At 33.9% G+C, this 1,153,433-nt stretch overlaps 1 protein-coding gene, 1 non-coding gene and 1 pseudogene across 5 annotated transcripts; all 3 read right to left on the bottom strand.

Annotated features, from left to right (window-relative positions):
* Positions 1–186,129: 186,129 nt before the first annotated feature.
* Positions 186,130–1,053,554, bottom strand: PCDH9 (protocadherin 9). Of its 4 annotated transcripts, none has more exons than XM_045566956.1 (5): positions 1,052,992–1,053,554; positions 1,048,618–1,051,788; positions 729,129–729,230; positions 493,019–493,220; positions 186,130–188,005 (listed from the first exon to the last, which is right to left on the bottom strand). In XM_045566956.1, the coding sequence occupies exons 2-5, from the start codon at positions 1,051,651–1,051,653 to the stop codon at positions 187,632–187,634; spliced, it is 3,714 nt and encodes a 1,237-aa protein (XP_045422912.1). In that variant the 5' UTR covers positions 1,051,654–1,051,788; positions 1,052,992–1,053,554; the 3' UTR covers positions 186,130–187,631. The 4 variants fall into 4 exon arrangements, with proteins under 4 accessions (XP_045422912.1, XP_045422914.1, XP_045422913.1 ...); XM_045566958.1 differs by having other exon boundaries at positions 493,019–493,094; XM_045566957.1 differs by lacking the exon at positions 729,129–729,230.
* LOC123649531 lies at positions 340,864–340,971 on the bottom strand. The gene has a single exon (XR_006739039.1). It is a non-coding gene; the product is annotated as a U6 spliceosomal RNA (small nuclear RNA).
* On the bottom strand, positions 492,523–492,590 carry LOC123649556 (annotated as a pseudogene).
* Positions 1,053,555–1,153,433: the final 99,879 nt, after the last annotated feature.

The raw sequence follows: 1,153,433 nt of genomic DNA, 5'->3' as shown, positions 1-1,153,433 counted from the left end.
AGATTAATATCAACCAAAAGAAGGAAGACGGAAATGCATGCATACCATAGAAATTCAAATGAAGTTAAAAATAAGTAAAACTAAACCATGCATACAGAAGTTTGTATACTTTGATGGTGTAGTATTTAGTATTACAAGTAATATAGAAATGGTATGGGAGATATACCTAGGTTACATGCAAACCCTATACTATTTTCTATGAGGGACTTGAACATCTGTAGATTTTGGTATCTGAGTGGATCCTGGGACCAGTTTCCCATGGATACAGAGGGGCAGCTTTACTTTTCATATAATTTATTGGGACGGTCTCTGTGGGATATTATTTTACTATTTTTTTCCTAAATTTTTAACTGTTTCCTACAGGGAACCTGATGGTTACTTTTTACTCTATCATGCAAACTAATTGTGACAACATAAGCATGTGCTATGAGACTGAGTTATTTTATCTTTATAATGTATTTGAAATTTGGCTGTTGAATATTTTATTTTAGGGACTAGTTTAGGTTGTCAATTTAATGCCAATGTAGGTTGTTGTATGCACCATTAAAAAAATGTTTAACTTTTTAAGAATGTTTAAAATGTGTAAGTTTTTCTCAAGGAAAAGAATATCTGTAAATAAAAAAATTGCTACTTCTACTTTTATTTTCCCACACTATACAAAACTGATGTGGGTTTGAGTGTTCTTTGAAGTTAGTGTTTAGTACTGTCTAATAGTATGCCCTGGAAGTTGGAGGAATACCTTGAAAATGGGCAGCATCTAGATTTTTAAAAAATCACACCAAGTTTGAAACATTTAAAATATTTCAAAGTGACCTGTTTTGCTTAAAATATATTTTTGGAATGATGAACAATAAATAATAAAATATAGTATACTGATTTCTAGGTTGCTTTTAACATAGATAAAAGGAATTATTTACCTATAAGAAAAAAAGTTCATATAAAAGATTTCAAAAATTTACTCACTATACCTCAAACATAATATTTATATTAATTTATTATTAGAAATAATATATTTAGTAACATTTATATTCAGATTCCAAACATTTGGTAAGTCATTCAAATTCCAAGTGTATATCTCACATTTATCACTAGATTCTTAGAGTCATACTGCCAAATTCAGAAAGGCAGTTCTTGAATTAAATACTCCAGTTCAAGCTTTAACATAGGAATGAAAGTTGATCTAACTTGACAGTTCTCTAGACATAATCATTCTGACATGTCAAAGATGGTCTATGCCTGGATCGCTACATTATTCAAAAATGATGGAATCTAGGGAAAAGGAAAGAAATGACAGAAAGTCCTACACCCAAGAATTAAATACTTCAAAGGTGAAAAATGTTATAATTTATATGGGGTTAGGCTGGGTATACAGAATAAGAATATAACAATATAGGTCAATGTATCTATTCAACCTTGTTCTCAGCTTTTTCTCACATTCATTGAAATTCTCAAATTTGGGAAACTATTCAAAAATACGGATAACACAAACTTTTGGCATTTAACATTAGTAGTTAGTGATATATTCTGAAATGAAATTTTGGTATTTAGTTAATGAGCAGTTTGCATACAAAATGTTAAATTAATTGCCCTTTTTTTAAATAATCTTGTTTGTAATTTGGCCCAAGATATTTTCAGCAACTACTGCTCATCCTTTAGCTGTCTATCTGTCTTGTTTGATTGGTTATTCATGTCAGAGATTGACTGGAACTACTGAATATTCCCCCTATTTCTATGTATTTATTACAGCAATGACTAAATCCAATTTGATACTATAAAATATTAGTTCAAAGGTTTTAGTTTTATCCACAAATGGAATTAATTTTTTCAAACTGCTCCATCTGAATTAAGACCTAATCTGCAAGAATAACTTCTAGAGTTGACATAGTAGTTCAGATACCTTTACCCAACAGAGCCTTAGATCTCTGCAGTGAGTCCACCACAATGGAACTGCAGTCAGCCTATGAATAACAAACTAGCTGAGCTGAGTCAGCTGGGTCATCTATTGCTCCCTGCTCACAGAGGAGACCTGGAAGTGATAGATAGCTCCATTAACTCTGCCTGACTAATGCACACTTGGGGAACACCAAATTGGGAACATTTTTTTTATCGTTCTGAGACAAACCGCAGGGATGCAGTTGGTTCATTCTCCAACTTGTAATAAGGAAAATATTTGGGGAAATAAATAATAGCTATAGAAAACAGTGGAAATAATATTTTACATCATAAAATAATATTTGATTTTTAAGTAGCATATTTCAGTCCAGACTGTCAAATATTTTTTCTGCATTATTTATAAATATCTGAGAAAATTTTAACATTCAGTATCTCAATTCAAACATTAAACCTTTTTATTTTAAGTAGAATGGCAATTTTTATGAAATTAATATGTACATATCTGGTATATTATAGGTCCCATTTTATAATGGTGCAACATTTATATGAGATATATGAGATTGATTTATATATCAGGAATTAAGTACAAATTTACCACAGAGTCACAATTTTTTTTAATTTGGTTTATTAAACACTCAAAGGTATTATCATTACTTTTAAATTCAAAGAGACAAATTAAAATTTAAGTGTTAGATAAACTCATTCCTCAAATTATAGCAATTTTTTAGGGATTGTGAGTTAATAAATAGGTTCAGGAGGCAGACACAAGGCAATGCTTCTTCTGTAGCATTTGCTAGTTTAAAAATGAGTTATTTACAAGAGCCTGATACCAGAAATTGACAAGCTTTTAATGTGACAATTCCTTCTTTTATTCACATTAGCAGTCCTATATAAATTATTTAAAGTACTTCAGAAGTTAGAAATGGTAATGGAAAAGAAATCAGAGTACAAGACACCTGTAAAAACACAGGGAAAATAGAATCATTTCAAATTCACTGTTTTTTTGTTAGATGTCATAATTATAATAAATAATTAACATTTTGGGGAAGATTTAAAATAGCTCTATCTCATCATCCCAATATATTCTTTCCCTTACATTCCCAACCTACTACGCTTTAGGAAAAACTTGAATTTTTCTTTGTAGATTTGAGGACCTGTTTAACGGTAGTGAGAATTCAAAGATTAATAATTTCATCATTTCTGACCTTAAAGGAGGAAGAGAGGAAAAAAGAAGAAATGTAAACTAAAAATTACAATATAATATTCATTCATTCAACAGCTATTATTAAGTACCTATTAGATGTCAGGCACTGTGCTTGGCCCCTGCATATCATGGGGAGAAAAGGTAGACACAAGCCTTCATGGAGATTAATCATAAATTAAATGATCATACAGAAAAATATCACATGGCAAAAAGTGATAACAACCACGAAGAGAAATACTGCTCTGGAAGATTTAGCAATCTGGGTCAGGGAAGGATTTGTTGAGTGTGAAACAATTGAGTTGGTATGTGTAGGTTAAATGGGAACTTACTGAATGAGAGATGGAGGAAGTACGCTCCAAGCAAAAGAAATACCATCTAGTAGGAGGAAACATGCACACTTAATGGAAAGAAAGAGGCCAGTGTGACTGGAGCTCTGAGAAACTGAGGGAGAGTAGTCCAAATGAGGCTGGAAAGATCAGAAGAAGATAGCTTATTCAAGGCAGAATCCATCAGCTTACGTAGAGTAAAGCTTCTCCTGGGTCATAGAAAGCAGGGAAATTTTAAGTAGGAACTAACCTGTTTGTTTACCTATTTAACAATGAGAACTAATTTATCCCATGCAGAATTAATTCAGTCTCTTAAGAAAGACATGAATCCATCTTAACAGCCTAATCACCTCTTAAAGGGCCCGCCTCCCAACAGCCTTACATTGGCAATTAAATTGTGGCATGAGTTTTGGTGGTGACAAACCACATCCAAACCATAGTACCTCAATACCCACTTTTTTAAAAAAACATCACTTTGTCTGAAATGTGGAGATAAAATAAAAGCACATGTAAAACCCAGTAAAAGGCTATAGAAGTTGTCCAGATAGAATACGATGGTAGTATAAAACACAGGATGGCAGTTTTAGATGAAGGGAAGTGAATGGAATCAACAGATACTTGCTTTGTACAAACCACAGGATTTGAGCATAGACTAGAATAGGAAGATGGCTCAGAGAGGGAGAATTCAAAGTTAATATTCAAATTCTGACTTGTGAAACTGGATGGTCAGTGGTTCTCTTTATTGAGATAAAAATAGGGAGAAAACCATGTTTGGGGGAGTGACAAAGAAAAGGGAAATTATTAGTTATTTTTTGAACTTGTTTGGCTTATTAACTTTGAAACATACAAGTGGAAATGTCAAGAAGGCAATGGGTTATCTCATACATTAGGCATACAGCAATTTGGTAACTAGCCTACAGGATATGGAAGAAATTACCAGAGAAAGAACACATATAAAGAAGAGAGTCTAAGAGGGAACTTTGGGTATTTCCAATATTTAAAGGCTGCATACAAAAGTACAAATCTGAAAAGGAAGTTATCAATTAAGAATTTATTTCCAAAAAAGACATTATAAGAATAGGAGAGCGTGGTGTCATAGTTATAATATCCCATCGCTCCATGTAGGATCTTTCTTTTTCTTCTAGGATCGGTCAAGATAGAGGAATGTAAAATACTCTTCAGAAGTCAAATAATATGAACACAAAAATACATACATGGGGTACGGATCACGTTGATAGGCACAAATTTGTCTGTGAAAGATCACATTTAGATTGTGATAAGAATGATCAAGCAAAAGGCAAAGTTGAATTTCTCAAGTGAAAAAATAATTAAGTGATAGTATAAGGTCCATGAGAAGGATGAGGGAATAGATTTAAGATGCAGGTACAGATTGACCTTATAGAGGTCAAAGGACAGGTCCTTCGTTTTACAAAAGGCATGGAAAAGAGGATGGGTATGGTTGTAGATAGGTTGTTTTGTCTGGTAGCAAGAAATTTAGAGCACTCTTTCCTGACATCTAATTTCTCTGTGAAATATATATCAGGTCATCTTGCAGGAAGAGGTGGGAGTTGATGAATACTCATTTGTTTGGTGGGGAGCTGGGAGATTCATAGGTTTAAATTAGATGAAGAATATGTTAACATGCAGAGCATAGAAGAGTAAATTTACCAGATAAATGTAATGAATACAGTACTGAAAAGAATTTGAGCAAAAAGCTGTGGGATCATAGTAAAGGTGAAAGTTGACCTGGGTAAAAATTAGTGAAAGCCTCATACAAATGTTTTATGAGCTGTGTGTAGAAAGACAAAACAGGAGATTATCAGATGGGGAAGGGAGAAAAACATTTTTAGCAAAGATGCATCATTAAAAAAAGGCATGAAAGTACATTTAAGAATTATATGTGGCTGATTTCAGCCATGTGCCATAATTCTTCGGTCCTGCTTTCATCTGAGGCATGCGGTTGGTGTGGGGCTATGTATCAGTTGCTCTCAAAGTGGTTGCTCTTTTCTTCTCCCAGTAAAATACCAAAATTTAACTGAGAGAGTAAGTGAGAGCAATGTAGTTACCATACTCTCCTTGCTGGTTGGGTAAATTTTACTCTCATTCCAAAAGACAAATCAAGTCAGTTACTCTTACAGAACACTTAATAAATTGTTTTTTCATAGTTGTTTATGAAAATCAACTCAGAGTAACATACATGTATTATTTCACAGTTTTTGTTATTCTCTCTTATACTATTCTGTGTATCAAAGGGATGACTTCTGAAGAGTTAAAAATATTTCAATCTTTTTTAGCACTGTGGTTAATGACATCAGAAAATTGATATGAATTATTAAAGTGAATACTACTAATAATAAGCTAATATTCTAATATTTAATATCCAATGGAAGGATTAATGGTCATGGTCTAATTCTTTTGCTATTAAACTTAATGTTTTTGTGTCAATTTTTATTACTGTGTTTATTATTCTTAGAGCTTTTAATATATCAACAATACATTTATGGGTATGTTCTACAGACTATATTGGGTGCTGATTTGAATAAGTGATTTTGAATAGCATAATTCAATGCTATCATTATTCATAGCATAAGTGTTTTGTTGTATTTTCTATTTACAGATATGTATCATGTTGACAATGTGTGTTCAAACACTGAATTGCATAATGATACCAAATCTAAAATGGCATTAACACTCTATCAAACTTTTGATGCAAGACTAATAATGAAATGAGATTTGCTATATTAGCAGCTATAATATCATTTAAATTACCCAAACTCTATAACTCCTAGCTGCTTAAGAGATAATTTTTATCTTCTTTTAATTTTCAAAAGAACTTGATTTTCTCACTGAGTTTTATTTGTTTAAAATGGTGTATATTTAAGTACATTTTCCATATAGTACATATCACTATCTAAAATGTTATAAAAAATTATTTTTGACATAGTTTTCATCTCTCTTCTTGTTCAGTACTTTGTGTCCAGTAAATAAAGAATAGCTTGGCTCAAAATAGATACTTCATAAATATTCATGATTAAATGTGTAATTTGTCAATGATTTTTAATTATCTTAAGACAGATTTCATATTGTTTGTTTTAAATCATTTTATGTTCTCTTTCTCACAGCATTGAATTTTAGACAAGTCATTTTCAAGATATTTTTCATAAGGACCAAGAAACAACCCTTAATTTTTGAATAATATGCAAATATTATTATTACATATTTTATCTGGAGCATTTGGCTATACATAAGGGACTACATAATTAAAACTGGCTTAAGTCATAAGAAGATTTATTGTTTATTTAATTTCCAAAGTCAATGGTCCAGTTGTTTATTCTGTAACTTAGAGAAACCATTGCTTCCCCAAGATATTCCCATCCTTCCACTAGATTCTTGAGCATGTGAGTGATGTCCTTACTCACATTTGCTAGACGGTTGCTGCAACTTTTAGCATTTTATCCCCTCTTACCTCTCTAAACAGGGGTAGCAGTAGCAAATTTAAAAAAAAATTCTTTTTCCTTTGGGTATTTTTGTTGTTTCTATAAGAAAAATAATTCTGAGGTGCCCAGGCAGCCTTCCTCACTCTCACATCCCTTAGGCCAGAATCAAGTCTCACACTGTGATGGTAATTTTATATATCAACTTGACTGCATCGATATTTGGCTAAACATTATTTCTAGGTGTGTCCGTGAAGGCGATTTGGAATGGAATTTGTGGATTCAATAAAGGAGATTGCTCTCTCCAAAGTGGGTAGGCATCATCCAGTCCATTGAGAGTCCGAGTAGAACAAAAGGCAGAGGAGGAGAGATTCTGCCCCATTTTCTGCCTGACTCCATGATCTGGGACATTGATCTTGTCTTGTCCTCATATTAGAATTTACACCATAAGCTCCCCTGATTCTCAAGCCCTCAGACTTAGACTGAACCATACCACTGGCTTTCATGGGTCTCCAGCTTGCAGATGGAAAATTGTGGAATTTCTAGGCCTCCATAATAAGTGAACATCTCTCTCTGTTTTGTTTCTGTCTCCCTGTCTCTCTTTCTTTCATCTCTAATCAGATTAGAGAACCAATTCCAGAAACTCCAGGACCAATTCAGAAAACTCCTCCTTAATATTCTGTTCCTCTAAATCCCCTGTCTAAAGGAATTAGCCCCATGTTCTCTGAAGAAACTATAATGGCCTCCCTTGAAGCAGTTGCAAGACAATGCTGATTTCTCCCAGAACATGCCACCACCACACTCCTCTTTCCTTCTAGACCTATACCTAGACTAAAGTCCCAGCAGGCTCCTAAAGGTTTAGTGTAAAGTGTGACCCTGAAGAAGTATGCTACACACAAAAGAATTACTTGAGTTTTATAACTTACACAGACAGAAATTTTTGGGAACATGTGTGGGAATGGATACTAAGTCTGTGGGAAATGGTGTAAGAAAAATAATGTTAAATCAGGCTGAGTTTATTAATATGGGTTCACAGAGCAGACATCTTGCATTTAATGTTGCATCTCTAGTAGTTAGAAATGGTTCTCACAATGTGTTTGCTTGATTAGCCAAATATAGACAAAAAGGTGGCCCACAGAGAATAAAGTGAAAATTCTGTAGATGCTTTGGTTTGATGTAGAGAAAGCAATTCAAAGACTTAGGGAGATTCAAATGTTAGAGTGGATTTTTTATTCACCCACAGTGGTTGAGCCCCAGCATTTTCTAAGAGCTCTGTGATCACTGTAGATCTCTGTAAGCCAGACGTTACAGTGGGAATTGCAGTCACTGAATTGAAAAACCTAAATACAGTGGGAGTGACTGAATCCTGGGCTGGCACTAAACTTCAAAGACAAGATGGGCATGGTTACTATAATGGACAATGGAGTCAAAGCAGCAAATCAAAATAATTTGACTCATGCAGACTTATGTTGTCGGCGAGTTGATTGTGGTGCTCCTGGCAGTGAAATAGATGAAAAGTCTCCGAAGTGTTCACTTGATCATTATAAGTAGAAAAGTTCTAGGTCAAGTGAACAAAAATCTAACCTGACTCATAAAGGCAATAAGCCCCTCAATCAATTCCCTGAAATGAGCCAATTTTCAGACCCAGACACCTAGAATGAAGGGGAGGTTGGGTCCCCTTGAGAAAGAACCCATGCATACTACGGAAAATTTATACTGTTAACATTTCTGCCAGATTTCCCAAAAAGGACCTATGGCTTTTTATAAGGGTAATTGTGCACTGGGGAAAAGGAAATAATCAGAACTTTCAGGGAATATTGATCATTGACTCTGAACCTACGCTAATTCCAGCAGACCACAAGGATCACTCTGGCCAACCAGTCAGAGTAGGTGCTTATAGAGTTTAGGTGATCAATAGAGTTGTAACTCAAATCTATCTCACAGTCGGCCCAGTGTGTCCCTGAATCCAGCTTATCGTTATTTATTTATTTCCAGAATGCCTAATTAGAATAGATAATGCTCAGTAGGGAAAAAATCCTCATATTGTTTCCATGACCACTGGCTTGAGGGCTATTATGGTGGGAATGGCCAAGTGCCAGCCACTAGAACTATCTCTACCTAGGAAAATAGTAAACCAAAAAGAATGCCTCAATCATAGAGGGATTTCTGATATTAGTGCCACCATCAAGGACTTAAAGGATGCAGGAGCAGTGATTCCTACCACTACTCCATCCAACTTGCCTGTTTTGCCTGTGCAGAGAAGACAGATGGATCTTGGAGAATGACCATGGGTTATCATAAGCTTGACTAGGTGGTGACTCCAATTGCAGCTGTTGTACCAGATGTAGTTTCATTTCTTGAGCAGATTAACACATCACCTAGTACCTGGTATTTATCTATTGACCTAGAGGATGACTTTCTCTCCATTCCTGTCCAGAAGATCCACCAGAATCAGTTTGCTTTCAGCTGGAAAGGAATATATGGTCACTGGCCTACCTCAGAGGTATATCAGTTCTAAAGCCCTATGCCATAATTTATTTCATAGGGGTTTTTTTTTCCCATGTAACACAGCTGCAATTCATAGGGATCTTGATCACCTTTTTATTTCTACAAGATATCACTCTGGTCCATTGCACTGATGACATTATGTTGAATGAACCTAATGAGCAAGATGTAACAACTATTCTATGCTTATTGGTAAGATATTTGCATGCCAGAGGGTGGAAAATAAATCTGACTGCAGTTCAGTGACCTTCTACCCCAGTGAAATTTCTAAGGGTCCGATAGTGTGGAGCATGTTGTGATGACCCTTTTAAGGTGAAGGATAAGCTATTGAATCCTTCCTTTTCCTATAACAACAACAAAAAAAGGTACAATGGCTAGTCGGTTTCTTTTGAATTTAGAGACAACATATTCCTCATATGGGTGTGTTACTACATCCAATTTACTGAGTAACCCTCAAAACTGCTAATTTTGAGTGGGGCCCAGAATAGAAGGCTCTGTAACTGGTCAATCTGCTGTGCAAGCTGCTCTGCTGCTTGGGCCATAAGATCCAGCAGATCCAATGGTGCTAGAAATGTAAGTGACAGATAGAAATATTATTTGGAGCCCATACAGATTATTCACAACACAGGCCTTTGGATTTTGATGCAAAGCCCTGAAATCCTCCACAGATAAAAATTATTTTAAGAAACAGCTCTTGATTTGCTACTGGGCTTCAGTAGAGTCTGAACACTCAATCATGAGTCACCAAGTTACTATGCAATCTGAGCTGCCCATCATGAGCTGGGTCTTATCTGGTCCATTAAGCCATAAAGTTTGGCATGCACAGTGGCGCACTATCACCAAATGGAAATAGTATCTATGTGATCGGACCTTAGATGGCCATAAATGTACAAGTAGTTTACATAATGAAGTGATCCAAATGCCTATGATTCCCATTCATGCTACATTGCTTTCTCTCTCCCAGCCTATACCTGTGGCCTCATGGGGAATTCTTTATGATCAGTTGGCAGTGAAGAGGAAACTTGAGCCTTATTTACAGGTGATTCTCTACCATATGCAGGTAACATCCAAAAATAATCAGCTGTATAGCCCCTTTCTTGGACATTCCTAAAAGACAATGAAGAAGGGAAATTTACCCTGTGCACAGAACTCCAGACAGTGCACCTGGTTGTTCACTTTACTTGAAAGAAAAAATGGCCAGACATGTAATTATAAACCAATTCATAGGCTATGGTCAATGGTTTGGCTAGACTGCCAGGGAATTAGAAGGCACATAACTGGAAAATTTGCAACAAGGTAAACTGAGGAAGGAACATGTATATAGTCCTCTCTGAACTGGCAAAAAAATGTGAAGATAGATATAACCCATGTGTGTGTCCACAAATGGTGGCCTCAACAGAAAAGGATTTCAAAAATCAAGTGTATACCAGTCAGCCTCCTTTTCCAGCCACTCCTGTCATCACCCAATGGGCTCATGAACAAAGTGGCCATGATGACGGAGATGAAGGTTATGCATGGACTCAATAACATGGACTTCCAGTCACCGAGGCTGACCTGGCTACAGCCACACTGAGTGCACATATGCCTGCACCAGAGACCAACACCAAGCCTCTGATATGGAACCCTTCACAGCTGTGATCAACAAGTTAACTGGTGGCAAGTTGATTACACTGAACCACTTCTATCATGGAAGGAACAGTATTTTGTTCTTACTAGAATAAATACTTTGCATATAGATTTACCTTCCCTGCACACAATGCTTCTGCCGAGACTGCCATCCATAGTAGAATACTTTTTCTACTGTCATGACATTCCACACAGCATTGTTTGTCATCAAGGAACTGATTTCAAAAAAGAGTGACCGTGGGCCCATACTCATAACATTCACTGGTCTTGCCATGAAATATGGAATGAAATTGTATGATAAGAGTAAATTAAAATTAAACTGTAAAATTTAATCATGGGGTACCCATGGATGTATTTCAAAATTTTATTTCTTGGATCTCCTATTAATTAACTTTGTTTTTTTTCCCCATCCCATATACTTTGGGAGTTCACTCATACTCTCTTTCTCTCTCTTCCAGAATTATTTTATACTTTTCTCAAATTCCATTCTTCTAAAAGCCAAAAGCAATCTAATAATTTTCCAGATGTCAGGAAGTCAAGAAATGGTTAGTTAGAATATCCACAGACATAAAAATTAGAGTTTTCATGTTACTCTTGAAATAATAATTCTAGAAGCGATTTCAGTTCAAATACATTTTTACCTTTTTAATCCTTTTCTTCTGAGACATCTACATCTCCATGGGAAACTTTTCCTTTGCCTTTTAAAAATGCCTAACATTCTCTAATATTACAAAAGAAAAATTTTAATCACTAAAGGCCACTAGCTCCTTACAGTAATTTTTTCTTTATTTCTCATTTCCCAGTGATCTCTTTCTTTGTTAATACTTCTCCTATTGTCTATTCCTGTTGCCTCCCAGAAAATATCCAACTCTCTATCTTATGACCATGATCATCTGTGATTTCTGCCAGATAGGGATGCCCCAGTTATTTTTCATTAAAGAGGTTTGTTCACTCACTCCAACATTTACTGCACAGTAACCAAGTGTGAATGTCTGAACATGCAGTATTGTAATGGATTTTTTCTACTAAATGCTATACATTTTAAACATGAGACTTCCCAGTTTACTATTTTTGAGACCTGTACTCTTGCAGTATCTTTATCTAATGCATACTGGCTTTCATTTGAGATTCTTATCTATTTTTTCATTTCAATTTGACCAAAGGAATCTTTAATTTATCTATAAATTATATTTCTTTTTTATCATATATTTTTATTTTCAGTAAAATATACTCAGCTTGTTTTGTCTTCAGCAATACATATGCCAGTATTATTTAAGAATATTTTATTTCCTAGTTTACATGTAAAAAAATAATTTTTAAAACACTTTGTCAAGTGTGAGAATTAGCTTCAGATAACAAAGTGAGGTTAGGTCAAAGCTGGTTAATATTTTAGTTTTAAACCTAAAATCTTAGTTTATTTCACATACACTGCAACTTAGTACCTAATTGGAATAGTTCCAAGATAGACTATTTTAAATTATAAATATATATTGCTACTTTACAAACTGTTACAAGTGATTAAATAAAATATGTGCGTTACAAGAGATCTGTCTGAGTTTATCAGGGTTAAACTGATAGCTTGTACACTTTGCAATTGTTCAACACCTCCAGGCAATAAAGTTCAGTAAATACAATACATACATGCAAACATAGATGCACACACTCACCCACACCCACACCCACACACACACACACACCCTCCATAAGGTTAATATAGCTTTTTTTGAAACACATAGTGTGCTTTGCTGTATGTTAGACTTAAATTTAGAATCTAATGGCATCATGAAATAAATGATTTGGTCTTTTATATGAATATCATACTCTGTTAATTAGCATCCCAAATTAAAAAAGAATACTACACATGTAGTATAAGCATTTCACTTTTAAGTACTTTGTATTGGAAAATTTGGAAAAAATTCCCAGTGATTAAAACCCAATAAATCTTTCACTTACTGATTTATTTCTTATAGTATAGAGATATAAGGGGTGGAGATGGAAGGGATAGCAGTGAGCAAAATAATAAAAAGGAATCAATCCAAATGCCTCACTGTATCAGACTAGAATCTTATTGTATCGTTCTTATCGGAGGTATAAATGCCATTTTTATAGTTTTTTATTGTATTTTATAATCACACAGTATACATTAATAGTATTAATATAAGAAAGACATGATTCTTTGTGATCTTGCAAAATAGCAAGATAAATTAAAAAGCACAGAAATTTATACAGATAATGATAGATGTTTTATATATCTGGTATGATTTATTTCATTAATCTGAGGTAAATGTAGTCACATTTATCTTTCTCTTTTTTCCCTTAATAATCACTCTCGCCATTACCTGCCTTATTACCAGAAAGTGTGATATTTCCCTCTTCATGGCTTTCCCCAACCTATTATTAAACAAAGAAAACACTTGATTGAGTTATTAAATCTAAAATGAGGATCTGTTCTGCTTTCACACATCATATGTTGTACGGTAAATTCACTTTTGCTGCTGTATTTCCCTATCCCATAGTATTGCTGTTAAAGCACCACACTCTCACAGATGCTTTGTGTACCACAAGTATGGCACTACTAGCTCACTGTCCTGAGAAGGACTATTGGAAAGCGTCTTACTCTGCAAAGTCCATTTTGCTATTTCTTATTTACATGCTCAATCACTTTTCCCTAAAACTTAAATGTTAACTACCATCAAGATGGCAATGGCTGGGGATGATTCCAACATCACTCAAGTTGCAGAATTAAACATTTTTCTGTAAATAGTTCTTTGCCAGAATTACTTAGAATATTTTCAAAACTAAGTCACCACCCTAGACTTGTCCTTTTTTCAGTAAAGTTTCACTTCATTGGATTTCTATGTCTTTCTGTCACTACATCATCTATAGGGTCACTATTGTCCCATTTCTGTGTTTTTCTAACTTTGAATGTGAAGATGTTTGGTGATTCTATCCTATATTTCCCATAAGATCCTGAGGTCTATATAAAAAATCTACCATTTTCCAAAACTTCGCATTCTGAAGGGGTGGCAATGTTTGTGAAGGTATTCAATGTCTCAACGACTTGTATTACACTTTTACCTGCCAGGATTCTACCTGCATAAATAAAAGGAACTATTCTATTACTACTCATAGCCTGAGAAAATTAATAAGTAATTATAAGAAGGAGGAGGGGGAGGAGAAAAGAAAGACAATGACAATAACGACAGTCTTTGTTAGTTAACCAGCTATTATATTTTCATTACTTATGCAACAAACAGTAAAGGTAGAATATATGCAGAGTATTTTTTTAAACATAGATGACATTATAACTGTAATGGTGCTCAGAACTCAACTTGATCTATTAGATAACAAAAGCTCTCATCTGCAAAGTTTGAGAAGACGGGGGAATCTGAAGGAAGGTGCATGGTAGGCACATCATGATTCTTGCCACATATTAATAGCATTCTTGAACTTTCTTGAGTTGGTCTTGAATTATCATTGGTTTTGCCATTCATAGCTCCCTTAAACCCATTTCCTGGATCTCAAATTTAAATAGAGGATAGGATATGAAATTTATATGAGGAGAACATTAAATCAGAAAATGTTGAAAAATCTCTGGATAGATGCTTTAGTCCATTTGCAGGGCTATAAAATTTAGTTGTGCCCTGACCAAATATGCTGGCTAGGACTCAAGTAGGGCCTTCAAACCAGCCCATGTTTAGTCTTTCAAGGCTCTACCATGAATAGGTGTTCCGTCTGGAAGCACAAAAGTCATTTTTAAATTTGTCTTCCCATTAGAGAGATCAATTTTTTCCAATTAGTATACCGGGAGAGAAGGTTTTTTTTTATAATTTGTGCAAGACCATTTATATGCTAACAGACACCTGCATGGTGTCTTTTGTGATGACAATAATAATAATCTCCTATCTTTTTTTTCTTGCTAAATTATTCATCTATGACTTTGGAAATGTACCCCTCTCCCCCTAAATCTAAGTAACTATGTTTGAAGCTTTAAATATTTTCCACATCACTTATTAAGAAAAAAAAAAAGAATAAAAATACATTGATTGAAGTGTTCTTTAGAATATTAGTCAGACCCAAATAAGGTCAAAAGGAAATGGATAACTAAGGTACTCACCCACTTCCCTTAGGGATTTCTTGTATTAAATTACTCATTGAGGGAGAAAAAACAAACCATTACTGAGAGTTTTTTCATTTCTCCATCCTCCAGCTTCAACTTGACTATTTAGACAATACTTACACTTCTCCTATTTGGGTAACACAGTCACTCTTCCTGCCAGAAAGACAGAACATCTGAAATCTGTTTTTAAGCAGTGTCAGTTTTTCAAAGTAATAGGCACAACAAGAAGAAAAGAAACATCTGCTATCTGCAGATTTTTTTTCCTTTCCTCCCAACATCAATCTAGCAAGTCTTTGGCAAGCAGCTTCTTGCACTCTAAGTCACAGAAATGTCAAAGGAGAGTAGAAATGAGAGTGGATACCTCTGTTGAAATGTCACTTTGAAAGTAAATAAAATCAATTGAAAAAAGGCCATTTAAAAACAAGGAAACTGAGCAGTCAGGAGATAAGTTTCACTGTGTTCACAGGCAGTTGAAGTAGCCACATTTAGGAAATATACTTTTCCCCCCTGCATTATGCTTTGTTGCTATTGATTGTTGAAAATAATAAAATGTGATAGATATAAATGCAAATTTAAAATTCAGTGACTCTCACAGCCTTGAAATTAACACTAATTTCTGTTGGGCCTAAATCAGTATTTTAAATGAAGACATTCATTATATGTAAATAACATTAGAGTATTTATATTTATAAAATTGCCTTCTGAAATAATGATGATAGGGCAGGCATGGTGGCTCATACCTGTAACCTCAACATTTTGGGAGGTTGAGATGGGAGGATCACTAGAGGCCAGGAATTTGAGGTGATCTGGTACAACATAGTAAGACCCCATCTTTACAAAATAAACTTTTTAAATTTTGTTTCAGAGTATCATAGGGGTACAGACACTTTGGTTACATAAATTGCCTTTGCACCACCAGAGTCAGCGCTACAAGCGTTCTCATCCCCTGACAGCACACAGTGCAACCATTAGGTGTGAATTTACCCAGTCCCTCTTCCCCCCTCCCCCCTGCCTGACATCCTATGAATGTTACTTTCCATATGTGCACATTAATGTTGATCAATTAGTATCAGTTTAATGGTGAGTACATGTGCTGTTTGTTTTTCCATCCTTGTGATACTTCACTTAGAAGAATGGGCTATAGCTCTTTTATGAGTGTTCCTATCTTTCTACATCCACACCAACATTTGTTGTTTTGGGACTTTTTGATAAAAGCCATTCTCATCTCACAATGATATCTCATTGTGGTTTTGATTTTCATTTTCCTGATGATCAGAGATGTTGAGCATTTTTCATGTTTGTTGGCCATTAGTCTGTCTTCTTTTGAAGTTTCTGTTCATGTTCTTTGCCCACTTTTTGGGGTTGATTCATTTTTTCTTGCTGATTTTCCTGAGTTCTATATAGATTCTAGTTATCAGCCCTTTATTAGATGTATATCATGCCAACATTTTCTTCTATTCTGTAGGTTGTCTGTCCTCTCTAACGATAATTTCCTTGGCTGTGCAGAAGCTTTTTAATTTGATCAGTTCCCATTTACTTATTTTTGTTGTTGCTGTGATTGCTTTTGTGGTCTTCTTCATAAATTCTTTGCCTAGGCCAATTTCTATAAGAGTTTTTCCAACATTTTCTTCTGGAATTCTTATGGTTTCATGCCTTAGGTTTAAGTCTGTTATCCATAGTGAGTTGATTTTTGTGAGAGGTGTGGATCCTGTTTCAATCTTCTACATGTGTCTATCAAATTTTCCTAGCACCATTTATTGAATAGGGATTCTTTTCCCAAGTGCATGTTTTTGTCTGCTTTGTCAAAGACCAGATGACTATACGAGGATGGTTTTAAAATTAACTGGGTGTCGTGGCAAATGCCTGTAGTCCTAGCTACTTGGAAGAATGAAGCAGGAGAATCCCTTGAGTTCAGGAGTTTGAGGTTACAGGTTATAGTCAGCTACAATCTTGCCACTGCACTCCAACCTGGGTGACAGACTAAGAATCTGTGTGTTAAAAAAAAAAAGAGAGAGAGAGAGAGAAAAGAAATAATAATGATAGATATTAGCAGATTTCACCATTCAGTAAGGTGTACAACCTCTGGGTTCAGAATTTCTCAGTTTAATTAGGTCCACCACCTACATGTGTGGCAGAGGGCAAGTTTCTTAAACTTCCAGTGACCAATTATCTCATCTGTAAATTTTGATAATAATTGTACCAAACTGGATATTTTTGAGTATTAATAATATGCAGTACTGTACAAATATGTAAAATAATCAGGTATATTGATAAGAAAAATATACCATAAATAGGCATATGATATTATTAGGCAATTAAAAAAAACAATAAATAAATACCTGGGATTATCTTCATCCTCACCAGCATTCAAAGAAATACAAACAAATATCAGCTATAATTTTTCACCTGTTATAATGATTTTTTAAGTTTCCATATTATCAAATATTGGTATGGTATAAATAGCACTGTTGTCCATAGTTAGTGATAGTGTTAATTTGAATAAATCTTTTGAAGCCCTATGGATTTAAAAAAAATCATAAAAATATTCATATACATTTACCTATTTAATTCCACTTCCAGAAATCTTTCCAATGAAAATAAGCAAATATTGGGAAAGGACATGTACAGAAAATAGTCATTTTTAATTGTTAATAGTAAAAATTTAGAAAGGAATTTGGTGTCCTTTTATGACAATTAAAATGGTTTTTAAAATTGAAAATGCTTATGAAAAACTTAAAAATACTTATGTCCAAGGTAAAATTGTATCAAGATTACATAAAAATAATACATTAATAATACTAGAAAAATATTCACCAAAATTCTTATAGTGGCTATCTTAAGTGGTAAGATTATGGTAATTTTTTTCTGCACTTTCCAAGTGATAAAGAAATATAGCTATATGGTTATATTATTATACTTCCATAATGAAAAAACATGCATGCAAGGTACACATGCACCATGTATATATTTTTTTAAAAAAGTAGCAAAATACTTCCCTGGGCCACCCTCCCCCCAAAAAATGCAATGTACTTAGAATTGTGGCTAGAGTATAATGAATACTCAGTATGTTTGCGTATTATCATTATTAATTAAAGTATTCCTAATTATTCAGTACCATCACTTCTGTCATAAACTTACACATAAAGATACAATTTCCTCTTTTAGTTTTCAGTTACTCCATTGCTGGTATGACCAAAGGTATTGACTCCAGAGCATACAATGGTGTTGTGTAGATGTGCTCCTTATAGAGCTATCAGTAAACCTGCTAAAAATGGAAAAGACTTAGAAGAGTACAGCGAAAGTATAGGTGTTTAAAGCTGTTGTTCAGTCTCCAAAGAACTAATAATAGCAAAATTTTGATCATTACAATTGAAAGAAGAAATTGTCAGACAATCATTAGCGGATATGATTGTTTTCAATTGATACTGATTTACAATCAAGAACTAGTATGAAAAGCTCTTTCCCACCTCCAAAGGGAATCAATGATGTTTTCTTATTTATTTTTCAGACTCATCTACAACTAACATCCATGTTTAACTCCTTTAATTTTCTATTCATATTTAATGCAAATTTTTGCATATGTACAGGAAATTTAAAAAAAACAAAATCACCTCAGATGATTTTGTTTGGGAGAATAGGGACAAATTTAATTTTATTGAAAAGTTTACTATTTTTTTTGGTCATTGCTATCACTTACTTACATATTAACTCTTTGTTTTCTATATCTTCTGTTTCCTTGGTTCTTTCATCAGAATTCTGGAAGATGGTATTGGCACAGGCCCTATAAAGATGGGGAAAGTCTGTGAAGTTTCCCCTCTCCTTAGTTATAACTTCAGTCTTCTCTATCTTCAATATTCAAGTGGATTTAAATGGACCTGGAAATTTGGTTAACCAATATCTGTGCGCCAGTAGAATTGTCTTTCCCCCACTGATATTTGAAGTAAGATTTCCTTTGTTTGTATTTTGTTCAAATAACATTTCTAGGGAAGCTGAATACTGTAGGGTGCATTCCTGAATCTGCTGCATATCAGCCTAGAGACAATGCTATATTCAAGTCTCCAGAACTACAAATGATTCATGCCTTCTTATGGATAAAGATCTTCCAAAATTAATTTCCTGACAGGCAAACTTTGTTGAGATACCTGAAAGTCGATCACCTTACAATTGGCCAGACAAATCAAAATGGAGCTGTTCATAAGTTTTACTGACTGGGCCCCTTACCTCAGTGTCTACCTGGCACTGGTAGAAGGTGACATGATAACTAGCTGCTGTCAGTCCCTGCTCAGCTATGGCACTGTGCCACTTCAGCTGGATATCATGTGTACTTACAACATTTCTCATGGAGTATGGCAAGGGAGAAATACTACAGGGACATTTCTTTAATGGTAAAGATTTTTGAGGCCCTATACAATATCAATATTTTTAAACAAACTTCCAGCATATATTCCTGAGCTGCCATGTTTGATAACCAATTTTAAGCAACTGATTGCTTTTGCAATATAGCTTCTTAGGGAGACAAACGTTAAGACAAATTAACATTGGATACATTATAATTTTCAATTCTGAATAATTTTGTAATCAAAATGTTTTTAGTCTGTGTTTTTTTGTTTCTTACTCTTATATACATACACAGTTTATTTCCTTTGCATAAAGATTGGGCCAATAACAAAAGAGTTTCCCAAAAAAGGCAACTTCTGTTGTTGCTTTGATAAAATGCTCCAGAGAAGTTTCATTTGCTGAGTAGTTAGTATCAGATTTAGGCGTTCATATTCAGAAAAACACAGTCTTTGTTTGGGAGACCTTTTTATTTTTTTGCATACTTTCAAGAGTGCTTAAACATTTGGTTTATATATAGAGAGGTTTATAAGTTATATTTTTAAAAGTTCATATAATATCACTAACAAGATGGGTTGGAGAGACAAAGGCTGCTCTTCAGTATGATTAAATTTTAGCTCCAATATATTTTATACTGAAAGAAACATGATTATAAACCATGGATCCAGGAAATCGTATCTGGAAACATGCTGCTATTTTCAGGAAGCTTAATGATAAAGAAGAAAGGAAAGAAAAAAGGTAAAACTCAAGATGCTCTATAGAGTGGTATCTTTAGATAAGCAACTCCAATGGATATGTTTTTTATTAATTTTCTACTTTTCTTTGTCTGACATTGAGACCATTTAATTCATTCTTTCTATGTTCTTTCCTCCTTGATCTATTAATGTGAATTCATGTCCTGAATCATTGTTAAAATTATAGTAGCAATTGAAAGTACTATTTTTACTATGGTATCTCACATAATAATAAAATTTTTCTTCTAATATCATTTCATATTAAAACACTAATGTACGTTAGGTACACCAGACTACTGACCACTTTATAACCATGCCATGTGATTTTTATGTCTTTTTACTTGCACACATTCCTTTGTCTAAATTGCTTTTCTTGTTTATTCACTTTTGAAATTTTATCCATCTTTCAAACCTAGTCAAATATAATTGTTTATATTGAGAAAACTTTTTTTGATGCCCTTAATCAAATAGATTTTCTCCTTCCCCTGTGTTTCCATAGTATATTATTATACATTTAAGACACCACTTAGCCCATTTTTCCTTGTATTTTAGATATATGAAAATATACTAATATATCTCTTATGTATTTTAATAAATTTTAATGATGAAGCTATCACAGTAAAAGTATATATATATTAAAATTACATTAAAGAAATATGATAGCTCCATATTACCTGATAGAAAAAAATACATTAAAAGATCTAAGAAAAATATATATCAGTCAGAAACTCAGGGCTGGGTTTAGGATGGCACAGTGCCAGTCAGTTTTGGTCTGATTTCAAAAATAATCATATAGGATATAAATGGGGTCTGAAACCATTTCGAAAACCATGTGGGAGAAACTATTGCCAATATATTACAAACATTACAGCCCCATTGATGAGAAAGAAAAAACTTCTATGGTGAAATGGGTGCATTTGGCTATTATAAATGATAAATATTCAATTTGTCTAGAGTAGTTTTGAGATCTCAAGTACATCAACCAAACTTTTTATTGTAATTTGCCTTCTTATAAAGATTTTCTAGAGAAAAAAGACATTCATTATGTCACTATTGAGTCTTATGATCTGTGCAGCAAGAATGTTTTATTGCAAAGAAATACATTGACATTCTGCTTGTATATCAGACTCATGAGTTGCTTAATAATATATGGATGGATCTACACAAGGCTAAGAAGAGGTACATGCATCACAATACACTCACCTGTGATTCTTTTTGGTGGTTAGCCAGTAGGATTCAAACTTTACAGAGGTATTGTGATAATGACATGGGAGAAGATAAAAATATTTAATATTTCTATATCTTTCTGTATGATTAATTTGACATTTCCTCCTCATCATAATTTTTTGGCACATATGAGTAGGTTCCTTGTCTTTTTTGATTTTTATTACCCCAGAGCCTAACATAAATCTTGGTCTGCAGTCCCTCAATAAATATTGACTGAATTGATTCTGTGAGTCTGTGAGTTCAGGTGTGCTCTGTTATTGTCATTTCCAACCCAGTCCTTGATGGCTTAGCCATTTATTCTTTCATTAAAAGGCATTGTATGCCTTTCATGTACTAGATAGACACTTATGTGCATATAATTTCTAAATGTCCAAACAGCTTCTCAGAAGCAGATCAATTCACCTAATGATCAATCTACAAACTTAGTTTTATTTGGTGAATCAAGAACTGGTTTTCCCACAATATATCTTCATTATGTTTTACTAACAAAAACGGTACATTGTGTCTGTATGCATGGCCACAAAACAAAAGACTACACTTCTTAGCTTCTATTTTAGCAGTATTTGTCCACGTGACTAAATCCAGGCTAATGGGATTAAACAAGAAATGAGGAGTTCAAATTCTTTGCCACACCATTAAAGGACAGAAGCATGACATCTAATGTTCCTTCTACCCTTTTATATGGTTGAAATATAGACTTGAAAAATAGAACCTTGGAATACCTTTGACTAAAAAATGGAAGCTATGTGTTGAGAGTCTCAGATTAGTAAAATAGAAGAAAATTGGGTAACTAATATCATGGTGCCCCATCATTCCATGGCTAAGCTATTAATTATTAACTACTGATCAATAGCCTTTTCAATAGCAGTTTATCCAGGATGCTCATATCTACAACTGGATTGCATGTGGACTTTGTAACAGCGTATTGAGAACATCTTCAACTTTTCTGGCATGCCCAACTGCTATAGATATAGACTGAGATGCAAAGTTAAAATGGAGTAATGACTAGAAAAAAGATGGACGAGCTAAGGGCTCTTTATGATCTTCCACTTCCCTCTCTCATCCTTTCAGCTTTCCATTTCTCTGCTCTTAAACATACCAGTGGTCTAATTTTCCTACAGTTTAGAAAAGATAAAATTAACTTTTCTGAAAATTATGTTATGAAGATATAATCAACATTATAAATTAAAATTAAATAGTTAAAAAAATAAGTGCATTTATTGAATTGGTACATAGGTGATTTGTCTTTTAAGAAATAGATTTTTATAAAATTTTCTGGTTTTTTTCGTAGAGAATAACCTTATTCCTTTCCCAATATTATGTTTAGTACTCCTTCCAACTAAACTTTTAAATGCTTCCCAATTCCACTAGTAACATCTAGTCTTATCTACCTTTATTAATATATTGCATTCCACTGTTTTTGCTGGTATTTCATACTAACTCTTCTGGTAGAAACATCACTTTTAAGTTTCAAACTTAATGGTACTTCTTCTTGAATTTCCAGATCTCTACTTCCCCATAACAGGTATTTTTATCAGTCACAAGATGACTAATCAGAGTATTACACTTAGTCACAGTGATTTTATTCATGTTGATTGTATGGTCCGAGAAAGAAAAATAACAGAGTCAGAATATTATTGCCAAACTCACAATGTAAAAGGATAAAGATATTTATGACCCTCATAATGATACTGTTTTCTATCTCTAATAAATAATCATGAGATTTATTCATCAAATAACATAATATTATAATTCATTAAAATACTACATAAAATACATGAATGTAATAGGTGGATGTCATTAATGCCCTTCAGAATCTCAAATCTTTTATCTTGTTGAAAATTTATCATTTCATGCCAGGTGTGGTGGCTCACGCCTATAATCCCAGCACTTTGGGAGGCCAAGACTGGAGGATCACTTGGGGCCAATAGTTTGAATCCATCGGTTCTGGGAAACAACTCAAAGGGTCCAGTAGTTAGTTAAGGTAGAGGATTATAAAAAAACATATAGGAATTCATGGAGCTGGTTACAAGTCGCCCCAGCTATTATTCAAGTGGACCTAGATGCTGCTCGATCCATACTCTGAAAGGTATAAAACATAAGCCTTGGTGGCATCCACCAAGTTGAAAAGGTTGATTTCAAAATCCTATAGCACACTGAATTTAATACCAAATATATATGCTTTCAAATGTATATAGAATATTCACTTGCTATAAACATGCCTCAGCAAATTTCAAGGGTACAGAAGGACATTGCCGTCTGCATTACAGAGAATATAAACACACCAGCAAAAATAAAATGGTGACCGAAAATATATGTTCCAAAATTAAGAAAAAAAGTCCAAATACTCATGAATCGAAGTCAGAATGCTACTGGAAATTGGAAAATATTTAAAAACTTAAATTAATTAAATATGTTTTAAAACTTGTTAGCTAAGACTATTACTTAAGGGGAAAATTTAGGACAAATCAGGGGTCAGCAAACTGTGGTTTATTGGTCAAAATAAACTTATTACTGTTTTTGCACAGTCATTGGGGTAAGAATTTTTTGGAACAATTTTAAAGGGTTTAAAACAATGTAAAGATATTCAACAGAGTCCATATGTGGCCTGCAGAACTTAAAATACTCACTTTCTGCCTATTTATGGGAAATGTTTCCTGATCCCTATCTTAAATGTTTATATTAGAAAAGAAAAATAATGAGCTGAGCAGAGCATACTTCCTAAGAAATTAATAAAAGACCAGGAAAACAAACCTAAAAGAAATTAGAGGAAAATAGTCAAGATAAGAGTAGAAAGTAATAAAACAGAAATCAAACATATGGTTGCTATCAACAAAGCCAAAGTTGTTTCTTTGAAAGTCTAATAAAACTGACAAGCTTCTGGTGAGACTGATCAAGAAAAAAGGCGAGTAGGCACACATAAACAATGTTAGGAATGAAACAAGAAATATAACTATAGATTCTCCAGACCTTAAAAAGTTATTAAGAGGATATAAGCGATATGAACAGATGCCTCAGAATGTTAAAAGTTAATAAGACAATACCATGAAAAAATTATGCTAGTCTCTAAAAATACTCATGATACTGGATGTAAAAATTCTAAATAAAATCCAAGAAAATAAAATCCAGCAATATATTTGAAAAATAATACATCATAACCTAGTTGAGTTTATTCCAGGAAGCAGATTGGTTGGATGAACATTAGAAATCACTGAATGGAATTCACAACAACAAATAAAATAAGAAATATATTATTATAACAATATATGACAAAGAAACATCTAGTAGAATTCCATGTATTTTTATTATTTTTAGAAGTATTTTTATTAAAATAAAATTAGAAAATAACTTCCTTATACTAAAAAATCTAATTAAAGGCATGTTACAAGGAATACCAGAGTGAAATATATATCAGATATTATATATAGATGTTAATTTTATTTAATATCAAAAATAAGACAAAGAAGCCTACTATTAGGACTCAGAACTTCTATTCAACATTGATCTAGCATGCCCAGTCAGTGAAATACAAGATTAAGACAAAAGGATAATCACTGGAAAAAAATAAACAAAAGTCATTATTCACAAATAATATGATAGTGTACGTGAACAATCCAAAGTATTTTACCTATAATCCTTAGAATTAAAAATAAAAATCAGTACCATTTTTATATTTGAGGAAGAAAAAACTGGATACTGAAATGAAATATAGCATATCAGTCAAGATAAGAAATGTTAGTTTTAGTAACAAACAATCCTCCAAATCTCACTGCCTGAACACAATAATAATAATTTATTTTTCACTCACGACAATAATTCAATCAGGTGTTGCATGGGTAGTCTTTCAAGTTATATTTATGGAGCCTGCCTCTTTTTTCCTCATACATCATCATCTTCTAGGACTTCCTCAGAATTCTCCAACTAGCATAAAAGAAATAAGTGATTGCTGTGATTGTTGAAGGACAGGTGTGGAAGTGACATATATCACATCAGGGAAGCCTTGAAATTTTAATCACCCTATGTGTCTATAAAGGTGGAAATGATTCTGTTAGGTAGATAGTGAGAGACCTCTGGCTCTCCTAGGGACAAAAGTAGGAGCCCTACCTTGGTGCTGCCTCCAGTAATTGCCACACCTGGAGAAAAAGGACAAGGGTGGGTGACTCACCTTGAAGCTGCCCCACCTTGATCCTGCTCCTAGCAATTGCCACATCTGGGAGAAGGAGGAATGAAAGCCTTGCCAATCTGCAAAAGAATGCAGGGAATTCCTAAGCCCATAAACCAAATAGCCCAGGCATCATAGGATCTGGAAAATGACATAGAGTACCCTAAGGCTAATTATCATGTCATTAACTGTGCATCAGAGTTCTTCAATGGTGACGTTTAAACCAAGAGGAGGACCCAATCTAGACAATATAAAACAGGACCCCAACCAGAGCCTCTTGTTACAACAGGGGGCCTGTTCATCATCTATGGCAAATGTATTTTGCTCTTGCTCTATAAACCTTCCTTGCTATTCCTCAATAAACTTTGTTTCATGCTGGCTCTGCTATGGGTGTGTCTGGTCATTCTTCAGCCAAGAGCACACCAAGAGCACACCAAATATATGTATGTATATATATATATATATATATATATATATATATATATATATATATATATATGGCAACAGATTGCCAAATTCTGATCATCAGGTAGGTTCTCCAATGATAAGTGTGTGTGTGTGTGTGTGTGTGTGTGTGTGTGTGTGTAGGGTGGGAAGTGTCAATATTATTTTCTTTATTGTATATGTAGAACTCACCAACCTCCTTCTTAAGGAAAACAAGCAAGCAAACAAAAAACTTCAAATCCTACTGTAACCAGTGTATTCATTTCAGGGTCCAGGATCTCTAGGTGATGTGGTTTCTTGTTTTTCAAATATGAATGTGGCTCTGTATGGCCCAGAAATCTATAAAACAAAACATGTTATCTCCCCCATTCCCCCTCCTTACCTTTCCGTGATTCCAATATAGTGCTGAAACAGAGATAGGGCAATCACAATAAATCTTTCTTTTTTGTGGAAGGATGAGTAATGAATCCTCAAAGTTGTCTATATCCTCATTTCTAGAATAATAGTAAAAATGAAAAACCTCTTTTTAATGTGAATGAGTTTATGAATCTGAGATGGGTGGGCTCAATATAATCAAAGAGTCCTTATAAAAGGGATGTAAGAGGTTGAGAAAAAGAGGTAAGGTGGTGTGATAATGGAAGCCTAGAGAGAAAATAAGATGTCATGCTTCTGACCTTGAACATGGAACAAGGGGCCATACACCAAGGAATGTAGGTAGGCTTTAGTTTGTGGTGATTTGTTACAGAACCTATAGGAAACTAATACAGATTTCTGGTGCCTGGAATTGGAGTGCCACTATAACAAAATTAGACATGCAGAAGTGGCTTTGGAATTGGGTACTACATAGAGGCTGGAATAATTTTTAAAGGGTATGCCTCGAACAGACTGTTAATAGAAATATTGGGGGAAGGGCCAAGATGATGGACTAAAAGTAGCCTGTACTCATTGTTCTCAAGAAGTGGATCATAGACTGCAGGTAGAGGTTCACCTATGGATGGACCGTCTTGGAGACCGCATTGTGAATCATCAGAGAAATGACTGGAGAAACCCAAAGAGGGGGAGAGGGAAGCGGGGTGATCTGCACATCAAGATCAGGAGGTAATTGGAAGAAGCATACGCAGATGGGGAGGGGTTAAGGGGGAGACCACTGGGGCTCCACATGCCCCCAGCAGATACTGAAATTTGAACTGTGAGGGGGCTTACACACCACAGCAGGCCTCTAAACTGATCAGCAAGCTGCTTGGAAACCACATCAGCATTGCACTGGAGATCAGGAACAGTAAAGTCCCACTAACTTTTGGTCCCAGGTCACTGCAACAGACTCCAATTGAGACACTCAGCCCTAGAAAGCCCAGTCTGCAGAGGGATTGGCTCCACTCCAGCTGCCTCCCTGTTACCCCTGCCAGGTCAGAGAGGGAGCAGGGAGGGTGGGCATTCTTACATGCACTGTGACTAGGTGCTGTGCACCACCTCGAGGCCCACCACAGGCAGACTCTGTTGAACTAACCAGAGCAGGCACCCACCAGCCCTCACCATCTGCCATCACCATCTTTCTATCTCAGTAGTGCTGCCACTGCCACCTGAATAACAATGCAACAGCTGCCGCTATTGGACATGGGAAGAGAAAATTTCAGCAACTGCAAATCCCCAATGTGGCATTGTGTACCACCCCAGCCCAGGCAGCATTCTGGCCCAGCTGCTGTGGCCAGAAGAGCCAGCCAACCTCCAGCTGTGGTTCTGTAACCTACCCAGGCATCAGCCAAGGCCCTGGTGTGTCTAGGTGCCCACCAATGTCCCACAACTGCACAGGTACCCACCAGTGTCCCACACCTGCACAGGTACCCAGCAAGATCCCACAAACTTCACTGGCCCTTTGCCAATATCCAGTGACCAGCTTAGGCACCAGCAAATATCCTGTAATTTGCCCAGGTACCTGTCAAGGTCCTGCAACCTACTCTGTCACTAGCTATAGTCCTGTGACATGTCCAGGTGCCCACCAAGATCCCACAATCTTCCCAGTCTGAATTCTGCCAGAACTAAAAGAAGAAATCATACCTATCCTACGGAAATTATTCAATGAAATTGAGGAGGACATCCATCCTAACTCATTCTATTGAAGCCAGGATCACCTTGATACCAAAGACAGGAAAGGACTCAATAAAAAATGTAACCTGCAGACTAACATGCCTTATGAACATAGATGCAAAAAATCTCCACAAAAATACCAGAAAACCAAATTCAATGACAAGTCAAATGGATAATTCACCATGATCAAGAGGGTTTCATGCCATGGAGGAAAGGTTTAAATACACAAATCAATAAATGTGATTCACCACATAAACAGATGCAAAAACAAAGACCATAAGATCATCTCAGTATATGCAGAAAAAACATTTGATAAAATCCAATGCTCTTTCCTGATAAAAACCCTCAAAAAGTTAGGCATAGGTGGCGGGAGGGGATGGGTGTACGCCTACATGATGAGTGTGTTGTGCACCATCTGGGGAATGGTCATGCTTGAAGGTGCTGACTCGGGGAGGTGGGGGGTGGGGGGAAGGAATGGAGGTATAACTACATGGTGAGTGCCAGGCGCACTGTCTGGGGAATGGACACACTTGAGGCTCTGACTTAGGGGGATGGGCAGGACATGGGCAATGTATATAACCTGAGCTTTTGTACCCCCATGATGAGCTGAAATAAAAAAAATAAAAATTAAAATAAATAAATAAATCAAAGTTAAAAAAAAATTAGGCATAGAAAGAACATAACTCAAAATTATAAAAGGCCTATAGGACAAACCCACAAACAATATCATACCGAGTAGGAAAATGTTGTAAGAATTCCCCTAAGAATTGGAAAAAGGCAAGAGTGCCCACTGTCACATTACCTACTGAACACAGTATTGGAATTTCTAGCCAGAGCAATCAGGCAAGAGAAAGAAATAAAGGGCATCCAAATTGGGAAAGATGAGGTCAAACTATCCCTGTTTGCTGATGATAGATCTTGTATCTAGAAAACCCTAAAGATGCCACAAAAAGAGACTCTTGGAATTGATAAATAAATTTAGCAATGTTTCAGCTTACAAAATCAATGTACACAAAAAGTAGCATTACTATGTACTAATAACAGTCAAGCTGAAAGTAAAATCAAGGACTCAATATCATTCACAATAGTACGAAGAAAATAAAATACCTAGGAATATACCAAGGATGTGGAAGATCTCTACAAGGAGAACTACAGAACACTGATGAAAGAAATCACAGATGACTCAAAGGAATGGAAACACATCCCCTGCTCATGGATTGACAGGATCAACATCATTAAAATGTCCACACTGCCCAAAGTGATTTACAGATGCAAGACAATTCCCATCAAAATATCAATGTCTTATTTCACAGAACTAGAAAATATAACCCTACCCTTCATTTGGAATCAGAAAAGACTCTGAATAGCCAAAGCAATCCTAAGCAAAAATTAAAAAAAAAAAAATGGAGGCATCACATTACCTGACTTCAAGTAATACTACAAGCTTAAAGCAACCAAAACAGCATGACACGTTTATAAAAGTAGAAACATAGACCAGTGGAACAGATAGAGAACCCAGAAAGAAAACCATATAGCTATGGCCAACTGATCTTTGACAAAGCAGACAGCAACATATGCTGGGAAAAGGAAGCTCTATTCAATAAATGATGCTGGAAATATTGGAAAGCCACGTGCAGAATAATGAACAGGACCCCTATCTCTCGCCATATAAAAAATTAATTCAACATGGATAAAAGAAATAAATGTAAGGCATGAAACCATAAAAATTCTAGAGAAAAACATAGGAAAAACTCTTCTAGACATTAGCCTAGGACAAGATTTTATGACTAAGGCACCTAAGTCTTTGGGAGAATATATTTGTAAACTGTACATCTGGCAAAGGACAAATGTTCACAATCTACAAACAACTCAAATACATCAGCAAGAAACAAACAAACAAACCCATTCAAAACATGGGCAAAAGACATGAACGGAAGTTTTTCAAAAGATAGATAAATGGCCAATAAACATATGAAAAAATGCTCAACATCACTAATCGTCAGGGAAATGCAAATTAAAACTACAGTGACATACCACCTTACCCCTATAAGAATGCCCATTACTAAAAACTCAAAAACAGTAGATGCTGGTGTGACTGCAGAGAGAAAGGAGTGCTTTTTACACTGTTGATGGGAATGCAAATTAGTACAACCCCTATGGGAAACAGTATGGAGATTCCTCAATGAAATAAATGTTGACCTACCATTCAATCTAGCAATCCTACTGCTGGGTATTTACCCAAAGGAAAAGAAGTAATTTTTTTTTTTTTTAAAGATATCTGTACTCCAATGTTTATCACAGCACAATTTTCCCACTTTTTAATAGGGTTGTCTCATTTTTTTTTCTCGCTGATTTGCTTGAATTCTTTGTAGATTCTGATTATTAGTCCTTTATCAGATGTATACCTTGGGAATTCTTTCTCCCATTCTGTAGGTTGTCTATTTGCTCTGTTAATTATTTCCTTGGCTGTGCAGAAGCTTTTTAATTTAATCAAGTCCCATTTATTTATTTTCGTTGGTGGTGTGATTTCTTTTGGGAACTTCATAAATTCTTTTCCTTGACCAATTTCTGGAAGAGTTTTTCCTATGTTTTCTTCTAAAATTCTTATGATTTCATGCTTTACATTTAAGTCCTTTATTCATCTTGAATTAATTTTAGTAAGTGTGGAGGGATATGCATCCTGTTTTGTGCTTCTGTATGTGGCTATACAATTTTCCCAGCACCATTTATTGGGTAGGGATTCTTTTTTCCAGTGTATATTGTTGACTGCTCTTTCAAAGCTCAGTTGGCTGTATGTGGGGAAAAAAAAGTTACTTGTATACTCAGCCTTCTATTTCTTGAGTAGTCACCCAATTTGTTCCAAAGGATACATTTGGACTAATGTTAAAAGAAATTTAACTTTATCCTTCACAACTACTCTATTTGTGTAGTAGTCACAGATCCAAATTTTATTTGACCGATATATTACATTCTCACAATCATTCCATCTATAAATATTGTTCACATAAAATTTTCATTATTAGCAAAGCAAATGAAGAGTAATAAGATTTTGGATGATAGCTTAGTTATTCACCAAACACTGACTGAGAGCTTACTATATACGCATGGCATTCTGCTGAAATAATAAAAGAGTCCAAAAAAAAAAAAAAAGATCTACACTGTAGAAGCTCATATTTAAGTAGGAGAGCAAACACATACTCAAACAATTATAATGCAATGTGTGCTATAAAGAAAACATGAGCAGGGTATTAATGGGCTCACAGAAGGAAGGCTTAACTGCATAAAGAGTTGCCACAGAAGCCTTCCAGAGGGATAGCATTCTGTGAATGCCTGACGAGTCTTTTTGGATTTGCCTAATGCACAGAGAGGAAAAACAATCTAGCGAGGGTATTAAGTTTGAGAATATTACACATTCAGCAAATATCATATAGTCCAGCATGGCTGAGATAAGAGCATTTGGCATGGGTGGAAAAGTGATGGATCCTGAAGCTGGAGGGCCTTGTTAGACATGCTTTAAAGTATGTATTGTGCTATAAGCAGGGAAAACAATAGAAAGAAAATTTGGAGGATAGGGGAAGGGTCATGACATAGTCATATTATTGTTTTGGAAATATTATTCTGGCAGCAATATGAAGAGCAACGTGCAAAATGGATTGAAGCAAGGACAAGACTGGAGTTGGGAGATCTCTTTTCCTGTTACTGAGATTATTCATTATGAAGGCCAGAGGTTGGAGTTACACACATTCAGGTGCATGGTTGTAATACATAAGAATGTAGAAGCTTTTCAGATCATCTAGTTCTGCCATTTAATCAATTTTAAATCCCCCATACACTGTCCCCAACAAGTGTTTATACAACATGTGTTTCAAGATCAGGAAAGCCAGAGGATTAACTCAATACCTGCCATGACAGCTTATTACATTTTGGAATATTTTGGACAACTCTTATTTTTACCAAATGTCATTGTAGCCAAAGTCAGAATATTCATGTAGTCAGTGCTTTTTTCATCTTTGATGATTGGCAGACTATTTCTTCCTTTCCACCCTAAATCCTCAAAACCAGCCGTACTGTGCATTTATCCTTGTTGCATATTAGTTTCCACTTGCATAGCATTAGAATCAGTTTCCACTTGTTGGCATATATGAATAACTGAACTATATAGAGCAGACATATTGATTAGGGTTGATTTGTGATGTTATAATAAATTTTCATTTATTTAAGTAGAATTTGGACTTTCTTATGAAATGGGCTAAGTAAAATTAATGACAGAGGATACGCCTACTTAAAAAACTCAAGACTTGCACAATACAAACACTTAAAAAAAAGAATAAATCATATATTTAAGGAAATATAGATAATAAAGGCCAAAATAAGTTAAGGCCAAAATTTTTTTAAATCATAATTTTAAGTTATTAGAAACATCCTTATTGAATTTGAGTTTTAAAATTTTTTAATCTTTTAAATTTTTAATTTTTTCAATTATAGTTATACATATGAGACATTGTTGACAGTACCATTTGAGTTATTAAATCATATTTGTATAATGAGAATAACTTTTCATTGACAAGAATATAATAGAAACTATGTTTTAAATAAATAAATACTTAAGTCTAGAACCAAACATACAAAATGAGAGACAAGTGGTAACTTTTATTTAATGCTGTAGGTATGATGTATATACAATATATGTAAAATATATATATTACATATATGTATATGCAGTAATTGGCATTGCATTAAATATGTGATCAGCAATGTATGAAATATGTAATCAGTTTTGTAGTACATTATCAACTCCTATTTTTTAAGGCATCATTTATGCCTAGCATTTTGCCTATCCTACTGCTGTGATTCCCTGTGGTAATCCTTCAGCATATATATTTTATTATTAAATTCACTTTTGTTGATATTTAGATATAATTGTCAAAATAAACTTTTCTAATTTAATCCCTACAATACTCCCATGAGACAGGAGTTTTAAATATGCAGATATTAAAGTTTCCAGAAGTTGTAAGTATGTAAGGTAAAATGTAAATAGAATTTAACAAACTTGAACCCAATTTTTGAATTTCAAACACTAGGCTTTTAATCACTATGCCACATACTTCTTGAGTTAATAAAAAGTAAGAATCACTAATAATAGCATTCTGTAGCCTCTATATTTGTGATATATTTGTTTTTAAGGCATACTCTCATTTTTATTGGGCAAGGAGAACTAGAACCCATAGCCTTCAATCTTGATGCTACCTTCCCAGTAATTGGAAAATGTTGTTTCTAATTATAATGATAATATCAGGTTTCACTGGTAGCAGCTATAAAGATTATTACATTCAATCTGTTTCTGAATTTACTGTTAACATAAAAATGTCACCCAATGCATTATTTAGTATTCTCTGTACAGATAAATTTTCACTATCAAAATTTATTTTATGAAAATTATTTTTTAAAGATAGATTTGATTCTGGAAAAAGTAATTATGCAACAAGAGCATGCATTGCTGTTCATTTTGTTATCAAGAATCTTCATGCCAAATTTCATTTTATTTGAGAAAATACATTTGTCCAAAAAGTCATCTTATTTATATTTCTTAATGACTTTTCTTACAACTGGATTTTAAGTCATGTGGAATAGTTATCTGTGTAAATCTGTGTAGAAAAGATTATTATTTATGTAAATACATCTATATGAACATAAAAAAGAGAATATCTGGATCCAAGGAACTGAGAAATGTAAATTTTAAAATATTGCTCAAAACATAACTTTACATTGCCATACAATTTTAAAATATTTAGATATCTTTTTAATGAAAAGTATCATATGATCTTGAAAATACGCCTTGTAGTGGCATAGATAATGAACATGAATCTATGCTATCCAGGAAAGCTAAACTTGTTTTAGTGTGCCATTTAAGGATGATGTTTAATACAAAGTAAATTCATTCTTATGGGTATAATTAAAAGCCTATCTTCATAAGACAAAAAAAAATGTAGCTGAGAAATAAAAAGTGGGTAATGCCATGTAAACTGCTAATTTCTATATAAATTACTTGGCATTCTTTTTTGTTAAATATTTAATTTTTCTAGAGTGGATTCCTGCTTCTACATCTGTCTTCTTGCTTTTCTCTATAGAAAAAGTGAAACAGATGGGGACAGTGAGACAATATAAAGATAATTCTTCTTCCTGAATGTGAATTCACTAAATTTTTAGGATCTTGGCAACAGCAGTCATACGCCACACACAGAATGACAGTCCTATAAGTCCACATCCAATAGCGAAGAGCTGCTTTATAAATTGCCATAATTTCTTCTATTTTTTACATACACATATTACAAACTTGATCCATATATGTGTCTATGTGTATTTGCATGTATATTCATATTTATTTGTATGTTTGTATCCAGATTTTCTCAATTAAAATTTTGTGTCAAAATATCTTGCATATACAATATTTCATTGTACTAATATTCATAGTATATTTAACTATAAATTGTTAAACTTTAAGTTTCTGCTATTTAAATCTAGGATAAATATTAATCTTTCTATTATGACTAATGGTATTCTTAACATAAATGGCTAATATTTGATTAACTGAGGCCATGAAAATAATCAAAATTTTTAAGGATCTTGACCCTTATTAAAATTTTCCAAGTGCATTTATGTATGCAAAAAGGAAGGTAGGAAAATCAATATATATATCAGAAACTAGCATATTTGTGAAGATTTTATTTTAGGTGTAAGACTAAAATTGGTCGGTTGATGATAACATAGCATTCATACAGATCAGTCTAATAATATTTGTTAGCACATCAGCAAATGAACAAAACATTAACATTTCAAAGATAAAAGGAATTCTAAAATCAAAGACAGGCAATCACTGAGGCAAACAGTGCATACCACAGAGGGATTTCTATTCCTATGATGAAATCCAATTTACTTGCATATATAATAACTTGTTGCTGAATTTATTTTATTTTTTTACTTGTTGCTGATTTTAAAGAGCCTCTTTAGGTCAGTCACATTAGAAGATACAATAGGTACTATATAAAAATATTAATTTTGGTATTCTAAAAGCATTGTAAAATTAAATAGTAATAAGGAATGGTGATTTAACTACAGTTGCAATAATACATTTATTTGGGCACACCTGGAAGTCATTTGGAGAATCTCTGTCCTTTTTCATTCCTTATATCCAAGGCATATCTGGCTTTTTTGAATATCTGTTTATAGTAATATAAATATTCATTCTAAAATGATTAACAACTGTCCATCAGGCAAGGATACTTCAAATTTTCATAAAACCTTCGTACTTCATAACATTAATATTTTAAACTCACCAAAAAATGTATATTATTATTTTACAGGTACTTTAAAAAGAAAAGTTGTTGTAAAAATGAACGATTCTCCTTAAGAAGTAGAGGGATTAGCCCGGTGTCCCCATGTACACACACTTCCTTGTACCTAGAAAACACTAAATTCCTATTAATAAAAATACTCAGACTCTTTAAAAAGTGTATTCTCCAATTACAAATTAATTGTCTTATAGAACTTCACTTTTTGTATTTTTGAGACAGGATCTTGCTCTGTAGCCAGGGCTAGAGTGCAGTGGTGTCATCATAGCTCACTGCAACCTCAAACTCCTGGGCTCAAGAGATCCTCCTGCCTCAGCCTCCTGAGTAGCTGGGACTATAAGCATGCGCCATCACGCCTGGCTAATTTTTCTATTTTTAGTAGAGACAGGGTCTTATTCTCACTCTGGCTGGCCTAGAATTCCTGGCCTCAAGTGATTATCCCACCTGGGTCTCCCAAAGTGCTAGGATTACAGACATGAGCCACCACACCCAGCTCCAGAACTTAATTCTTTGTACACGTGTTCTGCCATTTGTAACTGTATTTCAGAAGATATAACACTCCTGAGAGATGTGCATCACAAAACTTTGGACTTTCAAACTTCAGAGTAGACTTCTTAGGTAAGGGCAAGCCTAAGGTATCACTCTCTCTCTCTCTCTCTCTCTCTCTCTCTCTCTCTCTCTCTCTCTCTCTCTCTCTCTCTCCTCTCCCTCTCTCTCTCTCTCTCTCTCTCTCTCTCTCTCTCTCTCTCTCTCTCTCTCTCACACACACACACACACACACACATACACACACCCTTATCCTTAGGAGGAAAAGGTTAGAGAAAATGCTAAATATATTATTTAAGTAACTTCACAATAACATCAGGTTATGCCTTGATTTAACTGAACAAAGGGTCCTCAGTACATTTTTGATAAGTACCTTAAAATAAGACTTTAATAATTGTAAGTTATTCTCCCTAAAATTATTAACAGTATTTTCTTATATTTCTCACCAAGAGAGAATAACTTAGCAAATACCTGTACTTGATTGTGGTTTGCTAACAAAAAACTTCACTGATGTTCACCTGGATCTAACTGCAATTTTGTACCAGAGATATATACATAACCAAGCAAAGGGAGGAAGAAGTACATGTTTCTACTTTTGGCTTCTTGATTCAGGGATCAATTAAGAACATGCTTTATTTTTGTGAGGAGAAGATTCAACTCATCCTTCCAGCCCTTTAAACAACCCTCATTATCAAAGGGTATAACAAGATCCATCCATAGGGGCATAAATTATACTCAGCATTTTAGGGACCATTTGAACACTATCCTAGTGCCTATTTAGGAAATTATTTATGAGATTCTAATCATCTAAGCTTCCAGTTCATTGATTTTTTTTTTTATCATAGGTGAATTCCTTCCAGAAATGTCAAATTGGGTCAAATTATATATTCAACAAATATTGTTCATTCCCTATTATGTAGGGCACTTTATGTGAACACAAAAGTTAATAAACCATCACTGCTTCCCTCAAGGAATTCAGTGTAGAGCTGGGTGATACGAACAACACATAACTATCAAAAGAGGAATGCTCTGTATCTATTGGCTAACTCAGTAGATAAGAAACAAACTTGGCCTACCCAGAGAAATGCCATTTAATGGCTACCAGTAAGAAAGTATTTATTTTGATGCAGAATTACTTAATCTATTTTTGATAAAAACTTCACAGAACACAGTAATATTTTGATGTTTACTACCCATCCAATCTCTTTACTTTAGAAACATCGCTCTCTAAATGGTGTGCTGGGAAATATACTTTACTCTCTATTCGTACTCTGAAGTAGTCATTCATGGTTCCTATGACTACTCTAGGGTTCAAGTTCTCTTATCTGAAAATAAGAATGCAAATCATTTCACAGAAATAAAGTCTGGCATCAATGATACTTTTAAAAAATCTCATGATTCATTAAAACACTTCATAGTCACTATACCCCAAACCTCTATTAGGTGCTTAAGTGCCACCAAAGCTTTATGAACAAGTACTCATGTACCACTCACAGGCAACACCGGCACTGGGAAGGGTATGTGTTCATGTAGTAAATGCCAAATGTACAAAGCTTTAAATAATTATAATGCACACACTTCAAACAGATATCCATCTTAGGATTTAGTTAAGTGCCACCAATTTGAATGTGCACTTAATGGCTATACACATATTTTACCTACAAAACTGACATAATTTCTAAATCCCTTTTCACTGAGAGATAACTAAAATACAAAACACATAATTTTTAAAGTAATAAAAATGCAATAGCACATAGAGTAGCTATTAATTTAAATATTGAAACTAATACTATGTATTATGAATATTAGTGGATGCACATGTGATTGTTTTAATTAATATGTTGAATATCTGAACATTTTTTACGAAGGAAAGATCTTAGTAATCTAAGGAATGATCTTAGTAATCTTTCCTTAGTGGCACAAAACTGCTTCTAGAAGTCAATACAAAACTTAAGGTGAAACTAATTGGGCCATTATGTAAGAAAAGACTGATCAAACTTTGTCAAAACTTTAAAATGCCATCTCAAAACCAATTTGAACTTTTCATGAATTTAATACACATATATTGCTAATTTACCTGTAGAGCTTTTCCAGCTCGTCAACTAGGTGATTTTACTTTTAAGCTTACAATGAACTAAAATAGGATAACTACTTAAAAAAGATGAATTAACATATTTCTGTAGTTTTAAAAGTAGTCCCAGTGCTCTTTCCAAATATCAGCATATACGAAGGAAGTATGGTACATTGAAATTTTTTTTTCTCGTTGTATATAAAGAATAGATTCAGTGAAACTCATCCTTCTAGTGTTATATGAAAGAGGGTTCACACATTTTTTAATGTCTACCCCACAAACTATTTATGTCTGAGGATTCTAGTCCAGAATAAAATACCTTCTTACTACAAAACCCAAACCATCTATTTGCATGTGTATTATAATTGTGATTTTACATGGTGCTAACTATTGCAATGATTGTCTACGTTTTATACATTTCTCACTATTGTCTTCTTATATGAATAATAAAATGTAATTTTGTAACATTTGAAATTGAACTGATAATTGGCACATTTAGGATTTTCAGAAAAAAGGAAGTCTGAAGAATTATTGCATCTTACTTAAATGTGTCTTCCTCCTTTTCAATTTGAATTTCCTTTCTAGAAACAATGCTACAGAGAGCCATCTTAGTCTTTAAATATCTAATTTATTTAGAAATTTTAATTGCAATTATGTTAACATTACAGAACAAAAGCCTATGAAAGACAGAAGACAAAAGTTCTGTAAAATGCTATATAATCTTTTTTTGAAAAAAACTTTAATTTTTTAAAATAATTGTATGTGATTCTTCACATGAAAATGATCATGAAGTAATTTTTAGTCATTTGGATGCATTGATGATTCATTGTTTTTCTGGTGTATTGTGGAACCAACATGAGAACTTAGGCTTCTACTCTATGCTAGAGACTCAAACTTTTTCTCCATCTACACTATTTAGAGGAATTGCATCTATACACTCCTGTCTGTAACATTCTTTGTTTACATAAGTTTTTCTCAACAAGGGTAGGTGTGGATTGCTGTGTAATTTAGTACCTTCCATATCTCGCTCCCTGCCTTCTCAGGTTAGAAAATAAACTTCAATTAGAGTTGGCTAAATCTTATACCCTTTAAATATTTGCTCTGTAACGTATGGTCCTGGGAGCAGTAGTATAAGGCATCACACCAGAGCTTGCTAAAAATGTACCTTATAGACCCTTACTCAAAACTGCCTAACATTAGGGTTAAGTGTAACTTTCCTGGTCCAATCAAATATGAGTAGTATTCTAAGATTCAATGAGGCAAAGCATGCCAAAGTGTTCTCAAGGAAATTTCTTTGCCTGCTTAGTTCACAAGGGGTTTTGTGTGTGTGGTGATACATACTCAGAGTTTTGTGGGCCCCTCTCAAATACAGTAAATGACTACAATATATGATAGGATATTATAAATGGCATAAGAGGCTGGGAGCAGTAGCTGTCACCTGTAACCCAAGCACTTTGGGAGGCCAATGTGAAAGGATCCCTTGAGGCCAGGAGTTTGATACCAGCCTGGGCAACATAGCGAGACACCTGTCTCACAAAAAACAAACAAACAAACAAAAACATCCAGGTGTGGTGGTGCCTGCCTATAATCCCAGCTACTCAGGAGGCTGAGGCAAAGAGAAAGCTTGATTGAGCCCAGGAGTTCAAGGTTACAGGGAGCTAAGATTGCCCCACTGAACTCTAGCCTGAGTGAGTGACAGAGGGAGACCAAAAATGCCATAAGAGAGAATGGTTTACATTTTTATTGATGCTGAGAAGAGGAATATATTTCTATCTGAGCCAATAGCTTCAATGCACTTTTTTTTTAAAGTGCATTGAACAAATTACTTTGCCATAAATGAATGTTTTTCAAAATGCAATGAATAATTGCTTAATTATGCAGGTATAAATATATTTTTAAAAGATTAGTGAAAGTCTCAAAAGTCTTAGCTACTTGAAATATGTGACTTGTTCTTTAGTGATTATGAAAATTGTCAAATATGATTGTGCCTAAATTAGCTTGAGAAGCACAGTTGAAAGCTGTCAAATACTGTATGAATTCCTTATCCCTTCATATTTAATGTCCATTCTTCTATTAGAATAAAAGAAGTCCTATATTCTTATTAATTAAACAAGTATTCATTAATTATACAAGATTATTTTCTGAAGTCAGTGTATAAGGAGAGATAGTTGTGTTTATTGTATTAATAAAGAAAGGGCAGCAACAGGGTGAATTTTCATGCCCAAGGCCCTTCATGCATGATCCAAAATGACCTCTTCAACTTTTTTATCTTCCCTAACTACTTCTCCACATGACACTTGCCACTATTTAGTACACTAGACCCTGTCATATCTTCTTGTTTTTACCCCTACTGAATCTCAGCCAAGAACATCCTCTTCTTGGCTTCTTCCTTTCTCCCAGTTTGGAAATCTCATTACCATCTTTTAAGACATGAACCACATAAAAGTTTACCTATGTATCATTTCTCACAAGTCAAGGTTGATGTCTTCTGTGTTAATATATGAAAAACTAGGTATATATTGCCATTATAGAATTTATCTTATAGTATAATAAAAATTTATATGCCTGCTTCTCTCCCTATCCCAGGCAATTTCTCCAGAATAGAGACAATATAGCATCCATTTCTGGCACTCCATTAGCACTCTGCTTGATACAGTGTGCTCTCAACAAGGCCTTTTGAATTGAAGGAATGAATTTTTCATTGATTAGGCATTAAGATAAATTCATACATGTAAAGTCGTTCCTTTTTTTATTGCTTGCCTTGTAGCAACCACAGCAGCAACAAAAGAACAGACATTTATTGAGGATTTATCTAGTGTTAGGCACTAGGCTAATAGCTTTGCATCCATTATTTATCTTATTATTGCTCACAACAATTCTCTGAGGTAGGTACAATTATTAACCCCATTTTGAGATAAGGAAACTGAACAAAGAGAGATCACACATTTAGCAAGTGGTAGTGTTCAAGATAAAAACTCAGGTCTTCTAACTTTAGAGCTTGCCCTCTTAGAACACATACAAAAAACAATCTCTTGCATGATTGATATGAGGGCTAATAAAATATTTTAGCCAGTGGCATAAGTAACAAAACATCTGAAAATAACATCCTATTAACTGTAAAAATAAATGACTCCCCATCTAAAAGTGTCCACAGCTTTCATTCCTCTCACCTTGCACCATACTTATTAATGTATTATGCTTAATATAAAGATAATTCATTATTTTCTATGGTAGTAATACTATTCTATGTGTATATATATATCACTATGTAGTCCTAATTTATCAACCAACCTACCTTTAAATATTTCTTTCAATTAAGGTATTCTACTTTTTTCAAAAATCTTTCCATTTATTTTGTAAAATCATGGAATATAAAAATGGTTGAAATTTTTAAACCTATTCTTTGAATAAAAGCAATAGTTATTATTTATCTATATTTCAAAATAGTATTAATACTTCAATTAATCATTCTAATCATTTATTTAAAATTTACAAAACCAGTGTTGATATTTTTGCACACACACACTCACATATGCAAACAAAAATCTACCATGTCCTAAAATTTTCTTTTGTTTTTATGAAAGCATATGAAATTTCACTTATATAAATATTATAGCTTCAGTGTTCCTAAATTAACAGGACATGGGAGAATTGAGTTAAAATTCAATCATCCGTAGAAATCACAACAGTGTTTACCTGTGGGGCATGGTGATTGACTTGAATGAACAATGTGGAAATATTTTAGGATGAACAGGTTCTATATCTTCATTGGTTTCTGGGTCATCCCAAAGATACAAGAGCTTTCCTGAAAGTATCCAGCCATGTAATATGTTCTTGTTACATTAACAATGGCTGGATACTTTTCATCCTAATATGCCCTTTTATTATATTGTATTTTCTTTCCCATTCTCCTTGAACTCGACTTTCCTTGTAGTCTAGTTTCCTTGTCACCTAGTCTGAATCGGTTTACACTATTAGAGCCAAAATTCAATTTATCTTAGTTAACTATCTTAAAAGACTACTAAAGACAAATCTTCCATCCTATTATAGAGAATGTAAGCTAGGGCTTTGCTATGGGCAAGGATAATTTATTTTATTACGGTATTTAAATTATTTCCCTATATCAAAGTTATACAGACAGAAGACAATATTTTTGTTACTTCAGATAAAATTCAAAGTTGCTATGATATTTATATAACTACTCGTAATACCAGCACTGTCTTGTGACTATGCCCCAGCAGGGTTAGGGGGATATACTTGCAAGACAATATGATCTGGACTATTCATGTTTGGAAAGGAGCTGAAAACCATTATACTCTCCTCCTCTGTAGTATGGGAAATCTTACTTCCCTAGTCAGGTGTTACAGAACACATTTATTAATTCATTGGTACTTTCATGGACATAAGCAACAAGCATGGTGTGCCAGGTACTGCTCTAGGTGCTGCGCTAGACAAATCCCACATTCCCCTGGCCCTCAAAGAGTTCAAGGACTAGTGGGGGAAAACAATGATCCTCAAACAACTTCTATGAAATTGAAAGACAAACAGCAACAAAAAAACTAAGACCATATTACTTACCAGGAATATTTTAAAACAGTAGTCTTTTAAATAATATCAAACAATTTTTACAATATAATTTTTGTCTCACATTTATAAAGGCATTATTCTTCCCATCAGTGAAGGTAAAGTTTTGTGAGAAGATAACTACAAGCCACTAAATTTTTTATAGTTTGATAAATTCTGTAATAGAGCTATGCACCTTTTTGACTTTTGTACATAAAGACTAATCTTAATGCAGCATTAACTGTAAAAGATTACCACCCAAATTGTATTTCAGCTAAGTTTAACCTTTATGTACTTTTTACAGGCTATTTTTCAAATATTTTGAAATATTTTACAGAAAGGCTTCAGTTTTATCTTGTTTATTTGAACCAATCTATTATCTCCCATCTTATGTAAGCTGCATATATTTATTTAAAATTATACTGAAATAAAATGAAATATTAACCTGTAATTCAGAATGTGACATGCTTGGTCTTATGCTAACATGATGTCTAATTATTTTTGAGTGTTTTTAGACTGCTAAAATTAAATCTGTCCATTCTGGCTTGAATCCTGGGACAACCAGGGGATGCCAGCGTACTGGTCAGAATGCATTCCCGGGTGTGGCTCTATCAAATAACACTTCTTTAAGATTTTCAGTGAAAACAAATAAAGAAGTATGTTTCTTCCTGAAGTTGCTTATCTAGAATGCCAGATATTATTCTTGTGATTCATTCAAATATTGTTATATAATTTCTAGATGTTTTGTTCTGTTATGATATGATTTTATTAGATTTGATTTGGGACCTTTTTCTTGTTCTTCAGTTTTCTTTATTGCCTTTAAGATTTATTCATTTTTCTCAATCTGATATTTTTATGAATCAAATATTGTTTATTAGTTTGGAAAAGATTCTAAATTTCAGTGGTTTTTTTAATCAAATAGCTCAGGTTTCTCAAACTCCAAATACATGAAATGAAAATAGATATTTTAAAGGAGGTGTGGAAGCACATGAAGGAAATTGACAACATTCTGTAGTGGATTCTCTAAAGGACATGTTCCTCCAGATGCTGGGAACATTGCTGACAGACATCTCTCAGATGATGGTCCTCTTCAGACCTGTCTTACCTGACTAGCATCATCCTCTTCAAAGTCAGGCCCCTTCCCAGGATAGCCTGCATCCAATGACTGATTCATGTGCAAATATAGCCATTCATCCCCCTTTGTTTCTACTTGGAACAATTCTGAAGGTTCATCCCAGCTTCCGAGCTACCTGAGTGTCACCGGAGGTCTTCCTTCAGACTGAATCACAGCCTAATTCCATCCTCTCTCCAATTCTGCTTTCTCATTCTCCATTTTTTCTGTGTTAATCTCTAGAGTGAATCCTAAAATTCCTCTTTCTCAGAATATGTTTAAGGGGGACATAACTCGAGATAAACTCAGTCCAGCAAACTCTAAGAGTGGATCAATTGACTTCAATCTTACCTGGAAAAACCTAATTTCGTCTGTGACCTCAAGTATTAGTGAGAAAACAAGCTCCATTCTCTGACAAAAAAAGATGTTGATTTTTCTCATTTCTTATAAATTCTCATTAATCAAACAATACAAAAGGGATTTATTTACTCAGAAGCTTTTGCCTAAAATGGCAATATAGGAGAAAAGTAACAACTATCAAAGAGAACAACAGTCTTTTAGAGACGATGAGTAGGATTTGCATGCCTATAGTAAGATCACTGCAGATGCACACAATGATCCCTTTGTACAGTGGGCAAAGCTACGATGTAGTCAATGCTTTTTCTTCTCTTCCTCTTTAAAAATATTAAATCTATGTTTATGTGTCTCATCCATGTTTAGTTAATTAAAAAGACAAGGACAGTTAGAGGTAAAGTGGAATTTAAAAATACATAACACAAAAATTTAGAGAGGATGAGAGTTTTATCTCATTTTGCTCCCCTGTTTCAAAGATGAAGGGTTTCATAACCTGAATAGTTCAGTTTCAGGAAAGGTGTTAGAAGTTAGAATTTTTTAGCATTGTGCTACATTATTGCCAAAGTTTTTGTATGCTCAACTTTCATGTTTTACAAACTGCCCTCAATTATTATACCCTGCAGTTTGGTGGAGGTAGACACACATAAGTAAATAATGTGGCAGTTTGAAAATTCTATAATGGGAATAGGTGCAAATGTGCCTTTTATAGTTGTAAGTAAAATCTATAATAAAAAATTCTATATGTGTATGTTGTATTTCAGCTTAACATCCTATCACTTTTATTATTTCCAAGTTTGGGTTTTGGCCTTGACTACATGGAACACACACTAACAATAAAAATTCTTGAATTGCATAAATGTTAATAGAACTCTCCACTATAGATAAATATAGGCACTATCTAATAATGTATTATTATTCATTTTAGGTGTCACGTATAGTTTTATCAATGAAAATCTAAATATTGTTAATAATTTAGAAATAGTAACAATAATCATTTTATACTTGCAACAAGACATAGCAACCATGAAGTAAAGTTGATTAATACCTTTTTGATGCAGATTAGAGGCACCTAAGAAGTGCATTAATCAGAACTACTGCATTGCTTGTCATATTCTATGGCTTAAGTATTCCACAGATTACTCCAGCCACTAAATTCTAAATAAATCTAAATAATGTATTGCATCAAATCAATTTACTCCTTCGGGAATCAATTCTATAGATATTAATTGTATAATTAAGAACTGAAAATGTATTTACCTTAGAGCTGTATAACCATTTACAATTCAGGCCATATTTACATTGCTGCTGTTGATCTGTTACAAATCATGCAATTACATCTATTTAGAACATAGCTCTACTCTATGAGAATAGATTGTATAAATCATTTTAGGCTCAGAAAGAGAGAAACAGTTCTCGTCTTCTCAGCGACTATTTTGGTGGCTTCCTAATATGTCCTCCGGGCTAAGCTGAACTACATATACTAGAATTCTTTCCCTATATGTTTCCAATAAGAGTGGGCCACAGGAGAAATTCCCGTGTGGTATTTACAAGGTGGAAGTGAGGCAGCCGCCATTGTGTAGCTCAGGCACATTGATCTCCTGGCTTATCTCCTAGATGAGGGTTAGCACTTGGCCTGCAACTACTGGACCTTCCCCTGAATCTGCCTTCAGCTTCTCAGATTCCAGGGCCAGTTCTGTGTTTAGCTCCATGTCAAAGGGCATCAGCTTTTCCTACAAGACACATCAGTAAGGTTAGAGGAAATGAGAACTGCTTACTTCTGTAATACTTGTGGGTTCCAGCCTATTCTTGTTCTACCTCAGTTTAAATTCCTCTTCCTTTCTAACTGCCTATTTTCAACTCCAGCATCAGATGTGAAGACAACGTTACAGAAACTGCTTAACCAGATCTCACCATTGCATAAGGTCAAATCCCTATAAGTTCTATTTCCCTGTTTCTTCCTCTCTCTTTCTTTCTTTCTCTCTCCTCTTTCTCTCTCTCTGTGTATACACACACACACACACACACACACACACACACACACACACATATGTATATAGAGTCTGCTTTTCTGATTGAATCTTCACTCATACAATTATCCTAAAGAAGTCAAGCAAAAAGTGTTTTGACTCTAAGGGAAAAAAATGCAGATAACAACAAAACCTAAAACCTTGACTGGTTCCTTCATCCTGAGCTAATTAAAGCAATGTCCTAAGTCTACTGATAATCCTGGGGGTGTGGTCATTATTATGTATAGCTTAATAGATATTTAATTTTCTAAAGTAGATATTTTCAAATGTTATTTTAGTGCATTATTTTACTTTATTTCAAGCCTGTATCAGTAAATTTGAGGGTACACCATAGTATATGCATATTTATTTGTGTAATGAATCATTCCCCTGCAATCGTATCACTCTGTAAAATAATATTATAAAGTTTTTAAAAATTTTTAGATACAAGTAACTAGGCATTAAAAGACCAGAATTTTCTGTGTATACCAAGGTTCGTCTTGTGCACCCACTAGCATTTGTATGTCATTATTTAGGGTGGGGCAAATTTTCATTGTACAGGCTGTTCCATAAATTGGCACACTTGCTCTCTGCTAAATCCCAGTAGTTCTCTCCCATAGTCACTGAAACAACCAAAATCCCCCTAGATGTCTGTTTGTCCCTAGGTTAGCAGTATTGCTCCTGGTTGAGATAGTTAACACTGATGCAAGGATCCAGAGAAGAACAGCTGGGGTGTCACAGTCTGACCACACTTGGCACTTCATGGCATTTACTGACATAGTGTGCAAATTTGAAGGGAACTGAAAAGATAATTGGAAGCAAGGAACACAAAACTTTCATGATAAAAATTGCAATATACATAAGATTCTCAGTAAAACAAGGAAAATCTTCATTTTCTAATTAATTGTTATAGCATTATGTGGGAACATTGACTTCACTTCCAGGGCTACAAGTAAGTTATTTTTTTTTTTTCATAAATTAACCTTTGCTTGAGGGTACCTTGGCAAAGTTCTAGCGCAAATGACTCCTGTAGCAACCCACCTTCAGATACAAAAGCATAATATGGTCAAATTTTGTGTTAAGAACATACAGAATATTACCACTATGTTTATAAAATGTTTATAAAGTTATATTTACAAAATTAACCAGTGATTTGTTGTTTAATATAAATAAAGTTTGAATAATTATTATGATTGCTTTTCAGTGGAAACAGAGACAACCTATATAATTATTCTGAATAAATTAATAAATTTTAAAGCCACCTATATTTGCAGGCTTAACACATGATTATAATTTATAAAGTGGTTCCCCGTTATGCTATTCATTACACTTCTTGTGTATATATTTCTTGTTGCAAATGAAATTTTACTGGTTTATGGGGGAGAAACAAGAAATGGCAACAAAGATTTCTAAACTTTTGACTTAGAGTAATTTCCAAGACATATTTCCACTGTCAGCGTTTATCACCAATTTCCATAATTGATGTTTCATCTATAATACCACAACTTTTCTTCATACAATATAGATAATTAGCTAGTCTTCACTTTTAGCTGATTATTTCTACCCTCAGAGGAACCTCATGGTATAATGGACAAAATGTCAAGAATAATTAGGAATAATGATGCTAGCAACTATGCTATCAAACAGCATGCACCTAGGACTTATTCTTTTATGCCTTGCCTTTGAAAAGGATATTTAGACAATTTAAAAATATCTCCTAGGCTTTAATTTTTCTCGATGCAAAAATTTTGTAAGATTCTGAAAAATAAAACCAGAATTCTTCTATATTTATATATATGGCCCATTAAACCTTCGTTGGTTTATTTATTTATTTTCCTATTTAAGGAGATAAAATAAATCCAAACTCAAGCACCATTCAGCCTTAGTAGATTATAGCATTCCTACATATTAAATCATTTTGGTATCTTCCATATGACATTTTGAAAGCTAATGAAACTATATATTATGTTGTGTGAAGTCAGTAGAAATAGTGGTTTTCTTTTGCTTTGTCTAGGATTTGACATATTTATCTTTAATGACAACAATACATATATTTTACTTTTTAGGTAATCTAATGTGTGCTCATCCAATACAATCCCAAATAGTCCATCAAGGTGATTTAGCTGAGGAGAAGAAAGCAATGTGTAGTTCCATGTTGTCATATTCAGTCTAATTCACATAGTACCACTTCTGTCAAATAACATAGAAATCATTTATACTAATACTGTTATATACCCTGACCATAGAGAAATTAGGAATTGTTTACATTTAGAACCACAAAATAATTCTAAAAATACAAATGCATTTCATAATATTGTGTGTATCATATCTCATATCACCTAGCATAATAACAATTTTATTTGCACTTGCCTACAGCTTTGAAAGTGTTAACTTTGTTATCTTACCATTAGAGTATCCCCTTTGGTTCAGTTAATGACTCTGTAAGGAAAGGGAAAGATTTATGTTTAACATTATAAATAAAAAGCTGTGAGCTTCAAAGGATAAGTGATTTATCTATGGTCGTGCAATTGGTAAATACATACTATTAGAAAAAAAAGCCGTTTTTTTTTTTCTGAATTTCTGTTATAGTATCAAAATCCTATTCCAACTCCCCTAACATCACATTGTTTGTAAAGAGGCCAGATTGATAAACTTTTCAAATTTTCTCATTAATTCGGATTGTACAAGCTATCTCTTAAAATATAAATATTTAGTTTTACACAATAAACATCTAAATTTTATGTAATTTCATGAAACGTGAAGTTGACAATCCCAGTCTTAGAAGTATCCAGTTATATAGCACAAAAATAAATAGAAGCTTAGAGAAAGCCTATTTAATTCTTTTGTATAACTTCCACTCCCAAAGTCCTGGGCATATCACCTTACCTGTCAATCAAAGTGAAGTAGTATTGAATTTATGAAGTCAATATCCATTTTCACATCCAAAAAAGAGTAGGAATGCAACAGGAAAATAATATGTGGAAAGGTAACCCTTAACTGGCCTCCTGGATTCCAGAAAGATTTATCATGAAAAAGAAAAAGACACAAAGAATCTCATGTAAGGGGTTGCCGTTCAGTGATGCTTACTTCTGGGACCATGTTATCTAGGAAATCTTAAGGAGAGCTGCTTTTATAAATGTGTAGCGTAGGTGAAAGTAAAGCAATTCACTTCCACCGTCTAAATCAGGACAAATCATATAAAGAGGGCAGTTAGCTTGGGAGGAAGAGATCTAATGCCTCATTTAGTGAGGAACCCTATTCTTCCCAATCAGTCCATTCCATGCAGTAAAAAGGAAAGCTGGTATTGGATTAAGTTTAATGCTACAAAACAAGTTGGCAATATTACTAAAAGCCTAAGGACTCAGAAACATTCAAAGGTGTAGGAGACTAATACAGATCCCTTCTCTCTCCATACCTGGAAAAACATTCACATCACCACACGTGCCACATGTTACCACCCAAGTTGCATATGCTTATGATCTGCTAGAAGGAAATCTTTGAGAATGGGAATTTGACCTCTCCTGAGTATAAGTGCTTCTTTGATTCTGAAAACTCGAGCAATGAATAAGGCTGAAGTTACTCCAACGTTGCTATAGATGTCACAGTTACCTATAATAGATTTTGCTAATGGTTAATGTTCTAAATTAGAAAAACTCAACATACATGTTTTTCAGATATTTATAATAATATATCTAAAATTCTTTATATATTTTAAATAATTCTCTTACCAATTAATATTTATAATTTTACATAGAAGCTAGCTGGATGCTACAGTTGGAAAGTTAATTAATAATTTACAAAGCCTGCTTTGTAGTCTAATGGCTGCACTTGACTTTTGCTAGTGCTCGAGGGCTTGCAACTTTGATGTTTCTGTCTTAAATTAAGAGAAGGGAGAGTCAGGTGTCTGCTCTTGTTGAGTTACTTTTCTGAGAGGTTGTTTTAACTGAGTTCCATGAAGCCGTAATGTCTTTTAACAAGAATATTGATTGCAAAATAAAGCCTCGTTCCATTATCTTCTTAGGTGAAGCCCAGATACAGGTGTTTTAAAAGTTTGAGTAACATTACTTCTTTGCTGAATATAAGTGTACTGTTAACTCTCTGGAGCACATAAAAGGAAAGTTTTCAGAGGGATTTGCTATGTAAGCAAATCTTTTCTTCTTCCCCAGTTCAAAATAAATGAGAAAATGCCACGGCATCTAATTTCCTCTGACTATGAATGTCTATGTTTTAATTTAGAGAAGCTCTCTAACCCTCTAGATTTTACTTACAAGTTTGATAACAACTGTGTACAATGAACACTATTGCTTGCTACCATGAGACCTAGGAATTGACAGGTAATGGTTCTAAAGGTAACCAGCAGTGCCAATTATCCAGCCCCCGTGTCCAGTGAAGCTGGCAGACTAAAGCTCAGCAAAGTAAGCCATTGCATACTGAGTGTGCTTAAACAAAAACTCAGAGGATCTTCTTATCCAGTGGACATTATCTTTTGTTATTCATCATCACTGCAGTTAGTTATTCCCAAATTCCAGGCATACTATTAGAATTCCGCAACCTTGCCACTTCATATTATAATAAAGAACACAGCTTAAGCTTGAAATCTACTTATTTTAATTGTCTGTCAAATAATACTTGAATTTCACTGAACAATTCAACGAATGTAAAGTGTCTATGAAACATTGATATATGAGAAAAATGACTTCCAACTCCCAAGCAAAAAAAAACTAGAACTAATTCACATGTTTTGAACTCATTACCTACAGGTTTCTATTTTGGACTACATTAGGAACTTACCCACATATAAGGAAAAAAAGAATGACAATGAGGTGATTTCTGATAGTAGAAAAGACACAGACCCGAACTTATGCTACTTTCTCACTACTAAATAGTAACTAAGTTTATGAGGTTGGTAAAAAGCTTGAAAGACCCAGGTAATTTCTAATTTTTCAAAGAACTGGTTTTCATTATCTTTGCTGGTGCCTGGTAGGAATTATAGAAATAAAAGAGATGGTCCCTTGACCAGGGCTCAAGGATTTGTCCATGGATAATATACAAAGGAAATAAAGAAAGAAAATTCATTAAGGGAATGCTTTTTCAATTTGCATACTAAAATGTTACTGCATCACAAGTATAAAAATGATTCAAAACAACTTGAATGACTGTTTTTATGTTATTAAGTGGACACTTTGCTGAGAACTTTGTTAAGTACTTTGAAATATGATAAAGTGCTCTATGTTTTATTAATTTCAGAATATTTTTAAATATTTTACTATACTGTTTTTCTAATTGTTCCCTTTTAAGCAGAATTTAACATTAGATCCTTATTTACCATTTTAAGGACTTTTCTCCAACTTAAGCTATATCTTGAGATGACCTCTGTATATCACGGTCTTCCAGTTTCAGAAAAGACATCATATAATACCTTGGACTTTCCTTGAAGTTCTCCTTAGTTCTTTTCACAAACCAGATTCTTCTGTTTTGCAAAAGCACCTCAGGAAAATCTTTCTAAAGCCTGTCTTTGCATTACTAATATTCTGTTAACTTACTTTTTTTTCTTCATACTATTTCTGAGTTATGTGCTTTTAAAAATCTGTTATCTATTATCTATACCTGTGTAGGTTTTGTTCACTTGGAATTATTTTATTTTAAAATAGGAATTCTAAAGAGTTTTCTTCACTTCTTGACTCTCCCTTATTGATTTTTCCTCCAGGAGACCCTTAGACTCCTAGGAATGTGCTTTTGGATCTTTAATACCTGCTGGGGATTAAAGAGAGAATGGAGTGGGTTTAAGTAATCAGGAAAAAAATGCCATTGAGATACCCATGAATAGTGTGAATAAGTCAGAAAAAGTGAAGTAAAGAGACTGGAGAAAATAATCACCTTTATTAATTAGTTTTTCCCAGAATCATACTCAGTCTCACAGTTTTCTGGAAACTCAAATTGCTCAACATCTTGTAAATCACATAGACCTCATTGTTCCTATAATTGACCTAATGAGAAAATTATTTTTAAATAACACATTTTAACAGATATTTCAAAATTACTTTGTTGTATTTTACTATTGCCATACAAATAAAAATAGGATTACTAAATTGAAGTTTTATGAAACTGCACAAGATTTCTTTCAGGTGGTCACAAGGGGCCCCGTGCTTTCATTGTGTCTGGCTTGGCATTTAAGAAGCATAGATTATACTTCTAGAAAAGGGCAAAACAATCTACCCTAAGGCTGTGTTTTTATAAGCAAAGTAATTTTAGATAATTATACAATTCAAGCAGAGTAGGTTTGAAGTTATATTTTACAGTTTGTAGAATAGCATAATGCTTTTTAGCAAGGTACTGCCAAGGAGTCTGGCATTTTATTTCTAGCATTAGCTCTTATTCTAATTGGCATGTGTCAATTAATAACATTAAACTAATCACATTGCCATTTGGTCTAAGTTTCCTTATCTATAAAATGAGGCACATGGCCTAAATTATGCCAATGTTCTTTTCTTCTAATACCTTATGTGTACCTCAGTCTTCACTTCATTTCAACCCCCAAATCATAGGCTTCAAATTCCTGAACTTTTTATTCTATTTGAAAATGTTTACAGATTTGTAGAATGTTAAGAATTTCACCAAATGTACTTCTTCTTTGAGATATATATTAAAAACACTGTCTTTGGGCATAATTTCCAAATACAAATATATATAAAAAGTTAGAAAATAATTTAAAAATTCATTTAAATTGATTCATCTAAAGGATAGAATGAAGGCAATATTCCCTTAATAAGTACAGGTTAAAGACTAAATATGAACTGTCTTTTAAGTGACAGTTTAAAAACCTAGTTTTTAAACAAGGGTAATCTATCCATTTGTGTTTCTATTGTGAGAAGTAAATGCTTATTCTAATGCATTTAAGCAAGCAGTATTAATGATTAATGACACTTTTGATCTTGTAACTAGACCTACAAATTCTTGAATAATTAATGAGGTACTCAATATTGCACAAGATATCCATCTGCTAAGAAATTTTTTATGTGTGTGCAAGCTATTAATATTGAAAACCTTACACAAATACATGAGAAATACATGAGAAAGAGACTTTGAGGTCAAAGTAATATGTGTTAAAATATATAAGTATTTTTATTTCTTGTTTATAATGTTAAATACTTACAAAAGTGGTAATTATAATCTAATAGCAGAAATGACAATGACAAATATTTTCTCTACTAGGACTTCTATTAAGAAAGATGAATGCTTTTTGTTTAGTACTTCTGTTGAAGAAGTACTAAATTGTAGATATCACACTGGACTTTAAGAATAGTATGAAGTAGAAGAAATATAAGATCAAAGATGTCATAATTGTTCATACTACTTAGTGTCTATGGGATAGAGAGAAATCATTTCAATGGACCATTTTTTCTAGGTATTACTGGTATGATCAGTGGAGACATAGTAATACGAGGTTTGAGAAATAAAACGGGAAAATAAGTTTTGCCCAAAGTCATTACCATGTCACCCTAAACTCATAAAAGTCAATTTCATTCTTCAAATGTCATCTCATATTCTGATTTTCAGGTAGTGCTCTTTAAAAAAAGTCTATGGTAATCACAGAGTCATAGAGACTTAGACTTGAAAGGAATCTTTTAAAACATTTAGCTCAATTTCCTTATTTTAAAAATAAGGAAATCAAAGCTAAGACAGGTTAAATTACTCATGTATTCCTTCTAGGCCTGTGAAATTCCATACTGTTTCTTTTAGATTAAGCCTTAGTTTTGAAGATACTCTTGGGATAGACCACCTCTGTGTTCTAACATAGTCTACAGGAGAATATATATACCATTTTTTGTCTTCTTGGAAAGGTGCAACAGTTCCTTATATGGTGAAAAAGAGGATGGCATGTAAATATTTAGGATACCATTGAATTCAGCTATAAATTTTGTTTATGTCATTAACAAGTAAAAATTAAGATGAGTAATGTACAAACTAGTGACAAAAATATTTTAAAAACTAACAATAAAATCATATGCCATTTTGATAATATTGTCAATTTTGTCCAGCTAGCTTATATGTATGTAAAATTACAGTGTCATAAGACTACCTGTTTTATTAAGCTAACAATATGAAACATTAACACCCACATTCATGTAGTGTATATATAGTTATACATAAAGCTGTGCAGTCACAATACCATAAATGTCTCACTCCTCTGGGAATCAGGAACCCTTGAAGTCATAATAAATCTGTGGATGTTTATAGTGTCCTAATTTCTAAACAAAGAAACTTTGATAGCTCAAATATTTTAAGCTTGTTAATGAAAATGTAATTCTGGGCATCTTATAATATATTTTCATTTAAAAATATTTTTGAACATGAGTTATGAATCAGGTGAAAATATAGTGATAAACAAGATAAAACGATCTCTGTCCTTTAAACATAGAGGATAAAATAAATAAATACAACATAATATTTTTGATATGGAAAACTAGTGTATCATGGTACAATATAATTCAAGTATAAATTAGTTAATATGGAATTCTGAATTTAAATCAATTTATTGATATACACTTCACATGTATTAAAATATGCACATTTTTAGTGCATGGTTTGATGCGTTTTGACAAATACATACATCCACATAACTGGCTTCCCAGGCATTATATTTCTATCATCCTAAAAGTTCTCCCATGCTCTTCTCAGTCTTTCCCTAAACCTTCTGCCAGGCAAGCATGGTTTTGAGGTAAATCATAATAGATTCATTTTGCCTGTTGTAAACCTTCATATAATAGAATCATACTCATCCTTCAGTTGTAATCTCAAAATCTAGGAGTTTAAATTCTTAAACTAACACCCATAAGAAGAAGAATGCAAGTAAAAATGTTAAGCTGGGTCTCATATTGAAGGATGCTCTGATAAACAATACTAGCAAATTTGGTACTAGGCCTTGGAATATTATTCATTACCCTACACCAACTTTTTTTTGCTTTTTTTATACTGAATTTTTGTATACATATAGGAGTATTTTAAGACTCGTTTTATGAATTTTACACACAGTGTTCTCATAGAGTTAAGAACATTAAGGTATTACTTTCTATATTTTTTTAATCAAAAATGTGCTTTTCCTAAACAACTATTCTGTTTTTATCTTAAGAATTTTGTATATTTTATAAATAACTAGGTTTCTCTTCCCATGGTCATTGATTTTGGCCCAGTCATGATAAAGTTTTAAAATTTATTGTGTCTATTTTTATAACCTCATTTCTACCTCCATTTTATATCTTTAGCCTGGCTGAATTTCTTCAGTCTAATTTTTTTAAATTATCTAGTTCTATGCAATGTATGTGACTATAAGCTAAATTCAATCAATGAATTAAATCAATTAAGTTAAAAATTTAAATAAAATGGTTTTTGATATATGCATCCTGGCTTCTGTGCATCCTAAAGGAATACACCCATGCATTCTGAAGTATTACAAATAAAGTGAATTTGAAAGATGCTAGATACATATGACCTTTTGTTGTTAGTGTTTATGTGCATTGGACTGCTACAATCAAAGTCAAAATCATACCAGCTGTTACAGTAATTCAGTCTTAGCCCATTACTTTAATTAATCTAACCTTATTTTCAGTGTTTCCATCTTCCTGTAAATAGAAAGTCAAAGTAGAAAATACAGAATCAGTGAACTTTCTGAGATTAATTAGGAAGAAAATAAGACTCTAGACATTTCTAACAGTAAAACTTTGATCTATAACAATACATGTACTTCCCCAAACATAAATTTGAAATAAAATCTTGAATGCATAATAATACTACTTATAATAGAAATCATTGCTGAAACTAGCCAGCTGCATTTTCCATTCATAATAAATTGCCAAGTTATATTGTACAAATATAGCTCTTTGTTTATACAAATATTATTAAATATAAAAGTTATGACTCCTGTGATCTATCAAGAATAAAGATATTGATAAGTTTCTGACCATAAGAAAGAAACAAGTGCCAAATATTCAAAATACAAAAATTTTATTTATGTCATTTAATTACCTTAAAGACAGTGTGGCTGAGAAAGTTGCATTAAGTACTACTGCAGAATGAACATTTTGCTTTATAATGTGTATACAAATGCATGTGTTTAAATGAAACACATAAAAGACCACAGAGTCTAAGCTGATATTTGCATTATTGAATTTGTGAGTATTACACTTTTGGCCTTAATTTTCAAATTTTTAAACACAAATCTAAAATATCTGAAATTCCATTAGACTTGTGTTTGAAGACAAAAACAAGACTATTTTATATTTCCTAAAGATTGTTTCTGACCCTTTAAGTAGGAAATCATTTTCTAAGCCTAAATGAAATAAATCAAAGAAAGCCTATCTTACACAGGTTGGTTAACCCCAGAGTTATGATTTCTAAACAACCATGCTCTCCAAGGGTAGCTTCCAGAGAATTAAAATAAGGATAGAGACCAGGTGCACAGTGCCTCATACCTGTAAGCCTGGCAATTCGAGAGGCAGAAGCAGGAGGATCGCTTGAGGCCAGGAGTTTGAGACCAGCCTGGGCAACATAGGGAGACCCCATCTCTACAAAAAAAAAGAAAAATTATCCAGGTATGGTGGTGCATGCCTATAGTCCCAGCTACTTAGGAGACTGAGGCAAGAGGATCACTTGAGCCCAGGAGTTTGAGGTAGCAGTGAGCTATGATTATCTTTGCCTGGGTAACAGAGCAAGATCCTGTCTAAAAATAATAATGTTAAAACAAAAATAAAATAAAATCAGGATAGGCTTATGGCAAATATTTGACAAGGATGTCTTCCTATGCCTATTCAACTCTATGAAATACTGGAAGTCATCTGGCAGGCTTTCTGGACATTTTATTCCACATGGCAGCTAAACTCAAAGTTTTTTATTTTATTTTATTAGATTTTTTATTTTTTTTATTCCAGCATCTTATAGGGGTACAAATGTTTAGGTTACATATATTGCCTTTGCCCTGCCCAAGTCAGAGCTTCAAGCATGTCCATCCCCAGACGGTGCGCACTGCACCCATTAGGTGTGAATATGCCCAACCCCCCTCCCCCTTCCCACTGCCTGACAACAATAAACTCAAAGTTTTATTGTTGAGGTAGACACTGAAATCTGATTCTGATATCAGTTCTATTAGCTCACCAGGCAAATCACTTCTTTTCAATCTAATTTATTGTGTTGGAAGTGGGAATAAGGATACTGATATTTGTTAGAGCTCTGTAGAGCTCTTGAATAAGAATCACCTGGATGTTGTTGAAAATGCAGATTCCCAAATTTCATCACATCTTGACTATATTAGAATATAAATTGTAGAGGCCAAAGACACTGTATTTTTCATAAACTTCCCATGCAACAAACATTGAGAGTGATTAAACTGGTTTACTAATGTCAGATGTTAGGGAAAATGGGATAGATTCTGATCGGAATTCTAGATCTTTCGTTACTTCCAGGGATAAAGATATAACTTCCCCCTTCCCAAACTCTCATACTGGCATGGGCAGGAGACAAGCAGGAGCTGGGGAAATACAGTTCTCCTGATGGGACTTCCACCATTCTGACATCTATACTCCTCTCTCAAGGGTCACCAGAGAGGAAAAGATTCCAGCACACAGATACAACAATCCCAACTCCTTCACTCCCCAAATCCATACCCTCACCAATATATTCATCAATACTAATCTTGGATGCTCTCTACTCATTTATATCAGTCAATATAGTCCCATAGCTTCAAGATCCTACCTCATTCCTAAGACTCAACTCCATCAGCTCCATAGTGAATGAGATATCACCTCTACACATTCCCAATACCTAATGTATTTTTCTTGAGAGCAGTTATCTGTATCTGAAAAATAATATATATTTTATTTTTTTATTTTTGTTCTTATTAACCTCAGTAGAATTAATGCTCCAAAACAGGGGGAACAGTTTGTCAATAAGTATTTTATAAATAAATAAACTAATTAAATATCCATATGTAACATTAACCGTTATTCCTCTATTTAGCTACAATGAATTTGTGATGAATTCTCTAGTCCCTCTGATTGAAAAGGTGACTTCAGTTCTTCAAGAACTAAAGGTGTAGATTCAGCTTTATAGAGGAGAGGAAATGGGTTTTTTCTGTAGTTCTCTGATATTGGAATGCCCTCCCCCAACTCTCACATGTCCAGTTAAATGATCTCTCAGTCTTCAATTATCTCCTCTTTGTGAAATATTCTAGTGTTTTAGAAATCAGAGATAAAATTTCTTCAGCTATTCTTCATAATAATTCTGTAATTAAAATGAAAAATAAGAATGATTTAATATATACTCTCACAATATATTGTTAATATTTTATCATTAATTGTATAATCAGGAGCCTGTCACTAAGGTCCATTGATTCTTCTTAAAACCCCTTGCATTTATTCTTACATCTTTATTCTGACCATCAATCATTTCATTCTCTTGTTTTCTCTTGACAGCAATGTTGTGATTCCTAATAGATGACCCATATAGTTCATCTTCAGTCCTGGCTCATCTATTGTCAAAAATGTTCTTTCTAACATGGATATCTTAACTATTAATGAAAACGATTGCTGGCAACGTTTCCACCTTTATCTTCTCCTTCACAAGGAAAAATTATTCATACTGTCCCAAATATATCATAGAGGGTTTGTTTGTTTGTTTTGTTTTGCCTCTGAGCCTTGACATATGTTCTTTCCTTGTTTTGAAAAGCTTTTTCCACTCACTTAATGACCTGGAAAATGATTATTCAACTCTAACTGTAATATATTCTCTGTATGAAAATGATCTCCTGGTTTTGGTTGTTTATTATCTCCTTGTGTTTCCACTGTATATTTCATATGGCCCTATCATTGGTCCTCTTCATACCTTTCTAAAATTATTTCTTTGTATGAAACAAGTCTTTTCTATTTTTTCTACTTTTATCTTCAACAGAAAAGCTTAAACAGCCATATTTCCAATTATTTGAGTACCCACACCCCAAACCGTAGAAAGTTGGACCAAGGATGAGCTCTCGATCCAAGGTTACTTGATCAATAGACTGGCCAGAAAACACAGATAAACTTGGTGATCATATTTTATCTTTCCGGAATTTGAATTGGAAAATGTGGAGAGAAAAAGGTAGCTTTCAATGGAGAATGAAGCTGGAAAGACTCATGCAAGGAAACCCTGACATAGTTTATAACAAGTAAGGAAAAGCCAGGTTCATAAACAATCATGGCATGTTAAAGTTATAAAGAAGCAAAGTGTATGAGTACACAGGATCTACATGGCAAATAAAATAAGTAGAGACAGTGGAAAGACAAAATGACCTTGTAGGAAAAGGGGAAAATAATAGAAATGTGGAGGGAACATGGGTCATATTATAGCGGAGCACATAGTCATTAATGACTCTGTCCAACCTTCTACAGCTAAGGCTCTCAGTACTGTTTTACCTTCTTAACTTAGGTTTCTGAATTTTCTCTTTAGTTTGTTCTACTATGATTTCTATCTGCTTATTACCTCATTACACAATTTATCCCTTGAGTTCACAGTTACTCTTAAAATAAATTCTTCATTACTAGAAGTAACTTGAGTGAATCCATTCCTTTTAACCACAAAGGATTAACTAGAACATCTTTTTCCACCATAATGTGAATTTCACACAGGCTAGGAAATTCTCATCTTCTCTCACCAAATCTCTGCTAAGCACTTTTGCTTCCTCCATCTCTAGATGCCATTATCATGCCCCAGTCTGTCCTCAAAATAATATTGCTTACCCTACACCTTCTCAATTCAATGTAATCATGAGAATTATATTTTAAAACTCCTTAAAATAATTACCATGAGAGAGCTGGGGAAGGGGAGCTAGTCAAGCTAAATTCTATCTTAAAAAGTTCAGAAAAGCAACTCATGTAATGAACAAGGAATTTGGGAAGCATTTTATCTCCCAGTAACTGCAATAGGGATCATTGGAGACAGTATAAGTAGCTGGTGATTGGGCCCAGAGAACAATAAAAGTCCAGAGAGTCTATTATGTGTATGAGATGAGCACCTTACCAGGCTCATTAGCAAAACCTTCCCATTACTCCAAAGGCCCTGTTCGAGGCCTTATCTGGTCCTGTTATTCTGGATTACGATTTGTTCAAGTGTCCACAGTTTCTTGAATCCAAAGTCTCAACTAACTCCACAAACTTTTATGTTCCCCACTCACTTCCCAGGACTGAAAGCTTTTCCTTTTAGACTCACAACAGGTTTCATGGGATGGGAGAGCTTATTCATTTTCCTACGATCTTCTCTCAGTACTTTAAGTGATCCTTTTTATACCACACTCCATCCTACATAAGTAAAGCCACATTTGGAAGATTATTTATTTTTTTATGAATAATAAAGATTTCTTTCAAGTATCTCCTTTGCTAGAACTCTTGATAGAGTCAGGGGAGAGGATAATGTAAAATTGTTAATTTTCTGGCAGAGTGTGCTAAAGCTCTAATGAAGAATGAATCAATGGATTATGATTGCATTAAAGACAAGTGGCCTGAGGCCATGGACTTATAATATTTTTTAAACACATAAAAAGAATATGTGAAATAGGACTGTTAACCAGGATAAAATCAAATTATTTGGTTATCCCAGCAGAAAAAATTACAGGTGCCTTAATATTCCTAGGTATAAGGCCTGCCATCATTAGACTAAGCACTCAGTAGTGTGACTTCACTGTTCGTCTTTCTATAATATATCAGGAAGGAAGCCCTTACACACCTTTGTTAAGTAACATTTACACACCTAACATACCAAGAAAATCATGCATTTAGTCTTACACTCAGCCATACCAATTTTTCTGGAGCAGTAAGTGTAGACATTTCTAAATGTTTATTTAGAATAATTAATAATATATTTCAAGTATATAACATTTTATAAAGTAGGAATAGAAGGATAGCTATATAATGAACATGTTTTAGAATTCAAAACTTCTTAATTAGAAGATTAAAAACAACTAGTTCTTTTTATTCTAAATCATTCCATATTCTCCCAAACAAAATAATGCAACATGACAATGTTAACAGAGAAAATAAAAGAGGCCCTTATGTCAGAGAATGACTGGAGAGCTATTTTAATGACTCATGGAAACCTAAATATATTTATACCATTTTAATTATACAAGGAATATTTGTTAGTGTTTAGATTCCCCCCAATTGCTTTTTCCTTCAGTTCAAAAAATTATTAGAGCTCCATTTTGATTGTACGTGTACATAATGGTAGAAAATGTGAATCTCAGCTCTTCCAAAATGATTCTACCTTTTAGTGCAGTTATAACCACATAAACTGGACAGACTTACAAAACTCTCTGCATATGGTTAAGTATGCTTAATGCAATCTTTGAAGAGAAAGTGTTTTCTACTAATTTTTGGGATCCCAGGCAATGAATGCAGTACCCAAGCAAAAAGATCAATGGGAAGAGGAAGGCCAGTAGAGTACAAACCTAGATTCAACAACTTTTAGTTGTTATGGGAAAATGTCTTGAGAATACCGCTATTCACAAAAGAGAAAAAAGTGTTTTTTCAAACTTCAACTGTTAAATAATCTTACCTCAAATTATTCTGGCTACCCGACTGCACATTTGCTTCAATGATATCTTGTAGTTGTCTCCTCCTACTTTTTTTTTTTAATTTCAGAATATTGCAGGGCTATAAATGTTTTTGGTTACATAAATTGCCTTTGTAACCATTTGTGTTAAAATTATAAGTGTGTCCATCTCCCAGATAGTGTGTGTTGTACTATTAGGTGTGAATTTACCCCTCCACTGTTCTCTCCTCACCTGCTTGATTTCCAATGAATGTTATTTCTATATGTGCACATAAATGTTGATTGATTAGTTCCAATTTGATGGTGAGTACATGTGGTGTTTGTTTTTCCATTCTTATGATACTTCACTTAGAAGAATGGACTTCAGTTACATAGTCATCAGACTGGCCAAAATAAACACAAAAGAGAAAAGTATTTTAATTGTGTGTAAAACTAGGGAATTTTATACACAAACCCTTAGAAACCACTGAGAAGAAGCCATGCTCTGAATTTAAAACAGAGAAAAATTTTGTAACGATTGTTCTACTTCCTTCTTGCATCAGCTGCTCCAACTCATTACATTCTCACGAAAATTGCGAAAACTTGTAGACAAAATTTTATAATTGTCGTAAAGTGCAGATTTTCAAAATAGGCAGTACTGAATACATTCTTCTGTTTCCCCGGTGTATAACATATTAGGGTAGACAACTTTTACAACCAGTACTACACAGCCATCCTAGGTTACAGAGAGGAATGTTTTTATTCACAATGACTATAATAAGGTCCTGGATAGAGTATTTTCTTTGGAGCATATTTCTCTAATTCTAGGTGAAGGAAGGATAACCAAGTGTTAGTTATAGCCATAAAGGAATTTTGCCTGGTTTGGTCACTGCTTTACATTCAAAGTCTAGAAAAGTACCTATAATATATTAGGTATCAAAAAATCATAAAAAAATTAGTGAATGAATGAATAAGCATTAAAAAATTGAAGCTAAGGAGAAATTAAAAGATTTTGGACCTATATAATCTTCTCTATGTTACAGATTATAAAACTGTGCCCTAGAAAGGTGGCCTTCTCAAAATCATCAAACTGGCAAATAGTACAATTAAAACCAGAAGCCAAATTTCCAAGGACGGTATTCATTTAATGATACCAGTTGTTCACACTATACTTCTAACCAGATTTCTCTAATAACTACCTATTTTGCTACGTAAGGAAATTGCCTTATCTGTAGGTCAAAAATAGTGAAATATCAGCAATTTCATTTGGTCCTATATATATATATATATGTATACACACACACACACACACACACACAGGCACATACACATATACATAGGTAAGTAGATAAATAAATCTACCTATCAATCTATTACCTTTTCCAATAAAGATAATATTATATAGATATATCTATGTATGTATAGGTATATGTATGGATATATCTGTGCTCATAAATTTACCTCTCTGTATCTATATATATATTTATACACACCAACATACATATACACATATATCATAGACGTAATCTTTCTATCTAAATTGTTAGAATTTAGAGAAAAAAGGGAAAGCATATTCCTTTATTTGTACTACCTGCTCCATTTATTCAAAATAATTAAAAATGTATTGGTTGGGGATTAGGCCATCTGAGAAAGACTAAGTTTTATGCATTACGTTTAATGTCTATCTGCAAGAATCTTCCTCTCTTCTAGGTGATGCCTTTTTTCCTTCTTTTTTCCAAGTCCTTCTTCCTTTTGCTGGTCTGAGGCACCCACCCCGGTTGAGGGGAGGAAGAAAAAATCCTTGCGCTTTCCTTGGGCTCCGAAACTCCCTGGAGTGAGTTCACACCAGTTGCTCCCTTCTATCCTCCTCTCTCTCCCTTGCTCAGTTCCTCCTGGCGGTGTTCCTGGACTCCACTGGTCCCCTGTCCCTGTGGTTCACTGCTGAGCAGTAATCACTCTCACTCTCCGCTCTCCTCAGTCCAATCTCAACTCTTCTGTGGGGATGGTCCTTTGAGCTTTGTCTCTAGTGGGCTATCTCGCCTCAAGGATCCTTCTTCCTTTTTAAGTAATTACATCTTTCCTTGGAAATTGTCTCTTCCTATTACAATCTTTACAAATTTATTCATCAAACAGGCAAATTGGAAAATATTAATCTGCACAATTTTCATGTAAAGTAGTTTCGTTAACACTTTTTCATTCCTACGGGAAATGTCTTAGCTTAGTAGAAGAAAACATTAAGGAATTCATCTTTACTTATTGCTTAGTATTTATAGGCATTCTATCACTATTAAGATGGCAAACTGGGGTATCTATGTATCAGAAAGTTCTTCAGTTGCTTTGAGAAATGGAGAAGGAGGGTATTTAAATTAGTATGAAAATTCCCCCTCATTATTGTGCTACATAAATTTGCTTGGAAAATGCACCTTGCTCCCTTTCTGTCTCCTCACATTTTGGTAAGATTCGGTTTACTAAGCTTAAGGAGAATTTTCTGGCAAGTAACTGTGACATGTATTTGTAAGGCTATAAACAATATGGGTTTTGGAAGACATGGACTTCATTGGAAAAGGTAATAGAGGTATTAAGAAATGTCAAAAAAGGGAAGGTGTTGGAGATTTCCTAAGGAATCTTTCAGATAAATAAGAACATATGTAAATTGTGAAAATAAAGTGAGGGCTAGAGAATGGAAAAATAGATGACTTGCAGTGTTTTATTTTCTTTAATCTTTTAATCTTTGACTTCAAGAAGAATAAAAAAGTCTAATCAAGTTTATATGCAAGCTCATCAGAACAGAGAGTATCCAAATGTCATAATATTATTAACACAGCAGAAATGGCATAGCTGTAATACAAACGTACTTTTTGACTTATTATCCAAGCTTGCATATGTCAATGCTAGAAGCTTAAAAATTCCACAGATTTCTAACCTATAATTTGGCATATATTCACTTGTAGGTGGTAATTCCTTCAGAGCAGCAACCTGCATTATTTGTAGCTTAATTTTCTATAATCACCACATTATCTTACCGAAGTGTTATGAAGTATGACTAATTAATGATTATAAAACATTTTAAAAATTCAGTGTGTTATATTAATGCTAAGTAACAATAACAATAATGTCAGATGTGTGGTACATCAATGGCCCCTTACAAATGAAAAACGAATTAAACATGTAATTGTCTCATTGTCTGAACCATTATTTGTTCTAAGTTTGCATAATTCTATGTAGTCAACAAATCTGAAAACAGACAATATTAAACTAATTATTTATTGTATTTCAATCCTAAAAATAATATACCGGAAAACATTTCACAAACTCGACTATAAGAAAATTAAACACAAAAATGTGATTTTTTTTTACATTCAAACAAAAAAGTTGCATACCTGATTATACATGTCCATTCATGTAACCATGCATTGGCTTAATTTAAACAGTATCTACCTTAGTGACAATATCAGGATCAAAGCTGTTACATTTTCAGTGTTCTTAGGCCCCCTTAAAATTTTCTACAATAATTACATATTTAATATATGACGAGACCTGAGACCTGATTATAAAATCATGTGGTCTATTGATAATTAAATCATGGTCAAGCACATGAATTGTATTCATATTCTCTGGATAACAAGCAGATCATACACAGTAACTCTTTCCTAACTAACAGAATATTAGTATAGGCAGAAAAATACACTGCCTAATATGCTAGGACATAGAAAGTTTGCTATATTTAACCACTATATCTTGTTCTTCCTAGAACTGACCATGTTTTTATTTGGGCATGCGTAGGTTTGGCCTTGAGCCCCTATATTTCTGTAATAAACTCACCAGCAGTTAGAAGAGGGGAGTTAGGTGTTGGGAGTAGGAGCATTTGGTAGCAAGTTCTTTCCTGTTAAACCAACCAACATGTTCTATTACTCTAGTCATAATCATCAGTTCAACTATGAGATTGTAGGACAGTCTGCAGCCATACCACCCTGAATGTGCCCAATCTCATCTGATTTTGGAAGCTAAGCAGAGTTGGGCCTGGTTAGTACTTGGATGGGAGATCATAGGACAATCCTTTGTATAGCTAGGATAGAAGTGCTTTTTACCCACCTACAGGAAAATGATGACATTGTTTGCCCTAATCACCTTTAACAATGGAGGAGATCAACCTAAAGACAAAGGAAAATAACAAAAATAAAGAAATCATAAAGAAACAGTTTCTTGATCAAACGAGGTCTCAAGCCTTCCCTTCCTTTGAACTACTTAGATACACAAGCCAGTACAAATCTATTTGAGATGGATTTCATATTGAATACATTGCATTAGCTTTCCTAATTCTCAAGTAAAACTTTTATAATTTTCACTTGCCATATCTTTATCATCTCATCTCTTCTACAATGGTATGATTTCATGATTATAAACAAAAGTCATACATACATATATTATAATTATCATGTATGTTTTTATTACAAACAATTTATATCATATTTTCATGTAAAAATACTTTTTGCTGGTTGATTCCCAGTAGTTCACACATTTCATTTGTTTGTGTGCTATCAACTGTTATCAATTATACAAAGCTCATAAGATAGTTTTCTTTATATCCCTGTGACAAAGAACTCTCCAGTCCAAAGAATCCTTCTGCTTTCCTTCATCAATTTTTTCATAGTGTTCTTTTTTTCCATGCTATCCTACCTCTGCAACATTATTGACTTTAAAAAGATTCATGGGATAGTTTGAAAACTCACAGCCTTGTAAACTTTTCCATTTCTCTCTGGCTCACTGGAGGTCTTCCCTGCCACTGAAATTACGCAACTTGGAAAATAACAGCATTTTTATATAGATAGGTAGAAACAAATATTAAATGCAAATTTAATATTTGAGAACACATATTATATGTCTATGCCAATATTCTATATTATCATTATATCAGTTTACTATGTCCCTAATAAGGATTCTAACCTGAAAATTACCATTGTTTAAACTCTATATGAAACTCTCCACTCCTTAAATACGGGTTGAATAGTGGCTTGGTTTTAAAGAATGCACTTTGGAAAAAGGAAAAATAAAGAATAATTACACAGTGGAGAAACCTGGCAGAGACTGCCTTATTCAGGTGATCATAATTAACATTAAAACTTATGTCATATTGATTCATGTACCTTTGATATGATATGATATGATGAGAATGAAACTTGGGAAAAATTTATCAAATCACGAGAAACACATCAGACAAATCCCAACTGAGAGATGCTACAAAATATCTGATTATTACTACTCAAAACTTTCAAGGTCATCAAAAACAAGGGATATTTGAGAAATTCTTACAGCCTAAGGAAACATGACAACTAAATGTAACATGGTATTCTGAGTGGGATCCTGGAACGTGTAAGACTAAGGAAATCTGAAAATGAATATGAGCTTTAGTTAATAACAATAATGTATTAATACAAGTTCATTAATTGTGACAACATTAGTGCAATTATATTAATGTAAGATGCAAATAATAGGAAAGTGGATATTGGGCATTCTGTATTCCCACTTTTTGGCAAACCAAAAAGTATTTTAAAATAAAAAGATTATTTGAAAAAATAAACTAATATATTTAGGACTCCTGAGCTGTCCTGTCTTACATAATTTTTATCTTTGACCCACTAAACTAAGGCCTAAACTAAAAACAGGTAAAGTGACCATTATGGGCCATTTTTTTCTATGTCCATACCATTGAGCTCTTACATCATTGAGTTCTAACCTTTAGGTAGGGAAACAAAAAACAAAATAGGAAGAGAAACAAGGGAAAAGAAGCCCTGCTACCAGGTCTTGGGTCTTACTATCTACCTGGTGGGCTTGTCAAGAGCAGGAGAGCTGTATAAGTATGAAGGGCCCAGGTGTAAGAAGTTCTGAGAGTAGAAGCAAAGACCAAAATAATATTTGTCCCAGTCCATTTCCTTTTATAGTCCCTATATTTTTTCTCTTTATTGTCCATTTCTAAGCACTACAGAATCATTGGTGTCCATGTGTATTATAATTTTCCAGAGGTTAGATGGGGAAATACTGAAATACCTACATATTTATCATGTGCCACTATAACAACAAATAAACTCCAAATAGCATACAAATTAGAAGTTATAATACATTTTAAAGACCCAGTAGGGTGTAGTCATAATTTTAGGACATGTCAGTTACACATGGCATTGTCTTTAAAAATAGCTCTTATCTATGGAGCTATTTTTAGAAAATTTTTAGTAATTTTTAGAAAATTACTGTTAAAGTAATAGAAGATATATTTGTTTTTGTTTGTAATTGAATTGATATCAAATGTTGACATTTATGCAAAAGGGACTATATTATACTAGTTCATGTATACCTTGTGAAAAATTTTCATTATGACTTGTGTTTTGTATTAATATAAACTTGTTGCTGGTTAATGATTTTTTTCTCCCATATAAATGCATACTCATTTTCATTTTGCATTTTCATCTGGTCTCATTATTGTTTTTACATTGCCAAGTCTTTAAATATAAACTTATGGCTTGATAGTTATCTATTGCTATGTGACAAATTACCACAAATTTAGAAGCTTGAAACAACATATATTTATTATCTCATAATTTCTGTGGGTTAGGAGTCCAGGCATGACTTAGCTGAATCCTCTGATTAGCGTCTCAAAAACTTGTAATCAAGATGTTAGACACACTGTGTTCTCATCTGGTGGCCTGACTGTGGAAGATTTCATGTCCATGTTTCCTCAGCTTGTCAATAGAATTCATTTTCTTGTGGCTGTACAGCTGAGTGCCTGCCTTCTTATTCCTTGTTGGTTAGAGGTTGTCCTCAACTCTGAGAAACTGCCTATAATTTTTAGAGGTAGTATCACAAGGTATTTAAGTTGAAAACTATCCTTTTACTTAGTCCAGTTATTAGTGAAAATGCATCAAATAGAAACTTCTAGCTGAGGAGTAAGAAAAAGCATGTATTAAGAAAGTAATAGCTGTTGGCCAGGCGCGGTGGCTCACGCCTGTAATCCTAGCACTCTGGGAGGCCGAGGCAGGAGGATTGCTTGAGTTCAGGAGTTCAAGACCAGCCTGAGCAAGAGTGAGACCCCCGTCTCTACTAAAAATAGAAATAAATTAGCCAGACACTAAAAATATATAGAAAAAATTAGCCAGGCATGGTGGCACATGTCTGTAATCCCAGAAACTCGGGAGGCTGAGGCAGTAGGATTGCTTGAGCCCAGGAGTTTGAGGTTGCTGTGAGCTAGGCTGATGCCACGGCACTCTAGCCCAGGCAACAGAGCAAGACTCTGTCTCAAAAAAAAATAAATAAATAAAATAACAAGAAGAAGAAGAAAGTAACATCTATTAAACACAGTGACAGTTAAAAATATATTAAAATTCTGAATTCTTTTGTGTTAGTCCCTAAGAGAGCTGAAGAAAAGGAAAGTGCAAAACACACATATATAAACAAAGGGATTTTAGCAATTACAGAAATTTGCTTGTGTGCTACAGACAGCCGGTAAATGTGGCACATGTAGTAATCTCCACAGCATCAGCACATATTTTTGACATCTTTTTAGCTATGTAAATATCAATAAGAAAAAGGCAGACAGGTTAGTATCTAATGAATGATTTTGATTCCTGGATACCAGAGTAGGATTTGAGGTCTGTTGATCACAATGGTAAATCCTGTTCACTTACACTTTTTGTTGCTGAAACTAGCAGTGTAGAACTGAAAATGAAAGAAATAAAAAGAACCGTGTTTATGAGCTCACAATTTTTGAGAAGAGTGGCTTTAAGAGTCTTCAGAATGAAGTCACCGGAGCAATATTACAACCATATTTTGAAAACCTTTTAAATGAGCTGTTTGCAATGCTCTCATAAATGCTTTCTTCCGAGCTCAACTATTTCTGTTTTGTTTCTGCCCATGCATTTGAATGTGCCCCTAGAGGCTAAGTGATATCAGTCATAAGTACTAGAGTCAGACTGTGGCCAGAGTTGATACAGATGTACAAATCCATCTTTCTCCATGTGAACAGCCTGCTATATTCTGCGTGCAGCCGCTGGCTCTGAATGCTTTTTAACTCTTCTGTAATATATACACTGAAAATATCAAGAGTGTATTATTGTTCTTTCTACCCACTGCCCTTTATCTCCTCTAATTCTCTCATTTGGATGTACAATTTAGATCTAATGAATCTGATGAGTTCCTCAAATCCCTATAGGGTGAGTGTCTCCAACAATATCATGGTTCCAAGACATCTTTGCCTCTTCTTCAATTATACATATGACTTGCAATGAAGTAGAGTAAGAAAGCAAACAACATCAAATCAATTATAGAATAAGACTATTGGCCAAGGTTTTTCTATAGCCAAGTTTTAATTAATAGCTTCAAAAAAAATGGGAGAAATGAGGAGACTAAAGACATACAACAGAACAAAGACTTAAGGTAGAGAATAAAGTTCTCCCGAAGCCTTTGCCTTGGAAAAAAACAAAATGGTAAGAAAACTATGGAATGATGGTGCTGACATTTTCTCCTTTTCCTTCAATGTTTCTCCACTGATGTCTCTGCACCCTTCTATTCTTTTAACTATTTCAGAGGATTAAATCTAACTTATTAAAGAGTATATCCAGCAGACTCAATTTTTAACAGAAAACTAAAAATGGGCAATTTTGCTACTCTGTTCACCTGAGTGTTAAATGATCTATCAGCAAAATAACCATGTGGAAACTCCCCTTTCCTGTCTGTGAACATCTTCTAGAAACATCTTGCCAAAGGCAGTTCAGTTCTACTTTTTAAAAGAGAAGCCTGTCCTATTTAGGAATATGGAAGTCTACTCTTACTCATGTCGGAATACAGACCATTACCACTAGATAACTTTGGAGTCATAGCCACACTCAGAAAATGAAGAGAGTGATAGTTTTTGTACTACGAAACCAAGTACACAATATAAATTCAGTCACATTATATGGTTCTGGTGTCAGCCATCTGTAGCACATAAGCAAATTCACCTAATTACTGACATCTCTCTGTGAAGGCCCATGTTCTCTGTATGTGTTTCACACTTTCCTTTTCATTAGCTCCCATGTGGACCAAAAGCAACACTTTGCCAGGTGAGCTTAACAGATGCCATTTTCTGACCTAGCCAATAAAACGTCTGTTGTTTTGTTCTTAGTTGGGAATATTTCCTGTTAGATTGTACAATGTTTGTGCTTTTCAAACTGAGCCACTAGCTTGCCCATGTTTCAGTTTACAATCCTTGTCAAAATTAGAAATTATATTCCAAGAACACTTAAGACACACCAATCAAAGGTATATAAAGCATGCCAAAGATCTAATCCATGAAAACAATGATGAATGAGGAACATGATGGGGTCAGATACTGCGAAATCAGAGCAAACAACACTTAGTCCGAGGGTGCATGCAGGAGGTAACAGCGATGGACAACTCCCAGATCACAGCCAACTGGCTTGATGAAGAAAGCAAAATATGTGAGCTTGGAAAATGACAAAAGATTTTCATAGAGTGTGTTTATTTCTGGCAAGTTTTCTTTGAAAATGCCAAGCTGTGTTCCTGTGTTAAAGCCTCTTTTTTAAAGGTCCTCACATCTGAGGCCCCTGCTTCTGTCACCTAAACTATCTTCCACTGTCTACTTCCTCAGATTACCCTGAACCTCTGATGTCTACCTATCTTTTTACTGGCTTCTCCTTCCTGAAATATTCACTGAGTTCCTTAATCTCTACATTACCATTGCTCTTGTGATCTTTATCTTACAAAGCTAAACTTTACTGAGCCATTCCACAAATATTTATAAAGCTTACACATGTCCCAGCTGTCCTTGATTTATATTTGCCTTTTTTCCCTCTCTACTTAGATATATAAGCACCTCAAGGATAATTATTTGGGGATAGAAACTTGTTTTCATCTCCCCTGTATTCTTTAGTATAGTGTACGACAGAGTTAGAACTTAGTAAGACTTTTCTAATTAGGAAAAAGAAGGGATTACATATAAAGTAAACAGCAATAAGTATTACAATTTAAAGAAAATATATACTAAGCATAATTGTTTTATATACTAGAAGGTCTATCCATGAAATTAGCAACAAATTTTTTTTGGTGAAATTGCAAATTAGGTTTTAAACTAGAGCCATAATATTTGGTGCGCATAAGAAGGTGGTAGATTTACAAATCTGGCAGAGTAAAATTGTCAAAATCATAACTTATTGGCAATTAGATAAAATTAAAATAAGCTTTTATAGGATGAGTCCTAGGTTTAGGGATGAGTGACTGGACAAATCGTAGCATCATGAACCAAAATAATTATTTTTTTCTTTTGTTATCTTGTATCCTCCAGACTAACCTTTCTTTCAGTATCTGTAGCTGAGACTGATTCCCTGTCAACTTTGCCACTCAAGATGGATAAACAGGCCGGGCGTCGTGGCTCACGCCTGTAATCCTAGCACTCTGGGAGGCCGAGGCGGGTGGATCGCTCAAGGTCAGGAGTTCGAGACCAGCCTGAGCAAGAGTGAGACCCCGTCTCTACTAAAAATAGAAATAAATTATCTGGACAGCTAAAAATATATATAGAGAAAATTAGCCGGGCGTGGTGGCGCATGCCTGTAGTCCCAGCTACTCGGGAGGCTGAGGCAGTAGGATCGCTTAAGCCCAGGAGTTTGAGGGTTTGAGGTTGCTGTGAGCTAGGCTGATGCCACGGCACTCACTCTAGCCAGGGCAACAAAGCAACACTCTGTCTCAAAAAAAAAAAAAAAAAAAAAAAAAAAAAGATGGATAAACATTTCATTTAGCAAATATTTTTTTGGATGAATAATAGGAGCAGAAACCAAATGGGCACAAAGTTGCGTAAGACCCCACTGACAACTTAGGCAGACAGTATATAAACTAGAGAAACTAACATCTGAATTGAGTGCTGAAGAACACATAAGACTGAACTGGATAGCGAACAATCTAGCTAAAGGAAACGGCCTATTAATGTCCATAGAGGTCAGAAAGAACATATTTCATTTAAGGGAAATTCTCAGATTCCAGGCTTCCCTAACACTTTCATCGTTTTATAAGCAGCTGGGCATTATCAGCTATGGCTTAAGGTGTAGTGTGCTGTATATAGGAAATAAGTCTAAGAAATATTAAATTTAAAAAATCAACTTAAGGTATCAAACCTTCAAAGGTCAAGAAGATAAGCCATGATTTGGACTTGAATTTTGGCTTCATTTCTCCATCATACACTGTGTGTGCAGATAAAATCACAATAATGACACAGAACTTTTGCTTTTTCAAAGTCCCTTGAGAATCTATGCTATCAAAATAGGTCAGGGCAGATTATTTAGAGTTTTTGAAAATATAGCTCACTACTCCCCAAGTACACTATTTTAATTTTTTTTATGTTTTAGTAATTTCATAGCATCACAGTTATATCCTAATAGCGAAACAGCTCAGTTTTACATGATGGTTTCCCTCAAAATTATGAATTTACATGGTTAATGTAGAAACTGATATACATGCAAAATAAGATCTCTATGTCATATATGACATTATATGTTTAAGGATTTTGTTTAAACTAAGATGTAAGTGAAAAAATATTTCCAGAGACTAAATTTTTGTATCTTCCTAGATTTTATTTTAAATGCTTTCCAGGTGACATGAAGGCATGGAAGTAACTATGTATACATTGAATTCTTCAAATTGTGATAGAAGTCTTAAGATATAAGAGAAGGATAATCATGTTGCCTTTCCTGTTTCCAGAGTACAGAACTGCTTCTAGTCATAAGTCTCAAAGGGGGTTATAACAGTGTACTCTTTTTGCCTGAGAGTTGAATTACACAATAGCCAGAGGTAAACTGAGGTAACTGGGAACATTGAAATGTGTATAATCAAAGATGTCACTCTATTTCTTCTTGCAAAAATCTTCAAAGAGTAAAATGTATAGGAAAATTTCTTATGTATGTCATTTCCTTCTCTTTTACATTTTCTCCATGATGTACTCTCTACTGACCCATCAATATGACTTCCAAAATGAGATAGTGAAACTAAGTAAAACTCTGCCTGAGCAATAAGAAGAAAGCATAATACCAGCACTCTGTATTTCACATCCCCACCTGATTCCTTGCTTGTTACCTACCTTTGTGTCAATGCCTTGCCAGCTGAGCAGGTAGGGGCAAGGGTGTACCCTAGGGCCATTGATCCTACTTAACACAATGTGAAAATGTCTCTCTAACCTGCTACTGCCAGAATAGGTTATCTGGTAACAATCCCCACTCAGGCACCATTTCTGCAACTAGAATCAATACAGTTGTCAGACACAATTGTGAAAAGTTGTTTCCTATGCACCCTCACTTTGTTCATGTGGTTGATTGTATCCACTTGGGTTCATCTGTTTCTATTTTAACAACACTTGAACAGGGTCCTTTTATTGGATCTTTGGAAATGAGCTGATTAACTGAGAGCCACCAAAACATTTACTGGAAAATTAAACAATGTATTCCATATGTTTTTAATTTCAATATGTACAGCAATCCTGATTTTTATCTAACCATTATTTCCAAGTCAATGGAACTCTAAATCTTGTGGGATTAAAGCAAATATTTGAATACTGGCATTATTTGTCTGATTTGTGTCATCTTATTTTCTTGTTCTCTCAGTTATCTTCTGATGAAAGAGTAAGACCTTCAGAAGTGGACTGCCTACAGGGCTTTCTTTGACACCTTCTGCATTCACTAAAACCAAAGTATACTTTCTATCAACTAAGAATGTTTTTCTTCCAACTAAGGTAAGTACTTATGTTAATGTTTTTCTGTGACTTTTTTCTTTAATGACTAGTAAATCTCTCTCTCCCACTCTTTGAGGATGTCTCCACTCTGTTGTTGTATGCTCTGAAGCTACAGTCTCATGGTCCCCTTTATCCTTCTAATCTCGCTAAGCCAACTGGGTGACTTACACTCCCTTGTCTGATGTTCTAAATAGTCCCTCTCATCTCTGCTGATCCCAGAGTGTCAATGATCCCTCTGCTTTCTGCCCTGGGCACACCATAATAGATAATTGTCCTGCTGTCATCATTTTGAGTGTGAATTAGAATAATGACTGTCATTTTTTAGTGTTTCCTATATGCCAGATACCGTGATAAGTACTTGACACATATTATCTAATGTAATGTTTAAAAATAAAAATATATGAAAAAGGTACTAATATTATCTCCTTTGAGAGGTGAAAAATAAGATTAGTGGAAATTTTTATATTAAATACAGTTACAGAGCTAATAAAAGACTTAAGCCTGTCTGACACCAGAACCTACATTCTTGTCCATTAATATTAACAGTGTGGGAAAGAGTTTTTGGGCAAAGTGAGGCTGGGAAAGTATATCCCTTTATTTATGTTCCAATCTTGCCATCCAAAGCTTGCCATCTTATTCCATATCTAAAGAGATAAAGTCTGCTTAATAAGCAAAGATATACCCTTCATGCAAATTATTAATATGAGGGGAGGTAAAGGTTATGTTTTGGCATTTTTTAACTCTTTGTAATCCTTCTATCAATGGGTTCATAGTGCATTTATAGTTTTTTTTTTCTTTTTCAAACGGATAAACCAATCTAATTGTATTCTCCATAATTGAGGTTGTAGAAGACCAGTACCCTACATTCTTTCAAAGTTTGGACTGTTTGAGAGAGACAAAGAGTTACATAGATGGAAGTTAAGGTACCAGCTTTGTTACTGATAAAGTTACTGTAGAATCTAGTTTAGGTACATCAGTCTCAGACACAAATTCAATTTAAGGCAATGCTCCTTGAGAAGGTAAGACTGAAAGCAGTGTTTTTTAATTGCGGGAAACCTCCCATGCCCAAGAGGTGCGTGGCAACATCTGGAGAAACTTTTGGTTATCACAAGTAGGGGAGTGCTAGTGGTAACTGGTGCGTATAAGCCAGAGATGCTGCCAAGGATTCTACAATGCACATAACAGCCTATATAACAAGAAAGTATCTAGTCCAAAATATTAATGGTGCCATGGTTGACAAAACCTGAGATAAGCTTAAGGAAGCATCCACCAGAGAACAGAATGAATTCTCTCTGTAAAGAAGCTAATACCAAAAGAGAAAGAAGATGGATGATGCTGAGCACATTTACTCAGTTCCTGTTTCAAAGTTTATCAGTTTAATAATTTACTAATCTTATCCTGGTGAGAAATGTGGGAGAAAGCTAAGAGAGCCATGTTGTGTTACACTAATTACTGTCTCTCAACAGAAAAACATGAGGTGAGGAGAAAGAAAGTTCCTACACTCTGACACCTATTTACATAATATGAGTTGTTTCCATTGTCTAGATAGATTTGCATGGTATAGGAATATGCACATATAAGGGTAGGTTGACTTTGTGTCATAAATTTGTTTAATTAGTTCTCAGAAGCATAATAAACCTTTTTTTTTGCTATCTTTTTTTATTTTTTAAATTTTTTAAATTCAAAATATTAAAGGGGTAAAAATGTTTTTGTTACATGGATACCTTTTATAACACATAAGTCAGGGCTTTTAGCGTACCCATCAGCCAAATAGTGTTCTTTGTACCAAATAGGTAGGTTTTTACCCTTCCCCTCTTACCCCCTTCCCCCTTCCTGATTGCCTATGACCTTTATATCTCTTTATGCCCATATGTACCCATTGATTATCTCCCGATTATTGGAGAGTATATGTGGTGTTTGTTTTTCCATTCCTGATATACTTCACTTAGGGTAATGATCTCCAATTCCATCTAAGTTGCTACAGAGGATATTATTTAATTCCTTTTTATGGCTGAGTAGTATTCCATGGTGTGTGTTTGTGTGTGTATGTGTGTGTGTGTGTGTTTCCACATTTTCTTAATCCACTCATGAATTGATGGGCTTAGGTTATTCCACATCTTTGCAATTGTTAATTGTGCTGCAATAACCATTTGAGTGAAGGTATCTTTTTTATAAAATAACTGGTTTTCCTTTGGGTATTTATCCAGTAGTGGAATTGTTGGGTTTAATGGTTAATCTACATCTGTGTCTTTGAGGAATCTCCATACATTTTTTGATAGAGGTTACACTAATTTGCAGAAGTATAATAAACTATTTATTTCAATTTAGGTCTATCACACAAGGAAGTAACTAATTATAATGGGTTATTGTATCTATCCTATCTTTTTAGCCTCTACTTGAATACATACATACACTTTTCTAAGAGGGAAAAAAGCAAAACTAATATAGTTTGCAGAACAACTATTTGCTTTATTGATTAAACAATTAAAATGGGGTTTGACTAGTTGCTACAATGTCTCAGATGCTCTTAATTAGCTCTACTGTTAAAATTAAAGAGGGAGGAGAGGCAGAAAAGGACTGTATAGAATCATTTAAATCACCACAAAAAAATGAGGTTTAGATTGCTGAAGCAAAACTAAAAATGAATTGAAAATATCTGCCTAAATTTAAGTCATTCTTCTGTTTTTTTGACTGTTTTTCTAGTTTTATATCCTGAAACAGATAAGCTTTCCTTATCTTCTCTCTTTGAACCTAAAGAGAAGGTAATTCCCAAGAGGTATTAGTCTGCAGTCAGATGCCAGGCAGGTTTCCATTTTCCAATGTTGTGATGTCTATATAAAATAATCTAAGGGATTAGCTAGGAATCCGGCCTCCCTGACACCACCAGGCCATTCACACAAAAAATATAACCTGTTCTAAAATAAGAAAAACATAAAACTCCTTGTGTGAAAGACATAACAAAGAGAAAAGGACAACTCCCACTGGAGAGAAAATTTCTAATTATAACATAATAATATCTCCTATTTATTGAACATATACCATGAACAAGACACCATATAGGGATATTACATTAAATGCATCATCTCATTTTATCCTTATATGTATGCAGGTGGTTAAAAAATTGTCTCTAGTTTACAAATGAAGAAACTTACCTAATATTAAACCCAGTATTGTTTAGTAGACTAGAGTCCACATAAAAGTTTATCTCACTCCAGACCCTATCATCTTAGACCACTCTGTGAAAATGAATTCTGACTGAAAATAATCTTAGTAATTATTATTTCTTGGATTACCAGTTCCAAAATATAACCAGTAAATTGTAGCAGTATTTAAATACTTCAGGAATCTTCCTTGCCTCTGTAATAAGCCTTAACTACATCTAAATATTTTTCTTCAAATGCTTTTCTAATTACTTAAAACTTATGTTTTATGAAAGAGTCACGAATGACTCCCAGAATAACTGCTTGAACAAAAGTGAAAAGGTGAAAAAAATGTGAAAAGGTCACTGATTGAGAAATAGGGAAGAGAAGGAAAAATAGATTTTTAGAGAAAGATGAGTTAAGTTTAGAAATGTTGACTTTAAGGCTCATTGTGCAAAAATGTTTTTGAAGGTTTAGGAGATTCTCCCTTCCCATGAAAATAGTATCCATTTTCCAAAAGTGAACTCATTCTACATAGTTTTAGAGGAGTCATCCCTTCTTTACTCCTCCCAAAAGTGTAGCCATGTGAATGAGGTCTCACCAACCAGAGTACAACATCTCATTGGCCACAGTGATTTGTTTAAGGATATTATGTAACTACAGGGCCAGTACAAGCTCTTCCCATAATTTTTGTTGGTATTTTCTGAAAAGAGTGAATGATGTGAGAACTAATTATAATATAGATCTCAAGTTGCCAACATTATTTTTGCCACCATCTTGTGAGTGCCTCCCTGTTGTTACACTTTCACAGAGCAAAGAAGATTTCAGGAAAGAGAGAGAGAATCACTCATCACTTGTGAACACCTGCACCAAGATATGCACAAAAGTAGATTTTCAATTGAAGTATTAATACATATTAATAATTTTATAAAAATGTTAATTTGAATTGTATACCTGTCTCTTGCAATTAAAAGAATCATAAAATGTAAGATGATGATAGAGCACAAAAGTAGCAATATTACGATTTCAAATCTCCCGAACTCAACTGAAGAGGGAGGTATATCCAACGTCGACTGTATGCTGTAGTACAAATTTTAAGCTGTTGATCTGCTGCCACTTCACACTGAAACTCTCTCTCTCCTACTTCTTCCTTAGTTATCACCACTTATTTGAAGTCTTGCCATATCACTCTGCATCTTTTCCAAAGGATCAATACAATTCCTCCACTTTCCTTGATGATGATGACTTCAACACCTGGCTCACTTGTTTCCTCTCTTTGTGCTTAATCATTTATTTATAGCTTTTTTAATAACAAGTCAATGATTCATTGAATACCTTAATCCATTCACCATTAGCACTCAATTTTGTCCTTTCTCATCAACTGACTTTTAGCTTTACATCATTCCACCTCCCGTTTAAAATTACCACATTCATCTTGGTCATCCCATCCCACAGTTCAAAAATAAAAACATAAAGAGGACTTTCACTTTTGTGATGACCTCTAAAAATTATATTATCCTTCATTTGTCTCTTTCAAACCTTACTGTAAATTTTCTTTTTCAGCTCTCTTTCTTTTATACTTGACTTCTTCAACTTCAAATTTCTATTCAAATATTTTAATAGTACCATTATCATTAAGACCATACTATTTCTTTTGATTTTTAACATATCCATTTACTCATTTCTATATTCCATTTCTAGTTCTGCTATCCTAGAAAATGGAGTAAAATCCATCCTATTGACTTGACACAGCTTTCTCCCTCACCCATCACATCCCATCACTCATTGAATTTTGTTGTTTAACTCCTAAGATCCATTTCATTATTACCACGTGCATTATTTCTAACTTGGTCTGGCTACTTCATCTTTTGCTGGGACTCCTAGTCTCATACTTATTTATTTATTTATTTGGCCTCACTATATTCTGTTCCTCACACTTCAGTTGCTTTTAAAATAAAATATTATGATTTCATCTCCTAAGACCCATCAATTGATTTTTTAAAATTTTTATTTTATTTCAGAATATTATGAGGGTGCAAACATTTAGATTACATATATTGCCTTTGCACTGCCCAAGTCAGAGCTACCAGCATGTCCATCCCCCAGATAGTGCACACCGCACCTATTAGGTGTGAATATATCCATCCCCTCCTCCCCTCTCCCACCTGCCTGACACCCAATAAATGTTACTTTCATATGTGCACATAAGTGTTGATCAATTAGTAATAATTTGATGGTAAATATATGGGGTGTTTGTTTTTCCATTCTTGCGATACTTCACTTAGTAGAATGGGCTCCAGCTCCATCCAGGATAATAGAAGAGGTGTTAGTCCACCATTGTTTTTTGAGGCTGAATAGTACTTCTTGGCATACATATAACGCATTTTATTAATCCACTCATATACTGATGGGCACTTCGGTTGTTTCCACATTTTTGCAATTGTGAATTGTGCTACTATAACCATTCGAGTGTAGATGTCTTTTTATAGAATGTCTTTTTTTTCCTTTGGGTAGATGCCCCATAGTGGGATTGCTGGATCAAATCGTAGTTCTACTTTTAGTTCTTTGAGGTATCTCCATATTACTTTCCACAGAGGTTGTACTAGTTTGCAGTCCCACCAGCAGTACATGAGTGTTCCTATCTCTCCGCATCCACACCATTTGTTGTTTTGGGACTTTTTGTTAAAAGCCATTCTCACTGGAGTTAAGGGATATCTCATTGTGGTTTTGATTTGCATTTCCCTGATGATTAGAGATGTTGAGCATTTTTTCATGTTTCTTAGCCATTAGTCTATCTTGTTTTGAAAAGTTTCTGTTCATGTCCTTTGTTCACTTTTTAATGGGGTTGTTTGTTTTTCTTCTGTCTGATTTTCCTGAGTTCTTTATAGATTATTGTTATCAGCACTTTATCAGATGTACAGCATGCAAATATTTTCTGCCATCTTGTAGGTTGTCTATTTGCTCTAGTGATAGTTTCTTTGGCTGATTCTTAATGCTTCTTTAAAAAATACTCAAATCCTTACTTTGGCCTGGAAAGGCTCAATGGTTTGATTTCTGCCTGATCACTTTTTCTCTCTGATCTAACACCACCAAACTACTTGCTCTTCAAGATTCCAATGTACTGTAATTCTTTTCATTCTTTGTCATGTCTTGCTTCTCACCACTGGTTCTTTGCATATTCTTGTTCTTCTGTTTGGAATGCCCTTCTGTCTGCACACCTTCACCTAGCTAACACCAGTTCAACATTTATAGCTTCCTCAAACTTATATCCTCAGGGAAACACCACCTGATTTCCCAGTTTAGGTCAGATGCCTATCTTAAATGGACCTCTAGTATTATATTCTTTCTTTCTATTTGCTTATCTCAGTTGTAATATTGCAAATACTATGTAAGTGATTGCTTAATATTTTTCTCTCTCACTTGACAGAAGCACTTAAATACATACTTACTAAAATGGATAAATAAATCTATGGAAAAATTATTGAGAAAATATCATGTCCCAGACACTGTACTATATATTAGATGCAAAATATCTACATGAAAACTGTGGGCACAGGAACACATATATGTGTAAGCATATCATAAAAAGATAGTTCAGGGTCAGTCCAGACATTAAAAGTGTCCAAAAGAGGATCTCCTAACACAATCTGAGGATAAATTTAATGGAGACAAGACTGCAAAGGAGGATATCACTTAGGAAGTTGGAGTAGAAAGGTTTTGCAATCCCCAAGACTTATAAATTTCCATTCTTCTCTTCCTGGGGTGAATTGCTCTAATGGTAAAAGACAAAAAAACAATTCAGTGATGCTCCACAATCAATTACTATTTAATTTATTTAATAGAGCTTCATTGACTGCCTACTAAGTGTCAGACATTGTGTTAGCCTGGGAATGTAGAAATAATGAATCTGCCTTTGTATTCCAATGTTTCCCATTCCAGTTTGTCTGAGGCTTTCTGGTACAATATGATATATACTCCATAAATATATATACAAGTATTATGTACCCATAATAATTAAACATTAAAAATTTTAAAAAATATTGAAGGGAAAGTGCCAGATGATATGGGGATACCCCAGAGGGTCATCTAAGTAGGCTGGCAAAGGTGGAAATTTTTCCTCATTTGGTGAAATCTTACATGACTCTAAAGTTATGAGTAAGCTTAAGCAAGCTGGAAAAAAGCATTCTATGCAGAAGAATAATAAAAAAGATTTTATGACTCATGCAATTTGGCTTTATGGTGTAGGACAATTTAAAGATTACTTAAAGATGAGTCTGTAGATGTGGGCAGGGTAAAATCACAAAGAGTCTTAGGAGCCATGAAAGAAGTTTGAATTTTTCCAGGAAAGCAATAGGAAGGATTTGAATTTGAAAAGTAGCATGAAATCCTTTTTTAGGAAAAAATAACTTTGGCTATTCTGAGAAGAATATACTGGAAGATTGAAAGAATCAGGAGTGGGTTAATCTTCCTAATCATGAATATTTCCACTCAGATGTTCCCCAGGGGAGAGGCTCCTTACACTTGCTCCCATAGCGCCCTGTGCTCACCCGCACTATAGAACGTACTCTACGGTGTCACACTCCTCTGATTATAAGTCTGTAATGTCTAACACAAATCTTGGTATGTACTAGAATCAATGAATACTTTTAGAGTCAGTGAATGAATGAAGTAACAATTATGTCAATCAGTCTGGGAGAGAGCTATGAAGATTCCCAACAGTGATTATATGGTTTATACTATTTACCTTTCATATTATGCCAAATTGCACTGGAATTGATTTATTTTATTTGTAAAAATGCTTAATGTTCTTCTGGAAACCTTTTATATCATCACGCTGTGTTCTCCATGGAGCAAAACCAGCTATTTGCAGAAGATAGAAACTCTGAAGAAATGTTGCTGAGTCATTCTTCTTTTTTTCTGGATTAACTGTGCACATAATCAGATATCAAAGTAGTTATTTATTGCAAAGAGGCAAGCAAATATTAGGTGAATGCAGTTTATTTGGTAAGAAAGGATGAAAATATTAAGTTAAACTATTTATAGAGGTCAAGGATTTCTCAGTGGGTTGTATTTGAGAAAAAGTAATAAATATATCTTTATATAATGCCATTTTCAAAGGTATAGTATAAAATGGAGAGATGCTTTTTGTTTTTAAACATTTTTAGTTTTTGTTACTATAGTTTAATAAAAATCTTTCTGCTAATTTATTCAATCCACCATAGTTAAGTGGCACATGAAATTTTAGACAGATGTTATATTATAAATATCTGGAGTATGAATATCAAAATTATGCTTACAAGTATAGAAATGATTTATTTTTATTTTAAGTAATTATCACATTTCTGGAATGTATTACAGATAATTTTCAACTATCAGAGAGCAGCAGCATGGATTATCCAAACTATGAATAATCCAGAAGGCATTTGTGTCCAATTTGGGGATATATTTTTTTGGCAACAGAAGCACATTATTGCGTGTTCTTAAGCAAAAACTCAAATTAGGTTACATTTCCTGTGTATATAGGAAATGATTTGCCATTTGAGCTGTAAAATCAGTTGGTGAGAAATACATGGATTTGAGAGGAAGAAAAAGCTAATCCACTTGTAATAAATATGCTACAGTACCTTTATTACCTCATATTATTAAGAGAATTCCTATTTTCTTGATTTGGACCAGATTTTCTTTTCACAGACACTAAGAATAATTTACTTTTATTAGTATTATTTTTCTTTGAACTAAGAATATTTAAAGTGATTAACAGTAGCAATTCCTGAATGCATGACATATTTTGCAGGATTAAGTAGCAACTTTACATTTCCTGTGGGAAAACTAAATGTGTGCCTCTAACCAGTTAAGTTCAATTATAAATAAATAGTAAATTATACTCAATATACACTGACCATAAAAATTATCTTTGAGAGAAGTCAAATTCATTCACTTTGTTTTGTTTATTCATATAAAAACTATTATATGAGTGCTATTCTTGAAGGATCCTATTGAGAGCTGGGTATAAAGTAATTAATAATAGAGAATATCTCTCCCTAAGAGACTTACATTCCAGAGGTAAGATTATTTATCTAAATGAAATAAAGTATCAAATAGAATAAATTTGGGGAAATTATATTGGATATGATAAATATTTCCTAGCTTATTTATTTCCACTTTGGTATCAATTATTATTTATTTTGTTTTAATACGAGATGTATACCCACCTGTTAGAACAGAAGGAGTTTGAGTGAGGATGGGGGCAGATGGATACAAGAAGGCTGTCTCTGCAGAGGAAACTGAAGATTTCACATTAGGGTTTGGAGAAGAGAGTATGGATGCGTCATTCATAATTCGCTCTGACAATAGTTGTTTCCAATGGTTGGGGCATAACAATCAGGAACGGGAATGGTTTTCAGGATATTTATTCAGGGGGTATGGCACTCCAGACTCCATTAGGAGAATGATTATGAAAGGCCAATGGTCAGCAGCAGCCATTTTCATCAGTCTATACAAATGTGGAAGAATTCATTCAGCAAACTGAATAATGTAAGGGGAGATGCTCTCCAAAGAAAATAGAACTGCCAAGGTTGAGTAGGTTAATAGGATTTTAGGTATGTAGGACAGGGCTCTAGTCCTTGAATAAAACTAGAAACGATGAGAACTGAAAGAACCAAACAGAGGCAACCCAGACATGTGTTTTACACTGTAGATTGGGTCAGTAGTGACAGTGAGTAATCCCTTGAAGAATGGATTCCAAATGTGGTTGTCATGGAGATGAAGTGGGTCCCACTAGACTGGAGTGAGATGGGAGTGTAGATGAGAGTTTGAGAGCAGTTCTAGATTACTATTAAGTTTATCAGCATTTCCTTTGGGCATTGTCAAATAAAAACCTTCAACTTTTGATGGAGGAAATTTTTGAAATTTCATTCTTCATAAAAGTATCCAAGAAGTCATTATGTGATGTCAGAAAACTTCTGGGTTATTAAAAATTAGACTTTTTGAATTCTACATGAAGAAGGGACCCTAATGATTTTCCAAGTTTTCTGTGCTTCTAATAATGCTATACTAGCTTGGGCTGTGTCTCCGTGTGTGTGTTTTGAGAAGCACAGGGCGCCTATTTTATAAAATATGCCTTTGCTATTATCTAATATGAACCTATAAATGTGATGCACAGTAGGACATTGGTTGATTTTATTTTTGTTGTTTCCAAGTTCACAACTGTCATCCAAGCAATTCAGACATGTGAAATCATAAGGACAGTTACCAGTGTATTTCCAGTGGTCAATAGTTAGTAAAAAAAAAAACTTTATTTCCTGCCTCTTTTCTTACCTTTTTCTCCTTTTTTCCCTTATCACTGCTAACACTCTATTCAAATCCTTACCAGTTGTATCTTGAGTCAAGGTTCAGTACATAAAGTACAAACCCCTCTACTTTTTTCAAGCAGAAATGAATTTAATATGGGGAACTAGAATATTACCAATTCCTTGGAAGGCTTGGAGGTGTCACAGTCCTCATGCCATCATTCTACTAATGATCTGAAGTATTTCCATCTAGCCTTGATCCACAGTACAAGAAGATTCTGTTGCTACCACAGCCACCAAGATTAGCCAAGAGTGCTTTGCAATGCCCAGAAAGATGGCAACTAGATATTGGACTGTTGAGTCTGGTCACCAACGCTTTATTATGTCTCATCAACTTGTTTGAAGGGGAAATAGTGGCAGGAGGCATCTTCAGTTTCACTTCTGCCTTCCAAGCCTTATATGTGTGTAACTAATTAGAAAGCTTTATTCACATCCAGACGCTGTTTGTAAGAGCTGGGGAAGGCTGTTTTCATCTTTTTAATATCTCTAAATTGAATGAGGCTGTATTAGAGGTTGGAAAAGTCAAATCAAGTATCTATGACAAGCTGGTATACTGATTTATGTTGACTTACCAACCATTTCTTATTTCTTGTCTTTTATATTATTCCTGGCTTTTAGTAAATCAATGTCTTATATTCTCCTGACCTCACCCCTGACCCTACCAAATCTCATTTCTGTCTTTTTGTGTAAGTACATTAGCCAATTTTATATTTTCACAGCATTGTTTTTACCTGGCATATATGCTATATCATTAACTCAATTTCTGGAACATTTTTCTGCAACTTATAGAAGAAATAATCTATAGGGTTAAAATCAGAATTTATGCACATAAATGATTTACTTATTTACTATGGGCCTAGAGATAACCATTAAACAAGAATTATTTCTATAATAAAATCCATATGTCTAATAAGAATATGCAATTATTGAATGATTAATATGATCTAACTGTAAAGATGTATCACTAAAATTTTATATTTGCTACGAAACTGATTTTTTTAAATTAAGAGATAAGACATGTATTACTTAAGCAAAATTTCCCCCATATATGTAATATTATGAACCTTGAGTTTCAGTTGTCTTAATTTTAGACAAACTAGTAAAATATAGTTTAAAATAAATGATAAGAAAGCATTACCAATCAGGAACCATTTGTATTATAAGAACACTATAGTTCATTCTCCTAGTCATTTTATCAGAATTATATTTCCCCTGCATATTTGTATATCAATATATATAGTCTGATATTATCCTACCTTAGTGTAAAGTGTTAAATTTGATTTCTAAAGAAGAAATAAGATCATGTCCATCCTAAATATAATTCCAACGCAGCTTTCCCTTAATCATTTAAACTATAAGTGAGATTATTCCTCCATATTATTATTTTGCTAAATTTGATAACTTTATGGACAATCACAATACTTTTCCCATTTGTTACCCCTGAGCATAAAATAAAATGGGTTTATAGAACTAATGTTTAATCAGATAATCCAATAAAAATGTCTGCTTCTCTTTTGGATGAGTATTTTTGCTCTACTTGAAGTATGTCCTGTTATCAGAGTCTGTGAAGCTGTGTTGTCCCTTAGCTCAGAATGTTGGACCCAAGAGTCTGATGTTGTATTTACTGCATGAACAACAACTTAATTAAGTATTGCTTTAGAAGCATCACCAGAGCTTTGTTTCTGGTATTGCACTCAGGCATGTATCACATTGTTTTGACACATGCATTGGGAGATTTGCTTTGTAGTTAGTCATGTTTTTGGAACACTACTAGTAAAGACAGAAGAAAAGAATAATTCTATTGGTCGATCAGGGAAAATGCTCTCAGATCAAAAAAATAATTACAAAAGACAGGGTCAAGAGCAAAATTTTCTTCTCAGAACATTGTCAACAAAACTAAAGTTTCTCTTTTGACATTTAATGATTTAAATGCAAGTGTTTTCTTCCACTTTTGTAAGGATTAATAAAATCAAATGTAAAAAGACTTCTTTGCATATTTCCATATTTATCTTCCTAAATGGCATATTTTGTATATCTAAATAAACTTGATATTTTAATTTTAGTTGCTACTGATCATGATAAAACAGTCTTTTAAGCAGTATTTTTTGTTGAAAACTAGGAAGGGCTTGGAAAAAGAGGATAATACATGTATATATTTTTACACTCTTCTGAAAAAAGATAAACACAATTTCATGTCACAAATTCACAATTTCACAATTTCATGTTATGCTCATAAAATGTACCTGAGACTAAGGAATTAAATGTATCAGTCTCAAAACACTACAATGTTTAACACCACTAACATTAACCTCATATTGAAGATTTAAAAATTAACATAATTGTTTAACAAAAATCAAAAAAACTTGAAAAAAGGAAACTACTCACTAAAAAGGAGCAGAGAATTCTTCAAAGACAGGTTGGCCTGGAATCTCTAGAATCTCTTGACAAGATGACCCAAATGATCAGTGAAGGAAAGTGCCCCAGAGGAGACACTTAAAAAGAGAACATTAAAAATCTATGAGATTGAAGGAAAAAAACTAATGATTTTCAAAAGTTCTCTCATGCTCCTTTTATCTCAGAATAGCCCCTATTCCAGTCCAGTGATAAATGGCACTGACTAAACAAAGTCACTCAAAGGTAGGTTAATACTGGACCTCAAAATCTTAAGGCATCCAGGTTAAGCAAGCTTCTTAAGCTCTTGCTAAAGAGAGAGAAACCTATATGGGGAACCATGTTTAAACTTCTGTCTATGATTTAGTGATCAATCAATTCTACTTAATTAAGCAAATTATTCTAAAATTTCATATGTATTTGAGAAAAAATATATTTACATTAAGATTATGTTATTCAACATGTGATTACTTGTATAAACATGAGAGTATGTTGGCATGTATGTTTAAATCTTTCCATATGTGTACTTCTTATTGCATTATAAACATTCCTATGTTCTAAATCAGCACTTTATCTCATACTTTCAACGATCAATACCACACTAGGTATTACGTAACAAAGTTTTACCAAAGTAGAAGGAACGTAGAAGAGAGCAGCAACAGAAAGCTTTTCCAAATTGTGTCAAAAAGTGGCCAAGTAATATGCAAAGGCAGGAAACAAATGTGTGCTAGTAACCATGTCTGAAATTAAATAAATCATCTAAAATTCCCTCCAAAATGGCTCTGATCTCAGTTTATTCAAATTGCATTTACACTTTCAATGGGTAGAAACTTTTTGTGTTATATAAACTACTCCAGAGTAAAAAAATATATATATATATATGACACCAAACTAACAATCCTTAAAATAGAAATTAGAAACCAGCTCCACTGGGTCATTTATTAAGATATTGTTTGTTAGTTCCAAAGCCACCTTTCTATACACTTTTGCACTGGGCCTCTGAAGAGTACATTTCTCCTTTGTCAGCTGCTGCTTCTCAGTTTTCAGCAATAAAAGGGATCAAAGGGAAACAGGAAGGCAGGAGGGAGAATGAGCATGCTTCACTCTGTTTTGCTTGCTGAATTTGTCTGCATCATCTGAATAAGTTGCTCACTCCATCAGAAACAGTTAATTCAAAATCCAGTGTTATTTGATTTGTACCTAGCATCCCAGAACCAGTTGTGACCCTTCAGAGGTATCAAGACCAGAAGGCCAGCGCCCTCTTCTCAGAGTGTCTAGGCTTCAGGGGGTCCTCTCCAAGGTCCGGAAGGGCAAATAGTACCTCCTCAGAGGTCTGGGACCCAGCTCTATGGGGCCGGTCCTACTATAGTCTAGGTTCTGATAACACCCATAGCTTCCACTTCCTCCTGTCCTAGGGGTGACAGCTGCTTCTTCAGTTGCTATCTCTGTGCTACCTCAATGCTCTCTTTTAGACTTTTTCTTCTCCTTTTTTGCTCTCTGGTGCCTGAATGATCAATTTCCCATATAATATTATCTTCTTCAAAATATCTGATATGTTTTCTATTTTCCATACTACACCTTGATTAATTTAAATATTTACACAACAATCCTAAATGAACTGCTACCAAATTTAATGTGTAAAATAGGAAATAAACAGAAAAGAAGTAAAACAGTGAAGGAGGAAAAAGAGGTGGAAGAGGAAGAGGAGTTATGAAGAAGGAGGAAACAAAGAAAACATTACAAAGACGTAGGGTATATTTAAGGAGCACTAGGATGGATAAATAAAAATACATCTATTTATATAATTAATCACATTAAAAATAAAATGGAAGAGATTATCTGATTCTTTTAATAAATCCAAACAGGTTTATGTTTACCAAACAAAGTTTGGTAAAACTTTGTTACGTAATACCTAGTGTGATATTGATCATTGAAAGTATGAGATAAAGTGCTGATTTAGAACATAGGAATGTTTATAATGCAATAAGAAGTACAAATATGGAAACATCCATTCCCAATGAAAAATTCTAGTGAAATAAAAATTAATAATCACAGAATTCTGTGATAAACTATGTCTTTCATCTGCTCCCCCACCCATGGCTATCTCTATCAGCAGAAGGTGTTTGCAAAACTTTATTTTGGACACTCAACTCCTTTCTACATTTCTCCAGCCCCTGCTGCTGTCAACAAACTCCAGCCACCTCAAATGCATGTCTTTTGGTTTCAGATTCCTCATGGCTTCTGATTTCTGTTGGCTTATGAATTCTTCCCACTCATAGCTTTAGTTTACTTATATCTTCTGCTAATTCAGTGTCTACCTTCTCAAGGTCTCTGTATGTCTCCTCAGGTGGTATTCTAATAATCAATGGTGATATTTATCTTTATCATACAGTGAGGTTTTTGAGAAAACATGTTCATTAACCAGGTAACTACATTATGCTTCTTTTGAGTAGAATGTTAATTTTAAGCTTCTTTATATAAAACTTTTTGCCCTATATGTTGGTTTTTCTTGAATCATTTTCTCACATCAGGCCCATCAGATTTTTCTGGGAAGAATGAAAAACAAACACGATCCTCTATATTTAAGAAATTCCTTAGATTCACTACCAAGAGCATACATCATGCATACATATAATCAGAGATCATTTCAAAATAACATATAAGCCTTAGCTGGTCTTATAAGACTTATCTAATTTGACCAAAGTAATGTCTATTAGTCATTATAGTAAGTTGTATATATTAGAAACAAAGGAGTGTAAAGGAATTTTCAAGAAGTCAACACATGTTTACAGCACCCATGTGACACAAAATATTCTTAGAAAAAAGACCCCTGCATAACTAATGTCAAAAAATTATATATGTTTTTTATATCTGAATTTTGTTCTAAGCTTTCTTAAATTTAATATTTATTGCTCCAATCATCTACCTCATTGTGCACATGGCCTCATATTTTTCAATAGACAACCACTTTTCTCTTACTCTTATAACCTGAAGAGATCCTCGGAGGCCATAGATTATGTTGGATCCAGGAATAAAATCCCACTGGGTAATACATGTTTGTAAGTTCTAAAGCACACTTTATTAGCATATAAATTGAAAATAGCAACTTTGATCAGGTTGCTTAATGAAAAACACCTCAGTACAAATGAAAAACTATTTTCTTAATCCAGGTTGCTAAAAAACAACAACAACAACAACAACAAAAACTACTTATGTGATTACTGCAAAAGGTGACGGGAGACAGTAAATCAAAGTGATGGCTGAACCAATCAACCTTTTAGTAAAAATCTAATGTTAACTCAGGGTGGGTAAATAGCTGGCTACATGTGTAGACAAAAACCCTTCTATTAATGTTCGTAATGTCAAGGTCTCTTGGGCAATAAAGACTTCCCTGTGATGAAGTCCATTAGGCACCAACCTTATTAAACCCAGCACACACAATTAGCTTTGGGTGACTACCCCCGGGGCTTCTCTGGAGTGACAATGAAACAAATCTTAATTTTTCCAATAAGAAGTGATAGGGCTTTGCTCAACCTTCTAACTTTAATTTCTCTACTTTAAATAATTCTTAGGAAGATTTTATTAAAACTAACATCATATAAACATCTTTTTATTTTTCTTCCCACGCATGACATTTTTAGTCTGTGTGCAAATTCCATAATTGAAGAATGAACTACTTCACTAAGGGTTGTTGTAGAGTGCTACACTTTTTATTATTATAGCATACAAATATTATGTTAAATTTCTGAAAAAAGTATTTAACTAATTCACTATGTACACTCTTATTCATTTAATTTGAGAGTATACATTTACTTAAACAATAAATATCAGTGTGAGTACAAAGAATATCTTGCTGGGACTGCCAACTCAAAGTCCAATGAGAAAGAGAATGTGAAAAGATGGGAAACCAAAGAGTTTATATATGAGTGTCTTCTATAGCAAAGACAAAAAAATTTTCCAGAGAAATAAAGTCATACTATACAGTAATCTAAAGTATTTTTGTGACTAAAAAGCCAAAATGTATACTTTGAGAGAAAAACATACAATATTTTTAAATAGATACAAAGAAGCATGCCAGGTAGAAAAAAAATGGGAGACATCAGTTTTCAAAAAAAACTGTTAATACTGCTGGCAGATGAGAAAGAATTATATAGGAAGCTATAGAAGTATAGAAAATATAACTTCTTTTAATAGGTTTTATAATAGAAATCCAAATGAAAGAAAAAGATTATATTAAAAGTACTCAAGAATACTATATTAGTTTCTTGTTGTGACTGTAACAAATTAGAATAAACTTGGAGGATTAAAACAACATAGATTTATTATCTTACAGTTCTGGAGGTAAGGAGCCCTCCAAGTTTTTAGCCCTTTATCAGATGTGTAGCATGCTAATATTTTCTCTCATTCTGTAGGTTTTCTTTTTGCTCTTGTGATAGTTTCCTTGGCTTTGCAGAAGCTTTTTAATTTGATCAGGTCCCCTTTATTTATTTTTGTTGTTGTTATGATTACCTTTGGGGTCTCTTTCATAAATACTTTCTCTAGGCTGAAATCTACAAGAGTTTTTCCAACATTTTCTTCTAGAATTCTTAGTTTCATACCTTAGGTTTAAGTCTGTTATCTACCATGAGTTGATTTTTGTGAGAGGTGAGAGGTGTGGATCCTATTTCAGTCTTCTACATGTGACTATGAAATTGTCCCAGGACCATTTATTGAATAAGGATTCTTTTCCCCAGTGTATGTTTTTGTCTGCTTTGTCAAAGATTAGATGGCTATATAAGGATTGTTTTATATCTGGGTTTTCAGTTCTGTTTCATTGGTCTATGTCTCTGTTCTTGTGCAAGTACCATGCTGTTTTAGTTACTATAGCCTCGTAGTATAGCTTGAAGTCTGATAAATTGAGACCTCTGAATTTGTTCTTTATGCTTAAGATTGCTGGTTCCATACAAAACATAGAATTCTTTTATCTGGGTAAGTTAAAAATGATGTTGGTATTTTAATAGGGATTGCATTGAATCTTTAGATCATTTTGGGTAGTATAGACATTTTAAAAATGTTGATTTTTCTGACCCATAAACATAATATGGTTTTCCACCAGTTTATGTCCTCTGCTATTTCCTTCCTCAGTGTTTCATAGTTCTCCCTGTAGAGATCTTTTGCCTCCTTGTTAATTATATGCCTAGGTATTTTATTTCTTTTTTTGCTATTGTGAAGAGTATTGAGTCTTTAACTAGAATCTATATAGAACTCTGGAAACTCAGCAAGAAAAAATCAAACAATCCCATGAAAAAGTGGGCAAAAGACATGAAAAGAAACTTTTTAAAAGATAGACTAATGGCCAAAAAATATATGAAAAAATGTTCAACATCTTTAATCATCAGGGAAATGCAAGTCAAAACCACAATGAGATATCACTTATCTCCAGTGAGAATGACTTTTATCAAAAATTCCCAAAACAATAAATGTTAGTGTGGATGCAGCGAGGTAAGAACACTCACGTACTGCTGGTGGGACTGCAAACTACCACAAACTCTGTGGAAAGTAGTATGGAGAAACCTCAAAGAGATACAAGTAGAACTACCATTTGACTCATCAATTCCATTACTGGGCATCTACCAACAGGAAAAAAACACATTCTATAAAAAAGACATCTGCACTCAAATGTTTATAGCAACACAATTCATAATTGCAAAGATGTGGAAACAACACAAGTGCCCATCAATACATGAGTGGATTGATACAATGTAGCATACATATATACCATAGAGCTCTACTCAGCCACAAAAACAATGGTGATCTAGCACCTCTTGTAGTATACTGGATAGAGCTGGAGCCCATTCTAGTAAGTGAAGTATCACAAGAATGGAAAAACAAACACCACATGTACTCACCATCAAATTGGTATTAACTGATCAACATTTGAGTGCATGTATAGTAGTAACATTCATCAGGTGTCAGGCAGGAGGGGGGAAGGAGGAGGAAATGGGTATATTCACACCTGATGGGTGTGGTACATGTTATCTGGGGGATGAACACACTGAAAGCTCTGACTTGGGTCAGGCAAAGGCAATATATGTAACCTAAACATTTGTACCCCTGTAATATGCTGAAATACAAATAAATAAATAAATAAATAAAAAGAATCCCTCCAAGAATGGGTCTCACTGGCTAAAACTGAGGTATCAGCAGATTCCTTTCCTTTGTGGAGACTCTAGGAGAGAATCCATTTCCTTATCTTTTCCACCTGCTAAAGGCAGCCTTCATTCCTTGTTTTGTGGCCCCTGCCCCTCATACCCGATACATTTGCCCTGAAAAATGTTCAGAGTCTACGTCATAGTCCATGATGTGGAATTGTTTTTATATCAGCCTAGTTTTGATGCAACTCTAGATCATATAAAAATACTTCTTCTAAAGGAGGTTCTTGTACATCTATGATCTATCTCCTTATAGAGAACACATGAACTTACATATTGAAGGAACTTCAATGCTCACAATAAACTTTTTCTCCTAACTACTACTTGACTTGTTACCTTATAAATATCATCTTATAACATGATAAAATATGCCTTCACTTTAGATCTGTGATAGAGAGTACAACTTCTAATTGATTATATTCTAGGTTTTATCAAAACACAAATGGAGTAAAAAAAATCTGTAGGCTATATTTTTCAATCATGCTTACAAAGTTGTATTTTAATGTTGTTCCTAAAATTTAGATTAAAGTTCACTAATTTAAGAGGCATATAATTTCTTCTTTATTTATTCTGGAATCATTACTGAGGGCATTATACATTTTAAGAGATAGGAAAATCTAAGCCTTAAGCCTGCAGATGTTTTGTTTGTTAACTGAAATACTATATAATTAATATATTAATTATATTTAAATGTAATTTGTATATTATATAGTGTTTAATACAATCAATTACATATATGTTTTGTACATTAGATATATAATCTTTTATAACATTATATGTAACCCTGGTGAAGAAACACTATATGTAAAAATATTATATATATCTAATATATTAAAATATTATATACATAACTGGCTGTATTAAACATTTTATAATATATAAATAATGTATTATTATAATATACTAATACTACATATATAAATTTTATATGTAATAAAATAATATCTAAGTCATCTATTATATATAATACATATGTCTTTAGACAAAGTACCATCCATGTCTGCGCAGGGTCATGACACCCTGCTATCTTGAAGCAAGCTGCTTTAAACATTTATGTTACCTGACTCCTGACAGCATTTGTACTTCCTGCCCTTGTCTATTATCTTTTAAGGATTACTTCAGACATTGAATTTCTGTCAGCACCTTGGATTTCCAAGACTGTCTTTGCTAAAGAACTGGTATTTATTTCATACATTAGTATCATACAAACCCTTACATACTTCAATATCTATATTTATTTATTTGTAACCACACTATTAATATATTATGAACATTATAAAGTAGACACCAAAACGAACATTAAAATATAAATAAGTTAAAAACATTTAGAAGTGCTAGGATTTTTAAGGCATTCTACTATGAAGATCATTATTCTAGCTATTATGATTGCTTTTCTTTAAACACAATGGCTGCTAAGGAGCCTGGAGACAGGAAGTGATGCACAGTAAGACACTTTGATGTTAGCAAGGTTGGTCTTTTGCCTTAATCCTCATTTTCTCCAATATTTAGTTTATTTAAATCTTCATTTTTATATGTATTTTTATATACTTTTTGAAAAAATAAAGTATTATAAAATAATTATTCAATCTATTGCATAGAGTATAGGGTATCAACATATCACAGAATAAGAGCAATTAGATAAACACTATAGTTATGAAGAGCAGTAAAATAATCCTTATAAATTGTGAACTATGTTCTCAAGGTCACAAGCCTCTCTGTGTAAGTCACATCAAACTTAGTATAATATATTTGAATTCCACTATAGTCTCCAACTGGATTTTTATTCCCCAAATTGGCTGATACTTTTTGAGCACTGTTTTTGAATAGACTCAAATTTGAAAAGACTGCATTCTTCCCAAAATCTAATGGAATTTTTGAATATATTCCATTGAGGAAAAATAGATCGACCCTTTCCTAGGCCAGGATGTACTCTATTATAATTATGCAGTTTAGTGGTTCCTCACCAGGGTTACATATAAGAATGATCATCTCACAAAATTTTTCAAACTAAAAATGCCAGGACTTCTTCCAAGATGAGAATGACTTCTTCTAAGCTCTTGACATACACAAAGAAAAAAGAAAGAGGAAAGAAAAGGGAAGATTCTCAGAGCAAAGTGTGGGCACCCATTCAAGAACTCATTACATATAAAGTATTTGAAGCAATGAATGACAAGGTAAAATTTGAATTAACAAAATTTGAAACCTCATCCTTAATTAAAACAACCATAAAACTAGCAGGTTTAAGTGTGTTGTCTTCAGATATAAAGGGTTCTCTATTTTCATTTGCTCATTTCTGAACCCTTAAGTGACTTTGATTTTATTGTACATACCAAATCTTTAGTTGAATAATACACTAGAAGGCAAATATGTCTAATCATTTTAAATGAGCCAAGATTATATTATCTAAATTGTGATAGTAGTATTGGCTTAAGACCACATAAAATCACAATTGGCCTTATTTACATTTATAAACCCAGATGATGTTTGCTTGTTTTTCTAGAGACTTGGAACTTGGGCTAAGGATCTACATCAACAAGCCCTGTGTGATCCTAATATATAAACAACTTACTTGGTGTGATTCACAAAATGGGATATAGAAATAGAAATGAATAACAATAAAATTTTATACAGTTCTTTTCATTTTCTAATCACTGTCAAAATAAAGATGTATAACCACACTTATATGAATAAACAAGGGATAGATAAATTGATAAATTTAGATTACAATTCCATTGCAAAAATTACTCAAATAATGAAAATTCATTTTTTTTTTGTTTGGACAAATCTGGTAGTTATATTAAAATATGCACCAGGGAATGTTTTCAAAGCTTTTATGGTGTCTTTTATTTTGCTTCACATTTTGGTTTTGAGAGGGGAAAATTGCCCTCAAGGAGAAATCCTTCAGAAAGAAGAGAGGGAACACAAGGACTCAGGGAAAAAAAAAAAAAAAAAGTTTGCAACTGCAGAGAATGATTAGTACAAGGAAAAGGAGGAGGAGACATCTGTTGGTGAAATGATTTTTAGAGATAATTAAGTGCATTCATCCAGAAATAACACATATTATACATCGTTTGCAGGCACACATGGCTTTACTAAAAACAAGAGAGACTTTGAAAGACCCACAAAAATAATCAGCAGCTTTGGACCGATGTCACCAGAATGTCAGCCCTCCTTGTGTGTCCCCCACTTCAGCTTCCCAAGCTCCTTTTACTTTCCATAATAATTTTTATTGCAGACTATGTATGTTATTTGCAGAGGTAAGCTTGATTGGAAAGTATTTTCAGAAAAGTGTAGTTTGGTCCTCAGATTTCTTAAGTAGCTTAGATTAATATCCCATTTCAATATCATGGAACTTAATTAAATTTCTGAGTATCTAAAAAAGTCCAAACATAAAAAATATTAGCGTTCCCCCCAAACAGATGTATTTTTAAGCATAGAATAAAGTGATTGACCTGACAGTAATAACTATTTTAAAGATTTAGTAAAAAATTAACCTTAGAAATTATGTTTAGATTTTCCTTGATTCTTGGTTATTTAATCTTCTTCCATAATAGAATTTGTGCTTCATATCTTGGTATGTGCTGCCTTCTTGTGCATAGTTTTGAGTACATTTTTCAAAGCATTAAATAATGGCCCTTGAAATGTATGTAAAGAAATCAAAAAGAACAAGGTAAAAGACAATTATAAGAGTTTACATACATCGTTTACCTCACCATGCAAAGAATTTTAGATTAAAAAAATGTATAAATAAAAGTAGAAAGCAATAATTGAGGTTAACCATACAAATAAGATGGATGGTATCTATATCACTCCCCCTTCACAAAAAAAAAAGTATCGTTTATGGCATGCAGTTTTCATTTGGAAACATTTATTGTTAGTTGTCACTAAATATATTCTTCTTGACTTGATAAAATGCTTTCTTAACTATATTATTGGAATGCTTTTTCCTGAGAAGAAAACCTTTCAATGTAAGAAAGGAAGTAGAATCAAAAGTTGCTTCTTATAAAAAATCAAAAGGTATTTTGAAAATCTAACTTTTATAAAATAAAGCATGACAGTATAAACAAAGATGGAATTTTATTAATTTTAATAATATGATCTCTAAATACAATACATCTGCAATAATTTTAAATTAACTACTTTGATGTAATTTGCTGCAAATCTTTCCAGAGACAATATAAACACCAAATGTTGGAAGATGACTTTTGAGATTTGTCATTTGTCATTAAACAAAAAAGGAAAATGTGCTTGGAATAAAAATGAATCTTACACATTATGTCAATTCTATTACAAAGATATTCAAACATGGATTTAAAAAATATCTGGCACCTACTTTTCATTGCCATTTCTATCATTCTAGTTCAGGGTGTCTTTTCCCTAACCTGGACTTTAATCCCAGAAGCCTGCACTCTATCCAGTCCAACCAACAAATTTCTACTACATTTACTTTAACACACAGATTCCAGGAATATCAACCTCTGATGTAGCATGTGTTGATTATACATTATCTAGAAAATCGACTGCTATCTCTCATTGTCCTGGTAATTAAGTCTCTTCATAAAATAGATCTAATTCAGTTTTTCATCCTTTTATTTTATATTTACACACAACTTACTCTCCAGTCAAATTGCACTATTCATGGTTTCTCAAACAAAATCTGTACTTTCCCCAACTGTCAATATTCTTACTTTATTCAAGATATACCTACACAGTTTTACTAATTTGAGAAGCCTTTTATTGTATCTACACTATCATGTAATTTTTCCTTCCAATTAATACACTTCTCTTAACATTTCCTATAAGCTACTGTTATAGTTGAATTGTGCCTCCCCACCAAAAAAAAGATTTAAGAGATGTTAAACTCTTAACCTTCAGTACTTCAGAATGTGATCTTATTTAGAAATAGGGTCTTTGTAGATGCAGTTAAATTATGATGAATTGATACTGGAGGAGGGTGGACCTCTGATTCAATATGACTGGCAGCCTTACTAAGGCACAGAGACACATGAAGAAAATATCAACTGAGGACGAAAGCAAAGTTTGGAGTTAAACACAAATAGATGCAAAGGAACACTAAAGACTATCAGCAAACTACCAGAAGCTGGAAAGCAGCAAGAACAGATTCCCCTACAGGTTTCAGACACCTTGATTTTGGGCTTCTAAGCCTCCAGAATTATAAAATAACAAAATTCTACTATTGGTGCTATTTTGTTAAGGAAGCTCTAAGGAACTAATGAAGCCACTGAGTAGATTCCCTATTATTTTATAGGTATTCATGGACATCCTTTTCCTTTTTCTCCTTTCTCTCCCCAATCCTATTCAACACAATGATATAACTTTTTTCTTCTTCCCATTATATCCTATCTTTAAATGACTTACTTATTTTTGAAACTCTTTCAGCTGCTTAAAAATAGTTGTTGCCCAATAAAATATAAATTAAAACATTCTGAGGCACTATTATGATTTAACACTCTTCTTAAGTTCATGAAAATGCTTCAGGCAAACACCTAAAAATATTTACAAAATAATTCTGATTTCTTAAATGTCTTCTACATACCATCTGTCATATAAAATCATAAGCACTCTACCTAACTTAAAATATACAAATGAAAGACAAATATTCACTCAATTATGTAGATATAAGCAAACATGTAGTGATCTTAAAGCACTTCTATTTAACCTAGACAATTCTGTTGACTAAAGCATGGTTATTTGAAGGTCTTGGACCCCTTTTTGTAACTCTTCTCTTTGAAAAGAGATAGATTGTAAAACAAGTTCACAGTAAAATATTAAGAGAAAAAATCAAAACGTGAATTACAAACATGGGGTCTCATTTTTCACATAGGTTTGCAGTAGACATTTTTGTGTTAGATTAAATTTATAAGCAAGGGCTAAGCATTTATTTGAAAAAAATACTAGCAAATTTAGTCAATTAACTAAAAGAATCCATCTAAGACATACCCAACCATACCCCCTAATTATACAAGTATTTCAAGTTAGTAATTTTTTTCCATTAGTGTACATCAGAATTATTTGGAGAGCTGTTTCAAAGTCCCATACGCACGTCTCACTTCCCAAACTCTAATTCAATATATGTACGTAGGACTGCCAAGTATATTGAGAAAAGGCTGAGGAACACTAATTCAAAACCATTGATTTTAGCAAATGGGCTTGCATTGCACTGCTGACTTTAGTCTCTCTGACTCACTTTTTTTTCCTTTCTTCTAACAAAACTTCCATTTCAAGTTTCAACCTTCAGATAAATTACCTTATCCATTAAGTTGTTTTGTCCTATATTGAGGCAGTCTTTTTAAGGTGATTTTGAATAACTTTGATCATATCGTTATGCATGCATTTTGTAGATTAATTTATAGGGGCAATTTTTCCTGGTATTTTAAATTAGTGGACTTACCATTGCCTCTTGTCCACCATTGTCCATCTCTTAACAATGCTGAAGTTTTTTAGTTTTTTCTAAATGATACAATTTTTCTTTACTGCTCCTGATCCTACCATTCAGATAATCAGAAAGTTAATGAATTAGTTTCCATATTTTTATAAATTTGCATTAGGAAGCATCATCCATATAGCCGATCTATGATCTATATCAGTTAATTATCTTTAAAATTCTGCCTGTCTGCTGTTTATTAACTGGTCATTAACATCATCCAAAAATTTCAGTATTCCTGGAAAATCATAGTTTTATTTCAGAATGCATACTACAGGTATAAATATTGTCAAAATATATTTTTATTCTTTCTGAACAGGAAGTATTATCTTTCAAATACAATAGTATAATTCTTTTTATATACTTAAAATTTTGTTTTTATTTTGAGAATCTATTCTGTATTATACATACAGCTTTTATATTCTATACTTGTTTCCTCAGCAAAACTACCATTGAATTCCCTACACTGATCATTTAATAGTTGTTTGCTTGTGAAACAAATTCAGACTATGCAATGGAGTATTTGGTGGAGATAGTAAGGTTAATTTTACTCTGAATTTGTGGTGTCATATTCTTGGCAAGTGCAAAATTTCTCAGTGCCAAATTTATAAACATGTTAATTCATCCAAGCAATGAAACATGAATGCATTGTTATTCTGTATTTATTAAAATTCTATTTTATATCAAAACATTTATCTCCATCATTCTGGAAAATGGAGAGACAAACTATTGAGAAGCACACTGAAGAAAGCATTTGGAAAGTAAATCATCACCTATTAAATATGTTCATGTTGAAAATAAAAATGACCTCTGTTAGAAGAAATGGAGTGGGAAGAGCCATTGGAACTAACTGGAATTCTGGCTCCCGCCCATTACAAAACATGTCAGATGGCTCCAAATTTTAAATTAAACTTCCATGTAGGGCTATCCTGACACTAAGAAAACTTCTATAGCAGATCTGATGTTTATTTTTTTTTTAATTTAGCTAGTTTCAGAAATAAAATTAATCAGTCACATGAGTTAAGGTTTTAATTGCATGCCAATTCATTGATGGATTTAAATCATTGGTCTAGCAGAATTTTCCAGACTAATTGTTAAAAAAACAAAGTAGGCCAAACATGGTAGCTCACTCCTGTAATCCCAGCACTTTGGGAGGCCAAGGGGGAGGATAACTTGAGCCCAGGAGTTCCAGGCTTCAGTGAGCTATGATCCCACTGCTACACACCAGCCTGGGTGACAGAGCAAGACTTTGTGTCTAAAAAATTAAATTAAATTAAAAAATTAAAAAAGCAAAACAAAACAACAAAAAAGACTTCTCAGCAGTCTACATTCATATTTTATTTCTGTACTAGACAAGGTTTTGGTTGCAAACATTAAAAGCCAATTTTGGCTAATAGGAGAAGAAAGAGAATTAATTAAGCTGGCAATAAAAAGACCCAAGCTGGGGCATAAACTTTGCACCAAGAATAGTCTCTGAGGTCTATGGACACATCCCTTCATGCCTCTATATCTTAACTCTACAGCAGCTGCTATGAATTAGCAGCCATTCTTCTGCAGTGGTTACTGAGCCTTGAACACTACAGCCACCACATATACTATCTAACTGAGATTACAGATTGTAAATTTGTGGTGGAATACAGAGATGTCAAAATGTTTCCCAAATATCAAGGGCAGAATCTGGGTAGAATATAATTATAAATCTATTCATCAGGGTCTAGTCAAGAGAAAGAAAACACACCAGTTATCTGAACAAGAAGAATTTGAAATAAAATTATTACTGCTAAAAGGTGATAAATTGCTAAAAGTTGTTAAAGAGAACTCCAAAGGACACACAAAAAGTGAATGTGTAAAAGAACTACTACTTCTAAGGTTGAGAGTAGTACACAAAGAAGGAACGATCTTGGAAGAGAGTCCATCCCCTAACAAAGCTGAGATGTAGAGCCCGATATTGAGGGTGCAGCTGTGGTCTCCTGGATATTAGAGAAGTTAACTGAGTTGCTTTAGTGCTGACAGGCCAAAGCTGGGGAGTAAGAAATTGCCCACTGTGCTGGTGCTGAAACTCTTTAGATAGTGTGGCTCCTTGACTTTTCTAAACACCAAGAGCAAGGAGAAATCATGTGTTGGGATCCAGGCAAAACTCATTGGAGAATGAAAGCCATAAGATCCCTAGCACATTTCTATGGGAGCCAGCTGCAGGGGTGCCAATAAAATTGGTTTTAACTGATCAACACTTAAGTGCACATATAGCAATAACATTCATCGGGTGTCAGACAGATGGGAGGAGGGAGAAGGGGATGGGTATACACACACATAATGAGGACCATCTGAGGGATGGACACACTTGAAGCTCTTACTTGGATGGGACGAGGGCAATATACGGAACCTAAACATTTGTACCCCCATAATATGCTGAAATAAAAAAGAAAAAAAAACAATAGAAGATCTTTGTGCAATGTCCATGAAAATTACTGGAAGGTGAACACAACTGCGTCTCCCTTACACTGCTAACAAGGAAACTGCTCATTCAGATCCTGGCAAGACATTGGAGGATGAGAGCCATTGGGTATCCTTCATGTAAGGGCAAAATTCCCAGATTTAACTCCATTTTCAGGTCTAGGGAAGTTCAGAATGACTTGGGAGTCTGACATGTCTTTTTTATCAGGGTCCAAACAAATATTTTCAAATCCAAGCTTCAAGGCTTCATTCTTTCCCAAACAATGCAACATTCACATGAGAAACATGGTGATGCTGTGAATTCAATCAATGTTATTTAGCAATCTGTGCATTTATTATGTTTGATTTTTGAGCAAAATCAGCTTTGTGGCTACAAAATATGAGATTCTTTCAAAGCTGTCATGGAAGCTCTCTGGCTTTCAGATCATGATTTGAACTGAGGGTTAAAGGAGCTGAGCTTGTCATTTTATTTTTTGTAAGAGCTCCAGTGCACTCAGCAGACTCCTCTCATACAGTTCTTATAAGTGTCATCACTGCCATAATGGTCAAGTGCCACTGCCACTTAAGCTCCCAAGGCACATGCTTCAGTTGGCTCTTCATCAAAATCAAACACAGGTGGTAGCTTGATTAATTGTGATGCCACTACATGCCTTGAATTAATAGTATCCTGCTTCCCAATGGTCAGCATATCAGCACTGTGCTCAAAGCCATGGATATAACCAAACTAGTCCCCAAAACCCATCATTAAAAGTTTATCTCCTAGAGCCACTTCCAATACCAACTCTGCATCAGCCAGGATCCAGTTAGGAGACAGACACTATATCAGGAATTAGCATAGGGAAAGTTTAACACAATGAATTATTAACTAAAGGCGATTAACTGCTAAACAGTGACAGCTCAAAAAATACAGAAATGCCAAATATAGGGATGGCCATTGACGAGTAGCCATAGAAGAGCAAAGAAATGTAGAAGAACCACCCAACACCCCGTCCTGGGCTGACAGTGAGACTTTGTTGAAGAAGGTGTGTCTGTGGCCCGCTGGATAACAAAATTTACAGAGGTACTTCAGTCCAGACCTGCTGAGCAGGGAGCTGCCAATGAGGATGCCAGCTCTCCAGGCCTGACTGAACGTGGGACTGTCCAGCAAAATTTGAATGTCAGACAAACAATGAATACAAGTTTTGTACATATATGTCCCAAATATTGCAACAAAAGTATATAAAATTCAAATTTAACTGGGTATTTTGTGCCTTTATTTGCTAAATGGAGCAATCCCATTATGCAGTGACAAAGGAAGCTGCCATTGGGATGGTGGTAAGTCTTGCTCAAGGGGACTGGGGCAGCCAACAGGTTTTCCTCAAACTGGGAGAATAAAATGCAACACAACCAAAAAGAAAAGCTCCTTATACTTGGCCCTCCAGACTTTTATTAATACCATCTAATGATAAACACCGTACCAGGTATGAAAGAAAAAAATGTCTTGAGGTGGGACAGCTCCAATATCACAAGAAAGGGCAAGAAAGGGTGGATCTGGAGCTAAAAAATAATAAATTGGTAACTGGCATGATAAGTATTCACTATAGATAAATTAAAAATATGATATATCTCTTTTGAAAAAATTATACAAGCAATTTTTAAAGCTGCTTAAATCACCAATTCATGTTTGTATATTTAATTTTGAATCAAGTGATCCTTTGCTTTCTTTTCAGGGATTTTTATACATTATAGTATCATACATTTATAATATTTGTCTAAAAATTTGTTTCAATGTGACACTTTGAAATGGTGGCTACAATCATTAGTGGCAGTGAATGAATCAAAGTCCTATGTAGTGAATCATATCTTCTAACTACATAATTTATTGCTGTAGTTATATTTAAAAACTATCAAATTTAGGGGTTGATAAGCTGAAGAAATGAGCTAAACATAGTGTTTCTCTGATTATATGAGTGGGCTTTTTTCTACACTGGTGACATTTTGCAATGATAGAGTTTCAGTAAACTGCTATTAGATGCATTTTTCTGGAGTAGAAAAATAGCAACTGCTAATTTTGGTTGGATATAAAGGCCAGCAATTATATTCCCTTCTACCAGAAAAGCTATTGAAGATTTCCATGTTGCACAATGGTTTGTAGTAGCTTGTTTTTTTTTTAGGGATTCACATGTCAAATCTATTGTGTAGTTCTACTACGGAGAGAAATATGACTATGATGTTTTGGGGTTTTTTTCCACGTAAGGTAAAAAGTGAAGCATTTGAGGATTTTATTTCGTTAAATTTTAAGAAATGAATGAAATTAGGTTTCACTTTTCAATATTTAGGTATCCTGAATATCTTTCCACCTATATGCTAAAAATAAGTGAAAAAGAACCATAGCTGAGGATGGCTATTACTAAAAAGACAAGAGATAACAAGTGTTGGCAAGTGTGTGGAGAAAAGGGACCCCCTATACACTGTTGGTAGGAATATAAATTAGTGCAGCCATTATGGAAAACAGTATGAAAATTTCTCAAAATTAAAAATAGAACTATCATATGACCCAGCAATACATTTTATGGGTATGTACACAAAGGAAATAAAATCAGCACCTACTAGAGATACCTGCATTCCCATGTTCTTTGCAGCGTTACTTACGATAGCCAAGATATAGAAGCAACCTAAGTGTCCATCAGTGAATGAATGGATAAATTGTGGCACATATATGCAATTGAATATTATTCAGCCATATAAAATGAGATCCTGACATTTGCAACAGCATAGATGAAACTGGAGGACATTATGCTAAATGAAATAAGGCAGACACAGAACAAAAAATACTTCGTGGTATTTTTTATATGTAGACAGAAAAAAAAAGTTGAATACTTAGAAATAGAGAATAGAACCATGGTTACCAGAGATGGATGGGGAGAAAAATGGGCAAATGTAGGTCAAGGGTATAAAATTGCAGTTAGATAGGATGAAAAAGTCTTTTTTTTTATAATATATTGAAGGTTTGCTAAGAGAATACCTTGTAAGTACTCTTAACGCACATAAAAGGGGGAGATAAATATGTCAAATGAGGAAAATGTTAATTTGTTTGATTATATTAGCCATTTCCGTATGTATGAGCATATCAAAACATCATGTGGTAGCCCTTAAATATACACAATAAAAGTAGTTAAATATATTGGAATGGGAATTCTGATGGGTGAAAAATAAAGCAACTGAAAACTAGAGGGGTAAGAGAAAACAGAGACTGCATCTATCTGATGAGGTGATGGTTTGGGACTGAGTGTTGCAATCTCAGTAACAAAAGGTTTTTGTTTGTTTTAACAGCAATACAGGAAGTAAGTCTATGCTCTCATATGCTAAGTACCTAGAACTCAGACTACTTTGCAGAGCTTGAACAGTTAAACAATAACATCATTGGTTTAGACATTTAAAGAACACCACTATCATTGAAAAAGTATGGTAGAAAAATTCAATATTCTGACACTAGAAAACAAAAAAATGTGTTTGCCTTTGACTGGACTTAATTTGTAAATAAAAATAATCTCTGAGAATTAATAAATGTGAGTATGACCTCACATGAGTTTGAATGTGTAACTCATGCACGATTCAAGAACACCCAAAAGTAGGACACGGAAAAGAAAAGTAAATTGGGCACTGCAAATACAAATACCTCTAACGAAGTCTTAAAGACAATGTTGTTAATAGGAATTATATACTGTGTTTGTACATAATGTATAAAGTTAAACATCTCCAGCACATGGCACAACTCAGGCTTCATGAAGAAATGCCTATCCACACAAAGAAATGATTGTATATTTTTAAAGTTTTACTTTGCTGTGGTTGGGAAGAGTGACAGGGAGAGGGAGGGAGCCATTTATCAAGAACCCCTTGTATGACACACATTTTCTTTGTCACTTTAGGAGTGTTAAGTTAATATTAACAGTAATATCATTATATTAAATTCAGAAACTGTCCCTAAGAGAGAGGGTGAAACATGCTCCTGGTCACAAAGTTAATGAGAAGCCAAGCCCGAATTTAAATTCAGGCTTTTTTTCTGACTCCAACATCTGGATGCTTTTCACTTCACTGTGATTCTTCCTAAAATTTTTCTAACAGAGTATTTCTTCTAGAGCTATGTACTGTCACAGCCATACTCTAAAAAGAGATTTATACACTTTTTCTGAAACAAGTCAATCTTTTCATGAGAAACCAGAAGATGTGTGTGTTGAAGGAGAAGGATGAGGAACAGACTTCAAATTATTCATATCTTTCTATGCCAAGGAATAAGGAGGATATTAATTCTATCACAACAACTCTGTCAACTTAATCCTTACAGATGTTAAATAACTCAAACGGAATAAATCTCCTTCACTGTTGATGCTTTAACAAAACACAAGTAATTAAAGTGAAATGATGGCCAGGTGCAGTGGCTCATGCCTGTAATCCTAGCACTCTGGGAGGCTGAGGCAGGAAGACCGCTTGAGCTCAGAAGTTAAGAGACCAGCCTAAGTAAGAGAGAGACCCAGTCTCTACTAAAGATAGAAAAATTAGCCGGGCGTTGTGGTGCACATTTGTAGTCCTAGCTGCTCGGGAGGCTGAGGCAAGAGGATCTTTTGAGCCCAGGAGTCTGAGATTGCATTGAGCTGCGATGATCCCACTGCACTCTACCCAGGGTGATAGAGCAAGACTCTGTCTCAAGGAAAAAAAAAAGTGAAATGATTATGGAAAGTTTAAGTATCATATTAAAATCAAAATGTTTACAACTATAAAACCATTTTTACCCAAATAAGGATTATATATAACTGACATTATCCTATTCTCTAAAAAAATAGCAAAATAAAATAATTTCTGTAACAAGATGGGAAAGTATGATTGACAAAAAAAGGCTGATTAAAAAAATATATCAGAAGAAGAGAACAATAAATAGCTTTGCCAAGAAAGATAACAGGAAAAAAATAAAGTTTCCCAGGTATCATTTTTAAATATCATTGATCTACTCTCAAGGCCAACACATTGGCTATTCTAGACCTTTACTGGACTCCTCTGTTCCCCAATATCCCTCTCGCTCCTCCACTTCCAGCAGAAGATCTTCCCTGATTGCCTGAAGCTCCATGTACCAAGTATAAACAATATAATAGAGAACTTGCTCAACTTCCTATATTACTACTTGCTTACACACACACACACACACACACACACACACACACACACACACACACACACCCAAAAGCCTTACATCTTATGTCAGAAAAAAAAATTGTTTCTTTGTATAGACTACCAGCAAGCCTAATACAGCAAACCGTGCCATCCTCAAGATACATAATCTGAGAACTAATCCCCCTGGCTTTATTTTGACTTTTTTGTTGCTCATAATAAAAATATTCTCTAAGATAGCCTGTCAAGTAAACTTTTAAAAAACAGCAATAAGCCCACAACAACAAGAACAAAATTAAACAAAACAAAAATATTTCCCATGATTTGAATTATTGTCTTCCTTCCACCTAAGTCCTGGGAACAAAATAAGAAGTCTATATCTATTGTCTATTTTTTTAAATTTTGGTCTACCTTTCCCTTCTCTCTTCTCTCCTCATTTGTCATTCACCAACCCTGCATTAAGTATATATCATCAACTCTATTAGAGATTGAGGATGCAGAAACAAATATGTAATGGTAATACTATCAAGGGCTGGCTCACTTGTAATAGAAAGAGAGCAATAAATATAAACAAATAGGTACAATTAAATGTTATTGTGCAATGGAGGAAGACAAAAATACAGTACTCTATGTCAGTGGACCAGAAAGAATTCGAAGGTAGGAAATGGGCCTTGAAAAAATGAACAGATATTTACCACTTGAAGGGGTCTAGAATATGGAGCAGAAGAGCAATCAAGGCAGGAAGAGAGATATAAACAAAGTCAATGATTCACGACAGGGCATTGGATATTTGGAAGCTTACAAGCAGTTATAAATGTCAGTAAGATGGGAAGCAAGGGTTAGAGATGGGAAGAGGTATAAAAGATAAAGGTAAAAGGAGAAACATAGATTAGGTCTTAAAGAGTCATGTATATCATGTGGAGTTTAGAATATATTACAAAGGAAATGAGAAATAACTTAGGAGTGAAAACCCTAAGTAAATGCTTCAGTAGATTTTGCTGTGTAATCAACCACCCCAACATTTAGTGACTTAAAACAACAGATGCTTATCATTTCTCAGTTTTTGTGTTTCAGCTGGGCTGTTCTGATCTGGTCTGATTCAGCTGATCCATATGCTCACCTAGCAGTTCAGCTGGGATTGATGGGCCAAGATGGTCCCACACATATGTCTGATGGTAGACTTGATGTCAGCTGGGGCAATAGGATGACTTGGCCATGTGTCTTCTACCATCCAACTGGCTAGCTCAAGCTTTTTTATATGATAGGAATCTCAAAACAGCAAGAGAAGGCAAGCCCCAGTGCAAGAGCACTTTTAAAGGCTCTGCTTACATTCTTTGATATTGTCGCATTGGCCAAAATAATTCACACAGTTAAGGGCAGAATCTGCATAGGAAAGAATTATCTAAAAGCATGGATGTAACTATAGGCATAATTGTGGCCATTTATTATAAACAGAGTACCAGAGCAAGGAACCAGAACATTATAGCAGAGTACTATGTGTTATTTATAAATCATTTATAACTAAAGGATTGACCAAAATCACAACTTACACTATCCCTTAGCCCCTGCCCATATGCAATTTTTCATTAACAGCTGGTATGAGGCCAGAGTAGAAAAGGAGATTTACATAATATTTTGTCTAAATATTTAAAATTTATAAATCAAGTTAACAAATTATTAAATAAAATCTACTAATCTCCTACTTCAACAAATATACATTGATAATGACCTAGAAGGCCAACTTCAAGTTTCTTGGACTCCTTGGAGTTCCTTACTGGAATATGGTGGCCAAGGAGAGCTTGTCCACAGCATACCCTTCTGTGCTTCTCTCCCAGACTCCAGTGTTGTAAGAAGCTTCATACCCATGCATTTGTTAATCATAGTGCACGTGTCCATGTTCCTTATTTGTCTCCAAACAGCAAGACATGTTGGGCCTAAGGTGGTGCACAACTATGCTGTGCTTTTTTTCTGGTGGATCAACATGGAGAAAAGAACTTTATAAGTCCTGAATGTGGACTTAGGGCCACTTGAGTAGGGAATTTGTAATCTATAAAATAATGTAGAAATTGGGGCGTGGTCTCCGACCCATGTATACTTCCTGCCCCTCTGACAGGGATGCAGCTAGAGGGCACAGGACTAAGACTGAGAACCTCTTGTCCCAGTCTAATGGTGGTTATTTCAGATGAGAAAATAGAAATAAATTTAGATTCCCTTTTTACTTTATGTATGTACCAAAGAAAAGAGCTGAATTAGAATTGAAAGCCAGACAACCCTGTTCAGGGGTTCACTGATGAATTTCTATGTAAGAAGAAATTTCAATTACAAATTAAATAAACAAATAAAAAACACAGAAACAGAAGCAATTTCAGGAATCATAATACCATAGACAGGACATAAACCATTCATCACTGCCTCCTTTCTTTACACTTAAACCACTACAATTTTGTTTTTGTACCAGCTCCTATGTCTAAATAGTCCTGGCATCAGTGATCTTTCTTTTTTTATTTCAAAATATTCAGGGAGTACAAATGTTTTTGGTTACATAGATTGCTTTTGTAATGTTTAAGTCAGGGTTATTTTTGTTCCCATCAACCAAATAGTGTTCATTGTATGCATTAGGTAGATTTTTGCCCATCCCCTTCTCCCCTGCTCTTCTGATTGATTTCCACTGAGTTTTACTTCCCTCTGTGCACACGTGTGCTCATTGGTTAGTTCCAATTCAATAGCCGGCACCTGTGGTCTTTGTTTTCCCATTCTTTAGATACTTCACTTAGGATAATGGTTTCCAGTTCCATCCAAATTCTTGCAAAAGGTATTAATTCATCTTCTTTACAGTTGAGTAGCACTCCATAGTATATACCACAATTTATTAATCATGAATTGACAAGCACTTGGGTTGATTCCACATATTTGCAAATGTGAATTGTGAGGCAATAAACATTCACATGCAGGTGTGTTTTTGATAAAATGACTTATTTTCCTTTGGGTAGAAACCCAATAGTGGGTTTATGGGATTGAATGGTAGGTCTACTTTTAGTTCTTTGAGGAATCTCCACACTGTTTTTCATAGAGGTTGTACTAATTTGCAGTCCCACAACAGTACATAAATGTTCCTTTCTTGCTGCATCCACATCAGAATCTATTCTTTTTGGACTCATTAAGAAAAGCCATTCTAACTGGAGTAAGGTCATATCTCATTGTGGTTTTCATTTGCATTTCCCTGATGATTATGACATTGAGCATTTTTATATGTTTATTGGATGTTTGTCTATCATCTTTTGAAAACCTTCTGTTCATGTCTTGTGCCCACTTTTTAATGGGGTTGTTTGTGTTTTCTTGCCAGTTTCTTTGAGTTCTTTGTAGATTCTGGATATTAGCCTTTTATCTAATATCCTGTGAACAGCTTGTAAATATTTTCACCCATTCTTTAAGTCATCTATTTGTTCTGTTGATTATTTCCTTAGCTGAGCAGAAGCTTTTTAATTTAATCAAGTCTCATTTATTTATTTTTGTTGTCACTGTAATTGCCATTGGGGTCTTAGTCATAAATTATTTGTCTAAGCTGATATCTACAAAAGAGTGTTGCCTGAATTTTTTCTAGAATTCTTATACTTTTATGCTTTACATTTAAGCAAGTCTTTTATCTATCTTGAGTTAATTTTTGTAAGCGGTGAGAGATATGGATCCTATTTCATTCTTCTGCTTGTGGCTATCCAATTTTTTCAGCACCATTTATTGAATAGGGCTTCTTTTCCCCAGTGTATATTGTTGTCTGCTTCATCAAAGATCAGTTGGCTGTATATGAATGGTTTTATATCTGGGTTTTCCATTTTTTTACACTGGTCTATGTCTCTGTTTTTGTCCCAATACCATGTTGTTTTGAAAACTATAGCTTTGCAGTATAGTTTAAAGTCTGGTAATGTGACGCCTTCTGATTTGTTATGTTTTCTTAAGATTTCTTTGGCTGTTCAGGCTCTTTTCTGGTTCCAAATGAAGCATAGAATTAGTTTTTCTAGATCTGTGAAGTATGACTTTGTTAATTTGATGGGGATTGCACTGACTTTGTAAATTACTTTGGGTATTATAGACATTTTAACAATGTTGATTCTGGCTATCCATGAGCATGATATGTTCTTTTTTCCATTTGTTTGTATTCTTTACCATTTCTTTCCTCAGAATTTCATAGTTTTCCTGGTAAAGATCTTTCACTTCCTTGGTAAAGTATACTCCTAGGTATTTTACTTTGTTTGCAGCTATTGTGAATGGCATTAAGTCTTTGGTTTGAGTCTCAGCTTGACTGTTATTAGTATATAGAAATGCTATTGATTTATGTACATACATTTTGTACCCTGAGACTTTGATGAATTTATACATCAATTCCAGGAGACTCTTGGTGGAATCTTTGGGGTTTCTAGATAAACATCATATCATCAGTGAAGAGTGATAGTTTGACCTTCTCTTTCTCAATTTGGATACCCTCAATATTATTCTCTTGCCTAATTTCTCTAGGTAGTACTTCCAGCACTATGTTGAATAGAAGTGGTGACATTGGGCATCCTTGTCTTCTTCCAATTCTTAGGCGGAATGCTTTCAACTTTTCCCCATTCAGTATGATTTTGGCTAAAACACAATCCAATTATCTGGTGTCTCCAGGAACATATTTAACCACAAGGACCACAGAGACTTAATGTTAAAGGATGGAAGAAATAGTCCATGCAAACGGAAATCAAAAGAGAGTAGGTATAGCCTTAGGTATAGCCATTCTAATATTAGATAAAATTGACTTTAAGCCAACAAAGGTAAAGAAAGACAAAGAGAGTCATTATATAATGGTAAAGAGAGCAATTCAACAAGAAGAGATAATAATTTTAATATATATGCACCCAACACAGGAGCTCCAAGATACATAAAGCAAATTTTACTAGAGCTAGGCAAAGAAATAAATAGCACCACCATAATTGCTGAGGACCTCAACAACCCACTCTCAGAGCTTGACAAAACATCAAAGCAGAAAATAAATAAAGAAACAATGGACTTAAACCAAACTCCTAATCAAATGGACCTAACAGACATTTACAGAACATTCTACCCCACAACTACAGAATACACATTCTTCTCAGTAGCACATGGGATATTCTCCAAGATTGACCTTATCTTAGGCCACAAAACAGGCCTCAACAGGCCTAATCAAAAAAATAGAAATCATACTATGTACCTTCTCAGACCACAGCAGAATAAAGCTAGAAATCAATCACAGGAGAACCGCTCAAACCTACACAAAGTCATGGAAATTAAACAACCTGTTGCTGAACAATAATTGGATCAAGAATGAAATTAAGATAGAAATCAAAGGATTCCTAAAATTCAATGACAAAGGGGACACAAGCTATCAGAATCCAAGGGACACAGCAAAAACATTCCTCAGGGGAAAATTCATAGTCTTAAATGGCTACATTAAAAAGACAGAAATATCACAAATTAACAACCTAATGTCACACCACAAATAACTAGAAAAGGAAGAACAAACCAAACCCAAATCCAGTAGTTGAAAAGAAATAACAAAGGTCAGCGCAGAACAAAATGAATTAGAAAACAAAAAACAATACAAAGGAATAAAAAACCAAAAGTCAGTTCTTTGAAATGATAAACAAAATTGACACACCTCTTGCTAGATTAACCAAGAACAGAAGAGAAAGGACCCAAATAAGCTCAATCAGAAATGAAAAAGGTGATATTACAACTGATACTGTAGAAATACAAAACATCATCCATGAATATTACTTAAATCCCTATACACATAAACTAGAGAACGTAGAGGAAATTGGTAAGTACCTGGAAACACATGCAACCTCCCAAGACTCAACCAGGAAAAAAGAGAACTCCTGAACAGACTAATAATGAACAGTGAGATTGAAACAGTAATAAAAGAAACTTCCAACATAAAAAGCCCTGGACCAGATAGATTCACAGCCAAATTCTATCAGACCTACAAAGAAGACCTGGTACCAATAATACGGAAATTATTCCCTAATATTGAGAAGGAAGGAATCCTCCCCAATTCATTCTACAAAGCCAGTATCACCTTCATATCAAAGCCAGGGAAGAACACAACAAATAAAGAAAACTACAGACCAATACCCCTTATGACTATAGCTACAAAAATCCTCAGTAAAATGCTATCAAACTGAATTCAACAGTGCAAAAAAAAAATAATCCACCAGGACCAAGTGGGCTTCATCCCAGGGATGCAAGGAAGGTTCAACATATATAAATCAAACAGTGTGATTCACCACATAAACAAAAGCAAAAACAAAGATAATATGATCATCTCACTAGATGCAGAAAAACTAGATACAGAAAAAGCATTCAATAAAATCCACCACTGTTTCATGATAAAAAACCTCAACAAATTAGACATAGAATGAACACACCTCAGAATTATAAAAACCATATATGAATACTTTTTCCTTGAGAATTCCCCATTCTTTACCCATACCTAGTTCCTTCAAAGTTTATTTTGAATACTGTCATATTCTGTATAAACTTACCTGATAACACTCATCAACCCAATTCCTGGGCCTGAATTAATTATCCATAATGTTTGACTCTAAGCACCATGTATTTAGCACTAATTTTACAGTTAAAACATTGTCTTAGAGAGTAAGTTTGTTTTTCTGTCTCTATAAGTTCACTTCAAGAATTTGAGAGCAAGTGTTTTCCCTTTAGCTTCTATCCCAGATGCCTATCAATTGGTACATATGCAATGGTTCAACCAAGAATAATAGCTTATGAGAGAATTACATGTATTTCTCAGAAGGAAATTACTTATTGAAATACCATTAATTAAAAAAACTAGAAGTCTTGTTAGAGAAAACAAATTATATAACACACACTGAATAGTACCAGAAATCATGAAGTTGTGGCAATTCCTCAACAAGGATGAAAAATAAAGAACCATAGGAGGTCTTTCTCTAGTCATGGCAGGTAGGTCAAACACTAAGTTACATTTTTATTTTCCAGGCACTCCATGATGCCACTTTATAATATGTTGCTTCACACTGAGCTAATGCCACAAATTTAAGTTTTATACTCTTCTTTATGGATATACTCTTTGAATGAATCAACTATTGTCACTTTTGATGGAAGATATTTGATTCAATTACTAAGTAAATAGATAATCATAAATTTTATAATAACCCGATTTTAAATATATTATAAAGTGAACACATTATTAGGATTTTAAAAAGCCAGTCATCTATTATATTTTGTATTTCATTAAAAAGAAACATCCTTTTATATTTTCCTTACTTTTGGGGGAAATTAATTTTAATCAATTTAATATCACTCAGATTTATATTTACAGACCTCACATGAGGAAAGTTTTTCATTTATAGTTCTCCTCCTCTGCTCCCTTCAGACATATATCCACCTTTAAGTTATCATTCAATAGTAATCACATTGAATTCTTTCTCTTCTCCCATTTATTACACTACAGCAGAGTGAAAGGCTAATCTCATGTGACAGTCCTACTAAATGCAGTTGGTAATATAGAAACAATTACACAAGAATAACAAGAAAAAGGCAACACTACATAAAGGTAGGTAATATGATGAAATAATAATAATTTAAATAAGACCCATTATCTTTAATAAATCAAACCTATTAACACTTGGAATGAGAAAACCACAATGACTCCTTCAATATAGCTATCCACAGATCTCCGAAGCCTTTTTTTGTATAACAAAAATTTAAATTGCAAAACATAAAAGAGATCATATGGCTTGTGGTGATCTACTGATACTGCCTGTTATGTACTGAATTGTGTCCCCCCAAAATGTATATGTTGAATTCCTAACCCCCAGTACCTCAGAATGTGAATATATTCAGAGTAGGACCTTTAAAGAGGTACTTATGTTAAAATGAGGCCTTTAGGATGGCCCTGACCCAATCTGACTGGTGTCCTCATGAGAAGATTAGGATGTGCAGTGAGACAAGAGGGAAGTTCACACGTGGAGGAAAGGTCATGGGAGGCCATAATGAGAAGGCAACCTTCTTCAAGCCAAGGAGAGAGGTCTCAGAAGAAACCAAACTTGTCTGCACCTGTATCATGGACTTCCAGCCTCCAGAATGTGAGAAAATACACGTCTGTGGAAATCACTCAGTCTGTAGTATTTTGTTGTGTCAGCCATAGCAAACTAATAAACTGCCCAATTCTCCCTCAGTTCTAACAAGGTCAGGATGACAATGACAAAATAGAAAGAAATTAACACATTTCTCACCCTTTGAAAAGCAAAAGATAAAATAACTTTTGATGCTATAAATATTTCTGAGAAACACTTTTATAAATGATGCATAAACTTATATCTGTCCTTATTAATATCAGTGGGCTTTTTTCTCTCTCTTAACTTAAGCACAAATCTTCTCTGGTGTCTTGCAGATACACTAAACTGAATGTATTACGCTAAAATTAGAAAAAATGGCAACCACATTTAATAAACCCCTAAGATGTTTACTTTAGCAATAAAAAGTAATAATGTGGAAAGGAGATGCTTTCATCCTAAAACCTATGCCAGAATATTGCAATACAAATAGCCTGTATAAGGTACAAGAGTTTAAAAAACATTGCTTTGTTAAATATCCTTGTAAAGACAACTTGACATTTGCTCTTTATAATTAAAATGATAAGCATGAGGTTAATAAAATTTGAAGTACCTTCTTTTTTATAAACAAGTATGAAATTTAACTGCTGAAAAATTTCTTTATCTTGGCAACTTGTATTATGCCTGGCATGATTTAATTAATACAAAATGAAAAATACATGATTCCTGGTATTGCTACTGAATGGGTTTTCCTAGGCTGATGATTGAACTCATAAAATATGTAATTATTATTCAGATAAAGAAAATGAATATATTGTTATCTATTAATACACTATAACCCTAAGGCCCTTTATTAAACTCTTTATTCCTTTGTGAATGAAAAAACTCTTTATTTTTTTCATATTATATTCCTAATATAAAGGAACAGTATTTTATGATCATTATTATATAAGAAGACACTTGTTCCATAGAAAATTTAATTCCACTAGTCACAGATCATTTTTAAGCTACTTAGGCTACTATGGTAGCAGATATAATACCTTGAAGTCATTGAACATATACCAGCTGACAAGCTAACAGAAAATTGAAAGACAATTTTCAATACTACACTCCAACTAAATGCCAATTTAGAAACTAAATATAACTCCTGGATTCTGTTTGCACTTTGAAAATTACATTCCAAAGTTTAATAGTAGAATGAAATTTTCTATAAGTCCTAGAGTCTCCAGTCTTAAGTCTTAGGCAGAGTGTGTTTCAAAAGAATAGACACTGTTACTTAAAATGTAAAAATAAAAAAAAAATTCTAAAGCTATACACAGATATAAAACTTCTTAGGTAAAGAAATAAATTTTTTAAAAAACAATATTTGAAACATTGAACTTCTCAGTCATCAGGGTAACTGGGAATAGATTGGTTTACAAAACTACAGCTTCTAATGCTAGGAAGGAATGAACAGTACTTATCACACAGGATCTTAGGTGATTCATTCAACAAACCTTTATGGAAACTAAACTATGAGTAAGATACTATGTTATTTGCTACAGAATGCCAAGACATAATCTCTGCACTCAAAGTGCTGTCAAACTATTGGGGAGGCAGCAGAAGAAACAGTGACAATCCAATGTTGTGAGAGATAAGCAAGGGGTGCTGTGGAAGACTGTAGGAAAAAAATTACCATAGACAAGGTGCGTGGGTGATGGTGGTTCCTTGCAAAAGGTGACATGCATGGTGAACTTTAGAGAATGAGTATGAAGTTGGCTAGACAGACAATAGTGTGCAAAGGTTATGATACGGCTTATAAGCTGGAAATTAGAGTGTCAAAGGGAAAGAGCCAAGTAGTCAATGGAAGAAATTATAAAAGGATTTATATGTAAAACATATAGGAATCCTGTGAAAGGTAGCATTATGTATTATTGCTTAGAGTTGCAATTAAGAATTCTGTATTTTTATATTCTAACGCTGATTGAGAAAGTTACTTCTTTTTCCCTTAATATACTCTCTTATGGAACGATAAGAGTAATGTCTACTTCATAGCTGAAATGGGATAAAAAATAAATTAATTTATACAAGTAAAGGGCAAAGTGCTGAGGCTGGCATGTAGGAAGTACTCAATAAATTAAATTAATACCTTATAAACAGATAATCCAATTTGGCCCGTAGAAAGATAGTCCTAAAAGCAAGATGCAAAATGATTCAGAAAGGAACAAAATAAGAGACAGCCAGGATTTCTAGGGGGCTGATGAAGTAACACAGGTGTCTTGGTTAGTTCAGGTTGCAATAAGAAAATACCATGGACTCGTGGCTTGAAAACAAACACTTATTTCTTTCAATTCTAAGTACTGGAACTGAGGCTGGAGATCATGTTGCCAGCACGGTCAGGTTCCTGGTGACGGCCAGATGCCTGGTTATATCCTCTCATGGCCTTTCCTTGATACATGCACACAGAAAAAGAGATTTGTCTCTTCTTTTTACAAAGGGATCAATCTCATCATGGTAGCTCCACCATCATGACCTCATCTAAACGTAATTGTCTCCCAAAGGCCCCACCTTCACCAGATACCATTACTTTGGGAGTTAAGAATTTGATGTATGGATTTGGGAGTGGTAGAGGGACACAAATATTCCGTCCATAGCACCAAGTAAGAAATAAAGCTATGGGTGAGAGGTTGGGGAGGGTGCTGTGTTGAAGAGAGACTTGAAAGCTATTAATATTAAGGAGTAGAACATACATAGCCTTATGAGCTGATGTAGGAAATGGGAAGGAAAGGTGAGAGATGACTGCCAGGTGTGTGCAGGTGCTACTGATTAATAAGAAATGCTGAAGAAAATGAGTAATATGGGAATAAACACTGAACTCAGTTTGGGAATTTGTTTTATTTTATGTGACTGTTAAACTTTTGAGCACTATCTAGACTGGGGTAAAAATCTGGAATAACAACAAAATTCTTCCATATTTCTTGAATTAATATGCCCTTTAATATCCAAAGAATATTGCTAGAGGCCCCATCCCATGTAATCATAAAAATCAACAAACTTCCTAAAAATTGCCAATGCTTCCAAATGGGTTATTTTTATATTTACATTCTTCTACAAATTTTAATTCCAAATGCATTACTTTTTAAATTTGTTATTTTTAATTATTATGGATGCACAAGAGTCATACATATTTATAGGCTACATGTGATATTTTGATACAAACATGCAATGTGTAATGATCAAATATGCATAACTGGGGTACCCATCACATTAAGCATTTATCATTTCTTGTGTTAGGAACACTCCAGTTCTGCTCTTTTAGTTATTTTGAAATATACAACAAATTATTGTTAACTTCTGTGCTACCAAACACCAGATCTTATTCCTTCTGTCTAACTGTATTTTTGTACCCATTAGCCATCCTCTCTTTACTTCCTCCTCCCCACTATCCTTTCCAGCTTCTAATAACCATTATTCTACTATATATCTCCATGAATGCATTTTTTTAAGCTCTACATATTGGTTATAACATGTACTATTTGTCTTTCTGTCCCTGGCTTATTTCAGTTATTGTAATGTCCTCCAGTTCCATCCATGTTGTTGCAAATGACAGAATATAATTTTTATGGCTCAATAATATTTCATTGTGTATCTGTACCACATTATTTGTATCCATTTGTGGACATTTAAGTTGATTCCATAGCTTAGTTATTTGAATAATTCTGCAATAAACATGTGAGTAAGGATTTATCTTCTAACACTGATTTCCTTTCTTTTGTATATACACCCAGCAGTGGGATTGCAAATAGTAATTCTATTTTTAGTTTTTTGAGGAACCTGCATACTTTTCTACACAGTGGCTGTCTAATTTACATTCCCACCAACAGTGTACAAAGATTCCCCTTTTCCACATCTTCTCCAGCATTCATCATTGCCTGTCTTTTGGATGAAAACCATTTTAGCCAGGGTAAAAGGATATCTCATAGTTCTGAATTGCATTTCTCTGATGGTTAGTGATGTTGAGCATTTTTTCAAATACCTGTTGGTCATCTGTGTGTCTTCTTTTGAGAAATGTCTATTCTGATCTTTTTCCCATGTTTTTTACTTCAGATTATTTGATTTTTTTCCTATTGAGTTGTTTGAGCTCCTTACATACTCTAGCTATTAATTCTTTGTCAGATGGTAGTTTGAAAATATTTTCTCCCATTCTGTGGATTAGCTCTACACTGTCTTCATTGTTTCTCATGCTGTGCAGAAGCTTTTTAGTTTAATAGGATAACATTTGTCCATTTTTTCTTTAGTTTCCAGTGCTTTCAATATCTTACTCAATGAATTTTTGCCAAGACCAATGCCCTGGAGTGTTTTCCCAGTGTTTTCTTCTAGTAGTTTCATAGTTTCAGGTCTTAGATTTATATCTATTTTACTTTCTATAGTGGCTGTCCTTCCTCTGTAGCTTGGCCACTCTGGATGCCTTGCTTTTATTTTCCCATTTCTCAAAGCTGCATCAACAAAGATTTGTAATATAGGTTGACTGTCCCTTATCCAAAATGCTTTAGGTTTTTGGATTTTTTGATATATTGGTATATTTGCATTACCAATTGAGTATCCCAAATCTGAAAGAGCATTTTATTTAAGCTTGATGTTGACACTCAAAAAGTTACAGATTTTGGATTTTCAGATTTGGAATGCTCAACCTGTATATAACCTTTTCATGAATGTGTTTGACAAACAAGTACAACCACAAAATACAATAAAAGAGAAACCAGTTAAATATTTAGTATTGATTTTTAAAATGTTTGATGAAAGGCCTCTACAGGGAGAAGTAGGAAGAACTAGGGAACACTGAGGGAGGAAAAAGCAGAGGAAGTAAACAGGTGGAAAACCATACCATGCTCACGGGTGGGTCAAATCAACATTGTTAAAATGTCTATACCACCCAAAGTGATGTACACATTCAATGAAATTCCTATTAAAATACCAATATCATTTTTTGCTTATCCAGAACAAAATAATTCTACATTTTCTATGGAACCAGAGAAGACCCCATATAGCAAAAGCAATCTTAAGGATAAAGAACAAATTGAGAGGCATCAATTTACCAGACTTAAAGCTATACTACATGGCTATAGTAATTAAAACAGCATGACACTGTCACAAGAACAGAGTCATAGACCAATGGAATAGAACTGAGAACCCAGATATAAAGCCATCCTCATATAGCCATCTAATCTTTGACAAAGCAGACAAAAATATACAGCGGGGAAAAGAATCCTTATTCAATAAATGGTGCTGGGAAAACTGGATATCCACATGTAGAAGACTGAAACAGGATCCACACCTTTCACCTGTCACAAAAATTAACTCACAGTGGATAACAGACTTAAACCTAAGGCATGAAACTATAAGAATTCTAGAAGAAAATGTTGGAAAAACTCTCCTAGACATTGGCCTAGGCAAAGAATTTATGAAGAAGACCCCGAAGCCAATCACAGAAACAACACAAATAAATAAATGGCACCTAAACAGATTTAAAAGTTTCTGCAGAGCCAAGGAAACTATCATGAGAATAGATAACCTACAGAATGGGAGAAAATATTCACATGGTACACATCTGATAAAGTGCTGATAACTAGAATCTATATAGAACTCAGGAAAATAAGCAAGAAAAAATAAAAAAAAACATTAAAAAGTGGACAAATGACATGAAGAGAAACTTTTCAAAAGAAGACAAACTAATGACAAACAAACATGAAAAAAAATGCTCAACATCTCTAATCATCAGGGAAATGAAAATCAAAACCACAATGAGATACCACTTAACTCCAGTGAGAATGGCTTTTATCAAAAAGTCCCAAAACAATACATGTTGACGTGGATGTGGAGAGATAGGAACACTCATACACTGCTGGTGGGATTACAAACTAGTACAACCTCTGTGGTAAGTAATATGGTGATACCTCAAAGAACTACAAGTAGAAGTATGATTTGATCCAGCAATATTGCTACTGGGCATCTACCCAAAGGAAAAAAAAAAAAGACATTCTATAAAAAAGACATCTGCACTAGAATGTATAGCAGTACAATTCACAATTGCAAAGATGTGAAATCAACCCAAATGCCCATCAATACATGAGTGGATTAATAAAATATGGTATATGTATACCATGGAGTATTACTCAGCTCTAAGAAACAATGGTGATATAGCACCTCTTGTATTATCCTGGATAGAGATGGAGCCCATTCTACTAAGTGAAGTATCACAAGAATGGAAAAATAAGCACCACATGTACTAACCATCAAATTGTTATCAACTAATCAATACTTATGTGCACATATGGTAGTAACATTCATCTGGTATCAGCCAGGTGGGAGTAGGGAGGAGAGGATGGGTATACTCACACCTAATTGGTACAGTGCATACCGTCTGGGGGATGGGCATGCTTAAAGCTCTGACTCAAGTTGGGCAAAGGCAACATATGTAACATAAACATTTGTACTCCCATAATATGTTGAAATGAAACAAATAAAAAAATAAAAAATAAATAAAAGTAAAAATATTCTCAATCACTCACACCACAGGGACCCTCTTTGTGGCTAGATTTCCGCTTTACTCTGTCATTGGGTATCTCAATCAAATCTGTCTCTCTTAAAGACTTCATCCTTTTTTTGTTTCACCATTTGACAACTCTAAAATAACTTTGTTTTTAATAGTTGAATCCATAAATGAAGATATTTCTTATTATAAGTCTTTGCAGAACAATTCTACTCTCAATACCCTGTTATCTTTGACTTTGGAGGAATGGAGTAAGAGCAAAGCCTGATTGTACCATTTTTCTAAACCAAAAATTTCATCAATTATAGGTTTCTACTCTTAGTAATACCAAGAATCAAGAAAATATTTTGTTTTTTTCTTAACCATTGCCAGTTCAAATTCTTAGGAGGGTCTTTGTTCTCTAGTAACTTGGATTTTTCTTGATAGTAGAATGTATTGTTCAGGTTTTAGTGGCAGAAGAAATGACTCATCTGACTCTGGAATGTAAAAGTAAGTACCTCAGATGAAAGACATCCAACTCCATTAATATTTCCATTCCACGTACAAATAGATTATTGCTTTTAACCAGGTCGGAGTCTTGAGCTCTGAAGAAAGTAGAGATGTAACTGTGAAGAATATGTGCCTGTGAGTGCAGAAGTAATGGGATTGCAAACAGAGAAGAAAAGTAAAAGGCAAACAAAATTCAGGAATCTCTGACAGACATCTATTTTTTTCTTTCTTTCCATAACTGTGGGGCTTTTTGGAGGAGTTGTAATGATGGGTTAAACCACAGGAGAGCATTAAACTTCTCTTAACAGTAGTTAAAATCCCCAGAGTGACATGAGTTTGTCACGACTGGCTGAAAAGGCATCAGCTGGGATTAAACATTGGATGTGGCCTGCCAACAATAGCTGGTTGACTTGATGCACATAAGTTTTTAGGTAAGGAAAAAAGACAATGTTAGAGTCCATGGACTTCATATTTTTCTGTGATTTAGGAGTTGATACCATCTGTTAGAGAAAAAGAAAAGCATGGGAGCAGTTGGGGGATTTTAAAAACATACAGATTATTGAAATAAGGGCTAAATGTGGTAGGAAATGAAACCAACTGGGAATATATAAAAGGTTTGCTGACAAGTGTTGAAGGCATAGATGACAGGACTCCATAAATTCTTTACTGATAGCAATGTGGTTGGATGTTTTTTTCCCCATCATAGATGACTATCTTACCTGTAGAAGGTAAGAAAGCAAATGGAAGGAGTAATAGATGATTGAAGATATGCAGATGATGGGAGAAAGTACAATGGGAATACAGAATTGATTTGCTGGCAAGAGGATTATCCATAAGAAAGAGTCTCTTTATGGGCTTGGAAAAAGTATGAGACATTAGTAATATTTTTTAGAGTCTCTTATTTGTGCCCAATAAATGTTCAAGTTAAAATTTCTGCCAGCCAAAGATGCCATACATTGGGGAGTCCCCCCACCTGCTGCCAACTTTCTGAATGGGACATTAGAGCTAGACCCCAGACAACCGGGACCTCTTCCTAAAATATCTTTGAGCATTTATGAGTTTATCAAGGTAATGCTACTTGTAAAGAAAGCTGGTAAGGTTGAGAAAGACATCAAATTTGTAACTCAACAAATAATATCTTATAATTTTGAATTAATGTCTTATAATTATAAATTAATAATTTCAGGTACCTTTTATGTTTATCTATACTATTTCATGTAATTCTCAGAGCATCCCTATAAAGTAGGCACTATTATTATTACTATTCTATAGATGAGGAGGATGAGATAGAGAGATATTAAGGGTCATGCTTAAAGTCACACAGTCAACAAATAGCAGATCCTGGACCTAAGAGATCTGGCCAGGAGTCTGTTTAATACCACTCTCTTATTCTCCAACTTGGGTTTGCCTCGTGAATATTTCTATATGCAACCTGCCATGTTTAAACCTCTGTTTTCTCACCTGTAAATTCAGAAAAAGTACTTCATATTTTTCTGATTATCTGTTGCTGTGTAATAAGTCACCCCAAAGCAGTAGCTTGCTTAAAACAGTAACTAAAATTTATTTTCCTCATGAATTTGTTGTTGTTATTTTTTTCTAGACTCAAGTAGCAGTCTTTCTTGGGTCTTTCCCATGGTGGTAGTCAGATGACATCAGGAACAGTGGAGTCATTTCAATGTCTTCTTCATTCCATCATTCGTAAGTCTTGTGTCTAGGATGAGAAGGCTCAACCTTCTAGGGGCTAGAATAGCTGATGTTTCTTGGTCATCTCTCTGTGTGCTCTCTCCGTGTGCATGTGTGTGTGTGTGTGTGTGGTGTCCAGGTAGCCTCTCTACCATAGCAACCTCAATGTAACCAGACTTCTTATACTGTACCTTACGGTGTCAAAATTCAAGACAGAAAGAGCCAGGTAGAAACTGTATTGAATTATATAACCTAGCCTCTAAAATCCTGCAGTGTTACTAAATTCCATTCTATTATTTAGACAAGTCACTAAGGCCAGTCCATATTCAAACGGAGGGCAGGCAGACTCCACCTCTTGAGTGTGGCAGGCTAAATAATGTCCCTCAGACCCCAAAATGCCACTTCTTGATACCAGAGACCTGTGAACGTTACCCTACATGGCAAAAGAGACCTTGTAGATGTGACTATGTTAAGGATTTTAAGATGGGAATATTATCCTGGATGATCCAGGTAGGCTCAATGTAAACACAAAGACTTTTATTTTTTGTGTGTGTGGTAATCACTTTAGTACATATTATTTATTTATTTATATTTCAGGGTATTATGGGGGTACAAACATTTTATAGGAGAGAGAAGAGTCAGAGTCAGACAAGGAGATGTGATGAAAAAAGCAGGGGGTCAGAGTGAGGCCAAGCCCCAAGCCAGGGCAAGGCAGCCTCTCAAAGCTGGAAACACAAGTAAATGAATTCTCAACTAGAGCTCTCAGAGGCTCAAGGCCTACCTTGATATTGGACCCATTTGGGACTTCTGGATTCCAGAACTGTAAGATATTAAATCTGTGCTGTTTTAAGCCATTTACTTTGTGTCAATTTGTTGCAGCAGCAATAGAAAACTAATACAAGAAGTGTCAAAGAATTTGTGGTCAGGTTTTAAGACAATCACATCCATCATCTTCTTTGATTTGTTGGAAGACTCAAATGAGCTCAGTAAAAATCCTGTATTATGTAGCTTCCACGTGCTAGCATTGGGTTAGATGCTAAGAATATAAAGATAAATTAAACATGTTTTTTTCCCCAATATGCTCCCAGATAGTATTTGTGGAAGGACTTTGTGGAACTCTAAAGGGAAATATAAATGCAATGTATTGTGAGTCACTTCTGAAGTTTAATATACAACCCAACCATTCCTTAATTTACTAAATCATAAATCAGAATTAATATTTCAACATATTGGAAGGATGCATACATTATGAGTAAATTACAAACAAATACAGAATATAATTTAAAAATTAAATGTCAACAGGATTTGCAATAGACATTTACCATATCTTAAAGTAAGAAAACCTGTTAGAACAAGTATACTGTGGGCAATCTCAGTGCCAGGAAGCTGTTAATGAGCCTTTGGTACACTAAGGGACAACCCCCAGGGATGAAAGGAGAGGATGCTTCATTCTTTCACTGAACTCCTAACTGAGGCAGCTAACAAGGTACCCAACTGTGATTTAGACACATATCCTGCAGGAACTAGATAGAAATTGTTAATTTAGTTTGTACAGGTCACTGAACTGATTCTATTAGGTGACAACTTATGGTCACTACTAATAGGAGCGTGAATATAAACCTGAGGCAAAGAAAAAAAAAATAACTCCATGAACTTTTCTCACATACCAGGAAAATCAATGAGAAGCCAGCAGTCACTTACCTGAGATACCAACTTTTGTAGAGTACCTTTGAACACTTGAGAATTACAAACAAAAATTTAAAGTGTGACTAGAATACATAAACAAGGTCATGAAAATAAAGTTGAGAAAAATTAAGCATTTCTTTAGAGAATGCCATCCACTTCAATTCTTGAAGAAAGTTGACTGTTCAAAGAATAACTAGCTTAATGGTAAGATGCTAAGAAATGGGAGCTAACAGGAAAGCTTAAAGGAGTGCTGTTCAGCGGCCGCCTCGGGTACTGCGGGAGCCCTCGTTCCACAGGCGCAGCTGCTGGCTGCTGGCCAGCATCTCAGGCAGGCAGCTGGTAGGGGAGGAGTGGGCTCTGCCAGCTGGCACTCAAAAATTAAAATTAAAATTAAGGGGGAAAAAAAAAAACAACCCGGAGGCACAAATGCATAACAATCAAGCCTTCCATTTCTGGTGTTCTCCCTTATTCTTCTGTCCTTAGGGAAACCTGGCAGTGAGGCAGCTCCTCCCTCCCCATCCCAATGTCCCCAAGCTGCCTTTCTCTGGTTTTGGTTCCCTTTTGGGAGGTTTTCTGTGTTCATTCATCCAAAACACATTTCTGAATCGGAGTGTGTGCCAAGCAATGTGCTGAAGGCTGAGAATGAAGATATAAATGTTAAATACATTTCGTGACTTCTAGAAATATGTAAATCATAAGGATTGTGGCTGATTTTAAAATGCCCATAAATCAGGACAGAAAGTGGAGTGACCTTTGTGCCTATGACACATAGAAGAGAGCCCGGGAGATGAAAGAAGGCAATTATGATATAGGAAAAGAAAAAAAGAATTAAGGCTTTCTCAGCTGGACAAATGGGAGTAATCTCCTCAAAAGAAGTGAACATGAAGAAGTGAATGGAGATAGAAAGTAGAAGTTGAATTTTTAAATGTTAGTGTTACTGTTAGGTTATAGTCTGAGCTGCCCTAACAGAAAGAACAAAAATTATAGGAGCTTTAAAATGTCATATGTTTCTGTTTTATGGTATGTTTTGGTAGGATATGGCTAATAGGGCAGCTCTGCCATCCTCTGTATGCAGCTTCTAACTTGTGGACCTTAGGAAGTTGCTTCAGCTCTTGCAATCACGTCCACGTCTTGGAGGGAGGGAGGAAAGGGCAAAATCTCCTTTTACGGGGGCAACATGAAAGTGGTTCACATCATCTCCACTCAGAGAAAGCTTCAAATGAGGCTGGAAAATGTAGTAATTGGCTGAGTTGCTTTGTGCCAAGCTAAAACTTAGGTGTTCTATTAAAAACAAAAAAGGTAATTGTCTTAAGTGAAACAAGCCAGACACAAAAAGGAAAATATCGCGTGTTCTCACTCATAAATGGGTGCTTTAGATGTACACATGGATGTAGGGTGAAATGATAAACAATGAAGACTAGGAAAGGTGTGGGGGTTAGAGGGAGGGTAGATGATTAGAAATTATTTAATGGGTAATTTGGGGTAATGGATACCCTAAAAGCCCTGGCTTGACCACTATGTATGTAGCAAAGTTGTACTTGTACCCCATAAATTTATATAAATAAAAATAAGATAATTAAAATTGGTAGAAAACTAGCCTCAGTCAGAAATAAATAGTAAATCTATATAAGCATAAGTCTAATTGTTAGTATGTAATTAATTTTGCAACTTTCTCTTTAAATTATTTCATTTAAGATTTACGTTCCCAGGGCTCTTACCAGGACTAGAATACGAATCATTTAGCGAACAATCCATGTTAGAGATAAGTTAAGAACAAGACATTATGGGAAGTATTGTGGTGATAAAAATATGCTTAGGTGGACTATAATAAAGGCAGAATTTTAAAATGATAAAAGATTATCATGGAAAATGAAAAGAGATGAATACACATTATTAGAGCCAGTAGAATAGTAGGTTCGTCATCAGCCTTCTTGACTGATGCATGATACTCACTATAAAATAGACCAAATAACCATAAAACTTTATTCTGTCAAGTCAAGAAACCTCAACTAAAAGTAATTTTGCTCAACCTGCATTTTATCCTATCTCTCAATCTAGCCATCAGATTTTGATCTATGTGAGCCTCAAGGTAATACATTATTGCTCCTAAAGTCACAGTATATTCCATGTAGTCACATTTCATGCATAATGAACATGGCAGTGAACTACAAAGGTTTTTATCAACTCAAACAGGAACACCAATGCTGTCTAAGGGCAATTTATGGTGTGTATTTTAAAAGATTTTTAGAAAGAAGTTTTTAGGTCAATTCATATGTCTTTAGGGAAAATTATGTCACTTGGAGATATTTTGAAAGGAGAAAATTTTCACTTTAATGGATGTTAAGGTGCTTCCCTACTTTATACATTTACTCTTCTTCAATATACATATATATTAAAAATAGTATTGACAATTCAAACAAAAACTCACAGAACAAAGGTGGATTTTTTTGATACAGGTATTTTCTTCTTAGATATTTTATTTCTTATTTTGTGCAAGGCACTTTGCTAGACACTGGAATGTAATATTGGGTCATTTATTTTAATTAGGTTAATTTTACATAAAGACAAAGGAGTCATCAAAAATATGAGGGCTGTCCAGAAAGTATCCAGCCATACCATATGTTCTCCTTGTATTAACAATGGCTTGATACTTTCTGGACAGCCCTCACTGTGTCAGATTTAGAGCGTGTGTTGTTAGAGCTGATGGTAGCAGTCCACAGAAATTTAAAGAATAAATGTTGACAAGGGTGGAGCTTACTCAAGACCAAGCTGAGAAAAGTTTCTCCACTAAAGGAGGTCCTAGGAGCCTTTGCAATATGTGGGGACTTTCACTCTAATGTCCTGCCCTTGAGTGTGAGTCAAGAACATGACAGAAGTCTGGGTTGTTTTTTGGGTTGTGTTTTGCTTTGTTTTGCAGTTGTCATTTTGTTTTCCTTTTCTGTTTCTCTACCAGCTGACAAATTCTTTCTACTATTCTTAGTTCAATGTGCCAAGAACAGGAACCTGATTCATGCAAATTGTTTCCTAGTCCCCCCTACAAATCACAGGTCCCTGTCTTTAGTTATGCAGGTAGGTGGGTTCACAAAGTACAGAATCTCATTATTTAGGACAGATAGGCATTGGGGAAACAAAGATACATAAGACAAGGTTTTGATATCATGAAATCCACTTGCAAACTGTTTTAAATTGTAAATTGACAAAATCCTTCCAGAGCAAACATTACTGTTCTCATTTACATAACGTTTTATAAAATACTTTCACATGAACTATCGGATTTTATATTCACAAAAACGTCATAAGGTATCAGCAGAGGTGATATTCAAAATTGTTAATAACTGGTACAGTGTTTCCACAAACCATCAGAATGAATGCCCAAAATAACAAAATAAATTGTTGTCACAAGCAACTAGTATAGTGAACAAAAACCTGCTGCCTAAACTGCAGCCCTAGAACCAGAGCCAGCCTTTCTTTTTATCCAAAAAACCCATTTTATGGATTAAAAAATAAAGTTTAAGAGAGGTTGCAACATCTTGGTTAAAATTTCTTGAGAGGTTCATAAAGGTCATGTCATCTCTGTACTGGAAGTGGGGTCTTCTCACTTCAAAACTCAAGCAGTTTACATACTTCATCTTCGTCGCTACCCTATTGTGACATATACGTGCTCAAAGGCTACATCTGGGACCTTCCTAACTGGCAGCCATTTTTCTTTTCTATGGTTTCCAAAGTGCTATATAAGATTTTATCTCTATTGTATATCCTGTGATATTGACTTTCCACTGCTTTCTTTCCCTTTTCTACAGAGTGTATTTCTGAAAGCAAATCTGTTACTGTTTATACTTTCTACTCTGTACATCCGACATCAGGTGATCAGAAAATGTTTTCTGAAAATTTTTGAAGGGCAGAGAAATTATCAAGTGTATATGTTCAGGGGCTTAAATAAGAAAGTAGAGTATAGTAATTATGAACACCAATTCAGAAACCCAGCTGTTTAGGTGTTAGGGACAGATGTGGACTCCACCAGTTTTTAGCCATGTCACCATGTCATCTTGGACAGGTTATTTATGCACCTGTGCCCAATTTCCTCATACGGAAAATAGGGATGATAAACTAGTACTTAGTTCAAAGAGTTGTGGAGTTCCAATGCATGTCAAAAGCTTAGCACAGCACAGGGCACATATAAGTGCCTTATAACTCTTGGCTGTTAAATAATCTGTAATACAGACTCCTCTGCCTTTTATATGGAGGAGGCATGTATTACCAGGAAGGATTAGAGTCTAAAGTCAGTGCATGCAACGATACTTGCAAATTTTTGATAAGTAATTTTCAAAATTACTTTTCTAAATCTCTTACTCATCCATAAAATAGAATAAATTTGGTTTTGTCTATACATATCAAAATGGATCTAAATATGTATAAATGTATAATGTGCTTACTAATAAATTTTATGGGCTATTCCCTAGAAGGATTATATTTAGAAATTAATTTATTCAAGCCTTTCACTACTTAGAATTCTTCAGCAAAATTACCAAGCTGACACCCTTTTTGTGTTTGTTGTTTTGCATTCCTCTCCAAGCTGCAAGGAGCTTTTTGTTGGGCAATGTTTTCTTTGGCCCTTAATTAGTTCTTCAATAGCTTTCTCCAGGAGGTCCAGGAAACCTATAACTACCTGCTTCCAGCCAGTCCTTCTGAATGTTCTTAGCCTCCTTCTCTTTCTCAAATGTAGTTGAATTGAGATAAATTGAAAACAAGTGTGCTATGACAGTGCTGCCTAAATTACTTATAAAGTGGTTCTAGTAGAGGATATGCTTGGCTTAGTTACGTAAAGGGTGGGTTCCACTGTTATGTATTTATAAACAACAAAAAAATAAATTTTACTGAGTTAAAGTAACTGCCTCAGGGTTATGTAACAATAAGTGGTATGGAAACAGGTTATAAACTTAGGTCTTTAGGTTTCAGATACTTTAAATCAGTGGACCTCTAGTGAGTTATACCACGTGCAGAAGGAATTCTGACAAAATCGAGTGGGAGGTTTTTGGCTGCACTATAAACTGGGAGATGTTGCTTACATTTAGTAGGCAAGAGCCTGGGATGTAGATCTATTGCAATGTGCTGGAGGGTCTGTCAAAGAAAAAATGTACCAGATAAGTTAAACAAGCAAAGGAAATTGTGTTCATAACTTTTTTTTTTCTTTTTTATGTCAGCATATTATGGGGGTACAGATGTTTAGGTTACGTATATTGCCCTTGCTCCACCCGAGTCAGAGCTTCAAGCGTGTCCATTCCCCAGACCGTGTGCACCGCACTCATCATGTGTGTATATATCCATCCCCTTCTCCCCCTTCCCATCTGCCCGACACCTGATGAATGTGATTGCTATATGAGCACTTAAGTGTTGATCAGTTAAAACCAATTTGATGGTGAGTACATGTGGTGCTTGTTTTTCAATTCTTGGGATACTTCACTTAGTAGAATGGGCTCCAGCTTTATCCAGGATAATACAAGAGGTGCAAGATCACCATTGGTTTTTTTGTGGCTGAATAGAACTCCATGGCGATAAAGGGCTGATAACTAGAATCTATATAGAACTCAGGAAAATCAGCAAGAAAAAAATCAAGGGACCCTACAAAAAGTGGGCAAAGGACATGAACAGAAACTTTTCAAAACAAGATAGACTAATGGTCAAAACTTTTGCAATGAGGGAGAAGAAACTGGACTCCACTCCTCTCAACCAAAGGTGGGAGTGTGTTTTAAGCTGTGTAGTAAGCTAATGGAAAACACTGGAGGATGTTAAGAAGGTGGTTCCTCAGTACAATTAGGCCAATTGTGTTTGCTAATTGGGTCATCTAAGTTAGGGTGCTGCCCTTTCAGAGACCAGGAGGTAGAGGCATTATCTTGATTACATTTCAAAGAAGTGGTTAACAAATTCTTGGGAAGACATTGCTTGATTATAAAACTGCCTGAAGGCTGGGAGAAGATTTACATCTCAAAGGGCCAGAGAAAGGACTTACAATCAGCAAGTTTTCTAAACTAAATGCTCTAAGAAAAGGGGGGTCAGGGGCCTAGAGTTAGGAAGAAACCTGCTAAAAGTTCAGTCAAGCTGAGGGGAATCTGAAGGCCATCTTTTCTCCACCTCTTCCTTTTACGGAGGTTAAAAAAACCAAACCAAAACAAAACGAAACAACATAAAAAAAATAAAAACCCTTTATGTGAGCTTGGCAACCCCCTACCTTTTATATGTTGCTATAGTTGGGATGTTTGTCGCTTCTAAATCTCATGTTGTAATTGATCCCAAATATTGCAGGTGGGGCTTAAGGGTCATGGGAACAGACAGATTGCTCATGAATGGCTTGGTGTTATCCTCACTGTAAAGAATGTGTTCTCACTCTATTGGTTCCCACAGGAGCTGGTTGTTAAAAAGAGGCTGCCATCTCCTCTCTGTCTCTTGCTGCTTCTCTCTCCACGTGATCCTCTACGCATGCGTACTCCTCTTCACCTGCCCCCATGAGCAGAAGCAGCCTGAGGCTTTCACCGGACGCCCACTCTCCCAGCCAGCAGAACTGTGATGCAGGTAAACCTTTTGTTCCTATACAAATTACCCAGCCTTGGGTATTCTTTTATAGCAACACAAATGGAGTAAGATATATGTATGAACACAAATGTTTTTACATGAATTCAATAGAAACACAGCTTCCAAAAATGCAGCAAACTTTTTAAATTTAGAGAAGATTGTTTATTAGTTTTAGAATATTACCAAGACTTGTTCCTACTCGCAGAAAATCATGTCATTAATGTCCGTACTTTTCACAGATTTATTTAATTAAAAAAAAACCATTGAATGTATTTATCGTTTACAACGTGATGGTTTTGTTGGGGTTTTGAGGTTGGAAATCTTGTCTGTTCTTGGTTCTCGGAGTGCTCTTGACAAGACACACCAAAAGAAAGGCAAGAGTGAAATGAATTTTACTGAGGAAGGACAAGAGATAGGTTTACAGAGCAAAAGCAAGATATGTTCTCCAAGGAAGGGCAAATGAGCAGAGCCTCTTGTTTTAACAAAAAGGCTCCAATTATGGTCTGAGTTCCTGCTTTATAGTGTCTGGTTGGGCCCTCCTTGTGGTTTAGACGTCTCCCACTTTGATGGACAGTTAATGACATGATAATTAGCCTAGGTTACTCTAGGTCCCTTTCCAAATCCTTTTGTTCCTGGGCTGCCTGGCCTGCAGGCTGGGGATTCCTGCATACTTTTGCAGATTAGCAGGTGTTTCTCATTCTGGCAGGTGTGGCAGTTGCTCAGGGGAGGCTTAAGGTGGGACAGCACCAAGATGGGGCCCACCCTCGTCCTTCCCCAGTGGGGCAATTGCTAGAGGCTACATCAAGGCAAGGCACCCACTTTTGTCCCTAGGAGAGTCTCGGAGATCCCTTGCAGTCTACCTGTTTGAAGTATGTACACATTGTGGAATGGCTAAGATAGCAAATGCATTATTACCTCATATAGTTATTTTTGTTGAGAGAACAACTACTGTCTTTACACTTTTCAGTAATGCAATATATCATTACCTATAGTAGCCTTGCTATAAAATAGATCTTCTGAATTTATTTCTCTTTTCTAACCATGTATGCTTTGACCAACTTCTCCCCAACCACATTTCCCTATAACCACTCTATCCTCTGGCAATCAACATTCTATTCTCTACTTCCATGAGACCGACTTTAGATTCCAAGTACCAATGACATAGCATAATATTTGTTTTTCTGTGCCTGGCTTATTTCACTTAGCATAATGTCTCCAGTTTCATCCATGTTGTAGCAAATTAAAGAATGTCTTAATGTTTCCAGTTTCATCCATGTTGTAGCAAATTAAAGAATGTCTTTGTTTTTATGGCTAAGTAATATTAATATTTAATTATGTGTATATACCACTTTTTATCTATTAATCTATTAATGGACATGTAGTTGGATTCCATATCTTGGCTATTGTGAATAATGCTGCAATAAACATGGGAGTCCAAATATTTCCTTAAAATATTGATTTTCTTTCCTTTGACTATGTGCCCAGTAATGAGATTGCTGGATCATATGGTAGTTCTATTTTTAATTTTTTGATGAACATCCATACTGCTTCTCATAATGGCTGTACTAAATTTACATTCCCACAAAAAGCGTATAAGGGGGTTCCCCTTTCTCCACATCCTCACCAGCACATTTATTTTTAGTCTTTTTGAGAAAAGCTATTCTAACTGGAGTGAGGTAATGCCTTATTGTGGTTTTGATTTGCATTTCCCTAATAATTAGTGATGCTGAGCATTTTTCATATACCTGCTGGTTATTTGTATGTCGTCTTTTAAGAAATGTTTCTTCTGGTCTTTTGGCAATTTTTTAATTCGGTTATTTGTTTATTTTGTTGTTGTTATTGAGAGTCATTTGAGTTCCTTATATATTCTGTATATTAACATTGTCAGAGGTATAATTTGCAACTATTTTCTCCCATTCTGTGGTTCTCTCTTCACTCTGTTGATTGTTTCCTTTGCTGTGCAGAAGCTTTTTAGTTTGATGTAATCCCATTTGTTTATTTTGGGGGTTTTTCCTGTGTTTTTGATGTCTTATTCAAAATATTATCACCCAGACCAATGTCATGGAACTTTAAGCATAGGTTTTCTTCTAACACTTTTATATGTTTGGGTCTTACATTTAAGTCTTTAGTCTATTTTGAGTTGAGTTTTGTATATTATGAGAGATAAGGGTCCATTTTTATTGTCCTGCACGTGGATATCCAATTTTTCCAACACCATTTATTGAGGAGTCTGGTCACAGATTTTGAATCACCAAAGTCTGCTTTTTCTAGATATCCCATTCTGGGTTAATCTATATAGAGATGCCAAAATCTCATATATTTCATTTTGATTTCTAGTAAATTCATGTTTGAGTATTTACATTTTAAGATACATATTATTTCACTATAATTTATTTTTCTTTCTTTTACAGTTATAGCTTCTTTTAAAAATTGTTAGTGATATTTAAAATCTTTTAAGAATTGATTGTCCTTCTTGTTTATTTATGACAAAGCCAGACATAGACCCTTCAAATTTCCATTCTTTGCCTCATAAATGTTTAGCTAAGCTACTGTCCCCATTGAACAAACAGAACATAATGTTTTTTTATCCAAACTTCTATTAAGCCTCTGTCCTTCCCCCAAACTCCCAAACTTTGATTCTTCTTCAGCCAGGGCCAGCACATAGACCTTCCTGAGACTATGTTGGCCTTAGTGTAAACCAATCTCTCATTTTCTAGCCTGTCACTCCCCCTTCCACCTCACTTCCCCACACCCACCAGTTCTTCCCAACCTTGTTTACTCTTCATTATAAAAGAAAAAATATATTATTATATATATATTTTTATATAACCTTTAGACACTTGCAGATCTTCTAGCTAAAGTGTTCTCTCTATTGCAATTGTCCCCCATCCTCTACTGAAATCCCTCTCCCTCTGTAATAATCCTCTCTAATAAAGTCTGTCTTTGATAATTTGGGATTTGTTTTTTACTTGACACTTTGTTATCTTAGCAAAATAAACTAAGTAAAATTTCATTAAGATTAGAAAATGCAGCCAGACACAGTGGCTCACACCTGTAATCCTAGCACTCTGGGAGGCCCAGGAGGGAGGATCACTTGAGGTCAGGAGCTCTAGACTAGCCAAAGCAAGAGAGAGACCCCGTTTCTATTAAAAATAGAAAAATTAGCCAGGCGTGGTGGTGCATACCTGTAGTCCCAGCTACTCAGGAGGCTGGGGCAGGAGGATCCTTTAAGCCCAGGAGTTTGAGTTTGCTGTGAGCTAGGCTGTCGCCATGGCACTCTAGCCCAGGCAACAGAGCAAGGCTCTGTCTCAAAAACAAAAAGATTAGAAAATGCCATGGAAACTAAGTATATATATTTTATAGAATTTACAGAGTAGATTAATATGTGTTCAAAAGTTGGTGGGAGATTTCTTTAGAAGCTCAGTAAAGTAACTCTTTAGCATTCTTAGACTGCTCTGCCAGCCAAAAGATTATTGTTTCTTTTCCTTTATTTTTCTTAAATTAATCCCTCTTCAATGTGTGGCAAACCTAGTTAATCCCTAAACAAGCAGGTGGGAGCTCTCACTGGTGGCACTATAGCAGGCCTGCCCTGGTTTTGGTGAGGTCACAGCAAGCCCTAACGGGGAAGAAAGTATGAATGTCAATGGTAGTGATTGTTAAACAGAGTGTGAAAAATGGAGAAAAGATTAAGCCAAGTTTAGATGACCTCCGTGTACATTTAAGTCATAATGGTCCTTGGCTGCTCATAGCCATGTTCTTCTTCACAGAGCACTAAGCCAGGCAGCAATTTAACAACACGACTGATCTTCCTTCCTCAGGATGGCAGTAGTTTAAAGCTGGATGTGGGAAGAGGATAAACAGTCAACTAATAAAGCATATGATATTTTGCATTTCTTATTTGCTTGAAAACTTACTCTTTTGACTTGACAACAAAAAAGAAAATTAAAAAGCAAGTAACATATAGTGATTTGAGAAGCTTTTTTTAATTTGTGTGAGGCAAAATGTAACTGTTTCCTCTAGTAACAAAAAAAAAATTATCTTATACTTAATTGTCAGATCAACCTCTCCTGTAACTTCACATCTGATCTTTATTTATTCAAGATACAGAAAGAAGCTATGCATAAGTCTCTTTTTTCTAAATATTCCAGATATAGAGTCTGTCCTAAGTTCCTTTACCAACTACACAAATTCCTGCTGCGGAACAATGGCTAGTTTGCCAACAGGAGACAGCAATAATGCTACAGCTAACAGAGGTCAACAACCATGTTTGTCTCGGAAGATAAATGAAAAGCAAAATTCCTTCCTTAATTAATGAAATGCTCAAGTATTTCAAGGTAGAATAGAACATTTTTCATTTTAATTCTAAAAAATAAAAATATTTTATGTCAGCAAAATTATTGAGTCCACTGGCTTTATGTAAAAAATATGTTTCTTCATGAGTGTAAAATCACATATACTAAATATTGTTCTATATTTCCCTTAAATAATTGGACTATTTCCTAATTTATAACTCTGAATGAATCTTCATTTCAACAAGCATCAGATAAAATTATCTAAATTGGAAGTGATTTATTAGCTCATTATTTAGATTAATTTATGTTTTTAAAATAAAGAAAAAATCTAGTATGATTCATTTAATGTAATTGAATTCCTTATAATAATGTTTCATTAAATATTATACATATTTCTTATCCAGTTTTGAAAAATAATGAGGATATTTCAAAGAGACACAAGTTTTTTTTTTTTTTTTTTGTATTTTTCCATATGTCAATTTATTCTAGAATGCTCTTTGGATTGGCATTTCTTTTTACTATTATCTCACTTTATCAAGTCATGAGAATGCCCTTCCAACTATATAATCAATATTCTATGTTTCTTTTATTTACCTACAACCAGAAAACAATGACTTTGATGAAAATTTCTTTGTTTCTGAATGAGAAAGAGAAAGAGAGGGAAAAAGAAAATGAAACTACATCCATGTTCTATGTGAATGGCTTAAAACTAGAAGATTATTGAGGCAACAAATTCCTTACTCCTATGTCCACCCCAATCTTTATTTCCTGGGAACATAGCATCTATCACTCAAAGAAGCTTTAAAGCAGGTGAAAAAATACCTATAATGATCTTCATTTTCTTCTGATATAGAAGGTGGATAAGGTCAGAGATGCAGGCCTGTGTCAGGCAGAGGTGTCATTAACTGGCATGCAATGATGATTTGAGTGTGCTTATGGGACCTTGGCCCCAGGTAATTCCAGAGAGATGAAATAACATTTCTTTCAAAACAAAGTAGAATCAAGCTCCTCATTAGTAGAAGAGGCCAGTATGTCTCTTGGGGATGTCACTCATCTCAGATACTGTCTATTTTAAGTGGCTTGTTTTAGGGCAATATAATGAGTAATCACCTTACTTTTTTAAATTTTCTTCTATTTATTAATGTTACCATGGTTTCCCAATCTTCAATAGATACTTATTCAATTTGTTTGGGACTACTAAAAACATTATCTCATTACTCCTATGATTTGCACTTCATTTCACACTTTCATCTGTTCCATCTTTTGCAATCATGTATGTGTGTGTTTCCTTATCTTGTGCTGTTAGCACTGAGCACTGGAGTGGTACCTGATCTATCAGAGTGCCATCCTTGGATCTCTGATCCATGCTAATGTAACAGGAAAGAATGTTCCATGACATATCTAGTATAAGAAGTGTCACATTTCTTTATTTTTAAAAATTTGGTTCAGATTCTACATTCATTAATATTGACATGAGGTACAATATTGTATTAATTACTTTCTATAATTCTCTCTCCTTCCTTTGAGTTTTACCAGAAAGCTGTAGCTGCCATAGGAAAAATGGAATCAGCTGACTGTCAGTTAATTGCAGTTACCAGTGCTCCTTACCCATAACAATCCACAACCACAATTGGCTTTTCTTCAGTAGGGAGAGGTTTTTTTCTACAACCTAGGCTCAAAGCCCTGCTATATGGACTTTTACAACCTCTCAAGATTACCATTCTCAGGGTCCACATCATCACAGGTAATCCTCAACTACTTCCATCCTAGCTCTTCAGCCTTTAATATACTGATTACAAGTCTGGCACCACCATTCTGCCGATCTGAGAAACCATTATTACTTTTTCCTTAAGTTTGAGGAATCTTCCTCTCTTACCCACAAAGTACCGGCCTCCAATTCTTGCCATTCCAGGGAAAATTCCCAACTAATCTTCTTGATGAACTTAGGACAGAAGTAACAAAATGGTAGCCTAAGGGGCCAACATTGACACATAGAGGTGTTTTGCTATGGCCTAAGCCATGTTTTGAAAATTAGGCAATTTCATACCAAAATCTAAAATAGATCTCTGGATGGCCTTGAAACACAAAAAGGCTGTTAATCATAACTAGAGGCCAGTGGATTCATGATTTAAAAAAACACTGTATTTGACTGAAAAAAAATGAATTACTAAAATAAGACAATTTTCACATTAAAGAATTAACAATTAACAAACATGAATTCTTCCTTATATTTAGTGGATATTTGATGATTATGGCTGCATGGCATATCTTTTCATAAGGTAAACCCACCTCAATTTCCTGGGAACCTCCCTGCATCATTCTCTCTTCAGATGGTTCTGATGGGGTTAAAATATATCCATGATTGCAGAGATGGACATGTGCCATAGTCATGGTCAGTCATAGCTAAAGACACTAAGTGGTAAGGTTTTCTGGAATGATGATAAGATGAATGTTCTTTTCATGTTCTTCTTGAGACTCTGAGGCTGTATCCCTGGCAGTGTTGGAGGCAGCTACAAGTAGAGAGCCCACTGAAAGTGCAACCAACAGGGAGGAAAGCAGAACTCAGGGGCAGAGGAAGGATGAATCTGTATGATACTCACTGGGCCCCTCTTTTCAACCATATCTGAAGCTGGTCTTTCCCAGGACATTTTCCATCCATAAGCTAACACATTCCTTTTCTTCTATCCATTCGGAATTAGGTTTCTGTCACCTGAAATCAAGGGTTCTAACAGGGAGCCTCTTACATACTTATTTCCTATATGTGAATTTTCTCATTCTTAACTCCTTTCATTCTAGAATTTCTCTATAACCTTTCAAATAGACTCCTTCGTACTTTCTAGTTGATTGGGCTTGTCACCATCTTAAGAAACAAATGTTGCGTGTGGCAATCTGGGATCCTGAATAATGGCATGAAGTTGACACAAAACTCCCACCCTGGACTGTTACACACACACACACACACACACACACACACACACACACACACACACACACACACACTTCTTGCTTTCTAAACCCCTGAAATTTAGGAAACAATTTAGCCTACCATCACTAATTTGTCAACATATTTTATAAGTCAAATTTAGCTGATGTTCATGTTATGATTCATATAGAAGGTGAAAATTTATATAGAACACTAATACAATTTTAATTATAAGTATCTCTACAATTATTTAAAACACATATTACATTGAAAGTCTATATTAAGTGCTCCCTGTGGTTTTTAACAGTTTAAACATATAAAAAAGGAATACCAGAGTGTTGAAGATAAAATATATGCTAAATTAATTTGACTTTCAACTTTAGTTCAATCTATTATAAATCCCTTCATTTAAAATGGTAGTAAGATATCCTGAAATAAAAAAAATGGTAGTAAGCGTGTTAATAAGCAGTATTGGTTGTTTTGTGGATTAAGAAGAAATTATACAAAAAAATTAAAAAGGAAATTTAGAGGACAGTGAGGTCACATATTAAAGCAAAATCGTTCTTCTTTTTCCAGTAATTCAAATTTCCACTCTTGTGGCATTTGACCAGTATTCATAAAATCCACCCCAGGACTAAAATTATTAGTGAATGGTTCGAAACTGAGGTGAGCAGGCATTTAGCAATTGTTCAGTGGTCTGTAAAATGAATTTCTGATCTCAGTCCAGTCATAAAACCTATCATCACAATTGATGCAAGTGAATGCCTTTTCTATCAGTCTCATCAGAGAAGTCTGGGACTGCCTGAACACAGATACAGAAATATCTCCTATAGAGCCAAAATCTGTAAGTCAAAATTAAGGATCACTGGTAAGGGAGTTACTGTCTCTGTTTGAATCATTCTGCAGCTAAGTGCAAGGCTTTAAACGATGATTCTAGTTCCTTTAGGAAGATTTACATTCTCTCTAAAGATAGAGTGGAATGGATAGCATGAAAATCCTACATCCTATAGAAGAGAAATTGAAGAAGCTGCTTCATCTCATGGGCAGAAAGGTAGAAAAGATTGCCTAAGGTCTTAGTCAATACAGCAAACACTCTGACTTAGAAGTGAAGTCCAACAAGTGCTCTTTGTGTGTAAGTGGACCAGTGGAATTCAGAGTGCTTTAGAGGGTCAAAACTCCATATGAAATATCTTATGCCTATCTGAAATGACTTGACAATATTATATTTGCAAAATTCTAGGTGTCCCCTAGGGCTTTTTCATAAGCCTTAAAATAAACTTTATCAATCAGTGTCACTTTTTTTAAACAAGTTTTAACTTCTTCCCTCTTTCATAAAGTTGTATTTTTTTCTGTTAGGTTAGGTTTAAGTGGGACTTGGGACAGCAATCAAAACTATTAAAAATGAAGGCCGGGCGCGGTGGCTCACGCCTGTAATCCTAGCACTCTGGGAGGCCGAGGCGGGTGGATCACTCGAGGTCAGGAGTTCGAGACCAGCCTGAGCGAGACCCCGTCTCTACTAAAAATAGAAATAAAAATTATCTGGACACCTAAGAATATATATAGAAAAAATTAGCCGGGCATGGTGGTGCATGCCTGTAGTCCCAGCTACTCGGGAGGCTGAGGCAGGAGGATCGCTTGAGCCCAGGAGTTTGAGGTTGCTGTGAGCTAGGCTGACGCCACGGCACTCACTCTAGCCCGGGCAACAAAGTGAGACTCTGTCTCAAAAAAAAAAAAAAAAAAAAAACTATTAAAAATGAGCTCTAATTGACACCTAGTGGCAAATTCTATGGTCCAGCTAAAACTAGCCCTTGATGCCTTTCTCCTCAATTCCCTGAAAAATCCTTATGATCCTTTAATATCCTGAATATTCTTTTATCTTATTATCATTTTGTGATTGCAGAATTAGATAAAGCTGAGGTCTTAGAATGCACATATTTTTTGTGATGTTCTGATCCTAGATATTAGGAAGCTAATATTTATGAGTTCTAATTTTCCAAGCTAAAAATAGGTGCTATATGTAGCAAGATCCAAGAATTTGCAAGATTTAGATAAGGTCACCAAATGAAAACAAATATAAGATCACCTTGAGTACACATGCCTCTAAAGTAAAGATGAAATTCTCAAGTTTGAAATCTTTTCATTCCCTTTTCTCCTCGTAAAATTCCTCTGAGTCCAGGTGTGGTGGCTCACAACTGTAATCCCAGAGATTTGGGAAGTCAAGGTGAGAGGATTGCTTGAGGTCAGGAGTTCAAGTTTACAGTGAGCTATAATCAGGCAGTGAGCTATAATCAGGCCACTGCACTCCAGCCTGGGCAATAGAGTGAGACCTTATCTCAAAAACAAACAAACAAACAAAAAACACCTTCTCTGAATTATATGGACTAGAGTTGAAATGTGAAGGGAGTGCCAATTTGAGAGGAAATTTTATAAGGAAGATATAATCTGCAGAAACATTAGTCAAGATTTACACCTTCGGATTTAGGCATGGTACAATATACTCCTTGATGTCAGCACACATCATAAACATGTAAATTGTGTCCTTTAGCTTTAACATGTAAATATGACTTGCGTCTTCTTTCTCTACTTTTTGTTGTTGACATCCTGTGCAGGAAAGGGTTGAGGAGAAGGCCCTGAACTATTAAGCGTTTCAGTCTGAAAGGAACTGATTGTCTTTGAAATACCTAAACTGGATACGACACATGGCCCTGGATTGCGTGATGTTAACTGGACAAAGTCTGGAAAATATTTTCCCTGAAACCGGTACCCTGTAAGACTCTAAGTTATAACTGGCTAAAAAGAGAAATTGTGAGAGATTTGGGAGGTAGAAAGGAAACAGCCATTTTCTCAGAAGGTCATTTCAGTCAAACACGGTGGCAGACAGAGTTGCCGGAGGGTCTCAGCTGGCCCTTGCTCTCCCCTGCTCCTCTTCCCAAGTGCGGGTCCTGCTGGTCAAAGCAGCCCGGGGTTCACCAGCAGGCACTTGGCTGCGGACCCACTTGGGGGCAGCTACCCAAAGGAAACAGCTTGTCTAGAGACTGCCGTTTCCATAAATCTAAGAGTTTCCTCTTCACAGTCTCACTTTAGTTGTCAGATACATTTGGCTTTTCAGAGTCCCTTGCGAGCATCACTGATCCATGCAAATGAGTTTTTATTGATTGTCAGGTGTAATTTTCTTTATTTATGTAGTATCTCAGGCATTTACTCCCAGGAAATTGTAGCATAGGTAAAGAGAGTTATTATTAAATTTCTTCTCTATGAAATATTCCTTTTGCTCAAAATAATAATTGTCATATAGTCTATAAGTAAGACACAGATGTATCCTTGAATTTGGGCAGCCACCATCAGTGTAGAATTTATTTTTCAAAGTCACAAAAACCTTCAATGCCTATGAAAGAGACAAAAGGATAAATTGTGTTGATTATATTATTTCAGCATATACTTAACCTATTATGAGAAATGTTGTGCTTCCAGACCATCCTCCTAATAGAAGTGCCTAAATGTGAGGCTTTCTAATGCCTCTGTCAGCACCTTTATTCAATATCTGTTGGGTTTTCTACCTGCTTTCATATCAGGATGCTCTATAAGGCCAACACATGTACAGACACTGAGATTCTGACATTCCATTTATAGCTGCAAACATTTTTTCCCCTCAAACTGGTAGAAGACTTGATCATTCCCTGTTTATAGTTGTTTTATTCTTTCTATAATAGTTTAGGGCAGGAAACAAACGTGAGAGTCTAAGCCCATGAGTAGAATTAGAATCTGTTCTAGTTATTCACAACATTACAAACTACACCAAAATCTGTAGCTTACAACAATAATCATTGTTTTATGTTCAAGACCTGAAGGCCAGGAATTCAGTTCCAGCTTAGCTGGATGATTTTTCTGTTCTGTATGGCATCAAATGGGTTGGTTATTGAGTGATATTTGGCTGGCAGCTGAACTGATCTGGGGGATCCAAGATGACTTCAATCACAGTCCTGGTACCTTGGCAGGAATAACCGGAAGACTGTGCCCAGTAGGGCCACTCACACACACTGTGAGTTTTCAGAGCCTCTATATGTGGTCTGTTCATCAGGGTAATCAAACTTCTCGCATGGCAGCTTAGGGATTCAAGCATAAATGCCAAAAGGATAGATAGTGCTACAATGTCACTTCTACTATATTTTATCTGTCAGAGTGGTCACAGAGCCTGCCCATATTCAAGAAGCAGGGACATAGACCCAACATTTCAGTTGTTAGAATATGAAGTGTTTTCTTGATATCTTTGTTTTATTATATCTTATTTTATTTTTTAAGAGACAAGGTCTTCCTCTGTCTCCCAGGCTCAAATACAATGGTACCATCATAACTCACTTTCTCCTTGAACTCCTAAGCTCAAGCAATCTTCATGCTCCAACCTCCCAAGTAGCTGAGACTACAGGCATGTGCCACCACAACCAGCTATTTCTTCTTTTTTCATTTTTTTAGGGATGGTGTCTCACTGTGTTGCCCAGGCTGGTCTCAAATTCCTAGCCTCAAGCAATCAACCTGCCTCGGCCTCCCATGTCACTGGGATTACAGATGTGAGCCACTATGTCCAGGTCTGGGTATCTTTAATTCACCATATAACCAGAAAAAAAAATTGGTGCATAAGGTTAAAAATCTTAATATGTTAGAGCTAGAAGGATCTTTAGTGTTTATTCAATCTTCTTCATTAAAAAAAAAAAAAAAAAAAAAAAACGGTACTACTAAGCCCCAGTGGCAATAAGGGAATTACTGAAGATAAAAGAGTTAATCAGATTCAGAACAAAGACTAGAACCCTGATCTCCTGACAGGATCCTGTACCCTTTGAACAACACAAACATGTTGATAATAATTACTATTTTCTGGTAGATATTTTCTCGTATAATTATTATTATCCACAATATCATAAAACACAGTCTAGCACATAGCAGCTCCTTAGCACATTACATCAAAAAATCAAAGCTGTGCATATCAGTTTATAGTTTGGAAGCAGTATAATTTCAGTGATTGAGGAATGGGCCCTAGAGTCAGACCATCTGGGTTTGACTCCAGGTTCTATTGTAATCAGGGCTAATTATTTAACTTCCCTGTTCCTCATCTGCAATAACAACAGAAACAGCCTTAGACGTTCGCTATAGGGATAAAATGAGATGATATATAAAGTGCCAGGCATATAGTCAGTAGTCAGTAATACTCAGTTATTGTTTACACAGTTTGGGTTAGGATGATAATACAGTTCTTTTCTGAAGACATTTATTGTCTCATTGTTGTCTGGGTAAGGTCATCAGCTGAGAGTGAGGTGAAGGGGGGGTGTAGAAATACTGAACAAAAAGAAGCTACAAAATTGTTTACTTACAGAGCGGAAAAATGTATAAAATTTTAGAGCAATTGAGTGACACTTTGAAGTCTGTGGTAATGAGTTGTAAGTGAAAACAAGCAGCAGAAAGTAAAACCAGGCTGTCTGATGTCATTCTCTAGGAATATTCAGTTGTTCAGATATAGTTGCTGAGAAGGCAAAGCACGAATCAAGCTGAAATGGGATCTCACAAGGCATGTATCAAAGAGAGGGAGGATTAAGAGAGTTAAAAGTTTTTGTAAGAAAATGATGAACTTTGAAAAGTGAGCAGAATTGTCAGAGAAATTTGTATGATTTTTCTAACACAATAGAATCTTTTCTTTAGAAGTAATAGTGTTTGCAGAGGTGTAATAATTTTGGATAATGCCAAGGTCCAGTTTTGCAAAAGAGAGATTGAAACGTGTGGAGATAAAAGTCATTGTAAATGAGGCCAAACAATGTTGCTGTTAAATCATGTGTTTAACTATCAGTGAAGACGGAAGTTGAGTTTCAAAGCCTTAGAAGAACAGGAAGACAATAACAGTGATGATGGGGAGCAGAGATGATTGACTAGCCTGATGCCCTAAGTATCAAAAGATGAGGGCCTTTTCTGTGAGAATGAGAAAAACTGTTTTCTAAACACTGTAACTGCTTTTCTAACAGGCTCCTGGGTGCTACCTCCTTTCATTCACATTAACCAGTCACTGTGGGTTCTGCTGCCAACTGCACAGGCAACAGAAGCCAGTGAGAAAACTAAATAGAGAGAACCCCTCACTCTTCACCTCTCAGTGCACTGTGAAAAACAATCAGAAGAATGAGATTTAGGTAGTTTGGAAAAGTTTGTTCACAATTTAATGGCTTAATATTTGTTATATTGATTTTTCATTAATAACCTCCTACCCCAAATACCCTCTAGACTGTGTGTTAACAAGAATTTGGTTTAAATATATCTATCAATCATTGCAATTGTTTCAAGGTGTGCTGAATTTTCACGTGAAGGGAGAAAAAGTGATGTGTAGAAGGTGGAAGATTTACCAAGAAAAGCATCATTACATAAAGTTAACTAATGGGTAATTCAAAAAAGTTGTATGTCATAAATATGTATAATTTTTATTTGTCAAAAAGAAAAGAGAGATAGGACTGGCATAGGCATTACACACTGACAAAAAGTGGGTTTCTGTAAGTTGTGGTGATGTGACTGGCGAGAGAGCACTAATCCCTACTCCTCACTTAAAAATAAATTGATCATCTTTGTAGATTTCTGGACACCGTTTAAAATCAACTAATGGAAGAAATTAAATTTAGAAATCTCATTCACGGATTTTCTTAGGTTACAATGTAAAATATCTGTGAAACCTGGAGAAAGTATTTACATTGAGAAATCAAATTCTAGTGAATATTATTAACAATAGTTCAGGTAAAAAAAATCTACATTCTATAATTCAAGGGGTCTGAAGCAGCACTGAAGGATTAGTAAGACTTCATGAGAGTGGCAGGTACACATACAATATGTATTCTTACTTGGAATGACTTAAAATATCCATGAGAGGATAGAAGAAATGTGATTCAGGTCATTGCTTGACTTTTCTTGGTATTGTCTCACGTAACCATTTATATCAAGAGTGTCTTCTCTCTTTTTCCCCACCTCAAGGTGTTTTAAAATGCCCCAGTGTGATTCCCAAAATAGGTAGATAAACTTGTTTTTTTATGATACAGTGAGCCTCATAGGGTTTATAATTGTTCTAGGATATTATGGGAACTCAGCTCTGTGGAGTGGATGAGGGGTTTGACATGGAAACTCAAAGCCTCTGAGCTCAAGAGAATGGAAGTCAGGATTCCATAAACCCAATGCCTAGATGGGCAGAGGTCCTGAGTACCTGGCATTATCACTCACCGGACAGCACGGATGACAAGCAATATGGTTAAGTCTCTGTCCTGGCATAGCCCAGCCTTCCAAGTGAGTCCCAGATCTCTAAATGAGTTGTCAGTGATGTTTTCCTTATAAGAGGCTATCAGTGGAATCTTCCTCAGGGATGGAGTACAGACATCTAAACCTCAGACACGTTGATCTCTGTCCAGGGCCATATTCTAAGGTCTAGCAATAAAACTATGAAGGGAACCGTCACTGGCCTCAAGGACCTTAAATTAATTGTGCTCATAATCTTAGCAGTGACTGAGAAAAGGCAAAATTATAACCTTGCCACTTCCTTCATTTTATTAGGTTTCTATTGTTATGTACCAAATTGTATAAATGTAGTGGCTTGAAACAAAACAAATTTATTATTTTACAGTTCTGTAGAAGTCTGACATGGATCTCCCTGAGCTAAAGTCACGTTATCAGGGCTGTGTTCCTCTCTGGAGGTAGGGGAGAATATGCTTCCTTGCTTTCCCAGCTTCTAGAGGCCATGCACATTTCTTGGCTAGTAGCCTTCTTCCTACACCTTCAAAGTCAGCAATGTTGCTTCTTTCTGAACATTCTTCTGCAGTCACATCTCCCTCTGACTGACTCTAGCTAGGAAAATTTCTCTACATTTTGCAGGCCTGTGTGATTATTAGGTTGGTGCAAAAGTAATTGGAGTTTTGGACCATGAGTTTTAGATCTGTATAACTAGGCTCAAACACATCTTTATTAATCAAAATAGGAACCATTACAATCAACACATTCTTGCCAAAAAGAAATGTTTGTTTATTCCTGTAGCATAAAAATCTGTGCTTCAGGACTCTAAGACCTCTTGGAAAGCATTTTCTGCATCCTGCTGATTGTGGAAGCATTTTCCCTGCAAAAAGTTGTCGAGATGCTTGAAGAAGTGGCAGTCAGTTGGCAAGAGGTCAGGTGAATATAGTGGATGAGGCAAAACGTCGTAGCCCAATTTATTCAACCTTTGAAGCATTAGTTGTATAACATGCGGTTGGGCGTTGTCCTGGAGAAGAATTGAGCCCTTTCTGTTGACCAATGCAGGCTTAGGGCATTGCAGTTTTCAGTGCATCTCATCCATTTGCTGAGCAGACTTCTCAGATGTAACGGTTTCGCTGGGATTGAGAAAGCCGTAGTGGATAATACTGGCAGCAGACCACCAAACGGTGACCATGACGGTTTTTTGGTGCAAGTTTGGCTTTGGGAAGTGCTTTGAAGCACTTCAACCCCCTGAGCTGGTTGTCACTGGTAGTCATATACAATCCACTTTTTGTCACATGTCACAATCCAATCGAGAAATGGTTCCTTATTGTGCACAAGAAGAGGAGACAACACTTCAAAACAAGGACTTTATGATTTTCAGTCAGCTCATGAGGTACCCACTTAATGAGCTTTTTCACCATTCCAATTTGCTTCAAATGCCAAACAACCGGGCAATGGTCAACATCGGGTTCTTCGGCAACTTCTCATGTAGTAGATAAGAGGATCATCTTCAATGATTGCTCTCAACTGGTTGTTGTCAACTTCCGATGGCTGGCCACTGGCTCCTCCTCTTCAAGGCTCTGTTCTCCTTTGCAACACTTCTTGAACCACCACTCCACTGTTCATTTGTTAGCAGTTCCTGGGCCAAATGCATTGTTGATGTGAGTTGTCTCTGATGTTTTCGGACCCATTTTGAACTCAAATAAGAAAATCGCTGGAATTTGCTTTTTGTCTAATATCATTTCCATAGTCTAAAATAAATATAAAATAAACACCAAGTAATAAGTCATTAGCAAAAAATATAAAGTGAGAAATGTGCATTAAAATGATGTATAACATAATCACATTTATTTAAGAATGTGTTCCAGTATCAAATGGCAAATTTCAACAATGCTAAAACCGCAATTACTTTTGCACCAAGGTAAATACATTGGATCCACTTGAATGATTCAGTCTAATTTCCCCATCTCAAAGTCCTTAGCTTAATCACATCTATGAAGCATTCACAAACTCCAGGTATTAGGATGAGGATATCTTTGTGGGGCCATTATTCTGCCTACCACACCCATTTTATGCTTTTCATCTCCTTTTTGAAACTGGATAAGAATCACTTAGAGATTTCCTTGAAATCTCTTTTTAATCAACTCAGAGGCCCTCATCTCTAATGAGTAGTTGTGAGCCTCAGCTGAACTGCCAGTTCAATTATTATGGCAGGGCTTCATTACAGCTGTGATATAAACATTTCACATAGTATTTCTCTAGTCATCTCTAAAAGCGTGTATTAAATAGCAGGATCATTTTATTATTTCTTTTTAGTGTGCATTTTAGTTTTACCAGACCCCTTAACAGATTTTGAGAACGAAAGGGACACTATTAACAAGACATAAAAAGGCACTGAGAGTAAAAGGCTAGAGCCATTTAGGACAATCCATGTAAATAAGGACTAACCCAGGCAATCTGGTTTTCTTACTTACAAACCAGGTAAGGAGTTTTAATTTTGTTCTATTGCAATGTGATCTAACAGCAGATCCAAGAAGATGACTCTGACTGCAATTTGGAGAAGAGACTGTGGAGGGGGAATAGAGGAAGCAGGGAAACCAGTAGCTAGACCACTGCACTTGAGTATAGCCATGGAGATACTAAGAAATGGTCAGATGTACATTACAGTTTAAAGGTAGTGGTGACTGGCCTTGAAAGTGACTGTGAAGAAAAAAAGCAGAATTAAGCATGACTCCTAGGATTTTGATCACATAAGTGGGTAGACTGCAGTGCCATCATCTGAAATACAGATGACGGAGGATGAAAGTGTTGGTATGTGCAGGGCAGGTAAGAACTTTATCATGGAATCTATATTTTAGAATTATTATCATAGAAGGAATATTTAGTATCTTGTGATTGATTGCTGTTGCTTGAGCATAGTGTAGGAGATGGGAAAGTTTTGGAATAGTTTGAGTTTCAGTGGTAAAAAAAGGAGGAAGAGCCAGCAAAGGAGATGGGCAAATGACCAGTGCAAAAGAAAATCAAGAGTGGAAAGTATCCACGCAGAAGGAAGTCCACGTGGGCATCCACCGGGCCAGTGCTGCTGAGACTTTAGAGGCTATTTGAGAACTGGTCACTGAGTTTGCCAATTTGAGGACCTCAGTGTGTGATAATAACTTCTTCAATGGAGACATGATTACCCAATCCCAATTGGAGCCTGAAGAAAAGAAAATTGAAGATGAATAAGTGGTGATAGTGATAGTGGTTATTACAAAAACACACAAAACCACTCTGAGTTTGCTTTTGAAAGCCAGCATAAAAAAAAAAAATGGCAGTTATGAGACTCCTATTCTAACTTCTCTTTTTTAGTCTTTTCTTTAGATTTCTGCCATCCTGTTCTCCTACTAATCCCTACCTTTTACACTAGGGTCAGTAACTTGCCTTACAGTGTGAATTTAGGCAGGTTACCCAACTTTTCTGCCCTTAAAGTATTCATCTTTAAAATGAAGGTAATAAGAGTAGCTATTCTGAGGCTGTTGAGAATACTACGTTGGATAATACATGTAAAATGCTTGAAACAACTCCTTCTATATCTTTAGTGATCCAGTATTTTTAGATTACCATTATTATTGTTATTATTACCACTTGGAGTTTCACAAACACTTGTTTATCCTGTCTCCAGGCTAAGGGAGGTCCCACCCTAGAAACACAATAACAAATCTCCCCTTACCCTATCTTGGAGGGCAAAAAAACTGATGCTCTGAACTGGAAAACAAATGCCAGTAACACTACTAAAATTTTATACTCTGGCATATAAAATTTCATTCATACCTATAATTTTTAAAAACAGAAACTAAATGATTAAATATTTATTTAAATTCACTTTTAATACCACACATGAGCTAGCTTGTTTAAGAGTCTCTACAGGGTAATTTCATAACAGGAAGAGCAATCATGTATTGAGAGCCCACTCTCTATGTCAAGAGCAGTGTTAGGCAGTTTACACACATTACCTTGTTTAATAACCACAACACATTTTTGATGTAAGTATGAATAACTCCATTTTTACAAATGAGGGACCTGAAGTTTAGGAGCATTCGTTAATATTCCTGAGGCCACAGAAAGAGGACAGAGCAAAACAAGGTTTAATGGACTCTATGATTTTCCTCTTTCCATTGCGCAAAATGGCTCAACTGTGTAATACATATCTCTAAAACATTTATTGAGCTCTTATTCTATACAATGCTTCAATTATAGTAGGTCTTTGGGGGTATGGACTATAATCTCCGTTATACAAATTGGAACACAGAAGCTCTGACAGATCATGGCAATTTGTCCAAGGGTATGTTATTTAAAGGGCTTGAAACAGGATATAAACAGGGTCTCGTCCTGCTTCACCTAGCAAGCCTCCTAGTAGAGGGTTGAGTTGCAATAATTCTGGGAATGAAGGACTGAATAGAGGATCAAGCAAATGGTTTTTGATTTCAGCATAATTACCATTACATAAAATGATACATTACAATCTCAAAATTTGAAGAATAAAATTTACATTACAAATTTGAATTTGGGGGCTAATTATACATTATGTTAGTTCAGAATAGCATAAACTTCCAATTCAACTATTTTCTATTTCACTTCTAACTACAATATTTAAAATACTATCCTTGTATTTCAATTATATCTTCTTGGCAAAAATAATGAATCAATGTTAAATTCTCTTTTTCCTTGGCATCTGTACTGCATGTATCATATCTTACTACATCTCATACTTGTGATGTCAGAAAGTCAGTCAATAGACCACACCAGAGATTTATTTAGATAAACAATATTTTTGAATTGATGTAAGTCTTTCAGGGCTCATGTTGTTTCTATACTATTTGCCTTCTATTATGCCAGAGTTTTCACTAATCTCATATAGTTTTAAATCATCTTTAATCTTATTTCAATTTTTATTTCAGGTCTTATTTCAATTCAAGGCATCTTAAACCAAAAGTGCTAAGAACAACAGCAAAAAAACAAAACAAACAAAAAACCCAAATACTGAATTCTTGATATTCACAGAACCTTCTTGGTTTTTCTGAACTCTCAAAGAAATAGACACTTCTTAGAAATAGTCTTTAAATGTAAACTTGAGGGAGACTTTTTAATGGCTCAGACAGTTGCCATTATTTTATTACTTAATAAAAATCACATATATTTATAAGTTGTCCTCCCCAAAGCAAGTGTTTTGTAATAATTTCTATATTGCTTTACACTGACATCATGTCCTCCCAACCAGTCTGTCTGCTTCCAGCATTATTCTAGACTACATACAATGATGACTTTTTCCCTCTCTATACCCCTGGCAGACATTGATAACTGGGGACAGTTTTGTGTGTGTGTGTTTTTTTTTTTAATTTCTGAACCTATAATAAACATAGCTAATAGTACTGAAAAATTTTAAAATGCCAGACACTCTTGTAAATTCTTTTTTTACCTATGCTTTCTTATTTAATTATTATAGTAGCACCATTCAGTAGATGTTTTATTATCTCCATTTCACAGATGGATAGGCTGAGGCACTTAGAGGTGAAGCAACTTTCCAAACATTCTTAAGCAGGTCAATTAGTAAGAATTTCCAGCCAATTCAAAGACCAGCAAATTAACTAATACTTTTTATTTACTCAAACGGACAGTGATCATATTATAAAACACCTTGGAATTTTAAAGATTCTGGTAAAATCTATGGAGGGAGTCATTGGGTGGGATCTTATTATTACTTCTCTCAACAGAGGTGTTTTGAGGCTCAAATGAAATTTATTTGAAAGCATATTTTAAACAGGGTAACATTTTGTTACTGTCAGGAGAATTTTAAATCATAAGTGCTTTCATCAAAGTCACCCTTTATTTTTTGAAATGTCATTATCAAGTTCAGTGTTTTTATTCTACTCATTTTAATGTAAGATGATTTTGAACATTTTGAATAACAAATTGCTTGAAGGTATACACTGCACTTTCAAAACAGAATTAGTTATTTCTTGTTTATTTCCCTGTGAATGTCTATTTCTAAAAATATTGAGTATTAAAGTAAAGGGTTATTAAAATACATAGAGAAAAATCAAAGTGATGTTAAAAAAGGCTTCTATGAAAGGAATGTAGTTATCATTTTTATACACTAACTTTAGTTCTAAATTCTGAGCTTTTCAACTTTCCAGAGTTACATAATTCATTTTGTGTGATGGAGGAGAGTGTACCAATTTTTAAGACATACAAAATTTTAAGACATTAAATTTCAAAATGAATTTGTCATATGGTACCCTACTTTATGAATATTGAGTTGAAAAATAAATCTTTTATTTTTACTTTAAAAGTTATTGTGCATAGAGATACAGCATTTATAAGCCAGCTGTTTACCTATGTGGACTATTATGAAAAATTTACTAAGTAGTAAGGCAAAAGAAAACTTTCTTGTGATCTGACTTGACACAAGGCTAAATGTAAACTATAAAGTGACATTGTGGGTAACATATCCATTACCTGTAAAGCTTAACTATTCTTTCTCTAATACAACAAACTTAAAAAACATAACTATATACATTCTATAGGAATACACAATTTATAGATGTTAAGTACCTTGTCTGAACTAAGTAAGGAATGGAATCAAGGTAGACCTGTCCTCAAAGCCATGCTAAGAGTTGTTGATGTTTGAACCAAGTTTGGAAGCATTAATACACCTCGACTGGGTGGAAAGAGCTGTGCCATCCACAGAGAAGAAAAGCATTTGCAAAACATCGAACATGAGAGATCACCCCTTACTCAGAGAACTGCAAGTCATTTGTATTGGTGAAGTATGATTAGACTTGCATTCCAGTCTGGAGCCAGACCATGCAGAAAGTTAACTGTTCTAAGAAGTCTGGATTTTATCTTGAAAGTCATGAGAAAACATTGATAGATTTTAGAGCTTATATAAGGAGTGCAAAAGAAAAGGAGTTAGAGCAAGATTAAATAAATAAACAAACAAATAAACACTAAAGCAAATAATATAAAATTGCTGGTAGGACTGATGACCCAGCTAAAGTCATCATATTCCTTAAATGTCAACCCTACCTTCCCTTTTTTGCTAACAGAGTTCAAAACTCTAAGTGCAAGAGTAGAGATATGATAAGTTAAGTTGTGAGCCAAAAGGCATCAGATGAAGGAAAGCAAAACCAGGTGTTGGATGACACATTGAAATGTAATTTAGTGAAGTCTGAGTGGTGTGAGAGACACTTTAACATGTTAAAGCAGGCACAGGTGGATGCTGAGCACACGGCTAAGGTGCACTGTGTTCAGGACACATCAAATCTAAAAGGCACCTCTAGCAACCTTGGCCAACCTTTGCTCCCAGGGAAATCATTTGCTAATTACCCTGGAATGTAAGCAAATCTTCTCTGTGTAGAGGAAGAAAACTTTAACACAATGGAATGTTTTCAGTCAGGAAGATATTCTCTATGCTATGCTGGGCAAGAAACTAATCAGTCTTCCAACCCAGAGGGACAGAATTTCTAAAGCTGTTTGTTATTCAAAACTCTTTGACAAGATAAGCCAAAATGATGTGAAGAAATGCCATGGAGGGTTGCCTCCCAATAATCTCATGAGTAAATTGTGTCCAGGTCATAACAGTTCTGAGTTACATCCATGTAAATTGATTGCTAATCGATATTAGAGCTACCCATAATAACAATAGAAGTTTAGGTAAAGAAGTAGACTATAAATAAGGTCACCAAGTCCTTTAAGGAGTTGTGGAGAACAATCTAAATTTGAAGGTAAATGATGAAATCCAGAACAAAAAGGTACAACAAACCTTCTTAGAAAAAATCAAAGAAAGCAATAACCATAAAACAAGGTTTTTATTGCACAAGAAATAAAAGAGAAAATTGCTATTTTAACAGTGCTCACTTCCAAAAATACTCCCATTCACTCTAATTTTAGTGTTATGTGTGCTGAAAAGAATGTAGGCAAAAGTATACTTTGAAATGTATCAAAAAACCAGAATATGGTTGGATAGATGGGAAGAGATGTGGTTAAGCAAATACAGTAAAACAGTAAAATATTAGCAGGAGTATCAATATAGTGGTTATATAATGTTCACTAAAAATTCTTTCAACTTTTATGTGTGCTTGAAAACTTTCTTATAAAAAAATATATCAAGTGATGGTGATGTTTGTTTTCTTATTTTCTACACTACAGACTTTCTGAGACATCATCTAATCATGCAATTAGTGCATCAGGGCCTCAACCTCTGCAGTACTGGAAGATGTTCCAGCTGTTTTGTCAAAACTCTGGACATTTTCTTTGGTTCATATCGTAACTTCTTTGACCTTGAGCATTACAGCCTCAGTGTAGACTTCATTAGGCATCACAGCTATGTTTGCACCTTGGAGAAACGCTGTGAACTTTGACAATGGCCATAACTGTAGACTTAATGACAGCACACCAGAATCGGAGAGCAGTTATCACAGCAGCCAAGGAGTTAGTCTGGGTAGAGCTTTTGCTACGTGCCCTTAAAGATGCTCAGAACTTTTTAGAGGAGTCTGATGGTATCCAGATTTCATGAGAGGTTGAGAAAGAAGTCATAAAAATACTAATTTATGATCATAAATATGACTCCTTACCTGGTATAACCTAGGAGGAATTATTGCTTACAAAAAAAAATTATTTGAAATAGTCATGGAGTAAGAATGCTCACAGTTCTGTTTCTGGAGAGTTTACAATAAGCATTGGTAGAATGAGCTACCCACAAACAAAGCACTGATACTGGATTAAGCTAGGTTCTAACAAAGGCTAAAGTTAGCATGAATAATATGTGATGTGATGGAAAAAGTAAGGAATTGAATGCAGTGAGCTGGGTACCAGAAGCCACAGTGTGTAGAATGGGAAAGGAGATCAGACAGGAGAAGCTGAATAAGTGAAAAGATTACCCACAGTAGAATAGGAAAAAAACGTTGATTGGATATGAGGTTTGTTTAAATATTTCTCTCTACACTATAAGCTTCATGAATGTAGCCCTAGTAATGTATCTTCTATATCTCTCTATCTCCAGCACTGGTTATAGTGCTTGAAATAGCAGGCAGATTTCTTATGAAGATAATGAAGTTCTTAAGCTTCAGGGCCCCTTCCTGAACCCTAAAATCCCTTCCAAGACCCTGGAAAGGGCCACAAACAATGTGTTCACAAGTTCATAGGTTTTTGCTAAATATTTGTCATTTTGTAAAAATGTCTCATAGCATTTTATATAAAATAGCCTCCAAACTTATATGAGCTCAGGCTCCTACAATTCTGAATCTGTCACTGCCTAAGATATATAAATAGTCAATTAATATTTGTGGGATAAATGAACAAATAAAAAGGGAATTTAGTAGTAAGATTTATGAGAAGAGATTTTTAGAACTATCCCTAAAACTGGGGAAATGTATCTCATAAATGTTTAGTACCTTGCATATATTACATAGATACCTACAATCTTTTCTTAATGGGAAAAAAATATATATAAAATTTCAAAATATATTTTAACATTTGGAGAAAGTTTGTGAGAGGAGAGAGAATAAGCAAAAAAGAAGAATGGATGTTTTAACCACATCAGTGAAAAAAAGAAAAAAAATTACACACACAACAGCCTGTATTTTAAAATAAACCAAATAAATGAGACTAAAATATTGAGCTTTTTTCAACAAAATATGTGATGGGGCATACATATTTTATTTCCTCTAATAGCTATCATGAACAGCCTTAAGCAATTCATTCTAATTCCAAAATGTATTTTAGAAGAAAGTGGGTGGCCACTGGAGAAATAAAATACATAAGAATTTCAAAATATTTCAGTAAAACAAAAGAGGTTATGATAATTGAGTAAACTAATAAAATAACTAGGACGCCTTTGAAGAGGTTTTTGAACAAATAAGTAGATATTCTGTAAATGTTCCTGAGAAACCAAATGAAGAATTTGAGAGACACTGTATTTGAAAACCTTCACTAAACATTCATTTTTATGTTTTTTAAATAAAGGAGACAGGAACGACAAGATAAAGCTGTATTCTTAATCTTATTTGTAATGTCCATGTTAAGAGAGGAAGCATTAGGCATATTAATGTGTTTGCTTCTACTCTAATTTATGATTCCCCTCCTTCTTTAATGAGATCGGCTCTACAGCCCATAAAATAATTGTTATGGTAAACTGACTTTTTAAAATTAGCTACACACCGGTTGGTCCAGAAACCTATTCCTCTAGACTATTCATGCACAAAATACCTTTGTGTGAAACCCTTTCCAAATGTGTAATGACTGGAGTTAGTCCAGAAGTTTGCCAGCAGAGTCTCTCTGCATGACTGTCAGTGGGAACAGCCTTACAATTTCCTCTCCTCAGAAGCATTACCGTGAGACTCTGGCATGCTCGGGCCACTTGCAGGCCGACGCTAGAAATATATTCAACCTGAGTGCTATTTCCAAAGATCTTGTTTTCTGTAACCTGCTGAGATGCTACCTGACCCGGGGTCTGGCTATATGGCACAGCGTTTGAGGGAGAAGCTGTTCAGAGACTCTCAGGAGAGCTGGAGGGAGATTTACATGGCTAGATGTCGCCAGTCCTTAAAACGATTAGCTCACTGTTTCATATTCTAACCGACTGTTTTCCCTGTGTTAAGTCTCACGCTGCGATTGTTATTCCACCACACTGACTCCTGATGGAAGAAGGCAGACTGAGTTAGGAGTGGTTGGCCCCATCCTTTCCTCAAACGTGGGAAGCAGAAAGGTTTGTAGGATGCCCCAACTTCACCAGGATATAGATACAATGTAGCACTAAAGTGTTTCAAGGAAACTGTTTTAAAGTAAGGTAGAGAGAGAGGGCTGGGATGAGCATGCAAGCTCATTTCCCCCTTACTAGCACACTCCTAAATGAAAGAGGTTAACAGGGATGAATGTGCTCCAAAGTAGCTACTGATTAACATAAATATCTTTGAAGTGTTCCAATTTGGGTTCATGGAAGCATCCTGCATCTCTGAAAGAAAACTGAAGCTTTGCTTTAGAACAATTAATACCAGTATCTTTTGTAACACTTAAAAACTCTAAGGGAAAATAAGCTGAAATAATCAAGGGAAGTTTAACCATCACTTACCACATATAGCATTATTCTACTGAATTATTTACTTTATTTTTTCTCCTTTTTTTTTCTTTTCCTGAGAGCATGATAGTTTATCCTGTAAAAAAATAGATTACAAATTCTTCTACCAGCACAGACAGATAAATATTCTTTAAGTCTATTTTACTTTTGGCATTTGAATTGAGGACATGAGCATTAGTTTCTTTAATTAATTTTACAAATATATGAAGAATTGTCTAAATGTAGACCTTCTGCTGGGTGCTAGAAATCTCATAGTCAACAAAATTGGTGTAGATTGGAAATTCTCAGCATGCATATTCTACTTATTTTAAACAAGCTTTCTATGTAGATAGAACTGGCGAACTGATAAATTTGATGCTACTTGATTTTGGAATAATTAAGAGACTTGTCCAGTTTTAATAAAAATTTGTGTTAGAATGTATCACCTCAAGGAAAAACTTGACATTATCACCTAAAACAATGAAAATGTCCATCCAAAAGGACATACTCTGAAGTATGTGGGAGGTCAGAGTACAGATTTACAAAAATATCTGGAGAGGCAAAATAACGATATACTGTTTTTCTGTATATAATAGAGATGATAATGAACTAAGTTTTTCAGCTTAGCCTTCCCTCCAAAGAAACATATCTATTTATCTTAACTATAACTTGAAGAGAAAATGTGATTTATTTTCCAGCAATTTCGTTTATGGCCAACTGCTAGAGAGTAAGATGGGTTGTGGGCAATCTATAGAGAGAAACTGCAAATGCAAGAGGAGGTAAGGGAGAAGATGAGATGTAGCATAAGTCAGGTAAATATTTGCATTGTAGGTGCTAAATAGGTAGGGGAGGCTACAAATAGGTAAGGAAGAAATGGCTGAAGCAAGTATCAAACTTTGCAACTCAACCAGGCACTGTCCCATGACTCTTTCCAGTGGCAGAGAACACAGGACCAAATTCTCAGCTAGAGTCATATGTTGAAACATAATAGTTATGGGGAGAATAGAGTCAGATGCAAATGCTAAAAAAAAACTATGGATAAAATGCCCTGAGATTGAGATAGATACAGATGCAGCTATGGACAACATGTATAGTGGAACTAAACAGACTAGAGGTTACAATAGCATCCTGGAAAGGGAAGGGAGTATGTGTGTGAGGGGGGGTTGACAGTGGCATCAAAGTGGGGCTGAAATGCTCAAGAATTCAGGCAGGCATCAGATCAGCATCAGGGTTCATTTGGTTGCAGGCAACAAGTCTGCACATCTGTGATTCTTCTGAAAACCTTTGCAATATCTAGACTTCAGTTAGCTTCACTAATTTAGTATGATTAGAGTAGATCCCTATGAGTGAAGTGATTTCTTAGGAAATGAGAAGAAAAGGGTAAGAGACAAAAAATAGTTTAATTATATCATTTAATAAATATAATCAAGTGGTACATTAATAGGCAAAATTTTAACATGCATATTTTCAGAAAAAATATATTTGCCTTCATAAAAAGAATTTTTGCCTTCAGCCAACACATTTTGAAATAGTTACCTGAAAATAGTCATGTTTCTCAATGAAGAATTTTTGAATTAATGAATTGTTATAAATTATTGAAACAGATGCTTTAAATGCATATAAAAATATTTGAAAAAGGAAGGCACAGTAAACTTGTGTTCATTAAAATCAGGCCTCTGACAAAATTTATATTTTTTTAAATACATAGAAACTCCATTTTATAAGGTAGGTCATCTGAGAATACAACTTTTACACCACCCCGAATTTCTGTTATGGCTTTCTTACAGCTACAAAAGTGGCTAGCAATGGCATAGGTTAGGCATAAAGGGAAAAGGAAAGCCAATCTCATCTTCCAAACAAATTGGTGGGCTCCAGAGTTGCACATACCTAGGTGAGAATATGACAGGGCCTCACTCAGCCTTTGAGATCTTCAGTTTCCACCTCAGCAAGGATGGGATTAAAGCTTGTTGGAGACGCTGTAAGGAGGATTACAAAAGTTAAATGAGATCATGTATATTATCTTAGTGCCTGGCCCACTTGCCCTTGATTTAATCACAGGAGATCCCTTGCTCACCGACCAGAGCCTCTGAACGTTTATTCAGCCATAATACAGACCTGCCCTCCCTCCTGGAGGAAGGACCAGCAATATTTAACAGGCAGGATCCTAATAGTTCTACCCTTATTCTGGAGTTATATGCCATGGCTACATCACTGACCACACAACCTGGAATAAGACTGGCTTTGGAAATCATTCTCTGAGACCTGCTTCGGACACAGATCTCCTGAGAGCCACCTGTTCCAGGAACAAATAGGCACTTTTGAGTCCTGTCTGCTTTCTGACTGAAAGAATGTCTGAGCTTTGCTTCATATCTCTAAGCTGCCAAGGGCAGTTCGTTGCCCAACTGATCTGCAATTGGCTTCAGGTCATAAGCAGAGCTCCTCTAGGCATCTGCCTCTGCAACGGAGGAACAGGTCTTATAGGACATCAAGGACTGCCCTTAATTAAAGAAAATATACTTGGGACGGGAAGGGCAGTGAGATCTCTGAAGAAAAGTTACCTCACTTCACACTTTCATTCCTGGGCCCGATGGCAGTTGCAGCAGCCTTGGGAGGACGCCATGCAGAAGCCAACTATTCATCTGTCTGGATTACCTGAGAGACCCCGTCACCATTGAATGTGGACAAAACTTCTGTTGTTCCTGCATCCAGTAGCCCTGGGCAGATCTATAGGATGGGTTCTCTTGCCCTGTCCCTTCTTACCAATGCCAAGAAGGGCACTTGAGGAGGAATATCTGGCTGGGAAAGATGATTACAATTGCCAAGCTATTCCACTTCACGCAGGAACGGATGTGTTTGTGCAAGAAGCGCAACGAGAACTTGACCTTTTTCTATGAGAAGGACCCTGAGGTGTTGTCTACCCTATGCATCAGGGGCCACCACATGAGGCCCACAGAGGAGGCTGCCTTTCTCCACAGGAAGAGGCAGAGGTGCTAGCAGTCACTCAAGACAGAAAACCACGGGAACTGAGAAGGACAGTGAAAAAAGAGAGATGGAAATGTTTTTTTCTGAATTTGAGCACCTGAACAAGTTTGTAGACTGTGAGAAAGTGCTTTCAAGGTTAGCAGATGAAGGGAAGGACATTCAGCACAAACTCCCTGCAAATATAACAGCACTTTTAGACTGCATTTCCACACTCAAGGGTCTACTAAAGGAGGTGGCAGAGAAGCGTGGGATGTGGAAGTAAAATTTCTTATGGATATTAGGAGTATCCAAGAAATGTGTAAAATCCTGAAAACCATAACTCTATTCATTCCAGTTAAGGAAAGGATATTTTCTTCCTTTATAGTATTTGGCTCTGGAAAAAAATTATATATATGTATATGTGTATACATACATACACACACACACATATATATATATATATAGAGAGAGAGAGAGAGAGAGAGAGAAATGGAAACGGAAATGAAAAGAAGATGTAACTCTGGAACCTGAAATGGCACATACTATTCTGCTTCTATCAAGGATTAAAAACACCTACAACATTTGTGAATAAAAAGCAAAAATAAAAAGCGAAGAGTTCATCAGAACCCAAAGAAATATAAAGTTTACCCAGTTCTGAATTCTGAGGATTTGATTCAAGCAGACATTACTGGGGAGGTCTTAGTGGACGACAAGCCTGAATGGACCCTAGGGCTTTGTAAGGATTCCCTTTCCAGCAAGGGTAAGTAGCCTCTGTCAGGACAAAACAGACACTGGGTAATTCAGAAGCAGAACAGTGAGGATGTGGCCTGAGGCACTCTTCTCGTTATTCTTCTGCTAAAGCAAAAGCCAAGAGAAATTGGCACTTATATGTGCTAGGAGTTGGGTGAGAATTCCTTTTGTAATTTGAATGACAGGTCTCAAATCCATTCTTTCACTGATAAATTTTCTTAAGTACTAAAGCCTTATTTCTAAACTAGAATTGAAATCCCATCACAATCTGTGCAGTAAAAAATTATGAAGAATGAACTGTGACATCACTTCATTTTTTTCATCTGACTAATGGACAGTAGACAGACTATAACTATCAGTGCATCTAGCAACAACAAATTTTTAAAAATACTTCTATAACATAAAGACATGATGAAAGTTTTTTTCTCATTTTGTTTCCTCTTTTTTTTTTCATTTTGTTTCAATAGCAACAGAGACATTATGGGCACTAACAGAGATGTGTGTGTTAATTATAAATTATTTCTGGAATTCTAAGATTAGAGTATAAAAAATGTAAATTCTCAGTTGCAATAAATATATTTCATGGGTATTGTTAACAACAACAACAACAACAACAAGAAAACTTCAAAAACTGAAGTAGCGGATCATGAAGTTCAATTAGTGGTAATAACCAGTATTTTGTTTTTTTAAAAAAAAATGAAATGGTAACGATAGCAGTAAAACAAGTAGCAAATAGAATGCATCGCAGGTAATATTTTCTGAAACTTTTAGTTGCACATTTGGAGAAGGGTGGTGAATCATAATATAATATGTATTTTGTATTGTGGGTTGGAGTCAAACAAGGTGGATATTAACTAATCTAGAAATGGAAGTGGAAAAGGCATGACTCTGTATCTTTCCATATATTCTTCTTCGTGCTTCATCTTAGGATATTTTTCATTATTCGAGTGTCCTATAAAAGTTGCTTTTTTATGTGATTTCACCTACATAAAACATTGAGAGGGAAATATGGTAAAACTTTCTTTTTTAATGTGAGCCTCTCTAGGGGTGATTTTGCCAAACTAATATCCCTTCAAACTCTTGCCTTCTAAAGCTCCAACTTGTAGATAATGTTTAAAAAATTAAAACCCAAAGAAGATGTTGATGTTATCAACTAGCATTCATATTATTGGTTTTCAGTCCAGCATGTTACTAAACCTGAAAACTCCTAACACATACAAACACTCCATCATTATAATTTTAAAACAGATTTAAAAGTAGAACTCAAATGAGTCAGCCTTTTTTTCTCTGTCTGCTTCAGGCAATGAAGGAATTTGCTGTGTCTCAATGAGACATTTGAAATTTCCCTTATTTAAATTGTCTCAACTTCAAAGCATTTAAAATACAAATCCATCTTCTTTTGGCAGTCTCAATGTCAAAAAGTTATCAAGAGAACAAAGCCCACCTTCCACTTAATAAAATGATACTTTTTTACAAAAGACATTTCCATTATCTACAGCCAAACTCGATAAACAATCAGTACAATACTGAATACAGATTACTCTATTTATAAGAAATTGTCAGAAAATGAAGAATATTAAAAACTCCAAAGAGACAAAATCAGAAGATTCAACTCAAAGTTAACAAAGCAGCCCACAGAACTGCCAGATAAAACCACAAAAACTGTTGGAATAATAGAAGACAGATTGACAACTCTGGCTTCTTCCTCTTGTTCAGGGCATGCACGTATCACTGCACACAGTTTACTCATTTTGGGTCTTGGTTTTCTGTTTAGAAAAAGTAACTTCGAAAATTCATGTTAATGTTTACTTATAATCTGCATAAAGGAATCAACGAGATGAAAAGTAAGTTTTATTTCTAAAGTAAATATTAGCATTAGCTAACATTTAGTAAGTGATTGTATTTTCTTGAGCCAGCCTGTTGAATTCACAACCTAATGGTTGTGTGATGTTGGACAAATTACTTAAGTTCCCTCAACCTCAGTTTTCTCATCTGTAAAATGGGGAAATACTTTCACTTTATAAGGTTGCTATGAGGATTCAATAAATTAGTAGATATAAACTGCTTAATATTGTACCTAAAATATATAGAAAAGGCTAAACAATAATTTGCTATTATTGTTATTTGCTTAATTTTCTTTTATCTTCACATTTTGACTTCCTTAGTGAAATTGTATGGATTGAGGTAACACATTGAGCATTATCTCATTAGGAAAAAGGAATTTCTAAGTAAATACTAGATCCATGAGAGCATTGATCACACATGGTACATTGATAAGCACTCTTACAATAATATTGTTGATAATAATATCATTTAGTTATAATCCTACAAATTAAGCTAATTCATGTATGTTCTGATATATAGAAACTTTCAGAAAAAATATACTAGAAAACCATCCAAAAAACCAAAAAAAATGTTTTCCCCTGTATTTGCTTCCTCTCTATTTCCTTTGACCTTTGCCTTAAAACCACACAACTACATAAAGTCTTTCCTAAGCTGAAATACTTTTGTTTTTTCCATAGCAGAGTAGATACAAATCAAATTTAGAGTACCTGGCTGTTTGCTGTATTGACAAGAGGGAGATCTTCAATACTTACAGTGCCAACCAAACATTCAACCAGAGGCTCTTGTCTCTCTCATCTATTTTGTCTTATTTTGTTTTTGTTTGTTCTGTTGACTTCTTGCAATGGTAATGTTAGGTAGATAGTTAGGATCTCGGGCACTTCTTGTGTCAAAGGTTCCCTGCTTTGGTGCTATCTGAAGCAATTGCTCCACCTGGGAAGAAGGATAAAGGCCAGCACTCCATTTTGGTGCTGCCCCACCCTTAATCCTATCCTGAGCAACTGCTACACCTGGGTAAGAACCTAATGCTTTATCCCCAGGTGTAGAATTCCCCAGAATTCTACAGCCCAGGCATAATAGGATTTAGAAAGTGACCTAGAGTAACCTAAGGGTAATTAATATGCCATTAGCTTGAATCTACATTGTGGTTCACTGCCCTCCCACCTGGGCTTTCTTAGCGGGAGCTCCTATACGCAGATGGAATTTTGAGGACACCTGTTGATCATTTGACAACTTTCCATACCTCCTGAGAGCCCTCCCCCAGACTGGGCTAATAAAAGGACACAATCGAAGAGTCTCCCCTCTCCCCTCTGCCCTCTCCCCTCTCCCCTCTGCCCTCTGGCCTCTGCCCTCTCTCCTCTCCCCTCTCCCCTCTCCTCTCTCTCCCTTTGCGAAATAGAGATTTCATATCAAAAACTAATGAATATTAGTGGAAAAAATAGTGCCATCTACATTCAGTAAATGAGCATATATAAGAGCAACTACATGTGAATTTAACAGATATTTTCTGAATGACATTATAATGAGCACTGCATAATATATCAGGGTATAATATTAAACAGGATAAATATGGTACCCAAGTTTATGGTCAAGCAGGAGACACAAAATTTAAAAGAAGTCTAAAAATTTGTCCTATTATTACTTCCTTGTCTTTTTTTTTTGTAGGTTATCAGGATTTATGTGTTACTATTAATATATAACAAGCCGTTGTGCTAGATGCTTTGATATATTATTTCATTTAATTCCTACCCATGAATTATTTTTTTTATTTCACATATGGGGAGCATGCATAACTGGTATATATTTATGTCAATTTATTCTATTTCCAGCATTGAATAAAAATGGCCTATTTCATCACATCCTCTTCAACACTAATAACTTTCCTTTAAAAATGCTATTTTGCTAGTTAAAAAAATTCTACCTTATTGTTTTCATTTTCTATCTCCGATGAGGTTAAAAACTTGGTGTATCATCAAAGACTTATTAGGAAGCTATTGTTTATCAAGTATTATACATGGAATAGAGGATAAAAGAAAATGAAGTTATTGTTTTAAAAACATTAGGGAGATTAAAAGACAAAGGTTTATGAGCATCACAAGTAAAGGGAACTAGACCCATTTTCTTCATGGCCTAGTATCAGCCATTTGGTCAGAGAAGTGCAGATGGTGAATGTCAACAAGGAGAGCAAAAGATATTCTGGGTCATTGGTATTACTGCTTCTTTTTAAAATTAGGATTCTGGATCAATAAAGTTAACTATTATTTTCCTTCCACACCCAAATGACTAAAATTTAATGTAGGTCCCAATTTACAAAACAAAGGATAGTTTTTACAAGAAGATAAGTGTGGATACTGACTACCTATAGATAGTAATATTTATATTTCATTTGCACAAATAATTGCTAATCTAATTATGTAGTTCATTTTAATATACTTCCACAATATGTCTATTGTTTTTGTTAATATAGATTAACTATCTCTTATGTTTGTAATGTTGTTTAAAGGCTATTAGTTACTACTGAAAAATCAGGATAGAACCAATACCACATTTCTAATGTCTTAGGTTTCTTTCTATCTTCCTTCAGCCAGATCATACTGTCTTCCCAACCTCTCATTTGACAGCAAGTGAAATTGCCCTAGGCTAGGATTATCCCAGTGCGAAAGTGAGATATAACGATAAAGACACCTAATAGTCATTGAACCCATATGGCATATTCATTTTTCATATTTTCCTTTTTGGTTTGGAAAATTGTCTATTTTATACTATCCCATTGATTTTGCTCGTTTGTTTTTAGACTGTACTAACTGTCAGAATTGAGGCTATATCTATTTGTCCATGAGAGTTGCTTAATATGATTAACCAAAGACTTATGTGGCAGTGGCTTAGACCATAGGATGTTGATTGTTCACTTACTAAAAAGTCTAAAGGTTGGTGATTGCTGGGTTGGTACATAAGCTTAATATGCTCAGGGCTCTTGGTTAGCACCTTGCTGGTTCCCTTGGCCTTTTTCTCATCAAAACAACACAGCTATATTCCAATCAACATATCCTTTCATTAAACAAAAACCACAAGGCAGTCCCAGAGGTCCCCAGAAGACTTTCCTTTTCATGTCTTTGGCTAGAATTTTGTTACATACAAACTCCCATACCAAAGACTAGTCTCATCTTCTGCGAGATTAAAGACTACCTGTTCCATTCCTGAACAAAATCAGGCCTTTAGAAACAAGGGAAAAGTTGGGAAATAGGTATTGTATAAAAACCTAGAGATAGCTGATAAAAAAATGTTTTAAAAGTGCATTGATCAAATATAATCACTTCTTAAATAACATTTCAAAAAGTAGAAAACATAAATTCATTGCAATTAAAAGTGATTCAGAGCCAAATATTATAGAATTCAAATATGTAAGCCTATGACAAATATTATATATTAGATACATACACTAAGACCAAAGAAAATTTTTTCTTATTGAACCATATTTATAAATAGCCCAATTTAATTTAATTAATCTGTTATAGAATCGTGGCTTGATTCCATTGTACAGCAAAGAGTTCAAAATCTATTGTCCTAGTTCAGCCTCAGTAATAAAGAGGACCATATGTTCAGTCATTTTAACAAAAATATTATGAGAACATATTTCTGTAACAAAAGAGATGTTTTCTATAGCCCACATAGTCGAGAAGACACTTAACATGTTTGAACTTAGGACAATAAGATTAAACATTGTTGAGAGGTAAAAAGTCCACATTTTGAAAATTGAACATATGGCAACTATGAAGCATAACATAAACAAAAAAATAATAGCAAGCTTCATGTAGATATTCAAAAATTATGATTACCTGCTATTTTTATTAGCATCTTCTGGATAGAAATAATAAAATGATTTAAAAGAAAAATGGAATTAAAATTTTATAATTTTCTTATTGAGTTTTTTAGTAAAATGAAAATGTCAATATTTAAAATTAGCAAGTTAAAGTATATTTTTGTGGGATATGTTTCTTTTTTTGTTTCTTAATTATAATATAATTAATATCGCATATGAAATACAAGACTACTATAATGCAGAATTATTCTCAGCTGTGTATGTAGTTAATATGACTAAGTAGGCAGTTGTATCCTTAACTTTGGATTATCATACATTTTCATTTAAATAAAATAATCTTTACATGATTGCCTCCTATTCTTTTTGATTTGCTTTTGGAGATCAGTAATTATAAATGATCTTTTCAATATTTCATATACAGCTGCACATAAAAGATAAAATTATATTTTAACAGAATGGATATGGTATATAGGTTTCTAGAAACATTAATGGCAATGAGCATTTAAATAATCAATATCACAGAGAAATATATAATATTAATTTTCCAAAGAAAATAAATTATACGAATTTAAGTTGATGACTATTTTTGGTTGGTGTACAAAAGTAAATGTTCTAATTTAGAAAAAGTAGAAATTACACTGAAAAAAAGTGTGATTAATCAATTAAAATTATTGGGGAAAGCTTTTTCACCTCAGCATGTGTAAAGCAAGCATTAAGAGCAGTGTTCTGACAAATATTTCTTGCTGAAAGTTAAAAGCTAATACAATTGTGTAAGTGGTAACTGTATCAAGTTATGTTCCAAAGAAGAGTTTCTTGGAATTTTATAGATATCATCAGGGCTAATGCTTGGAATTTGCTTTCCTTAATGCCTTCCCATTCCATTCCTAACATTGCCCATCCATCTCTACATCTCCTTGTGTCCCACACAGAGTCCCTGGAGTGGCCTTTTCCCCTTATTTTCCTCAGTGCTACTGGCTTCACCAGTCAGCCCCAGCACAATACCCCTAACTCCTTGGTCTTTTGCATTCTTAAGGAAATCCAAGGTCTATTGCAGATGCTGTTCTCAAGGTACAAAGTTCCAACTGTGGCAACTCAACATCATTTTATATTTTCCTACAAAGGTGACATTTAAAGAAGAAAGAATGGGGGGGATGAAGAAAAGACTAATGACCCTATGACATGATGAAAGTGAGTCATAGAAAAGAGCGAGCTCCTTCCTATTCTGTCTGTCAGTAAACACTTCAAATTTGAAAGAGCAAGAGCAGTTGATTTGGAATCAAGAGTATTTCAATCTATGTTTAGTCAATAAGCTTTGTAAGGAAGCAGGAGACTATGGAAAAGATAGTGATGTGCTGCCCAAGCATGGAGGACCAGAGAAAAACAGCAATAAGATAAAGAAGCTCTTGAGGCACCTAAGGCCATATGTGACTCCCATTGTCTTAGTCTGTTTTGTGTTACTATGACAGCATATCTGAATCTGAGTAATTTATAGAGAACAGAGATTAAGTTCTTATTGTTCTGGAGGCTGGAAAGTCAAAGATTTCAAGGGGCCTCCATCTGATGAGGGTGTTGTTCCAGCCACACCCTGTGGAGAAGTCAGAAGGGCAAGAGAGTGTGCATGGGTGAGTGTGTGTGTGTGTGTGTGTGTGTGTGTGTGAGAGAGAGAGAGAGAGAGAGAGAGAGAGAGGGAGGAGGAGAGGAAGAGAGGGAGGGAGGAGGATGAACTCAGCCTTATATCAGGAGCCCACTTTCAGAGTAACAAACCAGCTCCTGAAATAATGACATTAATCCCTTCATAAAAGTAGAGCGCTCATGACCTAACCACCCCTTAAAGGTCTCTTAAAATATACCCCAACACAGCGGTCCCCAACCTTTTTGGCACCAGGACCAGTGTCATGGAAGACAATTTTTCCAGGGATCAGATGAGGGTGTGGGGGTAGGGAACTCGGGCAATGGTGCTAGTGATGGGCCCCGGCTGTAAATACCGATGTAGCTTCACTGGCTTGCCCGCTGCTCATCTCCTGCTGAGTGTCACCCTCATCTTAAGTTTCATGGAAAACAATTTTTCCTCGGGGTGGGGGAGGTGGGACGGGAGTGAAGAGGGGCAGAGCTCTGCAGCCTGGTCCCTAACAGGCCACCGACTGGACCGTATCGGTCAGCCCCAACAGACAGACAAAATGGATTCTCTGTGGCTAAAATGAGACACACTAAAAACAGAATCACATGGCCAGAAGGATGAGGGATTAGTCATATATCCCTGCCTTATTAAACTCCATAAAGTTTCTTTCCTGTAATTAACCAGAAACCAGCCCCTGAAAAGCATTACAGAAACAACTACAGCTGGGAAATTTTCCAGCTGACTCCCCTAGATCGCTTGATGCCAGCTGACAACCCTCTTCCACTGCCTTGAGGTCCCATACAACTCTCATTGGATAGGAGACTGGTGTGACAAACATTCCTTATTGATAAATGCCTGCAGACCTCAAGCCAGTTTCAGCCAGCTCATAGAGACAGTGTACAAACTTTGTGCCCTATATTTACCTTTTGACCTAAGGAATCAAATTATTCCACCTAATGCTAAAACCTGACCATGAAGTGAAGAGAGAATGCATGCAACATGCCCATTCTCCCTCTGAAAATAAAGTCTCCTTTTCTTCCTCCGTAGATCTCATGGTCTTGTTTACAGGTCCCACCTTGCAACAGATTAGTGATTAAGTTTCCAATGCATACAATTTGGGGTATACCTTCAAACCATAGCATTTTGCCTCTGGCCCTCAAAATTTGTCCTTTTCACATTCAAAATACACTTATTCCATCTCAATAGCCCCCAAATCTTAAATCATTCCAGCACCAACTCAAAAGTCCAAAGTCCAGAGTCTCATCTGAATCAGTTATGAGGGAGACTTAAGGCAAGATTCATCCTCAGGAAAATTCCTCTTCAGCTGTGAGTTTGTGAAATTAAAGAAACTACATGCTTACAATGTAGAGTGGTAGGACATGCATAGGACAGACATTTCCATTCATAAAGCTAGAACTAGGCAAGAAGAAAGGGGCAATTGCTCCCAAGTAAGTCCAAACCTCAACAGGGGAAACAACAGTAAGTCTTAAAGCTGGAGGATAATCTCTTTTGACTCCATGTCCCCCAGTCTAGGTGCACTGGACTGGGAATTGGGCACCGAGGGTCTTAGGCATCCCTGTACCTGTGGCTTTTCTAAGCTTAGTCCAGCCAGCCGCTCTTATAGTTGGATCCTTGTAAGCGTAGCTTTCTCAGGCTGGAGTTGCATGCTGGTAGCCCTAAGATTCTGGGATATAGGGGGTTGCCACACTCCCAAGGCTCCACTGGCCTTTGCCCTGTGAGAATACTCTGTACTGGCTCTGCCCCTGTGACAAGTCTCTACCTGGGCTCCCAGACTGTTAGTAACATCCTTTGAAATCTAGGTGGAGGTGGCCATGGTCCCACAGCACTTGCATTGTGCATGTATGCAGAGTCAGCACCAAGTGGACACCACCAAGGCTTATAGCTTGTACCCTCTAGAGCAGCAGCCCAAGCCACTCAGAGGCCATCTTGAGCCACACATGGGGCACTGAAGGAGCACTGAGCTGTGATGGGAGGAGAGTACTAAAGCAGCCCTGAACAGCAAGGCTGTGGAAGGTATCCCGGGCCATCCCCCAAAACAATTCTGCCCTCCTAAAGCTCTGGGACTATGATAGGAGGGCTAGCCTGGAAGGTCTCCAAAATGCTTTTGGGGTCATTCTCCCATTATCTTGATGAATAGTACTTGGCTTCTTTCTATTCATATTCATCTTTTTAGCTAATGATTGGCCACACTGTTAATATCATCTCTCTAATGTGCTTCTTTTTTTTATTTTACATGGCTAGTCTGAGAGTTTTTCAAATCTTTCCATTCTGCTTACCTTTTAATTATAAATTCCATCTTTGAATCATTTCTCTCTTTTCTCATTTTACCATAAGTGACCTAAACAGGCCATGCAGAACCTTCAGTGCTTTGTTGCTTGTATATTTCTTCTTCTGCCAGACATCCTATTCATTGCTCTTAAGTCCTGCTTTTCATAAAGCTCTAGGTCAGGGACACAATCCCACTAAATTCTTTGCAACGGGATAACAAGGATGGTTTTTACTCTAATTTTCAATACCTTATTCCTCAGTTCCATCTGAGAACTCATCAGAATGACCTTGACTTTCCATATTTCTATAACCATTCCAATCATGGCGATTTAATTAATCTCCAAAAAGTTCTAGAATTTCCATACAGCTATTCTCCTCTTCTGAGCCCTCTCCAGAATCACCCCTAATGCTCTTTTCATGACAGTCTAGGCGTTTTCCAGCTTGCTCCTCAAAGTTCTTCTAGCCTCTACCCATTACTGAAGTCCAAAGTCGCTTCCACATTTTCAGGTATTTGTTATAGCAACAGCCCCACTTCTCAGTTCATTTTCTTTCTTAGTCAGTTTTGTGCCAATAAAGAGAAAACCTGAGAGTGGGTTTTAGATTCAGTTAGTTTTATATACACAAGCATTCATACATTTTTAAATGTTATACCCTAGCAGAATGCTTGGATATTGAATGTTACAAAGCTGGATCATTTTTTCCCAAGGAGAGAATTATATGGTTGCCATGGTTTCTTTTCTTTAAAGGAAAGAAATTTATTTCTCACAGTTCCCAAGGCTGTGAAGTCCAAGGTTGATAGTGTGGCCACATTTGGTGAGGGTCTTCTTGCTACAGCATCCTATGACAGAAGGTAGAAGTACGTGAGAAGGGTGCAGGGGGAGTGGAAGGAGCCAAACTCATTCTTTAATCAGGAACCCATTTTGCCATAACTAATCCATTCTTGTGATTAGGGCATTAAGCTATCCATGAGGGTGGAAGCCTCATGACCTAATCCATCCCTCAACACTGTTGCTTTGGGGATTACATTGTCAATACATGAACTTTGGAGGAAATATTCAAACCATGGCAACTATATAATTCTCTCCTTGGGGAAAATGATCCAGCTTTGTAACATTTAATATCCAAGCATTCTGCTAGGGTATAACATATTTAAAAGTGTATGTATGCTTGTGTATATAAACTGAATCTATATTATGCATAAATCCAGTGCCTCCAGTTCCCAAGTTCTTCAGCTAAAGCAATTTCTCTTCCTCTATCATAAAAAATAACAAAATTTAAGAGCCCAATGCTATTTGATTGCAGAAAATGTGTCTTTCATAGGTTTAGCTTATTTACTGTTTTTGAGGATTCCCAGGGAATGTTTCTGTAGTCCAGCAAATTAATCTTGATTTTCTCTTTTCATGCCTTGGTACAGTGTCATTCTGGGATTCTCTTTGTGACCTCTTGTCTGAAAATTGATTTTCCAAATGCTGTCATTTCCCAGAAAGGGGAATGATTCTATGCTAATTTATACAGAGCACCATTAATACCAAGCTATAGTGTGTAATACAGCTCTTGCCAACATTTGATTGCAACACCAAGAACTATATTGCAGGAAGAGAAACCTCAAAAATGGGTGCCATATATGAAAGTCTTAGAATGTAACAGTCTTTTCATTTCCAGGACCAATTGTTTCCTTCAACCATTTTGCCTGGGGTCAACTTCTGTCTTCATTCTTGGAGTCAAATTCCCACTGTCTCTCTTGGGGTGAGGAGAAAAGGAATGAATAAACATTACAGTAATCTCCTCATGCTGCTTGCTGCTCTGACTCTTAATGACATCGTAACTACTCCATATGAGTATCTTCTTTCAGACTTCATTACTAGTTCAAGATTGCCTCCCATATGCATGAGTCAATGTTATTCTCAAGTTGACCTGACAAGAAGAAAGGCACAGTATTTCTCAAGCACAAATCTAATGTCCAACCTGCAATTCAGAATCTGTTTATAAATTTCATATGTACCATTTTGTAAGCTTCAATAATTTTAAAATCCAGATTCCACTTTGAACAGTAGGAGAAAACTCTTGGTAAATTTAAAATAGCAGTTTATCCCCACTGCATAAGCATTACTGCTTCTATATATTGGAGCATTAAGTAAGTGCAAATTACTGCCTCTTATGAAATATCTTTTAGTATTTCAAATAAAATGCACCTATTAAGAATGACTGATAACTTATAATTCAGCATTTAATGCATAAAACTTTGAACAACTATATTTGAGTGTAGTTTTTTTTTCATATGCACAGCCCAACCATTTTATTTTATAGTGCCATTTAGCAATTGCTATGTAATTCTTGAGTAGTTCATATTTGAATTTGAAAATTTGAAATGTTTTTGAATTATTTATACTATAATATAAAGTTTAAGAAGGAGAAATCAATAAAGAACTTTGAGCAGTAGGTTTTTTAACTTCAAGTTGAAATAATCAAGTCCAATGTCTGCTTTATTATCATGATATAAAACCTTTCAATGGAATAATCACACTTACAAGAAACAGACTTAACTTTGGATTTCAACTTCCTGCTTTGATTTCTAAATCTTTATCCTGCAATGCTACATCATCCTATATACTGATCCATAATTATGCCCTATATATCATGTTACAAAGTGTTGTAGGACATCAAGTTAGAAGAAATGATACTTGACCATTTAGTCAAACTCGTAATTAATGTATATATCTCTTTTTGAAAAATACTGACAAATAGTTGCATGTTTATAGAAAGTACAGCTTGCTACTTCTAGAAGCAGAAGAGTTTTATTACATATTTCTAACTATATATTTATTAAATGTCTACCATAGTATAAGTCTTATACAAGATGCTTAGTCCACAGAGATAAAGAGTCAATCTCTGCCCTCAGATAGCTCCCAGCTAGTGGAGGTAGCCAACAAGTAAATTGACAATTCTAATTTAATTTTATAATATTTTGATAAGGCAATAAAAGAGTGCAAAGGAGGGGGCACCTGGACAAGGGAAAACTCAATCCATTTTTCTACAGCACCTGCCTTCTGAAGGCAGGTCACCTTTGCTTCTGCCTTGTGTCAGCTCCAGCATGGCAAAGGTAGAAAAGTCTAAATCAGCTCCTAGCATTAAGAAGGAATTCTACTTTTTCTCCAGACAGGAAAAAAAAAGAGAGGAAAAAAAAGAACAATCCCAATGTGCATACGATATCAGAGAAGAAAGCAGAACAGTCTTCCTAATTTTGTTTACTAATACCTAAAATACCTTAATGACACCTTATAATACCTCTATAACAAGCACTTGGGTATCTTCTAAGTACTCTTAGTAGTAGCAATGTGTACTTACAAGGACTCCAAACAGTTCACTATGTATAGGACCCTACAATTAGAGTACAGTCATGAATTGATTCCGTAAGCATTTATTGATTCCACAAACGTTTATTGAGCCTTTACTATGTCAAAGACCCACTTAGTTCAACGTAAAATTACGGAAACATAATACCTGTTTTCAAAGGTTTAGGGTCCTGTGTGGAATACAGGCAAATAAATAGACAAGTAAAACACAGTGTAAGTGCTATTGGTCAGGACAATAGCATCTCATTACTTAAGAGCAGTCAGGAAAACCATTCTTTTTATGGCTGAGTAGTGCTCCATGGTATATATATCATATTTTATTAATCCACTCATGAATTGATGGTCACTTGGGTTGATTCCACATCTTTGCAATTGTGAATTGTGCTGCTATAAACATTCTTGTGTAGGTGTCTTTTTGATAGCAATTTATGTAATCAAACATTTGCACCCCCATAATATTCTGAAATAAAAAAGAAGAAAAACTTCTTTTCCTTTGGGTATATACCGAGAAATACTCAGCCATAAAAAAGGATGAACTAATGCCTTTTGTAACAATTTGGATGGAACTGGAGACCATTTTTCTAAGTGAAGTATCTCAAGACTGGAAAAACAAACACCACATGTACTCAGTATTAAATTGAAACTAACTGATGAGCACATGTGCACAGAGGAAAATAAGACTCAAATCTTACTAATGGGTACAGTGAACACTGTCTGGGTGATGGGCATACCTATTGCCATGACTCAAGCATTACAAAAGTGATCCATGTAACCATGTAACACAAAGGCCCAGAAGCAAAAGAAAAAAAAAAAAGCATGATATTTTGAAGGAACTTAAAGGAGTATAATTTAGCTGGATCTTGGAGGGACCCATGGCTTGAGGTAGCTTGAGAAGAGGCTGGACAAGTAGTCAGAAGGCTGAGCACGGGAGAGTCTGCAAGCTATTTTAAGACACATGGACTTTTGGGCTGAGAGTCATAGGGAAGTACTGAGCAGTTTTAACCCAGAGTAATATGATCGGATTTTATTTTAAACAAAATATAATGACTAATTGTGGAGAACAGATTTTCAGGACTTATTCAAGATGTAGATAAATATGTGTTAGGAATTCCTACCTCACCATAGTCCCTTTATCAGATTCAATTCAAGCAATGCCCCAAATTTGCTCAGCACCAATTAACTACCAAGCCCTCAGTGGCCATAGTTGTTTATGCAGTGGGAAGATCTATCACACTGCCTGCATCCCCTAGCACGATCGGCTATCCAGGCGCCCCCTTGTGACAGTTGTTCTGTCACACCTTATCTTAGCCCCTACAGCAGCATCTGTAACAGTGCTGGGGCTCAGGCCCCACCTGACTGGACACACAGAGGCTCTGGCTCCAACTCCACTTCCAGAGTTAGACAGAGCTTACAGGCATAAAATTTAACTTCCTTAAGCTGCATAGAGTAGCTGAGTGGAATTGAGTTTTAGGTGATTCTGGAGTGTTTATTTCATTGACAAATTGTTTACACAGATCTGGTGTGTAGTAGAGAGCTGGACTCCATTTGTAGATTTGGGACATTTGTAACTGAACCATTGGTGTGAATGTGATCACCTAGGGTATGCAGAGAGAAGACAGAACCTTGGGGAAAACTAACATTCAAAACATGGAAAAAGAAAGGAGTTCTGCAAAGAATGTTTAGAAGGCACACACTGAGGATAGAGGAGAAAACCCAGCACAGTTTCTTGTTTCAAAACTGAAGAAGTAGAGTGCTGTAAGTTGTGAAATGCTAACAGGCTAAGAGAAGTAAGACCTCAAAAGTGACCTTTAAATTTAGGAATAAATTTGGACAAGGGAATTCTGAGAATTTAGCAGGAGAAATTTTGTTGCATGGTTAGAGGCAGAAAAAATATTGTGGTGGAGTGATGGATTGATACACCCTTTCAAGAGGGTTGTAAAGTGGATAAAACAGATAATACTATAGATAAAAGTGAGTGGAAGAAAGGTTTCCTATTTATTTGTTTATTATTTATTGTTTGTTTTAACTTAGACTTGAGCAATCTTAAATACCTACGAAAAAGAGCAAGTGAAAAGAAAGAGGTTCAACCTACAGAAAATAAAAGAGAGAATTTCAGGCAAGTAACAATCCAACTATCCTTAGCCATAATTGGCCCATAGATTTATTTGTTTGTTTTAAGCTCATAACATATTTTAAAGAGAGAGAGAGAGAGATTTATTATGACATTATGAAATTTAGGCTTCATTTGAAAATTTGGAAGATTTGGTATCTGCGGGGCCCACTAATCTGTATGGAAATAGCTGTGGTAGCCAAATAGTCAGATATCTCTTTCAAAAGCAGTAAGTATGGTTTTCTGCAAAATTTATTTATCTATCCTAAATTGGCATGTGTAAGTGTTTGAATTTGTTGAGGCTGAGATATAGAGTAGCAATAGAATAAGTACAGAATTAGCCTGAAACAGCAGAAAGATATGGATTCGGAAAATTTAAGAATTTTAGCAGAAGTAGGCCAGGCGTGGTGGCTCACGCCTGTAATCCTAGCACTCTGGGAGGCCGAGGCGGGTGGATCCTCGAGGTCAGGAGTTCAAGACCAGCCTCAGCAAGAGTGAGACCCCATCTCTACTAAAAATAGAAAGAAATTATCTGGCCAACTAAAATATATATATAGAAAAAATTAGCTGGGCATGGTGGCGCATGCCTGTAATCCCAGCTACTCAGGAGGCTGAGGCAGGAGGATCACTTGAGCCCAGGAGTTTGAGGTTGTGGTTGCTGTGAGCTAGGCTGACACCACGGCACTCACTCTAGCCTGGGCAACACAGCGAGACTCTGTCTCAAAAAAAAAAAGAATTTTAGCAGAAGTGAAGAAAGATAAGAAGCAAGGTTTGAACTAAGTTTCTACCTGTTATGGTAAGAAGTTGAGGGACTCTCATCCAGTGGTATTACCGATCTCTGAAGTCAGGGCAAGATCTTCTCTGAGAGGAAAGGGCATTTCATTACTGAAAATTTTAATGATAATACTTAAATAAAAATGCATTTGTGGCCAGCTGCATAATTATTATATTTTAATTATTTTGTACTTAGAAGAGGTTTAAAATAAACTATTACTACTACTACTACTACTACATTCATGGAGCACTTAATGATATTCCATACATCATTCTAAGCTCAATTAATGAATCACTCCCTTTAATCTTCACAATAAGCCTATGAATTGAATATTTTTCTTATTATTATTTTACTTCTTTAAAATATGATTGTGTCAAATATATAAAATGCCAGGATTTATACTAAAATGGAAATTTCTAAATTTGATAAAATTCAGGGCCGTTATCTCTTTCAAATTTTTCTATCCCAGCAGGATTTATAAGCTAAATCTCCTTATCCTCAACCTATTATTAAATTTAATGAATATTGAAATATTATAAGAAACTCCACTACCACTAAATATTCCTGAAGGCATCAACTACAAGCTAGTTAAGCATTTCACTTTGTACCACCTAGGTTTAGATTAATTGATGAGCTCCTAGAATACATAATCAGAGTAACCTCTTTGTTAGTGGTATTTCATTTGCACTAGGTATTACTAGTTTAAATATCATTCCATTGGGACATGAGTATTTGTGCTAGATGATCTTTGCTCAGCATTCTCAAATTTTATAAGCAGTATTTAATTAGCACAAAAACAATCACATAAGTTATTAGGAATAAATACTAAAAATAACATGAGTATATATAACTCTATAATTCTATAATGCTACAAATATATATATAAATAGATCAGTGATAAAACATGCAAAAACTCCTAGGTTAACATTTTTAAAAGGAATGTCCATATGTATTTTCTTTCTCAAGAAGTTTAGTATTAGTTGTTTTTCTCATACCGATTTCTGTGTGTACATAAAGAAGCAGATATTTTCTGTGTACCTGATGTTCAATATCATCAGCAATAAATGTCATAGCAAATAATTAAAGATAAAAATATAATAGAGAAATGAAAAGTTACCTTTTGCAAGGCTTAATGGTGCAACGGCTTATTAAATATTATTAAACCACTATTAATTGAATATTTATATTTAATACTTTGTGTCATTTGTTATCACACTGTGTTACAAGAGGGTGAACTATAAGCCTGTGAACTATAGAGAGTTGACATTTAAAATATATGGTCAGCCTTTCCTGGGGAAAAGGGAAGACTAATGAAGTACTACGATGCAGTATGACCTTGGCATTATAAGTAATTTGTTTTATATCTGTAATCTCGGATTCATGTTTGTCAAATTAAGAGGTGCTTCTCCATTTGGACAATAAGCCAAACTGTAGATGTAAGAACAGTTGATTAAAACTGGTGATGCAGTAAGAGAGGGCATTTATGCTTTGAAGCTTAACGTATAGCTTTCTCCATGATGCTCGGGGAGGCCATTCTCTCCGTGGGAACACGTAGCTCCCCTTGATGTCAATGGGAGTTGTGTTTCCGTGACGAGAAGAAAATAGACTTGCTAAAGTTAATTGTCAAACTGATTTTGGTCTCATTTTAATGCCCTGTTTATTGGCAATGGAAGCCTGATGTGTGGCTCACTTTCTTCCTCACCTGATTTTCCGAGGTAGGGAACAGAAGGCAAGTGTAAAAAGACAGGAGCTGTGAATAGGTACACCTCGGGCACATAAGAAGAATTCATTTTCGTTTAGTGGCAAAGATGTTAGCTAGATTTCCCAATACTGTTCACCTTGTATTTGTGCGTCATTTTAGACTGTGTTATTTTGCCCCAAGGCTGAATAGCACAATTGTTACATGTTTAATTAATGAAATATTTGAACTAACATGTAAGTGCATAATCCAGTGTATAAACCAAAGGGGAAGGGGAAGGGGAATCTTCATTGCAGAACTAAATTTTATTGTTGTGTTTAAAATAATGGTAATTCATCATTTAGTCCCAGAATCAAAAAATGCTTACACCTTTCATAAGGAGGTAGTATCCTGTAGTGGTTAAAGCCCAGACTCTATACTCAGCCCACCAGGCTGGCCCTGCTACTTGTCCACTCTAGGATAGAGAGTAGATTCACATCATCTCCCTGTATCTCAGTTTTCCCATCTGTAAAACGGTAATACAAAGAGCATATATCTTAAAATATATATATGTGAGAAAATGAACTAAACCAATGCATGTGAATCTGTAGAACTGTGCTAAGTACAGAATAAGTGTTTTATAAGTGTTAATTATTAATATTATAATTACTAATGAATAAATAAGACAAACTTCACTGAAGACTATTTATATGCCATTAAAAAAAAAAAAAGAACAACAAATAAGTTTTCCATATATTGAAGTTTCAGTCTGAAAATTGTGAAGCTGGTAGATTCTCCCAGGAAAATTATACTTTGTTTCGTGATATATATGTCAAACCTCTGTCAGTTATATGGAAGATCTCTGGGCCCTAATGAAGCCCCGTCATTTCCACTGCTGTTTGGGACAATGACAACCAAAAGTAAATAAAACTCTAATTTAAAAAATACATTATACATCAGATGTGTCATATTATGAATCTTAACTAAAGGCCATCTAACCCATATACACTGGGCAGTAAAGATTTCAACAATCTTTTGGAAACTCTTTCATATCCAGGGGCAGTACTCCTCTAGATCCTAAACAGAATTTCACTACAGGTGCTTTAAACAATGGAGAAGGGAATGAGGACACATCATTGAGGCTGGATCCTTATTTATTTTATTTCATATGGATATAATCCTTCTGGCTATGGCAGCCACTGAAATTATTTTCTCCTTTTAAAACTTTAGGCTTTCTTGAAGGAAACAGTCTTTCTACAGTACAGAGAGGAAAATTAGATGGTAAAAGGGAAGTTGGTGATATGAGTGGCCTGGGGAACAGCAGAGATACCATTATCATGTTGCTTTCCAAAGGGTGGAACTTGTAAGCAAGATTACCTAAGTGATATATATATATCACGTATATATATATACATATATAATTTAACATTTAAAATGTAGCTATTTTAAGTGAAGTAAAATATTTTATATATAATTTTACATCATTTATATGGTGAGATTCATGATTTACTCACTCCTACATAAAAACAATAATAAATTTGAAAACGTGAGTCCATTTCAAAGTATGAAGTTACTCATGTCCATTTGTCATCAGGTTTTGGAGAACATTGTAAAGGTGGCATGCAATCCACTAAAGTATAAAAACATATTTACTTATTCTACTGGCAAAGGGAATGTTTTTTGATTGTTTATTTGTGAGTTTTTCTTTAACATCTAATAATCTCAAAGTCAAATGGATGGCCCATTCCTGGAAAGTGTGCAGAACTGGTCACAGTTCATATATTGTTACACATATACACACATTCTGTTCACCTTAATTTGCTGTAACTTTCGTTTTTTCTGTGATGTGGGGTTCATTTTTTAAAAAATGATCTAAAATCTCTTTGTGGTGGAAATAAGATGTGGTTTAAAAATGGCACCTGCTATCACCTTAGTCTTTTCTGTAAGGCTGATGGCCACACCAGCATGTCTTTGGTGGAGAAGGAAGCCTGGGATGGGTATGTGCAGTGCATGCAGCAGAGTGTTAAAGAGGCTTGTGTGATCCCCTCAAGTCGAAGTATCAAGGAAGACAAAATTGCCTATCAAATTAGCAGTCACATGCCACGGTCAATGGAGTGGGCAGGGTTCAAGGGATACAGTGAGGAAAATGAATTGCATGAAGGAAAGTACAGGATACAAATGAAAATTAATTGCTTTATAATACTTTCTTCCAAAGCAGCAAATTCCTAGAAATGTGATAATTTTGCACTTTCAGGTTATTGAAAAATAGTTTATAGTCCCCCCATAAAAAATAGAAGAATTTGGCCGGGCGCAGTGGCTCACGCCTATAGTCCTAGCCCTCTGGGAGGCCGAGGCGGGTGGATTGCTCGAGGTCAGGAGTTCGAGACCAGCCTGAGCGAGATCCCGTCTCTACTAAAAATAGAAAGAAATTATCTGGACAACTAAAAGTATATATAGAAAAAATTAGCCGGGCATGGTGGCGCATGCCTGTAGTCCCAGCTACTTGGGAGGCTGAGGCAGTAGGATCACTTAAGCTCAGGAGTTTGAGGTTGCTGTGAGCTAGGCTGATGCCACGGCACTCACTCTAGCCCAGGCAACAGACCAAGACTCTGTCTCAAAAAAAAAAAAAAAAAAACAAAAAAAAACTTACCAGGCGTTGAGGATTGAGGAGAATGAGAATGTATTAATTAGTATAGATTCTATTTGGAGTGATGAAAAACATTTGGAAATCTATAGTTGTAATGGTTACACAATGTTGTGAATATAATTAATGCCACTGCATTGTACACTAATGGTTAAAATGATTAAAATGGTTAAAATATCTGTCTATTAATTATCTCTCTCCACAATAAAAAGAATGGGGGCAGCTCCGTGTAGGCCTAATGATGAAGATTGTATTCAAGCTATAACCTGAAGGTGGGGGGCGGTGCTTTGCAGATATCTGAGAAACCTGTTTCCAGCAAAGAAAAAGCTGGTGCAAATGGCCTGAGGCAGGCACATTCTTGGATGTCTGGGGAGCAGCGAGGGGCCAGTGTGCCAGATGGAGCAAGCAAGATGGGTTGTGGAAGATGAGATTAGAAAGAAGAGAGACATTCAGGCTTTGTAAATCTTGTAGGACGTTATAAGGGCTTTGATTTTTATTCTGATAAAAGCAACTGAGTCTTGAAGCACTGTGAGGAGGGGAATGACATGTAGCTTAGCCTTATTTTAAGAGGATCACTCAGGCATTCTTAAAATAGACTAAATGAGGGGGAGGTTGAAAGGGTACCAGTTAGAAGGAGAGCAGTTAGGAGACTTATTTAATAATCTAGAAAAGAGGTAACGATACTTAACCAAAATTCACAAGAAGAGCTATTGGGTCACAGTTAGATTGGATGAATTTTGGAGCTAGAAAGAGAAACAGCACCTAATATTACATTGTAGGAAACCTTGACTGTGTTAAAGTTCCATGGTAAACATTTTTATTATTTTTGTTGTGTATTATTATTCAGGATTATGTCAATGATTAAAAAAAAACTAATGATGAATTTAGAGGTAAATAAGAGCTAAATAAAAAAAGAAAATTCTTTAAAAAAAAAACCACAAAGATCCATAAAATGCAAGGCTTAAATTTAAATAGCACTGTAATATATTTGAAGATCACTGATGTTCAACATATTTGAAAATATGTGAACCTTAAATATGTGGCATTGAATGAGTCCAATAATAATTGTGCTATGCATATGCTAATAAGAACATAACCATGGGGATTAAAAAGAAAAAAATATGAGAATAAAAAAATGAAAGACTTTATTTAAAAATAAGAGATTTTTACTATAAATCTTCAAGAACAATGTCATATGTTAAGGTAACAAAAATATGGCAGAACTCATTTTAATATGGTGAAACATTTAAGAATTCTAAGAAATAAGAATGCATATATAGAAATAGAAAATATAGTCCTTATTTTATGTTTAAAAATAGATGTTGGTAGAATCAAGACAATAAAGAACTGCTGTCTTTGGAATATTAATTAATTTATACTTTCAGTGAACTAAATAAGAATGGAAATATCACTATGATAATCATGATTTAGTAGTGTATACCTTAGAAAGATATTTTGGTACTAAGATTAATTTTACTTTTTTTTTAGAACATTGCATGGCTTCATTGGTGTATAATCTAAAATTTAGATTGGTAGTTGTGAAAGAGGAAGAACAGTGTATAGAGGATGCATTATGTGATCGCTGTGCCTTTAAGAACTCTGGAAGAATTTTAAAGCACTCTCTCTCAAAAGAACCAATGAAGGAGCTTCCTTTAGGGAGGGAAGATCAGCTCTATTTAAAACAAACCAGAACAATGAAGCATTTTTATACTCACAACACCACCCCTCCTTTTCATAGTTTGGTTTGCCCTCATGCAAAGTAACACCCCGACATCCACACTAGAATTGAGATCGACAAGACATCCCTTTCATCCCTCACTGCCAAAACTCCTCACTAATAATAATTAACCATTCCTGGCTACTATCCAACAGTTTAATAAATACTGGAATGGCCCTGGGCCTCAGCTGCATTTCTAGCTTTAGCTACGGAATGGGAATGCTGGGATGCTGAATGAGATTTGCTGAATAGCATCAGTGCAGCAAAATGACTATTCAATTGTCTACTAACGCATAACCATTATTTAAATATATGTTTTTTGTTAGAGTATGTGTGGTGATGCTCATTCAAATAGGTCATCTCCAGCTTTATAAAGTTCATTTCTCTACCTGTCTCAGAAAATTGTTAGTATATAGCATCATAATGTTTGATAATTGCTCCAAAAATCATTATTATACACTTCATATAGATGTGTTCTTCTAGGTAATGGAAATGGCTTTTATTTCGAGGTAAATGATGATTCTTAATACTCAATGTTTACACAAAACAGCAGAATGGGTGATACTTAAGAAATAGTCATTATAAATGTATTGTTTACTTGAGTAAATTCTTCAATTTGGTTTGTGGCGTTATTACTCTTAACATTTCACAGCTCTTATAACTGAATGCCTTCATAAGAGTAGAAATTGTTGTATTTGTTAGAAGAAATATGGTAGGGATGGAAAAGGGGAGTTCCTTTTCCAAACTCATACCTTGCTTGTAGAGAGAAGAAATTTCTCCTCTATTCTTAATGGGAAGGAAAAATATGGGATAATTTATTTTAGTTTCTCTCACTCTTTACTCTTCAAGGCAGAAGGGAATGACCTATCTGATTGGTAAGAAATGGAAGAAGGGACTGTGCAGACTTAGATTCTAATTTTTGTTTTCCAGAGTAGCCTCTTTTCAGGATTGGTTCCTTGTTTGTATCTTGGGACAGGCTCTGCCCCTGTGAGGGAAAAGAGAGAGGTGCTACGTATGGTGTGTCTCGGATTATTGGATGGGTCTGCTGGATCAGCGATGGAGTGTTACGGTATTATATCCAGCCAGTGGTCCAAGCAAATATTTTTACCTCTGTGCCTCTGACTCCTGAATTTCATTTCACAAGCTTTCGCAGAGGTGGGAAAGCTGTGGCCTTAAGGCCACTTGTAGCTTGCTAGTTCCTTAAGTGAGGCCTTTTGACTGAATCCAAATTTTACAGAACACGTCTTTTTATTAAAAGGGGTGCAGCCGAGAAAGATGAAGCTTTTTTTTGCCTCCTTTGGTGCTTAAAAAAGAACAATGTTGAAATCAGAAGGCCACAGCTTCCCCACCCCTGCAAACGTGAGGCCTCTTTCTCTAGTCTGAAACTCCAACATAAGAGACATCACTGCAGTGGTTCTATGAGTATAAACACATGGCATATGTTTGAGTGTGTCTGTATATCCTTGACAGCTTTCCGTGCCTATTTTCCTAATATGAAAGAAATGCAGATGAAGTTTTGGCTGTTTTTTTTTTTTTTTCCTTTCTGAAAATTTATTCCAGACTTCTATTTATTATTATTTTTTTTATTTCAGCATATTATGGGGGTACATAAGTTTAGGTTACGTATATTGCCCTTGCCCCCCCAACTCAGAGCTTCAAGTGTGTCCATCCCCTAGACAGTGCACATTGCACTCATTATGTGTGTATACACTCATCTCCTCCCCCGCTCCACATCTGCCTGACACCTGATTAATGTTGGCTCTGGTTTTAAGGTCATTGTCCAAGATTGGTCTTTTGCCTTGGCCAACAATGAAATAAGTGAGAGTTTGTGTCATGAAATCTTACTAAAGAGACATAGAGTTAAGAAAATAACTAATTAATGTCACCTGCCCAGTTTCTGACTTACAATTTCACTTTGATGAAACTTGTATGAATCTTGATTAGAAAGTGAACCAGCTTTCTCCATGAATTTCCCTAAAAAAGAATTTTGTAGACCATTAAGGTAATTGAACTTTTAACTTGGAACCATATTTCCAGAACATAGGTATTAAACCCCAGCAAATCTTCCTTAATTTATAAATAAAAATGTTCACCAACATACATTTACCCAACAATTAGAGTGTAAATAACCACTTCGAATGGTGACCAAGAATTAACACACTACAATCAGGAATTCAGAACATTTATTGCAAGAGCTGAATAACTGTAAATAACGTAGAACTGGCAAAGCAGTAACAAGGATAATTGTTTAGATATTTATTCTGTCAAAGTCATCAAACACCCCTCACAAACCGACAAAAATGTACTTCAATAAGCAATGCACCCCTACCCATTATTTTCCATTATACTGTGGAAAAATGTGAACTGCTATTTACAAAGTAATTTTATTTTTTGGTAAGAACAAATTAACTATCAGATTAGCAAACCTTTTTTTTTTTTACTTTTTTTTTTTTTTTACTTTTAAACTGATGGTGAACCGTGGCATTAAGATAACTTTCACTTCTTTCAATAAAGACATTGTGTTGCATGCTATTTATTTGTTTAAATCATCTGTCATGCCTTAACAAAAACCTCCTAAGAATGTTCGAATTTGGATTTGTTTGCACGTGCAACTGAGATCTTATTAACATTAGTTGTCACTCTGTTGGTTTGACCTAAGTGACAATATGCTGGTACCTGCCAGGCATTGACCAACTATGATAACAAACAGTTAAACAGCAATAATTAGAGATTTATCCCTTTATTTCCCCCAACTACCCTACCTGGAGAATGTTCTGTTACAGCATGAAGGCACAACACATTAAATATTTTGTGGCTATGGTCTAATAACACTTGTGTTACAACGACAGTATTGTATATGAGAATCAACACAAACTCTGCCATATCAACAAAGTTGTAGACACACATTTGCCAAATTTAAACTATTTTTGAATAGTGATTTTTCTTCCATATATGCTAATTTTGAGACATTAGTTTTGCATAAGTGACAAGTACAGAATATTATATCACATTTAACAGATAACACTTTCCCATTACTCTTTCACTTAATGGTACTAATTAAGTGACTTTGCTTTTGCCTACTTTGAAAATAAGAATATCAAAAAATAGGTTCTGAATTTCCAAGCTTTTGCAGAGGTCCCTTTTGGTACAAGGTTTTCTTTTTTTCTTTCATCTTTATTTTTTACAGAATTCCAGCATCATAAGCTATCATACAAAAAGATTTCAGAACCTTTTTTTAAACACAAGTGTTTGAGATCCTTTGAACAATGTGTGTCAAGACAGACTATAAACGCAGAAACACCTCACTAAAAGAAATAACAACAAAGAGGTAAATTAAAAAAAAAAAAAGAAACAACCATAAAACACAGAATTATGCTACAACATTTTTAGGTGAACGTTATAAGTACACAAAAGTTGTTAATAATAACTTGCTTCTATTTACAAATACTTTAACACTGATTGACTTACAAGTGTCCACTAACGTTGTTAACAGCACAATAGGTTTAATGCTTATCTTTTTAAGTTTTGTTTGAAGTATAATGTCAAGTATAGCGGTCCCAGCACAAATCAATGACAAAAAGAACACAATTTTCTAACTGGATATGTTTGTCAGTCACTCTAATCCATGTAACTTTCTTACTCTCCAAATGCATATTCTATTGTTCATAGCAGCAGTCCAGGGTCAAAATAAAATGCAATAATAAAAAAAAATTTGCACAATGGAGAGATCTCTGGAAAGTTTAATCAATTCTAGTAAACAAGATCACATGGCTAGTAGAACTATTTTCTACTCTTATGTTGCAAAACATTATATCCTCCATAGTGCTAACACAAAGTTATGGATATCCCTGCTAGAAGGGGCATAGTTGTAGAGATCTATTGAATACATAAAGCTCTGACACACACGATATTAGCATGTCTATTTAGATTAAAGTTATTAGGTCCCATATAGCCTTTTCTTAGAGTTGGTGCTCCTTAGGGCTCTCAATAGCACCTCCTGCTTGCTTGTAAGACTTCAGATTCGCCAGAGGAATGTCTGTCATGTGGCTGCCATTGTTGAAATGGCCTTCGTTGGAGCCATACTGCTTACGGTCATTGAACTGGTTCCTGTTGCTGTCTTCTTTCCAGGCTCTGGTCAGGGTGTGCCCATTCACAAGCTTGTCCTTCTTGACCCATTCTTTCTGGGGTGCAAAAGTTGAGAGAGGAGATTTTGGGTGTTGATATGGACCCAAGCCAGGAGGCATCCAGCAATTATCTGAGTGACCCAAAACCAAGCACTCTTGGGTACACATCTCTGTAGCTTCAGCTAATCCTCGGGGACCCAGAGGCCCATCTGTAGAGGACAAGAGACAGAGAAAACAAGAAAAGAAGGTGGTTAAATTTTTTTTCTGAGACAGGGTCTCACTCTGTTGTCAGGGCTAGGGTGCACCAGTGCAATCATAACTCCCTGCAGCCTCAAACTCCTGGGCTCAAGTGATACTCTAGCTCAACCTCCCAAGTACAAGGAGGATTACAGGAGCACTACGGTGTATGCCATCATGGCTGTCTAATTTTTTCTTTTTCTATAGACATGGGGCTTGCTATGTTGCCCAGACTTGTCTTTATCTCCTGGCCTCAAGCTATCCTTCTGCCTCAGCCTCCCAAAGTGCTATCCTGGGATTACAGGCACAAGCCCCCCCCATGCCCAACCAGTTAAAATTTTTAATTTATCTCCTTAGAGAAAAAGTGCATTAGTGATGTCAGTTTCTCATAAAAAGTATATTAAGTTAAGCAATTCAAAGACATTATTCTCCATCTTTTTTAGATTAACACAAAATAAATCAAATTTGTTATGGAGGTAAGATTTATCTCTTCTTTCTTCAGTTTGTATTTATATCCAAAATCATAGATAGATAGATAGACCAAAAGAAAGGTATGAGTAAACAGATATAACCATTATGTTTCATTTTTGATCAATTCCTCCACAGAATACATATTATTATTGATTTTTATTCTAAGAACTCTCAAGAAAAAGTTTATGTTTGTGGTAAACTATGAGCTGTAGAACTATTTTATGTGCAATGTTGAAGAATATGTAAATGCTACAACTTGAAATTGAAAGCAAAAAAACTACTTGTAACATATCATTAAAAATAAATGCACTATGTGGTAACATAAAATGTTTCTGTGTAAACACTTATTTTTTCTATATGAAATCATGTGGAAATACTTTTGTCACATTTAAAAAAACTAAATATATTAATTTTAAAGAATATTTTAACTAAAGTATCTTACTAAACACACACCTGGTCAGCTGCAAGCATTGTGAAATCTAAGCAAATAAAGAAACCATTTGCAGCCAAAGACAATGTTTGATTCCTACCAGCTGAACTATTTTCTAAATTTCTAAGGTATAAACCTAAATTTAAATTGTAAATTGAATCACATGGACTCCAACATTCAGGGAGAAGAAAGTCATCATAGAATTTATCTTTTATTTTTTTTTACCAGCAGGCAATCTAGGACATATATTTTATCGAGGATTTCCTAAATAGACTTTTATTATTGTGTAAAGTGGATATCAGCCTTTTACTGAAAAGCAACATAAGCAAAATGGTTAAGAAATAAGTTGGGTTTTATTGTCGTTTTTTCCCTCTTGATTAAACAGCCAAGAGATAAGGGATAGTTTGGAAATTAGGAATTGATTTTACCAATGAAGTTAAGTGGATAGGCAAGAATGCCCTAGGGATAAAGCATTTTCAAAAGCAGAGAGTCATCAGAAAAAAAAATGTAGAAGAAAATGAAGAAAACATACCTGCAAGTTTGCTTAGTCAACAATTACAATAACTAAATAATTGTAATGTAGGTCTTTGCTAAAACCCAAGTTAGCAAAACTGGTATCTTTAAATACCCAATAATTATGGGCTTTTTATATTAATATCTATTTGCCTTAATAATATTCCACTTATTTCTTGTATGTGAAAAAATGTCTGGTGAGATGAGCAGCAGTTGATGGCAATGACCTGAGACAACAAACCACAGGCAACATCAGAATGGACAGAGAATGTGAAAAAAAAAAAAAAAAAGTGGCTAATATGCACTATTTCATATAAACTCAAATTTTAGTCATTTTTATATCTAAAAGTCTGCTCTTTAGAATAACCTTAAAATTTCTTCCCATCTGGCCCATATTCCCATCCTCTCAAAAGCAAACAGTTATATTTTGTTTAAACACATATTCATAACCTAAAACTATTTCTCTCAAAAACCTCCAATGATTACTTACTTCCTTGGATATTTAATTTAAACTTCTCTATGAGTCTTTCTTCGCCCTCTATAATGTGTCATGTGTCATATGCACCGTGAAGATTTCCACAGAGCTTCCTGTATTGATGAATAACAAATTCCCTAACTGAGCTTCCCCAATGCTTACTTTAAAGATATTTTCATCTTTTAGGGGAAGTTCGGTACATTTGCAAGTTTTTATTTTTATTTTCTCCCAACTAGATTGAAAATTCATTGATGGGGAAAAAATGGCGTATCTGTCTTCTGATTTCCTCACAGTGCTAAGCATTAGTAGTGATCTATGAACAATGTTAATTGTTAATTAAAATTAACATTTTAAAAGTTCAAACTAATTTCTCACTTTTAGGTTCCCTTTGGTGTACTCAGTGACTCTGCATTCCACAAAGCTAACACATTTTGCTAAAACCAATCCATGCTTGCTTGCATTAAGATCACAGGCTAAGAAGATGTTTTTTGCCTGGCCTGTTTTCTTTTAATTACTGACTCCTTCAAGGGTCAGCTAGTGTCCCAGAGACCACAAGCAAGCTTCCATATACACACCAATTCATGTGTCATATGCACCGTGAAGATTTCCACAGAGCTTCCTGTATTGATGAATAACAAATTCCCTAACTGAGCTTCCCCAATGCTTACTTTAAAGATATTTTCATCTTTTAGGGGAAGTTCGGTACATTTGCAAGTTTTTATTTTTATTTTCTCCCAACTAGATTGAAAATTCATTGATGGGGAAAAAATGGCGTATCTGTCTTCTGATTTCCTCACAGTGCTAAGCAATAGTAGTGATCTATGAACAATGTTAATTGTTAATTAAAATTTTATGAGGTTGAAAATGTTCTGAGAATTATTAAAGATATCCCCTGCTTAAAGGCAGACTTTTAAGTAATTATAATAGAAGATGCTGATTTCAAAAACCTTAGGCCAAAAGCTTCCTCAACAGCAAATTCCTTTGCATAGCAATACTTTGTGACAGTTTATAAATGAATTATTTATCTTCTCTGTTAAACATATTCACTCCTTTCTAGACATCAATAAAGTAGTTAATCACCAATTTGATGTGTAACATATCATGAAGCCTATAAGCCAACTCTTAATCTTTATTTTTGATATCTACAAAGGAAAAAAAATAAATTATCAGCTACCTCAAAAATGTCACTAGAATCAGGTTTTTATTGAGCTGATCAAAAAGAGAGAATATACAAGATTATTTCTAAATTAGTCTTATCCAACATGCCCTGCCATCTTATTAAATTAAGACATATCATCCAAGGATTGAGAATGATGTTTGTGTGTATATCTGTAAGAATATGTGAACCTTAGGTTTTCAGCATTAAATGACACATCTTTATGAAATAGAGTTCATCAGTTTTTAAAATTTCAGAACTGATAATATTATTTATTCCACAAACATTTACTGAGCATGTACTATGGGCTGGTACTATGATGGGCACCAAGAATATAGCTGTGAACAAAACAGATGTCAACACTACCTCAGGGAGCTATGATTTATCCTGGGAAACAAAAAATTTGCCTTAAGAGGAGTGAAGTGACAAGGATGTAAAAGGTGTCGTTGGGAAAGAATTTAACTGATTGAGAGAAGTTTTTTCCCTTTTTAAGATAACAGACTGATTTCATTCCAAGTTATATCATTTCTTACATTTCCTTATAGATAATTGTCAAATTAAGACATTTACAGTTAAATTTTCTGTGTAGTATATAAAATCTTTAACTTTCAAAACACAGATTTATTTTCAATAAATAATATTAATTGCTATTTGAGAATTGTACTTCCATGATTCATTCCTGTAAATCAATTTGACAGATTTTGATAAAATCTGTAAATAAATTTATAAAAGTTTTATAGATTCCTAGGTAAGTATTTTAGATAGCCCATTGTTGTATAAGTTGTAAAGATCCATCCTTGGGCTGGGCACACACAATGGCACTAAACCATAATTCTTTAGCTTCGGAACATAATTTTTATTATTACTGTAATTGTCTTAATTGATGAATACTTATAATTTTCATTCATACATCCTCTCAAAAAATATTAATTGAAACCAAACATGCATCACATGTGTCACTGTGTTGGGTCCTTATTAGATGTTTTGAGATCTTTGTGTGTGGGTGTTAGTGTGGGTGTGTTTATGCGTGTGCAAGCATGAGAGTGTGTGTTTTTTCGTTTCCCCAACTTTTTAATAAGTTGTGTAATGTCCTGTTTGTGGTATATCATAAAATATCTGTTTAAAACCCTCATCAGGATTCCAAACTGCTTATAAATTTCAGCATTACACTAATTTATTTCCTTTCTTTTAAAAGTAATTAAAATCCTCTCTCATAATTTTTTAACACTAAAGCATTTATTGGTTTATTTTAAAACTCAAATTCTTGATTCCCCTTTCACAATCTTCCATCTATGAGATTGCTTATCTTTCTTTGTTTTTCAATGTAAAAAAATGCAAGCACTGGTAAGACCATACAAGCCATCTGTCTCTGCATTTAAATGTTGAAATCAAAAACAAAAGTACATAATAACAAGCTTCTGGAAAGTTGTCTCAGTTAATAATTATATCATGTGTCAAAGTATTTCCCTCTTCATCTTTATACAACTCATCTTCTCAAAACCAAACAAAATATTTTCCAAAGGTGTAGGCATTAATAGCTGTCAGAAAGCTGCTCAAATGACTGATTTTTAAAGATACAAATTTAAAATGTGAAACAATCCAAATTAATAGAACTCCAGCAAAATTTAAGTGGTAGGATACTTGAGTGGTCCTTGATGTCATTTTATTATACTCAGAAGCCGAACCATTACTTCATTGATTAGGTCACTGCCACAATGTTGTAATTAACGAGTAGCTTCTGGCCTATTGACCAGATAGATACTTTTCAACTCGATTATCTGAAACCCTTTAATTCCAAAGCTAGAAACTGGTATTTAAGAAAAAAAAAAAAGAAAAAGAAAAAATCATGAGACTTTTTACATTTCTGGTTTGACTTCATACTATATGAAGTTTTGGCCTTTTCTATGAATTAATTTTTCTTAGAATTTTTACTGTTAGGTAAGTAAATCTCAACAGACTGCCAAAATTGAATTATAAAATAGATAAGTCATTTTTATATAATTTGAGACAAATTTATCACATCTCACTTAATTTTTCCTTTTGTTCCATTTTTATTATAGAAAAAAATTCCTCTTTGATGTAATACCCTTCTGTCATTTTATAAAGTACTTTTTGTGGTAAGAACATCTACAACTTTTATGCAAAACATTTGTTCCTAAATTCCAGTTTTTCTGTATTTCCCCAAGACTTTATTTTTTATTTATTTATTTTTTTGAGGTAAATGCAGCTTGGTTTATTTTTTTTTTTATTTTTTTTTATTTCAGCTCATCATGGGGGTACATAAGTTTAGGTCATATACATTGTCCATGTCCCACCCATCCCCCCGAGTCAGAGTCCCAAGCGCGTCCGTTCTCATTCTCCAGACAGTGCGCCTGGCACTCATCCCCAAGACTTTACATTGGCATGAATGTATAGTATGCAAAGACTTGTACATCACTGAACACCTTAAAACAAAAAATGCATCCGCTGATTTAGATTTGCTAAAGTAGTTTGCCTGACATTTAGGCACAGTCATGTTTTAAAGAAATGTCCTTTTTATGTAGACCTTTACTCTATGATTTTGCCTTGTACTTGCTGTTGTTTATATGCTAAGAAAAATCTTAATTTTCATACTTGCTCCCGGCCTTAACCAATCTTCCTATAATAGAATTTCAGGGAAAAAAAAATTCTCACTCTCATTTTACATTAATTTTAATGTCTCTAGGATACTAGCACAAGAAAATTTAGTATTTTTACCAGCTCATTTTAACCCTCAGTTTATTTATATATGTATATATTTTGAGACAAAGTGTAACAATGTAACCTTTTTTGTGTGGATTACCTTGAATAGAGAGTTAAAGGTTTATATAAATCTGGAGGGACCTCAAAGAAATGTCAGAGGCAAATTCACTTGGGAGAGCCTATTATCCACTATTCCACCATCATGTTCTACATTTATTGAACAGTTGCTATTACAAGTGAACTCAGTTAATTTGCCTAAAATCTAAACAGGATAAAAATTAGTTTCAAATATGACAGTTGACATGAAAAACCGGAAATTGTTCACCATTGCCCTCATTTCCTTTGGAGATTATTTCTGCTTCAAACCTCTTTATTTTATGCCTAATTGATGCTTTTAAATCAATGTCACATGGGAATATATAGTTATTTAGTTATTGCTCTGCTTTTATATAGAAAAACAACCAGAGGGTGTGAGTTTCACTGCCATGGTAATTCAGATTTTGTATGAAATTGTATAGAACAATTATGTGGGCACCCTAAATCCAAAGATAGATATGGCAAACTTCAGTATATTTCAGTGAGAAATGTTTTCCATTCATTCATTAATATATTCAATTTCTGATCCAGCTCATGTTAGGTTCAAAAGATTGTGGCATAGAATATCTAAAATCAGAACCAATCCAGAAATCTCAAGTCACATGATCATTATAGCAAGGGCAAACAGAGAAATAGATTTTAGCTTTAGTAGAACAGTGAATTAGTATAGACTTTGAGAAAGCAATTTTAGATTTCCTAGCTTCCAGTCTCTCATCTATAAATTGAGAGAAAAAAACTAGATTTTGATGCATGACCTCTACCCATTCTTTTATTCCTTAATTAAATATCACTGTGGTTTGTCATCACTATTACCTGATAATCAAACTTTCCAATGTTAGTTCATTTTACTAATGAGAAGCCCATGATAAGGCCTAGAAATTATAAATCTATTATTCTGGAAGATTACTCTATTGCTGAGGTTGCATTTAGGTTTTGGAATGTGAAATTATATTTGGAATAACTATATTTTTAGATCTAAATAAAAATCTAATGGTTTTATCAGAGTTTTAGCTCTGCATTTGTGAATGCATCTCCAGTAACCTTGAGAAACAAACACAAAAACCCACACCACCAGGATTTGACAAAACCTTTGGTTAACAAGTAAACAGGGATTAAATGTTTTACAGGTTCCTCATACAGATTTTTTTTCGCTGGTCACAGATGAAAAGTCAGCGTTTGCAGATGGAGACAGTCCAAATACAATAACACATGGCCGCACCAAGCAGCAGATTCTCTGCCAGAGAGGATATTGCTGTTTGAACAGACTTTACAGCTTACAAAGAATGAAGAGCACTTCCTTATACATCTTCAGCCTTCTTCTGTATGGTATGAATTTCAGCTGCCTGTTTTTCATCTGCTTAAACTAATTGCTGAAAAGAAAATTGTCTCCCATAATTTTACGTATTCTTCATTAGTATTTTACCTTGCAATCAATTGAATGACAATAGCCTAATGAGGCAGACCTTCATTGATTATTTAAACTAACTTTCAAATTTTAACCAAATTGCTTGATGTGAAATATCTTATTTACATTTTTGCAGATATTTACTTTCTCCTATAGCTCATTTCTTTTCATAGCACTTGATGTTTTTGTTTTAAAAACTCATTCATATATTGATATCTCTTGAATTACTCTCCATCTCTTGCAATTTGCATTGTTTCTTAGACAAACTTGTTAAACCTTGTTTGATGTGAAACACATTTTGAAGAGCAGATCTAAGACATTAAGCAATGAAGTATTTTTTAGAGATGAATTTCAGGCTGAAATCCAAGTTAAAAATAAATAAGCAATTTATATAATCTTTTGTCTCCTTAAAAAAAAGTTGCAGTTGCTTGTCTGAATCCAGGCCTGGAGTACTCAACCTTGTGAAGTAATTTGCCTTTGCACAATGGCCACTGTTTCCTGCATTTCAGGGATATTTAATCAGAATCAGGGCAGGAAAAAAATGGTGAAGTTTATTTTCATACCTGGTAGTCTCTGACAATTTTCACCTGGGGTACTTACAACTGCAGATTTATTTCCCTCCTAGCCTCTGGACAAGGAATTCTACTTCTCATGGTTTCAGAGGGGATGGAGATTATCCCAGGTGATTTTAGGCATTGGGCAATTTTGGGAAAATACTTTGCTAAGTTATTAAGGATTTAAGGACATAATAATACTTTAAATACTTTAAAAGATGTCTGGAGGATTATTTTAAAAATCAAATAAAACATCAGTTATGGTCCCTGTGACTGTGGGTGTATGTTTTCACCTGGATTGTCTTACCATCACTTTGCGTTAATATATCTTAGCTCAGAGCTTCTCAAATGTTAATATGCATGTCAGTCACCTGGGGAAATCATTAAAATTCAGATTCTGATTCAGCAAGTCAAGACGAGTCCTCAGTTCCTGCATTTCTAACAAGTTCTCAAGTGATGCTACTGATGATGTTTAAGAATCCCACTTTGAGTTGCAAGAACCTTGAGGACTTATCTCTTTCCATTTTGCCCTTTCCCAGTGGTGTAGACAACTAAAGTTATCAGGCATCATCTTGTGTCAGAGTTAGATGGAGAGCTTTTTAACACATACATTGCTGATCCCATACAGAAATTCTGATTCAGTAGGTTTGGGGTGGAGTCTAAGAATGCTGAATTTTAACAAGTTACCCAGGTGCTATCACGTTCTCCTGATTTCTCCAGTTCATCACTAGCCTTTCTACTACAGTTTCCTTTGATGGGGCCACAACCTTTTCCAGACCACTAAATGTTGGCATGCTCAGTGCTCTTTATTTATACCCCCCAGTGCGGGCTGACATAATTATGTGGCCTTACATACCATATCTATGCTGGCGATTCCCCCAATTTATATTTCCAGCCCTTTATCTTTCTTCTACAGGCCATATCAGTATATTTGGCTACCTACTTATCATTATCATTGAATTATTAATTGGCATTGTCAAGTTACATAAGTCTTGCATTTTTTTCTTTCTGCAAAACTGCTACTTTCCCTGACTTTATTTTGTACGTCACATTGATCACCTGGTTGTTCAATTAAGAAAAAATAATACAAAAAACTAGAGTCACCTTTGGCACCTGTTAGGAAAAAAATCTAAAATGCCCCTCCTCTCAATATTTTATATTTTATAATATTTTATAATTCCTGGGACTATAAATATGATAAGATATTGCACCAGTGTTGTTGAATTATATGGCAAAAGGAGTTTGTCAGTGTAATAAAGTTACTAATCAGTTGACCTTTAGTTGATCCAAAGAGATCCTGGGCAGGACTAATTTAATCACTCAAGCCCTTTCTAAGCAGAGCATTTCCTCCAGCTGGTAGCAGATGGGAGCTCAGATTCCAAGCACAAGAAGGATTTGACGTGCTATTACCGGCTTTAAATATATAAGGGACCAAATGGAAAGTATCTGAGAGCAGCCTCTTACAGCTGAGAGCAACCCCGACAGTGGGCAGCCAGCACAACAGGGATTTCGGTACAACCACCATAAGGAACTGAATTCTGCCAACAATCTGAATAAACTGGAAGAGGATTCTTCTTTGGGGCTTCCAGGTAAGAGTCTGGCCCAGCTGTTACCATGATTTCAGCCTTGTGAGACCCTAAGCAAATTGAGCCCACCTAGACTCGTGAAATAATAAATGGATGAAAACTGAGACGATAAATTTGTGTTGCTATAAGCTGTTAAATCTATGGTACTTTGTTACTTAACAATAGGAAACATCTAAAGACAACATCTGCCTTTAACTGGAATCACACAGCCAAGCACTTGGCAAGCCTTTAGTTTATTAACTGCAAACTCACCAGCCCACGCTCCTCTCAACAAGACTCACTTCTCTCACTGTTTCTACATAGTATTCTCGAATCTCTAAGTAGAATAGTAGCATGATTGTATTCGTTTCCTGTTAGCACTGTAACAAATTACAACAAATTTAGTGGCTTAAAACAATGTGCAGTTATTTGCTTACATTTCTGGGGGTCAAAAGTCTGAAATCAGTTTCACTGGGTCAAAGTCAAGGTGTCCACAAAGCTGGTTCCTTCCAGAAATTGTGAGGAGAAAATCCATTCTCTTTCCTTTTTTTCAGCTTCTCATCCGTGTTCCTTGGCATGGGGCTCCTTTCTCCATCTTCAAAACACATCTTTCCAATCTCTACTTCCATTATCACATCACCCTCTCCTCTGACTCCTACTGTACCCCTCTCAGAATGCAACCCTTAATCTCCTTATCTCAAAATGCAATCCTTAATCACATTTGCAAAGTCCTGTTTGTCATGTAAGGTAACGTATCCACACGTTCCGGGGACTAAAATGTAGATATTAATATATTTTGGGGACTATTATTCAGCCTGACATGGTATTTAAAGCAGGATGCCTTACTCCCCTGCTTCCCATCACATATGGGTAAAACCACACTGCTTTCCATGGCCCAGAGAGCCTCTCATGATCTGGTTCCTGTCAAACTCTCTGATCTCATGCCCTACTTCTCTCTCTATGCTCCCCTACTCCGTACAACTGAATTTCTTGTTGTGCCTTAAATATACCAAGCTTAATATGTTCTCCGGGTCTTTGGATTTGCTATTATCTATGCCTGGAATATTGCTCCTGGCCTTAGGATAACTCCTTCATCTAATTTAGGTGTCCCCTCAAAAGTCATTTCTTCATATAGGCATTTCCTGACCACCTTGAGAAATAATACTCTTCTACTCAGTAACTCTTTATCATCTCACCCAACTTTATTTTTCTTCAGAGCACTCATCACTCACTACCTTTCCCACTGTACTTATTTGGAAATCATCTCTCCCATTAGAGAGTAAGCACCAAAAAGGCACTTTGCGTTTTGATAGCTACATCCTCAACATCTGTTACCATGGCCTGGCACATTGTTGATAATTACTAGGTACATTTGGAAGAAGAAAATGAAGTCTGTGATGAGTCTCATGTCCTTTAGCTAACAACAACAACAAAAGGATTATATGTAAAATATTATGTTGCAAATAATTTACATTGAGAAAAGAGTTAAGAACAACACTTTTAACCTGTATATGAGAAACAACGGTGAGAATCCATAGCATAAAACTTTCTCCTAAAGTAATATTTGGAATATCTAAATGGTATTAACAAGGGCAAAATGGCTGTATTCAAAAGCACTTATATTCTACCTTACTTGGGAGTTGAAGCAACTGAAAATGCCCCAATGGAAAACAAAATTAGATTGTTTCTTATATCCCACCTAACCACCTAATCATGCCGGACAGTTCATAATTCTTTTAACCAACAGAGCTCCTTAAATGTCTTCAGAAATCCAGATTCACAGGATACATAACAAAACAATTATTTAAAGTCTGAAGACACCATAGTAATTATTAGCAATTATACTGAGGCAGAGATCTAATGAGATACAGATAACTACCTGCCCTGTGGTACAGGTAGGTTCAAGTAAATGGGAGGATTTTTTTTTTTAAATTGTTTAGCAAATGTACTGAAATTTTAAAAGTAGTTTAGGCTCTATAAATATATTGGCTTATAATGATAAGGGATGCAATTACTTTTCATAAAGTGTAGGGGAATAGGTGAATTTAAAAAGGGCTAATATGTCATATTAGAATACATATAGAATGTTCTTGCACAATTCATTGCTTAAACTCAGTTGTACATAAAAAAATACTACTCTAAAAATGGGAAGAAATCAAATGTTATATTTTGAAAGGATATCCTAAGGGAACTGTTGAAAATACCAATACTCCATTATTGAAAATGGCCTGTATAATAGAGTTTTTAGAGTGAAATCTTGCCCTCTCCGGGTGATACATAGGAGGATTACCTATTCCAATCTAAAGTGTATGTTTATCTCTGAACACACTTTGCAAATCCAGAGAAATTACTTCATTAATACAAGCCTTTGAAAGAGAGATTTCTCTTTTAAAATGATAAATATTATATGTGAATTTTTTAACATCTTTATAAATTTGGCTAAGATTTTCTGCAATATATTTTCTACTGTGTTTATTGGCAGTCATTGATTACCATTTTTTGATGAAAGAACTTACACCTCTTTAGTATGTTACTATTTTATTCATAGTTTTGTCCTTTAAGATAAAGTTTACATGCAAAATTTTAGGAAAACCTGTATCACACTCAGAATAAACTGTCTTAGTAAATGTAAGAAAACGAAACAGGAGCAGCAGAGAGACCGTCAATAAGTTCCATCTCTAGTAGAAAAAAAACCTTCTTAAACAAAATTTGACCTTGCCTTTTGAGAGGTTGTCTTTTTGCTTCTTCTGGCTTCTTTCAATAACTTCTTCTGAAGAGTTATGGCTAATCAGATCTAGATCTGTTCTCGCTTTACAATGAAACATGTTTTTATTATTTTCCAATCTATCTTATTAAAATAACCCATCCCTTGAGCATAACTGGTGGTTGACTACTCTGATAACCTCATGAATATACAATGTTATTGACCAAAATGCTAAGTGTTATTCTTTGGAAGAATATCTGCACTTTGGTAGGAGCCTTACAAAGCGACTTCAATCCAGGTACATGAATGCTTGAGGCACAATGGAAGATGCATGTGAATTTGAGGTAGAGAAGGCTTTGGGGCTTGCATTTAAGCACAACATGAGAGCACAGCTCTGTATGTGCCGGCATAGCTTGGGTATCTTTCAGTGTCCTAGCATAAAAGAGATGGCACTCAAAGAGATTAATTGAAGACAGTTTAATGAAGGAACCCATTATGAAGTCTGGGCTGGGGAGAACAAACTAATAAGGAGTGGTGAAGGAGGCAAAAATAGGGAAGTCTTACCACCCTAGGCCTGAAACGACCAGGGTAGAAGGGGATGTGCCTAGAACCTAAAACAAGCTATGGAGGATTCAAAAAAGAATCTATCTAGGATACCAGAGAATGAAGAAGCAAAATAACTTGTAATATAAAGGACAGAAGCAAATGTGGGAAGGTTTTTGTTTGTTATTTTGGAAAACACCTGATATAAAACCATTAAATATCCTTTGAGACAAACTTCCAATTGGAATCCAAAATTTGAAGGCCTAACTGGTCTAAATAGAATTTCAAAATCCTTTAAAGTCATCCACCTCTAACACAGACAGGTGTGAATGATCAGCTTGGAAATAATACTGCTGATTAATCATAGGTAATATGTAAGCCAATTATTAGAGTAATAAGTCAGAATGAAAATTATTTTAAAATTTAGAACGGCCTTGTGAGTTGATGAAAAGTGAGTGAGTGAGAATGAAATATTCCATCATCTTCTTAATATTTTAGGAAAAATTTCTAGAATGTTGCACTTTATGTATTTAACAAATACCACCCTGGGAACCTTACAGAGAACATTACAAAGGCTGGTTTATGCTCTGACTTGGGTGGTACAAAGGAAATATATGTAACCAAAGTGTTTTTGTGCCCCCATAATATTCTGAAATAATAATAAAAAAAGAACATACAAAATAATTAAGCTAAGTTTACATTAATTGAAAGTAAAATTATTAGTGAATTTATAAATTATAGTCTGCGTCTTTTGGACGCAAAGTTAACTGATACAGTTAACTTTGTCTAAAGCACTTGATTCCTTTGATTCCTGGCGTCTGTGCCTCAGTCTACCATATCAATAAAATCACAAGACAGCTGGCCCTTGCCAAATACTATCAACACTGCTTAAGATGTCAGTTTGCTTCTCTCTAATAGAAGTGAACTGCATGGTGAACCTTTATTTTGTAATCTAGATGATAGTCAAAGGTTCCGAGATCTGTGAACCTTTGGCAAGATTTATAAAATTAAGTTGTCTAGGCCAATTGGTATGGCTTTGGTTCAAAATCAATCACTAAGAGTATTTTTTATTTTTTATCTGTCTGAAATACTCCAAAATGTTCTCCCTGTCGGTGTGAAATGTAAATGGAATGCCAACAAACAGCATATTCCATAACCATATTTTTGCTTACTGGCCATCACTACTATTCAAGGAGCTAGCGCTCTTTGGAAGTGTGTTGTCTGGTTGGCTGCCTATCCCAGAGCCTTTTGAAGGCCTAAAGGGTCTGGTCAATACATGAAATTCATACTTGTTTTCATTTGTTTGTTTGTTTAATTAAAATGGTCACTATCCGTGAATAGGTCATATTTGTAAATATACAAAGAATTTATTTCAAAAAACAAAATAAACAAAACAAAACCATTCTATTTGCTCCGGCCAAAAGATAAGCAAATCCTGTTGCTGTTTTCTGAACTTCCATGGGATTTGAAGTTACTTTTTAGTGTGTTCTCTTTCTAGAGCTGCTTGAGGTTTTTTCACTGTAGCTCACTATAAGGAAGATGTTTTTTTTCTTGTTATCTGTTCTTTGTTTCTTCACTCGCTTAAAGCCTCAGGGTTTGCTGTACTTAGCTATTGTGGCAATGGACTAGAATATTCTAGGCCTGTCATGTGACTGCCTCTTCAACGTTATTAAATTTAAATTATGAGTGAGATAGATAAAATGATGTCAATGACATTAACAGGGCCATATAGTGTATATTCGAGAACATGGAAGATATGATTATTATTATTATTTGGAATTGATGTTAAATTGTTGTCACATTATTTTTGCTATTGTTTTGAAGGACGTGCTAGATTTTTTGATTATTCAAATTTCTTTCTATGAAAATAAATTTTGGGTTCAGAGTGTTCAAGTCCCCAAGAAAATGTACCAAATGAATGGAGAGAAGCCAAGCCATTCCATTCTCTCTGGTTATCTCAATGACAGACGTAAATTAACCTCTGATCATTTTGGCTGGGATGACCAGTATCGATTGTGAAAATGGCCACAGCACAGTCTGTCACACATTGTCTATACTGCCTGAGTGTTTAAACACATTAATCAAAAATCTGACACAGCTAAGTTCAATTTGAGTGGCAGCACTAAGGGAGCTGTAAGAACTGAAAACCAGGCTGGATTTAAGGTAAGCTGGCAATCTATCCCTGTTTGTGATTTACCACCTTGCAGTGACACATCTATTCTCAAGCCATCTGCCTCCTTCATGTCATGAGAGAAAAAGGCACAGGCCACATTTCCTCTGTTTATTTAGCATACTTGATGGTGCCTGCATGATAAAGTCCTTATTAATTCAAGAATTTATATTTTCAGATAGAAAAGTATGCTATATAGACATTGGAAATTATATATTCTAAGAATCAATGGCATGAAATTTTCTGAAGTGGTTCCAGTGATTTCATAATTAGTATTTAGTGGACATTTTGCTTTCGTTTTTATATGTGCATATATTCATCTGAAGCTTTGCTAACAAAACTAGATGCATAAAAAAAATCTCTCTATTTCATGTTAAAGTGGATTACAAAAAATTATGTGCTGGTAATGCTCTCTGGTTCTTGTTTTCTAATTCTTCCAATCATACTTAACAGGAAAATTCCTTCACTGTGAATTGTGATACATTATAATTTTTCATTTTTAAAAGCAAAAATACAGTTTTGATAAAGCTAATACGATGAAGAGGAAATGAATGTCTGCATTTCCAAGTGTTAACCTATTCCTTGTTTCCCTTAACAAGAATAGCAATACAGATGTTCATTATGATATAAAACATGACTCCTCAAGACACCTAAAATCCTTGATCTCTATACCCTCTGGCCCTCTTTTGGGTTCAATGACTGGCTTTTGTAGAAGAATAGGGAAAATGATCTCCAAGGATCATTTTAAATGACTGTCTTCACACCCTCCCAAATTCCTTTGCAGAATATTTGGCATTACTTCAAAAATTAACTTTAGGAAAGGAACTATGGTATCATTTTCTTCAAGAGGGGATTTACAGTTGCACTTAAACTAGATACTTAACATTTCTGCTTGATGAATTGAATTATTAAGAAACAATTCCAGAAGAATAAGTCATTTGCAGGCAATAACAGGCAATGGAAATATGTGTATGTGTGAGTAAAAATAAAACATAGAATAAGATTAACAAAATAATTGTGTCACTGAAAAAACAAAAATTTATTTGCTTTCCTTCTAAGGAATTTAAGAATTTTTTTCCTTTGGCTTCTCTCTTATAATTTGAATTATTGTTTCTAAAGCATAGTTTTTACAGGCAGTATAGAGATTCTTTTATGATGAACTGATTTTTATTTTGCCTTCCTTTTATTGGTTTTGTTTTGCTTTGGAACATATTTTTTGAAACCTATGGTGCATCAGATCTTAAGTAGATTTTACAGTGAGTGATTAAAGAAAAATTCAGGTACAGAGAAAACTATCATTGAGGCTTAATTCAGCATATCAAGATGCTCAAATTTTAAGAAGCATGAGAAAACTGAGAGAGCGCACCACATTCATGTTACCCACAGAACTTTATTCAAGGCCATTTGCTCAGTATCCCTGGGGGAATGACCAGCACTATTGTAACTGTCTCTCTCCTCTCTGTTTCACTTCCTTGGTCCAGCAGAGTTGAAGCTGCATCACTGAAATGCATATACATACATACAAAGTGACTTCACTCTATAAGATAATAGTTTCTTTCTTTCTTTCTTTCTTTCTTTCTCTTTCTTTCTTTCTTTCTTTCTTTTTCTTTCTTTCTTTCTTTCTTTCTTTCTCTCTTTCTTTCTCTCTTTCTTTCTCTCTTTCTTCCCTTTCTTTCTTCCCTTTCTTTCTTCCCTTTCTTTCTTCCCTTTCTTTCTTCCCTTTCTTTCTTCCCTTTCTTTCTTCCCTTTCTTTCTTTCTTTCTTTTCTTTTTCTTTCTTTCTTTCTTTTCTTTTTCTTTCTTTCTTTCTTTCTCTTTTTCTTCTTTTTTCTTTGGTTGGTGGGGAGACAGGTTCTCACTCGGTTGCCCAGACCAGTGTTATCATCATAGCTTACTACAACCTCAAACTCCTGTGCTCAAGTGATCTACCTGCCTCAGCCTTCCAAATAGTGGGGACTACAGGCATCCACCACCACACTCAGCTAATTTTTCTATTTGTTGTAGAGACAAGGTCTCACTATGTTGCTCAGGCTGGTATTGAATTCCTGGCCTCAAGGGATCCTCCTGCCTTAGCCTCCCATAATGCTAGAATTACAGGCATGAGCCAATGCGCCCAGCCAGATCTGGCTACAGTTCTGCCATACCTTCACCCTTCTCTCTTTTTACTTTTTCTAAAGAAGTACCGTAATGGAGGAAGAAAGGAGAGATGTGAGCAAGGTACCGTACACTAGGATAGCAAACTATGAAAGACTATTGGAAAGCCATGCGACTTGTGCTGCTTTTTTTTGTCTAAGAAAATTCCGTTGGAGCTCTCTGATATGCACAGTCCCACTGCACTATTTTGCTGTGTTCTCTTCTTCACAAGATGGAAAAATGTAGATCTACTGGTGGATGTTGTAGATAAGACTAAATGTTTTTGAATTGTCCAGGAGAGACATTAGAGAGCATTTCCCTTAGCTCCATCATTTCCACTAGGAAAGATGGGTTCAGAGAGATAAAGTGACTTGCTAAAGGTCACCAGCTACTTAGAACTAAACTAGCATTTAGAGCATCTTATTCCATGTTGCTATATCTCTGTTATTGTCAGAGGACATTAATATTAGATTAATAATGGTTATTAAAACAAACACAACCTAACTAAAAGTATAGGTATCAATTAAAATAGCCTCAAATACAAGGGCAGCCATTGGTTATTCTATGCAATAAAAACATTTGAAAAGGTAGAAAAATAGGCAGTTTAAGTGTGGCACAGAAAACCCAATTGCAAGGAGAAATATTACAGAAAGTTAAATTTCCTAAGTAAACAGAGCAATCAAAGTAAGTCTATAAACATAGCAATACTCTGTCCGTAAACCGGAATTATTCAGAACACTTAGATTACTATAATTCTCTATGGTTTACCACCACAGAATTCTGTCACCAATATTTCTGTATTAGCCATCAGAATCTTAAAAACTTCCCAATGCTAAAAATAAGGAACCCTGAACACATAATTGAAACTTTGAGCCTCTATGATCTGTCATCCCCATTCTGGATACCAGATGTCAATATCTCCACTTTGACTAAGTACAAGTATTGTGCCCGTTTATAACTCATATGAATATCATTTATTGTTAAGATAGAAGCAATCTCTCTCACTAGGAATCTGTTACACTGCTCAAATTTTGGACAACAAAACAGGTAGTGTCTCTGCAGCACAAAATTGTACATTTTTACAATGCATTCCCTAGCTTCTTCTAGTTTTATATAAAAATATTTGCCATTCTATTTCAGCGATGGATGTTGTGGTCTTTGCTGAGGGAAAATAGTTATTCAGAAAGCTATTCTATTAAGATGAGAAGGATAAGCTCTGGTCTTCAGGTTTGTAACAGATTGCTTCCCAGTTCCATGGGTTAAGGTTAAAATGCGCTTATGATGTCTCTGGGACTTATGATGAGTTGTCTTTGGCTTATGAGATGGGAGGGAAAGAAAACGTTTTCAGAAGCCAAAATAATTTTAAGAGCAGAGATAACAGTTGTGTTGAGTTAAACTATATCAACCTATTCCACAATTAGAGCTGACAAGGTTAAATTTCTGATTTTTTTGTATTGAGTAAGCCAGCCTTCAGAGATACAAGGATGTCTTCCTTTTTATTATTGCAGAATCTGCTTAGAATAATGGTACTTAAGAATGATCATTATGCATTTATATATCCTGTGTATTTTCTATAGGATCACTGTTCCTGTTATCTATATTTAATCTACGAATATGTCAGTGGGAGTCACTGAATATGTCACTCTTATTTCATTCAAAATTGTTAAATCTAATGCTTAGAGTTGCTATTAGTGAATACAAGTACTTTTAAAAGATACTGAGAGGAAAAAAAAAAGTCACGGAATTAGATTAACTATGTGATCTTGTGTCCATGGAGTTTGACCAAATTAGAATGAAGTAGCTTTGAAGCAGAGGTTCATTACAATCGTAATGAAGCAAAATTGGCAGATCATTCCCACCTCCTATTCAGAAAACTGACAGGAACTGTGGCTTATTTGTTCCTTGTAATATGTTTCAGGTACATTATTCCTCTCATTACTCTATCAAACTCTGTCCAGTATCTCTAATAGCCTTGTTTTTACCAGCTTCCTGCTTCTCACATGTTCAGTATTCTGCTCTAAATACTATAACAGCAAAATTATATTTCTCCTATACCACTTGGATTACAACTTTAAACCAGTGAATGGATGGATAAAACTTAAATAATTATGAATCCTTTCCCATTTACATGTATGTGACACCATGGTGTTTTCTTTGACTGTATATTCCTCTGTATTCCATCTTTCCAAATTACAAATCCTTTGCGATTAACAGTCATGGATTCTACATTGTTTTATAAACACACATGTTGAAACCAGGACAGTTTCATAGATGCATAATGCATTTTAATTCATGAAAATTATATTCCAGTGGGTGAAAAGAATGATAAAGACATCATGAAATTCTATCCAATTTTTAAACTTTATAGATTAAAAATAAATTTATTAAATTTAACCAAAAATAAGCTATTAAAATTATAAAACAAAATACCTTCCCTCCTCCACCAAATTTAAGCACAGTGCTTAGGTTTCAGACCTACCATTTTTCACTCAGAAAATTGCAGTGCCTTTAGACTGGGCTTCCTGCCTCCCTTAAGTTTTTTGTTTTGTTTTGTTTGAAATAGTCTTGCTCTTTCACCCTGAGTAGAGTGCAGTGGCATCATCATAGCTCACTGCAACCTCAAACTCCTGGGCTCAAGCGATCCTCCTGCCTCAGCCTTACAAGTAGCTGGGACTACAGGCATATGCCATCATATCTGGCTAATTTTTCTATTTTCTGCTCTTGCTCAGGCTGGTCTTGAACTCCTGACCTCAAGTGATCCTCCTGCCTTGGCCTCGGTTCCCAGAGTGCTAGAATTACAGGTGTGAGCCACACCACCAAGCTGATAAAGTTATTTATTTATTTTTTTTCTTCTCTTCAGGGCAGTCAGAATTATCTTTCTAAAGATTAAGGCCCTCTTTTGTATAGAAAGGCTTAGAAATAGCTTTAACAGCCTCCTTACCAAACTCCGAAATAATCACACCAAGTCACAGTTACAAAAATGTAATGTGTGTTAGTTTGTTTTGAATGCTAATGTAAAACCTCCACAACAATCCTCACAAATTGCCAGACCAATATGTGCTGAACTTTTGATGCTAAGGATGCCTTGGTGTTTTGGGAAACCTAAATCCTTCATGCTGTACCTTAAAGTCACAGTATCTTATAATATGTTATTAAGCATTTCCGATTTCCTTAAGTACTAAGTTTGACAGTTGGTATCTCTGACATTTCACTTTGACACGTCTTGTTTTATTTCTGTTGTGAAGGTACATCCTTATTCTTTCAAACACATGGTTTGGCTTGTGATTATCTTTCTCTTTGATAGTTTTTTTAAGAGCAATTCTTGTGGAACCATGGATAAGTCAAAAATTCATGTTATTTTTGAATATGAGTTCTGTCATGGAATCAATGTAGTGCAGACAGCTCGAAATATAAAAGAAGTGTTTGGGAAGGATGTGGCTAATGAACACACAGTAGTACACTGATGGTTTGAAAAGTGCCATTCTGGTGATTTTAATCTTAAAAATAAGCCATGTGGATGACCTGAGACCAAGGTGGATAATGATGAGCTGAAACCTGTAGTGGAAGTGAATCCATCTCAACCTACTCATGAATTAGCAGCAAGGTCCGTTTGAGAAGAAAACCAAGTTGGCCACAGGGCCAAAAATCAGGGATTTGTGAAACGTCTTGTTGTCATTGTCGATTCGTATTATTGTCTTGTCGCCATTGTTGTCCAATATTTGAGGTTTTGGTGTTTTCTGTATTCGAGTTTTTTTTGGTGTCAGTTTGTCGTTTGCTTCATTGCTTTTGTCTGTGTTTTATGTTTCTCCTTCATTTATAGGACTGCGGACTTGATCCGATGTGGCGAGAGAGGATTCCTGGTCCTGAAAATTCCTTGATTAGCGACAGAGTTAGATGCCCCTATTGTCGCAGAGGGAGCAAAGAAGGGTGAATTAGATCCCCTTGGCCAGTAACGTCTTCTTTTCCTCCGCAGGCCACACCTTCCCCTAAGTCCGCAACTCCGGCAGAGTCCCCGAACCCTGACTCCTAGGGCCACCTCTATGACCCCCCCCCCCCCCCGGTCTTTGAGGATACAGTGTTTTGGGTGCAGCTTATCCTCCTTTGCTCACTAGCTCTGGTGTTTGGTATCGGTCTATACGCTGTTACACCTCCATCTTGGGGACCCCCACAGAAGTGTGCTTTTACATTCTTCTGCTGGGTCGTGGTAGGAGTCCTAGCGTGGCTCCGTATCAACCCTCCTATGTAAAGAAGAGGTAAAGTCTGTCTGCCTGATTGAGTGAGTGAAGCTTGACTGTATGAGGTTCCACGGCTACGGCTACGGAATCTGAGTGGGTCCTAACTTACGATTCTGTGGCAGCGTCGTACGGCGTAACGGTGATTCACTCCCCTAAAAAGGAGTGACCGGCCCGGGCTTTATATGGGTACACCTTAGCCAAGATGCGCCTAAGGACACCTAAGAGAAACCAGCCAGGTGGACATCTAAGAGAAACTCCCTCCCCCGTTCCCTTTGCGAGCATGGGACAGACACAGACAATGCCTCTGTCTATTCTCATAGATCATTTTAAAGATGTCAGGGATCGGGCTCATAACCTCACTGTAGAAATCAGAAAAGCAGCTTCCAAAGAGCGGGAGGCACCCCGAGAGGTTAAGTCCAGGGCCGCTCAGCGGAAATTCTGGTTCTATTTGTCTGAGTTTTAGATGGTTAACACAGGACTGGTCTAGTATTGTCTGTTTGTGCCTTTGTAGATTTCTTTTGAGTGATATTGGCCAATATGTGAGAGAAAGACCAAGAAGCGAGTCCGGACTCTTAGGTCAGGCATGTGATTGGAATTAATGTTTGCTGCATGGAATGTCTGTAAGTGCAACTAATGGTGAATGAGGTTCATGAGTGAGTCTGCTGATCCGAGGTGCTTCTGAGTGGAGCAGCCCAACCCCTCAATCCTGGGGACCTCTAAAGAAGGCTGCCTTCACACTTCTCTACTGGCTCTTGGTGGGACTCCTTGTGTAGCTGCAAACTGCCCCCCCATTTCTAGTGGCTTTGTGTCATGCAGTGTCTTTTGAATGTTTTCATTGCCCCCTTTTGATTAATAACCCTTTTTCTCCTCACATGACTCAGGAGGACGGGGCGTCCTCTGAGGCCCCACCGTGGAAAGAAATAAAACTAAAACAGGGTCTGACCAAGGCCAAGACCTGCTGCCCATTTTGTGCAAGGAACCAGAAAAACCAGTGGGCAACAAGAGCGGGCAGCAGGAACTCACCGGTGACGCCAGATCAGCTGGTGGCACCAAATCAGACCAACTAACGGTGTCTGTTTCCTTGTAGGAGTGCTGTGGGGACATGGGACAGACACCATCGACTCCCCTGTCCATTTTTGTGGGCCATTTTAAGGATGTTAGGAAAAGGGCACACAGCCTTTCCCTAAAAGTAAAGAAAAAGAAATTCATCACCCCGTGCGAGGTGGAGTGGCCGACCTTTGGGGTGGGATGGCCACGGGAAGGGGCATTTGATGCTGAGCGTATTGACAAAATAAAAGGGGTAGTCTTTGGTCATCACAGCCATCTGGACCAAGCCCCCTGTATTATAGTCTGGCAGGACGTGGTCCAGGATCTGCCACCTTGGCTAAAGACCCTCCTGCCAGCATCAAGGAAGAAGACAAAAGCCCTAGTTACCAAAGAGGTAAAGAAAAGTGGAGTGCAGGACCCTCAGCCCACGGGATCACCTGTGCTGTCAGACTCTAATCTATATCCAGATTTAATAGACCTAGAGTGGCATTCACCCCCACCTTATAATCCTAGAGTGGGCCCAGGTGGCTCTGGTGGCTCCGACGGTGGGGGGGGGTGACTTATGGCACTAGACAACGGACTGGACAAACTCCAGATCTTGAACCCATGAGGGCACTTGCCTTGAGGGCCGTGGGACCTCCGGGAGTGGACAGGGAGCAGGTGTATCAGTACTGTCCCTTCTCCACCAGTGATCTTTATAATTGGAAATCTCAAAATGTGAACTTTTCTGTAAATCCAAGGGATCTGATTAACCTTTTAGATTCTTTTCTGTTTTGTTCACTCTCCAGCCCACCCGGGCTGATTGTCAGCAACTACTAAAAGTTCTCTTCACCACTGAAGAGAGGGAAAGAATAGAGGGGGAAGCACAAAAACTGGTTCCAGGAGATGACGGCAGACCCACCGCTAACCCAGGGATCACAGACCAAGCGTTTCCACTGGAACGATCCCCCTGGGACTACAATGAGGTTGAAGGTAGGGAGCGTCTCCGGGTCTACCGCCAGACTCTGATGGCCGGTCTCCGAGCGGCAGCATGGAAGCTGACCAATTTGGCTAAGGTAGGGGATGTTCGGCAGGGGCCTGAGGAGAGTCCAGCGGCTTATCTAGAGAGGATTATGGAGGCTTTCAGACAGTACACTCCCATAGATCCTACTGCAGAAGAGAGCAAGGCGGCAGTAATGATGGCTTTTGTTAACCAGGCAGCCCCAGACATTAGGCGTAAGGTGCAGAAAATAGAGAGGTTAAGTAAGAAAACTCTGCGAGACCTGTCGAAAGTGGCAGAAAAAGTTTACAACAATAGGGAGACGCCGGAGGAGACGTTAGAAAGAATGAAACAAAAAGATAGGAAGTTCCAGGCGGGCGAGGCATGTAAGGCAAATAAGGAGATGGCCAAGATCCTACTTGCAGCCATGGGGGGGGGGGGGGCGTCAGTTAAGGGCAAATGACTGAGAATGACCCTGGAGGGAAAGACTAGGCAAGGATCAGTGCGCCCACTGCAAGGAGCACGGACATTGGGCTAGAGAATGTCCCAAGGAAAAGGGGGGCCCAGGGAGGAGAGCATCGCCTAAGAGAGTCTTACTAGCGGGGCAAGAAGAAGATAGTAAATAGGGAAGACGGGGTTCAGACCCCCTCCCCGAGCCCAGGGTAACCTTAGATATGGAGGGGAGCCCAGTCAGTTTCCTGGTAGACACAGGGGGTGCTCACGCAGGCGCTGGGACCTTGGAGGCGGCCAGTGGCGTACCTGTCCGAAAAGCTAGACCCGGTAGCAGCAGGGTGGCCTGCGTGCCTGCACATCATTGCAGCTACCGCTTTGCTGGTCAAAGACGCGGACAAGCTCACCCTGGGTCAGCATTTGCACATCACCACCCCTCACGCCATACAGGGGATCTTGAAGCAGCCGCCGGGAGGATGGATCACAAACGCGAGGCTGACTCACTACCAGGGACTTCTATTGGACGCCCCTCGCATCGAGTTCTGGACTCCTGCCATCCTGAACCCAGCCACGCTTCTGCCAGATCCAGTACCGGCAACGCGTGAACATAGCTGCCTTGGGATCTTGGCCGAGACCCAGATGGCCCGGAGTGACCTGCAAGACTGCCTCCTCACGAACAGTGACCTGACCTGGTTCACGGATGGGAGCAGCTTCATCCGGGACGGACACAGGTATGGAGGGGCGGCCATAGTAGATGGACAAGGCAGGCTCATCTGGGCCACGCGCCTTCCACAGGGGACCTCGGCCCAGAAGGCTGAACTGGTCGCATTGACAGAAGCCCTTCGCCGGGCCCAGGGGAAGAGGCTGACGGTGTACACTGACAGCCGCTATGCCTTCGGGACAGTGCATATACACGGAGCCCTCTATAGGGAAAGGGGCTTCATTACAGCTGAAGGCAAAGAGATTAAGCACAAGCCAGAGATACTCCAACTACTAGAAGCCATCCTGCTACCCAAGGCAGTGGCTGTAGTCCACACCCCTGGACACCAGAGGGGGGACTCCCTTAAGGCCAGGGACAACCGGGCCACGGACGCTGAGGCAAGAAGGGCGGTGGAGGGACCGGTACTAACCGATGTTCTGCATCTGAGCTTGCCACCCCCTGGGATGGGGAAGATGCTCCCCCAACCAGACTATTCCAGCACGGACATAAGGTGGGCCACAGAAAAACTGCAGGTGACGCCGAACAAGGACGGCTGGTTCCAAGACGGAGAACATCGCCTGATAGTCCCTGAGGCCTTAGGGAATCACCTACTAGGACACTTGCACCAGACAATGCATCTTGGCAAGAAGAAGATGTTACAGCTGCTGGCCACAGCACAACTCAGATTCAAATCACAAGAGAAGACAGCAGGAGACATTGTCAAAAACTGCTGTGTCTGCCAGGTTATGCAGCCGGGGAGGACCAGGGGGACCCACACAGGTACCAGGGAACAGGGGAGGCAACCAGGATTATTTTGGGAAATAGATTTTACAGAGATAAGACCAGGAAAATATGGGTACAAATACTTACTGGTCATGGTAGACATCTTCTCAGGGTGCGCAGAGGTTTTTCCTACTGAAGGAGAAACTGTTTTAATGGTGGCAAAGAAAATATTAGAAGAAATACTTCCCAGGTATGGGCTGCCGGAGAGCATAGGGTCTGACAATGGGCCAGCCTTCACAAGTCAAGTTAGTCAGGGGCTAGCCCGGGCTCTGGGGACAGATTGGAAATTACATTGTGCATATAATCCTCAGAGCTTGGGGCAGGTAGAAAGAATAAACAAAACCCTAAAGGAGACTTTGACTAAATTGATCCTGGAGACTGGCGGAGACTGGGTGACCCTCCTTCCCTTCGCCCTGTTCCGAGCCTGGAACACCCCCTATCATTTAGGCCTAACCCCCTTTGAGATTGTATACGGCGCTCCTCCACCTGTAATACCAAAAATGATCTCTGGGGCTCTGCCTGAAAACCCTAAAAGAAGTGCTGCAGGCTGTACAGGCCCTGCAACGAGTTCAGAGCCGGGTCTGGCCTGCCCTCCGAGCCTTTTATCAGGCAGCTCGACAGGAGGGAGAAGAGGTTGAGGGGCACCCCTACCAGCCGGGAGATTGGGTATGGGTAAAACAGCACAATAGCCCCGATTCCCCAAGACCATGAATTCATGGGACCGGGGCGGGACTGGTGGAATAATAACTCATATGGGGGAGGTGGCAGTGGTATGAGGGAACGGAGAGTATCCATGAATAAAAATGGGTTTTTATGCATGTCCTGGGTTTAGGACAGGGGAAATGAGACACACATGTGGGGAGATTGAGTCTCTTTACTGTGCAGCCCGGAAGTGTGTGACCACCAACGACGGGGAATGGAGATGGCAGGTACCGCCTCTTTTTATCAAAATGTCTTTTGTCCGGCCATGCTCACAAACCAGGTAGGCCTCTGACTGTAACCTGATACATGTAAGGTTCACAGATGAAGGAAAACGGGACAGATGGTGGTGGGTCTCAGGACTATCTTGGGGACTTTTTTACTCTATCAGCGCCCATATTTTGGAACTGTGATACAGCCTGAACTAAGGGTCACTCCCATCTTAAGCGTTGTGGGACCCAATCTGGTGCTGGGGCAGATGCTAGGGGGACAACAAAATGGCCCCCGCCTGACTGTCACCCCACTTTCACTTTCAACAACCCCCGATGACAGAGGCGGGAGCTCAAGTAGCCCCCAGAGCAGATGAGTCAGGAGATCCTCTATGGAAAATGCTGACAGCAGCTTACGAGGCATTAAATCAATCCAACCCCAACGCTACGGAAGCCTGTTGGTTATGCTATGATATCAGACCCCCTTTCTATGAAGCAGTAGGAGTGGATGCCCCTTTCCACTGTTTGGGAGAAGAGGTCCCTGGGTCCTGTGCATGGGATCGTGAAAGCCCGGGGCTGACACTTCAGGCAGTCACAGGGAACGGAACCTGCGTAGGAAGGGTGCCCCCTAGCCATGCACAGTTTTGTGCCAGGGTCCACCCGTCTGTAGACTGGACTGGAGGAACAAAATGGGTGGTTTTGGCGCTCAGTGGGTGGTAGATTTGTTCTAAAACGGGTCTGACCCCATGCCTTAGCCTACCTGTCTTTAATGAGTCAGAGGAATTCTGCATCATGGTGTTAGTATTCCGTAAGGTTATTTACCACCAAGAAAATATATTATATGATGCATGGGCAAAGAGCACGAAAGGCATCGGGTTAACTAGAGAAAAGAGAGAGCCCTTTACAGCAATAACCTTAGCCACCCTTTTTGGCCTGGGTGCAATAGGAGCAGGGACAGGCATCTCCTCCTTAGCGATACAACACAGAGGGGACTATGTGCAGCCCTAGGAAAAAAAATGCTGCTTCTACGCAGACCACACTGGGATAGTAAGAGAATCCAAGGCTAAAGTCAGAAAAAGACTGGCAAAACAAAGGCGGGAGCATAAACAAAGAGAGGGGTGGTTTGAGTCATGGTTCAATAGCTCCCCTTGGTTGACTACCTTGCTCTCCACTTTATTAGGACCCCTAATTGTGCTTTTGCTTATCCTCACTTTTGGGCCGTGTATCCTGAATAAGCTAGGATGGTCCCGCGGCAACAGTACCAAAGCCTAGAAATGAAAAAAGTAGGAGACCCCCCATGTACGAGCAAGAGTGTTCATAGGAACAAGAAAAAGGGGGGAATGAAGGGCAGAAGGGGGAGCAGGAGTGACTCCATGACAGGCTGAATCTCCTGACACAGGCCTAAGTTTCGGTTTCCCCAAGATAGATGGGCCTAAGTCACGAGTTCCCCGGACGGGTCCTCCTCTTCCCGCCCAATGACTCTGCAAAACAGCTGGAAAAGTATTGGGACGTGGAGCACCTTGGAGCCAACCAATCAGGAGACAACTCGATCAAGCCACCTTTGAAGGAGCAAATGAACTAAGCTGGGAGGCAGAATGGTGTGCCCAGCGTATGTAACCTACTAAAAAGTATAAAAGCTTAGTTTCTACCCCAGGGCGGGGTCCTAGTTCGTAAAGAGACCACTGCATTGGTGCTCTGGGACTTGGACCCTGGCTCGAGCCAGCCAATAAACTCCTTTGCCTTTTGCAGCCTTGGACTCTGCCACTCTGTTCCTGGGGCCGAATGGGGAACTGGTTCTAACAATTGGACCATTTGAAACAAATTGGCAAGGTAAAGAAGCTGGATAGATGGGTTCCACTTGAATTAAAGGAGCATCAGAAGAGAAATGGTCTCAAGGCTTGCCTTTCTTTGTTGTCATGACATAAAGGCAAACTATTTCTACACCGTATTGTTACACGTGATGAGAAATGTATTCTTTCTGATAATCGCAAGCATTTGGCGCAATAGTTGGATAAAGATGAAGTGCAGAAACACAGTCCAAAACTACATATTCATCAAAAAAAGCTAATTGCATATGTTTGGTGGTCCAGCACTGGTATTATCCACTACAGCTTTGTAAAACCTGGTCAATCGATTACATTGGAGTTCTACTGCAACCAACTGGAGGAAATGATGAGGATGCTTACAATTAAGCAGCCAGGATTGGTCGATAGAGACAGGCCATTCCTCTTGCAAGACACAGCTTGAAGATAATGTCACACAAACAACACTGCTCAAACTACAGAAGCTGGACTTGGAAACTGTCTGTCACCCACTGTATTCACCAGACCTTGCACCAACTGACTACCACTTATTCCAGGCTGCAGACCATTTCTTACAAGAAAAAATATTCAATTCTTAAAAAGCTTTGGAAAATGCCTTTGGTGATTTCCTCACCACTCGTTCTCCAGACTTCTTTACTGTTGGCATAAACAAGCTACGATTAAGGTGGCAAAACTGTGTGGATAGTTTAGGTGCATACTTTGATTAATTGTACTGCTTCCTGTTTGAGATATAATAAACTATATTTTTGATTCAAAATCAGACATTTCATATTTAATGACGTAATATTTGGTGAAAAAGAAGGTAACAGAATACGATTCTCTCTAAGTTCACTTTTACTTACTTTGGTTTAGTGGTTTCACCTCCATGAACAGGAAGAATGGGAGACCTGGTACAGAGCCTTGGAAAACAGATTATCTTGTCCTGAATTATGTCCTTTGCAAGTCTTTCCTTTATTCTGTATGTACCATATCAGTCACTCTTTTAAAAATATTATCCTAGGAGTAACCAAAAATGAACTATCTAAATATACAAAGCATACCCTCATGAGAGGCAGCTTAGTGTGGGCTGAAAAGTTCCGGACTCCATTCTGAGAACCAAGGTTCAAACACCTGTGCTACCATAGGCAGTGCAGTTTGGAGGTATTTTCTAACTTTTCTGTACTTTAAATTCTTCATCTCTAAAGTTATGAAATACAATACCTGATGCATCTCTAAAGTTATGAAATACAATACCTGATGCATTATGAGGCTATTGTGAGCATCGAAAATCAACTAGATAAACATATTGGGTGATGACTGTGAATAATCACTATAAAAATAAAATGAAAGATGTATAGCCAATACATCCAAATTCTTATACTCTATCTTCTCCAGCTGTAAAAACATAGAATGAACTCAATTTTGTATATTCCTGCCTATGTCTTTAATCTCTTTAAAACTATTTGTATTTTTCCATCATCCTTGAAACTGATTTGGCATCATCTGACATGTAATTAATAAGCCTCTAGTTACTTATTAAAGATCCACGTTGAAAACATAAATAAAATACCACTAACCCTTCAAAGATCCCATTAGGTATCCAAAATGGATGTAGGATACGTTATAATTAGTTGTTGCATAAAATTCATCAGTCAGTTTTTAATCTTCATAGGTTTACTCTCATCAAAGCCAGAAATATTTTATCCCTCCAACATAAATTTTTCGAGGCATTGAATAAAATGCTTCACCAAATTATTATCATTTATTGCTTTTGTTCTTTAGGTTTTTTTAATTACAGAAATCAAACCAAGGATATTTTCTGACATAAATAATACTGGCTCAGGTCTGTGATTCAGTGGGCTCATGTTATTTAAAACTATAAACATCTTGACAGTCTCAGAAGAAAAATATCATGAAAGTGAGAAATGCCTTAGAAGTATGATATTGTCATTTATAGTAAACAATACAATAGTACTACGGTAGAACATTAGTATGTCATTTTTAATTACTTTGTCATATAAAACACAGCAAATTTATAATATATTATATTCCAACTTCCCATGTACCAGAACCCTCCTAGACTGCTTTCATTTCTAGTGAGCACTCAAGCAACCTGTGTGAGAGCTGACATCCCTATGTCTTAAGGGCAGTGGAGTGGTTTATATTCTTTCCAATTGATCCATGTTAACTGAGAATGGGTTTTCTGCCTGGATTGAGGACAGTCACTGAGTGTGACACATATGACTGACAGCAGCAGCACAAGTAAGCACTTTAGTGTTTCAATATGATTTCTGCAGTCAAGACGTGATTCTTTTTCCCCTTAGACAAAGATACTGAATTGAGCTTCAAAGAAATATCAAAGCACATTTTCTTGGAGACTGTCCCTAAGAGTTGAGTGTTCATTTTTTATATTGGAAGATACCTTAAAGAAGGAATTCTTAAACCTTGTTTTTGATCCTGATTTATAAAATATTTGTTACTATTTTGTCAGTTTTCGGTTAACCATTCAAGTATAACATTTTCTAACAGCATTGCTCTTACTATTTTCTTTTCTCATTTTCAAGAAAATAAGTTTAAAAATCAATTCCATGTTGGAGAAAATTCTATATTTTTTGCTCAATGTTTACTATAAAGATTGAGGAATTTGTATAATTATAATGGAGGAAGACAGAGAATAGTAAATCACATCTTAAAATATATATCATGTAACCAAGATAGGTTCTGCTACACAATAAAGCTGTGTAATTTCAGTGCTTTACAACTGTAACTTTGAGTCAAAGCCCTCAACCATAGTTGACTATGTGATTATGTGATTGGTAGACTCTGAATTTTTAAAACTTATTCTGATTTTTACTGAGATGTAGTAAAACTAGATTACACAGTTTGGGAGAAAAAGTTACTGCCTGCTGATTCTGGGAGCTGCTCAGTCACTAAAGGTACAGATTCAATTCAGTATATAATTTCAACTGATTATCCCACCTCCCCTTACCACCATCCCTATTTCCCAGCCCAGTTATCCTAAAGTATCTACCTTCAATGTTTATCAGGTTCCTTTTTCCTTGAGAGTGTAGCACACTGAAGAAAACGTTCCCAGTTGATGAACACCGTGATTCATCATGATCTGTGACTAATACATAAAATGGGCTTTTAATAAAATATTCAGGGGTTGCTTTTTAACCCTTGTCAACTAAAGGAAGCCTTACACTTTCTCAGCTCTTAATAAAGTAGTGTGTGTTTGCATGTGTATATTGTGGAGTTTGTGTGTGAATGTAAGTGTACACAGGTAATGGAGAGTATAAAAACAGATCTTTCTAAAATGATAGAGACAGCACCATAAACGTGAACTTTCTTTTCTAGCTTAGCCAAAATCTACTGAAGCAAAACAGGTATTTCTTATTAAAAGAAAGCACTTGATTTCTAGAAAAAAAATGCATAACTTTGCAACTTCTACAATAAAAAACATCTGGTAGCTGTTCTGAGTATAAACGTTTTATTAAACACTTAAACTGCATCTTTTCAGTGCTAATTAAATGAATTTAACCCAATTAGAGGATTAGAAACACTTTGTAAGTGCTCAATAGCAAGACTGCCTGAGAAACATTGCACTCCATCACTTCATCCTTTTACACGCCACTTGCACATGGCATGAATCATATAGGAGTCTGTGCAGTGCTTATTTTGATAGTTTTTTCCTGTTTCTCTTTGCTCTCTAAAATCCTCTAGTCCAATAGCTTGGCACTGGCTGTTTATTCAGGATGCTTTGCTAATTCACCAAGTAATTGCTCATAGGGTCCCATTTGCAGAATTGAAAAACAGAAGTGGGGAGATCTTCTGTTTCCTGCTGATACAGTGACATATTCAGAAGCAGTTGTCTATACAAGTGTCTGCCTCAGCACGTCCTGCGGCAAAATTCAGCACCCGCCCATGCTGCATATTTGCCATGTTTCAGACGCTCATCCTTTCTGCCAACAGCTACTGTGCTTCAACTATAGCCCACTGGACAGATTTGTTGCCAGTGCTTGATTTGTTTTCCCACCCTATACTCTGCTAAGGCAAAAGGAGGGAAATGTAATTTATTAAAAAAGATAACGATAATAAAAGTGAAAAGCCCTGCTTTAATAGAAAAGATCAAGGACAAAATAACCTCCAAGAAAAATAAAATTAAGATTATTCTAGTACAGTGGAGTCAAAATATAGATCTCAAAGGCTTTCAAGACTTATTTTTTACTTGAGAGGAAAAAAAAAATAAACCCTGTATATAGTCATACGATTTTGCATAAAAAAAAAATGCCTGCAGTTATGTGTTCAAGTACCAAAGGCCTGTATTCATCATGCTCAGCCTTAGCATAAGTACATTCTTGGGCTAGCCCCTATATTTTAAGCAAAGAGGATGCTGTTTATCAAACATCATACTGGCATCTGAAAGGCTATGAAGTTTGTTGAGAATAAATGTGTGTTGTGGCATATTTTATTTATGTCTGAGATAATGTCTCACAAACGCATTTTCTCCAATTTAACAGAAAATTATAATTGGAAAGATCCTGTAGGGGTTGGTGGAATAAGTCTCAAAGCAAATCATGGACCCCAATTTTAAACTGTGCTGTGAACAGAAAGTGTGTGTGTGTGTGTGTGTGTGTGTGTGTGTGTGTGTGTGCGCGTGCATATGTGTTTGTGTTTCCCAGAACATACTCGGTTATTTAAAATAAGAATTTATAGCGCATGAAATATGTAGAATAAATAAGGCCTCACAATTTCCAGACAACTCAAGAGACTTTGCAATTTAAAGTGGAGCCATATCTGATTGTCCTTTGGAAAAGTCCAGCCTTGGAAAATCTATCAATGAAAGGGATGAAGGTTGGTAAACACATATTGAAATACTATTATGAGAGCTCTCTGGCTCCAAACTTCATGAGTGCCAGAGGAATAGTAAATGATTACAATAAGTTTCTTTATACAATTTTATACTTGCTGGAATTTCTCATTAGCAATGTCTTCCTGGACTAAGAAACTACTATATAAGTGATCCAAAATTCTCAGAGGATTTGATGAAATAAATTTTAAAAGTAGCATAAAATGGTTTAAAATGTTTTATGACTTAATGGAAAATTTATTTAAACTGGTGACCAACCCAAATTAGTTGGTAGAAGGTTTATTATTCAGCAAATCTTTACTGATCCCCTGGTTGTTTCAGATACTCTGCTAGGTACAAGGGATATAGCTAGGAACAAGACAGCATAGCCCCACGAGACTTATAGTTTAGTGACAATAAATGAGTAAACAAGCCAGACTTTCTCTACATGGGAATTTCGGAGCAGCAAGTTCCTTGTCAAGAAAGATAAGAGACCTTACCTGAAGCACAATGTGTTTGTTTAATTTCTATGGTTTATTGGAGGGGGATAGCCTTTAGAATGATTTAATGAAAATGGAGAGAAGGTACAGAAGGGAGGATTCTATATTGCCTCCTTGGCACTGCAGGGAAAGAAATGAACATTAACTTAAAGTAATTGCAGATTGTAGTAAATGCTATAAAGCAAAGGAAGAGTGTGCAGTGAGGGAGAATAATAGAGAATCAAAGTTTCCAGTCGCTGTCTTTTAAAATGCAAAGAGAAGGCAGCTGTCCATGGTCCCACTAAGAAGAGGATTCAAAGGTTCTCCATATTCCTTGGCTTAACTGGCAAAGAAGTGCCTTCCAAATTCCCGAGGTGTTTAGAAGTGCTAAGTAACTCTCCACTATGAAGGGATGCCACTGTGCCCATTCAAGGGCAACAGAGGGGACCAGCAACAAAAAGAAGGTGTAAGACCGGGAACATATACCATGTTAGAATGAGGCCTTTATTGAACTTCAGACAAGCTTGCCCATGATAATCTCCATTTTGTCAAAAGAGAATGTTGCTAAGCGCTTTTATTAACACAGTCTACAGCGTTCTCTCATAATTTTTGAGTCAATGGAGCTCACCAGTTGTTTCCTGATTTATCAATATATGTTGGACTAGCTCAACAAATACTGACTCTACAGACCCAGTGCTGGGCTCTAAGAAAACACAGACTTTGAGATGACACACAAGTCTCATGGGTGAGGCACATGTCAGCAGACAAGATGATACATGCTATGACAGATACATACTCATGTGCTATAAGGGCATGCGAGGCCTAGACTCTCAGGGGAGGGGTGGCCAGAGAAAGCTCCCCAGGATAGACGGCTCCTTGGATTTGTTCCATGGGAATGACATTTTGGGCAAGAGGAGTCAGAAAAGGGACAGAGCCATGTGCATTAGAAAATCAATGATGTTTAGCACAACTCTAAAGAAAGGTTTTTATATATATATATATATGTATGTGAAAATGTATGTACTTATTAACTCTGCTCTCTTACAGAGCTAAACAGGGATGTGTTTGTCACTGTTCATTGAGATGACAAGCTCATTTCAATGCAGTTTGAGTTTTACTCTCTTAGCATTTATGGCATTATTTGCTCTCTTACATTGATGCTGACAGATGCTTGGTTTATATTTAACCTAAAGGTGGCATTTAACCGCAAAGACTCTTAATTATGATAGAATTGAAAACATCCAGGATTCCCATTACAAGGAAGATTTTCTTACTAGCACATGTCAAATTCATAATAAAATAAAAAAGACAAAGTAAAATATAAAGACAAGAGTTGGAAATTGTTTTTTTAGGTAAAAGAAATAAGTATAGAGTATGTGTAGATTTTCAGGAACAGGAATAGTGTAATAGTCTCAGAATAGTTGTCAAAGGTAAGATGGAGATTTTATATTTGACCTGGTCCCAGACATTAACTGCAGGAGACATCAGAAATCTAAAATTCCCTTTGCTACAGCAGGATAGCACTGAGGTAGAAATGATGAACTAGGCACCCCCCACCAAGGCCAGACCAGCAGGGGTGCCATGTTCTGCACAATACAGCCTCAAGCAGCTGTCCCATGGCAAAGTTCTTTCTCCTGTCTTGTAATAAACAGTGGGATCCCCAAGGACCAGCTACTTCTGTGAAGGAGAAAAATTACTTTGGATAGAAATTTTAAAATACGGGGTGTCCCTAAAGTTCCATACATAGGGAAAATGGGAAATTATAGCTAAATGTACCTTTATTGCAAAATATCCATTACAAAATTTTTCCTTTGTATGGAGACTTTTGAAACACCCTGTAGAGTACTATGAACAAAGATCTTTATTTTTCATTTTGTCTCTCTTTTTTTGTATTAAATTTACAAGTTTTAAAATGAAAAGAAAAAAACTTAAATACAATAGGCTTTTTTCAGAAAAAGATTTTGCAGAGTTATTTTCATCGATGAGAATAAACATCAAGAAAAGGTTTGTTAAAGCATGTTTACCTTGGTCCTTGAAGTATGCATTAGTAACAATCATTAATTAATAACAGAATGATTTCAATTTACTTCTTAAAAAGAATTGCATGCAACTCTGTATTGGCTCAACTTGCCTAGGCCATGGTACTCAGATATTTTGGTCAAACATGAACATAAATGTCACTCTGAAGGTATTTTTTAGATGGGATTAACATTTAAAGCAGTAGAGTTTTACTGATATGTAATAATTATACATATTTATGGGGTACCTGTGCTATTTTGATACATGTATACACTGTGTAAGGACCAAATTAGGGTAATTGAGATATCCATCACCTCAAACATTTAGCATTTGTTTGTACTGAGAACACTCCAAATCTTCTCTTCCAGCTATTTTGAAATATACAATAAATTATTGATAACTATGATCACCCTACTGTGCTATCAAATACTAGAACTTATTCCTTCTATGCAATTGTATTTTTGTACCCATTAACCAATCTGTCTTCATTTTCTCCCTCCCTCTACCCTTCTTAGACTCTATTAACCACCATTCTACTCTCTGCCTCCATGATATCAACTTTTTTAGCACCCATATATGAGCGAGAACGTGTAATACTTGTTTTCTGTGCCTGGCTTATTTCACTCAGCATAATGTCCTCTAGGCTCATCCATGGTGCTGAAAAATGACAGGATTTTATTCTTATTCATGGCTGATATATCAGTGGACTTTGAATAAAGCAAATTACCTCCATTATGTGGGTGGGCCTTATCCCATCAGTTGAAGTCTTTAAGAGATTAAAAGCTGGAGGTCCCCAACAGAAGAGGAAATTCTGCCTTCAGCATGCAACATCAACTCTTTCCTCTAGCCTGCTTTCCTACCATACAGAGTTTGGACTTGACAGCCTCCACAATCATGTGAGACAATTCTTTAAAATAAATCTATGTGGAGATAGATTGCTAGACAGATAGATATCCACATCATATTGTTCTATTGCTCTGGAGAACATAAGACAAACCCTCATAATAAATGTGTCATCACTGTTAAGAAAAGTTTTCTTGTCAGATCACACTATACAACTAATTTTTCATTACAGCTTACTTGGGATGGTCACTTAGTGGAACATTTGTGACTCAAGGTACAAACTCCTATTATTTTTACAAAAAAATTTTTTCTTTTGATTTGTGTTTTATGAAAAACACAAAATGGCATGGACTTTCATATTTGAACCTATAATTATATACTATAAGGATAACCCTGTCATCCTAGAAACCACCCCAAATAACAATTTAATGTTTTATAGCACATTTATATTCATTAATTTCACATTGAGTTTCCAAAATAAGCATTCTTACACCTATCTAACAGATGATGAAAGAAAGTAAGAGTCTTGCCCAAAGCTTTATAAAGCAATGTATGGCATAGTTAGCACTGAAATTCAGTGGAAGGTGGAATTAAAACCCTCGGTTTTTCCACAGTAGCCTAAATCAAATACACACACAGAGATCCTTACTATTTGTTTCAGGTTGATGTAACTTGTTAGTCCAGCAGAACATACGAAAGACAGTGCTAAGTAGTCACCTTTATCCAATGAACGACTCACTTCTGCTTACTTTAACGCATGAAATTTCTGGATCCTAATTATTTCTTTCTCACTCGCTGTTTGAGAATTTTGTCATCTCCTACTTATCTCCTCTTAACACCAGAGCCTGCTTTGACGTTTTGTATATACTTGATCCACTTAATATTTATGTATTTCCTAGCTTGTTACTAGTTTAGATAGTAACATTTGTGATAATAACCAATACCTACATAAAATGAATTAAATGAACGAAAAAATTGCTAAACACTTTTGAGTATTTCTGTACCAGGCACCATGTCAACTATTTGATATGCATTATCTTATTTAATTCTTAATAACCTTGTGAGGTGGGCCTTCTAATTCTTATTTTGACAAGAAGAAACAGAAAGTCAACAATATTAATTTGCACAAAGAGCTGAGTTAATAAGTGGTCTTGCCAGGATTTAAACCCAGGGATCTCTGATTTAGAAACTTACAGCCACAGCGATAGGCAGTCAGTCTATTTCTTATTGTGAAATGTGGTTTGACCCTACAACCTTTCTTCTTGCCATTTTTTTTCATGATTTTAACAGTAAATAAGAGGAACTTGACTCTTCTTTTTATAATCCTGTAAAATATTAGTATAAAGTACAAGAGGCTTCTACTGTATTTGAAAGCACAGTTTCTGAAGGCCTGATTTTCAGTGTCAAGTAAGGTTTGCTGTACAAGCAGTGTAGCAATGATCCAGCTTTGGGCAGAGCACAGAAAGGAAAATCCTATGAGAACAGATTGTCTAACTTCATCCCCCATCATCTTCTAGACTGTGGCCTCTTCTAAAGAAAAGCAGTGTGTAATGGTTAATGGGTACATAATGGAAAGAGACAAACAAATGCAGATATGAACTCAAAGTATCATTAAGACTATGGCCAAAGAGTTGTATAATATTAGTAAATATCATGAAAGTGGGAAAAGGAAATGCCCGCAACTGGGGAGTACTTTTTTCTTCTCCGTTGGATTCAGATGGACCTGGCTCCAGACAAACTATGTATTTTACATGTGAGCCTTGTGACTTCAGTAGGTTAATTAGGCAGCCAAAACTTTAGCTTTCAATTCTGTAAAATTTGAGATGAAATTTGTAGTGAAGCTTATTAAAACACATGAATGAAAGCAACTAGCACAGTACATGGAACATGGTTTGTGTCCAGCTAATATGTTTTTTACTCTTTATTTCTCCTTCCTTTTCTGCCTCCCTGCAATCTATTTTTCTTATGTCAAAATCATAGCAGTCCTTACTGAATCACATGCATTTTGACATATATACACGAAGTGTTCAAAACATTATTTAGCATAGTATCACTAACAAGTATTAATTCAATACTTTTGATAATTAATAATTAAAAATGAAAGGTTTTACTAATTTTAATATGACAAGAAGTGGAAGTAACAAAATCTAAATTATATCCTGGGTCTGATAAAGTCAGTAGTTCTATACCAAAGCTTTTTAATATTTGGTTTAATACTTAACACAGATTAAGTTGTAAATTTAATTAACAGTATTCTTACATAGAAGAATACCTTTTCAAAGGCATTATATTCAATGGCAAGTGAGTCCTTTCTCTTCTCAGCGTAATTTATTGTGAAAGGTGTGTGTGGTGTGGAGGGTCTACATTAGAAATTCTTTCTGCCCTCTAGCTAAGTTTGCTTCAGTGGAAATGAGATCCTGACCACTGGGCTGATGGATGTACACATAACTGACTTGTTCAATTCTAATTTAATTCTGGAAATCTATCTCCTTTATGACTTTAATTTTTCTGACATGAAAACGTTCTATCTTTTTAGGCTTCCATTGCTTCTGCAGAGATAAAGTATTCTCTTGGTGGAGGGGGAAGAAAAAAAGGAGTAAAGAAGCAGCAATAAACAATCCCACAAAACCAATTTTCACATTGGCAGAAAAACATGAGAACTCCAAATAGCCATAATTTGAAACAGTGGCAGATCCTTGGCAGCATATGATTTGAGATTATTAATGAAAACCTTCACCAAAAACATGCACATCTTTTAGTTTCAAGATACTTGAGTTTTTCACATACAAAATGTCTAAAAGTATATTTAGACCAGAAGAGGGAAAACATAACTTCCACTGTCAGCATGGCCACGGTTATAGATTTTATGATCACAGGTATGCAGACACAGACAAAGTAAAGCATCCACTTCAATTCTCTATAGTAATGAGAACAAAAGAGTACAAGGGTGGTCCTTACAGAACCCTCGCTACACCCCTTTGCTTAACCTAAGTCTTAGAGATGATCAAAAACCTCTGGCATTGAGACTGTATCAGTAATTCGTCTTTTAATACAAGGTATATTTTTACTTGCTTCTTTACATCACAGATACCTTGTTGAAAATTATTGAGATCATCTATGTAGAGTACAAGGAGACATTCAGAATAAAGTTGCTCAGCAAATACACTCTATCACAATCATATATATTTTTTGTTGCAAAGTTTATGTATTGCTTTATTTTACATTAAGGGGCAAACAAAATACATTCTTTCATTTTTCCTCCAATTTTAATCTTTTTGTACATGAAATTGTGGTTGAGTCAAATATCAGAATGAGCAAAATAAAAAAGAGCTCTACCCACACGTTGGAGGCACTTTTTAAAAATGGAATATTATAGCAACCTGCAGCCTCTTCTAGTTCACTTCTTTGGTTTTCTTCACCTCTTCTATCATATCAAAAATGCCCTTTATTCATTTTTTGTTTCTCTAGGCACATAATTTTGATTCTCTTTGAAGTTGATACCCTCAGCACCTCTTAAAAATCTATTGTTCCTCAGGCTTAGCAACCTACTGACATTAGCTTCCTCCTTCACCTTCCCTATGTGACTGTGTTTGAGGAAAAAGGTAAGGAGAAATAAATTTTCTTAAGCCAAAGCTTACCCATTGTTTTCCCTAATTCAAAATTCCAGAGTAATTAAAAATATTCAGTCATTCAAGTAAATAAATAATGTGATGATATAATATTATTTTCAAATATTTCAAATTAAGCTCTTTATATGTGAAACCAAAATTCATTTGGCAAAAAGTGAGAAGTGGCTAATGTTTTAAAAGTCCTGAGGATCTTTTATGTGTGTATATATATATATATATATAGTCTTCAACTAGTTTGATCCTAGCAAATTTTCTTAGCTAGGAGAAATATAGAATTGGGAGAGATGAAAGAACTTGAATTTTTTTTCTGGAGGGGACAGTTTTCATAGTGACACTTTTAGTCTATGTGGCTTATTTTCACTGCCCCAAACCAATGGACTTTGAATAAATCTAAATGATATGAAACACTGGCATGACTAGATCTAGATTTTTAATCACACGTGAAACTTAAGTCCCTTTCATATTTCAGTTATGCCCACAGACTCAACAGTAACAGCTAAACTTTCCCTTAAAGATGTTCTTTAATAAGGATCTGCTAGTATATGCCATGTTACACTTGCTAAATTTCTTGAAAAGAGTTCATTCCTTTAATCTACAATTTTCTCCTAAGTTATTTCCATAGTTAGTTCATTTAATTCTTACCTAAAAATTCTAGGCACAGGTACTACTATATCCACCATTATATAAAGAGGTCTTTATATAATGCCCTGCTCTTGCCCTGCTCAAGATCACCTGTGTGATTAGTGAACTTACTGCAAGTAGTTCATAGGTATGCAGGCATTTTTTTCTTCTACTAAATCTGAATTACTAGAGATTATTTTGTTACTAGATTTTCTGCATATATCAATACTAAAGTTCAAATCTCAAATCGCTGTGGGGTTTATTCCTTTATTTCAAGGGAAATTATTGACCATAGACATCTCTGTCTTGATTTCAGATGTCCCTACATAAAAGCCAGACAACAAATCTATATTCCTATAGTAAAATTCAAGTATTTTGAAATTTTTTAACAATTAGACGGCATAGTCATACATATTACCACTTACTCATAGATGACAGTGACTTGCCATCTAGAAAATTATAAGAAAATAATGATTTAAAGTATAAATGGGGCTCTAAGTTGTGGCTATGCAAAGTGTGGGGCAAGGAGTTAAAGCAGTGGCATCACCCAGGAGGTCAATACAAACGTTGAATCTCAGCCCCATCTCAGATCTCCTGAATCTGAACGTGCATTTGAACAAACCCACAGGCACTTCCTGTGCACATTAAAGCTGAAGAAGCACCAACCTAATTAGTGACTCTCTTGATTTTTTTTTCTTTTTTTGCTGCACAAGTGACCCCAAAAGAAAACAAACATCTTATATCTCTGTGTGTTCTGGGGTACAAGGTGTACACTCGCACCAAGCTGGTTGGCCAGAACCACTTCTGTACTAACAGGCACAGGACTTTTGTATAGTGATGGCCGGAAATCTCCAGAATGAGGGCATGGCCAGGGCAGAACAGGGACGGAAGGGAGGAGAGCCGTGGCTGCACTGCTCGCAGGAGAGACATAAATATGCACACCTGCGGTGTGTACTTACGCATGCTTTGCTAGCAGCAGTGTGGGTTACCAGCTATAACAGGGCAAGCGTCCACCTCACTTAGATTGCAGTCTCAGGAAAACTAAACATGGAAAAGAGGAGTCTAACCTCTTCTGCTCTGGGCTGGATGGGGACTACAAGTTCATTTAATACTGTCTTCATATGTTCAAAGAGAGAGAAACTTGACATTTTTATTTCCGCCCCCCCCCAAAAAAGAACTTTTATTAAAACTGTTAAGTCTTACCTCACTGGAATTAAAATTAACCTGAATATATAGATTTTTAAGTATCCATATTGTGAAGCCGTTCCTACATCAAGAGTTACTCAACATTGCTTATGAACATATTTCAATTTTAGAGTAAGTAGCAGTTGTGTTTCAAAATTTTATGTGCCAAGACTGTAACTATTACATTTTTAAACCTACTACAAAATTAATAAAACATGAAAATTCCCATTTAAATAGACTTCCTACGAAATAACTAAATGTATTTTACAACTATAAAGGTAGCTAACTATAACAATCATCAAAATAATTCATATTTATAAGGCATTTACCATATGCCAGACATCACATGCATTGATGAATTTACTCCTCATAACAGGATAGATACTATTATTATTCTTTTACCAATAAAGAAACTGAGGCACAGAAAGATTAAGCAACTTGACTGAGGTCACATCAATAGTAAGTGATAGAGTTAGGGTTCAAGCCCTTTCAGTCTGTCTCCAGAGTCTATTTAATTAAGTATTACTCTCTACAACCTTCTAATATGCTGTTTTTGGTAAGCAGGGATATCTTTTCATTCTCACTTTCCAAATAAGGAAGAAGAACAACAAAGCCACAACAGTTTCACTGGCTTCTGTAATTGCTGTAGCTGGTGACATGTATTTAATTCTGTCAGTAAGGATAATGGTTAAAATGCAGATGGTCCCAGGAAGAGTGAACTTCTGAAAGAATTCTAGAGGACACGTCTTATTTTTTTTATTGCTACTGTACCCCAAATGTATTGGCCTAACGACATCCATTTATTATCTCACTGTTCTGTAGGTCTAAGTCTGGGTACAGAGTGACTCACCTGGGTCCTCAGCTTAGAGTCTCACAAAGCCAAAATCAAGGTATTGGCAGCACAGCATTTCTTTCTAGAGATTCTGGAGATGAATCTGCCTATAAGCACTTTCAATTTGTTGGGCGACTTCAGTGTGTTTGTAAGGCTGGGGTCCCTGTTTCCCTTGCTGGCTGTCAGCAGGGAGCCAAGTTCAGCATATTAAGGTCTCCCACTTACCCACGTTACTGCCTCCCTCTTCAAACCTTCTCCCACCTCGAATCTCTCTGACTTCTTCTGTCCAAAATCTTCTGTCTCTAGCCAGAGAAACTTATGTGCTTTTAAGGGCTAATGTGATTAGATTAGGTGCACCTGAGTAATCCAAGAAACTCTCTGCATTTTAGTGTCCTGTAATATAAATGATATCAGCAAAATCCCTTTGCCATGTTTACATATTCTCAGGGTCCAGGGTTTAGGATACAGACATCATTGTGTGGATAAGGGGCACTGTCTACTACTCCAGGTTTGGAGGGGGACAGAGGATGGTAAGTGAGCCCAGAAAGCTTAGACTGGAGGGACAAAAATAAACTTTGCAGTCATCTCAATTTTGCCAAATACAGTGTTCACCTCTCACACATAATCTTTGATATCTGTTTTATGCAGGAAAATGTCTTAAATCATTTACCAAAGTATTCCTCAAAACAGGAATTGTAAAATGTTAATTTGGCCATGTACTTTAAGGAAACTAAATCTGATAGAAAGTGCCAGTATCCTCATTAATGGTGTCCAAAAACTTATAAACTGATGAGAAAATATTTTTAACCACATTTAATTGTGGCGCAAAACTTAATCCACATATTAACACAACCAAGTAGACGGAGATGTATCACTAGTACATACAGTGTGGTGGAGGAATACAAGTCTTATCACAACAAGCTAAACCAAATGTGCTACTCAAATCTCAAGCTGACTAGTGCAATATGTTTTACTTTTTGCAGAAATGTAAAATCCAATACATGTGGTAAAATTAATTTTAGAGTCCTGTCTCTTAGTTCTACCATGGCATTATTTTTATGATGTCTTTATTTTTGAGATACTAAATATCCTCATTACTAATTCTCTAAATACTGTGGGCCCGCTGCTGTTGTTATGAATGTTTCTTAAGGGTCCCCTGTAAATATGGTGCAGCTTAAACCAAAACACACATGCACGTCTCCAGAGAAGAAGACTGACATAGGACTGCTGACACATGAATGGGATGCTTTGTCTAACTCACACAAAAATGCAAATTAATTGCAGAGAAAGAAAACTAAGGAATTCAAAGGCTTTCTTGATTGCCTTCTTTAAAATGCCAAGAACTTAAGCTGGCCTTTCTTATCTTCTACTACATGCATGTGACACTTTAGGAGGCCTTTCTTATTGTACTATAATTCAGGGATTGTTCCAGCTCTGTGCTCCATGCCTTTTTCCAAAGGGCAGCCTGAGATGTATAATTCGGGTAATGAACAGCTGCATAATTTAAGGGTCGAGCTAGTAGAGCACTGTTCCTTATTTTGTGTTGCTTTAGCAGTTGCCAAGATGTTCCAGGCCTATTTAGGAATACAATTTTTTGACTGCTTTATTTCTCTTGGATGATATATGCTGGGATTTGGTTGTGTTCCAGAAAGTGAATTTTATCAGCAGAAGTACCAGAGCAAGCTTTTCTCTCATTTTACTCCAAAGGGCAACAGCACTGAGCTATAATGAGGTAATTTTTTTTTCCAGCCATGCACACTCTGTGTTCTATCAGGCAGGGTTGTTCAAACCAAGTTTTGTCCCTCTCCAAAGCATGATAGATTCAATCACTGAGCTATCAAAGGCATTTCCACACTACCTCCCTCTTATGCAAGGCCAATCTCCTGAATGTTCAAAAGGGCCCGGCAATGAGGCCCTTTAAGATGAGGGCTGCATGCTGATTAATCAGTCAGTTGCTTTTTTATTCCATCTTGGCAAATATTCCCTGTTTGTACATAAAACATTTACCCTAAATTTCCTGTAAGCCAAGGAGTATAACACTGATTTGGACTTCATTCACAGAACAAGAAAACTGCCTGCTGTCCGATCCACAGAAATGTGCTATGTCCACCCTCATAAATACTCCTTCAGGTGTCTTGAAGCATACTCTGAGTATGAGCTCATCTCGAAACGACTGTCATTTCATCAGGACAAAACAGAACAGGCAGACTTTAAAAAATAATTTCCATCTCTTTTACTATAAAATTCCCTGTTTGGGGGAAAGATCCCAGTGGGCAATTTGCAAAGGCATTGGCTTGTGCACCACAGAACAATAAGTGTGTAGGGAAAAAGCTGTCACTAAAACAGAATATCTTTTTTCAAGAAATAAATTAGTGTATTCTTTCACTGGTCAGATGGTAAATAGCTAATGGAAAAGAGATGTGACAGACCACAAAGACTAGGAATTGTCTGCAAACTGGCAGGCGCAGTGATTTGCTGATGACCCAAATTATTTTCAGGCAGTTTGGCACATCTATGTTTGTCACATTTACGCTACCAAGCCAAATGAATTTAATTAATACGGAGTATTTTCCTTTCCTTGAAGTAGGAACAAAACAGCAAGTATCTCTTGATTGCTCTCAAACACTCCAAACAGCAAAAATTATTAAGCAAGGCCCTTGTCATCACTCATCTTTGGTTCTCTTCATGATGAGCACACTACCACTGAAACACTCATTGTTGACGAGGAATTTGTGTGCATGCAGAAACATCTCTACTGTATGCACTGTGTGTGTGCACATGGGGAGAGCTTAGAAAATATGGGTGTTGAAATAAGCTTTCAGTATAAAGTTTGGCATTTTTCCTTTCAGTATTGATAGCTAGGTGAAGAGGCTCATTTTGAGAAAGGCAAAACCCTCTGAAACAATACCAGGTTGGACATGACCATGTAAACCCATCCATCACAAAGCTACATACAGCGATACTCCATACGATGGCCCATGGTTGGTGAAGCAGCCTGGGTTTCTAGAAGGGTATTTATTTATGGAAATGAAGGAATGGGGAGGCTTATTTCTAGAATCCCTTCTTTAATGAGATAGAGTGTAAGATCTGCAGCATCCAGAAAGCCCTGACTAGGGGTTCTTACTATCCTAGCTCCTTTCTCATTTGCATATGTGTCAGGTAACCTGAGCTGGTGTGGCTTCTTCACACGTCCTTAAAATGAAGAATAAACCTGGATGAATGCCGGGCCCCTCACAGCTCCAAAGATTTATAAATCACCAACACTCTAAGAAATATTTTTATTCATTCTAAATAAGTGCATAGGAGTCCGAAATACTCAGGAAAAAAAAGCCAACAATAGTGGAAATACAAATGATAATTTTCCAACAAATAAAATCACTGCATTGCATTTCATTTAGAATTATAGGATTATATTAACTCTTTCTGGCCCTGAGGGGTTTTCTGTCAAAAGAACACATTTTTATAACTAAATATGTACTATATACTACAATTATAAGTTACAGCTACTATATAAATTTTATATACCGATATAAAATGTACCTGGCATGGAAAATTTAAGAATGTCTGCAAAGAAAAATATATTAAAGCTCTGGCTCAATTGCATACCAAGTGCATTTTAATGTATTCATGTTTCTGAACATATGTAATACACAAATAGACTGCACTAGTATATTGCATTTACGTCTTGCATTTTAATAGTTTTAGTGAGTCATTTTGTTTGGAGTAGCAGTTCCCAACCTTTTTGGCACCAAGAACTGGTTTCATGGAAGACAATTTTTCCAGAGCTCAGGTGGTGATGCAAGGGATAGGGAGTGGCTGTAAATACAGAAGAAGCTTGGCTAGCTCCCTGGGCACTCACCTCCTGCTGTGCGCACCCTCACCCCACCCTCCTCATTTCCTAAGTCTGTGTCATAGAAGACAAGGATTCCACTGATGCAGGTTTGGGGCGGCTGCAGTCCAGGGGTTGGTGACCATAGGTTTAGATGGAAAAAAGTAACTTTAACAGTTACAATTCCCTTATCATTCAGTGTACTTAAAATGTATAAATGTTTCAGGACTTAGGCTATGGTGGGGACTGCAAATTAGGAACCAAAACAAATGTCAGAACAGGAAACAATGATCATACCATTCAGAATTGCACCACTCCCCCAAAACTTCTGAAATTATCTACAAACAAAATGCATCATGTCTTCTTTCTTGTGCCTACTGAACAAATTCTTTATCCTAATTAAGACCTACAGTACATCAGTCACTTTTTTTTTTTTTTTTTTTTTAGTAGAGACAGGGTCTCACTCTTGCTCAGGCTGGTCTCGAACTCCCGAGATCAAATGATCCACCTGCCTCGGCCTCCCAGTGCTAGGATTACAGGCGTGAGCCACTGTGCCCGGCCTCATCAGTCACTTGTGATTCCCTGGTTCACTGACCCCTCTCTGGCATCACCTGTCCTTCTGCTCGGCTTTTACCCCATGATCAGCCGTTTGAGATGTCCCTGCAAGGACCTTAGAAGGCCTAGCTTCTCTGACCTTCTGCCATGCCCACTTGGCTAATTCTGCCTGCAAGCGCCTCACCACAACTGTGTTCTTTACTTCTCTCCTGAGCTGCCAGCTATTGCTGGAGCAACTCAGAAACTGGAAGTGACAGGCTCTTCTAAAAATACGTGCTGTTCAACCTCAACTCCCCCAGAACTGTTGTTCCACAATTCCTTTAATCATGGCCTATTGACTCACGAGACAATTCAACACGGTCGCTTTTCCTCGGGCCTCAGTTCATGCCCAGGCACTTCGTTCCTGGAAAATGGCACCACCTGGTATTTAACTGAGAATACTGAATCTTTTATCTTTGTCTTTTCTCCTTTACACTCATTCCTTTTCTCTATTAGGCTCTAAGAGAAAGAACCTATCTTCTGTGTTATCCCTAATCTTTTGCCTATTTTCTTTTAGGCTCTTTTTTGTCACATTCCTGGCATCTTGCTAGCTTACAGCACACCAGCGGGTCTCGATCTATAAATCGTCACCCCTCACCTCCAACCCTGCCACCGTACAGACACATTTTTATTCAATTTCCCCATCTGCAGGCTCCTTCTACTGTAGAAGTGTTCAATAACGGTCCCCTATTAAAAACAAAAAAATAAAATTTAACGGCAACGACAACAAAATAACACCTTTCCCTAACTTTATTGCTGTATTTCTCAAGTGCTTAGGTGGTTACAATTTACCCCCGGCACCCCCCCCTTTTTTTTTGCTACCAAGTTTCTCTAATGACTAATAGCTGAGTTCTACTTCCACATCACCCTTTAAATCCATACAATCAGTACCCTCTCTCTAACTGAAATTATTTTTTTCAAGGTCCTCAACCCCAATCGTTTTATTTCCTAAAAGCCACGTTCTTCTTCCTTTCTACAGCACTCACACTCCTTATCCCACTGGTAAGCTTTCTCTTGCCTTGTGTTGTAGGGGTTTCAGCCTGAGATTTAAGCTGTATGTACACATGTGATCAGATATAAATGAGATGCCAAAAATAGTCATCAAACTTATCTGCACAGCAGAACTATCTAGAAAATAGATTCCTGGGCTCACAACAGATGTCCTCAGTCAGAAGCTGCAGTGGCCCAGTTCTAAAGGACGGTGAGTTTGACAAGCAAGGGTCCAGAGGCCTCCTGGGGTGAGGCTGGCAGAGTGGGGAAAGCACCTCATCATATGGCAACCACCAGGCAGTGTTTGCTGGAGGAGGGAGGCTGGCACATACTAGGCTCTCAATAAATATTTGTTGAATAAATGAATTCATGAGTGCATGCCTTGATTGTTGCAGGGAAAGGGATGATTTAAAACATAAGTCTGTGCTTTTCAATTTTTTTTTTTTATTTTCTATTTCAGTTCCCATTATCTCCTCCATGACACTTTACTGCTATTAGATATTTGGGACCCAAAGTGGAAATGATTATAACCAATATATAGAAGGTAAAAGAGGGTTTCCTCCCACTTTATATCAGCATGTGGCATTGTGCTTTGGAGAAGACTGAACATATTAATATGTCACAGCTTTGGCACATCCAGAGCTCTCTGCACAGCAGCAGAGCCTGCAGTCCTGGCAGGGCTCCTAGCATCTGATGTGCCAGAGGTACCAAGTGCCAGCATCTTCAACTGCAGCTGATGAGAGTACCAGTGGCTTTTGGAGCAATAGGAGACAGCATTGAAGACAGTCCCCAACAACAGCGATGGTACCTTTCCCTGGCTTAGTAGGTAATGAAAAATTTGCCAATGGGATGAACAGAAGAGACAGAAAAAGGAAAATGTTAGACATCAGTCACAGCTGAGAGAATAGAGCCATGAAGGCTGCATGTCTTATGAGGCTGGAAGGGTTGGTGCTAGGGAACCACCTTTCCTTACTAACTGCTGATGTGTAAAGTCAACAGAAATTTTTGACTTTAAAAATATTACACGTTTCTGGTTTTCTTCATATCGTGCTCACTGTTCCTCCTGTCTCCACTTTTTAAAATTGGCCTTTATCCTATTCTGAAATATTTGGCATTTCCCAGATCCCTTCATTGATCATTTCCCCCTCTACATGCACATTGATATTATCTAATCCCACAGCTTCCACGTAATCTCTATTTGTGTGACACCCAATCTAACACTTCCAGTCCTGACCTAGCGCTGACCTTCAGACTCAGCATTTCAAGTCAAAAATATATCTGACTTGATGTCTTACCAATACCACGAATGGAACTTTTCATAAAGTACAATTATTAGCTTCTGCCCCCAAACTCTTCTTTCTGACTCTTCAGTGTTTATTAAAAGCAATATTATTTTGCTACCAGATAAGCTGGAAATCTTCAGGTAATTCCATCTCTCTATATCACAGCACTAGACACAGTTGATCACTTATTCCTTCTTGAAATACTATACTTTTTTTCATTTGACTCAGAGAAAATACTCCTTTGAAGTTCTGTGACATCATCGCCCAGTCCTCACATTTCCTTGTTACAACTGTTAAGCACTGGAGCATTACAGGGCTCAGTCCATAGTCCCCAGACCTTTTGTCTTTTAGTACATTCACTGCACAGCTAATCTCATCTAGTCTCAGTTTTTTCTTTTCTGGATCTCAGTTCATGAGAAAGCAATTCTCCTGGTATCTCTATACAAAAAAAAAAAACAAAAAAAAAACAAAAAAAACTTGTAGTTATATGACTATCTTTTACTCCACTCCAAATTTCATGAACAATCATATTGTGTGGAGCTTCACAAAAAATCCAAAATCTGACACTTCTCATCACTTTCACTCCTAGTGCCCTTGTCCAAATTGCCATCATTTCCTGTTTGGATTATTGCAATAACCTTCCTAAATTGTCTTCCTGCTTCTTGTTTTCTCCATCTATGCTTCAAACAGAATCATAATCTCTCAATAGTTCTGTCAGAGGATGGCATTCTCTCTCTCTACAACTCTACTATAGCTTCCATTTCACTTTAATCTCAGGATCATTGAGAATGTCTATGCTCTTGATAGATTTAGGAAATTTTTATAGGCCAAAATATGATTTGCCTTCTTATCAGATACCATTGTGCACATTTTCTCATGTATATAGGTCCTAAAAATATAAGACTAACTGTACATACCAAAAAAGATGAACTGTGTATTCCATATGATAAAGTGTATGTTAATAATGATAAAATTAATAACTTTATCAGCAATAACCTTTTGTTAAGAACTTACACCATGCCAGGCACCACCCTAAATACTTTATGTGGATCCTTTCATTTAATCCACTCTATAGTCCCATACTTTAGGTATCAAAATTATCCTTCTAACTTTTGCCATATGAGGCCAGCCTGGCTAGGTGTAGCTTGCGCAAATTCACTTAAAGAGTACTAGAAGTTAATGGGATCATGATAGGTGCTAATAATGGAAAGATAATTTGACCCATTTTATATTTTGCATGCCAGGAGTCTCCTACTGTTCACAATACTAAAAGCAGCAGTCATCAGGCTACTGTATTCTTTCTAAAAAATTAGTTTGTTATATATCTAAAGTAGGTCATGTGAAAAGGGAGAACGATTTGATTTATAGTTATCTATATTTTAAAGAAAAAAATATAATAGTCTCTTTAACCAGGTATTTATGAAATAATAGAACATGAGGGCAGCATTTCAAATCTTCAAGTATTTTTGAGTGATTATTCTTTACCAAATACTGAGCTAAGTTAGTTCACATTATCTCGATTAATTCTCACAGTATTCATATCGGGCATTATTATGTAGATTTTATACAGGAAGAAACTGCCTTTTAAAGAGATTAACTGACATGTCCACGATCATAAAGCAAAAAAATAGCCGTCAGTATTCAAGCTATATCTTCTCAATGTTGGCCCACTACGTTGGCCATCACCATAATAAAATGAAAAAATAAAATAGCTTCACCTTATACATTCCTTTCTTGCGCTGTTATCTTTTCCCTCTAAATTGTTATCAGTGTCCTACAATGAAAGATTCTCAAAAGACCTTATTTATTTTAACCACAAATTAATGAACATTCCAACCAATCTTTTTCCCCCTTGTTTGTGAATAATCTAATTCAGAAGTTTCCTTGACAGTATCTGTGTCTTCGCATGCTCTTGCTGTTTTATATACCCCCATATAACTGTTTTAATCTGCTTGGACTGTCATAACAAAATACCTCAGAGTGAGTGGTTAAACAAAAGAAATTTCTCACAGTTTTGGAGGAAGTCCAAGATCAAGATGCCAGCTGGGTAAGTTTCATTCTGAGACCTCTTATGGCTCGTAGGTGCCCACCATCTCCTGTACACTCACAGGGACTCTATTTTGTGCTCAAATAGAGAGGCAGAGTGAGTGAGCTCTTTGGTGTGTCTTATAAGGACACTAATCCTATGGGATTAGTTACCCCATGCTTATTCACTCATTTAACCTTAATTAATTCCTTAGAGACCCCATCTCCAAATGTAGCCACACTGAGGTTTAAGGCTTCAACATATGAGTTTTGAGAAAACACAAACATTCAGTACCTAATAATAACTTATTTTGTCACCTGTCTAATGTGTTTTATAAACAATAGCTGAAAGTGTTTACAGGAAGTTGCAATTCCAAAATAAAACTGCTAGTTGACACTGATTGTCACAAACATCCAGCAACTTACAGTGGGATCACAGCCCATTGCAACACTTAAATGAATTCTTCCATTCTGTTCTATCCATTAAAGGATAACCATGCCCTAATGCAGTCATGATCAATACAAATGTACATGGTGGCTGTAAAACAGCCTCTCTAACTAGGGAGGGTAATCCTCCATTTTACAGATTTGAAGAGCCAATCAATTAAATGCTGGATAAGGTCAACTACTATTGATTGGAGATTCAATGAAATCCTTTCCTTTACCTTCCCCTCTTTTGATTTTTCTTGTGATCTAAGTATAGTTTCCTTAAAATACATTTTTCCAGCAGTTGCACTTACATACTGGTAGAAAGCAAGTGGTCCTCAAAAAACATAATGATTCACTGTCACTGAAATCAATAGTGTCATAAAACCTTGTAGGCATGAAGAGTTTGAAAAATACAAGATATTAATGCTTAAACTTCAAGAGCATACTTAAAAAGTAGAATTTAAGAGATGCCCATTGCTAGTGGGAGGTAGATAGTTCATACATCAACTTAGACCAAAAACTTCCCACAGTGTATCTGTGGGTATCAAAAATAGAACAAGATAAGGACATTGTTAACATTGTGTTTAAGTATCACTTTTCATTCAACTCATATTTTTGACATAATATTATATTAATTCTTGGAAGTCTATTGGTGCTCATAAGGCAAATTTTATATACATTTTACTGTCTATTCTGTGTGCCTTTTAGTTTTTAGTGACACCTTCATCTGTATAGCTAATAATCTGTGAAATTTTTATCTCATAATCTAAAGTAAATTCAATTTTTCTATGCTTACTTAACACAATGTTTATTTTTCATCTTTGTAAATATCATAAAAAAGTTTTCTGTAGACGAAACAATGCATTTCTGGGATCTGGCTGAATTTGAGTCTCAGATACTTATGTACACTCTTCTATCTGGAAACAAAACTATTTGCTGCTGTATTTTTATCTGACTGTCTCCAGGAACTAGTAAATAGAGAATTGTAAATATTGCATGCTTGGAAAAATTCCACCTGGCACAAATCAGTCACTAGGTGGCTAAATATTATGAATGGAAACAACTGGCAAGAAGGAAAAGCCTCTTGTTAGAATCTAGCAGCACATAAGAGCTCCACGTTGATATGGAAACAAAAATTTGCTGTTGAGTAGCTTTGACAATATTTTAAGGGCAGCAATATACCTTTCCCTTTGTACTTCTCTTTATCACTATATTCATAACCACATGCAAGCATTAGGAACTTGGTTAGGGAGGGTTTTCTTTTTTTAAATTTACCTGAAGAAAGTTGGAATATATAGGATTAAATATCATTTTCTCTCTGATTTTCTGGGGAGCTTTATCCTCTAGTTGGCATTCTCTTTAACATATTTAAAGAGAGATATTCTTTCTATCATTTTCAAAAAGCAGAAATAAAATATAAGGGTATTTAACACCATAGTAATCCAGTAAAGAAATTCTACCATGGTCATATCTTGCTTTTCGGATAAAGCTGAGCTGTTTTTTGTTTGCTTGTTTTGTTTTTAATAAGAAAAATTATAGCCCCAAAGATCTTGAGAGTGGTATTTTTAAAATATAATTTTCCTATCAGTTGCAAAGCCTATTCTTCCGAAAGCAAATTGACACACTTCTTTTTAATGTAATCAAAATAGGTAATAGAAAGTGACACTTTAGAATGGGGATAGAAATAAGAAAAATAAAGGAATGGAAAATAATGCAGCTGTTGACAAATGGATTTTAAGAAATTTATATTGATAAAATAAGATGAAAAGTAGAAAGTCTTTCATTTTTACTAGGTTGATTAATCTATGTAATAAAAACACCCCTCCCTCTTTTCACCACTATAAGGGCCCACTGATTCCCTCCGTACATTTTTATGGTGTGTAAGAGCATACCTAGAATTTTCATATAAACTGACCTCTTTTAATTTTTGCCTGGACAGACAAAGCAGGCATTATTATCACCATTTTACCAATTAGAGATTACTGCACTATATTCCATGACTCATAAGGCTCAAACCTTAATACTCATACAAATCACTAAAAATGCATATTATGATTCAGTAAGTGTGGTGGAATCGGGCCTGGGAGTCTGCATTTCTAACAATCACTTAAATGATGTTAATGCCATCTGTCCATGGGTCACCCTGGAGGGACAAGGTGAGAGTATAAGCTGAAGGTAAATTTTCACAATTCAGTCTAACAGAATATTTCAAAATGTGTCATTGCCTAACTGCACAAATGTGGTTTCTCACCTTAGTAATAGACTTATGCCCCGTGGATACCACTTTTTAATTCTCAGGCTTGATTAGGAAGCAAGTACACTTGATCTTCCTTATTGGAAGTTTCTGTATTTGCAAATTCACCAACTTGTTAAAATGTATTTGTCACCACAGAAATCAATGACTATTCTTGCATGGACACGTGCAGGAAATTTGAGAGTCACCTGATACTCATGTTACCAACTGAAGTTCAACAAAGCAAATTTCTGCCATTTTATTTCAGTCCTTATTCTGCTTAAAAGAAAAGAATATCCTTTCACTGTCTATTTGGTACCACGTTTTTTGAATTTTTGTGCTTTTTGATGGTGATTTTGTTACAATAGCCCCCAAGCATAGGGCTGAATTGTTGTCTAGCGTTCTTGAGAATGAGAAGGCTGTGATGCGCCTTATGGAAAAAATGTACGTGTAAGATCAGCATGAGTTATGGTACTGTTGGTCATTGAGTTCAATGTTAATGAACCAACAATATATATTAAATAAGGTGTCTTTAAACAGAAACACACATAAAACAAGGTTATGTATTGATTGTTTGATGAAAATATTGTGACCGCAGGCTCACAGGAACTTAACCTTGTTTTTCCCCAAGGAGTAATGAATCAGTATTGGCTAATTCAGTGTTCATAGTGATTTTATAGAACATAATTACTGTAACAAACAAGAGTTGAATATACCTTCTCAACTATTCTCAGGACAAAACTTCAGTGGAAACATAGACTCCAAAATGATGTCCTGTCTGAATAATAATATTTCCTTTTGGGTATCTACCCCAACTTATTCTCAAACCAAATATATTCAAAGTATTTTTAAGTAGTAGCAAATAATTTATTAAATTAAATAGCTGAAATAAATGAAATTATGTGAAAAACAACATAAATTATAACCAAAGTGAAATTTCATTAGAATAAATATATTCTATGCATTAAAAATTAAACATTCAGTAATGAAAATCAGAACAAAAGTTAAATTATTGGAGAGCTTTCATGTATTAAATTACTTTAAAATACAGTATGTTTTAATGGGGTACTTTTCAAATTATAGCCTTAAAACCATACAAACCATTTAAAACTGAAATGCCAATTAAACTTTTACAGAATCCCTAAAGCACCTTCACAGAAGCCTTGATTTTAAGAGTTAGTTTGAAAACCACTCCGTTAAATGAATCTGTCTTTTTAGGCATTTGACAAAGTCATCAATTTCTACAATATACTTCCTTTTCCAACTCTTATCTTTGATGAACCAAAATATGATTTCCTCAAATTTCTTGTATATACCCTTTATTCAGGTTTGTACCTCTCTTTCTACAATTATGATGGTCTTAATTTGTCCTTCCCATGAAGATTTTCTTTTTTTGTGTCAGTGTTTTTCACTCCAAAAAAATGAAGAGTTTTAACATCTATCATTATATCAACAATGATAAAGAAATTTCTTCACAAAGGCCAGTGAGACAAAGTGCAAAAGCAAACATGATACATTGGGACCACCATAATTACATCAGGTCCAGTTTGCATAAATTAATGACTATTTCTTAAAGGTAAAAGGAGAGCTTGTAGTCATGTGAGTTAGATAGTGAGGAATTTCAGGTCTCCGAGGGACGAAAGTGGGTGCTGTTGCCCCCATCTTGGTCCTGCCCCACCGTAATTCTCCATACCTGGAGAAGGAGGGAATGGCTTATGAATCTGCCAATCAGAACTTGGCATGCCAGCTCCATGCAGAGGACTCTCTAGCCCAAGGACCAAGCCACATGGGTACCATAAAGTCTGGAAAGTGACCTAGAATCCATATGCATAGTTAAGGCTCAGATCATGTGATTCCCAGCTGTCCAATCGAAGTGGTTCCATGATGACCTCTGAACCACAAGGGAGGTCCCTATCCAGACACTGTAAAATAAGACGCAGACCATAGCCAAGCTCTCTCTCTCTTTGCCCTTCCTTTTGCCTTCCCTGCTGCGACAGTCGGTCCCGTTGTCATCTGTGGCGTATGTACCATGCTCTGTAAACCTATATCTTGCTTTTGCCCTGTAATTCTATCTTTCCTCAATAAACCTCATTTTCGTGTTTGCCTAACTTTGGCATTTGTGGTCATTCTTTGGCCATGAGCACACCAAGAACCGATAGTTTCAGACTGAAGCCTGACAGTCATAGTGAACCAAATTATTTACATATTGAACAAATATATGCTAAGCACCTACTAGGTGAGATAAAGCTTTTTACATAAGTTAGATATCTTATTTAATTATCATAACATTCCTATGAAGACAGTACTATCATTATGTACAATATACACCCCTGGAGACTGATACACAGCTATTGGGTAATTTGCTCAAGGTCATAGGGTTAATTAGTACATTTTAGACCTGGAAAGTAAGCCTGGCAATGAACTCTAAAGTCCACCTTTCCGCTCCTCCATTCAAGTGTGCAGAAAAAAAATAATTAGAAAGATGAGCAAGTTATATTCCCTGCCACTATGGAACTTTTAGCTTCACAGAAGATAGAAGAGAAACACAAGGCATGACTAGGCAAAATATAATCAAGGTTTCAGAGGAATTAAGAGATAGAAATAAATTTAGAAGTCCTCCCCTGTCATAAAGAAGGTTGCAACCAGATGGGCCTTGGTGACTGGACAAGATGCTGAGGGGTAAAGAGAAGTGTGGATAGTATTTCTATCGGTGGAGAAAACTCCAGCACACAAACAGAAAAGTAAAAGGTTTAAGGAGATAGGTGAAATCAACTTTTTTGCACCAGAGAATTTCTTCTGGGCAAAAATAGGGAGAAAACCTTGAAAGGTATGCTGTTGGGGAAACCATATATTTTCCCTGTGAAGGCAGGGAGTACATTGTCTACTCTTAACAGAGATTAGCCACAGATGCCAGAATGAATGAAAGAATTTATAAATTAATTGCTTTATTCATTCAAACCAGCAGGATTTTTAATTCTCTATAATAATCCCGAGATTCTTCCTAAAGAAGGTAGATCACAAACATGCTTATATATTTAACCACCTGTGTTGAAATTTCTAGTTGTTAAATTGGATACAAAGATTCAATCTCAAACAATTAATTCCTTTCAGATGTCTATTTCTTACATCATAAAACCATGAAGAATAGCAATTATCTCATGATCAGTGTTTATTAGATCACCAAGGATGTGCTTTGATTAAGACCTATTTACACGCTCTCACAATTTCTCTACAACAAACAAAACAAAATTTAGATAGCTATATGCAACTTCTGCATGGGACATACAGTTTTTTTGGACAATGGCACAAAAACACCCTTCAAATATAATCTATGTTATATACATTTTAGGGTAAGTTTATTAATGCAGAAAGTGCACAAGATTTTTAATTTTATTATCGTAGTAAATGGAATAAATGTATTGCTTCTATAACTAGCATAAAAATGTTAATCAGTAATATACTCTGAGCAATGCAACATAAATTGTAATTCTAATTAAAAGTAAGATTTGATGCAATGCAAGTAATATAATTAAATTGCTTACCAAAATTGTGTAGGTTTATAATTATAGAATACTACTTTTACATAATTTTATCTGTTCTTTGATCCAGTATGTTGTAAATTATTAATAAGTTTAATTTAAACAAAACTACTAATTAAAGGGAAATATCAGTTTTATCAAATGTTAAAAACAAGATCATTTTTATTTCAGTATGGTACTATTTTAATTATTTACTGCATTTTTATTACCCTTTCTCTAAAAATAAACTACTTAAATGAGAACTAATTTAATAAATTTTATATAGATATTGATACATAAAAATAAGGAAAAAATCTTATTATACTGATGTATACATACAAACGCTTCATAGCTTGCACAATGGAAAAAGTCCCATCATAAATTTAAAAATGATTTAGAAATAGCTAAATTCACTTTTCTATACTGGACAATTACAAACTATCATTTTTAAAACAGTAATAAATACATATGAAAAACTTTCTTCAGGATGTGCATTTTTTAAGGAATGTTTATTAGGATTGGATCTATTTTTATAAGCTGTTGCAAAGCAGTTGACAACTGGATTTCAACCTCAGTATAAAAATTGATTATGAAAGAGAATAACAGAGCAAATCTCTTTTAAAAATAAGTGTATTTTGTAATTCCATCTTCAACCTAACCATGAAAGCATTAGTTTCAGCAAGTTTATTTTGTTGTTTGCCTGTACTGTTTTTAATACAGGATAAATGACCTCTCCCAAAGTGATTTATAGATACAAGTCCCTAAAATGTTAACAAGATGTTACATTCATTTTCAGTTTAAATGCTAACAACTGATTTTTTTCACAAAGCTTCTGTCACCACTGCTGTCTAGTAAGCAATATTTTTTCTCTGAAGTCATATAAAAATATTTCCAAATTTCAAGCAAAGGTGACTCATTAATGGTGATTTCATACCATATTGGCTTATTGGGGTTCTTTTTGGCTACTTTCAATTATAATTAAGCCCAAGGAATATCATAGAAGCAAAAAAGAACATTTAAAAAATATGGTTGACATTGAGTGATATAATTTCGTAGTTTCATCCTAAAATTATCTATATTTTAGCTGCCTAACATTTTAATTCAACACCTGAAATCAAAGGAAGTACATTGCATTCCTTATGGTATCATTTTTTGCCTCTGAAAGGCATTTGGGCCATACTGAAGGTTTCTTAGTTTGAAGGAATGTCAGCATTCCACAAGGGCTGTTGATATTCTTCATTAGCTATAACATAGTTAAAATGTAGCACCTGCAATAAATCAATGTATTGGAAGATTGCATTAAAACTTATGACAGTTACAGAGTTTGGTGGGTGTTGGTTGCTTTTTCCTCCCCAGTATTCTAGGGTCATCACTCATAATAGTGAAAAGTATAGCATAAAGGGAAAAAAAATTCACAGTGTTCCTAAAAATAAAATAGAAAGCCCTCAGGAGCCCTTTCAGAACAACAATAAAAAGTATTGCTAGCTGTAAAATTTGTAAGCAGGTTCCATCCTGTCGGCACAGAAACAATGAAGATGAATTACATTCTAGGAGAAACATTGAGACTGTCTAGTAACATAGTGGCAAACCTACTATAGTGAGGACAAAGCAAAACTACTTCTGTGGCTTGAGTTGAACGTGTCAGAATAGGAAGGTATGAATTAAATGGAAACAAAAGACCATCTTTAGAAATTATCTCTAAGTTTAACCATTCAATTTATTGATTTGGACATTGTTTGGGCTATTCAGTTTTCAGAATCTCTGTATTACCTCTGAGCTCATAAAGAACAGTACACAATGACAAGTGTTAAAAGTAGAAGTATGGATACTTTTAATACATGACAGATGAATATCAGTTAGGGTGATGGTAACTATTTATACATCTTTCAAATATCTTTAGGTGTGATGAAAAAACAAATCTGAGATTTGTTTGGTTAGCTCTAGGCAAAGGTACTTTTATCTCAAGTAAAAGACATTTGTTCTGCGTGGGAGATGTTGGCAGTTGGTATGAAATGTTGGGGAGGATCACACAGAGTCCTGCAAAGCAGATTACCGCATAGTCTCATCTGTATAAGAACTAAGAGTCCTTTTTTTACATATGTCCTTGTTTGATACCCTGGATATTAGCACGTTAGCTGAAAAGACATGCTGCTAAAATGAGAAATGGATAGATAGGAGTTGTTTTGCAACAGTTGATGTCCACCTTGATAGCAGGTTGCAAGTTTAATAACAAACTTGCTAGATCCTAAACCAAGGTCAGCAAATGCAAAATGAAACTCACACCAGCAGCAAAATGGGGGAGAGTGTTTATTAATCCTTAACTGTGATTCTCAAAGGACTTTTTGTGTGCAATATGCCTATTCTCTACTAAAACAGCTTGACTTTTAATTTAAATTTAAAACTCAGAGGTTTTCTTTCTTATGTGCTTATGAATGTTAATTAAAGGAGACATGAAATAGTTTGAACAGCTATTTACAGTCTTTATTTGACAATATTTGAAAGTTGCTTTCCTTTTATGCAGGTATTCAAATTTTTTTTAGCTATCAGTCACGTATGTGGCTTGAGTCCATTGTACATTAAAAGTTGGAAGTAATATTAGTTTCTCTGAAAATCACCGAAAATCGACAGAATTTATGTTTCAGAGTCTCAGTGATTGATTGTATTAAAGTAGTAGAGGATTTCATGGTGAATGAAAATAAATGTTAAATGAAGGTTCTTTTTAACCCTATCAATACTTTTCTAATACATCAGTTTTTTTTTTTTTTTTTAAGTTGGAGGAGCAACTCAGGAACTGAATCTCAAGCAATCATCCACCACTAGATAAGGTATTGGTTTGAGTGCCTAATAATCTCTTAAACCTTTGCTTCTCCCAGCTGAGCTAATTTTTATGGAAAACCATTGAGAACAATGGGTCACTGAGAGTAAATGAAGTGGGTCGACCACTGTGTTTTCTCAAGTGCTCTCATGTAGCCCAATGTTGGATGGCTGATGAGGTAATCTGCATAATAGCATGGCCCTAGTGTGTTTCTATTAAGTCAATGGGGCATTGACTATAGACAAAAGCACCATTGGCATCTATTAAAGAGACTGGATCTATAGACCCACAATGATGTTACTCATCTGACAGGAAGAGTTGTACACTAATCTCATAATTATACCCCTTTTACTCCTCCACTCAGTTCAAATTTTGTCTGTTGGCAGTAAAATAAGTATCATTCCAAGTATAATTCTAATTAAATGAGTTAAAATGTACTGCTCTAATTATTTGTGTATGTACGCTATAAATGTGGGTAAATAATTATTAATCCAAATTAATGAATTTTAATGAAAATGTATTGAGAACAATACAGAGATGGTATTCACATGAAGCTAGTAATAGGTGAAAATGTGATTTAATTGGGTGCAATAAATACATTAGTCTTTCATGTCAGTTTTTCTTTATTTAACAGGATTCTCTTTTTTTAAGTGTCATTCATTTTATATCTCCAATATTAGAAAATTATAGTAAAAATCAGATTTTAAAATTGAGTTCCTGAAATTATTTTAAAGCATATATTTCAAGATGCTTGCTATGTTCAAGAAACGAATAAAAAAATTAATGCATAAATTCAAGTTATATTCACATGGATCACCAGAATATGTATTTAAAGGTAAAATTAAGTTTAAACTTTTAAATGGCTCAAGGTATTACATTTAAAGGGATATATGTTATAGAATAAGCTTATTAAAAATGTGTAGGTTTATATGCAGTGATAACCACTGCATTGATTAATGTTTGAGCAGGTATCCAAAATTCCTTACTTAGCCGGTTAATGTAATATTAATACTATCTCTTGGCTTATGCTATGATTAACATTTTTAAATTTAGAAGAAAACAATCTCTTAATTTTGCATTATTAGATTTTTAAATTGATATACATTTTGATTAAATTATGGTGAGTTTTATTTTAAATCCTTGGTCAAGATTTTGGAAATATCATCTGACTCTGACATCATTTTGAAAAAAAAAAAAAATACTGATTTCTATTAGGAGTTCCAGAGCACTAAATGTCATTAGAATACACTTTAAATGCAATCTCCATTTCCTCTATTAGCTTTCACTAAAATTGATCAGTAAAATTTTGAAATGGATAAAGTACTTGTATGTTTTACCAGTAATGTAAAATCTTTTTAAGATTAAACTCAGTCTACCAAATTAGAGCAAGTCTTTGTCCAGTGATATGCATATATTAATAGAATGGATATATATCTTTTAGTCAAATTGTTGTTTCATACAGTAGTCTGTGTGTGAGTGCTACATTTCAAGATTATCCAGTTTAAGCATTAGCTAATTTTTGGGCTCTTCCATCAGGCAGCTATTCTTGAAGATATTGTGGTGGGAAGATCTCAACATCGCATGTATGTGACTGAAACTCAGGAAGTGACAGTTATCGATAAAAATGTGTGATGCCCAAAGCTTCTATCCACTGTGAAAAGCATCTAGGCATGGGTATGTCCTTCTGGACATATTTCTTCTGTTATTAAAATGATTACTATCTTAGATGGTCCTAGAGCTGAAGGATACCTGTATGTATATTTTTCTTCCTCTCGCTCTTCTTTGTATCAGTTTCTCTGTCCTTCTCTGTCTCCCCTCTCCATGCCCTTTCTTTCCTTAATTCTGTAGCACCATATATCAGAAAGATGGGTGCAACCTCAGTGATGGCTTTTATCATGGCTTTCCTTTTGGAGCATTGCCCTTTACTTTAGCATAAAGAAAACACGAATGAACTAATTTCTTTCCTTTCATATGCACATAGTTGTGGTTAAAATACAGCTCTCTCCATACATGGCGAGGGTGTGTGTATGATCCTGGAAACTGATCAAGACCAAACAGTTATGACACAATGTGTAGGAAAAGGACCATCATATTATGTTCCAATTGCAGCCCTTGTGAATAACTATGAGCAACATCTTACACAATACACAGATTTCATCTGGCTTACATATCCCTTTATTTATAAGAGAGACTACTGGGTAAACATTCTTCTTTTTTGTGATTCTCTGTGTAACTAAAAAATCCAAGCTTCTTTTAGATTTGTTTTATTTACCATCATTTTAGTAGATCTTTGATATTTCCTTATTAGCTAAATTAAAAATACAATATATTTTCTCATACCTTTCAAGTCCTTCAGTAAAAAAGAAAAGAATCAAGATTAAGATTGTTCACCAGAATTTCGGTCCCCAACTCCCAGGCCACAGACCAGTACTATGCCATAGACCAGTAACCCTCCATGGCCAGTTATTAATAGGAACCGGGCCACACAGTAGGAGGTGAGCTGCGGTTGAGAGAGCAAGTCTTCGTCTGTATCTACAGCTACTCCCCATCACTCACATTACCGCATAAGTTCCACCTCCTGTCAGATCAGAGGCAGCATTAGATTCTCATAGGAGCGCGAACCCTACTGTAAACTGTGCATGCGAGGGGTCTAGGTTGCACTCCTTATGAGAATCTAATGCTGGATGATCTGAGGTGGACCTGAGGCAGTGATGCTAGCACTGGGGAGTGGCTGCAAATACAGATTATAATTAACAGAGAGGTTTGACTTCACAATAAATGTAAAGCACTTGAATCATTCTGAAACGAACCCCCTTCCTGGTCCATAGAAAAATTGTCTTCCATGAAACCAATCCCTGGTGCCAAAAATGTTGGGGACCACTGCACTAGAATATTTAGCTTAAGCATTAGCTAGAAGTCACTGGAGAACTATATGTATTAGGGTTGATGGAAATGAAAAGATAAAACCATGTAGTAACAATAAGAAAATTTATAGGCTAAAAGTTTGACATTAAATTAATACTTTTGGGGAGTTTACCACAAAAAGTAAAAAATTAAGGGAAAATAACATAGAAGATTCTTCCAAGCCAGTCCTTTTTGCTTATTACATAGACACAAGACCAATTCTACAGAAAGTTCTGTAGCCAAAATATGTAAAATCCAGATGGCAGAGATCAGCTTTTACTAAATTTCATATGAGATAATGTACTTAAATATGAGCCACTACATTCATACATATGAACATATTCCATTCATGCACAATGCATACTTTTCCCCATGTCAGTGTGTATATATCTCCATGAACAGATACTGGGACTTGGCATAATGATGTTGAGCCTACTATAATATTTTGCAGTTTCTAAAGAAAGTGTATTTTCTCTCTCTCTCTTTTCTTTTTTTACTTTTTGTGATTATTTTATTTAAATGCATATTCATCCAGTGGATTGAATTTGATAAACTATCCTCAATTTAATTGTCTATAAATAGCCAGATACATTTATCCATGGAGCTGGAGGGAGGAGAAGGCCCTAAATCTTCAATTATGATTGACTGTGTGATCAATCAAAAACCTCAGCAAGTCCTTCATCACTGGAACTTTATACTGATAGTAACCAGTGTATGTTTAAGATATTTATACAGAAAATGAGAGGATTTCATTTAAGCAACTGTTTGCAGCATGATCTTATGCAGCAGTAAGTTTATTTTTAAAAAAAAATTCTTCTTTGCAGAGCTAATACACTCAGGATATATGTGGAAATGATTAGGATTATCTCCTTTCTACTGACTGCATTAAATTGCCTAATTTTCTGACAGCTAGAAATATATTACCAGTATACACAAAAGATGGAATAAAAGAGAGAGTGAAACCCCACTGTAGATTAAGGAAGGGAAAAAAAAATGATCCCTATATAAGAAAGAAAACCTTGGAGAGAAAAATAGATACTGTTACATCCTTCAAATATGTGAGGTGCAGATTGATTTTTTTTTTTTTGCATTTTCTGTAGAGTAGATGCCAAGATTATGCTGAAAACAGGAGAGAACATAATTGCATAACTGTCAGTGGAAAGGGAGGACTCAAGTCAAATAGAGGCTCTGATGCTAACAAATTCAAAACCAGGGAAAGGCTTGGGTGACATTTCTCACAAATTTCTGTTCCCTTAATTCTGCAGCACTGTATTTCAGAAAGGATGGGTGCATCCTCAGAGATGCTTCTTATTAGGACTGCCCTTTGAAACACTGCCCTTGCCTGTGTCGTGAAAGTAACACAAATGAACTTAATTTCTTTTCTTTTGTATGTATGTAGTTGTGGTTAAAATATCTCTCTCTCTTATTCAGTACCGTTCTACACACTATATTCTGGGTCATCACATGGCAAAAGTAAAGCCCCTACGGCAGGCATGGAACAGAATGACAAGGTTCTCTCCTGGAGAAATGTCATCTAATGGCTCTTGTAGTCCAAGTGATGTGCCACCTCTGGAGAACATGGTCGCCTGACAGTTACTTCTGAGTCATCTTGGTGTTTTTGAAACAGTTGGTTCTCTCCCTTAGACACTTGTCAACATGTGCAAATGTTGTTTTAACTGGCATATTGTCACCAGCTACCTCAAATCAGGAAAAGCTGAGCAGCTGTGAAAAAATGAGACTTCCAATTCAAGCAAGAATTAGAGTACTAGAAACAGAAACAATATCCCTTAAGATTAGGTGTTACTTTCATTCCTTTAAATGTGTGACCACTGTGTTACATGATAATCATTTGTGTATATTTACCTTGCCTTTCTTGCACCTTGGTAGAGATGGTTGGGAAGAAATGTACTTGTTAAGTTGAAAAATATAGAGATGTTATCAAGTGATATTTTTTAGGTGTATGTATGCAAGTACAAATAATTTGTAGTCCATTTCAATTAAATACTTAGAAAAGCCTGTACTTTTTCTCTTTGCAGTAACAAATTTGTTCATCTTTGAATCCCCAGTGCCCAACACATTGCTTGATAAATAGTAAGGTCCCAGATAATGTTTATTGAATAAAACAATGATTTAATCAATTATTATAAAACAAATTGATATAATTAGGGTATAGAAATCACATAATCATATAAGAGTAATAGAAAATTAGCATAAAATTTTGCAAATCTGAAAAGTATCACTTTGTGATTCATTGTAAATGTTTCAAAATCATTTAAAATGTAAAGGTAGTAAATTTTCTCCCTACCAAGTTATATTAATACTATGATTTACCAAATCAAAATGAGGGACAAAACAATGACAAAGAAAATTTCTTATTTTTTCCTTGGACTTCAGACTAAACGTAGATGATTTACAGGGTTAGTTACAATTTTATTAGTCAATGTTAAACAAAAAATTTTTTTCCTACCAAAAATGCTATTTTTATCACATTATTATTGACCTTTGCAGAATTAGAAAGTTTATTTCCTAATTATCATCTTTCTTTGATTCTACTTATCTATTACTTAATGCCAACAGATCATTTCCATAAATAATTTTTTTTGCATGTTCACTTAAATTTGTTGACTAAAGGAATCTTTTCTCAAGAATCTCTATTATTTATCTCTTCAATTACAATCTTTCAACTTGCCCCAAGCCAGACTCCACCTTTCCTTTAAGAACATCAGCCTAAATTGATTTCTCTCTCTTTTAAAAGCTTCTAATGGCTTTTGTTTGTAAAATTAGTCATGAGCAATGAGATTTTTTAATATTGATTATTTTTTAAATTCTTATATGTAAGTATATTATTTACCTCATTAAATTGCATGTTCCTAGAGGCAGGTGAATATGTTAAACTTTTAATAATTTCTCATAGAACATTTCATAGTTCTTAGGTTAAATGTGTACAGAGCTCCTAGATACATAGTAAGCATCCTGCAAATATTAGCGATAAAAATAGCAAGAAATCAATAAATGATTGATTTCATCATGATTCAATGTACCTGGATGGTGTGTGTAATTATGTTAAATTAGCCTGGTTTATCTGAGTTATTTTACAGTATATGGTAGAAACAACACAACTCATAATCATTTATTATTATAATTTACCGCAACTATTACATGCCTAGTAAATCCCTGCAATTCTCATTAACTGTGGTTATGTTTAGCAAGGTTCAACATTCATCATGATTTTATTTTCTATTTTCCATATTGCACATAATCTTTAACAATTTAGTTTCATATTTTTGGTGCTATTGTAACGTTTTAAATTTATTCCATTTATTTATTTGTGCCATTTATTCATTTTGTTTTAATTTTACCTTCACTAACATTTTATTTTTTTAATGTGTATTTAATTCACTTCAAATTCATTTCCAATAATAACCAATAGGGTGAGGCACTTAAAAAAATTACATGAAAATAAATAGAAACAGGCTTACGGTGGTAAATGAAACAGAAGCTGTGTCTGCATAAGTTTAGAATAGAAGCTACAATATATAAAAGTCAAAAAACAATTATTTTACATAAATATAGATTTCCTTGTCAATCAAAATGTTGCTTCAATTCCAAACAGTGTGTTGAAATTGCAGCTACAAGCTGAATCTTAAAACTCAAGGGCTACTCTCCAGGGAACATTTAAAAAAAATTGTTTTTTTTGACTGATTAATTGCAGTGTCAACGTCAAAACTGAAAAATTCTGGGTTCAAAAGTGGCCCGTGGAAAAAATAAAGGTTTCACATGTTTCTGTTGAAAGAAATAAAATGCCAAGCATGGGGCACTACATGGAATGATAGAGTCCCACATTTTTGAAGGGAAGATAGCAGATAACCTGAAGAGTAAAAGAAGTGGCCATTTGTGACAATTATGCATTGTTCAGGTATTTGGACTATGTTTTGGTGACTAGAAGAAGCCATTGAAATATTTTGAAAGAGGACATGCTAAAATTTATCTGTGAAAGAGAACTCTGAGAACTCCATAATCCTAGAAACAATGAAAAAGACACCTTCAGTATATAACACCAAAAGGAAATCAATTTGTACACAATCCATGCAATCTTTAGAAGTTGTCTTGAAATTCTACATCTCCTAATGCATATTCAAGAAGTCAAGATGTAAATATAGTTTTGAAAAACAATTGAACATTTAAATTAGAACTTAGATTAAGAAATTTAAATGGCAGACTGAATATTTGAAGCCAAATTTAGTATGTAAAATTTAGTTTAAAAAAGAAGGCAAAACCATGGACTGTTTACTTAAAGGATAACAATTAAATTTAACTTTTCTAGAACAGACAGTGAATATTTTCTATATGTTTTTAACATTACTAAATGAGTTAAAATTTTATTGTAAAAATTTATTTGAAAGTAAACAGGATTGTGTTTCTTTCGCTAATGGATACAGCCAGAGTTATTTAGTTTTTTGGATTCTGAAGACAATTTTTAGTCAGTGTGTTCAAATCATTGTTTAAATGTGTGCAAATTATTGAATATATTAGCAATGCAAAATTTTAAGATAATCTCCCTTTTTCTTTCGATAGGTGTTTGTTGATTCCTTTTAGTGTTCAAATATTGAATTCTATTGGGCTTGCTAAAACGAGTAACATCTCTAAGTTTATATTGCATAAGACATAAATCTTCCTGGTAAATTTCAGAAACAGTGTCTGAAAAATATGAAATATTTTAAATTTAAGTTCAACACATCCTGTTAAATTTACATGGCAAGAAAACAAATGTTATATTAATTAAACTTGGATACAGTTATACGATAAGGATTCTTGTTTTGTTTTTCTTGTTAAAATAAAACTAAGAAAGTTCAAAAAGACTTTGGTTTGGTGTGTTTACAAGTGTACTTAGTAGTCTTTAGCAATGGCTGCATCTGCAAGGCATAAATGTGTCTTAATTACAGGTTTTTTAAGGGTGAACATCTGTGCCCTTTTCTGCAAGTATGTAGATACTTTGATGGTTATCTGAGAAGAATAGGTGGTTAAACTTGTACACTGTACTTAGTTGCTAATTCACTTTATTTAGTATAAATTGAGGATATTTAAAGGTTTGTCTGTATCACTTTGACATACCACTCGGTGCTTACACAATTTTATTTTCTATAATTAGTTTATAACTTAAAATTAATATCACAGGTTTTCTTTTTAAATGGGATTTTGAGTTGGTGTGAATTAAATATAAGTTCTCCTCCTCCATTTCTCTTTTCTTTAGTGAAATGCAAGCTTCTTGATGTAGAAAAGAGTGTTTCCTGCACTCTTGATAATCTCTTTGACTTTAAAATAACATACTACCTAGAAAAGCATAATACCACTTCTTTTTTTAAATAAAGTTACTTCATTTTATGTTTCTTGTTACATAAATAATTCTAAAATGGGTCAGAGAATAGAGGGGGACTATGTAGTCATGGTGTATGAACTTAAACACTTAAAAGTGACTAAACTTGAAAGTAACAGTGGTTTTTCCTGAATTAGCAATGATCATGGCATATGGTAGAGCATGCTGGGAATGATCCAGTCAGAAATGCTTTTGATAGAAAGACTGGTATTGGAAATTGTTGACAGAATGGTAAAAAATTTTCTATTTCTAGCTTTGGGGGATGACATTTTATTTGTCAAAAATATTGGAAATGAACTTTCCCCAGAAAGCAGTGGAAGTACCTTCTCTGGGAAGAATTTCTGTCACACACTGAGTCAGAATTACTTCAGTGAAAAGTGTGGTAAAGAACAAATTTGACAGTTTTGCTAAAGAGCTAGTAGTCCTGAAAAGTAAATACTACTGTTACCAAGAAGACCTAACATTCCTCTCAGCTTGACTAAACATTACATCAAATATCTTCCTGATTCTAGATTCCTGTCCTCCATTTCTTAGAGCACTTACACCAGAAAACCTGCAATTGTAAATTCTTTCTTGGCCCCTTTGAGATGTAAATATTCTAAATCCCAGGACTGTCTTTTTCAAGGACCTGGGAACCATCTCTTATGAAATGTAATCATCAAGAAAAATAGAGTCTGTGGTAGAGTAGAAGCCTAACTGGAATAAAACACCATTAGAAAACACAAATGGCTTAATTTCATAGATCAACTCTCTGCTAACGCCCTCCAGTATTTTTCCAATACTGCACTCCCTTTTTGTTTCAGCAGAGAGAGTTTAACTTTCTCCCCTATTGCAATAGTCTTAAATAAAGTCTTCCTTGTTATTTTTTTTACATGAGTCAATATAGTCCCTTTATTGCTCAAATTGTTTTTTTAATTTCAAAATACTATGAGGTACAAATGTTTATAGCAACAAGGATTACTTTTGTAATGCTTAAGTCAGGCTTATAAGTGTGAACATCACCCAGATAGTGTTCATTGTACCCATTAGGTAGGTTTTCACCAGTTCCCTCCTCCCCCTCCCCACTGCTTGATTTCCACGGAGTTTTTCTTACCTCTATGCACATGTGTGCTCATTGGTTAGTTCCAATTTAATAGTGAATACATGTGGTATTTGTTTTACCATTCTTTAGATATATCATTTAGGATAATAGTCTCAGTTTCATCCAAATTGTTGCAAAAGGCCTTAATTCATCCTTTTTATGGCTGAGTAGTATTCTATGGTATACATATACCGAATTTTGTTAATCCACTCAAAAATTAATGGATGTTTGGGTTGACTCCACATCTTTGCAATTGTGGATTTTGCTGTAGTAAACATTTGAGTGTAGGTGTCTTTTTGATAAAATGATTTCTTTTCTTTTGGGTAAATACCCAGTAGTGGGATTGCAAGATCAAATGGTACGTATACATTTAGTTCTTTGAAAAGTCTCCAAACTATTTTTCAGAGACGTTGTACTAATTTGCAGTCCCACCAACCAGTGTATAAGCCTTCCTTTCTCTCTGCATTCTTGCCAGCATCTATTGTTTTTGGACTTTTTAATAAAAGCCATTCTAACTGGAGTAAGGTGATATTTCATTGTGGTTTTAATTTGCATGTCACTGATTAGTGATGTTGAGCATTTTTTCTTATGTTTGTTGGCCATTTGTCTATCTTCTTTTGAAAAGCTGCTGTCCAAATCTTTTGCCAAATTTTTAATCAGGTTATTTGATTTTTTCTTGCAGATTTGCTTGAGTTCTTTGTAGATTCTCATTATTAGCCCTTTAGCTCTTTCTTGCTATTTTTAACTAGTGTCTGTTATAACATTTTTTTCTCACAATTGTGTCTATTTCTTTGAATTTAAGAATTAGAATTATATTATTAAACTATATCTTTTAAACTTATTCTCATGGATACATTCAAAATAATATTTGCTGCATCTGTTAGAAAGTTATAGAAGTGATAATGACACAGACTTAGTTGATTATAGCTTAATGAGCTTTGGTATAATCATAAATGTTCTTTTTTGATTATAAGATCACTATTTCTCATGATATAAAATGCTTTTATAAAAGTAATATTGTGAGTTAAAAAATAGCACAAAGGTGGTCATTGTCTTTGTTTGAGGAAATCATTGTTGATCACATTTTTCCAAATCTTTTCCAAGTCATTAATTTTGAAGAAGCATCTCCCAGAAAAAAAAAAAAAAAAAGTCAACCAACATACGAAAAGTGAGGGAAATAGTTTAGTGACTTTTCAGTTAACTTGCCTTTACAACATGATATTGAGATTGTATTGGATGTCTGGAGATTGTACATTCTCAGTATTCAAGCAAAGGTACAATTTACAAGAATACTTAAATAACATTCTGTGTACTCTTCCTGTTTAGAAAAAGGTTTGTCTAAATTTCAAGGAAGATCTCTTTTTTCAATTACAGTTTTGCCCTTTGTTGGAGGGATGGGTATTGAGATATATTTTGCAATATTTCCAGGGCAAAATTTAAGTATGTGCAAAATAATATATCTTTTTGTACCTACTATTAATACAATATTAAAATTTATTTTCCCTTTAATCTTTTAATATTCCTACTATAAAACAAGGATATGACTTGAGGAACCTAATATTAAAGTAGATCTTAAATTAATTTTACATTCAGCTAATTTTTAGTTTTCAGGCTAAAAAACTAAGGACAACAATAAAATAATCCTAACCCCCAAATGAAATACTGTATCTTGATAACAAGAAAAATCCTACTACCATTACTTATATTTTTTCCTCCAGGAAGTACTTCAGATGCCAAATTTTTGGGTTTGTTTGTTTCCTAAAAGATCTCTTAAATGTATAGGAAAGTTGGAAGTAGTTTCCCTAAAAGACTTGTGGTCTTCAGGTTCAAATACAAGCCATACTTGAATATCTTTCTGTTTCCTCTCTGTTTAGCAAATATGACGATACCACCACCTTTAAAAATCTGAAGGAACTCTATCCCATGCCACAATACTTATGTTAAATTATTTGTTGACTCATTCTTCCAAAACATATGTATTGATTGCTAAGTATGTGCAAAGTGCTCTCTTATATACCAGAGAAGATGAAAAGATGAAAACACATGCACAATCTGCCCTCAAGTTGTAGTTTTGAAGCTGACTCTTACATAAAACTTAAATTCTGTAAACAACTATAATACATGATAGAAAGTGATAAATGCAATAGAAGAAAAATCAGTTAAGTGCTATTAGGGTCCTGGTTTGGGAGAGGTTGTATAAAATCATGAAATAAGGTATGGTTTCAGAATTTTATCTGGTGTCTGAAGGACATGAAGGATTTGTTGAGAGAGAAAGTATGCTTAGAAACATTCCAGATGGTGAACACCCTATAGAAAATAGGCAAGAAGATCAGAAAGTAAAAAATATCTGCAAAGAATACATCCAACAAAGGACTAATCTCCAGAATCTACAAAAAAACTCAAATAAATTAGCAAGGAAAAATACAAATAACCTCATTAAGTGGGAAAACTACATGTTCAGATTTTTTTCAAAACAAGAGACAAATGGCCAAGAAACGTTTGAAAAAGTGCTTAATTTCACTAATCATAAGGAAAATGTAAATTAAAACCACAGTGAGATGCCCCCTTACCCCTGTCAGAATGGCCATTATTAAAAAGTTAAAAAGCAATAGAGGTTGGTGTGGATATGGTGAAAAGGGAATGTTTATACACTGTTGGTGGGATTGTAAATTAGTATAATCTCTATGGAAAACAGTATGGAAATTTCTTAAAGAACTAAAAGTAGGTCCACCATTAGATTCAGCAATCCCAATACTGGTATCTGACGAAAGGGATAGAACTCATTATATCAAAAAGACATCTGCACTTGTATGTTTATCACAGCACAATTCACAATTTAAAAAATAAGGAATTAACTTAAGTGCCCATCAAACGATGAGTGGATTAAAAAAATATGATACACACACACAGCATGGAATATAACTTGGCTATAAAAAAAGAATGAAATAATGTCTTTTGCAACAACTTGGATGGAACTTGGGGCCAAAATAATTTAAGAACAGAAAACCAAATACCACATGTTCTCGCTTATAAATGGGAGCTAAACTATGGGTGCACATTGTCATATAGAGTGACATAATAAAGAGACTCAGAGACTCAGAAAAGGGAGGGTAGGAGGGAGCTGAAGGATGAAAAATTACTTGTTGGGTACAATGTACACTATTCAGGTGATGGATACACTAAAAGTCCAGACTTCACAACTATACAAATCATCCATATAACAAAAACCCTCTTGCACCCCTTAAATTTATTGAAATAAAAAAAAGAGAGAGAGAGTAAAAAGTGAAGGATATATATCTGAAAGTAACTTAACCTGGCTAGAAGCCAGGCTTGGTAAAGGAAAATAGTGGAAGCTAGCTGGGAAAAGAGATTAAAATTACACCAAATCTTAATCATCAGATTAAGTAGTTTTGACTTTATATAGGGTAACTAATGAATGGAGAGGCATTTAAATATCAAGCAAAAGGATGGCAGCATCAGTGTTACAATATAAAAATATTATTTGGCAGGAATTTAAAAACACATTGCAGGATGTAAATGTCTATTGGCAAGACATGTCCCTAGAGAAGTAAACAAAATGATCTGGATACAAAGTATTTATTCAGGACATGTTGAAGATGTGGAATATGTGAAACATGATCACTGATTGTATGTCAGGAATAAGTCAGAGAGTAGACAGAGAATATTAGATGACTGTAATTTAGTCTGGTGCCTAGAATATCTTATAAGATAGATGTCTGGCACCACTGTATGGTAAACAGTATATCGTTCTTCAAAACAAAATTTAAAAATGGAATTATCATACAACCTACCAGTATCACTTCTAAATACAGTATACATTCCAATGAAATGAAAATAGAATCTCACAGAGATAGTTATATTAATACATCCAGCATTATTTTCAATGGCTGTAAGATGAAAACAACTCAAATGTCCATCAGTTGATGATTGAATAAATGAAATGTGGCATATATTACAATGGAATATTATTCAGCTATGAAAAGGAAAGAAACCCTGACACACACTACAACATGATTGAATCTTTGAAGTCATTTTGCTAAGTGAAGTAAGACAGTAATGAAAAGATAAATACTTCATGATTTCATTTATGTGAGATGTCAAGAATAATCAAACTCATGGAAACAGAAAGTACAATAATGGTTTCCAGTGACTGGGTGGAGGGATAAATGGGGAATTGTTGTTTAATAGGTATAGAATTTAAGTTTTGCAAGATGAAAAGTTCTGGAGGTTGATTGTTCAACAATGTGACTATATTATATACTTAATGCTACTGAACTACACACCTAAAATTGTTAAGATGGCAAATATTATGGTATATATATTTTATCACAACTAAATATTTTTACTTAAAAAAGAAAGAAAAAAGGAAAAAAGATAAAGACAAAGAAAAAGAAACGCAGATATACATATATATTAATATTTGATCAAGATCGCTTCTTTAATACAGTGTATAGTGGACAGAGAATGTCAAACACAAACAACCTTTAAAATTACTAGAATCTATTTAAAATGAACAAGAACACAGCAGAAAAAAATTGGTTTATATTAATGGTAGGTGGTAGTATTTTAACACATGGATAAAATTAATCATTGGATACTGTCAAAGATTTTTAAAGAATCCTCACTATGTGGGTATGAGCACAATATAATAGAACACTTAACTTCCAGTCATGGCTTCCAACACTTTCTATTTATAAGACCTTGGAAAAGTCATTTATGACTCCAAACAAACAATTTATAAATAATGCCTGCTTACCATAGGATTAGTAGGAGTTTCAAATAATGCCTTTATTAGTGCTGTGTATACAAGAAAGGCAAATGTTATTATCTGCTCACCTCCTTGATGGTTTGTGTAACAATGATAACAATTTCTAGGTTAATTACTGCAGCACAAAGAGTGTCCAAGGCAGGCAGCGGCCATTATTAGCTACGAATGTCACATGGGGCATTGTGATCAAACTACGTAATTTAGACTTAAAAGTTTGAACTCAGTTGCCAGGACTGCATATTTACATTAATATAATTTAATTTCTAAAATCCAACATTGATTTCCTCCTTAATATATATTGTTAATAACTGCTGATCTTTCAGCTAAATTCTCTGTACAGCATTAGAGAGAAAGGAAGGAGAAAAGAACAAGGGACACGTGAATTTGACAGAATATGAAAAGGAGATAGGAAAAATAAGCATCAAGAAGGCACTAAAAGTGACGGAATAATACTACTTTTAGAAATTTGATAGGACGTTCTTGTTCATTGAGACTGCAGCCAACAGGAAGCTAGGGAAACAGGAAGCTAGGGAAACAGGAAGCTAGGGAAACAGGGAGCAGCACTTTCTATAACTCAACTTGCCATTATACTCATGTTGTTGTATTCAGTTTTTAACAGAATTCAAGAAGATACACTTTTATTCTCATTTTTAAATTAGGACACTGTTAAGTAATTTGCCCCAAATCACACAGGTAGTACATAGTAGGTGAGTTTCTAGTCAATTCTCTCTGTCTCCTGTGCCCAGATATTTTCCATAATACCATTCAATCAAACTTGCGCTTTTCAAAATGTACTCAGATTGATTATCCAGAAAGATCACAGCCTTGATGGCATTTTATATTCTAAATCTAAACTATTTCTAACTGGAGGGCGTATGTCTATAAAACAGAGCATATTCCTGTGTTGAGCAACAAAATGTATTTCTCCCATGGGGCAGACTGTTCAGAGTAGGTTAAAGCTACGGGGTGACTCAGAGATCATACCAGCCAATGTTGTCACTGAGGACAGTTAGAGAAATGAAGGAATTTACCCAAAGGCACTCAGTCAGTTGACAACTTTAGATAAACAGATTTAAGTTGCTAAGTATTACTTATGAAGATTCTAAAGCCAGTCAGAGATTAATAGAGTATTGTCTAATACTTGATTAACTCTATTAAAAACATCTAACTGGCGACTAAAAGATAACAGAAATTTCATTGCCGATGGTATAGTTACTTTATCAAAAGTTGCCAGTAAATGCCAGATGAAGTCATACTATCTTTTTGCAATTTCATGTTATTACTCAGGTGTCTCCTGATAATGATATTCTTAATGGTGTCACAAACTTCTTCAGAGTAACTCCACATATTACCTGTAATCAGTAAAATTCAGATTTGCTCAGCAATCCTGCCAATTTTTAATTCCAGTCCTTCCAGTGAATCAGTTGTTTTCCTGATATCATTGTTTTCTACTAATTTCATACACATTTTACTCATCGCTAAAATGAGGCTATTGCTTTGTTTTCGTTAACATACAAGAAAAAAAAACATCGCAGTATATTTGTCCTTCCATTCTTATTCATTACAAGTAACACCTGTATACTTTAATACAATTTTAATATAATAAACATCAGGATAAATAACAGACATGTGTTTCTTCAATCTTTAGTGACTGTGACTTACAGGATTTTAAAGTTCATCTTGCAATGTTTCTTACTGACTTGTAAGGTGAATTTAGCCATGATATAAAACACTCATAAAACTGCAGGCAGAATTAAGGAAGTGAATGTAACAAATTGGGGATAGTTTATAACAGTGGAGTTAACTGTTATTTAAGATGAAATATGACCTGAATAGATGTAGTATTTTAGAGTTTAAAACCATTGCATCTGAGCCAGGAATATATCCCTCCTCAAATACTCCATCATCTCATAATGTAAAGTGAGCCTCAGGTAGGGTCAAAGTGTTACATGAGATAAAACAAAAAAAATCAGGCTTCACTGTGAGAACTGTGCATCTACTGAGAAACAGATGTACAGCTGACACACAACTGAAAAACAAACACAAATAAAGGCAGCTCACCCACATAACTGATTCCTCATGAAGTTAGACAATTCACAGTTTTCTAATGATTACAATCATCCAAATGCAGAAAAACATTTCATGCCCCTCAAATGTACCATCACCAAAAATGGAATAAAATAAGGTTGAATCAGAGAATCTAGCACATTAACCCATACCATAAGACAGAAGAGGGTCATTTATCACCCCTGCCTTTAACCAACTCAACAGATAAAATGAGGATATCTTTTGTGGTCTAAAATCTGAAGACTGGAAACTTTCATGCTAAGGAAGCTGCTCTCTGCTGTACTAGCTCCTGTTCCTCAGCTCTCACCAGCTGGGCTGCCTGCTTCCCAAGGGTTACTTTGCATTGTTCTAAAATTTGATCTTAAAATTGCAATTACTCTTTTTTATAACTATCTAATTTAATTGATATTATCTTTTTATTGTAATTGTTCTTATAATTATGTAATTTGATTAAAAATTGTATATACCATTAACATTGATGTCAAATAGAAGGATTTTTTTTTTTTATGAAAACAAAAGGTTATGTCTCTTGAAAGACAAAATGAAAGGAAGTTACAAACAAAACCAAAACCAAAGGTATTTTTGAATTATGTGTGGGTAAAACGTGTGACAGTTGCAGGGATATATCATGAAAATTCAGAAAAATTCTATATCTAAACCTCTTTCTTTACATGTATCTTTAAGTCCACTTAAAAGATTACAAAAATGGATGAATTATAATACTGTTAGGCAAGAAAAAATACAACTCTATTAAGGAGACTCTCACTAAAAGATGGTCCTTACATAAAAGATGGCATTACATAAAGAAGATTTGTCAAATAGCTATGCATTTACATGTTTTAAATTAAAATGTGTGTGCTATTCTTACTTTATTCAACAATAATCAACCTCTTATCTGGGCAAATAACATCAGTTGTGAGGACTTTTGCTATACTTTATTATGAATAGTAGCAAAATAAAAAAAATATATATGCTCACAACACTCAAAACCAGCTTAACCAAGATGCCCTGGACAGAATGTAGCAGGTACAGAGAGGACTTTGTGCTCTGCTAAGGACATATTGTTATTTGTAAGCAATCACCATGTCTGTGAAGAAAATAAAACTGTGCCTGAATTGTGAGTTTTCCATGCACATGGACTGAAGTGAGACAATTCTATTTGGTGGACAAACACTCTGTACAGCTCATTGTGCAATAAGCCTGTTTTAGGCCAGTGGTTCTCAAATCATAAAAGGATCAGAATCACCTGGAGGGCTTGTTAACACCCAGACTGCTAGGTCTCACCTGGAGTTTCTGATTCCGGAGGTCTGGGATAGGGCTCAAGAAGCGGTATTCCTAACAAGTTCCCAGGTGATGCTGCTATTGCAGCAACCACAATAGGAACCACTATTTTGAAGTGTGAAAAAAACAACAACAAAAAAACCCAACAACAATAAAACCCAATCAAGATAGTTTTTCTCCAGAAATATTTTTAATCTAAAAAAGAAAGTTGAAATCATATGCAAAATCCAAATGCATATACATAATTCATATATAAGTTAACCCGTTGGTTGTCCACTGATGCATTCCAGAGTCTGCTGGAGTCAGTAACATAAAAGGTTTGGAAGGAATTAGCCAGAAAATCTTTTCCTTCTTAACAATAAAGCAGGATGATCGAGTGCTTATGGGAACAAACAAATTTGACTTAGCATGTGCTCAGAAATATTGTGAAAGCAGGCTGATAAATGACATCTGTCTCTTTTCTTAAAATATGACTATGCAATTTAAAAAGAACTGTTAAGATTCTTGCTATCTACCTTCTGATATCTGTATGTCCATTATGTTTAAAACTTTTTTGCCTGGTATTCTCCTTTCTCCTCCTAATGTTTCTTTCTCTCTGTATTTTAGGTGTAGTCACTGCCCCAAATGAAATTTTTAAAGTCATTTCAATAATAGTTCCAATTCTGTTACAAGCTGATCCAGAATGTACAATTTTGTTCATTAGTATAATATATTAAAATCTATTTGGAAAACATAATCAGAAGAAATTTGAATTGTGGAGATAAAGGAAAATTTATTCCAAGTGAGACTCTAGGTTACATTTTCTATTGCTCTTTAAAGGATTGATTATAGAAATAACTTTGCTGAGAAGCCCTGAGGATGAAGAGAAGTGCAAACTCTGTGCTCAAATGAAAATAGATTTAATCACATGAACTGTGCTGGAATTATTTTCATTCAACATTTCAAAGATGTAATAATATTTTATACCAGCTTGCCAGAGCCCCGGTTTTTGTGAGAAGTAATCTATCCTGAGTTCATTTTACAGTTAGCTCCTTAACTAGAGATGGGTAAGTGCTTGCATATATCTGGTCATGTGCTCCCTGTAAAATGTACCTCTAAGATTGGGACAATGAGTAATCTTTGTATATGTGTGTGTGTGTGTGTGTGTGTGTGTGTTTAATGATAAATTTTCACACTGACTCCATCAGAAACTATCATTAAGGCATTGGGAAGAATGCGTTTTTTGAAAGCTAAATAAGAAAGCTGAAAATAATATAAGACTATTTTTAGGAGCTGTACTCAAGAATTATGATCCAAGAATTTCTTCAACTAGACCTGGGACCTTTTGACGTTAGGAAATGCTATTTTCTATCCTTATTGTTTGTAAATAAGTATTTATCAAATGATATTAAAGAGGAAAGATTTAGGAAGACTTATTCTAGAAGCTCTAGAATTCTATAACTACCTATGCAGTTGAATGTTTACACATAAAAGGAATAGGCCTAGGTTTTATTGTCTTTTTTATAGCTGAGAGTACTATGTAAGGTTAGGATTTTTAGATATCTAGCAAATAAGAAAAAGAGTGCAGGTCATTCAATTCTGTGAACCTGCAGTTTGCTGCTGAATTAGAAAGATGACAAAAGTTCACCAGGCAAGTCACCTTCAAGCTGTCAATATATGGCTTTTGTCTCTCAAGGGAAACCATGCAGTGACAGACACTTAGAATTTTCGACTGTATAGGCAATCCCTTTCTAATTGTTTAGCAGGATGTATCCCTGCAATCTGTACAGCAGATGTGACTACCTCGCTTAACACTAGCAGATGAAGAAGAAAATAAGGGCAGAAGAGTCATATGCTAATGGTAGAGAGGCACAGGGAAACTGCTGCATGGACATAGATGATACACCTCTCTCTGGCCATCTGTCCCACCATGTGTGCTTCACCTCACAAGAGGATGTGAGAAGGGGTGGACAGCTGAGTGTCCAAGAAGTTTTGCAAAGTGAAAATATGATGGTTTGCATCAGCAGTATGATGCTAGAGTATGAGAATTTTGATTTATATTGCAATGAACCTGTTCCTAACATTACTTAAAGGACCACTGTCTTTAAGTATTAAATACTTTTTCATAAATATAACTTAGCATCACATTATCTCCTACTTTCTATCACTGTATTCTCATGTTCTTTCTTGAGTGACAGCAAAAAACGCGTAGTTAATCTGAGATAGAAAAATTGTACACTGCAGTTTCTGGGTATGACACCCATCGTGCATATATGGATGAAACAAAGGTTGAGACAGGCAGCTGCAGGACATCACAGACCATGAAAATGTTTAGAAAGTTCTGAGCCAAAGAGGTATAGTATCTATAGTGCTGGCTTACCCTGGCATTCCTGTTGAAAGCAGGCCAGAACTCAGCATAATGCTTTAGTATAGTTTAGGTGTAATGTTAACTTATCTTTACACTGAAGTTTAAATGTTATAAGGTGTGAAAAATTCTGCACCTGGATCACATAACTTCATCAATAAATCTTTGCTCAATTATTTAAAAGAATCATTTCATTGATACACAGAGAGGCAGCATGAAGAGGCAGGATTTGGGTGATAGATACAGCCAGGAAGTGCTGCCATGCATAGGCCATGGTGGAACCGAGATTCATCCCTGGCACAATTTACTTTGCTGTGTGCCAAAGTCACCCTACCCTAGAAGCTGAAGCAGAAGCAAAAGAAGAGGAACAGGGGAAGTGGGAGGAGGAAGAGGAGGAGAAGGGAGAGAAGAAGGAAAGCATACTGTCTACTTGGAGAAACAGAATATAAACAAAGGGTTTAAAATGCTATCTCTGAATTATAATTTTGCATGTATATAAAAATAAATATGATGCAGGAAATCAGCTTTCTAGAGTTATTTTTTAAAAAGTAGAACTACTTTTGACCCTTTATTAAAAAAAAAAAAGCATATTGAATAACTGGTTGGGGAAAGTGGCCTGTGTCTTACAAACAAAGAAATAAATAAAGCCAAAATATCAAGTTGTCCCTCTCCAGGTAAAGAAGAAAAAGGTCATTCAAGAAGAATTGCCCTTGTGTCCCATTACTGGGCACCTACCCAAAGGAAAAAAAAGATGTTCTATAATAAAGACGTCTGCACTCAAATGTTTATAGCAGCACAATTCACAATTGCAAAGATGTGGAAACATCCCAAGTGCCCATCAATACAGGAGCAGATTAATAAAATGTGGTATATGTATACCATGGAGTTCTACTCAGCCACATAAAACAATGGTGATCTAGCACCTCTTCTATTATCCTGGATGGAGCTAGAGCCCATTCTACTAAGTGAAGTATCACAAGAATGGAAAAATGAGCACCATGTGTACTCATCATGAAATTGGTATTAACTGATCAACACTTATGTGCACATACAGTAGTAACATTCATCGGGTGTCGAGCAGGTGGGGAGGAGGGGATGGGTGTATTCACACCTAGAGAGCGCAGTGCACACTGGGGGATGGACACGCTTGAAGCTATGATTTGGGTGGGACAAAGGCAATATATGTAACCTAAACATTTGTACCCCCATAATATGCTGAAATAAAAAAAATAAATAAATAAAAAAAGAAGAATTGCTCTCATAACATATATGGGCCTAATTAAATCAAAAGTCATTCAAACATACAGTTGACATCAATTAATCTGTCGCATGTAGAAAAAAATCCATAATTTCCTTCAGAAAGAACCTACTCTTTGGTCATAAATGATTTGGTGACAGCAATATTTATTTTAATCCTAAGGAATATATTTCATTTCTTAAATTAATGTACATGATAATTTAGATTTCTGATACTGGGATAATAAGACAGTCAAAATAGGTAAAATGATAGCTACTTTTGCAATTTCAAGACAAAAGCTTCAAAACCGTTGTCCATACCAATAGCATATTATCTATTCTTTTCCTAATTCAGGGGTTTCATTAAACTGTATACTGACGCAACTGTAAACGACCTAAGAAACTTGGGGAGTGATAGACAAAAGCAATACGAACCGCCATAATGAATTGCCATTGTACTAAGTACAGTAGATGGCATGCACTGCAGGAAGGAAAAATGGAGAACGGATTTTGGCTGTTTAAAGAAAGAAAATCACATCCCCCCACCCTCCTCTGTGGTCTGTAAGATACAATGTAATCTGTTTTCCTTTGGGACCCAGAAATTTAACCCTGATTCGAGTTGAGAAAGAAATATGCAATTCAACCTTCAGTAAGAGAGATAGAGAAGCATTTCTATCAGTGTACACAATGCTTGCAAAACTATCTAGTTACCCCATCTTTACCCCTGTAGAAAAAGAAAATGATTTTATTTCTTTGAAGAGAAGAGTTTGAAATTATATTTTCAAAGTAGAGGCTGAAAGTATTTCTCCTTCTGAAGACCATTATCTTGGCAATAGCCTCTCTCTTAGGTATAATTTTTTTAATTCCTCTTGAGTCAATCAGGTCTTTAACTTTCTGTCCTACAGATGACAAACTTGTATCTTATAATATATAAAGAATTTAGAGCCACTGAGATAACAATAAAAAAAAGAATTTAGAATTCATTATAAGAATGAATACAGCTTTAGCATTTGAAGTAAAGGAAACATATTGGTAAGTATTTGTGACATTTATTTCTTCATTTATTAGTGACATTTTATTTGAATAAAATGTATGACTGTCCTCAAGTAATGAGAGAAAACTTAGGTGTATAAAACCTATGATATGTCTTTGAAGTAGATTCCATATGGATTATAAATATTATAATTAAAAAATTATATTCTTGTCAGAGTTTGGAAGGTTTACCTTTAGTACTGAAATTAAATAATATTGTGTTTTGGGATATAATGTAGTTTTCTCTGAAAAGCACAAACAAAACAACAACAACAACAATAAAAATAAAAACAAAAACAGGTCCTAAATCATACGCACAGCAAAAGACTTTTAGGTGGCCATTTAGGAAAGGTAAACATAAAGCCAGTCAGTTAAGCAATCAAACGCTAAGACAATGTAAAGGAGTTAAAATTCTGTTAGGTCTGTGCATGTGATTTTAGTTATGAAAAAGTCTCTTGCTTCTTTTCTTTCCCCTTGAAAAGAATTTCAAACTGTAAAAACTTCCCTGTAAGCATCTTATGTATGAGTAGTTTTAAGACTTTCAAATTCTCATCCAGATTCTACTTTAGAACTGCAGTAAATTAGACAGGAGTTTTTACGTTATCTCTAAATGGCTATAATTAAACCCTCACTTAGAGCTTTGCTATCTATATCAAGGGCAAACTCAATGTGATAAGGGATGCATACGAGTAGAATTATTAAAAGGAAAAAAATAAAAAAATAAAACCTGAGATTTGGCATAGATTCTTATGTAAAGGGTACAGGTTAGACATTCCAATAATTTCTTCTAAAAAGAAGTTGTTCTATGAAGATGAAAAAGGGTAAACGAATAGAGGAAAAATAGTACAACCTTTCCTTTTATAATCATGCTTAAAAGTGAACTCTTACCCAGGAAATCTATTAATTGTTAAACATTTCATCTCCTAAATTCACTGTGAAAACAAATGTACCTCTTGAAAATGACCCCAATTCAAATCCAGTGTGTACAGATAGGTCAGATTCTTTGAAGTAAATCTAATTAGCAAGACTAGGCCACCTAACCCATGGGTAAGGAAAGCTATCGGATGAGATCTAGAAATGGGGATGATATTAATGTCAAGAATGGCAGGATTAGTGGTACTGAGACAATGTAGTTACTAAGTTGAGTGAAAAAAAAATAGACAAAACCCCCAAACAGTGTCCTATTTGAGATAAGAAGGGAATTAGCAATTACTGTCTTCCTACTAAAAAAGTTAAAATTAAAAAAAAGACATAGGACATTCCCGTTGTGGCAATTATGATGATATCTGAACAATTTCTTAACGAATTTACTCACTTGATCAGTTAGTAAAGTACTATTTTTTTAGGAACAAATTATTTTTATAGATTAAGTGAACATTTCTCAGACATCATCAGTTTAACAGTGAAGATTTCTGTGATTTCAGTGATTTTTCCATCACTGAAAAATAATCTATAGCTATGATGTAAGGATGATAAAATATCCATAATTATTTTGTGTATGGGGGAAAATGTACCTTACATTTACAAATCACAATATAATTCACATTAAATGTGGTCAGGCATTAATTTGTGATGATCAACACGACTGAATAGAAGAAAAATTACATTGTGAGCATTTATCTGATGAGGGAAATGAAATGCAATGAACACAAAAAATGTAATGCCTCTATATGAGTATTCCACCCATATATTAATGTAAATGGAAGAGTCTTTTGACTCCTAGTTCACCCATCTTTCACTCCCCATGAGGTTGACTTAAAAACACCGTATCCCATAGCCTTTCTTCTAAGAAAATTTGAGTCGTTGGTGTTTATGTTTCATTCAAAACGCTCAGAAACAAATCTCCTATTGGAAGGTACAGTGTCATTTTCAAGGATGGTATGCATCAAAGTAAACCTGCTAATTGGTTTTAATTGTTTTCCAAGAGCTTTGAATGCTACCTACTTACTCCAGCTTCAACTAGAGGTGAAGCAAGTGTGGTGATTTGATGACATCTAAATATCAGCAGAAATAACAAAAATGCAGTGTCACCATGGTTTTCAATATGAAGAAAGTAACATATACAACTTTTTTGTGATAGCGTTTCATTTATGAGTTAAAACAGTCTTCTCACTTTCTGGGAATTTCTTACAATCATTCAAATTTTTCAAATTCTCATATTTCCCTGTGTAACACACTATCTTAATATCACCACACTCTACAAGGTTTCTAAGTAAAAATAATTAATACAGGTATCAAATTTCCTTAGCAAGCTGTTTTTTCTAGCAGAGAGGAGCAATAACATTTCAAGAATGTAATACTTATAATGAAATGTGTCAATTATTTATTTATATTAATTGGTGTTTATTGACAATTATTAAATATATTTTCTTGTTTTTGTTTTCCTTAAATATGTTTGTTTCTCAGGATATATATTTCAATTGAAAAATCTAAACTAAATCACTTTATTCAAGTGGAAATATCTCTGGTTAAAGCATAAATGGTTATTTTGACAGCATGAAATTTATAGAAATGATTAACATATACATCATTATACAAATAAGAATGTTTCTATTTGTGCATCCCAGCTGCGGCCATTATATGTATTTGATCTTTAGTTTTAACATATTTATATACATTGTTTTTGGCCCTGGAAATACAATTTTATTGTATGTTATTAAAGGTTGAATGCATCTAATTTTATACAATAGTTCTATTGGAATTTGATTACAGATCCTAGAGAATAACCTTAGCTTTAGGAAACTATACAATAAAAATGTAGAATGTTAAATGTGTTAGTATTTGCAAAAGACATTCATTGAAAATTAAAAAGTATTATGATGAAGTTACACCCTTTTTGTTGTTTTGTTTTATAAGAAAACCTTTTCATTGTATATATTTTAGGTGTAAAATGTGATGTTTTGACATACTTGTATATAACAAAATACTTATTAGGGTCACGTAAGTTAACATGCCCATTCTCTCACATAATTACTCTTTCATATTTATGTGATAAGAACACCAAAAATCTACTTTCTTAGAGAATTTCCAGTATGCAATACAATGTTATAACTATAGCCTTCATGTTGGATCTTAGATCTCTCAGCTTAGTCATCATACACATCTGCAACGTTATACCCTTTGTCCTATATCTCCTCATTTCTTCACCTACACCCTCTTCCTCCACACACACTGGCAACCACTGTTTTATTTTCTATGCATTTTTAGTTTAGTTTTTTCTTTTTTTTTTAATATTCCACATATAAGTAAGATCATACACTATTCATATTTCTGTGTTTGGCCTTTGTCATTTATTAATAGCAAAATGTCCTCCAGGTTCATCTATGTTTTCATTATTTGCAGAATCTCCTTCTTTCTTAGGGCTGAATAAATTCTATTGTTTTATATTTACTTTAATTACTAGTTAAGTAGCCTGTTTTAAAATTTCATAAAATCTAATGTTGATTGTATACATATATTGATAGCGTAAAGAAAAAGAATTGAGATGCATTTTGTGGAAAAGGAAAAATGAAGAATATATACACTAGGTTATCAGAAAAAGGTAAAACCTCTAATAAATATCAATTGAATCCCCTGTGTAATTTTTCCTCATGCCTACTTCCACCCTGCCTCACCTCCGCAAAAATAACCATGGTTCAAACCATTAATTTGACTACTGACTCAGCATAAAATGCTCCCTTTTCTCCTTCCAGCCCAACAAATTAACCAGAGGGTGTTTAGTTTATCTAAATAATGTGTTGATGGATATAATGGAAATAACTAATTATACTTAAGATGATATTTTCAAAAGCCTCTCAGAGCTTTTATAATTAGTCCTACTTATAATTTAAATTTACAGCTTGTGGTGAAATGGTTATAGATTTTAGATGATTCTAACAGTAAGATTACAAGAAAGCAATCAGATATTGTAATAAGAGTTAAATGAGTCCACTTACATTTTAATTCTAACACTGGCTTCAAATATTGCCTGTCTGGGAGGGTTTCATAGAAACCAAAATAGGGTATAGAACTCTAGGGAATAGTACGTCAATTGAGAGAACTCATAGAATGTGAAAATCTTTGGTGGACAGGAACTTATATGTGTTTAATGTAGCAAATGAAGACTGATAAAACTGTATTTTCTATTTTGTTCTAAGAAACATGTCTGATAAAGGGAAGAAAAGGTATATTTTATATAACTAGAATCAAAAAATGTTGGTAATACATCAGTTTAATGGTCCATAGATTCTTCTCTTATACATGTACAAATCACATTATTTTTGCAACAATGTTGCATATTATCCATTAGTCCAAAACAGCACTGTTCAAGAAATAATACTATGTCATTATGCATTTTTTCTCTTAACTTTATGATTTACCACTATTTCATGAAACTGATATTAAACCTTCTATCTATCTCAATAGAAATTCCTGTGAAATGAATTCCCCTCTCTGTTTCTAAAGGTTGATTTTTGTTTTATTTATTGAAAGTCAAATAATGTATCTTTGACTCCTTTTTTTTTTGTATTTCTACTCCCTTCTACCCCATAGAGTCCCTGACTAACATATAATGAATATGTTCATTTTTGGAGGTGAATTGATAAATTAAGTTTAAGTTTGATGAATGTTTTATACCATCCAAGAATAAAGGAATTTTAATTTTAAAACATAATAATCTATTTCTTTATTTCACACAGTATAGCCTTACTAATAGTAGCAATTTTCTTGTAATTATTAATCAGATTAATCTGTTGCAGATTAGTTATACTATAATCTCTACTTGCAACTGGATTCCAAAACTTATGGTGTCATAGAAATATTCTAGTAGTAACTGGCAGAAGTGGAAGGTTATTTGATTTTGAATTAACAACAAAATTGGGTGTTCTTCCACACCATCATGTATGGGTTACACACTAACATCACTTACTATTATTAACATTAATTTTTTTACCTGAACAGGATTTTTTAAATTTAAAAATATTAAGCAGGTACAAATGGTTTTAGTACATGAATGTCTTTCTTTAAAATTTCAGAATACTATGGGGGTACAAACGTTTTGGTTACATGAATTGCTTTCGTGCAGTTTGAGTCAAAGTTATGTGTGTCCATTACTCAGACTGTGTGCATTATATCCAATAGGTGTTAATTTACCCATCCTCTCTTCCCCCTTGCACCCTGCTTCATTTACATTGAATTTTACTACCATATATGCACGTGAGTATTAATCAATTAGTTCCAATTTAGTGGTGAGTACATGTGATGTTTGTTTTTCCATTATTGTGATACTTCACTTAAAAGGATGGTCTCCAGTTCCATCTGGGTTGTTACAAAATGTATTAGGTCACCATTTTTTATGGCTGAGTAATACTCCATGGTATATATACGTCACATTTTATTAATCTACTTATGTATTGATGGTCACTTGGGTTTTTTATACATCTTTGTGATTGTGAATGGTGCTGCCATAAACATTAGAGTGCAGGAGTCTTTTTTATAAAATGTCTTTTTTTCTTTTGGGCAAATACCCAATACTGGGATTGCTGGATCAAATGATAGGTCTACTTTAGTTCTCTGTGGTGTCTCCATATTACTTTCCATAAAGGTTGAAATAGTTTGCAGTCCCACCAACAGTATATAGGTGTTCCTTTCTCTCTGCATCCACACCAGCATCTCTTGTTTTTGGACTTTTTGATAAAAGCCATTCTCATTAGAAAACCCATAATTATTAACATTAATTATTTGGGAGCAAAGTGTCAGACAGATAACTGACAAATAGGCCATTATTAAGTTATTACTAAATATCAACTTTGCTATATGACATCATAGTTCCTCAATTCTTTAATTCATATAGTAATGGCAAGATATTTACACTTGTATTTTTAGTAATTCTTAAATGTTTTGCTTTCTACCTTAAATCACAATTTGTCAATTTAGTGGTTTCTCAGATACAAAAAAAAATCAAGTCTGTAATTAATACTCAGCATTGAAATAACCATTTACTATTCTGTACTCTAAGAATAATATATTAGTTTTGAGAAATGGTGTTCATGAACATATCCCTTTTAAGTATGCATTTGAAAATGCAAACAAATAAAAAACTCATGCACAAAACATTGATCTTACTTTTTTCTCCTGTCTTCTAGCTGCGCACTATTATCAATTACAAGGCTCTTCTCTAGCCAATGAAATAAGCAACAAAAGTCCCCACCTTTTGATTGATATCTACTTACCCCTCAATATATCTCAAATGTTACCTCCAGTGTGAAATTTCTCATAAAATTATAATACAAAGAGCTTGTTACTTTCCCCTCTGAGCTCCCTGAGTAGATTTACTGACAAAACCTACTTTAATGCAATTACTACTTTTGTGATGTTTGACCAGGAGCTTCTGAAACACAGCATTCTGTTTCATCTATGCCTCTCTCTCCAGAGCCTATTGTGTGCCTAGTGCATGGTAGCACCAATTATTTGATGAATAAATAATTGAATGGATGAAATACACTTAAATAGGGGTCTTTCTCCCAAGCTAATATGGGGCACTTTTTAAAAGTCAGCCTTCTATTATCTGGAAGTCAGTCAAATCCCTTGAAATACATATGTTAAGAGAGAGTGATTATTGCAAACATATTTTCAACAAGCTTTTATCAGAGGATTTCATTAATTTATAGTCATCTCAATTTTTATCCATGACCACTCAAAGTAAAGATATATCTCTCTTTAATAATTGTTTGCCAATAGAATGCACTCTTCTAGACTAAAAGGAATGGAGGCTATATCATTTATATTTATGAAACTGTGAGATGTATGACTATGTTTACACTCATAAGAATTATATTTCGTACTCACTGGAAATAGAATTAGTGTATACCGGATAATGATTTTACCTTCAGTGAACTGATTTTAGTTTTTTCATTTATTGGATTAATATAGATTTCACAGTGACTGTTACCAAGATTCAATGATAGTCAATGAAGTATTTATGATGTCACCAATTTTTTTTCCTTTTACTCCCCTCCCCAAACACTTGATAGGATTTTTCAGTAATATTTATCGGTTATACATGGTGGCTTTGAAGACTAATAGCATTTGTTTTTAATGGTAAGAAGTTTATATAGTTTACTGGTAAAAAATTGTTTTTTTCAAGAATTTAAAAGTATTCATCCCTATGATTCAGTGATGTGATTTAATATTTACAAAAGTCAATAAGCAAGTTATATGTTAGTTGTATTCTTAGGGCAGAACATTCCCCTTATATATGACACTGTTATTTGTATTATTGGATATCATGAATATTTGTTTCAAAATTCTTTTAACGAACATAAATTTTCAGAAACGTGATCAGGCTGGTCTCTTGGGAAATGGGAAAAAGCCCATTCTGCACAAATATATAAAGAAATATACTCTCATATAGTAGAACCCACATACATATTCAGATTACATTTTTAAGAAATGAAGTAGTAACAACTAATATAAGTATTCAGCTTGAATTAATTATATTTATGTCTTGAGTTATTTCAAATAATTTATTATTCAATATGTTCTTTTAAATCATGTAGGCAAACAATCTCATTTCTTCTGTCCATGTATTTTCCTTAATCATACTTCCTCATACTACCAAAACATGCATTTGTAAAATCATTATAATGACAAAATCATGCACAAAGAAAATTTTCCTTATTTCATGAATAAAATCATTGAGTTAAGAAATTATCCATTTCAAATCTTAGTATCTAGTCATTATCTTTATAATGTGTTTTAAAATACCATCATGAGACCCATTTATTATCTTCTATTCTCCATATTCAACTTCTTTCAATTTTGAAGCCATGTTTCAAAATGGCTGCATTTGATATAAAACAACTTTGAAAAAATGTGACTTGTTTCCTTACATTGGATGCAGATGAGAATTGGTTCATGAAAAGTGGTTTCTAAAAACATATGGACAAATATGTTCTGCTGTTATACACAAGTCAAGTTCTGGATCAGGAATAAAGGTGACCATTTGAAACTATAATAATTTTCAAAAGCTGCTTAATTTTCCAGAAACTTCAGAGAGAACTTTAACTAAGCAACTTTGAGATTTATGCATAAACTCTAATGATACATAAATTCATTTTAGCAGCAATTCCCTTGTATATGAATATAGAGTACAAAAAGAAGCTTAAAAACTTGATGTTTATGTGTGCTTTCAGGTGGCTCAAACTTAGCTGGTAAAGGGACTTCAATTCCCTTGACTAGTTAGAGGGGGCTAAATGTAAAATCAGATAAGCAGAGCCATATTGATCTACTTTTGCTTCCTGGAAGCTAATCTTCCAGCTTCATGTAGACTCAAAATAAGAAGACTTTAGCCATGAAATTTCCTCTATTCCAGACAGTGAACTTTACCTCAACTAAAAAATTATTGTATAAGGCTGTGATTAGAATTTTATACATTTTCTTGTAGAATGTTATCTCCTTAAAGTTGTCTTTTCTGGAAAAAAATGATGCCACCCAGATACACACAAAATTATTTTTCTTTTCATAGTCACAGATTGTAGCCTAGAGTATGAGAAAGACAGAGACAGAAACAGAACAGAGATATACCTTCCAAGCTTGCATATCTAAATGTTTCTTTAGATTTTTTATATTAAAAAAACTTTGCCTAAGATTCAATCACTGTCTAAAATGTCCATATCTATTTTTCAAAATACTGATCCAAAAGAGAATATATTTCTCCAGCGAGATGATTCATTTGACTCTCAAAGTATGTTGATGAATGGCAAGCAGGGTAGACTAAGCCTGATTTAGAATTAATCTGAGAGGTCAATTTGAGCTATTGGTCAGTACCATGGCCCTCCACTAATTTTTCATTCCCACCTTAGAATTAGATCTCATTCTCTGGTAGATCTCCTGAATGAATAAGAATTCCGGGGGAGAGAACAGCCACAGATGGAACATTTAATGGTTGTCCAAAAATCTGAGCAAGACCAACCCATCTACAACATTGCTTTAGAGACCATGCATATCACATGCTAGGAAATAGCTTGAATCTGTATGGTGAGCATAGTCCCCTTGAGAAGTGGGACTAGCTTCCCAGCTCATCAATCCACTCATACCTTCCTTTATCTTAAATCTTGATCTGCATTTCTTTTTCTTTCAAGGCTTCCTATACCGTTACATAAACTAGTGTCATCTCTATTTAATGGAGAGTGGAGTATACCAAGATAGTTTCCCTAGCTCTATCACCTCTATTCCAACTCAGCACCTTACCATTAGGAAAAGATCGAATGGTAAAATAACTATTGTGTAGTTTTTTGGTTTGCAGTCCTTTGAGAAAATGAACTGAAATGACAGCTTTAAGTTTTACTAACAGAGTCAGTGTAAAGCAGCATGTAACATATTACTGGTATCATCTCTTACTTTAATAGAGATCTGGAATTTGTTAATTCTTTTTCATCTTGTTTTATTATAATGATGTAATATATAATAAACTACCACCAGTAAAATGGAAAAAAGAAAATAACATCCAATAACAACCACAACTAAATAACAGAGAATCGTACTAAAGTAAGCAATCAAAACCTATTTAAAATTTTAGGTCCTGCATATGTACTGTCTGCTAACAAAATATGCAATTATACATACACTCTTCATATCAATGTCTTGAAATTTCCTAATGAAAGTTGCATAATGTAACTAGGAGGTTCAAAATACTGTTAAACTCTACAAACACGCTGTTTTATCATTTTCTTCAGTGAACAGGTACATTTTTAAGGCACCCAAGTGTCAACAAGTGTATCTAATAGAGCCTTGAGCTTCAGTGATTTCGTAAAAGAGGAACTTGCCAATGAATTTAGGAAACTCACATTATATATTCAGGTTAGATTCACAAATTCAGTGTTGCATGGCAAGAAGTCTATGCTCATTTCTTGGTATCATGAATTGCAATTTTTCCCCCAATTCAGAGAACCAAACCTAAACTTTCATAAATGAATGAACAACTTGAAGGTAGCTTATACTGTAGAAGTCTTAAAGAAGGAATTTATCATGTATTCAGTTTAAAGGGCTCAGTTCATGACTACCATGAAAGTAATCCATGTCATCCAATATACCTTGATACGGAATCAGGTTGCTCAAAATAAATCTGATGTACAATTTATGGTAAAAAAATATGCTTCAATCTCTCTCTCTCTCTCTCTCACTCATTCTCTATACATACACACAGACACAAATATCTTTTTTGTTTTTAAGTTACATGGTAACTTCTGTTAGGGGAAAAGAATATATTAAAAGACACATTTGCGACTTAAAATCTGCTATGTACAGCTAGGAATTATAGATAAATTTTGAATGATTGAGGACAAGGAATTTTGTCTTGTTATTTTGTGTAGCCTAAGTATTATATGTCATATGCTAGGTATCAAATATAATTTTGTCAAAGGAGACTAAATTGAAATGCTATGATTAGCAAGTGACAGAAGAGAAAAAAATATTTTTCCAAGGCAAACAAAATTATTTCAGCTAATCATTTGAGAATACCATTTGGTAAGTCAATTTAAGCATGTATTTTAAGATAAATTTTAAATATATAATAGTAATAGAAGAAAAAATTGCAAATAACAGTATAAAAATTGCTATTCATGACATTTTCAAAAATTATATAGCTATCTCATATTTTTCAAAATATTTATTAAGTTAATTCTGGAAATTTTTATGTGGTTGGATATGTACTTCAGGTCATGTTTTTTATAATAAATCCCAAACACATTTTCTCACTTACTGAATTAAAAGTAATAATTGTACCATGCACTCTTATCTCCCCAGAGTGTATTCTTTATTCGTTAAGCTTCTCCTATCAATTTGTTTGTAGTGCAATTCTCTATTATTCTTTAAAATTAAAAGTTTTGTTTGCCACTAGAAATGGAAGCTTTAAAGTCTGCAAAGCACAAAGTGAAGCAGAGATCAGTCGGTGGGTTAAATATATTTTCCCGGGCAGTCTACATTTCTGGGCTTGAATTGCACACTTTTATTTCTTATATAGATAAAATTAGCCAACACCACTCAGGTTAAACTGAAAAAAAATGCTATTAAGGTAGCATCTTTATGTTTCTGAATTGCCCCACCATGACTGAGCTAAAAGGAGGCTCCCTGTCTCTGCAAGCAGCACATTGCTCTTATTTTCAAAGGAGCAGAGTAGGGTAGAAATATGGGTATTGCTTTTTTCCTAAGGTAAGACTTTAAAAACCCACTAGAAAAGGCATAATTGATTTATTCCTTGTGTAAACAGCATTTCTTACATTGATAGCTCTTTAAATCTTGCATATTGTTTTAGATAGAAATTAAAACACTGTTCCACCTTCGTTTTTACTGTGTTCTGAATATTTCACGTGACTTGTGTGACCTTTAATAGAGCTTTCAGAGAGTCTAGAATTGATTGTTCCAACTTTAAGTTTCCTATTAGTATTAAAATTATTTAATTCTTACTTGTTGATATTAAGATCCTGGATCTAAGAAATGTACATTCTTCTAAAATTGTCTGCACACTGATAGTGGAAAAGTCACGTATAGATGGCATCTCAGGCCTGCAAGTAAGCACTCGTCCACTCAGACAAGACAAATAATGATTTGGATAGGAATAATAAATAAAAAAAAAGAAAGAAAGAAAGAAGACTTGTACACATCCACAGGCACAGCCCTACTGCTCACTCCTTTTACATTTAGAGCTGAGTTGGCACTGTGTCTACAAAGCTCTGCAGGGAGAGTTGTTGCTGGCACAATGGTAGAGGTAGCTGATGCCTAGCTAGGGAATAAAAACCAAACAACATTGAAAATAATGCAAAATATAGACATGTTGACAAAATTGGGAGATTCATGCCATTAGGGAATGCCCACAGGAATCCAAAGTAGCTTTTGGCAATGACCATTCATTAACACATAATTAATGCCAAACAAATGTTTATTAAATAAGTGAATAATTTTAAAGGTATATTGTACATGAGAATCCAAGAAATAAATAAAGTATGCATAAAATGTTCTAGAATTAAAGAATTATGGGTAGGTACAGTGAAGAAAGAAGGATCAAGGTTAACTGAAGATAAACACACGTTTCCACATGGTATGCTTGAATTGTTTTTTAAATGAAGAGCACGCTGTAAGTTATTGATGGCTCAGGACTGAAGTTCATTTATCACTGGCTTGTCACTCATGCTAACACCTACTAGGCAATTAGAAAATATTTACTGAATAAGTGAGGAAAGAGGAGATGAGGCAAGAAACTAATTAGTTGTGTCTGTAGAGTTTGGTAGGGGCTGACTTGTACAATGCTAAGGCATTTGACATATTTTGGCTGATAGGAGAAAGAGAGGAGTGTGAAGCCAAACAAGAAAGTACCATTTCACTTTTTATCTGGTAGAAATGTGGAAGGTGACTTAGTGGGCTGGAATTTGGTGGTGGGGAGCCCAGTTAGAAAACTACTGTGATTATCTAGACAGAATGACAAAGATCAGTGTCCTTTTTTGCTTGTTTGTACAGTTCTGCTTCTTGGGGAAAGGAAACATATTAGATCCCCGTATATGAGAACAGTTTTAAATGCCAAATAGATGTTCAATAAAGTCTAAATTTTGGTGATTAGCCTTAAATGATGGAAAAATTTGAAGGACACCCCTTCAGTCTTTCCATTCAATATACAATTGATGGGCCATCTTGAGAAATATTGAAGTATTCAAGAATCTCCTGTTCCCCTAAAAAATGACTCCATAAAAAATAAATATCTCAAAAGATTTGAAATAAATAAAATTGAGTTCATAGAGTACTCAGAGTATATAGTTACATAATGAGAAAAATATTTTGTATCAGCAAAATACTCTGCTTCTTCTTTCTGGTTATCAGAAACCAAAACGTCACTATGTATTTGACAATTATGGAGTAAAATACAGGGTAAAAAATATGTGTGCTCAAAGTTACAAAAAATGTTCTAATATTATTTTTTGCATGATCCATTCTTATTAACACTGGAGTGTCATTACAATATTCATCATTTGTCTATAAAGTATTTTTAAATTTTCTAGCAAGTGAAAAGCAATCTTCTGTTAATACTATAGTTTGATTCAAGTGTGGACTGTGGAAGGATTACTAAAAAAATTAAATTACTAAGGATTACTAAACACACAAAATTCCTTTTAACAAAGAAGACTTAAATCTATTTTAATATATATTTTGTTTTAACATATACAAAAAGAGTTGAAAAAAGTATGGATTGTAGGGCTGAGTTTGTATATAGAATGTATCTAGCTAGTTTAGAGGTTTAAAACTAGTACGATGGAGATGAGGGCTTAGGGATAGAGATGTTAAGAATCAGAATTATCCCAGGAACTAGAGCAAAGCACATATACACAATGCTTCTTCTTTCTCATGGAATATTAGAATATCAAGAGGGCATCTAGGGAAGATAGGTTACAATTCTGATTGTCATAGAGCTCCTTTCAACTTTCCCTTCATTAATAACCATTTTATTAAAATATAAATTCCTCAAAGACAAGAACTTGATCTATTCATCTTTTTATTCCCAAGGGCATAACACCTGCTATAGGCATAGTAGCTTTTCTCAAATATATGATAAACTGACTTGATAAAAACTTACCCCATGCTGGAGACCTGAATGAAGGCTTATTTTTGACAAACTGTCAACTACCATTCAATGTAACTCTAACACTGATTCCATGTATCACAAATGGTCAACAGCACCAGTCATTACAACCTCAGTGTTTATTTTATTCCTATCCACAATAGTAAATGAATAAATGAAATAGTTAGATAGACAAACAAATGAAGATCTATGGATCTAGGGACAGCTCTATTGAAGTGGGATGTGAGATTAGAGTGTGAGTCTCAGTTTACTTCCTTACATTACCTTATATGAAATCATAGATGTGGCTAGTGATACCCATCTTCATATGATTATTTAAGTAATAAACACAAGAAAAAAAGCCAATCATCAGTCCGAGCACATATAAACTTTCAGTTGAGTAGAGGGTTGTAGATTTTGAATTTGGAAATCAGAAAAAGGAAGTAAGTGATATTAGGAACCCGCATGAGAAAAAATAAATAAGAGAGAAGTATTAATAGAATGACATAGAAAAAAGAGATCAGTGAGTCATGGAGAATATGCTTTGGTATCATTCTGTGACAAATATTATCATTTCTGCTTTAAAAAGTAAATGTGACTGAAAGTAGGGACTCATGTAAATGTAGATCTTTCATTTGTCTTACATTGAATCCAAAATCATTTGGGTCAATAATTTCAACATTCTGACAAAATGTATGCACACACCTTTGGAATCATAAATATGCTTTGAATTCAGGCAGGGCATGCACTCCAAGAAGATGTTAGTGGTTGATATCATGTAATCACTGAAGAAAATATATTCAAGGACTATTCAGTCCTGTGACACAGTAACGACAAATCATGAAAAGATTATTTTAAAAATATTTTATATTAAAATATCTTTGTGAAGCTGTGTTCCATATGCTTCCTTGTTATTACTGACTGGTCAAATAGTTCTAAACTAATTAGTGAATCAATTTTTTATTTTCTCTAAGCATCTTCTTTTGTTCTCTATAGAAGACATGATGACTGGACAATGGTTTCTCATGTGAATTCATCAGAACAAAATTATTGGTGTGAAATAACTGTGATTGCTCATAGCAACCTTTATAATTATTGTTGCCTTTGTGAAATACTGATTTTTTAAAAAATAAAAATTAGATATACTCAATTTATAGAAATAATGGCAATATGCTTAATTTCATATAATCCTCATTATACAGAATCCTAGTTAAGCTCTGGATTAAACCCTTCATTTTATAGAATAGAACGATGAGATTCCAAATTGTTATGTGATTTGTCCAACGTTATATAGTATGTTATAGGCCGAATAAGTGCTGGAAGAAATGAGGCCATCAGATATATCGCATATTTTAAAGAAAATATAGATGGAGTGAGATGTATAGCTGTAAGAAAATCTTTATAAAATTAGATGATACATACAAATTAAAATAAAATTTTTAGTATGGAGTATAGAATTTTTTTGGTTGATATATCTTGAATTATTGTAAACACAGCCAATAAATGTATTCAGAAATTCTGCTGTTGGAATGATTATGACTTCATTTTGTAAATAAAATGCTGTTGGGTTTAGGTTTGCATCAGTGAAAAGAATAAAGGACATGAAATATTTAGAGGCATTTAAATTAATTTAAGACCTGATTTGTCTATTTAAAAAATCTATAATCCTATTAAATTTTCTTAGTCTTTCCATTGTTGATTCTCACAAATATCTTATAGTGGGATTTCTCATTAAATATGAAGAAAAAACTCCAAAAAATTCATAAATAACATTTAAGTGAATTTTGAATTGAGTTCTGGAATTAACACATATAATTTTAAATACGTAAAAAATAACATTTTAGTACCTACTTAGAAGGTTCAAAAACTAAGATCAATGCATTATCCATGTAAATCATCAGACTATGGCTAATATTTATTGAAATATATGAGAGAACTTTTTATTACAAATGAAAGTGTGATTTTTATCCACTGAACACAACAAAACTTATTAGAAGAAGAAAACAAAACAAGTAACAAAGGTGTTATACAATGTTCAGATAGCATGCACCTGGACAAAATAATTTTTAATTGCATGCTGTGAGATTTGTTGATTATGCTACCAAGGGGTAAGAGAGTACTGAATCCCATATTTCATTAAGTCAGGAGCTTTGAACAGAACCGTGCAGTGGGAAAGGCTTTGCACTTGAAATTAGACACACCTGTAATTGAATCCTGGCACTACCATATGCAAATAGTGGACCCTGGACAAGTTATGATGCTATTTAGAACCTTGTTTTTTTCTTTTTATTTTAATTTATAAATCTTGGAATAATAGTCTCTATCCTGTAGAGCTACAGTGGAGTATACATAAGAATGTATTTGAAGGCTCCTATGAATTGAACCTGGCCTCATGAGTGTTCAATTGTTTTTCTCTCCTGAATACTCAGCCTGGGTCTCTTCCCAGGATCTTCCACTGATCTAAACTGGGCATCTATAAGCTCACCAAAGGTGGGGCTGTGCTATTTCCTGTGCTAGAAAGAGACTTCGGAAATGTGTGTATTAAGCCTGGGGTCAGAATTCATATTTCTGTCTCTTGCCAGCAGCTTATTTTTGATGTTCAAGTGGTTTAGACAGAATTGAATTCCCCTTCGCCCACCTTCTTTTGGCATTGCTTAAAATAGGAAACTGGAAAACATATTTGGTGGTGTTACTGATACTTGTTTGGAATTAGAATGGGAGTGTCAGAGTAAGTAAATATGGAAACACATTTGATTATTCTCCTAAGGTAAGATCTGTACCTAAGCCTGCAGTCATTTGTCCATTTTATTCTGAGGTATATTAGTAAACCTATTTAAATTTAAAACAGTCAAAACAGAATTGCAATTCTCCTTCTATATTTACTCTAGAAAATGGCTTTTTATTTAAAAAAAAAAAAAAAAGAAAGAATGAAGCAAAAAATACAGAAGCAAAAAAAGAAACCAAGCTGGGTTTTTAAGTACTGTGCCACCCACAGCAAACTAAAAACAAATACCTGCTTATACACACAAGAATGTTTAATTTGTTTAGTCGAGTGGGGAAAAAAGTGAGAATCAGGCCTTGGATTAAAATTTATAGTCTCATATTTTTATTTTCAGACTTTAAAATTCAATTTAAGAGGAGAAAGTTAGGATTCATGAAATGAAGCCATTCCCAGTGCAGTCTAACAGCGCTGTTAACGCCCTAATAGCTCAAGGGTTCCGTATTCACTTATACTTTGCAGTTATTTCAGGCCAATGCAGTCTCTTCCTGTCCTATCAGTGCAAGAAGTACTCACTGTCATAGGTCATCTAAACCAAATTTGGATTTATAAAAAGTCTTTTTCATCCTTTTTTTAATTGTATAAATTTAGGGGTAAACGTGCAATTTTTTTGCATGCATGGATTACGTAGTGGTCAAGTCAGAGCTTTTAGGGTATCCATTACCCAACTAACATACTTCTTACTCATTAAGTAATTTCTCATCATGCTCCCCCTTCCCACCTTCTCACCCATCCAAGACTCCATTTCAACTATTTCACTGTGTCCACTGTACATAATTTTTAGCTTCCACGTATAAGTGAGAACACGCAAAATTTGTCTTTCTGAGTTGTTTCATTTAACATATTGGCCTCCAGTTCCACCCACATTGCTGAAAAAGTCATGATTACATTCTTTTTATGGCTTAGTAATATCCTATTATGTAAATATACAGCATTTTCTTCATCTACTCATCCATTTATAAGGTTGATTCCATGTCTGTGCTATTCTGAATGGTGCTACCTTCATGTTTTTATTTCTAATAATCAGATAAATACACTAGGCTCTTAAGATACAGCTTTGCTTTTCAATGCCAGGACGAAAACTGTTGATATGTATGAGTATTGTTCTTAGGCAAGGAGTTGCTATTAGTTGAAGATTAGAAATAAAATTATTGTTAATTAAAATTAAATCCTAATAAAAATCAATGCATAAATAAGAAGTCATATCTATAAAATAAATCTCTAAAAGCAAAAATGTGTTATCATTATTTATCCATAATTAGCAATTGTTCTGCTAATCTAATGGGACTATATATATTACTTAAGGATTTGACAAATAATTGATTAAATCTCAAGTAAATTTGACTGGAAAATGCATAATTATATGATTATACAGCAAATAACAAAAAGAAAGATGTTAGATTCCAACTTCTCAACTTGATCATGTAGTTTCTAAAGAAAAAGACATTCCAGTGGATCCCAAGAGTCTTCACTCAGTGAGTCCAATTCTATTGTGCTTTACAATTTAAGAAGAGCCTACCAGGGATAGTTAATGTCACATAACAGAATGCCATAAGGCATCTTGCCTATCTGAACTACTAACAGAAAAACAAAACAAAACATGACTTTCTAGCACCACCTCAAATGTGTAGGAAATCATAAGTGTGTGAAAGCACTGTGTTGTCCTAGTGCAATGTTATAAGTACAATATGACTATGTGTACAAACATTATACTGGTTTAGTCTTTGCACTATTTAAGCACTGAAAACATATCCATGCAAAGGTGGGGAGAAATCCATTTTTATTGCCTTTTATGGAATAAAAATTAGACTTCATTACTGAGATCACTTCAGACATTTTATAGCACTTAAAGTCCTAGATAAATATCTTTCTGGTTGCTTTTCCATGTTTCTACCTGGCTAACTCTTACTCTGCCTTCTAGATTTGGATTTTTCTTTTCCTTCCAGTGAAACTTCTTTCAACCACCCAACTTGTGCTTCCTGAACCTTTCAGTTTCTGAGCATCCTGTACAAGCCACTATTTGTATAACATCACTTATGGCAAATGCTGTTAGTTTCCCATTTAACAGGAATGACCCCTCCCTTCCTAATAGGGCTAGCATATTTTTTCAGAATGTCCATGTGCCCAACCCAAACAGGTGACTAAGAGAAATGAACCAATATTCACGTCATGATTTTTCCATTTGATATTCACTTTCCAAGCTTTGCTTGCCCTAGGGAATGACCATGAGATCCACCTCTGGGCAGGGAGACATTAGGAGAAGTTCGTCAGAATTTCTTAGTAAATCTTTCCTTCCTGTTTTGAAAATAAATAAATAAATTGTACTTTTTCCTCTCAAAGATTGCTTTCTGCCTTTGAACAGAGTTGATATATGATATTTGATTCCATTGTAGCCATGTTGAAAACAAATGGCAACAAGATGAAAAAAAAATAACAGAGTAGAAAACTGAAAGACATTTCAGTCCTTGATGACATCGTTAACCTGCCATTAAACCAATTCTGAAACTGAATAGTGGCAGAGTTCTTGTTAAGTAAATAATACATATTTTTATAGTTCAGAAAACTATGATTAATTTTTGTTTGCCTACATTTCTTTAATAAGAGAAACTGAATTATCACCTTGAGAGGACTTTTTGGAGTGATGGAAATGTCTTACAACTGGATTACGTCAATGGTTATACAACTCTATGAATTTACTAAAATAACATTGAATCGTGCATTTAGAATGGGAGAATTTTATTATATGTAACTGACACATCAATGAAGCTGTTAAAATAGGTAAATATAGAATATGATAATAAAAAAAGTTTGGATAAGAAATATGTTTAACACCTTTAACATCTATGTTATTATTATTATTATATTATTACTGGTTATAAGAGCAAATGTCAACATAACTTAGTTTAAAGATTTATATCCATTCCTCTAATTTAAGATTTTGAAACAATAATGATCACAATCTGATTGTTGATTGACCTGGATCTTTGACTTATTAAATTGTCTAATGGATGCAGCAGAGATGTCACTATTAATTTTGTTATAAATTCAAATTCTTATTAATGCTGATATTCCACATAAATATGTAATATGTTAAATTTACCTCTGCTAAAAACTTCTGCTTCTCAGAATCTTAAACTGAAATAATGTTGACTCTTAGTCATGCAAAATGCACTTCACACAACAGTACACAAAACAATGAAAAATAAAAGTAGTTGATCAGATGGATATAACAATGATAGAGATAATAAGTAAAAATCAATCTACATTAGGTCTTTATATGTTTTCAATCAACTTTCCAAATGTCAGGCATTTAATTTTATGAAAAGATGATGGCAATTAACTAAAATCATACTACCATTGATATCCTGTAATGAAATAAACATGAATGTTTCCTTCTTTAAAGACTGCTTAAAAATGAGCACGTTGTCCTCAGGCAAAAAAGCTTCTATAGGTACAATGGATGTGTTGGGAAAAAAGGAAAAATACTGGAGAAACAGTGGCAACTCTTAATAGAAATTATCAAAGAAAACGTTAGTAAAACCATTTATAGCTTAAGATGCACAATTTTAATTTCACTAAGTATGAGAAATAAAGAAAATATGCTTCTGATTTTAACATATTATGTATTTTATAGTTATCTTTGAGACTCGGTAAAATACTACCTATGACTGGACTATAGGAGTGGTTCTCAAATATTTTAGTCTCAGGAGTTACTGATACTCCTAAAAATACTGAGGACTCTAAAGTGCTTCTGTTTATGGGGGTTATAGCTATCAACATTTAACATATTAGAAATTAAAACAGAAATTTTTAGAAAGAATAGGGGGATAGCTCTTATCCTATTAGCTATCAGAGCAATAAAGCCATCATATGATATAGCCTTTTGAAAACTCATCTCCACATATAAGAGAACAAGAGTAGAAAAGGAAAGAATGTCATATTATCATTGTGAAAATAGTTTTGAACTTCCAGACCCCCAGGAGTCCCTCTCCCCTACTTTGATAACTACTGGACTATAGTAATAGGAGAAAAAACTTAGAGCACAATGAATAAACCAAAGTTTCTGTGAGGTACATTGTTTTTTAAGCAAGTATACAAAGAGAACAATTGATTGGAGAAAGAAAGATAGAGCCAGATATTCTATTGAAATGCCTGCAACATGGAAAATGTTTTTGTAATTCAGTTTAAAGCTGGCAGTCCTTATGAGTACATTAACTATCATGAAAACTGCAAGATGACTCAGTTATCTAAAAGTAGAATATCTGATATAATTTAAGACTTGCCTTGAAGTCAATTTTATCTCTTAGAAAATAGACATAAATAGAGGCACTACTTACTCCTGGCTTCAATCTGATAAATAAGGAAGAAACTGATGCTTGTTTATGTGTAAGTGATAGGAACCCTCAGAAGACACAAGCTTCTTATTTTTGGAATAATAAAGAAAAGAAACTATAGTCAGGCAAAAAAGGTTGAAGAGCAGAGTGCAACATTTCCAAGAATGGAAGCATGGTTTTATTGCTAGAATTTCTGAAAAGTGGGAATAATAAAGAAGGGGAGAATTTTCGAAAGTGGAAATGTAATAGTATAGTTTAATATAAAGCTTACAAAGAAGTGGGGTAAATCTCTTCTAAGGATATTTGGATCACAAGAAGCTGATAATCTCAGAACTGTGAGTAAAATGAAATGAAAAAAGAGTGAAGCAAGCAAGCATAGAGGAAAGGAGGGAGGATAGAAAAAGACAGTAAATGCAATTATGGGTCAAGGTATGAATCATTCAGTTTAAATATGTCAATGAAATTCACAATATAATTGTATGTATAATAATTTGCCTATGCTGTTTTTGGGGGAGAGGGGAACTAAATAATCTTTTAAAGTTTTTACTTACATATCCATCTTCAAAAGTCTTCTTTTTCATTCTACTTTGAGTTGATTTCTTTCTATTATATTATGATATACTTGCTGTCAATTATAAGTTTTATGTGCTTTTTAAGGTAAATTGTAACATTCCTGCTTGTACCAATACTGTAAAACCAGATTTATAATTCATCCTCCTTTCATTTACTTATACCTTGCATGCTATTTAAATGTATGTCTATGCAATAGCATTATTTTTAAAGAAATTAATGATAGTTGTTTTCACCACAGATACCTGGTAAAGAGAGGCTGATATTAATATTTCCATTTTAGTAAATTTATTAATACTAAATGAATCCTAAAAAGTAAAATCTGAGACAAATCATAATACAGGTATCTTTTTATTGTACATTTCTATTTGCTCTATTTTTTTCTCCTTTCTCCCCCTCCCTCCGGTTCAATCACCTTACTGAACATTCTGCTTATCATTTTCTTGTTCATCTTTATTATTCTGGTATAAAAGACTTAACTTAGAAGTCAATTTCCAAAATGTTAGTTGCAATAAGAAACTGTTGCAAATAACTGGTGGCTGCTGTGATAGCAAAATTTGCATTTGCACAATTTACAAATGCATCTTCCTTTGCAGAGATACTTAGCTATGATTGAACAAACCATTTTACACAGCACATTTCCTCCCGAATACATAGGTTGTATATATGGACACTGACCAAAGGATTTGAAGGAGAACACAAAATGTTTTTATCCATAGATCCCCTGAACATAAAATAGATTATTTAAATGTTATAAGGAGAAGGCACATGTTATTCATCTCCCCTGGGTCTGAGGAAGCAAGGAGAATTGGAAGTTGTTATTACACTGCTGTAGAAGGCAACTGTGAATGGACTAAAGGCTTCATTAATGATGCAGTGATTTTACTCTGGCTTTAAGAAGGAAATGTTCATGTGTCCAAATACAGGGCTAAAGAATGTTTCTCCTTTTATGATCAATATTTTCCTAATCTAACACATAATCGAAACCTTGGAGACTTACAAATATGGTGACCATACCCCTTTGTCTCTCCAAGACAGAGCTGGTTTACAACTGTTAACCCAGAGTAGTTATTATTAGTGCCCCATTTTACTGTCCAAAATGTCCTAGTTTGGAAGATAAATTATATGGTGACCTTATGCATAAGGGGTCTGATTTGGAATGGAATGAGTTAGGGATAAGGTGATGCTAGACAGACTATTTTCATAGTGGATGGCCAAATCTGCCCCACAGTTATTAATTGGTTACCAGAGTGCTGTTTTTATGAGGAGGTTAGCTGACTATATTGTTGCTTTTAGAATGCAGGCTGTGGATAGGAAAAGGTATAATCTGTTTCTCTCTCAAATAGGAAAAAAGAGAATGGCTCCTCCAAGCAGTACAAACCTTGGAATAAGTACCAGATTAATGGGTTTTGGCATCAGCTGAATATGTTTTGCCTTTGTTCGGACAAGTAGCAGCTGTGAGACTTGGGCGAGTTTTAATTAGACTCTTGCCCTAAGCCTCATATTCTTCAGCTAGGAAACAGGATGACTATATACACCTTCTAGAATTGCTGGGAAGTTTACAGACCATATTTGTGATATGCCCGGTCAATGTACAAACTGCTCCTATTACTGTTAGATTCTAAGCACACATCAAACCCTACTAATAGCTAATATTTATTGTATGCTTCCAAGGATTCAAGTTCTTTCCTAGGATCCTTACTTTCATTATGAAACATCATCTTTAAAAAGTGATTTTTATCTGTTATTTACCCATGAGAACATTGTGACTCAGAAAAGTTACAACACAGGGCTAGTAATTGGCCAAATTAGGATCACAGTTTAGGTGTCTTTAAATTCAAAATTACATTCTTAATCTCTGACTCTCTTAGAACTTTAACCCTGTAAGGAGGATCTGTTGGTTTTATTCACCATTTTATTATCAGCACCCAGAATGTTGCGAAAACAAAACCAAATAAAAACAAAGAAATGACCAAAACAACCACATATGTCAAGCATTAATGACAATGAAGTACATACATACTATATCTATAAATGCTAAGAAATTGTAAATTATTCCATCACATTTTTACCTAACATTGCCATTTCTTTTTGTTTCCAATACATATAAGAGATTTTTAGCTACAGAAACATTTCTATTTTCTGTGATTCAGCAAAACCATATATAGTGGTTTAGAAAGAAGCACCCAGGAGGCAACTAAAGAAAGCAATGCCTTACAAAAACAGAGTTTATGGGCTCATCTCAAAAACAAGGCACAGATCTCACTTGTAGCCTAAAAGACACACTTACAAGCATTAGAGGGTAAAACCTTTCCACTGAAGCAATGTCCTACTACTAAACGACTGTCATCATTTCTCCTTGGAGATGGAAAACTTTTCAAAGTTTAAAATGCTAGTAATACTAACAAAGCAATGAAAAAGGCAGCAATAAATATGCTCAAGCGTAAATATATCTGAGGGAGAAGAAAATGTTCCAGGAAGAGGCTTAGGAATGCTCCCTGACAGAATCTCTTTCTTCTAATCTATGCTCACTCTTGCATGCTAAGTACTGTGTTCAATAAAGGACACAGGTTTGGACTCACTAATAGAGAGACCTTCTTTATTATTCTAAATGTATTCTATAAAACTGTAGCAGAGAAGACTCAATTGTGTGGCCTGCCCTTGAGCGGCATTCATCTATCCTAGCCATGGGGTTGGCGGGAGGGTGTTTTTTAATGCTGTTGCTATAGCGGTGATTTCCAATGTAGATAAAACTGAAATTAGAACATTTCAGTGCATCACATCTTAAACATTTCATTAAGGCATCTACAACATTCATGGGAAGATTATTTGTTTTCATTTTATTTCATTACAAAGTATTAGAAACCTAACCTCTAGTCATCACTAATTTTTAACATGAGCGCTTAATACATTGAGCATTTAACATGAAGAACTGTAATCCATCGGTTTGGTGTTCCTGAGATCTTTGACTATTTAAAATAAAACAGGTTAGTTTTTAGCCACTGAAACAAAAAAAAAATCCCTCAGATGGCTCACTTAACATCCTTAAATTACGTCTACTTATTTAATGAAACTTAATCCAAGCAGTTTGTATTTTAGTATTTTAAACGTTGTTAAGGAATATAAGGTCAGGTTCACTAGAACACAGTGAATTGTATAGCTGATACAGGCAATGCTGATATTAAACAAAGTTCAAGTGAAAATATCTTGAATTGAAACAGAATTTTTTTTTTTTTTTTTTTTATTGGCAGAGGTCACTTTTAAAGGGCAGAGAAGCAGCAAGAACTAGGGTATGACTAGATAGGGATTGTCCACATTCACTATTTTCTTGACAGGGATTACAGAAGTTAACATGTTGGTAAATGTAACATAAAAGGTCTATTTTTTTTTCTGGATCTATATTGGCATACATAGAAGATAAATAAATAAGATAAATACTTCATGCATATTCTTTAAAAATCTGGAAATATAAAACACTATTTTGACTTTGGGTTTTAATTTGTTTTACTTTCATTAAATAGTGGAACCTAGTATAAGCATTTGGGTAGCCCCTTGTGACTGTTTAATTGCTCTGAGTCTTGAATAACCAAACACAAATGCATATAGTTTTCTCTTCTTCCTCTCCCCCGCCGCCCTGCTTCCCCTCACTCTTTCTCTTCTCCTTTTCTTCTTCTTCCTTTTTTTTCTTTTTTTCAAATAGTAATTCTGAAGGTCATGTACACTAGATCATTAAATAGGCTTAAGTTAAATAGCATTAAGCAGTAAACATTTTCCTGCTTTAAAATTCTATTTCCGTTTCAGTTGGAAAATTTTAGCCCTTAAGGTTTTTCTGGGGGAAAAATGTACTTACATATAAGAATGAAAATCTTCCTACTTCAAAGGTTATAGGAATGTATTTAAGAGATTGTATGTAGCAAAGCAGACATATATAAATTCTTTCTATGTAGGGATCAGGTAGTATAATGGAAAAAAGACAGAAAGAATAGATTGGAAAGGGGAGGGACAGAGAGGAAGAGATTAAAATGAGGATGAATATGTGTGGACTGGATTGGGTAAGAGCAGAGAGATTTAATGCGTGAACACCACACAGACTTTGATAAATGAAGAAAAGGAGTCCGGACCCCAAGAAAATATTCATAAATACGAGAAAATAAATTCAGGGCGTAAGATAAGAAAAAATTCTATTTCAATGGAAAACATCTTTAACATGTTTCCCTCCTACGAATCCCATGGTCATTTAAAACAGATTTAAGTATCTGTTATGTTTCAAAATCTAGCTTTAGATTTAAGTATTTACTTTGGCATTGCCCTAATTGTCCTCATATTTTTTTTTTCTATTAAAGCACACATTGCAATGACAAACTAGCAAACTTTATATTCCCAGAAATGTTCTTGCACAATTGGGCTCACCATGAACACTATAAAGTTTTCAACGTTTTCTACATCTGAACATCATCATAAATTCTCTGGCTTCAAAATATCTTTTTGTGCTTAGATGTTCCCTTAATTGGTCGCCAGCACCACAACTGGATTTCTCTAACATATACATCCCTAAACTTGAAATACCCAGATTAAGAAATCCAGTTATTGTAATAACATTTAAGTCTAGACAAAGGTTCCCAGACGATTCACATATTCAAGATCTTCCTATTTTTTAATTGCTGAATCATGAATTTGAGATGAGAAGCAGAACATGTTTGTGTCATCTGTGCTCCCATCTATGGCATTTAGCAAAGTCAGTACCTAATAAGTTAGTCCCACTGGTCTAAGTACACTCCTCCCTGCTCCAAATCCCTAGTAGACACATATGCCTACTCCATATTCTGAAAAGTTAAACCTGGCAATCCTATTTTAAGGTTCCCAGTAGTCACCTAACAGCAGTGAAAAGCAGCAGCAGGAAAGAATGAGCTTTGTCTGCCTTTCCCCTCTCCTGAGCAGATGGTTGGCTAAAACCCACTCTGCACGGGAAACCACTTTTAGATTTTTAACTTGGATATCAAGTAATAAACTATAACTGCCAAGTAGGAGAAAAGTAGTTGTAGTGTTTATTTTGTATCTGTAATGATACTAATAGAAATATGAAAAGTAGAAGTGTATTTCTGAAGTCCTTATTCTAAAGAAAAAAAAAGAAGTTCAATGGCAATTTTTAAATGACATATTTAGGAGGGCTTCAGTGCAGAGATGTAGTTCTCCTCATAAGGATTAGCATCGTAAAGTTGTTTTACAGTAATCAAACCTGTAGCACATTCCTATGTTTTCAAATGGTCTAGAATAGCAAATTATATTCATAGACAACTAATGAACACTTATAACAGATGTAATCCCACAAGTAATGCTAAACATTCCTGAGTGGCCACTGGAAACTACAGTGTGTGCCAATGCCACTTTCTGGTTATTTTGATTAGTTATTATGCCCATTTTTAGGGCCAGATGTTACTGTTCAAATGGATGATTTCTCATGTTCCAGAAAGTTGAAGACCAGAATATTTGGAAACTCTCCAGCCACAGCAGTCTTACCTAGACCTCTTGCTGAGCGGATTAACTCACGCAGGACAGAAATGTTGCTGAGTATGAGGATGTGGAATGAAGTGAAAAGCTGAATATATTTCACTGAATTAAGGGCCTTCTGAAGAGATTATGAGTTGAAATCATATTCTTTTCGGCCCACAAGATTAGGTTAAGACACTCTAGCAGAAAATGCTGATTTTTTTCCCCTAGGAAAGATAAAAGATTTTTAGTCATTTTTTCCTATTTCTTTGTTACCAAAAATCTGGAAAAATTCTGACGAAGAAATAGACTATATCAATAATAAGATAGTTTGAACTCACAATTCCTAAAAAGCAATGAAATACCTAGCTGCCAATAGAATTCTGCAAATAAATGCAACACTTGCTTCTGTTATTCTTTGTAATGGTAATAAGTAAATACTCAAAGAAGCAATATTCATCAATATTATATTTTACTTCATTTTCCCTTTTGGTTTTGCTCCTTAAATGTCTGAAACTTAGATTTGTCTTCTATAACTGATATTCACATCACAGGGAAAAAGTATTTGTACTTCTCAATGACTCCACAGTTCTACATGATGGCTGACATCTGGTATCAGGGGAATCTTTCTATTTATTTTTTATATACTTTTTAGTTTTCTTTCTTTCTTTCTTTTTTATTTTTTTATTTCAGCATATTATGGGGGTACACATGTTTAGGTTACATATATTGCCTTTGCCCCACCCTAGTCAGAACTTCTAGCATGTCCATCCCCCAGACCGTGCACACTACACCTATTAGGTTTGAATATACCCATCCCCTCTTCCCCACTCCCACCTGCCCAACACCCGATGAATATTACTACTATATGTGTACATAAGTGTTGATCAGTTAATACCAATTTGATGGTGAGTACATGTGGTGCTTGTTGTTCCATTCTTATGATACTTCGCTTAGTAGAAATGGCTCCAACTCTATCCAGGAGAATACAGGAAGTGCTAGATCACCATTGTTTTTTGTGGCTGAGTAGAACTCCATGGTATACACATACCACATTTTATTAATCCACTTATGTATTGATGGGCACTTGGGTTGTTTCCGCATCTTCACAATTGTGAATTGTGCTGCTATAAACATTCGAGTGCGGATGTCTTTTTTATAGAATGTCTTTTGTTCCTTTGGGTAGATGTCCAGTAATGGGATTTCTGGGTCTAATGATAGTTCTACTTGTAGCTCTTTGAGGTATCTCCATATTACTTTTCCACAGAGGTTGTACTAGTTCTTTAAATGGGATGAATTGAATAATCACTTTTTGTTTCAGTCACTAAAAAAAATCTTTCTTTGATATTTTTTCTTTGCTTTAAATGTTATAGAAAATTTCCTGAAATGTAAGCTATTATAATTTTGAAAATTTTGAAAAATTATAATATTGAAGATGTTTGAAATTGATCACTGAAGAAGGATAGATAGATAGGTAGACAGATATACTAAAATAAACCACCTTGGAGGCAGTAAGAAAAATTCAATATGTCACATGTAAAAAATAGATTTCTCTTCTGAAATGTTTACAACTTTTACCATGTAAATTCAACCTTCCCTGAAGGGTTTTATTTCAATATTGATCTAGACAGCCACTTATGAATGTGGCACCGGATACCAAAATCCAACATTATTCACTAGAATGGGGGGCTGCTCCTATAGAAACAGAAATAACAAAAATGTCATTCTGCACACTATTTTCAAGCAGTTACTTCTCCCTTAAAAACCACAAACGAATTCCATGATCTGCATAGGGACTATAAGAACATATATCAAAAAATTCTCTGCTATTCAACTTTTCCTGGGAGAACATACATATAGAACTGTCAAGCCCAGTTTGACAACAGATATTAATGTTTGAGATGCTGTAAAAGTTACACTCAAAACTCAGAGTTGTAATATATTAATAGGTACATCCCTAATAGGCCCTTTTCTTAGCATAAATCTAAATCAGGCAAGGACAGAAGGATTTTTCTACAATGCACCATTCCTTGGAAAGTAGATTTTGTTATTTCTATTATTACTCCATTTGTCATAGTATTCTCATAGACACTTTTTATTTATATGTATTAAATAATATCTTCTTTAATCTTAAATATTTTTATTCCTTCAGTAGAGATAGATGGAGTTTAAGATACAGTCACATAATTGAACCATGCTATTAAGTTCCCTTCTTTTTTCCTCAGGCTAGCAATCTGTCCATACCAATCCTAGTGCCCAAAAATTTGTTTCACTTTTAGTATTTTAGTTGACTTCCTTTGGCCCCTGTCCAATTTTTGTCCTTCTGTTAATTGAGTAAAAATAATCTGGCATGACAGTAAGTGGACTGGAGGCTGGATGTGGTACATTGCCCTAGATATAAAAAATATTTTATAGGGAAAATTGAAGGAACTGCTTGAGCTAAATAAACACACACAGGGAATATGTTCATTATTTGCTGCACCTATGCACAAAAGGATATTTTCAGCAGAGTCTGCAGAGATTTGGATTAACAAGTCTTGTTACTGTTAACAAGTATCGTGTGCCTAATTCCAAGTACACTGTTCTGCAAGTTGAAACCTATGCATATGACTTAAACTGTCACAAGACAAGGAATTTTACAAGGAAAAATGCAAGTGCTTCTAATTTATTCCTTCTCTTTCCACAACTTAACATCTTTCCATATGTCCATTATACATAATCACTTATGAACTCCATAGTATGTAGCTTTTTGATATTTAACACATTGACTGCCACACTAGAAAAAATTTTTTTTCCTTGGGACCATAGTGTTTTATTACAAAAATAGAATAAAAACTTCAAAAAACAACCCAAGTACCCATCAATTCATGACTGGATTATTACAATTTGGTATATGCATACAATGGAATATTACTCAATTATAAGAAATGACAGTGATCTAGCACCTCTTATATTTTCCTGGATTGAGCTTGAGCCCATTATCAACAGTGAGGTATCACAAGATCGGAGGAATAGCCTCCACTTGTACTCGCCATCAAATTGGCACTAACTAATCAACACTGTGGTGCTCACATGGTAGTAATATTCTCCAGGGATTAGGGGGTTGGGAGGGTAAACTCACAACTAATGGAAACGGACACGGTGAGCATTGTAGAGGGGAAGGGCATGCCTCTAAACCTCGCTTGGGTGAGGCAAAGACATAAAATGTAACCAGAAGATATTTGCACTTCAGTGTTTATTGCAGCATTATTCACAATGGCTAAAATGTGGAATCATCTTAAGTGTTTATCAAGGAATGAATGAATAAAAAAGATGTGGTATATGTACATGATGGAATATTATTTAGCCATGAAAAAGAAGGAAATTTTGTCATTTGAGAGTATGGATGGATCTGGAGGACATTATTTTAAGTGAAATAAACCAGGCACAGAAAGACAAATATTGCATTTTCACACTCATATATGGGACCTAAGAAAAATTGATCCCGTGGAGGTAGTGAATAGAATGGTGGCTACTAGAGATTGGTAAGAGTTGTGGGAAGAGATAATGAAGTGGTGTTGGTTAATGGGTAATACTGTTAAATAGAAGGAAAAAGTTCTAGTGTTCAATAATGCAATAGGGAAACTATAGTTAACAATAATTTATTATATTTCAAAATAGCTAGAAGTTTTCAGATGTTCCCAACATAAAGTAATGATAAATGTTTCAGGTGAATCATGTCCCAATTAACCTGATTTGATCATTATATGTTATATGCTTGTATCAAAATATAACATGTACTCCATGAATATGTACAACTATTACATATCAATAAAAAACTTAAAAAAAAGAATGAAAGAATCTGCTTCAGATCACAGAGAGAAAGCCAAGCCTAGGGAGGAATGCACAAGACAGCTTATTTAGCTAGTGGTCTGGCAAAAAGTTATTTTGTTGGCTGATATCCTATCTGGATAGTTTTACTTCTAGAAAAACCTTATGTGTAACAGACCTGGATGGGAACAATGGCATGAGTGATGCATGGGAAATTCAATGTGTTGGCAAGAAAATTGACATTTCAAAAAGTAAATTTTTTGAAAAGTCTAGATTAAAAAAATGATCCTTTCTTATTTAATGAACACCAATGTATTTATTATTGCTGTCTGCCTGTGAGTTATATGTAACTTGAAAAATAGCTCTCGCAGCTCCCAAGGTTAAGAGACCTTGCATGGTTACACATGCTTCCTGAGACTCTGGGCTCAAAACTACCATGAGTTGAATACAACTCACATGGTAGTTAATGTATTAAATAAGTAAACTGTGCTTAAACTATAAAATGAAATCATTGCATTTTTAATAGCTTTATAGTTATTAAGTCATGCATTTTTCTATGAATCTCCATATATACCTATATATCTAAATTTAATGTATAAACAACTGAAAAGATATAGATATTTCTTTTAGAGTAAATTGCTTTTTCTAAGAATCCTCAGACTTTTGACTATTTTTTATTTGAAAAGTCTTTGTTAAGGTTGAGCTATACTAAACTGAGGAGAAAAGTAAATCACTTTCTATGTCTACACTAACTACTGACCTGTGATGTGGGGCTGACCAGCAAAATACAAATGGGCCTCTAAACAGTATGACCAAAGTATCTCCTGATGCAGCTTCAAATCTTCAATCTCAGATTTTAAACTGGTCCTTTTGCTATGTAATCTTAAATGTGCTTTTTTTCCCCTTCTTTATATACAAATCTTGTCTAGATTAGATAGAAAAAGGGCCTTTTCTCATTCAAATACCTAAAAATTCAATGAAAAAAATGTATTTCTATCTTAAAAGATTAAAAAGGAAGACTACATTGAAAAAAATCAAAGACTAGACATGAGTTTTATGTAGTTCATTTATTTTCATCTCTTTCCTAACACTTTAAATTTCACTCTGCAATTTGGAACAGATTTGATCAACTTGCTTTCATGTGTCAGTGTTTTTCAGCTGCAATGAAAATAAACAAATGGGTTTGGTTTTCTACAAAATTGTGGGATGCTGACTTAACTACAAAAGCTATTTACTTTGGCATATGTCACACTGTACAGCTCTTATAGAATAAAGTAGTGTCTGGTTATCCAAAGTTTACATGAAACTGTTGAGTTGGTCTCAGGTTTCTCACATTAATAAACTGCCTCGAAGAGAGAAAGGACTATAGTGGTCTGCAACTGCTCCCTTTCTTTTTAGAGAACATTTGGCATGACAAAAGCTACCAGAGGGTGCGTATTATTTTATGATTGATCCTGATTCTAAGGTAGATCTTATGTTAACTTTATGGAAACATAAACATGTTTGATTTGTGTAGTTGAGCTCTGCATGTCTAATAAAAATGGCTAATGAAGTCCAGGAGTTAAACAAGTTTAAAGACTTATAGTTTTTTAGGATGCTACTAAATACTGCTGAAAATGTAGAACATATTTCTGAGAGATAAGACTTGCCCATGTGATCAAATTGCTATTATAATTCTCACTATAATTTGCTGTCAGCTTTGGAAGTGTAATATTTCAACATGAAAACTATTATGTAATACTTTTTATTTTGCCTCCCAGAAAATAAAACAGATTTGAATTTTAAGAGTAAAAATGTTATGGATGCGTGAACAAACCCAAATGGATTTCTGTTTTCCTTTATGGATAAATAGACTTATAAAAATAGGACAAAAATGACATCTGAGAGTATATAAACAAGGTACTATTAAAAGAAGTAGCACTGCTCAGAGGAAGAGGCTCATAACTTCTTAGCTATCTATATAGTATTAATAGATGAAAACCTCAATTATAAAAATGTGAATAAGAGGAATTGATGAAATTGGGTGGCACCTAATATAATACCTGGGATAAAATTTTTAAAATAGGCAAGATGGATAAATTTGAGATATTAATTTTTTAAAAAGAACTAGCCTTCTGATTAAAGCCATCTTTAAATATTAAACCAAATTCAGTCATCCTCCATTTTCCTTACCTTCCACCTTTACCCTTCTAATGCCGTTACTATGCTTTTATTTTTCAGATAAAAATAGCTGGGCTATTAACTAAAAGCCCAGGAGAGTATTTATAATAAAAACAGTGTCTGCCAAAATGCCTCGCCCAAATCCTTCTGTTCCAGAAAACATTTCAGATTCATTGACCACCTACACTACATTGCCACACTTCCAATCTTGCACACATCATGATAAATGCCTTCTTCATGGGTAAAACCCACTGCATGTCAATTCCTACCACCCACAAATCAATTCCACTATAATTGGCTAGGTAGTATCCAAATAATGTATAACAACTGTCAAAACTGTTTTGGAACAGCATGGTGTACCCTTTGCTGAAGAGTGCTAACTTACATTCCCTTATCCCTCTCTGTCTTTCTTGAGGAGACACTTCCCACATCTTTCCCACCTTCATTCAACTTGGAAGAATGAAGGACATATTATCTCAAAGGCAGATAGATAAGAATGCTAAGAAAATAAAATAGAGACATGTAAAATAAGAGAAATAAAATAATAGGTAAAATGAAAGGAAATGAAAGAAGCATCGTTCTGTTACCTCACTTCATGTATGTAAAAGACAAATAATGGAAAAGTAATATAAACATAAGTTTGTCATCTTAATATACTGGGGGTTTGTAAATTAATTCATATGAGGTCACATAGTACTTCCTTGTTTAAAAAAATACAATTTATAAGAAAAGATTTAGTGTCTCAGTCCATCAGAATATTTTCTGATTACTGTCAGGAATTTTTTCAAATCTTAGGCTACAGCAAAAATGTTAACAGATGTGAAGCCAGAGGAATGCCTCATTACTAAATTCTAAGTGTTGTTGCTTCAGTGAAGTCCAAGCTGTTGTAATAGATATTTCTATTTTGGGGGGTGGGAGAGAGGGGATTTTGTTTTGTTTTGTTTTTCTAGGCACTCTAAAAAAAGTATGACCTGAGCATTCTAAAATTATCTTCTCCTTCAATGGTAGGAGTCAAGTTATAAGAAGATAACATCTGGAGATTGTTCGTAGTTCATGTGCCCCAGGAAGAATAGGTATTACTAGGCCATAGGAGAAAAATTATGAAAAAAGAACAAAGAAAAAAAGTGAAAAAATAAATCAGAAAAATTCTTAGATATTCGGTTTCATATCATGTCCCAAACCACAAGAATCTACCAAATGGGCAGTAGACTTAAAAATATAAATGTAGTGTTATCCCCACTTTCTTTTAAATAACTAACTTAATATTTTTATAAATGTCTAAAATTAGAATAATAGCCTAAGATGGGATGGTGTTTTCAAAAATCAGACTTACATTGCCCTGAACCCTTATTACTTTACTCAATCTGGCAAGCAGGTTTTGCAGCAGGGAATTATCATGGGGTTCCACTTACTATAGGCTCAGACATCCAGGAAATATAACAGCAATTTGGCCTTGAAGGCAGAGGCAACACGCATTCCCAAAGTTGTAGGGCTCCTGCTAAGAATTTTGTCTGCAGCAATGAAGTTGGCTTACACTCTGCATTGATCAGAGACCACTGAGATGAGTATGCTCGGCTCTGAGTGCCAGACAGAGAACACAGAGTAGTTATTAGGAGGCACATCCTGAGAACACATTCTGAATGATGTAGGAACTTAGACCGGCATCCAAAGGAGAAGATGTGCATCACAAGGAAAATAAATGCCATCAAATATTTTAAATATTATATCATGATGAAATATTAGACTTTTTCTGTATAATCCCAAGTAGGATAAGTGGGTGATAATGGTGAAAATGAATTTTTGTTCAATATTTGAAGACAGAAAACTTTCAATCTGAGTAAGCATAAGAAAAAACAAATTTCATCAAGAAGTATAAATTCCTTTCCTCGGAATTATTCAAATATGGTATAGAGGATCATTGGGAGAAGTATGGAAAGAGCATGAGTATCAGGTGGCCTGCATGAATGGTCTCCTTTAGCCCTGAGACTTTATCATCTATGTGGGCAAAAGATCAGAAAATGTAAAATTAAGGTGAATTAAGTGACAGTCTGTCTAGCTAACAACAACACTGCATCTTTCCCAATTTGCCTAGAAGTGTTCGTAATCATCCTTGACAAAATTCGATTACCACATTCCTTGTACAGTGCCCAAAGTTTTGTATTACTAAAACAAAAACAAACAACAAAAGCAAGAGGAGAAAGAAAAATCTCATCTGAAAATATCAGATTTATCGATTTATATAATTTCCATTTCAGTAAACATCTATGTGATTGCAGTTCAGAGGCACAGGGATAAATCTATATCTAATCTTCTCCAAGATTTTGGTACCAGCAATTATAGCAACCAGTCTTTAATTACTTACATTACATTAAAACTAAAGAAATTGCTACTTGGAAACTTCATCAGTGATACTTGCAATTATAACTAGAACAACACATGCAGTCACAGTTCATTTGCTAAAAAGAATGTATCACCAGGATGGTCAAACCATAACAAATAGAATGCTAATATTTTACCTTACATCAACTATCTTGCATAATTTGAGCGAAAAATTGAAAATCTAAAGTTTTATTATGTTTATCATTTTATGATCTTTTCTATTATTTAATAGATACAAAAGAATGATGACTATTGCAATATATATGTTGTCTGAATATATTCCACTATCAAACGGATAACATTTGATCTCTCTTCCTGCCTAAAGAACTTTGTGAAAGACATCACAGATAAAGACTGTTAAGCTTTGACAACTTTGATCACAGTTAACTTTTTAATTCCAATGCCTTCTGAAGTTAAAACATTTAAGAAAGCAGCAGATATACAATTTAGAATGAATCAGTGACCTCCTGTCGTGCTGAGTGTATAACTCACTGTTTCCAATGGTTTGCTAATAATGAAAGTGAATACAACCAAAACATAGACAATAAGTTATAGGTTGACCTTTTTACTTTTTCATTCTCATCAGAGACCCTATGTCCCTTTTGGGGTGAAAGAAAATCCACCCCAATGGCTGCAGAAGTTATCCTTCTTCGAGAAAATGAAGAAACAAAATGCCTGTGGCTGTGTCTTGGTCCTAGAGGAGATCTCTTAGGAGATTCTCCAAAGGTATAAATTACATTTTAGGAATAAAAGAGGGAACCAGATGAATGTATGTTCAGGTCACCAGGATTACCTATCATAGCACTTTACATTGTATATGTACAGGCCAAATCGGGGGGGGGGGAGTTTTTATACAAAATCATTCTGGTTAGAATGACTAGTACTTATCATAAATTGGATGAATTCGAACATCTGTAGATGGTTTATCAGAGAAAAAAAAAACTGTCCCAAGTAAAGTAGAATAAATGTGCTGTTGAAGAGAAAAGTGTAACTGCTGAGCTCATGAAGAATTCTAATCTCTATCAGATTTCGTCAACAACAAGGGATGAAGACATCAACTAAAATGTGATTAATGAAAGATAAGTTATAGTCTAATAAATTACAACAATGTCCAACTGGATGCAATGTTGTAATGGTAGAAGCTGATAGGGTCTGATAACCAGTAGGAATATAGTTTCTTGGTTTGTACAAGATACTGATTATGGCGAGAGTGGGGAAAGAGTGATCCAATTGGTCACATGAACACTTTTGCCTATTCAATGGGTGACAGGAATTTTATTTCTTCTTTCAATTGAACTCATCACATAAATGAAAAAGGAAAAGCATTCCCTGTAACAACCAGAGAATTAGGACCAATGAATGTTAATACAATCTAATGAGAGCAGTAGACCCCTTTAATTAGCCCCTGTAATTAGCCTTTTTCAAGCAAAGAATATGTAAATAGTATTTTCTAAGTTTAAACCATAGCTAGAGAGAAAACCTCCACTGAAGTGGTTAATGGTCTTAAATATCATTTAGTTTATTGGGGTCTCTATTTTATTACAACATTTTTTATTTCCAGACTATTATTTGAACTTTGAACAATGCAAATTTGCTTTCTTTGGTTCTATTTCTAAACACAGGGAAATTTGTGCTATCTAATGTTAGAAATTCATGCACAAAAGTCTTACTATTCACAGAACATGTATGTAAACTAATACACCTTAAAAATGTTAATTGGAAATTCATGGTACCAATTTAAAAAAAGACCTTAATAAATTGAAAGTATCTGGCATTAAAGTATCTGGTATTTAAGGCCAACACCTTGCTAAGTAATTTTCTGCATTTTTTTTTTTACTGTCATCTTAAAAAAAGTTTACCACATTTAAAGAATCTATATATTTTACTATTAATTACCCCTTTAATATTTATTACAATCAATGTAGATATTCTTTCTTCTGTGTAATAAATGTACAAGTAGAGTCCCACATTAAAAAACAATTCATGAGCATATTTTATAATTAGAGCATTTTATCATTGTATCTTGTATTAAGAATAATTACTGTCTAGTTAATGTGATAAATTCTGATTTTATATTTTGACTTTGAAATCAGAAAGATGTGCTGTCATTTTTATGGTATATTAACACATGGCAAAACAATAAAGGGAGGAGATTTAAGCTACAATATCAACATCAGAAAATTTGACAGTTGCTTTAAAAAGACTAATAAAATGTTTTCTACAAAAATGAAATATTAAAAGTCTCTCCACATATTATTTTTTTTAAATATAAAATTAGAAATGGTTATGCTAATGTAGGTCATGAGCCTGTGAGGTATAAATATTTAGTATATCTTCTAAATACTTCTGATTACAAAGCTGCATTACTACCGTAATGGTTAAATGCTAATTATATGATTCTCTATTAACTACAATACTTCTTGACTGCACATTCATTGACAAAATGAGAAGAAACCTATTTAGTCACTTGACTTATTGATATGATATCTCTACATTTTCTTTTATTGTTTGCATTTATCCTTCCATAAATGCACACCATTTCAAATCCATTTAACCACGTCTCATGTATGGGAAACTAAGAGCTCACTGGTTTACATAGACACATGTTTTGTATTAGTTCACGATATCAAAGTTTGCTCTTATCATGGCTATAAATTGGAAGTCAGGAGTCCAGGAGTAAAATCTGAGCAACTGCCCATTTCTATTTGAATTCCATCCTCACAGGAGGACTTCCTTTATTTAATACATAATTTGTGGATAGAAAACATAATTTTTTAGCCTCTGCCCACATTTTTTTTCCTAAAGTGTGGTGCATCAAGAATTAAAAGAGGGCAAAAGTATTCCTATGAAGAATCTCCCGGTAGTTGCATCAATCAAGTTTTGGGGTCCTTGCATCAGGCATTTCATCTTATTTACAGTGAACTCATTCATCTCAACTCTCAGTAAATCATTCAGTCAGTCATTACATACTCCTACTAAGTGTTTCATGTTGATAATGACAAAGAAAATTAACTGAGCTCAATCAAAATGCCAATAGTTATAAGTATTAAAGAATACAACAAGAGATTTCACAATGTATGTTTTAAGATAATCAAATGTTAAGTAATTTGCAAACTGAGGGTTTGACTTATTTTTTCCTGTTGATTTCTTTAAAAATATGTTATTTAAAGAAACCGGATGTGGCTATGAATAGTAGCATTTTGGACAACAGTATAGTATGTTTTATGGAATTTTGAGAAAGTTTAAAACATGTTTTACACACCAGTCTCCATATTAAATGGTAAATCAGGTTTCCATATAATCTTTTTTAAATACCTGATTTAGTTCTATATGTATAAAAGATTGAAACAAAAATCACAATCAATGAATCCAAAATGTCAAGAAAACTCTCAGATATGTGTCCTTGCAGAACCTTTGTACAAAAGATTTCTAAAATGTGTACCGTCAGCTCAATTTACAGCTCTAAGTTACTAGATTAAGGTCCCCGCAAGGGGTTGTATAGGATACATATAAAATTGCAGCATTTCTGAACTCCCTCAGGACAGGCATTAGAACTATGTCATCTTTTTATTCACAATTCTTAGTCTGAAGATAGAGCAAAATGTAAAAGACAGTCAAATGATACCACTTCAGGCAAGTTATTTAATCTTTTTACCCTTAGCCTCCTCACTTATAAAGCAGGGAAATTAATGTCTACAATAGGGCTTCTAAAAGGATTGGTTGAGAGTGTGTGTGTGTATACACATACAATGTGTGCATATATATGTATTTCTCAACTGGATAAATGCTGTATGATTTAATGTATGGGATATTTAGAGTTAATAGGTTTAAATCATTCCCAGATATTCTTCTTTACTTTTTATAAATTAGATTGTTAAATTCAGCTATTGATATGTCAATTATTTAAATCAACAAAAATTGAGCATTAGCTCAATCCTAACATTAAAATATATATAGTCAACCTTTTAAAACTGATATGTCCTAATATTAAAAAATTTAAATTTGCTTTAAATAATATAAATCTATAAATAATGAAATAACTGAACACTTAGTTGATTAATGGTCATATTTTCATGGTGTAAATAGGATCTTAGTATCAAAAAAGAGTTTAAGGGATGAAAGAGAATTTTAGTTTCATTGTAACATGCATGTGATTAAATTATTAATAGTTCTAGCACATGCAGTTTTATAACAGTAACCTGAAATGAGAAAGAACACACACTGTTTCCTATTTGTTTTGTGGCAAAATATGTTCATACAGTAAAATTCACTCTGATACTGACTACTGCAATTTAGCAAAATAAGAGACTGTATCTGAGATTGTAGGTAAGTAAAGCACTTAAAGAATGGCAGGTCTGCAGAAAGCAAGAGAGATTAATAAGGATGTACACAAAAGAATTCAGTGCAAAGGAAAAACAAGCCAATGCCATTTCCTAAAGAACAGGCACTACACAGGAGAGGAGAAAATATCATGTACTGATGACTATGGGAACAACAAAAATCTCTGGTGTTACTTGATGTTTTTCTTTTTTCATCTGTCATTTCCTTTTTGTTTTTTAATATTTTGCATCCACAGTGGAAAAACAGAATATGCAAAAAAAAGTTGTTTTCTAATACAGATCATTTTTGCTAGAATACATATGTTAGGAAAGGAGGTTTGGAGGATATAAAACAGAGTTTGAAGAGTCCAAGCTGAAGAAGGCCCCCAGAGGGATCAGAACCTGGTCTATAAATATCTTCAAGGTAACCGTGAGACTAAGGGAAGGACATCATTCATAATGTCAAAAGATAGAAAGACACAGAACAATGGCCCCCAGCTAAAGAAGAAGTAGGAAAAAAAAAAAAACTTTTGCTGGTTATTTTAAAAGTTCGTATGAGTGAGGTCAACTGGTTTGAATGACTAGCAGACAAGGGCACAGCTGTGATTGCTGTTGACGGCCAAGGACAGTTTGTTAAAGGTATTAGCATCAATGGTGAAGTTGGCAAATTAGGATCTAGATCATACTTAGAATTACAGAGCCGATTAAGGTAAATACAAATGCTAATGAGAATATATCTTCATTGAATCATCCCCTTTACCCATAAGGTAAGTGTATTAGGGGTAAGTTTCTATAAACCATCTCTGAAGTAGCCAAAAGAGCCTTCTTGTATGTAGATGGACTCAAATCAAGATTCAGTGGCCATTTTACATTTTATTTCTAGTTAAAATTCCTTCTCTGTTTTTAGAATATCTTTTTATTTCTATTTGTAAAAGTAATACATGCTTATTACAAACATCCAGAGAAATAAATAGTACCCTTTATTAAACCTCATAACAAAAACTATCATAACCATTCTGGTTTGTATTTGCCTGTATTTTTACTAATGACAGATACATACATACATTATCCAAAAATGGGATCATGCGATATGTTGCATTTTAACCTAACTCTTTCACTTAATATATCAAAGGGCATATTTCCACATCAATAAACATAATAAATTTGGGTCGGAATAAGAATAGGCTAAGCTAAAAGTAGAATAAGAACGAGAGAAACTAGCTCTTCTATTTTCTTCACAGCTGCAAATCTTGGCTCGGGGTAGTCTGTGAGGGAGAGTGGAGGGTGCAATTTTAAGGATGTTGCTAAATCCTTCCAGTGAAGCAATAGCATAATATAGTCATTCATTTATTCAGCAAGCATGTACTAAGTGGTCACCAGGTGTTGGCCCTGTGTTAGTAGCTGTGGGACACCAACATGGTGCCAGGGGCTGCTATCAAGAGACTTTTCCCTGATTCCCTAGGCTGCTATTGATTCTGGGGTAACAGTAAACATCTTTTATTCATTTTGATCACTAACACTTGGCAGTGTCTTGGCATATTGCACAAGTTGAAGGAAGACATACATAACAGTCATTTGAAATGCAGTGTGACGAATGCTGCAATGGGGTCCAACTCAAAGTGAGCAAAGGAAAAAAGGTCTGCAGTGTGATTACAAAATAACCTTTTCTCCCAAAGATGGAGAAGATTTGAAAAATTTGAACTTTTAATTCCCAAGTCACAAGATTACATGGGGTAATTCACATAATCACAAATAAATATGCAAATCTACAGCTTAGTTATTAAGCATACCTTGAATACTCTATCAGTACATTAAATATCTAAATATCTTTCAACACTGTTTCAATAAAACTGACATATTTATACATCTTACCAAAGGCCTCTTCTCAAGCAATTAGGTGATAGCAATGTGTATGTAGGTCCTAAGGGATGAAAGTTTCATTCAGTGCAAGTTGGTGTCTATAACAGTTCATAGATTCCATATTCTATTCAAGTGTGCAAAATTTGATTTTATTTTTGATTCAATGATAAGACATATAAAACATATTTTAGCACCTTGTATGCATAGGAAAAATACAAAGTACTCTCTATATTAGCTTAATTAGTACATCAATGCTATTAGGTAAGTATTAATATCTTGATTTTACAAAGTAAGAAACTGACACAAACAGGTTAAATAAATTGATCCATATGACAATGCCAGTAAATAGCAGCTAAGATGGAAATTCAAAGCATCTGTTTTGTTCCAGTATGCTCCATGATCTTATTCAAAGTGTTCTGTGCTTATGTTGATTTATCAACAAGATAGTTTGTGTGCCTCATATGCAATATTAACAGGTTTTTTAAGGCTTTTACCATATTGCTTCAATAATACCAATTTTCTACTGTATAACATGAACATAGAAGGGTTTAACAATATGTGTTGACTCAATCTTTATCAAAATCAAAGTAGACCTGAAAGGCTTTCATTTGATAGTCTTATTTTTCAAAACCAAGACACCCACAGACACATTAAGTGATTATTTCAAAAGCACTGCAATATGGGAAGAGCCTTTAAAAAGAAAAGCTTTGCAAGAACATGGACGATTACATTTCAATGACTTCCGAGATTCATTAGGGCTTTATCTCAACATTCTGTCTGATATGATTTCATAGACTATCAAAAAAAGACAAGTGGAATGACAAGCCAATATTGTCAATGAGCAGATTTCTAACATTGTCAGTTTTGATTAATACTATTACTTATTTTATTTTATTCAGTATTTTCAAATAGTTTCTAGGAAGATGCTTGATACGGCAAGAGTTTTTATGGGTTGTGTTTTTAATGATTTGATGCCACAATATTTTCTTCTCTGCAGTTTCTTTTACATTCAAGCAAAAGTAGATGCATTTAAACATGCAATCTTGCTTATCTGTTATAAGAAAATGTTAGCAAATAAAGTAGATCATATTTATTATCCAAATGTTTAGGTAATCTTTAGCTACACAGAAACTTTGAATCAAGTGGAATATCACAGCTTTGGGAGGTCAAAAATGTCCAATGAATACAGGCCTAAGAGAAGAATATGAGAGGAGAAGGCTGCTTAAAGTTATCTCTGGGAATTTGTGACAACATGATGTCTAAGCCTTGAGGTAATTTACCTGAGAAAAGTAAAGCATGAGTACTTTCAAAGTAATAATTATCCACATTTTTATCATAAATATTATAGCATGCCTGATATCCATAAATGAAATTCCTTTTCATGAAGGCTATTAAAATACTTAAATTTTTTCACTATACAATCTTTAGTAAAATTAGAAAAATTAATGTCTCATCATGAAAGGTAAGTTGGATAGAGACCTATTTATGTCCCAGAATGAACCAGAAAGAAAAACACAGATGATGGGAGAAATGACTAATGAGTATAACAGGAAACCTATAAATTTTCAGCAGACTTTATAGAAAACTAGGGAAGAGGAAAAGAGAACAGTCTAGAGAGAGAAAAGCTAAGTTGGAAGAGATAAAAGAATAGAGAAGAAATTTCTAGACTGGGTCTTTTCCTTCTCATCTCTTGGGACCCTGGCACTATTAACAGTCTATTAACATGTATTAACATATAGCCTACTACATGTTCCCATCACAAGTGAACATAGGACTGAATACATGGGAGGATGCAAGAAAGCAGAATTGTGGGTGATGGTTAGAAAATAAAAATGACAAGATGTTTAGAATGAGGAAGAAATGGCGAATATCATTTAGTCTAAGTAGTTATTTGCTAAATAGTACCCTACTGGCCTGTTCAAGTTCACATGGTTCCCCAACGTGCTTCAATTACTCCCAGGGCATAGATTGTGCACACCAGTAAAATATGGCTCAATGCCCTAAGGAAGATGTTTAATTTACTATGAAGAAGTAAATTCTAAATTAGGAAAATCCTATATAGTATAAATCATACAAATGACAGTCCTGGGGCAGAGGAATATTAAAATTCTATTGTTCTTATTAATCTGTGAAATGAAAGGGATGCTTAAGCAGGTAATTGTCATTTGAAATGGAAGACAAAACAACATATATTTTAATCAACACACTTATTAAATGTCAATTAGAATTTTCATCAACTAAATTATATCACACTAACTTGCAATAGCAAGCTTGCCAAATGTTAATTAAAAGAATAAACGTTAACTATTAGTTTAATCTTAGTGCCTTTAGAGTTTTAGAAATTTTATATTTATAATTACTAATCAATTAATCTTTCCTTATATTTTCATCTTTTTAAAAATCTAAGTAAATGTAACATACAAAAACTGTTCTCATAAAAATTATCTGAATTAACATGTAATTGAGAAATAATGGAAACCTTCCTCATTTTTTGAGCTATTTATCTGTTTCATAAACAAATCTAAAGATCAAAGAATGATGCCTACATGCTGATATGAAGAATTCAGATGCTGCAGAAATGGATTCTATTCCTAACAGCTATCTAAACACATGTATGCTTTCATATTAAAGTATATCTCTTAATTAGTTTATAGTAGTTTAGAAGCTGAGCTGTAATGTATTGTAATATTATAATTTTTATTACCTGATGGCAAGAATTCCACTCTATGCATTCTTATGCCAGATCAGGTATTGAAAATACAGATTAAACATTGGTCCCATTCAAGATTGACCTTTTTTAATTTAAATAAAACATATGTTAGTCATAATGCTAGGAGTCTACGAGTCATGCTCTGAGTCCATGAAACAAAGATAGATATATAAAAATAATGCAATCATATTAAAAAAGTGATATAATGGAATGTGACAAAAATATGGTAGGAGAGCCCAAAGGAAATAGTCTAATTGACTAGAAATCAGTACAGGCTACAGTACAAGTGAGAGTTGAGTAAGATTGAAAGGATAAATCAGAATGTGGAAATCAAAAATCAAGAATGTAATTCCAAGGAGATCATAAAAGTGCAAAGAAATTCATTAGAGGGCTTGGAAACCACTCATTTTTTCAATAAGTTGCAAGGCCGGATATAGTGGAGGAAATGACAGCAGCTATAACTGGAAGAATGGCTGGTTAAAATTATGTGTTATTTAAAATTGAGGAATTAAGTGAGACTGAAAATTGTTGTGCCTTTGACAAGCAACTATGTCTAACTATAGTTCCTTTCATGTGAAAATCCATTTTGGAAAAAGCAAAATAGGATATATGATTCCCTTAATGTCATGTCCGTTTTGAGTATTATTGCATTATCTAGAGCATATGAATCAGTTATGAAATGGAAACTACCAGTGTTTCATCAAAGTTGGTAATTCAGTATAAAAGTCTTATCATAATATTTACATTGGTAGCACACTAATTGCTTTCTTGTCACATGAACCAACTTGGTGTTTCAGAGTCACTAATATGTTAAAGCAATGATATATTTTAAGATGAATTAATAAATTTCATAAGATTCACTCATTTCATTTTAACTCACATGCTAAAGATTTAATATTATAAATAGCAAAGAAACTTTTACATCATAGTTACTAAAATTGAATTTACTAAGGCAAAGGGGAGACTAGAGGTATTGTATATTGCCTAAGAAGAATAAAATGTTGGCTTTAATGGTAAGCCACAGTTGTAGGCACATCCATGCTTGGAGATTATAACGGGAACCAGGCTCTTGAGGAAGAAAATGGTTTTTTCTAGGGCTCTAACAGTTTAGTTCTATTTTGGGATTCTGGATATCAGTGATTCTTTCTCACTCTTCATTCCGAAGGCTCACCTATTTTGCAGTGTTAGGATGTCAGCAAAGCAATGGTGCTATTTTCCAAAATACTTTAACATAAAAAAATCATTGTCTAGTAACCATGTCTTAATTTGTTGGACTGCCATAAGGTTACCTTAGGTTTTAGTATTTTTATAATTTAAATCAAGTATGGAGAGACTCATTGCTATGGCTTGAATTTCTGTCCCCTACAAACATCATATTGAAATTCAGTTGTGGTTGTGGTGGTATTAAGAGACAGGAGCCTTGGCGGGCGGTGGAGCCATGGGGGCTCCACTTTCATAGGTTTGGTTAATATGTCATAAAAGAGTGAGTTCAGCCATCTATTGCCTCCTTGCCATTCCACTTTCTGCCATGTGATGACAGAGCAATAAAGCCTTTATCAGATCCTGGTGTCCTGATGTTGGACTTCCCAGCCTTCCCAGAACTGTGAGAAAATAAATTTCTGTTCATTATAAATCGCCCAGTCTCAAGTATTCTGCCATAGCAGCACAAAATGAACTGAGACAATCACCAAAATCTCTGTAGTGTTGGAGATTCCTAAAGGCTTTAATCTATCTTTACTTCTAAAAATAACTCATTTTCCCATCTTTGCTTCTGGATTGTTCAATTATACTTCTTCCTATGTTCTGAACTCTCTTTCTGAATGCGGTAAAGTATACTAAACTTTACTTCCGAGGTATTCTTTTCCATATTTAGTTGTCTTTGGAAACTTAGACTGTGCCTTAATTTCAATTAAATTATCATAATTGTTGATTTAAAATATAATACAGATTTAATTTCCAACCCTTTAGGTTGCTTAAAGTTTTTAATATACATGGTATATAACTGCAATCTTTTTTGAAATCGAAAAACTATGGGAGACAAAACTTCATGAGCAATTTCCATTCAATAGTGTGCTAGGATTTTCTTATTGATTTCTTTATGATCAATAGTTATTCAGAAACTACAAATTTAGTGCACTGCAAAAAGTTATAATAAAAAACAGTTTTATGCCAAGCTCAGCTGAGAGTAGTCACAGGTGATTCTCTTCGGTGTATAGTAAAGGAATCATGATCAAGCAAATCAAGCTTTCTATCTTCACTTTACCCTTTGATGAGAAAGCAGGAATCCAAGATGCAGACCTCACCACTGTGGATAATTTCTGTAGTTTTACATTGTTGACAACAAGGAGAGAAAACAAAGGTAGCTTCTGAAATGTCAAGATATGCTTTGAAAAACAGAAAAGAGCAGCAAACAGGGTGAGATTCTTATCACATAAATTATTAAATAAAAAATCCTCCTTTGCTAAAAAGATGTTCTACAACATTAGCCATTAGGAAATGCAAATAAAATCACAATGAAATAGTTTACACGCTAACCGGAATGGATAAAATAAAAAGGAAAGAAAATGCCATCAGTGAGGATGTGACACACTCAGAAAGTCTCGCGTGCTGTGGGTGGGAGGGTAAATTGGCGTAACAAGCTTGGAATACTGCTTGGCTTGGCAGTATATGCTAAAGCTGAAAAATATGTCTCTTAAGCCCCACGATTCCTTTCTTATGTATATACCTAAAATAATTTCATACATATGTTCACTAAAGACATGTACTAAAAGGAAACTAGAAGAGAGTCCTAGGGGGAAATCTGGGATGTTGGCAATGTTGTGTTTCTTGTTCCAGGTGCTGTTTACACGGTTGTTTTCAATTTGTGTGAGTATTTATGTATACTCTTACTTAACTCTATTATAATATTATATTTCAATAAAATGTTTACTTTTTATTTAATATAAAAGTGTCCTGGCCCCTCTTGGACATCAAAGGCAAAGCATGTTATCCAAATAAATTGGGCATTCCCACCATGCGCCATATGCATTTAGGCACTAGCAGAAGGAGGGCAAAATAGCTTTTGATGGATAAATAACTATTGATATGTATTTGAATCAGTAAGTAATTCCAAGGCAAAATGGCAGAGATTGGTTAATTATTCACAGAACAATTTCCCTTTTTCTTCTGGGCATACATCAAAAAATATTTCCCATTTTCCCTTATTTGTGGATAACAGATATGTGACTATTATGGCCAGGGGAATATATCATGAGTGTTCTCCATCACCTACAGGCCCAATCCATAAAGATGCACATAAAACTCTCATTATCTGACAAATTCGAAGATTGGAGAAGAAGTCTAAAATCTAGCAAATGATGAAGTTACCAAGAATCTCTTCTCTGACCCACTCTGGACGATGATAAGAAAAGGAATAAGTGGTATTGTGTTTAGCCACTGAGATGAGGGGTTGTTACAGCAGCAATCTATCCTAATGCCAGCGCTAAAGCCAACTCAGTAACCAAAGGTAGCTAGCTATGAGCAGTCAAAGAGGATGAGAAAAGACAAGAGTTCTCTTCCCAGTGCTAAAACAATTGGTCCAAAATACCCCAAAATGCTTATAGTCTTGACAGTCTGAGCTTAATCAAATTTAAATAGATCTGCTGAAAATCCAAGATCATGGAGAAACATATTTATACAGAAAATTCTCTACAAATATTGTAACCCAGCATAGGATAAAATAACCATTTCCTTCTTGATTTTAAATACGTAGCTGCCCTTCGTGGTAGCATCCCTACTGCCCATTTCTGGCTTAACTTTGTGTCTTCAAATCAGGAATTGCCTTAATTTACTTCCCTTTATTCAGCTGAATTTTATCTGAAATGGCCACTTAGGATCTGCATGAACTTGGAAAGAAAATTTAATGTTTTTAGGCATTACTTATCTCATCTATGAAATGTGGTCAATAATATAAGAGCATATTTGTTTAACAGATTAAAAAACAAAGTACAGCATGATAACTTTAACAGTCCACTATCGTTATATTGTATACTGGAAATTTCCTAAGAGAGTAGATTTTAGGTGTATTTATCCTCAGAATAAATAGGTAACTATGCAAAATGATGGCTATGTTAATTGGTTTAAGTGTAGTAGTCATTTCACAATATATATGTATATCAATATATCATGTGCACCTTAAATATATACAAATAAATACTTATAAAGTAAGCTGTTTGTTATGTGTTGAGAATTAAATAAATGGTAGCTGCCATAGTTGTTATTGTTGGTGATTTTATTATTGACACATTCATGATAGGTCTTATCTTTTAAAATATGAGCTCGTTGTTCATGCTATTATTTTATACAATGGGGTTAGGTCTCAGGGCATCTTATAAATTATATAAAATTCTGTACATATATTCTTTTAATTTCTCATTTCTATCTCTGAAGTTGTCCATAGTTACCATGAGGTTCAAATTTGTTTTGTGTCATAAAATACCTGCCATAGCTCCACTGTATTAGAAGAATTAACAAAGGCTTAGAAGAAATAATTTTTAACATTCAATTTTACAATCTATTTTTGTTTGTAAGTAAGTTAATGGGAACACATACTTTATCCTTAATTTCTCAAGTGTACATTTGTTGAACAACTTAAAGTTTACCTTGAACTAAGCATGTATTACACAAGATAAAATGCCTAGTCATATTAACAGAAAAAAATAAGAATCCTTAAATATATGACATAATTGATGAGTAGCCCTTTTCAATAAACAAAAGATGGAAACTAATTTCTCTAAGCATAATGAGAACTCTCCTAACAAACTGTTGGTGTAAGCATACACTTTCATATGCCAATGTAGCAACAACTGTAGGCGGACATTTTGCAGTTTAATCATAAAAGGATGTCTGAGAGAATTTTCCTTACATGTTTTTTTATCCCTGGAGGCACATGCTGAAGTCACTGCCACTTTTATTTATAAGGGAAAATGCCTAAAACATTGCCAAAACAAATTAGGCCATTGCTTAATTTATTATTAATTTCTTGTGTTTCATGTCTGGAAAGGCTTTTTAGATTTTTGGCTGGAGATTTCAAGAGTTAAATAAATATCTGCAGTGGCTAGTATGTTTATAAATACTATATCTACTAATGAAAATTTGAAACTGTGTTAACTTTATAATGTATATAATGTTTCCGTAGTCTCTGCAATATGATTTATGTAAAATAGACATCACTAATTCCAATTTATAGATGAGAAAGTAAGTTCGGAAAGGTGGGAAGTCAAGTGTAAAGGCTCATACCTAATGAATGGAAGGAGTTGGGGCTCAGGCAGACAGGGTTTTCTACAACCTCGGTAATAAACCCTGTGGCATTTCTTCTTTCTTTAATGCAACTGTTTGAACAATTTATCCCACAGGGGAGTATGTTTGATTTTTTTTTTTTTTTCCTGTAAGGAACCCTGATATTCTTACTTTTATTTTCTATGCCTTTTTTCCTTTGGTTTTCCTATTTGCCAATATGCTCCTCTAGTGCATCCAACATAGGGACTGTACGTATCTTGTTTTCGAAATATAGCTTCATGAAAACATACAGATTCTGCATTCCATATATCAGCTACACAGCCACAAGAGCAACCACAGGCATAATTAACTTTAAAATGACTCAACGTCATCCAACCATGATCGTTCTGTCTTTATTGAATTTTAATGTCTTTTATTTTAATCAAACAATATCCCTTCACAGAATATACACTAAGAAATGAGTTTTCCTAAATGAAATTGCTTTTTTATTGCCATTCTACCATACACTCCATTTACATCTCTAGAACACTAAAACCATTCTTTGGATGTTGCTTCACTAGCAAGTGAAGTGTGTTATCTGTGAAAGCTCTGGTGGATAAAACACTTTCTCCATGGGCATGGGCTGACAAGCTGCATTAACAAGTCTGAATATCACCAGTGTTTTCAAAAATTATCCACCAAGGCCATAGACAAATCTTGTATTCTCAAAGCAATGAGAATTTTAGAGATCAGCTTTTGGGTTTTGTTTGTAATTGTTTTTATGTCTTGAAGGAGGGGAGGAAAATTATTAGGAAAACCACCAGAAAATATGTTGAAGTAAAAAAAAAATCATGTTTTTATTTTTAGAATATAAGTTTGCAAAGCAAGATAAATATTAAATAAATTCTCCTATTTTGACAGAATTGATTTTTCTTAAATAATTATTTAAAAGGTATTTTGAATAATATAGGAACAATATGTAGAGTGTATTGACTTTAGTGGTTTGTTTTGAAATTCCTAAATGCAAGGACAGAGTTTCCAGAGCTAACAAATTATCTTTACAATAATAATATTCAGGACAAGAACTACCATTAAAATGGTCACTTTATACATAAAATCTTATTACTTTATATTTTTATTAAATTTATCTGGGTTTTTATTTTAATGAATTAAGAAAGGAAAAGAATAATGAATAATTAAAAACTAAAATATCTTAAAACTATGTATGTTTTATGACTTCTTAGTACTACATTTCTTCTGTACTATACATTCAGGGTTTCTACCTTATAAATCTTAAAACCATTTCTTTATACACCCTAAGATCGTATCCAGCTACCAGGTTATGTATGCAGATCGCAAATTGGAATCCCAATCCTCTGGAAGAATACTCTATTTAGGTTTTTAATTTAAATTGAATGACTTTAGGCAAATTTATCTGGTTTTATCCACATTATAACTCTACATGCAATGTTTGCAGCCACATGTAGGAATGGGGGAGGATTCCACCTCTTGCTTCTACAAGAGTTCTGTCTAGCACACAGAGCATGGCTGGATGAAAATAGGCTGCTACATACATCAGTTGGCTTTGAATCTCCTGTGAGTATCTTGCAAAGGCTGCATGAAATAAAATTAATTAATTAAAGTTTAGAGAACACTACAAAAATCCCTGGAGACTATCTCAAGTACATAAATGTACTCTTAAGGAAGAATGGGAGCAGAGCAGGGATAAAATAACATGCTCTAGTCCTTCAAAGAGAAGATACATATTCCCCCCTTGATATAAAACTACAGAGCTTTCTAGTTAAGGTTACTGTTAGATGAGGTCTTTAATTAATTAGTTGGAGAAATGTGTAACAATAATTTGTTCCCTTGGAAATCAGGTCATAGACCAGCATTCTTTTCATTGAAAAACGGGATACAATAGAATAAATCTATGATGATGAACAAATGAATCATTTTTTCCAAAGTATGATATTAAATTAATATATGTAAAATATCTTAACTATCTAAATAAATAAGTTTCAGATTTCAGGCAGAGAACTACTAATTGTCTAAAAGAATACATTTAACCTCAGTTTGTTGTTTTTTAGCTTTATCTACCCTAAATTATTTTGGCCTGAGCCTTAGAGATGACATTCTTAGGATAAAACATGAATTTACTGATAAATGGTTATTTAATTTTGAAACCCTTTGGACTCTCATATCATATAGTGGCATTTATTTGCTTATCATAATGTTTCTTTTTAGGTTTTTGAAATTTAACCACTGACCAAGAAAAAAAAAAGGTAAATACATATTAAACACACAATTTACCTTCATGATTACCTTTTAAGTTAACAAAAAGTGTAAATGGTAGTTCCTAATTCCAGGCATATCTCTACATGATATTTCCCTTTTCAGTTTACACAGCTGCAGAAACTAACACATTTTATCAGGGTAAGCCAAAAATGCATGGCACAACTGCCAATTCAAGCCTAGACCCTTTGTGAATGCCAAAACAAGAGCAAAGCAAGTGGCTAACTGCACATATCAGAAAACAAAAACAGACAGAAAATATATTAAGTAACATGAAAGGTCAGAGCATTTAACAAATAATTCAGAAAATATTGGCTTGGTTTTATCTTATCTTTTATAACATAAACAGATTTAAGTAACAGCCATGTAGTCATTGCACACTTCAGAACAAATTTTCATTCATCCCTGGGCCAACAAGCTGAAAAAATTTTTAGTTGGTATTGAAGATGGATTTTATATATATATATATATATATATATATACATATATTTATGTATGTATGTGCTCCTGAATTGAGCAAAATGATGGATTTTAATGGTCAAAAAGGGTATAGCATTTTTAATTCCCATGTAATCTTAAGAACAGAATGGCAATGTTCAAGGTTTTAAGTTTTCATTTCTCTGAATAAATTAGTTTCTGTGTTACTGTTAATCTTGCTTGATTTTCTCCATACTCATTATAATATCAACAAACTAGCATGGAGAAGGAATTCCAAAATGTTCATGATTAATAGTGTCAAAATTCTAATATAACAAATAGAGCCGATTTTCATGTATTTTTTATCTTGAAATGTGAAGTAAAACTTTGAAAAACACATATGGTATTGTCATAACTTTAAATGAAAAGACTATTTATGATGATTCATTTAATTAAGAGCTTGTCTTCAGTTCTTGGTAATATTCATGCTGTCTGATTTTAAAATTTTTGAATTCTAAGCAACAGCTTGCGTAAATACATGGATAAATAAGTAGAAAAGATCCTTAAAGAACACCATGCTTTTCATCACAGACCTTTGGTCATTACCATCTACATCTTGTACTTATCTGTATTCAAAGGAGAAAAATAATTGTTCAATGTTACCATCTGATTTCTTGGAAATAACCATAAATATTGTTTAAAATTTTCAAATTCCTTATACATTCTTGTTTAAGTTTCAATTTGAAAAGGCAATGACTTGGTTAAAGTCAGCTTCAGAAATTATTTTCCTCCTCCACAAATTTACCTGTTTATCTCTAATCCCTGGATAGTGCAAGGCTGATCCTATAATCTGTTAATATCTGATTTACTGAGAGCCAGTTGTGCCCCACAGAGACTAAGCCATTCTTGCTCTCCAGCACATTAAGAATTAATATTTACCCTTACTGGACCTTTAAGCTTCCACAAGAAACTTTAACAAAAGCTGTGCAAATCCCTACCCAACATATACTGGGAGGATTAATAATAATTCCTTTTGATCAGAATTACTCTGTTGGCCAGCAATGGTTTCCATGGTAATCAGGTGGTAGACAAGGCTGAGACTGATTTCATCAGTTGTAAGACATCATTAGAATTATCCTACATGTCTAATTATAACTTACCAGGACTGACTTTTACATAGTATAGCTCAGAGGCACGGGAAATGAAGTTATGAGTTTTAACTGTTTGAAAACTTCCACAAGGAGAAAAAAATTATATTGTTTTCTCCTAATAAGAATTTTTTTTCTAGCCAAGAATGTTATGCATTAAAGAGAAGGTATTTTGAAAAGGATTTTTATGGGAAGTAGAGCCAAGAGTGGTATACCGATAATGAGAATTTCACTGAAACTTTGTTGTGCTAACAGAAAAAATAATTTGTAATCGTAGAGAGCTTAAACTTCAGAAATATTAGGATATTATAAAGAATTGTAACACTCAATGGTTGTGGTAACTATTTCATAATATATATGAATATCAAGCCATCATGTGTTAGTACACCTTACATATATACAATTTTTATTTGCCAATTATACCTCAATAAAGTCGGGGGTGGGGTGGGGGGGGGAAGATGACCATTGCACTTTGTAAAAAATTTGAGTACTTTATTTGTCCTCTTATGATTCTTAACTTGTTTTTTCAAGAAGAAGATTTAGTCCATTGCAGAAAGTTACTTGGCATTTGATATACAAATATTTACATATGCTTGGTTCTATATCTATCTACATAGATAAATTCATAGATGTAGATATATGTGTTGCATATATATATATATATATAAATATAAACAAACACATATACATATATTTTCCCTTCTGTTCCATGTTTATTTCAAAGACTTGGTAAGTCTTCCAATGCTAATTTTTAAGCATGAGCTTCCACAAAATGAAATATCATAATAACTCAGTCATTTATATACTATGGAAATTTCCAGCAAGCTTGTCCTAAATATTTCAAAATGAAGCATTATCCATCAGTGAAAAAAATAATTATAATGCTCAAAACTAATAGGTATTAAAAGAGAAATGATCAGAGTTTATATGTAGGGGGTGTGTGTATGTATGTATTTGTATATGTTTCAGGTGAAAACATCTGAATATTTACATTTTTGAAACAGAAAGTTCATAAGCAGAATTTTATTCCAATATCCAGCTGATAACCCTAGTAAAAGGAGTAGCCAACACGTGATAGGCTTGCCAGTTCAGCACTTAATCCTTATTTTAAAGGCAAAATCCACACTTGGAAATTTAAAAAAAGGAACAGAAGACAGCTGGATATGAGGATATAAAGTAAATACTATGGATTTGTATGTTTATTCCAGTGTATAGCAATTCAGTTAAAATAAGTATTATTGGAATTTCTGAAGGATGAGTAGGAAAAAGAGGCCCCCAAATGAGGTACACTTGGAAGAAACTAGAATTGTCAAAAGGCTAAAAGCCAGGATATATAAAGGCTATTAAAAGAGCCATGCTACATATGAAAGGAATGTTACTATCTCTCTGTGCTGTAGGTTAAAGCACATTCTACATTTAAGGTAAGACAGGTGAATGCAATTTCATTGTGATTCCCTTGGGCAATGACTGAAGATCAAAAAATCATATGTTCATATTAAATGAAAAGATATTTATGTTTTCTATCACACTCAGAAATCTTAAAATTGTAGAGTCGGAAAAATGTTAGAACTTTTTTATCTAGTGAAACTGTGGACTGTAAGACTGCAAGAATAGAATTTTTAAATTTTTATTTTAACATTTTGACAAAGTTATTTTAAATAAACATAGTAAATGCACTTATAAGTGAACAACACATTCTATAAATAAACCAGTTGTGTGTGTGCGGGGGGGAGCGACAGTATTGATTTCCTAAAAAGTAAATAGGATTTGGACTTTAAGATGGTAAGTTTAACATTTTCTTTCCAAAAATTTTAGCTGGTTCATAAGTTTAGGAGCATGACAATGATCATGTGATTTATTAAAACATTTTTTATTATTCACTCTCTGGGAGCAAGCATTTTTTAAAACACATATTAAAAATATAAAAGTTATACTCATCTATTTACAATTATATATATTTAGTGAATTTTATTGAGTGCTATTTTTTCTGAGCTTCATAAAAATTGTTGAAAAGGTTCTAATATATTTTTTTAAGTTGCAAGATAGGTTTCCTTTATCTACTGGAGCCTTCATTTTATAATATTTTTCAACACAACTCTTCTTCATCATGTGTATTCAGAGTTAACAGGACTACTATCCTGGGATATTTGAGTCTAATATTAGGCTTATAAATTACACTGTGTTCATAATAAACTGCTAATGCTTTAAGAAAATAACTGGGAATAATTATCCACATATTATGATTCTATGTCAGAGGAATCTGCCCATGCTAATGCTTCTCGCAAGAAATTTACTTGTGTCTTTTTTTATTTTTGCAAATAAAAGATTAATTTTGCATTCTTTTCTACTTAATGTTTTAATATTTGTGCCCAATTAAATCTGTCTGTGGCAATTTGGACTGAGTTCCTTTTTTATCAGTTTGCCACTTACTGTATTTCTTTTTAAAATGTCAGGTAGATAAATGTTACAAAATTTAATAAAACATAAACTGAAAGCATAGTTATTTAGGATAAAGCTAATCTGTTTACTAGAATTGCTTGAAGAAATAAAATAATAATTGAAATAAAGTGAGTGAAAGTTTTCTAGTAATTTGTAAAAGCTGGGCATTCAATGAATTAAGTTTGCAAAGACAAAGTAAAATATAATTAGATCATGGTCTTGAATATATCTTTACCAGACCTCTAATTCAGCTCAACATATTTTCAAGTAATGAAAAAATGTCAGGTAGTGACATTTTATCTGAGTTGTTCCTATCAGTTTGTAGATCTACCAACAACAAAAAATCTTACCTCTTTCTCATTATGCAAGCCTCACCATAGTCATTTATGTCTTAATCGTTTAGTTATGACATTGTAATTAGTTCCTACCTGGGTAATATTTAGCTGAATAAGTTCCTTTCTTTTCTATCCTTACCCAGTAAAAAAAGAAAACAAAATGTTAGTGGGAAATTTAGTTATTGGCTCTTTAGAAAAGAATTTCGTAGTTCAAAATAGATACAAATTCAAGTTCAAGAAAATGGTATGTTTGAGATATGGAAGTTTATATTGTGTAGTAATTTTGGATCACCTAATGCTGGAAGTTCACATACTTTTAAGAGAAGTGGCTATAGAAATATATTTTTGGTGGCTCGGAACTGCAATTCCAAATGCCTCCCCAGAAAAATAGTCGTTCACTGTGTACTCTGGATGTGCATGTACAGTCCACGTGGATGTCTGTGGTAAACTGAGTGACTGCCATGTAGCTAGCTTAATCCTAAAATTAAAAAGATTGAGTTATGAAGACAAGTCAAAATCTTAGAAATTCTATGTATAGACCTATCTTGGTAATTTGTATAAAATCACATGCAGTTTTGATAATACCACATCAAAAATATTGGGACAGAGATTTCACTGTGGGCTATCAAAGGCAAATTAGACCACATATTAAAAGTTTTATATTAATGATAGGAAAATGCTTGGAAATGTAGCTGGGAGGAAAAACTCTTTGCTTGTTACAGAGAGAATTAAAACATTTGCTGCCTACTATTTTTGAGTTTCAAATAATTTTTTGCAGCCATACAATCAAATTCATAGATTTGTTTCAGGAAATTAATTAGCTTATGCTGCAAGAGTTTTGTTGAAAGCATAAAATAATTCTAGCTGCACAAATGGTGATCACAGAAACTTAGCCACATTTTGGTACTTTTGGTCCTTTTAGTAGTCCAATTCTTTCTTAGTTTCAATCAACACTTCAGCCCCCAGCAGAAGAAAGAAGACTTTGATATAAAGAAATCTGATAGTTCAGTCTTCTTAATGTTGCTCAGCAAGAGACAAGCGGATAAAATCAACTACTCCTCCTAGTAAGCTTACATAATCTTCTATAAAACACTGACTAAAACCAAAAAAAAGGAAAAAAAAACTCTATATCTTAAGTTGCTTTTATATTAAACACCTGATTAGCCACTAGTATTTGAACATGTAATCAGAAGAAGGCTTTCAGAATATTTCAGACAAACAAGAAAATTAAGGAGAGTGAAACTGAATACCATTTCATAATTAAATTTACCATGCTATGACAAGGTATAACTTCAAAGTGATTATTTAATCTTCCTATTATTTCTCATTATAGCGGCTTCCTGTCTGCCTTCTTTCCTCCTTTTTTCTTCTACTATATTTAGTTAAGAATGTGGATTCATTTTGAGAAAAAATAATGATCTGGATTTTATTTTCTGTTCTGCTACTCTTACCTTTAGAATTGTGGGCTTGCCGCTGGACCTTAATAATATTCTACTACTGTATTATGGGTATAATGGAGATAGGGATACTGTCATGTCCACCTCACATGAGTGTTCAGATAATAATATCTTACAAATAAAATATAAAGTTGAATGAAAAGTTTTAAAATATATAAATAAGTACATAAGATCAAGACTTGTCTGGGAGATTTTTCCAAGTGAATGAAATAATCAAATTATGCATTTAAGCTTATGCATAATACCTTTCTAAATTTTTATGAAACTCTGATACATCATTGCACATTAATGTAGGTATACCAATTATAATATTTCTTTAAAAGTACAATATCAAGAATCTATACATAATTCTATTTAATGGTTAGAAAATGTTTTCCTATATATACTAATATTAATTGTACATGAATGATCTTTGTTATTCCTAGATTATAAAACAGAGGAATATTCTATTAACTACACTTCATGAGTGTTATCTAATTTACATAAAAGACAAGAATATTGCTTTGGAAACTGCCATCATAAAGCATGAAGGAAAAAGTGGAATGTTTCCAAACTTCCAATACTTCCATTAATTCATTTCAAAAGAGTTTAGCTTTTTAAGAAACAAAGAATCAATGAAAAAATATAGACAACCAAATTTGATCTAGAAAATTTCAGTAACCATCAGTTGACTTTATGCATAATGTTTCATAATTGTACAAAATCTAGATTGTGTACAACTAGCTAATACCACAATAAACAAATTAATTGCCATTTTGCAACAATTCAACAAAACAGTTAATAGCACCTATCATGTTTATAATACAACATGTTATAAGATTTAAAGATTATTAAGAATTCTTGCCTTTAAGAAACTTTCATTCTTATGAACTTGAGAAAGCAATGGGCTAATAATGGTAATGAATGATAGAATGGAGAACTGTGAGCAAAGAGCAATGGAGAAAGGAGGGAACACACTTTCCTATTGGCTGGAGGGTTCTGCAGAGGTTTTGAAAGAAGATTAAGCATTTAAAATGACATAGAGGGATCTATACTATTTCTGTTGGAAGAGTATGGGGAGCAGTGGAGAGGAAAAAATGAGCAAGTGTTTGAATGTACAAGACCATGTTTGAATAATACAAATAGTGACCAATGGAGTTTTCAAGCAGAGTGTGACATTGCCAATGTCATCAAATAGTAATCCATATCTCATGCAATTTTTATGCCAAAATTTCTGATAGCTTAGGAAAATAATGGGTATTAAAATTCACTCAACCAACAATATTTCTAATGCCAGTCTATGCTGCACAAAATGAATGAAAGAAATTACTTCAAATAACATTTAGGAAACATATAAATCCAATTTAGACAACTGTCTATTTTTTTAGTATTTTACAGAATTACCGCTGCAGAATGTGTTTTATTTAATAATATAATTTACCTAATCTGGTTCTTGCAAAAGAATAAATAGGCTCTATTCTTTCAAGTTGAAATTCCCAAAAGAGATGTTACATTTACATTTTTTTTTTTCTTTTTTTTGAGACGGAGTCTCGCTCTGTTGCCCGGTCTAGAGTGAGTCCTGTGGCATCAGCCTCGCTCACAGCAACCTCAAACTTCTGGGCTCAAGCGATCCTTCTGCCTCAGCCTCCCGAGTAGCTGGGACTATAAGCATGTGCCACCATGCCCGGCTATTTTTTTCTATATATATATTTTTAGCTGTCCATATAATTTCTTTCTATTTTTAGTAGAGACGGGGTCTCGCTCTTGCTCAGGCTGGTCTCGAACTCCTGAGCTCAAACAATCCGCCCGCCTCGGCCTCCCAGAGTGCTAGGATTACAGGAGTGAGCCACCGCGCCTGGCCTTATATTTACATTTTAAAATGAACTTAAACATAAAAAAAACCTTTGATTAATTTCAATACACCTTTCTGTTCTAAGTCACTACTCACTGTTTTCAAAGATATTAAGGATTAGGCCGGGCGCGGTGGCTCACGCCTGTAATCCTGGCACTCTGGGAGGCCAAGGCGGGTGGATCGCTCAAGGTCAGGAGTTCGAGATAAGCCTGAGCAAGAGCGAGACCCTGTCTCTACTAAAAATAGAAAGAAATTATCTGGCCAACTGAAATATATAGAGAAAAAATTAGCCGGGCATGGTGGCGCATGTCTGTGGTCCCAGCTACTTGGGAGGCTGAGGCAGGAGGATCGCTTGAGCCCAGGAGTTTGAGGTTGCTGTAAGCTAGGCTGACGCCAGGGTACTCGCTCTAGCCCGGGCAACAAAAGCAAGACTGTGTCTCAAAAAAAAAAAAAAAAAAATTAAGGATTAGTTTAACAAGAAAATATACCTGTTATTAATTATTTATATAAAATAATAATCACAATTGTTTGCACTCACATAGTATATTTTATATTCAACACAATAACACATCCAAAAAAAATTGTTTCCAAATGAGGAATCTAAGTTTCAGAAAGGCTGAATCAAGTCCCAGAAGTCACAAAGCTCACAAATGAAACATGCAAGACTAAAAACCAAGTGTTTTGATATCTAGCTATCTAGCGACTGCTCTATTTAAAAAATAAAAGATAAGGATTTAAAATATACTATTAGCATATGAAAAAATTAATCCAGAATTGTAAATTATAGATCTTATAATGTTCCCTTTTCCCTAGATTGTTTAGCAACTTAGAATGAATTTACATACCACTAGAGTTCAAAGAAAATAATGACAATAACCATTTTTTCAATAATTTTGATATGCTGACCATATTTCCTTCAGTATTTTTGTTTGTTTTTTAGCTTGGGGAAAAGCCTTTCCTGTCACAGGGCCCATAAATTCTGAAATATTCTTTTAGGTCTTGATGACTCTTATGTTTTCAGTAATTCTATGAAGGATATTCATATTATTGCAATTGGTAACAACTTTATTAGCTAATATCTGAGCAAAAATTATTTGATTATGTAGCAAGATTACAAAAGAGAAACATCCAGGTAAACAACGAAAGGGAAAAAATGATTTCTGGGGAGGGGATAGGGCATTGTAATTATTATATTCTAATAATATGGCCCTTGAGTAGCCTTTGTAAACCACCACACTGCTATTTAATTACATTATGTAAAATGCACTATATTTTATACTCAATAAGTCCAAAGTGTAGCTTATTATATATTTCCTCCCAAACAAATTCCATTTTATCTTCAATTCTACCATATATTACCATTTTCCCCATAGTCCAAACTCAAAATTTTGGATGGATTTCTGATTGTTTTCCATTTTTCACCCCCACTTATAATTCATATGTATTTCTTGGAGATATTTTCTTTTGAGTGTCTTAGGACTTACCTGTATTGTCACATTATCACTGTCATTTCTTTGGTTCATAACCTCATTGCTATATGCTCAGATAACTGCAATAAACTCCTGGTCTATAGTCTTGTCAATCTGCTCAGATTACCAATTCTATGAGCTAATTTCCCTGACTAAGGAGTCCTCAATAACTTTCTCAAAGCTTCTTAGGTCAAGCGCAGACTCATATTAATGGCCACTGAAAAGCTCTATAGATTCATCTTGCCCATAGAGCCAAAGATATCACTTTACCCGAACATATGCTGTTTTAGACAAGACATCCCTTTCATAATTATTAACATGCCTCATAATTATCCTTTCTTACATGATTTTAACCAAGCCAATTTTTTCTTTTATAATATGTCCAGCCAGCCAGCTGACCAGCCTCCATGTAAGGAATAGGTCCCTGGCACAGTGCAAGACATACGAGATGCAGACTAAAACATTGTTCTGTCTTCAGGATGCTCCCAAATTGCAAGGCAGAAATTATCTAATCACATGTGTATTTTATAAGTAGGACATGCATTATAAGAGAATTTGAAAAGGCTTTTAACCCAGCCTGCAAGAGTCAGGAAACGAAGGAGTGACACAAGATAAATCTCAGCATTTTCTTTTCTTTTATCTCTGCCTATCTAAAATTCTGCCTTTAAAGAAAAATCTGATTCCACTCCTTCTTTCAAAAACAATCTCAAATCTAACTTCCTACATAAAGCTGTGCACAGTAAAGCGAGCTGACCTAGAGAGTGATTCTTCCTACTAGGGGTCAAATGCATTTTTTCACATAGTGATAGTCTAGGAGATATTGTTCTCTAATATTTCCTTTTTGTAGGTCCCCAGCATTACAATCTATCCCCAGGAAATCAGAAACTTCTTTAAAGGCAGACTCTGCTTCTTCTTCCTTGTTCCTCCAAGTGCCTATTATAATGATGAATGACTTTTAGCTGTGCTAACATAAACACTCTTGAAGTTAATTAAATCAGCTTCTCTTCCTAGTAATCCTCCAACCATTGTGGATACCCATGGGGACATCTGTACAAATGCCATTTTGGAGGCTCCCAGCAGCCATGTTTCTACAGTGGTATAAGACCCAAGCTGGGCTAATCAGATTCCTTCTGAGAATTTGAAATTAGGACATCAATGGATTCTACATTAGCCAAAGCTGTTTTTTAAAATTATTATTCCGTAATTATTGCTAATGAGATATGCATATCTCATTACTAGCAATTCAAAAATGAAAGTGAGCGAAATAAATATTTTCATTAAAATTCACCTCATTGTCAATAATCAATCCAAAAAGAACTCATACAATTTTAAAAAATAGAGAAAACATGATATTTATTCTTAGAATAATTAACTATGATTTTAATACATAATCAATAACCTTTTTCACATGTCTATGTATACCTTGGATACTAAAAGCCCTCCAAGACCTTCTTTTTTATTGTTGTTGTTCTTTCTGATAAGGATAGTCTCATAATTTCTGTCCAAACCAAAATGCATCCATTAGTATGGGAAAAAAGTCCCCAAATAAAGACTTGTTTCTTTAAAAAATACATTTTCCTCCTAAAAATAATATGCAATTTGTAGGAGAGTTAAAAAAAACTTTATTTTACAACTACATAAAAGTTTATATCTGGGCAAATAAAACATAATGAAGTATAATGAAAAAGAAAAAATAGCAAACTTAAATTTCTCCACTATCAGATTTGTAATTAGCACATATAATATTTCAGAACATTCAAAAATTCATTCAACATACAAATCATATGACATAGAAGAAAATGTCCTAAGGACCTTACTTGTCTATCTATACAAAATATAAATAATAACACAATTTGACATCCCCAATGATAACAGATGTGTAAAAGGCAGCAATGCAGAGGAGGGAATGATCTTCTTCCTAGTCAATGGTAGTACATACAAAAGACATATGGGAAGCTGTTCTCTTTATCTCTTAAAAATTCATTATGTAGTCATGGAGGATTTCAGGGAGGGAGACCCAGACTATTCCCTTACCTAGGGGGTAGGGAGTAAAGATCAAAGGATTACTGGTGAAGTTTTCAGGAAAACTTAATCTTTGCATATCATTTTTGGGAAGATGCAGGGAAGGCAAATTTTAAGAATATAAATTAGTACAAAGAGAATGTCAGTTGACCCTTTGGAACGTGTAGTTTTAAAAATTATGAATCCATTATGGAAACAATGAGACTCATTTTCTAATTAGGAAAAATTTTAAAGAAAGAATTATTTGAGCTGATTGTCTTTGATTTTTTTATATCTTTCAGAGATGTTTGACATGTTCTTTTCACATATTTCTGCGATTATATGAAAACAAGTCAAGGTAAGAGCATCACCTAGCTAATTTAATTATATGTTTAATAATTCAATTATAAAATATTTTTATTTAATATTTATTAATTTCAGTTCTTTCAACCTCAGCCTAAATTATCATTCTTGATTTGACACAGATCAATACTGGCCATATTTGTTTTTTCCTTTCTCACTAATATATGGAAACACATACTCTACATATTAAAACCTAGACAGTTGTATAAACTATAATTTTGTTTTATACAACTTCTTCTCCTCCCAAAAAAGTGATTGCGTAAATTTATAACAATATTCTCACAATAGTTTTTAATCATTTTTGAGAATAAAAATAGAAAGTTATATTTAAAACATTCTTTGTTATTCCTGTAATATATAAGAATTCAAGGACAACTATTATGTTTCAGTCTTGGCCCAGTATCAGGCACATATTAAACTCCAAATAAATGTTTTGAGAATGAGAGTATACATGAATAAATTACTGTTGTTTCCAGTTAGCTAATCCTTCCAATTGAATTTCTTCTTCTATTCTAAATTGCTCCGTGGGTTCATTGGTTTTTATCAGATCTGTATTTTTAGGATAAAACTAAATAAGAGGCTAAAATATATTTCTATTTATTTATAATATTTGGTTTCTTATGATATTGTTTTACTATAATAACTATAAATAATGTATGAATATATACATCAATGTATCTGACTTGAAGATGCATTGATTTTTCAAATGTCTCATAAAAAATCTCTTACCAAAAAAAGTTTAAAATTCCTATTTGAAAATACTATGCAATGTGTCTATATGAACATATTCCAATATATGTGAATAATCTGAAAATATGTGTTTTATCTGATAGTTAAACATTAATAAGTAAACAAAAGTTAGTGAAATTATGTAGATAATTCAAGCCAAAAATTTCAAAATCTACTTTCTGCTAATAAAGAACTGTACAAATTTCAAACTCAAATTGTCTTTCTGAGTTTCTTCTTGATTCAGTTTTACTCATTTCCTTTGTAAGACTGTAGAATTCCAATTCTTACACCTCCTCAACTTGCTAAATTGTTAAAAATATGTTATAACCTATTCAGTTTGGATTTTTCTATCTTTTTTCTGGCAACTTTCATAGCCTAATTCTTTCTTGTATAGTTTGAATACCAGAAGAACTGGAAAGAATCTTTCATTTTGCTATGAAATTTAGTAAGCACATGAAAAATCATAAACAATATATGACATACGCATGTAGGTACTACCATCAGCTTTGTCAAATCTTACCATTTTGCTGTATTTGGAATATTATTTAAGGAAATAAAACATAATGTGTGCTCCTTCCCAATCCTATTTGTTACCCCATTTTCCAGCAATCACTATCCTGAATTTAGTGAATACTATGCCTATTCATGCTTTTGATTTTTATTACATACTCATAAACAAAAGCACCTATTTTATATCTTTTTAAACTTTATATGAATGATGTCATATTGTATGAATGTTTCTTCAGCTTTCCTAAAATAAAAAGTTCATTATTTTGTTATTTATCCTCAATAATATATGAGGCTTCAATACATACATTTTTAATGTTACAAAGAATTTCACTGAATGTGTCTACTATCTATTGACAACCAAAATAATCTGCATTGCTTTTTGAATACAAGTAGAGTATGCATTTCCAATTTTTAATTAAAGAGCATATTTATATTTATACTAAAGAAAAGCTACAAATATAAAATGCTATTATTTAAGAAAAATGATATAGCTTCCCTGATATACATAATTTTTAAAAGGTATCATATTTATACCAGTAATCCCCAAACATTGCTGTACATGATAATAGTCTAGGGAGTTTTTAAAATCCCAATGCCTAGATCATGCCCCATAATAATTAAATCAGAATGTCCAAGCATTCGTATTTTTAAAAGATCCCCAGGTGATTGCAAATTACAGCAAAGCTGGCAACCACTGAGTTAATGTTGAGCCACTTTTTGTTTAAACTATGCAGATTTCAATACCTCCCTTATGGCCGCAAGCAAACTGACTTAACTCACATCATCTTCCTCTAGGAAGTTTTCCATGAGAAAGTGTGGTGATCTTTTTTTTTGGCTCAATTTCTATACACATGTTAATCCTAAAACTACCAGCTCTAGTCTATGAATAATATACCTTGAATCATTTAATTCATTGTGCTCTCAGGTTTGCTCTCCATTATTTTAAAGTTATGTGTGTGTGTGTGTGTGTGTGTGTGTGTGTGTGTGTGTGTTGGTGTGTGTAAAATACTGCCATCCATTCTACATTTCAAGGCCCATAGGATTTGGAAACAGGTAGTTAATTAACTCTGTACAGTACCTAACAAACTGCTGCATGCAGAGAGACAAATCATGCTTTTTCTGTTAATGATATCTTGTGCAGAATAAAAACTTTAACTCTCTACAATTTGGTACCAAATCTCCTAAATCATACATAATACCTGAGCTATTTTATCCTAGACTTTATTTTTTATTCAACCTTACATGTTATATGCAGTTATTTAAATAGTTTTCTGCTTAGCTTATTTCAGATCATACTTTTATTCTTATTTACTTAAATATAATTACATCTATATTAAATGGAAGCTACATAGTATTTAGATTTAGAACCAACAATCTATGCTCAAATGAAGTTTTTATTTTTTTAACAGAGACTTATCTCTAGCACAAAGAAATCTATGTATTGACTTCAGCTTAACCTTAGGAAGCCACAGCATCTCCAACTGAAGCAAAGTATTAAGAGACTGTGTCATCTTTTTCTGTTTTCTACATTTTGCTGATTTCTACTGCTTTCTTTACTTCTCCATCTTTCTCTGACTTGCTCTATCTCTTCCAAAGGTAACACAAAGTGCTTAACTTATCCATACATAATTTAATTGGAAGTATAGTAAAAGGCAATCCGTTTGCATACATCACCAGTACAATAAAACAGCACCTGATGTCTATCCAAAATCTTATTCAAGACACTTTGTTTTACTACCTAGAAGACAAACGGTGACATTCAAAGAGTACAAACATGCTGTGACTTTCACAAATTTTTCCCATGAGAAAATACACTATGAGATTATTGTCATATAGTAGACCTAACCAGTTTAAAAATTAAATAACTAATTCAAATTATGTCAACTATATATTACTGCATTAAATTTCTCCCCTATGATGACATCCTGCAGGGGGTAATAATGTTTATGTAGTAAAAAAATCCGAAGCTAGTGCCTGGGTGACAAATATATCATGATCACTAAATGAAATCAAAGCAACGTGTTTGTTTATTTTTTGTGGGGGTGATGGTTTAACTCAGGAAGGACCAAAATATGCTGCTTCTAATTCTTGAAAATAAGAACTTGTAATTTACTGTTGTCTGTTTACAGTTGAAACTACAGGGAAAACTACTTTCAGCGGCCTGATGTTTCATGTGGAAGACATTAAGTCAGTTGTAAATTGTTGCCTGTGGAGAGGTTGACCCAGAGGAAAAGAATCCAACCAGCTGAGTCACAGAAGCATGTATATTCATGGGTTGCTTCAGGGTTGTTTATAGTGTTGGAAGGTCCGGTTCCTAACCATGCCTGTCACTCAATGCAATAGTACAGAGGAATGTAGAATTGTCAGCATTTGTGACATTGGGTCTGATCTCTGGGTGAGACATAGATTTTCATTTCTTTCAAGCAGAAGTCAAAAATAATAGTGACACAAAGTTTTACTTTTGAATTTAAAAAAAAAAGTGTTTGTTTTTAGTTTGTTTTTTAGTTTGAGTTAGAGTATTGAAGGTATATTGATTGAAGTGAATTTCTGGAGCACTTAGGAATGTAAAACCATAAAATAGATGACAATTACAAAAGTAAAAAATATGTGAGAAAAAGTTTGTTCTTAGAAGAGTACTAGAAAGTCATTTTGAAGATTGCCCCTTCAGCATCCCGCTGCTTTGGTGCCAGTTTACCTGACTTTTCTAATAAACATGAAGACAAAATGTATTAGCATGCTTAAAGCTATGCATTAATGTTTGATGTTTTAGCATCTAATAAATATCTGCATATTGTATCAGTTTCTAGATTCAATACAGTTAGCTCTGGGCTTGCTTTTGAATCCTTTAATGTTTATACAGATTATGTAAATCATACACAGCCCACAAAAATACAGTGAGGAGGTGTGCAGCTGTCTTTCTCACGCAGAATAGCATTATCTAAACCCCACCTCAGTTTTATAGCTACAATTTGTTTATTGATTATAAAAAGCATCTGTATTCTAGACAAAAAGGAGTGAGAAGAAACAACAAAAAAACTAACATGAAATTTGTGCTGTATCATTTGTAAAATTAATTGTGCCATTTTAATACCTTTATCTTATACCATTTAATTTTTATAGGTTTTATGACAGGTACTGACTTCCAGCTAGAGATATACAATATAAACATTGTGTATATTGTTTAAAATATATAATGGAAATGAGCATGACAGAAAACTAATGGCACTGTCAAGTAAAACTATACTATATTATAGACTTACAGGAGAGATAAGGAAAAAAGAGGAAAGCAGTTTTATCATTCATAAATATAATACAAATATCTAAAGGCAGAACTGCTACCTTTTCTAATTTGAAGAGCTTTATCAGCCTGAAGCTACTTTAACAAGAAATTGGAACCCATTGGGGAATGAGCTCTAAATTTGCCCAATATGGATTACTTAACAAGAATTTTTTACGTAGTGACATTAGGAGAGAAATCATGAGGAGAAATGGTGCATATTCAGAAAACTCTGCCAAGTGAGGTGAAATTCAAATTTAAAAAGTAGAAACATAACTAACAGATAAGAACAATTTATAAAAAGCTTGGGCCTTTTCTCATGGGGATGCAAAGCATTGAATAGATGTTGTACCAAAGCTACTATAAGATAGTTAAATTTAAACTATTTTCCTGTTTTAAAGGTATTGGAATAAAGATACATGGAGTTTTAAGTGACTTTTTCCAAGGTCACATAGATGAGTCAGTGGGAGAGACAGGTATAGCTACTGAGTGACAGAGAGAGACAGAGGAGCTGTAGACTCTTCTTTCACTCAACACCTGCCGAATTGCCTAAACTACTCCAGCATGTAAACCCTTCACTGGGGACACCCCATCCTAATCATTACAGAATCTCAGAAGTGGTGACAATGCTGGAAGCTTCTACCCATACTCTAGTCGTTTCTTCATTTTCAGAAAATAATACTGATAAGATTATTAGCATTTATGGAAAGAGCACAAGAGAAATTGGCCAAGGGTTTTTCGTATCTTTTCAAACAAATTATTAGATACTAAAACAAGGAAAGTTAAAGCTGGTGAACAATTTAGACTGTTCATATGATCCTCCCTCCCATTACTAAGCATAGCCCCAAGAGGCAATCTTCAAAAAGCTAAATAAATTAACTGGAGTCGGTTCCTAAGATATCCCTAGCATAATAAAACTACTTAAAAGATTACGCCTGACTCATATACTTCTTTAGTTATTCATTCATGTGGAATTTAAGACTACAAATCACATTTGTTGCATTTTAGAAAATTCCCTTTGCATAGTTTTAGTTCTATCAAAACTAAATAAATCATCTTTAGCCAAAAAAATGTTTTAATCTTCAAGTTCCTCTGGGATACTGTACATTTCTATTCTTCTTACACTTCACTGAATTAAAATTGGTATTTTGTGTTGAATGCAGAAGATTGTTGAGAAGTAATATTGATCTTGAAAAAATAGCTCAGCAAAATAATGGTTTTAGCTTAACTAATTTACATATTTTAATGCATATACCTCTAAATCCATTAAAAAACTGAGTGTCTATATGATCAGCTCTGCAAAAAAAATAATACTATACCTTACTTAGATTGTGATTTTGCTTTACATGCAGGAGATATCATGACATTAAAGCAATATACACAAAATGTGAAGCCTACAATTGTAGAAGTTTATTGTTTTATGTGTACGTCCAATCCCTGTCTTTTTCATAGCAATGTTGTCATACAGTGCCTTCAGAATTAACAAATAGCTACTTTAGAAACAACATCAACTGCACTGCACAATATGTAATAGCCAGGCAAATTGTGAGTAAAAATATAGTACCAAAGTAATTTTTTATTAGTTATTAAAAATGGTTGTAATTGATTATAAGTTGAAAAAACTTATCATACAAGCAAATAGATTTTGATGTCAAATACATTCACAACCTGAGGCCCTACCATAGCATTCCAATTCCTTGCTCAGTGATCCTATTCAACAACTTGTATTTATTGAGTACCTGTTGGAGTGGTATACTCGAGCCAGCTCCTACCAGCTTGCAAGAGCTGATTATTAAGTATATACAAAGTTTACAAGCAATTGTTAATGTGAAGTCAGTCATGAAGGATGTATTTACACCACGGAAATTGGCAATGGTACAAATCCTGCCTTCCCCCAGACCCTTTACCAGTACAATATTATTGTTATGTTGAAAAATCTGCACAAAGTGCTACAGGCAGCAAACAACAACTAAGACCCAGGCCCAGTTAACATAATTATTTGAAAGGATTGGATTAGAGAAGATAAATAAAACTTAAAAACTGAAAATAGGAAGAGTTAAAGCTAATTTTGACAGTTTAAACCTCTATGGTTTGAAGAAAGTAAGTGCCGTTATCAGAAATAAGGAAATCAGGAAGGGATATTCATTTGGGAAATCTGGTTGGAACATGAGTTGTTTGTCTAAGGATGATATTCAGTAGAAAGGTCAGGGGAGCTAAATATCAGAGTTCGAATGATCTGTGCTCACATCTTTGTCTCTAACAGTAGCTCTCCAAATTGTCTGCACATTAGAATCAGCTGGGGAATCTCAAAATATACTAATGTCTGTGTCCTACCCCCAGAGATTGTGACTTAATTAGTCTGGAATATGGCCTAAGCTTTGAAAGATTTAAAAGATCCCTAGATGTTTCTAATGTGCACGCTGGCTTGGGAAACACTGGTCTATGATTGAACCAATTTTAAATTTTTTATTGCCTTAAATTCCTGAAACAGAGAGAGAAATGGATGCATCACAAGTTTTAGAGAATGCAGGTCATTCCCTCAAAGTGTGCTCATTATTTGCCATTACTCAGAGCTGAGGAAGAAAGTCACTCTTATTTTCTACTATTAATATATATGAAGAGTTCAGTTAAATGAATTCTGTTGCTTTATACTATAAAAAGAATTTTAACAATTGATAGGCAAGGAATTGTGAGAAGAAAACTAATTTTACTTGGTACAAATTGAAATGTCACCCCTTGAACAAGCTACCCAAATAAAATCTTTCTACATTGTATGATGCATGTCTAGCCCATCAAATATAATTCTCTTTTTGCCTCTGTCTCTCTCTTTCTTTGTCTCTCTCTCTCTCTGTCTTTGTCTTTCTGTCTCTGCCCCCTCTCTGTCTCTCTCTATACACATACATGCACACACACACACACACACACACACGTCTTAGATGCATGTTTGTAATTATGGTGGAAGAAGTAGCTTAATCTCCTAGGTAATCTTTTGTAAGGAAGAGAACTACCTCCTTAGATATACGCTCTCCTATTGGGAAAATTCAATGAGATTATAAACAATCAGCTTGATTCTCCCCTTTGTGTTCAAGAGAGTACAGAATACTTTCTCCTAAGTGTCAGAGGTCTACCTTTACTTTTCTACTTTTTTTTTTCTGATCACTTCGTATTTATTACATGTTTAACTGAACTTTTTAAAAGTATGGAACACTTCACGGATTTGTGTGTCATCCTTGTGCAGGGGCCATGCTAATCTTCTCTGTATTGTTCCAATTTTTAGTATATGTGCTGCTGAAGCGAGCACTACCTTTACTTTTCTAAATGGCAGGCAGAATTCCAGATTCAAACAAAAAGGAATGGCTTAGAATATGTTGTGTAAAATTTTACTGATGTTCTTCCCTCTCCAATTGTACTCTGCCACATATATTTGTGCTGGACACCAAACAACAAAATGAGAGAGAGAGAGAGAGAGAGAGAGAGAGAAAGAACAGAAATAAGATCTGCCAAACATGACTTCACAGTATTCCTTGTGCATTTAAAACACAGATTCTGATTCAATAGATCTGGAATGTGGCCTGGGATTCTGCATTTTCATTAAGCTCCCAGGTAAAGCTGATGCTTTGTACTCTACTCGTTCATGGACTTCACTTGGAGTAGCAAGACAGTAAATATCTAAAATAAAAAGTTTGTTGCATTCATTGAGTTCACTCATTTATATCCTCATAGGCTCTATGGAAATACCATGCTCAGACACAGAAATATCATATACACAGCATGGGAGAGTATCTTCTCCTTCCCAAAATCATTACGCTTTCCTCAAAGGTACAATTAGTCATTATTAGCAAAAGATGTTTTATTAGGCATTAGCTTGAGCAAGCCATGAATATACATACAATTCTGTATCATTTACTAATATTAGGGTGGATATCTAGGGAAAAAAGAGGTAAAACAATCAATCAGCATTAAGAATTTAACTGAGGGTGTATGACTGTTTTATACTATATACACCAAGGTGATCAAGGGCATTCTTTCTGCTCAAATATTTATTTTGTAAATATAAAATCAAAATATTGGAATCTCCTCTTATTATGTGTATTTGCACAAATTGGTGAGCAGCATCAAGTGGTTTACCCGGTATACAGTGCAAATCAGCCCATTAAGACAAATGTAGTCACTGTCTTATGAAAGAAAGTGAATGATTAAAAAAAAAAAAAAATGCTCCCGCAGCAGGTTCATGGTGTGATCAATGGCACTCACCTTCCTTTCTCAGTGTAACCGGAATGTCTATCAAAACCAGAAAACGGAAGGCTTCAGAAGCATTATGTAGCTAAAAAAGGAGACTATTTTACCCATTAGTAATAAATGTACCTGCTGAGCAGAACACAGCTATACCTGAAAAGGTTCCACAATTCTCTTTTGCTTAGCTCTCCCTGCTATGAGAGAACCAGTGTGCTAAAGAGCATTTTGTAAAAGCAAAAGAGTTTATATAATTGACTTTACTGGAATTAGAGACAGAGTACAGTGTGCTCAACCTGAAGCAGCCCACACTCTATGATGTAGGAAAATTGCACAATTTAATAGCCAGATATAGGGACTGTGAAGTAATAGAAGTAATCAAAGGCTTGGACATGCTTAAAGGAACAAATCTGTTACTTTTCCATTTACTCCAGAGAGGGGACTGCAAGTGGACCATTTGCAGGAAAGTGCTTGGGCACAGTTTCCTAAATTTGGGTAGTCCTTTTAGGAAAGGGACAATTTAGAAATGGACAAATGTAAGTATCTTAATGTTGCGGTGTCTTTTAGAATTTAATTCTAGTGTTTAAAGATTCCAACTTCTCTTTCATGTGAAACAGTTAAAAAAGATATCTCTAATATACTGCAGTTAATTTTTCATCCTCTTCTCCTTGACCACAAGAAACTTTAACTTCATTCAGGCTACCATCTTTCTACATGGAACACATATTTTCTGTAGAAAGGAAACAACTAAGCCATATTTAGGGTGAAAGCATATTAGCCTTTTTTGAACATCTGGTAGAAAGTGAAGTTTCAGCAGTAGCAATTTATACATCTGTACCATCTTGGGGGAAATGTGACTTGGGTGATTTAATAGCAAAAAGTAACACTGATTTGCACTGCAGTATCAACAGAACAACAGCCTGTGAAAATCAAAATCATTAGCATCATAACCTTGGAGATCTTAATAAAACTTTGAAATTACTAGAATTCAAGTGATAAAAAACATTTTATAGGGGACCAAAATATTTTTAATAAATCCAGAAATTTGAATGTAAAATTTTGAGGGTAGAAAAAAATGTATTAGAAATCATTTAAATTGTGTCATAACCTGAATCTAAGAGCATTTATAATGATTCAAACTAAGTAGCTGAGCTTTGGATTGCAACTAAATTGCCAGTTAAACACACATAAAATTAATTTCAGTAAAATGTAAGTATATGTGACAGCTCAATTAGTATGATTTATATACTTCAAAATAATTATACTATTAAGGTAGACAGTATATGGTCTAGTTTTCTTCACATCAAAAAAAAATTTCTCATGCTTTGGTTAGCTTAAACTAACCAAAACAATTTTACTTTATTTACTGATTGATTAGTTCCAATTTAATAATGAGCACATGCGGTGTTTGTTTTTTCATTCTTGCGATATTTCACTTAGAAGAATGGTCTCTGGTTCCATCCAGGTTGTTACAAAAGGTATTAGTTCACCATTTGATTTTACGGCTGCATAATACTCCATACTATACATATACTACATTTTATTTATCCACTCATGTATTAATGGGCACTTGAGTTGATTCCACATCTTTGCAATTGTGAATTGTGCTGCTATAAATATTTGAGTGCCAGTGTCTTTTTTATAGAATTCCTTTTTTTCCCTTTGGATAAATACCCAATAGTGAGATTGTCAAATTATTATTATTAATAGTATTGAATTTTCTTTTATTATCTACATAATCCCACATAAATTATGTCTATGTATATTTTAATAAAATAGACACATAAATTTATACATATATCTTCTGTATTAGCCAACAAAATGTTTTATTAAAATATATTAATATGGTAAATAATCTCTCACTTAAGCTAAAGGAAATAATAGTATTAGACTCTTAAATAATGTGCTTAAATTTTGGTAAGTAAAGAAAGTTGCCTTCAGTCCAGCATTAACGTTTTCAATGTGTTCTTCAAGAAGTACCAAGTTCACCAAAAAAAAAATTAAGAATTCTCACTGTAAAAAATATGGAATCTTGGTTCTGGAATCACTTTTTTTACAAATATTGGCAGATTCTTATTTTTCCTCACAAAAATGCAACTATATCTCATGACCAAATTTTTGAATCAATTCAGTTCTATAAAATTCACTTTTCTCTCTCTCTTTTTTCTCTTTGTCTATTTTTTTCTCCTCTCTCTTTCCCTCCCTTCCTCCTCCTCCTCTACCTCCTTCTCTACTATGGACAAGTAAGAATGAGAAAATAATCAAATTAGAAATATTTATCTTGTTCTGTCCACTGATGTACTACTACTTACAATTCAATAAATCCATTTCTGAATTCTAATCTCCTTCACACCTTCCACTTCTCCCATCTCACCAATAACCCTATTTTTTTGTCATGAATCTCTTACCTCGGTATAAGATATCAGCATTCCCTCAAGCCAATAGATAAGGAGATTCTTTTAAGTCTTCAATTCCTTCATCTTTCCAGTATCTGTTGAAACCATCTGTTCTGCAGTGTCTAACTAAGCCTGCTACGGATGTCTCAGTGCTTGTGCTTCCTAGTCTCATGCCCCTTGCTTTCAGGACCCCATGCTAAGACAGTAGTGCTGCTTATGAAAAGTCTCAGTTCCATTCTTTATGCTACTTTAGGGATAATCATTCCAAAAAGATATCTGGTCACATTATTTTTTCCTTTAATGGCAACCTGTTACCTTAAATGTGGCTTTTAAACTCTAGTGTTTGAGGAGATAATGTTTTAATATACCTGGAATAGTAGAAAACTATGTTTTAACATGTATGTCAAGTGATTTGATTCCAGGTGATTGGAAAACACATTTTAGAAAAACTGTTTTAGACCTAGAAGTACAACATATGGATAAGAAGTCTTGCAATTGTCACAATTTTGTTTAAATTTTAATGTCATTGAGATGACTTAAAGAAGCGTCACATTCCACAAAGGATCTCACTCACCCACTTGTTACTGAATGTATTTTAGGCATTACAGAGACTTGATGACAAAAAAGTTTCCAAAATAGAATAAAAACTTTGAAAACAAAATGATCCTTTCTAATTTAATGAAAAATTTAATGAAAAACAAAATTTATTGACTTCTATTCGTTTAATCCACATTTTTAGAATTAATTTTCAATATTAATTGTAACAATAAGAATAACAAGAAGTAAGATTTTCACAAACCAACTACAGGGTTTTGCTTAGGTTTTGCTTCATGAGGCCCTGGGCTCAAAACTAGCATGAGTTAAATATAGCTCACATGGCAGTTAATGTGTTAATAAAAGATGCTCCCTAACCTGGAAGAATTTCTAATACAATAAGGAAGGAGATATTTGTTTGTTCATTCATTTTTAAGTAATTAGCATAAAATGCAATGCTGTAAAGGAACACAAAAAAGTTAATTATAACTAGGGAATACTGCCAAATACTTCACAAAAGTGGTAATGCTTTTGTATGTTTGTATATATTTTAATATGTACATATGGAAAAAGCAAGCCAAACAACATAAAAAGACAAAATTTAACAGGATGAAAAGCTGGTTTTCTCTCAACCCAAGCTTCAGCTTTGCTGATTCTCTTCCATAAATGCAACCACTGCTCTTGCTTTTGTGTGGATTCTTGTAGAAACCCTTTATTCATAGTCAAGTACCCAAATCTACTGAGTGGGAGTTGTCCATCTTCTTCTCTCCTCTCAAACTTTCCCAATTTCATTCTTGGATGATGACTTTGTCTACTTCTCTGAGAAAGCACTAGCACCCTCACCTACCAGTCAACTCCCATCTGTGTGCATATCCTCAGTCTTTCCTCCTATTCTCTGATTCAATTGTCCATTCCTTGTCTAGGGCATGCTCTAGATACCATCCCCTATCACTAACATGAGAGCATTGCTCCAGCAATTATCCCTCTCTCCAGTACCAGCTATGTCTTCTTTTGAATGGCTCATAACAATCAGAAAAAGAAAAACAAAACAAACAAAAATAAATCAAAAATCTATCTTGACCTCTAATCCCACTCTAGTTCTTCCATTTCTCTGCTCTTATGTATAGCAAAACAATCTCAAAAGTTTATTACACTTGTTTGTCCAATTTTTTGTTTCTCTTTTCTTGTGAACCCATTCGAATAAGGTTCCCTGATCTCTTCTCTTCACTGAAACCTCTCTGATCTGTGTCAATAATGATCCTTCTGTTACTAAATCCCATAGTATATCTAGAGGTCTAATTGTACTTTCCCATCTGCCTCTGAAATCTAAGTTTGTGTTGCTTCCCTGTCCCCTCCTGATTTGTTTATCTAACTCCCTCTTCCATACTCCAGCTGGATGTCTCGTAGGTTTCTTAAACCTAACGTGTTGAAAAGTGTCCTATTATCTTCTTCCCTAACCACTAACATGTCTGCCTTGTATTCTTTCTCATCCCAGGAAATGGCTCCACCAAACTCTTTCAGAAGCAACAGCAAAAAACCTTCAATATGTAGCTTGTTTTTCTCATACATTACCTACAATCTGTCAACAGATCATCTACCTTAAAAATCAATAGAGAAACAGTCCACTTCTCAATACCTCTACTGTCACCACCCTGGTCAAATATTCCATCATCTCAGACCCTTCTATTAGACCTAGGCTATCTAACAGACCTAGCCTATTCTCAACACAGAATACAGGGTGAAACTTTTAACATATAAGGCAGACAACTCATTTTTCTGACTCACCTACCAATGAAACTGTTAGCGTTGCCCAATTTTTATTAACCCACTCTCATATTCTAATTTCTTGAAAAGAAGATTCATCATGCCTTATGCTTCATGACAGTGCATACTTTACTTGCAGTCCAGTGATGATGGTAATACCATCTAGTAAATGTCTCCCAAACAGAAAGCACCAACTCCGTCCTAGTTTATTCATGGATAAAACACAGATGATAATATAATCCTGCGCTCAATAGCATGCACACCTCAGGTTTTAACAATTAGGATACACACATGGTGTCCATATCTACAAGGATCACATTGGGAATGAGTTGAACAAAGTTGCAAGTATATTCCTTCTATAGAGAAACTTTCTAAGCATTCTTCTATGTACTACCTTAAATACCTGAAGTTACAATCATGTCCACCGAGATCTGGTCAATCTGCAACCAAGGAAATAGAGGTAAGGAAAAAAATTGGCCCAAATATATGCAAAAGTACTATTCTGGAAACATAGTGTAAGTAGGATGTTTTCTAAAGGAGTCATTTATGTATTTGCATATGTGTGTGTTTTTTGTATTTGTTGTGTGTTTATAGGACCTAAAAGGAATTTGAGTCAAAAATGTTTCTGTTTTCAGGCTAATGTCTTTCTCATACTATTATCATTCTGAGACTACGTTGTCTACATTTTATTTAAATCTAGTTACAATTTCTTTTTGTATTGCATCAAAGCTGCTTATTAATTAAATAATTAGATAACATAGTTACAGTTCACAGTTTAATTTGTTATAATGATGATAGTGACATATATGTTTGCACAAAAAAAATTTACCTATGACAAAATCACATTACCTTGTCTTATTAGACATCTTAAATATATACATAGTATATCAATATTAATTTATAGAAGGCATTAATTGCAAAAAGGAAGGAAGGAATAAAGAAAGGAAAGAAATAATTGCTTAAATTGTAGCCAAATACATCATACTGGATTCATTTTCTCTCTTATCTCACAAGCTATCTCTTACCATGTACATATTGATGTTATTTCTTCAATGGCACTGAGCATTTTTATTATATTTTATTTTTTTAATTATAAAATATTCCTTCAAGATGTGATTATAGTGCACTGAAAATATGGGGATACTGGTATCTGAGATCACCTCTTATTTGTACACAGAGCTATGCATTCCTGCTTTCTGCAGGGCTCCCATTCCCTCATGAATTGCTTTCTCTCTCTCCCCCTCCTTTAGTTTCAGCCCTTCTCTCTTTTATCCTTCTATCATGGACATTTTATCTGCTGTGTCTGTAACTGATAAAGAAAGCCATGGCATTTCATGGACAGGGCCACTTTAATCGTCCTTCAAAGCTAATGGCAGAGTGATGATACTGTGAATTACACTGCCTGCCTGTCTTTCTAGAGTTTATCCACTTTCTACAGTGATTTCTGATGAATTCCTGAGCTGCAATGCCAGCTCTAGCTCTCTCCTTTTTCCTCTCTGTTTTTATGTTCTTAGTAAGTGATTAAGAAAGTACTGATTGACACCACTTCTGTATTAGTATAATTGCTTCCATAATTAAAATGTATGGCGTGACCCTTCATGCTAGTTTGAATTGTGACATCTGTGGGTATGTATATATATATATATATATATATATATATATATATATACACACACACACATAGATAAGAGAGAAAATAACAAGAAGATACAATTCAAGAAGGCACAGTATGACTTAACAGCACTTTTGTGCTCAGAATTATATATATCTTTTTGTTGAATTGTAGCACATATGCATACTTAAAACATGGCTTATCATATCTATCCAGTGCCTACTTCCTAAAATGTAGGCAATTTTATAAGATGCATTAACTCAATTTTCTAAGTATGTTAGCACCAGTCACTAAAATGCTCTGGGAATCCAAAAGTGTTAATGCATCTTTGAAAAGTGTGTTATTCCTGAAGAGTATTGGTAACTTACAAGCATCTGGGTCAGTTTAACTGTGAAGAAAAGCTCACCCAAACAGGGCCTCACTCAATGGCATAACAAACACGTCTCTGTTCTCTATGATGAGGTACAAAAATATCGAAAAATGTGAGATGTTATAAATAACTAAAGAAAAGGCCAAGGGAGGATATAAGCTGCATTGTACAGACACAAGCTTCAAAATCCAAAAAGACTTGAAGACTCATATAGGAATTAGCATTAAGGACTGTGTAAACACATGACTGGGATCATATCCTACCTATTCTACTTCTTGCTGATCACACCTGGACAACTGTCATCTCTCTGAGTTTAAACTTTCACATCTATAAAATGGAAACATATTAATATCTGACCTACAGGTGATTTGAAATGATTTTTAAATACATGTATTAAAGTGCATAAAGCACACTAGATGGTAAATAATAAGTATTCAATATAAGGCAGCCTTCATTATTGTTGTTTAACTGTTAAAATCTGATATGAAGAAAATACAGTACTTCTACAGAGCACCAAAGGGGAATGATTCCTTATCTTGTAAACCAGATCACCGTAGAATCCTCGCCTAGAGCTTTAAGAAAAATTGCTACTTGCACATAAAATCAATCTGTGTTTTCTACTTCATATTTTTAGCTACAGTTTTAAAAGGACTGATCAGTTTGTTCATGCCTTTTTTTCAGAGAGGAGGGAGGCAGCAAGAAAAGGTGATTGTGAAACTGTTACCTTGACAGCAAAAAGAACCAATGGTGAAATAAGCGAAAGTCATTGCTAATAGTTACTCAGTTCCTACAAGTTTAACTAAAAACAGTAAATTTTATTTAATTGATCTTATAGTGCTGGTTTTTTTTTTTTTGTAAAAAAATAGATTACTGCTATACTGATTTACTAGGGGAATCTGTAAAAATAAAAGTTGTGGATAATTTTAATTCCGTTTTAATGAATTCCGATTTCATCAGCTTACAAATGTGTGATTTTTTTAATATGACTGAAATTTGACTTTTTTTACTTTAACATTATGGTACCTAACACATATATCATATTCTATTTGCCAGACACTATGTAAAACAGTTTACTTACTATTAATGCATTTAATCTTCACAACAACCTTAGGAAGAAAGTCTTATTATTATCTTTTTTCACATTTGAGAAAATTGAGGCAAGTGAGGTTAAGCAGCTTGCCTGAATTTATGTAGCAACTAAGTGACAGAGTGAGAATTTCAACCCTGGTAGGCTAGCTTGAGAGTGTAACCTCAAAATCATCCTGCTATTATCAGAAAAATATGTAGAATAATGGAAGACCAATTTGTTGGGTCAGGATTTGGGTTACATGGTGGTTCCCCACAATCATATTTCTTCATGTAACATTTTTACTCATTTAAAATAGGAATGTAGTTCAACCTTTGTCAGAAAGAAAAACACATCTATATTATAACAATTTTGTTTTATGGACTGTCCTACTTGAAGTTATTGAATATGGACACTGGTGGCTAGGTGTTAATACTGAAAATTATTCCAGATATCCTATCGTTAAAAATCTTTTTTTCTCCCAGTTAAGGACCTTCTAAATGAGTTTTACAGTTAAAGCATCCAAGTTTATGTTTTGTTTTGTTTTGAAAAATCCCCTCAAACTTAGAAAACACTGCAAAAAGGAAAGAATATGAGGCCAAGAATGTATATACTCTATATTTTAAAATAATTATACTGTGTTGATAATTCAATGGAGAACTAAATCATTTCCTAAAGAAAGATTATTATATTTGATACTTTATTATTTCTAGTTCTATTTATTCCATTCAAACACTAATATGTTATTAGCAGCCTACAAAACCTTTTTAGTATATTATTTACATTTCAGACTTTTTGTTTGATTGATTTGCAATAGGTACCCCAGGAACTTCAATTAACAATTGTAGTTCATATATAATTTAAGACATTAAACTGTGGCAATTTATTTAAATGACTTTTGGACTTCACAGAGATGCTAAGTTTTATGGAAGAAATAAAATATTTTATCATTACTATCTATATGACAATTTTTGAAGGTAATCTTGGATGAGATTTTAATAAAAAGCCAAAGCGGGCACATAGAAAAAATTGTAAAAAAAAGTTAGTAGGTAATAAGAATTGAAGTATTAACATTTGCCAGTCTTACCTTTAATAATGTGTCTAATATGATTAAAAATTAATAATAATAAAAGTATATATTATTTTTTATTTCCATTGGCATATGTATATATACTCAGTCAATTTAGTGACACAAGTTATAATTACTACAATGAAGGCCACTAATAGATGCATACTGAAACTAAACTTGCATATCTCTATTTAAATTCTATCAATAACTCCTAAATAATGCATTTATTAGGAGTCACGTTACAATATAACTAGTAATTTACTTCATGCAATGTGATAAATGACAAAAAATGAGCCCTTCAGAATCATTTTGTATGTGTCATTAGCAATTCACTTCACATTCTTACCTATACAAAGTATCTTAAACCACTTAACAGCTTTCTAAAGAGAGCCTATCTCAAGTTATTAATATCTTTATTTAAATGAAGATCTTGCCTTTTCCTTGGGGACTAGTAAAGCTTCCTTCATAATGCTACAAAGAGAAAAGCAAATTTTGAATCTCCTAATGTCCACAAAAGAAACAGATCTGACTCTGTATCTCCTATGGATATGCAGGTCTCTATATGTCTCGGTAAGTCTGCCATTATCAAACATTGCTGATAACAGCTGTTTTAATAAAGTCTTTAAAAATCCTTAATTCTTTAATCTTGATATCACATACTAATCATAAACCTTTAATGTCTATCAAAAACTTCAAATATCAAAATACTTTTTTTTCATTCATTTAGCTTTGCTTAGTAGCATTTAAGGAAATTAAATGTAATAACAAATGCATTCAATATATTAATATAAACTTAAGCATAAATAACCGATGAATATTTTTATCATAATGACTATATTTAATCAACCCATAAGTTTACATTCATTTCTCATTTTGACTTATCTCTCTGCATGGGCAAACCAGCATGACTCTGGAAACAAAGCTCCGTGGCATATAGAACATAAATACTGTCCCCACAGAATAAGATAGTTTTTATATCTCTGGGTTCATACAGATGCTATCTGTTTAGAAGGCATAATTTCAATGGATAAAAAGAAAAAAACACAAAAAATATGATAGATTCACTTCTTTCATCTATGTACTAATCTGAAGCAGTGTAGAATAGACAGAACTATAACCAATAGTATAAGGTACAGTAGGTGCCCAATAGATATTTACTGAATTAACATTTTAAAGTTATGTGTAGTCAATATTGCAAAAAGCCTTTACTATTCATCAAAGTAATAATAAATTAAAAAAATCATAAAAATATGACATAAAATGCATACATCATAATACAAACATTAATAATGGTTAATGAGTACAATTTTGTTTCAATAGTTTGCTATAACTGTAAAATATAAAACATAAACTTACTGTTTAATATGCGTAAACTTTAATGGATTATTTAAACGGCTGCCGTTGAAAGGTAAATGAAGTTGATGTCATGGCTCGTATCACTGTGTATCACTGCGCCATCATGTGCTTCTTAGACTGGAAGTCACCACAATCTTCCCTATATCTTTTTTTATCCAAATATTAAATTCCAGAGTTCTTAAATTTGGGTTCCTCAAATTAACTGTTCTTAGTGCTAATGAATTCTGAGGTGGAGCAGAAAACATTACTTAGAGTCTCCTTGAATGTGTTTCATTGTCATCCTAAGAGTAATTAAGACTAGGATTATAGTCAGTTTTTTTTTCTATGGGTAAAGGTCATTTTGGGACACCGTGTCACAACAGATAGGTACAAAAATATAACCAATCAAATTCGGCAATGTGTGAAGACGTCCAGACTGGTAGAAGAGATGAGATCTATAAAAAGGCTAAGGAAAAGAAATCACTAAATATAATGAGGCGGTATTTTTTATTATACAAGTGCTGTATGGTTACAGCACAGAGAAAAGCATTTGTTGTTGGTTGTAGAGACTATCTAGATACAAGATTAGCAAATATCTGCCAGTTATGCTAAAAGAGACCATATGTACGAAGCACACTTGCTGGCATATAGTAGATGCACAAAATATGTTAATTACCTTCTTACATCCCTGCTGTTACTGTGACTTGAAAATAGCCTTGCACAAAGTATACGTTTCCTTATAAGGATTTTTATCATGATATTTTACTACGCACTATTCAATTCATAAACAATAACTTAAAACTTCTATGTTCTCATATGTAATGTGCTATTTATATTCTTATATATAAGAATTCATCCATTCTGAGACCAACCATTTGGAATTAGCATACTGTTTGTTCGGCATTCCAATTTTTCATTCATGAATATATTCCTTTTCTCAGTTGTCTTTCCCCCTCTCCCTTACACTATATTTTATCATCTTTATTTTTCCTATGTTCACATGAAGATGAAGGAAAATGTAACAAACATGTATGTAATATGAGTTCCATTTAGTAATGTGACCTCAAAATGAATTACTATAAGGAGAGAGTAATACTCAAATCACCAGTGAAGCCATACAGCCTTATATCCAGAAAGGGAGAGTTAAGATCTACTATTTGATAACACATTGTAAGCATTTGTTTGACTTGAGTATTATCACAAAGCATTAGCAACCAGATTGTCTTATATTATCTGTTTTCTATCGATCTCTGAATTCTGACTCTGATTTCAGCTCCAACTTAGCCCCTTTTCCTGACTTTTTCCTTGCCCTTTATCTTGTATTGTTCTTCAAGTTAATTCTGTTTTTCCACTGTTTTAGGCTTAATGTGTTTCTTTCCCTTTCAGCCTTCAGCCCTTTCCACTGTGCCCCTTTTTTGCTGTGAACTGGATTCTCTTTACTTAAAGGTCTTCTCAAAACTTTCCTAAGACAAATTCCCTAAAATCATACCTGACCTCACTTATAACACACTCAAATCTTTATAAATCAAGAAATGATTCATTGTTCAAGTTTTCCTATGTAACCACCCTACCAGTTTGCTTTTTTCTGTCCATTATTATGTACAATTACAAAATATTAACACTACTTCCCTCCTCCAAACAGAATTACATTTTTAAAATTACTAAAATATTGTTAAAATTATATATTAGTATTACACAAATTATTAAGATTTTTTACAGAGATAAGCAAAAGATGATTTTCTTATAAAGACAATTGTTAGCAGAATTACTGTTACATGTGAGATGTTTTAATCTTGTTTATTACATTTGATGATGTGTAATCCTAATTAACAAAACTATTATATGTTAAACTATTATCAGATTAACTAAAAACATTAAGATAATTTTAAGTAAATGACAGAGAGGAGCATAAATTCTTAATAGTGGAGAGGGGTTATATTTCCAATATTTTATGATATTTCAGTGATATGTCTTTTGCAAAGTGGACATAATGTAGACATCTGACATGCCAATGCGTTAAAACTCAAGAGATCAGATGCTGGACTCTCTTCCACATCACCTAAGAAGGAAAATATCTTCTCATGAGCTGGTGACATTGTTTTATTATCATAAACAAGGAGTGTCCTCAGGTGACTCATACCCAGGGAGCAAGGTATAATATTAACTTGATGATACTGATGATATATCAACCCTCAGCTTGCAAATGAATAGCTCTGGATAAACATTACTTCCTAAGATGCAAAGATCCTTAGGTCATACCTATTTAAATAAGTAGGTAAAATATTATTATGGATAATTCTTTTTTGATAATTGTCCTAAGAGTTATTATCTAATGTTACGAATTATAAGATGGATAACCCAACAGTCATTTTACTTAAATGATTAAATAAATCCATTTTAGTTATTTCATAAGAAGGAGCACAGAAGGAACACAAACAGGAGGAGAGAGGGCAGTTCAGTGAGTGTGTGTGTGGGATGGAGAGAGAAATAAGACAATATAATTAGACCACATTTTATTAGGAAAGTTTCTCTAAAAACATACATTCTATACTCAGACACAACCTAAATAGTCTGGTTGTCAGTTATTTATAAGCTATAAGTTTTATAAACTTATTTTCTGAACCTTACCTATAAAATTGAATAGTAATAATACCAAATTAAGAGGATAACTGTGAGGATTAAATGGGATAATACACATTCAAGCACTTACAGCATGTACTTCATAAGCGTAAATCTCATTATTAGCTATGATTATGATCTGACTTCCATGGGAATTTATGCTTACCTAAATTATATGAGATCTGAGAAGAACTGTGGGAAAGATATGGATATCAAAGGATAGCAATCCAACAGACATCTTGGGCTTGAATTGTTTCAAACTTACTGGCTACACAGTATTAAGCAAATTTGCTTTGCCTCTCAGTGTCTTTGTTCCCTCATTTGAAAAGCTGGGATAATAATACCTGTCTCTGAGGGTGTTTGTGAAGATTAAAAGAATTAATATTTAAACACTTATAATGCCTGGCATATAATATTTTCTATAAAAGTTTATTATTGTTATCAATATAAATCATATGCAAATCATACTTGAATCTACGTTCCACTAGGATTAGCTTCTAGAAAAGATAAAAACATTAAAAAACATTTTATCCATCCTTTTAAACTGCTTAAACTTAGCAGTTGAAGGTTTGTGGCAACTCTACATTAAGTGAGTCTATTGGCATCATTTTTTCAACAGTATCTGCTCATTTTTTGTCTCTGTGTCACATTTTGGTAATTGTTACAATATTTCAAATGTTTATTATGATTATGTCTGTGATCAGTGATCTCTGATTTTACTGTTGTAATTGTCTTAGGACACCACAAACCATGTCCATATGAGACAATGAACTTAATAAATATGTGTTCTGGCTGCTTCCCCCACCTGCCATTCCCATCTCTTGCAATCTCCCAGGGCCTCCCTATTCTCTGAAACACAAGAATATTGAAATTAGGCCAATAAATAACACCTCATGGCCTCTAAGTGTTCAAGTGAAAGGAAGAATCACGTGTCTCTCATTTTAAATCAAAAACTGGAAATGAATAAGCTTAGTGAAGAAGATAGGTCAAAAGATAAGATAGATCAAAAGTTAGGCCTCCTGCACCAAACAGTTAGCCAAGTTATGAACACAAAGAAAAAGTTCTTGAAGGAAATTAAAAATGCTACTTTATTGAACATGCAAATGATTAAGAAAGCCAAACAGTCTTATTCCTGATATGGAGAAAGTTTTAATGGTCTGAATAGAAGATCAAACCAGCCACATTCCCTTAAACCAAAGCCTAACCAAGAACAAGGCCCTAACTTTCTTCAATTCTATGATGACTGAGAGAGGTAGGAAAGCTGCAGAAGAAAAGTTGGAAGCTAACAGAGCTTTGTTCATGAGATTTAAGCAAAGAAGCTGGCTTTATACATAAAAGTGCAACGTGAAGCTTCAAGTGCTGATGTAGAAGCTGCAGTAAGTTATCCAGAATATCTAACTAAAATAATTGATGAAAGCGACTACACTAAACAACAGATTGTCTATGTAGATGAAACAACCTAACATTGGAAGAATATACCATGTAAGATTTTTATAGCTAGAAAGGAGAAGCCAATATCTGGCTTCAAAGCTTCAAATGACAGGTTGATTTTCTTCTTGGAGGTTACTGCAGCTAGTGAGTTTAAGTTGAAGTCAGTGCTCACTTAATCCTCTGAAAACCTCAGGGCCCTTAAGAATTATGCTAAATCTACTCTGCCTGGGCTCTAGAAATGGCACAAAGCCTAGACAACAGCACATCTATTTATAGGATGGTTTCCTGATTATTTTAAGCCCACTGTTGAGACCTACTGATCAGAAAAAAAACGATTCTTTCAAAATATTATTGCTCAATAATATAACCAATCATTAAAGAGCTTTGATGGGGATATACAAGGAGTTTAATCCTTTCATGCCTGTTGACAAAACATTCATTCTGTAGCCCATGGATCAGTGAGTAAGTCTGACTTTCAAGTCTTATTATTAAAAAAAATACTTTTCTTAAAGCTATAGCTCCCATAGATAATGATTCTTCTGATGGATCTGGGCAAAGTACATTGAAAACCTTCTGGAAAGGATTCACCATTCTAGATGTCATTAAGAACACTTGTGATTCATAGGAAGAGGTAAAAATATTAACATTAACACCAATTTGAAAGAAGTTTACTCCAACCCTCATGGATGACCTTGAAGGATTCAAGACTTCAGTGAAGGAAGTAACTGCTGATGTGGTGGAAATAACAATAGAACTAGAATTAGAAGTAGAGCCTGAAGATATGACTGGTTGTTGCAACCTCATGATAAAACTTAAATGAATGAGGAATTGCTTCTTATGGATGAGCAAAGAAAGTGGTTTCTTGAGATACAATCCACTCCTGGTGAGGATACTGAGAACATTGTTTAAAGAACAATAAAATATTTAGAATAGTATATAAACTTAGTTGATAAAGCAATGGCAGAGTTTGAGAGTATTGACTCCAATTTTGAAAGAAGTTCTATTGTGGGTAAAATGCCATCAAAGAGCATCATATGCTACACAGAAATCTTTCTTGAAAGATAGAACCAAATGAAGCAGCAAACTTCCTTGTTGCCATCAACATTGAGGTAAGACCTTTCATCAGCAGTAAGATTACTATGCATTGAAGGCCCAGATAATCATTATGATCATTTTTTAGCCATAAATTATTTTTAAGTAAGGTATGTACATTTTTTTTGTATAATACTATTTCACACTTAATAGACTACAATATACTATAAACATAAGGATTTGGTCTCACTCTATCCCCAGCCTCTGGAGTACAGTGGGGAAATCATTGCTCACGTTAATCTTGAACTCCTGGGCTCAAGTGATCTTCCTGCCTCAGGCTCCCAAGTAGCTGGGAATACAGGTGCATGTCACCACATCTGGCTAATTTTTCTTATTGATTTACTTTTTTTAGAGATAAGGTCTCACTATGTTGCCCAGGCTGGTCTTGAATTCCTAGCCTCAAGTGATCCTCCTTCCTCAGCCTCCTGAGTCACTTGGATTACAAGTGTAAGCCACTGTGCCCAGCTAAACATAATGCACCGGGGAACCAAAAATATTGTATGATTCACTTTAGTGTGGTATTTGTTTTATTTTAGTCATCTGGAACTGAATCTGCCATATATCTAAGATATGATTTGGAGATATATATATGTGGAGATATATATATATATATATATATATATATATATATATAAAACCATTTAAAACATCTATGTTTTTAAATCCATTTAAACAACATTGTATAATGTTGAATTATAAAAAGTTAACTGTAGATATAATTATGAATGTTTTGTCCTGAAAAAGTAATTGATAATCATCATCTACATCTTTCTACCCAATCTCTTAATTAAGCAAAATCTAAAATCTCTACTTCTTTCAGAGGTCTCAAAGATATCCAAAGCAAAAGTCATTAACAAAGATACTTTAGGAAATACTGAATGAAAACCACAAGTCATTCAGAGAAATACACACACACAAATATCAATAATGAAAAATAAAACACAAAGTTCTGAAATTATTTAATCCAGTGGACACCTTTTCTCTACTTTCAGATTGAAGGGTGAGGTTTTTAGTCTGGAATGTTCTCAGGTGCATGCAACAGTAACAGCAGAATTCTAACCGTAGCCTAAGCAATCAAGATGTTAATTGGCAGTTGACCTTTTAATCTAACGTTTGTTATTCAGTGTTCCAATATGGCTACTGCAGCTCCAGGACTAGCATATGTACTCAGTCTTAGTCACTGAGGTCTATGTACCAAGAAAGCATGCTTTCCTAGAAACACAGGCCCCCTCTCCAGTAGACTTCCTCTCATTTTTCACTAATCAGAAGTGGGTCACTCTGCCATCTTTAGCTACAAGAAGACTGAGAAATCAAGTGGCCATCAAAATATAACAGAATCAGATTTTCATGATCATTTTATCACATGATGGTGGACATACTGCCACTTCAGATACAGTCAGGTTATGAAAGCACAGAAGGGAGACATATCCTGGAATAGATATTGGTAGGATAACTCTAAAGATCTACAAAAAAAAAAGTAGTTCTTTCATCAGTGTAGCAACATTTTTATGACTGTGACATGATTTAGTTCTGTCTTTTTTTTTTAACTTTTAATCTCCCATATATTAGATTAATTCTCAGTGTTTTCTACCACTTTTGAGCTAAATATGTTCTTACTTTTAACAAAGCCAATCTAACAATCCAACCTTTATCACTAAGTTAAAAGAGGTAAAATAAGGTTGAAGTTTCATTTCATGATGTTAACAAAATCAGTGGTTCTTTGATAACATTTTTCTAAGGACCCCTGTCTTCCTCACCTCTCCAAGCCCTTGATGTATACTTTCTCCACACATACTAAGCCCCACTGTGCTTTGCTCTGGAGTTTTTGGACCCTGCAGAGAACTTTTGCTGTTGGGAAGAGTATAAAGCATATGATTGATGCTGGGAAAAATGTATTCTGGGACTCATGTTCTAAAGAGTCTACGATCTATTTTGGAAATCATTAATTCATCTGAACTGCACAGAAGAGATGTGCAGTTATATCTGTATGTTTGCCTCGGAAATGTTTATTAGTTTCTCTTATTAGACAAACTACACAGAATCGTCTCTTTCTGCTCCATTTGCACTTTTGAGTTATAGGAAGTAAGTTATGTACCAACACAGGATTTGTAGATTTGAATACATTATGGCCAGAGAAGAGGATATTTGTGTTAGTACCCTTATTTAAAGGGACAACTGAGATATGAAAATCAGAGGGTCAAATTTATCACAATCACACCTTCACCAATACAACAATCTCCTAAAACGTGGGGTATAGGAAGTTCCTATTATGTCACCAGCAGCTTGGAGAAGACAGGAAGTGAGTGTGAAACATGGAAAAATCATCATCATCAGTACATACTCATGTTTATGTACCCATGCAAAAGCAAAGAACAGCTCATTTTAGTAAAAACAATCCTCTATTCTAGAGGTAACTTTGCTATCTATTTTTGTAAAAGGACATGGCAACATAGGGCATAATATTTTACCGAGTGTTCTCATAATGTACCCCAAATTGGACATAGAAGAGTAAATTCTAGAAGAGTGTATTTTTGGGCACTCTTTGGCAACACTCATGTAATTTTAATAGATTACAGGATTAAATTATAATTTTTCCTAGCTTTCCTTTTATTGATACTGAGAAATTCTCATGCTATTCCCTATATCAGAGAGTTATTCAGTGCCAGGGAAATTTTATGATCACACAAACGTGTATATTATACAATGAGAGATCACTAGCTTCATGTCATTGGAAGAGTATATACAATCAAAATTCTGAAGTAGCTTTAGATTCAAACTTTGCTCTTGGGAATATCACTTAACTCCTTTGAGACTTTGTTTCCTTATCTGTAGAACAAAGATAATTATGTAACTCACTCCCTTGTTGCTGTAAAAATCAAATAGAATAAAACATGTAGTAGTGCTTTGTAAAATGAAGTGAGCTCTACAAATATTTGTTATGTATTTGATGAAGGATGTACAGATATACACATGTACACTTTAAAGTTCTGCTCTAGTATTAAAAAGAAAATGTACCTGCAATTTTAGTTATTTATGTGTTCACAAAATCAATTTTAAAACACTGATATCTGTCATTTTTTTATTCCATTTTGTAAGAAAGTGAAATAGAAAGGCAGATGATAAATTCTAAGGTGTTCAGTCCTGACAGTTAAATAGTATTCTTGAAAACTTGAAGCATAGCTTAGGGAAAATTTAAAAGTACTTTTGTTTTCTGTTTGTTTCTTTAAAGAGTAGAGTGTTATATCATGGAAACATGTTGAAAGCTAATGGAATAACCTTATCGAGGCAAATTTTCTACATAGGTTTTTCATATACTAGCAGCTTTAAAATTTACCTTTAAAGGCGTAGACCTTATTTCTTGATATTTGTAATTACTCTTTTGCAATAACCAGTTATTTTTAGATTATGAACAATTCAATTTATAAAATAATATCTAGACAGTTTAAAGTAAATTAATAAAGTTCTTCATTTAGCAAACATTTCCTGTATGTACATATATCAGCCAGTGTGGGCTAAATTCAGATTTACAAACCTTAACTAAGACTTGGTCCTTGCATTCAGGATTTCATATATGCAAGAAAGAAATAGGGAAGGAACTGGAAATGCATGTGTATATGTGTATATATGCATATGAAAAAATTATATATATGTAAAATTTATTCAGTATAGAAAAAGTTCTATGGAAACACAGAAAGGAAATATCAGAAATTTTTTAACTAATAAAAACTGCTGGGTGCAGTGGCTCACACCTGTAATCCTAGCACTTTGGAAGGCCACAGTGGGAGAATTGTTTGAGGATAGGAGTTTGAGACCATTCTGAACAAAAAAGCTAGGCTCCATCTCTACAAAAAATGTTTAAAAATCAGCTAGGTGATGTGGTAATGTGTGCCTACAGTCCCAACTACTTAGGAGACTAAGGCAGGAGGATCCCTAGAGCTGAGCCCGGGAGTTTGAGGGTGTAGTGAGCTATGACAACACCACTGCACTCTATCCTCAGGAACAGAGGGAGACCCTGCCTCAAAAACAAAACAAAACAAAACAAAATCCAATAAAAACTGTATTCTTCAAAACATTCTATTATAAAATAACATATTAAATATCTCTTATATATAATATGCATGATATAAAGTCTACTTTTAAAATAATACCAACATTTCACAACTAATGAGCATTACTCAGAGAGGACTAAAGAGTTTTAATTGAGCTTCAGTATTTGTTTTGAATTAGAGAAGTGATATACATGCTCTCACAAATTTAATAATTGCCTGTTTTTAATGTTTCTAATTTAGGAATAACAGCACTAAATGTTCCATTGGTTGTTACAAAGATTAACCAGAAAACTTAGCTAGAAGTTTATATTCATTAGATAAGGTGGGCACCAGCAATATGTGTGTGTTCAAACAAAACTCATAATGCACCACTGGAATTTTAGTTAGTAGAGCAATTTCAGAAGTGATACAGAGAGTCCATACATATCATTAACTGCTGCATTTCGTTTTTAAAAAATCATGGAAATTTGATGGTATGCATAAACATACAAACTTTTCACGAGCCTAGTGGATGTAATAATTAATTATACTTAATATGTCTGTATTATATATTTTTAAAGGATCACTTAATATATCACCAATGTTCCTTTTTATAGTAATACATCAAGTGAACACTAAACATATACATTTACAAAGATTTAGACAATTAATTCTCTTGTTTTGCCAGGATGCAATGCTAGAGATTTCCTTTGTGGATCAAGCTACACTTTGAATATTTAGTGAATAGTTACAGGTTCCCAATATATATGAACTGAGTATATATATGACTGATGTCATTGCACAAACTACAGTGTACAAAAATATATATGTGACATGCAATAACTCACTAAAGTGTTGTCTAAGCACATACACATTTAGTTTTTTATTATCTAGAAAAGAACAAAAATTTCCATTTATATAAAGAGACAGGTTATAGTTACTGAGTTACCAAAATACATATATATCTATCACTGAATTTCTTCCTTATAGATATTTTCTTTATTATAATATTTGTGCCTATAAATTGAATATAGCAGTATGTATTTATAGTATTGGCATAGTAACATGCTTTTATTTCATTTGCCAAATTTACCTTGTCAAAGTCTATGTCATAAAATGGTTAGAATATATGTAAAGATAGTGAAATGATTTGTATATGTATAATCAAAAATATTCTATCTCTATGAAAAATGAGCTACCACTTGCAATCCATATTAAGTACAGTTCTATTGGGTGAATTTTAGAAACATACCTAAAAAACTCTTCACCTCTATTACCAACTCCAATTTTTGTTTCTCCAGAGTTAAACTGATGGATAGTTCAGCTTAATGCAATGAGGGCCAAGGATCTACGGGGAGAACTTGACTGGGTAAGCTTGTAGGCCAGGGTCAGGGAATCTCTTGGTGAAATCAGAAAATATCCTACCCCGGGAAGATGTTGGCTTGCAGAAATCTGTGTTGTAGAGAGTTCAACATCAAAGCCTAGTCCTCAAATGGATGAGATGTGTAGTAAAGCCACAGCTTCCCTGGTGCAGAACCACAGCGTCCAACATATTTTCATGACTGAGAACTGATATTTGTTTTAAAACCACTCAGATTTTAAGGATGGTTTATGCTGCAATCAAACTGCTGACACTAAGGAACTCCAACAACCACTCCTGAGCTAGAAGGAGCCAACGCTGAGCAATAAAAATCAAGCTAACATAGCCCAATCAATATCTGGAGGGAAATAAGTTTAGAGAAATACAAAATAGATCCAGGGAATTGCTCAAGGAGAAAGGTGACTTACAGAGATTCAAATACTAAGGAGAATCCTGGTACTAACAAACCTGATTTCCCAATTAACAATTCAGTGTGTGAATTGAAAGGGGGTGGTCACAACTGAGGACCAAATGAGGGCCCTAGAAAACCAAATGCAATAGATATCACACAGCACAGAAAAACAAAACAAACAAACAAAAAAACCACAGTATTTTTAAAATAGTGATAAATCATGAGGAAAAGATAAAAGAATTTTAGGACTGATTATGTGGCACAAATATAAAAACCCAGCAGTTTCAATGGAAAAATAGATAAGAATAGCCAGTAATAGCAAGAGAAAAGAACACAGATATCAGAAAATTTTGTAAGAACTACTGTAACAAAATTAATATGGTATTGGGAGGGGAATAACTTCCATGTATAAAATGAAGCATATACATATGCCCATATAGATGAGAATTTATATATACATATGTGAGAATTTAATGCATGACATTGGTGATAACTCAATTCTGTGTAAGAAGGATCAATTATTTAATGAAAGTTGCTGGCATAAAAAGTACTGGTAATCCATCTTGAGGAAAATAAAATTGAATCCCTATATTGCATTACATAAAAAATGTATTTCAGATGGATTAAACACTTAAATAAAACAAACCAACCAATAAAAATGGTATTATTAATTAGTTCCCACAAGCAAGTACACCAAAATATATAAAATATAAAATCTATAAACTGAATTATGTGTGTATATACACAAACAGTTGCCTTTTAGTTGCATTCTAAATTCTTTGCTGTTTAGGTAGCATTATAATTTTAACAATTTGCAAAATTTTAAATCTTCAGAAGGGTCGTATTGGCAGATCCTTTTCAAACTAAATTTAAATGGTTTTTAGCTTTATTTTGTTGTTGTTGTTCTTTTGAATTAGCCATAATGTTTCTTTCCTATTTTGGCATGACTGACAGTAGATGCCTAATATCTTATATCACTGTGTAACTGCATTGAAAACCTATCTATCTACTCATCAAACCAGCCTTCCCTAGTCTGGGGTTTTTGTTCCTTGTTCTCACTCCCAAAGTCCCCCAGCATATTTTTCTACCAGCATAGAATTCCATGTTCACTATCTGTTTATATATGAACCTCCTCCACTTCAAATCCATGAAGAAATTTCCATCTTTGTATGCCTCTTTGGTGGCATGATTTTGTTGATCCCACCAAACGCACATACAAAGAAAGAAAATCAGTGAAGTTTCCTCATCAATTAAGTACTTAAAGTCTTAGTAGCTTAAAGCTAACCTGTTTCTGTTCTGATCAGAACACTGAGAGCTACAGTCTTAAAATGTCCAGACTTCGTTGTCCTCAAACAGGAAAACCACTTCCCTTGCTGAACTGAGGAAGCTAGTGATCTTCTGATTCCTTCTGATTTCCCTAAACACAAAAACTCAAGCACTGGGTGGAAATATTTCCAAATCTTATATCTTCTTTCCTGACATCTTAAGGAGAAAATGTTGTATTAACATATAATGGATAAGCAGGGACATCGTAAGGGAGAGAAACACCTGTCCTTTGCTGACGGCCCTCAAAGCCACTAAGGCCTCCTGAGTTCCTCAGAATTTTTGCCTTTTACCAAAAGTCCTGGGAAGATTATTTTTTTCTTTGAGCTTGTGTGAATGCTTTCCCTGTAGAGGACCCCAAACACTGTCATGCTGGTAGGCTCTATTTTTTGCTGCTCTCAAAGTGCCAGCCTACAGCCAATAGCTATCCATACCTCCTCCTGATTTGCTTCTTTAATCATCTGTGTTCTTTAAAACCAGATAACTAAGCTGACAAGAATATGAGAGCATCTTTTGTAGGTGCAACTCATGAGATTTAGCCCAAGGTTTATGTAGTTTTTACATCTCTCTCCTACATCTATTTCTGTGGCTTATGCTTTATTTTCAGTTTTGGTTTTTATGGGTCAGCTTGAGATGTTCAACTGTTTTAAATAAATGAGGTGGTGGTCCAATAGAATGTTTTAAGGAAGAGCATTGTCAACTGTGTAAATCTATGACCTGCTTAACTATTTCTTAAACGATCAACCAAAGCACATAAAATTGAGGGGAAGAACTATGAGCAAAGCTAGAGCAATTATCTTCCCAGCACCTTAGCTAAAAAAGCTTTTTTCTAATGGATAAAAGTCAAATCTGAGTGAAATATATCTCTTTAGTTTGAACCTTTTGTGACTTTTCTTTGCCCAGCATGTCTGCCCCAGCTTCAGGCTACCCTGTAGAGAACCACAGCTTCTCTTAAAGTTAGCCTACCAATTCTTGTAGCTAATTAAGTCCTCAGTTTATAGACACAAGATATTCTCTCACTTTGGGATAGCATAATAGTTTTACAGAATGCGTCTTCACTTTTCCTCAACATTTCTTTTAAACTAAAACTAAACTTCCCTGAACACTGTTACTGACTCTTACAAAATAGATAGTTCCCTTGCCTTTTATTTTTATTTTTTTAATGAACACAAACTTGGAGAGTACCCAGCTATATGGATTGTGTTTTGATAGTCCATGGTTCTTTTTTAGACAGTGGTTAAGGATTATTTGGCTTAAAACACAATAGGAAATTTAATGAGAGAATGGCTTTTACTGAAATTCTCTGGTAAATTTTGCTGCTTAGAACTAAACAGGTTTTGACAAAAGAAATGGTGTGTGTGTGTAGGGACAAAGGGAGAGAGGGAGAGAGGGAGAGAAGAGAGAGAGAGAGATTGTATTCAGTCTGCAAATATATACCGGGGACTTACAGTACTATGATCCAGCAGAGAATACAAACATGTCATAATAGTAAGTTAAGTGACTTGTAGTTTCCCAAGTTCAACACTTAGAAAGCAGATTAATTATTTCTTCTTTAGTTGCTACATTTTCCATGAAGTAAGATACCACAAGGAACCTGGTTTCCTCTTGAGGAATTAGCATTGTTTTGAATTATCTGACTTAATGCTTAAATATATGAGGGCTTAACTCATGTACTGTATCATATAAATGCATTTCCTTTTGTCACTTTATCAGTTTCTAGGTTAATTTTAATATATGTTTGCTTTATAATGGCATTTTTCCTGATAATGAAAGCTATGTTTTTAATATTTTTTAAACAATCATTGATTGCTTATTAGTATCCATTCCCTGTCCCCCATTCCCATAGACACAGGTTGGATTATCCATGCCGTCTCTCTGTAGCTCCTGTGCTTTCGCTTAAGCTGATTCCACAGCATGAGGCTCATAGGTCCCACCCCCTACTCTATACACCTGTGTCAAAGTGATTGATTCCTGTAGTCCAGCCCTAAGCCATATGTGCATGGCATTCTTCTGGTGACAAAGTTTGGTTCTCAAATAGGCATATATGATTCAATTTGGGTAATGAAATGAGGAAGACAATTCATGCTCAGGGTTTCTGAGAAATAATCTCCCTTCAAAGAAATCCTAGAGAGAAACACTGCAGAAGAGACGCTTCCTCTCTCTCCTCTACAGTGTTATCACTTTCTCATGAAATTTACTCTTAGCTGCCTTGATGTGTAATTATTTGCTTCCATGGTTATACTCCCTTATAAGATAATAAAGTCCTTGGGTCTACAGGCCTTGTCTTATATAGCCACATAAATCTATACCATTCAATTTTTTCCCAGTCAATATAGAGAACATAGTAAAGTTTTCTGAAGGTAAGGAGATATCTTGTTGGTCATTCTATCTTTAACATTAAATAGGCCTTTTGTATATATATTATATATGTCATATATATGTTTTAAAATGGGTTGAATAAAAGAATGATAAATAGATGGGTGGATGTTCTGCAAGTAGCGTTAGAGAAAAACATGATGCTGGCTTAGTAACAGTGAGAGCTGTCAGCAAAGATAGATGGCTTTGCTGGTCATGCTATAAATAACCACCAGGTGCCCCTCAGAGCTGGTGGAAGCCTCATTCTGCATGACAGTCATTGATCTGCTGCACGACTAAGATGCAACCTTTTGTGACACCACTTGAGGAGAAAAGGTTATGTTTCACATTTAAGCTTTGAATAATAAGGTCATGATCAAATTAAATGAATTCCTCTGGCGAATACATGAAATATACACAAATTAATACAACAAATTAGATACATTGTTACAAAGAAAAGGTGAATAGGCTGGAGCTAAGTGAGATCCTGGAACTCAATCCTTTTGAATGTTTTATTAATGAAGTGAAAATCCTGCCTCATTAAAAATAACCTGAGTGAGTTCTCAACACCTATGGGAAGGCCTGAAGCTGCTATGTAGACTAGAATACTACGGAATAAATAAATAGAACAATAGATATGTTTCCTAAGTGATTATAAACTTATTAGAGCATATTCCAGAGGAAAGCAAAATATTCAGAGGAAAGCCAGATCTTTCTGCAGACTTGAATTAGAGGGAAAGTTCAGTTGTACTTTGTTGGTCTGGCAAGTATTTTCTTGCAGGGTTTAATACTGGCTAGAAAGTCTTCCCTTATGAGACAAAGCAACAAATTACGTTCCTAACTTAAACTTACAGTTACTGCAGAGTGTTCTCGTGGTTGTCTTCCTCATAATCAAATCTTCCATTATGATGACAGTTGTATTAGCAAATTTAGCATGTCTATACATCATTTGACCCACTTGAGCAAATAATAATAACCCAAATGGTTTAATATTTAAATAAGCAAAATTATCCACTCATGTCTCATGCAAGCATGGCCATTTAATCAACTAGCCTAAAAAGTGTGATTAGCTGTGATTGGTCAAGTAAAAGCAGTCTAAATGTAAATATCCAAAGAGCATAAGTAGTTACCAAGGAATTGCCATAAGCATGGAAAATACCATAAGATACATTTAAAGCATTGTTTTATCATTGAATCTATGCACTTTTTCATTTGAAAAATATTTATGAATTTCCTACTCTGTTCTAGGCACTGTGTTGGCAAAGTTTGAAAGATTAACTGATTTATAAAACGAACTCATTCTGTCAATACATCATTTTTCATATATATTCGCACTGTGTGTCATATATACACACACGATGATGTGAATATAGCATATAATGACTGCTCAATGCTTATGATGCTATATGCATCATATGCTTAATGATGATTGCAATATTTAAAATGTTTAATAATTTTCAATATAATAGTAAAATGATGAAGATGATATGATGTGTCACTAATAAACTAATAAATAACAATAGCAGTAATGACCATGATCACTTTGAATGGTTGAATTACATTTTTAAGACTTATAATTTTAAAATAATTTTATGTTAGTTTGTCAATGAGGAAAGATGTAATAATTGAAAGGAAATGGAATGTAAATGTTCTGTTTATGAGAATGCAGAGATGTAGAACATTGCTGTAAAATAAATCTGGTTGGCTAAGGAATAAGGTCAACAAAGCTATTTACGAAAAGAATACTTGCATGCTTGAAATTGTATTAACTGCTAATAATTGGCAAGATACTGAGGCATTTCATCACAGCACTTTATACTAGGAATAGACAATGCTTACATGGACAACAAACCACCAAGCCTGACAACAATAAAATGCAATCTACTGGAGGTAGTTTTTGATTTTATAAATAAACTGTTAAATGATTGAAATAGCTGTCTGGAACTTGTCACACTTTTGAGGAGGTACATATGTCCTGACTGTACATCAGAATTACCTAAGTTGATTTAAGTATGTGCTTGTGTGTGTGACTCTATCCATCTATCTATTTCCATAACCCTTTATTCTACCTCTGCCGACAATTGGACCAAAACCCAGAAACTCTGGAGTTTGCAGCTTTTAAGGGAAATGCATATTACAAATCTTCATAATAAATAATTTTACAAAATTTAAAATATATCCAGACAGATGACACTTTTAGAAACACTAAACAGAATTATATTTGCTCACTTAGGAATAAATCATCTGAGATACAGCATTAAAGCTGCTAGTTACCTTCAGCTGTTATTCTATTCAACAGTATCTCTTTCAAGGTCAGATTCGAAGAAACTGGGAGGGAGTCAGCCTTGGTCAAGTTAGCATTAAGGTGATGCTTTTGAGTTAACATAGTGCTTTGGAAACAGTAGGCATTCAATCAATGCCTACTTGCAAAAAAATTTAAAAATTCAAAATTAAAAAATAAATTTTAAAAACATCTGAATATTCAGTCTAAATAAAATCTTCCTTCTTGAAATAGAACATTACAAAAAGACAGAGTTGTTTAATTTGGTGCTGGCTAGAGATCATACTGGTGACCGCTTCTCCTCTGTTGGCTGCATTTCCACCTTCCACCCCATACTGTGCATGCTGCTCAAGGTTCAGCCCTTGATCTCACCAGAATCCACTACACACGAATTCTTGCTAGTAATTAAGAGCACAGACTCTACAATCTGATTCCTTATGTCCAAATCTTGGCTTTGCCACATATTGTGTTGTTGGGCAAATTACTTTCCTCATCTTCTCTGTGACTCAGTTTCCCCTTATGTAGAACAGGAGTAATATTGATACCTACCCATATTGGCTCGCTGAGGAGATTATATGGTTCCTATGTTTAATAAACTGTTTAAGGTTGTGCCTGACCTATAGTAGGTACATGTAAAAGTTTGACATTATTGTTGTAAACAGTCAAATATCTATCTCTAATATTGTTTTCATTCATTTACACCTGACTAGGGAAATTGTTAACTTGACTGAACCATGTTGAACATATTCAAAATATAACTCTTTCTCTGTTATGCAAAATAAATCAGATTTTGATAAGCTAACATTCGCCTGTCCAGTTAACTAAGTGAAAACTTAGGCCTCTTTTAACCCATTTCAATCTTTGTCCACTATAACCAAAGTATTCTCATGTGTACCTTTTCTCATTTTCAATTCCACACATCCCCAAGCACATTTTCTTGTAGAGAATAATTGTCCTAAAGTGCCTTTCTTCTATTCTTTAGATGTTTCCTGTGCTGGAATATTTATTTCCTCTTAATCTTGTCACCAAGCCCCCTGTACAAGCTAGTACTTCAAACTTGACATGTATTTATAGCTCTCTCAGTGCTATGCACTTAAAAATAATATTGGTTGAATAAATAAATATCCTCTATGTCAGGTATCTATTGTAAACATCTGTCTTTTGATGGCCTATATGAGTTTATGCAAGTTAGTTATTATGGAAACAACATAGAAAATAATGTCAATAATTCCTCAGTGAATTACAATTACATACTTGTACCAACAATTAGCTACTTGTCCCTTATTTAATAGTGAACATGGCCTCATATCACAAGCAATTAAGTTGTTAATAGTGCAACTAGTGGAAAGACCAAATGCAAGTAAAAAAAGGGTTTTTCTTTAAATTAAAATCCCAAGGAAACATAGGATTATGATTATCTATGATATTCTTTGAAGGCTCTTAAATCTATTGCATTACTGGCTGTGATTAGTTATTTCTTTCACAAGGCCACATAATTCATGTATTATCTTGGATTTTCCTTCTCTTAACACCTAAAAAAACCACAAATTGGCTCTTTGTTTCAACAATTTTGTGTTTGCAATGGATTTTTTGAAAGATTATTCTTAACTTCTATAAGTATATTAAAACCATATCAAGAATTGGGTGGTACTTATAAATCATCTATATTTCATAGGTTATACTTTGTTTTACATTCTGCCAAATCCTGCTTATCTTTCTTAGTTGGGTATAATTTCAACTTAATTCCTCATTTGCCCAAAAGTCACATAGTCAATATAAATCTAAATTTATGCTCAGAAATCAACCATCTCTCCTATCATTTTCAAGTTGTCAAGTTTATAGTTGAGAGGGATGTTAGAGATCACATTTCAAATACCACATATTAACAATGAGAAATTTGAGACTAAAAGAAAGGAGGAGACATTTTTAGCATTACTAGGGGGTTAAGAGGGGTTGATAATTCAAGTTCACAGACTTGGAAGCAGGTGTTTCTTACAGGGCAGCAATTTGCTCCCCATGAGGTTACAATAGCTAAGAAAGCGTACGAATGGAGTGGGGAAAAACTGCTATATCACTCTTACTGTTTTTGACACTCCTCTTCTCCTCAGTTGCTATCTAGTATTCCCAGTCTTATGTCCTCATTCCCAAGTTAAAAGAACATAGGCAAGAAGTGTTGAAAAAATAGAGATAAGAGCATAGGGAAAAACTCTTCACATTGATTACTAACATACTCACTTCTTCAGCATCTCTGTGGTCTGAAATGGAATTTAGAACTGTTTGGAAATTGTCACTTATATATAATATTATAGTGTCATATATAATTCCCAGTGCCACAAATATTCAAGTTTAGAGTAGAGCATGCCATAATTTAATCAGAGACATATCTGCACAATATTAAATGAATGTTCTAACAATAATGCCTTGATAACATAAAAAAAAATGTAACATTCATATCTTATCTTGTATCATGTGGAAAAAGGTAAGAGCTAAAAGAACAGAGAAGTATTTGTCCTCTTAACTTTGGAAAAAAATATTTCTTACACTTGAGCCTTGAGTTTGCCTCTTAAGTTCATTGGCAGCTACACCAAAAGTTGCTTTTCATCAACAAAATCAAAACACAAGGCCAGAGCAATTTTTAGATTTAAACATCTAGGATGTCATTCTCAAATGTCATATGGCAATAGTTCACTTAAAGAACAACAAACAGAATGAAATGTTGATGGAACATTTTACCTTTCATCATTGTTTACTTATATTCTGATGGATATGTCAGACCTGAATACCTAAAAGCAAATGTGAATGGGAGAGACAAAGAGTTTATGGGTTTGGGAACTAGAAAAGTCTTTATACGATATGTATTTTGACTTAGTATCATATTTAAAACATAATACTACTACAAATTGAAATTAAAAGAAAGGCAATATGTGAGTGGGGAAAAAAGGAAAGGTAATGGACTTCTTTGTTCTTTCCTTTATAATAAATCTTTGAAACAGATTTTTCTTTTTTACTTCAAGAAGGTCTATATGTGATAAAAACAAACTTTCAAGATATACATATTTGAACATTGAAGAATGAATACATTATACATGAATTCATTTTCAAAATTTGTCCAAAACAGTATGGCCGGATGTAAAAAACGCTGTTGTTGCAATTAACTAGATATGTGAACTGAACCTCTCTGGACATAGCTAAAACTCATGTTTCTCAAGTTGGTGGTGATGGAGAGAGTATTGTTGGAGATGTATAGGAAAATCTCCAGTAGGCCATTCCAAACCACACAGCCCACGGGATTGGGCTGTGGCTAAGAATAGTTATTAATCATTTCCTATGAAACTTTTAGAGTGTAATAGTATTGATGAGAATATGTTATGTATATGAATGCTACATTGTTATTTCTGATTGCAATTCCTATGCATGGCTTACAGATTTCTATAATATGATTCAGCAATTTTACTTCTGGGTATATATTTAAAGAAAATGAAGTCAGTATTCTGTAGAGATATCTGAGATATCTGTGCTTCCATGTTTGTTGCAGCATTATTCACAATAAAAAAAGAATAAAATCCTCTCATTTGCAACAACATGGATGAACCAAGAGGACATTATGTTAAGGATTTCATTTTCTTTCCTTTTATTTAAATATATAAGACAAGAAAAATAAAATTGTCTAACAGGGTAAGTTTTTAATGGAGTAATAAAAATTTATCAGGGTAAGTGGTTTGTAGGAAGTGCTCAAAAATGCTGGTTACTGTTATGTCTATTGGAATTATTCAACATCTGAAATGACATGATTTTTACATCATGAAAATTACAACTTTAACATATTTTATTGTTTGGAAGTTTCCTAGGAAGGGTTCATTCACTTACACCAAAGACCACAATATATTCTTGATGTCTAGTTTTTCCTACATATATCATACTCTTACTTTCTATTTCAATTCTGCAGTCTATACTTCATTAATATGCTAATAGAACCATTAATATTCTAAAATCACTATTTCTATTAAAGATATATTCTCTGTATGTCAGGGAAATTACTAGCTCTTTTTTCCTAGTTCCATATAACATTTTTTTTCATTTGGATGAGATTAAGAATAACAAAAAAATACTTGATGGAGCTCACACCTGAAATACAATAATTCACATGTCCAAGAATTTTATTAGGTTTAACTATATTTCTAACAACTGAATCAATTGATTAGTGGCTATATTTCTATAGGAAATGAATCACCAGGAACTTTCAAACTTATGCAAAATAGAAGAAATCTCAACAACTAGAGGGTCAGACTTAAGAACTGCTAAAAATAAAATCTCTTTTAATTTAAAATTTTAATATGCACATTCTTACAAATATCCCATTTAAAATTAATGGGATTGTTGAAATTAATACTTGTCAAGTTACTTGTCAAGTTTTTGCTCTGCTTTCCTGTGAGATGGATTTCTCCCTGACTGTGAGGCGCATGAACGTCAATGTTTACATACCATTTTTCCATCAAGAATGAAGCAGTCTTAGACTCTGAAGTATTTCATCAAGTTGTGAATCATCATTAAACATTTTGATGACTCTCAAATGTCAAATACTCTCTTGTGTCATAACGAATTTCATTAAACAGCATAGGGGGAGAGAACAGAGTGATTTTAGGAAATTTTCCTTTCTATTCATTATGAGCTTTGTTATTTATCTCCTAACCCATTTTCTCCCCATAAGTGTAAGTGATCACTTCCTCATACAAATGCTTCAATTAAAATTGCAAGTTTATGTATTTAAGCAAAATTTACCAGTATGAAAAGGGCACTTTATCAATAGCAGTGATAATCTTACCAGTAAATTCTGCAGGCACATTAAAAAACTAAGATAAGTGAGAAGACTAAGAAATAGTCATCATTGGAGTAATATACACTCTAAATCAAACTGATCAAAAAAATCTCCCCTCCACTAGCACATTCACTTTTGAGAAACTTTTTAAATGAAAGATGTGCATTTTGCTTAACTTGAGGCATTAAGCCTTCTGGGAAGGATTAAGAAACTAGAGCCAAAGTTAGTTTTTTCTGAGAAAGTACTATAATCTAACAGAAAAGAGGGTAGAAATATAAAACAATTCATAAAATTCTTAAAGTTCTCTTCTGGTCTGGAGTTAACATGTTAGGCATTCAGAAGGTGACGTAAAACTGAATTTTTATAAAGGTGAGAAATAGCAGGTTTTTTGCAATTTTGCCAATGGCCAGCTTTGATCTCTCTGCACTATTCTCTAAGGTAACTGCTGTGGCTAGGGAGAATTTGAGATGTGTTTAGTGACTAAATTTAATTAATTAAAATTTAAATTTAAAATTAAAGCAAAGTAATATATTTTTGGCAAACAGACTTTATTGGTTTTAGTACAACTTCATTTTGCATTAACTATCACATTGAATAAGGTCACTGTTGTAGTCCATGCGTACTTTTTACTTTTTTAAAAAACATGGCTACCAGAAAATAAACTACATATTTTGACTCACTTCTATTGGACAGAACTGCTCTATATAACAGACTATAAAAATTATGGTCTACTTTTTATGAGCAAAATATTTTTTCTTAATGTTTGTTTTATTAGATTTAAAAAACACACACCAGTGATATATTTTTTGTGACAAATAAAACTATATAAACGCACATTAAGAAAAAATTCATCTCTTGAGGTGAGTAATTTTATCTGCCAAAACTTTTAAAGAGTTGTCTCATGTACTATAAAAGGATGTGAAGAATATGGAAGTACAGGCTTCTAACAAATGTCTAGATACTGAAATAGAAGTTAATGAAGAACAAAACTTTTAATAAAGTAGAAGGAAATGCTCAGGCAGTTTGTTGAAATATTGTTAAGGGAAAAATCCCACTTTAAAATATCCTCTCTTTTTTTTAGTTAATTTGTTTAAGTTTGATTTGTTTTGGCAATTAGGAGTATGCTAAACTACATAGAATTAGCTGATTTAAACATTTCATTTTAATTTTGCAATTATGCCTTGTTGCCATACTTGCTTATTTTTACACTTGCAAGATGAAGGGGAAATTAAAGTGAAAAACAAAACTAATTTAAGTCAAGGAAGAATGCCAGTCACTGTGCTAGTTGCCACTTCTACAGAGGAAAACAATATAGGTATGGCCCTGCCCATATTCTTTGTAAAATGTTCTTTTAAGGACCAGTTGATTCCTTCCACAAACGTGCCTATTATCTACAAGTTGGAATTGCATTGAATCTTACTGTTAATTATCTTCATAAATGTGTGCTTAATTTCCAATATCACATAATTCTTAAGCAATCGAATAACTCATTTGCCAAAAGTTTTTGGAATAAATGTCTTTTGCCTGGCAAGGAGCATTAAGTCATCTTTTTTCAAAATAAATCAATGTTTTTATTGGGGGGATGTTAAAAATACATATTTCCAGATTCCTCACGGGGACTGTTTGATTAAGTAGATCCTCACTTTGGCAGTAGTATTTGCATTTTACCAAATACACAAAGTGATTTTTTCCTATGGTAAGCCCCAATGATACATAGAAATATTATTTTAAGAAAACACTACCATGCATTTTTTTCTTCTCTTTCTGATATTTTCCCCTTCTTAAATGTTCCTTTGTGAAAAAGAGAGCATGCAAAGAGATATTGAGTTTTGGATACAGACAATTAGATATACCAATCATTTCTGGGTGAATTTAAGCAGGTGACTTGATTCACTTAAGCTACATTTGCCTCACTTTTGCAAAGAGAATAATAATAATATGCATAACTTCTTAGTGTAAGATTCAAAAGAGAATAAAGTGAAAGCCCGTTTATTATGTGCAAAAATTATGTAGGCACTTGTCAATATGAAGCGATATAAGATATCATCACATCAATGGAAAACTATTAAGTTAACAGAAGAGACAGATAGTGTGTGAGAAGGGCCAAAGAGAAGCTTAAACTTCTTCCTATAGTATACAAGATTCAGAAGTCGGGATGGGTCCTAACTGCACATCCAATTTCATGTCATGCCACTTGCTTCATAGCTTCACTAAGCTAAGGACAGACACACTGACCTTATCTCTGCTCCACAGACACAATCGCTCTTTATTTTCTGCCTCTCCCAGTTGAGCCATTGTATTTACTAGCTCATTTTGTCCTTCTGGTTAGAGGTAAATATCACCTTCTTGGAAAGGCCTTGGCTGATTCCTTTTTCTAAAAAGGTCTGCTGAACTCATTAGCATCTCATGACTAAGTCTGTTTCCTTCAAAGCATTTTTTGATATTTCTAACTATCTAATTATCTTATTTATTTAATCAGTCTTAAGCCCCTTTATTGTCTGACCACCATACTTCTTTTCAGCTTCTCTCTTCATAGGATGGAGCCTATTTCTCACACCCTTGAAGCTGGGCTGGTTACATGAGTGATGTCATCATACATCATGAAGTCCAGCTGGCTTCCAGCTGAATGCAGCCCCAATAGTGACCCCAGTTAAGACCACTAGAATATTGCCCAGTCAACACACAGAATTATGAAAAAGAAAATGGTCATTGCCTTAAGCCTCTAAGGTTCCAGGAGGTTTGTTACATACCAGTACGTAATTCATACACCTTCAGTAAACTGAACTTCTGTGAGCAGAGATAGTCAACATTAGTTATCTCTGTATCCACAGAGCCAAGAACCATGGCTAGCATAATGGATGTTCAATAAATTTATGTGGAAAGAGGTGACTGGATAAAAGAGTAGACTGATGAACTCTGCCTTCTGGAGAAAGGTATTAGGGGCACTTCTCTTTGGATCTGGGGACTGAATAAATAATGTTTATGAGGTGAAACATTCTTAGTTTAAACATCCATTCTCATGGCTATCTTCCCTCAAAAATCTTAACAAATCATTCCCTTTCAATGGCTGCTAATTTCTTCAGCATAAATTCAAACTTCTTGTGGGAGCAAACATGATCCCTCAAAAACTGGCCTCCTGGTTTATCTTCAGAAACTCTCCCACTCCATATCTTATGGTCTTTCTTTCCATATCATATTATGGATAATCTCCAGACATACTGTGCTTTCAGATTGATGCATGTTTGCTAGTGTAATTCCATTTCTCTAGAACACCCTGCCTACTTTTCCCAGTTTGGGATAACGCTACTCATCATTCAAAGCCTATTTCTATTTTTATCTCCCATGAGATGCATTTACTAAGGCAGAAGATTAATCTATACTCTCATATATTTCCTGCACATATGTAGAATAAATCTCCTAACCATGATCTTATAGTAAATTTTTAATAGATAATATGTTCCTCAAAGGTAGACATCATGCTTCATTGTCTTTCCAATCCTTGGCAAATATATATTTACTATAAACCCTTGTGAAGTAAACAAATAATGCCAAAAGTATTTGTTGGGAGAGAGGGATCCAATTATCACATTGTTTTTCGTTAGGCTGAAGTTTACACATACTTTGTAGACAGAGTTAAATTATGCCACAAAGCAATACTGTACATATTCTATGACGTAATTTCCTTAACTCAAAATTTAAAAAGCTGTACACTACTCTGATTTTTCATTCTTTTCTCTCACCCTGGAAGATGGACGTAATAACAGTTTATTTCAAGGTTCCCTGGAAACAGACAAACATGTCAGAAATGAGAAAATGCTAATGTATCGTGAAAAAGATCAACTTACAAGCATCATTAATAGAAAATATCAGATAGTTACAGTCATTATTCTTTAACTCAGTAAGTAAAGACACTGAGTGGGCTGGAGTCTGTTTTGTGGTCACTGAGCAGGTTACAGGTTATACTGTTCTAATGGACAGAGACCATATCTGTTTCAAATCCTGATTATGGCATTATGGTGCCACACAATGAAAACACTTAAATGCTTAATGATGATAAGATGCTATCTATTGCATTTGAAGCTATTTGAATTTAAAATAAAAATGCAAATTAGTTTTCGAAGCTAACATAAAAATGTGTTCTGTAAAACCACCTTTGCTTTAATAAATAATAGCCAAGAGGAAGAAATACTTTTTCAATATCTTTAAATGTCTATACCTTGCTTTATAACACCAGATTAAATGCATGGGAAATACTTTGTTATGGAGGAAAACCTGGAAGGTTGTAACAAATGATGGACAAGTTCTCATTCTTAGGCATTGCCTATAGCTAGAGACTTGCATATTTTTATTGTTATGATGGTATTGATTGTTAAGTCAACAGAAAGCTATCACAAGGGATTGCAAATTTCTATACCAATACTCTGTTCTGTAACATTAAAATGTCATTACTGAATCACCAACTTTTTCCCCTGCTGTAATATTATTCTCTGTTGATTGCCTGCCTGAGCTGAAATTTGAAACTGTCACCCTCAGACTTGCAAAAGTGATTCAACTTCACTTATAAGGAAAGTGAAATTAAATATTCATTCACGGGCTGCATTTCAAGTTCAAACTGTCTGAAGCTCCTTAAGGCAAAATGTATTTAAGTTGAAACACATTTTTTCTTCATTTTTATGTAGCAAAAATTCAGAATGGGTATCATGGGTGGACAAATCACAAAATAAAAATTTATTGGGAACTTTACATGGGGGGAGAGTTGGGCTTTCCGTCTTTCTACATCCTCTCTCCCGTTCATGGCCTACTCAGTTTATCATCCTTGTCAGAAAACCTGTATTTATATGTTTGTAGTTGTCATTTATTGTTTGATTTTTTTTCCTGTACATGCCATGTTCTAGCATTAATCAAATTGTAAAGCGTTGATGTATTCAGTGAAAACATAGCTGTGTCTATGTCTGCTGCAGAGATTTGGGATTAGTCCAGTGGTAATTGCATAAACTAAATGGGTGCAAAGCTGGCTCTACCTTGCTTATTTGTGTGTCCTCCCAGAAGCTGTTATTCTCTCTGCCTCAGTTTGTTCACAGAGTTGTCATAAGGATCAGATTACTAGATATAGAGTATGTGTAATAGAGCCTGGGACATCATACCCTCTAAATAAATATTGCTCTAAGTGTTAACTTTTATTTGTACTCTTGATATTCATAACAATTTGCATTTGAAAAAGACCTGATATTTTAGGAATGGAAAGCAGATTGGTAATGACCAGGGACTAGAGGAGGAGGGAATGGTGAATAACTGCTTAATAGATCTGAATTTTCTTTTCAGGTGATGAAAATGTTTTGGAACTAGATGGAGGTAGGGGTTGCACAACATTGTTAATATACTAAATGCCACTAAATGGTTCACTTTAAAAATGATTAATTTTATGTTATGTGAATTTCACTTCAATAACAAAAAATATGTAACCTGGAAAAAAGTGTGCTAGTCTGATAACAAATATTGAATCCTTCACTTTTGTGTTGCTCATTAATAATCATAATATCAAAGAGTGGACCGTACTTGGAAACACAAATAATGTTGAGTACATACAAAAACCATCAAGAAATTTGTAATCAATTATATCAACTTTTCATAAGCACCGTGACCATCATTAGACCGGAAATCTTGGTGCCCCAGGGATAGTCACAAAATGCACACAACAAATACAGTTATTCATTACCATTCATCATATCAGTTAAGGGATAATCATTTTATTCATTCCTACAATCTTGCCCAGTATGGCAAGGCTGAGTAACAGATGTAGTGACATTCAATCTATTTTATGAAAATATGTTTATGTTTGCAATGAAGGACCTGAAACTACTTTCTTTTGGGAGAATCTTGGGGAGGTAGTAGAGTATAATTGTTATTGAGAGTGAGACAAACATTCCCATGCCCTTCACATGTAAATTTCTGATCTTGAAAAAGACTTCTCAGGACATGGTAAAGATCGAATAAAATAATGAACATAAAGAATTTTGAGTACTGCTTGGCACATAAGTACTCATAAATGTACCTGTTGAAAAAAGATTTTTATATACTTTTATATGTAAAATAGATTTTATGTTGTAGTAGAAAATGCTGTGATTCTCACTCTGGATTGTATAGATATGGCGACAGATCTCTGACCAAGTTCGCCTCAACTTGACTAAACTTTAGATGGGTTTTGTCCTTATTCTAAGCCTCTAATTTCCCTGTTCTCAGAGCATTTACTTCAGAAAAACTTGAAATTGTGAATTCCTTCTCCAACTCTTTAAAATATGGGTAAATCTTTTCCCAGCCTCTTACCAGTTCTGCAACCTAGAAAATGTCTTTCTAAAGAACCGGGGAACCATCTCTTTGAAATATAAACTTTGAGGGAGATAGCACCCCTCTCTTCCAATCTCTGTGGGAGTTTAGGAGCCTAACTTCTTAGATGGGGGGCAATTAGCAAACACAAATGGCCTAATCAAAGAAAAACAAATTTGCAAAGTCAGGAATAATTAAGTGAGCTTGACACATCCCACTGATCAACTTCCCTTCCATAACACCATCCACTATGTTCCCACTGGCTCACTCAAATCCTTAAGAGTCCTTTCACCTTGTTTTAGTAGTTCTGTCTCTCTACTCTACTGAAATAGGCTTTTTTAAATTTATTATTTCAAAGTATTATAGGGTACAAATATTTTCAGTTCTAAGGATCACTTTTATAGTGCTTGAGTTATGCTTATAAGTGTGCCCATCACCCAGATGGTGTTCATTGCATCCGTTAGGTAGGTTTCACCCATGCCCTCCACCCCTTACCCCCTGCTTGATATTCACTGAGTTTTACTTGCCTCTGTGCACGTGTGTGCTCATCGGTAAGTGCTCAGTAAATGATGATGATGATGATGATGATGATGGTGGTGGTGGTATTGCTCAGGTATTATAACTGATGGATTTTACCTATGTTTGATATTTTTTTAATCCACCCATTTTGAATAAAAAATGTAGAGATAGGTTTATCATGAAGTCAGTGAAGCTTAACTTTTAGGGATTCTCATTTGTGTAGGTCTCACTCTTATTATCATTTACTTCCTTAAGTAATATTGGTATTCATTCTTTTATGTTCTTTCCCTAAAGAAGTCCCTGCAACATTTATATTTATCAAATTCATCCTTACCTATTTTCCTAATGAACCTGTAGAGACATATACAGAGTAATTAATTTATCTAACAAAATATATATGAATATGTGAAGTATTATATGCATACAATAAGAATTCATAATAGAAGAGAACTATTAGTCATTGATAAGTGGATTGTGTCAATTATATATAAATATATTTTATAAAATATGTGACTTTTAAACAGCTTTATTTAATGTTCTCTTTGACTGAGAAATTCAAATTAACCAAATATCAAAGAGGATAGGTATTGACAGTTACTAGTAAGGATTTCAAAGGAAGGGAATGAAGATGTTTCCGGCTCTCTTTAGTCCTGAGTGAACAGTCACAATATCCACAGAGTCTGTGCCAGGGCTTTGTTGTGAAAGTCTATTCGCATCACTTTGTAAGCGTGTGTATATTACATTTAGAAATTTAAAAAAAAATACACACAGAGTTTTTAGACTTATAAAAAAATAAGAAAAATTATTTCATATTGGATGTCATTCATATGACAGAAAATTCTCTGAAATTTAAGTTGTAGAGCTATTATTAGCTCTAACAAAAAGTCATATATGATATATACTACATAAACAGACTAATCTATTTTCTGTTTGCCTGTAAAAATATTAAATAACAGATGCTCTTCTCTGTCAGAACATTGTATGTGTCAGGGTGAATACGATGCCCTTTTTCTTGCATTCTAATATTGTTTTCTTCCATAGCAAATGAAAATTTTTATAAAATATCTGCCACAGCATATGTAATTTTCTTTAAAAAAAATAAGTTATCCATTTTAAAAACATAAAATAAAGCCTCCTGCTGTATTACGTCTTTAAGCTATTTTAATGTTTTCCTTTACAGTTTTTCCAAACCACCTGTCCCTAACTATTGGCACATTTTACACAATTTCATCTGCTAGCAGTGCTGTATGCCCTTGCTCTCTACTGAAGACAAAAGAAGAGGAAAACTACAGACCCATCAATCAAAAACAACACAGTCAGCACCAAGTCCAATAATGAAAACCATGATTTCATAAATCATCTTCCACAGGTTGGGGTCATCTTTAAAGAAAAAAATCTTATCAGGTACAGCTAAATATTCTCATAGCCTTTCATTCTTCAGTCTGTAATGAAAACAATAGAATGGCTGTCAGAATACAAATGTATAACCTTTCTTAACTTAAAAAAAAATGCCTAAACTCTGTCCTGACTATGCCCTTGAAATAAGTTGAAGTTGGGCTATTTTTTTCCCTCAGAAGATCCAGTCATTCTTTTTTTTTTTAATAGTTTGGCAATGATATAACTTTTTTTCTTTTACATCTTTTCAGATATGTGTGGCTAATTCAATCAAGTGGAGATTAAATTTAAGAACTCAGTTTCAGAAAGCTATTTCCTGGCAGTGACTAGCACTAACTTCAAAAGGAGGTTTGACATGGCATTTTTGTTTTAGCTGAATCAACAACTCTTAGGTGAATTCTGTTCCGTGACCCTGAGTCCACATCCACATATTAGGAAGTAAAATAAGTAGCTTATAATCACTCAGTGAATTTAGACCAAATGGAGATTTAGCTCTTTAAAAATATGAACTCTTATTTGCAAACCTGGTTAAATAGGTCTGAGTAAAATAAAGTTTGATTAGGCTTACACAGTATTGTATACTTAATCAAAGTTAGCAAATTGATTTTTCTAAGACATTGCTGCCTGGCATATCCCAAGTCCCTAATGTAAGCCAATAAAATTTTTTGGGGGGGGCTTGAATTAGCCACACATATTGGGACATTCACCTTGTTTCAAAGACCTAGACCTAGTTTGTATAATATAAAATTCATTTAGCAGTGAGACTTAGTCTTGGTGCAGGGACACGTCCTTATATGTAGACAGAGAATGACAGTGTGTCTAAAGAATAAATCGTTTGAGTTTAAAAATTAATGAATGGTAGAATGGAGTGGATTCAGAAAGAAGAAAGACATGCAAAATGGGTTGCTGAATGTAGGCAGGAGATGCCTTAGGCAACACTTTACATTAAAAGTGTTTTAAAATTATATTATACAGAATTTGGAAATTCAGTGCCAAAGGAGTTTACTTGTCGTGTGTGCTTTTGTGGCTGACATGAGAAAATCTTTTGCTTTAATAAAGCCCCCATTGTCTTATTTAGTAAGCATTCTGGTTACTTCTATTCAGAAGAGGTTGCTATTTACAGGCATTTTAAATTCTTACCAATTTTCTGCCTGCTCCATAATGTAAAAGGAATGAATGGCTACACTGCGTCGTTCACACTTTCAACTGTATGTGATTATCTGGTCCACTGGTCTACTATAGTGTATTTCTGAAATGATTTTGAAGATAAACCCGTAATAGTCCATTTCATACAGAGACATTTGTCTCAGTTTAAATTCAGGACCCACATATCTACTTATTTCCATTCTGATTTGTAAGTATGGTGTTTTCATCATCATAAAACCATATTAGCTTCCTGGTTATACCTGGTATTCTGCAAGTGCCTTAAGAGCACTACCAGTCTCATATCTGGTTCCTTACTATCTCCCCCTTAAAATAAATAACACAGTGACTAAATCCAGGACAGAAGACAAGATACTGCATTATGTCCAGTTTTGTATAAATAAAGGTATTTCTACATCTTACCAAACTATTCATATTAACTTTGCTTTGCTTAAACAAACACAATATATTTGAATAAGAAATCAAAATATAATTGGTATTTGAACAGATTACAGTTCATTATTCAATCAGAGAGAGCTACTTATGTTTAGTAACCATGTTTAAATAAATATGTGTAATCAAATTTATTATTAAAATATTCATAAGATAATCTGATTTTAAAATAAAAGTTGCAAAAGGATAAAAATACTACATCATTTAGGTAAAATTTTAAAAAAATAAAACAATTATCATATCTTATTTGGGGAATACTTATGTTAAAAAATCATAAAATTATATATATTTGGAAATGATACTCTTGGGCAGGAAGAAGGAGAGAACTTTGTATCTGTAATGCTTTATTTTTTTCATAAAAATTAAGCAACCAGAAGCAAATACAGTAATGTTAATATCTGCTAAGTCTAGATAGATAGAGAGTACATAGATATTTCTTTTTTTCTCTATGTAGTAAATCTTTCATAATTAAAAAAATACAATTTAATAAAGCCACAAATAATTAGTAAACTTTATAGAAAATTATGACTCTCATAGAAGCATTCTAGATAAGTTTTGCACAAATGCAAATTTGTTGCTTATTATTTTCTCCAATTCTTAATAAAACTTAGAAATCTTCCTCAAAGGAATTTCAAATTTGTAAACAATAAAAGTTTCTTTGAGAATACCAAATTAGGATAAAAAAGAGATTATGTCTCTGTATGTATAGTAATGCATTCACATAAAATAAAGCTATAGATTATGTCTAACATGTTATCACTGATTTAGCCTTAAAATCAGTTACACTTGTAGCAACTGGAATTGTTGTGTTTTTATACAAAGGAGGATGGCTTTACTACATTTATAAGTATACAATGGAACATTCTTTGTCCCATAGTCATTGGTTTTGTTCTTTTTGAAAATGAAATAATTTATTCTCAGAGTTTCTTCTGAAGATGTTTTAAAATACTTCTTTTGTTTCAAAAGAAAATATTGTCCCATCTACCATCATTTTCCTATTAATTCTCATCTACATGAAAATAGTGTAATAATTCAATGTAACTTTATTTGCCACAGTAGTGCAATTCGACAGATAAAACATACATTAAGTTTATATATCAAGAGTTTACAGAATACATATGATACCCAATGGATACAAATTGTAAATATATTAAGACAAATATGTATATAGTAGTTCCAGATGATTTAATGATTACTGGTCCTTCCAGTGAAGCTAAAATAATTACTGAATATTTATAGTACTATGAATAATAATTTTAGAAGATGTGCCTGTATTTTTATGTCATTCTATCTTGTTGTGTAGACACAGAAAAACCAAAATGGTACTCTAAGCCTTTGGCATTTTCCCTCTAAAATGTATTAATTAAACCACAAAATATTTCACATATATGCCATATTTTAAAAGTTCCCAGATAAATGATGTTTATGAAAGTAGAGTAATGAGACACTATAGCATGGCATATCATTTTTCCATATATTCTTTGTGAGCAATTCAGTATTTTGATTAATGGATAAAATTACTGTTCAGAGACTATCCAATATCTTGTCTTTAGGCATTTGGCTACATGTCTAAAATTGACAAGATGCCTGCTCTCAAAAGCTATCCATCCCAATCTTGATCTCTGTGTGTGTGTGTGTGTGTGTGTGTGTGTGTGTGTGATTTTATCTATTATGGACATAATCAAATTTATCCTCCTCATCAAAACTTTTAGTACCTATCTCCTTACTTAAAAACATCTCTTCTGTTAAACTCAATACATTTACAGTCAGTGTGACATAGTTTAGAATTAAATTAAATGCTATTTGTTATAAAAAGGATTTGCAAACTACTGCCAGCAGAACAGATCCCACAAAGTCCATTTTTTTAGCATTGTATATGACTGTTTCTCTACTTAGGCAAAACTGAGCGGTTTCCAGATATCTTATGTGGCCAGCAAGGCTTGAAACACCTGCCATCTTGCCCTTTATAGAAAAAGTTTGGCAACTCTTGGCAAACTACATATACTACAGAATATAACAGAAAGCATAATTTAACTGTATATTTCCAGTATACTTTAATTTATGTAAGTGTATTTTTTTCAACCAAAACACAATATAGCTAAAATTAAGAATGATTTTTAAAAGTTTATATTTTGAATATGATCTCAAAATATTTGTCACTGCTCCAGGAACATATTGGCACTTGGTAACTAATTGATTTATTAAATCATTGTAGAGTAAGAAATCCAATTATGATATAAACTATACATTCTCTACACTTGATCCCTTTAGCTTTTGAGATCACCAGAATGCCACACATCTGGGCTGCATAACTGTGGGAGGAAAGATAGCTTTGGGGACCTTTGACAGTAATTAGGCTTTTAGCTTTTCCAATGAAACAGGCATTCCTAGACATCTCTGTAATTAGAATACAACAACAAAAACAAAAACCTTGGTATCAAGGACAATATCCACTGTTACTCAAAGCCCCTCTTAAAGGCTCATGTGAAATTCCTCCCAGAATTCAACATTAAAGGAAAATGTGTGTCAGCTATTGAACTGCTGTTTTCCTTTATTATATAAAGACTGCTACCCAATTCATTGCCTTTCCCTTTCAAACCTGGCCTTCGGGAAACCCAGAGCTATGATTCAAACTCAATTTTAGCAGCCAATCTTAAATTTCCCTTTCCATCATAACTCTATCCTTTTAATTAACAATTCTTGTTTTTTTTTCTTTTAATGATTTTACAATTTTAAAAATGTGTGCTACCATAAAATCATTTTTGAAGTAGGCATGAGAAAAATGATGAATGAATCCATGGATGAATACATGAAAAAATGAACAAAAATGTTCCACATTCTGATATATTTGAAGTTATATATGTTTAGGGAGATCATAAATTTACTTGAATGTATGTGGGGTGGTGATAATAAACTCTTTAAAACTATACTTTAAAATCCCTGGACTGCAATGCTATTGGTGAGAGGGAGCAAGAGCAAACGAGGGAATTCAATGGAGAGGTCAATTAACTTTCACAGGGAATTTTAAAACTTTTAGGGTAAAAGAGATCAAAATTCTAACACTCATGAATTAACAGCAGGGCAAATTGTTTTATGAGAACACAGTGCTCCCAAGAAAGGTCCAACGGCAAAATAGTGCAACAAGATCTCTGAAGTAAAATTGCTTTAAATAAAGGAAATCTAGTGTGGTGACCCAGATAGAACATAAATTTTTTTCTGGATTCATGAGGAAGGACCCATTTCTGGGCATAGTTTGTGTTTGAGGCTGGGAACGTCTGTGGACCTGGCCAGAATAATATGTACTTTGGAAAGTCGTCTGAGCCTGTGAACTTGGGCGGGTTATTTTAGCTCTCAGTCTTTTGGTACCCTGTTCTGAGAAATGCATGCCCCTTGGGATAAGTATTAAATAAGTTAATGTCTGTCAATCCTTTAAAACTAGCAGGTACCTAATCAGACCTAGAGATTGTTTATTGTTATTATAACCAATCAGTACAGTTGGCATATATATCACGTCAGATTCACCGTTAATTGGGTTATATACATAACTTGTGGTAGAAAATGGGCAAAAGCTTTGTGATGATCAAACTGACCATCAATAGAGGAGTCAGAATAACACTTTTTATAATCTGAGGCTTGCTTCTAATTAGCAGTATGTCCTTGGGTAAACCACTTAGAGCTTCTGAGTCTCAATTTCCACAACTGAAAAGTAAATGAGTTAGTCTGGTGAATCCCTAGGGTCCTTTTGGACCTAAGATTTTAAGAGTCTACGAATCCTCTAAATGTGTGAGGATCATGTATTCAAACCCTTGCTAGGCACTATGAGAAAAACAGAAAAAAAGAAAAAAAAAAAAAACACAAGCTAGTTTCCTTCCCTACAAGAGGTCATGATCCTCATATCACTAAAGAGCCTTGTAATCCACATTTGCACAACACAATAGCATTCTCCATTATATAAGCTTTGTTAAGTATTTTTCTGATTTTACAGACTGAAGCAGTTTAGGCCACTGGAAAATACCGTGCAAAGCTAGGATGACTAGCTTAAAAGACTCTGAGCTTTTCTTTTTATGTGACTGATCGATGGCAGTCCTATTAAAACAGAATCTACACTTTCATATTTTACTGACAAGGGATTACACTAAATAAAACTTTTTTGACTGACACGTATTTCCTATTACTCAGATTGTCCTTTGCTGCCAAAGCAACAATCCAAATAGGTTCAGGACAAAAAAGTGAGGAGGACTTGTCCTCTCCTGACTATTAGGCATGACAAGAGGGAACATTGTGCTTCAGTACGTTCAGTGTGCTTCGGGGATGTCTGTGGCTTAAATCCTCTTGATATCCTGTACCTGCTTTCAATACTATTATTTACCTTTATCATCTCTTTCTTCTACCTTTTTATACTCCTAAGTACTGTGTAACAAAATATCAGTGTCAACAGACTTTTTGAACTTCTATTAAATGTGCATATAATGATATTTTCTCTCTTCCATGTACTCTGGAATTTATAATTGTCCTGAAATCCCTTAGGTATTCATTTCTGTTCATAGAAGAAAACAGTGTTTTGAACTTGAACTAAATGCATTTAATTTTTTCCATAATACTGTGTAGGAGATAATATTGGGTGAGAAATTACCAGGCATTGTGCATTGCTGCATTTTCCTGCAGCAGTCCTGCAGCAGACCAACCTGTAAGTTCAAAGCCACATGAAAATCTGTGATGCAATGCAGGGAACAGACATGCTTGTTTTAGTGCTTGTTACTTTTAGAATTGATCTACCGGGCATATGATTATTTAGCTGATCTTTTCTAATGGTGGAATCTTTGAATCCTGTGTATTTGCAGTATGAATTCTTAACTCTGGATTTTATTTATGCCTCAGGGCTTTATTAGTCCACAACAGATGCACTGCGAACCATAAATGGGGTATTTGCCCCACAGTAATTGAACCATATGATGCCTTATACTTAGGCATCTTATGTCTTAATTCACACCCAATTTTAAAAGGACCCATTTTCATGACATCAGGAAATTCTTGTCTTCCAAGATAGAGGAGAATGAAATGTTTCATGATTAATGACACTATGTAAATACTGGCACAAGCTGGTGAGCTCTTGCAAAGGAGGCGTGTTTGACTGCATTCTGCCCAACACAACAGCTCATTAAGCAATATTTTCCCCATTAATGTTTAGTATTAAACACTGAATGAAAGACTAAATATCATAGAGAAAAACAAATTGAAAACAGCACAGTAGGGTTCAGGGTAAGCAGCCAACAGCCTCCCCTTCATTTGGAAGACAGCTTGCATACCTATTCCAAAGATTAATGAGCAATCAGTTCCAAATTAAAGCAAGACCTGCATTTAAATCTTTTTATTCCCCTCTGTTGAAAGCATGGCTATGAGTTACACTAACTGAGATAAAATACAGTATTAGCCTTTCCATGTGTTGTGTAATGTGGTTAGAAACATGAAAGATTGTTTCTGAAACATTTCCTTCGTGTTTTTTCATCATTTATTTTCCTGTGCAATTTGAAAGGAAATGGGGCATGGTGAGGTCGGTCGTTTCTGCCACATGATGCAGAATCTTGCTCTCCGTCAGTCACTCAAAAAACAGTCACCTCTTTGAAGACGGAATAAAAAAAACTGCTTTTATGAACATCACAGATCCTATCTTAGGTGGCTAACACAGAATTTCAATTTTATAAAAACTGTCAAAAGAAACTACCTTTCAGTAGGAGCACTGATATTGTTCTAGTAAGTGAAAATACAGAAGATCCCACTGTATTGCTGAAGCCTCGGTGATAACACCAGCGGTATGTGTTATGGTGAGAAACATTTTATATACAGAGAGCTTTGGGTTAACACACCACGTGATTGAATCTTCAAAATGCAAAATTGTTCCCAGATGAATTCACTTGGTTGGTGGGGCTTGCTTTAGAAAAAGTTGATATAGGAAACAACAATTCAAAAAACAAACACAGCCTTTAGGGATCCTTAATCTTGGCCTCTCTAACTTTAGGATATCTATGGAAGAACTTGTATACACACATATATTTTTAATACATTAGTTGGTTTGCTTGTGTGCACATACATACATTTTTCTGGAACAGATTCTATAGTTTTTTTTATTAAATTCTGGAAGAGAAATTTGATGCTAAACTTTTAAGAATTAGTGCATAAGGCAGTCTATTTTCATACCTTGGCTGTACTTTAAAAATTACTTAGCGAATTTTTTAAAATACCAATATCAGAAACCCTTCCAAAGCTGAATTAAATCATAATATCAAGGGGCAAGATCAAGGTATGGAATTTAAAAAAAAATAAAAAACTACCTCACTTCTTAAGGTAATACATGGCTAGGAACCAAAATAAGTGACACAGATAAAAAATTATAAAGACATATGGAAAGTGAGAATCTGATGTAAACTCAAGATCTCTTGGAAAGGTTTAACTAAGACTTCAAATGAGAATTGCATAGCTTTCAGTATTAAGGAAATGGATTAAATAACTTCAAAATTGAATAAGGACAATTATACCAAATTTTTAGAAACAATCATCATATAACCTATATATATATATATATATCACTAGGAGGTTGAATGGCAGCCCTCCAGAGAGATGTTTGTGCCCAAATCCCTGGACTTGTGAGTGTGACCTCATCTGGAAAACAAGGGTCTTTGCAGATATAATTAAATTAAGGATCTATAGATAAGGTCATCCTGGTTTATTTGAGTGAGCCATAGATCCACTGACAAGTGTCTTTACAATGGACAAAGACAGGAGACAGACAGAAAGAAGAGGAAGGTATGTGACCTTGGAGACAGAGGGAGTGATGCAGCCACAAGCCAAGGAACATGTGGAGCCAACAGAAGCTGCAAGACACAAAGAATGGAATCTCCTCTAAGATCTCTGGAAGGGGTAGGACCATGCCAGCACCTTGATTTCAGGTTTCTGTCCTCCAAAAGTAGGAGAGAAGAAATTTATGGTTTTGCTTTTTGGCTTTTATTTTGGAAACTAACACAATGGCTTATTCTTATTTGGCTACTAGTGGACAGCATAATATCATAACATTGGCATAGTTCCCTGGATTGAAATTACAGTCTCAAATAATGTACTGTGTTCCTCTTATTTGTAGGTTGTTTCTTCAAAATGATTTAAAGCAAGGCTGGTTTAAGGTGAAGTCATATAAGTTAGTTCAGGGAAGAATCATTAGCATTCTTGAAAGTTAAATCAATTTCTCATTTGCCTTTTCTGCAACATTACATTTCTGTGAAATGCCCCATCCTCTTCCTCCTTCTCCATCTTCATCACTATCATCCTCATAACTTACAACTACATAAAACTTATACTATGCTAGCATATTATATGAGGAAATTTATTTACTCCTTGCAGCAACTCTATAAAATAGGCACTATTACGACCATTTTACAGATGAAGAACTAAAAAAGAGATCCAATAATTTACCCAAAGTTGAAGTAACAAAACGGAGATAATATGAGAAAAATAAAATGCAAATACTGATCTTGTTACAGATAATGACAGTAATTCATTTGCTCAAGTAGCAAGTAATGTGTCTTCTAAAAACATAGTTACTTTCTCAAATGTGGATGAACATGTATATGACAATAATACTATCTGCACAGTGATTTAATAGAAAACTGTATAAACGGACTGCTCTATAGGAGTATGTGTTGTGTGTGGAAGTTTAGAGTTAGGGAAAAGGCATAATGAAGGATGAGAAGAGATTAAATAAGGATGCTTTTAAAAATACTATTATTATTAACATTACCACTTAGAAGTTAATTAGGTCAAATGATAACATCTATAACACTCCCAGAACCTAGATATCTATGCTGATAAGGTGCACAAAAAAAAAGGGAAAAAAAAACCCTATACATTATAGTAAAAAATTATTATGATTTTTATAAATTTAAAATTCGCAAGTTACTTAAACAAAATAATTTACCTAACAGAACATTTAGAAAGTTTTGAATTAGGTTGTATATTTTATCAGTTCAGTCTCTACCAGTGAAGCTTCCAGGCATATTTAGGTAATCAAGATCAGCTGAGCTCATGATAAAGCGATGTTAAATAATGATTAACATGCCAAGTCATTCAGATCTCAGACAGAGAAGTGAGGGAAAGGACATGAATAGTGGGAATGGGCTTTAATGAGTTCATATTTTTGTCTTGTTTGTTTGTTTTTGCCAAGATGAGCTTTCAAACTCTTCTGTGACAATCTATTTACAGAATTTATTCAGTTAAAATCAAATAAATAGAAATGAAGAAAAAATTAAAAATATTTATATATGATAAATCTTCATAGTTTAATAATACATAAAATAACTATTAATTTCCTCTGACGAATTCCATTTTTACCAGAAATATCAGAATTTTTTTCCCGATCACTCTGTTTTTGAGTGTATCTTTAGTCTGTCCTGGAAGACTGGTATTTTATGTTTGTTGATCCTGTGTCTTGAACTTTCATGTGTAATTCCAGAACAAGTATTCAGCATCCTTTCTGTTTAAGAATTTCTGAGAAGGGTACTTGGCATACCTGGCAAATTTCAGGCCCTGTTTCAAACTCTCTCTTTTTTTTTTCTTTTCAGCTAAAGGGGAGTGCTAATGACAACACTATAATCTGGAATTACAAAATTGCCTGGAGAGATCTGGAAATGCGAGCTATTAGAAGAGAATCCAAAGGGAGAGGAACAACAACAACGTTTGATTAATGCAACCCATACCCACAAATTTCTCAGCCTTTGCTGAGAAATGCAAAAGGACTAAAGGAGTTAAAGCAACTTTCTGGTAAAGCAAACATAAGGCAGTATGTTGCAGTTTATATTGACATATTTTGGGAAATCAAAAAGTAGAGACTATTCATTCCTAAAACAGGTAGTATGATTTTTAAACCAAAATATGTTACCTCTACTATCCTGAAGACAGAGCCACTTTTTGTTCCTGTTTTAATATATCTTACAACTTTCAGATGAAATTTCTTTCTATGAGAAATCTTGAGTGACTCAGAGCGTGTGTGTGTGTGTGTGTGTGTGTGTGTGTGTGTGTGTGTGCCCTTGCATGCCTCCAGAGAAAAATCTCAGATTCTCACAGGTTGGTGTCACTATTAATTTGTGGTTCTAATCTCAGCTGGATACCCATCAGAATTACAATACTGCTTCTAGTTCTCCCTTGTCACTCTCATTTCTCTTCTCTACAATGGCTATTTTAAAGCTTCTCCACCCTCTTTAACCCTTGATCTCCATCAGTGTCCTTCCAACTCTTAAAAGGTCATATCAATTCTTGGAAACAGATGTTATCGGTAGGGAACTCCCCCAATTGTCCACCACTTTACAATCCTCCAGGATTCTTGACTTATTCTTTTGACTCTCCTGTGTTTAGAATTAACACTGGCCAGTCTCCTGTCAATCCTAGCCCCTCCACGTGTGTTCTACATCCAACGGACTCTTCTCTTCCCAGGAACTAAATACTAACATTTATGGCTCCTTATTTAGCCTTTGACATTTCCTTCTTTTCTGGAACTCTCCTATCAGCATATACATTTGTCCAAATCTTTTTCTATCTTAAAACAAAGCAAGAAACAAAACAAACAAACAAACAAAAGCCCTTTCTTTTTAGCCCACTCATTCATTCCTGCTTTTTAAAGTCAAATTTATTTACAACGTTTGTTTGTCTACATTGAATGTCTCTGACTCTTTATTGCTCATTAAACTTTCAAACTGTTAAAATTAGGCTTCTGCCCACAACATACATTCTATCGCACCTCATTTTATTTGTGTCCTCCAAAAATACTTAAAAAGCAGCATGCCGAGAATGGAGCTTTGTCATCTTCTTCCTCAAATTCTCCAGCTTTCACCTTGTTGTTGAAGCTAAGACTATGTGTGTTATTCTTGACTTAGTTCTCTTCCTCAACCAACACAATTTAATCCTTAGATGTTAGCTACTAAATAGTGTTTAAACCCTTCCATTTATTTGCAGCTCCATTGTACAGCTGTTCCCTTTCAGAGCACTTATTGTACTTTTTAATTGGAGATCGGTCTGATTCCCCCACTAGAAGGGGCTGTGACTATATTATTCCTTGCTGTCTTCTAAGGGGTGAGTTCTAGGTTTGGGCATAATTGGTTCTCAATAAAAAATAAATACTAATTGTGTGTGAAAAGCCAAGTCTCCATTTCTATCAAGAAGAGGAGAACGCTTTTACTAACTGGAATCTTTCTATTGCAAGTGCTTTAGAGAAGGAATAATGCAATTTATTTTAATTATGAACTGAATGAGCACAAAGGAAGAACACCTGAAGTTTGAGTTGCAAATATTGTGTGAAGAGAGCCTGATCTTGTGGTGCTATACAAAGATGAAAATAAGAGCACTGTGTCTTGTGCAAATATTTTGATTAAACATTTTGTCAGAGGGAAGATTCCCCAGAAGCGGAAATTCTATACAACTCAAAGTTCAGAAATTTTGCTGAGCTAAAATGCCAGAAAATTATGACAGTCTTAAATTCCATATATTTATTTTTACTTATACAATGCTTTGAAACCTCTCTGTCTCTGGTTCTCTCTCTGTCTCTCTGTTTTAGTGTCTCTCTGTCTCTCTCTTTCTCTCTCTCTTTGAGGTGTACACCACCACAATTCCTTCTAGGTCACAAATATTTGTTAATTTACCATAATTTGTCCTTTTATGAGTACTTAAAAAGAGATTAATTCTCACTTCATTGGCAGTGACCATACAACACTGCTGATATCCTGGTTTTGCTCTGGTAGAGTAACAAATATGTGAAATATAATAATGTCAAATTTAACATGAATAGAAGTTCAAAACAGACTTATGTTCTTAGCAAAAGTATCTCAAAGCTTAAATTCGACTTTTTTAAAAATTTTAAACAAGAACTCTGTGAATAAGAGAAACCTGTCTTTTGGATTACTTATCCATGATAAACTTACATGATGATCTTTGGTGCAAGCAAAAGTGCATGAAAGTACGGTGGGCATTTCATTGAATTCTCACCACTGCTGTAGTGATAGAAAAGGCCATTCCATGCTTGGTTGCGCTAAATGTGAGCAGCTAGGCCATGAAGTGGCTATGGGATTTGAATACGAATGTTTTGGAGATTTCCTCAGTCCTAGGCCTGCTTTTTGTTGGAATGCTAAAACCAGCTAGCACTAATCCTCTTCAGAAGCTTTTCATAAAGCTAACACTCTTACAGTACACCTCTTGGAGAAAATACCTGATTATGTAAAACTTACGTTTTTCCATTTCCATCTTTCTATGTTGTAATCATTCCCAAATTACTGTAAGTAAGGGTCAAGGTGAAATATAGCTGGCTACCTTGTTTCAGTCAAGTTGTCAAAAAAAAAGAAGAAGAAGAATTTCAGACTAGAAAATACCATCACATCATTTTTTTTTTTAATTAAAAGATAGAAGTATCTCATCTCCCTTTGAATTCATCTCTTTGTGGGTTAGGTGTAAATCTCTAATACTCTGACCTACAGGTCTAGGTATTTTCTTTCTCTGTATTCATCTTTGCACTTCCTTTTTAATTTATATAAAACAGGTGATACTGTTAAGGTGCTTATGTGAGCATGTTTCTGATACATCAAAGTAGAATTTTCAGTCCTCTGTACTTTCTAATTTTTAGACTGGATAGTATACTTTGTGCTGATGAGGTTCTATATGGTTGAAACTACATAAAGAAACTGCTCACATTTTTACATTTCCAAATATAACCTGAAAAAGTGGCCCAAAATGTGTAAGGTAGACAAGAATAAAAGGAAATATAAAAGAATAGATCATTTACTTAAGATAAATTGTCAAAGACGTTAACCATGCATACATTGATCAAGTGTACACAGACACTCATACGTGTCCCCAAATAAACATTAATATGAATCAAATTAAAGGAGTTCTCTTGGTGATTTAACATGGGATAGTCTCTAGAGTGAAAGAGGTGAAGATGTTATTACAGGGAAAAAATTCAATTATACAAACAATAAATAATATATTGTTAAAGTAAAGAGTGATAATCCTGAAGGAATATCGTTTTTTTCCTCTCCTACAGTTTCACTACCTCTCAGATGACTAGAATTAGAAATATAAAAACAGAAATGGCAGAGGAAGTGAAAGTGCAGCCCCTTTGGAGCTAGCATTATAATTTCTGAAAGATCCACCCCTGCTTTGTTATATTGGGCTATGAAAACTCTCAGCAGTTCGCTTCACAGGGGAGTCTTCCATTACCGACTTGGCATTCCTCCTCAGCAACACAAGGTCACTCAATTATCCTCTCTTCAGATGCCAGACCCACAGAAGGAAACTAGTCTACTGAGGAAGCTCCTAGTGATAGTGCAATTGTACAAACAGAAACAAAGTACTGGCATCTTGCTAAAATGTGTTTTCCCAGGCAACTGAAGTGTAATTTTCAGCTGTACAGTATCAACTACTAAACTACACATAAAATGTGAGTACCTAGTCAAAAGGAAACAATCTTTCTTCACTCTAAGCCAGTCATACCTTTTGTATTACTGTTTGAAATATCATTTATTTAAGTCAGAGTAACCTATCCATGAACAAGGAAAATCCATTTAGAAAAGCATTACTTGGGCACTAAAATTGCTAGTAAAACCTCCTAAAAGGATAGGCAGGAAGAATGCAATGTTCTTTTTAAAAATTTTAAACAGTAAAACTGCACTGATTTATACAATTTATAAGAGCTGTAAAACTCTTACTGAGAATTAAAAACATTTTTTTTCTTGAATTTGTCCTAACTGATGCATCATTCTACTGTTCACTTGCATAGGTTTGTAAGACAGAATTTTTAAGAAAATAACCTCCCATTATATTCAATTAATATTCAAAGTGGTGGCATATTCATCTAGGAAACCACTTTTAAACTTTGAGTGGCACCCTTCCTACTCTTCTCCAGCAGAGCCTTCTGGGGATTGATGGTTTCCACAGTTAAATAGAATATCTCCTTTAATCTCCTCTAACTGCTGTTGACCTATCTCTGCCATTCCTTCCCAAGTATATAATAAATCAAGTGCATTTTACATGAAAAATGAAGTAATTACTCAGTGAATCCAATGGCTAATTGCACATAAAGGCCTCTGGGAAATATAGGACAAATCAGTGTCAGACTTCAAAAGACAGAAAGGAAGTTGAAGTTAATAACTCTCAAATACTGACAGGTTGAAAAAAACTTGAAATGCACCATTTCTATAGACACTAACTGATTCCCCACTTAAAGGAATTGGAAAATTCTAGCTATATACCCTGTCTTTCCACCAATAATAGTACTGACAACTAAGAAAATAGAACCTATTGTACCAAAGTAAACTATTTTAGGGAAACAAACGTGAGACTGTCCTTTATTACTATTTGCATGAAGTTTTTTGAGCAAGAAAAATGTCTGTCTATTTTTGTGTATCAGTAGAGTCATATTTGTTCCAAAAACCAGAAACTACACTGTTTATTTGGATGTAATGAAATCTGATTGTCTCTAGAATGTTGAATAAAACCATATTGGAACTGAATATTATGCAATCGTTTTTATATAAGAAATTTGGTTTTTAAAAACTTTTTGTTCTTTTTTAATTTCAGAATATTATGGGGGCATAAACGTTTTGGTTACACCAATTACTTTTGTACAGTTTGAGTCAAAGTTATAAGTGTGTCCATCACCCAGACAGTGTGCATTGTATCCATTAGGTGTGAATTTACCCATTCCCTCCTCCCCTCTCCCACCTGCTTGATTTCCACCGAATTTTACCACCATATGTACACATGAGTGTTGATCATTTAGTTCCAATTTAATAGTGAGTACAGGTGGTGTTTGTTTTTCTATTCTTGCGATACTTCACTTAGGAGGACGGTCTTCAGTTCCATCCAGGTTGTTACAAAAGGTATTAGTTCGCCATTATTCTTTTATGGCTGAGTAATACTCCATGGTATATGTATATCACATTTTATTAACCCACTTATGTATTGATGGGCACTTGGGTTGTTTCCACATCTTTGAAATCGTCTGCAGCCATACCACACTGAACAGATCTCATCTGATCTCGGAAGAAATCTGTCTTAAAGTATTTTTTTATGTTTGCAAAACTGTCTGATAGATCAAATTGATTTGTTTTGTCTCTTTCTTCTTATATCTCTTTTATAGGATAGGTAGTATGTATCTGTGATATAAAACATGATAAATACCACAGTTACAGAACAAAGGTATAAGGCAAAAGGTTCCTCATACAGATCAATACCACAGGAACACAAGACAGTATTGCATACTGCAAAAAAGTTATATCACCACATTGTGATAAAAAAGGACTTAGCTTGTCTCAGGAAAAACAACATCTTTCTTTTCTAGGAATTTAATGATTCACAACTTTTATGATATGAGTTAAAATCATAAACACTCATATAACACATTTACATAACACATCATGAATTCATGAACATAAACACATATAAACATATCTCTCTCCTTGCATATGTAGTTATGTTGATACTTTGTATTTTAAATTACCATTACCAGAGTTTATTAGTTAATAACTTCTCTGCTTACAATTTCAAATTGAAATGCAGGTTTTAATTTCTTTTTAAGCTCCTGCTATATCTTTCTGATATGACCTAGGATTTTGAAGGTCTTTTGTCTATGGAAAGAAATCATTAATACTGGCAGAGTAGGAGAATATATGTGTTTGTGGCAAGGATTCCCAGGGACCAACCATTCAGACTTCATCATTTTTAGACAGTATGTGGCTTATCTCCTGAAACCATCTTAAATGAGATGAAAACTTAATGCTGACTTAGTAACATTTACTTCCCTTTTACTGCAATGCTTTAAATATTATATATCTATTCACTGAGGCAAATTATTTCCAGAGTTTTATCTCTACTTTCTAGATTCTTGTCTCTGTGTTATCTATTAAGTGCCTTTGTGGTATCTTTTTTTCCCTTCCTTAATTGAACCATGATATTAAAATGAAAAAGATTCTTCACCAATCTAGTATAAAATAAGTCTAAATAAATGCTGTTTAAAATTAGGACAATCCTCAACATACATTAGTAATGCCTATATCCATGTACCTGCTGATCAAACAAAAACATAAACATATTATTAGTATCGCCAATATAAGTTTTTCCTCTTTTCACCAGCAAGTAAGATGATAGAGAGGAAATAAGATGTTCTATCCAGTTAGAGAGCATGATTACATTCTTTGCTGATGTTGGTTGCATTATAATTATGAGGAATTTTTTCGAGGGCGAACACTGCCTTCTGAAATACATTACTAATCTCTTTCTCTTTTGAAGTGTTTGCACACCTTTATGTGAAACTCTCTGACTTTTACCACTGATTTTCTTCTATTTCCTCAGGCCAGGCCATGATGCTTGATGTTAAAAGGAGTCTGTGTTTTTGTTTTGTTTTGTTTTTTTTAAATCCTCCAGTGTTTTCTCCCATGCTATTATCATGATAGTGCAGGAGTGCATTAACAACAAAGATTTTAAAAATAACTTCAAATGATTAAAAAGTGTTGGAGGTAAAAAAAAAAAAGTCCCTGTTCTGTTTTAAACTTTTTTTTTTTGTCTTTGATTCCCTTTGTCTCCTGCTTTCTTAGTAATATTGGTTCTATCAGACTCTGATTGTGATAAGACTGCTGGTCTAAAGAACAAAAGATAAATGAGAACTTTCTGATAATAGATAGCTCCACTTTTACATTTATTTTGAGACTGGGAGGATGCATTGCTTTATTCCTATCAAGTACAAGAAAACAACAGTCTTTATCCCCACTTAATCTCAATGGATTGCCGTGATGTGCTCATTAAAAGTTATATATGGAAAGCTGATTAAAAATCATTGCTTTCAATCTGGGGGTCGAAAGCACTGTTAACAGCATCAAAGCAGAATGTTAAAATAATAGGATAGTATGTCATGAAAGTCTCAAGACACAGTCTTCTTGCTATGGTATGCATTGTTTTCATTCATTGAGTTTCCTTGTTATTAAGAATCTATACTAAAGGAAGGAAAAGCCTCATCTAAATTTTAATGGCTCTTCTAAGAAGCATTGATTATGCTTTGAATTGTGCTTTAAATCATTTAGGGTGTTTCATTCTCTAAATATGTAAAATGCAAGAGGGCTCTTGGACAAATGAGGGACAAATTTTTTATTGAGGCTTTAAATAATATTCATTTTAAAACGCCGTTCATTCATTCTACTAAATGAAGCATTAAAATAATATGTTCATTGGATTTTAAGGTAGATTTCCATCATGTGATTATTAATCAATGATAACAATAAAAATGGAACTTAGAGACTTAGGCCACAGGCTCCCATTAACTTCAATTCTTTGGGCTATAATTTCCTCCCCTGTAAAATGAGGAGAATTTCTACATATCTTTAATTGCTCTCTTGCTTACATTCTAATATATGTTATCTATGTTTACTTCATAAACTGGAAATCTTTAAACCAAATCTCCATGCTTAAATATTCCCCATAAATCAGCATAGAATTTGACTAAATAAGGATTCGAAAACATTTACAAATAGATCAGCATGTTTTAATCTGTAAGACATTAAAAGGAGCTGTAAATGGAGAAGCAAAATTAAACGTTTGAACAAAAATTCTTGGCAATGAATTGAAATGTCATTTTATTTTCATAATACATATTTGATTAATTTTATCTTGTAATTGCTCACTTCTGGGTCATAAAAGCACTTCTGTTTGGTTTTCACTTTTCTTTCTACCTGTTATTTGTACTTGGCTATTGCAGGACTTTTGGCAAAGTGCTACACTATTTCAAACTAAGTGACAACATTAGACCCAATAGCTTATTTTTTAAAAAATTGTTTAACCAAAGGTAAGATGTAGTGGTTTGAATATATGCATGAATCAAAGCATCTATGAAGAAGTTAAAAGATTATCTTATAGTCTTAGTAACACATCTTTGTGTGGGCCTCAGAAGCCACTTGTGTGTTAATGTTTAGTAGAACACTGGCAGTTCAGTGCTGCTGGGATTCAGGGCTTCTGGGCTGATGTTATTTCTGGCAGAGAAGCATAAAACTAGGGCCTTCACTTGAAATGATGGTGAAAGGGCACCAGCTGTTTCCAGAAAATCATGGGTTTGTTCCAGACTATTAATCTATTCCTTTATGGAATTTTAACTCCCTTTTCGTTTTTTCATATTAAACCACTGCAAACCCTTTCCCCATATCTAATGATTTATACTGTTTCTAGTCAAATATTAGGGGTATATAAAAATAACTAGAAAGTGTAAAACTATTAGTATACTCATCATAAATTAACAGTCAAATTATCTTTGTCTTTAAGTATACTAGTTATTTTGACAGAAGAGCATTTTTTCTTTTTTAAAAAAATCATTGTTCCCTGGACCTAAGACACTTTTTGTTAGCTAGATCTTAAGACGTTAGTCAATTAGCCCTAGTGGTAACTAGTCAACTGTTGAAGTCAGCAGAATAGATAGGATGTGAAAATTGTCTGAAAGAAACAAAAATTGTTAAATGAAATTTTAAAATATCTACAAACAACACAAAGAGCTTTATTTCTTTTATATCTATATCTATCTATTTGAAAATTTTAAAAATAGACACAGGACTAAAGCCAGAAAGATTAAGTTATAGAAAAATTTTGTTTTCTGTATTTATGCATTTGAAATGATTGATTTTTTTCCCCTTTTAAGTTTTCTCAAAAACTATGGTTTTATTGTAATTGAAAAAGAGAAAAAAAATTAAGGGGTATGTGAAAACTGTGAGAACTGAACAGATATCTTCAGGGGTTTGGTGATTTAATTGAACATGAAATATAAGATAGGCACTGAGTTAAGATATTAACTATATTATAAGTTGTGATAAAATATATTTTGTTTCTAAAATGGTTCTATAGAGAACCTACAGAACCATTTCCATATAGACCTCTTAAATTTTTAAGTTCTGCGGAGAGGTCCAGGTAGATAAGTGGCTGAAAAAAAAGAAAAAGTACAAAAATGAGAAAGAAAAGTAATGAAAGGCATATGAGCTTACAAACTAGAAGAAATGTTACAATTACAATAACAGTAAAAACACTGAGTCCATGTAAGTTTATAAAATATATAATCATTGAATAATTTTATTTTTCATTTGTTATTAATAATATAGGCAAAATTTTACCTCCTAAAAGGTAGTATATTTCATTCAGTTTTGATGAATAAATGTCATTTTTATTCAATATTTTATAAAGATGATAAAAACTGACCAGAAGAGAAGATATTGAAAGGATTCATGTGCTCTAAAAAAATAGTTTTATAGAATCTATAGATTAATTATTTTAAAAATGCTACTAACTTAACAATTTGTTTAGACATATTTAACTATTGAATAACATAGATTTCGAATACTTCTCTAAGAAGCAAAACTAGAAGTCTTATTTTAAAAACATAAAATTAATTTTAAGAAAACAAATGCACCATTATGAAGCCAGGTAAAATATACCATATTGAAGTTATGACACCAAAAAAAGAGGTACCTTCCTGAAAATTCTTCTATACCTTATTTTATATATTTTCCCATATATAGCAACATCAAAGTATTATGAATGTATATCATCAAAGTAATATGAATATAAAAACAGAAAATTATTTAAAATTTAAAAATGTATCTTTCAGTTTGCTACAAATTTAATAACCAAAATATTTCTAAAATCTATTTCTTTTAAAACTATTATATTTCAATCTTAGACTCACTGATAAGAAGTCTGCTTTTAAGAATTTATTCCTCATGCCATTGAATTTAAATAGACTAAATGTCATTACTTATTCACTGCAAGATGCACTTATTTAGCCACAATATTATTTTAACTTGTTTATGCTGTTAGTCTTAAGAGATATAAGCTGAGAGAGAAGTCACCAAGTATTCTGCATGTTACCCAAATACTTTATTAGCTTACTGTCTAATCTAATATCATGTTTAATTAAACTGAAATAAAAATCTAAAGTCACAGAAAGAACAAAAACAAAAAATAAATTCAATTTATTTCATCAAATCCAATTTTAATGTGATTGGCTGACTTCAGAAGCTCTGAATGAACCATATATTTATGGGAGGTAGGAATTCAATTAGATGATTTGAAAGTATAACTGAAAATAACACTATGAAATGATCATCATGGCTGCAACTACACTTAGTTTGTTTGTATTCAATTATTTTCCTTATTGTTGCTTTTAGAAATTCTATTTTCAATTAAAAAGTCCCAAACCAATAGACTCCCTGGCATGCATGCATAGAGAAAAGAATGCTTATACACTATCAGAGGGACTACAAATTAGTACAAACTCTATGGAAAATAGTCTGGAGATTCCTTGAAGAAGTAAAAGTAGATTTACCATTGTATTTAGCAATCCTACTACTGGATACCTACTCGAAGGAAAAGAAGTCATTTTATCAGGAAGCACCTGCACTCAAATGTTAATTGCAGCACAATTCACAACTGCACAGATGTGGAATCAACCTAAGTGCCCATCAATTCATTAGTGGATTAAGAAAATGTGTGTGTCTGTGTGTGTGTATGTGTGTGTGTGTACACACAAACATGCATCATGGAGTACTACTCAGCCATAAAAAGACATGAAGTAATGTCTTTTGCAGCAACTTGAATGGAACTAGAGACCGTTATCCTAAGCAAAGCATGTCAGGAATAGAAAAACAAACATCACATCTACTCTTTCATAACTGGGAGCTAAATGGTGGGCACACATGGGCACAAAGAGATGTAAAGCACATTGGAATCCAAGAAAGGGGGTAGAGGGGTAAAAACTTACTTATCGAGTACAATGAACACTAGTCAGGTGATGGGCACACTAAAAGCCCCAATTTAAGCATTATATAAGATACCCACGTAACAAAAACATTTGTAACATCTTAATATCTTGAATTTAAAAAAAAATCCTCCTTTCATTAATGTATATTGAGATTTGAACTTTCAAGAGTAAAGCAGATTAATTTACAATTAAAAATTCAGCCAGTCTTAGTATAATGTCACTCTGATGCAATTATATAACATAGAAGACAGCAGATATTCTCTAGAAATAAAAGGACAATTTTTTTTGTGAAAAAGTCAAGAGAATGCGAATACTCTGGTTTTATAAAGAACAGTTGCTTTTTTGTTTTTCTTTTTGTTGTTTTGCTTGTTTGTTTAGGATTCTGCCTTAGTTCAGGCTGCTATTAACAAAGTATCATAGCCCGGGTGGCTTATAAACAGCAGAAATTTATTTTTCACAGTTCTGAAGACTGGAAGTCCAAGATCAATATGGCAGCATAGTCAGGTCTAGTAAGGGTCCTCTTCTAGGTTTAAGACTAACAACTTCTCTTCGAATCCTCACATGACTGAAAGAGGGCAACAGAGCTATCTGGGCTCCCTTTAATAAGGATATTTATTGCACTCATGATAGCTCCAACCTCATGATATAATTAAATCTCAAAAACCCTCCCTCCTAATACCATCACATTGGAAGTTAGGGTTTCAACATATAAATTTGAGGGGAAGTGGGTAAGAAAAAACATTCAGTTCTTAGTAGATGCCTTAATTAATTTTTTTTTTTTTTTCCCTGAGACAGAGTCTCACTCTGTTCCCAGGGCTAGAGTGCTGTGGCATCAGCTTAGCTCACAGCAACCTCAAACTCCTGGGCTCAAGCGATCCTTCTGCCTCAGCCTCCCGAGTAGCTGGGACTACAGGCATACGCCATCATGCCCAGCTAAGTTTTTCTACATGTATTTTTAGCCATCCATATAATTTCTATTTTCAGTAGAGACAGGGTCTCACTCTTGCTCAGGCTGGTCTCGAACTCCTGAGCTCAAACAATCCTCCCGCCTCGGCCTCCCAGAGTGCTAGGATTACAGGCTTGAGCCACCACGCCTGGCCAAATGCCTTAATTAAATTTTTATTGTATATATTTTTTCCTTTCTCTCTCCTACATGTTTTTTCTTTATCATAGCCATAGTTGCACATTTTCTCATGTGAGCTATACTAACCAGTGACTCTTCACTCAGTATAACTATCTAATGAATGCAGCATACATCAAGGCTGACAGCCGTTTTAGTACCCTTATGAATACTGGCAGCATAATCTGTTGTTAGAGATTCTGAAATTCATAACAAATTCAAAAATAGCTCTTGTCAAGTGTGACAAAAGCTATAGTTACTAATACCTGGCAGGCATATTTTATTATAAAACAGTGGCTCACATTTTTTTCTCACTTTATTATGTAAAAATACACCCGGCCCCAAAGTATTAAATGGCTTTGTAATATAGAAGTATTACTGAGTCCTTTGATCCAAACCTGCCTGACTGTTCATGTACAAGTGGCATGAATGAAAACCAAATCAGGTAACCACTAAATTTTCGGCATTCTAATTAGTAAAACAAAATGGAAAAAACAGATAACAGAACAGTATTTAAGTTATGTTCTTCAAAACATGAAACATTGGAAAATGGAAAGTAAATTAAATATCAAATTACATGTGAAAGAAATGTTTCTAAACATTTTCTGAGTTTGCCTGGTTTCCCTTATAGCAACTTGACATGAAGTTCTGAATTACACAAGGAATCAAATGTTCTTTTTAACCAACACAAAATAAAATGAAAAATAAAAAATAGAAGCCAAATATTGTTGCAGTCTCTTTAAGTCCAAAATACTTTACTATGATCACATATTCTTGTTGAAATGCTCTTAGAATAACAAGCTAATGGGCTTTCTTTATTTTCTAGCACTTCTGCTTATTCTCCTACTAACCACATTTGGAAGAGTAATAGCAGGAGTAATCCCGAATACAACAAATACAACAATTATGCCACTTTATTTATAAACTACCAATTTATTTTGAATTATGATGTGTCAGAATTTCATACCAAACATGTTTGATTCAGAATGTAATAGATGAAAAGCTCCCCTTGACTATCTAGAAAGCAGACAGTATGATTCCCGAAGGATCCCAGATTCAAATCTTAGAAAATCCTCTTCTTTTATAGTCATCTAATTAAAACAATGCTCAGGTAGGTCTCTTATTGACATGGCTTGGGTAACATGTTCTCCAATTTTTTCACAACCGTATGATTCCATCATTGGCAGCCTCTACTATAACTAGAGTTGAAATAGGAGTATTAGAGAGTAGCTTCTCCCAAGAATATAATGCTAGTTACCAGAAGAAAGTTTCAAAGAAAACAAAAATGTCCACTCTGAAGCATTTTTGAAAAATACTAGTTATATTTGTAATAATATCATTGAAATGAGGAAATAGCTTATCAAATTATATCTTAAAGAGATTATACACACATACACACACACATACAGATGTCTATATGACCCAAGTTCAGAGAACAGTCTTCAGATAATATCTCACTTGATTATTCTCACCATTCTGTATGGTTGCAGACAAAGTATAATTTCCATATTATAAGTAATATGATCTTTGAGCTTATTAGGTGACTTAATCAAGGTCTTATACCTAAGGAAGTAAGGCAGCTGAAGCTCAAATATAGAGCTTCTGATTTCTTACCCAGAGCTCTTTCTCTTATACCATGCAGCTGAGTATTTAATAAAAAAAAAATAATAACCAAAATAAACAGGAATTAGTTTAATCACTTAGCACAATTTCTTTCAACATAAAAATAAACTTATTTGTTGTGTTTTAGAAAAGTGTTGTTGCATTCTTATTTTATGTCTATCTTCTAAATGCATCCCATCTATTATAACATTTAATTCTCAAAAAGGAAGACTCCCCTTTCTATTTTCCATGTGGCTTTTGCCACTGGGCACAAGTGAAGAAAGTCTTGATATTTTTATACTTTTATAATTTGGAGGAACTAGAAAAATGTCCAAATGAATAGATATAACTCCTGAAAATTGGATAAAAATAAATATAATATTTTGAAAAGGCTACATACAGTACTGATTTTGAGTTATGGGGCCACACTTTTCCATCATTACAGAAAATGTACCAAAATAGTTACACATTGAAGTTGAAATCCATGTGCACTTATTTAAAAGAAGATACAACACTGATTTTACCAATATATAAACAGATAAGTTGAAGTACAAAAAAAAGTTTCAGAATTACATCCAATTCATGTTTCATATGACTAAGTCAATGAATTTTAGGAAGTAAAACTCTCACACAGCTCTTTGAAATCTTTTGGGGCTATAGCATGAAATTATTAAAATTATAAATGTACATGAATTTGCTTATATAGCTCTCAACACTATTATTCTAAAGAATAAATCAATTTTTAGAAAGTATGGAAGTAACTGAATGGGTAGCTATCAAGCATGTGCTTGGTTCCCACTAAATGCCAGAAGCGTGCTTGGATATTGTACACACTGATAACGCACAGCCCAGCCATTGGCACCCCTGAGTATTCAGGGCTCATTAGCCAGCCAGTGATGCATTACGCCCAGCCAGTGCTGAGCACCACATTCCTCTTGATAGATATAGAGTCTGCAAGGAAGTGAACCCAAAATCCATCTATATGATCCATATTAACTATGTAATTAGTATACATTTTATATAGTTGCTATACATATGTGTATATTTTATATAATTGCTAAACATATGTCTCTTACCTATTTTCTATACAAATAGGTAAGAGAAATAGGGTCAGTTGATACTTTATATCACATATAAAGCCTACCAAGAGGATAACATTTAAACAGAAAACCTCAAAGAAATGAAACAGTTTGGTATGCAGATACCTGGGTGAAGAGCAGAATTTGCTTTGCATATTTGAAGGATAAAAAGAGGCCTGTAGGTAGTGCTGGAGCAGAAAGACATGCGGGAGATGTGTGTGGAGAAGTCAAGGAGAGAGCCTGGGGCCAACTTACATAGAGCCTTGCAGACTACTGATAAGTCTTTAGTGTTTACTATGTAAAGATTAACACAGAAGTCATTCAAACAGTTACTTTAATTAGGATAAATATTATACCCAGGACACATTTGATCACAGTCACTGAATAGGAAGTCTTCTAGCTCTGGGTGGGTTGGTGACCAAAGTGAAGTAAACATTTTTGTTTTAGGTTCACTTAAAAGCTTTCTTAGTAAAATTTTCATTATACACCAAAAGGGCCTGCTAAGAAATTTATTGTGAATTGTTCCTCTTGCTTTTCTTTTTGTATCTTTATATACTGTTTGATAAGGTCACTGGAAAACCAAAAATACAATGCAGGAATACAAAAAGGTAAAATATATTTTTCTTTACACGTTTCATTAGAGTTACCTCGGCTGTCTAGTTTAGTGGCAAAAATACTCTTTAAATTCAGGCTAATGATGTTCAGACGGTACAAATGTTTCACTTATAGCTCAATTAATTAGTGCCTGGGACTGTTGCTTCCTGCATATTATTCATAGAGACAGAAATAAAGGTGATAGGATAAGAATTAAAATATGTATATAGAAAGCAATTAGGAGTGAAGAAACAGCTACAAAAAGATTATATCACTGGAAGGTAATGGTTTAATACTTTTCAATATTTTTTCATGTACAAATGTTCATCAAACATTGTCTACAACTAAAAAGTTCAATGAAATTATTTTTATCAGAATGAGGCCTTTTGCTGAATTACCAATGTATTTCCCAATGCATCAACATTCACATGTCATGGTGTTTTAGTAAGAGTTCTCCAGATAAAAAGAAGCAATCCACATATAGTGGATTCTGGCAAGTCCAAAATCTGCAGAGTAGGCTGGTGGGCCGGGGGCCCGGGGAAGACTTGCAATTCAAGTCCAAAGGCAATCTGCTGGCAGAATTCCTTCTTTATTGGGGAAGGTCAATCTTTTTTATTAAGACATTCAACTGGCTGGATGGGTTCCACCCGTATTATGGAGGGTGATCTATTTTATTCAAAGTCCACTAACTTAAATGTGAATCTAATTTATAAGATACCATCATAGAAAAATCTAAAATAATGCTTGACAAAATATTTCCTGGTGTGGCCTAGCCAAGTTGACATATAAATTATTAATAACTATCACACATGGTATGAAGTCTACTACAGGTTTGGGAGGGAGCATTTTTCTCTCTAGGGAGTATAAGAAGTTCCTCTGAGTAAAATATTTGACAAAAATTTACTATTCAGTGAGAAATGTAATTTTTAGCACAGTATCTTCTGATTTTAAAACCATTAAATAAAATAGAAAAAAACCTTTAATCTATCTATATACACACACATATATCTAAATCTCTATTTTCAACACAGTATTTCATGCTTCTAAAACTGCTAAATAAAGTAGAAGCAAAACTGTACAATAAACTAAATATATATACATATATCTACCTACTAGCTATTTTAATATTTAAATGTCTAATACACTCATAGTAAGATTTAAAAAATAAAATCCTTCTCTCTTTTAATCTGAACTTTTCAAAAGAATAGTTTACACCCACCACCTCCATTTCTTTAACAACATTCACTGAACACCTGACTTCAATCTGTTGGAAATACCTTCATTGAAGTCACCATTGAAATCTTTACTGCTAATGGGCACTTTTCAGGCTTCTGGCTTTTATAACCTTCTCGTCACTCAAGTTTACCTTCTCAAAGCCATGATCTTCTCAATATCCTTCATGGGCTCTTTATTTTCTGATCATCCCAGGATTTTATGGATTCCCTCCTCCCTCTGCACAAACCCCAAAGTTAGCATCATTCGCCTGGATTTGGGATTTCCAGTGACTGAAAAATTTTACTTTTCACCTCCTGAAAATCCCCAGATACCTCACAGGCTAATAGCGAAACTCTTTGCGTGGATTCCAAGGCCCTCTGGCACAGACACTCAGCGTCACCTTTTTTCTGGTTTGCATGGCACATTGACCACCACATCACATCTTTGTGCAAACTGCATTATTTTCCTTTTTTCTTTCTCACTACTTGCTTCACACTCCTTAAACGTTAGCCTGACATCCCGTCCTCATCAGTAAGATTTAGTTCAAATGGAACCTCCTTAGGGATCTCTCCTAAGAGCTACACTTCCAGGTTATATGTCTCATCTTTGCTTTTTGTCAAATAAAAAAAGGAAATAAAAATTAGGACATACCTCAACTATGAGTTTGTGTCCTTTTTTGTATTGTAAGACACTCCACATGAAGTATATGACATTGAATAAGCCCTATATCAAAACACAAAAGCCTAAAGATATTCTCTAAATATAAAAATGTTATAATTTAGACAACATGAGGGTTTTATAATTTAAAAGGAATACCACTTTGAAATTTTATAAACAGGGACACCATTTTCCTAGAATTGACCCATTGATTTATAAGCACAAAATAATTGACTGGACTGCATAAAGTATGTTTATAAGGAATATAAATTATATTATGTAAATGGGAAGATTCTTTTAAAAAATCTGTATGTAATACAGTATTTAATAGTATTGGACTAAATATGAAATACTTTCATATATAACTGAAGTTAGATGGCAAGGATTGCATAATTGGGCACCTAGAATTTATCAAGTCTAACTAGTCTTTTAATGGTGGGAAAAGTAATACTTAACAAGATTGTGACTTGCCCCTACTTTACAAGAGCATTGGTACTCATAATGTCATTATGTGTTCTTTCTGTCAATTAATATTACTGAACTGATTTCCAGACCAACTAACTCAGACTCTTTGTGTAGAGTCTTAAACAATTCCTTTTTTGATAAGCATCCTGTGACAGACTGCAAAAATGACCACAATTGTCCCTCCTACTCTATAATTACATTTTTTTTTTTGCATTGTGACTTGGTAGCTTCTTCCATTAACATATACAGCCTATTTATTTATACCTTGTATCTCAGTGGGATAGTGGCTTGCTTTGAGCCACAGAATGTGGAATAAATAGAATTGTGCCGGTTCTGAGCTGAGGATTCAGGAGGCCTTTTTCATTGCCACTCTGATCACTGGAACTTAGCAAGGTTGCCACGTGAACAAGCCCAAGCTAGCCTGTGGGATGATAAAAGACATGTGGCTTAGTAGGTCTATCATCTCAGCCAATAGGGAACTAACAACAAAAGATGTGTGTGAGACTATCTTAGTCATCTCCTAGCCAGTCCACCACAGGTTTGGTAGCTGAATATAGTCATAGAATCCAGCCATAGCTGGAAGAATCACTCAGCAGAGCTCAGCTCAGGTTGCGGATCCTCGGTATCTGAAGCTAAACAAATGGTCGCTGTTTTAATTCATACAGCTTTGGGCTTTTTGTTTGTTTTGTTTTGTTTTGGTGCAGTAATACATAACTAGTAAACATCCTTTGGTTATTTCTTATAAACACTAAAGGATTAACATTTACTACTTTTTTTTTTTTTTTTTTGCCTTGGGTCTCTCTGAAATTCATGTCTAAGAAATACTCAAAATAGTACCCAAGGTTTAGAATATTAACAAAGAACTAGAAGCAGATCTACCATTTGATCCAGCAACCCCACTACTTATTTACCCAAAGGAAAAAAAAGTCATTTTATCAAAAAGAGACATGCAGTAGAATATTTATTGCAGCACAAATCACAATCGCAAAGATGTGGCATCAACACAAGTGGCCATCAATTCATGAGTGTGTTAATAAAATGTGGTATATGAACACCATGGAGTACTACTCAGCCATAAAAATGAATTAATACCTTTTGCATCAATCTGGAGAGAACTAGAGACCATCCTCCTAAGTGAAGTATTGTAAGAAGGGAAAAACAAACATCCCATGTACTCACTATTAAATTGGAACTAACCGATCAGCACTCATGTGCACAACAGAAACCATGCAGGTTTGAGGGAGTAGAGGGGATGGGTGAAATCATATCTAACTGGTACAATGTATACTATCTGAGTGATGGGCACACTTACAAATTTGACTCTAGCAGTACAAAAGCAATCGATATAACCAAAATTTCTGTACCCTCATAGTATTCTGAAATTAAAAAATAAATAAAATATTAAAAAATGGATTGCCACATAGCTTTCTAAATAAAACTAAATAATAATATATTGTATTTTGTGGGGAAAAAAGCTATTTAAACACACGTACCTGTTTATGAAGGAACTATTGAAAACCAAATTGTAGGTTCATATAAACACATAATATTTTAGTATTGTTTTTGTAAACTTGGTAATTTTGGTAGGAAATTAAATTGTGTCTGAATTACACATCAAACTGTCAGTTCTATTCATGTAAATTAAATTTAACATGTGCTGCCCGAACAACATAATCAGAAAATTAGTTATTAAACTTTCTTTGCATGGCAAGTGAAGTTTAAAGTTCTCCTAAAAGCTCTCAAGGATAATTTTATATTAGATGCCACCCAGGATACAATTAAAATTTTATGTACACTTATGCTGACAGTTGTCAGAAAATGCCTTGAGAACTTTACATACTTTTGTTTCTGTGTAAGAGTAATTAATACAGGTTCCCAGAAGGGTACCAAGTGTATAAAAGTAACTGGAGACTCCCTTTGGGCAGGTTATAACTGCTTCGTACCTTAGATATACAACAAACCATTAGTGATAATTAAAATTCATTTGTATCAGTTATAAGCTAAGGGATCATTAAAGGTCATGACTTTGTCCTTAATTATTTGGGTTATTGTTTTTATTTAATTAGATCAGCTTAATGAGTCTTTGGTTGCAGCATGGCTCTAAACTGAGCAACACACCTTGACAGGCTGTGTCTTTGATGGCCTTGGCTGATCATTCGTATTCTAATGGAAGCAACTTATTGTACTTCACACACCAGAACAGGTCAGTTAATTCTCTCGGGAAAACAAGTTGCATTGGCATGGAAGTTTTGACTAGAGTTAGCAGAATTCAATTCAATTCAACTGATGTGGTATTTTAAACATACCCCTCTGAAGAAGCAACCCCCATCCTTAACAAGTGTCAATGACAATATCATCCATTCAACACTTTTTCTACTATGCAAGACTGAAGAGAAGTTGCAAAATTGGACATACCCTCGATATAGACAGAGTCCAAACATTTTCTTAGATTTAACATAAATCATTTGAGATTTCTCTATGGAAGAGTTCTTTTCTAAAATAATGTAAGAAAAGTAGAGAAACTTCCAATTGTTAAGAGTAAAGAGAGTATGTTCATTTCCTGGAGTTGTCATATGAAATTACCACAAACTAGGTGGCTTAAAACAACAGAAATGTATTGTCTCACAGTTCTGGAGGTTACAAGTCCCAACTCTAGATGTGCATGACCATACTTCCTCTGAAGCCTCCGGGAAACAGTTCTTCCTTGCCTCTTTTAATTTCTGGTGGCTTCTGGCCGTGTAACTTCCATCTGTGCCTCCATCTTTATGTGACCTTCTTTCCTGTGGGGTTTGTGTCTTCACATAAAGTTCTCTTCTCTGTTTCTGTTTCTCCTCTTCTAAGGGCAGGAGTCCTTGGATTCAGGGCCCACCCTAACACAGTCTGACTTCATCTTAACCAAATACAAAGACCCTATTTCTAAACAGGCCCCCATTCCGAGGTTTCAAGTGGACACAAATTCTGGATCTACACTATTCAACCTACCACAAAGTACTTAATTACAGACAAAACTCCTAAGGAACTAGGAAAATGTGCCCTGGCATCTACTTGAAGCAGAGATTCAGAGATCATTAGAGTTTCCTTATCTATAAATTGATGGGGTTGGAAAATATGTGCCCTTCCAGTTTTGTTTTTTTTTTTTTTTTTTTTTTGAGACAGAGTCTCGCTGTGTTGCCCAGGCTAGAGTGAGTGCCATGGCGTCAGCCTAGCTCACAGCAACCTCAAACTCCTGGGCTTAAACGATCCTACTGCCTCAGCCTCCCGAGTAGCTGGGACTACAGGCATGCGCCACCATGCCAAGCTAATTTTTTCTAGCTATATATATTTTAGTTGGCCAGATAATTTATTTCTATTTTTAGTAGAGATGGGGGTCTCGCTCTTGCTGAGGCTGGTCTCGAACTTCTGACCTCGAGCAATCCACCCGCCTCGGCCTCCCAGAGTGCTAGGATTACAGGCGTGAGCCACCGGGCCCGGCCCTTCCAGTTTTTGATTCCCACAGTATTTGTTTTCACTTAAAAGGCTTGCACATATAGGTAAAGTGAGTTAAGGACAAGTCCTGAGAGATATGTAGGAAATAGTAGATAAGAAGCCTTTAAAGAAGGAAATGTAAAACTTTTTGACAGATTTAGACTAATAATCATCTTAACCATAAATTATATCATTTATATCTTATTTATGTAAGGTACTCTGTGAAATATTACACAGACTATTTCCACTCATGACATCAGACTATAAAAGTAAATTAGGCTTGACAAGCAGAATTTACCAATGAAGGGTGAGATGGCTAGTTTTATGTCTCAACTCAGCTAGGCTATAGCACCCAGTTATGCAATCAGAATCTAACCTAGGTGCTGTTGTGAATGTGTTTCATCAGTATTGTTAACCTTAATGGACTTTAAATAAAGGAGGTTGCCCTCAATAATGTGAGTAGGCATTGCCCAATCTGTTGCAGGCCTTAAGAGGAAAAATTGGTTTCTCGGGGAAGAAGAAACTCTGCTTCAAGATTTCAACGTTGAATTGTGCCATAGTTTCCAGTCTGTTTGGTTTGTTCTATATATTTTGGACTTGCCAACCTCCAAAAACACATGAGCCAGTTCATCAAAATAAATCTCATTATGTATAGGCATCTGTGTGTTTGTATTTAAATATTAAATTTAAATTTCCCTCTCTCTCTCATTGGTTCTGTTGCTCCGAAGAACCCTTACTAATAAAAAGGGTGAGCCACATAGTCATCATGATAAAGAACATTTATAATATTTATAATTTTCAAATTAAAATATGTGTGTATAGAAAGTCATATGATCATAAAATGCAACCTTCAACTTAGAAGAAACATACACAAATATAACAGTGTTGTCTAGAATATCTTTACTTTGCAATAATTTTATATTTTTTCTTTTTATTCCATTCTACATGCTCATTAACATAATGGTGTTCTTGAGGAAGAGCATTAAATATTTAAAATCAATTGAACACTAGAATATGAAAATCACGGCCATTATTCTTTCATATCATCAGAAGATAGAATCAAATAATCAGCAGTATATGTAATATGTACCTCAAATTTTTTCAAAATATACTTAACTGAGTAAAATGACTAATACAAAATTTAATGTGATCAGTTGCTAAAATTCTTTTCATTTTGAGAAACGAATATTTACCCTACAACATATTAAGCGCACCATTAGGAAGCCAAAGAAGGAAAGTCAGCTGAACTAAACATATTTAAAAAGATACCTCTTAAAACCCTTCCCTTGCAAACATCACACAATATAAACAAATAATAAAAATAAAATATAGAAAGGAAACACAGTGGTGCTGTGCTACAAGAGCTTTGTCTCTAAGCAAAAAATCACCACGACTGAGATTACCCTTGAATCATGTTCTATGTGGCATTCTAGGGAGGAGACGAAAAGGGGACACAGCCAGCTCCATCACACCCTCACCTGGTGTGCATGTTTGATGGGGCTGTCTACACAGTCTGAACAGCTATCTCCTTTCCAGTGGGTGAATACACATAAATTCAGTATATAAATGCCTTGATTCCATTGCTTAGACACAGAATTAGTACTGTATGACTACTGAATGATTTTCTTCCTATTCAGATACAGATATACTTTACACGTATGACACATACAGTTTTTGATGCCTTGTTTTAAATAGCAGCAAGCTCCCAGGACCATAGGGACTGGGTCTCTCTATATTACTAATGCTTAATTACCCTCTATCATAATTCTTGAGTCCAAAATTCTATCAACAGTAAAAACTTAATAATGAACCTATACTTGTTTCTTAAATTCAATGAACATTCACACTTATAATGTTAACTAAGGGATATGTCTAGTTCTTAAACAAACTTCAGAATTTCTCAAGCATATTCAATTAACGTCAGTCAGGGTGGTTTTACACACACACACACACACACACACACACACACACATTCACATAACACATGTATGTGAAAGGGCAATTTATTTTTATTTAGGCAGATCCAGTATTACTTGACCAATTTGAATAGGAGACTGTTTAGTTTAAAGGCATAGTGGGTATATATAAATAATTAAAATGATTTAATGAAGCCTAGATTTCCTTTAAATTTTTTGGTACCCTAAGACTATATGGTTACATTGAACAATAAGAAAAATATAAGGTATATTTAATTCCCTTTATTTGATTTGCATGCAAATTCTCATTAATTTTATTTTACTGTCACTTAGAATCAAGGCAAATAGAATAAGGGTTATTTTCATCAACAAATCTTGGTATTTGTATTGCTCTTAGAAAAGCAGAATAAACATTGTGATATTGATTAACCTATCTCTAGGTTTTTATTCTCTGGGATAAAAACATATCAAATGAGTTAATAAGGTTTCAAGAAATGTAATAAAAATAAGGCTTGTTTTAATTAGATGATTTATGTTAATTTTGCTTCTATATCTGATAAAATTTGGCTTTTACAATGTTAGAAATTCTATACCTATTATCCTATACAGTCATGTGTCATATAAATATATTTCAGTGAACCAGAGATCATATACATGAAGATGGGACCAAAACAATTATAATGGAAGTGAAAAGTTCTCACCTAGTGAGGTCATAGCTGCCATAACATTATGTTACAATGTATTATTCACGTTTCCGTGGTGATGCTGACATAAACAAAACTACTGCACTCCCTATTGTATAAAACCACTGCACATGAAATTATGTACAGTACATATACTTGATAATGACAATAAAGACTATTGTGCTCCTGGCTTATGTATTTACTATACTATACTTTTTATTGTTATTTTAGAATGTATTCTTTATACTTATAAAAAAACAAAGGTAACTATAAAACAGCATCAGGCAGGTGCTCCAGGAGGTATTCAAGAAGAAGGTTTTGTCATCATAGGAGATGACAGTCCATGCATGTTACTGCCCCTGGAGACATTCCAGCGGGACAACATGTAGAGGTGGAAGACAGTGATATTGATGATCCTGACCCTGTGTAACAGGTCTAGACTGATGTGAGGGTGTCTTTGTTTTTAATAAAAAAGTTTAAAAAGTTAAAAAAATTAAAAATAAAAATTTTAAAAATAGAAAAAAGCGTATAAAACAAGAATATAAAGAAAAGATATTTTCCTACAACTTTACAGTATGTTTGTGTTTTCAGCTAAGTGTTACTACAAAAGAGTCACAAGTTAAAAAATTTAAAAGTAAATTTGTAAAACTGTTACTGCAGGCTGTTTAATTTATTATTAAAGAAATACTTCTTAAAATAAATTTAGTGTAGCCTAAGTGTACAGTGTTTATAAAGTCTACTGTAGTGTACAGTAATGTCCTAGGCCTTCACCTTCACTCACCACTCACTCACTCACTCACCCAGAGCAACTCCCAGTCCTCTAAGCTTCATTCACAGTAAGTTCCCTGTATAGGTGTATCATTTTTTAACTTTAATAATATATTATTACTGTACTTTTTCTATGTTTACATATACAAATACTTACCATTGTGTTATAATTGCCTACCGTATTCAGTACAGTCATACGCTGTATATGTAGCCTAGGTGTAGTAGGATAAACCATCAAGGTTTGTGTAATTATACTTTATGATGCTCATACAAGGATGAAATAGTCTATGGATGCATTTCTCTGAATATATCTCGTTGTTAAGCGATATATTATTGTAATTACTTTAGCCTTCCACCTAGTTACTTACATCACTGACTTTATAGAAATGAAATTCAATTTATAATTTTAAATTAATCACTTCTCATCTGCTCTATAAGCAGTAATTGCTAAAAAACACCTTACCTACTATGCAGATCACATTAAAGCTTGTATACTTGTGTGGGACTTTGTAGAGCCAAGAGTGCCTTAGGAGCATTTATTGTTAATTCGAGGGTATTATATGCCCAGTGGAAAACAAAGCAAAGCAAAACAGTACCCTTACATTCTCCATTTTACACTTTGTTTTCTCTTTGTTCAAATCAACAGAGTATACGAGGCAATTATTGGGAGATTAGGGTTAATTAAATTGACTTTCTAGTAACCGTTGTATACTCTCCCACTGAACCATACAGTAGATTTTGTTATGAGCACAAAGGTGATTGTGTTCTGCACCACTTCCAGTATTGGCAAGAACATTCCTTCATCCCCCTGTATTTGTTTTAGGTACATTCTTGTTAATTCTGGTAAAAGATAAAGGTGCTCATGCATATAGTTCTACTAATTTTACTCAAAGATAACATACATAATTGCCATATTGTTGTTCAATAACTTTTGACAGGATATCTTCTTGGGAGTATTAGAATTTTAAGAAGTGATTTTTCCATTTGACTATCCATATAGAGCAAGACTTTTAGCATGTAACATAGAATGTACATTTTTAAATAATCCACTGACTTAATTTATAAATTAAATCATGGAGCTATAAAAATAATATTTAATTATAAAAAATGACCCTAAAACACTATAAATTGTAGAAACCTTGTGTTGTATATATTTCTATATATGTAAGTATGTTTGTGTTTTAGTGCCCTTTTTCATAACCTTAATATTGAGAACAATTATATCTTCTTCATTGTGTAATGAGATGTAGCACACCAAAACTTAATGATAATGTCTTTTAAACTAGACATTTTAACTTTGCAATATTAGAGCCTTATAATTCAAACCATCACTCCATTTCTAAAGTTTATTCTTATAAAAATTATAAATGCTACTTCTTTCTTCTTTTTAAAAATTTTATTGTGTTCATTTTCTGTATTTATGAAACTCTTACATTTCGATTTGTACCTGTTGTGACCATAATAACTGTAGCAATATACACTTTAAATATCCTACATTTGAGCAGAATAGATTTTAATTTTCATGGCAAAAATTATTTGAGCTTTTCAAAGGTGATTATAAATATGATACTCATGAATAATACTCATGCTTACCTTTTGTATTTAAGAAGCACACTTCCAAAGTAACCAAACATTGAAAAGAATCTTGAGGTTTTAATTTGATCAAAAATGTCATTGATATATTTTACTATTAAAATATTTTATGATTAAAAATCACAAATAAATTTTAAAAGGTGTTTTTATTTGGATAGTTGATTCAAGGAAAAACATACCACTATATAAGTAAGAGAAGAATTAAACTTTTTTCAACTCATTACAATTCATCTTATTCTATTTCCAAGAAACTCTTTTCCTATGGCATGTATTTATTATGTAGCTTTGAAATTTTTGATATATATGTAAAATATGTACATATATATGAATGCACACCAAATATGTGTGTATATATAAATACCAAATATATATAAGCCAAATACATATATATAAACCAAATATATATAAACCATATATCAGCCAAATATATATATACATAAAATTAAATATATATACACACACACATATAGATATATAAAAGAGAGAACTAAATGTGAGAATGAATTGTGTGAATTTACATGGGATATTTTTCCACTTATTAAGGAGAATTTTTATGTCCTACATGAAAATAATACATTTTTGGAGTGCTTTTGATAGATACACTTTTCTGAATTTTTTGAAGCACACCTGATCTATGCTTTCTCATTACATGTGATAATTACAGAATTTATATAAATGCAGATTAAAATAGAAAAGAGGTGCAATTTTAGATTTAGTAAACACTTTATAGTATTTAAATTATACTAGGTGCTATATAAATATTGTTATTTAATTCTTATAACAATACTATTAAGTATTAATAGGGTCTATTGTTATTGCCATTTTACAGATAAGAAAAGTGAGGTCAGACATGGAAGCTCATGCCTATAATCCCAGTACTTTGGGAACCTGGGGCAGAAGGATTGCCTGAAGCTAGGAGTTTGAGACCAGCTTTAGCAACACAGTGAGACCCCTGTCTCTACTAAAAAGAAAAAAGAAAATCAGCCAGGCATGGTGGTATGCATGTATGGTCCCAGCAACTTGGGAGCTGAGATGGGAAGATCACTTTAGCCCAGGAGTTCAAGGCTGCAGTGAGCTATGACAGCACCAGTCTGGGCAACACAGCCAGACAACGTCATACATACATACATAAATGAAAAATGAGCTGCTTGGGAGTTCCCATATTTGCCCAATTTCACACAATGGATAATTAGCAGAGCTAAGTTCTAGAAGCAGGCATTCTGACTCTGGGAAGGAATGGATTTAACTATTCCTAATTTCTCAAGTTGAATGAACAGTTATTAACTTTCTTCTTTATTTGTTAACTTCATAATTAAGGACCTGGAATTGTAGATTGACTTTTGAAAATTCATAATTATAGAATATATATACATAATTTTTTTGTTATACAATGTTTAAATTTTAGCAATTTTCAAAACAGGCTGCAGTTTGAGTTTTATGTGCATCTTTCAAGCAGGATTTATTCAATCCTGTTACTAACATCTAATTTTGTTGTACTTTGGTCAGTAAACCAGGATTCACAGTTTCTGATGTTTGGAATTGCCACATTTATTGTCACTCTCAGAATAATTAATTCAAAATAACTTGCTTTATATACAAATATCTCTCTGGCCTTTGTAACAACTAACATGCTGTGGGTATTCTCAAAAGTTATTAGAACTATGACAATATAAATATTTTTCTGTGTCCTAGACAATTGTTCTAGTCAATTCTAAAGAATTTCACATGTTTTCAAGTAATGTTCTAGACAAGCACCATTTTTTGGTCTCTTAAATGTAAGCTTATCACAGTCAATAATTATATTAATTTTGTATTTCCAGGAGCAAACATTTTTCCTGTTACATGGTAAGCTTCCGATAATGCATGTTTTACTTTTGTTTTGCTTTTTATCTTTTATCTATGAGAAGTGTAGTGAAATAAAAGTGGTAAATAAATGATATCCAGGAAAAGGAGAACAGTGAACAAAATCATTCAAAAGAATTGCTTGTTATTGAGTATAAAACTTAAATAAACAAAGTGAAGTAATGAACATAGTATGCCATATGTAATTATTATTCACAATAGATTTAGGTCTATATTTTTTTAAACTCAACAAAACTTAAAAATTTTTATATGGAGGAATTTTTCATTTAGACATCCTTAATTCTCATGAAACAATTGACATGGCTACCTACCTCTCCTTAGGAAGGCTCTTTTCCAGGGTTATTTTATAACCCAGATTGCACGCTGAATTGGTGATTTACTTTTGACAAGTACACAAACCAACTATTTATATATTAACTGATAATTTTTATCATTCCCTAAAATGTTTCCCACAGAATACTGGTTCTATGAGATTATTTACTTATTTATGTCAGAGAAGAGGATCTGTGGTCAAGTAAGTTTACATACCATATTCCCTTCTGGAAGAGGTATTATTCAATGCTGAGTAGTATATTAGAAGTTCCTGAAAGTATTTGTTGAATTTTGTTTGACCTAGTATTCCAAACTTGAGTATCTGATTATTGAATTAAATATATTTTTCTATAAACAAGTGAAATAAATGAACACATAGCTACCAATATGTCTTTGTGTGTAAGAGTACATGTGTGTACACTAAACTAGTTTCAGAAGGAGCATACTACCGATGAAGAATTGGCACCAAGTATACTTTGATATGAAAAGTTTTAAAGATAGTTCACAAATCAAATTAATTTTTCTAAAAGTTTGACTATCAAAAAGCTGATCTAAATTTTGAATATAACTCATTGTGTTGGTAATTTGGTATTAAAGGAATTAATACATGACTCTATAGGAAATGCCAAGATTCATAGTCACAATAATACCATTTTTTCCAGAGATTCTTCAGTAGGAAAAAATTTGCATTAACATTAATTGAAACAAAAAACAAAATTTCCTCTAAAAACTTGCCTTCTGTATATAGCAAAAAGCAACTATAATTTTTTGAAAAGGAAAGTCTATAATTCAAAATGAATTTTCAATGAGGGCACAGAAATTAAGTCAATAGAAGAAATTTTAACTCTTTAATTTTAATTTGTTAATATATAAAATCTATATTCTTTTCTGTTTATTGTTTGATTTGCTTTTGTATTTGTATTGTATAATAATTGTTGAATGACAAGCTTAAATTCAAGTAATAGAATATCACACAAAGTTTATAAATCGCTTAGTATGTAACATAATCTAAAATCACCTTGGCATTTGTATATCAGAAAGTATTGGACAATAATTTTAACATTTTATAAAGATTCTTAGAAACAAATGAGGTGCAGAGACTGTTGGTGTTCCTTCAACATCTCTTCTCTCCTTGTTCCAGAGAAATATATATTTTGGCTGGGCAGGTAGCCATCAGGATGTATTTTCCAGCCTTCCTTGAAGCTAAAGGAATTGTAAATATTAATAGCTATGGGATGTGTTTGGTCTCTTCTTCATATCCTCCACCATCCTTCTGCCTGGTTTATGGAGCTACCATCTTGACCCTTAAGTTAGAGGCAATGCAAGGTGAAGCAAAATAAAAAAAAGGCTATGCCCTTGATAGCACAAAGTCCCATACCAGCCCTGTATTTTTATATGGGAGAAAAATAAACTTTTATCTTGTTTATGCCACATGCTATTTGGGGTTTTCTCTCACTGGCAGCTAAACCTCATCTTAACTAATGTAGGAATTGTTGGAGGGAAGAGGGATGATGCTGACTAAATAGCTTGGCATTTTTATCAAACAGCGGTCATTCTTTACCTTTTAAGTGATTCACAAACACACTAGAGAGACATTGTATGTTGAATGTTTATGACATTACAAATGATACTCTAGACTAATATCCCTGATTTCTCTACTACAACTTGTTTGATTAGCCCCTTGACATTACTCTCAATTGAGAGAAAGCACAAGTAATTCATGACATTTTCAGAAATGTGGCTAATCTACTTTCACATGCTGGCAGCTGGGGGTTGCAAGCTCAGGATGACTGCAGTTAATTTTTGTTTTTTTTTAATTTCTTATTTTCTAAGGGAATCAGAGCTTTTCTACTAACAAACACTTCATTTTATGTTGGCCAAAGTGTCTTTACTTTGACGTGATTTGTAACCTCCCTAAAACGACCTTGGAACTCAGATCCCAAAGGACCATATCCAATTTAAGCCCTTTCCGCCAAAGGGAAGCTAGATTGTTATTTTTTATAGGGAGAGATTTGAAGTACAATATGTCTCACTGCAGAAGAGGTGGGGAATATGATTCATAGCACTGCTCACCAGGTGAGGAAAGGGCACCTGCAATCACATGTCCTTCTGTTGTCCCCTGGCTTTCTCTCTCCTATTAAAAAGAATCACAAAGAAAGTGGCAATATAGGGGAAAACTTGGAGGGAGGAGGTGACAGGAAATGAGAGTTCTAGAATCATGCCAAATTTAAGCCACCCTCATAGTGACAGCTAATCAATTTTTAAAAATTCTCCATATACTTTACATCTAAGTGGTAGTGCAAACACAAACATTGATTTCTCAATGATACAGAAGAAGTTCCTTAGTAGAGTTCAGTCTCAAATAGAAACAAACTTTGGTTAATTTAAACTCCAAGGTTATGATCAACTATAAGTGCACATTTATAAATTATAAATTTTTCATTTTCCGTATAACAAACCACGTGGAATAATTTTATGCCTCAAAAGTGAAACAGAAATATATATTGTACACTATAGAATAGCAATTTCAGGGTCCAAATAACCTACATTTGCTTAATACAGTTTTTTAAATGAAGAAATGAATGTTTATTATATAGAGATGTTATCTTGATGAGAGAAGTGTGTGGTTTTTGTATTATTTATCAATGAATATTAAAAGTAAAATGAAACCATTTATGAGAAAGAAGGCTGAACACTATTATTAATGATAATTTTCTTATAGTTGTCAGTCCCCCATGGAGTGCTGTCTCCAGTCCACCAAAGATGAGCCCACTGGTGCCGTGTTTGGTCCTACCCACTTTCTACCACAGTCTGGTCTAAGGAAGATAGATATTCACCCTGATCTCTACTCTTACACAGTCCATGGCAATGAAGTGAGGCTCAAAAGTAACCATATCACTTCAAACATCTAATTTTGGTTGAACTTTTCTGATATTGATTCCTAGATTCTAAATTATTCCCCCATCTCAACCTATGTCACTTTGGTGTGTAGTTCTTTGAAGAGTTTCACACTCAGTTTCCTTCTGATCTATTTTCCTGTGGTCTCCTAGGCTCAATATTTGCCAGCCTGAATATTTACCTTCTATCTCCATTCTGTATTGCTAAGCCAACCCTTTTTCTTTGAGCACCCTGCAGTTTCACTTTTTTTTTTATTTCAGCATATTGTGGGGGTACAAATATTTAGGTTACATATATTGCCTTTGCCCCACCTGAGTCAGAGCTTCAAGAGTGTCTATCCCCAAGACAGTGTGCATTGCACTCATTAGGTATGAATATACCCATCTCCCCCACAACCTGTCCGACATCCAATGAATGTTACTACGATATGTGCACTTAAGTGTTGGTCAGTTAAGTCAGTTAATACCAATTTGATGGTGAGTACATGTGGTGCTTGTTTTTTTTATTCTTGGGATACTTCACTGAGTAGTCTTGCACAGATGTACCTAACAAAAGATCAAAATTTGGAATTTGGATGGTATTACTTCCTCCAGGCAACAGTTGGGCATAATTCCAGTAACCCCTGACCTGTTTACTGAGTCCAATGCAACAGCCTGATGCCTGTCCCAACTCCCCTTGTGTTGTTGAGTTAGCCAGGCTTGCCTTCAGTTCAGTTCTGTAAACATACACTGAGAACCTACTACACGTCAGGCACTGGACATACTGAAATTAATAGGATATTAATTGTATCCTTTGAGGAAAATTATATGTATGAAAATCAACATAATGTGTTTGATATGCTAATGATTGGTCCAGAAATTTAATAATTTGTAGTAGCTAAAAGAAGAAAGATAGGTAATTGTACTGGTCAAAAAAATTGTCCAATTCCAACATAAAATCACTGAACTAATTTGGAAGAAGGCTCAAGAAGCTACCAACAGAATGTTCCTGTGCATCCTTGCATCCCCAACAATTAACTTGTAACCTAGTGTATAGTTAAAATTCACTAAGAACTTGTGTATTATTGACTACCTGAATAAATGTTTATTCTTAAAGTAAATCACAGTATCAGATAAGTTAGAGAGATTAATGTAAAATTCCAATAGAGATCTGTGACTCAAATATATATATCATGTATAATAAAATGTAGCATGGAAAGTTGTTTTGTAAATTGGCTTTATTAACTACTTCAATTGGGGCAAAAGTGCCCAAAAAGAGAGAAAATACTTCTGTGGAAATTGAAGAACTGTTTATTGTTTGTGTTGAGATGGTATTCATGGGGAAAAAAAACACCTGACTCTCAACAGAAATGTGATTTGAGTGAATGTCAGGGCTTACACAAATAATTTTGCTTTAAATCATACACACAATATGGGCATTTTATTTTCTCTGAAACTTGCCAGGGCCCCCACTTTTACACATTTGAGAGCCATTTCTATTTATGCTATAATCACATAAATCCAGAAGAGCTATTTAATCTTAGTTTCATAAAGTCATTTTATATATAATGAGTGATAATTGATAGGTGCTATAATTTCCATTCCATTCTTTATCGTTTTTTGTGGGAGTTTTTGAGCATTTTCTTTTTTAAATGCTAAAATGGTCTTTAGTTCTAAATTGTTCCTTGTATCAAATCCTCTGAGATACATCAGCTATGTCAATAGGACATTTCAAACAAAGAAATGGTTAGTTCAAGACAGACTGGGAAGAATAAAATGTTGTTTATAACACTCTCGTCTGTACTTTAGGACCTTAGTAACCCTTCTAGAGAAGCTGAGCCAATTGCTAATCAATAGTAATTATTTTTTCTAACCACCTAAATAATATCCTTTAACTCTTCAAAGTAAGTTGTTAAAAAGCCACACATTTATTTTCTAGTAATTTATATGTATATACATATAGTTATAACTTTAGTTTTGATATTTATAATGTATTTACTGTTGCAATTTTAAAGTAGGAACATATTTCAGAAACTGGAGGTGAAATAAGATCTTTTCTGAGAAGGAAGTTTTAAAAATAATAATTTTTCAAAGGATTGAGGCAATAATGTGCTTCTAATCTGCCTCAAAATTTTCCTGAATAAGGGCATATAGATATTAAATGTACACCTAGGTATATAAACATACTATGAAATATTTCTTCTGAATTAAAATAAATAATTATAATAGATGTCCTTTATATCTAAAAGTAAACCCTGACAAATCAATATGATGTTAGACGTTTTTGTTAGCTTATGGGTAAATTGCTTTGTTGGGAGATTTTATTGAATGGGTGTTGGATGTCACTTTTAGCAAAGAGACAGCATTGAGAAAATCTAGAACTTCTGAAAGGAAGAGTTACTAAAGATTTATTAAAAATTTTGGAGAAAAAAACAGCATATTAACAAATTAAAGGTGAATTTAAGTGAGGGCCTTAGAAAAACAAGAATATACAAAATATAATAATGTTGTACATCCATTTAGAAAATGTTTCTTATATTTCAATTCTGTTATAGGCCATATAGTTGCATGGCAAATAAAAGAGAAATTTCACAAAAACAAACTACTTTCTCTCGAGTGTTTTTTTATTTTTACAGATTATCTAGTATAATTAATGGAACCACTGAGTCATTTATGGTAGAAACCTATGTAGCAATTTTATACGTTCTTCTTCCTTTTATCATCTAAATGGTGGCCAAACTCAGAAAAAAAAATCTGCAAAATATATTTTTTATTCTTTCTTTCCATTATTAATTATCTACTTCAGTTTACATTATTTCTTTTAATCTCTCTTCCTAAAAGTATTTGAAGTTTTATTTGCATACTAAAGATCTCAATTTGCCATACCATTATAATCAACTTATATTAAAATTTGTCATTTGCACATTGATATTCTCCATTAAAATGGTAGACCATTTGGGGCAGGGCCTGTGACATATTCATTTCCTTATCCTATATTATCTAAAATAATACATGAATTGAGTGAAATTAGTTTCAGATTCTTATCTGAAGCATAAGTTACCATTACTAACCTTTTCATGCAATATAAAATCCATTCAAAATTTATTCAGTCTTCTACAAAACCAATTTAATTAACAGTAGATACAGTCCCATGACACTTTTAAAAAGTGTAGATAATCGTTACTAAAAATTTTATATATGTTTACTTTGTTGGTTTGTTTATATGTTTATTTGTTTCTCCTAGATCATGAGTGTAAGCTATGGGTACTAGGAAAAACTAGCTACAATAAAATAACTTGCTATTCAAGTATTAAGGTTTAAAATCTATTTCTCTGTTTGTAAATAGGTGGTTTGCTTTTGGGTGGATTTTTTCAAAGGAATATTATAGGTATTTTCCATTTCCATATATAGAATATGCAACAGTATTTCAAAAATTCAATCTTTTCTTCAGTGGTAGTTAAACATTGCAAACTTTAAAATCAGAATTAAATTTTTAGATAATTAATGTGATAAAATTAAAAGCTTTATACACATTGTATATGAATTATGAGCATCTTTTCTATTAAAATACAGTAAAATATAAGCAATCCTTAGTAGATTTCAAAGAGTTTTTTAATATACAACTTGAGACTAAGATAACTAGATGGAAATTACATATAATTCAAGGAAAACAAGTCATGTTTTTAAATTCCTTTGAAGATATATGACAACTGAACCCTAGAAAGTAACATAAAAATAATCTAGTAGCATTTGTAAATGAGTTAAAAATTGTTGTCTTTGAGGAATTGGCCTACAATGTCTTTACAAACTCTAGAGATGTTCTGACTTTGAATCTTCTTTGGTAAGATGAATTATAATAGCAAGCACAATTCTTTCTGCAAAGGAAGGATTTCACTCTATTCTAGGTTTTCACTCACTCTTATCCTTGATGTATGAGGGGCTGAATGGAATGTTAAGTAGCCCCCTATTCAACACAGAGAATATAATTTATGAAAGCTTTGCAATGGATTTTCATGGAACATATCAATGTAGGTGATGAGATCATTTCTACACATGAGTTAGTCTGAAACAATATTATCCAGGAAAGGCTAGGGTTTCATGTGATAATAAATTAACCCTGAAATTCTATTGGTATAATATAAAGAAAAGCTTATTTCTCATTAATTTTACATGACCTTAACAGGTATTTCTTTATACAGTTACTCAGGGAGTAACCGATATTTCATTCTCAAGTAGCTGTTCCGTCAGGAACATGCAGTCTCCTACGTCATTTCAGCTAAAAAAAGAGAAACTGAAGAACTGGGATTTTTATTAGCATGGCAGTAGATATTAAATTTCATTGGCCAAAATTAATCAGATGACCCCTCTGACAAGATAGTCGGTAAATATAGAAAAACAGGGTTATTTTGGTGAAGGTTATTCTCTCTCTCTCAGAATAAATAAACAATAGTTTATATGTTGTAAATGGTATTATAATATACTGACCAAGTTTCACTAGTAAATTGTTTCTATTGTGCTTACCTAAACTACATAGTTCAATCGTAAAATTTTAAAAGAAAAACTGAGAATAAAATTCTAAATTATTATTGTTTTAATTTTTTGTTTTTAATTATTATGTGTACATAATACTTGTGCATCTTTATAGGGTACACGTGATGTTTCGGTACAGGCATACAATGTGAATTAATCAAATCAGGGTAATTGAGGGACCCATCACCTCAAGCATTTATCATTTCTTTGTGTTAGGAACATTCCAATTCCACTCTTTTTCACCGTGTTTTACCTAGAACGATATTGTGGCAAATACTCAGACTATAGCTGATTGGTAGAAAGAAAAACAATTCTATAATGCTTTCTTGAGACAAAAGAATGTATTTTTTCATAACCAAAAGGGCAACGAAGAAGTAGGTAGAACAAAACCCATGAACCTAAGTATGTGCCAGGTAAAACTAGATTGGCAGCTATGTTTTGTTATTTAAAATCAATACTTAAAAGCCTTTCCTTCTTCACAAAGATAACGGAGTTATCAGAGCTAATGGTTGATGTGAGTGCTTAGCGCTGTTTTAACAGATTACAGGTCGATTTTAATTTTGCTTTACAAATTACAAAAGAGCCCATCAATAAGATTATGGAAGAGAGACACCCAAAAAATGCTGAGGAAGTAGTCTACCCTTTCAAGTTCAAATAGATTAGAGAAGAATATAAGGGTGGAAAAATCTCCCAGCAAACATAAAAAATGAAAGTATTTTGGATTATGCATAGATCATGCAAAAAATTTACTGACATAATTATTTTGAAAGTGCAGCTGATTATTATATATCTGAAAGATTTGGTTAGAAGTTTAGAAGAATTTCTTTGGTTAATGCAAATAGGAGATATTGCAAATTTTTAAATACAAAAATGTTCAGTAAAAATTAATATAACCACAGAGACTTTTAAAATATACTAATAAGAGTAGTCTGTTTTACAAATTTACATTGTGGACTCATTTTTTATTGGGGACATTTCTTTTACAGATAATTAGAAAACTTCAGAGAAACATATGCTTCTTATTTGCTTATAAATATAGAAATCATCATGTACATGATTATGCAATGATTTATATTGCTTTTCCTGTAACAGAAACCAGCATTGTCTTCTTCACTAGGTATGTGAGAATTTCCCTAAAATTTAGTAAGCATTTTTAAAAGCAAAGAGAAAATTTAAAGGAAAAAAAAAAAAACTAGCTTGTCATAATATGATAAATGTTTACAAGTCTATAGAGTTCTGTTTGACTTAAAATTAAGGATACAACTAATTATCTGAAGGAGTAGTTGTTGCTAATAGGAGTTGTCCCTGACAAATATAAAGGTGTATAATGAATACACCTGAAGACTATGGTAGAACTGTATGCAAAGGTCAATGTAAGAAGCATGATCCATTTATGGACAAAGACTAGAAGTGAACCATAAGAAGCCAGCTCTGCCACTATTGCTTTCACTTTTATTACTAAATTACCATTATTACATTGAAAGAAAGCTCATTTAATCAAATGGACTGTTTTCAGGATTCATGTTGCAAACTATTACACAAATTATATTTAAGAAGAAGCCTTTTATGACACGAAAAATTTAGCATAGTCAAAAAAGAGGTCAAGAGTTCTGCAGCTGGCCTGCAAGGGGGTGGAAGAGAGGTAATACTGCACTTGACTCCTATAGAGGCTTTTCTGAAGTCATTTCAGAAGGCCTCTGGTGAGATTCCATTCTCTGCAAAGTACACAGAAAGATATTTCAGAAGGGGAGAGTTAAAGAGTTGCTGAGGAAGAAAATACCCCCAAAGCCTACTTTGGCACAGAGAGGGAAAAAAAAAAAGAAAAGAAAAAAAAACCTTTCTTCCTTCCCTGAAACTTTCAGAAAGTGCCCTCGTACACAGTCAGTTCCTCTAGAGCAAGTGGCGAAGTCAGCGCCTCAAGCAGAGAGGGCAGGCACCAGCAGTAAAAGGACTCAGTGATGCGAGGGATCGGCTTAGTCTGGAAAATGCTGGATTCCCTTCAGACCACTCGGGATGCAGTCAGCCAGGAGCTAAAATTTGGTTCTCAAGACTCCTTAGGGCAGAGGTGGAAATGGCTTATTCTTTAGGTTGCTCCTAAGATTGTTTTTAGTTGTAATTAAGGGAACTAAAATTCTGTAAACCCAATGGAAGACGTTGTCAATGGAGTGAGACGTAATTACCTGGTGGTGGTGGAGAGCTCTTAATTCGTGCTGCAGTGACAGGGCTGACAGAGTTTTGAAGACTTGATAAGCGAGGTCAGTGGCAATCATTAAAAGGGTAGGAGTGGAAAATTTCCGTTTCGTCTGTCTTCTGGACTGACTTTCAGACCTGTTACTACTGTTAGCAAGATTTACCTTCAATAATAACCAGATGAAAATTGTCAAGAGAATAAAAATAACTGACACTTCCAGTGACTAACTTAAATCCTGCCAAAACTATTAGCATGTTCACTTTCCTGACATCTGGTAATCTTGGCGATCTAGTAAAACATTGTTTAAACAAATAAACTAAGAACGCATATTTCCTGAATCCCTTCGTTCCTATGCTCATAAATTAGGCAAATGTGCCTTTGATATTGCATTGGAGGACACCGTGTGCTTGCTCTGTGATGAGAATGTCCCTGTAGGTGGTCTTACGTCATCCGTCATCCACACACATCTCTAGAGGAAGACATTATCTGTACTTTAATATTATGCAACTGGACTTCATAGAAGTTAAGGAATTACCTGATAACTATAAGGTGGATCAAGAGATTCAAATAGAGGTTAACATGATGCACAGCCCATTCTTCCCTGCTATGACTATACCACATTTTCAGTTACTTGAACATACACTAGCTAAAGAGCATCGTATTTGCACACATAGGAGAGCAACAGAAATTAACAATTGGTAGTATCAAGTTTATCCAGTCTCAAAATAATTGTTGTTTCTCAGTGCTGGGCAAGGCAGTCTTGTGCATGGACCCCACTGGACCACGTAAGAATAGGCCTTTAGCCTGGAACACTTTCTTACCAACAGATAATGAGCCTGTCGCCTTGTATGGGAATATCTGTTCCTGTTTCAGACTCTGCGTACTCCTTTGTTCTGTTTAAGCTCATGTGTCAATGGCCCTCAGATACGCCCCTGGCTTTCTGTATTTCAAACTCCATGGATAGGGGGAGGGGTCCTTCTATTGCAGCATACAGTGGGGTGTGTGCAGCTACATCAGCACATAGCACTGCTGTGGAGCGGCTCCAGTGACCCTGAGGGACCAACACAATGCACGGAGCTGGATCTTGTGCACTTTCTCTCCTCTCTTGCTGTGAGTAGACACTGTATGACTTGAGCCTGGCATGTGTGTTTTCTGTCTTGCAACCTCGAATCATGCACTGGTCTCTTCCCTGGGTGACATTTATCTGCCTTTTAACCTTAACAGCACAGCCTGATCACCCAGTGAATGATGAAACTCTCAGCTCTGGCTGTCATAGTAAGTAATTATGTGAATTCAAACAAATGACCAACTACTAAAATCGCCTGAAACATACTCTTGGATTGAAGAGTTTAAAGGAAAATTTAACTCAAGACATCTTTGCCCCCAGAGCCATATTTTAAAATACGTGTTTGATTTAAGGCCACCTTATCTAACTTCTACTTTGTCTAAATACTGGTAGTTCTACCACTGCTCAGTCAGTTCCCCGCCCCACCTATAGGAAAGTGATTCAACAGCAGTCCATCAGTCAAGAATTGTACAAGAATTCTGGAAATCATATGAAGCACTAATTAAGCATACAAATGCATTTAAAAGGAAAAAGAAAAGTAATATTTAAACTCATGATAAAATGCAAATCTGTTATCACTGATGACATCATCATCCCTGTTATATTTTTTTCTGAGCCCAGCATGTAGGCTGCTGTGTTTTACACATCATTAATCCTTTAAAGAGCTCCTAGTTTTAGACACAAATAGATCTCAGTAAAGCAGATGTATTAAACGCATGAGTGGTCACAGCAAAGCTGTCTCTCTTGAGTAAGTAGATGGAGGGTTGTGAAACTGAGTCACAGGACTCATACCATGTGAGAAAGAATAAAACAAAACTAGCAGTTTATGTTTACTCTCCTTATTCATATTAAAATTGGGATATATATATATGTATATTTGTGCATTTGAAGTTTACATGCTGCACATACCTGTGCTTATATACATCACAGATATAGTAATACCCTAAGCAAAAGCCAGTTTTACATGTTCTCTAAATGCTTTCTTTTTTATTCTAATTCATTGACTTTTGTGAGGTTTATTTAACAGTCCCGGGTTTTGCTGGGCACCATTCAGCCTTAGGATTTAGGTATTGGATACTGACATCTCATCTTGACTTTGATGTCTCACATGTTCCTCCAACTGTTCTTATCCAAAATAGAACTCTTATTGATTCTTCCCACCACTCCCTGTGTAAACTTGTCCTTGTCCTGTTTCCTTTTCCTAATTCTCTTAACAGCATCACAGTCTACCAAGTTGTGAGGCCAAAAACCTAGGAGTTGATTTGATTCCTCTTCCTTTTTGCTGCCCACAGACAAATTCAATCTTTCAGCAAGTCCTATTGGTGCTGCCTCCAAAATAGATCCTGCAAATCCACTTAAGCTCTATTTCTTGACTCCTGCTCCTTTAGTCAAAACCACCATCTCCTGCCAGGGCAGCTGCCGCGTATTGTAAACTGTTCCCCCTGCTTCTACTCTGGCCTTCAGAAAAATCCATTCTCTACACTCTAGCCAGAGTGATCCATCAAAATTATAAATGAGAGCTTATATTTCCCCTGCTTTAAACCTCACAGTGGCTTCTCCTTGTGCTTAAAATAAAACCTGAACTCCTTTTCCGAACAAGGTGCTGCATGATCTGACCACAGTCCTTCATTCTCCTCACTTAGCATTAGGGCTCTCGGGGACCATGCCCCACCCCCAGCCATCTTCCTGATTTTCTTCATGAGTCAATCCCATTCAATTTTCCAGTCATTCATACAGCCCCATCTGGGAATGCTCTTTGCCAGAACATTCTCCCACCCCTGACATCTTTCTGTTTTTAAGTTTTGGCTTACGTGTTACCTCTTAGTGTTTCCTTATCTAGCCATTCTTGATTAGCAGCCTAATATCACCTCCCCTCCCTTTTTTTTTTTTTTTATCACATTACCCAGTTTTATTTTTTTCAGGGCACTTTTTGCAACTGAAATATTGCTGTTATTTATATAGCTTTTAAAAATGTGTTAGTTCTACCCTCTCTTACCACTAAAATTTGTTAGTTCTACCTCCCTTACTGCCCTTTGAAACAAACATTGTCTGTCATTACCCATCGTATCCCCAGGGACTAAAATGTGTTTGGCACATGGTCCAAACTTAAGACCCCTTTGTGGGAGAAAAGAAAGGGCTTTGTTGCTGACAATAATACAGAGAGACAGAATCCTAAAAGCTGGCAATCTAAGAGGAACAATGACATTGACCACTTGTTTCAGTACTTTTTATGAAAAGTTTTGACACTCTTATCAATGGGTTAGCAAAGATTTTAATCATGTTTGTTTAAAATATGGCGGGAAGACTGACAAAAGAGAAGTGGGAGGGTTACTACATATGATATCACTGACTGCCTAACATCAACAGCCATCTGAAAATGCAGGGCCATTTTAAAACAAGGAGTTCTATGTTTTCCCCCCTTTCTTCTAGTTATTTGAATTTTCCTCTCTAAAGTTAGTAGCTTAGTCATAAAATATTCCATCCAGTTGCTGAAATTCTAACACATTTAACTTTTTTCCTGATGCACAGTCAATAGGGAGTTATCTCCCAAAGTGATTTTTCTACAGCTTTTATCTATCTCACAAATGCAAATACAAAATTAAGCTCACTCATACATGTCATGCACATAATGTAGGGTTTTGTTTTTTTTTATTTTTGATACCCTGAGGATTTTTTTGTCCATAAATCAATGGAAGAGTTATACTCATGCATGTAGATGTAACCTCTTTTCTCTTTGATAGACATCATATGGAGAATATGCTTCCCTTAGGAAGCTCTACAAATATAGTATAATATCATAAAGTTTGTACATATTCTTTAACTGTTTCAGAACAATAAATGTACTTGCTTCATACCATATACTCATTCATATTTGATGGGTGCTAAATTGCTATATAAATCATTTTTGTTGGTAAATTTGTCTTGAAATTTTAACCTAACTCTGTTCCTATTCCTTATGTACAATGTTTTCGCCTTTATGCCGGAGCACATAACACCATGCAAATAAATAAATGGTGATAAAAGCTTAAGTGGAAAAGAATAATTATCTAGTTTTGTGATAAACATTGTTCTTTCATTTTCATGATTGATGTACCCTCAAGATTCACAGGGTATGATAAGGAAAAGCTGTATGAAAAGACTAGAAAATGCAGTGAAACCAATTCCTGGAATGAACCTTCTCAGTAGTGGGTTCACAGAAAGTAGAGAGAAAGGCAGATTTTGACAGAGCAGCTGTTAGTGCTAGTACAGAGAAAGCTTGAAATTTATCTCAATCTTAGATTTCACACTCCGCTGTACACCTCTCATGTGGTTAGTGAGCTCATCTTCAGGCAATTCCATCATTCAACATTTACATACTCAATCGCAAGATTTTTTGTGTGTGCTAAAAATGTTATTTTCTGAAAGAACACACATCTTATTAATAAAATCTTATGGTCAGAGTCACGTTCCTTAAGAAAATATACATATAGTCACTTATATTCCTCTATATTTATATATGTTCCTTCTAATACATTGGACATCGGTCTATGAGAATAAAAATATAAAGCCAATCTCTTTTTTATTTTATTTTATTTTTTTTTAGAGACAGAGTGTCACTCTGTTACTTGAGCTGGAGTACAGTGGCATGAAAATAGCTCACTGCAGGCTTGAACTCCTAGACTCGAGTAATCTTTCCACCTCAGCCTCCTGAGTAGCTAGGACTATAGGTGCATGCCACCATGCCCAGATAATATTTTTTTTAGTTTTTTGCAGAGACAGGGTCTCACTATGTGGCCCAGACTGATCTATTCATTGTTTGAACATCTGGTCCTATGTTTTGTCCTATGGAAACAAAACTGCTTGCGAGAGAAGCTAGGATTTTAAAAAATGATGGGAAGAGACTATGCAAAAATAGATAAGCTCTATACTACTCTGTCTGGGAAAAGAAATTCTTGGTTTATGTTTGTTGTTTTGCTCAAGGAAGATGGTGGGGGAAATGAAGATAACAGAGAAAGGAGGATTGTGAAGAATTGGAAGTTATTTGATTTTTGATGTACTCTTAAAATTTTCCACCACTCTAGAACAATTTTTTTAATGGTCTACCACATTGAAAAATACTTTGTAGGAGTGTGTTTATTTTTATAGAACAAAGAACTAATGGTGCTTCGCTTTGGATCAGTAGACTGCAGGATAAAGATACAAACTTCTGAAAGCAGACCAGTCATAAGAATGCAAGCTTACTGTAAATATCCATTAAACATAGGTAGAACTTTCAATTTTCATAGGATGACCAAGGATGTTAATCCAATTTTACCTCCATATGAAGAAGCAACTTACCCTTAGATGTTTTTGTTTTCTGTACATATCTGCCTTGCCTAATAAAGAAATAGCAATAAAGTCTGAGTAGATTGCTTCTCCCTTTCTTCTCATAAAACTAGGCAGTGAAAAGGTAAGAGAGTTTATAACACAAAATTCAAACAAAAAAAGTAACATGTCTATATCAAAATCACTGTATATTTTACATGCATTTCTTTTACTAGCAGTAACATTGCCTCTTAGGGACTTAATAGTTGATATGTCAAAGCGATTTGGCCTGCTATTAGTCGTTCTGAAGTAAAACTGTCTTTTACATCTTTGAAACCAAATTAAGAGCCAGTCTAGATGGTCAATTAGGTCATAATTTTAATATCTAGTTGTAATTTTGTAAGACAGCATCTTATAAAAAATCGTGCTCAAATTTTTGATGCATTCATTTAATTATGTGCCAAGAGTTAAACATAGTGTTTTAAATGTTAATGGAGCCTATTTTGACATGTCATAGTTATACAGGCATAGTGTAATTAGTAAGCTGCAGAAGGGATGATAAAAATCACAAGAAATGCACTAGGATCATGTGGAAAATATAGGTAAAATAAAAATAGTATGTGAATGAAAGAAAATAGTGTGGAGATAATTCTCCATTTTTATGCTTAAAAAAAATCCTTAGAATTCAATTGCTTGCTAGAACTTCAGCCAATCCTAGGGGAAAAATCTTATTGAATTGAGTGCTGTTCAGTTTAAGTCAATACCGTTCACAAGGCATATTGAGTATTTTTCAGTGAAGATCCCCATGCAGAGTGTCACATGGGATATGATGGACATATCTGTATTTTTCTCAAGGAGTTCATTTTCTAGTCAGGGAGGAGGAGATTACATATATGACAGTACCAGACTAGATTTGAATTAAAAACACATGGCGCGGGTATAGTGTTTTCAAAGGGCCATTTTACGTTGTTTTTTTTTTTTTTAATCAGCTCTCATTTCCCCTGATACTTTTCCTATTTCTCCCTTCCCATCCGTTACACCAGAATGTCAATCTCTGACTGACCTTCAATTATTATTTCGATGTGTTTCATTTTTACAAGTCTGGTGAATCCATTTTTCTGCTAATACATCAATAATCTTGACCTCACCCATGATATTACAATGCAAATTCATGATCCTAACAGAGATGCAGAGACCTCTTAAGCGCATATATTTCTTTCTTTTGCATAAGAGGCCAAGAAGACATGTTTACAGGAATATTTAGTGAAGCACAATTTACCAACAGTATCAACAACACGACAGAAAATTTTCTTTAAAATTGTCAGAAGTGCCATTCTAAAGTGCAAACAAAATTTAATTGACATAACAATCGTGACTTTACTTTTTTACTATCAAATTATGCAAGGGGTAAGTAATTATCCTCATGAACACAGAAAAATTGTAGTGCTTATAAGGTTTCTGATATAAAATTTAATTCTTATTATATAAGTCACATATAATTACATCCATTCTAGCCTAATTTAGAACCGCATTTTAGTTAAAATACACATTTTTCTGGTTTATATTCTACTTCCACTGGTTTGTATTCTAAGCCTAAAGAATTCTTAATAAATATACCTATTGTGTGTAATTGAGTGTGTTATGGACTGAATGTGTGTATGTCTCGCAAAATTCATATTTTGAAAGCCTAACTCCCACTGCTCCTGTACTTAGAGATGGGATCTATGAGGAGGTGATAAAAGCTAACTGAGATCATAAAGGTGGGACCCTAATCTCATGAGGTTGGTTCCTCTCAGAAGAGGAAGAGACACCAGAGCTCTTTCTCTCCACTATATGAAGACACAAGAAGCCAGCCATCTGCAAGCCGGGAAGAGGGCCCTCACTGGGAACCCAATAGCCTGTCACCATGACCATAGACTTCCCAGACTCCAAAACTGTGAAAAAATACATAAAATACATTTCTGTTGTTTAGGTCATCCAGCCTGTGTTCCACACCCTCACCCCCCATGGAAGCCCAAGCATACTAAGGTAATGCACAATAAGACCTGGAGATATTTAAAAACATGCATGCACACAGACATATTCGCATAACATGGTTTGTAAAGAAGTGAAGTATATTGGAAAGAGGGGACAGGAGTAATTCAAATGTCCCTTTAATATTCAGTGAAAGTCAAAGAAGGTAAAAAGCAAATTATATTAATAAAAAATATAGGTACATCCTGAGCCTCATTCCAAAGGAAAGGGGAGGCCTCTTCTGGATTGAGAAGACAAAAATTAATGGAAGCCCTGCAAAGGAGAGAGTTTCTGCACATTGATTAGATGTAGGAGAGACAGGTCTTGATACGTAAACACTAAGGAATATGCAGCATGAATGTCGGACATTTGGAGTTTCTATAACCTTTTTTATAAATTGTCATTTTAGAAAAATTAGAAAAGCAGATAAAAATAAATTATAATTATACCTATAATGCCACTACTTAAAACTAACTATAATTAATATATTGTTTCTTTTTTCTCTATATATTATGTATAATACATACAATTATATAAGCTTTTTCCACTTAAAGCCATTTCATGGATATTTTTCAGTATCATTGTATGTCATTTTTACTCAATATAATTTTTAAGGTTACCGTACACTGTATTCCATAGATACTTGAAAAGTTGTGTAGTCAAATAATCACTCATGAGAATTTTGGTTATTTACTGGATGGGGTTATTTCTATTTAGGAAGACTATTTAGAACATTTATAAGTTTATCATATAAGATATAGGATGACCACGTGTTAATTGATGAAAACACAAAACACTAGATCATTCATATATTATAGTGGGAATGTAAAATGGTACAGCCTCTCTGGAAATTAGTTTCATAGTCTACAAAATTAAACCTGCAATGGCCAGATGATTCAGCAGTCATATTGTTGGTTTACCTATGCTCCAAAAACAGAAAGTTTTGCTTATACAAAAAGTTATACCAAATATTCAACAGCAGCTTTATTCTTAATAGACAAAAACTGGAAAGAGTCCAGATGTCCTTCCATGAGTGAATGATTTAATAAACTGGTATTACCAAGGAATGCTGCTCAGAAATAAAAAGGAATGAACTACTGATACATGCGATCACTTGGACAAATCTCCAGGTAATTATACTGAATGAAATAAGCCAATATCAAAGGTTAACTACTATATGATGTCATGAGATAACATTTTTGAAATGACACAATTTAAGAAATGGAGGCTGGATTAGTGGTTATCAAGGATTAGGGATGGGGTAGGTAATAGAGAGGGTGGTGGGAAGCAGGTACATATGGTAATGAAAGAACATGAGAGATTCTTGTGTTGGAACTGTTTAGACCATTATGATGTATAATGAACCTACACAGGACATAAAATTGTATAATACTAAATATATAACACACCCACACAAGTGAGTATCAGTAAAACTGATGAAATCTGTGTAAGCTAGGGCAGATTGTGTCAATGTCAATATCCTAGTTCTGATATTATACTATAGGTTTGTAAAATGTTACCATTGTGTAAACTGGCAAAGTGGCCTAGGGACCTCTCTGTGTTTTTTCTTACAACTGCATGTGAATCTTCAATTATCTCTATTAACATTTCAATTGAAAATTGGTTAGAGAAGATTTACAGTGAACAAAAACTAAGGAAAATGAGATTTTAGAAAAGGAAAGGAAAGGAAAATGGTTAGCTTCACAAAGTGGTTAGATTTAGGCAATGGATTTTGAATACAGAATTGTAGAGACTGAAGATAATTAAAGAATCCATTTATGACAGTTACCTTTGCAAAACACATTTAAAAATATACTTTTTCATTTGTCAGAGGACACATTAAAATAAAGAGCTTTCAAAATCTGAGGAAAATTAATGTCTAGTATATGTTTTATAAATTTCATTACTTATATGATTTAACAATGTATATCTAAAAAAAGAAGGTGAAATAGAACAGAATTTATAAATATCTGTATTAATGAACTATTCAGTAATAGTTCAGTAATAGAAATAGTTCAGTAATAGAAATATGTCATTTTTAATATTAGAATTAACCTTTTTTAACATTCATCCTGCTATTTTCAGGTATAAAAGATACAAAATCTTACCACACTGATTCAAAGTAACAAAAACTTTTGCTTTGTCAAAGCATATTAGATGAGGCCTAATAAAATTTTCATTGTTTCCTATGAGAGAATATTCATTGTGATATGGTAAGTGACCCTACACAAATAGCATACTCACTTATTATATCAGATACTTTCATCTAATTCTGGTCCTTCCAGGCATCTGTTGTAAATTTTTACAGCTTATCTCAAACAATATTACATTGCATTTAGAAACCTCTTTATGAGTAACAAATACATGTAATTTGAAAACACTGACCCTTCGCTTGGTATTTGTAGACCTATGATTTGCTCACCTAACTGTATGTGGAAGATTATAATAGCTATAGATTTAATGTTATGGCAAAATATAAGGGCATTATCAAAGACTTAACAAGCTCTATTTAGTCTAAAATTAGCCACTAAATGGCATTTATGTTCCTTTTTTTTTTCCTTACCTTTTTGCCATGAGAGATAATTGTTTTCTTCTGCCCTACATATCAGTTATAATCCAGGCTACCATCCTCATTATCACTTGATAGTTAAACTGCTAAAAGACTGCCGTTTTTATGTAATTATTCTTATTAGCCATTTTGCATAAAAAATTGTGAGATGGACTAATAAGTCTATTGTAGATGCAATTACAAATGAGAAACTCAATAGTGAATGGGTAAATAACTCTTCTGAGGTCATAAAATAGTCAAATGCTTGGGCATAAAAATAGCATTTTTTTTTTTCTAGTCTCTCAATCCAACATTGTATTTCTGGTTATCTTGGCTGGGTCTTGGATACAAACATGTCATTGTGTATGCCTAAATTAATATGAATATTTGATCACATACAAAAATCTATGATTTCATGTTGTTGTCTATGATATATGTGCTTTTACAGACAGTATGTTAGAAAAAAATAAAGGAATAGAATTTAGATTCACAAGACTTAAATGCTACTTCAACTTCTGACTTTGAACATGTAACCTTTTAAAAAAAATAAAATTAGAGTAATTGGGATATCCATCACCTCAAACATTGATCATTTCTGTGTGTTGGGAACATTCCAAATCTTCTAGCTATTTTGAAATATATAACAAATTATTGTTAACTATAGTCACCCTACTGCACTATCAAAAACTAGAACTTATTCCTTTTTTCTAAGTCTATTTCTGTACCCATTAACCAATTTCTCTTCATCCTCTCCCTTACCACCTAGCCTCTGATAACCATCATTCTACTTTCTACCTCCATGAGATCAATTTTTTTTTTAGCTCTCTTATATATAAGTGAGAACATGCAATATTTGTGTTTCTGTGCCTGGCTTATTTCACTTAACATAATTACCTCCAGGCTCATCCATGTTGCTGCAAACAACATTTCATTCCTTTTTCAGGCTGAATAATATTTCATTGTGTATATAGACCATATTTTCTTTATCCATTCATCCATTGATATATACTTAGGTTGATTCCATATCTTGGCTATTATGAAAAATGCTACAATAAACATGGTAGGTAGTTCAGATACCTCTTTGACATACTAGTTTCCTTTCTTTTGTATATATGTATATATACCCAGCAGTGTGACTGCTGGATCATATAGGATTCCTATTTGTAGTTTTTTGAGGAACTTCTATACTGTTTTCCATAATGACTATACTATTTTGCATCTCCACAACCAGTGTATGAGAGTTCATTTTTCTCCACGTCCTTTCCAGCACTTATCATTTGACAATAGCCATTTTAACTGGGATGAGATGAAATCTTACTGTGGTTTTGATTTGCATTTCCCTAGTGATTAGTGACAAGCATTTCGTCATATACTTTTTGGCTATTCATATGTCTTTTTTTTTTTTTTTTGAGAAATGTCTACTCAGATCATTTGCCTGTTTTTCTCACATTATTTGGAGATTTTTTGCTATCGAGTTGTTTGAATGCCTCATATATTCTTGTTATTAAACCCTTGTTGGATGGATAGTTTGCACATATTTCCTCCCATTTTGTAGGTTGTTTCTTCACTCTGTTGACTGTTTCTTTTGTTACTTGGGTAAATCCATTAAACTCTTTAAATTCCCTGTTAAAACTCAATTCAGCTATCACCTCATTTTTGTAATTTTGTATGACCTTCCTAGATAGATTTCATCATTGCCCTATGTGAGTTGCTTGAGAGAAAGGATCATGTCTTGTTCATCTTTTTATTTCTAGATTCTAGCATAGTAGCTGACACAGGTTGAGATGCCAGGTTGAGATAGTCTATATGAAATGCCTTATGAACTGAAAGGTAATTTACAAGCTTCTCTAAAATTATTGCTATCAAGTTGTAATCACATAGTTAAAGGTGTTTTGTTGAGCACCACTGATTTTTTTTTCCTTCAGTACAAAATCAATGAAATGCAATGCAACTTATCAGTCAATATTACTTGCATATGGGCTTGGGTATCCTAAACCATTCCACTATTGTGTTCTTTTACCTTATTGAGTCACTAGTTAATTTTTCCCTCTGCTTACTTCCTCTCCATCAGTCTTTTCCAACATTTTCTTCCTTACTTTTAGCTTTAAAATTCTATAACGCGACCATAAAATCCCTCTAGTTAATAGCTTAAATGCCCTTGTTATTCTGGGCAAAATCACCCAAAAAAATCATCACCTCTCAATAAATGTAGTTTTTTGTTTTCTATATGCCTATACCCAAACTGCAAACCATTGCTGGAGAAAAATCACACCAAAAATGTGGATGGCTCAGTGACACATTTGTGGTCTCCAGCCTTGAAAGGAATCTCAACATTGCTGGACAACAGCTACACTGGTGTTCTGGTCAATTTGTTGTACCCTCTCCACAGACACTTGTCTCCTCAAACCTCTGTTCTGCTACCCTGCTTCCATAATCTCATTTCTCTTCCTCCATTCCTTTACTGAACTAGCCTCTCTCCCTCATGCAAATGATTTACTCTACTAATACATAAAGAAAGTAGGAATCTTCAGATGACAATGACCTTTAATTGATGATATACAAGCTACCAACACATCCTCTTTTTATATGCTCATTTTATTAATAAAATGGATTGTGTATTACATGCAATTTTCTTGTGGCTTCCATATCCCAATCTCTCCAGCTTTCTGAATACCATACTGCTAAGTCAATCTCTTTTCTGTCTTTAAACTCCCACTCTCTTATGTATCTTTCAAAAAGATTAAATCATGTTTATCTTCAGAAATAATTTATTCAAACTAATGTGTCTATCTAGTACTTTGTTGTTCTCCCTTTCCACCCAAGATTCCTGCAAAAGCCGTATTCCTCCCAGTTTCTAACCATTCTAATCATTCTCACTCTTCACTGAATTGCAGTGTGGCTTCTGCCCTTGACTGCTTCACAGAAGCTGGGCTTGCTAGGTCCACAAATGATTCCATCATGACTAAACTCCTTAGAAGAGGAAATAAGGAGTGGTCTAGCAGTAAGATGGAGATTTTTATTTGGAAAATACTTATATTTACATTTTCAACCCTAGCTCTCCCCTGTTCCTGACACAGACATATCCATCTGTATTTCTCACAAGTATCTATCATACCTCTAATGGTTCCTACTTCAGTGAATAATACCAAAATCCACCCAGTTGCTTGAATCAGAAATCTGGATGTCTTTATTGATTATCTCCCCTGAATCATCCACATATTCAGTCCCCTCAGCATTTACTTAAAATCTCTCAGTGGTTCTTGACTATTTTTTGAATGATGCTGAAAATCCTTAGAAGGTCCATAAGATTCTGTGAGCTCTCCCCTGTCTACCACTTTCCTCTTCAATGAGTGTGCTCCAAACACATTGCCTTCATTTAGTTTTTAAAATATGCCTTGCTTTTATTCCCCCTAGACCTTAGAATTCCTTCTTCTCACTGTACAGTATCCTCTTCATCCATCAACAATTTTTCCTCCTTTAGGGCTTAGCTAAAATGTAACTGCCTCAGAGATATTCTCTGACCATCTCCATCCAGTTATATCAAGTTATATCAAGTTTCTCTTTTATTGACTCTCAAAACACCCTGTAATTTTTCTTTATAAAGTTTTTATAAATTATTTATATGTGGTTTCCTCACTAGATAAGTCCTATGAGAAAAGAAACTATATATCTCCAATACTCAGTACAATCTTATAGGTAGTAGCTGCTCAATAAATATACTAATTATATTATATACGTATATGTTTTAGTACTACAATAAGTATATGGGTGTAGTACAAATAGTCATTGCATTAAAATATATAAGCTAAACATATTGGATTAGTTCCAACCTAAATAAAAAAGAGCAGTTACCATAAAATATCACAGCAGAAAAAAAAAAAATGAAGACAACATTCTCCAACAATCCAATTAAGTAGCCTTTGCATTTATGGCCACCATGAGGTTAGAAACCATTTTGTAAATCCAAACCAACTATTCAAATATAAATCCTTTAGTACTTTGATAATTTTATTTTTTAGAAATTTAAAATTACTATATATATATATATCCCCGAAATGCTAATTTTAAATGAATTTGGTAGCTCTGTGATTAGGTGTTATATATTAACACAGAAGTTTCTTTATACATGTACACATAGACACACACAGAGCTATTTGTGCCTATATTTCTTTTTATAATGTCCATAATCGTAGCAGTCAAATTTGAGGTCATAGATTCAAACCTTTACAGTTATTATCGAGCCTCTGGAGGAATCTTGTTTAAGATTGTTAAAGATAGCATTCACAATTAGAGTCCTAACCTTGGTAGATCATTAAATAATAAAGTACTAATGAGACATTCCCTTCCTCTAGCCAATGCTTCTTTTTTATTCAGCATGACAGCATCCACACTATAACTCCAAAGTAATCTGTTTTGTTTTGGAATCATAATTACATATTGACAAACTAAACTGTGAGACCTAAATCAGGGGAATTTAAGCTATTATGGGAGCATTCTTGTGGGGAAAACCTAAAGGGACATCAATTATTTTGCCACAATCTCACTCCTTTTCAATTTTCCATTCTTGCGTGGAATGAAATCCTGGGAGAAAAGATGCTATAAAAAAACTAGATGTAATACTTTGCCATTAGATTGAGAAATAGCTTCTATGGGTAATTAAAATAAAAACATGTATAACTCATCAGTGAATTTATTTAGAGGAAGACATTTCTATCAGTGTAGTGCATTTCTTTTTCTTTGTCATGCAAATTTACATTAAAAGCTTTAATATCAAACTATGTGTGTGTGTACATACATATAATTATGAAGACATTATAGCTGACTGAATAAAAACAGCACATAACCTCATGGAAAAAGTTATTGACAAACTATCTCACTGAAAACTAACCTGTTCTTATATAATTTGAATTAATTTAAAAAATCATTGCTAATGTTTCAAGAGATCAGAATTATTGTTATCGATTTTGGCAGTGAACCAGCCTACTAAGAAATGAATATGTAGTCAATTAAAAATAGAAATGTCATCATCTATACTATTTGTCAATAATACACAAATTAAGATGAACCTTACATTTTTTTAAAGTATTATTTTCAGAATTGATTCACCTTAATCATAGAATTATTATTTGCAGTAAAAAAACAAAGAAAACAAATCAAAACAAAACCTACTCTGGATTTCAGGGACAGAAATTCTCAAGTAAATAAAACACAAAAAATGAATAACAGAAACATTTGTAAATTTAAACTTTGTTTGACTAAAGATATTGTTATAATAACATTTATATTACCAATATTATATAAATTCTACATTTGGAGCACAAAATACTTATATTGAAAGAAAACTTGGTGTGCTCTGGCATCTATTTCAAAGACTTGTCATTGTCCCTAGTCAGTAGCCTTAAAATACACTGCACAGGATGCATAGTTCATATCTGTATTTCTATTACTTTTGTATCCTCCCCTCAAATTGAAATAGAAGTAGCCTGGTTCACTGATAGGGGATTGGCTTCATATTTTCCTAAGTTTTGAAGTTCCACTTGAGTTGAAGAGCATCAGTTATTGGTTAAAAGAGGGTTTTCGGCGTTATGAATTTTAGCACTTTGTTGACTGAGGATTCTGATGCTCAGCAAACTTGGCTAAAACCTAGAAAGTGACAGATGCATGAAAAGTTGAAAAATAGGGCACACAACTGTAAGCTCAGCCGATAAACTTCTGCCAGAGATTTACTGTTTTTTAAAGTGCTGATGCTGAGGGAAAGGTGGGAAAACTGTAATCGCAAACTAATTTCTGGTCCTTTCCTCTCATGACAACCAGTGAGTAGATTGAGATCAAAATTAATATTTGTCTCTGTGTGGAACATATACTATGTACCTACCAAGAGATGATAAAATTTATCTAAAAGTTTGATATTTTAAATATTTCCCCTCATGCACTCAATACTCTTCATGAAGACATGATACAAGTAAAAAAAATAAATATTACTAAAATGCACGTACTAGAAAAATTTACTCTTTGAGATAATTTGTTCGATCATTCTTCAGCATCAAGGAAGACATCATACCACCTAGGCTCACATTATCTTCCTATATGAATGTGGTATTTATCTACTCAGTGGAAAATGCAGCCATAGTGAAGGGTTTTCAATGGTGAGACCTGACTTTGAATAGAATGTTATTAGTTGCCTGACTTTGGACAAAGTATTTAAGTTTAATGAGCTGCAGTTGTTTTCATCTTTAAAGTGAGGAGAATAACTATGAACTCTGTAGGGAGGTTGAGAGGATGATATGCTTTTAGTTTGCCTGCTGTAGGGCCAGGATGAACACTCAACATGCTTATTGAGTAGTTATCGTCAGGCTCATGGGAACAGAATAACTAGAAAGCTTGCTTATGATAGCAACTTCTAATACGGTGATCTCCAATGCTTCAATTTCAGACTAATATATTTTACAAGAAAAAAACAAATATATCAAACTAGAATCTATCTTGATCTCCAATAGTCCATGTGTTAAGTAGAGAAGAAAAGAATGGCTTTGAATGGCTCCATTGAATATCCCTTTTCTTGCATTATTTGTCTGGGCAAACAATACTAAAACAACAATTATAACATAATAACACATAATATGTGGTAACGCAATCAATTTAATAGCCATTGATGGAACCAATTGAGTTTGCACTGGTCCCTGCCAACTAGCTACACATTCCTCTTTCCATGAATTTCCAGCCAGTCTTTAGGCTTCCTTAATCTTTGCAAATCTCAGTGCTGCTTTACTAACTCTGCAAGACAAGGTAACTTGTCATTCTATCATTGATCTCCACTCAAGACACTCAATATAGGCCTTTGTTTCCTGCCACAGTGGATCAAGACTTAGTGATCAACCGGTAGGACTGGGGCCTCTTAGAATAAAATTTTTCCCATATTTTAATAACCACATAGAAGCCCTTCTCTTCTACAGGTACATGGTTTCTTAATTGCTCTGTCTGTAGTTTTGGCATGCATAATAAATAGGGAACTCTTTCTCCTGAAATTGATGTTCCTATTAGTTTCATTCTGCAGTAGCCATTAGCCACAACTAAAATATAAATATATAAATCAAAATAAGTGTTCTGTAATGGAGATCATAAAATCTACTCCATAAAATGACTTCATATAAATATACTGACATACAATCAGTGGCCAAAATGCTAAACTTTGAACTGGAAAAAATATTACAACAGGCACAAGCAATGTTAAATCATCCCAAACAAAATACTGCCACATTAATTTCTTGAAGGTCAAAAACATGAATGGTAAAATGATTGTTACATGAAATATATTCCAGTGGTGGAAATATGGATCATCTGTGCTGGCAATTTTACTGTGAACCTGGACATCTGATGTCATGGAATGATGGGGAACAGAGGAGGTGAGAGAAGTTATCAATCAAAATTGTTATCACAACAAAAAAACAGGGCAAAAAAATGGGCATGTAAGTCAGTTAGACTGGACTTATTTATATATGGCCTCACCTACCCTAATAAAAAGATTTGAAGAAGCTTATCTAACAATATACTAAAATAGTGACTGGCACACAGTAGGCTCTCAAATATTTGAGGAGAAAAAGAAAGAAAAAGAGTAGGAAGAAAAGAAATTGACAAAGGTAGGATTCATTTTAGATCTATCTGACAAAACTAATGTTCCTCACCATTAAGTTAGAAAAAATAATCTTCAAATTGCCCTCGATGGAGCACATTAAGTGAGCTGATACCAGACATAATTTTAAAAACCCAGGTAATATTTTCAGAGTCAAAATTAGATCTGAACCATAAAGGGACTTTTGAAGATGTTCAAATATCTTTCATTTAAATGTATCTTTGATCTCTCAAGTTTCCAGGATCAATAGGATCTATACATCTCTAAAGACTGTAGATCCAAGTCTAGTACAAATGGGTCAGTCAGTGTTAGATTAAATGACTATTTTAATTAAAAAGTAATAAATAATTTCCTATAATATCTGTATGTAAACTTCATATTTCCCTCACTCCAAGTAAATCTAACCCAGTATTCTTTTGCAATTATGTATCAATTTAAAACATTTTTGTTAAAATATATTTCTCATTTTTCTGAGAATTATTGGCATATATAACTTTATTTCTTATGAGATTACTTTCTTATAGGTTGCTTGAAGCCCAACATCCAATGTTATATTCATTTTTCTATACTCAGTACTGATTGTTCTGTCTGGCACTTGGGAGATAGTCAATACATGCTTGTTAAACAAGTATATTTCTGTTATCACCATAATGCATGTGTGGAAAAAGTCATAAACCTTGCATGAAGTGCTAAATATTATCAAATGGTAGTGGTGCTGGTGGTAAGTATTTGCTAATGGGTATGAACTTCTCCTTGAGGTGATAAAATGTTCTAAAATTGATAGTGGTGATGGTTGCACAACTTTGTGAATATACTAAAAATGACAGAAATGTGCACTTTAAATGAGTGCATCTTATGGTATGCAGGTTATGTCTCAAGATTGTTAAAATACAATAAGCTCAATAATTGGCATGTTAATTTTGACAGTTTTTTCCTATATATGGAAGCTGATATTGAAAGTCATTGAGAAGTATCAGAACAGGGGAAGAAGACAGAAGTGGAGAGGGAAGAAGATTACAGAGGTAGGAGGTCTTCCTTCCTTCCTTCCTTCCTTCCTTCCTTCCTTCCTTCCTTCCTTCCTTCCTTCCTTCTTTCCTTCCTTCCTTCCTTCCTTCCTTCCTTCCTTCCTTCCTTCCTTCCTTCCTTCCTTCCTTCCTTCTTTCCTTCCTTCCTTCCTTCCTTCCTTCCCTCCTTCTTTCTTTCATAGATTTAGGGGGTACATAGGCAGATTTGTTACATGGATATATCGCACAGTGGTGAAGTCTGGGCTTTTTGTGGAACCTTCACCTGATTAGTGTATGTAGTTTTCTCAATTAATGCTGAGCATAGCATTAGTTCTAACCACAGTGGTGATCAGTGACCCAGACCTATAGGCTGCAGCCTTTCCAAGCTTCACTTGCACAGACATTCCTACATTTATGCGGCTATAATTCTTACATTAAGCACTTTATGCCCACTTTTAAAAATGCTATGAGAGCTACTAAACTTTACCATAAAATAAGTCATGATTCTCATTCCTCACAAATAGAAATCATGACATTTTAATTTTTGAATTCTATACAAAACTTTATAAATAGATTATGTTGAGAAAATGGTTTCGCTTCCCAGAACAAAGTTTAAAGAGCACATCAAAGTTTCAAAACTTTATTGTCACTGGCAAGTCAGTATCCTTCCACAGATGGGCTAAAATAAGCATCAAGATAGCCTGATCATTAAATCAGGTCATATTTTGCTATGTGAAGGTTTCCTGAAATACTAGGTGGCAAATAATGAGATTGCCATTAGACACACAATCTGTTCTTGGGTTTTCCATCTCAAAGAAGATGCACAGCGAACGTGAATACCCTGAAGTATCGCTGGTAAATGTTCTCAGAAATACATTTAATTATATCATTTATTTCTACTCCTCACAAGAACAAACTTACATTGGAAGGAAGCATGCAGATAAAAAGTGGGTAAGAGGAAATAAGTTCCTTCAAATTTAAAAACAAAGTTTTCGTCACTAAACAGAATCATTTAATTACTCTAACATCTCCTCAAAGGATTTCAATTTCATCCACAGAAATTGAATGATAGTCCATGTGTGCTCAAGAAATGAAGTGTGCCAGGTGCTGCTATGAAAACCAGCGACTCAATGGCAGTCTCCGTTTCTTTCTTCAGTCTCTTTGTGGTTTAAATGCCTACTACTGGAGCTGTGCCTCAGAGATCTACATAAAAATACAAAACTTATACTGTCCGCCAGTCAACCTATTTAAATCTTGAAAAATGTACCTCATCTAGTCAGCAGAATGATTATTCATGTGGGTATGGAATATAGGATCAGTTAATACCATTTATTTTTACATTCTCTTTCAGTCTTAAATTTAAATCTTCTGGAAAGCCAATGAGAGTCCCGTGTTCCATGAAGTCATTCTGGGTAATGTCTTGAGACCAAAGTGCATATCATTACACACCTAACCTATCATGATGAGATAGAAAAGTAATCTATTTTTTTTTTAAAGATAAAAATTGCATTCTTCTCTCTTAAAAAATAATACTTTTAGCTTATCTTTGAAATTTCACACTGTTATATTCTAAAATAGAAAGTAAGATTATGTCTTCATCTAGATGCAACCTATGCTAAGAACAATCTGGGTTAGTTAAAATGTCATTAAGCCATTTAAATAATCATCCTGATATTTCATTCATCTCAACGAGCTATTCGTTTCATATTAAGAATAAAATATTAATAAATTGACTGATATTTGCTATTTCTAGAGAGCCTTGTTCTTTTAAAATTCTTAAAACAAATTGAGAGACATCCCTCTGTGACCTCCCACATTCACTACAATTACTTAAAATTATATTTCATAAAAATTTCTAATGCTGAAAGTACTATGTTTCATAAAAATTCCTAATGTTGAAAGTACTATTAAGTCCAATGACTGCCGAAACTGCTACTCTCTGATCAAAATTACCTAAATAGTATGGAGGCATAAACAACTAAATTTGAAATCATAAATTGATTTTCCTCTCAAAATACTAGTTCAAAACTACTGGGATCCATTATAAATCTACTTCTCGGTAAGAGAAGCAAGATTTTGGTTCCATCTGAACACTCTTCTTAGGACCAGGATCTTGCACCAAACTGTGTTAGTATTTCTTTACATTTCCCAAAGCTCTCTTTTTGTTCTCAACACAAATCCTCTGTTTACTCTACTTAAACACGTGATTGTCTCTCTCCTGGTTTAGACTCCTCCTTTTGTCTGGGCACCAATAGCAAGCTTAGTGTTCTATAAGCCCTAATTTACATTTTGTCCTCTGCTAAAGAAAAGCCATACACAGGCTTAAGCATGTTCTTGAACTTGTATACACAATTGTGAATATGTCCATATGTACTTTTCTTGTAGTGATTCCTTTTGGTGTCATGAACCACTTTCATAATGTGATTAAAAAATGGGTATTCTCTCCTGAAAAATAACACACATGTACACTTTAAAAAATAAATAAATGCATAGAGGTCCCCTGCTTATGGCATGTTCTTCATTTTGACTGACTTGGTAATACTTTCTTACCATCTGATTACCTATACAACATTTAGAAATAAAACTCTTCGAAAGATTGTATCATTTCATACTCTATTTAATTATTTTCTCTGTCTAGATACTATGCTATTTAGGTAGAAAATACTTCCCAGAAAAGCCTGAGAATGCTACTTCCAGCATGAAGCAAACTATTTGTTTTGTAAAAAGGTTTTTTGTTTATTCATTTTATGAAACAGATAAAGAAAACTTCTTGCTATCTGTTCTAGCTGTTTTAAAGGAGGGCCAACAGAAATACTATCATTTTTATTTTTTTTAACTATAGTTCACTACATGTAGGTTATATGGATAGTGTGAGCTTATGTCATAATTTAGCTAAAGTATAATTTGGCCTTTTCTGTTTGTGTGCTTATGTTTTCTCTCATGTAAGAAGTCCATAACATATAGCTCACAAATAAGATTCCTCCCCAAACCATTGTAGACAACTGTGATGATTTAGGAGAATCCAGTCAAGTAGTGTGTTGTGTTTGATTTGAATCAATTGCTTTGGAAGAAACTCAAAAAGTCTGGCTACTTTTAGTTTATTAAATGGTTATCTGGTGATTCACAATTATTGGATGGAGTAGAAGCTTGTAGTCAAGGAAAAGAGATAACCTCACCTTGTGGACCATATCTTCTTACAAGTTTCATCTTACAAAACCGTGTTAGAACACACTGAATCAGACTGCCATATCTCAAAGCAATCCTGATAAAATACATACTCAACAGGGTTGTTTTGTCTTTGAGCACAGAATTAATCACGATTAGTAGATTCTCATGAAATCCCCCAGTTCTAAGATTACGACCAAATATGCCTGCTCCAAACAAGTTAGGCATTACACTTTGCTTACTAGTTTCCTAAATTTACCAAAATATTGACCAAAGTAGAGAACCATTAGATACTGTCACCATGCAATCCTTAAATAATTGACTTGTTTAAGTTTCAGTTACTTCTAGTTGAAATGATTCATTATGCTGCCATAGTATTTATTTACACCTAGATTCTTCATATTTCTCTAGATCATCTCTAACTCTAGAAAAAATAAATTTTTCAGAATAATCTACATCACTTTAAAAATTGTTAAAAATATCAATAATTCTATTGAAATAGCATTTATTTAACTCCGAATACACACAAAGAATGATAATTGATAGAGGAAGAAATGAAATATAGTAATTGACCTGCAGGGGCTCATAATTGAAGTAGGGGCTATTTTTTCATGCCCAAATTGGTAGCAGCTATCTCAAGAATATGAAGGGAAGGGTTTAATTGCAACTGGAAATAAGCTAAGAACATTTCAAAGAGAAGGTGGTATTTGAGTTAAAGATAAATAAAACTCTATTATATAAGGAAAAGTGGTAAGGTCTTCCCCATTAGAGGAAATCATTTGTACAAAGGCATATATATGACTAAGAAAGCATATGAATTTGCTGGAGGTGAGTGAGTGGGGTAGAATTAGAAATTTAGGGGACTGGAATATGGGGGTGCATGTTGGGAGAGTGAACAAGCCACTCTATGTAATATTGGGTAAGTAATAAGGTGGTTAAAATGTGCTATTAAGATATCATAGGACGTGACCTATGCATTTATTTATTTTATTAAAGGTATACATGCATTATTTTTCTGGAGAGGACATCTTTTTTTAGATGAGACACATGAGAAAATTAAATCACTTTGTACTATATAAAGTTATGATTATCAATGAGAAGTTGAATCTAATTAGGTACATTTTCGATATAGGTAGTACATTTACTATTCCTCATATAAATATCCAGTGCAATCAATTAAAATTAATGTAAATGTGTATCTCCTCTTCTATATTCTTAACAGATTCTTTTCTCTGTATTACTGACCAAACTTCTTGAATAAGTAAGATTCATTAAGGTTCCATCTTGGCTTATCAATCTATTTTTAAAGTAAAATAATTGGCTTTAAAGAATATTTTATCTATTCACTTAAGAACTTAAAAAGATATTTCAGAAATTAGATCCCTTAAAATATTCCCTACTAGTCATCATTTTACCTTAAAAAAATAGTTGCATTGTCATGAAAATAAAGAGCTAGTGATACTGACACGAGGCAGAGGACTTTACCACGATCTCATTTATCTAGAAGTCACAGAACCTCAGAAGTGGCCTCTGATGCCTCTGGCCTTTTTATCATTTCTTTTTTTTTCTTTTTAAAAGACTAATAATTACGCTGGACTGTATTGCGGTGTGTAGAGGTGAACAAATGATCTGAGAACATGAATGTATGACCAACAAATTCAGTTTCAGTTTTGGACCTAAAACAAAGAGACTAAAGGCGGTCTTCTGTTTCTTTTGTGGCCAACCCTCTGCGTTTCAAGCTGAGTGATTTATCTTGGGGTCAACTCTATTGCGTTAGCGCACTGTATCTCTGTGATATAAGCTTGCTCCATTTCAAACCACATCAAACGCAGACCTCTTTAAAAATTCCTTCTAAGGGATAGGAACAGGAGAAAACATTTAGAACAGAGTGTCAGCACATGCACTTGTTAACGATCCTGTAGATTAGCGGTCCCCAACCTTTTTGGCACCAGGGACAGGTTTCACCGAAGACAATTTTTCCACGGATGAGGTGGGGGGATGGTTTCAGGATGATTCCAGTGCTTACATTTATTGTGTAGTCAAACCTCTCTGCTAATGATAATCTGCATTTGGCACCACTCCCCAGCACTAGCATCACCGCCTCAGATCCACCTCAGATCATCAGGCATTAGGTTCTCACGCAACCTAGATCCCTGGCAGGCACAGTTTACAGCAGGGTGCAGGCTCCTATGACAATCTTATGCCACTGCTGATCTGACAGGAAGCAGAGCTTATGCGGTCATGCAAGGCATGGGGAGCGGCTGTGAATACAGATGAAGCTTTGCTCGCTCCCCCACTGCTCACCTCCTACTGTGGGGCTTGGATCCTAACAGGCCAAGGACCAGTACCCGTCCACGGCCTGGGGGTTGGGGACCGCAGCTGTCAATAATGCTTGGATTCCTTTATTAAGATTCTCCAATTGATTCAGGGAGAAACAAACATAAATGAATGAAAAGTAGGAAAAGTACCAGCATAATGACAGTTTAGACCACCTTATTCAGATTAATAACAATACATTTGAAAAAATGAAAAAATCAGAGAATCACAGTAACAATATGCAATAGCCACACACACACACATACACACACACACACTCAGAAAACACATTAGCTAAAATTCAGAGATTAAATTACAGATTATTTTAGTTGATTCTAATTTTTAACCCAAGCAATGCTTTTTGAAAGAAAGTAATCACTATGACAGCATATGCATTTCTGAGGAAAGCAGATCTAAATGTGCACCTGTTTGTCTGATGCGCTATCAGCTGGGCTCTGGGCTCAGCCATATGGCTGGAATGGTTGTACCTCTTCCTCCAGAAGGCTAGCCCAGGCCACTTTATACTGAAGTCTCAGGGTTCACAGCAACAAAACGGAGCAAGACTCAACATGCAAACACTTTTCAAGCCTCTGCTTGCACCACATTTGCTAGCACCTCACTGGCCCAGATAAGTGACATATCACTCCTAGATTCACTTGGTGGTGAAATGTACTTCACCTCAAAATTGGAGGAGCTCTAAAATGTTTTGGCACTAAAAGATCTTCTATAATATTACTACACAATATGCCCATGACTGGAAATTGTATGTGGCAAATCTGGAAATAAATTCAAAGTTCTTGGCTAATATGATGTTACTTCTCAAAATAGATTTAAAAAGACTCAACATGATATCAACACTTTTTCTTGTTGTTTTTATAGTTAACTGATTTTATTGACTGAACTACTAGATAAATATGATTTATTTAAAGGAAAAATTGATAATAAAATTAATGATCATTGCTCACAATATATATGTCAAACCAAGTTAGAACATAATCAAAAAGAATACCATATTAAATAAAAAAAATCTCAGATATCATCTTCATTGGCTATCATCTTTTAAGCAATTCTTTAAGGAACATCCAAAGGCAATGTTGTGTTAGTACTCTAAAGGTAAACTCACATTGGTACCCATGAAACTTATGTAACTGCTGTCTTACTACATGCTTCCAGCTGGGAGAACATCGATGTCTTCTTTCATAGCTCTGAATCTCAGGGTATTTCTCAGAATTGGCAGATGGATGGCCTAGTGCTATGTGAAAGTAGCTGCCTGGAAATACGGTAGTCTGTGTGTATATGTGGTGCTCAGGTTTCTAATGGGGTCGGAGACAAATTTCCTGAATCAGTTCCTAAATGATCCCTTCTTGTGGGAAAGAATATTGCAGCAATACAACAGAAGCCAACTTGCAATATCATAAAAAAAAAAAAAACTTTAAAAAAGTTTTGGAGATTATAAAACCATGCATGAAACTAACTTTCAAACCCAAGAAAACACTGTCAAAACAATCAAGACTGCTAAACAGCTGGAGTATAATAATTCTTGAACTCTTACATGTTTAGTGGCCCTCGTGTTTTTGGCTGCCTGCCATTCACCTCTAAGATGTCTCCCCTGCTCCCCATCTGTTGTACCTATCTCGTTCTTTGATATTCGGGAAGACTGGGCAAAGAAAGGGAAAAACTGACCATAACCTCTTCACTTCTTCTTTACAATAACTTTGTAAAAAATCATTTCTTGCTTGACAGAATTTCCCTATGGCATTGGGCCACCTTCACATAGCCATCTATAATTTTTCTCCTGCTTGAAACAATCTCCCACATGCCACTCTTGTTAATGACTGAGATACCCCCTGATGGTGCTTAACATTTAATAGTGCTAGAGCTCCACATTTGCCCAAACAACCTTTTCCATTTACCTTACCTCAAAGGCCTTCTAATTTTTCTTCAGAGACAGAAATCCTTTAAGCCCACTGTATCCTTAGGCTACAAATTTACTGAGATTTAGGTTTCCAATAAGAGCGTTGAGATGAATGCCACCATCTCATTTATGAATCAATTTTTGCCCATCGGCTTTTACTGTTATTACTTTTTATTTTATTTTCTATAGAAAGGGCAGAACCTCACATGTGTGTGTGTTCACACACACTTTATATGTTTATTTAAATTGTTAAAAATTCAAATAAAATAAAAATCTGTGCATAGGAAAATTTCTAAATAGATTCCTTGCACTAAAATATATTATACTTCATCATTTATTTCTATGTTCACTGGAGAAAGATATCCAAGATAAAATTCCTGAGGATTGTATTTAAAACTGATAAAACAAGTTCTTTTCTTGAATATAACTTATGGAATTTAATAGAGCTGACTGTATGATATATGCTAGTAATTGCATGGGTTGGGATTCTAATACAGAGAGTACCTTGAAATGACAAAATTACAGAGAAAAGTCCTATTTTTCTGGGAGAATTTCAACTCTATTGTTATGGGAACTTTTTAAAAATTTTCCATTGTTTTACAAAAAGAAGAACAGAAAAAGTTGAGTTTAAGTTCCTTAATAATGAATACTTCTGAAAGATTTCTCACATTTCCTTTTGGCCTTTGTTCTTTTTAAATGTGTATGTTGTATTAAATGTTCACTTTTACCTAAACCAAGAAATATTGCTTTAGTAGTTGGCTATCTCTTACCTAGTTCAAAAAAAGAATTGAACATGTTCTCATGTTCTATTCTTTAAACCCAATTAATTGAAGAGTTACTGCATATATATACCTTATAAATAAAGTGTCTCTATGTCTACATATCTTTTTTTTTTTTTTTTGAGACAGAGTCTCACTCTGTTGCCCGGGCTAGAGTGAGTGCCGTGGCGTCAGCCTAGCTCACAGCAACCTCAAACTCCTGGGCTTCAGCGATCCTACTGCCTCAGCCTCCCGAGTAGCTGGGACTACAGGCATGCGCCACCATGCCTGGCTAATTTTTTTTTTCTATATATATTTTTAGTTGTCCAGATAATTTATTTCTATTTTTAGTAGAGACGGGGTCTCGCTCAGGCTGGTCTCAAACTCCTGACCTCGAGCGATCCACCCGCCTTGGCCTCCCAGAGGGCTAGGATTACAGGCATGAGCCACCATGCCTGGCCTACATATCTTTTTAAACATGCTTATATTTTCTAACTTAGATTAATTAGAGCCAGTGCACTTGAAATAAAGCAATATATTTTGTCAAGTTCTTTCATCATAACAAAATTATCAGCTAGGTAAGAGGAATAAGTTCTAGTGTTCCATACTACTGTAGGATGACTATAGTTAACAATAATATATATACTTTCAAATAGCTAAAAAGAAAATATTGAATGTGCCCAACACAAAGAAATGATAAACATTTGAGATGATGGATATGCTAATTACCCCATGATTATATATATTATATGTATGGAAACATCACTATGTACCCTATAAATATGTATAGTATTGATGTGTCAACTAAAAAATTAAATTAAACACAATTGTAGAGTGGTATCATGAGAGTATTAAAATGTTAATTTTAAAATAATGTATGGGATAGTCATGTAGATGGCATAATTTGAAGATCAGAGCTCCACTGATTTCTAGGAGCTCAAAGTACCTTGTGTCCCTTAGGGAGGCGGTAGTCACAGTGATACAAAGGCTAGGCTAGTTCCTGGGAGGGTAACAGGATGAGCTCTCGGTCTCTAATGCTCTTTAACTGCAACAGCTGTTTTAAATTCCAAATAATACTGTGCTTGATTGAAAAGCTTTATAATTTAAGAAATTAAAAAGGTTGAGAATACTTATTATAGTCAAACTAAGTAATTTTACATCTGGAGAGATTATGTGACTGTGGAAATTTCACATAGCTATTTAAGAAGGAAGAAACAAATATATTATGTCATGTCAAGAACTGATTGACATGCCTCACAAGTCAGATTAAAAGCAGAGTTACCTTGATTTTGTCCACACAAAACTTCATAGTTTAATGGGAAAAACAGGGAGAACTCTAAAAGAAAAATAAATTCTCAGTCATTTTCTACAGATGTCATGTAAGTTTGTTTTGTGTTGTTTTAAAGTTTCCTGTTTTCTATATGTTTATATAGGTGTATACTATTTAAACCAACCAATCAATCAGCCAAAATTGATTAGAATTGCATTCTATAGTGATTATTTAATTAGCATGTGATAATGTTCACATTTAAGGCTTAGATAAGAAATTCTTAAATCTATAAAAAAAGCTCTTAATATGATTAACTCCAACTAATATTTTAAATATAGTATATATCATAAAATTGAGACAGTCTTTTTAAAGGTTATCTAAATTAATGTTAAACCATGAATTGTTAGGCTATTAAAGCAAGTAAAAATTAGATTAAGAGTATAAAATAATAATGCTCTGGGGACAAAAAATCCACACATCATTTAGTAGAGAATGAGGATCCCTTTAAGAAAATCTAAATCAAATCTACATCTGCTATTTTCAGAAAATGATTGGAAGTTAAGTCAATTGAAATATACAACTGTTTGGTGAAACTTGTTCTCAGTGTTTGGCTATTTGTTGCTCAGGTATGGTATAGGTTGAAAACAACCTTTCTTAATATTTACTTTTCCAGTTGACACTCAGACATCCTAAAACTAAATGTAAAAAAAGGAAGAATATTTCCTCACCTAACTCTCCAGATTAAAATATTATATAAGATTTTCTTTACATATAGCTCTGTTTCACTGTTTCCTTATATTGATTTTACTCTCCTTTCATTAAATATACAATATAATAAAATATGTAATCTAACATATCAAATATCAGTATTCATACTAACCCAAAACATGGTTCTGTCAAGGTATGCTTTTAAAAATTACACCAAAACTATAGATAATTTTTATTTGATATTAAAAATAATATGTACTTCAGTTGTTTTTTATGATTTAATATTGTAAGCTAATCTTGGTCTATGACAATCAATCAAAAATTTGTTTTCTGTATTTATTTCAGTTACAAAATTACATGGAAATTTTGTGTTAACGTCCAACAGGAGGCCTTGTCATCCAATCCATCATTCAACTTTCTGTTTACTAATTGTTTTACTATTAGACTTTGTTGTTTTGTACATAACATAAAGCAACTGTGATATGTTGGTTTACAGAATCTCATATGCTTTATACAGCTCTTTTCATGCCAATATTTTATAAATAACACATTTGGCCTAAAATATATTTCTCATTTAAATCTTGATTTTTCTAATATTGCATTTACCTTAAGATGAATCACATTACAAGTAATAGCAGTATGGAAAATTAAGCCAATATAAATGAAAATTTAACCACAGATGGTAACTATCTTAAAAAAAAAAAAAAAAAAAAAAACTAAGACTAAAATCTCACTTTAGGAGTCTTGTCAAGTGATTTGATCTACTGCAACACAGAAAGAAGCCAAATTAAACAGAAATCAATTAGCATATAACAAGTAATGATCAGCTATGATTTAAGCTTCAAGGGAAGAAGTGTTGATTGAGACAGAATAACAATCGGCCTAGAACATATTTTAATTTGTAATTATCTAACAACAAAGAATTTTGAATAAGTCAGGAAAAAAGATCTTCAGTGGTAACAGGATTTAAAATATTGAAATAGTACAAAATTCTGATAGCTTAGTTATCTTAATACAAAGTATTGCAGGGGGACACTCATACTGGAGGGAAAATAAGATGATATAATAATTTATAATATTAAAGAAAAATGTCTGCAACATTTAAACTTCAAATTATAACATTACAAATAAACAAAGTGTGTTCTCATGATAATCTTGATAGAAAAGTATCCATTGGAAATATGCCAATGGAAAGAGAAAGTTATCTGGGGCTTATGTAAGATCAATCTGAGGTCTCCGATCCCTGGGCTGTGGACTGGTACTGGTCCCGTGGCCTATTAGGAACCAGTCCACACAGCAGGAAATGAGCGGCGGGCAGGCTAGTGAAGCTTCATCTGTATTTACAGCCACTCCCCATTACTCACATCACTGCATAAGCTTCGCCTCCTGTCAAATCATCAGCAGCAATAGATTCTCATAGGAGCGGGAACCCTATTGTAAACTGTGCATGCTTGGGATCTAGATTGTGTGCTCCTTAAGAGAATCTAATGCCTGATGATTTGAGGTGGAGATGAGGTGGTGGTGATTCACCGGGGAGCAGCTGCAAATCCAGATTATCATTGGCAGAGAGAGAGGTTTGCCTGCACAATAAATGAAATGCTCTTGAATCACCCTAAAACCGCCCCCTCCCAGGGCCGTGGAAAAACTGTTTTCCATGAGAACAGTCCCTAGTACCCAAAAGGTTGGGGACCACTTAGTCAACTATGTAATGGATTCCACATTACTCAGAGAGACTTTCAGGAAGTATAAATTTGACATGAGCCTGTTTGTAGTAGCACCTCTCAATACATGGGAGTACAAATAAGTACAATAAGATAAAGGATTTATCTATCCTGAAGGTGACTGGACTAACCTCATCATTTAGAAAAGGCAAGATTCAATCAACTAAGCAGTGCTTTATGTTCAACAAGACACAAAACACAATTTCAGTAGGACACAATGCTGGTCATGAAGTATTATGATCAATCTAATTCCCTTATTAACTCAGAGACCAGTATTAAGCTTCCAATAAGGGGTGGGGAGGAAGGAAGGTTTTAAAATATTCTATTTAATGCTTTCCTGCCTCAATATTTAATAGTTAATTGATGGTTCAGAACTTTTCAGAATGCAGTGCTATTGAAATTTGATATATCTTTGGCTCAAGATATTAAAGGCAAAAGGTATTAACTGAATCTACACTGATAGTAGGGACATACAGTGCTTTTCAAAGACATTGTAATTTCCCTTTATTTTATGTGATTTTCCTCTTACTTCTTTCTAAAAGTCCAGATTAGAAAAGAAATTCCATGGATGGGATCTCTTATATTGTTTTATTTCAGATACATATATTTTCACTCTGACTGGTTTGTTTGAACTTTTTCTCATTTTATCTATTTTGTCTGTTGTGATACAAACACAGCTTAATTTTCTGTAACATTACTTTAGGAAAGAGACAAACAAAAACTTCAAAATAAATGGAACAAGGAGACAATGACAAGAATTTAAGAAGTTATAACAATAGCTGTTTGTTCAAGGCTTAAGACTATTTTACATGAAAATGTTTGGTTAGAAAGTGAAATGTATAGATAGATATGATAATGTCAGAGAAAGGAAAAATTTTAAAAAAATGAACATAGCAAAGACCTCATCTCAATGTAGTTGTTTTTCTATTATTTTACATACAAAATGAGCATTATCTGAATATTTGCTTTCTACTGTACCTTAAGGTTAAGGATAACAGCAACAACGAAGGCCCAAGGACAGGTACTATTTCAAGAATCCAGTGGACCATGAATCCTCAAATCTATACCAATGATTATGAGATGCTATCTAAATTTGAATGTATTTGTCAAGAGCTGATAAAACTTCACAGTACATTTTTGGTATCTTACTAAGTGCAATGTTTCTATGTACCCAAGGTTTACATATAGACCCTTGATTGAAGATCACCTTCCTCAGGGTTTTTCTTCTTGTCATTGTAAAAGGTAGTTTTGGTGGTGTTATATTAATCATCACTAGATTTTCACATGTTGCATCAGAATTATAATGATATGCCTGATAGACATGGAATGCAATAAGTTGAAATATGAATTTGTAAAAACAAATCGAGGAAAAACAGATATGGAATAGAATTTCTATGATACATAGTCTTCCCCTGGAAAGTGGTTTTCATGTAGATCCAGTGATCTAAAACTGAATAAAGATGCCAGTATATTTGTAAGGAATATTACTTTATGATCAAGCGTGTATTATTCTGTACATAAAAACTCATTTATAACACTAAACATTAAAATATTTGGTAGTTTTCCTTACAAAAGAAAGTTATTTGATAATTGGTCATAGAGCCAGAAAAAATGTTTTTCTAATACCGCCAAAGCATTAGTCAATAGTACAATTGCAAATATCCGTACATAATATGCTTTCTGAAGTAGGAAGGGGAAAGTCTTTTTGTTTTTGTTTTGTTTTTAATTGTAAGTTCATATTTGGAAAACAAAAAATAAAGAATAATTTTTCAAAGGATGAAATAGACTTATAATTTGTTACAATCTGTAAATAATTTTCTGCTAAATGACACCAAAATCTGTTATGTATCTATATAATACTCATCAGAATTTGAAGCGTGAAGGGGCTATTATTATTATATACAAAGCATGTTAAAGTTTTTAATCATGAGGTTTTTTTTCAGAGATGATGGTGTTTGGGGCAACAGATGGTATGACATAAGTGAAACATTAATATTTATCTTAATGTAACATACCATGAAACTGCACAAAATTTCTACTTGGAAATAGGGCTCCACTAAGTTTAAACTAATTTAAAAGTGATACATCAAGGCAAAATATTTTCTGAAGTCAGAAAAATATGACTAAAGGAAGTGTGATATGAGAGATCAGAATGCTCATAACATTCCCAGGAGAACAATATTCTACTTAGCCAACTGCAATATTTGAACACAATCTTCTGAATCAAAGGCAAGGAGCAAAAAACCAACAACCACAGCCCTCTGAAAAATCCTTCAGATGGAAAATGTATCTGAAGGAAATGTGCAAATGCCATTCCAATGTCTTAATTTAAGAAAAATAGATAGTTCTCTGGGAATAAAATACTGATGATCACAGATTATAATTGATTATGATAGCCAAAATTAAGATAACATTAGGTTACTTTGTATTAAATAAACAATTGCAGCTTTGATGGTGTAAAGACAAAAGAAAATTAAAAATAAGAGGCTTAATTCTCTTTGTTGAAAATAAGAGAAGAAATACTACTTTCTTTTTCTCAGATCATTTACTGAAAAAAAAATAAAATAAAATCGTTTTTTATTCCTCCCCTCTCTGACACACACACACAGAGGCATGTGAGCACTCTTGAATACTAGATAGGCCTTTTGTCAGCTTTATGACCTCTGAATGTCTTTCTCAAGGACCTGGGAACAAACCCTGTAGGCACCTTGCTCCAAGTTGCAAACCTACCTCCTGTTATAAAGACATGAGAAGTTTGTTTTTCCCCTGGGTAAACCCAATGAACTAACACAGATTGTCACCCCTACTACCGGGTAAAGTTAGGTTGAACTACAGGTGACATATTGTTCTGTCAGGTCATCTTACTTGTAGATTGATTTATTTATATCTTTGCAATTTCTTATTGGATTGCTTATGAAGCACATCACATTCTGATTTAATGCTTGTTTGATAATAAAAAATGTTTTCTTTCTCTACTAACTTTGTGAAGAGGATTTCTGGTTTGAGAGAAGATTTTGTTTTTAATTATAATCAATTAACAATGACAAAACTAGTAAGAAACAAATAATTTAGGATATTTGTGCCAGAGAGAAAATATATGTTAACTTCTTCTTATTAGTGGCATAATAAACTATTCATAATAAATTTCTGAATAGTTATTGATAATCAAATTTCTACATACAAGGTGCTAACAGCTAGGAAGTATTGCTTTTCTGGGGGGAAAAGAATAAACTCTCCAAAGATTATAAGATTCTTCTCCTAGTATATGAACACCACTGTAAAGTAAGTGAAAAAGAAAGTTTATGATCATTCAAGGTAAATGAATAGGATTGAAAAAATGCATTGGATTATATATTAAATGCCCAACGTCATAGATTGCATTAATATATATTAAGAAATACTTATTTTTAATCAGTAAGATCATGTAACAATAATATACAATAATGCATTACAAAAAACAGAATATATTATATGATTCAAAAGAAAGTCACACTGTTTTGATCCAATATTGAAGATATCTAAGAAATGAAAAATTTAATTCTATATTGTATAGCAATTCCTTTTATTTCATGCACAAACAAATGATTAATATTACATACAACCACATCCAAACAGGGAAAATTTTTATACCAGCCTTCAGTAAACATATATTCTCTATCTCATTTCCCAACAAATGATTCTTTAATGAATACATAAACAAATTGAACATTGTCCATTTTTTGAGGAAAAATCTTGAATTTACAAAATGAAAGCCAGAAATGAAAATAAGATGGTTGTATGTGTGCAGGCATGCCTATACATGCATATTCACACAAGATATATTTTCATTTCTTCCCTATGTAACATATACTGCTAGACATTTTCTATCTGAAATCTTTCTTTTTGGAATTTTACATGTGACCATGTTAAATGAATGAGTCAAATACTTTTAAGGATGTGGTAATAAAGTTTTCCATCACTGGATTGTTGTTTTGTCTTAACGAAAATGTGTCAAATTATTAAAAATTAACAGAAATATTTGAAATCTATGTGGTAGAACTCTCATATATACTATTATTTCATTGCATTATCAGAAAAAAATTTTGCTTTGATGAATTTTTTTTCCTAAGTAACCTCTTTTAAAATACTGAAAAAGAAGCATGGGTAGAGTTTGTACTATAGGTAACCATGGCTAATCAAAAGAGAGTCTAGTTTTTTTCTCTGTTTGCCTTTTTTTTTGCTATTGTTACCTTTATATTAAATGGAAAGGGCATGCAGAGGATATATAAGAACAATAGCAAGCTGAGATAAATTTGTTCAAATATTGTCATGGTTTATATTCAAGATTATGCTCAAGAAATTAATACATATTTATCTTTTTTAAACTAAATGAAGTATTTGAGTCAGAAAGGTTAAAAATGGCTCAGGGAACAACCATGCTAAGTAATGTTTTAGGGCCTTGATTTATGCAACAATTTCAGTTTAATAATGAGCAAAACTGCTAATCAGTTCCCACAGATATTAGATAATAAATTCAACAGGGCCAAATGGATATTTGAAGCATAGCAACTACTGGCTTAATGATTTAATTAATCTAAACATGCAAAATTTCGTGCTTGCTTAAATTTATTTAGCACATGACACATTAATGGAGATTAAACAACTAGGGGTGTATTATAAATTTAAAATGTGTTTTAGGGGAAAAGGGAAAATTAACAGATCTTATATAAATGCCTTATAAGAACCTCATCGGGAACATGAGAGAATGAGCTCATATATTTGGCCTTGTAATTATTTACCTTATATTGCTAAATATGTTGATTAGTACAGTGTATACATAAAACTGTTTTAAAGGAAAGACAGTGATAATCAAAGTAGCATATAATTAGAGTACTTGTTTTCCTTAAAGCTGTCTTTGTGTCAATTACTTTAAGTGAACAATTTAAAATCATGTAATTTATTTTTTCATTACATCTAACTGAAAATTTAGAATTGTTTCTATCTTTGGTAAAACCATCTTTTTGAACATTTAAAAATATTTTAAGTTATTTTAATGTACACAATACATGTTTTATTTTCATTTAGTACTCTTTTCATTACTGTCCATAATGTGAATTGAGCTCTATATTTTACTACTTGATATAGTTGTGACATATAGTTGTATGAGCATCCTTTAACAATAAAAAATAAAAAATAAAAAAAATTGCTCTGGTAATTTAATATGTATTGGTTTTAAGTGAGGAATTTTTAAATTAACATATAACTATAAATATTTAAAATCCCTATTAAGAAATATTTAAAACTCCTAAGGATTTCGATATCACTCAGTAGGTTACTGGGAAAGCATTTACCAAATATTATAAGTTGTTGCCCAAAATATTAGTATCTTTCTTATATTTGCAACTGGATTTGCTTCCTATAAATTATTTAAGTATGTTATATATAGGGTAAATATTGTTTAAACTGTGCACTATAATTTTAATTATGTGAATGCTCTTGAGTTAAACCATACCTACCAGAGATAAAAAATGTCAGAAACAACTTCTAAGTATCTTAAAATTTTCTGTGTATGATTTTGTCTCTAATATAAATTTCTTAAAATTTTATTATAGTGGGATTTCAGAATTGGTTCTCAATTTCAATGTCTAATAATAATGAGCCTCTTGATTGACATAATGTTATGCATACAAATGCCCCATTTTCTCAATTTTAGACTATATTTCATTGATATTTTCCTCTCAGTCACATATAATCTCTCAGTAAATTTTAAATCAATAAAAGCACAAATGAATGAATGGAATATGCATTCCAGAAACGGAATTAAACAGCTCCTCTGCATCTAACTACTTTCAATATGTTTATTAGTCCAATGGACCAAGAGAGCACTGTTGAATGTACTATGCAGGCCTCCAAAGTGATTTGAATTCCGGAATGTTCAACATCAAGTATAAAAATCCATGATCAGAACCATGGTTTCAGAATTCATTGTGAGACAATTCAAAAACAAGCTATTTTAGTACCATGAAGTCTACTGAGGAATTGTCTTGCTGTTAATATTATCTGATTTTCAACTGTGTTTTTTCTAGAAAACAAACAAACAAAAAGGTTCTATTTTACTCTGCTGGTATTATTTCCAGTGGCTGGTTTTCTTATGTTTCTAATAAGCTGACAAAAGATAAATACAATCTAAAACTACATAAAGCAATTTTGTAATTATACATTTTTCTCATAACATTTTTTGTAAGTGCATGACTTAATTGCCCTATACCAGCACACAGGAATTGGGTCTGTTAAATATTCTGCAGAAGTAGAGTATTATATTGTCATATCTGTTTTGTGCTTTATATTTTATGAACAGTAATTATGGATATTGGTATGGATGTTGACATGAGAGTTTATGCCTGCATTCTTTCTTATGCATTCAAGCAAAAACATGTAAAATACATTTTGGACAAATTAATAGTGAGTGGGGGTATGTGTGCGCGTGTGCATGTGCCTTTGTGCGTGTGTTTAGGGAGCTAATTTTCCACCATGTTATAATTGTTTTTTTCCCCTAGATTTATGCATTAAGATTGAAATTACATAAAAGTCCCAGGGAACACTCTAATTTACTTGAAAATACTTAACCTTAAATTTTTTTTTCATGTTTTTTTCTTAATTACTGTAAAATTACAAGGAGGGAGAGAAAGTATATAATTTCATTTCCATTGGTTTTCATAAATAAATATTTCCCAGGGGCACACCTTGGATTCATTTGTATACTTCTGTGAAGTCATAGTATAAGAGTATATCATTTTATATTTGAAGTGTCTTTATAACTCAGGTTACAGTATTCAGGTTACAATATTTTATTCATATGGAATATATTTCACACAAAGGTTCCTATTCTCCAGACTATAGCTTTGGGCTGGAGCTAATGACTTCTGGATTTTTTTCCCAACTAATAGCATTTTGAGAGGTCTGTCTTGCAAAACATATCAGTGCCTTCTCTTTTTAAAAAATAGTATTAAAACTTTTAAAATTTCTTCTACAAATTTTCTTAAAAGGTATTTTGGTCTATTATTTAAAGCACATACACACGTGCACAAACACACACATACCCTTAAGAAGAATTTTTGCTAGAGAATTACACTGGCTACATACATGTGGTTTGAGTGCAAGTGTATTAGTTAACTTGATGAATGCAGACAATAAAAATAGATAATAGCTTCACTGGGTAACTGTAAAATTGTCTTGACTTCAATCAGCAAGGGAAGAGTTAACTAATCAAGCCACAAACCTATTGGAAATATAAGTACTTTAATTGTAATTGTAAATTTTCCCCATGACTCTGTCATCATTAATCTCACCATTAAATCAAGTCAACTATCTTAATATATGGAGCATGTTATATATATTGACATTTTTTCAGAAGGTTGTTACAACAGATAGAAGTAGAGTCTTGTGCTGCCTAAGGACGTTTTGGTCAATGATGGCCTGCAAATACGATGGTGATCCCATAAGACGAAAACGGAGGTGAAAAATTCCTATTGTCACCAAGTGAAACTGTAGTCATCATAACGTCACAGCACATTGCTTTAATCATGTTTGTGATGATGCTGCTATAAACAATCCTACTGCCCTCAGCCATATAAAAGTATAGCATATAAAATTATATATAGTACCTAATACTTGATAATGATAATAAATTACTATCTTACTGGTTTATGTATTTACTACACTATACATTTTATCTTTATTTTAGTGTGTACTCCTTCTATTTATTAGAAAAAAATTAACTGTAAAACAGCCTCAGGCAAGTTCCCCAGGAAATATTCCAGAAGAAGCTATTGTAATCATAGCAGACGACAGCTCCATGTGTGGTATTGCCTCAGAAGACCTTCCAATGGCACAAGATATAGAGGTGAAAGACAGTGATAAAGATGATCCTGACCCTGTGTAGGCCTAGGCTGTGTTTGTGTCAAATTTTTAACACAAAAGTTTAAAAATTATAAAATAAAACATTTTAAAAATAGAAAAAATATTATAGAATAATAATATAAAGAGAATATTTTTGTTCAGCTACTCAGTGTGTTTGTGTTTTAAGCTAAGTGCTATTATAAGAGACAAAAGTTAAAAACGTTAGAAATTTTATAAAGTAAAAAAAATTACAGTAACCTAAGGTTAATTTATTATTGAAGAAAGAAAAATCTTTTTTAATAAATTTAGTGTGGCCTAAGTATACAGTGATTATAAGGTCTACAGTAGTGTACAGTAAGATCATAGGCTTTAACGTTCACGCACCACTCACTCACTGACTCACTCAGAGCAACTCCCAGTCCCACAAGTTCCATTCATGGTAACTGCCCTATACCATCTTTTATCTTTTATACTGCATTTTTACTGTGCCTTTTTTTTATACTTAAATATGTTTAGATACACAAATACCATTGTGTTATAATTGTCTAGACTATTTAGTACAAAAACATGCTGCGTGGGTTTGTAGCCTAGGAGGAATAGGGTATACTTTATAGTCTAGGTGTGTAGTAGGCCATACCATCTAGGTTTGCGTAAATACACTCTGATGTTTGCATAACAAGAAATCACCTAAGGATGCAATTCTCAGAGAGTATCTCCATTTTAAAGAGATGCATGACTATACTCTAAGAGCACATTTGAGAAAATAACTCATATAGTTTTGAAAAGAAATTACAGTTAAAATGTTTTTTTATGACTAATAATTACCTCAGGGCTAGTTGGGACTATGCATAGACATTAAACATGTACAAATCCAGTAGAGCTTAGCTAATTTAGAGAGGAGGTTAGCTGCTTTTTAACTTAAAGAATGTGTCTATAATAACCACAAAAATGTTAAAACATTTTCATCTAAAATTATTTTGAATTTAAGAAAGTATAATCCCTCATATATATTTAGCATATTCCTGCCAAAATTATAAATAATTTTATATACTATCAAAGAAATTTCTTCCGGGTACAAAGTGTAGTGATACCTTAGTCATTGAACATTGTTGAATGTATTTAACTATACTTATAAAACTCTCATAGAAGTATATGATTGAATAGGTACTTGCAAGTTATAGATTGACATTCCTATGTGGAGCATTAAGGAATATTTGAACTTTAATTAATGTATTTACATTACTATAAACAGGCCTCCATTCATCACTTTCAGGTTCCATGTGTAAATTTTGACACTTACTCAAAAGTGTAAGAATTTTTTTAAAAAGTGTTTCATGTTTCTGATGCCCCAACAAGCTTTTGAAGGGTTTTGCATTTTAGTTGCCCACATACTGCCTCTCATTAATTAAGACATTGCTATTTAGTTATACAGTCCAAAATCAAGAGAACAATGAATATTACCAAACAAACCATCACTACTAGAACATTATAATAAATACACCTGGTCAATTAAACTTTAGGTGTGATCTTTTATTCCACTGATTTTCTCCTGGTAATATTTTCTTTAATCAGACATAGTTGTAACTATTAATATGAACTCCCCTTTCATTTATGATGGAGACTTTGGCTTCTCTTTATGAAAATAAATATGGTTTTTTACGCTATAATGTATATTTTAGGTTGTTAAATTTATATTCCAAAATATAGTCCCTCAAAGTGAGCACTCAGCTATGGCCCCATTCCTCCTCATTTTCAAACTTCTGTCTTCCTGGTATTTTTTTATCTTATGCTTTCCTTGACTTTGTCAGCAACCCTCTGCAGCTCAGAGTTCTTCTACTGCATGCTTCAAAGGCATAGATTCTTTTTCAGGTTGAAATCTATTTTATTTCCAACACTCCTGATGAAACATATGGCTTTTTATACAGTAAACATTCTTTGTAGAATATAAATATTCTAAAACTAATTTAAATTTGTATATAGATGGAAAAAAAAGTGTGTGTATATTTCTTTTGATCAATTCATTATGATAATGGGACAAATAGTTACTTTCAAACTAAATAAATTTTTGCTACCTAAATGTAAAAATAAACCTCTATGTTGTGATTTCAGGTAAATTATATATATTATTAATTATACATTCACCTCCATCCAAAATTAATATATCTTTTCTACTTTATGTGAATCTAAAGAAGCATGAATTACCAGATGGGTAATGGATTTTTCCAAAGATGGTTACCAAAATTTTTAATTCAGTAGATAAAAATAAATTTAAAAAACTATTAATAAGAGCTACTTTCTTTAATAAGAACTGAAAATAGGATTAGAAAATACAGACAAATAGGCCAGTAGTAGTGGTATGTGGCCTGTAATCCTAGCAATTTGGGAAGCCAAGGCAGGAGGATCACTTGAAGCCAGGAGTTTGAGACCAGCCTAAGCAACATAGAGAGACCTCGTCTCTACAAAAAAAAAAAAAAAATTAAAAATTATCCAGGCCTGATGGAATGTGCCAAAGTCTCAGCTACTCAGGTTGCTGAGTGAGGTGGGAGGATCGCTTGAGCCCAAGCACTGGAGGTTGCAATGAGCTATGAGTGAGACCCTGTCTAAAAAATAGATACAGAAAAATAGAGCAAATCATAAATATCTTTTCAACCCCATCTTCAGTGTAAAACATTCATTAACAACTTTTTTCAAATATATTTCTATGTGTAAATTTTCCTAAAAAAGATCTCTGCTAATGAGGGTCACAACTGTATTAATAACTATATCCATAGTATGTTTCTTACTTAAAAATAAGACGTAATGTTTGTTTTTAAGTAAGGCTACAAAGTTTCAGCTAAATGAGTTGTTCACATAGTCACAGAATGGTAATCATTCCTAGTTTTCTGGGTGTTGGGAGAAAAAGTAAATATCAGAATCATTGAGAAAGCCTAAAGTATATTTCAAAATATTATTATCTTTTAAATTTCCTATTTCAATTCAATAGCATTAATTACTGTAGTATTTTATGGTGTACCAAATATATTTTCCATCAAAAGGTCCAACAATTGATATACAAACATATATATGAACTGGAGTTATTCATAGATTCTCTTATATTTTCTAAATATTTGACCAAATACTTGGCCAAAATCATATTTGTACCAAAAGGGACCCAAGTTTTGCTATCCTAAGACAAACTCATTAGATTTGTGGAGAAGATGCATTCTAGTAATACTGAAAATCAACAACTAATGTGTGTATAAGTCTTTCTTATACACAGAGGACTCCTCATATGTGTTTCCTATAATATGTTACAGTACCAAATAACAAAGATTCAGGACAAAAGTTCTGAAGGGAAAGATACGAAAGAAAAGGGCAAAAAAGAAAGTAGCAAAGGACAGTATATGATTTTTACAAGTAGCTTTTACAAATATTGAACTGTAGGCTTAATAATAAAGCCTCATCTATATTTAAAATTTATTGTCTACTTGGCTACTGTTCTCTGTTCTGCTCAGCCTTCAGCTAAACAGTAAATGAAGTGTCCACATGACAGACTATTCAGCAGAACTGGCACTCTGATTATTCATTTAACAGTTTGATTTATTTATCAGTTTTGCCAGTTGAATAAACATGTTTTTCTTACATTATCTTAGTAGACTTGATGATGCAAAGACAATGTTATAGAATATCATGTGTGGCTTGAGTAAAAATTTTTTTTCTGTAATCTCAGGGTTGGATAGTAAGGATTCATATACCATGTGCTAGGGACAATTTTTTTTTTTCTTCTGGCTCCAATAGCAACACTGGGAGAGTTCACTTTTCAAGTATAATTCGTTATTCTGGATAACAGGGACATTCACCTCCTCAAGGGTCTGCCAAGGTTTGTAGGATCTAAAATGCAGTTTGGGGCAGTGAGATGGAAATCAAAGGGCTACCTTCAGCATTCACGCATCTCTTCAAGCTGCAGGCAGCTCTTTCATCTATCAATGGTCCTTGGGATTAGACTTAGCAGAGGAACAAGGCTCTCGCCCACTCACTTATTTTTTCCCACACAAATTCAGAATGAGAAGGACAGGCAGTGAGATCAAATGGGTGGTTCACTGCCTTGGGCACAGATAGTCACTGCAACATTATTTGTGCTTTTGTTAGTAGTAAGAAAAATGTACATATTATCTTCTATAATATATGTAGAATTCCTGATATCATTATAGTGAATACTTTTTATATTCATTCATTCATGCATGCATTGGATTCTTCCAAACATATTCATTGGCTGCCTCCTGTGTGTAGGCATTGTTCTAGGCATACAGCACTAAACAAAACTTCTCGCTGTTGATAGGCACGCTGAAAACCCCAACCTACGTGGCATACAAGGTATCTATGTTACAAAAACATTTGTACTCCCTTAATATTTTAAGTTTAAAAAATAACAACTTTTCATGAGGTTCCATTTCAATAGGAGAAGCTCACATGTATGTCAGATGCCAACAGGTGCTTTGGCAAAATACAATCAAGGGAACTGTACTGGAATTCTGGAGTAAAACCTGCTTGCTTCTGTAGGGAGTTAGAACAAATTAGCCCATCTTCTTTCTGATCTCACTGTATTAGAGGTCCAGCACTGTGAGCAACTATTATGAACAAAATTACTAATAGGAAGTCATAATCAATATTTTCCATTAGGTGTAAAGTTGCCAAATAAAATATAGGATACTCAGGTAAGTTTGAATTTCAGATAAACAATGAAAATTGCTTTAATGTAAGTATATCCTAAATCATTTATGGTACATACAAAAATTATTTATTGTTTGTCTGAAATTAAAATTGAACTGAGTGCCCTATATTTTTATTTGCTAAAACTAGCAATCTTAACAAGGGGGTATTTTTTTTTTTTTCAGATAGGCCATCCTAGACTAAGTATCAGCATTTCTCTTTTATCTGAAGCTTAAATATTAATATAAAATTACCTAAACATTGCTTAAACAAAAGTTAAAAGCAAATCTGAGCCATTATATTACTGTTACTTACCACCTGTACATTTATGTTAAAGTCACTTGTAATACTAAAATCATGATGGTTCTTCTGTGTTTTGTGATTTGAAAGATAAAATCCTTTAGTTAGGGGCTAATCTCAGATTGCAGACCCCACTTATATTCAGTATAGTCCAAAATTGATTGGCTTTCAGGGGCTCTATTAAAATACTAAATCACTAAACCCTGTTTCCAAAATATAAATATATTAAGATTTTATATATCTTAATATATTTATATTAAGATAAAGATATGTTCCCTTGATGCCTAGTTTGTTGAGGGCTTTTATAATGAAAAGGTTACAAAATTATACAAATTAGTAGCATTCCTACACACCAATAACAGTCAAGCTGAGAATCAAATCAAAGACTCAATACCATTCACAATAGCTACAAATAAAATAAAATACCCAGGAATATACTTAATGAAAGTAGTGAAAGATCTCTACAAAGAGAACTACAAAACCCTGAGGATAGAAATCACAGATGACACAAACAAATGGAAAAACATATCATGCTCATGCATCAGTAGCATCAACATTGTTAAAGTATTCATACTACCCAAAGTGATTTACAGATTCAATGCAATATCCATCAAAATACCAATGTCGTATTTCACAGATCTATAAAAAGTACTTCTGTTCTTCATTTGGAATCAGAAAAGAGCCTGGATAGCCAAAGCAATTTTAAGCAAAAACAACAAATCTGGAGGCATCACATTACCAGACTTGAAACAGCACTAGAAGCTGTAGTAACCAAAACAGCATAGTATTGGCACAAAAATAAAGACATAGACCAATGGAACAGAACAGAGAACACAGATGTAAAACCATCCCCATACAGCCAACTGATCTTTGACAAAGCAGACAACAATACATACTTGGGGAAAGAAGCCCTATTCAATAAATGGTGCTGGGAAAACTGGATACCCACATGCAAAAGAGTGAAACAGGAACAATATCTCTCACTATTCACAAAAATTAATTCAAGAATGGGTAAAAGACTTAAATATAAGGGATGAAAGTATAAGAATTCTAGAAGAAAATGTAGGAAAAACTCTCCCAGATATGAGCATAGGAAAAGAATTTATGACAAAGACTCCAATAGCAATTACAGCAACAACAAAAATAAAGAAATTGGACTTGATTAAAATAAAAAGTTTCTGCACAGCTAGGGAAATAATCAACAGAGCAAATAGACAACCTATGATACAGGAGGTAATTGCAAGATATAAATTCAGTCAAGGGCTCATAATCAGAATTTGCAGAGAACTCAAGCAAATCAGCAAGAAAAAAAAACAAACAACCCCATTAAAAACTTTGCAAAAGAAATGAACAGAAGGTTTTCAAAAGAAGATAGACTAATGGCCAATAAACATATGAAAAAATGCTCAGCATCACTAATCATCTGGGAAATGCAAATTAAAGCCACAGTGAGATATCATCTTACCCCAGTTAGAATGGCCTTTATTGAAAAGTCCAAAAACAATAGATGCTATCATGGATGCAGAGAGAAAGGTAAGCTTATATACTGTTGGTGCGACTGCAAATTAGTACAACATCTATGGAAAGCAATATGGAGATTCCTCAAAGAACTAAAAGTAGAACTACCATTCAATCCAGCAGTCCCACTACTGGGTATCTACCCGAAGGAAAAGAAGTCATTTTATCAAAAGATACCTGCACTCTAATGTTTATTGCAGCACAATTCACAATTGCAAAGATGTGGAATCAACCCAAGTGTCCATCAATTCATGAATGGATTAACAAAATGTGGTGTATGTATACCATGGAATACTACTCAGCCAAGAAAAGGATGAATTAATACGTTTTGCAAGAATTTGGATGGAACTGGAGACCATTATCCTAAGTGAAGTATCTAAAGAATCGAAAAACAAACACTACATGTACTCACTATTAAATTGGAACTAACCAATGAGCACACAAGGGAACAGAGGGAAGTAAAACAGTGGAAATCAAGCAGGGAGGAGGAGCAAGGAAGGGATGTATAAAAACCTATCTAACGGATACAATGAACACTATCTGGGTGATGGAAACACTTTACAGCCCTGACTCAAGCATTACAAAAATGATCCCTGTAACCAAAAACATTGTACCCCCATAATATTTTGAAATAAAAACAATTAAATTTACAAATAAAAATTGCATATATTCATAGGGTTAAAATATAAAAAATATAACATTAGTTAAAGCAGTGAATTGAGGAAGCGATTAATTAAAGTGTTGAAATCTAAATCCAAGACCCTATCCTCCACTCATCAGCATGGTGCCCTTGGCATAAATTATAGCAAAATTAAGCTTCAGTTTTCTTGTATGTGAAAATATGTACTTAATTCATAAGGTTGTAATAAGGATCCAACGATTACAGCAAAGAAAAGAGTTTGTCTCAGTGCCTAGTACATTGTATGTGCTCAATAAATGGTAATATCTATTATTAAACTCTAAATGGTGTTACAAATTACATAGTGTCTTCTACTTTTCCTTTCATTAAACATGTGGTAGTAACCATAGTCCTCAGAGTAAAACATTATAGAGCCCCTACAATGTGAACTACTCATAATAAAGACAAAATAAAGCCTTATCTGTCAAAAATTACTGTAATCTTCCAAAGTTAGTATTAATTTCTGTGCTGTTTTAATTATTTATGTTAATACACTGTCTTGACATCTTACATATCCATATTTATCTATTCTCATAGTATCAATGAATTAGTCTCAAAATTTATTTGATTGGGTTTATTATAGAAAAATAAATCCAAGATCTAAACATTTGCTAAATAAAATACTACACAGATCCTTGGCTACTGCTAAGTAGTAAATTTTTCAAATGTGTATGTGCTTGAATTATAATAAAAATAGTTAAGAAAGGAAAGGACTTGATCATTATGTGACTGTTTCATAATTTATCTAATTATTATGACTACACACTTTATATATAATTATATTTTCATCAAAAGTACAAAAAAGTGAAAAAAGGCCAATGAAATATAGCATATTTTTAAGAAAACTTTTTGAAATATCCTGCAAAATAGTAAGTATTCAGTAAAAATTTGCCAAATGTATGAATAAACGGAAAAAATGTATGAATGCATGAATGAATCAATAGTTGGAATATCCAAAGAAGAAAGATGCTTCTTTGGGAACAATCTGGATCAGAAGGTATTTAATAGCTATACTTTGTGAAATATTTGCCATTTAAAACACACACTCTCTCTCTCTATATATATATGTATATATATGTATATAAATACACACACACACTGATAAAATATTTCAGTAAGACTATAAGTTAAATGTTTATGATAACTGATTATGAAGAGTTTACACAGCATCATGTTTTTCAGATTAAGCTTTAAATTTATTGTGTAACTCTTACAGGCTGGTCTTTTTCATGGGATAAACATTCTACAGTCTAAAACCTCAAGGAGATCATACTAATTCTTCAATAATTACAAAGTCTCACATATTTATGATCACATACATTTCTTCTAAATATACAATTGGAAGGAAAAAGATTTAGTATTTAGATTTGTTTAACTGGTACAAAAAGGTAGCATTTATTGTTCACACTTTGTTCCAGATGCTTGGAATAAGAGGACAAGTAACATCACTCACTCAAATCTCCAACTCCCCAAACTAATAGTGCTAGGAAAGAGGCAAAGGGAATAGACAGACTTTGAACTTCACCCTAAAGGCTAATAGAAGATCGCTCTGTCAAACTCCTCCAAGCAGGAGATACCCTGAGCAACACTCAGCCCCAAATTCAAACCTAGGTGCTCTTTAGGTGTGCTAAACGATCTCCAATCACCACAGGACAGAAAACAAGAAAAAAAAAAAGGAAATGCCAGTTCCTAAAATAGTTGGGAAATCAATTTAAAATGTTTTGAATAAAAATCAGCATCTTGAATTGTGAGAGGAAAAAATATATCTGTCGGTACAGAAAATAGAGAATCATCTTTATATAATAAATACACCCTTTGGTTTATAGCAAAGAAATTAGCTAACATCTCAAGGTCTCCTTTACTTTCTCATTCACATTCCATGGAAACCACCATTTCGCATGTATCAAATGAGGTCTTCCAGTGGGTCTCAGTAATGCTATTGCACGTAAAATTTACAGGATTATCATATTGTAGCATGTGATGATACTACTCATGGAGAGAGGATACACTCTTTATTCTACCTGCTTATGTAATTCAGCGACAATGAGATGGTAAATGTCACATACTAATTTTTCCACTAATGAACCAGAGATGTCTGTCTGTCTGCCCTTAATTTGGGAGCAAAGAAGCAATTCAGAGACATACAGAAAATAGAAAAATATTCTCCAAATAAAGTTTAAAAATTTGATTGCTGTGCCAATAGGATTTTGAGTACAATATAAAGGAATATAAATATAATATTTCATTTTGTTAGCTTAAATACTTTATAACAAAAAAGTGAGTGTATTATTTTATAGTTATCTCTTCATAGAAATTTTATTTCACTACAGGTTACCCCTATGATGACTCAAATAGCTGTTAATGTAGCTTAAATCTATAATTTATGAATTGCTATCATGTGAAGATAAACATAATAGAAGACAGTGGTAGGACTTTAGCTTTAAAACTTTACAAAAATTTATACATTCTATATACATTTGGCAGACTTTTTTGGATAGTTAACTGAAAATTTTTAAACTATTTAATACCATCTAAACTGTCATAATCCTGTGTATTGCCTTTTTCTTATTTCATATTTTTAAAAAATATTAAAAATATTTAATTTTGAGAACAAAACAAATAACAATATCTGAACAGTCAAAATAGACTTCCTTGTATTCATAAAATATAAATGCTGGTACTGCATGCATGGGAATATCCCCCAGGTCTATGTTTATTCAAATCTTCTCTGTAGTTTATCAACTCAAATTTGATTAGAAGCATCATGTTAAAAGGAATAGGTCTGAGGACACTACTAGCAGTAAGAAAAGACAGCATTTCTTACTTAATAACATTAATACTGACCATTTTGAGCTCTTGTTATCTGCCAGACCTTATTCACAACATTTGCTTATACTATTACTAATGCATTAACATCCTCTCTAAGATATTTATATTATTAGCTTACAGAGACAGAGAAGTTAAGAGAGAGAAAGAGAGACAGAGACAGAGGAATAGACACGCGCGCGCGCGTGCGCGCGCACACACACACACACAGACATTGAGAAAGAGTGAGAGAGAGTGCATTGAAACCAGAACACAACTATAAAGTACAGGGCCAGTGTCAACTTCAATTTGCCTGATTCTGAAACTTGTGTTCCTAGGGCCCTGCAGACCATAAAATACATTCATACTTTATACCCTTTTTGAACAATAAATGAAGTAAAGCACACCAAAAAGCCTTTTTTGATTGTGCTAGCAAGACATAAAATTGATAGAATATAGGCCAATTTCTCTTTCCTCTTTATTATGCTGCTTGTCTCTTATGTCAAGATTTTACTGCCTGTGGAGTATTGGTATTTCTGGCTCAAAATACCTGAACTTCTTATTTTAAATCATCATCTTCTACTATGCAATAGTTATGACTTAGGAGAGATTCCTGAAGAGTTACTGTTAGATATTCTATAGCTATTCCTTAAGCAGCTTAAATCAGAACTCGACATCCTCTGCTGAATGAAGCAGCTTCTTTGACTTTATTTAAAAATGTATTTCCCTAATAAAAAGAAGCCTTAAGAAAGCATTTCAGTGAGGCCCCACTCCTCATGATAGTATGGTACCTTTCCTAAGTCTGGGCTTATTGTTTTACGAGGCCCCTATATCTGTTTTTGGTCTCTAGATATAGTTTCAATATTGTCATACTGTACTTCGTTTAAGACTCTGTCTTATAAAACATAAAAAATAATGTACTCCCTACCTTGACTAAAGAAATTTCTTTTTTCATTCATGGAAAATTTTTAAAATCTAGTTTATGTTTTCTTATGTTACTGTTAATGTGAAAAGGGTTTTCAATTGAATGCTCAGGCATGATAAAATGCCTGTTCATGTCAAAACACAAAAACATGAAATAAAAAAAAAATCAATGCAACCAATGCCTGTACTTTAGGAAGCTCATGATTTAATTCTTTCCTTCCAAATGAGTACTTAAATAGAAATTGTTGTTGTTTTATTTTTAGCCATGCAGTTGATTTGCAGAGATTAATTACCAAATTCAACCAAAGTGTAGCATATTACTTGTTTGAAGATCTGCCTTGGAGTTAGATTATTATTAAATACAAAGAAGTAAAAAGATTTCTGGATAATCAGTAGGAATAAATCTGCAAAGGTCCAAAATTCAAATAAGGATTAGGAGTCTGGAATAGCATACGATTTTTATTCCTATTCCTCATATGTATCCAAGAGCTCACCACTAAACCTATGTGTAGATGATGGGGTCAGTCCTATAAAAATACAAAATTTCCTCCATATTATTTTTCAAAGCATTTTTTAGACTAAAACTGTGTAACTCTTCAAACAACTGGTATTAAATCAGCATTATTTTTAAAAAACAATTCTGACTGGCCATACAAGTAAAGTAAAATGCAGACCTAAGATATTATCTTGATCATTTGCAATACACTGACAAAACAATACCTATCTTTCTTCAACCAGTGAGCAAGAAATTGGAATACAGAGAAGATTGGTCTTTTGTTTCTTTCTTTCTTTGTTAGTTATGAAGACAGAATTAAAGCCAAAGAATATGATTAGATAATTGTCTAGGCTAACTTTAATTTTTATGCAAATAACTAATATAAGTGAAAATTTACTATTAACCTAGAACTATTCAAGTGAGTTATACATGTTAACCCATTGCAACTGTATGACAAATTACAGCCACCTGCCCAAGGTGATGAAGCTGGCAACTGGGTAGAAGAGGATGACTTACACTCAGTCTGTTTGTCTCTATGGCAGTTAATCCCTACACACACTTTTCCTCAGTCTTTCACTTGAGATGTCTTAAAAACGTATTTTGTGTATTCAAGATGGATGTTTGCTAGGATATACAACCTAAGCCTTTAAGTTCAGAAAGAAATTTAATCTCATTTTTTCACTCTCCTAACCTCATTTCATGTCTACATAGGATCCTTTAGAAGTGGTTAAATCCCAAAAACTATAGATTAGATCATGAAAACAAAGAAAGTATGTAAAAGTCAATGCATATATTAATATAAGGCACTCTAAAACATGATGCATCAAAAATGCCATTAAACAACAAACGAAATAATGGATGAAAAAACTTTAAGCAGAAACTCTATGAGAGAGCCATGTATTTACAGGGTTAAATATAAGCACAAAGCGAACTTCTAATGTTGAAGTTTGATTATTTCCTGGACATGCAAATGACTATAATATAAATCATAAGTTTGCCTGATAAAATACAGTATGGTCAGTTAAATTTGAATTTCATATAAACAATAGATAATGTTTTAGTATAACTTTGTCCCAAATATTGAAAGGGACATTGTACTACTGCAATATCTGGAACATACTTAGAAACAAAAACATTTCATTGTTTATTTGAAATTCAAATTTAATTGGCCATTCTGTATTTTATCTGGAAAGCTTACTTTAGTGTTATTAAAATCTGGGCATCCACATATCTGTCAGTTACACTAATCTGCGTAATTCTCAATCTACTGGCAGCACCAAAATAGCATTCTAAATGCACACCAAAATAGCATTCAAATAAAATAGGTAAAGTTGGGACATTTTAGACAAACAGCTACGATGTCTTCAAAAATTTCAAACTTTTACCCTTTTTAACTCAATCTTTTTAACTCAGATAATTGTGTTTATTCATTTGCTATACGTATGTTTGCCTGTGTATATAGATAAAATAAACTATCTTAGTTTGATTTTTATGAATATTTATTGTTTACAATTATTAATTTATTTCCATTTATTTTGTGATATAGTTTTATTTTGAGGTATATACAAAATTAACTTTATACTTCTGAGAGTTACTAAATTCAGTAAGTTTTTTATTTTTAGGTATAGCTACTGATTTGCTTATCACTTTTACCGCTCTCAAATTATTATAAATATAGATATACAAAGAATATAGTTTTCTCCTGTAAGATAAATTACCATACAGGATTGAGTAAATGCCATTATTCTTTGTGACTCCTTAGAAGACTGAATTACATGCCAGCAACTTTGGAAATGAGATTTCAGGCAGCACGCCAGTGAAGGCTGACATTACTCTTACTTTACACTAGGAGGCACATTGTTTCTACAGATTTTTGTATGAGACTATTAAACATACTGTATTTGTGACCCCTTAAAAAAGCTCAAACACAGTAGAAAATTACTACCAACTTTAAAAATTTGTCTAATAAATATTCAAAGCTAATTCTTTTTTTGGAAATAACAGTCATACTTGAAGTTGATGAGATCTAAGACTTTCCAGCAGAGAAAGCCTGTGTCCCTGCCTGCTTTATAGCAATCATTTAACTAGATTAAGTGATATTATAGAAAATCATCTGATTGCACCCCCTTTTAAAATGAAATGGGAATAAAACATTGAACTATGCTGTGAAAAATCAGTATTATAATAAATACTTTAAAATAAGAAATTGAGCATAATTACTTTCAAGAAAAACAATGAAGATACTGGAGCATAAAAATAGACGATGTATTTTATTAGTCTTTGACAACCTGTGATGTTTTGGAGCCCACATCAGGCATGGTAAATACGAAAAAAAAATGTCACATAAACAGTATTTAAAGATAAAGTTTTCAGAATTTGAAATTAACACTTTCTAAGAATTGTATTTCTTTTTCGATTTTGCAACAATGATTTTACAATTCAAAATTCACCAGGGTAATTTTTTAAACGGTAAACTTTTGATAAATAATTAAGGTACATGTTTTACTTCTTGTACACCTTTTCACTATCTACTGATAGTAATGACAATTAAATGTAATAATCTCTGTAAACTAAGCCTGTATTATGAGCCAACACCCTTGTGGTTCTGGTATCGGTAAGGTAGGATATAGGTTAGTCTGACCCCGTAGTCTGTGTCCTTAAACACGATTCTATAATACATTACCTCCAAAAAAGTCACCATCAAATAGCACTCAAATATCCCTGCAACTTCCATGATTTTCTGACTGTACCTCTTAATTTTGTGGTCTTTACTCTCACCCTGCCTCCACCTTTGCCTAACCTAAATATTAGCTTTGCCATGATTTCTTTCTTGGCCTTTTTCTCTTTGTTCAATTATCATATTTACTCTCAGAATGTCATTCACCTTCTATGTTGTCAGTTTTCAATTTCCAATTCAGAATCACTTTTCTAGTTTCTGCATAACATTGCCTAACAGCTCAAATGGGCACTTTAAGAATTATTTAATTCCTAATCTGAGTTTTTAATTTATATTATAGTTTACTTAATTGTGTAATTTTCCCTTAAGACTTACAAACTAAAATCCCAGAATTACTCTCAATGCTTTCTTTTCTTTTGTCTCCCATATTCAAATAGAATCTATCCTATCCTTTCCATCATTCAAAATCTGGTCCCAACCTATCTCTCAGTCTGGTTTCATTTACTGTCACTTACTTGAACAGTTATCATCAACCATTTCTTATCTATTGTGTGTCAGGCATTATAATTTTTTATAACAATATTCTCAGATTTTAGTAGTCCCATTTTGGAGGTTAGGTGTCTGAGACCTAAAGACCATGGTGAAATTAATAATACACGCATATGGTGAATTTTTCACTGCTTGCCCAACTAGCTATGACCTTTTATAGCACCAAGAAGCCTGTACTGCATAAAAACACACATACATACACTTCACATACTTAAATAATTTCTATTCATTCAATGCCATTTGTTTAAAGTATCACTTTAGCTATGGAATCTGTATTGATTCCTTATTTCTTATTCTGTGCTAAAATTCACTTTTTTTACACACTTATCATTAGCATTTATTGTAATTTAGTAGTAATGTTATTGGTATACAGTATCTTCTCTCCTACAAAAATTAGTGTTTTTCTTTGATTCTCTGTCTCTTTTTTGTGGTTTGTAAAATCTTCATATCATGTCACTCACAGAACAAAATTGCAAAACAATTTCAGGAACCCGGGGCCTTGTGAAGCAAAACCATGCAGTTGGTTCGTGAAAATCTTACTTGATGTTCTTGGTGTCACAGTTAATATTGACAATTTAATTCTAAAAACATGGATTGTGTTGCATAGAACTCACACACAGAAAACAATAAAAAATAACAAACTAGAAAGGATCGTTTTGTTTTAATAAAACACTCTGGCCCCAGGGAAATTTTTTTTTTTGCTAGCGTGGCAGTCAATGTGTTAAGTTTACTGGGTCTAGGTTTTAATGTTTATGCCCAGAATCTAACATAGTACCTGGCACATAGTTGACTTTACCCAAGCATTTGCAGAATGAATAATGAATTTTTAAAAATAGGTGAATCATGTAAAGATAAAATTAATAAAGGATACAAAGATACTAAGATGTATATATGGATATATATGGATATATGTGAATATGTATACATATCCACACACACACACAGATACAAAAATGCCTACGTTTTACATGGATTATGGCAGACAAGCTCTAGGGTGATCCCTCACGTCACCCAACTCCTGATTTTTACAACTCTCTGTGATTGCCTCCCCTTGAGTGTGGGCAAGACCTGAGGCTTGTTTCTAATCAATTGATTAGGGCAAAGGTGATGAAAGTCACTCCCATGATTGTGTTAAGTTACATAAGACTCTCTTGCTCCAGAGGTATTCTAGAGTCTCCTTCCTATCAGGCTCTGAAGATCTAAGCAGTCATGTTGGCAGGTCTACGTGGCTAGCATCTGTGGATGTCCTCTAGGAGCTGAGGGCAGTCTCCCAGTTGATATCTAGCAAGATTTATTAAATATCTTTAATAAAGCAAGAAAAATCCTCAGAATAAAAAGATAATCAAATTATGTTTTCTATATTGCTGAGTTTCAGAACCTTTTTTTCTCCCTGAAAACTCAAATCACAGTAGGATTGATTAACTTTTCTCTATACTATTCTCTGAGGAACTATAGATTCATTAACTCAGAGGCCACTATTGTAGGATCACCTTGAATTGATTCTAAACGTCCCATGGGGAAGTGAACCCAGTGGGTGACAATATGAAACTTCTGAACAATTTTCTTCAGATCTATGTAATTTGCTTAACCCAGGACACTTAGAGAAATTAGAAACATGGTTTAAAAATATTTAATATAACACTGTGACAAAAGAGCTAATTCATGTCTAATTCTCAAGGTATATTATGATTAGTGATTTTATTTTGCAGGTTAAGATTAGTTCAATTCCTTAGGATTGAAATTTGATAAGGTAATTTTATTTTTCCTGGATTTTCTGGTGTCTTTTATTTTATCAACTTGATATTTTTCCCCAAATAACAGCCAATCTCTCATGACCAATTTTTAAAATTTTTAATTTTTACGAGCATGTGTATTCTGTATGTTTAGGACTGATAAGAAGAATATTTTTGAATGTACACCTTTAACTGATACCAAAAAATATATTAATCACATTTTTCCTCAGCCCTGGATCAGGTGCTTTCCATGTATGTTACCTCATTATAATATAAAATTATACTTTGAAATACATTATAATTGTGAAAAATATAGAAAATTGAAAAGAAGAATTCAATATCTAAACACGAAGATATCTACAGTTTACATAATGTACTATTTTCTAGATTTTGTTTGGTTGGTTTTGTCTTGATTGGACACTTTTAATTTGTATGATTGTATTTCCATGTGTTTGTGAGATATTGATTTATGCATTCAGTCCACAAATATATATTGGTGGCCTACCATAGGCAAGATCCTGTTATGCATGGAGAATAGATAAGTAAACAAGTAGGCAGTCCTTAGAGTTTAATGGGGAGACAGTTGTTAATCAAATAATTACACCTGTTTCTTTGAAGAAAAGATATAAGGAAAGATTGCTCCAGAAATAAGAGGACGGATATGAGTCAATATATATGGGTTTTATTCTTGACTCAAAAACTATGTGAATTTAGGCAAAATACTTCCCTTTTTATGCCTCTGTATAAAACAATGTTATTCTGGATGAAATGTAGGGTCCTAATAAGGTCTAAATTTTTATTACCCTGATACCCAAAACAAACAAAAACAAAGCAAAACCCAAAACATGAAAAACTGGAAAAGTAGTTCTCTCACAAATTATTCATCCTACTAGCAGATTATTCATCTTCTTAAGTTTCTCAAATGTCTTCTTAAAAATAAGATTAGTTCCCTATAATTTAAAATGTAATTTGAGAGATGATTGTGTTGAGTCATATCCTGTATTAAAACATGCATTCACTGGAGGAGGTTTCTCTAAATAGCAAAGGCATAAACTGTGGCATCAGACACTCCTGAGTTCATATTCTGAGTAAGCTACTCACTAAATAGTTTTAGAAAAATCACTTAAAATTTCTGAATTTCAGTTTACTTATAATACTGTCTAATGTACGGTATTGGTATAGGATCATATACAACATATCAAAATATTTACCAGAATTCCTGGCTCACAAATAGACTTCATTAAATAGTAACCACAAATAATAATAAAGTTTCAAAACCATACTTAGTGAGAAATTCACCAACTGATTCATAACATAGTCTGGGTAAAGTCAGAAGCACATGACAGGCAGGCTTTTACAAAGTAAATACAATCTGCAATTTTGCACATGATTAAACAGCAGAAAATCCTTTCAAATAACATTTAAAGAAATATCCAATGTAAAAATAACTTTATTCATGATTCTCAATGGGACAAGATTAAGACTTAATTCTGAATTAGGGGTAATCACCTGTTCCTGATCTGATAACATAATTGTTTTTGTCTGTTTTTAAATTAGTGAAATCAGTTCATCAGTCTAGCTATATTGGTTAAGAAAATAACAATCTTTAATTGAAAATCCTTTTACCGTTTTCTCAGAATTAATGGTTTTACTGAATTTTACATGGAGTTTATGACCATGTTAACTTCTTAAGTAAATATGATTTACTGCTATTTGTGAATAGAATAAATTTTTGCCTGCACTAAAGGTGACAAAATTCAGTGCAAATAATACTGCGCATAGTTGCATCATATGTAGGACTGTTGGCTAAGTGTGTTCTAGAACTTGGATGTGACTAGAACACAGAGACACTATTTGTTTGCCAGAGAGATATCAGCATGCCCCTACCTTAAATTCCTCTTGGGTGTTCTACAAACTGAACAGCACAGAGGTTTTTGGTTAATGATTTTATTGCTAAATTCCAGAGGGAAGTTTTGAAAGACTTTATTTTACCTGAAAATTCTTTAATGGAGGCAATTATCAGTTTATGTTCTAGTCTTACAAACACATACGTAATTACTGAATCTCTGCTTAGTTGCAACTTTCACCATTAGAAACATACTTAAATGCATAAAATATTCTTGCTATATACAAAAACATCTGCCTATATTTTTGTCAAGTAAATCAGATCTTTGCATCAAAACAATAGAGAAAGCAAGAAGAAATAAAATGTGTGCTCATATATTTCATATATCCATTCTGAGTTTTGTATCAGTCTCCTATATACTTAAACTTTGTGTTTTAGAAATTTTAAAACATAAGAAATGAGAGAACAAATAGTAACCATCCAGATCACCAACACTCAACCTCAAAAACCATGAAAATTTCATAGTTTAATCAATTCCCACCATTACTATTATTATTATTATCTTGCTAGAGTAGTATTAAAACAAATTCCAGATATCATATTGTTTCTATATAAATTCTTCATAACCTTATCACTACCATGAGGACTTTCTTTAAACAAAATTACAATTCCATTATCACCTATAACAAAATAAGTAATAATTTTTAAATATCATTTAAAATCCAGCTCATACTCATATATCTACAATTATCTAAAAATTATAATATCTTTTTATAATACTGAAAAAAGAAACAAACCAACAAAATTCTGGGTCACCATTAGAGGTTTCTAGGGCAGCAACTCATTCTGTGAATTGCTATCCAAATCAAGTATGCATATTGCATTTCCTGTAAGAACTGTATTTCAGGCTAATCAATAATTAATGGAGTGAAGTTCTTCACCATATGTTCTTTAAAAACACCTTGTTAAAAAAATAGTTCCTTTTATCTATTATTTTGATATCCATCTATAGTACATTTAAATAGAATGTTGTATAATTGTTTTAGCAATAAACACAAATGTAATTTTATACAATTATTTTTGAAAATACTTTTGAATTATTAATATGTGTTGGGTTTTTGTGCTTATATATATCCCTTTACCTATTCTACTTTTTTAAAAACAGATATTGACTTTATGTTCATTGCACACATGAGGATGAGACAGGATGAAGAACAGTAAAAAAATGCACTCAGTTAGTTTGCAGAGTCCTAAACCATCTTGAGATTGTTTTTTATTGTTATTAAGGCAAAAAAAAAAAAAGTAGAAGGATGGTGCCTTTGAGGGAGAAGTATCAAGAAAAACAGTAGGGATCCTAAACCCTACACATTAAAAACATTCAGTCATCCCTGCTGGGAAGAAGAGAGAGAGATGAAAGCGATGGGAGGAGAGAGCAGAGATCCTATGTCATGTTTATTGAGCAGAACTCAGAGAAATCAGGAGTATTAAGATCAGAGAGTTCCATGGCGGAGTACAGGGAGGCAGGAAGATCCCCAAGAGTAATGGCCCACATCGTGTATCTAGGCACCGGATTCCAGAGTCTCTTTTGCCTTCCCATGGCATGAAGGTATCAGCCATTTTCCTAAAAAGGCCAGGAGGATGGGAGAAAAGGCAATTTCATTTGAGACCCATGTGGATCAGATAAGACAAGAGACATGTAAGTGGTCAGATAACCCAGGGATCAGAATGTCAGTTCCTTTTGCCATAATAAAGACCCTCGAAATGAAAGGAAAACAGGATTAAAGTTTGTGCCAAACCAATGTAATGAAGATTAGAAATTTAAAAAAAAAAGAAAGGAAAAAAAAAGAAAGCTATATTTCCAGCACACATGAACTAATGGCAGCAGAGCCATATCTGATTGCAGTAAAGATTACTCTAGATTTACATAGATATCACTTACAAAACTCAAAACCTATCAATTATTGCTTAATTTGCAAACTTTATTTTTGGCATTGCATGTAAAGATCTTTCATTATTTACTTATTTTTTCAAAAATCGAGAGTTTGCTACAATATAAAATGTATAATGCCAATAACCCAAAGTAGTATATAACATTGAAAATAAAGAATAGTCACTGTGTACATGTATGTATTTGTGTGTGTGTTTAGAGACCCTATGTGAAAGCCCAAAGTGTGCAAAAACTCCTCCACATGATATCATTTGCATTCATTTCCTTGAAAAAAATACCTAATGAAAACATTTACTGTGGAAATCAACAGTAGTTTTTAATGATTTCTTTAAAAATGAAAACTGTATTTGAAAAAATAAGAATTCACACAGGTATAATGCATATTACTTAGTAATGCTACTGATAATACTGACATTCATGGTTTCTACTTCATTTGCTATAAAATCTCAGCTCTTCAAGAATTATCAGACCATACTCCATTGAATTCAAAGGAAACAGTTGAGAACAAAATAGCAAGATTATTGCTGTTGATGATTACTGCATCAATTCCACTGTACTTCACAAATTCCTCCATTAATTATAAAAATGTGACTGCAACATTTTAAGACAATATATCATAATACTATCCTAATATGAATTAGCATTCAGTTTGAATCTCTTACTATTTCTAGGTTATTCTAATTAATTCTGCTCTAGACATTCACAAAGGAGCTTAAAATTTTATGTTCCATTAAATGTCAAGGGAACTGTTAGCCTCTAGGGACTCTCAGAGTTCCTCATTCGCCTACTCTCTCTTCTCCTTCCTTCCCAATGATAAATAAGGACATTGTCACCACCAAAGAGCACTGTTCCTTGAGGTTTAAATACATTTTATTGATCATTATTCTTGTAAGTGAAGTCACTGCATTGGGTTGAATATTGGAGTATGCAAGGTTGTGTTGTTTCTTGGGTCTCTTGTTCCATATGATTAGATTAGTAAAAAATTCTGGAGACTTCCTGAAGTATGTTTGAATGGCTTTTTGTTTATTTGGTTTTTTTTTTTTTTATTTGCTTGTTTTGTTTTGCCCCTGGTTTAGAACCACTTCTATCTTTTCCCATTTGACAGCAGGCTTGGTGCCATGGCTCAGGTCTGAGAAGAATTTGATAAGTAGGTAGACATATTGGATAAAGTTCTGGCCTAGGGCAGCCTAAGTTAAGAATACTTTAAAAGTTAGGGAAAATGTTCTCTCTCTCTTTTTCCTTGTCTATGATTGGAAAACTCAGATGCAGGCTTTGTAAATGGTAGGTTTAGGAGAAAGCAGAACAATATTGGTAAAATTGTTTTTAGCTCCCCCAAAAAGCAAAAACAACACCAAAAAACTGCTTGTCTGTCTGTGTCCATTTCGTCTTGATGAACTCACCAACCATCAAAACCATACACAGCATACTAATTTGGTCTTACATGTTTATTTATTTTGTCTTCCTTGAACATAAATTTCCTTTAGGAACTTAACAAGGAATGACTGCTAGACTGTGCTAGGGTCTGATTAAAGTATTTTCTGGCAAGTAAACAAATAGACAAACAAAAAAAATGAAATTAAATATTAACACATGATTATTTTTAACAATAAATTTCCCATAATACCTTCATATATTTGCCCTGAATTTAGAATTTACTGTTTCTAATAACTAAGCTATAAAAGATAAACCATGTTTATATTAAAATGCATACTTAAATGAGCTTTTGCACTTAATCTTAAATTTTACTTTTCTCCAAATATATTTTTTAGTTATGTATTACTTTCCATGAGTGTCAACAAACTTTTCAATTTTTTGTGCATGAAAATTGCTGCTATAATAGTGAAGATATATATAACATGATTTTGCAATTTTTTTTTTCTGTTCTCAGATGCTTCTTCAATGGCCCTGGCTGACCACAGACATATAATTCTATTGCAAAGAAAATAGATAACTATCCTTTTATTCATATATGAAGTAAATTCAAAAATCTGTTTTTGCTTTCTAGTTGAATATTTTTAAATCTCCAATTCAACTAGTTAACTAGAAAATTACCCAGATGTCCATTAGTTTTTGAAACCCATTGATTAAACTCATTGCATCCTGATATTTTTTATAAGCATCTAAAATATTTCATTATTCTGGCTAGAAAATATTCATGAAACATTGTCTTAGGCTTATTAATTGTGAATCTTCCACACAGAATTGCACATACTGCAATGGCTTTGAAGATATCTCTTTAAATTAACTCTGGTAAACTCTATAGACAAGTTCCAAAACAATTTTTGCAAGTATGTTTAAAATGGGAGTCTTTATGTCTTGGTTTTGTCAGAGGCTCAAAGACAAGAGGAGCATATTACTCACACCTACTTGCAGAAGAGATGGCGAAAAAGCAGTTGTGAGACTCTTCCCTTCACTCCAACAAGAGATATTTTAAAATTGGAGATGGGGAAGTTGGAGACTAGGAAAGCAGTTTAAAAAGAGGTATTGCGAGTTCTACCTACTGTGACATCTTTACACAAGTCTAGGAAAGGTTGACTCAGCGGTACTTAGATTGATCAAAGCCGTGAAATCTAAAGAGAATAGTTGACTATCTCTCCCAAATTCAGTGTGATGAGAAATTGCCTCTTTGATTTTGACCTGCCCTTCTGGATATGTGACGTCAAAAGATGCACTTATGTTTTCCATAAGTGACCAAGGTATAGGACGTGAAACAGCAAAAGCTAGAGCTGGCATGGAGTTTACTTAGATCCTCCTGCAAGATTGCCTGAAATAGGGAAAAACCTCAGCAGAAAGAAGATACAAATGTAACTTCAGATGCATTATATTTGTCAATGAGAAGAAATTTGCAAAGTTGGGGATATAGGTAGGGAATGGGAGGAGGCATACCTTCAAAAGATCTGCTTTCTCCTTAGACAAAAAGAGGTAGCTTAAAATGATGGAAGTCAAAGAACACAAATGTTGTATTACTATGACAGAACTGGTTAAGAAAGCCCTTTTGTGCTTTTTACCTACTCTTTATATGTCTACTTCAACCATAGAAATGTCAGAGGCATTTTAATGCCAGAAGCAATAGGAGCAAAATAGCTAGAAATTTAGGAAAAAATTACCTTTCCCCAAATTCCCACTGCAGGCAACCAGTTTGGAACATGTTCAAGATAAGTTATTTATTTATTTATTTATTTTGCTCTGTCTAGTTTGAATGCATTATTATTATTACTATTATTATTATTTTAATTTTTAAAGCAGTTTTACATTCACAGAAAAATTGAGAGAAAGGTACCGAGATTTCTTATGTATCTTCTGCCCCCACACATTTGTAGCCTCATCCACTACCAACATTTCCCACCAGGAAGTAATTTTTAATTTAAATAAAATAGAAATTATTGTCATTACACTGGACTGATCATCACAATTATTGAGTAGGTCTTATATTTATGTAATAAAAGTAATCAGTTACTTTTTTTTAACAAAAGTATGACCAAAAAAGATGTAGCACTTGCCCAAGATGTCCTCCAAAAACCAAAGAAGTACCCCCACAAGGCTTTCGTAATAGGCAATAATTTCTGGGGGGAGGGGGGAGTGGGTCTGTGGTGAATAAAGGTTTTAGCCAAATACATCCCATTTAATATACTAGCAAAAACCCAAATTATCCAGATTTCAAACAGACAAAAACCAAAATACAAACTGAAAATTTCTATCTCCCCTCTTCACACTTTTTAAATCAATATATAATCTTTTTTAGGGGTGTTAAGTTTCCACTAAAAATCAGAAAACCTGCTAGACAAATTCTTACATAGCTGTAGCACTAATAATTTTACTTATTTTATAAAATATTCATTTGAAAATAAAAATTTGCAGGACAATTGCATATATAAATACATATATTCTTTCATTGATTGTATTCTACTTAACTGTATCTTATCAATTCTAAAAGGTTAGCCTTCATATTGTAACATCTTTAACATCAGGATATCTTGATACAAATGGTTTCTTTCAATTACATTTGTAGCACTTTTTTTTTTCATTGTTCATGAAATAAAGACGCATCCTCCAATTTAATAGCCAATAACACGTCAAGGACATTAGACGATATATTTCAAAGGATATAACAACAACAATAAAGCCAGCAAAAAAGAATCAAATATCCCTGTACATGCACTGTCGGATTACTGTTTAAAGGTCAAGCCACAACAAAACCAGCACTCTAAGCAGTCCAAAATATTGAAGGGGACTCACCAGAGTTGGGGTCAGAGTTGCCGTCTGCTTCGGTCCTCTTGTCCGGAGAGGCCTGGTCGTAGAATTCGTCCTGTGGCTGAACCAGAGGAAGAGGGTGTGAGATCAGGGTTCCACTACCCACCGGCTCGTGGTCTCCTAGACCACTGTCACTGCAGCTTTCCTGGGAGCCATCGGGGAGGTGAAACGTAACACGGCGCTGCGACTACAAAGAAGACCACAGGACACGCCAGTTAACACTCCTCCCAAATAAAATGGAGAGCGGAACACAAAAATCAAAAAACTTTCAACAAGTGACACGATGTAAAAGCAAAATAAGTGAAACTAGGAGCAAAGCTAAGAACAAGCATTCATTTTTTTGCTATTTACTATGTAATGTCCAATCAGCAAAGTATCAAGAATTTCAATCTTGTATAATTTAATCTTGTATAGCAAGAAAGCCAAAAAAAAAAAGAAAACAATAAAAAACACATTATACTAGTAAAAAAAACTATAGAAAAATTAAAATAAGAAATATGCAAATATATTTTTCATAGAGCTGAAAAAATACATGCATAATATGTATGACATTTGTTTATTTTAAATGATGAGACATGGCTTTACTTGATGTTTTTAGGGTAATTTTTACAATCAATATATTTCCAACACTATTGCCTGCTATTTTTAAAGGACAATTTATATATATGAGTGTCCCTAAAGCAATACTGGAACAGTAAGCTAAAAGTATTATTTTAGGAGTCTCATGCTCTGCTGACTGAGCTAGCTGCATTAAAATTCTTATTTTAAATAACCAAATTCTATGCAATTGCTGTTGATATACATGAAAAAAGACCACATTTTAACAGAGATTAAATTAGTATATCATTCTTACGCATTGGCCCAGATATTACTACTAGTCTTTAATCAGAGTGGTAGTAGAATAGAATAGTATTCTACTAATAGTAGATAAGAATACCCCGTAGTTGAAAGGTGTTTGGAATATGACTTTGGCATCTACTTGCACAATGTCATTCTCAGAAGTGACCTAAAGTATATATATAGTTACTTCAATAAAATTTAGTGTTTTAATAAAAATAAAATTGTGCATTTCTTTTAGCACAGATTGGTCTAGTTCTCTTGGTAAATATTCTTTTGCTGATGTAATCCATGAACTATGAAAATATTTACAGTCATGTGGTGTTGAGATTTAGGCTATAGGGAATTGCGTGAGAGTAGCAAATTTGCACTGTATAACTAAACCTAATTTTCTTTCTGCTTTACAGCAAAAAGACCTTTGAATATCATGCCACATATGACCACATTTTTTCAGATTTAATGAAATTATACATATATAAATAAGAAATTATATAATATATAACTATGTAATTAATAATATAAGCATTTTCTAGTATCTAAAACTTGTGTTTTTCAAGAGGCAATTTATAAAAAAGTTTTTAAAAAACTTTTTTTAAAAGTTTGTAGTTAAAAACAAAATGCTATAGATAGATATACTGCAACTCTATAAATCATTTTTATAGACTCACAATAGAACAGAGCCTATTTCCTGTTAGTCGCTGATTCAAATCCAGCCCAGAGTCATAATGGAGAAGAGCTGATACCACTTTATTGCAGTTCAATGACCTTTGTGAAATCAGTTGATAGTTCAGTACATTTTTAATGAACTGATGCCAATGTCACATAAACTAAAATCATAAATGGTATTAATTGCCTCTATCACAGCATATTTCACCTTCATGCACATCTGTCTCATGAATATCATTTCCTTCTCAAAGGTTTTGAAAAGTGCCTAGGTGAGTGCCATAGAAGAGGCAAGCCAAACATGAATATTGATATTTGAAATTTATTTCTTCTTATATAAGGAAGGTCATATTACCATTTTTATTTAGTGCAGTGATTCGTCTCCCATATGCATTTAATCTTCTAGGGGAAACCAATAATATAAGTATTTTCAGTTTATGTTATAACATGCCCTTCAAATATTAGAATCTTTTTATGATACAGATACTGTGAAGCACCACACTGCCAGTTACACATGACTGTCAAGCAAACATAGCTTAAAACAGTTTTTTTTTAATTTCAATAAATTTAGGGGATATAAGAGGATTTTGGTTACATGGATATGTTTTACAGTCATGAAGTCTGGGCTTTAGGTGTACTTGTCACCTGAATAGTGTACATTTTACCCAATAGGTAGTTTTTCATCCCTCACCCCCTCATGGCCTCCCCATTTCTGAGTCTCCAATTGACTTACTAAAAAGTCTATAGATTTTTAAATATGTTTGGTGTTATCTCTAGAGAAATCTCTAGAGATAAAAAGACATCAAAATCTCTAGATATAAAAGAAATCAAGACATAAGAGAAAGACAATGAAATAGATGATTCTGAAATCTTTAGAAAACAGTTCTGTAAGTCTCATAAGGCATTAAGAAGTATATGTTCCATAGACAGAAAAAAAGGAAAAAAAATACATTTGTGATGTTTTTCTAAACATAATTAATGTTGCTTTAATTAGAATACTTTTTTCTCCTAAGAAATGCCCAAACATGCGACTCTAGTTATGCCTTAATCCAACAGAGCTTAAGGTGTGGTCATTAGAACAATTATTTATTGAGCATCTACTATAAGCCTGGTACAATGATTACACTGAAAATAAAAAGTAAAACACCTTTTTCCAAAATTATTTCAAATATGGCTTATTATACTCCATCTCACATAAATAATACTATTATATTTCTTTAATATTTTATACTTGAGAATAAGAAAAGGTAAAAATTTAGTGAAATCTATTTACAATGTGGTGCTGTAAGTTCGAGTGATTTAATGTTTAAACTACTGTGGGTTATGAAAATATTTCTGAATTAGTTTGCCTCAAAGATGTTTAAGTGTTAATTGACAGAATTTTGCACAATTTATCAGTCTAATGGGAGGTGGGGTTGGTGATGCATATAGACTAAGAATTGGTATGTGGATATTATGGTATAAAGCAAATTGATCAAATTCATCTTTCATTTATCATCATAATGATTGATGCAAATAGAAGAATATGTGAACTATCAAATGTAGATGAAAGGAGAGAACCTGAATAAACTGAAATTCACAGGACTGAGGAACAGCAAACTGATAGGAAACAAGAGATCTGGGTGTCTTTAAGGGCTCAACAGTTCTTCTCAGTTTGAGCTGCAGAGCACCCAGGGAGAAGCAGAACCAGACTTTCTGGCTTGGAGCCCTTTGTCTGCAGAGCCTGGCCCAGGGCAAGGCACTTTATCTATTTGAATGAATTCCTGGCTTTGAAAAATGGACAAAATAATACCTTTCCCATAGGAATTATTGTACGGCTAAAAAGAGATAAATCATTCCTGGTATATAATACTTGACACATAATAGGTACTCAATAAAAGGTAGCTATAATTCTTGAAATTTAAAGCTACCTATTTTTTTAACCTCTAGGTCTATCGACATTTGGCTGGTTTTAAAGATGTGATTCCTTCACCTCAGAAAGAAAACGTATTGTTCTTTCACAAGCGAAATGCATGAACCGTAGAATTGTGTGTCTCACAATGTGCCCCTGTAGATCTTGTCAGCTGCAGGACCTTCTTTGAGGTGAAGCTGCTCTTAAGTGAAAGTGAGGGATGGGAAGATGAATAGCCTAGAATACGTGGTTTCTCCTTGGAGAAACTAAAGAGGGAGAAGAGTTTACTTACTGTCTCTGAGAATTTTTGTATCTTGACTCATCTTCATGGAAATAAGCCCAAACTGGATTGTAAATGTAGTATAACCCTGCCTGGCTGAAGTCGGACAACACACATAATCATGAGAATACTTCAGCCTCCCCAGAGTGTGGGCACTTGAATTTTCTTTTCCTAAATCTATTTCTTACTCATTCGATTTTCTCCCATGGGAAATATTATTATTATTATTGCCTCTGTCTGATTTAATGGTTTGCATGTCACATTTGTTTACCTGATTTATCACTGACAGATTAGATCCAGATCCCTGGGTGCCCGAAGAAAGAATAAGATGAAAAATGTAACTACTAAGGATGCTTCATGTTATTTTCTGCCAGGGCTGCTGATGTGAATTCTGACCAGACAAAGCTTTCATTAGAGATTCTACTCTACACAAACTCAAAGTGTCTGGACGTATGGGTATATCCATGATCCTGCAAATCAGAATATGCCGCACTGGTTGGATTTGAGAAGCATCCCCAAAGAAACTCCACAATATTTTCTTTTCCTTACAATTTAGTAGAAAGGCAAATGAGGGCAAATTCAAGATGCCTACGGAAGATGTACGTGTTCTTGCATCTAGCACGCTCTTTTAAGAGTCACTGAAAGAGTGAGTCACCTAAGAAATCCAATCATTGCTTGAATGTTTCTCTTGTGCATGACTCACATGCAAGCCTACAGTTTCAGTCTCATCAGTCTAGAGGAATTTCCATGTGCAAAGATTTGGTGGCAAGTTACATTGTTTATTTGCATAAAATAGCAGAAAAGTAAGAAAAATGTGAAATGCCTAATAGGTGATTAGTACGTTACATAATATCATACAATTCAATTTTACACAATACCTATAGTTACATCAATTAATATTTATTGATATGGGAATATATATAATCTATTTTATAAGTCAAGTCAGTAAAGATTTTGCTATGTTGAATTGCATTTTGTTAATGTGTCTTTATGTGTGAACATATATAAACTAATTGCTAACCATGCATATACCAACTGTTTAAAGTGGCACTGTTTGGTCACATAATTATGGTATTTTATTCTTTTGACCACACTAAAATCTTCATGTATTACTTTTGTAATAGGAAAAAATATCTAATTTTTAATTATTTATTTTCATCACTTACGGCAAATTAGAGCTTAATTAAAGAGAATAGAAAAATACAGTATACAGTATTTTGGCTTTCACTTGAGCTTGCCAAATAATCTTCCAAGGAGGAACCATGTATTCTAGGGATCATCTGATCCTCCTCTGCTACTCTAACTTTCATTCTTTACTTTCTGTACCTAGCTTTTTAATCATTGCCACTAAAGATTATTGCCTTCTCCTCAAATAACCAGTAACAACATGAATCTCACACTAAGCCAATTATTCTGTACCAGTAAGAAATACGCAAGAGAAACATTCAAGCAATGATTGGGATTTCTTAGGTGACTCATTCTTTCAGCAGCTCTTAAAAGACAATACTCAATGCAAGAACATGTGCATCTTCCTTAGACATCTTGAATTAGGCCTCATTTGCCTTTCTAATAAATTGCAAGAAAAAAATACTGTCAAGTTTCTTTGGTGATGTTTCTCAAATTCAACCACTGTGGCACGTTCTGACTTGCAGAATCTTGAACACACCCATATGTGTACACATGGCACTTTGAGTTTGTACCAAGGAGAATCAAATAGACAAATTCTCTAGTTAATAACACACATTTAAAATAATAATTTTCCTATTTAAAATTATAAATTGATATTATAAAAATAGAAAAAGTGCTTTGCAATGGTTTAAATATGATTGTATTTTTAGAGAGTTGTTTTAATACATTTTCAGAGAAATATTTTACCTCATTCTGAATTAGTTTCCTTAACCAAGCTTAAGAAATAATGCATAATTGATTTATCTATCATTCTATTTATGAATCTATCTATAAATACACACATATATATTAATATATATATATATAACAGACAGAAACTGCCTATGATGAAATAAAAGATAAAACTGTGGTAAAATTTCATATCTGAACTTATTTTTGCTTTATCTCAGCATAAATCCAATGATGATTTGATTTTTTAATTTCAAATAATACTTTCATATATCTCTTCTCAAAGTAGTTAAGGAAATCATCCCAAAGAGTGTTAAAAAATATAGAGATTAGAAACTGCATTTTAATGCAACTGTTTCTTATAATTTGAATTAGAAATATTCTGATTTTTCTTATTTTTAAAATATCATATGTTAATTGACATTTTTAAATAAATGTCATGAATACAGTCTATAGCAGGTTTCTTAACAGTTTTTTGCCATCTAAAATCAATGCAGGCACACTTCCTCTTAATAAAATCCAGATTAAAGCAAAAACTCCTTGTGGTTTAGAGAGTAAATGGACTCCAAAAAGCAATTTATTGTTATAGTTTAATTTGTCATTACTCTGAGTACTTGCAGCCTCAACTTAAGGGTAACAAATATTAACACACAAGTACTTCTTCATATATATTTGAAAGATGGGAATCAAAGTGGTATATCTTAAGAAACTGTTTCTGGATTTGATTGTGAATAAGTACTAGTACCTATGAGAAAAAAATGTGCCCATTATCAAGAATAAGGAATAGTTTTGAAGGATAAATTATAAATTATTTTTCTAGTGGTGATAAGTAAAATATTTTATGACCACAGAATTCTTTTATAATGAGTCATTTTATTATTTGTAACTGGCAAACTGAGTTAATTTTCTATGCTTTTTATTGGAAGTACTTACGTTAAAATGGTTCCACTAATGTAAAACCTAAGTCTTTATTTTTTTAAGCTGGAAATGATTTGGGGATTTAATACTCTAATCTGTTGTGTTTTTTAGAAGACGAACTAAGGGAAAGTGACGAAATCAAACTAAAACCCACATTTTCTGATTTCCGATATAAAACTATTAGCACTGTTCGTTTTATATTCATTTAATAAATGATTATTGAGGGCCTACTATATGCTAGACACCATTCTAGCTGTTCACACTACAACAGTGAACAAAACGAAAGCTATATGCCACAACTTTCTAAATAAGATCATACTCTAAACAGCAGAATTTCATTAAGCTATTGGCATCAGTTCTGAGGATGCTTTTGGCCAGCAGTTGTGTCACCTTTTTATAATTTTTGCAAACTATGCAGACTTAGGGAAGGTCAGTTTGTGAATGGGAGACCTTCACTATATTAATCAGCAACAACCTAGGCAGAAAAAAATAAAAGAGGGGGAGTGTCTTCTGAGTTTATGCCAAAACAATTCACAGATCTGTTGACAGCCATAAATTGAAATTTATTGCCAATTTGTGAAAATAAAAAATACAAGTGATAGAGGAGTAACAGAGCCTGTAAGAGTAGGCTATTCTTGACTCAAATACAGAATAATTGTTGACTTTGCATGTCCTTGAGCAATGTTTTTCATCTAGGTTGTTACAGAAATGTTAACAACCTCATACAAGGATTGATGAAATAAAACCTAGCAAATTTTTGTGAGGAATGTATATACTTGACATTTTATGAGCTTATAATAAATATTTACTGAATGAAGATGAGTTAACCAGAATTGATGTAGGAAATCTAAAGGGAATAGAGTATAAATGAAATATCATTGTCCATTCTTCAAAGTGCTTTCCCATGGGAAAAGTTTTCTTCTCACATCAAGAATTTTTTAGAGAGGGCTGCCCTGTTTTAGAAGTAGCAAATTGGAAACGTGGTAACATTCCACTCCCTATCAGTCTTTCCTTCTTTCGTCTTTCAATGTTTACATTTTAGAATATTTGGAGACAAATGGGAAGGTTCAGTTTGTGTTGAGAAAGAGATGTAACAACTTCACTTTACATAGGTGATGAATCTAAAAGTATCAGAAACTTTAAAATTAATTTTTTGGGATCTCTAGTTTTATCTGTGTTATATTTAAAAAAAAAACCTAGGGTGCAGATGATAAGTGGCCTTTTAAAGTCAAACAGTATTTTCAGGGGATATAGCGGGTGTTCGTCTGCATTATACTCACTGTTCTTTTAACCTATTCTCTGCTGCTAAGCAACTGCTTCATTGGAGCCATCAATAGAGCCATCGATTTTCATTCTAACTTATTAGTAGTCAACTGCATGCTTAGTTTTGGAGCCTTTTTTTAATGTGTGTGGGAAACTCATATTAACGTAAACTTAGCACGTTTAGTTTGTAAACGTCTTATTGTGAAATGAACAAATTAAGGATCTATATTTTTCTGGGCTTTGTAAAGTACGTGGGGTATCTCTCAGAATTTACTACGGTAGGACTCATGTTAATGACATATGGTGACATGGTTAATAGACTGTCATTTTATTTTTGTTTTCTTTTGATGTCAGTGATCTGAGAGAAAGTTGGGTGGCATTTATCTTCCTGGGGAAAAACAACAGGTAGCTTTAAGAAACTTGAGAGAAAAGTACACTCTTTGTATTCCTTTTGGGGGTAAGCTTGGTGTTTGAATTAAAATATTTGCAACAAACTTAAAACAAAAATCTTCCCTCTACATCTTTTTCCCCTATGGGACTTTAAAGAGAAGAAAAAGGTTTTGAATCAATTTTCTTTTTTGGTTTGGGAATATCACCCCCACCCTTAAAACTCCTTTGGGGTCCAAGGCAAACAGAGAGGATTAAAAATTGTCTACACTGTTGGTTATTTTGCTTCTTATATTCTTATTTAGTTCCTGCTATCAGAAATGTCTTCAACCTATTTCTCATTGCCCAGTAGGAATGCAGTACATTATCTGAGCATACAAAATATAAAATGACTACATTAAACAGGAACAGCTGTTCCTGAATCTGCAAGCTGATTTTTATATCTATAAATTATATGTATGGAAATATGGAAAAAACAACTCAGCAAGAGTTCTTTCCAATTTACTTTTCTAGTACAAACAAATCCCTGTGACAAAGTAAGTTACCCTTATCATATTTACAAAATCAGTATAAATGATGGTTGTAGCAATTTAATTAGAAATTACACTAAATTATCACTGCTATTAAGTAAATATATAGAAGTCACTGACATAACATGAGATCTTACAAAAAAGGGACTTTTCTTTGGATAACAATGGACACTATACATGTGTGTCAGACCCGTCAATATTCATAACAAAATAGATTCTGATTTGATGTCTAGTATTCAAGAATTTGTCTCAGCTAGCTTTTGCAGAATTAACAAAAGAAGGATTGAGAATCTTCCTAACATTTTCCTTGTTAATATTAATAATTCTCAATACAAAAAAAAAAAAGACTTGTAAAACCAAACTGGGCCATGTTTTTTCTTAAGTAAGTGAAAGCTTTCAGGATGTATCCCCGGTTTTATCTTACTTTATAATTAACCTCAGATCATGGCCACTTGACTCAGAAAAGAGTTTAAACAAGCAAACACACACACGCACACGTGCTTTAAACTTCCCTCGTATTGCTGAACAGGCACAAGATCATAATTACCTAGTAAGAATGAAAACTAGTAATTCAAGCCTTTAGAGGACAGATGATGTTATTCCAAGTTAGAGAATGAAAACACAAATAGAATGGTTGAAGAGGTGATTGCTGTATAAAGCCCACAAGAAATACCATTGTTGTACAATATGGTTGTTTAAAAGTTTTCATGAAGGATTGTTAATTTGCACCTAAAATGTGATATAATCTGTTTCACCTGATCTTGTGTCACACATTGCAGTTTGATTTTATTCATTTACCTTTTTGATCTTATTCGTGTAATCTAAAGCACATTAAAATTCTTTTTAGAAGCAGTAAAGGAGTAAGAAATTTTTTGAAATAGTCCTAGCCCGTGTAGTGGATATCTATCACTGACAGACCATGGATTACAATTAATTCTGAGCCATCAGTCATGTCTTTTTCAGCAAAAAAGGAAAATAGCAATGGGAATGGTGTTCCCGTAGCCTTGCTTTCTAGTCTACGATTCAAGAAGATAGCCATATAACTATTAATTAGCACATGATCCACCAAAACAGTCATGTTAAAGAACTTGATCCTCGTTAGCAGGTTAATGGGGGGGAATGATACACATGGAGAAAGAGCATGGTCAGGCAGAGTCTACAGAACATAGATAAAGATCCCAATTACACTTACAGGATATGGGAATACATGCATACAAGTGCAGAGCATGATAATGACACTTGACCAAATACTGCATTTTCTCTACTGGGCTCTCCTATAACCATGACATATATTTGAGCAATGTTTTCCACAACTGGGGAGAAGGGGAAAGCAGAAGAGGTATGGCTGTCTTTGACCATATAGAGCACACAAAAAAGAGCATCCTGGAATTTCATCTGAAATCTTGGAATCATTGATAAGTGACATGAAGGGATATATAGTTAATGGATGGATGGATAGATTGATAGAAATATTGACATGGGATGACCATCCACTACAAAACTGTGTCGGTATTAATGACTACATAAAAATTTATTTTTTTGCACTTTTGAAAAATATTTGTATTGTGAAAGACAAGCATTTTCTAACTTGTCTTCTTTAATTTCTCTCAAAGGATGTCAAAATGAAAAATTGCAGTTGAAAAATTGCAGTTGAAAAATTTTGATTAGGAATGTGTAATATTTAAGCCATATTTTTTTATTTCAAGGTAAGTTAGAAACAAAATAATGCAACTGTTACAATATAGATATGACATATACATACATTTGCATGTGTACGTATGTGTATGTAAATATAGATGTCACAAAACTTATGCACAAACACCAATACAGAGACATACTTCACGTCTTAGATCATGTAATTTTCCTATTCTTAGAGGGTGAAATTGTCAAATATATATGAGATCTTTGCTTTACTTATAAATATTAAAAATAAAATTCAAACTTTATTAAGTCTGGAAAAGTGTAAATTAATGTAGATAAATTCTGATACCACAAGTTATAGCCCAAAAATAGCCTATATTTAATGACTATATTTAATATGTAGTCTGATTACATGACAAAAATTACTTGTTTAGTAATATTTCATTAAATGTAAAATTCATCACATACAATTGTGATCATAAGCTGAGAAATACATTTTCTAAATTAACAGAAATTTTATAGAACATCTATTCTAAGCATCAGATACTTAATGGCCTCTATGCCATAGCAGTGATACCAATATATTTTAAGAGATTTTGAAGTTTATGGTTTTGGATTGTTTTGATAATCAGCTTGCTATTATTTTGCACAGCCTCAAGGTGCCAACATTTTGCCTTTTATGATCTCATTTTATTTTTTTGAAAGAGCTAAAATATGTTAGTTGTGGTGAACAGTAGCTTTAAAAGAATTATAAAGTAATATGGTACATTTTCTTCAGTAGCTTAAAAATTATATTTGAGGACTATTACAAAAGTAGAGTTCCAAAATATTTTGAGAAATGACAATATTAAGTGTAGCTACAAATGAGGACAATTTGAAGGACAGCACTCATCTAAATGCATAATTTCTGTTCCTTAAATAAAGATCAGTCTCAATTTTATTCTCAGCTTACATGCAGGAATGTTCTTTTTTGGATCATAAATTTAGTAATAACAGTGAAGGCAGTATGGTATGAGAAAATGAGTTGAATGGCAATGGACTTCGTAAGGGGTTTTATAGAAACCTGAGAAACAGCTTATGAAACAAGTTTTCAACATACAGATTGAACAGTAACATTTGGATATGGAAATAATGCCAAGATATGTTTGAAAGTATTAATAAGCTTTAATCAATAGATTATAAAACACTGATGTTCTGATAGATTGGAAGAAAATATGTATTAAGCCTTTCTTGCTTTGAAAAATGTAATATGTAACTACCTACTCTGCTAGAATCAGAGCCCTTATAATGATCTTAAGAAAGTAGAGAAACCAACCCAGTTGGAATAAACATGAGTAAGATTTTAGATCTCTTTTCTCCTGGGTAGAGGATTCTTTGTTCTGAACAGTCAAAGTAGCTGGACTTTATTTCAAAAAAATCCACCTATTATTACAGATAGTCACTGTGACTTTCAGCCTGATATTTGAAACAAAAATCACTCCTACATCTCCGTGATAATCGCTACTTGCCCTGTGGCTTTCTAGTCTTTCCTTTGAAAACATTACTGAGTCACCAATCTCAGTTATTTGTGCACTGGGGATAATTTGTTCTCCCTGAATACAAATACAAAATTCAAACATATGTCAAGAACTTCTATGTGTCAAGAACTTCCATATGTCAAAAATTTCTGTAAATTTAGGTAGCATCTGTAAAATACTGAGCTATACTCAGAAAAAATATAGTTCCTTTAGAAGGTATTGCACTCTCAAATATTATGTTCTAAATGTAGACACAGCAATCCAGAAAGTAAAGATCCAAAAGTTTTAGCAATATTTTTTGAAGATAAAAACAGAAACACTAGTAAGTCCACTTGACTTTAAGATCTAACACGTATGCACAAAAATGCCTTCTAATTTTTGTTTAGGGTAGAGAAGGGAAGATTTTTTTCAGAATAAAACCTGTACAACGTTTCCCACACCTGGAGGGAATTTACTGTATGGTACAATTTGGCCCATGCATTAAAATTTAAGAACGATAAGGCAGCATACAACTCGAAAAAATATATTAAGTTTTCAAAGATTTATATTTAGGTTCTCAAAAATCATAAATATATTATCCTATGTACATAATGTTAAGAATGATGGACAAATTACTAGCCTGGAATAACTTTTTCAATGAAATTATTATACTCAACAATTGCTTAAACTTGTGTATGTAAATAAAATCTGGCTAAACTACAATTGGATATTCGAAAGAAAATTTTCATTATCTAGGGTTTGAAAAAAATTAGAGCACAATGAGTTAATGCTAATGTAAGCTATGGATTCTATTAATAAAAATGCATTGATATTGGTTCATCAATTTTAACAGATACCACACTAATGTAAGATACTAATCATAGGGGAGACTGTGTTCAGGTAGAGAGTGGAGATGGAGAATTCTTTGTACTTGGTGCACAATTTTTCTGTAAACCTAAAACTTACCTAAAAATAAAGTCTATTCAAAACAAACAAAAAAAAGATTAGACAGAGAGAAGAATTAGGCAGACTTTTGTGGCAGAAATCAAGGAGACTTCAGGCCCTTTTCAAGGAATTTGAATGATGATAGCACTGTTCTATATTATGCTGAATATTATTTCTATTGGGCACGTGTGTGTATGTTGTAAGTTCGTGATATAAATAATCATTGTCATCCTTATATTTAGCCCTGATTTGGCCATTTTAAGTGAGTCATAAAGGCTCTATATTTATATAATTACATGTATTTCAAACAAGTATTTTTGCATCCACACATTTGTGATTGTTGTCTACAATTGTCCTTTGCTTCTATTTTTAAATTTTTGAAACAGTGTAAACTTTAGAGGTTCTTTATTAAATAGACATTTTAATTCCTGTTAATGACTTAATATGACTTAATAATAATGACTTAAACCAGTCTTGCTGTATCTAGAGACATATTTCAGAGAGCTAACTTCATGACGATAAAATGAAACGCTCCTGATAGAAAATAATTCTGATCTAGTCCATGTCCTCGTCTGACAGGTGGAAGAAGATAGATGCTGGCACTTTGGGAATTAAGGAATTACCTTTCCTGGAATAGATCATAGACCATTATGTCTGTAGAAGGCATCTTATCTGAGGCTTCACAGACTGATAAAGTACACAAAGAATGCCGTTCAGACACCTTGTTTTACCTCTAACTTTTTATACATATGAAAATCTAGAAGAGTTTCACCAGACCTGCCATTTGGGTGGTAACTGATCAAATAAAGCAGCTAGCCAATATTATTTACTAGGAAGCTCTAATAGAAACAAAGTTCTTTTAGAGCAAGGATATGATTTTAGGACACCTCCTTTTTCCCTACTCCTCAATCCCCCCATGTATCTCTCCTAATGTTTGTAGGACAATATTATTAGAAGAAAAACCACAATCATGTTGTTTCTGGTGAAAGAAGAAATTGGAAATTAACAATTTGAGATATAAATCTATTTTACCAATATATGTTTAAAAACTTCCAACTTAGTCTATTTAATAATTTCACCAAAAGACTTATGTATTAACAAAATAGAGTAAAAGGAAAACTATCTAAATTATGAGTCCCCATTAAATATTAGAAGGATTTGTAAATGTGAAGAATGCACGCTAAGATAGGAGAATTTGAGATATGTATTGTGTTTTCTAAATGTGGAGAACATATGTTAAGATCGAAATGTTTAAGATAAATAAAGAGATTCTCTCTAGAGCTCTTCAGTCAGCTATTCAACAAAAATTGTTGATCACTTACTTTCTATCAGGGATTCTGTTAGATACTGAAGAGACTTCATTGATTACAAATGGCACAGTCTAGCCTGGGTGTGGTGTCTCATGCCTGCAATCCTAGCACTTGGGGAGGCTGAGGCAAGAGGACTGCTTGAGGGCATGAGTTTCAGACCAACCAGAGCAAGAATGAGACCCCATCTCTACAAAACCTAGAAAAATTAATCAGGTTTGGTGGTGGGCTCTGGTAGTCCCAGCTACACAGAGGTTGAAGCAGAAGGATCCCTTGAGCCTAGGAGTTCAAGGTTGCAGTTAGCTGTGATGATGCCACTGCACTCTAGCCTGGGTGACAAAGCGGAACCTTGTCTCAAAAAAAAAAAAAAAAGCATGGCACAGTCTATCCATTCATAAGGCTTATAATCTAATAAATGAAATAGACTGTAACAAGTAATTACAAATGAACTACGTGTTATCAAAGAGAAATTCAAAGTACAGTAGAAGTAAATAATAGAAGGACCTAACCTACTCAGGGAAATCTTCCAATAAAGGATATGGCACGTCATTTAGGACCACGTGGTTTACACTGAGAGGCTACAATTCATAGTCCCACTAATATAATAGCTCTACAGAAGCAGTCTGTAGTCCACTTTGTTTGTATTTGCCTGTGGAACACGAACTCTGCATGCCCCAAATAAATTAACATTAAAGATTCTTGATGTTATTTAAACATGTTTCCCAAAGCTCCTGAGGATTTCTTGATTCTTTACTGTATCCATCTAAATACATTAATATTAACATAGATGTAGTTCTGTTTACCTTTTCAGGATTTAATTATTAGGTCCCAATAATACTGGGTGCTTAAGAACACCCAGCTTGGTACACTCTGCCTTGTTTCTTTTAGGATTTCTCAGGATAGCTAGTATTTCAGCTTACTTTCTAAAATTAGTATCAAAATCATACATAAAGAACATTATGACCAATCATAGCTAGAAACAGAAATTTCTCAAAGGTAAGGATCATGTCTTATTTGACTTGCTATATCTAGCACCTAGTATCATGCTTAGCACATGACAGGTGCTCAAAATGTTTTGAATGAAAACATATAACAATTTACATAATCACAAAGCTTTCTTTTCCTTAATGACAGTGTCAAAATGATACAACTAACCTGACTCAGTTTTAACATAAAAACCAAATACTTATCTGCTCAACAAAAAATACTGAAAAATCATTTGAGTTGACAGATGGGGAAAAAAAATAGTCAAGCAGATATGCTTGGCTTTTTATAATAATTAAAAAAGTATACATAAATGCAAGTGAAAATGTATTCTATAGAGTGCTGATTGTATCAGGGGACTTTTTTCACCAATTTAATTCTGAAAGTCATTCTGCAAGTTACATTCCTGCCTACAATGTCCTCTTCTCTGGGAACTCCAGGGACTCTGTCATGGATGACCATTGTATTATAAAAGAAAATACAGAATCATAGTCTGAATTTCAAGAATGAAAACAGCAGTTAATCCCAAATGAGTACTGCCTGACAAATGATGAAATGCAATTTCCCGATCACAGGTAAAATCAAATAAGACACTAAATAACTGTACAGAATAAGGACTAGAAAGGACCTAAGTGTCTTCCAAAATATACTTATTCTCACATGAGGGAAATATTTAAAATGTTAAGAATTTTATTATTTACAATCTTATTATTTAAAATTCTTTAAAGATTCTTTTCAATGCAATGAATGCTGGAATAAGGCAATTTTGGCTAGAATATTCTTCATGTAATCTTCTTAATGTGCTTTTTTGTTACATAAAGTCAATCCTTTAAAATATTTAGTTAAACTATATTTTAAAAATTATAATATGCAAGGAAATTTAAGGCATTTTGACTGTAAAGTGATTTATCAAGGGAATATATATTGATGATAAATATTAAGGCAAATAATGCTTGGGAACAATATAGAAATCCTAAAGTTTATTATTGTAAAAGTTATTTCTTACATAAACCTTTTCTGTAGGTGAATAATTGGTTGCAATGGTAATTTGTAGATACAATTTGAGACAGCAATGAAAGTAAATAATAGAAGGCTCCAACCTACGTAGGGAAGGAATGATGACTTTTGCTGGAATCAAAAAGCATCCTAAAATGTATCTACTCCTAATTGTGTTTAATTTCATATTACAATGATTAATCAGAGTGAATGTCTTTATTTTCTGCTATTTTAACTACAAGAAATGATCTCTCCTGTTTTTATCCTATTATAAGGATCGTTACAAAAATGGGAAACAATTAACACTGGGTTTAATGCCTGAGTGCTATAGAGCTGAAGTAATTGCACTCAAGGTCTGCTAACTTTTTAATCAGGCATTTGGTTGCAAGCTGCTCACAATTGATTCTGAGAGAACTAACACTATCGAAAGAAGAAAGCAGGTGTGCCAGAAAAGCAGGCATGTTGGCAAAACAAATGAAACATTTTAAAAAGAAAGGGGGAAAAAAAGCAAAACCAAAGCAAAGTGCTTGTCAGCAGGCTATTATTTTTTTGGCAGGGCCTATTGCTGAACAGGGCCAGTGTGCGCACAAACATAGTGGTGGAAGCCCCACTGACCTACAGCTTTCAAAGTGTGATACTAAAGCTTAGCAGCGAGGAGCCCTGTCCATCCTCATGTTAGGGAATTGAGTTAATTAACAGAGAAGGCTTGAAATTTCCACATTCAGGAGAGTTAAGACACCATGAGAGGTTTCTGGAATTACATTCTAATTAGAAATGTTTCCTCTTTGCATTCAGGCTACTCTTTGAAAAACAAATTTGGTTAGGTACTTTGTTCTCTCTTAAAGAAAAAAAAAATCTACAGTTTTCCTCTGAAAGCTAATGATTTTTTTTTTCTTTCTTTAATAAGTGTCATTCTTCAACTGTAAAAGTGACTCCTTCTAGGCATGTTGCACACATTTAAAGGCAAATATATTGCTTAAGAGCCTGGGGGGAGGAGGTTTCAAATCCCCTCTTCTGTAGTATCTTAAAAAGGGAGGTTCTAAGAGTTAATACTCCTGTAAAAGTGCTTCACACTCATAGGAGAATATTCTGACAACAAGTGGAGGAATACTTATGAAATTCCAAGCTTGAAATTTTTTTAATGCTGTTTAGGTATACTGTTGATCTCTCTTTATACAGAAAGAGGAAACCAAATGAAAGATTTGGCTACTTACCTGGGGAATTCTCACAGTTGATATTATTTCCTTAAATCCCCAGAAGAAAAGAAGAGCACTTGAACATTTTAAAAAGAGTATAAAGCAGAACTAGCTCTTGAGCAGAAGAGCAAGTTAGAGCAAGAAGAAGAAAAAGAAAACAACAGAAATGAGTTTCCTCAGACAAAATCCTATGTACATTTTAATTATACTTGTTTGCCTAGGCCACCAGGCAATCTATATTAGAATTCATTAGGATGGCTCAGGGTCCAGGATAAGGTATACAGAGATCAATGGATCGAAAACATTATAGACAATTACATCGGTTTCTACTCCAGCTGCAAACAAAGTTATAGAAGTCTCAGCTCCTTTGTGTGCATCACTTTAGCTTCCAATGAGCTGTCCTTTAGCCTTTCCTACTGTAAACAGCTCTCCCCAAGTCACCACGACATCTGTTGTTTCTAGGTAAAGGGCTAATACAAATAAAAGGGAGGCACCTGGCATCTGGCCACCTGCACACAAAGTCGCTTAATCATATGGGACTCTCACATTGCTATGATCTCCTGCATTTCAGGAAGGATGCCAAATGGAAAACAAAGAGACTGGCAGGCAAGAAGCCCCTTGGTGGCCTGGATTACGTCACAAGGATGGGCTTTGCCAGATTAACATCTCTGCTGTTTCTGACTCCAAATGTGATTTTAAACAAAGTTCTCATTTTCTATGCAGCATTTCACAGCAATTGGAAATGGAGTATTGAAGTAGTTTTTTGGAATCCAGTAAATCTGAATGGTGGGTGTGTGTGCATGCATGTGTGAATTATTTTCCAAGAACTCGTGGAAATAGATGCCATAGTAACTTTTCCTGTCAATGGATAAGGAAAAGGCATCCCAAACTCCTGGGCATGTTTGTGAATGTGAAGTGTCACCAGTTACATGGATTTCCTATTATCATGTTTCTATAAGCCTAATGCTTAACTTTTCAGAGCCTCCACATCAAAGAAATCTACAGTCAGCCCTCCGTATTTGGGGATCCTGCATCCATAGATTCAGCCAACTGCCAACCAAAAACATTCAGGAAAAAAAAATTACAATACAACAATAAAAATAATAGAAACAAAAAACCATACCATATAACAACATTTATGTAGCATTTATAGGTATAAATAATCTGGAGATGATTTAAAGTATACAGGAGTATGGTGTATAGGTTATATCCATATACTATGCCATTTTATATCAGGAGAGTGAGCATCTGCAGATTTTGGTCTCCACCAGGGTCCTGGAACCAATGCCCTGTGAATACTGAGGGCTGACTGTATTAGTAAAACCTTGCTTTTGCTAAATTGCGATTGTTTGAGTTTTTTTGTGCTGACTGGTTTGAGCTTTCTCATGTTATTTATAATCATATTTGTTTTGGAAACAACCTTATTGGATAAGTAATTTTAATGATACCAATACCACTCAATATATTTATAAATAAAAATTTTCTAACTTAAAAATAATGAATATAATAAGAGGAAACACTATCACTTTGAGGTATGTTTAATTTGCAAGTATTTCTTACATCTATTCTAATTTCCCACATTGAAATAAAAATACATTTATTTTAGCTTAAGAGATACCTTTGGTTTTTAAAGATTATTTATTCATTTGTTCCATACTTAAACTACAGGATAAGAATACTTAAGCATAGCCATGCTCATTTGTTAGTTATTTTTTTTTTTTTTTGGAGACAGTCTGTTGCCCGGGCTAGAGTACTGTGGTGTCACCCTAGCTCACAGCAACCTCAAACTCCTGCGCTTAATCCTTTTGCCTCAGCCTCCCAAGTAGCTGGGACTATAGGCATGCACCACCATGCTCGGCTATTTTTTTCTATATAATTTTAGTTGTCCAGCTAATTCCTTTCTATTTTTAGTAGAGATGGGGTCTTGCTCTTGCTCAGGCTGGTCTCGAACTCCTGACCTTTCAGAGATACTCCCGCCTGGGCTTCCCAGAATGCTAGGATTACAGGCGTGAGCCACCAGGCCCAACCTGGTTAGTTTACTTTTAATTTCCATGTCCTTCCTCAATACATACATGAATGTATGTACATATAGTAATAAATTTTATATTTTCTCTATATCATGAACATGAGTTATCTTCAAATTTAAAATGCCAAAATCATTATGTCTCACAAGCACAATTTAAACACTCATTTGTTTATTTATAATGTTTTCTTAAAAATATATACATGAATTCTAGATTCAAGATGTGACATAATGTGATAGAGTGTTATGTTGTAATTTAGTTGTTAACATTAGTTTTTATTGGTACATACAATAATGGTACTCTATAGTTTACAATCTATAACTTTTCAGATCTGGTGAAATACTATGTTGATATCCATGAGGAGGAAAAGATTGGCACTGAGCATTTTTGAGCTGTTATTGTTTTCTTATCATTACATTGGGAGTTTTATACTTAGGATCATATTCATCAAACTCTAACTTAAAAACTAATATTTTCTTTTGGCAAAGGAGGAAATAGACTTAGATATACAGTATGTAATGTATCCCACATCATATTTTATAAATGTAATTGTTAGGATCAAATCCCTTGCTTGTTGTTATTTGTACGCACTCTCTCCCTGCAACAAAAGACTCAATTATCACCAATGATGAAAAAAGTGACTAAAATTTAAAAAAATAACGAAAACATGTTCAATGGCCAATGCAATGTTAAACTGAGTATTCTTCCACTAGCTTATAAATACCACATAGACAGGGTCGTGTTTGTTTTACTATCAAATATATCTCTAGCCTTAGAACAGTGCTCAATAAGTATTGAGTAAGCCAAAGAATTTCAGTTTCAAAGGCTTATTTCGTGTATGCACTAGTCATCCAAACAGAGGTGAAACATCATCTGACTTATTAGACTCAGTAATAAATCTCACTACATTTTACATCCTTGGGGAGGACCCCTGCTCCAAGTCAGAATGACTTATGGAAAAATAACTATGCTAAAATAGGCCTGGGAACACTGGAAAACAGTTGAAGTTTAATGTGGTTTATTCCTCTGTTTAGGATATATATTTGTGTTTGGCAAAAGCAGCAGAGAAAAGGAGGTTTGATTACTCATTAGCAGTTTTTAATTTTCTTCTCCAATTTTAAAGCACATGGATCCCACTGCATTTTTTTCCGAAAGATTTTTTAACATATTGACTGCCATGTGAGTTGTATTTAACTCATGCTAGCTTTGAGCCCAGGGCCTCGTGAAGCAAAACCCTGCAATTAGTTCATGAAAATCTTACCTGTTGATATTCTTATTATTACAATTAATATTGACAATTTAATTCTAAAAATGTGGATTTTGTTGCATATAACTTATGCATAGAAAAAATAAAAAATAACAAATTTTTCATTAAATTAGAAAGGATTATTTTGTTTTTGGAGTTTTTATTCTATTTTCATAACAAAACACCACGGCTGCAAGGAAAAAAATTTTTTCTAGTGTGGCAGTCAATGTGTTAAACATTTCTTTTCTATTGTTGCTTCTGCCCACCCGCCTCACCCCTGCCTTGAACTCTTCTTTCTCTGTATCGTCACTTGTTCTTAACTCCACTCATTAAATCATTAAAAATGTGGTATGACTTTTGTCATAAAGGTGAGCTGATTTGGGGTGTGTGTGTGTGCATCCGTGTGTGTGTATGTATGTGCATGTGTGTGTGTGTGTATGTGTATGTGTGTAGTTATTTTTACCTAGGACTAGTGAATGTACAAGTAGCCAAAAAGAGTGAAGTTTAACAACTAACTGCAGGGTGATAATGATACCATTTAAGGTGCTATTGCTTTGCCTGGTGTTGAAGCAAGACTATTAACTGGTGGGAGATCTTACGCTACCCCACCTGAAAAGTGGTCAGTATTTAAATTTTTCTAACATTTGGAGCCAGATGAATGCCTAAAATATTTCTTCCTCTCACTCCAGCTTTTCACTGTGAGTTGAAAATTATAATATACCACCACACAGTAAATGAATTATAACTTGGGGCTTGGACTGTGGAAGAAGAATATTGGAGAAAGAGAAACCTTCCAGCCTGGTAAGGTTCCTGTGGAAAAGTGAGACTATTTATTTTCTCCAAATGCCTTAGCACCAACTTTCATCCACCTGCAGAAGCAAGAGCTGTCCTGGCTACTGGCAGTACATGGGGTTGAGCTGTTTATTTCTTCACTCCTTTCTACCTTGAGTTTCCTTTTTTGTCATCATTGGCTTTATAATTAGTCACTGCATTGTCTGATTAATAAGGTTGCATGTAAATAAGGTGGCTTGAGAGTACGAAAGGAGAGGCATGTTCAGATACCGCATACCGACATACAGCTGATTATAGTGACCAATCTATTCGGGTATCTGTCTCCAAATGCCCAGTACATTTACATGTAAAACCTTTTTGAATCAAAACCCCAGAATTTTTGGTTGACATTTTTCTTTAATTTTCAATTTCTAAGTGGAGCAGTAATTTTAAGGTTGCATAATACAAATATTTTAGTGATGCTTCTGGAAATACATGTAGCAATTTATTATTCTCAATATACTATTAGTAGTTTATTATGAAGAACTGAAATCTAAAACATAAATCATAAGGAATATAAAAAGAAAATTATACTGTACTTGAAATTAGAAGTGAGGATATCAGTTTAAAAATCAAAACAATCTTATATTTGTAAACAAAATAGTAAAAAAAATAAATCCCATGTATAAATCTTTACATCTTTTTTTTTTTTTTTGAGGATTCTGATTTGGTGATATGCTGGTTTAGCTATAGCCATAATTATGCCACCATTTCCTATTGACTTTAATAACTAAGAATTTCAAGATGGAGAATCTTATTTCTTGTAGATAGCTAAGCATTTTCCTTCCCCTTGCCGGAACTGCAGAATTGAGATAACTCCTAAACCTGACACTTTGGTATGAGTTATGGTGCGAGGAGGGTGAGTGTCCTTCACTTTGATCTTTACTAACTTTAGGTGACACTTCTCATTACCCCTCGCCAGCTCTTCCCCCAAGCTTCCTGCCTTTTCACAAGCTGTGAATGAGAACTCTGACTGGCAGCACCAATATTGTATGCTGAGTAATAGTTTGTTTTCAATGTGCAGCTTCAGGATCATTTACTAATTAAAATTGCTTTACCACTGAGAGGTCCCCTGAGGTTTGCCCTTGTTTATCTGGGTTAGTCCATGAAATCATGGTTGAACCAACCTTTAGACCATAATTTGTTGCTAATTCAAATGAAAAAGTTGGAGATAAAATTAGCTTACAATTTTATCCACACACATACACAATTAGGTTCATTATAAACCAAATAAATGCACACACAGACATATAGTCTGACATAGGAAGACAAAGCCTATATATGCAGCAGTGGAAAAATATGGCTAACTTCAAAATATGCTATTGATAAAGGGGGAAGGGTGAACTTCGAACAAACTGCATTTTCTGGTTGATTTACATTTATAACCATAAAGTTCTGGAATTATAATATCACAACCCTTTGGCTCTAATTAACACATATACTCTCTAGGATATAAGCACTCAAGTCAACCAATAAAATAGCTTAGGCTCACTTTCCCATGGAAGGTTAATATTGTGACATGCTGAGGTTCTCATTCCCACATTTGTTTAATGCTGTGACATGATGAAAAATTATTGTTTATGAGTGAGTGAGTGTGTATGCGTGTGTGTGTGTGTGTGTGTGTGTGTGTGTGTGTGTGTTGGGGAGGGGAGGTAGGAAAGCCTCAGTTACTTTGATTTCTTCAGTGCACTGGCAACCTTCAGAGGAAAATATCAAGTATATAAAAGATGACAGCCTAAAGAACTAGTAAAATAAACTACTCAAAGGCAATATAGAAAATAAGACTTAAATATCAAACAACTGAACAATTCTCCTGATTTATATTCATTGTCCACGATATTGCATATTGAATATCCAGCATAGGGACTGGCACGCAGCAAGTTCCCACACATGTTTGAGGAGCTATGTGGGGAAGAATGGATGCACAGATGAAGGAACATGGTGTGGAGGAAGGAGTTGGTATAGGGCTGGGGTCTTGCTCTTATCCTGGTTAATACCACTCAAGGGCACTTAAGTTAATACCACTTTAAGAGAAGACAAAAAAGTGAGACCTAAATATTTCAGTTTTGAAACATGGCATGTTTCATGAGAATTCGTAAGAAAAACTATGATAAAGAGAATTAGTGGCTAAGACATAAATAATTTTGAGTTCAAATATTTCTATTATGGATTTTCAATGGTCCATTTTGTATTTTATAACCATGAAATATCAAGAGTTCAATTATAGTTTTAAAAAAATAAATAAGTAGCAATGTTGTATATATAATGTTAAATGACACAACTCAATACCATATATTTTCCTTTATCCCAGAAAAAACTATGGCAAACTAGTCTCTAGAGGAGAATCTTAACACTATAGTGTAGATGATATGAAAGGAGATAAACAAAAATACAAGTAAGTTGTCCTGTTCCTAATTAGCTTGTAGCACCTAATGATATTGCCTTATGACATTTCATACATTTTTTGGCAGATTTCTCATTTATGTTACCTAGGAGATTGATGATATCCTGGACATTTAACATAAAGGCTTTTATTTATTCAAAGCAACAACAAAAAAAAGAAGAAGAGAGGTTTCTTTAATCATTACTATTATTCTAGAGCTACGAAGGCAGCAGGATTCTCCCAAATGTCAGAGAAAAGAAAAATCCGGGCAGCACCAGACAGCATAAAAGAAAAGTGCCGCTGAATTAACACTGTCTGAAAAGGCCTTGGGGAATAGAGCATATATCATCATCTTTGGTAGTCAGTGACAAAAAGAGATTTGAGAAATAAACATGAAAGTTTTCATAACTAAGCAAGTATCTCTGGTAACATAGTGAAGTGACCTATATTCTAAAATATTGTTATATTTTCAAAGAATAGAGGAATATCTACATACATTTATCTGCATTTACCTTAGCATTACTGACCTGTAAATTACCACTGTATCTCTGGACACAAGAACTAGATACATAGAATCCAGATATGAAAAATTAGGAATCTTTACATATTTTTAATCCTAATACCCTGAGTCTCTTTCAAATATAAGGTTCACTCTGGTTTACCCTGTGATTCATAATTTCCTGTTGTGAATTAGAGATGTGTACATGCCTTCAAGCTTTCATAGAATCCTTTTTAGATAGAGCCTGATCTAAAATGAGGCATATGTTAAATCTTCTTACACAAGGCCAAACTCTCGTCTTACTCTGCACCCCACAGTGCTCGTTCGAGTGAAGAGTCATCTTTGAAGGCAATTGGAGCTTCTTGCTTGGCTGAGCACCATGGAGCTTGGAGCAAGATTAAAAAAAAAAACAACCACAGACTTTCAACTATAATTCTGCTAGCAGGGCACACTAAACCCGTCCAGCTGGGCCACTGTGGGATAAGTTCACTAGCCCTTTAGCCACATACAAAATATGATGTGTACTAATTGGCCAATAGTAATTTCCTTCAAACAATAAAAAAAAGTGTTTCCAATCATGTTCAAGATTTATTTTATTGAAATTCTTTTCTGTATAATTTGCCTGCATGCATACATAATTATGCCATTTACAGTCTGTATAATTTTCTCTGTCTTGAGGTACATACAAACAAGACAATCATTGTATTGGTTTTCCTTAAAATAACTTGTACCAATGTAATCAGGTTAAGAGAGCATTAGTAGCAGTTAGTTATGACTTCCGGGAAAAGATAGAGGTTGAACATGGACACTCTTTCCCCGCAATCAGCAACTTGCAGATCCCTTACCAAATAGCTATTTGCTTTTTTCCAAAATAAACATTCAAACTCCTCACATAATACTACTAAATATGAATAAGAATTAAGTTCTTCACATGATTATGATACATCATCAGGTTTAGGATACTTTATTAAATGACATTATGATTCCTAAATATGTCAATGAAATTCAAGAAAGGATTCATGATTAAAATTTATTTGCAAAAAAAAGTGACTATTTCCCCTGTAAACTATGATCTGCATTTCCTATAGACAATAATATCCTTAGAGAGGCAGGCATAGTATAAACATTTTAGTATACTATGTATACTAAAATACATACATAGTATAAACATGTATGGGTCCACTCTATACACTTTATCTCATACCCACCATTTCTTTTATATTCACCCTTTTACTACTTTTGTTTAGGCACTTATACCCTCTTACCTAGAATATTTATAAATCTTTGTCCAATCCTGCTACCTCATTCCCAGTCTCTCTTCACTGCAAAATAAAAAATAATCTTTCTAAGGTAGATAAAACACGTACCATCTTATCAGTCCCTACGTAATAAAATGTAGCCTTCTCATACAAACTTTGAAGCCCTCAGTGGAAAAACCCAGCCTGACAGTTAACTTTGTTCTCCTGTTAATTTCCTATACCAGTAACATCCTTTTGCCAAAATAGAAAGCTAACCACTTTGCTGAGAACATTCCATATTTTACCAATTCCATGCATTTTTCCTTTTTGTTTTCTCATTCTAGTAGGTTCATATATTTACCAAGTTTCTGACCAAATCCCAGTAGTTTATTAAGGCCCATATCAAATTCTAGCTCTACAAGGAAGACTTCTTTGATACCTCCAACATACATCATTTCTGCCACTTATGGACTCCCTTTGTTCTGCTTTCATTATTTTTTAATATACCTCTGGGGAACCTGGCATATTCTGGCCATTATTTATGTGGTCATCGTATGTCTAGTACTGTCCTCTGCCCATGCTTTCCCATTGTATGAGCTCAATACAATTTTAAATCAAATTACTGAGATATATTCATGTAAGCCTAACACTGGCATCATTCACAGAAGAGTAAACGCACACTGGCAGGATTGATTTACTTATGGCTTCAAGAGATATTAGATTAGGGTATGGAAGTATTCCCCACTAAAGGTGAGTAATGAAATGCTTTTTCAAAGCCATCCACTCAAGAGGGACACGGACAGGATCCAAATGGCATCAAACCATCAAGCCGAAGTGTTATCTTTTGAGCCCATTTTTGAGATCTTGGGCTTAGACCTCAGATTCCAAAGCGTGAAACTCAAGAGCTTATGGCTGAATTAGAGGCCTGAAGTAAATGGATAAAGACTGTTGCAAGTGAATTCAAAGCTAGAAACTAAGCACTCCGCTGTGCGTTGAGTGTAGGAACTGTGACCAGAAGCCAGGCTGAGTCGAAACCAAGGACTGGTAGCCATGGCAACAGGGGCACATCCAGAAGTAGGACCTGGAAAACAGAGCGGGTCAAATGTGGAACAGGCTGTTGGTTAGAGTAGAGAAGAGACGGCCAGAGAACCAGACTAGGTAGAAGCCAGGGACCGCTCCATGGTGCACAGGCAGCAAGGGAACTCTGGTGCCCGGTCCAGATGGAATTCTGTTGGATGTCTGGTCCCGCTTCCAGCTGGCTCAAGGTCCCATTCACTCCGCATGCCACAGATTCCTCTAACTGGCTTCGGATAATCTGTGGGGTTTTATTTTTCTTTTTTTATCTTTTGTAGTCTCTGGAAGCAGCCACATAAAGCTATTTTGCCAGAAGCTCTGTAAGGTGACCCCATTTGTAGAAATGCCAGACGTAAGTTAAAAGTTAGGTTTTTCTTTTTAAATTACCTAGAAGGATACAACATATCTTTCTGTACCCTGATGAAATAGTGTAAGAATTTTGACCACACTGTACTGGTAGACCCTAGAATAACCTTCCAGAAGAATTGTTCTGCAATATGTCATATTCTCTACATGAAAACACTCATTTCTTTATTGTTATTAATAAGGATAATCAGAGTTTCTGATTCAAAATAGACCGTACTGTGTCAGGGATTTTTACATCCCATTAATTACTTCCTAGTGGCTAACACTTATTGATACTTACTTTGAGGTATTAGGTGAAAATATTTAAATATATGAAATATTTTATTAGTTTTATTTATTATACCAGCTCTGTGACCTAGGCTAATATTATGTCCCTCCTCTTCTTTTATGGTTAAGGAAACTGAAACTTAGATATACTTATGAACCAACTAAAGGTGGAGCAAAGATATAAAGAAGGAAGCTATAATGATAACCTTAGATTCAGAATATAAATAATCTGTTTAGGAACATCAAGCTTTAGCACCAGTAGGGTACTGTCAGGGCATTTAATCTAAAAATGTCAGCAGGGTAAGTTGAGAAAAGAAAAGTGAAACCACTTTTACAAATTGATGAAGGCGTACAAGGTTAGAACCGTGGTAAGGGCATAGCTAAAAATAAGGCACAGGCCTAGCTAAAAATAATGGTAATAATTAGCCACTGTCCCCCTGTTTGCTTCTCTATAATTGTCACTCTGGAGCCACATAGCTGGTTATCATAAAGATTCTTAGCTTTCTCCATAGATAACATCACCTTTTTGAAACCTAGGGGCAGTTTCTGAGATATCTTCCAGGTCCTGCATTCCAGTGGAATGGCTGACCCACCCAGACCCAAGAACCTGGTCAGCAAAGAAGACAATTTCTACAACTCTCTGGTTCTGACCTGAACCCAACGAATCAGCAGATTCAGTTGCTTAGCCAAACTGTCTTTAAAAACCCTGTCTCCCAAATTCTCCGGGAGGTGGATTTGAGAAATTTCTCCCATCTCCCCACGTAGCACTATGCAGAATAAACTCTATCTGCCGCAAATCCTGCTGTCTCAGCGTATTGGCTTCCTCTTGGGCAGTGGGCAAATGAACCTGACTGGCCTGGGCAGCAACAAAAACAAGAAAAAATCTGGTGAAATGGATCTAACAGGGACACAAAATGCCTGTGCCTGAGACAGTACCTGGCCTGAGGATTGTGGAAGGAAGAAGGGAAGGAAGAAGAGAAGCAAGGTGTCTGGAGGGAGGGAGGGAGGGAAGGACAGAAAGCCAGGATGTCAGAGCAGAGCATGCCATCCATGTGAAAGCTCTTTACAATCTGTTAAACACTTGCAAATGTGGTGCTGTATTATTTATAAGGGCCTTTTCATTCCTAAATATTTGGATATTTTATGAAACATCATAATAATTAAAATATAAATATACTGGAATAAAATTTTACAAAATGGATGTTTACACCGATCTTGAATTCTGTTTGTTTCTTTTTTTTCTTTCTCAGCATCTTTTGAAAAACTATTGGACTTTCTCTAGCAAAATGAAAATGAGCCTATACATGTTGGCATCACAGTGTAAAGGAAAAATAATAATCTCAGGACCCCCCCAAAATTCATTATGCCAAAAGGGAGAACTGAGCCTCAGAACTAGTCACACAAGCACTGCCATCCTCTCCCCGGTGTGGTACAGGGGTCCTCTATTACGAAACAAAAGGGCTTGGAAAATGACTAAATAGGTCATTTTTTTCCTCCTCCTTCTTTTTTTTGGGGGGGGGGGTACTGGACATGGGAGGGAGAGAGGAAGCCTGGCTGGCAAGGTGGTCTTTTTATGCAGATAAGCTTCATGATAACAACCCTAAAGGAAATGTTTTTATTCATACCTTTAAGGGAGTCAGACTCTCAGCAAACCTGTCCCAAGTCAAACAGGCAGGGCCTGGCTGCGTTTAACAGATTCTCTACCAATGCAAATCTCTCCCCCCACCCCTTCCTCCCTAGACAGCCTTACAGCATATTCCTATTTGCCCTCACATCTCAAAATATGACAAAGAAATGTATTTTGGGTTAAAACATCTCTTATTTCCTTCAGACTTAAAAAAAAAAAAACCCTAAAAGATATACAGCCCCTACAAAACGAGTGCCTTTTATAACCTTAGGACTGTAGCCTAAATAGACTCTTAAATGTCCATTACAAGTTTATCTCCAAAGATGCAAATCAAGGAAGAGATGTGATCACTCTACCTACCCTGAGAAGATTCATAGCATTGACTATTTACTCCCCTTTTTTGAATATTCATCTTACCTTCGGCAGATTTTTTGAGCACCAAGAGAACTTGACAAGAATACCATCAATTGCCTCACTGATCACCTCTTTCACCCCTCTGGTTTTCCTGTGAGTCCCCTTTCCCCTTTAAATGTGAAGTTCTCAACCTCTTCTATGGAGAATCTAGTCCACAACAGATGCTTTGTGGGCTGTGTTTTTCCTGGGTGCGTCCTTAAAATCTTGGCTTAGTAAACCTCAATTGAGTGTGACTCTCTTGTTTTCAGTCACTTATTATTTAAGTTAACAAAAATTCTGAAGTACTGTATGTAGGCCCATGGACTGAGTGGAGTTTATAGATCATAGGTTAAGAGCTCTACATTTATAGTATTTTATTACTTATTAGCCTTTATACCTCCGTTTGACTTATGAAAGTTCTAGGGTCTGTCTATACCTACAAATGGGTATGTTTGAACTTACTATTTTTGGCATAGAGGGTTACCATTATATTCCCCTAACCACTTAATTTATTTCTGACAAATAGTACTATGCACAGTATTGTATTATATGTTATTATATTTCACCAATATAATTTAAAGGCAAGCTATATTTAGCTTTTTAATAAGTATCTGTCTAAGTATTATTAACAAAGTATTGGGGAAAAAAGTGCAAATGTGGTCATGAAGCATAGTTTTAAATAACTGTAGCCAAAGCTTGTTCTAAAGGTTTATAACCAATAACAAATATAAGAATTATATATTTCTTTGTACATCTAATTTTACAGTGGAATAAGCACAATGAATAAAATCCACTGAATGATTTGAAAAGATATGAGTTTCAGGAGCTTGGGAATTAAATTTCTTATTTGTTTCCCTGTCTCTGTAGATTCCACAGTTTTAAGTCCTGAAGTCCCATGTTAAGTAAAGCAGATTAGGGTGATTATTTTCCTCTGCCTTTTCTTTTAGAATGGTTTGGAAAGGTGAGTGACAAGTATATGACCGAAATATTGGCAACAATTTATTATAATTAAAGGCAAGGCATATTTGGTGGCATACATGGTTTTGGTCAACAAAATTGATATGCAGTAATATTTATTTGAGAATTTGTCTAACCCTCCTTGCTCACTCTTCTTTCTTACCCTCAAGAGCACAAATCCCACACAATTTCTCTTTGTTCATCAATCCAACACACATGATGTCAACTATGAATTGCTCTCCACTGAGAGACACTGAATCCTGAAATTAATCCAAACTTCATTTAGAAGTGAATTCAACTTGTTCTTCATTCACTCACTCAAAAATAAACAGTCTAAGTAGCCTATTTGTTTGATTTAAGCAATTCATAGTGAGATATGAATTTCTTGGTGAAATATAGTTGGTAATAAGGGGTGATGATGAAGATAGCCCTCTAAAACTTTCCACAGCATCTGGCTTTTACAGACCAAACTTTGGGGAGCAACTTATTGAAAATCATTCCTTCTCTGAAGAATTTCTCCCTCTCCCTCACTTATTTGCAAAGACATATGTTGAGGGTTTAGTATGCACGAGTCAGCTCATTACTAATGATGAGACAGTTTCTATTCTTAGCCCAGTTTTTTTTTTTAATCTAGAGTATTTAACAGTTTTACTCTTTCAGTCTAGTATTATGGTCTCATATTATTTTTAGTAATTTCTGCCACACTGCTTTTAAATAAGTGATTTGATAATCATAACGCTTTCATATTCACTAGGGAAATATTTTACCTATATATAAGAGATTTATTTAATCTCATTTTGCACTTGGTTTTGGATTTGATTTTACCTCATTGAATCTATTTCAGTTGTTTTACATCCTATAGTAAGTGAATGGAATATCTACTTGTGCATCTAAGGCTTCGTGAACTTTGTTTCCATCATTTCATCTTTAGAGACAAAATTTATCTAGTAATTGGTCTGAAACACAAAAAATAAAAATAATAGCAACATCTATTTCTCCATTTCTATCTCTCCATATTTTTTGTTTGTTTGTTTTTAATATCCCACAGTAAGTTTTCAACCTTTGCAAACAAGTGTGGAAACTCAAGTTTGTTTTTACTCTGAAAATAAACCAGTTTCTCAGCCATTGTGTTTTATGTCTGAATTGTCTAACTTAAATTGCATGTCCTTGGGGCAGAGAGCAGCCTTATATCTTTTTTTCTTTTTTTTCCACAGAGCCAAGTATCCTGTCACTGTTCTACAGAACAATAAATAATGAAGCAAATTGAAGATGTGTGAATTGTGCCAGGTTGACAGAAATGGAGCCAATGTTCTTGGAGATGTTACGGCATATTTCCTAACAAGCAGCCTGAGCCTCTCTGCAGCATCTCTGAAAACCCAATAGCAATGGAGGGTAAGAAAGTGGAAGTAAAAACAAAAGAAGATATTAATTTGGGATAAACTAGTAGTTACTTGAGCTGACACACCTACACTAAACGTACAAAGATAATGATGGGTCTTTTAGCCCTCAGGCATATTTTACCAACATCACTCTCTCCACACTGGAAAAAAAAGACACTTTTCACAAAATTTTTACATTATATACGTAGTATATTAATGAGAAAACTAAACATAGGTGATCATATTTGTTCAAAGTTCTTACTTGGCTTCTCTTGTAAACAGCAGAAAAAGAGTTTTGTGAGCTGCACCCTCAGCCAAAAGGCATATCCTAAGAGAGGACTTCCTCGACCACAGTGCCATATGTAAACTAGCTCTGATCCTCCCTGGAGTCATCCTCTCACTATCCTGTGTTATTTTCTTTACCTAATTCTCCTCATTTGAAATTATGTATTTAGTTTTTTTAAAATTATCTGTCACATTATTAGATTATAAATTCTGCAAGGGAAATGACTTTGTCTTATTTTGCCAGTACCTAATAGAATGCTGCAACATAGTAGCTACCAATGAATATTTGTTAAAAAATAGATGGAACTTTTAAATAAAATAAGCGATCTAAGCAATCTATTACTTTGACATCCCTAATAGAATATGAGTGATATCACTACTATCAGTGAGATATCCCTTATAGAAAATATGGCACATAGTAGGTATTCATTAACTGTATGTGAAAGAAAAAAACATTTGAGACTGGAGATAAAAGCTATATGAACTCTATTATCTTAATTAGGGGTTGGGATCCAAAAATTAATAGCAGCACCATTTAAAATATTGAACCTTAGCCAACTTGATGGCACTATTTTTTTTAATATACTTTACAGCAGATGATAGGTACTCAGTTAAATGAGAAGAGAAAGGGAACTGTAAAGAAAGATGAAAATTATAGGACACTAACTGTAACCGAAAAGCACATTCTACAGAATTTTGCCTGTTTTCATACATTCACAGATATTAACCTCTATTTCTGAAAAAGCTTCATCACATAATGAATTTGAGTGATGTCCGTATGTAATGGGATGAATTGTACCTGCCCAAAAATGGTGCCGTTGCAGCCCTCAGTACCTGTAAAATGTGACCTTAGTTGGAAATAGGGACTTTGAGGATGATCAAGTTAAAGTGGGGTTAGTAGAGTGGGCCCTTATCTCATATGATTGTGTTCTTATAAAAATGGGAAATTGGGACACAGAGACAGACTCGCACATGGAAACATGCTCAGAAGGAAGATTATGTGAATCCACAGGGAGAATGCTGTCCACAGGAGAGGCCTGGAGCAGATTCTCCCTCACGGCCTTAAGAAGGAACTAACTCTCCAGACACGTTGATTTTTGACTTCTAGCCTCCAGAACTATGAAATAATACATTACTATTGTTTAAAAGGCCCAAATTCAGTACTTTGTTATGGCAGCTCTGGCAAACTAATACAACATTAATTCTCAACATCAATGAATGAAGTCACAACAGAGGCCCAATGTCTAGATATTGGCTCAGTTAAGTGACTTATTATTTACCACAGCATCCCTATAAATAATTTACATTATTTAATACCATTTAATTATTTAGTTACTTAAATCATTATGTAGTTATAATTAATTTGTCTTGTATCATTCTCTTGCTATAAAATTAGTTTATGATATCATTCTGTTTACTATCAACACAGGGAATTATAATAAGGCCTAAAATTTGGAGATACTATTTTTAATTTTATACCCAGAGTATATAAAATTAAATATTAATACATTTATTCACATAAAATATAGAGTTATTTTATAATTTTGGCTCCCCATCAAATAGCAGATAATAGATTTTTCTACCATCAAACCAGATGTTTAATAAAAGGAATACAGATGATATAACATTTCCAAAATCAATGGAGTTAATTTTATGAGAGTGATTTAAAAATGGTTACTTATATCCATAATAAATGAATATTCTAAAGTAAACCTTATCTGACAAAATTATCAAAGGAATAATCACTGTTATTTTGCTTTAAACTTAAAAACATGTTGTTTGGACTCTCTATAGTATAAATTTAAAAAAACTATTTGCCAACAATTTTTATTGACAGCACTTATGCATACAGAAATAATTTCCACTTTACATCTTATTAAAGAATTGTAAAGAAGTGATTGAGTGCAGATGGAAAACCAATAAGAGAGCTTAATGCTAATATAAGTGATCTCTATGAGGAGACTATTATGTTAACTTGTACTATACTCTGGAATTGTACAACCAACAAGAAAGCTCCATTTGTAGTTTTCTTTCTACATATTGTAATGTTTAATATAGGAACTTTTCACTAAATGTGAAGACCATCATCAAAGGAATATAATTAAACCTAAGGATTAGAACAAAGAGCTAAAAATTTTCATCATCTATTCTACCACAGTTGTTGATGTTTGAGTCAATCATCTATTAGAATAAATGTTTGTCTTTAATGTAATTCAGCTTAATTTAATTAGTATTCATTTGATTTCTCTAAGATACTCTAAACGTGACAGGAAAATAAATCACAATAAATAGATTTCCTATTATGTAGATACGAAAATCCAGATTGAGTTTAGATGTAAAAGAGTGGTTAATTTCTGGTTCAGGTGGAGTAAAGGGAATTACCATTAAATTATTTTTCTAAACACATTTCCCAGTATATTTAATTTTAAATCAGTCCTGATAATCTCTTAATTTAATTCTTGTCATGATTGGGGCTTTTATCTGCTATTTCAATCTTATATATATATTTTTTGGTGGGGTCTGTTTAAAATTACTTGAACATTAGATAGTGATTTTGTGAGAATAACAATTTTAAGCTTCTTTTTATGTCTCAGATTCCTTATCTGTAAAATTAGAGCGAAGATTTTAAGACACAAGCCTACACTTACATTTTGTAGACTTTTTATGGTTTCAATTTTTTTTAAGCTAAGGAATAAAATTCAATAAACACAAATGACAAATGACAAAGAGTTGTGTGTTCTTTTCAGAAAACTATTGCTTGTGCCTTTGCCCATGGTTTGATTTTTATTCAAAAGCTGTATTTGAAATCATGAACATCACTGTCACACAATTTAGAATAATACTAAATAAACAAAAGAATTGGAAATACATCTGGCTTTCAAAGTTGCAAATTTAATAGACTTCACATAGAATTGTGTTGGTAATTTCTTTGTAAATTATTGTATGTTTCCAGTAACAGATACTGCTACATCTCCTGCAAAGCAGAGTAGTCAAACATTCACTCTAGCTCAGAATCTTCATTCAGGACATAGATTTAGATCCAGGATCAAATCTTTTATCCATGAATTTGAAGTAACTCATGTGTTAAAGGAACCAGTGACTTAAGCAAATAGAGCCCCCTTGCCTTTTCCCTAAAGTGGTCACACTGCTGTCTATTTTGTAGGATGAGGAAGTAGTTTGAAAGCATCTAGTACTGAATCTCTAACTTGTGCTTAGCAAATATTACTTTTTTCCTTAACCTATCCTTCATCTTTCTTCAGAATGGAAAGAACTGGTGCCAGGATGCTTGCACTTGGATTGTAGCTCTGTCAACGAGAAAGTCTTGCTCTTGTGCTAATCAGTTAAGCACTCTGTGTCAGCTTTTGTTTGCTGAAGTAGAGGTTTGACTTCTTAGATCTCATTTCCACTTTTATTATCCTGGTCTATATTCACATATTACACAAAATAATTTGAAACCAGCAGATTGATCAACTTCCTCTCAACTTTGTATAACAACTTAGAACTGTATCTAGACAATGTTAACATACACAAATAAGTGCTGTTTTGTAACCCTGGATTTTGTTTAAGGGACATCTATCATTTGTCAGTCTTTGTGCTACTTATTTTATGTATTTAATCCCAATCTTTACAGCATGAAGATTCACAATTTTAATAACTTTCATTTCATGCTGTTTAGCATGGCATCCTCAAGTAAACTCTCACCTTAAAGTTGTTACTTTTGAAAAATAGTGAAAAACTATTTGCCCCATTTCAAACTGATTCATTGAATAACAAAAGAGATAATTGTAATTATTTCAGTCCAATGGAAACATAACATGATTTTAGTAATTAAATTCTATTCCATAGAACTAAGCTTATACAGTGGTTATTTTTAATCAGTATCATAGAAATTCTTTGAACTATTGTGAAGATATTAAAGAAAAATTAAATATGCCTATCCAATAACATTGCCCATAATTCTTAAGTGACTAAAGATATATGTTTAAAACTTGGGAAGTTGTGGAGATATTAAAAATTTGCTTAAGGTCACATGACAAGATATTGGTGAAGCTGTGCTCTTCACCTAACTCTGTTACCCAAACAACAGGTCTCCTCATATATTATCATTCCTCTTAAAAATAACTTATTGATATTGAAACTCAGGAGTTATATGTAACACCATCTATCTATTAACCAGTCTCATATCCAACTAAAAAGATCATTCTGTATTTAAATATATGCAGCTTGTTCTCATTCTATAACTGTTTCATGCATGTTTTAGGTTGCCAATCATGTGTCTTCTAACTGTTAAAGTTATAAAACTATAGATCCTCAGATGTACAGAAGCATCATTTTCTGCAAAATATTATTGCAATTAGCAACCATAAAAATTATATTTGTTTTCCCTTATATTATAAAATTTTTAATATCTATTTATATGTCAATATTGATTCATTTTTCAACTACGTAAAGTAGGTATGTGGATTAAAAGTTCTTTTAGATCAAACTCAAGAAGATATAGATAGTGATACAGGAATGTCATGAAGGTTAATGGATTGACCATGGTTAGAAAATCATTAAAGGGTGTACAGTCATCAGGGTACCTGTCATCTTAAGTTCTTTATAAAGCAATTTAGAAAACCATAAACACAATGCCTAGACAGCAATTTTGACATAATAGAATTTTATAAATGCTATATAATCAATGTGAAATTTCATTTTAAGTACCTTGAAAAGAGAATAAATGCATGTCTAGGTTAACTTATAAAAAGCCACTTGTCAATAGTGTTTTTATTATTTGTTTAATGTTATATAAATAATAACTCTGCTGTTTCCAAATCTAGTATAGTAAGTAGGCTGGCTTTAAGTGTATATAAACATTCTTAAAAATTTTTTTTTTTTTTTTTTTTTTTTTTTTTTTGAGACAGAATCTCACTTTGTTGCCCAGGCTAGAGTGAGTGCTGTGGCGTCAGCCTAGCTCACAGCAACCTCAAACTCCTGGGCTTAAACGATCCTACTGCCTCAGCCTCCCAAGTAGCTGGGACTACAGGCATGCGCCACCATGTCCGGCTAATTTTTTCTATATATATTTTTAGTTGTCCAGATAATTTATTTCTATTTTTAGTAGAGACGGGGTCTCGCTCAGGCTGGTCTCGAACTCCTGACCTCGAACGATCCACCTGCCTCGGCCTCCCAGAGGGCTAGGATTACAGGCGTGAGCCACCGCACCCGGCCTTAAAAATTTTTAAAAGTAAATATGCAGCACATATAATATTGACGAAATATTTTAAAATATGTATAGGTTAATAACCTGCTTCATGATTATTTTCCTTTTAAAATGTTTATTTTACATTTGAATGCTTACTATAAAAATAATTTCTGTTTTACTTAAAAATTAGCAGTAGTAATTTCCTTTTTTAACTGTAATTCAACATCATGAACAGAATCCTCTAAAGAGATGTTTTTAATATTATTGTAAATTATTTATAAAATTTTGAAAATTTATGATTGATTATTTTATAAACTTATTATGGTTCTCATTTTCCTTCCGACCTATTCATGGGATTACTGTTCAAACATTGGCTTCAGCTTACTCTCTTGGTTTTCTTTATCCTTATATTTTTTATTACAGTTTTATTTTTGAAGTCCATTAAAAGTTATAATTTGTAGTCAACAGTTGTCATGGTAAATCATGTGCTTTTAAATGTGTATATAAATTAGTACAATTAATGAAATGAGTTTCAGAAGCACATACAAAGTATAGAATTTAGATCTTATCTCCATTTTTCTAAGACTGGAAAACCTTTCAAAACTTGGTACTAATTTAAAATGCATGAACCAAAATTGGACAAAAAAGTTTTGATGTATTACAGAAGAGTCACTGAAGTAGATAATACATATTATGAAAGACCCATTTTGCAAATTTAGAAGCCAAGTTTCAGAGTGATTGAGTAAATTAATAATGGTTAATGTTTTCATAAAAATTATTATGGACCAAGCACTGTTCTAATCTGTCATATATACTTAATATACTTAATAATTTATTTATGTGCAAAATGAAATAGCAAATAGCTAAGAAGGCCTTCATAAACTTGCTAAAATTGTTGAGGTTGGTGTGAGCAACTGTAGAAAAATAGAGAAATATTCAAAAAACTTCTAAGGATTTTATACTCAGACTCCTGAAAAAGAAACCAAAAAGTGAAATTCATAATTAATATACTGCTTTCGTTGCTTTTTGCAAGAAAGAATGGACAGTGCTCCAGTGAACACTCAAAGAAAAAACTTGACCTGGCATCAAAAATCAGGTGACTGGATATGTATTATATGTTCCAAGTAAGAATAAAAATTCTAATGAACATTTTCATTATATTTAACCTATCTGCCATAATTGCAGATAATACATAACATATACCTTTTCAAACAAAGCTTAAGTTAAACTAATTGTACATTTTTAGTATTCTCTCAATCATTTAAACGCGTTTCTTGTCAAAATCTTGACCATATTGTATATACAATTCATATTCTGAAAAACAAATTTATATTTAAAAATTTTTAGATGTGGTATTTTAATAATTCCTCATTAATTGTTGAAATTAATAGGATAATTTGTAAGATAATAATAGAGTATCATTTATAAAATAATTATAACATAATGGCCATTATGCTAAAATTCAAATATTTACATTATTATAACATCACCTTGGTGAAACTGAAGCCTTGAAAATATTGAATTCAATTGCATTGTGCACATGGTAATAACACATGCTTTCATAGGCACGTACATGCACACAAGCAGAAGCACTAGATCCATTAATGGGCTTTCTGAAGCTTTTAGGATAAAGATTATACTATCCTTTCAGCTCAGTATAACCTTCTCATGTGTGTTTTAAGTTTAAGAACTTTTTTGTTCCAAATTATTTTTGCGTTGTTCTGAAAGATGAAGAGAAGAAAAGGTTTAGATTAAAAGTAAGGTATCTGAAACCGTCATTTTTGTATGAATATAGGAATGTTAATGTTACAGTAACTTAATTGAAAAGCAGATCCCCAATAGATTATTTAAATACGTTATCTAGGAATATAGAGATATAATTGGTTTAGTAATATAATATGCATAGATTTATTTCCAATGTTGAAAAGAACAATTTCTATAAATTTTTATTCAAATGCTTTTGAAAATTAGCTCACCTGATACATGGCAATGTCTTGAATGCATCTAATTAGATGATCTTTTGAAAATTCTATTTAAATAAAGGCAGATGATTCATGGGAGAAATCATCAACTTGAATTGCTTTTTTAACATCTTTAATACTACTGAAGAATTCTGATAACCTAACCACAGTTTCATGTTTTTCTCCTTCTTGTTATTTATTTTCATAAGAGCAGGCACTTTAAGAGTTTAGATTCCAATTTCAACTCCTGGATTTCATTGACAATTATTTATGGAGGCTCAACTATGTCCAAGGCACTTTGGAAGTTGTCACATGCATGCTGTCATCTAAGAGCATGGCAGTTTTATGTTGCATCACCTTGGAATTCTGTGAAATTAATCTAAGTCAGAAAGCAACAGAAATGATACACAAATATTTTGATGCTGATTCAGTGTTTCCTCACTTTGTAATTAATGACCATTCTATTTCATAGGTAATTTAGGAAGTTTCTTTTCACTGAGGAGAGACAGAGATTAATGAGATCTTGCCAGTTTAGAATGAAATCAATCAATCAACTAATTTTGCAGCCTATTATACTTAATGAAAAGTTTATTCTCTAGATGACCTGAATAGTTTTATTTGGGTTAGTATATTTAATTTTGTTTTTTAGTATTGTAAATTTAAAGCAACACTTGTATCCATTTACTACTCTGTAATTTTCTTTTTTTTCCTAGGAGTTTGCTATTGCACAAAGTGTTTTTGGACAAGCTTACAATTTTTCAGGCCTTACTTTCATCCATGAGTTACTGCTATAAAATAAAGTTGCACTGTCAATTATAATTTCCTTTCTGATTAATAGCATTTCAAAAGTTCTATAGCTTTCCAAATGAACCCAGAGGCCACTACCAATGAGCAATAGTACACAATATACAGTAATGAAATAAATTTCCTCAAACACAAAATCAAAGGAGAATAACACAAGTAACCTAATTCAAGGAAATATGATTAATATGAGTGCAATATTTTATAAGTATTCTTGTATCTAATATCACTCAACAAAAAAGAGAAAATAGCAAAATTAACATACTACCATAAATATTATATATATGTTCATAACTGCATGAATACAAGAAAAATAGATAATAAAAATACATTATTTTTAGGCCTTTATTGGAGCGTATTTTTATATTCATATATGAATTATTTATATCTTAGAAATATTCTGGCTATTAAATTCTCACATTTTGTCACCTGCTTTTATAGAAAATATTTTGAGGTAAAGTTTTGTTTTTCATTCACTCTATTTGTGAAAAATTAAAAAACATTGATAGGGTAATGGCATCATTTCATGAATTGTGTTTCACTGTTAATGAAATAGTTTAAAATCTTTAACTCCTTTTAACGCATTAACTGTCATGTGAGTTGTATCTAACTCACGCCAGTTTTGAGCCCGAGGCCTCATGAAGCATATGTGACTCAAGTCTCTTCACCTTGGGAGCCATAAGAACTATTTTTCAAGGTGCATATAACTCACTCACAGAAAACAGTAAAATATAACAGTTTACATTTAATTAGAAAGGATCGTTCTGGTTTTGAAGTTTTTGTTCGATTTTCATAATAAAACACGATGGCCCCAAGGAAAAACGTTTTTTTTTCTAGTGTGGCAGTCAACATGTTAAACTTCACTTTAACAAAAAGGCATTTGAAAGATACTTTGAATACAGCACGAAGAGGCCCTTCTGTCTCCCACTGCCACAAATAGGGGGAACCCCAACTGCTCCATAAGGCTGTTGCAAATAAACTGAAATCGTATAGGTCCTGGGAAACCAGCTTAGTTACATTCAAATATGACCACCCACCCTTATTCAAAATCTGTGTGAAGTTATTCCATCCTCATGGACAGTTGCATTCACTGCAAAAATGTGAAGGCATATGTCACAGATATCTTAATCCAAAAGGTCCCACATGCCCCTTAAAAACCTGTCACAATAATTTTTACCCCTCACAATCCACTATTTGTATATTTGATTAAATAAATCATCACATTATTTTTTTCTTTCCTCCAATTTCTAGACAGCATATTGCCAAGCAAAGATTCCAGCTTTCAGTTTTCATTTCCAACAAGAGCATTTTATGGTTGCAAAAGTATTCATTAGTTCTTAGTAGGAAATCTGTTGTTAAACATTTAGAACAATATAAATGTTTCCATTTACATTGGAAAATTAACTTGGCTTAATCCAGTATTTTAGTCACACAACTCTGATCAAATGAATCATTCATTTTTTTTTTAAATTATAAAATGCATTCCCTTTTCTTTGGGGGAAATAATCCAGAATGCTTAATATGACTTATGTGGGCTCCATTTCCATCTGAGCTGTACCTCTTCAGTCCTACCAACTTCCACTGGCCTCCTCTTTGTCTCTAGATCCCAGCGCTCCTGTATCTCTTTTGTTTATTTGAACATGTCTCACTGCCTCTGACTTCTGGGCCTTTAAACATGCTAGTACCCTTGCCTGGAACACTGTCTTCCACCACCTTTGCACGGTTGCTTTCTTTTTATCATCCAAGTCTGATTAAATTCATGTTCCAAGAGTTCCTCTGCTACACGTTCCCGCAGCGTTATACTTCTTCCTTCTCATGTCATCTCTGCAAGTGATAGTTTGGTATCTGTTTCCATCTAGCGTCTAATTCTCCTTTAGAGCATATTTCCTGTTATATCTCAGAGGCAGTACAATGCCTGCCATGTAGTGGGCACTTCATAAATATCTATGCAATTGTACTGAAGGTAAAAGTATGTTTACCAGTCTACATCTGGGTAAATATATACATGTGTGTGTGTATATATATATATGTATATATATATGTGTATATATATATGTATATATATATATACTCACACATATAACAGTTTTTGAGTTTTGTTTTGGTTTATTTGTTTTAATGTTAGGTTCCATGACGCTGCTATCCTCTGACCCCTTTCTCTGTACAGTTAGAGGGCCTGAAAGAAAGTTATTTATGGCTCAAATTCCACATATCCGTATCCGTGTTTCTCAGGTTTTTTCTCCCAATTATCTCATCACTGAGTCTTTTTGGCGATTATTTTTTTCCTAATCATTTCTGCTCCATGATATTTTGATACCACACATATGTTTCACAGCTATTTATACATTGTGGCCCTTCAGAGGGCCTATCACCGTTAGAACATCTGAGATTTTTGTGCCTCTGATAATGAATTTCCAACCCTTGGGCCATACTGCCTTTTTGAGAATGTATGTTCTATCTCTATGTCCATGTCTGCAACTACATTTATCTATCTGTCGTCATCATCTATCTTTTTATTTAGAGAGGAGAGAGAGAGAGAATGCCCAATTGAGCACTCTTTGATGTATTGCTTCAGCTGTTCTTTGCAGAATCTTTTCCTGTTTCCAGCTCAGTCTCAGAGTTTGAGTCTGCCCAAAGGCTTTGCACAAAAAAGAACATCCTCTTTTCTGATTGTTGTGTTGGTCTCCTGGCTATTGAGTACTTTACTGAGTGTTAACAAAACATTAATTTGTATGGAAATATTAAAGTCAGAATGTATTGTAATTTTAGAATTTCATATTTTATATTTACCATAGTTATAATTTTATTCATGTCAGTTTCCAAATGAAATGTTTTATGTGTTCCCAACTGGAATTAATTTTCTTTATCTAATTACTTTCAAAGCTGTATCAAAGTTGAAGCTTTGAAAGCTATTTGTGGCATTAGGCTCTATTCAGTTTCCACAGGCAGCTTGAAAAATAACTCTGTATGGGCAAACATCTCAGGTGCAGGGAAAACCGTGGTCTTACATGAGCAGCTGCAGAGAGAATGGGATTGCAGCCCTATTTCTTGCTTTCTCAGGCTTTTATTAGTCCACAGAGTGGTTAGAAACAAATGGCAGAGGTTTGCTGGGAACATTTTCTAGTGCCTCTGGGGACCACTGCCTTGTTAAATCTACTTGCAGTGGCAGTTGTCATTTAAATACAATGTTACAACCTGGTATGACAAGGAAGGTGAGTAGCTTATAAAGCCCATGATCAAGGAGGCTTCAATGAGGATAGCGAGTCTAAAAGACTCTTTTTATTTGTCTTTTTTGCTTCCTTTTGCCCAGCAGACACTCACAAACTATCTGCCTAATACCAGTTTAGCCCAGACACACTGTCAATTTACATGGTTTAACTGACAAGTCATGCTTGTCACCATTCATTAGCTGTTGCCCTCAATGGAGCCATCCAATACCACTTTGGCTTCAAAAACAAACAGGTATTAGTTACAGCAGAATTGAGAAAAAGTTCCAAATGTTCCCAATTCCCTTTCCCCACACTAAGCACTAAACTGCAGGGATTACACTGTCTCATTTCGCTCCTGCAGGCACCCTCTGCTCCAGTCCAAGGGATGAATTCACAGCCCATCTCGACAGTAACAGCTGGCACTCACTGTACTGGCGGGCACTCTGTTTAGGTGCTTTACCTCATTCATCCTCACACCGACCCTGTGATATAGGTGTTATTATCGTTCTGCTTTTACAAATGAAAAGTAAGATAAGGGAGGAGAAAAGGGTCTTGAGTGAGAGTAAATATCTGGAAATGGTAGATCACAGGTTTAAAATTGAGAGTAAGCATACAGAGCCAAACAGCTTAATCTTTAAACTGTATCTCGTTGCTTAATGTTGTAAAGCTAAGCCAAGTGCCTTTCCCTGTCATTGTCACATACCTAAATTTTAGACATTTCTCAAACCCAAATTCAAGCCCTTTTTCTTACCCAAAGTACCTCTAAAGGAAAGTATTATAGTTCACGGTGATATTTTCAGTGCAGTCCCTGATTGATTCATTTATAAAATAATAACTTATCAATATTGTTCTGTGTAGTACTATTAAATTTTTCAAGATTCAATGACTTCTCACCCCTAAATAGATCATAACCTTATAGGGAGAGGGACTATTTCTAATACTTCTAGTACTTTTTTATGACTATTTGATACAGTTTGGATGTTTGAGGCCCCTCCAAATTTCATGTTTAAAATTGATCCCCAGTGACGGTGTGGCCTGGTGGGAGGTGTTTAAGTCATGGGGTGGATTCCTCATGCATGGCTTTGTGCTCTCCCCTTGATAATGCATAAATTCTAACTTTATTAGCTCACTCTAGAGCTGGTTGTTTAAAGGAGCCTCCTCCTTTAAACCTCCTCCTTGTTCTCTGGCTCCTTCTCTTGCCACGTGACATCCCTGTCCTCCCTTCATCTTCCACCTTGATTGGAAGCTCCCTGAAGCCCTCACCAGAAGCAGATGATACTGCCATGCTTTCTTGTACAGCCTGCAAAATCATGAGCCAAATAAACCTCTTTTCTTTATAAATTACCCAGCCTCAGATATTTCCTTTATAACAATGCAGAATGGACTAGCACACTAGTACAATGCCTTGCATAAATTTGAAATGTTTTTTTTAAAGCCTTTGATTTAGTCATAACCGAGAAATACCTGGTGTTATCATACACTCCACGAAAATAAGTGACAGCTGAGTCTTATATTTACCTGACTCCTACAGGTTAGTCAATTAAGAGTACTATATTTTAATTATAATTGTGCTTCTTGATTGTTTTGAAGAATTGATCATATCTCTCATTTACCCTACCTATTGCTATAATCTTACTTCTTAATACGTTAAGGGCATGCCATCAATTTATTAGTATTTCCAGTTACTTAGAGAGGTCATCCAACATATTCAACCTGTAGCCTCAATAAAATGTTTGCAATTCAAATAACAATTTAATCCCAGCTTCTCCAGATGCCACAAAAAAAGAAAACCATTGGACAAAATAAATATTTTATATCCTCTATAAAGAATACATTGAACTTATCTACTATGTCCATGTGAATAATGATGCAAGGTGGTAATATGACTACTTCTTACTACTTTGCCACATTTTCTAATAAGTGTGTAATTTGCTGGGTGAATAATTTGCTAATAAGCAGCAGACCCAGGATTTGAACAGAGGCCTTTCTTGCTCTCAAGCCATCATTCTTTCCTTCAATGGCCACATTCCTGGGCAGGGCACAGGACTAACAAAATGGATATTACTCAGCTTAGAAAAATTCTCAAAACATACAGATTTTAAGAATTTTAATTATAATTTCCAAACTTAAATCTGAGAAGAAGACTGAATACAGAATGGAACTTGTATAAAAGACTACTTAGAAGAAAAAGCATGAGTCCTAACTGTGCCCAGAAAAGACATGTAGATTTACCACATAAAATAGGAACAGATACAGTTTGGACAACTGCAAAGTACACTATGAGTGACTAATGAAACATAGGGTTATTATGGGAGAAGCATGAGTACTTCTTGTGAGACAATGACAAACGCCAATAAACTGAGCTTTTTTTAAATGGCCAAACTGAAGAATATACTTTACTCCAGCTCAGAAATACTAGGAAAAGAATAGATGATAACATCCATGAGTCACCCTCAGAGTTTTTTAAGATAAGAATTTTCCATTCTCTAATAATTGCAAATGTTAAGTAACTACTTTTTAAAATTCTGCCTCATTGATGTCTATTGGTTCATTACTTTTTCTATTTTTTTCTTACTCCCTTATGTTTTACTTTTTGTCATAAAAATTTTTTCTTCCAGATCTTGCAAAAATACATTTCATGTGGCTGTCTTTCATTATGTCTTTAAATGTTCTCAGACTTTGTGTCTACTTTAAGCTCAAACATCACTCTATGTCAATCTCTCCCAATTTTAAATAACTAGTTTTGGCTTGTTTCCATGTTTTAGACTTGAATTTCCAGTGACCTCTTGGACATCCAATAACATTAATATATATTCTCTTGGCTTATAAAACTTTAGTGTATATTTAGATCAATAGAACAGAATAGAGATACCAGAAATAAAGCCATATACCTACAACCAAGTACTCTTTGACAAAGCAGATAAAAATATACACTGGGGAAAGGGCACTCGATTCAATAAATGATGCTGAGAAAATTGGATAGCCACACAAAGAAGAATGAATCTGGATCCTTATCTCTCATCATATAAAAAAATAAATCAAGGTGAATTAAAGAATTAAATGTAAGAACAGAAACCATAAACATCTTTGAAGAAAACATAGGAAAAACTCTTCTGGACATCAGTCTAGGCTAAGAATTTATGACTAAGACCCCAAAGGCAAATGCAACAAAAATAAAAATAAATAAATGGGATTTAATTAAATTAAAAAGCATCTGCACAGCAAAAGAAATAATCAACAAATTAAACAGACAACCTATAGAATGGGAGAAAATACTTTCAAACTATATATCCAAAAAGGACTAATATCCAGAATCTACAAAGAACTCAAACAAATCAGTAAGAAAAAAAAAAAACATTAAAAAGTGGGCAAAGGACATGAACAGACATTTTTTCAAAAGAAGTCAGAAAAATGGCAAACATATGTATGAAAAAATACTTAACATCACATACTAGGGAAATGCAAATTAAAAACCACAATGAGATTATCACCTTACTTCTGTCAGAATGGCCATCGCTAAAAATTCAAAAGACGATAGATGTTGATGTGGGTGTAGTGAAAAAGGAGTGCTTATACACTGTTGGTGGGAATGTAAATTAGTACAACCTCTTTGAAAAACAGTATGGGGATTCCTCTAAGAACTAAGAGTAGACCTACCATTCAATCCAACAATCCCACTACTGGATATCTACCTGAAGGAAAAGAAGTCATTTTATCAAAAAGACACCTGTACTCGAATGTTTATTGCAGCACAATTCACAATTGCAAATATATGAAATCAACCTGAGCACCCATCAACTGAGGAGTGGATAAAGAAAACGCAGGTGTGTGTATACCATGGAATACTATTCGGCCATAAAAAAGAGTGAAATGATACCTTGCAGTCCCAACTTTGATGGAACTGGAGCCATCATCCTAAACGAAGTAACTCAGGAATGGAAAACCAAATACCTCATGTTCTCACTTATAAGTGGGAGCTAGGCTATGGGTATGCATCATCATAGGGAGCAGTATAATGGACATTGGAGACTCAGAAGGAAGGAGGGTGGGAGGGATGAAAAAATTACCTATCAGGTAAAATGTACACTATTCGGGTTACAGTTAAGCCCTGAATTCATCACTAAACAACTCATCCATGCAACCAAAACCACCTGTACCCCTAAATCTGTTGAAATTTAAAAAAAAAGAAAGAATGATGGAAAATCATATCCGCATTCAATCCCAGCTGGCCCAGTGTCTACACAGCACAAAAAACTCTTGGGGTGGCTTTCAGACTATCCTTCTCATTGCACCTCACTCCATCCTCATCTCTCCCAGCTGTTGACATTGTCTCCTACTTCACTGACTTAGCTAAATCCATCAGAAAAAAGCCTCCATAGTTCCTACCACAGTGAATCCAAGCCCAGAGGCTCTGTCTCTTCTTTTGCTGTATCAAAGCATTTTATTCTTAATAGCTTTATTGTGGTATAACTACTATGTAATAACTACACATACTTGAAGTAGACAATTTGATAAGTTTGATGTATGCATACATCTATGAAGCCCTAACCCCCAACAGTTTTCTTGTACCCTTTGTAATCCCTGCTCTTCCCTCCCCTCCCTACGTTCACCTCAGCTCCCCAGGAAACTACTGATCTGCTTTCTGTCACTAAAGATGATTGCATTTTCTAAAACTTTATATAGATAAAATCATATTGTATGTAAAATAATTAAATACAGCTTTAGTGTCTAGAACTTGCACAATAAATGATTTAATGGAAACACAAGCCCAAATAAAGTCATACACATTTTTCCCCTTACTCCTTAATTTTAGTCACTTAATTCCCATCCATATCTACTGAAACCACCTATTTCCAAACCTAATTGTGAAATGAGGTTGCAAAGTGACCTTGACTGCTCCCCTTTTGTACCTTTCATTTTATACTGTAAAATTATTCTCTTTAAGAGATCTTGATTTTCCTGGTGCTTACTGTCTATACTGTAGTTCTTAGAGGATAAAGTTCAAAAGTCTCTATTTTGAATCCAAAGTTTATGTTGTGGAAGCGAGTGAGTATTGTTCTTTTCTGTCTGGGAGACTTTGCCCATGTTTTTCTTTCTCCTTAATGGTGTTTTCTTCATCTGTACTTTTCAATGTTACCAAAATTCCAAGCCCTTCTTTCAAAGTCCACCTTATTTATTAAGGATTTTCTAACACTTGCTTCTACACACTCTATTTTCTTCTTTTAATGTTTTCCTCTTTTAAGACATTTGCCATATTCTGCTTTCTTTCACAACTATTGGTGTACTTAACTTTATACACCCCACTCAGTTGATTTTGCCTCATCCTTTTCTGTCCAAAGTGCCTCAAGCTTGTTGAATTCACCCCTGTATCTTTCTTCCATCTCATTGATGTAATTTTAGCTGTGTAATAACTAAACAAATTATTTAATATTGAGATCATGTGTTCCATTTATTTGTCTTTGCAGACTGATGTGGCCCAGCATTCTCGTTCAGTTTTTACAGATGAATAGAGACCACTTTAGGGATATGTGTTCAGCTGTCTTGTGTAAAGTGTTTTTCTACTTTTTGAAGGAAATTTAAGTACAGATGCATACAAAGTGTAATATCTACTTCAAGTGAAAGTAGAAGTGAAAAGCTCATCATAGCTTGTAAATAACAGTTGATATATATAAATATGAAAGCCAAAAAGAGTATGAGAGAGTTATCTTCATTTGTGATGTGGTTTGATATCAATTGCTTCACCAAGGCAACTTTACCTAATCTAATTCAGTTTATTATTGTTACAGAAACCATCATCTGAGAGTCACTGTATTATACAAACAGTGATTAATAACAATATATATAGCCACCTTATTCTTATATAGCACTTGTATATTTTCAAAGCGTTTTTTCAGCTATCACCTCATTTCAGCTTCCCACCTGCTCTGTTGGTATGTATAGGGCACATATAGTAACACCTTTATTGTAAGTACATGCAATATTTTTGTATCATGGCATTAATGTGCGCCCTTAGAAACATATTAATTATGTAGGAAAATATATCACCTATGGTGGCTGTGTGGGAAAAATCTATGATCATTTAAAATTAAGGTGAGGTTGAATTGAAGACCAATGATTCAATAAACAGATGTTCTCGAGTACAGTAATTATGCTTTGAAATATACTCTATTAAGGAAACACAAATGTATATCAAGCCACTAGTATATGCTATGCTTATGAATTTGGTTTGCATTTTCAAATATTGAGGTTTGATTTCGATCTATAATGTGAACCCCATTTCTCAGGGAATCTAACACCATTACAGGTTACTAAAAAAAGACTTATACAGCCCTCTAGTGTTCCAAAGCTAGAGACCCCCAATAGGAAGTACATTCAAGTATGGCTAAACTCACCCCCCCCCACCTGCTTTATTGTGGCGTCACTGCTGACAATACTATTGCTAGGAGCACATATTATTTAAACTATTAAAATTACAGCGTTGGCAGTGGGAACTGAACTGTTCTCACTCACTTCACTTGGGAAAGAGCACTGAGTACATGACAGCTTAGAAACTGCCTTCATGGGGGGATATGTTCAGATAAATCAATTTTTTTAGGAAAAAAGGGAAAAAATAATTTGATGTGTACTTTGTTAAACAGCTGACTGAAGAGTTTATTATGCTTGATTGCAGGCCTTCAGCAATAGTTATTGCTTCCTTTCTCTCCCTCCCTTTTTCCCAATGAATTTCTATTGACAGAGCCTACAGCTATCCTCTTAGAAATCATATAAAACCTTACATTGCTAAAAAATTAACCTCAGAAAGGTGTCTTCCAGTGTTGCCTTTCAAATCAAATTTTAATAGACGACTGCAGGCTGAGGGCTCATTCTTTATAATCTGATCACTAAGCAAGATTCACAAGCTGTCCCTGGTCTGCAGATGGAGCTGTTGACAAAACAGTACTATCCACTTGAGAAAAAGCAGGGCACAGACTTGATTTTTATTGAATGTTTCTTTTCTTCCTTTTCTTTATTTTTTAAAGACTATGCCTCGAGATATATCTTAAGTATTATCTTTTCAATTAAAATAAATCCATCCTTTGAAAATTAAATACAGCTAACAAATTTGATGAGCATTATCTCTCTTGCTGACAGAATTGGACCACATAAAATGTATATAAATAAAAGTAGAGATATATGCCAGTGAGAGTGATTCATGCACATGGATAAATCATGCATATTAGAAAGAATAGTACAGAAATAAACTCTATGCATTATTTCTTTCTGGATGAACATAGTACACTAAGTTATTTAACATTCAGTATTCAAACAATAATTTTTGATGCAATACAAAAAATTTTTACTGTGTTATTTTTGCATTCAAATAGTTCATCACCACAATACAGCAGGTAGGTGACGTAAGTCTCTTAAGAAAACTTAAGTATTATATAAAACAGGCAAATGTAGAATTGTCTAATTTTAAAGTTGGAAGAAAACTTCATGATAATCCAGACAAGAACTGATAGATTTTCAGAGTTGGAACAGATTTCAGTGACCGTTCAATTATTCTTTCAGCAAATACAAATATAACCTATGCAAATGCTTACATTTGCTTGGATTGGGATTAAAGAATCATCTAAACTATCTCCTGCTCTCAAGAACCTTACAGATAAGGTATACAACAGGCATATTGCAGGCATTTGGACAGAGTAAAAAAGGCTACAAAAACAGAGGGAAAGGCTCTAACCACAGTACAGGTAGTATGTCAGAAAAGGCAATTTTATAAGTTACTTAAATGGAAGTTTCATCATTTTACAGGTGTGGAAACTTTGAGTTGCAAAATATTGCAGCTGATAGATGTCAAAATCAGAATCAGAAATGAGCTTTCCTGGTTTTTCTTTTCCAAATTCCTTCCACAACAAAACACATTTTTAGGTGAAGTATATATTAGTATCTTCTCAGAGTGAAATTAAAGAGTCCCAGGGTAACTTGATGCTAGAATGCAAAGAGACCTCTGTCCTCAACCATATCTTATGAACTGCATCAGGAATGTCACGGGTGTGAGCCTGAGACATAGTGCATGACAATTTTAAATGTTTTAAAATATTTCCTTAAGTTTAATAATATATTTTACTTAAATTTAAATTATATTCAATTGCTGCATACTCTATTGACGTAGCGAGACTAACAGAATACTGAATCCTTGTGTTATGTTGTGCTTAAAGTATGCTAATAAATAACACCTGGTCCAGTGTCGTGTCAGATCGTTTCTCTTCTGTTTTATCGATGTAGGACTTAAAAACATTAAATTAGAAACTATAGCTGATTTTTCTTGATTATTTAAACTTTTAACATGGTAAGCGATAGAAAAAAAATTAAACATGGCTGCTTTTGCATCTGAAAATTACTATAATGTCTGTCTTGATATCTCGGAAGAAAAATAAACTTAATCACTATAATCAACACTGGGAAAATAAACCCACATCTTCTATACTCATTGAAATTAGAGTTCTTTAGAAGAAAACAGGAATGAGAGAAAAAAAATACATGCCTTATATTTGTAAAAATGTGTTGAACACCATAAAATACTAAAAGTATGATAATGATGTGTTCTCAAGTTTAATATTATAGTCATAACATTTAAAATCATGGTCCATACTTTTATTTTTTTATCTCCAAAGAAATGTTCATTATATATTAGTTTTGTTGAAAATATATTTCAAAATAAAAGTAAGACCTTCCACTGGGAAAAGAAACGACGCTGTGCTACATACATAAACCTGGGAAATATTTGATATACATGGAAAATACATTTTAAAAATCCACTGTCCTTCACCCAAAGCTCTGGTTAGGTCATTTTGAGCCATAGAGAACTGTGCTTCTGAATTCTATTTACAATTTTACACATTGGTGTATAAATCAATAGCAAATAGCCTCAATGTTGTCCATGCTACAACAAAGTTTATTTGATATTAGCTGCCATATGGCATGAAGTAATTTTGTGAATCTTCAATTCACCTTCTAAGTTATAAATTTGAGCAAGACATTAATTAGGCTTGAAGAAAATTTAAAACTATAGCTTTATCATCAATGTATAACATGATGAGATTTCAAAGGGGAAATATTTCTATGATCATGATATATACATTACTGAAAAATAAAGAAACAATTTTGTTGGATTGAAAGCATCATATTTGGTTTTGAAGGGCTTTATGTAATTTAATGTTCATTATTTACAATAAACATTCAAGAAGAAGTACTGAGATAAAATAATATAATTATATCAACTCTACAGCTATTGATTAAAGTTCATATAGTAGGTATATATAAAAGGAAATAATATTATGAAATTTTATTTCAGTTCTGTAAGATATCTGGTTACAATTCCAGTGTAGCCAATGCATTTGTGAGCATCAACACAAACTCAGACTAAGCCATAACCATCCATTTAGTTGAAACCAGCTAAGCTCATTCAAGTTAAGTTACTATGTAATATTTAACACAAATACCCTTAATTGTGATATAACAATATAACTTAAATATTACAGATGTTACAATTACATTTAGAATTACCTTTAATTTTGTTGTAAAATATTCCAATCATGGTACTATTTTTTAGAGATGTACTTACAAAACAATTACATACAATCTCTAATCAAGAGGAGTAGTGTTGTAAATGAATAGATTACCAGACAGTTATTAACATGACACTGTAGTGTACTGGGCATACTTGGTGATGTAAACAAGGAATTGACTACTTGAGGAGAAACGTACAAATATACCTATAATACAAGAAACTAAATATGAAACAATGAGTATAATATGAGTAGTACCAATAATACCTATCATGAAAATTCAAAAGAAATCAAGTTCTTTGTGTCGGACTTATTAGAAGTTTCAGGATAGTGTATTATAGGGTACATTTACACAGACAGCAGGAGGCATACAATCTAATCCAGGTTCTAACACTAACCATGGCATCTTGTCAAAATGTATTACTCTTTATGAATATAAATTCCTTCATCTGTAATTAAGGTAGCAACATGTTTCTGCTTATATCCCAAAATTGTGGTATTTTACTTATTTTTATAATCATTGAATAGTTTTAAGATTGTCAAGTCACATTCAAATATGTATTAATTATAAGCCATTTCTCAGATTTTACTATTTCTGCCAGTAAGCTTTTTATATTACTATACTAAGAAAAAAAACTTTCATCTAAGATTCTTACAGAACCCATAGACAAGAAGAGAAAGTAAAAGGAGTTTATAAGTAGCTATGTATCATTGTGACTTGAATATAACAATTACCTATAAACATTTGGTAATAAAATTATTAAATAGCCATAATCATGATTTTATTAAATGCATTATTTTTTAAATGAAAAATGTCAGGATTTTTACTGAGATTGCTCTCCATGGACAATTTGCCAATTGTTTACATATTCAAGTTCCCTAGAATTTGGTTAGCTGTTTTCCCAATAGCAATTAAAAATTATTTTAGCAGGCTTTAAATTTTTCCCAATTATATACAGAAGGGGTCAAATTGTATCCTACTAAATAAAAATATGTAGTATACCCACAAGATAAAAGACAAATATATTATTAGGTGAGTCTAGTTAATTAGTCTTGATATCAGTAACACAAAGTGGAAGTGGTGGTTAGGAAATTGAGCTTCCATCTGTAGGACACTTTTGCATGCCAAATGGCAATGTTCCAGTTAACAGTTTCTGAAGAGAGAGTAGAATACATTGATATGTCTCCAGCTACACATTACCTCACAACTATGAGGTTGAAATACACAAAAATATTAAAAAGAAATGAAGGTGGAATTTGCAGGTGGCATTTAGCAGCCCTGCTGGTTAGCGTATGGGATACACCCATAGGGATATCTCGGCTGAGAAATCTAGTTAATGTCCTGTTGTTTTCAAAATGCTTTTATACCATCAGTTGAAAATATTCTATAAATGCAAGAAGTCATCTATGTATGGGTGACATTGCAACTCAAAGCCGAAAGGAACTCATCTGAATTTCTATAACGGATGTCTGTAATAAAATCTTGTATATAATGTCATTTCAAGAAATGCATTACCAAAAGCATAAACACCTTGTTAATAGTGGCTGTGCACAGCATTGGCCTAAGGGGCTGTCAGATGATCAACATAAACTAAAATATCAGAACCCAACTGTGAGGGTTGCAGGCAAGTTAATTTATAAGGTCAGTTAAGGGAAAAACATTATCACACAACTGAAGTTGCAGTTACTCCTCAAGAGAGTATTTTGGCTTATATTGATTGCATCAGGGATACCCTCAGGTGATGTCAGGCATTAATTTGTGGTTACTCTCAAACAAATGTAACAGTAGGTTATAAAATATAGCCCATATAGGAAAAAACATCATTGTAAAAAGTTGTGATTGCTACATGTTAACTAATGATTTTAAAACAAATATTTTAGTAGAAATTTGAGTGAAAGTTAAATAGGCAAAAGGATTATATGCTGTACATATATTTGTATATAGGTATATATATTTATGTGTATAATATCATACTACTAAAACAGTTATTTCTCATTCATCTTTGCCTATCCAGAACTTCAATGTCAAACACAATTCAGATGTTCAATAAATATTTGCCAAATTAAATACGTATTTGTTAAAAATACATATTAATCATTTATAGAACTATTTTAGTAACTAATTGTGTCATATTAAAACCCAAGCAATGATACTACTGCATCCGGGTTGGGGTAGTTGGTTCTAGTTGCAATTCTTTTCAAATTCTAGCTTTTTTCTATACTTCTAAACCCACCATGCCTCATAAGATGTGCTATTAATGATACCTCTTTAGAATTCCAACTCCATTAAGACCCCTTATCTGGAGTGACTGAAGTTTGGCTTCTGTCCCTAGGGAACATGACCTACAAGCTCTTGAGAGATCAGTACGAGCCAGGTGGGCCCCGCTCCTCAGATATCTGGTCTCAGCTATGCAGTGTACCTACCTCATCCAAGCTTCTAGGTTCTTTCTGATAACCCCCTTCCCTTTGTCTCCCCTGCCCTCAGCATGGCAACTATTTCCAGCAGTTGCTATTTCAATATTTCCTCAGTGTTCCCACTGTCACTTTAATCTTTCAATATCTCTTTAACCATTTCCCAATATTAAAACCTCTCTGTTAAAATAACCACATAATTTTTTAAAAACTTTTTGCTTCATAAAAATATTTTTAATTAACTGATTGCAATATAAATACGAGACTACACGTGCCAGTGTTAATGTTCTTAACGGAGCTTGAATGTGAGATTAAATATATTTAACATAATATTATGTTAAATATATTTAACATAACATAACATAAAATTAATTATGAGGTGATTAAGTTTGGTTTTATATTGTTATGGCCACTTTAATATTTTCATAAGTGGTTAAATAATCAATATCATGGTTTTGCATTCTGAGAATAAATATTAAAAAGCAATTAGAACATAATTTCTTTTGCATCGTCATGTAATCATTCCATTTATCATGACTCATAAAATATAAACATGATGAAGAACCACAATAGATTTAGTTAGTTATCTATCTTGGATTTTAAAAAATCTTTATTATGCTGAAAATTATATAAACTCATAGAATTATGCCTGGTGATTTAAAAGCAGAACATCATTCGCCAATTAAAATTCACTGGCAGTTAGAATTATGCTACAGGTGACACATAAATATGGTGGATTTTTAAAAAATAATTTTTCTTAAACTGTATAACACTGAAAAAAGGAGAAATAATTTTCAGTGGCACTAAATTAATGATTGCTAAAACTTCATTTATGTTACAACTCAATTCCTCAGTATAAATCATTGATGTACTTGCCTGATAATTATTCAATCTTTGTAATAAGAAAGATAACTGAAATATTAACTTATTTGCGCAAAATCTATCTTAAAAAGAACATAAGGGAACCATCTTACAATAATTTCCATATTTATAGCAATACCAGACAAAATAAATATTCTCTAACTTTTCTGTAAAGACGAGGCCATCATGCTCCTTCTTTAGGCCTTGTTCATTCACTGGATCTTCCCCACTATACATCTTATTTTATGTCTACACAGACCATCACTCTTGTTGGGCAACATAATTGACTTTCGAACAGTAAAACCAGATTGCTCTGGAAAGATGTTTTGATTAATTAACACTGTGCAACTTTACTTTTGTGCAGGCAAATGTTTGTAGTCACATTATTTTAACTCTAATTTGTAGACCAAATGATCTAATGGAAGCTTCCGTTTCCAACACTGAAGGAGAAACTTTCCTGGCTGTCCAGGCAGGTATGACCTGTTTGGCTAAGAAGAGCTGCCAGTTAGCCTGGATTGATCAGTGGATGGCTGAAAGTCTAATGATGCACAGACTGAATTAAAATTAAACTAAAATAGAAGAAAACACACAAGATTGGAAGCTGGGCTTAGTCCTCGTATGTTTGGCAACTTTAGCCTCATTAAAACTCTTCGGGTCTCAGATTTCTTATTTGTAAAATGAAGGTTGAACCAGGGACTTGAAGGTTTGGGACAGGATGAGCCTTTCCAGCCAGCAGAGACAGTTTCACTCTTGGCTCCACCACCCACCAGTGGGATGCCTTTGAGGAACCAGTGAACATCAGTTTCTCCATCAATGAAACAGACACTGTGGATTCAATGCAATAATAGTTATAGAGTTTCATGCCTGTGTAGATCCTCTACAATTTCAAGTTTCTCCTAGCTCTAAAATTCTATGACCGGTATAGATTTTAAATTACTTATTTTCCAAAAAAAAAAAAAGTAGTTTCCTTCTAATCACTGGTTGTTAATTTTTTCCTTCAAGATTTTGAAAGTCCCTGATGTGCTTATCTTTAAGAATACGCTCATTAAATAAGATAAAATATAGATGTTTTGGCCGGGCGCGGTGGCTCACGCCTGTAATCCTAGCCCTCTGGGAGGCCGAGGCGGGTGGATCGCTCGAGGTCAGGAGTTCAAGACCAGCCTGAGCGAGACCCCGTCTCTACTAAAAATAGAAATAAATTATCTGGCCAACTAAAATATATATAGAAAAAATTAGCCGGGCATGGTGGCGCATGCTTGTAATCCCAGCTACTCGGGAGGCTGAGGCAGTAGGATCGCTTAAAGCCCAGGAGTTTGAGGTTGCTGTGAGCTAGGCTGATGCCACGGCACTCACTCTAGCCTGGGCAACAAAGTGAGACTCTGTCTCAAAAAAAAAAAAAAAAAAAAAATAGATGTTTTAAGATATGCTTTTGGAAATGAAAATCTAGTAATAATTTTAGGGCATTAATATTAGCAGTCCTCATGCGTGATGTCATAAATCATTTCTCCAAATTAATACCTTACCCCCACACACACAAAATAAGCCTGAGGGAAAGTAATGCAGTTAAGAAGCAAACTTTTTCAGTGTCTACTTGTTATATCAATACATACAGTAGAACTACAACAGGAGATATAGGTGACAGGCCCTCAAATAGATAAAGAGAAATTGCATTATATAATGTCTAATGGTTGCAGCATTATTTAAAAACTTTATAACTTAATATTCCACATGTCTCTTCTAATATTCAGAAGAATGAAAGTATCATCACCAAGATCATTATTATTATTAATTTTGAGACAGGATCTCACCTTGTTGCCCAGGTATGAGGGCAATGGTGTGATCATAGCTCACTGTAATCTCAATCTCCTGGGCTCAAGAGATCCTCCTGCCTCAAACTCTTTAGTAGCTAGGACTACTGGCACTCACCACCATACCCAGCTAGTTTTTCTATTATTTGTAGAGACGGGGTCTCACTATGTTGCTCAGGACGGTCTTGAACCTGGCCTCAAGCAATCCTCCCACCTTGGCCTCCCAAAGTGCTGGGATTACAAGTGTGAGCCACCACACCCAGAAACCAAGATCATTCTTAATTTAAGACTTCTTTAAAGCATACTTTCTCAACATGGACATTATTGATACTTTGGACCAGATAATATTAATACTTTGTTTATGGGGAGGGTGCTGCCCTATATTTTGTAGGATATTTAGCAGCATTCCTGGTTTCTACCCACTAGATGTCAATAGCACTATCATCTCCATTCATGACAATGAAATTATCTCTACAATATGATATTTCATCAAAAAAGTAAACATAGAATTACCATGTGATCTAACAATTCCTCTTCTGAGTATACAGCCAAAAGAATTGAAAGCAGAGACTTGAACCAATTTTTGTACACCAATATTCATAGTGGCATTATTTACAATAGCTCGAAGGTGGACACAACCCAAATGTCTACCTGTGGATGAATGGTAAACAAAATGTGATATAGATGTACTATGTAATATTATTCCTATTCCATCTTAAAAGGAATGAAATTCTGATGTGTGCTGGAATATGAATGAACATCAAAAACATTATGCTAAGTGAAATAAGCCAGATAAAAAAGGACAAATGCTATGTAATTCCACTAATATGAGATTCCTAGCATAGTCAAATTCATAGAAATTAGAATGGTGGTCACTAGAGTCTGTGTGGAAGGAGAAATAGGAAGTTATTGATTAACTGGTATTGAGTTCTAGTTTGGGAAATGAAAAAGTTCTAGAGATGAATGGTGGTGAGGATTGCGCAACAATATGAATGTACTTTGTGGCACTGAATTGTATAAAAAGTAGTTAAAATAGGCCAGATGAGGTGGCTCACTTTTGTAATCCCAGAACTCTGGGAGGCCAAGGTGGGAGGATCACTTAAGGTCAGAAGTTCATCTGAGACCAGCCTGAGCAAGAGTGAGACCCTGTCTCTACAAAAAACGGAAAGATTAGCTGGGCAAGATGGTGCACACCTGTAGTCCCAGCTGCTTCGGAAGCTGAGACAGGAGGATTGCTTGAGCCTACGAGTTTGAGGTTGCAGTGAGCTATGATGACCCCAATGCACTCTAGCACAGGCCAAAGAGTGAGATTGTCTCAAAAACAACAACCAAAAAAATGGTTAAAATAATAAATGTATGTTATGTATATTTTACCACAATTAAAAAAAATGCCTCTGGACATTGTTAAATGTCCCCAAAGAGTGGTTGGAGGGGACAAAATCACCCATGATTGAGAACCACTGCTTTAAACATGGTTTTCATTTGAGTTTTTTAAAAAATTTTAAGCAATTCATCCCTTTTATTTCACATAGTGCTAGTGCTATTTCTTTCATATTTCAAACTTTTCCCTTTTGAAGGAAATCATTTTCTCCTATTTTAACTGATCAGTGCTACTTTTCTCTCAAGCTCTTTTTTGATGAGAAACAATTTTCATTTTAAAGTATATTTTTAATTAGTACAACAGAAAACAATTGTTTAAAAACTAACAAATATACGACAAAATACTAAACACACTGTCATTGGCATGTCTATGATCTATCAAGTTGAATGGTGGTTTCCCAAAACATAAGTCCCTGTCCTAGTTCTTGAAATCTGAGTGTGACCTTATTTAGAAAAAGTACCTTTGCAGATCTGAGTTAAATTATCTTCAGATAAGATCATGATGTACTACCCATGTGGCCCTCAATTCAATGATAAGTGCCTTTGTAAGAAACACATAGAGGAGAGATGCAGAGAGAAAAAGGCGATGTGAGCATGGAAGCAGAGTTTGGAGTGATGTCACTGCAATCCAGAACACCTAGGATGCCACAGCCACCAGAATCCAGGAGACAGACATGAAAGATATTCCCTGCCTAGAGCCTCCTGGGGGAGCTAGGTCCTACATACAGCTTGATTTGGGACTTCTGGCCTCAGAATTGCAAAGAAGTAAATTTCTGTTATTTAAGACACCCAGTTGGTGGCAATTTGTTATGGCAGCCACAGAAACCTACTACAAAAGGCAACTATAATTTGCAATTAGAAATGCTATACTGACTTCTGTAAAAGAAAATTTAAAATATTTAACCATAGATCAAAAGTAAGGTCAATAGTGAGAGACTATGTTAGGCTGATGTGTGTTTGTTTTTTAAGGAACCATGCTATACAGTGGGTCCACTGTGACCTAACAATAAAAATGTCATACAGCATTCTCTAAAACTATTCTAAACATGTTAATTTTGAGACATCAGAAATATGTACACCAAGGCATCTGTTCCTTTTCCAGTGCTGTTAGGGCCCTTTGACTGTGATGCAGGGAGCTAGTTAGCATGCACCTACCATAGCAGACCCTGGCACCTGTATTGCAGACACTAATCAAAGTGCTCCTTCATGGGGTGAAAGAATCGCTATTTGTAATGCAATAATTAGGCTGGGTAGAAAGGCCTGTAAAGTAAATCAATCTAGTCTGCTCTCGAGATCTGACTTCATTCTCTTGGCAGATTGTTAACATAATGAGACAGAAGCCGACAAGAGGTCCTGCGGAAAAAACCGGTGTCATTCTGTTCCCTTCTTTCTTTAATTTTACAAGGCTTCTTAGGACATAATTGCGATTAAAACTAATATGTGCCTTTGATAGAACATGGGATTCTGAGCTTCTCAAAGGTTGTGCAAAGGATGAGCTGGAATGCACTAGCAGTCTGAACCCATTACATACAACTTCAGCATTGTTTTACTGCAAGCTCTCAAAAGAACAAGAATTCCCAGTAAGTAACTACAGTTGAGGGAAAAACAGAGAAAAACATTTGAAGGCCAGCTTGAAAATACTAGGCTGATTAATCTGAAGTTCAACAAAAGGAAACAATTTAAGTGTTCTTTACAAATCAGGAGGAGACTTTCAAAAGCAAACTTATTTGTTCTGTCAAACATGTGCTGAATTGGCAAAATGTGCTGCCCCATCCCAACAATGAAGCTCTTTTGTTATATACAGCCAGATTCTCATGCAGACTTTAAAAATACATGTAAAATGGAAATAACTCTCACACACTGATAAATTATTTTCTATCCTTTTCCATGCTTTGAAAATCCTCTTTCTATGAAGTTTAGTATATACATTTCCTAGGCATAGGAAATTAGAATCTCTTTTTTTCTCTACTTATATATTTTAAATTTTTATAGAATTCTGTTTTTAAGTTTTGTCTGGAATAAACAAAAATAAACAGTAAGAAGAAGTAAAAATTAGAGATATTTGCAGATTTGATACTTGCATCAAAAAGACACATTTATGTGGGGAATAGCATCAGAGTCAGATGGTGAGCCTCTGAATACATATATACATGTTGTCAGTCCTCAGGCCACCGAATACTTGAGATTAATTCAGCAGAAGTTAAGGAATCATGAAATTCTTAATTACTGTGACTATCTTTTTGTTTGACCTGGATATTTATGTTCAGCATAAAATTGTGTTATTTATTTTGAGGGCTGATCCACAAGGATTCATCAACTGAATTTCCCATTGTTTGTTGCTATTGCTATTGTTTGATTTTATTTATGTATTTTTAGTGAAAAGATAATTTCCTAGGCTTCTCTAAGTTGAATTTTGTTTCTTTAATAATCTATGTTGAAGCATAATGGTAAATAATAATATAGTGAAAATAGCAAAAGTTTTTATTTACTGCTGATTAACTATGTGCTCAACACCATGTACATTTTCTCATTTAGCCCTGATAATTTCCCTTCTTGTGATACAGGTATTGTTACTCCCTTTTTTTCAAGTGAAGAAACTGACATTTGATACAATAACTCATTTGCCCAATGTCAGGAGTCTGGGAAAAGCACAAGTATCCAGGTCTGATTGTGAAGAACATGTCCTTAACTGGAAGGTTGTGCTGCCCAGAGAGCATTTTCATTTATACTCCCTTTTGTATTTATTATGTTTCATTTTCAAACAGCAACATAGGCAACACGGACTTGTACAAAGTTTAATAATATAAAGAAAGTTAAATTTTCAAGATTTGCTTGAATAAGTACATTTTTAAAGAAATGAGTTCACATTAAAAAACACATTGCAACAGGGAAATATGGAGAGTATGAAGCACTAAAGATATTTAAAATTAAATTTCAGCACTAAAATTTCAACCACTATAGATATTTAAAAGGCAATTTACAAAATAAGCCTTTTAGAACACAGGCTTTTAGCTTTAGAAAACAGATACATGTATATGTGGAATTTTAAAAATGTTGATAGCATAAAAGCAGAGAGTAGAATGGTGGTTGTCAGGCACTGGGTGGTGGAGAAAATGGGGGAATATTGGTCAAAGGGTACAAAGGATCAGTTATGTGGAATAAATAAATTCTCAAGATCTAATGTACAGCGTGGTGACTATCGTTAATAATATTGTATTGTATACTTGACATTTGTTAAGAGAGTTGATCTTAAGTGTTCTCACCACACACCCACAAACATACATACACAGACATAAAGGTAACTGTAAGGTAATGGGTATGTTAATTAGCTAGATTGTGGTAATCATTTCACAGCATATCTGCATAGCAAAGCATCCTGTTGTACAACTTAAATACATATAATTTTTATGTGTCAAGTATATGTCATAAAGCTGAAAAAAAGATATATGAAAATACTATGATTAAAGGAAATATGAATCAAAACATGAAACTCATATTGATAAGGCTTCCAGTATTCCAAGGAGAATGTAAATTTAAACTATATGGCATCTGAATTCCATTTGAATGTTTCTATCTCCAATATTACCACAATCACAATGGAATGAGGCTTCTCGTGATAGGAAAAAAAGATATGAAAAATAAAATGCCCAAATACATATTCATCTACTGCATGTATATAAAAATATGTGTGTGTGTATTTTTCCAGGAGAAATTTGCAATAAATAATGAAATTATACATTGAATGCAGATTAATACAACCAAGTTATTAGAATTATTGTTACTTAAAAGTCCTAAAATAAATACCATTTTAGATTTCCCAGAACTAAAGTTTATTACTCTCATGCAATGTATCATATTATCATTGAAAATTTTTATTAAATATACATCCGTAATTCTATTCAACATGTACCCTTGAGCCAATTATTTCCTTCTGAAAATTGTTTTTCCCTCTTACTAGCTCATACAAGCAACACCACAAGTAACTCACTGGCTTTGATTCTACATTAATATAATGGATTATACCCACTTTGTTTATGTAATTAATTGTGCCCTGTTCTAGATTTTTAATAATTGATCTAATGAACAATAAAGTTAGAATAGATGAAGCTTTATTTTATAGCCTTCAAACAATCATATTCAAATTTCTATTAGTGTTGCCCACCTCCTAATCCAGAGGAATAGATGGGATTTAGAAAAACTTTATTTTCTCAAGTTAGTCTATATAGATTTAATAGATGAACATTTTAACTGAAATTAAGAAAAATGATTTCATTTGGTAAAACCTTTGTGTCCATACATTCTCAGTCACTGATGTTGATTTAGTCCATGAAGGATAAAAAGTGGGTTGGCTACAGCAGGTCACACCTGTAATCTCAGCATTTTGGGAGGCCCAGGTGGGTGGATCGCTTGAGGCCAGGAGTTCGCCTAGGCAACATAGTGATACCCTATCTCTACAAAAAATCAGAAAAAAATTAGCCAGGTGTGGTGGGGTATGCCTGTAGTTCTAGCAACTCTGGAGGCTAAGGTGGAAGGATCACTTGAGCTCAGGAGTTCAGTGCTACAATGAGCTATGAGTGCACCATTGCACTCCAGCCTGGGTGGCAGAGCAAGACCCTGTCTCTTATTTTTCTTTTTTTTTTTTAAAGGAAAGTGATCAAATTAAACATGTCTGCCTGGATTATTCTTTTCCTTTAACAATACCAAAAATGCTTCATTTTTGTTAAGATATCATGGTACAGAGTTAAAATCAATTATTGAAAAGATTTATTTTTGTATACTTAGGCATGTAACACTTATGCAGAAACAAAACTTCGAATGTATATGTAGCCCTCATTTTAAAAAAAAGCCCTTGCTCATGAAATAAAACTTGATATGTTCAATTATGAATGAAATAAAGCTATGATACATGTAAAAAATTATAGTTTCAATTTTGTAACATGCCTTCACTTTAGTTAAAGCTGAAACTGATATGATATATGTGACAAGACAGTCTAGTTGCCTGAGGCTAAGCTGATGTGAGCCCTAAGACTAGACATTTCTTAGTGCTGTTTTCTTTCTGTAACATTTCTGCCTTACATAGATAATTCATGTTTTATTAAGGGTCTAAATAAGAGTAAATTTAGTTGGATTTATCCTTTCCTAAATATAAAATGAATAAATGACAATAAGGTAAGCCTCTGGCACTTGAGGAACCTAAAGTAAATGAAAAAGGCGGTAAGGAAGAGGGGAGAAGAAGACTTCCAATTTATTTATAAATTATAGGAAGTTCTTAAAATATAACAAGACAGAATGATGGCAATGAAAATGATGTCATGAAAGAAAAAGAGACTGGAAAGTATAACTTTTGGCAAAGGGAAATAAATTTCCATTGTAATAGATATGTTGTAAAGAAACATGTTACAGAGAAACAATTGTCTAGATACTGATTTAGAAAATGCAAGCAGGATAATGCACCTAATTTGCTCACTTTTGTTCTATTTAGAGTCTCTTAAAATAGACACATTTCTTCATTTGGCTAAATTTTACATTGGTATTGAAATATTTTTACACTGAACATATTTCTAATGCCAAACCTTTTATTATAGTACAATTTGTGTTCATGAATGTATAAATATAAAATCATTAAATTTAAACATTTTATTTTTTTGAATTTTAATGTTAAAATGTTGAATTAAAATGTATGTTTTTTCTCTAATCAAATAAACAGTTATCCTAGAAATGGTTGCAAAGGGTTAAATTTATAGTGATGGTTTATACCATAGAGCCTTTATGGAAGAGAAAACTCAGTTCTTTCTATTCATGAAAATAAATAAGCTTTCTTGGGATAATTTTACATCATAGGAATATTATACATAGCACATGTGCATGCTAGGAAGGACATCATTTTCTAAAGTGAAAAACAAAGACAAAATATGTAGCATATAACCTGCTGCTATTATAATAATGTTTACAGGTGACATGGGAAAGATTGTTCTCTTTGCTGGCATTAATCAAATTTGGATGCTAACACATTTTTCCAAGCTTAACTATATGTTCACTCAACATGTTTGTTGCTTAAGTTCACTATCTCCTAAATTAAACAGTTAACTAGAGGAAAACAACAAATCGTCCAATCCCCCAACACACTTAAATAAAATTTATCTCATCTATTTTATTAACAGAAGCTTGAAAGTGTCTGAGAAATTTGTGTAATCCATGGCATTTTCCATAAATAAATTTATGTTCCATATATGTTTCAAAATTTCACCAGGCAACAAACGTCTTTTTGTTTGTGAAATTATGTTACACAAAGAAATAAAATCTAAAATGCAATGTTCACTCCTCTCTCCCCACATACAGAAATACAGTTTTACAAGACAAGTACATATACGTATGATAGAAAAAATATATTATAAAATTGAATAAGTTAAAACTTATCTGTGGATTTAATTCAATAAGCCATATAAATAATCATAACATAATAGAACTATAGGAAACTTAATTTTTACATGTCATACATATATTCCATTGTTCATTATCAATGGAAATAAGCCATAGGGAACACATTATTGAAAGGAAAAATCCTTCATCTTATGGCTACTTTTCCTTGGCCCTATAGGCATCTGATTTTAGACAATTTCCTTTGAAGTTATTCATCAGCTATTGATCATAACTGAGGTGGCTGTAATGAAATACTTTGATTGGGGGAGAATAAAAGCACACTTGGGGCCAAAAGACAGCTAATATTATGTAAATGAGGAGTCATTAATTATAGCTGATCCAACATGTGAAGATCAGAGTATGTATTTGAATGGGAAAATATTCTTTCAAAGAAATAATTTAACTTAGAAATGCTTAGAAACCTAGGAGTTAAAGCAAGGCCATGAAACTTAGTGGCGTCATCATTGTCAGCTTCAAGAACGTCCCCATGTATAATGGGTTATGTTGGGTGATAGGAATTCAAAGATACAGAGACTCTGTCTTCAAACTTCTTATGAGTTAGCCTGACCTTGGTTCAAATTAATGCTCTGCCAATTACTATCTGTGCAAATTTCCTTAACTTCTCTGAAACTCTTTTTCTTTAACTTAACAGAGTAGAGAAACACTCAGATCCTAGGCCTTTTGTCAGGATCTCATCAACTGAGGTATATGAAGTAATTAGCAAAATTAGGTAAATATCACATGCTTAATAAACATTAACTGCTAGTAGCTGCAGTAGTGATTGCAGCAGTAATATTTATAAGTTATTATAAAAAAATCTAAACAGCCAAGATATAAAACAAATGCCAAGTGCCAAATGATGTTCTTAGACAGTAGAAACAGTTGAGAATTGTGACTGAGAAGTTAAGAATGGAGGGTTGTGAAAGACAAGAGGCCAGACATTGGTCTTACTCTTTGCCCAGTGAAAACTTTGGAAACCTGAAAGGAGTTAGGAAGAGCTAAGAAGCAAAAATTTATTTGTCAGGGCAAGGGCTAAAGAGTTAGTTATAAAATGCTCACGGGTGCTGACCCTCCAGCCAAGAACATGGGTTACTAGAGAACATCTAGCTCAGTCACGGAGACTCGTATTTCAGGGCTGTGTGGGCATCAGACCACAGATGTTGGGCTGAGCCCTAATCCTTTGGAAACACAAATGTAGGATCACAGGGCTGGGGTCAAGGCTTTGAGTCAAAGGTAAGGAAGGACAAATCAGAATAAGTAACCTTTCCAGTTAATATGTGCTTAGGTCCTGTTGAAGTTTTTCCCCACAACAAATATTTTAATTTTGGCAAGTTCCCCTCCACTCCTCCCCCTAAAAAAACATGGATACTAATAGATACTATTAATGTGAAACAGGTGAACTTAGCATGATAATACTTGGTCCTCATCCAAAACATGGCAAAACATGGTCTAGGAAGCTAAGCAATTGCCATTTAAAACAGGCTCAGGTTGATAATTTTAATTTTATTTTGCTGTTTTGAACACTACAGAACAACTTTGACTAGGTTTCTTAATCTAAATATTTGTGCTGTTGATTCATTCATTTCACTATGTTGGAAGAGAGACAAGATGATAAAGCACTTAGAAAAAACAAGTGACAAATATAAAAAAGCAGCATATAATGTTAGCTATTAAGCTACAGTAACTCTCAAGTGCTAGCAATTTAAAATGAACTTGTCTTATCTTAGCCAGCACTTAATTCACTCTACACTTACAGAGAAATGCTCATCACTTTTATTCATTCATGCTCATCAACATAGGGATAAATGGGATTACATAGGCTCTTCTACTAGACTCAGATAATAAACATTAATTAATTAACTCATCAGTGGAAATAACCCATAGAGATTATCAAGATTGTAAGGATGACAAATTAGCAGCAATGGACAAGAAACATGTTCGTGTCTCTGTTCAGGTCACTCACTTATCTTTTGTGTATAAGGGGAATGTTTGGCAGGATTTTATCTAATCACCATTAATTAACATTTATTGAATGTTTCCTGAATATACCATGCTGTATCAAATCGCCAACCAATATATTTCTTAAAATATTTATAAGATTTAATATGTTCTCCTTGATATGCCATAAGTACTTTTTGTTCATCCTAGAAAATTATTCTACTGCTTTATCTTTACACCAATTTCTTGAGACCAATCTTCACGCCAATTCACAGAATTCTCTTTATCTTTATGAATGTGTGTTTCATTCAAATTAAACACAAATAACTTCTCTTATTTCAATGCTTATTTTCGATGCTTATTTTAAACTTTGAAGTGTACTTGATGATTTAGTTCCAAGATATTTTTTTTTCTTTCTAGTTTGAAATAGGCAACAACTGCAATTCCAGGAAATATTCCTTTAGACATTATTTTTACAGGCATAGTCCTGTATTCAGCAAAATTAATATAAAGCTGTCAAAAACTAAAAACTGATATGTAGATGTCTCTTAATGACAATAAGTCAAGTCAATATTTCAGTTTTGGAATGTACAAAAGAGCTGTAAATATACACTATCGGAGAGTCATTTTGCATATCAGAAACACACAGAAATATTGAAGCTACATGGCTTCCTTAGTCTGTGAGTCAAATAACAGACACTATTTTCAGTGACAGGAGAATCAAATTTGCAATTAAACCACAGGCCCTGTAGCTCAAAAGTAGAGTGTTGGCAAAACAATTCCTAGCTTCAAGACCCACTAGCAAAATCCTTGACATTCAGCTGCTGTTTTGATAGAGATCATTCATTCTGCCCTCGACCAAATTTTCAGAGATTTGGTTTAGGAAGATGATTATACCAGCCATAAAGTGTCATAGTAGTTATGGTGTTCTCTGATATATCTTTGGGAAACATACCGTTTCTAAGTAAGCCCTCAGTTCAGGGACAAGATCAGAATTGAGATTGAAAGCTGTAGCCATAAGATAGTCTTCAGGCTTTTTCATTTGTAATATATAGTGAGATGTGCTGGTAGAAAATGCAACTTGACAATTGATTTACTGCACAACTTCCTAGAAGGAGGTTTTTCCAATTCACTGCAAAAATAACAATATTTTCTACACTGCTATTATTAACATTTACAGACTTAGGAGACCATGGCACAATGAAGGACAGTAAGACACTACACATTTCAACTGGTTATTTTACCCTAAAAATAAACTGTTTTCATGAATATATTTTACACTGTTATTCAAAAACACATTTCGTAGCCTTAACAATAACTAAATACAATTGCATCAGAGAAAATCACTATTAAGAATTCAGAAACACTTATTCGCTTCTGTTCCCGGGTTCGGTAAACCCAGGAAAAGCAATGTGGTACACTATGTGGTCCTTCACGATCGTGTTGTCTTATCATTTCAAGCCCCATTCTCCAGGCCAGCATATGAGTTAACAGATATTACAAAACAGAAATACGATACGATTAGTGAGCTACCAACAAAACAAACAAAACAGCAAACATCAATTCTCTCTCTGGTGCCTGGAAATTTCACTGTCAAGTAAATTGTTTTGAGTGAAGACAATAGCCTTTGAACATCAATGTTAAAACAAATATGCTTGCAACATGGGAATAATAAGTCAAAAATCACTGGCAATGATTAATTTAATTTGTCTTTTAGTGAAGACCTCTAGGGCTGTGATACAGAACTGCCAGGTTTAATGGGATAGCAGAAAATGTGGAAGAGAGAATATATACGTGGCAGAATCAAGGGATGCAAATTGGAGATCTCCCTTCATTTATGGAGACATACGCATTTTAAGAGAGGAATGAAATAGGCAAGGTCAAAGAATGTCAAAGTAAAGTCTAAGTGTCTTACTCATATTTTCTTTGGCTAAGGATTGGGATTGAGACTATCAATCAATCATTCAATACATACACGCACACATAGAGAAATAAGTAACATCACTTACATATTGTCAGGAAGGGAGTATCTTCTCATGTAAAATAAATAAAATTTATCACACTGATTTAAAAATATCAATGGATTTCTCTGTTTTTAAACAGGTGGGGATTAAAAATTACCCGGAGCACTTTTAAGTCAGCTACTAAGAGGAATAACAGACATTATTAATAAAAGAAATAATTGTCACTGGATTTGACACTAAAAACATTTACTACATAGTCTGGTTTGTAACACTGTGGACAGAAATCTGTCCCATTTAACTTATAACTGAAACTAGAATAAGTTTTATTTTTCTTGCTAAAAATTAAAATATAGCTTTTTTTTGTACATTTTGCTAGAATGTTTTATGTCTTCTATTATTTATTACTATGGTGGTGCAATTGACTTGATTTGATTTCATTTTGAGCTCCAGAAGAAAACAAAATGCATTGCACTATCCTAGAACCATCAACAATAATATCTAACCTTTAAACTTTTAAAAGAGAAAAGTACACAAGATGACAAGACAGCAATGTTCTTTGCTATGCATGAAATTTGCTTTACTATAAAGGATATGTTTTCCAATTGGGCAGCCTTAATACTCCTCCTGAAACACTTAAAACATATTGACTTTTGTATTTCAGTAACTCTACTTCTGGAAAAGGGTATCAGTATAAATGTTAATATAAGTATAATGTATTAATTTTTCTATTGCTGCTATGAAACAATTGCCACAAATTTGTGGCTTATAACATCCAAGTGTATTAGCTTACATTTCTATGGGTCAGAAGTTGGACACAGGTCTCACTGGGCTAATATCGGGATGCTGGAAGGGCTACTTTCCTCTTGAGACTCTCAGGGAGAACACATTTCCTTGCCTTTTCCATTTTCTGAAGCCTGCCTACATCCCTTGGCTCATGAGTCTTTTCCTCCATATTTAAAGCTAGTAAGGTTGCATCTCTCTAACCATTCTTCCACAGCCACATCTCCCTCTAACTCTCTTATTCCACCTCTCTCTTCCACTTTTAAGGACCGTGTGATTACAGTAAGCCTATCCTGATGATCCCAAATAATCTCTCTATTGAAGGTTCCTTAATTTATTCACAGCTCATAGTCGATTTGCCATGTAAGACGACATGTTTGCAAGTTCTCAGGATTAGGACATAGAGTCTTGGGGAAGAGAACATTATTTGTCTACCACACAAAAATATACAGTATTCTTTTTACCCATAGCAAATTGGAAATCACCCATAAATAGAGAATTAACTAAGAAAATGTCGATACATACATGCAATGCAACATTATACAACTGCCACAAAAAACAAGGCAACCCCATATATAATGATATAGAAATATGATTACAATAATAATATTAAATACAAAAAGCAAGATGTTCTCCAGTATGTTTAAGATCCTGGCCTCCACAGATTCAGATCCATGTTGAGTTCCAAGTTTGTATACTGACTTTTTAAGAAAGAGATCTATATGAACCGAGGAAGAAGAAAATTGCAAAATATATTAACCTGACATACAGCAACAGAGGTATTTGTAGTTTGCTTTTATTAAGGATCGCATGGTGTCTGTGATTTTGAGAGTGCATTTTTCAGCCTTATTACTGCACATCAAGTGCCAAAAATAATGAAAAAATTCAGTAGTCTTTTGCTTAAAAAAAATGTTACTTAATGTTCATGTTTCACACTTAAAAGATTATTAAACCCAAGACTAGTGGATACTGGATTATGTCAGTGATATTGAAAATAATGAAAATTAGAGTTAACATTCATTTTGAAATATGCTCATTCTTCAGGACAAATTACCTATCCTTCTTATAATCCATGGGCACGTTATCTGAGATTTTTACACTTTTAGCCTTGAGGTTTTTGGAGTCTGATGTATACTCAGTGTTTTAAGGAACATCTGCTACAATAGTTTCACTTTATTTTTTAGCCCTTGTTGGCTTCTGCTCTGGACAGTGATATTTGATTCAAACTCAAAAACAGCAACTTTACTTTTACTTTATATCTCTGTTTCCCGGTTCCCAGGTTTATGACATTGCATGATCCCTTTCCAGCTCATGAAGTTGTTCTCTGTCTTTCATTATAGTCCTCCTTCATGGGTTATAGAGCAAGAGCATTGCTAAAGTCCTTAGCTGTGAGTCTGAATTTTTAACAGTTATACGGCTAGTTATTGGGAAAATTAAAAGTGGAATAATATTTTGTTTTTGTTGAATTTCTGAACAAATTTTAGTATAAGTTAAGGTATTCTTTTGCATATTTTAGTATCTCTAAAATCTTTTTGTTTTATTATAGGCATTGTGCATGTAGTTATTTATACGATATAATGCATTTGTCAGCTTACAACTGAATGAAAAAGGGTTATAATTTTGCAACACTGATGGTCAAGTGAAATGGAAACAAACAAAAAACTACAGCACTTATTCATTTGCTAATCAGCTTAAATATGATAGGGTTAATTTTAATAATTCTTGTGAAAACTCAAGCCTGAATTTTTATTTTCTGTACAATAGCTTACACACAAATATGAGAATTCTCAGTCATTTAAACACAAGAATAAACACTATAATGTGCTCAAGGAAATGAAAAACTAATACGGTTGAACACAAAATAATTTCTTGTTACAATTTTAAATTAAATTTTTATTTGAGAGGAAAATGAGCATTGCCAAGTTTTGAAGCAGAAATCATTTGGATAACCTTTGTAATTGTTCTATACTGAAAATATTACCTTCAGATGACTGTCCAAAATTGTTTCCTGTTGTTAATTCTGAATGTAGAGTTGTGGGACTATTAATGTGGTGTAAACATATTGTACCCTTTGAAATGGCTTTTCTTACATAAATTGGAAAGGCATATATTGTGTTAAATATATGCAGAGAGCCAGTGGGCAATTTCAGCCCTCAATTACAATCCTAAATAATTAAATTGTTTAATCAGGAAAGTGCTTACAAAATTAAGAAGACAATTAAAATATCCTTTTAGATAATCCAACAACTTGAGCTCACATTTTGTTTGCCAACAAATCTTCTGCTGTTATTTGTTGCTTGCTGTTGCTTCCAGTGAATGTGTTAGTTATCCAACATTAGTATGTTTCCAAATGGCACATTAATTTTTTAGACAGTATGACCCAGTTTTTTTTTTTTTTTTTTTGGTAGGAACTGTATGGTCACTCTTGAACAATCTGACCATGGAATGAGTTTCTAAGCTTTCAGAAAGGGTACAGACGTTAAATACAGTAACTTTACCAAGATGTTCTCAAAACAAAACAGTCATATTTCTTTTTAAAATTATATAAATGTTTTATGTTGTGCCCAATGCTTATGTTTCATGTCACTGTGCTATTTTTCTGAATAAATACGTTTAAATGTTTGCTTTCTTAGGAGGGGAAAAAGATTCAAACTAGTTGCCAGATGTAAATTTAAATGTTGGAAAATTTTGGATTAGTGATTTTTTCAGATCATCTCTACAAGGGCTCATTCAAGTATTTAAAATATTTCTGATACATACAGTTGACCCTTGAACAACATGGGTTTGAACTGTATGGGTCCACTTATCCATAGATTTTGCTATGCCACTGCCACCCCTGAGACAGAAAGACTGACCCCCTCGTCTTCCTTTTCCTTCTCAGCCTAGTCAACATGAAGACAATGAGGATGAAGACCTTTAAATCTATTAAATCCACATGAGGTAAGCAGTCCATGGAGCTTGTTGAAGCCCTCATATCCCACTATATCTCTTCATAATATAAGGACATACAGAGTCAGCCCTGCTATATATTCTTTTGTAACTAATACTTTGAACCTTTCTTATTTCTTATGCATGATCAATTAGTTTATTATTTCCTCATCCTACAATTTATTCTAAATGTAGTAAAATTAATAGACTTTTGAAGGTTATTGCAGGATCCTAGGCATGGCTAATTAAGTGTGCTAATGCCATAGAATATAAATGAAATTATAACTTTATGTTAAGGTATAGATGTTGCACATAAGGAAAAAGATATTGCTTTTCAATGTTGTTTTAAAGAAAACATTACATGTATTTTATAGGCATGGAGAGTAACTTCACAGTCCAACATGCAATAAGGCTATGAAAGTACTCATCTTAGCAGTACATAAATGGCATATGATTACTTATCTATGTATCTATTTATGTCTGTCTATCTATCATCTATTTAATTTGGCTTACCTAGGTGTTCATTCATCCCATTTCTGTTTTTAATTACGCCATCAGTTAAATTGAGACTGTATTAATGGCTACACACTGAATATTATAAAATAGTATGATTTTAACATATCATGTGGCTTGAATTAGGTGATGATAAAGAGTTACCTACCAAAAGACTCACTTCATGCCTAAGTGAGAGTTTCTTGAAACTTAAATAGCATTACATTTTCTTGAGAACCAAGGAAATAGCAGATATTCAAAAATTTTAGCTTACTTTAATTCTAATAACTCATTGTTACTAACTCTCTCCAACATCAGTATGATAATTTAGGGCTTATGGCCAAGCAAAAATAGGTCGAACATTAGGGATTGACTCAGAGTCTGTTAAAAGCAATGATCATACTGCTTCTATTGGAAATGGCATGAATAAGAAAATATTGATAGTCTTATGGGATCACCAAGATATAAATACAGAAAGTTAGTACTTTTGAGCAGAGAACAATAAACGTGTATATAGATTGTTCCTGTCATATCAAGTACACTTCTAACTTCAGCCCCAAATCATCAATCCCTTGGCATCTTTATTTCTCTGGATTAACAGAGACCCCTTGAACTTCAATCTTTATAATATATATATGTACATATATATATATATATGGCCAAAATTCTAAATTACTTTCTATTATACAGCACCTGCTATATATAATTTCTACCACGAATAATATATTTTTCTTTCTAACCCTAACTGTTAAACTACTTCACCAAAATGATCAATATCTCCTTTTCAAAATTGCAGATGTTTTTGGTGTTTCAGTAATGCTAATTATGGGTTTACTTGAGTTTCACAGATATATGACTTAAAAAAGAGGTGATTAATAAGAGGAACATGCAATAATGAGACATTTGTTCACTTGAAAATAAGAGTATGAATAATTCAGTAGTCAACATGTTGTATTTATAGTATGCTTGAGCCATATATAGTTTATAATTGGTTTCAGCTCTGTAAATTAACTCTGTAATTTACATGGCACTGTAAGATGTTATAGAACAGATGATATACATATATAATTCATCATTGCGCACATCTTTGTGTATAATGTGCTGTCTGCTTCCACAAGTCTACTTCCCTATAATAAAAAGTCTAGTCTTTATCTGATTCCGCTGAGTATAAAGGTGTCAATAAATAATGCATGGACAAATAAATGCAACAATAAACAGATAATATAAACCAATAGATCAATATTGATGTGCATTAGTGTCTGGGTTTCAGAGGCGGTTTAACTTCAAGAAAAGCCCCATTTCTCATTCATGTTTTGTCTTCCTCCTTATTTCAACAGTTTCTGCTTTCATAGATATACTAGTATAAAGTAGGATTTGGAACTTTTAAAACATTTCATAAAGCAAAATAGAGACTGTGGATTATTCCTATCTGAAATAGTTATAGAAACTTCTCTAAAACCATATTAAATTCTGTAAAATAAGATTAATAAATAGCATGCTTGATACTATCAGAGTCAACCAAGAGGGTGGCTGCAAACCATGGAGAATAGGTTTATGTCTCTGATTTCTAATTTTTTTTTAAATTTCATATGATGATCTCTTAATTGATTTTGTGAAAGTGTTTTTGTGTGGAAGACTAGAAAAATTTCTGCTAATATTAAGAGAGCTATAGTAAAATAGCTGTGTGTGCTCAGTGAAAGCAAAAATTCTGGGTTACTTAGTCAACATGTGAGTTGTCTACCAATTACCTTCAGAGAGATAATTAAGCAATGTTCAGGTTTGGACAAATTAATGTATGTAATCAGTAGGCTTGTTTACTAATTTACAATAAGAGATGCAGTAGATAAGAGAGGGGTTGATTCATTTTGTCTGTTCATTTTCTTCCTGTAAGCAGAGGATGGGGGCATGGGAGTTGGGAGAGTAGGGGAATGGGGGAGAGAGCTCGGGTGAGGATGAATCCAACGTTGGCTTGTTAAATAAAGGGTCAGATCCTGGTAAGATTCTACAACGGCCAGATGGATTCATCTCTTAATGTAGACAGTTTTGCTGACAAAACTCAAATTCTCACATCTATTAGCTGTGATTCTTCTCCCTGGCATTGTTCAGATGGGCAATGTCAATGTTTATCTCAGGGAGTCTCCTGATTGTAAAATTTCTTGGCCGATCCCCTTTTGTCTTATTGACATGTTCTTCCTTCGGATATGCTCATGTATTCAATCAGCTGCACTCAGTGGTAGAATTACCCTTAAGCTAAGAAGCTTAAGCTCCTCACTTGAACAGGTCTCTTCCAAGGCCTGGGGAGAAGCCAGAACAAAGTGTCCACATGGTAATATATTTTTATGAGATTTTCAAAACTAACATATTTATTTCAGAAAGAAATTCTTCCAAATTATATAAACTTCAGGCCCCAGAAAACCTGAATCTGTTCCTGGTTTTATGATTAAATATAGTAGTCCTAGCCCACTATATTCCCTGGCCTGGGAACTATTTTATTATGTCATGGTGAGTTTTATGTGTATATTCTATTAGGGCTTAATTTTTATAAAATTATCTAATTTTCTTTATTTTTTAACTTCTTAGGGGACTTCTCAAGGTGTTCCCCAGTTACTCACACCATATGGCAACTTTAAAATGAAATGGAGCTGCAAACTTCAGTGCAGGATACGCCTGGCATATAACTGCAACTTTGGCTGAGTTTTGTCAATCTCAATTTATATGCCGTCTGCTTTTTAAACGGCCCTAATTTTTACAGGCCACTTTTAACATTGCCTTAAGAAAGGAGAAAAAATTTTGTAATCAGCTCACAGTCTTTCATTTCAAATCTCTTAAATATTCTTTATTGTGATATTTTCTGAGTAGGTATATATATATATCGATGCATTAACAATGCTGAATATTCCTAGATCTGAGTCTCAGAATAGAAGTTCCTAAATGTCTCTTATGTGCATATTGGGATGTCCAACTTAATTTATAAGTATCTATCTATCTATCTATCTATCTATCTATCTACCTATCTATCTATTTATTTAGTGAAACAAGGTCTTGCTCTGTCTTCCAGGCTAGAGTGTGGTGGTGTGATCATAGCTCACTGTAGCCTCCAACTCGTGGGCTCAAGAGATTCTCCTGCCTCAACCTCTGTAGTAGCTGGGACTATGGGCTTGTGCCACCATGCCCACCTCCTTTTTTTTTTTTTTTTTGGTAGAGAAGAGGTCTCACTATTGCCCGAGCTGATCTCCAACTCCTGGGCTCAGCTGATCCTCCTTTTTTCAGCCTCGCAAAGTGCTAGAATTACAGCTGTGAGCCACCATGACCAGCCACTAAGTATCTATTTATTTACACAGATTCGTACTTCTCAGACAGAACGAGGTAGAGATCATTTTGTTGTTTTCAACAATGGTCAAAATAATCGGGATCATTTTAACACATACTGTCATCTTTTCATAGTTTAACTACTTTAATAACTACAGGTTGTCTTTCACATTGGGGGAAAAAAAACAGTTGAAACAAGGCACATTGATTAGATTTGAATGATGTCAAAGTGTTGGGAAGAAAGAAAAATGATTATCTTTTCACCATTGTGCCTATTTAAAAAATGCTAAGGGTTAAAATACTCTGTAAATAAATATTTTAATCACATTTTATAGATGAGTAAATACTTAGCAAAATTAAAAGGTAATCATGAAGGGCTAGAATTCATATTTAGTTAATTTTTCCTAAGACCTATTCAAATTGAAAGGGAAGAAGCTATATATCTATGATACTTCATAGTTTATAAAGTGCTTTCATATATGTTGAGCTATTTATACTTCATAATATTCTGCTGTGTAAAAGTTTTATTATTGTGCAAATTGGGATTCAGAGGGGTTACAAAATTTTAAAAAACTCATGTTACACCAGCCCGCTAAATTGGGATTTAAACCCAGGGTTCCAGATGTAGTTGACTTTGATTCCATAGTCCATTATACTATGCTGCTGGAAAAATGACTTCATGTTTATGTTTATATCTCCAAACTATGAATAATAGAATTAAAAGACAGTAAAACCTTTTTTTCTAATATCACCTGTCTCAAAAGTGCTAAGTGTTAAAAGGCAAGAAAAAAAGAAAAAGAAAAAGAGAAAAAAGGCATTAAAGTCATTGCCAGGCCGGGCGAGATGGCTCACGCCTGTAATCCTAGGACTCTGGGAGGCTGAGGCAGATGGATCGCTCAAGGTCAGGAGTTCGAGACCAGCCTCAGCAAGAGCGAGACCCTGTCTCTACTAAAAATAGAAAGAAATTATATGGACAGCTAAAAATATATATAGAAAAAATTAGCAGGGCATGGTGGCGCATGCCTGTAGTCCCAGCTACTTGGGAGGCTGAGGCAGGAGGATCGTTTAAGCCCAGGAGTTTGAGGTTGCTGTGAGCTAGGCTGATGCCACGGCACTCACTCTAGCCTGGGCAACACAGCGAGACTCTGTCTCAAAAAAAAAAAGTCATTGTCAGAGGATAAGTTCTAGAAAGCTTATGATTAAGTTGCCAGTTGAATTATAAGCAATTACAGAGGGAAAAACCACAAATGTTTTTGATGCTTCTAATTTTACAGTGAAATAAAAGCACCAAAATAAATATTGGTCCCCAAAATAAACATCATGTTTAACCATGTCCTATGGTGGTAGAAGGTATGATTTTAAGCCTGAGCTATAAGAAAAAAAGTTTTAATATTTCCTTATTTTTATCTTCTCAAAGCCTTGAAGCATGGAGCAGGTGCCCTGGAACCAAAAATGCAGGATTCTTCCAGGTACCAGCATAGCTATTAATGAAGAAAAACTCCAAGCCCTTGAGTGGGTAATAAAAAAGGCTGTTGAACTATTTCCCATCTGTGAATTTTATTTTTATCCAAATTTACCAAACTTAGTTAATACGGCCTAATGTATTTTTTATCTTTAAACAGGAACTCATTATATAATGTATATTTTAATAATAAATTCCAAAAGTATAGTAGAAGGAAGAGTGGTTTAATAGATTGCAGTTTGGTGCTAGAAATAGCTAAACTTGGGCTTTGATCCCAGCTCTGCTACTCTCTAGTTAGATGGCCTTTGACAGGACATTAATATCCCTGTAAGTGAGTCTCCTTGTTTTCTTCAAATGCTAATATTATGGATTAAATATTGCTATGGTCTGAATGTGTCCCTCCAAAATTTATGTCAAGACCTAATCTCTATTTTGGTGGTATTAAGAGGTGGGAATTTGGGGGGAGTCATTAAGTCACTAAGAATTGGATTAGTGCCCTTATAAAATAGATTAAAGAAACGCCCTGGTCCCTCTACCAGGTGAGGACTCAGCAATAAAGCGCCATCTATGAAGCAGAGAGGCCAAGCCCTTAGTATATACTAAATCTGCTGGTGCCTTGATCTTGGACTTCCAAGCCTTCAGAATTATAAGAAAGAAATTTCTGTTGTTTATAAGTTACCCAGTCTAAAACATTTTGTTAAAGTAGCCTGAATGGACTAAGACAGATACAAACAAGAAACATGATAAGTGCTCAACATAAGGTGATGATAGTACTAAAAAAGACAGCTAAACATTTGTATAAATTTTGTTTAAATAAATAATTTGAAGGAGAATCTAGATGTTTCTCTAAACAACTATCATGAAAATATTCAGCATCAGAATGTAATTAACATAATTGAAAATGATTGCAGGTGATTTTGTAAGCATCTGAAGTTGTTCAACCAGGAATATAATTAACAAATAGAGGGACAAGTATTGATGAAAATATCAATGGTTAAGTAAAATCGAGCATGGAAGTTCCACAGAATAAGGAAGTATCTGTGGACCTTAAGTTACAGTTGAATATCCCTCCTCCCACTACTACAACTATCAAGATAATTTTTCATTCCTCACCCACCACCTCTCAGCTCTTAGGAGAACTAAACATGACTGAGAAGGATCAATATTAAATGTTCTTAAATACTTTTAAGTTAGGACCCTTTCCTAGATTTCATTTGAAAACATTTACATTAGATAATAGGAAAATAAAGAGTAAAAACTTTAATTTAGACATACAGCACCAGTACTTTTTTAAAAGTTGAAAACACATTGTTTTTCTTCTAAGAACCACTAGAATCCTAATTAAATGTCATATATACCACACAAATTTTTGCTACAAAATGCAAAGTTAAAAGTTTAGGGGACTAAAATATTACCTATATTCTGTGGAATGATTTTTTAATATTCAGATGCCAATCATAAACAATAACAACAAACCAAAGGCATTGAGTAAAAATATGATAGCAATAAATTCTGGTGTACAATAAAGCACAAGAGAGAAAATTATGATAATGAAGGTAATTAAAGAATATAATAGGAACTTGATAATTGCATATTCTGGATCCAAAAGTCCAAGTGGAATTGTGGATATATGCAGGGAAAAAATTATAAGGTGGAATGAGAATAACAGCAATAAATCAGTCCATAGTGTCTGTGGACCTACACTGAATTGATTTTATCACAATGTTAGAATCATTGTCATACACATAAAAAATTCATTTATGCAAAAGTCCCAAATGTTATGGGTTTATAACCACTAGTGTTAAGTTAGTACAAAAATTATTTGTACACAGGAGTTTCATGTACTTTAATGAAGTATGTGTAAAACTAGCCTGCTGTTGTACAGCTGTGTGGATGATATTTGGCTAATCTGGGAATAATTATAATGTGATATGGAAAAATAATGTAATGAAGTTATGTTTCCTGAAGTGGGGACTTCTGAATACCAAGTCTCACAAGGTAGCCCGTGGAAAAGGGCACTGATATCAAATATATCCCGGAAATTCAGCATATGACATATTCCCAGCTTGGACTTCATAATGCACACTGGCATTTTAAAGTCTCTGTGAAATCCTGCAGTAAAGATATCTATTTATCTTTGTTTAGTCTAGTGTGTTCTACATCACATATTAACATCCAATGTGCAATATGCTTTGGGAGATGCTAATCTAAATTATAGAAATTCTCTGAGTATATTTACACTAGATCTTGGATATTTTAGTGGTTTTTCTTGTTATGATATGACAGAACTCATGTTCCCCCACAACCATATCCTGATTCAGATAAAAACACTGGAAATTAGAGAGCAATTTGTATTTTTAACACAGTCCCACTGCATTTCATCTGATGATGCTCTCTTGAAGTATTAGCAGCTACTTTGGCTCTGAAATCAGGAATTGTCATGCCACTGCTAGGTTTTTCATAGCCAATATCATTCATACCTAGTCAGTAAGTATCCAATAAATTTCTAAAAATATTGAAGACTGTATCTTTCCGTATGCCCCGCCACAGTCTCCTGTTGCTGTGCTGCTCTCATTCTGCCTCAAGTACTAGAAATACCTCATATCTCCCCGAACCTCCAATGACACAAGTCTCCAATTTATAACCGCACGGTGGTTTCTAATCATTTTCTGCAGGAATAAATTTATGAACACAAACCCCAAAGGGACATCCTAGTCTGCTTCATCCTCTTGGGTGTCATTTATCTTCCGCCATTATCCAAATATACTTGCTCTAAGGAAGACTTAATACCCTCCCTACTTTCTGCGGTGCTTAGGGTGACCTAGATAATCATGGACACGGGCCAGTACTGTCGACCGTGTGTGAATGGCCTCATAATAGTAAGGGGTAAGTGCTGCTTGCCTTTTTAGTGTTTATTTTCTTTAAAATGAGACTATGTATCAAACACGTGAGTTTACCAAATTAGAATGTGCTCCTCAATAATTAAATGGTTCGAATATGTTTGCATTTAATGTTTTATTTTTGGCCATAACAATAGATAGCACTTATTGGTCATCTCATTTAATGAGGTAAGTACTATGTCACCATTTTAGAAATGAAAAAAAAAAAAACTAAATCCCAAGGAGATTGAGTATGTTGTTCCAATTAAACAATTACAAAGTGTTGGAGAGACGGACTTCACTGGAAGTCTGACGTTACTTGTACAATGCCACTCCTTACTCTATAATAATTATTAATTGGACCTGATTGGATTAAGTAGGCCAAGCAGAACTCCTTTCCCCTGAAAATCTCTTGTGAAAGAAATTTTTGTCTCAGTGTCTGTAGATCTTTTGAATGTGTGATCAGTGGGGTAGCCGTTTTCTTCCTTGTGTAAAAAGACAAGCAGAGAAGAGTAAAACACAAGATGATAAACAATGAACAACTCCTATTTCTGACTTAGGAAACTTTCTAATTTCTGCTCCCATATTTCAAGGCATACTCATACATTCTCATAATGAATTGCCCTATAATATTTTTGGATTAAGTATGTTGGCATTGCTTCCTATTATATATAATCAAATAGATTCTATTAATAACTAATATTCTAGGTGTTTTATTAATAGGTGTGCCTAATGCCTTTGCCCTATATTGTATGACGTTTCCTTCATATCTCCTCTCTCCTTCTTCTGCTTCGTATCCAAGAAAAAAAAAATGAAGTGTTAACAAGCCTCTTCCAGCTCTCTGAAAGGAGAAGGCTCCATCTATAACATCTTACGGAAAAGGACACATCCATGAAGAAATGCACAATCATTTCTTATGTAAAATTTCAGAATTGAGCATTCAAAAGGGCATAGCATTAGGTTTTACAAATTCAGGGAAGTGGGATAATTAAGTTACACTAAAGGACCTATATGCATTTAATATAACTATTAATGAGAGTTATTTCAGAGCTCTATTTAAAAATTTAATTGCAAATACAAGTCCGGTAGCTAGGCATTCTATTGACGGTGGTTTAGGGTAAGGAGTTCTCTTGGAAACACATAGCCTGAAGAAGGAAAGAGCAGGGCAAAACCATAAATCATAACAGAAGAAGACAAAGAGGACAAGGAAGCAAGTCAAAGAGGGTAAAAGAAGCTGAGTAACAAAAGATCCAAAAAGAAGCAAAAGAGAAGGGGTAAAAGGAAGGGCATAGTAATAAAGGGATGGAGAGGGTTGCCAACACGATGCAACATGCCCAGAATTCTAATGAAAAGCTGCAGCCCTGGATAGCATAGAGCCAAGTAGCGATGGTAAAAAGCCACACAGCAGTTGGACAGTTGTTAAGAGCTGCATTGTGCCAGAGGGCTTGTAGTGATCCTCATCCCAAAGAGAGTCCTTTAAAATGTAAAGTACATGGCTTTCCTTAATTGGAAGTTATTCTTTAAAAGAAGGCCACAAAATTTAGAAAAGAAAAATGTGACAACAGATTGCAATGCAAGAAGAAAAGAGATGAAAGACAAAAGTGGGCAAAATTACAATAAGGACAAAATTAATCAATTATGAAGTTGACTGTGGCCAGAATTTTTTTTTTTTTCTTTTTAGAAAACTTTTTGATTCTTTCCAAATGACCTGGACTGCTAGCTTAGGTGTCGTCGCCACATAACAGTCTAATACTCGGGATCTACACACAATTCATTTGATTTTTGTCTACTTCAGGTGTTATTTCAATGAGCCAAAAACAATATTTAAGTGAGTTGTGTCCTTGCAAAGACAAGTTAAATTTGGATCAGGAGCATCATGGAAAATACAAAAGCACGCAGCTTGAAATTGCCACTTAGCAGTCACGAGAACCATTCCCTGCCTTCATCCAATATAGCAACAAATAATTCTATACACATTGATATAGGTGTAAACCTTTAAATTTCCACCTTATATTTTCTACCTACATTTACTCCCTTGACCATCCTATCTATTGTGAGCGATGGAAGATGTAAAGGGACCGTATATGACAATACAACTCTGACCCCCAAAGTTGCCCAGGAAGCCAAACTGCAATATCTGTAGCCATTGCTTTATAAAGGTCAGGACTTTGTCAACAAATGCTTCTTATTTTGGCTTCCTCCTCTCATTTTTCCCTTCCACCTTCCAGGTATAGATCAAACAGAGAAAGCCAAATAACCTTCTGAAACCAATCACATAAGAGACCTCTCTTCTCTTTAGCCTATCTCCAGCTTCTTCACACCAATAACCTCCAATCAGAGCACATGTAAAGACTTCCTATTTTGTTCTCTACTGTAAAGTTTTCTTCTTCCCCTACCTCCTTTAAAGTCTGCCAAGCACAAATAATGGAGGCTGACTCCCTTGATATAGTAAGCTCTCAATTAATAGCCTCTCTTTGTTCTTATTTGGGTAGTCTGTGTATATTTCAATAAATGCTTGGCTTTTAAACACTGTGAGAACACTAATGATTCCCGATATTACATCTCTAGCCCAGAATTCTCTCCTGGATGCCTACTTTCCTCTACCACATCCACACTCAGAAATTTAATGAGTTCCTTAAACTTAATATGTCCCCAAATTCCACTTTCTGACACACATTTCCTAACTGTTCTACCATTCTAATTTCTTAGGTCCAATATCGTGATAGAATTATTGATTTCTCTCATTTCTCACATAATTTGCATCTAATTCAATAGCATAATTTGTTGGCTCAACTTTCAAAAGATATCAAGAATCTTATTTAATTACACTATTTTACAATTACCTGCTCGGTTGATGGCCCAAGATACTATCATCTCTCTTCTGGATTACTATTAATATAATAGCCTTTTCATTGATTTCTCTGTTTCTACCCTATGTTCCCTGTTGTATATCAAAACCACAGTCAGAATGATTCTTTTAAAGTGTCAGTCAGTTCCCTTTTCACACAAAGTGAATGTCAAAGTTTCAAAAATTTCTACAAGGTCTTATATGATCTTGTTACCAACACCCTCTTTCCCCACAGTTACCTCCCAGCACCACTGTGTGGACTGTGATAGATAACTTTCCAACAGCTAGACAAGGGCCTGTGATAGAATATATATATATTTTAAAAAAGTGTTAAAGGATACATTTTAAAAGGGAAAATAACCATAACTCTCATAAAAGTATAAAATGAACATGTGTCAAACAATTCATGTATATCATTAATTAATGAGGGGACAAGTAAGATATTACAACTGGTTCAAAAGATAATCAAAAGAGCAAAGCCATGTCTAGAGAAAGAAGAATTCTGAAATGAATTTACAAATAGATCTGGGACAGAACTATCCACAAGGCAATAATCAATTTTATTTTCCTGGGACAATTAATTTTCATCTCTAAGGATAAGGGGATAATTTCCATTATTATCACTTTACTACAGTTCCAGAGTTATAAACTAGCTCGACATAACGAAAGACAGAAATATTCCATATGAGGGAGCTAGATAGGACACCTGCTAATATTTTTCTTTTTCTTTTTTGAAAATTTCGAAATGTTTCACAAGTTTTCGTAACAAAAGAAAGACAGAAAGACAGAGTGTGAGAGAGAAGTTGGAATATATATGGCCACATGGGAGGGTGTTGGATTATCTATCTTAAATTTTGAAAAAGGAAACATGGAAAGATCCTACAAGTAATCTGAAGGTGAAAAGATGTACCGTGAGAATTCAGGAAATAGAGTCAGAGGTGTAATAAGCAGGAAGCAGAGCTGAGGATAAAAAGAGTCTTAACAAAATGTACAAGAAAAATGCAGTTAGATGGTAAAAGAAGCATGCAAACATAGAGGGTAATAAAATGGGTCTGTTTAACATAAAACAGTAGAGTAAAAAGATCTAAGAATGTACGCCGCTGAAGTCACTAGAGGTACACTGATTCATTATGTCTCTCACGGTTTTGAAAATGTACTCTTATCTCTGTGAGGCCCAGATGTTCCAGGGCTTTGGTGGGATTGCTGCTTCATTAATCCCCAAATTACCTCCAAATAATCTTGCAACGCTTAAAGTGTTATAGCTTGAACAAGTTTTTTTCTTCTCCATATACTAAACACCCCAAATAAAGCATTATTCATGTTGATACCTGATTTTTAGCACATTTCTTGGAGTACAGTATATGCTAAATAAATGTTTGGAGAATTAAACTGACTTTAATAATGTAGCCAAATTTCTCAGTTAGCCAATCTATCTTTTAGAGACTGCTCTCTCAAATATATTGCCACTCACTATTAACAAGGAGCTTCTACCTTGTTTATTGGCCTACTTACTTGCCTTATTTCTTGCATATCTTTAAGTACTTGGATTGCTTTTAAAAATCGAGAACCCTTGCTAAGATCATCATTATTTACACATTAAACTTACATTTTCTTCCAAAAATAGTAAAAACAGAACAATTTGTGTTTTTTATTGGTCATCTGACTACTAATAAAATTTAATGCTCTATTATTCACCTAAAATCTTTCCTTCTATACTCTATTTCTCAAAAAATAAAACTGTGACAAGAGCTTTACTAAAATTATTACACTAGCGGGGCAAAATACCACTAGAGTGTGCTACAAAATATGGAATTTTAAGGAAAGTCAAATAAAAATAGATATTTCGGTAGACAATATTTTACTATGTGCATCATGGATATATTAATACATAGAGACACAGAGGCACAGACTTAAACATAGAGATAGGCATAGACTGAGGCATCAATACGCCAAGTAAAACTGAATTATTTTCCTCTCTCTCATCTTATTCTTTCTTTTTTTTTCCAAAAAAGATACTTGATGTTGAAGTTAATGTAAACTGGGTATGAAATAAAAAGCATCCCGATATCACATTTTTCCAATGGACTTCCAGTATTGCAGAACTTTATTTATAATTGAATTTAAATAATTTTAAGGTCTATATAAACTTAGAGACTACACAAATATCTGGTAGTAAACACTTTTAGGATACTCATAGTAGCAAAGAACTCATTATTTTCACAGGCAAGCATTTTATTTACTGAAACTATAAATAAGTGCATAGTTAACAGTACAAGTGAAATAGTGTTATGTACTATTTCAAAATATATTTCCCCATAATTTCACATTAATTCAACATATGCCTCCCTATAATTCCTATGTGGTCATCTAGCATAATAAAAATAATATAATCTCCCTTTTTTCATAATAGGTCTTTAGATATTTAAGGAGAATTCCCATATCCTTCCTAAAGCATCTCAGTGCTATTAACCATCCCTCATATTACAGGTTTACATACAACTAACCACTTTAATTATGTTGTTTGATAGCCCTAATTTTTCAGTATAATTTTAAATTTAGGGTATCAATAATGCTGGACTGCTCAACTCCCTTTGTGCACTGGAGTTTCCAAATCATTTTTTGTTCCTAACCTATATTCTCATCTCTTGGGGCCTGTGAAATGTGTAGACATATCAAGTAATAAAATCTAGGAGTTTCATTAGAGTTTTTTTTGGTTTGATTTTAATTTTAGGATTTTCTATCTCTGTCTCTCAATCATCACATCATGCTGTTATTCCTTAGGAGAGCATTTCTAATCTGAAAATTCAAAATCCAAAATCCAAAAATGATACAAAATCTGAACTTTTGAGCACTGACATGACACCGTCAGTGGAAAATCCCATACCTGACATCTTTGCTTTCTGATGGTTCAAGTACACAAACTTTGTTTTATGTATAAAATTATTTAAAATATTGCCTAAAACTACTTCAAGGTTATGTCTATAGGTATATGTGAAACATAAATGAATTTCATGTTTAGACTTGGGTCCCATCCACAAGATATCTCATTATATATGTGCAAATATTCTAAAATCTGAAAAAATATCTGAAATCTGAAACTCTTCTGGTCTCAAGCATTTCACATAAGGGATATTCAACCTGTAGTTAATTCAAGATTTTAATATTCTTCAAGCTGGACTTTGACCATTCTTAATTTGTACAATTTATTCTTTGAATTTAAATTCAGTACTTTAAACTGACCCTGCTTAGATTACTTTAAATTTTGATTCTTTGTTTAACATATAAATTTTCAATCTAGTTTTTGACTAATTAGGAGGGTATCACAACAGTCTGCTGGGGATTTGCTGAAATAAAAAAGGGGCTTGCATTTCCTGATGTATGTGTCTACTAATATTGTAATGGTGCTGACCATAATTATTAGTTTTTGTGAACCCAGAGTGGCTCCAGGTGATCATTTTTTTCTAAGTTGTCATGAAATTTTGGATTCACAAGCATTCTACCTTCTAGCAACAAGTTGCAGTTTCTGCTATTGACTCTTACGAATATCAGTGCATTTTCCTAACTTTAATGTCTCAATTCTGTTAGTCTCCTACTGATTTTTAAAGTAAGAGTGTCTTAATATTATCCAGTAGCCAGGGATATAATTGTCTGATTCTGGTAACAAAACCTTCCTATAGTAGTTTATTACTCTAATACTATTTTCTCATTTGACCTTTGACTCCATCATACTTTACTATCCTTTACAGTTTATGCTTTTTGACAAACAAAGGTCCTTGACACACCTTCTACTTGTTCTCTGTTCTCTTGCTTTCTATTTCTCAAGTCACTTCATGGGTTCTTGTTCTTCTTTTATCTGCTCCTACAGTGTTAGCTTTTTGGCGGAGTTTTACCTTTCACATAATCTAGTAGCTATGCAAGGTGTTTTTCATTATTATAATTACCATTTAATTTTCATAAATTACCATTTATTCATTGATGATACATATTCGTATTATCAGTTTAGATACCTCTTCTGTGCTCTCCAACTATAAATGTATCTGTTTCAAAGATATAGATATTTATGAAATATCAACTTGGATGTACCAGAAATATCTAACGTGCCTACAAGTAGACTCATTATCTCCCTAAAGCTGTTTCTCTTTTTGTGTTCCTTTAATGAGTAAAATAAAATAGTGTCACATCCTTCCCAGTCAATTGATACTCAAATTAAAACCTGCTAGAAATCTTTAATCATCCATTTCCTTCAGGCTCAAAATTCATCACGAAATCTCCTTGGATCAGGCTCTCATCTCATTCCAGAGTGAGTACAATAGGCAAAGAAGTGTACTCCCTGCTTTTAGTCACATGCATGGATGTCACTGTGCATGCATGTCACTGTGCATGCAGTGTTTAAAATTCACTATCTCTTTTGCTTCCTGAGACATTTTCATAAATTTCAAATCAATTTGTTTTACTCCCACGGTTAACAGTCTTCAAATCTTTTGCTTAGCCTCAGTAGCAAGTCCAAACTTCTTAAAATATTATACAAAACTGATGATTGTTTCAGCCTTTATTTTCAGCTGTGTACCCTCATCCTGAGCCTCTGCATGCTTTCCTTCCTGCCACAGTAACCAAATTGCTATTTATTCTAGTTAACAACTTAAGTTGCTATTGTTGCTCCTTCTATCTGAGAAAACTCTTTTGACCATCTATTAGGCCAATTTTACCTGCCTAACTCCTGTTCTTTTTTCAAGACTGTACTCGGAGGTAACTCCTCCATGAGACTTTCTTAAAATTTCTTGACTTCTTACGCACTGATGATCTTCTGTCTTAATCAAGATTTTAGCATGTATCAATCACAATGGGCTAAAGTAAGTCAGAACAATTTATTTTTCTGACTTGCCAAAGTGAACTATGAATGCTTGAGAGTTGAAAACATCAGATCATATTCTATCTTAGTCCCTATACCCACAAAATCTATGGAGTAATACATGTTTAATAAAAGTCTTCTGAATGATTGTCATACCCTTATTTTGCATTCATTTCATTTTTTATCATAGTTTACCATCAATAGTAGACCTATTGCTCCATTGTACTTCTTTCATGGAGAAATTGTTTTTTATATATTCAACAAAATTTGAATGATCTGATTATGTAATTCTACTGATAATATCTTGTATATGCATTCATGTTTTTCACAACTTGGAATCTTTATTTTTCTTTTATTATTTCTACTTTACTTTTAAAACTGGAGATATTGAGGCTCCTTCCTATCATTTGAAAATATCTGATATCTTTTCATGGCACATTTGCAAACTTTATAATTTAATCAATTGTTATTTTAAACTTCAACTGCCTAAGTGTCTGTGAGAAAATTTAGTCAACAATTTTACAAATATTTTGCTGCTTCTTTTAATCTAATGAACTACTACACAGTTTATAGATCTCAGCTTAAGCATTTCATCCTTTAGGAAACATTACCTTCCTTTGGTTTGAGCTGGATTCTCAATGTGCCAGTCATCACAGTAACAATTGTATCATTTTACAATTATTAACCACTAAGCTCCATGAGGACAAGGGCATATGCCTACAACTGTATCATGTCATTGAATATCCCACAACTCAAAGAGTTACTAACATAATGGGTGGACTTAGAATGTATATTTCTTTATTCAAAGAATAAATAAATGGAACTCCATAAGGGGATGGTTAAATGTGACTGAATAAAAATCTGTAGATTTAGGAAGGAATCATACAGAGAGAATGGAAGATTATTTCTCAAGTCTGTGGAAGAGGAAATGGTGGCAATTAGAGGAATAAACTCTGAGTAGAGATTTAATTTATTTATAATGATAAAGTTTAGAGATTGAAATAACCCTTTAAGGAAGCTTTTGGAATTTCTTCAGTACAATCATCATGGTTATATATAGGATTGGTATCAAAGTTGGACATTTTGTATCAGATTTGTGTCTGAATTTGTTTGCAGTGAAAACAGAAGAGATAGATTTTTAGGGTTATTTTAAGCCTTTAGATTTTAGACTCATTTTATTTTACTTATGCTTATAGAGTTCTTGAATCATATGCTTAGAAAATACTCCATATTGTGTCAGTAGCCTAATAAAATAAAACTTTGTGTTTCCTATGCAATAGAAATGAAAATTATCTGTACATTATTACATTTATAAATATATTTCCCAAGCCACAGCATGATGCATTATAGTCCCACTGAACTCAACATTCAATATGAGCTCTTGCATGGAAAGGAAAAGGAAATTCACTTTGAACTGAATTGAGATAAACATATCTCATAAATGAATCAAGTTTCAATAATTCACAACACTGAAACCCAAAGTAAGTCAAAGGAGAAATATTATAAATGCCATACCTCAAACCCAAACTAGTATTATCATAATATTAAATTATGTCCTATTTATCAACAGATTTGTCTTTCATACCTTTCTTTAAAACACAGTTTGAAATATTTTGTATCAATATTAAATAAAATTGGTATACTATATCATTACAAATAGATCCTGCCATATTTCTTAAAACATTTGATGCCGCTTTGTTATTTTTTGTAGAATATAAGAATGTCACCATATGTGGAGGACTATAAGAAATAGTACATTTGCTTTGAAAAGTTAAAAGTACATTTTTTAAAAAGATAATTTTTGTCATGTATTTTCTTTCTTATATTCAAGATATGCTTTTGATTTCACAACAAAATGTGATCTTTAGTTTTAAATGCACTAATACTTTAACTTTTTATTTTTAAAAAATTTAATTGATATGTAATAGTTGTACATATATTGGGGGAACACATGATATTTTGATAGCTTTGTACAATGTGTAATGATCAGTTCAGGGTCATTGGGATATCCAGCACTTCAAACACTTATCTTTTATTTGTGTTGGGAAATTACAAATCTCCTCCAGTTATTTTGAAATATAAAATAAATTATTGTTCACTATAATTTCTCTACTGTGCTATCAAATACTATTTTTAAAAGTCAACATACTACTATCATCTCTGATGAAATACAAAATTTAATGTCTATTTTGACCTGGGTCAAGTAATATCGACATGTGTCCATGTGAGCCTTGCGAAATTTGGAAAATAATTTATAGTTATTCAATTATTAGCTTCTATTTGAGGTAAAATAAAAAAAACACCATCCCAGAGAGAAACCAATTTAACATTCCAAAAATTAAAAATTATTTTCCAATGTTTTCAAAGCCAAACTTCCAAATCCTAAATATCTACCAAATATTTTCATTGCTTTGTTTCCTTTTCCTACCTGAGTAAGAATTGATGCTTTACTCTCACTAAATTGCCTAATTACATAAATTATGTTAATATAGAACTAATTGAGTACTGGAACTTAGGCTCGTTTAAAAAGCTAGCATTTTTTTTTTTTTTTGCAGATGGAAAAATACATGAAAATTAGACTGCTAAGATTTTTAATTGTCCCATAACTTCAAAACCTTCCCCTAAATGTGATCTTTGAGAGAAACTTTGTGACAGATAATAACTGTTAGCATTTTACCTACTTAGTTATTGCAGCTCTCTTCATTCCAACTTGAACACACAAACACACAGAGATCTATATTCATATGCACATGTATAACTCTACTACATTTGATACCAAAATGGAAATTTATAATTTAAGCATATATGTTTACATTTTACTAAATTACAGATTTTAACAGTAACAGGTGTTGATCACACCGCTGAGAAAATAAAAGATTTATAGGCTGTAATACAGACCATGACGCTATATAAATTTGAGATCTGGCTCTGAGGCCTTGAATCACCTTGAAAACCCTCTGCATATAATTTTATGAACTTAGTCATCAGGGAGTGTTTTCATTTTTCATAATTATTTCAAATTTCATAATTATTTTCTTCAGGATATTTCCATTTTTCACAGTGTCTCTTTAACTATGATGACATCAATAGGACAGAAACTTTAAAACTTCTTAAAGTTCTATTAGGTGCAGTCACAAATTATTTCTTTCACATTTTTAAATTTTAAAAAGTGCTACTCAATCACCTTTAGTTAATTATTTAGATCACCTTCCTCTACACTAATCATTTTTGATGGATAAATTTATTAATCTTGTAACTGAAAACACACAATGTATAAACCTGATGACAAGAATTCATTCCCTAATTTGAATATATGCTCATGTGCTACAAATTAACAATAATGTAGATCAATTTTCTATGCAGATCTCAATAAATTTCTCTGGAAAATCCATGTAGATACAGGGTGTTCTAACCTTTACAGGTATAGTAGTTTTATGATTAATGATATTTTTAGATATAGAAAAATATATAAAAGTAGCCTTTTTTTTACAGCATTAGCACTCTGAAGGCTATAAGGCTGACAATTCATCTTGCAGGTTTCTATAATATTGACTACTGAAAAATTATACTTAATTTTCACAAAAATAGCAACAATTTTTATTTATGTTCCTACATGACAGTCCTTTATCAATCACCTTACTGAGTTCTTATAAAATAACAATGCAACAAAAAACAAAACACATCAATCTATCTGTATTCAGGTGTACAGTAAGCCATTTGGCTTTGCCTATAAAGAGGTCTGGCCTTTTCCCTGGGCTTCAGGGAGATAATCCCTGCCATAGCTGATAGGTTATCTTTGTTTAGGGCAGGGGGTGGCCATGCTGGGTCTTATGGTAAGGTTTCCCACACTCAACAGTCTTAAGGTATGGGCTAATCATGCCAGGAAAACCAACCATGTGATATATAGGATAGGGGCTTTGGGTCACATGATATAAGTTGACCTGGTGACTGAGTTCAAGCATGGGGGCACTTAATAAATCAATCGATCAGTCAGTCATGCCTACATAATGAAGCCCCAATAAAATCTCTGGACAGCAGAGCTTGGGTGAGTTTCCCTAGTTGGCAGTACTCCTCCCATATTGTTACACATTGAAGCCAGGGGGCAGCAAACTCTGGCGATAATGGAAGTATTACATTTGGAACCTTTCTAGATTCAGCCCTATGCATTTCTTCCTTTAGCTATTTTTAATGTATCCTTTCCCTGTAATAACCTGTAATTGTGAGTTTCATTGAGTTCTATGTAACACCGGCTAGTAAGTTATTATACCTAAGAGTAGTCTTGTGAACCTTCCAAACTTGCAGTTGGTGTCAGAAATGAAGATAGTCTTGGGGACTATGTCCCCCAGACGTTGCAGTTTGGCTAACTCTGAGTAACACCCAACTGTCAATCTTTTAGCAAACTAGTTTTCTATACTAGACATCAATATTAATCAATATCTACCTCTGTTTAGTTGCAAATTTTTGAAAAATAATCAAAATATGTATGTGCTAAAAATAAATAGCAGCTCTATGCATTGAACACTAACTATATGCTATGCACTGCACATGTATTATATATTTGGTTTATCATATCAGGCTGTGACATACATATTATTATCTCTATTTTCAAAGAGGAAGAGAAATAACTAACTTGCATTATTCTTAATGTATGGTAAAGCCAAAATTCAAAACCAGTTCCATTATAAATCTCATGCTCAGAACTACTCTCCTTTTTATCATAGCTCCCAAACCTATTTTAAGGCTGAGTTGATTAAAGCTGAAATATCTTAAGGCTAAAACAGTATGTAAATTTTGATTAATTTGATTAGCTAGATAAAATACAAGAAATGGCTTATTTAGCCACATGAATAGAGTACTAGGTGCTTTTTGTGACCCCAAGATATTAGATAGTTGTTCACTGCAAAATTATATCTACAACAGATTGTGCTATTGACTTTTCAGAGTTTCAAAAGAATATCAGCTAATTAGGGCAGCTGAGAAATCTCAGGCATATTCCACCACCTTCGTTTGACACAACATACTGCCAAGATCCTCCAAAATATAATGTAAAGTTTAACTATCAAACACTTGCAAAATCTTGTATAAATAAAGCTCATTCTCTTAAAATAGGGAGAGGTTTCAAACTAATAAAATACAGGCTTTGTGAGACATCAGAAAATATCTCATAAGCTAAAGATATACCATATCATGTGCATTTACCTCCACTTATATGTCTATATAACTGTATGTGTATAGAAAACATGTAGGGGTCAGGTAAAGTAAATTTAATAGAATTACAAATATTCTAGTATAGGCACATATAGGAAATATTCTAGGTATGAGGGAAGCTGTGGTAGAAAACACAATAAATTGGGGGCCAGAATTGCATAAGACTGAATCGGAGATCAGTCACTGTGAATTTGGTCTTATCTTCACATGCAGTAATTTTAAAGATTAAATATGATGCAATATATGTGAAAATATTCAGTCCATCTTTTGGCAAATTGTACTTATTTAATACAAATTAGTTGACTATATTAAAATTTTGATGCATGTGTCTTGTATTACCTATTAATTAGATATACTATGATAACTTAATATATTTATACTATTTAATTTCTTATGCCTGAACTTTGGTCTTTGTTATGGTCTGAATTGTATCTCCCAAAATTCATATGTTGAAACCCTAATCCTCAGTATCTCAGAATGTGACCATCGTTGGCTATATGGCCATTAAAATGATACTATAAGGCTGTGTCCTATTCCAATCAGGGCTCTATAAGAAGATCCTGTTTGGACACACAGGGAGACAGCAGGCAGGCATATGCACTGGAGAAAGAGAATGTGAGCACACAGGGAGAAGGTGGCCACCTGCAAGCCAAGGAGAGAGGCCTCAGAAGGAACCAAATTCACCCATACCTTGATCCGGGACCTCTGGCCTCAAGAACAATGAGAAAATAAATTTTTGTTGTTTAAGCCACCCAGTCTTATTTTTAATTTTCTTATAGTGGTATTTTATTATGGCAGCCCAGCAAATTAATATAGCTTTCTAATAAAAAGCAGAGTTTTCAGGGTAATACCTAATTGGCAGTATAAATGCTTGTTCAGATGTTGAAAAACGGTCAATACAAAATTTTACAGTGCCCCCAAGCGTTAATCACATAATACGAATAGGGAGGTGTGTTGTTTTTGTTTGTTTGTTTTTTTATCTTCACGATTCTTAGAAGAGTTTCATTTCTATGTAAGCTCATGGAGTTCACATTTCTGAAACATAAACTTTCTTTACACTTATCCGAATCCAATCTGTCATGCGGAAACGAGCTCTCTTCAGAAAGACATAACTGACGACTTAATCTTCCAGAGATCTTCCCCCTCATTCTATCCTTAACTGCAACCTTCTTTATCTAGTAACTTTTTAGGATCATTTGTCTTACTTATAAAGCCATATAAAATACAAGTTCATGAGAGGAAAAACCAGGGAGGCTATATTTTTCTATCTCACATAAGACCCAAGGTACTACCCTTGCATAAAATGAACACAAAAATGATATAGCATTAACAAATACTTTTAACGAAAACATGTAATAATTTTTATTTTGTATTCTTTCACAAAATAATAATTGTTTTAGAAAGGTTGTACTAAGTTAACATATATCTTTCTTTTCCCTTCATTTCTATTTTTCATACAAAAACACAACTGCTTGCATTTGGTTTGTTTTTGTCTGGTTTCTGACTATTCCATTAGCATACGGATTCAAGTTGGGTAAGTTTACCCTGCACACAGTTGTCCAGTCCTTATGCATGGATTGGTGGTTCCTAAGGCTTTTTTTTCTCAGGTATCTCTTTTAGGACCTAATGAAAAGCTGTCGGTGTTCTGCCCCAAAACTGAGCAACACACGCCACTGGCCATCAATTTCAGAAGTTCACAGACTCTCCAAAACGCATGTCTATGATCACCATCTTAAATTCTATCACCTTAAAATAATGACCAAGTTATTGTCATGGAGATTAATAGTGGTGGGTAGGAAAGGGATATGGGAAATGGACAAGGTTTCACTTGAAGAAAATATACTAAGTGTTTGAGAGGAACCTATGTATCAGGAATATTAAATCTTCATGATGATACAGGCATAACTTGAAAGAAAACCCAGAAATTTGCAAAAGTCATAATAGGTTATCTCTCAGGATTAAATAACACAATAGATGCTATTTATTACTTTCTTTTATTGTCTTAAACAGATTGAATTAATTTATACTAAAAATTGGGGAGAGATTAATCAAAACGATACAAAATTTCACTGAGACAGGAGGAATAAGTTCAAGAGATCAATGTATAATAAATATGGTGAATATAGGTAATAACATGTTTTGTATACTTGAAAATTTCTAAGAGAAATTTTAAGTATTCTCACTACAAAAAATAAGTGAAGTAATGCTTATAATAATTAGCTTAATCAAGCCATTACACAACTTATACATACTTCAAAACAACATGTTGTATACCATAAATATATACATTTTTGTCAATTAAAAACTAAAGTGAAAAATTAAAAGCAATTTTAACATTAATGAATGAATGAATAAAAAAACTTTTGTGAGAAAACAAAAAAGAAGTAAGGTGATGAGACATAACTTACGGATGTATGAGACATAGTGTCTGCTCTCAAAGTGTTTAAAGTCTACTGGGAAAAATAGACATGTTTACCCTTCCCCCCCACCACACACACATCAAAAAATATTTTAAAGACTCAAAAGGGAAAAGGCATGTGAGAAAGGCCATAAATGCAATAAATAGTTGCCCAGAAGGTGTCAAAAATGACATATTACTCATATGTCATTTGAAATCCTCCCCCAACACCATGACTGGAAGTAGACAGCCCTACACGTCTGTGTAACAGAATTCTGGCTCTTGTCTCCAAAATTCCTAAACTGTAAATCATTCTTTAAACAGTCATCAATTCCTGGGGTACATATTAACAATTTTTATTACGTTCAAGTGATATTTCCTAGGAGAAAATTTATGACTCTATAAAGCCTAAATAGGCCTGACAGAACCAAAATCCTTATTCCATGAATGAAAAAGAATAAACAATTTATATGTCTAGAGTGCATGACTAAAACTATGCAGATGGACTCTAAAATATGACTTAACATAAAGGTTATTCAGTGATATCAGTGAATTGTTGCTTTTTGAGAAGTCCAAGACTAAATGAAAGGCATACAACTAATGGCTTGTAGTAAACACCATGTTTGTGTTAGCTTTCCAAAATCCTTCACACCCAAAACACGTTCACATAAGAAAATATACTCTGGTACTTGCTTAATTACATAGAAAGTCATGTGTCATTATTTTATTTTGTATATTAGGCAAATTCTATATAGTAGGAAAAATATATATTATATTGTCCCCGCATTCTCCTTATTATACCCAACACAAATATGAGAAAAAATCCAAGTACAAAAAAATCATGATTATACTCAAAGTGTTATTCTTCCAGGGTAAACATGGACAGAGTTTTGGACTGAAAGGAAATATGGCTTCCAGTCCCAGTTGGCCCACTGACGTATTGACTTTCATAAATCTGACATCTCAAATTTATATCAGTTCTGGCATTTACTGACTGTTTCCTCACCTCCAGGAATAAAATGAGATTGCTTGTAAATATCTCAGAAAGAAAAGGTTTTGGATACTTTCTCTCTCTTTCTTTTGTTTTACTTTGCATTTGTACATTCACCCATATAAAAACCATACATGTTCCAGGGCCAGACTGCCTGGATTCAAATTCAGTCTTCGTAACTTCTTAGCTATAAAACTTTAGGGAATTTACTTTTTCTTGGTGGGCCTCAGTTTGCTCATCCAGAGAATGGAAATAAGAGTACCAAACTCCTAAGGATGTTGTGAGGATCAAGTGGGTTAATATATCTTTACAATTAGAATAATACCTGGCATTAATAAAGATTAAATAACTGTTAAGTATTATTGTTGTTGTTGATATCTCATTCATTTAAACATTTTATTAATTTTTTTATAAGTATCATACCTGAAAAAATTCATACATGACAGAAAACCTCCCTCTCTCAAACCCCTAATACTCAGTTTCATTCTTGAGTTAAATTCCTCATTGCTTATAAGGCAAACAAGAGAAGCACCATCTCATAATGTGACCAGAATAATATGCTTTATTCCACAAATGGTAAATTGCTCCTGAGCAGGAGGTTTCCTAATTTGACTTGAGAGATCAACCAGGCAGGAGTGAGCTGGTTCCAACACCTCAGTACAATGCTAATGATTTTTTCATGTTGAATTAATAGGATTGAAATGTTTGTGATTTCAGCAGCTGTTGGGAACAGTGGGAGAGCTTCCACCAACACACTGACAGCCTTGTGCCCCTCACATGGCTGTGCTCAGATAAAACAAGAATGCTAACAGTCTGTCTAGAGTACGCTAATCTTAAATTAATAATAATTATTTCCACCAAAAGCAGCTATCAAGCATCTCCCCCAGCCCATGGAGAATTTGTATATATTTTTAAACGTGTGTATGAAAAGGTAATTTGTTGTGCACATAAGGTAAAATTTATGATTTGAAGCAGGTGAGTGGCTAGTGTTTAGCTGTCTGATTAATTATCACAGCAAGAAATGATTAGGATTTGCCAACACGGAGAACATTTTTACTTTGCTCAAGCACATTATTACCCCCTTAGATCCTTTCACTTGCTCCCAATCCCCTCCTGTTTAAAATTTAAATGTTTTCTCAACATCTGTATTGAGCTTTTCTTCTCTCAGAAATACTACTACTAACTGATTCATTTAATTCATTTCTCCAAACATCTAGATATATTCATTTAAATCATTTTTGTCTTATTTCATTCTATCTCCATTCAGTTGGCATGATCTGTATATTGCCGTACATCTTTCATTTGTTGGTTGTTTTGGTAACTTTAGAGTGCAAAAAATATAATGGGAATGTTTCTTTTTAGTGTACTTTGCTTACATCACCTAAAAATAATGCTATGCTAATAGGAAGATTGAAAAGAATTTTCAAATATGAAAAGTGTGTTTTAACTACGATTAACTTTAAGAATACTAGTTGATTTATAAGAGCAATTATGAAAGATGCTTCAATATTCTTTAATTTTTGATTACATAACATTTTTGATGTGTGCAAATATCTTGAAACAACCATTGGTAAAGATGTCAGATAAATATAATTCCTGACTAAATTGTATGCCCTTTCCCTGAAAACACCAAATTCTTCAAGAGGGAAAACAAGATAGAGAACTAGAATGAAGAAAGAAAGAAATACAGAGGGCAGAAATCAAAAGTAATCAAATATCCATAAAAAAATAAGCACAAAAGATTCAGTTGAAAGTCTTGGAAAAATTCTGAGAAAAATAATGTAAGTATATATACAAATGAATATAAATATTCATATGTAAGTATATATAAATTGATTTGTATAAAAGAGATTTAGAGTCTTTTTTCTGAAAAGTTTACCTATCATCTATTATTGTTTTGATAGGAAATTTGACATCAAACTTATTCAAAAAATAGCAATATTTTCATCACTGAAAGGCAAATTGAAATCAAATGTGGATAACCAGAATCAGATTAAATTTTTCTCATCACTTTGGTGAAAACACCAATGTTTTGGAAACCAGTATTAGAAGTAGTGAGTATCACAATGTTTGGCATTTTTTGTATTGTATGTGCTTGAGATTGTTAAATGAGGTCATGTCTCTTCCCCAACTTTCATGATGTTAGATTTCTTGATAATTTCCCCCCCTGAATGTTAGTGTAAGGAAAACTTTATAAAAATTTAATAAAGCAGCATGCATTTATAATGAAAAAGAGTATGAATAAATCTGTTAAATATATGTCATGACCCTGACTCTTTTCATTAGAGTATTTTAATTGTGACCAATGTGAATATTTTGTTCAAACTCCAGACCGGAGGGAAAGCAAGAGAGAAAGAGAGAGAGAGACAGAGAGAGATACGACCCATAAGTGTTAAATATACTAAGAGAGAATATACTAAACTTGAAATGTGATTCTGCCAAATAGATTAAGAATTTAATTATTAAGTGGTGTTTTTTTCCTTCAAACAGTGTGAATATGTGTATACATATGCATTTACATATAGACATGTGTACATATATACATGTGTACATATATACATGTATTTATACATAATCTAAAAATATAATACCCTAAATGTACATTTTTCCAAGCATTCATCTAAGATTAATACATACACATGCATAAACACATACACACTGAAGCACAAATATATATGTATAATTTCCACATTATTATGGAAGCCTTAAGATTCTACTTCATAAAAATATGACAATAATTACTAATTGTGGTATCTAACCTCTAAAACTGCACTGTCAGACCTTGTTCATTATGTAGTAATTAGAAAGAGACCATTAGCATCAATGCTGTGAACTTTTCGATGTAGTTCAGGATATAGTGTGGTATAACCAATTAAAACAAAAACATTTAAGGAGGTAAGGAAACCATTAAAGCCAATTCATTAGACCTTTATATTTTGGGTTCAGTGGTACTGAACATGCACATTCAAGCAGAAAAACTTGAACTGCTGATATATCCCAAAGCAGAGGGAGTAGGAAATTTAAGAGTTAGGAAAGCTTAGCTTATATTACTGATTTTATATTGGCAAGGCTGTAGAAATCATTTAAACAACTGTTAGGAATATGAGAAACCCAATCCAAAAGCAATAGGTGAATATAAAGCAGATGCTTTTAGAATTATCTGTTTTGTTATTGTTGGGATAACTTTAATGAGATAAATTTTATTTCATATATACCTTGTCTGTATTATGCAGTTGTCAAAAGTCTGATTCATTCTTGAAGTGGATGAGTGCACAGTAGTGAAACCATAACAAATCAAAAGGAAGGTCCAGGATGTTTTCCCATTCTGAAACCCTCCAGACCACTCCACTCAAGTATTACTAAGATAATCCTCTAGAAGTGGCCATGTATTTTCAAAGGCAAGTGTACATTTGCTTTGATTTTGATTATTTTCCATAGCTATACTTTAAACTTTTGGCCACTCTGTCTCTTCTTAATCACACAGGGGTGTGGTATGTCAGCCCAGCAGACTCCACATGCAGCTTATTGAAAGTTGCACATGGTGGCTTGGGAAAAGGAATCAACAGTAAAAACTGTACACTTATTTGTGTGCTTCTGGACCTCTGTTTATAATCATCATCATCAAAGCATAATATTGCTTAAAAATACACACACAGAAACACTCAGCTAGAGTATTGGCTTTTGGGGAGCACAAAGAACTTCATCTTCTCAAACCTCTATATCCACCAATAATATGATGTGGGGGTGGGAGCACTCCAGCAACATCTGTAATTTATAACAATGGCTTTCCCTGCTTAAAATTCTGGAAGTATTTTCAACAGTCATCAGCTATGATGATAGAACGATCAAAATCCATCTGCACCCTCCTGTACCCGCCCCAGGAGCAACCGCAACAAATACTACATCATAATCAACAGCCATTTAAGAAGTGCTTCACATGTGCCAGGCAATCATCTTTTTATCCTCAGAACAACTCTGTGACCTCAGCATTACAATTTGATTTTGCACATGAGAAAACTGTGGTTTAGGACACAAAGGACATAATCATATTAAGAAAGGTTGGTACCATTGGAACTCAGTTTAGTCCCCAAATCAGTTATCCTAACCACCATACAAAGTTTTCTTTCTTATTCTTACCAGCTCAATGCCAGAATTTAGAAAGAGGCTCTAACATATTTTAAAGTGAAAATCTATAATGCCTAAAATCAAGAGTGAAGATGGACAGCTAACCTTTACAGCAATATACATTTAGGTTCCAACATAATCCTCTAGTTTAAGGTCTGCTTCAGGACTAGAATGAACTAGGAGACAAAATATACTGAGAAAATCACAGAGGCTTGACACTGGCCCAACCCTTTTATCCTAGCTCTAGATTTTACTTTAAGTATCCTATAATGTATGTGTGTATACATACACACACACACTTAAAAACACCATGTTGTACATGATAAATACGTATAATTTGTCAACTAAAAAATAATTTAAAAATAAAATAAAAAGTAAAAATGCCGTAAGAGAAGAAAATATCAAGAATAAGCATAAAAATATGTATGTAAGTACCATGAGAAAGGTTTATTCAGTCTCTCTCTCTTTCTGTCTCTCTCATACACACACATCAGAGGTAAGATATCATATGCCTCTTTAAAAAATGAGTACCATCCAATCTTAGATAAAAAAGGATGTCATTACTATTAAATAAAAGAGAATGATGAATTTTCATTAATAGAAGAAACAGATTCATATTTAAAATGAGTTAATTACCAAACAATATGAAAGTATATTAAATATGTGAAAGAAATGCACTCAGGAAACATATATAGAATAGAAAAATAATTTTACAAAAAGCAGTTTGCCATGAGCAATAACAGCCACTTAAATAAAGGACAATCTTGAGTATATCTTTGTTTTAAAGCAATGACTCTCATAGTGTCATGAAGGCTGAGTTACAAAAAGAGAGAACAAAAAAGCCTTAAAATTACTACAATGGTCCAAGTGAGAGATAATATTTCCCTGAAATAAAGAAGACATCAAGGGTGGAGAAAAAATAATTTATGAGGTATTTAGGAAGTAAGTAGACAAGTCATAGTTGAGCAAAAGGAAGAAATAAGAGATACCACTAAGACTAATTTTGATAAATTTTGTAACAGCTAAAATTAATCAGGAATGGCTACATAATTTGCAGGACCTAGTGGAAAATGAAAATATGGCACTTCACGTTCAAAAGTAATAATTTCAGGGTGGCAACAGCAGAGCATGAATACAAACACAGTGTCCTTCTGCATATGGGACCCTATGCAAATGCCTGGGCCACAAGCCCATAAAGCCAGACCTCAAACTAAGTCACTCATTTACTGGAACGTAAACAGGAAAATAAAATAAAAGAAGTTGGGAAGTATTAACCAACCAATATTTTAAATAAATTTCATATTAGAAAAAGTAGGATCTATTGATCCTAGGACAATTTCTTCCAGGGCCTCCTCTTCTGTCCCTATTTGGGCTTCTTTCATCTGTGGCTAGTCTGTCTTTCATAACAAATTTTGCCTCTTACCCAAGAGCAGGAATCTTAACTCCTCCCTAGGTCTTGACTCTGTGGGAGAAAAACAAAGCTCTTTCACTTCATCAAATTTCCTAGATCTCTGCCGAACCCCTTCGCCACAGAAAACCTGTGTGCTGCGTTGTGGGGTAGGGGTGACCGAAGGGATGTAGGAAAATGGGAGGATGTTACTGTCTTGCCTTCTTCTTAAGCTCTGCATTTCCCAATACATTCTCTACTCCCATGGAGCTGAGATTTTACTCCTTCCGAATCACACAACAGTGCCAAAAGCATGGTACGTGCCTGGGGTGGGAATATGCGGGGGAGGTGGAGGTAACTCAAAGCTTACTGGGGCCAGGGTGAAAGCAACCATCCATCCCCATTGTAATCTAACCTGTGTCCTGTCACTGGGGCTGACATCTTCCTGTCAGAGGTGACACAAGACTGCTGGGGATGCTTTCTCAACCTTGCAGAAAATTGTGGCATTTGAGCCAAGCACTGAGACACAACACTGTCTATGTCTTTTTGGGGGGTCCAATGGGAAAGTTAAAGCACCTTCTCTTTTCAAAGGGAAGCCCCCACTGCCCTCTTGGAGAGAGAGATAACTTTCTAAAGACGTGACTCTGCTCTTTATTTATGTGGGTGCAGGCAGATGGAACAGAGACAACAGGGACATAGGACTTGGGCTGCAAGGTGTCAAAGTAGAGTTTTCCCTACATAAGTATGTCACTCCCTAAACTGAGATTAAGGGAATGGTGGAGGGCTACCGCCCCATCACTGCTGATGGAGGGTGTGGAGGGGTAGAGCAGGCATCTCCTCACCATTTAAAGGAGGCCTGAAATACAAAGTGAAATTTCTGCTTCTCTTTATGCTATCCCTGAAGCTGCCTTTGTCTTTGTGACAATAGAAAGCCAATCTCCCACCTCCCAAAAAATCCACCTGTGTAAAACAAAAGAAGAATAATAAAAGGTAAGTATAAAAGCATAAATTAGAATGACAAATGAAAGACTAAATTTAACTACTGTAACAAAATATGATAAATATAATCAGCTTAACCTCTGAAAATTAAAAAAAAAATCTAGGGTTGATTTTTTAAATCTAAAAATGTTTTGCCTAAAATACATAAAAGGGTGCTTAGAAATAAAAGTTCATGATAAATATGAAAAAATAAAATAAGCATAGCTATAACCATAATGCATTAGAAAAAGGGAAGCAGGAGTAGTTATATTAATACCAAACTACTATTTAAACGTTTTGAGGCCAGATATGTTTTATTTATAAGTATAATGTGTATAACATTTGTTGAAGACATAGTGAGTACATATGCATGAAGATGGATTTCTAAGACATGATACATCATAACACAGGGGACACTTTAATTTTATATAGAACATGAAAATAACAAACGGCTAACAATAGACTCAAACATTCTCATGCTTTTACTTAGTCTCTTTGTTAAGTTCTCCCCTATTCCTTCTGACATTCCACCCCCTCTTCAGGGACTCCAGTTGTCTTTGGCATCTATATTTCATGATAACATAGGTGCCTTACAAGTTCTAAAGCCGAGCAAATGGACTGCAATTCATCAAGCATATATTTCTTTCATTTTATAGATACATAAAAAGGAATACCATTTTGCCCCTGGCTCAATTCTTCTATCTCCTACTCCTGTTTGGATCTCCCAAAGACTTCAAAGAGAAATTTTCTCTGGGAGCATTGAGCAAGGTTTGCAATGTAGAAATCTAAGTTCTTTCATGTCAAGACATAAGATAACAATAATTCACTTTTTACAACATGAACAAAAAGGCCAAGAAAAACAAAAACAATTTTTAAAAACCCCTTCCACTATTAAAATCTCTTTGCTACACTGTAAGAGACAGAATTCCACTAATTACACATAGCAATAATCTATGATTTAAGCAATTGTTTTTTATGTTAACAAGTATGCCCCAGGAGAGTGATATGATCTTTCAAAAGCAAGCAACTGAAATGCTACTCATTTCAAAGCAGCACTGTTCAATAGGACACTCTTCACTTCGATCATGGATGTGGTCCCTGTACCATCTAATGTGGCAGCCACTAGCTTCACACGTCTATTTAACAGTTGAAATGTGGCAAATACAACTGAGGAAATAAACTTTTAATTTTGTTTAATTTTTAATTAATTTAAATTGAAATAGCTACATGTGTCTGGTGGCTACCATATTGGACAGCACAGTTCCAATTGTGCTTTTATAACCAGCAATCTGCTAAATAGATGTGAAAACAGTCTTGGACTCATGGAACTTATGGTTTAGTGCTGGCGACAAGTATCAAATAAAAGAATGTAAGAATAAAAATATAAACTGAATAGAAAAGCAGGGTTAAGAAAAACAAAAGAGCTGATTTAATACGGTAAAGAAGACAGGGAAGACCACATGGAGGGTGTGAGATTTAGGCTAAAACCTGAATGATAGAAAGGGTCCAACCAAGAAAATAGCTTAAGGCAACAGCATCTGTGGCTGGGGAACAGTGGGAGCCAATTTCTAAGCACCTTGGCTTTTTCATGGAATGGACACAAACATGTGGCTGGAGTGGATTGAGTGGTAAGGAGAAAGGAATAAACCAAGGTGGAAGAATCAATCAGTGATTAATATATGCCATCTTAAATATTATTAAAGGTCTGGGATATTTTTAAAACTGCAAAAAGAAATCATTGCATTTTTAATAGCAGAGAAACATTATAATATTTGTGAATTTAAAGTTTTACTTTCATTGTCTTGTACAGAATGAACTAGAGAGAGCCAAAATGGGATCTGGGGAGAAAAGTTAGGAGGGTGTTGCAGTTGTCTGGTTTGATATAATACTGGAATTTGAAAGGGTGGTAGAAGGACCTAAGGCATGTGCTCACACACACACACATACACGCACACACAATGTGGAGTAGATTTGAAGTTCACAAGAAAAGAGAAATCAGGGTCTACGTATAAAGACGTGTGTAATCAAACCTTAGTGAGACAAATAAATGGAGAAAGAACAAATGTCTAGGCTCAGTCACACGTTTAATTTTGTCAATTTTAATGGGTCTTTGAGATACTCAGATGGAGCTCTCAAGTAGACAACTGGAGCCAGAGAGAGGATCAAGGGAAAGTTGAGGGTTAAGATATAAATTTTGGAGTTCTCAAAAAAGCGACAGTGATTTCCCAGTACTATAAACTTTTTTCTTAAACATTTTCATATCTGTATTCCCCAAAACTTTCTGTATTCCCTAAAACTTTTAATAGGTTCTCAAAATAATACAAAATTACAGCTAGATTGGAGGAATAAGTTCAAGTGTTCTATACCACTGCAGAATGACTACAGTTAACAATAATACATAATTTCAAATAGCTAGAATGAGGATAGCAAATGTTCCCAACACAAAGAAATGATAAATGTTTGAGATGGTGGATATGCTAATTAACCTGATCTGATCACTATACATTATATGTAGTGAAACTCCCTATACCCCATAAATATGTACAAGTATATTTCAATTAAAATTAACTTTTCAAAAAATTTCAAAGCAGTGAAACTTCACAATAAGAAAAGAACTTTGTTAAACATTTTTCCCACTTGAATAAAAATGAATGAAGTAATGTCATCCAGTCGAAAAACATGGCTTGGAGGACCCTGACTGGTGGGATAGGGTTAACAGAGCAAGCATTCTACAGTACACCACTCCCTATTTTTTCTGTAGCATTTGTCTTCCCACTCTTATCTCAGCCATACATAGAAATATAATAGTTTCAATGCATTGACTCAAAGCTAAACACCACTAAATGATTCTAGATAAGTGATAATGTTAATTTAAGCAGTATGGCGAAAGACAAAACTATGCCATAATTTGTTTAATCATGAGGTACTCAGATAATCAAAACAATGTCAAAAACACATGAGGACAAATATTGTGAACACAAACTTTGTTGTACTAATATTAATATTGAATCTTCATATTTTCTATTAGTTAGAAATGTATTGATTTTCAATGAATCAACTTAATCATTCTTTTTCTTCTAATTTCTGGTAGCACAGTATTTTATGCATTTTTTTCTGAACCTCTACTTCTACTTAAGTAAACGCCTTCTGGGTCTTTTCTACATTCTCTTTGTTGCAAGAGGTGCGTGTGTGGGGGGCACTGTAGGAGCAGGGAAAGGACTATAGAGTTTGCTTTCATTTTTGAAGTAAATCTTATAGTCCAGAGCTTTCAAGAAACATTTTATAAAGAAACTAAGAAAATACTTCAGGATATACCCTAATCTACGCATGCAATAGTAATTCTGAATCCTTGACAATTCCATAGAGAAACACAGTTGCTGACTGACTAATTTTATAACTATGTTATAAATACATTAACCAGATAAAACTGGTATAAATGGAAATACATCTAGCATTTTTATTAGCAACTAAAATTAAAACTTTGGTTTTTCCTAGATCAAAATTATAAATCATACTGCTATTCCACTGACTTATCTGTGAGTGGTCCTGGCCACAAAAGAAATTACACATATATTTATAAATACATATGTCATACATAATATTAATATCCTAAGATTGAACTTTATATGAAAAGAATATACCTCTAGAATTTATTTCTATGTGAAGAAATCTCTTATTAATGAGGAAAATATTACGAGAATTATATCAATGTGGAATGAATTAGAGATAAATTACTTATCTCGAGTTACTCAGCTTGTAATGCACTTTGGGGATATTTACTTTTTGCTTCCTCTATGCAAAGTCAATATTCAAATCACCCTCAAAACAGCAAGTTACAATTTTAAAATCAGTTTAATCCATAGAACTAAAAATTTGCTAAGCCCAGAGCTTAAACATAAAAGATCACATTTATTATCATTATGGAAATTAAATAAATTTAATATAATCCTCACAATATTTCTTATGAGCCAGATATTATTCCTTTTCTACCGAGAAAGAAACGGGTGCCTACGGATATTAACTGAATTCCCAACATCACACAGTCAGTGAATTGTAAATACTTTTGAGTGTTAGGATTGTCTTATTCTTTCATGAACGTGCAGGACATAGGGGAGTGACTGACATATCACAGGTGTCCAGTATATGTCTGTTCAGTTGAAATAAAGCAGCGGTGCTGTGAATAAGTGACTACTGTTTAATATTAAACTCACCATCTTCCCACTGTGTTGTATAGCAACACTCTGCTGGATCAGGAATAAGCTCCCTCTTCCCCAGTATAGGTATCCACCACATTGTAGATCCCTCTTTAAAGTAAAACATACATTTTGGGTTTTCTAAAATGAATATTAACTATATTTCTAAAAAGCATAAAATTAACTGAAATGGGGATTTAAGGTGGTGGTAAATGCGGTGGAGGAATCCCATAAAATCAATTAAGTGAGGAAATAAGCAGTATATTCCCTGGATTTGAAAATGTTCCCTAGCAAAACAAGGACAAACAAAACAATGGAAGAGGAAAAAAAGGAAAACTTCCAATGAATAAGCAACTGACACCTGAAGAAAAATTCTCCAGGGCACACTTGAATCCCAGACTCGTGTCCATATGGTGACGGATCAGGAGGCCTCTGCACTTGAGTGCCTTTCTGTGCATGTCAGAATAGATTGCATTCCTTAGAGCTCCCAATATGGTGCTTTATTAATAATGAGTGCCCAGTAATTGTAGTCAAATCTTGATTAATACCAAGGACCCACTGAAGGCCCAGAGTAAACAGTTACATTATTCAAGAGAGTGAAAATAGCGCTACTGTTTGAAATCATCTGAAATTAGATTTAGATCTACAAACTTGTAATTAAGTGCTATGAGTAAAGCCGTGTATTCAATGCTTAAGAAAAAATAGCTTTTAAGTTCAGAATCATTATATTTAAAAATTATGATGAATATAGGTAAGGTGAATATGAACATGTTTACCAAATCCTAACATATCAGAGCAATGAAAAAATCAAGGAATCTTGAATAAGAAATGATTAAGATAAATGACTATTTTGTAAACTATGAGTTAACTTATTAAATTGATTAGCATATAACACTATAAAGCCTGAATATGTAAATAATTTTAATACTCTATTAAATGGCATACCATTCTTCACTATTAAAGGCTACAGAGATATTGGCAAATGGATCCACAACTTTTGATGTTGATATCAATGAAGTCAACAAGATCTTTTGTAGCATAATCTTGGATACAACACCAGTCTGAATCTACACGTGCATATCATGGGAGCAGCAAACATTCCAATTCCCATGTTTCTATAGACTCATTTCTGAACTTTCTACTTTTTTTCAAAAATATATTTGTGTCATTGACAAGGGGACTGTGGTGGATATTGTTAATTGCAAACCAAATTCTATTCTCTGTTTATCTTACAATAAGAGAATTATAGCTGGGAATTGCTGCTCATCTAAGGGCTATACTTCTCAGCACTATCTGTAGCTAGGTGTAGTCATATGGGTGATTTCTGGGTCAATTTGCATCTGGGCTCCTCAGTGCTCTTTATCTTTCCCTTTTCTGACGTTGAAAATACCAGTTGAAGATGGTAAAACTGCCCTTTCCTTGGGTCTTTGAATAATTTCATGAACATCCATTCATTGACTTGGAATAGCTAATTTGGATCATTACTTAAAATAAACTTCTTTGCTTCACTTTAACTCTTATTTTTTTATTGTTTAAGTTATTAAATCATTTTTAGATATCTTGCTAAGGTCATAGTTTAAGTCTAACAGGAGCATAGCTCTGAGAGCTCAGGCCCAAGTTTACTTAAACTACCATCACTAGGTTGTTCCATTCATTTGTTCATTCAATCAAATTCTACATGCCCTCATTAAAAATTGAAAACTTCCTGGAATATGTAAACTATGGAAAATGGACTGGAAAGTTTACATTTCAGGATATAGGATTATAATTCAAGCATGGAATTATAAGATACAGAGTCAAACATATAAAACACATGGGGAAAAATATTACCTCACCCTTCAAAAAAGGGAAAACTTCTATTTTAGAAAGAAAATATCCAAGAGTAATTATTAAACATCTCCATATGCATCAGATAGCATTAATCATCTCAATATTGACTAAACCAATTTTTTTTTGTGTATAGATGAAAAAGTAAAGAAGTGCATAAAATGAGATTTTGCCAAATTCTGATCAAATGAATAATAAATATCTTCCAATTTTTTATTACTGAGTAACTGAAATAGTTCGGAGGCTTAGTCTAAATGACTGATTGTCTTCTCAAATAGATTAGAAATTTAAAATGTCAGTAATTATCTTTACATACATCCAACATTATTATTTTACATGTTATTGCCACGAGCATAGAGTTAAGTAATATGCAAAATAAACATATTGTTTCTTTTAGTAAATGTATTTAATTGACATAAAATAATATGTGTTTATCATATACAACATGATATTTTGAAGTATATATACATTGTGAAATGGTTAAATCTAGATAATCAACAAATGCATTATTACTTCACATAGTTACCATTTTTGTGGTGAGATCACTTAACATCCCCTCTCTTAGTATTTTTCAAGATTATAGTGTATAATAATTAACTATAGTCGCCATGCTCTATCACTGATTTCTTGAACTTTTCTCTCCCATCTAACTGAAAATATGTATCCTTTCACCAACATTTCACCAATACCTCTTCCTCCTAACTACCCTAGCCTCTGGCAATTGACTATTATGAACAATTACACACCAACAAAGTGGATAACCTAAGAGAGATGGATAAATTCTTGAACACATATAACCTGTCAATATTAAATTATGAAGAGATGGAAAATTCAAATAGACCATGAAGAAGTAAGTGATCAAATAAGACATATTATGAAATACATATTATGCCTGGTCATTGGGTCAGTATTACATAAGTATCCAAATTTATTAGCATAGAATACATATTATATAAGTATCCAAATTTATTAGCGTAGAACTCTCATGAAATACTAATAAAAAAGAAATTCAACTGATATATACTAAAAATCAGTTCACATCTAAATTTAGAAATCAGTATTTAAAGTAAGTGCATTGTGAAATCATTTTTCAAAATAATAATAATTTTTTGATATAATAAGGAAGAAAAATATATATATATATATATTAGAGATGGGGTCTCACTATGTTGCCCACATAGAAATATAGTGGCTATTAACAGGTGTAATCATAGCACTCTGCATCCTCAAAGTCCTGGGCTTAAGTGATTCTCCTTTCTCTGCCTTCTGAGTACCTGGGACTACAGGCACGTGCCACTGCACCTGTCTAAGACTACTTAATTTTTGTGTGTAATTATTTGTGTATTTACACATATATGTGAATTTTATAAAATAGCACTTATAGTTTGTGTATAAGCTATATACAAGAGTGAAGAAAGCTATAATAAATACATATCAATGTGAAAAATAAACATACAATTTAGACAAGGCAGTAATCAAATAAGAACAAGCTATATTTAACTATGTAGCAGTTGTATTGAAAGATAAAACCAGAGCCAAATAAAAGGCAATATTTTTTACCAAGGTTTTCAAGTATGTAAGCACAATGGAAATAGAAATGAGGTTATATTAAGATAAAGATGATTCCATTGAGGCCAATAGAATTTTTCATTCCAGATTTAAAATATAGCCGATACAGCCAAATATTTTATACCTGTGACTACCACTCCATCTCACTTTCCTATAGATGTCCACAATGAAATCCAAAAGAGTGGAAGAGGAAATTGTATGTCACAGTAAATAGAGGGGGGATGAGAACTCTCATCCTCATTAAAAGTGGGAGAGGGAAGATAGAACTAAGACTGATTACAGAGTGGAAGTCACGTGGAAGATGGTCCAGAGACTCAGTCTATGATTCCAAGGATTCTGAGGCCAAAGTTGCCTAGATCTCAAGTTTTGTTTAATAGTATGTCTTAGCAATTTTATCTCTTCAAAAATTAAAATTGGGATATTATTAATAAATTATATATCTAGGGCCTTCCATATTATATTTAAGAGGTAAATGTATATGTTGATAAAAATAAAATGATTGATTACACACAAACACACACATGTGCATATGCATATATATATATATATATATATATATATATATATATATATATATATATACATCAAAAAACAGATACTTCATTTAGAATAATGGTCTCCAGTTCCATCCAAATTGTTGCAAAAGGCCTTAATTCATCCTTCCTCATGGAGAAATAATATTCCATAGTATATAAAAAAAAAAAAACCTTGATTCTCATTCTGTCTTTATTTTAAAGAAAATGTTCTTTGAGTTAAACAAAGTTAAGAGCTATTAAAAGATAGACCCAGGCAACAAGGAACTTATAACTCAAACAGGAGTTAACTTAGTTCAATTCCTTTGGGTCAGAGCCATTATAATTTGCATATAAAACTTTCTATATAGATTATATGAGATGTTTCAATTCTAGACCTTGAAACAACCATAGATCATTAAGTTATATCTCTATTAAACTGAAGGTTAAATAGTTTGAAGAAAGTGATAGGAATTTTCATAATATAATGTAATTTTAAAATTTAGCTTTAAAATGTCTGGTTTCCAAGACATAAAGGAAAGAAAATTAAATAAAGAAATTATTCTATGTCCTCTAAAGCGATTTATGGAATGGCCAGGATTCTTCATGTGTGCACAAATACAGTGATTTTTGAGCAAGCAAAGAAGTGATTGACAAATTCCAAAAATGCTGTTACAACTTTGCCCCATCATTATTGGATGTACACATTGATTAAGAAAACCAGGACTTACTGATATTTTCCATATATACAATTTATTACCAGAATTCTGAAAGAGTGTTAAAAATACAATAAAATTAAAGAAAAAAATACTAATTTATTGGGAAATTGGTACAAATAGAAAAAATTGAATTTAAAGTGATTATCACTTTATAATTTAAGAATAGTTTTTTTAAACTTTTCTACGTGGACCCCAGATTGATAAATATTTACTAAAATCTTGTACTTAGGAGTATTCTTAATATATGAGAACTTATTCATAACTGTTAATAATTTTGCAAGGGACTACAAAATGGAACTATTTCATCTCATGCTAAAAGTTGCTTTCTTGTGAATAAAGATGTCTGGTATTGGAGAAATGGTTGTGGGTTTTATCTTGCATGCAGTGCTCTTCATAGGCATTCACAGCAATCAGCTCTAAGCCAGTATTTCACAAAGTCTGGGTTTCTAAGTAATATAAGTAATTGCAAAGTGTATAAAAAATGATTTGCTATCAATAGTAAAGGGCCATAAATTGAGAATAATTTACTTTTAAATGTATTACTTCAAAAGTACACTGGAACAGAATCAGAAGTAGTCTGGCACTGAGGTCATTCATACTTTCACTCAAATATGTTTACCTGAGGGGGAGAGAAATAGATGTAGTTAAGAGTTGTCTTACAAAGGACTGCATAGAGGTTGAGTGCATCCATTTTCATGTAGCAAAGTGGAAAAAATGGACCAAGACTATGATTATACAAGAATAACTTTCCTTTAGGCAATGCAGTCTTTGTTAGTGTCTCAATTTTTTGTTTTATTTTAAAAATACAACATATATGGTCATTTTAAAGTTTCTAAATAAAGTTTTATACTAGAGGGACTTGGTTCTGTTATATAGTCTATTATACAGCCTATTTATAAAAACAACTTTTATCATTGAAAATTATTTGGAAATTATCTTACAGAGATGCTAAACAAAAGAGTTAATAAAAAAGATGGAGAGGTTTACAAGTGGCAGCAGCTCTGTGTATGAATATGGAGATTGTGACAGGGCTAGGTAGCAGCGGTCACTCTGTCAGTTCTTAAGAGAGTCTATGATGAAGAGACACTCACCAGACTATGGCCTTGCCAAGGGAGAAGAGGCTGTTGCTTAAGAAAGAGCTTTCTGTGAGAGGTGAAAGGTGTGGATCCTGTTTCAGTCTTCTACATGTGTCTATCCAGTTTTTCCAGCACCATTTATTGAATAAGGATTCTTTTCCCCAGTGTAGGTTTTTGTCTGCTTTGTCAAAGATTAGATGGCTATATGAGGATGGTTTTATATCTGGGTTCTCAGTTCTGTTCCATAGGTCTATGTCTCTATTCTTGTGCCAGTATCATACTATTTTAATGACTATAGCCTTGTAGTATAGTCTGAAGTCTGGTAAATTGATGTCTCCTGTTTTATTCTTTTTGCCTTGGATTGCTTCTGCTATAAGGGGTCTTCTCTGGTTCCATATGAAGCGTAAAATTATTTTTTCTATATCTGTGAAAATGATGTTGGTATTTTAATAGAGATTGCATTGAATCTGTAGATCACTTTGGGTAGTATAGACATTTTAACAATATTGATTCTGCCGACCCACAAGCATGGTATGGTTTTCTACCTGTTTATGTACTCTGCTATTTCCTTCCTCAGTGCTCTCCCTGTAGAGGTCTTTTACCTCCTTAATTAAATATATTCCCAGGTACTTTATTTTCTTTGTTGCTATTATGAAGGGTATTGAGCCTTTGATTTGATTCTCAGTTTGACTGTCATTGGCATATAGGAATGCCTCTGATTTGTGTGTATTGATTTTGTATTCTGAGACTTTACTGAATTTATTTATCAATTCTAGGAGTCTCTTGGTTGGGTCCCTGGGGTTTTCTAGGTATAATACCATATCATCAGCAAAGAGTGAGAGTTTGATCTCTTCTGCCCCCATTTGGACCTCCTTAATTCCCCTCTCTTGTCTAATTGCTCTAGCAAGGACTTCCAGCACTCAACTCATGGTGGATAACAGACTTAAACCTAAGGCATGAAACTATAAGAATTCTAGAGGAAAGCATTGGAAATACTCTTCTAGACATTGGCCTAGGCAAAGAATTTATGAAGAAGACCCTAAAGGCAATCACAGCAACAATGAAAATAAATAAATGGGACCTGATTAAATTAAAAAGCTTCTGCACAGCCAAAGAAACTGTCACAAGAGCAAACAGACAACCTACAGAATGGGAGAAAATTTTTGCATGCTACACATCTGATAAAGGGCTGATAACTAGAACCTATTTAGAGCTCAGGAAAATCAGCAAGAAAAAATCAAACAACCCTATCAAAAAGTGGGCAAAGGACATGAACAGAAATTTTTCAAAAGAAGACAGAATAATAGCCAACAAACATATGAAAAAATGCTCAACATCTCTAATTATCAGGGAAATGCAAATCAAAACCATAATGAAATATCACTTATCTCCAGTGTGAATGGCCTTTATCAAAAAGTCCCAAAACAATACATGTTGGCGTGGATGTGGAGAGATAGGAACATTCATACACTGCTGGTGGGACTGCAAACTAGTGCAACCTCTGTGGAAAGCAATATGGAGGTACCTCAAAGAGATACAAGTAGATCTACCATTTGATCCAGCAATCCCACTAATGGACATCTACCCAAAAGAACTAAAGACATTCTATAAAAAAGACATCTGCGCTCGAATGTTTATAGTAGCACAATTCACAATTGCAAAGATGTGGAAACAACTCAAGTGCTCATCAATACATGAGTGGATTAATAAAATGTGGTATATGTATACCATGGAATACTACTCAGCTATAAGAAATAATGGTGATATAGCACCTCTTGTATTTTCCTGGATAGAGCTGGAACCCATTCTACTAAGTGAAGTATCCCAAGAATGGATAAATAAGCACTGCATGTACTCACCATCAAATTGGTTTCACTGATCACCTAAGAGCACATTTAGGAATAATATTAATCAGGTGTCCGGCAGATGTGTAGGGGGAGGGGATGAGTATATACATACATAATGAGTGCGATGCGTACTGTCTGGGGGATGGACACGCTTGAAGCTCTGACTTGGAGGAGAGAGGAGGGGCAAGGGCAATATATGTAACCTAAACATTTGTGCCTCCATAATATGTTGAAATACAAAAAAAAAGAAAGAAAGAAAGAGCTTTCTGGAACATTTGGCACAAAAACATAAAGTATATCCAATCATTTCCAAAAATAATTAAGCATTAGAAGGAAAAGAAACATAATCCAAGATCTCACCCCAGCAGCATCAAAATGTAATCTTCACAAGTATTTTTAATATAGAGGGTGTAGATAACTGTAATACACATAGCACAGCAGCAGTCTACAATTCTGAGTTTGGAAAGTACTTTATATTTCAGAGAGTAAAAGAATAAGAATAGGAAGGAGATAGAGAAAGAAAAGGAGTGAAAAAGGCAGAGTTGGGAAGGGGAAGGGAGAAAGGAAAGGGAAGAAGGAGAGGGAGAATATTAAAAACTGTTTGAGTCAGTTATGACAACATTAATTATGCTAACATTCTAACTCCTGTGTTTGGGAAATTCGGTTATTGGAATGGCTCAGACATTCATGGTGCTCTGTGGCTTGAAGTTGACCATATAAAACAGCAGGCTCAAATACAAACTTAGATTTTCGTTTCCTCAATAATATTTCTCACAACTGATATCAGCTGCTGTAACATGGTGTTAGAGTACCACATAGTGGTTTCATTTAATAGTTTCTTTGAACATCTAATGTAGTTGTTCTACAATAGGGTTCTACATGAGAAAGAAGTACAATTACACTATTTTGATGCAAGTAAGCAACATAATCAATGCCTAATGGTTTGAGTGTAGATGTTTGAAATCTCTTTACCTAAACTGACTGCCAGGTCTGATCTAGAGTCTAAAAACATAATAGATGTAGAAATCTATGTAAAAAGAGATTCTGTCTATCTGAAAAGTGTATGACCCATAAAGCATCTAAGGAAAAGGAGTCCCTGAAACACACAGTGGAGGTGACTTCCAGGTACTGTGCTGGGGAGATGGTCTCCCATAAAAACAAAGGGAAGGTTTTATCTAGAAAGTGCAGATGCATTAAATTTAAGGGAATATCTCAGCCTAATTCGTTTAAACAAATCCCACTGCTAGAATTCATTGATCAATAAGCAACATCCTGGGAAGTCACAATTGTGAATCTAGTCTGTCTGAATGGTGCCTGATTTAATGTTTATTCAAGTATTTTTCATTTAAGCTTAAAAACTGGTGTCTCTGGATTACATACATTTATGTTAGTTAAGGCCAACTGGAGACAAAAATTGACACCCACCTTAATAGCAATATACCTACAGATCCTTTTGAACTGCTACTAAAAGTACATGATAGGTACCTTTTAGGAAAGAGTTATGTTGAACAGCTTGACAATAAAGGGCCAGATTCTCTGTGACTTCTTTCTAACAACACACACTTGAGTGTGGAATTCAGGATAAAATAATTCTGTATCATAAAGAGATGTTTAATAAAAGAGTTAATAAAAGCATGGAGAGATTTACAAGTGGCAGCAATTCTGAGTATGGATATCTTGTCTATGGAGCAATTCCACTGAATAGATATTAAGAATAATCGTTCCCCCCTCTTTTTCTTATAAATATTTGTTGAAACCATGTAAACATTCCAGGGAATACAAGAAGAGCTGGAACTGCAGAGATTTCTAAGGCAGATTTCTATGTTTACTCAGTCTAGTATAGTAGACATATTTGAAGAGTAATATTAGTAACAACTTGTGATAGTTTTTATAAGGAAGGTATGTATGAGGTTGACAAATCTACTCTTCAGTGGAAAAGATGAGAATTGAGCAAGTTCTAGAGTCAGGATCTCAGTTTATCAGTCTAAAGACTCTCAGCCAAGAAATACCTATTTTCGTATGAATCTTGTATCTGAATGTTTTGTGTATATAGGTGTTTTTGTATATTTATGACTTTTATTATTTGTTGACATGTCTGTGAAAATATGGCTCTCCATTAAATGTGTAAAATTTTCCCCTATGGCAATAGTAGATACAATTAAAATAGCATAAATAATGAAAACAATTGGACTAAATTTATAAATCATGTGATTACTCAGGTTTTCAAAACATAAATTTAAATTTGTACTTATTTGCATAAGGCTATGCATATACAACAAAGCTTTTAAGGCAGTTCAGTCCTCATGAAGCCTAATTTCCTAAACTCCTGTAATGTCAATATATTTAGGGATAAAGGGGTTTACTTTCTTTCTCTTTAGGGAAATGCACTCTATGCCAGTAAATAGGGTATGCGGGATATGATAAAGGGAATTCTATTCCTATAAAGTTGTATAAATTATGAATCTAATGAGAAAGTTTTACTTATACATAAACTAAGATTTTTAACAGCTTAGAAAGTTGGCTGGAAAGAGTGACACAACTCTAGATTTTAATCTATAATTTCAAAGCATTTTCCTGACGAACTCTAAAGAGAATACAAGAGTGTACCAGCTACCAAAAAGCAAATCTAAAAGAAACCCCTTGCTGACAAAGCAACCTTTTATCCTTGGTACTTTATCTATGGCTTAGAGGAGATTCAACAGGCAAAAGGGCATTGCAGATCAAATGTCTTCCTTCTCGAGGTCATTTTATTATATTAATATCTTAATTTATAACATAAATCAATGCCCTGAAAGGTAATACAATTAACAGGCAAATCAGATAGTGCAAAACAAACAGAAAACAAACAAACACCCCAGTTAATTCTATGCTGATTTTCACATTCTGGGAGATAATGTAAAAGATCAACGGGACTTAATGAGAAACATGTTAAAACTTAAAATATACAAGGTATGCCTCATCTCCCTTTGTACATATTTGCATTTAATTTTCATAGAGAAGGACTGATTTCTATCTCTACCAGAAGCTGACTCTAGTTAAAAATATCATCTTTACTAAGTCTTAACCAGCCATCAAACAAACAAGTACATTTTAAAATAGTATTCCCACCCTGCAGGATTCCAGTAAAGGAAATAATAAAGTAAAATATGAAAAAAGAGATTGTTGTTTGAGAGGAAGAGATCTAATTAAAAGGAGGCCCTAACAACTCCCTGGATTAATTGGGAGCCAACTGAGATAATTGGACCTATGGGAGTATGATTACACCCATCATAAACTGCTTTTTTCACAAGTATAGGTTAAATGCTTGATGCTTTAATTGGGTGTAGCAGTACAATGAAAGTAGAGATAACACAGAAAAAATTAATATTTGGGAATGTAATCTCCTGAAGTTCCCTGGCATTGTTAATAGTGATATTTATATGAGTGTTTTTTTTGTCAAATAGGCAATTTTCTAGGTTTCTTGGAGCCACTTTGATTACAGTGTGGTTACAGTTCTTTCAACCAAAATATATTTATGCTATTAAAAGTTGACCTACAGACCACATGTAGCTTCTTTGCAATTAGAAATTCAACAAGATCACATCACTTTGTGATTGAAGTTAAAATGGGCTGCTGTTTTTGAAGATGAGGTCCTTAAATGTACATTGCAACAAACATTTGCTTTCAATTAGATGATCTTCCAGGAAATGGAACCACAGAATTGTAGAGGGTCAGGGAAGCTCATTGATCATTTATCTGGTCAAACCTCCTATTTTTACATTTGAAGGGTCTGTATGAAGACAAGTTGAAAGTTCTGGAATAATGCTAGGATTTTATTAGGGGCTAGGAGGTAGAGGGGCTCATTTGGGGCAGGGCAGGGGGTAATTTCCCTTTGAAAATAAGTGACTGAGAAACCAGTGGCCATTTGGATACATCTTAACACTTTGTGATGTTATAATATTTAAAAAACAAATCTCCATGGAGGGAAGCATGGAGGTGACAAATTAAGAATCACTCCATTTATATCGGAAAATAGGGTTGCATGTACCTTTTAATAGTGAACAGATATTGAACTTTGTTAAGAGAAAGGCAGAAACAATATTCAATTGCTATGATAGACAGAAAGGGTACTACTCATATACCCTAAGTAGGCAAATAGGTCAGCTTAATGAATAGGTTTAGTAGCATCTAACATCTGTAGGTTTTACTGGCATGCCCAAAAGTCTCAGACCAAGCTACCAACATCTCTTAAGAGGACTAATCTATGACAGTGTGCTACATATTTTCTTTTTTTTTTTTTTTTTTATTTATTTTTTTTTTTTTTATTTCAGCTCATCATGGGGGTACATAAGTTCAGGTCATATACATTGTCCCTGTCCCACCCATCCCCCCGAGTCAGAGTCCCAAGCGCGTCCGCTCCCACTCTCCAGACAGTGCGCCTGGCACTCGCCATGTATTCATACCTCGATCCCCTCCCCCCCCACCTCCCCGGGTCTGCACCCTCAAGCATGACCATTCCCCAGAGGGTGCGCAATGCACTCGTCATGTAGGCATACACCCATCCCCTCCCCCCACCCCCCCCATCCCAGTCTGATATCCAATTGGTATCCTTCCCTGATGTACATTTAGGTGATGATCAGGGAAACCAGTTTTCTGGTGAGTACATGTGATGCTTGTTTTTCCATTCTTTGGATACTTCACTTAGTATAATGGGTTCCAGCTCTCTCCAGGAGAACCAAAGAGATGTCGTATCATCGTTATTTCTTATAGCTGAGTAGTACTCCATGGTATACATATACCACAGTTTACTAATCCATTCGTGGATTGATGGGCACTTGGGTTGTTTCCACATCTTTGCGATTGTGAATTGTGCTGCTATAAACATTCGGGTACAGGTGTCTTTGTTAAAGAATGACTTTTGTTCTTCTGGGTATATGCCTTGCTTTGTGCCCAGTAGGCTAAATTCTTTACACAGCTTCCACAGGGGCCTTCTGCACTTCGACTTCCTATTGGGCTCAGCCAATGGGACACCAGCAGGTGATTGGGTGGTGGGCAGACATACAAGTCTGGGTAATTAAACCTGGGGATCAGTCATCAACAGGCTGTCCTTGCAGTCAATCTGTCTCTCCAACAAAGGCTACAGCTTCTGCTAGACAGCCTCTTCTACCCTTAAAACAGTAGCTCTCTTTCCAATCCTAGAAAGCTCTTCCCTCTTTGAACCTTTAGTTGTACAATCCACACTTTGTCTCTTAAAGTCTATTCTGAACACTGAAGCCAAATAAACCTTTCAAAAATACAAATATGGACACTGATAAATTCTGGGAAAAGTGGATATCCACATATTAAAGACTGAAACAGGATCTGCACCTGTCACCACTCGCAAAAATTAATTCTCGATGGATAACAGACTTAAACCTAAGGCATGAAACTATAAGAACGCCAGAAGAAAATGTTGGAAAAACTCTTACAGACAGTGGCCTAGGCAAAGAATTTATGAGGAAGACCCCAAAAGCAAGCACAGCCACAATAAAAATAAATAAATGGACCTAATCAAATTAAAAAGCTCTACACAGCCAAAGACATAATCAATAGAGCAAATAGACTACTTACAGAATAGGAGAAAATATTTGCATGCTATACATCTGATAACGGTCTGATAACCAGAATCTACAAAAAACTCAAGCAAATCAGCAAGAAAAAAATCAAACAACCCCATTAAAAAGTGGGCAGAAGACATGAACAGAAACTTTTTGAATGAAAATAGACTAATGGCCAACATACACACGTGAAAACATGTTCAACGTCTCTAATCATCACGGAAATGCAAATCAAAACCACAATGAGATATCACCTAACTCCAATGAGAATGGCTCTTATCAAAAAGTCTCAAAACAACAAATGCTGGCGTGGATGTGAAGAGAAAGGAACACTTATACCCTGTTGATGGCACTGCAAACTAGTACAACCTCTATGGAAAGTAGTATGGAGATACCTGAAAGAACTAAAAGTAGACCTACTATTCAATCTAACAATCCCACTACTGGGTATTTACTCAAAGGAAAAAAAAGACATTTTATAAGAAGAACACTTGCACTCGAATGTTTATAGCAGCACAAGTCACACTTTAAAAGATAAATCCTAAATTCTTGAGTTAGAAAACGCAGTAGGTTCTGGCTGCTCCACATCACTCTAGTTTCACCTGAATCACCTTCTGTTTATTATTCAGGACTGAGCTTAAATGTCACATTTTATCTAGTTGATACCCCAATTGTGCTCCAGTAATTCTTCATGGTACTCATCTGAATTTCAATACAGTAATTTTTTTAAATTAGCTTTTGATATACAGAAAGATATGGTTCATTTTCTCTTTCCTTCCCTGCCTCCATTCTTCCTTTTTTCCTTCTATCTTTAGTCTTTATCATTTAGTTTTTTAATTCTTTCTGTCTGTTCTTCTTTTTATAAATATTTAACAAGAGTTCACTGTGGTCCCACCCTCCTAGATGTTACATTTTGAAAGGGAAGGCAGATATTAAACCGTTAATTACAATAGTAATAATCAAAATATAATTATGAAAAATGCTAAGAGAACAACATTTAAGTTCACACCTTGTCTTCCCTGAGTTAACATCAGAATCCAAAACAGAAACTGGCAGCTAATAGATAGATCTGCTTTAAGGGAAGGAGGCAGTATAGAGTTTTGATAAAGAACATTGGTTTGCAGTCAGGTCTAATTAGACTGAAATTTTGGACTCTGACTTTGATTACCTATAGACAGTAGGCAAATTGATTTACCTCCCTAATTCTCAGTTTTCCAAATATAAATGGGACTTACAAAATCTTCCCCATGGAATTATCATAAGTATTAAATGAGAAAAAGTTACATAAATCACTAAGAAAAGAACCCAATAGACATGTTGAGGTAACATTATGGTAGTATTTCTAGAAAGGCAAAGACATTTTGGACTATGTGTAGATTTTTTAAAAAAGGAGAAACAACAAGCTCAAAAAATAATCCATATCATTTCTATTTATAGAAGGCTATCACAATTTTAAATTAATCATAATTAAAATTTCACATAAAACATGGAACAACTGAATTCTAAGCAAAAGGCATACAGTAGCCAACATTCTGGCATAAGGAATTTAGAAAAAAAAATGTTAGCTTAAGAATATCGCTTTATGTACAAGAAACCACCTGGCAAATGCAATAAAACAACTTTATTAATGCAGTATGTTTCATGCATAAATCTGATCAAATTTGCTCTAGCAATCATCCTGTGTGCCTCAACACACCTGCAGTAGGAGGAAAAAAATCATGTTTCTATACATTCTTAAAACTCCTATCTTTTGTGGCAGCATTTGATGTTAATTTGCAAATACAAACTTCAGTTACACCTCATTATCAGAGTCAGAACTTGTTTACATGCAAGTGTTCAATTTCTAGTTCATTCTTTCCTCATTTATAAAATTAGTTTTGGATTTTTTTTTTGTAAACTGTAAGCAAATGAAAGCTGTGTACTTTTTTTATATTATTGACGCTATTATTAAAGTGTTTATTTGCATTGTCTCTGAGAAAATTAACTCAATCAGAAACATTATTTGTCTTTTTATTTACTGTATTTTATACAATGTACACTCATATATAAATTACCATAACATGGAATTAACCTTGGTTTATATAATCATATTTCTAAATGTCATAAAGGGGCTCAACATAGGTATAATAGAACATTTTTTAAAAATGAGAATAATAAAAAATAAAACTCTGAAAACATCCAAGTAAATCTTACAAGTTGGAAGTATTATATTTTGATTGTTCATTCTCAAATATCAAATATATAAATTTTTAGCACAGCATTACAAAGCATACTAATGTCAGAGGGCTATCAGATACATTTATGCCTAGCATATTAGAGACACTTTTATTTCTCTATTATCTATATATAGGTTCACATTGTTTGGTGGAAAGTAAGCCAGGGGAAAAAAAAAAGTCTAACAAAAATAGTTTCAGCCATTTAAATGTAGTTGATTACAAAGAATGCCAGCAACCCTCTTATGTTTAGCTTGATTAGACATGAACCTGAATAAATTAAACTAAATATATAACTTGTAGAATTTCACTTCTTAAGGTAATGAGTGTCCATTCAATCACAGGGCTGATTATTAGTCAGCTAGCTAGTGTGTCATCCATGTATGACTGTTGCCATCACGTTAAATACAAAAGAGAACTACTGGTGTATACATAACTTATTTTCTTTATTTGACATTATGTATTATCATGTCCCCATTTTGTTAAAAACCTTTTGCTAAAAGATCATTTTATTTTCTCTGTAATGGTCTATGGAGTGACTTTGCCATAGTTTCCTTAATCTTTGCCCTAGTCCTGAACATGTTGATAGTTTCCAGCTATTTTTTATTTTAAATACTATTTCTATAAGTGTCTTTGGGTCCTTAGCGCTTTCCAGTAGAATTTTCTTCAGTGATGGAAATGTTCTATGTCTGTGCTGTCCAATATGGTAACTTCTAGCCACAGGCAGTTACTGAGTATTTAAAAATTGCCTAGCCTAACTAAAGATTGAATTTTTACATTTAATTATAATTAATTTAAATTTAAACAGCCACACAGGCTACTGGCTACCATAGTGGACAGCCGAGGACGGTCTGAATAAGTGTTCCTGCACCTATTCCTGCAATTTTTTACATTAACATTTGCATTAAGAAACAAGACAATTATGTGCAAACATTTATAATCATCTGCTTCAAGTTGCAGAATACAACTCTTCCCGAGTCTCTTCAGTTATATTCATAAGGGACTGAAGATCACAGGAGAGAGACTTGCTATTATTAGAGCCAATGTCTGACTCACCCAATCTTTACCTGGTGGAATAAAAAGCCACCTTGAAAACCTAATGTGCTTGCACTGTCCCTACGTGAATCACCTTCTGCTTCTGCGATGAGAGGAAGAAAGCAACTCCCAAACAGATGGTTTATCACTGTGCAGAAGAAAGGGGGGTGAAATGATGGAGTCACTTCTGTTTCCTGCTCATCTACTAGATTTTTTACTCTGAGGTGAACTCATCAGCAAATTTTAAAAGATATTGAACATATTTCCAAAGCATATAAAAGGGACAGATTGAGGTTGTTTTGCTACACGTAATGCACTGTGTTTATATTTTAGTCCTACTTGTTCTATAAAAGAGGACTATGTATTTATTGTGCTTCATCGAGGTACCAACATTTGGGCATTCTTCAACCCTGGAGTTTTCATATTGATCCCTCGAGGTGATTTACAATACCCCAAATGACGTATTGTTATTATCACCTAAGCATTAAAGTAGCCTACATTCAAGTAAAATCAGTACTCAGTGGGCAGTAATTCTATTGTGTATAATTACAATTACCCATGTCCTCCTAACTTTTAGCCAATGTTCATATTTACTCACCCTCAATCAGACAGCTTTGTTTTATCTATTCAAGTTTGGGTACTTGGCTCTGTGGGGAATTTTACCGTTTTACCATCAACTAGCTTTATTCCTTTTCCTCACTTGATTTAATTTGGCTATTATTTTCTAAGTATATGACATTGAAATCCTTTATAATTATCAGATTCTATCTGCATGATGATTAAGTTCCTATTTTTCATGCTGATTACTGCTAATGCTTCACAAAAGGAGGAGCCTTTTACCTGAGCAGCTTTGATTTAAGGATTATGAACTAACCGTGTTTCTTTTAAAAATGACATAACATTTGTTTGCTTTTTAAAAGGTATCACTTTTGAAGAATAAGAAGTAGGATAAAGAGATTTATCAGTGTCTCAAGAAGCAGGTAAAAGAATTAAATCACTTCACATTTTCCATATGCCTAATATTGCCTTTATATTTGTAGAGTGTTCATATAATTTTTTGTCTATAATGGGACCCTTTCAAGAGTGAAATAATGCTGTTAATAATTAAGCTGGGCTAGCAGGCATAAAAGGAGACAATCCCCAAAAAACCAGGACATATTGACCCTGGATTTAAGGATTCTTGGAAATACAGTTGACTCTTGAACAACAACAGTTTCAACTATTTTGGTCCACTTATATATATGTGGATTTTTTCTTCTTTTGCCAACTCTGAGAACAAGTCTAATCCTTCCTCTTCCTCCTGCTCCTCCTCAGCCCACTCAAAATGAAGATGATGAAGACGAAGCCTTTTGTGATGATTCACTTACACTTAATGAATAGTAAATGTATTTTCTCTTCCTTATGATTTTTTAAATAACATTTTCTTTTCTCTTTCTTTAAAAATACAGTATGTGACACATAACAGCATACAAAATATGTATTTGACTGTTTATATTATTGGTTAATGCTTCCGGCCAACAGTAGGCCTTAGTAGTTAAGTTTTGGGAGAGCCAAAATTTATATGCAGATTTTCCACTATGCAGAGGTGCAGGGTTGGCACCCCTAACTCCTGCATTGTTCAAGGGTCAGCTGGGAGTTCTCCTTCCAATGGACACAAATCCATAGATTCTAGTAATCCAAGCCTTCCTCAACTCCCCTATGTTACAAGGGGCCCCATTAGTCAATATAAACATGCCTCAATCTACCACATTCGAAGCCCCCTGAAACTACTACTGTTTATATAGCAAGTCTTCTGGCACACCACACCTGTTCAAGACCTTGCTCTTTTAACCTATTCTTTGAAATATCGTTACCAAACTCCATTTCAAAATCCTCTCCATTCTTTAAGCTCCTACTCATCTCCAGTAACACTTATGAAAATATTTCTTTTGGCCCCCAGGTTTTTAAGCTAATGTATGTTTAAAAAAAACCTCATTTTAGCTAATGTATGTTTAGGTTATTTATATATCCTTCTTCTACAGTGGCAGCAGTGATGCCTTTTCCCACATTTGTACTTACCATGTTGCCTATAGTAGTAGCGTACCTCTACATTGTGGCCATTGAGTTGAAGAATTATTGAAGAGGTAACTGAGAAAGTTGAATATTCCATAGGAATCGTCCTGTGGTTATATAACTAACTCTACATATTGTCTACTATGTGTCTTGCAGGTTAATGAATGCTCTAAAATGTTATTTCACATTAGTCTAAATTACACACACCTGGCATGCCAATATGAAGCTGAGATACAAAAATTTAAATACTATGTCCTGTTTCATGGAGCTACTATTAATATTTAGCCAAGCTGGGATTTGCACTTTGGCCTTTTACTGAAATAAACAAATATATCTTTCGTGTAATTTTATTTTCTAAATCATATTTCCTAAGACATGGTTTTATATTTCACTGGGAACATCATTGGGGTCTTGCTATATTGAGCATGACTATGTGAGCCTGTGCAGAGTATTGAAGAGTACAGACCCTGGTTGCCAACCCCCAGGTGCAAATCCTGGCTGCATGACCCAGCTATTGCCATTCCTCAAGTGTACCAGGTCTGCCTGTCTTAGCAACAGTGCTGTTCCCTCTGTTTAGAATGACATTCTTTCAGATACCAATTGTGGACAAGCAGCTTTCTCCTTTGGGATCTTCACTCAACTGCTATTTTTTCAGTGACATTCAAGACCACTCTATTTAAAACTGACCCCCTTTACCTCCCCACTCCCTAGTCAATATCCTTGCCTTACAATTCTCTTAACACTTATGAGCCTCTAATATACTATATATCTTACTTATCTATTTCTTTCTGAGGTCTCCTCCACAATAGACTGTAAGTCCTAAGAAAGTAATTATTTTTATTCCCACCTCAGTACTTTATCTCCAATGTACCTAGTACATAATAGGTACTCAATAAATATTTTTTGACTGAATTTCAAAAAGGTATTCTTGCTTTCTCCCACAGCACATGCAGTTTAAAAGACCAGTAAAATCCTAACTGAAATAATGGCATGAAACTGTAATTGTGGAGTTTTAAGCCAGACTAAAGACTGCCAGATGGGGGGGGAGCATTTCAAGTGAATTTATCATTCTAATTTCCCCATAAATTACTCTCCATATGAAGTAGGCAATACCAAATAGTATAAAACTAGGTGGAACTTACCATAGACATGCCTTTCACTATAAAGGAATCATGAAGAGAGATCTGTTTCTAACTGGACCAAGATATCATACTTAAGCATTATATGATTTTATTTAAATTAGCATTGAATTAAAAGTAACTAACGAATAAACAGAAAAATGACTTTGGTCCATTTGCTCCACACATGTAAGTCATTGCACATTCTGTCCTGAATGGCAACAACTGTACTAGGATTCACCTCTTGCAGGGTAAAGTTAAAATATGGATTTAATCCAATTTTTAATCAGCTGTGCAGATGGGTTTATTTCACAAATACACTATGCTGCACAGATGGAAGTTCCTGAATGCCTGACAAGGTGTTAAAACAGTTACTGATATTACAAAGGAATTAAAAATCAGCATAGGAAATTATAATTAGTAGAAGCTTGGTCTCTGAAGAGTTTATCAGCTCAGCACTTATATTTTGTCCTTGGCACCAAAAGAACGCATTTTGGGGAAGAAAACTTAAAAGTACACATTAGACTTATATGATCTTCGGTCTTACATGAAATTTTTTTGGCTATGTAAGGACTCAGTGACTTATGTAACATGCTAAACTGACAAAACATATGAATTCATATATTTTGAAAAGGGTTTCAGGGATTTCGGTTTTTAAAATTCCATTCTATCCAGAATATAATGATAAAAGCAATACTTTAGTCATGGGACTGACTCATAAGTGATGAACTTTTTTTAGTTTTCTATTAAGCTATTTCCATCAAATAAATCACATAATAATCAGTTTAGGATGAAATGACTGCATCAAGAACTCAAACAATCAACAGCCTGTGGGAATTTTCTGAAAATGTGCCCCAAATACATGTGGTTCCTTCTTATGAGCTTATTTTCTTTATGAAAAATAACAACTGTTAAAGCCATAAGATATTTTGATTCTTTTGTTCAAGTAAATCTCAATATATTAAATTTCCTGGGTTCAGAATTTTATATTTCAATTTTTCCCAGTTGTCTTAACATGAACCTATTACATCTTGCCATGTGAGTCCTTCCCCCTTTCCTCCCAGCTCTACTCTGCCTCCTCTGCTAATGGCAAATGTTGTTCAGAGTTTGCATTCATTTTATTTATGAAATGAAAAATTTCTAATTCCTACGAATTAGGAATTAGGAAGAGTTTTAATGGCACAGGCAGGCTTAAATATATTACTTAATTTATGTTAAATAGTGTAATAAATAACTAAATAAATTAAATAATTATATAACTTATGTAACATAAATTATTTCCTAGTTTAACAAAAGAACTAAGAAAGTAAGAGAAAGTTTAGAAGCTATGGCTGTCAACTGTCAGATTAATTGGTTGATATTTTTTAAATGGGATATCAGTCATGGTAATCTTTAAGACAAGGCTGCCCAATATGGTAAACAGTCACTACATGCGACTATCAAGCACTTGAAATGTCACTAGTCCAAATTAAAATGTGCTCTAACTTCAAAATACATACTAGATTTCAAAAAATCTAAACTATGTCATTAATATTTTCATATCAATTTCCTGCTAAAATGTTTTAGACATATGGGATTAAATTGACTATAGTATTAAAATTAATTAATTAATTAAAATTATTTTTTTTGCATTCCATTTTACTGTCTTTAATGTGGTTCCTAGAAAATTTAAAATCATAAATGTGGCTTGCATTTGTTCTCACCTTATAATTTTATTTTACAGCACTGGATTAGAATTTATTTAGAGAGAATATCTCAAACAGGGGAGTGGGTCCAGTAACAGGTAATTATACATAACTTCAGTCAGATAAATAAGCTTGCTTTTCTGTCAAATGATAATGGATATTATTAATATTTCTAAAATTAATGACCCACTGTACAGCTATGGCTCATTTAACATAAATTAATCTAAACAATTTCACATTTATGTGTTTTTAGTTTTGTTCTTCCTATTGCAAAAGTACAAACTTTCTGTAAAACAGCAAGGCAGGTCTAGGACTAGAATTAAAGCAGCTCCATAGGCCATTTAGCTCACTGAAGGGACACATAGATGGCCTTGGTTGCTCATGGATTTCCACTTCTCTCTACATGGTACCTCTGTCTTTTTGTCTAGTACAGATCTTCTTGGCTCCCCACTGTTTTATTTCTTGTCCCAGAGGGCTGTCCTCCAGACTCCTTCTGCATGATTTTTTTTTTATTTGCTTTTGTTCCCAATGTTCTCAGCCTATTCCTTCTTTATTTTTTAAGTCACCTTCCATAGAGAGGGAATCTGATTGTTCTTTCTCATCCTGTCCTGTCCTGCCCTGCCATAGCTCAGAGGGGATGGGCTAGGCTCTGAATATTGCAGCCATGAGAGACAAGGACACTACACAAAAAAAATCACAGACACCTAGATAGTACTTTAACCCCGGCTATCAGCAGGACGATTCCCCTTAAAGGTGGCATGTGAAGACAGGTGCATCATGAACAATGTCATGAACAATGGAAGAAATGAAAGAAACCTAATTGAAACTAATAAATAGTATCTCTTACCAAAATTAGAAACTGATATATAAATTTTTCTCATTACTATTTTAACTTATTCAAGTATAGTTACAAAACAAACAAAAACAGACAAAACAAAACCCTAGAAATATTACAGAATGAACAAAATGAAGGAGATAATTATGCTGTTCTACTTCTTAGCTGTATGTAATGGTAGTATTTGACACTGTATATTCATTCCTCTAAACATCATCACTCCTTTTATTCCCACATATTTTCTGACTGACTTTAGTTGCAACACAGCAGTATTCAAATACCTTCAGTATTACCAAACTGTATGTAAGATCACACATTTGTTCCTTTTAAATTCATTTCTAACAATTGCTGTATCATTGGATATGATTTAATTTGACCTGAGGGCTGAAATAGAACAGAATAAATCTCAAATTTTGAAATGGTAGAATAATTAAACATAAATTTTATTAAGGAAAGGATAACCATGTTAAAATCATTGATAATAGAAATTTAATTACACATACATAGAGATTGCCAGTCGCCTACCCTCAGAGCCACTCTTGTCTTCCTCCTTAGTAATAGTTCTGTAATGCGTAGCCAGGGACATTGCCACCTGATGTGAAAGACTAGACCTGCCAGTATCCCTTGCATCTAGGTATTACCTGATGCCTAAATTTGGGCCAACAGGCTATTAGCAGAAATGTTGTGTGAGGTATCTGGGAAGTATTCTTTAAAAGAGATTGGTTTTACTTGTTTCCTCTCCTTTGATTTTGTCTACCTGGAATAACGCAATACAGTCTAGAATTCTAAAAAATCTCCAGGACCTGTGGTGAAATTGAGAATGAAAGCCATATGCCAGGATGTTATATTGGGTCTCCAAGCATACTAGGAGCCCTGGACCACCCATCTCCAGACTTATGTTCAGATAAGTAAACCTTGATATATTTTAAGCGAGTCTTCTTTTGTTTTTCTACATGTAGCTGAATCTATTCCTTACTCATAGAGTGTTACTAATATTAAAGTCATGTTCTTACTTTAACTTACACAGGCATTTCCTCAAATACTTGTAGGTGTAAAACTCTTCTATAGGTGTCTCCATAAATGTTGTATTAAAACAAACAAAAAAACCTTTACGTTTGGTTGAGCATATATTTTATCAATACAAAACAATTTAGACTGAAAATAGCATTTTTATATAAATAGACCAGTTAAAGCATACTACTGAAATCAAGACATTGTATTGCTGTTTCCAAGAGAGAAATCATGCAAAATTTTCCTGCTCATGTTTTATAAACTATAGCTCACCTCTAAATAATAAACCTCTATCTTAATATTTTTTCTAAACTATAAAGGGTTCTTCTGCATACTATCTTTCCCATTTATTTCATTTTTGAAACTTCTTTTTAGTATTTCCACTATCATTAAATATTATAAATATAACATATGCAAAAATACTAATAATTGTTATATTCCATTTTTTAAAAAAATAAGATGATGCTATGGCGTTTTTTATACCTGCTTTATTCACTTAACATGAAAGCAGCTTTATTAGCCATGACATTAAATATTCTCCAAAAGTAAATAACATTTCATCTAGGGTTAAACCATGCTTTATTTATCCATTAGGTGTTGTAAGTTCGTCTAATGTTTCACTATAATAAGCTATAATGACTAGTAAATAAATCAATGTGTGAATCATTGATTGCGACTTTAGAAAATTGCTGAGTGGAATTTTGAGTCAGAAGTCATGAATATTTTTAATACTAGTGAGGAATTTTTTCAAACTGATCTCTTGGAAGAATATCATTTTTACAGTCCCCTTCACTGAAACTTTGCCTAAATAGTTCACTTAATTACAATTTTTTTATTTTACTCCCAATAATTTTGCTTTATTTACATTTATTTGATTATTGAATTTTTATTGATTTTTAATATGAAAGAAGAAGAGTTTCTTAGAAACATTTATATCAGAGAGCATATATCTATCAAGGCAGGAAATGTGTCACTGTTTTCATTCTATTTCAGAAAATTTCATTTTCATAATAAGTCAAGAATATCAGCAACATTAAGGTGACATTTCTGCATGTCTATCATTCAAGTCTATCTTCTTTTATTCTGTAATCTAACAGAAAGCTATTGACATACTGTGAGTATCATTCACTGACTGTTTTACCATTTTCCTCAATTGAGGAGCAACGTCATGCAGGTCATTTATAGGTCATTCTACATTTTGACTTTCACTTACTGTTTATTGTTGAGGTTTTGTGGTTTTTACCAGAAAAGAATTTACTGCTTGAGACTCTCATTTATCCAACTAGAGAAAGACAGCAGCAATCAATTTTAGAGTTTTAGAAACAATAGTGATATGAAGATGATATCGTTATAATGTAATATATAGGTAACAATTTTGACAATAGAGTATTGTTCAGGAATTAAATGGTTACTTTGCTATATTATCTCATTTAATTTATTAGTTCCTTATGAAGCAAAATTTTAATCTCTGTATGCATATTTTTCTGAGAGCCTAATCAATGTTCTCCTGCTCATATAGCTAATTAGCCACAATGGCGGAAATTGGTCGAATGGCAAATATCCATTTCTCCTACTTTCATAATAGAACTCTGGTATTATTTGAGGTGTGTACCTACACTACATATAGCCCATGCATCAAGCGCAGCTGGGCACCATCCTCCAGAAAGTAAATCCTCATGACAACCAGCCATGTGGCATTGTCTCGATGACCACTCCCAATTAAGAATTAGACTCATTGTACAAGCTGGTCCAACAGGACCAAAGGAAAAGTTTTATGCCTCACACCTGGGGGAAAGGTTTGCTTTTATGAACTCCTACATGTGAAGAAAACTGTCTCAATGGTCACTTGTATCCTTCTTGATGAAACTCATGCTGATGGCAAAATATAGAGGAAGAAAGTTCTGAATTTCTAAGGGACATTATTGAGCTATTGATCTGATTGCATCAAGATAATTAAGTGAAGTACAAATTTTCTTATTTTTTTTTAAAGCCAGTTTGAATCATGGTTTCTATTACTTGCAGCCTAAACCATCCACTTTGTATCCCTGGCCTGTCAGAGTCAACAACCACCCTCTCTCAAATGCCCTATCCTACAAGAAGACAGGACTAGCTTCATTTGGAGAAATCTCATTTGAGTAAATGTATGATATAAAGATAGCAAATAGCTTGAGGTTTAAACTGGAAGCACTAACAATTAAGACAAACATTAAACAAACAGTAAAGTCATTGGTATTTGAGAAAAATTTAACCTTGATTAAATTTCATAAAAGAAAATAAAGACCTTGGCATTCATAATAAGGAGAGGAAAAAGTAAAAACACACCAATGATGAATTACAAGAGATGTCTAAGCAATGAACTAAAAAATTTACCAACAATACTAATGGTAGTGACAGATTCACAAAACAAATAAAAATAATAAGATTTATCCAACATCCAAGCCAAGCTTCTCCAGATGACAAAGATTTAGTCAAAAAACAAACCTAACTTTGAAAGTATGTTATATATATATATATATATATATATATATATATATATATATATATGAAGTGAATCACGTGATTCTCAACTCCACGCAGTGCTACTTGGTGCAACTCCTATCTCTTTGCCGGAGTTTGGTCCCTGAATCACAAAGTTAGGGCAACACACACTAAAGAACACAGACTTTTTAATATATGATCATGTATTATTAATATTTTTCCAATATGAAGACTTTTTAAAAGTAAATGTAAATATAACGCTAAATTTGTATTTGCTGCATTTTTTGTAATTATTAAATGATATTTTTCAACAGTAACCCAGTGCTTTTCAAACCTAGCTGGCCTTCAGAATCACCTGGGGAGAAATCTCCTCCCCACCCTCTACCCCTGCAATCACTTAAGAACCCAGTGCAATAACTCCTTATTCTTGTGTGGAATATATGCCTTCTATATTACCTCTGGCACAATAATCACATTTTTGACAGGAGAGTATATCAAGGTAAGTCATTCACTTTCTTAAGAGAGGATTTGCCAAAGATAACAGTACAGAGGTTGGTAATACACAATCTTATTCCTCCCATTTTGGCTCATATTTGAAGCAGTCAGGGAACAGCAGGGGCACAAGATGCACAGACTTGGGGTAAATCTCTTAAGTACCATGTTGCTATTTGGCAACTGTCTTAGCCTGTTTTGTGCTATAACAGAATACTTGAGACTGGATAATTTATAAAGAACAGAAATTTATTGTCCCAGAGTTCTGGAGGCTGAGAAAGCCCAGATCAAGGAACTGGTACCTGATGATGGCCTTCCTGTTGTATCTTCACACGGCAGTAGGTGGAAATACACGGGAAAGCAAACACATTCCCAAGCCCTTTTCATAGTGGCATTAATTCATTTATGATGGTAGAGCACTCATGGCCTAAATGCCTTCCCAAAGGCTCTACCTTCCAACACTACTGCTTTGGAGATTAAGTTTCCAACACATGAATTTTGGAGGGGATACATTCAAACCATAGCAGCAACGTGGGTAAGTTCTATGATTTGACTGTTTCCTTACTTATCTTTAATATGGAATAATAATATACATAGCATAGAGATTTGACTGTTAAGTTGAATAGTATTTGTAAAGGGATTTAATATAATGCCTGGCACATTCAGCATCTCCCTATTGTTCTAAAATTAAGTTTTGGGACTGCTTGCCAGCTCACTGTCTTTCGCTCTGAATTTCAGGTTAAAATTTTAGTCTGTCATCTCCCAGGATACAAAGCAAACAGGACTGTTTTTGTTTTCCTGGGCTCCAAGTCAATATCTGAAAGGCTCAGGGGAAAAATCAAAACAAAATAAAACAACAAAAAAATCCCAACAAACTTAATTGATCCTACCACTATCCTCACAGCGGCATTGTATAAAATCAATAGTTAATCCCTGTTGTTTCCTCTGTTTAGTCTTTCCTCTTCTCTGGCAACATAGGACTCAGGCACAGTTTCCTAGAGATAAGACTTGTGTTTTGTCTAGAACATCTAGAATTCCCATTTCTTTAAAAATCCACTGGATTGTAAGAATCTCTCTGGTCTTCTTCCTCTCCTGGCCTTCATAATGGGAAGGATCAACAATCCCAAACCCTCAAGCAACAATTATTGACAACAAACTTCTCTACTTGTAGGTGCTTTGTAGTAGATGTTTGGACCAGGATGTCTAGAGATGTGCCATTTAATCCTCACAGAATCCCTACGGATTGTGGGTAATTCAGACCCTGAGGAACTAGGTCAAGTTCAGCTGGATGAAATCTGACACAGTCCAGCTATGTGTAAATGTTTGTTTAGATCCATAACCTAGACATTTATCCAGCATCATTCCGCCTCAAGGCAATCTCCTAGGGGGCTTATTACCCAGGCCATTAGCATTGCAAGAATTTCTGTTTCAACCTGTGCCCGCAGTCCTGGGGCAACATGAAATGATTCTTTCCTTGGCAACTAGGCAAACTAAAAATCTTACATCCAGGTTATCAAAAGAGTCTCTACACAGTATGGTACTAATCTATCCACAGTGTCTTGGTTTTTTTTGTTTTTGTTTTTGCTTTCAATTTGGAAATTTTTTGTTAGGAAACTAGCCTCTACTTACAGAGCAACCAAAACTACTTTCCACCTCCAAAAGAAATTTCATATATTCGCCATTAGTAAAGCAAAATTCAAAACTGCAACTTTTTCTTAAAAGTGTGTACTCAAATTTCATGCTGTATCGGTCTCAGCAACAGTTATCAACTTCTATATACCATATAATCCACTTGCTTCTTTGGTTCACTCTCTGGCTTCACAAAACGCAAGCTCCATGAGCATAGGATTATTGTTGGTGTTGTTTGCTGCAATATTCTCACCATCTAGAACAATATGTGGCATAGAGTAGGTGTCTAACAAGTCTTTGTTAAATTAATGAGTAAACAAAAAGTGAGCAGTGTACAAATGAGTCTATTCTTCAGTAATAAATTCTCTCCATTTGGGTAAGGCTGAAGTCTACTTACCAATACTGCTGTCAACCAAAATTTTCTCTAGGGCACTTATCTTGCAGTAGAATAGCTGGGTTGTAGGGTATTGACTGGGTAATTCTAACATGTTTTTTAAAGTGACACTACCAATTTTTGTTTCTACAAAGAGTTAGAATTTCACTGAAGCCAACTTCAGAACACTTGGCATTGTCAGACCTTTTTATTTTATTTTTGGTCAATCTCATAGGTGTGGAATGGTATTTAACTGTGGCTTTACTTGACATTTCCATAATAAGGTGGGACATCATTTCATATAGTTATGAACATTTAGGCTTTCTCCTCTGTAAAAATGTTTTGACATTTTTTCCCAAAAGGATTACTGTCTTTTTCTAATGGATTCTTAGGATTCAAGATATACTTTGGATAGTAATACATGAGTTAAATAAGTGGCAAGTATCTTCTACTTTGACTTTTTATACATTTTTTGACTTCTCCCATAATGAGAGTTTCTAAATTTTTATAGTTGAATTTAAGAATCTTTTTCTGCATATTTTATAATTTTACCTGCTTTATAAGAAATTCCTATCTGTGGAGATAGATTTCTACATTGACTTCTTAAAGTCTATTAATTTTGAATTATATATTTCATTCTTTAATTGATCTATAATTGATTTTTGTGTATGGTGTGAGGCAAGGGCCTATTTAATGTTTATTCAAATGAATTACTAAATCTCCCATCAATATTTAGAGGAAATTCTATCCTTATTTCACTGATATAAAATGCCACCTTTCTCATATATATCAAATATCCCTATTTCTTTTTCAAATGCCCAATCTCATATATAATTCCAAACAATATTTCTATGTGTGGACAGAAATCCTTAGCTATATTTTTAATATATGAAACTTTATATGAGATTTAAGATAAAATCTCATGTCACTCAGGAGACTAATCACCTAAACTGTTTTTAAAATTGTATTTTATCTTAGCCAAAGTAGGCTCTCTGTGGGAGTTAAATTTCCATAAATAATCAATCAAACATAATGTAGGAAAGTTAATACTCAAAGGCAAGACAACTTCTAAACAAGGCAATCTACTATTACTATGCAAATTCCCCAGCTCCAAGCCTTTAGCGAAGCAGAAGCTATTGTGTGAGGTTAGCTATCACCTTACACCACGCACTGAATTTATTGCAAGAGTAGGTGGAGTGACTTCACTTTCTATTGTAGCTCTGCTAATCTGCAATAATGCAAGAGTGATCCTTTGCACATAAACACATAAAGAAATTGATACATTTTAAATAAGTACAGCAAAATCAAGGTTGGTGAATCATAAAACACAGAGGATTTAATGTTTGACAATTATTTCATATTAGAATTTGTGATGAAATATTCAATATATTATAACTTGGCTAGTGTTTGATAAGAAAATTAAGTCTGTGTTAAAAAGAGAACTTATTACTATTCTATGCTGATAAAACCTTCAGTAAAATAATTTTAGTCTGTTGGCAATGTTAGAAAGACTGACCATAGGACTGTAAAGATTTTGAGATTCATATGCACACATATAATAACATTTTGTAGTATAGTTTTCCAAACATGTATAAACTGCACAACTCTTATCTGACCATGTAGACTTTGTAGACTTTTCTACAATATAAATATTGTAGTATATCAAATATACACTATATGTACCACCCAAATATATTGAATTATGCACCAAAAATCTTTGTTATACTGACCCAAAGTCAATAGATACTTATTGCAAGACTCTTAAAGACCTGGGTTATGAATTTTACAATAAAAATCAATAATATCCTATTTGGAATGCTTACTTTGCTCCATCACTGTGCTCTGTAAATTTCACCTCACAAAACTCCAAGAGTCTATTAAAGTATATTAGTGTGGTTTTATATAATGCACCAATTGAAAATATTTTTCTTGTTGGTCAATCTATCACCTTCCGGATTTATTCCAGAGTCACCTGAAGAATTCCACAATAGTAGAAAACTGCCTGTATTATTATAATGTATACAACTGGATAAATTATTCCAAGCACACAGCATTGAAAATTGTGTGAACATAAGATTTTATTAAACATAGAACACGTATATGCATTTTAATTCGATGAAGTTGGGAGAAAACAGACCATGTATGTGCAGCTCATTATAAAATCCAAACTTGTGACGATGTTATATTAATATAGGTTACCTTTGAAAAATTCTGATCACTAAATTGACCATACATGTGTATGTATGATATATATGTACACATTCATACATATGTGTATATAAAAAGGTCTGTCTGGAAAGTATCCAGCCAGCCATGTAACCGTTCTCATTATGTTAACATTGGCTGGATACTTTCCAGACAGAATATATATATATTTTTTTCTGGGGGGGGGTTGTACTTAAAGGTAGGGTGGCAAAACAAGTCAAATACTTTGAGTATTTAATATATTGGATTGGTAATTAAAAGGTATAATAGAATAACAGAAGTAATTAAAAAATAATTTCAACAACGAATCAAAGAATGAAGAATATTTCCACCTTAGTTGATTAGACTACAACATAGTGACATTTTTTTTAATGGAACAAAATAAATAAACTAATAAAGAATAGGACTGGCTTTTGCTACCAATTAAAAAATTTCACAATACTGCACATGTAATATGTAAAGGATTGACAACACGGTACCTTATAATGCATTGTCATATGACCGTCAGAAGACATAGAACCTGAGCCTCCATTTAGTCTACAAGCATTTACTGTGCACCAGGCACTTGCATTCAGAGTTGTTAGACTCTTCATGATAATTAATCTTGACTGTATGCATGCCCCAAGCCAACTGTATTCATTTACCAAGTGCTAGACTTATTGTAGGAGTGGATGGAGTGAATGTGTTTTGCTATGTATAGAAGGAAAGAAATTCTCTTGTAAGTAGATAGAGTGAATAACAGAGATAGAAAATACTTAGTATTACTTTACAAAGAGCCACTGATTTTACAGGTGAAGTGAAGTAGGACCCAAGTTGTAATTAATTCCTAATTCCACTACTACTTTGGCTTTAGTGGTACCACTCACTCACATTACCACTGTACTGAAGTATATCTAAACAACCCTCATGTTGTCTTTCCACGTTTGCAATGTCTTTATTTACTCATTACTAGCACCAAAACACTTAATTGGAGTATTATAATGTGGTCTGTTTTTCTATCACATTTATCTCTCTTTCTAGAAAAATATGTAACTATATAGTTTAAAATCCAAGAGAAGAAAAAGACAGTACGAGGAGTTGGCTATTAGAACCTAATTTCTTTTGGAAAGAATTGTGCTGAAAACTTGAACAGCTGTTGTACTTGATTATTGAAGCTTTATTTTCATTGGCTTCCAAAAAAATGCTGTTACATTCAAGCAAGTAGATTAAATGTTATTAGCTTTAATACCTGTTAAAACAAGTAATCTCTTGAAGTGATAATGGAATTTAAAGTAACTACATTTGTTAAATTTGCTTTTACACTATTGTGTTTTCCCTGCTGGCCACATGAATCTCCAAACCTGACATTGCTAATTAAAATTATAATAAATAGTATATGTATACGTGATTAACTTCACACTATACTTAAAGCAAACATAAAAGTAACTGAAGAATTCCACTGTGATGTATAATTTTATCAAAGAAAAAAATCTGTTTGCTATTTTATTTATTTTACAAATAAGAAATAGAGGGTTTTCACATAAATGCATGAACCCATTAAAATAAGAAACTTAGAATATAATGATTGTTAATTTACTATTAGATGACAGGTATCTGGACTAATTAGGAAAAAAAAGTAAAGAAGGTAGACAGGATGAAGGAAGGAGGAATAGAAGAAAGGAAGAAAAAAGAGGGAGGGAGAGGGGGAAGAAACATTGATGGGAAATACCCAAAAGTAATCTTTCTATGTTAATGCACCTCAATTTAGATTTTCAGTTACTTAGGTTTGAAATAGTGTCTCCAACGTTACAAACGGTTAGAGGCAAAGTTTCGATACCTCTTTTTGTGTCAAGACACCTGTCTTTTTACTTCAGTGCCAGAAGGGTTTAGCATCTTGTCACTGAAGCAACACAGCCTGCACATTTATAGGTGTCACTCACTCTACCATCTGTTCCTTGGGATAACAGCCACCATTATCACCCAACCTCTACCTGAGGCTTTAACAATCTCTGTGGATTAAAGTTCAGATCTACGAGCAAGAATGGCTGGCAGTAATGCTGCCGTTCAACTTTGCTTGACCTTAACTCTCCTGCTGTCAATACTGTATCGCAGCCTGTTAACTCTCTTTTTCATCCTAGGTGTATATCGCACCGTAAAGTTCTTGATGAAGCGATGAAATGGCATAAAAGCCTTTGCCCTGTTATTACCATTTTTGGTCTTTTTCTACTTACACAGTTCACTAAAACATTCAAAATTACATCTATAGTATTTTTGATAAATAAATTTAAAGTGAATGAATCCTGAGTAGATTTCAGTTCTAAGGTCACTAATCAGATAGTTTCGCAAACACACAAACACACACACACAGAGATTGAAATAAAAAAAAAAAAAAGGAAGATGTTGTGTTAAATGCTAGCCAATATAGGGTAATCAAGTTTCTTGAGAGTTTATTTCATGCACTATCAGTTGTTTTTCCTTTGTAGTCTAAAATAAATAGAAATTGAGTATCCCTTATTCTAAATGCTTGGGCCAGAAGTGTTTCAGATTTGGAATTCCTGAGGATTTGGGAATATTTGCATTATATACATACTGGTTCATCAGCCCTAATCAAAAAAATCCAAAATCTGAAATCCTCCAATGAGCATTCGCTTTGAGTTTTATACGGGCATACAAAAAGTTTCAGATTTTGGATTTCAGATTTGCAGATTTGAGATGCTCAGTCTGTAATATTATGTAGTAAATTAATTAACAAAAATACTTATTGATAACACCTTTATAAAAGGTACTGCCTGACAAATAACTTATAAACTCCTTTAATCAAATAATTCTAGTTAATCTATGACTGGAGGGAAAAAAATCACAATGTGATATATTCCTGTTATTTTATTAATTTAATCTTTTTATTGATGGTCGGAGGTTTCCCAATTAACAAAGTTATTTTTATGCCCTTTTTATTTTTGTGGTTTTTATTATTTCTATATAAGACATTCTGCCACATTCAAATGACAGAGGAAAGGAAGTGGGTTCTGTTTACTCATTGCCAATCAAGCTAATAAAAATGTTTTGCAAAGATGGTAAAACATGATAATGCTGTCAATTTAAAGCAGCTCATTACAGAAGGAATGTCTGCACTCATTTTGTTCTACAACTGAACTTTTACTGTGGCTATAAAACAGCATCTCTTTGTTACTACAAACACTGAGCTCTGCTGTATCCTTTTGCGTTCCCCACTGATTTGTTTGCGTGCTTGCTCATTGCTTTTGGAAGGATTCATTGCCTCTCTCCTTTGGGAAGCAGTAACTGCTGTCCAGCAATGTTCTAGGATGGCTGTCTGTATGCTCCCTCCTCCATAGTACAGGCAACATTAACAAGTTAACCCATGATTTATTCAACAAAATAAATAGTGTAGGCTTTCACTTCAATATGATTTTCCATAAAAATTAGCATGGTTTTTGGAAACATTTTCTACCAGCTATCACTGGCTTTTGGTTTAGGAGCTACTTCTGGCTCTCATCTGCAGTTGGCTAGTATTTATATGTCATGCCCACTCCTGATCCATTTGAATATGTGTGAAGGAAGCTTATTTCTTCAGCCAACTCCACTTGTACATGGCGTTTTGACATTTTTGTAATGCGTGCAGAGCTGGAAAAGAAGAATGTTACAGCCCCTTGTCTGTAAAACATGTAAGCCTACCATGGAACAGCATGTCAACATGATATTCTCATTAATACAGTGGTATTGCTTATAGCTAATTAGTTTCTTTTCTTCAATTAGTGATAGTCATTTAAATAGTACCCTAGTCTACTGCAGATAGTGACAGCTTCTTCAAACAAGTTGGATTCTCTGGTTTGAATAATTAAGTATAAACATTTTTTCATTTTGGATGATATTGAGAAAAGGCAAACATAATTCAGTGTTTCCCCATATGAAGTGTGCATAAGCAATGAACTGAACAAAGATTTTTAGTGTTATTCAGAATGTATGGTCTAGGGAATTGATTCCTTTAACAATTATTTATTGAACTTCTATAAACTGTAAACATGATGAATAAAATAGTTCTTGCCTTCAGAAGCACAAACTCTAGGAGACACATACATGTAAATACATGATCATACTATATTTATGTTATTAACATTATAAAAATTGATGGAAGTGCATTAATGGTTCAAGAAGGGAACAATTATCACAATAGGAGAAGTAGGAAAATATCAGGTTTATAGCAAGGCGATAAACAGGAGGTAAATTTTTATTTCTGTGGCAGAAGAAGATTTTAAAAGATGGGTGTGGGCAGTGAGGAAGAAAATTCTGTGCAAAGAAAATAAGAAGTGCAAAGACACAGCTCATAAGGGGAATTTTAAGAACTTTAGTATAGCTAGTCCAAAGGTTGAGACAGGAAGATTTAGGAAAACAAAGACATGATTGAGGAGTCAGTTCTATATCATGCAAAATAAACAAGACTCTATCTTTTAGATAGGGCTCTGTTGATTGGGAGTTACCTTTTAAATTAAGTATTGTTTTACTTTTTGTAGTATTCTAGGCCATTAGTCATGCATTGCTCTAAAGAGTTATTCAATCTACCCATGTATAGATTTCTTGGAGAAACTGAAAAAGAGCTGTAATCCAAAATGCAAGACGATAATGATATATGTTTATTTAAAATTAATTTTCTCCATAATCCAAATACATATAGGTTCTAATTAGAATCTAGCACTTTACCATAGTAACACGGTTCTTTGAATTGTTAATCTTTGGCTGCTTCAAGGTTATTATATAATAAAGTTACTATAGAACATAAAATACTAATCTTCTAGTAAGGAACTTTCTAAGTAAATTATCTATGTGAATCTTAATTTCCAAAACAATTTTGCATAAATAATAGAGACAAATCAAGTATGATCAGTATATATGCAATGATCAATAAAACACATATACTTCCTTCAAAATAACTCAACATTGAAACTAACATAGAAAGATGTATCTTTAATTTGTACACAATATAATCTCCTATATTAATATGTTTGCATTTAAAAAGCATGTGCATTTAAATAAACACACAAATTGCTTCTTTTTTTATTTCTTAATAAGGGACATCATTGTATATAGACAAGCACAGAAGATTGTGACTTTCATCAGGGTCTTTATGCCTCCTTCTTAGTTAAGTTGGAACCTTTTTCTCCAGCCTCCTCTATCAACCTTACCTGATTATAATATAGTGTTCTCATCGCATACACACAGAAAGCATTCAATACTGTTTCGTTTTGTTTTTGTTTTCTGGTGTACTTGTGTCTGTGTGTGTTAGAAAGAGAAGAAAGGAATATGAGAAAAATGGGAAAAGAAGACAGCATGAGGGAGAAAAAGGTGGAATAAAAAAGAGAAGAAAGTTATACTCGAAAGTTAAACAAAATCAGTCTTCTTTTCCTTTTTTCCCCTAAATGTGGGTATTAAATTAGATATTCACTACATTTTTTACTAACACAAATACAATCCTATAAAATGCCTGACCATCTCTGCCAAACCATCAGTTCTAAATATAATTTAACCTAACCTTCTAATAATTTTTAAACATTAAATGTCCTGAATGATTTGATATTAAAATTAAAAATATCATATTTTCATGGCCAATGATTCTCAAGAACTAAATGCTTCTTTAGGAGAGCCTGGAATCCCATTTTCTTTCGGTTACCTTCATCTTCCTTTCTCCTTTGAAGTATAACCATTTCTTCCAGTAGGTATAAGTGTGCACAGACATTGAATCTAGACAAAAGATTAATGTCCCAGAGAAAAAAGGCCAGCTCTTCCATGAAAATTAGAAAGAGAAAAAGTGGCTCCCCTCTGCATGTGTATAAAGGTGAACATATTTGAAATGATTTCCTGGCAATCCAAGAGTTACCCTGGGGGAGAGTTTTGCCTAATGGAAATCTACCCTGGACAGATGCCGAACACAAACCCCAGACCTCAGGGCTGCTTCATGTAATTCACTTCATCACCTTCCCCATATCAAATACATCCATCTTACACCCATAATATTTTCTTTCTGAAGAAGGTGCTTTTAATCTGAAATGACTGGGGCAGCATAGATACAAAAAAATGGCTCTGAGTTATTTGAATTATTTGACCATATGATCTTTATTCCCGTTCCTCCTCTTGAAGAGACTATTTTACTGTGCTTTCTCTGACACATTGCACAACCACATTTCACTACTTTAAACTTCCTTCTTATCTAGAAGCTCTGTGATTTATGTCCACATATTGCTTTTTTTTTTTTAAATTGGAAAGTATTAGAGATAGTTTATGCAGTCAAACAGTGAGGAAGGTAAACACACTGACTGAATAAGGAGAGGCAGTCAGCCTATTGTGAAGAGCCTGCCCCACGTCATGCTAATGGCAGATGGTTGGCAAAATGGAAACTGTGCACTATTAGTGTCACTTAAGAAAACCTGGCTACATTGGAGGGATATTACCAATAACTTATCACTGTAATTAGTCACCTATACGCATATGATCTACTTTACTAGCAAGGTGTCCAATATGGTATAAACTTATTTTCCCTCAACAAATAGCAATATTCAGCAATTATCTGCTAAGAAATATAAGGGCCAGTATTAATTTCGTTCATAGTGTTGTCTCAGAGAATAAAGAATGCTTATACATTGTTTCTGGTTGACCTTTAATACAACTTATGTTACCTATATATAAATTAAAACACTACTACTGATTTATGGTAAGGAACAATCAGTGATTTTAAATTATCTTTTAACTTTTGTCAAAATCCCATGTTACATTAAATGTCAATTAACCACATCAGGAACCTGATCAAGAAACTTTATGAGTCTGCTTAAAATTTGGACTGCTAGCCATCTGGGTAATTAGCTTTAAAACTCCAGGTATAATAGAAAACTGAATTGGACCATGTCCCACTGCCTCTACTGTACCATCCTGGGCCTGTGTCCTAGATGGGAAGAGGAACTTCCTAACTTTCCCTGCTGCCTTTCTAGCTGCCTTACCATATGTTTTCTAAACAGAAGGCAGAGTCATTTTTTTATGATCATAATCCACAGCATTTGACTTCCTTCTTTAAAATTCTCCATTGGTTTCTCCTAATATTTAGAATAAAACTCAAACTGTTTTCCATGGTCACCAAAATTCAAAATATTGTGCAGATATCCCTCTAACTGCATAACTCACTCACCTCCACCCTTCTATCTTTTCCCCCATAATACAAATCTCTTTTCTTGCCCCGGGGGTCTATTCCTTCTTACTGAAGTACTTTCTCCCATGTTGCTGTTAAGAATCACTCCTCATTTTATTCAAGTCTTCATTCAACTATCTGGAGAAGCAATTCCTAACTACTCAAACTAAAATGTAACCTTACTCTACCCTCGCTGCCAATCACTTTGCACTGCTGTCTTTTTCTCACCACTATCTCAAAGTATATTATGCATATATGTGTTTTCTTGTTTATCGTTTGTCTCCAGCATCCTCATGAAAACACCCAGACTACAAGGCTTTGTCTTACTGACCAATGAATCTTCAGTGCCTTGAATAGACACATCATAGATGCTCAAGAATATACAAGTATGCCATATGAATACATAAAAGTACTTTGCTAATCTACAAAATTTTTAAATATGGTTTCAGTCTGTAAGATGTATCACCCACATATTGATTTTGGTTAAGTGCCTTGGTACGTTTAAATCTAGATAGAAAATCTTGATGGAAATCAAATTTTGATTTTAAATCACAATATAGGTCAAATTGTTCCTTTTATAACGTAAACACATTTAATAACCTCACTATTCCTCATTTTTCTCACTAAAAATAGGGATAATGATGCTACCCACTCCCTGGGGTTGTTATGAAGATTAAAGTAGCTAATACATGCTCTGTACTTACAATTGTGCCTGGCACATCATAAACATTCCAAAAATATTACTTCTTATTATTATTGTTAATCTCAGCTCAAACCAGAATGTATTTGGAACATTTCCATTCTTATTTCACAGCAAACACATTCTTCTTAGCTCAAAATTTGTAGTCTGAAAGCCTCAGGAAGGAGAAACAGGTCTGTATGTATCCTCAGAGCCTCACAAATTGCTTGGGAAACAATAGGTATTTAAAAAATGCTAGTTGACTAAATTAATAAACATAGTAAGAAAAAATAATTGCTTTAATTTTTTCTTTTAGTGAAGGTTAACCAGTAATATCAGCTTTCTTTTGAATACTGAAGGCTCCTTGCACTATGTAGTTCAAATACATAGAACTATGTATGTAATATAGTGACCAACAGAAAATAAATGACCTTAATTTGTTTGTCTCCTGTGTGTCCGAGGACAAAAGTATATACCTCATCAAGGTCACAGAATCAAATGCTCGTTGAGACTGATTAGTAAAATTATACTTACTGATATTTGCACTGTAACAAATTTCCATCTTAAAACAAAATGAAGTTTACATATTGCTGCAGGCATTGTGCAAATTAGAACTTCATTGAATATTAATGAATTACTCTTTGTAGCCAATTGTTATGCAAATTAACAGAGTGTCAGAATTTATCATTTTATTTGGTTGAGGATTAAGGAGAAAAATGCTTTTAAAATCAAGCAGAACTCTGTACAAACTAATATGTGAATTCAAGCAAGAAAAGTTATACAATTCCTGAATGTTCAAAATTAACTGCCAGTTTTTGGTTATTCAGAAAAATATGTTAACTCAATGTATATGCTCTTCAAATTGCGTGAAGTTTAAGATATATTATTAAGCAAATGGAGAGTAATTCTGTGGGTTTTTGAAAATCTTTAGAACAGTTTTTTTAAAACTCCATCCTGCCTGTTTCTCTACAAATTATGTAAACTCACCATAATCATTTTAGAAAGTAGTTTATTTAAATTACATATTTACCAGATTCCAAATCAAGATAATAAATGTATATATTTATTTATGTGTTGAATCCCTAATTCTCATAACATGGAGACTAAGTGTCTCTAATTTTTTTTAACTAAGTTTTTTTTTGTTTTGTTTTTGTTTTTTAAATAAGTCTGGGAGGAGATACAACAAAATGATAATATAAATTCTAAACAGGCCAACTATGCATATTTATTACTCAGTTTTTTCCTTAGAGCTATTTGTTTTAGTCTGCTCTTAAAAAATAATTCCAGTCAATATGAAGCAACATTTCATCAATACAGTTCTAATAACTGACTTAAATATTAGAAGATCACAGAGACAAAACTTCCCAAACAAATGAGTTCTTTTTTAACATACTGCCTCTGCGATATAACGTGCTGTGGACAGACTCTGGCACCTAAGAGGCTGTTGATTCATATAGGATATTTTTAGAAATGAACAAATTAATAAATACAATGCATAATTTTTCTGAATAAATAAAAATTGAGATAATTCACTTTTTCTATCTTAAGAATATTAAGAAATCAGAGATGTAATTACTATCATTATAATGACATATTTTGTACTGCCTACTTCTCAAAGACAATAGAGAAGCTTATTCAATTGAAAACCATGGCATATACTGTCCATTTCATTGGTTCTTCAATCTGATAAGAATGTCCACTTCTCTAGGGTGTTGTAAAGTTTAAAAGTACTTAATATTTCACAAAAGTCATTAAACTTTAAAAATTCTACTCAAGTAATAAAAAACTATTAATATGTGATTTATAAGATAATTTCTTTCTTTCTATAGCATTGCAAAACAACTAAGACATACAAAACATCTTAGCATATATCAATTTCTTACTGTTCTCTTGTTTTATTATTTTCCCAATTATTTCAGAGTAAGAGGTGTTTTGCTAATTAAATAGAGTGGCAGTGGGGTCACTAGCACTCTAGCGGTACTAATAGATTAATATAAGGGATCTTTTTTCTTGCAAATTCAACCAGGTGTTTAGGGACTCCAACAGAGTTCTCTTTAACTTAGCAGTTAAGTAGTGAAGTGGAGAAGACATTACCGTGTTACTGATACACTTCTAGAATTTGAGTTATTAAAAGTGAAACTTATCAATTCACAAATAGGATCAACTCTGACTACACAGTAAAAACTGAAATTCATTCCTCTGAAGAAAATGGGTGGCATCCCGTCCCTAGATGTACACAACTAATGTGTGCTGTTTCCAGCCCTACGCCATAAAATAAGCCTTCTTTTTCTCTTCTCTGCCTTCTCTGAACATGCAGTTCTGGACACAGTACACAGCTTGATTAAAAGCTGTCAAAGGCAGGATGGCATGTGTATTGCTACTGAGGCAGCCAAGTAATCACTAGGTCAAAGGATAACTTTTAAGAGCTAAATTAAACAGGTCCCCCCTCTCAGCTACCTCTAATTTCAAACACAGCAACTTCATTCTATTCTGAACAGCAAAGCCTTAAGGGTCCTCACTATACACTTAATGCCAACTCTGGAGCATCCAGTAGAGGCCACCTGTCCTGTACCAACCACCCCATCAGAGCTCCTGCAGCAATGCTCTGAGGTCCCAAAACCACTTATTCAGTGATGCACTCCCCTTCCTTTGGCTGTCTTCCGTACCAGGGCAGCAGGCTTTTATTTTATTTTCCCTTTCCTCTCCATTACTCTAGGGTGTTTCAAATTTCATTACAATAATGATTCATTTTATATGCATATTGCAAACAGGTTTAGAGACTGCTGAGTGAAGAAATGGGTGGATAATGTTACAGATAATTTGACCCACGAGAAAGAACTGTCATCTATATTGCTTTGCTCAGTAAAGTATTTTAAATGGTATCTGAAAACATGGCATAACTATGCTGGCTTGTGGAATAACCCACAAAATATGGAGGTGCTTTCCAACTGACTGAGACAGACATGCTGTTAAGTGATCTGTGTGATTTGCTTGGTGTAATAACCAGTTGTCTCTGACTCACTGGGTGCCAGGGGCTACTTGAACAACTCAGCCTTGAGCTTGACAGGGACTACTGAGTGACCACAACATGATTTTGCCACAAGCAGTCATTTGCCTTGTTAAATCAATGAAATCCTGCTGTCATAGCAGCATTTGAGCATGTGCCTCTACTGTTACCAATGAGGAGACTTACTATTTAATTTACTCATATGAGTTGAATTCTCCCTTTCTCTCCCCTTAGTAGGATGCCACAGTTTACTACATTGTATTTTGCACAAACACTCTCAAAGAATTCAGCTGTAAAACAGATCTCTGGGTTAGGAGCACTTATCAATATTTTGTTTGCCTGATCACCAATAAATCATAAGAATGTATTTCTGCAATCACACACAAGTAAAGAGCAGAGATGACTAGTCACTTTTTATAAACAAAAGGAATACAAATATTTCATGACACTTTGCATGATTCCTAAATTGCTTAACTTTCAAGAATAAAATATGAATTATTTTAACAAAGTTTCTTGGTTGGGGTAAAGATGAAGACTGTAAAGAAAACATGGTTTCACAAGCATTGCAAGATGACTTCGGGATTGCAATGAAGCAGTATCAATAAGCAAACAAAATAATGTGTAAAAATCAATAAGTAGGAAGCCTCCTTTGCCCAATTACTGCTCAAACATCTGTTATTAAATACTTGAAATTATCCTTGTAAGGATAATATCAAGGTAGTTCTTATCCTAGCTCTTATAATTTTCTTATATGAAAATTACTACTTCTTTTTCTGCAAAGTTATAGATATAATGACACAACCTATAGTTTCCTAGAAGTGTAACAGAAAGAGTTATGAAGCCCAGAAGTTCAACTCTAGAAAGTTTTTAGGGATTTCCTATGCTTCTTATAGATGGGGTGACTAAATATTTAATTGCATGATTTCAAACAATTTTGACAGCAAAAGGGGCTGTTATTAATAACTACATGAAGACAGCCAACACAGTCTTAGACAAACTGAGATACATAGTCAACCTTCTTATAGGCAATATTTATCCAGGTTGTAAGAACAAGGGCTAAGCTTACTAACCACATGGAATTTCCATGAAAGGGATACTTTGCTTGGAATGTAGGAATGTATCCTACTCTACTATGCCCCTTATCTTGGCAGATATGTAATAAATATTTTTGATTCATTGTTTACTTATGTTCCTCAGGACTTTTAAGTATTTCATTCAATGATACTATACAGCACTAACTTTGTTCAGTGCTATTAATACGTAAAGTAAATAGTTCTAAGTTTGAAAAATTCAATTTTGCAGTGTTTCCTAACGTATGCATACGACCGAAATCCTACAGGATATGTAGCAGATCTCTGGAGAATATTCTCATGTCCTAATTGCCAAACAAGGGAATTAATTCTGCAGTCACACTTATTCAGGATACTCAGTAGCACAAAGTCCAAAGGCAATAATTTAAGGCTTGTGCACATTTTAGAGAATTCAGAGTTGACAACTCTGTACTCACAGATAATTTCAAGAAAGATGCAACTTTAAAATTAAAATGAGTACAAATAAAATTTCATGTTAATCTACAAAATTAGAAATATGAATTTCATTTGTGGGAGGAGATGAATGGTGATGCGCTTTAATCCCCTTATGTTGCACAGGATGGACATCAGGTTCACTGAAGTTAAATAACAGGCACAAAGACATCCAACCAGGTGCCTGCCTGCTGGAACTACTCCATGATCTTGCTTCCATTTCATGTTTTATGAAAGAAAAAAAAATAGAATTGTTGATATAAAAGTTAGAAATAGTCCAATTCCTTTATATTTTCTTCACATTAAGATGATACCATTCCCTTTTTCTCTTATTTATTTTGCTACAGCATTTTTCTCTGCTCTGGATACAATGCAATCACATTTGAGGTTTGGCAGATTGCCCTTTTGGCTTAGCAGAGTTGATAAAAGGTTGCCAAATACCACAGTAGTTCATATTTATTTTCCGTTTTATAACTTTTTTCCTCAAAGCTCACTGTTCTTTTCCTCGGCAAACTAGCAATCAATTCTAGAAAAAAATATGACTTCTTCAATGGGTTGCCAACGTGGCCCTAGCTGCAGACAGTGTGCCTTTTATGCATGCAAAATATATATATTTTTAATAGTTTAAATTCAGGGGGGAAATATCAAATTTTAGAAATCTTGTGTATGTATGTATATATGTGAACAGACCTACCTCTACCTATACTCATACATAAACATACACATAAATATGTGTTTATGAATGTATATACATTCCAGCTAAAATATTTATGTTAAAACTTATTTTAAATCCCACATATAATTCGATTTAGTTTTACTTTTCTGAGGCTTGGTATTGTGAACATTTCAGTGTTGCCAGACAACTTACAATTTGGAGATCTGGTAATAAACACAGAATAGCCCTAGGTAATATGATCTAATGTTGACTAACTCATGGCTTAGAAGATAGAAGTATACATAATCATCTCTTGCTGAAAACTTAAGTTTCCAAGCCAGTATCCAATGTGAATTAGACTATTAGTTACTATGTTGGAACAGGCCCATCTGCTGAACATTTGTGCCTAGTGTAATCTTGGCTATATATGATTACCTTTGTCATTGTTGTTATGGAAGCAACGAGCTAGTCATCAACTCTACAAACAGTTCCTACAACCCACATATCAACATAATTAAAGAACTAGTATATGGATTAGGAGCATTATTTCTGCGTTTGTATTCTGAATCTGATATGTATGAATTCTTGCTCTAAACCTTAAGTGAAGCACTTAATCTAACTCCTGGATACATATTAGTATTTACCCTGCTGGGCTATATTTAACAAGACAAGTACAGTGCTTAGCATAGTATTTACATGCAATCAATTCACTTAATTTCCAATTATTGGCAATAAGTATGTACATAACAAATGACAGCAATTGTTATGCAGTTTTCAAAAGAAAAACAGGGACATTTGTATACATTTATGATAAAATATTATTCTTAATTCTCTCATCAACATACTTCTCCTGTATCCCTATTACTTAAATAACTAAATTTGAAAATTATCATAGCAGCTACTTTACTTTTACTTTTTTTCTTAATAATGTAAATATAAACTCCACTAACATATTGAAACCTCAAAGTTTAGTTCATAATTAAATCCCAGACTTATAGAGTATTTTTAGCAGTATGAAATTAGACCATTTCAAGCATTTGCTCTTGTAATGAGAAATGCAAATATACTGTAACTACCAGGATCATTTTATATCAGAGTCTTAAAAGTTGTAGTTTTATTATTCCATCATCATTCTCTTTCTTCACCAAAACTACACTGTATTCTAGCCTAGAGATTTCCAAGCATATTGTTATTACATCGTTTAAAAGATTAAATGATTGCCAAATAGCTGTATATGGATATGGGCAACACTTTTTAAACACACTATTTTTCAAATGCTTTAAATTGAAAAATTAGAAAATCATCATACTCTGATCTAGCTAATTGTTGAAATAAAAAATATATTATACGGTGGTATATAAGAACTTGGTGCTAGATCACAAAAATCTCTAACTCATTTCTGTCCTTCAGTGAGTGTATGTGTTCCTTAACATCTCAGGCTTCAATTTCCTGCTCTGAAATAGAAATAAATACTGTTTTAATGAGCTTTAAATGAGATAATGTATACATAATGCACAGCATAAAACAACTAAATATTTGTGATTATTATTAATATAATTTTTGAATGGTTTCACAAGTCTACATAGAAGACAAAGAAATGTATTATTTTCAACAAATTATACATTTCAGGCCTTTAAATTTTTAATCCTTTGTGCTATACAAAGCAATATACAAAGTCTTATCAAACATTAATTAAACTTAGTAATAATTTTCTACTTTGCAGAGGTGTCCATGACTGTAAAACGTTTATAAACTTTTCTGAACTCTTTAATGGTAAAATACAAAGGGGGCAGATACATAGCATTTCAGTTGGTTTCTGTTTTTTGGATGCATCCTGGAAGGGCTAGATATGGGAGGATAATGATTAGTGTGTTGAAGATAGATTGGGGACAGTTTGGGAGTCATTGCTCTAACAGACCAGACCAAGAGACAGGTCTTCTCTGTTTAAGAATATTCGGAGGTAGTTTCCCCTCCAATTTATAGCCAGACTTATGAAAGTGGCCAGACCTGGAGAAAAAAACAAACCTAGACATTACTATCAAATAAAAATGTAGAACTATCACAGCCCAGGAATCAAAGCAAATCTTTACAGCTGTAAGGAAAGGAGTGTATTTTGGTATTTTGATTTATTTCTCTCTGTTATTGAAGGAAGGCAGGGCTGCTGAAATTTTATTTTAATCAAATATTTTTAGGACAAAGGTGTATCATCAACATACCATAAACAATATAGACTAGATAAAATGTTTATAAAGATAAAAGCTCATAAAAAAAGATATGGGTAATATAAGTTTACTATATGTAGCAAATATAAGGCATTTTTTTTTAATTTACAATAACATCATTTAAAAATGATTATATACTACTAGGGCAACCTGTTCTCAGATTACTTTTATGCTAAAGACAAAAAACAGAATTAACTAATTATTAATAGATGTGAGGGCATGTGACCCAGTTTTTAATACTTGCTTGGTAAGTATTTCAATTCCCATAAGATTACATTAAAGTTTATTGAATATACATCTATCCCTGTTTCTCCATAAAGCACTAGTAGGCTAGTGGTGAAATATGCTATAGGATACATATTTACAGAATGCAGATTACTCATGAATACTCTTTGTCCTTGTTACCTAAAGTGTAGAGCCTAAACCAGCTATATCATCAAAATTTAGAAGCTTATTAGAAATACAGAATCTTGGGCCCAACCCAAGATTGCAGAATACAACCCAAGATTGCAGAATACAGATTCTCATTTTAATAAGATCCTCAGGAGATGTATATGCACATTCTATTTTGAGAAACCCTAATAAAGGTACTTCTATGACATAAAAACTTTGAAAAATATATACGTATTTTTTTAAAGAGTCCCTTGAGGTTGGGTATAAAAATTATTGTATATAACATACATTGAATATAACTTAAATATTGTATACAATTTTGTTTAAATTAACTATAACAGAAAACAGTCAAAATGACAAAGATAACAAGATCTTTACGGAGTTTGTATAGTCTATTTTTTTCCCAAAAACCTACCCTGCAATGAATAACATTCTATAGCCAAAGTAGAAAAAAGAAATCAATAAATTCAAGCAAAGAACTTGTGTTAGCAAGGTTTTCAGACTCTAAGGCTTCGATAAATTGTTGCCTAATACCATTATCAAGACAGTACTTTTTTTGTGTGTAGCTAGCAATGGTGAGTGATTATAACAATTTCGTACCTATATGTAGAGATTTTCAGTTCAATACATTCTAATTTCAGTGCATTCTTTTGTTCACACTTAAATCTTGCTGTACTTATAGACTTTTGAAAGCAGGGACAGTGTTTTATTAGCTTTTATAATTCCAGTAACTGCTTTAGTTCTTGGCAAAAAAAAAAATAGGTGCTTTAACAAATGCTACTGAATTTATTGAATGCTACTGAAAATATATTTAACAAAGTCAATATGATAAGAAACCTTCTTAAATTTCACAAGAATATTCTATATATTGGTCTTGGGCCTAGTGACTAAAGAAAGCAACATTATTAAAATAATAATAATACATCTGTTAATGATAAATGCACAAGACACAGTAATAAAAGAGAGGCATGAAATATCAAGAGAAAGAGAATTAAGCATAAAGGAGAATATGTGTGGAAAATGCTGGCCAAAATAACTGCATGGTTGTGGGATTGTGTTTTATTTACTATGTTCATATTTGCATATTTTATTTCATAATCACTCCATATTAGTCTTTTTTTCTGTTAATTTTATAACTAATAAAATGTTTACATATACAGTTTAGAATCCTTTTGTATGAACTTAAAATTCTTTTTGGAAGTAGAGGATTAGTATAAAGACAGAATATTTTTTTTTCTTTAGGTACCTTCTATTAATGTCATATTTTCAATAACTGGCAAATCAAAAGAAATCAATATAAAAGATTTAGGAGCTTTACAGTTCAAAAGATACACTCAAATTTAAATTCAGTCTACCATTTATTATTTATAAGACAATGAATAAGTTGTTTAACTTCTCAGATTCCCAGTTTCCTCATCTGTTAAAAATCAGACAAAATTATAGAGCTTATAAATGTTCTTGGAATAAATGTAAAATATTGGGGACAGGTAGCTACTCAACCAGTAGTAGCTATGATTATTGCTTATGCTACTTTATATAGACAAAAGTGAGAACTTAAGTGTACGATGACATATTCTTACATCATACACTTTCTATCTTCTTAAGAGACCTTATGCTGCAAAATCTGTATTTTAAAGATATCAAAAGAGATATAAAAAATCCTATAACTGATTTCTAGAGAGCAAAATATTTTCAAGTAACAACTATTATTTTGGCAAAACACCTCAAGCTTAAGAAAAATAGGTATTATTATGGAAGCTAAATAAGTTCTTTTCTATGGTATTGCCAATAATACCACAAAATATGTATTGCTATCTTCTTTTACAGATGAGGAAACTAAACAAACATATAATTATTTGTCATCTGATATAAATAAGATTATTTCATTACACTTACCAATGGTCACTGTCTTAACTAACATTGATAATGAAATGGAACATTTTCCAATGATACTTTTGAAAATTGATTGCAATTTCATTGAATATTATTTTAGCACAAGCATATTTGAATTCATGGAAACAGAGAGTAGAACAATGATTACCAGAGTCTGAAAAGGGTAGTAGGGGGTAGAGGATAAAGTGGGGATGGCTAATGGGTACAAAAATACAGTTAGATAGGATGAATAAAATCTAGTGTTTGCTAGCACAACAAGGTGGTTATAGTCAACAATAGTTATTGCATATTTTAAAAGAGCTAAAAGAGTTAAACTGGAATGTTCCCTGTATCAAAATATCACATGTACCCAATAGATAACAAGTGTTGTATACCCATAAAAACTAAAAATTAAAAATTTTTAAAAAGCAGTCATGCCCACCACAAATTTGGTCTCAAATTTGTTTACAAATAAATTTTTATCTTCAGTAAAGAAACAAAAACTTATTAAATCAATGAACATCTAGATATTAAAAATGCTGAGTTCAATCATTAGTTCATAGTCTCTTGTATCTTATGTCCATTAAAGTGGAAAACAAGTGGAAAGAGGTATCCTTGCTATTTTCCAAGGAAATTCTAGTTGACACAGGGGCCAAAATTGTTGTACTAAAGAATCTGCTAAGAAGGCCCCTGGGTCCTACATTAAGCGCCTTCCTATGTACCAGGTATATGATCGTCAAAGATTTTGTAATCATGAGGGGAATAAGTGATAAAGATTTTTTACAGAATGCTCTCAAGTCAGCATCTCTATAAAAGTGCTATTTTCCTATGCTTAAAATATTTCACCAAATTTTAACAACTACTACTTGAAAAACATTTTTGCTTACTGACAGTCATTTCCAAGTTCAGGTTCCTTCCTGCCTGCCTGTCTGTCTGCCTTCTTTCTTCCTTCCACTCTCCCTTTCCTTCACTCTCTCTCTCTCTCTCCTTTCTTTTCTTTCTTTATTTCTTTTTCTTGCTTACGAAGTTAATAGCTGAAAATATCTTCACACACCTGGCTAGAGCAAGTCATAGAGCATAATTAAAGTTTTAGTAAAATCACTTATGAATTGAGCCTCTTCTTTCAATATTTTCCTATGAGTTGAACTTTCAGTATAAGCATAATACCTCTAAGAATTTTTAAAAAATTGTTGGGAAGGGAGTGTCAAAATACACAAATTGACAAAATATAAAATGTGTGAACAAAACTCCCGAACATTACTGTACAATAAATTGTGTGAGAATTGGATAATACTAGACTAGGCATCTAAGGGAAACAGCACAAAGAAAAAGAAAAACCCAGAAAGTTTAGCTATCAGTCCATCCAAATCCTGTTGGGTCAGGAGGACTCTAATGTTAAAGTGACATATTATAGACACTGATAAATCACTATGTCAAACACTCAAATTAATGTACCCTGATGATACTGAGGAAGAAATTATTTGCATAAAAAGTATCTGATTTGTCTAGGAGCAACTCATTTTCTATTCCGATTTCACAGCCTAAAGGCACTGATGGAGCCTGGGGGAATTTAAAATAGTATATGCAAGAAAGAGAGCAACTGAGCACCATAAAATAGAATAGTGCAGAGCACTGCATCTAACTATGGAATGTTATTTCCGTGAGCACGTATAAGAAGGACTAATCCTATGACTGGCTGACCACAGTGTAGTTGTTTCAGAATAGAAAATAAAATTTAGAACATAAGAACAGCTTTATCAGTTCCATCATTTTTCTTTGGATTAAACCACATTTTATTCCATAAAAGCCAAGTGGTAATACCACTCCTTGGCATTTATGTCAGTAGCAACCATGACAGACACCAGCTTTTCCCAATACTATCCCAAATCTAGGGTTAACTGTTTTCACACTAGTCATGCTGTAGCGGCCTAAATGGGGCTAGGTCTTCAGAAAAGCAAACTGTACTCCCTCCAGCAAACAATTGATGTAATCCCTCACATCCACAAATGCAGATTGTTTATCTGGAACTATTCACTTTCCCATTGTCTGACAGGGGCATGGAGTCAGTGATGGCTGTGGAGATTGATTTTTCATAAGCTCCAATTCTTTTCACTGGTCAGAAGATCACTACCATGGGCTAATACATGGAAAAGAGATGACTGCCTCAAGGCATTCTAACTCTCAGAATTCTGAAAGCATTTCCTATAGCGATAAAAACTAGTATCAGATTTGACCATAAGCAAGAAAGCATGCATTAAAGAAAAGTAGATTTCTCTTATTATTTAACCAAAAAATTAAGAATGGAGATTATGATCAGGTAACTCCTGGTGTAGAGTTGGTATTCAAATATTTGTTGAATGTGTAAATAAAGGAGAAGGAAGGAAGGAAGGAAGGAAGGTTGGTTGGAAACGTGTATCAAGGTAAACATAAATATTATTTACCTTTCATATTTAAGAAAAACTTGAAAGAAAACAATTCTATCTTTGGATAAAGTATTGATTTTATGGTGGTTATTTAGATAGTGTTGAGTATAATTTGCCCATTATTTTGTTCTTCATCAAGTATAACAGATTTAACCATTGTTGTTAACCACTCTATACTACCTGAAAAATTGTCCTTCAAATGTTCTTAAAAAGAGAACGTGGATGAGTGCCTTATTATAAGCAGTATGGTAAAACTCGGGTTCTCAAATAGCCTAAACTTTTTAGAGAAATGGTCTAAACAAAATATCTGAGGCCAAGTTTAAAAATAGTAAAAGTTACTACTAAAACACAGGCTTTTAAAATGCCAAAGGAAGGAGTGGAGTAAGTGCAAAGCAAGCTACCAGCAGTTTAGTACGAATTAGTAAAACAAAGTCACATTAATGTGCAAATGTAGCACTGAAGTAAAACACACAAATGCCAGTAACTTTTAGCTTATCCACTGGTCACAGGAAAAAATGCATACTGAAGCTATTTGCTTCTGAAAAGTCAAAACTTAACATTTTGTGGAGGTATTTAAGTCTCTTTTTAGTTAATAAAATTTTTAAAAAGACATAATGTTAAGGAAGTAGTGCCCTCCAACTAAATAGGCTTCTTCAGAATGTATTCAATAACTTCTTGCAGAGTAATTACAAATAATCACCATAGAAATTTAAGCTCTAACAATTGTAGCTTCTTGGTAGCTTAATGTTTTCTTTTCCGTTTATAATTTTCTCTAGCATAGACTTATTAAAATGTTATTAATTAATGTTGAGATTTATGAGAAAAAATGTACAATTATCAAACTAATGCTACATTGTAGAATCTCCTTACATATTCATATAAATCTATTCCATGTGTATGCTATTATTATAACGTGTTATACTTTTATAAAAATAAATACTTATTAAATTAGGCAATAATGAAAGTGTTTTAGTCACCCATGCCTGGAGCATTCCTGGTGTGATGCACACAAACGACTACAAACATTTATCTCTCTGCTTACAAATATCCAAATGACCATTACTGGTCTCGCAATAAAACAAACAGCTTCCAATTCACTACATCTATAAATTGAACTTTTAAATTGAGAGGAAAAATTACACTGGGCTTATCTTTTCTAATGATACAACATAACTCTAACACAAATGCAGTTACTTTCCATGATATTATTTTAAAGTTTAGGAAAATGTTTATTGAGTGGCACTAGTCATTATGACAGATGCTTTACATATATATGTTCCACAAAACAATTCTATAAGTGAGTGTAATTCCTTCTCACAAAGTGCAAAATTAAGGTGTGAAGAAGTTAACTGCTCCAAATTTACATAAATGTTAGGTATGCAGAACACAGCTTATACATTTAGGACGGGCTGGACAGTATTTCAAGGACACCAAGCTCTGGCCTTAGCTAAGATGGCAAAGATCTACAAAAGAAGCAAAGAAAAACTAAACCTTTTCTAGATCAGAAGAATAATGATCAAGCAATAATATAGCCAGAGTTAGAACCCAAGTGCGTGAGAATGGCTATGCACACATTACTTCTCTCTCTCTCTCTCTCTCTCTCTCTCACATACACACACACACTTAACATTGACACAATAATTTAAACTTAATTAATTTTTTTTTTATCTAAGTTAGCATTAGTGTTCTTTCCCAGGCTTGTGTACAGCCTAGAGAGAGTAGGAGGGGAAATTCCTCTTTATTTTTTTTGAAATGTTAGGTAGGTGTAATTTCACGAATATTTTCAATTCTCACAGTTTGAAATTATGTTAAAAGACATAATTTTTTTTGTGAAACAAGGCATAGTTTTCTGAGTTTTGGTGTGTTGGCGGTATTGCATGTTTAAAGTGTGAACTGAGTTGACTGTCATTGCACGGTTGGCCATCTGTATCCACCCCAGGGTTCTACATCCTCAAATTCAACCAACTGTGGGTGGAAAATATTTTTTTGAAAAGATAAAAATTAGCAATACTATAATAAAAAATAATAAAAATGTTCAAAAATCAATATAGTACAACACCTATTTGCATAACATTTACATTGTATTAGGTAGTATAAGTAAACTAAGGATGATTTAAAGTATACAAGGGAGGATGTACATATATGCAAATACAATACTGTTTTATAGAAGGGACATGAACATCTGCAGATTTTGGTATCCCTGGAAGTCCTGGAACCAATCTCCCTTGGATACTGAGGACGACTGCATAGCAAATACCATTTGCATTGATATCATGTTGGTGAGATCACAAAATTTTGGAATGTTATTAACTCCTTTAATGATGAATGTTGCACATATCTCCTCCCATTTCCTAAATTTTGGCCTATAAAAGTCAGTCTGTAGAAGATAAATACTTTAAAGGATACCATTTTGTTTAGCCATTTTAATTTGTATAAAGTATGTTCCATCTCTTTTTCTCTCCATTTGATACAAATTGCTGAACTTAGTCCAACCAATGAAACTTTTATAATATGCTACATTGTATTTTATAATGCTAATAGAAGCTAAATGAGCATTTAAATACCTTAGCATTTTCTATTTTGATTTTAATCTGTATAGAATATTATTGCAATATTTAATATTTATTTTTTAAGAAAAATTACTTTGGTAATTTCATACTAAGAACATCATACACTTAAACTGATTTTGAATTTTATAGAGATAAAAAATTGATCCCAAAAATTCTTTTTAAGATTCTAGAGAACTATCTCTCTAGGAGCTAAAGTAAGTATATCCAAATAAATCACTGATGCTGATTAAAAAGTATATAGACTCCCACCCCCTAAAAAACAGTCTTAATTTAGTTTCTTCATCTATAACATTTTCACTTCAGAATAAATTTTTATTCTAAAAGTTTGAAATTTTGACTGGTTTCAGCATAGTGATCTGGTAAGGAGCTGATCTTCTAGCTATGGGTGGATTCACTAGCTTGAGCAAATAAGAAAACATGTATTTTAATTAAAATATGCCAAAAATATGCAGGGCTTAAATTCGCTTTTATAATTAGTTATATTGCTGCATTTATGTGGTATTGAAGTTATGCTGTTGTTTACTTTTTAAATCCAAAACATGTTGATAATGTTTCTCAGGAGAGGAGGATTTACTCCAAATCCAAATTTAATCAGTATTTAATTTTTTTTAATGAAATTTTTACGTATATATTAAATAAACATAGAAAATGACTATATCTAAACTCATATGTTGTGGCACAGTATCAGCAAAAAAGTATGTGAAAAAAAATTAAACTGAGATTATATAAAATCAATAGACTAATTAATTACTTATTGTATTCTGCTTCCAAGTTGCAAATGCTGGCAAAGCCAGAAAAATAAGCAGAAGTGTGAGGAATCAGTGTTCCCTGTCCAAAAAGGTATGATGGTTTATTTCAAATGAAAAGCCAAAGGATTTAAAGTAAACTTAAAATTGATGTCAATATGTATGATTACAGCAAAATACGTATGATTACAGCAAAATACCTTACAAAGAAGGGGCTCGTTAGGGCAGCCAAAACCAACAGATGTGTTCCAGCTCATCACTTCCTCCAATTGAGCATGAGAAAGATAAAATGCTTGGCTGTGGGGTTCATATTTTAAACAAATAAAAGGGAAAGGTACCTGAACCACTGGTTTGCCAAATTTTATTGGGTTCCCCTGTCTTAACAGAACTGCCCACTCATACACACTTTTTTTTTTTATATATATCCCATCATAAAACTTGCCACTTGTTTCCTCCCAAAGTAATTGAGGAGGAAAAACAAATCTTCCAAAAGGCATTTGTGTTTGACTCTTTTTTTACTTTGGAAGTATTTACTTTACTTTGAAAGGACCTTAGAGAAAGCCTTTGCATTCTATTACTTACCCACATTGTAGTACACACCAGTTAAACTGATCTGCAGACTCTTACCATGGTAAGAAATATGGAGATTTCTTTGTTTTTGGAAACTATTCATTTAAAGGATAACACTTCTCATTAGACTTTTAGGGAGTCCCTAAAAATGAGTTAGTTAGGAGTAGTAACTGTTGGATACTTTTGTAATTTCTCTTTATTCTAATTCATTGGAAAAGGTAATCATAATGTTTGATAGAAAAGAGAATCATTGGCACTTAAACAAAAAGAATGCTTCCCTGTTATCCTTTATTTAAAGAGTAATTTAAACCAAGTAGTTTTTATGGCAGGGAGGAACATTATGAATAAACAGCAGATTTTTATATTCAACTTGTTCCAATAAGGTATTTTGTAAGCATTTAGGTCAAAATGCTTATTTGTTCATTCAATGACAATAAATTTAGTAATAAAAAAATCAAACCAAAAACATAATCTATATTATGCTCTGTGCACTGTAATAGATACTATTGCAAGGTGAAAAGAAGATTTTGGATTAATGTATTATTTCTTCTACTCCCAGTAGAGCTTTTCTGTCAATACCCCTGACTTTCTATCCTCTAACGCATTGAGTATTAAAAGGATTCCCTGATAAAATTATTCTATTCATAAACTATGGATACCGAGTCCTTATTATAGTGTAAATTCAAGTTGAACTAGATGTTTTTAGTTATATTTTGTAAACCTTTTATATCTCTAGTGACCTTGAATTTTCTGTTACACAGTTGTAAGTTAAAGGTTGGAAATGCTCATCTCTATTTTTATGTTCGGCTGAAAGAAGTATTTCACACTAGATAAATATGTACAATCATGTTTTCCCACTCAGATCTCTCTTAGACCTCTGGATTAGGAAACAAATGAAGATATATCAGAGGATCAGAAAGAAATAGGCAACAAGAGGAAAATTGAATCACAGAAATATAGTAGCTATTCCTTTTTGAACCTTACAGAGTAATAGGGTTTATATAAACATAAGCTAAACGGACCATTTTATATCCCTCTGAGACTTTCTGGGAAGCCAAACTCATAAGAGTCATACTTCACTAGCAGTGGCGCGGCACATCTTCTAACAAGTACTTAGTTCTCATAGAAAAAGTCAGTATTTTAAATGGCATCCTTAAGACAGTAAGTCAGAACATTTATTTTCTAGAAGAAATAAATTTGGAGTAGTAAATGATGCAGGAACTTTTTTTTTTATGAAGTCATCCTAATTTCATAGCAGTTCTACAAATTCCGTGTCAAGAATCCCCAACTTAAAAATGTCTGTTAATTGCTCCCAAATGAAATTGATATCCTTATGCAAGAATTCTTGTGGTTCATTCAATTCCCCATGTGCCTTAATACTATGACTGGAAATAATTAGCAACATGTCTGGAAGATTTAGTGAAGAAACATATTAATTTTGCCTGGAGATAGTTCTTTCATTCTGCACATTTATTTTTCACAAATTTCTTGCTGAGTTTGTCTATGTGATTTTTATATCAACTGACTACTCTTGGTAAAATAGCAGTCTATATGAACAATGTTTTTGTAAAATGTTGAGAGTTGTTTCAACTCTTTTGTTATTGAATTTTGTGCCTCAACCTATATCAATATGTGTCAGTAAAAATCAGCATGGTTCAGCTCAATAGTCCCTTGGCTTTACATTCTTCAAGTATTACTAACTATATAATGAGGTTCACTTAATACACACACACACACACACATATAAGTATTAAGATTTTCTATTTACACACATATGTATAAAATTTAATTACTTCATGCATTTATTTTTTTCTTGACAGGCAGATCTCAAGTGTTTAGCATGTTCTCCCATTTATCTGTAATTATTAGGAAATGGACATCTCTGGTTAAGTTAATTAAAAGTTAAAATGAACATGTTTTTATGGATTACCAATATTCGAACATTTAGAACCTGAATCACATCAAGAAATTACTTTTAGTTTGTGACATGTTCAGAGTCATAATTATAAATATAAATTTTCATGATGTAGTACTCGAACTACATTGAACAGATTAATCTGAATTTGTGCCATCCTGGATTTTTAAAACCATTAACATATAAACAGTCTTACTATTTTAAAAGGATATATATTAAAGAAAATCAATTAAATTACCTTAATTCTGGATGGATATGAGCTACCACATATGTATCATATAGGGATTGCTAATATATTTGAGTATAAAACTACACTGTAAAATGTTAAAATGTACATGTATTTTAACATGTACAAATAGTTTATGTATATTTTAGAGATTGCGATACATAATTATTTTTACATTTAGTAAAGCAAGTGCAATGAAGTATCTAAAGAATGGAAAAACAAACACTACATATACTCACATTGGAACTGATGAGCACACACGGACATAGAGGGAAGTAAATCTCAATGGAAACCAAGTGGAGGGGTGTGGGGAGGAGGGGATAGGTGAAATCCTACGTAATGGGTGCAGTGAACAGTATCTGGGTGATGGGCACACTTTTAACCCTGACACAAGCATTACAAAAGTGATTCTGGTAACCAAAAACATTTGTACCCCAGTAATGAGTGTGATGCGCACTGTCTAGGGGATGGACACGTTTGAAGCTCTGACTCTGGGGGGGGGGGCAAGGGCAATATACATAACCTAAACTTTTGTACCCACACAATATGCTGAAATAATAATAATAATAAAAAAGAAAAGAAAAAAAAACTTTCAAATATATGCAAAATTATTGAGAAATGGAAATACAGTCTCATGTTCTCCATTAGGTTATAAATTTAACAGTATTAAAATTGTACATATTGAGGAATTTGAGATTATTTTTGTACGATGAACAGAAAAAAACAGCTGTACTTTGTGTGTATATATATATTTATGTTTTTAGTTTTCCAGAAATTTAAAAATGAAAGAATTAAGTCTTTTTGATGATCACAGTGCTTCCATGTAATGCATCTAATGAAAGCAGCATATTGAGTCATGCTCCATTTAAAAAAAAGAAAGAAGCAGTAAATACAATACGCATGAGCTCAACTTATGCAAACAGTATAAAATATACAAAGAAAATCACTGCAAAATGTTTAATTAGATATAGGCAGACATTAATATATATCATGAATATGTACGCAAAAAAGCAGATTAAAAATAAAAAGCAGATATAGTATAAAATGAAAATAATTTGTAAATTTCTTCTCTATATGAAAGAGCTAACCAATGAATATTGTTAAATAATGAGTTTTCATAGGACAACCTAATATAATTTTAATTGCAAATGATAATGTATTGATCTTCAAGAAAACAGACTGGTTATTGAGGTATGTCTAAAGCCTAGGCCTGAACTCAAAAGCATATTTGGTTCATCTCAGCATCTGTGCTCTAATACTAAATATTCTAAAAACTTTAATACAGAATTCATAGAATTGCCCACATTATTTACATTGCATTTTATAATAATTCCTTCCTTTGGACATGTTGCACATCTTTCCTATCATATCGGGGTTATATACTTTATTGTCTGAACTCTAATTTATATTAAACATATAGTGTTAGGAAAGCTTTAAAAAAGCGTAAAATAAGTTTGTTAGGCTATCTGTTTAGCTAAATCAAAATTGCCAAGGAAGTGATAAAAGTAGACATGTTTCAAAACAAAATCAACATAATAAAATTCTAGTTTTCTCACATGTCCTAACAACTACTCCACATGAGTGTGGTGATTCAAGAATATGGCTGATAGACAAACAGCTTGAAACAATAAATGGTGTCAAAAGAAATCACAAACTACAAGGCATAATGGAAGTAAATCATTCTTATCTCTTTAAAAAAAGTTAAACTTTTGCCTGTTGATCACAATCAATTCTTTGGTGAGGCATTGATGGTTATCTTTAAAGAAATAATACATAAAAAGAAATAGTTTCATATAAAAATTGTATTTTTAGTACTGAATTGTAACCTAGAGACTCCCTAAGGATTTCAATTAAACTATCCAAGGAATGATTCTATTTAACATTCTATAATCATTTTTAGGATGATACAAAGATAACTTACATATTAAGGACCATATTGTACAACATATTCAAAAACTTACATAAATCACTCCCTGAGCTTGGATTCACCATATTTTGGGTTCCAAAATGGCACAATGTCAGGAAAAAAACAAAGAGAGTTTCCAATACAGCTTACAGGCGTATTGCTCTCCAGGATTCCCTGAAAAAATGCAAATTATGTCTTTTCTGGTTTTGATTCTTTCTTCTTGTGGCTTATGCAGATACATAATAAAGGTGGTGGTTAGAGTTAAATTCCATTTTAAAAAAAAAGAGGTAATATAAAGAATGTGGGTTTTGAGGTCAGACAAATCTGAAAGGAAATCTCAGTTCTCTGCTACTAATAGCTCTGTGACCTTAAACAATTTACTTAACACCTATAAGTAGGTTCCCTTACCTATATATTTGGAATAATGCATTAGATTACTCCATTTATATTTAAGAGATTACTGTGTTCTTGCCATTACTGTAAATCCAGAAAATGCTTCAATGAACAGGACAAAGATCCTGACCTTATCGTGGTGCAGGCAATACGATAGTAAAAAAATAAAATAATATGTCAGAATTATATGGGCTGTGAAGACAATAATACAAAACTAAAAAGAGAATGGGAACAAGGGAAGATTTTTAAAATACAGATGGCTTTTGAGGCGAGACCTAAAGGATGAGAAGAGGTCATATTTTGGGCAGAAGGAACAATAAACAAAAAAGTTCAGAGGCTGTAAACTGCTTGACTTCTTTAAGGAATCAGCTTTGGCTTCAGCAGAGCAAATCAGGGAGTGTGGTAAATTAAATAATGATTTCCAGTGATATCCAGGTCCTTGTCCCTAGAACTTGCAGGTGCTACCTTATATGACAAAAGGGACTTTGCAGATTTGAATAAGAATCTTGAGATGAGAGAGTTAGCCTGAATAATAAGGGTGGAACACACTTATCGTTGCATGTGTCTTACAATATGGAGGCAGAGGAAGACTTGACTACAAAAGAGTGGTAGGAGATATAAAGCAAGAAGTTGGAGTGATGCAAATAAGGGCTTATGAGCTAAGTATGCAAGAAGCAAGAAAAGGCCAATAATTAGATTCTCCCCTAGAGCCTCCAGAAGGAACAAGACCTGCTGATACCTTGATCTTAGCTCAGTGAAACTGATTTTGGACTTCCCGCCTCCTGAACTGTCGGATAACTTTGTGTTGTTTTAAGCCACTAAGTTTGTGGTAATCTATTACAGAAGTAACAGGAAACTAAGAGGAAAAGGGCATAAAAATGAATTCAGAGAGGTAGCAGAGATTGGATCATTTGAGTCACTGTGGAAAGATAATAGTGAAATCAAAGACTGTCAAAAGTTTCTACCAATATTCTAAACATCAGATGGTGGTGAATTGGATGTGAATAGTGGTGATGGTTGAAGTGAAGGGAAAGTTTCAGGCAAGCACTATGTTTCAAAAGAGGAGTCAATAGGACTTGCTAATAATTAGGACGCATGGAGTGAAGACTGTTATCCAAAAACCTGGAGCAACTGGGTGATTGTGCACCATTCATGAGAGAAGGCTAAATCTCTACAAAGAGCTTGATAGCTAGTGGAGAGGGAATCAAGAGTTTGTATTTTATCCATGTTCAATTTTAAGCAATGGAGATGCTTTAAATGTGAACTAATGGGTAACAGAGACTTATCTAAGGAGAATGACCAGGAACAATGAGGCTGATAATTTGTTATACTTCCACTCCCTATGGGATACTTAGGGACATGCCATAAAGGTCAAAAGATAAGAAGCCTTCTCCAGGGATTACACATGTTCTTAAAATATATTAATTAAACAACAAAAGCTACCTATTATTTCTTCCTATTTTATTACTGAATATAAAACTGATCTATCCTATTTCATTACAGATAAAATGGCAAGCATATCTACTTAGAAATTAAATTCAAACTGACATCTGAAGTAACATCTGAGGAAAATAGTGCCAGACAAAATAAAAGAAAACACATAGAATACTAAGTTGAAAACAAAAAAGTCCTAATAACTAATGTGTAGGCCTGATGTGAGCATAAATGAAAGTGTAAGTGTAAATGAGTAATCTCATAGAATAAGAAGCTAAATCAAGGCACAGTTTGGAACTTCAAAAGTTCTTTGTGATAGCTAATATTATTCTAAATGCATAATAATTTCAGAATTCCACTGATACAACCATTTCATAAGAGCAATATAAATATAGTATTATCAAAATGAAACTCCTAAAAAATAATGATAATGAGACTGACAAAAGAACCAAATGCTAAATTTAACCCCAATTATCAAATGTACATATGTCTTCCATGTATATATATATATGTCTCCTAATTATGTTACTAAGTTGACATTTTAAGGTGAAACCATGGGCATCTATAAACAATATTGCAGATCATAAATCATCCAAGAAAAGCACTGTTTTTTAAAAGTCTATCAGAGAGTACACAATGTTTTAGAACAGCAGAACACAGCTAACTAATTTAAATGTCCATAAATCACTAACTTGTCTTAGTAAATATAAATATACTATATTAAGAAAAGTGACAAAGAGTGTAGGGAGTCAGGGGAAAGATAGAATAACAAAAGCATTTTTATAGAAATTAGAACAACTCAATAAACACAACTTAGAGATCCACAGTGATTGCTCCTTAAATTTTGTTGTAAGCCCTACATCAAAAACAATAATAATTTGGGGAGAAAAAAAATTTTCTTTATTTTATATATATGTAACATTAAAAGTATACTTCTTGCCGCACCAACATTCAATAAGGATATTAGTCTCTCTTAGGTGTTATATATACAGCCAAATGAAGGAACTGATAATGGCTTTTCTAAAAGTGAGAGAAAATTGAAAAGTCATGATCGGTTACATATTATAAGATTCTATCTGTATTACAACTGGAGGAAGCAAAAATATGGGGACAAAAAACAGATTAGTGGTAACTATAAACTGGACTGAGATTAAAGGAGCAGTTGACTACAAAGGAGTACAAGGGAATTATTTGAGACGATGGAAATTTTTCAGATCTTGATTGTGGTGGCAGTTTTATGTTTAACAAATGGATATGCACAACTGTATCCATTTGTTAAACATACATTAAATGGTCACTGAAAAGGGTGAATTTGACTCTGTGAATTATTCCTCAATTAACTTGACTTGCAAAAAGAAGTGAAATAAAGATAAATCCCTTTTGGAATGTTGAAAAACTATGGTTTATGTCTAGAATCCTGGCGTTCCATAATTTATTTCAAAATCACAACTTTTCAGCCTATTTTACATTTATCAAATCACTATTCAGAAATTCAAAGTTTATATTCAAAAATAGCTCATTTACATCCAACCCCAAGGCTAACACATATAAAAATTATATTAAAGAATGGGAAATTGTTCCAACTTTTCATTACCTTTGGTTTTGAATTTGTGGAGACGAAAGCAAAACAAAAGAACAACAAATTGGCCTAGCCAAGTTATAAATATTACAAAAACATCAATAAAACCTTAACGGAAATATAGCCGGAACAAATACTTGCAGCTAGAAATGAAAATATGCAACATGAACTTTGCTTCTCAGTGACTAGTAGCATATACACAAGATACAATTTTAACAATAGGGGCGGGAACATACATGTGAAGGGAAATGAACACTGGCTGGTTAAACAGGTGGCTCACAGCTCTATGACTGCTCAAAGTCTATCTTGACCTTTGAAAATCACAGAGGCTAATTGACCTGCGGCAATTTGCCTGGTTTCTCAGTGGTCACTAACTCAACTTCATTATGGAGTGCGCCAAAAAAGAGCATACGAAACTAAATTTATTTTCATAAATAAAAACAAGCTCAGAGTTACTAAAGTTAACAAATATATTCCAATTAAATAGAATATGAACTAAAGACAATATTAATGTATGTACATTCATAAATATTTACCATATGGAATTAAAGGTATTATTCATATTTACATCATGAAGAAAGATCAAGAGATTAAGACTTGAGTTATGAGCCAGTGGAGATTTAAATTGACACCTTTACCTTAAGTGTAACTGTCCATACAGTAATAATCTTAGGTCAATTTTATAAAATTCAAAATGTGTGAATTTTAGATATTTCAATTTACCCATGGCCAATGTATATGTAAACTAACTCAGGTTATCTTAAATAAACAGTCATACAGTTGATTATTTTTTCACAATTGCATAACCAATTTTTAAAAATATATTTTTTTGGTCCAGGAAGAGAAGGGAGGGTGAATTAAAGATGATTTGCGTATATGTAAATTAGAACTAGATAATCTTTAACTTTTGTTAAATTATAACATTTTATATTTTTCTTTTCATAAATTTTATACCTGGGGAACAAATACCAAACTGAAAACATTAGTAGAAAACACATAAAATGGAAACAGCTGCAATTATTAAAAAAGATCACATAAGGTAGGTTAATACACAGAGAATCAGGCTCTCTATGGATGGATTCCTCTATAGGTAAGCGTTTTAATTCTTGGGCAGTAGTGTCTCTTTCTCTCGTACATATCTTTGGTGCATACTAGGTTGTTGACCCAAAGTGTGTACTGTTATTCCTATTTGCTGCCGTACAGCACTTTGCACTTTTAAAATATATCTACGACCTCTTTTTGTTTCAAGCTAGAAAGTTCTTTATCATTGACAGTAGAATGCATGAGGTGTGAGTTCTAGACACCAATCTTTCCTAGAAATTAAGCTGCACTGCACAGGCATTGTTTCCTTTGCCTTTTTTATTCTGAATTTTTACAAGGGACTTCCAAAATGATAGCAAGCTATGACAAGCATACTAATTCTTGTTCACCATTTGTGTTTGTTTGCTGGCATGAAGAAATGAGACCGGAAGATGAGACCGACACAAACACAGAAATAAAACCTGGATGTCACATTGGTGTCATCAACGCTGAGAATATTTAAACAGCAGAACAGCCTAATCTTCAGTTAACCTCTATTTGATTTTCATAAATAGAATTTCATCTCAAGCACCAAATTAAAACTGAGACTGAGAAATGAGCCTGTATATTAAGATGTGTCCAAATCAATTGTTGTCATGATGAATTGCTGTCTTTCACTCTCAGATATACAATGTGAGTCACCACCTTAGGACATTGGGGTTACAATTAGTAGGAAAAATTTAAGTCTGGATTTTTACCCAAGTATAAGAACATGACCCTGAGCATCTGGAATAGCATTGCTCATAGAGTTAGATACTTGGCAAGTGACCAGTATAATAAAAACGTCACTGGAAAAAACAAAGCAGTAAAAGGTCTCCATGATTCCTTATATGCCATTGTTTTTTAAGGCATATAACATTATGGGGCAAGATTTCAAATACATTTCTTGTCGTTTCACACAGCTCTGTGTGTGTATTGAGTACAGACCAAAACACAGGAGGCAGCTACAATTTTCAGAGTTAAATGATGATAACTGTTCAGCTACCTGAAAAAAAAAAAATCCTCTTTGACATAATAACACAATGCAAAGGGAACATTTGTGGCTGAGAGGAACCAAATCTCACTCAAAATACAAAAACATTTTCTTTAAAGGTTATAAACAAAAATTATATTGTCTGTTTTCAACAGAACTAGAACTTATAATAAACACATAGCATATAAAAGTTTTATACATAGTTGAGTTTGATAATGTATTTACAGGTAATTAATGACTGAAACAATTAGACTATCCTTGAATTCAACGAAGTATCTTAAAAAGTTGCAGAAATTTAAATACTTTAATTCTCTATAATACTGTATGTTTTTCTCTAAATTTTATTGTTAATGATAATAAATTATAATTATTATTAATAAGCTTCAGAGACACTTATATAAAATTAAATTTATGTAAAATATATTTTATCAAAATATTTTTCACATACATCTATATATGTGTATATTGAATACACACTATGCATGAATGAGTATATTAAGACATGAGTAATGGTTATCCATTTACCAACTTCTTTATATATTAACACATCTGTATATATGGGATGATACAATTTGGATAAATTCAGGCTATAAGGCCTAAATGTCTTTCTCAAATATCCAATAAAACAAAATATAAAATATATATTTTTTTCACGATTGCAATCTTATGAAATACCTGTTAATTTCAATTCAGAGACATTTAGCCATTAGCTTAAATCACATAATTAACAAATGTTTCTCTGGTCCTGGATCTTCTCCAAAGATCTTAAGCTGCTAGGCTGCTATACCAGTGATATATTAATCATGCACAGCACTGAATTATTTCTACTGCTACCTGTGTTCTTCCTCTGCTCCTCATACTTGTTGATGGAACCAACATGACCCAAATCGCTCTGGCTCAGAATCCTAATGTCTTGCCTATTCTTCACATCATAAAAGAATCAGCAGTCAAGTCTTTTTGTATCTCAAAGTCTTCCTTCCTTTTCATTCTCACTGTTCCTATTTTAAAACATATACCCTACCATGTAATCTCCTAGCCAATTAATCTTTCCCCTTCCACCTATCTTGCACATGAATGCCAGGTAAATGTATCTAAAGAGTGCTGTGCTGCTTTGACCTTGCTACTCCAATGTCTTTATGGATTTCTCTGAGTAACATTAGGCAATATGCTCCAACTTATCTCCCTTCTTTCTAATGAAAATGAACTGAAACTCTTCCTAGGAGCCCAGATCTTGTCTTGTTCACACTGATCCCTTTGCTCTCCATCCTTCACTTGTACTTCTATAGGTGTAAATTCACCTTGTTTTCAGTCTTAAATGCCAATCCCTCCATAACATCTTGCTCGATGTTCTCTCCACTCCAAGGCTAAGGGGATCATAATCCTGTCTTCCTCATCCATTCTGTGCCTCTCTTGTGCCCAGCATAACAGCCTGTTTTTTCTATACTTACTGTCTACCTGTTCTTCCTATTTAGGGAGAATAATCACATTGGGGGTGGGTACTGTTCCTTAACTTTGTATTCCTTACAATATTTCGATTATTTTTACTAGGGTATATGATTGATACCTTATTTTTACTAGGTAAATGACTGAATAAATGGTAATTTGTACATTTCTTCCTATTTCTACCTACAGTTGTTTAAACATTTCATATAGAAAAGAGTCACAATCGTGTTACAGAAGTTATATCAAATGTTTGTGGAGTAGTCCTTCATGAGTATATAATCATTACTATTTAGATTAAAACAACAACATTTGCTTTTACTTCCTAAAAAGCAAATGTTTAAGGGATTGAGAGCATTCTAGTGTGCTTCTGGCCTTCTACAAAATTTAGAAATATCTGTAAATTGTAAGTTTGGATACAATTATAAAATATGCATGCACCTAAAAGTTTATAAAGTGAAAGACCATCAGACATATAAAAATTATATTCAAGAACACAAACTGGCAAACAAATGTTGAGAGGACACCAAAGCATAAAGAAAATGTATATATAAAAGTGCTATATTATTGCAAAGGAATGGGTTTATAAGATTTGAATTTTTTTATTCTACCAAGGGTAGTTTCTCTTCCATAGAAACAGATATTTTGGTAGCAGGTTGATTGAACTTAAGTATTTGTTAGCTCATTGCCAGCTATTTAAATAGTACAAGTCATGGGTGAGTCATTTCTATCACTGATTGTCTGCTCTCTTTACTTCGTACTATGTATGTAGTTATTAAACAGTAACTAGTTTTCTATAAGATGTCAATTTTTTGCACATAGGAGAATCTAAGAGTTAACCTTTCTTGTGGTCTTCCAGGTAGAACATTCTATGTAAAGAAATACAGCAAAGAGTTAAAAATGCATAACACTTACTTAACTGTCACTAATATTTAAATACATCTGTAAGTAAAGCTTCCTATTGTTCCATTTAACACTTCAGCAAAAGGGTAATGAACTGTAGAGTTCTTTCTACAGTTTCTGTGCTTTCTACTTCTCGCCTTAACTTGGATGCTATGTTTAATAGAATGCCCTCTTTTAAGTTATAGCAGCAACTTTAAGTTGGGGTCAGAAAATATCTGCCTTGTTAGATAAATTTTAAACTTAAAAACAATAACTTAAATAATTGGGGGCAAAACAACGGCTCCACAATCGTTACAGAACTGTGTTGACGTGCACAGTGGTAACTAGGCCTGGTTCTGTCGAGAAATGCAATCCGAGGGCTAGGCCTGGTGTGTCCTGAGGACTGACTACTAAAGTGGCATAGTCACTAAAGACAATCACGAGCTAGGCCTAGTTCCAATGGGAAACAATTTCCTCTGGCAGCTTGTGAAGTCTGTTTTTGTAGGAAATTGCCTCTTGGAGCGTATAAAGCTAATTCATGGCGGTTCCCAGAACTGCCGCACACCCGGCTGGAGCTCCCCTGTGGACGAGGCTGTCTTGTTGACATAATCAGGCTCGGCTCTGGGCAAAGCTCCAGCTGTTTGTGTGGAGCCAGTCAGATTAGGCTGAAAGCCTCTAAATCTTCCAAAGTGTCCCCAGGAAGGGAATATAAAATGGTGATGGTGATATGGCAAGACCCAGAGAACACAGCAAAGTCACGACATTTGTATTTGGGTCTGTCATTGTGATTCAATAACACAGAATTTGCTAGTAGATCCAGCAGAGGTCACAACACAAAAGTGATGGACGATCTACAGTTCTATTTTTTTTCCCCACTGAATCTGTGTTATATGCTGGATTAACTTTTCTTTAGGGCTTTGTTATGGTGCTACAAAACATGTCCTCATCCTAACCACCTAGCCATCCCAACAATCACTTTTTACACTAGAATGCCTATTAATACAGTTATAATCAATGAGCTTTATTTCTTTTGCACAGAAAATATTAGAAGACAGTCATATATTATAAAATTGAAAAGGAAAACCGATCTTCATTTGACCCTTCTCTCAATCCATTAAATACACATTTATTAAAGAAGATTTTCAAGGACAAAAAAGTTATTTACTCAAATTATAAAAAGCAAGGAGGGAAAAAAATCTTGAATATGACCCTAGAAATTTAATTTGAGACAAAATTTGAAAATCAAAAGCATATGAATTTAAAATATAAAAGAAACAGCATATATTTTTCCAGGTGTGAGGAATACTAAGGTTTGAGCAAGAAAGCAATATTAAGTGAGTTGAAACATCAGAAACAAAGAAAACAGCAAATATACACAGAATACATAGGAATAAAAGTGAGAAAACAGTCACATGGGAAAACAAAATTGAAAGAAACTGCATATTTTTTTGAATTTGATAATGTCCACAGCAGTGAACAATGAAGTTCAAAATGAAAAGCCATTTCTATTATGTCCTTGGCTCCTCTTTCTTGAAAATCAAAATCTGACATGAGATCTTCTCCCCAGTAGTCTAGGATAAATATTAATATGATGACTGGAGTACCAATAATTTTTATGTTATTCAAATGTTACAAATCATCTCTTTCTTTTACAATATTCCTTTCTTATTTAAGTACCATTCTCACGTAGAGAGAATTTCTAAAAATTTACATACTATTCCTTTTGTTTGGAATGTCTTCCTGATACCTACTTTTGTCTACCTATCAAACTTATTGATCTTCTTAGTAATTTCATTTATAGTTTCCTTCATTATATCTTTACCTGAACCCTACATTTACAGATGCAGAATTTAAATCTATTCTCTGTGTGCCTATATTGGCACTTATTTCACTAAATGGTAATTTTTACTTTTTATCTGTTTTATCCTGGATAAATTGAGTTATTTGAGATTGGAAGTATCATTCCCCACCCCCCACTTTTGCTTCATTGATGTCTAGAAGTGTTTCTGTCCCTTTTTGAAATTTGAATAAATATTTCTGCATAAACTTATCATTGACTTGCTTTGTTTCTGACTTCTATTTTCTATGATTGATGGGTAAAAGCAAGATTTGGGGTAAGACGGCTTGGCTTGAATTCCAGATCCCTGATGGATGAGCTACGTGATCTCAGATAAGTCACTTTTCTGGGCCTCAATTTTTTTTTTTTTAATTTCAGAATATTACAGGGTACAAATGTTTTCGTTACATGGAAAGTAATATGGAGATACCTCAAAGAACTAAAAGTAGACCTACCATTGTATCCAGCAATCCCACTACTGGGTATTTACCCAAAGGAAAAAAAGGCATTCTATAACAAAGACATCTGCACTTCAGTGTTCACAGCAGCACAATTCACAATTGCAAAGATGTGGAAACAACTCAAGTGCCCATCAACACATGAGTGGATTAATAAAATGTGGTATATGTATACCATGGAGTACTACTCAGCCATAAAATTTTTCTATAAAATAGCCTACCTCACATAGTTAGCCAGAGGAATAACAGTGCTAAAGTACAAAAACCATTTACAAAAGTGTCCAGTAGATAACATGTACCCAAGTAAATGCTAAAAATCAGCATCCTCCTCATCACTCATTGTCAGTGTCAACGTATGGAACTACTTGCATGGAAACTGTGTGAGGATTTTCTTGGCACATGTTCCCCATGCACGGATGGAACTGCCAGGTCATAGGACATGACAAAATTATGAAGGGCAACTGTTTCTGCTTGTACTTCTCAGGTATAGTTGAAGCTTTTCATTTTGAAAATTGTCTTCTTTAATTCCAAACTCTCTCCAAAATCAGTATTCTTTTGAGTTTCCTTCTATTTTGTACTTAATAAATACTTAGCACTTAAAATATGCCAGATACTTTTCTAAACACTTTACAAGTATTAACTCGCTTAATCCTCATGAATTAAGATACTGTTGGTGGCTTCATTTTACAAAGGAGAAAACTGAGGGACAGAGAAGTTAACAGTCCTGTATAAAGTGAGGCAAGAATATATGGTGGGGCCAGAATAGTCAGGTGCCGAAGACCCTTCTCAGAATCACTGCGTTCCTCCGATCCTCTCTGAGCTGGTCTTCCGGTAGACAAATTTCCATCTCTAAGCCTGTTCTTCCCCTCTTTCCTTTGCTCTCTTTTCCTAGTTCCTTTCTGTTTTCCTCCTCCAAATCAAGTAATGGGAATGAGAAGGGGGAGAACAACACTGTGTAGTGAATAGAAACCCTTCATTTTTCTGTTCTTTCTTTCCAGTGACACCCTGACCAAAAGCCTACTAAAGACATACACAAAATATCACGTTTCAATTCTTTATGCTCAAATGAGTTTCTCTTTAAATAGCAACCTTCTCAGTCATTTTTAGGTAGCTATGAGATTTGGTAATATTTTCATCAAATAAGTTTCAAGAAGATAAAAAGCAATCCCCAGGCAACAGAGTTACAGGACACAACTGCCAACCAAACACCCACGGGAATTAACACCCAGAGCTTCTTTCTCTTCCTTTTTAATCAGTGTGCCAGAAAACTTCAATTGCAGTAAGATGGTGGTATAAATGAAATTAAATGCCAAATTTTCACTTAAACATAAAGAAAAATTAAACATCAAAAATTAAAATTAAAGCATAAAAAATTTAAAATGAAATGAAGCCACTCTACCAAGTTTTCCAGTTTTGTATTTTTACCATGACTTCCAGGTCTCTAAACATATATTCATGTTAAAGAGTATATAGTTCATTCTATATTACTTTATCCTCATTTTTCACTGTTCTGTAAACCTCAAAAATTCACTATAGTCTACCTGGAAAGCCATTTCAATTTCCTTCTTCTGGAGTCCCTCTCTGGGTACACTTCAGCCATTTGAGAAATGTGGGCCAATACAATCAACTCAGCAGTACCATGCGCTTTCAAAATTATATTTGCAGAAGCATTTTAATTTAATTTAATCTCTAAAAATAATTTTTAAAGAGAAGTTCATTGTTGACTCAGATTTGGAAAAAATGTTTTGAATTTTTTATAAATAAGTACTTTGTACATATTCATATATACATTAAGAATAATGTTAAATTTGGTCAGGTTTTCAATAGAAAGAACTTGCTCTGATATTTATAGCTAAAATGTATTTGATGTATTTTACAACCTTTTGTTCTACTTCATTAAAATTAAACCAATATTAACACAATTTTTCACGCTAGCATGAAGAACTATAGTACATAAAAACCCATGTGAATGTTTGCATTTTAATATTACAATCGAAATAAAGTGTATGGGTTTATAGCCATGTCTTATTACAAACATAGCTAAATATAAGTGCCATGTTTCTATTCTTTTTCTGACTTAAAGGGAAAACATAATGTACTAGAATTATTTAGAGCAACTCATTTCTCTCTCCACACTAATCTCTATAGTAGACTTTTATTCAAAAGGAAGAAATGATCACTTTAAAATAATGTCACTTATCTGAATAATTCAGAACCAAAGAAAGCAAAGCACTGGAAATACATTTTCAACTAGTGCAAAGAAACTAACATGCTCAAATGATTATCCAATGTGTGCTTTTGTAAACTGCAACACACAATCATGAAATTTTAATCAGTTTCCTAATATATTTCGTATAAACATCATTTATTCCAAAAGATGGAAAATATTTTTTAAAAACTTTAAAAATAATATAATATTATAAATTTCTTAACATATTTATGTTTAAAAATGCCATCTTATGGAATATTCTGAAATATATTTAAAATATTATATAACTTGTTAATATGGAAGGATCACTTCCTATTTTTTATGTCCAATTACACCTCTCTTTCTTGAACACCAGATTCATCCTGATTATACACTTTGCACTGTATATAGATATATCAGCACAATTTCCAAGATATTATGTCCCCATTTTTTTACTTTATCCCCCACATTTGTTGTTATTATTCTCCAGTATCTTCCCTCTTTTACTAATGTGAAAACAGTTTTTAGTCAGACTACGGATACCTGGGCCATTTCCCACTTTTGTTTCCTTCACTGTTCACCGAGTGTGGCAGCAAGTCATGCCAGTCACACTTCAGAAATGTCTTTTTATGCAAGGGGTACCCCCAGGGTCCTCTGCCATTGTCTTCTTCGATTTTGAATCTTACCTGGATATTTTAACAAGCTTCACCTCATCTCCCTGCCTCCACTTCTCCTTCTTCAAATCTACTTGCTGTCATATCATCAATCATTTTTCAAAAATACCTCTCTGATATCAGTCATTCAGTCCTCCACCCCAGGAAGCTAATTAGCCTTTTACGTCTCCACTGGGACTCAGTGCTCTGATTCGCATCCTCAGACTCTTGGTTGGTGTGCTATCACACCTCCAAACACTTGTCAATTATTTTTCCCTCCCACGCTAGTCCTCACATTTTCAGGGATTGACTGGGGTTCTGAGAAAAGCTAAAAAGAGTACTTGGAACCATAAAGTTGCCATTCATTATATGCTTTGATTCATTTTTCTTTCATATTTTCTTTTCATATCTTGACTTCTGGGTCTGACTTCATAAGGTACCTGCCTAAAAAGTCTCAGTGCCATGGACACTGCAATGGGGCACCTCACTCCACCTGGAAAGGGTGTTGGCCATCTTCAGATATGGCCAGTTCCCCTAGTCCCTGTCTGCTCAGGCCACAGTGTCTCTTGCCACACTAGTCAAGCCACTGCCTTTGACAGAGGGTATGTGACAATATACCCACACAAAAGTCTATCAAGCAATATTACAAAATATCCAGGACCATTTTCTGAATACTTAATATAGCCTATAATACGGAGTCAACTACTCAAAATTCCTTTATACTATATTGAAAAGAATATGTTTGAAGCAAAGCCTCTGACTCTTGGATACAAATATAATTATGATTAGTATTAATTGATTTGGAAGTTCATTTTGCATTTGCAAGTATTTAAAAATAGAAAGTATCATTAATTCAAATATCTCTTGATTGATTTGTGGACATAGACACATTTAGGTAAGGTTAATTATTTAATTAAAACCAGAGACCCACTTTGACAACAGACACATACAAAGAACCCTATATTTGTTAACTAATCCGTTTTATTCTGTGTAATCCTTACTATAGAGTCAAATAACAAAGCTAAAGAAGAATCATTATACCTCAAATGAATGTTATAATTTTATATTGACTTGTGCAACAACAAAGCACTTGTAAGAAGGCAAAAACCAAAAATGTTGAGAAAATAGGAGTTGTGGTATAGGAATGGATCTGATTTCACTCTAGTAGGGCTATTTTTCCATATGCCACTTTGAGTGTTTTTTGCTGTACATCTGTTACATGACAAACATAAAATGGTTGGGTTCACTATCAGTTACAGCCTGGAACAAGTAAGATTTCAATTACAACAGTAAAGCAAAGCAGCTGGGAAATCCCCGAAGGGAGGTGCAAGAACCAAGGGGGTGAAGCAGGCATCATAATGGTACATTGCACTCTACTAATTAGGGAGAAATGAAGTCAAGTTAAAAGAAAATATACCCCTGGATGCTCTGTTTCATAGAGGCCATTTGGGTACCGAAAACAGTACCTCGGTGGTTTGTCTCAGTCTGAATTCTCATGTAATTGTTACCTCATGAGCAGCTTAAATAAAAACTCTAGCATACAAGTATCTTATTTTTTAAGATAAATCATTTAAAAATGTGATTAAATCTAGGCTTTTAAATCATATCCCAATATTTTTAAAAGACAGGGTATCTTTAAGAGGTAGAAAAGTTAAAAAATGAAGAAAATTATGATAATAAGTTTTACAACAGATTGAAGCCACCTAAATAAGGAATGCATAAATACAGACATGTATAAAAGTCTGATTGACAAATATACTTGGGAAAAAATCAGAGGTCCTTCTACTATGTATACTGCATGAAAATTATGTGATTTTCCCCCTATATGCCTGTTTTTCAGGTTTAACTAAATGAACTACAAGTAGTGCAAATCAAAGCAGCATAACATGCTATTGAACATAGGTTGCTTTTTCCTAACATAGTTAGGATCTAGTAATATAGTTAATAATTAGCCATGGGTTATAAAATGTTAGAACAATTTAAATAGAAAATTTTCTCTGTAGTTTTTATATTCAACATATTTCAGAATAAAGGAAAAATAATGATTATAATTTTAGAACCATGCCATATTTGAAATGCCTGATCTGTAACCCATCCCACCTACTTTTGTTGAGAATTCACTTTTGTTGACATGTGTGGATATCATATATAATAAAAATGTCAATATAATAACAACAAAAATTATTTTGACAAATATTAACAGAAATATTCCAATATTTACCCTGTAGCTCAAAAATACCTCCTATCTAATTTAAAGAGTTGACCATAGATCTGAAGTTTTCCTGGAGTCTCCTCACGGCAAATCTCTTTATTGCTTTAGTTTTCTCACTAGAAAAGTATTTGAGAAGATATAAAATCATTACATTAATTCAAATAAAAGTTGATTAGGGGCTCATTTAAGATAGTGTGGGAAAAGCAATGACATTCTAAAGGGAGGAATTACAGATATTTCAGAACAATTGGGAACTCAGTACAACTCTGAGATCCCTATCTTGGGAAATTAGGAGCAGAGAAGGCAGGACAGAAGGACAGTTAGATAGGACTATTAGCGTGGACTGCTCTAGGTAGACAATGAGACCCTTCACTAACATCAAATGTAGTTTCAATTAACGTTGTAGTTTAAATAATGTTTTCCCTTAATTTTTATTCTATATGATATGATGATTTTTGAAATCCAATACATCTTCTCATAGTTACCATTATATCTGAGGGCAGTGTCTGCTACAAAATAATTTACCTATGGCCTGGGTCTTATTTTAAACATTACACTGGAAAAGGAAAATTTATTTCCCTTGCTAGTTTTCCCAATGCATACACAGTAAATTAATCCTAATGTGACTGAAATCTCAGTTCTTTAAAGCCATCTGCACTGAATAGGGAAGGACAATCCCTGTCCCCACCCTTCCTCCCCACCTTTTACTTTAGTAATTTTTTCAGGCTTTGTATGACACTTCCAAAAGCAACAGCACAAATCCCATTGAGTATCTGACTTGTTGTAGCCCCTTGGATTGTGTGTTATTTTTGTCATATTATAGAAATAAGAACATTTCTTCTCTTTTCTGAAATGAGGATAAGCATAAAATTACTTCAAATTTGAGCATAGAAAGCAACAAAATATGCTCAATCATATATATATATATATATATTTGTGTGTTTGAATTGATATTACCCATTTATTAATCCTAAGTTTTGAAAAGTAAGAATAAAGTGTTATTTCCTAATGTCTGGATAATGAAAATGAATTATTATAAGACTAGTGCAGGCACTTAACAAAGAGGGAAAGGTAAGAATTTGATGATGAAATGAAAGGAGGTGAATTTTTTTTTCAGATCTGGTATTGTGGGATGTCTCCCTAACTCAGATGTATAAGGAAGAATCAGTTAGTGTCTCAAAATTAAATTCAAAAACATTTCCAGCCTTTATGGAAAGCATAAAAGAACTCTGGATGACAGGCAACAGCAAAATTGCAGCTGCTGAAATTGTGTGTAGCCAAGTGCCACTTCACTCTTGATCTATGTTAAGCTGACTGAAGGAAGGAAATCAATTACTATCGGCAGTGAACTTCAGGTAGACCCAGGTTTGAGATGCCAGCTACACACAGGTGTGTGCCCTCAGCAAAGATAATTCTGACTAAACCTTCATTAAGTAGGAGTGCTACTGCGATCTCTGCTTTGAAATTTAAATGGCTGTGATTCCACACAGAAAGAGACAGATGGAGAAACTCAAATACTGTAAACCTCCTAACATCACCAACAAAAATATCTGCCTTGTAGCTGAACTTTCTCTAGATGACCAGGTCTATTAAAGTATTCTAACACACACACACACACATACATACACACAAACACACATTACAGTATTCTCTGGTGAACACAGTCTGAACATTAAAATCTTAAAGAGTACATGTATTGACTATTTGTTGCTGTTTTCAGCCTAGAATTCACTTTCATTTATTTCAGTAACAGTGTCCCACATTTGTTTTGGAGGGACTTCTTCCTCACTTTCAGTCCCTGAACCTGAGACCCGCTGGTCCATTCCAAACAGCATCTTGTGTCTCCCCAGACACTCAATACTTGTTCAGGGATAGGCACATGGCTTGTTTTCACAGAGAGACAGGGTAAATCTCAGATCTAATATGTACACTCCTGGACAAGACTGTGTGCTGAGAACATGTGAGTTGGGCTTCTTCTGGGGCCTTGGAGCAAAGTGTGTCAATGACACAACCCCGAGGAACAGGATTAAGACATGGTATCTGGTGCCACTGCTTTGATCTTAAATGAATGTAAATCAAAACTACAAGCCAATAGATGCCTTTAAGCCTCCCTTATTGGGCAGATATCATGTATATAAGTGTATTTGTGGCTGAAATCACCAAACTTAATTCTGTGATGTCTAATGCATGGTGGAATTAATCAAACTCACTCCAAAAATTAACACTAGTCTACTTTCTCATATCTGTTTTCAAGAGTTTCTGAGAGACCAGTGACAAAAAGAATAATGGAGAAGGAGTATGTGAAAATACGTGATTAAGTTAAGATAGATTTTTATCTTGTTAATTTAAGGGGAAAAAAACCCCAGGGATATTCATATTACTATTTAATCCTGTATTTAATTTTGTTTTCCAAATCCTTCATATTCAACATTGTACACAAATTTGGTCTCTGGTTTGAATCAGTGGATAATGTTTTAGAGAAATAAGACACAAGAAACTACTTCAAACCCTATAAATGACATAAAAGTCCCTAAAGATGACATAACCTAAGTACCATGTTAACCAGGAATATCTAGTCTGCAGGAATTCTTTGTAAAGTGCAGAATACCTAAAAATCTTATTTTATAAAAGTCAATGGTTGTTTTTGTTATAAATGAAATACCTTGTTAAAACCAGACACCTTATAATAGATACCTTGTTCTGCCACATATACACATGCTATTGAAAAGGAAATTTAGTTCAAAAAGAAAAAGAAAATCCATAATGCATTTCTCATATTTTCATAGGATCTTAGTATGTTCATAGTTTCTAGGACACATAAAATAAAATGTTACGAGAAAGCTCAAAAGCTACGGATAGCCTTTTGCCATAGATTGTGGAACAATTTCCTGAAAAGGAAAATTTTAAGTTCTAAAACTCAATGTGCACTTTAAATGTACCCTATGGCTTTATCTTTTATTTTAATGACAATAACAACAAGCAGTTATAATAGTGCATAAAAGGTCAGTTTGCATTGCATCAGTATACTTATCATATAAAATCACAGTTAGGGGCCTTTCAAGACACAGATTAAGCTGGTAAATATGTATTTAGATACTTAAAGTGGAGATCAGTACAATGATAGCTGATAATGTCATCCATGTATTTACAGAGTCTAAAATATGGATTATCAACAAGATGGGCCATAATACTTCATCTGGGGCCATTACAGCGGAACATGTAAACACATACAGATAATGCAGGAAAAAAAAAAAAAAGACAAAACCAGATTGTCTACAAGCAGTGAATTAAAGCTTTCTGGGAGCTAAATACAGGGTACTGGGTGTATATTTAAAAAATGATTTGTAAAGAACTGGGAAAAAGTGTTAATAAATGTGATATCTTTTCAATAATAAAATTTAATTTTGTTTTCTTTAAATCTACAAGGAAATCTCAAACGTGGATAACTGTTGGTTGACATATTTTGTTAAAAATAGAACCACATTCTAATCTTGTCAACTGATAGAATATATGAATACCTTTTTTCACTACTAATATATTGAACCAGATGTTTTCATTACCCACCTAAAATACTACAGGTGAAAAACAATTCCATCACCTAAAATAATTCAGATATTTCCTTTCATGTTATTTTTAGAAAGATGATTTATATAATTAGTCTTGTGAGAGTTGTTACCTTCCTTTTTCTTTCTTTTCTCTCTTCTTTTGTATTTTATTTGGTTTTGCTTTCCTTCTATTCCCTCTTATTCACAAATAAAATTATTGGTCACCATACTTGGCTAGAGATTTCAAAATTCAAATGAATCATCTCCCTTATTTTTTTTGAAAAGGTAAACAAATACATACTAGAAACTATGCATACAGAAATAAAAATACGTCTAAATAACACATTTTCTAAATTCAATACATTAAAGCTATTAGGTGGTTCTGCCCTTTAGAAAAGATTTGCATTAATGTTGCCTAAAAAAAAGTTTATATAAAATTATTTTCATACACCTAAATATTCATTTAAAGCATTCAAGTATTTTTTTCTGTAACAAAATTGATTCCATAAGAGGTTGTTTTCCTTATCTATTATGACTATAAGCCACTTTTAAGTAACAAATTTACTATTTCTCATCTATAAATTTTGATAAAGTATGTTTCTATTTGTATGTATTTAAATTATAATAGTTTCCCTTATTGAGGGGGATAGGTTCCAAGGCTTTCAGTAAATCCCTGAAATTTCAAATGGTACTGAATCCCATAAGCACCACATTTCTTTCCTACACACACTTCTATGATAAAGTATAACTTGTAAATAAGGCACAGTAAGAGATTAACAATAACTAATAATAAAATAGAACAATGTAACAATGTACTGTTCACAATTTCACTGAAAGAAGATTTGTTCCTAAACCATAGATCTACGCAACCTCAGCACACTATTCTTTTTTTCTTTCCTTATCAAGTCCAGAACTTTTACCTTTTTACTTAAAGGAAGCACTTTATCATTTCTTTTTTCTTTCTTTCTGAGACGGAGTGCTGCTCTGTCACCTGGGCTAGCGTGCAATGGCATCAGCCACCTCAGATTCCTGGGTGCAAGCAATTCTCCTGCCTCAGCCTCCTGAGTAGCTAGGACTACAGATATGTGCCACCACACTCAGCTAATTTTTCCATTTTTAGTAGAGACAGGGTCTCACTCTTGCTTAGGCTGGTCTCGAACTGCTGACTTCAAGAGATCCTCCCGCCTCACCTTGGCCTCCCAGAGTGCTAGGATTACAGGCATGAGCCACTTCGCCCGACCACACTTTATAGTTTCTCTTGGCATATCTGAGTTGTCAGTATCACTACTCTTGTGCTCCAGGGGACACTATTAAATAAAATAAGGGTTACTTGAACACAAGCACTTCAATACTGCAACAGTAAGTCTGATAACTGAAAGGGTTACTGAGTGACTGAGGGGCAGGGCGCATGTCCAGGAGATGCTAGACAAAGGGACAATTCAAGCCCTTAGTCAACATTAGGATGATGTGAGGTTTCATCATGCTACTCAGAATGGTGCACAATGGATTTTGCATGTAATATTTTCAAACTGCCATTGACCGTGGGTGACTGAAACTGTCGAAACAGAAACCTCAGATGGTCAGAGGAGGTCTACTGTAATTATTTATATATTTGTATGTGTGTGTGTTTATGTATCTGTGACTGAGCTTGTGCTTTTGGTTTGATTGTTCCAGCATCTCTGATATCTTACCACCCATGGTTTGTAAGTACCCAAATGCCCTGTATTTCAGCATATCTCCAATATTCAGGGCCTAAAAAACAAGTAATATTTGAATAAAAAGATGTATTGTTTTTATCACAGAGAATGGTTTTCTCCTTCTACTTGGCTATAAATTAAAAGTATTAAGCTTAATAAAAATAAGCTATGTTTCAAATTATGGAACATTTATAATTTAAAAATAATTAACATACTTTTTAAATTCTGTAATTGCATTTTCCACCTCTGCTTTTGCCAAAACCTCTTGAAGGCAAGATATCTTCAACTGGTCAATCATATCTTATTGTTTTCTTACATTACCAGCATAAGACAATAATGCCATTTTAATTTTTTGTTAGGGCATAATTAATCGAACATTTACCCTATAAAAGCAATAACAGCAAATCCAGGGAGGCATTATTTAATTATTTTAGTGTGGGAGTATTAATAAATGTTCATGCTCTGTCACCAACTGCTAAATATAGATAGTGCTCTATTGCTCAAATCCTTTCATAAGTGTGCAGTTTAGATAATGCCACATGCTTTGGGGACTTAATTTCTAGGATGTATAAGAAGAGAGAAAATTAATATTTTTTTTATTTGTTATAAAGAGCTTACACTAACTTCACTACCAAATATGCTTCTTTGTGTGATCTCCTTTAAGTTAAGAGTTCTAATACATTAGTGTTTTTAGTATATTATACATTTGTAGCTATTTTTGTCATCTGTTCAAGTTATAATATTCTGTTAATATATTATGCCTTGACCAATATTACTATTACCATTATTACTAAATAAGATACAAAATACAGTGGTATTCATCTGTTTAGTTCAATGTGAAAGCATATTTAATATTGGCAATAATAGTGGTCTTGTTAAAATATAGGTCAGGAGACATCCTTCTTGATGCACTGGATTTGAAGATTAATCTGGTCTGTATATATGTATATGTTCTATAGGGCCCATGTGATAAGACATTTAAGATGATGCCATACATACGTACATAGATGACAATGGTAGGTAGATAGATGGACAGACAGAAGCTGCAAGTCTTACCTAGCAATGCCTTTCAGGCATGAGTGGGATTGGAGAACTGTGCCACTTTAAGGTAATGTATTCTTGGAGAGTTAGTAAATCTATATCTAGCCTCAGGGAAGAACATATGATTGAATCCTTTGGAGAAGGCAAAGAAGTGGAAATCAGAGGTATGCGATTATGACTAGGACTCACTGCCAATAAGAAATGAGGTTGGAAGAAGTCTCAGGTAATATAAAAAGCCACCAAGTGATGCTGCTTTTAGTATCCCCAAGACTTCAAGGAGGGCTCCCAGAGACAAAGCCAACAGGAGCTGCTGAGAAAGGCTGCTGACCTTGGTGCTGCCACATTAGCATAAAATGCATATCAGATAAGGCTGTGTAGATACTCGGGAGCAACCGATCTTTTTCAGCATTGAGTCGTTATTCAGGGAAAAGAGGGTCAGTCCCTAATGGTCACTTAATATCCTTGGACAGAAACAGAGAGTTGTTCTTTCAATTTCCCACTTACTAAAGAAAGACAACAATAATATTGTGCCACTAAAAAGCAGGTGCAGAGACCTTGACTGATTGTTCAAGTTATTAGAGTGGCACTACTAGAGAAACTTAGATTGCTGTTGTTGTTACTAAGGTAGGACTATTAGAAAGCAAGTTAAAATACCAACGTAATAGGAAGAGACATTAAATAGTAAGATGTGGTTATTATCTTTTTTCATTCAGGAAGTTATTTGAAATAAATTAAAATAAATTACTTTAAAATCTACTGAAGCTTAGCTTAAAGAGCAAATATGATTTCTTCCCCTTATGTGAAATTATATTTCAACAATTAGCCCCCTACATTTGTTGGTATTTGCCATTTGCAATGATTGCAAATTCTGATAGGATTGTACATTAAGCTGAAACATTAAAAACTTTTAGTTCAAAGAAGGGAGTCAACCTTTACAGGAAATTCTTCTGTTTGAAAATATGCCCAACTGATCTTTCACATATCTTATGAGGGGTCTTGTGTTCTCTCAAGTTACATCATAGGTTAAACGCTTTGAAACAGTGCACGTATAGACAAACCAGTCTTTTCTGAACTGAAATTTTGGACCTCCTTGAGGAAATTCTTCCTCTGCCAACTTGCATATTTTCAAAGAAATGTCAAATTAAATCAATAGAGATATAGTTTAGGTTCTTCTAACATCTTTTGAATATAAGGCACTGTACCTACTTTCAAAGAACTTAAAAATATAAAGTATAACAAAGGACAGGAAAGCATTTGAGAAACTCTTCTAAAATACACGCTGCCTTTAGACAACTTTCCTTTGAATTCTGCCACAAAAGCGTTAGTATCTAGAACTATTTCAACCTATTAGAGAAAAAAAAAATTTCTTCTGAATGGACTGTGAAATTCCTGTCTGTATCATAAAGCCTCACGAGCTCTTTAAAACAGAAATATGAATAAATTGACAAAGGGTCTATTCACCATGTAACAGTAGGTTTATACAATGAGGAACTGTAAAACTTCTCAACAAATAAATTGCGTATGATAAAAAGTGATTTTTTAAAAAAGGAAAATATTTAAATTATATATCTACCATAATAAAAATTAGAAAGTTATAATTACATGCATCTATGGGAAGTAAGTATGATTTCATCATGAGGAGTTTAGGTTCTGAAATTACACTGCATGAGTTATATCTAAAAACCCCCACCAGCATGACCTCACACACACACAACTTTTATAGACTGTCACTTTGAACAAATTATTTGACTTATTGGAGACTTGGGCTCTTTCACTACCAATGGATCATCTTGATTCATATTAAAATTCTTAGCATAACAAAATGAGAATATATTAATGTTGTTGTCTCAGTCTACTCAGGCTACCATAACAAAACACCACAGATTGGATGGCTTAAACAACCGAAATGTGTATCTCAGAGTTCTAGTGGCTGGGAAATCCAAGATCAAGGTGCCAGCCAAATCAGTTTCTGGTGAGGGCTCTCTTCCTAGCTTACAGACACAGCTGCCTGTACACTGTGTCCTCGCATGGCCTTTCCTCTGAACATGAGCATGAAGAGAGAGCTCTGCTTTCTCTGGTTCCTTTTCTTATGAGGACATTAATCCTATCAGATCATGGCCCTACTCTTATCACCTCATTTAACCCTAATTACCTTTATAAAGGTCCTAACTCCCAATAGTCACATTGGAGGTTAGGATTTCACCATATAAATTTCAGAATTTAGTCCATAGCAGTCCTTAATCCTTGATAGATGGTAGCAATGTATGGTTATGGCTATGGTAATAGTAATGATAATGATAACAGTGATGATGGTGATAATGTTGATTACCTACTAACAGAGGGACATCTTTCTAGAAAATACCACTCAGCTATGTGACCTGACAGGCAAAAATATATTAATTTTTCTTTCCCTCTCAATCTGTTGATGTAGACATTGTAATTCATCCTCCTCTGATCTTAACTTCTCCGATCCACTTTCACTATGGAATAAATGGGCTTAGAGAGGCTGGTCTAGGACACTATCCACTCTGTTTATATGGGAAACTTCCAGTGACTCACTTATAAATAAACCTTGGTTGGGAACACAAATGTTTTTTTTTTTTTTTTTTTTTTTTTAAAGAGCTGGGGTCTCATTCTGTTGCTCATGCTGGACTCAAACTTCAAACTCCTGGGCTCAAGCAGTTCTCCCATCTCAGCCTACCAAGTAGCTGGGACTACAGGCATGTGCCACCGTGCCTGGCTATGAATCATTTTTAATGGGAATGTATGTTAAAAATAATATGGAAATTTATATTGTCAAAACTGAGAAGAATATGGCCTCATAAGATATACAAAGAAGAAAATATTATTTTACATTTCAATAGTATGTTCAAAGGTAAGTAAAACTTTGAACATGAAATCCAAAAATCAAAGGAGCACTAAAATGGAAAATATTGTCCTTTTATCCACTAATGTTATTCTACTGGGAATAATTGACTATTGTACTGTTTGTAATAAGAGGTGTAACCTAGTGGTTAAGAGCTTTGTGTCTTTGAACTCGGACGTCACTTTGAGCCCTTCCTAGTCCATGTCTAGCTATGTGAATTTAGTTTTATTTCTTTAAGCTTTTATTTATCTGTCTGTAAAAGAACAGTATAGCCATGGTTGTTAAATGAATGTAAAATGCCTTACCTGACATTTACTCAATAAATGCTTATTATTATTATTATTATAAATTGTCTAGGATGATTGTTATCCTAGATTAAGAATAAATCCTTTTTAAAAATATGAATTATTGTATAGGTATAGTCAACCTTCATTATTCATGGATTCCATATTTGTGAATTTACCTACTTGCTAAAATTTATTTGTAACCCCAAAATCAATATTCACATTTTTGCAGTTATTCACAGACATGTACATAGCTCCAAAATTTTTGAATCCCTGATGCACATGTTCCCAGCTGAGGTTGAACAAGGCAATGCTGTTTCAGCTCTCATATTGTAAACAAGTTTCTTTATTACATTCTACTTAGTGCCACTTTTTTTTGCATTTTTGTGCTTTTTGTTGGTGATTTTGCTATTTAAAATAGACCCCAAAGATGGTGCTGAAGTGCTGTTTAATGACACGAAGTACAAAAGTCTGTGATATGCCTTACAGAAAAAAATATGTGTTAGATAAGCTTTGCTCAGGCATGAGTTACATTGTTGTTGGCCAGAAGTTCAATGTCAATGAATCAGCAGTATGTATGAGATAAGGTGTTTTTAAACAGAAACACACATGAAACAAGGGCATGTATTGATCAATATATGAAAGCATAACCAGAGGTTTGCAGGAACCTAACCCGGCATTTCCCCTAGGAGCAATGGTTCAGTATTCAGAAATTCATTGTTCAAGGTGACTTTACAGAACATAACTACTGTGTATAACAAGAACTGAATGTACCCCTTTCTAAATGGAAACCTAAACATAGAGTTAGAAACATTTAGGTAACTCTAAATTCCTCTTTCTTCTACTTTATAAGTGGCAAAGTATGAGGAGATCATAAGAAGAGTAAGTGTGGGTTTGGTGTGGTGGTACCAGTGCTCATTGGAAGATGGCTAGTTTGTGCCCTTGGATCATTTCCTTCTGACTCTACTGTACTCAACAATAATGTGGACTTGGTCCATGAGAGAAAAGGCATTACTTTCATTCACTAAAAAATGATAAAGTAAGATGAGAAATTAGCTCCAACATACAGACCTTTGCTTTGCAACTAGTGTTTCAGAAATGAATAATGGATTAGGGATTGCTGTGTTGTAATAATGTCTTGATTGATTGTTTCCTTAATATGTGCTGAGTGCTGACAAAGTGCAAATCTTCCAATCTGCTGTGATGGGACCACTGTTATTAAAGAGTACAATTATGCTATTGTAGCTTTCACTCATTTTCTGATTTTGCTAGACTTTTTTCTCAAAGAAATATAAACAGCTTTTCAATTGGCAAAGAACTAAAATAAATAGCTAACATTTATTGAGCTATTATTCCAGAAGCTATGTTAAACAGTTTATATATTCAAGTTCTATTCTCATAGCAAGTCTGTGAATTAGGTGTCATTATTACTCTTATTATTCAAACTTACTGACCAAATAAATAAATAAATAGATAAATAAGCTTGGAGATTTAAGCAATTTGTATTGAATAAGTGAGTGGTTGAGCTAGGAATTCAAACCCTTGGTTCATATACTTGTCTAATGTTCTTTCTGTTCTCTTAATAAGGAATAACAATTTATGGGTATTTACATATACATAAACATAAATACACATATACACCTATATACTTGAGCAAAAATGAGCCATTTGTTATCATAGATAAGATCTACTGAAAGAGTAAAACATTAACAATCTTATAAATTAAAAATAAAGACATGAAATCATGAATCTAAAAAAAGTAATAATATTGGTTTGTTAATTTATTTCTATAAAGAAGTAAATGGGGAAAGGTAGACCATTTGAATTCATGATAGGTGTGGGGTTTTACTTTAATAAACACTGTTTTACTTTTAGATTCAAGAATAGAGGAGTTTCTTTTTAAGTCTTTTGCTCTTCCACACTAATAAATAAATAATTTACTAACTTCAATGAGGCATATAAATACAAACATAAAATGTGATAGTGTTTTGATAATTTCTAGCTCACTGAAGCAGGTTTGACAGATGAGATATTAGTTTAAAGTAAAGGCTTTATCATCATCTTAGAAATTGTAAAAGAAGAGTAAAATACACTGCACATCAAGGGAAATGTGAAAAAGTCACATGTAATCTCCTTTTAACTTAAAGGAGCTCAAATGCAAGTGAGACACGTAGTCTTACAGAATAAATATGAAACAGTAATAATTAGTTTCTCTGATCACCTGAAAATAGGTTATCAACCACAATAAATAGCTTCCTTTGAAAATGATATTTTTATGCCTGGAAAGTATTTTCTGACACCCGTAGCAACAATGACAGAAAATTAATTTCTCCCCATGTTTCTTCAGAGACAGGATATGTGCGTTCTCTCATTGTCCTTTCTCTGGAACATCAAGGATCTTGGTTAAAATTTTCATAAGAGGTTTATCTATCCTATCGCTTTGTTTCAGTACTATGACCACATGCCCATAAATTAGTAGGTGATGTAAGCCTGAGAAGGTATGTTGGGAATGCAATTTCCATTGTAAATATGGATTTTCAGTAACTATCTTAGCACAGATGTTAGAGATGTCTGCGCCAGAGATATGATATTCCTAACTTCATCTATACTTTTTTGCTTTTGGCAAAATAGTATTGCTATAATCATACACCCTACATATCCTTTTACCTTGGTGAGGGAGAGATTTACCTTGGAAGAGGGGCATATTCTATTGAACACATTTCTTTTTTCATATAAAACTTTATAAAGTTTTTCTTTTAAAAACTGCATAATGGAATATAAGGCACTGGGCAGTCTTTATATAAAGATTCAATCTCTTAAATCTCAACCTCTTCACTTTAAAGTTATTCTGTAGTATTTTAGTCCTAATTTTTTCTTTAAAATTCTCTTTGTCAATAATTTAATTATGCCAAATTCTCTTCATCTGTCTGAAATTCTAGGATCTCTGAATGTTCAAAATATTTTACGGCAAATTCTTTGAAGAAATCAGAAGCTATTGAGAAAGGTGTGCTTTACCATAAATTCACAATGTATGCTTAAATTTTTAAGTTCAAAGGACTCTTTTGCCTTGGAGCAAATAAGCATTATTCCATTGGTACATCTGGTTTACTGAAATCTCTTAGAAAATAAATGAGCAGTCAAGATTTTTTTTTTCCATCTTATTGATTAGCAATAAGTGTGCAAGGGAGTTAGGGTGGAGAAGGTAAGAAAAAAAATCTTAAGAAACCAGAAAATAGTCTGTGAAGTAGCAACTTCTCTACTTCTACATTTCAGAAAATTGTACTGTTAAAAGTAACAACTTCTGGAGGTCACTAAGGAACAAACACAGTCCATTGTTTATATTGCTCTATTGATACACTAATATAAAACATATATTACACATCAGAAGTTTAAACAAATTCCCTCTTAATTTTGGGACTGTATGTTCATCTCCCTTGTTTTTCCTAGTTATAATACTATAACGCTAATTATACAGGTGATTTCAGATTAAATAATATTATTTTATAGGAAAAAGAAATGTAACAAATATGAAAGCTTCACAGATCAGTTTGTCCTGTAGCTATTTCCTTGGAAATATGACCCACACGCTGAAGGTACAGCACCTTCTCCTCCAAACTCCTAGACATACTGATATTATGTGCCTTGTCCACAGCCCCAAAGCCTCAAAGCAAGTGACAAAACAAAAAAATAGGCCTTCAGTCATTGAGCTGCTTACCCCTTGCCTTGCATCTAATAACTAAAGAAGCACTACACTGTCAAAGTCCAGTGTTGACTAGAATGTATGGAATCTTTCTTTCAATTGAATTAGTTAATTCTCCTTTAAATTAGTATCCCTACTAGGATGGATAACACAATTAACTTACTAAGGTCACCTCTGCCTCTTCCTAAAGTTCATAGTGAACTTACTCAGTTTTTATTTGCTTTGTTTTCTCTTTTGTTTTCCTAATGATTACAGTTTGGAAGGTATCTCCTTAAATAACCAGCTTCATAAATCTGAAAAAATAATAGGATACTTTAAAAAACTTGCTGAAGTTTTTTATTTTGTTCATTTTACCTAGAAACCAGTTTTGATCCTTATAAACTTTGCTTAAAATATTTCCTTGTCTTCCTGTGGTACAGAAGAAATATCCGAGTTCCTCACATGACATACAAGGTTATAGGTATGGCCTATATTCTTGTCTTTTCAAATCCATCCTTTGCCATGCCCACACAGAGCACCATTGGGTCCAGACACTTTGAATTACTTATATTTACATTAAGCCTACAAGCACTGGTGCATACTTTCCCTCTGTGTGGAATTCTCTTCTTTCTTCTTCTTTTTTATTTGTCTGACTTCTCTTTTATTTTTTTAAGAATCAGCTCAAATCATAACCCACCTCTGAAGCCTTCTCTGCTCTGCCACATTTAGGCTACCAAGGTCCATGAGACAGAGTTTGCCAAGTCTTGCATAATGTTCCTAGAGGCCTCTATTGTCTTCTTCTTTTTTTTTTTTTTTTAATTTCAAAGTATTATGGGGGTACCAGTGTTTTTGTTTACATAGATTGCTTTTGTAATGCTTGAGTCAGGGATAGAAGTGTCTTCTATTTTAACAATTTTCCCATGTTGTGATTATTTGTTTACATGTCTGCCTCCCTGATTAGGTAACAGCTCCTCACATCTCTATTGATTTTTGTTTCACAGTGCTTAGGAGAATGTCTGGCTCAGAGTAGACACTCAATGCCTCATAAGGCCCTTACCATTCTCTCTCCTATCTCTTCTGATATAAATATTATTATGTCTACATAATCACTTCATAGTTTCATTTAATATTTTATAGTAATTACTGGCAAAAAATGAGCTTTCGGAAGTCTACTGTTCAGTATCCTGAATATCAGATATTGGAAAAAATCTTTTCAAAACAAGAACATTCAGGCCAGGTGCGGTGGCTCACGCCTGTAATCGTAGCCCTCCGGGAGGCCGAGGCAGGTGGATGGTTTGAGGTCAGGAGTTCGAGACCAGCCTGAGCGATACCCCGTCTCTACTAAAAATAGAAATAAATTATCTGGACAACTAAAAATACATATAAAAAAAATTAACTGGGCATGGTGGCGCATGCCTGTAGTCCCAGCTACTTGGGAGGCTGAGGCAGTAGGATCGCTGAAGCCCATGAGTCTGAGGTTGCTGTGAGCTAGGCTGACGTCACGGCACTCACTCTAGCCCGGGCAACAGAGCGAGACTCTGTCTCAAAACAAACAAACAAACAAACAAAAAAACCAAGGACATTCATTATGTATGGCTCTATCATTGCCACCTTACTGAATATGTGGGTGTGATAAATTATGATTTTAAAAAAGAACAGCAAAGAGCTGCCATGCTAGTTTATGCATTTAAAAGTCAAAAATACAAATAAAACTGTCTCTCATCCAAATCATTAATTAGACACCCAAATTTTAACTACGTTTAATTTAGCAGAAATCTTTCTATTTGCAAGATACTCAGAACTCATTATCACCATCATTAATGTTTCCTTTTTGGTGTAGTGAATAGTCACTCTGATTCACTGTCTCTTTGGTTGACATTCCATGTATTAATTTCTGTTGATGTTTGTATTTGGACAAGAAGGGCCTTGAAATGTCAATACTTAACCAACACTTAAGCTTAAAACACAGTTCAAGGGTAAAATTTAGGTTCGGTAGATTAATTGGCTTTATATAATATCTCATAAAAACCATCTTTGAGTTTGATAGTCAGTATGTAAATGCTCTCACAAACAGAAAGTCTGCATATCTGGCATAAAAATCATTTCAGTGCAAGTTTAGTGAAGAAATTTAGTGATTAAACCAGTATGTAATATTGTTTCTGGTGAAATAATATAAAGTAACAAAAATTTAATGAAGGAATTACTTCTTGTGTGAATACTAACCTGATTATGAAGGCATTTCTAAAACAGGAATTTTAACATTATTTGGAGAAAATACAGTTTAAGAGGAAATATATTATCCATGAAGAAAGTACATGGGGGGTATACATTCTGGTGTAATTGTCACATAACTGCTGATTGTTTTGTAACCCTTTGTCTTTAAGGAAATATACCTCTACTAATAAAAAAAAAAAAGTTGGCTTTGTTGTAACCTTAAGTATTCAAAGCCATTAAAATGCAATGGACTTTCAAATTTTAAAAATTTATAAACAACCACAGCCTACGTTTGTTATGGCTTGTTGTTTTAGATTCTCAATCTACTTCAGTATAAGGTAGATTGGATTAAAAAGAAGTATATATGGAAATCAAGCCGTTGGCCAATCATTTAATGTTATGTAAATGACAGGAGAGTAATAGAGTCAAGGTTCCCAGAGTAAACAATTTCCATTTCCAAACAATGCCAATATCTAAACCAATCTAAAAATACCTGCCCTAAGTGGCATCTGCTTTTGGCAAGGGATCAAAAGGAGACTGTTTTCCCTCCTAGCCTATATGAATGAACTCGCTGTCCATAAGCTCACGCTGTATCCAAAGCTATAAGAATATGGCAGCAGCCCCTGGTGGGATGCCACTTCTGTGCCTTATCTGCTGGGGGAGGCCTGCTACCTTTGTCCCAAGGTCCAGCTTTGCTGGTGAGCATAGTTGACACCAGTCTCTAGCCTAAGTATACAGAAAACTGATGTGAGTAGGCGGTGTAGGAATCTCCTGTCAGTGCCACCGTACTTGATTTGAGAAGACATGGAAAAATTCAAATTCCAGAGCTGTCAGCTTGCAAACTTGCAGCAGAGAGAAAAGCCACACTTTAAGAATGTAAACAAGGACAGTGAAGGTCTTGCTATCTAAAGATATCAGCATGCAAGAAGCGCTCTGGCAGCTTGAACGCACCGAGGCAGTGGCAAACCCCAGTGCCCCGTTGTGAGACTGAGCCTACCTTAGAGACTCAAGGCACTGTCTTCCTCCTGCTAAGTACTTTACCTGTGATTGCAATGGCAGATTCTTCAAAAGAGTGAAACAGAGGTCTGTCTCTTTAGAAGCAACAGCAGTCTCTCTGAAAGAAGCAGTTTGGCATTTCCAGGGGAAAGGTCATTTCTTTACACCTCTGAAGAGGATAGATAACAATAATAGAAAGAATATCAGGCATGAAAAGCTACATTTTCCTAGACCCCTAAAGGAAATCATGACACAGCTGCGAAGCTGGTACTATGAGCCAATGCACTAATTTATCCCACTTGAGTGCACTGACTTTCCTCTTCTGTGAACTGGCATCCCAGCTGGGAAAAGAAATGTTTACTGAGACTTGCTGAATTTTATTTACAGGTCTAGTAGGCTGCTTCTAAGTCGCAAAGAAGAGGTACCTCTCATGTTGGTGAGATATGGGGTGGTGTGAAAATCACCCAAATGTACTTGAAAGATAGCACTCTTGTGACCCAAGGAAGGATAATATCGAGTTAAGTGCGGCACTTTTAGTTCATCCAGCATAAATATCAGTGCCAAGGCAATCACATGGAGGGCCCTTGGGATGCTAGGGTGATAAATCAGAACTTGGAAGGAAGCCTCCCAAATTACCCTGATTGCAATGCCTAAGGAACAACTGATTGAGCCCTCTATTAGAAACTTTTCTCCATCAGAAAACAGAAATATTTTGTCACGCATTATCTAAAAGAGCTGCATTGTTACAGACATTCCTATTCAATTATTTATATATCCTCTTTCTGGTAAATCTCATCTGAATCTCTCTCCTTTCTAAATGTCACGAGTTTTACTCTCCCACTGGCACTGATGTTAACATTTTAAGGGGGGAAAGGTTGTACTTAAGTTTAATAGATTTCATATTTAATAATGTAGTCAATAAAGTCTGTCCACTTAATCAGTCAAAGGCTATTCCATTCTGGACACTAAATGCCTCCAATGGGCCATGGTGTTTCCATTACATACAATTCACCCATTATTTTCAACACTTAGAAAAACATTTTAATATTTTCAGAGCTTTGTGTATCTATAAATAAATAAAATTGCACTGCCTTCAAATAAATGAAATAGTGCTGACATTATACTTTATACACTACCATTAACAAAATTACAGAACAAGGAAAGAAATTCAAATCTATATTGAAGTTGAAAACTTAAAGCACTCATGGGAAAAAGAAATGTTGTAAACTTTTATCATTTTTCTCTTGCAATCTTCATTTTATAAAAGAAGGACTACTGAAAAAGTGAAAACAAAATGAGAATTTTATGAGCCAATTATGAACTCTAACATTCTCATCTATTGTTTGTTTCACATTCAACTTTCCAGCAATATGCCACCATTAGTCACAAAAGTATTACTGTGAACAGTCCTAACAGCTTGACTCTATTGCCTTTACAGTAGCTTTGTAACTATTTAAATTGTGTGTTCTCAAACCTCAATTACTAATACCTAACAATCTTTAGAGAATGGGATTTTGCATGTCTAAGCATTGTTTTCATATCTTGTGAGTGTTCTATTAGCTCAAAAGGGAGTGCAGGCAAGAAGAATCATAGCTAGAAAATTTTGAATTAAGCCAGAAAAGCATCTATTCAGTGGCATGGGTCTATGATGAGTAGGTGTCAGGTTGTAAAGTGTAATATGTCAACCAATTTTGTGAATAAAAGACCTGTTTCTGTTAACTAAACACATATTTTCCTGTTATAGAGGTAAGAAGATTTACATTCACTGCATCATTGCTTATCATGGAACTCCCATATTCTTCTGCTGTTTAGACAGTCTGCACTCAAATGCATGTTAAATGTAAATCTCCTACTTGAATTTAATATTCATAGATGTGTTTTACTTTTTTTATTTTTCAATAAAGTAGTGCGAAGAAAGTTAGTTCCTTATTCTTCTTTATTAACTGCTTTAAACTAACTGAAATGTAAACTCTTGAGGAAATGAAGTCCATTTTTTTTTTATTTTCCAAAGTCATTAAATTTCAGTTTTGGGTTCTCTTCTCAAAAACCTATTAGGATGCCCCAGAATGGAATTGGTTCATTCATATTCAGGGTATCCTACCTGAATATAGCTTTCATTTCATTTGTCACTCTGTATTATAATGATTTTTCCATATGTTTTCTCCCCAACTACTCTGTAAATCCCCTAAAGTCAGTAATTTTTAATATAAAAGATGGAATAATTTGCTAAGAGAAATTATTACTATATCATATAACATGAGCAATCTAGATTCATGAAATGAGCTCATCTCCAGCAGGAAAGACTTTTCTATGACTCTCATCATTGCTGTGTCCAGGATTTTTAATTAATATGCATTTGCTACTTATACTATAATTTGTCATTTTCAAGCACACCTAACTAGAAAGAATGGTTTCAACACAGAACATTTTAAAGAGATAATTATGAGAGAAAAACTAAATATTGAAAAAATTCATCACATATTTTTGGACATTTGGAAAAATATAACTTTTTTGTTTGTTTTAGCAGTCCATCACAAGTAAGAAACACTCATCTATACAACATTTTATTTGTCTTAACAAGGGCAGGGTGAATGCCACATTTTCATATACTCAAAATCCTATTTCTTTAAAGATAGTTGGTGTCACTCAAGTTTGTAAAGATTCCTACTCAGAGGCTAATTTAAATGTACCATAGGGCTAATGATCAAAACCAAACAAAAGCAAAGTTTAAATATGAATTGCTTAGATTTTAATTCTGGCTCTATCTTCTCTGGTTAAAAAGCCTTTAGGAAGTTGCTTAACTTCTTTAGGGTTCAGTTTGCTCATCATTAAGGCGGTAATAATAATCACCTCAGAATTTGATTTGGAGAATTATTGAGATAATGAACAGAACAAATGCTAAGTAAACTACCTAGAAAATCATAAATAATAATTGAGGTAAATCCCAGGGAATCAATTTACTGAGTTTCAGCTATCCAAATAAAATGTACGGTTAAGCATATTCTGAAACTGACTTATTGGGATAACACCAAATTAATATGTGTGTATATATATATATATATATATTCATACCTTATGAATTGTGTGTGACATACAAAATTTTTAGAAAAATTTTGGCACTACAGGACATTATAGGAAATTATAATACAAAAAGTACTTCATAGGATTATAGGAAATTCTAGTGCAAACATTCTGCATGGTATTTCTCATTTTCTTGGTCCTAATGGCAACATGTCAGAGGTTTTGGGCCATTTAGTTCCTAAAGCACAGTCCATGCATTTCCCTACCCTCAAAAAGGGAAAGTGGAAAGACAGAAAAGTAGATGTTAGGTGCTTTGTAACAAGCCCAACTTTATTCTAAAATCTGTGTAGGTTCCTTTTCTACTGATGTGTCATATTTGAAATCATTTAATAATAGATGTGATTATGTATGATTTACTCACAATATCTCGCTGTATCACTACCAAAACACATTTCAAAATATGTTTGGATATTTAAAATATTTCTTTCTTTTATATGTCACTCTATCCAAAATGTGTAAGCAAACTCATTTTCTCCAGAGTCAACTCTGCCCACTTTTCTCTGCCCCCAAAATTTCTCATGCATCTCTCTCTCCCAATAATCACAAGGCTCATTTAGCGTTTTGCAGGTGGCTGGCCTGGACGGCTTGTTTGTTTGTGTTTTAGAAGTAAAACTAGGAAACATTAAGCAGATCCGAGGATGTTTTATTTTGTGTGTCGTTTTAAAAATGCAAATAAACTTGAAAGCTGACCAGTTGCTTGGAAAGTACCATAGAGGAACAGTCGCTGAACAAAAGTCCTAAGGAAGAAAACCTAACACATGTTCTCAATCACTTTGTCATGGTGGGAAGCTGGGGGAAAGACAAGAGCTACAGAAGGAGGACAAACACAAGAGAAATAACTATGCCAAGATCTGTAAAGCAAATTCTTCTGATTGAGTTTTGCAAATGTGTTAAAAAATTACACATGTATGTCCCTAAAACAGAATCTTCATACTTCTATGGAGTTTTATTCTTCATAACATAAAGCTGTATTCTTTACTCTTAATCTTCTCCTAAAAAATATTATCTAAGTAGTTTGGAAAAATGGCAAAGAACTTTAAAATGAATTCGTAGGGATGGTTAAAATAGTTTACCCTCAAGAACATTATGGGCACATTAAAAATCCACTGTACTCATTATGGCCATCAATGGACATTTCACATATATGGACACATTTGCCTCATGAGAAAATACTAATAATACACTAACAGGCCATACGGTCCCTGAATGCTGTATTCTATTATTTCTGTATGTAGTCAAATTGTGTTTTACAATTTTAAACACTTCTTTACATACTGTACTTACTAGTTGCAATAATTTTCTTTTTACTAAAATGAATTAATTTTATTTTAAGTAGAACCTATGGAACTATGGAAAAAATTACATCTTTTGATCCTTCTCAGCTTTTCTTTTACAGGGGCAGCTTTAATTCTCTGACTTTTCCATGGGTGAGAAGTATTTGATAATAGAGATTACATAGTTTCCAGTGGGTCTCTGCTAAAAACACGTTACAAAATATCTTCCCTCTTGCTTAGGGATGCCTGATGACCATGACAGGGAGGGACACAGGATGTGTTGGGAGTGTCCATTTCTTCCTCACTATGCTTTTATAAAGCCTCATTCTAGTGGCATAGAGATTGTTTTTACTTTATACTTCTTTCAGGCTACTTCCAAAGTAAACTCTTGAATTATAGCAGTTGTACCAGAATTGGTTATGTAGTGATATTAAGCTGTCAAGTTCTCTGAAAATGTATCCTTTGAAATGTATGCCCCGATCTCTTTTCAAAAATTATTTGAACCAGAAATCTGTGTGGCCTATGTACAATTAAAGGCTATCCCTAAAATCTATTGTTTTAAGTTCATTTTCACTTAAATGTGGCCCTTTTATTATACCTTTCCATTTCTATATAAAAAATATTGAGGATAGAAGATGTGTGGCATTTTGCTTTGATACGATGGGGGAAAAGAGAAACAAGAACATGAAAAGAGAAATACCAAGTATAAATGAGTGTATACAGTATTTGCTGAATGAGAGTCTCCTTAATCATTTAGAAAGATATGCTAAATTGAAGACATTTTTGAAATCTGGCAAGTCTAAGGCAAAGCACAGTTATTCTAAGGCAATGGATATTATTACTGAAAAACCAAACACTAGATCTGCATGGTTTTCAAACTGTTTATGTTAACGAGAAAATCAGTTTCTTGTGGTACATTTTTTTTTTTAGTTTAACATGTGATAGGACTGGATCACTATCTCAGTTTCACTCTTTGAGCCTGTTATCCTTGAACTGACACGGAAAAGGAAGAGCAAACCAAAAGATAAATGATCATTTTCTTGTTAGTGGTTATCTCTCAGACCCTGAGTGTTACTCACCGTTGGTCTTCATTTAAGTTAAAATCCCATTAAACTATTTCCCAATTCCTACGGAGGCACATACCTAATGATTACTAATGTTCTCTTTGGTGATGTTTATAGATGCAGAACCAGGGAACAATTTGTCTCAATAAGAGAGACTAAGATTATAGAATGATATTTGTGTATCTAAATATTTAAAATACCTAATTACTTATCTCTAAGTAATACATCCTCCCTTTAGGAAGGCTGCAAAATGCAATGCTGAGTTACAGAATAGTATAGGATTTAATATTTTCATATGAACAATAAAATGTACGAGACAAAGCAGAGGTATGTATGTTTGATAAGAATGGCTACAAGAAAAACTTAGAAACACAAATGTGCTGAATATTTGAAAGTGGAGGAAAAATAATTAACTCATGCTATAAAAAGTATATCCAAAATGCATTATCATGGGAAGCATATCAAACTGTCTTCTTTCTTTGACAACTTGGGTTTTGCCATTGACAAAAAGTAATCCTCTCAAAAATCATTTAGAACGTAAATAATTCTGTAGGGGTCAAGTATAGAACATTGAGATGACTATTCTCTGACCTACAAGTATTATTAACTTTTCAAAAAAAATCCTAATATCACTTTTTATTCTTCTTTTGCTTTTTTCATTTTCCTTTTAAATCAAGTATAAAAAGTCTGCTTTTCTTTTTGTAAACCGATGCACAAATAAATGTGGATTTTAATTAATTTGATTCTGATTAATTAAAAGTTTATTTTATAGTAGGTATCCATATAAATATAATTGATAGATTGCAAAAATACATTATTTAAATAACAAATTAGCTAAAATTAAAATCTCTCTCTAAATAGGTTTCCTAGACTGAATTACTGTCATAATATAAATGCCAGAATGTAATGAGTGATTCAAATTTCACTGATATAAAATGACATCTGACAGTTAATAATGGGTTCCTGAAACTCCTGCTAAAATGTAATATGCAATACAAATTTAGCATGGCTAAATTCAATACTAGTCTATGAAGATAACAGCACAACTGGGCAAATTAGGTAATTTTACCATGACAAAATACTATAATTAGTTTTATAATTACATTTATTTACATGGTGAATTTCGATAATACTGACTAACTCATTTTTCAAGTCATCATCATATTTTTTATAGAAGATAATATACAATTATAATGGAATACTAGAATCATTTACAATCGTTGGCTGTAGTTTTCATATTTGTTTATAGATATATTTACAAAATATACCAATGTATGTTTCTTTTACATAGTTTTAAGAAATATTTGAGGAATATCAAGCATGTGGAAGAAAAGTATTACAAAATGTGAGACCAGAAATATGTGGGATGCTCTATAAAAGATATTGGTACTATTTCTCTCTCATGATGTGAGGAAAGAGCATCACTGACAAGAGCCCAGAGGAAATAAGAACCAGAGATGAATACTGGACATGTATAATTTGATTGTGAAATAAACTTACAGTTAAGCACAATGATAAGAGGTATGATATAAAAGTATGGAAAGAGTTGATTGAATTCCAGTTTCTAAATTCTGTTCACTTCAAGGGGAAGTTGGGAAAAATGGGTTGTATATCTGATTAATGAATAGGTATTTATTACATGCTTATCATTTGCCAGACACCTTGCTAGAAATCGTAGGGTTTAAAAACATGAGAAAAATATGAGTCTCTCTGAGTTACTTATAGACTAGCATGATAAATATACACTTAAAACCTATTTTAAAGACCTACTTATGATAAAGTAATAGAAGAAAATAATGTTATGCTGTGAGAGAATAAAATGCTTGATTAAATAGGCCTGGCTCCACTGACTACGCACTGAATTTTAGATTCAATCAAACCTCACACGACTTCATTCATGAGTCCTGGATGAAACCAACTGTAGATTCTTTGCCTGTTCTAGGTTTGACCTACAATTGTCAGCTGTGGTTCAAGGCTGCCTATGGTAAGATACCCTTTGTCATAGTTCCTGGCTTTTTACTGAAGATGAAATATTTGAAGATGTATATTTATTATAAGAGGAAAAAATTAAAGCTGAGTTTAACAATTAACAGTAGTAACAATAATGAGGAGTTTTAAGAGCATTCTTGCATTGAGCCTTACTTATCTTCATCATTGCCCTAACTAACATTGATTGAAGGCCTACAATAGGCTATATGCTGTATACATTATTTGTTTTATTTTTGCAACCCTTCCGGGGAAGGTAACTGAATAATTTTTCTCTCTTCTATTTGAAGAGAGGTCAAATACATTTTTTAAACTGTCTGGTTTCTCATCTAACTTTTATGCCCATATGATGTGAACAGAAATATTTTGAACAATGGTAATATTGACACAAAAAAACAATTTATTCTGCTTACTTACATGTTTAGCTTTTATACAAGAACTGTTACAAATTAGACTGACATTTTGTTGCTGGTCAAGTATGTGTTCATTCGCTTGAATTTAAAAAACCTTGTAAACATCACTCACCTCCACCACCCCCCCAAACATATACACATTCCCTGTCGCCCTTTTATACTTTGTTTATTATAGTTTTCCTAGTAACTAAAAGACTGGGAAAAAACTAAGGACTCAAAAACATTTTGGATGGAAGGAAAGAAGAGAAGAGAAAATAAGATTGGTCTACAGAGAGAAGGTGAAGTCTAGTTAACATACAATTCTCTTAGATTGCTCTTCACACAAAGGAGGAATTGAGCACAGAGGACAAGAATGACAAAAGGATCATGATGGTCTCGGGCTGGGTCACTCTGTTACTCATTGCTCTGTAAGTGGATTTTTTGTGACAGTCTTCTAATTATCCTTCTGAATCAGGATGAGATATATATTTTTTAATCCCTCTGCCCATATTGCAGCCAGAGTAGTCTTCTCTCATACATGTATGCCCATGTCACCATCATGTTAATTTATTACATATATTTGTCATATGACACACCTTTTTTTTTTTCTTTTCTTTTTCATTTTTTTTGAGAGAGAGTCTCGCTCTGTCACCCACCTAGAATGCAGTGGCATCATTATAACTATTGCAGCCTCAAACTCCTGGGCTCAGGTGATTCTCCTGCCTCAGCCTCCTGAGTTGCTGGGACTACAGGTGTGCACCAACCACACCCAGCTAATTTTTCTATTTTTAGTAGAGATGGGGTCTAGCTCTTGCTCAGGCTGGTCTGGAACTCCTGACCTCGAGCAACCCTCCAGCCTTAGCCTCCCAGAGTGCTAGGATTATAGGAGTGAGCCACTGTGCCTGGCCTGATACACATCTTGATTTGCCCTTATACAAATTTTCAAAACATTTTCCTGGCATGCATACAAAATCAAACTTATTTTCTAGCCAATGCTACTTAATTTCTTTTTTTCCCTATATTTTTTATTCTCTTTGTCTGAAATATACTCCCCTACCTTCACTGCATGACAGACTTCTCATCTTTCCAGACACAAGTTCAAATTTATCTCCATTGAATGCCTTCTCCAAGCCCCCCAATCAGAATGAGTGACAATTCTTCCTAAACAATCCTCTGATATGTTTGCAAAACTGCATTTTGATTATTTTAACATGTCTGTCTACGACTAGACTTTGAACTCTTGTAGAACTGTCTGAAACAGTGCTGGATACCAAAATTCTCCACAAAGGACACATGACAAAATTATTAAAGCATGAGCCAAATCTGAGGACAGTGTCAAAATTAATGATGTTGTGGATGTTGTAGATCTTTGCCTTCAAGATGGTGAAATACACTTTCATTATGTGCCACAACTATTTAATTGCCAGATTTGGACAAGCATCAGTAAAAATAATTTATGTTCATCAAGTTAGTGAATCAATTCATGGGGAAACATAAGATTCTACTTCTTTTATTTCTCTAGAATTTTGACATGCCCTTTTCAATTCTAATTTTGATAAATAATATTGAAATAATTTTACCATATCTAGCTATATCCATGTCTCCAGCATACAGCTAGCAAAAATATAATATTTGGAGAAGCTTTAAGTATGTAATAATTCTTCATAAAACTATAGTCCTAGGAAAAAGTAGCATAGCAAATTACAATGTCCATAAACAGCTTGAAGAGGAGTTTAAATAAAATTTCATAAAATCCTTTTTAAAATCAAATATTTCATCTGTATTTATTATCTTAAAACATTATTTCTTATTTTCTTTATATTGTATTCTTCAGTGAGGCCAATTGAAATGCAAATATAAAAAGCCAATATAATATTTGAACACAGATATGGATTAAATTCTGTGGGATTCAGCTTTCAAGTCCTTAAAATTAAATAGATATGTTCAAATATACTGGCCAATTTGATCTCTCCTACATCTCTCTTTTTTTACAACTTCCTCTAAGAATGTGCTCTTATGAAATCAGAAATATTTTTGAGCAACAATATCTTTTAAACCTTTAAATGAAGCAGGTGAAGGGATGATGGCAACATATAGACTAATTAAATATAAAGATATATCATGCCATTTGTTTATGGATGATTGCAGACAGCTCATTTTGAAATCCATGTGTCTAAAACTTCAGTCCTAGCATCTAACCTCTCAATGTGTTTAGATACATTTTTAAAAGTTATCTTTAAATATTATAAAGCATTCCTATTTTCTCCATTTATTCTGAAAACCATTTCCTTGACAAGTTAAGAAAAAAATAAAGTCAACCTATCTGTGTCTGAATAGGATTTTTTTTGTAAGCAACATTCATGCATCCGTCTACTTTATGTTATTTTATGTTATAATTGCCTGCTATGAAATGTCACCATAATGTCTATAAAAACATTAAAACATAAAAACTAAATTATAGGGGGAATGACATTTTTATATATTTAAAATATGCATAAGCTATTTTCTCTCACTAGTTCATTCTACATTTTAAGTATATAATCTTAATCATTCAAAATGGAAGGAATAGTGAATGTCAAACAGTCCAATTTATTTTTTTAATATTAGACATGCATTTCCAAGGACAAGAAGCTCATTACTTATCAGTCAATTTCTACTGTGGAATAGATCTCCTTGCTCTAAAAAATTTTCCTTCAATGTGTCAGGTTTTTCTTCTAATCTCCATATAATGGTATCATTGAACACCACAGATTTGCTCACTCCACTTCCTCCAGATAATCTTTTTAGTGTTTAAAGATACACAGAACAAACATAGGTCTTCCCCTACTTTCATCCCCAACTTCCCAAGTCTTCTTGTTTTCCCGATATATCATATCCTTGTTTGCCACAGGGAATGGTATACAGATTGCATCTCTTCAAGTTCCTTCCCTTGTATATACTTTACTCTAGATATATATCCTTCAAAGTCTGGGACCCAGAATTGAATATGAAACTCTAAATATGATCTGACCAACCCAATATAAAGTCATATCATTAAATTCCTTAATAGAGACCCTGAACATTTCTTAATCTAGGGTATGATCCTGAACATTTCTTCATCTAGTGTAAGAGAATATTATCATTTTCAGTAATAACCTAACCTTTGCTGGATTACAATGGATTATGATGAATTTGACCCTTAAAATATTATCATTTTATTCACTGAAAAGCTAGGTGATGTGCATTTTCTTTTCTCTTTAGCTCTAACTCATGTTGAAAGTGACACATGAAACTGTTTTTTATTTTTTTTTTGGTATTTTATATTCCTGTCAATTAGAGATGTTTTAACCCCGATTCCATCATCTGCCTTGTAGATTTTACTTCACACTACATGTAAATATGATAAATGTACTTTGTGGATGTTCACTGAAGTCAGTAATAAAAGTAAGGCTAGACTACACTACACGCAGGCGCAGCACTGTGTTTCATAGTAATATGTAGAATTCCTTTTGCTTTACATCAGTATCACATGATAATAACTATAATGTTACAAAGCTATGAAAAGTAAATGAGATAAATGAGGATAACTAAGAAGATATTTGGCTTAGGATAGGCGCTCAGTAAACCATACTTGGTAGGACTTCTGGTAAGACTCACTTAACTAGATAAAGCTCTTTTCATGGGGCATCTGCAGGCTTGAAGGCTTCTCTAAGTATCAAATTCTCTATAAAATTGTTGAGATATTTCAGACTTTTAAAAGACCATTAAATTATTTTTTTCATCAGAGTTTTAGAGGTAAGGAGGGAGGTATAGATTGTGTGTAAAAGCAGCCACATGTATTTGTGTCTGTTTGTGTGTGTGTATGTGAGAGAAAGAGAGAAAATTTATCAGAATTCTGTTATCTTTTGGAAAATGGATGTTTCATAAATACATGAAATACAAAAAAATTAGCTTTAAGCCACTCACTAACCTCTATGGTACCACATACAGAGGCAGTATCAACATTTCCCCTAAAGGAGCTAGGCTTGATTATAAAATGTTTTCAAGTAGGATGCCAGCGGCATTCAAACAGCAAGATGATTTTGATAATTCAAGTAGCATAATTCAAACACATGGCTCATGAATGAGGGATTACAATCTCACAACCTACTGTGTAAAAATCTGGTTACAGAACTCTGCATTTGTGAAAAATTAATTTCATATTAGATGTAGATCCACATGTATCTTCCTACAAATTATTTGGAATATTCAAGCATATGTTATGCTTGTCTTCCTATGCACTGTGGTGGGAAATTGTGTACCCTGCTGCTTGGTAAACATCAACACGTGCGGATTCTCACTGAGTGCGCATGATGCCAGATACACACAGCATACAAAGCACAGGGGTAAGAAGCTGCTTTAAACATTTTTCTCCTTTTCTACAAGAGAGGATTTGGCAGTTTCCACACCAGTGTCTATTTCAGTGAAAAAAAACTGCACAATATATTTTTAAATGTCAACCAAGGAAAAGTTCCCACTTAACCATAAGAATCACGTTTTACCCTGGCTTTTCTATATAATCCCATATGTTTGTTATCTAGATTCTTAAAAAGTAATCTTTCCCTAGTTTATTTACAGTTTATTGCTACCAATTTATAGTTATTTATAAATGCAAAGGGGCCAACGGACCCTTCATGTTTGTTTATACTGGAATTTATAGATTATTAAAGTATGGAATAATTTGGGGAAACTCTCATTCTTCCTATACTGCAAACACACGTTATGTGTCAGGCAGTATGCCAAGCCCTGAAGTCCTACCTTTCTCTTGAAAGGCAGCCGATTCTGATATGCTTATTTGTCATAAAAGGTTGAGTTTGGATCTTGAATTTAGATATTGCTGACCACCAAAACAATTTATCAAGGCATTAAATATCTTCATTGTAAACTTTGCTTCCCTGTCTTGCCATCATATGAACGATAATGAATCGATAAATGTCTAATGTGAATTATCACAATATTCAGTAGTTGATAAAATTATTCACTAAAGTATGGCCAGACCTTACGTAAACCAATGACTGGAACTGATTAGACTTTGTACTGTGAATTAAAGTGAATACCGTGAATCAGAATCAGAGAGTAAGGAAGTAAAAAAAAAAAAATATTACTCAATTACTCTGCATCTGTCTTTCTCGGTGTAAAAATAAGATCATAACTACAGATCAGATATTCAGTTGCTGCTGATTAAGAATGAAAGCATGGCATAACAAGTAACTTCGCCTCAGAAGGATTGATGTAAAAAAATCATAAGACATCAAGTTTCATATTGTTAATTCAAATCTGATTTCCTGACTCTAAATTAAAATACATTTCTTTGCTCTTCAATATGTCGATAGAGTAATGAAATTTAATTTTTAGAAGAGTGAATTTGGAGAGATGTCTGTTTCTCTAGTATTGAATATTGCTTGATTTTTGTTTTTGTCTTACAGACGTGATCATCATGGACAATTTTAAGTGTAGTATCTATAGCCTAATTGGTAGTCAAACTAAAAATGAATCATGAAAAATGGTAGTACTATGTCAGAGAAATTATTTTTGACATTAGTATAGAGAAGAGACTTCTAAAATCAAAATGTTTTAAGTATCAGCAGGTAAAACACAACTTTAAAGAAAACTTGATAGTTTCACAAATGTTTTTATTAATATGATATTTTTAATTTCCTTAAATTATACTATAAATATATGAAAGACTATCCTGCAATTCAGACAGCTCTCATCATTTGATATTGGATCGCTCTTATACACTGTAATATTCTATAATCTAAATATAAAAATAATAAAACCTATCTCACAGTTTTAGTTGAGTAGAATAAATAAGACAATGTATATGAAAGCTCCTAATCATGCTTGATGTTCAATTAATCTTAGCCAAATTTAAAATTGAAAAAGAACCACATACATTATTTGAAAGACAGAAAAGTGAGATTATGTCCTTTTGATGATCAAAAAATGGATTTCTATTTAAAATAACAAAAGTGGCTGGGCACAGTGGTTCATATCTGTAAGCCCAGCACTTTGGGAGGCCAAGGTGGGAGGCCTACTAGAGTCCAGGAGTTTGAGACTAGCCTTGGAAATATAGTGAGACTCTTTAAAAAGTAGCCAAGCACAGTGATGTGTGCCTGTAGTCTCAGCTACTTGGGAGGCTGAAGTGGGAGGATTGCTGGAGTTCGAATTTACAGTGCGCTATGATCGGGTCACTGCACTCTAGCCTGGGTGATATCAATTAAACAACAAAAGAGACTACTGTATGCTATAAGCAAATAATATTATTAAAAATTAATAGGAAGCAAAATTTAAAGAAATGTAAATCTCAGTACCATTGGATTACTTTCTCTCTTGGCAACTTTTTTTATCTAAATCTCTCAAATATTCCCAAAGTGGTTTCAAATTCCAGGAGAATCCTAAGTGAGAAGTGGTCAAAGAACTAGAGAATGTAAGTTCACATAAGCCTTGGAGTCACCAGCTTCAGTTAAACAGGCTTTTAGGGGTTTCCTCTGGGAAAATGTACCTGCATTCTGCCCATTCTGAGCTTTTGAGATTTGTGCAAGCAATCGGATCATTTCGACTCCAGTTTTTCCCCCAAGGCATCTCACAGTTAGTTTTATGTTTAAATCAACACCTCAGTCAAGAAACATTTTCATTGGACTGCACCTTTCAAGTACACGATATTTGATGTTCATAGAGGAAAAAATATGTATTCTTCAACTCCTTAGAACCTACATTCTTTCTTTTCTCTGGTGGGTGGCTCCTGCAAGTTAAAATACCTTACCTGGCACTGTATTCTTTTGAACTCAGTAAAGAATAGGGAACACTTCCACACTTCAATGACTCCCACCAGTCCTTTCACCTTTCTGGGTGCTTAAATTAACTTTTAACTTGCTAAACACAGATCAAACATTAGAGAAGACAAAACTTTTAATCTAATACTCTTTTTTTTTTTTGATCAGCATTTGACACCAGTCTTCAATCTAAGAGATTTAAAAAACCTTCAAGAATATCTTCACAGATAGTGAATGATACAAAAATAACGACTCGTTTCTAAGAGGGAAAAAAGAAGATGCATAGAGTAAAAAAGTGAGATAAATAAATGCAATCAAATTCACAAAAAGGCCAAAGGTAAGAGCAGTGGTACTAATTTTTTTTTTTTTTTAAAGAAACACCTTGCCATATTTGGATCTTGATCACCTCATCTGATCTTTATGGAGTGTGATGTTGGGTACCACAATGGAGAGACAAAATTAACAACTAGGTTTTAGCATCTTTGGACATGAAAGGGGAATGAAGAATAGGTGACAAACTGTACATGTTAGGACTTGAAACAAAATAGACATGTATAAGAAAAATCTATTTATAAACAAAGATATTTACAATGAAGGAAAGTAATTTGGAATATAAGATTAAAGAGGAATCTTGGTGGGCTTAAAGTACCATAAAACAGAGATCAGAAGGTGAATAAAAGGTGAACAACACAATATAGGACACACAAGAACACTGGAATGATAGCTTCAGTGTTTTGTGTTGTTTTTCTTTTCTAATGGTGCCCACCTCCCAGTTGGGCAGGGCATCACGTGAGCATAAAACAAGTAAACAGGGGAATGCATGTCTGAGGGTGAATAACCTGACTATGATACACTGTCATTCAGTGTAACAAGGAGTAGGCATTACTACAGAAACAGTAAAGCTGTTATTTGTGAAAGCTATGCCTCTCCCATGGAGAAAATAGTCTTTTTGGAAAACAGACACTTAGTAGATTTTCTGTGAACTCACATAAAAAGAGTAGAGAGCAGTGACTTATTCTCAAGTCAAATCAAACATATCTCTCTCTCTAGCTATACAGATATATATGTATATAATGCACAATTATTAAACATGTTTCTTCTACTTTAAATTTTGTCATAATGAATAGTAGAATTCTCTTACCAAACCACTAGTGGAGGCATTCTCTAGGGTGGCAGAAAAACAAATAAATACAAATCTTAAGCTAATTTTACAGCTGGCTACATAATTGCTTTGGCAACAGTCACAGACCAGCCTCTACTCTAAAATGTATTCTTATATTGAAAATAGATGGCTATAAAACAATATACCTAGAAATGAGAGAACCCAGCAGAATTAATGTGCTTGGTTTCCTTGCAGTCCCCAGGGGTTGACTGCCAATTAGCATTCTGCTTTTTCCCCCTCTGTGAGATATACACACATACACATCCCTGCAGATGGCATGGTAGCTTTGGAAAAGAAACTAATGCACTCCCAAATATTGAATGTCAATTCTGGATAAATTACGTGTAAATGGCATAAGTATGAAAGAAGTCCATTTTATCATCTTGTTCATTTTAAAAATAACCTCAACTAAAAGGTAGCTTTGACAAAAGATGTCTCTACTTATTTTGCCCAGATCTAGAGGTAGGAAGAAAACATGAGAGGAAATCTCAAAAGTACATTTGTGAGACAACACATTAATTGTCTAATTAAATAAAAAATTATTCAGATTAGATTTACAATAGGTTGCACAATTCCTAATACTATAAAATTAAAAAGCAGAATAAGAAATGAAGTAAGACATCCCTTAAACTTATCAACACATTTAAACCATCTAAGTGGCTTTTTTGAAGACAAAAAGAAAGCTGTTTATTACAAATGAATGCAAACAAATCCCAGAACCAAAATACAAACAGAAGGAATATGAGCAAATCCAAAAGATGCTCCAGGATACAGCACAAGAAAGGAAATGTTATTATGGAAGGATGAATAGCTGCGAAGCACTCAACTCAATGCATAGCTGCAGTGAATAGAACAAACAAGAGGTTGGCTGCATTGTGCTATTGAAGTACTGAGGAATAAATCAAAGTAAGTAGAATAATGATAAAACAACTGGCTGGATTCATAGTACTTACTATATGACCAGTACTTTGTTAGGAAGCGATGGTAAGGGCATTACTTTTAATGTCCATGAGACACTAAACACAGCTGCCTAAAGAGCCCCTGGGTACAATCATCCTATGAAGTTCAAACATCAGACATCATCATCTGTGACAGCAACAACTTTGAAATAGAGGAGAATTGATGAGGATGAGACAAATGCCTTTCCAATGGGATGGTTTATTCTCAGTAATTGAAAACCAGAAATCAGGAGCAGTAAGATTTTGAAGTTTCATTGGGCCATATACAGAAAAGTAGAAGTAAAACAAATAATTACATTGCTGGACAGGAAAATGGAATAAGCTTAAATTTAAAGCAAAGAAACCTAATTTTATTTGGGTCTCTTTCTCAGGCTATATTATACTTAATATTTCATAGTCCCAAAATAAATAATCTTAATCATCTCAAACAATCTCAAGGTCTGACCACCTTTTCAGTTCTATACAAGTAAAAAGATTTCTTGCGTGCAACATGAGAACTAACTCAGAGTATCCAAATTGGCATGATATATAGAAAGTATATAATGGGCAGGCAGTAGGATCACAGAATATATTTGGTTATTTTCCTTGTCATAATAATTCAATATATTAACCAATTAGTTTAATTGTTTATTGCTTGAAAAATCCCAGTGATATTGAGTGTGATGTTGTGGTGACAATGGTGTATTTTAGGGTCATAATTCAGATCCCAACACCAACCCTGTTGTGTGACCCTGGGAAAATTGCTACACCTTTCTACATCTAAGTAATCTCCTCTGTAAAAATGGAGGATAGTAGTATTTTTTGAGTTTTAAGTGAAATAATTCACATAAAGTATTTTAGATATGCCTGACAGTAATAGGCTGTCAACTAGTAGTAGTTAGGTCATTTATATATTATAATATGTATTAAATGCGGCTAATTAAACTATTATTAGAATACCATAGTTTGCAGTTTTGATTTGTAATTTAGAGTAGTGTTTATATTAGTAGGGGATATATAGCAATATGTGATTCTGAAGGATATTACTTAAACATATTTCACAAAATAAAATAATAATCATCATTACAAAAATGAGTTCTTGTACAAAGCATGGGAAGGTAATATAAGTTTTCCAGAATTCTAGTTCTAAAACTCCAGAACTATTTCCAATGCCTTCTATAAATATCTAAGTTGTGTATATACTTCAATTCATAACCGTAAAAATGGGGCAAATGAAAAGAAATAACTGTATGTGTGGAATATGGGGAGGGAAATGTCTCCAATGTTACTGGTGGGTATAGCAGGAGAACTTTATAGATTTATCTAAGGTAACCTTAAGCAATGATTTAAAAAATTTACGTTCTGTTAATTTAGTAGTCATAGTATTTTATGTATAAACTATTAAATCAGTATGCAGTAGAATCTACTCCTAAAAGCAAATTTATATTTGTCTAAAACACAACTTACTGCTGCATTGCCTATTTGGGCTAGGAAGCCAAGGCATCCAATTCAAAATTAAGTATATTTCCATTTTCATGAAACATTGGTTTCTCAGAAATTCTCTTGGTGGCAATGTAATCATTTGTGAAACTAACATTTATCTTATGTGCCATGGAGAAACTCTGGTTAATGTTTTTATAAACCTAAAAATACCAGAGGTGATATATCACCGATACATTTGTTATTGCCGTAATATGCTGAAATTAAAAAAAAATTAAAAAAATAAAAATATTCTACTCTTCTCTAAATTGAAACTCTTGGTTATCATTATGTGCCTCATATTTCCTTAATGCACTTCTACTCCACAAACAGTATCTGTCATGTCAGAATCCTGCCTATTCCTCCCAAATGCCGGGTGAATAATGCAACAAACCTTGATGCCACAGTTTTACCCATGCTTTCTCCTTCCAGATTAACTTAATGCTTCCTCTCTACCTTTCCAAATTTTCCTCATCCATCAAGACTTGGTTCTGTTCCCATTTTCTTTTTTGGCACTGAGCAAACTGTATTCCTCTTTCTGTACTCTAACCTATTTTATTTACATTTTAATTCCATATAATATAGTATATAATGGCCCTCAAAATATCATGTATGTAGGTTTGATTTCCCCCCAACCAGACTACCACTTGATAAACATCTGTTTAATTGTGTATGCCATGAAAATGTATTTAACATTCAGATACTCAACAGAAATTTTTTCTTAGTTTAAATTCAAGGTTTCAGCAACTACTTTTTTACTGTGACACAAATTAATGGGAAAGAAGTCCCTTTATAGGTGGAGAGCATTAAAAGTGTATATATATATATATATATATATATATATATATATATATATATATATATCCCATAAAACTGTCATCAACAAAATACTTCACTGCATAAGGTCTATCTGCCCACATTATCTTAATTGAAGATAAATAATACTGACCTCATGAAGTCTTCAAAGTACCTTCCTTTTTATGATGTCACAATTCACAAACTTATACCTTCACACTGCCTAGAAAATAACTTTCAAACTCCTTTATCATGACATTCAGTGTCCTTCAGTATCTAGATAAGATTAAATGCTTTTTCTCATTTTTCTCATCTTTAATTTCTAACACATGCTGCACACATCCAGTAGAGCCAGGGCTCCTCACCATCCCCTGAAGCCCTGGACAGACTTTGATTTATGCTTTCTTCCACCTAGAAATCCCTTTATGTACCTGTACGTCACCTCTAAGGCTCTGATCAAATGCCACCTGCTCTATGAATGTTTAGTCATTTCCAGAAGTGAAAATAACCCTTTAGCTCCTTTGTAAAATGTGAACACAACTGTAAGTTACATAGCAACTTAGACTGTGTTTTAACTCATCTTTTTATTATGCTTACAATGTCATGGGTATATTGTCAGATATATAATCAGCATGTGTGTGTGTGTTTAAAAGAATATGTCCCAGTTTCAGGTATCCAGTGAATCTGGAATACCTGCATCTCTCTTCCTCTAACAAAAGAGGAACATTCTACTTACTGAATGAGAATATTCTAACTCAGTCTTTCCCATGTTGTGTTCCATAAAATACCAGTCACACTAATGCCTCTTGAGATAGTGGTCTAAGGTACAACTGATTTTCCTGTAATGATTCATCTTATGAGAGAATAATGAAATACACTAGCCTATTAAAAGAGTTAAAAAAGTTCTCCAGGAAAGAAACCTGGAGTTAAAATATTTGCCTTTGTTATGGCAAGGTGTTTTGTGTGTCTGTTTTGTTGCTGCTGTTTTTCCCCAGAACACCATCTTGTTGGGCATGGTTTGAGAAATGCTCTTCCAGCCTCTCCAGATGGCCCACTCCTCCCCTACACCACTGCATCCTTATACTGAACTCCTTCCTTTCCAACCTGCTGTTCCCTCCACCTCGAGAGTCCTTACTCCTAATTGTTTGCCTACTGAATTCCTGGTCATCATTCAAGATAAATCTTAAATATCACTCACTACCGGTTCTTCAACTTGGCCTCTGTCAGAATCCGCGTGCTTCCTTGTGTTCCCACAGCATCTACAATCTAGTAAGTAACACATCACTGTTACGTATTTTATCCTTGCCTCTGACTCTTGCTTTGTGTGCACGTAATGTCCTGCACTCACCAGGCAACGCAAGGTATTAGGAGTATTGACCGAATCTAGTCAGTTGGGCTGGTTTTCTGTGGACGTATGTTGCAAGAGTGTGTTAGTGGTGGTGTGTTCATTTCGAAGGAGAGGAAGATAAAAGGAAAAATAGCATAGTAAAGGATCTTAAAGCTAGACCGGCTCTCCTGCATTATCATATTTTTATTAACTAATGTAATATTGGTAGTTGACCGGAGTAACTATAAAATAAAAGCTTTTGTAGACTGATCAAGTTTACAATATTTTTAGGTATTCAAAAAGAAGGGATGCCTTTGAGGAAGGAGAAAAGAATATAAAGTGGATATACCACATCAATTTAATTGATAAAAATGGTTTATGTTCTCTCTTTTCCCTTCTTTCGCATTTCCCAAAACATTACTGCATGAAAGAGAAAATTCCTTTACGATAAGTTTTGTGAATTACAACAAGAAATATGACAAGTTATATATGCTGTTTCTCTCAAAAATATATTTTTAAATTTTTATTTTTTATTCTATTGTTGCCTATCTCAATAAATCTTTAGCATCAGAATATTATTTCTGGTTTACAAATCATACCAGGAATAAAATTTGATTAATCTATCCTGATAGTGCATTCTCTATACTACAATATACTCTAAATATTTCCAGTCCTTGCCCCTTACTTTGGCTACCTTATTTGCCTAGACTATTTTACCCCAAGATTACTTCCTGAGAGGCTCTCCAAACTTTTGACAGTTCTCCTGCTAATTTCTCATATCCTGTTCAAATCTCACCCCTTCCATGAGACATTCTTTGATATATCAGCCTGAATCTATCTCATCCTCTATTCTTCAGTCACCTTATATACTCTATTACAGCATATAGTCCAAAGTAAGTTGAAATAAAGATGTGCATGTAGGGTCTGTATTAAGCCCTAGAAAATGTGTGTGTTGAAGTTAGGAACTTGATAAATGTATACCTCCAGAGTGCCTAGGAAAATATCTGTGTGTAGAGGTAGGTAATCAATATACTAATATACATATGCTAAATTGAATATTAAAATAGTATGTTTAATTAACTGGGATAGTCTGTATGTAATGTACTTGCTTTTGAGCCATGATAATATGAAATAACAATTTATATTATATAGTATCTTCAAGATTTTGCTTTCATTAAAGTCCAAGATTTTTCCTTTACTGGCTGTCTTTTAAAAATACAAACTAACAGAAAGTCAAATACCACATTCTCACTTCTAAGTGGGAGCTAAATAACGTATACACCTGGACAGAGAGTGTGGAATGATAGACATCAGAGACTCAGAAGAGTGGGGAGGTGGGAAGGGGATGGATGATGAGAAATTATTTAATGGATACAATGTATGTTATTCAGGTTGTAGATATACTAAAACCCCAGATTTCACCATTACTCAATGTAGCCACGTAACAAAACTGTACTTGTATCGCTAAGTTTTTACAAATAAATAAATATGAACTTCCTGGGCTTACCATTGAATGGATGGGAAACTGGTGAGAAAAGGAGAAAAGGTTAAAGTAAAAATCGGGATTATGTCTTTATATTGCCAAATTAGCTAATATTCCAATTCACCTGGTGATGCTACTAAACTCTAAGATATTTTTAGTTGAATAAAAGGCTTTTAACCCCCTAGTTGGTAAGAATACTTAATTTCTCCTCTATATTTATTTTGAAGCATATAAGAGTAAAAATTGAAATAAACTGGAGGAATTGCAATAACACTGATAGTAAATGGAGATTTCTGCTGGGCTGTAAACAAACACCTTGGACCCAGAAATAGCTTATCCTTCCTTCTTATAAAACTGTTTTATTTATCTAAAAACTCATTTCTATTTAAGGACATCTCTGCTGGATTTTTTCCATTTCTTCCATATGTTCCATGTCCTACCCCTATAGGAACCTCTTGGTATTGTAAGAATTGTTAATACCATTTTTCCTCCTTAGGGAAGTCCCCTCAGCTTTAACCATTGATCGATTTCCACACCATGCTTAAATGTTCAGCAAGCTGTCAGGTACAATGATCAAACCCAGCCTTCTTACTGCTTTTGTTCTGTTGATTCATTTGCCTTTGTTGGACCATTAAACTTATAAAAGGGATTTCTGTGTTTCTCTGTGTTTGTTAAAGGGCAAAGAGGTCACTGAGCCCAATCTCTTACCTGAGTTTTTCAGAGTACACCTGACCAATTTCCAAAAGGTTTATCTCACTCTGAGGGCTTGTGAAAAAGGAGGGGAAAATTGGGTGAGACAAACATCCCTTTTCTACCTACCCCCCAACCTCCTGCACAAAAGCAGAATTAAACTGAGAAAGGGGCCTGTGCGAGTGAGGCTAGGGGCGCATAGGTGTTCCTCAGTGTCTGCAGCTGCAGCTTCTACTTCGAGCCTGCTGGAACTTGATTCTAAGTGGCTTTGAAAAGCCACTGAGGAGTTTGTGTTAGCCAGAGGCCACGAAAGCTGCCATCCACAGCTGAGTGATTCTCTGTTCAAACTGGGCATCAGCCCAATTTGAACAGAGAATCTGTTTTCTTCCTTCCAGTTTCAAAGAGCACATTTCTGTATACTCCCTCATTTGCAGGGGTGAACTGGGAACAATAATATTCATTTATGAAAGGAATAATAATGCTAATTATTATAACTGTCAGTAAATACCTAGTAGCACTATGATAGATGTGGAAGTGTCTGGATATTTGAAAAGCCATGCCTTTTGTTCCCTTTTTTCAAAAAAAATTTACATTTATCAGAAATTATTTAACATTCAGGAGCTAAGTGCTTCAAATCCAAAAGTGACACTGAGCTATCTAGATATTCTGTAATTCATGCATCCTGAGATCCATATATCCTGGTAATAGAATTGCTATCCTTACTTGACACAGTCTTAAAATAACAGAATACTCCTCACTCACATTATTTTTTTTATTCCAATTTCTATCCTTTTGTGCTCTCCCTCTTTCTCTGTAATTCACCCACTACATATATAGTAACACACACACACACACACACACACACACACACACACACCATACTTCTAGACACTCCCTTAAATTATTCCAGACAATCTTTTAGCAATGCCTTTTTTTTTTTTTCCTAGATTTGCAATTTTGGCACCGCAACATCAAGTTCACATCCTGGATCATGCCTTCTATTAGGGAATGTCTGGGCAGTCTCCCAGTAAAGCTGAGCAGCTTCAGTATCATTAGTGGGATGATGGTATTTCAGCTCCTCTTCCTTTCATTCCTCTTTAGTTTACTATCAGTGCCACTAGGCTTAATGAACCAAAACGCCTGCTCATGCATTAAAAACGGAGATGTGCTTTCTGCCCTGGAAAAAATTTGCTAAATTCTATTTTCTACAGCAGTCATTTTTTAACAAACATAAAGTAGGAAAGGAAGCATGAGAATATTTGTATTATATAATAGAGAGATGTTAGTAAAAGCATTTTGAAAGTTTCAAATAAGGAATATACTGATTTGCAAGTATAGAGTGCTCTCATAAATAACATGCACTCAATCATGGTATGAAATTACCAAAAGTGCCAGTAGTACCAGCTACTGCTATACAGAAGTATTAGTTATATTAGTACTAATGCACTCATTTCTAATATACTCTCAGAAGTGAGAATTATGTAAGAGTTGTGTTATACAATGTTACCTAGATCTTCCATTCATATCTCTATTTTACACTATCCCTGGTATTGAAAATAAACTAGACACTGGCTTAGAAGTTAAAGCATACCCATATTACTAAAACTACTAAAAAAAAAAAACCTACTTGAGAAATGTTAATGTCATTTTTCCATGTAATATCTAAAAAGTCTATTGTTGCAAACCCTAAAGTTATCATATCGTTTTTAAGTCAAGGAGCAATGATATACATAATGTGGTTAATGATGACATATTGCTATATAGGTAGTGTCCCGAAAGTTTGGACCCATATTTTGTGATTTTTTTGAAAATTTACTCTGTGATATATCAAATTACTCTGACATGGTTTTACTGAACTCAGCTTGCAAAGACTTCTGGCTCTTACGCTAATTCATTTTGCTCACTTGCATCCCAGTGAAAGGGAAGTGGGAGACCAACTACTCCAAATTGTCATTCTTATCACCTGCATGTTCACCGATCTTAGCTCTGCTACACACTCAGCAAATGGACTCATGAATCACAGGCCCGTGATATTTGAAAGGTAGGCCTTAGAAGATTTGGCAAAGGGAACAGAAGGCAGGGTTCAAAAAGAGAGGGTGGAGAATAGGAAAGATAAACTGTCTTGCAATTTTGCTTCTCTTTCTTTCATAAACAAATTTTTATCTGCCTTTCTCCACCAAGAAATGTATTGCACAGTGTATGTGAGTTTCCCCAACGTTTAGAACCTCTTAAAAGCAGGCAGGGCTCCTCCTTACAGAAGCTGTGATTTTTCTACAATCATTTTCTGTAATTGTGCCAAAGAGCTAAAAATAAAAATGACATAAGAAGTTTTGCCACAGTGAGAATCACAAGCTCAATTGTAGAACTGAGTCATCATCTTCAAGTTGCAGGAAGATATATCCAGGCTAGGAAATTCACTGTGCTGATTGCCTTCCTCCTGCCTGTGCTGGTTGAGATATAAAGTCTATGGTTTGGTTATCAATAACTGCTAGGAACTCCGGCCATAATCGAGTAGATAGCTGTAAAGTACTATCATATTGAGAAAGTAAATGTGGTAAGAACTGTAACAGGCTGAGGTTTATAGAGAAAGTCCTGATTACTGTGCAGGCTGAGTACCTCCGATCGGGGCCAAGACTGTACAAACCAGTTATAGAATTTAGTGTGTCTTATTTAAACTAAACATATATCTAGCTTTCTCCATTTTATTTCTCTTCATCGTGCAGCAGAACACAATTTTTTTGGTTTATCATGAAACTTCTGTCTGTTCCATCCTTTAAATCATTCATCACTCTTCTCAAGGTCATGAAGGAGCCTCAGCGGGAAGTATTTGTATTGACTGATTGGTTCTATGATTCTTTTGCCTATGGGTGCTGGTAAATGAGCCTTTTGTGTTTTCAAGGAAGCAGCTGAAGCAGGGGAGAGATACTTGTGAATCCCGTTAATAACATACATAAAGTGTGCTGTTCCCTGGAGATCTTAGTTCCCTGCATCTAAAACTCCTTGCCATTACTCCATGGTGAAAATGAGTTTTGTCCTCTGATCACTACTATAAGGAGAATAGACACTCTCTGGTTCTGGAATTAAAATAAAGCATTCAGCAGTACAGGGGTCAACATACAGAAACTGTCTTTTTCTGCTATTGCACTATTGCATTCTGAGAAACAGGCACATTCAATATAGCCAAGTTCACTCCCACTGAGAGGCTTTTTTACTTTTTTACCTAACTATGTACGTTAGATGTTGGTGAAAAAATAGGACAGTTGCTCCAATTCTGTGAAGTGGTGGGGAAAGTGAGTTAGGGGATAGATTTGGATATATCATTTTATCGATTTTTTTAATCAAATACATTCCTCTGGGTAGCAGCTTCTTGGTTTTCTTAACCACTCAAGAAACAGAAAGATATGCAAGCAAACATGTTTCATTATCTGTAGCAACTATACTTTCTATTTGGTATTCCTGAGCAGAGCCCTGATATCTGGGAATGCATTAAGTTTATAAATTATCATGTCACTAATGAATGGTGGTAGATGTTCTATACATAGAAGAGAAAAGGACTCATTTCTGGTGGGATTATAATCTCACTTTTTCCATGTAAGGATTGAACTCTGATCTTTTTTCCGTTGCTCAAATTCCTTTCTAGGAGACCTGGTGAGTCATGCCTACAAATGATAAAATCTCACTAAATGGGTTTTACTAACCCAATATAATGTGGTTTACTTCCCAACCTGATTCCAGTATAGCATCACATGAAAGATAGAAGACCCCCTTTTCTTAACTCAAACATTCCTTTCCACTGACTTCAGGTCTTTAAACAAAACTTAACTCTTTCAACCAAATGCCTACTAAAGATTCCCTAAAACCCACCCATGACTTGTAAGGTCCCACTTTGAGATGTGCCATGGTTTTGGGCCGAAGCAATGTATTGCTTCCGTGTACTAATTTATGATTTTACCTGTAATTCCTGTCCCTATAAATGTATAAAATCAAACTGTAGTTTGGCTGTTTCGGGTGCCTTTTCTCAAGACCTCTTGAGAACTTGTCCCCCTGGGCTATGATAGCACACATTTGACTCAAAATAAACCTTCTTAAATTATTTTAGAGTGCTGATTTTTCCATCGATACATGGCATCATGATTCTACTGCTTTTGTTTTATGCCAATGATGACATCTTTCCAAGCTGCAGTGCTTTTTTTTTTTAAATGTCAGATTTATTAAGTCATGATTTGCCTACAGGAAAATTCACCCCTTTAGGAGTAGAGTTCTGTGAATTCTGACAAACACAAAGTCATGAAACCTGACCAAGACACCCTTATCATTCTGCTCAGCTCGACTAAACTTTACACAGGCTTCTGACCTCCTTTTCTTTTTCTTAATAGAGCATTTACTCTAGAAAACTTGCAGTTGTAAATTCTTTTTCTGCTCCTTTGAGATGCAGCATTGCCAGTTTCACAACCCAAGACTGCCTTTCTCAAGGACCTAAAGACATCCCTTTAAAATGCACTCATCAAAAGAGATAGTGTCCCTATCTCGTAGTTTTAGTGAAAGGACAGGAGCCTAACTTTGATAAAAAGCCAATTAGCACACTCAGATGGCCTCATCACATTGAGCAATCTCCCACCTAATGTCCTCCAATACTTTTCCACTAGCCTAGAGCTTAAAAACTCTCCTGCCTTGTATTTCAATGAAGTTGAGTTCTACCACTCTACCTATTGTAATAGTCTTGAATAAAGTCTTCCTTGCCTGTTTAACTCTGTCAGTGTAAAAATTCTTTTCGACAGCCCACCATCACAATCCAGTTAAAGAACATTGAATCATCTCCAAAACTTTCCCTGTGCTCCTTTGCAGGTAATGCCCTTCCTCGAGCCCAGCTCCTGGCAACCACAGATGTAATTTCTGTCCTTATAGCTTTGCCTTTTCCAGAATGTTGTAGAAATGAAATCATACTGTTTGTAGCCTTTGGGGTCTGTTTTTTTTTTTTTTTTTTCACTTAGTATAATACTGTTGAGATCCATCCATGTTATCATGTTATAGCATGTATCAGTGGTTTCTTCTTTTCACTGCCACATAGTATTGTTATAAACTACCAAAATTTATTTAGTTTTCCAATTCATAGTTAGAATATAAATTTCACTCTCCTGATGGTATCAATATTTGTCTTATTTATGATATCAATCATCATGTACTGTTTTCTAGAGACACTCTGAATCAAGATTAGACTCACCAAAATGGTTGTTGCTTTCTCCTTCCTGGGGTGGGGGGTGCGCAGGGGGCTAAGGTTTTCCGTGGTTTCAACTAGAAGACTTCTTATATAACTATGGCAATAAATGAATAAATAAACCAGCCAGCACATTGAAAACAATAATAAAACTCCTATAAAATTTTGGAAAAAAATGCTTGTCTCTAAATTACTTAAAATTCAACAGTAAAATGAGATTTGGTGAAATTTTCTACTAGCCATTTGTTTTAGGCAGCTGTTACGTCCTAAATACCTATCATGTCAAAATTGAGATAATTCAGGCAGAAAGTACACTTATAAGCAGCTTGGCTTCCAGGCATAAATATGGAAATAATTATATACCAAGAGAACAGGAGCATTAGACTATGAGATCAATTTAAAAAAGTATAAACCTTTTTCACAACGTATGCTTTTTAAAAAATTCCTGTTTCTGTATTTTTTCTGATTAAAAAATACTTTTACCTCTTTCACAACAAGTATGTGATAACAAGTACATGCACACACAAGCATATCTTTGACATCACATATTCATTTCTTTTTTATTTTCTGATATGAATGTTGTTTAAAATTGGAGGAGTGACTTAAATTTCAAGAGTCTTAATTATAACATTAGAGAATCCATTTCAGTATATAGTATCACTCATGACCTAGGCCAGTATTCTCCAAAATAAGTTATATGGAATAGGTGTTTTTTATATTTTTATAGTCATATAGTTTTACACATAAGTTAACAAATGCAAATGGATTAATTTACTTTATAGTTGTTAAATGCATTTATATGTAAAACCAATTGTGAATCATCAAGAGGAGGTGCTGAGGACAGAACTTCTCAACTTCATTCAGTCTGGACAATTAATCCATGAAACACGCATCAATAAATTCTGACCTAGGGTTGAGATTTAGGCTAATAGGAGCGGTAACTGATGAAGTAAAACAATATTGTATTACACTGTGGATTAAAAGACTGGTCTCTAATACTGTGTCCACTGCCATCTTTGTCAGAAGCCTTAGATTAGGGGCTAAGAGCACAGCCTATCTGGGTTTGAACCCTGCACAGACCATTATTTGCTGGGTAACTGTAAGTCACCTCTCTATGCCTTCACTTATTCACCTGTAAGCAAGGATTCATAGGAGATTTTACCCCAGTGAGTTGTTAGGTCAGTTTATATAATCAAAGTGCTTTGAAGAATATGTGATAAATACGGGGCATGGAAACATGAGTTATTTCTTACCAGTGGTTTTGAAACTTTGGACCTTGACTCACAAAGATCAACCCACATCAAGATGCAGTAAAAACACAAATGTGCACAAAACAATATACCCCTAAAATAAAAGTTAAGTTAAATAATACTTTAGCTATATGTCATGCATTCTAATATTTTTAATTCTCTTCTATTTATTTCAGTTATTCTCTTTCTTTGTCTCCTTATTTTACTTTATTCTAACCTATTTATTCTATTTGATACAACCTATTCTATTCTGTTATATCCATTCCATTAAAACAAAACAAACAAACAAACAAAAAACTGGTCCTTATCCTTTGATTGCAAGACACTGATTTAGCTGCATGATCTGCTGATGATCATTTAAACTCTGCCTTCACTTCAGTTGTTTGTTCATCCCCCTCATAAAGCCCATTAGGTACTTCATAAATTTGAATTTTTTTCTAAAATTCAGTTTCAGACTCCATCTCTAACCTTCTAAATAAGGATCCTGGAGGTTTTGGGCTCACCATGTATCACTTGCATGCCTAATATTTTGTACACATTGAATATTCCAGGTTTCTTCTAATTCCAAAATTGAAACAAATAAGAAAGTCTCTGCTTAATGTATTTTTAGAGATTGAATCTGCACTTAATATATTCCACACACACCTACTGTTTGAGATAAACTCACTGTCTTTCTGAACTATCTAGAGAAAAAAATTAAGTCCAGGTAATTGTTCCTCAATAATTAGATTGATTTTATGATGCTTTATGCATTTGTAAATAAGTTTTTAACATTTTCAAACTAAAAATTACATAAAATTGAAGTAAAAGCTAAAATCAAGTCCACATTGAGATAGTGTACTTTATAATATCTGCATCATTTTTCTATTTTTTGGCATAAATTAGTATAGTCCAGCATTTAAATAGGTATAAAATTCTTTTGCTTTTATTCAGACACTCATGTACTACAGAATAGATAAGAAGACTAGTTATAATTCCACCTTCATTTCTCTTAGATTTTGGTGACATATCAAATTATATTTCAGGCCCTCTAAAGTAATCATTACATATGCCTATAGAATATAATAACATTACATATGTATTTTATAAGCATATAAATATACATTGCAAATATCCAAAAATCTATTTTAAGTTTGAAGTATCTTTCACTGTTAGGATTTCTGTGGCTTACATCATATTCTACAACAGATTTATAAACACTATAGTATATACATACCATTAAATTTATTTTATGAAATAATAGATATCTCATATAAAAAGGTTATTCTTGGTAGATATTTTGAAATTGGAAGGGGAATTTTGTACCATTAAATGCTTATGTGAAAAATATTTATTTAATTTAGTTAGTCAATGTGCACTTCTAACAATAGTTATTTTGACTTTTCATGAGATTTCTATATCACTCAAATATGGTTCAAAAGGGATTCCACCGTTCACAGTCATCAATGACTAGAAAAGAATTTCATTCACTGTTACTTCAATATAAGTATACTTTTCTAAAAAGAAAAAGATACTTTGTATTTTTTTTCCATTCTACATACTTTTCACATATGGCTTTTACTCTTCTCAGCATGTCTCCAATATCCTGAGATATTTAGCATTCCAAACATGTTATATTTATAACCATATACTGTACATGTTTTCAAATACAAGGCTTTCTGGAGGGCTTCTCCATTAGTATCCATGGACATGTGCAGGACCTTCTGAAAACTACACAAATCCATGCTAATTCCATAAGCAAATGCTTGAGCTGCGTTAATTATAAGAACATGCTACTTCAATGGATTTAAAAAGTGCTTGTGAGGCAGCTGCATTTTCCTCTCATTCTCACAGTGTGGTATTATTTATGGCATTTCATGTGTGATTTCCATGGTCATCCAACAGATATTGATTTATATCTTTTTGTATTCTACATTTTGTTTTTTTACCTTCAGGACCCTTCAGTCAAAGATACTATGGTTGTTGCTTATTTGAAAGACTGTCCCTCCCCCCCACCCCCATGCACTCCATTCTCTCCACGAACAGCTGCATCACAGCTGTCATTCTGATTGGTAAAGATGTCTTTGGCAGATAAGCCTATGCCTGTGGCACACAGAGTGGCTTCAAACAACTAATTAGCAGGAGCTGGGCCACAGCAAGGTTTGGTGCTGTCCATCAAGGCTGCGACCACCACTGACACCATCAGCAAATCTGTCAAATGAGGCTCTTCCTGTGAATAACACCAAGCCTTCTGTGGAGAAGAAAGAACTGGCAGCCCATGTTTAATGAAAAGTAAAAGTAGGTTACTTAACACTTTACACAGTGTTAAGTAATTGAAAAAAATACTGAACTGGTGAAAAGTTTGATAACTGGTTTTTATCTGTTGCTGAAATACAGGGAAAAATCCAACTAAAAACTTCTCCATGAATTTCCACTGAAGCAATTCATAAGGCCACCCACACTGTTCAGGTACATTTATTTAGCCTCTGGAAAACAATACTATTGTAAATTCTCTTTAATAAGGGGGGGTTATTAATTATATATAAAGTCAGATATGAATATTTACATTACAGATGCAATCACATATCATTTATGTTATATATAAAATTATTATATATAATAATTTCTGTTAAAATTCAAAATATATTCATAGGAATGCATCCAGAAATATGCATATCTGCATTTATAATTAAGTGTTTAGAAGTTTTAAAGCCGACTACATTGAACACACATTGAGAAACATTATAGAGTCATTGTTCTTAGTAACTAAAATGTGTGTAGATATCACATTAACTAAGAATGTGAAGTTTGATAGCCACTATAGTTTTGCATTTCAACCAGATCTTATAATTGAAGCCAGGGAAGAGGATGGAATTGAGAAGATAAAGAACAAATGGAACTTTCCTCAAGATTCTGATGCCTTCTCTTGACACCTTGCTTTCACATACAACTGTCTATGTAAGAAAAATTTTCATTCCTCTACCACTACATACTATATCATTCCTGAACAGTCATCTAGCAAAATCCTTCAAGTCTTATGGTAACATTATATTCTTCCTACACTATGTTACAATGCTCCTGTTATGTGTTCTTGCATCTTGAGCATCTCTTATTTTAACACTACTTACACTTTAGTGTAACATATTGATATAAGTTAGAGTGTAATATCTAATATACAACAACTATGTCTGTTTGCTCAGAATGATGTATTTAGCACTTATAACATTACCTTTTGTCTACTTGCTGGATACATATTTGTTGAAGGAAGGATGAAAGGAAGGGAGGACAGAAGGAAGAAAAGAAGGAAGGAAGAAATAGGTAATTTATGATTCATAGATTGGGTTCATCATAATTATAGAAAAGGACAAAAAGGAGAAGATGGATAATTTGTTTCCCCTCCAAAGAGCAGACTCAACTTCATGTTTGTGGGCAAGAAACAGGAAGGAATGCCTTGCGCCTTCTCTGCATTTATCTGTTTTAAGGGACATATTTATTGTTCCATTTTAAAAATTACATCAATTCACATCAGAAAGCAGAGATAGGTAGTTCAGGGTGGATCAAATATGCCTAATTTTCTATTTGCCTACATCCCTCTTAAAATTAACATTTCTTAAAATTTTTCAAGCATAAATTCAATAGGGTGAGACAAACCAATATTCGTGTTTCTACAAAATTGTGTTAGACGTAGACATTAGACATGAGTGTATGCATTGTCTACAAACTACTGTACTATGAATTCTTTGAATTCTTGGTAATTTGTTTCAAATTTATACGTGCTTACCTAGCAGCTAATAATGGCTTGACAAATATTTTTAATGCATTTAGTGAAAATTTATTTCTATATAAGTTACACGTAACTGATTCACATCAAGTGGACAGATTTGTAAATACTGCTTAGAATGGGTAGCCAAAAATTGTCCTGCGATTTGTTAGGAATTATTTGCAAGGCCAATCTTACATGAAATGACATAAAACCTTTGATTTTTCTCAGTGGGACATGTGAGAATTTAACTCTAAAAACTCTCCAATTCATGACGTATATTATTTGTTATTTTGCTGAGGTATGTATTTGGACCTTTCATGATAAAAGGGTGGAAAGGGGAATTGATCCTTATCTAGGGCATGAGGCAGACCCCCACCATACTTTCTCTACTCATTGTTGTATATGCAATGTTTCCCAGTGACTGACATCTAATATATTACTTATCATTTTTCATAATTTACTGCATTTTGGAGGCCGATGCCATATGTTACTGAGAATGTAAATATTTTTATATTTTAGGAATTATTTCCAAAATATGTATATATGTATGTATGTATGTATGTGTGTGTATGCGTATATTTGGGTATATATTTTATGACATTTGAGGTTTTATAAAAGGCTGTCTTATGTAGAAAGAAAATAAAACTAAACCGAATTGTGAATTAATGTTATTAGTAAAAATCTATTAAATTTAAATAACTTTATTACACCTAAATATTATTACTATAACACATTAAAAAACTCCAATAAATGATTTACCTACTAAGTATTTTAAGTTAAAAGCTGATATCCACTTTAATACCTATTCGAAGGACTGAAAACGTTTATTTATGTACTTGTACATAATTATGTAAATGTACTTGGGCAATATGACTATAAAATATGCCAAGGAGAAGAAAATACGGTATGAACTATAATATTTATTATACAACAGAAACTGGAAAATACAAGTGTGTACTATAATACCCATATACTAAATCCTGTTTAAAATATGCATATTTTTAGAAAAGACGAGACATGGCAAGACCAACTAAGACAAAAGCAAAAAGGTTTTGGCTTTATGTTATTCCTTTTATCTGTGAAAGGAACAGATAGTGTCATTTTGCTCCTACTCTATTTAATATTATTTAAACAAGAGTTCTAAAGTTCTAGACTTTGTAACAAACTGAGCCTCATTGTACTGTAGCTTTCAGCATGTCCTTGATTGGTGACCGAGGCTGAAAGTGCACACATAACTTTGTCTTAGTGGGGAGGGAAATTATACTTACCCCGAAGACTATTATATTGAATGAGGTGATGAATGTGAAATACAAGACATGTAGCAATAGTAACAGTTTAACATATTTTAGTTCCCTTCTAACACACGCCTCTTACCATTTGACATTTTTATTCTATTAAATATTTCCATCATGTGACACAATTGGCAATTTCATGAAATCGATGATAATTTACTTCTATGAATTTATGAATCCAGCAAAGCCTGCATTACGAATTTACATAAAAGGTCAAAAATATTTTCCTTATCAAAATGATTTTCTCAATTTTGCTGTGGAGATTTACAGCAGTGGCCCATCCTGGGATATCTTAATCAACCATCTGCACCCATGAATTTCACACTTGTGATAACTGCCACATTTCTAAAGTCTGGCGGCTAGGATTCACACTTATTTTGAAACCCTTCCACCAATCTCCCTAACTCTTAGAGTTAAGATTTCCATCTGACATTGATTTTCGGATTTCATCCCTACAAGGGAAAAGTCTTATCTCAAAAATTCATACACTGAACACTAGACCATTTTGTAAAAATTCTTTAGCTCAAGCATCAAAAACAGTGACAGGGAACAGCTACTCATACTGAGATGCAGTCTTGTGTGAATTCCAATAACTATGAGACGTTTTACTACAGACTGCAGAATATAGACACTGAAAGCTCGGTTTGCATTCTATGCTGTTTCATGGGAAAAAGGAATGAAATGTAATAGAAGGGAAATTACAATAAAATTTATGGATCAAATGTGCTTAGTAAAGGTGATACGCATTTATGGCATGAAAACAATGTGTACTTCCTTATTTTTGTGCTTCTAGTTTAATCACAAGGGTGCTCTGTGTATCCAATCACACAAGGTATGCTGGGAAGAGAAAACTTACACATGGCAGTTTAAAATTCCATTCCTTACTTGAAACCTAATTTAGGAAAAAATTGCAACTATGAATGATTTTCTTTAACACTGGTTTGGGAAATTTTAATGCTTTTGATGTTTTAAGGTTGAGTCATTAGATTACTAAGGATCAGAAATCCTAGGATCAAATTTCAGTGATATCACTAGCTTGCTCTATGATGTAGGGCAAGCTGTGCCATCTCTATTATCTTTACATTATATGGAATAGGCATATGCTTCAGTAATATGAACATATAATCTCTGTGGTCCTTGACAGTCAAATAGCCTGTGAGATTTTTTGTTTGTTTGTTTGTTTTTACTCAGTCAATATCACAGAGTGGTTATCTTTGCAGTTTCTGAAGCCATGTGGCTGTGCCTATATTCAGCCCCACTAATTACTATGTGAATTTGAGCAAATTATGTAACATCTCTGTGTCTCTGTCTCCCCATCTGTAGAATAAGAGTAATAATCATAGCTATCTAATGGGGTTGTTGTCAGGATTAAATAAGCCATATTTCAATAATTCTAATATGAAAAATTCTATTTTAACATATCTTAAAGTTGAGTGCATATTAAAGAAATTTTTAATAAGCATTTATCAGAGTTCAATTGATAGGATTTTTTCCCTAGTGGTACATAAAATTACAACATATTATATACTCAGTGATATCTTAGATTAGAAGAATTATTATAATATATATGAAGTACTTAAAATAGTACCTGGCACAAAAATTTCTCAATAGCTGATGTTAACATTTCTCTATAATTAAATAATAATTGTTATATCTAAGTTTAAGAGTGATACGTTAAGAATAAGTTAATAATGGTTAAAAGCTTGCTAATTACATCAATTTTGGTTTTATTTTGTATCTAATGTCATAATACAAATTTAATAACTTCATCCAGATTTATTAACATTAATTAATGCAGAATATGACTGCTATTTGAACAACAGTGTAGTTTTATACAGTTAAATATTTTTCCATGTTAGAAAAAACATCCTCTTTTTGCTTTAATAAGGTGATTAAAGAGGAGAAGTATAAATTATACAAAAAATTAGGAAAATACATACATTTACCAGGTTTGGTACATTATTAAAAATAAACAGAAAATAACATATTAGAGATGCCAACGTTGTATATGATAGTCATCTTTCACTGTTAATTCTCAAGAATGATTAACTCTAAATTAATAAATTTTAAGAAATCGATTACAAACCTACCCACTTTATTATTAGTCTACAGGTGTCAAGCATTTATACAGAAATCCTGTCTCTTAGAATGCTTTAAAGAACTCTAAAGTTGGCATCACTTCTCTCTTTTATTTAAGTTTTATTTTATGAAAAATCTCCCTGAATTAAAAAAAAATGCATACTTAAGAAATTAGATGTATTATAATCAAAATCAATTTAAAATGACCAAGGGCAAAATGTAAATCATAGGAGAATATACAAATAAAGTGCTTGAAACAGTCCCTAGCACAGAGGCTACACAATATAAGTTGTCAATATCATCATCATTATTTGGTTTCATAGATCACCAGACCCAGAGGGCCTTATAGATGACCTAGTTCAAGACCATGCAGACTGCAATGGGCCTGGAGCATGACGGTTAAGTAAGAATTCATGGGACAAAAAGTTTCTAACAATTTGTCTACTTTCCTTTGTTTATAAATATAGCATAGTAAATTTACTATCACTGTTCTTTGACAGTTGGACTAATAAATTAAATCAACATCGTTAACTCTGGATGTCATTTTTTTCTTGTTCAAAATTCCTTAGAACTTTAGTCAAATGTACCCTGTACACACTCTGTTCTTGTGCTTTGGGCCTTATAAAACAACTAAGGGAGAAAAAATATATATGATTTATAAAAAATCCTTTGAAGTATATTTCATTTAAATTCTCTACAAAAAATAAGACAATCTTCAGTAAACAATTTCCCCATCCCACCGTCTGTGATAATCAGTGATTTTCCGAGGAGTATGGACTCTTGAGTCAATAAACATAAACATAAAATGTTATAAAAGTAAATATAGTTCTTAGAAACTTGAAATCTATTTGGATTTTAATGACTTCCACAACATTCTGAGTAGGCTTCTTTATGATTTACATGAATCTTCATTTACAAATAAACTCCTCCTTTTCCTGCCATAAAGTTAGGACTGTCATGTTTTTGTTAGTTATTAGTGGGAGGAACTCTATTGTTCTGGATGTTTGAAACATACACTGTCATGATGAAAAATCAAGGGATTAAACAACTATAGTTCTTCTCTCAACTGCAAGTGATTTAGACTTTGGAGAAAGAAAAATAAAGGAAGAAAATAAAAGAAAAATCAGAAAAAGGATACAGCTTAAGTTTACAAGGATGTTTCTGAATATTTAGACTCCCCCCCCACACACACAAAAAAAAAAAAAAAAAAAAAAAGAAAAGAAAAAGAAAAATATGTGAAGGAAGAATTACAGGATAAAAGTGTCCAAAATATCACTCAATCCTCTTTCAAACTCAACTAATACTTCATATAAAAAGAATTTGCTTTCTCAATTAAATTTCTATTAATCGAAGTAGTTTCTTCAACCTATATTACTACTGGGATTTGGGGAATAATAGATTCCATCAGATGGCAAAGGTAAGGGCTATTGCAAAATATTCTTTACTGCTAATAACAACTAAATGTTTTGGGGGAATTGGGAGAAACAAACCTACATTCTATTAGAAAACAGACACATAGACACACGTATTATCTATCTACAATCTGTATGTTATTACCATGGAAAATAGGTGAAACTGTACATTTTAATATTAGAGTTAACTATTAAAACATAATTCCTTAAAAATATGGATCTTCTTCTATTGCAAAACAATGTGAACATACTTAACTCTACTGAAATCTACACTTAAAATGGTTATGATAGTAAATTTTACATTATGTGTTTTTACCACAATTTTAAAAAACTGAATGAAAGATAACAGATTTTTGTATCCAACCATGGTGTAATAATTGGTATTCAGAAAAGGAAAAAAAAATATGGATCTTCCACATTTTACTGTGGATAAATTAATTTTTTAAAGGAAAGTAATGGTTTTTATTTTAAGTTTAAACATAGGAAAATAAAAGATCAAACTGTGAAAAAGTAGTAAAAAATGTATAAGTTTAATAAAAATTCCAATTTAACTAGTTCATATTAAGCAGTTGTCTTCTTTATATTCTTTGAGTATAGGAGATAAAGCAAATCAACCTTTTAACAAATAGATGTGCATATCTTTTAGCTCAATTAATCAAAATGAATCAATCAAGAACATTTAACTCTAAAAGAAAGTTGTTCCTTACTTTCTTTAAAAATAGGTAAAAATCAATGCTTTTCACCCAGTGTTATAAACATTATATTTAATAGTTGGACCATTATCCAAGAGGAAAAAAATATTGTTACTTTTGTTCTAAAATTGTTTACTTAAAGTTATTCTTAAAAGCACTAGTGTAAAAATGTGGCCATAGAGGAGGTCAGCAAAGAAGATATTTATGCTAGTTATCATAGAATATTTAAAATCATTAGGAAAATGAAAATCGCTCAGTACTAACATGGTGTCTACAGAGATATGGCGTACCTCGTAATGGCTTTCTTCATTCTCCTGAATGTGGAAACCCGCGGAGCTGGGACATTTCTGAGGAGTGACAGGAATAGTGTCACTTTTGCTGTGTGAGTTACACTGAAAGAGATTACCAAATAATTGTGACAAACTACTCCATGTTTAGAGGGTCCACTGAGAGACATGGCTTTTTACTATGAGCCTAATAAAGGAATATCATTTGAGCTAACAAGGGTCTACACTCAGAGATACATGCATTAATATTAAGTCTACCAAAAAGAAAGAAAATGTCCTTAGAATGAACAAATTTTCATTATGTTTTTACTAAAACTAAAGAAATAAAAGATTTAGTTATTTTACTTTTCCTTTGCTTTTTTAAAACAATATTTACTTATTACATTCACAATTTTAGTAGCTAAAACTTATATGATGGTACTATTTGTGTGAGGTGTTGTGTCTGATGTATGTTATACACGTATTAACCCATGATATAGGAATCATTATTATTTCCACTGATAGATGATAAAACTGAGACATAAACTTTCGCCCCAAAGTTGTGCTGCTACCCAGCTTTCTGGGACCATTTTTCATATCCTTATCTACCACATGAACTGCTCTTATAAATGATACATTTAAAATAGATAAAACTGAAAAACTAAAAGTTTAATGCCTTAAAATATTAGATCACTTTTTCTATATTAAATAGAAAGCATTTTTAAGACAGGTGAACTAAAATAATTCACTTGGAATTATTATAATTCACATACATGTGAATTATAGAACATAAGATATTAAATTATAGCTTGTATTTCTCTGCAAAAATATTAAAATGACTACTTTTCATATTCCTTGCAAGAATTCTGTTGTGAAAATAAGACATTCATCACTTCCTATTTCCTTGCATCTTTCTTTCCTAAATCTCTTATTACATTCAAGGCAAAAAATATTCATAAGTTTTGTTGTTTGACCATTTATTAAGCATAACTTTGCATAGATTTTAAGGTTTACATTTTAACAAAAATATACTGCAGTGCCTCCAGAAAAGGTTCATCATTGATATATATCCTTTCCTCTTCCACAAAACTACAACATATGCATATATGTTTATGACACTAGGAGGGAAGATACTATTTTTTCAAACTAGTGTGTCAAGTTTTCTGTTTATTAATAAAATGTTATGTTCACCATTTCAAAAAAAATCTGTTAGGAAATTGCTGTCAAAGACATTTTTAAAAGCAAATGAGTTTTAGAGTTTTAATATATTGAGTTCATTATATTTTCATTCCAAGACCACCATTCCATATATTTGAATATATTTTAAAGTACTGGCATTACATTTGAAGATATCAATTAATTTATCTCACTTATTTTTGTTTGTTGAAGATAAATAGCCATATGACAACTAGGAAGGCATGACTCTTACACCCAACACCCGTGTTATAAAACTTTTAGCATGGAAAAATTCTATTATGCCTCCCTTCTCTATAAACAACTTAATTTAAACCCTATTCAAAACTTTCCGCCTCTGGGAACTCTTCATGTGTAATTCAACAAATGGTGATTGCCATTTTAACCCCTGCTTGTAACCTAAGTGACTTTTATGTGCAGTTTGTAAAATGCTGCTTTGCCAATATTAATTATTTGAATGTTCCTAAGTTTCTCTGAACAAATTCATTGTTTACTATGAAGGCCTTTCTCTCCACAGCAGCTTTCTTGGGTTTCTAAGGAAAAAAAAAAAATGTAGACTTTAAAACAGTTATTTTCATCTGTGATGTCCGTAGACGCTTTAATCATTCAATTCCTGTCTCTAGCCTCTCCTCATATCTATTCATGCTGATTAATCTTTTTAAAAGATCTCATGTATTATGCAGTTTTTCTCCTGAGAAACATTTCCTGAGTTTCTGTGGCCCAGCAGTGCCTCTCACCCTGGCTCTATATTAAAATCACCTGGGGAGCTTTTTAAAAATGTCAATGACTGAGCCCCACCTCATACCAGTTAAATTAGAGCTCAGGCATAAATATGTTTAAATACCTAGGGAATTCTAATGTGCAGCCAGTTTAGAATCCCTGGGTTAAGGTTAAAGTTCTTTGGCCCTCAGGACAGTATAGCAAATTTTGGGCTTATTCCGCTTTCAGTCTGGTATCTTCCTCCATAGCATTTGTTCTCCATTTTTTAATTGAACCCACCATATACTGGGTTATATTTTTTAATGAATATATCATAATGCCTCCAAACATGAAAAAAAAATCTTATATCTATATAGTGATTTATACCTCCACATACAAGAATTTATGTTTTATCTACAAGGAACCTCTGCAGACAGGTAGAAAATATAATCCTTTCACAGATAGGAAAGACAGAGGTTCAGATATATTCAGCACCATTTGTGTAAGGATTTGCCCTGTAAAACACCCCCAGTAATGACACTACAGGTTTTGGGCTATTTCTACTCTACCATATCTCCCTAAGTGGATTCATCTATTTGCTTATTTATTCACTGAATCTATTAGGTTTGTTAGTTTATAATCAGACATTTACTGAGTGCATGCTATGTGTCAGGATTTTACTGGCTTATCAAGATATGGCATTTAATAACTGTAATACTTTCACTATAGCAATGAAACCATATATGAAAATAAATAACCACTATCATATGTGAAAATGCCACATGAAAACATGTGCGGATTGCTAAGAGACAGAGAAAAGAATGACTAGACTCCAGGATTTGATACAGAAATAGATTGATAGTTTGATACAGAAATAGAAATAGATTGATGGGGAAATGATAGTTAGCAGGCATTCAAGACTGAAGGAACCACATATGAGAAGGATAAAAGATATTAATTCTCAGGAGCCATGAGTAGTTTGATGGTTGTTCAAACATGGAGCACGTGAAGATTGATTTGAGAATAGATAGAAGTTATTAGTGCATTAAATTCAACAGTGGAACCAGTGATGAGAAGTGATAGAACTGGACTTAATATAAGGGATGACTACCCAGTGGATAGGTGCTTTATAAACAGCAGCAGTGCCAAGGGTGAGCTTAATCCATAATCTTTTCGCTCCCAACTTCCCCAAGGAAATATTCAACATAAGCAAAATGAGTACATTTAAAATATGACCGTGACACCCTGGTAAGTCCTTCCATTCCAATAAGACTTCACCCCTAAGCCTCTCCTGTGTCTAATTCTGGAGAAGCCTTTGTTTATAGAACAGTAAATGTCATCAAAGGCAAATTTGAATCCACTGTTATTTCTTCACTTTTAAAAATTGAATGTTATGATGTAAATTGCTTCTGGGATTGTAAGTCTATGAATTAGAGCAAAAACAAAAAGAAAAAAACACCATAAACAATATTTTGAGATCAAATATTATAAATAGCCAAACATTTAAGAAAAAAAAATTTTAAGGAAAAAAAAATTAATCGCTATGAATCCTTCTAAACAGGTTTCTAGTCTGGGGAGAGTTGTAGCCTAAAACAAAGATTTATTTTAAAGACTAAAGACTATCTCCCACTAAAGAATTTTACTCCTTGACAAATTTAACATGAATGACTATATAATGAATAATTGTTAAGATGGATTTGCTCAATCAGATTTAATATTGTAGGGTGCATATGTAAATCAAACTTGAGAGGTCTAGAGCTCAATAACAATAGATTAAATGGAAATCACTGTAAATACATTTGTTTTATACTTTAAAACCCATTTGATGTTTTTCATCACCTATGATTAATATGTGGATAAGTCTTGCCTCCCCCAAACGCCCATTGTGGTTCTTGGGAAAATTGTTATTTCTAACTATAGAAATACGTACTCAAACCTGCCACATAATCAGGTATGTTAGCTCTTTCATTTTTGACACAAATTCCTAAGAAAGCACTTCATAGCCATGATATCAATAGAAAGAAAAAATCAACAGTATCGAGTACAACAAAAGTTTTATGAAAGATCACATAATCATAAATAAGACACGGCTGTTTTCTTTGCGGAAAAGGGAGTACTTTACATTTCCCACCCAGCTGTAATGCAGCAGCTATGTGTACTATTATTCCATTACTCCTCCTACCTTTACAAAATCAAGGCTGTTTGCTAAAAATCAAAGGCGCTTTTACAAAATTTTTGCAATCATTTGTAAAGGCCTTGTATTTTTATGTTATAGGTTTTATTAAATAACAATTCCATTTGTTAAAAAACTCCCACTGAAAATGTTATTCCCACACATTTTAAGAAACTAAGGACTCCTTTCACAAAGAATTCTAAAACCTTAAAACTTTTGGTATAAAAATTTCAAAAGTTAATTAAAGAATTCAAACATATCCACTTTAAAGAACTGCTAATACTTGATGTCTTCAACTTCTTTCCATTCATTTCTTTGGAGACCAACATATAGCAGGTTTCCTTACCCCCATTCCTCTGAAATTAGTTTCTTATAATTAGCAATGATGTCCACATTAGTAATTCAAAGGGCAATTCTCAATCTTCATCTAACTTACCAGGACTGATCACTCCCTCTTCTTGTTACCTTTATGTCACTACCCTTCCAGGACACCAGGCACTCATGGCTTGCTTTCTTCTCCTGCCCTCTTTCTGGAATCATTTCACTGTCAGTGTTGGTGGTGGTGTTAAAATGGAAAGGACTAGACAGGATGAGGCCTGAATACTTCCTCACAAAGTATAAATATTTTCTCCAGTGGAGTTGATAAGTTTGACAATTACACCCACAGTTCTTAACTCCAAAATACTTTCTCAGACGAATGATTTTCTATTTGTAGGCAGACAAGGAAAGGAGTCTTAGAACATTCTCAAACATGCTTATATCAAAGCACATATTTTTATAAGTACTTCTAGAAACTGATAACATTTATATTATATGTGGCACATAGTATGGATTCTTATTATTTATGAAAATTTGTTCTAATCACTTAATGTCCTGAAATTTATTCTATCTCAATTCAGGAAACCTTGAGACTAATCCATAGCCTTCTCTGTAGTATTTTCTATGCATCCTTCTCTTATGGCTTATTTTTCTGTCATCTTTAATCGTGACTACAAAACAAAGCTAAAATGTTCATTGAACTTCATAGAACATATAGGTATTCAGCATGGGTGATATATATTTTGATTTAAAATGAAAATGCAGTATGATAAAATTTAAAACCAAATGTTATATAAATGCCTAAGCAAATCACAGAAACAGAGATATCCACAATGCATAACAATTTCAAGACAGGGACTGCTTATGTGAAATAAGAAAAAAAAGACCACAAAAGGATACAAAGGGAATATTAACTGTATCTATAGTACACAGGGAGTCTGTTTATCTTTTTAAAATTGTTCTGCCTCTCTTCTTTAAAAATCAATTATATTTTCTTTGAAAATTGGAGACAAATATCACAAAATATTAGTATATTTTAATTCTGGATAGTGAGGACATAGGTATTTTTTTTTATTTCTTTTTACTTTTCATGAGTTTTTTCAGATACCTGACAGTAAATACACATAAAGAAAAAGAATTAGCATGATTTTAATTAAAAATCTATTTCACCCACAGCACAGGATGATTGGCAATGGTTTTAAGAGAGCTTTATAAACTATAAAATCCCCAAATCGTGCATCTTTAGAAGTGAAGATAAACATATACGTATTAGGTCCCTTCTTATTGGGCTCAGTCACTTTTTGGGTGTAAATGTTTTTCTAAAGCCTGGTGAAGAATAAATATGCAAGTACTGCCTTCTCCTTTGGTGCTATAGCTTATAGGTCTTTCTCTACTTCATTTAAATAGTTTTGACCATTTTCCACTCAAAGAGGGTAAATGCTTCTGTTGACAGTTCTTTTCCAGCACATAGCACAATGCCTACAGCATTGCTATGCACTTTATAAATATTTTTAAGTGAAATAAATGAATAAAAACAAGAGTTTCACATTTTCAGGACCTACTGTTTATATCACAAGTGCCATCACAAAAATAAGGTACATTAGTACTGTAGTTTGAGAGCTCCCATATAAGGAATATTAAACAAAGCAGTGGGTTTATTCATCATGCTTGGTCTCTCCAACTGGACCCTTAGCAGCTCATAGCAAAAAGCACTTTCTCAGAATAGTATGTTAACCAAGTAGAGAAATTTGAATTTACCCACTGTATATATGAACAAATAAGCTCATGGTCAACTTCTGGGCACTGCCACATGTCCCTACCTAGTGGACTTTGCAAAATCTACACTCTTGGTTCTTTTAAGAGCAGTAGACTCCTTCAATCCCTATGCAAGTTGACTGGGATCTGCTTCAGTACTCCCTGGAACCCACTGACAACCCTCCTCACTTCCTCTACATAAATTTTCTTCCACCCTTCTCCCAATCCCCATTCCAGATCTCCTTTCTATCTAGAGACACCTTTTTTTCCCCTCCCTTATTAATATCTCAAAGATAGATCTTCTCTCTTCTCCCTCAAAAGCACTTCCTTTCTCCTCGGTTCCAATAAGCCATTCCATTTTTAATCCGGGTTTGCAGGAAGACTAGCCAGATGGAGGTAGTCACTACTGCTCAATGAACAGTGAGAAGTTGACTGTTGCATGTGGGATTTATGAGAAAACAAAAGCTGATTTTATATAGTCTTTTGGCACAGGCCGTTAAATAAACCAGTTGGTTTTCCCTCAATTATAGTTCCATATGATCAAGTGAAATTAACAGATAAAAAGATATTTCTTGTTGTGTGCTTTGTTGTTGCAAGTGGGTCACTTGCAAAGCATTTGGATAATATTTACCTCAATTTTCTACCTTATGATACAATAAATGGAACCAATGTATTCCAAAACATAAGATATAAGGAATACTTTGTTTACAGAAAAAATCTTAACAAATCTAAGTAAAAGGAGGATTACAAAAAAAATCTAAAAATGTAAATTTAAAGTCTGAAGTAACTCGGTAAGTGGTTTAAGCTGAAGTACCAGATGAAACATCTTATTTTTTTTTCTTTGTTTAGAAATTCCCCTTTTATATGGTTTCTCAAAATTTAGTAGTCTCTCCCATCGGCTGGCTGACATTTTTCAAACAATTCTAACAATTTAATGAAATGTGTAGGTGCCAAGTACCATAACCAAAAATAGCTTTCTCTCAATGTTTTATTGCATAAGTGGTATTTCCAAACAATCTTTTGCCATAAATATCTTGGTTACTACAAAGTTTTAGCAATGCTATTGTCCATTATTCTGAGAACGTGTGTTCCGGATTTTCTGTCTGTGTATGCCTTTCAAGGCTTTTCTAAGGAGACTATTGACAAATGCAGAAATATAGACAGAGATAGATGAGATAGAGATAGAGCTAGCAATAGAGATAAAGATATATTCCAAAAATAAGTGATCATTCAGCTTTTGAGAGGGCTATTCTAGCCTGAATTTTGTCTCCTTTTCTCTGTATACTATTTAATGAAAGTGGGGAGAATGGGAAAATAAGTTTTGTATTCTTGTAGAATTTTTAGTAGTTCAATCAAGAATCATACAATAGCATTTTATGTCAAAGTTACTCAGCAGCTTCCTTCTAAATGTGCAATAATGGAACAGATCTCTGTGAGCTGAACATTAAATGTGACAAAGTAGTGCTCAAGACAGAGGTGCTAGGGTGCTGGGTGCAAAGGTGTGAACACGATTTTGCTAAATAAATAAATACAGGAACAAGCCCATCTATTTCCCCACATTTAGCTGTAAATTACTTCATAAGCAATTACTATACTACCTACCTCTCTAATTTTATATAGATAAACTGGGTGCAATTTCAGGTCATTACTCACCAAGGAGGAAAAATGCAAAACCACTTTTATGAGGACCACAAATCGTAGCTGCCTCTGTGTGTACTACAACACTTTTCTTTAAATGGTTCACGGATGTCATATTAGAGTTTTATGCAATTCTTTTGACCCAGTTGCTATGGGCAGGTATTTCCTCAAAATTTCCTCAAAAAGTATATTTCAAACACCTAATGTTCTATACTTTACAATTTCTCCATCGGTCCCCTTCTTGTACCTTACTGTAAAGCAATTTCACAAGAGCAATAATGCACTGAAAGGTTTTAAATTACAAAAGGATTACATGTTATATTGCTTGAGCAAAGCTCTATTGATGCCAGTAGGCTTTGCACATTGCAACTTAATTCTGCATTTTAAATAAATGGATTCAAGCAATGCAGGAGTTTGGAACTTTCCAGACACTTAAAAAGAAATGCTAATTTCTGTCCAAACATATTCCAAGGAACACAATAACAGATATTTTCTATACCAGAGTTAATCAGGATTATAGTTAAGACAATTGTTTTGCAGTTCATTTAAATGTATTTTATTATTTATTGCTATAAAATCCCTGATATTTCCTCCATATATTTAGCATTTAACTATATTTATGCCTTGAAGAAAAACTAAAACTGAAGTTTTCTCAACACAAATAAAAATAGATTGAAAAACATGTATTTTACATTTTTAACGTATTAGGAGAGGTCCCATTTTAAAAGTGCGTCCCGGGAAATTGGGGGTGAAGTCTTTCTGTTGTTGCATTTCCAGATTGATTTGAGAGACTTCAGGGAAGGAAATTGCCTTTCCTTATTTCCAGCGTTGCATTTCATCTTCACTCAAAGTACTTAATGCTCAAGAATAGACAAGTCAATGAATTTTTTGAATTGGTTAATATTTCTAAGGAGTTCTGAAAGAGTGTCAAATAATGCTACAACTAATTTAATAGAAAACAACAGTATTAGTTTATAGCATGTTCCATTAATTGGCATCAACATGCATATATAAACCCAAGATGGAAGAAAGTCCAGGGATTTAGGGATGTGCTCTCTATACAGTAAATATTCTACTTCTATGCAAGGGTTGCCATTTTTATTATAATAAATTACATTTATAAATGAGCACACACACAAACACATACACCATTCTTATGAATACATGTTTTATGTAGGTGATTGCATATATTTGTATTGTAGAAGCATGTATTAGGCAAAATCAAGTACTATATTTTTATGAAATATTTTACTTCAATATATATACATTATATATTATATGAATATAAATATTTATTTATAAATTTATAACAGTGCTATAAATAAATCATATACCATACTAAGTTAATATATGTAATGTCTAGCACAAACGCATCCTGAATTTTAGGGTAAAATACTTCTGAAAAGATTATCCTCACAGAGAATTATATTTTGAAATTTCTGTGGTAAGAAGAGAAATTTTTAAAAATTGAATATAATTTCCAATAATGTGATTATGTCTTTATATCATGAAAAAAGTTTCCCACAAATAAACTTTTAACATAATATTAGACTTGGCTCTCTGCCAGTCTTTAGAAACAAGTCTGCAAGTCAACCTTCAGCCAAAGAGATTAGGTAATAATGTTCAGACATTCAAATCCGAAGTGCTTTAAAGTGACTTTAAAATTCAAGGCTGCGCCAATTATTTGAATATTGTCTTTTCAGGGCAAATTCTTAAATAATTTCAGTAGTTTATTATGCTTTTCTTACTGTAAAACTTTCTAAAACCAACCCTGAAGATTGAATTTACATTTATAATAGCATACACTGAGAGACCACGAGGGAGAGCAAGAGCAAGTGCACAAGCTTTTTTTTTTATAGTACACCGAAAACAAACAAACCAACCCTATCTTTGAATACATAATTTCAAAATGTGTTTTTGTAAGTTGAGTGTTTCATATTTTGATTTTAAATTCATTTATGCAAACTGTCCAGTATTTTGAATAAAAATAAATACCTTTTTAATTACAGATTTAGAGTAAAAAGGATGTTTCAGAATACACTGGGAAATACACTTGAGGGTATTGGACTTGAACTTCGGCTCTACCACCATCCCCCCATCTGACTTTGCTTCATAGCCTTGGCATCCTTATCTGTAGAAAGAGTTTGGACTAGAAGGTCTCCTCCATTTATCCAACTCAAAAATGTAAGCTATTATTAGATGTGTTACCCCAAAACTTAAGATAGAGTTGTTTATTTTTTTTGTTTTTTAATATTAGTCTCTAACTTTAGACCTTTATAAAATGGTGTAAATAATTTAGTTGATAAAGGGACTGCAGAAAAGCTAAACCTTTGCCACTGTTTCAGTTATAACCGTTTGCTCTTGTCTTGCTGATATATTTGAAAATATGTGTTACTCTATAAAAACCAAATTATGATTTTTAACTCTCATGCTCCATACATATTTTTTATTCACAAAGAAATGAACACCACAATCAAAGGTATGATGTTTTTTAAAAAGAAAAAGTCTGATGTTTACTGACTGTGCCTCCACTTTCTTTCCAGAAAAAGAATTGGTGCTTCAAATACCTTTTGAAATATTTTAGAGTAAATCAGGCCAAATTAAAGAAATTAATCACAGTGATGTTGGAGAGGAACTCTTTAGTAAGCCTGAAATCTATCTAGCTGTGAATGTTTAAAAGCCCAGGGTATTTTTTAAAATCTAATTTTAAAATTAAAGTCCTGAGTATTTTATGAAACAAAACCAAAGCACAAAAGGAAAATGCTTATTTTCAAGGTGTTAAAAATGTTTCTTCTTATAAGTTTGGGCAAAGAATCCCTGAAGGAATATACTTGAACAAACAAGGAAATATCTGTAGATGTAGTCACTGCTAATAGAGTCTGTCTTTTGAATTACTTTCTTTGTCTCCAAGCTTCAAACTAATATAAGTTCAGGGAAACCACTTTATTGTTTATCTTTTAATCCTTGGGTCATAGAACTGTAACACTTAGATGACTCTAGAATACTAACACTTCTCTGATTTGTGCTCATGAAGTTGTTCCCTTGATGAAGGGAGGTATAAGAATGAACCAGAGATAGATTATAGAAACATATACAACGTCCAGTTTAAAAATGTATATTAATAAATGTGAAATATAACTAAGAACTACATTTTTTTCTGAAGAAGAAATTGATGAAATACTATATGATTCTATACTCTCTTCAGGAAACACATTGAATGCTATAATTTTTATGAAGATTACCTCAAATAAATGTGTTCATTCATTCAAATACTTTTTAATAACTTAGTTAAAAATACAAATAAGTATGTTTTTGTCTTCAAAGAATTGATGATATATTAAATGTGGCCATTCCGATGAACTCTCTACCTCTCCCAAATATATTCAGCAACATATGTATATATCATTTTAGAAAACTCAAAATATAGGTGAAAGAGAAATAAAACCTGAAGATAATAGGACTAGTGTTATTTTCTTCCTACATAGTGTTCCATAGAGGAATACAGAATGATAGCTCTCTGTCAGAAAACAATGTGTTTTTGTCTTACAATGATATTAAAACAACTATATTTACTCCAACTGTGTAAGGATTAATATTTAAGTTTTTTTGAGACATGCAGGTGGGGAACAATATTTAAACATGATTAAAAAATATATAGAGAGACAACATTTTATAAAACATTTCTCTTGGTAATAATGCTGATAATAGCAATCTACTTTCAAATGAAGATAATACATAATTCAAGGAAAATAATTTTAGAAAAAGCAATGTATTGCAAATATGCTTTTATTTATATATATGCAAAATATAATTATTCATTAAAGCATGTGATCTTGTGTTATCATGCTATTATAATTCCAAGCTCTTTCATAAAACAGTTTTTTTCCCCACCTTAGATGATACGTATCTGACAAGACCAATTGGACTTTTTTACTCCCCTTCAATGAAGGAAAAGAAAAGACCCTGCTAGACTAATCACACAGTCTTTTTCTTACCATTGGATTACCAAGAGACCTAACATAAACAGAGAATGAGACCATCATACCTATTTATGTTGGTTTTCTTGTATCACAATAGTAAGATGTTGTTTAATCCTATAATCAAAATGTCCTACAATCACCCAAACTGATATGGGTCATGCTAAAAATAAAACATAAAATAATCCAGTTTATAAAAGGGTAGGAGGTTGTGGGGTCTTTTTATATGGGTAGCAAAGTAGAAGGATGCAACAACACAAGGCAGCTGGCTTCTTTGGAGACTCAGCATGAAAAGAGATGGGAAATCAGAGTAAATATAAGTCAGACTCCTGACACTGATCTCTGTAGCTGAATCCCTCTTTGCCTTTCTGTTTGCCTTACCTCTTTTTAAGTTCTGTTAGGTCTTTTCCTCTCTCCCTTCTGTGGCACAGAAACTCTGTTAAGAGCTTAGAATCAGGGCTTGAAAATTGTGCTTGCAAGTAAGGATTTGTAGCAATTCCTTTCCCTTTGGGCGACTTGAACATTTGGTAGACTCAAGGAATATTAGAGTTGAAAGAGACGTTACAATTTTTTTCCTCACCTCCATTATAGATGAGGAAATTAAAGCACAACGACTGACTGATCCAAGATAAAATATTTAGAGGTCGATGAATGATGTATTTTATTCTGTTTAGATGACATAAGGTAAAAAAATTAGCTTAATTCCTTTTTAAGATAATCAAAGCAAAGAAAAATTCAGACATATTCTCAATCCCTTATTTTAAATTATAGGTTCACAGGGTTTAAAACAACCTTCTAACTCAGCTAAAAAATATTCTCACAGGTCATTCACATCACTACCATGCTAAAGGCTAATCACAAAGACCCATCAATAGACTGGATTTAGAGCCTCTAGCTTGTCCAATCCAGATGTCCATTAATAGGGCAATGTTTCTTTTAACCAAATCCTAAGGAACCATCTGCCTAACTCCATAATCAAATATATTCCTAAAAGACATCTTTCATTCAACTTGAAATATCTCAGGTTCAGAATCTGTGAAGTTGAAAGAACCAATCAGACATTGTGAAGCAACCGTGTAAAAGAAGGTTCTGATGGGTTTAAAACCAAATACTCTGATATACATGCATTTGAATATAGCCCAAAGTATAAGTCTAAATATAGCAACTATATGTGTAATTTATCCAGATAACGTACATCCTATTGTGTTAATGGTTGTTTGTGAGCAAGGGTTGACTAAACTTTACCAACTTGTATTTTGTGTTCTTAAGCTAATTGACATTGTACATATCTTCTCAAAATACAGAATACCCTTTCCTATTCCCTGGTGAGCTCTCTAAAGCATGAAGAAGTAGAGAAGTTTGTTTAGTCTTATTAAAATAAATAGCTAAACACAATAAGGAAAGTTTATCTAAGGAAAGTAAACCCATACACAAACACACACCTAATAAAGTGTGCATTCAGCAAATATTTACAAACTTTTAAACAAGCTATCGAATATACAAATGAAAGACAACAAAACCTTATTTTCTGCTGCTCATTAAACTGAAACTACTTGCAGATGAAATTTTCGTTAAAAATAAAGTCCGTACCTACTTTTCCTTATTTCAATTCCCTACTTCATATATTGAACAACAACTAATAAAATACACTTCACTTGTTGAAACCTTTATCCATTCATTTGATGGTTTCTGTTGATGTCAAGTTAGACAAGGCGACAATTCTTGCTCAATTTATTTTTTATGTATAAACAAGAGTACACTTTAAAATGAACTGCCATGAAACTAGGCCTTTCAGAATATGTTGCTTGTAAAAGTGGGACACAATCCTTATATCTGTTTTACTGATGCATGATATTAAGGGCCAAAATTGTCCTTTCGATTTTTTTCCCTACTTGAAAAGCCTGAGCCAAATGACTCACCATATTACAGAAACATTTTATATTTGAAATCCTTTTTGAAACATAACCACTAATGAGTTATTTAATTATCATAATCAGAAATACTAATCACTACAGTCTTGATGAAAATTCAGACATTATCTCAAGAGGGCTCTGGTCGAATAAATGTGTTAACATGCTATTTGTTTTTCTGATAGTTATTCATTGTGATTCAGTGTGAAATAAGTTTATGGGAAAGAAGTGACAAATTCTTGGTGTGAGCATCTGATTCAAAGAGAATGTACACAAGATAGAATCTACCAGAATATTTCTTTTAATTCTATAAAAAGATAAATAAGATATATAAATATAACCTTACTAAAATGCTCCAGAGTAACACTTCTCTCTGTTTATATGAACAATTCTGCATGTTTGAAATGTCATGTTTTCATTTTAACATCATGTGTATGATAAACTATTAGGGACAGCTCCCTCTGCTATACCTAAATCCCTGAAAGAGACATTCCTATGTAGAAGACACAATCACCTCTCTCTCATTCCCTCTCTCCTGCAGAACTGGTAAATTAGGAATGTGCTGTGGCTCAGATGTCCAGATAAGCAAAACCTGGGATGACCAGTGTCTTATATTATGAACTGTATATGGCAATGCTCAAAGATGATTGGTTCCTCCCCAATGCTTTTGTGGAAATTTAAGCTAAGAGGGAAAGAAGAGGGTCTCAGTGGGTGATTGAAAGTGAATGGTTGATGTATACAAGGACCCAACAGCAACTATGTACAAGTTGTGAGGACATAGTATAGAGAAAGGAAACAAATGTTTTCAGAAATGTACAGGTAACAGAGAGAGAGAGAGAGAGAGAGAGAGAGAGAGAGAGAGAGAAAGAAATAGAAATTGCCCCATTTATCATTCTTTGTTCCACTTTAGATAAGGACACATGTGTTCTTTATTCTCTCTCCTTGAATTTTAGGAGATTTCTTTTAATTTCACTAGTGTAAATGAGTTTTGTTTCTTATAACCAAAAATGTCTTCATCATCAACTTTTATAATTGTAATATCATAGTTTATTAAGACTATCTTTTTTAAACTGGTAGTAGACTTAATACATTATTACCTTTTATTGATGGTAAGATCAAGTAAAGCAAAGGAAACTTTCAAATTCAGTGTTATTAATTCTTAGGCAAAAAAAAAAAGAGAGAATGCATCTTAATTTGCCATTTAACATTTTTTATAATCACTATGGTAGTAATTTTGACTAATTTTCCCGTCTTGAAAAAAAAAAATAAGCAGAGAAGTAGAGTATGTGCCCAGGGACCAACTAGTTGACCCACTGTTTCTACTATAATATCATGATAAGGCTACTAAATACCCCTTACATATCAGATGAATTTAAATCTAAATAATGACACAACTTTGTCACTTCCCTTGTAAAAGATTTATGAGGATGGTTTTTGATCATGGTAAAATAAATTTACTTATAATTAATCTTTCACTGGTATATTCAACTCTTTGTTTTCTACATGTTTCTCTCGTTGTGTACTTTGGAAAGAGTATTCTGTACTTTCTACTTTCATCTTACTTAATTCTCAGTTGTGTCTCAGCTTTGTTAATACTTGACAAAAATTACTCTTAGAAATCCATCATTCTTTTTTCTCCCCATAATGCTAATCTGTCTGCTCCCGTATATCTCTGTTCATGTCAATATCCTTGACTATTCCTTTACCATTGGAAACATTTTTTATATTGGTGTTTCTCAAGTCCATATTTTTGGTTATCTTCTCTTTTCACTATTTATTATTTCTCTGGGAACTGTCATACAATCCCACACTTTCAGTTATCTCCTACACACCTATAAGTGATGGCATCCAAATTTACTCCTTCAAAACCTACTGTTCCTCAATGCTTCATTCTAAACAAACAAATATTTCATCCAGGATTCATTCAGGCATCTTAAAACCAACTTGTCCAAAGCCCAAGTCATTGGTTTTCACCTTCCTTATTCAATCCTCCTCCTCTTTTGCATCCAGAACAAATATAATCTCTCTAATATTCATTTCTCTGTATGCTAATTATGTGTGGTTTTGTGTCTATTGCCCCAAAGATGTCCCCAGTGTTGTGCACACTGTGTGGCAAATAATAGATTCTTAAAAATATTTTCAAGTGAATTCAGTATTTTCAATTTCAAATCATGCTGTGGAACTAAACATTACATTGCCATTCATCGACTGTTAGTTTAGAGAGGTTGCATGGAGGCATAGTCCTCAGAGTGTTGTAATGGAAAAAAAAAAATAAAACATTGTATTCATTGTAAAACCATGAGCAAGTGATATAACATGTAGGGCTCAATCTTCCTGTGGGGATAACAACCCCTCTCCTGCCTGTCAGGGAAGGTGGCCAAGAGGCTCAAATGAGATAATTAAATGTGAAAGAAATTTGAAAAGTATGAGGGACTATACAAAATCAGGTTCTGTTGATATTAAAATTTAAAAATACATATAATATGCCCTTACTATTCCTTTTTAAGTTTTAAAACTGGAATGGTGTTCATTTTTCTAAACAGAGAACTAGGGCAATGTTTTTAACATTCTTATACTTCTTGAAACATATCCATATAGCTGATAACTTGTTTGCCCCTAGAATAACCTGAATAACATGCTGTGACCCTTACAACACTATTCTGAGAATAAGCATTGGCATACTATTGTTCAGAAGAGCTATGCTTGATATCTAAACATTGTTTGCATTTATCTGTAAGAGACTTGACTTAATAAACCTACACATTTTAAGACTTTTAACCTTTACTTGGGAATGATAAGATTAGACAGATATTGTTCTCCTACATTTTTAAGTAAGATATAGAACAAGAATGAAAGGAGATATCCCAAAATGGATTTGGTTTCCAGGTACGTAAAGGAAAAATTAACTGTATTCTGTCACTAAACCTTAGGACTCTTGTCACAACTTTCTGAAAATTCCCAAGCTGTAGCATTAATCCCCTTGAAAGGGAGACACTCAATTTATAGTGCATTTTGCATGTCCCTAAATAAGTCTTGAATGATGAATTTCACTGTCTGACTGAGGTGGTTTACCTCAGCACATAATTTCTTATATTAATAACCTTCCCCCACAGGAGTGAATGACCTTCTATAAATATAATTCCTCCATTCAATCAAAAAATTAAAGCCTGTAACCACATCATAATTCATCACCTTTTTTCCAGGCAATTATTGAAGCAAAAACAAACACAAATCCCCAATCCTAAAGCCATGTAATGTAAAATATGCAGCTTTCTGCATTTATGTAACATGGATATATTGAAAATTATGTAGTATTTTGTGTTCCAAATCAATTCTATTGAGTGAATTCCTGTTTCCAGAGAGCCATAATTTTTCAGACCAAAAAAAAAAAAAAACTCCTTTCTAAAATCAAAGGCATACTAAAACAATAACTTCCTGAATGTTTGCATATTTTCAATCAGTCTTTTAAAAATGCCTCTTCATATGAATGCTTCTGAAATTATGCTGAAGCCAGATTATAGGGTTATTCTTAAAATCTGCGAGACTACCATTTACATAAAACTATCTTAGAGTGAAGCTCAGAATTTAATAAGGGAGTTTTCCTCTTTCAGTGAGGATGTTTAAGGCTTGTACTGAATTTCACAACGTATAAAGACCCAAAATGTACACATAATAAACTGACAGTTCTTGCTTTCCCTTGCAAAGATCTCTACCTGCAAAACAACCCTAGAATAGATAACAGACTTATGCCAGAGAATTTCTTGGTAAAACAGAAAAATTCAGACAAAAGATTTCAGATAATTAATCTATTCTCAAAGTGAACAAATTAGAAATGTTAGATAGCATTTTAAAATTCAATATTCTTAACTACCTTTAATTATGGTAACTATACAAACAGAAACTGGATTTCTTCAATCTGATTAAAATTTCATAATATCAACAAAAGCTGTTGGAAAAACTTAGTTTTTCTTCTTCTTCTTCTTCTTTTTTTTTTTTGCTGTGTCCATTTCAATTTACTGTTTTGTATGTTAAAGTCATAACCCCCAGCATCTCTGAATGTGATAGGAGTTGGAGATAAGATATTCTCAGAAGTGGTTAAGTTAAAATGAGGTTGATAGGGTGAGCCCTAATCCAATATGACTGGTATCTTTATAAGAAAGAGAAATTCAAACAGATTTACATACGAAATAGGAATTTTTTTCTTAAAAACAGAAAAGCCAAAGTTAGATTCAGAATCACTCTTTGTATAAGGCAGGCAACTCAGTCAGTTGAGCAGGTTCTGTTGTTTATCCAGTTGACAAAACTAGGGTGAAGGGTTGTATTTATTGCATAAGGTCCTCTTACACTAGATAAGCAATTTTTATCTTACCAAGAACATAGAAATTCAAAGGCAATTTCAGTAGAAGTCCTAACAGATCTAAATTCGTCACACGAATACACACACATCATGAGTATATGTTTTGCATAAAGCAGGAGCAAAGCACATATTCAGATCTCGCTGCTCCCCTAAACTGAAGACTAAAATGTAGTATTTGTCTTTCAGAATATCTGACCCCAAGGGAAGACTACATGTACAAAAAATAATTTAATATAAGGTGGATTGCTATGTGAGTACTTCCTATATAGAGTGGAGGCTGAGGTGAGGGGTTAGCAAAACTTCTGGAGAAATACACAAAACTACAAAACCATCCTAAAAGGAGTGGTTTGAACAGTCATTTAAACTGTTCTGAAATTTATTCAAGTCATTGGTAGCAGTTTTCACATAGCTAATCAGTTTGTACAACAGTTAAGGTCAAAAAGTTGCCACAGGAGTATTACTACTGAGAGAACAAAAAAAAAAAAAATCTATGTACACTGTGTGGACTATGTCCTGAGATGACGTCCTTTTTAGGTTAACTTGTCTCACATATAAGTAATACCAGTATTGGTTTTCCTTTCATAGAGAGAAACCATATCATCTCTTCAATTTATTATACTCAACTACCATAAAATGCCCCTAGGTGAACGTGACGGTCAGTCTTGTGATTAACTGTGCACTGGCAAAATGTGCAAAAATTATTAATAAATGTGATGCAAACACACACTTCATCAAAAATTATTAATATTTTACACAAAGGTTTGAAATATACAAAATATGTATCTAGCTGTAAATGTGGTGTCACATTTGGAATTTAAAAACATTATCAACTACTTCAACTCCAGGGGAACTACTTCGCTGCCTTTTTATGTGACTTTTTTCCCTTAAACTAAGATTGGAGAGAAAGGTAGTACACTTTCCTTCTGAATGGGCAGGAGAGCTGACTCAAGGAGTGCTAACAGGCATTTTCTATCTTTAATTTTCATGATTCTACAGGAGAAGTGTAGGAGGAAAATAATAGGAGAAATTAATTCCAGCAACTCACCCAGAAGTAACTTCCTTATGTTCATATCCTCCCTGGGCTTTTGGCTTGAATAACTTTGTTGGTGAACAAACATTGCCACTGCCTCATGCTTGGAAAGTTCTGAATGTAATTGTCTGTCAATGATATGATGATTTAAAATGCAATCTGTTCCTATTGCTACTAATGCAGATAATTCTAATTTGCCACTACTGTATTAGAAATGAGGGACTTAGTCTTTTTAAGTTTTACAGTTTAGCTTGTCTTTATGTCATAGAACCAATCAAAATGCATCTCCCTTTCATTCTCCTTGAGAAAATAATAACACTACCAAGACTAGCTATTAGGTCAGGTTTTTCTAACTCATTCATTTTTTTATCTTTTAAAGAAACCTCACTACATTATTAAATGTTTAAAAACCAATAGAATTAGGAGTGCATATTTATCACTTTTGTTTATATATTATCTAGTATTCAGTTATATCACTAGAGTATGAAAGAGATGAGGATATTTATGCTCAAGTCAAAAGCTGAAGACAAAATGCGGTTAACATAGCATGGTTCAGATCACTAAAACATGTACACAAATTTGAGAAACTTAAATACTTTGTGAGTAGATAATCAAATAATTGTATGCCCAATATCTGAATAGGGGGAAATGGCAGAATTCATAATTTAATCAGATTTACAGAATTAATTTATAAGCTATGCTGCACCTGGCTAATAGACATAAGCAGTTATATAATTGGCACATGTTTGATATCTAACCATGTGTACCAAATCTTGACTATAGAGAATAAATAAAGTGAGAAAATACAGCACATCTTTTAGTTGTGTACATAATTATATGTAAACCCTATTTCACAAGAGAGTTAGGTCTAAATATTTTGTGTTCAAACATTTTTATTTTGTAAATTAAATCATGAAGACTATCTTAACCAAGACAATTAACATACCTAGTTCTATATTTTTGGAGCTATTTTAAAATGCAAGTTAAAATAAAAAGCCTATAATCATAGGTAACATTGTTTACTATGTGCCAGACATAGTTATAAGTAATTCAGACGTATTCTTCATCATTATCCAACACAATATGTGCAACCTACATCCTCATTTTAACAGATAAGGAAACTGAGTCATAGAGTGATTAAGTAATTTGCTCAATGTCACAAAGCTAATTGGTTAAAAAGCCCAGATGTGAATTCCCTGACATGCTTACAAGGCCCAAGTGTTGGCAATTGCACTGTTCTGTTACAGCTTTTTTAATGTACATGAAGCAGTTCCTAGAAATCAACAAAAATTTATTAATGCATCTCCACAATCCTTTCCATTTTACTAATTATAACCCATTTCTGTAAATATTGTCCATTTGATATTTAAATTCAGTACTTAACATATCTTTAAACCTATTTTAAATATAAGATAGGATCCTCCTGCCTTGTCTATTGCCTGCAATGAGCTAGCAACCTTAGGGCAGATTACAAAAGCACCCACTCACAATGGCACAGAAGTAAAGCAAGAATCACATGGACCAAGAAAAGAAAATGACACTGGAGAAATAAAGAGACTACCTACTCTCAAATCCTGTACATTAAATGGCAGCCCTCAGCATATTTGACCACTTACACTAGTTTTCAACTTGTATTCTTTTTAAAAACTTCTGGAAATTCCTGTGGGTAAGAACTCCATTGTGGTCACCAATCCTGGAACAAGTAACCCTCTGTTTCTCCCAGGAAGGACATCACTTAACAACTGCTTCTGTAATTAGTAAACCTGTCTTCTTAGCCATTATCAAATCAAATTGCTAGTGTTATATTCAGAGACATATCTATTAATATATCTTATCTCAGGGAGCCCTGAAATACAGATAGTGCAGGATTGAGGAAAAAAGTATTAACCCTTTCAGGTAGTACTGCTTTGAATGTAATAAAATAGTCCCATTTCAAAGTATTTTCCTCACCATGTTATTATTTTCAAATATATTACACAGTGAAGCGCATGTCTTATGTGAAGAAAACATGGAAAACATAATGTTTGAACTTTGTACATATTTTCAATGAACTTATTTTTTTTAATTAGATGTGAATGAGGTAAGAATTTTGGTGTTCTGAATAATATTACTCAAAATGAGATTCTACCAGCACTAGGAAAGCTCTTCATTTAAAGAATATATGTAAGGAATTTCATAACGTACTAATACAAAAATCAAATCAAAATATAATCTGGAATTGTGTTTAATTAGTCTCATAAATATCTTAAAAATATAATATTTACACTTATATGAAAAAACTATATATATATGAGTGTACATACCTACATATATCAAGTATATACACATGAAGAAAAAAGAAAAAGAAATACCTACAGGTATGCTCATATTAAAGGAATTTCACTGCTAAGTTAGAAGGTTTAGAATTTTGAATTGGTTGGAGTAGTTATATTATTATTTCAGTTTGTAGGGATATGGATTAGTACAAGGCAATATCCCATAGGGCAAACTGGCACACTGGGATGTGGAATATAAGCTCTTAATACTTTCCAAAACTCACAAAGTAGCATGAATACATAAATGAATGGCACAAATATAAACAAGATTTTTTGCAAAAAACATTAAAGACCTCAGCAAACGATCTGAAGTTGTCAAAGTGAAAACAGAAATAATATAATTTACAAAACTAAAAGGCATAAATGGCTTTAAAATCAATTTTAAATTTATTCTCTAATAATTTGATTCAATTATCAATATTTTATTCTTAAATACTTTTAAATGGACTAGAAAGTACAGTGCTAGTGATAGATGATTGTTCCTTCAGAGAGTTCAACATATGATTTATAAATATTCTTTGTGTAAGCCATTTTGTTTAAAAAATCAAATGGCTTTCAATGGTAAAAATAACACACTTCAGTGTTCAAAGTCATAAAAGCCTTCCTTTACATTTTGTCTTTACTGCATCTATAATATACATCTCATAAAATATTTTCCCTAATGTAAATTCATTTAATATTTTAAGAATTCTATATGTATTCTTCTTGTAGTCCAATATGGATAAGCCACAATGCATGGACATGATTTAACTAAGTGATGCTAGAATATAAAAGTTTGTTTTTCCCGCTACAACATTTTAGTTGCATCACGTTTGTTTCTGAGTTGAAGGTTGACACATTTGTGTAGTTTTCAGTTGTTATTTATTGATCCTCTATTTAACCTTGTTAAGTTGATTTTCTACATTCTCTTCTTATTCCTATTATATATTCAATCCCTCTTTTGGTAATAGCATATTTAGTCCCTTTTAAAATTATTTATATTCACTTTATCAAAACATTTATAATGTACAACTGTATTATAATATAATAACATATAATAAAACAAATAGACAGTAGCATAAAAATACTTTCCTAACAATTTTCTATGATACTTCTTAAAATGGATCTTTGCCTCTGGATATGGTAATTTAATCATAATTCATTCATTGCAGGCTTCATTTATTTATTATCTACACATAATCATCTGAATAAAACAGCAATGACAAGAGTAATACCTGAATTACAATGTTATCTTTCCAAAGGTTATTTTGTTTTCCAAACCATATTTTCCCAGTGAAACACCATTAACCAAAATAATGAGCTTAAATAGAAAACCAGTCTCCTCACATGTTTAGCATTGCACTTGGCTCTCCTGCCTTTTCTGAGTAGTGGAGGAGCAGCTGGTTTTTAATGGGTTTCCCCTGAATATGATTTCCCCTTTTCCCTTCTATAGTACCTGAAAATAAATAAACAAATTGATACAAATAAATTACTACTTTTTTATGATGTACCTTTCTTCTTTAAGAGTTAAATAATGTTTGAAATACTGTCAATATAATACTGTCTTCACAGTATCTCAGAGTAATTGTTTGCAGCTTGCAATGCCCTGTGTGGACAGCACCCCATTCACTGCCCAGCCCACCCACATGCACACCATATTGACACTCATATTGTACCACTGGGCTCTCAAACCAAACTTCTTATTTTATTTTAATTAATATCACATCACCCTAATTGGGTTTTCCACTTGTAAGCTTCATGGATTAACATTTGTATCACTATGTTAATTAGCTTGAGGTACCAAGGATGATCTCTACAACCAAGAACCAGAATTAGCATTCTAGAATTTCACTATAATAACATTGGCATGAGGTAGTCTCTCCTGGAGACCATCCAAGCAAATTTAATTATTGAGGTATTTAAAAGATCATGTTATAAAACTGTTTCACCACCAAGGCAGTCAGTTGCATAGCATAGGTACTCAGATCAGCATTTTGAGGAAGTGTCTGTAATTCCACCAGCATTTATCACATACTTACATGTGCTACACAATACAATTTGTATGCTAAGTGCTTGGGGGTGGAGTCCCTATTTTACATGAGCTTATCTTCTTTTAGGAGTGATGAACACACAAAAAATTAGTAAAACATGACATAAGTGTTTTCTATGACAAGTGCACACAAAGGTTCAAAGTACTTTCAGAGGAATGAACTAGGAAAATGGGTTAGAAAAACATTTGTGTGGCTTTCTAATGAGAGATTTTCCAGGTTATTACTGTTTTTCTTTGACTCTCAGATGGTCATTTTTCCAAGGAAAATAATGAAGTCTATATTTAAAAAAATTATATTAATGTTTCTACTAAAATTGGATAACTAGTTTTAAATTTCAGCTCTGAACGACACAATGTGGATAAAGTTTCAGAAGAGTGTCTAGTGTCTAGTGTATCAGTGTTCTAGGGCTGCTATAACAAAGTACTACACACTGAGAGGCTTAAACATCAGAAGCTTATTTTCTCACAATTCTGGGGGCTAAAAGTCTGAGATTGAGATGCCAAAAGAGTTGGTTTCTTCTGAGGTGTCTTTCCTTGGCATATAGATGGATGTCTTCTTCCTTTTTCTTCACATGGCCTTCCTTCCTTCACATGAGTGTTTATGTACTAATCTCTTATTATAAGGACATTAGTCATATTGAATTAGGGCCCACCCTTAATACCTCATTTTAAGTTTATTAACTCATTAAAGACCCTATCTCCAAATATGGTCAGATTATGAAGTACTGGGGGTTAGGACTTCAACATATGAATTTTAGGGGAACACAATCCAGCCAATAACAACTACTGAATGCACCTTTGTTAGCTAGACAATGAAAATAGATATCCATGTAATCACCATGGAAATACCATGTAATCACCAATGAAATAAAACTGATTAATTTGAGGTCCTAGTTAAATTCATATCCCCCTAACTATACTCTTGACAGAATAAGGGTGGGAAAATAGTAGGAAAGACATATTATAATATTTATTCTCTCCAAATATAATCATGTATAAAGAATAGTACACTGGAAGTCAAGAACCATGAATTCCTTCCCAGTTTGCTATACACTTGCTGTCTGGCCTTGGCAGGTCAGTTACTGGGGTATCAATTTTCTCCTCTTTAAGGTAAAACTTGGATTACAAGTATTCTGAAATATCTCCAAGTTAAAGGAGACTCGATTGGCCTCTATTTAATAACATGGTGGTGTCACGATGATGATGAAGATGGTGATAACTGATGCCATGTATTTAGTACAAGGTTCAGACATTCTATCCTGTCTGGAATCTATGTATAGAATTTCATGTTCCCATGACAAAACACAAGATAGATGGCATTATTCTAGTTTGGAAATGTAAGCTCAGAGTAACTGAAGAAACTTTCTAAAACTATGTTGCTGTAGTTCTGAATGTTTGAGCTCCCCTAAAATCCATATATTGGAAACAATAAGAGAAATATTGGTAGATACTTAGGGATACAGTGAGCCAGTGAATTTCACATTGTGTACCATGCAAAAATTTTTGTAATTCCTGACAGTAAAATATATAGAAAACTGAAAGAGATATTGTGCTCTTTCAAGCTCCTCAGTGTTGTATAATTTAATAGCAGTGCCAAAGTGAAGCATATATTCTGACACTACTAGTTGGCAGTTATGTGGTTAAATTGAGAATTTTTGTCTGTGTTTCCTAGTTATCAATGTTAATGAGAAAACAGCATTCACCTTATAAAATGGAGACATGATCTTTTTTTGTCTGAATTATATTCCTAGTGTATGATTTAGCCCTGCACAGACTTTGAGAGTACTCTCTCAAGCCAGTGGTGTATGTACCTTCATTTTACCTAAAGATGCACTATTTAGCATTCTGTCCTCATTCCAAGGCTATGGTCATTCAAAATGGTAACACCATTTCTGACCTCTAAGATCATTTTGAGTAGTTTTCACAAAATGACCAAAATTTATTTCCTCCATTGTTCCTGTTATAAAACATACTCTAGTAATTTTGATCTAGTACTTTGCTATGCCCCCTCAGTGACAGCAGCAGCTAAAACTTCAACTAAAGATTATTTACAGGTGGAAAATGAAACTTGGGGAGGACACTGCTTGGTTTTCTGTTTCAGAGCTCTGTTTGCATTTCTTATAGCCTTTGATCTATAAATATGGGATATTTGGTGTAAAAGCCATTGACGAAGTATGAGCATGAAAATTTTATGAAGCTATTTTAACAGGATTACTTCATCTGACTACACATATATTGTAGGGATTATGAACAATTGTCCTGTTGCCATTTATCTATTAATGATCATGGTCATTAATTCCTTTGGCTGGCGGGGAAGAAGGTAGAGCCAAGTCTAGAGACATACAAATATGTATATCGCACATATAATGGCTAGCTCATATTTGGAAAAAAAAAAAGCAAGCCATGGTATAATGGCATAAATGCTATCTGCTTTAATGTTTTTTCAGGCCTCTGTTGTCTCCTGCTCCCTCCAAAAAAAAAAAATGATAAGTCACACTGAGAAGCCAAACAAGTTTCCTTTTTATGACAATGACCTCCATATAAGAAGTACATATACAAGTGGTAAGAGGAAATGTGATTAAACTGTCTACCAGAAGCCTTTTAAGGTTCTCATAAAAATTGGATGTGCAGGAAATATTTGAACAATGCATTAAGTGGCAGCACACACTGAATGTGCTCAGGGTTTTAAAATTTTCAAAAGGGAAACCTATCTTTTCTGTCCACATCAACTAATGTTTTTCAACTCCATTTTGTTGACTGCAGCTCACTGGACTACCATCCCCAACTTACTTACTTCAAAAAGGGAATCAGCTTACAGCCTTGTAAAATCTGCATTATTTATGAACACAATGTTATATATTTTTATTTATGAGTTTAATTCCATTTATAAATGTCACTTTGTCTTTTTCTTCTTTGTTCACTTAATATTCAAAGATGAGCTAACTATACTGTAGTAAAAAATTAAAAATGTAAAAATAGTCTCAGAATATACATGGTCTACCATTACAAACAATATATTAAGAATAAGAATAAAATGAATACAGCCTTAATCAACTCACCTTCCACAATGATTTATAAATATATTACTGAGTAGTCTCCAGAAAAAAAAAAATTCCTGTGGTAGATTAATGAGAAGAAAATCAGTAGTCAAATGGACACAAATATTAGTATTTACTGTCATTAACAGGAAGGAAGTTGTACAATCTCTCTTTCTGGATAACTTACAGAATAATTCAGGATCCATCCTGAAAGAGTACCAGAGCATTTTTGATTCATAGGATGCAGAAGCCTTGAGTAACTAGAGGAATTTTTTTTTTTCTGGAGACTACTCAGTAATATATTTATAAATCACTGTGGAAGGTGAGTTGATTAAGGCTGTATTCATTTTATTCTTATTCTTAATATATTGTTTGTAATGGTAGACCATGTATATTCTGAGACTATTTTTACATTTTTAATTTTTTATTACAGTATAGTTAGCTCATCTTTGAATATTAAGTGAACAAAGAAGAAAAAGACAAAGTGACATTTATAAATGGAATTGAACTCATAAATAAAAATATATAACATTGCGTTCATAAATAATGCAGATTTTACAAGGCTGTAAGCTGATTCCCTTTTTGAAGTAAGTAGGTTGGGGACGGTAGTTCAGTGAGCTGCAAATATGATTGGTGTAGAAGACAAATGTAGCCTATTTAATTTTATTCTGAAGTTAATGATGTTTGAGAAGGGTGGGAAACACACACACACACACACACACACACACACACACACACGCACAAGAAATCAAAGATAAAAATGCTATCACTCCTTGGAGTTTTAATGCATTATATTCCCAATGTTCTCAAGACCAGGAAACACCAAGCAACTGGCATGAGTTTTCTGCTCTGTAGGAATTTTCCTAGAATGGAGACATTTCCTGTGTCAAGTCCTTAATACCTGCTTTCATCACTCATTGACTCTATCCAACTAATTATACTCAAGTTTAATGTTATTAATAATTTCTATTCTTATGAATATGTTCCAGAAGTGAAAGAATATGATTACCAACATTCCCCTTCCCCAACACAGCTTTGTCACAAAGTACTATGCAGTATCTGAAAGAATTTATATTTGCAGTGACTAGGAATAGATGAAGTAATAGAGTGCATGTATGTATGTTTATGTGTGTGGGTGTATGTGTCTGCTTTATTTTGTTTGAATAAAACTGTTATATTACTAGGAATGAAGTATGTGGTAGATTAATGAGAAAAAATCAGTAGTCAAATGGACACAAATATTAGTATCTACTGTCATTAACAGGAAGGAAGTTGTACAATCTCTCTTCCTGGATAACTTACAAAATAATTCATGATCCATCCTGAAAGAGTACCAGAGCATTTTTGATTCATAGAATGCAGAAGCCTTGAGTAAAAATCTTGGCTCTGCCACTTCCTAGCTGTTTAATATTAAAGTAAGTTCACCTAGCTTTTCTGTGCCTGCTTTTTTTCCTCCATAAAATATCAGTTAACATCCCTTCAACTGTTTTTCAGCCGTAAATTATTTTTAAAAAAGTGAAATTTTGAAGCCTGTCATAGTTCTTTTATTCCAAAATGATTTCTGAAATATGTCTGCTAAAACTACAAAATCAGATGAATATTCAAAATTCACGTCAGCAAAATAAAACAAAGCTAAATAAAAGACTTTTTAAAAAAAATTACTTCTCCAGAGAAATAGTTTCAATATAGCATGTTCTAATCAAATATTCTATTTACTCTCATGTGTAAGAAGAGAAGCCACATCATTCACTTTGGAAAATATAGGAGGAAAAAAACCTTCGATATTTTTTTCAGCTCAAATATGTAAATACTCATATATATACACACATACATATATATATATACATATATATATAAGAAAAGACATATGAAGTTCTTTTAAGTTACATATTGCAAATTCAGAAAACAGAAAAATCACAGTAGTGTAACTAAGGGAAAAATATGTCCACAAACACATTTCTAGACTATCCAGTAATCTACCAAAAATTTAAAAAATAGCAAGTTGTTGAGATATAGTTAATATAGTTTTTATATCAGTGTAGAAGTATATTATGTAAGATATAATATATGTTAATACATAAATAGTTAAAATAAATTTTTGAAGTCTCTGGAAACCTTACTCTTTGAGCTATATGAGAAGCAAATTAAAATAATATAACGAAATTTTTAGAAATATTGGACATTTTTTATATACTGTCACCCAAAGAACTACAGCACTACTCAATATTATAGTAAATTAATGCAATAATTTTGCCTTTCTAGGTCTTACCCCTTGTACCCTGAAATATGTATGATTTCTCACTGTGTGTGAGTCTTTGTAAGAAAGCAAATGTCTTCTTTTCATAAAGAACTTTTTTCTTAATAATCTGTGAACTAAAATGCCTTTCACCTATGATATCAGTATATTTTCAGCATTATTGAAAAAGAATATTAATCAGTTAAAAAAAAATAAGTTTCTCAGTTTTCCAGTCAAATAAGCTAAGTAACTGTTCTGTAAAACTCAAGAGGAAAGATTAAGATGACTTGTCAATAGTATATTTCATCATGTTTTATTAGGTGTTCTTTCATAATCCAAATAATACAGCCAAACTTGGCACCCACTGAGAAAAACTTCAAGGTTGGATATTGCTACAGCAGTAAAGCAGATTTATTTGACCCCAGTGTCTAAATTGGGAATAAGAATATCTTAGCCAATTCATAGGTTAGGATTTATAAAAGCATTTTACCCAGGGTAAGAGATATTTTTATTAGTTTTCCTGTCAAGACAAAATGTTCAGTTCTCCTGCTTGGATCTTCAGCAATTTGAATGTCAGGCAAACAAGGCAGACAAAAGTGTTATCAATCAAATTTAGAATCCTGTGAAGTGTCTTAGATTCTGTAAATATTAGTTAGAAAATTTGTATTAATTTGCCTCAGCTCTAATTAAACAGCTCAAACATGACATTTGTTTTTATATGAAACATCTATAATTCAGTAATTTTATAAAAATATCAGCTATGCAGAAAAAATCTGGGTGAAAGATAGTGGCTTCCAATGGAAACAAGAGAAGACAAAGATCTACTTACTTGTAATCACACTCACCAAAATAACCAATTTTAAAATGTCAGAATTTATAGGAATACAAATCACGTTGACAAACAAATACACTCAACATACCTATAGCCTGCCTGCCCACTTCCTGCCTTGCTACTGGACAAGAAATGACTCCACTCAAGTGTTGCCCAATAACTCAACTTGGCATTGACTCAGCATAATCATTTGACAAAATTATCTTTTGTTAATTTTACAAAGTTGACTGTTATACAATGATTTTCACCAATCTAGACCATCTAGGAAAAATGTGAAAACTCAGAGAAGCTTACATACAAAAAGCAGATAACGCAAAAAGCAGAACAGTTGTATGCTGAGATTTTACTGAATATTTTATGATGATAACATTTCCTTTTGATGTTTCTGCTCCATTTTCATGTTTGTAGTTTTACACTTCACTAATTCATTCATTTTTAAGTTGAGCACTTAAGATGTGCAAAGTAATTTTAAGTTGACACCGAGTTAAACTCAGTGGTCTCTATGCTTTCCTATTTTTACTGGGAAAAACCAGGTGTACTTTGTGAAAATAGAAACATAGCAACAAACAATACAAATAAAATGAAGAAATAAGCTCTGTCAAGGTGAATAGTTACTATTAATTCCAGTGGAATAACGGAAAGCAAAATCTTTATCGTGCACAATGATTACGTAACAGGTGTTCCCCTGGAAGTATATTGTTTTGATCACAATGTAGACATTAACAGTGAAACAGCAGAAAAATAAGAATATTTAGCTCAAAATAAATAAAAACAAAAATAAATGTTAAATTAGGATTTAACAGTACTAATATTCTCAAAAGTTAGTTTCCAACAATCCTTTGAAGGACTGATTCTAAAACCTTCTATTTTGTAATATTAATAATGGAGGTACATTTCTTTGTGTCTAAAGTAATACCTGGTTTCTCTTAAATATCTTATGTAAGTTATGCCTTCAGGTGTTAGCAGACTCAATGTCATTTGGAATAATTTTTAAATATCATGCATGTCACAGCTTAATGTCAAGGTTTCATACTTTCTAATCATAACCATTTTCCAATTTGACTATATAACTTGTAGCTATTTTTCTGAGCCTCAGGTTTTTGTTTGTTTCCCAATTAATATTGTGGGTTCAAAAAACTAGATATATCTGGATCTTTACAAGGAATAATTAAGGGTTATTTTAAAAGACTTTTCAATTTTTATTTTATTTTTTGAACCTCCCCCAGACTTTTCCTTTTTTAAAATACATATTTAACCAGATCTCTGGAAGAATAAATTTAATAGAGTTGTACCCTCATGTTGGGTGACAAAATTAAAATTCAAAAGAAATATAGACAAGTACAATATAAACTTTGTTGAAACTAAAGTGAAGTAAGACAGTTCTTGGAGACAAAATTTCTGTACATGGACATAGGAAATCTGAATTCACATCTAGCTCTTTTATTAACTGGCTGTTAAATAAGAAAGATATCAGTTGACAGTGTCTTCAGATTTGAAGATATATGAATTTGAATTGCAATATTTTATTGATTAATAATAGTGCATTATTGGCAAGTCCCTTAACCTTTCTGAACTTTAATGGTGCCATCTATAAAATGGGGATATTTATTCTTCTAAAATCAAATCTAAGACTTTTTTCTTTTACAATTGTTTGACATGTCTCACTAATTTATCAAAGATTGGATAATCTACTGATCAAATTATATAAGCCATTTCATAAAACTGTGTGGTGCATAATTTGGAAAGACAGAACAATTTCCATTTAGGTCATGTAAATTTTTTTCTCAAGCAATAAAAAATAAGATTTGCCCATTTGTAACAGTCATTATGGTTCTCAATATAATTTTTCCAGTTGTACCATCTACCTTTACTTGCCAGATACATGTAATAACAACAGATATGTCTTCAACCATTTTAGAATCTCTATAATGTGCTAGACATTTGATATGGATTTTATATACATTATCCTATTTGGTAATCATAGGAACTTTATGAGGTTGGTTTTATTATCCTCTTAAACAGATGAGAATTTTCAACCTCAGTAAAGTTATTTAACTTGCAGAAATTTTCAGAGTGGTGGCATTAGCTTTCTCATCCAAAAATGCCAACTATAAAGAGTGTACTCTTAACAGTTAGCTGAAGTTGTTACATGTAGAATAGAAAATTGGGATTAATCTTTTCTTTTTGCATAATGTATATCACTATTTAAAGTTATATATTTGCTTCTTTATTCTTATGACTGCCTGTCTCCCCAGTTTGTCTTCAAGCAACATGAGGGCAGGGAATGTACTGCTAATTCACTGCTTTATGCCTAATCCCTGGAACAAACCAAGTATATGTAGGAACTAGAAATGTATTCAATAAGTATATAAGTTAATAGTCCTTAAGAGGGAGCAAAATTGTGGGTGGAATGCTTCCCAGTGCTCTAAAAGTATGGTTCAGAATAAATTTTAGCAAGCTCCATAAGTGGCAGATATTTCAGTCTTCCAAACCAGAGAAACTCTGTCCTTATCTCTCAGAGATAACTGATGGTTAGACTAGAGGACCTCTAGTACCACAGAGACATAATTAGGTATCATTAGAAAAAATAAAAGAGGAAAGTATCAACAGGGCTTCTTTAACTTAAAATGATCATAGTTACAAAGTTGAGTTAAATAAAATAATTTAATTAACATGGAAAACCAGAATAAATTAAACACTAATATTTTACAAGGCCATGGAATTAGAATATAGTGAAGTTTGCAAGATGCAATAATCCATTAATTTAGTTGTAGTGTTTTAGTTATGGACTTTTATGAAGTTTGCATCATGACTCTTTCAGAATGAAAGATCTTGACTTAACTGAAGCACAAGAAATAAACTGTGGCAAACTCTGTAAACAACTGCAGCAGTCACAGATCAAAAAGCCGTCTTTATATGTGATGGTTTTTTAGAGTTTGTAATATTCTGTTCAGTAATTCCTATCTTCATGCATGAACCACTGTCATTGTTGTTATCCTTTAAAAAGGAAGGAAAATGAAACTTATTTCCTTTTCATTTCTCACCTTTTTTCCTTTTCTCTTTCACCTTAAGCCCCATCATCATAATTTTATTGGAAGAGTCAAGAAAGGACAGAAAATTATTTTTATTAAATTAACAGAATCACATTTTCCTTTTGAGTGACATGTATATATTTTGGTGTCTCTATCTAAATGCAAATTTCACATATGAAAATCGCTTTAATTGGAATTGTACATGAACATACATCACAGGTAAAATAATTGCAATAGAGTTATAAAATTACATTTATCTTATATTATTCAATTTAATTTCAGAATCATGTATCAGTGTATTTGTTTATATTGAGCTATATCAAAATATTTATATAAAAAGGACAAATTTATTCATTCAAGTAGCATGTGATACATTAGCTACTGTAAGATAATGGATTTTGCTTGTATTTGAGCACAAAGATTTTTTTTCTCCTAAAGCTGTCCCATATTTTAACTTTGAGTTATTAAAAATTTACTTAGAGCAATCTATGCTGTATAAGAGTCCTTGTAAAACAAAAGAATCCATGACAATTGCTAAAAAAAATACACATTGATTTCCTTTACTCTTCAGGATCCATAAGCTCTTGGGAACAAACTGATCAAATTATGAAAAAAATTCCTTTCATCCATAGTTTATATACTTGAAGGGAAAATTTAAAGAAAGTATACTTTACTTACCAGTAAATACTCTACCCCAAAATTCAAAATAAAATGCAATTTTACTTTTAAAATTCCTGACTATAAAATTAGCATTTAGATATGTATCATATGAAAGTATACTACTTTGTATTTTCTATATTATATGTTAATGGGTAGAGGATTACTGGGAGATAGAATGTAGTAAATTATAGATACATACTATAAATCATAACCAACCAATAAAAATAGCAAAATGAAATGTTACAATTAATAATCTAACAATGGACATAAAAATGAATCATAAAAATACCAGCCCTGGGCAACACAGCGACAGCCTGCCTCCATCGAAAAGAAAAAGAAAAAAAAATTAGCCAGGCATGGTAGCACATGCCTGTAGTCCTAGCTACTTGGGAGACTGAGGCAGTAGGATCCCTTGAGCCCAAGAGTTTGATGTTACAGTAAGCTATTATTGTACCACTGATCCTGGGCAACAAAAAGATCCTGTATCAAAAAAAATAAAAAAGAAGGAAGAGTAAAGAAGAGAAGAAGAGAAAAGAGAAGAGAAGAGAAAGAACAAAAAGAAAAAAAGAAAAGAAAAGAAAAGAACATAATGCCCATAAATTCAACAGTTCTATCAAACTTTCCAGGAACAGATAATTTAATTCTACAGAAACTCTTCTAGGAAATGGGAAAAGGAAGGATATTTCTTAATCTGCAAGGCCAGCATTAGTCTGATACCAAAAGCAGGAAGAGAAATGACAGGAAAAGAAAAACAAACGCCTATATATTTCCCAGGAACATAATTCAAATATTCAAAATAAATTGGTAGATTTAGTAAAACAGATTGACCTTCTTAATGTAAGCAAGCACAATTCAATCAAGGACTGAATGGAACAAAAAGGCTGGCCTTCCCTTGAGTCAGAGAGAATTCTTCCTAGTCTTCAAACCTGCACATCAGCCTTTTTCCTGCCTCTGACTCAGAATGAAACATCAGCTTTTTCTGGTTCTTCAGCCTGCCAGCTTTCAGACTGGAACTACACTTTGGCTCTACTGGGTCTCCAGATTTCTGATTCACCCTGCATCTCTAGAACTTGCTAGCCTCCATAGTTATGTGAGCCAATCCTTAAAATAAGGCTCTTTCTAAACATATTTGGAAATCCTACCAGCTCTATTTCTCTGGAGAACCCTAATACAACGACGAAATGGGAATTATCCCATGAATGTAAGTACAAGGCTGGTTAAATATTTTATTCAATCAATTTAATTCACTTTTTAATAAAATTTATATCTATCACATACATAAATATATGTATACATACATATAAAATATGTACATAAATATATACATGCATAAATAGATATATAGATTCCAACATAAATTCCTAATAAAACCTCTCAGAAAATTAGGAATAGAGAAGAAATTCCTCAACATGATGAAGAGTATCTATTAAAAAAAACCATAACTAACACTATACTTAATTATGAAATGCTGAATGCTTTCCCCTTAGGTTCAAAGAAAAGATAAGGATGTATAGTGTCACTACTTTTATTTAACATGAGACTGGAGGTTTCTATCCAACACAACAGGGCAATAAAAAGTAATTTAAAACATTCAAATTGGTAATGAAAAAGTTAAACACACACACACACACACCCACATATATATATATAGGGTTAACTTTATATATATATATATGTATATATATATAACTCCTTATATATAATGAAAAAGTTAAAAAACACACATATATATAGGGTCAACTTTTTCATTATATATACAAACATATAGTATATATTTATAAATAATATCATTGTCTACTTAGAAAAATCCAATGAAATATACCAAAAAGCTACTATTGATAGAACTAACATATGAGTTTAGGATACAAGATGTGAGTTTAGGTTGCAAGACACAAGATAAATATGCAAAATTCAATTGTAATTCTATATACTGGTTAACAATGATTAGTCACTGAAATTTAAAAATAAAAATGAATTAAAAAGTATTACAATTGAAAATAACATAAAAATTAAATACTTAGGGTTAATTTTGATATGTGTAAGACCTGTACACTAAAAACAATAAAAGATTGCTGAAAGAATTAATGAACAACTAAATCAATGGAGGAATACGCCATGCTTATGTCTTAGATGATTCAATATTTTAAAGAAGTTAGTTCTACCTAAATTGATCAATAGATTTAATCTATTCCTAACAAATCCCATCAGGATTTTTTGTAGAAATTGACAAGATTATTCTAGAATTTGCATGCAAAGGATCTAGAATAGCCCAAACAACTTTGAAAAAAAAAGTTGGAAGGAAGGATAAGAAGGTTTATAATACATTGATTTTACAACATATTATAAACCTACAATCAATCAAACCTTGGGATTGACATAAAGATAAAAAGATAGACCAATGGAACAAAATACAGATCCCAGAAATAGACCCACATACATATGAACAGCTACTTTTCCACAAAGGTACAAAGATAATTCAGTAGAAAATAAAGGCAATCTTCTGAACAATGATAGTGGAATAATTGAGTATTCATTTGCATAAAAGAACCTCATCTTCATTTCATATTATATACAAAAATCATCAATGTATTATGGACTTAGAAACAAAATATAAACTATAAAACATCAAAAAGAAAATGGAAGAAAAGCATTGTAGCATCAAAAGTATGATTCATAAAAGAAAACAAATAATATATGCATGAACTTCAAAGAAGGAAATACTACCATGAGAACATTGCTTTGCTTAGTTCTTCAAATAGTGTTATACAGGTAGTGGATCTTGAGACATAAAGTCAGAGAGGACCTTACTTGTACTTTGCTCTATAGATATCAACCGCTGTTGGTGCTTGGGTTTAGAGACTGATAGGTTTGTTATTAAACTTGTCTGCCTTAATTTCTTTATTGATAAAATGTAGCTAATGATACATTAAAAATTTATATTTAATAAATAAACATGTTTAAAGTACTTAAAACATTGCCTGACTTTGGACATTCAATAAATATTATACTACCAATACTATTTCATTCAATTTATTCTTTGAGTTTTGTACCACAATTTTTCATCAAAATTTATTATAAAATATGTTAAAATATTTAGAATAGACATTATCATTTGTATATGATATATGTTGTCATACCATCCATGGCATTAATTGGAAATATTTTAACATAATTTTGCTTCTTGGTAGTAACATATGTCCTTGAATCAATCTGGAATTATTTGAGATAATATTGTACTCAAAATAAAAATAGATTGATTAGAAAGGCAGTTACTATCTTGATTGAATTTTATCCAATTAACAACTCAACTAATGTTCCATGTAGTAGCAAAAGACGAGAAAATATACAGTTTTATGAAAAGGGTCCTACATTTTCAAAGACAACTAACAAAATTAATGGACTGATTTTGCAATAATGATGTCACAAATTCATTTAAAGAAAAGAAAAATTAGTAAATATTTTGATACTTTTCCTTATGTAAATCAAAATCATTTAGAATAGCTGTCGTAGAATTTTACAGAAGAAATTTAGTTTGCTAAAATTATTTAGAATATCAATATTTCAATTAAATTAGAATATATTTCTAATGAATGTAATTTCATAGGTTAAGAAATTTTGGTTATCAGAATCTTCATAAAATCAATCTCACAAAAATAAATGGAGGACTACAGAAGCAACTAATTGAAGAAGTTATGCTTAAAAATACATCCCAGATCTCTTATTTTTATGTAGATAATTAAGGTACAGTTCATATATAAAGAAAATTTAATCTGTGTTTGAACCAACAGAAAAAATATGATTGGGTTTGAATGGAAGAAAATTTTTAAAATCAGTACAAAAGGTATTATCTACAAAGCAAAGGACCATGTGTCTAGAAATTAAATATATATGTATATGTGTCATATATAAATTTGCTGAAATATAGACTTTAAAATCTAAAGTTTAGAGACAGTATACCTTTATCACCTTATCCTTGAGTTCATTCATATGATAATATAAGTTTTTTGGGACCCCTAAAAACATGCTGGTGCCTTGGAACACAGTTTTTCTATTCCAAATTACAATCAAGATCATTGGCATTGTATCTATTCTTTATGATATAATGTTTGCTGTTATCTCTGATATATTTTATTCTATCTCTTTGGTCAAGAGCACAACTATAACTCTGTAACATTTCTCTTTTGGAAAAATATATCTTTACAACAGCTTGCCTTATTAAATGATTTTCAAGACATATTCTGATAAAAGGGGTTTTCGGTTTTGAAGGAGCGATGGTGAAAAAAAGTTTTGGCATTTCAATATATAAAACAGCGCTGGGTGTGTTGGTGCACATTATGATCCCAGCTACTGGAGAGGCTGAGGTGGGAGGATCCCGTGAACTCAGGAGTTTGAGGCAGTCTGGACAACATAGGGAAGGAAACCCTGCCTCTAAAAAAAATACAAATAAAAATTTTTAAAAAGTGCCTTGGTAAGCACTTGAGATAATATATAAAATAGCGGTTTAAGACATGGGTGAATATACTTAATATATGGATTATTGGCATGATGTTACAACATATTATATATTCAATGGGATTACATCATATTTTTAATGCATTATCCTCATTACCAATGCCTAATTCAATGAGTTGGGCAAATTTCAATGAATGTGAGACACTGGTGTAGCACTTCTGTCAATCTTTGCATATGCATGATTGCTTCAAATGGATAGTGTCTCTGATATTTACTCAATAAACCTGTCTTTCAATATTCTCCAAAAATAAACAAGGCTGAGATAGCCTGAGCCTGAAGCTCTTTAGATACATTTATGTAATCCAGTCCAGTTCTGAAAATGCTTACCTTTCATTTCTTCATCATTCTGGGAGGATGAAGTATTGCAACATTCTTTTTTAGGAATATTGAGTGATTTTATTGCTCATGGCCAAGCCAGCAATTGGTTCTTTAACAGAATTCAGTATGTGTCCGTACTTTAAGTCCACACTGCGTGCTCTGCCTATCTGATTCATGCAACCAAGGGAACATTTCCAGGTTATGTGAGAAGGATGAAGAAATGAAATAAGAACATCAACTACCAAGGCTGAGATCAGAACATGTTTGGAGAGCCTGGGCTGTCTGTTATTCTTCAGCAGATCTGGATATGCCCGACTCAAGTTTGTCTAAAACCAATTTTATCTTTTCAGTGGAAATGTTTAATCATTCAGGATGGCACAATTTCTGAGCTGAAAACGATGCTAGTAAAGATCTAATATGGAAGCCGAGTTTCTTAATTTTAATGATGGAATTGTTTTTCTGATTTAATCCAAGTAGATTGAGCCAAGTGTCTGAATCCCCATAGAAAATCAAAAATCGGGCCACCGAGGCTCTGGATTAACAATGTTGGGAAGGAGAATTTGGAGAACAGAGAGGTGCTTGTAACCTCACAGACTTCCCTGCATGGCTTTCGATATATCACTCTTGTTAGTAAGTGAAATTTACAATAGAAGAAACAAAAAATCTGAGTTTTAATTAACCCTATTTGATGGTTTGATTTGGGAAGCATATCATGACTCATTTACTTTAAGCATCGTACTAGTTTAAACATTATTGTCTCATATTTTTTTAGATTAAAAGTGGTTATCACAACATATCATCATAGTGCATTTGCAAAACATGAAAAACAAAGCAGGATAAGTCAGGTAATTACCTTTATATTACAGATGGTCTGTAATATTGTGTGGGGTTTTTTGCTCCTTTTCTAATAATGCAATCTATGCTTTATATACCCCCTTTCCCCCACTGTGCCTTCATGGAGTTAAATGTAGGACGTCTATTGGTCATAGCCATAGTTGTCTATTTGAAATGGGACGATGGAAGAAGATTACTGAACATTATTTGGATTTTCCACCCCAATTTTATAGATAGATAATCAAGGATTGCGAAAATCATAGAGAACTGGTATTTCTCTATTTCACCATTCTCAAATAATTTCCCTACTGGTAATTCTAGTTCCTCAACATTTTTGGTTTACTCAACTTAGAAATTTTGAAATTACATGAAAATTATCTCCATTAGACTCAAACAAATTTAAGATTTTGAAAACTTTTTTTGAAATTGTAGACTTGCAAGTTTAGCTTTCTCTGGAGACCCCTAGAGATTAATATAGATCTCTATACTCAAAGGACATGCATACTTTTGCTTTGTATTAAAAAAAAAAAAAAGAGCGTTACTTGGGTATAATTTTCTAATTCTCAATATAGGAATATGACAAGACCTCAAGCAATTATTATATGTGGGCAGGGGGAGGAGAGAAATGAAACGTTAGATATTTGTTGCTTTGAAAGACACCAATGTGGGCCAGAAAGACTACCTGAAACAAAGTAAAAATGTGACTTGCAGAGACTAATTAATTGTCTTTCAGTCCCTGCCTTCCTGAATGCAAACTGCACTAACCTGGATCTACCTCTTGAAAAGTTTAGTAACTTATATTTTTCAATGGCAGATTTGGATTATAATGATTCTATGTCTATATTTTAGGATTATTGTAAGAATCTAGTGAAATGAACATTAAATGACTTTGAGAAGTATTAAGCAATTTCTTGAACATATATTTTGTGCAAGGCATATGGTGAGAATAGCTATGATGAATAATTTAAGAATAGTTCAAAGCAATACTTTTCACAACTGAACCACTGTATTTCTTACACCAAATAGATCTTCAATAAATGCTCTATATTTTTTTCTAATATTTCTTCCTTTAGTCCAACTACCTCCTTAATTTTAAAATATGAAAAATTTAGAAATCACATTTAGGATAAAGATATAAAATGCTCTCCAGTTTCTATAAGGTACAATTTTCCATAAATACTTTCAGTTTCTTGTTTCATCTTTTAGTTCTCCCCACAGAGATTGAGTGGTTTATACTGAATGATTATTTGTGACAGGCACTACGTCAATTATATTTTGTACTTCACCTTATTTAGTCCTCAACCAGCCACCCACAGAAAGTTCCATGGCTCCCATTCTGTCCTTTTTACTTAAGCCAGCTGCCCATGGAATACACTCTTTGTGCTGTGTTTACTCTTCCATGCTCTACATTTGGTAGATGTACAACCTCACTTGGGGAGGTTTGAGGTTGTGCAGCTGTTTGTGGCAGAATGTAATGTAATTTTATCATTCAGTGTTAAGAAACTCATTTTTGGCATAAATTTAAGGCCCATCTGCTAATCTAGCTTTTGTGTGTGTGTGTGCACGTGTGTGTGTGCATGCGATTTTACTGTATCTTTTCTCCCTAACACTCCAATTCAAGATAACCAACCTAAATTCTGAGTTGATTATTCTGCTGTGGCTCAGGACATACTATCCTAAAATATAACTGCAGGACACCAGAGTATGCCATCCCCAAATATATGTCTTTGGCATATTGATTATTTCAAGCTAGTTATTTTGAGAAAATGTAGACAGTGGAGTAACTCTGGAAAGCTGCCCTGACCTTATGTAAAAAAGTTTACATTTATAAAGGAGATATTTATTAGTAAAGTTATCTGTATGAGGAAGAGAGCTGCTCTGTGACAATTATCACCAGAGAGACTTTTATCCGCATAACAAGGCAACCCTTAATCACCATTCCTTACTTTCCCTCATCCTCCCATAATTGTCTTAACCCTCACCCCAGAAGCCCCAAGCACCTATTTCTGTAGCACATCATGCTATTTGAGTTTTGATTATCTGTCCTTTTTTTGAGTGTCTTATTTTTGTGGGACTCGTGCATATGTACGTTGTTAAAATTGTTTTTCTCCTGTTAATCTGTTTTATGTTGACTTCATTCATAGCCCAGCCAAAGAATCTAGAAGGATAAAAAGAAGGCATTTTCCTTACCCTACAATACCATTAACTTACTTTTTTATATACTTTTATTTTATCAATATGTATCCATATATTTTCATGGTTATTTTTTCTTTTAACTTTATAAAATATAACCAAGTTCTGTGTGGTCTATTGAACCATGTTTTTTTTATTTTTTTTTTTGTCTGAATATTATGTTTTTAAGATGCAGTCATGCTTTTGAGTGTTGCTGTCTTGGGGCTGTTTTACATATTCCATTTAGTGAATATACTATAGTTATTTTCATCCACTCTCTTATTAATTGGCCTTTGTTCCTTGTTTCTCGTATAAAAGGTCGACATTGGTGTTGATCTTGACATTCTTTTACATGTATGTACCTTAGGATGGAATCGGTGGGTTTTGAGGTATGTGCATTGTAGCTTCATAATATAACAAATTGTTTCAAAGTAATGGCACCAATTTTATTTCCAATGACAATACATAAAAAAATTTTAAAGTTCTACATATTTCCCAACACCTGGTATTGTCAAATATTCTAATGTTTGATTATTGAATGGGTGAAAATAGCATCAAATTGTGGCCATAATTTTTATTAACCTGATCACTAATGATTTCTTTTTCTATTTTTATCGACTATACTTATTTCCTTCTTTTGTGGGATGCCTGAGCATGTCATTAGCTCATTTTTATTGGGTGTTTGAAGTATTTTAAAACTAAATAACAATGAAAAAATATAAATGCTAAAGAATGGATCATGATTAGAGTTATAAGCAGCTGAGAACAAAATAGAGATTCATTAAATATTGCTATAATTAAATCATACTGAAAACATAAAACTACAATAATTATCATACTTTTACATTTAGGGACACATATTGTTTCCAGTTTGCTCCCTTAAGAATATTTTGCAAAGGGTCATACATAACACCCATGAAAAGAGTACACGCTATCGTACTGAGTATTTAACAGCAAAAAGGGTAGGATAGGAGAACATAGCAAGGCCCATAAATATATAATCCCAAATTATAACAGCTTGTGAAAACATCCAAGACTTATTAGGCTTCTCAAAACTCTAGTCTTTATGGATTTTGTAGCAAAAAAACTCTCTTCTTTTATTTCTGACCTTATCACAAATTATATATCTGTTAGAAAAAAATCCTAACAAAATTTTAGTAGCCCAAAGGGATAATATGGAATTAATATGAATCTTTCAAAAATAACTCCCCAAATATGATACTCTTCTGCAAAGTTAAGCTACCATATGCCTTGTACAAAATACATGTTGAATAAATGTACCATATTTTTATAATGAATCTCTCTTTTAATACAAATAGCCTCCTTAACTTTAAAACAAAGAGAAATGTAGCTTTAAATGTCACAGCTTAGCTAATAATATAAAACATTAACTAAGTAATATCAACTAGATTGATTTCAGTGCATATGATTCAAGTGTGTTTGTCCTGCCATGAAGCATCTTTTTGGGGTGAAGACTGTTGGCATGGGTAGCAGGACAAGTTACAGAGGCTGAAATATTCAAGATCAGACAATTATTTTGAAATTTTCCTTCTGTACATCTCTGTCTCTGACATCCCATAATAAGAGGTAAAATAAGCACACATGTGCTAAAGTAATTTCACATAGTGTTATGTTATTTAACTGTCAAAACAGCCCAGATAATAACAAATTAATTACTATCCCTTTTTACAGATGAGGAAACTAAGGGTCAAAGACAGTAAGATTTTAGTGTAAATTTCACTGTAAACAAATGAACTTTACTATAAAAACGAACTGATAATTATTCTCTCTCAAAAAAAAAAAAAATCCCTCAGAGTGTTATGAGAAATACAGTTTACTGCAGTCCAAGGAAGAAAATAATTGTCATTGGAAAGGTAAAGATAAAGCTCTGAAGAGTTTAAAAAACAACATCTTACTACAATTTATTTTACTTTTCGCGGGTGGTGGTTAGGGGTGTGGGTAAAAAAGACTTCATGGAGATAAATTTTTAATGAAGATTAGAGTATTAGACAAGAAAGATTGAATCAGCATGATCACCTGTTTATACGTAGAAAAGTGTAAGGGTTTTTTTTTTTTTTTTAAGGAATAATAAATCATTCATTTTTGCCAGTAATTTGGTTACCAGGGGAAACAAATGGGCATGTTTAGAAAGTTAGTTCTCTCGGGGGTGAAATTGTGCAGGATTGTGCATGCCCAGGCTAATGAGTTTGCTTTATTTGGGATGCAGTAAGGTTAAAGGCTGACATAATTAGAGACACTCTTTCAGAAAGTGAATTTGTCTTCAGTGGTTTAGATGGATTGTACAGGAGCATTAGATGAAGGTGCGGTATCTGGTAGTTATGGGAATGATTTAACCTAGAAGAGAACATAATATGGTAGAAAGAATTTTAAAAATGGGGGAAAATGGTATGAGATATTCTACAGAAGTAGAATTGACAAGACACTGTACAGATGTGGGTGTGTGGGGGCTAATGTGGTTTTTGGAGAAGCTTTCATAAATTTTAGTTGTATGACTCAGAATAGTGTTGATATTGACATGAGTTAGGAATTCTGGAGAAATGTTTGGCTCATCATATTCATTTGGACATACTAGGTTATCCAGAGACCTCAAACTGTATAAATGTTAATATTTATTGGGACTTTAGGAATAGCTGCAATGTATGCCAGTATAGTTCTTAGCATACAGTAGAAATTTAATAGATTGCCGGTGATTAATGATTGACCAATAAACCAAAATAATGGTTAGAGACTTCTTTGAAACTTCAGTTGTTATGTGAGTTATGTCTTGCCGTTTTACTTTTCAAAATTAGTCATGCCTGCTCTTGGCAAGTAACTTGGAATGCAGAATTTGAATGTAGGGTCCAGATGTTCATGCCTCTTTGTGCATCATTCTTGAGTATGTACAGTGATACAGGAAATAAAAAAGTATGGGCCAGATTTTCATGCCTCTTTCTTTTTAGTTCATTCTTGAGTCTGTACAATGATACAGGAAAAAAAAATATGGAATGGAAAAGCTTATCTGTAATTGTAAGCTCTATGATACAAAAGCATCCTCAGAATGTTAGGAACAATGACTAATGTACAGCAGGAAATAGGTAAATTCCTAGAGGATTTTACAGAAATACTAAAACGGAGTGGCCAACGTTAACATTTTGTGAAGAAGAATGCTGTACTCAGCAGCCAAATAGTAGGATATTAGTTAATTGACTAAATGAGACCAAGTTCTGCAGGATGTTTTCCCAACTTTCTTCACTACAAAGATATGTTGGAAAGCCTCCCTCCTGAAACTGTTTTCCATTTTTAATGCATTATCATCACATTTAATTACTGAGCCTTTTGGAAAATTATTCAGCATTTTAGGTTTGAAACTACCCAGTAGGGTGTCTATTTTTGCACAGAAAATTACTATGTGAGAGCACACAATTTAATCTAGCATATATGCTAAATCAATGCTTAACAGCAAAAAAAAAAAAAACTTTCTTTTAATCTTTTCAGTTCTTTCATTTGATAAAACAAGTAGGCGTACTAGCTTGGCTAAATATGCTTTAAAGAGAGAGTTCTGCAGGTGAAGTGACAAAAGCTTTCTGGGTGCTTTATTATGCATTCTTTTCTTTATATCTAAGAGGACTCTAACATTTATCCAAAATGGTATTTCCCTTTTAGGTGTGCATCATAACACCACGAAGGAAAGATGGCATTTCCAGACAAGTCTTTCATCCTGTGACAGCTGAATTATTCTCTTCCAAATATGCTAAAACAACAGATTTTCATTTTGTTCAAGGCCTTACATCATCGTTAAAAAGCCTTTTGGAATTTGTTCCAGTCATCAAAAATGCAGAACTAGGAGAGAAAATAAACACTGAGGTACCAATATCACACCCATCTCTAAGGCAGGATTCAAGCCTTTGAAAGAGCGTGTGCAATTACAGGGAACATTCTCACTGTAAACAGCAAAGCCAAGGTCTTACAAATAAATGGAGCAGGCAGCTTACGGGCTGTGATTAGAGGGGCAAGCCAGATGCTCCTATCTAAAAATATCTCTCACGCCTTTTACCTTTAGAATTCACTCCTCTGCATCTTGGAATCTTTTTTGATTGGGGAGAGACCCCCATTAAAATGTAAATACTCCTGGGAGATTCAGAGCCTTAATCTTTTATCAACTATCATCATAGAAGACTAGTTGGAATAAAACAAGAAATAGAATAGAGCTTTGGAAAAATGAGTACAGAAACAAGATAAAGAGAAAAGGGATACTGGCAGGAGAATGAATACCCTGAAATAGGAACTTCTATATTTCACAATTTTGCCTGACACTGGTTCTGATTAAATAAAGTAAATATATAAAAGAAGAAAGAGTCAGAAAGGCTTTTAGAATCAGAATTAAAATGCTATTCAAGCAACTTTCAACAATTATAATTTAGTAGAAGAATCTAATGGTTAGAAGACATGTCTTTGGACCCTCAAAGGCCTAGGTTCTATATTAACTCTATTTACTTTTAGATGATTACTAGAAATTAGACATCAATAAACAAGATTATCCCACTAAATGAAAAATAATACTGCCTATCAAAGGATTTTTTTAAATATTAAATTAGGTGACATGTATAGTGACAAAAAATGACTCTATATTAAGGCAAAATCAGATTCAGCTATAGCTCAAAAATGGTGTTGCTCCAATTTAATTCATAAAATTCCCTTAGAAGTTGGTGATTCTCTGTCCTGTGTCTGTGAAATTATCCAGAAATGGAGTAAAATCAGAAGATTTGAATCCAGGTTTTTTCACATAATAGCTGTGAGATTTATTCAACCTTTAGAAGGGTTAATTTCCTCATCTACAAACTCACTGTGTTGTTATGCTATGCCATGTAGGAATCTTTTAAAAATTTGAGATAATTTATGTAAATTACCAGGGATTGGGAAACATTGCAGGTCCTCCATAAAGGATATTTGCCTACGATGTCTTTCAGTCTTGATATTTTTAGTTAAGTGAAATGATATCTTTTGTTCTGGAAAAATATTTTTTCCTCTCTGTATATTAGGTCATTTTATAAATTTGATTACACGAAAGATTGTCCTCTTAATGTTTAATGATCATAAGTGGCAGGATTTAAAAACTAAAACAGGTGACCATAGGTATCTACACACAGAAAATACTTTCCTGGAAAATATCAGCTCAGCACCGTGAGGACCTTGACAAGGCAAATAAGCATTCAAGACAGGTGATCATGTGGACTTTTTTAAACGATTAAAACCATGTGAAGAGCTTAAAATTGTCTACTTAACAACAAACAGCTCTGCTTCCACAAGCTATCTATCTATCCATCTGTCATATGGCACGGGACAGGTTTTCCCATTGTGTATTTATTTTTTCTCATTACCAAGGACAGCTGGTTGAATGTGAATTTTCTATCAGATACACTTAACCCTTGGCTTGTAAGCCAGGAAAATATTGAATTTTATCATTTAATTTATTTTTCTCAATGTTTACTGGGTGAAACGTCTTCCATCCTGCCCTGTTCCTTGGTTATCTGTAAAGCTCTAGTGCATGGTGCAATGAGCACTTAACTTACTCTGCAAAGCCCGTAGTCCAATGCCACATAAAAATAGATTAACAACTGCTTCATAATGATGAAGGATTGGGGTGTAAGTATTCACTTATTCCTCTGTTTTGTTTTTTTTTTTCACTTTTCAGTGCACCAGAAATATATGACATTTGTTTATGATGATAGCTCATCATAACTTCCAAAGAGAAATAAACAGCAGTCACCAATGACACTGTCCTCAAAGATCCTACGTTCATATAAGCAACCTGAGTGATCATTTTAAATGCTGGGGGAGTGAACTGGAAAGAAGAGAGCAAAGATGAGTGCGTCTGAGCACAATGTTCTCCCTGCGCTCATAAAGTCAGTATCCATGTCACAGATGTCAAAACAACAAAGCTAGGTCTCCCAACAAAAACACACAGGGTTGATAGTGCTATCTAGACTTTCCTCACTGAACTTTCCAGAGCATTTGTTTAAACAGAGGGTAGTTTGAAGGTTACAAGTTCTGTTCCTGATAACAACCTTAATTTCCTAATTCTTTTTTGTATGTAAATACAGTTTCTATCTTCTAAGTTCCTGCAGCGATCTAGCTGTTAAAAGGAAATTTCAAAGGAGAAGGTGAATTTGTATGTTAATCCCCTCCCTATAAAATAAACGTGGGGTGTGTTGTAATTATTTCTTTCATCTGTTACTAGAGATGATTTTAACCAAAGTAGGGGTGAGCATCTGTGCTAAGGTAAGCAAGCTGGCTTTACTAAAACTCCTGGTAACTCTGCAAGTTGTTTCTCAAAATTTTGTTGCATCTTCTATACTTACATTCCTATATATGAACATCTCATGTGATTATGCACAGGCTAGTTTCTCCTTCATGAATAGCAGGCTGCTGACAGTGCACGACAGGGTACAAGCGCTTCTCCAGCAAAAGCACAATACATTGTGGAAGGCACCTGGGGTAGTAATTGATACAAATTCTGTTTCCTTGTATTTATTGAGTGATGTTCAACCTCCTGCATCTACAGCAACCACTGTTCTAATTAGTCAAGCTGATAGGCCCCACTACAGTGTTCTTTGACAGCCTTACAGATATGTTTAAAAAATTAATGTAAGTTAATGATTTGTTTTCAAATATATAAAAATACCTAGCATATCATAGGTATACTAGAAATGGGTGTTTCTTCTTTTTATATTCTATTTTTTTCAGATTCATTTCATCCAAAATAGATTCTTCATCATAACAGAGTGAAATAGTTTACCTAGAGGATAAATAGTAGTGTGAAGCCAAAGAAATGTAAAATATTAAATGTAAGGTCACAGATATAAGAGATATCAATTATATCAATGCTATAACCTCCATTACATCTTGGCTATTCATCCCCAAATGTGAAAGCAGGAAACACCAAAACAGGTCACCAGAGTTACAATTTTTGAGAAAAAAAATGTTAAATCAAAGACATTTATGCACAAATAAACATACACATGTAAACGCATGATACTGGCATTTGTCTGTACAAAGTTCACTCATAAAGACTAATCATCCATACGTGAGAATATAGTTTTGAAAAGTTTCTACCTAAAAATGCTAACTTTGAAGCCATATGCTAGAGGATCGTAATTATTTACTATATGCCATCTCAAGTCCTCTACCTCGTAGGGTTTGTTCATCCCTGCACCCGCAGTGCCCACAACAGCTGGAACATAGGACATGCTCAAAGAATACTTGCTGAATGAGGGATGAAAACTCCACTCCTTCTCTCACCCACAAGGTTAGTCACTGCAATATTTATTTTATATCTTATAAACATATACACATAATCTTGTTCCAAATTTCTTTTTTGGCAAGTATTGAATTGTACAGACTTACTATTATTGCAAAATAGTACACAAGTGAGTTCTAACTGCATCAATGTCTTCCCTCCTTTCTTTTTTCCTGACGTTTCTCATCACAGGTCTACCCTAAACCCTGTACCCATTAATAATGGTTTTGCTGTTAAGTCTTTGTGGCTCTCCATTTATCACTTCACTCCCTTCACCAGCAAACCCAATGTACAGTATATATGTGAGATAGCTTTCTTCACAGTCATCGCCGCACCTAGTATATCTAGGATATATATTTCCTCCTCAGGTTCAGAATTCCACTGGATGAGCTTATATTAAATAGAGGCCATCACAGAACACCAAGGAAAACACACCCTATTTCCAGCAGAGATATTGGAAGATATAACAATGGTCTTTACTTCACCTCTCCCCTTTGGTTCTAACTGGAATACAGCAGTTCTGTAGCTCAGCAAACCAAGTACAATTTCAGGGACATGTGACAACTAGGATGCTTCCCACTAGGCAGTTAAATTTGGCTAGAGTTCAATGTCAAGTGAAGAAAGCTCTGATTAGGCAGAGCCATCAGTATAGAACAGTCAGGCTTGGCAGTAGAATCTACCAGTATCAGGAGCTGTTGCAACCTTGAAATAACATAATTATCTATTTTTCCTGATGTTCCCTAACTGCTGCTAGTCGGTATCTTATGACCCTATAACACTTATAACTCTTTCTCTTTCTCTCTCTCTCTCTCTATATATATATATACACATATACATATATAAATACACACACATATGTACATATATAGAGAGAAAATGTAGCTATATTATTTTTAAACACATAACTTCTATATATACACATTCTACATGTATAATCTCACAACAGTCCTGTAGGATGAAAACCATGTTCTCCACTTCATCCATAAAACTGGTATTCAGAGATATTAAGTCTTTTGCTTAAGACCACCCTGCCAGTGATCTCAGAAACTATGATTCACACCTAGGCCCACTACTCTGCACTTGCCGCATTGCCTCCTAAAAATTTGTAACCTAAATATTGGATAGGCTGCAGCTGACAGTGAGTTGCTTCTGGATTGGTACAAGAGCAATGTTAGCTTCAATGATCACTGACATATCAAGGGTGCAGGAGCGTATCAACGAAAGGAACTTGGGCTTCTCCCATAGTCTCTTGGACTAAACTTTTGAGATGCAGACTAGTGCAAGTTTCAGTTCATGGACTGAACCACGCTCTGGGCACAAAGTGTAACACCAAACAGCACCCTCTCTCTTTCACACACCAAGGACACTTGGATTAGGAAACCTCCCCTCCTGAATGTGCTCTTCCTCAGATGGAACATCTCAGATCACAACTCTGATTACCACCTATCCTTGCTCAATAGAATGTCATTGACTATCCATGATCTGATTATTCAAAACCTCTTACCAAGTTAAAATCATATGACATATTAGAATGCAGAGAGAATTAAAGATTCTCGAGTAGAGCTTTTAAATCAATTAATTGATTAATCAAGCCAATGTTGTTAATCCAGCATGTTAGGATTTCCTGTGATAGTAAAGTTGATCTGCGAATGAGTCAGCTCATTTATTAGAATGCTAAAATTATTAGCACATTAAGGAATAATTATAAGTATACAAATAAATAAAATCAGCTGAGATATGCCTCCCCAAAATCAGACCTTTGGCGTCAGAAAGAGTCATCATGTCACTTTTTTAAGGTTTATCAGGTACCATATAGGCTTAAATGTAAGGCAATATTTTTCCAAAAACTCTCAGAATAAAAGGGGTCACACTATATTGAGTCTCTTAAGGATTCTTTCATGTTATGAGCTGTGTTTGAGAAAGATACATCAGCCTTTGAGAACATGAATCAATTTCTATTTTGGATGCTTAAACAGGTCAACTATTAAAAAGAAATGACAAAGTACTTTAACACAGTTGAATAACTAGTCAGGAGGGATGAACTAAAATTTGCAAGTGTTCTATGACTTTGAAGGGACACATTTTAAAGATCACTTTAAAAATTCAAGGGAGAAATTGCATTTGTTTTGGCAGCAAGAGATATATACCTAAGGGATGAACTAAAAATGAATTGTTCTCTTGTTATGCAAAGATAAGAACATAAGGGATGGGTTTTGTTGCTCTTGGTCAGAGTCATCCTTATTACCTGTACCTACAACATTGCCTGACAGCTTGGAGGGGCTCAAACGGAATTTACTGACTAAAGGAATGAATGAATATATGGTTCATTGTGGCTTGAAATAAAGATTTCTAGGGAGAACATCAACTTCAAAAAGTACTGATTCTCAAATTACTTGAAAATGGAGATGACATATTAAACGGCCCCCAAGGTAAACTTACTGATTGCAGAGACATTGACAATGACAAGGCTTGAATTAACTTTTTTTTTAAGTTGATGTAATGTGATAGTGAAGAAACAATAGTTGTAATGTCAATATTACAAATAGGAATTTGACTATTTTTTATATTCCTGAATGTTTGTATATTCAGAATGGCCATTGTTGTTGTATTCCACTCCACCTCCCCCCAAAAAAACAAGAATGATTTTATTTTTTTATGTGGGTTGGCATTTTATTCCAATTTATGAGGCATGAGAAGCCTTGGCTTCCAAGCTGGTGTCACTTTAGACTGAACTTTCTGTGTTTCCACAGGGACTACTCATAAAGCTTGGTTTTGATTCACCCTAATATATATCTTTGAAATGTAGCTCCCAGACGTTAATGTAACAATGCTTCGCAGTTAGATACAGCATAGAATGAAGTTTTTATCTTCCTTTTTTTGGAAGCTGTGTGCTGACTAAAGTAGCTTAAAATTGCATTTGCACTTTGGCAGTCACCTCACACTATTGACTAATATTGAGACTTCCCGCAACTAAAATCCCAACATCTTTCTGACATGTGCTGATAAGCCGCGTAATCTTCTAACCATACTTGTGCAGGTAGCTGCAATGAACTCTTTTTTACTCTGTCTTTTGTCCAGCTCACAATATAGCCTTTTAACAGAGAATTGCACCTCCAAGTTTCACATAATCTGCAAACGGGCTGCCTATTAGGAATCTATGACCTTATTGAAGTTTTTTGGTAGAGAAAGCAAATGAAAATGCATTGGTGGAATGTCATGAAGTGAAAAACAGATCCTCTCCTAAAGGAAGATCAGTCAGTAACGTTAACTACTTTAGAAAAGTTGATAAGGAGTGAAATTAAAGCCCTAACCCCCAATGTGGTATTAGGAGATGGGGCTTTGGGGAGATAATTAGTTTTAAATGAGGTCAGGAGGGTGGGGTCTTCATGATGGAATAGTGCCCTTATGCAAACAGACACCAGAGGGCTTTCTGCCTCTCTCTCTCTCTCTCTCTCTCTCTCTGCCACGTGAGACACACTCAGAAGGCAGACGTCTGTGAGCTAGGAAGACAGCCATCACCAGAACCCCACCATGCTGGTGCCCTGATTTAGTACTTCCAGCCTCCAGAAATAGGAGAAAATAAATTCTGTCTTTTAAATCACCCAGTCTGTGATGTTTTGTTATGACATCCCCGCATAACTAATACAAAAGTAAAATACAAAGAAACTTATTAGTAAAAACTTAAGAGGTATCATTACACTTTTCATGATGGATTAAGATGATAAGGTTTATAAGAATAAGATAAGGGAAGCATTTGGTACATATCACCTAACTGGAAAATATTGGCTCCAAAAACAAGAAGAAAAATAATTGATGCTTAGAAAAGGAAGAATTATGGCTGAAGATATGTTCAAAATTAAGACATGTTTAAAGGCAAAAGAAATGAATTCAATGAACACACTATAACTGAACTAGCTAGGGTGGACAAAATGTTTGTTTAAGAGAGCAACTCATGGAGATGGTATCTAGTAATGAAGAGAGAGAATAATCCTGGAGTCTGAGTATTGAAACTGGACTGTTTAGAAAGTGAGAGTTATGAGGTAGACCGAATGAAAAACATGGCATTCTATGACTAATTTCTCAGTTTGGAAATAACAAGATCAAAGGAAGTAGGGATTGCTTCAGATGACAAAATACAGTCAGGGAGTAGCATTGATATGGAAGGGTTAATTGTTCAATTTTTTCATGTCCTGCTTTAAATTTTATGATGATATATGTAAACAGAGAAGAGAAAGATGAGAAATTAGTAACATGGATTTAAGTGGTTTTAATTTTATAAACATAGGCTATACAAAGGTTAACATTTAAAGACTCATTATTTGTTTTCTTATATATTATGACATTACAAAAAAAAAATCTTTCCATTCATTTTTCTTCCCTTACAAGCACAACTAGGACAGGCTATTCATTGATATAATTTTTTTTTGAAGTTTTTGTTCTTTTATTTTTCCATGAAATGAGCTAGATCTTCTGAGAGCATTTCTATATTAGGCACAGAGCTTTGCTGTTTTTAAGCTAAGTTAAACATAAATAGGAGCTCCCCCAATTTCCATTGAAGTGTCACTCAGCTGAGTACCCACGCTAGAGAGGAGGTGGTTCTCTCTGCAGAGATTTGTCATGCTGTGTTTTATACTTAGACATTTTTCTCAGAAATGAAACTATTTAAATTCCCCATCTTATTTGTCTGACTATAGTTATTCTTTGAAAACTTGCTGTTGTTTCTGTACTAAACTCAACCTTTATCTTTTCTTCCATTTTTTAGGACTTGAATTTTAAGTGATTACTTACAAATGTTCCAATTTGTGGCAAGTTAGTAAGAGCGTATATGGTTAATGTAATTTTAAATAACAGATTTACATCCTTAAGTATACACATTTCAGGAATTAGTCACAAGATGTTTTTAAAGTGCATGATCAAAATACCTATTTGAATACAGTACTCTTCATATAACAGGAAGCACACAAAAGAGGTGGCACTTGGAGCCTCAAAAAATGTTAAATGAATGCACTAGCAGGTGCAATAAGGGAAGTTTGACTTTAAAATTAGAAAAAATTCTTTATCACTTCTTTCTATAAAGGTGTCTGACCATTTTCAACTACCAATAAGGACATTCTCTTAGCAAGAAAGAAATTCTCAAAATATTTGACCCATTGTAAACGCCTCATAACTTAAAATATCAATTAAGAAATTACTTAAGAAAATACATTCTTTTGACATAATAACTAGAACTAACAAGCTGGATTACTCTTTCATTAAGTCATTGAGCCTCAGTCAATGAAGTAGAAATCTATATACTTTTTTGAAACGCTTTCTGTCAAATTTTTTCATGGTTTCTGAACCCATTTAACATACTGAAGGCATTTATCTCATTTCCTTAGTGACTCAGTACTCTGAAACAGCATCTAACACACCAGAATACATACCAGGGAGGGATTTTGACATGACAAGAATAAAGTACAGAGAATAATCAGAAAACTTTGTGAATTGACTTACATGCAATAAAGATTAGTTTTTATATTTTTGCAACTGAACTGAAATCAAAACACCTCTGCTGACCTCGTGTTGCCTTAAAAATATATTTAATTTCAAACAGAGCTTTTGGTCATGAGCCAAAGTTAGGTGTTAGTGTCCTATAAACATCTTACAGAAGCAGTGTAATAGAAAATAATTGTAAATAAAATTAAAATAATTGTTCTAAAAGTGACCTATAATTAAATATTTCCAAGCAATATCGTGTCATTGGACCCCATGTGGATCACAGTACTTTGTTGACTACTGTGTAAGTTATACATCTAGATTTATTTAAGCTACTGTCTTTCCTCCAGTAACTTTGAAAATCCTATAAAGAATTTGATAGGAATTCAACCACTCCAAAGAATTTCAAAGGACAACAGTGGGTTCATAGAAGGAGTTGTTCTCCTGTTGATTAAATTTTGTCCAAGAAATAATGAGGCTTACTCTCACATTATTATATACTTCTTTGGATTTTACATGAAGTAGTAGTTAAGAGTATAAATAATTTTTCTTTAGAAACTATAATATTCTAGCCATTGGCGTCAAAATTATTACTTTAACAGAATTTATAGTTGACAGTTAAGAAAACAAAATAACAGCATTCATTACAGTTTTAATGCATTGTATAGAATGAGGAAAATATTTTTCAAAGAGAAATAGGATCACTAATGTAGTTCATGTTAGTAACATTCAATTAATTTGTTAAATTTTTTAAAAAGTTGATTTCATTTTCCAGATTATCCAAAACCACACATATCTAACCATGGTTACCTTTGTTTTTATGGAAGTTTGACCAGTATAAACTACCAATTGGTAAAATAGTCAAAACATTGCACAATTAATTTATTGGTCATCTCTAAAATGTAGCAGCTATAAAATCCATTTAAATGGATAAATATATACACAGCTTTGTATATTCAAACTTTTATATATCTTCAACCGATTAGTACTGACTTTAACATGATTTTAGTATAAAATTTTACCATTTCTATTTTTCTTTAAACAATGATACAACTTAAAATAGAACCAAAAAAGAAATACTGGAATGCTTTTTAAAGCATATGTTCGAACACTCTATGGTATATCATTTTAAAGGGGGTGTCATAAAAGCAATCAGAGAGCTCAGTATTTTTTATTTTATTTGTTTATTTTGTGCATGTGTGTGACATGAGGATTATACCCCTGAAATAAGATTCACTAGACTTTGAGCATGATAGTGGCAAGAAATGAGGAAATAATTCACTTTTGCATCAACTTTTTGTACTCAATACCAGACACATTCCATGATGCTAAATAAATAGACACTGAGTGAACTAACAAAATTAATGTAATCCTTAAGAGGGACCTCAAAGAGAATAATAGAAGCCTATATTCTTTTTCAAAATTTAAGAAATATTGAAATTAAATTAAATTAATGTAACTTAAATGTTTATCGAGTATAAGGCTGCATAGCCTAAAATATCAAATATTTTTGTTTGGATAGAATTGAATTGATTGAAAAAAGTAACGTGAAATTTTTTATGTTGATCAAAAATTTTGATATAAATTGTAGATATTTTTGGCTACTAAAAATTGTAAAGCAAGTAATTAATAATGCATTAGATAAAATTGGTTCTCCTTGGATAAAGTGATAATGAAAAAGATCTTTGATGAATAAAGTTTGGTGAAGGGCTGACATGGTTTTAATCTTCTAAATGAAGATATGTGTCACTCTGCTAGATCTGCATTAATGTAGATAGGGATCCTAAGTAGCTGTCCTCAGGTATTCCAGCAAAGCTACAGAACTGATGAGACAGAACTGAATAGTCCTAAGTACTACAGACACCTCCAAAGAAAAACCTCATTGGTTACAGTCATTCAGGATACGTTCTGAGAAACACATCCTTAGGTGATTTCATCGTTGTGCAAACATCACAGAGTGTACTTACAAAAACCTAGATGGTGTAGCCTACTATACATCTAGGGTTGGCATAGCCTATTGCTCTTAGGCTTCAACCCTTTACAGTATGTTACTGTACTGAACACCATAGGCAATTTTAACACAATAATAAGTATTTGTGCATCTAAACATCTCTAAATATAGAAAAGGCACAGTAAAAATATGATATTATAATTTTATGGGACTGCGTTAATATACGTAGTCTATCATTAACAAAAATGTCATTAATGTGGTACATGGCTATATAAGCAGATCTCCTCTTTTATATATAATACATCATTGAAAAACTATAGGAAAAGGCAATGTGCAAAAATCAAACACTGGACTATTGTCATATGAAGAGACTCAATTTCCAGAGGAGTAAAATGTCATATAATTCCCAAATTATACCTTGGCTCTTAAGCACAATCTCATTTCCAGCCTTTTGTATTTGCTATTTGGTTTATTTCCTTTTCATAATTGAATATCCAGGAGATGGGTTTAAATCCAATGGGAATCTAGTTAAATTTAAAAATTCACCATCTATTAATAGATATTCTTAATGATTCCTATACTAAGTGTACTAACCTGGTAAACTCTCTTTTTCATGACTGGTGTCAGCACTTTTAAAAAAGAAATTCCCCCCCTTTCCCCAATAATGCAAAGATGATGTGATATAATATACAACTAATCTTACAAACACATTTGTCAGCAAAGGGATAAAAGTGGAATCAGCACCGCCATGTGAAAACTTCAAATGTTCATTATTCTTCTTTTGGGATGTATTAAAAACACAATTTAATGAGTCAACATATAATGTACATACAAGTTCATTTTTTCAATCTAAAAGCAGAGGATCTTGTATACTCCTGACCTGTGTACAGTAATAGTTTTAAGTAAGGAAACTGTTTTTTATAGCAACAGGTATAACATCTTAGATGTCCTTTCAAGGGAGGTTTGTGTTCACACTGTGCATTAAGTAAAACATTAAAATTTTAATGATATAGGAACAGATAACAAAATACTACATGTTCTCACTTATAAGTGGGAGCTAAACTATTGGTATGCATGGTCATACAGAGAGTATAAGGGACATTAGAGACTCAGAAAGGGAGAGGATTGGGGGGAGTTGAGGGATGAAAAATTACCTATCAGGTACAATGTACACTATTGGGGTAATGGGTATACTAAATGCCCAAACTTCACCACTATACAATATATCCATATGATGAAAATCCACTAATATTCCCTAAATCTGTTGAAATTAAAAAAGAAAATAAAAAGGACAAAAAAAACCCTTCAGGATATGTTATGAAAAAAATAACAATATTAAAACTATTGGCAATACAATGAAGTTTCCAGACTTAATAATAAATACAATTATAAATGATCTCTTGTGCTGATAATTCATGAGTTTTGTAACTGCACAAAATGAGTAAATAGTACCAAATTACCTGTTGCTTATATTCAGAAAACCAGTGGTAGCATGATTATCTTTAATGGCAATAGAGTAAGCATTAAACAGACACACAAAGAAATCTTATTCTCTGTCACTTTCTGTGGAACAAAATGTTATCTGATGCATTTAAAGATTGGGTTCAAATGGTGTACTTTTCTCTATGCTCATATTTGTTGCTTCCTCTGAGACAGGGCTAAGGCTACCAGATAAAGAGAGGCAAAAAGAATCCAATGATGTTAGTAAACACAAAAACCATAAGGGAAATGTACTGTGGTGATTACACACGACCACTTTGAGTGATAAACAAATTATACCTCTATGACTTGGAGTTAGTGCATTCCCTGGCTTTGATCTACTGCGTCATTGCCAAATTCTCTAGTTTGTTTTGTTTACTTAAAATGATTGCTGCAAGGCCAAGTAGACCTACTGTGTACTTTTTATGACTCCATCTATTTATGGCTCAATCTATAAGTATAAATCATCTATGGCTGCAGTCCCCAACCCCTGGATCATGGACCAATACCTGTCTGTAGCCTATTAGGAACTGGGCACCACAGCAGGAGGCAAGCAGCAGGTGAGGAGGGAAGCTTCACCTGCATTTACACCTGCTCCCTATTGCTCGCATCACAGGCTAAGCTCCACCTCCTGTCGGATCAGCCATGGCGTTAGATTCTCATGAGCAGGAACTCTACTGTAGACTGCACATGCGAGGGATCTAGGTTGCAGGCTCCTTATGAGAATCTAATGCCTGATGATCTGAGGTGGAGCTGAGGCAGGGATGCTAGCGCTGGGGAGTGGCTGCAAATATGCAAATACAGATAGATAATCATTAGCAGAGTGGTTTGCACAATAAATGTAATCATCCCAAAACCATGCCTGCCACCACTCCCCCCCCCTGCAGTCCAAGGAAAATTTGTCTTCCATGAAACTGATCCCTGATGCCAAAAAGGTTGGAAACTGCTGATCTGTGGGATGTTTGCCTGGTCAAAATATTGAAAAAATATTCTTCAGGATTCTAACAGGTCTCCAATTTAAGAAATTTTCCTTTTAATGTCTTGAGTCCTTTCTTGGAAAAATTTCAGCCAGTTTTAGAATGATAGACAAGATGTCACTCCAGAAATATTTCTTCAATTATCTGGAACAAGGATCCATAAATAAATACTCTTTTGAAGTAAAAGCGTGTGCTCAAAGTTAATTAATGCTATATATAATGTATAACTTTTTTGAGTGAGAGATCTAGGGCAGTTGTAAACTCAAGGACATTACAGAATTGTACACCTTGTATCTGCCCAACAGTCAATTAAAACTCTAAAAATATTAAATATGTATTTTTCATTTACTAGAGTCAGTGCATTAAATAACTAGAATAAGCAGGTGTTTGCACATTTTGGAGAAAAATTTTTTCAATATTTCTTTTTAGAAATGAAAGAACAATAAAGCATTTAAGATCTTTCAGACATTGTAAAATGTTCTCACATTCAGAAGGGAAATAACACGCACAATAAAATAAGGCCATTATGATGCTATGAATAAAATTAAAAATTCCAGCTTATCTATTATTGGACATTCTTAATTCTAAATTCTACTTTAATTAATATGCTGAAACTAGAAACTGTTATCGTGTAAAATCGTTTTTAACCATTCCAGCCAGTTTAGCCCTTTATTGAACTATTATAGGAGATTATTCTTTTAAAGAGCATATTCCGAATAATCTCATGATGTCAAAAAACACAATGGCCATCCCAACATCTGTTCTAGTTTCCATCCTCCAGGCATTTCCCTTCCCCCAGGCTTTTCCCTTGGTTTATCCAATTTTTATCTTTCCTCACTGGCATTTCTGTGCCACTTTTTCTCACCACTCCATATGCTTAGGAAGTCTTCCAGATTATGCTCATCAAGCTATTGCAGCCTCCCCCATATACCCCCCAAAACAAGCTGCGCAGTTAAACATTCCAACCATGACCTTTTACAATCTCTCTTTCTCCTATTTATATTAAATTGTTCTATTTTCCTCCTCCCCCCAGGGCCATCACACCTTAGAACAGAAATTTATTATTAATCGATCACAGCAGGTTCCATAATTTATTTATTGTATTGCTTATGAATGAATGATTATTTTTAATCACAGCAACTCATTATTCTCTAACAACGTAGTGAAGGTGATAACGTATTACCATATTAATAGAATAAGTTTGGATTAGTTTTAATGTCAGCTATAGCTGTTGCATTAAAGAGAAGAAAAATATATGAATATCGACGTAAATTTTATCTAAAATACATTTTGGATACATTTCCTCAAAACATGGAAGCCAATACCAAATCATAAATTAAAAGAAGCCAAAAATTCAAGGTCAAAGGGTACTTTCTACTTTTGAATTTAGGTTACCTAAATCCTTTTGAAATTGTTCTCATTACTAATTTATGCCATGAATGAGGAAATAGCTGAATTGCATGCCATATTTTTAAAAACATGTACCCTATATTCACATAGTACTTCTTATTTCTTGATGTGGGGATTAGGAACTTTAAGCAAGAGAAGGCCTGGTCCATCTTCCATCTCTGCAACTCAATACACATAAATCCCTTGGGTTTCTGAACTTTTGTTTTCTCATTTAGCAAATAGGGATAGCATTGCTTGCTCTATGTACCCTCACTTGTTTAAGTTATTTCAAGTTTCAAATGAGATAACATAAGAACATTTTTATAAAAAGTAAAAGTACTAATCTGAATAAGAAATGAATGATGCAGCAGAAAGTGTGGGTAATAAACTTTAAAACAGCCAAATGAAGATGTGTGTATCAATTCTTCAGTATGCTAAGGTGTCTATAATGATATGCCTTCACTGGGGGCTGCCAATAATGAGGATTTTCTTAGGAAAATGGAATCGTTCCATTAAAACAATATATATTTCCTAGAAAGAGTAAAAGCAAGAATTAAACCAGTTTCTACAAAAGCAGTAGAGAGATTCAAATATTTCTTATATTCATGTTTGCTCTAAATTTCCATGATTCTATGATTTTAAGATGATTTTTTTTAAAGCTGCTTTCACAGTGATATAAAAACCCTTCATAATAATTTTAGTGTCTGAGGTCTTTTGCTACAGGGTCTTGAGGGCATGACAGCTGTTCATAGATGCAGTGGCACATTCAGTGGAATATTCAGAAATGAAGTTCATAGTGAAGAGGTGAGAAAATGAGACACAGAATCGGAAAATGAGAAGAAAACTGGAAAAGACATGTGTACAGAGTTGTGAGTAACATAGAATCAGGACACATGAGCAAATAAAATGGAATGGCATAAAGCCAAATGAATAAACTAAAAGTGGCTCATAGACTGACTTCCAAATATATGAATAAATAAATATATCAAATACAAACTTCAATGCCTAACTTACAGACCAATGTGAAAGAAAAGGAACAAGGCAGGAGAACTATACCAAGACAGCTGCTGCCCTGAAAATAGAAAAGTGAGGTTTAAAGACCCAGGTTTACTATACTTTGTCAAACATGAGACAGATTCCACGTTATAATAGAGGAAAAACATTACCTACAATAGTAGCATATATCCCAATCCTCATAATGCTAAAGAAGAGAGTTTCTTTAGTTCTATGTCCTCTATATGTATGTCTTGATAGGTGCAATTATTTGTAGTGATATCAAATTAATCCAGTTGTTTAAAGCTGCACTGTCCAATGTTGTTACTTCTCACCACATGTGACTTTAAATTTGAACAAATGAAAACTAAATAAAATTTGAAAAGTAGTCCCTCAATCACACTTGTCATATTTATTTATTTATTTTTAAATATTAATTGAGACAGAGTCTCGCTCTGTTGCCTGGGCTAGAGTGAGTGCCGTGGCGTCAGCCTAGCTCACAGCAACCTCAAACTCCTGGACTTAAGCCATCCTACTGCCTCAGCCTCCCGAGTAGCTGGGACTACAGGCACGCACCACCATGCCCAGCTAATTTTTTCTATATATTTTTAGTTGTCCAGGTAATCTCTTTCTATTTTTAGTAGAGAGGGTGTCTCGCTCTTGCTCAGGCTGGTCTGGAACTCCTGACCTCGAGCGATCCTCCCGCCTCGGCCTCCCAGAGTGCTGGGATTACAGGCGTGGCCACACTTGTCATATTTAAAGGGCTCAGAAACCACATGTGACTATTGCATTGGTCAGAGTAGTTATAGAACACTTGCACCATTGCAGAAAGTTCTTTAGGACAGTGCTGCTTTAATGTACCACAGTTTCCCTAATATTGAGACATGTATGCATGGTTTATAAGTTAAAACAGGGCTATCTAAAACCATAGATACACCCAATACAAAACTATAGCAATACCAAATGTAATATAAAAGTGAAGAATACAAAGAAAACACATTTTTTCTTAAAAATGACATATAAAAGTCTTTCAATTAAATCAAATTAAATATTTTGACATCAAGAATTTAATTTGATCATTTTATTTTTAACCTGTTAAAATTTACTATAGAATTTCACATTGGCAGGATAATTAGAGGACTTGGAGTAGGCTAGAGGCTCCTTCATCTCCTGCCTTGAGTCCTAGAACATATTGCTATTTTCACAGTAATAAATGGTCACGATAATAAACTTGTCTCTGTTCATGAATTCTGAAACCCTGGTACCTAGCATACACTCAGTACATGTTTGTAGAATGCAGAGCTTCTCATCCAGTTCTAACAGGAGATCATTCAGCATCTGCTTCAACACTTACATTGGCAAGAGATTTACCACCTCATAAGGGAAAGAATTCCATTTTTAGCAGTTCAGTTAGAAAGAAGTTACTTCATTACAGAAAAATCCAAATTTACCTGCTTATATAACTTCCATTAATCTTATGTTTTGTCAGATAAAGTTTAGAGGAAGTTTATTTTTTTCCATATAAAAGCTTTTGAAATACTTGCAAGTGACTATAACACTTTACCTACCAACTATCCTCATGTGGCCTCATTTCCAGACACTTCTTTGTCCTCTTCTAATTTTACAATGTCTCTCAAAACGCAATGTCCAAAACATTACATTATCTTCCAGCTATTCTGATCAGTGCAGAGAACTGTGGGAATTACCGTTCCCCCCTCCCCCACCGTGGCTTTGTACAGTATATTTCTATTAATGATGCCCACGATTCCATTAGCTTTTCTTGGCATTCTCATCACAGGATGACTCATATTCCACTTACAATCAACTAAGAGTTCCTACCTAAGTCTTTAAGATGAGATGTTGTCAAATCATGACTCCTTCGACCTTCTTTTATTGGTTTCTTGTATTTAGGTGGAGGACATTATTTCATGTTGATAGCTTAGATATATTGTTTCCATCCATCAAGATTTTCTAAACTTTAATTCTGTCAATCATCTAATACATCAGCCACCAATTCAACTTCTTGTTGTGTGCTAATATGATAAGCATAGCCTATATATCCACATAAAAATCATTGATAAAAATAGTCTAGGGACAAATTCCTATGTCACAACACAAGAAACCTCCTTCCAAGATGATATTCACATATTATCATATTTGATCATTTATGTTTTAGGAGCCACACATACATGATCTAAAATGAGGTTAGTATATTATAACAACCATTTAATACACTAACCTCATTTTATAGAAAAAGAGACTAAAATGGTAAATGACTTAATATCACTTAAGTAGACATTGCCAGAGCTGGAATTCCAAATGGGACCTTCGCACACCAAAGCCTGCCTATTACGACATGACATAAAGACTCCCTTCAAGTACAAATGGATCCTCCTAGATCTAACGATTAGTACATATTTATCTATTCTGTTCCCTGAAATGTAATAAAGACTGTCAAAAGGCATACTGACATTGCTAATTTATTTCTATAGCATTCCAGTAAGCTGCCGGTCTATTTGTTCAAAATTAAAAATGAACTCTATTTGGTACTCTTGCTACTGTGACTACTTCTTAGTGATATTTTTTTCTAAAGGTTTGCAGCATACCTAGTTTTCTTTTTTTTTTTTTTGAGACAGAGTCTCACTTTGTTGCCCGGGCTAGAGTGAGTGCCGTGGCGTCAGCCTAGCTCACAGCAACCTCAAACTCCTGGGCTTAAGCGATCCTACTGCCTCAGCCTCCCGAGTAGCTGGGACTACAGGCATGTGCCACCATGCCCGGCTAATTTTTTTTGTGTATATATATATTTTAGTTGGCCAGATAATTTCTTTCTATTTTTTAGTAGAGACGGGGTCTCGCTCTTGCTGAGGCTGGTCTCGAACTCCCAACCTTGAGCAATCCACCCGCCTCGGCCTCCCAGAGTGCTAGGATTACAGGCGTGAGCCACCGCGCCCGGCCTAGTTTTCAATTGCACACTTTGCTATGAAACAGTGTTAAACCCACTAATCTTTGTTTTTTAAAAATCCATCTAACACTTTTTGGAATTCAGAACCCCTCACAGGTGAATGTAGATACTTTTCATCTCAACAATGTATTGCCCATTGTTCTATTCAACAGCTTACATGGTAATAATAAATTGAAATCACTACAGTCTAGAGTTTACAATTATGTTGATAGCATAATCCTGTCAGGTGAAACAATATTATACTGTACTCTTGAATTTCAATAGTATGATTGAGAAATCTGAATATGACTTTCTTGGCCAGCACTTTCTGCATGAAACAGGATCATGCACACCAATTAAATACCTCTGTTTCAAACCACTTTTCAGTAGCAAGCATTGATTGATTCACTTTAGAGCATTTGTTACCAAAACTCTCAGACATATTTGTGCTTTGACCTTAAGCATTTTTATTAAAATTCCATTTTCACAGATATACACAGAATCAATTATAGAAGCAAAATCTATTCTGAATATCAGCTGTTAGATTTTCTTCATATATAAATCTGAAATGGGACATGTACATAATCTTGAAAATTAATTAGCTACATATTATTTTTGAAAATGAAAATTTATAGCAAAAGTGCTTCCTGAAAAAATCATAGGTTGTAAAATAATGTTCTTGATAACAACTATATTTTCACTCCTGGTTAGGTGTTCAAAGTATGTGTATTTTTAAGATATTATTCTAGCTACAGTTCTCCTTTTTTCCCCCCTAAAATTATAAATACATACTCTCTGAAAGAAGAGGAAATGGAAAAGCAAACCTGCCTTAGATATTCTTGCAAAAGGAAACTAGATATCTCACACCTAGGAAAGTTGTTCCAGGTTGATGCTTGATTAGAATTTCAGAAAATCTAGATGTATAACAACTAGGAATAGTGTGATGATTATTACTCTCACATAATTTTCACTGTAGAAGGACCTAAAAAATAATTTGTTGAAATGCATAGTATTATGTGGGCCTTCATGCATACTAAGAATAACAAGCATATGAGTCATTTCTTTGACAACCCTTAAGAAAAAATTAAAGAGTTAAAAAAGGCTTAGCCCTGTTTCTAACACACATCCAGCTTTCCTCTCCTGAGTTCTTGCTGTGAATCCTTTCCAAGTCACAAAACTGACCCTAACACTCTCAGAGGGCATTAGGAATGTTCCTAGAAGTGAAGTTTATGTTGTTTGCCACTCTACTCCCCTTCTCATTATAATTAAAAGTCACTGAGGGTGTCTGTTTATTAAAAAAAAAAAATCTTGGCTTATATTGAAGACTTATTTCTAGAGCCTATAAAGATCAGTGTAGGAATTGCCACCTACTCAGTCTAATTATTTGACCATCTTCTCTGTGCAGATCACTGCATGCTTGTGCAAGTCACAGATATTGATCAAAGGGGGCCAAGTTGTCCAGATCTGTAGCCATGCATGAGCTCAGCTTTCTAATCCCAGTACTGCATATTTGAAGCCCATTTGGACAAATTGTATGTGTGTTTTCAGAATCTTCTCCCTTTTAAATGGCAGTATAATACTGTGGAATTGTCATCTAACATTGTAGCATGATTCACTGGTCTTCAGTACAGAGAATTGTCAGGATATTTTCACAGATTACAATAATGTATATCACAAAGGATACACGATTGTGTTATTCATATGTGTAATCACCCATGGACTGACTAGAAATAACAGTGGTCTTATTATGCAAACAGCAGTCCATAATATGCAAATGAATATAAACAAAACCAAACACAAACCTCCAGAATAATGTTTACTGATGTGTCCTTAAAAATCCCTTCCTTAAAATCACATTTTCTTGTCTTCTCAGAAACATTAAATAAGATCAAGGATGAATGCATGAAAAAGTTTATGCTTTCTCTCTTGCATTTCTGAAAAAGAACCACAATATAATCTTATTCTGATTATTTGATTTATATTCTCTCAAGGCCATTACTGCCTTCTGGCATCATTATATGCTTGTGTAAGGTTTATATGGTGTCTCTTTTAATTGCTTAAACTAATCTATTCAATGACTGCAAATCTAATGCACACTGGAACAGGCAGCCCATAAATTCTATCCTTCAGATGTGTCCTTGAACATGTGTTTGTCCTGATGAAGAGCAGAAACAAAACAAGAATAATAAGATGGGAAAAAGTCTTTTCAAATAATATATCCAAGAGACCTTAGAAGGCCAAAAGATATTTTAGTTAAAAGGAATAAAAATAAACAGTTCCTTGCTCTTTGATATTTTTATAAGGAGTCATTCTAATTACAGTTGAAACTTCAAACTATTGTTTAACAATAGTGTGCTATACCAAAAGATAATATTAGATCATTACATATTATCTTAATACATTTAATGTTATTATAAATTCTTTTTAGTTATATAACCTTCATTAAATGGAAGCATTCTTAACACTAAGGAAGAAAATTAAGACAGGGAATTATAACTATTTACTTCTCAATCTTACTTAAGCAAATCCACACCAATTATAGAAAGTTCCACCTGAATATATTACTAGTATGCACACACACACACACACACACACATACACACACACATATTCACACAACAATGCAAGAAATCAAATTACATACACAGGTAATTGTTTCAGTTCTTAGAGTTACTAAAAGATATTTAAACATTCATTCTCTACTGTGTAAAACAGAATAATTGTGTTTTTATACCAAATATATAAGAATAATTATAGACACAAATAGTGACAGAAGAAAGATGATGAAAGACAAATTATTTTAAAACCTAGAAAGATAATAATTTTCTTTCAAAGATATTTTTTCCACATACAACGCCTATTTTTTTGGTGGGCCTTTCCTTACCTTACACTATAACCTAGTGTCGAATCTTTAAAAGAAACATGGCTTAAGTCACGCAAATTATATATTTTTCAGTCATTCATCTGCTTAAGAAATAACTTCTACTCTCCCCACCAAGCATGTGTGTAATACTTCTTAATTCATTTTTCTCAAACCACTAGAGCATCTTTTACAGCAAGTCCTGAACTAACTAATCTGTAGCCTAGTTGTTGAGATCTATGGCACTTTCCCAAAATATCCATCAGAAATACTGGTCTGCTATCTCATTTATTTTTCACAAGAATGTTTTGCATAGTTCAATCTTTTATTATGTTGATACCGAAAGTCTGAAATTGGTTTTGGCAACCAGAGAGCCTCAAGACCAACTTGAGTCACTGGTAATTCTGATCGAAATTTGAACTCTATGACTCACACTAGTAAATGTCTTTGCATTCTTTCTTTAAAAGGTTAACAGTAAAATAAGACAAAGAAATAAAACCAAGTTAGAAAACTAGTCACTTTCTTTTCTTTTTCCATGTTTCATATATACAAATGTATCTGGAATCAAGTAAACAGCCAAGTATCTTCAAAGACTTTCTTTCCTTCTGTATTTTCCATTTAGTATATCCATCCTTCTTTCTGTCACCACTCTATAAAATATAACTGGATGTAACCATACTCTTAAACTGCTACTTTGCTTCCTCTGAATTCAGGTCCTGGTTCACTGAATGGTAGTATCACTGGGGGAATTAGCTCTCTGAGGAGCTCTTTACTTTTTGTGGCTTTCCCAGGACATAGTCCTCGGATCCAAATCCTCAGCAATCACCTCTTTTCCTAGTTCCCAACACTCATGTCCTAAAAACTATAAGATCTTTTGAAATGTCACCTTAGTCCTTCAGAAATCTAAAGGTTCAGTTTTATTTGTTTTATCCTCTCCTTGTGTGTAAGTTGATACAAGCAAGAACAAAAACAAACTATCAAATAATAAGACAGTACAGCATGACTAGTTCATTAAAAAAATGTTTATGAGACTGGGTTGTGTTCCACAGTGAGCTAGAAAAGGAAAGAAACTATACTTATAAAACATAAAATGGAACAGTGGAAGGAGAAAAGACACACTGATATTGGAGTCCTCAAAGAAAAGGGAAGAGGTGGTAGGCTGGTGGTCTAGACCAGTGGTTTCAACATATTTAATACTTTGATCATGCACTTGAATCAGTTCAAAAAATTAAGTGTGAAGATGCACTTGCTATATGTAACTAATTATTTATTTTTAATTATATCCACGTATTTTTATTGCCAGTGAATCTATCAAGGCACAATACGAATCTAGAATGAAATTCATTATTCATAACAGCTGGATGACATAATTTCTGATTTCAAATACCTTTTAGATTTTCAATGTAATTGTATTAGTTCTTATCAGAACAGATAGATTAATAGTTTCTAAAAAGTAAAATATATCTGATAGAAAACTTATTCTAAAAGTATATGTGACATTTTCCTAATGTTTGCTTGCATTTGTTTACATAATGTTTAATTCTATGCCCTGTTCATTTGAAAATGGACACTTCTCCATTGCTGAGAATTAGGACAATTATAATGGAATAATAGAATTGTTACTTCATGTATCAGGAGTGTGGTCCTTTTCACTACCATAAAAGAAAATGTGTAATTAAGGATCCATTGTCCATCTTCCATGTTAGAGTTCCCCTACTCTTCCATCAGAATACCTCATTAAGCTGCACATGACCACAATGACCTTGGTAATGGGGGTGAGTTTCAATCCATATATTAAATACCAGATGATTAAATTTACTTCTCATCTTTAAGAAGAAATGAATTGAGCTTCTAATATTTTCCCCACAGTGTAATGCATTATCTCAACCACCCCTTAAGGAGTATACTCCCCACTTCGGAGGCTACTGAAGCAAAGCAGTAGCTACAAAGACTGTAGGGAAGAAAACCTCAGCTCTCTTTCCCCTGATGTAACCCCATTGTCTTCCTCCCTCTCAAGTTACAACTCCTTCTATGAGTCATTCTAATGCTTACTTTGTTCAAGTTTCAGCTTGAAACTACAGGTTTGAAATGAGGAAGGCTTGACTCCATCTGTACAGAAATTGGATTAGAAAAGAAGCAGGGAAATGGGGAAATGACAGTTCATATCTGAGGGTGAGATAGGCTTGGCATCCCATTTTTAACTTCTGAAAGCATTGTTTCATGTAATGGTTATGTATTAGCAACATCCTATAGAACTATTTCTTAAGGTAACGTATGGGCAAATTGTTTGTGGGCTAGCCTATGCACCTAACTTCTTAAAACACGTTGTTTTTATAGTAAAACATCTTTCTGGTTTCAAACAATTGACCTTAATTACACATTTTGGAAACAAAACCCATTCATAAATGACAAACTGCACAGGTAGAGATTTTCAGGTCTTATGCCAATTGAGAGTCGAAAGCAGCTCTACAGTGAAATTTTATATTGTAAAGTTTAATTATGAGCGACTGAACATGCAGTTCAATGTGAACTATTCACCTTTTCTGCAACAGTGTTATGACATAACCTGGTTTAAATAAGACAGTTTTAACCGCATAGTATTTAAATGACTTTTGATATGACACTAATAAAAGGCTGTCTGATGTTAGAGATGCTTAGGCTTTTACTCCTTTGTTTATTTTGAGAATATTAATCATTGTACTAAACTAATAAAAGAAAATTGTGGGTTTAAAATTTCCATAAAAAGTCCATATCTTCACCAAGAACTGGCAGGATGAATGCCTATAAAGCATCTCTGTTTAGCCTAGTGAAATTTATAGTGAACAGGCAGAGATGTGGATAGGTAATGCCACAAAAAGCAGAAATATAAATTACCTCATATTAGTAAATTATAGCAATCAGAATTATTTTTAACACCACGAAGTTCCCTCAATTGGAGAGATATCAATAAAATATGAATTATTTGGCAAGGAAGAGACAATCCATTCTAATGTCAAATTATCTTGATGGATTTTTTGTTAGGGTAAGAATTAATAATAATAGTTATATTGACTCCCCATTTACTCTGTGTTAGACACTATCCTAAGTGCCTTATGTGTACGGAGTTCTTTAAGCTGAAAACTATCCCACTAGGTGGATAGGTGGTATTATTTCCATTTTATAGTTAGGAAAACAAAAGTACAGATATGTTAAGTAACTTGCTCAAGCACACCTAGCTGGTGAAACAAGGCACTATTAACAAAACATGCTTTTAACCACTTTACATAAAGTTGAAAACCATTTCTAAGAAGTTCAAACAATCTAGTCAATGCTAAACAATTTTTCTTAGAGCAAAGATAAAGAGAGGTAGGTAGAAGGGGGAATAAAGAAATGGAAGACTCATGCAACAGTCATTTCTGGATTTATTAATGTTCTCATTCGCCAAAACTTTTTCAAGTGCACACTGTGTGCCAGGAACTAGGTAACTAGGTGCCAGGAATACAAAATTAATGTACTTGACCTTGGGGAGTTTTCAGTATAGTAGAGGAAATAGAAATAATTGCAATAAAATATTGTAGGAGGCAATATATTTATATACTAGGTACTATGATATCATTCCCCTTTAAAAGCAACTTCACAATGACTGAAAGGTAGTATATTTCTAAATGAAACCGTGTGGAAAAGCAATTCAGTAATCAGTGCAATATAGTTAATCATACAAAATAGTCCATAAAAGGTGAATTTTTGCTATATTTTTTACAAAAGGATAAGAAGCTAAGATAGGTAGAGGGAAAGGAGGCATTGAGGGAAATATTTCTTCTGAAAGGTAGGACATGTACAAAGTAATCTTGCTCTTATCTAGGAGACAGTTCCTTTGTCTTTTGAGGAAAAATACGTAAAGTAACTACTCCTTATTGTCCACTTCAGTCTAATGGATATCTTCAATCCTAAAATCCCTTCATTGAAAAATTACTTTTTTGGTTACAAGAAATGATTTATTTTATGTTTATATATTGGAGGAAAAAATGTTTATTATTCATCATAAGAAATTAATAGAAAGAAATGTATAGAATGTATGGTAGTCAGTTATAGTCAATCTACTGAATACACGCTGCAGGTATAGTTATACTAGGCACCTCTTATTTGTCTGATTTGAGCAGGATTATATGGGCCCATCAGGTAAAACTCATCTTCTCTACGGAATCTTTCACTACCTGATTTTTTCCAGTAAAATAATTCTTTGAATTTCAAACGATTTTTCATGAACAAACTGCAGGTCACCCTCTACAAGAAGCACACCTTATTCCCATATATACTGTATTTTACCAGGAGTAGCAACTGGGTAAGCCCAATAAAACTCAAGGGCAATATAAACAACAGGAGTCAATACTTAGCCAAGACAGGTAGTGCTAGAGTTGGAACAAGTCCCTTAAGCTGGAAGTCAGCAAAAGGGGGAAAACCAAGTGCAAACTGTAATTTGTCATTTGTGTGACCTATATCTAGGCCATGATATGTTTTATCTGTCTGTAACCAAAGAAGAGGAAAAGGACAAATCTGATGTTTGAGGGAGTGGATAAAGTTTACCTTTGTTTTTTTTCTATAGGACCATCTGCATTATGTTTTCATAGTTAATTCTTGAGGATAAAGATAAAATCATAAAATCAGGCTTCTCTTTTAGAAATGTGAACCTAATTTTTCATTTTTGTTTTCCATGTTAAAAACACTTCCCTAATTGTAATTCTGAAAAGTAGACAACACACCCACCCACCCCGAGTGATCTAAACACCTAGTTTGTCACGTTTAGGTGACTTTTCTTTTTCACCAGAAACCTGTAATAAGTTTGGGTTGTGTCATTTTATTTATCATTCTATTAATCAATTTCTGACATCTTTATGCTTCTCCCTGTGTAATAACTAATAAATAATATTTAGCTCTTCTTATATGGTATACCTTTATATCTTTAAAATATATACTATCTATATGCTTGACATTTGGGAGATCTTGCCTAATTTCCATAGGAGGAAGAAAAATCTGGCGTGCAGGGTGTTTAGAGTACAGTGATGACAGCCTCTATGCCAATTTCACAAGCGTTGCAGCCTGAATCATAGGCTGTACTATAAACGGCAGCATATGGCTGGGGCGTCATAGCAGCAGGATAACATGGTAGTGCCCAGATCACAGCTGTAGGCACACAAAGAAAGTTTTGATGCTGGTATCCATATCCTTCCTTCTCATCAACAACAAAAAGGATGACTACTTAAGATTCTGTTGTCTTTAAGGCTTTATTAAGTTATTGCCCAAGGTAGGAAAGGGATATTATTGTATACATATGTTTGCCAGAATCATGCAGCTTCTCTATTCTGGCTTTCCTAGCAGGTGTCTCTTTAAGTACTTATTCTAAATGGAACACAACTGGGAGACATCAGAAAGGGCACTGTTGACAACTGTCATAGCAGGTTCCAGCTTGAATGGTAAGTGAGCAGAAGGTCTCTCTCCAGAGTACTTCAGATCATCCTAATAGCAGCATCATTTCCACTAGGAACCCAGCTTCTACTAGAAAGGAGTGCTGGGAAATGGTGCTTCTGGTAAAATCTGATCTCCTCACTGAAAATGCTCCATGCCACAAGATTCCCTATAGAAAATAGCTCTGATGCAATTAAAAGAATCCTGATTTTAAAGGCAAAATTGTAATATTTCAAAGCAGATAACCCAGATAGATACCAATAATGTTAAGTGAAAATATACCAAATTAATATTCTTGTTCATACCTATTTTATCCCTTAAAATACTCTAAAGCATTTTCTTAACATAAATGAAAAGAAAACCCTAAATATGTCTAAATTTTTATTAAAACATATTAAAGATTAATTTAACAAATATAGAAATGAAGTTTTAGATGTATTGTTTCAGGTTATTAATATCTATGTTTTTGTATTGCGTTATGATTTTTGTTGGGATTTTTTTCTTGTTGCTATTATTGCTGCTGTCATTGACTGTAAGAAAACAGGAGAATTATTTTCAGATGTTGAAATTTTAGAGACCCTTTAAGTGATATTTTCAGATAGCTCTTTTAAGATATTTAGGGTAAAATAACTCTGCAAACCAAATATAAAAAAACTGATTTTTTCCTAGCTCAGGATTATCCATCTAGAAAATGAAAGCTGTTGAAATTTCTGCATAATTATAAGAAATATAGGTAACTATTATTTAGCATGGCAAGTTTTTTAAAGTTACATATTGTGCAGATATACGTGTTTTAAGGTAAAATTTAGTATGAGACATTAACGTGTGCTCCTATTTCATTTTCTACATCATCTATAAAATATATTAATTCAGTCTTCTTGTGTAGCAGTATGTAAGTTTTAGATCAGAGACTCATACATTTTTTTTCTTAATTTAAGCTCCTTATCTTCTATGAAAATATATTTATAGTTATCTTTTATAAGACTATATATATGAAGTTGCAAGGGCCAAAAATTATACACATTTGTATTTATAAAAAATATCAACATTTATATTTACAAGGAAAAGTATAAAATTAACTTTTATTCTAATGCTAAATATCCATATTTGAGTAGCAAAGAATGGCATGACTTTTTTTAACAAGCTGTAAGTATTGAGTTGATATAAAATATCAGAGTACAGAGTTTTAAGCTGACACAAAAATGAAACTACAAACCTTGGACTTTTCACTGTCTTTGAGTGATATAGACTTGCAGTGCATGCAAAGATGGACCCTGGCACTTTCTTATACTTAGGTTCTTTCCTTATTTTTATAACTGAATGTCCTTGTATGGATTCTAATGAAAAAGCAAGACCTTGCATTACATTTCATTGAGAATATAAGTCATTTGAAACATTCTCATATTTTATCCAAAAAGTCTGTAAATCTACAAGGCCCTGAACTTATCATTTTTATTATCTTCTTCATTAACAGTGGTGGAAATACCTTTCCTCTTATTAAAAGTTGACATAATCTGTGTTTCTAGAGCCCATTTCCTTTCTCCCACCTCACGCTTTCTCAAAGAACTCTCTCCTGAATCTTCAGCATTTCTCTTTAAAGGAATATTCCAACAATACATATTCAATAATGACTCTCATTTTATGACAAACACAACCAACTCCATATCTCCTTCAAAATACTGTCTACTTTTTCCTTTTTCACTCATATTCAAAATTCTTGAAAAAGTTGTATACTCCAATCAGATTGCCTCCCTTGCAACTCCAAAAACTATATTTCTAAGACCACTAATAACCTCTATGTCTATCAAATCATATGGATTCTTTTCCACACTCATTTTACACAATTGACTGACCATATTATACTGGAATCTCTTTCCCTCTTCCTTTTCTTCTCTCCTCTCTCCTTCTCTCTTTCTCTTTCTGGCTTTGCTCACTCCACCATCTGCTAGTTATTTTCTCATATTCCTGTGCTTCTTTCTCTTTCTTCTTATCTCATTCTCCTCTATTTAACCACTGACTGTTGAAATTCCTCATGGCTCAGTTCTGAGTAATTCTTTTCTTTTCTCAAGATGATATCTTCTATTTCCATTGTTTAGATACCATTTATGTGGCAATGACACTCACATTAACTTGAGGTATCTATCTATTTATCTATCTGTTTAAGCTTCTGATTCTTCCTTCAACTTGTTCCTTATCTCATTTCTCCATCTCAGTAAACGGCAACACTGATTATTCAGTTGCTCATATTCCTACAATGGGGAGCAGTCTTAAAACCTCTGTCACCCTCACCAGCTCTGTACAGTCCATCAAGAGGTGGTCTTGACCATGGTACATACTCTCTCTCTCACATGCACACCCCCATTCATCTCCACAACTCAAGTCCAAGTCCATTTCCCACAAGACTGCCAAGGTAATCTTATAAAAGTATAATGGGATTATGTACTCCTCTACCTAAAATGGTTTTTCATTTAAAATAAGATAAAGATTTATTATCTAGGCCAATTCCTATGATTTCTAACCACTTTAATTTCTACTCTGCCTTCTGGAAATTTTTATGCATCCTTCAGATCTCAACTTGAATATTGCTTTCTAGAAGACATTTCCTGATTTGATATAAAGTAAGTCCCTTTATATTTTCTCATTTCTTTTTCCATTACATCCTTATTACAATTTATAATCCTATATTCCTTTGCAAGCTCATTTATTTAAAATTTTATTAATCACTAATTTTTAAGAATCATAAAATTTGTGTTTATGTCTGCTTTCTTTACTATTTTATGTCCTACTCCTTGCATAATACTTGCCACTCAGTAGGAGCTTACTAAATATCTGTCAAATAAACAAATCTTTTAGCAATACCCTTTAAGTAGCAAAGAGCATTAGGGTGAACTTCAGTATAAATCTACAAGAAAATAAACAAAAAATACATAAAAACACACATGCTGGTTCCAAGCTGTTTTATAAGCTATATTTGTTCTATCATAGTCAGCCTTTGTACAATGCTTATTAAAGTAAGCTCCATGTGTTTTGCCATAAACAGTCTATTTTAAACATGTGCCAGATTCTATGTGTTGTATCTATTAACAGAGTGTATAAAGTATTGCCCATCAAGAAATTTCCAAACTAAGGTAAAATGAGACTATGACAAAGTAAAAGGCAGCAAATTACACTAAAAAATACACTTGAGCAAGATTTCATTTTTTCTTTATTACTTGTTAAAATGATTCAGTTTAAACTTACTGAAATCTTACATCTTATTAAAGATCCTATCAATTACTCAATTTCTGCCAAAAAAATTTTCTGTTTTATTAACTTATTAATTATATTTTTATTATTCTCTAAAGTTCTTTACTTACTGAATGCAATACGTTTATCCACTTTCCTGATTCCTCATGCCAATCGCAAACATTATTAAATGCTTGAAAACTTTTAAATACTGAAAGTGTAAAAGTTAAAAAGTAACATAGAACATTGGTCTAAAATAGGTAGGATTTATAACAGAAAATTAGTCCAAGAGTGACATATTTACCAGTAACAAAAATATGAAATAAAATAACCAATGCTTTATATAAGCTCCTGTAAAATACACATTTTCCTATAGCATATGCTCCCCAGATACACTAAAAAGCCATAATTACACAAGGTATGTAAAAGTAGATGTGGGCAAGTATTTGAATAGAGAATCTACATTATAAGTCAATATTTGGTTATAAAGGTAGGGCAAGAAATAGCCTTCTCTGCTTTGGTTAAATTTGTTAAATGTGTGGAAGCTGTCTTCAAGCCCTACCCACCCCAGGCTCTAATGAAATAAGTACCACTCATACCTACTTGTCCTATCTGCCAAGTCCTCCTGATCAGAAATGTCTTAGGTAATTTCTGGCACCTTTATCAAAACTGGCTCACTCAGATTATCACTTCCAGGAAACACCATTTTGTTAAAAAAACAATGAGTCTGGATGTTTTAAGCAGAAATTCTGGGAAAACAGAAAACAACACCTGTATTCTCCAATGCCCTGCCAATGTTTGTTTCTAAATTTCAAACAGAATTACTTTATAAACAGTTTTTAAAAAAAAATAATAATGTGAACTCGTGATCTTGATTTATATTTAAATTTTCTATATGTTTCATGATTTCAAGAGTGAAATTTTCATTAAGCTTTTACATTTGAAGAAGTTATAAGGAAAAAAATTACTTTAATGGAAAAAGAGAAACCATATTTATGTTTATCAATTAAAATTTTTATAAAAGCCCTGAGAAAGGGGCAGTTCACCTGTAGGGGAGTCCCGCTCATAGTAGAACCAAAATCATTTGTTTCCTACCTATTTTTTTAGTGTCTTCTCCCATTCTTTCTCAGTAGATTTAAGTTCATTAATGTATTTCTTGCATATCAGAAATCAAATAGTATCTCTACGATCCTCTTTAATTTTCATGAAAATATACTTTTGTTCTTCACATAATTACATTCAAATCATATGGTTTGAAAATCATAACTTTGAGGTCAGATAAAATTGGGTTTGAAATCCTGTGGGTACATTAAACATTTTCCTCATTTTTAAAATGACAACAATAATACCTACCACACAGGTTGTTGAAAGATTTGAATGAGATCTTAGAAACACTCAAAAATAATTAGTTTATTTATTCAGTGTTTACTATGTACTAATCACTATGTTATATCTCTCTCTTGCTTTCAATTTTTATTAACATGGATGAATTCTCCAAATGCCTAAGTAGTGCATTTCAACATCTAGTGCATTGCAATTTCTATATTAGTATTAAAAGTGTGATTTCCCACAAGGGCATCTTCAAACATATTTATAGTCAGTGGGTACTTGCAACTGTATAGTACTTGACAAATTACACTACACAGATACCTACAAACTGCTGTGATTGTGTGTGTGCATGTGTGTGTGGAGGGTAATTAGATTTATTCTAAACATTAACAATTTCCTTCAAATAATGCAACCCAACCTCTGCAAGTGACAGTCAATACAGGTGAAGAAAAGGAGATCCCACGAAATCATTCAAAGAGACTAAATGCCTTAGACACTACGGATATTTCAATTGGCAAATAGGGTATCTGGGTATGTACATATATTTCTGAAGACAGGAAATAGAGTTTTTCAAAGCAAGAACATACATATCTTCTCCAACTTGAACTAAAAGAATTCATGTCAAAAACCTCCCTAATTTAAAAAATCATTTTATATTCAGTAAGAAATTTTAGGGGGAAAATATTTAACCTATTATATTATTACATTAAGCTACACACATATATACACACATGCACCCATATATATTGTATAAACATATATAATCATTCCCACAAATGCATGTGTGTACTTACAAAAACATGGGAAACATTATCTATCTATGTATATATCTCTCAACTTTCCCACCATTAATTACATGCTTGCAATCTCAACCCTGAAATGAGACAAAAAGTACCCATTACTTCACTGAAAGGGAGCTGAGCAGGTGTGAGCATCATGGTTTTTTCTTCCCCATGCCCTTGATGCAAGGAGTAAATTATTTGAGAGAAATTAGAGTATAGACCATGGTAGGTTGCTTAAATAACACAGTTAAATAATTTTATTTGCATTTATATTTAGGAAAAGGCAGATTAAAATATTTTATTAGCTTTCCCTTATTATCTTCCTTTCTAATTTTAAGCATGATCTAGATACCATATGCAATATTATTTATAGCAGTTACAGTCACATAGTTATATATTTATGTTTAACTTGATAATATTTGACTGTAGGTAAACAGAGTTTGTGTCTAGTATTCCTATTTAGTATGCTCTAAGAACAAAAACAATTTTAAACTAATAAGATCAGAATTGATAAGACAATGCTTGCCCTGTATAGGCTCTTTTGGATTGTTTCGTTTTTTTTTTTTTTTTAAGATGCTTTTTCAAAAAGTAAATGTTTACTAAAAGAAATACTGTTTTCTTAGTTCCTTAATTAAATTTGCCCTACCCTTAGCCAATATGCTCTTGACTAGATCCTAACTAACTGTGCAGGAGAGGCCAAATGGGACATGATACGAGGCCAGACCAAGGTCACAAGCTTGGCTCTGTAGCCCCTAACGGGCACCCCTCCTTTTAACCCTGGCTTCACTGCTTTAGCATCAGGAGATTTACTTAGCCTCTCTCAGCCTCATTGGCTGTTGTGTAAATTGGAGGTAAAAACAGCCAGCATGTCCTTCACAGGACTGTTGTCAGAATTAAATGAGGTAATTGTTAAAATATGGACAGAGACACTGGAAGCCAAGACTATACGAGTACAAAGCATAATGCACTTCCCCACTGCAAAAGCCTTCCTCAACTCAGCAGCTCAAATATTCCATCCAAATATGTCAGATGATGTCAGCTTTATTCTCAATGTTCTGTAATGGTTTCCCTTCTCAGGTTAAAATCTAAAGGCCACAGTGTATATGCCCGGATGGAAGGTCCTCCGTAGTACAGTCCCTGTTGACTCCGACCTCAACTCTTAATTCTTCCATTCTTCTGCTAATTCTTTCTCTTTGTTTTTGGAGACAGGGTCTCTCTCTGTTACCCAGGCTGGAATGCAGTTGTGTAATCATAGCTCACTGCAGCCTTGAACTCCTGGGCTCAAGTGATCCTCTCACCTCAACCTCTCTAGCAGCTAAGACTACAGGCATGGGCCACCATGCCTGGCTAATTTTTAAAAACTTTTCTTTTTAGAGACAAGGTCTTACTATGTTTCCCAGGAGGGTCCTCCAACTCCTAAATAGCTGGGATTACAGGCACAAGCCTTGCTTCTTAAATAAACCAAGGAGCTCCTGATTTAGGCCACTGTTCTCATGTTTTTCCCTGAACCTGGAAGATTTCTACCAGTGCCCCCAATAACCCTCACAGCCCAGAATTTTCTTGGCCTGCTTCTTCCTCATTTCTTGTATCTGTTCAAATTTCCTTTTTTAACACAAAGTCATTCTTTACCTACCTAATCCACATTTGCACCCACTACCCTGGCTTTTATCCACTTATCTTACTTTATTCCTGTTTTTTTATGGCACTTAGAAATAATTGTCATGCTATTTATTTGTTTATTTGCTTATCGTTTGTCTTTCTCCACTAGAACATAGGGTAGGAAGAAAGGGATTTTTTTTTTCTGTTTGTTCACAATGCTTTTGGATGATAAATTGCATATAGGGGGTTCAATAAATATTTCCTGGATTAATTAATAAATCTGGTGGCATTAAGCTTTCAGAAATACTACCAACAACTGATAGGCACAAAAGCAGAATCTTGCAGATTTATTCAGTAAAATATAACTATTATCTTGTTTTTATTTGTAGAACTGCCATGATAAAGCAGACTTCTAGTAGTCTTTTATAAAGTATTCTATAGTATGAATATTAAATATGCTATAGAATTATTGTATTCTATATTAAACATAATATTAATATTAAACATTTGTGAATATTATTATTTATACTGAATGTGAACATTTGCAAGCATTATAAATTTCATTTATAAAAAATTGTTGAGTAATAGGAAAATAAAACATAACTCGTACATTTTTATTTCACCATAAAATTAACATAATATAGTCTTTATGGTAACTCAACCACTTTTAAAAATATAATGTATATATCCATGAAACAAATTATATACCACTTTAATCAAAACAACAAAAAATCATTTCTTACATTAATTTTCATTATAAATGTACTTCTGTTTGTTTCTCGTTCCTTTAAGGAGATAAATTGTAGGATTTTGGCATTTTTGTACATCACATTATCATAGTTTGGAAAAGAGGATTTCATCCCTGGCTTTCAACGTGGCCCCAGGCAGCTTTACCAATCCGTATCATAAAACTCCTTGTGCAACGGCTGATTTAAAGACAGGTACATAACCCAACTTAAATCCATCAGTACATTGTATTCCTCAGAAATCAGTGACTATTTCAAGATAAGTTAATGAATGAATTGCTCCAATTAGAGGGAAGCCTAGGACTTGTGCTTGACGGTTCCAGGTAGCATGCACTATTGTGAGCACAAGAACTTTTGTAACACTTGCATGCACCACCAAAAGGGAAGCTAGACAGAGGGGAGAATACATCTTTAGACAAAGCAAGGATGAATGCAGAAGGCATCAAAGAAACAGAGAGTCCCTGATCTGATCAAGTCATGACTGAAAATTCTTGCCTTTCTAATAAGAGAGCCAACACATTTTTGGGTTTTGGTTGTTTGTTTAAGACAGTTTGAGGTGGTTTTTTTGTTGTTGTCAGCCAAAAGTATCTGCCATATTATTAATATTATGACCTTCTGTGGGCTTTTCAAACACATGCAAATGAAAAAGTTGCTGCCAGAACTGCAGGCTAACTTGAATGGGAATCCTGCCACAATTAATGATCTCCATCCTGTAACAGAGATATAGCCACAGTAGCACATATGTGTTTCTTCATACATACATATTTACATCAAAATTATGTTAAGTAATGGAGGAAAAAAAAGACCTTTCATTGTTTTCAATGGATGTTTTCTGATTGCTAAGAAACTATTCTTTCCCTTAAAGTGTTAAAGATTCTGCTCAGAGTTGTCACTACCTTTGAAGGAAAAAGTTATCAAAGTTTAAAAAGTTGCTTTGTAGAATGAAATTTGCAGGTTGCTTAAAATGACAGAATGCTTTGTTCCCCTTCACTATCCAGTAGAGATGGGTCACTAAGAAGTAACTAATTAACTAACTAAATAAATAAATAATAAAAAAAGAAAGGTTCATTTTTCAATTCATGAAAACAGCGAGTGTGTGAGAGGTGAAATGTATCTGTGAGAAAACTTGTGAAAGAAAAAAACTAAAAAGAAAAAGAAAATAGAAAGGGTAATTAGCCAAATATAAATAGTCTTTGGATTATTCACTGCTTTACTTTATGCTTCTTTTCAGAAGGTAATTGGGAACTGATTGTGTTCTCAGAATTACTAGAGATGCAGCAGATGGCTTTAAAAATATTCTCAAATTAAAACGTGAATTTAGTGTGTGCTCTGGTAACAGAAATCATAAAATTTTACTCCATACACTCACTCTTACTTTTCACTGAGGTAATCCAATGAAAATAAATATTTAATACTATTGAAAAGCTACCTTTTGTAAAACTTACTATTTTACACATTATATTCTAACAAATACCACTAAATAAACAAGGAATAAATGTTCATAATCATAGATAACCTGTCATAATTTATATACTTTTTTATATATTTATATTGTACAAATAAATATTCATACTAAGTAACAACATTCAATATTTCATGAAAATAGATGTAAATAAAATTGTAACATTATCAAATATTAGACTAGGATTGGGCAAACCTCTTTACTAGTTCATATTCCACTTTTTGTAACATAGAACAAGAAATTCATTCACTATGTATTTCTTTAAAAATGGCTGGAATAGCATTTCCCATCTATTAGGGTTGCTTTAAGAATTACTTAAATCAGACTCTTAAGTAGTCATAAAAATTGTCATATGGTTTTAAGATTCCAATAATCTACATTTTCAAACCAACTTCACTCCCCACCTCTTGAGTGTTTCCTTATAGATTTGCATATGTTGCAACAGGAAAGCACACATTGCCTAAGTGCTCTGAAGATCTGACTTCTACAGGATTCCCTACCACAGCTTGTTTGGCTTAGGAAATCACTGAAACCAACTTGCCTTTGGTTTCCTCAGTTGTAAAAGGGGAGAGAAGAAATATTTGGGTATTATGAATGCTAAGATTTTTTTCAACACTCTAATTCAGAAACGAAACCACACGTTGGTTAGACTCTAGTAAGTAAATAATAGAAATAATGTCCATCTACATACAATGAATTACAAAGGGCATAATTTAACTACAATTAAAATTTACTGTCAAAATGATTTCTACTAAGTAACTTTGAATATCTTTCGTTTAGCAAAATAACAACATATGTAATTTCAAATAATAGAATATTTGTATATTTTCTTTCCATTTTTAGTGATAACAAAGTTTTTAATAATTTCCTATACTGTTTCCAAAAGTTTATTTTAAAAGTCTTCCATTTATATATGTGGACTGTCCACCTCAATCTTTCTGTACCCAGAGTATTGGCTGTCTCCCCATTCTTCCAAATTGCCCGGAGAATTCTTGCCTCAGGTTAGTTGCACTTGCTACTATATATTTCCACCTGAAAAACTTTTACCCCTAATTATTGCTTCTCTGGATCATTTAGATCTTATTTCAACTGTCATATTCTCAGGAAAGTATACCTGATTGGTCTAGCTATTATTGTCTGTTATGCTCTCTACTATTATTTCTCAAGGTTATCTTTTCCATGGTGCTTATTACAAGATGAAATTCCGTTGTATATTCACTGACTTACTGCTTTTCTCTTTACCTGGACAAAAATACATATTGTCTTTTTGTCTTCTTTATTATGGTTCCAAGATCAATGCCTGGTAATACATCCTATCTACTGAATAAATACAAAAGTACATTTGGGCATTTATACCATACAAAATGCTAAATGATAATTAAATATCAATATAAAGGATTAATTTATTCACACATAATTCTTATGATTATGTTACATATTTAAATTGTTTTCATAATTTGACCTATGAGCAAGTAGTTATGCCTAGTATAGTACATTGGGTATATATGGGTAAATATTTCTACATATAATTTTTTTCTTAAAGCTTATTTGAAATTTCAGGTATTAAGCTTAGAGTATTTTTTTCTTCAACCATGGACTGTATCAAAGTTCATAGCCTAGAATTCTCTTCTGGTTTCTACCAGACATCAACATAGCTTATTTGCATGACTGATATAACATTTACTCATTCAGTGAATGATGCCCAGCTGCTGTACTGTTCAAGCTCTGTAATAATAACTGCAGGGTGACTGACTGACAATGGCTTATCTTCTCTCAACTACAAAAGCATGTAAATTAGTAAAATAAATGTTTAGTTGTGTATGCGTGTGTTTGTATGTTGGAGTTGGGCCGAATTATGCTCTTCAATTTCGATGCAATGCTGCAAACTCTTTATACGATCTGGGAGGGAAAAAAAAGCGTGTAGAAAAATGATAGTCAGTCCTAGCCATGAATCCTCATCTGGTCAATAGTCACTACATGCATTCTCTTAGCCATGAATGTGGCCTATAACTTCATAAATTAAGACATTGTCTATGTTTCACTGGTAAGGTCTCTTCATCATGTCAGCCAAAACAGAAACATAAGTGATTCTTGCACTTCATTTGGCACATTTATGAATAAATGATCATCACAAAACAAATGCAACAAAATAATCTGTTTTTCATTTGGACCTGGAATTAAGTATAATCCAATAATACTTTTAAAATGTGGTGGTGTTGGAAATAAAGTCCAAATATCACATAGTCCATTTATGCAATTAAGAAGGGGAATGACATATGGCTGCTTGTTTTATTCTAGGAGTATAAATTATCTAAACATCTTGTTAATATTTCTATAGCAGACCTTCAATAGTGATTTTATAATGGCTTTTTAGAGGTATTAAAACCATGATGGTTTGGGATGCCTAAAATATATAGAGCAAGATATTTTCAACTGCACTGAATATTAACCTATATACTGATTCATAAGAAGATTTGCTTCGTTCTTAATGTTTGAAGTGTCCAAAGTAAAAATAAAAACAAACACATAATTAAATGATCGGAGAAAAATAAATATGCAGAATATAGTATGATTTCATTATTACAATCCTATGCATATATAATACATAGGCATATATCATAAACAGCCATATTTAATAGATAGGCATATATCATATGCCTCATATATTATATATTTTATATATATATTGCAAAGAGAAAAATTTAAAGAATAATTCAAACTAAACTATTAATTGAGACTATCTCCATAAATACCATTTGAGAAGGCAGAGATTTTGATTTTTAATTTTTAAACTTCAGTTTTACTTACATTTATTACAATGATTGTGTATTGCTTTCATAATTTAAAAAGTAAATAATTAAAAATGGCTCTGATTTAGATTTTAGATGCTTTTGTTTCGATTATTTAAAGTATGCTTTGTAATATGTATATTTCCAGCTCCTTGGAAACATTTGAAATGGAGTTATGTTAATGATTCCAAGGCTGAATGTTGGTATTTTTCTGCGGCATCCATGTGAAATGTCTACAGAGCCCAGCTTCCCTGCCTGTTTATAAACACTCAGAGGACCCTGGTGTGATCAGTGGCATCATTACATTACTGCTTAATAGCACATGCTGTTGATACATTAATTGCTTTATTGACTATTTTAAAAGTTTATGACCTCATCTACATTCCAATTTGACCTTGTTTTGCACTTTTCTAGTGAATCGCCACAATCAACAACCTACATAGTATGTATTATACTAATAAATTTACAAAATGAAAAAAAGAGCCAGATGATATGCACCTCATTATTTTTTTAATCAACTAAATCATTGTTAGGCAGGAATTATATTGCAAAGAATTGCATAATCGCAAAACTTCAATGCTACAGCTTCATGATTAGAAAAGATGTTCCACATTTTTTTTTGTAATTTCCTTTTACATAATAATTACCAGATGAAGGGGCTGAGTAACATACTCATGGTTTGAAGCAAGGGAAGTTGCTCTAAACCTTAACTTAATATAGATGTTTCATTTTAAAAACACCAAATGGATTCAGAACATAAATCTTGACACCATAAATATCTGTTCGAAATAATGTTTTAAATGGAAATTTTATTTCTAAAACCTGAGTAAAGTCCTTGCTTACTAAAAACTTAAAGTTAATTGGGAAACGTATGTAAGTTAATTGAGGCCATGGAAATTTGGTTATGCAAGATGAAAATTAAATTATTTATTTTACAGACAACTTTTTAACAGGTAGTCTGATTTTTATACAATAAAATCTCACATTGAGCAGGCTTGCCAGTTTCCCATTCCCAATCCACTCTCAAAACTCTAAGAGAAAAAAAAAAAAATTGAGAGCTTCTTACACTATTTATCTCTCACTAGGCACAAAACAGTAAGTTTGTGAATTTTATATTTGAAAAGGAAGTTAAGAAAGGTATTACATTCCATGGCAGAAAGGATAACACAGACTACTGGGATATTTATTGAATTTTCATTATTGGAGAGTATAGTTCTATACACTGTTCTGAGTGCTTAAAAATGATTTAGAAAGTAGAACATATAAAATATTTCCCATATGGAATGTAAATGAAGGAATTGGACAAAAGTACAAATAAAAGAATGAGAAAAGTATTAGTGCAAATTAGAATTTCAGAACTTGATGAAATAGAGATAATCATCTATTCATATTTCTTTTTCTAGATAAAGAAATTAATGCCCAGAAGCATTAGATGACTTGTTCCTAGCTTCAGCATTAGTAGGTGGGGCAATGGTGATCTGAACCTAAGAGGTGCTGTAACTCCTTACGAGGAGACTTTGTTATTGATTGTGATTGCAGAAAAGACCATGGGGAGCCAATCAGGACAACTAAATGGTTTGCAAAGTTGCTGACATATGAAAGAAATTTTCACCTGAAACAAACTTGGTTGGAGCACAACATATACACAAAGCAACAGTGAGACTACTAAAAGGATAGGTGAGTTTTGCAGAAGGGATTTTGGGGACAAGAATTAAAGATCTACAGCCATTTCCCAATCATGGTTAATAAGTATTGGCATAAATGTTCTATATTTTACAAATCATGAACTGATTGTGATTCCAATTGAAATAATGTGGAGCAATTAGAGTGTGGAATATTTTTAAAGTCATATTATAACTAGTTTATGGATATCACTTGTTAAATTAGCTAGAAATATTTTCCACATCTGGACCACCAAAATCCCAAATGACCTTAGGAAATCAGACCAAGTCACATCACTATTAGGAATAGAAAATTCCTTGATATAAAGATTGTAGCTAATAAATAAATTAAAATTTAATTTCATCTTTCCAATAGTTTGCTTCCTATGATCCTACAAATACAATTATTTGAGAAACAAAGTAAAATTTATTTCTCCACTAATTTTATCAAGTAATGAATGTCACTTCCTGATTGTAAAACTAGCACTTTGTGAAATTACTTTGTGATCCTAAGTCTTTTCTTTTTTATTCAATCTCTTTACCAGAAAGACTTTCATCTCTGCTTCAGCTCTAAATCACTTTATTCATGAATAATGGACTAACAATCCTATGCATTTGTAAATTATTTTAGATATCTAAATTATTGTTAAAATTTACATTCTCACTTCATGTGACAGAGTGTCTAATTGAATAAGCACTTGGTATAGCAGCCACTTCCTCAGAGTCTCACAGAATATTAAAGAACAGAGTGAGCCATGGGCAAAATGGGGACACAAAAAAGGGATACTTCTTCAGGCTGGCAGCATTTTTACCTGCATTGTAGAACAATTCAAAATTACTGCTCTACTAGATGCCTAGGCTGTTTTCTTAGAAGAAACAAAGCACTCTGTAATAGCACAATTCCAAAGACAGATGAAAGATAAATTTTTCAGGCAATATCAGTATAATAAATTTATCAGTAATTTTTTTTTAGCTAACAAAGATTTTGACTATTTAAGATGGAAGAAAAAGTGTTGTTGGTTTCTTTGTTTTCTTTTGTTTTGTTTTTGTGTAATTGCTTGCAAATTTTTTTAAATTCTTAGCAAATTTTGATAGTTAACCAGTGAATGGCCCTGCCAATTCAAAGGCTAAATTGGATGAGGTTAAAATAATAATCTTGTATGCCCTAACATCTTGAGAAGTGAAATAGAATAAAGTTCTACAACTCAGAATATTTTAAATAATTATAAGCAATAAACCCCAAGCATTAGCTATGCCTGGATTGATGAAAACTCAAGAGACAATACTTGTGAATGCAATCTATTATTTCTATATCTTTTTTTCTCTCAAAAGAATATAACATTTTTTTATATTCTAAAAGAACAAATTAAGCAAATGTGAGAACCTATATATATACAAAATAAATTCAGTGCTAAACAAAATTGCTGTTTCTTGCTTACATTCAGAGAATTGACATTTCTGAATAAAGTAGATGTTTCTACACAGGATTTATAATAACACTAAGATTTATGTTTATTTATATTTGATATGTTCATCATCTAGCAGATAGCCAATATATTTCCATCTTCCAACTCCTACTCATCCTAACTTTGACAAAAAGTTTCCATTCTTTTTCAACACTAAAGAATGTTTTGTAGTCAACAATAAGCTTACTAGAGAGAATATCCAAGAAAAGAGGATGTAGGCATTACTTCTCCATCAAGTTTGGTTTTCTTATTATTGTTAATGTTAATTTTCCTTCCCAAAGCTAAAGGTCAGATCACAGATACTACAACAGCTCAAGAGGTAAAATAAAGCAATAAAGTTCTACTCAACAGGATGAACAAAAATCCACCAACTTATCAATTCTTTCAAGAAATGTGAATGTCTTGAACTGCTATCAGGGCTGGGTTTTTGAAAGAGAAATGTTTTCCTGTTCTTTGGCTCCTTGTATGGAAGAATTGCAAGCAGGGCCAGTACAACAGAGTGAACATACACAGGAAGCAATTTCACACAAACAGGTTTTGGTGTAGAAAAGAAGGAAGAAAGAAAAAAGCTACACAATTGTAGAAAGGAAGGAAGCTACACAAAGTGAAAATATGTTCCAGAGAGAGGAATGGGTCAGTCTCAAAGAGTGGAGAAAGACATTAAGGACTCCCAGGTGGTTTCCTTTATTGGCCTGGTGTGAGGGGGAGGGTTTATGAGAGGTGTGGGATGTTACTAGATGATTGGTATACGTGATTGTCAGGTGTTCTGTTTTCCTACAGTCCCTTTGCCTGCTTGGTCCCTGGCTTCTCCACCACTAGAAACCCCCCTCCTGACCTGTATCTGCCACCTGTAGATTTGATCCCTTCCTAACACACCTCACTCAAGAGACATAGGATGGCTGAATGGATATAAAACTACAAGTCAAGTATCTACTGTCTCCAGGAAACACATCTAACCCACAAGGACTCATTCAGACTCAAGGTGAAGGGATGGGAAACAATATTCTCTGCAAATGGAAACCAAAAGAAAGCTGGTGTGGACATTCTCATATCAGATAACATAGATTTCTAATCAGCAAAAGTTAAGAAACACAAATATGGTAATTATATAATAGTGAAGGGAACAATTCAACAAGAAGAAATAACAATCCCAAATATTTATGCATCTGGCATAGGTATACCAACATTCATAAAGCAAATCCTACCTCATTAAAACAAAATAATAAACAGTAGCATTGTAATAGCCAGGGAATTCAACACTCCACTCACAGAATGGGACAGATCCTTCAAGCAGAAAATACGCAAAGACATGATGGACTTAAAAGGAACTCTAGAACAAATGTGCCTAACAGACATTGACAGAACACTCTACCCAAAAACCACTGAATATATGTTCTTATCAGTTCATGGAACATTCTCTAAGATCGATCATATGCTAGGTCATAAAACATGTCTCCGCAAATTTAAAAAAATAGAAATTATACCATGTGTCTTCTCATACTACAGTGGAATAAAATTACAAATCAATTCCAACAGAAACATTCAACTCTACACAAAGTCATGGAAATTAAACAACCTACTGCTGAATGATTATTGGGTCAAGGAGGAAATTAAGGTGGAAATCAAGGATTCTTCTAATTAAATGACAAAGGAGATACAAGTTATCAAAATCCATGGGATTCTGCAAAAGCAGTCATAAGAGGAAAATTCATAGCCATGTGTCTACATCCAAAAGACAGAAAGATCAAAAATCATGACACTAATGAATCATCTCAAGGAACTGGAAAAAGAAGAGCAAACCAATCCCATACCCAGCAGAAGAAAAGAAATAACTAATGTCAGAGCATAATCTATAATAAAAGAATTATAGAGAAGATTAATAAAACACAAAGTTGTTTCTTTGAAAATGTGAACAAAATCAACAGGCCTCTGGCTAGATTAACCAGAAACAGAAAAAAGGGACCGTAACAAACTTAATCAGAAATGAAAACAGAGGTATTACAACTAATACCACAGAAATTGGAAATATCATGTCTGAATAATACATCTCTTTGCACATAAACTTGAAAATGTTGAGGAAATGGATGAATTCTTGGAAACACACAACCTCCTGAGGCTCAATCAGGAAGAAATAGAACTCCTGAACAGACCAACATGAAGTAACACAATTGAAGCAGCAGTAAAAAATCTCCCAACAAAAGAAGTCCAGGACCACATGGTTTCACAGCCAAATTTCACCACACCTTCAAAGAAGCACTGATACCTATACTACAGAAATTATTTCATAACACAGAGAAGAAAGGAATTCTCCCCAATTCATTCTATGAAGCCAATATCACCTTAATACCAAAGCTAGGAAAGGACACAACAAAAAAGAAAACTACAGGCCAATATCCCTTATGAGTAAGATGCAAAAATTCTCAATAAAATCCTAGCAAACAAAATTCAGCTGCACACCAAATATCTAGTCCACCATGATCAAGTGGGTTTCATCCCAGAAATATAAGGGTGGTTCCACATACACAAATTGATAAATATGATTTGTCACATAAATAGACACTAAAATAAAGACCATATGATCCTCTCTATGAAAGCAGAAAAAGCATTTTACGAAATTCAGCACCATTTTATGATAAGAACTCTTAACAAAATAGTCATAGATGGAACATACCTCAATATTATAAAAAGTATGTATGACAAACCTACAACTAACATCATGTTGAACTGGGAAAAACTGAAAGCATTCATACTTGAACTGGAACCAGACAAGGCTGCCCACTGTCACCACTTCTGTTCAACATAGTGCTGGAAATCCTAGCCAGAGGATTCACACAAGAGAAGGAAATCAAGGGTATCCAAATGCAGAAAGAACAAGTCAAACTATTGCTCTTTGCTGATGATATGATCTTATATCTAGAAAACCCCAAAGATTCTGCAATGAGAATTCTGAAATTGATAAATAAATTTGACAAGGTCTCAGCTTACAAAATTGATGTACACAAATCAGTAGCATTCCTATATACCAACAACAGTCAAGCTGACAATTAAATCAAAGCTCAATACCTTTCATAATAGCAAAAAATGAAATAAAAGTCCTAGGAATATATTTATCCAAGGAGAGAAAAGACTTCTACAGGGAGAACTATGAAACACTGAGGAAGGAAATCCCAGAGGATATAAACAAATGGAAAACATACCATGTTCAGGTATCAGCAGAATCAACATTGTTAAAATGCCTATGCTACCCAAAGTGATTTACAGATTCAGTGCAATACCCACTAAAATACCAACATCATTTTTTCAGATCTAGAAAATATAATTCTACACTTCATATGAAACCAGAAAAGACCCCAAATAGCCAAAGCAACCTTAAGCAAAAATAACAAATCAGGAGGCATCACTTTATCAGACTTCAACCCACACTACAAGGCTATAGTAACCAAAACAACATGTTACTGGCACAAGAATAAAGACCCAGTCCAATGGATCAGAACAGAGAACCCAGATATAAAACCGTGCTCATAATGCCATGTGATTTTTGACAAAGCAGACAAAAACATACAATGGGAAAAATAATCTCTATTCAGTAAATGGTCTTTGGAAAATTGGATAGCCACATGTAGACTAAGACTGAAAGAGGATCCATACACCTCATCACTAAAAAAAATTAATTCATGATGCATAACAGTCTTAAACCTAAGGCATGAAAATATAAAAATTCTAGAAGAAGAGGTCAGAAAAATTCTTATATACATTGGCCTAGCAAAATCTACAAAGATTTCAAGCAAATCAGCAAGAAAACATCAAACCCCATTAAAACTGGGCAAAAGTGATGTACAGAAGCTTTTCAAAAGAAGATAGACTATTGGCCAATAAGTATATGAAAAAAATGCTCAACGTCTCTAATCATCAGGGAAATACAAATGAAAACCACAGTAAGATAACATTTAGCTCCAGCAAGAATGGCTTTTATAAAAGAAAAAAATCCCAAAACAAAAGATGCTGGTGCAGATGCAGAGAGAGGAACACTTACATGCTGCTGGTAGGACTGCAAACTAGTACAACCTCTATGGAAAGTAGTATGGAGATACCTCAAAGAACTAAAAGTAGACCTATCATTTGATGCAGCAGTCACACTACTGGATATTTATCCAAAGGGAAAAAAGATATTTTATAAAAAATACACATGCACTCGAATGTTTACAGCAGCACAATTCACAAAGCAGCAAAGATGTAGAATCAACCCAAATGCCCATCAATACATGAGTGGATTAATAATATGTGGTATATGTATACGATGGAGTACTACTCAGCCATAAAAAACTGGCAAACTAATGCCTTTTGTAACAACCTGGATGGAACTGGAGACCATCCTCCTAAGTGAAGTATCACAAGAATGAAAATGCAAACAGCACATGTACTATAAAATTTGAACTAAATGATCAACACACGTGCATAGTAAAATTCAAGGGAAATCAAGCAGGTTGGGGGAAAGGGGATGGGTAAATTCATACCTAATGGGTACAATGCACACTATCTGGGTTATGTACACACTTATAAGTTTGACTCAAAGTGTACAAAAATAATTCATGTAACCAAAACGTTTGTATCCCTGTAATATTCTGAAATAAATTAAAAAAGAAAGAAATGTGTGAAAAATCACTTTGAAAGAAAAAAAATTCCTTCCTAGAAGACTCATCTGAATAGATTTTCAAAATTAGTGTTCTTTTTTTTAATAGGTACCAAACTCCATTTTGCCAGTTATATCTCATCAGAAATAGAGTTCATACTATATATTTTTACTTACTTTTCCATGAAACAATGCCCTAAATCTATCTATATATACAGCAGAATTAAGGTGGAGCTCTAAGACATCAGGTGTAAACTCAATTTTGTATATAACTCAGCCATTAGTATCTAAAAACTATTAATACAGAAGAGCAGATGAAACACATTTTTCCCGTTGCAGTGGATAAGAGCAAGGCTATTGGTCCTTGTAAAGTATTTGATAATATATACCAAGAACAAGAATGCATGATTAATGTTTTCTTATCAAAATTAACTGTCTCCTCTCTACGTTGCCAAAAGATTGTATAATCTTTAGGAAGAAAAAAGTATATATAAATGTATCATGAGGAATTTCAAAATAAAATTACTTTAGTTACATACTATATTTTTAAAAGCATAATTCTAATTTACTTTTTTCAAAAACTTAGAACCCTTTATAATTTCAGTTTTCCTCAAATTTAATTTATTCATTGCAATTTCACTTGACTAACTGCTTTTGAATTCCATTAACATTTTCACCTGAACTCAATTCTGGGAAATAATTTTGAGTGAACATTAAGAATAAGGTTGATATGAAAACAAACAACAAACAAAAACCCCAAATAAGAGCCAAAATAATTCTTTATTTCAGGACTAAGTGATACTTACATGAAGGAAATAAAATATTTTCCTTAGGAGAAAATAATAGTGTTTCCATGAAGAATACTAATAAATTTCACTAGCATAAATACAAATGGAAGTAAGGAAGGAGGTAATGTAAAAATCATTGGGGCATACTCCTTGATTATTAAGAAAATTCTCATGCCTTATTTAACATTTCAGAAGTTAGAAAAAGATGGATGATTATGTAAGTATATTTTTTTATTTAAGATCATATCCTTCCAATTTGGTGGAAGTTTTAAATCAGCAGTTGATAGAATAAATGTTTTTGCATAATCTTACAATAAAAATCAGTGTAATATACTTCAGATTTTTAGAGAAATATATTAAGATGATGACCAGTAATCTCTAAATAAATGTTTTGATTGTTGATCTAGCAGTGATCTGATTATAACTAGAGAATTCAGGAGAAGAAAGGAGGAAATTACGCCCCTCAGAAAACAAATGGTTTTCTTATCTCTACCAATACATACACTCATCAAATATTTTCTGAGTGCTTACTGTGTTTTATATTTTATGCTAGCAGTGAGGGTACAAAGGAAGAAAGGGACTGTCACTGTCTCAAGACAGTACAAGGGATCTAACTTGGTATTGGGGAAACTAACTCCTCCAGCAGGGTGAGGCAACTTTAAATCAGAAATGCTGTTTGTTTTCTTTGGCAGTGTACCAGCCTGGTTCCATCTAAACAATGGTCTTCTCTTTAGCTCTTGTGCCTGTTTTTTGATATTAATTCATTTATTTTTTTAACATATGTCACCACACTACTTTTGGAAGATGAGCTCTTTTAATTTCAGAGCTCTTTTAAATTTTTGTTCCCAACTTCACAGCCTTCTGACATTCTTAGATGATTATAATGGGTGCTACAAAAATATTGGCTAATTAATGACTTGTTTCAGACATAAAGCCCTGGACAAGTTTGGACTAATCACACTAACAAACCAAACTGATAAAAATGCTTGCCTCAGAAGACAAAAAACAGCACAGCAGAGAAAATAGGCCATGGAATTTCATTATCAAGGAACTTCTAGGGCCAAAGCATATCATTATTCTGGCCTATCAATTATTGTTCTAAGTATGCAAATCAGAGCTATAGAGTAAAAGTCTCTAATCATTTAATGCCTTGACCGCCCTCCCCCCCAAAAAAAGATCCTGAATGGACTATATCTCAAAAGTAAAAGGCAGCAAAGAAGAAAACATGTCTGGCCATACCATATAAGGGAAATATTTTGCATTCCAGTTGAGACACTAAAATTTAAATTTCCTATGAAACGAACTCTATATGGGACAACAAATAATTTGCAGTCTTTGTGAAATGACTTTCTCATGTAACAGAGATATTACTAACACTAGTTATTATTTAATAAAAAGTGATTCCACAAAGAATTTCCCACTTAAAATATTTAATTAGTGTTCAGTATGTCACATAATACATAGAATTTGTTTGTGAACTGTACATTAAAAAAAAGAATGAGTAAACATACAATACATTTAAAAATTAACCAAGAAAATGGTTTTATTTATTTTCCTGAATTTACTTGATATTTACTTTGGATACTGTGTACAGAAAAATATGACGACACCAGTAGTTTTAAGTTACTATAAAAAAATATTTGCTGCTGGTTTCTCTAACTTAATTTCATTTGTGAGAAGTTAGACTAATTCATGACATAGCCTTTGTTAAGTGTAATCTGAGGCATAGTTATGAAGTAACAGTAATAAATTTTGAAAGCAAACCTGTTAGTACAATAATGAAAGAAATTAATAGAAGGTGGGTAGCTTCTCTGCTTTTTACCTGGAGCTTCAAATTTACTTTGAAGGAGCAGGGAATGGGGAGTGGAGAGACTGGATTAGCGGACCTCCAAACTCATACAACCTTGAATACGGAAAGAGATTCTAAAAGTTGTAGCCACTATCATACTCCTGTTCCTCCTCATCCCGTGGCTTAAAATATAGAAAAGTTAAGAAAAATATAGAAAAGTTAAGAAGGGTGGGAGGGAAAGGATCAACGAGTAAGCTATAAAGTAACCTGCTAATAATATGGAATTAGAAATCATTTTTTAAAAATTTGCATATATTATAATTACATGTAAAATACTTTCAATGTCCTGAGATAAAAGAGATAGAACACTCTAATCATTTAATCATACGGAGTTCCTTTAGTAGCTGGAGACAAACTGGCTATACTGATTGATTGACTGATTGATTGTCTGTGGCACTTGTTCCAGCCAAGGTCAAGCTGAGAAAATACAGAGCACATCAGTTGTTTAAACAGAGAGAATTGAACGTGGGGAATTATTAATCAAGTGTTGGAGGACTAAAGATACAAATGAAAAGTGATAAAAAGAAAGAAAGGAATAACACAAAAGACACTGAGGTAACCTACTTATGAGAAATGGTGAGAAGGATTGAACACCTGTACAGCCTAGGAAACAAAGGACTTTGGGGTTATTAGAAACCAGGAGTCTGGCAGAGGGCCCCACAGAACTGGAACACAGACTGCTAAAGAGAGGACATGGCCTGGCTACTCCAAGTCGTGAGGAGACTGATTCCAGGAATACAAAAAAAAAAAAAAAACCAAGAAACTGGCACTGCAACCAGGAAATGGCTGCTGCCAGGACAAAGTGCCATTGCTGTGGCTATCGTGAAAGGGACAGCCCGCAAAGGAAGAAGCAACAGTTTCCCTCTCCCCTGCCATTCAGCCTCCCTCCAGCATGCCCTACTGGCCAAACCGAATAAGAAGCCAGATGGCAAAGGGGAATGCAGTTTGCTGAGAGCCAGCCCAGGAACCACGAAGCTGGTGGGTTTGGAGCTGAAAGATAACAGCTTGATAACTGGCACTGAAGTTTAATTAAGGAAATTAAGATGTGATAACGGATAAGAATTCTTTCATTCCAAATCATAATATTATTCTGTGGAAACAACTTGAGCTGAGGTACCGACTCCAGAAATAGCAGTCAGTCTGCCCAGAGGCGATGGTTGAGGACTTCTGAGAGCAAGAGAAAAGATGAAAATGTTCAAAGCACAATTTTGTCATCTGATCTCCCTTTTTGAGTCTCCTTTGAAATGAATCACTTCCTCGGTGATTCAGTGGCATTGTCTATAAAACCGTACTGACTTTTTACCCTACTCTATACTATATATAATTATAGGCTAAAACCACACAGGGCCCGGCTATATTTGGTATGCTTCATCCATCATGGGTAGTTAATTTGTGCATTCATCTTTTAAAACTAATAATGAATTTCTAAAACCTTTTAAATGGGCTTAAGTTTTGTAATCCATTTACTGAACATCCCTACACTGGAAAATTAATTATTAAACAAGAGCCTTGGGAAGACATCATTGGCCTTGTCACCCACGCACTTGATTGATAACATGTCTTGTTTCCAGACTAGGGAGGGCACTGACAACTCTCAGATTTAAACCTGGAAGGGTAATGCTAAGCATGTCATGGCATAAGTCACATTTTAAAATTATTTTTTATTAAATGTTAGATAGGATAAATTCATCCATGCCTCTCAAACTCAGCCTGATTAAATGAGCTGGCACCCTTTCAAATGTAAGGCATGCTTATGGCTTCTCAAGGGCATCGGAAACGCTGAAGCATAAGACAATGGTAAATACAAAAGGCAAAGGAGGTGGACAGTGATGTATTCACAAGCGCTACGGGCGAAGTGAGGTTTTGGAAAATGCTGAGGCTAACAAAGCAAGGGCAGCACGTTCCCCCAATGGTAAATGCACCTGCAGTGAGAGGCTCTGCTTGAATGCTGGTGCATGAAAGTGTCCACCACTAAGGACAAAGATGAAAACAAAAACTAACAAACAAAAAAAAACCCACCTAAGAAATAGAAAGGAACAGCTGTAACCCATTTTCAGACCCTAAGTTTTGGGGTTGGGTTGGGAAGTTAAGAGAATTGTTCAATATTTTGTGTCAGTTCTGCACTTTAATTTTGCAAAGTTGAGATGGTTTTCTGTACCTATAAAGAAGAAAAGAACATCTGTTATATCATGTGCTCCTGTAGCAAACACTATAGCTTCTTGAACTCTTCGTCTTCCAGGCAGAGCTCAATCTAATTGTATAAGGTTGCTAAAATATAGTTTATATCAAATATATTTGACCTGCTCAGAATGAACAAATCATCTATATCACTGCTGTCTAAAAATCCTGATATACTGAATTTAAATGAAAAGAGCCTAAATGAACAAAACAATGATTTGCCTTAGACTCAACTGGGCCACAATATTTGAAAGACATAGTACATTGTCACAATATATTATGCCCTAGTGTATTAACCTCATTCATTTTCTTTCAGTAATCATTTGCTATTTACTGGGTTTGTGGGCTAAATGCTATGGAGGATACAAATATGTGAACAACACTGTCTAGCCTTGCAGGGATTTTTATTCAACAGGAAGATACAGCAAAGGAGAATGTTGTGCCTTATCTGAGAGGCATGAAACAAGTGCTATATAAACTGTAGCTTGGGTCCTCGAAGGAGATTTCATTTAGAGAGTGTCTTATGAGCTGCACATTTTATTGAATGTTACTGTTTTCCAGGCAGTTGGACTGCATTGGTGAATGGTCAAAGATCTCTTCCCTCCCTTGTGGAGCTTACATTCTAGTGAGTGAAGGCAAATGATATTCAACAGATATAATAAATAAGTATATTGTATGACATGTTAGAACATCAGTGCTAAGAAAAAAAGAAAAAGCAGAGGAGGATAGTTGGTATTCAGTGTGCCCCCTGCTAGGAATGAGTGAATACAATTTTAATTAGGGTGGGTGAGATAGGCCTTATTAAGATAGTGACATTTGAGCAAAGATTTGAAGAATTTTAATAAGCAATGCTTGCGGGGAGAGTGTTTTAAGGAAGGAAATAGCATTAAATTTATAAGTCCTGTTTATGTTTACTCTCAGAGCCTAGTGCTAAACTGACATAGAGTAAACACACAAAAATATTTACTGACTGATGTATAAGAAAACTGATAGTATCATGAAATTACTGAATGCACTTGTCCAAATGTGAATAGTTCCAGTTAGCTGGAAAGTACCCAGTTTGTTATAAAATCATAGTAGAAAAAGCTAAAAAGTTAGATTAAGATAATATTCTAAATCTAAAGGATGTTACAGGAAATTCAGTTTAGAATTGAAAAATACTTAAATTTTCAACTAGCATTAGGAAGGAGAGGAAAAGAGAAAAGAAGAGTTCTTGGTAAGATAAGAGCTATCCATTGAAGTGGTGGCTGAGTTTGATTAGCCATGGAAGACACTGGAGATGTGTGTGTGGGGGGAGGGGGGGAGTAATAGACTCCTAAATATTCCACTCAAGAGGTAGCACAGACTTAATGTAGGATTATGATTTTGGAACTTGAAAATCAGGCCATATCCAAAAGAAACTTATACTTTAATTCATTGAGTCTTGGGAGGAAGGAAGGAAGGAAGGAAGGAAGGAAGAATTCTAGGCCAGGTTACATGCTGCACTAAGGCTATAGTAAGGATGAAACCAGGCAAGCTTTTTTTTTTTTAATTCTCATAGCACTCATAATGCAAGTATGGAGATTAGTTATAAATTGTGACTGTTGATATTATACACCAAGAGTATAAAGTGATAGGAAAAATTCTGATATGCATAATTATCTAAATTGGACAGCCATAGAAGTCTTAAGGATAAATAAGAATCAATCCAGTTTAGAGAGTAGAGAGTAGCAATAGTGTTCACAAGTGAGAAGAGAATGTGCAAGGGCCTAAGGGAAGAATCAAGGAGTTTAAAAGACAGCAAAAAACAGAAGAGAAGATATTATAATTTGGAGAATGTTGGCTTAAGGAATTCTTGAAATGGAAAAAAATTAATAGCAGTACGTCAACCACATCAACCAAAGAGAGTTGACACATCTTAACTTCGGTTACCACACACCCCAATAGCTAACAGTTCTAAAATGTTTATCTCTAGCTCTGTTCACTTTTCTGAATTCCAAATTCTCATACTCCTACTACCTATTGTGATTCCAAACTTGTATAAATATAACCTCAGTCAATATATTCTCAAATTAAACTTATACTTGTCAGGTACTCCCTCAAATTTTCTTTTTCCATTTTTATTTATTTAATGAAAGATATCAACTTTTCATCCCAGCAGTTGTCACAGTAAAAAAAAAAAAAAAAAAACATAACTCACTTATCCTTGACTTTTCCATTGTTCTCATAGCTAGCCAGGTCTGCTTCGAAACAGTCACAAATTCCTGCCAGTGGTCTCTACAGTATCTCTTATAAATAGCCCCTACATTCAATTCTCAGTTTAGCTTCCTGTCAATCTTCCACTCAGGCTGTTGTAATTAAATCTTAATTGTTCTCCATTCCTTTATTCCATGTTGCTCTTCAATCAATTTTCCCTACTGCTGCCCAGGTAGTTTCTACACAATGAAACAGCCACAAATAAAGCACACTATTAAGGCTCAATTAAAAACAAAAATAAAACAAAAAGCAAACAAATACTCCAAGCAATCATTATCTACTATATATATAAAAATCCAATATAAAGAATGAACTTCTTTGAAAGACTCAGAATCCTTCACAATCTAAACCAGCCTTCTCGTCATCCTTTGACAATAGCCATTTCCCTAGCCGACTGTCCTATAGAACAGCAGTCCTAAACTTTTTTGGCACCAAGGATCATTTTTATGGAAGACAATTTTTCCACAGACCTGGGGAGTGGGGGTGGGGGGTGGGGGATGGTTTCAGGATGATTCAAGCCCTTTACATTTATTGTGCACTTTATTTCTATTGTTATTACTGCGTAATATATATTGAAATAATTATACAACTCACCATAGGTTGGGGATCCCTGCTATAGAACACCCTACTTCCCAAACAAACTGGGTTATTTTCTACCTCTCTGCCTTTGCTTGGATTATAGCTTTTATTTGTTTGTACTAAGTCTCATGAACTCATACTTATCCTTCAAGGCCCACATAAAATGTCATTTAATCTCTGAATTCAATTAATTCGCCCTGAGATGTCAGGCAAGGTTGAGATACAGGTTCCAGGAAGCAAGCAAATAGTAGAAATGCTAATAAGAAATGAGAGTAGCACAGGAAGATCCTATAAAAAAAGAAGTGAAGGGAGATAAGGAAACCTACTTACAGTTCTAAGGGCCGTATACTTCAAGGTTCTACTACATTCTTTGAACTTTTAAACTAAATAAATTTACTTGTTAAAAGGATAAGTAATAACACCATTTCTAGTCTTCAATCATATTTCTGGGAAAATACATTTTACAAGGAATCAAATCAATTATCTGTTTGTCCCAAAAGAAACTAACATTCTTTATTTTTATCCATGCTAAAAAGTGGATTTCAGGATTAATTCGGTACCAACTAATTTTATTCACAGTATTTTAAAATAGTTTTAAGCTAAGAAACAAATATCAAAATGTTTTCTTTTAGTTTAAATTATTAATATTCTGATACTTTTAAAGTGCTAAAGTGATTAATATGAAATCTTTATTGGTATTTTTGTCTTGCACTTATTATGGGGCAGTTTTCTGACTTATTTACAAAAAGATAGATGAGAAATAGTGATTACAACTACCCACAATTTACAAAAGATTAAACAAAGACTTAGAAGGACAAACTATCTTGCCGGCTAGAGTGAGTACCATGGCATCAGCTTAGCTCACAGCAACCTCAAACTCCTGGGCTTCAGCAATCCTCCTGCCTCAGCCTCCGAGTGGCTGGGACTACAGGCATGCGCCACCATGCCCGGCTAATTTTTTCTACATATATTTTTAGTTGTCCAGATAATTTTTATTTCTATTTTTAGTAGAGACAGGGGTCTCGCTCAGGCTGGTCTCAAACTCCTGACCTCGAGCTAGCCACCCGCCTCGGCGGGTTCAAAGAATGTAGTAGAACCTTGAAGTATACGGCCCTTAGAACTGTAAGTAGCTTTCCTTATAGCTAGTCATATAGCTAGTAAGTTCAACACACAAATAGATATGTCTGATTCAAATGCTTCTTTTCCACCTAGAGACCTGACAAGCTGCTTGCTAAAAATCAATCACCTGGCCGGGCGTGGTGGCTCACGCCTGTAATCCTAGCACTCTGGGAGGCGGAGGCGGGTGGATCGCTCGAGGTCAGGAGTTCGAGACCAGCCTGAGCGAGACCCCTGTCTCTACTAAAAATAGAAATAAAAATTATCTGGACAACTAAAAATATATATAGAAAAAATTAGCCGGGCATGGTGGCGCATGCCTGTAGTCCCAGCTACTCGGGAGGCTGAGGCAGGAGGATCGCTGAAGCCCAGGAGTTTGAGGTTGCTGTGAGCTAGGCTGATGCCACGGCACTCACTCTAGCCTGGGCAACAAAGTGAGACTCTGTCTCAAAAAAAAAAAAAAAAAAAAAAAAATCAATCACCTTACACAAATAAAAGTGGGAGACTGGATGTTTCAACCAAGATTCAAATATACAGTTATTGTGCTTCTGTTGACCACATGGGTTAGTATAAAACAGCAAAATAATTCCAAAACTGTACAACATTTAAAACTGTGTCTTAAAATTTTTATGAATTACATCCCTGAAAATGAATTTCACCAGTTGTAAAGGGGCAAGAATAGGGAGCTATGATGTGCTGCAGGGAATTGAAGTTTTACTCTGTTTCCTTCTCATTACTTACAAAACAGGGATAGAGACAAATCCCAATATGGGAAAAGCAGTGGCTTGTTCCCTGGCTGGCATGGTCTGAGAATGCTCCTGGTAAAGCATTCTAAGTACCTAGGAGACAATGCCAATCCCCTTGGTTTAATTAGGACCAGTGTTGTTTGGCTGTGACCGAAAGACAGGGAGAGAGAGCATTGTGGGATCCGAGAAGTAGGAGGGACAGAAGGGGCTGTGTACTCTTAGTGGGGCAGAGAGGACACGGGAGTCCCCCGTGGTAATAGTGAATCCCAGATACTTTCCTTAAGGAGAGAACCTACTGGAGGGAACTCTGCCATTCAAAAAACTTGGATGGATTTGCTATAGTAGCCTTCTTAGCTTTCACTTCTTAATTGCCTAGTTTTACTGTCTATGGATACAAATAACCACTCTGCAGGAAACTGGTAAGAATTTAGTCATTATCAGGAAGATTTTTCAGCTTATTGGTGCCTCAAAGTTCCTGTGCAAAAATGTGGGTTTCTACTATATTATATCATTTGTAAAATAAATATTTATTATGTGAAATAATGCTAAGAAATTGTGCTCCTTATTCCCAGAAATAGTTACAACCAACTCCTTAATAGAAGAAGTAAGCTATTTAGAGTCTTTAGAGTAGAATGTTTTTATCCACGGAATTCTTTGGGGTAAAGATTTTAAAAGATTCGAAACATTGGATTTTATGTGAAACCACACTCTATCAATTGCTAAAATATGGATGGCAGAGTAATCATTAAGAGAAGTTTTTATTATTAAAAATCTAATTTGCTATGTCAATAAATTCACCATAAAACAGATATTTACTAAGGGTTTTAAAGCTTCTTATAATAAATTCATAAGTTATTCAAAGACTTCCTAATTTAGTTCAAATGAAATAATAGGTATAATAAAGTTCTCAAAATTTGCTATAATAAACATTATATCAAAATGTTTATAGTCTAGGCATATATGTGAAACCATATTTTACACAAGTCTGAATTTTTAAGTTAAGACAGTCCTAAAGGTCATTATTCTGTGTTGCAATTAATTTTGTAATTAATCAAGAATCTAAGAAATCAAGTTTTTACATTTCTTGATTTTTTTCCTCTTTTTAAAACTAAAAACTACCAAGTTTTGGAAAGCAAAGATGATCCCTGTTTTGTTTCCAAATAGAAATAGCAACGTGCTAAATCTAATCATCCGGACTTCACATTCACTACAAATATAGTCACCCTTCCCTAACGCAGAGTTTAATCTTCTATGAACTTTCATTTTCTATATATTTGCTATATGATTATACTTTTAATTATCAGGTTTATTATGCTATTTTTGTCTCCAATTCATATTATAAATGGTGCTAAAAGAGACATATGGGTCCATCCATTAATTATCAGGCCATCAAGTTCTTTTATTTTCAGCCATTTATGTCTTGGGCCTTTTTGTAGTTCCTATGTGTACGTGGAGCCTGCTTTGTTTGTTTTTAATGTTGAATATGGAAATCACATTTAGCCAGAGATGACTGTAACAGAGCCACATATTGGTTTATGAAACTATCTTGACTGTTAGCAGACTTGTTTTCATCAGTCTGCCAATAAATCTGATTGACCTGGTTCATTTGAGGAGCTTTCTCACAATTTTAAGTGTATACCCATATATACATATGGCAAGTACCTACGATTTTGCCATCCATTGTATAGAGCAAAAATACTTCTGAAAGTATTAAATTATGTGCTAAAAGCAATTTTACAAACTTTCTTGCAATAAAGATGTTATCTGATTACTAAAAAGCCATTTTAAAAAAAAAACTTATATTCTAGCCCATTACGCTACGCTTTGAACATTTTAATTAATGAAAAAATAGGAAAAAAAACACCAAAAGAGACTTAATGACTTAATGATTTATCTCTTCATTCCATAGTACACTCATTATTAACATATATTGTCACCATATTGTTTTCAGGAATTATAATGAAAGAAGTTTACATTCACATTTCAATTTTTTATTCTATGTGAAACTATATATACAAGATACGTTTCTTAATTGTAATCAGCTCTTGATGGACACACATATTATTAGATCTAGCATTTGTGGACTTGGAATATAACTAGAAGCATCACATCCAATAATTTGAATGAAGATTAAAAGAGAACCAATATAGATGAAGCAGGAACTTTCATTACTTCACGTACTAAGAGTCTGTCCCAGTTGCAAAATTAATCATGATATACTCAAGATATTTTACTCTCCAGTCTATCCATTATAACTACAAAATTAAATAACACTTTACAGGAACTGTTTTAATGATGGCTACTCATTATTAGGGAATAGCATAGGAAGAAAGAGCCTTTATTTAAAAAAATAGTCTTTTTAAAAGGTGTAATATCTATCATGAGTTCTCTACCCTCCTCGTCTCTAGGGAAGGCAGATGGATGTGCCCGTTCCCATGTGCAGGAGAAATGTAACAGACCTGACCGAGCCTCTGATAAATCTTCTCTATAGTCCCATTAGTTTTGATGAAGTTCTTTGAGAAACTGGTAAAAGAAAAATGCCTGTGAAAAATGTTCCTATTCTGTAGTGTGGTGTTATCAGGACCTTGATTTATTTAATAGAAAGGAGTAGGTCCCAGAGAAGAAAAATTAACTTTTCCCCCTTGTGATATACATTTGCTTAGGGCAAACATACAGTTAAAAGCCATATTATAGATTGAAAATATTTCACAATTTTATACATTAATTAGATTCCTTTAAAATATTCACAGAAAATATTGGCTTCTGAAATTTTTTTTAAAAATTTTATCTTGGATTTTGATATGAGCATTTCATTACATAGAACATATTTTAAAATACATATATTCAAAAATTATACAATAAGCAATAGAGTGTAGGCTTCCATGGTGTCCAAGTTGGAATCCATTTTCTCACACTTGGTATTAAATAACATGAGCAGAAGTCAAAAGTCAACAGAAACAAACTATGTGTTACTTTAGAGATGTTTCTTGAAACATGTTTCAATTTCCTTAGCATAAAGTGGGTGAAGAATTGGCATCAAATTCATGGGATTTGGAGGCTGATTAGATGAGATTTTATTTTATTTAAGGCTCTTGTTATTATTGACAAATAATAATAGATAAATAAATGCCTTAGCTATTATTATTATTGTTAGCATTTTCCAACCAATCTTCAAATCAGTTTTCTCTAACTGTAAATGTGAACGTCTAAGGAAAAAATAAGAACTATTTTAAAGTGGCCCACCTAGTGACAAATATTCATTTTAAAATTATTTGTTGGATCTTTTTTATCTTCCCTGTAATCCTGCTGACACAAAAGAAGGTCTTTGGAAAGAAGTGAACATAGGAGAAAGAGAACATACACTGTAGAATTTACTGTTTAAAAACCTCATCAGGAGATTAGAGGAAATATTTCAAAACAAGGCAAGCAGGCTGGATGTGGTGGCTCACACCTGTAATCCCTGAATTTTGGGAGGCTGAGGTGGAAGGATCTCTTGAGGCCAGGAGTTCGAGTCCAGCCTGAGCAACATAGTGAAACTGTGCCTCTACAAAAAATGTGAAAATTAGCCTGGTGTGGTGACATGCACATAGGAGAATCGCTTGAGCTCAGGAGTTCAAGGTTGCAGTGAGCTATGGTGAGACCACCACAGTCTAGTCTGGGGAACAGAGTGAGACCCTGTCTTGGGGAAGAAAAAAATAAATAAACAAAAAACAAACATTAATGCAAGCAGAGTCATAGACATTTCTGCTTGTCAAATATCCATTTGCTTTCCCCACATAGAAGATTCACATCCTCAAAACTAAGATTTCTGAAAAAAGTGGTAGAAAGAGGAGTAGGGAGGGGAAGTTGCTTGAAGAAATCAGAGGACTTTCTTTTACTATTTAAGTTTGCTTAAGTCCATTGGCTTTTCATTTTGAAGGGTTGGGTAAGTGTGCTTGGCTAGCAGTTTACTACACAAAAACAGCTAGGCAGGATTTTCTGTAACACCTTCTGTGGTATTTATCACTTTGTCTTTAAAACTCTGTACCCCTGCCCGCTGCCACACACATACACTCAAAACTTTCAAAAATAAAAGTGCACTTTTTATTGTCCTCAAACATTCCATGTATTCTCCCTGAGGTTGATATTTCATATCCAGTGGATAGTCAATTTCCTTGCCTCCAACTCTTCTTTAGGCCCTTGTACCTACTATAGTGGCAATCGTATTAAATTCAACTATGATAATGTCTATGTGCATTTTAAATATCTCCTACAGGTAATATGTACATTTCTAGTTTCCAAACTAAAGGAATACATTTAGCTAGATATTAGGTGATGATTGCATTCTCTCAATGAAAGCAAAGAATGAATAAGGTGTTTCAATGTTATTTAAATAACATAATTCTGCTTATTTCACAGGTATTTTATCCCACCCCATCGCCAGAATGGCGTTAGACAGGGGTTAGATAATAAATCTAAAAAGCTGCAGCAATAGGCGTCATTAAATAACAGTATTAAAATTTGATTTTACAAGGGAAAATAGAATAACACCTTAAGTTCAAGCCCAAAGAGAATGAAGTCTATTTGAAGTATGGAGGATGGATTGCGGAGGAATGTACAAAATACAAAACCAGAATAGAAATGGAGTGGGCGTCCCTGGTAATCTAGGTCATTGGTTCTGAATCCTGGCTGAAATTATCAGAATTACCTAGAGAACTTACTAAAAATACTGATTCCCAAGTCTCAACCTCTAAAGATCTGGTTGACAAAATCTGGAAATAAGTATTTTTAGCCATATCCCTGGTGGTTTTATGCAATCCCTTTCATACTGGTACTTGAACAATCATTTGGAACTCAATAACCTAAAAGAGGAAGGAAGATCAGTAAAAGTATATATTTAAAAACAGAGTTTTTTTAGCCTTATAAGTTAGATTTAGATCATTTATTATAAAAAAAAAAATTCTTTGGGAGCACTTATTTTGATGTATGTAATTTTCATTTATTTAGTTTCCATTATGTGGTAAATATTACTACAGAGAGATTCTATTTCATTATTATATATAATATGCAGCTATATAATACATATTTAGTAAAACATGACTTATTTATAAAAATGACTTAATTATAAGTTACATTTATAATTTTAAAGGGAAATATATATAATTTCATATATTTTTCAAATATATAATATAAAATTGAATTTCAAAGGGCAATTATATAATTTTGAATGTAAAAATATTTTTTTAAAGAAAGAAAATCTGTCTAAACCTAATTTGGTCTCCATGTCACTATCCAAAGTATTTGCATATACATTACCACCAATGTGTGAGTATAACATATATTGAAATATTCCAGAGAACATCAAAACTTATTTTGAAATTTTTTTTTTGTGGAAAATTCTCCTAAGTATACAACAGTAGAAAAAGCTATTCTCCACAACTTCTAAAACAACAAAATCTAAGGGTAGAAATGACTAAATATATTTTAGAATATCATTATGATGCTATTACAATGAATATTGTACAGCCACCAAAATAATAACAGTAAAAATGAAAAAAACATTTAGAAGTATTTAAGACATAATTTTGAATAAAAAACAACAAATGCGTTCTATAAATCAAGGCAATAAATCTATAGATACAATTATGGATGACTGTAAAAACTTATAGGAAAAGGAAGAATTAAAATATTAATTGCAATAAGACAGTGGGCTCATGAGAGGTTTAAAATATTTAATATAAATGTACTAACTTAGAAAATGTGTTAATAAAATGATTTTAAAAATTTAAATTCTGTGTATGGAGAGAAATACTACATTAAATTAGCTTAGAAATTCTTCTGAGTCTATTATTTGTGGCAAAATTGGAAATACCCACTACTCTCTTCCTGGCTTTCCTCCACAGGTGGGAGTTTGGGATATAGAGAAGGAGAAACAAATAACTTCAATTCACTCATTTAGCAAAAAGTTGCTAACCATGTGCTATGTTCAGGTCCTGTAGTGGAATTTGAAGAGAACCCTCATGTACATGCAGGTGATGGCCCTTTTGTTTCCGTATTCCTCATTTTGTCAAGTGTTGAGCAGTAATTTGTGTGAGCCAATCTCCAAATCTACATCTCTGAGTCTATTGATGATGGCTAACCCTTTTATTCAGGTGCCTTTCCTGAATTTGGAATGATCGGGGTATTCATGAGTATATCAACTTTCCATCATTACAAACATAAAATGCAAGTATAGCACTGCTTTTGGAAAAAATGGCTTGTGGAAAATACTTCTGGTCTTCTATGATTGTACCCAAAAGAAAAGCTTCTAATTGGAGCCTACTTCACCATTCATATTAGCATCTCTCATGAAACACAAATATATTTATTATGTATATACTTTAAAAGTACAAATAAAATGATAAATTTTATTAAATTTAGGATAACTCCTAGTTGGTATATAGTTGTATAGAATTTGGAACACGAGAATGAAAAAAAAAAAAACATAATAATATGGAACAAAATAGTGAAAAGTTTTCAACAAATCCTTTGTTTCTGTTTACAGTCTTTCTAGCAGTTAAAATTGCTAAAGCCTATTCAAAGTTACTGGAGAGTAAAAAAGCACTATAACCAACAGTAGAATTTCTTTTAAGTACTAGCTACCTACTGGGAAAAGAACTGTATCACATTTCTTTTCTATGTAAACAATTTGAGCAAGGAGAAATCAGCCAGTATACAATCGATAAAATTGCTGGTTTACTTCTTGTGAGGTGAGGACGGTGTATAATTATATGTTATTTTGTATTATATTGTTATCCAGGAAATATGCTAACTCTATATTTCCAGTCCTTGCAACTAATTTCAGTTGTCTTTACTCCATTGGCTAGATATTTTTACTTAGATGTTTTATTGATATATCAGAGTCAACATGTTCACAACAGGATTTTCTATGCCTTCTTCATCCACGAATCTCATCTTCTCCCTCCATTAAATCACCTCTTTTTACTTTCATTGTTGCTGTCTACGGCAGCCTGGAAAGTTGGACTTAACCAAAAATAAACACTTTCCTTCTACCTAACATGTAACAATTATATCTGGTCAATTCCTTTTTTCTTATGTATTTTCTTATATGCATTATATGCCTACCAATGTAGCAGAATCATCACTTGCCTATATGCCTCTAATCTAGCCAATTCTGAACACTCACAATGCACCCAAGGCCCTTTCATTCAGAGAGTGTGCTATTACCAAATTCACCTTTACCTTAGCAGCTCAGAGCCTATCTTCTAACACAGTGATTATCAGACTTTGATGTGCATCTTAGTCAATTGGGGCCTTGTTAAAACACAGGCTACTGGCCTCAGAGTTTTTGAATCTGAAAGGTTGGTGTTGGGCTCTAGAATTTGCCTTTCTAACAAGTTTGTATATGAGGCTGATGATAGGACTGTACTTTGAAAACCACTATTCTAACACACAGTTATAAACTTACAGGATTTTGGAGCTGTTCATAATTTGAGGCTACCCTATTCATTTGACTATACTAAGTGCATACTTCTCTTACTAGATAGCTGTGCATTTATAGAGCAGTTAACACATATGTTTTAAGACCTCTCATTACACAATTATATAATAATTACAAATTATAATCAATTTGTATTCCTTTCCTTAAAGAGAGCTCTAAAATATATAAGCTTCAAGTCACACAAAGCCTAGATCCTCCTCGGCTGCAACTATCTGAGATTTTTAATTGATCTACGAGCATGTTAAATTCCTTTTCATTTATGTTCCTTGTGTGATCTATCTCCCTCATTTAGTAAGTCCTTTACCCCTCACTCCACATGACAGATTCCACCTATCCTTGACTATTAAGACCATTTCTTTACTTACTAATCTAGCTCCACTTTATTGACTAACTGCCACGCCTTGCTACTAGTTTTTTTACTTACTTTGTATTTAATTCACTTATTTTTTGCACTTAGTGTTGAATTTATCAAATACAGTATGGATAGTATCAATAAAACAAAGACATGCAGCAAGTCACATAGTAAACACTATGCGTATTTATTTATTTATTCCTAAGATTGGAATTTTTCTACTTAATAAAGAGATGCCCTACCAAACTTAAAAGGCAAGGAATAGTTCTTTATATGTGTTTCTCTCTAAAGAGAATAAATGTAAAGTTTTTTTTGGATATTACTTTACCAAGCTACATATCTATCAATTGATGTTCGGGAGATGTAAAGAACAAGTTAATCAAGTTAACTAAAATAACAATAGCAGCTGATATTTATTGAAGACTTACTAACTGGCAGTCAATGTGCTAAGGGCTTTACACATATTAGTACAATCTAACCTCAGTTTTCCCTAAAATTAACTATTATTATTGTTACAATGGTTGTTGTTTTAAGATAAAACTGGAGCCTAGAAAGGTTAATGACTTCCTTAGCTAATATAGAATATAGATTCAAACCACCCCCAACTATGGGACTCCAGAGTTTTAGCTCTTAATCAGGTAAATTGCAAGCTATAATCCATTATGTCGAGGCACAGTGGGTGTGAAGAGGTTCTTTCAGTAGTTTTTTCTTTTCTCTACTGCCTACAAAAGCCTGTGAGGCAGGAAGCTAATTTCACTTAGCTACAGCCCAACATCACGGCAGATAATAACACCACACCAATTCCAGACAGAACAAGAACACTTGGAAGTCAAGAGAATGACATTCAAGAATATAAAAATGTCATATTTTATAGCTTTCAGGTGGACAAAATACTAGTTAACAGATTGCGATGATGGCTATTGTTTTGATGAGTGTTCTACTAGCCCAAGAATCTACTTTAATAGGTTAGCCTGTTCTGTTTGTAATATCCTTTTCCCTAGCTGTGTATGCATTGCCCAATTCATGATAACTCTTGACTTCTGCAGCAATTTCTTGTCCTTGGTTACAGAGATATGTTTTGGGACATATTAACATTTCACTAGACTTTACCAATTTAAAGGAATGTAATTCAAACTCAGATCAGTCACCATTGCCAAAGGTTATTAATACAAACTAATGGGCAAAATCAAATGTGGGATTATTTGACTTCTATTTTTCTAAAGCAGAAAGATTAGATACTTCATTTATATTTCCTGCCAGTTACCCTTCTTCTGTGGATTCAAGCAAATTTCACAGATACTGTGATATTTATCATAATATTCATGTGCTTTACAAGGTGAATAATACAATTTCCTATATCAATATAAAGCTAAAAATAAGGAAATTAAGACCCATGCCCATGTGGGCAAAAACTTACAACTTCCAACTCTACTGAATATAGTACCATACTGTTTTTTCTTCATACATAATTTTTATTACTCCTTTTAATCATGATGTTACTTGCAATAACTCTATGATAAAATATTTATTTACAGAATTGTCATCTATAATACTTATTAGGCATATACTACATTCAATGTCGTCATGAGGAAGTACAAAACTCTGCATCTATATCCAGCATTTAAAGTCTAAAGTCTAATAAAACAAGATTATTAAAATATTTAATAACAAGTTTACATTTGTTAAATGCCTTTTATTGACTTCATGTAATAAAGATGAACTATAATAATTACTAGTTTCCTAAAACAAAACCATTTTGGTTTTATCATAGGAGATGGAAAGTTTGTTAAAATGCTTTTCATTAGATAGCTGTTAAATTAATACCTTAGAGGTGACTCAACTAATGAGAAGTATTGTTGGTGTGCCAGAAATGAAGTGTCTTGTATATAGCACCTACCCTTCATAGTCATGGGAAAAAGAGACTGTTTCCCATATGAAGCATCACTAGAACATTGTAATATGATTTGAGGCGTTTCATCTTTAATTAAAGAAGCCTCTAAAGGACTGATCAAATTAAATATAATAGTACCAACAAGTTAAATAACGTATTTAAAGTCATGCATGATGGCTGGAGAGCTGAATAGCATGGGCTGCTCGTCTTAAATTTATCCTGTAAAAATGTTTTGCTCTTGATACAAATGTTCACATTTAGATCCCCTTGTCCATAAAAATATGGCTAGGTGGTTACTAATATCAGTGAACCTGTACTCTAAAATAATAAAGTACCTATTTTCAAATTCATCTTGTTTTTCCTCAACAAAAATAGCATGTCAACTTTTCTTTTTATCTTTATAAAGAGGACATATTTTAATTCAATTATCAATTAAATTCTGAAACTAAGGGTAAATACATGACGTTGTCTTGAGTAGAGTATCCTACGTAGAAAGTAGTTTCTATTTCCTTCCTTCCTTCATCACTCCATTGCTTCTATTTTTTTTTTTAGTTAACACACTAAATTTGAAAGAATTGATTTAAAAGGATTTTTGAATGATGATTCCATTATTTTTGAATAGAATATTAAGATATGAGAAATAAATTTAACCACTTCAGAACATTATAAAATAAATTATTACACAATATAAACATTAGCAAATGAACTTTGAAAGCCATCAACAGTGAGTATTTCTATAGCATGTTATATAGCATCTGGGCCAAATTTAGGGCTCAATAAGTCTTATCTCTCTAAAAGTACTTTTAGTAATAGTTGTATTATTGAGAATTATGGGATTTAATGAGTTAGGCTATAGTCACATTAGCAAAACTATGTGTGTGTGTGTGTGTGTGTGTGTGTGTGTGTGTGTGTGTGTGTGTGTGTGTGTGTGTGTGTGTATGCATGAGAAAAAAAGAGCGAGAAAGAATGAAAATATGCCTGGCTGCCAAGTTTTCTATAATGAGTTACATTCTTTTTCAAGGTACAACAAGCAAGTTATTACTGACAGTATTTAATTACTTTTTCTAATTTTTCACTGATGCAAGAAGGAAAGAAAAAAGCATAACAAACCGTGGGACCTCAAGATTTCTCCTGCTGAATGAATGCTGATAAGACAATTCTGAATCATTGTTTCCCTCAGTTAATACTATTAATGGACTAATGAACAGGAAGACTACAAGTAAATTGAATGGTTAGTGAATCACATTGCATTCCATGTCATGAACAGCAGAGACAGCCTCTGATTCATCCAGCTTCTACTCTCATAATTGTGATGGTTCCTACGCTCTCCTCCTCCAACTCAATCAAACGGTTAACACTGAAACACTCCAAACAAATACTTCCTTTTTCGTCTAAAAAGATTAAAGAATCACACTGTAGAGAAAATTCTAAAGTGTTATTATATCGTAAAAGGCCCAGAGGATCAATTGTAGAGGACCTGAGTGTAAATTGGCTGGCATCAAGTATCATGGTACAAAGAACACACTTCCCAGACCTGGAGGAGATAGTTAGTCCCAATTACTAGATGAAGTTACTGTATGTGTGTATGTGTGTGTAAGCATGTCACAAAATTGTGGCATAACAAAATTATAACTGTGATCACATAAGTAGTCTTTATTATTAATAACATTTCTATGATTAAAAAAGTGATACATGGTCACTGTAAAAATTTTAGAGTATCTGGGTGAATGTATTGGAAAAACATAAATCACCCATGAAATTGCCACTCAGAAATAACCAGTGCTAAAATCCTATTGCAGTTTCTCCAGCACATTGCCGAAACACGTGTTTGGTTTTTCATGTAACACACACAAATACACACAGACACACACAGATAAATGCAGATACACATACTCACACACATCTTTTTCCCCTCCTAAAATATGAATCATACTTTCATACCCTATTTTTTGTTAGTTAACTTTATCATAAGCATTTTTTCCCATATCATTGAATGTTAAATAAAAAAATCATGATTTCACCTATGAATGTTGATTTATTTAACTATGTATCTATCTGTGCTAAACAGATGTATGCACAATTCCTTCTCCACATTTCTGATATTTTTCAACAATATAAACTGGAAGAAGATCAAGGTTCTGATTTTTATACATTGTAAATATGACAAAACGCTTTATTTAAATATATCATTGAAACCATTGTGTTGGTGGTATAATGAATGATTTGTATATAGACTGAGCCTTCTCACTTATCATTTCTCAGATGTTACACTGACTCATCCTGATTGTTTGTCCTTGGATATTGTTAATGAATGAAAAAGAAAAAGAAAGCTAAATGGGAGAAATAAAATGTTCAGCATAAAAACAATTTTGGATTGGAGAAAAACAGGTTTAACATAAGATTTTTGACTTTAAATATGAAAAAAGCTAAGATAGCCAAGAGAGGAAAGTCCATGAGGGTGGATGACAGGCATGACAGGCATGACAGGCAGTACTAGAAACATTGCTACCCTCACCAGGCAAGCATTCTCTGGATCCACGCTCTTGTTCTAATTCTCAGTGTGTAGCCCCAATGTTCTGGCCATCAGCCCACTTCAAGCTATGCTTACATACTCCTTAGAAACATTTGTTTCCTTTCTAGTTGACGTCTGAAAACCCAGACTAAAATATATACTTTTCTGTTCAAATTTGAAACCATCAGAACTCTGTAACTCTTTTTTCTTTGGTGAATCTAGGTAATTTATGTGTTCCCACTCAAAGAAGGATTACTTTCTATAAAGTGAGATTAATAGGAACTTCCAACTTACCTTCTTGCTAGAGTACTGTCCCCAGACAGCTGTTCTGAGCTTAGCTAATAAGTAGGATTGTCTTATATTGATGCCCTTTGTTTGTAGAGGTGGGAACTGCCACAGGCAGCCCATGCACCGTCCTATGCTGGACACACTAATATCAAATTTTTTGCAAAATGGCCTTTTTAGGTTGACCATGTCTTCTAGAACTTTTATTCACTTGCTAAAGAAAAAAATTGATATCCTCAATCTTTTTCCCAGAACGTTCCCTCTATTGCTGTACTTACCTGAAGTATGAGTTTCCTTTGATAATATCGCTGCTTTTATCTCAGTGCTACCAAGCACACTTAATCATACCTACTTGGCTTTCTTTCCCATTTCCTTTAACAAGGTTCTGGGCTATAACCACACTTCTCCAAATCCCAGCCCTGCCCCGAAACACACAGCTAACCCTTCAGCAGGGGACCTATTTCTGTACCACTGGTAGCTGACTTCTTTGCAGTCTCTTGGGAAGAAGTGGCTCAATTAGTTTTGAATTGTGTTTTTGATCTCATGCCTCTCCTATTTCTTGCAGCTTTACTCTAAGAATACTATGTTCTCCCTTCTGAATTTCCATTGCCTCCATCCATCCTTTCAGTGTTTGTTAATGGGTTAAAATACCCTCCATGTTCAAAGATCTCTTTTGTGCCTTGTTCCTCTTCAAAAAGCTGTCCCATCTCTCCTCTCCTTAGTTACCAAACTTCTTGAGTTAATTATCCACCCTCATCTTCTTTTTATTATAGCATAACCATTGCTTCCCACTCCATAGTGATTTTTAATGATCAACTGCAAATATCAATTTTTGATCTTCCAAAATGAGCTTTGGTCGTAATCAAGTTTCCTTGACTTCACTAAAGCATTTAGTATTGGGTTACCCCTCATTAAGATTTTATTCTAAAACTTGTATGAGAGCTTTCATCTCTGGCTCTTCAGTTACCACCATTTTCTGCCATCTACATGAGCATCTCTTTGCAGATGCCCTCTTAATTATTATTTGAATTGGGGCCTCACTCTCTTGTGTTCTCTCTCCCCTGGACAGGCACACCGGCTCCTGTGATTCTATTGTGTAAAAGTAGGTAACTGTCAAATCTGAAAATATTTGGGTGGATGTTAAAAATATAGCATGAATTTTAAGAGAGGATTGGACTGTGGAATGCAGAAGATAATAAAGCTTAATTTACAAATACCATACTTTGTTAGTTATCCCTTGTCTCTGTTTAGCTTTGCTGCTTCTCCTCTACTTCTAGTATTTGATCAATGGAGTCATTATCGACTCATTTACTAACCTTCAAAATCATCAGATCCTGTTTGATTTATCCTTCTTTGTGGCTGTTTCTCTCCACAACTCATTTCTAATCTACATTTCTTACCACCATCACAATTACCTTTCAAATACATTGAACAGATTAAATACATTGATTAGATTCAAAAGGTTCAAAAACTTTGATGGTTCCATTAACAAGATTCATCTATTATTCAAGTTCTTTATGTTTTGGCCCCAACTTCCTTTCCTAATTTCTGTTCTTGCATAATTGTTGTCTTTATTCCATCGAAGCAGAATTAATCTTCCTTTTATCTACACTATTATGGCTCATTGTTCACACCAGTAGTTATAGCTCTCAACTACTTGTTTTGTTTTATTAATTTTTTGCATGTCTGCCCCTCCAGTTAGATTCTAAGTTCCTGAAAGGTAGCACCCATATATTCACCTCAACTCCCACACCAGCACAGTCCCTTGTGAATATTTGGAGCTCAACACATATTTTAATAACTAATTTCAACAATTAAAATCATTATGATATGCTACAAGTATAACCTGCCTTTTGATGAGATTAATTCAATACCAAAACATGCTTTAGTGTAGCTTTAAGGCTATTAAAATTTACAGCATACCTTTCCTCTGGAAGAATTTCAGGAATTTTCCTAAGCATAGGCATGACTTCTTACAAGGCTCCATATGATATTAAGTAAAAAGTATAAATATTTCCCCATAGTTTAAAGAAAATAAGACTAATAAAGGCTAACTTACTTATTATTGTCACAAAGCCAGTGGGTGATACAATAGAGATAAAAAACACTTACTTTGAATTTCCATTCATTAACATATTCACTCCGTGAAGCATTCATTCAATAGTAACTTCCCATCTTTTTATGAGGACAAATGAGATAATGTCTGTAAAACAATTTTAGCTACTCAGGAAAAGCAGGCTATATAATTTAAGAGATGCATTTGATAAATTAGCTTCCCAAATAAGTAGATTGGCTCAAAGCCTCTATAGGGAGGAAGTTACTGTGTCATTTCCCCAATCATCTTGCCAATTTACCTCAAGCCTCACAATCCTACGAATCTCCTATGGAGCTCAGCAAATGAACTTCTGGAAAATGAGTTTTGGTCTCAATCCAGTAAATTTTATTTGTACTTTCCCCATATTCTCTCTAATAGTTCACTGACCCATTACATCATCAAAGCTACTACTCATCAAAAACAGAATACAAGCGCATTTGACTTGTTTCATAGCTAACATTTTAGCAATCGTCTCATATAACGATTTGATATAAAAGCATTTGCTCTTTCATATTATTATATTTACGTGTAGGCTCTACATGAGAATTCACCATATAAGCCTTCAAGAGTGTACTTCTCACGCTGCAGTCTTTTTCAATAATAATAGCACCTACTACACAAGACCCAAGGGCACCCATTAAGTGCTCAATGATATTTTCTACTAGGCATTTTTGTGTCCTCTGAGAGCATTTCTAGCACTCTCAGAAGGGCAATACAATCAATGTGCAACCTCCAATAGTTCTGAACAATGTGGATGCTATTGAAATAGCCATAGTGTACGAAGAAGTTGCTGATACGTGGGCAAATGTGAATCATACACTGGCCAGACAAAGCTGGCCACGTCCTGTCTTCCACTGTTTAGAAAAAATAGAATGATTTCATTTAGCGCATAAGTTGAACAGAAATAGAGTAGAATTCAATTTGATTTTATGAGTAAACTCCGCTCCAAGAAAAGTGGCTCTGTATGTATAAACCAAAAATGCAATTTAAACAACACAATACATTTTAGATTTCTGAACGTTCATTCGGTTTTACTATAAATGAAGTTTCACTTTAAGTGAATTATACCATCACTTTGGGGAATCTAAATAAATCTTGCTCTCTAAGCAATTTACAGACATTGATATTCCCTTACAGTTTAAAATACCCTGTTTACAAGAATAAGGCAGATGGGTACCAGCAGATGGGCACCATGAGAGAAAAAGGAGTGGTGCCCACCTGTTACTGTGCATGTGCCCGTGATCCCAGGTTTACTGAGTATAGAGTTCTATTTTTGTATTTTTGTATCAAATATGGAGGGGAAATAGGATAAATCGTATTTTAAACATTTTTGCTATTTTAGTATTTTTAGAACTTAAATATATCCCAAATGTAATATGTAAATGTTACTGTTGCTAACAACCTCCTACAAAACAAGAATTACAAAATCTCCAGGAATTTTAAAAAGTCATTGCTATGAACAGTCTATGAGTAATTAAAACTATTATGCATATGACTTTATCAGTGTGGCAAATAAGGACAAAAATATTAAAAGTTTTTGCTGTACACAGAGAAAAATTACACATTCAAAAATCTCAGATAGGTACTGCACAAAGTACATATTAATTGAGAACTAATGGTGTAGGAGAGGAGAAATAAAAACATTGAAGACCCAGAGATACAACTTAGCTGGAATTAAGAACAAATGTTCAGACTCAGGCACTTTTGTATACCTTACTTGTTTGGTAGTGATCCAACTCTTTGTTGTTGCTCTGTTTATCTTTTAGTTTTACAAATTTTTGTTTGATTTGAAGCAATTCACCTATCTGTAACATGCAATATGTTTTCTCATGTTACCATTCTTGTACACCATCTTGTGACAGTTGAAATGGCTCACAAATACATTCAGGAAATACTGACTAATTGCTAATTATGTGCAAATTATGTTTGGAATAAGGAAAGTTATGTTAGCTAAATAACAACATCAGGATTCTAAATCAACTTGAAATTTAGTTAGGAAGAGTCACGAATGGGTAAAGTTAATTACAAATGAAAGATTAATATTGTATTTAAAAAAAAACAAAATATAGGACTTAAGATGACAATAGAAAGAATAGACAAATAATGAGTTACTATATAAATTGAAAAATTCTTCAATGAGACTCCCAAAAAGAAACAAATAAAAAACTATGAGTCACCTTATCTCAACAATAATTTCATTGCAATACTCCCTGCTCTAGTCTCTCTGACTTTAAGCTCAATAATGCCTTCTGCATATTGATGAGTAAATTTTCTTTCTGAAATGTAAATTTGGTCATGTTACCCCTTCCTTAACTCAAAACCATGATAAAATTTTAACTTATTTGACAAATAAGACAATTTCTGATCTCATGGTTTCACAAATATGCAGTTTTATCTTATAACCACCATTCCTACCTGCTCTACTTGGTTCTCACTTTCCTCTAAAGGAGAACTAAAATAATTGCAACTCCTTGAACAGCACCATTATTCATGTCATTATTTAATCATGTTTTCTTTTTCTGTTTCTTGAAATACTCTCCCTCAGAAAGTTCATGTGAGAATCTTTCTTTCATTTTTAAAATGTCAATTCAAATAGTTGCCCATAAGGGCTTCCTCAACACTTCTGGCAGTTGCTCCTTTTTTTTTTTTTTTTTTTTTTTTTTTTTTACTGTCTACATATTTCTTTTATAATATTTGTTTTTTGTGGATCTCCCACAAGACTTTAAGCTTCATGAAGGAAGGCATTGTATTCTTTGCTTGGTGTATTCCCTGGGCCCAATCATTGACTTGTTCATAGTAAGTGCTCAGTTAACGCTTAAGGAGAAAAAGAATAACATCAAAGTAGGGCAGGCTGTGGAAACATACATAGTTGACAAGGAGAAAATTATCTGGAAAGCAGAGAAGAAGCTGTAAGAGATTTCCAGAAAGGATATAAGGAAACATTAGGGGGAGCACAGGGATATACCAGGTGCACTCTAGGGACAATGAGCAAACTGCTTTGGCTATCTGGCAGTTAATTGGAAGAAAGGACTGCTTGAATGAATATAGATAAGGTAATTTCTATCTAATGATTTTCTGTATTAAATGCACTCTCTCAGTTTTTCACAAACTAAGAATTTCTTAGCTATAATTTTTTTGTGTTCAATGGACTTAATGCATTTTATAAATTTTCTGCAAACAAGCCTTTGATTTGCCATTATATTTGATATTTCAGGATGAATATGTATTGTTATCTCATATTTTTTCTTTTTAGTCTCTTTGTATAGCATATATGTTATTTTTTCCTAAAAGTCAAGAAATGCTTACAAGCAGAATCCATTTGTTAAAACAAACAAAAAACAGGAAAACAAAACAAACAATAAAAGCTTTTATTAGGTTGTGTGATGCTCACTTATCCCAGTTTGACTATGATATATCATGTGTGACTAATGCCAACACCTCCAGCCACCTGCCCGTTCCCACCAGCTATTGACAAGCTGCAGTTAAATAGAAGTTAGAGTACATCAACAGTCAAAATTATTTTTGGATTAATTGCTCAAGTAAAGATTCACTAGATCCATAGCAACCCAAGCAGTATTCATCGTGGTCTGATTACTTAACAGGCATAATATGGGTCGGGTAGGGCTGAACCCCTGTAAAAGTATCCTCACACATTAGAAGATACATTGCAGATAGTCCTTTATTCTCAAACTGATTGCAAAGCAAAAATGATAAATCGGAAACAGACTGTCCATCAAGAAAGCAGCTGGAAAAGTCAAAACAGTAAAATATGTAGCTGGCATGTTCCTCTTGTGTACTAGCCAAATTCCCACAGGGAAAAATGCCATGTAGACTTCAGTCAATAAACAAATATCTGATGAGAGGTTAAATAAATCAATCTAGCCTGCTATAGTTTATCATATGCAGAGTTATGGGAATAGAATCATCATAATAACACCAGTAACAATGTGTTTGGTTTGAACTAGATTATGTATCTATCATCTGTTAACCTGAGTCATTTGGGATTACGATATGTTTTTATTCAATGCTTTGAGCCTTCAAATCTGAATATATGAGATTTCTATCAGTAGCTAAAACATGAGTGAAAATGTATATGAGAAAACTGAGGTAAAGCTAAGACTGTTCAAATAAAGTATACACTTAAATGCAAATTTTTTCATTATATAGATATCTACATATTATACCTTGGTATTTCTATCATCTTTTTTTCTTTCCTTATGTGAAATAAAAGAAACATTGCTTTTTCAAAGTTTCAGTCTCCCTTCGCATTTTTTGTCATTCCCTGTACAACTCATTCATAAGTTATCCAGTACAGACCTAGTCAAGCTTCAAACTCAAGAAACAAAGTGACAACAGCGACGTCATATTGTTATACTGTATAACCACTAGCTGAGAAAGAAGAATATTTTGCTCTCCCTGTAATTCCTCTTGAAGAGAAGTGGAATTCTGCAAGAACCACTCGTAGTTGCATCTAGCACAATATCTGAGCACCAGGTACTCAATAAATATTTAATAAATGAATGGAACAGGAAAAAGGGGATCATTAAATACTTGAATGCATACTTACATGTCAAGTATTGTACCTTTATTTTATTGAAGTATCCATAAAAGTTTTGATACTAGAAAAGTATTAATATCATTGAAACATATTACACAGGTTTTCTCATACCCCTGGGTTTAACAGTTTATATACTACTATGAATGTACTAAGGGATGTGAAAGTGCCTCTTTTTACACTAATTATATTATAATTTTTAAATGCAAATTATTTTAGTTTCTATAGATACATATACAGTAATGTATGTGTGCATACTTGCATGTAATATGCAGCTTAGATTTCTAAAATATTCACTAAGTGGAAAGGTAGAAAATATTTATGAAGTAATTAAGTTGTGTGCATTAAGGACTGAAAATGGAAGATTTCTTCATTTCATAAGAATATTCCAGCTCCTAAGTGAGTGGACAGGGAGATGATCTTTAATTAGGGTCTTGAATATTGAATCAAAATTTCAGAAGACTAGCTTATTATACCATAACCCTCACCAGTGAAAGGTGAAAACAAATGTGTAAGATTACCCTACTCGTTCTCCTCTTAGCCATGACATTCATGAATACCTGTTTAACTCAACTTGCTACTCTGGGCATCTTAAATAACCAAAATGTAATTTCTTTACTTTCTTTAAGGAAACAGTATCTTGCGCTTCCAGTGTTCTGTCACATTTAATAAAGTTGAATCTTTCTAACAGTTCAACACTCTCAGCTATTTTAAAAACAAGGAGGCAGAATTTTCTGTGATATTCTCTAAATTTATAAAGCTTAATGTTCTCTCAATTAAAGATAGAAAAGAGTATTGCTTGACAATCCGACATCAAAGGCACCTCTCCTCTGTCAAAGCTTCAGGAATGGGGGTGCAATTATTGTCAAAAGGTAAACCCCTTGTTTACAATTGGCTGCTTCAGAGCCCCAGGTACTGAGTGTGACAGATTGTGTAGGTGTACAGACCTTTGTCTATTGATACAAATTGAATCTGAAACTAGCAATTTATTCACCAAATCAAACCAATCACCGCAATGCAGTTTTCTCTTTCAGCTCTTATTTCCAACCAACCACTGTTAACCACTTTGAAACTTCTGTTTTACAGTAACATTTCTTTTTCGGCAAGGGTTTTAGGGAACCTGTCATGGAAAGCCTTTCTTTTAGCTTTTTTAGCTTTGAGCCTTTCTTTTAGAAGACCATTTGTTTACAGTTACGCTACATGTTCTAGGCAAAAATGATCAACACCTGTTCCAAATTAGTGCCCCAGTCCCCACACTCCTTTTTCTGTTCTCCACCAACTGTCATTTGCCTTTCTTTATCCATAAAAAAGCAATCACATTAGCATCCTTTGTAACACAATTTCAGAACTTCAAAGGCATACCAGAAATTCTATAGTAAAACTCTCTTCTATATGCCAACACAATCAACTTCCAGGAAATAGAAAGCACATAAAATTGACATTTTTGAAGTGAATCATTTTTATTTTAATGGTTACTTGAAGCGACACCTAATAGCCAAGTGAAGAATTTGAAACAAGTAAATGAAAGACAGTTTGCCTGAGCAGAAGCAACCAGAGCAAAGAACTTTCAATTTGTATCAAAGACTGGACACATAAGTGGACACTCTTGAAGTTTTGAATGAACACATACTCCTGGCATTTAACCAACCTTTCCAAAGCTCCTGGATGGAGAGACTCTCAATGGCAAACCACAGGTTGTTGCCATGGCTACAAGCAGCCAACAGAAAGAAGAAATAACAAAAAGGCAGTTGGGAAACACTTTAAAGCAAAACAAGTTGGACTGGAAAGAAGAAAATGTAAATGCAATTTTTAAGCAAAAAGTCTATCGGAAAGAATATAAAAAATGTAATGTATTAAATTATATCAATAATAAACTAGACTATATTTTAAGGATGCTGCATATTATAAAACATTCATCTGGAAGAGGAAAAAAAGAAAAAGAAAAAGGAGCAAGAGGAAGATGAGGAGAAGGAGAAGCACTATAAAGAGGCGTAGCTTTGGTTGCCATAATTTTTGTTTTCATACCTCACCACTTCAGAAAAGTGAAACCTGCATTACCCTATGTATTAATCTATATTCTTTATCAGGAAGCCAGGAAAAACTGATTTGAGTATTTTACCTTAAATCAGTATATCCTAATTTAAAAAGACAATGTGAAGACACTTGGCCATTTAGATCAAGAGATGTGGAAATTTACATTCTGTTGGAAACTTAAGTTGATATCAGCAAAGATTGATCAAAAAACAGGTGGTTACTAAAAAGCAAAGATTTGCATCAGAGCTGGGTAACTACCATAATACTCAATGTCCATTGGTCAACTTAAATAGTTTCTATGTTGACGTGTGCAGCACTCTATGGGCAATGAGATACAAGAGCTGTTAACACCTTTTAAATTTTAAGGAATTTTGTAAGCCAGTTATTAAAGTCATCATTAAAAATCAATATATATGGACTTATAATTTAACAAATTAAAACACCTTTTTTACTTCTTTATTATTATCTATGTTCTTGAGATTTTTTTTTTCTAACCTTTGTACTTGTATGGTGGAAAAGTATATATTGGTGAGCTATGTACATCCCGTCTGAACTCCACATTCAATGATACATTGGGAGCTTGAAATTGAACATGGTGAAAGTATTTACACCGTAAAAACCGGCAAACACTATACACCAGGGCTTTATTTATGGCTTTATTGATTATGTAGACTTTGATTATCTAGACTCAAGACAGTGATGAAGAAATATTAGTAATACAGAATAAACTTAAAATATGACATGTCTGTTGCTAATATTGCAAATATCAGAAAAAAAAGATAAAACTCTCTCCAGCATTTAAAAACTATGATTCAACAAAAAGTGCTCATAGCATTGATGAGTGTTGTTCTGAACTATGTCTTCATTGTTTTAGTTGTTTTACTTACAAACATAAATGAAAATATTAATATGTATATCACAAGTATACTCATTTGTCATTTGCAGATAATTAATGAAAGCATCTGTAAGAACCAATCTTTTATATGAAATTCACTATGAAGTACATGTTATTTGTAAATTATGAGCTACTCATTCTTTACATCTGTAAAATGTGTAATAAATGTATGTGTGTGAGTGGGTGTGTGTACAAATGCTAGAGGAAAAAAAATATTTACTTGTTGTGCTATATTCTAAGTTTTCATTTTTTCTAAACGGATAGGTGAGAATGGTTTAGTAAGTTTATGTTTAACTCTCCTGTGAAAAGCCAGACCATCTGTTACAAGTCCTTCTTAGAATACTGGACAAATGTAATGAAACATAAGATAAGTCATTTCAAATATTCTTTATCGAATGTTCAAGAAAAATTAAAATGAATGGGTTTCCTTTCCCTTCATTAAGTGTTCAAAAACCCCTATTGCTATGAAGGAAGCCCTTTTATTTTATCTTTCTTTTCTCTTCAGACTACAGGGGCACATAACAGTATATAATTATGACCATGCCACTGGCATCAAAAATTAACTAGCTTATCGTCTTTGAAAAGAATGGCTTTGGAATGTGAACTTAGTATTGATTTAATTTTCATTTGTTGAATATCCACTATCTGCTAAGATAAAAGGCATTCCATTTCTAAAACAGTAGGTTAAAAATTACTGAGGAGGAGCAGGAGGGAGGGATTACAAAGGATTTAGTAAACACTTGTCAGTGTTGGATATGTCTACTGACTTGATAGTAGTGATGGTATCATAGGTATACTCACACATTAAAACTTATCAAATTGCATTTTAAATATGTGCACTTAATCCAATGTCAATTATACTCAACAAATCCATCTTAAAAAGTTTCCAAAATGAAGAAGGATAAGTTAAAGCGTAAACTTTGTGTAGCTGATTTTGTGCATACTCTTTCATTTTTGTGTGTTTATGTGCTTTCAAAAAATAACAAATACATTTTTTATGATAAATAGCTATTCTACATTGTGAAGCAGGCAAATACTATATACATGTAATGAATTCATTTTTAAAGAGTGCACATTTAGAGAAAAAGATAAAGATGTTTAACTATTAAAATTTAATTAACCCAAGGCTTATGAGTCTGAAACTTTCCTTTCTTGTACTTTCATTATAAATATATTTTTCTTCTAAATATTTTACTAACATGTATATCTTCTACACTCAAGAATTTATTTAAATATCTATTTAGAATACACATACTGACACTTTAGAATAAGTGACATCTCAATTTTGATGAATTACCTACAAATTTAAACACAAGAACTAGACATATTTTGGCATACTCAAAGAGCTTTATTCTTTCTTAACATAATGTAGACTACCAGAGTTGAATTATATCAGAAAGATGATTCTGGCAAAATCATGTTGGCCTGAAATCAAGTTAGCTTGTAAAAATAGCCTATATGAACTCTGTGATTTTAAATAAATCCCTTAATATATTCCCTTCAATTTCTTAATTTATTCAATAAATATTTTGACTTAAACACTGGATCTGCAAAAATGAATGAGGAAAAAAATGATCTGCTGTCAAGGAACTCATAACAGCAAGGCAAGACAGATTAAAAAGTAATTGTGATAAAATACCTTTTTTTAATCAAGAAGGAAGAGCAGGAACAGGGGAAGGTGATATCCTCCTACAGTTTGTCCTTACTTGAGATTTATACGTAAAAAGCTGTGCAAACTAAGAAGCATGAGAAAAATATAACGGCAGCCTAAGAAAAATGTTAATGCAGTCTTTGCAAATTTTTATAATACTTTGTCTAATTTCCTACTTCATTAAAATATCACGTGTAGACTCTCATGCAGGCCTTAAGCCCAACTATAAAGAAATTATCTTTTTTTGAAATCTGCTGTTTTTTTCCTCTCTTCTAAAAAGAGCTCTTCGGTGGTTAACCTCTTCATTCAAAAGCTGATATATCCCTGTGTTCCCTAGAAAGCAGCTTCCTTTCCTGGCATAATTCCCTGCATGTGTTTTAAGAGCCTTGACTAAGTTGTTTTGCCTTTTAGTTTGCAATGTGCTTTTGAATGATCGATATGCATTATGGTACTATGCTTACTCATCATTGTTTCCAATCAGGAAAATGCATCAAATTCTGGCCAGAACACTTCAACATAAATAATTATACTCACCCAATGCAACTTCTCCTTACCCTCCATTTTTCTACTCCCAAACTCAAAGTTTTTACTTTGTATTTCTATTATGTTTTTGTTCTTTCCAGGTAAATCTCTGACTTTAATAAATAATATTTGGAAACAAGTCAGAACCCTTTATCTTCCTGTCAAAACTATTGTAAAAATTAACAGAAGCCTTGGAACACCCACAACATTGCCATGTTTGAGCCAGTCACTTTTTTTGCTAGATATATGACCCCATTATTAGAAAGAGACCAAGTTTTATCTTGCAGAAGTTGACAAAGAAATGTCCCAGGGACATCCTGCTCTGGAACTGTACCTTTAGACCAATAGTAAAACATTTTCAGTGGGCACATATGGGCATAGTGAAAGATGATAATTGTTCTAGTAATTGAGAATGCTTAGAAGGATCTCTAAGGCTCAGCATTCTTTCCTAGAGCACATAGCTTCAACTGAGGCCAGGAGCATATCTGTGCCAGAGGTACCCTGTCTCCTACTCTTCATCAAAAGAGCAGTTCATCCGGTGTTGGGCAGATGGGAAGGGGGAGGAGGAGATGGGTATATTCATACCTAATGGGTGTGGTGTGCAGGGTCTAGGGGATGGACATGCTTAAAGCTCTGACTCAGGCAGGGCAAAGGCAATATATGTAACCTAAACATGTGTACCCCTGTAATAGGCTGAAATAAAAAACATCCCCCCCAAAAAAACAGTTTAACAATAGTCACCCTATTGTGCTATCAAACCTTAGAACTTATTCTTTCAATCTAACTACATGTTTACAACCAAGCTCTCTTAATCCCCACCCCCAAACACTCTTCCCGGCCTCTGGTAACTATCATTCCACTCTCTGCCTTCATGAGATCAAATGTTGGAGGTGATAGATATCCTAAATACTGTGATTTGATCATCACACATTGTACACTGTGTTATCAAAATATCACATGTACCCCACAAATATGTAAAAATATTATGAATTAATAAATCAGTTTGCTCTCCATATCTCCTTAACATCTTTATCCTGAAGGTTGAGGGTTCCTCACTCCATACATTTAACATTTACCTTCATCTTTCTTTCATTGTTGATTACATGTGTTACCTTAATGACTTAGAAAGCTACATTTTTCATTTTTGACAATGAAATATAAAGTAGGTACGAGAAGATCTAAAACATCCCAACTCCTAAAGTCAGTTTATTTATTTAGTATTTTTAACAGGTCATTCACAGTTATCTTTTCATACTCCTAGTGGCACTGATACAGGAAACTTAGAACAACTAACCCTATATCTACACGCCATGGTTTCAAAAGTGACATGGTGAGAGTAAAATAAAGAAAAAGAATTACTACTTCATAGTAGCTTAATATTCAAAGAATAAACGGGTAAAAAATTGAACCATTTATGGAAAGCTTTGAGTTATCTGTAAGGTTGCCTCATTTTTTCCAGCCATAAACAACTTTGAAAGCAGGTATTCAGAACCAATAATGAACCCACTGTATAATCTAAAGTTGGAAACATCCGTAGTCTTTGTAATGAGCAAACAGACAAGAAAACAAATTATTTCTGAAAACTTAAATATATGTAATGAAGTTAAAAATCATCTACAGTTTCTACAATCGACAGTAATAATTTCTTCTAGAATTCTTAACTCTTTTCTTACCTATAAAATATAATTCACATAACACTTAGATTTTTCCAAATGTCCATTAGTCTATGTTTATAATATAATTCTATAAAATACTAGATTTTTAATTATTTGGATATTTTGACTTATTTTTCCATTATTTATGTCTGAAACATTTGCCTTGCTAGTGCACTTTGTGGAGCATTAAAATATTTATATTGTAGCTGATTCATTATTACAGTGTGAAGAAAAGCTACCTCTGGAAACTATGCCTGGCAAAGAGACACATCCCTTTGTGGCTTTTACTTAGACTTCAGTTGATATAGAAACCTGCCAATAGTAAATAAAGGAAAAGAATAATTTCCCTAAAAAAAGTTCAAATAAGTATTAATAAGAGGAACAATTCTATGGAGAACACAGGTGTACTTGTACCAACAGGAATTTTGCAATTAGCCATTGAGCTTCCAGTGGTAGTTGTTAGAAAAGCCAGTAGTCATAGATTATAGGTGCAAATGCAAATGCTAAATTGCTTTCGAGATTAAAACTTCACTCTTAATAAGAACAATTTATTAAGCAAGTCGTTCCAACTTAAGCATAGAATTGTTTGTATTTATGTAAAAATTATGCTGAATATTAAAAAGAAAATGATCTCCCTTGTCCTAAGGTATACATGTACCGGGGTGTTTTTACATGTTATTAGCATAATATTGAGTGAAACTTATCAGGAGACTCTTTGGACAAATGTCCATGTTTTTTTATTTTGAATTAAAACTGTGAAGCATGATTATAATTAGTTTTATTATATTCAGGGCAGAAAATGTAAGAAGACAGTTCCTAACATATAACAAGATTGATGTTGCTCCATGCATGGTACTAAGTAACAACATGAAGAACTTGCCTCCAAAACACAACTGCTGTGTCTCTAGGAATCAGAGTAAATTATTACCTGCAGATCTGCCAGTAGGGTTTTTATAGTTTGCAGAATCTGAGTTTCTGATTTCTAATGTTACCCTTTGTTTTTAGTCTGCTTATTAAGTTTTCTCCTAAGTTGCTCATTCTTGACTTTTGTGATGTGTAGTTAAAAAAATTGGAAGGTCTGAGAAAATCATTAGAATACAAGCTTGACTTACGTCTGTGACTTTCTGTCTTCTCTGCTATTCCTTTTACATAAATTCACAAATAAGGAACAATAACAATCAGCCTTGTAAAATGAAAAGTATGATCTCTCTCTTTTTGCTGTGATTACATGCTATCAAACAGAGCATCTATCTTTTTATTGAATGTTGAATCAGGATAATGAAATATTTTTCATAGTTAGAGCTGTTGATCACTGCAATGAGAAGTCGACATCTAAATAAATGATAGATACCACCAGGAAAGCAGGAAAAAGGTAAAAAGAAGAGGAAAAAGAAAACTAACCCCATTGGTCAGGAAGTGTTTTTCCAAAGTTAGAGAGAGGCTGCATCTATGTGTCGCAGACGAAATACAGAAAAACAAAAGAGGAAATAAATGGAAAATTGACAAAAGAAAATTCAATCTGTCCAAATTTTTAAAAATTATTTGAATCATCATTTAACACACATGAATTCAGGGATATCTCACTGAAAGTTTAGTCAGTTTGAACAACTATCCAAATCAATCCTAGAATAATATTTTATTCCTACACAAAAGGATTGTATGATTACTTAATGAACATAATGGTCTTGGAATATGACAGTTTGATGGTAGTGTGTGCATATACACACATATGCATATATTTGCTTATACATGTATCTATATATGCATACCTGTGTTATATATTACTTAAAAAGGAAAATGGGTTCAATTGTTATCAAATAATTGCCAATTTCTTCACAGTGTATATGAAGTTCTAAGGTGAAAAATTTGCTTAGTTGTTTCATAAATAGATTTTTTTGACCATGGGTACACCAAAGACTGCTTAAAACTATATAAGATTATGTTAAATTTATATTACAATTTATATGATTAAAATATATATTAAATTTGACTTAGGGGGAAAATGGATGGTATAAGGCACTTAAGGTAAATTTGAAAATAGATGAATTAACTTTGCTTGGGATCAAAGCAAGCAAAGGTCCCTTGATCCCAAGCAACAACAATCTAAAAGGCTCAAAAGGAAAAGATAAATCAGAGCAAATCTATCACTACTTCTAGAAGACTACTCAGAGATTGCTTACAAATGATGATAGATCATCTATACAAATATTTAAAATTTAAGCACAAAATCCAACATTTGTCCTTGGTTGATTTTCTTACCCCCTAAAAAGTTATCTGACCATACTCTAATTTTAACCTTGAGAATTTATAGACAAATTATTAAAATTGTTCCAAGCAGCAAAATGTTAAAATATGACAAGAAAGAACAATTTCTATACATTTTTAAGACTCTGATAGATTTTCTATTTTCAAAATGAGTACTCATGCCAAAGACCAAAATTGGAACAGCACATCAGCATTCTAGTAGAGTCACAGTCTGTTCTAAATCTAAAAAAGAAAAACATAAAATGCCACATCTCACAATAAACAAAATGTATTCAGACACTACTGAAGGGAGGGATTTTTGTTGGAGGAATGGAGGGGCATTTAAAGAAAATATTTTATGTACTATGGGGTTGGTTTTTGTTCCCATTGTTTTATATGTTACCTACTTTCCTAAGCTAAAGTACAGTCTTCAAATCAGGTTCCAACTATTCAAATCTCTATTCCTACATAAAGCTCTAAACCCACAAATCTCTTGGTTCTTTGGTAAGTCAACACTGCAACCAATAGCTTGCTGTCTTTAGCTTCAGGTCTCAGTGGCATTCTTAGATTCATATCAGCATTCTAAGAGAAACGTAAAAATCAAATCATGTGCAACTGGATCAAACTGCCATGCAACTTTGGGAAACTGAGACATTCAAGGGAAATGTGAAAATGAACTGTAGTAGATAAATGTCAATTTCAGGGGGGTTGACATTTTGTTATATTTAAATTAAAGGCAATGTTATTTTGGTTCCTTCCTGCTCTAAACATGTTGGTTTTCCCTTTCAGGAGATTCTGATAAAATATGTGATCATCCGTTGCCAACATTTTCAATTCCTCTTCTGTGCAGACAGCAGGGTTTATATGATAAAATTTTAATGACCCTGGACCTGCATAACAATGTGAGGCAACAGCACATTTTCAATAAGGCTATGCATTTGTTAAGACTGGCATTGGGTGGTATTCTCTAAGCGGAAGCCTTGTGGTCTGAGAAGCAGGCTTAGTATAGATAGAAGCTGCTCAGGAGAAAGCGCCATTAACATGCAGCAGTTGTCCGGATGAAATGGAGATTTATGAATCACTGCCAAGGAAACTATATTACGAGTTGTAAATTAAAACTGGGGTTTAACATATACCCAGCACTAGGCTGGAGGATCTAGTTTTCAGATTACCCCATAGACTTAGTTAAAAGCAGCTTTAGCCTGCCCCTCAATCCCTGATTACATCCCCTTCAACTTTCCACAAAATCCTACACTATTTTCCGGTTGCAGTTTCATAGGGGGTGGGAGTGTCTATATCTATTCAGGGCAGGTTTTGGATTTTTGTTTAACTCCTTTTCAATTCTGGGTTAAGTAGAGTTGGAACTGGACTTTATCAATGTTAAACATGCAGTTTTGTTACCTGCTTGGCTTGCCCTGAAACAGTTCATGGACTTGGCTTCTCAACATATAGATACACTCTCAGCCCTGAGCCTGAGGATACTGACATATTCTGCAGCTTTACTGTATGTATTCTGTAAACAAATATAAAAATCCAATACAACTTTTCAACTCCAAAAATGTTGTTTTAAAGGTTTTGTTTGTTCATGATTATAGCCATCTTTGCAAACTATCATGATCCACAATGACAAAGACTATAAACACAAAATGATTAGAGTTTGATTCCTGATCTATAGGTACCATTTTATAGGAATTTTCTGGTTTACGTTGAGTACACAATGCTGGTCTTATTATGTTGTATAAACCTGACTGATACTAAGAGTGTTCTTTCTATAAGAACTGTATTTTGGCTCTCACATGACAGAAATATTTTGAAAGTTCCTCTCTGGCACTGAGGGTACTGACCTAGAGCACAGAAATGAATGACAGAAACTCTCAGATGGGCCATACATAGTTAAGGACAGTTCCATTTCATAAATGAAAATATATTACTTTAGTATCTCCACAATATGAAATTAACTGAACCATATGGTGAAGAGGACCACTCACAAAAATTAATTCAAGATGGATAAAAGACTTAGATCTAAGACATGAAACCATAAGAATTCTAGAAAAAAATGTTGAGAGAACTCTTACAGACATAGGCCTAGGCAAAGAATTTATGAAAAAGATCCCAGTGGCAATTGTGGCAACAACAAAAATTAATAAATGGGATTTGATTAAATTAAAAAGCTTCTATACAGCTAAGGAAACAATCAACAGAGCAAATAGACCACCTAAAGAATGGGAGAAAATATTCATAAGCTACATATCCAATAAAGGACGAATAATCAGAATTTATATAGAACTCAAGGAAATCAGCAAGTAAAAAAACAAACAACACTATTAAAAAGTGTACAAAAAGCATGAACAGAAGTTTTTCAAAAGATGAAAGAAAAATGGCCAATAAACATTTGAAAAAATGTTCAATATCACTAATCATCAGGGAAATGCAAATTAAAACCACAGTGAGATATCACCTTACCCCTATCAGAATGGTCATTATTAAAAAGGCCAAAAACAATAGATGCTGGTGTGGATGCAGAGGGAAAGGAATGCTTATGCACTGTTGGTGGGGCTATAAATTATGACCTCTATGGAAAACAGTATGGAGCTTCCTCAAGGAAATAAATATGGACTTACCATTTGACCCAGCAATCCCACAACTAGATATCTACCCAAAGGAAAAAAAGTCATTTTATCAAAAGAGACACTTACACTCAAATGTTTATTGCAGCACAATTCACAATTGCAAAGATGTAGAATCAGCCCAAGTGCCCATCAATCCATGAATGTATTAATAATATGTAGTATATGTACACCATGGAGTACTACTCAGCCACAAAAAAAGATGAATTTATACATTTTGCAACAATCTGAATGGAACCAAAGATGATTCTCCTAAATGAAGTATCTCAAGAATGGAAAAACAAACACCACATATACTCACTAATAAATTGGAACTAACCAATGTGCACACATGCACGAGGGAAGTAAAACCCAGCGGAAAGTAACCATGGGGAATAAACCAACCTAATGGGTACTAGGAATACTATTTGGGTGATAGGCAAACCTATAGCCAGGACTCAAGCATTACAAAAATGATCCAGGTAACCTAAAACATTTGTACTCCCTTAATATTTTGAAATAAAATAAATTATTGGTTTCAGGGGGAAAAAAAAAAAGGCCAGTTCAAACTGTGGAGTAGTAGTTTACTCCTTAAGAATCTGAATTAATGACCAGTGGAGAAATGTCTTTCTGCATGATAAGAATTTGAGAATACTGGCCTATAAAACAATTTTTGTTAATAAAAATAGTGAAAAGATAATTGAAATGGAAATGGTAAGATGAAGGGGGTCATTCTAGGAACAAGACTGTAAGTATTAGAATATAGTTGTAAGATCTTCCAGTAAATAAAATAATTCCTAGAAGTTTAACATTAAGATATAAATACCAGTTCATATGTAAAAGATGAAAACAGCTGTTAGACCAGAAACAGAAATCACAAATGCTTTAAAATAAGTTGCACAAAATTTCACTTGGAATCAAGAACTCACCTAGAATCCAAGGAAATAGCCTTTGATACTGGCTGCCAGTATAAGAAATCAGTTTGAAACTTTAAAATGAATCAAATTTAATTTAAATGTTTTTGGAGTAAAAATACTGTAACATTGATAACATTATGAAAAGCCACGAATTTCAAACTTTTTAAAGCAATATTTTAAGATCACTACAGACATGATTATAAATATAATTACCATAAATAAGTATAGTAATTCAAATGTACATATATATGTGTGTGTATATGTATGTATGTATACATACACACATATGATTTTAGGAAAATGCAATCTGGGTATGATATTTAAAGTATTAATTTCTTAATGTAATTTGCTCATAATGTAATCAAATAACAGGTTGCCTAAAGAAACATGCACATGCCTCAATTCTGATTTAATTACATTTGAAGCAAAATTAGATCTGGTTTCCTAGCGAAATTATAAATCTAATACTTAAAAATACCTAACCAACGAATCCACTCTTCTTCACACTAGGGTAATATTGTGATATAACAAGAAATATATATTTGATCTTTCTCCCCAGTTCCTGGCACAGAGCTCCTAAAAGCCTTGCAATTTCCTGAGTGACAGGGGTGACAGGAGCACCTTTTGCTATAATATTTGGCCTTAGTCCTAGTTCCTGACACAAAGTTCCTACATACGTCTTTTGTCTAATGAGGCAAGTCCTGGCAATCCCCTGCATGGTTTCATATGTACTGATTGGAAGAAAGACCAAACCTTGATTAGAAGCTTGGAACTTTCAGCTTCACATCCAAACACCAGAGAGGGGAGAGAGGCAGGAGATTGAGTTAATAATCTATTATACCTGTGGGATGAAACTTTCATAAAAACCCTAAATGATGGAGTTCAGAGAACTTCCAGGTTGGCGAAAACATCCATGCACCAGGAGGGTGGCACACTGCAACTCCAACGGGACAGAACCTCCTGTATTAGAGACCCTTCTGGAACTTGCTCCATGTAACTCTTTATTCAGCTGTTTATTTGTATTTTTCATAATATCCTTTATAACAAACCACTAACAATAAGTAAAATGTTTCCCTGAGTTCTATGAGCTGTTCTAGCAAATTATCAAACCTGAAGAGGGGGTCATGGGAACCCTCAACTTTGTAGTTGCGGGGACAAAAAAAGTTTGGTCAAAAATGTGGGTACTGTAGACCTCAAGTATACTGTAATTGGTGTTGGAAGTGCATTCAGTCTTATGAGACCAAGGACTTCATCTGCAGGGTCTGTGCTAATTCTTGGTAGTTCCTGTCAAAATCAAATTGAACTGTAGTTCACTCAGTTAGTGTTTATTTAGAAAGCTTTAGAATTGATAGGTGCAGGGAAAACAAACCAAGCATTTGTTTTCAGAAATGTCATAAAAACAGTTCATAATAGTAAAGCTCTTAAATAATAATAATCACATTAATATGACTTGTTTACAAAAATAAAAAATAAAGATAATATTAAGAACCCAGAATTAAGCTTTTTGACAAGCAGTTGCTTTACTTAGTATTATGTTCTGAATATTTGTGTTCACCCCAAAGTCCTATGTTGCAATCTAACTCCCAGTGTGACGGTATTAAAAGGTGGGGCCCTTGAGAGGTAATTAGCTTATGAGGGTGAAGCCCACATGAATGGTTTGAATGCCCTTATAAAAGGTACCCCAAAGCCATGAGTAATGGCAAGAACCTATAGTCCCAGGTACACTGGAGGCTAAGGCAGGAGGATCATGTGAGCCCAGGAGTTTGATACCAGGCTAGGTGACATAGCGAGACCCTAGCTCTTAAAATAAATAAATAATACAAAATAAAAGAACCTCAGAAAGCTCCCTGCCATGTGAGGATACAAAGAGAAATCAGCAGTCTAAAACCTGCAGGACCAACCGTGTTAGTATCCTGATCTCAGACTTCCAGCCTCCAGAACAGTAACAAATAAATTCCTGTTGTTTATAAGCCACTTAGTCTATGGTTGTTACAGTAGCCCAAACTAAGACATTTAGGTTAAAAACTGCAATACAGAATGAGGTGGGGGAGTGGATGGTGAGGATGTTGGGTTGGAGACAAGGAATGGTTAATATATTTTGCTGGTAAAATGTTTGCAATTTTGGAAAACAACAAAAATTTATTTATCAAAAGAAATCATGTTACAGTTTGATTAAATAATACTGAAGCCATAAAAATGTATATTTTTATTTGAGAAGGAACAAGCACAAATCGGGGTTCTATTGGGAATGAGGAGTGGAGTCACGGATACTGGGCAGAGGACCAAAAACCTCAGTATGGCTGAAGAAAGAAATTGGGCTAACTTTTGAAACTTCTTATCCTGAAGCTTTGTTCAGTGGTGAGAAAAAATGGAAGAAAACAAGTATCTTTCAAAAAGAAAGGTTAAAAATACTCCTTTTACTAGTATTAGAATATTGTTATAAGATTATATTTCTTACTATTTTCTGAAGCAAAAAGTATTTTATTTCAGAAGGTGTATGTGCTGGACGAAGAAAGGGATGATTCACATCCCAGGAGAGATTTCATCACACTACTCAGAATGGCACGCAATTTAAAACTACGAATTGTTTATCTCTGGAATGTTCTTTTTAATATTTTCCAATTGCAGTTAACTGCAGGTAATTGAAATCATGGATAAGGAGGAACCATATATGATGAACTTCTAAAACTTCAGATTCACATGAAAAGCAGTATTGCTTACTGGAAGAAGTAAATGAAAGGTCTTTATTTTCTCTCCCTGATGTCTCAAAAATTTTACTAACTTTTCCAAGACTGGATGGCTATAGCCACATCTAATAAAACAGGTATCACAGACTATGGCAGAAAGAAATATTGACTGACTAGCCCATGTACTCCCTTATCTTTTCAGCCCCCTGCCAGTTAGGCAAGGCCATATAACTAATTCTGGTCACTGAGTTGTGATCAAAAAGAAGTATGTCACTCCTTGGTTGTGGCTACAAAAACCCTTGTGCAATTCTTCTTTCTCTGTTTCTATGTTGTTGTTCTTATAGAAGCCCCATGTTTCTGATGGTGCATCTCCAGGATGGGGGTATTTTGTTAGCCTGGATGTCTAACAGACTGTGCAAAGTGGAGGTATTCTACAAGCATGGGGCTTATAGCACAAGTGAGAAGTACAGTTTTGCAGTATTGAGCCTCTGAGGTTATGTGTGTGTGTGTGTGTGTGTGTGTGTGTGTGTGTGTGTGTGTGTGTGTGTGTGTGTGTGTTGTTACTATATGATCTAGCCTATTCTGATACTTGCAACACCTTACCTGCCAAAAATAAGATACAGAAGATCATCTCCTGAGGTTACTCTATTTCTAATTTCTATAGTCTCCCTTAAAGCAAACAGAATATGCATTTGTTTAATATCAGGTAATTAATATGTGATTTTGGTAAAAAAAAAAAAAAAGAGTGTTATTTCGATAGTGCTTTTCTGATTAATGACTTAAATTCTTTTTTTTATTTTTTTTTTTGAGACAGAGTCTCACTTTGTTGCCCGGGCTAGAGTGAGTGCCGTGGAACCAGCTTATCTCTTGTTGCTGAATAGAACAGAAAAACAATACAGAACCACAAAGCAAGATCTCAAGTATCTAAATTAAAAACAAAACAACCAAAACAAACATAAAGCTGGCCATGTGTTATCACAAAGACAATTGCAAACAAAAACAATTAGCTCTCTGAAATTTTCCTTTTTAACTAATTGGGTTGACATCATATATAAGTAGCCTTTATTCTTTACATTAGCAATTCTCTTTCTTACTATTCATTTGAAAACAAACATTACTTGTCTACCATGTGCCAGGCACAATGAGAATACCAGAAAAACAATGACTAATGGTGCTTAGCTCCAAGAGTTCAGAGTTTAGTAGACAAACACTCACGAAAATACTAGAATTTGTCTTGTTAGATCTACTCATAGAGGCATGAAATGATGCTGTGAGAATGCTATAGAGAAAGACCTAATGCTTTCTAAGGAATGTTAGGTGAGAAATTACATGAAAGATAATTTTTGATCGTCTTGGAGGAGAAAAACACAGTGTCTCATACAAAAGTATTATAAACTAGAAGGATTACATAGAAGGAGGTGAATTTGAAAAATCAAGTTGTGAGAAAATAGTTCATATTTAGAGAATTTTTACAGTTTCAGTATAATTGGGACATGGGATTCTTCCATGGAAATATACAAAAAGGAAAAGACAAAATACATCTCAGATGTCATGCAAAAGACTTGGGATTTTATCCTCAAGGAATAGGAAATTGCTTACAAATTTTAAGCAGAGAGATAACATGCCAAAATTTTATTTTAGAAAGCTCCTCTTGGAATCAATTTGGAGATTGGATTGTTAGAATAGGGAGGAGATGGAAGTCTGAGAGAGTGATTGGCATCTATTTCAATAATCCCTGTAAAGACTGATGGAGACTTAAAGAAGTCAATTGAAGTTGGTATAGAAAGACCGTATGCATTTAAGTGATATATAGAAGTCTGAATCAATAAGGCTTAGTGATCAGTTGGATGGGGGAAGAGAGAGGGAAGAGTAAGGGGAAAATCTAAGATTTCTTTCTCTGTGACAAATTGGATGGGTGATGCCAAATACAGGGATAAAACACATAGCAAGTAGAACACTGGAAAAAAATGTGATAAAAAATTATAAGGCCTTTGGGACAATGAGGTAAAAATATGCAATAGCTGAAATTATAGATTCAAATAAGAGGGTAACACCTAGGATGGCTTAATAAGAGGGAAGAGATGGCTTAAAGTATACGGAAAAGTATTGGCTTTCCTAACAAGCGAATCCAAAGTTAAAGCAAGTTAGGGTCAGTTTATCTAGTGGTTTAAAACTGCCATCAATGGTCAGTTCCTTTAGTCTTCTGTGCTCTGTCCTTGCTTCATAAATTTTATACCTTCTATGATTGTAGGATGGCTCCCTGTGTAATAATCATGATTTTATCTATCTATTAATATCTATCTACCTACCTATCTCTCCTTGTCTATGTCATGTACGAGAGGCAGTGCTGGTTTTCTACACTGTTTTAAATGCATGGAAACCTCAAACTTGGCTACTGCAAACCTCTCATCAAATTAGCTTAAACTGGTTTAGGCCAACCCATCTATAATTCATGGAAAGAGGAATGGAGTTAACAAGATTGGATCATTTTAACATTATTCCACCTCCAGGGCAGGGACTTCCTGGGGTGTCCTAGGAAGACACCCACACTCAATCAGTATTCTATTGGGAAGGAGGAATGTAGTGACAGATACTAGCCAGAAAACTGAAAACATTGACATGACTGAAGAAAGAAATTGGGCTAATTTTTGAAACTTCTTTATCTCGAAGCTTTATTCAATGGAGAGAACAATGGAAAAAAGCAAGAATATTTCAAAAACAAAAGCTTAAATTATCCTTTGCTTCAGAAAATAGGAAGAAATATAACCTTACAACAGCATGCTATTACTAGAGTGGCTTGAAGGAAGAGATAAAAATTCCCATCCCATTGTGTATGGCTATCAAAATGATACCCCAAATGCCAATTTCACAGGGAATTCTTAGTGCTTCTCAAAAGTATTCACTGCATTCCCTACATGTATGAAAGCATGTGTTTGTGCACAATATATGCACACACACATGCAAAGTGCAATAACTCACTTATTTCTTTAGACCCAAGAGAATTATGCCCTCAACTTGCTCCTGGCCATCCCTTTTAAAATGAGTCTAATTCTTTCAAAGGAGTATCATAAATGAAATGGCAGATGTTAAAGTATATCCTGGGATCTTCGAAAGGCTGCTGACTTTACACTCCAGTTTCAGAGATAGGAACAGGCTGTGACTAAATCTTACTAAACATTAATTATTCAAGAATATGAGCAAATTCATGAAGGTGGTGAAGGAGTCCCTTAAGGGCAAGGATGTCAGTTTGCATCAGGGCTTCAGCAAGGGGGAGGAAATGAATGAAATGAGAGGGAGGGAGTAGAGAAAAAGAAATGTAGGGGCATGGCCTCTTAAATCTTCTGCACAGTTATTAAAAATGTAAAATATATGCTGTGGATTTTTTGATGCAAAAATTAGGGAGTTGAATCTAATATTCTTTCAGATACAGAGTGAAGTAGAGATTGCACACATAGAGGGCAGAAATGGGGCAGAGAAAGGGAAATGGCAACGCTTCGGGAATATACAAATTGTGGGGAAAGACAGAGACGTTCACACACTATAGAGAGTTAGGAGGACAGGGCAAGTTTACTGAGATCTCCAAGAGGCCGGAAGAGCCTCAGCAGAAATCTGGGTGAAATAATCTTAGAAACACAACCGTTTGTCCAGCAATCGTATCATGTCATTGTCTGATAACCAAGTATGAAGCCTGATTTGGTAAATGTCCTCGGCTTAATATTGAAGGCATTCTATAGCATGACTCAGATTTTCCTTTCCTACTGTATTCTTCACCAACCTTACATAAATTCTATATTCAGGCTAAACTAGATACTGTATTGTATAATATCCTTCCAGACTTCTTTCCCTATATAGTCTATGATGCCCTAAATACTTTTTTCCATCTCATTGTGACTATCCAACTGTACCTGGCTGCTTGCAGTCATTCAACAACTTTGTGTCTCTTTCCACCTCACATCTCTACATCGCTTGCTTTCTTCCTTGATAATGCATTGGTATTGCCCATCAAGAAAATAAACAGAAAAGGCTGCTCTATTTCTAAAATAAACAATGTTTCAAATGACCTCAGAAGCCATTAAATCTTGGATAGTCAAAGATGCTATTTAGTCAAGGAATTGGAAAACTCATCATAGTTTAGCATCAATAAATAAATGTTTTTAATGTCCTTATCATACCTACTACTAAAATTTAATGGAATATGTTGAGAAGCTTCAGTGTTGCTTTTCAAAAGGGATCAACCTTAGCCTCATTTCAGCTGTCCAAAGAAACTTTCCATCAAACTCTGGGAATTGCCATTCCTTAATTATTTTTTGTATGCATTTGTTTTTATTTTTATGTTCATTTTATTCCTTATTTTTATGTTTCTCTTGTTACCTTCTCCTCCTCCTGAATAGTACAAGAGCATTATAATGATCAAGGAGGAAAAGAAAAAGGAAGTGTGCTTAACAAACAGTTACTCATTGCATCCACCCCGAATATAAACTCAAAACATTTCAAAAAGAGTTTACACTAATAGGAAATCCTCATCCCACCATAATTCCATAATTGGCCAGTGGCCCATGCCATTATAATATGTTAAGAACAAAATCCCCTGAGAATATAATTAATATACAATAATGTGCCCCTTTAGCTATGTGGATCTCACTAGCAGTTACAAAATTGTTGCCAAGATTATACTCCAGCAATTAGCTCTCAGTGTGGGCTGCTAATGGGTTTTACACTCAGCTTTGAGAGATATATCCTAAGACTATTTTAGAAAATAACTCTTAAAAGATGTTTTTAGATTAATAGATAGGGACAGACTAACAAAACTTAGTCAATCATACAAACTTTCTTCTGTTTGATAAAACAGCTAAAGCTTAGGAAAATCTAATAGTTGTATCACAGAAACAAACACAAACACAGAAAAAGACACAGCTTTTTTTAAAGATCTAAAGTTAAGTCCACAATGATCAATGTGAAGATTCCTCATTTGGCAAACACTGTGTCCTTGCTATATGTTTGAGTGTCTCATGAAAGTAAAAATCTATGGGCTTTTTTTTTTTCACTTATTTTATCACGAAGAACAATCTGTTGAGGGAATGTGTTTAGTTCACTGTATCTGAGTGAGTCATTTGAGCTATAAATATAAAATTGAAATAGCAATGATCTGTGATAACAGAGGAAACATATACCAAAAAATACTATGCCATAATACATCATAACAACAATAGAGAAAGCACTAAGGAAACCTTCCTTATTTAGATGAGTAGAAAATATGATTTAATTTTTTCATTTGACAGAATAAAAACTCAAAACAACTGAGAAATGAGGACTATCGAAGGTCAACGCAGCTTAACGACACTTACTAAGCATCTAGTATGTCAATAAGACCATCTCTCTCTCATAGCAGAGTTAGACTCATGAACAGATAATTGCAAAACAATCTAGTAAATATTCTGAAATGACATTTCAAACAGAGCAATGCATGTAAAGGAATTATCATTATGCCTGCATAGTGATATATGTGGGCTATAATACACATATAACATATTAAAGTGCTAATGGAGGAGAGGCACTGGCCCATACTAATGATGTCCTCTTGGTTACACAACTAGTGGCAAAACCAGCTAATATTCAGGTTTCTTAACACCCACTCTAACGCCTTTTCCAAGAGGCCATGGTGCTCACAAGCTCACTAGGATGAAATCTTGGAATCTTGGAGTTAAATAGTAAGCAGCACCTGCTGAAGTGCATTTGCCATTCTCTTCCCTCTTTGAACCCCACCCAAGTAAAAAGAAAACACTTTCTAAATTCTTAAGTTGTGTATTTCTAATAATAGCTTTAACCAAAATGACATCTGCAATAGAAAAGAGTGGCATTTTCTTTTGATTTCTTATATATAAATAAGTCACACAACACTTTAAAGGTTAAGTTATGCAAAATATATAGTTACATACAAAGGACTCTCCCTCCTTCTGTTCATTGGAAATTGACATCCAGAAGATTGTCTCTATGAGTGTTCCATTTCTTTCCCACCCCTGCTGCCTATCAATTTGAGCTCACAATTTCACCATGAGACAATCCTGATATAGTTTCACAAATAAACTCGTGGAGGAGTGAATATAATGCCTTTTAGTAAAATTAAACCATATTAGTGAAAAATGTACATTATCATTCCAAGTAAAACAGGGGCTAACAGCATGTTACCAAGCTCTTGTGTTCTATTATGCCTACTTACACCAAAAGCCAACTCTCTTGATTTTAAAAATATCTTGCATAGTGAAATGGGAATGCTAATGCCAAACTGGAAAGTTGATTCAAGGACTTACATGAATTAATACTTCATGATTATTCATCCAAAAGCCCTGTAAAACATGTTACCAGTTTCTCTACCAACAAAAGTACAGTGCAGTTTATGAACCAGATTTCTTTGAAAAATCCATTGAGAGGGCTTAATTACCGGAGAAAAGGCTATTTGACATTATATTTCTTTTCAGTAATAGCAAAATAATTTTTATGCTACTTCTCTCATTATGTATGTTGCCCACTGCTTTATCTCTAACTATCGACCTCAAAAACCTATGATTCCGAACTATGAAGAGTGCAATTGATTGATCCCTGAAAGAGATCTTGACAGGTAATTTATTTCAAAAAGGATCCAAACACTTGCTCATCTTAAAGCCTAGCATGAGAGCCCCTCACGCATATCCTTGTGTCCTCATGGCTGAAAATGGCATGGAAGCCAGCGTTTAATAGCTTGACTGGGTGTATTTTTCCCCATCCATAAATCCAGCCCTCTCCCGAGTGGTTCACAAGCACTGCATTTTTCCAGGAAGGCACAGTAAATTTTATATATGTGCCATAAGTGGCTCTGAAGACAAGCCCTTGCCCATATGCTCAGGGCCTAAAGTGACACTGTCAGGATCAAAGGGGAATAAGGCCATGCTGCCAAAAGCATAGCATGCTGCCTGTCCCTTCTGTTTGTTTTTCATGTGGTTATGCAGTAACTCAGGGCATTTACTCCCACACAGATGTATATTCTCAGCCTCAGAGGAAGGAGGCCAAAAGAAAGAAATCATACCGCACAGGAAAACAAAAGATAACAATGAATGGGTGGGTAGGGGATAGAATAAATGTGTGCCAAATGGAATTTTGCTGGGCCTGCTACCTCCGAAGCTATTTGGCTTTAATTAAAAGCTCAGTAAAGCCTGTACCCCTCCTGCTAGATTGAGGGAAGTTTATGGACAGGGCCTCTGCCTTACTCACAGGTGTCTCCTACTTAATGACTCACACAGTTTTTGCACACAGTAGGTGTTCATATCAAGTCTCTAGAATTGAATCTGCTGCTGGGGCACTTCTATTATACTGGCAGGCAAACACAAGGGCCCGTTACAGCTTGAGTTCAAAGCAAAACTGTTGGAAGACATCACAATGCTAAATGAAGTACTACAGGGTTTATGGTGCCAACATGTGCTGAAAACCTTAGGAGACCAAAAATTGTAGTCAACCTTGAAAGGTAAATTACTTTTTAGATGTGAGTGCATTGTAATCACATACTTCTAATAGGCTAAAATTAAAAATGGTGTGCTCTCTTTAATGTTTAGCCTTCCTTAATTGGTACTTCTTGTTTTAATGGAAAGTGGCTTTCATTAATACTATGCTCTCTGTGCTTATTAAAACATGTACATAAATGTAAAAACCATAATGTTTGAACAATATAGAACTAATTAGTCCGTGGGCCCAGCACATTGCTTTAAAAAGAATCTTGAGCATATCATTTATACAGTCCTGATTAACTGTCTTATAGGATTGTATTAAGGGATGACATTCCTAAAAGTATTGTGTAAACTGTGAAAAATTAACAAAGCATCTACTACACTATGTTTTATATTTGGATATCTACAACCATAGGGATACAACATCTTCCAGGCATTATGGAAAAGCAATCAGATTCTTCTTCCCAGCAATGAACAGAGTTTTCTCAAGGGGCAGACTATTATAGTTCTCTCCTCACTGTTGGTGGAGCATAAGCCCAGGAGGCATATGTATATATATATATATATATATATCAAGAACTTATTAACACCTTTGGTTGGAATCTGTGCCTGCGGATGGCTATAAAGGAGCCATGTGCTTTAAACAAGGCACCAGGTACTTACTGGTAGCTTTTCGTGTATCCTCATCTTTTCCTCAGGGTTAACTTTTCAAACAAAGGAGATTATTTACTATGCCAGTCTAAGCAATAACCGCCAATTTGGGAAACTCTTGTACCTTAGCAGTTTAAGAAATATTATGAGTCTGTAGGAAAATAATACGTTCAGGAAAAACACTAAATGTATAAACACAAATACTTTTTTCCCACCATATTCTGGAAGAACTGCATGCAGCCAAAAAAGTCTGCAGATAGGCAGCAAGACAAGATATCCAACAGTTAGTGTTTGTTCTGCTTCTTGCCTTCAGAGAACAATGACTTCAGAATGAACAATAGTAAATTCAGAGGGAATCATAGAGAATGAAAATGTTATCTAGTTGACCTTAAATGTTTGTCACAAGATTTCCTGCAGGCTCTTCTGAATCCCAGGCTGATACTTTGTGGGGTGCACAGTATGACACAAAATAATGAAATATCTTGATTGTAAAAATAAAATCACTATTTTCTTCACTAGAGATTTGCTCTTTGAAGATTTCCCATCCTAATTTTGGTCACAAGAGATACCTGTGATCTGATAGCATTTATTCTGCAGTTTCCTTAAATATGTCTAAGCAATTCATTGCTCTTTCGATCTAATCTGTTTGTACCCTCCACACACTCCTGAGCAGGTTGGAGGAAAAACACAAATTTACCATAAGGAAAATGGTGATCCCAAACACCCAGTTCCTACCATATTGGTACTTTATATTTGCATTTTTTTTTTCTATTCTAAGAATGACTCTCTTTGAATGTGATCTCCACCAGGTATTTATAAGAAGCACTAATAATTACGTTCTTGGCAAGCTCATAAAAATTAAACCTAAGCAAGAATGAAAAACAGAGCAGAACTCAGATTTTAGTAAAGTTATCACAAGCTTACTCATCTATAAGCAGTAGGCAGCTACATATTGTTATTGTACAAAGCACTTCTAAAATATGCTGTCATTTGGCTCAAGCTTAATGGAAGCTTAGAATGGGTACTTTAATGATTGGAACAGTGACTCTGTCTAGTGTAAGATACGAAACTAATGAAACCGGCAAGTTGTCTTCTTTAAGCCAGCAAGTTCTCTGCTCTAAAAATCATGTCTGTCTGACAAGAGGAGGGTATGTCTCACAGCACATCCTAGAGCATTTATATTCTTGCAGATTTCCATATTTCATATTGCTTCTTTTCCCCTAGATACAAAACAACAAGTATTGATTCAATATCACCCTGCTGTCTATTTTAATTGAAATCTTCAGCATATACAAACATGTCAAAAGTTAGTAATAAAAATACAACTAAAAGCTCAACAAGTAATAGATATAGATCTTTGGGGGATTAGAAATCTTATTCTTTCACTTGGCTTCTGAATTGTATTAATGACCACAAATGAAGACTCAGTAGCACTAGGGATCACACTCTACCCAGAGAATGTTTAGAGATCCTATAAGTATAACCTGCTCCAAAATATTTATCCACCAGACTGACTTCAGCAATGAAAATACCTACTATAGCACTTGCGATAAGCCATTGTTTTTCCAAAAGGTGCTTGTAAAATGCAAACATATTAAAAAGTGGGGAGAAAACATTCAGCTAGCTTGAAATTAGCATTGATTCACTCTCCTTGTGTTGCCATCTTTTTGATTTGGTTAAAGTTTAAAAAAAATAGACAGCAGTATAAGTATCATGAAAAGGTAAAAACAACAGGGAAATCCTTTACTAAATAGTGAAGGGCCAATAAAAAAAGACTTAAGGGAAGCTGGTCATTTTCTACAATTTGGCAAGCAGAAACCATCCTGCCTTTCACCTTCTCTCTCTTTCTCCTTATATATGTTAAGCTATCGTATTATTTGCTAAGTCACATCTTTGGTAGGTGAGATGAACGGATTTACACAACTAGTTGAAAAGTTGAAAATTTTATGCTGGGAAATATTCGGATAGTAACAGCTACCATTCATGCTATGTTTTAAGTGTTCCAGGCATGGTCTGATGTCATATGACACTATTAAAACTTACCACAGCCATGCAAGACAGATATTATTGTCCACATTTTATAAATGAAGGAAATAAAACTCAGAGAAATTAAGTGGCATACACAGTCACTCTGCTATGAGTGATATGGCTAGAATTAGGCCCTTGTGTTTCTCACTCCAAATTCAATTTCCCAGATAATTATTTGGTGGTGTTGTACGCTGGGAGACATCAATAAGCAACAAGAATGATGAGATAAACAAACGGGGAGTACAGTATATATAGCCAGGGGCTCAGTAGGAGAGGATCAATGGGGCATCCCGAGAAAATGACATTGAGGTGAGAGTACAACTTAGCCCTTTAATAAGAGGTTAGGGAAAGGAAAGGAAAGGTGATTTCAGGCAGGGAAAATACATGCCCTCAGGCTAAGAGAGAAATGAGAGGTTAATGGGCTCCAAGAACTTAAAGAAGTGAGGTCTGCAGGGGTCAGCTCTCAGATGACCTTGTAAGCCTGGCTGAGGACTTGGGAGGTTATCTGAAGGATAACTGAAAACCCCTGGGAAGTTTTACTTAGAAGGATCACATTTGCATTATAAAAGATCACTCAAGTGGCAGCTTAAGAAAAAAAAAAAAAAAAAGGAAAGCACAATAGTGGGTTGAGTTAGAAAGCATACCAGACCAGGTAGGAGGGAGGTACAGCCAGGAAAGGCCCTGGCAGAAGTGGGGGATAAATGTGGGCTGGGAGGAAGTGAGATTTTCTATAGATGATATATAAACTATATAGAAATTCACAAGATATGTATTAAGCAGAAAGAACTGAGCTTTGCAGCTTATTTGATGGTGGAGATAGAAGGTGGGAGTTCAAAGGATGATTCAAGGTTTCTGGTTTGAGGAGGTGTCTATGTTATCAACTCAGACAAGCTACACAGGCAGAGCACTGGATTGTCCCATTTTAGACAGAATGAATTTGATGTGCTGCACATATCCATATGGTGCTGCCCATATGGACATGAGAAGTAAGCAGTTCTATCAGAGCTTGGAAGGGAATTAGTGAGCTAGAGATGCAGCTCACAGTCTGAAACAGGGTGGAGAGGTTATGTGCTATGGAGTGCCTTGTTTCAGTGAAGCCAGTGGCAGCAGGAAAGAGCCCAAATGTAGAGGTAATAAAGATTATTTCAATAAAACTTACATTGGGCACAATCTACAAGTGAAAGAAAATAGGAATTTCAATTTCTATCTAGGTTGTCCAGCACATTTTATTTTAAAAAAGGGGGAAAAAAAAAAAAAGAAAGAAATTTGTGTCAGAGCTTTGTCCAAAAATAAATGCCAAATAAATGCCATACATATGTTTAGAACTTCACTTTTGATCTATCCTCGAGGAACCCCAGAATGGAAGAAAAGAGCATACGGATATAAAAGCTACAAATAGCACACAGGAAACAGGACATAGGACAAGAAACACCAAAGTTCTATACAATAAAAGAAATAAATTATGGCCCTCTGGGGTGGGAAAGTTCGGTTAACAGCATAGAAAAAAACATAAAGGGTATTAGAAGGGGTACAGAGAGTGAAACACACATAAAAGACATTAAGACGCTCATAGTACACATAAAGGACCTTAGGCAGGAGAGCATCTTTATTCTCCAGACCATAAGCTATCTCAAAAAGAGTAACTTTGTGCTGAATTAATCTCCTTCCATATTTGTGCCCCAAAAGAAAGCAATACCTAATACCTTTATAATTCACTGGCAGAATAGCATACATAATGTATGCTTTGCCTTTTAAGCCAAGTTGGCATTTACATTAGGTATCCTGACAACACAGATGGAACAATCTAAGTTTATTATTTAAATATTTTTCAAGACCCATGTTTGAAACAAATCTCATGATTACTTGAATATTGAACACCTCACATTTAATGAGCACTTACTATATGCCAGATGCTGTTCTAAACAATTTATAACTATTAACTCATTGAATCCACATAAAGCCCCTAATGAGCTAGATATTAATATGATGCTCCTTTCAGTGGAAGAGAACTCTATTCTGAGATGCTCTAAAACTATGGGACCAAACAGTCATCAGTAGAAGACAAACACTGTTGATTTCTGCCTTCCCATCACCACACACTCACCTTGGGGAAACCAACAAACCCATTTGTAACAGACAGACTGGTAAAATAAGTGAAAAAGTAAGGAAGAGGCAAACCATTAAATTTTTTTAAAAATTTTCTATTTAGAATCATTTTCAAAATCTCTTTAAAATATCACTAATAGTTGACGTTAATTGAGGATTCTTATTTAACAGAATAATTCATTAAGAAGAAACATTTGCTCTTTCAAAATTGTATTTCTTTTTTCATATATTTTAATTTGGATATAAAAACATAAACATAATTTATTGTAAACGTATACACACATATGCCCACAGCCAACTGGACAAAGACTTTTGCTTATTTTATCTTGGAATATGTGAACTTTTGTACACAGTGGTTCAAAAGATCTTGGGTTCATTACAGTTAATTTCCTGAATATGGTGCTTTTGTCTAATTCATCTAAGTTAGATACATTAGTATTGGTAAAGCTTTAGAGTTTTTCCAGCTTTCCTTTTCTAATGCACATATAATAGATTTATGCAAGTTTTTGACAGAGTTATTATGTTAACATTCAACACCTCAGAAAAGAAAGAAAAACATTGCAGTGTTTTAATGTTAAGAAACTTGTCATAAGCAAAGCAGCTTGAAGGGTTAAAAGTAGAAATAAGAGTACCAAATTCATCCTGAGAGAAATCACAGTCCTTAATCAGAAACATTCATGTCCCTGCATCTGTCATATTTAGCCAGCACTCTGACTTGTATGCAGTAGATGCTGAAAAACATACATATTTTTGAATGAATAAATGAGTGAATATGTTTGGTTGGGCAACTGTAAAATAAGCACAGCTCTATTTGCTAAGACCATCAGAGAACCATATGATTCTAAATGTATCTAGACGGGCTGAATTCTTGCTAAAAGTTCTGTTAAAATTTTCACCACTGTGTTGGTCCTTTTATGAAACTCAATGTCCCTTTGGAGGATTATATTTTATTATTTCCACTTAAAAGTCATTGAACTTTCTTGATCCTGTGTTTTTTCCCTTATGAGGAAAATGCATGTACTAAAATTTACTCTCCTTTGCTGTGAGGTTTTTGATATTATATTATTATAGTATATTTGTCAAAACTTTAAATATGAGACTAAAAGTTGCCATTGGACATATTGGTCAAAATGAATTCTGAGAAGTTCCAGCTTATAAATCATAAATTGCTTTATTCTGAAAATTCTGGTATTATTGATAAGATTTTAAGAAAAATTTGGATATATCTGAACAGGTAGAATGGGCAGAATCAGTATTCACGCAATCCACACTCACTGAATGTGTTTAAATGCACAATACTCCCCTTAGGATTTCTGATTAGATTCAAACAGAAGTAAGTATTCTAGACATCCTGGGGGGGGGTGGATTCATATTCTAAGAAAAATAGTGTCTTAAATACAAACAGTGCAAACATTACAGAAAAAAGAAATAGAATATTTTAGGAAACAAGCAAAAATGCATACATTTTGCTCAAGTGGAATCTTTAAAATTGAGAGCTGTTATTGTAAAAGGAGAAGTTGCAGGTATTAGGCTATTTTAAGAGGTTTTATCAATTTTCATAAGGTGGCCAATGTACTAAATGAGACCAGGATTGCAATTTACTTACGAGCCAAGTGTTTATTTGTTTAGAAGATCAGATGGTACTTAAAAACCAGCACTTGAAGGCCTAATGAACAAAAATGTCATTATTTCTGGACCAGACCAGCACATGTATTCTATTTAACTAGCTGATCAGATGCTAACTATGTATCTCTGTCTATTTTTGTAGCTCCATGTTTATTTGATTTCCTGCTTCCAATAAAATGCATAGTAAATTATTGATATTCACTAAAGGAGGGGACAGGGGTTCGATGTTGCAGATGATAAAGACGCTTTCTTGATAGACTGTGCCTCGGGAGAATCATTTAAGGAAGACCCCTAGCCTGCTTAGAGTTTCCTACTCTTCATGAGGGACAACAAAATGTAAAATGAAAAGCCCGCCTTCTGGAGTCATAATACCTTAGTTCAAATCACGAATCTATAATAGTATGTGAATCTTGACTAATTAACCTCTCCATTCATTCTTCTCCTCCTCTGCTAAGTGAGGATAAAAATGGTAACTTAGTTATGGCATATTATGATGACTTTATTATATATAAGATAATATATGAAAAGCACTTAGCATAATGCCTGGTATTAAAGAGTGTCAGTGGATGCCTTATCATCATCATCATCATCATCACCATCTACTACACTATCACAAAGACAAAAACTACCGATTAAACTCAAGCTTTTAAGACATGGATGTACAACTTTATATATGCTGTACAAGAAATTTGAGATACAAAGATGAACAATTCTATTCTGTAACTACTTTACTACCCTATTTGTCAAAAACTCTCAGATTTATGATCTTATACTTAATTAAAATGATAGAAATTATAACCATAAATCGGGTATTTTTTTCTTTTTAACATTGCTGATTGAAAATTGGCTTCTTTGAAGACCAATGGTTCTTAACTCAGGATTAGCAATACACGTAGCTTAACAAAACTACCCCATGAATTTTGATGTATACTTCAGATTGAAATCCATAATTCAAAATAGATTTTCTTTAAAGTATAGGCTGCTTTGTTGCTGAATGGAATTAACTGGGCAGCCTGAATTTGATTGAAAGGAGCTTGGAAGAGAGGTGCTAAAGCCAACTTCACACCCAAAGAGAAACATGGCCATTAGTCTTGCTGACCATCCACTGGCATTGTTTCTTAGAAATAACCAAATGTGTGAAAAGACAACAAGCTTCTGCTTTCCTGGAATTCAATATGACTCATATACTACAAGGCAACCTTTTTCCTCAGGAGGTGTAACAAACAGATCATAGGCTTTAAACACACAACAATTGCTATAGTATTATCTACTCTTCATAGAAAAGCAACCATGTGTCACAAACTCTTCAAAGGACATCTATACATTATTTCAAATAAATGTCATAGAAGATATGCGAAGATTTTATGTTCCCTCTATATGTAAGATCCTCTATATGAGGATCAGCAAGGTTAAATATCTCGTACAATGTCTTAGAAGAATATATTTGAACAAGAATTTGAAGATTACATGTATTTATTATAGAATATAACTTCATGTGCCGTATTTAATTATATTTCTTCATTTACAAAATGGGCAATTCAATGACATTATCAACTCAAAGTACCCATTGGTATAGTAGGTGCTCATAAAATCTCTCAACCTCAGTCAGAGGTGGGCACTTACTGTACATCACCAATCTCCTCCTAAATGAATAAGTTTATCTACCTTATTAAAAAAAAGTATTATTAACATATATTGCCTCCTAAACCTTGCATATGCAAAGATGATCACAGTCCTCTAGGAACTATCTAGTAGTGGAAAACATATCATCTCTATAGCTGAAGCATTTCACAGTATTGAGCTATAAGCTCTATGTGTTCTTCTGCACATGCTTAAATAACAACAAAAATATTGTGCCAATATTTAAAAATGAATGATTTCAAATAAAAATATAATTTTTTTTATCTTCTCATGAAAAATTATATTTCAGGCAATGCTATATCACTACATGGCAACAGTTGGCAAGTGTTCAGTGTTTAGTAGTAGCTATATACTTTCACATATGGTGGGTGTCTTTTTAGTAATTGTAGATAGATTCCCCACACCTACTTCTCTTTTTTATGTTACCTGTCTGTAAATTTGTGTTCACAACCCTTGTAGAAGCCTTTAGGCTCTATTGAGAATCCAGACTAGATCTGCACAAGTAGGAAGTACTCAGTATGTATTTGTTGAATGAATGAATAAATAAATGATAGAAATCCAAAGGGAAGCAGTCATTTTTTTTTAATTAACTTCCCTTTCTTAGATTCAATCCAATCTTTTATCCATTGGCACCTGATCAAGGGAAATGACTAAGAGGATATTCTCAGTATGACAACTCTTGAAAATAATCAAAATGTTCATATTACAGGTCATAGATCATCAGCACCATAGTTGGCCTTCAAAAGCTGAAATATACTTAACTCAAATCTAGTAACTGTGTATTTCCTGTGTTTGAGGAATTTTCATGCATTTCGAGCACTAAATTAAGCTTACTGTCTGGGCCGGGCACGGTGGCTCACGCCTGTAATCCTAGCTCTGGGAGGCCGAGGCGGGTGGATCACTCGAGGTCAGGAGTTCGAGACCAGCCTGAGCAAGAGTGAGACCCCGTCTCTACTAAAAAAATAGAAAGAAATTATCTGGCCAACTAAAATATATATATATACAAAAAATTAGCCGGGCATGGTGGCGCATGCCTGTAGTCCCAGCTACTAGGGAGGCTGAGGCAGTAGGATCGCTTGAGCCCAGGAGTCTGAGGTTGCTGTGAGCTAGGCTGATGCCACGGCACTCACTCTAGCCCGGGCAACAGAGCGAGACTCTGTTTCAAAAAAAAAAAAAAAAAAAAAGCTTACTGTCTGATGCCCTTTTGTAAATTATGTACTCAAAAACAAACAAACAATAAAACAAGGTAACATTACTTTGTGGGAAAAGGAGGGAAAAAGGAAAATTGCATAAGACCAGATATAATAAAGGTTGACTGTGAATTTAGAAAGACTTAGGTTTGAATTCTGGTTCCACAAATGCCTACCAATTTGTGACCAAATTATTGAATGACTGAGAAATGTGGTTTTCTTTTCTCTAAAAATAGATATAATACTTACATTTTAAATTAGCTCTGAGGGCAAATAGTATAACCACCAGAAAAAAAAAAATGGTCAGTCCACATACCTGGCACATAATAAGTCTACCAGAAAAAAATATGATGTTCTTCCTTCCCTTTCCTCTTTCTTGCCTACAATTTCATGTTGTTGATATTGTTTTTCTGATTCTTAGTATTATTCTCTGAATCTCTGAATGATAAATGTGTAAATAAAAATCAAATTTTTCTTACATATTCCCAATTTATGTCTAATTTAAATATCAGCATACCTAACCAATAGCTTTTAAATTCACAAGGAAACATTATGTCTAAATCCTTATATTTCACATCACCTGGTACTTTCTTTCTATTAAAATATTGTAAAAGAATATTTGCTATGTTATTGGAAAAGGAATTTTTTCCGACTTCAGAAATTTTGTCTCTCAGTATGTAAATAAAGCATATTTGTTCAAAATATGTATATATCTGCATGTCTATGTATATACACATAAATGCTCACACGTGAACATATCATCCAAGGAAAAGTTCTAGGCAATTAAACAGGAGCCACAAAACCAGTATCTTAGCCTCTCTGCAGGATATGATTGAACACTTCTTATCTTACTACAGTGACCCTATGTTCTCCTGTGCCAAGTGTGCAAGTCCCCGCTGTGAATTTAAACCCAGTCTCATTTTAAGTTTCCATTGTACTCAGCATGATCCTCATTTTTCACTGCATTGCCCTCGTCAGGGCCACAGTCTAGTCTGGGACACTGCTACCGATAAACCAGGAACCGTAATTGAACTTATAACCACACATACTTTTCCTCCCACCACAGTATTACTGTAAATGAGAGCGAACATACTATTATGCTTTGAAGAACCTGGGTAACCTTCAATAGCCATAACGGCATGCCTATGATCAATGGGAAACACAACCTCTGTGTAACTGGTTCACATCTGACTCCCAAACAGTAACAAATAATTGTGTTAATAGTTTTCTATGCATTAGCACATCTCTGAAAAGTGCTTTTAGCTGGAGACGAAGCCCATCTCCTGAAACTAATCAGATACAGCTAACCAGCAAATATATGCCAGCTGTCTAATAATCGTAAACACAGGCACTCTACTTGTTTTTTAGTTTTTAAAAGGAGTCTGGTCTTTCAACATTTATTAAGTAAAGAGTGTTGAAGGGACATTTTAGTAGCCAACCATAACATAAATTAGGTCATCCCAACTGTGCTGACTTCGTGTTGCTCTCTTCTTCCTCCTCTTACACAGCTGTTCCCCAGGAGAGTCTGAGCTCTCATAGGATCAGTCTAGCACCCTGAACCAAAAGTTCAGGAATAACTCTGTCCTCTCTTTCTTGTCCCTTCTTCTTTTATCTAAAACAGCAAGTGTAGATGTGCTGCTGTCCAGAAACTCTTTGATTCACTTATGCAATAGATATCAACTTCTATTTTGTGCTAACATTATGACAGGCGCTGAGGACAAACCCCAAACAAACCAACAGGGCAATAGGAATAAAACAAATTTCAAAAACATAAAATACAACATACTATCAAGTAATTATAAGTGTTATAAAGAAAAATATAGCAGGGTGTGGAATGCAACGTATTGTGGAGGGTGATGGTAGATGAAGCGGTCAAGGAGGCCCTCTCACATCTGAGCAGCGACCTGAGTTACGCAGGCAGGAGTGTAGTTTTGTAGCTATTTTGGGAAGAGCCCACTCGCATGAGAGTCTAAGCGTCCTTTCAAGACACTAATGAAGCGACTGAACATTTGCCTAATCAAACAGGGTAACAAAGGAAGCTTCCTAGAGGAAACATTTTGAATGAGGGGATGCACTTATTTCTATGGTTGCACTGACTTTCTAATTAACCTTTTTTTCCAGTTTTATAGAAATGGACTTTGAAGTCAACTATCAGCGTCTTAGAGGTCTTTACTGCCTTAAAGGCATCCAAAATGCTAACATTTTGCGTCTATGTGTGTCTATTTTTGTTTGTTTGGTTTTTATTTTTTTTTTTTCTGGTATGAGGCCCCACCACTTTCATTATAGGCTCAAAAAGTGTAGCAAACACTTTGTAAGGAGGAGAAATGCTATTTATTAAGTGTGAGCTGTGTAGGAAGGGTTGAGACTTTGAATTCGGAGAGACCTAGATGTAAATTCTAAATGTGCTACTCATTATCTGTGTGACTCAGGACAGGTTACTCACATTGCTTGATCTTCACTATAAAACGTCGTAAGGAGGCAAACATCTTAACGTGTTGCAGGAGGGATATCACGAGGGCAGGCATCCACAGAAAGGAGATCATCCATGGCGAGCATTTCCCATGCTTTGCTCCATATCGTTTTTACAACAGCCCTATGCCTTATGCATTATTACTCCCATCTTACCCAGGAGGAAATGAAAGTTCTCAAAAGTTAGGTAACTTCCCCCAAGCTCTCCCGTCTTAGTTGTGAAGAGCTAAGCTTCAAATCTGGGATATCTTCAACCACAAACACCTGGTTTTGTTTTTTTCTCTGCTATGTCACTTCACAAACAATAAATGCTTTTCTTCTCACCTGTCTGTCATGACTAATCACTCCCTAAGACCTGAGTGTTGCTTTTGCTTTGTTTTGAAATGACTTTGATCAATCCTTTCACTTCCATTCTCACTACTGGCACCACAATTCTGACAATTATTATTACATAATAGAAACAAGATGGCGTTCAAATCAGCCTTTTAGCTTCCATTTCCTCTTCTCTCCACAAATTAGTTTCTCTAAATCACTCTGAGAGCAATATTCACTGACTCAAAACCAAGTAGAACACCAAAAGTAAGATAGTCTTATTCCATCCACCCCCAATCCCTTCCCAAGTGATGTGGATTGGATTTTCCCTCCACAATCCTTCATAAATAAGAGTATATAAACCTTCTGTGATGTATTCTCTATAAATGCTTCAACAGCATTTAAACTAGAACTCCTCTGCATGGCATCTTTGTGAAAGAAGAGCACCTTATTTCGCAAATAAATTCTGGTTTGTCCTATTTTTAAAAATTATTACTGAAGAACCAAATAAAGTTACATTTTACATAGCTAACAAGTGACTTTAAAAAAGTTAATTACTGTTTTGTACTCATGTGACGTTATAGTATGTCAGATGAAATATGAAAAAAGATAATATGTGTTGTTTAGTAGCAGTGAAAACAAAAACAAAAGTTAAACCTTCCCCTTCAAACAAGTGACTTGCTATTCCCTAGGTCTTCCACTGTAGGTTAAACATTTCCATTACCGTAGGTTAAGCAACTGAAAGATGTTTCCAGAGATCATACCCTGGGTTTCTTTTACACAGCAGTTATCAACAGGTGTTATTTTTTTCTATGCATTTGACTGCATCAACTGAACTGCAAGGTTTTTGAGAGCAAAAACAACATTTTAACCATATGTCTTTATATATATATTTAGCATGGTCATATAATAGTTATATTACAAAGAAGCTGCAGTTTGAAAACCGGCAAAAAGCATATTGAAAATGACATCATGACTGATAAAAGGATTGGTTTAAAAGTACACATCTTTTTAAAAATTTTTATTGTATTGTTTCAGGACCTTTTATCCTTAGACTATTACTGAGAAAATTATTTGAAAGGCAAATCAATTAACTTTCTCATTTCCCTTTATGCCTTTTACTCCTCAACAAACTCTCAAGAAGAAAGGCACTTTTTAAAAAAGTGTATCATACAGTTGGTGTTCTTGGTGGGTTACAAATAAAGAAAAACAACCTCCCTACTGCCTTAACATTCTCTAACATTTTTCAGGCAATTATCTGAAACATACCTTGCAAGCGTATTCACTTTCTGGAATCCGTCTTTTGGGTCAGAATCCAAAAGAAAAGGGACCAAAATAAGGAAATCAATTCCTGCCAAGGAGTGCCTGAAAAGCTCCAGCTAAATGAACTGATGTAATCTCAGTCCAGGACTCACAGGTGGCAAGGCCAGGGAAAGCTCATTACTCCTGAATCTTGAGGAGGAAGGAGAAGGAGTGAAGCACTCTAGCAGTTCCAGCTGGTGGGAAGCGAAGATTTCTGATAAGGCATGGGCTGAAGGAGTGCCGCCTTGATTCAGCTTGGGCGATGTGATACTGTTTCACCTGGCCCAAGTGACAGGCAAGCAAGGTACCATTATCAATCTTATTTGTTCCAAATAGATAGTGAAACACAGACAAGAAATTGGAGAGATTAGATAGATTAAAAAACAAAAAAACACAACACTTTTAAGCCTGTGACCTGCATCCCAAATCCCTCAACATATTGCAAGAAAAATTCCAGTGTTTACCCGAATGGGCATGAGTATGCTACAGAGTCATTTGACAAAAGAAAAGCCGTCTTTGCAGTTCCCAAGAATGGTAAGGGAGAAATTTGCAGAGGATGCAAGATTTCTTTCACAATGTTAACCATCTTAGATAATATAAAAGGCAAGCGCATCTCCTGCCATTTCACTGTATGACTGCATATTGCACATTGTATATTGTTAGCTCACATTTGCGGAGGCAGATATATGTTGAAAAGGAAGAAAAAGATAATCATCAGGAACTATGAACAATTGTGTGTTCTGTACAACATCTGGAGCTCTGGTCTTTAAGAACTGTTCCTTTTTAAAAAAAAAAAATTGCAAAGTTGTATACAGATATATTTCATACAGCAATCTAGTGAATTATAACAGTATTCTGAAATCAGAAGTATTTGGAGTGAATTTGTGTCCTAAGACAAAATTGTGGAGAAATTAGCAAAATATGCTTTAGCTTAATTAAATTGATGATGTCAAATTAGTCTTTTCTAATATGTTTGAGAACCACAGGATATATTCATTTCCTTTCTTTTAAAAGGGAAGAGAAGCAATCCAGGAAACATGCATTAAAGCTTCCTAATCAAGATCAGCATTTGTTGTTAAAAATTGTTAAACAAAGTCATAGAAGTGAAATTATGATGGTATTAGTACACTATAATTACTTAAAGGTTATGCAAATCAAGAGAGGCTAGATTATGGTGCAATACATAGCTTCAAATTCTTAATGGTTTTTAGCAAGCAAAGTGTATTCCTTACTCATATTACAAGTCTATCTCAGGTCAGCTGAGGCTCTATTCTGTGGGTTACTCACCCTGGGGTCTTAGCTCATGGAGCAAGTACTACCTGTAACATTGTTGGTTGCCATGGCAGAGGGAAGTATAGAGTTCTGGACAATCTCCCACAAGGAATTACATGCTCCAGCCCAGCAGGGATAAACCTCACTTCAGTCTACAATTCATTGTGTACTATTCACAGGGGACCATCTACCACAAGGGAGCCAGGAAGCATAAATATCAGAAGCAGCAGCTACCATTTATTAAGGGCCAACTACATGCTAAGCTTTAGGTGGTGCTTCACCTACTTTACATAATTTTATAATTTTAATATGCACAGTAACTCTTGCAGGTAGATTTTATTAAGATTCCATTTAGCTTACTAAATGAACCTGAGGCTCATAGAATTTAAGAAGCTTTCCAAAGCAAAAAAAAAAGCTACTACAGTCTTTCAATGACCATCCTCCTTTTCTCTGCACCATACTGCTGATTTGCCCATGAGGTCTCACATAGTTTTTAACTCTTCATTTTAAAAACAATAATGAATTACATGCTACATGAATAGAGCCTTTTGGAGTTGACTTTGTAACTTTTTATAACAAAATGTCTATGAATCAAATTAATGGCATCGAGCCAAGAGATAGTTTTAATCACTATTTACAGAAAAGGAAAAGCAGTCTTAACACTTGCACATACAAAGTAGATATTCTAGGTATTTATTACAACACAAAAATGAACATCAAACAGATTACAGAGCCACAGGGAATAGGATGAATTGATATGACATTTATAGACTGTCAACAGCCCAGCCTATAGGAAAAAAGGAGAACAAGAACATTTTGCATAAGTTATTCAACAGAAAAAAGAAATATGATACTCCACCCTCTGAATTCCCCTTTTGCTTCTTTTCTTTGCTTGGATAGTTCTCCTGGCCTGATCGTTAACCTCAGAAAATAGTCCCATCTGGTCCCAACTGTTAAAGTGCTAGAGACCTCTGTTGAGTAGCATCTTCAAAATTGCCAAGTGTTCTAACTCCTTGATATTGGAAAACAGTAGACTGGAAAATTACAGGAGATTGGTTTCCACAGAACCTTGTTTACAACTGTACCTTGTAACTAGACAGCTCCAACTCATTCTATGGCAAGTGGTTTCTCTGAAAAAATCACTAGATCAGAAAAAAAGCAATCTGTGCAGCAAAAATTTAAATGCTATTTATTTCTTCCTAAATTGCTGCATTTTACAGAGACAATCAGCCTTAATACCACTGTAATGCCCTAAAATATTTTCCATATTTAATATAAATATTACAGGCAGAGGAAATTATTTGAATGGTAATAAAATAACAAGGAATAACTTTTTTAAAAACTTAATCAGTTAGTGCTTTTATCATATCAAATGCATTAAACTTCTCTGAACTGAAGCCTTTTCATAATAATGTACTAAATTAAATATCTGTTCCTTGTAGAATATGATTCTACTAAACTAGATTAAAATCAAATCATGAACAAATCAATTTTACTTACAATAATCCTAGTCTACTGAGACTGCAGTCTAGTAATCACAATAAATGTTTTTCCCCCTGTATTATTTTTTCCAGGTTTAGACTTTCTCAGAAGATATAATTTGTTGAACTTGTACACCTTTTAAATGTATTTCATCAGAGCACTATGAAGAGAAACAAATGGCACATATTTCAACAATCCCTTAGTATTCAAAGGGAAAAATATGTGTATGTGTATTTGCATATGTGTATGTATATACCTGTATGAAGAGATGGATGATAGATGGATATAGATAGATACTGATATGTGTATCTCTAGAAATGGAATCTGAATGAATTTACGGGATTACTTGATTTAAGAGAGAATGCTAAATATTTAAGCTGTCGTGGGGGAATTATGCTGACATTGGATCTTGGGATTACTTCTCACATAAAACTCAGAGGATTTGGTATCTTGTCAGGAAACTAGAGTGAAGCATGCTTACATGATGTTAATCATGCATTCAATCATTCTTTTATTGCAAGCCTACTAAATGGTGACAGATGAAAATGAAAAGAATACACAGTGAATGTTTCCCCACACCCACCACAGCTAAGCTTTTTTTTTAAGAGCACACTCTTAAGAGTTTGATTTGTTCACTTGCCAATAAAAAAAAAGTTATTTTATTAGTCTCATTTTAAAAGAATACATGAGAACAAGTGCTTACCTTTCACTTAAATGTACAATTATTCTTTCACAATTTTTTGGTCTAAAATTGTTTCTAATTTCTGATTAATTAAACTTTAACTCCAATAAACTCGATGAAATGTAATTGAATTTGGAATTTGATTAACTATATCATAATCATACATCTTAGGAACCTATGAAGGCTAAAAATTCTACTAAGTACCCCATAATGATAGGGTTTATAAGAGGATACTCATACAGCTTTGGTCAGTTTTAATTTTGAACTTCAAAAATTCCACTGGAAAGTATTGCCTACCATCACTACTTCTTTAGAAATGAGGAAACTATGAATCAAATTGTTGGGTAGACAGTTAGGCTCTCTGGCTCTTCTCAGGACAAGGGTTTCCTATTTAGATGCTGATTCGAGCAATTGCTCCACCTGGGAAGAAGGATAAGGGTGGGCACTCCATTTTGGTGTTGCCCCACCCTTAATCCTATCCGGAGCAACTGCTACACATGGGGAAGGAAGCAAAAGCAATGCTTTCTCAATCTAGGAATTCCCTGCCCAGGCATAATAAGATTCAGAAAGTCACCTAGAGTAACCTAGGGGTAATTAACATGCTGTTAGCTTGAATCTGCAGGTGGAATTTTGAGGACACCTGTTGATCATTTGATAACATCCTGCACCTCCCAAAAACCTGCCTCCACACTGTGCTAATGAAAGGAAACAATCCAAGAAGTCCGCAGTAAGTGCGTCAGTGAGTGAGTGAGTTGGTTTGTCTCACTCCACTCTTGGAGACAGACCCGTTTTATTCTACAATAAAGAGTTGCTCTTGTGAAACTGCTCCCTGTCTGAGGTTCCTCCACTATATTGGCCTTGCTGGTGATTTTTCCAAGAAAGGAGTTAGAGGGCTGAGATAATAGTCTGGACTTGATATTTTGGTGTGTCTGGTCATTCTTGGCCAAGAGCACACCAAGAACCAAGGGCAGACTCCCACTCTGACATCTTTGGTCCCCAAACCCAGGATTCTGACAAAATAATTGACATGAAAATTATATAATCTCATGTTTGATAGGCACAGAGCAAGTTTTATTGTAAGTCTAATACTCTTTTACTTAATATAAAAAATAAGAATTTTGCTTTTGCCACTTATTTGGTGGTACTTTGATTTTATACTTAAAAAAATTAAGGCTATGCTTAAAAGGCACATGTTAATTAGAATATTTAGCCATCAAGGTGGAAAATAAAAATCAGTACATGTTTTAAATAGTTAAAATTGAAAGAAATCATGGTTTGAAAGGAGATGCTATCCTATACTGTTGGTAAAAGTAAAAGCTGACTCCAACTTTCTGGAGAATATGTTTAAGACTCACATGTTATAATATGTGTTTTCTTTCACTAAACACTCCTGCCTTAAGTAATTTAGTTTTAAAAAATATTGTAAGCTGTGTGCTTAATGATGTGAGGATTAAGGTTGTTCCTCACACCATTTTTAAAATGGAAAAATATATTTATGCATGTTTAGCCTATCAACTGAATGGAATACTTAACAATCATTAAAAAGCAGGCCATAAATTTGGGTTAGTTTTAAAACTTAAATAGAGTGAATGCTTCAAAGTAAATCACATGTGAAAAAGCTTTCTTTTTTGTTGTATTGGGGTTTTTTTGATATGTTTTATATAACTGGCATAAATGCTTAAAAATCTTAAGTGAAGCCTTTTATACAGAAAGATCATTTTTATTATATTATTTTTAAATTATAGGGATTTTATCAATTTTTTCTTGCTAAAGAAATAAACATAGCAAAATAAAATAAGCCACTTTTTATTCATCCACATTAATACACATATAGTAATTTTGTCCCTATTATAACCAATTTCAGTATGTCCAATTTGGCTGTAATTGTTGCCACACAACATTTCCCTCATCAGATTATAAGAATATGACACTTACAATGTTGCTTCAATGTTATATTCAGAGCAGATACAACATATCCATATTAAACTCATGAATCTATATCCAGAATAGCATTGTTGTCTATTAGTGGTGTTGAATTCTGCTTCTGAAAGTGATAAATGGCTAAGGCGTGGAAAACACCCAGGGCTGTCATGCCTGCCATGATTATTTGCTGCTTTTCTTGTTTTTTTTTTTTTTGACCAAGCATTCCAGATGAAATCTTTTCATTACTATTTCTGGCCGTCTTACTTTATATTCTTCAATTTAATTGTGGGAAGAGATGTTTGTGTCAATGATCAAAGAAATACTAATAGTAAATGAAGTTTTATACCAGGACTGCCCAATATAAATACATACACCACCTATATAATTTTAAATATCTAACCAGTCATCATTTACAAATGAAAAGAAATAGGTGAAATGAATTTTAATAATACAGTTAATTTTACCCCATATATCCAAAATAGCATCACTTTGGCATGTAATAAGTATATTATTAATGAGATATTTCCCCTTTTTGTGTACTGTTTTCCAAATCACTTGACTGGCCAAATTTCAAATGTTCAGTTGCCTCATGCATAGCTACCCTATTGGACGGCACACTCTTCACTAATGTAAAAAAATCATCCCTCTCCTCAAAGTAGACACCCTGTAGCCATGTTATTTTTTTTCTTTTAATCTTGTTTTTATAAAATTAAAGAATTTTAAAGAACAAAACAAAGATAACCAAAGCTAATAAAACAAAAATCTGACCATATGATGTCTTAGGCAAGAGAATGCCTGACAGTAGAGAAGTGTTCCATGTAGGTCACTGATTTAGCGAAAGAACTTTGGGATTTTAAGTGCTGCTCATGGGGGAGGAAAAGGGCAGTCTCATCCAAGGTATACTTGAACATTAAAGACTGAAAACTAGCTCTGCAGATAGGATCAGGTGCATGTAAGTCTGTGTATGATTTAAGTTCAATGGTCCCTTGGTCAGAAGAGCCTTCAGTAGGTCCAAGAAAGGTCTGACATTTCAAGTCACTCAAAGTTCATAGTTCTGTATAATTTCATTTGGTTAGAACCAGTTGTCATGATAGATAGTATTTAGTTTTGATACCTCCTGGCCAAATCCCTTACTACATAGCACATCTTTATTGTATAATAGAAATAGCACTGTAAAACAAGTATAATAAGTAGAAAACAATGCTAAATCTTTCTAATTATACAGGGCACAGTCATAAGCAGGAGTATTAATAAGATCAATATATGTTTAACAAATACTACCTCACTTAAATTTTCTTTTAAAATATCTTTCAAGTGTTAGGTAAGAGGAGTTTCTAAAATATGGTTTATATGTAAAGCTTATTTATAAAAGGCTTATTTTTCCAAAAAGCAATTACCAACAAAAGTTAGCTTTTCATGACACATGAAATATGCATTATGCTAAAAGCTGGATATAGAAAGATGCTGAAATGTGGTCTCTATCCACTAGGAAGAGGAACAGGAGGAAAGAGAATGAATGTTTATTGTGTTTGGAAAACTAGGAAGTATATGTTTATTATATTTAATAACATCTTTAAGAATTGAATATTATGATCTATATTTTTCATATGAGGAAACTGAAATTCAGAAAAATGAAATACTTTATCCCTGTTTCAACAGGTAAATGGCACAGTCCACATTCACACAGGTGTGTTTGATTCCAATCCCCAAACTCAAACTCATTTCTGAACAGCCCATTGCTTGCAGTTTAGAATCATGCAGCAAAATTTTGAAAGCAGAAGGAATAAAGGAAAAATAATCCTCTTTCAAACATTTGCCAAAGTGACACATTTAACTCATCAACAACTATACATGTAAAAATAATTAATACAACTTCAAATCCTAAAGTTATCCTGCAATGTGAAAATATGATAAGGAATAATCCTAATAAAATGTGTTTATGCATTACTGTCATTCTGTCCAAATAATTAAATTCAAAATAGTAAGTCTCTGAATTAAAAAGTGTCATCCTATCTCATTTAGAAAGATCTCTAAGCAAAATTTAGTTGCACGCAAAATTTCCTTCCTGAAAATTTTTAAAACTTTTCTGACATTGTAAAGTTGGGAATACTTTTACAGTAACACTTATATAAAAATGAACATGAAATACAACCACTTGCTTCACATTTAAGGCTCACTTTTTAAGGCATAAAATAAAATGCATTTAGCTTACATTTTTATAAAACTTGTTATATTAGTAGTCATTTTCTAATGAATTTCTAGAATGGCTTAATATGCTTTTTCTAAAAATAAAAAATAAAAACAACATCATAAATGATAGTAGTATTTTCTTCCATCCTACAGATTCATCTGAAACCCCAAATAAACAGAGGTGAGTTGAGCGATACAGGATTGGCTCTTATTTTCTGCATTGGTGTTAAGTGGTGGGGAGAATAACATTTAAAAGAAAGTAAATCTGAAACACTATTCAGCTTTGCAATTCTTTTTCAAATTATTTTCAATTATTTTTAAATGAATGCTCTACTAATTAAAAAAAGCAAAAAAACAAAAAAATCTCCAATGAAAATCCAGGGTAATAGGATTATGTCCCATCCAAAAAGGATCAGGCCAGTTTCAAGCCTGCTTAACTCTCCCTTGCTTCGCAGTCCCAAGCTGAGAATGAGCAGCTTGATCTCGGGCTAGTGCTTTTCACACTCTATAATAGACTATCTCCTTTCTCTCTGAATTTGGTTTTTGTAGACCACAAAACTTCTTTATGGTAAGGAAATCATTACATTTATTTACTGTGAGGAAATTTACTCTAATTAAATTGTTGCCTTTTTACCATTATGAAGAATAAGAATAAACAGTATTAATGAAACAGATTTAAGCAGATTAGTTGATTAAAAAAAATCTGTGGTGCTAATTGCTCTGCTTCTTAGAATAATCCTGGGATTGTCAAATGCGGGGTATATACATAAAATAGGAATACGTTGGGTATGTAAGTATCAGTCATCCTTTGTATCATATCAAGGAAAAGACTAAGAACTTCTTTTGACAGAGTTCATTAAGCTTCCCTCTGTCTTTTGACATTCTATGATTCAGAATGCTTCAAAATTAATTGGCAGTGTCTTAATTTTTATCAACCCTGCCACTGGTATATCCATATTAAAGCTATTACTTTATTAATATAAAGAATATTTTAAATAAAATAGAGTTGTTTTCTATGTATAAGTTTTAAATGGCTACATAATACTATGTTTTACTATGGAATAAATTAAGATTTACACCTTGATTGTGTATACCTACAAAAAAATTTTTAAAGACACCAATCATAAGACTTAACTCCACCTGATGTTAAGTGTTGCCAAGCATAACTGCTGCAAAGAAAAAGTGAGGCTCATTTCACCTTTACAAGTTGAAAAAAAAAGAAAGAAAGAAATTCATTTAAATCTGTCAACAATATTATGAGGTTTCTTAAATCAACAACAATGAATGTATTGAGAAGTAGACAGCCTTTCATTGTTAAGCGTGAGAAGTATTAACACCTTACAGTTTGCATGAAAGTGGACTTTACTATTTTTAAACTTTTCCTCTTCAGCCTCACAATTGTTTCAGTAATCTACCTGCTGTGCTTGTTTATAATGATTATATAGAACAAGCAAAACAACTACTTTATGGTGAGCCTTTGCTATTTAAGCCTTGAAATTGCCACTGATTAAATTATACAGAGGACATCTACAATCATTATATTTCGCCTGCCTTAATGTATATCTCCTTTGTAAATTATGCATCTTAAAATGTAAATTAAGCTCTCCTTTTTACAAAATCATTGTGATCTGTAGAAGATATTTCTAATTATTTGTTCAATTTAGCTCCTGAATGTAAAATCTAATAATTGTGTACAAATTGGTTCATTTCTTTTTCCTCAATGCATTGGTTCTCAAATTACAGTTTGCATGTAGGTCATGTTAAAATGCAGATTCCTAGCCCCCACCTTCCAGAGATTCTAATTCTGCAGTTTTGGAGCAGTTGTTTGTATGTTTATCAAGCTCCTAAGCCCTAGGTAGTCTGGTATATATTTTGACAAAATGCCATTCTAGCAAATTGAGGTAATAATCTGAACACCTCATTTTACATATTCGTTCTTGCTAACTTCCCAGAAAAGAGGCAATTTCTCTTCAGGGATATTTCTCTTTAATGAAAATCAACTCCCTCTTCCCAGGCCCTCCACCCCTAGGCGTAGTAAAGAAAACTGGAAGAGCCAAATTATTTAATGACAATAGAATGATCAAATTTAATAATTTAATATGTTAATTTTCTATGTTTCATGTGTAATATTTTATTAAACAAAATTAAAGATCACCACCCTTTAAATCACAAAAGAAGAAATATAAAAGGCTAAACTCACTAAATAAAAAAAGCCAATGGATATCACTGTGTAATATAATTATTGACTCTTAAATTGGCAAAATTAAAAAAAATTAAAATTGATAAATAATCACTACCCTTGGCAAAACCTCGGTAGGAATATAAACCTAAACAATGGTGAAAGAGTACTTTGGTAGTATCTATCAAAGCTAAAGTTAACATAATCTTTGCCCAGCAAACTGACTTTTAACAATGTCGCCTATAGAAATAAAACACAAATTAATTAGAAGTGTATCAACAAAAAATGAAGACAAACTTTTCAATACTAAAAATGCTTAAGAAAACATGGTTCAATACCCTGTTACATTATGAATCTTAGAAAAAGTACAGAAGTTACAATATAGTTTATGTAACTGAGAACTAAGAGCTGTAGAGTTTTGCATAAGATTTATTCTGGATCATTGAACAATGTAGCTCTGAGCAGACTAGGAATGACTACTGACCTCTATGTATTTACTATTGAGGCTCAGAATACAATACCCCAAAATATGACACTTTGGCACTGAGTATTTTAAACTGAAGGAGATTGAGAAAACCACAGAAGCAGAAAGGTCACTCTCTGACCTTCTCCCAACTTTTCCCTATGAGGCCAGTGAGAGAATTATCTGACCTATTTCCCCTCAAAGTAGGTCATAAAACCCTCATTCCAGAAGGGTCCTGCCCTGAACCCAGAGGAAAGGAATAAAGACACCCAGACTTAGAGAAGAATCGGAACAAACAGGCCTTGTTAAGTTCTCCCCACTTTGTGACCATTGGATCATACCTTTTTGTCCTCCAATCACACTTCCACATGACTGTTCATAAAAATAAAGTTTTTCCTGGGTCTTTGAGTATTTCCAAAGACTCCCATGTCGTGTAGTGCTTTGGTTAAATGAATGTGTTATGCTTTTCTCTTGTTGACCTGTCTTTGTTACAGAGGTGTCAGCCAAGAACCTTTTTGATGGATGAGGAAAAGATAATACTTTTTCTCTCCTTTACTATTCATATGAAGATACCAATCCGAAATTGTTGACAGTGGAGGGTGAGGTTCTGTATGGGTAAACCCAAGGACCAGAGAGGGAATTTCTTATGTAATATACTTCCAAAAAGTAGTGGTGGCATTATGGTAAACATTCCAAAATTTCTACAAGCATCATGTGTTCCGTTAGGTAATAATATAGGCATAAGGATTAAAAAATCATCATGTTGGATTCCACTGGAGATTATGATATGTCTGATAAAAATACTCTTCATGACCTCCAGTGGGTTTATAAGTTAGTAAGAAAGACATGTTACAGAAAAACATGACATTGCATATTATGAACAACAAAAGGGAAAAGATGAAAGCTATTAGACACAGGTAGAAACTTCTTTGATGTAAAGTGGTACAACATGCAAGTAAGGCTATTAACTGAAGCTGGAATGTTTAAATCCCAGAAGATCGTTAAAAGATAAAACTGGTAAAAAAATCAGTGAATCATTTGCTTACATTCTAAATCTTTATAATTTTATAGCTTTAATCAATCTCTTATGTAAAACTATTCTGTGTATAATAAAATATATTTTCTGAATTTATGTGGTTTTGAGATTCAAAATCTCAAAATTTTGAGATCTTTTGAAGATCCCCTGGGAATTATATATCTGGCTTTAGATGATAGCTCTACTCGCACGTTATACAATTTTACCTCAGAGAAGTTTCTAACTGTCTTCCAGCTTTTACCTTTTTGTGATAGTTTTTTTGAATACTAACTAGATGTCTATTACTTTCATTTTTAACATGTGATAAACACCCAGGTTTCTAACATAAAAATATATTTTTATTTCCAATAAAATGAAGTACTTCTACTAAAGGTCCACCTTTTGAATTCCTATAAGAAGTTTTAATTTATGGTGGTAAAGCATGAGGCCTTCACCTTCTGGGTTCCACTGCAGTTTTGCACTATAGCCTGCCTGATGCAAGACTAGGCCCGTATCCTTTCTTTTATCCCATTGAAATGAAATTTTCTGTCTGTCTATTTATGTATCTATTTCCTATAGACTGAACGTGCCCCTCAAAACTGAAACCCTAATTTACGTTATGATATTAGGAGGTGTAACCTTTTGCAGGTGATTGGGTCATGAAGCTGCCCTCATTAATGGGATTAGTGTCCTTATAAAAGTGACAAGGGAGAACTCCCTTGCCCTTTCCCCCTGTGAAGACACAGCAAGAAGACAGAAGTCTGTGAACCAGGAAATGAAGTCTTCATCAGACACTGAATCTACCAGCACCTTGACCTTGGACTTCCCAGCCTTGATCAAGAACTGTGAGAAATTAATTTTTGCTGTTAAAGCTACCCTGTCTATGGTATTCTTGTTATAGCAGATGAAACAGACTAAGATACTGTTTATCTATCTTTCTATCTCTCTACCTATCCATCTATCTCCTTATAATAGTAAAGTTTATAGAGTAAAACCAATACAAAATAGTTTTGTCTTGAAACCAATCCAAGAGGATATTTATTTCCTGAAGTACTACTATGGAAGTAGTTTCATTTATAATGTTATCTAAGGAAAAAACACTCAAGGCAAATACTATAGAATGGTTCTATTCAACTGTCAAATTTTAAAAGTTAAATAAAAATGAGGAAAAAAAAAACCTTTGAAGAATATGTCGTAGACTGTGTCGTTAATATGTGACTTATAATATCTGAGCATAAAGGAATTATATGAGCATATGAAATTATTAGTATCAATGTTCAAAAATTGTTTTAAACACACAAAAAAGAAGACAATACAATTTTTATGGGGACTATGGTTCCCAATGTATATTAGTTTATTCTTACACTCGAAAACAAGCGAATTCCCTGGTACCTTATCAGATACTCTATAAACCTGAGCTGGAAACAGGATGTGCTCTTCCTAAGTGTGGACATTTTTGTAGGTGTCATGTGTTGTCCCAATGGGGAATGGATCAGTTGTCATGTGTACCTCTGTTTGCAATATCTCAGCATATTAGTGTGAGGTAGACAAGAAAAAACAATGCAACTTCTTGTGTAACAAAATGCTTAGAAGCAGGTAGCCAAATAATGAAAGTATTTCTGGACACTAAGGGTATAATCCACCTATATCTATCATTTTCGATCTTTATTTTTTCCTTTTGAAATAGTTTGTTTTGCTCCAAACTTCTCAGTCAACCTAAATCCAATATATTTTTTTTGAGGAAAAAACTTTTCTTTGAGGAAGATTATTGTTCTTGTAGGTGCACAAAGAAGAAGGTTATTTGGATCAGCTATGCAAGAGTGAAGTAAGGAAAAGGAAAGAAGCTGGGAATATTATGATTTGACGTAAACATAAACTGAAAGAAACTGACAAATGTAGCTTTTTATTAATGCTCAGTAGATAGGGTACAAGAGGATACCAGGGCATACCCTTCCATACATTTCCTACTTTTAAATTCCTATTTTTCTTATGTAGCATAACATTTGAGTTAATTCAATTAGTTGTTTTAAAAAATATCATAAGGGAGAGGAGTGGAGAACATAGGATTTCAAACTTGCTTTGCCATCTCAAGCTCTAGCTTCTCCTTGGTGAGAATTCATTCTTCCTGGAGGGATTGAGAAATCACTATTGTTCCCATTCTGAACTATGATAGGAACTTTTCGGAATGTTTTCTAAAATCTCTCCATCTCTTTTCACATCAACTTAAAATTCCATCACATCTTATTTCCATGTTCTTTGTTCAATATTTTTACATATAACCCAATAATACCTTCTCTGCTTTACATGAAAACAAAATTGCAACAATGCCCATTGTTTTCCTTATTAACAATAGTAAAATACTCAATCTGATTATTGTAGTTAGAATTGTTCAAATGTGCTTTTTCCATTAATTAAGAAAATAATGAATGAATGACAGTAGTTATACAAATAATAATAAATAGAAATACTGGTATACCATAATATGTCAAAGCTGTAAGAATACTACTACTTTGTCATAGTAAAGCCCCGTTCTGCAATTATATACATTTAAAAATTGGAAGAATTTAGACAAAAACATTGGAAGGCAGTCATATGAATGCATTATTAAATTTAATTTTTATACCAAAACTTTAATTGAGATTAAAAGAAAACTGAAAATAAGCAAATGTTCATATTCTAAAGCATTCCACTTATAACATCTATTTTTCTAACTATTTCAAAAAAGAAATGATGAGTATGATCATTAAGGAATAGTATGGGGGTGAAAAAAACCACATTGAGCACTTTCTATGTGCCAGACGCTGCCTTAAATATTTCACTTTCATTATTTCAGTTACAGATCTCTTATAGGTAGTAATAAATGTAAATCACCACTTGAGAGAGAGTTCACATATGGAGATTTATAGCATAGTAGGGAATTTGTATTTGTGAGAATAGATGAGGGTTCAGTAAATTTATGAGAAGCTATGTCTTTTCAATATGTGAATAGCTATAACTATGCATGAATAATTGGTAAATCAAATAACTATACAATGAAGCAGAAGAAGAAACCTCATTCAATAGAAAGGGCTACTCAGATAAAGTGAAGATACAAGTTTAAGTTGGCATGATCTACAAAGAAAAGATGCCATGGCAGGTGACAGAGAGAGGGCAATGGGAGTACAAAGTGGTGATGTGGAGATCTGTGATGTGGGTGCTCAGTCAAGGGAGACTTCTCTGCTAAAGTTGTTTCTTAAACTAAGAACTCCACTATGAGGAAGGGAAATAGTATTTTTGACAGATGAATCATCATCTGCAATGTCCTCTTTAATTTCTATGAAAACTATCAATACAAGTGATCATAAAATTTCATGAAACAAAACTGTTTTTCTGAGGACTACTGGAAGGGGAAAAATAGTATGTATATCTTATTTAAGCAAAACAGATCACCAGTTCCACTTAATGTATGCACAATATAGAGTTTAATTTTCCTATTCAAAGTAACATAACGTATATGTTTATTACCATTATTCTAAACTTTGAAAGGTAAATATGCACAAGAATGACAGGGTAGCAGTTTCCAATGTCTGTTTATGTCTGACTAACATATCCAAACTCTAAATTCTTCCAACTACATTAAGTGCTAACATCTCTTATCTGATGTTGGAAGAGCCTTGAATGAAGTTGCCCTGTTTCTGAACTTGGTCGCCTACCGTCTCTTCTTAAGAGCAAGCAGAGTGAGGCTAGAAGCCAGATCATATCACTCCTCTGTTCAAAAACTGACCTTGAAGTTTATGCAGTGTCTTGCTCACACTCCCTAATCAGCATCACTCATTAATTTGTGGAATTGTTCCCCAGCACTCTTCCTGTCATTCTCTTTTCTCCAAACTCCCTGGCCCCCTTGCTGCCTATGGAACATGTCAGACATGCTTTCTCAGGGCCTTTGCTCTTGTTGGTTTCTTTGTCACCCTGCCTCAGATATTCACCGGCATACTTCCTAGCCTATTTGTTTGTTTGTTTTTTCAATTATCATTTTGATGAGGTGTCCCTTATCACCTTATTTGAAAGGTCAAGACTCTCCCCATATCCCTGCACTCCTGGTTTCTCTGTACCCTCTGCTATTTTTTTTTTTTTTTTTACACTACTTATCACCACTTGATAAAAGTTTTACTTTTTTACAGTCTCACCCTATTAAATGCAAATTCCATTAATAAAGGAATATTTGTCTTTTTTGTTCTCTGACTTATCACTGTTCTTTCAAATGGTATTTGGCACATAATAGAATAAATATTTGTTGACTAAATGAATGAATGGATGACATCAACAGTTTGAGAAATCTAGATTTAAACTTAGAATCACTTTTCTTCCCATTCTTTCATCTTTCTTATAATGTCTCTCCAATTCTTTGATTCCATTGCCAATTTCCCTGATATTGCATTTCAGCCACTACTATCAACATTTGGGCCATTTTTTCAGTTGAATTAGTATAAAAGGTACTACTGACTGGGTTTGTGTAGCCAACCTGCCCCCTTCAAAAAAATCCATCATATATATGGATTCAGATATGGTCCTAAATTATAATTCTTTCTAAGTGATATTTCTATATACAAGTCTAAAACTGTTGAATCTTTCCATTACAGAAAGTTCACATTCCTAATCATACCATTTCAGCTCATGATGTGGTTCCAGCTCCTTCTCTGTGTTATATTCTACATGTTTCAGCCAAACAAAACTACTTGGCATTCCTGCAGATGGCTGAGATGTCAATGGACATCTGCCACTCTAATTTCCTTCAAACCTCTTGCAGGAGCCGTAGTTGGCCACAGCTTTCAGTGGCCACCCATCAATCCTGAAGCCATGCTTACCCTGGGCTGCTGCCACCAAAGAGTGGCCAGGGGATTAGCGCTGGCACCTTGGCTCCCAGCTGCCCCATCAGCCTGGCCAAATTTTTCTTAGACCTACACTTAGTTCTGAGCCTCTTCCCATCCAATCCTTCCTTGTCCACCACTTCTTTCACAGGTGTGAGACCTACATGAATCTCAAGGCTCTCCCTATCTACTCCAGCCCCTCCCCTTTATCCTTCAATAAATATCTTGTGGGCCTTCTCTCATCTTGATGCCTGCTTCTGTTGGAGGATTCCAACCAACACACTGTTCCTTAAAAAAGTGTCATGTTTTTCAACTTTGCCTTTGCTCTTCTTACATTGCCCTCATTCTCTTTCCTCCTGTCTAAATTTTTACATGGCCAAAAAGTGGCAAGCTCAAATCCTAAATGTGCCTCATATATATCCCTTCTGTAATTTTTCCAACTTAAGAATTTTTTTGAAGAGGTTTTTATTATAGAGCTTCCTAGACAATATTTCATCCTCCCATTGGACTTTAAGCCCCTTGAAGGCAGGAATCACGTCTTATTTATCTTCGTGTGGTATAAATGCTGCAACTTGAAACTTCTAGAAGTTTAGTACATATTGAATGAATTGGACTGCAGAGGATCGTTTATTAGAAGAGAGTGAGACTGGCATATCAAAATAAAACACTATTTATGATCTCAAGTCCCTCTCTCTATTTATATCCAAATCTTTCATAGAATTCCAATAAATCAGAAAGCAATTCTCTATTACAGTCCTGCAGTTGCCAGTCTGGATCTGGCTCATGAATAAGAAACTAGGAAAATGTCAGTTTATAGTAATGAATACAATCTAAGAGGGGTTAAAGAAGTCTACATGTAAGTAACGCATAGTATAATCACCATGACCCCAAAATATGATAGATAAGCACTAAACATCAGAGTAAGGGAGCCTTGGAGTGAGGATTTTTCAAGAGTACAAAAAGTATGACATTTAGAATACATTTCATGGTATAGAAAGAAAGGTATGTTAAAAACTATAATAGTCAGAAATCTACAATTACTTATTATTTACAAATATCTTGAACTGTGACAAACATAAAATAATAATTTGTAAATGTATTTTCATAAGTGGAAAAGAAACACTATTTTAGTAAATTAATAATATTTATAGTAATTTAAAACATAATTTTATCATTCCTAAATCACTGTTAAAGCTCTAAAGCTTTAACAAATTACCCAATAAGCCATGATAAGTATTTTATTCCTGTCCATGTGTTTCACATGGACTTAAGAACACCAACTCTGGAATTTTAGTGGGCAATATGTAAAAAGGCTATTTGAATCAAAATTTTTAAAAATTGCTATTTTGATGGACACATGCTACAATAATAACATTTTTGGACTAGTAGCCAACATTCAAAGGACCCTCTTATGCATTACTCTGATTATTTATTTGTAAATATCATATTTAGAAATATGTATTCTAATTATTATATTTCTATGAAGTGTTAATATTTAGTCCAAAGCTGTGGTCAGGTAACTATGACTGCTTTGTGCATTAAGGTATATTAGCAAATCAATAAACCAATTTGGGATTTTAGTAGAAATTAGAAAATAAAAGCAAATTATTACTGTTTAGGCAAACTTCCTTAGAATCAATTGTCCTGTGTTAACAGCCTATTAAGATGGTAGTCAACAAATACAGCTGATGCTCTGATGACTTCTAATATCATTCCTGATAACAGAAATGTCAACAGAAGACACAAGCTGTGAATTAACTTCTTCAGGAAGAATATGGTCATATTAGCTATGTATTGGTGCATAATAAAAAACAAACCTATTAAGTTATTTGTGTGATCTTTTTTTGAAATCTAATGGAAGAACTTTTAATATTTTCCAAAATGTGTAGTAACTTTTTGATTAGCAAATCATTAAACATTTGCCAGTCAAACTTAATCTGAAATGTTCCTATGTTAAGGCAGTAGTTGTTATAATCCAATATAATTTTGAAAGAAAGAAATAACCATACCTAATTATCCTATAATTTAAACATTGTCCAATTTATTATGTCGGTAATAGTGAGTGGAACCATTTCAAAGATAAGAATATAGAAGAAAATGGTAATCACACATCACAAATGGTAATTTGTGGCAATAATAGTTTGTATAATTGGTGGCAATTCTGGTCTGTTTTGTTTTCTTATACATTTAACCAAACATCATCTGTGCTTAGGAAACTAGGAAACTCCTAGTTTTGACTGTCTTATAGAACAGGATGTTCCCTTACATTGTTAATTTTGGGTTATGTTGAAACTCTACAGTTTCAACTTCAAATATTCAGTTTCCTGTACTTCAAATATTCTATTCTTAAAATGCTGAAATACTATCCTACCTTTAGCATTACATATATTATTAATATCTGAAACCTAACATTTATACCCTGGAGACTGGCAAGGATTAGAAATCCAACTATTTTCCTTTATCAGATTTTTCTTCACTTTCTTTTTTTATTTTAAGTTTAATTTAATTAATCAATTTTTAGACTACGCTATTGAGGTCTGATTGACATACAGAGAGCTGTACATATTTAAGGCATATAACCTGATGAAGTTGGAGATAAGTATACACCATAGAACCATCAGCACAATCTATGTCATAAACCTATCCGTCACCCCCCAAAATTTCTCCCCATCCTCTGATTCCTTATTATTATTGTTATTATTATTATAACATATACTACCCTCTTAGCAAATTTTTAAGTAAACAATACAGTATTGTTAACTATAGGCAATGTGCTGTACAGTAGATTTCTAGAACTTAATCATATTGGATAACGGAAACTTTGTATCCTTTGACCAACAACTCCCTGCTACCCTTTCCTGGGCCCCTAGCAAACACCATTCCACCCTCTGCTTCTATGAATTCATCTCTTTTTAGATTCTACATATGAGTGAAAGCATGCAGTATGTGTCTTTCTGTGACTTGCTTATTTCACTTAGCATAATGTCCTCCAGATTCATCCAAGTGGCAGGATTTCCTTCCTTTTTAAGGCAGAATAATATTTCATTGTATATAAATGCCATATTTTCTTTATCTAGTCATCCATCTATGGAAATTTAGATTGCTTTCATTTCTTGGCTATTGTTAATAATTAACTTTCTTTTATTGGGGTATCCTCTTTAACCTCTGACAAGACATAATTTAGGTCTTACACATTCACCCGCTTTGTGTGATATTACTCTGAGTTGTGGTTTGATTTTTAAATTGAAATTGTACCCATTGTTTTATCTCTTTATATTCTGTTATCCCTCATTCTAGATTTTTATTTTTTTTCTCAAAAATTGTTTTGAGAAAAATATCCAATCATAAGTCCATATATGCCAATGATACTTCTTATCATCCTCATGCCTTCATGTTGCTCCAAAGATATCTGTGCTCAGAGCTCTCCTAATATACAAATTCTTTATTAAACAGCCTAAGTAACTTTTACATTACTATGTTTTTTGTTTTTTGTTTTTTTTTTTTTTTTGAGACAGAGTCTCACTCTGTTGCCCGGGCTAGAGTGCTGTGGCGTCAGCCTAGCTCACAGCAACCTCAAACTACTGGGCTCAAGCAATCCTCCTACCTCAGCCTCCCAAGTAGGTGGGACTACAGGCATGCACCAACATGCCTGGCTAAGTTTTCTATATATATTTTTAGCTGTTCCATATAATTTATTTCTATTTTTAGTAGAGACGGAGTCTTGCTCTTGCTCGGGCTGGTCTCGAACTCCTGAGTTCAAACAATCCACCAGCCTCGGCGTCCCAGAATGCTAGGATTACAGGAGTGAGCCACCACACCGGCCCTATATTACTATGTTTAAATAAAAATTAACAGCAAACTTCTGAAACTCTGTCTTTTTTTGAAATCGATTTCTACTTGTTTTTTGTTAAATGAAAATCTAGGTCCAAAAAAATACTAGACTACCTTTGGAAATTTCCAATATACCATATAATTATTCAAATTATATTATGAAGCTAAAATAAAATTAATGAAAAGGATATTGAGCCCTGGTTAACCCTAAAATATGTTTTCTCCTTTTAGCTGTAAAGATTAAAGAAAATAATGATATAAAGGTACAGTTAATCTCTATGTATTGATGATATATTCTGCAACTGATTCATACAGATTAATAATGTATGTATTATTAATATGCACTTATTTTCTCTGTTGAATTCCATTTTATAAAGTTTTGCATAACTAATGTGATACTTTAATCATGTTATAATAACAAAAGTCAGTCTAGAAACATAACTGGGTTAGAGACATTTGGTGATGTCTAGTGGGAAGCATTCTTATATCAGCCTTAAATAAGTAATTAGAGAGAGCAACAGAAATGTGTGTCATTAGCATTATTAAGAAGAGAGGATCTCTATATTAATTTAAAATGTCAAACTTTAACTGGGAAAAGGAAATATGACCATTTAAAATAATGCATAAACAGAATTTTACAGGAAAAATCAGCCCCAGGGCTTTATATTACTAAGTAATCTTATGAGACTTTATGAGCCCTGTATTTTTTTTTTTTTTTTTTACTTCTCTATCACTATTTTTCACCTAGTACTAAGAAAAAAAAATGGCAAGGAAATGGTCAACAGAAAAATGAGCACAGAGCACAAAGGACTCCTTAAAATGAACATGTCAGAGTATACATCATGTTAGTACAAGATATTCTGCATCTATGAAACACCAGAGAGGAAAACTCCTTTTATGAGATTCCAAATATAAACATGACATAATCAAATTATTAGCATGGGAGGACTCATTTTGAAATGGGTTAAAAATTCAGTTCAAAAGAGATTTTCCGTTTGTTTTAATTTTCCAGCCCTTGTAAATTTTTCTCTAAATGTAGGACATGGATTAAAAGTTTATGGATATACCCTTTGCCCCATTAGTTCCTGGTATATTTTGCCGTTAAATCTTATAACGGCAGTATATTTGCTAATTAGAAGCTGTAAGTCTTATTAACATATAGCCTGTTAAGGGGTCAATATTAGAAAATTTCACTATGTTTTCCTTTAAGGGAAAAATTCATTCTATTAATGAATCTTTGCATCAATAATTTAAATAGGCACAGAAATAAAGCATAGTAAATATTCCCAGAACAAAATCAATGAAGATAAGGATCTGTGAATATTGCCCTAGGAATCCTAAGGAGCTTTATAATCTCTACAAGCAGCAATATTGTGTGTCCTTAAAAAAGATTATTAAAATAACAAGAAAAACAATGAATGGGCAGAAAAGGAAAGATAAAGAAACACTTAACATTCATTTACTATGTGCTAGCTATTTTCACATATATGTAGAATATTATTGTATGAATTGTATAACACAAATATTTACAAGGGAATTGTTACAAAATAAATGAATTTGGGTCACTTGTAAGCAATGTTGACAGATAAGCATTGGGAACTTAAATTTGCCAATATGTATTTCACACTAACTAGGAGATAAAATAATCTGATTCTAATAATTGGCACCTATGATCTAAAAAACAATATTTCTCAAATAGAGAATGATAAATTATTGAATATGCTTATCTGAATGAAGACAATACCTTGAGACCTAAATCTTACTATGTTTTATTTCTATGCCTAACAAGCAATATTTCAATAAGTGATTTCATCCCTTCACTTTGAAAGAGGGATGAGTTTGTCCAAATGACTAGTGGAGGATAGATGGATCTCTCAGTATAAATTATTGTTTTCTCATTAACCTAGTTAACAAGAATGAATTCCCCACAATCTTGTCACTCATATAGGTGAATTGGTAAGAAGTTTCAGAATCTATAAGGTGAAAAAAAAAAATCCTTCATCCAAAAGGATCCCTGGGATCGAGCTTAATATAGCCTAGAGTTTTGTCCCTAACCATGTTTATATCTAAGAAAAGTATTAATATTAATACTCTATTCAGGCAAATTCAATATAGGCATAACTGTGTGTGAAAACAAACCATATTGCCTAGGGACTGTCAATGCTTTGCTTTTTGATAAAGAATCTAAAAAGATTTTATTCTTTAGGTATAAAGTATCTTAAACAATAGAATTCAATAACAAATTATAAATAAGGCCTCATTTGCACATTTACAATATGTATAAATTTTAGTTATCATGGTTTATTTATGTAATATCAATCTCCCAAAAACACTGTTCAATTTTCAGTCACCTGATTGTATTAACCCTGGATAATGTACAGTTCGGACAGTTACATAGTACAAACTTTGCTGTTGGCTGTTCAGTTCACAAATTGCTACGTGAATATCACTGACCAATTTTGATACTTCTTTCAAATTGCACAGACAGCAAATCATATAGTTTTGTCGCCTTCTGTCTCCCAGTGAGAAAGCCACATGATATTTCACAAAAAAATGAATAATTGAAACAGGTAATTAGCCAACAATGATGAAAGTGTAGCAAAGAAACAAAAAGGGATAGTATCAGAAGTAAAACTAGATGATGGAACATAACTGAGTTATAGAAGAAATAGCTGACTATAGGGAGGTTGACACTCTATTCAGGAGACTACAGATTCTCAGCAAGAAGAACTTAGTGATCATAAAGTTATCAATATAAATGAGGAAAATGGCCATAATGACAGAGATGATGATGTCCCAGAGGATGTGACACTGGCAAAAACCTTTACAATAAAGAAACTCTTAGAGATACTTTGAAACTGAAAATAATAAAATGTTGCAAAGTTGATTCAAACTTAGAAAGGATTATGACAATTTAATAAAGCATGTAAAAAATGCATGTCCATATTAAGATAGTCAAGAAGAAGAAAAATACAAGCACTGTTTAAACTACTCTTGATAAGATATTTTTTGCAAAACTTTAATCCTCAATGTTTCTAAGGTTAAATTACAGTGTACTAAAAAATAGTTTTACCATTTGTTCATTTCCCTGTACCTTCATAATCATCCAAAAGACAGTTTCAGTGTTTTAAAAAAAATTAAGAGGTCACAGAGTAGTTGTAATTTTTCTCATTGGTTATTAAGATCTCTTTGCATAGTTTTAGCGTGCACAGTCATTTTTAAGGTCTTTTACTAATGTACAATACCTGGACTGCCTGTATTTCAAAGAAAGGGCTTAACTGTTCCCTCAAGAAGACATGTGAGCTAAAATCCCCCACTAGGCTTTCAAATTTGAGGCCTTAGAAAAGTATGTGATATGCTCCATGAGAGCAAAGATTAAAGGATACAAGAATAAATCTTCTTAGTACCAGTTTTCAAATATGTCACAAACCCCATTTTATTCTAATCTACAGAGAGAAAGGTTTATGCTTCCTAATCTTCCTTAAGAAATAAATTTTAATATAGTAAGTAATTCAACCATTACTAGCAGATAAATGGTAAAAGCAAGTTCTGAGAGTTAAAAATTTTTTAAATGCTCATCTCTTAGTCTCCGTTAATGGCAGCATGCTTTGGAGCTGTAAAACATTCTCTCTCCAAGCTTTGTTCTTCTCAATTGGCAAACACTGGCTGTCCATGCCTCATCCTCCTGTTACACACACTTTACTTACACAACACAAGCCAACGTGTTTTTTTCTTCTGATTTCTTTTGGATCATCACAAGCATTATAGACATTTTCATCAGTGGTGCCAAGAGAACTGGGAATATGTTAGTTTACTTTTGCTTCCTCTGTTGCCTAGCTGGCTGCTTCTGCAGCAACAGAACAAAAAGAGGATCATGCCTGAAATACAGCTATTATTTATGAGAGAATGACTGGTTTAAAACAAGATAGAATTTTAGTATTCCATGGATATTCCCCCACCAGATTGTAACAGTTCTGAAGGAGGTTAAACTGCCAGCCAAGACTGTCAAAATTCTCTCTTGATATAGCACCAAAATAGCCTGATCAGCCCAAAAAGCTGCTGAGCCTAACTATTAGGAATTGTAGCTACTCTGCAATGTGAAAGATAGGGAATTTGGCCTATTTCATAGGTTTATTTATCTATTTACTTTTTAATTCTCCCAGAGTTACTGCCTAAAGAACATGAACTTCTGCTTGAATGGCTTGATGTGACATTTACCTCTAGTTTTGTGAATGAGGTCATAGTGTTGTTTAATGCATTACATTAACCCACGTCTAGTGGATCCCAAATTATTTTCAGTTGGAGTTTAGTTTTACCCAGCTTCTATAAGTGGCTATGCAAACAACTTTAGATGATATTCTAAATATACTAGTTTGCAGACCATCCATTCATTCATCAAGTTTTGTTAAGCATCTAAAATGTGCCAGTGATACATCTTGGGTGGAAGAATTCATTAATGACCAAACAACTTTTTCCCTTATAGATCTTCTTCCAGAATTTTCCTTATAAGGTTGATATAAAATAACATAGAATTTTGGCAAAAAGTCATAAGAAAACCCTAATGATGACCTGAGTATCTCAACTAATGAGATTTAAGCCTCTGACAGACTGGCCAACTTGTTCTCCTCTAAAGGTGGAAAGTTATCACTATTCCTTAAGAAGTCTCAGGAAGACATGGGAAAATAGTGTAATTATTTCATCTAGCCAGGAAAAAGAAAAGTGAGTGTTTAATGGATTGAAGCATAATATAACATCAGGGTTCAGAGTAAAAAAAAAAAAAAAAGTTGAGTTAAAAATTAGGTGTCCTAACCTCTGTAAGATCCACTGCAAGGCAAGGAATACAAGGATTGTAGTGCCTGTCTCTGACACTTGAATTAATAGAACCGTATGTAATTTGTGGCATGAAAGAAGACTAAGAGCAGTAGCTATAAGATTAGAAAACATAACTAGAAAGAGGACAGAATTTAAAAGCATATAAAAGCATATAAACAGGCACACTCTATCTTCTTTTATATTTCTCTTGTGTATTCATTACCTTCATTCAAATTTTTTTCATTCAGTGAAGTTTAAGGTTGTCTCAGACTACATATATCAAAACAAGGAAGAGTAAGATCATTAATAATGTCTGCATCATTTTCTAATATCCAATTCCACACTCAACAGCAAAATATTATAACAACAAGAAGAAAGAGTATGTGGAGGGTGTATAATTAGAAAATTATCACTTTTTTCACTTTTCTTATAGACAAGTACAAAAATATAATTGCCTCTTTACTTAAAATTATATTTTTATTTGGCTTTTAAACAAGTTTGTTACTTATTAATAAAGCCCAAGAAATATAACCTCTGTGGTCCTCTATTATCGATGAGATAGCAGTGATTCATCTGAAGAAGGATAAGGCTCTGGTGAATAAATTCAAAGACTTCTGTCAAGTTCTGCTCAATAAATTTTTATTGAACATGCGCTTTTTATTTTTTGCATATACCATACCCATGTATTGTATTAGGCCATGGATATCTGAAGGATAAACAAATTTGGACTCTGCCTTCAAACAATACAGAGTTTTGTAAAAATTTCATTATTTTTTAAATAAAAATTTATCATATTGGGTCAAAAAAAGCTCTTGAAATATAACTATTTAGGTACATGTTATAAATAATAAAATACAATTTAAAATACAAAATAGAATCCATTGTTTAAAAAAGATCTCTTTCTTCAAATGAAGAATCTTCTAGAACTGCAGTCCCCAATTCCTGGTCCATGGTCTGTTACTAACCAGGGCTGCACAGCAGGAGGTGAGTGGCAGGGTAGCAAGCAAAGCTTCGTCTCTATTTACAGCCGCTCTGCTCCCCATCTTTCACATCACTGCCTGAGCTCTGCCTCCTGTCAGTTGAGCCAGCCAGGGGATTAGATTCTCATAGGAGGGCAAACCCTCTGTAAACCAAACATGTGAGGGATCTAGGTTGCGGTCCTTATAAGAGTCTGATGCCTGACCATCTGAGGTGGAGCAGTGATGCTAGTGCTGGGGAGCGGCTGCAAATACAGATTGTCATTGGTAGAGAGGTTTGACTGCACAGAGACCATAATATTAATAAATCAATTGCTTGCAGACTCATATTAAAACCCAATCAGTGAGTGGCAAGTTACAATTAAGCTGCATCTGATGGCAGGCTTTGTAGTGGCAAGAGAATTGATGTACTTCAATTGTACAGCTGCATCTGGTGGCAGGCTTTAGGTCAGAATCTGATACTTATTTTAGTCCAGGCATGGCCCGCCCACTATTTCATTTACCACTTCCATTTGAGCCTCTTTCCATCACTGCACACTTGTCTCAGTAATAGTGTTGGTCAGCCCATAAGCTAACCCTAGCAAAAATGAGTAAAAAACAAATGTTGCTGGAGAGGTTCTTTGAAAAGGGGAAAGACCCAGTGATGAGACAGCAGAAGACTCTAAGACTGCCACCAACATGAAAACTGCATTTTAAAGAAAATACCAAGAATCCTACTTAAATTACAGGTTCATTGCAACAGGTGACTCACATTCTCCAAGCACTTTGTATAATATGTGGTGACTGACTATCCAATTAAGCCATGAAATCTTCAAAACTGCTTTCCCACACAGAGACTAAGCACCCTGCATTAAAAGACAAGGCTTTGGAGTTTTTCAAAAGAAAAAACTTGAGCATGAAGAACAGAAGCCATTATTGAAGGCCATCCCTTCACCAAATGTGTCTACACTGAAAGCATCATTCTCAGTAGCTAACCACATTGCTAAAGCTAAGAGGCCCTTTACTGTTGGTGAAGAATTGATCCTGTCTGCTACTGGGGACATTTACCATGAACTTTTAGGAGAGGCTGCAGTTCAAAAGGTGGCATGTGTTCCTCTTTCAGCTAGTGCCATAACTAGATGAATTGATGGAACAGCAGAGGATATTGAGGGACAATTGTTAGAGGGGATTAATGAGTCACTGTGGTACATAACCAGGTTGACAAGTCTACCAATGTTGACAACAAGGTAGCAATGCTTGTTTTGGTGTGATATATTTTTCAGGAGGATATACATGAGGATATATTATGTGCACTTTTGTTGCCAACCAACACCACAGCTGCAGAACTACTCAAGTCTTTGAATGATTACATATCAGGAAAACTGAACTGGTCACTTTGTGTTGCTATATGCAGGGATGGAGTGGCTGCCATGACTGGATGGCTTCCTGGTTTCACAACTTGGTTAAAGGAGGTTGCTTCCAAATGTGAATGTAAGCTCTGTGTCATCCATACAGAAATGCTGCCTAGCCAGAAAATGTTACCTGAACTAAACGTTTTGCAATATGTGATTAAAATGATCAACCATATTGAAGTACATGCCCTTAACTCATATCTGTTTGTGCAGCTCTATGAGGGGATGGAGGCAGAGCACACACATCTTCAGAAGGGAGATGGCTTTCTAAAGGTAGATCGCTGGCCAGAGTTTTTGAGTTACAAGTGCTGCTCCAGAGATTTCTTTTAGAAAAAGAGTCACCACTGGCAACACATTTCAGTGACAAAGAATGGGTCACAAAACTTGCTTGCTTGTGTGACATATTCAACCTGCTCAACAAACTCAATCTGTCACTTCAGGGAAGAACAACAACTGTATTCGAGTCGGCAGATAAAGTGGCTACATTCAAAGCCAAACTGGAATTATGGGGGCAATGAGTGAACATTGGGATTTTTGACGTTTCAAACATTAGCTGAGATTTTGAAGAGACTGAGCCAGGGTCTTCTTTCTCCCAGCATGATCACCTATATCAGCTTTCAAAAGAGTTTGAGCATTACTTCCCAACCACAAAAGACCCCCCAGCTGAGACGGAATGGATCTGCGATCCATCTGTGAATAAGCCAGGTGAATTGACTTTGTGCTAGAAAGGGATCAACTGCTTGAGATTGCAAATGATGGTGGCCTTAAAAGTATGTTTGAGACAACTTCAAATCTGTATACATTCTGTATTAAAGTCAAGGTGGAATATCCTCAGATTGCCACAAAAGCATTGAAAAGCTTATTTCCATTTCCAACATCCTATCTTTGTGAATCAGGGTTTTCTGCAGTGACAGCAACCGAAATGAAATTACGGTGTAGGCTGTACATAAGCAACACACTTCAGGTGTCACTGTCACTGTCTCCCATCACTCCCAGATGGGCCTGTCTAGTTGCAGGAAAACAAGCTCAGGGCTCCCACTGATTCTGCATTACAGTGAGTTGTATAGTTATTTCATTATATATTACTATGTAATAATAAAATTAAAGAGCACAATAAATGTAATGCATTTGAATAATCCCAAAATCATCCTCCCAGCCCCCATCCCAGTCCATGGAAAAATTGTCTTCCATGAAATTGGTCCCTGGTGCCGAAAAGGTTGGAGACCACTGTTCTAGAACATGAATACTGTCTGTTAAATTTGCTTGCATTTCAGCATTATTTTTTGTTCTTTTCAGATGTTGATAGAGATATCCCTGGGCAAAAAGTACAAATTTTATCTTTGTTGTCATTTCCTTACCCTTCTTGTTCCTGGAGTCAGCTTTTAAGGTACATTTAACTACAATGAGTCACACCTGCCATGTTGCATTTAACAGCACCCCAAATACACAAGTTGTCCTTCCTTAGTTTCTTAAGTGGTTTTTCAACCTCTCCCATAGCCCACACTAAGGAGCTAATGTCTGTTGAGACTTGTCATTCAAAATCAACCTTTACTCTTGTGCATTGACCATAATCTCAAATCATCAGAATGAATTTCAGAAAACCAAACTAGGCACTTAATAAATATCTGTTGAATTAATGAAGATTATAGTTGGACAAAATGTTTAGGGTGGTCTTTCTCAAATTTTAATATGTATATGAATCATCTGTGAGAATTTGTGAAAATGCAGATTCTAATTCATTATATTGTGTAGAACTTGATATTCTGCATTTCCAACGAGCTTCTAGGTGATGCTAATGTTGCTGGTCCCTAGATAACACTTTGAGTAGCATGGTTTTTGGATAATAGTGTAAAATTTCATTACTGAATACATGTTTTAAGGACATAAACACTTGGATTAAAAAGCTATTAGAAGATGTAATCCTGTATTGAACTTAAAAATTATGATGATATTTGCTTCTTCATTTCCTGCTTATTATGTGCTTACTGTATGGCAAACACTGTTATAATTTAGGATTCATAAATTCATTGGAGGATGAATAAAGAATATTGTAAAACATCAAGAGGACAAAAATGGTAGTGACTGAACTAATCATTGCCAGCTATAAAAACAAAGGTTGTATAGAATAGCAATGAAGTGCTGAAATGTTGAAGGTAAAAATGAAAACAAAAATTTTTAAGCTTGTCAGAAAATATGAGAAAAAGAAGGTACAATATTCCATTGAGGGTATATTACATCACAAAAAGACTTGACTCAATCACATTTTAGATGCTCAAACTTGTTCACTCATGAATAATCAGAGACAGCTAGTATTTTTGTACATGAAAACATGGTATCATTTGTGATCATTTAATTGACTTGATCTAGGTTCACACAGCTAGGAAATGATATAACCAGTGTTCATATGAAGCTTCATTCCATAATCTTCACCGAAATTATTTTTGTTTAACATTAGCAAGACTGTAGATCTAAGAGCGTGTTATCATCTTTAGAACTTCATTGTACTTTTCCTCAAACTTATGTGTTATATTTGGCAGTGGTTAGAAGTGACTCAGTTTCAACTTCTTTCTCCTTTCAATGCTTCCTAAAATGTTTCACTTCATTTCTCCTCCAGTGAATTTGTAAATTCATAACGTGTTTGAACTTAAGTATTAATTTAAATGAATTCTACATCCCTTTGGTGCAATGGAATTTAAAACCACATATGTTCTTTATTTAAATGACTTAAATATTATAAATGTACATGGAACTGAAATTCAAAATAAAATCTATGTTTTATCTACACAAAAAACTTCATGAAAAATGCAAGAGATGAAGCTAATATGGTGCAGATTTTGCAAATTTAAATCCATTCTATCATAAGTTACAAAAGCTAAAGTTTATAAAACTCCAACTACAAATATTGTCATGCTTTGTTGAATGTGTCGATTGCCATGACTTGAAGGACTAGCTGCCAATGTTGTTCTCTTACTGTTATATGTAGATTTTAGCTTATATGCCCATGGATCTGACATGGCAGCCACAACCTTTAAATTTGTTTAGAATTTCCTTCAAGGACACACTATACTGTTGCTGTGAGATCATTGGCTTTGAAGTCTCCTATAGCTGATCCTGCCTTACCCCTTTCTATCCCTTATTAGTAGCCTCATTTGCATAATGAAAATATTAATACTCATACAAGCATTAGACTTATAAAATATATGTGCAAATTCATAGATTGGTTAACAGTCTGGCATGGTTCAAATCATAATACCAATTGACTGTTAATATTGCCTCAGGTTTGTCAGAGATACTTTATTGGCTTTTTCCTTATATTATTTATAGTGTCAATACTCAAATGACTCCTAAGAAATAAATGTAATCATGTGTTTTCATCTCCAATGAAATGGCTTTGTTTTATGTATTATCTAGCATATACTGGGTTTGTGCATTTTCAAATTGTTTTATAATTTGGGGTGTGTAGGGTTTAAGGTAATCCTCTAAAGGGAGTATGTTATACTTATTTCTAAAATATAGAAACAAAAAATACAGAAAGAAGATTTAATATTTTGGATATACTCTAAGACTGGTTGCATAGTTTCTATAGTGACTTGACTTGCTGGTCCATGCTGACATTACCAGTTTTAAATTAAATTATTTTCATTCTAATTCTACTTTTAAGGTAACAAAAACCACCGTGTCCATTTACTTGAGTTGTTCTTAAATTATTTTATGGGACTTAAATTTTCATTATTTCTACATAAAGGATCTATTATATATCTGGCTTATGATACATGCATATAGAGCAATCCCAATCTCCCATCACGGGCAGACTTTTAAAAAAATATTTTCAGTATTTTGCTTTTGACTGTATGAATTAATACTACTCAATCTGTAGCATTTAAAACTTCAATAACATGTTTTATTATTAATTTCCTTGTTAAACTAGTATCGAATTGCAAAGAAAATTACTCAATAACAATGTACGTGGATATATATACAGCTATTAGAATTCAGGCAAAAACCTAAGAGAGCAAAGCAAAAATCTCATTTCCAAGGACCCATTGAGATTTGAACTACTGCCACCATCATAACTCCTTCCCTGTACTTTATTCCCCCTGACTGAGGAGGCCATTTCAATGCCTAATACTGCTCTGGCCTTCCTTGATGGTAGCATACCTTGTTTGCTAAAATTGTCATCTCAACAACACTAAACCACATGATTTCTCCCCTATGTTATTCCATTTTATTTCCCATAAAAGGCACAATGAGAAATATCCCAGGAGCCAGCGATTTTACTCTCCAAGTGTAATGTTGAGTTTTATAACATCGTTAGACGTCTTACAGAAAAATAATAATGTGTGCAATGTGAATCTGTTTCTAATACTGGCTTAAGCATTTCTGAGGTCCAACAAGCATCAGATTGACTTGCTAGCTGGAATTTCAGCTTTTTAGTGATGTGGACTACTATGTCCCTCTATAGGAAAAAAAAAAAAGCAAGATTTCTATACTAAATAGAATACAATATCAGTTATCAAACCTGAGAGGATCTGAGCTGAGAACATTTTGACCCCCAAAAGAGAAATGTTGCTTGTTACCATTGGAAATCCCCAAAAAATAGCTATAAGGGGAATTTAATTTTATTGGTTTATAGAGAATTAAATTTGATTCATTTAAATCATCTTTAAAAGAGAAAAAAAATAAGATTGTCAACTAGAATATCAGGGCTGTAAACCAAACAGAAATTCTTCAGAGTAATAGGCTTCAGATAAAAATTATTATTAAAAAATTCTCATTATTTCTCTAAAAATTAGCATATTCTGCTTCTGTTTCTCAGTTGGACACCAATGCACCTATTTAAATACAGCAGATTTGAAGAGATGCCAGCCACTATAGGCAATACCTGTCTGCAAAGTAGCTACAAAGTACAGACAGGGGGACCTTATGATTGGAGCTATCCACCTTTAGACCACTGGTTGGATGTTACCTTCAGAATGCAGTGATTTAGGAATGGTGGTGCAGCCTGTGGTCTATGATCTAATCAAAGCCAACCTTCCTAACTGGTTCCAATATTATTTATGCATTATAATTTATCTTGGCAAACTTACCTACTAGTTTTAGGAAATTGATGAAAAGATGGGGTTGTACAAAATGTGCCAGACATGGAATGGGTAGGTTTGGTATGAAATTGAAAGCAGAATAAGAATTTTCTATTCTTCCTGTCCATGCACTCCTGTTAACTATGAAGAACACATTTGCTGAAATCACTGAAAATATTTATACTCCCCTGACCTATGGCTGGGATATTAAATCATAGATAGTTAGGAAATGTATACACATTTCTAAACAAGGGATCAGAACTTGTGAGTGTTCTGGGGCAGAATAGGACATTCCTAAGCAGAGTCTATAGCAATCATGGGAGTGAACTCAAATCGTGGACTAATGAGAATACTTGACGGAAAAGTATTCCAATCATTCTTCTCATATTTCAATTTCCCATTCATGTAACTTCCAAGTTTCCAGTTAATAACTTTCAAATTTTCAACAAAGCTTTTTTTGCTGGTGTCATCATTTTCACCTCTCAGTCAGATGTAGCTTAACATTCCTAAATAGGTCTGCTAATAGTTATGGGTTAATAAGGGGAGGAACGAATAAAGCTGACCTTCATGGAGTGTATTCAATATGTTGTATACTATGGATATTTTGTAAAATTTAACTCTGACTCCTCCCCCTAGAAATCCCTACTTGTATCTTCAGATATGTTGAAAATAAGTTTAAGCAACATGCCCAATGCACCAGAGATAGCATAAGAATGCCAGGACACAAACCCATGGCCAGCACTGTTGTGCCACTTACCAAGAAAGACTTCAGCTTCTTTTTTATTTTGCCTGCACAAACACACTTACTAAAATAGGTATTTTTAAAAAGTAATGTCAAGCCAGTTCCTTGAATTATGAATCTTCTGATTTTCAAATCTTGTGAATTTTCTAAATTCCATTCTTGGGAAAGCCAACCTCGTTACCATTACTGCCATTAGAACTAAAAGTGGTTCATTCCCTTGAGTGAACTTATCACTTTGTCTTGTTAGCCCTAGAATCTGGCCAAAATCTCATACAACAATTAAGAAACAATAATATTTTAAGAACTAAAAAGCAATCCGTAGTTGAAAATCAAGTTGTCTCCTCAGGTGATGGGAAAACTGTGAAACATTTGGCTCTCCTTATGACATATATATTTTGATTTAAAAGTTTGAGAGTTTTTTTTTCCAAAAGACAAATCTTCTTTCAAATTGTTTTGTTCATTTTTGCCACCTTCACTGAAGCATGAATAGCACAGAAGTAGACATTAGTCTTGGGCTTGTGTGTGATTCAATCGAGTGTTACTTGCATTCCAATTACTCAGCCAGCATGGAATACAGCTGTGTCCAAGAAGTATTTCGGAGTTTCTTAACAAACTCTATATATCACAATTGAATTCACTTGGATTGTACGTTAACTATTACAGTTTGGATCTGAACTCTGTTATTACATCTAAAATATGAATTGCCTAAAAATATTACCAATTCATAAAAGATGTTAAGTGTTTAAATAAAAAGGTAATATATTTAAGATCAGTCCATATGTTCATGTGGAGTAAATTAGACAATAATAAAACAATGTCAGATAGAACTGCCCACAATAACATCTTCTTTGTTAATACAGAAGAGAGGACACATGTTTGACAGGAATGTACATATCAAATTAATCATTGAGGCATTACATCTTACTGAATTTTACCTCTACCATTTATGTGTGTGACTTTAGATGCATTATTCGCTTTCCGATAATCAGTTCTCTTCATTGGATTCCTGTTACAAGGATTAAATGAGATAATATATATAAAATGCCTGTCATAGTACTTGTCACCTACAGAGGCTGTCACCAAAGAAATGATTAGTTTCTTTCCCCAACCTAAAACAAAGTCTCAGATAATACCTTATTTATCATGTTCTACTGGGTTTATTATATAACAACACAAAGTTAAAATGACTGCAGTTAGAACCTTCATCCTCTCAAAACAGCCATGGTTAAAAATATTTAGTAACTAAATGCCTTTTACTAAAACGCATATCTGACTCCCCCATGGCAAAGAGGAAGCTTTAGCTACTCAAAACTAAGAAGGAACAGAATGCTAACTTTTATAATTATACACATTGTACTACTAAAGACAAGCAAGCACATAATAATAAACATTTTCTTTTTGCCAAAACATAGTTAATATCTTACAGAAAAAAAATTTTTCTTAAGAAACCAGAATCGAGACTTCCTATTTTAGGAAAACCATTTACTTAATATCTTGATAGGTTATCCATTAATAAAGAAACAATACAAAATAAATCGTGTGCATGTCTTGGGGTAGTGTTTCTTGTAATGCACTTTCCTTATCAATTTACAGTATTGCTGTCAGTTTTAACTACATTTTCGTATAGCAACAGGATAAAGCCACAACCAATAAGATCCTACCAAATCATTTGAATAGCATTCGATTTCCTAGACTCAGAAGATTTTATTTCAGAGTTTACTAAAAATATTATTTTTATTTGAATCTTGTGTCTCTAGATTATATTCTCATTGCACTAAGAGATAGAAATCCTGAATTTACTTTCTTCTAGATAATTTCACCCTAGATAGGTATAGTTCTTAGTGACCCAACTAGAATCCTCAGTATCTCAAGATACTGATTAATTACATCAGGTTGGTTAGGGACCTGCCAGCCTTCATCTGCATTTGTAGCCGCTCCCCATCACCGCCTGAGCGCCACCCCCACCCCTCATAATCCGTGGAAAAATTGTCTTCCATGAAACCGGTCCCTGGTGCCAAAAAGGTTGGAGACCATTGGGCTAAAGGACAACTTTTAGATATTCACATCTTTCTAACTGTTCTTATGAGAGTTCCTTGTTTACACCACTGAGAAAGTATAAATGTAGTGTACTATAATAGAGCAACCATATTTGAGATGGTAGTGGTGCAGATAATGCGTTACTGCATTATTTCTCTGCCTCTGTTTTCTATGTCTTTTAACAGTAAATATAAAATATGTAAAACTCCAGTGTAGGCTGGTGATAGTTGGGGAGACTGTGCATGTGCTAGGACAGGGGGTAAATGGGAATTCTCTGTACTTTTCTTTTAATTTTGCTGTGAACCTAAAACTGCTCTAAAAAAATACAGTCCACTGGCTGGGTAGGGTGGCTCATGCCTGTAATCCTAGCACTTTGAGAGGCTGAGACGGGAGGATCGCTTGAGGCCAGGAGGTCGAGACTAGCCTGAGCAAGAGTGAGACCCCATGTCTACAAAAAAATGGAAAAATTATCTGGGCGTAGGGGTGTGCACCTGTACTCCTAGCTACTCAGGAAGCTGAGGCAGGAGGATTCGCCTGTGCTCAGGAGTTTAAGGTTGCAGTGAGGTATGATGAGGCCACTGTACTCCAGCCTCGGAGACAGAATGAGACCCTGTCTCTCTCTCTCTCTCTCTCTCTCTCTCTATATATATATATATATATATATATATATATATACACACACACACACACACACACACATATATGTACATAGAGTCTATTTTAAAAAACTATGTAAAAATGATAACATCATTTTCCTGTACTATGCTTTCATTTTCAAATGCTTGACTGGCATAGTTTTAAAAATGTTTTAAGGATTTTATAATAAAAATTGAAATAATTTCAAAATATAAATGAAAGTTTAACTACAAGTTATCTTGCTCATCTCTCTTCTCATTTAACCCTGTTAAAGTTATGGGCAATTGATTAATTGTATCTGCATTAAAAATAAAAAGCATATTAACAAACTATATTAGTAGAGAGCAACCAATTTGAAAACACACCATCAAATAAAAGGCAAAGTCTGGCAATAGAATATTTTTAAAATGAGAATTAAAAAAACCCTCTAAGTATTAAGCTGTTTACCATTCCAGAAAAGGGACTCATTATGTCTATAATAGTAACTTGGCTTTTTATGATAGGAGTTGCACAAAAAGTTTTTACAACTACCATTAAGTGACCTTTCTGTTCTCATAACCATTTGATCTATTTTTTCAGTAAGGAATAAAAAGAAACAAAAAAAGAAAAAAAGAGATTTAATTTAAATTTTAACATCCTGGAGCCAACACTAAAGTAAATTTATGGTGGAGAAAAGCATTTATGAGTTTTTGATGTAAAGAAAAACTACACACCTAGAACTGATAGAAACAAGGAAAACCTACAAAGAGCTAAAACATTTACTGTGGAGGGGCACATTAACGGATAAGGACTTCAGGGTGCTATACAAATGTGGTAAGTACTTTTTAATTAGCTAATCACAAACAACATCCTTGTGAAGTTGATAAGTGTTATCCACAGTTATGAGTAAAAATTATGAAAATAATATTGCAGAAGCTAAAGCAATTCTTCAGAAGCCATTCTTGCAGATTTAGTTAAACATGCACACACACACAATTATATGTACACAAAAATACTCACACAATTAATTTCTGACCCTGAAGCACTGAAACACCAAAACTAGCTTCATTATCAAGATTAAAAACAAATAATTATGCAGCAGACTCAAGAACAGAAGACACAGGAGGAACAAATGACTCTTAATATCACACAGTGCTATAGAATAGTATGTAATAAATAAATATAAATTTGTGGAATGTAAAAATATTTATATCATTTCTGAATTATGACATTCTATGAGAACACTCAATTGCTGAGTGCTGGTACTAAGAGCTATCTAAAGCATTATTTAGGGCTCTTATTCTATATATCTAGAATTAAATAATATATTTTTACAGAATGTGCATGCTTAGGGGAAGTGTCTCTTAAAAGTAAGCATAAGAATAAAATCAGAGTATTATTTATGGAACACGTTTTTTCCAAAATCTCTTAAATACAATGTCATTTTCCTTACTATCTTTTGATTATAAATAATATATTCTATTAGCTACAATTATTTTTAAGTTCTTTAGCAAAATCTTCTTTCTGATTATATGTATTTAAGCTAAAATTTTTTCTGAGCTTTGTAGTTTGCACGACTACCTCATACCAAAAGTGTTAGAATAAAGGTATTTAAAGGGAATAATACAAGCAAGGGTGAAGGGGAGATAGAGAAGATTTGTATTCCCACAATCTGCTCTTGCCTGATTAAGTAGATTTATTATTGTTGAGAAAGGGAAAGATTGTCAGAATATCTTTGTTAGAAAATACAAATAAAGAGGGCTGAATAATCAAAAAAGAAAAGAAATCAAAATAAATGTGACAGTAAAACAGCCAAAAACAAAACAGCAGTAAAACAACAGAACTGATTTCTGATTAAAAGATGGATAGTGGTGGGTTAAGTAGTGGGTTAAGTTTTTTCTAGAAGTGATGCAGATAATTAAGAAGTTACAAAGCATTTGCTTAAAGAAGTGTCATTTCAGGCAATCTTTTGAAAAGATGACCTGATGTTCAACCCTCTGCATCCAAAATTTTACATTAAAATCTGTGGATTCATATTGTCATAATTCTCTCACTCCAATAATTCTAGTTAACTAAGCAACATCAAAGTTATCAAAGAGTACAGTCAATTTCCATGAACCTAGAAATGCTATGAATACTGTAGTAGCCAATTAGGCAGATTTTTTAGAACTTTAGCTTGATGCTCTGGTTTTCCTTTTTTGTTATAGAAAGGATTTACAGAGAACTCACTGAACAGGTCTGGCCTGACAAATCTAAATGACCCTTTTACATACACTATATGTCAAATAATTAATGTGGCTTGCATGAAACCAATAATTCAAGTGAAAAGTTAACGGATCGTAGAAAATGTTTGATTGAATTTGTAAAAATGCAAATACATGAGGTAAATTTCAATGTCTCCCAATATTAACTTTTATTATCTGGCGCTACAGATTTAACTTAAGAGAGTATAACGAAATCAGCGAATTTGGCATTTGATCTTGAATATCCTAAAATGAAATAATGTAAAGAAATCACTGTTTCTAAATATTCAGAAATGGAGATTATTGTACTTACAAGCACAATTCATCTGACTAGACTGCCCAGTGGGGAAAGCTAACTCATCTACAATGCATTACATAAAGCAGAGGCACTCAGGTGAAGGGCCCCGTGGAGAACACAACAGGACTAAGCAGAACTTGATTTGAGGGGCTGACACTCCAGACTGGATAACATTCATGCTCGGTAGCTGCAAAGAAACAGCAAGTGAGGAGTCTCTAAGGATAATAACTTCGAAATACCTTTCAACCCTTCATCTGGCTTCTTCCTCTAGCAAAGGTTAAATGTAAGTTTGACACCTTGTTCTATTGCCTGCACTTACCCTCAGGTAATAAAAGAGACAATGAAATATAATAATGGGTCCCCGTGCTCCATGGCACCGTATAACATCTATTACACATCTCTAGAAGTTCAAACACACTCTTACTGGTGATTTTAAATCACTGAACTATATTTAAAAGAAAATAAAAGAAAACATTAGAGTAGACATGTCACTAAGTCTAAGGTTTTTTGCCCTTGCCTCTGAAGTGGTTGACAACTTTGTTAAAAGCTCCTTCTTCCCTGCTCGCTCATGAACATGACATTGCTTAAGATATTAACACATTTTAGGTCAGCTGACCTATAACATATTAACTACTTAGATTATACTTCTATTGTTTTTTTTGATTCTGATTATATTATTGATTATGAAATAATAGTAAGCATAGCGATAATAAAAATAATAATGAGCCAATTTACTGGGTGCTCAGTATGCACCAGGAATTATGCAATGATCTTATATGGATTATTTAGCTTTTTTTCTTAGAAAGCAAAAAACACTTGGAGAGCACAAAATGACATTCTTAAACATATATGTAAAGTGCAGTCTACTGGCACATAGGATATATTTATATCTTGAATCATACTAACTTTATTAATGTAAATCCCACTGAGATGTAGGAAATATTATCATGGATCATATGTATATGTTTAAGGAATACTATTAATTTAATGTAAGAATTAACCCTTAGAAACTTCAGAAATAAGCACAAAAATGTAATCACTGTAGTTTCTATCTTATCTCCGCTTTACCAACAACTCTTCCAAAAAGACCTTTAATTGCTCTTCTCTTCCTGAGAGATATTTTCACAGACATTTTTCTTCTTTTGCATATCATCTAATATTAGCAAACACTTTGAAAATTTCATTGCTTGGTTGCTTGCAAACTGCTCTAAGCTATTCATTTCTTCTCAACCTATTTAGTTGAGGTTGAATATCTGTACTTCTCTTGCTAATGGAGTATCTATGGAAAAAGGCCTCAAAAAAGTAGCACAGAGTAAAGAAGAGAAAGAGAGCTAAGAGAGAAAACTGCTGGGAAAGAAATGCAATCATTTGGAAAATGGGTACATTTTTCTAGAATGCAAAGCGATTCATGAATGGAATCCCTGATTTCCCCCGAAGGCTGTCCTCAGATGCCTACTCGTGGCCATTAGACTGGAGAAGCATTGCCTGTCAGCAGAAGTCAGACTCACTGACACCAAATGTCTGGTCAGCTCCCCAGAGCAATGCTATTCCTAACCCACATCCCCTGCCACTGCCATCCGGCAACGGAGGTTTCTCATGTGAAAGAAAATAGCAAACACTAATTCCTACATTTTTATTTGTGCTTTCAGGGAGAAAAGATGTTAGATGCAATCTGATTATAAGCAAGAACACATTATCAAAAAACTGTATTTGTGATGTGTATTGCCACTTAAATATCATCACTCACTGAATCAGCTTCTATATCGCTGGAACAAAGAGAAGTTAAGGGAGTATATTGTATAAGTGAATAGCAAATTCACTAGGATTTTAGATTTCAACTTTGCTCCCAAAATCCAATGTATTAGGGTTATTAAAGTGATTTCTTTAAAAAATTCAATAATTGGTTTCTTACTGCCAATGAAGTAGGATATAAATTTTCCTCACCCATTTAGCACATTCTAAATACATGTGGGTTTATATATGTGTGAGCAAATGTGTGTGTGTATATATATATGTGTGTGTAAAAATACATATATGTTTGTATATTCACAGAACTCAAAATGTAGACCAATGTAGAGCAGTGCAAGTCTAAAATAAGGTAAGGGTGTTTTTGCTTGTTTATTTTTTATGTTCATGTATGCACTCTAACAAATATTTACATGTGTATCACTCACAATTAACTAGGTTTATGTTATAATATCTATAATTATGACCCAAGTTTCTTTTCCTGTGGTAAACGTCAATGTGTGACATTGAGGAAAAAGCAAAAGGAATAACAAAAGACTTAAAAACAATCAATGGATAACCAATACTGTTAAATGGAAAACCGATGCTGATATAGAATGGAATGGAATAGAACAGCTCAATGGCATTGTCTCAGTGGAATATCAATGCTGTTAAGTAACTGAAGATTTCCAAATCTCTAATTATATTAGCCCCACTACTAAGTCTTTATGAAAATGTTTCTTTCTATGGTAGCCATAGTATTAATGTGAGTTTGATAAGCCTTCTCTATCATAAAAAGGCAGAGAGGTCCCTTTTCAAAAGTCCTACATTAAAAAGTTCTCCTACATTTAAAGATCAGAAAACTGCAAGTCCTTCAGAGCTTTGGTTAAAATGCATCAAATGTGAAGGACAGAAGTGATTTTACATAGTGTAATAATGAAACTGCTAGAATTGGACCTCAGATCCCTTGATTCTTAGTAGTTTATGAACAGAAATAGTTATAGGCTTGTACCGAAGCACAGCAAATGCTCCTTTATTAGCGTCTTTGTGATCTTGCAATCTTGAAGTCTTTCAGACCCTCAAGATCTCATCTGTAAAATGGGCAAACTACACCTACAACTGAAAGCATATTCTAAAAATGGAATGATGCACAAATATAAAACACTGACATTCAAAAATATTAATGTTGCTATTCAAAAATATTAATATCTGTGTTTTTACTTATAAAATAATAAAAGTCAAAAGGAGTATTAAATAATGAAAGAAAACACTTTCAAATAGAAAAAACATGTTAAATGCCCAAATTATCATCTTTATTTACCCTTCATACTTTTCAAAGTAAACAAACACATTAATTTTTTTAAATTTCTCTCTGAGGGTGCAGTAGGGACATGACAAATAGATTCTAATCTAAAAAATTAAATAATTAACAATGAGACATTCTGGAAAAGAGATGATGATTAGACCTGAACTATTAGATATAAAGCATAGCATAAGTTCACTGTACTACTGATAGAATAATTTACAGACACAGTGAGAAAACAAAATTAAGAGATTAGTATGTACATGCATTAGTTCATGTGATTAAAATGACAACAAAAACTATTAATTTACTAATAAAAAATTTGTGTGAAAGACAACATAGTTATATTTCTACCTCTCATTACATACAGAAATTATGTACCTATACAGTAGGGCAATAACACATTCATAGCTATTAAAGAATACAGAAAAAATATAGGTACATAGTTACATAAAATACTTTTCTAAGAATTATGGCAAAAGAAATAACAATAAAGGAAAAGGGATAGTTCCACCATATATATATTTTTAAATGTTTGTAAAAATGTAACAAAATGTAAGTAAAAAATCTGAGAGAAACGTCATAATAAATGACCAAGTGTCATATAATACATATAATATATTGAGATTGTTAAAACGCAATAAAAATAAAAATATATAACTAAGAAAATCATAAGAACTATAAATAAAGTATTCACAAATTTAAAATGTCAAATATGAACACATGTGAAAATAGTTGGGGAAATGGACACCTCACCCTTCCCTGTTGGGAGGTTAAATCAGTGAGGCTGTCTACAGGTTAATGTATTGATATAACTTGAAAATCTTTAAAATCTTCCTGCCGTAGAGTTCAATAATCTCACTTTCAAGAATTTATTTGCAAGTAATTATCAGAGATGCCCACAAAAATGTATATATCGTTGAGCATTGTAAAACAATTTAAACATGCTGCATTAGGTAAGATTATAAACTTCTAAACTCAACATAATTTCAACCTTGCTAACAATGTTAGCAACTAATATTGATTTCTTCAAGTGGTAGAAAAGCAAGGGGTTTTCATTTTTTTTCCTTTTCTATATTTTTTTCATCTTCTACTATAAACCTATATTGCTTGCAAAGTAAGGGAAATTGTTTTAAATTGTTAAAACAGAAGTGATGTATGATAGACAAGAAATGGGGTAATTTAGCTTGCATTCACAGAATTAGATATAGGAGAGTGGTGGATTGCCCAGGGACCCAAATTGCCTGACTAAGGAATTTCTATGTCATTGAGTCGGCAGTGGGGAGCCAGTGAAGTTCTTTGAGCAGGGAATTCGTACAATTTGGTGGTTATGTACTGGGTAAGTGGATGACTTTCAATCTAGTTGCAAAGAGGCCAACTGCCAGAGTTTAGTGGTCTTAAGAATCTAACAACAAAAAATTCAAGATAGACAGATATGCTTAATACATAGTTTTTATATTAGATACTCAAAGTAAGACTCTGCTGTCCATTGCCACATAATGCAGCAACACTCTAAGCTTTGTGCTTTCCTCTCTGTTATCTTGTGCAAAGAATGGACACGAACTTTATGAAATTCATATAAAGAATCAACTGACAGCCCCACATCTACAATCCGGGTCCTGGAGTTTTAAGCACATCATGATGGTTTATAGGCTAGATTTAACTGTGAGGATAATAAGAAATGTGAGTATCTCTGTTACTTCTAACTAGCAAGTTTATGCATTGAACTGTTGGAAACTCAAATATTTTAGAATTTTATGGCAGAAATAATGAATTCACTTGAATTTTTAAAGGGCCCTTAGATATCTGGAACATAGAGTAACTAACTGTATCAATGATAGGGGCTGTTATGACATTCCCCTCTCCACACCCTCTCCCCCCTTAAGTGCCATCTTCCTTCCCAAACACAACATAGGTTTTGATGTGAAGCTGTAAAATGATTTCAAATTTCCCTAACACGACACTTTACAAATGATCCCTTTAGATAACTAAACATATAAATCATATCTGGTTACACAATGAAATGCTTTTAAACTTTAGGACCTGCCTCTTTTTATAAGAGAATCCTTAATCTCACTTTTAAGTCAGTTTCACTTCACTGAAATAAAAAACCATCTCCTCTTCCCTAAAATGTTTTTGATATTTTTCCTTTACAAGATCATCTCACTCTTGAACTCAGATCCTCTCTTCCCTTGCTCTGCTACAACTAGTCTACAGTCACATATCTTGCTCCTAATATGCTTTAAAAATTCTTCTTGGTCTTGGAGTTGTTTCATTCATTCAGTATTCTGTGTCTCCTTTTAATAGTTGGATCACAAATTTGGAAAGAAGATAATGTCAAATTGCCCACACTTTTTGGCAAAAGTCCAAAAATATAGAGGTTTCCAATAATTTTGATCTAAGAATAAAATCAGATAAAATGGACCTTTAGTCTGTCAGTAATTTAGTAAATTAAAATGATACTATTGAGCAAAGGAGCTCTAAAATTTGGAAATAAAAACATAAGAAGCAGAACACTTTATATCAGCCCATAAAAACCATATTTTTTGGCTACAGGTTTTCAGAATCACACTCTAGATTACTGGAAAAGAATGGGTCATTGACAGGAAAGTCCTCAAATATAATTCTAGCTGCAAATTTTTTGAGTACCCAGAGATGAAGTGAGCACATGAATTAATTATTATAAAATTTATCTATTTATAAAATAAATGGGTACTTTTTTCTTCACTCAATTTGGAAGACAATACATGATTTTTGATGATGTACATTTAGAAATCATCTAATCTTGAAGATTAAAATTAGTCTTAGAAGATGAATGAGACAAGGAATGATGCAGCATCCTTTTAAAACAGTGGGATGAAATACTTTTTTTGTCTTTTGTTTTCTTTTTTTTTTATGTAGGCAGCTTTCTATTTTCTTCTTGTCTACTAAATTTATGCATATCTTAAGAATAATATTTATTAAGTTCCAAAGCTTATATTTTTGACAATTGCTTAAGTGTACAATGTACTAATAGCCCAAGATAAGTATATTTAGTATATCAGATACATAATATTTAGTGATGTACATCATTGAATCTAATAATATCAGAAAATATATACTTATGCATATATGTATTGGTTTATGATATGGGAGAACTGTTATCTTAGAAAGGTATACACATATATGTTTATAAATATATATCTCTCTATATATTAATTTTAGTGTAAAGAAAGAAATTTTGATGGGATTTTGTCAGCCAGAAGTTTGTTCAATACTCACTAGGCCACTACAATAATGATGCCATTGACCAAGTCATCCAAATTTTCAAATCTGTTCGTTAGCAAGATGAAGATAATGCTGTTAGAATTAAAGGAGATTAAGTATATAAAGTGCCTTACATGTGAAAACCAGTGGATAACAGTACCCTCGCTTGTTTCAGAGTTACTGTGAAGATTAAATTATCCAGTGAAAGACAGCTCATTCTCACTCAAGATGTATAACACCAAATGCTATAAACTTGTACTTTGAGATCATAAAAAAACAAAAAACAAAAAAAAAAAACTTGGGGCTTTTCTTTGTATGTATTTGCTGTTTATTAAGTTATTCATTCACCTAACATAAATGTTTTAAGGACTTATGTGCTAGATATTTGTAAATGCTCTATGTTAGAAGTGTAAATGTTCTATATAAAATATAAAAGAAATGTAAGATACTCAAGGATATTTTAAGCATTAACTGTATTTCTGGGCATATTCTGCATTTAATGTAGCGAAGGATTGAATCATCTTTAAGTGAAAAGCAGCAGGATAATCATCAATTGTGATTTCATATTTTATGGTGAAAGTTAATTTGGCCACACTACAATTCTAATTTTAACATGGTATATTAAGGGTAATGCAGTTCTGATTCAGGATATTTATCTTTTAAAAATAATTAAAATAACTGAATGGTACACACAAATTATTTACTAGTATGCTGCTAGCATAGCTATACAGAACTAAAGATTATGCATAATAAGCAATACATAATGTTTTAAATTGTAGCAGTTAATGGGAATGAGGCAGATGTGTACAAAAAGTCACCCATGGCAAAACGATAGACAACTTGTCAATTCAAGGTAGAAAAATAACACCTAAGGACAATAATAAAATCCATTTGTAGAGAAAAAAACTAATCTCCATTTGTACCATTAGTACTGCATAGCATATAGCCTGATCTAAACATCTATTACAGGAAAAAAGAATAATCCACAATGATATAGCAGGGACTGATTAAATTAACACATGGGAACATGAAAAATCACTATTTCTTTATCAAATAAATCTACCATTTTAATTAAACTGGGTACTATATTAAATAAGTGAGGTAGGGACAAATTGAACATTTTAATAAATTTGAATAAGTGTACATTAATTTTACTCTAGTGACTATGTATTTGGGGGAATATGCATTGTTTTCCATTTTAATAATGTTATAAAGAATAACATTGTATTATGGACCCAGAAAGCAAAACTATTAACTTGGTCACCAAAATATTTTAGCATGATTTTAACAATTTGGCTCAATACCATGATCTTCATGTCATATTCAATCAGTTTTAGTCAAAATCATGTGGTCTACTTGAAACGATGTAAGTGATTTCAGCCCAATGTCTGGAAAAGAGCTGTGTAAACTAAAAATATATTGTATATATGTTATAAAATTTTTTTCAATGACACCTAACCCTCTGCAGACTCTCATAGATCAGAAATTTTAAGTGAGGTAATGAAGATTAGTCATGACTCAAAGAAAAAAATAAAAAATGATCTTTAACTTGTTGGAACTGGGTTGTCAACATTTGCCACTTTTTCACCCTTCTTCTACCCTTCCTCACTCTCTCCTCACTTTTCCGTCAGAAACTAACATCATTTTACCAGATATAATCTTATTTTGAAGTTCTGTTTTGCCAGTAGGATTTAGGTATTCATCTGGTATGAAAATGATCAAATGCATTTTCCTAAGTGAGCCAATAACATGGTCTAATCACGTAACTTGGCACATATTTCTTTTTTTAAATGCATCTGTCTTCAGTTGGTTTGCTTATAGAATCAGGCCAAGTCTGGAAGCACAGACAAACCTTTGCTACAGATGATAAAAAAAAATCTCTAAAATTTGTGTGTAATGCTTTCTAACATTTTATCAATATTTATGCTAACCATTTGAATAAAAGTCTCTAGAAAATCCTAATATTTAGTGTCATGATGACATAAGAATTATTTCAAAACATATCTTCAGTAAGGCTAAACTTAAATAGATTTTAAACTATTTTAGAAATAGTAAAATATTTTATTTTTCAAAATAGTTCTTCTGTGTTAATAAAAAAGCTGGGTAATTATTTATTATATGTCTCTATTTAATTTTGGGACAAGGTATTTTTGCATCCTGAAGCTTTGATTTATTCTTATTTATGAGATGAAATATCAAGACATCTGTGATATATCCCTGGTAAAAGGACAATGTGACCCTTGAAGTGCTTTATGTAATATCATTATATTTAACCATAACAAGTGGACCACTTACTATGTACATAACACTTATTTTGTGTACTAATTTCTGTAATATTATAAAGATGTAGATGGGTTCTTGATCTCAAGGCCTTGACAATTTAGTTGAGGATGCTTTAGACACAAAAATGAAAGAATTAAATAATAAGTAGACCAACAAAGCAACATCTAAGTAAGTGCACATTTTAAGAGCCCTTGTAATCTAGATTTAAGCTCATCATATGGAAAGCTGCTATGCAAAAGTGTTCATTTACAGAAAATTAAAATATGGAAATGATTCTTTTAAAGTCACACAGCATGTTGTTGTGCAGATGATAAACCAGGTGGCCCCTGAAATGCCAGCCAGTAATGATGCATTTGAACTAAGTAAACTGAGATAAAATAATTTCTAAAAATACTCAATGAGCATGTGACCACCTTCTCTCTGCACTATTTTAGAGAAACAAAGACCCACGACCACAGAATAATTACTTCATTTCCACTGAGAATTAAAAGTTAAATACACACACCTGATTGTTTTGTTTATGATGCCTTTAAAAAAGCAATTCTTAGAAAAAGAGACATTATAGAAAAGAAACAACTATATGAAGGATCTGTGTGACTATCATTGAATGGTTCTTAATAACTGACAATTATTGAAGACCTCCTATGCACTAGGCATTATACACCTAATATTTAGAATGTCATGATAATTTTACAAGGTTGGTGTGATCCTTCTTTTATAGATAAGGAAACAAGTTCATTGAATCTAAGTAACATACTCAGGAAATGGCTGAGCCTTGATTTATGTTTATCTCTCTGACTCTAGGCCAATGCTTAGTTTTATACTATCCTCCAATAAAGCATTCTCACCCAGTCTATTCTTATCTTATTACTCTCCTTCATTTTCTTTATAGTCATGATCACTATCTGAAATTATACAAATTATTTATTCACAGGTTTATAGTCTTATTTATTAGATTGAAAATTCCATGAAGCCAATGTCTTCTCTGTTCCTAGCATGTAGAACAAGTGATTACTCCATGCATACTGACTGACTGATTGTCTGAACAAATAAACCGTGGGATCTAATTAAATCTCATGCCCCTTTCATTATATGGCACACAAGTTTTTCTTTGTATGATGGCTTCTTGGAATAATATTTCTTTAACCAAAATGAAGTAAGAAGTTCTGATTCTGTGTGTGTATATGTGTATACAAATATATTTTTTTCAAGTCTCTTTTTGTAAAGTAAGCATAAGAGGTCACATTAAGTGCATAAACCTGGAATACAAAATAAGAGAACTAGTAAGTCCAGAAACACATGGAATTAAGATATAGTTGTTATCATTTGAGATATTAGCACATGATTATTTTCTATATTTTTTTTAGGCAAGTAATCCCTCCGGCTATATGAGACTTTACATGAGGTCAGGTACATTGGCTCACACCTGTAATCCTAGCACTCTGGGAGGCTCAGGGGGGAGGATTGCTTGAGGTCAGGAGTTTGAGACCAGCCCTAGAAAGAGCAAGACCCCACTTTACCAAAAATAGAAATATTAGCCAGGCATGGTCTCGAGCACCTGTAGTCTCAGCTACTTGGGAAGCTGGGCAGGAGGATCACTTGAGCCCAGGAGTTTGAGGTTGCTGTGAGCTATGATGACACCACTGCATTCTAGGCAGGGTGACGGAACAAGAATCTGTCTCAAGAAAAAAAAAAAAGACTTTACATGAACCAATAAACAAACACATGTGTTTTTCAGAGTACTAGGCCAAGGGGACTACTCTTAGGCTGCACCACACATGTGTGTTATACTCTAAGGGCTAAATAACAAACACCAGCCAAGCAATGACCCGTTGCGAAAATAGTAAATTCCTCACACTACCACCAACATTTATTTTAAGGGAAGACTGGAGAAATTTAATATTCACTCTCACATTATTTATTTTTTGTTGTTCATTTTAAAATTAACAAGACGTTTTCTGCCACTCATTTTTCTCTAAAGGCATTATATTTTTAGTTATTTCAATGGAGGTGGGATAGTCACTGGAAATTGGCATGTCAAGTCTTATTTTTGAGTGGCTTTGATAAGACCAGTGGAACAGAAGACAAACTATAGTAGCTACAGAAAATATGAGCTTATATGTACTTTTCACCTCGTTATGCTAATTAAGCTTTACATGCCACCATTATCATTATTTATAATAAAGTTATTAATTTTATATAACTAATGATGTTATTGCTCTAACCTGAGACTAAATTTTAGGAAATTCCCACATAATTTTAGATGCAGTTAGTTTACCCAATCACTAATCCAACCATTCGTTGTGTCATGCCTCTATCCTTTTCACTTTATCAGTAAACACATTAGTTTTATACACATTTTTATTAGTGCAATTCAGTATCAGAATACTGCCACTTAGACTACACCTGTGTCATTTTCTGCACTTAAGTTGTAACTGGCTTGGATTAGAGTCAGGATCCAACTTTCACGTGTGCCTCTGATCAGTACTCCTTACAATGCCCTGTAACCAATTATTATTAATATCATTCCCATCATCATTTTCTTTATCCCTATTATTAATTTACTCTGAGCTCTTAATCTGTGCCAGGCAGCATATTTGGCACATGATAAGTATTTACCTTCAAAGCAGCTTTATGACACAGTTATTATGACTGTCATTTAATGGATAAAGAAACATTTGTCCAAGAAAACATAGGTCCTGCGTGGAAGATCCATACTTAAACCCAGTGTTGCATTCGGCAGCAGAGCTCTTATCCACAGCAGATACACTCTACTGCAACTCTCCGTGTACATTGCTTTTTTCATCCTCAGCATCGCAAGTCTTACAGGGAAGGGGTTCTCATTTGCACTGCAGCTTGAGTGCTTAATAAAGTATAGTAACTAATTAAGGTTCTGTCAAAGAATTTTAAAAAAATGAAGCTACAGATTTTTCAAACATTTGATAAACTTAATAACATTTTTTTATTTGATTAAAATGCAAAAATATGTAAGGCCTCTTCAAGATAATGTCATATATATATTTGGGCTTCCTTTTCCTTGTGACTTTAGCCCAATCTCAGTATAATATTTCATTTTTCAGTTAAAATCATATAACTGGCCTTGGTGTGATCTCATTTCCTACTCTTAGACTCTGTTTCCTTGTTAATATTCTGCCTTCAGGTTGAGACTTCATTGGAATTTCAAATTCACAATATAATACAATACTGAGAGTAAAAGTATAGTAGTCAAATAGATTAAATCAGCCTGTAATCTTAATTAGATAAATATACATTTATTTTTAAAACCCACACAAAATTATTTGTGACTATGTATCCTCTGCATTTCTAGAAAAAGGCAAAGAGAAATGTTGAATACATTCCTAATGCAGGTGATTTCCAATGTTTCATATCTTATAAATTCAACCACATCGTCAGCTATGAAGAATATTTCTCAAAAAACTGCAAGTGATGTAATTACTCTTCCTTCCATCGTTATTAATTACTCATGTTCCATATGGTAACAGGAACATCTTACATTAGTTTACATTGCCAAATCATGCTTTCCTTTGATACAGTAACCATCACAACTCTTCCTATCAAACACCTGGAACACACTAAGAAATGAAATCACCAAGGAAGTCAATAAAATGTACTTGTTTTGCTGGATAGAGCTAATTAAAAATCAAGGTGTTGAATTTTGTACATCACCAATAATGATGCTTCAAACCATATCACCCAAGTTTTATTTATTTACTTTTTTGAATCAAATTAGAGAGCATAAAATAGCTTCATTATAACTCAGATGAAAAGTCTGAGTTAAGTGGGCTCAATGTCAAAACATTTGGTTAATTCAGTGTTAAAAAAAGTAGACAAAAATCAATTGACTATATTGTAATTCATTATCCTATAGACTAACTACAGTAGAATTTTGTTTTTCAACCTTTTTAAAAACACATTTCGGGTGTATGCCTACATGATGAGTGCGTTGCACACCTTCTGGGGAATGGTCATGCTTGAAGGTGCAGACTCGGGGAGGTGGGGGGGGAGGGGATGGAGGTATGACCACATGATGAGTGCCAGGTGCACTGTATGGAGAATGAGAATGGACGCGCTTGGGACTCTGACTCGGGGGGATGAGCGGGACATGGGCAATGTATATGACCTGAACTTATGTACCCCCATGATGAGCTGAAATAAAAAAATAAATAAATAAATAAATAAATTAAATTAAATAAAAACAAATTTCTTCCTTAAGTAGCATTTAAGACATTTTTTTAAATTTCCGATGCCATGAAATTGTAATGCCACAGGTAAAGTATATATCTATTTATGTATATCTGTACTTTATACATACAAAGAATAAGAATTTGCTCCCCCAGGAACCAATTTTAGCCATCTTAAGGGCTACATCTCTCCACTGAGAATATGTGCATTACACAAAGCTCAAAGTTTCAAACTATGGGAAATATATTTTCATTTAGGTTCAGTAAGGCATCTGCAGTTACATAGTTTAATCTGTTCTCACAGTCTTTTTTTTTTAATTAAATGAATGGAATGAGGCAAATGAAGAAGAGCTGAGAAACATATTCTTTGTTGTAAACACCTTTAAAGGAATATATTGCACAGTTACTCTATAAGACAAGATATTGATGAATATAAAATTTCAACTATTTTTGCAAATAAAGAGTTTTAAATGAACTCCAGAACTATGTAACAGTACCTTCTGTGCACCCTAATTTTAAACTAAAATCTTTAAGAGGTGAGGGGAGAAAAAAAAGAAAAAGTCAGTAATAACTGTGTTCATGTATCGGAAAACTTGGTACTAGATAAAAACAAAAGGAGAATATTGTCTAGAGTGTTGACCTTATATCTGGTTAGACTGGCGTTATATAGAAATTGCTTTATTATTTAGTACATTTTATATGAAAAAATTGTGAAAGACTTTGACATTTAGTTGGCATCTTTACTTTCACCCATCTGTGTTATCTCTTCCTCATTGTTATCTCATTGTCTTTCTAGAGATTTTGTTTGTTTTGTTTTATTACACCTCTGTACAGATAGAATTTAAACTGTAAAAAAATAATAGTTCATAATGTGGGTAATTTCAGCTAGTTTGGATTTATCACATGCTAATTTCTACAGCTACTGACCCAGTGCTATAGAATCTATTAACTATAGATAACTGATATTCTATAACCATAACTCCATACGTTGCTTTTGAATAGGATGTATCACATTGGTAGCATTGTTTAGTAATAATAATTGGATTTATAATTTGCCTCTGATTTTGGGGAAGCCTGCGGTGGGATTTCAATGTTAATGCTGGTCACGTAGCTGGGATGTACGTATGTGAGCAGCACAGCTCCCACTCCGAGCCAACTCTGGGCTTCTTGGCACAGAGATGCTTTGCCTATAAGCTGGTGCTGGTTCAAGTCCTGAGAACAATGCATGTTTTACGTAACCCACTCAGGGGTGGGAGGACAAAAGAGCTTGTGCCTGGATGGAACTGGAGACCATTCTTCTAAGGGAAGGATCACAAGTATGGAAAAACAAACACCACATGTACTCATTATTAATTTGGAACTAATCGATCAACACTTATGTGCTCATATGGAAATAACATTCATTGGAAATCAAGCAGGTGAGAGGTGGAGAGAAGGGGATGGATAAATTCACACCTATTGGGTACGATACACACTATCCAGGTGATGAGCACATTTATGACTTTGATTCAAATGGTACAAAAGCAATTTATGTAACCAAAACCTTTGTACCCCCATAATATTATGAAATTAAAAAAAAAAAAAGAGCTTGTGCCTGATATCTCTGGACCCTTTTCAACACAAATCTTTCTTTTGCTGTTGCTGTTCCATATCTTTTTCCTGAAATAAAGGTGTCTGTGGGAATAAAGTGATTCTTATATGGCTTTTCAGCAAAGGTGATTAATACCTTTAGTAATGCAATTAGTTCTTATTCATAAAAATGAAAATTGTGTCCAGTGAAATGCAATTGATTATCCCCCTCTGGATGTTGACTTGGTTTGCCAATTTTGTATCTATTTGTAAATTTATTTCAGCATTCCTTATCTGACTAGAATGTATGATATTTGGGATTCTCCTTTGGACCAGATATTATCATTTACTGCTTTCCTCAATAATTAATAAATTAAAACTTCAACATGTTTTCATTGTATATCAGGATGAGAATAATAATATATATTCTTTCAAATTTTATTCTTTATCAACTTACTTCATAAGGAGTAGCAGCTTTTCTTAGTCATTAGGACCAAAATCACTAGTCAATTGTCTGGTTTTGAATTCAGATGCTGCCAGCTATCTGGCCCTGGCTAAGTTACTTAAATCCTTCCAGAAGCCATTTCATCAGTTGAAAAATGGGTTACACAATATAACTTCCTTGTATTTTTAAATCAGTATGTCTTTGATTCCTGTCACCAAAATGAGAATACCATCAGCTCCTATCTCATATGATTTCGAGATGAGTAAATGAGAAAATACAAGCAACCAACATAGACTGACAATAGTTGAAGCTAAGTATTAGGAGCCCCTTGCAGTATCAATGTAAGTAAATAAAATACTTTTTTTTTTTACTATTAATAACCTATTGTTGGTTTTCTTCTTGCCTTATTCCAACATGCTTTAAGTTGCTGACCTCCTGGGAGGAGTAATATGATCTGAAAAAAGACCATAAAAATTATCTTATTCACCTTCTTTCTCTTAGATGCTTTATATTGAAAGAGCACCTTATTATTATTATTATTACTGGTATGTGAAAACTCAAAGACATCCTCAAGCCTAGGTATGTTGATATCGATCACAGTATCAACCAAAGAATGCTGGAAACAGCTATGCAGAATTAGAGAAAATTAGATAAAAGCATTATATTATCTTCATACTTATAAATCACTTTCAGTTACATTTCTCTATTTTTTTTTTAATTTATTTACCTAGAAAGGAAATCCTGACAAAATTTGGTGTAACTTCTGAAAGTCATCTGGAGATTTTCCTTGCTTCTTTGAAACATCTATCAGGAAGGAGGAGGAGGGAAATAATAAAAGAGCTAACTGAAATACCCTCCAAATGAAGTATTAATGGCTCTACTTTTAGAATCTGAAGAGGATAAATTATTATTGAATTCAACTTGACAAAAAAATTCTTGTGCTGAGGCTTATTCAAGATACCTACAAAACCTATGGGTGAACAGTCACTATTTCCCCACTTTAGGCTCAAGTAACTGAAATAAGGCTGGCAAATATTGATAAAATCAAACCTATTATTTCTTTGTTCCACTCACCATAAATACACACAAAATAAAGTACTGCTTGAAATTATCATGTTCCAGGTGAGGACAATAAGAGGTTAATTTAAAATTCTATGTTCTGTTGAACCCAATATACATACTTTCCCCCAAAGCAACAACAAATGCACCTCAGAAACACAATCAAGGTGTCAAACTCATTCTAGTAAACTTACTGTGTCGACCCATTATTAATGTTGCTCTCAGGGAATTTCCATTTCTAAATGAGCTAGGCCAAACTTTATTCACAACTTTATATCATCATATTTTTACATTATCCATTAAAAAATAAAAGAAAGAAACTTAATAGTGGAGGAAGATGAACTTTGAGGATATACTCTTAGAACACAATCAATTAAAAAAAAAACAGGAAAAAAGTGTCTTGACCAATTTTTAAAGAACTTATGATACTGACACTAATTGATGGCAAATTTGACAGGTCATAGATAAGTGAGTTGTCTCTGTTGAGGAGCAGTTCTGTAGATCCATTTTTCTGTACTCCTTTCCATGCCAATCACTGAAAATGCTGGTGAACTGGCCCAGCTGAATTGAGCCATTGAAGGGGAGAGGAGGGAATTAATTGTGTTCTCTTGCATCTTTTCCTACTGCCAAAGAAAAGCACTATTGTCCTCCTTGAAGAATTCCCTTTCAGTCTTAAGGATCTCTGCCAACTCCATTGAGAAAGTCAAACTGCATATCCAAGTGGAAGTAAGGGGGGTTCACATCCAGCTTTGTTCTTGGGGGAGGGGATTGTGATGAGCTCTAGACATAAGCATCACTGAACATCACATTTTCAGTTTATTTTGAAGGTAGCTTTAATGAAAAATGAGAAACACGAAAGAAAGAGTGAGAAAGGAAAAAGAGTAAGTATAAATTTATAGCCTGAATAAAAGTTACACTGAATGCTATTTATAATGTTGTCTATGTATGCATGGTATGAAATTGCACTTATTAAATGCATAAGGGGCTCTGAACCACAGAGAGCAATCTTATCTGGAGTAATAATGTAAATGTCCATTTTCACAGACGAATGGTTGCATTGGATATTTTTTTTCTTTTTTTTTTTTTTGAGACAGAGTCTCACTTTGTTGCCCGGGCTAGAGTGAGTGCCATGGTGTCAGCCTAGCTCACAGCAACCTCAAACTCCTGGGCTCAAGCAAACCTCCTGCCTCAGCCTCCCGAGTAGCTGGGACTACAGGCATGTGCCACCATGCCCGGCTAGTTTTTTCTATATATATATTTTTAGTTGGCCAGATCATTTTTATTTCTATTTTTTAGTAGAGATGGGGTCTCACTCAGGCTGGTCTCGAACTCCTGACCTTGAGCGATCCGCCCGCCTTGGCCTCCCAGAGGGCTAGGATTACAGGCGTGAGCCACCGCACCCGGCCTGGATTTTTTTTTTAAATCACTTTCCTTAATGTGACCTAATTAAGGGTGTAAATTAAAAAGGATTTTGAGTCATAAAAATGTCAAATCTCAAATATAACTTATTTGAGGATTTGAAGATAGCCCACATAAAATGCAAAAACTATTTGGTGACTCCCCCCAAAAAGAACACGTTAGCATAGTTTCCATGAGGAGCTTGGGTAAGTTGACTGGATGACCAGGGTTAGAATATATGAAATTTTAAGAAAAATTTAACATCACTCCATAAATGAAAAATGACTTTAAATTTCAATACTGAGATTGTCTGAACTCAGTAAAATTTAGCAGCCTAACTGGCAGTTAAGAGTTCTTATGGGCAATGTTAAATCACTTTAAGATAAGAAAGTATCTACTTTCTCTTTAGAAACCAAAGACCACATACTCTAGAAAATTCTGCTGCAGATACCTGCTACAAGGATATATCTTTCCAAACTGAACAGACAGAATGTTATATTCATTAGATTAAATGTTTCCTAGCTCTTGGCACTTGTTTTATAGAAGGACTGAAAGAGAACTAGTCTGTACTTTTATTCACTGTTCTAGTTTGTTTTCATTTTCCTACACTTCCTGCAACAAGGACTTTGTGTGTGTGTCCGTGTGTGTGTGTGTGTGTGTGTATAGAATTCTGGGCAACTAACCCTACAGAAAACCTCTAAAAATACTAGATATGTATAGTAAAAACTGTGAAATGCATAAGCCAACAGTTTTATGTGGTAATAAATTCAATCGTATGGCATAATTGCCATATGGCATAATGGATTTTGTTTGTTTATCTGTGCTTCATTAAAGTGAGCTCCCAGCATTTTTTCTTTGTCTGTGAAAGATCTATTATAAATATGACTTCCTGCAAGCCAAGCGAGGTAAAACATACACGTACACCTTTAAATTAACTTCCCAACTGGTCATAGTTTTTGCAAAGCAAGAAGCCAGAAAGTATGATAATATTCAATTGAAGATGGCCTGAACTTAGGATCAAAATTTAATCAAGCTTCTAAATATACATACATACACACACACACACACACACACACACACACACACACACACATATATAAAATATATAGCACTGCAGCACCTTGACACTACAACCTAATACACTTTCCTAACAAGTAATTTTCTGGATGTCACCACCATTTACCAGGGTCAGCATCTGAATGTAGAACAAATAACTTATTTAAATTAGTTTATTTGCTCAGAAAAAAGCTATATGACCTGGCATACATCATATGAGTATTAATTTAGCTGTGCTTTGGATTTAAAACATCTTCTTTGGAGTAGCAGGTGGTTTATAGCAGTGAATTAAAGCACAAACTGTGTAAGATCATGTTTAGAATATATCAAGTAAGAAACAGAATGTCCTTTCATCCAGGCTTTAATGGATAGAAAAACAAAAGGCTTCCATCCCAAAATCCATTATTGGCCTAAAGCCTTACAAAGTTTGGGAGGTGTTTTTTTTTTCCTTTTTTCTTTCTTTTTTTTTTCTTTTCTTTTCTTTTTTTATTGAAAGTTTGCTTCTTAATTTGATTGTTAATGATGGTATTGTTATTATCATCACCATTTAATTAGCTGTATTTGGATCTCCTGGATCTTCACCAGGAATAAAATGTATGATGTATCTACATATTTTCTATCAGCAGTCGTCTATGGGAGCTAGCTTACAAGTGTTATGATGAAAACATCCTTCTCCTTGGTGTCATGAAAACTACCACTGCATTAGTAAGGCAAGTTTATTTAGCTCTCTATAAATTTTACTCCCTTTAACAAACTAAATATGACTATTAAAAATATCTTTCACTGCCTGAGCCAGAGTGAGACACTGTCTCTACTAAAAATACAAAAAAATACCTGGGTGTGGTGGCACTCGCCTGTAGTCCCAGCTACCTGGGAGGCTGAGGCAGGAGGACCCTGCAGCCTAGGAGTCAGAGGTTGCAGTGAGCTATGATGACACCACAGCACTCTAGACCCAGCAACAGAGTGAGGTCCTATCTCCATAAAAAAATAAAAATTATGTATATATATATATATATATATATATCTTTCAAATGACATTTAGATTAGTCTATATTGTCTAATATAAGATAAATGAATGCAGAACTTGCTACTCACTAATAATCTAGCAAAAAATATACGAGTCATGGACCAAAATATAGAGCCAAGTAAACACTGAAAAACTGTAAACAGGAAGTGTGGCTGACTTACACAGGAAAATGACAAAAATTAATTTGTTTCTTCTAGATTCAGGAGTAGACCTTAGACCTAAGCATTGATTGACCAAATGATGCAATCTATTCTTAGAGATGGAGCCCACGTATTTTAGAACTGCTCAAGCAATGATTTGTAATAGTTCTTAAATAACTAGGATATGCTATGGCGGAGTGAGCCAGATACATACTATAACTTGACATACCACTGCTTTAATAATCTCATACCATCCCTAAGAACAAAAATCATATTGAAATTTTGAAGAATTTAAGACTTTTTATTGATTTTCAAGCCTAAATGTGTATGTTGTGTGTGAATTAAAAGTAAGTCTTCTACATTCTGTTGCATATCATGCCCATGCATTAAAAAGGAATAATAAAGCCCTGTGTTAATGTCCTGAAGAAGGCTGGTGGTGCATCCAGAAAAGGCATTTATATTTGTATTATTGTTCTTATCTGAGTCTACATGCAATTTATAATCAAATGTTCAACATCGATTTTCCTTTTTGCACAGGCCACCCCTGTGAATGCAGAAACTGTCCATTATGCATGTGAATCTTTGGCAGCCTTCATGACTAATCCCTGGAATTAGGCATTAGAAGTGAGGGTTTAATTCCTTTTTCTGCCACAACAACTTAGCTTTACTTACCCACTCCTTCCTCCTTTTTCTCCCTCTCCTTTAACCTTTGTACCTCCCAATCTTAAGGATCCAGTTCAAAGCATCACTTTTTCTGTAATTATCTCTAATTCTTCCCCTTTACAATAAACTCAATTTCTCTGTCATTGCTTATAAAGTTCTTTGATCATAGTTCAATCACATTCCATCAGTTGTTTAGTCACAGGAATACTTCATCCGATATGACAAAAATTAGGTCTCATTAATATTTGAATCTGCAATGCCAAATATTAGGTCATTTTTAAATACTTGCTGAAATAAATTAATCATTCTTTTTCTCATTTATGTCATTCTTCACAGTTTTCAAATTACTTTCTCATGTATTGTGATGCAAAATAGATAAATTTTGCAATAAGGTACCAGCATATTGTTTTTGTAAACAGCTGAAAAATACCTTATTTTGAGGAAATCACTTGGACCACTGCAGAGGAAAAGGGACTAGAGTTACTATTCCATTGAGAAGAAACATTCCATTGTTAACAAAATCTACCTACTCATTAATCTCTTTAAGTACTGCCTTTCTAGCATATACTAAGCAAGATTCTGAAGATACAAATTAATGACAAAGTTAGTCCCTCAAATGACTCAGAGTAGAGAGGTGGGACAGTCACAGATATACAAAGCTATAATAAAATCATCATCATCACTTTCAGGGTATTTCTTTACATAAATATTTACTTCATACAATTTGGAAATGATACCAAGTCTAAAAGTCAATGTACATTATAAATTTTGCAAATATGATTTATTTTGGCTATAAAATGTAGTCTGGGATGTCCACACTCCTTTTCTTGCCCCTCCTGGAAAATCCGATTATTTGTCCTTCAAGCAGACAGTGAGAACGAGCTGTCATTTTAAAATGTGTTGAACCTGCAGGCCTCATGAGTTACTGTACTGGGATTGGGAAAATTTGCTCTGTGTTCTGCCAGAGAATTGCAACATATTGCTGCCTGGAGCAATGTTAACTTTTAATGTCTTTGTTGTGGTATCTTAAGCTATTTTTTCCCCTTCACCATACAGAATAATTACAGTATTTTTTCTTGCCCATTTCCACATTACTTCGTATCACTCTTACTAATCTTTTTTACATATTATCAGTGATCTCAAGAGAATGTTGCTTAAAAGTATACTTATTTCAGAATTTTTGGTTAGAAAAAGTTTTTGTATTATAGCAATACATAGAATTATCTTGATGCAAGATCATATGACTATTGCTGTGTCTGTAAGAAAAATTTTTTTGTTACAAAGTAGAAAGTAGTCTGCATTTGATAGTGCAAAATATTTGGCATTATGTTGGTTTTGCCATTAAATAACCGTATGCCCTCTTATAGAAGTCATGGAACAAACTTGTGCCTCAATTTTCACCTATCTCTAGATTTTTTTTGTTTGTCGGTTTTGTTGTGTTTTTTTTTTTTAATGGTATAGTTGGTTATGATGAATACATTCTAAACGCATTGTTTTAAAGAAGAAAAATGGCCAAGTTGATTTATTTACTTTATCCTGCACCTATTATATGATCCATATTTCCGATTTCTGTCTTTTTTTCCTTATTTATAAATAACTGAATTACATATGTGACAATGCCAACTGCAATAAAGGAAATTAATATAGAAATAAATAAAGTACAGCACTTAATTGTAAGCACTGATCATTTTCCTCGCATGTAGAGATGCCTGAGAAAAAGGAACAATATCTTTGGAATGCCTTCATTTCTTTAGCATGTTGTACACATTTTCTAGTTTATTACAAAAATAACCTCATGAAGCATACTTTCTCTCCATTTTACAGATGAGAAAGTTAAGGCTCAGTGTGAACTAGCATTTAGGAAGCAAAGAATCCTATTCAGCACAATGTAACTTTATCTTACCAGACAGTTTTCCAGGGAAATCAGGTAAGTAATATTGTTTTTAATATGTAGATTAGTTTACCCATGAAATTAATTTTATTGTTTTGGAGAAAAAGTCTGTCATGACTTTGTTGGTGACACAAATATTGAAAACAGTTACTCTGTAGAGCTAATCAAAATTAATATTAAGATTTCCTAAGTTTTTTTTTTTAGGCTTTCTCATTCATACTTTCACTTCTTCATTGACATATTAACATAATCACTTTTAAATTTGCTTGATTCCTCCCTTCAAATTTGGAAGAATAAAATCTACTCACTTCTCTAGATATGTTGCAGCAAAGAACCTTATTCTACCCATTTTTATATTATTACCTGATTTACAAAAGTTAAGTTTCCAGGAGCAGAAAACAAATAAATAGATTGCCATAGTTTGCTACTTTCAAGCAGACTTATAGGGCAGCATATTTCTTACAAGAAATGCTGAGAGATGCCCAGAACTCCTTCTTTTCCTGTACTAGCCTATCCCCAGTTAGAGTAAATCAAGACTTGGTTGTGCTCCAACATAGCAACTCTATTCACATGATTAAGGCAAAGAAAGATGCTCCCTATCCTTTATAAACATACACATGGTTGGAGAGAAAAGCTTCTACATTTTCATATCTTTCATTTTAAGCACTATCTTAAGCCCTTCTTTGATTTACTTTTATTCAGATATGTGTATTACTAAAGTAATTTTATGATACCCATCATTGATTAGTATGATTATTAAACTCTTAAAATATGATTAGGAGAGAGTTTGTACCTACAACTAAATTTAATATTTGTCATTCCATTCTTATTTAATCTAAACAAAATTTGAGATATTAAAGAATAGGATCTGAATATTGAAAAAGTCAAGTTTCCAAGAAATGATGAAAAAAATTCCAATAAATTAGTAAATTTCTCTACTTTTCCTTCATAAAACACTGTGTAACAGTAGATTATAAAATGTCTGTTATTTGTATGTATATTATATGTTAATATATACATTATTTTATATTAATTAGTGAGATGCTCAGTACTAAAGAATCTCCCCAAACAGTATCTTAATTCACAAAATATGCATCATTTGAAGAGTTAAAGGAAAAATTAGCAAAATTCTCGCTATAATGTCTAGCTATGACTGAATATAAATCTTTCGTTGTAATTTACACAATTATTTTGAGTTATAACTTCTTTGTTCATTTTTAAATACTAAATAATGAAGAACCCATGGTTTCAAAAACAGTATAATATATGCACTCTTCAACTACTAAATATTGTCAAAGCAGTGTCTCCCCTCGTACGCCATATTGCTATCAACTGGGGATAAGGAAGATCAAACTGAGTTTTAAGTATGCTCAGGTTTCGCTATTCATGAAAAATAAATAAAAAGATGAAAACTCTAAACTTAACTGGATAAATCACTAGTGAAGGTGTCTCAGATGTAGTAAGCATATATATTTATTTGAAGAATTTAATATACACTTAGTGAAAACCCAACATGTATATGGGAATATCATAGGTGTAATAAAAAATAAGAGAAAATAAATAACCTGCTATCTTTCCTCAAGCAGCTTACAATCTTGCGAAGTAGCAAAACAGGTTAAAAATTAATTCTGTAACAAGGTAGATGGTCCTACGGGGCTTTTTAATCAATTCTTTGCTGTAAAACAATAAACATATTGTTGGTTGCCCAGTATTAATTTATGACAGACTCAAAGCACTTTTCAAGCATCGCTGTTCTTTATTAAATTTCATAACCTAACAGCTATCAGCATATCACCCCACTTTTCTGAGGTATTATTTGTTGGTGTAGATTATTGACCTCACAAGGCAATGCTTCTCTTTTGTCTTGATTAAATTTTTGGAGGAGGAAGAGGAGATAAGACAAAGCAAAAGGAGTTTTGTTTTGAAATACATACTGAATTAGAAGGAGTGGGAACAGAAGGAAATTTTGGATTGTCTGGGATTTTAAATCTCCCCCTCCGCCCGCTCCAGCCCCCCCACCCCCCCCACCACGCCCACTCCATAATCATTGCTGTTTGGAGTAGATTCCATCTAACATGGCAAAGGAATAAATTGTTCAGAAAGCCTTATACCTGTGGGGCTAGAAGTATTTCACTGGTTTTGAGAAAGTGATTTCTGGGTCCCTTTTGCGTGATGCATTCACGTTAATGACATGAATGTATTTGGTTTCACCTCATTGGATTTTACTAATTTAACTATTCCCAAGCTCCAGATGGGTCCTGGTACAGCTTGCTAAATTAACGCATTAGGAGTGTGACTTGTTAAGTTATCATAGCCTGTGACAAGCCTGGAACTAGAACCCAGGTCATATGGAAGGAGTAGGAGGGTCCTGGGCTTAGAGTCAGTGCACAGTGCACAGTGCAAATCCTGGTGCTACAACTCATGAATCTTCTGATTTGGGGCGAGTCTTTCAGTCTCAGTGAGTTTCCTTCCCTGCAAAATTGGAGTGCTCAGAGATGTGTGAGATTTCATGGAAGAATGGATGTAAAGTGTCTTCCTGACACTGAGCAGATACTCACAAAATGTTCACCTGTTTTTCCTTCCTACCTTTTAGGTCAGCACTCTCTTCAGTCAACCGCTGGGCCTCGGAGAGATGTGAATTTCAAGCTGTGGAGTTATATATTGCAGCCTGCATACAGAGCACGTGTATTACTTTTGCCAATGGAAAGCTAGTACAAGCTTGTAAGAGACAAATCTCCCATACCCACACTGTATGGGTACACAAGGCATGGCTTAAATTAAGAGCTCTGTCACTTTACTTGGTCTGAGGTAGAAGGGAACAAAACTGGCAGGTGAGGAAGAATCTCTCCTCTTACCTTTTTTATAGAAATAATAAGCCATGGATAAAACTACAGCACAATTTTGAACACAGCATACGTGAATAAGCAGAGAGGACCAAGAACTAGAGATTTTTGAACTTTTGTCACTAATCTGTTTTGTTATCAATAAATATCACCATCAACCAGTCTAAGCTGCAATTGGACTTTATTTCTTAGTTTTGAATTCAATAAAATGTAGATTATGTGCTCCATCATCACCTCTCATATATTCAAATGTACTGGTCTCTCCGATATTCTTGTTTTAGATTAATTTGTTTTGGATTAACATTTTCACAGGGTCTTGATTTTTTCTGCCTTTTGTTTTGCCAACTGCCAACTATAGTGTTCTTTTAAAAAATTCTTCTTTATGAATATATATGTGTATCAAATGCAGCTCACATTTATCAAGAGCTTATCACATGCCCTTAACTGTTTTGTGTTACTTGTACTAACTCATTTAATATTCCCAGTGGTCTATTAATATCCCCATTTTTCAGATGAGAAATATGAGGTGAAAAGGGTTAAAAAAAAAAAAAACCCAGTCACATCATATATTTAGTAAGTAGTGGTCAGAATTCAAATTTATAACAATTCACTCCAGAGCCTGAGATTTTAGCCACTAGGCTGTAGTAGGTTATTATACTGAAGCTATTTCATTTTTAATTTAACTATTTCAATCAACCCATAGCATTGTTCTTTAGCAAACTGTAGCATACTCATAAATAGAGTGAAACTTTATTTCTTTTAAATAAGCACTCACTAGATCTGTGTAGTGAAAATATCAATTTATAAATATATGTGTTTTTACAGTTGTTTAAATATGGAAACAACGTAATACATAGTGGTTAGATGCCAGGGATAATTCACAAAGGTCTGTTTAACCTATTAGTAATTAACTAATTATGGATTAAGGCATTAATGATCCTATATACTGGCAGCATGGAGGCAGGCATGGCCAAGAAGAGAATACACAAGTTTCCTTATTTTGAGGAGAAACAGGGCTAACTTCAGGCAAATTTTTAAAATAGTTAAAACTATTTTGGCACTGTAAAGTTTGGAAACTTTGGGATTTCCCAAATATCCTTACTGTCTTTCAGCTGTTTTAGGCCATGGTGTTTCATTTCCATGGCAATCAAGGTTTTTATTTCATTGAGTCCATTGTTTTTTGCTATGTGTTAGGTGGAAAAAAATGGAATTATGCAGAAAATAATAGATAAATTACCATTGCCCTATGATGGACCCAGAGATATTTGTATTATAAAAACATATTCCTTACTGAAATTAATATTAAATTAGTTGAATTTGGTCTCTAATGATGAGAGACAAATCCAGATGCTCAGGGAGGCAGCTTTACTTCTGGCTTCAGGAGAGGTTGACTCACCTGACCTCATGAACTCAATGGAAGAACAGTTTGCCAGGGCGTTTTCTGAAATTATCCCCATCCAAGGTCACTTTATGGACATGAAATTATATTTGTACATAGTTGTTCAGATGTTTCTGTCCCTTGATCCCTATTTACATCACAATGGCAGTGAGTCTGCTCCTGGGAGTATTTTTCCTGTTGCGACTGGTCTAGCTATGCCCAGCCTAGGCATACTTCTCTGCGTGAAAATGGAAGTTTGGGAGAACTTGGTGGTGGTTCTTTCCCTGATAACCCAGTACACTGCAGAGTACTTGTGTGTGTGTGTGTGTGTGTGTGTGTGTGTGTGTGTCCCCTCCTGGCACTACAACAGAACAAAGGCCTGTGCTATAGGGAAGGGCATTTTAGGCATTTCCAGTTACTTCAGCCATCTCTGAATTCAATTTCAAGATTTTCTGTATTTGAGACACACACACACACACACACACACACACACACGCACATATAAATAAATATAAAGCCATACTTTTTCTAATCACACTAGTGTGGATATCAACAGCTGATGCCATCTTTTGAAAAGGAGTTAATTCTTGGGACAGGAGCACTTTTTGGTCCATAAGGGTAATTTGCAAATCAGTTGTTTATAAGTCTGTCATTTTGTTAATGAAGGGAATGCTTCTGTTATTTTTTTTTTCCAGATGAACTGGATGTTCTGGGATCTTTTTAGCACCACTTGTTTTTGCCAAGTAGGACGGTATTACAGAGGTATTCTCATCAAAGTAATTAGGTTGCTAGATAGGCTCCGCAGGTGGCAGTTAATGTGATACATTAGTTAAATTGTAGCCCCAAAGGCTTGTGGGAATCAGAATTGCAAACACAGCCTGAGTTCCCAAGTCCCCTGAACCTACCCCTCCCTTTAGGCTGTACCTCATCTATAGTGAGAGGGAGCACTGTAAGAACAAGTCATCACCATAAGGGTAGGAGCGGATTTTCCAGGAGAAAGCTCTGCTATAAAGATATTCAGCATTTAGGGAAGCACATTTGGATATGCTGGAATTCTTCCACAACCCCCAGACACACCAATCAAAGGCAACACAATGCTAGTATCTCTGAGTGACACTTCAGGCTGCATTCACCAGCAACCTGCCTCATTCAAAGTCAATGAAGAGACAGGACTTACAAGCCCATGCTGAAAAGTTATTGAAATGTGACTGACATCTCAAAGAAACAGTGTCAAAGGGTGCACATGACCTGGTGCTGAAACACAGCAGGGTTAATCAAAGTTATGGCAGTTGGGTACCACAAAGACCTTCCTTAGGTTTTAATTTTTTTTTTCATTTAATTCATATCACTCAGTGGGGTTATTATCACCCTTCTACTCTCTCCCTCTGTCATTTCACCCCTAGTTTGTATTATTTGTTGTAAACTTTTGCTTCCGTTAAAGTATGGACGATAGGAAGTCGAGTCTCTGTTAAGTCTTGTGGGTAAACGATGATGTTAACACCTATTTCCATTGCTTGAATTCCCCTAGGAGATCTTGAGCTTCCCCGTTGTGTTACAATATGAAGTGCCTCCTGGGAGGGAAGGATGGAGCAGCTAGTAGCTTACAATCCTGTTCAAAGAAATTTCAGTGGTACATTGTTTAATGATTTGCTGAAGCCATAACTACTCTTACAAAGGGTCAGAAAGGGGATAGTAGAGGTAAGTTTGAGCTTAGTCTATCTAATCATTTTGTCTCTTCCCAAAGGCAGACATATTCTCCTGCCTGGTCCTAACCACTTAACTATTGGAAACTCATTTTTTTTTTTTTTTTAACTTGATGCCACCTCAGGACAGAAGTCAATCCTCTGATAACAATGTGTGGTGACTTACTATTAATAATAATTATAAGCAATCGTGTTATATTTCTATTTTATGCTGAAATGTTTCTGTGGGTTTTCTTCCATGTCATTATAAAGTACAGAAGACATACCATGTGACAGTGAGTATAGATTCTAACCTTGCCTAACAAAAGAAGGGGAGAGAGGAAAACAAAACCCCTTTGCAATGAACAGAATCCGTCAAGTGCTATAATTATGTTCATGGTAATTATGCCCACAGTTTAAAAGGTGCAAGCAGTTATGAGTTTTGTTTATACATGTTAGACAGTACAAATGCATGATGAAAGTTATATGCATGAAAAACATATATGTGTGTGTGTTTCAAACCAATATTCTAGCTTTATTCAACTCTATATTTTGGTCCCAATATTTGTTGGCTCTTTTTACCTTGTGAATTCATCAGTATATAGGAATGAGTCACTGGTTAAAACAATATAATTATGAACCTTAACAAGATTCTCTGCTAAGGACACATTCAGCTGCTATTACCTAGAATCAAATATATATATAACATATATATATATATATATACACCATATATATAGGTAAGAATCAAATATATATTATAGAGAGAATATATATATTCTCTATAGTTAAAAGAGCTAGAAAACAAATTTGTTTTTCATCCTTCTAGACAGTTCTACTACAAAATAAGTGAATAAATGCTAGGTCTGATAATATCAAACAAATTATATATTCTGGATTCAATTCATAATTCATATTAAAGTCTTCCAAAATAATGCCAGGAAAAAAATAAAAGAGAAAAACGACAGTAAAATTACTACATTCCTTATTATTAATTATTTTAAAAACCTTAAAAAAGAGATGAAAGTTAGACTTGGGAAAAGATCACCTTGGAAAGAAAGTATATCAGACATGATAGGAATGGACTTTTCTTTTACGAAGAATAATGGTTTAATGTTTAATTAATCTTATCCATTTCTGCATTTATGGGAAGGCAGAGAAGAGTCTGCTTTATAATGTAGAAAATTAAATATTAAAACCTTGGTGCCTACCAGACTTACATTTTCTTATTATGAATGAGCATTTTCACTTTCTGCACAGACAAAGAAAGAAACAGGAGACAGATGTAGTCACTTAGCTCTTCAGTAAAGGATTATTTCAATATATCTCTGATATCATCTTGCTACCAGAAACAAAACACATCAAAGATGAATAAGTATTTAAAATCAAAACAAAATAATGCAAAATTATACATGTCTTTAATTCTAAATGTAGCAAATAAGGTCATTCTACAGTCTTTTTTTCATGTATGAATTATCTAAAATTAATAGGTCTAGTACTCCAAAAATGGCATATGGCTTAAAGGATGTTATAATAGTTTTAATATTCTATAATGCCTTTTTCAGTGAGGAAATGAAAGTAAGATATCAATTAAAAATAATAAAATGCTGATAGATTAAAATACAGACATAACAAAAGAGAATAAAGAAAAAAAGATCACATACTCTAAATTGGTGCATATTTACTGTACTTATAGTTTAGACCAGATAACATATTTTTTAATTAAATAGAAAATTTAGACTTATATTTTAAAGTATAACTGGACCTTTAGTTTCCAATTTATTACTTATCACAAAGTGAGGATTATAGAGGGGATGAAAGAAGTGGCTATATTAGAATATTACCTCTTTTGAGATGGATGTGACATAAAGTTATCCTTACTGATCATGGGAGATAGTTTTCCCCTCTATGACTGGTTATTGCTGCAGGAAAATAGAAATGACTTGAAAGAAAAATAAGCCACACTTTACCATCTTTCCTAAACTTACAAGGTTAACACATATTATTAAAATAGCAAATTCTGCTAAGTTTTTATACATACATTTCTGAACTTTTGACATCCTAATTTCTAACCTTACAGTTGGTTGCTGTTATTATTAAACCAGGTCAGAAAATATCACATTCACAGAATCTTGGTAATACAATAGTTTTCAATATCACTTATTAGAAAGCATTAATAATGATTATGGAGAAGTGTAGCACAAAAATAGGGAAAGTTCAGAGAAAATTTTGGAAATATATAAAATTAAAAAAAAAACAACTAAATACATGTCTTCATCTTATTTTCACAGAGCTTTCAGTTTCTATCTCAATGATTATCTTTAGCTGCAACAGCAGCTCAGCATGGACTTTAGGATTTTACCTGAGATACGTGCCTCTCAGACAGAGATTATTACTGTAAGTATGTAATTCCAGTTTCAACAGACATTGTAAGGCCCTACATACCTCTATCCTTGTTCTGATAATAGAAGACTGCCTTTCAATAAGAAGTCAACTCCTGCTAACACACCTATCTGTAGGTTTGACTATGAGACCCCACACCAAGTCAGTCGAATGCCTACCTGGAACTTCTGCTGCTGTTATACATCAAAAAGCAAGTGCTTTCTCTTCGTAAGGATTACAAACTCAAGTGTCTAGTTCAGTTTAATTATCTACCAAATTGCTTTATGTACCTATAGATATGACTGAAATTTCTACTGTTAAATTTAACAAAAGTATGGAGAATTGGAGAGTTAGAAAATTAAAGTTGCTTTTGTCATCTATCCAAACAAGGAAGAATGGACATTAGTTGAACTTCAACTTTCATTTCTTCCCAATGAGCAACCAGTGCTCCCATTGAACTATGTTACTGTATTTTCCCACTTCCAAGAATGTACTTGGATCATTGGAAATATACTCCCCATTCTACCTGTGTCCTTCCCCCAGTTCTGCTCACCTTCCAGTCCACAATTAAAAAGCTATACCTTCCAAGAAATTTTTCCTCATTTCTCCAAAGGTCTTCCATTTTCCCCATGTTTAAAGCAGTAGCTTAAATTAAGATGTAGAAGGCATATGTGCCAAATAGAAGGTATCACATAGTTCATGACAACAATGGCAGATAACATCAAAAATTAAAAATAATTTTAACACTGCAATGGTAGAAATGAATGAGATAAAAGTTCATAGTAATTTATGAAAATTACAGAACATGACATTAAAAAATAAGTGAACTTTAAATATACAACTACAGATATGGTTGACAAAGTATCTTATCAAAAATATTGAGGTCCTTAATGCATTATGAGATCAATCGAATTCAAGAATTCAATACAAAGTGTTATGTCAGACAGAATGAAAATGTTCCTGAATCTTTCTTCTAGTGAAAACTCTATGTATTCCTCAAGGCCCTGCTCAGATCCAATTATGTCCAGGAAGCCTATTCTGACCACTTTATGTGTTTGCTGAATTCCTGCAATGTTCATTTTATGTACTGGAGCTTAAAACGATATCTTCTTGTAAGATATTTCAGTGATGCTCCTCAAAAGGTAAATTAAAAAAAAGACTAGGTACCCAAAGTATGAGAAACAAGACTTCAAAAATACTCTGCCACAGCCAATCTATGGGTCTTCCTATGCCCATAGACAATGAATGTATCAGATTTTTGAAGAAGAAAGGCAAGATTTCAAAAATAAAATATAAAATAAATGTGAAATGTAGCATCTGGATCTATCTACAATAAAAGAAGGGCACATAATAAGCTGCCTCAAAATTTTGATGGGTCTTAAATTGGAGAAAAGTTGTTCCATCTACTTCTGTTTCAGGGGCTAGAAATAGGGACAACAGACAAAAATAACATAGAAGTAGATTTTAGTTTTATTTATAACTGAAGCTCCATAATGAAATATGCTTTCTTTAAAAAATTATGAATTTCATATATCTGAATCCATTTGCATAGAGGCTGAATGAGTCTATAAGGAATTCTGAATTGGAATTCTTACATTGCTTGAAAAGTTGGATTATATAACTATAGGTCTCCTTTCCACTCTACCATTCTATAATTTCAAATCTAAATTCTATGTCATAATGTTAGAGAAAAAGACAACCCTTTTCATTAGTTTAGTGCACTATAGAACCCTGGTCTGTATCAGAGGGAGAAAAAAGATTTGCCTAAGAGGAGAATTGGAACAAACCCAGGTTCCCTGGCAGGCAGATTGTGTTTTATCTAAATGACTGAATTGCCTCTTCTTGTGTTGTTCATCTAGAAATGAAAGGTTATTAAAAAAAAAAAAAAAGCACATTGCTAAGAAAATATCTTAATAGTCAAGGCTTGACTCTTCACACAATGAATTAATCAAAAGTAATGCTAAAAAGAGTGACTGTTTCATGCACTAATTTAGTTTAGGAATATATAGAAGTCTTATGTGTTCTTTTAGGAAGTCCACAGGAAGGGTAGAATGGGAAAGACTTCTGCCTAAAGATGCCTATAAGTGTTTATAGACAGATAAGTTTCATTAAAAAAAATTATTAAAGCCAGTCTGGAAGACTCCCACTCATAATCTCATTCAAAATCAATAGCATTTTTATGACTTTAAAATTATGTATATCCAATAATTATGTTTGATGTTGAGCAATTTAACTTCTTATAAAAGTGATTATTTTTTATTAAATCCTCTAAGATTGCCTCCAAGTGTTTTTGATAAAACTATGCAAGTCAATGTTGACAAAAATATTCAATTTAAAAAACAAAAGCCCTTATGGTTGTATCTTGTTCTTTCCCCTTTTTCAATATAGAGCAGATCAGGATTCAGAAGAATTTAAAATTCAAAACACTCCCTGAGGTTCTTAGATATAGGTCATTTCATTTAGATAAAAACACAAACTTGTAATAAGTGATATAAATCACCCTTTATCACAGAATTAGCTGTTTTAATAATCCAGAATAAGCTGTTCTTTTTGGCACTCTAATTCACCATGGTTCATACTCATGGTCTTCCCAAAGAGACCTGGAATCACTAGCCCTGCTGTTCACGCAGCAGTAAGGTGACCCTGGAGAATCAGAGTCATTGAAATGTTGGTCCCACAGCTAATTCTCTCTTGCTACATTTTCCTCTAAACATGTGCATTCTTCTTCATTTAAAGCTTTTTTTTTTTTCCCTTTCTTTCTTTTTTCTTTAAATTCAAAGGAACATTTTTAAGGAATCTAAGGCTGAGTTGTGGGGTGGCTTGCTGCTACAGTACATCTGAAAATACTCCTAAACAGCAGCAAATACAAAACCAACATGCCTGAGAGCAAACAAGCCATCTATAAATACACTCCAAGAGCTTTTAAAACAATGCAAAAGTGGCATCTGGCATGGTAACATGGCAGTTTAACTCCTTGACTCTTCATCCAATTTTATGTTTAAAACTCTTTCAAACAACTAATTACTTAAAGAGGAAAAAAAATCATGTTGTGTTCGTTGATTTTTGTGCTATAGCAACTAGAAAGAAGATGTAGTTAAGAGGTGGCAATGAAATGTGAAAAGAAAAAAAATTTCCAGTCTCTTATATATATGCTTAGGTTTATGCAAATCATTTCTGGGTAGGAAAGATTAACGTTAACTAATATTTTTAATAATCATGCATTTCATTGAATGTACAATGCCATCAATTATACAATGTACTATGATTTCCTATGCCATTAAAAAATTATCAAGTAGTTTTAAGATGCCATTGATTGCAAGATGTAGCAAACTTTCAGAAATATCAAAATGTCTGTTGTGAATTAATAAAATATATTATTTAAGATATTTTGTAGTATGTGTATATTTATTTATTGCTATTTAATAATGCTATGACTTAGGGGAGGGTGGAAGCTCTTGGGGGATGTCATAGCTCAAACTAGACATTCAGTTTCAGAGCATAGCTTGGAAAATAGCATAATGTAAACTCCAATTGCATATATTCAGTTTACATTTTATACATCTACCTCCATTTTATTCCCACAGATTTTTTTTTTTTTTTTTTTTTTGAGACAGAGTCTCACTCTGTTGCCTGGGCTAGAGTGCTGTGGCATCACCCTAGCTCACAGTAACCTCAAACTCCTGGGCTCAAGCAATCCTCTTGCCTCAGCCTCCCAAGTAGCTGGGACTATAGGCATGCACCACCATGCCCAGCTAATTTTTTCTATATATATATTTTTAGCTGTCCATACAATTTCTTTCTATTTTTAGTAGAGACGGGGTCTCACTCTTGCTTAGGCTGGTCTTGAACTCCTGAGCTCAAACAATCGGCCCATCTCGGCCTCCCAGAGTGCTAGGATTACAGGCATGAGCCACTGCACCGGCCCACAGGTCTTGTTTTATAAGGAGTTCTTTTCTTTTCTTTTCTTTTCTTTTTCCTTTGTCAACCTTTCTCACTTTGATTCACATAAAACTTGAGGTTTTCTAAAATTTCCATGTTGAACATCTAACCAAATGCCAGTATTTTACTAGATAAGGTGACTTCGTAAAAAAGAACACTAGTGCACAGTGTTTATGAGATGTCAACAAGTAGCGGTTTATAAATGGCAGAGTTCTGAGGGGAGGGATGGAGAACAAATATGGACAAGGAGAATTTGAAAACACACGCAGTAAACTTTCAAGGAGTAATTAAAAACAAAAAACTCTTGGAGAAAAGTACAAGCAGGAGAAATTGTACTACATTTGCAAAGTGAAGAGAGGAGTTGGCATGTTTTTCTATCAGATTTTTTGTTCTCAGATAATACCTTCTTGGGCAACGGAAGAATTAAAGACCTAATAGTGTTGATTGCAGGGAATCTATGCTACCTTCATTTACGATAACATTAAAGCTCCCAGAAAGCAAAAAAGGGCCTCTCTGTTAAGTCTGCCATGGTGCCACCTCAAATATTACTATTTCTCTCCATCCATGCTTAATATTCTTAAGCTTTTAAGTACAGCCATGCACCATACAACGGCATTTTAGTCAATAATGGACCACATAAAAGATAGTGTTCCCATAAGATTATAATACTGTATTTAACTGTACCTTTTCCAGATATATTACAATTGCGTACAATATTCAGTACAGTAACATGCTGTAAAGGTTTGTAGCCTATGGACAACAGGCTACACCAAAAAGCCTAAGTGTGTGGTAGGCTACACCATCTAGGTTTGTGTAAGTACATTCTATTATGTTCACATGGTGGTGAAATTGCCTGATAATGTATTTCTCAGAATGTTTCTCTCTCATTAAACAACGCATGACTGTAGAATTGAAAAGGTGGGGAATGAACCAGCCCTTCACTACAGTACCTGTTTCTCTTCATTATGTTCTAGACCTGCAATTGGTCCTTTGAGTTTGCTGCATCATATAATACTGAAGTAGAAAAATTGGGAAGGACACAGTTTATAGTTTGAGAATTGAATATGCTGTATTTAATTGTACCCACTATAAATAAAGGCTAACTAAAGTCTATATAAATGCTATGGTTTAAGATAGTACTGACTAATCTCTTGAAATGGAGACTAAAATTGCAGTCTGAATCAATTACTTGGACCCTAACTTTATCTTTTACTATTGTTAGTTAATAATAATAATTCTGAGCAAGAACATTAAGATGTATATGGCTCTATTTTCTCTCTCCCAAATTTTACGCAATGTGTCTATGAATAGAAGTCTCCATATAGTGATTTATGAAAGTTAGTTATATTTATTTATCCTGCAGTATCACTTGTGTAGCAATGTGAGAAGCTAAGACTTTTCCTTCGATCATTTTATTCAGTAAATATTTTATCATTACCTATTCATCGAGCCAAGCCATAGTCAGGTAGTAATGTAAAGATAATGACTTGTTGGTAATCTATTTAAATAAAATCTTTTCCATCAAAATCTCAAACTATAAGCTCAATGAAAGCACCAGCATATCTATCACTATTTCCTCAGCCTGCTTTGTCAAGTGCAATTTTGTAAGTAAAAACTTTGGAATGATCCTCTCACTTCCATCATGAAGATGAAAATATAGCGTGAATTATCTTTGGTGATAAAGAGCAGTTACCAAAATAGAGATGACTCAACTTCTACACGGGAAAGCTGTGTTGTAATGGAAATTGGCTTTCAGCTCCTGTGACATGTAATTTTATAATACATTTTAGAACATTTAACCTATGCACATTTTTTTTCAGTTCTGTCTGAAATAGTGTGAGGTAGCGCTATTGTTACAGAGTCTGCCGGAGCTACTTATGTGCTATTTATACACAGGAATAAAAGGAATTCTTTCTTCACTGGTGGTCTCTTCCAGCTACTAAAAAATCTGCTTGGCCTAAAAATGTCATCAACCACAGGGATTATTTGATTTTCTTTGTTCATAATCAATGACTTGGCTTTTACTAAAAAGAACATCTCAAAAAATGTCCCCCCAAAAGAGGAAATTGGTTCAATTCCATGTGAAGAATTTCTAAAAATTTTTTGAAGCTGAAAGGAATACCCATAAACAATTTGATTTCAGTCTTATTTTCAGTAGTCATGCATAAATCATGTAGTAAAGAAAAGAAAATGTCTGATGACAGAGAGAGAAATTTCTTACCTAAACTGGTATTTGTAAGAAGTTTTAGCAGATTGAGAAGAAGTCCATGTTAGCTAAATGGAAAAATGCCTAAACTTCTTTATCATATGAAGTGGTTTTGAATCCCATTCACTATTTATCTGAGAGAGTCTCAGCAAAGTATTCTGCTTGATTGATCCTCAGTGTCTTCCTGCATAAAATGGCAAAAACAATACATGCCCATTTCATTGAGTTGTTGCGAGGACTAAATGAACTGAAATATTTGGACTGTTTAGAACATTGGCTGGCATACCACAAGCACACAATACATGGTGTCCATTATTCATGTGGGTTATGTAAATTGCAGGAAATATTTAAAATACGGTTATAATTTTTTTTGTTTATCCATGATTTATTTATAGTCTGGGCCACCTGTTTATCTAAAGTTTTGAACTTATTGCTAATATGTCCGTATATCGTTGAAAGTAGCCTATACACATCAGAGTAACTAAATACTTTGATCAAGCCACACAAAATTCTCTAAGGTAAAAAAGTGGAACAGTTATGGTTTAAAGTCAAATAATACGAGACAGTATCAACCATATGTATGTCCATGTGATTGGGAAAACGGATCTCCCATAGTAAGAATCCAAAGCATTAAGATGATGATGGCTGTATCAGGAAGGAAATGACTCTCCTTGCAATTCTTCAGGCAAAAGTCTAGTCAGTGTTTTCACGTGCACATCTTCTTTCCTGACATCTGCCACATCCTATTTTGCATAAGCCAAGGTGGATTCTGTCAAATCACCCAAGTAATAACATAACCATCTGAAACATTAACAAAAGACTTTCTTCTGACATTGGCTGTCACACTATGTGTGAATCAAATATGCTTCATTAAATAATTTGGGTTTTGTTCTAATGGCTCCACATTGCCATTCAAATCTCTGAGCAGCGTTATTGACTCTTCACCGCTATTAACAAGTTTTAATCGTTCAGAGATTTGGCACAGTTGGATATTACAATCAGAGGAAATTCTCCATTTGATTCCAGCACAGAAGTTACCAATGAAATTAACAGAGTGATAATACGAAATTCTCTGACTTCATCTCCTTTTCTCCCAATTCTCTATGAATAAAACAAAACCATATAGGGTCTTATTTGCAAGCTGCTCTTTCTTGAATTTGCAGTGGCCATTAGTAATATGCACTATCACCAAGGATTTGAACATATCCCAAATATATTACTATTACTTTAAAATTAGAAGTGCCCCGATAATCAGCAGTTTTGCCTTTCAAAGTGTATGACTAGTACATCTGGTTACCCAATCCAGTTGAGAGGCAATCGTTGTAATAGGTTCAGGTTGCACCATAGCACGACATCTGCTCAGCACTACCCAATCTGACTCTGCACATGAACTCTTGAAATAAGGTAATTAGGCTTTCATTAAGTCCTAAGTAGTTCCCATCAGCTGATATTTGGTTGCAAATGATAAACACTTATAATTAAGCCAACTGAATTACTTTTAAGTAGTCTTTTTTGGTGTTTGGAATTATTTTTGTGACAAGATTGAATTATTTGTCCTCTGAAATATACCTTTTGTGAGGTAATTCCATCAGCCGCCTTCCCTTCTTCTGGAAATGTTATTTTCTAATCACCCCCCATTGTCTTGTTTTCTAAAGCAACAATATTCTTGGGGTTTAAAGAAGGGTTAAATCATAAAGGAACACGCTTGCTGGCATCAATGGCTACTGATTTATGACGAGAACACTTTCAGTCAATTATTGTCTGAAAGACTAAATGTACCTCCTGGGGTCCAGAATTTAGTTGTACAAAGTGTCTGGCTCACAGTGCCAGAACTGACCATTAATTATGAAGACCACGGGTGGCAATCCATGTATATCTTAGCTTTTTCTAGAAAATGTACAGCACAAAAGCTATTAGAGATAAGGTAAAAGTCAGTCCACTAGTGGAAGAACAAGGAGGAAAATATTCCAAACTTGACTCTTTAAAGTAACTAATTCAAACCCTTTGATGTAGAAATCAGAAAACTCAGGAGAATAATGATAAATGCCTATATCTAGTATTTAGCTATTTCAAATCAAGAAATCAGTCCTGTCTTCTAGAAGTGTGGAGCAGATCAGGTATTCTCCAACCTGAGGCACTTTATGATTATGTTCAGTGCTTATAAAGACACAATAATTCTTGGTTTCCACCCACAAAGTTTCTGATTTAATTTATCTGGGAAGCCCTGTTTACTTCTTAAACCCTCCCCCTAGTTAATTCTAATGTGCCTTTGCTATTGATTTGTTTATTTGTACCGTCAGAAGATATGTTTCTCTCCTCTTAGAGTAACAAAAAGTTTGTGCTTAAATTTTGAAAAAGGCACACTCTGGACATTATGGATCCTGTGTATGACATTTCTCTCCTCATTTTGGCTACAGGAAAGCATAAAGTCAAGTATGACGTGAACATTGTGTGCCTTACATGGTCCTTCACGGGACACATTCTTTCCTGAGCCAGTTTTGTTATCCTAACTTTTTTTTTCTTTTGCATTTTTTCCTTCATTTGTTTATAATACTTGCTATTTTGCTGTTTATGACTTATTGGAAACTATCTTTGCAGAGCAACCTTGGCCATCAAAAGAAGTAAGGAACTAGATCCCTAACAATGGAGAAAAGAAAAAAAAAATACGTGATTAATAGCAATTAGAGCCCTAAAGAAAAAAGGTTGGAGTGGCTTTATTCATTTTATTTGGAATTCCACAAACTCTTAAGATGGACAAAAATAAAGAGAGATGGGCACATATTGAATAGGAATGGTGGGCTGAGTGGTAAAAGAAGAGTTGAAAAGCTGATGGTATGAAAGGTTAGCAGTGAGAAGATGGAAGGTAGAAAACAGAGTTGTGTATAAGTATTAGATTATGTAGAGTAACTATGATCCTAGGTCTCAACTAAGATGTTGCCCCATCTTTATCATTCATTATTTTCTGGCAACATCATATGGAGTGCATTCTGGGCACCAGTAATTCTTTATTTTCAAAGTGTTAGTCCCTTCAGGGGGCTGTAAGACTTGCCTCTACACCATTTATAAATATGGAATTTGAAAGTTTATGTGAAACAATTTTAGACAACTACCTAAATGCACTTTGGGTTAGAAAATATTGTGGTGGTGTTGGTGACTTCTGTTTTATGTTACCATCAAAAGAACAGACAATTTTCCTGATATGACAGCCTAGGAAGATACATGTAAATATCAGAATATGTCCATTCAGATCCAGAATGTCGACAATTAATCCATTTTCCTCCCATTGTTCTGCTACTACAAGTTTTAAGAAAGTCAAACAGAATTACACTTTGGTATGGTCTAGTAAATTTATAAGTTTTAATAGACTTTTATCTGGTTCCATTTATGACCATTAATTACCTCAGTGAAGATCTTACATTGATTCAATATAGAAATAAAATTGCTCTACATCAAAGACCTAGGACAAAGGGCTCAAACTGATTTATATCAAAAACCAGTATTTTAACAATCAGGGCTTATAATTCACATTAATTTTGTGGCTTTTAAATCAGCAACAGTTTCAATGGTCCTATTCATACCTGATGTTTGAACTTTAAATGAAAATAAAGGTAACAGCTTAGTTCACTACTCTCCTCCTGGCAATTAAAAGTGCTGGGCTCAAGTATGTACTCAAACACAGAGTACCATACGAACAAAGATAACCTCTGAGAGTGCACAGTGGCATTAAAGAAGGTAACATTAAAATGTTAAAAGAAGAAATGAACCTAAATAAATTCTAGGGATATCACAGTTTGATTTCTAAAATGGAAACCTTCATAAAACTTAGAAACAAACTGATAAATTTTATGAGAGCAATGAAATGAAGAAACAAACATTTAAGAAATCTGCTTATTTCCCTTAAAACATATATTAAAGACATCAAAATAAGATTGTTTCATCAAATACATCATTAGTATCTTGGATAGCAATAAGACTATTATAATTGTTTTAATAACTTATTTTTATACAATTTTACTCTTTATACTTTCCTGTAAATGTCCTAAACTGAGCTTTACAGCAATCCTTTAAAGTAGAAGAGGATTTAATGTTAAGGAATTTAAGGTTTAGAACTAAGAAACCTTGTGGTTAAATTTAGTGTGCTCCAGGTTTTAGAGTTTTGTGTAGTGTTCCCTCTACTAGTTATTGGAAAGTTGGTCTGGTCACACTGACTTCATCATGCAGATGAGCATAATAAAGTAATATGGATCAAGTACCAGGTTACTCATCTCTTCTTTCCTTTACTTTTATCCGTTAACTGAATAGTAACATTGACCCGTCCCATTTCCTCCAAAATGGTCTAGAAAGAAAATACATCTGTAGTATTTAAATGGAAAAAAGTAGGAGAGCTGTCTGAGAGTATGCTCTTTCTCTGTTGAGCTTACTGCTTCAGGAAAATCACAAAAATCTAGTAAGAAAGGAAAGGAGTGCTGCTCGGCAGACACAGACAGAACTCTGGGGAAGTGAGATTGTGGGTGAGGGATGCGCCTTCTCAGTGACAGAGTCCTCTGTCCAATGCCCTGTGTTAAATTCAATCTCATTTAAAGCTTTCATGGCAGTTGCATGCTTTAGGTAGACTATGAAAGGGAAATTGAAGGAGTGCATCCCTACAGATAGCAAGGGGAGTCATAAGCATTATGCACTTGTACATTTTGGGAGAATAAACACTGCCAGAAAACACAGTGTCTATTTCTTCCCTTGAAGAATGAGGTCTCATATCTCCCTGAAGGGCAAAACTATCACAGAGGAACTCTTTTAGTATAAAAATGGCAAAAAGGTACATTTGAAGACCTTTCTAACATTAAAATATACAAAGAGGAAATGCAAATAGAATTCTTTAGAACAACAATTCCCTTTCATGGTGTTGCCACATAATTTCCAAAAGAGATTTTTAATTTGCTTTAATGATAGGGGTCTTATTTGCCAGGGAACAATTTAAGGAAGAAAATGTTTTAAAATGGAAGAGGAAGAAGGGGCTACGACTTTGTAAAATTTGTGGTAACTATCTCTTAGGAACAATGATCTTGTTTTTCATTTTTGTTTTTCATGCTAATTAATAGTGATCATATAAGAAGAGCCTTGCTGTCAGTAATATTTTATGGTTGTTGTTGTTATTACTAAAGAAAATACAGTTCAAATAAAGAACAAATGTCTATTAATTCTGAACCACCTCAGTTAATTAGTGAAAAACTCATAAATTTTATAAAATATTCATACTGGGAAATATCTATAGTACTTGGAACAAGTACATGTCTTAAATGTGTAAAACATTAGACACTTGCTATATACCAAACTGACATTGAAAGAGTAAAAATGTCAAGGGTCTTAAATCCCTGTATAAACGATTATTTTCATTCACTACTGAACAATGCTAATAGCGTGTCCAAAGAATACATTTGTATATCAGATCCAATGTTCCTAACAATTTATTCTACTTACTTTTTAAAGCTGTTGATAAAAGGTTAGCATGATATACATTAGGGAGAAAAACAGGCAAAGAGGATACAAACATTCTATAATTCACTATGTATTTTCTTCATGCAAAACAAAATGGTAAGAAATGAGAAACGCTGTCTCAGCAGTCAAATTCTTTTGAATTAAAACCTCTCACGTTTGTCAGTGATTTAAATCCCACCTGTCACTTTGACCCCCTTAATTTCTACAATAATTTCCTGTAGATACTAAATCACATAAATTATCCTCTTCTGTAAGTACCTCATGGATTAAATTTGGAGGTAGGGCTGTTCACAGATTTTTCAGATTCCCTATCATCCTTGGTGTTTGACATAAACATAATAGAAGTGTGAGAGTTCTCTTAAATCAGATATTCATTTTCTCTCTGGTTTTAAGGGAAAATTTGTCATATATCATAATAGAATGCAATGATGACAGTAAACAAAAGGAAATCTATCTCAACATGTATGCATGATGACTGTCCAAAGCTGCCTTTGGATGAATGTCTAAATATTAGTATCAAACCCCAAAGAAGTAGGATTCTTCAAGAACTTATGAGTTAGTCTGAACAAGATGTTTGTAAATGAAGTATTTCTCTATTAAGATGCTTAGGTTTCTTTCAAGTGTTCTGAATTAATTACTTTTACCTTGTCAATTTTTTTTGTTCTTCTTTTCTCATACATGATAGGAATGTTGAGGGATTTTATGCACCTTATTTAGTACCACAAAAGCTCAAGAGTCTTAATTAAGACAAAGTATGATGTCTCAATAATAACAAGAAACTTCACGAATAATAGGGAAGCATATCTTATCCTATTATTATTATCATCTGCATTATGGTTTATTCTGTAAGCCCTATTGTATAAAACAGTAGACTACACAAAGAACACTTTTTGACTCTTCAGTAATATGTTCAGATGTATGACTTCAAATCCAGAAATAAGTAACAGGAATCTTTTATGGAGAAAGACTAAGGGAGGCATTAAAAAAAACTAGTCCGTCTCAAAAGACAAATTACTCCTGGACGGTTACTGTACTATTTTTTATAGGATATAAAATATACTAGTATAATGAATGAAAAGTCTTCCTAAAGTGTTTAGAAAGTCACTTCAATGACATTCTTCAAACTTCAGAAGAGATGATATATCTGTCAATAAAATGACACCAAAATCATATTTTATAAGGATTTTATATTAACACTAGCTTTTGAAAGATGACATTATAGGGTCTTAATATCTATAATCAGAAAGTCCTTTTCTCTTAACTTGCAAGGCAATAAGTTTAAGAATTAATTTTGTCTGCTATAAAGATGGCTTGCCTTTAATCTTCAGATTTAATAGGTCTCTTTTTGCTGAATGTTTTAGGCAGGTAATTGAGGAAATAGTACACGTTTCATTTCAGTCAACATAAAATGACATTGAAATGTCTTCAAATGTTTCCAGGAAATTCATGCTAAACAGTCTCTCTGTTATATTCAATATTGAAAAAGAGCAGAAATCCTTGTATTTAATAAAGCCCTTGCTAAGATTTTAGTTAATGAAGCTACATGCTCAGGATAACTTACTTTGCAAATTAAGATGTTACAAAACTAAACATATATAAAATACACATAAAATAAATGTGAATATATGATGATTTGTATAATGAAGAATATCACACGTCATGTATTCTTCCCCCAAATGAAATTTATTGATATAATTTTGAAGCCAAATTTCTAAAATATAAACCAAACCAAACAAACAAAACAGAATGCCTGTCCTTGGTTTGTTCGGATGGACATCTTAATTCAGGCTTTCTGCCATTATTTGTGTCAATGAAAATCTTTGAAAAAATCATCTGCTCAGTAAATTTTGTAAAGTGCACAGAAATCTGTGTGGCACATCAGAAACCACCAAATGACCCTATCCAAAATAGATCCTTCCAGGAATCTTTGAGACTATTCACATTTAGAAGTGGCAGTGGTTACATTAAGGACTTATGAAGGGGTTCCAATTTTGAAATGCTTTCAATGCTTGTGGATAACTGGCAACGTCTTTCTCTTTTATTAAAAGTACTCTGCCAGAAAAGCCTACTTCAGTCAAAACAAACTTCCACTTAAGAGCAGTTTTTTTCTGAACATTTTCATAAAGTAAATATAAATATTGAAGCTCCCTCCACCCCATACACCCCTGTTCTCTGTTCTGATAGAAAGTGAGATTCTAGTTTGTCAAGAAACAACTGTGATCTGTGATTTTAAAGTTTATTCATTTATGTTTTTGAATTTTGTTATATAGATGCCCAGAGGCAAGTAGAAGCATTTTTATACATACAAAGTAAATGAACAATGTAGAAAAGATGCTGTAATGGACCATTTCTCTGTTCCCCTCATCTAGCCTATAGCATTTTTTTTTTCATTCTGCAAGTATTACAGTTCATCTGAAAAGGCTTCCCGAACCATTGTTTTTAAGCTTAACATTCTTTTTCATTGAATTTCTTATTATCAACAGCTGAACATAGGATGCTAGGATGCTTAAACTTTCTATCAGAGCTTCATTTTTTGAGTGAGAAATGATTTTTGAAAACATAAAATGGTTTATCTTTGCCATTATTCATATCTACTTATTGTATTTTTTTAATAACAGAGGTGGAAGTGGGGAGGAGGAAACCATGACAGCACGCCCACATCATAAATATAAAATTGTGAGTGTGTACCTACTAGGTTAGCAATAACATGCTGTTTGGTCATGTCCAAAGAGTCAGGGCCCAGTCTTTGGTTCTCCTGTTCAGGCAACCTGCACCATGCCTGGAGAAAATCTATGCTTGTCTTGCTTTAAAGGGACCTCTTCACCTAATGTTCACAGCTGTGTTAATAGGCTGAAGAGGGTGCCCTATCCAGTTATTTATTTTTAAACCAAAAGGAATAATAACTGAGATCAAGTAATTTTGGAAGAAGGCCAGAAAATTTGGGGACTGTCCTTTTACTACCACCTTTTCAATAGCCAAAATTATCTCTTTATATTTCACAGACACATTTACAATGTCCACTGTTCATATTTTCCTTCATTGGATTTTAAAAGGATGCTTTTGCAGATGAATTGCTAAAAAAATAGCTTGAACCTGGGCCTGTTCTCTTTGTTTTTGGCCTGTGACCTCACAGTCAAAGCATCCCATCCTTCCTTTCCTCCCATCCCCTACCCTGGTAAATGAGTTTGCTTTACATGCAGGATAAAACCATCATATCCTTAAACAAATGTCCTTTTCAAAAGTATAATATAAAGCAGACCTAGAAAGTCTGCTGCTATAATGATTTCATGTTTTGCTGATCCTGGTCTTTTCTTCTGAAAGGCTTTTTAGTGGTCCCCAGTGAAAAGTTGAGATCAGCATTTAAATGTGGGTCTATCTTTTTAACATACTTTAAGTCCTCAGAAATCACTAAGTCTCAGTGGCTTTGAGAATTTATAAGCATATCGAGGATGTTAAGGATACTTTCCATGTCTTTTTTTTTTCCCTGCAAAATTACATTAATTGGAATTTGTATTTTTCTTCCCCTTTGTGATTTGAAGGAAACATACTATTGAATAAGATTTGTTCAAGACCATTTCTTTGTGTGAAGCAGCTCTCCCCAGACAGTTAGGGACCAATTATAGGAATACTTATATTCTTTGGATTTTTACAGCTGATGTACACTGGTTCCTCTCCTAGGTAACAGCAACATGCACATGTGCAATGAATCACAGGGAAGGAAAAAAAAGAAAAAAGTAAATTATGTTGTTTCTTGTTATATGCAATAACCAGCATTTGGTTAGAACACCCGTGCAAGTTTTAATTTTAAATGAAAAGATTAAGGCAAATGAAGCCAACATTCTTTTTAAAATTACCACTTTTCTGAATCAATCAACATATTCATTTAAATTTAAAACTTAGCATTTTTACTTCAGTAATTTTTTTCTCCCATGTCCTTTGAAGTCCTTCTCTACGTTCTTTACACATATTGTAAAGATATTTTTATTTACCATTGAAATCCTGAGAAGAAGTTTATCCAGGCCTAGAGATTTCATGTTCTTTAAGGTTTGGATCTACATGTGAAATTACAAAAATATAGCCACTGAAAACTGTCCCAGGATGAATTTAATGAATAAGCAAAGTTACTTTGATTTTTTTTAAAAAATGTATATTATGTTTCTGATTCCTATGATGTAAAACTATTACATAACCTTGTCAGTTCTCCTCAAGAATGAATCATCCAATGAAGCAAACTTTTATTGAGCATCTGCTATAGGGCTGCAACTATGGTAAGGCATGTAAGGCACCTATGGGACAAAACTTAAGGACATTTTTATCCTCAGTTTCATGCTCAAACCTGAGCTCCCAAATCCCTGCTCTAACCTTCTATATGGTCCCTCAAATATATTTACTGGCCAACTATATGTCAATACTATGGCAGATCTCTTAAAGGAATATTAAGATGAATAGTTGTGTGGAAAAAAATGCTAAGACAGAGACCTGCCCTTCTATAATTTGTGAATCTTGAAAACCTTCCTATCAATATGAAAACAGCAAGCATAATATAGCAAGGCCATGGGCCCCTGATGACTGCTTGAGCTGAAACTTTGCTTCACTTCCTAGTTGTGTCATGCTGGATATGATATTTTTAATATTTCTAAGTCTCGTTTTTTAATTTATGCAATGTTTATAACCATAGTACCCATGTTACAGGTGTAATAAGAATTTAATGAGATCTCTTATTTTAAATATGGTGCCCAGCATAATATTAGGACTTTATGAATATTCATTAATGTGATCATCATTATCGTTGTATTAGCAGGAAAGGAAAGAAAAGAAACAAATCTGAAGAAAACCTCTACTTTCATGCAAAACAAAGTAATATTAAAGGGACAATCAGACTATAAATACTACTTTAATCGTCATGAATTTTTTATGATTTTTTTATGATTACTTGTTACCCTAAGATCACAAAGGAATTGCAATTTCTACTTCTGTGAAGAAAAATTACTTTAAAAGTTTTTTCTTCCCATAGAAAAATCTAAGATTATTAACTTTAAAACTAGGGAATGGCAGTAGTAATAAAAATACATTTATATAGTGTTTAAAAACTCTGCTTTTAGGGGATCAAGATGGTTGACTGGAGACACCAGCTGCAAGAGCATCTCAGTAAGAAGTTTTAGATGAAAGAGAAAAAAATGAACAGACAGACAGACATAGATCAGACACGGGTCTGAAGGTAGGGTGCCAGAGCCTTCGGGAGACTCCACAGGAAAAAAGTACAATCAATACAGAACAAAAAGTAGCAGGGTATCAGCAAAGATCAACCCCCAAGAGGTTTGGAGTCCAAGGAGAAGGGGAGGTGGAGGGGTTTGTTTCTCTCTCCCTCACATCTCTGACAGTCAGTGGGATCCAGAGCTGCTGGATAGACTTTCTGCCCACACGAGTCCAGAGGCTGCTGCCATCAGTGAGCTGGGAAGTGCCTGTGGACAGGACACCAGGTTCCCAGCCCCCTCTGTTCTCTGCCTCTGCTGTGGCAGAGAATAAGGACTCACCTGGAAGTTCCAGGGCCCATCCACCACCTGGGGCATTCAAGTGCTACTACTGAGGGACTAGAGCCAACCACAGGACCCCAAAACAAATTGTAGTGTGTTCTTTCCAGCAAGCACCACCTACTGGCAGGAAGGTCAACTTGAATGCCCTTTATGGCATTTACTGACTCAATCTTACAGGGTGTGTGAGAGTGTAAGGAGTGGCCATTTGGGGGAGAACACAGCCCTCCCCACAGAAAAACTATACTACTAGATAAGGTCAGAAAGAACACAGCCTGGGGCTGTAACATACAAGGGTTTAGGTTCCTCCCCCATGAGCAGCCCTCCTGGTTTGGAGAGCTTGTCCTTACCCTCCTACCAGTGGCTCTTCTAGTGGCTGGAAAAATAACCTCTGAGCCCCAACCTAGGCTTTGGAAAACCTTTCAGGCCCCCACAACCTAGCCACAAACTGCCTTGCTTCTTCCCCTACCTCGGTGGTGGTGGAGATCAAATAACCACCTGAGAGCTATAAGGTCCCTCCTAAAGCTTGGGGCACTCAAGAAATCCATCTGGGGGGACCAGAGTCTACCATCGAACAAAAGAACATCTCAGCAGCTGGCTCTATCACACAAACATCAACCAATGACAGGGAGAGCTATGATATAGCCCATCACAGTATCTTCCAACTCAAGCAAACAGAGTGTGGCTGATTCACACTCACAGGTACCACCTGCCATCATCAAGAGTAAGCTGGGGGACCTAACTCACTACACACTGATGGAAAGAGGTGAAGACAGCAGGTCAGAGGTCACTCAACAGGTAAATCAAACTTGCTAGAACACTCCATAGGAAACTGAGGACCACACTTCTCTCCCTGGCATGCTCAGGGATTGATCCTTGGGGACACAGAGACAGGCCTATAAGCCAGGTCTAGCACACCCAGGTCTCAACCAAGAGGCCAGATAAGAAGGAATCAGTGAAAGAACTCTGGAAACATGAAAAATCATAGAGAAAGGATACCCCCAAAGAAAACAATAACTCCCTACCAATGGATACCAACCAAATTGAAAAGATTGAAATGACAGATGAAGAATTTCAAATATGAATGGTAAAGGAGCTCAATGAAATGCAAGAGAAACTAGAAACCCAACATAAAGAAACCACAAAAACAATGCAGGAAATGAATAAAAAATTTACTAAGGAAATTGAATTATTAAAAACAAATCAAACACAACTTCTGGAAATGAAAAATTCATCCAAGGAAATACAAAACACAGTGGAAAACCTTAATAGTAGGCTACATCAGGCAGAAGAGAGAATATCACAGCTTGAAGACAACATCTTTGAGTTAAACAAGTCCATCAAAGAGAAAAAACTGAGAAACAAGAGAAGCAAACAAAGCCTACAACAAATATGGGAGTATGTAAAGAGGCCCAACATAAGAATCATAGGCATCCCTGAGGGCAAAGAAGAAAATACACAAGGGTTGAAAAACCTATTTGAGGAAAAAATCAAAGAAAATTTCCCTGGCCTTGCTAGAAATCTAGACATCCAGGCTCAAGAAGCTCAAAGGACCCCTGAGATTTGCATTGTGAAGAGGCAATCACCACTGACACGTGGTTGTTAGACTGGCCAAACTACACATGAAAGAGGTACTCCTACAGGCCATAAGGTGTAAGCAATAGGTAACTTACAAAGGAAAACCCATCAAACTAACTGTAGACTTCTCAACTGGGACTTTACAAGCTAGAAGGGACTGGGGCCCCATTCTCAGTATTTTCAAACAAAATAAATGCGCAGCCTAGAACTTTGTATCCTACAAAATTAAGTTTCTTATATGAGAGAGAAATAAAGTCTTTCTCAGACAAGCAAAGACGGAGGGAATTTATCAAGACCAGAACTGACCCACAGGAAGTACTCAGACCTACACTATACACTGATCAGTGCAATAGACACCCATCAATGTAAAACTACCTAAAAGCTAAAGGTCAGAGCCTGGATACCATGATGGCTCAAGAGGTAAAACAAAGCAATAAAGTTCTGCTCAACAAAATGAACAGAAATGAACTCCACTTATCAATTTTTTCAATAAATGTAAATGGCTTGAACTCCCTACTCAAGAGACATAGGCTGGATGAATGGATGAAAAGTACAAGACAGTATCTGCTATCTCCAGGAAAGACATCTAACCCACAAGGACTCATTCAGACTCAAGGTGAAGGGATGAAAAACAATATTCCATGCAGATGGAAACCAAAAGAAAGCTGGTGTAGCCATTCTCTTATCAGATAACATAGACTTCAAATCAACAAAAGTAAAGAAAGCAAAGATGGTCATTATATAATGGTGAAGACAACAATTCAACAAGAAGGCATAACAATCCTAAATATTTATGCAGCTAACTCAGGTGCACTCTTCATAAAGCAAACCCTACTTGATCTAGGCAAAATGATAAAAAGCATCATTGTAATAGCCAGGGATTTTTACACCCCACTGACAGAACAGGACAGATCCTCCAAGCAGAAAATAATCAAAGAAATGATACACTTAAATGGAACTCTAGAATACATGTGCCTAAGAGACATTTACAGAATATTCTACCCCAAAAGTACTGAATATATGTTCTTCTCATCAGCTCATGGACCATTCTTTAAGATTGATCACATCCTAAGCCATAAAACATGCCTCAACAAATCTAAAAAAAATAGAAATTATACCATGTATCTTCTCAGATAACAGTGGAATAAAATTAGAAATCAACCCCAACAGAAACACTCAACTCTACACAAAGTCATGGAAATTAAACACCCTACTGCTGAATAGGTATTTGGTCAATGAGGAAATTAAGATGGAAATCAAAAGATTCTTTGAACTAAATGATAAAAGGAACATAAGTTATCAAAATCTGTAGGATTTAGCAAAAGCAGTTATAAGAGAAAAATCCATAGCCATAAGTGCCTATATCCAAACAACAGAAAGATCAAAAATCAACAATCTATTGAATCATCTCAAGAAATTAGAGGAGGAGCAAATCAATCCCAAACTCAGCAGAATAAAAGAAATAACTAAGGTCAGAGCAAAACTAAATGAAAACAATAATAAAAAATTATACAGAAGATTAATGAAACAAAAAGTTGGTTCTTTGAAAAGATGAACAAACTTGACAGATCTCTCCCTACATTAATCAGAAACAGAAAAGAAAGGACACTAATAAGCTCAATCAGAAATGAGAAAGGAGATATTATAACCAATACCATGGAAACACACAACATCATCTCCGAGTACTATAAAAGTCTATATGCACATAACCTTGAAAACATTGAGGAAATGGACAAATTACTGGAAACACACAACCTCCCTAGACTCAATCAGGAAGAAATACAACTCTTAAACAGACCAATATGAAGTATAAACAGAAATGCAAAAATCTCAATAAACTCCTAGCAAACTGAATTCAGGGGCACATCAAAAAAAAAAAAAAAAAAAACACAATCCACAATGATTTAGTGGGCTTTTTTCCAGAGATTCAAGGGTGGTTCAACATACACAAGTCTATAAATGTGATTCACGATGTGAATAGTAGCAAAAACAATAGATGCAGAGATAGCATTTGACAAAATTCAGTACGCTTTTATGATAAAATCTTAAGAAAATAGGCATAGATGGAGCATACCTCAATACTATAAAAGCCATATACAACAAACCTACAGCCAACATCATACTGAAAGGAAAAAAACTGAAGGCATTCCCACTTAGAACTGGAACCAGACAAGGTTGCCCATTGTCATCACTTCTGTTCAACATAGTGCTCAAAGTCCTAGCCAGAACAATCAGGTAAAAGAAGGAAATCAAGGGTATCCATATGGGGAAAGAAGAGATAAAACTATCACTCTTTGCTGATTATATGATCTTACATCTAGAAAACCCCAAAGATTACACCAAAAGAATCCTGGCATTGATAAATAAATTCAGCAAGTCTCAGGTTACAAATTCAATGTACACAAATGAGTAGCATTCCTATACACCAACAACAGTTAAGCTGACAATCAAATCACAAAGACTCAATACCTTTGACAATAGCAACAAGGAATTTTTAAATACCTAGGATTATATTTAACCAAGGAGATAAAAGACCTCTACAGGGAGAACTATAAAACACTAAGAAAGGAAAATGTAGAGGATATAAACAAATGCAAAAATCTATCATGCTCATGGATTGGCAGAACCAACATTGCTAAAATGTCTGTATTACCCAAAGTGATTTACAGATTTAATGCAATCTCCATTAAAGTACGTATATCATTTGCAGATCTAGAAAAAAATAATTCTACACTTTGTATGGAATCAGAAAAGACCCTGAATAGCCAAAGCAACCTTAAGCAAAAAGAACAAATCCCTTTACTAGACTTCAAGCTATACTATAAAGCTATAGTAACCAAAACAGTATGGTACTGGCCCAAGAACAGAGACTCATACCAATGGATCAGAATAGAAAACCCAGATATAAAACTATCCTCATATTGCCATATGATCTTTGACAAAGCAGGAAAAAAACATACAACAGGGAAAAGAATCCTATTCAATAAATGGTGCTTGGAAAATTGGATAGCCATGTAGAAGACTGAAACAGGATCCACATCTCTCACCACTCACAAAAATTAATTCACAATGGATAACAGATTTAAACCTAAGGTACAAAACTATAAGAATTCTAGAAGAAGAGGATGGAAAAACTCTTATAGATATTGGCCTAAGCAAAGAATTTATGAGGAAGAACTCAAAGGCAATCATAGCAACAACAAAAATAAATAAACGGGATCTGATCAAATTAAAAAGCTTCTGCACAGCCAAGGAAACTATCATGAGAGCGAATAGACAACCTACAGAATGGGAGATAATATTTGCATGCTATATATCCAATAAAGGACTGGCTAATAACCAGAATCTACAAAGAACTCAAGTATATCAGCAAGAAAACATCAAACAACACCATTAAAAAGTGGGCAAAAGACAAGAACAGAAGCTTTTCAAAAGAAAATAGACTAATGGCCAATAAGCATATGAAAAAATGCTCAATGTCTCTAATCATCAGGGAAATACAAATCAAAACCACAATAAGATATCACTTAACTTCAGTGAGAATGACTTTATCAAAAAGTCCCAAAACAACAGATGCTGGTGAGGATATGGAAAGAAAAGAACACTTATACACTGTTGGTGGGACTGCAAATTAGTATAAGCTCTATGGAAAACAGTTTGGGGATTCCTCAAAGAACTAAAAGTAGACCTACCATTTGATCCAGCAATTCTACCACCGAGTATTAACCCAAAGGATAAAAAGATATTCTATAAAAAAGGCACTTGCATTCAAATGTTTATTGCAGCACAATTCACAATTGCAAAGATGTGGAAACAACTCAAGTGCCCATCAATACATGTGTGGATCAATAAAATGTGGCATATGTATACTATGGAGTACTATTCAGCCATAAAAAATGGTGAATTAATACCTTTTGTAACAACCTGGAAGAACTGGAGACTATCCTTTTAAGTGAAGTATCACAAGAATGGAAGAACAAAAACCATATGTACTCACTAGTAAACTGAAATTTATAGATCCATACTCATGTGCACCTATGGTAGTAAAATTCAAGGGAAATTAGCAGGTGGGAAGAGGGAAGGTGGGGATGGTTAAATTCACACCTAATGGGTACAATGCACACTATCTGGATAATGAACACACTTATAACTTTGACTCAAACTGTACAAAAGCAATTCATGTAACCAAAACGTTTGTCCCTCCGCCCCCGTAATATTCTTAAATTTTAAAAAAGATACAACTTTAGAAAAAAATTCTATTTTTAGCTGAATACTTAAACACAAATTAGCATATTTAATCCTTAAAACACCCTGTATAGTATTTTTAAATTCCCCATTTTTCCAAGGAAAGAAACTAAGACTCAAGGTTACAGTACTTCTTGGTTGCAAAAGTAACTGATATTCACTTTTAAAGCCAAAATTCCACAGCTCAAAATCTTTTCAGGTCAAATATAGGCAGAAATATTTGCAATCCATATTTAAATGATAAAACATAACTTGAGTTTTTCTTTTTATTTCAGCATTTTATGGGGATACAAATGTTTAGGTTATGTATATTGCCCTTGTCCCCCCCACCCCGGAGTCAGAGCTTCAAGCATTTCCATCCCCCAGATTAACTTGAGTTTTTTTTTTCTTTGAGACAGAGTCTCACCCTGTTGCCCGGGCTAGAGTGCCGTGGTGTCACCCTCGCTCACAGCAACATCAATCTCCTGGGCTCGAGCAATCCTCCTGCCTCAGCCTCCCGAGTAGCTGGGACTACAGGCGTGCACCACCATGCCCGGCTAATTTTATATATATATATGTTTTTAGCTGTCCATATAATTTCTTTTCTATTTTTAGTAGAGACGGGGTCTCACTCTTGCTCAGGCTGGTCTCGAACTCCTGAGCTCAAACAATCCGCCCGCCTCGGCCTCCCAGAGTGCTAGGATTACAGGCGTGAGCCACCTCGCCCGGCCGAACTTGAGTTTTAATCAAAACAAAAAGCCCAAGACATTACGTTTCATACAAGTCACAAAAAAATCAGTATTAACAGAGATTATTACATTTTTGAGCCACGTTTTGACTGCATTGCCAGGTAAAAAAGATGGAAAAACTATAATATCTTGGAAAAATGTTAATCAGAAATATAATTATCAGCTTTCATATTCATTTCAATGGCCTCATGGTGTTCCTCCACTCAATCTCTTAGTTTTGCTCTAATAATAAGTATTTTCAATCATGTGATTCTTAAACACAATACATAAAAAATAAGTGCCTGTGATTATATCTAGGAGTGTGATCAACAATTTCTTATTAGAGAACCATTTACAACTAACATACTTTTTTTTTTTACTTACCAATAAAACCACTGGAAAATGGAGTAACTACTAATATTACTCACCCTTTATAACCACAGGTATTTGGTTGTGTTCACTAACCTAAAAGAACTCCAAGTAGACTATGTTTCTCTGCTGCACTATTATCTGTAAACAGAGTTAGTGGTTAATTCCCTTTAATCTAACCTACGTGCCACAGCTAGGATAACCTTGTTATTTAACCAACTTTAATTGTGAGTCTTCCCTGTCCAAGACCTTCCAATTGTTTCCCACTGTCCACTGACTAAATAAAACTTAATCTATGGTAAACTGGATTCAACATTCCCCATATATGACTTCTACTTTATACTGCCTTTTCCTCTGCCCTTATGTATTTGATTCCAGAAAAATTCCCAGTCTTTTTCAAAGTCCAGTGGAAGGGTCATCTTCTTCTTGAAGATCTCTTTGGCCATTCTGTTCAGAACTAATCCTTCCATGAATACTTACAGCTCATTGTTTTGTTGTGTTTTGTCTTTATCACATTTGTGGGTTTTATCTCTGTACTTTCTTGAAATAGGGCTATTTATTTGTTATAATTTTCTGCTACCAAAATCAAATTTTTGGTGAGTAGAGAAATAATCTTTTCTTCACTTTTATGTTCCCTCATTTCTTCCTCTTTAGAAATATTAATATTTACTGCACTAAAAGAACATGATATTATATCCTACTTCCTTTTCCATTTCTCTTTAAGCATTTCTGGGTGTGGGTGTATGTGTCTGAGATACAAAAAGAAGCAGAATTGGGTTCTACTGTAAACCGATAGCTGCAACTTCTTTGATTATTTGGTTGAAAGAAAAAGGCATAATTTCAACTTAGGTAGGGAATCTAAGAAGGTGTTCAATAAAAATCCCATAATGTTAGATCTGGAAGACCCCTGTGATTCAATGACCTCATTTCACAGAGCCAACTAACAATTGGGAATGCTTCTCTTGCATTGATACAGGCTGACAAAGATTTTATGCAACACTTAAATGAAGATAAAAATCATCTTTTTGGTTGATCACAACTGAGGCCTATAATAATCAGAAGGAGAAAAATATAATTATGCTCAGGGACTATATGCTTTACAGGCCTTGTACAAGCTTCAGGAAGTATCAGCCATAGGAGAGCGGCAGGGAACATCACCCCCTAACTCTAGGCTACAGTCGTTTTTAAGGGACCAAAGCTCAGATGCACTCATGGGTCCAGTATCATCATTTAGCCTAAAGAGAGATAATTTTTTTTGTTGCAGGATTATGTGAGTGAACTAAAAGTTTCTTAAGGATTTATCATCTCTTAAAACACTTATCCCAAGTTACATGAGAGAAATTTGAATGATATTTCACAAATTAACCCCGATTTTATCCTCTTAGAACTACAAAATTTACAAGACCTTTCTGTGTCATATTTGTTCTAAGAATTATAAATTTTACATTAAATAAAAGCATTAGCTGCCTTTTGGAAGTGAGAACATTCCATACCCCCAGAAGAAACCTGTGTGTTTTACTGTTGATAGGAAAAGGAACTCTGCCAAGCAGTGAACTAATGAATTAGAATTTGGCAGCACTCCATGCCTGATACAATTTAGTCCAAATTTATGAAATCTACTGGTTCCAGAAATCCACTTGTGCCTAAGGCCTCTCTGTACCTTTCAGAGTAAAAAGAATGACATTGATAAACTTCTGATTTTACCTTATTGATGAAGGAAAATTATGAAAAACATATTTTTGTAACCTAAATCTCTGCACATTTCTTCAATTTTGCAAGGACAACAGTAAATCAGTTAAAATCAGCATATCTTCAGTAGATAACAGAATATATCTAAACTTCTGATTAAATTGAATCCCCTTAGACATCACAGACCTAAACATCTCAAGAAAATGTCTGCAGCCTCAAAATGATTGGTACCCTTGTGGAAAGAAAGGAGTATCAGTGGTGTTCAGAGGCATGTTTTCTTGTCCTTATATTCTTAAAACAAAACAGCACGAGAAAAAGAACAAAGCCTCCCCTCCATCAATGTGAAGAAAGAATCATCATTAATGCTACTTTAAAATTCACTTTCTTTGGGGAAGTCTCTTTCAAAATTATACTCAAGGATAAGAATGTGGAAGATGAGAACATTTTACATTTTAATACCTAGGACCAATAAATCTAGGATGGTAGTTAGAGGGATGAAGCTTAGACCTCAAGGAAGCAATGTCTCTTTCTAAAATGCATATAGGGTGATAGCTCTTATTATGGAAGTAAATGCCACTTCCTCTTTCCTGACCACTGCCGCCACCATAGTGCAGCATTCTGGACGTTTCTCCAACTAGCGCTAATCACTCCCACCTGGACCTGCACTCTTCCTCACCTTCCTCTGGGTTTATGGGCACGTTTTCCTTTCTCCTTACCCCGCCTGCCCTGGGGTACCTGTATGGCCTTGTGACCCAGTTTAGGCTCCCTCTTTTTAACTTCCTCTCTGACAGAATTATTTTTCCTTTCCACAATATTTTTTAAGCAAATATTTCATGGCACTTCTCACAATACACTTAACTTGTTTAAACATGTTTTCTGTTTATCAGATTGTAAGCATCTCACCTGTAAAAACTGTGTCATTTTCATCTCTGCATTATTTGAAATGCCTGACATATTAAGGGCATTCCTTATGTGGTGATGAAAGTCATACAATTAAGCAACTTTTTGCAAAATGGATGCATTTAGAAATACTCTAATATCTACCCCCTTTGCTTACCCCAGAGGTTTCTTTTTCTATGATGCTTTTATCTGAAGTTACTGGAGGTTCACCATTTGCTGAAATAATACCTTTACAGTCTAATAGGCACGGATGAAAAATTTAGTTCACCCTGAAATAACTGAATTGCCAAAGGAAATCATTTTGTATGAATGACAAAAGCAATACCAGTCTCGTTTGGCCTTGTGACCTTAGAATTAAAAAGACACAAAATGAATACACACATATACTTTGGCATCTTGCTCAAAGGCATATATTGTTTTATGCAACTAATTTAAAAAGAATTTGTGCAATGAATTGGAAACATATGTAAGAGAAAAAAGAATAAAAACAAACAAATTTAAAATGAGAAAGTTCTCCCCATATGAAACATAAAAAGTAACTGTATAAGGTAATCAATTTAGGATACATAAGAAAGAGATGCTATCTTGTTTTTGTAACATGTTGTCTTAAGACATTTTATCTTATAATCATTTCTTTTTACCTAATATTCATCATATTCTTTTAATGTCTATCTTTTTTCAAAGGTTTTTTTTTTTTTTGGACAGAGTCTTGCTCTGTCCCCCAAAGCTAGAGTACCATGGTACTCAGCTTAGCTCGCAGCAACCTCAAACTCCTGGGCTCAAGCAATGCCTCAGCCTCCTAAATAGCTGGGACAACAGGCACAGACCACCACGCCCAGATAAGTTTTTCTATTTTTAGTAGAGATGGGGTCTTGCTCTTGTTCAGCCTGATCTTGAACTCCTAACCTGAAGTGATCCTCCAGCCTTGGCCTACCAGAGTGCTAGGGTTACAGGCATGAGCCACCGATCCCGGCCTGTCAAAGGGGTTATACTTTCTGTATAGATGATTTTCAATTTTGTATTTTGGCATCCCATCCCAGCTTATCAGATATTTCACAACTTCTCAGCAACTTATCTTTTTAAGCTTACATCAGTTATTTTTCAGAAGCAAACTAAAACTCTGTCTGGAGCTCTATGTGATAGGCAAGCAGACTCAAGTAATTGTAGTATTTCCAAATCTTTCAGGTTTTTCAGAGATAGTTCAATGCTTCAGGCCTTTCTCATATTTTTAGATTTGTTATAAGGCTTTGCTTTACTGATTACTTGATATTACTGTATCAGAGGCTAGAGTGTTACATAAGTATGGGAAGATTTCCAAATGGAAAAAAGAGGTATAGGAAACAAAAATTATTTGTGTTGAAATAGGATCATAACTTTAATAATTATTAAGCTTATGGAAAACAAATGTTATTATACGTTTATAACAAGGGAACATACGCTAGATGCCTGATGTGTTCCATCAGGTGATTTTTAAACAGTCATCCTCTCTTTGATTCCCAGGGGCAATTTCCTTTTTTTCCTCTGTATTTTCTAAGGAATTACTCACTGTTGACTGAAGCTACAACCCTAAAGGAAATATACAGAATACTAAGAACTGTACAAAGAGGGGTAAAATATTTGACTCACTCTGAAATAGCCAACGAAATGAAGCCATTTTGTGAAACAATAAATTTAGAAAGCACCATCAGTCTCATCGGGCTTTTGCTTCAGTGTCTAAATTCTATCCATACTTTAGAACCCAGCTCAAATATACAACCGACAAAGCTATGCCTGCTGCAGAACTTCTGGCTTGCTCTTCCTCCTGCCTGGAACATTCACATCCCTGAGTCTCACACAGCTAGCCAATATCAGCCCTCAAATCTCAGCTTAAATATTGTAACTTATGGGATATTAGCCTATATAATATATCCCCGCTGCCTGTCACTCTCCAACACATTTCCTCAGGGTATTTAACATTATCTGTTAAATAATAATATTATAATATTTTACCTCTTTACTTCTTTTGCTTCATAAAATAAGTTGCTTATCTTTTCTGTTATTCACTGTATCCCTGGTGCCTCGATCAATGCCTGCCATGTATTGAATAAATATTAATTTATTAAATGAATGGGCATTAATATACCTTAACTACATCATATGTCTTATCTTTCTTTACATTATTCCTTTCCCCAACAGTTTGCATGTCTCTTACCTAGGCCATTATCATTATGGGATTTATGTAATTTAAAAATCTCTTCTATTAAATTGCAAGTTTCTTGACAGCTGGGTTTTCTTATATTCATGTTTGAAACACACATGCCTTTAAGACATATGTATACTAACTGCTCAAATAATATTATTTAAATGGATAGAGGTAAAGCATAATAATGGCAAGTTTGAGAATTGTTATTTACCTTTTACCCAGAAGCTTAAAAATGTTCACTTTTCTAAAATTCTCTGAGAAGGCACATATATGATTATAACACTGTCCTATACTATGGGTAAACTCTGCTGACTCTCAGACTCATAAAAGATCATGGAAAAGTAAATGTCTGTAACTCTGAATAGTTTCTTTTCTTGGATAGGAAATAAAACTTAGCATGTGAGTTAATGAAATAATAATACCTATGGGCAAATAAAATAGAAATAAAATTATGAATGTGGTCAATTTTAGCCAAAATATTTTTTAAATAATTTTTTCTTATGATTAGAAGAGCCTTTAGCAGAAGCCAGCCTTAATGCTAACATACAAACAGACACAGATTTGGGGGAAGTTTGAAACTTGAGTTTGAAACCTTAATGGGCATCATTTCTTCATTGCCAGCATAATTCTCTCAGTCTGGGCTCTGGCAGGGAAATAAGACAACTCTCACTGCAACCTGGGGGTTGACATTAATTAAAAACAGAAAATCATAAAGCATCTGTGATGAGTTTAGATGCCAAATGAGATGGAGTGAGTTTAAAAGTAAACTTCTTACAAAGGTAACTGAATGTCAGAATCTTACATTTTTTTTCCTGAAATAATTATAATTAAAATGCCTTTCTTTAGTACACTGTATACAAGCTCTTATAATTTACATAATTTGTATCATTAGCTCATTTAATGTTCCTGAGAGATAAATTACAAAGGTATTGTTATTAGTTCTTATTTTAGGTCCAAAGAAAGTGAATGTATCCTTCTTCATTTTTTTTTTTTTTTTTTTTTTGAGACAGAGTCTCGCTCTGTTGCCTGGCTAGAGTGAGTGCTGTGGCATCAGTCTAGCTCACAACAACCTCAAACTCCTGGGCTTAAGCGATCCTCCTGCCTCAGCCTCCCGAGTAGCTGGGACTACAGGCATGCGCCACCATGCCTGGCTAATTTTTTCTATATATATTTTTAGTTGTCCAGATAATTTCTTTCTATTTTTAGTAGAGACGGGGTCTCGCTCCTGTTCAGGCTGGTCTTGAACTCCTGACCTCGAGCGATCCACCCGCCTCGGCCTCCCAGAGTGCTAGGATTACAGGTGTGAGCCACCGCACCCATCCACTTTCCTAATTTTGCTTCACACAATGTAAGCTAGTGGAACAAGCCCCTATTTGGTTCCGTATATCCTTTGCTTGGTTCCATATATCCTTTGTTTGAATATTTATGTAGTTTGCAAACTGAAAGCAGGAGTTAAAAGTGTTGACTATCACCTCTCAGTTCGATGTTTTTATCCCAATGTATGAAAGGCCCTAAAGCATGAATATTGGTGTGAACTGAATGTTTGTTTTCCCCCAAACTTTATTTGTTGAAGCCTAAGTTTGTTGTGATCATATTTGGTGGTGGAGCCTTTGGGAGGTAATTAGGTCATGACGGTGGGGTGCTCATGAATAGGTTAGTGCCCTTATAAGAAGAAACAAGAGCAGGAGAACCTCTCTCCTCTCTCTCTCTATGCCATGTGAGGATACAATAGAAAATGGCTGCCTACAAACCTGGAAAAATGCTCTCACCAGACACCAGATATGCTGGCACCTTGATCTTGGACTTCCCAGATTCTAGAACTGTGAGAAATAAATTTATGTTGTTTAAGCCACCCATCCTATGATCTTCCCCAAACTGACTAAGACAGATGCAAAACAAATGTTTCTTTGTTACAGCTTCTCTCTTTATGAGATACAGTAAATGGGACTTGCCTTCTATGGTGTTTTTTACTACCATTATCTAATTTTATGACCACTGAATGACTTAGGCAAAGAGTCCATATCATGTTAAAATTATACTACTTTAGTTTATTTCTCATCAGCAGGAGGAAATAACAGTCTCCCTGTAGCCCAAAGTGATATCAAACTCCTAATGAGGAAGGTTATCATTTCTACTCATGGATCATAAGCCAGACACTGGTCCAGTCACACGATCTTTAATCTTCAAAAGAAGCGTAAACAGAGATATTATCATCATCCCTATTTTATGAATGAAGAAATTGAAGATTAGTAAAATCAGATGATTTCTTCAAGATCATACAACTGGAAATGTTTGGAAGGAAGGGAGAAATTTGAGAGGGAGGAATTCTAAAGAGGAGGGTTGCCATTTAGGGTGACCAGCTGTCCTGATTTGACTGAGATTGGAGGATTCCCGAGACACAGGTTTTTGGGTAAATGAGGACAGACCTGGGCAAACCAGGAGAGTAGGACACCCTATATGGAGACATATAGATCATGACAAGGGGGTTAGAATTGATCCTGAGAGAAAAGGTTTCCTGCTAAATGTTTTGGGCCGTGCATGGCATGACTTGACTTGAAGCCATCAGGCTGCATCACATTTGGCATATTACTGGCACACTTGGCCTTTTGCAAACCTTCTCGAAATGAAATGTAATTTACAAAAAGAAAAGCAATAGGGTGAGTGCTTGAACCTCACATAGGAAATAATGGATATCAGAGAAACCAGACTGAGCCCCAGAAGTGAGAGTAAAATTTTCCTTTAAATAAAATATTATTTTAGATTTGCAGTTTATTTACTTGCACTTGGATGCTTATAGCAGAACAATTCGCAATTACAAAGATGTGGAAACAACCCAAGTGCCCATCAAAGCATGGGTGGATTAACAAAATGAAGTATATGTATGCTATGCAGTTCTACTCAGCCATATTTAGACATTTTCATTAAAAGCTTTAAAATAACTGGAGTAATGACTAAAGGGGCAAATGGTGAATAATTTCGGGAGCTAACAAATGGCACCATATCTTTTTAGAGAATGGATTCATTCAGTAAGAAACTCTAAGAAATAAGTTCATTTAGAGAAAAAAATGAACCTGACATTGAAAACAAGGTAGCAATCAGTGCAAAGAAAACCAATATTGAAAAAAAGAAGTAACTAAACTATTTCACCAAAATATATATTTTTAAGAATGAGGTTTTTTTCTGGTTTGCTTTATTTTCTATTACTTTTTGCAGTGTTTCTGGGATTTTAAGGACTTCTTTGCAACTGTGCAAATGAAGAAACTTCTGATATGAATTTGTTTCCTACTTTGTCCATTGTCAAAGAACTCCAGCTCAGCGACATTCTGAAGAGCCTCCTCAGATGAGCATTTCTGCCATCTGGGAAATTCTGACTCCTCTGAATTTTTGTGATTCATTTCTCTTCAGCTTTGTAGATTTCAAACTAGCAAATCATTATCTACAACAACAACAACAAAATGCAACAACAGCAAGTACTCCAAAAGTTTTATAAGTTGCCTTTTCTGCAATAGAAAATTATCTTCGTATTTCAGTTTTGATTAAAAACTCAACCTTGTCTAGTCCGAGGCTGTTCTTATTTTAGGGTTTATGGTTTAAATACCATGATTTCAGACAACATTCTGGCCGTGGTAACACTTCCCAACATGGTATTTCTATCAGATATAAAAGAGCATTTTATTTGAATCAGCTCCTACAGTATCATGAGCTACAGGCATCATTCATGATCCCTCTTAAGAGAGGCTGTCTTGCTCCCCGGAGCCTAAGAGAACTATTTGTCTTACTGGGTCAGATGCTGGGTCTCCTTCTGAACGTTCATGCAGCACTGAGTACAACTGAATTCTCACACCCTTTGAATTAATGTGGTTGGGAGCTAGTTTTTGAACAGTCCGACAATTTTCCTAGTCACTTAGATATTTTAAGCACTTCTGAAATCCAAATGCCATGGGAACATTTATTTGAAATTTCAGATAATCTATCTGGAATAGCAGCGGTAAATAAAGTAAGTAGAGAGATTCTTGGGAAGGGTACTTTTCTAGGGTGTTTTTCATCACACTTACAGATCTCAGTCCAATTACTAGAATAAAATGATTTAACAACCTCGGTATCTGGAGGGAACCATTTCCAATCCCCTTCCTGATTGCAGAATGAGCCAGAATTGTTAGACAATTCTCTTTAATTTTACTTCAGATATAAATTTCTGTTCAAATACAAGGATACTCTCAGGGAAACAAAGCATATGCAAACAGACAAACCTCCCAGTTAATGAAATGCCTCCGCGAGGATTGCAATCAATAACAGTATAATCTGTGTTCATAAATAAGAGTACGGCCTCAGAAGAGCATAGGGCAGTGATGAATTATTCAGGAGGTCTGTTTTGCTGCTGTACAGCCACATTCATGCTTAAAGCTCTTCAGTGACAGAAACACCTGGCTTAGTACCCTCTGACTCCAGTCTTCTCTGACTAGCTACATTGCTTCCTTCTTGTTTTAAACATTAATTTATCCATAGACTCCAAGGCTCTTGCAGCTTATCTGAGGGTAAGCTCAGAAGAGAGCCGCTGAACTCCAAAAGGAATAAGTGACTTTCTGCAGCTCAAAGACACACATGCAGATATTTTTTATGGCAGGGAACCGTTGACTGTAGAATGTACCACTGACAGTGTACAGAAGACCTGGACCTAATAAACACTTTAATTTCTAGGGACTGTCAAGCAGGGTCAGTGAGTAGGGAGAGGGAAATGAACAGTTAATTAAGGAGAATAACAGAAAAGGAGATTATTTCTTCTTGCTAACTCTCTACAATCTGTGCTTCTTCCCATTAGTCTCACAACCAGAGATGCTATAATAATATCAACAACACAATTCCTCCAAGGATTATAAAGAGTTTCACCCTTCCTTGGACTGACTAAAATGATAACTGTGATATTCTATGTGCAATCAACAGAGCTTGGGAATTGGAGAGGGTCAAAACTTATTAGCTAGCCTAATCCACAGTCTAAGCATTTTGTTCAAGTCAGCCCTCTTAAATGACCCTGGGAGTGGAGTATTTTGCCATATCTTCTGGGAAGCAATTATAAAGCCAATAATTTTTAGTGCTATTAATTTTTCATATTCAGGCTAAATTTTCCTTGGCTTTATTCCTTCCATTTGTTAGTACTTGTTGGCCTAGATAACCATCCTAAATAATGTGCATGCATACAAAACTAACATTTGTAGATTATAACATTTGACAAGACAAAAAGATATGTTAGTCCCTTTCTTGAATTACAGTTCAAATTTCTCCTAAAATATAAGTATTTCAAAATACGTGTTACCTTCCAAAAGAATCTGACTCTTTGAAGGCTTGTCTCTAGAACTTCAGTTTCAAAATTTTGGTTGATTAAAGTGGACTAGATATACTCTCTTGAGAATTTTGGTATAGAATAGTTTTATTAAAGTTTATCTCTTATGCCACGTACCAAATACTACAAACAGTGTGGACTTTGACTTGCCGGACTGCTAGCTCACAGAACAACCATCAAAAGCCTTTCCTATCTGATCACCAGAAGAAATTCTTCACTGAAGGTCAGCAGTTTTTGACCTAGCTCCTGGCCTGCAGGATTCTACATCAGAAAAGAAAATTGGCCATACTTCAATGCCCTCTTCTAAAACTCCTGAGTAAGCAGCGAAGATAAGGTGCTTCAGAGTCCTTAACATCTTTTTCCACATCAGAGAGGAAGGAAAACTGATCCAGTACCCCCTAGACATTACTGTTTCAGTAATAATGTATTCAGAAAAAAAAAAGATAACTGTCAAATACACAACTGCCTGTGCTGTTCCGAACTGAAAAAATAGCACTTTGGTTTGAAGCACTAAAACAAGAAATATTTCTTAAGTATGTCATTAAATTCAGTAGTGAAATTTAGAAAAGTTAACAAGAAAATATGGGCAAAATCATACATGTACTTTCACCACCCTTTATTTGCTATCCAGTTTTTCCACATTTAGATCATGATGCTGAGTAGCCAGGACAATTAATTAGGTACCATATATAGATAGTAACATTTTTAAGTTTGGCTTATAAAACCAGAGAAGTAGCCAAATCCAGACTTTTACATGTTTGGTTACTGTAGCAACTCCATGTGCATGAATGAGAATCAAAAGGAATAAAATATAAAGAAGCACACACAGATCTTACCTAGCCCTGATAAATAAAACTGAGTAATATCATCATTTTCAATTTAAATTGCACCAATTTTTCATAAATTTGTCACTGCTTAATAGAGATGAACCAAGCTACTCTCGTGTATAATATGTGTTAAAGAAAGTATTTATAAACCTATATTTGAAAAAGCATACAGGCTCTTGCACAGTGCTTTCAGAAGATAGAACAGGTATTTTAAACTCTTTGTCAAACGTTATTAAAATGATCATCTATACATACTCTAACTTTACTATCTTAAATTTGCATATCTGTCATTATATTCCAACCATTTAAAATCCCAGAGCAGATTTTCTATAACAAGGTCATATCAAAAACATTAAAAGTCTAACTTCAAATCATTTTAACATCTCATTTGATCTTGTAAGGAGCCATTCAGACAGTAATTACAATTCTGGTTTTAGTTACTCATATGCCAAACAGACCAAGAGAAAAAGTTTATTTTTAATCCCAAAATTTGCTGTGTCAAGTGACTGAATTTAATCACTGCATGTTTTACAAAAGCATGTAGTCACTTACATTGAGGTGTCCAAAATGTGCAATTCTTTAATCAGTGACTTTCATTGTTACTTTTTTCTTGTACCTGATCAGGTAAACTATCAATAAACATAATCCAAATTGTTTATTAGTGATTTGAAACCAAGCCAAGACAATAGAAAGAAAAGAGCATAATGGCAGCCTACAGGAATTTGAAGTAAAAGATAAAAGGGGTCCTGAAGTTTATGAAGGGAATAAATGATATGATTTTTCCTTTACCTTATTGTAAAGATTAATTAGTTCAAAGTTTAAAGAATTTAGGTTTCTTGTTTTAACTTCTTCTAGTTATTGTCAAATGCATGTGCATTTGCACATAATGCAACTCTAATGAATCTTCAAGTTTATATTCTGTTGTTCTAGTTTTATCTATAAACATTTTTATTTTAGGTACTTCTGCCCCTTTTAAATATCACAGATATAAAACTCAGTTAAATTTTTGAAAACACATTTTTAGTATAGAAAAACTGAAAAATTATCAGAAGTATTAAAGAGAACATAACATCCTACCCCAGCCGTGGGTTGTGCTATCAAACTTCCATGACCCTTTCAGACTGCCTACGCTCTGATATGCTCATCTCTCCATCCTCAGATGGGCAGAGCTATTCTCATCCCAAGACTTTGAGCAGATTGCTCTTCACAGGTCTCTCTTGATCTCATCATCTTGGTCTCAGTTCATTTTTTAACTCCTCTGACTTTCCCTGACCATGTTCATATATAGGAACTTCTGCCCTCCTCCTCCTGCCCTTACACAATCACTTTCTATCCCATTATTTTGTCTGTGTTCCTATAGCACTAATCCTGTGGAAATTACCTTACAAATTATTCCATGTACCTGTTGATTAGACACCTCCATGAAAGCCTCAGCAGGGGAGAGACCTTGGCCATCTTATTGACCACATCACCCCCAGCATCTGAAGCACAGCCCTAGTAAAGTGTAGATACTTGACAATGTGTGTTGAAAACAATATATGAAGGAACAAATTAATAAAAATTTTAAAACTACACACAATTCTACCACTCAGAAATCAAAATTGTTAATTCTTTTGGTATTATTTATGTTTCTCCTTTTATTTTTTATTAAGAAATTATGATGATAAAAAGTTTAAAGAAGTTAAATAATAAATTGCAATATAAATGTGGTTATATATTATAAAATATATGATTACTTTTACAAAGTGAGATCATACGATATTGTTTTGTAATGTGCTTTTCAAATTTACCCACATATTAATAAAAATTTTAGCATGCAATTGAATTCTAAAGCTAAATATTTTAGTTGCAGAATATACTATTATATGCTTTACAATAATAATAGCCGATATTTTATGAGTGCTTACTGCACTATGTTCTGTGACAAAAACCTCACTCAGTAACTCTGATATTGCTCCATTTTATGAATAGTCAAGACTATCCTGGAATTAAATGTCAGAATTGAAACTGAACCTAGTATAAAGAGAACATTTTTATTCTATCTATTATCTGTCCATCCCCTCCAGGAAAAAAAAAAAAAGTTTTTCTAATTTATATTACTAATAGCTCTTTATGAGAATGTTTTTGGAACCTAAGTTAATTTTTAATATTTTATCTTTTTTAAAAAAATGACAGTTGGATAGGCATTAATTATTATCTTATTTTAAAAATATAAGTTTACTTTCTTGTGAATTTGAAAAAGTTTTTAATATGCATGGCATTTGCATTTTTCCACTAGTATAATAAATCATATTTGAATGACTGATTTGTTGATTTATGAGTATTTCTTAAAAGCTTGTCATGCTCTGTAAATTAGATGTTACATAGCTCTACCCATTTTGCAGATAATATATTTGCTACAAGTAATGATTTAACCACAATTCAAAACAATATGATTAGTTAGGCTTTCTAAATTTGTAAAAGCGGTGGTATAGGGTCAGTTTGCCTAAATAGTTAAGTTCATGGGCTCTACAATGGATTTCTTCTGATTTTCCTATTGGCACAGCCTGTGCTACACTCCATATAAAATGATATTCACATCCACCATAACTCCCTGGCTCCTTATCCTGTTTTATTCTCCTTCAATACCTTTTGAGCACTTTACATGCAATCAATTGTCACTTGTCTTTATTTTATATTACATATGGACAAGTGCCATGAGGGTTGTCTTTTGTTTAGCTTAGTGTTGTATCCCCAAACTCTGATGTGTAACCTAGAGTAGGTATCCAATAAATAACTGTGAATAGACTGAATTCATGGAAAACCTTTTATTGGAAACCTGATTTCACTACACAGTATAATCTTGAACAAGTCAGTTAACTTCTTTGGAAACCCAGTTTCATATTATACAAAATGTGGATATCTTAGTATGTACCCCAACTATAACAATTCAATGAGCTTATGGAAATTATTTTGTTAGTATATTGTTTTAGTTTGGTAACACAACATAATTGACATTTTCTGGCAAATAAAGTCTGTAGTTATTTTACTAGACCCATATATAAAGCTTGATCAATAAAAATTTTTAAGGGTTTTTGATAGATTATTTTGTTTTGATTGTTTTGTTTTGCCTTTTTTATTCTGTGCCATATTATTATAGTGGTAATAAGAGAAATAACGTTCTTTCTCTCTATCTGGATTAAAAAATGTATAATGTTGGACTAAAGTGGCCAAAAAAGTCACCAAAGTCTATGTGCATTATGTCTGTATTTGTCTGCCCCAAAGACCACAGCTTTATCATTTTTTTGATTATCTGGAAAATATTTTTTTCTTTGGTAAACTAATACTGGAAAGAGAGTTTGCATGACATTGATAGTCATCTAAGTTTAGAATGAAAACTGAAAAGCAAAGGTTCTCAACACTGTGTAATCAGTAATTATATAATTTAGTTCGTTTCTTGTCCTACAGTTCCCTTCCATATTCTGTCTTATGTCTTAAATTTATGAAAATTCATTATGATTTTCTAAATCATTGATCCAATCTAAGTATGAAATATTCTGGCTACATTATTTGATTTTATAAAGGGCTTTGTGTGTCCTTAGTGAAATGTTTTAGAGCAGAGAGAATCTGGGGCCAGAATTAATCTGCTTCTTCTACTTAATATAATAACTACATGGCTCTCAACAAATTACTTAAACTCTTTGGGGCTCTGTTTCCCATTATTTAAAATGAGGAAGAAAATAATTATATTTATTTAATAGTATGATTGTGGGGATTGAAAATGTTAATATAAAAATCAATAAGGACAATACCTGACTTTGGAAAGTACTGTATCATATAACTCTGTAGTATATAAAGTCAAATTACTGTTTCAGAAGGAAGAAAGCCACTCTTCATGAAGTTTTTACTAAACCATAGAAAGGCTTTGGATGTGGCCTTCTAACTCGTTTGCTTTAAGTCAATATCTTTTCCTTTACAAGTGTTGACCTTCCCCTGTGGCAGGAAAATCAACATTTTGAGTCACTTACTTTAAATAACAGACTGAGTTCCAGCTTCAGCATCTATCCATTTCAAATTTGTTTTCAACAGCTTTTTAAATATGCTGAAGGTCTAAGCCCCCATTTAATCAAAATATCATGTATGATTTTTTGCCTTTTTCTTCTTGATTCCAACCTGATAGTAATTATTGCACTGTAATGAAATATAAAACAGATTAGCTATCTGGAGTTATATTCATAATCCAATATGCTAGCAATAGCATTAAGGGTAATGCATAAGGGGATTTAGAGTTACCTGCAATAGTCAGAAACCAAGTTTCCCCTAATACACCCAAGGAACAAAAGTAAAAAAAAAAAAGCAGATCTGTTTTCAGGAGCTTGAGGTCATAGGCCCACTAGTTCATGAAGAAACAAATTGTTTGCTTTACAGCAATAGATAACAAAAGCTCATATTAAAAATGACAAATAGAACCCTGGGAGAGAAGAAAATATACTGATAAAGGTAAACATGCTGTAGACAACTTCTCTAGAAAATCACTTATTATCCAAAAGCAAATGGAAATCCATATTCACATTTATGACAAGTTGTGACAAAACCTTTATTCTTATACCCCTCTTCTAATGTAAGATATCTGATTTGGAAATGATTTCAATATATAATCCCTCTGCTAAGCCTCAGCATCATATCACCATCTTGTATTGCTGTAGTTCAGGAACATTGATTCTAAAGGCTGATACAGAATGTTCATAACCATGGGGAAATAAACAAGGAAGAAGAAGAAATATAGAGAATGCAATAGCTCTATACTAAGAATACTAAAAAGGACATCAGTGACTCCAAAAAAGGGCAATAAGAATACATGAAAAAATACCAAAAAAAAACTACCAATTGTCAATTACCATCATTTAATGTTCATTTAAAAGGATTTGACTATTACACATTGTATGCTTATATGAAAAAATCACATGTATGCCATAAATGTATATAATTATGTACTCATAACAGTTAAAAATTTGAAAAAATTAAAAATGTTACCTCAATCTTTAAACATTCGAAATCTCTAATTTGAAAGAGCTCAATTTTCTCTGAATCCCTACAACCCTCTTATTAATTACTTTTATGTCACCTTTTATGAACGAGACTGGATTCATTTGAATGTTCTCAAGGATAAGCAACTGTTCTAATATATGTTTAAAAAATGTCTGTTGAACAAGCAGTTATTCATATATGTTTTACATACTGTCCCCCACCCTCACATATTTTCAAGATATTGAACATTCTTTATGTTTAAAGATGTTATCCTACTCACATTGGTGACACTGGCAGTCCTCAGCATCATTGTACAAAATCAATGTTTGTTGATGAATGGAGATCACAGTCATACTTGTAATACGGATGGCTGACTGTGGTTGACATGCAAACCAAGAATGCAAATATAAGGCCAGAAATATACAATTATTGAAAATCTACCTTTTAAGGAAATAGAATATTTTAAAATAATATGTTCAAATTTATTTATATATATATTTTCAAAGCTCTTTATAGTGTTTGTATTTAAACTTAATGTTTCATTACAAAAATTAAGATCTTGCACACTGATGTGTGTCTATGTTTCCTTCCATCTTTATTGTAAAAGAAAGCTCTAAAAAATTAGATTTTTTTCTAATTTCTTTATTTTATTTTTTTTAAATTTCAGAATATTATTAACTCATAGTATCATTGATAATTACACTTCTTTTGGCCTCTTCTAACTAGAATTTGATAACAGATTCTGAAGTTTCTTTGTTTAATTACTGTCATTGAAATGCTCCACAATGGACTTAAGAGACTATTTTGTAAGCTAAACAATGTTTTAACTTACTCTGTAGCTATTGAAACTGCCATGTCAATGTTAACTCGCATAGAATCTTAAACTTAAGCTACTGAAAAAAAATCCGATATAGTGTACATGTATTTTCCTAACAAGATATTTAACAGTAACATTTATTATTAAATTATTAAAGCTGCTTCTACTAACTGAAATCTTAAGAAAGTGAATTAATCTTTTTAGGCCATATTTTCTTCTTCTATATTTTTTGCCCAATTAGCTCATTGCTGAAAGGCTCTTGTGGGTCTCTGTTTCTTTTTCTGCTACATCTGACTATGTCAAGTTAACATGCTGGCAATACAATCAGCTCCCTGAATGGTTTAAGTGCACCACTATGTAGAGCATCCTGTTATAATCTTCTTCTTCTTTTGTATCATTTATTACATAATAGGTATCTGCTTATTTACAGACTGTTTTCTCATTCTAGATGATACATTCTTTGAGAACAAAAACTAGTTTATATTATTCACATGTATCAGCACTATAGCAATATAAAATCATTAGTTTGCTTATATTTATGCTCTTTTGCAAAGTTTCATTCAGTACTTGTATTTGAATTTAATGCTTCATTAACAACATTTAAAACTTACATAATCAGCTATGTCAATGTCCAACCTTCAAGAAATGGTAACTCATATAACACAGCTGTAGACAACTGCTTGTAAACAGAGATGACAATAATTTTGCTCACATAGAGGAATGTATTTCATATAAGGTTTCAAAAAATGTTGGCTAAAAGTGACCTAAAAATTGGGTAAACTTTAAGGTAAAAGGATTATTTCTATACCAGATAAGGAGAGAGGCTGTCTAGAAAACATGAAAAGAAGTATAAAATGAGAAATGCCATTTGATTTTCAAGAGTAAAGGACAGTTTATGAAAAAGGCTATCCCTGAAGAATTAAACTTGTGCAATATAATCCTTTCGCAAAAGAATAATATAATATGATAATAATAATGGGAATGCATATTGGAATATATTTACCAAAAGTAAAAAGTGAAAACACTGAGGATGATTAAAAAGTTGCATGTAATCATGATTCAGAGAAAAATACGGTCACCATACCCCTGAGGCTATCAGAGGGTGACATAGAATTGGACAACTCCTGTCCCAAACAACTTATCTCTCCTACATTAAATATAGCATACCAAAATCCATTTACCATAGGCTGGTGCCATATCATCACTGAGAGATTTTTATCATTTTTATTTTATTTTACCAAGTAGATTTGTCTACTGGAAATAATGTTTCTTATTAATTGTATGCACTCCAATCCAAACAATATTTAAAAGACAAAGTTAAAGATAAGGCATCTACATTAAGTATAAGCAATCATAAATATACACGAGTTAGGGTAGAATATGAAAATGAAGGTAATGGTCGACTTTTTCAGCTCAGGGTGGTGCTTGGGGATCTATTCTCATTAACATCAGACCTATGGGGTCCTTAGATTGCCACCTATCATTAACTCTCAATTTCTGAGACGATCACATTCATTCATTCAATATTGCTGCAAGTTGAAACTGGGAGCCTTCAGCCAAGCCATTAAGCTATGATCTCATTCAAACTCTTGAGAACTAGACCCAGGCAAAATTATGATTGTAGTGATTTATCTTTGGTAATGTTATATGCTCATTGTTATTATGCATTTTTATCAATACCTTTAATGGTGTAGTGCATAGAAACTACACATTTAAGAAATTATCCCCCAGGGTTTAAATCCTGCCTCAGCGACTTACTGGTTTTACGACCTTGTATACCTTATGTGAGGCCACTAAAACTGAGTTTCCTCTCTTATATAAAGTGGTGATTGTAATACTTTCCTACAAACCGGGAAATTGCAGAGGTAAATGAAATAACCAATGTAAAGTACCTAACATGGCATGCCCAGTGTAAGCCCTCAATGAATGAAAGTAGTATAATTTATTTCCCTAAAGGCCCTTACTAATAGAGGTAGCTGCATTTAATTTGCTGCTCTCAGAGAAAATTTTCAAAACACTAAAGGAGCTTAATGTAAGAGAGAGAGAGAGAGATGCACAGTCAAAACTGAAGCCCATCACTTACTAGTTTTATCACATCCAAGGAGATTTTGAACCTCAACTTCTTATTTGTAAATTGGGACTAACAAGATTATTATGCAGCCTAAGTCCGCAAAGGTGTGTTAATGTCTGACAAAAAAGAAATGCTCAGTAAACATCAGCTTCTCTTCCAATTGCTGTCATGGGACTATTTCAGGCACCCTTACTGTCCTTCAAATCTCAGGTACATGTCAACTGTATCTAGCATGCTTGTTCTCATGGCCTCCCCTAGCACATAATAGAATTCTTGAAGGCATAGTTTTCTGCTGAGCACAGACACCTCCAGCATCATTCTAAACACATCTCAACAGGTAGCACAAACTAATTCATAAGAGATGGCAGAAAATTTGTAACATCTACACCCTTCCTATAGAAGAATCAGCACATTTAAATGAGGTCAGTGAACAGGCAGTTAAAGTAAATAAATGAAGCGAAATGGTTTCACGAGTAAGATGAAGAATGAAAACAGAGACTTTGCTTCAAGTAATGGGATAACAGGCAATTGTTGGGACTATTCAAATTTGAGGGTGCCTGCATTTTCTAAAACGATGGCAGAGGCTCAACTCCAGAAAGTTTTTGTGGCCCTACAAGAATGGGTGGTGTTACCGGTACATACATCCAAACACTTAAGTGAAGCTAGGAATTTTTAACTCTTAAATATTGGCAGCTAATTCAAATTTAATGCACTGTAGGACTAAGTAAATTAAGGCAGAAACTCACATCTTTGCAGGCATAAGCAGTTAAGGTCTGAAAAGCAGAGAGTCACTCAACTCTCTGAAACTCGGATTCTTACAGCTCCCGAAACTCAAAATAACAATAAAAAAAAAACTTTGTTTAAGGATAAGTGAAAGTAAGGGAAATTTAGACCATCTTGATTATTTTTTACAAATGGACAAAAAAAAAATTGGAGCAAGAAGAGGGAGGGTTGACGGTTATCCACATTAAAATTTGTTTTTCCCCATAATGCTCTTCTTGATCAAACAGATTTTGCAATTAGTTACGCAAAAATAACTTGAAGTAGGGGTAGAGGGTGGGGAACTATATCAGGTGAGATGTATAGGTATTGAATCCACCTTCCTATGAGAAGTATTAAAGCAGAAAATGTAGGAGTGAATAGCTTAGCCCCTTGAAATATATCCTTTAAGATCAGCAAATTATATATATATATATATATATTTTTTTTTTCCACCTGCAACCCTGATTCACAATATAGGGACTCGTGGCTCATCTGTCAGTACTTAGCTCCATTTTCCCCTCTGCAGCCTCACTGCAGGAGTTTCACAAGATGGAAAATTCACTTAGGCTACCTGCTCTAGATAAAAGTCTGGAATGGTGAACTCAAATCCCAAGAGCCTCTGGTACATACTTCAGTTTGACAGAGAAAAATTTTAATTGCACTTGAAAGAAAATGACCCTGGAAGATAGGTTAGCAAGGCAGCAGGAAGTGTGTGCCTAGATATGTTTTGAATTTTGAATTCTAAGTACTCTTTACAGGGATAAAATGGTATTTTGTGCCTCCAGCTAAAAGACAAAAATAAAACAGAACCCCACTACCCTCTTATCAAACCATAAACCTCCCCCAAGAGGCTTGATCTGTAAAGTTGTATGCATGAATTATTTGTACTTTAAAAAGATCATTTTGTACAAAACCAAAAACTTACTCTTTTCAACAACTTAGGTAACAGGTTTTACTTCTCAAAAGAAACTATCCACGAGAAAGAGCCAAAAACATTACCAATCCATATAATTTCTAGATATTAAATTTTGTAATTATTATACTTATATCATCACTTCATTTTTTAGCTGGAAGAAAAATTTTAAAGCATCTCTATTTTTTCATAGATTGTATAGTTTGCATGACAAAACATTGACTGAACTAACAGGAATATTTGTAAGGAAATTATATATCTCTCTTAAGTAAACACATTCCAAATATACATACAACTTTCCTTGTATATAAAATATTAATTTTGATACATACTAATGATAGCAGATGGACAGATAATAGATAAATATAGATGAACATACATATGAGGGGGGAAGGAAGAAATTTGTTTATTAAAATGCCTCTGTTTATAGAATGTTCAGCTAAGAATGCTGTGCTGCTTTTAAACATTGTTGATTATAAACACTGTTATAGTGAATTTATCTGTTCACTGAACCGATAGCTAAAGCTTCATTTTTCAGGTAAGCATGGATGAGGCAAGACAAGATTGCATGGGGGAGTTCCTACAGCATTAAATACACAGCTGATGCATCCATCCTAGATTTCTTTTGTTTCCATATGAAACTAACCTTTAATTCATTTATTTTGTTTTCATGTCGAATTGATGTTTAATGAGTCATTGTAAATTTAAAAAGAAATTAAAGCCTCTTTTGTGACAGAAAAATACTTATTCATTTACTTTGATCTAAACAACGCTAAATCATCATTGATAAAGAGGCATTTCCACAAATTGAAGCGGTGTAGGGAAATTTGCTTTTGAACACTTTAGCATAACACATCCAGATATGGGTAGCAGCAAACATAACTTTGTTAAATATATCTTTAATGATCCTCTAAGCTTGGACAGTAAGTGCTCATTCCTGAGAGATTTATGGTTTTTTTAGAGAAACAAGCTTTTTAATGATTAAAAGTAATTATTAATATTGTAGGAAAGTAATTTTTGCCATCCCAGAAATAAAGTGATCTTAGTTGCTTTCTACCCACCACAATCCAAAATTTATGACGAATAAATCACCCTGATGTGGTAAGTAATCTGAACTTCTTCCCCCACTAATCTTCTTACACGTGAATCACCTTAACCATCCACAGGAACACTATGCAGGGCTTGGAAACAACAAGGGCTATAAAATGCGAAAAAAGAAAAAAAAATCAAATAAACACTAGATATATACCCACATATATACATACAGAGAGGTTTTGGTTGAAATCCAGCTTCTATTTCCTCACCTCTTTCCACCTAAGCCTTCATCTCATACCTGCTCACTGTACCTCCCGTACCAGTGATCCTTCCCATACAGGGTTCACGGGGCATCTTAGATGAGTGAAAAAGACCTCAAAAACACGTTTTCCCTTAGGATGAGAAAGACAATGAAAACCATAATTTTTGCGTTTGGTGAGAGATAGGGGTCCTGTTTCGTTCTTCTGCATACACCTATCCAGTGTTCCCAGCACCACTTACTGAATAGGGTTTGCTTTCCCCATGTTGTCTGCTTTGTCAAAGAGAAGTTGGTTGTGAGTATATGGTTTTATTTCTGGGTTTTCTATTCTGTTCCAGCAATCCCGCTACTGGGTATCTACCCAAAGGAAATGAAATCATTTTATCAAAAAGACACCTGCACTTGAATGTTTATTGCAGCACAATTCACAATTGCAAAGATGTGGAATCAGCCTAAGTGCCCATGAATTCAGGACTGGGTAAAAAAAAACGTGGTGTGTATACACACACACACACATACACACAACATGGAATACTACTCAGTCATAAAAAGGAATGAAATAATGTCAACTTGGATGGAACTGGAGAACATTATCCTAAGTGAAGTATCTCAGGAATGGAAAACCAAACACCGTATGTTCTCACCAATAAGTGGGAGCCAGTAGATGGGTACACAAGGACACAAAGCAACATAAAGGACATGAGAAATCAAGGAGAGGGGAGGGAGATAAAAACTTACCTGTTGGGTACAATCAACACTATTCTGATGACACACACACCGAAAGCCCTCACGTAAGCATTAGACGAGGTATCCATGTAACAAAAACACTTGAACCCCTTAATTAATATTGTGAAATAAAAAAGGAAACCATTGTTTGAATTGGTTATAGATAAAGTACTTATTTCTATACCTGTGTGAACTCATCTAAAACCCATACCTTAAATCCCATACCTGAACTAATTATAAAGAAAATTGTGATAGTACTTACTTCTATGAAATGTCAGCACTCAGTAGATTTTATAAATACACAAAAATGCAGACATTGAAAATGTTCAAACAACAGATTCACATTGTTGTAACAACACAATCCAAGGAAACCATCTTAGAAAAAAAAAAAAAACTGGTCTTTTCATTCACAGCAAGAAGATGTTTCCAGCTGATGTATTTGATTGAGCTAGCTGATAAGTTTTATTGCTCTCATGTAGACAATGAAACAAATGCCTAATGGGGAAAATTGCATGCAGTCTAACTTGGAAGCAAAGTTGGCCTCTGGCTAGTGAATGTGTCCAGCTGAGAAAACTAGTTTCAATCTTCTATAAGGTCTAAAATATAAAGCAAGCAAGAAAGACACAAGACAAATATTTCATTAAGATAGATGAACTCCAAAAGAGCGGTGATGCAGAGAAAGTTAATAAGGGAAGTAGGGAACAAGTGGTGTTGCAATTATTACCAGCATAAAGCAAATTGCTCAGGGTCCCATAAATCTTTTCAGGTTCAATCCCCCATGCTTAACTAGATGATCTGCCTGGATCTTTGCACATGTATCTTGCCCCATTCCCTTCATTTATTTCCTCTTCAACTAAAAAGTACTTTCAATTCAATGTTAAGATGTTTGACTATAATCATTCTACTATCCAAACACTATGTGTATCAAAACATCATATATACCCTATAAAGATATACAACTATTATAGGCCCATAATATTTAAAAGCACAATTTAAAAAAAAGCCCACTATTACTAAAACATCTTTTGAATGTTTTTTTAAAAATACAAAGACAAAAAGAAGAGCCTCTATTAAGACCTAAGAAAGATATTTAGAAATGTTTCAGCTACAGTCCTACCCAACTTCACATTTCCTGTAGGACTAATATTTTTAAAGAAAGTGAAAATGAATACATATTATCTACAACATTAAGTAGGAATATATCTATGACATTAAGTAAGAATACATAATTTCCCCCCTCGATCAAGTTTTATCTATCCCAATATCCACCTGCTTCTTTTATGGGATTTTTTTTCTTTTTTGTCGCTGACATAGACAGTCCCTTTTTTAAGTTGTGAGGATACTTTTATCAGCCCCCAATTTTTCTTATCTTACTCTACATTTATCTTTCTAATATAATAAAGATATGAGTCCTGTGATCTTATTACAAACAAAAAATTAAAAATATATATGCTAAACGGATTTGCTGTCAGATAAGACAGTGCAGTTTATTGAGTCCCCTTGGGCGTTAACTGTGTAATCTCGCTTAGTCATAATTTCTTCATCTCAAAAAAGATGGGAACAATGATCATGTTTTCTTCATAGGTTATTATGAAAACTAAAGTACCTATTATGAATAAGAAATGTATCCGGCCCACAGTAAGCATTCAGTAAAGTACCTTTATTATTTACATGATTACTCATAAGTCATGCAAAGTTTCTAATATTGCTCTACTGCTTTCATGACTTAGATTTGCTTTTTTAAAAATAAATAAAAACTCCTATCATTTATTATTATTCAATAATTCACACTTTCTCTCTTTACGTAAAATCCCCTACCACCTGTTGCCTTTCCAGGTTTCTGTATCTTCTTCCTTTCAGAATTTATCTCCTTTAAAAAATTGTCTTCATTCTCTCTCCATGTTTTCACCTCAACTTTGTGTTCACTTGCCTGTCTGCCATCTGGATTCCACAACTCTGCTGAAATTTCTCTCACAAGAGTCCTTTCACCAAATGTAGTTAATTTTCCAGCCTTTTCCTTACTTAGTATTTTGACAGCATCTGACAAGTTGACCTTCTCTCCTTTTGTTGATCTCTCTGATAATACTCTCTCATCATTTCACCCCCTAACCCATGCATTCCTCTGTCCATCTCTGAATACACGACCCTGTAATCTTGCCTCTGTGCATAATCCTTGAATGTTGGTGTTTCCCCTATATTGGTGTTTCTCTCCTTTGCTGTCTTCTCTTTTCTGTTAAAACCTCTTGCAGTCAAGGGTTCAAATATCATTTGTTATCAGTTACCACTGATGGTCCTCAAATCTCTGCCTACAGGCAGTGACACATACTTTACCATACTGGACTTTTCGATGTGAATAAATCCCAAATACCTCAATCTCAACATGCCCTAACTCAGACTCATGATTTCTAACTTCCACTCCTAAAATCAACCCTCTGCATTCTGTTTCCTAGCTCAGTAAAGGGAAGTAATATCTGCACAGCTGCCCAACTGCCCAAGCCACGCCTGAAGGACATCTTTGAATCACACTTCTCACTCTAAGCTAACATACAATTAGGTAGCAAATGTGGTTGACTTTAAATGTCTCTCAAATTTGTCTTTTTCTCTTTACAGCATTGCCATTATCTTAGTGCAGGTGATATTATTTCTTGGATCCTTGCTACTGCAATTCCCCATCTTACCTCTCTGAATACTGGTAGAAATCTTGCTCAGGTGGATAAGATGGGGAAAAAAGCTATGGATGGTTGAAGGTCACACTATTATAAAATAGGTTAGAATTCCATTCACCATTGCAGTTGTATGATCTTGGGCAAATCACTTATTTCTTTTTGTCTCAATTCCTTCAACTGTAAAATGAAGGCAAATAATATGTTGGGAGAAATAAATGAGATATTATATGTGAAGTACTTGTCACGCAATAACTATTTATTCTAAAATTCAAAAATTGTTCCTTATTACGGTTATTTTAGCATTTCATTATGTCAACTCTTTACATTAAAAACATTGGTATGCTTCCACTACAACTTAGAATAATGTCTACATTTTCTTAGTGTATAATTGGCCTCTTCATAACTTGGGCCTTGAATACTGTATTTATTTTGGTTTGTCTATGCAGTAGCCATGTTCAAATTGTTTAACTCCTCTTAAGTGCCATTCTCATTCTCCTGAGGTCTTTGCACATTCCGTTGCATTTTCCTGAATCGCCTTCCTCCTAATTTTGCCAGTTATGTTCTACTGAACTTAGAACTTCTAGATCCTATCTTAAACATATTAATGATAGATAACATTTGCTGTATGCTTATTTTGTACCTGACATTGAGTAAAGATTTACACAAATAATTTCATTTTTAAATTCTTCAAAACAACTTCTTGAAGGAAAAAGACTTTCCTGAGGTTTAATATAGTGATAAATAGGTACCCTGGCTATAAAACTTCTTGGCACTGTATACTTATCAGAAATAGAAAGATACAAAGGCTCAGTTACTTTTCTTTCCAGTTCTACTGCAAAGTCCATGAGGACAGGGATTCTAAACATACACTTGTGCATTTATGCTTGAGTTTGCAATTAGGCACTGTTGTGGCACATAATAATTGCTCAATGAACATTTGTTGAATGATGAATACATAAGTGAATGTATTACTATGTCCCAGGCACTGTGCTGAGTTTGCGTTCTTTAGCCACTATAGTTAAATAGTAAAATTTCTGTTTTATAGATGAGAAAACTGAGGTTTAGAGAGGTCACTTAGTGTCCAATGCTAATAGTAATTTTCAGAGCCAGTACTCACTTTCAAAATTGTCAGACCCAAAACTCCATGTAGAAACATCTGCATAACTAATTCTTGCAGTTGGATCATTAAGGCTTAAGTAGGTAAAAGTGCTTACCAAAAAGGGTCAGTAGCTGTGATTGATCCACAACGATCTATTCACAGGTCATCAGCCAACCCTGTTCAGTACATAGCTGCTCAGTGACTATGAACTGGGTTGTTAAAGTAACTAGACTATAGGTCAAATCAAGACTACAGGGACTATATTCTAACAAACCAAGTAAAGTAAAAACAGATTTCTAGTGTTAACCATTTTTATTTAATTTATAATAATTACTGATGTTTAATCTAGTTTTTATGTCTGTCATACTCCATTAGAAGTGAAGGTAGCAATACCAGAAGCCTTTTTAAGGGCCTCATTTATGAAGTAAATATTGTGTAGATCATCTATAACCAAGAGTTGTTATTTTGGAGAAAAATGATAAAAAAATTAAGCTAGTCTACATCATTTCTGCTCAATTTCTTGGAGGTACTCTCATTACTTCTCTTGGGGATCTATTTCTATCATCTTTAAAACTATTTCAAAGTCAAGATTAAGGAGAAGGGCAGAAAGAAGTAGAACAGAAAGGCAAATATTGATTGCAGTATAGACTTAAAACTTGAGTTTACTAAAAAAGCCACGATCTGTATTTCTGGCACCCAAGAAAACTTGAAAATAAAATTTATGTATTGTTGCATATATATTGTCAATTATAGTCACCTAGATTAGAACTTCTTTTGAATCACCAAATGACCAGAAGATATTATTTCTTATAGTTTTTTCCTACAAAATTTAATTGCCTTGGAAAGAAGAATGAAAGAGCTAATGAATATTATTTAAATGTCATATATTGAGATGATTTTTAACAATCTATAATATTTTCTAGAAGATCAGTTTTATCTCCTTAATTATGTATACACAATTATGGATATGTTCTACGTTATTTCTAATGGAAAATGAAAGAATAAACCGGCTACATGGTTTGAAGCACACAAGCATCATCTTTATACTGTATAAGTAGCAGCAATTTTTTATAACTGTACCATTTTACAAGTATTATGATTCAAAACTTTTCTTATACCCAAATCTGCTAGTGAATCTCACTGTTGGGCTTCTATATGGCTCACTGGAAGACACAGTTCTGTTACTATTACGGGATGCCTCCAACTCTGAGAGTCACTTGTATTAAATCAACCCGTCATGTTATTTATGTTTTCAGGTTCCCTAATTCACTTTTTGTTATTGATTTTTGGATTTTGCTTTTGACCTGCAAGACTCTGCATGGCCAATGCCCATTTAAAATAACTATTCAAAATTCCCTGGTTGGTCTTCATGAGCAGAGCTGACTTTGAGAGCTGCTCCTAAGTCTCATGTCATTGTGATTACCCCCTAGGCTTTTCTATCTATTGCTCCTTCTACCTTCAAAATTAATAGATTGGGAAGATTAGGTCAATTGGCATTTCTGAAGCAAGTCAGAATTAATTTTCTTTGGCTTGTCTTGTTGAATTTCACACTCCCTGAACATTTCTCACTGATAAGCAGATTATGATGCTGGCTCATGTTCAGGGAGAGCAACTCCAAATGTGTTTACCGAGTTGTATTGTTACCTTTTAGCACCATCAACCGCAATAAGCATTATCGTTTATAAAGTTAAAGCTCTTCATTTTAAATCTGTGTCAAGAGGCTAATATAACTGTGATTTTAATTACTAAAAATCAATCTCAAATTAATGTGAAATTTAACAGTGAGAGATGAGTAGGAACCCAGGGACAATTAGCTTGGCCTTTACCTTAGGTGCTGTCCTCTATGAAAGACATTAACATAATGCTGCTTTTCTAGATCAGTGGCTTTCAAACTACAGTGTAGGAAAAGCTTAACTCAAAAGAGGAGTTCCTGGGGATTTATTATTGAAATTTAAGCCATGGTAAATCCAACTTGCAAATGGTGCAAATAATTTTTTTCAACTTCCTACTTAAAGCAGCTGCATAGGGAGAATAATCATAAGAAGCTACCGGTTTCAGTGTTTAGGAAATCACTGGTGTCATCAGGCAGAGTAATTTTATAAGTTGTAGAGGAAATTCCTATCACAAGAGGTTTGGGAGAGAAAGGAAAGAGGACTGGGTAGAAGAAGCACATAGACCATTTTCAAAACATGTTTGTGAAATGAATGTCAAGACAACTGAAAAGCATAGAAAGTTAACATATTTTTAACTTGCCAAGATGGCATGGCATTTGAATCTTTGTAGGTAACAGTAACAGAGGCAGTATAACGTTAACATTCTCTTAAGTATCCTAAATATGGTAAGAATTATAGAAGGTGTCAGCTCTATGAGTGGGTGTGAAATCAAGCAATGTGGGTTAATCTTGGAAAGAAGGAAAGACAATGTAAATCAAGCTGTTTCCTTTAAAGTCACAAAAGGGACACAGAAGAGACTGAAAATGCGAGACATATAAAAAAATACAAAATGGGTTCCATAACCATTCTTCTGAAGACACAAACAATATCTATCTTCAATGATTAACTCTCTGCCTTCTAACACCTGCGTGGCCCCTCTGCAGCATTTTATCAGCCAATCTCCACTCCCCAACTCTTAGAAACACTTTCTTCCCTGAGTTTCCAGGACACCCCTGTCCCTGTTTTCCCCTCACCTTACTGAGCACTTCTTCTCTGTGTACTTTGGCAGTTCCTCTCCTCCTGCCTCTGAGTGTGGGCATGTGTCAGGGTTCTCTCCTTGTATCTCCTCTCTCACTTGCTATAGACACCGATATTATAGTTTCAGGAATTACAACAACACAATGATGAGCTTCTAATATATCTCTCCAGACACAAGCTCCTTACTTTTCAGGATACATAAATGAAAAATACGTCCATGATATTTCTATTTAGATATCAAAGAGGTCTTTTAAACTCCTAAAGTAGGACTCCTAGTTTTTCTTAAATCTTTTCAAGACCCAGGATTCCCTATTTCCTTTGTCATTCAGGTGAAAAACCAAGGAGTCTAATCCTCTCTTTCCTTCACACCCCAACATCAAATCCATCCACAAGTCATATCAGCTCTACCGCATATGCATGACATATCCCAAATCTCACCATTCTTTGCTCCCTTTTTAGCTATTCCTAGTCAAAACTATCATCATCTCTATTCTTGTTTCACTCTTTCCCACTAAAGTAAGTTCCACTCATAGCAATCTGATGATCTTTTAAAATCATAAGTCAGGTCTAGCTATCCCTCTACTAAAAACCTTTAGTCACTTTTCTTTCCACTCAGAATGTAATTTAAATTCTTACTGATTAGAACTTAGATAAACTGATGTCTGCTAAGTTTTCAGCTCATCAGCATCCCTTCATACACTGACAGTAAATTTTCACCTCCTAGACTAAGAAACCATTGGTTGAAGGAAGTCCAATAAAGTGTTCACTAATTTTTTCTGGAAAAGGTAGGAGATAAACAAAATTTATTTGGGGGCACCCTCTTCCTTTAGGTCCCTCTCTCCTGGTCCTCAAGTGCTTTTATTATGCCATAAGTTCTTCACTACTATCCCTAACTTTCATGCAATGTTGGAAGCCATCATCGCAGAAAGGATCTAAATTCTAAATTTATCATTTTTTCAATCTCCTGAAAAAGAAAATGAACAATGCTCCTGTTTCCTCAGTGCAGCTTTCTTAGCTAGCTGTTGGGAGAAATAAATTAGGTTCACTTATCTATAGGTTTGAACAATTGCTACAATACTGTTACTACTACTATAGCCATTAGCAACAACAAAATAATAACAATAATAATAATTACTCATATTTCATGCCTCGCCCTTCAAATACATTTGAGCCTCACTTCAAAACACTGCAGAAACTAAGGATCAGAGAGGCTAAAATTTTATCCCAGACCAGAAAGCAAGCAAGTGGCAGGAATCAAAACTATTTCTACCAACTCCAACCCTGGAATTCAAACCATTAAGGAAAAATACAAAATTAAGCATGCAAGGTGGAATTTTGGACAATGGAGGTAAATATATTTTTGAAAAGTCTGCCGTGAACTAGCTCTCTTACAAGTTCTGACATCCACAGCCTGTTTCCTGCTTTTTGTTATGAATCCGTCCATAACTCCAAATATTTCAGCTGTTATTTTTACTATGTATCTCTTGGGTCTTTGAGATATGGTTAAAGAGGAGTGCCTCAGGGAAACCTGGTAAAAGCAATCACTTTAATTACAACACTTTTTACATTATATACCTTATTATTTTTCAAAAGTCAGAAACTTAAAAAAGATATCATGAATGAAGTTTGAAGTAAAGGAGAAATGGCGTTTAAGTAATGCGTCTAATTATACTTTTATAATGAAAGATCATTGTTACATTTTAAAATAACAATTTGTTTAAGAAAGTATGCAAAAAATACTGCCACTGTTTAAGTGGTTAGAAAATAAGATTCAAGATAAAAATTTATAATGTCTTTTCATAAATGTTTGCAAATTATTTTATTTTATTCATGCTCTTCTTACTTAAACGAGTGGTGTTTATGAGAAAACGAGGGCCCTAATACTGCATTTGCCTCTTTTTAAAATATCTAATAATTTGTGTAACTAAATTTTCTGCGTTTCATGCCCAGCAAAGAAAGAGAACAGTGTCTCTTTCCTTAGTCACTGCTTCACAACCACTTGATTAGTGAAAATGTTTGATAAAACTTTCTTCAGGTGGTTGTTGTCTGGAGCATCCCATGAAATGACACAGGGAACAACACTGGTAATCAAAGTCACACAGACTCATTAACAGCAAAAATTATGAAGATGAAGGTTATAATGGAAAAAGGGGGTTAAGGTCATTTGAATGCCATAGATTCTGTGCTAATTCTGAACCATGTTTGTCTTTTGAACATGTGATAGTTTTATTTGATCCTCGTTCAGATCTCTGGGTATTTGCAGAGGTGAAGGTTTAACTAAGGTGTGGGTAGAGTGAGGAGTGTTGATAAATTGCAAGTGAAAATTCTACCTGCAAAATGCACCTCTCTTGTGTTATCTGAAAAAGCAATTTCAGAATCTTAGAGAATAAAACCATGAATTCTATAAATAGTGCAATTTTTTTTACTATTTTCCATGCATTTCAAGTGACCTTTTCTGATTTGTCAAAAGAGCGTTCAAACCTAATCTTGATGCATCTTTTTTCTGTTGACTGCAATGACTTCTTCCACAGAATTATTGTACTACATAGTGCATACATTACTTATGGCACTTGTCATATACTACTTTCTATGATAATTACTTGTCCATTCAGCTCATGTACCTCCTATACCTAGCAATGTCCTTGAGAACAGTGACTGTCACACTAATTTTTGATCCACTGGAGAGCCTGGCAATTAAAATAAATATGTTGTTTGTTTTCCATTAAAATAAAGGAAAAAAAAACTGCCACCAACATCAAGAATATTGTTATATTCTCATGTTACATTTTCTTAAATGATATTTCTGCAATATGTATTTCTACTCTCATTGCTTAATTTTGGGTATTCCCTCATTTTATTTTAGTGGGGAATAGTAAAAAACCATCAACAATTGGATATGAGGAATATAAAATAACAACTTATTTTTCTTTGCACAAAATTTAATAAAATATATTAATATTGAGCTAGCGTTGTAATAAGTAGCAACTTATAATAAATCTTAAAATATAGGGCTATGAGTTACTTTGTGTAGTACACATAATAGATTTCTTAAGAAGAACTTGATGGCATTTTGAAAATTCCTCTTTAATTCTATATTTTACTTTGAGAATCCAATGCATCTCTGGTATATTGTTAAAAATGTACGGCCCAGAAAGAAGTAAATTTGTTAAGCTAACAAGAAATGTTTATTAAATGCATTAGGCTTCATAATTAATTATGAGGCTTTTGACACACAAATCAAAATGGCATTTTTTCCAAATTATTTTATGGGATTTCAAATAGTTGAATGTGTGAAAGACTTCAAAGTAGAAACCATTAGCTAACATGGCAGGAGGAACTATTTCTCAAGCAAATTATATGGGATGATTAAAATTAGAACTAGGAGTTGAGGATGAGTATAGATTAAAAAAATAATATCTTGGGTGTGGGGGGAAGATGGGAAGTCATGACTCAGGATTATAGACCCCTTGTGAAAATATATTAATATTTAAATATGTAGCATATCATATAAGTGATCACAATATATATATTAATAATAAGTATACATTACAACAGTGTGCTTCATCATAGGCCAGAAAATCTTTACATGTGGAGTTAACACAATCTTGAGTTTATAAACCCAAACCAATCATTTGATATGTTTAATTTGCTCAGGTGTTCTGTTCAATCTACAATCCTTAAGGATTTCAAAGACATTATACTGGGACTATATATTCCAAATCTTCTGGGGGAAAAAAACTCTGTTACTCAGTATCATGAAGGCACTCTACCATTGATATACTTCAACTAGTTGGAAACATTTTTAATAACATTTAAGATTTTTCAAAAGATAAAACTTGTTCTGGTGTAAAGAAAAATATAAATTAAATACCAATAAACATGAAGCAATCTGCTGCTGGAAAGAGTTCTACATCTCATTCTCTCTTGAATCCTGAGTATATACTCATAATAACAATACGGATCTTCACGGATAAAGACAATCTGAAAATAATTTATGTTGACTTACCTTTGAGTATGTTAAGCAATTCTAAATTTGAAAACTCATGAATTGATTGTTTTATGTAATAGAAAAACGCAATCTTATTTCAGGAATCAAAAATTTATGTAGGATTAGGAAATCTCTACCTCAATATAATGCATACTATATTAAAAGACTGCTTCTTAATCAGCTGGAAATCTTGTTGAAATGCAGATTCTGATTTAGTAGGATTCTGTATTTCTAACAAGCTCCCAGGTGACGCAGATGCTTCTGGTTCATGGACAGAAGGCATTTTGAGTAGCACGACCTCAAACGGAATTAGTTAATGTTTAATGATCTGCCACAAGAGGACAAGATGAGGATGAATGAAGGAAAGAGGAAAGGGAAAGTCATTTTCCACTGGTGAAAGATCAACTGGATAATAACTCTTAATTTATGTGCAATTAGTTAGATATAATAATGTTTATTTTTTAACATATTGTTTTGCTACACCCCCAAAATAAATACATACATTAGCTGCTCATTAAGCTTCAGACATGGAAAATTCATGGGCTTTATAAGGTTCAGCTGTTAAAGTCTGCACAAAAGGCAGTATTTTAAAGCAAATATTGAAATATTAAGATCATTTCAATGAGTCTTAAAACAGGAAAACATCCATAATTTTAACAGCAATTTACAAGTATTTTTGTTGGTTTGTTGTTGGTTGGTTTGCTTGTTTCAATTTATGTGGACCCAGACACTTTCAACATATTTCCTCTAAACTTTTCAATACAAATGCAGCAAGCATCTGTCTTTCTCTGTACTGTGTTTTATATCTAACCTATCCCCCACAGGCATCAAAGCTGAACATGATGGTCATGCTGTTCCACAAAGCCCGGAAAGACAAACAAAAGAACAAGCACATCCCAACGACTTAAAACTTGTAGCCCAGGGAGCTCTCCAGGTTGCAGGACGCCTCTCTGATCCTCCCAGTAAATATAAAAGCTTCCTTCTGCAGTAACTGAAAACAATCATAACGGTCTTTCCTCATGTCTTGTTGAACCTCTGGGGATAGAGGATAGGCAGAGTATAGAAATGTGCACCAAAGTGTCCACAAATGGATTTGATTTACACAGTATGGCTTGCTGTAACCTGTGAGGATTTAGATAATGGGTTTCCTTAGATAACACAGTTTCTATTTCCAGCAGAAGACCTTCTAACGTCTTTAAATAGCATAGCTATAAAATTCTGTTTTTCTAAAGTACAACTGAACAAATAATGCTCTTATTGAACTGCACTATAGATTTTATACAACTTTATACATAATTATGTATAATCACAAACATTATCATGTATATATGCCTATTGATTGTAATCAAATTTAGAAATCACATGTATTTTTATTTTTTGATATAGATGAAGAGAAAATGCAACTATATCCACAATACAGATATTTTATATTTAATAGCTTTATTCAGATATAATTTACATACCATACGATTCACCCATTAAAAGCGTACAATCCAATGACCTTAGTATATTCACAGCTATGTGTAACCATCATTGCAGTCAGTTTTAGAATATTATGATCCCCCAGCAGATAATACAGAGAGCTTTTAAAGCCTAGGTTCTTCAGATAAGAGAGTGAATTTTAAGCATAAAATGAAATTGTAAAAATTTCATAAGAAATGTACAGTAATAAAACTAACAAGACAGTGTATACGTTATGATTTGCTAATAAAGTTGAATTTTAAGCAGAAATGGAAAATAACTGTGTTTTATGTTTATCATACCAATTTCTATGCATCTCTGTGGAATCTTTGACTTTACTGAGGTGGTAAGTCACTTACTTCGCTGTGTCAGCAATGCTATCCTAATAGTATATCTATTAGTATACTAATATATAATTTATACAGAAAATATAACACTATTTTCTGTCATAAATACTCATCCCTCTCAATTCTTATCTCAATTTTATCTAAATCTTTACTGAACCTGAAAATATGAAGCAAACAAAAGGGTTTTTAAAAATAGATATGGGGACTTTCATTTTGATAATGCTGTCATTTATGAAATCATAGGAAAAATCTTAATTAAAAGTATTTTTAATTCCAAGGGAAGTGTAATTCCTCAGGCAATCATGTATAGTAGCACTAATTCTATTTGACTAACATACATTGTTTGCTAATTTTAATGTTATTTATCTATAAAGAAATATTTTTAATGAAATATTTGGAATCATACTTGAAAAGAGAAAAGAAATTACTAGTAGTTTTCCCTGGAAATCTTTGATATTACTTGTGAATAAGAGTCAGACATATTCTGATGGTGGGCACACCAAAAGCCCTGACTTAAGCATTATATGAGAAATCCATGTAACAAAAACATTTGTGCCCCCTTAACTAATATTTTGAAATAAAAAAAATTTAAAAAATAGAGTTGGGGAGTAGGCTTTATGTTTTCACTTTTATAATATCTGTGACTGCATAAAAATAATTCCATCTTAAAAAAACAAAGCTGAAAACTCTTAATTCAAAAAGTATACATTAACTTTTTATTTAAGATTTTGGAGTTTATTATTCATTAAGCATTATTTATTGTGAATCTATTATATATCAGTCACTCTAGTGATGTCCATCGAACATAGACACATGTGACTAATAAGCAGCTGATATGTGGCTAGTGTGACTGAGGAAATATTTGTCTTATTTACTTTTAATTAATTTAAATTTAAATTGTTACCTGTGGTTAGTGTCTACTTTAGACAACAGAGTAGGTACAGGCAACAGGAATACAGCTGAATTGTAAATAAAGAAAACTTCCTAATAAAGTTTGCTTCCAATTAGTCATAAATTATATTCAATTAAAAAAATAAAGGTACAACATAAAGTCACGTAGTGTTATGAAAAGAAATAGAAATAGATAGATGTATATTACAGAGGATAAACAGTATCGAAGGGGCAGTACTGAAAAAGACCTGAACAGAGTAAGGGAGAAAGCCATGTGACAATGTGGAAAATATCATTCTAGGTAAAGATATGGAACTTAGCAAGAGAAAAAGAAGCCAGTAGGCTAATGCTTCAAGAAAAAAGTAACTTGTCTTCCAAAAAAAAAAAATATGATGTGTTAATTTACTTATATAAAATACGATAGCGGATGTAGTTTTTTAAACAAAATGAAAAATGTTCTTAAATTATTAAAAGTAATACAAATTTTGATACTCTCACAAAGGTACATGAAAAGTTGATGTGCTTGTTGACATTAAAATTGATCAATTGACAGATTACTTGCCAATCTCATTTTATAAGGCTTACAATATTCAAACAGTTTTGGGGAGGTCCTCGTAGAATGTTAAATATGCAAGGACTCTTGGAAATTCTGCTCTAAATTTCTGATCTTGCAGATAAAGACACTGAGGCTTAAAGCTATTACCTGATGCCTGTCACTAGCCCCTTGAAACTGACTCTTTCTCACTATACTATGGTGTTATACCTCATATCGAATGCAGCAAAATATTAGATAAGTAGAAAATAAGGTAGGTAAAGATGCTAATTGTTAACAGAATATTAATGTTTGTTGAGTTAACGAATGTATGAATTTTAGGGCTAATTTTTATTTTCTAAAGTCTGAAACTACTGGACTTCTTTACGGTGAGTCCACCTAGACTTTGATATCTTAACTTACAAGGAAATGTTTTATTTTGTTTTATTCATAATTTATTCAATATCGAGAGGAAACTGAGCACTTAATGGATCATTTTGAGACAGGTAAACTAGTAAACTGAATAATGTGCTTGCCAAGATAGAACTTTGGATTTCTACTTTGAAAATGCTGGGTGACCAGAGTCCAGTAAAAAGCTGATAATATAAATTAGTAATTAAACTGTAGAATGGAAAAATGCTCAAATATGCTAATAATATGATTTTGTCAACAAAGATCTTTCTTAATATTTGAACAGATTTAGTATTTATAACTCAATCTTTTATGTAATCTTAAATGATATATTTTCAAAATATAGCACAGACTTTTTGTCTACCTTCCAGATAGAATACACATAGTCTTTTTAGTGTCCTGTGTTCCTTAAGTTCTTGATCCTTCCTAGTAATATTTAAAAATGTCAAATGAAAGGTTAGCTTTCATTTGACCTTCTTATAGATAAGTAGACAATGGGAAAAAAGTCAAATTGGTAATTTCTGTTTTCCATCTTGCTGAAAAACACTAACAAATAACTGCATGAGACTTTCTCAAAGTCTTGGCCTCCATTCTACTCATATGTGATCTCTTAACACTGAATTTCTCAAAACAATGAAACATGTTTTTGATGTTTAGATATCTACTACTACTTTGACGATTGCCCTGAAAATGCTTCCTTTTTTAAAGAAAAAAAATTCATTCTCTGAGCTTTTAAACTTTAGGGTAAATTCTAATTCCAAAAGTAATATAAATATATTCTTACCATATCACTTTATAACTACTTCATCTGTTTAGTACATTTCCCTGTCTAGAATATAAATTCCTTGAAGAATGTACATTCCTTAAAAATACAAATTTCTGAAAAATAGAGAGAATGTCTTGTTCATTTTTTTGGTCCCAGATTCTAGGCTATAACTGGCTATCAAAAAATACTTGATAAGTATTTGAATAAATTTGAAGAATTTATCTCTATAAACCACTCCTTTGTTTATGTCCCTGCCCTGCTCACCACCTTGAATTGCTTCCTACTGACTATAACTATTTCAACACTTTTAAAGGAAAATAATATATAATCTCACAGAAAGTTAAAAACACATCCCCACTGCAGTTTGAAAACAGTGGAGACAACAGAAATACCTGGAAAGTTATTACGGGCTCACTGCAATTTACCACCAGCTTGCCACTTCTGGTGTTTCTCTAACTACTCTCTTGCACAGATCTCTGCAGGGCAAACCATTAGCAGCCTCACCAGGACTTGCCTTGTATTGTTGTGCCTGCTATTCTCTCTCCTCTCTACCTACCCTGTCTCAAGCCCTTCCCAAGAGCATTCTCCTTTCCTCCTCTTCTTTGTTAAATCTCTGCTAATCCCCTTTCGAGAAACTGTATGAAAGAAAGAAATTGAACTAAGTCAGAAATGAGGGGTTCTTGCTGGAATTGAACTATGTGCTATCAAACCTAGACAAGTCACTTTACTACTGTGATTTCTTACCGGTAGAAATTGGGGCAAATCAATATTTAATTAGCTTGATTTAGCCATGCAGCAATGTATACAAATTTCAAAACAACATGCTGTACATGATAAATATATATAATTTTAATTAGCCAATTAAAATATACATTTTTAAAAATCGGGACAAATCAGAACATAACCAAAAGAATTACTGGGAGAGTTAAAAAGATTAACTTAGTTCCTAGTACATATTAAGAATATAATACATATTCTTCTTCCACTATGCATTCCATCCTTTGATTTTAATTTTGTCAATGTTAAGATGCGAGAAAAATATCTGCCTTTCCAAACCTATTACAATTTGTGAATAATTGAGTGAAAAAGAATAAAATAAAAAAACCCTGAAAATCCAAACAAATATAAGCTATTATTGACTTGAACTTTATTTGAGACACTTCTTTCAAGATTCAATCTCTTCTGTGAAGATTTCTCTTGACCATCCCAGTCAGAAATAATGGTTTCCATTTCAATAGCACTTCTTGGCTGCATATATATTGCCTTATATTATGAATATAAGACCCACGGGTTTATAAGTGCTTTTATCACATCTTTTTAAGATCTTTGGGTTTCAAATGACAAGAACGTACTCATTCTGACTTAAAACTGAATTCAAAACTAGAGAGGTGGTGTTAGAAATGTATTAGAAGGGCCCTGGGCTATCTCATCAAATGAAAGGATGGCTGAATAACTGGGCATTGGTGGCTAAACTCAGAAAAGTAGATCTCATGGTGAGTGGAGCACATTTCTCAAGAGATGTGGATAAAATATTAGAGATTATAAGACAGATAGTTATTTCTTTACCTTTATGTGCAAAACTGAACCTTTTAAAATCAATTCAAATACTTGGTCCATTGAGTCATTGCCAAGAATGCACATAACTTCTCTGCATGTGTAAAGAAGTGCATGGGAGATGCTACTGTCTTTCAACAAATAGCAGAAAGGGAAACTCTTTCCACAGGAGCTTTCTGACCAATTCTGATGGAAAGCACCTCAGTTCTATTGCTCCTTTCTCTGTCCCTCAACATCTAATTGCTTTTGTAAAAACTAGAAGAATAAACTGGAAATATGTACTTGAAACTCCAATTATAGCACAACATATAACTATGCCCATATGAACTCGACTAAAGTCACATTTGTTTGTAACCAAATATATATCCAGTGACATGCTAGATCTTGCCTATTCCCAGGGTAAATTTCTTTAGTCTAGTGAAATACAGATGTCTGTCAACTCGACTAAATCCCATACCAAAGAGGATGGTGTCATAAGATGTTCATTTTCCTTGAAGGTTTAGTTCAACTGTATGTGAGGATTTGTGCTATGCGCTACAGGAGATTAAAACACATACACACACACATGAAGAAAAAAAATCTCCGTCACTCTTCTTTTGTAAATTCATCTCTTCCAGTCACCCAGTATTTTTTGCAAAGTCTTTTATCTATTTTTCTTCTAGCCAGGTTTCATTATATTTAACACCATAAAAATAAGTTCAGGAAAGTAAGCACGATATATCAAATCTGGTCTAGACTTAAGAAATGAACATGAATCCCATTTAAATCACCTGTCTGTTAAACTCTAAAATGTGAGATTTTTGAAAGAAATAAATCATATAAATAAATAATCTCTTATGCATAGCCTATGTTACTGTAGATTACCTTGGATATATATTCTTAATCACTTCCATCAAAGGAAAGAAGGGATCTTTAATTACAAGTAATAATTTAAAATAAACCTTACAGTTATGAGTTATGGAAGCTTCAAAGAAAGGTTCTTTTAATTTTTCTATTTGAAAGTCTCCTGAAATCCCCATGGAAACGACCTTTTACTAATTCTGTCCATATTTCTATGGAAGTGAAACCAGTTTTAAATATTTCTGTTAAATCGGATTTTATTACACAAACAGGGCTAACATTTAACTTCAGTGTCGCTAATATTTAAGTTACACATACACACATTAAAACAAGAAACAATGAAACTTTCAAATTTTATACATATAGATTACTTGGGATTTTTCTACTATGTGAATAAAGATGAATATTTTTTTTTACAGATGATTGGGAAGAAGACTGTGAAAGCAAAAACAATCTTTAAAGTTAAATTGAGAAGAAAACTTAGTTTTGAAAGTTTTATCACTATTACTTAGCAAACAGTTGTTACTGTTGTTTACTTTGTGCCAGGCACAATTCTAAGCTCTTTCAAATATTTACTTGTTGATCATTGCACTCATATGAGCACAGAAATTATAATATATTTAATATTTTTCTGTCTTACAAATGTTGAGTTACTCCGAAAATCATTTTCTCCAAAATAAAACATAGGGGACAAAAATTCAGTTATGACAATAGAAAACTAAAAGAAGCTTTGTGACTCCTCTTTCATCTCTATTATCTTTTTGTACTTGATTTTTCATAGGTATGATGATTCTTCAAAGAACTACTCTGTTAATGGCTATTTCTGGTCATCTTGAACATTATCTGTTTAATTTTTGTTCAGACAATAAAATTATTTAAATATTTGTGCAAAATTTACAGTCTAGGAATTAAATTTATTACTAAAAAACCCAGGAATGGAATTTTAAGATTAAAAAAAAATAAAATGTGTATCATGTGCTATTTCACAATATAAATATCTTTGCTTTTCATCTACAGTAATATTCATATTTATTATTTTATTAGGTTTATTATCATTTAAAATGCATAATTTGGAGTTTCTAATGATCTCTATAAATAATTGCAAGGAAACCGAGTATTTGTTTCTACTCATTTAATTTACTGTGGGAGGACTGAAAAGTTTTATGGTGCCTTAACTTTTCTGACATAAGGTGCACAGTTGGAACCACTCAACAGTTAGAGCAGATGCTGAACTATAGAAACAAAGAAAACAAAAGAAAAATGTTTCAGACAAATAACAAAGAGACAACATTAATACAAAGTCAGGAATGTTTACAACAATGGCTGTGTTATGTGTCAAGGGAGAATTGCTGGCTCAATTGAAAATGGAAACCTGAATCAGTTGCGTCAACTGAGAACTCTCCATGAGACACACATCCAAACCACTGAAAAAAGAATTATGTAAATACAGTCACTATAGTCTGTGTAATTAATGATATCTTGATTATTTCTTGTGTTCATACATTTTGAGATCCTTAAAAGTAACTAATCTATTTCTTAATAGCTTAAAAAGATTGTAACATCAGTTCTAGCACAACAATGATAATTTGTTATCTGATATTACCAGAACTTTTTGAGCAAAGTGAAGGCTCTATGCCAACTGGTAATGCTGTGACAGAAAATGATTCATATTCATGGGGACATAGGGAGGCATTATTACATTTTTGCAATAGTAATAATTGTGCCAATATGTAAAGATACATTCATTTAAAAGTAGTACCAAAACGATTACTAAAAACAAGATGCAAGATATTATGTATGGCATTACTCTATGAATATGTCAATGCCCAGAAAAGTCAATTTTATAGGGACAGATAGTAAATTAGTCACTGTCTGGGGCTTGAGGTGGGAACAGAGATTAACAGTAAATGGGCACAGAAGATCTCACTGGAATGAAGAAAATGTTCTAAATTGATTCACAGAGATGATTGCTCAACTTCGTAAATTTACTAAAAGTTATAGAGTTCTGTACTTTAAATGAATGATTATATAATATGCAAGATGTGCCTCAATTAAGTTCTAAAAAATAAAGACATCATTAACTTTTAAAAGAGAAGCTATGCTGAAGTGTTTTTTTTGTTTTTTGTTTTTTCTTTTTTACTTAATTTGTTAACTCCAAAGAGTTAAAAAAAAAAACAAAAAACAACTCTTCGGATACATTACTTAATATCACTTAGCATCTGTGAAACTCAGTTTTTTCATCAATACAATGAGGATAAAAATACCATTTACCCCACAGGGCTGTTTTGAGAGTTTAAAATAATACTTGAATAAAAGAATGGGTAGGATGTATTTAGTTCATGATAATTACTAGGTATAGTAGCTCCAATACTGATATGAATTAGCCAAAAACTAAAGATGAATTGTAACTGGAGGAGAATAACGAAATCCATCGTAAAGAAATAATAGTACCTCAGACATAAAAATAAGTTTGTATTGATTAGAAATCTCATCCAGGATGTCTTACTCCTGAGTCATCAGAGAAATTTCTCTCATCTTTCTGTTCTGGCAGAAGAGTCACAGAAAAACAAAACACACAAAAGCATACAAAGTCACCAAGTTTGAAATGTCTTTGGTCATGAGTTAGGGAACACTACATACAGTGAAAATGTACTGAGAAAAGTATCCTTACATATATGACAAATACTATTAAAATACTATAAATAGGAAAAATGTACATATTTTCAAACATGAATTCTGGGCAAGTACATAATTGATGTATGCTTATGTAAATGTTTCATTTGTTTGTCTTTAAAATATATATTTTTTGCCTCTTTTTCAAATCAACCTGGTTTCTTGGGATGACTGTTAGATTAAAGAACACACAAAGAAAAAACCAAACGAAAGCAAGAAAAAATCTGGCTTAGCCAATAGGAGCTGTGTGACCTTGAAAAAGGCTCAAATGCTTAGCTTTAATTTTCACAGAAATGGGGATAGAAATAGCAGTTACACATTTTTGTGTGGTTCAAACATTGTTTTGGTTTAAATTCGTAAACTTATGCAGCTATAAGTAAAAAAAGTGCTGTTTTTATTATTAACTTTGTAAGATGAAAGAAAATGTCAAGCAAAGTCTAGGTTGGAAATGTGAGTGTGAACAGGAAATTATACCTTTGTCCTGTCACTCCACAGGGATTATCTATGCAACCTTAAAGCAGTGAAAGGACAATGGACAAAATGTAAAAAAGAAATCAAATTTAACAAATAATGAGGAGTGCATACATTAAAAGTAAGCTTAAATTTAAAGCTGCCCTGTTCTATTTGGCTAGCTCCATCTGACTATAAATTTGCAAGTCTGCTAACAGCATCACCTATATATTAGAGCATTTCATTAATGTGATCAATGCATTCATTCCTATGGCAAAATGTCTGTCTTTAATGTGTTACTTCACTTTTATACTGTACAAGGGAGCCAAACTGTTTTGAGCTTTTAGCCATTTTATAGCAGGGACTGGTTCCAAAGAAAGTTCATTTTCCAAAAAATAGCTAGTGCTGAGAAAAGAATATTAAATTCCTTTTATTTGAAATACTAAGCTATTTTCAAAGCATATTTATTAAGAGGTGCATTGACAGTTCAATAACTTTTTATTTGGTTGTTACCCGGGGCCATAGGCTCTAGGAAGATTTTATAGTTGGGCTCCACAAAGTCTGTGGAAACTTTGACTTGTAATTAAAAATAAATATATGCAGGTATATGAATTTTTCTGGAGAGTGGGCCTATAGCTTTTAAATGATACTAAAATGAATCCAAAACACAAATCGGCACTTTAAGAACTGTCAATTTTCAAATAAAATATTTAAACTAGCAAAGAAATTTCTGCTATACTGATAACCATTTATATGCTTAAGGCTACTGCATATTTCCAAAATGATTAGGTAATTTCCAAAACGCACGGTATTACATGTATGCATTTAACACATATATTTAAGAATAGCCTCGTAAATGTACCAAATAATAGTTATAATTTATAAATAACTTAATTCTAAAACTCTTACATTCCTATCCAAGACATGAATGAACTAATAATGCAAAAAAAGTAATACATGGTTATCAAAAGGAAACAAAAAAGTTTTCAAGTTTTCCATTTTTATTGTTTTTGATAATTTAAAAATAAAAGAATATTTTATTAAATATATATGTACACTAAAAATGGCAAATAGTTGTCCAATGATTTTTCTAAACTATAAGGACCATACATGTATTTGAAAATATCATGTAGAGATTTTATATATTAAAAAAAACAAATATTAGGTGTTATTTTCCCATTATATAGGGAACACACTGTTATATCTTGCAAGTATGTCGAGAAAAAAAATGAAATAAAATACTTAAATTGACCCTACCATGCATCTTATCCTATAACAAGATTACATGAAATTTTATTTGAAAAAAGTATAAATTATAATTGCTGGTATACATTTACAAAGAAATCCATCATGAGGAGTCTCTTGTCATTTATTTATCCAAAAAAGTATTTGTTGAATGCCTACTGTGTACTGGGAATTCTGCCAGGTTTCCTTTGAATTTTCATCAGGTTATTAAATCCCACTTGGCATACAAAATTTCCAATTTTATACCCTTCCCTACCAAAACAATCACCTTACAACTCTTCTGTTCAGAAGGTTAAGTGCAGCATGTGAAACACATCAAATTATGCATAAACATCCGCTTGGCAAAACACACAACATAATAAAGGTAAATAATAAACACTTATTAAATAAATGAAGTGTGGAATCACCCTTTTTATTTGGACAGTCATAGCATTTTAATGTATTAATGTTAACTAATCAAAAACAAAAGTTAAAGTGATGATTTATGTAAACTAATTGAGAATTATAAATTTATATGTTCATATGAATAAATACTTGCACATTTTCAAAATCAAAATAGTGATTGTGATCTATTAAGGAAATATATTTAAATAGCAAAAGCAGCTATAGTAAAAATAGTGATGTCAGCCTATGAAATTTAGATTAAGAAAAAAATTTGTGCTGATAATTTCAAAAATTATATTCAAAAATTTAATAAAGCTAATACACTATTAATATCAAAAGTAATGATATTAATATGTGTATTAAAATCTGGTTGCATAATAGATAACTGATCATATTTAATATATAACATAAATTCCAGGTTTTATATTATAGATAAGTTAATATTTCAGTCATTTTAAATCTATCTAAACTTATGTATAAAATATATGCTATACCTATATGCATATATACTATATTTATATCTGGGTATTTAAATATATGAATGTATATCCATATCCATATATGTATACATCTCTAAGATTAAGAACTTTATTCTTAGTGATCAAATAATTAAATTATGGGTATAAACTAAATTAGCTGGTTTTATTTATCAAAATATACTGTTGGTGAGGCATCAATTCATTCCTTCCCCTCCCACCCCATTCTTCTCAGTTGAAAATCATTTGTGTCTTCTAAAATGTGAATAATACATACTTAGTCCTCCATGTTCATATCAGAATACATTTTTGAAATGAAATTAAGTGGTAAAAATGATTTGGATAATGTATTGTGTTAATGTGTATTGACAAAATGCATATTACTTATACATAGAAATGTGGGCAAAATCTTTGTAAGGAATTATATCTCATGAAAAAATGTTAAAAAGGAAAGGAATGGATAGAACTACTGGATATTGTTAAAATTAGAAACAATGTCAATGAACTAAAGGGAAAAATACATATTTGAAATCACTTCTTTTTCATAGAAAAGCATTTGTTATCTCCAGCTTTTTAGCATTTAATGTAGATATCAATAAGCCACTTGTTCAGTTCTTGTTAGTCTTCAAGTTTGACTACTTCATTATGCAAACTATTTTTATTTATGGATGGAAATTAAAAACATGTTCTGTTTTGTGTGCAGCATCAGAACCTCAAAGCAAGCTGACAATATTTTCAGTCAACTGGATTTGTCAAATGGACCTGACTAAATTTCCCTTTTTATCAAAAAAAATAAAAATAAAGAAAGCCAAAAACAAAGCAACACTAGAAAATAGGGCAGAATGGGCTAATTATCTCTGGTTAAAATAAATACAACTTGAAGACCAACAGCAATTTTGGAATATGCATTCCAATTTTGGAATATGCATTTCACATTTATGATTAGTAAATTTTCATCTTAAAAATGGAACCCTTTTCAAATGAAAGATGCTGGGAATTTTTAATTGGCATCAATGATTTTTTGTTTTTAACAAGTATACAAATAAAATAATCAATCTAGAATTGAGGTCATTTGCTATGTAAATTTAACTGAACCTCCCACTTCTTTTCATAGGGAATCAAAATATAGAACACGTAGCTAAAGCGAATACATCCCTACACACCAGTGTAGAGGTACATGTTTTTCTCTGTGGTAATAGCTAAGTGGTTGTATCCTAGCAGCCTTCATAGGGTGGCATTAAATACCATGGTGATTCATAATGATACATGGCTTGATCTCAGCCCAGAAATCTGAATTTTCTTAGCAAAATAAGTGAGTCTATATTTCAGTGAGCAAACTCAAAGCAAATATGTACCTTTATATTTCCTGTATTTGAGAATCTAGCCCGATCTTTTTAATAGCATGTCAAATACAATGTTTTTACACTTAAATATCTGTTTAACTTCTGTAAATTGAACATAAATGGTTTAACAGATGTGCATATATTTTCTCCACATTACTTCTTTGTAACTGTCTCTCTGCAGTCTAGAATATTCAGTTAAAGTGCAAATTGCTTGACATTACAATGCTAAAAAGTGGACATAATGAGTAACTAGTGATTTGGGGGAAAGGGGAAACTCAGTTGGAGTCCTTTAGCCACGGTTCCACGTGTATGAGCAATTAGTTGATTAGGGGAACAACGTCTCAATTAAACAGGGGCTAGCTATTAACCAAACCACATGTTTTAACTCATCATTTTATCAATAAGATTAAGTTCACAGAATCCTTATTAAAAGACCAGAGCACAATTTCAAAAAAAATGTTCACAAACAAATTCAACACAAAGTCTCACCATTGTACAAAACAATTTCTGAAACTTTATTGTGAATTTTAAGGTACATTTAGTAAAGGATGTTATCCTTAATATAATTAATTAAAAATAAATTGGAAAGAAATGCACATACTACTTTTTTAAAGCAAGAATAAGTACAGACTTTTGAAGCCACAATATATACAATTATATGAGTGCAATAAGCTTTCAAATACATTAGGTATATATCTGTTTAAATAAATAGTAGAATACTTGATTTGACATGTGAGAGTAATACTGATTACACCAAAAATGTTTTACAAAATATAGCCAAAAATGGAACGTTATACATTTTGATATACAACTTTTTAAATACTGTATATATTTATTACTTAATTCAAATTATAGTGTACAAAAGTCCATTTTAATGAGGACAAGTTTTAATTGTATGTTTACCACTGTTCAGCAAATATAGATATTAAGATGCATCCCTACATATTACTAAATTCCCATTCAACTTAAATCACTATCACAGGGAGAAAAGAATTCTACCATTCATTAACAGTAATAATTTTTTTGATAAATTATCCATATAACATATTTCAACATTATTTTGGCTATTTTTAATTTTCTAAAATAGATCACCTAATTCTTGAGCCAATTAGTGTTTGTGTAATAAAAACTTAATTTGAAGTCAAAATAGAAATATATTGCTACATTGAACTTCTTATCTACTCTGCAATACTTCTGATAAATAATATCTTTAATTATCAATTTTCAACTGGAGAATCTTCTGCTATAATTCTTCAATAATAATGCTTTGTGTAGTGCTTTACCAAGAATCTCAAAAATTTATTTCACAAAGTAGCAATAGAATATATTGTATTATAAATGCTACCTATACTCTAATAGTATTATAAGAAAATGTGATGTCAAGTGTTTTTACATTTATTATTATTCATACATTATAGCATGATAAGTGATATATTTCTCAGCCACATTTAATGCTTTTTAGTCCATAGTTACACTTGGTAATTTATTTGGGGTATTTAAAAATGCGGCTTTCTTTCAGAAGTAAAATGAATATAAATTACCAAGTTTTTTAAAATTGAAAACAATTGTTTTATTTTCTATAGGATTCTTTAAAAGGTAAAAGAAAGAAAGCAAAAACAAACAAAACAACCTATTTTGGTGTGAGGAAGTGAGGAGAAGGACCACTCAGTGATCACCCTCAAAAATTACTTAGGCAATAATGATGTAAAAGATACACTTTGCATTTAAATCATGAGCCATATGGTTTTCTGGCTATGTCTACAAAAACTGCCAGGTAATGTCAGAAAACAATTATAAAATGACCAGGAGCACATTATTATTGTTGTTATTTTTTACATCTGGACCACAAAAGCAAAATGAGAAAACCTATTGTAATGTGAACTGAAGTTGCATTTTTATAGTTCCAGAATACTAGGATATTACCATATCTAAAAGCATATCTAAAAACAATAAGTCAAATTGTCATAGATCTCCCCAGTACCAATCGCCCACTCTTTTAATAGAGCTACACCACATGTCAAGCACCCAGTCAATCTCTATAACTCACCAAGTTGCCTTTTATTGGTCAAAATGAAAAGCATATACACTTTCTGTAAGAAGTCAGGTGACATTAGGGAGGCTATGTAAAGGACACAGACAAATGCAGACTTTATCTACTTTTAGTGAGGACCATAAATCTGGAAAACATGGGCTTTGCCTTACTCAGCATGGCACCTTATTTTTCAGTGAGAGAAATGCCATCAGGGCTATTAGCACTCAGTTTATGAGAAGAAGTATATTAACATACAAGTGGGGGTGTTCTTTTTGTCCATATTTGTATTATGGTTGTGTGTGGGGGGGTGTGTGTGTGTGTGAGAATGGGTGTGTTTGTATATTTCCAGAGTATTAAAAAGATTAAGTAATTTCAAATAACATGTGATTGCCAAAGAGTATCTTATTTCTTGCCCTGTAAAATGAACAGGGGATAATTAAGCAAATCACTATGTCATCTCAACACAGTGCTTTAAGACTTTGACAGTAGCCAAGAATTGATTCATTTAACCATAAAGTATGTATACATTCACCCTAAATTAAGACATACCAGATTCTTGGGCACCCTCTCCTAATGTTAGAAACTAAATAAGAACTTCAAATATGTTTTAATTATTTCTTAATTTTTCAAGTAAATAAATATAAACAAGTTTTCATAAAATACAAATATTCTTAAATTGGGTAACAAATTTATTGAAAGCTTAAAGAAGTATTTCATTTTATCTGCATCTTGAACTCCATCACTATGGTTAACAGACTTTAAAATTCTGTTTTAATGTCATTCTGTATGTCAAAAAACATATTTACAATCACCTCAAATATAGCATGAATAACGAGTTCGTGATTTCTCTCATTTCCAAATGATCATCTCAAATTTGACATATTCCTGATCCTTTTGGCTCTAAAATTACTATTTCAAGAGGTAATAAAAAACAAGCTTTAAAAGATACTGTGAATTACTAGAATGTCATTGCCTAAGTGAGCTGGGTCTGTAAAAGTGACACCAAATAAGTCATTTTAATATCGCTGTAGTTCACTTTTGCTAATCCTTGTACAGAATTTAAATATATTTTGTGGTTAAAAAATAGAATGCATGCAATTAAGGAAAAGATGTCTACATCTTCTACTGAATAGACATCTCAAAAAACTCACATTGTCAAAAATCTAAAGATTAGCATTCCCATCAGAAACCAGTGTATGAATATGTGCAAGAGCTTACCAAATTAAAACCCAAGAATGGAAATTTTATTAAAGCGCCACCATGGAAACAATCAATTTGCAATAAAGACAGTTAAAAAGTTCTCAAATAATTTGAAAAAAAAAGATCACAGCCTTATTCGTAGAAAATACTGCCATAATTCTAAATGTGATAGATAAACTTGGTAGTAGGAAAGAAAAATAAAAAACAGAGTTAGGGGAACCTTTAATATATTGGAGTTAAAATATTTGTATTAAAACTTTAAAAAGGTATGGGAAACTCTTTTATCTCCAGACACATTTCATAAAGCAAAATGCATCTGATTGCACATAAGTTTTGTTGTATATGTTCATTTTTGAATCTAATCTAATTTTCTTATTGTGGCCATGGACTAAGCATACCTTTTCTGTAAATATTTTTGAGACTAAAAATGGCTGTAATTAAATGGACAAAATCATATACTGCACACAGTATTGGGTCACTGAATTGAACCAATTCTTGATACTTGTGTAAAAAGGTTTATGTATTTGATAAGAAAAATCATTATGTCAGCTCTAGTTACATAGTTGTTTTCCACTTCACTTTCCATTCACTTTCTTGAAATTCTGAAGGTGCAAAGGATAGGAGCTAGTGCTCATTTGCCTTGTCTACTGCATCCTTGCAGAAAAATCTTACAGAATTTTCACTTCACTAGTATAATGCTGTCCAGTTCCATTAATCCTCTCATGTCATTCCTCAACTGCCTAGAATTGATGTATATTAATCCATAATTGTGGAGGTAGAAAACAAAGTGCATGCTGGAAAGCTTCTGCTTTCCTCAAGGCAGAAATTTCCAATGCTAAGACTATTAAATTTGGCTCTTGTAATGTCCATTTGGATCCAGTCTGCCTGCCTGTCACAATCATAACCAATAGGCATGATGTCACTACAAATTATCACCAACACCCAGAATGTCAATGCAAAATTAATTTACTTTTCCACAAAGCCTTGTATGTTTTGTCCCTAGGTAAAAGAGAATTCCAGCTATATTTTAAGTAATCTAGAAAGCTAAATCAACACATCATGTTAGGCCATTGTATTCATGTCTGCATGACAAGAGTTTTGGTTTCCAAACCCCAACTGAGAATTCTATCAGAAGACTGTAACCTATAGTGAAACCAAAACCATTTGGCACTCTTTCATGAAAATCTGCTGAAAAGAGATTAAAGTGTTTGTTTTTATGCTTGGTCTAATTAAACATGAGTCCCCTCAAAAAGAATATCCTTCAAAAAAAAAAAAACTTCTCTAAACATGACTGTTTAAACAAATGTACAGACAAAAATTCATCGTATCTCCACCACAGATGATATCTACCTTTGCATATGCCACTGGGTTAAAAGTCAACTTGCCTGTATGTCTTTAAGCTCATGTCCAAGAATTATGGCTTTCTCAATATCTTTCCTTAATAATTTAAACTAAGGAAACTCTGCCAATCTAGTTCATTGAAAAATTAACAAGTGAAGTTAACTTTCTCATATCAATGATTGATGTAAAAGTATGCCCTTACCAAATTCTTGTGTAATTAACAACATAAGATCTACATTCAGTCGACATGTTCAATACTGCTGTTTAATTAGAATAATTGAAATCTTTCTGCCTACTAAAGTTTATAAGTAAAGGTCATCAAGAAAAAGCCGCTGCCCCAAAATCTCTCTCTCAACTCAAGCTTTGGAAAACAACTAAATTCTCGCAATATAATGTGAGAAATTCAAGGTTTAAACTACAAGTGTTTAGAAGTTTAAGTTTGTCTCATATCAAGAAACTCTCTTTGAACACACAGATCTTTTTTATTCCCTAAGAATGTTACAGAATTTATGTTCTAAATAAGAATGGCATTCATGACAGTGATTTCATGATTCACATGCACTACATACAATGGACAAAAAGAGTAGCATGTTATTCCAGTAATTAATTTCTTTTGCCAAACAAAATAGAGAAAGCAGTGCATCCATAACTCTCAGCTCTTTTCACTTTAACCTTCAAATGTACCTCAAATTACAACTGTAACATTTTCACGTAGAAGTTTTATCAAAATGCATCCATTATAGTAATCCATGTTAAACACATTTAATTTCACTATACATCTGAAATGGCTCTCTTTAGTTCTCAGGTCTAAGGGGGATCTTGAAAGTGCAACATGTGGTGGACAAATTTTTACAAATACTGTTCAAGTTTTAAGCAAGGAAAACATTAAACAGCCAGCAATATGGTATGTTTACTTATATAAAATAACAATAAGTTTTGTGGCTGTGAGTGATAAAACTGAAAATTCTACTCTAGGAAAACAGCTAAAATTTTATAAACAATAATAAAATAACTTATTATATGCATGTTTCTAAATAGAAACGCAGATGTATTCTCCCAGTGTATTATAGATAGGGGGAAGGCCCATGCTGATCTTAGTGGGCAAGTTTGTACAGTCGTGGACGGTGGTGGGTGCTTCTAAATCACTCGGGAACACGGCCTGGAATAAGGATTTTTTTTTTTTTTTTTTAATGAAAGCATCTTTCTAGTCTAGTAGAGAAGTGAGATCTAGTTGTTATCATTAAAATTTGACCTCCCCCTTTTCTAGATCTCTTCTTATCTGATATGAGGAGTAGTTTAAAATAAGAATAATTAGGAATTAGGAACCCTGCTCTATTTTGAGATAAGCAAATTGCCTTAATGGCTAAAATCCACTGTTTTCAAAAAATATTTAGAATCCTATTGTCTAAAACATACTAATGCTAATTTCTATTCTTACTATGTACTGTCCGTGAAAGTTCATTGTAAACTGTAAAGAATCTCCTATAGCTCAGAAATTGTTGCATCATAATGCTACGTACTCAGTGGCAAAATCTCCACACTAAAAAAATTTTAAGGAGCGAGCCTGAGGACTCTGCCCTTTGTGTGGTTTTCCTTGTTTAAAATAAATAAATAGTTAAATTAGACTTTAGCTATCCTTTTTTACCTTTACAAAAGAATGTATTTTTGGCACAATTGATTCTTGCAGGTTTGTTACAATTTTCTGTTTTATATAAAAGTTCAATGATAGAGGCAGTATTGCTTAGTGGCTAAGAGCACAGTCTCTGGCATAAGACTGCCAGGGTTGGAATCTTGGACTACTCTACACCTACTAGAACTGTGACATGAAGCAAATCATTTAACTTCCCCTCAGCTGTAAAGGAGGGACAATAACAATAGTATCTGCCTCAAAAAGTAGTTGGTCCTATTTAATGAGTTAATACATGCAAAGTGCTGAGAAGAATGCCAAGCACATAGTGAGCACTCAGTAAATATCAGCTATTGTCATTATCATGCTGGAAATCTACTTTCAAATCATTGCAAACTGAGTTTCTGGAAACAAAAAGATAACAGTGCCAAAGGGAACATTGCGATCTCTTTACAAAGCCCCAAATATCTTCCACTTCTGTGAAATTGTTTACTATTTAGCTGAAATTACTGTGGATTGTTTTGATCAGTTAGTTTTATGTATGTTTAAAAGCATGTTCACATGTCTAATAATAAAGCAATGATTGATTATGTTAGTGTAATCAATAATTAGTTTCAATTTCAATACCATACCATTGAGATTAATGAATTTATTATTTTTATTGTTAGCTTTTCCCCTATATAAGCTACTCTAACTCTATTATGGTTATCTAATGTTGCTTTTGTCTAAATTCTTAATGAATTTCTTTCTTTTCCAGGCAAAACATTGGAAGGCATAGTCCACACAAGTTTATTAATCTGCAAGCATCCAACTCCAAATCAGATTCCAGTGACATCATCTCTTTGTACTTTTACAATAGAGAACTGATTTGATTAATCAAATAGCTGTGATTTCTACATTGTCTCCAGAATGGCTCATTCTGACAATGCTTCAGGAACTCACAGGATTTTAAGTCTTGGCCTATCCAGTTTCTCACCTTGCCAGAAACTGCTTATATGTCATTCAACTAATGAATGCCTGAAATAGCCAAAATGTGTCTTATGCAAAAATCCTAGAGTGTTCATTTGACACAGATCAATTTTTTGTTTTATATTAATTATATATTCTTTATAATTTCCTGTCACATTCATTAATAACATTTAAAACTTGGGGGATTTTATTTTTAGCCTCCAAGTGACCAATATTTGTGGAATGAATATTTAGAAAGCATATTATGTCCATAGAGCAATATGATTATTCTCCAATAATATATTTGTTATTTAGTGTTAATGATATTTGTCCCTTTTTTCCTGTATGGGCAAAATCTCCATAATACACAGGCAATTTTGACCAGACAATTTGATACCAGCATTTGGTTAGGAAACAATTAAGTTGACACAGGCACTGATTAAATCATTTGGCACTACAAAAAGGTTTCTCTCATGTTTTCTTTATTGCTACAAATAAATTTACTACTGTTATGAGAAATGACAAAGAATTGGCTGAAAGAAAATTAGGTACATTTGCTGCTGGTCATGTTTGAATATGACAAAAAAGCATGCAGGAGCTGGCACTATTGGAGCCCTTAACTAGAATATAAATCTTTGATATGAGTGGTTGGAGGAATATGTATAAAGAGAAGCAAAGAGATAGGGAAACAAAATCTGTATTTGTAACAGTACCATGTTTACTGACATTGTATGTGTGCAGACACTGCCACATCTCTGCTTTTGTGTTGAAGCTGGTCATCGCAGACAAGAAAGCACATGATTTCTAAACTAACTTTATTTCAATGGTACTTTAAATGAAACTTTAGACTGTAAATTTTATAGATCTTTCCTATCTCTCAGTATTAGCTATAACATCTGCTCCTCTATTAGGAAACATTCACATTTTACCCTGAAAAACACTGGAGTATTGTCCTGAAACATTGCAAGAACAGAGCTCAATAAATTCCCAGTATTTGAGTCCTGCAACTAAGCTATTACTCAAAATGCCCCACCTGAGCACCACGTATGTGAGATATGTCATTGGAACACTTGGAGGTCTATAACGTCCAAAGAATTCCTTTGGACTTTAAGTTTTCTTTGTATGATTTGTTTACCACATCTGTATTTTAATCGCTATTCAAATTGGAAGTATTTAGAACATTTTAAGGAGGGTATATCTGTTGCTGTACATTTAGGATATCAGCCTTAGACGAGGTTGCTTAATATGATACGAATGTGTCTTATGGCCAAAATGCCACATTTCTGGAGCTACATCTCCTCCATCTATGTTAACTTTCCAAACTCGCAAAGTAACTCCTAAACCCATCCACCCACAGTCTCTTCACCATATCTCCACCAAAAACTCCAAAATAACTGTTTTTATTTTCCTTGTTGTAAGATGAAATAGCACAGTGCAGTAAGTAGTAATAAACTGCAAGCAAATGCGGAGATTCAGAAATCATTGAGATATTAGAGAGTAAGTTTTCCTAGGCTGCTGTCCAGGTTTCAGAACCATCCTGTTGGTCCTGGTTTCTACAGTGTTTTGAAGAAAATGTGGTAGGCTCTTCTATGGCAAAGTATAGTCTTAATTTACATCCATGTAACCAATAACACTTGTTTAACATTTCAGGTAGTATATTGGGGTGCTATTTCAGCTAATTTGCAATTCAGTCCTTTTAATCCCAAATTTGATTTTTCCTTCAGCAATAGATTGGCAATTCCGATTATTTAGATTATTTCTTTAACTCTATTTTTTCTTTGAATCAATGGGTTGCCTATAATCAATGAGTATTATTTGATTTAATTAACTTTTCTAAGACTTATCCTGGTAACTAACATTATCAGTCAAAATTACCACTGTTTGATATTTTTTATTATATTTATACATCTCAAAACTACGTGCAATTCTCCAACATTCACAGAAGTTGAAATACTAAATTCATCTTAATGTCTCACTACAGACAATAAAGTCAGACATAAGAGCTATATTACTTACAAAAAAATATGTCATCTACATAACGATTTAAAGTTGATAGTTTTCCAAACTATAAATACTAATAATCTGCTTGTGGTTTTACAGTTCTGTTTTATGATTTCTGATTTAGAGCAAAAAGTTAATTTTCTAGTTCAGAAGGGGAAAATTAATCAGGCAGAGGCCTTTAAGAAGATAAAGGCAATACTCTGTTATCAACATTAATGTAACAGGTGATAACACAAATCATACAAACAATGTAAATATTGCAAATCCTTCACTGTTGGGAGGGACTGAACCATGTGATTTACTTTGTAATTGTGTTTCTTGAGCCAATGTTAACATTGATTTGCACTATTTGAACATATATTAATTGATGAAAGAAAGAAGTGGGCCAGATGGATGTTGGGTGGCAAGAGAAAACCTACCAAGGAGTGATGTTTCCCTAAGTAATTAACAAAAGCTGCAGTTCAATTTTTTAATAAAAGAAATGAAAAAATGGCTGGGTCCAATTATTTAATTTTCAGAGGAGAAAACTGAATTCTCAAGATGCTAAATGAAACTGTAGCAAACTTTCAATGATTTTGAATAGACATTACTGTAGCCAAAAATGAGAATATAATATATATCAAAGTTTAGAAAATGGGGAAATCTAAACATTGATTTTAAAAACCACTACTGGTTTAATTTCTTTGTTAATGCATTGCATAGTCACTTATCAAAATCATAACAAGCAAGGAACTGAAACTACATAAAAACACCAAGTTAATTACTTGTGAGTAATGGTGAGATTGCCACATTTCTGATTTTATGTACAAATCATTTACTACAGATAGGGCAACACTCACGTGATTTTTATACATACCTTTATTTAAATGTATCTATCTTAGCTTAATATATCCTGTTTCTTGATTCTAACTTAGTTTACCAAACAGTCCATATTTTCATATTATTAAAAAGTGAATTATATATAGTTACACGATTTGTCATATCAATCTAGCTCTGATTTCCAAAAAAATTTACTTAGAGTTTAACCAATTAATTAACAAGTGCTATTACAAATTTTATTACTGAGGTTTACATATTTTGGCAGGTTTCAATTTTGTAGTTCATTTAAATTGTAGTAATTACTTGGTGATAGTCGCCTAAGTCTATGCATCCACAGAACAGTTGGAAAGATCCTTTTAGAGTTAGGCACCAGCTTGATGGTTATCACAGAAGTCTAATTGCAATTAAAACAGTACATTTTCTGGCAATGAAGATTTATCTTTTAAAATATGTTTGCACAAGAATGTGCAGGTGAGGCATTATGTGCATTATTTTTCAAAACCCAAAGATTTTTGCTTAAATATGGTATTAAAATTTTGGAATGACCTGCTTATATAAACATTCAGCCATATGTAAATTAGTGATTTAAAAATGATTGAGTTAAAAATAAAATAGTCTGTCTTCCCTAAAAAGCCCAATTATGACATTTTCATCTATGATAGAAAAACAAATTTTCAGGATATGAATGTTTCTCAATTCAGGAAAAAATATATATAATAAAGACCTCTATTTTCAACATTTATGTCATTGCATTGATTCCTTGAAATATTGTGATACATATTCATAAGAAAATGGATTTCCCAAAATCAGAACCATCTGGAGGCAAAAGCCAATTAAACCAAAAATTTATTCCAGCAGAATTTAACATCTATGTTCCATGTCCATGTTAAACTTGTGTCTTTTCACAGGGTGAAGGTTGAAACCAGACATTCTTTTGGGAATACTATGACTTAAAATAGCCTTTTTGAAATGGATTTCTTTACAAGTGAAACTCCATTTTTAGAGAACCACTGTCTATTCTAACTTGGGTTATTACTCAACATTATCAATGTATGCCATATTTTAAGAGTAATCTTTAATATGGCAAATATGCTAATCTCATAGTTTTAAAAAATGAAGTTTTACTTACAACTATATTTTATTAACACCTTTGCCTGTAGAAGAAGTGTGATTTTAAGGATGAAAAAGTGCATTTCTCTCTAAATTAACCAAAAGATAAATTTAAACCTGGCATTCTTATAATTAGAGTAATAGATCTTAGAATTTTATTACCCCATTGAAAGATCAAGTCTCCAGCAGCAGTTAAAAAAAAAAAAGAGAGAGACTTTATAAAATATTATATATTTCAGGGAAATGATGACATCTATTTAAAACTGAGAGAGCTCATATTTTTTTAAATAAGGAAATTCCAAGAAAAAAAAGTATTGTGCTAAAAATTCACTGAAATATTTTGAAGCAAATAGAATGTCTTTTTAATTTTTTAAAAAATTCTCATTTCTAATACTATTCCTGGATCACAGCAGTTACTCATTGGATGTATGCTGAATAACAGACTCGATAAAAAATTAAAAAAGACTAATTTGTGTATATATCAATGGATTGTATCACAGGTCTTTGGTGGCAGAAAATCTAACGGTTATATATCAGATAATTTAAAGACAATACAAATTTAAAACTATAGCATATATTTCTACAATAAGTATTTGTATCCATTAAGGAAAATAAAATATGGTTCAGTAGTCTAGTGATAAAGTTGGATATTATCTAGTTGTCAGACTTATGTCCAAATAAGATAAGTGTGTGGCAGGCAGAAAAAGTCCTTTACATTGCTGTATGAGAAAATCAAGTGAATTCTGTTCTGATGGGGGAAGATGTGAGAGGTAGAGTACAGGAAATATAATTTTCTTCACAGAGTAAGAATTTGGCCATTATCTGAAATGGAACTCTCCATTATTAAAAATTAATGGAGGAAACCATTAATATGGACAACATAAAATGATAGGTATCTTAATTTACATTTAGCTGTATATCATAAATATATGGCTTCATATGGTATGCATGTTTATGTACCTGATGCCATGAGAATGCTAAATATTTCATATAAAACAATGAACCCAAATCCTTAAGGCCTGATTTTTACCATTTAAAATGTGTTGAACATTGTTATTTAGCCTGACTATTTTCATGTTTGTCCTTGTGGTGGGATTAAGTAGAATTTATTGAACATCTACTACATGCCATGCTATCATCTTTACAACTTTATGATGTCTGGTGCCCAAAATAATATCCACACTATGTACCTACCCTGTTTAGTATCCCAGTGCTATAAAATGGATACCATATTTTAGCATAAAACAAGCAGCAGCCTAAAGGAAACCATTTTACTTTGCCAGGTTTTATCTGTTTCATTAAACTTTTCTAAGCACAAAATGAGTATTTTATTGCCAGTTTGTTTTGTTTTATTTTAAAGTCCTTTTTCTTACTAAACTGTTACCACATAAAACTAGAATTAAACCAAAACGCCAATCCAAAAACAACTGAATTGCACGGAAAGGTGGTCAAGGTCAGGAAGAAGTTAAAAATTTAATTATACCATCTAAATCACAATAAGACAAATTGAAATTTGACTATATCTAGTTATTTAGTTGATAAAGTTAAATGAATCAGTAACAAATGCCCACTATATTCTGCTCAAAATCCAAATCAGCAACTTCATCTTGACGATTTCAGCTATTCCAACAAAAGGAAATGATTTTTGCCCCATGATATTAAGAAAAGGTATTTGTGAGGTAGTAGCATATATTTTATTATATTTTTTATTTGTTTTTTTTTTTTTTTTTTTTTTGAGACAGAGTCTCGCTCTGTTGCCCGGGCTAGAGTGAGTGCCGTGGCATCAGCCTGGCTCACAGCAACCTCAGACTCCTGGGCTTAAGCGATCCTACTGCCTCAGCCTCCCGAGTAGCTGGGACTACAGGCATGAGCCACCATGCCCGGCTAATTTTTTGTATATATATTTTTAGTTGGCCAGATAATTTCTTTCTATCTTTAGTAGAGACGGGGTCTCACTCTTGCTCAGGCTGGTCTCGAACTCCTGACCTTGAGCAATCCACCCACCTCGGCCTCCCAGAGTGCTAGGATTACAGGCGTGAGCCACCGCGCCCGGCCTATTTTATTATATTTTTATGTTTTGGGTCTCGTTTATGTTATTATGTCAACCATATACTCAAACATTATAAATTTATATATCCAGACATTAAAATCTTACTTGTAAAATGGATATATGTTATTTTAAAATAAGAAAAGTAATAAAAGATGTTGGTTATTATGGGCATAAATTTAATGAATCCCAGAAATATAATCCATATACTCCAAGGCATTTTAACTAGTTTAATTACACCATGGATGCCATTACTTCAACAGGGATGCTTTCTAGTCTATGGAATAATTGGAAGCAAGAACCAGCAGGTTTCAAATGATTCCAGCTGTGTTAAGTACTGACTGTGAAACAGATTTACTCTCTTATATGTTGTTTTATAATAGGAGCGATGCATAAGGTGAAAATCTCCAGACGGGTGGAGCTTCTGTGGGTAACGTTTGGGGAAGTAAATGAATAAAAACTACTAAAAGGAACAGAATAATTTTAAAACATGACGCGCAAATGAAATAGGTAAAATGCTCCAAATGAAAGATGAAACAATTGTAGAAAGGTGACATAACAGGGACTAAGATGGAAACAAAACATTCTAATGCTGTATTCTGATACTGTTGTTACAAAGATCAACTTTTCAAAAGTCCTAAATAATCAAGAAATAGTATTTTAAAATAAAATCAGATTAATACAGATGACTTGCTTGTGAGAAAGATGTAATAAAGCTCAGATTCAAGAAAACCACCAGAAACAAAATTAAGAGAACAATTCATTAAATGAATGTGCGCACCTCTGTCCGTGGTAAGCTGGTATTCTTGGACAAAAGAAGTGGAAAAATGGAAAACTTTTTTGAATGTCTGCTTACAATCGGCTAGACATTTACATATATCTGCTCATTTAATCTCATGACAACTTTATGGATTTGGCAGGATTACATCTATTTTATAGACAAGGAAAGCAAGGACTGGTACATTTAAATGATGTGCCCATTGTCACATAGTCTTTATGTAGCAGTTTGCCAAGTCATTTTTGTTCCCAGTCTCCATTTCTTCAGTTGGAAAAGGAATGAAATAGGCCGAATAATCTCAAAGGTCCATTGGAGTCTTGAGAATGAGAAACTATTCTATGAGTTCCATTGGACAACAAATTTACCTTTCTAAAATTAATATAATAGCTAGATACTGCCTTAATCACTATTGAGTTATTATTTGCTTCTTTTTATAGAATTTATACTTGATTCTAGTGTACTGTATGAATGATTCAAAAAAGAAGACTTCAATGTTATACCTTATTTTTCTTCTAAAACATATATGTCTATCAAGCAGATCAATTAAAGTAAATCTATGGATCAATATGTTTAGAAGTAACCAGTCAATAATGTAAGTATTCAAAGGTTTAAATAAAAGTTTTGCATGAGGCGGCTTGAAAGAGAAGGAACCTGACCCTGTTTATTTAGGTCATCCTCACCACATTATATTCTAATATGGAAAACATGATATGACGAACAGACATAGTGGTGTGTAAGAAATGAGGGAGACTGGGAACCACAGATAGCCCTAAGTGACAAAAGAGTATATGTTGAACAAGAATGATAACATCTTCTTTCTATGGTTGTTTTAGGAATTAAACCAGTAGAAGATATTACACATATAGAAAGTATAATTCCAATATCTGCTGATTTCTCACGTTAGACCCACATTTACTGAATTCTTGCTAAGTTTGCTCTTTTTGTTGGTTGTAGTAGATTCAGTGTTGGAAATACAATGGTAAGAAAGACACAGCCTCTTACTTTCAGGAACTTTCCTATATTTTTTGTAATTACTATGCTTTAAATAATGATATAGCAGAACTTGGTTTGACTGAACTCCCATTTGAGACTGAAAGAGCATCAGGAACTAGGGCCCTGTTTTGAACAATCCTGAATACACGCCTGGGGCTGACACTGCATCAGCTGGAGAGGACGCAGAGCCCCTGCCTGCCAGCAACAGATGGTCCTGCAGGAATAGTGCAAACCCTGAGGACTGCTGCTCCCAGTACCATCCAGAAGTCAATAACCCTTAGCTAAAGCAGAACTCAATTGTCTAAAACAGAGCCTTTAGGTGATAAAATGCTTTTGCTTAATTATTACCATGTTTAAAAATCAATCAGCATATTAATTCAACGTATTTTGCGGCCACTGCGTGGCAGATCGTGCCATCAAGACCAAGAATGAAAATGAGTTCATGTCAAACTAAAATATCCTAAAGACTGTGTCTGTTTTAACTTATGGTGTCATGCAATTTTAAGGCAAAAAAAAGAGACAATTTATTTTCATATAAATTCGACTACCATCTCTTTTATGTTGGAAATTTAAATGAGTTGGGAATGCATTGAAATATTATTAATCTATATATCTAAAATTTAAGATTATTCCTTAATTTTGAAAAAGGCATCAATAAGAAAAACAATTTTGAAATTAGCAAAGGAGAAATATATTATCTGAAACCATAAATCAAAATAAACATGAATTTACTATTTCTACCAAGAAGGCCATATTGTGGGTCTTATTTGATACATTATGGTTGCCTTAAACAAGAGAACACACACACACACACACACACACACACACACATATATTGGGAAGATATACAGAAATGTTTATAATTTTGTGTCATTTTAAAATCTATCCAGAAACTAAGAAACCAGATATATATTAGTAACACAAATGTATTCCACCTAGTGAATGACTAAGAAACGGGACAAAGAAAAGTTGCCCGTCCAGGTGTGTTCACGGCTGACTCATACAGGAAAGGGTATTGTAATTCTAGACTTAAAATGTGAAAATTGGTTCAATGACATGAATATGTAACACAGGAGGGCATCAACTCACACCTCAGAACTCACTCCGTTTTGTCTCCATTTGTCACTTGCACCTTCTACAGAAAGTTTCCTGCAGAATCCTACGTAGCTGTGTATTTGAAAGTACTCAGCATGCAGCTGCTATCACACAGAGACACAGATTGGTTGCATCCTCCGAATCCAAAAAGCCACCAGTACTTTCTTTTTCCCAAAAAATATCTAATATAGAACTACTACTGTCAGCAGAAGATATGTTTTGCCTACAAAAGATACAGCTTCATTTTATAAATCCTTCTGTGTTTCCATTCTTTTCCTAATTGAGGTTTGTTTAATGAGAAGAAAAAAAAATCTTTCGTTGAATTGTGGTCGCTATTGTCTTGCACAAAAACGCTTTTGTTTTAAAAATCAATCATGTATGATGATTCTCACAAGCCACTGTGCCTACTGTGGGCTGCACATGGGTTATATATTTTTTGCTGGTAGGCAAAAATATAGAATTTGTAAAATCACTTTAAAATATGCATCGCTATTTCCATGGATTTATATCTAACAGGTCTAGCCAAAAACATTAAGCATTAAAAAACTCCAAGTCATTTTACTGAACACTGTCATGAAGGTAAATATATTGAAATCCATGTATGTCTAGAATGAAATGCTGTGCTACAAATATACACTATTTACAAATGGAGCAAAGATGGATTCTAAAAATACAGTTTGAGAAATGATTCAACAGCAATTCCTATGAGGATGAAAGCATTCACTTAGTACCCAGACCTCTTCATTATGCTAATGCTATAGTCTTACAGATACCTAAGGTTTTAATCTGATTTATGTTCAGAGGAGAGTTTGCACACACAATTGAGAGTTTCTTCTGAGGGATGTGAAGGCCAGATCATGGGCATCAGAGATACCACAACTAAGTACAAGCAGGCCTGCACTGTCTTTCTTGAATAATTAGAATCATCAAAGAGCAAATCTGCCCATTCCAAGGCACGTATTTGAGATTTTTATTCTTTCAGACACATCCAATGTATCTGCATTTGGAAAAAACAGGCAAGACTAATTCCTTAGGCTATAAGTCACTATAATGTGGAGGGAAATGTGTTAGCTAGTTGTATTACAAAGCCTTTACTTCATATTTAATGGGCACCTGCAATACCAGCATTATACAAAGCTCTCTACTTTGCAAATCTTTAAAACCCCACTTAATTTTCAGCACTGATTTCCTGCAATCTAAGAGCTTATGAAGGGTTCACTGTGTTCATACAGATCTATGCAAAATGTGCCAGAGCTTCCCTGTCTGTGATGGCATTCATCTGGAGGTGAATCCCAAATTTCTATCACTGGCATGCTTATTTCCGACTAAAATAAATATTCTCAGAATGAAAGCTGAAGATTAAGCAGACAAAAAAGGAGGCAAAGTAACTAGCACTGGGAGAGATATATGCAAATATCAGATCAATGACAATTCTTCATACCGTTTACAATAGAAGCTTAAAGACCCAAATACTCTGCAATCCATTAGTTCCTCAATATCCTGAAAGGGATTAGAGTGTTTCTTAATCAACTGCTACCAGACTGAAAAAGGCCCAGAGAATGGATAATAACAAAGCAATGCAGTACGAAAATGTAGAGATGGTCAGATAGAAAGAGAAACTTTGGAAGAATGTTAAAATATAAGATACTACACAAACATGATAAAAATTGTCCAAATTTCCATTCTTTCCTGCAGCCCACATAATTAAAAACATACTAAGTGATGAAGCTGTATGTAGTGAAGTCCTTTCAAGAACAGATAAATTAATTTCTTATGTTTTCTCAAGGATCTGGAAAAATTAATGTAAAGTGACCTGAGAGAATCAATCAAATATGCCTCAAAGATCTTGCCTGTGCTTCTATCTCCACCATTCCTAACTGTACAGGTGGTCCCAAGTCCATCACTTTACATGTGATATGTGCTTATGGCACTGTGATCCATCAAGCTGTTAAAGATCAAGGGAAAATATTTTCACATGGCATTTAAACAATGGATAAATATATAAAAACAGATTCCTAATGAATAACTTTGAGTTTGGAATTCCTTAAAGTTACATGCTATGGCTCAGAAAATTCCACTGATTCTGCTTCTATTCTTGTCTATAGGAGACAAACTGTGTATAGGACAAAAATATGAATGGGAAAGATTAAATATGGGTTGTTTTTTTCAATTTATTCCTGTCATCACTCTTTACTGTTGAGAAAGGACAGTTGTTTAACTTATTTAGAGATTTCAAATTTTAATGAATCTTGGCTTAGGGAAAAAAAGAATATAAAGCAAAAGCAAAATGTCAATCATGGTAATATATCTTTTTTGTTCTATGTTTCTGATGACTGGCAGCCCAATAGGTTTGTATCAAACAAAGCCGAAAAGCATGTGTTCCTTTCCAAATAAAATGTTTGACAGATTTGACAGTTTTCTGAAATAACAACTGATGAAATCTTAAACAGCAGGGTATATCTCCTTATGAGAGATCATATTTCTAGATTTGTAGTTACTTCTATAGTATGATGCAGATTTGGGAAGTGCTATTAAAAAGGCCACAAGACATTAGCATTATTACTTATTAGAAAGACTGACTCCTATGCCTCCATGAAACTTTAGAGTAAACATCCACCTGACTTGCATTCCCAAATGCTCACTAATACCTGGCCTATGATTACAGTCATATTTTCACAAACCTGATATAAATTGTAGGCCCCTGAAATTCAGTAAATTATGGAAAAAATATTAAATGTGAAATTAGGTGTGAAGAATAATTTGAAGTTTGCTAAGGACTTGTTTAAAAGTTTTTTCAAGTCTGACTGAGAACTCTGACATTTAGAAGAGAAATAAGAAAAAAAAAGAAAGGAAAAATTTTTTAAAAATCCACATTAAATAATTCCTATTTTCCAACTCGATTAAATATATAAGGTATTAATCAATTTACTAACATTGACAAGAGACTATATTTTTAATAAAGGATCACCTTCAAGAAAACAGACTAAGTTAAGAGGAAGCTCACCCCAAGGATTTTAAGTGAAAATAGCAAACAATCCACTAGATTCACAGTTTTGTTTTGTTTTTAACTATACAGAGGCTAAGTGCTTAACAAAGTAAAACTGAGAAATATTATAAAAGAGAAATATAGACATTTGACCTGGCCCTGAAATCCCATAAACACCCAGATTGGTACGGCTGGACCAACACAACCACTGTAGTTTTCAGTATTCGGGGAATTTTCAATTCCTCTAACCAAAAAAAAAAAAATTTAGAAACCAAAAAATTTAAATAATAAAATAAAAATAGCTGTGCAAACATAGATTACAAGAAAATACAATTTAAAGGTATCACTTTCATACCTAAGTATTGCAGTGTAAAATAATGTAATGTAAAAATGACACATTAAGATGCCACATCTAATATTTCAGGTGTACTTTATAGATATGTACATCAATATGAAAATTCAAGATTCAATATAAATCTCAACTGCTTATGAGAAAATCTGATTGTAGATTTGAGGTTCTGCATTAAATCTAAATTCTATTTTATTTTTACTATTTCATAAATTTTAATTTAATTTGTGCAATCATGAGAAGACCAATGATAGTTTAAAGTTATTTAAATAATAAGAATATGCATATACCATAAGAATAGAACATATTATTACAAGTACAATATTTGCAAGTTAATTTTTATGATACCAAAGCCTCTCCTGTAACACCATGAGGATGACTGATGTGAAACTGAGGGGAACATTAATGTACCTTGTTTCTATATCTAGAATTGATTGCAATAAAATATAAGAAAATAGAATATGTTAACTACACAAATTATTTTCTCTATGTTAACAAGTGTTCAGGAATCAGCAGACATGTCTATGTTTAATACAGTGGAAACTTTTCATTTTTATCCTTCTTAAGGTTATTAGGAATGAATGACAAAATGCACCTTGAATTTCATAGCTTAGTAGTATCAAGGGGAAAAACAATAATCAAATATTTGTCTCAGAAACCCCCACAGGAAAGATAACCAGTATGAATGGTTGGCACATTTTAAAAACTTAAATCAATATCCAAGGGGTTCTGGGTATCTCCTATCTCACAAATATGAATATGACTTCATGACCATAGGGCACTTAGCCAAAGGGAAGCAGAAATAAAAATCATAACTGATAACATTTTAAAAATAAAATTTGCATTTTGGGGAACAATTTTTCTCCACATGCCACCCATGTTCAACCATCACTATTGATATACTCCAAAATTTAATAGTTGAAAATATCTTAAAGTTTTTGCTTATTTCACATTAGTTAACATTTGCTCCCTTCACTTTAAATTGCATTTCTCATTCTGACTGTTCTAAATATCATCAATTCTGTGACTGCCTTGTGCATTTTACGTGACATGATAGCATTTCAGTAGTGGTTGTAAGTGGATAACTCAAAAATGAAAAGTAATCATAAATATAATATAGTGTCTCTAAATGGTTTGGAATAGAAGCAATTCCCTTTACACTGCAAAAATACATGTACACACGTTAAGTACAGCATGCATGCACATTTTCAATGTATAAATTCTTCAATATATACACAAATGTATATATAAGCAAATACTCTAAATTATGAAAAGTCAGGATGTTTAAAGCTCTAAAATGAGAATTTATTTTATAAAATTAAATATAACTGTTTATTCAGAACCAAACTCTAGTACAACTCATACAGATTGCTTTATTACTTGAGGAAGTTGTCAAATGTAAATGGGTCACTATTTTTTTTTACTTTAACATTTTCATTTATCTTCCCTCCTCTCTCCCCCCCAAAAAGCACACAGGGGCTAAGAAAATTAATTCCCCAAATGCTGTCAAACGGGTTGGGAAGCAGCAATAAACAGCTTACTGTAAAGCCTCCAGCTACAATAAAACAGCTGTCAATAAGTGGGCTGAGAGTTGCACTGTGCAAAAACAAGTCCTCTGGATATGATGATATGAAAGGGAGAGGAGCTGACATTTCCTGTTCCTATAAGCTAAGGCAGTGGTTCTCAAAGTGTGGTCCTTGGACTAGCAGCCTCAACATCACCTAGGAACTTTTTAGCAGTGTAGATTTCCAGGCCTGACCCCAGTGGTATCGAATTAGAACCTCTAGGGTAGGGACAAACAATCCATGTTTTAAGAAGTTCTTCAGGTGATTCTGAGATACCTTACAATTTGAGAAATAATGTCATATTTTAAAATTATAGCCACTGATGATACCAGTTTTCTTTTAGGCAAATATACCAATGTACCTTATCATTTAAAGCCTTATTGGAATTATGTTGTCATCCTCTTACCCTTTATGGGTGTGTGTGTGTGCGTATGTGTGTGAGTGTGTGTGAGTGTTTATAAATACATGCCAAGACATAATCTTTTGCTAAAAAAATAAATAAATAAGAAAAAAATCTCAATCTGTGAAGGCTAAGGGCACTTCCAAAAATTTGTAAAAAATAATTTGTGGAAAATTCAGTGACACCTCTGTTATATTCAAGAAAAATGAAAGCTTAGTAGAATAAAGCGAATGAGGAATAGGATTTACAATTGTTTCTTTGCAGGTTAACACAAGGGAAAAACAGCAAGGAGAAAAAAGATAAAATAGGAATCCATGCATCACAAACAAACCCATGCTGTAAAAGACACTGTGTTTTCACTGTATAAGCAATACAAATTCGTGATATTTAACTTTGTTAACCCTTTGCTCAAGAATCTTGCATTTAATCCAGGTATCAATTAGCAGCATAAAGTGAAAGAGGCTTCCTGGTAATAGCAATTGTGCCCACTCACAAAATCTTCACAGATTATACGTGAGTTTATAAATTACTTTGAAAGCTTTTGTAGTAATAAACATTACTTCTTCAAAATTGTGTAGCTTTGAGAGTACATTTTATATAAAAGCCACTAGTGGAAGTGAAGGAGCTAAAAAAAGTTTTTACTTTTTAGTTTAACTAGAATATCTTTAGGTAACAATTATATAGATCAATGAAAACGCATTTTTAAAGGGTAGTATATACATTCTTCATTCATAAAAATATGCTTATTTTTCCTAAAATTATGCATATTGCTCTGTATATCACCACCTCCTCTCTACCCACTTCCAATATTCCTTTTCTCCAACATCACAATTTTTCTTTCTCAGCATGAAAACTTCTAAAAGGTGTAAGCAAAGCCATTTCAATAGCTCTTTATCATAATAGTGCATTACAGCTTCATTTGAACATTGGAATGCCTACAGGAGAACTATAAAGTGACACATGGCCACAAGGAATGTCTAAAATGCGCTTTCGTTCCAGTTAGAGAATTAATCAGCATCCTATTTGAAAGATTACATCACACAAACAAATATTTTTATGATTGACTAAGCCCCAACAAAAGATCTTTTCCATACCTTGCTGAAATGTACTTAACATTTATGTCACTGTACTATATATAGGCTCAACTTTTGGGGGAGAAGTCAGAAAAAGTGGGTCTGTATAGGAATGCAAATACCCACCATACTTATATGAAAAGAGAGATGATATGGAAGTATATCAGATTATTTCTTTAGAAAACAAATGTCAGATTTTACATGAAGTGTTTTAAATCATATTAGTTTCTTCAAGATAATTATGAAAATCATCAAATACAATAAGTATATTGTAAGCGACCTTCACAATAAAAGTAAATAACAAAATCCCATTTTCTTTCTTTCCATTAAAATAGCAATGTTTTAATTAAACCCCTTTAGTTTCATAAATTACTGTTTCTTATCATAATTCACTATTTAATAACTTTTAAAAACCATTACTAAATCTGAACAATTTCTAAATTTTAAAACATTCTCTTTTCAAATGTTAATAAAGTTAAAACAAAAAATTAATTATTCAAACTTTTACTTAGATGTAATAACTTCATATCCTCCTTTATAAATTGTATACTGACTTTAAATTTGTTTTTTATCCTGTGTATTTAAGCTGTAAGCATTTGTATTTTTAAAATGCTTTAGATGTTTAATATTCTACTTTAAAAAATGGAAATTTTAGTTGTATACTCATAGACATTATACTTAATATTCTGGGAGTATCTGTGTGACTCACTGTCAAAATTATTTTTATAAATATCTTATTATCACAAAGCCTTAAAGTCATTCCAGAGCAATAAATAATAGATGTCAAGGGGAAAACAGTTTCAATAAGACAGGAAGACACACTACTACTCCATCCCGGCCTATAAAGAAAAACTCTTGATTCTCCAAAGACTAATCAATGACTGCAAATTAATTTTGCTTTACTTGATTTTCTAAAATCTATATGTTCCTTATTTTTAACAAGTACAGATAGGCCATCACCATAGGTGGACTCCTTACTAACAAAGATTGAACTTGCATTATGAAATCCTAGAAAGTTGGTGTGGTGAGAACTAATCACAAAAGAGCAAGCAAATGAACTTAAATGCTAGTTGCTCCAGAGCAACTATCATTAAATAAAAGGTATCTTTGGCTGTACTACCAGCTTGATCCTTCCCTCCCCCCTTTCCTTGCTACTGCAGGATTGGCACCTGGCCAGCACAAGCGACATGATACCCTAGTGCCATCTACAGGCTATTATCGATATTCAAATTTTGTGGCAATAGACAAGCACCAGTGAAATAAATTAGACAGCGCTGCATTTAAATCTTTATTAACAAGGAATTATTAGACCTAAGAAAAACTAATTCTGGATTTGGTTGAAATATGAGTTTCTCAGCCTCTTAATCCCTCTTCATACGGCATATTTCACAGTTTAAAATGAGTTATGACAGATCACTTATGCATTACTAAGATGAGAGAATATTTACAGTGGATTCATTCTTTTCTCTATAAATCAGTTATATTAGGCAGAAAGCATTCCTTTTTTTTTTCTTTTTTTGAAAGAGTATTTGGCCATTGTGGACACTAAAAATCTTTCTATTAAATACCCAATTTAATATATTACAATAAAATAATTTGAAATCAAAGAGAAGGCTTCCTATATGGCTTAGTTGCAATCTATCAACTATCATGTGCTTCACAGCTGATATACATTTAATATTCTACTGTCTTGTTCAGAGACTAAAAAAAAAAAATTAACCCCTTTAGCAACCACAGCTCTGACCGTAATTGCAGTCAGACCTTCAAACGTCATTTAAAACTTGAGATTTGAAGGTGACTTTTCAGATCAAAAGGTAATGTGAAAATCTTGAAGCAGTCAATTTGGAAACCCCGGGAGCAGAATTTGGCATATCAGGACAGGTTTTCCTCTTCAGCAAACATTATCTTGGGACATTTTGGAATCATTTCCTCTTTTCACCTTTTGCCATTTGAAGGAAACCGGGAGGTTAAATAATTCTCGGAACTCAGAAATTTCAAAGCTGTTCTAAAAATTCTCGACTGAGCCCCAGAGGAATCGAAAAGGGGTCAAGTTTTTTTTTTCCTCTTTGTAACTAAGCTAAAGTTAGGCCAAAACAATAGACACACTGGCACATTAATACTGGTTGACTGGGCACTTGTATGCAGTACTTATAGACCAGTAAAAGTGCTCGTTTACCTGTCTGGTGTGTAAGGGGCCCTTTGTCTTGAAGCCTCCTTGGGAACTGCACTCTGAGGCACTGAAGTGATCTGAACTAGTGGAAGAGCGTTTGGAAAGGGTGTCACAACCCCCGACAAAGGTGTTGTCCAAAGGGAGCTCCTGAATCACATGATGCTTTTTCACAGAAACTGGAGTGTCTGGTTTGAGATGAAAAGCAGGCTGTGGAGAAGCAGATTTGTAGTGCTTGGCCAGGTCAGGGCTGTTAGGCTTGAAGGTTGTTGGAGGTGCTGGGCCCCAGTCAAATCTTCCTATGCTCTGCTCCTCCAGCTCAGCCGGCAGGCTTATTGTCCCATTGATAGGTTCATGGACTGCATCGTCCGGTTTGGACTCTTCAATAGTAACAAAGTTCAAAAGAGAGCTCTTGGGAGACTTTCTTTTCTTCCTTTTCTTTTTCTTGTTTTGTTTGTTCTCCTGGTTTGGGGACATCCATTCGGCACCTTGCTTGCTCCTCTGAGCTGCTTTGAACCTTGATGCATGGCGACAGCGCACCAGAACGGTGACGAAGATCACAACTATGACCACCATGGCGCCTGCGATGATGGCAATCATGATGGTGAGATAGTCCTCATTTTGGTAGGGTTGGCTACTATCCCCTATGTTCCTGTCCAACGGGGTCTCCATAGTCCTGCGGATCAAGTCATAGATATAGGAGGCATTTCCAGCAGTGTCATTAACATAAAGAAATACAAGCACAAGTGTGTGCAAAGACTTAGGGTACCCCAGGTCACTTATGTTGACTACCAAACGGTGCAAGCCAACATCAGTAGGTGCTGGTTTTTCTTCCAAAGTGATGTTTCCTGTTACTGGATCAATCCGAAATAAGCCTTTGTTGTTTCCACTCACTATTGTGTACTTAAGTTCAGCGTTCATTCCAGTGTCGATATCCACTGCAAAAACTTCTGCTACCACGGAGCCAGGAATGGCTGAGAGGGGCACCAACTTAAAGGAAGTGTTAGATGGTGGAGAAATGACAACTGGGCTATTGTCATTGACATCCATGACATTGATGGTTACTTTTGCAGTAGAGGAACGAGGTGGTTGCCCTCCATCAGTGGCTTTGACATCAAAAGTGTAGGAACTCTGCTGCTCTCTATCAAATGAGACATTTGACTTTATGACTCCAGAATAGGGATCCAACACAAAATTATCATTGTCATTTAGAATGGAAAGAGTCACAGCCTTATTCTCTCCAGCATCTGCATCTGTCACTGTGATCACCCCCACAGTACTATACTTTGGCAGATTCTCAGACACAAAAAATTGAAAATGATTATGAGTAAACTTGGGGCTATTGTCATTCTCATCCAGAACAGTAACTATCACAGCCGCTTGGCTTTGGAGGGGAGGGGTCCCATTGTCCCTGGCAGTTACTGTAAAAATGAATCGTTCTTGTTCTTCTCTGTCAAAGACTCTGGAGGCTGTCAAAACTCCTGTCTTTCGGTCCAGATCAAAGAAGGAGGCATTCGGTCCAAGCTGATAAACAATGTCTGCATTTTTCCCACTGTCTTCATCTGTGGCACTAATAGTTGTTAAGTATAACCCACGTCGGTTGTTTTCAGAAACTGACAGCTCAATTACAGGCTGGTTGAAAATTGGTGGGTTGTCATTTTCATCCTCAAGCTTAACCCTTACCAGGGCAGTCTGATTTAAACTGGGCTTCCCAGAATCAGAGGCAACAATTTTAAAGCTGAATTCTTTGGTGCCCTCATAGTCCAACAAAGAAGAGGTCTCTAACAAATATTGGTTGTCATATACTGCCTTCAAATGAAATGGGACCTCTCTTTCAATAAAACAGATCACTTTGCCATTCACATCTGTGTCCTTATCTGAAACTGTAATTAGGGCAATCTTTGTATTGATGGGATCTTTCTCAGATAAATACACGGTGCCATTGATGGGACTTATAATGTACCTGAGGTCTATGTTAGGAGGGTTATCATTTACATCGGTGACATTGATGGTAACCGTTGCTCGAGCAGGAGTGGAGCTGCCATCACTGGCCAGCACTGTCACTTTGTGAATGGCTGTCTCCTCTCTATCTAAGGACCTCTGAACTGTAATCAGCCCAGTAGTATTATTTAAAGCAAAGAGTCTTTTGGTTGCAGGGGCAACCTGGGCACCAAAAATGTACCGGATTTCAGCATTACTGCCTATATCTGCATCAGTGGCGTGGAGCTGAATTACAGAGGTACCTACGGGAGCATTCTCTGGAATGTGCACCTCCACTTGACCCTCTTTAAACACCGGCCTGTTGTCATTTACATCACTTACTGTGACCTGCAGTATGGCCGTGCTGGATTTCTGTGGAGTGCCTCCATCCTCTACTTTGATTTTCATCACATAGGTATCTTTCTGTTCTCTGTCCAAGTTTTGCTGAACAATCAATTGTGGCCACTTCTCTCCCTCCGGAGTTTCCACGATATCCAGTCCAAAAACACTCTGCCCATTTAACAATTCATAATGCTGTACACCATTGAAGCCTGTGTCAGGATCTGTTGCTGATGGAATTGGAAAGCGGCTGTTGATCAAAGTGTTTTCTGGAATTGAAATATTGATGACAGGAGATGGAAACATGGGGGCATTATCATTGGTATCCTTGACAATTATTTTTATTTTGATCAGCCTGAAAAAGTCATTGGGGAGGATCACGACCTCAAGTTCAAAGAAACACTCATTCTCCTCAGCATAAGAGGCTCCAGCACAGAGTTTTTCTCTGTCTATTCTATTGGAGGTTGTGAAAATTTCTCCAGTGCTGCTGGATACTTTCACCAAAGGGGCATCCCCAGCTTTAGAAACCAGTCTGTAGACAAGGCTGGCACTGGTCCCTGTGGCAGCATTGATGTGAGAAATGTTCAGATCCTTTGGTATGTTTCCTATGGGCACATTTTCAGGCAATTCCTCTCTAATAGTGTATATAAGTTCTTGAGCTATTGCGGAATCCAGCCTTAAACAGGCAATCAGAGCAGCCAACAGGTAAAAATCCCTCAGGTCCATGATAATGTATTTATTTTCTTTTCCTGGATTTTAGGGCTTAAAGGTTTCCACTGAGGAATGATGCACGAATTGCAAGAGGAAGCGTGCATGGACTGGAGGATGCATTACATCTCATCACTTATTTGGAGACAGCCACTGTCAACACAATCGTACAGACAATATTATTCTTCAGTAAATAAAAACACACCATCACAAAATATCACAACATATTTTCCACTACATATTAGTAAACATGGCAGTTTGCTCTGCCACTGTTTGCAAGTTAACTCTGTGGATAAAAACACTATATATCCCCTGCTTGTTGCATTTGCCAGAGAAAATGAAATTTTCTACTTTTGAATTAAGGACAGCTGCTATTTTTACCTGTATTCACCCACGTTGTTTCTTAGATTACTATTTTAATTCAAAACATGCATTCTTGTTCTCCTCTTCCCCTCCCCCTGTCTTACCCATCTCCTGGCCTCTAACGCACGTCCCTCAGTTTTTTTAGGTGCAAGTGAAAACCCCTAAGTGTTTAGCTGTGGTTCCTGCTAATTGCTTTGTCACATGTCAAATGTGTTTTCTTCTCTGCTACACTGAGTCATCTCTTTTTTCTAAAAAGACTACCTTTCTTTCCTCCCAGTTCTTCAACTGCCTTCTAATACAATCTTACTGGGAAACGAGCATCCGGACATGCTGCTGCAGCATCAGAAGCAATAGTCACCGGCCACTACATATCCTCATTGCCTAAAAGCACAATACCAAGACTTCAAATTTCTTACCCAGAGCTTGCTCTCCTTTCTCCATATTGACAAATTATTACCATTAGGATTAATAAACACATTAAAACTTTTAAAAACGTATAATATAGCATTCCTTGTCCTAGACGTGGAAGAGAGTGCCGAGATGTAAGTGTAACGTAGCTAACATTCCCATGTAACACCACAATATTTTCTACTGAGCATAAAAGAGAAAAAAAAAAGGCATTTCTTAATCCTGATCTCTGGTTAGAATATTAGTAACATTTGCCACATATAAATACTGCAAAGTGATAATGCAGGTAAAATGCTTCTGCTTAGATGCTCCCTTAACTGCAATTTAAATGGGTGCAAAGGCTCCAGGCAGCTACCTACTTGAGTAGGACTGGTCAGTTCTCAGGCTCTAATCTTATCTGCATTAGGCTGCACGGCAGCTGATGCCCGCGATTAGTTCCGGCAGAGATGCAGGTAGGGATGCAGATACAGCCGAGTAGGTGAGCTCTGCCCCAACCGTCCACCCAATTACAAACATCCCCTGTCTACACCGAGGACATAGCTAAACACAGAATTTACAATTGTGCATGCAAAACTTTACACTTACGTTAGTTGCCTCAACCTTTCCCCTTTCCCAGTATGCTGCAGTTAGGAATGATTTGTTCCAACACATAGAAAGCCATGCATCTGGTAGCACCAGTTTGGGGAGAAATCAGAAGCAGGGAAACGTTTCCTCCTTGTAAAATGTGTTGCTTCGGGCTGGCAAATTAGCAACTCCAGAGAACAAATTCACAGATTTGTCGTTAGTCATTCTCTCCACGTTTCGTCTCTATTACCCACTGGGTCTGGGTTCTTCTGGGTATTTAACACACATACACCATCCAGTTGCACTTCTTCAGCTCAGGGGTATTTTCCACAGCATCGAGCCTACCGTTTCCACCCGATGTCAGTACTGCTTAAGTCTCTAACTTCTTGTAGGAAACGTCAGAGTTGGGGTGATGGTGATTCTCTGGCTGCTCTCAGGGTGACAGTTGCCCCCAAATTCCTAATCGGTAGTCTCTTTCGCGCTTCAGAGACTCTAAGGCGCTCCTTCCAGTCTCGAAAGCTCTCCCTCTCTCTCTTCTCCTCTGCCCCTCTCTCCTTCTCTCTCTCCTCTCTCCTCTCTGAACTGAATTTCTTGATATAACTCTCAATAAGCCCGGAGGGAGGGCGTGACGGCCGAGGCCACGCCCCCGGCCCCTGATTGGCCCGCATCGTGCGGTGCGGGGAGGGAGGGGCGCGGAACGGGGCGCTGACTGTCTCCCGGCTTCCCCTCCTCGGCGCCCCTCGGCAGCCGCGAAAACCCGGAGATCGGATCCCGGCCCCGGGAGAGCCGGGTTCCGGGAGGTGCACTGAGCATGCCCAGCAGGCTCTGGCCGGGGAGCGAAGCGCTGGCGCTCGCAGGCAGGCACTGGCGGGGCAGGGAGCCGCCGAGCCCGGGCGGCCTGGCAGGCGTGGGCGGCGCGGGAGCGAGTGCGGATCCGGGGAGCCCGGGGCGTCGCCACTGGCGGCTTGTGTCTGGGCACACGCTTCGCACTTTTGCTTGCTAAGTGGAGGGGCCGAATGCACAGATGGGGGAGGCTACCCGGGTCCGAGGCGCAGGAGCGTGGCCACCCCTCGGTGGGGACCCCGGGCCCGCAGATGCCCGGAGCGCTAGACGGACGACACGCCCGGTGCTGCACGCAGAGGCTTTGGCTGGCGGGGACGTTGGAAAGAAGGGCGGAGAGGGCGGATGGTGGAAGGTGGGGGCAGCGGATTTTTTGAATCTCAATCGAGACAGGAAAGAAAATTAACGTGAGCACTTCCAACACGCAGGGTTACGGAAACTGCCAAGGAAAGAAAAAGTAGCGGCCTGTGGGATCCCTTTGGTCAGCCCCGGCCAGTCCGCTGTGCGTGCGAATTCTCCTCTCGCGCGGCAGGACTGGCCGCGGCGGCCCATCGTGGCGGTCCCTGCACTTCTGCTCCTGCGGCGCCCCGAAACCTGAGAACCCGGGCTGGCACTGACAGGCGGCTGCAGCAAAACCCGCTTCCAGCTCACCTAACTGCAAACTTTGCTTCCGAGAGGCTGGAAGAAAGGAATCCCATGCAGCTGCTTCCCAAGCTATGAACACTTCCTTTTCCCTTTGCATGCTGATTGCAACTGTACTGTAATACTTGTCTTTTCCCCGTGCAATTCATTTCTCTCACTCCAGCTCTGTAGTATCCTCACGTTTCTCATTTTCATACAAGAACTGGATGGAATGACTCCCGAAAGGATTGACCTTATTCCTCAAATATTGGCCCCCCAAACACGACCTACATTTGATCTTTTAATATCAGTAAACCACGAAGGTTTGTGCAATGGTTGTACCTACAACACAGATACCTGAGTAAAGTTTGAGGCATTAATATAGTGACAGTTTATTTGGAACAAAAAAAAAATGTATTTTTCTCAATGACCTATAAAGGTTGTTTAAGAAGGTCTTAGTGCATGACTGAATAACTTGTACTAACTTACAGGAGGAATGAAGGGCATTTATTTTAAACCTCTGTTCCTCATTTGTACAGGGATGTACATTGAAGGCTCTTCATGTACGTATGCATTGTGATGACTTGTTTGAGAATACGTCTTGCTTTTGAATATATTGGTCTTCTCTTAAAATAATAACGTATTTTTAGGTGTTTAAGTTAAAAGTAAAAACAAAAGAAATTACTGATCAACTCTACCAAGCTATATATTGTATATTTTATTTAACCAACTCCTTTGACATAATTTCCACACATGAAATTGTAGGTTCTTTTTTTATGCAAACTTTTCTTCGAGTGAATATTCACAGTAAAACTACAGTGTCTAAAAGCCCACTGTAAAATCTATTAATCCCTTATATGTGAACTATAAAACACTTTTCTTGCAGGCAGTATGTTGGTATTGTTTTTAAATAGCCAAGCAACTCTGACTATAGTAAGATTTTGTCTGCTTAGAATATACAAAATTTAAGAATAAAAAGAACTGCTTAAATATCCAAAGTCAAGAGAAAAATATTACCTTATACAATACCATGAATTAAAGGATGATTCTATTATCTTATAACAGTGAATGATCATTTTGCCATTCACAAAATCTACAATTAAAGCTAGTACATTGTTCCAATTCTCACCTACCTTATGCTCTGAACTATTTTTAAATAAATGAACCGTCATTCTGATACATTTGCAATAAACATAGCAGCACAGCCACTTTCCAGTTCATTTCATAAGCATCAGTTATATCATATTCTTATTCTAATCATACCGTAGTCATTTCAAAGTCATGTTGCAGTCGCAACACATAGCTTAGCAATAATTATTTAACATCATTATCAAGTGGAATTGTTTCTGTTTGCTAAGGGATAGCTTTACTTGTTAGAAGAACCCATTATTACATTTTAGTAGGAACAGAAGATGTAGGTTAGGGAAGAGAAAAAAGTCATCACATGATTTAATTTATGACTATGAGACTTCAATTAAAGAAAACCACAGGTCAAAGCCCCAGAATGAAATATGTCTAGATTCTTTTTAAAGGAGATTGAATATAATATAAAAATAGAGCTACCGACTCAGGGCATTCTATCTTATAGGTGTTTATTTGACACATCTAAATTAGTGGAATTCCTCAATCATATCAGTTTTCCCTCTAAAAGCTAGAATAGTTGAGATTTGTTCACCCTATTATATTCCAACTTCTAAACTCTAGAGTGAGAACTATTATTAGAGATCTTATTAATATTCCTAGAAGAAAATTAAATATAAAGGGTCAAATTCATAACCCTGTCTATAACTTGAGGCTTTTGTCCAAAGTAAATGCTTTGTAAACCATTTGCATTATGACAGCTGTTCACAATCCACCTCTCCTATACTATTTTTTAAAGTTATATCTGCATAATTATGAATTAGGAAAATATTAATTTTCATTTTTGTAAGGGAACATCTATTGGTATTATGCTGCATTTTATCATTTTTTTCTTTAGTGAATTTAATAAAGTATTAGATTTCCAATTATATGTCTCCCAATATAGAGCTCTCAATACATACTTATGTTAGACTTCCAATTAGATCTCTTTAACACTTATGCATCTTTATCAATGCATATTTTCTATAACAAGGAATTATGATGTTCTCATCTGTGTTGCACCTGATCAGGACTTTAGGAATCATGCCATATGGGCTATAGTAAAATTGCCTTAGTGTTCTCTGCTGGTTATATAGGTCTAGGGATACTTGTGAAGCTAAGTCACCTTTGGTCAGCTAACTAAAGAGTGAAATGCTATCACAGATATAGACACAAACAGATATTGAGTTAATGAAATTATTTTATATCCCACAAATTTAATATTGTTCTATTTGTATATTTAAACAATAATTTCCATGTAATGGTGTTTAATAACCTAAATTATTAAACAGTTCAGTTTGTTAATTGGATTTTCATCTGTGATTTTCTAGTTACCACTCAGCATTTTGAAATTACATTTCACACAGAGATTGTAAAGGCTTCTTCTGTTAAGTTACACTTTATATAAAAGACATAGACTAAAGTATTTAGAATGATCAAATGACCTCCTCAAGGACTTCAAAGCTAATATTTTCAACTTCTAATATACTAGTTCTATATTCAAATCAGTTAAAAATTAAATAAAAAAACACTTTTGTGCCTGTACTTCCAAAATTCCTTTAATCCAGATGTCTTATTGTGTCTAACAGACATTAATCAATCACAGGGGCTCTTAAGTCACAGCAGGTATTATTGTCCCTATTTCACAGAAGAGAATAGACTATTGCAATGTACTTGGGGAGGGGGGAGGTTGTGCTAAAAATGCTAACGGTTATTTGTATTATCACTGTTTAGAAAATGACAATGCAGAATTTTAACACCACAAAAAGAAAATTAGCACCTTTTAAGGCTGTGCAAACTAGCAAAGTGGAGTAAGTTCCCTGAATAATTCTTTTGCTTCACTATTTATTATTAGCTCTTTCCTTTTGAATACCATTTTCTTTCTTTTCACTCCTTTTCTTAAGGAAAACCTAGTCCAAAGTAATCAAATCACAAAGGAAAGCAGGTGACAACCTTCATTCTCTTTGAATGACTGAACTAAATTTATCCCAATTTGCTATAATTTTATGACTGACAACGATTATAAATGTCAGATTTGTAGCTCTAACAGTTATCACAATATAAACTGACATTTACCATTGCCAGTATTTTATCATGATTACTATATAAATAAAGAAAATATTGAATTCTCAAGTTTTGTTATTCCTCCTTTAAGATTTCAGATTATTTATAGACATAGCTTTCATAACAAATGGTTTCCTCATCACAGGTAGAGCTAAGCAATAATGTAGGAGAACATGAAAAAATGTTTTAAATAAAAAAATGTTTTAAATCTAGTATAAAGAGAATAAATATCATGTTTAATCTTAAAAGATTTGATTAATGTCATAATTTTCAGTGAAATGCAATATGAAAGTGTTTCTATTTCTTGGGACTTTGTAACATTTATTTCTGTAGGTAAAAACTGTTAGGTTAAAATAGCAAGTATTATCTATTCAATTCAGATTTATAAAATGATAAGTTTCCAAAGACATAGGAAAAGCATGCACATTGTTTGGAAGCACCTCTACTATTTACACTTAAAAATAGAGACAGAAAAATGTTGAGAAAAGAACACATTTTGAACACAATAGCATTTCTCCAAAAATAATTAGGAAAATTATTTTTTTAGACAGGATTTTTTTAAATATAAATAAATATAGTACAATAAGTTTTAAAATTGTTTCATTACATTTCAAATATGTTGTAGAAAACTTCATGTTATCCAAAACAACATTATTTTGGGAACTTTTATTTCCTGTTTCTCCAACCAACCCTTCTTCATTCTTATTTTTTTTTTTTAATAAACTCACATGATATTCTTCTAGAAGCCCAATTTGTTACATAATGTGCTTATAAATAGACTTACAAGTATAGGGCAAGATGGATAAGCCTCATTTTTCTCTTATAGTCTCTTCTTAGGAACCAAATTCCACTTACAGTCTCCCCTCTAATTGAATTAGGATGAGTCAGGGAGACAATGTATATCGTTGACTTCTGTACTGCTGGCTTAACTCCATATCACTGATAAGACTAAGTGATGGAGATGGGAATTGCTCAGCCTTTAAATGATACTGTTATACTTTGCTGGGTATTAAGTTAATATCGCTCTGCTTACAAAAATTACATGTGTGTATTTATACATAAATATTGTTTAAATTTTTGCATAAATGAAAATCTCAATTCTGTAGTGTCCACTATTATAAGCCTTTAAAGGGTCCTACAATGCACATCTTTTCAGTCTCATGCCTATGAATTTACTGTGCTTCAGCCACACATTGGTGAAACATTCAGAAAGGATTAGGAAAGCCTCAAAGAAACTTCTTGGCTGTATGGAATGTGGTTAGTGCTTCACAGTAAGCCAGGAGGCATCATGAGAGAGAATTGATTTTAAAAAAATAGTATGTCATAAGAAACTTTGTATGTGGTGCTTATTAAAAAGCCTAATTTTTAAAAAAAAATCTCCTCTGAAAAATATCACTTGTAAAATATAAGACAAACAATAAATACTTACAATAATTTTGAAAAGATTATAAATGTTTCCTTCTACAAAAATATTTATGGAATGTTTTGATTTTAGAGAATAAATAAACATCCACGTGTTATATGTATCTATTTCCTAATTGCAAATTTATTTTTTTTATTTCTATAAGTAATAAATATACCAATGGAGGTGTCTTTAATGGCTATGCTAAAAGAGAGTAATTACATTATTTCCAAGTCATACTTCCTTCACCATAGAATAAGGCCAACTCATGGATATATAAGGACAGATAAGTAGATCCTAAAGACCAAGTGGAACTTCAGGTAAATACCACAATTAGTAGGAAAAAGTGGAAGTGAGAATTTCATGAATTAATTATGACATATAAAGACTATATATTCAATGCTATAAATTAATTAGTTCATTCAAAAATGTATTTTAAAAATCTCACTACATAAAAAAATCCCTATTAAAAATTAAAAATACCTCCTATACTGAAAAAACATCTTCTGATTAGCACAATATCTTATATCTTAAGCATAATTCAGATGAGTGTTCTTACTCATTTTTTTTTTACAGTAGAGGCTTACTACCCTGAGAATCGTCTCTACTTTGTGAATAACCATCATCTCTCTCCTCTGTATTTTAGATTTTGAACATTTTGCTTGTTCCATTAATCTTAATAGTCTGAATGCTCAGTAGCAAGTTCTTGATAATATGTATGAATAAATATACTAGCAATCTAGTTTTCAATAATTAGTGTTTCTATAATGTCCATGTTGGCCCAGATTGTTTACTGAGTTTATTATCATAAGCATAATACTAAAGTTGACTTTGTGATTTAAATAAAATTTTAGGGTAATTAACTGAACTTGATTTCCTATTTTCAAACTTTAATGTGAATAAATATTGCCCAGAGGTCTTAACTTAAAATGCAGGTTCTGATATGTTAGTTCTTAAAGGGGGAGGTGAGGTCCTACATCTCTAATAAGTTCCCAGGGGATTCTGATGCCATTGATCTGTAGACCATACTTTGAGTAGCAAGAACCTAAAAGGCATCTTCAGTACAACGTATCATGGCTTATGGAGCAGAGGAGGAAGCAAAAACAGAACTTTGGGAAAAAATTTATTCCTACCTTTTTACCAGTGATTAATTTTGCTACCAAGCATTCTTTTTATGCAAGTACTGCCCAGAGGGTCAAGGAATTTATATATCATCCACATATTATTAGATTTAGGTTTCTTTTTTTCCTACCTCCTCTCAGAGATTGGTTATGTAGAGCTAAATTTTAATTTTACTTTGGGCTGGGAGTGAGGCTATTTGGAGCCTGGTGTCCTTTAGAGGAAAACAGACTGCATAGAGCAGAACAGGGGGCGTTAGGGCACTTGCTGAGCAATGTGGGGGTACCAGGTCACTGCTGTGCATGGAAGGTGTCAACAAGGAGGTAATAAAATACATAAGTGGACATATTTGTGTCATATACAAAGCCCACACAAGAGTTTCTCCTTCTTTGGAAATGTCTCTATATTTCATCCACATGTTTATTTTAAAAAGCAGCCATCTTCACATAGTGTGGACTAAGGCTATCATGCAAGAATTGATGGATCTGCCTCATTACTGCCGCCATTGTTTCCTCAGAGCTACTTGACTGGCATTTTACAATTATAAGGGAGAATAAGAAAGTTTAAAAACAATCGAATGTTTGTATCAGTTGTTTACAACTGGGAGTGGGTAATTGTGCCTCTCAGGAGACATGTGGCACTGTCTGGAGATATTTTGATTGTTACATTTGAAGCATGGGAGCAAGAGGGGTTCATGGGAAGGATGGGGTGGGTTGTTACTTGCATCGAGTGACTACAGGCCAGGGATGATGTAAATATTCTATACTAATGCACAGGACAACTTCCCCCTCCCCCAACACACACAAATATCCACACCCTACAAAGAATTATCTGTCCCAAACAGGCAGTATTGTCAAAGTTGAGGAACCCCACTTTAGATGAATACATTGGTATATTTACATGTTAAGAAAATTTATTTGTCACTAAATTTCCAAATCAAAAATTAAAATATCACTGGAGTTAATTTGTATAGACCTAGAAGAATTTGTACTAAATATATTACAAATTATTTTTCTGAAATACTACTTGAAATCTGAAGAAATAAATTTCTCCTAAGCTTTGGCAACCAATGTTCTATCTTTATATTAATAGAAGACACAGCAAAATTTCAAATCAACCATAGGGCCTAAACTTGGACATTTCTGTCCATCCTCATTTTCAGAAAAGATAAGATTCTATAATATATATATGAGGTATTTTTATTAGTTTTATACTCGTGTGCAATATATGCAGAATAAAAGTTAAGCTTATATCATACCTTTATCATTTCTACAATGTAATAGTTAATAATTTAACCCACCCACAAGTTTTCTGACAAAATATGATTGCCCTAGATTCTGATATACATCTGTGACTCATTTGGAATGTTCATCAGATGAGAAAAATTAAAACAAAATTACTTCAAATAGAAGGTGAAACCTCCCTTGATTCTAAGACTATAAATTCTGACAAAGCATCTGTAACTCCCTTCAAATCTGTGATTATATATAAACTTGGAAAAAAAATAATGCTATTCATGTGATTAGTTGCTAAGATTTCTTTCATCCTGGTTACCATAGACTCCAGTAACTCACTTTAATTCCTGCAAAGGATACAGATCACATATATATTTATATTCCAATGTTTTTGGGTCAACTTAATTGTTCCTGAATACTTACAAATTAAATTGCAATAACCACCTAATAAATAAGCAAAAACTTGCTGAGTTAGGTTAAACATTCATTCACAACAAAATAAAAATACTGAAGAAATGTTGAGTGCAAGTAAAATCAAATTTTAGCTATTTTGTTTTTAGCTCAATTGAATGTGATTTTAAGAGTTAAAATAGGTCTAAAATAATTTCTAACTGTGGTAAACACTGCCATCTAGAGGACTTTTTTTGTAATGCATAGGAAAACGAAAATGCCCGTAAGTGTGAAATGTATGGGCCTGTGCTATAACTTTTATAAATATCATAAATATGAAAAAAATTCTATATTTCCTAAAATTAGCTTAATTACAACCATAAGCCATTAAGCATTTTTGGCTATGCTTTCTAATATCAATACAAATACATTGTCAAAGAATTTATTTGAATGAAATTCCTTCTTATTAATCATGATGTTTTCAAGTTGTTGCATTTGTTGGATAATTTAATTTTGTGATTAAGAATAAATTATCAGGTCAGAAATATAGTCATATTCTTGCAAAAGAGAAAAGAATCAATAGCTATAAACACTAGCAATTCAATAATGCTAATATATAATGTATATACTTTATAATAAATATTTCTTTCAGAGAAGCAACAAAATTACCTGTGCTATTCTTGTTATTTCAACCCAGTCTATCCAAACTACTTCATTTGACCATGTAACTAATATAAAAATTGACAATATATTTTACCTTCTTAAAGTACTATGTATATAACATCCGGTATGCATTTTACCCTTATGGCATATCTTAATTTGGACTAGTCACAATTCATGTGACTACCATATTGTATAGCACAGGGGTAGGTCTTGATTAGATTAGAGCTGAACACTCAGGGCGATAGTTCATAGGTGTGTGTTCTTCATATTCAATTACACCAGGAGACCTATACTGCCAGATTGTGTCACAATTCGTGATGTGAAAATATGGTCATTTTATTAAGGAAGTAACTGCAATCTTTTTCATTGGAGGATATTGTTCCTCCTTTCAACCAGTAAATGATCTGTGCGATAATGCATTGACTCTGAATATTCTGTTACTGGACAAACTGGCACCAATTAATCCTGACATCCATTGATAATTTTCACACGAATCCCTGAATCGATAATTACATTATGTGTTACAAAATAAGGATTTTCTAATTTTATTATTTCTTCTTTTATTAGAAGTCATTATTCAGTAGAGAAATTCCTTTCTTCTTTCTCTTTCTATTATTGCTTTGAAAAAATTCCCAGTCATATTTTTAAATGCTCAATGCTTCTTCATATTTGCTGAGGGTTTCTTTTTCATAGTATCCTTTTACTTTGAATGTAAAATTTTAGCAGATTATTCTGAGTAGATAATTCTTGGTTTGGTTTAATTTTGAATCCACTTTCTGAAGATGGTCTAGGCATAGGATAGAAGTAGCTGTGGTCCAGGACTCATGCTTTAGAGGAGAGCCAATCCCCGATCAGGAGTTCACCTGTTAAGAGTGAACTTCTGTTACACTGTCAGACTGAGATTTCACGTTTCTCTCACACATATCAGCTAGCATAACCTCAAGTCACATAAGTCTTTCTTACTCTCAAACTTGTTGTATGTCTTGGATTTTTCTAGGCTTACTTCCAAACTTCCTATATTCTAAACTACGGTTTTCTTCCCTTTGTCTGAATATATGCTTCATTTGTTTTTTGATCTTCTAAAAATTAATGGAAGCTTCATATCTGCTGATTAATTTCTGTGCTCTTCACTCTTGTGAATTTTGCTGCATTTCTTTACAGTCATTGTGAGAGGGGCTTTTGAAAAAGTTAAAACAAACATGAAATCATTCACCTACTGGGAAAAGTAAATGTTATATATGCACATACATGCACACGTGCACATACACATATATAATCTGAATAGATTAGATTTAGAAATATTTGCATAAATAGGTTGCTTAATTTATTCATCAAAATGAATAAAGCATCACCTGTGCTGGTTACCCTTGGAACAGCATCCAGCCATCTGATTGTTTCTCTCTGAAGATTCAGTAAACATCTAATATATTCTTTGGCAGTTGGCATGCAGAATGCATTGTTCAGGGGAGACACTAAAATCTCACCTCCCGTTGCTCTGTCATGTCTCCTTGCTTATTCTCCCTACTATTGCCGGTCCCATTTCTCTAGGATGGAAAGTGATATTTAGCTTGTTCTTTGGCAGAAAGGGTAGTCCTTGGTCATAGTATCTGAGTATAGAGACAGTTTTTCTTGTTTTGCCATTCAGCAGAAATTAAATATTAAAAAGAAAGACCATCATCTTGTAAGTTCATGAATTCACTTCAAGGTAAATTTCTATGTTTGTAAAGCCATTTGAGGAAGAGCTTCAAGAAAGGGGATCTCTCTGTTCCTCCATTTTAGTTGCTAGGGCTTTTGCACTGTTTTGAAAGGTTATAATCACTGCTCATGTATGGAAAGACAAATATAAAGAAAAGAAAAACAAAATATACCAAACAAGCTAAACAGAAAGACCTTCCAGGTTCTAAAGTACCAGTGAGTGCTCTAGGTTTCCCCAGAAGAATTGATGTTTGTTCCTTCTTACTTAGAAGTGTTGCTGCAGGCAGCCTACCCAGTCCTTAGTCAGTAAGAATATTGCCTTCAGTAAATTAGGAGCCCAGCCCACCAACAGGTGGGCCTGCCACCAACCTGAGACAATGACAGGGTGAGGCCTGAACATTAACATGCATGGAGCCTCTGCCCCCTCTGTTCTCTCTACCTCTACCTGCCCAGTCCTGTTTTCCTGGTTTCCCTTTCAGTTCCTCACTTGTTCAGAAGTCCGTGCAGAATTCCTGCCAGTTTGGCAGGCATCTTGAACCACCTCTTTCTGATGTGTAGGGATCTATTCTCATTTCTACCCCACCTTGTTTGGAGTTAGCCTTAATTCACAGAGCAACGGAGGAGTCAAGTATTGTCATTGGCTTGATCTTGACCAACATCATCATCCAGGGACTTTAAAAAACAATTACTTACTTCCTGATTATGTGTCCTGTATGTTTTGATTTGAACTTGATTTCATCACTTTGCCTTGGCTGTTAACATTTGTAATGCCCACCCTCTTGGTTCCCATCTGCACTTCCTGAGGAGCGTTCCTACAACCAGACTAAACCTCACGTACTTCATGCGTGAGGTTCGTGCTTCATGTCTGATGTCTGTTGGCCCAGCTGCCTGCCAGATAAACTTTCAGCCTCCCTCCATTCTTTTTGCTCCTTTCCTCTTCCTTCTCTCCTTCACAAATACTTTTTTTAAAAAATCTTTTATTGGGGTTTGCAAAAGATTATATGCTTATGCCCTGCTCCCCCCGCATCCAATTCACATGCTGAAATCCTAATGCCCAAGATGATAGTGTCAAGAAGTGGGGCTTTTGAGATGTGATTAGATCATGAGGGTATAAACCTCATAAATGGAATTAGTATACTTGTAAAAGAGGCCCCAAAGAGCTCTCTAGTCCTTTCTGCTATGTGAAGTTACAGCAAAAAAAAAAAAAAAAAAGCCATCCATGAGGAAGCAGGCCCTCACCATCCACTGAATCCATCAGCGTCTTACTGGACTTCCCAGACTCCAGAACTGAGAGAAATAAAAGTCTGTTGTTTGTTAGTTACCTAGTCTACGATGGTTTGTTACAGCAGTCCAAATAGACTAAGAGAGGCTTGCAGAAGTTTTCAAATTGTTCTAGGGCATTATCGTTTGGCTTTTAAATTTGCTGTGCAGATATTTCTCAGATTGCTTACTCTTTAATTCATATTTGTTCCCCCCCTTAATTTTATCACTTAAAATAAGTAAATTTTTGTACTTTAAACAAACAAGCAAACCTAAAAGTCCACGACACATTGTAGACAGCTTACTGACAGTTTGAAGAGTGTTACCAGCCTCCTGTGATGTCTGTTGTTGATATTTTTCTGAGGTTTCAGGGTTGGGCTCCAATCTAAGACATACGTGACATCATCACACAGTGGTCAGCAGGTCTATAAGGCATGTGCATCTCTCTTGTAACACAGAATTATAAACGTAATAAAACTCAGTTGATTATACTAAAATAAATGCACACATTGATCAGGCTTCTAGTATTCTATTAACCTTTTATGAGGTATAAATCATCCAGCATGAACATGGTTTATTTTCCTCTAAAAATATTTGTAAAATCTTGGAAAAGGAACCTGGGAAATTATTTATACTTCAAAAGTGGAATTTTTCTTTAAGCTATGCATATTATGAAGACTTTATAGTTTAAGAGATTCATAGAGGAATTGCCAAGTCTCAATTTATTTTTAAAAGTATCATTCACATTGAATATTTAATTACATGGGTTTTGCTGTTTTCCAATTTTGACCATTTTTACTGATTTTGTTTCAATAGTATTCACTTTCTATATTTTAAAATGTTATCAGCATGAATTATACTTGCTGTTTATAATTCTAATAATCTGTATATCTGTATTTTCTTTGTTTACCACTTTGTATCCTAAAATTAAATCATCTGTCTATTTAAATTCAAACCCCTAATAATTTGCTTTCAGTGGCTGAAAATTAGTATTTTCTTCAAATAATTTAAGCAAGTTTGTTATAAACATTTTAACAAATCCAAGTTAAACATGATTACTTAACTTTAGTATAAGAATTGTTTTACATTAGTGATTAAATTTCACTTTTGATCTTATTTTTAACATTCTTTTTCTCCATCAAAGTGAAGTATTCATATATAAAAATGTTTTTCCAAACTGAAATATCTTCTTAAATTATAAAGCTGTACAAACTCCTTCAGGGAAAAAGAAAATCTTAACAGTATATGGTAGAGAATGGAAGGGTCTCTTCTCACACTGTCTTTTCCATATAATCTCATTTCACCTGCTATCAGATTGGTGTATAACAACATTAGACTCTCTCAGCTTCTTCCCATTCTCCTCCCACACTTGTGCACAAATAACTGTGCTTGTAGATATTTGTTTTTAAATAGACATCATCACATGGAAATCCTTAAGAGTTCAACCTCAACAGTATTGGTGGGGACACAGTATACAATTCTATTTGTAAATTATCTCAGTAAACCTGGGACATTAAAAAAATTGCTACCATGAACTTTTTTTTTCTAAAAAAAAAAATGCTGTGTTGACCATAATACATATATATTTATCTTTGTTTCTGTAGATGATAAATATCTAGAATGGACATTGTTGAGTCAAAGGGAATGCATATGATGTATTTATGTGTTTCCAAATTGCCTTCCAGATAAGTGCCAACTTAAAGACAGACCAACACTATATACTCAAAGCCTTTCTAACATTAAGATATTTTTAATTTTACTAATCTGATGAAGAAAAATTTTTAACTGAGATTTTAAATGATGTATATTATTTTTATTTCTTTTGGTAGTTGCTTGTTCATACCATTTTGTTTTCTAACAAATTGCCTATATGTGTTTTAATGAAATATAGAATGTCATAGTGCATTTTAAATGGTAAGATTGTCAGATAATAAAACTGTTTTTGTTTCTTGTTTGCCTTTCTACTTTAATTGTATGTTATCATAATAGTTTAAATTTAAATATAGTCAAATCTTGTATGTGTTTCTTTTTAATTTGCGGTTTTCTATCACAGGCACAAGAGGTATATCCCAAATCATGAGAAAAATAATTTACTAATTAAGCAGTTACAGGATTTTAAATATAGCTTTACTTCATTTTCCTTCATCCTTATTGAAAGCTGTATCAACATGGCAATAATAAAAAAAAAATTTAAATCTCCACAGTGTCTTAGCAAGGAATGAATGTTCTTGATACATTTTTACCAGGGAAAAAATCTCCAAACTGTGAGAGAATTTGAACAAAACTATCTTGTGCCCAACTATAATTTATTAACATGTCAAATACTGACAATCCAGAATAAATAAGATAGTGTTTCCACTGTCTCTGAGCTGTTAGGTGGAGGTAGGTAATGGCAGAGAGAAAAAAGGGCTCATTTAAAGAGGTAATTTCTATGGCATCTAGCAGCACTTTGCATAATGTGTTCTTCAGCACACATGAGAGGATAAAATAGAGAAATGGGTTCTATGGTCAAATAAATTTGTAATGTTATATATATAATATAAACTTCATATACTATTAATATTTCATATATGTTATCACTTACCAAAAAACAAAGTATGTTTCCCAAATTTATTTATTGATGGAACATTTTTACAAAGGAGCAATTAAAAACAGTGATTCAAAAATATCTATAATATATAATAAACCTATTTGCTATATATGTACACATATGTGTATATGTATATATGTGTGTTTGTATGTTTATATGTGTTCCTATATGAACCTTATTATCCTGTAGTCTGAGGAATTATGGCACTCCACATTGCCAGCCTCCAGGAAAGGAAAAGTTCTGATAACTAGAAAGATAGTACTTATCTTTTGACTTACAAAATGTGCTTTAATATTCATCTCAAAGGCATTAGTTTGAGAGAAACAAAAAATTAATTCCAAAAGCTTGGATTTGAGAGCTAAGCCCTAAAGTCTGCAAGGTCTTCCACGTGAGCACAAGTGGAGTCATCACTTGAAGTCTGTGCCAGCTCCAAGTGATCCATCACCCCTTCTCCACAGAACCACGCAGCTGCAGAGAAGCTGAGCAAGTATCTGCTCATTTGCTATATGAGTGAATGCTACCCATAACCACGTGGCCAAGGAACTACCTTATTTATCCTCATTTTTGTCTGCAGTATAAACTCTTTTTGACAGTAACCTGTTCTCGCCTCAAAAGTTCAGTTGGTTTGTTGACTTTTGAGTCTGATCCTTTGCTCAGTTTACCTCAACTACCCCACGTTGCCAGCCTCCTCCCTCCTAGACGGGCAGAGGGGCTGTGAAAGGCACAGAGTCCAGCACTTGCACTCTACACGTGTGCTTCTGTGCCCGTGAGATGGTGGCACATGTTCACCCAATCCTTTCTGCTGGGCAAAAAATTATGGATTCTTCTTTTCCATCTTTGATCCAAAGTTAGTCTTTTAATACTCACTGTACTATATCAGGTAATGATATATAGGAATAAGGTTAAAGACCGGAAAGTTTACCAATTAAAATTCCTCAGTCTTTTCTTATTTAAGAATGTGTATTTTACACATTTAGTTAATCAGTTTAAAGTTCAACTCTATCATAGCTGTTTCTCTCCCACTCTACGACTGCATTATTTTTTTTCCTGCAATGCTGTTTTCCCTTTCCTCGTTTCTTTAACACTTGCATGGCAAGGAACCCCTGACCAAGGCATCCCTTCATCCAGAAAGCCTCAGCCTTCCCCAGGTAACATCCTCTTTTTCCCTTGTACCACTAGCCCTCACCAGTTTCTTTGGTCATGGCCTCTTGTCATACAATATGCATTTTCTTTGACCAAATAAACTAAGTTCTCAAAGGTGTGGAGAGTGTGCTGCATTTTCTTTTCCTTTTGGATGTTGCTGGCTTAGTCCTGAACACCTAATAGGCACTTAGTAATCATATGGTTGAGAAATGATTTTGTAAATAGTGTAAATACACCCAAATATTCCCAAAGCAAACTTGAACACTTACATAGAAAATAGAATGAAAGATCAGGAGCTGGCAGCTCATTTATGTTACTTTTTTGATCTCTACCCTTGTTAGCAGTTTTGCCTATTTTCAACCTGTCCTCAAAACCACAATGACAACCACTATTCTTATTCCAATTGTTTCTTCCCATATCTCTGAAGGAAAGGTCCCTGAGTTATATAAGAGCTTATAGGTCTGGAGGTCTACAAAATGGCTGGGCCACAATCACTTATTTTTCCTATTTTCATCCTGGAGATTGACTTCATTTCTCTATTTTCACACTAAATAGTCTCTTCCCAGCAACTCATTAGAAATATCAAAAAATACTTTCAGGGACGCTGTTAAACCATAGTTGAAATTGTTCTGATTCCTAGAAAAAGTTATCAAGTAAATAATGGTTTATTTAAAGTAATGTGTAATTTAAAGGTGATAGGAATTAGATATGTTGAATGTAGCTAATTCAAGGTCATGCTTTGTATTTCGAAAAATCTGCTCTTGCTCATATTTTGGTCTCTGTGATTCAACTTCACTTTTTAAAGGAACATAATTGTAGGTTTTTATTTTCTTTATGTTGTACCCTTTTTAAAAAAATGTAAGGGTTTATACGGTCAGGGACAAACACAACTTATACGGTCAGGGACAAACACAACTTTAGAGTAAATTGATGGTATTGACAGATAGATATAAAAGTCATCCTCAGCTGGTTGCAGTGGTGTGTGCTTGTAGCTACTTATGAGCCTGAGGCAGGAGGATCACTTGAGCCCAGGAGTTCAAGACCAGCCTGGGCAATATAGTGAGATCCCTTCTCAAAAAAAGAAGAAACACACGCGCGCGCGTGCGCACACACACACAAACACACACACACACACACACACACACACACGGAAAAGCCATCATCTAAGGTCAAGTTCCAACAATATCATCTGGATGAAACCTTTCCTAATATGCTTTTCCACACTCTTCACACTTGGAAAAAACTGCTTACTATTGAACACAATAGTAAGTACTTATTGAATGCCTACTACATGCTGGGTACTCAACTAAATACTTTACAAATGTTCTCTCTCAGGCAAGCCTCTTAACACCTTCAGGAACTTACCTCTTCATTTTGCAGAAGAACAATTGTATTTAGAGAGGTCAAATGATATGACAGATTCATGTAAATTGTTTGTGACAGAACGGGAATTCAAAATTATTTCACCCTCATTTCAAAGCCCAGGCTATTTCCCTAAAACAGACTGCCTTCCAAAGCTGTGGCCATTAACTCAATATATTATACTGAGTTTACATGTTACTTCCTTACTAAATTGTTAGTTTTTAAATTTTTAAGTTATCCTATTTTGGTTTTTTTTGAGACAGAGTCTCACTCTGTTGCCCGGGCTAGAGTGCCGTGGCATCAGCCTAGTTCACAGCAACCTCAAACTCCCAGGCTCAAGCAATCCTACTGCCTCAGCCTCCTGAGTAGCTGGGACTACAGGCATGCACCACCATGCCTGGCTAATTTTTTCTATATATGTTTTTAGTTGTCCAGATAATTTCTTTCTGTTTTTAGTAGAGACGGGGTCTCACTCTTGCTCAGGCTGATCTCGAACCCCTGACCTCCAATGATCCTCCTGCCTTGGCCTCCCAGAGTGCTAGGATTACAGGTGTGAGCCACCATCCCCAGCCAAAAATTATTTTATTTTTTAAAAAAATGTTTAAAACTACTAGAACTATGCCTAAGACACATATTTATTACTTTATAAAGTTTGCCAATGGCTGCATAAACCAAAATACTACATAAAAAGAAACTCACAATTCTGAATACCAATATTTAAATAATTTGTTGTGGCCTAGTTCCAATTTTTACATATATTTTAATGACTCCTTTGTTCTTAATGTATTTTCATTAAGTCTCTAATTCAAATATGGTGTTCTATGAAGATATAGTATAATAAGATGAAAAATGTGTTGAAACCTTTACTATAGTTTGCTTAATGACATATTTCAGCAAATATTTAATCTTTGGATACTGATATTTCCATCTAACTTCTGTGACTCTAATTCCTACAAATTATTTCAGTTTTACCAGTATTATCTTCTATGCTGGTGGACTTAATTTTATGAGTCCTGTTTTTTAATGGTAAAAGGAAATATAATATTCCTGGAAGTTAAGAGAAAATTTCTGTGTAAGTAAAAATTTTTTACAAATGCTTACATTTTTAATATTTTATATATATATATATGTATATATATATTAGTTGATAGTATGTTAGCACATAAAACTTGGTAATTTCAAATATCTAAGCTTTCTTGCCTTTAGGCTTTTTTCAAGTGTGAGACATCTCAATTCAAAAGAACATATTTTTAGTTGTGACTCATCATCATCCTAGAAAATATAACATACACTTTATATATTTAAAAGAGAAAATTCCAAACTACTCTTGCCTTGAATAATAACCTTGGTAAAAATAAATTGCTTTTTAGTGCCTTTGGCAAATAGTCATAAGCAAACAGTTTTACTTCTCTTCTTAAAAAATGCAAAATTTACCAACCTTAGGATTCTTTTTGTGGAACTCTGTCCATCATTTTAATGAGGCATCACACGCATCTATTCTAGAAGACTACAAAAGCCCAAATCACATCTAGTTTCTATTTAATTATAGAGATTTACTTCTAATTTCTAGAGAAAATGGTGAATTTCAGAATCATTATGAACCAGCAATACTGGAGGAAGGCAAAGAACGAATATGAATTGCATTTGCAATGGGTAGCAACTGCTCCAGAACACTAGAAGTAAAGGAAATGTGATATTACTTCATTTTTGCAAAGCAAATCAAATCCAGTTCTGGAGGTTCAGCAAGAAGCTCAATGACATACATGCATGAATACACATTGAGGTACTCCCCAAACTGGGGCTACTATTACCTAAGAACATTGGAGGAAAGTGTGTAGGTTGTGGTGGGAAAATGCCTCTAGCCATCATCTATTGTGTTGGACATTCTTTTGGTCACCAAGTAAAATATGTACCTTACTGATACCTGTGGTGAAAAACTTAAAGGCCAGTTAATTGAAGGTAATATCAAAGATAACTAAATAGGCAAGTACAAAGAATTTGGAGGAAAAAAATTTGGAAAATTATGAAGTTGTAATACCTTACAATTAAGAAATAATTCCTTTAAGCACACTAATTAATTTTATCCTGAAAGGATCAAATAAGTTAGTCTCATTTTCATACATTTTTCTTTTGGGGAGGATGCAATGAAAGGTAGGATTAGGGAAATTTATGGCATTGTACATATTAAGGGAAAGAACAAAACTTTTGTAAGTGGAAATCACTTTAGTTATTAGAGCTTTGTTTTGGTTGTTGTTCATTTACTTGTTTTTAGGAATGAGGGAACAATTAGACCAAAAACATTAAATGTTTTTGAAAAAACCCCAATATTAAAAAAAAAAACAAATGATTAGAGCAAACAAGGTAAAATTGGTCATGAATTAAAAAATTGAATTAAAGACAATGATTTTAGATTAGAAATATTAGTAGATTGAAAGCTGTGAGCAAAAGAATTTCTAAAAATTACTTATGAGACCATCAGCTTTACTTATTTTAATAAGACTATTATTCCCACACTTATTTATATAAGACTTTTTAAGTGATTAGTAAACCTGCTAGATTTGTAGATATCACTAAAACTTCTGGAGAATGAAATGGAATGTGAGTAGCAAACACTAAAGATTATCATGAGAGATTGTATGAATGGAGAAGAAACATATGAACTTCACAGTAGATAAATATAGATACCTGTACTAGCTATAAGACATTACTTCATTTTTAATATAATTCTTTATGTCAGTTATATCCAAGGATAAGTGTCATTGTGTGTTTTGTTTTAAATTTATCATCACAATATTTGGTACATTGAGAATCCTAGATGGGGAATGTTGTACACAAAATAGAAAATATTATTCTACGTTTTTATAAAGTAATGATGTATTCAATCCGAGACATTATACACATTTCTGGAAGCTGCACTTCAGACAAGAAATCACCACACTGAGAAAATCTATAGCAATGCGATAAAATTATTAAAGATTAATCCCCAGTTGGTCAGTAGATGATGCTGTATGCAGCCATAAATCACTGCCCAGATGGCTATAACTTCTGGACTTTGATTATGCATCGAACTTACCGGTGGCCCTTTTTGAACATTTATATAGAATTTCCCAAGAGAAACTTAGTGAATTAGAACACCCTGGGGTGTGGAATTGGCCTGGGTGTCTGAATTTTGTTAAGTTCCCCACAGAGGGTGATCACAGAATATGAGCTAGTAGTCTATTTCTTACTAGCAGTTCTTGTCAAAATTAGAATAAGCAAGGTGAGAACATTATAATCAGCATCTTTGTCCTCCTCTCTTTTTTCTTCATAGGAGGAAAAGAAAATTACTAGACCAGTGAAGCCCTGCCTGGCGTGTGTATTTGTCTGTGTGTTTGGGGAGGGGTGTGCACGTGTGCTCACATGTGCATACTTTCGACTCCTAAATACTCCACATTGCCACAGATTTGTTTTCAACATGTATTGCTTAAATGCATGAATAAATTTACCGGAGCTTTCCATAAGCCAAATAAATACTATGTTGGGTCCTATCCATTACATTTTGTATTTTTTAGCAATCCTAAAAGGTATGTGGTACAATTCCTAGGTTAAAGTAAGGACAATGAGAAGCTAACTTTCAATTTTCTGAAGTCACAGTTAGTGTGCACCGTGCCAGTGTCAGCCCACACCTCTTCTCTGCACGCAACTGACATCAAGGATTCAAAAAAGCAAACTGTCCTCTCCTCACAAAAACTCGAGTCCTCATGAATTATGGAGGCAAAAATACTTCTATATAAGTAGAGATTTAAAAAAAAATTAGAACTCTTCAACCTGGAGAAATAAAAGTGACGAAGGGATGTTATAAAATCCATAAATTCAAAAATATTATGAGAGGATGGACATGAAAATTTTCAGCAATCTGAGAACATTTCAAGAGGCTGTCCCCAGGAACTCACAAAAGATACTTTTCAGAACTAATAAAAGATACTTCTATTTTACAGAGTTAGTTGTAAAATTTTGGGACTTAAAACCCTGAAAATGCTCTGTACTGAAGATATAAATGAGTCTGAAGAAGGTAGAGAAAATTCCACAGGTAGAAAATCTGTAACAAATTAAGAGAAATTAGGACCTGAAGGCAGATGTAGTTCTAAGATATGATTTGTATTAATGAAGTATCCCAATATTCTAAGTAGACCCTAATTTCTTTGACGTTCCTAAGCTCCCAATATACTGCCTCTTACCTATTTTTTTTTTAACTGGAGTTTATCATGGTTATGGTTCAAATAGTAAAGTTAACCAACGCTGTGATTTCATATGAGTAACAATGTATATTGTACTGATGTTGGAATAATATACTTAATGATTAGCCCATGTTATTGCTAAAATTATAAATTAATTCATTCCATACTTGGACTTTTTAAAACTGCTATGCATATTTTTATTTTGCAGTGATTTTCATGATAATAGCATAGAGTTTCAACCAGTGGTCCTTAACCTTGAGCAATTTTGCACCCTAGGAGACATTTGACAAGCTCCAAAGATATATGATTGTGATAACTGGTGTAAAGGGCATAACTGTTGTCTAGTGGGCAGAGGCCAGAGTGCTAAAGTATCCTACAATGCATGAAACAGCACCCATAACAAATAGTTATCCAGCTCGATGGTAGGCAGGATTCTAAGATGTCTCTGAACTTTTACCACCCTGCCCCAGGGTACACACCCTGTATAATCCCTGAACCATGAATATGATGAGATTTCAAACCTATGATTGTTACGTAGCACAGCTGACTTTAAGGTAGGGAGATAATCAGGTATGAGCCCTTTAAAAGCAGTGTTTTCTCCTGATGAGAAAGAAATCAGAGATTCAGAGCATGAGAGGGATTCAACACAAGGGAGGTCATTGTGGAGATTTAAGGCACCATTGATCAAGGATCTGAGAGGGGCCTCTAGGAGCCAAGAGCAATTCCTGGCTGACATCCAGCAAGGAAACAGAGACTTCAATTTCACAACCACAAGAAACTCAATTCGCCCATAACAGGAATAGCTCAGAAGAGGATCTTGAGTCTCTAGATAAGAATGCAAGCCAAGCCAGAGCGGAGATCCCAGCCACACTGTCTTGAATTTCTGATCTACAGAACTGTGAACTACAAAATATGTGTTAAGTCACCAAATTTGTGATTTGTTATGCAGCAGTAAAAAACAAAGACAAGTCCAATATGTCCATAGTGCCAAGGTTGAAAAACACTAGTTAAAACACTCTGGTCTTGCACTTCTCGAGTTGATATTAAAGAGATGTTACTAGGCTGCTTTCAAAGAAACAATGAACAAAATACTTCCCCTGACGAAATGTTTATTTAACTCAAATCAAGTTAAAGATGTTTTGTTACTGCAGGACATCTTGGACACCTCAATTTCCTAGTTATATTATGAAGCTACAGGAGAGCAATTCCAAAGTGTATTTCAATAAAGATCTGTTGTTCTTGGAAACTGGATTAATATCTTTTGATTCAAAGGTTTCTTATGGTCAAACGTAGTCAAATGTGCAAATAAAACTTTTAAAAAATCAATTTAATCATTCATCTTCCTAATTTCAAACTAAACCAAGTATACTAAACAAATATGGATATCTTTTGTAGTTTAGACTGTGTCTATTTCAACAATACTTCTTGATCATGTATTGTTGCAGAGGTCTTCAACATGTGGAAGTTTAAATCTGCAAAGATACTGTATGTATATTTCAATTATCTGTGCAGGGGAGATACTAGGGCTGAGGGAAATACATGTTAGGCATCGCATCATGTTCTACTTTTAATAGCTCTGCTATTATCTTTTTTCCAAGACAGTCTTCTGGTCACTTTTATAGCATTTCCATAAACCTGGATGGAACTTTATTTTTTCTTTCTCCACCCCCAACACACAGATTATCATTCTGTTAATAATTAGAGTATATGGAGACTGGGGGTAGGTTAGGCATGGTGCAGGGATCTACTACCTTTCTTCAGACTTCCTGAGTGTGCACTATCTTTCTCTATATGAGTTTCAAAAATCCCTCATCTACCTGCTGTTGTTTGTACTTTCGTTCATTTGCATTGATATTTGCAACTGCTACAAACTACTGGATACCATTTTTTCTGTTTTTACTTCTAGTGAAACAACCACATTTTCACAAAAATAGCTTTTGGCAATTCTTCAAGTATCTGTTAGTTGAATAGATACTGTGTCTGACTTAGTATAAAATATTTATATTCCTAACATTATTGCCATCTATTAGGTATCTAATAAATATAGCTAACATTTAACTATTACAAAAATGATTATCTTCAGCTTATCTCATTTTATGTCTTTAATAAAAACCATTTTAGAGAAGAATTGTTTATATCCGTTTAATACAGAGTACAGCTTAAAAATGTAGGATATCGGACTGAGGTGTGGGGTGGGGGGAGGGGATGGGTGTATACCTACATGATGAGTGCGATGCGCACTGTCTGGGGGATGGACACGCTTGAAGCTCTGACGGGGGGGATGGGCGGGACATGGGCAATATATATAACCTGAAATTTTGTACCCCCATAATAAGCTGAAATAAATAATATATATTTTAAAAAGTAGGATAATCAATTAATTCGATTAGAAGTTTTTGTTATATCCATTACTTGCTAATGCTTAATCTTCATACGATGACATTGAACCTGCTGCCTAAATATTGAATTATACCCGCGGAATTGAGGATAGTTGCTTTTCATCTGGCATCAAAGGATTTCCATAACATAGAACCAACTGGCCTTTACAATCTGATCCCCCATTACCATCCTACACAGAATGTATACTCCAGGCAAAATACATTTCTCATCATTTTATACTTGCTACACTGACATTTATTCTTTTATCCAGAATGGCTTTGATTGAGAATATCCTAGGTACAGTAAACAGACACCCCCTAAATTTAAGTGGCATAACCCAACAAATGTTTGTCCTACAGATACTTTATGATCAATGCAGGTTGTTGTGGTGGTGAGAATAGCGGGTGAGGGCAGAGAGGCAGTGGGAATATTTTGCTTCCCAAAGTCTGAGACAGGCTGGGTGCGTAATCCTAGCATTCTGGAAGGCTGAGGTGGGAGAATTGCTTGATCTCAGAAGTTCAAGACCAGCCTGAGTAAGAACAAGACCCCATCTCTACTAAAAGCAGGAAAAATTAGCCAGGCACCGTGGCACATGCCTGTAGTCCCAGATACTTGGAAGGCTGAGGCAGGAGGATCACTTGAGGCCAGAAGTTTGAGGTTGCAGTGAACTATGATTATGCCACTGCACTCTACTTGGGAAGTCTCTGAGACAGAATTTGACAGAGACTCTGCAAATTATTGAATCTCTTCACTTTCCTCAGCAATAAAATGGGAATAAGAAAGTCTACTTTGCAAATCTGTTATGAAGATTAAACAGGGAAGGCACTTTTTGATGTCCCAGAGACAATATTCATTCTCTTTCCTTCTCTCTTTCTGTAAGAAAAAAATTCTACCTCCCATTTTGCCTTGTACTGTAATTAGTGCTTTTTACTTCTAAATTTTTTAAATGCTTGAGGCCACAAGCATATGTCTTTTTCATTCATGTGTCTGTTTAATCCCCTAGATGTTGCCAGTAGACTTTTAGCAATACTTGTTGAATCGAGAGAATTCATGATTCTCCAACACTAGAATGACTTTCTAAGTATTCTCTGCAATCTTAGCTCTGTATTTAATCTGAAATTGAGATAAAACATTAAGCATTTTAAAGAGTCATATGAAATAAATGCATAACTAATTTTAACTTTTTCTTCCTGAAAACCTGAATTTTTTCTTTTTCTGACAGTTTATAGACTAACAAACTTTTCCAGTAAGCACAGGTCCTGGCATATAGTAGTTGCTTAATACATATTTATGAATGAAGTCTGATCCATTTGAAGAGAAACTATACAAGTTCAAGGTATTAATTATACATCTATAAAAATATAAATTAGTATTGGCTTTTGCCAAGAGATTTTTCTTAGAAAATCATGAGAGAAATATTTCATAATCCTGAAGTTAAAGTTCTTAAGCCACATATGTTATGAAAATATTGAGTAACACTTGGACTTTTATACTTTATTCTTGACATTTAATAGGTACTTACATAACAGGGAAAAGAAATGCTAGAAAGTTAGCTTCCACAAATATTATTTTCAATTTTTGCATGGCTTATTAAAGTGTCTAGCTTGTAGAATGGACTTGGGTTCCATTCCTCACTCTACCAATAACTACATAATTCAAGTGTGCAAATATGAAAAGCGCTTACCCATTCTGATACAGCTGCCTCACTTGTAGCATGTGAAAAAATAATCAGACAAAATATGTAAAGTTTGTTGAAATGCAAAGTGTAAATTATTGTTGCTATACTATTGTTTCTACAAATTAGTGTCCTTCAGCAATTGTCAGATATAGAATTAGATTAATACTAGAGGACTTTCTCTTAAATAGAAGGAATGTATTATGGCAATGAGATTATTTGGCCTAGAAAAACAATAAAAATTTCTCAACTATGTGGCAATTTACATATATACTATTATTCAAAAGTGTGTTGGGAGCAAAATCTTATTCTACTAAATATATTCAAGAATATTTTAGGATAAGATACATGTTTTGAGAATACATTCATATCTGAAATATATATTTTCCTTATAAATTCCTTGCTTCTTGATATTCTAGGTGTCAACCAATTTTTCACTGGATTTTTTAACCCATAAACAGAAGCTGTAAATTTGAGGAAAAAATGAGAGTGTGATTTCAAGACAAATACATCACAAAAGTATGAATAAGAAAGAAATGCGTTATTTCAGCATAGACAGGTATTCCTCTTAATTTATGGAACCGTTTGTCCTGCTTGTAAAATTCCATTTTTTTTTTATGGAATAGAGAATTATTGCTGCTGTAAGATGTAACAAAATGGCTAAACGCCTGAGGGAAATATAACAAGGACATTTGGGTTAAGAATATAATAATATTCAAAAGATTTCACCAGGAAGTTAGAAAACTTATCCTAGTTTTCTTTTAATAAATTAGAGACGAATGTTCATTTAATGCTAAATAAATATGACAATCTGAATGCTGCCATGCACACTAATGTAATTTCTTTAAAAGACTTGCCAAATGGTCTGTACATAACAATAATTAAAGCCATTATTGAAATTCCATGACTTTTTTCCTCTCTTGAAATTCATATCCATTTGTCTCATTTGAGCTAAATAGTAAATATTCCAATCACTTTGGCTTGCTACATGAAATAAAATGAAAATCCAAATGTTGGGGAAAGAGGATGTATACTGTAACAGTACTCGATGCCCACTCCATGTTCATTCTGCCCTTTTTTTTTACTAACAGAAGCCCTATTTTGTTTGGCTTAGTAATGTGTCCAGCTAAACACTTGGTTTCCCCTAGCTGTTACCCATCTAGGTGTGGGCTGACATTTTTCTAGTCAATAAGATGTTGTTGGGCAGGGCTCACAGGAGAGCTGTTTATTCTTGGATTAGAAGAGACATTCAGCTGTCATTCCCTTTTAACTTTACCCCTTCCCCTTTTATCTTCTGGAATGTCTTTGTGACACTTAAGAACGCAGATGTCATGTTGCACTGGAGGATAAAAGTCACACTTCAAAGACCTCAGACCTCATAGGTAGATTATGTCTGAAGCATTGAAGACATCTTAAGGCCACCACCATAGTCCTGGATTTCTTGTTACATGTGGAAAATAAATCACATTTGCAATGCTTTTGTATATTTTTGTCTTATATCGTGTTAAATACAATAAAGAAGGAAAGGAAGAACAAGGGGAAGAGGAAGCAAGACAGTATATTCATGTTGTTTTAAAGGAGGTAATGGAAGATTTTAAAGTAGGAAGATAATTATAAACCTTATCTTCAGGTTCCAAAAAGGACTTCAAGAGTTCTAGTCATGACCTAACAATCACTTTCTGCAGTCTAGGCAGAAAGAAAGATGAGAGAATAGGGTCAAAGGACAAGTGAAACTGAGTCAGCCCTCTTTTAAGAAGTCCTCTGAGGATCCTGATACAACAACCTGTACTTGGACGGAATAGTCACATGTCCCCTGCTGTCTATAAGGGAACTTGAAGACCATGTCACCTTACTAGGTATACATTGCTAGTACAGCAAATTTGGGTTTCTGTTAGTAAGGATAAATGGGGGAAAGAATATTGAGTAGAAAACTGCCACTTTATCATTCTAATATGAATGTCAAAATGGAATGTATTTTTTCTAGTATTCTCTGGAAAATTTGGGGGCAACTGCTTCCTTTGATTCCAGCAGACATTAATATTTTTCAATATATGTTTCAATATGTGTTTAATATTTTTCAACATATGTTTCAGTTTTAGACTGATCTCACATTTACCAGAATCAAACTCCAAACTCAAGTTAGGGATAGGTGATTACAAATTCTCAAAGAAGGGACAGGCGACATGTTTATTTCTCTCAAATCCTGGCAGAGATAAATGCATTTATGTTCTCTTCCTCTCTGGGTTTTACTTTCCTGATACACACTTTCATTAAGAGTGAGATTCAGGTTCTCAATCATTTGTGGTCATTCTCTTTAAGGAACTCTCAGTTTTAAGTCTCCATCTTCTATCCATTCATGTTTTTTAAAACACAGGTCTTATGGTTACTGTAATGACTTTTTTTTCTTTTTTCTTTTCTGTTTTTTTTTTTTTTTTTTGAGACAGGGTCCTGCTCTGTTGCCTGGGGTAGGGGATAGACAGAATGCAATGGCAACATCATAGCTCACTGCAACCTCAAACTCCTGGGCTCAAGCGATCCTCCTCACTTAGCCTCCTGAGTAGCTGGGACTACAGGCATACACCATCACTCCTGGCTAATTTTGGGGGGGGGGTTTGGGTTTTTTTGTGGGGGGGAGTGACTGGGTCTCACTATGTTGCTCAGGCTGGTCTTGAACTCCTGGCGTCAAGTTATCTTCCCATTTTTTAGGATTACAGGTATGAGCCACTGTGCCCAGCCACTGTGATGCTTTTAAAACATGTCTACAAATTCTGACATTCCTCCCAGGTAGCAGATCCATGAGCAAATTAAATGTTATTTTAAGTCACTGAGCTCTTAAAACAAACATGCTAGTTTGTTTTGCAGCCATTGTAATGGGAACAGTTAGGGAGATTACCATTCCTTTGACTATGCAGCTCACCATTCTCATTTTCTGTTTCTTCATTTGTGAACAGAGGGAATTTTGGCTTCCCAAAAGCATTTTTATTAAAAAATAAAACCTTATTTAAAAGCTTGAAAATCAACAAGGTAATAAGAAGAACACAAACTATCTGGGCCTACTATTTTTTTTTTTTTTTTTTTTGTCCAGGGTGTAAGTTTTCAGGTACTGTTTTAATTTCAATAGTGTTTATAGTCATTTCGTTTTCTCTAACTTCCTGAGTCAGTTGTGTTAAACTCCATTCTTCAAGAAATTGCCCATTTGTCTACGGTCTTGAGTTACTGATATGTGTTTTAACATTCAAATATTTATTTTAATTTTTTTGTGATCTTGTCCTTTTAATTATGCCCTTTGTGTTTTTATTAATCTCACAGTGATATTTCTATTTTGTTCAACTTTACAAATATTTATTTGGCATTTTGTTTTTATTGAAACTTTTTAAGAAAATTGTTTTATGTCTTCTCTTTAAAACATTAAGCAATTCACTGCCATTTATATTCTCCTCAAAGTTTAAGATATTTTCTATATCATTTTTCCCAGTTTCAAAAATCAAATATGTCAAACCATTTGCTCTATATCAGTCATTCTATTTAAAAAATGAGATTACAAGGGATAGAAAGTTGTGGTAAGAAATTAGGATAATGACTTCAAGTTTTTAGAAGTTTAAGGTGTATTTTTTCAAGTGAGATGCTGAAATAGAGCAGCATTAGAGGTCGCCAAATAGAGAAAAATTTTAAAAAATTTAGACTTGATTGATGGATATCCAAATTGATGTGCATATTTTTCAGCCTTACAGCAGGAGTTGTGATAATGAAGGAGGCTTTAGTTCAATTTAACTTCTGAATGAATGTGAGCAAATGATCCATCAAAATATATTAATGATAGAGGAGGGCAAGAGAGTGTGAATTTGAAAGAAGGAGTTTTATGTGAGGGTGAAAAAAAAATGATCAAGCTTTGAAAAACATGCTTAGAAGAATGTGTCATGACTCTCCCTCTGGCTTCACGGTCAATAATGTTAGGTGAGAGAAGGACCAGTTTCTACCTGTGCAGACAGCAGAAGAAGTTGTAATTTCTAGGGAAATCCAGGTTTCAATTTGTGGAAGTAAATAGAAGTTTATACAAATAGACTGTGAATAGAATGACCTTCTTTTGCAATGCAATGACATAGGATTATACAATAAAATAGAAGGAATAGAAAGCTGTACAATAAGAGAATGAAAGAAATGGGTAAGTAGAATATACAGCCCTCAGGAACTATAGCAATGAGCGATCTGGAGGGAATCAAACTATGACTGTTAAATACACCATAGAGCTAAATGAAATCAATGGAATGTCAGGAACTATGACAGAGGGGGTGTTAGTGAGCTGATCTGGAAGTAGCATGAACTGGCATGTGGCATAACCTCAACAGATGCTATATAATTCGAGGCTAAGTGTCCATCACTGTTTGAACCTAGACTAGCTGAGTCCTATCTGCTACTGAGACAAGGTCTCAGCAGTATTACAAAGTTATAGTACCATCGAGGGTTCTGTTTCCACTGAAGAGCATAGAGGCAGTATCTGCCAAGTGGGACTTCATGCTTATGAATTCTTCTTCATGAAGAAGAGTAAAAGTTATATGAAATTGTCAGATTAAAATACAGAGAGTTCAAGAATGAATGGGGGTCTTAATAAATAATTTAATCTTGCAATTACAGAATACTGGCATTTCAAGTCACTGGGAACAAAACATCATATTAGTGTTAGGTTGGATTGGTTGGCTTTCTTTCTTTTCTTTTTGCTTTAGAAGGCAGAGATGAAGTTGTTCTTTTTCCTCTCTTTCTCTTCCCTCGGTAAGAGCAATGGTATAGTAAAGGCCTGACATGAAATATCAAACAAGGACATTTCTTTCCTTGGTGATCCTTGTAGCTTGATATTATCTTCAGCAGGCTTAGTGGCTATTACATTGTACTTTTTCAACATTAATATTCCCATTTTATCCCTTAAATTACCCACTAAGAATGATATAAAAGTTATTTCTAGTACATTTTCATTTAAGGATAATGATCATTAATGACTACAAAGCTGAGATTTCCTCAGCTCAGAAAGCCCGAATATAGCTAAAGAAGATGAGCAGGGCTGGATATTAATGATAAATATTGAAGATTAGCTTCCTTATTGGGGTTGAAAAGATATTTAGATGGCCAAGTTGTAAAAAGTATTTTTTAAAAAAACCTGTAGTTGCTAAATAGTTTTAGGCCAGCTATTGCTTATAATTTTTTCTTATATCACTTTATGAAAAATCATTTGTCTCTAGTTGAAACCAAAATGTTGGAAACAGCCCTAAATTTTCTGATGATCATGTCAGTGTCTCTCTGCACATAATACATCCCTGTTTCTACATTGTAATTACATATCCAAAGTCTATAATAACTACAGGATATATCATAATTTCATTTTGACTACCCTACTTTTAATTATTTATTATTGGTTTAAATATTTCAAATTTTATAACATTGATTTGAAAATCCTTTGTTTAGAATAATTGTTCTGCATATTTCCCATAAGCATTTTTGTTAAATCTGAAAATTTCCTCCATTGCTCTTGTTTTCAACACTTTTTCTGTTGGTCATTCTTATTTTATGCAAAAGCAAATGATGAATATTGGTTATCTTCTCCCACTTTTCAACTTGTTTTCTCTGGTCATGCCTTCCTCAACCTCGCCCACCTGGAATGATTGATGCCCTACCACTGCAATCTTGACTAACAGTGTTTCTCATAGATTGTTTAGCCTTCTTGGCTCACACATAGATTAGAACCTCATGGATGAATATGGGAGTCCATTTGCTCCAAATTCATAGTTTTCTATTTCTCTTACATTGGTGGCTTTGTAAGTAGAACTAGACAATGTCTTAGAAGTCTAGTTTGTCTGCAGTATATATGAATCTTGATTTTGTCATCTGGTTGAAGCTTTGCTCTACCCCTTAATCCTATAATGTTGGGATCTGCCTTCAATGACAATCTAAACTCTGGATGTTGAGCTTGCTATCCTTGACACAGAAAACATGTTGCTAACCATCGTGTAAAATCACATGGACCTCAAATTATTTGGCTTCTGTTTCCAGTTTACCTTGATATACTTGTGTAACTGTCATTACAGACGTTTTCCTATGTCTTTCATGATCTAGGTAACAAGTTTTGTATAAAATCTTGCTCCAAGTGGACAATTGTGCCACCAACCGGAATTTTCAGTAAGATGACAATGGCTATACCATGTATCTTTCATCAGCCTGACAATCATTCCACTTGCATCTTACCTAGCACTCCATAATTCTCAAAAAACTAACATAATCCTAAGCACAAAGTGGTTCAATCTTGCCTAAGTATAATTTGAAACATGCCCAGAGACTCTTTCATTTCATTGACTCTGAAAACTCTATTGGGGGCATGGTGGTGGATACTGAAAACAAGAATGAAAGTATAACACTGTATAGCACGTTCTTTGATATATAAGGCTTTTAAAAATACACAGGGAAAATTTTGTATAGTTTAACAGTGATTGTCTTATCTACTATGCCTGCATAGATTATTTCATTCCTGACAAGTAGCAAAGACCTAGAGACCAAGGTTGGCATCTAAACTATCCTGCAGCAAGTCACTCTCAAATTGGATATGATGGTAATAATTGATAACATAGGTTCTCAACACATACAATGGGGAATTACATTCATGTAAGAAAAAATGAAAACTTACTAGTTTAGAATTATATGGAGAAGATAGTTTGAGTAAAACTCATTTGCCTGATACCACATTCCAAGTTAACTTTTAATTTTCTCTAAGCTATTTTTCAGAGTTATCCTTAATCATGTTGAATAATTCAATTAGGTACAGAATCCAAATCTCCTTAGAGCCTGTTTTTGCTCATATACCATAAAAACATAGGGGCCATTTTATTACATAATGATATAGTTTGGATGCCCTCTCCATAATAGTGAGTTCTCACTTTATTAGTTCAAGGGAGAGCTGGTTGTTTAAAGGAGTCTGGCAACACCCCCTCCCTTTCTTACTCCTTCTCTGGCCATGTGACATACCTGCTTCCCCTTCACCTTCCATCTTGATTGGAAGCTCCCTGAAACCCTCACCAGAAGCAGATGCTGGTACAATGCACAGCCTGCAGAACAGTGAGCTAAATAAATTATTTATAAATTACCCTGCCTTGGGTGTTTCCTTTACAGCAATATAAAACAGATTAACACACAGAGTATCCTCAATTTTATGGAGAAAAACAATCCCCAAGGAGTCATGACAGCATCAATAAAATTTTGTTTCGATATATCTATGTTTTTGTCATTACGATTGTGTTAGTTTGGCGAAAATAATTACAATGTCGGCCATTGAACTTACTGCTAGTAATATTGTCCAGAGGTTTGCCTTTTAGTATTAAGGTACAAGATATTATTTTCAGAAGCATTTGGTTTGTTCTTTTCATGAAAATTCATTTTATTTATAATAAAAACAATTGCATATAAAGGTAATTATTTAGTCATTTTATGCATCAACTGATGAATGGCAAATATGAACACTAGTTAGTGAAAATATGTTATTTTCCTGCCCACTTTGACTACAGTTTACATGTTTAGTAATGTTTTCAATTATATATTTTGAATAATGATGAATTTATATGTAATACAGGTAGATACTCTAAATTGGACATTGAATATTGTTGTTTCTTTCAATTGATTCCCATGAAGGTCTAGCCCATTTTTACCTGTATTCCAAATACTTCTATTTCATGAAATTGAGCATAAATAATTCCCCCATGTTATACTCCTCCTCTTTTTCTCTTTTTACCTGAGTTATCTTTCCCATTTGTTTTTTGTTATTCTTTATTTCCCCAAACATTTAGTGATTCCTTATAATAATATAGCTGTGCACATTTATTAAGAGTAAGAAAAATACACGAATCAATATACAGAAATCAGTTGTGTTTCTATACACTAACAAATTGTCCAAAAAGGAAATTAAGAAAGCAATCTCATTTACACTAGCATCAAAAATAATACTTAGGAATAAAATCAATCAAAAAGGTGAAAGACTGTACACTAAAAACTATGAAACGCTGACGAAAGAAACTAAAGCAGACATAAATAAATGGAAAGATACCCCATGTTTATGGATTGGAAGAATATTGTTAAAATGTCCATAATACTCAAAACAATCTACAAATTCAATGCAATCAATCAAAATCCCAAAGGCATTTTTTTAAACAGAAATAGAAAACATCCTAAAATTCGTATAGAATCACAAAAGACCTCAAGTAACCAAAGCAATTTTGAGCAAGAACAAGACTGTAGGCATCATGTGTTGTTTTCCAGCTATATTACAAAGGAACAGTAATCAAAAGAGTATGATACTGGTGTAAAAACAGACATACAGAAAAATAGAACAGAATATAGTGTCCAGAAAAAACTCATGCAGAAATTGTTAATTGATCTTTGACAACAAAAGCCAAAGATATTTAAAAAATGGGGAAAGGGTAGTCTCTTCCACAAATGGTGTTAGAAAAACTGGGTTTCCACATGCAAAAAAATAAAATTGGATACTTATCTTGCATTATATACAAAAAATCAACTCAAAATGGACTAAAGACTTAAACATAAGACCAGAAACTGTAAAACTCCTCGAAAAAAACTTAGGAAAAAAGCTTCTTGACACTGGCCTTGGCAATGATTTTTTGGATTTAACCTCAAAAGCACAGTGAACAAAATTGGGATTACAAACTGAAATCTTCTCTATAGCAAAGGAAGTAATCAACAAAATGAAAAGGCAACCTACAAAACAGCAGAAAATATTGCAAACCAAGTCTGATAATAGGTTAATATTCAAATACTTAAGGAACTCCTACAACTCAATAAGAAATGATCCATTTAAAGCAGGCAAAGAAACTAAATATTTCTCCAAAGAAGACATACAAATGACCAATAGGTATTTGAAAAGGTGCTCAACATCACTAATCAGGAAAATGCAAATCAAAACCACTGTGATTTATCACTTTATGCTTGCTGTGTGACTATTACCAAAACAAAAGCAAACAGACACAAAAGTTAACAAATGTTTGTGAAGAAATGGAAAAGGAACACTTGTATACTGTTAGTGGGAATGTATATTGGTCCAGCCGCTATGGAAACAGTATAGAGTTTCCTCCAAAAATTAAAAATAGAACTATCATATGATCTAGTGATCCCACTACTTGATATATATTGAAAGGATTTGAAATCAGGAACTCGAAGACATACCTGCATTCCCATGCTCATTACACTATTGTTCACAATAGTCAGGACATGAAAACAACCTAAATGTCCACAATGCAGTGAATACATACAAATGGAATATTATTCAGTCTTAAAAAAAGGACATCCTGTCATTAGCAACAACATGGATGGACCTGAAGGATATTATGCTTAAGAAATAACCCAGACATGGAAGAACAAATAGTACATGATACCACATACATAAAAAATCTGAAATAGTCAAACTCAAAGAAGCAGAGAGTAGAATGCCAGGGACTGGAGGGAGCGAGAGAGAGGATGGTATTGGTCACAGGGCACAAGGTTTGTTACACAAGATGAAATAGTCCTAGAGATCCATTGTACAGCATAGTGATTATAGTTAATGATACTGTATTGTGTACTTACACATTTGTTAAGGGGGAAGATTTTAGGTTAAATATTCTTATCACACACACAATAGTAATAAATAAGATTCCAGAAGGAAGCTTTTAGAAGTGATGGACAGTTTTATGGCATAGATTGTGGTGATAATTTCATGGGTTTATACATACCTCAGAACTCATCAAATTGTACACATTAAATATGTACAGCTTTTTGTATGTGAATTATATCTCAATAAAGTGGTTAAAAAAAGAAAAATACACAAACTGAACCACAAGGAGCTTTTAATTGAGTAAGAGAGAAAAGATGCATACATTTTAAAGTTTAATGAAGAATCAATTGACAATTATGGAAATATGTTTTCTTTTTATAACTGCTACCCCAGCTGAAATAATATAAGAGAATATGTATGAGTCTATTATATGTGTACATCTTAAAAGCATAGAGTGAGAGAAGATCTCACATGGCTGAAAGACCAGAAAGTACCCTGAGTGAACACAACATAAACCAAAGAAAGCTGACAAAGACAAGATAACAAAATAAACACGGGGTCAAAACATTCTTTTTCCCCACATCTAATGAAACGAATAAGAAAAAAAAGGAAAGCAACAAATACACTAGCATTAATCAAACTAGTAAATGGTAAAAACTCATATCAGATTGTTGAAAATTCATTGACCACAGGAAGAAAAGCAGTGATTAAATATGTGTTACTCTGCTCCTCCAACAGCACATTGGTGTGTAAGAAGTTGATGAGTGTAACAGAAATTGTTGGTTGTCCCTACTATACACCCACCCTCCCTCTCTCTCTCTCTCTCTCTCCCTCTCTTTCTTTCTTGGTAATAGAAATCTAAATTTTAGCTTGGAGCATAAACACACAAGATAGCCTGCATTTTCTAGTTTTTTTTTCAAATAAGTATTGGAAATGACTTAGTTTTGACCAATGTGCTATAGAATGAATGGTTGTGTATAATTGTAGGTAGGTGTTCTTGAAGGAAGGGTACACAATCTTCCCCTCTTCCTTCCTCATTTTTGTTGGCTACTGCATGTATTGCCTGAATTTGGAGTCTTCTTGAAGCACAAAGTAGAATTTGGATTAAAAAAAAAAAAAAAGTCAAGTTAAAAAGGATTGGGTCCCTCAGGATCCTGGAGCTGCCATACAATCATGTACTACACGCCGAATTTAGTGATAAAGAATTTAAGTTTTCTGCCATGTTTTATTCACCATTATTTGGATTCTTTCACAGCTAAAAATAATCTCATCCTTGAGGTGTAAGGGCATCAATCAATGAAACATTCCTGTTTTCCTCTTTTAATCCTCACTCTTACCTTTCACTCAATCCAATGTACTGATCTTGCAAAGTTCCTAAGCTGAAGGGTCTGTTTTCCTTCCCTCCCTAGCAGGGCCAGAGAGAGACAATGGCTTATATAAACACTTCAGCTCTGCAGACCCCAATTTATTCTCAAGTGGGCTTTGTTAGGACTGTGGACTAAGCGAATTCAGGATCACCCTGAACTGCTTTCTCCAGCATGTCTGTTAGTGACAACACGTCCACTTTGAACACCACAATTTCACATCTTTTAATTAGCTTAGAAGGCAGGAAAAAGGGGAGAATAATTTATTAGCAGTTTCACCCCTCTCCAAAAGGTTAAGTGGAAAGAAAATCTTCTACCTCAAAATTTAGAGGGAAGGGAGTATAGTGTACAGAGAAAGCAGCTCAGAGACACGATGGCACATAACTCTTGTTTAGGAGCCCTCTGTACCAGCAGGTAGCCGTAGAAAACATAAGACCTGCTTATATTAGCATTCAGTTTTTGTCTGCTGTAAGGAAGGCAAGAGAGATCTCAGAGATTATACCGTCATCATAGCATCACAATACTTATTGTCTTCTGACTCAAAAAGAACAACAACAACAAAAAAAGCATAGCAGAAGGAATCAAAGTAAAGGAACGAGACAGGACATTCTGTATAGTTATGGGTGTACCAGAGGAAAACACAGAGACAGTCTGGAAAAATTAGCTTCTCTGATTGTAAGCCTTTCCATGGATAATAAGGATATTCTCATCTCTCTTAATTGGTGAATATGAGATCAAATGAAAATGGTTGAAAAATGTTGTGTGACATTCTAAAGTGCTAAACATACTACAATATTTTCATTTTTTTCTTTCATCATCTATTCTGTTGGTTTGGGGAATTTCCATTTTTGGAAAAGTTCTCACCATGTGAGTACCTGTAAAATTTTTGCATTCTTCACATTAACTCTTTCCATGAATTCTTCTGCATTTTAATACTAGACTCACTGAAATAGGCTTTTCATTAGAATATTATATAATCAAGAAAGTGACCTTTTAGGGCCCACATAACCCTCAAGCTGCGGTCATCTCCTTGCTTATATCTGATTCCTTTTTTTTTAGTATCAAAATTTCTAATTACCAGAATCAACTTGTCATTAAAATGGCCTTCTCTCTGGAAGGTCTTATTCACTCTATTTCCCATTATCTCTCCGAGATCTTCCTTGAACTTATTTATTTTTCCATTAGCAGATTACTATCTATATATCTCATCAGTTTTATTTCCTCCCACCAGTTTGATTACTTGCACCTCACTGTACTCAGAGAGCCATTATAATCTCTCTAGGTCATTTCAAAGTTCCCTTTCTGTTTTCCTCAGATGATGTAGTTTTTATAATGTTGATATCCTTAAAAAAAAAAAGTCAGGTTGAATTTACCAATAAAAAAAAGGGAGGCAAGAGAAAATAGTCTTGACACATAAGGTGGGTTACAGACCTATATATATTTTAAGTCGAAATGATATAAATCAAATCTGATTTTCCTACAGAAATAATGATAAAATATTTCTGACAGTCACAGCATTGAATTTTTAAGGAAATCCTCATAGATTTTATGTTTAATCCACCATGAATAATTTTTAAAAATCTGAATACTAAGTCTTTCCAAATATATTAGTGGAACAAGCTTACCAATCACATACAATTTTACTTAATATATTACCTAATATTGACTTAGTAGTTATCATATTTTGTCATACTTAAAAATCTTATCTTAATCATTCCAGGCATTTTATTTTGAAAAAATAAAGAGGAGAGAATTTTTTTTTTACTAGGTCAAAATGTTCTGAACTTTTTTTCTTTTGGTAATTATAATGGACATGTTTGAGGATTCTTTCCTGGAGCCCTATAAGATACCTGTGGAGAACTAAAAGAATATTGAGGCTTTAAAACAGAATGAACCCTTTGATAAGCAAATCAAACTATAGATTAGAATGAAATCATCTGTGTGGCTCTATGTGCTGATGAATTGATAATCTGCACGTAACTGACTGAGGTTCATAAGTGCAAAACTCAAGAACCAGCCTACTAACTTGCTTTCCCTGGGGACAGACGTGTGTAGAAAATTTCAAATGGAAATAGTTATACACAGTTTTACCTTTTAATATCAATATTATTCTCTTAGTTCATGACAAAATTGAACTCCAAGTTTCACTAAAAGCCTTTGTGTAAGAATAAATTACCCTCTTAGATATGTTTCTTGACACACAGTAGGTGCTTAGTAGTTATTAAACAAATGGACTAATGACTTTTGGATAACAGAACAACCAGCTAAAAATTAAAATAAATTACTCTGCTTCTATAGATCTCCAAACAGGAACCTGAAATGGCACTTTGACTACATTCAACCCATTTTCCCATCTCAATTTATTTGAGCCAGATTTTGTGTATTGAGCTATCACACCACAGCACTAGCACTGATCAAATAATCCCACTGCAGATTTACTCACAGTTTGCACCTGTGAAGTTAGATGCACCATAAATATTCTGCTTAGCTTTCTCCTGGATCTGCCAGCAAGTACCTTACAGGAGTTATGGTAATATAAAATTTTCTACCTTCATCGTATTTATAGTAATGAGTGGCTTAATTGACTTCCCTACAGCAGAACTCTCTTCCTTTTGAATTAAAGTAAGAGTAAAGATGGGGATATTAAACTCTATTAATAGTTTAAGACGTAATAAATGGCTCAACCAGAAATAGCTGACTCAGAGACAGACAAAGATATTTTAATTTCTCAACAATTCATATGCAAGGACTGATTTCCCAAGTATAGAACTGGGGAACTATGGGTTCTGCATGAATTATGCCAAGGCCCAAATCAGGAAGTCTGGGAGAGCAGTTTGCTTCTTTAACAAATTTTCCTGGTGGTTTCTGTACATTCTAAGTTTTGTCAATCTTTGCCTTACAGTTTCTCTTATTGACTAAAAAAGATTGCTTAATTAACTAGTATTATGCATTATCTTAAGTATTTGTCCTAGAAAACATATCCACATCCATAGCTAACCAGATAGAGAGTCCTAAGTGTAATCTTATTAATGTAAACAGCAGTTATGTAGCAGTCATTATAGTGTTTGTAAATATTTCTAGGAAAAAAGCAACGCTATTCATATTTATAGATAAAAATAAGTCTAGGCAAACTATTCGTTAGTAGGAGCTACAAACTCACCATCGTTAATAGCTCCCTTTTAAATATTTCCCAGTATGCTCTAAAGCACCATGCAAGGTATTTCTCATATTGCCATTTTAGTAAATATTCACAGCAGCGTTACATGGTAGATATTAGTGTCTTTATTTTAAAGGAGAGACTGAGGGTTAGAAAAGCAACGTGAATGATCTAAGATTACACCAATCAGGCCTTTCCTTTTAGAGAATTTGTGCTTCAAATTTAGAGACCCTGTTACTGTAATAGAAAGCCAAAGGGTAGGGCAGAAACAGAGGAGCCTACTCACCACATTGAGGGCGCATCGATGCCTCAGCTTCCAGGTCCAGAAGATTCACACATTCCTGGAGCTGACTTTCCTGTTATTCTTCCAGGTACAGAATATGAGTGCTTGCACATCCACCCCCCCACCCACTCTTCTTTCCCTCACTTCCTGATTGGAGCAGTTTTTACTAGGGCCTTGCCCCTGGAGGTCCTGATTCAGCACACCTGGGTGGGAGGCCTGGGTAAGGTATTTAGAAGATACTATTCAGGTATGGGGAAACTTAGAACCTGCTCGCATCTCAAGCTAATCACTGACAGTGGTTTACAAGCCACTTGGTGTAAGCAGGTGTCTTTAGTATCCAGCATCCTTCTTTATTTTATTTCTATCATTTTGCCCCAGGATTTTACCCCATCTACACCTACTAGTGCACAGCTTCTCCCTGCTAAAATTTTGATTTTTTATCATTTGCCCATGAATGAATGTTTTAGGAATTTTCTTTCATCGATAATAGCATTTTAAAGCCTGAATTTTTGGCATGTTCTTCAGCCAAACAGCTTTCAAATACAAAAGACCATGAGGAGAAGATGTCTGACTCACCAGCATATAGTAGACATTTTACAGGCAATTGTTGAATGAATGAAATAACAAATATATAATGTCTGAAACATAAAGCCCAGATTCTCATACGGTGGTTGTTTTATATATTTTTCTGATCTTTCCTTTTTCCACCCCTTGACATTCTATTTTTGTGTTAAAAATGTAACTTTTTGTCCATCGAGAGATGAATGGATAAAGAAAATGTGGTATATTGGCCGGGCGCAGTGGCTCACGCCTGTAATCCTAGCACTCTGGGAGGCCGAGGCGGGTGGATCGCTCGAAGTCAGGAGTTCGAGACCAGCCTGAGCAAGAGTGAGACCCCGTCTCTACCAAAAATAGAAAGAAATGATTTGGACAGCTAAAAATCTATATAGAAAAAATTAGCCAGGCATGGTGGCGCATGCCTGTAGTCCCAGCTACTCGGGAGGCTGAGGCAGGAGGATCGCTTGAGCCCAGGAGTTTGAGGTTGCTATGAGCTAGGCTGACGCCATGGCACTCACTCTAGCCTAGGCGACAAAGCGAGACTCTGTCTCAAAAAAAGAAAGAAAGAAAAGAAAAGAAAATGTGGTATATAAGTACAATGGAATACTATTTAGCCGTAAAAAAGAACGAAATCCTGTCATTTGTGGCAACATGGATGAGTCTGGAGGACCTTATGTTAAGTGAAATAAGTCAGGCACAAAAAGATAAAATCGGCATGTTCTCACTGATGTAGGCGCTAAAAACGTTGAACTCACCGAAGTAGTGAGTAGAATAGTGGTTTCTACAGGCTGCGAAGTGGAGATGGTGATTGAAAGTTTGCTTAATGGGTATAAAATTACAACTAGAAAGGAGAAATAACTTTTAGTGTTCTGTAGCACTATAGGTTGACTATAGTTAACAGCAATATATCATATATTTTCAAATAGCTAGAAGGAAACGTTTTGAATGTTCCCCACACAGAGACATTATAAATGTTTAAGGTGATGGATATGCTAATTACCCTGATTTGATCATTAGACATTTTATACATGTATCAAAACATTGCACTGTACCCTATAAACATGTATAATTATTATGTTAATTAAAAATAAAATTTAGAAATGTAACTTTTCCCCAATTTCTCTGGCTATAGTAATTATATATTTTAATACTCTCTTAAATTACATATGTCTCTGGGAATCCAGCTTTTGTTTTATTAATCTTGGTTGTTATTTTCATGACACTGGTGTTCTATATATATGTATCTATCTGGAAATCTCTGATAGTACATTTATTTTAATAATTAAGCACTGAAAAGATGGTATGGATTTCTTCTTTTGGTGTATGTACAAGATGATTTTTCACCTTCTCTGACTGGGAAGTTCGCAGAGACCTCAAAGTATGGGAAAGTTAGGGTTGACTGTCGCTCTTCATTTTAGGGTGAACAGCTGCGCTGTTGGTTGGGGACTTTAAAATTCTTAGAGAGGATTTTTGCTCTCAGACTCCAAAACTCCATTAGAAACCTTTGCTCTCACTTTATTACTATTTCAGTTTCTTTAGAGAAGAACTGTTTTTCCTTTTGCCGAAAGTTAAGCTTGTGTACGTGTGTGTGTGTAGTGGTGGGAGACTGGCATTCATTGTGCACAGTTGTTCCTTTTATAGACCTTAAATTAATCCTCTGGTCTTCAGCTCTGCTTCTTGCTTCTTAGTTCGGCTCTTCATGTTAGGTGCTGACTTACATCTCAGTGCTCCTCTGGGATTTTGAAGGGCAGATTAGCTCTCGTTTCTGCTGTAGTCCCCTTGTAGTGTACTTCTGTAGTTGAATTTTTGAATTGGTTTTTAATCCCAGATTTATTAACGAGTGCTGTTAAATTTCTAGGTGATCAGTCGTTTGGTTTTGTTTGGCTTTTTGTTGTTAATTTCTAGTTTTATTATGATGGGTTCAGAGAATATGATATTTATGAGTTTGGACTATGGCATTACATTAAGTTTTGAGGTTTTTGTTTTGTGTTTTCGGTACCGAGGATATGAACAGCATAGTGAACTTTTTGGCTGCTCATCACTGAATTCTCTTCTATGCTTGGAGAATTCTCCAAATGAATGCTAGGGTGGGACAGAAACCTCTGATGATAGAAGCTGGTGGGTAGAGGTCACTCCAGCGTCTTTCCAGAGGATGAATGTAGTATCTGGCTGGGATCAGTGGAGGGTGCTAATAGGGTTCCTTATATTTTTGACCTAATATTTGCCTACTGCTCCATAATCTCTACACTCTTTCATCTTTTTCCTGTGGGGTATTAAGAATACTATGCAGCCTAAATGAGTAGGATTTAGGAAAGATGTTGAAGTGGAGACTTTTCTGATTTGGAGATTTCACTACTTATTGAAGGTTTTTCTTCTTCTGTAGTTATTGGTGTAGTCACAGTCTAACATTTCATTGGAAAACTGCTTCCTTGCCTTTTTTAGTAGATTCTCCATGTTAGACTGTCTACTTGAGTCTCTAAGTAACTGTAAGAATGTAAGTCACAATCAGTTTTGGTCCTGGTGTGGTTTCTAAATTTCTTCAACCCCCCCACTCACAAAACTCACACAGAAGTGTGCATTTTGGGGGGAGAGCGATCAACAAATCTACTTGTTTCTGTTTGTTCTTTTGATACATGTAATCAAATGCTGTGTAAATCGAATTGACTTTTTCCTTAATCCAATCCCATTTGGTTGCTCTATTACAAACATTAATTCAAGTTTTGTTCTATTGATAGCACTGATTCTGTTTTTTTTTTTTTTTCCTAGTGCTGTTGTAGAACTTATCACATTTAGTTGATAATTTCTTCCCTTGTACAGGGAAGACATGTAAATATATGGGCTCAATTTGATACATGAAATCAATAGTTTATTGTTTAGTTTCCTTTTAAAAACTAAAGTATCCATGATACTTTCACTAGCATGAAGCTCTCTGATTTAGTGTCTTATTAATATGATCTCCTGTACAGTGTGGTCTACTTAGTAATCTCATTGGACTAGGCAGTATATGGAATTTCTTATAAGCACTTGACACAAAGTCTTATTAGGAAATCTGATTAAGAAAAATAAATATAACAGAAACATCTGGCACTGAGGGATAAATTTTTTGTGCACATTTAAAATCCCTTAGTAAACTCACCTCTTAGCCATTTACCCAACCCCAAACCATTGGCACATGTGTTTGCCCACTAGGGCCACAAGAAAACTTTTGTTGATGTGCTGTCTCCAGACTTCTTAGTTTTCTAGTTTTGCCTGAGCTGAGTTTGGCCTCCAACATAACCTTCTGTGGAAACATTTTTATTGGAGTGTGTTATTTTTAGTATTTCCACATTGCTAGATCATATACACAAATTCTGTTCTACTCAATCATGAAATCAAATAAGAATTCATTTAAGCTCCAACTTAATCAAACTATTATTCTCTATTTCAAGAGATCTGGATCCTATTCCTTCACTTATTGCTCAGGAGGCGTGCCTTAAATAACAAAAAACTTCCAAGCTCTTGGAATATTAATGGAAAGTTCAAACTCCTGAATATAAATAGCTAACTAGCATTTATAGCAAAAGCAATCTTTTATTTTTCTATCTGCCTTTGCTTCTTTATAACATTTTGTACAAGATAAGATATATGTCTTCCCTTTTGTAAGGCAGAAAAAGTAGGAACACAGAATATCTAGCATGTTTTAAGGCAGGAAGCAGGACTTATGTCCCTCTCTGAATAGAAGAATTAGCCAAGAAACGGAAGCCTTCTCCACTTACATTATGGATATCAGCCAAGTTTGCAAGGAGGTAGACAGTATGTCAGCATAATTTTGACCAGAAGCCAAAGGGATGAACTTGGGGCCAAATAGGAAAGAATACCTCACTACCCTAGAGACTGAAAGAAAGACCCAAGACAATAACTTGTGCCAGAAGTTAGAAATAGGAATGACTAACTAGACCAGCAACAACCTTCAAGGTTGAGAGGTCTGCAGACTAAAGGAGAATAATGACAATTGTTCTGTTAAAGTCTGTAGTTTAAAAACTCAACTGCTTAGTATTTTGAAGAGAAATATACCAAACATAAAACCACTTGCAGTAAAGAAAAGGTTAGATAACGGTGCATTTTATTTCACTGAATATTTTAAGGCAATTTGGTATGAGATTTCAGCTTTCAAACTAAAAATACAACCACCTCACCTTCCTTCCTTCACTTTCAGAGACAAGTGCTCCTATATAGCTCAGGGCCAAAATCCCCATTTGTCCTCCCTTATATCGTTTTACTTCTTCAGAGACCTTGTTTCATCATTTCTTACTCCTTTCCTACTAATCTTACACCACTTTGCTCAGTAACTATTCCTTTAACATTTTATCATATAAAGTAAATGTATTCCCTGTCTTTAAAATAGTGCTCAATTCTATATTGTCCCTCTAACTAATGGCCAATCTCTCTCCCTTTGTTTTATAGCCAAGCCTCATGAACATTATTTTTTGTTTTAATTTCTTTGTGATTTAATTTAACCCAATTCACTCTTCATCCCACTGCAGTCTGATCTAGCTCCTAATACTTCAAGAATATTGCCCTTTTTAAGGTCATTAAAAAGTTCTTGTTATTAAATTCAATAAATATTTCTAGTCTTCCTTTTTATTAAATCCACTAAGCATTTGACTGACTTACTTCTATATACGTTTACATACATGATTTTCTGGAAAGAATTTCACCAGGCATTTTGTCTTCTTCAGAGGACTCTACTCAGTTTGTATACTTGGGCAACAGAACAGTAATAAAGAAAGAGGTTTGACACAATGCAAGAAAAACAGGATTTCAAGAATGTGACTTTTGTTGGGATATTTTCCTCCTTTTGTTGCTAGGTTCAGATTACAGATCAGAGAGCAAAAATCACTCAATGAATAAGATACTGTTATATTTCATTTCAACCTGCAGAGAAGTATGGGAGCATCCAAAAGGATGCAACACACCAACACATGAAACGCTTATTCATTAAATTTATAGAAGTGACCTCACAGTTGTAGAGCAAATCTTCTCGTATCCATTTTGTGAGAAACACTGACAATTTCTATTTGTTCTCTCAGCATTTAACATTGGCTAGAACTTTCTTAATTAGGAATGGATAGTGACACTGTCAAATGTACATATCACTGACAATATATTATTAATAATAAAGGGTTAAGGATACACATTTTAAAATTTAAAAGTGAATTTTAAAAAGAAAAAATCACATAATACTGGGAAAATTGCAAGTATCTATTATTTAAGGAATAGTTTATGAAAAGAATGATAATTTAAGGCTTGAGAATTAGGACCCATAGAAAGTGTTAAAATGTAAATACCACATTTTAGATGTTTTGTTTTCTTATATTAGAATTTTTAGATAATCCAGAATATGTATATTTTCAAAAGTATAGCTTTAATAAGGTACCCTAAAATGATATTCATCTTCATATTTACTTTTTATAACTTCTCTTCTTTTGAATATATATAAACGTCCACAAGCAGAAAAAACTCTTTGAAATGGCCATGGATAATTACACTGGTTTCGCATGTTTGGTAGAAAAGAGAGAATAGGGGACTTCTTTCATATGAGATGCAAATCAGAAAATATATGTGAATTAATGGCAGATGAGCATCATTTATTTTTATATTCGCTGCATTTTGTTATTTTTAATAGAATTCCATTTGCCAGGATTTGGCTCCAAAATGTAAGTTATTTAACAGATATCATTAGGTTGCTAAGCATTAACACTTAATTATCATATTAATACACAGTTATTACTCTCTTCTACACTAAGCCTTGCCTCTACGACATTAGTATGCATGCACTGCTCTTAGGCAACTTAATTGTCCTTAAAGGAAATCATTACAATTTAAATGAAATTGGGAGCTACTGGTTAGGGAAAGCTGTAGGGCATGCACAATACATACTAAACAAGGAACTGTAATTTCCTCAAATCACATTTTTTTTTTTTTTTTAGTAATTTCACATCACAGCACTATATCTATTTGGTTAAGGGGAAAACAGTTTATTTTTTGCCGTGCAATTTTACAAGGGCACCATTTAACCAAGGACATGCAAGACTCTGAAATGGTAGCAAAGGAACTTGAGTAAATCAAATAATTTCTTTGCGGCTGGTAAACTGTTGTCAGCATTTGCAACACAGTCAATGAAGCAATAAAGTATAGCATGGTGGGCAGCCATCAACCACCACATCTGCCTCTAGGACAGAGGGCAGCAGGAGGCCAAAGGCTTTATGGAGACAGCTGTTGCCTCTCCCCATATGTGATTTTGTTCAATCACTTCACAGCAACAGACTTCACATGCTGCTGTAGAAATGGGGAATAGGGTCATTCTCCTGTGTTCTGTTACCCCTTTCTCATAGTCAAGAACTCATTTTTTTCTTCATCCTCAACCATAAAATAACTCACTTTAGTGATTTGAATTAAATACTCTACTACTGAAATGCAAAGAGTTTACATATCCCTGGACTCTTTCTTTGTGATAGATAATTAATCAGTGTTTTACACAACCTAAAACAGCTCTTTAGTTTTAGTGAGTGACTTATGATAAAAATAAGAATTTAATTCATGTGGGTATATAGCATTTTCAGATTAATTAGTTAGCAACTCGGAGTTAACCTTATGAGTGCCCAGCTTTGTGGGAATACATGAGTACTGGCAGTAAAAGGAAAACTATGTCTTTTCTAAAATATATACACAATACAATAAAAATTTAAAATATTGAAATTAAACCACAGGTGCCAGGTGTTGCGGAATCTGGAACTAAGCATCTACTAAGCCAATTGTAAATGTTACCTTTCATTGATACAAATTGAATATTCCCATTGTATGTGCAAGTTAGATGTCTCCATTTTACACATTAGAAAACTGAATTCAGAAAGGCTCATTAACTCCCCTTCAGTCTTATAGCTACTAATTGACTATACAAGGCTTAGCTCCCAGGTCTGTCTGCCTCTGCTGCATATATTCATACTTGAATGTCTCACTACAAACCCCAAGAGCACCTTTATTATTACCACAGACCACCCTGTTACATCTAGAACTTGCTACTAATGCAGGAAGAGAAAGCTGATTTATTAATCATTGCAAAAGAATTTATAGAGACACCCTCCTCTTAGACATTATGAGTTATTGTATTTTTCTGTGGTATTCCATTAGTAGGAATGCTTTCCAAGTAAAATCTATCTTAAGGCAGCTCTTCATTGAGTTTTGCCTTCCTTTTTAATAGGAAAAAATATAACCAAATTAGTAGGCAGAAGCGAGGAATGAACACTGGGAAAATATGATGCATAATATAAAGGTGAGCCACATTTTAAAATGTTTCTGTTTCTTGGAGTCCATATGGTGACTTACTGAATTTGCAGATTTGTGGTGAAAGCATTTTCTTAATTTTCTGCTTTCAAAGAATGTGAACTTGGGTGTGATGGTTAGCCTCTAAGAACTTAAGATTTTTTACCTGTCAAGGAAGAGTAATAAATTATGCCAAATTTATTTTACAAGTTTAAAAGGGACAATATAGATATTCACATTTTTTACATTATAAAGTAATGGACAAACAGCATTTTTTTTTTTTGTCATGTTGTCGTAGAAAAAGAATAGGCTTTAAAGTCAGACCTAGGTTGGAATGACAAAGACTAACTGTGTGATAATGGAATGTTATTTCATCGTGGTTTCATTTATTACATTTCTAAACTGGAAATAACAATATGTGTCTTGTAGTAAAAAATTAAAGAAAATGTATCTAACTTCCTAGTATACAAAATATCTGAAGAAAATGATACCAATTTCTACTATTAATCCAGGTATGATTGTTGGTTTTGGCAATCTTGTTCTGTGTTCTTGGTTCTTGGTGTGCTCTTGGCCCAAGAATGACCAGACACACCAAAGTAAGGCAAGTACAAGGTGAAACTTATTGAGGTGGAGCAATATAGGATTATAGAGAAAGGGCAAGGTATAGGTTTACAGAGCAAGATACACATGCCACAGTTGATGACTGGACCCCTTGTTGTAGCAAAAGAGACCTTGGTTATGGTCTGGGTCTTGTTTTATTGGGTCCAAATAGGGACCTCTCCATAGTTCAGATGTCATCATGGAACCACCTTGATGGACAGTTGTGAGTTATATGACCCGAGTCTTTCTGCAGATTTCCCATGAGCCTCTTTGAAAGCCCATTTGGCAGGGTAAACCGCAAGGTAGATTTAAGCTAATGACATGGTAATTAGTCTTAGGTTATTTTAAATCATCTTCCAGACTCCATTGTACCTATGCCACTTGGCCTGCGGGCTAGAGAGTCCTCTGCATTCTTTTGCAGTTGGCCTGCTAAGTTCTGATAGGTAGATTGGTAGCGCGTTTCCTCCTCTCCCAGGTATGGCAGTCACTGAGTACAGAATTAAGGTGGGTGACACCAAGATGGGGGTCTGGGGCCCACCCTTGTCCTTCTTCCCAGGTGGGGCAATTGCTTGAGGTAGCACCAAGGGAAGGCACCCACTTTCTTCCCTAGGAGACCCAAATCCCTCACTGTTTACCTAACATGACTAATCTAACAATAAACCCAAAATATACTAAGGAAAATATAATTTGTCCAATCTTCAAAATTTAGATCAATACTTTGTAATTTATGTTATCAGACCCAGTTTATGTACCCACCTAGATTCTCTAATTCCCACTCTCCTCCACTGTTGTCTGAGCAATAAAAGGCCACTGCATATTCCTCTACCTCATCACTAAACAATTAAACACTGCTGGCTGTCTCACTCCTCCTAGGCTAAGGACTGGGCAGTCCCCATCATTTCCACTGCAGTCGGAGTTGCAGCAGCTTTTAAGTACAAACCCAGGTATGATACCAAGTAATGCTGGGGCCAGTTTAATAACAAACCTTGTATTGGCTGTCTCTGAATCCTTGTTGCACATCCACTTTTACTTTCCACTTGCTACCTAGGATTTCATACAACAACAAAGCATTATCATGCAAGCCTCTGCTAAAGCCACATTTTCAAGGGAAATTGAACTGAAAGAATTGACCAAACAGTCCCTGGCAGGTCAACCCACAGGATGTAGGGCTTTTAGAGTAGGCTTCACACTGAATGAAATAGGATCATGTTTCCTTTGCTAAGTAGGGTGTTAATAACTCCTTGTATTCAATGGCATCATAGTTAGCCATGTTTTCACTTGAGGTGTAAATGTAAGGCAACTGCAGTTGATCAGTCTAAGGCCAGTCACAATTAAACATTTAATAATGTAGTATAACTTTGGTATGACTTTGAAGAGCTCATAAAACGCTAATTACCAACGGAAGATAGGCTGTCAAAAGCAAAGAGCCTCTATGGTAGATTTCAAGAAGACTTTTATCTTCTATAGTTACAGGATAGTTTTGACTGAAAATAAGACCGAAAATCTGATTACAGAATTAAACCACAAAATAGACTAAATGTGTAGCCTCAACAGGTATCTTATATCCAAGTGAGAGTCAGGACAGGGAAATATTGCCAGAAAATAGTAATAAATCCTGGCGCCTGGCAGATTAGTGAAGTTTTCAGGAGTTCAGAGAGATCTGGGTATTCCAGGACATCCTGCATTAAATTAAAGACAAGTTGTTGCTCATAGCACTGTATACCACAGAGAAAGAGCTACTGTGTTTCGTAAACCTCTTTGCATTATGAAGGCAACGTGTATCATCACTTGATAAAATAGCCCTAAACCATTGATGAGGAAATTCTGAATGCTGTCAGTTTTGGATGAACTTCAGTGATCTAGTCTTCAGTGCAGGCTGTAACTATTTCATCCGTAGACCCAATTATGCTAGAGGAATCTGTGGTAAATAAGGATGCTGTTTTGAGTCTCTGGATATGGGCTAATAATATAGGGTCCTGGAGCAAAGCCATGCCCACCATAGCAGATAATTACCCTATATTTGAAAAGTATAGTTTTATCTGCACATGTCAACAACTGCTTTTATCAGAGCATCTGATATTTTCTGGGCACCTAAGGAAAACCAAGAGATTGTATAACCAGAACTCTCCACTATAAACTAAATTATTTTGAATTCAATTAGTCATAAGGTTAGGCAGGTGGTATAGCAATTGCATATTCGATAGAAGTGACACATTTAGGAGTAGGCTGAAGCAGATCCAGAAAGCACAAGTAAATTAAATGAACAGATGGCCCAGACTCCCTTGTCACTTACTTCTGTTTATTCAATGTTTATCCTTCAACTCACAACTATGTCCTTATGGAGGGTAACTTTTGACCAATTGACAGAGGAAGAAAAGACTTAGGCCTGGCTCACAGATGGAACATCACAATATGTTGGCATTATCAGTAAATGAACTGCTGCCACATTATACCCCCATTCATAGGTGGCCCTGAAAGACATTAATGAAATCAAATCATATCAGAGGGCAAATCTGTGAGCAAAATACTCAGTCATCCCCTTTGCACAGAGGGAGATAGCATCTAATATATGGATAAACTTGAAATTCTGTGTAGAGGATAATGGCTGGGAAGAAATAAAAATGGCAGATTAAGGATAAGGATGTCTAGAGAAGAGTTATATGGATGAACTTATGGGAGAAGGCACAAAGTATGCAGATCTGTGTGTTTCATATTAATGCCCACCAGTGACCTCATACCACAAAGCAGGCTCTCAAAAACCAGGTGGACAGCATGAGCTATACTGTGCATGTCAGCAAGCCATCCCATTAGCTGTGAAATGGGCCTATGAACAGAATAGCCATGGCTGGAGGGTAGGTACTTGTCAAAAATTATGGGTTGGTTATTTCAAAGGCTGGGTTAGCTACTGCAGAATGCTCAAATGCTGAGGTAAAGGCCCAGCTGACACTATTACTCAAAGAAAACATACAGTGTTTGTATGAAAACATACAGGCACCTTCCACTGTGGAGGGAACAAAGATGCCTTCACTGAAATTGATACTGTGGATATGGGTTTTTCTTCCCTACTCCTGCCAGCTTTGCAGTTTGATGACCTTTAGAATGCCTGATCCACTAAGCAAGGTGAAATATTAGTCAAAGGGTCTAGAGGTGGTGAATCTAAAATTAGTGGATGGAGGAATGTCAATCTTAGCTCAGGAGCAGCTGCAGTGACAGGAAGTGTAGATGGTTTGCTAACCCTCTGTGATACTTTTGAGAATTCTGCAACTGCTTCCACTTCACATGATGGAATTTGTTCCTCCATTCTTGGTAAAGAAGTGGTACAATCTTATTTTCTTCTTAGAGTGATATTTATATATTATTCAAGAATGTGAACAGATCTGAGGGACACAAGGAATGGACTACATGAAATCTAACGTACGTGCTCCTGCGACAGATTTGCTCAGTCCCACCTCTCTCTTGAGTTGGGGTGCTTACCAAATGGAGATCCATGGCTGCCACAAATGTTCTTTAATCTTCTAATACCACTAACTGTATCAGACATCCTTGAAATGATAACCTGGCCTCCACCATACCTACTGTGGACAGAGCAGAGCATCTATCTCAGCCAAGTCCAGTGGCTATAGGGAAACTATAGAGATTCTCAGTTCTCATCACTTTCAGGCTCAGATAAAGCACCTCTTTGCTGCGTGGTGGTGGTAGCACATTTGACTTCCCTAGTAACTGTCCAGAGGGATCAATACGAGTTAGCAGGAAAGTTAATACTTCACAGGGTGAACTTCAAGCACTGAAATATAGGAGATAGGGAGGTGTTAGCAGACAAATACTTGCTCTTCCTTCACTCAATGTACCATACCAACATATGGCAGTTTCATTTGCCTCTTCAAAGTGTCTTATATAAACGAACAGCTGAGTATTATTTATTGAAAATCTGTGGCCAGCTTAGAAATGGACATGTTCCTGTCTTTTCTATCATGGATTTTCTTGCTCCCAAATTCTATTGATCAAAGTAAATCTCAGAGCCAGGCCAGATTCAAAGTGAATGAAAATAGACTCTATCACATGATAGAATGAGTTGCATGCATATGGGATAGGAGGAATTATTGGCATCTAGTTTTCTAGATTATTTATCACAATACTCATTTCTTTTAAATTTTCAAATTCTTTGTCTTTCAAATCTAATATCTGGAAATGTTTAACATCTTAACATCTGGACTTTATTTTTAAAATTTCCAGTGAATTTTTAATGCTTAATATCAAAGTTTAAATTTTCAAGAATTTGTTTTTATTTTTCAAAAGTTCATTTTTCAGAGTACAGCATTCTTTTTTCTCCAACTTAATACTTGCTTTTTTTTTCACACAGATGATACGGTAGACATTCTCCAAAATGAACCCCAATGATCTCATATCCACACCCTTGTCTTGACCCCTCCCACAAAGAATAATGTTTAATCGTTGTGACAAATATTGAGGAAGTGATAAGACTTCTGAGGCTAGGCCATGAAAGACATTGTCATTTCTGTGTTGAATTCTCTTGGATCACTTGCTCTGGGGACACCAGCTGCTGTGGAAATAAGGATATTCAAGTAACCCTGGGAAAGGACTCATATGAGGAGGAACTGAGGCCTCTTGTCAAAAATTAGCACCAACACATCAACTGTGTGAGATAATTGCCTTGGACGCTGGTCAAGCTTCCAGATAACTGCAGTCTCAGGTGACATCTTGACTCTGACACCATGAGAAATTTTAAACCAGAACCACATTGCAAAACTGCTCCCAAATTCCTGAACCACAAAGAACAGGGGGGAGATAAGAATGGTTTATTTTTTTAAACCACTAAATTTGACATAATCTATTAATAAGCACTAGTTAACTAATACACATAATGTTAATTTCAGATTAAGAATATTATTTTTCTTTCTGCATATTTTTTCTGTGTTTTATGAATTCCTTTCTCTGTTTTTGATTTCCTCTGTTTATGGTATTCTTTGTCTTGACAGCCAGTTTATATTTAAGGATGAGACACTAAAAGGCAGCTAAAAGCCTAGTAATGTTCCTAGAATTTCCATAAATTGTTTTAAGACTTTTCCATTTATTTGAGAGTGATACCGATCTATCAATATTTATAGATTTACTCTTTGGCTTACCATTTTCCTCAGAGAAAAGTCTTCAAATTTTCTATATGAGAAGTCTGTGTAGAGCAGGGGAAAGGGGCTGGGGGCATACAGTTTTAAGTTGGAAAATTTCAGTTAATATATGCTGTTTGCTATTGTGTGTCACAAACCTGCCCTCAGCTAAACCATGGTTCCTTTTATTCAGAGTGTCTCTGATTCAGTCTCTCAAGAGAATAAACCTCTTGTCTTCTGCCAGGATGAAGAAAGGAGTCTGTAGATCCTATTAATTTCAGTCTTACCCCTCACCTGCCTGTCACAGGTGGCGAGGTAACATGAAAACGCTCCACTCTTAGGGAGTGTTCAGAGATCCAGATTCCTTGTTCCTTATTACTCTGGCATCATCTATAGTATTGCACTCACCTATAGATGAAGGCTGGACCACCAGCACTGTGTCCAGGCTGTAGCCAAAAGGATAGAGAAAAAACAAGTGGAGGGCAAATAGCTTTCTCCACAAAGGACATGATCCGAGAGTCACACAAGCTACTTTCATTCACATTCCATTCCCTGTATCTTAGTGAACATATAATATAGCTGCCAGACATGTTTAGAAATACAGTCATATCTAGGCAGTCATGTATCCAACTAAAGGATAGGGACCTATTATTGAAAGGAAGAATCAAATATTTTGCCTTCATGCCTTCTGATAATTTCAGCTTTCCCCTCTTGAAAACTATACCATTCATTGCATACATTGAATCTCCCCAAATTTTGTTCATAAATCTTGTCTCCCCTTTCACTCTTTTTCTCTTTCAGTATATATACTTTTATTTTTTAACTATTATTTTAGTGGGCTTGAGGAGCAAGTAAAAGCTCATGTATTCAACCTTCCATATAAAATTGGATGATACTTTCTCAGGATGACCAAACTTTTATAGCACATACAATTGATCACAAAATAATCTATATGTAAATTTTTCCTCCTTTAATATAGGTTTTCAGTGAGAGACAATATACGGTCAATACTTATTATGCACAGTAGTTATGTTCTGTAAAGTCAGTAAACACAGAATTAGCACATAATGAACCATTGCCCCAGGGGAAATATGTACATATAGATACACAGTTCTCATGTAGATTATAATCATAAATCTTTAAAGCAACTCAACCTGGTAGATTCTATTTATATTGCAAAATAGAAAATGAGGTTTAGAACTGTTAAGCAGCTTACTTGAGGCCGCCCCCCTAACAGGTGCCCCATCCCACTGGCACCAGAACCAGCACTTCTTGCACTACACTGCACTGTCCCCTATGGTGTCCATTCTCTGGCTATCTCTGTCTGAGAGATGAACCAAAAAGGCAGATCTTGGACTTGTATCATCTTAGCTGGGAATATGGACTCTGAATCACTCAAATTTTTTGCTGCTCTGAGCATGTTTGTGAATGGCCAGGAAAGTACCATGAATATTGATTTGAGGGTTACAGATAAATTTTAGCCAGTAAAAAAATGCACAAGTACAGAATCTGGGAATAATGAAGACTGACTGTAAAATGCTATTGAACACTTCTGTCTTTTATATGCCAGGTATGTGCCAAGGGCCAATTCGTATTCTGAACATAAGTGGGCTAATTAAAGTATAAAATTATATATCTGCTATCATATATGTTTCCATTGATAAAGGAATTTTGCTAACTTTCCATTCTGTGTTATCTCTAGATGCAATATTTATGATTAATTCTCTGAAATAATGTGTCTTAAATATGATTATTTCATAGAGGAATAAAGCTTTGATATTTTCATAGTTTTGATACTTTATGTAGTGAAAAAATTCATCAAATTTATATTGAAATGACTACTGAGCATTTGTTCTAGAAAAAACTGATTGGTTTAACAAAGAACGTTGCTTTGAAAGTAAATTTTCATAAATGACAACATACTGAACGCTTGAGGTACTGAAAATCTAGTTCAATATAATATACTTTCCAATCCCATGATTCTTACGTCACATTAATCTATTTGTATAAAATTATCACACTTGCAGTTTTATTTACTCCATCTTACATGGATTCATAATCTATATTAGTACTGGCTGGTATCCATCTCACTCCATATTTATCACAAGTATAGATTGTAATATTTATATGACTATTTTAATCACTAACTTTTATCCTTTCAAGAATTCCTTTTCATCTCATGCTATATATATTCTTTTTCACAATTAATAAAAAGCAAATTTAAAAAATATAATTTATAACATGTACAATGACCTGAACCCCCCTCATCTCAGATGGAATTATTTATGAACTTGATAATGAATGTCAGTAAGACTCAGGAAAGGTAAAGCCCTGGAAGCATATTAATAATCATAAGGATATAAGGTCATTACAATAGTGACAATAGTTCTGAGAAAATATCAATGAATCTTAAAATTCAAATTTGTGAAATGTATGTCACTAAAACTATTTCACAGCCTTTTTCAATAGTTAAACTAATTGTGGATCTTTTGACACACTGTCAGAGACTTTGAGGTATATTTTAAAAATGTTTTCATTTGAATACTCAAATTTTAGACTTTTTTGTTAAAAATTCTAATTTACAAAATAAGCATACAAACAACTTTCCAGAAGAGAAGATGGATTTTCTTTTAAAAGAATAACAAAGAATTTAAGAGACCGGTTATATTCTTGGGAGTTCTTCACATTTGAAAGCAATAATTTCATATTACAGAAATAAATTTTTTTAGATCAACAATGCAACCATTGTCACTGAAATAACTAGGTCTCCAAAAGAGATCTACAGGGCAATGTTCAGCTGGCTGTGGTAGATAATGAGCACCTGAGGAACAAGTTAAAATATAGATTCATAAAAACCACTCCCAGAAACTCTAACTCATAAAGTAGGGTGGGACTAAGGAATCTGCATTTTACAAAACTCCCCTGCAAGTTCAAATATGTTCACCAGTGATACAAATGATCAGGCATGCAATTGCTGAATGCTTACTGTGGCAAGGGAGTGTGCGAATCATTTTTGTATATGCTCTAATTTAACTCACAGAAGCAGATTTCATCTTCCAAAATTTACATCAGAGGAAACTAAAGCTTATAGAGGTTAAGTACCATTGTCATATAAACTGGCAACAGCAGAGCTTATATAAAAATTTGTATCCCATATTTATTAGTTTTCTAAGGTTGCCATAATAAAGTAACATAAACTTGGTGGCTTAAAACAATAGAAATTTGTTTTCCCACAGTTCTACAGCTCCAAGATCCATGTATTGGTAAGGCCATGATCCATCTGACATCTGTGATAAATGTTTCCAGTATCACACATCAGCTCTAGAGATGGAACATATACAATAATTTCCCTGGACTTCTAAATGGTAATATTCACTTTTTGAGTTGAGAAATCCTTGAGTAATCTTTGAAAATAGAACGCTGTTGGGAACTAAGAGGAACTTAGAAATTATTTAGCTTACTCTTTTTATTTCACAGATGAAGGAAACTGAGGTCAAGAGACAAGAGAACTTACATCACTTGTCCAAGGACATGTAGTTAGTGGAGCAACATGGACTAGAACACTAATCTTCTGACCAATACATAGACCAGTTCTTTATCATAATAAAATTTTGATTGTACAATAAATTTTATGAAATTTTGCTTTCCTAAACCAACATTTACCTAGAAATATTTTCTCGCCTATTCAACAAAATTATTTATAAATAAAGTAGGTTTTATTCTTAAGGTGTTCATATTAAACCATCATCTTGGTGAGTAAGTAAATAAGATAATCCATTTTTTAAAAATGTTTCTACAGCAAATTCCTAATTCAGTGTCTATTAGGTATTTTGATTTTTTAAATATTGTTGTTCTTGAGTTGATGTTATTATTTTGATGATTGACTAAGGTATAATAGCATCATAAACTTAAAAATATTTAGAAAAAAATTTAACAAAAAATATGGTGGACCTCTAAAATGAAAACTAAAAAGACAAAACCAAACAAACAAAAAATGCCAATAGAAATTAAGGAGATCTAAGTTAGTGAAACAAGATACAGTATTTACTGTTTGGAAGATTCAATATTTATAAAATGTGAATTCAATACAAAATGATTCTAAAATCAATGCAGTCTCAAATAAAATCCCAATAGGTCTGTTTGGAAACACTCACAAGTGGGTTTTAAAATTTTTATAAAATGCAAAGGGCCTACAAAGCAGAAACTAAAGAAAAAAACCTGAAAGACTCGTGCAACTTTATTTTGATATTTACTATAAAATTTTAGTATTCAAAACAATTCAGTACTGTTTTAGGGTAGAAAAATAGGTAGATGGAGCAGAATGGAAAGTTGATTAATAAACTAAACTGGTTTTCAGAAAAGGTGCCAAAGCAATTCAATGGAAAAAATGAAACACTTTTGAACAAATATTGCTGGAACAGTTTGATAAGTGTATTAAAAAATAAATCTTGATCGCCACTTCATACCATACATAACAATTAATTCAAGTTTGAATTAATTAACATGTACATAAAAGCTAAAACTACAAAGCTTGTAAAAGAAAACACAGGAGAATATTTTTGTGACCTTAGAGTAGGCAGTGATTTCTTACATAAAACCCAGAAAGCAAAACAAGAATAAAAAGGTAAAATAATAAACTGGATTAAATCAAAATATTACTATCTCTGGTCATTACAATATGCACCATAGAAAATAAAAAGCCAAGACACAGACTTATGTCATGAGTTACTAGACAATTACAAATGAAAACCACAATGAAAACGATTTCACATCCATAAGAATGGCTAAAATTAAAGAGTTACACACACCAGTAGACGGCAAGAATGTGGAGAACTAGAGATCTCATATATTGTCGGTGGGATTGATTTGAGTGTCTCTCTTTGGTATTACATGATAAATACACAATTTATTATAGTCAATTGATGATGACATTTTACCTACTGGAGTGAAATTGAGAAACCTATCTCTCATTCTTTCTTTTTATATTATCTTAAATCTCTTCTTTATGAAAATTTAAAATCATATTAGACAATGGTAAATTTTTGTTTCAACCACCAAATAAAATTTATAAAACTCAAGAGGAGAAGGAAAGGTATTGTTTTGTCCCTGTTTTACTCTTTCTTAACTTCTTTTTCCCCTCCTTCCTCTCTTCCATCTCTCTCTCTGTCTCTTTCTGATGGTTCAAGATTATTCTTTTATCCTTTCTTTTTTGTTCAAAGAACTTCCTTCAGCCAAACTTCTAGGGTAAATATGGTGACAAATTCTCTTATTTTTCCTTCATATGAGAATGTCATGATTTCTCCTTTAATCTTGAAGGATATTTTCTCTGGATGTACGGTTTTGAGTTGGCAGTTCTTTCCTATCAGCGCTTGAAAATGTGATGCTGCTTCCTTCTGGCCTACAGGATTTCTGTTGAGAAATTTGCTGTCACTGTAATTGTTGTGCCCCTAAAGGTAAACATAAATGTTGTTTCATTCTCTGTTTTCAAGACCTTTTTTTATCTTTAGTTTTCAAAATTACTCATGCTGTGTCTTTGTGTGAAAGATGTTTATGTCTTTTGTCCAATTTGAGCTTTTAGCCATTATTTCTTCAAGTTCTTTTTTAGCCCTACCCTCTTTCTCCTTGCCTTCTAGCACTCTGATGACATGAATATTGTTTGTTATAGTCCCACAGGTTTACAGGCTCTTTGAATTTTTTTCTTTAATTTATTTTCTGTTTTTCAGATTGGATAATTTCTGTTTTTCTATCTTTGAATTCACTGATTTTTCTCTCTACTATCCATTTTACTGTTGAGCCTATCCATCGAGTTTTTTAATCTCCCATATTGTATTTTTGAGTTCTAAAATTCCCATTTGGTTCTCCTCAGCAGAGAAGGAGAAAGGGACTTTGTTAATGCCAGGAGGAGGTGTTTGTTATGCATTAGAAGGTGTGAGAGTTCTGCTCCATGGTTAGCTTTCTTTGATAGCACCATGACCAAGAGGTTAGGGTGCCTTGTCAAATCCTGGCAAGGGTGAATGTCTAGGCTATGCATTTGCCTTGTTTTTACAAATGGACCATAGGGGATTTTTTGTGCACATGTGTATGTGGTGTTTGGCTGGAATGGAAAAATTAATGTATAAAGTGTATGTCTTGCTATGCTGTACTTTTCCTGGTCTTTTAGCTAGAGAAAACAGTGTTTTGTTGGGGCTTTTTCTTGTCTGCCCCCATTGGTATTCTGAGTTGCTGGCTATTTCATCTCCAAATCTTGAATATATGAGGCACAAAGAAAACTTAAGGAACTCCCTGGGTCCCTAGGTTCCTGGCTGGTCTGCCTTTTTCTCTCCACCTTTTCCTGGTCTCTGTATGTTTGTTTTGTATATAATGCCTGGGGTTTCTAATTGCACTTAAAGGAAGCAAAAGGGAAAATTATGTCCACTCCATCTTCCCAGAAGTGGAGTCTCACTTCCCCTTTTTTTAAGAGAAGGATTCATGCAGATTTCTTATACTTCTTGAGGGGCTATAAGCACATAAAATTGTAAGTTTTAATCAGAATATTTTTCTGTGAAAGTCCTTTCAGAATGCCTATACCACCATTATGGTAGAATGTGAAATGCCAAGGGTTATTTTTAGAAGTGCAGAAAATTGAGGATTCCCAGCAGCCAAATCTAGAGAATAGGAGTTATTTACCTCATGTCTTATTTTGAATTTTTGTTTTTCTTTTTAAACATGAGCCTATAATACTTTTTGAGAATCATAAATCATAAATATTTACTAAGGAAATTCAAAACCGTTCAACCGTGCATGATTGTAGTACTAGACTCAATCCTACTTTGAAAAGGAGTATTCATTTGAATGGATAGGCGCTGGTACATTGTTGGTAATTAATTTCATAATTTCATAATCATACTTGTACTATTAGGGTCATTATATCACCAGTGGTAGAGACTACATATCCTATGGATTATAACAAATTGAAATTATAATTTATCTAATTAGTTAATAAAATATAAATAGAACTTTTAGATAGATGGAAGGCGTTTCCCTTTTTTAATTTGTGTTTTAAATTATCCTGCAAAAATAGAGATCTCTTCAGGGGCAGCAACAATAGGCAAGAAAAAAGAAACAGTAATAAAGAAGAAAAGAAACAAAAACAAAAGAAACTGAAATGCACATACTGTAATACCCCCTTAATCATGGTTTAGCTTTCTGTGGTTTCAGTTACCCACCATTAACTATGGTTCAAAAACATTAAATGGAAAATCGCAGAAATAAACAATTCATGTCTTCAATTGTACACCATTCTGGGTAGCGTGAGGAAATCTCGCACTGTCCCACTCTGTCCCACCTGGGATGTCAGTCCTTCATTTGTCCAGCATATTCACACTATGTATGTTATCCTTTGATTAGTTACTTAGTAGCCCTCTGTCTCCTTTATCAGGTCGACTGTCACGGTATTGTAGTGCTTGTGTTCAAGTAACCCTTATTTTACTTAATAATGGCCCCACAGCCCAAAACTAGTGATTTTGGGGCTTTGCGGCCATTGGGACATGCCCAAGAGAAGCCATAAAGGGCTTTCTTTAAGTGAAAGGATGAAAGTTCTTACCTTAAAGAAAGAAAGAAAAAAAAATGTATGCTGAGGTTACTAAGATCTATGGTAAGAACAAATCCTCTATCTATGAAGTTGTAAAGAAGGAAAAAGAAATTCACGCATAGTATATATAGGGTTTGACACTATCCATGGTTTTGAGAAACTACTAGGGGTCTTGAAACATATCTCCAGAGGATAAAGGGGGACTACTGTACTCTGAATTATTTACCTTTCTCATATTTCTCTTTCTTTTACTAGCAAAGCTAAAATCAGCTAATTCGATTGTGGCTTAAATCCCTGTCTCTCTTGTTCAGCACCAGAAGCCTAGGTGCTAGCTTCATGTCATTTCTATCACATTTATTCCCTAACTAATTTCTGCTTCATCCTTTCCAACATTGTGTATTCTTTTCACTATTCACTGTGTCTTTCTTCCCCTTCTTCACATATTGTATTTCATTCATCATACTCTTCAAACTCACTAAAAACACCATCTTACAAACAACCACAACTTCATTGTCCCTTAATCTTTCTGCTACATGCACTGGCAAAGTTCAACCCTCAATCAATCAACTGTCCATTGCCTCTACTTCTTCATTCAGGTTGCTGAATGCTCTTGGGAAAAATCACTCAATTGTATGGATTTGTGTCAGTACAAATTCATTGTCTGCAACCTTAGCCAGAGATTGTAAGCTGTTTGAAACATGTATTATACTTATTTGTACTCAGTTTTTAAACCAATGAGTTGTACATCCTACGCACTCAAGAAATGCCACATGATGGATTTGTTTTGCCAAATCTTACTTATTCAAGTAATTCTACCTTAAGTTTGGCACACTGCATGCTAATCAGTTGTGAATTTATTTTAAAAGCACTTTTATTATTGCATCTAATGTATTATAAAAATTTTAATGTAAATGACCTTTAAATAATACCAATAATTGGTTTTAGTTGTCCTCGCTTTACTTACCACTTTCACTTCTCTTGCTGCCTCCGTCAATCAAGAAATTCACAAGGCAGTTCCAGACTTACTGGCATTTTGGTCCCCTGACTTGCAGCACATTATACCTCTAATTAAGTCTCTGTGTTATTTTAGTATTTTGCTTGTTTGGCTCAATATCTCTCTTCCTTTCAGGTTAAATGTTGTAAACAGAAAGCAAGTATAATAGCTGCCCAATCGAATTATAGAAGGAATGCTGAAAAGGTCAAAACAGCAAAACACACTATGGTAATTTATGTAATGTAGAATGTATTAAAATTTTGGCCTTCATTTGACTCAAGAAAAAAGTGTAATGGCAGAATAGAAATGGCACAGGCTATTCAGAGTGAAATCTTATCTTCTAACTGGCAGGAATTTATCACCTTTGTTTGTTCCCCTGCTTTGGGAACATCTCTCCCCTTGTTCAAAGGAAAATTTACTCCTGTGCCCACTGGCAACCTTCTTCTTGTCTTCCCCTCCTCATTTGTCATTAACGAGGGGAAGGAGCAGGTTAAATCTTTCTGGTTTTGTGAAATCCTCATAGACCTCATGTCCCTTCCTGTACATGCATTTCTTTCTTTTCCAAGCATTGCTCATTGGGCTGACCAACAACTTCCTCATTTAGGCTATAGTGGTATATGGGTATATGATGTATTAGCGTTGGCATGAGCCATTTAAACAGATGCTAGTACTTACAGATAGATGCAGCAAGGGGAGTAGTATTACCACTGCCTACTAAATTGACATGAATTTGGAGTAAAGTGATGATGAGCAGCCTGATTACTCCTATCAGGTAGTGGTTTTTAGATACAGGTATAATACATTTAATATGAAGAAAGCATGGGGAGATACATTGAAATGATTAAAGCCACAGATTTTTCTCATTCTCATTATGTACTTGATACTGTCTGTGGTCACAAGGACAAGGGTAGAGGATAACTTTCTCATTAAGGACAAATTTCTATACTGATGTGAGTTTGAATTGGGTGGAAAGCCTGCATAGGGCCATGTATTGCATTTGCCTTAATGCAGCTAGCTAAATTATAGAACGATACATTTATATATGCATTAACTAAACAAAATACTTTATCATTGTTGATTATTGAGTTCATCAGAAAGCTGACTTTGAGATGGAGTTTGGTGTGCAGGATGTTTTAAGGAGGGCCCTTGGAATCAATAACTGTGGAAACAGAAAAGGAAACATTGGGCAGAGAGAGAAGTCACACTCCAACCCAGCCATGGTTGAGCCTATGGGTGGCTCTGGAACTTGAATGGGCTTTCAGAGTTGCCCTTGACTTTGATGAGCAAACCAGACCTTTTGTATCCCCACTTGGATTAGTCACTGCACATGGGCTGTGGCTTGTCCTTAGGCAAGGTGACTCTATGCAATTGAAATGCGTGATAGGGCTGACAGCTGAAATATGTCCGCTGACAACACTACAGGAAGCTGGCTCAACAAGTTCTTCATTGAAGAGAGATCTGTCTGGAGTGTTCTCTGCAGCTAAGTGTGGCTAAGTGACTAAGTCCTTTCTAACAGAACACGCATAATAAAAGTAATCAGTGCAACATTTGAATATTTTGCTCAAAAGAAAGTTGCCTGTCCTCAATGTGATTGCTTTTGTTTCCATAGGCTGAACAATAGATTGAAAATACCCCCCTTTGGACATATAGATAAAATCAGTACCTAGGGGAGCGACAAAACTGGAGGAACCTAGTTTCCATCATAGAAAAGACTTCACAGAGGCGTGACACCTTCAATTCTGGACCATACCCAAACTGCACGTGTGACAGAAATAACTCATATTTAACACATTGATTGCCATGTGAGTTGTATTTTACTCATGCTAGTTTTGAGCCTGGGGCCTCATGAAGCATGTGTGACTCACACGTCTCTTTATTTTGGGAGCCACGTGGTGTGCAGGCAACTCATGCTGCCATGCTGTAGGATACATGTTACGTGATGGGTAGGCCCCTGGGCAAAACCCTGCAGTTGGTTCATGAAAATCTTTCTTGTTGATGTTCTTATTGTTATTATACAATTAATATCGACAATTTAATTGCTTATAACTCATGCACAGAAAGCAATAAAAAATAACAAATTTTCATTAAATTAGAAAGAATCCTTTTCTTTTGAAGTTTTTATTCTATTTTCACAATAGAACACCACGGCCCCAAGGGAAAAAAAAATTTTTTTCTAGTATGGCAGTCAATGTGTATTGACTATTATATTTTGTAGTCCATTTGTAATCAAATTAGTGTTTAATTAATGCAGAAAAGGATACGTGGATGTGACCTGCTATTTAAAAATAAACAAATTATGTGAAACTCGCATTGATACAAGGTGAAAAGGGATGACATGAGTGTTCTAGCTGGAAAGATGATGACTCACGTTAGGATATGGCAAAACACCTGTAAAGATATTATAATACCTGTGATAACTTCAATGGCAGACTCTATGCTTGCCCAGTCTATAATTTTACTAGAGTTTGTTAGAACGATTCAGACTACCAATATGTTTTGGCTGTTCTTTGCTGTTTTAGCAAAATTACTAGAAGAGAGCTGAGATCAGGTAAGAACTGATAATTTTTGCAGTTCTATATAAAAGAAAATATAGCACTGCTTAAAATCAGCAATCATGTTGATGGAGCCACTAATAATCTATGCTCTAGAAGCATTAGAATACAACTTTTTAAAAATCCTAAATAGCAGATGAGATTGTCACTTGCAGCCTATCTTTCAGGATTCCAAATTAAACTTTTTAGACAGAACAGGGAGCCAGTCTGTGATAAAGCTCCGATAGGCGGCATTGCTTTTCAACCTGAATGCATGATTTCAAGGTATCTTCGATTTAGCTGCTTTTCTATCATTGGAGAGTGGATGGGTCCATCCCAGAATCAATAAGTAAAAGAGAAAAATTGGCAGGCTTGAGGTATATGTTTAGAAGAAATCTTTAGGCATGGTTATTTTAACAACAATAAAAAAAAAACTGGAAGGAAATAAGGTGAAAACCTTTTTCTTTCTTTTTTTTTTTTTTCTTTTTTTGAGACAGGGTCTCACTCTGTCACCATAGCTAGAGTGCAGTGGCATCATCATAACTCACAGAAACCTCAAACTCAGGGGCTCAACTGATCCTCCTGCCTCAGCCTCCCAAGTAGCTGGTACTTCAGGCGTGCACCACCATGCTCAGCTAACTTTTGAATTTTTTGTAGAGACAGGGTCTCGCTCTTGCTAAGGCTGGTCTCAAACTCCTGACCTCAAGCGATCTCCCTGCCTCAGCCTCCCAAAGTGCTAGGAGTACAGGTGTGAGCCACCATGCCCAACTTCTCTCTCTCTCTCTCTCTTTTTTTTTTTGAGATAATTTTATTGCCAAAGAAACCAAACCAAATGCCTGGCCTACCAAAGCCAGTGATCTGTTTATGGTAGAAGGATTTAATGTTCTATTGCATATTGAGTGATAGATGGTCATATAAAGTGTCTATTAGTTTATAGATTACCAGATTACAAAAGTCATATTTAGGCTTAGATAGAAAGGACTATCCCCGACTAAGAGATAATTTTGAGCAAGATGTGATGACTGTTGAAATGAGTTTACATGTGGGAATTAGGAAAGATACATGTATTTGGTTCCATTTAGACAGTCTATACATTTTCCCATTCTTCAATTATACTACATTTTTGCTGGGTTTATGACTACCAAGACATTTTCCAGTCCCCCTCGTAGTTAGTTATGACTGTTTTCTTCAGTAGAATGTGAAAATGAATGAAAACCCAACTCACTTATTAAATGAAATTTTCTTGAATTGCCTTTTCTCTCTCCACAGGTTATAATATGGAAAAGTATTGATTTATTTTCAACAATGCAGATGTGAATAACTCTTTGGTAAAAGCAAAGCAAAAAATGTGAAATGGACTTGGAACCGTACTCATTTCCTGAAGCAGTCATCTGACCTGCTAGTCATCTCTAGACAGAGATGAGAAAGAAAAAATATATCCTGCTTATTTAAACCTCTGTATTTTGGTTTTTACAATGTATTTATTTTTTAAATCTAAGCCTTTCCTGTAGCCAATATAAACCAGCAGTTTAACTTTTGTACATATATTATTATTTACCTTTTAAAATATATATTAAGAGGCTATATTGGGTATAATTTGTCATGATTAAGTACACAAATAACTACAGATTGCTACTTTTCAAAGTATTAATTTGCAGAGAATTAATTTTTCTCATTGTGACAAAAATATTTTGAAATAATATGACATAATTTTCTATAAAGTTCATTATACAGTTGATATATACTTATCACAGGAAGAAAATAATATTTCTTGCATAGATGTTTTGAAATTCAGAGACTTTCCTTCAACTGCTAAATTCTGTTCTGAATGATTTTGATTTTTGTGTGAATATAACTGATAATCAATTTCTCAATCTTGATCTCATATATTGGATATATGTTATAACTATGGCCATGTGACTACCTCACTTTTTTTTTTAAGTGAAAAACAGAATCTTCTCCTAAATGAGACAATGGACATTAAGAAATTTAAAATAACTTTATTGAAGTAGAACAATTCAACTCCATTAAACCAGTCAGTTCTGTCCTTTGTTCTGATTTAAGTTCATACCACAATTTATCTATTGTCTGGAGCTCATTGACAGGTGACACTGACAAACTGACAGGTTTGGTATGCACCAAAACATACTCCAAGAGTTCTTTGTAAACTCAAATAATGAGTAAGTAAATATATACACTCCTTAGCATCCAGTGATTAAACTTCCATACTACCCTCTATTTCTCTACATTCTGTAATTTACTGAGAGCTTAGGCATACCATTCAAGTATTTCCCCTTTCCCTATTTTGGTGCCATTTTTTTGCCATGGGCTCCCTGCACCTTTATGTTATATTAATCAAAATTTAGAAAATGCTTTGTAATTGCCCAGGAGTTCAATGGATTATTATGTGAGACTGAGGCAACTATTACTGTAATTCAAATTATATTCAATTTTGCTTTATAAACTAGTAAGCATAATGGCACTTTAAAAATTTTAATTATTCAAGTTGTGTATTAAATATTAAAAAATAAATAATAACAGAGTTTTTTTATTTTTACTTACATTGAACTAAACTTTCAGGTTGCTAAGGAACATTGAATTTGGTTTGTTAATGGTGAACAAATTTCATTTTATTTACCTATTTCCATTTACAGAATTTTAGAATTTAGTTTTTAAAAAATTAAGCTAATTACTTTTGGAAAAATCCAAATTTTTAGCTCTGTCAAATGTTTGTTGACTTGATCCAATCCTTTCTCTCAATTCAGGATGATACTAATCAATGTTATCATTGGTTAGGTATTTTATTTAAAATGATTATCAATAATATGTATTTTATTTAAAATGATTATTAAATATGAATTTATTAATAATATGAATATAAGTCAATTATATAATAAATGATATTTGAAGTTTAAATATAGACTGCTGTTGTATGTGTTTAATTTTCCCTTGGCCTTCTGTCTCCAATCCTATCAGAATTTAACCTACTCTTGACACAAAAAACATTGACAATAGCTAATAAAGTATTCACACATGGTTTATCCCACCACTTTTGATATTTCAACTTGCTTTATGTATTAAAAATATTATAATCATTTTACATACTTATGCCAAATTGTCAATTCAAATAAAATCAAAAAACTCAAATTTCATTAGCAAATGGCTTTTTTAACAATTCCAATATACTCTAGTTTTCATTGAAAATGTTTATGATTTTTAAAACTCACATGCACACATTTTCTCAGCCCCCTAGACTTATGGAGTGCTGGAGTGATTTCGTATTTGAAATAGATGGCTAATTTACCAAAATGTCCAATTAAAAATTTTAAAATAATAACATTTCCACAAATTTTTTCCATTTTATTATATTAGTATTTGATCTATTTAGATATATAGGCTATATCATATCAACATATATTTGAACATTTCTACTATTTTATTTTGTTTGATTTGAAATAACTGGGATGCTCTTAAATTTTCATCTCTTGCTCTTCTCCTTTCAGCATTTCAACCTCCTTTGTTCTTTTTATACATTGTCAGAATAACTTTTTTATTAACTATATTTAATCTACTATCAAAGCTAACCCCTTGTGCAATATGGACATATTTATAATCTCCTCATGGACCTATGTGTGCTCACACAAGTGTCTCAAAAATTTTTTTTATGAGAAGCAGATTTCTGTTTTATACAGGCCTTGACATAGAGAAAGCAAAACTATATTAGAACGTCTTTATTTGTCACTTATTTCCCTCATTTCATGCCAAACAGATAGAGCTTTAGGAATTTTTGAATTGTGGCATCATTTGGTACATCAAAGTAATAAGCTTGGGTTTCTAATAGCATACATCCTATGATGTACTTCCGCTGTGCAAGTCCCTCTACACAGAGTTCCCTTAAAGTGGCTCATTATTTAGAGTCTGTGTAAGAAAAGTATTTCCAGTGGACAAGGAAAAAAGTCCCCCTCAGAGCAAAAATTGTTTAATGCCTCCCAGGTGTGTAAGAAAGGTGAGAAACTACAGCTCATCTGATGTACTGTTCATGACTTAGTGGGCTTATTAGTTCCCTGAACGAAGACTCATCTGCCCTGTATTTCCGTGGTTTAATTTAATGGACAGATTCTCCAATAAAGGTAGATGGAAATAAATGCATTAGACAGCTCATGCAAGAAGCAAAAGGAAAAGGATTTACCATCAGGGTTTTTTTTTTTTTTTTCTATCTTTGAAATGATATGTTGTTTCAAACAATCTCAATTTCTCTAGCTTAAGTTTATTATTCTTTTATCTGATTCTTACTGCCATCTGGTTCATGTGCAAGTGCAAATCATAAGCAAGAAAAAGCAGAGCTAATTTTCTGTGTCAGCTTAACAAACAAAAGCTGTGCGCTACGGATAGATATCATTAGAGGTATCTATCGTGAAATATTGATCCGAAATAGAAATAGGCTACTTTTTTAATGCCTAGATATGAGATTGTAATTAGGATTATTTGAAAAAGGGCGAGTTTTAATCTGTAATGTGGGAAGCTGTATTGATTTTGGAAAATGGCTTTGTAAAGCAACAAATATTTTCTAGACATTTCTAATGAATCAATCTTTCAAAATGTTTCATTGTATAGGTTTTATTAACTCAAAGAAATAATAAATAATAGATTACCTGAAGTTTCATGTGCATGTGACTGGCTTTGCATTAGGCACTTTAAATGGAATAAAATACAAGTTACAGTTTGAATATAAATCTCACACCTAATAGAGAAAATATTATCTAAGGGAGAGAAAGATAGGCATTATTCTCATTGTCGGTTCATTGCTGGGTTTTTGTACATCAGAGGTAGGTTAAAATAGCCTATTTTTTCATTGGTCCTTTTTTAGAGGAAGAGAAACATTTTCTCCTATAGTAAATAAAATCATTAAATGTAATAAGTTAATGTGGGTATGAATCTTAGAGTGAGGAACTATTCATGTTATAATGAAATATTATGAAATGCCTGTTAATCAGGTTTAACCTCATACCGTGTTATAATACTTTTGTTTGTCTTGCTTCAAGGCATTGAAATTACTGGATACTTTTAAAAAGCACACAAAAGTACTCTATTGAATGGTGTTTTAGTAACTTATCATAAAGATTTATGTCCACATGCATAAATGTTTCCCTTTGGAGTCAGTATCTCTCCTTACAGATAGAACAACTTACTCTTCCCAGTATAGAATTATGTGAAGCCAATTCACTATTAACATTACAGTTAGAGGTATTCATATACAGATGGGAAAATTACTTCAGTGAGACTGCTAGTTTTATATATTTTCTTGGGTATTAATTCCGTATTCTTAAGACCTGAATGCCTTAATCATGACCCACTGATTTTTTTTAAAGACACATGTAAGAGGTCAAAATTATATTTACTTTTATTACTTGAGAAATGAAGATACTGTGGTAATCATGGTCTAAGATGGTCCCTAGTGATCATTGCCTTCTGGTAGTCATGCCCTTTCGTAATTCCTTCTTGAGTATAGGTGGGATTTAGGGACTCTCTTCTAAGGATTGGAATATGGCAAAAATGATGGTATGTCACTTTCAAGCTTAGGTCATAAAAAGACTGGCTTTTCTATTGGGTTCTCTCTCTTGGACTCTCTTGAATCACTAACCTTGGAAAGACCAGCTGCCATGTCGTGAGGCACCTCTATCGTGGGGATCCAAATCCTGCCAACAACCACGTGAGCCTTAACATGAAGCTGCAGCCCAGCCCCTGCCAACAGTTGATTCCATCCTAGCCAGATGATCAAGTTAGACTGTGTTTGGAATCTTGACCCACAGAAACTGAGGGACAATAAAACACTTGGTTTTCTTTAAGCTGCTAAATTTGGAGTAATTTGTTATGTGATAATAGATACCTAACACAGATATTCTAGTAAATTTTGAACATTTTCCTTTTTGTTTTGTATAGAGACAGAGCTCATTTTTTCACAGTTTATTTACCTGAAAACAAGACACTTTGTATGTAGATCATATTATTTACATGGATCATGATATTTATAAAGGTAAATTCTTAGGCTAAATTCTCAGATAAAATTAGTTACCTTATCTTATCTGAATCCTGATGGATCTATGAAAACTACAACAATGTAATTAATTAAAGCATGGAGATATCCTAACATAAATCTTTTAAGGAAATAATTGCTGTGAGACAACTGTAGAATTAATATCCTTGTGAAGCAAATAGGGAGAAAGTAGAAAACTATGCCAATGTAGTGGTATTTGTTTCAAAATAACACAATAGTTTTAAAAATAAGTTCGTTATGTGCTTTTATATATGATGTAGTAATCTCACTTATTCAATGTTTGCTTCAGTTTAGGAGTGTTTATACTTCTTGCTCTCTACTAGTCCAGATTTCTGTGTTAATACCAACCACTTAATTGTATAAATTAATATCACTTGATATATTATGCTTAAAATTATATATTTTTAAAAAATCTAATGAGAGAAAGCTAATGAATGCTAATTTTATTTTAAAATATACAAAAATAAAAATAAGAGATATAAAAATATAGCTTGCTTTGCTATATTTTAGATCATATAAATGCTGCATGTTCAAAAGCTTAAAGAAGAGGTCACATATCCATTAGTATACTCGATATGGCAATTTTTTATCTGTAAGAGAGAACTGAAAACTCTTCACAAAATCGGCTACCAAGATCACACTGTAATAGCGTAAATGCATAGAGTTTGATGATGAAGTATGACCTTTGTGAACTTAATGGACAAGGCTGAACCTTAGCATTAAACTCCAAACCATTTCAATGTGTAAAGCATGGTGTTAATATCTATTTTTGAATGAATTTTGGATGGCCCACAAATGCCTTACACCACTTTCTGAGCCATTCCATCAACAGCTTGCTAGACTGCATCCAGTTCACCATCTGGAAGTGTCACTTGCTACAAAATAAACCTGCTCCCTGGATGACAGCAGGATGCCTAAGCATCTGCTGTTTAATAAGCTGCAGCAGAACATCCACCAACAGCACAGGAAGGGGCAATATTTCAAGGAAATGATGGAATCATTTAATATTAGCCCTTGAATGCACCTTAGGGAATCATCTAATTCATCATTTTCAAGGTACCTTCCATGGGATACTAGTATTGCAGAATGGCAATAGGGATTCCATGTTTACAAAAATAAAAAGCTCCTTCAATCCTCAATTGAGTTTAGGTAATTCTATCTTAACAAAAATAAATCAGAAATGATAGTAAACAATGTTATCAACTGTATGGTCTCAATGAGGATATAAGACATGTAAACAAATAGATCTAGAAATAAGACATACTATAAAAAACAAACAAAAAAATTGAGGCACAAGTAGGGTGTGGGGTAAGTACAGCCCAGTCTTGGAATCTGCCCTCACAGAACAGCATGGTACAATGGAAAGAACATTCCATTTTGGGAGGCAGTCACTTCTCTCATATCTAATTCACCTTTGATAATTCTGCTTTTTTTTTTTTCCCTCGTGAAAGATAATCGTAACTGCTTTTTCACTTTCCTAATTTCTTTTTCTCCTTAACTTACCTCACAGATAAAAATTCAAGTTTGGAAAGATTTTGAAATAAATCCTAGCCTCAAGTTCTATGATCTGGAAAAATCCTAATCTGCTGATATTCATAAACTTCCAACTATAGACATTTTTCCCTATGTCACAATACAGATATGATTTTCAGATTTAGAGATACTAGTCCATATTCTTTTGTTGTTGCCTTTTCTTAAATTATGAAGTATTTCATGCATATGTAAAAATATGGAAAGAAATATTATGAATACATAAATGCCTACCATATAGTCTAATATATTCTAGCATTTTGCCATATTTCATTTAGATTTCTTTTTGAAAAATATAACACTGAAAATAGAATTAAAGTTCTGTTTTTACCTTCCCTTTATTTAATGTTTTTCTTCTTTCTCATATAAGTACCACTTGCTAACTGATTGTGCCACTGGAGCTCCAATTTTTTTCTTCTTTCTCAAAAACTCTGAATTTGTGAACCCATTTATTTTGAAATTAAAGCAAAATAATCACTATTTTACTAGCTTCTTTCCCAAACTTTCCTCATCTTCCATAACTTAGATTTAAAAAAATGTCTCTTCGACTCATGCAGAGCCTTTAGGTTATATCTTTTTTTAAACTCTAAGCTTCAAATTTCTTCTTTCCTCATATAGTACCAGTGGTGTAATTTGCAGAACAAAAATCGTGACTTTTCTAGGAGGAATTCTGATGCCATGTTTTAGGTTAGTACATTTGTGTGGCTCATTATGAGTATCTCCTTATTTTCACAAAGCAGCAACACTAAGCTTCCCTGAGAGAAAAAGAACATTGCAAAGTTGTACCAATTGAAAAATAAATAAATAAATAAAGTGCCAACAGAGATTCAACAGAACATGTTTCAGGAAAGCAGAAGTTCCATAAAAAAAAACAGCCGATGGATTCTGTGTATTTAAACAATCAATTTTAAGCCATTACAGACTGAAAGGAAAAACTGTTTTCAGTTAGTGCACATATAAGGATGATTTTTGCATTACTTAGGTAACATTCTTGTTTTGGTGGCTGCAGGTAGAAGCGCTGCTAATCTCCGTTTACTTTACAGGCAACTTAGGTAATTGGTGCTGAGGACAGTGAGACTGCGCAGAGGTATTGTCCATCTCCTAGGAGATGAAACCCCCATGACTTTATAATAAGGGAGAAATGAAGAGCCTTGCAGTCTAATGAGGACAACAGTTAGGACAAAATTTTCACTAATGAGAAATTGATTGAAAAAGAAGCAGAGAGCCAGTCAAACATAGTGGGTTGAACACATGCTTCTATCTATTAATACATGTTCTTTGGAAACTCTGTCTTTATAACAACTGAGAATTTTAAAAAATCGTAAATGCATAAGCACAAAGAAAAAGAGGTAAGAAAATAGGAGAAGATACATGCTAACAAAAGTTTTGAACTTGGAATGTGGGTGACACTCAGCAGAGCTGAGAAAGGTGATACTTTGCAGGAAGATAGGTAAGAAGCACCTTAGTCATGTAAAGTCCCAAGAATGGGGGTGGATTATAAAAAGGAGTGCTGCTTTGATTAGAAGCCAGAAGATTGTTTAGAAATTTGTATTATAAGGAGTTTATAAAGATTCTCTTGTCCGTTCTGCACAGCCAGGCGACACCAGAGAGAGTACTATAAATTTCCTCTCTGAAGAAGTTGAGACAGAAGACTCAGCACAGATACAACTGAGGATGAAACGGATGAAATAAAAATAGGATTAAGTGAAAGTCTACATGTTTAATAGGTGATTCCTGGCCTCCTTCTTGAACTTGCTTCCATATTGGGGCAGCCATTTTGAGATTGAAGCAATTCTCTCTGAGGAAAGAAAACCTGGAAATTCAGGAGAAACATCTACACGTTCCCAACTAGTCCCAATAATTATTTGTGTCTCATTCCTAAATAGGAGCAGAGAGGTAATCAATGTGAGACATTTGTGAAGAACTAGTAGTTTGAGAAACAGAAGACCAGCACAAAAGGAACACCCAGAATGACAGTCATGCAGCTGATATATGGAGGAAATAACTTATATTAGAGCTGGAAAATTGAGGATTCCAATAAAACTTTCTCCCCCTAGAAAAGAAAGGAAACAAAAGATACTAACAGAAATGTTGATGTCTTTGTATTAAAGGAGAAATTTATTTCTGTGGGAGAATTTGAGGATGAATTAGGAAAAATTATAAAAAAACTCATCAATTAAAAATAACTATACTATACTACAATTATGAGAAAAACAAAATATATTTTATAAGAAAGGAAATATAATACTAATAAATCACATAGCTCAGCTGTGGAAAATAGTCAAACATTAAAAAACACAATGTTAATGAAAATAATAAAAGCCAGCATAATGGCTGTAGTTTGCATATTTGACCTTTCATACCTCATGTTGAAATTTGATCCCTAATGTTGGAAGTGGGGCCTGATGGGAGGTGTTTGTGTCATGCAGGTGGATCCTTCATGAATGGCTTGGGGCTGTCCTCATGGTGATGAGTCCTCAATTAGTTTCTGTGAGACCTGATTTTTAAGAAAGAGACTGATACCTCCCCTGCTCTCTTTTTCTTGCCGCCTTCTCTCACCGTGTGATCTCTGCACATGCCAGCTCCCCTTCCCCCTCCGTCACGAGTAGAAGCAGCCTGAAGCCCTCAGCAGAAGCAAATGCTGGAGTCATGCTTTTTGCACAGCCTACAGATCTGTGAGCCAAATATACTTCATTTCCTTATTAATTACCCAGCACCAGGTATTCCTTTATATCAACACTAAATGCACTAAGACAATAACTCAGTATTTTGTTCTAACTATATTGAGAGCATAGCATAATTGAGAACATGACTGTGTTAGGTTGTTGTAGATAGGAGATTTATGGTGGGTGTTTGAGAGTAAGAGAGACAAACCCCAAACATACATAGATAAAATTTCAAGAAATTAGATAAATAACATTTAAAAATTAAAAAAATCAAGAAGTCAGAAATGTGTGTAAAATTATAGAATAAAAGCTGATATGAAATTTACTGCTTCTGGGGAACAGGCGTGGCATATAAGGAAGGGTGAACCATAAAGTATTTTTCACGAGAATTTTCCTAGATCTCTGATTATAAATCTATGGACATGTACTATTTTGCTAAAACTAAAACAATTTTTAAGAGAAAATGAAAAAGGAAAAGGCAAGGGCTGAATAGGTTGGTCTTTGGTAGGAGGCTGATATACCAATGAAAGCATGAGGCGTCCATATCTTCAAGGGATATGATAATAGGATTGCAAGGATTGGTAAAGATTATAGATATTTTTTGTGCTACTTAAGAAAATGTAGATTCTTTTAATTATGGAAAGAATGGAGAGAGAAGGAAGGATTCAGGAGAGGTGACAAGTTCCTCATGGGCAAAAAATGTCAACCTGGATTACACCATTGAACATTTCATCTGTGTTCTTGCTGCATAGCAGAGAATGCCTGGAGTAACTATCTTTATATGTTGCTTCAGTTGACCTGTGAGTTTACACATTGGAATATAGGGGGTGTTGATGCTTATCTTGTTCCCCCATGTCTGGGTACTCATTTTGGTGGCAGGGGGCAATTGGGTACACAGTAAGTAGTAAGTGCCCAGTGTCAAAGAAACAATCTTGCCAAGGTAAAGTAGCATGGGACATGCAATAACCAAGCAAAGGACAATGCAGTTCTTTGATGATGAATAAAGACCAATGAAGACATTTTTTCTTAGTCGTTCCTGCCCAAACGTTCTAATAAATATTTATTTTAAGTGTTTCTGATAATTAATATAAAACCTCAACAACAAACTATTGGAAATAATCTCCTGTGAGCCTACGTAGCTCTTCTAATTCCAAAATGTGGACTCTTTTGATGTTTTTATGATTTATGGATGTGTTATGTAAAGTCCAAAGTTTAAAAACTGTTGTCTTCCAGATACATAGACAACTAGACATAGGGAATACAACCTAAAGATAACTTAATTTCCTAATATTTTGAGTGGGAAAAGCACTTTATTATCTTTCTGACAGCCAGCAGAAAAAACATATTTCAGAGGATGTGCCACAATTTCCAACATAATATATTTAACCACGAGGTTGAAAAAATTACATTAGGGACTTTTTCAAATTCAGTATCCTGCAGACATGAGCACGGAATTTGGAATCATATGACAACTTATTAATTGACTAACTCTAGTGGAAATTCATTAATTTTATTTAATAAAACTAAAACCTAATCCCTAATGATCGATCATATGAGGAGGGATGGTCTAACTTTATATCCTTGACTATTTTTCATGAAACCACGCTCTCTTGACAAGCTTTCACTAATTTTCATAACAAGTCCAGAATGCACTCAGTGAATTGGGGTCCCCTAATCCCTTGGAACACTGATGAAACCAAGCTAGAGCATTTAATCATGACTTTAGTGTCATATTTTCTTGAAGCTAACACATCATATAGTTAGAAAACATACAATCAATTTTTGGATAATCTACTCTGTTAAAAACATAATTTTTTAATGAATCAAAAATTGATAATGCTATGTTTTCAATTCTCACCCATTTTCCCTCTTGAATGTCACAATTAAAATTTAAATCTATACCTGAATGAATTTCAGAGTACAAAGATTTTTTGTGAAATCACCTCAGGTAATTGACAGTTATTGTATTACTGTGAGACACTTCTAGTGTTTAGTGATATCCTTAGGCCTCAGTATATATGAGCAGCTTTAAGCCTCAGCATACAATTTTCAGTCATACCAAAGAATAGCATAATTCTGTCTGCATTTCTTATTTGGACAAATTTTTGTTTTGTTTTTATCATAATTGAATTAAATATTGTTGAAAGTTAACTAGCTCTTCCTGAAACTCTGCCAAAACACTTTTCTTTTGATAGCTGCTGGCATCTGTGTCTTATTCTTTATCATGTAGGAATCCATTCACCATGAACTTCTAGCTTTGAAAAGGTTTATAATATACTGGAAAATTTGGCAATTTCTACCACCTTTGATTACATTGCCTGGTAGATGACAGGCAATTTTCTGTGTATGATAAAAAAAAAAATATTTCAATGCTGGATCATGGTGCTATCATTTTGAAGACATTTTTTAAAATGTCTAGGGATCTCTGTTTAAGGTAAAAATTAAACTCTCTGCTGTTTTGCAATGGCGAATAAACAACTAAGCTGACAAAAAGGTAAACAGGTAAGGTCCAGGCTAGGTTTGTCCGTAGGCAGATAGACTGCTGGTAAACCTCAACCTTCAAATATAACTGTCATCTGGCACATTTCTCTAGATAATGATTAAAAAGCACATACAAATGCCAGAAATTGTAATTTAGAATGTGAAAAACTAGCTTTAATACCAATGTGTGAAGATAAGAAAACAAAATGAGTATAGACAGTTTCAGGCAACTAGGTAACATAGCTTCACTGTCAATTAAAAAAATCTATATAGGAGTTGTTTAAAGTGCCAATATGTTTTGAAGAGGGTATTAACCTTGAGGCTGCACTTGCATATCAAGTTATGTATGTATAACAAGGATAATAAACTCTTTGTTCGTGTCCAGGTTTTGAGAAAAGTTATGACCATTAGGGCTGGGCAGCAGCCAGTGCAGGTAGAAGTCCAGGCTACTCCTTGGAACTGCCATTGATTGCTCTTCAAGTTTAAGTTTACTTATCTTTATCTTGAAATCCACTATTTCTCTTCATGTCTTCAGCTTTGTTTTTATAAGACAGAGATTCTCTTTATCTTCCCACCTGAAAGTATACCCAAACCTATCTAGAATCTTTCCCACATCTTTTGGCCTCAACATGAGCATATCATAATACAATAATGAAAATCTGATATTCGTGTATGAAATAACACAATAGAAAGAGGGTCATTTGTTGCAATAACTTTGGCCAAGTAATTTACCCTTTCTGATTTTTAATTGTCCAAAAATTGTTGTTTGAAGGATAAAATAAAATATGTGTGAAGAGTTTGTGTTTAAAATGACTGACAGTATTATTTAAAATGTCTATCAATCAATATATTTTAGGTTTTCACAGTATAAACAATACATATGAATAGTATTATAGTAGATTGATATGGCAGGCAGAATAATGACTCCTAGAGAAGTCCAAGCATGATTTCTGGAATCTGTGATAATGTTATCTTACACAACAAAAGGGGCTTTGCTAATATGATTAAGGATCCAGACTTTGAGATGAGAGATAATTCTGGAATATCCAAATGCACCCAATTTAATCACATGACTTTTTAAAAGCAGAGAACCCTTTACAATTGTGGTCAGAGAACTCGAGAGACAGGGGCATGAGAAAGACTGGAACTACCTTTGCTGGTTTTGAAGGTCCGGGTGGCAGCCAAGGGATGTGGGAAGTCTCTAGTACGTGAAAAAGTTAAAACAGAACTTTTTCCTAGAACCTCCAGAAAGGAACATAGGTGCATTGACAGCTTGATTTTATTCTAGCAAGATCTGTGTCTGATTTGTGAACTATGCAATTATAAGGTAACAAATGTGTATTGTTTAAGCCACCAAGTTTTCAAAAATTTGTTCCAGCAGCAACAGAATACAATACCAATAGGATTGGATTTTGAATTCAGGTAACACAAAATTAAAATTGAAAGTATCTATAATTTATATTATGGGAAAATTTAGAGAATAGCAGAAAAATATTAAGAAAAAAATGAATTGTCAATATGATGTCTCAAATTTATATATCACTTGGTACTCAACCCAAAATATAAGCCAGGAATTAAAGGAAGATCCAATAAATAGAAATAGAATAGATCAAATGAATAGAAAAACATGGTTACATATTCTTTGATTAATTGACTCAGCTTTCATGAAGATTTTTGTGTTTGAAATTATTCCATGTTTTTCTGTTTGCTAGAAATTATTCCATTAATTTAAAAAAAAGAGAAAGGTAAATCATTTGGAGAATGTTTAAAGACTCCAGTTTTGTATTTCAAGGTATGCTGTGGCTGCTGTAATACGTCACCACAAACTTAGTAACCCCAAACAACATGCATCTATTCTTTTATAGTTTTGGAGGTCAGAAGTCTAAAAGTGTGTTTCATTGGGCTGAAACCTAGTTGCTACCTCTGGAGACTTAAGGGGAGAAAAATGTTTCCTTGTCTTTTCCAAATTCTAGGGCTGCATTCCTTGATTCATGTCTTCTTCCTCCATTTTTCAGTTCAGCAGTGCAACATCTTCAAATCTCTGTTTTGTCTTCATGTCTCTTTTTCTTCCTCTCTCTCCTCTCTCCCTCTGCCTCCATCTTGTAAGGATGCATGTGATTGCATTTAGAGCCCACTCTAATAATCTAGTATAATCTCCTGATTTCAAAATCCTTAACAACAACATCTAGAAGGCTCCCTTTCCAGATATGGTAATATTTACAGATTCGGTAAACGATAACCTGATCTCAGGCCATTAGCCAGCCTACTACAGTAAGTGTGAAATGAAACATTTATTTCCTTTCCTTATCGATTCTGTTTCCCTCCCTTCTCATAATCTTTCTCTCTAAAATACACTTTGAAAATGATTATGCAAGATGTGAATTTAAAGTAAATGAATGATTATGCAAAAATCTCTCTTACATGTTTCATAAGAATCTCCCCATGTCTTTATTTCTTTCTTTTTTTTTTTTGAGACAGAGTCTTGCTCTGTTGCCTGGGCTAGCGTGCCATGGCATCAGCCTCACTCACAGCAACCTCAGATTCCTGGGCTTAAGTGCTCCTCCTGCTTCAGCCTCCCACTAGCTCGGACTACAGGCATGTGCCACCAAGCCCGGCCTCTCCCCACGTGTTGTTAGTGAAAGATCTATCCTCGCTCTATGCAGTTTGTAATTCTTACTTTCCCAGAAAACTCTTTAAAGACAGAAAGTGCTTAGAATATTTTTCTAAATCTTATATCACAGCACACACCTGATTATAGGTTATCAATATGTTTAAGTAGATTTGAGCAATTGAATTTAATTCATTGAGTTCTAATTTCAAAACTTCATTGAAAAAAGTTATTTCATGGGTTGAAAAAGTAATTCTTTTTCCCTAGAACTGATTTATGAGGATATCAGAAATATTCTAATGCTGTAGTTTTTTGTTAATATATTTCTTCTTTGCTTAAAGAAAATTAAATAGTTATATTTTGAAAGAACACTTGTATAGTAGAAAGGAGACCTAGTGTTCATAGAGAAATTGCCTTAACTGGGGAGTGTCTGTGCATATCAGTTTATGAGAAGAGTCATTGTCTATACTGAGATTCATGTATGTTACCCTGACTCACTCAGGGACACCATGATGCACAGCTCAGGGGCTATCATTCCCAATTACATTTATGTGTCTATGTCTATGTGTCTATTGCCCCCAGAGTTGTATGGTCCATCCTGGGTTGCCATATCTTAATGGGCTTGCAAAATGGAGTCAACTGCTTTAAGCTGGAAATTCATTTAATCCCTCCTTTTGCAATTGAAGAAGACTTTGTAGAAGGTACAAAGCAAACCGAGAAATCTGTATTATGGGAAAGTGTTATAGGAAGAGCCAAGGTGATAAAATATATTCTTTTTACTGAAGAGAATGAATATATTCATAATCCTCCACAACTATTAAATAGCAGGCCTAGTAAAGTAAAAACATAGACAGGAACTACTCTGTTTCTAGAAAACTGGTTCCAATATTATTTTATGCTGTTCATGATTATTCATCCTCAACATTTCTATAATGTCTATATTTTATGCCAGACACTATGGTGAAAACTGATGTAGTATCTCTTGGTTCCCACATTCAAGTAGGTTACAATCTAATGGCATTTCCAGAAAGGCACATATGAACCTGACCTTAGTTAAATAAACTATCTAAAATCCACTTCTTATGTAGTATGCTATGTATAATCCACTCTAATTGAGAAGCCATATTTGTACTTTAATTTTTCAATCTCTAGACTCTACGTACGATTGTTGTATGCATTATTTGACAAATGTTTACTGAATATTCAGCAAGTTCTCATATCATTTTTTTCCAAAATAAAATACTAGCTCATCTTGTGATTCAAATAATATTATGAAGTGGATTATTTTATTTTTTTTTAATAATGTTAGTAGCTTGTGTTTGTCATTAGCGCACTTGTCTGACTGTTTTTGAATGTTACAACGGCACTGGCTTTAGACAGTTCCTCAGGGCAGGGACTGCGTCTGCTTAAATTGCTTTGTGCAGAACACAGGTGGCTGAGTAATAAACACTTTTTGCTGATGCAATGTCTTGTATTGAAGACAAAGCCTCTGATTACTTAGTGTTTTGAAATTAGTTTTTAAAGATGCATCAGGAATCCAATTAGTGTATAATGTGTGCATGACACTGAAATGGCTTTGGAGAAGATTAACAAGACCACACATACCACTCTTACCTCAAAAACTTTATATTTTAAAACCAATCCTACAGATGAAAACAAATGTAGACATCGAATAATAGATTATCTTTCCAAAAACTTAATGGAATTCCTAATCTTGTACAAAACAAATATGCAAATGTGTGTGTGTGTGTGTGTGTGTGTGCACATTTTTCTTCATCTTTCCATTATGCAGGTTAGAAATAGATCCATGACACTGTTATAGAAATAATCGGAAGCAAGACAGCATTAGTTTGGCTATGAATATTAGTCTGACATTGATGAGTTCAATACAATTTTCTGTATCTTTTCATATTAAGTATCATCCAATTTAGGGGAATAAAAGTGTCATCCTTTCTGGGACACCTGCAACTCCAGGCCTCCCTCCCTAGGGCAAAGCCCTTGTTTGCCCCTTGAGAGGCTTTTAGATTTCAGAGGAGAGCTGATGGGCACAGTCCATTCCTTTGACCTGTAACCTCTAAGGCTGCTCTGACTCGATCTCTTTTTACTTCTCATCTAGGTTTACCTGTGACTTGTACTTGGAGAACAGGCTTCTGCTTTTCTTATTTTTTTCCAACCCCCATCAATAATGCCAGAGTAATCATTCTACAAAACAAGCAATCATGCCACACATCTATCTAAATTTACTCAGTGGTTTGTTTGTCTTTCCTGATTGCAAATTCTGGGATGGCACAGTTTATTTCTCATTACACTTCCATCCCAGGCCTTGTACATAATACGTACTCCATGCCTGTTTGTTAATCAACTGCCTGGATTGATCTGACAATCATCTTGGCCTGTCACTTTTGACTCAGTATTATCCCAGGTTTTTATTTAAATTTTCTGCTTGTGATTTAAATTTTGACTTTACCCACATCATGGTGATTCTCATTCCCTTTTCCCTCTTGCTTTGCACTGCTGACCTTACTCAATCTCAGCAACCTAAAGATTTTCTGTCACACAGATTACCTAGCTACACTGATACGTATCAGATTTATCTCAGTGTACTTTTTCTGCCCGCATTTATTTTTGTATTGCTGCTGTAGGAAATGATCATATGCTTAGTGGCTTAAAACAACACAAATTTATTCTCTTAGAGTTATAGAGGCCAGAAGTTCAAAAGCAGTCTCTTTTCTTTACTTTTTTTTAATGTCAGAATATTACAGGGGTACAAATGTTTTGGTTACATGGTTTGCTTTTGTACTGCTTGAGTCAAATTTGCAAGTGTGTCCATCATTGAGATAGTGTACATTGTACCCATTAGGAATGATTTCACCCATCTGCCTCTCACCAGCATGATTTCAGTTGAGTTTTACCTCCATCTGTGCACATGAGTGCTGATCAGTTAGTTCCAATTTAATTGTGAGTACATGTGGTGTTTGTTTTTCCGTTCTTGAGATACTTCACTTAGGAGGATGGACCCCAGTTGATCCAAATTGTTGCAAAAGGTATTAATTCATTTTTTTAATGGCTGAGTAGTATTCTACGGTGTACATATACCATGTTTTATTAATCCACTCATGAATTAATGGGTACTTGCGTTGATTCCACAACTTTGCAACTGTGAATTGTTCTGTAAATAAACATTCAAGTGCAGATGTCTTTTTGATAAAATGACTTTTTTTTCCTTTGGGTAAATACAGAGTAATAGGATTGCTGGATCAAATTGTAGGTCTACTTTTAGTTCTTTGAGGAATCTCCATACTATTTTCCATAGAAGTTGCACTACTTTGCAGTCCTATTAACAGTGTATAAGTGTGCTTTTCTCTCTGCATCCACGTCAACATCTGTTGTTTTGAAACTTTTTGATACAAACCATTCTCACTGGGATTAAGTGGTATCTCATTGTGGTTTTGATTTGCATTTCTCTGATGATTAGTGACATTGAGCATTTTTTTATGTTTATTTGGCCATTAGTCTATCTTCTTTTGAAAAACTTTTGTTCATGTCTTTTGTCCACTTTTTAATGGGGTTGCAGACTTAAATCTAAGACATGAAACCATAAGAATTCTAGAAGAAAATGTTGGAAAAAACTCTTCTAAATATTGGCCTAGGCAAAGAATTGATGAAGAAGACCCCAAAGGCAATCACAGGAAAAACCAAAATAAATAAATGGGACTTGATTAAATTGAAAAGCTTCTGCACAGCCAAGGAAGCAATCAACACAGCAAACAGACAACCTACAAAATGGGAGAAAATATTCACATGTTATACATCCAATAAAAGCCTAAGAACCAGAATCTACAAAGAACTCAAGCAAATCAGCAAGAAAAAAAAATCAAAAGCAGTCTTACAGGGCTAAAATCAAGGTGTTGGCAGAGCTGGTTCCTTCTGAAAGCTCCAGGAGAAAATCCGTTCCTTGAATCTTCCAGTTTTTAGAGACTGTGGGCAGTCTCCAACTCAGGGTCACATCACTCAACGTCTGCTGCCGTCTTCACCTCTCCTTTTCCCGTCTGTAATCAAATCCCTCTCTGCCTCATTCTTATACTGGTGATTACATTGGGCTCATCTGTATAATCAAGGATAATCTCCCCATCTCAAAATCCTTAAATTAATCACATTTAAAATGTCCCTTTCACCATGCAAGGTAACACATTCACAGGTTTTGGGGATTTGGACTTTGATATCATTGGGGCCACTATTCAACATATCTTAGTGCTTTTTTTAATTGACAAGTAAAGTTGTATACATTTATAGTGAGTGGCATGATGTTTTGATATATGTATACACTGTGAAATGGCTAAAACAAGCCAATTAGACATATGCATTACCTCACATACTCATCTTTTTTTTTTTTTTTTTTTGGTGAGAGTACTTAAAATCTACTGTCTTAGCGCTTTTCAAGAGTACATATATTGTTATTAACTATAGTCACCATGATATACAATAGATCTCTGGAACTTATTTCTCTTAACTGACATTTTATTTGTTTTGGCCAACATCTCCTCAATCCCCCAGCCCCCTCCACCACCTGGTAACCCACATTACTCTCTGTTTCTATGAGACTCCACATACAAGTGAACATCCCTCTTGAAATAATTTTGTAAAGAAACCAGTTTTCCAAAAATGATTCCTTTATGTTCCCCAATATGATGTATATTTATTTTCTATATTTATTGATTTATTCACTTTCCTTTTTCAAAAACAATATGTCATAAAATTTTTAAGTAACATGGAAGTATGTAACATTTAAAAATCCCTCCTGTCTTTCCCATTTGTTTCCCAGCAATGACCAATCTTAAGAGTTTAGTGTGAATTATTCCATTCCTTGTAAATACACACACAGAAAAAGGAAAAAATATACATGTATTTTTTATGTGTTCTGTATATTTACAACTGTAGATGATCAATATTAATAAATGATCAAATGTTATTTTACATCTTTTTGTCCAACTAATGATATGTTGAGCATATTTTCATGTTAACACTTGTATATTAACTTCATATGCCAATTTTGAAAGATAGTACATTGAAACCGCATGCTTATTTTAGCATGATTGGCATATTTGTATTATTTATTCTTCCTATGCAGGAATACAGTATCATTTCTTATAAATACTTTTGTACTGTTTTCTTAGATTGTACAATTATATCTTTCTCTAATTTATGAAATTTATTCCTAAATATTTAGTGGCTCTTTTTCCTAAGTTGTATGTGTGTGTCCCTAAGTTTTTATTGCTGGCATTTAGAAGAGCCGTTATTTTGGTATGTTTCTTTGTATGTGGCTATTTCACTGAATACTCATTAGTTTTATTGGTTTTTAAGTGGTCCTTTGTCTTTACTCGAAATAGAACTATATTTTGTGCAACTAATGACAATTTAGTTTTTTTCCTTTTTGGTTCCTCAATTGAAATGTTTGCCAGCTCTAGATATATAAGTACCCTCTGGGTGCTTCAACTTCAGGCACTCGTATGTGCCAGTGAAAATGGCCAAGTAGCCACGGATCAGCTTCTTATGATAATCGACCATCTTGACATCATTATAGGAGAAGACCAGAAATAATACTTGAAACCAATATCAGAAAAAAACTTTTATATACAAGTCTCTGGGTTTTAATTTCAGGATATTGTGGAGACAGTGAAAGGTTCTAAGCATGGAAAAGAGCAAGGGATAGTTTCAGCTCTGGTCCTTCCACTCTTTATAATGTGTCCTCATGGTATGTCACTTACATTTTCTCCCTATTAGTTTTCTTACCTATGGCTAATAAACATGGCAGTACACACAGCAAAGAAACTAACTGAACACGACTTTTATTAACAAGGCTTATTTCTGTCCAGGAGTATTGTATGCTAAGAAATCGTATTTTACAGAGTAAAACAACAGGCAGTCTCTAGTGTTAATGTTAAGCACTAAAATATAGAGAAAGTTGTGTACTAAAAATAAGCAGACATCATGACAAGAGCTAGGATGCAAATTTCCCAAATAGATATAATAAGAAACAAACATGTAATAAACATCACTGACAAAGTCAAAGCAAGTTGAGAGGTATACAAGAGAATGTGGGAGAATGGCATATAGTTTCCAAGGATGTTCAGCTTCTTTTCAAAAACAGACATAATTTTCAATTTCAGCACATTTTTTTCCATTTATCTTTAGCAGTTTTGAAGCATGCTTGTAATAAATATGTGTGCATGTATTCTTGACTTTCCTCACTGTTATTACCAGGAGAAAGTTGCAAATTCATTGAAATATCTTGGACTCACTATCATAAAAATCAGTTACAAATGTTGCTGTAACACTGACTTACTTAATCTTCATAAATAATGTATTCGTTTTACCCAGCTATTGCTAAATCATTTAAGAGCAAATTGCTAGTGTGAAAAGAGTTACACCATTACTATCCTTTCAAGAAATTAGCTGTATTCATTTTCTCTTTTAAAATATTTTATGAAATATTTTAAACATATAAAATATTTAGAGAATAACTTTGTGGACATCAATGTACACACACATGCATGCAGTTTAACATTTTACCATATTTGCTTCAGATTTTTAAAGACATAGCATATTACAGATATAGTTGAAACCACTTTGTACTGTTTTTTCAATCATATTTTCTTTCCTCTTTACCCCAAGTTAACCAATGTCAAATCAGTGATCATCTTATCTAGATGCATTTTCTAATATTTTAACAAGAATGTATGTATCCCTATGAAATATTGTTTTGTACATTTTTTAAATGTACATAAGCTATAGCATACTGTTGACTTAAATTTGCATTCTGTCTTTTTAAATCAATGTTATACTTTTGGTATTTGTCCAGATTAATATTAGTCAATCTTATTCATTTTAACTGCCCTGCAAATTATTCTATTGAATAAATAAATATTCCTGTATTCTTTTATTAATAGACATTTAGATTACTTCCATTTTTCCCCTGTAAAATACTACATAACTGTTACATGTGAAAAAGATTCTCTAGAATGGTGCTTCTTAACTTAATTTGCATGTACATCCACCTGCAACTCCTGTTAAACTGCAGATACTGATTCAGTAGATCTGGGATACATCCTGAGATTGTATATTTCTAAAAAGTTCCTTAGTGATGCCTGCTGCTTGTCCACTGAACACAGAATGCAATATGAGCAGCAAGTTACTAGTCTATACATAGGAATACATATATTTTCACATGGTAGTTAAGTATGCCTATGAAGTGGGTATGATAGGCTAGCTCATTCAACACTTCTCAAAGACCTTTACATTTGGTGGCTATCTCAAGTTTAGGGTTTGAAAAGCACACTACTTTGATTCCCAATCTCTTTTTCAGCTAGATGTGGCTAAGCTATGAGATAGTGCTGGCCAATGCAATATAAGCAGAAACTGCTGATGTTGATTCAATCCTACCTAACCTTTTTCTTGTCCGGAATTGTGATGATCCTGGAAGTGTCACAGCCACACATTAAGGAAACCAGAGTGACAAAGTAGGTCTGATCCCTTGAGGCCATTTTTAGCCACTGCTCTAGCCCTGGGATGCCTGCCCAGATAATTCTTATTTTAATGTCTGAGATAAACCCCTTTCTTGATTAACCACTGTAATCTGGTTTACAATTACTTATACCTGAACATCATTCTAAATGATACAGTGCAGTGCCTCTAAAGCTTTTATAGATATTGCCAAATTACTCTCCAAAATGCTACCATTATTTTACTTTTCCAACAGGAGCATGAGACAATTCCAAATTTTATTTTTCTACATCTTTGCCAGTTCTTGGCTTTGTCAAATATTTTAAAGTTCTTGCCCAGTCAATGGTGAGAATGGCATCTTATTGTGTTTTAATTTTTATTTATGTGGTTACTAGCCATGTTAAACAGATTTTCTGTGTTCACTGCTCATTTCAATATCCTCCTATGAGAATTGTTTTCTTGTTAATTTTATCATTGGTTGTCATTTCATTATGAGTTTATTATTATTGGAGATGTTCCTAATAAAAAAATTCAATATTTGGTTTTTACATATATTCACTAAATATCTTCTTTTAAATTTTAATTAGTCTTCTCACTTTATCATGTATCTACATAGGCAAAGTTTAAACTAATTATGGTCAAATATTTTCCTATACATTTTATGCTCTTTCTGTCTCCTTTAAGATGCCCTTCCTTATTCCAAGACCATATATTCTTATATATTCTTTTACAGTTTTAATATTTGGCTTTTCACATTTAAATAATAACCTACGTGGAATGAACTTTTGTTATTTGATGTGAGGAAAGCATTTAATTTTACATTTTTCATACAAAGAAACCAATCATCCTAGCTCCACTACATAAAGACTTCATTCTTTATTGCTTTATAAATCCAAATTTGTCATTTAAGATTTTGCCATATGAATATTCTATTTTGTCAGTCTCTGACAATAGTATACTGTTTTAACGTCTGGTAGAGTAAGTCTTCTCAAATTTATTCTTCAAACCTACTTCACTACTCATGCCCCTTTGTTTCCAAGCAGGTCTCTGGCAGCAATAGTTAGAGAGGCCAGTCCTTCTTCCACCACATGGTTGCCAGACCTGAGCATTCCAGCTGCTGAGAATCTATCACCGTATATAAACTGTTGGTTACATGCAAATACTGGAAAATAACATCAAACTCACCAGATATTCATCTCAAGCTCAAACATTTGAGTTGTTTCTTAGTGGAGACTGTATTAGGCAAGCTGTGCATTTGTAATGCAATGTATTGTACAAGATGTGAGTTCTACGATCAGGAGCTCATTGTCACACCTCTTTGGCACAAAATTAATCCCTTGGTATGAGGCAATGCAGTACAGAATCCTGTGCCAATAAATCAAGAGTTCTCTTTGTCCTAAGATGGTGATGCTAGCAGAAGTACTGCAGCAGGCCAGGAAGATAAACTTCTATCTGAGGTAAGTGCCAATTCCAGTAGGGATGAATTGCTGCACCTTCCAAGGTGGAAAGGGTCCAATATATTCAACCTGACACCAAGAGGCCTTTTTGAGGAATGGTGCTAAGATAAAGGATTCAGAGTTGTTCTCTCCTGTTGACAGGTTTATGGGTGGTGAAAAGGAACATAAATTCTTGAGCCCATACATAGTTTACATCCCTGCTCACATGTACACTGTCTTCTTGGACCCATTGTGCAAACACGGGAATTGAGGACAAGAGAGGCTAGTTGACTTCTGCTAGAAAGATCACCTTGTTGTTAAGAGTCTCCAACATTGTTCTTTGGTGAGAAATAGTATGGGACCAAAGGTGTGTGTGTTTTGAAATCAATCTCGTAGGTCTATCCACTTGACTCTTTGCCAAATTCTTTGACTCTATTTTTTACAATTTTGTCCTTTAATATCTGGAACAAACAGGTAGGCTATTTATGTCTGTCTAAAAGTCAGTATATATCTGTACTTAAGGAAACTCTCATTTCCCCAAAGTAAATAAACAAGTACACCGCATGGAGCTCTTCCCACTAGAGAGGATTTCTTCCAGACACTGTATTCAGGCACATCCCTAAAAAATATTGTAATCTGGAAGCACTCCATTTTCCTCTAATAACAACTTATTCATCTAATAAAAACTAATTCATGAGAGCTGAATTTGTATCTACCTTTGTTAGCAAGTCTTAGGGAGCCTTCCAGGAGGTCATAGGTGTAAAGTTGAAGGAGAAGCAGAAGTGAAACAGAGGTAGGTAACATGAGATAGTCTCGTCTACCTGTTCATGTACCTTACTATGTCCTTGAATCTTCTAGGGCTCACTTGCAAGTATATTAATTCTATTGCATGATGAATTGTTGTATCCACCTGACATTAAGATTCTTTAAGTGTAGTAATAGCCTCTCTTTGATGTTACATGGTCAGGTGCTCAGCTTTAGCTAGTGTACAATAGATTACAAGGAGTTGCTTTTCAAACAGGGTCTTGTTTTAGCTGCAGGTGCATAGCTTCACATTATTTGGGAATTTGTTAGAAATACAAATTCTTGAGCTTCAACCAAGATATATTAATCTAAGGATGATTCTAACAAACACCAAAGTTTGAGAACCACTGACTTTACATGATATCCTAACATGACAAAGATTATTTAAATTATAAAAACTTCACTGACGTGGCAGCTTCTGAGCTTTTGAAGGCCCTAACTCTCATCTCTTGGCATGTGTATATTTTTCCAAAGCATCTAGTGTACTTATCTCTGGCATCAGGTCCAATTAACATGCTGGACCACAACTCTAAACATTCTAGAGTTTATCTTGAGTTTTGTTCTCAATATTCATATTTAAAAAAAAATTTCTAATGGATTCTTTCACAGCCATCTGTGATATTGCCTAATTTCTGTAAATTTTTGGAGAAATAATTTTTTGAGTATTATTCTCTCATTTATCTCTATAATGATATTAAACATAATTATTTGAATCTTTTACATATTATATTACTCTTATTTCATCTGAGTAAATTCATTTATAATAAATGTTTATTTTCTAATCTTTTTAATTTTTTTTTATTTTTAATTATTATGGGAATATAATAATTGTATACATTTATAGGATAAATGTGATGTTTTGATGCAGGCATACATGGTGAATTAATCAAGTCAGAGTAATTTGGGTATTCTTTGTCCTTATTGAGATTTCAGCTTTTCAGGTCGCCTTGAGTGATACATGGCAGTAACAAAAGCTGATTCATTTTATCTTTGTCTCTTTCTCATACTCCATTTTGCATTCTGGTTTTAAATGCCTCCACTTAACCCATAAGGCCCCCAATCCAGAGGCAATTCTCACAGTGTCATCTTGGTGCTCCTGTCCTACAGTGATTCTGAGTACCATGATCTGAATGTTTATGTCCCTCTCAAATCCAGAAACTGAAGTCCTAACCCTCCAAGTGATAGTATTAGGAGGTGGGCCTTTGGGAAGCATTTAGGTCAGAAAGGTAGAACCCTCATATATGGAATTAATATCCTTATAAGAAAGATCCCAGAAGCTCATTCATTCCTTTTGCCATGTAAGGTTAGGGTGAGAAAAACTATCTATAAGCCAGAATCCAGGCCCTCACCAGACATTGAATTTACCTTGATCTTGGATTTCTCAGCCCCCAGAACATTGAGAAATAAGTTTGTTATTTATAAACTAACTGGTTTATGTTATTTTTTTATGGCAGCTTGAATGGACCAAGACATTGGGAATATTGTAAATACAGATCTCAAGCCAGAGGTGGACTGTTTTATATCCCAGGGTTAAAATGAGCCTTTGTCCTTCTACTCCCCAGTTGCCTAATTTCAAATAAGCCATAACTTTGGGCTTTATTTTATTCTAACTTATATAAGCTTTTACCATCAGTGGAAATCCTCATTATTCCTATGTTTAAGAGGTGAGCCTATTCCTGGTGTTCTGTCTTACATAATGCAGTTTCCACCTTTTTTACTTAGACAAAGTGAACTTACAACTTCTCTAGCCACATTGAGACCTGAAACCCAGGAAGCGTGTGGCTTTATCCACTGCTTAGTGGTTTACATTTATATTCTATTTCTAAAACCTGAAAATGCTTATTTTGTTGGATTTTTAAAATACAACCTTATGTATTTTATCTACTATTGTCACACATTTTGATGGAGGAGGCAGGGTGTAAGAGAAATGCAAGTTTTGAAGTATCAGTTTATAAAGTCATCTTAAGCAGGAATTCTAAATTTCATTTTTCGCCTTTTTGATGTCTAAGAAAAAACTTTTCAGCAAAGCATAAAATATTTTCATAATGAAGAATCAACAAACTGATACTAGCTGATACACCTGGAATACTTGGCCAAAATATAATATTAATAATATCTAAGTAATCCTAGATAATATAACTCCTGGAGACTTCCCCTTCGTTTTAAACTATAAAGCAGGGGAAATTATTTTAGCTAGCTAGATAACATCCTACACAATGGTCAGGCAGCAGCTGGGAATTGCATTAATATGTATTAACTTTGCATGAAACTGTATTTTCTTCAGTATTTCCTTATTATCTAGTAGATCAAGTCCAAACATCTGCACTTTTTAAATATTTTCCATGAGGTATCTACTCCTTCCTACCCAAACATTTATCAAATTATTCTGTGACATTTCGTCAGGCAGTATTCCTCCTTTCTGCTAAAGGCAAGGCATGCTCATTGCTAATGTAATGGCTTTGCTTATCCTGGCTTGTCTTTCCATGGTATTCTCTAACAACTTTTCCTCACCTATCTATATCATCAATATTCTTTATGGATTAGATCAACTCCAATCTTCTGCAGGAAGCCTTTCCAACTTTTCAGAAGGCTCACAGTAATTTGTCCCATCATATTTAATTTACACTTTCGTTTTCTGTTCAGTTTTTATTTTTTTAACTTTAACTCTGTATATGTTGGCATCTGACTTGAATTTTAAGCTCCCTGAAAATAAAGACTATATCCTATTTTTATTTGAATATTCCACAGTGCACAGCCAAATGCAGAACATATTGTTGCTGGACTGATTTGATGAGAGGTCTAGAGATATAATAATCAGATGCACATCACTTTTTTTCACTTCTAGTGACTTCACCTGCCCATTTTTCTGTTCAGAGATGTCCTTGGAGTTTTTGCTAGGAATAATTGGAAAGAATTACTAAACTTGATGCCCTTTCATTTGAGACAATTGTTCATTCCCCACACTTACTCCCACTTATCTTCATTTTGATTTGTCAGCTATAAAGATATTTGGTTCTCCAAACTTTTCAGTTTCTAAGTATTCTATGTATCAATTGTCACTCAAGCATCAAGGATTCATTGACCTCTTGACTCAAACTATGCCAAACATTTTGCATATCTATTATATGGGGAACAGAATAATAGCAGTTAACACAGAAGTTAAAGTTATACAATTAAAACATATTCATTTGAATAATCCACCTAATGAAATTAAGCTTCTCAGTATCATATCTGCATACATTTGAAGAACTATCCTATTTTTATAAAAAAGATTCATAGAAGATAATATAGTACTCAAAGGCAAATATATAGCATATAGCTTGAAAGTATCAAGAGAATCTGGAGAAAATAGTATTTAGGTCAAAGTTCAATATGCCTTATTCTCTTTAACAAGCAAAGCCATTGGGATATTTTGTACATGACTTGTTTCCTTCTAAATGTTTAAGATTTGCAAGAACAAAGAAATTCAATGAATTACAGGCAATTTATATAATGGTGTTACAGATTTTGTAATGTAAGCAAGCAGTAGTAAAATGCATAATCTTCCTCATTATGCCAATTTAATGTATTAGTTTGTAGCATATGGCATGTGAGCCTCATGATAGGAGAATGAGCTTAGGTTTTTTTATTCCATCTACCAATAGGGGCCAGAATTCATTCCGTTCCCTCCAGGCACGGTATTTGTTCACATAACAGCAGGATGTGCATCTAGACTCATGGCAATGGCTGAGAAATTGAGTTCATCTTACATTTTTCTCACCAGCTTTTATTACACTGTGTATTTCAGAGTAGCGACTTGATTTTTATGCAATTTAATTCTCTTGCTGTGAGCATCATCTTTGAGAACTTATGATCTTTTAGTTCATTCTTCATTCAATAATGTGTTTGTGTGTTCTTTATACAGCATTATTTTGATACCAACTATTCTGTCAAATGTTCCGAAATGAATCAATTCATGTAAACTAAGCCAAATAAATCAGTCCTGAGAAATACACTATCAATTCTTTTACACAAAATGAAGGGTGTGAAACATTGCATTTCAGTGAAATGCAGAAAAACTGTAGACACTAAAGTATACATTATTAGTGTATTGGCTCTCTTATTTTGGTACATATGACTTCTAACTGGCTCTTTTTAGCACAGTGATTACCACAATATAATGTAGTTTCTGATAGAGATCTGAGCTATAAAAGACATGACAAAGTTTCTAAGAGTAAGACTATTTGAGGTAAAGCATCACAGAAGACATCTCAGACCACCACAAGATAGTATTAATGTATTAATATATCCAAAAGATCAGAGTGATAAAAGGGAAGGAGGATTTTCTGGGAACAAAGGAGAAGTCATAAAATCAACAGCCATATGTTTAATCCTAAAAAAGAGAGTGATGCGTACTGTCTAGGGAATGGACACGTTTGAAGCTCAGACTCGGGGGGATGGGGGAGTATGGGCAATGTGTATAACCTGAACTTTTGTGCCCCTATAATAAGCTGAAATAAAAAACAAACAACCAAAAAAATATATATTACTGTAGCCATATTACATACCAAAACAAATTCCTGGTGAATTCATTTCTATAACACAATCAGGTTTTTGACTGCCATCAGCAAAAACCAACTCTTACTCTCTTATGCAAAAATAAATACATTTTGTAAGGATGTTAGACAGTTCTCAGAAACCACAGGATGATCAGAGAACCTGACTCAGATGATGGGCAGAAACCAGGGGAAGCTGGGATGTGGGAGTCAAAGTGAGAGTCACACCCTAGGGATGACACAGTTCTTCCATGTCATTGGGGCACCTCCCAGCCCTGCCTCTTCTCGTGCACCAGTCAGTGATCTCACCACAACCTCCAGACACTGAAGTTGGGGAACAAATTGCAATATCTCCCTTTTCCTTGGAACCACTTGTTCTAGATTCAAAGTGTTAGACAAGAGAAGAAGACAAAAGCAAAGAGCATGGAAAACCTATTTGAGGGAACTATTGAGGAAAACTTCCCTAGTATTACCAGAGATTCTGATATGTAGGTACAGTATGGTCATTGAACATTGAGAAAATTCATAGCAAGTAGGACATCTCCATTACATATAGTCATCAACAACTTGACCAAAGTCAAAGTAAAGGAGAAAATCCTATAAGCTGCAAGATGAAAGCAACAACTAACCTACAATGAAAAACCCATCAGGATAACAACAGACTTCAAAGCAGAGATCTTACAAGACAGAAGGAATTGGGGCCCCATTTTTAATCTTCTTAAACAGAATAACTGCCACCCAATAATTTTGTTTCCTGCAAAACTAAGTTTAATAAATGATCAAGAAATAAAAATGTTTCTAGACAAGCAAACACTAAGGGAATTTGTCACTACTAGACCTGCCCTATAGGAAATGCTCAAAAGTACACTATATATGAAGCAGCACAATGGATACCCATCAGTGTAAAAACACCCCAAAATTAAAGCCCATGGCTCTTATAAATCAGTAGCATGAGAGGGAAAACAAAACAATAAGATATCATTCAACATGATCAACAGAACTGTATCCCTCATAGTGATACTAACATTGAGCATGAATGGTCTTAGTACTCCACTTAAAAGACATAGACTAGCTGAATGGATGAAAACACATAACCCAAATATATGCTATCTCTAAGAAACTCATTTACTTCACAAGGGCTCACATCAACACAAGGTAAAAAGACAGATAAAAATATTCCACACAAATGGAAACCAAAGGTGACCCATTCTCATATAAGATAAAATAGACTTTAACTCAACAATGGTAAACAAAAGACAAAGATGGTCATTATATAATGTTAAAGGGAACAACTCAACAAGAAGACATAATAATCCTAGATATATATATATATATATATATATATATATATATATATATATATATATATATATACACACCTAACATAGGGGTTCTCAGATTCATAAAACAAACATACTAGATCTAAGCAAAGAAATAAACATTAGCATCATGATTGCTGGGCCTTCAACACACCACCGATAGAACTGCTCCAATGGGAGCAGAAAATCATAAAAGAAACACTAGATTTACATGAGACTCTAGAAAAAATGGACATAACAGACATTTACAGCACATTTGCCCCCAAACTACAATATATACATTCTACTCATCAGTACAGGCTTCATTTTCCAAGAAGGGTCATATCTTAGGCCACAAAACAAGTCTCAGGAAATTCAGAAAAATTGAAATCATACCGTGTATCTTCTCAGGCCACAGTAGAATAAAACTACAAATCAATTACAAGAGAAACTCTAAAATCCACACAAACTCATGGAAAGTAAACAACCTGCTACTGAATGATCCTGGAGTTAATGATGAAATTAAGACAGAAATCAAAATATTCCTCAAACTGACGGACAAAGGGACACAAGCTTTCAAAATGTATGGTATTCAGCTAAAGTAGTGTAAGGGGAAAGTTCATAGCCTTAAATATTTACATAAAAAAGACAAAAAGATCACAAATTAACAACCTAATGTCACATCTCAAGGAAATAGAAAAAGAATAAAACAAACCCAAAGCCAGCAGAAGAAAAAAAATAACAAAGCTCAGAGCAGAAATAAGTTGAATGGAAATAAACTAACAAAAAAACACAAAAACAAACAAAAAACCCAAAAATAACAACAACAATAACAAAAACAAAGGATCAACAAAAGAAAAGATTGGTTCATTGCTTTGGAAAGATAAACTAAATCTATAGACTACTAGCCAGATCAACTATAAATAGAAGAGAAAGGACCCAAATATGCTCAATCAGAAATGAAAAAGGAGACATTACAACTGTTATCACAGAAATATAAAATATCTTCCATGAATACTATGAAAACCTCTATGCACACAACCTAGAAAATGGATAAATTCCTGGAAACCCACAATCTCTTAAGCTTTAATAAGGATGAAATAGAAATCCAAAACAGATTAATAACAAGTGGCAAGATTGAAGCAGTGATAAAAAAATCTACTGACAAATAAAGGCAACAGACTAGACACACTCACAGCCAAATTCTAGCAGACCTACAAAGAACAACTGATTTCTAGCCTATACAAATTACTCTATTACATTGATAAGAAGGGAATCCTTCCTAACTCATTCTACAAAGCCAGTTCACCTTGACACTAAAGCCAAAACAAGACACAACACAAAAAGAATACTATAGCCCAATATCCTTTATGAATAATGATGCAAAAATCTTTAACAAAATACTAACAAACCAAATTCAATAGCACAACAAAAAGATCACTGACCATGATCAAGTGCATTACATCCCAGGGATGGAAGGATGGTTCAACATATGCAAATCAATAAGCATGACTCACCATATAAACAGAAGCAAAACAAAAACCATACGATCTCAATACATGCAGAAAAAGCACTTGACAAAATCCAGCACCCTTTCCTGATAAAAACCCTCAACAAACTATGCATAGAAGGAACAATATTTTTCATAAAAGAATATTGTTAAAATGCCCGTACTGCCCAAAGTAATTTAGAAATTCAATGTAGTTCATGTCAAAATATCAACATCATATTTCAAAGATCTAGAAAAATAATTCTAATATTCATGTGGAACCAAAAAAGAGTCAAACTAGCCAGTATAATCTTAAGCAAAAAGAACAAATCTGAAGGCATCACATTACCTGACTTCAAATTATACTACAAAGCTGTAGTAACTAAAATCACATGGTACTAATATCAAAGTAGAGACAAAGACCAATGTAATGAAATAGAGAACCCAGATATAAAACCATATAACTATGATCAACTAATCTTTGACAAAGCAGAAAACAACATACACTGGGAAAAAGAAGCCCTATTCAGTAAATGGTGCTAGGAAAACTGGATAGCCACAAGCAAAAGAATGAAAGAGGACCCCTATATCTTACCACCTACAATAATTAATTCAAGATGGATTAAAAAGTTAAATGCAAGGCATTAAGCAATAAAAACTCTGGAAGAAAACATAGGAAAAATTCTTCTAGACATCACCCTAGACAAAGAATTTATGTCTAAAACTGCAAAGGGAAATACAACAACAACAAAAATGGGATTTAATTAAATTAAAAAGCTTCTGCACAACTAAGGAAATAATCAACATAGTAAATAGACAAACTACAGATTGGGAGAAAATAATCATAAACTATATATCTGACAAAGGGCTAATATCCAGAATCTAAAAAAACTCAAACAAATCCACAAGAAAAAAATAAACAACCCCATCAAAAAGTGGGCAAAAGACAAAAATAGAAGATTTTTAAAAGAAGATAGGAAAATGACCAACAAACAAAATGCCCAACAATAGTAATCATCAGGGAAATGCAAACTAAAACCATAATGACATACCACCTTACCCCAGTTAGAATGGCTTTTATTAACAAGTCCAAAAACTATAAATGCTGGTAGGGATGTAGAGAGAAAGGAACACTTACATACTCTTGGTGGGACTGCAAATTAGTATAACCTCTACGGAAAACAGTGCAAAGATTCCTCAAAGAAGTTAAAGTAGACCTACCATTTGATACAGCAATCCCACTACTGGCTATTTACCCAAAGAAAAGACATCATTTTATCAAAAAGAAACCTGCACTTGAATATTTATTGCAGTGCAATTCACAATTGCAAAGATGTGGAATCAACACAAGTGCCCATCAAGTCATGAGTGGATTAATAAAATAGAATACTACTCAGCCATGAAGAATGATGAATTAAGGCCTTTTGCAACAATTTGAATGGAACTAGAGACCATCATCCTAAGTGAAGTATCTAAAAAAATGGAAAAACAAACTCCACATGTACTCATTTTTAAATTGGAAGTAACTAATGAGCATACATGTGCACAGACGGAAATAAAAGTCAGTGGAAATCAAGTAGCGAGAGGAAGGAATGGAAGGGATGTGTGAAAACCTACCTAAACTGCCTCACATGTGTGTTTGTATATATGGTTATATATATAATATCATAGAGTATTACTCAGCCATAAAAAGGAATGAAATAATGTCTTTTGCAGCAACTTTAATAGAACTGGAGGTCATTATCCTAAGTGAAGTACCTATCTCAGGAACGGAAAAACTAACACCACATGTAAGGGAGCTAAATGATGGGTATACACACGAACACAAAGAGATGTAAAGATCACTGGAAATCAAAAAGGGGCGAGATTGGAAGGGGAGATGAGGGATAAAACTTACCTCTCAGGTACAATGAACACTATTTTGGGGACAGGCAAACTAAAATCCCTGATTTCAGCATTATACAATGTATCTATGTAACAAAACTTTTATATTCCTTTAATATTTTGGAAAAAGAAAAGTCTCTAAGAGTAGATCACTTGCTCACACCTAACCGCCAGGGGCTATTAAAAAATGGTATCTTGCACCTTAAGCACCTGCCTCCTTTAGGGAGTATGCACCATTCAAATTGGTTTGTTACCTGTAAAGCTACGGTCTTCAAGCAAACTAATCTTTTCAGCTTCTCTGTTCATTTATTAATCACTTAATTATATGCCTTCTTATCATTAGCAGAAATTTTATTTTATAATCACTTTTGAACACTCAGTAACACTGTGAATTATGTAGGATAGATATTGTGTTCAATATTTTACAGATGAGGATACTGACATCTTAAAAGTTTGATTTACTTGCCTGATTGAAACTCAAATCTTTTATGGTGGTCTAGTATTCTTTTTACTACATTTAAGTCACAGACATATTTTTCTACATTCTTTTCATTTTTGCTTAAGTTTTTAAAAAGTTGTAATTAACTGATAAAGTTGGTATATTTCTATTATTATTTGTTTACTAAGAAATGGTGCATATACAAACAGTGAGAAATACAGTATAACTTGGGGGCATACGTTTACTTGGTGTGAATTATTTCTCAAAATACATGTTGCATTCAGAATATAAAAATGGCTAATGAAAAGTATTAGTACATCTTATTTCATGTACATTTAGCTGATTCCAAACATTTTTTAATAGATTTACACATTTTAGAATGAATAAATACTAGGGTAAAATAAATCAGTCAATTTTAGTCTTAATTTTCTAAAATAGTTTTTGAGGATGATTTTAAATATTAAATGTAATAGACTTGAACTGATAGCAAATTGATCATGTTTATTTTTTTTTAAGCTTGGAGTTCTATATTTTTTAACTTTACAATCATTGACCCAAAGCTGATGAGTTGTTTGGAGTTATTTAGGAGTAAAGGAACTACTTGAGAAGTTCTCTCACCAGTGAGCAATGTGCTTCTTACGGTATACCAATTCTGTTTACAAAAATGACTTGGATCCTAAGTGCTGGATAGTGGGCAGAAACACAGACTTTCAAGCTGAATCTCTACATGAGCATTTCTTTGGTGTTTCATTGCTAAAATCCTCAGTTTGAACTGCTTGGAATTCTGTTCCAGACATATATTTTCACTTTTGCGAACTGTAACAAAATATTTACCAGTGCTAGCTGGGAAATCTTTCTTGGGCAAAGACATCATAGGTTGGCTAAACTGTCATATAAAACATCTG

Source organism: Lemur catta, chromosome 13, assembly GCF_020740605.2.
Source record: "Lemur catta isolate mLemCat1 chromosome 13, mLemCat1.pri, whole genome shotgun sequence".
Taxonomy (NCBI): domain Eukaryota; kingdom Metazoa; phylum Chordata; class Mammalia; order Primates; family Lemuridae; genus Lemur; species Lemur catta.
This window is presented reverse-complemented; position numbering and strand designations above follow the sequence as displayed.

Coding starts and splice junctions, on each gene's coding strand:
- PCDH9 (XM_045566956.1), bottom strand. CDS start 1,051,653: ATGGACCTGAGGGATTTTTACCTGTTGGCTGCTCTGATTGCCTGTTTA. Junction 729,231..1,048,617: donor GCCCCTTACACACCAGACAG/GTAAACGAGCAC, acceptor AATCTCTTTCAG/TGTAACTCACACAGCAAAAG. Junction 493,221..729,128: donor ATGAAGAAAGCCATTACGAG/GTACGCCATATC, acceptor TCTTCTTTGTAG/TCGCAGCGCCGTGTTACGTT.